This window comes from Triturus cristatus, chromosome 8 (assembly GCF_964204655.1).
Source record: "Triturus cristatus chromosome 8, aTriCri1.1, whole genome shotgun sequence".
Taxonomy (NCBI): Eukaryota; Metazoa; Chordata; class Amphibia; order Caudata; family Salamandridae; genus Triturus; species Triturus cristatus.
The window spans coordinates 1614365311-1615518743 of record NC_140591.1 but is presented as its reverse complement, the minus strand read 5'-3'; the positions used below and the strand labels follow the sequence as shown (position 1 = coordinate 1615518743).

The following is a 1153433-nucleotide window of genomic DNA, read 5'->3' as shown; positions in this document are numbered from 1 at the left end:
TGAGTGCTCGCGGGGCAGGGCTGGGGCATGACAGGCAGGAGTTGTGGGCACTTAAAAGTGCGCATGTAAATTTGGTTGGCAGTCTTGGGCCGGCCAAACAGACATGCGCACTTCTATTTCTGCAACCCAGCTGTGTTCACAGCAGGGCTGGAGAAGAGCAGCAGGCTCCCAGGCAGTGTCTGAGTGGCATACCAGGAAGCTCAGACCATTCCTGGTGCTGCGCTCATAGAATGAGACCAGCGTCTGGATTGGGTGGGGAGCCTGTGCTTTCCCAGAGACTGCCAGGAGTGAAGCACCGAGGCGGTCGTCGGCATCGGGGCAGCGAGAGGTACGTTTTAAAAAATAATATTATTTTCCCTTAATTCCCCATCCCGTCCTGCCCTCCTCCCCCCACTTCCGTTGTGCGACTGCCGCCACTGATTAGAGAGCTATTGCTGTGTTACACTATTCAAACCACACATTACAGCCCAGGAATATTAGATGGAAACGCATCTAGAAATTGGACGCGTGTGCCTGTGCACTGTCAGTGACCTGGTTAAACAGGGCATAAAAGAGCTGTAATTGGATAATTAATTGTTCGCTGTTCTGAACAATGGCCCTCAAAATACGTTTGGCCCAGGGTCCCCGAAATCCTTAAGATGTCCCTGTATCCTGCTGCTAAAAGGATGTCCTAAAAGTGGCACAAAGGAAATGGGACGCTCCGAAAGCTAGGACAGTCTAATGTCGTTAGCGCATTCTAGGTGGTAAATCTCAACTGAGGGTCCCCAGTGCCAGAAGCCAAGAAGAGAAAGAGAACAAAAGAAAGAAAAGGCGAGAGCGAGAAAATGACAGTTAGAGAGACATGAAATGAAAGAAACAGAGAGAGATGGAAAGAGCCACAAAAATAAAGAAGGAATTCTGAGATAACCCATGTGTTAGACAAATGCCCTTCTTCTGACCTCTAGTGGTCTACATAGTTTGACAGAAGAAAGATATTTGGATACATGGAGATGCCATCTCTACGAAATAGAGTCTGCAAGAAGGGAATAAGGATGAGAGAGCAGAGTGAGATGTGAAGGTCAAGGGCCCTGCAGTGACTGTGCCACAGGAGAGCTTTTACAACTTCAGGGGGCCCCATTCACCCCAAAGCCAATAAATATCTGTAAAATATGGGAGACTCAGGGGCCCTCTTCATATTCACCATCGTTTTCCATCACAGGCAGCATTTGGAAAGAGGGAGGTGGCATTCATCATACACCAGAGACAAGGCCACTAGAAGTGTGCTATGGGGTGGACCAAATTATGCGGCAGTGTTGGCTAAATTATGCATCAAGAAAAGGCAAATTATGTAACTCAATGCAGCAAGTTTTTGATGGTAGTATGTCACAATTTTATCTTTTTTGTACACATGCTAACACTTTCTAGGCAAAGGTTTCCCCTCCTTAGTGCCAGTTTAACATCTTAATATAGCCATAAGCAACTGAGAAATGATCAGTCAACCTTTTAATAGGATTATGTGGCAAGTGAAGTACCTCCATTGTTATGTGGAAAGCATCGCGGTTGCAGAATCGCATAATTCCAGTGGTCCTGACTAGAGATTCCTCCAAAAGTGATGCCACCAGAGAAAGTGGATCAATTTGGAGGAAGCGGGTGAGAAACAGTGAAACTGAGAGACCCTTAAAAGGGGAGGAGGTAAAAAAAGTGCATTTCTCATGTTAATTTCCATAGAGTCTTGAGACACGCCTGCAGCCCGAACCGCTGGAGGGAATTACAACAAATTTGACAGAAAGCTAGCTTTTGCTCCACAGAGTGTGTTTTTGTTACTTGTTGTAAATCCGTTCAGTAGTTTGTGAGATATTAAAGGAAATCCAAATTTGTATATGTGGGCAGAGCCTAAGCACAGATCTCATGGTGAGATCTGAGTCTACAAAATTGGGAGAGATGTCCTGTTATTGGGAAAGGGACAGGGTCTCAAAGTGAATTCACTAATAATAACAAACTCCCTTTCTTTAAATCACAATCACTGACTCATATCATTCAACCAAACCACCTAGAAGAATCTTTCTCACCATTTGGATCATTCAGAACACTGATCGCTGAATTATGTAAAAAAGTCAAATTTATTACACAGTTGTCCTTATTCCAGAATCCAGATTGTAACAGCATACACATAATAAAAGATTCCACTTGATTAAAAAAATAAGAACTTTAGTCCTTTCATATATTTAAAATTCCCTAATGGATATCCAAATATTTTAAGAAAGCATTTCATATCAATCTAAATCACATGTATCTAAACATTAGTCCATGAGACAGTCACTTTAAACCAATGCATCAAAACAGATATTTAAAACACCTCCAATTTATTACACAAAATGTCCAATTTATCACACAAAATGCTGACGCTGCGTTTCGGTGGTCTTATTTTTTCTCTCCACCTCCTTCAGAACAAGTAACATTAATAAAACCATGGAATTTTCTAAAAGGTAAATGAATAAAAAACATAATTTAAGTACAATCCATCCATTGTATTAAATAAGACAAATTTACACAAATCAGGTTCAGTGCTTTCTCTACATGATGTTCTATGTTCCATCCAAAATTAATATTTTCCATGTATTTTTACTCATAATCATACTACTGGCTATTATATCAATAATATCTTTTATTTTTTAAAGGCATTGTATGATAATGCCCCCCATCCAACCTTCATGCATCCCAGCTTCATGCACATAGGTGTCTTAAAACATGAGCATAAGACAAACTAAAGAGATTTATTTCTGAATTGTAACATACTTTTTACAGGATTAAATGAGGGAGAATTTTATTCAGCTTTTCACCCACTTTTTACCCACCTTCAAATTCTATGAAGAAGAGGGTTTTCTCCTCTTGTATCTTTTTATTTCCACACATAATTATATTGTTGACAACCAACACAGTATGCGAGCCTTGCAGGGGACCCAGGGTGCATAATCAGGATGACATATACGAGAGTCAAAATTTTCATCAACATTTGAGGATTGATTGCAGGTAAAATATATTCTTAAGTAAGCTAAAAACAAAAAGAAAGAAAGAAAAAACAACTGCGCCACATTGCCTCCGTTCAACAAATAAAACAGTCTTGAATATAGGCAGGCTTTCCTGTTTTCAGTTTCTATTTTTGGTAAATTCTGGTGGGGTTTTTCCGTTTTTTTTCAATACCTTAAAAAAACTGTGGTTATCACTGGTTACACATTTTTGCGCCATTAAAAACAACAGAAACATTGTTTTTCCGGTGTTTATGGAATTTTAATTTAATGGTAATTATTGCATGCTTTCTGCACTGATAGTACACGTGTTTAGATAGCGTGCGCACAGGGTATATGAGGTCCAAATACATGTTTACCGCACCAGAATGGACCACAAAGTCAATAGCATTCTTCATTAACTCAGAAGATTTCAGCATACTATCTAACAAATGGTAAGGATCTCTTACAGGGAAGCACTTCAGCTCAGACAGAGCATCATACAACTGTTTCACATACGTAGCTGAATTACTACAAATACAAACAATAACACTCCAATCTTTATTGAACTTGGTAGGAAAGTATTTCAGCAGCATCCCAAGTGACGATGCATTCCATTTTTACCAAACGTCTGGTGTCATGTTTTCACCACTATCGCAGATGCTTGGTGAGAACATTCTTTTCACATATACCTGTCACTACATCTTGCATTGAATGTTTAAAGCTTGGGGTGTTTGGCAATTCACTTGCAATCAATACTGACTCACTAGAAAAGGGGGCTGATGTATCAAAGGATTTCACCCATTCTCTGTCTGTGGGTAAATGTGATGGTACATATTAGGAATGATTCTTATGAAACCAGCCATTTTACCTATCAGTGAAATCAAATGTAGTCAAAATATCAAATATGATTTTGATATTTCTCGATTTTCTACAGTTTATAAAATAACTAAATAAGACCTAAAACATGCTTTTAAACACTGCATCTTTAGACCAAAAACCACAAAACTGAAAAAAGAAGAAGGAAGAAGAGACAATGTTTTAGTGATATCAGTAAACAACAAAACTCAAGCAGAATAATGTTAGCCCAGTCTTTCTTGATGCTACCTTGTATACCAAAGTTACATTGTATTGGCCCCTTCAGGAAGAAATACAATTGTCTCTTTCACTCATCTTTTCCTTTCTTTGAATGGCACTTAGTTTGGTTGCAAAGGTGTTTTTTTAGTGTTTATATATTTACACCAGTGATGGCTATTTTTCGTTCGGTGGGGTTTTATCAGTTATTATAGGTTTAAACCTAAAACCAGATAGCCTAAATATGGGGAAAGTTTTTGCCACCCACAGTTGCAGCGAGTGAAAGCACTAAGGAAATGCCAGTCCACTAGTGTCATTGCAACAGTTTTTCAGCGTCTGACGGGAGGAGGAGGCTCTAGATACAGTCCCCTGTAATCGGCTAACCGTTTCCAAATGTTGTAGTGTTTACGAGGGCATCCCCTCGCTCCTCTTGTATCTTTCATAATTTGTTTTTCGTATCGAAATCAATTATCCTTATTTAGCACTTCTAGAAAGAGTAATAATTGTATTTAGTTTCATGAAATAAAATCTAAAATTACAATACCCATATATTTCTGACTTATTAATCACCTTTTCATGTTCCTGTAGTCAATTTTATTAAAACTAGATTGTACCACCTATATTGTCCGGTCCATACCGAATTTGCTTTCCTGTAACGGAAAACATGAAAAAAGTTTTTTTTTTCCTGTTAACCTTCTATCAGCTTCTGTAATATCACCTTGCTTGTGGATATTTTTCATTCTCCCCCATGTTGGTAACTATCTTATCTCTGTGTTCTTACCTCAATCGTTAACATTTTAGTGTTATGGTGGCAATGTGTTCATTCCTGCTCTATCAGGTTGACAAAATACAAAGAGCATTTATCCATTTGCCCAATACATAGGGGGTATTGCGTTCAAAATCCTCCGATACGATCTACATGGCATATAAGAAACAAAAATATTTTGGGGGTTTTCTCCCTTATATACATTGTATTCTTTTTTGCCACATTCTTGCTGATGTACTAACATCCAGGAAAATCTATAATTCAAAATTAAAATCGAGGCTACTTAGAATACTATTAAGTGGTAGCCACTATGTTGCAGAATTGTAGAACAGGCACTATTTCTGCCTAAAGAAGTTTAAAAAATGTTTAATCGTGGTGGCCAGCTTTAAATCATGTCTCTTCCATGGAAATGAATATGAAACACCATGTTAAGGCCGGCAAGCCTCAAATCATCCACAAAGGAAATACATAATAAAATAACATAAAATAAAATAACTAATAATAATAATGTGTACACATTTGTATATATCTTTTAATCACTTCAGATATGGAAAATGGAAAAAGAAGTGACACAGTAACCAATGCAGAGGAAAATATATATATAGTATCTACTGACAGTCGCCAGTAGGTAGTTATAGTTAGGACCTTGTTTCCATAAGTAAAGCGTTTCTTGACCTGCCTATAACTTTGGCACTGTTTGAAGAATCTTCATGAAATGTTCCAAAAAAGTGCCCCAGTGATTCTAGTTGTGCATGGAAAGTTTTGGGGTGATCCGCCAAGCGGAGGTCGAGAAAAGTGAATTTCTCATGTTAATTTTCATAGAGTCATTGACATGCCTGCAGCCTGAACCACTGGATGGAATTGGCAGAAAGCTAGCTTTTGGTCCACAGATTGTGTTTTTTGTTATCTGGTGTAAATCCGTTCAGCAGTTTACGAGCTTTCGAAGGAAATCCACATTTTCTATATCTGGGTGGAGCCTAAGCACAGATCTCATGGTGATATCTGATTGGCTGCCAACACTTAATCCAGAAAGTGATGGCAGCCATCTTGGAATCAATATACATGATAGCACCCCATTAAAAAGCATTGTAGGGAATGGCAGGGTTTGAGGGTCACAAAAAGGAGAAAGTATAAAGGGTGTTGACAGATTTTAGTTACAATATAAATCATTTGTTGCTAAGGTGATTTCACCCAGTGAAAAAGCCTTCTCTAGAGATTTCGTGAATCATGTTTGAGAGAAAACAGGTTTTTCATCATTTTCTTATAGAGGTTACAGAAGGTGCTTTAGAAGCTAAAATTTGAGCATATGTTCTGTAAATTCACACGATCTTTCTCAGCCATATGAAAATGAAGTTTGAGAGTTGATTCCCTTGTGTTCTACTGCAGCCTCCCAGAGTGTCTTACTTATGACAAACGTATGGCACACCTGAAGCCATCTTGATTGAGTCAAACTGGTAAAACCTAAAACATTTACTTTAGAAAGGAAAAAAATGAGGAGTTTCGTTTTGTCATGGAAATTATGGTTAGTACTGTACAAAGAAAAATGAGGACACGTTTTAAGTGAGTTCTCAAATAACTTCTTCTTCTATTTTATTAAAACAATCTGACATGTAGGCTGAAAAATGCACTTTCAACACAAGCAGCAGATTGCCAGCTAACTTCCTGATGATCACCGGTTTACTACAGAGTTCTAATCAGCATCTCGAGTTCTAACATTCTGAATCCATGCCAAAAGTGTGGCACATCTGACCACCATCTTGATGGAATCGAAGTGGAAAACTGAAAGCTCTTATGTTCATGAACCACAGTACGCAGAACATAGATTCAACCAGTGCTTAATTTGTGCCGGTGCTTCCCAGTGCTTAGCACCGGCACTTAATTATCAGGGCCGGGTCTACACGCAATGCAGCACTTCATTGATTTTGACAGTGCTGCCCTGCACAGAGTGTTACTGTTACGGTTGCTTTTGTCATTTAACTTGAAGTAACGTAACAGTAACACTGCCTGACTACACAGACTGCCAGGAAGGGTCCGACTTGGAAAGCAGCCCTGCTATCGTCATCATCATCATGAGTCATCATGACTCGGGAAAACTTAAAGACAGTGTGCTGAGCTCCTTGAGTTGAACGTGAAAGTAAAACAAACAGAATGGACTCCGGATCGTCGCTCACTGCTGGGGGGGCACGCGTGTTTTTGTGTGGGGGGGGTTTACTGTAAAGTAGTGCCATGAAGAGGGTACTGAGTGACATCACTGGCAGAGTGCCTGCTACAGTACTGCCTCGCCTGGGACGGTGTGCTAGCTAGAGCAGTGTTCTTCTGGCGTGGCGTGCCGCGGCAAAATTTAAAAAACGTCCAGGAAGGGTCCGGGAAGGCGCCAGGCGGGAAGCATCACGCGCGGTACAACAACAACACAGCACAACTGAGTAGGGAAGTACAACTTACAAGCAAGGTGAAAATATTTGATTCCGTGTGTCACTATCACAGCAATTATTATTATTATTTATTGGTGTTGTAATTGCGTTGGTAATTTCCAATGATAAAAACTGGGATATCTCTGCTACGCACACACTCACAGTCTTATATTATGAGATAATAAATGAATCACTTACATCCGAGCGAGGCCGAGTCAGTGAATGAGTCAGTGTCCTGCAGCGCTATACAGAGCACTGCTGGGTTTAACTGCACATTTTAGGATTTTACTCTGCTCTGAATTCATATCTCGGGTAATTGAGTGGGACATGCCAGAGAAATCATGGGACGAGCCAAGCCACGGGCCCGGCTCGGCTCTGCGTGCCCAAGGCCGAGCCAAACCCGCAGAGCAAAAATCAGCGAAGAAATCCAGATTCAAATGTGTAGGTAGCGCCTGGTGCTAGATAGCGCTTTTGTGTTCAACTTTCTTCAGCAGTTTCCATGCCTGGCTTCTATCCAATGCAGGTGAACGTTTCAAACGTGAAGGTTTTACTCCTGTATCTCCCCTGCAGCCACACACTTCAAGCGTTCTTGTTTATGCTCCGTCAGGGAGGGGCCTGGCTCGGCTCGGGCTCAAGGCCAGTGACACTGCCAATGATCCCACCCGGCGGGTGGAATTGGGCTGGATTTTATGTTGTGGATTTGTGCAGGGGTGGAGCTATGTGCGGCAGGAGGCAACGTGCACAGATTCCAGATTGCGCATTTGCCACGCTCCAGCATACCCGCACCCACACGGCCGCCCGCACCCCACCGAGTCATCGTGGTACGGGTAACGGGCCCAGGCCATAGCCTTTCATCTCGGTCACTCACTGAGTGTGTGCCAGCCAGCGCGACCCGACGACTACGTCACATTGGTGGACTGGCAGTGGCAGCAGAGCAGTAAATCAACAGGTTACCACAGTAGTATTGAGTACCGGCCCCGCCCGGCGTTCAAGATCTCAGGTGAGGCAGGCAACTGCCAGATGGCACTCCACCTGACTGGCACTAGGCCCCACCGTGGCACTGGCCCTCCACCAATCAGTTATTAAAGCAGCTGGCTACAGCGCAGCCAGCAGGCAGCCTAAGGCAGTGGCAGTGCTTTGCACTGACTAACGTCAGTGAGTGTGTGTGTCCCGAGGGCCGGCCCGAAGAACTTTGTTGTCTCTTTTTTTTTAACAGTTAACTGTAGATGGCGAGCCGCGGCGTAGTAGTAGCCGCCAATGCCGCCATGCTGGCCGCACCACACCGAGTCATACATCGCCCGGCCCCGTTCGCAACAACTTCCCCGCCAGCGCCAGTCAGCTAGCCGAGCCAAGCCAAGTCATAGTACTAGTAGTAGTAGTTTTAGCAGTGCCACTTGAAGATGTGGGTGGACTCTCCAGCTAATAGAGTAAGTTGGCGGAGCCAGTGGAGGAAGTGGGTGGAGCCAGAGAAAAGTAGGTGTGGCCTCCGACAAACATTTCAGCACCTGCACTTCATATTTTACAAATTAAGCAACATGTGGTTTATTAGCACTTAGGACCCTTTTTACCAGCAAGTCCCTGCTTGAATCCCTCCCAAAGTTCTCCCTGACACATTCCACACTCCCTCTGTACATTCTACCCCTAGAGCAAGAGGGTGGTAGGAACACCCATGAACTCACATCCTAGAGGGGGCGCACGTGTGTGTGTGTGTGGGGGGGTTACTGTGAAGTAGTGCCAGGAAGAGGGTACTGAGTGACATCACTGGCAGCTCTATATACATACCTAAACACAACAAAAGCATTTTTTACTGAGGACGCTGTAGTAAATAAGGAGATTAGGGAGCTTCATAACAAGTAAGTTTCCCAAGATGGCCTCCAGAGAGAAAGGAGCCCAAATGTAGCACAAATATCACCCAAAAGTAGCCCAAGTGTAGCCCAATGACAGAAGTGTGCAAAACCCTTACTTTTGTGTTTTTTGCAGTTTTATATTGCACAGACTTGACCCGGAGCGCTTTACATTAGCATCAGTTACATTACACAAGGACATATTCCTTTTGGGCTTTAGGCATGTGGAGATTAAGTGATTTGCCCAGAATCACAGGATGTCGAGCTGACGCCGAAAGTCAAACCTGGGTCCCCAGTTGCAAAGTCTGCAGCTCTAGCCATAACGCCACATTCTCTCTCCTTAGTGCAACATATAATCAAGTGATCAACTGGATAAAAAAACATCATGGAAGAAAATCATTTAAAAGTGCTTTGTCGCTATTAAGAACTCAGAAAATATATCCTCATTTTAGTTTTTTTGGAGCACTAACCATAATTTCTATGGGAATAAGACCCTCTAATTTTTATAATCTCTAAAGGATATCCTTTAGATATTACACATTTGATGACATCAAGATTACGTCAGGTGTGCCACACTTTCATAATACATATAGAATGTTAGCAGTCTAGTTGTTTATTAGAATACAGTGGGGAGGTAGATGTCAGGTGCACGGACTCGGATAATTGAGGGCAGGGAAGAGAGTGAAGAGGCAACAAGTGAACCACGTTGGGCAGGCAGGAGGGGCATTTGCTAGCCCAACAGACCATGTAGGGCAGGGGAATGGGCGGTAGAGGGCAACAAACCAACCATGCAGGACAGGCAAGAGAGGCTGGGGCTGTATAACAGACCATTGAATGCAGAAGGAAGAGGCAGTGGCAGTACAACCATACATGTCTACAGACCTGATACAGGCAGGAGAAACCAGATGTTTTTAAGTCCTAAAGAGATTTATTATATCTGTCAACTGCCTAAAATCTTCTCTTTTCAATGTAAGTTAATGGATAAAATGAATTCCCTGGAGGAATGGGGTAGGGACATGGATTTGTATAACAGAGGGCAAGAGAGAGATGAGCAGGGGCACCAAACTGACCTTATAGGGCAGGAGTCAGGGGTTGCATCATCACAATACACCACAGAGGGCAAGCGAGATGGCAGTGCAGCAAACGGAACATGGAAAGCACCAGGAAGGGAATAGGGCCATGCACAAGGACAACAGAGAGAAGAGGGGGAAAAAGCAAGGGCAAAAAGCTGACCATACCGGACAGACAGGAGGGACAGTTGCAACATATGAGACCATGAAGGGCAGGGGGCAGGGGCACGACAAAGGGGCAGGGGCACAACAAAGGACCAGGCAGGAGGGAGTAGATAGGGGCCTGCACATGGAAAACGAAGGGAAGGAGGCAGGGCTGGAGCAGCAAGATGACCATGGACGGCAGGCAGGATGGGCCCTGGAAGCACAACAAACCCTGGAGGGCAACAGTGAGACTATAGTGGTATACACACAGACAACGGAGGGAGGGGACCAGAGGCAGAAAGCTGACCACACGGGGCAGGTTGGATGGGCTGTGGAAGCACAGAAGGCTAATGCATGGCAAGCAGGAGGGTTAGTGGCAGCACAACATGCCATGGCATGTTTCAATTATTTTTGTGTGACCCAGTTACTGAAAGTTTAACATATATTTCGTATGGGGTTATGCAGGCTTGAATTAGAAGGAAATGCGTAATAAATGTCAATGTTGTTCTGACCATGGGCCCCCAACATATGTCTTGCCCGGGCCCCTAAATCCTTAAGACAAGACTGTTTAATTGTAACATTTTCAGAACAAAACAGAAGTACACATAAAGGGATGATAAAGTGCTTAAATTAAAGATTCAATGCACGAAGCTATTTCTAAAGATGTCATTTTAACATGGCTTATCAGGAAGAAGATGGGTCAATTGATGAGTATGTTACAAGATTAAGGAAATTAGTAAAGGTTTACGAATTTGAAAAGTTCAATAATGAAGGAGCTCTCAAGTTTAGAAACAAATTTCTAGAAAAGACATGACTGTGGCATGAACTGGATCGCAAGCAAAAATGCAAGCTTCAAACATGGAATAAGGAAGAATAAAAACAACTGAACTACGACAGATGTTTAGAAAGGGAAATAACAAATAGAAAATCTGAAGCTCTACCAAAAAAAAGAGATCATATTAAAGATGTGGCATACCATTTTCACATTCATATGTTTGTCCGGTAATGGGGCAACAATGTAAAGAATGTGGAAAGTGAAACTATTTTGCTAGTGTACAGAAATGAACTCGGAAAGAGAGACAGTATCAAATCTTTTAAGAAATTGTGTAAAGGAAATGTCAGGCATATAAAACAAATAGAATGTGTGGAATAGGAACAAGTTCTGTCTCAAGATTCTGAGTCATCAGAACATTTATACATGATGCAAGAAATACAAGCAGAGACAAATGTTGAACAAATATATTTAGTACAAAGCGAATGCATGCACAAAACAGCAACAACAAAAGGTGGCATTCGTTCTTGACAGTGGAGCCACGTGTAACAGTATGTGTATGATAGAATTTAAGGAAATGTGAGACAAACCAACACTTGTTCCTTCTAATGTAAGTGTTTTCCAGCCGGGAGTGAAACACCCAGTATTGTGGTAAAGAAAATTTGAAGAAAGCTTAACATATAGAGGAGATATAGGTTTAGAAAGTGAAGTTTCCAGGTCCATGTTTGTTAAGTAATGTTGTTGTTAATGATGGGGCTGCTAGTTATGACTTTCAATATGTGGGATACCTCGGAGCTTGGCTGTGTCCTTTTGTTGCTACGACGACTGGAGGTGAAGTCGCGCTGCCTGCGGAGAGGCCGTTGCGGAGCTTGAGAGGCCGGGACTGCGAGGACCAGGGTGCTCTCTGACAATCTTACTCGGCACACCTGGTGACTCTTCCCGGCCCCGCCCCTTTATCGACCCCTCCCCCTAGTATAAGCCTGCTCCCCGAACGCGCCAGCGGAACGCGCCCAGAGCGAAGACCGGGCAAAGAGCGGGCCGTTTGAGGCCGTTCGAGTACGGACGAGGGAGGGCGTGGGGCACCCCAGCCTGTCTGCATTCCACTATATCCCAGGTGCTGTCGGTGACATTATGACTACGAGAGAAACCAGGAGCAAGAGTGCTATGGCGACGGGAAGGCCAACAGGTACACTGGATACGTACTTTGCTAAAGCTGGGTCCCTTCTTGTGGATGAGATTTCCATTCTTGAAAGACGCATCTCCCAAGAAATAGACTGGGTGAGGAGATCCTCCCTGGGACCCATCGCACACGTTACCACCCCCGTCAAGCCACCAAATCCCATAACACTTCCGGTAGGGGGGGTAGTTGGGCTGCCTGTTCTCCCAGATTCATCTATCACTAACTGCTCCATTACCTCCTCCATTGATTGTGATAATTCTGAGCATGCAGAGCTTAGTTTACTACCTCTTCCAAACTGTAAGGGCCCAACGGTACATACCACCGCTTGGCTGCTACCGAGCTGTCTACAAGTAATACCAAGGACCTGACCCAGCCCACACAGCGGGAGAAGGAGGGAGCAATCCCGAAAATGGATAAAAGGGCCTATAAAACCAGGGGGGGAAATTCTAAAGCTACTAAAGCCAACTCTAGGGCTAGGGGAACCAAACAGGACATAGCTAGCAAAGGGCCGGTTCCAACCCGTAAACATGAAGCCCTGCACCAACACACCCCGGCAAAAAGTCCATCTAGCCAACAAATTGCTGCCGGGATGTATGATAGTATGTTCACTGGTTTACGCACTCTACTGAGGGAATTGCTTAATCCCCTAGAAGACCGTTTGGCCAACATAGAAATCTGTCTAATAGATTTGCGCAGGGGATTACTAGGCTTAGTCTCAGACCAAAGAGCAGGCACGCACGCAGTAGTTGGGCACACCATAGGGACTCCTAATTTACCTAATTTACCTTTAAATTCTATCACCTCGTCCCCTGCACCTCTGACAGTCACCTCATTGGAAAATGTGCAGCCAGTTTCTTTGTCAAAATCCGTTCCCGCACTACCCAGTAACCACCAATCCGTTACAGGATCCACCAATAGGCCGAACTCATCCGGTCCGGCCTCTGGTTCTGATCAGGAAAAACTATTAAACGACGCAAGGAACCCTACAGACAGGCAAGACAGCCAACAAAATTGGCGCAAAGTGATAAATTTGCCTCCTGAGGCTGCTGCCTATTCCGTTGTCTTGAAGGGAGTACCCTCGTTCGAGGGAACCGTGGTGGAACCTTATGACTCTTTACACAACAAGGTCACTAGCTGGCTTAATACCCACAGGCCATTACCACCTAATACTAAGGGAGAAATTCTCATGGTTAGAAGAGTCTCATGGATCGGTCATACCGATAAGAAATGTGTTGGTGACTGTTTAATTGTAAACTTTAGGAACCCCAAAATTGTGCCCTATATTTGCAATTGGACTGGGAACACAGGGTCTACATCTATTGAAGTGGTCCACCTGTCATATTTTTATCCTAATATTTATAAGCCAATTCTGAACAATGACAATGGTTGGACCCGGGTTGGACCTGCTGCTGATGGCCGCAGAGCCAGGCCCACCCGTAATGCCCCCAGTACCAACTTTGGTAACTTTTGGCATCCTAATAGATACAGCCGTCTTGAACAGATAGATTGACTTTTTAAGGGTCAGGGGCATGGCGGATGCGAAATAGACATCGCCATTCAAGAATATGGTGCCCCTCGAGGGGAGAACTTGACATCGATTAACCCCCACGGTGAAGAAACTGATCCATCCAAAATCACAACTATCTTGGGCGGTACTAATAACAAGTTAAAATTGCCAGTCCCAAAACATCATAAAGTAGACCCGATGGAACCATCTACTTTGGAAATATCTTCGCCCAGGCTTATGATTCCACCAATGGATGCTGCCCCGCTCAAAAGTGGTGGAAGTGATCCAGACCCGCTTGACGATTCCCTAAAGGTTCTCTCCTGGAATGTCGCTGGCATTGTCAATAAACTTGACACGAGCGACTGGGACTCCCTGATAGCCAATAGCGACATCTGCCTCTTTCAAGAGACATGGGCAAGGGAACCATTATCTAGAGTGGGGTATGCTGTGTTTGAAATAAACGCGATCTGGTCAGGTAGAGGGAGGCCCTCCGGAGGATTGGCGATCTGGGTAGCTAGTCACATTGGGTGTGATGCGGGGAGTTTACCGACGCATTCGCAGGATATTCAGTGTGTTCTACTCAGGTGGCCTAATGCTTCGAGTTTAGCAATAATTAATGTATACTCCCGTCCCACCAAGCTGGCCATGGAATCTCCCACACTTGATGATCTTACCTGCCTCCTGGCCACCCTCCCTAATGACTTTAAGATAGTCTTGGGAGGCGACTTGAATTGCCACTTTGAGCCCTTAGAAGGCCTTAAGGAAGGAGCCCTCGTAGCGGAAGATGACCTCTGGGGTGTTCCGCGTTGCCAATCCCCATATGTTAAAATCTGGTCTCCCTTAGTAGTACAAATTCTGTCCTTAACGCTAAATTTCTCCTTAAGGGCATGCAATGGTCGCAGTACCTCAGATACCCCCTCTGCATGTACTTTTAACAGGGTGAACCACGAATCCAGGTTAGATTATATTTTTGTAGACATTAGTCTCTGGCCCATGATTCAGGATTTTAGAATAATAGCAAGAACGGACAGTGATCATAATGCTCTTGTAATGTATATGGCGCACCCTAAAGGTGCTGCTCGATCATTTGCCGTTGTGCCCAGTCCAGATCCTGGGAACCTGCTAATTAGTTCCAATAGACGTAGGATCAAATGGGGGAAACTGGCGAGCTCAGAAGAGTCCCTAAGTAAAATTTTTCGGCTAGCACTCCCGAAGCTAATAGAAACGGACAATTTAATCTCGCAGCCAAGAAACTTGGAATTCAATAAGAAATTAGCCCACATACATGAAGAATTGGTGGCCCTTTTAGGTGAGGTCTTTTACCCAGTGTTACCCCCAAGGAAAAATACAACCCGAACTCCAACCTGGTATAATGCATCTTGTAAAAAGGCTAAGTCCGAACTTTTGAAGTGCATTAAAAAAGGATCGGACAAGCGTAAACTTGTTGAGCTTAGACGGATTTACAAGAAAACCATGGCAGTGGCGCGAGCTGACTGGGACTGGAACAAATGGCAGGATTTAACATCAGCACTGGAAGCGAAAGATCTGAGGAAATTTTGGTCCCTGGTGAACACTGGTATGCCAGATCCCAAAGCTGCAATAGAGCCAAATATTGCAGCATCCGTTTGGGAGGCCCATTTTGGCCAACTATACCAGGAACCACCTCAAATTGATGGTGGAAGGGACATGGTTTCTACTGTTGCTCCTGCCCCAGTACCACCCCTGGAACTTACTCTTTCTGAGGTGGTCAGTGTTATTCTAGCCCTGTCGAGGGGAAAGGCCCCTGGTCTTGATAGGTTGCCTGGCGATCTTTTTCGTTCGTATGCAGATATATGGGGTCCTTATCTTCTCATACTCTTTAACGCCATTCTGGGTGGGATGGAGATTCCTTGTACTTGGCTGGGGGCTGAGATAGTGCCCATTTTTAAAAAGGGTTCTCCTCTACTCCCAGCCAATTACAGGCCAATAAGCCTCATAGATGTCCCCCAGAAAATTTACTCGCGCCTACTCCTAAACCACCTTACGGAGTGGATGGAGGAAAATAAAATTCTCAGTCCCTTACAAGCTGGCTTCAGGAAAAACACGTCCACCATGGATCAGATCTTCCGCCTCGTACTACTATATTGGAAAACTGTGATCATTGAGAGGGGAAGGCTGTACATGGTGTTCGTGGACTTGAGGTCAGCCTTCGACCTGGTCCCCAGGAAGAAACTATGGGAGACATTAATGGGGCTGGGAGTTCCACTTCATCTATTAAATGCCATTATTAGGCTCCATGAAAACAATTTTGCACAGGTCAGGTATGGAAGGACGGGTGCGCTGACATCTAAATTTCCAGTTCATAGAGGGGTCAGACAGGGTTGTGTTCTTGCCCCGACCCTGTTCTGCCTCTATGTTAACAACGTAATTGCATATCTTGACAATGTTCATGATAATGATGCCCCGTCTTTGGCCGGCAGGAGGGTACCGGCCATTATGTTCGCGGATGATACCCTCCTGCTGTCCAAATCTCCGATGGGGATCCAACGGATTTTAGATGGTTTTGGCCTTTTCTGTAGCCAATATGGCCTGGAAATAAACACAGGGAAGACCAAGTTTATGATATTCAACCCTACAGCCAAAACTAGACCAAACCCATCCTTGAGTTCAGTAACACTGGAGAGAGTAAAAACCTTTCAGTATCTAGGGGTAACGCTGCATGAGAACCTATCATGGGAACCTCAAGTAGCAATCAGTCGCTTGAAACTTGCACAACTGTCGGGGGGAATTCTGAAGGTGGCAAATTCTTCCACCTACAAACCAATTAGCCCGGCAGTTGTAATGTACAAGTCGCAAGCCAAAGCAGCCGCATCCTATGGTGGAGAACTCTGGGGATACACGGCGGGCACAGGAATTATTAATGTAGAAAACAATTTTTTAAGGCGTCTCCTGGCCCTCCCCCGAGGTACACCTCTTCTTCCCCTAAGAATGGATATGGGTCTACCCTCTATAAAAGAGGACCTGGAACTTATGCCATTAAGGTTCTGGCATAGGCTCTGGTCTACTGTTGAGCTTTCACATTATAGGCAAGAGCTTGCACATGTTATGAATCTGAATTCCTGCGATAAAATTACTTGGCTAGCCTTCATAAAGAAAGAACTCTATCGGCTGGGACTCCCCGAATTATGGGAATCGCCCGAGCAAGGCTGTCTTGGGGTCTCTCGCAAACGCCTTGTGGGTATATACAGGGAGCAACGTTATGCCTCCCTGGTCTCTGCATCTAACAAAGGGTCCTTGACTGATCGATTTTTGACCTTCAAGGACTATTATCAGTTTGAGGGATTTATGGACATTATTTTTCCCATTTTATCTAGAAAACTGTTTATACAATGGAGGCTAGGGACTCTCCCTATTAAAATTTTTACCCACAACTGGACAAAGAAAAATGATAAAATCTGTCCAGGCTGCTGCATTTATGATGAGGAAGAAACCCACATTGTGTTCTTTTGCCCAGCTTATAATAGACCAAGAAGATACTGGCTAGCCCCGCTATGCAGAAATCTGGGCTTTAGGAGTCATCTGCAGGTGTACAGAATACTGAAAACGAACACTGATCCGCACATAGTCTTTGCAGTTGCAAAATTTTTAACGGCTATGTGGCATATAAGGTCTAATTTAAATAAGAACTGTTCTGTTTAATGAATTCCATTGCCTAGATGTCCGTAACCTTTTGTATACTGATTTTACTGATTTTATTAATTGTTTGTATTTTTAATGATTGTTTTAAATGTATTGTGTGATTGTATCTTTTATGGCCTAAACGGCCGAAATAAAGAAATTTGGATTGGATTGGATTGGATATGATTAGAAATGTTACCAGCGCTGTTGTATTTTCAAATTTGAATCTTTGTACTGGGTATCATCAACTTGAAAGTGATGAACAATGCAGATATATAAATTTTCTACGCACATTGGATTGTTTAACTATAAATAATTGAATATTGGAACTGTTCAGCTGCAATACTTCAGGAGATTGTAAGAAATGTAATAAGGCCAGTGAAGATTTTGACGAATTACAGTGACAACATATTAGTTTTTGGTATGTCTCCAAAGAAACATGATAAGACTCTGTAGGTAATATGTCAGCAATTTGAAAATGCAGAAAGCACGTTAAATCAGAAAAATGTGAGAGTAGTTAACGTGAACTCACCTTTTACTGGCATATTTTCCCTAAAGAAGGAATGAAACCAGATTCCATAAAGGTATCTTTTCTTAATTTAACTACCTGCCCAAGGGATGCGTATGAATTACTTTCTTTCTTGGGAATTGCCAGCCATTGTTCCCGATATAGCAAAGATTAGCAACTATGATTACACTGTTTAGGGAATTTACTTAAAAAGGGAAATTGTTTAAGTGGGATCAAAATTGTCAAAAGGCATTCAAGCAAATCAAAGAAGAAATGTCATCAGAGGTTTTTGGGAGATATTGTAATCCAAGATTGTGTTCAGAACTAGTGGTGGATGCAAGTCCTATAGACTTCGTTGCTATACGAGCACAGCATCAGCTTGATGAGAGTCGCAAGATATGTGGTTTCACATGGTCGTAAAAGGCTGACTTAAAGAAGGTCTATCAGTAGTACGGCCCTGTGAACATACCATTATTTCTTGTATGGTAAACCTTTAGCCATAGTAACAGATCATCAAGCATTGACAACTATTTTTAGAAATACCAAAGTTTAAAATGTCTCTTCGTATTCGAAGGTGGGGACCGAGGCTCGTGGATTATAATTCCAAAACCTTTCACAGATCTAGTAAAAAATACAGCCCATCTGATTACCTGTCTAGACACCCATCTGAAATCAAACAAGAAGTTAGATCACATATAACTGAAAAACATGGAAGTTTTATATTCAGATCTACATTGCCTGAAATAATTCCAGAAACACATTTGATAGAGGCATCGATAAATTATGAAACAAGTCAAAAGGTAAAGGAGATAATGGGTGCACATAGATGGAGACACATTATCAATGCAGCATTGCTTGGATCCAGGGTGAGAAAGACAAGTATTCTAGTGTTTTAAAACATTGAAACGGAATTGACCACAACTCTGTCCAGAGTTTTCTTGAGAGGTACAAAAACAGTAGCACAAACAAGCTACAGAGGCGTGTAATTAGCATCACACATGAAAGTCATACAGTTTTATCTGCGATGAAAACCTTTCTATGTGAGAAACTGTCGTTTTCTAGAATAGAAAGTAAGGTTGATGAAATAGTGCAGTCGTGATGTTTGCCGATGTATCCCTAAAGAAAGAAAAAAGGCGGAATTGCACACGTCTGAACTGCCAGGAGCATATTTAGGTGGTGTTATTGGTGCAAGTTCCTGCTTCCCAATAGTCAAAATGATATGTTCAGTTTCTGCTTCTGTTTATCAGGTGCAGTCAGTGCATTTAAGAGCAGTGGTGGGGAGGGGCCGGGATTCGACAGACGATGACAAGGGAAAATTATTTATTTATTTAAATTTCCTTTGGCATCATATATCAGGTCATATTCACTTATAAAAAAGCTAAAGTCCAGGAGGAGTCTGATGACTGCCTGAACGTACTATTAAACTTTTTCGCATCCTTGAAGCGGGTGTAATAGTAAGCTTCGAAAGCCACATCAAAATCGCGCCTAAATATTGCTTATCAAAACATCCCTAAATAGGGTAGAGATTTTCTAACATTAAGGCCAACAAAGGCGCAGTTTTTGTAAATGGAATGTAGTATTCTGCCAGATGATATTTACATCCTGGTACCGTGCATTCCACGCAGTGGGAAATGCAGTCAAATGTGCATTTTTTCGGCGCGGAATACATTTATCCCATGAAGAACGCCTTTCTCCGCACCCCCGTTCCACTTCCCCTGCTGGACGTTTACCATTTCCAAGAGGGAAAGGGTAAGATTTTGGTTGGAAAATTCTCACAAGCTTACACACACTCCATACGCCAGTTTGGGGACCGCATTTGCGACCCTAACCCATGATCGACCGCCCTGCACACTTGGCTGCTGGACTCAGAAAGCCAGTCTCATGTAGGCAGTACCATTCGTTGACCTGCCCCTGTGAAAATTCTACTACTTTTGTGTAATGCAAGCTGTGACTCCTCAAAGAAGAGATGACATTAACTGCAAATGAGGAGCTCATATGTCCCTCTCAAAAGCACCGACAGCCAACTTTTGACCCTGTCTTGACAGCAGAGCCCTGTCGTTGCCTTAGTCTGTGAACTAAATGGCAATTTCTCATCACAAATGGGGGTGACATTTGTTCCGCTTAGTCCTGAAGAGGCCACCAATTACAAGGCTGAAACGCGTCGACCCACACCCCCTAGGACCTGCTCTAAACAAGAGGAAACAACAGTGAGTTCAAATTATGTTACAGACCAGCATTTGAGCTATAATCGTACACAATTATTAGCTCTATCACTATTTGACGAGGAGACCTAGAGAAGGCTACTCTTTGTTGCCTTTCAACAATGGTGTATTGTCCGTCATTGCAGTCCTAATGTTCATCTGCATTTGAATGTTTTCCCCTGATACTTTTTGCCTTTGATGTACAGCAGACTTACATTTTGAAAGTTTTTGTAAATTATGCAAGCAACATTGAATAAGTAAACATCGCGATGTAAACGCTAGTTTGGTGTCTTTGCTTTTTTGATTGTAGCTCAGCAGTGCCTCGCATAATCACTGTATTTTTTTTTTATATTGGAAAAACTTTCGTGCAAAGGCGGTCTCCTGGTACAATAGTTCTTGTAGAAAGGCCTATAAAATTTTATCCAGGGCTATTAGATCCAAAGTTGTGGGCGATATTAAAAAGGCTAGAGTAAGGTATAAGAAAGTCCAGCAACAAGCGACGAAGGATTGGGATGAGAACCGCTGGCAAGATTTGGTCACAGCCAGCAAGGGGAAAAACACGGTCCAATTCTGGAAGCTGGTTAAATGGGGCAGTGGAGAATTAAAGCAGACGCCTACTAATGTTGCTTCGGAACAGTGGGCTTTACACTATGAGGCACAGTTCTCTGCCACTAATCGCAGTGAAGATATACCCCTATGGCCGACCCCAACTACTAAACTGTGTTTCACTAGTTTAGAGGTCGAGTCTGTGCTAAAATCAATTCCGAGAGGCAGGGCCCCAGGCCCCGACAGTATACCCGCAGACTTGTTTGTATATGATAAAGAACATTGGGTATCTTATATAAAGTTATTGGCCAATGCTATAGCTAGCGGGGCTCCCATTCCCGACACATGGTTAGGTGCTGAAATCCTACCAATATATAAAAAGAGTGGTCGCTCACTACCAGGTAATTATAGGCCGATCAGCCTTAAAGATTCCATTCAGACGATTGCTGCCAGGCTAGTTCTTGGCAGAGTCCAGGCCTGGATAGATGAGACAGATATCCCGACACCTCCCCAGGCGGGCTTTCGACCTCACACTAGCACCTTAGATCAGGTCTTTAGGTTTGTGCTCATCTATTGGCGGGTAGTTATCATTGGAGGGGGCACAATCTTTGCGGCTTTTATTGATCTCAAATCCGCATTTGATTTAGTCCCCCGTATGAAAATGTCGAGTGCTTTTGTGGATTTGGGGATGCCACCGGAACTGTTGGCTATTTTAATAAAACTGCACGATTCAAATTACGCACAGGTCCGCTGGGGAAAGCAGGGGAATGTTATAGAGAGGTTCCCTGTTTCCAAGGGGGTTCATCAGGGGTGCGTTTTAGCCCCAGCCCTGTTTTCTTTATTTATAAACAGGGTTGTTCAGTATTTTTCTACCCACCCTACAGATGCTCCAGCATTAGCTGGCGTGAAGATACCCCTGCTCATGTTCGCAGATGACACCTTGATAATATCTAAGACTCGACAGGGCCTGCAGGCTGCTTTGTCCCACTTCGAGGTGTTTTGCCACGACCATGAATTAGTGGTACATGTGTATAAAACAGTTTATGGTGCTTCACAAATCCAAAGCCATAACTGGGAGAGTGTATATGAACAAAGTCCCCTTGGAACAGACTGATGTTTTTACTTACTTGAGAACAACATTAGGTAGGAAACTAAATTGGAAGCCCCAGATCGATATGGTGGCCTTAAAACATGCACAAATAGCTGGTGTACTGATAAAAGAGCAGAGGCTTTCCCAGACTAAGCCAATTGTCCCCGTCCTAAAGATCTATAACTCTAAAATCAGTACCTAAATACTATATGGTGCTGAACTTTGGGGCTTTGAGGACCTAACATCTCTGGTACTAGCCGAAAACAAATTTGTCAGAGCTCTAATAGGCCTTCCGCAATCCATCCCACTTACACCCCTTTACCTAGATTTGGGTTGCTACAGCATAGAGGACTCGGCACGCTTCAGACCAATAGCATTCTGGAGAAGGCTTTGGACCACACCTGAGCTTTCTCTGTATGCTAAAGCTCTCCTTGAAGTACAGGGGCTGAGCCGTTTACACAAGATCTCCTGGCTAAACAACATCAAAACGACCTTGATTAATATGGGGATGAGTGTCCTGTGGGAGGACCCAGCTGTTAACCCATTTCCATCTAAAAAGGATTTAAAGGCAGTATACTGGAATATGGTCTAAACCAAGCGGTTCTCATCTATTACGAGGCCCACCCTGACAAGGGACTTTTTGGAGTTCAAACATGAGACTAAGTTTGAAACCTATTGGGACTTCATTACCAGGCCAACAGACAGGAAACTGTGTCACCAGTTCAGGGTGGGCTCACTCCCCATAAGAGCACTTACTAGCAGTTGGCACCCTCCAACGGACGACAAATGTATTTCATGTCCAGCCCAAACTGAGACATCAGATCACATTTTGTTTGTATGCCCAGCCTATAGTTCACCTAGGACCAAATGGCTCAAACTTATTTGAATGCATCTGGGCACAAGAATAGCTCTGGAGGCCTTAAGCATTTTAAGGACAAACACCAAAGATTCCATTGTGGTTGCTGTGGCAAAATTTCAGAGCTGGATGTGGGTCATCCGAGCCAATAAGATGAGGTACGCTAATTTCGCCATTTTTATCTATGAGGGTTCAGACATCATGGTCTGGGGCTGTTAACTCAATACTTGTCTAGACCTTGATAACTGGTTATCTAAGAAATGATCCCTTGTTGACCCATTGCCGAAACTTGGACCCCGTATAATGGGCAGACGAAAGGAAACAGCTGTCCTGCCACAGTTTTTGTGTTTTTATGAACTTGCACTTTTTATGTGATTTTAAAATATGTTCTTATCCTTTGTACTTACAACATTGTTAACCTATTGTAATAATGTTTTTAACACCACATGTAAATATAACTGTGTTTTTTTATACAAGCCCGGTTGATTGTAGGAAATATTAGAAACATATTATATTCCGGATCCTCTAAGCCTTTTTAATTGTTGATGTATTTTGTCTTTTATGATGATGAAAATCAAAATAAAGACTTCATTGACTTGACTGTATTTTGTAATAGAATATATTGGATTCATTCTTAAAGGGTGATTTTAGTCGTAGTGAGGCTACGAATAATAATTTAGCCTCCCCTTGAAATGCAATGTCTCTATCCAGCTAGAGCTGCCTTTCAGTTTCCTTGCATTGTGGTGTAGCCCGGGCTCTAGAGGGTTACAAGGGCTCCCCTCCCCCATTTCTGTTTCTACTGCTGATTTTCTGTCCGGTGTAAATGAAGTATTTTCAGCAGTGAAAGTAAATTTAGAGCTAAAAGTTCGTTTCTGGATTGGGCCCATGGATTTGCTGATAATGAAATATTGAGCTTCCATATAGAAACTATACGATCTGCAAGAGGATAAACAGGCCCCTCCCCCCTTCCTACACTCGCCCCCCATAGCATAGCTCCTATCAGCTGCTGAGGTGATAATTGCCCAGTTAGCTGCTCAGGACATTTCCCCCCCCCCCCCGAGCTGTGACAATGTTTTTAGCACCCTAGGCTGGGTCCTGTGTTGCACCCCACCCCTTCTTTTGTTTTACAATGCCTACACATGGAAACGTACCTGGGGCCCGTGCGTGTGCACAACCTTACAAAGTGAGGAGTGGCTGGCTGTAGGAGCTTGGACCACCAAAGACACAAACATTGCTGCTAAAAATGTCAAGTCAGGGCTCTAAAAACATTGGAGGCAAAACCTTTTGAGGAGTCTATATAGATTTGTTAGAGTTGGATTTAATATTAGGGTGAGGTTTGGGGTTAGAGTTATGGGGAGGGGTATGTTTGGAATTATTGTTGTGTTTAGGACTAGAGCCAGTTTAAAGTCAGTTAGGGTTAGAAGTTAGTTTTTTGACCCTGGTAAGGATTAGGTTTAAGATTAGGTTTAAGATTAGAGTGTTGTTTGGATAAGGGGCTTATGGTTAGGTTGGGTATTAGGTTTAGGAATACTGTAAATGAATATAGGATGTTAGGATTATAAGTATCTTTGTATGGGATACCGCGGGCCATGCCATGTTTTTTTCAAAAATCAAGAGGGAAAAAGAAAAAAAGATTTTAAACTCTGAATTCCTAAAATTAAGTGCTCAGCGTTTCTGCAAAATGAAATTGAATAGAACCTCAAGATGTTTGGCCCTTCGTAAACTCTCCGGTTACTACAAAAGTCACTTCTGGTCCCCACTGATTTTCACGGCACCATGGGAGACAGCTCTATGGCAAGCAGCAGTTCGATACTAGTCAGGATACTGAGAAACACATTTGATGACCCCCAATACATTGGGGGCAACTCTGGGGTAGGGCCCTCTTGCACAAAGGCAGGAAATCCCCTCACGGTGGCTGCCTTGACCACAAGACGTAAGTAGCCATCCCTGCAGGAGCCATGGAGGACTTCTTCAGTGCAGGCAGAGCCGCTCCTTCGGTGAGTTCTGCAGAGGGGGTTGTGGCGGGTGGGCCTTCTGCAGCCTTTTCACCCATTCTGAACACAGCGGAGATCGGAGCGCTGCCGTCTCTGGAGCTCATCTCCAGAGCTCATCTCCCTCATCAGGAGTGAGATTCTGCACAGTAACAGTGAAAATTCAATCTGACCTCCAGTAGTGTAAGTCTCACTCGAGATGAGTGAGACTACAGGGTTCTGTGGGACACAGCAGTTTGACTAGTCATGGACACATTTTATCTTGGCAGAGTTGGTTCCCGCACTCTGCAATACTGGGCTGACAACACCAGCAGGCTGCATTGAATTACCCCAACAAACAGCAGAGGTGCCACTCAAGGCCAAGAGAAGGGACAAACAAAAGACTACTTTGCCTCGGGATATAAAAATCCGCAAATCAGCCCAGTTTATTGTGCATCTGAACTGGGTCATTATCATCTCACATCTCCCTCTCAGAGGACACCCCTGGTACCCAAGTTCATCTTCTTCCTCTCAGAGAGCAGTCCTAGCACCCAAGTGAACTTCATCAGCGGCATGTCCGGGGACGTGAACTGTACAAATGCCAACTGCATAAAACTCAACACCGACAAAACGGAAGTGGTCTTGTTCGGTAGGGACACCTCTCTCTAGTCCTCGGCCTCGTGGCCCACAGAGCTACGTCCAAACACCCAGCCCATTCAACTCGGCTAAGAACCTGGAGATCCTGGCCGACAGTCACATTGCGATGACCAACCAGGTCAACTCAGCCACATCCACCTGCTTTCACACCCTCACACTCCTCAAGAAGATCTTTGGATGGCTCCCACTGGGCACCCGAAGATCGGACATGCAAGTCCTTATTACCAGCAGACTGGACTGTGACAACACTGTCTATGTTGGCATCACCTCTCAACTGACCAAAAGGCTCCACGTCATACAGAAAAAAGCAGCTAGACTCGCTCTCAAACTTCCACCCCATATGCACATATCCAAACACCTCAAGAACCTCCACTGGCTCCCAGTTCACAAATGCACCGTCTTCAAGCTCCTACACACACACACAAGGCACTTCAAAAGCAAGGCCTGGCATACATCATCATCTGCACCCAGTTCCACACCCTGACCAGACACCTGCGCTCAGCAAGCCTTCTCCTCGCCCATGTCCCCCGCATCTGCAGAAGAGGGGGTGCTCCTTTTCCTTTCTAGACCCAAAGCCTGAAATGACCTCCTGCTCCACGTCAGAGTCGTCCGCAACATCTTAGACTTCCACAAGAAGCTGAAAACATGGCTTTCCCAATAGGCTCTTGATAGGGCAGGACCGCCCCTTCTTCAGGCACCAGGATACCCTCACAGGCCATATGTGCACCATGCAAATAACATAACAAAATGTAACATATTTGGGTGCCAGTGGCCCTCGCCCGAGTCTAGGTTCGGACACTACCCCCATTGTGGAAGTGGGGGTCAACCGCTCATGCCCTATTGTGCCATGTGAAGAAAGCCAAGTCTGGAATGAGCTCTCCTCCCCTGCCTGTGCCTGCCTCCATTCACAGCTCCTGGGTGCTCACCACCCTGCAGGTTCTTCCAGTGTTACTCAAGGGCACCCTGTGATAAACAGGCAGGCCCTGACTCCCGCCTCCCTGCTCCAGAGTAACCCCACGAGCCCTGGGAAGAGGCTGTGCCAGGCACATCCCACCCAGGGCTCTGCCTCTGGCCCCACCCTAGCAGATGAACAAAGTGACGTCATGTTTTACAATTAGTAGCAAGACTTCTTGGAGCTGCTCTTCCTCCCAGGGCATCTCTGACACCTTGCACTGGGCTGGTAATAACTGGACATGCCAAGTAGGGGAATTATCCGAGTGGCAGAAAGTGAGAATTAATGTCACCTTATGAGGTAAACAAGATGGCAGGCCTTCTCTTGCTGGGCGCCCGGTATGTGAAAGTAGCCTTTCAGGTAGACCCAGCATGCTCCCGCCCTGCTCCTCTGCAGGGAGGCACACAAGGCCCTCTCTGCAAGCACCATCTCCTCCCCGTGTACCTGCCGGGATGATGGACCACAGGCGATAACCCCTCTTGTCTCACCCGCACCCCCTCCCTCACACCTCTTCTACACTCTGCCCGCTTACTCCCATCGCTGTACAGCACCGTGTTGAGACACACACACACCATTTCTGTAATACCGTCTCTTGACTATTACTGTGCGAGATCACACATTGAGTCAGTTCCGGTATAAATAAGTCGGGCTTTCCAAAAGGGGGTGTCACCTAAACGCAAAGCCTTTCAGAAGGGCCTTTGGGGTTTTTAACCTTGCCTATGATAGGATCCAGGGCAAATACCATTACAGCATTTATCAAACTGTGATACAATTCTAAAGTCACTCGTGACCCTCCAACAAGCACAAGCACGTGCTCTCAACAAGAGCCCTGGATGAGCTTGCCCTGAAGCAGCTGGTGAAGGGCACCCCTGTGATGAAGCATGCCACCTCGCGTGGGTGAGATGTTGGCGTCCTTTTTGTAGAATGTCTTAGTGTATCGACAGAAGAGTCTCCCTTTAGAAGTAAGAGCCTTCCATGATTGGGTCTTGTGTACATGGACAGGGAGGAACTGCTGGCACGGACCCTATGACATCTCCTTCTCTTACAGAAGTCTTACATCAGGTCTCAAGCTCACAGTTCCTGGCTTCACTGTACCATATCTGCTCCCTGGACAGTGGCTAACAATAAAAACATAGAGTGATGCAGAATGTTTACATTTCACATACTTCCTCATAGTGCGTTAGCCTCAAGACCCACAGGCTCGTTCAATGTGGGTCTGGTTCTGCGATGTTGGACCTGTCGAAAATCCCTGCTGGCCCTAAATCCCTACCTGGATATATCAGTGTAACAACACACCTTTCGGAGGAAATGGTGAAAACAGGGAAAGAGGTGACGAGAACCACATGTCTGGATTCACCTTCTGGGCGGATCCCTCTGTGGAGGGTCTCCGGTACTTCAAGCCGAGGGTACCAGGGATTTCAAGGGACTCTGGGCCTGCGGTCCCAATGATGGATGGCACAGCCATGAGCTTCAAACAGACCAGGCGAGCACCATGACAAATACCAGTAGGTCACAATCCGAGGACTGAAAGGCAACCAGAAGGTATCAAGAAGACAAATAAAATGTAAAACAAGAATAAAAAGGGAGAGCCGTACCCATGAGGTGGGAGAGAAAATAATAAAAGATAACGATCTACTTAGTTGAGAACAAACTAGTACAAAAGAATCACAATAACTAAACAACACGTTGACAGGCACCCCCTTCAAATTCAAAAAGCCGTATGAAGTGACTCTTCAGTGTCTACTCCGGAAATGCTTTGATAACCTGGAAGTCAGGATGTCTGTTGCAACTGTTGTGTGGTGCAATGTCTGTGTGAGTCCAATATCTAGGGCCCTGTTTTTCACAGTTTGCAAGCCTTCCCAGATTGCAAATAAGTAGATGTCTGAATCGTGTGGAAATCCTGACACCAGATCTTGTTTTGTTTAACTTGCATACAGGTATTGATAGTACTGTATTTATAGGAGTAAATCAAAACTTCAAGTCCTAGAATGCAAAGTTTAACTAACATTGGCGAAGCCAATGGGTCTCGCCTTTTGGATGTATTGGTTTTGCCAATGCTGTTTACCCATGCAGTGCAGGTTCAGCCAAAATAATGGAAGAAAAGGGTGTGATAAGGTGCCCCTGGCTCCCTCATCGTGTAGGCCTGCGCATGCATGATGACCTATGAGTGTGCATGGATCACCACGCATGGGAGCGCCTACAAAAAGATGCAACCATTTAAAAAAAAAAAAAATCACCAATGCTAGATAAAGCCGTAAATAAAAATTTAAAAAATCACTATAATAAAAATAAGGCCATGTGATGGAGGAGGGAAAGCAGCACATGAGAGAGCAGCATAGAACAAGGGGGTGGTACTTGGCGCGGGGAACACATAAGGAAGAGAGATGCAAAACCCATGCAGTTTTACCCCAGGGTAGACAAACCCAAGAGGAGGAACCTCAGCTACTGAATAAGAAGCAAGCAGATGAGTGACAATGAAGCCAACCAATGCTAAACAATGGGCGGGTAAAACTCACCGCACACCCACAAAAGGTCTTAGGCGAGAGCTAAAAAGAGGTCCACACAAGTGAAAAGTACATTTGACCGCGACAGAGCCAGCCACAGTCAACGTGGCATCATCTGGATATGCAAAGTTCTCAGGCTGATGGTCCAGGAGCATCCATGATGGTGGGGGGTTTACTTATGACCCACCTCTTTCCAACACTGGACCATGCAGTAGAGGTGCCTGGTACCTGCAGGAGGTTTGTGGCCTCAGAGCAGGCTGGCGAGACATGCCAATGTATGTAAGGGACCTCTACTCAAGTCTGGCACACTTTAATCAACTGCTAGAGACCTTTGACACCATGGTATGCCCCATGGCCAAACAAAAGAACATTTGGGCGTCATGTAGGTAACACAAGGCGAATCAGGAAGTACTAAGTAGACAACGGAGGTGAGTAGAAAGGGGTTCAAGGGACACTGCAAACTAAGAAAGTAAATAATTTAATGTCAGTGTGAATGTGACAAGTAAGATGCTGACAACACCGAGGACAGCACACGAGGCAGACAGGAAATCTGGGCGATGTTATGAGACACCTGGGTGCAGAATGCGAGGGTAGAGTGGAGTCAGGCAGACGGTTGAACATATGTTGTGAGATACCTGGGTGCAGAATCGAAGGGTAGAGAGGTGTCTGGCAGAAGGTTGGACAGATGTTGTGAGACACCTGGGTGCAGAATCGAAGGGTAGAGAGGTGTCTTGCAGAAGGTTGGACAGATGTTGTGAGACACCTGGGTGCAGAATGTGAGGGTAGAGAGGTGTCTGGCAGAAGTTTGGACAGATGTTGTGAAACACCTGGGTGCAGAATCGAAGGGTAAAGAGGTGTCTGGCAGAAGGTTGGACAGATGTTGTGAGACACCTGGGTGCAGAATGTGAGGGTAGAGTGGAGTCAGGCAGATGGTTGGACAGATGTTGTGAGACACCTGGGTGCAGAATGTGAGGGTAGAGAGGTGTCTGGCAGAAGGTTGGACAGATGTTGTGAGACACCTGGGTGCAGAGTGTGAAGGTAGAGAGGTGTCTGGCAGAAGGTTGGACAAATGTTGTGAGACACCTGGGTGCAGAATGTGAGGGTAGAGTGGAGTCAGGCAGATGGTTGGACAGATGTTGTTAGATACCTGGGTGCAGAATGTGAGGGTAGAGTGGTGTCTGGCAGAAGGTTGGACAGATGTTGTGAGACACCTGGGTGCAGAATGTAAGGGTAGAGTGGAGTCTGGCAGAAGGTTGGACAAATGTTGTGAGACACCTGTGTCCAGAATGTGAGGGTAGAGTGGAGTCAGGCAGATGGTTGTACAGAGGTTGTGAGACACCTAGGTGCAGAATGTGAGGACAGAGAAGTGTCTAGCAGATGAGTGGGCAGGTGTTGTGAGACACTCGGGGTGCAGAGTGTGAGGACAAAGGGGTGTCTGGTAGATGGTTGGATGGGTGTTGCGAGACTCCTGGGTGTAGAGTGTGAGGAAAGGGGGTGTCTGGCGGATGGCTGGACCGGGTGCAGAGTGTGAGGACAGAGGGATACTCTTAGACCTTTCAGCCTAAGATGGTCTTCCCCCAAGGTTCTTGCCTCACTCCTCCTATTTTTTGCTATTCTTGTTTTTGTTGGCCTTGGGACTCTGCACTTTCCACTGCTAACCAGTGCTAAAGTGCTCGCGCTCTCCCCTTTAAATATGGTGAAACTGGCTTACACCCAATGGCACATTTAATTTTCTTGTAAGTCCCTAGTAAAGGGGTACTACATGTACACAGGGCCTGGAAATGAAATGCTACTAGTGGGCCTACAGCACTCATTGTGCTACCCCCTTAAGGGGCCTTTTAAACCTATCTCAGTCCTGCTAATGCAGCCTATGTGTACAATTTTAAAGTGCTATTTCGACCAGGCAACATAAACTTTTTTCTAGGCCTAAATCTTCCTTATTAAATATATGTCACCCGAAGGGTAGGCCCTAAACAGCCCATAGGGAAGTGTGCTGTGGACTTAAAATTTGGACATGTACTTTTTAACTTTTACATGTCCTGGTAGTGAAAAACTCTTACATTTGTTTTTCATTATTGCAAGGGCTGCCACTCCTATAAGATAAAAAAACCTTCCCCTTGCCCCTCCCAAATCAGCAACCCAAACTTGCTGTGATATGCATTCCCTCCCTTCCCACCCCCCAATAACATCCCATTCACAAATTTACAACTATCTTTACCTGTACCACCAGTGTTGTTATTCATGGTTCGGGCCATTGTTCCATTGTGCTGGCGTTCCGCCACCCTTAAGAGGTTCTCAGTGGCTTCCAATTGCAATGTTATTACCCCTTTTGCCTTGCAGTGGACAGCAAAGTAACATAGAACTAAGAGGAAAATATGGAGAGACTGGATCAAATAAAGAAATCAAAGGAACATTCAAACCCAAATAGCCGGTCCAAGTGAGGGATGTCCTTCCGGGGTGTCGCAAGAGGGCACAGCGGTGTCGCATTGTTGGTCCGAGGGTGCCCAGGACTTGGTCTGGTGTCCCATGCGTCTGTTACTGTATTTCTTGCAAATTCCATTCCCACAGGCGCTTTAATACCGTCTCATTCTGTATTCAGTTCCTTCTGTGTGCAACAGTTTGGTTAGTAGCTTTTTCATACTTTGGCCATGCTGATTACTGATCTCTATTTTCAGTTGTTTGATTCTTTGCCCATTTGCCTCTCAGCATCTAGTCTGTCTCGGACATCACCAAGGGTGATCTCGAGCGTCTACCCGATGTTTTGGTCTGGGGTACTTGTCGGATCGTGGCTTTCAGATAGTCCACAACCTGTTGAGGATTTGTGAAAAAATGCTGCTTCCCCTGGTGTGTTACACGCAGACGCGCCGGATACAGCATCACCTATGTAATGTTCGCCTGTTGTAGTTTCTTTCTAACCGATAAAATGTCCTTTTAGCTTTCTGTACTGCCATTGTGAAGTCCGTGTATATTGCGATATTTGAGCCTTCAAAGGAGATCTGTTGCTGTTCTCTTGCCAACCGCAAAGCGACATTGCGGTCTCGATAATTTAGTAGCCTAGCGATGATTGGCCACGGTGGGGCCCCAGGTGGAGGGTGGCTGCCAAGTGATCGATAAGAAAAACAGTTGTTAGAAGGCGTTCTACAAAGCCCTCCATCTTCCCAGTGTTGGTGGATTCTGCCACCTCTAATATTCTGATGTTATTGCGCTTCGATCTTGATTCTAAGTCTTCATTTTTAGCCGCTATGACCTTCAGTAAGCGGTCCATGTTCAGCAGCTGTTCTTTTCGAATGCTATCCGTATCTTCTAGTTCTGATATACGGTGTTTTGCTTCCTTGATGCGTCCATCGTGTTGGTCAATCCTATAGGTTATGGAGTCCATCAGTGCGTTCATGTCATCCACTTTAGATTAGATGAAGGTGAGGCTGGCTTTCATGGAGAGTAATATTTCTTTTAGGTCCTGCACCGAAGTGTGACTCTCTGCGGATGGGTTCTCGGCCATATTTTCCTCTTGTTCACTGTTTTGTCCCCCGCACTGATTTTCTGGCCTCAAACTGCAATTTTGTCTGTTTGCCGTCACTCATTCCCATGTTGAGGCTTCGTCATTGTGCTGTCCACTGCTGTGACTTTGCATCCCAGTCTTCAAGTAAGAGGGATGTGGAGGACCGCCTCGCCTGACCTAACGCCTCTTTTATGTCTGTGGCGTTGTGTTGTCGCTTTTCGGCCGCTTCGCAATCCAGGCATAGGCCTTGATGCTTTTTGCCTCACTGTAGGCTCAGTCACTCTTCTCCCTTTAGGCTATGCGCGTGCTATTGTATTGAGGGACCGTCTTATAGTGCTTGTGAGCTCTTTGTGTGGGTCTGGCTCTGTAGCATACTGTTGTCTGGTGTGGCCTTTTTTTTTTGTTTGTTTGGGGTTTGGGGGGAGATTCACCTTTTTTAGCTAGGCCGCGCGCATGAGGCCTATTCGTATTTTGTTCTGTGACGCCACTGCAGTGCACACTTTATTTTAATTTCCCCTGGGCTTCGCAATGTCTCACAGAGGGAGCCAGATGGGCAGCAGGTTTCTGGCAGGCCTTTCAGATATACGCGGAGGGCAGCCACGGCACTTACTGGTTGTCCGCAGTGTACTTCATTCGGGCGGGCTCAGGCGTTCGCAGCAGGATCACCCGGAGTTTCCTTCACCGTGCCGCCATCTTACCCTTCAGCACAGTCGCTGGCTCCTGTCTGCCCGCGTCTCTCTCTCTCACTCCCAGCCGAGGTCGGTTGCATATGTGTCCCCAGGGGCCAACGCCTGTCTGCCGCTCACATACAGTATTGATAGCTCTGAGTCTGGCGAGCCTCCTTCATCGGTGCAACTTCATCCTGGCTGCCGCCATGTTGGGCAATCTGGATTCACTGCAGGTAATGCGGTCACACTCGTTTTTCTCTGCGGCGCCATGCTATTTATGTCCGCTGCTCTGTTCTAGCTGCTCAGCAGGAATTACATCATTCTGCCGCTCAGTTTAACTGCTCGATTCGGATGAATGGGGTGTCGCCGTCCAAGTGTCCTCAGAGTCGCACGATGCTGTAAGGGGTCCACCTCCCGATAACCCCTTGGTCTGATATATATAGAACAGACACAGAAGGGTGATCAGGCGAGGGAAGGAAAGGAAGGGGACAGCAGGGAGGGAGATCTGAAAGAGAAAGAACAACATGCAATGGTTACATCAATCCCTAGCTCTCTATCACCCCGTTCTTCCCTAACACCCCCTTTTACCTGTAAAAGAAAGAATGCACTCTGGGAACAGGAGACTGGAAGGACCTGATCGCAAGGCAACTGGAACCCTACAGACAAGATACTAATCAGCAGATGTCGTAGTACTCATACTAACACCCCTCGTATGTCCCCTCAGCTACAGGACCTACCATGAGTTCTGGATTCTTCTCTGTACAGGGGGGAAGGACGTATGCCAGCAGTCACCTTTCCACCCCTGTATGGAGTACAAACGAACACACATAAAATGCAGCAGGGCACGTGATCAGGATACTTCTCCTGGTCGCCCTACAGGTTTTCAAGACGAACCTCTGTCTCACTGTTACAATACTTTGAGGCAGTGTTTACGACCTACAGAGATGAAACCATACGATCCCTGATGCGACCATACTCCACTGTATGGTTTGCCAACAACACCACCGTGAGTATGTCGCACTTGGAAAGTGAATGCAGCCCTCCGCCCTATTACATGTCAAGAGGCGGATTCGGGCTGCTGAGAGTAAGGACCTGAACGAACACAGTTCCTAGGTGTTTGCGACCCCGCACGCCTTAGCTCGGCATCCAACGGGGCCACTGAAATCAGGCAGGAAATAACAAGGCTATACTCCGCCTTGCTAAGACTGACGGACTTAACCAACACTGTTCCTCGGAACTTGAGACCCCGCACACCTCAACGCGGCATCCAACGGGGCCACCGCACTTAGTCACAGAATAACAAGGCGAACCCCGCCTTGGTACAACAGAGATACAAGCGAACAACGAACGACAGAAGTCAGCAAAGAACTACAGGTTTGGTGCAGAGCACCCCTACCGGAACGCTGTTCTCCGCTCGTACTTCCGACCTGGATTCAAAATAACCGGCACCTGACTAATGCCGGGTGTTTCCTTTTCTTTGCCTGTGCGTCCAGCGTGCTGACGTCACGTGCGTCAGCACGCATTGCTCCATGGGAATGGTAGTTTCCGTTATGTCCGCCTACCGCGGTTGGTTGCCGCTCTGAATGGCAGGGCTCTCTGGCGCAACCTGTGGGCCACAACAGTACATCCCTCCCCCGAAGAGCACTGACATAAACAAGCTTTCTTAGGATATTTCTTGTGGAATTGCGCCACCAGAGTAGGGGCGTGGACGCTGGAAGCTGGTTCCCAAGAGTTTTCCTCATCCCTGTATCCCTTCCAGGCCAGCAAATACCACAACTTGGAGCGATATATCTTGGAATCCAGAACCCCTCTCACTTCGTATTCTGCTTCGCTATTTACTATGACTGGAGCAGGGGTCTTAATCGGCTTCACCAGAGCTGGCTTCACTAGGGACACGTGAAAAGCCGGATGAATGCGCAAGGAGGAGGGCAAAGAAAGTTTAACCACTACCGGATTCACCAATTTCACCACCCGATAGGGACCTATGTACTTGGGGTTGAATACGCTATAGCGCTTGAAACGGATGTTTCTTGTGGACAACCACACGTAATCTCCCACTTTATATACTGGTCCAGGCCTTCTACTCTTGTCGGCGGAAGCCTTGTATCTGCGCTTAGCCTCTCGCAAATTGGTTTTTGCCACCTGTAAGGTTGTTTGAATGCGCTCTATTCTGCTCTGCGCCTCTGGAACCTTTGTTGTTTGTATTGGATTAAGGAAGGGCGAAAACCAAGGATGGAAACCATAAGTGCAATAATAAGGAGTAAGTTTGGTGGATGCATGCGACGCGCTATTATACGCCACTTCTGCCAACCACAGTAAGTCCACCCAATCGTTTGTAGAAGCGCTGGAGTAACACCTTAGGTATTGCTTAAGGGTTTGATTGACCCTTTCGGTCTGTCCATCGGTTTGCGGGTGAAAACTAGTGGAGATGTTGGACTCTATCCCTAACGACGAACACCAGGTTTTCCAGAAGTTTGCGGTGAATTGGCCTCCGCGGTCTGAGACAATCCTCCTAGGCAGACCGTGTAGGCGGACCACGTTAACTAAGAGTAGATGTGCCAACTGTCCTGACGTGGGTAGTTTCTCACAGGCTACGAAGTGTGCCATCTTTGTTAAATAGTCCACTATGACCGTGATAACGGTACATCCTTTGTTGCAAGGCATTCCCACGATGAAGTCCACCGAAATGTTTTCCCAAGGGAGATTAGGAGTGGGGAGAGGCTGTAGCAAACCTGCTTGTTTGGAATGTGAGGCCTTCATTTGACTGCATACTCTGCACTCCTTTACCCATGTGCCCACATCCTCCCGCACCGAAGGCCACCAGAATTGCCTCACGACTCTGTCAAGGGTTTTCTCCCTGCCGTTGTGACCTGCGCTGGGTAGAATATGACACCATTTAAATGCTTGAAGACGTAAGGCCCGAATGGGAAGGAGAATCTGTTTTCCCCGTATCGGTATGTCATGTATCAATTTCCAGCCAGGATTGCTTCTCAGCCAGTCCGTCCATCTGGTTGTCTTGACGTTCCGCAATACACTCCTCAAGAACGGATCCGTGCACGTCGCCCCTATCACGTGTTCAGGGCTGATGATGGCTCCTTTAGGGGAATCAGGGAGAGTGGTCTGGGATGCTTGCCTGGATAAAGCGTCTGCTTTTTTGTTTTCCTTTCCTGGCCTATAAGTAACCAGAAAGTTATATCCCGCAAAAAGAGAGTCCACCTCAGTTGACGGGGGGTTAGGTGTCTAGCTGCCGTCATGAACTGTAAGTTCCTGTGGTCGGTATAGACCGTTATCACGTGTCTGGCACCCATTAAATGATGCCTCCATTCACTGAAGGCGTCCTTGATGGCAAGCAGCTCTTTTTCGGCTATGTTGTAATTGCACTCAGCGAGATTCAATTTTCGTGACATGTATGCCACTGGATGCAGTTGCCCTGTTTCGACGTGTCTTTGGGACAACACAGCTCCCAGCGCTGTGTCGGAGGCATCGGCCTCCACAATGAATGGATATTCCGGGTGTGCATGAGCCAACACCGGGGCCGTAGAAAACGCCTCTTTTAGCTCTTCGAAACCCTTTTGGGCACCAGCGGTCCACTGGAACACCGACTTCTTGCGCAACAGCTGGGTGAGAGGGGTTGCCAATTCTGAGAAGTGGTTGATAAAACGACGATAGAAATTGGCAAACCCCAAGAAACACTGTACATCTCTGAGGTTGTGTGGGGTAGGCCATTGTTTCACTGCCAATACCTTCCTTTCGGACATTTCCTGGCCCCAGGGCGTGAGGTTCACCCCTAGAAATTCCACAGACGTCACACCAAACTCACACTTACTGATTTTGCAAAATAAGTGGTGTTTTCGTATGGTTTGAAGGATGGTTTTTACGTGTTGCGTATGCTCCCTGGTGTCCTGTGAGTAGATCAAGATGTCATCTATGTACACTATGACAAAGTGGTCAAGATATTCGCGGAGCACATCGTTTAGGAAGAATTGAAAGGCCGCGGGGGCATTGCACAGCCCGAAAGGCATAACCAAATACTCATAGAGCCCGAATCTGGTTTTAAACGCGGTCTTCCATTCGTCCCCTCTCCTCATTCGGACTAAATGGTATGCCCCCTTCAGGTCTAAGCGCGTGTAGATCACTGCCTCTTTTACCTGCTCCAGCAGAACATTGATTAGCGGTAGAGGATACCGGTTCTTCACGGCAATGGCGTTTAAGGCCCTGTAGTCCACGCACGCGCGAAGTTCGCCATTGGCCTTAGGAATAAAGAAGAGAGGCGACGCTGCTGGAGATTTCGATACTCTTATAAACCCCAGGCCCAAATATTTATCCAAATACTCCCTGAGGTATTTATGTTCTGGCTCTGTTAGGGCATACACCCGTCCCGCGGGAATGACCGCCCCAGGTATCAGGTCTATTTGACAATCGTACGACCTGTGAGGAGGCAGGACTTCGGCGTTGTCCTCGTCAAAGACATCATCGTATTCTTTATAGACCTCGGGTAACGCTACTGCTTGTTCTACTGCGGTCGCCACCTGGTAACAAGTTGCCAATGACGTGGCAGGGTTTCTTGGGGGAATGTTGCAGTTAGCTAAACAGTAGTCGGATGTAAACATCAGGGTTTTTTCGAGCCAGTTTATAAGAGGATTGTGGAGGCGTAACCAAGGCAACCCTAGTATTAATCCGTAATGGGGTGCTGGAATAACATTAAAGGAAATCAACTCCTGGTGCTCCTTCCCCTGTTTTACCGATAAGGGTCCAGTATGGAATCTCACCGGTCCTGAATCCAACATCTTTCCATCAACCGCAAACACCATCTCCGGCATACTTTTCTCTTGTAACGTTATTCCGAGCCGTACCACCTGATCCTGGTCCATAAAACACCCTGTGGCCCCAGAATCCAATAACGCCCGGACTGGCAACCACATGTCTTGCACCAAAATGTGTACGTCCACATAAAAATGGTTTCTTTCCTTGGTCTTTAAGTCTTCCAACGAAGGGATGTACATTGCGCTCAAAGGGTTCCCCTTCTTCCTCCTTTAAGCTGGAGCGTTTCCCGCCTCTGAGTGGGTGGTTCTGGTAACCGCAGCTTTCTGTTCCAGTCGTGGAGCCTTGGGCCGCAGACTGCATTCGCGAATGAAATGCCCCTTCCGTCCGCAATACAAGCACAGGCCTCTCTTCCGCCTATACTCTCGTTCTTCGGAGGTGAGCGGGGAACGGACAGCTCCAATTTCCATGGGCTCTGGTTTTGAGGAAACTTGGTGGTTTGCCGACCTAGTAGGCTCCACACTAGGCACCGGTCTCTCCCTCCGTCTGTGATCCCCTTTTCTCATGCTTATGCGATGATCCAGCCTTAACACCAGACTGATGAGCGCGTCACAGGTGACGGTTGCGGGTCGATCTGAGCCAACACATCCTTCAGGTCTTCGCTTAGCCCTTGATGGAAAAGGGCCGCTTGCTTCTCTTCTGGCCACTGGGTTTCCGTGATCAATCTCCTAAAATCGTTAAGATAGGAGATAACATCCCTATTGCCTTGTCGCAATTCTAGCAGATCTCTGTCGGCCGAGAGCGTGGCTGCTCGGCGGTTGAATGTTTTCTCGAATTCCACCAGAAAGGCATTCCAATCATAGAGGAGTTGATCGTCCCTTCTCACCAATGGGACTGCCCATTGAGCTGCGTCCCCAGATAAATACGAGAGAAGAAAGGCGACCTTTGAATGGTTGGTGTTAAACGCCCTAGCCCTACAGGTAAAATGTAACATTACTTGTGTGAGAAAGACTTGCAACTTCCCGCCTTCCCCGCTGTACCTTTCAGGGGTAGCTAATGGAACTGGCGTGGGAATCTCCACAACTACGGGGGCCGCTGGGGTGGCGCGTGGTAAGCCTGCATCAAAGGGATTGCGTTCCATGCGATCAACCTGCGCCTGTAGTGTTGCTGTTTCTGTTCTAGAAGCAGCTACCTCAGCCTGCAACAAGGCCAAAGCAGCTATGACATCCTCTAAGGTGGCCATCCCACCGTGCGACTGGGAGGACAGTTATCCGTGGGCCGGTTATTTTGTCGCCGTCCAAGTGTCCTCAGAGTCGCACGATGCTGTAAGGGGTCCACCTCCCGATAACCCCTTGGTCTGATATATATAGAACAGACACAGAAGGGTGATCAGGCGAGGGAAGGAAAGGAAGGGGACAGCAGGGAGGGAGATCTGAAAGAGAAAGAACAACATGCAATGGTTACATCAATCCCTAGCTCTCTATCACCCCGTTCTTCCCTAACTCCCCCCTTTTACCTGTAAAAGAAAGAATGCACTCTGGGAACAGGAGACTGGAAGGACCTGTCGCAAGGCAACTGGAACCCTACAGACAAGATACTAATCAGAAGATGTCGTAGTACTCATACTAACACCCCTCGTATGTCCCCTCAGCTACAGGACCTACCATGAGTTCTGGATTCTTCTCTGTACAGGGGGGAAGGACGTATGCCAGCAGTCACCTTTCCACCCCTGTGTGGAGTACAAACGAACACACATAAAATGCAGCAGGGCACGTGATCAGGATACTTCTCCTGGTCGCCCTACAGGTTTTCAAGACAAACCTCTGTCTCACTGTTACAATACTTTGAGGCAGTGTTTACGACCTACAGAGATGAAACCATACGATCCCTGATGCGACCATACTCCACTGTATGGTTTGCCAACAACACCACCGTGAGTATGTAGCACTTGGAAAGTGAATGCAGCCCTCCGCCCTATTACATGTCAAGAGGCGGATTCGGGCTGCTGAGAGTAAGGACCTGAACGAACACAGTTCCTAGGTGTTTGCGACCCCGCACGCCTTAGCTCGGCATCCAACGGGGCCACCGAAATCAGGCAGGAAATAACAAGGCTATACTCCGCCTTGCTAAGACTGACGGACTTAACCAACACTGTTCCTCGGAACTTGCGACCCCGCACACCTCAACGCGGCATCCAACGGGGCCACCGCACTTAGTCACAGAATAACAAGGCGAACCCCGCCTTGGTACAACAGAGATACAAGCGAACAACGAACGACAGAAGTCAGCAAAGAACTACAGGTTTGGTGCAGAGCACCCCTACCGGAACGCTGTTCTCCGCTCGTACTGCCGACCTGGATTCAAAATAACCGGCACCTGACTGATGCCGGGTGTTTCCTTTTCTTTGCCTGTGCGTCCAGCGTGCTGACGTCACGAGCGTCAGCACGCATTGCTCCATGGGAATGGTAGTTCCCGTTATGTCCGCCTACCGCGGTTGGTTGCCGCTCTGAATGGCAGGGCTCTCTGGCGCAACCTGTGGGCCACAACATGGGGCAGGATAATGGTGTTTAGTCGTCCTGGGCGGCAAGAGCCTCACGCAAGTTCAGCCATCTTGATTGTACGCCCTCTAGCGCCCCCTCCCATAAGATAACGTTGGGTTACCTTATTACATTTAATAAGTGATAACTTTCAATTGGGAGCAGGTAGAAAGGTTGAGGGTGGGTTCTAAAGAATTGTCATTTTCAAACACTCTTTAATGGTGAACTTGGATTTTAAGTCACAGTTCTGAAAATGATCATCAACTGGTGTTTGCAGCCTGTATCCTGGGTCACACGACTAGGCGTAGGTGATAGTTGACCTTTGTGTATTCCTTCCAGACAGTGAGAAAAAGGGAAAATGGGTGTTGGCAGGATGGTCCATCTCTGTCAGGATGAGAAGAAGGAGCTGTCACTTACCACACTTTCACATCACAAAGGCTCTGCCTCAGTACACTCAGAAAGGGTTTCACACTACTCTTTTGTGCCTCCAGACAAGATGGTGCCAGGTCAGGGAGGAAGGAAATTCCAGTCACCTTTGCAGGGGCAGCAGAAGCTTCTCCCACTTCAATACTGGTACCAAGAATCAATATTGGACACTCAGACCCAGCTCTTCTGTACACTTCTGGAACCGTGAAAGACTTAGAAGAAGGACTGCTGTGCTGCTGCCCTGCTACACTGCTGTCTGAGTGAGAGGACCACACCTGCATCTTGAAACCACAACCACCAGAGTGGCTCCAAGGGCTAGTTGGCTGACCACCTGATCCGAGCCTCGGGATAGAAAAGGCTCCAATCACCGTGAACCATGTACCAAGACCCAGCCTACTGTAAGTCCTGCTCCCCCCCTCAAGTGGAGGCACCCCAGTCCTGGACCTTCGGAAGCAGGCCTGAAGGGATATGCCAGCCCAGCTGTGATTCCATCAGGACCGATGCAGTGCGATCACCTCACTCCACAGCTCATCGGAACCGCCACTGCTTGACGCATTGCAAAAATGAACCTCACATTGCACCCTCATAGCTCCTCAGAACTGCCAATGTGCAATGCACCATTGACAAAGGACCTTGCATTGCTTCCCCGCAGCTCCTCGGAAACACAGTTGCGCAATGCATCCTGAACGCGGAAGCTTGGAACGTTCCGCAACGAGGATTTGAGGCACTTTGTTCAGTGGGCCTAACTTGGTCCCTGTATCAGATTCACACTCCATTGTTGTCAGCCTGAACTTGTGACATTGTCCTGGTCCAATGCGACCAGATAACCACAGTTGGCGCTTTGTGTTTTTCGGCACTATTTTTACCTAAACATTTAAAATTGCATATCTCCGGTTCTACTAATTGGATTCTAAGTTAGGCCTGACTGCTTTGGTGTCAAGCTACCAGCGGGTTACACCTAGGGTGCCAAGTGTGAAAACAGACGGTTGGATGGGTGCTGTGAGACAGAGTGGACACTTCAGGAGTACGGACTGACGCATATGATGTGAGACACCTGGGGTGCAGAGTGTGAGGATAGACAGGTGTCTGGCAGACGGCTGGACCAGTGTTTTGAGGTACCTGGGTACAGAGTGTGGAGACAGAAGGGTGTCTGACAGAAGGTTAGAAGGGTGTTGTGGGACACCTAGGGTGCAGTGTGTGAGGATGGACGTGTGTCTCGTAGACGGCTGGACCGGTTCTTTGAGAAACCTGCGTACAGTGTGGAGAAAGGGGGGTGTCTGACAGATGGTTGGATGGGTGTTTTGGGAAACCTGGATGCGCAGTGTGAGGCCAGAGGGGTGTGTGGCAGAAGTTTAGACAGGCTTTGCCAGACTCCAAGGTGCAGAGTGTCTGGGTGTCTGGCAGATGGCTGGATTGGTTATGTGAGACTCCCGGATCCAGAGTGTGGACAGTAGAGGGGCACGGACTGAGGTGTTTGACGTGAGACACTTGGAGTGCATAGTTGGAGCATCATTGATTCTGAGAGACAGCTGAGGAGCAGAGAGTGCGGACTCTTATGTGAGACGCCTGAGGTGGTCAGTGTGGGAGCAGTGGGGTGTCTCGGAGACAGGTGAGAGGCACGGACTTCGATGCGAGACAGCTGGGGTGCTCACTGTGTGAGCAGCGGAGTGCCCGAGAGACAGCTGAGGAGCATAGAGTCGGGTCTGTGCTGTGAGAAACCTGGGGTACCCAGTGTGGGAGCAGTGGGATGTCTCGGAGACAGCTGAGCAGCAGAGAGTGATGTGAGACACCGAATCTGTAACCAGTGTGGGGGCCGTGGGTTACCTGAGAGACATCTTAGAAGGGAGTGGTGTGAGACATCTGAGGTGCCCAGTATGGGAACAGTGGGGTGTCTCATAGGCTGCTGAGGGACAGGGATTAGTGTGAGACATCTGAGGCGCCCAGTGTGGAAGCAGCGGGGTGTGTCAGAGACAGCTGAGCAGGGAGTGATGCGAGACACTCGGGGTGAGAGCCTTGGGTGTCTCGGAGACAGCTGAGCAGCAAGGAGTGATGAGAGACACTGGGGTGGGAGCAGCAAGGTGTCCCAGAGACAGCTGAGCAGCAGGGAGTGATGCGAGACACTCGGGGTGAGAGCCTTGGGTGTCTCGGAGACAGCTGAGCAGCAAGGAGTGATGAGAGACACTGGGGTGGGAGCAGCAAGGTGTCCCAGAGACAGCTGAGCAGCAGCGGGGTGTCTAAGAGAAAGTTGAGCAGGGAGTGAAATGAGACACTTGGGGTGGGAGCAGCGGGGTGTCTCAGAGACAGCTGAGCAGGGGGTGATGCGAGACACTCGGGGGGAGAGCTTTGGGTGTCTCAGAGACAGCTGAGCAGGGGGTGATGTGAGGCACTTGGGGTGGGAGCAGCGGAGTGTCTCGGAGACCGTTGAGCATGGGGTTGGTGGGAGCAGCGGAGTGTCTCGGAGACCGTTGAGCATGGGGTTGGTGTGAGGCACTTGGGGTGGGAGCAGCGGGGTGTCTCGGAGACCGTTGAGCATGGGGTTGGTGTGAGGCACTTGGGGTGGGAGCAGCGGGGTGTCTCGGAGACCGTTGAGCATGGGGTTGGTGTGAGGCACTTGGGGTGGGAGCAGCGGGGTGTCTGAGGCAGCTGAGCAGGGGGTGATGCGAGACACAGTGGGGTGTCTCGGAGAGAGCAGGGAGCGAGGCCTGTGATGCGAGACGGCTGTGATGCGAGACACCTGTGATGCGAGAGTGCCGTCCGCTCCCTCCCACCAGTGGGAGTGCCTGTGAAGAGGGAGGGCCGGGCCCGGGCGCAGAGTGAGCGCAGGAGCTGCTGGCGGTGATTGGAGGCACCTGTTGGAGCCGCGGGTCCCGGAGGGACAGTCGTGGGATTGATAAGGAGCCTGGGGGCGCAGACCACCTCCGGCCTGAGAGGGACTCCCAAGGTGAGGGGCGCTGGGGGAGGTGGGGACGGGGGTGTAAAGTGTCTGGGGTGATGGAGAACCGCGGGAAGAGGCTAGGGGTGTCCCGGGGCATCGTGCCTTTTTAAAATGGGTCTGGTGATTATGGAGGGGAGGGGGTGAATGAGTGATACTATGTGGGGGTAGCAGGGGGTGTTGTGTGTTCACAATCCTGTCCCCCATTCATTAGTGAGGCGTCTTACGCGGTGATCGGCTTCTGAAATGTGTGGGGGGTGCATTTATTCCATTGCAGGTAGTTGAGGCGCTATATCGGGACCCGAGGTATATTTGGCTGAGGCACTCCGCCTCACCTCCCAGGCAGGTGTGGGAGGAGGGCGAGACTGAGTCAAAGTTTCTGGGAGTGAAGGTGCTGGGAAAACTGGAAGTGCGAGGGCAGGAGGCGGGGAGGCGCTTCCTCACTGCAAAGGAACTGCGCGCAGCTGCCTGCAAGATAGCTCGGTGGGTTCAACCGCTACACTGCGCGCAGCGAGCTCTGAGGACCGGTCTAGTTTTCATGCTTTCGAGGCCGATGGAACAAAAACGATTGAGATGTATAAGGCCAGCACCGATTCATTTATAGCGCCCTGAAGAGGCGCGCTGTCAGTAATAAACGCACGCTAATTTCGTGACTGGAATCATACAATGACCAGCTTGGATGGAACATTCTTTGAAGGTTTCCAGAGGGCGCTTTGCGCGGCTCACAGTGGGCGCTATATGGACGGTTTGAGCCGCTCACAGTCATAAAGTAAGTTGGCGGCCTCTGCCTGAGCCCACTCTAAAGGATTGAGCGATGCCTGGCGACCCTCTTCCTTGCCCCCATGTTCTCATTTTGCATAATGCCCCCGCAGGCTTCTGGGATTACAAGGCGCGCTGTGTGGCTGCGCCCCCCTTTCCCCTGAGAGTTTGGGGGTCACAGCAGAGCTCGGCCTCATTCCCAGCGCTGGGCCTCGGTGCTGAGTGTGGACCATTGTCCTGGGAGAATAGAAGCCCCTTTCCCCCCCCCCGCCCCCGCGCACACACCACCCCCTGCACACACAGTGCCCCCGACGGATGCAGAGCAGCGGGCATGTGCCTAGAACGAAGAATCCGACGGTGCCCCCTCCACTGCCTGAGAGAGGCCATGGGGCACGTCTACCCCCCCATCCCAAAGGCTGCCCTCGCCCTTGGCATCCAGAGCCGTCATTGGCTTGCATCCATGACTGACATCCCCCGCTTACACCCCCACGCCTTTGATGGCTCCGCTCGCAGAACCCTTCCAGTGCCACCCACCAGTGCTGCAACGCAAAATGATTCTCTCCCCCCCCCCCCCCCCCCCACTCCCTAAAATGTGAAAAAGGGATCCCGAGTCTTCCATATCTCAAAGACTTTGAATTGTACTAGGGCTGAACAGGCCCGGTTCTAGAGGGTGGGCCTGGCCCACCCAAACATGAGCCTTGGCCCTCGCAGTGAATCTGCCACCTATGTACAACAACAATGAATACTGTTCCAATAACTTGTGATTTACGATCCTGCTGCAGAGCAACCATTTGTCTGTTGGTAGTTTTTAAACGAAGATAAACTGGATTTTATGGGAATAGCTCAGTGGGTTACCACGTCTGTCACAGAGATCCTTGTGTTACTTGCAGTTTAGAAGTTACTATCCTAACCTAGGGCAGTGACCTATGAACTGTCATCAAAGAGCTGCATACAAACTTCGCTTTTTTTGTGTTGTGATACAGTTAGAACTTCTCCAGTCTTTCATTATTCTAATGTTACAAAAAACAGCTTGTTTGGGCAGTTATACATTTTAATCAGTAAAGCCAAACCCAACCACTGGAGTACTCTTCAAATCCCGAGTTTGCGCTTCTCCAGACCAAACCCCAGTAAAATAAACTACCCACCAGTATGGATGACGTGATTTCTACACCTTGTAATTCTCATTGGCTTATGTGACATTCCCCGTAGACTGATTTATTGTCTCTGTATAATGTGTGCTGTGATGTAAAGTACTGTGACACCCTACACTCATGAGTAGCGCTATACAACGAATGGAATGGATATGAGAGAGGGGCAACGGAGAGATGAGGGGCGCTGGTGGAGGGTGACAGTGAGGGAATCCCAGGAAGAGGTCATGGGGTGGCAGGGGGAGCTACGGAGAAATGAAGGGTGCGGGTGGCAGTGAGGGAGTCAGAGGAGGAGTTCACGGGGTGGGGGCACTACAGAGAGATGAGGGGCACTAGTGGAGGGTGGCAGTGAGGGATTCTGAGGAGATGGTCATGAGGGGGAGGGGCTACAGAGAAATGAGGGGCACTGGTGGAGGGTGGCAGTGAGGGAATACCAGGAAGAGGTCATGGGGTGGGGGGGAGCTACGGAGAGATATGGGGCACTGGTGGAGGGTGGCAGTGAGGGAATCGGAGAAGGTCATGGGGGAGTGGCTACGGAGAGATGAAGGGCACTGTTGGAGGGTGGTTGTTAAGGTATCGAAAGAGGTCAAAAAGACTTTTGCACCAGCACTAAAGCCGGCCCTGTCATGGCCTTTCTGTTTCCGTTTATTTAATTAACAGTCGGGTGATTAGGACAACTGTGGAGCATACTTTGCATGCATGCTAATTACATTTACTGCTATATTCAATGTTTCAAGTTCGAAGGTGATTTTACTATTGTTTTTTACTGGGAATAGTGAAAGTGGAACTGAAAGGGGGCTGGGTCCCAAGGTGCACTGGAGAGGAGTAGTCCATAATCAAGCCTGTGAGGGAGCGCGCTGCCGAGGTCGGGGGTCAGGTGGAGGTAGTAATGAAGAGGGTTTCTCCCTGAAGGCTCGCACAGAGGGTGCCTGAGTAGAGTCACTTGCTTGATACTCCCACTTTAGAAACCTCTTCCCATCAAAGGGACATTACATGGAAGAAAAGCACTTTTTGAGAGGGATAACATTTAGGAAGAGACTTGGAAAAGAGTGTGTTTTACTGCACCTTGTAAGACTAAGGAGAGATAAAAGGAGGGCCCAGAGGCAGGCCTGGCTAGATTACAAGCGATAAATCGGGCCAGCAGTAGCCCACCCGGATGTACCCTTGGCCCACCCAAACAAAGATTCCTGGAGCCGGACCTGGGGCTGAATGTCTCCTCTTGAAGGGCTGGGGTCCCGCAGGGTTGGAGGGGGTGGGGCTGCACCCATGGCCCTGTTACATTTAGGACGCACTTTCCTTGTTTGCACACAGCGCACCTTAAAACAAGGTCCACTCTCTGGACCCGGGGAGCAAACTGGGAACGTGCACCCTAGTACATTAAACGCGTGGCCCCCAGGGCAGCTGTGATCTCGTGGAGGGGGGGGGGGGGCAGCAGCAAGCAGGCAGGCGAAATACAGAGCGCTTTGAAACGGCTGCGCCATGTTTCACATGCAAGTCAAACCCATCCGACATTTTTAAGAGGGACACCCTTGGGTTACAACCAGGTCCACTACTAGCGGGTGGGCCAGGCCCACCCAAACTTGACCTTTTGCCCTCCCAGTTGGCAGAAGAGGCCATGAGTACTGACAGAAATTCTGATTTATTTATTATTTTATTTTTTTCCCCTTTCTTTACATAATCGATCTGGTGTAGCGTGTAGTTTTCCAAAATTAAATATCGGCTATTTATGTAGTTTGAAGAGATGCCCTTACATTGACATGTTACTAAATACTACTATGAATAAAATTGTATGTATACATTTGTACCATGACTTTTCTGTCTGTTTTTACTATATTTAATAGTCAGGAATCTTTGCAGCTCTAGAATCCATTTACAAGTGTGTTCCATTTTTATTTGCTGTTTGAATTAGGTACAGATAAGGGCTAAAGATTCTTGCTTTAGGTGGTTTTGCAAATTTTTGTACCAGTGGTGCCAGTAAAATACCGGCTAGGTGGCAATTCTATTCAGGTGTAATTAAGGAACCTCTAGAACACATTTTAAAGTGCATTCTTTTTATAAATACTGTTCGAAGTATGCACTGTAAGGGGGGGGGGGGAAATGCTGACTTTGGGTGATTCTCTCTATTGTTACACTGGCTGAGACATTAAAATATTCATGTCGGAAGAAAATGGCAATGAGGCAACCCTACCTCATGTCAGAGGCAAGCTGCAGTTAGGTGGTGTGTATGGGGGAGTGGGGACAGTGTGTTAACCTGCCAATGATGCAGCAGGTGCAGTGGCACCGGAGCCCAGAGCTGGGAGCATCCATTTGCACCTCAATTATCTAACATAATATGTGTATTTGTAAAATTCACGTTCACCCATGGGTATCTTGGCACTGAATAACAGATGTTTATTGTTACCCAACTCAATGGTAGTCATTTTATTGACTTCAGAAGGATGAAAGGCTGAGTGGGCCCGCCAGGACTTGAACCTGTGACCATGAGGTCGAACACAGGCCCCTACAGTGGACACATTAGTCCACCAGACGGGCTGTTTCTGTGTGTGGATTCTGAAGGTGTTTATGTATTTTAGTTTGTGTATGATGCACCCAGTTATATACTGTGGGATGTGGCATACGTTATAATATTCCCATAGTGGCAGTGCATGCCTCATTGCATAAGCAGCCACAAGGGAATCGTAGATGTCTGACCATTATCTAAGAATAAATGTGGAATTATCCTCTTCAGATGAACACATCATTTTTCATGTAAAACCAAGAAAAACTAGTAATAATCTCCTTTCATATGACGTCAGCACCCTAATACAAGTGCTATCCAAAACATAAATCTTTCAACGTTCTGTTATTGTATTAGTCATGTTTTATTATGGCTTTTATTACAACTTCACCGATGTCAATTATTGTGATGTTTATAAGGGTTAAGGTGGTGTGGCATCACTTCATAGGAAGATTGAGGGTCAAAGGTCATATGATGTCACTTCTTGTGATGTCATTAAGGTCAAGGATGTGTGATGTCATTTCCGCTACCCCTTGCATTTTGGTGAATTGATGGCCATGTGCAACTCTAGGGTTTGTAGTCTTCCTTAAGAATGATTATATATTGGGCTTGCATTGTCCCACCCACACGCACCCTTGGCCCACCCAGATAACATTTCCTGGAACCGGGCCTGGCTACAACTGGTTCAGAGCCGCCCCCTTTGCTGAACAGACTGCATTAGCAGAGGTGAGATGCACCTCGTGGAAACGGGGCGGAGGGTGAAGGCTGCACTGTAAGTGATACACACACGAGACATACACATGACATAGAGCATAGGGGATACTTGTGTTCACACTGCCCCCAGCCCCTCTGACATGCGCCAGCAGTGGGGGGAGGTTTGTGTTTGCATGAAATGCTGCCTGGTGGAATCTTGGTTCCACAGAATCTGTGAATGGATCCGGGTGGTGGTGAGATGCAACGAGCAGGGCGGAAGAGATCGAGCCGGGGCAGGGTCCTAAAGGGGCCAGCCAGTGGCATTCGACCACAAAGATGCGTGTCCCAGCTGTGTGGGTTTCTGAAAGTCTGAATTTAGGTGGTTGCCAGGGATTGTGTAGGTGAGGTTCAGCGCCCCCCCCCCCCCCTCCCACCCACTTTCCTCCAGGTCCCTGTACGGAAACCTATTAAAGAACACCTGGTAAACCTGCAGACTCCCTTAGAAATGTTTACATTGAAGGCGGAGTCACTGGCACCCTTTAAGGGAGCCCTGCGAGTTTACATACATGTGAGGGTCTGAGCCTCCTGGGAGGTGAAGGCTGAGTCACTGGCACCCTTGAAGGGAGCCCTGCGAGTTTACATACATGTGAGGGCGTGAGTCTCCTGGGAGGTGAAGGATCAGCCATAGGCACCCTTGAAGGGAGTCCTGCGAGTTTACATACATGTGGGGGTGTGAGTCTCCTGGGAGGTGAAGGATCAGCCACAGGCACCCTTGAAGGGAGTCCTGCGAGTTTGCATGTGAGGGTGTGAGCCTCCTGGGAGGTGAAGGCTGAGTCACAGGCACCCTTGAAGGGAGTCCTGCGAGTTTGCATGTGAGGGTCTGAGCCTCCTGGGAGGTGAAGGAGCAGCCACGGGCACCCTTGAAGGGAGTCCTGCGAGTTTGCATGTGAGGGCGTGAGCCTCTTGGGAGGTGAAGGATCAGCCACAGGCACCCTTGAAGGGAGTCCTGCGAGTTTGCATGTGAGGGTGTGAGCCTCCTGGGAGGTGAAGGCTGAGTCACAGGCACCCTTGAAGGGAGTCCTGCGAGTTTGCATGTGAGGGTCTGAGCCTCCTGGGAGGTGAAGGAGCAGCCACGGGCACCCTTGAAGGGAGTCCTGCGAGTTTGCATGTGAGGGTGTGAGCCTCCTGGGAAGTGAAGGATGAGTCGCAGGCACCCTTGAAGGGAGTTCTGCGAGTTTAGATACATGTGAGGGTGTGAGCCTCCTGGGAGGTGAAGGCTGAGTCACAGGCCCCCTTGAAGGGAGCCCTGCGAGTTTACATACATGTGAGGGCGTGAGCCTCTTGGGAGGTGAAGGATCAGCCACAGGCACCCTTGAAGGGAGTCCTGCGAGTTTGCATGTGAGGGTCTGAGCCTCCTGGGAGGTGAAGGAGCAGCCACGGGCACCCTTGAAGGGAGTCCTGCGAGTTTGCATACATGTGAGGGTCTGAGCCTCCTGGGAGGTGAAGGATTAGCCACGGGCACCCTTGAAGGGAGTCCTGCGAGTTTGCATGTGAGGGTGTAAGCCTCCTGGGAGGTGAAGGATCAGGCAACCTTGAAGGGAGTCCTGCGAGTTTAGATACATGTGAGGGCGTGAGCGTCCTGGGAGGTGAAGGATCAGGCACCCTTGAAGGGAGTCCTGCGAGTTTACATACATGTGAGGGTGTGAGCCTCCTGGGAGGTGAAGGATCAGCCACGGGCACCCTTGAAGGGAGTCCTGCGAGTTTACATACATGTGAGGGCGTGAGTCTCCTGGGAGGTGAAGGCTGAGTCACTGGCACCCTTGAAGGGAGCCCTGCGAGTTTACATACATGTGAGGGTGTGAGCCTCCTGGGAGGTGAAGGATCAGCCACGGGCACCCTTGAAGGGAGTCCTGCGAGTTTACATACATGTGAGGGCGTGAGTCTCCTGGGAGATGAAGGCTGAGTCACTGGCACCCTTGAAGGGAGTCCTGGGAGTTTACATACATGTGAGGGCGTGAGCCTCCTGGGAGGTGAAGGCTGAGCCACAGGCACCCTTGAAGGGAGTCCTGGGAGTTTACATACATGTGAGGGCGTGAGCCTCCTGGGAGGTGAAGGATCAGCCACAGGCACCCTTGAAGTAAGTCCTGCGAGTTTACATACATGTGGGGGCGTGAGTCTCCTGGGAGGTGAAGGCTGAGTCACAGGCCCCCTTGAAGGGAGCCCTGCGAGTTTACATACATGCGAGGGCGTGAGTCTCCTGGGAGGTGAAGGCTGAGTCACAGGCCCCCTTGAAGGGAGTCCTGGGAGTTTACATACATGCGAGGGCGTGAGTCTCCTGGGAGGTGAAGGATCAGCCACAGGCACTCTTGAAGGGAGTCCTGCGAGTTTGCATGTGGGGGTGTGAGCCTCCTGGGAGGTGAAGGCTGAGTCACAGGCACCCTTGAAGGGAGTCCTGCGAGTTTGCATGTGAGGGTCTGAGCCTCCTGGGAGGTGAAGGAGCAGCCACGGGCACCCTTGAAGGGAGTCCTGCGAGTTTGCATACATGTGAGGGTCTGAGCCTCCTGGGAGGTGAGGGATGAGTCGCAGGCACCCTTGACGGGAGTCCTGCGAGTTTAGATGCATGTGAGGGCGTGAGCCTCCTGGGAGGTGAAGGATCAGGCACCCTTGAAGGGAGTCCTGCGAGTTTACATACATGTGAGGGTGTGAGCCTCCTGGGAGGTGAAGGATCAGCCACGGGCACCCTTGAAGGGAGCCCTGCGAGTTTACATGGGAGGGTGTGAGCCTCCTGGGAGGTGAAGGCTGAGTCACTGGCACCCTTGAAGGGAGTCCTGGGAGTTTACATACATGTGAGGGCGTGAGCCTCCTGGGAGGTGAAGGATCAGCCACAGGCACCCTTGAAGGGAGTCCTGTGAGTTTACATACATGCGAGGGCGTGAGTCTCCTGGGAGGTGAAGGATCAGCCACAGGCACCCTTGAAGGGAGTCCTGCGAGTTTACATGGGAGGGTGTGAGCCTCCTGGGAGGTGAAGGATCAGCCACAGGCACCCTTGAAGGGAGTCCTGGGAGTTTACATACATGTGAGGGCGTGAGTCTCCTGGGAGGTGAAGGATCAGCCACAGGCACCCTTGAAGGGAGCCCTGCGAGTTTACATGGGAGGGTGTGAGCCTCCTGGGAGGTGAAGGCTGAGCCACAGGCACCCTTGAAGGGAGTCCTGGGAGTTTACATACATGCGAGGGCGTGAGTCTCCTGGGAGGTGAAGGATCAGCCACAGGCACCCTTGAAGGGAGTCCTGCGAGTTTACATACATGTGGGGGCGTGAGTCTCCTGGGAGGTGAAGGATCAGCCACAGGCACCCTTGAAGGGAGCCCTGCGAGTTTACATGGGAGGGTGTGAGCCTCCTGGGAGGTGAAGGCTGAGCCACAGGCACCCTTGAAGGGAGTCCTGGGAGTTTACATACATGTGAGGGCGTGAGTCTCCTGGGAGGTGAAGGATCAGCCACAGGCACCCTTGAAGGGAGTCCTGCGAGTTTACATACATGTGGGGGCGTGAGTCTCCTGGGAGGTGAAGGAGCAGCCACGGGCACCCTTGAAGGGAGTCCTGCGAGTTCACATACATGTGGGGGCGTGAGCCTCCTGGGAGGTGAAGGCTGAGCCACAGGCACCCTTGAAGGGAGTCCTGGGAGTTTACATACATGTGAGGGCGTGAGCCTCCTGGGAGGTGAACAGGGATGCTCTTGGGCTGAAGGAGCAGCCACAGGGGCACAAGAGTCTGATCCATCCAAAAACATCACGTGAAAACAAAAACTGAAAAATTTGTGACTTAACTGTGTTATTAATAATTAAAATACTGTAACTGGAGTTGCCAAAGATGCAGGTTTTATCTTGACTTCGTTGTGTAATGTGGCGTTGACACTGGCGTGCGCTGTTCACAAGAGCTTTCTGCACTAGGGGGAAAGGTTTCTGCAATGCAATGGGAAAGTGTTCAGCTCAAAGGGTGACTCAGTACAATAAAATGCATTAATGCAAACACGTGCCCTGTGTATCAGTGAAGGGAGTTTCCTTCGACCTGGAGATGGTTTATGTAGCATGTATGAAGCAGCAGGACGTGCTGCTGTTTGTCAAACAGAGCTGAGTTTGTTAGTTCTGGGGGGAAGTGAACAGTTGGTGCTCAGTAAAGGGCCTGGTGCTTGTGGATAATTGGAGATGTTTGTAGGCGCTGTAACTGTAGGCGCTGCCTGTTAACGTGTTTCGGCAGCTGTGCAGCTTACACAAAAGGTAGATCTATTTGCTACATCTTTAAGAAGGGGCGTGGCGTAAGATTGCGGAGTCTAATGAAAGGGCACCTCGAGGCTGCATCACAGACCCCAAGGCAAATGGCACCCACAACACCACAGCCTTGATGGACAACCCATGTGAGCAACAGCAAACCACGAACAGCACCTGAAAGCCAATGACTGTAAGGGGCGGGCCCAAAGCCCCCTCTGGGGGTCTTGTTCTCATTGCATCTCTTTGAAGGACTGCCCGCGTAGGATATTCAAGAATACCAAAGCCAGCTCCAGCCAGACCTAGAGAAGGCGTGAAGCCTGCACGTGTGGATTCTGTTCTTTGAGCTTCCCTGGGTGGTGTGAACTCTCCAGGTATGCAGCACTGTCCTTCCTGTATCACAGTGGCTGGTACTTTGTCCCCCAGGGATCTTCTGTTTGTGTTACTGGGCCGAAGTCACCTTTACTCATTCGTGCTCTGAATATGTACCTGGTGCTCACAGGGACAACTGGAGTCTGTAAGAAAGAGCCCTCTTTTTGCATGGTTACCCCCACTTTTTGCCAAACTATTGATGAACTTTGACTGAGTGACGAGGTCCATGTTCTTACCCTAAATCTGTACTGTTGCAAATCCAATTGGCACGCTTTGGCTACATGTACGTCCCTTGTAAAAAGGTACCAAGGGGCCGACCTCAGCCTGTACTAGATGTGGCCACGACCCAGCTGACTTCCTCCATATGGTGTGGGCCTGGCGCGGTTCTGGGGGGCAAATAGAGGAAGAACTCACCGAAGTCTTAGGGTGGGTGGTCCCCCATGACCCAAAACACACAATCCTGGGCATCACTGATGGGTCTCGGAATGAGAAATTGCTTTTTACTACAGCTATGGTGGTTTCCAAGAGAGAAATTGCGGCCTCCTGGAAATGCCCTGAACCCCCGAGTGTGGGGCGATGGCAGACTGGGGTGGACTGGTGCGCCACACAGGAAAAAGTCATGTATGTGGCACGTAGGTGTCTCAAGAAATATCGTAGAGTCTGGGGGAAATGGTTGGGGGGGGGAGGTCTAGTCATAAAGGGATTGTCCAATTTCATGGCAATTGGTTTTTGTTAGTGTCTGTACATTGGGTAGTGCAAATTTGTTTATGTAATTCTAGATTATTATGGTGTAGTGCTGAATGGCTGGTGTATTCTTTTTGTAAATCAATAAAAATGTGTTTATTAAAAAAAAGGTACCAAGGGCACGGTGACCAGGAAAACCTCTAAGGGCTGCAGCGCTTATTGTGCCACCCTTGGAGGCCTTGTGTACTCACACTCACTGCAGGCTGCGTGTTTTGGTGCAGAACAAAGTGAAGTCGACATGGCACACATCCCTGTGTGCAATGCCTACAAATCACTGCCCTTGCATAGGTCAGCCACTTCTCTCACTGGGTGCACTATACCAGTGGTGAGGGTACAGGTGCAAGAGCCCTGTACCCCTACAGTGTTTAAGTCCATTCTTAGACATTGTAAGTGCAGTGCTGCCATTAAGAGAATATGGTGCTGGGAGTTTGTCATTACGAACTCAACAGCTCCATAGTGGCTTTACTGAAAACTGGGAAGTTTGGTATCCAAATTCTCAGCACATTAAACCCACACTGATGCCAGTGTGGGATTTAATGAAAAATGCACTCCGTGGGTATCTGAGGTGCTTCCTGAAAATCGACCAAACCATAGTGTCCAGGCTGAGTGCCTGCTCGCCGGTTGCTACCACCAGACAGGTTTCTGGACTCCTGGGTCGAGAGCCTGCTGCTCTCAGGGGTCTGAAACGATGCACATCCTGGGACGAGGTGCCAAGCCTCCTCTTCCAGGATGGGCAGGATTCACGAGGGGAAGCTTCAAAGGTTTGCCGCCTTTGAGCTTCCCCAGACCTTTTGCTGCCTCCAGCAACTGGCCCCCACCAGTTCTGACCCACTTTGTGTGGGGGAATCGGTGGAAAAACCAAGTGAGGTAGGGAGGTGTGCTCACCTTTGCCAACCCCACCTCTCTGGTGTGGGAGGCAAGGTGAAGCACAACTCTCATTCTCTACCATCTTGCACATGGGGCGACCCAGCCAACCAGAGTGAGGCATATGCCCCCTCCCACTGGAGGGTGGCATAATAGGGGGTGTACCCACCCCAAGGAAGGGACCCATTGGTCCCAACCTTAACCCACCTTTAACGCCCCTAAATCTGGTATTTAGGGGCAACCCTGAACCTTGCCTCCTCAGAAAAGGACTGAAGAAGCCCAGCCCTACCGGCCTGTCTGTAACTGGGATCTGCTTCAGCGAAATACCGGTGTGTCCTGCAGCCAGCAAGCTCGAGAAACCCAGAGGACCTGCTCTGCCTTCTAAACCAAAGACTTTGTCTCCTGTGAGCACCGGATTTGCTCACCAACAGACTCAGACTCCAGCCCATACCGTGAGAGTCTGCACCTGACGTCCACGTCCCGAGTTTGAGTGGCCCAACGCCACAAGGAGGTCTCCCTGGTGATCCTGACCTGAGATCTGGTGATCTCTGACCTGCCTCAACACTCCAAACGATGCCTGCATTCTCTTTCTAGAGCACCCCTATGACAACCGGAGTTGGTAAGAAAACCTGACTCCTAAAAACACCCCTGAACCCGAGGTCCCGCAGCCTTGTGTGGCCCAACTGATGGTGTCCCAGCGTCCCCAGGCATCCCAACTTACCCCTCCAACCAGTGGTCACAGCTAGAAGATCTTCGTCCCCGAGCCTGCAGTGTTTGTTGCAACCTGAGAATCCCCATTGAAATCACCAGGGCACCAGATGCCAAAACAGAACCCTGCATCCAGTCGCCGCTGCGGGTGTACTTTGGGTGCTAAACAGGATTCCCCTTTGCCCTGAGCCTAACATCTGGAGCTTTGCCCCCAACAACTTGAGCCACCGACCGAAGTTCCCCAACCCCCATTGGATAACATTGGGCCTCATCACTCTGCACCCGGCCGACCTAGTGCCGCTGAGGGTGTTTTTTTAAAGAGTGCATCCTTGACCCTGGGGGATCCCTTGTTCTAAACCCAGAATACCATCTCCCACAACCAAGTACTTACCTGTTAACCGATAAGCACATTTTCTCTACAGGAATACATTGACAGTTTTTCCTTGAAAATTGCTCTAAGTGTGGAATTGGTTTTGTATGAACTTGAAAACCTGTAAATAACTAAAAACTGCTTTATTTACCTTTTGATCTAGGAAATGTCCTAGTGTGATATCTAGGCATATCACACTGAGTAGAAAAAGTAATCTAACAGTAATTTCCACTGTATTGAAAAGATTTACAAACCTGTAACCACAACATTCTCTTTCAGCTTGCTTGTATTGTTCAACCTGCCTTGAAAAGTACCATTTACACATACCTGTGCCAGGATTGCTTGGTTCTAGAAAATAATTATAACTAAATATATATTTTTTTTTTATACAAACAAATTGGTCGGAGATCAGTCTTTGAGTATGTGACATCATTTGCTGCCTGAGTGTGTACAATAAATGCTTAACACAGTCCTCTGATAAAGCCTTACTGCTCGCCCACAGTACCACAAATAGAGAGTAAGGTGCGATCTACTTTTACCTCTGGGGATCCCCGGGACTCTGCGCACACTATACCTCACTTTGGTATAGTATATACAGAGCCAGCTTCCTACAGAGTCTAGGCACATTGGTATCCATCCATCCTTTCGATCAGTGGTGGACAGACTCCTGCTTGTCCATGAGCACACTTCCTGTCTTCCTCATTGTATGTTGTGTTGGATCCAGGACAAAGCTAGTGTCCGGCTGCACGTGCTTTCCTGTCTATTCTTCTGAGCCTTTCATTTTGTGTAGTGCCAAGGTTGTGCCCCAGTAGGGTATGTACAAGGTCCATCTCTGGAGCCGAGCATGTGTTCCGGCGCACATGCATGTCCTACCCACCTCATTGCAGATGGATGGGCTCTGGGACAGAGCTTGTATCGCGGCGCACCTGCTTGTCCTGGCCACCTCATTGCAGATGGATGGGCTCTGGGACAGAGTTTGTATCGCGGCGCACATGCATGTCCTGTCCACCTCATTGCAGATGGATGGGCTCTGGGACAGAGCTTGTATCGCGGCGCACCTGCTTGTCCTGGCCACCTCATTGCAGATGGATTGGCTCTGGGACAGAGTTTGTATCGCGGCGCACATGCATGTCCTGTCCACCTCCATTACAGATGGATGGTATCTGGGACAGCTTGTATCGCGGCGCACGAGAATGTCCTGCCCACCTCATTGCAGATGCATGGGATCTGGGACAGAGCTTGAATCGCGGCGCACGAGCATGTCCTGCCCACCTCATTGCAGATGGCTGGGGTCTGGGACAGAGCTTGTATCGCAGTGTATGTCCTGTCCACCTCATTGCAGATGGATGGGCTCTGGGACAGAGCTTGTATGGAGGTGCATGTCCTGCCCACCTCATTGCAGAAGGATGGGATCTGGGACAGAGCTTGTATCACGGCGCACATGCATGTCCTGCCCACCTCATTGCAGATGGATGAGATCCGGGACAGAGCTTGTACCGCGGCGCACGAGCATGTCCTGCCCACCTCATTTCAGATGGCTGGGGCCTGGGACAGAGCTTGTATCGCAGTGCATGTCCTGCCCACCACATTGCAGATGGATGGGATCTGGGATAGGATCTGGGACAAAGCTTGTATCGTGGCGCACATGCATGTCCTGCCCACCTCATTGCAGAAGGATGGGCTCTGGGACAGCTTGTATCGCGGCGTACGAGCATGTCTTGCCCACCTCATTGCAGATGGATGGGATCTGGGACACAGCTTGTATCGCAGCACACGTGCATGTCCTGTCCACCTCATTGCAGATGGTTGGTATCTGGGACAGAGCTTGTATCGAGGCGCACATGCGTGTCCTGCCCACCTCATTCCAGATGGATGAGATCTGGGACAGAGCTTGTATCGCGGCGCACGTGCATGTCCTGCCCACCTCATTGCAGATGGATGGGCTCTGGGACAGAGCTTGTATGGAGGCGCATGTCCTGCCCACCTCATTGCAGATGGATGGTATCTGGGACAGAGCTTGTATCGAGGCGCACGTGCATGTCCTGCCCACCTCATTGCAGATGGATGAAATCTGGGACAGAGCTTGTATCGCGGCGCATGTGTATGTCCTGCCCACCTCATTTCAGATGGATGGGGTCTGGGACAGCTTGTATCGCGGCGCACAAGCATGTCCTGCCCACCTCATTGCAGATGGATGGGATCTGGGATAGAGCTTGTATCGCGGCGCACGTGCATGTCCTGCCCACATTATTCCAGATGGATGGGCTCTGGGACAGAGCTTGTATCGTGGCGCACATGCATGTCCTGCCCACCTCATTGCAGATGGATGGGATCTGGGACAGAGCTTGAATCGCGACGCACAAGCTGTGAGCACCTCAGGGATCCTGTAGCAAACCAAATGCCAGTACAGCAGCCTGTTATTCCAGTCCCCAGTCAAAGCCAGGAATCTTATCTCAGATACACCAAGGGTTAAACCAGGGCTGCGTCTGGGCAAAGAACAAACTTTGTACCTTGAGCCCTGTGCTTAGGGGTCCAGCAGCTTTCAGGGTTTGGTGCCACTGGCTAGTTAGTGAGGCAAGTGGACTAGGAGGGGGGCCGTCCTCTTCTCTGCCACCTTCCTAGCCATTGGCCCCCAGATGCACTGTCCCTGCACCTCCCTAGCTTTGCCCCTAACAGCGGTTGTGGAAACAATCTTTGGAAGGGGCTGAACTGGGAAGTCCTTTCTCAGACCAAGACATAGGGTCTTCCACCCCTCTCGCCCCGAAGCTGCTGCCTCGAGAGGCAGTCTACTACTATTTTTCAAAACACCCCAGCATTTCCAAGGAAGCCATTGGTTGGGCATGCAAGCTGGCTTGTATCTCCTGCCCTTGAATCGAGGGTCAAGGCTGAGCTCTGCACATGTGGCTTTCAAAAACAGATGGACTTGATCATCGGGGCTTCGGTGGCAACGAAATGTGCTCATTGCGTTTCTCTTTCATGCCCATAATGGTGGGATTTTCACCAATGCACATGGTCAGCTCAGAGATGGCTGCTACCTTGGAACCCAATCCGTTCTTCACTTGAGATTTGAAAAAATATTTTTGGGGGATACTGAAATGTGGATTTGGAAATGAAAGGTGAGATGGTCGCAGTGTAGGAGCTCTTGCGAGGAGTTCCTGGGCTAGGAATAGCCTTGTGGCATAGACCCCCCTCCCCCCCCCCCCCCCCCTTGAAACTCCCACCCCCAGGTGGTCACCACTACCTGGCCAGCGAGCCGCAGTGTAGTGCTGACTACGGACTGCTCGTCGCAGTGGCGAGGAACCTGCAGAGGCGAGCGTTGTGGTGGGAACCCAGGGAAATCCTCCCCGCAGTTCTGGGCTCAGCACGCAGTCAGCACAAATCCCGAAGAGTGTTTGGAGACGTGCCTACAGACGACAGCCTGCCTTTCCACCCCAGAGCGCCTGTTCGCACTTGTGTAGCAGCCATATATGAGCTGGAAGATCGCTGCCTTCCCCAATCACCTGCGCCCCTGTTAGGCCTGGGCAGTAACATTTTGGCAATTCCACGTTCCGCAGAGAACGCAGAATTGCCGAAAATTCCGCGATCTGTGGCGTAGCGGAATTTTTTGCCTTGTTCCTGCTTTCAAAATGCGTGTTTGTGGTAGCGAGTTACCGGGATCCCTGCGTTTGGTGATTAGTTTTCCTATCCGTTCGAGTGCACCACGAGATTTTGGTAGCTGCCCGCGTGATCCCGCGATTGCGATTGCAGACACCTCACTCGGACACCCGCGTTTGCGAACAGGAAACACGCATCGCGAACGGGCGGGACAAGTGAAAAAAGATGACTGCGCCAATTGGTGACCGCATGGGCAAGTTCGCAAGATCTTTCCCCCCCCCCCCGAGCACGCAAACCACGTCCCTGAACAGGAAAAACTCATCGCGAATGGGCGGAACAAGCAATTCTACGAGCTCACGGGATTCTGCGTAGCTCGTGGAGATTCTTTTTTACCGTTTCGCAGAACTTTGCGTAACACGACTACGCTAATTTCGCCTACCCTTAGCCCCTGTGACCTGTCCGAGGGGAGGAGAGGGGCAGCTATTCTGTGGTGGAGTGAGCCCACCGTCGCCCTACGTTGGCCGGCCACTGCATGTCTGCAGATGGCCTCCGGTCCTGCTGTCATGTACACCCCATCCTCTTGCCTGAGCAGATGGGATTCGAAGCTGTGGGGATGCTCCAACGCTGCGCCTCTGCTCGCCTGCACATCGGTGATCTCCTGGGGTGGGGGGATGGTCGAGAGCAGCCATGTTAAAGAGAATGAGGCGGCCATGATGTCCTCACCCCTGCACTCCTCAGCTACCAGCCTCATGCAGCACTGAATTGTCCCCGGCACCGTAAACTGTTCTAAAGTTCCCAGGAGTGTTGAGGCAACTGGGACAACAAACATGGAGGACATCTGGCCATCACCAGCTCGGGGATTCTTCCAGGCCCAAGATCACTGCCCGTTAAGTGCAACAACAACCTGAAGGCTGGGCTAAAAGCAAGAACCTCTGCAATGGCGATAAAAGCATGCTCTGCAAATATGTAATATATTTTTGTCCAACCTTCATCGCTTCAACTTTTCTTATAATGTAACCTTGAGTGAATTTGCAGCTTGTGTGTGTATATATGTAACTCTAACCACTAGTATCAGTGGCAAAGCTAGAATATGTGGTGCCCGTGGTGATCCCTCTGTTTGCAGCCCGCGGGCACAGCATTTAAGAACAGGGGGGGTGCTTGCGATCCCTGTGGCAGCCGCAGAAAACAGTGGGGGAGGCCACTGCCCCCAAAACTCATGCTGCCCCCTCCTTGCTACACCACTGCCTAGTATCTGTTGTAAACTTATGTACTTATTACCATTCTTAAATGAATTTGGAGTTTATCTGTTTGTATCTTTTATGCAATTTATGTACTCTGAAGTCCTTCTGTAATGTAACTGGTTCTATTGTAAAGCGCTCTGACACCTTTGAGTAAAGCTTGCACTATATAAAATGCGTAAATAAATAAAAACACATCTGGCGAATCCAAGCTTCAGCATCTTTGGCGTGGCCAATCAGATGGCCGGTTTCACTTCACTTGATATGACTGGCACCTCTTAAGTCTCACACACACATGCATCAGGAATTGTTTTCAAACTTTTCTTTTTCCTTCAGCAGTGAGCTCACGCGGTGCAGTGTAATAACAGTAATTAGTCTCTAGGGGCGGAGTCATCTCTGATCACCACACCTGGTTTCTCTGCGATGTTAGTCACTCTCTGGCTGGTGAAAGTCTGAGGTTGCGGGTGTCTCTGTGCTGTGTGTCCGAGTTAGTGAATGCAGAAAGTGAGGGACATTGCTGGTGTAGGATTAGCTTTTGTAAACCGAGGAGCTGTACTCTCACTGTTGGAAGCATGGGCCTCTCCTTGCCACCTCTTGGAAAAATATTTTTGCAAGCACTGTAGTTTCGCACACTGGATGCTTGGGTTCGGATAATTTATTCCTCCCTTCTCCTTCATGCTTATTTCTGTTCCTTCTCCTGTGGAAGGGTTCATACATGGTTCTTTACCTGGTACTTTTTCAGAGTCTGCAGCGAACGCCTCCGTTCAACAACTAATAGTGCCTAGCTATGCACATCTAGCGCCGCTACTACGAGGAGAGGGCAAACAATCATTGTCTCTGGAAAGGAGGCCCTGAGACTGGGTATTTTATGTAAGTGCTGTGCGAAAATGCATCTCCCACTGTATTTGCAACGTTTTCCAGGGCAATGTTGGGCCAACCTGGGGTAGCCCTTAGGTATTTGCAGGTGAATGTGATCGCCAAAGTCTAACATAAACTGACGCCAGGATTCAGATGTTTCTGGCAATCTTTGCCTCTTTTTCAAAGTTGTTTTTTACACTTTGTGTTGTATGAGTTGTCAGTACATTTGAGACCTGTCATCATTAGGGTGGTCTTCCCCCATCTTTTTGTCTGCTTACCTCCACTTTCTGCTGTATCTTTCTGTGACCCTTCAGACTCTGAGCGCTTTACCACTGCTAACCAGTGCTAAAGTGCATGTGCTTCTCCCCTAAAACATTTGTGTGCACCTGATTGGCATACTTAGTTTACCTGTAAGTCCCTTGTAAAGTGCTATACCATATACCACCTGCCTTCAGCACTGATTGTGCCACCCACACAAGTCGTTTTTCAAACTTGTCTCAAGTCTGCCTTTGCAGGGGCTGTGTCTGCAGTTTACTGCCACTTCAACTTGGCATGTAAAACCACTTGTAAAGCCTTACACCACCTATTACACATGCTGCCCCTAAGGTAAGTCCTTAGTAGCCCTAAGGGCAGGGTGCTGTATAAGTAAAAGTTAGGACATGTACTTCTAAGTTTACCATGTCCTTGTAGTGACAAACAGCTAAATTCGTTTATCTCTACTGTGAGGTCTACTCCTATCAGGCTAGCATTGGGAATTCTTTATAACACTTTTAGCTGAAATTCCTGATTAGAAAGGAGAAGCTAAATCCTATTTGATATCTTTGGAATGGTAATGATAAATCCTCTTTAGTGATAAAGTTGTATTTGACAATACTAATTTAGAAATGCCACTATTAGAAAGTGGACATTTCTCTGGTCTTAACTGCTGTGTCCCTGCAGCCGGTCTCCAATACATGTCTGGGCTGGGTGACAGCTACACTTTGTGCATTCCCTTTAGACAGCCACAAACGCAGGAAGGTTGGGTGTGACAGAGGACTCCTCTGCATTCTGATAGCCTTTCTGGGTAGGAAGGGGGAGAGGGAGCCCCCACTTACATCTGAATAGACTGTGTCCTGTCACCACACCAAGGACTGACTACCTCCGCCTGATAGCCTGGCAGACAGGGCTGGAATGAAAGGGGACCTGTGCACTTGAAGCAGCTGCTTCCAAGTCACCCCCACTTCAAAGGCACATTTGGGCATACGTACTGGGGCTCTGACCCTACCAAATCACTATTGGACCTGGGAAGAACTCTGCTGGAGAAAAGACGGCTGTGCTTTAAGGATTGCCACTTTGTGTGGACTGACTGTTCTGAGGAACTGCTTCTCTGCTTTGCTGTGCTGCCTGCTGATATCTGCCCTGGTGAGGACATGGACTGGACCCATATCGCTTGAACCCATAGTGATTCTAAGGGCTTGCTGACTTGCCTCCTCTTTCTGAAGTCTCAGGGAAACGAAAGACTTCTTGCAACTCTCCTGGTGCTGCTGGACTCTGCCATCTGGGAGTCCTACCCTTTCCTGAGGTGTCCCCTCATGTCCTGGGCTTCAGAAGTGGGTTCTGCAGCTGTTTCTTTCAGAAACCAATACATTGTCCTCACTGTGCCGGTCAGAACCGATGCATCACCCTACGACGCCGATGCAGAGGCTGTTACACAGTGGATCCACAGCCTGCGTCGCCCGACAATGACACATTGCCTGTATTTCAATGAAGCCCGACGACGCAGTGGCCAGAATACGTGGAAAAGATTGATGCGTCGTGCCCTCTAAATCAACGCTTTTCTCCATACAAGGTACTTTCAGCGGACCGTGCATGGCTTCTGTAGTAGGACTGCCCTCCATTGTGGCAGGCCTGAACTCTAGATATGCACTGGTCCCTTGCGACCTCCAGTAACCTTTTCACCGCTAGTGACTTCTAAGCACTGTTTTTGCATTTAATATTTAAAAAATCATATCTTGACATCTACTGATTGGAAATTTGTCATTTTGGTCTTGTTTTACTCAGGTAAACCTTCTTTTTCTAAACCCATCTGAAGTCTTTTTGTGGTGTGTTCATTGTGTTACTGTGTGTTGCACAAATACTCTACACCTAGACTCTTAAATTAAACCTGCCTACTCTGTGCCAAGCTACCAGAGGGTGAGCACAGGTTAATTTAAAGTGTGTATCTAGCTTACCCTGACCAGGATTGTGGTCCGTCCTTAAACAGGGTGCAAACCTCTGCCAGCTAGAGACCTGATTTCTAACCGCACACTAACAGAACTTCAGGGGGGGGGGGGGTAAATGTCTTGGGTGAGTCTCTTTACGGTTTACCTCCTGCTCTATCATAAAGCCCTAGATGGGCCTCCGATTAGGAACCTTCTCAGGGGGACTCTGATTAAAATGATTTGTAGTTTGGCCAAGGTCCCTACTTGGGGGCAGTGGTTGGGCGCACTGAGGCCGCACTGCGTTTCAACATAGTTGCAGGAAATTATTAAAACGAAGGAACTGTAATCTCTCCCAATGCTTGCAAAAAAGTTGATTAACCGTCAGTGGTGGGTAGAGTCCTGGTGGGCAACAACGCGGGTAGGAACCTTGGCATCGGTCATTACAAAAAGGCAGGTGAAATCTGGAATTTACTTTCTTTAAAAAAAAAAATATTTTTACCCAAAGCATAGGCAGTGGCGCTGTCGTGATCAGGGGGTTTGGAAGTGGGTGCTTCAGCGGATGTCCCTAGTCCTTCAAGAGTGCTTCATGGCCCTGCCCTGGGGATGGGGATGGGGTGCTTGTGCCAGGGGACCAAGTTTCAGCCCGCTTGCCGAGGCCCATCTCCCAAAAGGGAGTCCTTGTTAAGATGTCCTCTGGCATGGTGTTGTGGTCTCACCTTACTCTCTGGCCTGGCTCCCTGGTGTTGGGAGAAGGTGAATTTGGGAGTCGGTGGAAGGGCCCGTTCAAATGTCGGATGCTGCTGAAGGCGCCCGGGTGGTCCACCAAGACTCTGCGAGGTTAGGCTGCGATTCTCACACGTCTTGCTATTCATGCAGGATTTTGAATTGTTGGTGCAGAGTTTGATATTTGTGATTGTTTGCAATCATTGTGTTTCATTTTCTGGTTTGAATGCACAAAGCCTGAGAGGTTTCTCGCAACCAAATGACGCGCCTCGGTTTGTGAAGGGAGGGCGTGCGTCATTGGTGGTGGTCATCTGACTCTGTGAGTCCCTCACCCTTGGCGTGGCGGAGTCCCTGGACATCTGGTACCTGGGTCTGCAGTCTGAGGTGTTGCCGGAGAGCGTGTCCAGGGGTTTAGGTAGAATCCATGGGTGGTAAGGGAACAGGGGTCTATACACTTATAGAGAAACAGGGGTCCCTTATGGAAAGACTGCAAACAATTGGATGTACATAGAAATACAATGAGGCCTAGGTATGTCATCCAAATGGAACAATCACAAATCATTATTTGATGTAAATAATAAATAAAAAACAATGATGTGGGAAAGCGATCGCACGAGTCACATAAGACTTACAGGCTCAGGCATACGGCAGTGACAAAATAAAACACAATGGTTTTAGTCGCAATCCGCCGGTACCAGTGCTCGTGCACAGGAATGAAGGATTCTCTCAGCCAAGTCTAGGTACCGTAGTAGACGATGGCAGAGATGCAGGATTTCAGGGAGGGCAGCCATGTCTGCTGGGTGCAGTGACTGGAGCCTTCTCTTGTGCCTCCAACCCTAAACTTCTTTTTAGAGCAATGCTTTCTCTTTACATTATATTGTTTCTGTTCATTCTGCCACACGGAAGTTTAACCCCCTGCCACCCAGGAAAGACGTCTCCCGTAACCTCCATCATTTATTTATTTAACTTGATTTTTTTCACAATGCAGATTTTACTTCCCCCGCAGAGCCCACCGGGGAGCCTTCCCCTGTGGATCCGCGGATCCCTTTGCCACTTTGAGTTCCAGTGAAGATGGTTTCTTCTTCCTGGAGGGCTTCCAGATTCTTTTGGGGTTGGCTGGGTGATGCATTTCTAGATGTATGGCCTTGATCCTGGAAGATGTATCCACTTTCAGTAGACATTTGCCATCTGAGGAGGTACCTACCAATGCAGGAAGCGTCTCTTCTGTGGTAAAAGTGCAGTCTCCGTGATGGCCATTAATGGGATTTTACACCCTCCGTGTAGAACTGTGGTGGGCAGGGGTAATGGCAGGTCCAGTTCTAGAGGGGACAGGATGGGTGGGGCTGTCCCCACCAAGGGAGCCCACTGTGCCAACCAGGGGCAATTGCCAAGTAAGAGTGTCGTTTTGTGTGGTGTGTACTTTTTTTGTATTTAATTTTTTTTAATTAATTTAAATGTTTCAAGTATGTGTGTGCTGGGTATGATCCCCATCTATGAGATGGGTGACTGAAAGGGTCTTTGTGGGAACAGCAGGCTGTCCTCCGACACTCTCCCTGCCACACAAGACCCGTCGCAAGCTCCCTTCAAAAGGTGGTTGAGTCCAGCTGTGACAGAATAGAGACGCGCAGTATGACTTCACTTTCTCAAGACAAGTGAAAATTATATTCTTACAAATAGAAAATATATGTTAACACTGACATGCTTCATTTTTAGGTCTCTCCTAAGACAGTGCATGCATGGTCTCTTGCAAGACCTTTTGTTAGCTTACAGGGGGCTTCGAGGCCGCCCGCTGCTTTCCATTGGTTAGCTGGATTGTCACTCTTTTGCTTGCTTCTTAGATACCACCTTCCATAGGCTTACTTCCTCCTTGGTTTGTCCCTCCCCTGGAACATGGATACATTACTTATGTCCATTCCTTGATTTTTCTTTTTTTTTTTTTTTTAGGCACGATTTTCTTCTTTTTAAGCACTGTACAATAGCACAAGTGTGTTTTTTGTTTTTAGCAGTATCCCATTTGCATTTCTCCCCCCTCTGTGTTCATCTCTCAGTCCCAACTGTTGTCCATGTGCTTGCCACCAGCCCCTCCTGGCCACCCTTTTTCTGCTTGCCCATGCACCTCTCGCCCACTCTCTGTGGCTGCCCCGCTGCTCCCAACCACTCAATTCCATGTGCTTTCCACCAGACTGTCCCACAGACACTCTGTTGTCCCTTCGCTCCCCCAAACCCTTTAGTCTCACATGCGAGATCTATTGGCTTTGCCAATGCTTGTTCTACTGATGTGAAGCTAGGGTGGGGCGAACCACAGAGAGATTGAGCCTAAAGCCTGGCTCAGCTCGAGGTTCTGTTGTAACCTCAAACCCATAACGAGTTGAGCTTTCATGTGGCTTCTGCTGCCCAACCTCTACCTGGGATGTGGCATACGGCCAGAGCTGCCGACTATGGAACTCTGGAACAGGGTTCGAATCTTGGCGTCTGCTCAACATCCTGTGATTCTGGACAAATGACTTCATATACCTATGGCTTTAAACCATGCAGGTGACGTTCTGTAATGGCGCTCCCGTGAAGGCTGCAATACCTTTGGGTCCTGATTGCGCTATATTTTAGAAAATGCAGAAGAATACGCTACGAGGTAAAAACAAAGCATTAACCTAAGGAAAGTCCAAGAGATACCCATTTACTGGCTGATTTGCAGAGAGTAAACCAGACTTTCTAGATCATTTGTGGCTTCCCTGCTTAAATTGTGTGATCCTGGGCAAATATTTTATTTCACCAAAACTTTGTATTTCATTATTGCTTATGAAAGTACTTTTGAATATGCAACTATAGACGACCAGTTGTATAAAGTGATCCCTTTTAATTTAATGAGTACTTCTCAGTGCAGCGCTATAATGTGCCCCATTAATGTAAACGCTTCAACATGTCAAAGAAATGACCTTATAGAACTTTGTATTTGTCATGGTTTGTTGTATGATGCACATAAGGCCTTTTTTCAGGGCTTGGCTCGTCCACGAGCTCGAAGATCCGAGCTAGACCCTTGGTTCGTCTCTGCTCTCCCCATAATTGGTTCGCTCGCCCACCTCAGTGACGACATGTTTAATTTACAGAGCTACTTTTGGGGGGTGGAGAGGCTCTCCGCGTTTCATCCTTCTGCGATAACATGGGTCTCACGGACTCGACTCCTAAGAAACCTTGTTATTTCCACTGCTACAAAGTGGCACACTATTAAAGAATTCCAACATAAAATGCACATTTGTATGTATTCATGGAGTCAAAAAATGCAAGTTTGAAAAGGTTACACAGCACAAAAGTTCAAGTCTCAAACAATGAAACCGATCAGTTGCAGTGTGTGTTGTTTTTTTTTTTTTTTAATGTTCATTTCTGATTTAAAACCAAAATACATATGCACATTATAGGCTGCCAGGTGTCCCGGATTTACCTGAACAGCCCCAGTCCTTTTTTTTTTTTTACTGCCTTTGCTAACACTTGAGCTTTTTTTTTTTAAACCGCAGTTAAACAGATGCCGAGTCTTTGCTCCATGTTCCTTCCACTTGGTTTTTGCTTTGCATAAATTCTTTCCAAAGTAAACGAGCGCCCGTGGTCACTTAACTGGGAGTATATACACTACTCCCTGTCGTCAGTGACCCAATGTTTTAATTTGATTTCCTGTGGAGAATGTGTAATTTGTTCTATAGTATTGCACCTCTAACCGCTTGTTGGGTGTTTATGTATTATAGATATATATTTTTATAAAGTGTAAAGATGGGCCTATATTGCCATCCAGGGGTTCCCGTCACCTACACAAACCACCAGGCCGAGTGATGGATAAATGTCACCTGAACCCAGATTTGGCAAAAGGCTCCTATTACATGTTATGTACTTCTGTAAATATTACACGATTTATTAATTGACTTTAGCACTCTTTAGAAAGATTTTGAGCGTCAGCAGTTTAGTGCTCCTTGTTTGCATGAGACCGCAGACATGGCTGTCAATGTTGTGAGAAATGTGTTTCTGCTTGGGAAGAAAGTGCTAATATTTAAAATGTATTTTATACAACAATGTGTATCACGAGTCAAATCTTGTACATGAAGCACATTGTAAGGATAATAATATACACTCTGGAATGGGATGACGACAATAATAATACTTTACTGATTATGGTTATTTGAAACCTGTACAATGTGAAACCGCAAGAACGATTAGTAAAACGGGGCTGGATTCAGAGCAGAAGTGGGGTTCATACATATTAAAGAATATAATCGGCTAGTAATAGACGCATACTGCGGGTACCACATTGGTCGGTTACCCGCTAGTTATTCCCCATTTAAAGCCGCACAGGGTCGGATTAATACGAGTTAAACAGAAGTCCAGTTCATGCCAATTAAAACCGTGTATTCGGCTGTGAAAAGGAAGCGAGCAAAGGTTACCACATTGGTCCGCTAGATGGGGCTGTCGGGTGGTTATTCCACATTTAAAGCAGCTCAAAAGTTAAAGTTCAAATGCGTTGATGCCGCAGGCCGAGGTCACCATTGGTCGGCGACGCAAGAAAAGCAGCCGGGGATTCTGAAATGGGCTTTTCTTTTGCCGTAGAGTGATGCTATAGAGCAGGGTTAACAAAGCCAAGTGCATTCTGGGATAGGCTGGGCTCTGCCGTTGCATGTCTGTTTCACACATTGGGCGGTTTCATTGGTCGATGCTTGCACCAGGGATGGGCCTGCAAGAGTGACCCTGTCTTGTGCTGATTACTGTTCTAAGAGCAGCAGTGTCATTGCACCGGCACTCAAGATGGAAGGCTGCTTTACTTCATTTGTTTATGGGAACTAAATATCCTGCAAATCAATTCCTCAGTGTGAATGACAGGAAATAATTCAGGTTTTATGAAAAAAAAAAAAACTTTTTGTATTTTCTTTTAAAGAATTTTATTTGTTTTGACAATGGACAGTGAAGAAGCATGAACGGGGTGGCATTGACATGTAGGCAGTTCATAGACATATATAAATCTTGACCCATCGGGTGCATGACCGCTCTGGTCATGGGTCAAGCAGTTGACTGATTTGGGGAGTTCTACTGTGGGGTAACATTTCTGAAGGGAGATATGTTGCAAGAGTTCGAGACTGCAAAAGATGTTGTTGCTTCTGGTTTTCATAAGAAACCCTAAAAATTAATAGTTGTGGTGAGGGGAGAATCCCTTAACACCCGTTTTCTCACGGATGACTATGAACTCGCTAACAGTTAATGAGGACAAGACAGGTTCTGCTGGTTGGCAGCCGTCCGCACCTTGAGACCCTCCTCTGTGTCCATCAAATATGGGTATCCCTCCTTCACCTGTTCATCTGGTCAAACACCTGGAGCTATGGCTCGACGACGACCTGTCTGAGCCACCAGATCAATAAAGTAGCTGCCAGTCTTGACATCCCTTTTTTTTTATTTTTAACTATTTTTATTAACATTTTGCTTAGTGCTACATTGACAGTATATTTCACATTGATTGATTGATTGATGTGGAACTCGTATAGCGCAACTATCGCCCTACGGGCATCCTGGCGCTTTTGACTGATGGACAGCATCAGAAGATGACAGAGGGAGAGTCAGGGAAAACCTGCCTAGATTAAGCTTTAGGATATAACCAGGTCTTAAGTCCCTTACGAAATTCAAGTAAGGAATTGCACTGTCGCAGGTTCGCAAGGAGCTTGTTCACATGCCGGACGCTACTGTGCTGAAGGCTCTTACGCCTACCCTAGTGCGCTTAAGTCTCGGAATCACCAGAAGACCAGCTGTAGAAGAGCGAAGTTGCCTACTTGGTAGGTAGCGAGCGAACTTATCCTGTAGAGGGGCTGTGCCCAGTCCATGTACGGCTCTAAAAGTTGGGCACAAGGACTTAAAAACAACCCTTTCCCTCACAGGGAGCCAGTGTAAGTCCCTTAGTGCTCTGGCAGACGAGGAGCAGCGTCGCCTATCAAGCACTAGCTTGGCTGCGGCTGACTGAATCCTCAGCAATCCTTGGAGGATATACTGCGGAGCCCCCAGATAAAGGGAGTTGCAGTAGTCAAGTCTGCTTAATACCGTGCTGCGTACCACTGTAGCCCGCGACTCCCTAGGGAGCAGAGGTAGAATACTCCGAAGTAGCCGCAGCAGGGCAAAGCAGACATTGGCAGTCTTGCTGGCCTGGGATACCATCTGGAGGTCGTCATCGATGATCACCCCGAGATTACGAACCTTCCTGACTGGTATGAGGGGTCCTTCCTCCGGTGTGAGATGGAAATCAGGAGGGAGGTGTTTGGGGATCCTAAATGGTGAGCAGAAGACCACCTCCGTTTTACTGCTATTAAACTGAAGAGAGTTCCTTCTGAGCCAATTCGTAGTCTGGTTCATGCACTGATGGAAGCGGTCCATGGATAGTGCATCATCCCCTTCTAAAGAGAAGGCCAACTGCGTGTCGTCGGCGTAGTTCACCAAGCTGACTCCGAAAGATTTTATTAACGGGAACAGGGGCCGCAGGTAGATGTTAAAAAGGATGGGACTAATTGCGGACCCCTGCGGCACCCCGTGCGCAACTGGAGACCTGCTAGAGGAGAACGGTGCCAAGGTAACAACCTGCTGTCTGTCTTCTAGGTAGGATTGAAACCATTGCAGCGCTCTCCCCTTTACACCTATCTGCCTCAGCCTCTCTAACAGGACTGGATGGCTCACCGTATCAAATGCTGCCGACATATCGAGAAGCACCAGGATCATAGCATTCCCGTTGTCGTCACGCATTCGAAGGTGGTCCAGCATGGTGGTTAACGCTGTTTCGGTTCCGTGGCCAGGACGGAAACCAAACTGATCCCTATCAAGCAGAAAGTTCTCCTCCAGAAACTGAGACAGAGTCTTACTTACAGACTTTTCCAGTATTTTCACGGGTAAGGCAAAATGGGCCTGAAGTTAGCTGGCACCAGAGGGTCCAGGTTCGGCTTTTTTATCAGTGGGGTTACCACCACTGCTAATTTCCAACAGCCTGGAACACATCCAGCCATCAGGGATTGATTACAGATCATCCTTAACCAGGGGAAAGTGTTACGTCCGTAAAGCTTCCATATCTTATGGGGAAGAGGATCTAGGGTAGAACCAGACGACACACTTTCAGTCAGGTTATCAAAAACTTAATGAGAGAGGACAGCAGTCAGTTTTAGATCTCCATCAGCCGGGCTAATTGTTTCCTCAGGACTGTCCTGGATGTTGTCCTGTAAATTGTTCACAATGTTAGAGATCTTCTCCTGAAAAAAGGAGGCGATTTCGCTACACAAAGTTTGCGAGGGGGCGACTCGGTTATTCATGCAGTCTGGGTTGGAAAGGTCTCGGACGATCTTGAAGAGAGCTTTGGACCCATTGGAAGCCTGTGTAATGGAGTTAGCATAAAAATCGGCCTTAGATCTCAGAATGAGGGTTTTATATTGCAGTTGTACTTGTCTTAGATCTTTTTTATCTTCTTCAGAGTAATTTCTTCTCCATTTCCTCTCTGCTTGTCTGCGAGAGAGTCTAAGATGATGCAGCTTCTCATTGTACCAGAGCGCTGATCTTTTCCTTGCCTTCTTTAAAGGCTTTATAGGGATAAAATGGTCTAATAGCTTAGTTATGTGTTCCGTGAAAGACCTGTAGTTATCCTCCACGGACTTATTGGAAGAGAAGAGACTGGCATCGAAAGATGTGGTTATAGAATCAACCCTTGCCAGTTTGGCCCATTCTCTGTCCCTCCTGTGAAAGTACTGCTGGCTAGGCAGATTCTTGTGGCAGGGCATTGCCATACTCAGATGGATGAGAAAGTGATCAGTCCAGTTCAAGGGCATTATATTGGAAACTTTTGTTGTAGCTGGATTGGCGAAGACCATATCCAGAATACGTCCTTTCTGATGGGTGGGGCTAGACACCAATTGATGGAGATTAGAGTTGGAGCAAGTATACAGGAGGTCTCTCAGTTGACTGCAGAGGCCTCCCTCCTCACTGAGGTTAAAATCACCTAGAATGACCATGTTGGTGTGGGTAAGTTTTAGATTGGTGATAGTTTCAGCGAGAAGGTGGAATTGTGTGGTCGCGCCTGGTGGCCTACAACAGAGCATCCCCGTAAGTAGATTCCCGCTAGGGGCCTGAAGTGAAAAACCCATGATTTCTATCCCCCAACCTCGTCGATCTGACATGTTCTGAAGTCTAAAGTATCCTAAAAGATCAGACCCACTCCTCCCCTCTGCCCGAACTACGAGGCTTGTGAAGGATGATGATGTACAGACCTAGATGGAATAGTGTACAGTCTTTAATTTTATCTCTTTCCCTATTGGAGACGTAAGTGAACTCTGAGTGTGCTCCGTAGTTATCATACAGTACTGTGTGCTCCTTCACTAGTATCCGACTCGGACTCATCCAGTGGAGGGGGCTCACATATGTTGCCACGATAAGTGTTCCAACCTCCCCAGACACTTTGTCCATTTTTTGGGGCACCCTCGATGGATATATACAGACTTTTCCGCAATCATCGCCATGTCCATATCTATGCACCATTGAGTAAGAGTAGGGCTAAGTCTGGATCCCCAACGTTGTGCAATGTTGCGTTTTGCTACTGTGTTACCTAGTGTTACCCAGTCCTGCGCAACCGTGTTCAAATCTGTGGGTTCCCAGATATTGAGGAGACAGCACCTCGGGGTCTGGAAGTCTCGTGACACACGTGACTTGGGAGAGCATACGCATCACCGCCATCCAGTAACGCGCTATCTCTGGGCATAGCCACATAGTGTGGTAAAATGTACATGTTTCTCGACATTGTCTGAGGCAAAGCAGCGTATCTATGCGGTATAGCGTCCTGGTGTAGTATGTGCGGTGGAGGATTTTTAATTGCACTAATCTAAGTCTTGATGGCATTGCAGCCTCTCTAGGGGACGCAAGCGCCTCTCGCCAATCAGCCTCCTCTATCTTCTCCCCCCCCCCCCCCCTCTCTTCTAGCTCCCATTTGGTCTTCAGCGCCGTCATGGGGTCTGGGCGGTTATTTACTATTTTCCGATAGGTCTGCGTGCGAAATCTCCTTTTTGTGGAGATGGTCTGTTAAGTCTATCCTCTAGCGGGGAGCATTCTCCAGGCCGCATTCCCGGTGGTAGTAAGGACTGAAATGCGTGCCTGATCTGCATGTAAACGAAATGGTTCTGCCTGTGCTAATCCGCAAGTGGCCTGTAGATGGGCAAATGTGATCATCTCTCCCTTTTTGCCACAGATCTCCGACTTTCGATATTCCTATCAAATCCCAGCTATGAAAGCCTTTGGTGTTGTGCAGCATCCCCAGTTTCTTTGTATCCCATAACGGCATTGCTTGTGTGACCACCCCCTTCCCAGCCTAATGCCCTTTGCACCTCAAACCACATGTGTACCTTGTGCGCCGTTGGGCCTGTGAGGTTGTGTCATCTCGTTTTGTTGTAGAGTGCCCCCATGATCCCTGACTGGACCAAGAGGTGTCTATCCATCCGAAACGCTGGATCTTCTTGGGGGACATGGAGCCATTGGTTAATGGCCACCAACTGGGAAGCCCAATAGTACATTCTTATATCGGGAAGAGCAATCCCGCCATCATACTAGCTTCTGGTGAGTTTTTGCATAGCTATACGGGGAGTTTTCCCGTCCCATAGCAATGTTGTCAATTCCGCATTTATTGCTGTGAAGTATGAAGAGGGGACAGGGAACGGTGTATCCTGCAGCGCATAAAGGAACCGGGGAAGTGCCATAATTTTGAAGAGGGCTGCCCTTCCCAGTAGCGTCAATGGTAGTGTGCGCCAATATGACATCGCTTTTAAATCTCGTCAATGGCTGTGTCAAGTTTTTGGCAGTGAATTGTGCATGATCATGTGTTAAAAATATCCCAAGGTATCTACAGTGTTGACATCCTTAAGTGGTTAAGGAAAATCCTGGTATACCTCCGGGTCAGTCCTCAAAGACCTGTAGCCCATGTTCTGGTAATCACCAGACTGGACTACAGAAATGGCTAATACTTGGGTGCTGTAAATTATTGTCTCAAACTGCTTCAGACCGTACAAAATGCGGCAGCATGCCTTCTCCTTCAACCACCCATACTCACCTCTTCAGCTAGCATGTTACATGCTCTTCACTGGCTGCCAACTGAACGTCTGGTTCAATTCAAAGCCTCATGCTGTATGCGCGAGTGCCTTCCCAGTACAGGTCCCATGTACCAGGGACATTTGGTGTCTTGGAATACACGAACCGCTCATTCAGCTCTAGACCTCAGGAGCTGTCAGTGGTTCCCAGAATCCAGAGAGCCAGTCAAGGTGGTTGGGCATTTGCGTATCTGGGACCAAAGTTGTGGAACACCTTGCCACAAACCTTTTTGGTCGACAAATCGCTCCGTTTTCAGCAAATCGCTGAAAACGTGGGTGTTTCCACTTCTTCTTTAAGTTAACCTTGGCTCTCAGAAATGCCAGTTTGGTTTAGTGAGGAGGCTACTGGTGGGAAACCTTTTATTAAGTAGCATGCGCTTTACCAATCATGTAAATAAAGTTGATAGACGCAGTGGTGTCCAGCGGCAATTAGAACAGATGGGGCAATGGGCGAATATTAACGCACAGACCAGCACTATTAAAAACCAGCAGTGCCCTTAGGCTCCAAGCCAAAGTCCACTGAAATGCACACTATTCGCTGCTTCTGCCACGCCCTCAGACTTGGCTGCTACCAGCACGAAAAATATAATGGTAATAAATCTGTTTTATTACCATTTTGTTTTACAAGTTTCCTGCTCTCCAGGGGAGGGGTGATGCTCCTCCGCACTCATGGAGGCACTGCCGCAGGATAGACGGTGAGGAATGTGAGCGGGCTAGGGTTTCGTGTAAAGAGAACTGGGCAAATGGAGTTCAGGGGATTCCGTCCTCATATGACAGTTTTCAGAGGAAAGCATTTGTTTTTGTTTCACTAGAGCGGGTCTTTGGGTCCACCTCATGTTGGAAGCCAGGAGTAAATGTTTTGTTAGGCAGAAGTTGTGTGCTTCCACAAAAAAATGCTTTCCCTCCAGCAGCTGTGATCCGTTTATTTATCCAGCTGCCTGAGCTTGATATTTTAGGGACACACATATGACATTGTAATGCTGTGAGTATGTCTTGGATAACTATACATTTTATGGCGTTTTTCTCTGCCAGCAGCACATATGGTTGAAGGAAAGTCATTAACTTTCGTGGATGTTTAGGTCTGGGTTGAAAGTTCAACTGTCACCTGACCTTTTTAATCTGAATCAATATTTTTCTGCAGTTCTTTACTCCTGCACAAATGCATATCCACTCCCATGCTATGTGTTTGTAATACTTCACATTCCCAAGCAACATTCCTTCAAAGCCAGACCTATTGGCATTGCCAATGCTTCTATTCCTTTTTTAGGTTGAGCCTAGCGCAGCGCGCATGCGTTGCCCTATGGGGAAGCCTCTTGGAATCACTCCAGACTTTCTCGAAACTTGTCTGTGTGGTTTTTTAACTTCCACACATTCTATTGGCTGTTGCGTGTGGCTTTCAAAAATGAAAGCACTCAATTGGCCAAAAGCTGGTGCATGTACCACCATTTCTTTAAATGTTTACTCCCATAGCGTTTTGGTGTCGGGAGTGAGCAGTGGCGCTTATTGTGGCAGCTGCATTCCTTGTTTCTTCTGCAGTGTTTAACGACGGGCTGCTCTGTGCCTGGATTGCCACAGCTGGCATACAGGGTTGGGGGCTCCCTACACCTCAAAGGTGTTTTGTGGATTTAATTGGGAAGCTGGACCCGCTCACCATAATTCAAGTAAAGCGTTATCCAAAGATGACTTTGCGTAAGGTGAGAAAGAGAACAAGGGACTGTTTATGTAACTTCTGTTGACTGTTTCTGATCCTTGGCGTTCCTTAGAATCATTTCAAGTGAAAGCGCTGTGTCTTTGCATAATCACACGTGTGATCGGACTATGATGGACTTTGAACCAGACAGTCTTTCAATTAAAGCCATCCTGCACAATTGCACAATAGGACAACTGGATTATGAATTGCAGTATGTGGGATGCCATTAAGCGTTATTTATATATTTACTGTGGTTCGGCGATTAACATCACCTTTCGAGTGCATTGTGGGAAATGAAGGCTTCTTCAATCACTAAGACATGTGACAGACTGGTGCTATTAAAGCACAATAACAGTATGTCGGTAACTGACTCAACTGTGACCAAGGCTCAAATGAGCAGAAACTCGTCAGGATAAAGTAGAAGGCAGACAGATGGCAAGCTGCTTGAATTTATTCTGGAATTAAAACTCCTTGTGTATCACAGAACCTGGGCTTCAGTGTTTTTTCTTCTGGTGTGTTTAACCCCAGGGTGCTACGTGCCCACATTGCTGCAGCTGCCCTGTAGGGTCCGGGGCTCCCTTAACCTCTGAGGTGTTGTGGATTTAATTGGGAAGCATGACCCGCTCACCATAACGCAAATAAAGGATTATCCGAAGATGACTTTGCGTGGGAACAAGGGAAGGTTTACGTACCTTCTGTTGACTGTTTCTGATCCTTGGCGTTACTTGGAGACATTTCAAGTGAAAGCGCTGTGCCTTTGCATAATCATGTGTGATCTGACTATGATGGACTTTGAACCAGACTGTCTTTCAATTAAAGCCATCCTGCACAATTGCACAATAGGACAACTAGATTATGAACTGCAGTATGTGGGATGCTATTAAGCGTTATTTACATATTTACTGCGGTTCGGTGGGACCTTTGTACTTAGCGGGCCGCTGCTGGCCCCTTCTGTGGCCCACGTACCTTTTTAAGTGAACATTATTGCGATGTCACAGCAGGCTCTCTGTACTTTCCCAGAGTATGGTCCAGTTCCAGGGCTCCCCAGTAGTTATTGACATCCTGCTACCCTGGGCACCACCGGGCATTCTCCCTAGGGATACTATATTTCCCTTTAGTTTGTGTCATTAACTCCTCAGACCTCACAAACGGGGCCTTACGGGTGGAAAAAAAAGTGGCAAGGGGAAAGGTGGTTCCTAAAATGTGCAGGCCTACGTAATTAAGAGGGTGGTTTGAACAGGTAGTCACCTCTGAGTACCATAGTGTGACGCTCAACCGTAGGTTGGAGTGTCTATGAGCTTTCTATTTACTGACTGTCAATTGTTAGCTCGTTAAGAAGAAGTGCTATACAAGAGTAACATGCGACATGAAAAATTACAAAAAACTACATACTGTAGATAGCTAACACTCTTGTGTCCCAAAGGCGAGACCTATTGGCTATGCCAATGCTTGTTAAGAATGTATTGTCAGTCTCCGGGTTCTGCAACAGGTTGATTGGATTTACTGTCTTGCCAGGATGCATCCATCTCCAGGCGGTAGGAGAAACCTCCTCCTGACACTTCCAATGCTTCTTTCCACTCCTGGTGATATGGGACGAGCCTTTGACTACAGGAGTCTCCCAGCTGCTCCTCTGGCTCCGAGACCCCCTCAGATGCCCTTCCTGTGGTGCCCAGGCCCGCTGGTACCCACCATGCCCATGATGTCCCAGTAACCAACTTTAAGGTCCCTGCCCACCCCTCTGACTCTGTGCACTTTATTGCAGCGCCTGCCACATCTGTGCCAGACTAGGAGTGAGGTCACGTGGTTCTACTTTTGATGTGGTTTTGGTTAATTAAACCTAATGCTTATTCAAGAGTAACAGAACTTGCAGTGTAGAGCGTTCCAAAACTGTTGTAAAAAACAATGTCTCAGTGAGCTGAACTTGGGACAGGCTGCGTTATACCTTCTTCTGCCTCTGACATTTTGTGGTAAGGTTTGTCAAGCTGGTTTTACAAAGCCTCGCTCTTTTGGTGCGAGCAGTAAGCGCATCTGTCCCCTGCTTCTAAGTGCTATACTAACGTCATTAACTTGTTGGCCAGCTCCGTATAGGTCCTTGTATGGACCTTTATCAGATTCAAGGTCTCAGGCCAGGCCAGGACTCGAACACTTGATCTGAAAGTTGCTTGCTGGTCTATCTACACTATGACCATAAACCCTTTGACTGTTCTACTGGACTCAGGACATGTTCTTTGTGTGTGTGTGTGGCACCTAAATCCAACTGTAGCAAACTTGCTGTGTCGCCCGTGGGGGTTGTGAGAAGTTGGCCTGGTATATGCTGTCCACTAGTTGTAGTGGGCCCCTTGCACCAGTCCAAACAACCCCTTATTGGTTATAGGTTAAAGACAACCTTGAGGGCTATCCTAGTGGTAGCTATGGAGAGCAGCCTTCAGGCTAAGTCTTGAAGGAATGTAAAGCAGCTTGTTTTACCAGTCTATAATCTCTTGAGTGCCTAAATGAAAGATAACCACACCAGGTATATATATATAAAATATATGTATTTATTTCTAAACACACTCTCCTAGACTCTTTGTGAGGCTAGAGGTCAAAACACATAAGTTGCACTTCAAAAGCACAGTAATAAGCACAAATACACATCAGGCCCTAGGGGCGAGCCAAACCATATACTTAAATAGTGGTATACGAACCACAACTTAACTAGACACAAGGCCTAGAGCCTGTAGAATCGCTGGGACTTCAAGGAACCACCCAAGGTAGTGACACAGGGGACCCACGGGGGCCGTGTGCAGTGTGTGAACACAGCCGCGAGCTCCCGTTCGCTTCTATGGGGAAAGTTGCGGTTAGATTTTTTTAAAGATTAGGGACACTTAGAATTGAGTCAGGACCAAACCCTTTGGGACTTATGAAGTTCTAGGGTCAACACCCACGGGAGCACCGGAGTACTCGTGTTTCCTCACCCAGGGAAGCCGGGTGCATAGGTGTTAAATGGTGTTGGGTCGCGTCGTCTATTTCAATGGGAGCTGGCGAAGAAGTGCTGCTGCTGGGAAGATGCGAGTGTCCGAAGAGATCCAAGTCTGGATCGAAGATGAGAAGAACCTGAAAGCAGAGGGGACAGAGTCTGGGTCACTAGCCAGTGACCAGGAAGGCGATGGGCAGATGCCCACCGATGTCTGGTGATTTGAGGTGAAGCTTGACTCTTCAGCCACGAGGACAAGGAGGTGTCGAGGATGACCAGGAGCTGGATTCGAGCTGTTCGACGAAGGATGTCGAGTGCTGCAGTGTCGGTGCCCCGATTGGACACAACAAGCCTTGGCAACAGCAACCCATGGAGAAACAAGAAAGATGCTTCGGTGCAGACCAGCAAGGTCTGTGGGACTCACCACTTGGTAGTGAGTCGGGGCACGTCTGGAACAACCAGAAAAGCCCAAGGAAATTCAAAGGTACCCCCTCAGGGACCCACCAGTCGATGGACCAGGGATCGCGAAGGGACCTCGTGACAAAATGGCGGCCCACGGGTCACTCTGGGTGACTAGGCCGACAATCTTCGATTTATTCTGTGCTCGAGGTGGGGGCTACAAGTCAGCCCAAGCACAACTTCAGGAGACGTCGAAGTCCGTGCACGGTGACCAGGAGTTCCGGTTCCACGCTACTCATGAGGGCTGCGGGTCTCCGTTTTGCTGGGGACTCAGGTCGACCTCTGAGATGTCTGGAAATCCTCTTCCTGGGCTGCAAATACTTAGGAGTCCGGCGGGAGCTTCGCCAATGCAGACCGGCAAATTGCTTCGTTGGGGCCTGCCAAAAAGGGAAGTCACTCCTTGACCCCAAGGGAGATTTCTTCAGTCCTCTAGTCTTGAGTAGAGCGTCGAAGTTCCAGGATTCAGCTTCAGAGTTTCGTCCAGGGATATCTAAAGTTCTGGTTACAGAGGTTCCTTACTTATACCTAAGGAAAGGGTTGGACTAGCTCTGGGAACCCACCAAGGGGAGGGTTTGGAAAGAGGGGTGGCTACACCCATTTCCTTTGTCCAGTTTCGCGCCAGAGCAGGGGCTGGAAGCCCCTGAACCGGTTTGAGCTGGACTATGCACAGGGACACCAAATGTGCCCCCAGTGCAGGACTTCAAAGGACTCAGAGTGCTCCCACCCAGCTCCAATACACAAGCCTGTCTGGGAGGTGGTTACACCTCCCTGTGACAGGAAACCTATTGTCCAGGCCTCCCCTGCTGGAGTTTTGGTCAGCAGCAGGAGGCCAGACCCGTGTCTGTGGCTGCAGCATCCATTTTGTGATGCCAGGGCTCTATTAAGTTTCTACCGGGTGTACCAGTGCTGTCATGTCTCTCCCTCTAGAAGGGTGGTATCATACTCCCACACCAGTTACTGGTGTGGGGGTATGATTCCAAGGTGTTTGACACCAAACACGACCTGTTTCCGTGCAGCCAGTCCAAAGTTAGCATTTACAGTTTGGTTATAATGCACTTAGGAGAATATGGTCAGGCTGCACTACAAACTGCATCAGAGAAGGGTCTCCGAATACTGCAGAGGGTCTCTGCTCATGCAGGGGCACCCTCTCGCATAAGAACCAAGCACTCTGCCTACAGGATTGATAAGGCCTGCCATAGGAGTGACTTATAGGTGTGTGTGTGTGTGTGTGTGTGTGTGTGTGTGTATTGTATGTATATGTGTGTGTATATATATATATATATATATATATATATATATATATATCAACAAACAAATGATGGACGGAATGCAGACATTCTCCCCCAGTCAAGAGATCTGGGTTAAATCCATCGTTCTTTTGCCCACTACGCCACCCCAGTTCAGACATGGCCATATGCAAATCAGTCTTGACCCTGTGCCTCATGGGAACAGTCCAGCCCGAACTGCCAAGCCATGTCTTCCCTGGACCGGAATCAAGCATCCTAGGACCGGTTTCTGGCTATCAGCCGTCATCAGCCAGGATAGCTTGACTCCAGTGGCGTAGTGAGCACGGGACCCACGTCTGGGCATACCCATCCCACTTAGGGCGAAAAGCATTACAACAAACAAATGATGGACAGAATGCTGACAATGCAGACATTCTCCCCCAGTCAAGAGATCTGGGTTAAATCCATTGTTCTTTTGCCCACTACGCCACCCCAGTTCAGACATGGCCATATGCAAATCAGTCTTGACCCTGTGCCTCATGGGAACAGTCCAGCCCGAACTGCCAAGCCATGTCTTCCCTGGACCGGAATCAAGCATCCTAGGACCGGTTTCTGGCTATCAGCCGTCATCAGCCAGGATAGCTTGACTCCAGTGGCGTAGTGAGCACGGGACCCACGTCTGGGCATACCCATCCCACTTAGGGCGAAAAGCGTTACAACAAACAAATGATGGACGGAATGCTGGCAGGGTATGCTCAGACGTGAGTCCCTTGCTCACTTTGCCACTGGATTCAAGCAAGCCTGGCTGAAGACGGCTGAAATGCCAGAAACCGGTCCTTGGAAGCTTGTTTCCGGTCCAGGGAAGACCGGAAACAAGGAGGCACAGGGTCAGACTGATTTGCATATGGCCATGTCTGAACTGGGGTGGCAGAGTGGGCTAAAGAACGGTGATGGATTAAACCCAGATCAGTTGACTGGGGGTGAGTGCTTGCAATGTTGAACACTCCGTCCATCATTTCCTTTGGTTTTGCTTTGTTCGCCATAAGTTGGCAGGGTATGCTCAGACGTTGAGTCCCTTGCTCACTTTGCCACTGGATTCAAGCAAGCCTGGCTGAAGACGGCTGAAATGCCAGAAACCGGTCCTTGGAAGCTTGTTTCCGGTCCAGGGAAGACATGGCTTGGCAGTTCGGGCTGGACTGTTCCCATGAGGCACAGGGTCAGACTGATTTGCATATGGCCATGTCTGAACTGGGGTGGCAGAGTGGGCTAAAGAACGGTGATGGATTAAACCCAGATCAGTTGACTGGGGGTGAGTGCTTGCAATGTTCAACACTCCGTCCATCATTTCCTTTGGTTTTGCTATATATATATATATATATATATATATATAATCTACTGGCAGTCGCTAGTAGATCGTTATAGTTAGGACCGTGTTTCCATAGGAAATCCGCAACATTCTATTTGGAATAACTTTGGCGCCGGTTGACGAATCCTCGCGAAATTTTCAAAATAGGTGGGGCGCTTCGCTCCTACCCTGAAAGTCTCGGGGGGATTCGTCAAGCAGGGGCTGAGAAAAAAGGGGGGCCCCAAAACACGTTTTCCCCATGCAATTTTCCATAGGGACCTTTAGTCCAAGGTACAGCCCGAACGGCTGTACAGAATAACTTTAAATTTGGCAAAGAGGTAGTCCTCAGGTCAGGGATGTGCCTTTTGCAGGTCTGGTGTCAATCTGTTCAGTAGTTCCTGAGAAAATCAAAAGTAAAATCATATATATGTGGGCAGAGCCTAACCACACATCTCATCCTGAGATCTGATTGGCTGTCAGCACTTCATCCAAGAAGTGTTGGCAGCCATCTTGGGACCAATATACATGATAGCACCTCATTAAAAAGCATTGCAGTTAATAGAAGGTTAAGACTTTAGTTACATTATAAATCATTTGTTGATGGTACCATACTCATTTTAGGAATTGTGGTATGTTCTAAGGTGATTTCACCATGTGAAAAAGCCTTCTGCTGGGATATCAGGATTGAGAGAAAAATATTTTCTCATGCTTTTCCCACAGAGGTTTGGAAGGTGATCTATAAGCTAAACTGAGAGCTTATTTTCTGTAAATTCGCACTATCTTTCTCAGTCATGCGAGAATGAAGTCTGACATTCTCAGTAAAACATGTACATCCAACAAGGGCAGAGACTGTCAGTTGATTCCTTTGTGTTCTACTGCAGCTTCCCAGAGTGTTCCAAAGAACAACTAGAGCGCTAACAGTCCTACTTATGATAAACGTATGACACACCTGAAGCCACCTTGATTGGAATAAACTGGTAACACTTAAAACATTTAATTTAAAAAGGAACACGAGGGTGTTCATTTTGCCATAGAAATTATGATTAATGCTGAAGAAAGAAAATGAGGGCACATTTTGAGTGACTTCTCAAATCCTCTTCTATCTCATAAAAAAAATTCTGACATGCAGACTGAAACGTGCACTTTTAATACCAGGAGCAGACTTTCATGGTGAACAGTAGTTTTACTACAGTGATCTAATGAGCAACTAGAGTGCTAACTTTCAGAATTTATGGCAAATGTGTGACACATCTGAATACCTTCATGATGGAATCAAGGTAAAAAACTGAAAGCATTTCCTACTGAGGAGACTGCAGTACATGAGGAAATTAGGAAACTTCAGAACAAATAAATCTCCCAAGATGGCCACCGGAGACAAAAGAGCCCAAATGTAGCCCAAAATCAACCAGATGTAGCCCAAATATAGCCCAATGACAGAAGTGTGCAAAACACTTATTATTTTGTGTTTTTGCAGTGTTATATAGTGCAGACTTGTCAAGTATTGGAGTGCTTTACATGAGCATTGGTTACATCACACAAGGACAAATTCATTTTGGTTGTAGACATGGGGAGACTAAGTGATTTGACCAGAATCACAGAATGTCGAGCTGAAGCAGAAATTCGAACCTGGTTCCCCAGTTGCAAAGTCTGCAGTTCTGGAAGTAACACCACATCCTCTCCCCTAAGTGCAACATTTAATCAAGTGGTCAACTGGATAAAAAAACATAGATAACAAATAATTTAAAAGTGCTTTGTCGCTATTTGAAAACTCAGAAAATATGTCCTTATTTTAGTCTTTTAGAGCACTAACCATAATTTTGATGCCAATAAGACCCTCTCATATATGTAATTTCTAAAGGAAATGCTCTAGGTATTACAGTTTTGGTTACATCAAGATGACGTCAGGCGTTCCACACTTTTGTAATAAATATAGAATGTTAGCAATCTAGTTGTTCATTAGGATACTGTTGAGTGGCAGAGGCCAGGGGCACGGACTCTGAAAATTGGAGGCAGGTAGGAGGGTGCAAAGGCAACAATTTAACCACACTGAGCAGGCAGGAAGGGCCGTGGCAGCACAACAGACTATGGAGGGCAGTGGAAAGGGGGGCAGGGGCAACAAACCAACAATACAGTACTTGCAAGAGTCTGTGGCAATGTAATAGACCATTGTGGGCAGAAGGAAGAGGCAATGGTAGTACAAGCATACATGCCAACAGACCCGATTCAGCCAGGAAACGTCCAATGTTTTTAAGCTCAAATGGGCTTTATTTGATCGGTCTCCTGTCTACAATCTCCTCTTTTTCAATGTAACTCAAAGGGAAAATCAATACCCCAGTTTTTTTTCAAAATCTCCCTCTTACCAAGCTCAAAATGTTCGCAAGTATGGTACATTGGATCATGGAAGGAAATGGGGTAGGGATATGGACTTGGATAACAGAGGACAGGAAGGACATGGAGAGGTGCACCAAACTGACCCTGCAGGGCAGGCATCAGGGTTTGCAGAAGCACAATACACCACACAGGGCATGCGGGATGAGAGTGCAGCACAACAATTCATAGAAAGCAAGAGGGAGGGGACAGGACCATGCACATGGACAACAGAGAACAGAGGGGCAAGAGGCAATGGTAGCTAGCTGACCATAATGGACAGACAGGAGAGAAAGCTGCAGCATAACAGACCATAAAGGGCAGGAGGGACGGGTCAGGGGCATTACAATGGAACAGACAAGCCAGGAGGGAGGGAGTAGGGGTCTGCACATGTAAACAGAGGGCTGGGGGCAAGGGGGCAGGGCAGGAGCAGCAAGATAGCCATGGAGGTCAGGCAGGATGGGCACTAGAAGCAAGACACACCATGAAGAGCAACAGTGAGACTGTGATGGCATACACACAGACCATGGAGGGAAGGTGGGAGGGGGTCAGGGGCAGCTACCTGACCACACAGGGAAGGTGGGAGGGGCCATGGCAGCACAGAAGACCATGCATGGCAAGTGGGAGGGTTAGTGGCAGCACAATGGCTATGATGGGCAAGAAGGAGGGTGCAGGGGCATGCACAAAGGACGATGGAGGATAGAAGGGAGGGTCAGGACCTGTGCACAGACAAGAACGTTCAGGGGAAAGGGCCTCACAACAGACCGCACGGGGCAGGCAGGAGGAGCAGTTGCAGCACAACAGACCAGGGAGGGCAGAAGGGTGTGGCAGTACAATGGACCATGTAGGACAGGAGGAAGAGGATAGGGGCATGGCATGTGGACAGGCAGGGTGGAGGTGGCAGGGACAGGTTATAGTCATCTGACAATGCTAGGCAGGTGGGAGGGGAGTGGCAGCTCAACAGAACACTCAGAGTAGATAGGAGTGGCAGGTCCATGGAACATGGTGGGCAAAAAGGATGGAGCTGGGGCATGCACAAAGACATCGGAGGGCAGGGGGAAGGATAATAGGGGCAGCAAGCTAAGCACAGAGTTTAAGCAGGAGGTCAATGATGGGGCATAGAATTGGGCAATGGAGGGCAGGAGGAGTGGACTGGTACATCATACTAAATTGAGGGCAGTGGCAGCACATCAGACCATGCATGGCAGGAGGGAGGAGGCTAGTCCATGGATTCTGCACGTTATCCTTCTTCCTGCACTTTTCTTCCTCTTTGAGGACTTCTGTTGCTTCTTTCTGCACTTCCTTTTTTTCTTTCTGTGCATTTTTTCTTCTTTCTTCACATGTCCTATCTCTGTAGGCATAGTTAGAAATTAGCATTTAAAAAACCTTTGAAATTCACAGAAACAACCATAGGTTTCAGGCACGTTATAGTTGGGAATTAGCATGTAAAAAACCTCAAATTCACTGAAAAAAACATAGGTTTCAGGGGTGTTATAGTTAGCTGGACTTTTCACTTGTACAAAACCATTGAAATTCCCCCGTTATAGTTAGTTCAGCTAACTATAACTCGCGCGCCCACAATGCACTGCTGATGACGTCACATATTACATCACTCATGACATGGTCAGTGACCTCACTCATGACCTCACTGATGCCATCTCAGATGACATCATCCTTGTGATAGTGGCAGACCTCCTCTCACCCTAATATAACCTTTGATACACACATTCAAAAATAGAGACTAAAATTTTCAAAACAATGGACCTACCAATACCAGTTACAACAACCTCTTCAGTAATTCTAAGATCCACATACACATCCACTCATTCACCAACAGTCCTATACAGTCACTCATACATGTACTCACTCATCATATGTACTCATACACCTATACATCCTGTTACACAATGCCACTCTTCCATAGAGTTACTCACACACATAGTCACTCATGCTAATACAGAATCAAACATACATTTACTTGCATATACAGTTATACACACACACCACCACACTTACTTCTACGGAAACTTACACATACTTAGTCTTTTAAACAATCACTTATAGAAACACATACTTATTCATACAGGAACTCTTTCAAACTCTCACTCTCACACTCTCACATATACTCACTTATATACACCAATAGTCACATATACTAGTTTAAAACCTATGTAGTTACTCATAAAGGCACTATTGAGACAGTCATTCACTCACTAACACACCCATACACACACTCATCCACCCATACAGTCCTGCACACATGCTGTCTTAAAAAAAATACAAACAGTGAGTTACTCATTCATGCACCTATGCACTACGTAATACCCCCCCACCGAACCATGCAGACACTCAGACTGATGCTCAAAAAACCAACTAATAACCTATATAGACACCCATGTAGCTACTCACCAACCCATGCAGCCACTTCTACACAAAGTGAGAGACTGATACAGATATTGACATATTTAAACATTACTCACTAAGCCATGTATTCACTCTGATACACATAATCAGTCAGTTACACAATCAATTTTTCAAAAACAAATCATCCATTTAGACACTTGTATACCCATTTATTCTTCCATCATTGTATACCCATTTATTCTTCCATCATTGTTTAGATATACATGTATAAAACATATTTAATTTTCTGAAAAACAGACATTCACTGGATGATGTCATCAGTGATGTCATCAGTGATGTCATTTGAGATGTCATCAGTGATGTCATGAGTGATGTAATATGTGACGTCATCAGCAGTGCATTGCGGGCGCGCGAGTTATAGTTAGCTGAACTAACTATAACAGGGGAATATATATATATATATATATATATATATATATATATATATATATCGCTCCTCTGCACCTGAAGAAGCGCAGCACGCTGCGGGCGGGTGCTTCAAATGCAGCGGTGCCCCGCAATTTCTATTAACGCTCCCAGATTCCTCCTCCCGTCTCAAAAAAGGAAACTTGAGCACTCGCGGGTAAGTAGTTTGCAGCTTCGTTTTATTACGGAGAAAACAACAAACGCGTTTCGGAGCTAGTCCTTCTTCAGTGTTGTTACTCAGTTCATGACAGAGTACTTTTTTATACACATGATTGTCAATAAACATAAAGAAAGTCGGAGGGGGTGGCGACCAGACAATTTTAAGCGCCATCTTTGAAGGGTCAAAAGGGAATGATTTCATTCAATATGCACAAAATATATTATACAAATGTATGAACAGAATTATCGGGTTGACCATGAGAATAACAGTCTATACACGTTATTTCAAAGTGCATTGGTATAGATATAGATATACTTCATTCGTTCAATGTGGGTTTTATTACATTAAGCACATTTAACGAATGAAGTATATCTATATCTATATGTATACCAATGCACTTTGAAATAACGTGTATAGACTGTTATTCTCATGGTCAACCCGATAATTCTGTTCATACATTTGTATAATATATTTTGTGCATATTGAATGAAATCATTCCCTTTTGACCCTTCAAAGATGGCGCTTAAAATTGTCTGGTCGCCACCCCCTCCGACTTTCTTTATGTTTATTGACAATCATGTGTATAAAAAAGTACTCTGTCATGAACTGAGTAACAACACTGAAGAAGGACTAGCTCCGAAACGCGTTTGTTGTTTTCTCCGTAATAAAACGAAGCTGCAAACTACTTACCCGCGAGTGCTCAAGTTTCCTTTTTTGAGACGGGAGGAATCTGGGAGCATATATATATATATATATATATTCTCACAGTAAGGGGTGCATGCACCACCTTACCCAGACTGCAGTAGCAGACCTGTGGTGTAAATTTGGGTGGCTTTCCAGGGGTCGCATAATACATGCTTCAGCCTCTGGGGTACCTATGCCCTGGGTACATGGTGTACCATATACTAGGGACTCACAAGGGTACCTCAGGATCCAATCTGTGGTGTACCTAAAGTACATGCAATCAATTTAGAGAGGAAGCAGCTAGGCTGGGGCCCTGGATAGCCGGGTCCCAGCCAGACTAAAGTCGAAAAACAGTGAAACACCAGCAAAAAGTGGGGGTAAACCTGTGAAGCAGAGCCTACTCTCCTACAGGGGTGAGCATCAGCTGGGTGGTTGGGCTGTTTTACATGTCTGTAGTTTCCAGATGGAGTGCAGTTGAGTGATGGAATCTCAGAGGCGAGCTGCATTAAGTGTTCTCTGGACCACTTGGTTGAGGGTAACTTGGCCCGCTTGTGATGGCCCAGGGCATGTTGGGCTCCTGGCCATCTGAAAGGGTGGGTCTGCCAAGCAGTGATACCGGGTTTCCTTTGTCCACTTACTGTTGAACAGGTCTCATCTCATCTAGTGACGCGTCTTCAAGAAGAGTCTTGGGTGAACTGCGGATTGACGTCCTTACAAGTAGTGGACCATTCGCAGTATCTCATCATCCCTTGCAATGAAAATTCCGAGTTCGTGGCACTTTTGGTTTACACCTCATGCACTATCACCCTCCCTTGTAGTCTTGCACTAGCATCCACTTCGTCACTACGTTTGCGCAGTTGGTTAAAAGTTCTCTTGTGGTTTATTTCTTATGGATTTTTTTGTATAGCGCAGCTATCTCTCCTGATGGAGTCCTAGTGTTGGATAGCTTCCCATAGAAGACTACTCGTGCAGTTTGCAGGAGTCCTAAATGGGCAGTTTCCGAAGTCCAGGCGTGACTGGGCAAATTCAATTACCAGGATGATTTTCTGGGAAAGGAGCGAAATTGTAGAATTCACCTCCGGGATCTGCAAGGAACAGGACTTCGTAACATTGGAAATGTGGTTATCAAGTTTAAGATGGGGATCTAGGGTCTCGACTTGGACGCAGAGTTACAGCAGTTTAAAATGTGTTGGCTTGAAGTCCCAAAAGTTAATAGTGTTGAAAACAGGGAGAATTTATATTTTGGATTCAGTTAAAGAAAATTGTTGTACATCCAAGAGCATTGGTAGTGTGTAGAGAGGGTAGGCCTGAAACTCAATTTAAATGGTCTTTTTTTTTTTTTAAGGTGATAACAATGTGGGTGTCCTCCCCATGGTTCTAGTTTGACCCTAAACTGTTTAAGAAAGGACGCTAGTGGTTGAATAGTAATGTAACTCATGGGGACCACCCCATTGAAGCAGTGTGATGTGGGAACAAAATTATCTGAGTTTATTGGGACCTCTCTGAAATAAAGTATTTCAGCAAGGTGAAGGTCTTCGGTCTTAGTTTTAAGGCTGTAGAACAGCGTAGCAAGATCTGGTGGTGTAGAATGCAGCGCATACGTCCTGGAGCATGAGCACTCCTGAACTTCTGCTGTTGACAATCCATCTCAAGCTATCAATGATGGAAGTGATGATGCCCTCAAGGCAGTGGACAGACCAGAAACCAGTTGGGGAGGTGGTTGTGCTCAACCAAGTGCTGCAGCTCATTAACACCCACCATTAGCTTGGCTGTGTCAGGGGAGATCAGGACAGGACCTAAATTGTCCTGGTCTGAGGGGTTGAAATGCTTTCTTCTGATTGTGTTTTTCGTTTCTTTTTCTTTGTGGCGGGCTGTCCATCCACCTGGAAATAGAGGGTAACTTGGCAGATGCAGGGGGCAATGGTGCAGCTCAAAGAATTAAGATGTGCCGCAGGGCAGCAGCCAAAGGGGAGAGCCTGAGGCCTCGTTAGAATTAATGTGTAAAACATCCCTCCTGTGAAAGTAAACTAGACTCTGCAAGGGTTTGAAGTCATCAGCCCAACTGGGTTAAAATAGGATCTCTGTTAATAAATTAGCGGGTACTGTTTTTTGCATGTGTATAATTTTGCTAGTGCTGTGTGTGGGTTTTTTTTTTTTTTTTTTTCTTCAATTTTTTTTTTTTTTTTTTACTGAACAGTTGGTTATACTTCTGCATTTGTCTGAGGTAATTTGTTGTCCACCACGTTTCTGATTTGAGGGGCTCATTGAACCAAGGGTTAGTTGAATGTCCTGTTTAGCTAGTTTATTCTTCAAGAGGGCCAGGGATTTAAGGGTTGTACTGAAGGTAGCATAGAAAGACTGAAGGTGAACTATGTGTCGTTGCAATGGCATGTTTCAGTGTGTGTGTTTTTTTTTTTTTTTATTGTGACTGGAGACAAAAACTTCCACAGCCGGCGACTGATGGTGTATTGTGAAGTGGGGGTTGCCTTTTAGAGCATTGACTATGTCAACTTTAAGAAAAATATCCAATTCAAAGAAGGCCCAGAAGTGGAGAAACAGAAATGACTTTGATGTGGATAAGTGTAAGTCTAGGGAGTGGCCCACTCTGACTATGGGTGGTCACTAGTTGAGTGGGCCCTTTTGACAAACTGGGTTGTTGGGTGAGGGTGGCTGAACCTCTGCTCAAGTAACTGCCACAGTCCCCATCAGGGTGAACCACTAAAGTCACTAATTTAACCCATGGTTAACCCTCTGGTGGCTTGGCACAAAGCAGTCAGCCTTAACTTGGAGGCAAGTTTATAGCATTTATGCAGCGCCTCAAGCAGTAATAAAGTGAAAACCCAAGACAATTCCCACACCAATTCAGAACAAACATTGGTATAGCCGATCGATCTCGCCTATGGCTTTGCCAGCATTTTTTAGCCATGTTGTACTCTAGTGACTGTTATTCAGTAATGCTAAAAGTTATTGGTGTAAAGGGGAGTGAAGTGTTCTAAAGTTGAGTGTAGTGTTATGGAGTAGAGTGGCGTGTAGTGCTCTGTGGCGTAATGTAGGGAGTATAATGTTGTATAGTAAAAGGGTGTATCGTGGAGTAGAGTTTTGGAGTGTTGTGGTGTGCTCTAGAGTGTTGTGGAGTGGTGCAGAGTGGCGTAAAGGGTGTTGTGTAGATTGGAGTGGCGTGTCGGGACATTTTTGAATTAATCAATTACTTTTTATAGAGCGCATGGCTACTCAAAGTCCATTCGTCAATGTCCGTGAACTATTGGTGGAGACGGGAGCTGGGGCTAGCCCCCGCTACAAATAACTTCTTGCCGCTTTTTTATTTTTATCCAGCAGTTCATATATCTTTTCCCCTATTTCTAAGCTCTTTAGATGACCAGTGTAACTATTACCCAAACTGATGGCAGCAAAGTGTCGCTTCCAAGAGGGCGATAGGCTGAATAGTCCTTTTTTGGTTCTGAACTTAACCTGTAAAGAGACAACAGCCATTGCTGCTCCACAACCTTCTAATAAATTGGGAGATGGTGTACCTGAACCAACAGCGTTCAAGCAAAGAATCAGAAATGCTAGTGGTGCAGGGTCAAAGTGGAGACTGCACGAAAGACTCTGAGACTGGGTGAACCTCACCTGTGGTGAAAGAAGGGGAAGGCCCCTTTCCAGAGACTCATCTCGCAGACATTTAAAGTCTTCAGTCTAATTCAGTGGCCGCATAAAGGGCGGGGATGCAAAACGCTAGTGCCTGGGTTACACCCTTGTTAACCACAAACTAAACATCAACTTTTGCTGTATTAATAAAAGGCTCCATTCCCCTTAATCACCGGGATTTTGTTTATGTAACTTACAAGCTCCTACGTGAACATTTCTTTTAACGTGTTTAACCTTATTGAAAAGTGTGCCCCTGTAACTAAGTTGAAGCGAAAATGAATCTGGAACGAGGACTTGAACAAGCACAGGGCAGATGTGAAAAAATCATGCACACCATTATACAGCACTCTCTCCCTTGGCGTTGAGTTGCCGCAGGGAGGAGGCTGGCGCCTCAGGCATACTAGCCTGGCAGACATGTTACTCACCACCTAGCGCAACGCCAGGACCTCAAGGATACGCCTGGTATGGATCTCTATCTGCACAGCCAACACTACGGTTACAGTGGGGTGACCAGTATCAGGCCCACGGGGCAATAGGGCTGGGGCAATGAAAGTTGTCCAAGTTTGTTTAGAAAAGGTGATGGAGCACCACAAAGTAAGGGAAGTTTGGCTCAGCAGCGCTGAAACAGGCATCTGTATTAAATCGGGGCTGGTTAGGCGATAATGTGAACCCTGGGCCACTTGAATTCTATCCCTGCTGCCAGCAGGACTTCGCTGGTCTGTAAATGTTACTTTGCATAGCACATCAGATGCATTGTTGAATCCAGCTAAAGGGTTCTGCATTTTGCCAGCAGCTGCTACAACAGTTGTATTAACGAAAAGTCAGAGCTCACGGCGGGGGAAAAAAAACATATTGAGCAGTTTTCTGGGCTGCTCGAGGAATGGAATGTAAAGCAAGCAGCCATACACCCCAAGCGTCTACGAGGAAAGAAGACTGACGACCTGCAGATGGAGTGCTAGGTAATAAAAATAAACATGAGTTGAGAGCAAGAGTTACAGGCTTATTTTCAATCTCGTTGGAAATAAAAAGGCAGGGGGGAGCAGCTGTGTGAACGGAGAGCCTTCCCAAACACATGCAGAAACAAAATAAAAAAATAGTGCGCACAAATAGTGCGCACAAACTAGCTTAAACGCACACGAGTAGAAGGCTACAAGTAATGGGGCACTGCTCAATGAGAGTGAAAAACCGACGAAAAGGTCGGACAAATAGGAAAGGCTTACATTTGGAAGCTATAATTTTTAAAGGACACTGAAATAAACAAAAGAAATGCAATGGAAGGACTGTAACCCCACAAAGTATATTCAGCAGGTCTCGAAGAACCAGATCAAGTCAGGTGTTGACTTAACCTAAAATTAGAGAACATTTTAATAACTTGACACAAATTGAAAAATCCAATCAGTAGAACTGGAGTTATGTCAGATTTGAAGTGAAATCTAGCTCTGAAAAGATCAAAGTGCCAACCGCAGACCTCTAGTTGCAAGACTGGGGCAAATTCAAAAGTAATGACCTACAACAATGGACAGCATGTCGAATACAAGAAGCGGATTGGGCCCGGTCTCTGCTTACCTTCAGATTTACAAACCATTTAGTGGAAAATGTCTGATTAGGTAAAGTTTAGGGAGGTAAAACAGCTGGCGGTGTCTGAGCAGGTGTTGTCGTTGTGGAGCGGCTGGCTGAAGTCTCAGTGCAGACTCCTTCATTCTGACTTTGTCTCTTTTTTGGAACTCAAATCTCCAGCGGGATGAAGCTGCAGATGTAGTGATGAGGGCTCCACAAGGACTGATACCCTTTCTGTGAGGAGCTACTGAACAGGATCTGCTGTTGCAGAGAAGAACTTGGGGGAGTAACTGCCGCAAGTCATGCTGACCAGTAATGCACCATGGGCGGATCTGCGAGCAGTTTGGTCAAAAGAATTTAAAGTCCCAAGGTTTGGACTAGAGCTATTGGGCACCTTTAGTGCCACTTTCAAGGGTCCCGTACAGTAGAGGCACCACTTGGAGCATCAGGACTCACTCAGGCTGGATCCAGGTGTGGATTCAAGATGGCTGGAGCCTTTTCTGTCCTTGAGGCTCTGATCAGGAAGCCAGCCAATTAGCCCTTTGAGTCCTTCTGGAAGTCCACAGTTCAGGACAAAGTGCAGTGCTCAAACAGCAGGGCAGATCTCTGAAATTTCAGGCAGCAGGCAGTCCTCTGAGTGTCCATCTGCAGGACCAGAAAGCAAATTGAAGAGTGGGTCTGAGGGATATGGAGATATATATATATATATATATATATATATATATATATATATATATGTGCCTTTTTTGAAGTAGAAGTTTCCACAAGTCTCCCTTTCGAAAGTGCTTGGAATCTCCTGCCTCTCTGCTCTGGCTACAGGCACAATAGACAAGTGTGAAGGAAGGGCACACACCATTGACTTGCAAGTGGGGCTGTGACCAGCTCCACCCACCATCCAGCCTGGTGGAGCTTAATCCCTCTATTGCGTGGCTGTCTGGGAGGAATATACAAAGGCAAACTGTCACTCGCCCAGTCATGTGACTGCAATCAAAAAGGCCGGAAAATGCCAACTTTCTAAAAGTGGTATTTTCAATACTGTGACTTGAAATCTGACTTTACCATTAAAGTGGATTTCAAATCACAATTTCTCAGACAAGAAACATTGCTTTCCTACCTACTCCTTATCAAAAGTTATCACTTATTAAATATAACGAGGTAACCCAATGTTCTCCTATGGGAGAGGTAGGCCTCACAATAGTGAAAAATAAATTTAGGAGTTTTTCACTACCAGACATGTAATACTTAAATATACGTGTTCATCTTTAACTGCTATTCACCCTGCCCTTAGGGCTATTTAGGTCCTGCCTTAGGAGTCACTTATTTGTATTAAAAAGGGAGTTTTAGTCTTCGCAAAGGGGTAATTTTGCCAATTCAATGGCCGTCTTGTTTTACACGGCTGCTGAAGTGGGAGGCACAATAAGGGGTGCATACCTATTAGTAGCATTTAGTTTACAGGCCCTGGGTATATGGTATACCACTTTATCAGGGACTTAAAAGTAAATTAAATATGCCAATCTGTTGACTAATTTTACCAATTTTTTTAGGGTGTGAGCACAGGCACTTTGGCACTGGTTAATAGTGGTAGAGTGCACAGAATCCTAAACCCAACAAAAAACGAATTCAGCAAAAATAGGAGGGGTGAAGGCAAAAAGTTGCTTTAGACAACCTTATGGCTGACGGGCCAAACAGCCCTAGTGAAGTTAGGGTGTTTGGCATTGACATTTGGAAGGGGCATCTGCCCAAATGTTAAGGTTACCCAAGAGTAGAAGATAAGAAAGCCACTACGGTGTGGATTAGAATTCCTTCCAAAAATTGAAAATTATTGACTGGAGAGAGGGGCGAGGATTTGGACAAGATGGAGTTCAGATATAAATCCGTTTTTTAGTGAACATGAGCGATTCAGTGTCAGGATACTGGATGCATAAAAGCATATTAAAAAGAAGGGATTTGAGATGAATTAATCACAGTTTACTAAACGGCCACAAGTGATGTACTCAGCCGAGGCTAGTTCATCAAGGATAGTATTGCAGTTGGGCGCAAGCCATGATTGTATGTTTTTCTTCAAACAAAAGCTGATCTGGGTGTTCATCGGTGAGGTGTATTTTTTGTTTTATTGCACTACGGTCGCTGCAAAAGCTGGCTTTCAGGGCAAGGGGAGGTTTGCAGGCTGTGTCCGGCAGGGCCTGTGAAGTGAGGCAAGAACAGTATTTAGGGTGTGGTTTGGATGAGTTGGACTCGTTTTTGTTTGAAGCTGCCGGGCAGAAGGCAGATTTCCCAGTGCCCAAGGTGAGGGTTTTAGGAGCTGAGATTCAACAGTAGTTGGTGCTTTTGGGTGACCTTTTTGTATGAGTGAAAAAGGGAATCCTTGGGGAGCACTCATTTAGAGCGCCCTTTAATGGGTGTGAGGAAGGGAACACATGGAGGACTGAACGGCCACTATCCGTCTTACTCTGGATTGAGTTCCAGAAGTGGCTGGAATAGATGATCTATTCAGGAGAGGAAGTGGCTTTATAGCAAGCCTCTGGTCAGTGGGTGCAGACCGGCTGCTTTAGGCACACCAGCAGTCCATCAGGTCATTGATGGGCGCAGACAGGCTCACTTTAGGCACGCTAGCTTTCCATCAGGTCGATGGACGCAGACAGGCTTGCTTTAGGCATGCTAGTGGGCCATCAGGTCATTGCTGGATGCAGACAGGCTCACTTTAGGCACGCTAGCGGTCCATCAGGTCATTGATGGGTGCAGACAGGCTTGCTTTAGACATACTAGTGGCGTATCAGGTCATTGGTGGGTGCAGACAGGCATGCTTTATGCACGCCAGCGGTCTATCAGGTCATTGATGGGCACAGACAGGCTCACTTTAGGCACGCTAGCTTTCCATCCGGTCATTGCTGGATGCAGACAGGCTCATTTTAGGCACGCTAGCTTTCTATCAGGTCATTGCTGGGTGCAGCTAGGCTTGCTTTAGGCACACCAGCGGTCCATCAGGTCATTGATGGGCACAGACAGGCTTGCATTATATATGCTAATGGCGCATCAGGTCATTGATGGGAGCAGACAGGCTTGCTTTAGGCACGCTAGCATTCCATCAGGTCATTGCTGGGCGCAGACAGGCTGCTTTAGACATGCTAGTGGTCCATCAGGTCAATGATGGGTGCAGACAGGCTGCTTTAGGCATGCTAGTGGCGTATCCGGTCATTGGTGGGTGCAGACAGGCATGCTTTATGCATGCCAGCGGTCCATCAGGTCGTTGATGGGCGCAGACAGGCTCCCTTTAGGCACGCTAGCTTTCCATCAGGTCATTGATGGGCACAGACAGGCTTGCTTTATATATGCTAATGGCGCATCAGGTCATTGCTGGGTGCAGAGAGGCTCACTCTATGCATGCTAGCTTTCCATCAGGTCATTGATGAGCGCAGACAGGCTTGCTTTATGCAGGCTAGCGGTCCATCAGGTCATTGCTGGGAGCACACAGGCTTGCTTTATGCACACCAGCGGTCCATTAGGTAACTGATGGGCGCAGACAGGCATGCTTTAGACATGCTAGTGGCGCATCAGGTAATTGATGGGCTCAGACAGGCTTGCTTGATATATGCTAATGGCACATCAGGTCATTGGTGGGTGCAGACAGGCTGCTTTAGGCATGCTAGTGGCGTATCCGGTCATTGGTGGGTGCGGACAGGCATGCTTTATGCATGCCAGCGGTCCATCAGGTCGTTGATGGGCGCAGACAGGCTCCCTTTAGGCACGCTAGCTTTCCATCAGGTCATTGCTGGGTGCAGACAGGCTTGCTTTAGGCTCACCAGCGGTCCATCAGGTCATTGATGGGCACAGACAGGCTTGCTTTATATATGCTAATGGCGCATCAGGTCATTGCTGGGTGCAGACAGGCTCACTTTAGGCATGCTAGCCTTCCATCAGGTCATTGATGAGCGCAGACAGGCTTGCTTTAGGCATGCTAGCTTTCCATCAGGTCATTGCTGGGCGCACACAGCCTTGCTTTATGCACACCAGCGTTCCATTAGGTCATTGATGGGCGCAAACATGCTTGCTTTAGACATGCTAGTCGTGCATCAGGTCATTGGTGGGTGCAGACAGGCATGCTTTATGCACGCCAGCGGTCCATCAGGTCATTGCTGGATGCAGACAGGCTCATTTTAGGCACGCTAGCTTTCTATCAGGTCATTGCTGGGTGCAGACCGGCTTGCTTTAGGCACGCTAGCAGTCCATAAGGTCATTGATGGGTGCAGACAGGCTGCTTTAGGCATACCAGCGGTCCATCAGGTAATTGATGGGCGCAAACATGCTTGCTTTAGACATGCTAGTGGCGTATCGGGTCATTGGTGGGTGCAGACAACCATGCTTTATGCATGCCAGCGGTCCATCAGGTCATTGATGGGCGCAGACAGGCTGCTTTAGGCACACCAGCGGTCCATCAGGTCATTGCTGGGTGCAGCTAGGCTTGCTTTAGACATGCTAGTGGCACATCAGGTAATTGATGGGCGCGGACAGGCTTGCTTGATATATGCTAATGGCGCATCAGGTTATTGATGGGCGCAGACAGGCTTGCTTTAGACATGCTAGTGGCGCATCAGGTCATTGATGGGCGCAGACAGGCTTGCTTTAGACATGCTAGTGGTGCATCAGGTCATTGGTGGGTGCAGACAAGCATGCTTTATGCATGCCAGTGGTTCATCAGGTTATTGATTGGCGCAACATGCTTGCTTTAGACATGCTAGTGGTGTATCGGGTCATTGGTGGGTGCAGACAGGCATGCTTTATGCATGCCAGCGGTCCATCAGGTCATTGATGGGCGCAGACGGGCTCACTTTAGGCACGCTAGCTTTCCATCAGGTCATTGATGGGCACAGACAGGCATGCTTTAGCCCTGCTAGTGGCGCATCAGGTCATTGCTAGGCGCAGACAGGCTTGCTTTATGCTCAACAGCTTTCCATCAGGTCATTGCTGGGCGCAGACAGGCTTGCTTTAGGCAGCTAGTGGTCCATCAGGTCATTGATGGCTGCAGACAGGCTGCTTTAGACATGCTAGTGGCGTATCAGGTCATTGGAGGGTGTAGACAGTCATGCTTTATGCACGTCAGCGGTCCATCAGGTCATTGCTGGATGCAGACAGGCTCACTTTAGGCACGCTAGCTTTCCATCAGGTCATTGCTGGGTGCAGACAGGCTTCCTTTAGGCATGCTAGCGATCCATCAGGTCATTGATGAGTGCAGACAGGCTGCTTTAGGCATGCTTTTGGCGTATCCGGTCATTGGTGGGTGCAGACAGGCATGCTTTATGCATGCCAGCGGTCCATCAGGTCATTGATGGGCGCAGACAGGCTCCCTTTAGGCACGCTAGCTTTCCATCAGGTCATTGATGGGCACAGACAGGCTTGCTTTATATATGCTAATGGCGCATCAGGTCATTGCTGGGTGCAGAGAGGCTCACTTTATGCATGCTAGCTTTCCAACAGGTCATTGATGAGCGCAGACAGGCTTGCTTTAGGCATGCTAGCGGTCCATCAGGTCATTGCTGGGTGCACACAGGCTTGCTTTATGCACACCAGCGGTCCATTGGGTCATTGATGGGCGCAGACAGGCATGCTTTAGACATGCTAGTGGCGCATCAAGTAATTGATGGGCGCAGACAGGCTTGCTTGATATATGCTAATGGCGCATCAGGTTATTGATGGGCAAAGACAGGCTTGCTTTAGACATGCTAGTGGCGCATCAGGTCATTGATGGGCACATACAGGCTTGCTTTAGACATGCTAGTGGTGCATCAGGTCATTGGTGGGTGCAGACAGGCATGCTTTATGCATGCCAGCGGTCCATCAGGTCGTTGATGGGCGCAGACAGGCTCCCTTTAGGCACGCTAGTTTTCCATCAGGTCATTGATGGGCACAGACAGGCTTGCTTTATATATGCTAATGGCGCATCAGGTCATTGCTGGGTGCAGAGAGGCTCACTCTATGCATGCTAGCTTTTCATCAGGTCATTGATGAGCGCAGACAGGCTTGCTTTAGGCAGGCTAGCTTTCCATCAGGTCATTGCTGGGTGCAGACAGGCTTGCTTTAGGCTCACCAGCGGTCCATCAGGTCATTGATGGGCACAGACAGGCTTGCTTTATATATGCTAATGGCGCATCAGGTCATTGCTGGGTGCAGACAGGCTCACTTTAGGCATGCTAGCCTTCCATCAGGTCATTGATGAGCGCAGACAGGCTTGCTTTAGGCATGCTAGCTTTCCATCAGGTCATTGCTGGGCGCACACAGCCTTGCTTTATGCACACCAGCGGTCCATTAGGTCATTGATGGGCGCAAACATGCTTGCTTTAGACATGCTAGTGGTGCATCAGGTCATTGGTGGGTGCAGACAGGCATGCTTTATGCACGCCAGCGGTCCATCAGGTCATTGCTGGATGCAGACAGGCTCATTTTAGGCACGCTAGCTTTCTATCAGGTCATTGCTGGGTGCAGACCGGCTTGCTTTAGGCACGCTAGCAGTCCATAAGGTCATTGATGGGTGCAGACAGGCTGCTTTAGGCATACCAGCGGTCCATCAGGTAATTGATGGGCGCAAACCTGCTTGCTTTAGACATGCTAGTGGCGTATCGGGTCATTGGTGGGTGCAGACAACCATGCTTTATGCATGCCAGCGGTCCATCAGGTCATTGCTGGGTGCAGCTAGGCTTGCTTTAGACATGCTAGTGGCGCATCAGGTAATTGATGGGCGCGGACAGGCTTGCTTGATATATGCTAATGGCGCATCAGGTTATTGATGGGCGCAGACAGGCTTGCTTTAGACATGCTAGTGGCGCATCAGGTCATTGATGGGCGCAGACAGGCTTGCTTTATGCACACCAGCGGTCAATCAGGTTATTGCTGGGTGCAGACAGGCATGCTTTATGCACACCAGGGGTCCATCATGTCATTGATGGGCGCAGACAGGCTTGCTTTAGACATGCTAGTGGTGCATCAGGTCATTGGTGGGTGCAGACAAGCATGCTTTATGCATGCCAGTGGTTCATCAGGTTATTGATTGGCGCAAACATGCTTGCTTTAGACATGCTAGTGGTGTATCGGGTCATTGGTGGGTGCAGACAGGCATGCTTTATGCATGCCAGCGGTCCATCAGGTCATTGATGGGCGCAGAAGGGCTCACTTTAGGCACACCAGCAGTCCATCAGGTCATTGATGGGCACAGACAGGCATGCTTTAGCCCTGCTAGTGGCGCATCAGGTCATTGCTAGGCGCAGACAGGCTTCCTTTAGGCATGCTAGCGATCCATCAGGTCATTGATGGGCGCAGACAGGCTCCCTTTAGGCACGCTAGTTTTCCATCAGGTCATTGATGGGCACAGACAGGCTTGCTTTATATATGCTAATGGCGCATCAGGTCATTGCTGGGTGCAGAGAGGCTCACTCTATGCATGCTAGCTTTCCATCAGGTCATTGATGAGCGCAGACAGGCTTGCTTTAGGCAGGCTAGCTTTCCATCAGGTCATTGCTGGGTGCAGACAGGCTTGCTTTAGGCTCACCAGCGGTCCATCAGGTCATTGATGGGCACAGACAGGCTTGCTTTATATATGCTAATGGCGCATCAGGTCATTGCTGGGTGCAGACAGGCTCACTTTAGGCATGCTAGCCTTCCATCAGGTCATTGATGAGCGCAGACAGGCTTGCTTTAGGCATGCTAGCTTTCCATCAGGTCATTGCTGGGCGCACACAGCCTTGCTTTATGCACACCAGCGGTCCATTAGGTCATTGATGGGCGCAAACATGCTTGCTTTAGACATGCTAGTGGTGCATCAGGTCATTGGTGGGTGCAGACAGGCATGCTTTATGCACGCCAGCGGTCCATCAGGTCATTTGCTGGATGCAGACAGGCTCATTTTAGGCACGCTAGCTTTCTATCAGGTCATTGCTGGGTGCAGACCGGCTTGCTTTAGGCACGCTAGCAGTCCATAAGGTCATTGATGGGTGCAGACAGGCTGCTTTAGGCATACCAGCGGTCCATCAGGTAATTGATGGGCGCAAACATGCTTGCTTTAGACATGCTAGTGGCGTATCGGGTCATTGGTGGGTGCAGACAACCATGCTTTATGCATGCCAGCGGTCCATCAGGTCATTGCTGGGTGCAACTAGGCTTGCTTTAGACATGCTAGTGGCGCATCAGGTAATTGATGGGCGCGGACAGGCTTGCTTGATATATGCTAATGGCGCATCAGGTTATTGATGGGCGCAGACAGGCTTGCTTTAGACATGCTAGTGGCGCATCAGGTCATTGATGGGCGCAGACAGGCTTGCTTTATGCACACCAGCGGTCAATCAGGTTATTGCTGGGTGCAGACAGGCATGCTTTATGCACACCAGGGGTCCATCATGTCATTGATGGGCGCAGACAGGCTTGCTTTAGACATGCTAGTGGTGCATCAGGTCATTGGTGGGTGCAGACAAGCATGCTTTATGCATGCCAGTGGTTCATCAGGTTATTGATTGGCGCAAACATGCTTGCTTTAGACATGCTAGTGGTGTATCGGGTCATTGGTGGGTGCAGACAGGCATGCTTTATGCATGCCAGCGGTCCATCAGGTCATTGATGGGCGCAGAAGGGCTCACTTTAGGCACACCAGCAGTCCATCAGGTCATTGATGGGCACAGACAGGCATGCTTTAGCCCTGCTAGTGGCGCATCAGGTCATTGCTAGGCGCAGACAGGCTTGCTTTAGGCAGCTAGTGGTCCATCAGGTCATTGATGGGTGCAGACAGGCTGCTTTAGAAATGCTAGTGGCGTATCAGGTCATTGGAGGGTGTAGACAGTCCTGCTTTATGCACGTCAGCGGTCCATCAGGTCATTGCTGGATGCAGACAGGCTCACTTTAGGCACGCTAGCTTTCCATCAGGTCATTGCTGGGTGCAGACAGGCTTCCTTTAGGCATGCTAGCGATCCATCAGGTCATTGATGGGCGCAGACAGGCTCCCTTTAGGCACGCTAGCTTTCCATCAGGTCATTGATGGGCACAGACAGGCTTGCTTTATATATGCTAATGGCGCATCAGGTCATTGCTGGGTGCAGACAGGCTCACTTTAGGCATGCTAGCCTTCCATCAGGTCATTGATGAGCGCAGACAGGCTTGCTTTAGGCATGCTAGCTTTCCATCAGGTCATTGCTGGGCGCACACAGCCTTGCTTTATGCACACCAGCGGTCCATTAGGTCATTGATGGGCGCAAACATGCTTGCTTTAGACATGCTAGTGGTGCATCAGGTCATTGGTGGGTGCAGACAGGCATGCTTTATGCACGCCAGCGGTCCATCAGGTCATTGCTGGATGCAGACAGGCTCATTTTAGGCACGCTAGCTTTCTATCAGGTCATTGCTGGGTGCAGACCGGCTTGCTTTAGGCACGCTAGCAGTCCATAAGGTCATTGATGGGTGCAGACAGGCTGCTTTAGGCATACCAGCGGTCCATCAGGTAATTGATGGGCGCAAACATGCTTGCTTTAGACATGCTAGTGGCGTATCGGGTCATTGGTGGGTGCAGACAACCATGCTTTATGCATGCCAGCGGTCCATCAGGTCATTGCTGGGTGCAGCTAGGCTTGCTTTAGACATGCTAGTGGCGCATCAGGTAATTGATGGGCGCGGACAGGCTTGCTTGATATATGCTAATGGCGCATCAGGTTATTGATGGGCGCAGACAGGCTTGCTTTAGACATGCTAGTGGCGCATCAGGTCATTGATGGGCGCAGACAGGCTTGCTTTATGCACACCAGCGGTCAATCAGGTTATTGCTGGGTGCAGACAGGCATGCTTTATGCACACCAGGGGTCCATCATGTCATTGATGGGCGCAGACAGGCTTGCTTTAGACATGCTAGTGGTGCATCAGGTCATTGGTGGGTGCAGACAAGCATGCTTTATGCATGCCAGTGGTTCATCAGGTTATTGATTGGCGCAAACATGCTTGCTTTAGACATGCTAGTGGTGTATCGGGTCATTGGTGGGTGCAGACAGGCATGCTTTATGCATGCCAGCGGTCCATCAGGTCATTGATGGGCGCAGAAGGGCTCACTTTAGGCACACCAGCAGTCCATCAGGTCATTGATGGGCACAGACAGGCATGCTTTAGCCCTGCTAGTGGCGCATCAGGTCATTGCTAGGCGCAGACAGGCTTGCTTTAGGCAGCTAGTGGTCCATCAGGTCATTGATGGGTGCAGACAGGCTGCTTTAGAAATGCTAGTGGCATATCCGGTCATTGGAGGGTGTAGACAGTCCTGCTTTATGCACGTCAGCGGTCCATCAGGTCATTGCTGGATGCAGACAGGCTCACTTTAGGCACGCTAGCTTTCCATCAGGTCATTGCTGGGTGCAGACAGGCTTCCTTTAGGCATGCTAGCGATCCATCAGGTCATTGATGGGCGCAGACAGGCTCCCTTTAGGCACGCTAGCTTTCCATCAGGTCATTGATGGGCACAGACAGGCTTGCTTTATATATGCTAATGGCGCATCAGGTCATTGCTGGGTGCAGAGAGGCTCACTTTATGCATGCTAGCTTTCCAACAGGTCATTGATGAGCGCAGACAGGCTCACTTTAGGCATGCTAGCTTTCCATCAGGTCATTGCTGGGCGCAGACAAGCTCACTTTAGGCATGCCAGCTTTCCAGCAGGTCATTGCTGGGCGCAGACAGGCTTGCTTTAGGCACACCAGTGGTCCATCAGGTCATTGATGGGCGCAGACAGGCATGCTTTAGACATACTAGTGGCGCATCAAGTAATTGATGGGCGCAGACCGGCTTGCTTGATATATGCTAATGGCGCATCAGGTTATTGATGGGCAAAGACAGGCTTGCTTTAGACATGCTACTGGCGCATCAGGTCATTGATGGGCACAGACAGGCTTGCTTTAGACATGCTAGTGGTGCATCAGGTCATTGATGGGCGCAGACAGGCATGCTTTATGCATGCCAGCGGTCCATCAGGTCGTTGATGGGCGCAGACAGGCTCACTTTAGGCATGCTAGCTTTCCATCAGGTCATTGCTGGGCGCAGACAAGCTCACTTTAGGCATGCCAGCTTTCCAGCAGGTCATTGCTGGGCGCAGACAGGCTTGCTTTATATATGCTAATGGCGCATCAGCTCCTTGATGGGCACAGACAGACTTGCTTTAGACATGCTAGTGGCGCATCAGGTCATTGCTAGGCGCAGACAGGCTTGCTTTATGCACAACAGCTTTCCATCAGGTCATTGCTGGGTGCAGACAGGCTTCCTTAAGGCACGCTAGCTGTCCCATCAGGTCATCGATGGGCGCAGACAGGCTTGCTTTATATATGCTAATGGCGCATCAGGTCATTGATGGGCGCAGACAGGCTTGCTTTATGCATACCAGCGATCCATAAGGTCATTGATGGGCGCAGACAGGCTTGCTTTAGACATGCTAGTGGCGTATCCGGTCATTGGTGGGTGCAGACAACCATGCTTTATGCATGCTAGCTTTCCATCAGGTCATTGATGGGTGCAGACGGGCTCACTTTAGGCACGCTAGCTTTCCATCAGGTCATTGATGGGCACAGACAGGCTTGCTTTATGCATACCAGCGATCCATAAGGTCATTGATGGGCGCAGACAGGCTTGCTTTAGACATGCTAGTGGCGTATCCGGTCATTGGTGGGTGCAGACAACCATGCTTTATGCATGCTAGCTTTCCATCAGGTCATTGATGGGCGCAGACGGGCTCACTTTAGGCACGCTAGCTTTCCATCAGGTCATTGATGGGCACAGACAGGCTTGCTTTATGCACGCTAACGGTCCATCAGCTCATGGATGTGCAAGCCTCCAGTTATTGGGTGCAGACAGGCATGCGAAGGTAAGTGGTGGGAGCAGGCAGAGTTCACTGGCTCCAGCTAACACCAGGCAGCAGCCAGGCAAAAGCAGACAAAGTAATAGATACTAAATACTAAAAGAATGTAAATAAAATGAAATTAAAAGCAAGCGGCCAGACACCCTCAGAGTGGCTACAAAGAAACAAATCTTTAAGATAAATCGTTGTTTGTATTGGAAAATGTTCTCCTAGCTTTTCCTTCATGTCCACCTTCCCTGTTTAGCCACCTGCATCCTATTTTTCATCCTTTAATGGTACATCATTCTGAAAAAACACTGCATTGCGGCGTTTCCTTCTCCTTTGAAGCTTCAAATTAGGGAAGACATTTGAAGCTGATTTTTCTGCGACCAATGAATGTGGTTGTTCACTTTGTCCAGAAGGTCTCTGAGATTTAAACAGTCACAGTTTCAAGTTTATTTGAATGCATAGCTAATTGCAAGAAAAAGAACAAGATACGTTTTAAGACCCAAGTAAAGAAAATATAACCTTTGCATAATTTACATTTTGCACAAGAAAAAAATCTATGGTAGTACTAGGGTTAAAAGGTGCGCAAACAATACATAGACCTGTAAACAATCAGAAGCCAGCAGAGGTCTTAAATGCCGTGAGAACGTTGCCCATGGACTAGCCCTATTGCATGTCTCGCCTAATAATGCCAGGTGCAGCAAAACCGTCAGCAAGGGGGGGGGGGGATTTCCTGACGCGTGTTGGTATCCAAATGGTGCGTTGTCAGCTGGGTCGTAAGGAATAGAGCGCAATGCGTGTCAGCAAGAGATTTAGAAACGGAGCACAGGCTGCCTGCTGCTGCCGTGGCGACCGACGACGCTGCCGGAACAGTCGCCACGCTGGGTTTTGGTAGTTTATTTTCCCCCAGTGCAAAAACTTTACCAGCTTGCAGTCAAACTGCGGGTCTTTTGACTGGAGCAGGCGAACGCTGCCAGCCTCCGCGTGCGGATCCCACGTGAGTTGAACTGAGTTTTGAGCAGTCGAGACCCCTCCTCCTTCAGGTTGTTGCAGGTGCAGAGCAAGGGTGGCACATCCTCCATTCCATTTCCGCACAAGTGGCCACACGTTGAGCTTTGCCCCCTCAGCCTGCCAGTTTGAATTTCAAGTTCCTCCACGTTACTGCCAGGGCCAGCCCTTTTCCTTCTGATCCTGTCTAGCTGGGTGACGAATTGACCACCATTGTCGATTATGCCCAGATATTTATAAATTGCTGCAGTCTAAATTTTAGTATTACTCAGATACCAGACCGTTTTTTTCCTGCCCTGTTTTATGGTCGTTGTTTCCAGATTTATTTCGAGGAAGTTGTCCGCCACATATGCCTGCAATGCATTGAGAAGGCGTTGCATGCCCACGTGTGTGGTTGCCCAGGACCACGTCCTCTGTATAGAGCATGCTGGGTAAAGCCATGCCCCCAACCTGGTGGCATGTGAGTCGCAGGAGTTGAGTGTCTGCGTCATGTCAGTCATATAGAGATTAAACGGTGGGGGCGAGCACACACCCTGGCTTGAGCCCTTTGGTGGTTGAGATATGCCTTGAGAGGTGTGTGCCCTCACCCAGTTTCACCTACAACCAGGTATCTGGTATTAACATATCCTGGAGCAGCTGCCGAATCTTCCAGTGGGACAGGTTCATCAAATATCTAGCTCGGTGTATGTTGTCAACGGCTGCCCTGAAGTCTACAAAGCAGAGACGGAGTGCTTGCTTCAATGACCCTGCCATATCTATGAGCAATGACCTGGTTAAGATGTTAGTTGTTGTGCCTGTCATCTTGGAGAATGGGGTTTGATTAAACGCTATAATTGCGCACACCTCTGCCCAGCCCTGGAGCTCCTCCAGTAGAGCACTGGCAAAATATTTTGCCTCGTTGTCAAGCAGAGCGATGAGGCTGTAATTTTTCAGTTAAGATTTGTCCCCACTCTTGTGTATTGGAGAAATGACGGAGCCCTTACAGGAGGCCGAGAGTTTCCCCAGTAGTACGATTTCCCGGTCGAGGATCTAGACTCTTCCCAGTAGTCAGCATCTTGCTTGAAGAGGGCTGGTGGGATCCCATTGGGGCCTGGTCCCCTTCCCTCCTTGCTTTTGTGTGAGATGGCCTAGCAGCATTCTGATAATTGACGGTAGTTCTGAGGGCGGTGGTGGTGTTCTGAAGATCTGCGATAGTGATTACATCTGTCGTTGAGCATGTGGTCCGGCCCGAGCTTGTTGGTCAAAATGAATTGTCATAAAGTCGCCCCAGGACTCTTCAGAAATGTACGAAACAACGTATCCATGCAATGGGAGTATTATTTTATTCACCGAGGCCCAAAAGAGTGTTGTTTTCGTATTTAATGTCATAGAGAAGTTTTGCCCAGAACTTGTCTTCCCAGGATCTGTTGATGTTCCATTTTAGTTTAAGCGATTTTCCCTGGCGCAGTAGAGGTTGGGAGGATCGAGTCCCCAGAGTGTACCCCAGCAATCGCCGCATGCTGTTTATGGCCTTTTTGAATTCTCAGTTTCTGCCTGGCGATTGGGATCTATCCTGCTTCCCTTGTATCTTGAAGCGGGCTGTTTTTGACTATCGAAGAGAATGAGTTTGCTAGATCGAAGGTGAAGCTTTCCTATTTGCTGGTAAGACTGGTTGTGAGCGCATCTTGTACCTGTGGTGAACCGTTGCCGCTTGGAACACTTCCCCTGCATTTGCTAATGAGGATTTGATTCTCTTGAAGTGGATTGTGTAGATGAAATGAGGTCGCCCTGCAGAATGTTCTAATGCCGGTGCAGCTGCTTGCAGAAGGGTCTCCTGCGACCGGTGGTCACTGTCCCCAAGGTAGAACGTTATGCTGCCGTGGAAGAATGGAAGGGAGACCGATGTGTAATCTAGCGTTGCGCATGTAGATTCAGAGTAAAAGGAGGCTGCAGGTGGAGAATCTTCATGGAATCTGCCACCAGTACCCTGCAGTTGACATGCTCCAGGTAATCCGCAGGTGCCTGGCTGTTTTGCTCGCTCTCCATGAAAGCGTCTGCCTTGTTCCGGTATATTCCAGAGTGAGGACTGGAGCAAAGCCTATTCATCTTCCGAGGAAACAAGTGGTGTAGATTCAAGGCCTCTGAGAGGATGAGGTTAGGAGTAACTTGTTTACTTGTGTCTCAAAAGCTGGTCCACAAGATGCCCTGAGTCTTGGATATTATGTTTTGGGTTGACATATAATCCCCTCCTCCTTCTTCCCATCGAGGATGAGGGCGGTCTTGACTGCATTAACAGTAGGTGAAATAGAGGAAATTTAATTTGTGGTGATTGTGCGAGTTGACACGTAAGTTGCCAGCCCGCATGATGGCCGTATTGCGATCGCTTGACTGCTGGCGTGAAGCACATGCAGCCCTGTAATTGCAGTGGTTCAGCCATCCAGGTTTCCTGGAGCAGAATTATGTCAAACGATTTGATGTGAAGCAAAACTCTAGGTCCGTAGCTTTCCTTGCCAGACTGTGGATGTTCCATGAGCAAAGGTGGAGGGTTGCTTTGCTCTGTTAGCGACACTCTCTGCTGCAGATTTTGCGATTGACTATCCTTGCGCTTGTTGATGGTTCTGGAGATCCACCGAAGGTCGGGCTGCACAGTTGGTTGCTGCGATAGGGGCGGAGGTCGACTGTGCCTTTCACTGTGCACCCATTCGCTTGTGAGTAATGGGTGGTTTTTGTCCTGCTGCTAGTTACGTTCCCCATGTTGGCGAGTAATGGGGAGGGGTATCCTTTACATTGCCCCATGACTTAAATATTTTGTGTACAGCTAACACTTTTTTGACAATCCATGTTGATCTCCATGTGGCTTTGTTGATGTTCGCGTGCCAGGTGTGCTTCTGGCCTAATTAACTCTATTAAGAGCAGGTCAGTTGTTCTTATGTCTGCAAAAGTTGGAATAGTTGACAGCAACAGTACGGTGTGGCCTCTCTTCAGGACATTGCTGTTTCCTCTTGACTCCAACTCTGGTTTGAAGAGTAGAACGCATGTGACAAGTCACAGGCTTGACCCCGAATGCATCATCGCAGCGCATTTCCCCTGTGCCTGACGTCTGTCTGTCAACCAATCGGGTGGAAGGTTGTTGGGGCGATTCAAGTTGAAGGTTCTCTGTGTGGATCTAAAGGCGCAACTGGATTCTGAGCCACCATTTTAGATCTTCTGTTTGAGTAATGGTCTCGTAGGAACCTAGGCTCCGCCTCTAGAATCTGTATATCCCCACTTTTAAAACTGTTGTACTGGCGGCCAAGCCTTTACAATTTTGGCAGCTAAGCTTTGGAACTATCTACCTGGCCTTTCATTGCTGGAAGATGACCTGAGACCAGGAGGCTTCTACCTTATCGAGAGCAGTGAACTCTGGGTGACATCAGCGTACACGTATGCCTTGACACCCATTTCATCAAAAGCTTTAGCTGATGGAACCCTGTAGACGTTAAATAGATGAGGGGAACGGGCTGAGCCCTGCGGTACTTGGTGATGATGCGTAAGAAATACGCTCCCCCCTAGGGGGTAGCGTCCCTTTAGTGCACTGCTGGCTTCCAAATGGAGGACTTTTTTCTTTTCTTTGTCGTAGTTTGTAATCGACGATATTCAATTTTAGTGGTTCATTCCATATTGAATTCCTTCATTCAAATGTGAATTTTACTCATTTCAAAAATTAGATTTTCCAAAAACAAATCTTGTTTCCTTGAATGCATTCATGACCTGTAACAATAAATGTCGTTAATCCCAATACATTTCTGGCTGCCTTAGCCCTTCATCAGGGGATACGTTTCTGAAAGGAGAAATGGGTGCGGAGAACTTGGTGATGAATCGTTATTTTTCGAGAGGGAACAGTGACGTCATAACGGCCTGTTATAGAGAAACGACAGAAGCCACGACTATGCCGTGCCGCCAATACATGCTGCCTCTTTGGTCCAAACGAATGGAGATATCAGTCGTATCAAAGGCAGGTGAGAAGTACCATGGAAACAGAGCACTGATTGATCAAACTCTGATAGGGGGTCATCAAAGAGTATGATGCGACGATCGGACGGCCGTCTAGGTTTAATTTAACACATTCTGGTTGGCTAGGAGGAGGCATTGTTGCTTGCCTTCAGAATTTTCCTACAACTTCACTCTAGAGGATGACCATGAAATGGGGTGAAGTTTTTCAGACTTGCCGGAAAAAGGCAAGCCTTATTCACCATCGGTCTTACAGCAACTTCTTTGAGACTAAAAGGGACACCGGCATGGGTGTTTTGTGGTGGAAAGACAGGTTGCCAGTGACGCCCAACCCTTGGAGCAGTGAAACGAGCTGCTCCTCATTTCCCCAATTTTCCTAGAACTGATCTGTAAGGGGAACGTAGACAATAGTAACATCCCACTAGAGTGTGACTACAGGGGCGTGCCCCGCTAGCACGTATATGGCAATTGGAGATACCTAGGAAGGTAGGAACCACCCATAATTTTGGAATATCTGCTATTGTAAACAGACCATTTATTGGAAATGACTAAGCGATACCGGCTTTGGGACCTCGCCCATTGTGTGTGTGTGTGCATACATGTATGTGTGTGTATATATATATATATATATATATATATATATATATATATATATATATATATATATATATATATAGTGCACTGTGTAATACTGATATGAATGTAAGGAAAAGAGGGTTTCCTTTCCGCAATACAAAGAATGCCATTAGCATGAAAACATATGACTTCATAGAATGTGAGTCTGGCCACAATATCACTGATACTTCCTAAATACACACGGAAGATGCATGACCAGGCATGCACAATCTGAGAGCAAAAATTCATCCATTCCTCAGATAATCACTCAGAATATTCAGAGCTAATGGAATTCTCTGCATTGGCATTTTTTAAAATTTTATATATATATATATATATATATATATATATATATATATATATATATATATATATATATATATATATTGTTGTCCTAGTCCTATGACCCCGCAGCAAGCCACAATGGTATGCCTCCTCACTAGAAGCCCAGGCAGGTAGACCAGCCTTAGATGAGGTTTGTCCATGCCCTACACGTGTGACTATTAACAAACCACGGAATAGACAAAAACAGCCGGCATAAAACCATGACAGTTATTTTTGTGAGAACTGGTTTTGATTATCAGTCCTGATGAAAGCCCAGGACCCCATGAGGGCTGTAAGAAAGGGCTGAAACATGTTGACGTTTCGATAGAGTACAGGGACAGTAACGTCTGACTGACCGAATTTTTAAGAAATTTCAATCATACCAGTGGTACCCAAAATAAAGCGATGCATGGGAAACACTAGTGCGTTTTTTTTTAATTTTATTTTTTGATGTATTCTGCCCATTGGAAATAGACCTGTATCCAAAGTGCTCCCTGAAAGATGGTCGAGCCCAGCCTGGTTTATAGGGGCCAGAGTGCGACCCGATGATGAAGCAAGACATCTGTAGGGTGTGTGGTGTGAGGGTCCGCAAAAAAAGCTTCATGTTTTCATTGGAGGAACGGGACAAAGCCGTCATTTTAAAACTATTGATTATAGGGTGGTAGGATACCTTTATTAAAAGTGATACGTAAGGGAGATGGCATCCTACGGTCTTCACTATGGAAACGTTTTCTTTCTCCCCTCCCACACGAGTGTGAGTCTTAATTTTGTGAAGAACGATACTGCCCTATACGCCAGTCCGACCCTGAGCAGACACATAGCTGCGTTAAGGAGACTTTTTGTTTTTGTTTGCCTTCATCCTTCCCTATTCCCGCCACCCTAACACTTTCCTTGTCTCTGGGGCACATTTTGGGCCTCTGTCTGCTCAACGCCCCTCACAGATCGCCAGAGCCAATGGGGAAAAAGGCTCTCTAACACTCTGGCCTTCTCTACGGAAATACGAATTTCCAAACATTGTGTCTACCGCAAACGGATCAAAAGGTCTTCAAACTGCTGCACGCTGGGGCTTGGGGGCCACGCCGCACCGTGCAATGTGCGGGAGTTGAGTGTTACCTCTCGGGTACGGACTGCTGCGGTTCAAAGTGACCAGTTTACTGACCCGCTGCAAGATCGCCCAACAACGGACCGGGAGGAGGTCGGATGCCTTAACTTGTGAACTGCCACAAAGAGCGCTTTATAATCCATCTGAAACGTACTTTAAGATGGCCCGTTCACGGAAAGGCGAGCTTCGAGGCGCCTTGTAGTGTGAAGGAATGGTAAATGTAAAATTAAAGGCCAGTTTTGAACCATCGCAGGGATGCAGCAAACAATGAGTCTTGCCTTTGGGTGCAAGGAATGTGCACACCGCCTTGTGCTCTGCTCAGTGCATCAATGAGGATGTTTTAGACAATCTGGTGTATTCCAGGGCAGTGTTATTAACATGGCACACGGGCAGTTATGAGGGTAAATCAATGATTATTGGTGACACATTTACAGTAAGATCCGTTGCTGAATGTTTCTAGTTTTTTTTCCTTAATAAACCTACTCTTTTAGCTTTGGTATCACTTTCAAACTGTATTCATAGGTAAAATGTCACAGAATACTCCGCATACTTTGCTTTAATTAGTGTATTATGAGGCATAATTTGTCCCAGCCGAAAATAACTTCTCCTAGGCATAAAGAGGTGCTGACTTCGCCCTGCTCCTTGGCGGGTTGAAAGGTGGGCGTGGCCTGGCGAACGGGCCTGTTTCTTGCAGCTCACACCGGTGTTCAGCCTGCCGTTACCTTCTAAACCGCCGTGTGTGTTGAAAGGGTCGTGGTCATTGTAGAACGGGAGGACGGCCCGCAGACCCCAGGGAGGCCTGGCGCACCCACATGAGGCCGAACCCGCCTTTCATCCATTAATGTGCAATCTGCGGCCAGATCTGAATCCATGTGTACATCTAAACATGTACCTCATTGCACAGTCCAGCTCCAAGGAGTCCCTGCTGTAGGAGAGTAGGATCTGCTTCACATGGGTACCCCCACTTTTTGCTGGTGTTTCACGGTTTTTCGACTTTAGTCTGGCTGGGGCCCTGCTATTCAGGACCCCAGCCTAGCTGCTTCCTCTCTAAAATTGATTCCTACTACATTAGGTACACCACAGATTGGATTCTGGGGTGCCCTTATAAGTCCCTAGTATATGGTATACTATGTACCCAGGGCATAGGTACCCCAGAGGCCTACCAGGGGCTGAAGCATGTATTATGCCACCCCTGGAAAGCACTCCAAAATGACACCACAGGTCTGCTACTGCAGCCTGGGTAAGGTGGTGCATGCACCCCTTACTGAGGTATAGGTTCACTATACCTCACCTATCACTGCCCATAGTAAACTATCAGTCACCCCTATGGCAGGCCTTATCAATCCTGAAGGCAGGGTGCTTGGTTATATGTGAGAGGGTGCCCAGGCATGAGCTGAGCCCCTCTACAGTCTTCGGAATCTCTTCTCCGGGGTTGTCAGTGGTGCAGCCTGACCCTATACTCTTAAGTGCATTATACCTTAAATGGTTAATGCTAACTTTGGACTGGCTGCACGGAAAAATGTCGTGTTTGGTGTCAAACACCTTGGAAATCATACCCCCACATCAATTCCTGATGTGAGGATATGATCCCACCCTACTAAAGGGAGAGACACAGCAGTACTGGTATACCCGGTAGAAACTTAACAGAGCCCTGGCATCACAAAATGGATGCTGCAGCCACAGACACGGGTCTGGCCTCCTGCTGCTGACCGAAACTACGGCAGGGGAGGACTGGACAATAGGTTTCCTGTCACAGGGAGGTGTAACCACCTCCCAGACAGGCTGATGTGTATTGGGACTGGGTGGGAGCACGCTCTGAGTGCTTTGAAGTCCTGCACTGGGAGCACATTTGGTGTCCCTGTGCATAGTCCAGCTGAAACCGGTTCAGGGGCTCCAGCCCCTATTCTGGTGCGAAACTGGACAAAGGAAATGGGTGTAGCCACCCCTCTTTCCAAACCCTCCCATAGGTGGGTCCCTAGAGCTAGTCCATCCCTTTCTTTAGGTAGAAGTAAGGAACCTCTGTGACCAGAACTTTAGATATTCCTGGACGAAACTCTGAAGCTGAATCCTGGAACTTCGACACTCTACTAAAGACTAGAGGACTGAAGAAATCTCCCTTGGGGTCAAGCCACCAATGAATCATTTTGCCGGTCTGCATCTCGAAGCTCTCGCCGGACTCCTAAGTATTTGCAGCCCAGGAAGAGGATTTCCAGACATCTCCCAGGCCAACCCGAGTCCCCAGCAAAGCTGAGACCCGCAGCCCTCGTGACTAGCGTGGAACCGGAACTCCTGGTCACTGTGCACTTTTGCAAGTGCATTGACTTCTCGACGTCTCTTGAAGTCGTGCTTGAGGTTACTTGTAGCCCCCACCTCGAGCAGAGAATCCACTAAAGATTGTCGGCCTAGTCACCCCGAGTGATCCGTGGGCCGCCATTTTGTGTTTCCTCTCGAGGTCCCTTTGCGATCCCTGGTCTGTCGACTGGTTGGGTCCCTGTGAAGGCAACCTTGATTTTCCATGGACTTTCCTGGTTGCTCCAGACATGCCCTGACTCCCTACCAAGTGGTGAGTCCCTCAGACCTTGCTGGTCTGCACCAAAGCATCTTTCTCCTTTCTATGTGGGTTGCTGTTGCCAAAGCTTGTTGTGTCCAATCCGGGCACCGATGCTGCAGCACTCGACATCCTTCATGGTACAGCTCAAATCCAGCTCCTGGTCATCCTCGACGCCTCCTGGTTCTCGTGGCTGAAGTCAAGCTTCACCTGAGATCACCAGATATCGGTGGGCATCCGCCTATCGTCCTCCTGGTCACAGGCTAGTGACCCCAGACTCTGTCCTCTCTGCTTTCAGGTTCTTCTCGACTTCAATCCAGGCTTGGATCTCTTCGGACACTTTGCATCTTCCCAGCAGCACTTCTTTGCCAGCTCCCATTGAAATCGACGACGCGACCAGACACCATTTGACACCTATGCACCTGGCTTCCCTGGGTGAGGTGACTCGAGTACTCCGGTGCTCCCGTGGGTGTTGACCCTAGAACTTCCTAAGTCCCAAAGGGTTTGGTCCTGACTCGTTTCTAAGTGTCCCTAGTCTTTAAAAATCTAACCACAACTTTCCCCATAGAAGCTAACAGGAGCTCGCGGCTCTGTTCGCACACTGCACACTGCCCCCGTGGGTCCCCTGCATCACTACCTCGGGTGGTCCCTGGGGTTCCTAGTGATTCTACAGGCTCTAGGCCTTGTGTCTAGTTAAGTCGTGGTTCTTATACCACTATTTTAGTAGATGGTTTGGCTCGCCCCTAGGGCCTGAAGTGTATTTGTTCTATTTTACTGTAATATTTGAAGTGTAACTTGTGTCTTGACCTCTAGCCTCATAAAGAGACTAGGAGGGTGTGTTTAGAAATAAATACATAGATTTTATATATATACCTGGTGTGGTTGTTTTTCATTCAGCCATTTAAGAGATTATAGACTGGTAAAACAAGCTGCTTTACATTCCTTCAAGACTTGGCCTGAAGGCTGCTCTCCATAGCTACCACTAGGATAGCTTTCAATAAAGGTTGTCTTTAACCTATCATCAACAAGGGGTTGTTTGGACTGGTACAGGGTGCCCACTATAACTAGTGGACAGCATATACCAGGCCAACTTCTCACACCTGCCTTTCCTGGGGGTGGGGGAAGTAGGGGTCGCCTTTAAGGACAGGCCTAACTGCTATAAGTGCCCTCGTTGTTGTGCACTGTACAGAGATCTACCAAGAACAAAGGGGGGGGGGGGCGGCGGAAACTAGGGGCTCGTTGTGGTCCCCTGTGTTAATCTCAATTCAAACAAAGGGTAACTGTTCCAAAATTGGGCGTAATGGTCACCCACAAGACAGAGAAAAAGGGGGAAGAAGTGGAAAGCAAGAGCCTAGGTCTAAACCCCACAAACTAGAGGCAAGCACGAGTCTTGTCTCTTGATGCCCTCTCACATCCCGAGGGATGTCATGCTTCATCATTAGGCATTGCTCCTCATCGGGCCGGCACTGCAATGCCCTATGGGTCCCCTGAAGGGTCGCTTTGGCCGAGATCTTTAATTGGTACTGCCATATGATGAGTGAGGGTGTGAGATAAAGGGTTCTGGAAGAAGGCGGAGTAAGTGAGTGAATGATAAAACTAGCTAAGGTATACCAGGATGAATTGGGTTTAATATATAGATTCCTTTGCCAGGTTGAAAAACCCATCGGTTGTGTGTTACTGATGGGTGGTAATGGGCCTCAGTCACTTTCGGTAGACATGTTGTGGTCCGTCTGAGTGGTCAGAACGATCCCTGGCGCTTCTTCAGGACCAATGAAGTAAGTAAAAAGTGAGTCGGTCTAGAACCCTAGTAAGCAGGAACGGTCTAACCCTGTGTTCAACTACAAGGTGACTACAGCTCTATGGAGTGGCCGCCCCTGTTGCAACCTAGTCTAAGTTTGTTGGTTGCTCCATAGGCTAGTGCGTGTAGTCGCCCGCACCTTAACGGGAATTGCCGCCAGATGCACTGCCCGTCAGCACCTACACCTTTTATGCTTGTCTGCATATTACACTGTACCAAGATGCCCAAGGCGGATGAAAATACAATGGGTACATCAATCTGTTTTTTCCCCTATTACCCCCATGTGTTTATTTTCTGGTATTGTACATCTCCAGGCACTACAGCTTCATGCACTGACTCTCCTGGCACTGTAGGTAGGTACCTCTGGGCCTACACAGATCCTAAACTCTGGTCGCCCAGTGACAGCGTGTCATCGGCTCTAGTGCAAGGGAGGAAATGCACCCAGTCTGCTGTTTGAGCTGGGAAGTACAGCCAGGGCTTTAAATGGGATTATTAAAATAGGGGTGGGGGGGATTCCTGGTAGCTGCGGGCTAGTGGCTAGAAGGAGCACATAACACCCTCATGACAGGAGGCGGCTTCACAGCGCTGCTTGATGGGGGCGAGTGCCAAGAAGGTAACCATTACTCACTGCAAGAGCTGGGCCCTGTGAGATGATTGGCGAACACTGTTCAAAACGTCCGTGTCGTGCCACACAGAAGCAGCGAGTAAAAGACTTCCCTGAGATTAACCAGGAGTAAAACCCGCTGGGTGAGCTCCCTGGCAGAGCCCTCCATCTTCAGGGCTTCAGTATGAGTAAATAAAAACCGACCCGGCAGCAGGGACTCCCTGTTGACTGCCAATATGGACGCCAGATGGTGCCAGATCGAAGCCAGCAAGGAGCAAACCTCCTCCAGCTCCGCAACCGTCTCCGATTTCGAGACTGTTGTATTCGGAACGCGTTTCAGGCTTTTACTAGTCTTAAGCCTTCACCAGGAGCTGAGTTTACAAACACTACTGTCCAGTGACTCCTGGTGCATACAAGGGCATAAGGCAAGCCCCTGCATCCCTGTGGGGCCCCAACCACTCAGTCCAAGGTTAATGGATATCAGTGAGATATGAAACCCTCTGGGTGGAGGGGCTAATTACATTGTGCAGGAGGGGGCGGCATCATTTTGCGTTCTGCCACTGAGTGTTCATGCCCCTGAGATAATTGGCTTGACAATGAGAAGGCTGGTACTTGCCTAGTAGGGGTAATGGTGTGGTGCAGAGTCGACTGTGCTGGTGATAACCCTGTCTGACTGGAGTACCAAACCAGAGTGTCAAGGCACTTAAAACACTCGGGAATAACCCCTGCTTCACAAACGCTAACAGATGTTGCTGGCTGCATGGCCTAAATTTCCATGCAGATTTTGTTTGGCTAATAGTGTCTTCCCATTTTTCAATTCCCAAAAGTATATAGGGCGGTTGAGATATTTGGGTAGGGAAGGAGCAGGGTACAAGATTTCTGGCCCAATAGGGGAAGATCTGAAACCTTTATCTCTGCTAGTTTCACGGTGATCTACAAATCTGCCATTATCAGTCAAAGACTTTCCTACCTAGTTGAAATTCCACTTGACCATGAAACCGCGCTTTCACTTGAGTACAGTTAATGTTTCTGTTTTTGGGACCTTGTCGGGCAGTTCAAAATACCTTTTTTTTGTATCACCTGAATCCAGTTGATTTAAATGTGGCCCTGGAGTAGTATGGAAGCGCGTTGTTAAATTTCCTGAATTGCTAACGGGGTATTTATGGCTTACAAAAGCTAAATAGACATTTGTTAGGTCAAGCCTGTACAGCACATGCGCTGCTGTGCGTGGCATGCTGTTTTAAGGTATGGAATAGAAGCTCCCCCCCCCCCCCCAACCCCCCATTTCCCACCCATCTTTTTAATTGGCTCCTGTTACTGTCCTTTGGAAATCGGTGCTTTTCATTTGTGATTAGGCTTAGTAGTCTCTCCTTCGTACCGCCTTGCCTGCATTTGTAACATCTCAATTTCAATTCAATTTCAAAATCCTTTATTCGATATTTAAAAAATATCATAAAAGTACAATAAACAGTTAAAACATCATCTCAATACATTTCATTTTACATTGACCTTAGGGAGAACATTTAACATCAGTGCATTCAAGGTAACCCTCTAGTGTGTCTCAATCTTATTACAACTCTAATAAAATTCATAATACAAGCCAGTGTCAGTGGATTCTCAGCCCTTTGTAGATATAAAAGAGCAATTTTGGCATGTCTAAACTTCATTTGTTTTAAGAACCTTACTAAAAAGCGGCGTCTGGGTACTGAGTAAAAAGGGCAAAAGAATACAAAATGAAGGGTATCCTGCGGAGACCTATTGTCGCAGCCGCAGGTACCCTTCTGCTCAACCGTAACAGTAAAACCAGGCGGATCAGCCAAAAGATGATGTAAAAGGTTGAGCCTAAAACGAGTGATTAAAAATCTGTCTTGTGCGTTATATAATAAGGCGAGAGATGGTTCCATGCCTTCTATTGACTTTAGTGTGCTATAGATACCGACTGTGGGTTTACTTTCTTCTGAGGCCGCTCTACGCGTAATCTCTTTTGCCAGGAAGATTCTTTTGATACTGGTTTTATCCTCGGGGGGGGGTTATTGTTGTAGGTTCAGTAAAGAGGTTCTTACGATCTAGCCTCTTCAGGGCACTCTTTACATAACTCAACCATGGAATACACATCCCCTTATCTCTGGCCATACAATCTCTAATTATTTGCCTACTCAGACCAGCCTCACTATTAGTCCAAATTCTTAACCAGGCCATAAGCGGTCTAACTTTGATCAGGCCCTCTATATATACCCTTCCCAGTTCAGCATGGGTAATATAAGCTGACGTGCTTTGGGATTTGTAAGACCTTCCTCAAAAATTTGTTTTCCTCAGTTTGAATTTGTTGGGTGTTTGCAAAGCCCCAAACTTCAGCCCCATACGTTACTTTGGGACAGCAAATTGAGCCATAAAGGTGCATGACCTGTTCGGGCGACCACCTACCCAACCTGCGTCCATAATTCATTATGGCCCCTGTTGATGCCACTACTTTTGCGCTTCGCCCTTCAGTTAAAAATTTAAAATTTTTAAAAGCCCATCAAATAAAACACTCAGGTAGGAAAAGGTTTTAACCTGTTCCATTATGTGTGTGCCTATTCTATAACAAAACTTTTTACATGGTTTAGAACCTGCAACAGTACGTATGACTTGGATAAGTTAGCCGATAGATCTAAACTGTCCATAAAACTGACAAACCCATCCAACAAAGTCTGGAAGCCTTTGGGCGTTCGAGCTAAGAGTACCGCATCATCGGCATATAGCAACACCGGTACCGATCGTGAACCTACTCTGGGGGTATCTGCATTCAATTTACATAGTGCCTGTTCTAACCCATTTATGTATAGCGAGAACAGGAACGGGGCCAAGCTACATCCCTGGCGCACCCCGCTGGTGATGGGGAAGGGAACTGTGGTATCACCCTCCAAATTGTAACGCACTTTAGCGGAGGTGTTCTAGTGGAGTGCTCTCAGAATACCTACCAGGCCTTCTTCTACCCCTGGTTTAATCCTCAGGTTCCAAAGCTTTTCTCTGTTGACATGGTCAAAAGCCGATGAGAGGTCCATAAACCCCATATATACCGACTGATTACTTGCAATAGTATATTTAGCTGTTAATAAATAAAGGTTCAGACACTGGTCTGTAGTTGACCTTCCTGTTCTGAATCCGTATTGCAAGTCTGTAATTATATGGTGTTCATCAGCCCAGTCTAATAGGCGGTTTAGGACAACTCTCTCCAAAACTTTCGCCGTTACATCAATTAGAGAAATCGGTCGGTAACACCGAGGGTCATCCTTTTTTCCCTTTTTAAAGATTGGGACTATTGTGGCTTCAGACCAGGATCTTGGCATAATTGTGGGGACCGCTGTATTTATTACTCTTGTGAGGATGGGTGCCCAAAGATCAACCTTACTTAAGTAGAGATCCGGCGGAATGCCGTCCGGGCCTGGGGCTTTGTTTTGTGTCAGCCCCTTGATCCCCGCTACCAGTTCATCCACTGTAAATTCAACATTTGTCGTCCATGGGCAGATTGCCCCCTCCACCCTCGGTTGCTCGTTTGCATGGTTATACAGTACTTTGAAATGATCAAACCATTGCTCCGGGAGAATGGTTGTACCAATTTCTGGGGCAACCGCGTCCTGAAAACAAGGGTTATTTATTATTTTCCAGAATGCCCTAGGATCTCTTCTGTCTGCAGCCTCCCGTAGATTTTCCCATGTCTGCGATTGAAGTGCCAGTTTCCTTAATTTAATTGCTTTTTTGTATGCTGACCTACATTGTGCAATGCACACCTTATCTCTAGGGACTTTTTTTAGGCTTTCTTTCAGTTCATTATGAGCCCTAGAGCAATCTCTATTGAACATTCTAGGAGAGCAATTCACTAACCCTTTCACGGGGGATTTTAGTAGGCCATCTATGAGGTGTGTCATCGCCTCAAAGGCTTTGACCACCATAGGTCCCTCCAATGATGGATCTAAACACACCCCAATCATTTCTTTACCGTCCTCCATTAAGGATCTGTAGAAGGCGTCCCCATCCACCTTGGCCCATTTGAGCCTTCTCCCTTGGTCAGTTGCCCTCAGTGTGCTGTTTGCCTTAGCACTTTTCTTATTGTTACAGGGGGCCCAGTTCTTAATCCTCAAGACTAACGGATTGTGGTCACTGAATATGCTCCATTCGATGCCAGCCTTATTTATCCAGTCCCAAAAAGGGATAGAAACTGCTATATAGTCTATAATGGAGCAATACCCTCTTCCCTTGAATGTTGGGGTAACTTCATGACCGTCTTTAGGCCCCATCAGATCTAATGTGTGCCTAAGTGCATGATTGTTCAGAACCCTCTCTAACTCCGACCCATCAGGGGTATGTTCGAAGTGCGGGCCTTTTTTCACTGTGCAACCGGTCCAAGCACCCTCCGTCCATCTTCGATTGGAGCACAGGTGACAGTTTAGGTCACCCGCTAGGATCACATACGGGGCCACTACTGTCTTCCTCTGCACTAGCTCTTCGGTCAGTAAATTATCTAAATCTTGTATTATTAAGCAAGTCAAGTCAAATTCCACTTTATTCGATTAATTAAAATCATAAAAGCATACTACAACAAATATCAAAAGTTCATCTATAAAACAATTGATAGAATTAATACAGAATTAAACAGTTTATAGGTTAAAAAGCAGATTAAAAGGGGCGATAAGTACATAAGATAGATTAAAAAGCACTTACTGGGCAATATTGCTAAGTCCAAATTCCTATTCTTCCAAACTAAGCCTTGTTCTCTTGCATCGCACAGATGCGGCTAAAAAACTAGCAGTGCAATACATAATAAGAGGAGAGAGCAACATTTGTAAAAAAAGCAGTGCAGGCTTGTACTGGATAAAACCCAAGTCCTTCAGAATAGGTTTTAAGTATTTTGTACGCGGTTCATGATAGAAGGAACAAAAAAACAAAAAGTGGGCATTATCCTGAATAGAGAAACCATCACATTTGCAAGGGGCCGATTCCTCCAGCTTGCACCAGTTTTTCACATCCCACAGCACTGTATAAATTTGGTTGAACCGAAATTTGGACAAAAGCCATCTATGGAATGGATTATTTACCATGGTTAAATAAGGGGCCAGCTCACAAGACGGGGATATCAGAACGTGAGCCCTCACAGAGGTTTTGCACAAATCGCATGCTTCACGCTCAGCCGTGCGAATTCTCAGAAAATTAATTTTCACCCACTCCAAGTCAGCTCTACACAAGGCTTCAGGGCAACTAAAAATTTCAGGGCGACCCAAAAGAGCTGCCATAGTTTCGATATATGTCAGCCACTGAATATCCCTACTGTGGTCAAGTTGGAGGCAATCTTTGATGATCCGGTGATTTAGGCTAAGGTTTGGGTTTAGCCAAAGCTTTATCCACATCAAAAGTGGAGCTAGATTTAAAATGTCTAAGATGTAACCCATTCCCAGCTCTAAATGTACTGAGAAGGTAGCAGTTGACTGGGGTAACCCCAGCAATGAGCGAAAGAATTTATTTTCCTCTGTCTGGATATCTATGACGTTAACGTAACCCCAGATCGCTGCACCATATCTAGCAATAGCAATTGTCTTGGCTTTATAGATGGCCATAATGGCCTCCATAGGTTTCCCCCCCAATCTTTTCGCAAAACCCAAAATGGCACCGTACGAACTTCTTACCGCATTAATTTTGGATATTACCTGCGGTGTCCAAGATCCCCTCTGATCAAAGATCACACCCAGATAGGTGAAGACCTTAACACTAGTGATCACCTCTCCATCACAGAAAAAAGATTTTTTTTTACGCATGCCACGACCGACAGACATGGTATGCGATTTACTTTTATTAATCACCAAATCGAGACTACTCATAAAATTGCAAAAGGCATCTAATAACTTTTGTAGGGCAACTGGGGTCCTAGCTATGAGTACCGCGTCATCGGCATAGAGGAGCACCGGGATTGGTGCACCCCCCATGCACGGGAAATCTTTTGTGGCAGACGTTAGGTAACCCTCCAAAGAGTTTACATAGAGCGTAAACAACATTGGAGCCAGGATACACCCCTGGCGGACCCCTCTGGTGGATCTAAAGCACTCGGTGCACTTTCCATCGGTGGTCATTCTTATGCGGGCCCTCAGATCTTTATGAAGCTCCGCTAGAAAGTGCACCAGGGAGCTGTCTAGGCCCATCTCCAACAACATTGCCCACAGTTTTGATCTGTTAACAAGATCAAAAGCTGTGGACAGATCCATAAAACCCATATATAAGCTGCCCCCCTTTGCTTTAGTATATTTGGACAATATAAGGTGGAGGTTGAGGCATTGGTCCACAGTACTCCTCCCTGACCTAAAGCCATATTGAGCCTCGGATAAGATGTTATTTCCCCTGGCCCACGCGGAGATCCTCGCCAGGACAACCTTGCCTAAAATTTTGACCGAGGAGTCCAAAAGCGATATGGGTCGATAACATTTTGGATCTCCTCTCTGCCCTTTTTTAAAAATAGGGACGATTGTTGCGAGGGACCAGGACTCAGGGAAACCCACTATTGCGGCAGCGTTAAAAACTCTAGTTAAGATATTAGCCCAAAACAGTGGATTTGCCCTATACATATCTGCTGGTACTCCATCTGGACCGGGTGCCTTACGCCCAGCTGTCTCCTTTATGGCTCTAAGTACCTCACAAGTTTCAAAACTCACAGGTTCCATTGGACTATCAGTTACGGGGATTATAAAAGGGTCCAGCTCTCTGTGACTGTCATATATTTTTTCAAAGTGAGACAGCCACTCAACTTCTGAGATATTTAATTCCTGTACTGAGTTTTGTGCGCCTGTGAGAAATGGGGAATTTATAATTGTCCAAAATTCAGCACTATTTTTTAGGGTAGCTTTATCCCTTAGGTCCTCCCAAGCTTTACTTTTTAATTCTTTTTTACGTAGAGAAATGACCGTATTGTAATCCTTCCTCAGTCGAGCCACAAGCTCCTTATTCCTTGGGCGCGCACTAAGGGCTTTTTTGAGGCGGTTATGGGCTTTACTACAGTTTTTATCGAACCAGCCTTTTGCCTGATATTGTTTGTCCCCCTGCCCTTTGGCTAGAAGACTGCTAGACACAAACCTACAAATACCTTCGAATGAAGATATAACATCATTGTGCCCGGCTAGAGGGGTAGCACACACCCGTAACTCATCTGCAACCGAATTAGATAGAGTCGCAAAGAAATTTTCTGGTACAACCGCCTCCCATTTGAGTCTTCTCCCCTGATCCTTTACTTTAAAAGGCAAAATAGTCTGCTGGAGGACAATCAATTTTGACAGTAAGGCACTATTTGTTAGCACCAGTCCGACAGGGTTGTGATCACTCATGGGCATATCAATAGCATTATAAGTAATCACATAATTAAGGAAAAATCTCGAAATAAAAATAAAATCAATAATCGAGTCGCTAGCCCTGCCCGTATAAGTGGCAACCCGTGTGGTAGTATCCGAAAATTCAGATTCAAATAACTCGTTTAGCAGCAATACATTTTCAAATGCTCGACCATTCAGTGTGTGTTCTAAGTGGGGAGGTGACACACTGCCTGGGCCCTCCATATCAACCATAACACATTTTGAACACATATGGACATTAAAATCACCCATTAAAATAATCCGAAACAAAGTGGATTGCTTGTCTCCATAGAGAGTTAAAAAATCTAATAACCAGTTAAAATGTGAGGATTCTGGATTACTATTGGGAGCATTGTAGCAGTTAACCAACAACAATTTATCACCATCCTCAACGGTTAACTCCAGAAAAATAAAATTTTTGGAGGCACAATCTAACATAATCAGTTTGCCTCTTATGTTCACTGAGACCAACATCATAAGGCCACCTTTGTTCCGACCAGCTGGGGAAGGCAAGGCAGGGACAAAAAAAGATGTAAAGCCATCTATCCAGTAGTCGCATTCCAAATCCCAAGTCTCTTGCAAGGCAATGACATCATAACTCTTGACAAAGCTTACCCAGCTGGGGTCTCCCTTCTTAGCCCGCAAACCAGCAATGTTCCAAGATAGCAGCCTAACTGATCCCCCAAAGTCACTAACAACAATCTCAGGTAAATTGTTCTCGACCACCACAGAAGAGGGTACGTGAACCGTAGATGTACGGGCCGCAACCGCAGCGACCTCTGTACCCTCTCCCTCTTCCCGTCAATCGCAGAGGTCGAGGCCTGAGAGCACATCAAACCTGTTATGTGTTGAAATGGGGGGACCCCTTGAGCTGGCAAATTCACGGCACTGCAAAGAAGGTTGCTGCGCCCAATTTGACCCCACCGGAGTAAATGGATAAAGTCTTGGTCTCGACGCGGAGGGAAAATTGGCCTTATTGTAAAAATACCCCAATGGGCGAACACGGATGCTGTTGCTCTCCTCCAGCAAAGATGCTGCCCGCAGGAGGACAGTGACCACGTGTTGTGGGTATTTGAAATTCACAACCACGCAGTCCCCTCTACAAGATTTCCTTGATGGGCCAATCCAGTTCACTCTCCTTGTCGTGATTATATCTCCAGCAAGTTTGGGCGGAAAATCGCATTTAGCGCCTAACCATGCCACCACTTTGTTTTTAAGGGACTCATGCGCTTCCACTTGCGGTTCTAAGTTACCTGTGTCGAGTAGTGGGACATCTGCAAGTACGATGACATATGGAGCGCATTCCGGGGGCAAATTAATGGTGTTAGCGCGTCTACTTTGTGCAGCATTAATGTTATTGCCAGATCTCTGCAAACCTCTAGCCTGATCGGAATCCACAACTGTTGATGGGGGATGAATTACTACGGGGACAGTAAGATTATGGCCTGAACTAACAACAGGACGAGTCACAGATGAAGAGTTGGGAGTTTTTGTGACACTACATCCCCTCACCTCGAGGTTAGCTAAACTGTCATGGGAGGGTAAGGGATACGCCTGAAAAGATTTAACCAGTTGTCTATCCAGTAAATCTCCAAGTCTTTTAATTTCCGCATTAGCAGTGTCCAGTTTGGCTGTAAGGCAGTCAATACGAGCTTTCACTTTTAGATCTACCGCAGCCTCAATGCGCTCGATTAACAGATCAAACTGATCTAGGCTCAAAGCAGTCTTGGGATCCTTCCTAGGCTCTACATTTAAGTTAGTTTTGGGAGAACTGTGTATATCTGGCCGATGAGTTTCCACCCTTCTCCTCTGGGTGGTCTTACCCCCCCTCTTACTTTGAGGCCTTCTGCATGATCTAACTGGTCTCTTGCCCCTAGTTTCTTCCACTGTTTCTAAGTCTTCCTCGGAGTCAGGGCGTAACGTGTCATTAAATATAGAGACCATTGCATCGTTATCCTGCACCTGGGCAACAGACGCTACTGTATTACAGGTAAGTTCAGTAACGTTATGATCTTGTGGAAAACAGTTTGTAATTCTATCGTCATCTGAGAAGTCCTCCAATGTAGCGGTTATTGCTAGAGAGGGGGCATGATCCGTATCGTCTATTTTACCCAAAGAGGCTCTTCTATCCTCGTTAATCTTGGTTACCCTCTTCACTAGAAAATTGTTCATTGAGCCCGCCCCCGAGACTACCTTATTTTTCTTGGGACCTGACATCATGGGATTGGCAGACCCCGCGACAGGATCCGGACAATAGCCACAAGTCCGTCTCTACTGCACAACACCACAACAGTGGACAAGGGGCACGGCAAAAAGTATATCGTACAACAGCAGTACCTGTAAAGCGGCAGGAGCTCTAATGTCCGGTGTCAGGGGGATGGCCCCGCCCTGCCTCCTCCTGCCCCGGACGGCCACAGACGGCCCGCCCTTTGCCCGGGCTTAGCCCGGCGCACTCCCGCGCGCGTCCCGCGAGGCGGGAGGCGCGAGTTGCTTTAGAGCAGTCCCGGTGTCAGGGGGCGTGACCTCTGCTCGGTGCGCTGCCCTGAGGGCTCCTGGGGCGTGTGGTTCTCTGCCTCGGTAATCCTTGGTCCTCGCAGGTGCTGCGAAGCGTCTCCCGCGAAGCGGGAGGCGCGAGTTGCTTTAGAGCAGTCCCGGTGTCAGGGGGCGTGACCTCTGCTCGGTGCGCTGCCCTGAGGGCTCCTGGGGCGTGTGGTTCTCTGCCTCGGTAATCCTTGGTCCTCGCAGGTGCTGCGAAGCGTCTCCCGCGAAGCGGGAGGCGCGAGTTGCTTTAGAGCAGTCCCGGTGTCAGGGGGCGTGACCTCTGCTCGGTGCGCTGCCCTGAGGGCTCCTGGGGCGTGTGGTTCTCTGCCTCGGTAATCCTTGGTCCTCGCAGGTGCTGCGAAGCGTCTCCCGCGAAGCGGGAGGCGCGAGTTGCTTTAGAGCAGTCCCGGTGTCAGGGGGCGTGACCTCTGCTCGGTGCGCTGCCCTGAGGGCTCCTGGGGCGTGTGGTTCTCTGCCTCGGTAATCCTTGGTCCTCGCAGGTGCTGCGAAGCGTCTCCCGCGAAGCGGGAGGCGCGAGTTGCTTTAGAGCAGTCCCGGTGTCAGGGGGCGTGACCTCTGCTCGGTGCGCTGCCCTGAGGGCTCCTGGGGCGTGTGGTTCTCTGCCTCGGTAATCCTTGGTCCTCGCAGGTGCTGCGAAGCGTATTATTAAGCTCTTCCCAGTCCCTACAAGGGCATTGTATACATTAATCAAAACCATGTTCATCTTCCTCACTTCGAACCCAATGGTTTGTATATTAGCTGAGCTCCACTTCAGGTCAGTCCACACTCCTTCTAACTGTAAGTCCACGTATGTAATTAGCCCTCCCATTGGTCTTCCCGGAGCCATTTTCCGTGCGGGCACAAAAAAACACTTGTATCCAGCAAGATGAAAGGGATTATGGTCCACCACCCAGGTTTCCTGTAAACAAATTACACGGAATCTACTAACGTACTGTCTCCACTCCTGGTTATGGAATTTGGAAGCTAACCCCGCAATATTCCATGAAACCATTTCAATCCCCTCTTGCCATTCCATTCCTAGTGGGCCTGTATGGGTGTTGGGAGAGGGAGCCGTTACTTCAATATTAGCTTTATTTGATACAGACTCAATTTGGGCAACTTGTACATATTGTAATTGAGAGGATACCTGTGCTTCCAACTCGGTAACCTTTTTTTCCTGCGAGCCTACTTGGCTCCCCACCAAGTTATCCAATATACATTTAGTTGCGATGATATTGTCCAAACACCTGTCCCCACCCAGATGACTAGAACCCGGTTTACTCCGTTTAGAATGGTCTTGGTATTTGACTGTAGGGGGATTGATCAAAGGTCAGCTCCTGGGCAGTTAGCTCAACTTGACCTTCCACCCCTTGCAGTCAATCCCACTCCTCCATAAACATGAGTGGATCAAACCTATTTGACAGGGCTAGTCCACCTTGATTCCTTGATGGAGCATATGACTTTATGCCGTAGGCATCCTTGCTGTTCTGATAACACTCCTCTCTGCCTTGGATTGCCCAATTCCTAGACAGGGGACTTGATTCATTGGCATAAAAACACCATAGGGGTGAGGAACTAATACTGCTTCCAGCGACTACAGAGCCCCAACTTAATATGTACTCTACTGTTCTGCGGTCCCGAAAATTTATCATCACGCAATCACCTGCTTTGTTTTTTGCCCTGTTCCCAATCCACCTAGCCCTTCTTACATGCAGAATTTCCCCCTGTTCATCCCTAGGCAATGGCCTATTTTTATTCAGCCAATGCGTGACTTTATTTTTAAGCTCGTCATGCAGCTCTATTTGGCCGAGTTTTAACTCTGGAACCCCTGTAAGGATGATAACATAGGGGGCCGCTTCTGGGGGTAAATTTAAGCATAATCCCTTATTACCTGATTTAGTATAGGGTACTTCTCTGATGTTAGCAGATGTTGTATTCTGAGGGGGGTCTGTAGTTGTTCTACCAGTGGGTGGAGGATTAGGAATGGGCAATGATGGTGGTCTTATGTTACCACTAGAGGGCCCTGCTACAGGATTATCTAGTAAAGTGGGGGGCGAGTTGTTTTTCGATAATTTAACTAAACTAGATTTGTCCTTTGTGCAGATGCTAACTTTGTGCTCAATGTGTCACTGGCCGGAATACTGGTCAGTGAAGATGAGAGCGTATTACTTCCCCCCCCCCCCCCTTTAGCTTTACTAGCGAACAAGTTTATCCAGCCTACTCAAGATTTGTTTTGTCTGGGCATCAATCAATTGCTCAAAAATGTAGCTTCAGGTCACTAATAATGTTTGACACCCACCCCGGGGGGACCTGTATATCCATTGCTTGGTCCCTTAATTCTTCAGCCACTGTAGATTCTATATTATTAGTGGCCAGGCAACCTCTACCCTTTTTATGCCCAGCTTTCCTTTTGCTGTTCACCTTCTTCTTAACAGCTTGTATATTAGCCCCTTTACCCCTTACATTTAAACCCCTATCAGGAGCTGTCTGTACAGGGGAACTAACAATCAATGGGGATTCCATGGCCGAGTCCTGAATTGTCAATGGCAGAATAGGAGGAGGCGAAATAAATTGACTCAGTTGAGGTGTTAGTGAGAGCCGCCTCTCCGTGCGTGCAATTTCGCAGGAGACTTCACCAATGGCTTTGAGCAACATTCTGTCAATAGCCGTCTGCTGCGCTGGTACATGTGGGGGGGTCTTTAATGATTTGCTTCCTTGTCTGGGGTTTAATTGGCCCTTAGTACTCAATTTTGCCGATCGTGTTTGGATTTTTGCGGCCATATCGGTGTTGCTGTGTTTCTGGTATCTATGTGGGTCCTTACAATAGGCTGTCCGTGTCCTAATAGTCCCAAATCAGCAATGACATCACATCCACCCTTGTGTATATATAGGACTTGGAACAGTACCTTAGTGAGCCTTCTGCGGCCTCCTGTAGATGTTAGGGCGGCGGCCCTGCCCAGCCTCTACCGGCCTCTAACGGCCACAAACGGCCCGCTCTTTGCCCGGGCTCAGCCCGGCGCATGCCCGCGCGCGGTCCCGCGATGCGGGGGCTCTCCTTTCCTTTAACCGCCTCCTGGCGCGAAAACAGTGTAATGCGGCTTCCGGCCGCCGGGACTTGTAGTCCCCTCCGCACAGCGTCCGCGTTGATGGTCGGAGCAGCGGCGGGAAACAGGCAGCGGTGCTAGTGGTCTGGGGGATGGCAGGAAGAATGCTGTTACTGTAGCCCCCAAGGTGTGATAGGTACTCGCCCGCTCAGCCGGGGCTCTCCTTTCCTTTAAGCGCCTCCTGGCGCGAAAACAGTGTAATGCGGCTTCCGGCCGCCGGGACTCACGGGACTTGTAGTCCCCTCCGCACAGCGTCCGCGTTGGTCGGAACTGCGACAGCGGCGGGAAACAGGCAGCGGTGCTAGTGGGCCGGGGGGATGGCAGGAAGAATGCTGTTACTGTGGCCCCCAAGGTGTGCCAGGTACTCGCTCATAAGGACTGGCCATTTACTTGTGTTACACTGTCTGCTTTATGTAGTCGGGGAGCGCAATTTTCTTTAATGATCTTCCCCTAGTCCACCCACAACGTCGCAGCACGCTTTTATACTGTTAGTAAATGTATTTATTTAATTTACAGCACGGTCAGATTTAACTATAGTGGTCGTGCTTATTTATTTAATTTACGGCGCAGTCTGCTTTCACTTTAGCGGCCCCGCTTATTTAATTTACAGCATGGTCCGCTTTAACTTTAGCAGGTGCGCTTATTTATTTAATTTACAGTGTGGTCCGTTTTCACTATAACGGCCGCGCTACAGAGCATTTCTTTAATTATTTTTTTCTTTTGGGTGAAAGCGCCCCATACTGTGCCTTCACTTTAATGTTGGCCACTCCCCTTTCTTTAGATGCTGCTCACTGTAACCTGAATACAGCAAGCAGCATCTAAAGAAAGGGGAGCAGCCACCATTAAAGTGGTCTCGTATTTGCAAGAGTTATAGATATTGGCATAAGAAATGACAATGCCTTTTATATATGTTGCTTTTAAAAACACATAAATAAAAGGCATTTTCACTTACAATGCCAATAGCTTAAACTCTCGCAAATGCGAGACCTATTGCATTGAAAATGCTAGTTTTCTTTGCTGCATCTCCAGTTTAAATCCGTATTCAGATCGTTGGTGTGTTTCGACCTCATTTGCAGTGTCTTTGTTCTTCATCAGGATGCAGCTTTTTAGAATTGTATTCTTACCTGCCGTGAAGTGCAAATGATGAGCTTGCTGATGGGATCTTTGCTGAGATGACTCCCTTGACAGCTACAAGGAGGACATTTCATAGTAAATTCCTGTTTAGATTGATTGATTGCTCATAAATTTATATGGGATTAAAAGAACACTGCCAATTAGCAGAGCTTTGTGTGCAATTATTGTGCTTGCTTTCCTGAATTGCTCACAGCTTGATCCCATTGTCTCTTCAGTCCCACATTCCGATCTCTGATTTGTTAATAAGTAACGCGCCAGCACATCATTTATAGGCACCTCGAGTCCTGTAACAAACTCGGTGACTTACCGATGAATAATCTGCCATTCAGGTTGGACGACAAATGTGGCCAGGATGGGAATAAATCCAGTAGCTGACGTGTGTGATTCAGTCAGGTTGTAAGCTTTTACTTTTAATCTACTGTTCTTCTGTGTTGCACATATGCCTATTGCTCTCAGTTGGCTGTGTGCAGGCCAGATGGATGGGTTAGTGGCCACTCTGCTCTGAGTGGTTTGTTGAACCTAAGCATGATGCTTGAGGAAAGATTGAATGAGCCACCGCCAACAAAGATGGAAGGATTCTCTGTACCATACAAAGATGGCAGATGGTCATCCAATATGAAAACTAATCGTTCCAAAGAGCGTAAAGGCCTTTTATGTCCCAATGGAATCCATTAAGGGCTTTGTGTAGGAAAGGGCTTATTCCTTTCAGAGGGTAACATTGTCCAAGTTCTTATTAGGCCAGGTGCTTCTCTGGGAGCTGTGACTCACAAATGGCATGAATTTCTGTATTCTGACCGCGGAAACAAACCATAACCCATGATGCTTTGGAGTTAACCATGTTTTTTTGGAAAGAAGCTGGTTTTGCAGTTCGAATGAGGAGAAGGAATATAGTATTTTGTTTATAGCGCTTGGTTACCCTAAATAGGGCGTCCTGGCTCTGCAAAAGGAAGACAATCATGCAAACTTACAAAAATCAACAGAGAAGAAATAGCCAAGTCTTAAATTTCTTCCAGAACACAGTAAGGCAAGAGATGAATTTTAAATCCAGAGTGTTCCATCATTTATCTGCCAGAAGAGAAAATGAACGTTCTCTCAACCTAATCTATCCATAAGGGGCAAGGGCAACCGATTGGTACCAGACTATCTTAGGCGCATTTAGGCTGCTGGAGAGAAGGCACCTCTTTATCCGAGGCAGACATCTTGTGGCCTGCTCAGAATGTCAAGCACATGGGTTTAAAAACAGAGCGCGTCTGTGAGTGGGAAATGGTTGACGAGGAGGCAACACTAGAACGGTTTGCGCTACAGCATTCGGATACATCTAAGATTTAAAAAAAAAAAATGAAAATTTAATTGGAAAGACCAAGATAAATGGAATTGCCATAATCCAGATATGAAATCAAGAATTAAATTACCACTCTACTGGCATGGTCAGGGAGAAAAATACAAATGTTCTCATAAGTTTGAACAAGGAGACCCAAGTGGCAGCTGCAAGATTTATCTGTTCAGAAGGTAGGAAATGCCACTTTTTTTTTTTTATAGTTGAAGAAACGGGAGTGAAGTCCAACTCAGCAGCCCATCAGACCACATAGAGGTTTGAACACCCAAAGGAACTCTCTATCGATCCTCCAATTTTTAGATCATTTGCTTACATACAGACACGACCGCACAGTGCCTGGGTTTAGGCGCTGGCATCTGAAAATGAGACCACAATTTATAACCTCAAACCCTAAAGATACGATCAGTGAGGCACAAGCAGATCTAGAAATTAAACAGTGTAGTTTAAAGATAAGCGACAGATGGAGGTTCTCCCCAGAGCACCAAGGCGGCAGTCGATCTAATTTTGGGTGGAGAAAAGAAATTTAAGCCTCCAAGCACTTGACCGTACAAACCCTTTTCACAGAGACTCTTGATTAAGGTGGAATATGAAACCTTTACAAATGCTGCAGAGAGATTGAAGACCAGTGCAGCAGAAACACCCTGATCTAATCTAATACGAAGATGGTCTTCCACAGCCAGTGTCGCCGACTCCTTGCTATGCAAAGATCTAGAACCCGACTGGGAGATGTCCAACAGGGAATGTGACTCGAGATACAAGGGCCATTGATAACCTCTTCCTCTGAAGCTTGGCTGGGGGTGGCAACAAGAGATGGGTCTTCAATTGCCCAACATTTTAGAATCAGTGCTTGGCTCCTTTAATCGGGGAAGAACGTAGCATTTGTTCTTGAGTAACCAGCACTGAGGTGGAAAATAGAGCGACTGACCCAATGACAAGGGCTGGAATAGCCACATCAGAACCGCGGGCATGAATGTGTGGATACAGGAACTTGGCAAGATATGGGGGCAAAAGCTAATCCGGAAAAACCTTGATTTTAATTTGGAAGAAAAAAAAGTGAAGAAAGATTAATGGAATCTAGGAACCTCTGTTGAATGTTTGCCATTTTATCGTGAAAGAAATGGAGAATGTTTTCCCTAGTGCTTGTGAATTAAGAGCATACTTTTTGCAAGATACAGGATTTCGCTTGTGTTTTGGGCCTGTTGAATAGTCGAAGCGAAGTAGATGGTGTGAATTTGAGATTTGTTTTATTTTTTATGTAGCTTTCCAATCGGTTGATTTATTCTCTGGACGCAAGTGCCTTCGCCAGGCTCTTTCTAGAGTATTATATTCCTTAACAGCCACGGAGAAGGGGGCACCGTCAACAGGATCCCAACGTCTTTGTTGGTGCAATAAGATTAAAAATGGAAGAGATCCAAACGTTGAATGATTCTGCTACAATGGAGATCAATAGGGTCGAATACATCCGAGCCAGGCATAGAAGAGCGACAAAAGGCACATGCGAAAGATTGCGGAGTGACTTTAAACCAAGAACGGCCAGCACCAAGAGCCTGAGCTACGTGAAAAGAACAATCATCGCTGGAAAGCTTATGGAATAGCAGAATGATCAGACCACGTTGGCGCATAAGGCGACTCTGATTACTGCAGGTAAAGATGGGATTCTATACGTGTCCTGCTGAGGGGGGGAAGAGACCAGCGGGGTAAGGCCTGAAGAATGAGTCAGTAAGGGATAAAGGCTCAAGGTCATCAGAAGAGTGAAAGTCAAGGATCCATGGTAAGAAATCCAGGAAGTGCTTGGCAACTGAGACCTTAAGTTGGGAGGATAGGCTAGTGCTCCAAACAAGAGAAAGTCTTACTTGGAGATGCGCAAAATAAGCTAAACCACTGTTAAAGGGAGTAGAGTCGATGTTCATGCAGGTCCAGTGTGTGGTTTAATACACTATACCAACCCCACCTTGTGCTTTATGGATGCGGCTTATCCTAAGGCAGGGGTATCCTTGAAGGATAGCGGGGGAGATGCTAGGAGCAGAGCTATGATTAAGCCAGGTTTCTGTTAGGAAAAGAAACCTCATGTTTGTATGAGGTAATAAAACTGAAGCTGCCCAGTTGATGCTTTTGAAATGATCTCACATTAATAAGGAAACATTTGAAATGTGTGAGAGCGCAGGGCATTCGTTAGCGAGTGCCTGAGGTAACGCCACAATTCAAGCAAGGTAAAAAAGGAACCAAAAAGCTTTGACAGGCCCATGAAATTGTGCACACAGATCCGATTTACTTAAGAAAAGTTTTGGAGCTGCTCAGATGAGTAATTGATGTGATTACAAAAATGGCTCTGAATGAGCAGGGGTCCTGGTGCTGGTTGCAGCCTGGGTGTAGACAGGTTTGCCTTCGGCACAACAGTGGGACAGACAAACTTTTTTTATTTATTTTGTAAGATGTATTTGGGAAGTGTAAACCTGCACGGGAGAAAGCTAGAAGACAGCCAAACTTGTGTGTTTTTATTTCAAAGCATCAGTACTTTCAATATGGCGCTGGAAGTCTGGAGAGTAATTTACACAGATGAGGGAGGGCTGGGTGCCTGCTCTGGGGCGACAGCCACAAGGAAACAAACTATCCTCTTACTTCTAGGTCCCCCGAGAACTAAACTTTCTATAGTTGTACCCCGAAAACCCTATCCCCACAAACTAAAACGGAAGTTTCAGGGAAATAAATAAAAACAAAAACACAAAGTAGATTCAATAATAATGAAATTCCGGTGCGATTGGTGCACTCTATCATTCCCACCTCCCGTTTTATGCGGCGTCTTTTCTAAGGCGACGGTAGTCTTCTTAGATGGCAGCGGAGAGGTCAGAACCACAGGTCTAATTAAGCCATGTCTTCTAGAAAAAGTCAGGCTTGTATGAGGTCATGAAATCGAAAATTCCACTTGTAGCTGTGGCTGGGGGCTCTCCTTGAGGAAGATTACCACTGATGTTTCATGGAATTAAATCCCACTAACTGGGTTTGGCAATTGCCCGACATCTTTGGACCCCCTTGCTGAACATAGCTATAGTTAAGCCCCTTTTGCGAGCAACACCTGAACGCTCCTACATCTGAATTCCATCCATAGCAAGGCTGCAGACTCTCCAACCTCATCCATAAGACCACTGGAGCTTTCCGCGTCCGCCCTCGGGAGCTGCCGAAGCCGATGTGCTGGAAGTGCTGAAGGGCTTTGGTTGCTCTGTACTTGGCTCATCCAGAAAAGTGGGATGGAATTCACCAGCTGATCTTAAGGTCTCTTGTTAAGATCTGCTGAAGAGGCCTTTGAAGCCCAATGCTCTTACCTCGAGGTTCAGTCCTCAAAACAAAGAACCGTGGAATTTTTCTCCAAGTACGCTCCTGGTAGGTCATGCATAGGCTGTCCAGTCTTCATTTTTGTGGATTTCAGTGGTGTTTTATCAGTGTTTTCAAAAATTTAGAAATCAGTGTTAGTTCAGCTTATTAACTCTCCAAACAGATTAACTGTTTTAGTGTAACAACTGTTCTAGTGTTTACAAAACTTGTTTTTTCCAGTGATTGTTAAACACACGTTTAGTCTAAAGGAGAATTAACAAAGGGTATGTAGCGTCTTCCATTGGCAGTGTGTCCATTGGACTTCTGGTGGACTGTTTTAAGCATAGGTCTGTTTATTGCACTCTCCCAAACGTCATTACCGCTCACATTCACTCAGTCACCTATTTACATAGTCTATTCATCTGTAAAACTATTTACATTCGGTCTATTCATCCGTAATACTATTTACATTCAATCTATTAATCCGTAATACTATTTACACTAGGTCTATTCATCTGTAATACTATTTACATTCTGCCTATTCATCCGTAATACTATTTACATTAGGTCTACTCATCCATAACATGAGGATTCCCACAGGTCTGCTGTGACGTCTAGGTTATATAGGACATGGTATAGCGCGCAACTCATCCCCGCGGGGATATCTCGGCACTTGTGGGGACAGCAGGTCGGTTTGAAAGCAGCAATTAAAACGAACGTGTTCAGGTTATTTTTGAAGCCTGATAGACGAGTGCATGCTCAAATGTGCTAGAGAAACTTATTACAATGATGCGCTCCAAGGTAAGAAAAAGGCTCGGCCACCATGTTCAATTGCTCGGATACGCTGAGGACAAAGGAGTTGATTGCTGGATCATAGGTTCCTGTTTAAAGATACAGAGTACGTCTACCCTGAAGATATCTTGGGCCAGAGCCTACCATACTACCAACTATATTGGTTGATGAATATTCAAAGGGATCAATAATTTTATACTCCACTTTGTAAAAGTAAAAAAAGCCGCAGTCCACAAACAAACTATTCTTCCTATCACATGTTGATTGCCTTTGAGTTTGATCCTATACAGAACTTCGCAGCCTTTCGGCTAGGTTTCCGCTATATAAATACCACATTCATACATATGTATCTACTGCACTAATCTGGTAAACACTAGGTTTATGATATAAATATACAATACATCAGACCAGTATTAATAAAAAAAATTTTTTTTTTTAATATAAACATTTTCCTATTTTTCCTATTTTTGGGTTGTCCATTTTTTTTTTTTTTTTTTAAACATATGATAGTCACATTTAACAGCGATGGATACATACAAGTTCAATCCTGTGAAATTTGCCAAATAATTGCACGGAGAACAAAAACAATGAATTTACTACATCACAAGTACAGGCAAGACAATCGCATATACATGTGAAGCTTACAGATTGTACTTGTATATATCTATAATTGTTAAATGTCACGATCCTATGTTTTTTCTAAAAAAAATGACAACCCCAGAAAAAGGAAAATGTTTATATTAAAAAGTCAATAAATGATTGATAATACTGGCCTAATGTATGGTATATTTATACCATAAATATAGTGTTTACCTATTTATATTTTGGAGAAGATTTTATCTTTGTTACTACTATTTTTCCCTCTTTGTGTATTTGAATACTCCACTAATCTGGAAACAAATTAACGTATATATGTTTTGCAGAGACCTAGGCCAAACCTTTCCATCCAGTGTGACTAATATAATGTGTTTCCAGTAAATTGAATTTTAAAATACATTTACTTACTTTATTAGTGTAATGTTTACTTGTAGTATTTTACTGATATCCACACCAAGAAAGTTGCTTTTTACAAAGTATCTCACGCATAGTCAGTTGATGGCACTTCACGTTGTATGTAAGTTGGGGGTGCTCACTCATTCCCCTTCTATCAAGGGCCCTAAATGGGAAGTATTGATGCAGATGCTAGACATCTGTGACCCGCTGCAAGGTACTTCAGTGCCAGTGACTCCTCATAGCGTGTCTTCCAGAACATCATCTATGCCAGTTGTGGATGTAGGTCTGGAAAGTGGAGTAACAAAGACACCCACAGGCCCCGTGGTGTGGGGAGTGTCCAGGATTACCCATATTAGATGGGGCACCCTCGGCCACTACTGATGTGAGTGTGAGGGGCAAATTCAGCATATTTTGCAGGGGGGCCCACTCACTTTTTGTTACGCCACTGTCTTGAAAGATGTGATGGGTGAGTCTGTTCTCCATGTCTTAGTGTTTTTGTTTCGGTTTGCCATCTGTGGATTTGTTGTCTGGCGTAGGTCTTTGTTCTGGATGAATTTGAGAGACCAGGAAAACTGCAAGTGTATGTCAGGGGAATGGGTGCTAGTCTTGTGCTGCCATGCAAGAATGTAAAAGACACACAATTGATGGACGGAATGCAGAACAAATCAGAACATTCCCCCCCCCTCCCCCCCCCCCAGTCAAGAGATCTGGGTTAAATCCATCATTATTTTGCTCATGATGCCACCCCAGTTTAGACCTGGCCATATGCAAATCAGTCTTGACCCTGTGCCTCATGGGAACAGTCCAGCCCGAAATGCCAAGCCAGGTCCTCCCTGGACCGGCAACAAGCATCCTAGGACTGGTTTTGGGGTTTCACCCCTCTTCAGCCAGGATAGTTTGATTCCAGTGGCACAATGGAAGAATGTGGCTTTAAGAGCTAAAGGGTACCTGTGCCAGGCAACCATGGCTCTACCTGAAAGTTTTAGGCCAGACTTTGCATTGTTTCAATCTTAGTGTAGCAGGGCATCTGAATTATTGTTGATTCTGTTCAGAAGTGTGACTGATGCAATTTGTAACTTTGAAAATGTAGCCTGGTTGTCCTGCAACAGCTACAACTGCTGTATCCGTCTGGAGCAGAACTGGAGTTAGAATTTCAGCTTCTCCTTGGAGACTGTCTCTCTTGTATCGGAAATACCTTCTAGCAGAGGTTTGGCTTCTGGAATCCTGTGGAAGGAGCTGGGGCTAAAGGTCTTGCGTGGACAGACACTGGGGTGTTGCCGTTATGTGCACACAGGTAAAGACTAGTAGTATTCTTCAATGAGTACTTGACTTGTAAGAGAGCCTTCATCTAAAAAGCGGTCTAGTGGCCATTCTTGCATCTCTGGAATTAGAAGACCTAGGGTCTAGACTGGCTTTCTCCGCACTTGTATATTGATGATCCTGCTTAAGGAACTTTAATTTCCTGAGCCATGTTTTCATCACCAAGTGAATAATTTGACCAACTTTTGAACATCCAATGCTGTAGTTTAACACCTTTCAATCTCCAAACACAGACATGGTTGAAGAGAATCTCTTTATCTTAGTAGTTTTCCTCTTTGTCTGGCATTAACCTAGACCTCTTGATTTTACTAAAAAAAAAATAAAAAAAAAAAATTATATATATATATATATATGAGGGCGGTGACATCTTATGCATTAAAAGGGGAGTGCTCTCCAATGATTACGCTCCTACAAACTTTTTGCCCGTGAACAAGAAGAAATGTCTTCGAAACGCGTTGGGCCAAATCAATAAAAGAAAGGAAAAAGCTGCCGGTTGCCTTTACTTACTGCTCTGGAGTGCGTCTTCGAATGCAGGAACTTTGGTATATAAAATAATTAACGGCGCTTCCAGTCGTGAAGACTGCACCACTCGTGAGTTAAGAGGCCACACAGACACAGAACTATTCGAAGCCTGTGAATGGGAGAGCAGCTCGGCTTGTTAATGAACCGGACGTGACTTTCCTGAAGCCCACTGTGGGCCAAGACACTAAAGAAAATTAAAATGATTAAATAATTTGCAGCAGCGTGAAACCCACTTTGGAAAAGGAGGCACTGTGTACTACACGCCCCAGCATGCAGCACATCGTGAGTAACAACAGAAAGCCCCACCTGAGGGCGGTGACATCTTATGCATTAAAAGGGGAGTGCTCTCCAATGATTACGCTCCTACAAACTTTTTGCCCGTGAACAAGAAGAAATGTCTTCGAAACGCGTTGGGCCAAATCAATAAAAGAAAGGAAAAAGCTGCCGGTTGCCTTTACTTACTGCTCTGGAGTGCGTCTTCGAATGCAGGAACTTTGGTATATAAAATAATTAACGGCGCTTCCAGTCGTGAAGACTGCACCACTCGTGAGTTAAGAGGCCACACAGACACAGAACTATTCGAAGCCTGTGAATGGGAGAGCAGCTCGGCTTGTTAATGAACCGGACGTGACTTTCCTGAAGCCCACTGTGGGCCAAGACACTAAAGAAAATTAAAATGATTAAATAATTTGCAGCAGCGTGAAACCCACTTTGGAAAAGGAGGCACTGTGTACTACACGCCCCAGCATGCAGCACATCGTGAGTAACAACAGAAAGCCCCACCTGAGGGCGGTGACATCTTATGCATTAAAAGGGGAGTGCTCTCCAATGATTACGCTCCTACAAACTTTTTGCCCGTGAACAAGAAGAAATGTCTTCGAAACGCGTTGGGCCAAATCAATAAAAGAAAGGAAAAAGCTGCCGGTTGCCTTTACTTACTGCTCTGGAGTGCGTCTTCGAATGCAGGAACTTTGGTATATAAAATAATTAACGGCGCTTCCAGTCGTGAAGACTGCACCACTCGTGAGTTAAGAGGCCACACAGACACAGAACTATTCGAAGCCTGTGAATGGGAGAGCAGCTCGGCTTGTTAATGAACCGGACGTGACTTTCCTGAAGCCCACTGTGGGCCAAGAAACTAAAGAAAATTAAAATGATTAAATAATTTGCAGCAGCGTGAAACCCACTTTGGAAAAGGAGGCACTGTGTACTACACGCCCCAGCATGCAGCACATCGTGAGTAACAACAGAAAGCCCCACCTGAGGGCGGTGACATCTTATGCATTAAAAGGGGAGTGCTCTCCAATGATTACGCTCCTACAAACTTTTTGCCCGTGAACAAGAAGAAATGTCTTCGAAACGCGTTGGGCCAAATCAATAAAAGAAAGGAAAAAGCTGCCGGTTGCCTTTACTTACTGCTCTGGAGTGCGTCTTCGAATGCAGGAACTTTGGTATATAAAATAATTAACGGCGCTTCCAGTCGTGAAGACTGCACCACTCGTGAGTTAAGAGGCCACACAGACACAGAACTATTCGAAGCCTGTGAATGGGAGAGCAGCTCGGCTTGTTAATGAACCGGACGTGACTTTCCTGAAGCCCACTGTGGGCCAAGACACTAAAGAAAATTAAAATGATTAAATAATTTGCAGCAGCGTGAAACCCACTTTGGAAAAGGAGGCACTGTGTACTACACGCCCCAGCATGCAGCACATCGTGAGTAACAACAGAAAGCCCCACCTGAGGGCGGTGACATCTTATGCATTAAAAGGGGAGTGCTCTCCAATGATTACGCTCCTACAAACTTTTTGCCCGTGAACAAGAAGAAATGTCTTCGAAACGCGTTGGGCCAAATCAATAAAAGAAAGGAAAAAGCTGCCGGTTGCCTTTACTTACTGCTCTGGAGTGCGTCTTCGAATGCAGGAACTTTGGTATATAAAATAATTAACGGCGCTTCCAGTCGTGAAGACTGCACCACTCGTGAGTTAAGAGGCCACACAGACACAGAACTATTCGAAGCCTGTGAATGGGAGAGCAGCTCGGCTTGTTAATGAACCGGACGTGACTTTCCTGAAGCCCACTGTGGGCCAAGACACTAAAGAAAATTAAAATGATTAAATAATTTGCAGCAGCGTGAAACCCACTTTGGAAAAGGAGGCACTGTGTACTACACGCCCCAGCATGCAGCACATCGTGAGTAACAACAGAAAGCCCCACCTGAGGGCGGTGACATCTTATGCATTAAAAGGGGAGTGCTCTCCAATGATTACGCTCCTACAAACTTTTTGCCCGTGAACAAGAAGAAATGTCTTCGAAACGCGTTGGGCCAAATCAATAAAAGAAAGGAAAAAGCTGCCGGTTGCCTTTACTTACTGCTCTGGAGTGCGTCTTCGAATGCAGGAACTTTGGTATATAATATATATATACATATACAATTCCCTTTGATAAAGTCATATTTAGACAGATAAGAGTTTTTCTGAAGATCACGCGTACAGTTGCCCACTTGGGCTGAATTCAATTCTTTATGATGAAGAATATGTTGTTTTTACATCATTGACTTACTACCAATTTGGTAGAAACTATGAGTTGTATACTCCATGAAGTTGTGATCACCTTAAAGGATTAGGTGTGGCTACAAAAATGAAATAGTGCACCACGTGTGACCTAGTTCGCTCACTTGAGCGAAATCATGTATATGATGTTGTTCATGTTGCTTTTTGTTATTTTATATTTTAAGATCACACTCGTCATGTTTTACAGAATGCATTTCCCACAATGTGTGTTTGTATTATAACTTTATTGACGCACGCACTGGTGACCAGTCACAGTATGTTTTCCATGTTTATTATGAACATGAAATCGGCAATGGTTTCTTTAAAAGAAAGTAAAAATGCACTAAACCTTGCCCGTGACAAAGAGTGACGCAACTCCGAAACGCGTTGGGACTTAGTGCTGCAATAAACACGTTTACGCTAGTGGTTAATTTGTAAAATAAAAAGTGCGGGGGCTCTCCTCAGGAGGCAGCACTAACAGGAGAAATATGCTGGTGCAATCTGCCTCCCGACTAGAGCCCTTGCTCTTATTATTCTGGAGAGGACTTGGCCTAATTGCTAGAGCTGCCGATTTTGGAGCTGGGAAACGGGTTCGAGTCTCTGCATGACTCAACATCCTGTGAGTTTGTGGAAAATCACATGCCTTTCAAATGAGTGGGTCTTTAACTGGTGTTATAAGCACCGGTGCTGAGGATTAGGTGCCGGTGCTGAGCACCGGAAAGCACCTGCTCAAATTAAGCTCTGGTTTTCGTTTATAGAGGCCATGGCTCCGGTGCTTTTCTTGCCAAAAAGATTTCATTTCACTGGATTTGTGTGCGGGGATATATATAAAAAATAGGACAGCATTATGATTATTAGTGGTAGTTGAATCTTAACGGGGACAACCAGAGAACACCGCTATGAAGGGAGAAAGGAAAGAAGATCTGACTAATATCGATACAATACACCATACATAGTTCACAATTGATTTGACATCCTGTTAGCAACAGATTTTACATCTGGGTATTTTACCGTAATTAGACTAATACTAGTATTATGCCAGTACAATAATCTTTTCTGACTAGAAACTGAATATTATACTGTGAAGGCACTAGCACTTTATTCACTATACACGTAATCACTTTTTACATTTTTATTCACAACACGTATTTGACAAATCATTAGCCATTATGTGCCAATACATTGAGATAGGCCATCCATAAGATATTATATATACAGCTACTTGGGATCAAGTAAAAAGGAGAAAAAATATTGACATTGTGGCCAAAACAATAATCGTATACCGAGGATGTAAATAGAATTTATCCTGTTTTAAATTGTTTTAAATTGATTTTAAAATGATTTATATGGTACTGTATTGTGTTTTTATAATGGACTTTTAATAAGTATTAATTACGAAATGTATCCAAACATAGAAAATTTCGTTTTTCTATGATGTTGTGAATATCACGTGGTATACATCACTAAGCACGGTCACTTTAAAAATGAGAAAAGTACTTCCCTCCGTGTCATGTGATCAAGGCTCACTTTGGAGCCGAAACGTGTCAGGCCGAAGCAGCAGTAAAGATTTACTTTTAGCACAATACAAGGGTCCGTTTCCGTCTGTGCGAGTCAAGCCAGGAACGACTGAGTATCTTCCTATTACAAATCGGACTGGTCTCCAACGATTTCCTGACGGACCCCCTCCCCAGTCAAGTGATCTGCGATTCAGAAGGAGAACTCTGGCAACGAGGCAACCCGGAACCAGTTTAAAAGGAGCATTTCCTGGGAAGGAAACACAACGCAAGATCCCCCAGAGCCTGAAGATTTCCCGTAAAGCCCGCTGAAACCAACGAGTAAACCAGAGTCTGAGGACCCGGGATACTTCACGGTGAAGCAGGTAGGGGCTAAAGAGGCGTGATCTGGGACGGGGAGGAGTGCTATTCCAGGGGGAGAGCTCACGAATATCCAAATATACAGTTTGAGTTGCCCCCACAACAGCAATTACCCAAAATATTTTTGCCATGTCGGACGACACGGTACGAAGCAGAGAAGCGGCGGCATTTCTAATGTTTGACGATGATATGCCAACCAGCACTAGTACAACACACAGTATAATCAGTGATAGTCAGGCAGCCACATTAAAGGACAAATTTAAAACTTTGGAAAAGAAAACTAGAACAGAGCAAATAGTGGGAGGCGCGCTCCCTTCAACGTTATATTGATGTGGGAAGAATCCCACGTGGTCTGCGAATTTTCCTTGCACCAAGCTATGAGAACCCTAACGTCAACATGATGCGTGAATGGGCGGAATGCAATTTGGACTCTTCCAAACGTTTGGTTCTAATATTAATAAAATACGCAGATATAGACCGAACAACCCTATTAGAAGAAATCAATAAACTCAATGAAGAAATAGAAGGGATGGGTACGAGTGAGGAAAGCGACAAATTGCGAAAGGAAATGATGACCCGAATAAAAAAGGAAGATGATATATTCAAAGAAAGAAAAAAGTATAAATTCCATCGAGACAAAATGGACTATGAACGTGGACAAATCTTTACATTTGCCAAGAAGTATGAAGCAATAGTTATCTAAGAACAAACCAACAGTCCAATGCAAAGAAGGTGCCCTCTGTGGGGGGACCACTGGTTCAAACTCTACACTATCAGATTTAAGCTCTGCAGTGGACAGTGGCTCAGAAAATGAAATTAGTGGTCCGGCGGGAGCGGTACAAAGCCAAACAAACACATTGGTGAAGGAATTATCTTTTTTATATCAGGATCGCCGTCAGACACTGCGCCCCAGGAAACCGAGGTACAACGAAGAAAGTACAACAACTACAGGAGGAGGCAGAGGAGAAAAGCGAACCGAAGAAAGAAACCAAAGAAAACCAGAGGGGGTCGATGGCAAAACAAATAAGTAATGTTACCACGGAAGAATTGAATAATACTATCATTGATTTGGCCAACATGAAGTTGAATGAGGAAGAAAAACTTACTTTGAGCTTAGGTCTGTCCTTCTGTCCCAAAACAGATTTCAACTATACCAACACTAAACTGGATATATACAGGGAAGTAAGAAAACTAAAATTGAAAAAATGTCATATACTATCTAAGAAGACAGACATACAAGGTCAGAACAACACGATTCTAGCTCAACTACAGCAACGTATGGAACTCTGACCCAGTCAGATCGGCCATTGATTGATAGTTTACACGAACTATGGATGCAACCACAGAATGTAACACAAATAGAATTGCGGACAACAGATCAGACGGTGGACACTGGGATGCCACATAAGAACAAATAGATAACCAATTTTAAACCAAGATCGACGTTTAATCCTGTGATGTTAAGGGGCTCTATTGATATCTTTCATGAATCTGTAATGGAACAATTGAAGAAATTAATCAATCATTCGCACTTGTAAAGCGCGCTACTCACCCTTAAAGGGTCTCAAGGCGCTGGGGGGGGTCAGAGCTCAAAGAGCCAGGTCTTGAGCTGCCTTCTGAAGGGGAGGTGATCGGGTATGCTGCGAAGGTGGCTGGGTTGAGAGTTCCAGGTCTTCGCTGCCAGGAAAGAGAAGGATCTTCCGGCGGTGGCTCTGCGGATGCGGGGTATGGCTGCCAGGGCTTGTCCGGTTGAGCGTAGAGTGCGCGGAGGAGCATAGAAGGAGACGCGGCTGTTGATGAGTTTAGGTCCGAGGTTGTGCAGGGCTTTGTGTGCATGAGTGAGGAGTCTAAAGGTGATCCTCTTGTTGACTGGGAGCCAATGAAGTTAAATTTCATAACTCAAGGTAAAAGACACCAATATAAATGGCAGGATCGCAAATACTATGATCTAATCAATAAATTAAAAAAGAACAATCCGATCATTGTAAGAAACTCTGACAAGGGAGGCAACATTGTAATCTGGAGCAAAAACGACTACAACAAAGAGGCATATACACAATTAAACGATGGAGCCTGTTATGCCAGAATAAGCAGTACAGAGTATAAAACTGTGTATACAATACCATCACATGCTCAATGGGTGGCAGAGGAAAGAATTAATCACTAAACTGGAATGGAAGTTTTTGAAAAATGATTATCCAGCAATACCACTTTTTGTATTTCATTCCCAAAACTCAGACATTCATAAGCCCCCAGGCAGACCCATAATCTCGGCCCATAAAAGCTTATTAGAACATACTTCACAATATGTTGATTACTTTTTGCAACCACATGTCAAAGCCTTGCCGTCCTATGTCCGAGATTCCAGTGATTTCCTGAACAAGTTGATAAATATCCAATGGAAAGATACATATTTAATGATGGCCTTGGATGTAACTTCGTTATATACCAGTATTGGACATGCTGACGGCATCAAGGCAATAAAACATTACTTGAACAAAGACTTGGATCACGGAGAAGACCATAAACAAATGATTGTAGAAATGATTTCATTTTGCCTTGAAAATAATGTATTTATGTTCAATAATATGCTATATCGGCAAATCAGGGGTGTAGCTATGGGGGCCTGTTTTTCCCCAAGCTATGCCTGTTTAAATATGGGCTATTGGGAGGAGCTGGTCCTCAATACATTAATGGCTGACAATAACAAAATTGTATTGTGGCTACGATACATTGATGATCTCTTTGTAATATGGGATGGTAACAAAGATACCGCTTTTGAATTTGTAGAGAACATCAACATGAATGGGATTAACCTACAGTTTACAGTTACACTGAGTGAAACATCAATATCTTTCCTGGATATAGAAATTTATGTCTTGGAGAACAAAATTTAAACTAAACTTTTCAGGAAACCCACTGCAGGTAATTCCACCCTACATGCAGAGAGTGCACATCCGCTGCACCTCGTCAACAGTATCCCTTATGGTGAGATGCTGCGGATGAGGCGACTGCACAGTAATCATGACGACCTCATTAGGGCACAAACAATGTAGGAAAAGATTTAGATAAAGAGGATATTCTGACCAGATTGAGTCTGCTATAAGTAAATCTAGGAGTAAAATTAGAGCGGAGTTACTCAATAATAACAGACCTGAACAATGCACAGGACAGAGACCCTAGTAGTGCTAATATGATAGCCAAGGACATGAGCTTCAGACTTCTAGTCCAATATAGTAACCAACATAAACAAATACGGACTATTATACAAAAAAACTGGCCATTAGTACTCAGTGATCCTATTATTGGCCCAGATTTACCCCAGAAAGTGGCATTAACTTGTAGTCGGGGTCGCTCGATGAGGGATCAACTAGTTACCACAAGCCCTGAAACTATTGACAAGACTAATTGGCTACAAAATAGAAAAGGCTTTGTCCGTTGCCGGACCTGCAAAGCTTGCCAACATGGAGAAAACAAGACAGAATTTTGCACACCTTTTTAGTGGTAAAAAACACACCATTAATAAACTGCTTACATGCAAGACAGATCATGTAATATATGTTCTCTCCTGTCCTTGTAACCTCTTATATGTAGGCAGTACCAAATTAACGGTACATAAGCGCATACTCCAACATCTCAGGGCTATCCGCAACAGGACAATACCTACCTGGTGGCACGTCATTTTAAGGAAGTCCACAATTCCAACAACAAGGACCTTAAATACTATGCAATTGACGCTATTCCACATAGTAGACGTGGTGGTGATCGAGAAAAAACACTGAGAAAATTGGAAACCTGCTACATCGTTACATTAGACACTAAACATCCAAATGGCCTCAACATATCAGAGGATCTATATACTTGCCTGTAATATCCTATATTTAAAGACTTCCAGATTCTTTTAGCAAATGTGATCAGGTGATTAAGTACAAAATAAAGTTATCTGAGATGGCTTATAACATGTTTCAGAACTGAGCCCTATTTTTTTTAATTAACTTTGACTGAAAAGGGTATACGTGTCAGCCCCACCATTATTTTTATTTATTTATTTATTATATATATCCATATCCAAAAACCAAGTTCCACCTTGCATGGAGACGCCATCACAGTTGGACATATCACCTCATTTATTGTGGGCAGCGAGGAAAACAGGTAGCACCCCACCACATATGTCCAACTGTGATGGCGTCTCCATGCAAGGTGGAACTTGGTTTTTGTATGTGTATGTGTGTGTATATATATATATATATATATATATATATATATATATATATATATATATATATATATATACTTAAAAAACCAAAGGTTTCACACATGTTATAGTTAGCTGGACATTTCACTCGTAAAAAACCAATGAAATTCCCCCGTTATAGTTAGCGCAGGCAACTATAACTCACGCGACCGCAATCCTCTGCTGATGACGTCAGATATTACATCACTGTATTTAGACACTTATTTACCCATGTCTTCTTCCATTAATCTTTAGCTATACATATATTACAAATATTTATTTTTCATAAAGACACATATGTCATCAGTGATGTAATATCTGACGTCATCAGCAGAGGATTGCGGTCGCGTGAGTTATAGTTGCCTGCAGTAACTATAACGGGGGAATTTCATTGGAGTGAAATGTCCAGCTAACTATAACATGTGTGAAACCTATGGTTTTTTTAAGTGAATTTGCTAGGTTTTTTAAATGCTAAGTATGTATTTTTTTTTTTTTTTTCAGGTTTTTCGCCGTGAAATTTTTTTTTTTCTATTTTAAATCGCGAGGTGCGCGCACGGTGTGCTTCGCGCACCGTGCGCGCGCTGTGGGCACTCGGTGCACTTCGCGCACCAAGCACCCACGGTTCGCAGTATGTGCCGTGCGCGCAGGGTGCGCGCACCTCGCGATTTTTTTTAAAAAAAGATAGTTTTTTTTCTCCTTTGGGGGTCATTCTGTGACCCCCTGACCAAGGCTAGGGGGTCAGGAACTGTCCACTCTGCCCCCTTTTCACGTTCTCCACCTTTTTTTTTTCACCCCCTCAGACAGCGAGAGACAAAATGGCGGCCGACACTTCCTGGTTTCGACCGATTCGAATGTTTACCGACATCTAACCAATCAGAATTGCGCTCGCGCACGGCAGGGTGCGCGCACAGTGCGCGCACGGTGCGCGCGTATAGATATTGATATGCTTTTAAATGCTATTTTCTCAGGAAATACTGAACAGATTTACACCAGACCTGCAAAAGGCACTTCCTTGACCTTATGGATACCTCTCTGCCAAATTTCAAGTAATTCTGTTCTGCCGTTCGGGCTGTAGCTGTGTCTAAAGGTCCTATAGAAAAATGCATGGGGAAAACGCGTTTTGGGACCCCCCTTTTTTTCTCGGCCCCCGCTTGACGAATCACCCCGAGACTTTCAGGGTAGGAGCTGAGCGGAGGGCCCCATTAGTTTTGAAAATTTCGCGAGGATTCGTCAAACGGCGCCAAAATTATTCAAAATAGAATTTTGAGATTTCCTATGGAAACTAGGTTGTAACTATAACTATCTACTGGCGACCGCCAGTAGATAATATATACAAAAAACAACTACATATAAATATACAGGATCTGCAACACTACTCGACAATAGATCAACATGTTGTCTTGATGTGGCTATGCAAAGGTGATTTGATGATATTAGATTTATTATGAGGTCTTGTCCCCCAAGCCTACCATATATGTATATGTCCCGTACAAGTACACACAGCGCTATAACGTATATTAATATCTAAATTATTTATTTGAACAAGTTTGTTGACTGTGATTTTATATATATTTATTTATATATTTATGCAATTGTATGTGTATGATTTTAGAATTACTATTATCTACATTTTAGGAGGAAATGTCCGTGACATATTTTATCTTTTTCCCTTTTTAAACCATGTATAGGGACATATGGAATTTAGGACATTGACATTATAGGAAGTTATTCATTACACTAATATATTTGCACATAACAATATTACATCAGATTCATCTTATATATCCATAAAATTAGGACATATTCGATTACACAATGAATTTGATATAGTAATGAATCCTATAGCTTCGTGAGCACTTTGCCGGAACTCAGTTTGCCTGCCACCTTACTTTCTGTGGACTCGAGCCCCCAGGAGCCAGCGGGGCGCAACGAGCAGCAGAGGCCACGCACCCCATTCACGTGGTGTTTTTTAGGACACAGGAATCCTGCCCCGCGGGCGGCGCCGGGCTAAGCCCGGGCAAAGGGCGGGCCGTCTGTGGCCGTTGGGGGCCAAAGGAGGCCGGGCTGGGCCACATCCTTTCCCTCTATCTACGGAGCTTGCCGACGTGTGAATATTCCAGGGTCTATGTTTGGACATTAACGGTCCCGTTTCCCGTGCTGCAACTCAGGTGACTCTATAACAAGTTGCTTGTATGACTCCCCCTGCTTAATGTATAGTGTATCAGGGCAGATTGATCAAAAGTGTTGCTCGTGTGTAAAGTGTAGTTTTCTGGCACTGTAACCCTTTATATTCTAGTGTATATAAAAGGACGGGGCTCACGATAAGGATAGCTAGCACTGAACAGCCCGATTATGGTTAAATCTAAGAACTCCCAGTCTAGGGCGGTGGGAGGGGTAAAAGGTACCCTTGACGCTTTTATTATAAGAGCTGAGTCGCTGCTAGCACATGAGATCCAACTGACTGAGCAGAGATTATCTCTGGATTCCCTAATAGCTAAGAAGCGATCTTCCCTGGGCAATATAGCCTCTTGTCCCACGCCCTGCGGAGGGGCTCATTTAACTCAAGTAACTTTAGCTCACACTACCCAGCCTGACCCTACTGATGTTCTAACATCGGCTGACTCAAGCCCACAGGGGGACCCTAAAATAGCAGGCTTAACTGGGCTGTCTTCTATTAACCAAAACGCAGCAAAGGGAATGCACAGCACAGTCGATACCCAGGTGGTTATTCAACACAGAACATCGCAAGGGGGATGACTCAAGGGTGGGGGCCTAGTGCCCAACTAGTAGTAATGGACGTAGACCCCACACGGAGCCCCAGCAGAGAAGTAGTTACACGCTCCAAAAGATCTCTAATTCTGGCGGGGCCTTCAGAGTCGGGTGGGTCGCACCCATCAACTCGCGCCAGCAAACCTAGTCGAAGAGGGCCGACCAAGTCCAACAAAGGTACTGGCAAAAACCCTGAAAGTATAGGATGTCCAACCTGTCATAGTGTAAGAGGGGCGGATGGGCTTCAGGAAATCATCTCAGTGTTTGGAAAAAAAATGGAACAGCTTTTCCTTCAATACCTGGGCCCAGTAATGACTAAAATCTCCAATATGGAAGGGAAAATAAGTAGCCTGGCAGACTATAACAGGGAACAGTCATCCGGGAATACCCCATAGGGGAGGGAGGAGGGGTCCGCAGTGGCTGATTGCAGGAGAGAGGACGTAATTAACATTGACCCCGACCCTAGAGAGCTCAGAGAGATAACCACGGAGTCGGAAAAGACCAGTAATAGGAATCCGTGTCGTAAGGCCTCGGGTAATTTGCGAACTCCATCTGACCCCAGGGACCGCCGCCTGGGACAGAAGGAGCCTAAGAAGGCTTTTAAGAACAGTAGTACTGACTGTGTCCAGAGCACCCCAGGTCTTCAGACACTGGATTTACCCCCTGCCTCTTTCCCTTACTCAATAGTGCTAGTAGGCGTACCAGGACTAAGTAAAGATAGTGAAGAATCGACCAGCACATTGATAAATAAGGCCTCGCACTGGATATATAACAACACACCAGTAAGGAGATTTCAGCACAGACACATCCTTCTGGCTAGGAGGGTGGCTTGGATTGGGGGCAGCGGGAAAACATTTGCAGGTGATTGTCATCGTAAATTTTAGGCACCCTGAGTTAGTTAAAGACTTGCTCGACAACCGGCATGGGGAGGGTGTGAGTGGGTCTTGCATAAGGATGCCTCCCCTGTATTTCTTTTACAGGGATAGTGCCCCAGAGTTTGGGCAGAGTTTGCAGCGGCCATGGGTCACCAAGAAAGGTAGGGAGGATACCACTGGCTTTGCACTAAATAGATTCGCCCCTCTCTCTAGCATTTCTGCCCTGGACGAACAAGACTGACTGATGAGAATAGGGAGTGGTGAGACTGAGAGAGAACAAGATACCCAACGGAAACCTGGAGACACAAGCCCACTAGGGGCTGACATCCCTCTCGTACCCTACTTCCGTAGGGTACGAGAGGGATGTGGAAGATACATCTCTGTAAGCAACTTGCTCAGAGACGTGCCTCCCCCCAAGGAAGACGAGGGGAGGGATTAGCGGCCTTGATTCAACCCCCAAGGAGTTGAGGATGACTTCCTGGAACATTGCAGGACTTGCAACTAAAATCCTAAACATAGAATGGCTAGATTTTATTAAAAAATATCATGTTATCTGTCTCCAGGATACTTGGGAGACGGACAATAGCGTGCCATTTTTGGAGGGATATAAAATATTCTTTGTCCCGGCCCGTAAATCACCAATGGGCCGCGCCAAGGGTGGCTTAATAATGTACGTGGCACTGACGCTGCAAGGGAGTTGGCAAGATTTGGGGTGGGACTCTGGCTGTCTTCAGGGTATAAGATACTCTAAGAAGGGCTTAAAGCTCATTTTTATAAATTTTTATAACGCGGGACAATCTGTCAAACTTGGCTGAGCTGGAGGAGAGACTGATGGGCCTACACGATAAAGGGGATTTAAGCACCCAGTTGATTCTCATGGGGGATTTTAACAGCCACCAGTGCCCCGATTTGAAAAGGGAAGGAGGAATCTGGGACGCATGCCCCTCTATTAAGGGATGGCACATAGAACACTCCAGAGAGGGCATGGCATTAAGTACAATCCTGGGTAAGTTCGCCTTAACCCACACGATGGATCTGATCGATTGTGGGTTGTCTAACACAATAATTCCCTCCTTTAAGGGACGGGGAAGCGACTCAATCATCGATTATATCTTTTGTATCAAATGTCTTAATACGTAGGGTTAGCCATTTTAAGATGGTGCCCAGTGCCTTCAGTGACCATAATCCTCTGGTACTGTCAATGAGGGACATCGATTTTACCACTAAAGTGGATAAAAGGACTACCGTGGGCCAATATAAGGCAAAGGACCAGGGCAGGAGAATCAAATTGAGCAAGATTGATGGGATAGCATTCCATAGAGTGCTTCTTGCAAACATTGATAGCCAGACCTGGAGGTGTTTGGATCCCACTGTAGAGGGGAGCGACCTGATCGCAGCGTTTGAGGGCACCGCCCAGCACATAGATAGCCTTCTGAGGAGCAAAACAAACACGCAGGTCGACTTTTGCCCTAGATGGTTTGACAAGGAATGCTCAAGGGCCCACAGGAACCTGAAGCAGGCACTCAAAACCGTCCCAAAGGATAGAGGAATGATCATCACCTGTAGGACTCGGTATAAAAAGGCGATCAAATTGCGGAAAATTTCCCTACAAACCCAGGCTTGGGAGTCACTGAGAGAGGCGGCGGAACGCCACGATATGAACAGCTTCTGGAGGGTAATAAACGACCAGTGTTTTCAATCCCCAAACAAACCACAAGTGGCGTCCCACATTCTGCCAGAAGCATGGGTGGCGCACTTCACAAGCTTATATAATCGGGGTGAACCAGAGGAGCAGCCAACTTTAGATACAAGACTCCCCGTTGGTGATTGGACACTTATCACGGTAGCTGAAGTAAAACTAGGAATAGACGGCCTGGTAAAGAGAGAGGCGCCAGGGCCTGACGGGATTGCTCCCAATCTATTCAAAAGTCAAGCAGACCTCTGGGCTCCCATACTGACTAGGGTATTTAACACAGCTATTGAAGTAGGTATGCCCAGATCTTGGTCTACGGCCGTTATTGTGCCAATTTTTAAAAAGGGAAACAGAAATGATCCGCAATGCTACCGCCCAATATCCCTTATAGATGATACGGCGAAAGTTTTGGGGAGAGTAATTTTAAACCGCTTAATGGACTGGGCTGATGAAAATAACATTATTACAGATGTCCAGTACGGGTTCCGAAATGGGCGTTCCACGACAGACCAATGCCTTAACCTTTATCACTTGGTGGCAAAATAAACTCAGGCTAGGTAAGGCACTGTGTATTTGGCATTCATGGACCTTTCAGCAGCTTCCGACTGCGTCAACAGAAGAAAGCTGTGGGAAACCTTGGGAGCCAAAGGCGTGGATTCAGGATTGATACACGTTTTACGAACGCTCCATTATAACACAACGGCACGGGTAAGATTCACTGACGATGGGGACCTCACGGAAGACTTCCGGGGTGGGGTGCGGCAAGGATGCATCCTTGCGCCCTTTCTGTTCACGCTTTACATAAATGGGCTAGATAAGGCGCTTGGAGAACTGGAGGCAGACTGCCCCTGCATTGGGAGGAGAAGTATACCTGTCCTTCTATATGCAGATGACGCGGTCGTCTTGGCGCGCACGGGAAGGAGTTTACAGGTTCTTATTAGTGGAGTTGTTAGGTTTATGGCGGAATTAGATTTAGTACCCAACCTTTCAAAATCATATATCATGGAAGCGGGCAAAACGCCATCTAAGAACTGCAGTTTTACAATAGGAGCACACAAACTCGAAAAAGTAAAATCTTTTAATTACTAGGGGATTGTATTTGATAAAGATCTCAATTTTAAGCCACTAGTAAGGTATAAAAGGAGCCAACACCCTAGCGCGGTGGGGTCGATTATGAACTATGCGACCAGACTTGGTCGCTGGTCACCCAATGAAATAGTACAACTATACAGCTCGGTATGTTGTGCTAAGACCCTGTATGGGAGCGAGGTGTGGGGTTTCACAGATGTAGAAAAAATCCAACTGGAGGAAAATCAGTTCTTAAAAAGGCTTTTGCAAGTGCCTCAATGTACACCCTCCTTCATTGTCCACGAGGAGCTGGGTATCACCTATCTCAGTGAGAAGGATTGCCTTAAACCCATCATCTGCTGGATAAAATTCTGGACAAATCCAGAGGCAAGTCTAAGCAGACAAATTCTAGAGGATTGCTTGAGAGGGGTTAAGGGGTCCCAAATACCCTGGCTCAAATACGTAAGGGACATCCTGAGCAGTCTGGGTCATTAAATTTTTTTTGTTAATGAACCTTTCACATTAGTTAGTAGAGACAAGGGCGTTATAAAGGCAGATTTTATGCGGTATTTAGCTAGGGTTAGAGAGGACAGAGAAGGGCGGAAAATTACAGTAAGATCATATCAGCCCACAAAAGCAGGTCCGGGCATGGAATTCTATCTTTCCAATATGAACAATAGACAGGACAGATTTTTAATGACCAGATTCAGATTAAATCTTCTGCATCACATCCTGTCAGTCCCAGCTGGTTTTGTACATGATGCAAGATTTAAAGGGTGTTGCGGTTGCTATCTTAGATCTCCGCAAGATACCCTCCATTTCGTCCTAATTTGCCCTTTCTATGCTCACCCAAGGTCTCTGTTTTTAAAAACTATCCTAAGACGCTCCAAAATAAGACTGGCTAAAGAGGCCACTTTATTTCTCAAACTTGCCTCCAACCCTTTCACCCTATTTAGTACAGTACAATTTTTACGTTTGGCAGTCAAATTAAGGAAGACCAGAGGAGAGGATTAACGAAGTTGAACTCAGTAAAGGGTGGTAGGGCTCAAAGATTTTTATGTAGACTGGTCTAGCAATCTATGCAGTGAGACTTATGCACTTTATATGATCTCTCCTTCCACGCCATGGGGGAAACCCCACATGGTCAAACAAGTTGAATATTGTACAGAACTGTCCCGTTTTTAACCGTTCACATTGCTGGGTTTTTATTATTGTATTTATGTGAAATGTGTATATTGGCGTGTATTTTTAATGGAAGTTGGATTGCTTATAACATGTATCTTTTATGGATATTTTTAATATCCGAATAAAGATTATTTGATTTGAATCCTATATCTAAGATCTTATAGTCAACAATTCCAAATACAACCACAATTATAATTGTAACCTAAAAAATAGGGCCGCATTATGAATATTAGTGGTAGTTGAATCTTAACGGGGACAACCAGAGAACACGGCTATGAAGGGAGAAAGGAAAGAAGATCTGACTAATATCGATACAATACACCATACATAGTTCACAATTGATTTGACATCCTGTTAGCAACAGATTTTACATCTGGGTATTTTACCGTAATTAGACTAATACTAGTATTATGCCAGTACAATAATCTTTTCTGACTAGAAACTGAATATTATACTGTGAAGCCACTAGCACTTTATTCACTATACACGTAATCACTTTTTACATTTTTATTCACAACACGTATTTGACAAATCATTAGCCATTATGTGCCAATACATTGAGATAGGCCACACATAAGATATTCTATATACAGCTACTTGGGATCAAGCAAAAAGGAGAAAAAATATTGACATTGTGGCCAAAACAATAATCATATACCGAGGATGTAAATAGAATTTATCCTGTTTTAAATTGTTTTAAATTGATTTTAAAATGATTTATATGGTACTTTATTGCATTTTTATAATGGACTTTTAATAAGTATTAATTACGAAATGTATCCAAACATAGAAAATTTCGTTTGTCTATGATGTTGTGAATATCACGTGGTATACATCACTAAGCACGGTCACTTTAAAAATGAGAAAAGTACTTCCCTCCGTGTCATGTGATCAAGGCTCACTTTGGAGCCGAAATGCGTCATGCCGAAGTAGCAATAAAGATTTACTTTTAGCACAATACAAGGGTCCGTTTCCGTCTGTGCGAGTCAAGCCAGGAACGACGGAGTATCTATATATATATATATATTCAGTGAAAAAACCATAGGTTTCACACACGTTATAGTTAGGAATTAGCATTTAAAAAACCTTAGAAATTCAGTGAAAAAACCATAGGTTTCACACATGTTATAGTTAGCTGGACATTTTACTCGTAAAAAACCAATGAAATTCCCCCGTTATAGTTAGTTCAGCTAACTATAACTCGCGCGCCCGCAATGAACTGCTGATGACGTCACATATTACATCACTCATGACATGGTCAGTGACATCACTCATGACATCACTGATGACATCTCAAATGACATCACTGATGACCTCACTGATGACATCATCCAGTGAATGTGTGTTTTTCTGAAAATTAAATATGTTTTATATATGTATATCTCAAGGTTGATGGAAGAATAAATGGGTATATTACTGTCTAAATGGATGATTTCTTTTTGAAAAATTGATTATGTAACTGACTGATTAAGTGTATCATAGTGAATACATGGCTTAGTGAGTAATGTTTAAATATATAAATATCTGTATCATTTTTTCACTTTGTGTATAAGTGGCTGCATGGGTTGGTGAGTAGCTACATGGGTGTCTATATAGGTTATTAGTTGGTTTTTTGAGTATTAGTCTGAGTGTCTGCATGGTTCGGTGGGGGGTATGACGTAGTGCATAGGTGCATGAATGAGTGACTCACTGTTTGTATGTGTTGAACAGAGCATGTGTGCAGGACTGCATGGGTGGATGAGTGTGTGTATGGGTGTGTTAGTGAGTGAATGACTGTCTCAATAGTGTCTTTATGAGTAACTACATATGTTTAAAACTAGTATATGTGACTATTGGTTTATATATGTGAGTATATGTGAGAGTGAGAGATTGAAAGAGTTCCTGTATGAATAAGTATGTATTTCCATAAGTGATTGTTTAAAAGACTAAGTATGTGTAAGTTTCCGTAGAAGTAAGTGTGGTGGTGTGTGTATAACTGTATATGCAAGTAAATGTATGTTTGATTGTTTATTAGCATGAGTGACTATGTGTGTGAGTAGCTCTATGGATGAGTGGCATTGTGTTACAGGATGTATAGGTGTATGAGTACATATGATAAGTGAGTACATGTTTGAGTGTCTGTATTGGACTGTTGGTGAATGAGTGGATGTGTATGTGGATCTTAGAATTACTGAAGAGGTTGTTGTAACTGTTATTGGTATGTCCATTGTTTTGTAAATTTTAGTCTCTATTTTTGAATGTGTGTATCAAAGGTTTTATTGGGGGAAGAGGAGGTCTGCCACTCTATCACAAGGATGATGTCATCCGTGAGGTCATCAGTGATGTCATTTGAGATGTCATCAGTGATGTCATGAGTGATGTCACTGACCATGTCATGAGTGATGTAATATGTGACGTCATCAGCAGTTCATTGCGGGCGCGCGAGTTATAGTTAGCTGAACTAACTATAACGGGGGAATTTCATTGGTTTTTTACGAGTAAAATGTCCAGCTAACTATAACATGTGTGAAACCTATGGTTTTTTCACTGAATTTCTAAGGTTTTTTAAATGCTAATTCCTAACTATAACGTGTGTGAAACCTATGGTTTTTTCACTGAATTTCTAAGGTTTTTTAAATGCTAATTCCTAACTATAACGTGTGTGAAACCCATGGTTTTTTCAGTGAATTTGCAAGGTTTTTTAAATGCTAATTCCTAACTATAACGTGTGTGAAACCCATGGTTTTTTCAGTGAATTTGCAAGGTTTTTTAAATGCTAATTTTTTTTTTTCTTCTATTTTTTCTAACATATTTTTATTTTAATTTTCTTACCTTTTATAAAGACTATGATTAAATTTTTAAAATTGTTAAATGTTTTTTTTATATATTTTTTAAAATAAACATGTTAAATTTATTTGCATTCCTTTTTTTCTCTTTTTTTATTTTTTTAGTACGCGTACCGTAAGCTCACGGTAAGCGTACGGTTTACGCAACGTCCGTGATTTTCCTACGCTGCTTGCGTATAGTTACGCAATTTGCGTAGCCGCGCGTACTCCGCGTGGGACGCGTACGCGTGTACGCTACACGCGCACGTTACGCGGAAGTGCCGGGAGTGACTGTTATGCGCATGCGCGCAAGCGCGTGTCTTTTTTACGCGCATGCGCACTTTTGCCGTAAGCGTACCGTAAGCGTACCGTAAGCGTACGGTAGGTCATGTGATCATGAAACACAACTTTTGATTGGTTGAAACTACTTTCAGTTCTAGAACTCTCCTACACCACACCCATTCCCCTCATTTCTGCTTGTGATCCCTTGGGAGAAGGAGCTGGTTTGTCTTTGGGATACGATGGCAGAACAGCAGAGCTCTTCTGAGAGTGAGGCTAGCACTAGCAGCACTGTCTTGAGGCAGAGATCGAGGAAACAAAAGCCCTCTTATGTATGGGATTATTTTACTTTTCCTGAAGGCCAGCAAAAGGTAAATGCACCCTTAGTGACTTGTAAGCTGTGTAAGCGTGTACTTTCTAGAGGTAATCCTAACAGGAAGTATTCCTTTGGGAATCACACCATGAAGAGACACCTCCAGGATGTACACAGAAGGACACATGGTCATCTTTTTGGAGGTAACTCTTCAGAAAGACAAGCCAGTACATCCACAGCAGCTCAGCCTGAACCATCATCTGCAGGGCTGACTCCTTCTTCTGCAGGTCAGGTGAGCCCTTCATCTGTGGGGGGAGAATCTCCTTTTGCTGGCCCTCTGGAAATCAACCCTCGATTTCGGAAGGTTGATATTCGATGCACATTTTGTCAAGATCTAATTTGCTATAGGGAGACCAGTGTTTCCCTAGTGAACAACAAAATAGATCAACACATTTGTCGCTTTGAATAATTTTCCCATGCTTCCTTTCCTCTGTCCCTGCATGAACACAACGGTTCTTTTAAGAGCCAACCTTATCTTTCATCTTTTTTTTACATATGTTTTTAAAAACTTTTTTTTATTTTTTTTTACCGTACGCGTACGGTGCGCGTACTTTATTGATTTTTAGTGTTTTTAAAAAAAAAAAAAAAAACACATTACAAGGTCCTTGAGAGACTACAATTATTATTATTGACTTACCATACTCACTGAAAAAATATTTATTCATTTGTTTTTTTTAAAAATAGTTTTAAAAATGTTTGTAGTTTTCGAAAATTTTCTATATCTATCTGGAAAAAAAGAAAAAAGTATTAATATTTTTAAAACATTTTATAATACAGTACACATATTTACATTTTTTTCCATAAAATATTTTTGCCTTATTTTTGCTGTTTTCAGAATATATTGCATTTCACTATAAATTGTGAAAGCAATTGCATTCATCATTTTACAGCGGGCAAAAAAAAATAACAATCACAAAGATTGTATTAAAAAAGCCCTGATTCTTTTTTTACTTAAACTTAACATGATAGAAATGCATAATATTCTAAAAAAATATCATCTAATACCAATACTTATTTCTTTAAAATACCGTCTGATATGTTTGTTTCAGAAGTATAATCACAATATTATATCTCAAATAACTCCAAAATACATCTGATTTCATTTCCTTTAGACCAAATAGTAATTTTAAAATTCTTTTTTGCTTAAATTTCCAATGGTAATCCAATAAAATTCTAAAGTTTTATTTGTACAGATCTCACCGATTCTCTGTAACAATTCCTTTATTGTATTTAAATATATTACTACATTTCTTTTCACAATAGTCACAAAACGAAATTTCTATGCCAATTTGAATGCACACTAACTGCTCTTTTTTTTGGGCAAGTGAAAATCACTTTTACAAACTGTCACATTATGAAACCACTTTTCAGATTTTTTAAAAAGCCCATGTCCAGACTGCTACACTACAGCAAGGGCAACCAGCCTTAGTGATGCTGAATGTATTTGCATTACAGACTGAAACCTGAAAACCCCACTCGCTTGTAAATACTGTGCATGACTATACATGGCAAGCACATGGGTGTGTGCTAAGACTCTGCTTCTTCCCCCAAACATTCGCTCCCCCTTTCCATCTAATGCAACTGTGAAATCACCAGAGCAAGACGCAATAAATCTCTGCCTATAATTCCTCTCTGCACACAGAGTCATGTTTTCACATTAGTCCCAAAACGAAATTTCTTTGCCAATTTGAAAGCACACTTACTGCTCTTTTTTTTGGGCAAGTGAAAATCACTTTTACAGACTGACACATTATGAAACCTCCATGTGTAACTACAACAAAAACAATTTCCATTTCTATTATTCATTTCTTAAGTTACCACATACATCCCCTCTCAAACTGTAAACTCACCTTTAAAATTAGTTAGTTGTGAAAGAAATGTGACACTCAAACAGCAGATTATCAGAGCCAGGATCTCTGTTGTGTTCACCTCTCTCCTCTCAGCAGAACCAGATAATGGCAAACTTTCCCTCTATTTTTCCACACATATACTTGTAAGTTTCAAATCTCAGTGCTTCCCCCTTTTTTTCAAATGTAATCACACATTTCTATTGGTTGAAAACCAACCCTTTTCCAAAAGTACCCTTCCCCCAACTTGACTTCTGCCTAGTACCCTTCCCCCAACTTGACTTCTGCCTGCTACCATAGCAACAGCTCATGGAACACTGCTGTGTTGAGTTAGGTCAGAAGTTCGCCAAACAATGTTTCAATTCCACAGAGCAAGAGTGCTTGACTTTTCAAACCTAACAGCAAATCCATAGTACTGTTCTTTGTTTACACATTTTTTTTTACCAATACAAAACATGCTTCTATTAATTTACACATACAGCCTAGTTTTTATTCTAGAATGGTATGAAACAGCCAATCAGTTCTTTTTGTTTTGAAAAAAATATGTATGCCTCCATTTCCAAACTGTCTTTCTTTTCATATTGCCATTCTACTGAAAGACACCTCCTGAGTGCATCCAGTTCTCCTTTGAAGATGTTCACAGTGTGGATTGTAGGGCACAGCTATGTCTTCTGGAGTGAAAAGTTTGCAGAGAAAACAGGTATGGTGAGAGACCTTGCTTTGCCAAATGTAGACATTAAATGGATTGGTCAGAGAGGGTTAAAGTGGCACCAATTGATGCCATTGGTGAAATCCTTCATTCAAATCCAACACCCTGACCTCATAATAGTGCACTGTGGTGGCAATGACCTAGGCACTTTGACTGGGGTAGGTCTGGAAATGCTTATGAAGGACACCTTTGCACAACTGTTTACACTTTTCCCTAAAACTGCCTTTGTGTTTTCCAACATATGCCAAAGGCAAAAATGGAACTGGTCCAATCATTTCTGTCCACAGATTGACAAAGCAAGAAAGCACGTCAACAAATCTGTTTCTGCTTTCCTCTGTGGTAAATAAAAATTCCTTTACCGGGACTGAATTTGATACAGGAACATAGTAAAATAGCTCAGTAAAATGAGAGGCAGAATCCGTGGTATTAGAGTTTCGGAATGGGCTTTATTCCAATAAACGATTATAATCGGATGCCTCAAGTTCCATCACCACGGGGGTTCAGGAAGTGAAGTACATACTTTATTGACAAGAAGTAACTTTTATAGTACATACATTATAATGAAGTGAATACAGTAGGCGTAACAATTGATAAGGAAATTGACGTTTGGGCTGCGTAACCGAAAAATGGGTGTAATAATGAGTAAAAAGGAACATGATTGGTTATGACGTAATACATAGGTGGATCTATAAGATAATACTTGGCATTGATGCGCGCGCAGCAGTATGACGTGTAATTGACGTGTAACTAGGGGGTGACGGGGATTTGACATTTAGCTCTACATGTGGAGACAAGAAGTCTGGGGGGTCAAGTCAACCTAATCCCAAATCATATCTAACATCCTATGTTTAAAGAACTATGTTATCCATAAAAGAAGGACTCTCGGACAGAATCTATTCTATACTGACTGTGCGTGCGTGTACAAGCATCTAAGTGTCTACACTGAATGCGAGGGGGTAGGAATATTCCATGGTAACAGGGCTATGAATTACTTGCATGAGGACAGAGAAGATGGGCCTTTTTGCTTGGTAACTGGAAGAATGTTTACTTAAACTACTAGGCAGGAATGCATCGGCTGAGGGGGAAGCAGATAATTCGAAGGTGAAATACAGTTCTTGGCAGAGAATAGGCTGATGTCAGGCTTCGTGAGCCGCGCAGAGAAGGAGACAAAGTTCATGGTCACAGATGCAGGCTCGGACTGGAGCTTTCAGAGGCAGAAGGCAAGAGGAGTTTTGATGACAGAATCAGGGCCTACTTGCCTGGACTGTAAAGTGGCATAAGTGAACCATATAAAGCCGGTGGCCTTTCATATTTAAGAATGGAATATCCGGCCTATTCATGGCGGATCTGACAGAGGACATGTTGACGGTGGGCATACATGTATTTGCGTCTTCATAACTGGAACTGGAGGGAACATACATGTACTTGTGACATGCACATAGAACCGTTGGGGTCCAAGATAGGGGACATAACTGACCAGAAAAATCCACATTTCCACATTCCCTCCTTGTCCCCTCCTTGCCCTTCAAGAGATATCAATCTTCATCAATCCATTGATCTGTTCATATAGCATCATTTGTTCTTCTTTCTTCTTCCGGAATCTTGAATGAAAATCTTGATGTGGAATACATGATGTGGCACACAGACCACAAATCGCTGGTCCACATTGCAGACATAGACAGCAACTGAATAGTATGAGAAGGCCAATACCTAGGAAGGATAGAACTCTCCATCCCCAGGCTGATACCGCATTCCAAAACCAACTGGACCAAGTCCAAGTGCCTGGGTTCTGGTGTATCTGGCTTACAATCTTATGAAGGCGAGTGATGGCTTTATATACAGATGGCGAATTTTCTGGTATGAATACGCAACAGCTTGATCCGATGACCCTACAAGCTCCGCCCCTATCAGCCAGGATGACGTCAAGGACAAGACGATTTTGAAGCACAACAATCCGCATAGCAGACTGTTCTTCCGTTAAGTTGCCTAGGGCGGAAATAGTCTCATTCACTACTGCTTCAAGGGTTCTAGTTAATCTACGTATCAGCTTACTATTAGTAACAGTACCTATATAGGGAAAGATGCCTTTATTAAAATCTACATACTTATCCCATGCCGTCTCAGTGTAATCGACAATGGGGAGATCTCTCCGTTCTCTGTTGTGTACTAAATGAATATTTCTGTAATAATCAGGAGGAGCTAGGAAAACAGGTGGCAAAAGGAATGCTATGTAGCAGGTACCATCCCAATCTAGAGGTAGACGCATATATGCAGTCTGACCACATATAAAGTAGGAGTGGCGAGAAGCTCTGAATGAAGATTTTCCTTGATCACTGAATTCTACTATAGTAGTGCATTTACTATGGCCCATATGTATGGAACCAACCTTTCTTACACACAATTCACCTTTTGCTGGGAATACTGACATGGTGGGTAAGACTAGCTCAACTTCGGATACGACATTTAGAATCATGAGATTAGGTGTAAAATTACCTAATCCATATACTTCATTTTCTAGATCAGTTCCTGTTCTTTTGGGGCGACCCTCCTTGTCAGGGTAGCAGACTTTGAGTAAAACTAGGTTCAGGTTTCCCCATATCCAATGATCTTGGTAAACTGCTGTGTCTGAGTCTATGGAATTGATTAAACTGAACCATGCTCCACAGGAGCCATTATGTGTAAATGGATGTGGAAAGAAAGGCAGGACTCCTTCATAATTCTGATAGGGAGGGAGTCGGCCACACACCCAACAATTGGTGGCATTACTAGTCTGATGGGAATGATGTAACATACTAATGAAAGTGTTATTGCGCAGCGCAAGTCTATAGGACAATTCATGCGGGGGTAAGTCACTAAAAGAATGTTCTGCAATAACATTGTGAACATTTCTGGCAATAGGGTAATATATGTGCAACAACATACTGGTAATAATTATTAAAAGACTTAAGGAAAACAAAATTAATAAGGTCCCTATACAATGGCTACGCAGTGATTTACAATACGCCTGTCGTTTCATCATTTTTCGCGATTGTTCATGATTCAGGTCTAGAGGATACATGTCAGAGACAGATTCAACCGCTTCACCTAGGGGAGGACTTAAACAATCAAACCGTCTGACGTCCTAGGCCTTAACTTAACTTTGTAAAGTTCGCTTTCAGTTTTTTCCACCAAAGGAAGTTTTGAATCAGTCTGTGAGGGAGTGCAGGGCACAGTGTCTATATCCGAGGATGGTCCACGAAATTTCTTGATGTGGCTTGAATGAATCCAGCCCTTGCGGCCCTCGATCTTCACGGCTGTTCTTGTGGTCAACAGGACCAACTTGGGTGCTTTCCACCTGGGCTCCAGCTGAGTCTTTCGGTCGAAATTCCTCACAAAGACAAGATTACCCGGAACAACGTCATGGGGTTTCACCTCAGTGTTGTCGGGAAAAGCTGCAGCTACCTGTGAACGAGAAGATTGTAGTGCAGACATCAAGGAAGCCAAGTAATCTGTCAGCATATTACAGTCAATATCAGTTATTTTGCGTGGTATAGGCGTCCCCCACATATTTGGTGGTCTACCGAAGATCACCTCATACGGGGATAGCCCTGTTCGTGAATGTGCTACCATTCTCATGTAAAAGAGTGCAACTGGTAACGCTACTACCCAGTCGACACCTTTCTCTCTGCATATTTTGGACATTCTAATTTTCAGTATCTGGTTATGTCTTTCTACGAGACCTGCTGCCTCGGGGTGTCGGACACAGTGGAATTTCCACTGATATCCTAACAGAAGTGAAACGTGTTTCATTAATTCGGATGAGAACGGCTGGCCGTTATCTGAGTAAACAGCACGTGGTAAACCGTATCGTGGGAAGAATTCTCGAACCAACTGTTTGGCAGTAGTCGGGGCAGTGTAATCTGAAACCGGGTATGCCTCCGTCCAACGGGACAGAGCGCAAACAACTACGAGAACATATTTGAATCCTCTGCATCGTTCCATCTGGATATAATCCATCTGGAGTACTTCAAAAGGATGATTAGGAGTATGAAATCCACCCTGTTCTACGGGAACGCTTTTTCCTGGGTTGAACTGACAACAGATCATACAGGTACGAACCTTTTGTTTTGCTGCTGCTCGTAAATGTTTATTGAACCAAATGTGTTGAATGCTGTCTAGCATAGCTTTTTCTCCTAGATGTGCTGGACTATGTATAGTGTTAATTATAACTTGGACCATTGAATCAGGAAGGAACCATACAGACTTTTCCTTCATCATCCATCCTTGGTCCGTTTGGATCCCTCCTAATTCAGTCCATTTCTTTATTTCGTCTGGTGTAGCATGTGTCTGTATGTCAATTACGTCAAGAGTAGGATCTTTAACTGTCATACAACGTGTCGGTGTCGGGACTATTGTCTTTGTCATGTCGGGGGTTTGAGTTTGAGCAGTCAGTTTAGCTGTTCTGTCGGCTAGATCATTGCCTTGGGAAATGATATCAGTAACCTTTCGTATGAGCCTTACATTTCATAATTGATATTTCAGTGGGTAGATGTATTGCATCTAATAATGCATGAATGAGGGGTCCGTGCTGAATGTGGGCACCGTGGGAAGTTAAATAACCTCTCTCTCGCCACAGCACGCCGAAGTCGTGTACAACTCCGAATGCATAACGTGAGTCAGTGTATATGTTGACTTTTTTATTCATGGCTTGAATACAGGCTTGTGTCAGAGCGATAAGTTCTGCGGCTTGAGCTGACAAAGTGTTTATGCGATTAGTTTCAATGACTTCAGTATCTGTTGTGACTGCGTAAGCGGCTACTAACTCTCCTGTACTTGTTCTCATGCATGAACCATCTACATACAAGGTCAGGTCTGGATCTGGCAATGGGACATCGGTTAAGTCTTGTCTGGGTTTTGTTGTTATTGTAATAACTTCAATACAGTCATGGGCTAGTGGGTCTGTTCCGATTACAGGTAGAAGTGTGGCAGGATTCAATGTGTTACAGCGTCTGATTTCTATATGTGGCTGAAACAATGTAAGTTCATATCCTGTAAGTCGCGCTATAGTCAAGTGTTGTGTTTGCGTTCTATTTACAAGAACCTCTACTGCGTGTGGTACTTGAACTGTCAATGGATGTCCTAACACTATGGCATCGCTTTGTCTGATTGCTAAAGCTGTCGCTGCTACTGATTTCAGGCACGCAGGCAAAGCCTGAGCTACGGGATCTAATGTACTAGAGAAATAGGCACATGGTTTGTGTGCTCCTGCTTGATCCTGTGTGAGTACTGACAAAGCAGTACCTTCGCGTTCTGTAACAAAGAGTGTAAACTGTTTTTTGTAACATGGCGTTGCTAAAACGGGTGCTTGACATAAAGCTTTCTTTAGGCTTTCAAAAGCTTGTGTGTGTTCCTGAGTCCAAGGGAGAACAGTCGATGTGGCTGCCTCCTGTGTGGTTAACTGAATGAGTGGTTTTGCTAGAAATGCATACTGAGGGATCCACTGCCTACAATATGAAGTGAGGCCTATGAAAGCCCGTACTTCCTTTTGTGTCTTGGGTATTGGCATGTTAGCTATTAACTGAATGCGGTCGGGTGTAAGCTGCCTTCCCTCCTTGGACAGCGAGTGACCAAGATAAATAACTCGCTGGACACAGAATTGCAGCTTAGAAGGGGACACCTTGTGCCCCTTTTCGGCTAGAAATTGTAAAACTGTCAGTGATGCTTTCTCACATTCGGGTTCGCTTCTAGCGGTGATCAGCAGATCATCGACATATTGAAGCAGGGCAGTGTTAACTGGCATGTGTATACTGTCAAGTTCTCGTTTCAGTGCTTGGCTATAGATGCTGGGGCTTTCTGTAAATCCTTGAGGTGCGCGGGAGAATTTAAAGCTACGCCCATTTAAACTAAATCCGAACAAATATTGGCTTTCCGGATCTATGGGGACGCTGAAAAAAGCATTCTTGAGATCAATTACAGTAAAGAATGTTGCTTCGGAATCAATGGCTGTCAATAATGATGAGATATCGGGGACCACAGGAAATTGTGGCACAATGCATTTGTTTAATTCGCGTAAATCAATAACCAATCGATACACTGGCGGGGCTGTAGGATCTGTTCGTTTAAGAATCGGAATTATCGGTGAATTACATACATTGGAGTCTGTTTCTACAACTACTCCTTGGGCAATTAGCTCGTCAATGATTTTCAGCAAAGCCACTACAGCATCTGGTGGTAACTTGTATTGTCGCATTCGTGGTAGCACCACTCCTGCCTTTAATGTGACTCGGTATGGTGTAATGTTCATGCAACCAACATCAGTAGGGCCTTGTGCCCATAGATGTGTAGGTAAAGTCTGCAGTCGGGGATCCATGTCTCTAGATACATAGTGACCTTTAAAATCACGTAAAAACAACCTTACTCCTTCCGGAGAACAACATATTATGGCTCCTAGGGCTTTCAACGTTTTTATTCCTAACAAGTTTTCTGGACATGATTTAGTAAGCAATAAATCTGTAGTTCGGGTCAAAGGTCCTATCGTAAGTGGCAGAGGTTGTGACACTTCATTAACAATAGGTTTTCCTGAAAAACCAAGGGAAATATTCTGTGAGCCTGAGAGGGGTGCCCCTGGAACTTCACTACGTTTTATGGTCGTTCGACTTGCCCCTGTATCGAGTAGAAATTTTCTATCTTGGCCTAATAATTCACTATGTACATAAGGTCCTTCTTGGTCTACTGGGATTTCAATAAGGGGTAAGTCAACTTCCCTCTCTAGGCTTGTTCATGCGTAACGCTGATACTCGGGATATTCATACTGTGCGGTCTGATACATTTGTCGTGTTGTTGTCTGTGTGGCAGCAGCAGGCAACGGTGGTGCAGCTGGCACAAACTGTATTGGCTGTTGTGCGGCTGGCATGGCCTGGGCATGCTGCGTAGCTCCTTGTTCATTCTGATCTTGTCTAAGTGGCCGTGATCTTTCTTGTGTTTTACCTATGGCGATATTATGTTTTAAAACTGGACAATCGTGTACGTAATGGCCTGGCTTTTTACAATAATTGCATGTCCCTTTTACAGGTCCTGCTGAATCGGAATGTGTCATACCCTTTTTATGTCCTTCAGCTGGAACTGTCTGGGAAACTAGCATTTTCATTTTCGTGTCTTTCATGCGTCTGTGTTCATGTTCTTGTTCCTCTTTAATTCTATTGTGGTGGTACTGTAACATTTGTAACATTTGTGTTGGAGTGTTACCTTGCCAGGTACTCTCGAATTTTAATACTCTATTCTTTACTGGGGGCAGGGCATTTTCCACTAATTTTGTTACAAACCGATGCGGGTATGATTCGCTACTTGCTTTTATGCCACTATTTATACCAAAACATTTTTCAAATCGGGCATAGTAATCACTAGTGTCTTCATCTTGCTTCTGCTTACAGGCTGAAATTGTACCCCAATCTTCCTTTTTCGTAGTTAATAAACGTGGCAGTACCTGTACTAGTAGACCTGGTAGTGCTTTAGTTTTGTCCCCAAGCCCCGAACCTGGACCTCGGGCCCTTTCTTCTGCTTCTAATGCTGACCATTCTATCTTTTGATCACCTACCTCCCACTCTTTTTCCTTGAGTTTCTCATAAATGCCAGCAGGCATCAACACCTTTAATATTGTCATAACGTCGGGGTAGGTATACTCTCCCATGAGTAACATGTCTTTGATTTCTCGGTGAAAACCCGCTGGGTCTTTGTCATGACTGGGTACTACTTTCTTCATTTCCAACAATTCTATTTTCGATATAGGCGTATATACAAATACACGTTTAAACTCATTGTCCTCGCCTTTTATTGGGTGTACTTCTCGTAAGGGATTCTGTCTATCCAGGTGATACGTCGTTCTTTCCTTGACAGGCAATGAGACATGCTCTGAGCATACAAAAAGAATATACTGCTTTCTAGATACTAGAATTTCTTTAATTAATTTGGTACCTGGACCTCTCCATTTCTTCATAAGCAATTCAGTCAATATGTCAGGTAAGGGACCAGGGTCCGAATGCTGACTCTGATATAGTATAATGAGTTGTTGAATCATATAAATCCCAGCTAACCTCTGCTCATCTGGGGTGAGATTCAAAAGTGTGCGTACTACTGTATCATCACTATATTTTCCGGGACTGTCCACCCAATGGACAGCTGCCCTGGCTAAATCTTGTTCATCCATAGAATCGAGGAAATGATAACCCCTTCGTTCTCGGAGTAGTTTGTCGGCGGTTTGGAACGAATGCTCGTTAGACCTTATATTAATTATAGGTATTTGAAAATTCCTGTTATTATCTGGACATATCGGATGTATTGAGTCAGTATGATATCTAGTCTGATTCCTATTACAAGATCTTCCTCTACCTACATAGGCTATGGTGTCCGACTGTCCTGTGGGCAGTCCTGACCCTTCTTCCTCGTTTTGTTCGAACTCGTCTATCTCTAATCTCTCCTCGTGTAGGCGTTCTATTTCTTTACGGATCTTTCGGCACATGGCTATTATACAATTTTGCTTATCGTGTCTCCCTTCTGATATATTCTGGCCCCATTTTGTAAGAATTTTCATTGTTTCCGGATCTACCCCCGGTCGGTCTTGATTTCTGATCACACAGTTTATGAGGAAACGTAACAGTTCCCCCTGTATCTCTACTTTCTGGTATTCCATAGCTCTGTAAATACATTCTGGATCTCGCCCCGTTTGGACAAAATGATATATATTATCTAGATGCGCAGTCATTCCTGGTAACTTCGCTAAATACACTGCGGCTCGTCTGATACGCAATGATGCTAGGGTCATTTCGTCCTCTTTTCCAGGCACCGGGTCATATCTACAATCTATAAGAAGTTCCTTAAGCGCACGGGCACTAAGGAGTTTGGGTGTACGTGAATGCGCTGACTCTTGAAAAGTAAGTTTATTTATTCTGGGTGGCGTAGAGAAGATATTGGTAGCTCCTCCCGCGGCCCCATCTGGGGCGTCGGGTGTAAAAGGATTCGTCGAACGTGACACAGCAACTACAGGTGTGGACACAGCCATAGAAGTACTTGTAGGAACAGATGCAGAAACAGATGTGCTTGCCGGAACTTGTGACTCGATTTGTTGCTGTAGGGATACGGGCACTGGATCTTGGCGTTGAACCTCCCTGGTATGCGGTCTACGTGGGGCGGAATTAGCATACTCGGGAGCTGCGTCATCTAAATATGAGGAAAGAAAAACATCTTCTGCGGTTCTAGGATGCCCCTTAGGATGTACCTTGATTGGGAATAATGGGGTTGGCAAGTCTTTTAGTATTTCTGGAGTAGCCTTAGGTAATCCTTCGGCCAGAAGGGGATACATACCATTCATAAGGGCATTTCTTTGTCTGTCTACTTGTTCTGATTTCACTCGGATACCTTCCTCAATTAATAGATTCTCTCGAACTTTATTGGAATTCTCTTTACTCTTCTCTTCCTGTCTACGTGCTTTTTCTGTTCGTCTATGTGATTCTTTACGCCATAATTCAACGGCGTCTTTCTGTGACTGTCTGACTTTTCTTTTCCATAACTCTTCCTCGACTTTCATGATGCACTCTGCATCCCAGGTTCCCGCTGTGGGCCACCTCTGACTTTCTGGTAATCCCTTGGTATAGTCTACCCATAAATCAAGAAATAATATAGCGTCTAAGCCATGTTTGTGATACATAAAGTGCCCTGGAGTGTCCCTAGGAGGAATAGGGACGGCTTCTTCGAGAACCCCTTTTCTGGTAGTGATCTGTCTTAATTTCGAAAAGAGCGGCATATTGAGAACTGACCTTATACTTGAATTTGAACAGACTTAATACAATAAACACGATAATGAACAGTCATTTATACCACGATATACAGAACATAATTAAACACTTTAAACATTAAACATTAAACCTTTAACTGCAACAACAATGATGATCGTCTGCATAACTAATCACCAAGCTTAATTCTAGACAATAACTAGACACTTCGGAATACTTCGGAATACTTGATATACTGCTAAACAGTACAGATACACTGCTAAAACAGTGCAGACCGGATTTGTGTACCCAAACCCGTCTTGACCGGCACAACCTATGTGCACGTCAGAAATGCCTCCCCAGCAATGGTACTCACCGGGTAGCTTCGGAAACGGAAGGCCTCAGTAACTTGAACTCGGACCGGACTCGACTCGACTCGTCGGACACTGGGCTTGACTTCGGACTGGTGGGTCTCTGTATACCTCGGATCTTGCTCTCTCAGCTAGGCTCTGGTCGGGATACTTCGCACTTCTCACCGCCTCGTCTGGGTGTTGATCGCAGTCTCAGTCGCCCCCGCTTGACCGGAGGGAGATACAGGAAATCCTGCTGGTACGCGTTATTGTCCGTCCAGCTGTGGCAGGAGACCGGGCCTGCAACGCACCGCCGGCGCGTGAGATGAGAAAGTGTCCCTATTCGGGCGCCATCATGTGGTAAATAAAAATTCCTTTACCGGGACTGAATTTGATACAGGAACATAGTAAAATAGCTCAGTAAAATGAGAGGCAGAATCCGTGGTATTAGAGTTTCGGAATGGGCTTTATTCCAATAAACGATTATAATCGGATGCCTCAAGTTCCATCACCACGGGGGTTCAGGAAGTGAAGTACATACTTTATTGACAAGAAGTAACTTTTATAGTACATACATTATAATGAAGTGAATACAGTAGGCGTAACAATTGATAAGGAAATTGACGTTTGGGCTGCGTAACCGAAAAATGGGTGTAATAATGAGTAAAAAGGAACATGATTGGTTATGACGTAATACATAGGTGGATCTATAAGATAATACTTGGCATTGATGCGCGCGCAGCAGTATGACGTGTAATTGACGTGTAACTAGGGGGTGACGGGGATTTGACATTTAGCTCTACATGTGGAGACAAGAAGTCTGGGGGGTCAAGTCAACCTAATCCCAAATCATATCTAACATCCTATGTTTAAAGAACTATGTTATCCATAAAAGAAGGACTCTCGGACAGAATCTATTCTATACTGACTGTGCGTGCGTGTACAAGCGTCTAAGTGTCTACACTGAATGCGAGGGGGTAGGAATATTCCATGGTAACAGGGCTATGAATTACTTGCATGAGGACAGAGAAGATGGGCCTTTTTGCTTGGTAACTGGAAGAATGTTTACTTAAACTACTAGGCAGGAATGCATCGGCTGAGGGGGAAGCAGATAATTCGAAGGTGAAATACAGTTCTTGGCAGAGAATAGGCTGATGTCAGGCTTCGTGAGCCGCGCAGAGAATGAGACAAAGTTCATGGTCACAGATGCAGGCTCGGACTGGAGCTTTCAGAGGCAGAAGGCAAGAGGAGTTTTGATGACAGAATCAGGGCCTACTTGCCTGGACTGTAAAGTGGCATAAGTGAACCATATAAAGCCGGTGGCCTTTCATATTTAAGAATGGAATATCCGGCCTATTCATGGCGGATCTGACAGAGGACATGTTGACGGTGGGCATACATGTATTTGCGTCTTCATAACTGGAACTGGAGGGAACATACATGTACTTGTGACATGCACATAGAACCGTTGGGGTCCAAGATAGGGGACATAACTGACCAGAAAAATCCACATTTCCACACCTCCGTGACTATGGTATGGGTGCCATTTACCACAACAACTTGCGTTATGACATGCAAGACATTTATAGAGGAGATGGTGTGCACTTCAATGATGAAGGGAACAGAGTCTTCCTCTTGAACCTTAGACTCTGCATCGGTACTTACTTGTAGGTACCACTAAAAAATCACTTCATAAACACAACGGCTCTTTTTAGAGCCCCCTAATATCTAAACTCTTAAATCTGCTTTTCATTTATTTATTTTTATTTTTTTTACCGTACGCTTACCGTAAGCTTACCGTACGCGTACCCCGTGATTTTTTTTAAAATCAATAAATGTTTTTTTTGTACTTTTCTGTCCTTCTTTGACCCCCTTACAAATGTTAGGGGGTCTGTAACTCTCCTCATTGCCCCCTTTCCTTGTTTTCACTCTTTTTTTTTCAGAGTGAAATACACAAAATGGCGGCCGCCGCTTCCTGGTTTCGACCGATTCGAATGTTTACTAAGATCTAAGAGCCAATCAGAATCGCGCTCGCGCACGCCACCGTACGCTTACCGTAAGCGTACGGTAAGCGTACCGTAAGCGGGCTCAGATATATATATTGATTTAAAGGCTATTTTCTCAGAATCTACTGAACAGATTTACACCAAACCTACAAAAGGCACTTCCTTGACCTAGGGACTACCTCTCTGCCAAATTTTGAGTAATTCTGTTCAGCCGTTCGGGCTGTAGCTCGTTCTAAAGGTCCTATGGAAAAATGCATGGGAAAAACGCGTTTTGGGACCCCCCTTTTATCTCAGCCCCCGCTTGACGGATCCCCCCGAGACTTTCAGGGTAGGAGCGGAGCGTAGCGCCCCACCTATTTTGAGAAATTCGCGAGGATTCATCGACCGGCGCCAAAGTTATTCAAAATAGAATGTTGAGGTTTTCCTATGGAAACGTGGTCCTAACTATAACTACCTACTGGCGACCGCCAGTAGGTAATATATATATATATATATATATATATATATATATATATATATACTGTGGCAGTCGCCACTGTGTACATAATTGGGTCAGAGTTTCCATAGGAAGTTTGTTTGTTTCGCGAATAACTTTGGCGCTCCTTTGACGTTCCAAAAGTTAATTCACCTACACTCCTTCTTGGAACGTTTCAGGGTGCTCAATTATTATTATTATTATTATTATTAGTTCTTATATAGCGCTCAACTCAATCAAACGTAAACCAAGAAAACAGAGGCGAAAGAGGGAGGAAATCCCAAAACAGTTTTCCCATGGTAACTACCATAGGAAATTTTAGGAAGCGATGCAGAAAAGAAAAAAGCCTGAACGGAATTACACCAAATTTGGCACAAGGTTGGAGCTTTACTCAAAGAATGCTTTTCATTTGGTGTGAATCTGTTTACCTGTTTTCGAGAAATTCACATTTAAAGAGGCACTTGCAGTCATCATGAATAACCCCGGGCGGAGCTGGCATAGTGCCACTACGCGGAGGTCCATGGAGTTGGGGGGGGGGGGGGGGAACTCAGTGGAACTCCGCTCCGCCACCCGCCTCCACCCCCCCTAATAAAAAAAGATTTAAAAAGTAATTAAAAAAGAAAGAGTCACTTACCTGTACGGCGGCATCCCCGGGCTGCCCTCCTCCTCCTCGTACATCTTGCGAGAACTGTGCATGCGCTTTTCTCACAAGACGTCTTGCGAGAAATGCGCATGTGCACGCATGGGACGCCGCAGTACAGGTAAGTGACTTTTTCTTTTTAAATGACTTTTAAAGTATTTTTTTTATTAGGGGGCGGCTGGTGGAGGTGGGGAGCCAATTTAGCAGGATGGGGGGGGGGGGGCTGGCTAACTCCGCTCTGCTGCAGAGTCGGAGTTTTGCCCTATACGCAGCAGAGCGCGGAGTAGACAAATCTCCGCACACTCCGTTGGCGGAGCGGAGTTCTCTGCCCGCCCTTAATCATGAAGAAGTTAAAATTAGTGCTATCTGGACTGTTGTTCCCATGGTACCATTAACTTAAAAGAAAAAAAGATTTAATTGACTGAGAGATCTTTCTCCTGACTGCCTTTATGGTACATGGTACCAGTCCCTTGGTACAGAGCAATCTGATTGACTGGCAGCAACTTAAAGACCGATGTTGTTTGCCATTACAGGACATGGGGTCATTTTTGAAAAAACAGATAAGGGGGCAAGGTAGGTATACCTTAACTCCCTGGCACTTACTTGTTCGGTTGCGGGGGAGGGATCCATAGGGAGGGATCCATAGGGAACCCCTTGAGCACCACTGGGGCCAAAAACAACCGAAATAAATCATACCATAGTAGTCCCATGGGACCCAGCAAGACTCTTCTGTGAGATACCACTGGAACTGCTGCCCAAGCAGCACACCCACAGTACCGCAGGACTGCGCAAGCTTCTGTAAGTAAAGCTTGCACGGTCCTGCGTTAACATGTTGGTGACTGCAAAACGAGTGTGTTTAAAAAAAATTAAAAATGTGGAGTAGTAGGTTGGGTGCAGAACTTGCCACAGATTAGGCCCTGCATTCAATTCCCTCCTGCACACAGCCTTTGGCTGTGCATGGAGGAGGTCTGGCGCAGGGCCTGACCTCTAACAATCCCATGTGCCCAACCCCAGTTTGCAACCGCCCAAAGGTTTTGGCCATGCACAGCTTTGGGATAGCCTCCCCCTGCTGTCTATGTGCAGGCCTGACCCAGTGGCCATCCCTCAGCTGTGCATAGCCAAAGGCTGTATGTGGTGAGGGGGTTAGGGGTACCCGCAGGGGTCGAGCATAGTGCCTGGCAACCCACTTGACGCTTAAATGTTCCTAGAAATTCACTGGAAAAAAAACAGTTTACAGTGACCATATATTTAGGTGTTGAAATAACACAAACTAATGTTTAAAGAACAAAAAAGTAGTCATCAGTCATAGTTTACTGATCGAACTATAACTTTCGCCTCTGCCAATCACTGCGTATGACCGTGCATATTACATCAGTCGTGATATTGTTAAACATCATTGATTACTTCACTGATAATTGCTAATAACATCACTGACATACGAGCTTTTTGACGCTGTCCTATAGGAATTCCGGATTTGAGGTAATTCAACTCGCTACACCTGTAGACCATGTCCTATTCACCTTAATGCGATTTAACCTCTTAAAGTTGTCACATGAGCTGCAATTTTAACGCAAGAGATTGACAGTTATGTATTTACTGCTGAAAAGACTTTCTTTGAGGCCCCCAAGTGACCCTCAGTAGTTTAGTAAAATACACTAAATATGTTCCTGAGAAGTGAACAGCGGCTTACAACCTTACAGCCATGCTTACAATAGTGAGGTAGCGTGGAGCCAAAAACCACCAGAATCCTGCAAAATGTGATACTAATATGGCACTTGGCACAGTGTTAGGTAGTCCTATGAACATTGTTTTTTTTTTTGTTTGTTGATATAGACCCCAAAAATCTGACTCCCCACCCCAATTTGAGGTGTGTGATGCCATAATACAAAATGGCCACCACAAGGGTCAGTAAAATATCATAAATGTAATATTAGTTCCAGCACATAATTGTTTTTTTGTTTTTGCCAAGGATTTAAAAAATGTTGCAATTGAATTGACTCATTGTGCACTAGGATAAGTACTTGGATATATCGTAGGTATACTGGGTGTTCCACATAACTTGCTTACCCCCTTAACTTTTGAACAGTTAAAGATGGAAATTTTAAACAAAAATCATGGTTCATCAAAAAAAGTCTAGTTTGATACCATTTTAGGGTCCCTTGGGCCCCATATGCAGGATGTACCAAAAGTCTATTGCAAAATTGTAAATGACACCCTGCATATGTGTGCTATATTTTTTGTTATATTATGAAAATAGATTTTGTAACATTTTAAGCATTAAAACATTTTATATTGAAAAAGAATGAAGATACAAATGATATTAATGTTTATTGCTATTTTAGTCAACAGTTTAATTAAAAGGTTCAAATGTGGTCAGTCGTTTAAAACCTTTCCTCCTGATTGCATTGACCATCACAAAGAATGGTACATGGAAGAAACAATTGTTTACATTCAAGGATGGGTACACAATGTTTTACATCCACATATAACAAGTTCCTTGCAGTAGTTTGAAGCATCAGGCAAAAGTGACCACAGAAGTTCATATCTAGAACCTTCCCTCAGCCATCCCCACTGAGCTGTATCCGGTATATCGGGATACTCGTTCCACCACTGAGACCACACACAACCCGCGTGGAAAATAGCTCTCTTGCTGTGCTGTAAAAGATACAAATTATATTGTTTTTAAATGTTTTTTACTATTTTAGTGGCATATTTTTCTAGAGTGTGTTCACGTTTGGTCACAATCACTCTTCGACACTAGTTAACAGAATCTGTTATGTTCTTATTGTATAATCTAATTATAAATCGCTGAAGGCAATTGAAACGGTTATTTGAAATATCTGGTGAGCAATGAGAAAGCCGGGGACTTGGACCAAGTAGGTGTAAAGGCGGGGCAGGACCCTTGACGGAGGTTTGACTACAGGGCTACTCCATCGTGCCTAGCGGTACCCAGAGAAACGGTTTCTCTCCTCAACTTGGCTGGAGAACCAAATAGGACCGATTAATACATCTGTAGTATCCACGGAAGGAGCAGCTACTCTGCCCTTATTAAATTCACAGGATAGGGACTCCCCTTCCTCTCCTCTCCCCAGGGTGGATGATCTTTGCCCTGAAGAAAGTCCTGGACCTTTACGGCCGACCAAGGACTGAAACATGTTGGCAATAGGACCATAATACTTCCACTGACCCGAATTTTAATTATTTTAATACCCCTGACAGACCCATGAATAAAGGGAAACTGGGGCCTGTCTTAGGTTTTTATCTTTAATCCCCCTGGTCTTAATTTTCACAAGAGCTCCAAACGCTGTGATTGAGCCCACCCCGACTTGTAGGCATCGGGATGACCCGATGATGAAGCATGACACCACTAGGGTGTGTGAGGGTAAATAAACAAAAGGGAATTGCTTCCCTCCTCACCGGCTGGTGAGTCCAGGTATATCCTCACATAGATAATTCCCGTTTCTTGCAGTCTGGTTTCTCAGCCCTACGACCACTTGTTGGTCTATTGGAGTATTTTTTGTGGTTTAATGTATTGATATGGGAGGTTATACTCACAACATAGGACACTCTCAACTCTTCAGGCACTGGGGATCCTACCCCCGCAGCCTATTTGTTTACACATAGAGCAATGAGAGAGCTCAAATGTTTGTGACAGCCTGAAAATTTTGCCACGTTTCCCAATCCGTTTTCTTGCCACAACCTGCAACTGCAGATACGGTGTTGCAACCTGTAAATGGATGGAAAAATAAAATACCATAACACACACACTTTTGCCATGTAAATTAGCACACTCGTGGATATGCAGTAGCCTTTGATGTTTCCCAATACCAAAATCAATCCACAAATTTGGAAGATTTAAGCTGCTCAATGCATATAGAGAAATAACCCCTACATCGAAATCAATAGTACGTGTAGTTATAGACTTCTGGCCGCTTTCACTGGCATGTTTTGCACATAAATAGTATTCTTGTATCAACTTCTTGCTAACATTGTCTGAGTTTAGATACATTCAGATTTTCTGGAATATTTACCACGTTATCATCCTTTCAGTACTACAATTTCACCCTCTGGTATCTGAAGACTCAAAGTTAGAAGCCAAGAGTAGGAACAACTTATTTTATACAGGAATGAGGTCTACCACTTTAACGAGCAATAAAATATGTTTGAAAATTCTTCATAAACATCTGGAATTCTTGTTTTGAGCTCAACAAGCATTTTAAAGAACACTGGCATCCACCTGGCATAGTTATATTGGTTAGATTATGGAGATAAAGAGTTTGCATCATCTGCAGCTATTCGTCTGACATAGGTTCATTATGAAAAGAAGGCGGCTGGAAGGCATTGATATTACTTACAGGTACATATGGCTGTTTTTTTGTCATTGTGCATGGTAACTGCAAATAACACTCTGCTGAATGATGTACGTTTTTAACGTCCACTAATGTTCTTCACTTTTTAAGAAGGATGATGTCTGATTTTCTCTGTATCGGAGACATGGATGTTCTTTGGAATGACTGAGTGGATAAAGAGCAAGAGGGATTGTGATCATTTTTGTCTATTGCAGTACAAGTGAAAGTGGAGAGTTGAAGGCCTGTTGGACACACAACTCTGTCATTGCAGAATTGCTTACATGGTTTATTGTTGCTGACACTTCTCGAACACACTCGTATGACACACATCTGCCCAATTTGTGCAGTTTTGTCAACTAATTCCCATTTTTGAGTTTTTGCATGCACCATTAATCCAATATAAAGAGGTAGTGGAGTTTTATTATCTTTTTTGTGGTGGATGTTTCTTTTAGGATTTGCCATCCTAGCATTTACTGTGCTGTCATTTGAAATGTTACAACCTTCCATAATCCTTCGTATTAGATTTAGCATAGCAGTCCCTACTGACTTTTTTTCTTGGCAATTGTGCTCAAACTGTCCCCTAAATCCATCTACTTCAAGTTGAAATGTTTCTTTCGAATAACAGGAGCTGCCTTGGCGAGGCAGACACTATCCTGAACATTTTGTTTACAGAAACTGAATATATTTTCTCCTATATTGTTTTTGTGTATTAGGAGAATCTCTCTACCTTTTGGCTCAGCTGCAAGTTCTGGTATGAACGCAAAAATCTTTTCTTTTAATCGTGTGCTGTGTACTTATTTGTCTGCATTTTCACACCTGATTCTGACATACGACGAACTATGAGTGAGTTGATGTTAAAGTAAATACTGGCGATACTTCAGAATTTTGAAGTGTATCTTCTAGAGAGTTTACAATTTCACCTAATACCATGCCATAGATTAATGTCAATTTATTGTCTTCGATTTTGTTCTCTTTATTTTTTTCTTTTCTTTATTTTTTTAAGCTAGTTATCAAAACTAACGATGCTTTTTGTGGTACTTTGCTTTGGTCACAACCATCTCACCACCACTTAACTTGGCGAGTACTTTTGAGTCCATCAATGCAACTGCACCATCTCGAACTAGATTACTAGTGATGTTAACTAATATATATATAATTTTGTAATCCCTGTATAAATGCCAGACTCTAATTTCTTTATTATCGGTAACTTGTGATACACCCAGACACCAATTTATAAAGAAAAGACCTCAGAACTAGATTATTAGAAGCTAATACAGTCACGTTCTGATGTCACAATGCCTGCTGCCCGCAGCTGAGATGCAAAGGCAAGTCAGGTCACGGAGTATAACTGAAGCAGCTGTTTAGAGAGAACATGTTTATTTTTGCACTCCTTAGACAAAAGCTAAAATCTTTCTGCATGTTTATACACATTCTGAGCAACTGCAGATTTTTATTTCAACTGACTTGTATTGAACTGGTTCTAATATCTGTTTGCATCCAATATCTATCAGGTTTTCGATATGTTTAATTTTGCACGAGTTTTTTATTTTTATTCTTTGTTTGCGAACATGCTCACTCTTTCACATGATAGAGCTACGTACCAAGGTTTTAAGTGGCTTGTGGGAAAGGTGAAGGCGTGTCTATGTATTATATTGGATAAAGCACCCTCCCTGGTGTACATAAAGATATTTCAAGTCCCCTCGGAATCCATAAGCTTATAAAGGAACTTTGCCTTCGGCCTGGTTCCTCTTTATCAACATCCTTCTAATGTACAGCAGGGGGTAACTGATCTCATTATATATATATATATATATATATATATATATATATATAATATATATAATATATATAAATATATATATATATATATATATATATATATATATATATATTGGTTAAAGGCATGGTATAGTTGGCGAAAACTTGTATTCTTTCTATACCAACCCAGCATAAACTATACAAACGTTAGAAATTCTAAAATTATAGATATAACTTACAATTCTAATTTATGCACCACCTTCAATTTACTACACACCACGCACATCTGTATTGTCTTACGGCATCACTCGCCACACTACATTAAAAATAACTTGCCCCTTCTCCAAGCACTCATGATCATACCCCTCGCACATTACATCTGTTCGCCCACTTTCCTGCATGGACGGTTTCAAGTACCACACGTCACTCCGTCCGCCACTGCAGTGTACGCCACCCCACGCCACTGCAGTGTGCGATAATCCGCACCACTCCACTGTAACAGTAGACTCCACAATTCTACTGCACTGCACGCTATAGCACTCTACACCACTCCACCACACTCTATTCTACCTCACTCTACGCCACAACACTGTACTCCACTCTACGCCTTAACACTGTACTCCACTCCACGCCACAACACTGTACTCCACTCTACCCCAGTTTGCCACACTTTAGGACCTAGCACACCACTCCGTTGTGCAACACCATGCCACTCCACTGTATAACACTTTACTCCACCATACGCAACGCCAGTCTACTCTACAACACTAGACTCTAGGACACTAGACTGTACTACACTATCCTTCCCTAGACTCTCGACTTAACACCCAAATGGCACTTTGATTGCAAACCTTTTTAATTAAACTAACCATTTAAATGTAATGGGGAAAAACAAACGGTTAAAGGGGTGTTTGTTATGAAAACTTGTATTCTTTATATACAAACTAAGCTTAAACTATACAAACTTTAGAAATTCTAAAGTTTGTTATAACTTAACTTTAGAATTTACACCTTCAATTTACTCTACCTCTGTGCACAGTCTACATTAACTATAACTTGCCACTCTACCATGCACTCTGTTCTCCGAAATGATATACTTTGAGATGTAATAAGTATTATTATGACTGCATTGATTTCAAATGCTATAAATCATAATATGCAAGGGTATCATGAGTGCTTATTTTGGTAGCTGGTGTAAGTGGTGTTTAAAGCTATAAGTGTTAAAATACGAAGTAATATAACCAGGTAGTATCGGATTGGCTAATCGCTGATTGCGCAACGTAAGACAGCAAGTAGTTTTTGGGACACTTTCACTGCGTTCTGGGGTAGGGCCTTATAAATAGGTAACTATTAGATTTTATTGATTTATACCTGCTATTGCTTAATGAAAGTGATAGAGAAATGTATTTACAGTTTTCTATATATTTTTGTAGCAGTTTAGGGAGATCTGTGCATTTTGAGAAACATTTTTTGTAAGAACCGCAGTAATTTGTAGGCATTACCGCAGCACACCATAGACTTTTTAGTGAACATTTAATTGTTAAAAATGGGAAATACACTGTATTACACTATTTGTAAAATATGGTGTAGTACAGTATATTGACATAGTGGGCCTTAAACACAACATTCCATTTTAAACAAAGTAAAACCAGGTGTTTACACATCTTCCAAACCTGCCTACATGATGCCCCTTGCCTATTAATGGCTTCAACTATGGACATGTCGAACCAGAAGATAACACTTCTGTCCCTGAACACCTCAGACCATATGGTTACTGCGGCAACAATCTGGAATGGTTCTAGGAAGGTGATGCTCCTTGTAACCCCACTGTCATGCCAAGAAGCAGTCCAGCCTGTCCTTTACTGCTCTGTGCCCTATATAGCCCGAAGCCGACACCTCCAGTTGTGTTCGTGAAGAGACCCAGAGTTCCATTGGAGACGGGAGAAGCCAACCAAACAAATGAGCCATTGACTTGCCGCAGGAAGCTGCACCATAGCCGCAAGTCCTCCTTCCCGTCGGCCTGAAGTCTGATACGGTGGAGCTTTTGAGTGAGGCCTGTCACTGCTCTGGCTATCGACCTGGAAAAGGAGCTAGCCATGGTAATAATTCTCAACATAAAATTGAGCTGGCCCACTAACACTGGGAGTTGATGCAAAGTAGCCTTTTTGGGAGCAAGCATTGAGTCAATAGACTGATAGAAGGAAAGTACTCCATCAGGAGGGATCTGCATTCGCCCGCAACGGTCCACCTCTGAAGCAGAAGTGACGCACCAGGCTTGTAGGCCTGTTCCTGTGGCTGATCCTGCGACTCGCAGGACTGGCGACAGGAAGCCTCCCCTTGACCCGGAAGGACTCCTGAACTCCGCTCACGTGCCACCTCTACTGCCGTAGTCACCTGTACAGGAGGTATCGGGGCCCTCTGGCCCTAGGTTCTAACGCCATGCCCCAGTGAGGCATGGAGCTCTGATGACGCTTATCAGAAGACTTTGTGTAATTAGGGGTATGCAAATGCATCTCATCAGTGATTTGGCATGCTGCTGGCTGTCAACATCTGATTAATGCCGCTGTGATTGGATTATCTGACAAGGTAACTGGCTGTTGCTGTTTTTGTTTATGTAAATTAATGAGCGCATATATTTTTATTGTGAGTATGCAATGCTGTGACTCACGTTAATGGGCGTTGACCTAATGCTGAATTTTAATGCATGTCCTTTCGTGATAAAGCCGAGCAGTGCAACCGCTTGTGCCAGTGTCTGGTTTCATGCCAGACCTCCACGTCGGCTGTCCTGGCACTGCTGTGGGCATCCCGTGGAGAAGGCCTGTGTTAATGTGTGTGTGGGGGGGTAAAGACCCCCATGTTCGTTGGTTTCCGGTGGTTATAAACGGTCCAATTGCTTGTGCTGCTGTAATAAATCGGTTTTTATGTAGCTCTAAAACTTTAGGGAGCTCGTGTCCTTGAAAGTGACGAGGAAAGAAAACTGCACGTCTTTTCTTTTAACTAGACGTTCCTGACTTTACTGCCCACCGTTCCATAATAGTTGAATGGTAGTAACTGAGCCCCAGGTCCATTTGTCCTGCCACAACTCCCTCCTTCGGAGTCACGACCACAGCTGTTCAGTGCATCCTGTGCTGGGAGGTGAGACAGGAAACGAGCACTGGCAAAGCCCACAGGTCTGGTGTCGGCTGCCAGCTTTTTGACTTTATTAGTGATAGAGTTCTCAGGTTTTGTTATGGATCCTCCCCAATAAATAAAAACATTGGCTCAAACCAAAATAATGTTTTTTATCTGAGCATGGAGTACCCAGAATGGAACCACTTTTTTGCGGATGGGCAGAAGCAGTCATTGTGAGAGCGGAACGCAGTCCCTCAGAGTGACGCTGGCCAATGACGGACTCTTTAGCCCACACTGTGTGCTGTAGTAGATGGAAGAAACGTGTGAAAACACAACACACTGATAAATGAAGTGGGCTGGCTGAAAGCCCCTACAAGTACATTTATTTGTGTACTAAAAAAAAAAAGTTCCATTGAAGTTATGGTGGTCAATCACTTTGTACACCTGCTAACCAGAACTCGCACAACAAATGCAATGACCGTGACTTCGCCCTTCATGAAATGGATTAATATTAAGAATGATTACAAATGACGTCTCTTTAGGCTCTGCAGTTAATGTGCATCTCGTCTTTCCAGTTCATCGCCTACTTCTTGAAAAATGTGTTCACGTCCAGCTCTGTAACCACAGCAGTTAGAGTAGGGACCTGGAACGAGTAAGAGTGAAGCTAATAAAGCTCCGTCTAACTGTTCTTCGTGTCGTGTCCTTATTCCGCACCGGACACAATAAGCACTTCTGTCTTTTTGACCGATTTTTAAAATCCGTCTTCCATTCAGGGCATAGCACTGAATCTGCCCTGACGCACACACTGGACGATGCTCTAAAAATGTTGGTCCAAAAAAATCATGCCTACTAATCCTCTTGGACCTATCTGCAGCATTCGATGAGGTTATGCAGGACTACCGGCTACTCGACTTTCTAGATCACAGGATGGGAATGTCTGGGTTCGTCCTAAAATGATTCACCTCATTTATTCTAAATAGAACGCAAAAAGTCCAGGTAAATCGGTCCCTCTCTAAGATTTCTCCAGTCACACTTGGGGTCCCACAAGGCTCCTCACTCTCACCCACGATCTTTAACCAATTCACAGAGCCACTAACAGAAATCCCACGGTCCTCTAACATCCACTATCATTATTACGATGATGATTTCCAAGTGGGCCTGAAAGTCTGCACACCTGAAGACATCGGATTGCGGAATCCTATTCTTCAAAGTACCCCAAACTGGCGGTCATGCAACCACCTCAAACCTAACACTCTAAAAACTGAATTCCTCCTAATCGCTCCGCCCAATCAGTCACCCACTATCCATGAATGGATGAAGCATCTCTCAGCATTCAACTGCACACGACAAATTGATTCAGCAAGATCACTGGGAAGAATTCTCGACAAAAGCCTTAACATGCAGAAGCACTTTACTGCTGCCACCATTAACTCAAACCCCCCCTGAAATAAGAAAGATCCCTTCAACTACATCCTTCAAGACAGAAGTCAAACTTCTATTTATGAACCCATTTCTAAAATAGACCTACCGATTCCTTTCCAAGAGCATTCTCTTCCCTTGTCCAGTTTGGCTATAGACTGTTTGTTTTATGTATTAGTTTTTTTGCTTTTATTCACTTGCGGGTAACATAGCACTTTACGAGGGTCGCGTTCACGCCATAAACTTTTCAAATAAATAAATCTAAAGCAGGACTGTTGTAGTAGGCTCCCATCGGGTTACGTAGAAAGAAGTGGTGTACACACACACACACACACCTTTTTACAGTCCTAGAAGTTTATTCCAAGTATAAATGCAAATGTAGGACGAGCCCCTCTAACGCGTCCAGTGCTACCTACTCCAGATCACCACAAGTAGTCACCGACCGGTGATTTAGGACCAGACCAGCAGGAGGGCATGACGCCAGCACGAGAGAACCGAACTGAGACAACTTAAAGGCACAAACCATAAGTCAACCAAACTTTAACCATACATCTATGATCCAACAATGACCAAATGACCACCTCGATAGCTTATGCACCCCTAAATTTGGATGACGGACTATTGATTGCTTGCAAGCATCACTGTGCACTAACCATCTGATGTAGTAGGCACAGTGGCTGCACAGAGCACTAGATTAAACGTTTGCACAACTGTTGGCTACACTGCACACTCTTGGATGAGTTCACATGTGTCCTTTTGAGCGAAGTGATGCAATGACCTGAAGTAAAGGGGCTCTGAGGTAAAGACAAACTTGTATGCAAGATAGGGGGCTTGGCTACCATCGGTGTAGGAGGTGGAGTGACTCCCCGGCACTGGGGCATGAGGGGCCCACTGCAGCCTAATCACTGGTGTGGTACAGCCCCCCTAGGGAGAGTGGGGTCCACATGTCTTGCATTAAGGACCCTGACACCAATGCTATTGCCCTAATGAGGCGCCTCTTTCATGCAAGCACAATCCTTGATCTGTTCGTAGTCAAACGGTGCGTGGTCTCCAACGCGTGTACACTTCACGCGTTTCCCTTTCCCACTTCCTCCGTGATCTGGATGTAGGTGCCGGGTTAGGATTGACTTCTCCCCGGATGTGTGGCCTCCTATTTGTGTACGCTTCACGCATTTTCTTTCCTGCTTCCTCTGTGATCTGGGTTAGGATTGACTGCTTCCCGGGTGTGATGCGGAAGCGCCCGAAGGTCTCTGTCTGGAAAGTTCTGCTTGTGGAGCAGACTTTATCGGTTTCTCCCCTAGAAACAGGGATTCTTAACCTTTTGACTTCAGAGGACCCCCCCCCGGCATTATTGGGGCCCCCACTTAATTATTGGGATCAGGGGGCCCCCCGCTGAGCCAATTATTCTGATCAAGCCCCCCCACTGATCTATTATCAGGATTAGGCCCCCCCACTGAGCAATTATTGGGAGCAATGCCCCCGAGCTATTATGAGGATCAAGCCACACCCCCCCCCCGAGCCTTTGTTGGGATCAGGCCCCCCCCCCCCCTGGCCATTATTGGGATCAGGAGACCCCAAACTGAGCCTTCTTTGGGATCAGGGGGGTCCCCACTGAGCCTTCTTTCAGATCAGGGGGGTCCCCACTGAGCCTTCATTGGGATCAGGGGGTCCCCACTGAGCCTTCATTGGGATCCGGGGGTTCCCCGCTGAGCCTTCATTGGGATTGGGGTGGGGGTCCCCACTGAGCCTTCATTGGGATTGGGGTGGGGGGTACCCACTGAGCCTTCATTGGGATCAGGGGACCCCACTGAGTCTTCATTGGGATCAGGGGGGTTCCCACTGAGCCACTGGGGGCGTCCCCTCCCCCCTTGAGCCATTATTGGGGATCAGCCCCCCCCCCACTGAGCCGTCATTGGGATCAGGGGCTCCCCCCACTGAGCTGTCATTGGGATCAAGGGACCTCCCTGAGCACTCATTGGGATCAGGCCCCCCACCACTGAGCCTTTATTGGGATTAGGGGGGTCCCCACAGTCCTTACTGGACTGCAGCCTACGCATTTTCGATGATTTGAACCACAAAACAATATACAAGCTTTCATCACACAAACGCACAAACTGAATATTTAATTTAAATCACAAATATAAGAAAAAAATCTAAATTTGATTTTTGAACTGAATATTGGAGGCCTTGTAAATTTGAGGCAACACATTTTCCACACGTTATGCCCGTTTCATGCACTTGCGCTGCTCCCATGAATCTGTCCGAGGATACAAACTGTTTTTTTTTTTTTCTGCCTCCAATTTCAAATTCCTTCCAATTTACAGAATATTGTAAAATGTTAATCTTTACATTTTGCTTCTTTATATATAATTTACTTAAAATACTGAGCATCCACGGACCACCAGGGGTCCCCAGGCCACAGATTAAGAATTACTGCTCTAGAAGACAGAGCATCTATGGGTTTCCTTCTTGCAGTAACTTAACACATTGTGAGTCTTCGATGATCTGAGTGACAAAGTATATGCAGAATATTTTGGATAAATCCAATTTTCTTCCGATCTTCCCAAAAAATCCTCCAAGTTCTCTTCTCTTTTAGGTGCTAGTAGACCATCGCCAGTGGACGCGACACAAATTTGTTATTTGGAGACCACCAACTTTTTATTTAATGCAGTCTTGAAATTCTGAAGACTTTCTATACTTCCTTTGAGACCAAACCAAACCACCGTCCTGGGAGCGTGTACGCTTTCCATAGTCCTGGGAGCACCTTTTGAGATTCATTTAAATTTCAAGCTTCGATCTCTGGCTCGAGGTAGGTAGATTTTATTTAAATTTCAAGCATCGATCCCTTTGGCTCCTGCTCAAGGTAGAATACAGCGACAGGTGGACCTTCGAGGCCGGACCTCTGCAAGAGGGGTTTGGATGTTGGAATTGTTAGTTTGCATCAGTAAGTTCTCATAACTCTAAACCAATGTTTATAACCATATTGTGGCTTTTGGAAGTGTTCTCTCTCAAAAAGGCCTACAGTGGCATCCTCGAAGCTTTTGAGGAATACAGCGCTCTTCATCAGGCCTTCACCCACAAGCTGTCCGTCTCCCTCCCAACATGTGCTGGATCAAGGACGAGCTAGCGCTTTCTTCAAGTGTGAATTTATTTAGTGTGCTTGCATACGGAGTTGATGGACTGCTGTCAGAGGCATACACCAAAAAGCATTTTAAAAGAACAGTAAGGGCCCCTTCCTAAATGGATTTCTCTCACACAAGTTCCCCTCAGTACTTTGTACCCAGGAGGAAGGACCGCTGTGAAGATACTAATCCGCGACCCACAAACCTGACATCCTAGCCGTGGGTTTGCTTCTGAATGGCATGCGCCTTAAACCAAACTCGATTAGCCATGCCTAAGGTGACCTGATGGGATCAGTACAAGGCGGTTTCAGGTATCCCACAAGCAGCCGCATCGGGTATCGGGCTATCCGCTAGGAGCTACGTCAGAAACCACTTGTTTTTCAAATGTCAGGGAAGTGGTTGTGGCGACAAATTCTCCCATGATCACTTAGTTAAACTTGGTTCATTTAGTTACATATTTGGGTTTCCCTTTCCTCCCCTTCAGATCTTATTCACTCCTGGATCTGTGCGCTCCCGGGCAGAGTATTGATTTCGCAGTAATTGTCATTGGCCCTTTCATTTCTCTATAATAGCCTGTTGGGAAAATGCTAATCTAATTTTCTAATACGTGCACGTGCAGGACGGGGTATTAACATTATTGTGTAGCTGCAAATAATCCCTGATTAACCAATGTCCGTTCTTGGGTGGTCAATCTTGTCACCAGCTAGCCAAGCTGCTCCTTTCCTGACTGCAGGCTTTCAGACCCTGTTCCCATGCTTAAGACACAGACCACTGACCAAGCAGATGTATCGCTTAACAATACGCGCCTGCCTTGTGGATGAAAGCGCCTCTTCAGGTCAAAGTGGCTGTAAACCCTCCAGCCTTGAGACTTGCAGCCTAGGCCCAGCTCCTCCATTCCACCTAACCAAGCCTGACCCTGACCCCAGGATGGAGTACCTACCACTGAGCTGTGCATCTTTGTCGCTTGGCGGAGGAGGATGTTGTAGCCTGTTGCCCAATTGTAAAACTTTCTTCAATCGACAAAATCACACTAGGATCTATGCCAATGCAGGTGGAGACACAGACCCTGCAGGCACCTTGGAGGCTCAGGCCCACCCATTCCTCTCCGTGGTCCAATACGAGGGATGCAGTGTATGCTGCAGCTTTACTACCACTGCTCCTCGTCTCTTCTCAGGTCCGCTTTAGCGTTCACGTTGCTTTTGCTCTGTTGCCTATCCCGCTCTCATTATGCCCTCCTTCGGTTCCATCACCAGTTTGTCTTTGACCACTCCCCGGGAAGTCTTTAAATGACCCTAGCAGTAGAAGGTGCTCTTCTGTGAGGGTCCTGCTTGCAGAAGCTTCAAGTGATCAGTCCATGACTTCTTGGCCGAGTAAGGGAAAGTTTAAACCAGTGATGTCTACGTAGGTCCAGTAGGGTGGATCCACGCCAGATTATCAAGATATCTATGTAAGATTAAACAAATGAACATGGCACATGGCTACTCATGGATATTCTCCAGTCTGGGGCATGTCTTCGTGGGCTGAAGTTTCATACTCCTTTTGTAAGCCTAGGGCCATTGTCTCCAGTTTTGGAGTAACATGAGCTCAATATCCTCGCACACGTCTGGTGTAGATAAACCCTGGACGTGTTGGAATGCTCTTAACTCTAACCTTGACCCGATGAGCACCCTGCAGGATGGACCTGCTATAAGCCCCCTTCCAATAAGGTCTGGTGCCACTAATCTTTCCGACGATCACGAGAAGTTAGGGCATTTGGTATTTTCCTACACACTAGCATCAACAACTTGTGTTCGTTGAGTTTAGTACTCCATATATTGTTTTTTTTCTAATGCTTGTACCCGGCTTCTCAACCTTGGCTCTTGCCTGGATGGTAAATCACAGATCATTCAGGAAAGCTTTTGTAACTGAGCCGAACATCTAGTGAGGGGCTCTGGTGAAGCCCCCAAGTCACCGGTGTTTCTGCTTTTCATTGTATGACGAAAGCAGGGAGGACCCTATTTGGTAGGTTTTAATCTTCGAAACCACCGTTGATGGACCGGTTGTCCTCCTCCATTCCCTGCCCGCTCCCACCCACCGATCCACTTTACGCTTCGTTGTTATCTGTTGCTACTTGTTCTTCTGAGTGAAACTGCTGTGCTTTCCTTGCACGCCCCATTTGTTTGTTTCTTAATCTTACCTGAGCTGCTGCCTCCCATCTTATTCTGTACTTGTGTCGCGTGGTATAACTCTAAAGGCCCCTCATTGAGTGATGTCACAGCACATGCCAAAACCAATCATTGACTGACATTGTGGAATCTAGAACCTAACCCTGCCTCAAAGGCAGGGACATCTTAAGGATGGGCCAAACATATCTTGGGGACCTCTGTTCAGAACAGCTTTGAATTTATGATCCAGTTTCAGCTCTTTCATGCCCTCTTCGGCCGGGTCACTGACACTGCAGAGGCACACTCGTCCACATTTTAAATGTGTTTACATCTAATATTCAGGGATAGTCATGTGTATTTTCAATATTGTAACACAGCAGCAGCTCACTAATATTCCTGCAAATCTCTGTGACGCCCCTCCCATTTGTCATATGTGAGGTTGTTTTGATGGAAAAACTTTTTTATGGATGTTGCTTGAAACAAACACATTTCCCTGCAAATTCTCTATTAGACTCTCGCACATCATGCACATTAAGTGTAAATTAAAGGAAAAGGGTATTGAAAAAAAAAATAAAGCATTATTCGAGGTAATTATGGCAAGACTGCGGATCAGAGCTGAAAGTCTGAGATCTCTCCGCAATCTGTAATGTTTTTTTTTTGACTGAGCTGTGCTCGGTATGTTTGCACTCCGAGGTCAGCTGGACACTTGCACATTGTTTTTGGCTCAGCAGCCCATCAAATAAAACAAAGGCACAATGATTGTGGCACTTCACAAGCTGCAACTAGAATTCAAGTGTGTTCTCTGTATGGATGTCCAGTGCGCCTGCTTGTGTCCATACAGCGATGACCACTTTATACAGTGTGGGGCTTGGACGCAGCCTGGTGGCCAGACGGGCTTCCACAGCTAGGCAGCGCTTGGCCACCAGGTGGAAGGTTGGTCCTCTGCGGTGTCATGCACTAGCTGCCACAGTGCCTAGTCGCAGAAGGCCTCCGTGTCACAACAGTAGTGTTGAGACGTAGGCTCTTCTTTATATACAGCCTTTGTCTGACTACAGCGGCCCATTGTGGAACCAGAAGCTTTCTGGCTTGATGACTCCACATATGTGAGGCCAAGTGTGGTGCCCAGGGAGAAGCTTGGAGGGTCCATAGTGCCATGTGGGCAGAGGAGCTGTGCCCCGAGTGTTGCTGGAGGCAGGGTGGGATGAAGCGATACAGCAGGAACACGTGGACTCTCAAGCATGCTTCTGGACCATGGTGCACAGAGTGACTGATGAATAGGAGCAAAACCCTGAATGTGTTTCAAAATATTAAAGTTGTTTTTGCTGTTTTTCCCTAGGATCACTCCGATTGGAATATCTCTACACGGAAGCAAGGCTGCGTTGCATTTTCACCTCCAGAAGAAGCGTCCGGTCTCGTGCTGGTCTGACGCAAGCTGAAGGGACTTGTCACAACTGGTGACTCCTCTGAGAGCGGGCGCTGGATGCGGGCGCAGGCTGATGATGGTGACCATGAAGAGCCCTCTGTCCAGCCCGCCCTCCTCGCCAGTGAGTTGTGATGGACTTCCATTACTCCCTCCCCCACCTCCTCCTCCGCCCACACTGCCCTTTCCAGAAGACTCCTCCATCCCTCTACCACCGCCTCCCCCTCCTTTGCCTCCTCCCCTCCCCTTGTCTTTCCTACCTCTTCCTCCGCCACCGCCTCCCCCTCCCCCTTCACTGCCTTTACCACCACTTTTCCACAGTGGGAATACCATCCCTCCCCCTCCGATGCCTCCTCCCAGGAATATATTTGCAGGCGGTCGGTCCCCAGGTGGGACTCTTCTAAGGAATGGGGACAATAGGCGGTCCAAGCTGCGGAACTTTAACTGGGACGCCATCCCGGAGGAGAAGGTGAGGGGCAAGCAGAACATCTGGACTTTGAGCAACTGCGTTGATGACTTCCAACTGGATGTACAACACATGGAGGAGCTGTTCGGGCAGAAAGAGGAGCAGCGGAAGTTGACTACCCGGAGGAGCTTTCGTGCTCGGTATGTGCAGGAACAACAGAGTGCAGCGGTGAGTACCTGATTCTCTTCACTAACGCCCTTGAGAAATGGTGGACAATCTTAGAAAGCAAATAATTGAGAACTATGTGGGATGATTGGATGGCTGTGGAACAGAATGTCCTTGAAAGACTGCAAATGACTCCTCCAAAGACAAGGTCTCCTCTGACCATGGATGTGCAATTCTCTTCTCCTGATAAATTCTATTGTAGTTCAAGATTTCTTTCAACGCTTTTGGCTTGAAGGTCCTGAGTTAGCCTGCTAAAACCAAACATTCCCTATACTTCACTCCTATAGGGAAGGGGGTGGGGTGTAAATTACCCAAATGGAGCCTTGCAGAATCTTTGCAACCCTTTCATGGTCTTGTTTACAACTTTTGTTGGTAAATAAATCTTTGTCTTCACGTTCAGATTCTGTGAGGCAAGTCGCTTTCTTTCTTTTTAAGTGTTGATTGTTGGAAATCATGATGTGGTGAGACTGTATATGTGATCGCCCTCATTTACAGATGCACAGCGCGTGGTCCTCTGTGTCCATGAAAACTAAGCCTTTCTGCCAATGACTTAAACGAAAAGTACCCTTTTACAGCTAAACTGTCCCCAGTTTAACTGAGCTGCTCCTGCTGTCCAGGCGTGCCGACACGTGTCATCATGCTCTCCCCAGATCTTTATTTTCCTCCTCCGCTGCAGTGTGGACTCCATGGTCCATTCACATGTAAAGTTTTTAGACTTGACCTCCCACTGCGCATGCACCATGATTACTTTTTGGCCAGGCCCTCTTGAACGGATTGACTGTCTTCGTTTTCTGCTGTAGGTTTGTCTCCTAGATCAGCTCTCGCAGACCGTCCTTGACTAAAACCTGAAGTGACCTCCTTGGCAAGATGGTCTCCTTTCATTGAACTTCCGTCTTACCTTCTGGTCAGCCGGACTTGTTGCCTCCTCTGCAGTAGACCGAATCGGGTCCAATGACTGTGTTTTAGTATCTGGTCACTGGACCCTTTCGACTGCCTTTGAGTTGCAGTTTAACCCTCCTGAGACCGGGCCTAGATACTTGCTGAAATGCCCCGGTAGTTGCCACCGATCAGAATCGCTGTGCATTAAAAAGACTTTGAGCAGCTGCTGCCCTGTGTCGTTTCACGAGTATTCTTTGACCAGAGTGTGTTTTGACCTGATCGTGTGCTACATCAACCGTGAGGCCTCCCCTGGCGGAGTCTGAGATGGACAAATGTCGCACCACTGCGTGCATCGACTACAGAGGATGGGCCTTCCAGTCTTAATATTTAAAATATGGCAGGGGAGGGTGACTTCGCCTTAGCCATACCAGCCAATGGCTGAAGAGCTCCTCTGCTCATGTTTGATTTCCTCATCTTGTGCCGAACCCTTCAAGACGGTGGTCGTTGGTGCCAATCCACAGCCGGCATGCGAGGGCCTCGCTCATGGCAGATACCAGCCATTGCGTAGACCTGTTGTCCGATACCGCAGGTCACACCAGCGTAGACAATTATAACACCACTCCGGGAGGATGGAGACGACCTCTGTCTAGGGAAGTTCTCGTAAAGCTTCAGAGTCTGGGAGCAGCTTCTCACCGGTTTCCAGCTCTATAGCAACATTCAGTGATTCCAGATTCCATATGACGCAAAGATGAGACTGACGGAGCTATGGTGCAGAAGCCTTGTTGCCCTTTAATACCTCTGTCCTGTCCACGGTCAGTTTGGACCATAAAGCTAGGTCGCTCACCTGTTTCTGCGAATATTGGTAAAATGCAGAATTCCCTGCATTTTCAATCATGGAGTTTGTTTTATGTGCAGTTTTTAATCGGTCGGGTGAAGTGTACATGCAGAGTGGACACGTTATTTTGCACAACAGTGCAGAGGTGCATGCTGGGCCAGGAGGGGGCGTGGATGGGTTTTGCTCTCTAATGCATCTTATGCTATGACCACATTGGAATCTAGATCGGCACGAGAAGGGAAACGACAGCCGATGAGAGAAAAAATGGTGTAAAACGCATAGGAAACTATCATGGGCAACAATTTTAGAACAAGCAGTTCAAATTTTGAGTAAGTAAAATATGCTGTGTGTAATGTTTCTGATAATTCGGTGTTAAAGATAAGGAATGGCATGCAACATTTACTGTTTAAATATAATGCAGCCCATTTTATTTCCAAAGAGTGCTGAAAGCTGCTTTAAGACATGTCTGCAGCACTTGTCTGCGGAAGGGATACCCTGGCATTCCAGCTCTTCACCCCCACTTCTTCTATGCACCCCCTTTCCCCTTCAACCTTCTTTCCAGATCCGAAATCCGTTTCTCCATTGTTCCTTCGTCGTCTGTTTCCTCTGCTCCTTTCCTCATGTTCTCTCTCCTCCCTCAGCCCTGCTTGAGGCCGCTCCGCATTGGTTGTCTCGACCCACCTCCCCACAGAAAAATACTTCAAGATCTGACAAGCTTTCCTCTGCAGACGCCTGCGTGGGCGCGTGTGATTGGCCCGGGGGAAGGCGTCCGCACGTGTGTGTATCATTTTTTTCCGGAGGGGGGGGTTTAATTCTTACCTCGTTGGTTGGGGGTCACGTGTGAGAACCCAGAGTGTGTGCCAGAGAGGCTGGTTTGACCAGTATCGTAGTCAGTTCAGCTTAGTAAAGTTGACAATACTTTTACTTGAACACTTACCTGTCTCTGTTATTGGAAAGACTCCAGGAGAGGAAAGTGAGGAAATGTCAGACCTCGGTATAACAATCAATGTAGACTTAATTGTCCATAAGCGGGTCAATTGTGGCGTACAGGCATGAGTTATAATCCGTTTTAATCACTCAGTCGTCATGCTAATTCAATACTGAATACACAATGTGATATTGCTCAAATGCACATCTATGCTCAGTGGTGAAACAGTAATGCAATGCACAGGTGCGTATGTGTTACACCGCTAGGCATAGTTTAAAGTCTAGAAAATATCAGAGTTGTTGACCCTTAAATACGTGTGTGGCAAGAAGTGAAGGGTGTGCCAACGTTTCGGTCTGTACATGAATAAGCGAGGCCATCTTAAGGAACAAATGCTTGGCCAAAATGGCTGACCTCCATTTCTAAATTAGAGAATTAAAATAACAGATTGGACTGTAAGCCAAGAGCACAGAAGATCTAATGTGTGAACAGACTTGTTTACAAGTGACTTGCATTCCCCAAATGAGAGAACGGAAGGCGCAGCAGCACATTAAGGAAGAACAGGGTGTGGCACTCGTTCTCTTGCAAAACACTTGTAGGCCTTCATATGCGCAATAAGACAGCTCTACCTTCCCCTACTCTAGGGGTATGCGGAATTTGTGTAGTCGCGCTACGCAAAGCTCCGCGAAACGGTAAAAAAATCTCCGAACAGGCAGAAATTCTGCGAACACGCGTAATTGCTTGTTCGCGATGCTTTTTTCCTGTTCGCGATCGCTGCTTGCATGCTCGAGGGGAAATATCTTGTGAACACACATTTTCAGAACGTGAACAAGCAAAAATATCCACGAAGCCACGGAACGCAGAATTTTGGCCAAATCCGTTTTCTCCGCAGAACGCAAAATTACCCAAATTCCGCGAGCGGAATGGAATTTACCGCCCAGGCCTACCCTACTCCAGGCGGCCTGCTGGCACGGCTGCACCACAACAGCAATTGACTGGATGTGTTTTGGAAAACCAAGCTCACTGTTTGTTTTTGGTCTTTCGGTTCCATAATTAATACACCATTTTTGATTGAAAGCTATCCATCAACATCGACCTGTATGTGTCATAAACAGTGAAATGTTCTTTCGAGGTTACCAGTCATAGATGCTATTCATGAGACACAAAAACTTTTTATCAAAGGTTGTTGAAAGAAAAAAATCACACGAGTAAGATTGCATAGGGCAGCTGGACAAAAGAAACCTCCAGAAATGAGTCCTATAATGTAAACTGGAATAGACCCCAAAGAAGCTACTGACCAAACGCTAAATGCACAAGATGCCGAACCCAAGTAGCAGAACATAGTTTTTAAAGGGAAGCAAATAATGTAAAATAAGCAGAACCTGGTGCACCCGCACAGTTCTCAAGACACCCCCTGGGTGCAATGATTGTGCAAAACTTCCTGTAAGGTGTCTGTGCTCCTCCCAAGAGTTAGTCTGTGTCTGCACAAACTTAAATAACGTGACATGGGTGCAGAAACAAAGGAGTTCCCTCATTTGCATGGGATTATTTTCCACCCCCGGGCAACCTGGGGAACGTCCCAGAGGGACTTTACTAGCACAAAATATGCATCTTGGAGGTGTCTATTGCAGAAGAGAAGCACAATCATGTACAGCTCCTTTTGTAATACGAAATGCCCACGGCATGCAAAGTGCACACATATCCATGTTGCACCCTCAGGATGCATGCTCTTGTTCCACTCTTTAGGCGGGGTGGGTGGGGGTTCTAACTTTGAAATAACTTTATTCAAAGTAAAAAGTCATAACCATAGATTGTAATGATAATTTATATACACATTGACATCTCAAAGTTGTACATTATCTTAAAGATATAAAGCTTTTTAAGTTTTGTCATTTGAGGGGGGGAGGGATATAAGAAATGGAGGCCGAATAATAACAGGCAATAAAAATATAAACAATAGAGATAAATGGTTGCTAAATATAGTAAAACTAAGAGTATGCAGAGAACGTAACATCTTACGGCGGTTTAAAGTTCTCTGAATGTATAACTGGCTTTTGGTACACCGGAAGCCAAGTAATTAACTAGTGGCAACCAATATGAATCTCTATTAACCGAGGTCAATTTGCAAAGGCTGTAGCCAATCTATGATAATGGCAAACACTACATCACCACGCTTCGCATGAAGTATTAGAAGAGCATTTCCAACTAATCGGGACTTGCTGAAAGGCTAAGGCCAACATGAGAAATATTAGTTGGTTATGTATACCTAAGGAGGTATCATCAGAGGGGATTCCTAAAAAAGGATTAAAGGTGAGTCTTGGATATCAAATATTTTTGCGAGTTGAGACCAAACCTTCCTCCAAAAGGATGCAGTAGGTGGACATTAAAAAGGTGCATCAGATCTCCATTAGCATGACTGCATGACCAACGGGCACGATCAGTGGTCTTTGAGAATTTCGTTATAGAAACAGGAGTGCAATAAAGCCTGTGATATAAAATGTATAAAGACTGAGTAGCAGTGGCTTGTGAAGTCTAGACCATACTTTATTCCAGAAGGAGATTGTCCAAGCACATCCTAAATCTCCAGATCCATCCTGTGAAATGAAGTACTTGTAAATCGGAGGGGCTTTAGGAGTAGAAGTCGAAAAAGTATATAAAGCAAATGCAGGTGTGAGTTTGATGGGACCTGTCAGCAGCAAATGCACTATACCTGCAATGGTATTAATGAGAAGGGAAAACTTAAGCAAAAAAAGTAAGTGGACAATTGAATGATGCCTGAAATTGTGGGAATGTGCACGATGGAATACCATCAGTTAAATACTAAACCCATATTCTACCTTTTTGCCTCCCAAGTGTTCCTATAGAAGGGTTTATTATAATTAATATACCAGAAGGGAGACTGTGAATTTGCAGTTTGTAGCAAATTTTCAACAGGGAGCAGGTATGCTTAAATAGTAATGAGAGATGTAATATTCTTTGAGGAAAAAGGGAGAACTTCTTTAGGTGAAGGAGAAAGGAAGGAGTATTCCATATTGAGCCATAAGGGAGTGTGTAAGGAAGGTGATGTGGAAAGCCCCTTAAAAGCTTGTCCTAAATAGAAAGCTTTATATGTCCGAAAGTCTGGAAAATGAGTGCTGCTCTCTGTCTTTTGAGTTGTTAAGGATAGCCTGGATTTTTTAATTGCGCCACCAAACTTTTAGAAAGTATACAATCCAGTTTTAAAAAATATGTATGGGGTATAAACACTGAGATCACAGATAAGATGTAAAGCAGAATGAGTTACCATCATTTTGATGGAGTCCGGATGACCCCACCACGATAGGAATAAGGGATTCCTAGAAGCTATGAGTTTAAGACCTTCTTTCAAATTTATTGCAACAGATGCCTTAATCGAGTTGGTGAACCAAAAACCAAGATATTTAATTTTAGAAGTGCTCCAATGGAAACAAGTAAAATCAAAGGAATGTTTAAGATCAAAGTTAGAAATAGGAAAAACTTTAGTTTTGTTGAGTTAATCTTATCTTATATCCTGAATTTCATGGAGTAAAACTGGTAGAGGTATAAAAAAATATCAACTGCTTACATGGAAAGTTTAAGGTGTTTCTCTCCATATACGAAACCTGTTATGAGAGTATTGTCTCAAATTCGAGAGAGAAGGGGTTCAAGAGCTAAAAACAATTAAGGGGGGAATAACTGGCATCCCTGTCGAACTCCTCATTGCAATTGAAAATATTGGAAACTTTTCCATTAACCAAGACAGAAGCTTATAGACATTTATAAAGTTGGTAAATAAGTGAAATGATATTGGGACCAAATCCATGCCAAATGAGGGATTTCAGTAAAAAGGTACAATCAATCCTATGCAAAGCTTTTTTTGCATCTATAGCAACAGCAGCTAAAGGATAAGATAAATAAGAAGCTTTGTTTAAGGCGTTAAAGAATATTCTAGAGTTATCCAAAGTGAATCTACCTTTGACAAAACCAGATTACTTGCTGATCAATTTGAGTAAAAATGTTGAGTCGAAGAGCTAGTAATTTGGCGGAGATTTTATTGTACACATTAACAAGAGAAAAAGGCCGATAATTTTTGCCCCGTGTTTGAGCTCCAGTCATACCAGTGCTGCAGAAAAGTTTTAAAAGCTGCAGAAGTTTAGGAGGTAGTAAATTAGAAAAATGTGCATAAAATTCTACAGCAAAACCATCCGGGCCCGGAGTTTTGCCCGTTTTAAGAGATTGGAGTGCTTTGAGAAGTTCTGAGATGGATAAATCAACCTCAAGAGAATCAATATTTAGGTTATGATGATTAGGAGGAATGGTGTTTGCCAAATGAGCATCAATAATGTGCATGAGATTCTGGAGTATGTACATTTTGATAGAATGCTGTAAATTCCTCTAAGATATCATGGTCCTTAAATACCCGCTTTCCAAAGGAAGATTCAATAGACTCGCTAATGGTGTGTTGCTTTCGGACCTTCAAATAATTAGCAAGGAGTTTTCCCACTTTATTATGACCTTCATAGCAGTAAGCGCTACTATGGAGTAAAATAGATGACACACGATCTGTAGATATTTATTAAAGTGAAGCTTAGCTTTAATGAGTTCTTGCAAATTTGTTCCAGCGGCTGAGGAACACAACTGATGTTCTAAGTGCTTTATATTGGAAAGTAGTGATGCACATTGTTTGGCAAATTCTTTTTTTCTTTTAAACAAAGTGAATTATATGACCCCGAGCGGCAGCTTTAAAAGTGTCCCATAGAAATTGGGGAGGTGTATTGGACTTTGTGGGTATCTTAAAGAACTCTTCCATAAAAGAACAAAAGGAAAAGGATAAAGCTGGATCGAATAGTAGAGAATTATTGAATCTCCCCCTACTGGACTTGGGATGTACGTGGAGTAAATCTAGATCTGTAATAACTGGAGCGTGGCCAGAAATCACAAGCTGTTCAATAGTGGAGCTGATAAGATTTTGGGATAAAGGTTTGCTAACAAAAATGTGATCAAGTCGTGCAAGAGACCCATGAAGCGGGGAATAAAGAGGAGGGGGGCGTGGCCAGACACCGATGTAGGAGGTCGGGAATCTCGGAGCTCCTCCGCGGCCTCCCTCGGTTTCAATTATCCTGAGTCGCTGGGGGAGATCCCTTTCTCCTCACCCCAGTAGTGGAGACCTGGTGGCTGCGTGGACGAGCCGGTGGCAGCGGAGTCGCCCTGGTGAAGCTGTGCGACCGTGTGAAAGTCGCGCCGCGCTGGTGATCGGGCAGCCCAAGATGGCGGCCGCGGGTCGCGGCTGAAGTCTCCGTCCCCTTCTGCCCCTCAGCAACGGCGCGGGGTCTGGACCCGTAGTGAGGAGCCTGGCGGTTGAATCGGCGGCGGCGGATGTGAACAGGGGTGCCCGAGGAGCCTGGTGAGCGCGGCGAACGGCGGACAAGGGTGGCTGCTGCCTGACCCTAAGATGGCGGCTCGGAGTGGCTGGAGCAGAGCGAGCCACTGAGGACCGGAGCGAGCGGTGAGGTACACGAGTGTGGGCAGACGAGGGAGCGGTGGCTGGCTGCCTGGCGTGGACCGGAGCATAGGGGAGACCTGCTGGGACTGAACTGCGGCGATTGGAGGGCTCCTATATACTAGCGGCGTGTAGAGGGGTGGCCCCCATTGCCATTGCCACTGCGGCGCGCTACAGGGGACGATGTCTAGCTGAGGGCTTGGCTCCACGAGGCTGAGTGGTACTGATCGACGGCTGTCCCTTCCCGTGGTCTTCGAGGTGGACGCATAGGGCTGCAGCGCGGGAGGTGCTGGGCCTGCAACGACACTTTCGCCCAGGGACCACGCAGCGGTGAGACGTGGAGGAGGTGCGCTGCGGTTACTCCGGAGGAGCGCGGCGGCTGGGGCTTGTGGACAGTGAGCTGGGATGGCCTGTGGAGTGCAGTGACTGGTTGGCGGGCCCTGATATTGTGGAGGAGGTGCGACGGGGGGCTTCGTCCACTGAACTGGCCCAGGGGAGGTGTGGAGTCGGGGCCGTGGCTGGTCCAGAGTGTCAAAAGCTAGTGGGGAGGCTCAGCCCTTCGGGCACCGAGGGACCTTGGCCTGCTGTGGCGTCCTCGTCGGCTGGATAGACTGCTCTAGCCCGCATCTGCTGGAGTGGGTGCAATTGAGAGGCCCCTGAAGTGGCGCCTACGATGGGTCGGTCGCCGAGGCGAAAAGGGTTCGCGGCCCTACAGGACGACGAGGGGGAGCACCGGCCGGACGATGAGGGAGTCGGGGCGAGAGCCCCTGATGCGGAGATTCCGGGCGGACCCTCCTTGGCGGATATCATGCAGGCCATCACAGCTTCCAGGGAGGCCCTCGAAACAAAGATAGATTCCATTGGAGTGGACCTGGCATTGTTGAAAGACGATCATAAAAAATTGAAGGATCGGGTGAAGGCGACCGAGACGACGCTCGAGGAGGTGCCGGATAGAATGACTGCCTTGCAGAGATCTATGGCGCAGATGGAGGGTAGAGTACGAACTCTGGAGCTGCGTGCTGAGGACAGTGAAGGGCGTGCCCGAAGGAACAACCTCCGTATAGTGGGGGTCCCGGAGCGGGAGGAGGGGGCTGATGCAGTCCGGTACCTGGAGGACTGGCTTCGGGCCGAGGTGGCCCCAGAGGGGTTGTCTCCGTTCTTTGCCCTCGAGAGAGCTCACAGAGTCCCGGCGAGGCCTCCCAAGCCGGGTGCACCCCCAAGACCGATGGTGGTGCGACTGCTGCATTACAGAGACAGAGATCTTATCCTGCAGAAGGCTCGAGAGAAGCAGCGCTTGCAGATTGGAAACTCTAGGGTGATGATCTTCCAGGATTTTACGCGGGAGGTTCAGAAGCAGCGGACCTCCTTTGTGGGTGTTAAGAGGAAATTGCGGCAGCTTCAGGTTCCTTACGCCATGCTCTTTCCGGCGAGGCTGAGGGTGGTGGATGGCTCTCGCACGCTCTTCTTCACCGCTCCGCAAGACGTGTGGAGCTGGTTGGAAACTCGCCCGACGAACCCGGGCCGGCGGTCGCCGGTGACCGATGAGGGGAGAGGAGCTTCAGCTGCTGCGAGTCCGACGGGGGCGCCCGCGGTGCCGGATCCACGCCTAGAACGGGACAGAGCTGTGCGGGCAGTGGTAGAGATCAGCAGAGGTAGCAACAGCCCGGCCTCAGTTTCTTCTGGTCAAGCGAGGGGAGGTTCACAGGTCTCCCTGGATGGCAGCACGACTGGGGATTCTGACACTGAGCTCCCGGTGGTAACCCCGCAGACGGCGGAATTGTTCGGCTGAGCGGAGACTGGAGGGCAAGGATGGTCAATTTGTGTCGCAACCCGGAACTGAGGAGTGAGGGGGCCATGAACCATTACATGTGGGGGATTTGACCCTTAGTGACTGGCTTTAATGGGGCTCCCACAGGGCTGTTGCTGGTCCTGATATATGTAGCGGGGGAGGGCTGGCGGGGGGTTCTGAGTTCCACTTTGGGTCTGCGCACGTCTCACTTTCTAAGCTGACAAGGTTGTTGTTTTTCTTAGTTTGGATGGGGACTAGTTTTGGGGAACCTATCCTGGGGTGTGGGAGTTGGGAGCGTTGGGGATTTGGGGATGGGGGGGGTGGGACCAAGCATGTCGCAAGGGGAAATTGGATGCATGGTGCTAATGCTGTCGTGTCATGGCTGCCGCCGTAGGGATTAAGTGTCTCTCTTGGAATATTAGGGGGATGCATAGTATGTCTCGCCGCCATAAGATACATGCCTACCTTCGGCGACGAGGGGTGCAGATAGCTCTGCTCCAGGAAACTCACTTGAACAAGCAGGAGGGGCTGGCACTGCAGCGGAGGTGGCGGGGACAGGTGTTCTATACCACATATTCAGCCTATGCCAGAGGGGTGTTGATCTGGGTGCGGGCGGGGGTGCCGTTCCAATCCACTGGGCAGGTGGTTGACCCAGAAGGCAGATACGTGATAGTGACGGGGCGACTGGATGGTAGGGATATTGTGCTAGGAAGTGTCTATGCCCCCAACACAGACCAGGCTTCCTTCTTTGCGCGTCTCTCTGGGGCTTTGGCCCCCTTGCTGATTGGCTCGGTTCTCCTGGGGGGTGACTTTAATTGCATCACGGATGTTTGCATGGACCGTTCCCATCCCCCCCTTGTTGATTCCCCTGTGCGTAGGATGGCAGAGGTCCGGAAGGATTGGCAGAGACAGTGGGGACTGACTGATACCTGGAGAGCGCATCACCCGGGGGAGAGGGATTATTCTTATTTCTCTGCAATGCACGATCTCCATGTTCGCCTAGACTCGATCCTTAGCTCCCCTGATGTGCATGGGGCAATGGTGCACAGTGAGTACCTGGCCCGGACAACCTCGGATCATAATCCTTTGCTGACAGTCCTACACTGGTTGCGGGATCGGCCGGCTATTCCCACGTGGCGGCTTAGACCTGACACGCTGGAGGATCCGGTGTTTCGTGCCACCATTGGATCAGCTATAGAGGACTATTTTCGAATTAACGCCCGTACAGCGTCATCCCTGGTGGTAGAATGGGACGCCTTTAAGGCTGTGGTTCGGGGGCGATGCATTGGTGAGGTGGTGGGAGTACGCAGAGTGTTACTGCAGGATGTCCAGTCGGCAGAACGGCGGGTGCGCGATAGGGAAAGGTTGAGACCGGAGCGCCCGGAAGAACAGGCGGGGCTTCTTGAGGCTCGGGAAGAGCTAGCAGTCCAGATTGAGAAATTGCGTTGTTTTGACTATAAAGCTTACATGGACAGGGCGCATGCGGAACGTGATAAGGTAGGGGCATTGCTGGCCTGGCTGGCCAATCCGGCCCGCAGGGGGACCCCGATAGCAGAACTGAGGGGGCAGGGTACGGAGGTACTATACACCCAAAAAGGCATCAATGACCACTTCTTACAGTACTACGCAGAGCTATATCGGAGTGGGGCGGGCCCTGGTTGTCCAACAGATACAGAATTTTTGCCGGGTGCGGGGCTCCCAAAACTTGTGGCGGCAGATGCTGAGGCGCTGGGTCGGGATGTAGAAGCGGGTGAAGTACGTAGTGCCATAAAGCACATGGCTAGGAACAAGACCCCGGGCACCGATGGACTCCCCATCGAGTTCTATGCAGCGTATGCAGATGTGCTAGTACCCTGCTTGGTGGCACTGTATAATGGGGCGCGCCGAGAAGGGACCCTCCCTGCTACCACGCGAGAAGCCCTCATAGTTCCCCTTCTTAAGCCGGGTAAACCTGCTTGGGAACGGTCCTCATATAGGCCGCTGGCGATGCTCAACCTCGACTACAAGATTTTGAGTCGTATCCTGGCTAGTCGATTGATGCCCCATATGTTGCAACTGATCCATGAGGATCAGGCTGGGTTCATTCCCACCCGCAATACTGCAATGAATGTACGCAGACTGATGCGCATCTTGGGTTCTGACTCCTATGACAAGGAGGAGGCCTGCATATTTGCGGTCGACATTGAAAAAGCTTTCGATAGCCTGGAGTGGCCTTACCTCTTTGATGTCTTGAGGGCTTTTGGGATGGGGGAACGTTTTGTTCAATGGACGGCGCTTCTTTATAGTGCTTCCACTGCTAGGGTGCGGACGGGGGGCTTGATATCTAGTGCATGCGCGGTCGGTCGGGGAACGAGACAGGGGTGCCCGCTGTCCCCCTTATTATTTGCACTGGCAATGGAGCCCATGGCCGCTCATGCTAGGCTGGGGCGGTATTTTCCAGGACTACTGGTCGAGGGACGAGAGCAGCACATAGCATTATATGCGGATGACCTACTGCTCTTCTTGCCGAATGCTGGGGAGGCCTTACAAGGGGCGCGGGGTTTGCTGGAGACGCTGGGGAGGGTGGCGGGACTCCGGGTGAATTGGACCAAGTCTTGCCTATTTCCCACGGGCCCAGAGGGGTTGCTACGCCAGGGGGATGTCCCATGGGAATCCCGGTGTTTGCCTTACTTGGGAACCAGGATCTATCATGATCCCGCTGATTTGTTAGAGGGTAACGTGGGGCGAGCGATAAGAGGGGCGAAAACCTGCTTTGAGTTTTGGGGCACTCTCCCATTGTCGGTGGCCGGCAGGGTCGCCTTAGTGAAAATGGTGATTTTGCCCAGATTTCTTTATTACTTTGGGACTCTTCCAATCTGGATTCCGGGAAAGCTATTTGCTCAGCTGACCTCGTTGATTACGGGGTTCATCTGGGGTGCGGGGAGACGGAGGGTAGCGCTGCTTACTCTACAGCGTCCTAGGAGTGAGGGAGGCCTTGCGTTGCCGGACCTGGAGTCCTATTACCATGCTGCGCAGCTCCAGTGGTTGATGAAGTGGGTGGCGGGGCACATCAGGCGTCCGGAAGAACAGGGAGGGGCGGATCCGAGCTGGTCCCAATTATCGTGCGTGCTGCTCCGGGTGCCGATGAGAAATGCCTCACTTCCTCCGGACTTGAGGGTGGTTCGACAATGCTGGGCGCGGTTGGCTAGGAGGGCGCGTGTGATTATTCCCTATGCACCCGAGATCCCGTTGCGAATGTGTGAGGCGCTACCCCACGGGGGAGACTGGAACCGGTTATTGGCCTGGGAGGAGGCGGGAGTTATGACATTGGGAGACTTGTATGAGGATGGTAACCTGCTACCTTTTGACGACCTTAGGGAGCGGCATGATCTCCCGCGGGGGGACTTCCTATTCCATGCAGCCTTGACTGCGGCCGTCAGAAAGCACTGGCGGAAGGGGATGATGGAGCCGGACACATCTCTTGCCTGTCAGTATGTAGTGATGGGAGCGGGTGTCTATAAGGCGGTGACTTGCCTTTATAGGCGGATTACTGGTGATATGCGGCGACCCCTGGCTGCCCTGCGCGTCAAGTGGGAGGCGGATCTGGGAGCGCCTCTTACGGACAAAAACTGGGAGGAAATCATGGAGCGTCCTTGGAAGTGTACACGAAATGCACGCTTCCAGCTTATACAGTTTTATATCTTTCATAGGGCATACCTTACCCCTCACAAGATAGCTGAGTACTTTGGTGGGCCAGATGCTTGCCCCCGATGTGGTTATAGTGGAGCGACTTTTCTACACATGCTCTGGGACTGTCCGCAGGTGACAGGGTTTTGGGAGGAAGTGGCGACGCTACTCCTGACGGTGACAGAGAGGGACTTGGAGGTAGGCCCGGGGGTCTGCTTGCTACATGGCTTTCCGCACACAGCAAAGACTAAGATCACCAGTAGGTTTATTGATCTAGGGCTGGTCCTGGCCAAGCGGGAGATTACTTCTCATTGGAAGGCGCGGCAGGGCCCTAATTTCTTACGGTGGGCTAGGGAAATGGAGAAATGGGCGGGAAGTGAGGGGACTTATAGATTGTGCTTGGCTCGACGCAGTGACAATGAAAGATCGCACGAAGGGGCCCGGGCATGGATGGCTCTCCTGGACTTGTTCAAAGGTTCGGTTATGGGGGATGGGGGTGATCCGGTGGGGGATGACGGGACCCCGGTTCCTTGAGTGCACTATACAGGGCTTCCCCCCTCTGCTCTTGCGGTACTGTCTGTTGGGATTGCTGGGAGGCGGACTCGACGGGTGGTGGCTGAGGTTTTGATGTACATGTACTTCTGATAGGTACGGGCGACAGGCGTGGGTGGGTAGGGAGGAGGGGCTCGTTGGGGGGGATGTTGGGAGATGGGGTGGGGGTGTTTTAGCTGTCTCGCACACTCATGGTGGATTACTCCTGTGGATGCACTACCTAGTAGCACGGACATTATTGGGGTGAATGCTGTACAGAGGTAGCTTATGTGCCGGGGTGATTATTGCAAGATGTCCTGATTTGGCTGGGGGGAGGACTATGGGGGACGGGGATTGACTGCATTGTGTTCTGTGACCTAATAAAGTTTGTTTAAAAAAAAAAAAAATGAAGCGGGGAATAAAGAGCTCTATAGTTGATGCGTTACAGAATTTCTATGAATCTACCAGGTGTCTTTAGGATATAGTAGAATTAACGAGTACACATCGGATTTGGAGGTAGAGTGGGGTGAACACAGCCCTCTATTAGATGGACAAACGGGGACACATAGCGGCATAGGCCAAACGGGGACACATAGCGGCATAGGCCAAACGGGGACACATAGCGGCATAGGCCAAACCCTAGTCAGAGAGGCACAGAGTGCAAATGACAAAGCATTGCTTAGCCCCAGACAATATCCTCTTTTTCAGAAGAACCAAAATCATCAGACCGTGATCAAGACTAAAGATCCGGCGCAACCCAATGCTGAGGAGGAAACTCTAGTAACACAGTTGCAGCTGCAAGATGAGATTAACCCCTTGCAAAAAGATCACACCGCTGTTTCCCCTCTTCCCCCCCCCCCCCCCATGCGCTCAGATTTAGAGAATCTCTCATGGTTTATGGCGAACGGAAGTGAGGAAAGTACTGAGAGCCCAACAGAGGAAAGGACCCTGGGAGGGGTGATGAGTGGAGAAACCTCAATTCAGAAAATGCTTTTAACTATACTGAATGAGATTAGGGATTTCAAAAAATCCCAAGCATTAGAGATTGCACAGCTGCATGAAAGACTGGCCAAATTGGAAGAGAACATGTCCAATACTCCGAAGAAACTAGAAGAGTCCAAAAACCACATATCCCATTTAGAGGACAAACTCTCGGCAATGCAGCAAGATATGCAAGCTCTGAACAGAGGAACAACCCAGAAGGAGCTAAAGCTCCAGGACTTAGAAAATAACAGGCATTCAAACCTCCGTCTAGTGGGAATTCCAGAAGGCTCTGAAGGCACAACTAAGGAAAGTAATGCCGGAACTACAAGGCGACCTTACAATCACCAGGGCTCACAGGGTCCCAGCACAGAAGCAACTAAATCCTAAATTTCTGAGAACAATTCTGTTGAACTTTGCAGACTATAGAGTTAAGGAAAAAATACTAAGCACTACAATAGTAAAGGGATCCTTCTCCATCACAGAAAGTCCGCAGTTCAGAATATTTTCTTACATGTCAGCAGCCTCAGCACGCAGACGCAACGACTTTGTCAAGATGATTGACTTATTCAAAGGGAGGGGAGCTCAAGCAACAATTGTCCAGCAATCAAAGCTGAAAGTATTGGCCAAAGGGAAATTTCATATATTCTCAGATAACCATGATGCTCAATCACTTCCTGCAGAGCTGTCCGCTGGGCGGGAGTGAGGCCTATCTCTGGCCCTGAAGAGGGTACTGAAGGGGTATTCAAACAGCTCAATAGCTCAGCCATTTGTTTAAGGGTGAACGGGGGGAGAGTCAAAGGGCACATTTGGCTGCAAAAAAATGTCATCCAGCAAAGAGGGGTGGAAGGAGGGAATAGTGGGTAATTCTGTCCGAGGGAGGGGGGGGGGGTTAGGGAGGAAGGTGGGGGGGTGAAGCAATCACAAAGAGTTCATTCATGAGTGGTCAAAAACAAATATCTGTGGGATAAAACATTACAGGATGCATAGGTTGTATCTTGAAACGACAATTACAATAGGAGTTAAGTTAATAAGGAGGACCATATCCCTTTTTGAAAATTTAAATGTGTTTTAAAAGGCTAATATTTGAATACAGAATCTGCTAAGCGAATCAAGCGGGGTAATGTGTTTATGGTCTGTGTTTGCAGTATTGACCTATCACCAGTCACTTTAGATGTTACAGGTACTGTATTTACTTGGTACGCACTTTAGATTTTTAGCTGCTATGAAATCCATTCAGATGCTCTTTGCACAGTACAAGCTATTATATGCACTTCTTGTACTTTAGTGACCTGATTATAAGTTATATTAAGAGTATCGGGGTAATATGTTTACGATTTGCATCTGCGGCATTGACCTATGTTAGCACTAGCCCCTTTATATATTTTAGGTACTTTTTAGGTTATGTATATGCTATGCATGCACTTTACACCTTGGTATTGACCTGTTAGCACTAACCACCTTACATATTTTAGGTACTGTATAGGTTATGTATATGCTATGTATGCACTTTACACCTCTGTCTGCTATGGATTCAGACTGGATGCTTTTTATACAGCACAAGGCACTTTATGCACCTTTTTTGTATTCTATACACACTCTGATAGGTATTTTATAATTCTAACCGCCAGGATTGGATTGGAGAGCTGTTTATCAATCATGCATATATCTCACACGTACTAGATGCAACTCGCAACAAGGAATAGGCTAATAAGAAAACCTGGGTTGCTGTTCGAAATACATATGCCCCTTAGAATGTCCGTCCTGCGCACACTGTAAGGCGATTCTGAGAGGCACAGGCATGCGGGCTGTGTCCACCGAATTGGTTTACGACAGTACCAGCTACCTTAGACATCTCAAGTACTTTATGTATCCCGTATGGAGACTCTGGTTGCTTTTTAGGAAATATACATGCACCTTAGAAGGATCTATCTGGATACAGTGTCTTTTAAGTGAGCCTGGGAGGGGGACATGTTTATGGTCTATGTTGCACAGCATTGAGTTATACCGGCACAAGTCACTTTAGATATTTTAGGCATTTAATATATTTTTTATGTGCTTAAGACTACTAGCTGTAATGAATTTAAATTGGCTGTTCTAAGTACAATAGGGGTAATTTGTACACTTCTTAAAATATTTGGAGGGTCGTTTTGTACCATGTTAGCAAGGCGGCCCAATCTTAGCTTTAGTACTGGTCGATAATCAGCAGGAAAGACTTCTCTGTACTTTCTTTTAATGCCAATGGACTGAACAACAAGTGCAAGGCCCAGGCAATTGAAAGTTGTCTTAGAAGCCATAATCCTGATGCTATTTTTCTACAAGAAACCCAGTCAGTCAAAAAGTCTTTATTCGGTTTAAGTGCAAACCATAAAAGCATACTACAATAAATAAACTTAAAAATACAGAATTCATTTTAAATAACCATTACAGCTAAAAAACACATTGACACAGATTGATGGAATAGAGCGATGTGTCCAGTTAAACATTAAAAGGGATACAGTTAATTTCCTCAAGGAGCGAATTAAAACAGATAAAAAATTCGCAATGTTAAAAGTTTCCCAGACATCATTTATAACATCTGCAGGTAAAGAAGAGCAGGTCTCACCTGAACAAAGCCTTTGTTTCTTAATATAGGGAATAAAAAGCGTTTCCTTATGTCAATAAAGTGCTCACAGAAGAAGAAAAAATGTGTCCTGTCCTGTGGAGAAAAAGTATCACAGGAACAAGGGCCAAGATCCACAGCCCTTTTCCAGCCTTTCCTATCTCCAAACAAGAGGTGTAATTGATTTAGTCTAAATCTAGTCAGTAGGAAACGATGATTTGCATTAGTGACATAGCCTAAATATGGTTCCATGGATGGTGTAGTTTTACAGAGCTGGTGAGCCCTAACGGTGCCCTTAACCAGCTCGTTCCCTATCCATGGTAGATATGTACACAAATGTTTCTTTACACCATTTAATGTCACCTTTTACTAGGGCCTCTGGGGACTGATACAATTCAGGTCTACCTAGCTTTATGGCCAGGTTCTGAATATATTTCAGCCAAGGTATGCGGGACCCAAAGTCTAGCAATGTACAGTCTTTCATGATTGTATGGTTTAATTGTAGGTCGGGGTTAAGCCAAATGCTAATCCATTTCAATAATGGGGCCAGGGCAATGCTATCTTCTACAGAACCGATTCCAAGTTCCTGGTGGACATTATAGTTGGCAGTTGAAATCGGGACTGAGAGGAGGTTTTTTAGAAACCTATCCTCAACGATCTGAATGCTTTTGACATTTTTGTAGCCCCATATCTCGGCTCCATACAATGCCAAAGAGGCATTTAGCTTTATAGACTTGAATAAGGGCCCTCATTGGTCTGGCGCCTAGCTTTCTGGCAAAACCCAGAACACCCACAGTAGCTCTAGATAAAACAATCTTTTTTGCAGCAATTTTGGTTACCCAGGAACCTTGGTCGTCAAAAAGAACGCCCAGATAAGGAAATGAAGATACCCTGGATAGTTTGTGACCCCCACATTTAAACGTTTTAGACTTAGCAGATTTTGACCAATAACCATGACATGCGATTTAGCAAAATTGACAGTTAAATCCAAGGCCTTCATAAAGCCCGCAAATGAATCTAGCAGTAACTGAAGGCCCACTCCCGTTCTTGCAAGTAAGGCGGCGTCATCAGCATATAAAAGTGCAGGGATTAAACATTTCCCTGCACGAGGGATATCATTACATGAGATGATTAAGGCATTGTCTAATTCATTTATGTAAAGAGTAAAAAGCAGGGGTGCCAAAATGCACCCCTGTCTGACTCCATTTGATATGAGTATGTCTTTTGTGCAATTGCCCGATTGATCGTACCGTACTGTAGCCGATAGATCCCTGTGAAGATCAGCTAAGAAGTAGACTATGTTTTTGTCTACTCCATGGGATAGGAGCAAGGACTATAGTTTTGACCTATTTACACGGTCAAAGGCCGATGACAGGTCCATAAAGGCTACCAACAAGGTTCCCTTCTTGGCCACCGTGTATTTGCCTATTAAGAGTTGTAAGTTTAGACATTGGTCTATGGTGCCCATCCCTTTTCTGAATCCGTACTGAGCCTTGGAGAGTGTTCCTGTTTCCTCTAGCCAACCAGTCAATTGGGCAAGGACAACCCTCCCCAGTACTTTCACAGATGAATCTATTAAGGAGATTGGACGGTAACAGCTCGGATCACCTCTATCACCTTTTTTAAAAATAGGTATAATGACAGATTTCGCCCAAGTCAACGGTAGACCCAGTTGACATGCGTTAACGAAGACGTTAAATACAATTTTAGACCAGATTTTTATGTCTGTTTCAAAAAGGTCAGCCAGGACTCCATCAGGTCCCGGCGCCTTATTACTTGTCATTTGCATAATGGCATGTGTGACCTCTAATTCTGTAAAGGACAGGGTATAATTCTCGGAGCTCAGTATAGGCGTCACCCTAGGGCCATCTCCATCATACACCTGTTTGAAGTGGCTAAACTACTTGTCTTCTTGGATACCGCAATCAAACTCATTGTTACTTTTACCGTTAAAAAAAGGCTTGTTTACGATAGTCCAAAATTTGGCACTATTTTTAATGACATCAAGGGATAGAAGTTCGTTCCATGCCTCTTCCCTAATTTCATTTTTACGCTTATTCTGGGCCTTTTTATAGGCTTTCCTGGATACAGCGATTTCTGCTCTGTCTGGTGGGACGGCTTTCAGAGCTCTCATTAACTTCCGTTGGGCTAATGAGCAGCTGTGATCAAACCATTTCTCCCCGTTCGTGGGTTTGGCCTTACAGGCTTTTTTAAGGTCACTATTTACCTGTGAACAAATTTTGCCATAGGCGGTCAGGACCACTTCACCAAAAATCCCGTCTTGCAAACACGTATGCATTTCCTCCCCAACCTTTCCCAACAAATTCTCATTAAAGTCCTTTGGGACCACTTGACACCATTTCAGGCGACGTGTTTGGTCAGTTGGCCTTATGTCCAGGGTTCTGGCAATCGGATTGTCAGATTCTCTTTTCCTAAGATCGTCAGACAGAGTTATCTGGACAGAATTATGATCACTATGAGTTGACCAATTAACCTTATACCAACTTACATTATCTGCTAAGGTTGTGCTGACAAAGATGTAGTCAATAGTGGAACCCAGACCAGTTCCTTTATACGTTGGGATATCATTTAAATGGTTGACGGGGTGAACCAAAGCATTGTCTGCAAGAAGCTCTTCTAGATACATGCCCTGTAGTGTGTGTTCGAAATGTATATTTCCTTGGTTTGAAGGACCTAAACTGTCCCATACAAAACAGTTGCTAAAACAATGATGAACATTAAAATCGCCAAGCACTATAACCGAATAGGGGTTTTTTGTTATTTTCATTATACATTTGCAAGAAATCATATAGACTGACCAAGTGTTCATTTGGTGTACTTTTAGTAAACTAATTATAAAAATTAACAATAAGCCAATTCCCATTTGAGTTGGATTGAATTTCCACTGCTAAGCAGTGAGGCGAACCTGACTCCACTTTACTGTATTTACCCTCGAGTGACAATGAAATGAGAGTGAGAAGTCCGCCCTTTGCCCTCCCCCGGCAAGAGACCACCGCAGGTGACCAAAAGGCAGAAAACCCATCTAACAAGAAGGTACTTTCGGTGTCCCAAGTTTCTTGTAGACCAATAATTTCATGGCCTAATAAACAATCCCTCCATAATGGATCATGCGCTTTGCTATTAAGGCCGGTTATATTCCAACTAAGGACACTTGTGCCTGCAGGCTGTATTGGAACAACTGCTATGCTATCCACATTATCAACATTAACATTCCTCACTATAGTCATAGCATGTGGGGTGCCCTCAGCACTCATACTTAACTCAATTCCACTTAATCCCTGGTCCACCTCCGGTATCGGGGTTGAAACTTCCCTAGTGGATAAAGAGGTAACCCAGTCATGGTGAAGTCAATCATTTGAGTCTAGATCACTCAGAGCTTGAAAACGGTTGAATGTAACGATACCATGAGAAGACTGTCCATCAGGGCAACGTGCTCTACCCTCCAATGGATCACTAATAGGTAGATTTGTCTGTTGCCTATAAAAATAGCCCAATGGTCGAACAGTAATACCCTGGTCGGTATGAGGAAGCAAAGTAGCTTTTAATAGGGTATTCTTGACTAAGGAAGGATTTCTAAAATGTATTATAACACAATCCCCCTTTATGTTTTTACGAGAATGCCCTATCCATGAAACTCTTCTAGTAGTTGAGATCTGATGGGCCAAATGCACTGGAAATCCACACTGTTTATTTAACCACGAAACAGTTTTGTTCTTAAGAGATTCGTGGGATTCTATTTTGATATTTTGGGAACCGTCCTTCAGGGGGGGAACATTTGTTAACACTACAACAAAAGGGGCGCACTCAGAGGGTAAGTCTGGTTGCGCTCCTCCTGTATGCATAAGCCTGGGTACGTGGTTGCTCCTTGAACAGCTATCTAGTGGTAAAATATTATTCACAACGGTCGTGGGTACAACAGCCGGGGGTTCAACACAATTAGGAATTGCCTTTAAGGTTTTATGAGGGTCAACAGATCCACATGAACCCCCAACCACACTACAAGGTTTCACGGAGGAGTTATTACGAAGGGCCACGAGATTACGTAAACCTTCAATCTCTACCGATAGTTCGCCAATCTTGGCTACTAGGGGTTCAACTATTTTTATAATTTTAGCCTCCAAAAAGCCTACCAAAGAATCTAATTGGTCGGGATCAATCTTGGTTGTTAGATTATTAGAAGAGGCTTCCTTCAAGGTGTCCCCAATTAAAAACGCAGAACCTGTTTTTTTGTGGCTACTTCGTGCACCTCCCCGTTTCGATTGAATGTATTTACGGGGTCTCAAAACTCTGTTATCGGGTCCGGGGATACCTGTGAAGGAAACGCATTTACATCTATTGGAGGGTCCCTATTAGCTTCAGGCAAATCTTGTTCGATAAGAACTAGATCGCCCAGGGTAACCAAATCATGATTATCATTGGAACTATTCACACCGTGAAACGGAGGGGATGAAATGGTGGATGTATTATTCAATAAAGGGGAGATGGTAGTCGAAGTGGAACCTTGACCTAAAGATTTGCGCCTTTCACTGTTCATTTTGGTAACTACTTTAACTAGGTAGTTGTCTAAGGTTGAAGCAGTGGCAGATTTGTTTCCCAACGTGGGTTTAGACATGTTAAACAAGTCCCTACAAGATCCCAAAACAACAAATTAGACTATAACAATATATGTTTATCGCCAGCACATACAATAATGCAAGTCATCCAAATGAGGTAATTAAAATCAGCACTACAGTGTCTTAAATCATAGGGATAGGCAGGTCACCAAGTCCAGAATATCGCAGTTAAATACCTTGCGGCTTAATAGCGTGGCCCGTCCCGGTTTTTAAGCGCCTCCGGGCGCGTGAATGACGTCAGGGGCCCAGAGGAGTCTGGGGGCTGTAGTCTCCCCCACTCCGAGCCGCGAGGTGCTGTGGCGGCGGCAGGGGAGAAACGCAGCCCAGGAGAGCCAGGAGTCAGCGACCGTAGGACCGGGCAGCAGGGCGTCCAGCAAAGCCCACAGCAGGTATGAGCACACCTTGTTTCCTCCTTTCCCCCCAAGAAACCCATTTCCGGAACGCATCGGATGCGAGTAAAATCTCCCAGAAATGGGCTGGCTTTCATTGTTCGGCAAACGCGGGATGTGCACAGAAAGGGGTGGGAATACATATAGGTAAACTTGTACAGTTTCAAGTAAAAAACACAGTCGGACCCAGGGGGCGGATGGGCTCTTGCACACGGAAAACTGAATCGGTCAAATCTCACCTTGGCAACAATTTATGCACCAGTTCTTGATAACACCCCCTACCCCTGCTTCAGCGTAAACAGGCTCTATCCTGCATTCCCGGGCCTATTATATGGGGTGGGTGGGGCGATTATAATTTTCTCCAGGATCCATCAGTTGATTCCTCCAAGAAGGCTCAAACAAAATAAGCCACAGGTTGCTATCGCTCTGGCCAGCTGTAAAAGCAATCTAGACCTGGTAGATTGATGGCGCCTTCAAAACCCAGGAAAACAGGACTTCTCATGCTTCTTGGCAAAATACGATACGGCTTCCAGGATAGATTTCTTTTTGATTTTGCATGGCCTCACTATCAATCTGTACCATCATATTCCTTACGCCTTCTCAGACCATGCACTACTCAAAATGCTAATAGCAGGACCAAATTAAAAACAACAAAAAAACGCCTAAGAGATGAACGAGAACTGGTGCACAGAGGTAGCTAGCGAGAGTGGTGCTTTCTTTCTTAATACAGACACCGTCCTATTGGGCATAGTGTGGGACGCATTTAAAGCTACACTACAAGGGCTAATTACATCAAAAGAAATTCCTCAACAAAGGGAAAAAAAAGGGAAAAAAAGGCTAGAGATTGAGGTAAGATTTGCACAGGCAAATGAGTACAATAAGGATAGAAATTTAACAACAAAACAAGAGCTGATGCAAGCAAAATCACAAATGCAGGAATACTATTATGAACTAGGAGACACAGCAAGTATGGCTTATCTCCAAAAGACGTACGAAGAGAGCGAATATACAGGGAGATTACTCGCATGGCAGGCAAAGGAGAAAAAGGTCCAAAATAGAATTGAAAACATCAGAGATGAGGAATCAAAAGCACAACTAACTAGGACCCGGGACATCGGGGAGGCTTTTCTGAGGCATTATAAGAAACTATCAGACTGGCCAACAAACACTGCCTGACCATAATGTAAGCTTCCGCGATAAACTACCAATCCCTTCCCTAAACAATGAGATCAGAGAAACAATACTCGCAGAATTTACCACTGAAGAAATAGAAATGGCGATAGGCTCAACAGCAAACTGTAAAGCGACTGGGGAGGACGGATTGCCAGTAGAATTCTATAAAAGGTTCGCCCCAATCCTTAATGTACAACTTTTAAAATTGGCTAACCACCTACTAAAGGGAGGGGGACCTCCGGCCTCTTTCCATACAGCAGTGGTAGTCCGCATTCTGAAGAAAGATAAAAACAGGGAGAATATTAACTCCCACAGACCAACAAGTCATCTTAATGTTGACTATAAGATCTTTACAAAGCTCCTTACAAATAGGCTTAATAGAATTGTGGGTTCATTGATCCATGCAGACCAATGTGGATTTGTGGCTGGGAGACAGCTTTCCACCAATACGAAATTTTTAATAGAAGCACTGGATTATTTAAATAAGAATAGTATAAAGGGAGGAGCCTAGCGCGCAACCAAGATGGCCACGTAGGTGCGAGGCTCCCGAGGACCTCCGCGACCTCCTGCATAAATCCTGACTATATCCTGTCCTAGACGAGGGGACTGTGTTTGTGAGCCTGAGCTGAGGTGCCACCCGTTTTCCGTTTCCGAATCGGACCTCGGACACCGGCGGGAGCACCGATTGAGGTTTGCGGCCTTCTCCACGCCGGCCCCCCGGATTGGAGTTGTGGGGCGATCCGGAGACAAAGTGAACAACAGCGGCGGGCAAGGCTGGGCGACTCGCGTACCCCGCACTTTCACTTTCGCTTTTGCGCCCTCCTTGCTGCCAGGCGAGGTAGGGTTGCGGGGCGGTGTGCGGTGGTGTGGCCTTGTTGGGGTGCCCTGCCAGCCCGCCAGCTGTGATCCGCCCTGCGGAGCTGTGGTCGCCCCCCCCCGGAGCCCGTGAACTGGTTTGTCAGCCCCTCTCAAGGAGATTGGCACGATTTGGGGACTGGAACCATGTCCACAAAGCAAGATGGCGACCGGGCAAAGGTGAAATCGACCCGCCGTGGCACAGCCCATCAGTCCAACAACATGGACCGCTACACCCTCCAGAAGGGATCTCCAGAGGCGCCGCGCGGGTCCCCTGCGGGCCCGACTGATGCTCCTGCTCTGCCCGCGGATCTGACCCTCCGAGACGTCATGGGCGCCATCGCCGAGATGAAGGCCTCGGTGGACCAGCGCTTCGACACTCTGGCGCAGAAGATTGACTCGGTCCTCGTGGATGTGGGCCTGGTGAGGGCCGATCTGTCTAAGACGAATGACCGGGTCGATACTTTGGCCCATACTACCTCGGGCCTTACAACGGACGTGGCGGCCCTCCAAAAGGAGGTGCGCCGGCTTGGCCAGGCGAGCGCCCTGATGGATCGTCGACTGGAGGACTCCGAGGGTCGGGCCCGGAGGAACAATGTCCGCATTATCGGGGTGCCGGAGGGACGTGAGGAGGAGGCGGCGGATCTGTTTGTGGAGGACCTGATCCTCACCCATCTCCAGCCCCGGGGGCTGAGTAAACTCTTTGCGGTGGAACGTGCCCACAGGGTCCCCGGAGGAAGACCTAAGGCCGGAGCCCCTCCGAGGCCTCTCATTTCCCGGATTTTCAACTTTCGGGACAGAGACGCTATCCTGCAGACCTCTAGGCTACAAGGACCGGTCAGACTCGACAATATGGACGTAAACTTCTATCCTGATTTTACTCCGGCGGTCCAGAAGTAGAGACTCAGTTTTTTGTCTGAGTCAAACGTCGCCTACGGGACCTGAACATCAAGTATGCGATGCTTTTTCCAGCGAAGTTGAGGGTAGAGGTGGATGGCCGCACGCACTTTTTTGATCGTCCCGAGGCGGCCGGGGACTGGTTGGACACTTTGCCCGGGGATCGGAGCCGGGGGGGTGGGGGGGGCGGGGTTGGCGGGGAGGGCTCGCCGGATCAGGACGGAGGGACTAATAGTAGGCCTTGCTCTGGACAACATTACTGTCACCATTGTCTGATTGTGTAAGTTCCCCTCCTGTGGAGGTCGTACGGGGTCTCTTGGGGGCTTTCCCTCCTCCTCTGGGGGACTAGTTAGTTTTCTCATTTATGGGGCGACAGGCACACTGCACTTTGGGGGGGCTGTCTGGGCTCATGCAGGGGTGCAGGGAGGGGGGAGTTTTGTTGGGATGGGTGGGTTGGGGTGGGGTGTTATTCGTTTTTTCCGCAAGGCAAACCCTTTACTGTATTGGTGTTTTTGTGGTGCTCTCCGGGGGACGAATGATGGCTTCTGTGTGTGATGGGGGGTAGGGACCTGACTTTGTTGTCGTGGAACGTTAATGGACTGGGGGATAGGATTAAGCGAGGTGTGGTCCTGCAGTATCTGAAACGAATTTCGCCAGATGTGGTCTTTCTGCAGGAGACACACCTTATTGGTAATTCCTTTTGTGCCATGAATCGGCGTGGCTATCGTCTGGTGGCCCACTCGGGCTTCACGTCTGGCTCGCGGGGGGTGGGCATCATGGTCAAGAACTCGCTCCCGCTGGAAATAGACGAGGTGCGCCATGATGAGAGGGGACGCTACACTGCCTTGGTGGGGAGAATGGAGGGCAAAGTAGTTGTCTTGGTTTCAGTGTACGTCCCACCGGGGTTACAGTCTACCACTTTTGCGGACCTGGGGCGCCTCCTCCTTGACCTTCCGGGGGGGCTTCTGGTGGTTGGGGGGGACTTCAATGCTGTGGCTTCTGGGACTATGGATCGTTACCCCCCCAGGGACCTCCCCCGGGCGCAGGCGTGGCTGTCCGGCCTCTTAGATACACTGGGATTGGTGGACTGCTGGCGTTTAAAACATCCCACGCAGCTGCAGTACACTTTCCATTCGGGTGCCCATGGTAGCCTCTCGCGGCTTGATCATATCCTTGTCCCTGCCGCCTATGCTGGGAGAGTGGGAGAGGTGCGCCATCTGGCGCGGGGTATTTCAGATCACTCCCCGCTCCTGTTGCACTTTGATGTCTTCCCGAGGGGGGAGGGAAGGGTAGCTCCAATCAATGCCTGGTACCTGCGCGACCCCACTATTCGTGCTGACTTGATTAAATCCTTGCAGCGGTATTTTGAGGAGAATGTGGGGTCTGTCCCTTCGGCTATCTCCCTGTGGGAAGCCTTCAAGACAGTTCTTAGAGGGGAGGCCCTCTCCTTCATATCCCATGCCCGGAGGCGCGAGCAAGAGGAGGTGACCCGGGTGGAGGCCGAAATCGCTGAATTGGAGGGTGATCTAGAGGGTGGGGTGACGGATGCTGCACTACATGTCCTACAACTTAAGCAGGCGGCCTACAGGGCCCTCGTCACGGAGGCGGCCAGGGGCCTCTATAGAGAGCAACAGGGGCGACTGTATGATGTGGGTGATAAGGCTGGTAAACTGCTTGCATGGTTGGATAAAAAGGAGAGAGCGAGTCGTGTGGTCCCGTTGATTGAGAGGATGGATGGTGTACGTGTCACCGAGCCAGAAGACATTGTCTCTTGCTTCGCGGACTATTTCCGCGAGGTGTATTCCCCGGTCTCTCCCTGCTCGGAGGCGGATTCCCATGCCCTGCTTCGGGATATCGCGCTGCCCTCCCTTTCGGTGGAGGACAGGGAGTCGTTGGATGCTGCTCCCACCTCGGACGAAATTGCCCTCGCCATACGCTCGGTCGCATCTGGCAAGGCCATGGGCCCGAACGGCATCCCTATCGAGTTGTATAAGCTGTGACCGGATGTACTGGCGCCCCACCTCCGCGCGATGTTCCTGGCGGCCCACTCGCGGGGCTCCCTCCCGCCGGACCAGCGTCTGGCTACAATTGTGGTGATCCACAAGGAGGGGAGACCCCGAGACCGGGTTACATCCTATCGGCCTATCTCGCTCTTGAACGCGGAGCCCAAAATCCTCGCCAAGGTGCTTGCCAACCGGCTGGTCGGCGTGGTGGGCGATCTGGTCCACCAAGACCAGTCCGGCTTTATTCCCCATCGCAACACGGCCCTTAATCTGCGGCGCTTGCACGGGGTGCTCGCGCGTGTTCCGTTTGTGCGGGAGCCGGCCATCTTGGCGTCCTTAGACGCCACCATGGCGTTTGATACGCTCGAATGGCCATACATCTGGGCGATGTTGGCGAAATTTGGATTTGGGCCGGGGTTCATCAGCTGAGTCAAATTGTTGTATTCGGGCCCATTGGCGCAGGTGGTAGTGAATGGACGAGTCTCAGCCCCATTCGCGCTGGGACGGGGCACGCGACAGGGTTGCCCCTTGTCGCCGCTCCTGTTTGCAATGGCCTTGGAACCCCTGGCGGAGTGGCTGCGGTGGCACCCTTCCATCCGTGGTCTCCGTTGGACCCCCGAGTATGAGGACCGCGTGTCCCTCTATGCTGACGATATCCTTTTGTACCTAGCCTCCCCGCGCAAATCACTTGATTGTCCTGGTCGACATCCTGCGCTCCTTTGGCCGTAATTCGGGCCTCGTCATTAACTGGGCTAAATCATGTCTATGTGCTTTCCGGGGAGGCTCCCGTTCTCCCGCGGGGCTGTCCGATCCAGATTGCCTCGCAGGGATTTCGGTACCTGGGTGTCTATATCACGCTGGACCCGGAGGCCCGCTACGAGCGGAACTTGCTTCCCCCCCTCCAGCGCTTGAAGGAAGACGTCGTGCGCTGGCGGCGTCTGCCGCTTTCGCCGCTCGGCCGGGCGGCATTGTTTAAGATGATGTCGTTGCCGCGCTTCCTGTACGCTCTTCAGAATACTATGGACTTAGTCCCGGCGCGCTACTTCCGCGAGGTGGAGAGTCTACAGCGCCGCATTTTCTGGGACGGGAGGCCGCGTATAGCCCTGGCGAAGTTGACGCTCCCGTGGTACGACGGGGGGATTGCCCTCCCGGATATTAAGCGGTATTACTGGGCCTCCCAGCTAGCTGCAATTAATCACGGCCTCTATGGGCCCGCTTTAAACCCGGCATTTGAAATGGACAAGATGCTCCTGCCCGGTGGCGATTACAATCGAGCGCTCTACTCTGGCGCGCCCGATCCCCGCTTGACGGGCCCCACGCGTGTCATGGTGCGAGTGTGGCACGCGGCCAATGCAGCTATGGGGTGGAAGGACCGTTTGACCCGGGCGTCACCGTTGTATGCGCCGCAGCGGTTGGGTTCCCTGTGGACCTCGAAGGGCTTCGAGAAGTGGGACACGATAGGCATCAGTAAAGTGGGGGATCTCTGGACGAGGGGGGGATTCAAAACATTTGAGACGCTGCAGACGGAGTTTCAGCTGCAGGGCAGTGAATACTTTCGGTACTTGCAGGTCCGTCATGCACTGGGCTCCGTCTTCCCAGACGTCGCCTCCATCCCGGAGTCTTCCCCCCCCCCTGGAGGATAGAGTGCTAGACGGCCACGTTCCGGACAGCACGATCTCCCTCATTTACAAGAAATTGATCAATGACCGCTCGGGCTTGCTGACTGGCGTCCGCGAGGCTTGGGTTGCCGATGGGCTGGAGTTGGACGACGAGGACTGGATTTCCGCGGTGGCCTCTCCGAAGGAGGTGGCCATACCGGCTCGCCTTCGCTTCGTCCAGCTTAAGATACTCCACCGGGTTTACATGACGGGGCCAAGGCTTCTGCGTATGGGCTATACCGAGGATGGGTTGTGTAAGCGTGGGGGTGGTGCTTTGGCGACCTTTTTGCATATTCTGTGGGAATGCCCGAAGGTGGAGCGATTCTGGCGTGGTGTGCATGAGGTCCTGCGAGTGGTTACGCATGTCGCGCTGTTGCCTGAAGCGAGGAGATGCTTGCTGAATGTGTGGGAACCAAATGATTACTCGGTTCCGCAGACGCGATGGGTGACTCTGGGATATATGGTAGCTAAGCGTGACATCGCTCAGCTGTGGGGAGCCCAGAGGCCCCCGGTGGTGTCAGCCTGGACAGAACACATGGACTGGTGCATGTTCCGAGAAAAGGTGGTGTATGTGGCGAGGGGTAAGCCTGGGGCGTGGGTGAAAGTATGGGGCCCCTGGAACGCCTACCGCGGGGGTATTTGCGAGCCACCATTGCTGCCTGCTGTCTCACCAGCTCCGTCCCCCTAGTTGACCCCCTCCCCCAGCCCCGGGCACAGGGTTCCCCCAGTCCTTGATCTGCTCCCCTTCCCCTCTTTCGATTCCTGTGGATGGTTGGGGTCCCCGATTTGAGGTGCACGTGCTGTTACTTTTGACTGCGGGTTGCCTTGCGGGTGTGGTTTTTTTGTGTTGTTGTGTTCGTATAAACTGAAACCGTATTGTGGGCTCAGAGTCATGTGGCCCACGTCCTTGATACCTCCTGATTTACTTCTCGGCTACGCCAAGTGCCTTTTCTGTACGTATGTCACATGCTCCTGTCATTCTAGCGGCCGGCCGGAAGGTTGTAGGCCCATACTTGTATACACTTGAAATTGCAATAAACGGTTTCAAAAAAAAAAAAAAAAAAGAATAGTATAAAGGCTCAGGTGTGGTTTTTAGATGCTGAGAAAGCCTTTGATCTGGTGTCCTGGGACTGTCCTTTTTTTTTTTTTTTTTTTTTTAAATCCTTGCAAAATTTGGCTTCCCAGAAGGGTTTATACAACTAACAAGAGGCCTATACAAGGGTTCACAGGCGCAAATATTAATGTGGACTCCTGTACAATAAACAGAGGTGCAAGGCAAGGATGTCCACTATCTCCTATTTTATTTGCCCTATTCTTGGACCCTTGGCAATAGCTATCAGACAAAAAATACCACACACTGCGCCCCTACAAGGCATGACTAACATAGAACAATGTCGTCTGCATAAGGTTTTATTTTTAAATCCCACTGAGCACACCCAGGAGGAAATTTTAGGGATCTCTTGGGAATTTCAGGCGACGGGTGGTTATAAAATCAATAAGGCCAACACAGAAGTTCTATTATGTAATTGCTCTGCTGACACACTGCTGCCAAGCTTTTGGCTAGTATATAATTCCCGTCTGAAGAGATACCTGGAGATGTATGTGACCGAAAGAGTAGAGGAGCAATTCAATGTTAATTACATACCCCTGGTACAAAAAGATAAACGCCTATTAGCAAAATGGAATCAACCCCCATTATCAATTCTAGGCCGAGGCTTATACGGCTGTCAATCCTACCACTATTTAACTTTTTATTTGCAGCAGCTCCATGCACACTACAAAGGTTTTTTTTTAGTTTTTTTTTTAAAGAAAGTCTATTCACATCTTTTCTATGGGCCAATAAGGTACCAAGACTAGCATTAGCCACTTTAAAATACCAGACTGATGATTGTCCCTCCCAAACATAAGCGAATATTATCACGCAAATTTTGCACACAAGAATCCTAGATTTTATACCAAGTCTTACTTTTTAGCGATGGATAATTTTTTGATGGATAAAATTTTAATGGAGTACAAAATTACAGACCCAATGAGAATAGTTAAGAATCCGAAGAAAGTGCGGTATAAAGTCCTCCAATGGATTCTTAAACAAAAATCCCAACTGTTAGCATTTTATGGTATCCCCTGGATAAATGGCTCTACGTGGCTGGCTCATCTCTACACCGGGGAGGTCAAGCTGCTACAAACCGGGGTACTAAAGTGGGAGGAGAATGGATATAGGCAAGTTAGAGACCTTCTTGATTCAGACTCCTGGAAAAAAAGGGCCTGAGATAGAAATTGGGCTTCTGCACTCCAGGGACATGCTTAAAACGTCATTCATCAAAATCGAGTACTTTCTGGAAAATATTGATACTAGAACGTTAATAGAAAGCTTAAGCGAAGCCCTTGAGGCCTCTGACAAACGGTCAGTAAGCGCTTGGATGAGAATCTTCAATGATAATAAATATGCTGCTATCTACTGAAAAATACGAGCTAAATGGTGGAAAAAATCTGCAGATTGTAAGAGAAACATGGAGCAGAATTAACAAGCTCAATACTACAGTAATCAGAGGTGCTAATTTTAAGCGAATGCAATCCTATACAAAATGGTTAATATATAGGACTGCATCGTTTCTACATGACGTATATCCTCAGATTGATAGGTGTTTTCGCTGCTGTAAGGAAGGAGGAGGCACTTGGTCTCATATTGCCTGGGACTGTCCAAAAATTAAGAACCTATGGGAAGAAATTGAAAAATATCTTAGAACAACTAATGGCCAATCCATAACTATTGATAATTACATTGCAGTACTGGGATGCTCTCCAAATGCAACACTAAACAATATGCAAGAAGAGTGTTTGTTTATATTCGCCTTGGTGTCAAAATCATTAATTTTACAAAATTACGTAGCGCCAATGTACCTACCTTTCAAGCCTAGAGAGCTAAACTGCACAAAGTTAAAGAGCTAGAAAGACAATATGAAATCAGATCAGTGTCTCTTAGGAAATTCGAGAAACGTTGGAACTCCATAGGAAATTAGTTGGGTATCTGTGTAAAAAGAATATTTGAGAATGTGCAATTTGATTCTTTATGGATATTTTAGGATTCTATGTAATCTTAATTTGCTGTTCTAAGATCGATTTAGATCTGTCATGTCGTTAACTGTAATTTATACTGAGCACTTACGCACTTTACTCTGCATTTGTACACTGTATCATGAGCTGCACTCTTAAATATATATATTTTTTAAAACCATGGACCAGGCCAAAACGAGTTCCTAAAGAATGTAGCGCAGGGTGAACATTGAGTCTTTCCGTCTGTTAGCTGTAGCATTAGACACCTTGCGAAATAGATTCTCCTGCCTGACCAAATCAGAATTGTTTTTCTTATTTGGCCACATTTAATACCTTCAAAAGGTCCGTGTACTCCAGGAACAAGATAATGACTCCTCGAGGTTTGGCAGGTGGGTTGATGGAGAGGCGACAACACAATCTATGTGCTGTTTGGATGTTAAGTTTTGTGGAGAAAGGTAATTCTATGAATTGCAGCGACAGTGAAGTAAAGGCTACAGGACCTTCACCTTCAATACCCTCAGGAAGACCATAAATGCACAAATTGTTAGACCATGTCTGTTTTCTAAGTCTTCTGAGTGCGTTTTAAAAGAAGAATCTTTCTAGTACAGCAATCTTATTGGATTCATCCAGTATATATCTCGGACGTTCTGCTTGGCCATGGCCTTTCTTGTCTCAATGTTTGACCATTTGTCATCGAGGTGTTGGGTTTGTTTCCTCAACAAACAGACGTAGGGTCGGATTTTCTCCAAATGAGCTTCCAAACAATTGGGGGAGACTACTTTCTCCGGAGACGGAGGATCTTGTTTGACCCTTCTTTGCAGCGGATGGTGAATGAGTTTTCAAGGCAGCAAATGCTGAACTTGTAGAGCTCGGGGTAACAGAGCGGTCTCTAGGTGCCCATCTTGAGTGACATCGCCACGACCCTTGCTGGGGGGAGGTTCTAATAATGACTTCGGCACTTGACCAAATGTTGTAGGCTTCTAGACAATTCACTACACCTCCCTGCATGTTACTATAAATATGTGTAATACGATTAAAGCAAAACATCCATGTAAATTGCATGTAATCATTAGCTGGTGCATGGTCATCAAATATTTTGTTTTTTATATATATATTTTTTTATTTTTTTTTTTTTATTGTTTCTATAGAAAACAATACAGAGATCTCAGCGGTGGGCATTATAGACTTCAGTGTAATAGATACATTACGACAATTCCATTCCATAGACCACAGAGAACATATAAGCAAAGCCCCGGGCATCAAGGTCCTAACAACCATTTCCACCCCTCGAACCCAGACCGGAATACCCAGGAACATGGACCCTCCATCCGCCCAGCAATGCCCCCCAGAACTTCAATCTTCATATTTGAAAAAGTCAAGCCCTGCGCAGCCCACGACTCCGGGCCCGAAGCGGAGAGGCCCATAGCACTGCAACCATCTCATGGCCCATCTGAATATGCATCCCCGCTGGTGTCTAACCTATCCAAGCCCTGTGGGTACTATCCCCGAGCTGGCGTGTGATTGAGAGGCGCTTGGTAGGTTCGCGATGTATGTTTTATACGGACCCCAGATATCTTTGGGACGGGCCACGGTGGGGAGGAGACTAGCGTAAATCTCGCTGTTCGTGTTGCAAAAAGCCATGGGCGTAAGCCACGCCGTGGCCGTGGGAGCTGCCCCACCACCCCAGTGTCGAGCAATTTCCCGCTTGGCTAGTAGAAAGCCCAGAGACGCAAGCCTCCGAACTGTCTTGGGGAAATTTGCAGTATAGCCCAGCAATGCAACCTCAGGAGTGGGAACCAACGTAAGCCCTAACATCTCATCAAGGAGTTTGTGCACTTGCGTCCAGAATGAATGTAATAGCGAACATGTCCAGGTCATGTGTGCAAAATCAGCATGAGGTGCAGCGCATTTCCAGCAGGTGTGAGGCCGCGTGGGATCAATGGAGTGGAGCCTGTCCGGGGTCATATAGCTGCGGCGAAAAAACCTATAGTGCAGAAGTTTGACTACTATTGAGCGATATCGTGCTAGAACAAAATCCGCCTCAGGATGAAGAAATGGAATCCGAGCGTCAGGGTGGTACCAGGCAAAGGCGTGTGCACACTGAGCGACCAGATAGTACAAATACAAATCCGGTACTCCGAAGCTGCCCCTGTCATGCAGGAGTGTGAGAGTCTTCCAACGGATCCGGGGGTGTTTTCCGCCCCAGACCAGTCTAATCAAATGGGACCGTAGGGTGGCGAAAAAGGATTGGGTGAGGGGAATGGGGATGTTATTAAAAAGATACAAAAATTTAGGAAGCACTATCATTTTGATAATGGCGATTCTGGCCGCCATGGAGAGCGGAAGTCGCAGCCACCTGTGCCTCAAGCTTCGCAACCGCGCAGCCATAGTTGAGGCGGATAATTTCGTCCACGCTCAGGTGTATATGTATGCCCAGATATCGTACCGAGTCGGAGCACCATTCCAGCGGAAACTCACACTGCCAAGGGGAGGTGCCGCTAGTCAGTGGGAATATTATAGACTTATGCCAGTTGATGCCCAGCCCCGAATGGCAGCCGAAGCGAAGGATTTCCTGTATCAGGGGGGCAAGGTTAACCTGTGGCTCCCTGACATATAATATAGTATCATCCGCATAGAGGGAGACCAACAGGGGACCCGTCCGAAACTGTAGGCCCCTGTGGAGATGTCGTTCCTAAAAATGCCTGATTAAAGGGTCCATGGTGAGTATGAACAATAGTGGCGAGAGCGGACAGCCCTGGCGAGTGCCGCGAGTGAGAGCGAATGTGCGGGACAGGGTGCCGTTATTCCGCAAGCGTGCCGTGGGACGACTATAGAGGAGCAGCGTGGTGGCAATGAAGCCAGCTGGCATGCCCATACGCTGCATCACGGAAAGAAAAAAAGGCCATTCTAAGGAGTCGAAGGCTTTTTCAGTGTCGAGAAGAATCGCCGCCGCGGGCGTGTCAGGGTTTATTCTATGTAATACTGTAAATACCGTCCACAAATTTAATGACGTTGAACGATGGGGTATAAAGCCTGATTGAGCGGGCGCTATGATGAATTCCATCAGTTGGGAAAGTCTATTGGCCACTATTTTAGCAAGAATCTTATAATCAATGTTTAATAGGGAGAGGCGCCTATACGATCCACACAGTGCCGGGTCCTTGTCCGGCTTCGGGAGCAGAACTATGACTGCCTCACTAAGGGTGGGCGGGAGAATCTCCCGTTGCAAGGCCTCCGCATATACCTCAATTAGCTTGGGAGCCAGAAGGTCGGAAAAGGCCTTGTAAAAATCCCCGGAGAAACCATCAAGGCCCGGGGCCGAGGAGCTTCGAAGTACCGTAATCGCCCCACGAACCTCAGTCACCGTTATGGGTTCCGCCATGAACTCCTGCATTCCCTTGTCAAGGAATACCAGCGCGATCTCCGATAAGTAGGCCTCACGCGAAGTCGGGGTTTCGCTCTGCTTGGTCTTGTATAAAGTCGAGAAGTAGGCCAGGAATTCGTCCCGAATCTCGGTGGGTGTAGTGCGGAGTGTACCGTCCTCGCCCCTAACCTCCGTTATAAAGGACTTATTATATGACGGTCTCAGAGCCTGTGCCAACGTGCGCCCCGGTCTGTTCCCCTCACCGTATCTGCGTGCGGTATGGTATTTTCCAAGATAGAGGATCTCTCTGTCTGCGGCCTCCCGGTAGTCGGACAGGAGGCGCAGTCTCCTAGTGAACACGTCTTCCGACGGAGCCAGCCTCGCCTCCGCGTCAACCAAGGCTAGCTGGACCTCCAACTGAGCGATTGTCGTGAGCAACGCTTTCAGGACCCCAGCATGTTTAGCTATACAAACCCCCCTAATGTATGCCTTGAACCCCTCCCAGAGACTGCCCAAGATTCTACCAAGCCGGTGTTTATCGTAAAGTAATCTTCAATGGCCTCGGAAACCTCGTGGAAGTTTTTGTTTTTATATAGCGTGAACTCGACCCGAATATATCCGTTATCGGACTGCTTTACATAAGCACCAGTTTCGTTACAGATGGACACATTCATTGTTGTTGGGCACGGGGAGATTAAGTGATTTGCCCAGAATCGCAGGATGTTGATCGTCGTTGCCGAGACTCGAACCCGGTTCCCCAGCATCGAGGTCGACCACTCTAGCCGCAAGGCCACATCCTCTCCCAATCATTCATGCAAGAACACTAGCACTACAGTCTGACCTAACGCACCGCCTCTCTGATAGAAACACTTTATTTATAAATGCATGATTATGGAACTTTGTTATAGAAAACAATCGGAAGTTAGATCCAATAGGTACTTGAGTCTGGCAAACTGATGTGGGGACTGCCTGACCTCCTGCATCATTTCTTTTATGGAGTCCTCAGAAGAACCAGGTTGCTGCATTCTGGGTACCCTGGAGGTTGAGTAAATAGGTGTACCCCGTTCTTGAGGTGAAAGGGGGAGCTGCTAGAGTGTAGAGCTGGGAAGTGGCCACATCCCCTTCAGCAGACTCGTGACCCAGTGCCATATGGGCATCAAAAACTAGAGCAGGGTCAAACGTTTTTCGTAGGAGTGAGGTTTAGTCCTAACAAAGTGTAACATTTATCAAGGCAGTTTTTTAATCTAGAACTATGACTTCTGTCTCTGCGCCCTTGAGCTGCCAGCTCACGTATGTTTTTGTTCCCGTGATGATGCTGGACAGAAGAGGTTGGCAGTCTTGTACGGCCCTGCACGCGGAGCTGTGTAGCATCTGCACAGGACTGATAATCTCCTGCACAGCCCTTGGCAGTGGTACATAAGGGAGCAGAGACTGGGGGAGCCTTGTGGGTCCCTACAAGTTTCTCCTTTTACTGACGGAAAGGACCCGCTAATGTGTGTGTGAACCAGCTCGTGGCAGAAGGGTCGGCAGTGCTGCCGTGAACCACCTCAGCCTGGCTAACACAGAGCTGTGCTGAATGGTGATGGAAAGTCCAGTATGACAAAAAATCCTGCATGGCCATGGTCATGAAACCTTGCTGCAGGGTCCGTTTGGGAAGGCGGGCAGTCGGGCAATGGGCGATGGACCGGTGCCTCAGGGTCATCTGTAGGCTTTTTTTTATTTATTTTTTTAGGACCTCTATGAACCGGCCCACAGAAAATTACTGTCTTCCCGGCCCCTGCCAGACCACTGTAAAGTGTCCCCAGTATTCTGGGCACTCCCCTACCATGCTGTAAATCTGAGGCCGGAGATCAGGTGGTATTCTGGGCCATAGGGTATTTTTATCTCACCCCTCCCCCCGCCTCGTGTCTGTGGCCCGGCCCAGAAGTAGTCATTCCCCTGCATGGCCGTTACTTTCAGGCCATGGTGGGTGTGGGTAGGGTGGGAGTATGCAGGGGCCTTGCAGGGGCCTCGCATTCTCACCAAAGGCCCCCTGGAGTAGCAGCATCAGCTGTGTGCTTTTTTTAACCCCCCTGGTCATACCCAAAAGCTATAGTCAGATGGGGAGGGGGTTAGTAAGAGCAGTGGCCTCATTAGAGGATAGGCATCATACATGCCAACATTTTAAGATGAAAGGGAGCGACTTTGAAAAGAATCGTGAGAATGCTTTAATAGAAGTCAATGGTAGAAATACAGAGACCATTTCAGGTGGGAATAAGACCAAATAAAGCCACAATTTTAGTCTTAAAAAATTGGAAGTGGGGCGTGGCCAAGATGGCGTCGCTGTAGGACGCACTTTCAGAGCTCTCCGCTCCCACCGGGCTGTTTATGGCGATTTTGGCAGTGATCAGACCCAAAGCGGGGCGACATTGGCCTCCGACCAGCACTACGCCTGCATGCTATTAAGGTGTACGGGTGTACAGCCGCAACGATCTGCGGCACATGGAGCTGGGGGATACCCGGAAGGGTTGACGATCCCTCTGGCATGTGTGCCGCGGCTTTGGTGGTGCTTGGCGGCCCCTTCAAGATCTGGGGGCTCCCGCAACGTGTACTGGGGACAAAATTCCCCCTGAGCGGCAGACCACGAGCCGCGGCTGAACCGGGCTGGAGGAGCCTTGGAATGCGGCTGTCATGCGAGGTCCCTGCTTAGCGGATCGGAGAAGGCCGCAGCTTCGGAGGTGAGGTGGGAGAGGGGCTGCAGCGCCTGCAGCTCCTGGGGTGCCCTGCTATCATCTCGCTTTATACGACGATCCCCCCCCCCCCTCCCTCCTGGAGGCCTGAGAGGAGGGGCATATCTTCCAGCCCGGCAGCCCTGCAGAGCCCTGGTCAGAGCGGTAGGCCCCGAGGCCGGCCCGTTAGTGATTGGAGCGACCACGTGTGTCTGGAGATGTCGGGAGACCGCCTGGGCCATGGAGGCGGCCACGTTGCTGGCAGGGGTGCAGGACTGGCTATGCTACGAGCATCTCCCTGCATGGCAGACAACGAACCTGTGACTGAGCCAGGCGAGAGGGGCCTTGGATTACGACTGTCCTGTGAGACCCTGGCTTTGATGATCAGAGAGGGCCGCAGCCTTGGAGGTGAGGTGGGGGAGGGGCCGCAGCACCCGCAGCTTCTGGGGTACCTTGTCACAGTATCGCTCTGCATGGTGCTTCCAACACCTGAAGACTCGAGAGGAGGTGCACATCGGCCTACCCAGCGTCCCTGCAGAGTCCCGGTCAGCGCGATAGGCACAGGGGCCAGTTAATTGGAGCGAACAACGTGCCCACGTGTGTGGCTCGAGTGATCGAGCGGTTCTCCGGGCAGTAGGAGCAGCTGCGTTGCCAGCGGAGGTACGTGACTGGCTATGTTCCTCTGCTACCTTAACCTGGGGCCCTCCTGGGGTCCTTGATGAAGATATTGCCCTCCCTCGCCCAGGCACACTGCGGAAACTGTTGTGCCGCAGCGCTGGAGGGCCCAATTGGATTGTAAGCAGTGGTACCGGTGTGACAACCGTGGCGAGAAGGGAACAAGCGCAGCACCCCAGCGGCCTGCCCTAGGCATAGCAGTGCCCACAGGTGGGGGTGCCCTGTGAGGAGTCTTGGGGGGGGGGGCCCTCCGCTTGCCGGCTCTGGTTGGGGGAACACCTGGGTCTCTGCCCCCTCGCCCACATTCCTCGCATGCGGAGGGCCCATGGGATCAGCCTAAACCTCAACGGACAGACCTGTCAGAAGGTCAACACTGTGCCACCGCTGGGGAGCCGGAGCAGCGGCAACGGGACTCCAGAACCACTAGTGCCTATACCCCCCCCGGGGTCTGATCTGTTAAGGGGGTAGGAGTCCTGCGGGGACAGGACGTGTTGTAGTGACCCCCCCCCCCCCCTGTGATATTGCCCCTCCGCTCTCAATCCCAGCATCTCACGGTTGCTGCTTTAGGTGCGCTTGCCCCTCTCACCAGTGAATTTCACACAAACGGGGCCGTGGCCGCCCTTAAGGGCAGGAAGGACAGGTCGGGGAAGGTCCTCTTGCTTAAAACTGCGCAGCAGACAGAGAGCCAGCTGGGACTGGGGTGTGCAGACGACACGGAGGGGAGTGAGAGCTCGGAGGCTCCAATTAGCCGATCTTACCTGGAATCACTTTTCTCCTCTTTGAGAAGACCTGTCCACCATGAAACATGAGCTGCGGATTGATCTACGAGAGGTCCGACGTGATCTGGACTCCCTGGGAGAGCGCGTCCACACACTCTAGGAGCATAAAACGAGCCGCAACAAAGAAATTGAACACCTCTAACAAGAAGTGCTAAGTCTGCAGAAACAGAACCGAGATCTGCAGGCCCACACCAAGGACCTAGAGAACAGGTCCCGGTGGAACAATATACACATCCGAGGCATGGTGCACGCAGAGGGCGATGGCGACATTGAGGCACTGGTCGCTGACCTTTTCCGTTCCATTCTCTGGGAATCCTTAGAGTTTCAGATTAAGCTGGATCGCACTCATAAGGTGGGCCCTAGGAAGGCAGCCTCCGCACCTCCTGCGGACATACTGACCTGTGTCCACGACTATCAACTGAAAGAACGGATTCTTCGAGAGGCCCGCATCCGCCCGGATTTTACGAAACCGGGACAGAAACCAATGCTTTTCCAGGACCTGGCTGCCTCCACTCTACTTAAACGTAAATCTTTCAGACCGATCACACTACACCTCAGGGATTCCGGCATAAAGTACTCTTGGGGGATATCCGTTCAGGCTGATCTGTGGAACTGAGACCACTCCGATCACTTACAGAGGTGTACAAGCTCCTGGGTATCGAGGAGCCCGTGACGGACGGGCCTCGCGCGGACTCGCTACTTCACAGGCGCCTGAGCGGTCATGGAAAGACCACCATTAAGCCTCCCAGCCCGGCAGCACGCCCTGATCCGGACACTATAGCCAAGGAACGGCAAGCAGTCCTGCCGACGCTCGCAGGAATGTCAGCGGAATGAAACACATCTTGTTCCAGTCACAGTCCCAGCTCTACTTTGATATCTTGAGATACGCTGATAGTCTTGATGTTGTTTTCATGTGCCTGCCTGGTGGGAGCGGGGAGCTATGGGCCATTGGTACCCCTTTCTTCTCTTTTTCCTAAGAGCAGGATGCTCAGGACATTGACTCTTGTTGTTTTGGCTCATGTTTCTGTTTTTGCTTCACTTGGGGGTTTTGTTTTCACTGTTGGGGTCTCCTCCCCCTTGCTGTGTTCATCCCGACTTGGACGCGGCTGGGTGACATTCTCACACTATGGGTGTCATGTCTGGGGTATGGGGGGTCTTCCCTCGCAAGGGCTACGCTGGCCCTAACGCACTGACAGAAAGAGAGGCACTCCCCCATTTAGATACATGTATTTCGCCATTCTGACGTTGAATGTGAAGGGGTTTAATAACCCCGTCAAGCGTGGAGCTATTCTAGCTTATCTTAAACTCTGGCGCCCACATATGCTTACTACAAGACCCCCATTAACTGTCTAGCGACACGCATTGGATGTGTTCAAAGGCCTTCCCACAGTAACACTTCTCCTCTCTTCCTGCTAAAAAGGCTGAGGTTGCCATCCTTTTCGCTCGCTTGTTCCCTGGGAAGGTGGGTGCCAAGATATCGGAGATTAAAGGGCGACTCCTGGCTCTGTCAGGGACTGTAGGGGGACTGACATTGGCCACTATGTATGCCGCTAACGAAGGACAGGAGGGATTCATACATAAGGCGATAGGGGCCTTGATGTCTACACCTGATCGACAAATGTTTATGGGGGGCTTAAACAACGTGTTTGACATTCAATTGGACCACTCTGTGCAGAGCCATGGTTGGACAGGGGCGCTCTCTGACACTTCTTGCCAGTGGTTGCAGGACCGGGGCTAGTGGACCTGTGGAGGCACTTCCACCCTCACACACTTGACTACACCTTTTATTCGCACGCCCGGAAGACATATGCACGACTGGACTACTTCTTAGCGACCCAGTCTCTCCTTCCGATTACTCGGAAATCGAACCTCAGGCACTCAGACCATGTGGCCCTTACTGCTACCTTGCGGTTTCCTCCCACCCCTCGCCCATAATACTCCTGAAGGCTTAGAGACACGCTCCTACACTGCCCTGAAGTTGTGACGCGCCTCACCAAAACACTGAACGACTTCTTAGCTACGAATGACACTCAAGACACCTCAATTATCTCCCTTTCGGAAACTCTCAAATTGGTAAATAGGGGTGACCTCATAGCTACATCAGCTGCCCATAATGGGGCACGCAGGGTAAAGGGGGACGAACTATCCAAACAATTACTGCAACTGGAAGGAATTCACAAAAGGACAGGAGCCCCTTGTATCTGGAGGAAGCTCAGAGCAGCGCGGGCCCAACTAGCCAGTCTTGACCTTGATAGGGCGGAATATGCCGCTCTGCGTTTGAAGCATACCTTTTACTCTGGAGGGGACAAATGCGCACGTTTATTGGCTCACAAGCTGCAGGCGGCGGCAGTTACGCTCCTCCTGGCCAATGGGGGTGCAGAGATCACGCGTGAAAAAGATCGCTAACCCATTTAGGGACTTCTAAGCGGCTCTATACACTGCCCAGCCTTTGCCTTCTCCGAACCCTTCCACGTATTGCCAAGGCTTGACACATTCTAGGTTGATGCCTGATCAAGCTGCCGCCCTGGATAGCCCCATCATGATCGAGGAGGTCATTTCAGCCATTGCTCGTCTTAAACTCCTTAAGTCTCCCGGTACAGATGGCTTCACCGCCATCTTTTACAAAACTTTGTCCTATTATAGCTCCAATATTAACCAAACTTTTTAATGCTATTGACAATACCACCGAGCTGCCGCCCACGATGCTCTTGACATCGATAGCAGTATTAACCAAGCCAGGGAAAGACAATAGATACTGTGCCTCCTACAGGCCGATATCCCTGTTAAACATTGATTTTTAAATCTTCACTGGGATATTGGCATCTAGACTGGGACCTATGATGCCGGGACTGATAGAACCGGACCAGACAGTATTTGTAGCGACTAGACAATGTAGTGATAACACCAGACGGCTATTGCATCTCTTGGATAAATCCCACCGTCAGTCCGAGGAGCGTGTCTTCCTGTCAATAGATGCCGAAAAGCCATTTGATAGGATCCACTGGCCCTTTTTAGAGACCGTTCTGGGTGGAATTTGGAATTGGGAGAAGGTCCGTCAATGGGTGTTTAGCGGTTATAGTCACCCTTCAGCCACTGTACGGGTGAATGGCTTTATCTCCGACCCTTTCCATATCACCAGGGGCACACGGCAGGGCTGTCTGCTCTCCCCCTTTTTATTTGCTCTTTATATGGAGCCATTTGCCCAGAAGGTCCGGGAAAACCAGCGGATTAAGGGGATCCTGTTTGAGGGAGAGGGGCCTACCATCAGTCTCTACGCGGATGATGTCATCACAACTCTGGAGTCTCCCCAGACTGCAGTCCCGGCTTTTTTGACTGAGCTGGAGGAATTCTCCATGGCTTCTGGCTCAAGTCAATGTGACTAAATCCCAAGCAGTCTGCTTCTCCTTGCAGCAGCCCACTGTCGACACTCTGGCCCTAGCGTGTCCCATTCGCTGGGACCAGAAGGTTATTCCATATCTGGGTATATTGCTATCAACATCCACGGCGGAGATGCTCTCTAAATTACACTAGGTTGCTGCGGCAGATCAGATCGGAGCGTAAACGATGGCGGCCATTCAATCTTTCCTGGTTAGGCAGGGTGGCAGCTCTTAAGATGAGTGTTCTCCCTAAAATCTTGTATTTGTTCCTGACTCTCCCGGTGGAACCACCATCGGGCGCGTTGAAACCACTCCAGTCCGACTTTGGTGCTTTTGTCTGAGCAGATAAGAGGCCACGGATAAATGGGGACCGGAGTTTCAGACCGCATGAAGAGGGGTGCCTGGGCATTCCCGAACTCACTCGCTAATACGCAGCTGCAAATTTTATTAGAATGGGCTCAACCGGAGTCTGAGAAGAATTGGCTCTTTATGGAACGTGCACTGGTGAGAAAATCTCTTTGGAAGGTCCCCTTCCTCTGTAAGGCCTCTAGGCCCCCTGGGTTATACGGCTCTGGTGGCACGAGCTACACTGAGAGCCTGGGATGCCACAGCTGTGTGTCATAATTTGACAACCTTCCCATCACCTCACACACCTATACTGAAAACCCGGACTTCTCCCCTGGTATTCACTGGGTGGCATTCAATCTTTGGGACAAAATGGGGCACAGTTCTATTGGGAACGTTTTTGACATGGAGGCCCCCCGATCTTTTGAGGATTTTAAATCCGAGTTTAATATGCCTGAAACTGAACATTATCACTATTTACAAATAAGACACTGGGTCCTGCAGCCACAGGTCCGCCCGGGAGCGGAGCAGCGCCTTACCCCGTATGAGCGCTGGCTGCTATCAAAATAATCCACAAAGAGACAGATCACTGAACTATATCATATGCTGCAGCCCCCTGAACAGGTAATCAAATCAGCAGGCCAGAGACCATGGGAGACTGAGCTTGGACGGATACTGACCCCCATAGAGTGGACAGATATCCATTATAGAGCCCGACATTCTGCACGCAACACTAGCATAGAGGCCGCCACCAAGATCATGATGTATTGGTATCTCTCACCATCCCGACTGCATGAAAGTGACCCAGATCGCACTCCCACTTGCTGGAGGGGTTGTGAGACGGATGGCATATTAGGGCACTCCCATAGTAGGTGCGATAATCTGGCATTCTATTGGGCTCAGGTATTAGACTAGATTGATCGTCACGTTGACACTACACTCTTACGTTTTCGGGAATATGTGGTCCTCGAAGTCTCTGATAGGCTTACATACCCCCTCAAGTCTCGTAAAGGTAAACAACTTAGGCATAGCTCTGGGGGCGGCATTACAGAACATACTTTCTTATTGGGGCATAGATGGGACACCAACCTTCCAGGGATGCCTCCATCGACTATGGTATGTTCTGGGGATGGAGCGCATCTTTCTCGCTTCAGGGGGATGGGGCTGTTTTTGCCTGCACGTGGCGACCCTTTATCACCTTATTATGCTCCGAATTCCGCAAGCTATCCTGCCCTAGATATCAGCAGCTCTTGCGCCTCTCTGCGCTTAATCCAGATGCACCCCATATGTCACCGCATTGAGCAACCACGCACTAAGCCCAACTTTTACTTTTATGTATAGGCAGCTTGTACGGGGGAGGAGACGGGAGTGGGGTGGACAGGGTGAGGGGTGGGAGGGTTGCAGGAAGGTTTGTTTTGTTTCCATTCGATGCTCTGAGAAGCACTCAGACGGTTGCTAACCCAAGACTGGGTTTTAACTCTCAGTGCATTCTGTTTGTTGTTAAAACAATAAAAAGACTTCGACCTAAAAAATTGGGAGTCTCGCATCTGAATCTGGTCTATTGGAATGTATGAGGTGATATCACCTCGGTCCCAGTGTCTCTTAGGCCTTGGTGGAGGGGTGGGCCGAGTGTCTGCATCAGTGGTCAGGGTGGGGCTGGTGGGGGGGGGGGGGATCTGAGGGGCACGACGTGTCCATATGTTTTCAAGTTTAGAAAAACAGTTCCCCTACTTTTTGTGAAAAGACAGCTGTCCCTGGATGGTTACTTCCAACAGTTGAGATGGCGCAGCTGGAGTGTAAGACAGGGATTCTGCTGTGCTGTGTAAACGAGGGAGGGACAGACCGAGGCAAGTATGCACCCTGGTAAGAAGGCTTGTTTAGCGAAGGAATGTACATGTGGCTAATCCGCCATTGGAAAGGATGGCTCCGAAGCCTGTATTGGCTTTAACTGATGGAATCCCTTGATAGCTTCCACGTCTATTCTTTTTGAGAGGTATTGTAAGGGAGCGACCAGCTAAGCTGTGAAGTGTGTGCTTTTCAAGGACAGTAAATGTGCCGTACCCGAGTCTGGGTATTTCCAAAATCTATATTTTGGAAGCACTTTTTAATCTTAAACCTTTTTGCGCATTTTCTAGCAGCCCATCTTGTGTGTAATGCAAGTTTCGAGTAATGGCTTTCTGTCAGACCGGGACCGCATAGCAATAAACATACACAAGTCCCTATTCTCTACCGCACCAACCAGGAATCCATTCCACAGCTCTCGGGTCACACACCAGAATGTTGTGAATTAACCAATAGAGGTTTCATGATGTAGAATAGTGCAGTTCCAAATGATTAATATAACTAGCATTTAATTTTCTTTTAAGCGGTTCATATGTGGTTACCTAAAGGTGAATGGACAAAAAAAGTTGAATATTATGTTTTTTAGCCATGCTTTTGACCACACGCTCACTCGCCCCGCCCCATTGCGCGCAGCATCCGTTTCCGTCCTTTCTTTAATGCACTTCGACCACTGGTTTGCATAGGCCCCGCTGTGGGGTCACCTATCCCACAGCAAAAAAACATAGGATGCAGTCGAGCTCTGGCGTCAGCTCAACATCCTGTGATTTAGGGCAAATCACTTCATCTCGCTACTTAACATAAAAACGAATTTGATTTTGTGCAATGCAGCTGGCGCTCATGGTCATTGCCCCGATGCCTTTGGACCGAGCTCACTCCATATAAAGCTACAACAAAAAAATACTAACCATTTGGGAAGGTGGGACACTTTTTGGAAGAGCCCCGGCCTAAATATGCTCCCAGTCCGACCCTCCCTCGCTGTCCTTCCAGAATCCCCTCTACTCGTCTCCATTCGAGGCGAGCCTACTTAGTGTGCGAAAGAGGCGCTGCCGCTGGCTAGTACCCGTACAGGATGTGCGATCTTGTTACACGTGACACCCATGGGTCTGATGATTATCACATTCCTGGCGCTGCAGCCCCATCTAGTGGTTAGAAATGGAATGTTCGTAGGTTGGCGAAGCACCGGCTTTTTCATACAGTCAGTGCTGAGGGGTGGGCGGAATTTGCGGAATTAACCTTCGCAAATTATCGCGAGAATGTTTAAAATTATCGCAAACAAGCAGAAATATCGCGAAGATGCGGAAGTTTTTTTCCGGCATGTTCGCGAGATTTTCTGCATGGTTGCGGGTCGCCAACTTACCCATGTGGTTGCTTGCGGGCGCGGCCATCTTGTTTTGAGTTGTTTTCGCGGTGCATGATCGCGAGAAGAAAGACGTGATCGCGCGACGCATGACGTCACTGCGGGCGCGAACTGTCGCGAGACAGCGCAAATGGCTAAAAACAATACAACATCTCATGGAGAACGCGACCGGATCAAGAAAACTTGTCGGCGAACGCAGGGATTCAGGTAAGGCGATCGTGCGCGCGCGAGAATGTATTATTTTACAGCGCGAGCAAGAAACAAATTATCGCCAAGCTGCGGAAACCGGAATTTTTGACATTTTCGCGCTCTCCGCGGAACGCAAAAATGTCAAATTATCGCAATTTCCGCGAACGGAACAAAATTTTTGCCCAGGCCTACTCACAATCCACCATACACATTTCTGGGGTGTGCGGTGTTTGGACACTGGACTTCACTAGCCCAGGACACGAGAAATGCAAAATCTCCTTGTACCGACAGAAGCGCCTTGAACGACACATCTGGCAAACCTCAATGGGTTGGCAGGGGTGGTACTTACTGTCTTATAGTGTGACTGCTTCTTTTTTATTTATTTTATTTATTTAATGCGTTTTTATATAGCGCGGACTTTACCCGAAGGTGTCAGAGCGCTTCACAATAGGAACAGTAATAATCATCATCATAAAACTTTATTTCGGTTATTTGCTAACCATAAAAGACACATAAAATATACAATACATTGTCACAGAAGAACCAACCATTTCATCCGGTACAAATGCAGGAAAAAAAAAAAAAAAAGAGTGCTTTGACAATATGGACACAAAGGTGGGACAAAGTTTCACTGGTCCAGGCAGTTTCTCAATCTAATACATAATTTTAAAAACTCCTTGAGTTGGAGGATACTGTAATTGTGCAAAAGCTGCAAGTACAAAAGTGCCGGCCTGATTTGTTTAAAACCAAGTTTTTTTAAAAGAATCACTAAATGTTGTTTACGCGGGAATTCATAAAATTTACATAAAAAGATAAAATGCAGCATATCCTGTGGAGACTTTCCATCGCAGCCGCAGGGCGCTGCCGATTTGTTAAAAATATCACACTTGGGTCGAATAAGCAGGTGATGGAACAGGTTAAACCTAAATCTGGTCAGTAAAAATTTCTCATGTGAGGTCAAAGACCCTTCCAAATATGGTTCAATGGCCACAGGAGTCTTTAGCATAACAAACTTCCTCACACTCGGTTTCTGAAGCTCCACTTCTTCTCTCTCAGTCCTCCTGACCAGCAAAAATGCTTGTTTAATGGTCTCCAGATCTCCCATTGAAATTAGATGTGGATTGGCAAAAAGTTCGGGACGACCGAGTTTCTCGAAGTTTGATTTTAAGTAGCTTAACCAAGGAGAGCTCAATGCTTTGTCCAGTGACAAGAAGTCCTTCACAATTAGATGTGTTAGGGGTATGTCCTCATTTAGCCATATTTTAAGCCAAAACATCAAAGGGCGTAGGGAAAGCAAATCACATAGATATTGAGACCCCAGCTCCTCGTGTACAACGAGATTAGCCATACCAGTGGGGACACACAGAAGACGCTTCATGAATCGATTTTCAACAATCTGTAATTGCTCTCCATTGACGTACCCCCAAATTTCGCTGCCATAGGATGCAGTTGTCTCGGACTTAGCATTGTACAATTTCAACATAGCACAAATAGGTTTTTTCCCCAATTTGGTAGCAAAATTAAAAATAGAAGCATTAACCCTCACCATTTCTCCTTTTTTCCTTACAAGATGAGGTTCCCAGTTTAATTTTGTGTCGAAGAGAACTCCTAGGTAGGAGAATGTTTTAGTTAAGGGGATTGTTTCTCCACCAATCCTAAAAAGGAAGGGTTTTTTTGGTTGCTGACCAATTTGTAATACAAAGGATTTAGTATTATTTACCAAGAGGTTTCTATCTCTCATAAATGAATTAAATACTGTTAGTAGTGATTGAAGACCCCTCTCTGTTCTAGATATAAGTACTGCATCATCTGCGTAAAGAAGTATTGGAATTCCACGCCTGCCAACTCTTGGGCAGTCTGCACAAACATCCTGTAACACACCATCTAGGTCGTTGATATAAAAGTTAAAAAGAAAAGGGGCCAGGATACAACCCTGCCGGACACCCTTTCCAATGCTAAAATTATTTGATACTCAGATCCTGGGAGTATCTCACATTGGCACTGGTGTTACAATGTAGGGCAACCAAAAAATCAACCAAACCGCTATCAACCCCTTTCGCCCTCATGGACTGCCACAGCTTTCCCCGATTGACAGTCGAAAGCGGAGGACAAATCCATAAAGGCAAGATGTATGGTACCTTTTTGTGTTATGGTATATTTGCTTAAGATCAGGAAGAGGTTAAGGCATTGAGTTATTGTCGAACGGCCTTTACAAAAACCATACTGCGAGGGAGACATAATATTCTTTTCCTCCACCCAATCTGACAGTCTTTGCAATACAATTCTTCCTACAATCTTGACCATAGAGTCTATTAAAGAAATCGGACGATAGCAGTGTGGGCTACCCTTGTCACCCTTTTTAAAGACCGGGACAATTGTAGAAACACCCCATGATCGTGGGCATCCTTCTTTTACAGCAGCATTAAAAACAGACTCTAGAATGGGTGCCCAAAAATTAGGATCAGATTTAAATAAATCAGGGGGAATCCCATCCGGGCCGGGAGCTTTCCCGCCTGTGATACCCTGTATGCCCTCCAAAACTTCACCTCTGTTAAAAACGATCTGTACACCGGTATTGCTACAGGCAGAAGTCGTATCCATGTCCCCAGTACAACAGTATAACTTCTTAAAGTGCACTTCCCACTCCTCCTTAGATATATAGCTTTCAGTGCCATCTCCCGGGTCCTGTGCCAAGAATGGTTTCCTCATCAGGGCCCAGAATCCAGTGCTACTTCGAAGGGTGGCAGGATCTAAGATCTCTGACCACGTCTCTTCCCTAAGAGATTCCTTATGTCTTGCAATAATATTTTTGTAGGTCTTTCTACACTGCTGAACATCAGCTTTTATCCTAGGTTTAGACGCCAGTGCTACTCTTAGATTACTGGCGGCTTTTGAACAATCCTTATTAAACCACTTGGGACCTTTTTTGAAATCCAATTTTTTTATAGGTACTGATAATAACTGAGCTACCTTCACCGCTAGACAATTGAAAGCATTTAAGACAATATTTGGGAGTGCACCCTCTTGTGTGCATAACGTAATTTCTTTAGCACATTTGACTTTAATTTCGTTGTACAACCGATCAGGGGTTACCATGGACCATCTCAGTCGACGTCTGCCATCTGTGGTGTTCACCCTACCAATAAGGGAGTCTACTCTTTCTTTAACTATTAGTGGACCCCTCAAAAGAGCAGTGAGTGGATTATGGTCACTGAATTCACTAGCTTCAATAGAGAAGGATCCCACAAAAGACTGCATTACAGGTGTTACCAGAATAAAATCTGTAAAAGTTGCCCTACCATTCCCCTTAAATGTTGGGGTATCAAAGCACTTATTCGGGGCCATCAATGCCATCATAGGTGTTAGGTCTAACTCATTAAGCATATCATTGAGGTATTCCCCCCTCAGTTGAGTGCTCAAAATGGAAATTCTCACAGTACGGGCAATTAAGTTCTGTAATCATTTTAAAAAGAGGGTCTCCACAGGGATGAACATTTAAATCCCCCACCACCATGAGGTTGTGAATACAATCCTTCATGGAGTTACTAATAAGTATTCAATATTGCTATCTGACTGGAGTTAGTGCTACAGTTAATCGCATTATAAAAATTGACCAGGCCGGCCATACAGTTATCTCCTATTAAAACTAGCCCAATGATGCCAGTGTGGTTTGTTATGATTCTCCGTACCTTACAACATAGTACTATAGAGATAAACACAACCATGCCCCCTTTAGGTCTGCCCCTAGTAGTTGCTACTGCCGGGACATAATAGGCCTTGTACCCTTCCAGGAAATAATTACAATCAATTGACCAAGTTTCCTGTAGACAGATAATTTGGTACTTCTTAATGTACTCAATCCAATTGCAGTCCCTCATTTTAGTACTTGGACCCGCAATATTCCAGGAAATTATATTATTTGAGTTTCTGACAACAGTAATGATACATAAGGAGATAAATTACAGGTTAGCATGTTACAAAATCAAACGTTACGCTTGCTTAGAAGAGACCGTGTTCTACACTGAAAATCAAACCAGGTTGGTGTTCACTTTGCAACACCCAATGATCCAGCCCAACTTTTAAGCTGCAGCAGCAGAGTAGATGATACAGACCGTGCACAGCTCAGCTCTTTGCCCGCACTGTTACCACTCTTTGTTAAAACCGTTTTAAAGTGCTCAGCATTCCTGCTAGAAACCGGTCAGTTTTCTTGAATCTAACATTATTTCTAGAAAGTCAGTTTTACTAATACTGAGCGTTATTACACGATCCGTTTCCTTGAAACGAGAGTTCAAGATGCCATCTTTGAAGCATGCATGCAGTGTGCAGACATGAGCTGTAGCAGCGATGCCTCGTGCTCAGTTGATATTTTCACAAAGGCTGTCACTTTTTAAAGTTCTGTTGGTGGCATTCAGTGATATTCAATGGTTTCGTAAAAGTTCGAGTACCGGCTCTTTTCTGGACGTCATTTCTCTGAGATGCCAGGGTCATTCATGACATCACACACCCTGACCACCAAGAGTTTCATATGGCTGAGCCCTTCATTCACCCCTAGGTTCTCGACCCCTTCCTCGTTACTACTGGGTGTATAGCTAGAGGCAAATGATTCTTGGAGGTACATTTTTCATGCCGCTGACCCCGTGACCTTTGAGTTCAGGGGAGGGCAGTGCCAGGGGGAGGGGTGCCCCCTGTTAAGCCTGATCTAGCAGCTGCTGACACTGGGTACCTCTGCTTGAGGTCTGTCTGCTCTGTGGCAACATCACGGCTAATCCCTCTTTGGGCCCGGCTTCTTTGGTCTGTTTTACTGGTGCCACAGTCTTTATGAACCTGGTGGGCCCTTCAGGCTCCAGGAGTTCCAAGCATATTACAAATTGTGGCTATTTTTTGTAAGCAGGAACTCCAGGATACATTGTGGTAACCTGGAAAAAAAGCTTCAGCCTTCTGTGTGCCAGAGCCCGGATGTGACGCAACTTCCGCCTTTAAGGAAGAGAGCGGTCCTGTTCTGCCAACAATGTAAGGGGGCGTGTACTGAGAAATGCAGAAGCAACAGGATAAGGTATTGTTCCTGATCAACACCATCTTTATCAATAAAATCTGGGAGGATTCCCAATTACAATGAAAATGTTTCTTGGCGGTGAAATGGGTGGAGACCATTGCAATTCGCCCTCTGTCGCCGACCGCGGCCCCCGCAGAGGGCCACTAGAGCGGTCGGTGCCCTAGTACTGCCTTGGCACCGGTCACCCCTCCCCGCCTCCCCCCTCCGGGGGGGCCGGGGATGCCGGCCGGTGTCCATCTCTCCCTCGCCCGGAGGTGACGCAGAGGCGCGTCACTTCCGGGCTTCTGTGGTAAGGGGGAGGCTATTTAGCCTACCCCCACCCTCCTGGCGACCTTTGTTCGCCTAGGACGCCGCATCCCTCCCCACCGCTTACCCGGCGTAAGGGTCGGGTGGGAGTCAGAGCATTGTAATGTTTATTTTTTCGTTGCAGGCGGAGTTACAGGGCGATCTGGAAGCAGGCCGGTACCAAGGGTACCTCTGCGCGGCACCATAGGGGGTGCCTGAGCCAAATCCGAGGAGCCTCAGGGGAGGGTCCTGGAAGCCGTGTCGGCGCCCCGCTAGTCCTGCGGGCGGCTGTGGGCCTGAACAACCGGGGGTTTGCTATGCGACGCTCCGCCCCGAAAGGGGCGTGAGTAGAAGTTGCCAACGGCACGTGATCCTGTAAAAGAATCACCTGGACGGCAGCAAAGGCAGGGTTCGCCCCAGCGCTGCCCGGCTCATCAGGCGGGTAGGCGGGCCAGTTGGTTGCCTGCCTTTGGATCGCCCGTAAGATAACCCACCCATTACATATTGGAATATGTAATAAACCTGCAGCAAACTTTACCCAACCTAACAGTCTGTGTGTGTGTGTGTGTGTGTGGTATTTGGGTATGTATTCCGGGGGAGGGGGGACTGAGGGGTGCCTATGGTGATACTATGTTTATGAACGCACGCGGAGGCCCTTTTATTGGCCAGTGTGCTTAAAAATGTGCCACTGGTCGTTGTCCAAATAAAGTCTCTACATAGTATGCGGTTTACAACAAAACTAAGTTGCCCCCAGAAGCACTTTTGACTCTGGTTTTGAAGATGCGTCTGCCACCTGTGGTAGCCCCCCCACTCCACCCGCATGAAGTTTGCGTCTAGTTGTGCCCGTGGCGCTATGCACGCAGCGCTAACCTCGCTAAAGGCAACGGAGCGCTGTTAATGCGCAGTCTTGCGCGCTCTTCATATCTGCGAAGTCTGCCGTGCACCTTGGTTTGCAGTTGCCATTTATTTTGCTGTCCTCTCCACATCTTTCATTTCAAATTTCAGTCTGTGCAGGACCTACTCCTGCGTTATTCCCTAAAAAAAAAAAAAAAAAAAATTCTCCCTGTATTCCCGGTGTACCTGCCTGGCGCCCAGCTGTCCAGACTCCCTTTCCTCGTGGTTTATTTTCACTCCGCATGCTGTGGTTCCACTAGTGTTCTTCTTTTGCCTCGTGTGTGAACCGCTGGTGCCTGGAGAAGTCTTGCTGCGGGCTGTCCGAGGTTGCTGCCAATGCCGAGTTCTTGCACCAATGCTAATTCCTTGGTATCCAAAGGTCCCGTCTTTGGCGGGATTAGCTCTGCCGTTCCCTGCAGTGTAAAGGTAGGCTTCCCTTCTTGAGGTGTCCTTGATTCCATACTTCCGGCCTTGAGTATGACGCATGCTAGCACTGCAGATGCTGGTAATGCTGGCATTCTGTGGGTACCCACTGAGGGTTTCTGAGTGAGAGCCTCCGGTTCTCGAAGCGCCCCTCAGAGCGAGGATCGTCACAGGAGGTGCAGGGAGACCTGATGCTGCCCGTAGGGGCCCCACTCTAAAGCCCCTCAGGTGGGCGGGGCCATTGGATGGCTTCGTAACCAGGAAGCATGGCTGATGCAGTAGGGACAGTTGGTAACTTGGGTACAGGAACACATTCCACATACTCATGTATTTTTGTTTTTTATTGTTATCCGTTACTAAGGAGATAACCTCAATACATCTGCTTTGCATTAGAATGGCTCGTAAAGACAATCTATAATCCACGGGTGTGGTCAGTGTGTCAAGGGTGTCCTGAGTAAGGCTCCTTAATTACACGCTTTCAGGGCTCCTCTGGCAGGAAAGTGCAATTAGTAACCTCTCTGTATCCCTAAGAGTAGAGTCTAGGGGTGGGGCAGAGAAGTCCCCGTCTGGTCTCTGCTCAGACCACAGCTGTATGCACGCCTCTGAGAGCACAAGATATCGAATGTGGCGTGACCTTCTATTACTGTGGGACAGAATCTAACTCCTTGAGCGGATGGTGTACAGTGTATGGTGGTTGTAGGAAGATGAATTCCAGGTGGGATTACGCTTTGGTGGGCCCAGCAGACTGGTGGTTTGGTTCCAGTACTGACCGCGTGGTTTGGGTGTTGAGCTAGGTCTATGCAGTAATCCCTTTGATTAAACGGTTGGCTTTAAGTCCATATTGACGTGGTTGAATTATAACCACAGTATTGGGATAGTCTTACCGCCTTCGTACACGTTGGGAAGTATGCAAACGTTGGCTTGACCAGAAGCCGGACATAAATGTGTTGAAATATTTGGAAGGCACTAAAAGGGCTTCTATAAAATTGTGAGTGTTGGTTGCCACCAATAGTAATTGCGTTGAATCAAAGAAGCAGCGGTTGCGTAGGGAGTTTTGAAGCCCTCAGCGAGTTCTCCACACTTGAGGGTGTCCCATGAATGCTCTGATGGCTTCAATGCCTTGGCTACATTTGTTTGCTCAGCTTAACTAGGCAATGACTGCTGCCAGCATGGTGGGCCCGCTTCAGGTAGTTGGAATTTGTAACTTTGTTGGCTCCACTGCTCGGCAGTTTGTGGTGCCCACCTCTGATGCCGCTCCAGTGAAGCCAGATTTGGGTTCTTCTTTAGGAGAGGGCTGTGTAACTTTTTTGAACGAGACCGTTTGAAAGGTGACGCCAGCGGTTTCTTCCCCATCGTGAACCCAAGAGGTGCATTCTGGTCAGTTACTAAAAATGCCAGTATGCTGATGTAAATAATTGTTAATAATAAAAAGAAGTGCCTTTTAAATCTGTGTTGCAAAGTCTGTCGCATATAACATTTCCCCAGACAGTAAGCTTTGTTTTACCCCCTTTGTAGACGACTCTTCTGGACCCAAAGCGCAGCATGAACCTGTCCATCCTCCTGAAGCAGTTTAAGAAGTGAGTACCGGCTGTAGGATGTGGACATTTGATACTCACACCACAGGGGTGCCTGGGTGAGATTGGGATCTGGGACCTTTACTTGTGGTGTTGGTTGGGTGGGAGTACAGGCCGAGCCCTCCGTTTCCCCTCCCCCACCCCCTGCAGAGTTTAGACTGCATACAAGGGTCAGGTGACTGTTGCTGCCAGCAGGTAAGGTAGGCATCTTGCTTTTAGGGGGGAGGGTTGTGAAGGAGGGGGGGGGTGGGGGAGTACAGGTGGGCAGGTGTGCTCTTCCCATGGGCTGGACACCCGTGATGGATGACGAGCAGGGCAACTTTAGGAGAATGACTCGACTCACCTGCAAGGATAAGGTCAACACACCGTGTCCTCTGGATCCAATCTGCACAAAGGGAGTGGCAGCTTGGCCACCAACACACTTTGCTGATAATGCCATGTATATCTGTGCTCGCAGACTGGAAGGTTACCCAGCGGAATGACCACCCCAGCCTTGCACATGCGCAATAGCCCTGTTTCAGTGGGGGTGCATGCACAAGCCTAAAGGGAGAAAAGTATCCGTCAGCATGGTTTTTCATTCTATACTAAATTCCTTTGTTAAATTCTTCTGCCAAATATCTGGCAATTCTGATCCAGTTTCTACTACGCAATTTTTCCAACACTTCCCTCACTGATCCATTCTTTTCTGAAAAGTGATTAAAAATCCTGACATCACATGCTATTAAACGGAGAAATTATTTAAGGTTGCTTGTCTCTTTTAGCCTCTCTAACTAAATACTGACTTTAGTTTTATGCCATTTTTTCAGTAGCGCAGCACAGGGTTTTGTTACACTAGATCCAAACACGGCCTGGTTTTAGGAGGCTCAATCCAGTGTACTGAAATAGTCTGCCCTTCAATGCTCTTAAGACGAGCATCCTCTGGCAATACTGTAGGAATGTTAAGTCTTAATGTTACATCAATGAATCAATCAAACATTTGTGGAGTGCATCAACTCGCCTGTGGGGCTCTTGAGGAGCTGGAGATGTTGGCTGCTGAGTGGTGGGTTGTTCATTCGAACAGCCAGGTCTTGAGTCCTTTCCTGAATTGCTGGGGCGAAGGTGCGGTCCTGGGGTCCAGGGGGAGGTTGTTCCATGGCTTGGCTGCCAGGTGCCAAAAGGAGCAGCCTCCGTTGGTTCTGTGGATCACTGGGGCATCTACGAGGGAGAAGAAAGCCGATTGAAGGTGGTTGGTTGGTGGAAGGTCACACATTTGTTGATGTCTATTGGATCTTCATTGTGCAAGGCCTTGTAGGCGTGGGTCAGCATCTTGAACTGGCATCTCTTCTGGATTGGGAGCCAGTTTAGTTTCTTGAGGTGGGTTGTGATGTGGGTTATTCTGGGGAGGCCGAGGACCAGTCTTGCCGCTGAGTTTTGTATAGTCTGGAGTCTCTTCATGATGTGTGTGGAGATTCCTACGTAGTGTGTCCACGTAGGCCAGCCTGCTGGTGATGAGGGCCTGTGTGACAGTCCTTCTGGTGTTGACTGGGAGCTACCTAAAGGTCTTGTGGACCATGCGGAGGGTCTGAAAGCAGGCGGATGCAACTGCATTGACTTGTTTCTTCATAGATAGTTTGCTGTCCAGCATAGTGATGAGGCTGCAGGCGTGGTCTGCTGGGGAGGGAGGTGGGCAGAGTTCCGTGCTTGTTCTGGGTCGGGTGTAGAGTCTAAGAGGTGGGAGCAGAGAGCTGTGTCTTATTGGTCTTCGATACCTTTTTCCAGTCTGAGTGTGGTCCTTGGGGGCACAGTGCCAGTGTTGGTGGATCCTGAGATGGGTAAGTGGACACTGTAGTGGGTGGACCAGGTGAGTTGCGTGGCGAGGATATATTTGACTGCTGCTGAAGGTGAATATGGGGGTTGAGCGTGTCCTGCAATGTGGGCAGGGTCAGTGACCAGCTGTTTCAGACCGATGTTCATGCTCTCCAGTAGGTTGGTGGTGTTGGCATCACTGAGGTCATCGAGGTGAAAGTTGAAGTCCCCTAGGAAGGTGTTGTGCCTACAGTCCATTGCAATCAGGGTGATGAAGTCAGGGATGGCATTGCAGAAGCTGGGGCTTTGATCCTGGTGGTCTATGGGCAAGCGTACCTCCGGTGTTTTTATCTGTCTGTGTGGAGTTGGAAGTTGAGGTATTCCATTATCAGGGTTGGGTTGTCTGAGGATGTGCTGCAGATGGTGTCCTTCTACATGATGGCGGTTCCACCTCTGTTGGTTCGATTGGTTGAGTTATCCTGTAGCCTTCGTGAATAGCGATGGCTATGTCTGGAGCAGCGTTGGGGTTCAGACAGGTCTCTGGTAGCAAGATGACATCTGGGGTGAGGGATGAGATTGTGTCCCAGATCTCTGTGGCGTGTTTGAGTGATTGTGCACTGAGTAGCATGCACTGGAGTTTTGCCGTGGTGGTCTTGGTCGGTGTGGTGGGAGTGGTCATATTAGCGATGTCTCTAGTGTTGTTGGTTGCTTCAGGGCTGAAGATGAGGCGGCAGTGTTGGCAGGATAACGGCCCTTTGGTGGTGCGTGGGGATGTGCAACAGCAGTGGTTGTTGGGGGTCCAGGGCTAGGAGGTCTGAGCTGGTGTAGCTTCGTGGGGTGGAAGAGCCAGGGTTCCTGACACTGGGCATGGTCCAGGAGCAGATGGGCACAGACAGGCTTGCCTGGTATTGCGCCCGCTGCACGTCTGTACTCTGGCCTGCATACGTAGTCCTGGACTTGGGAGGGTCTGGCAGGGAGGTGGAAGGGTGGGGAGCAGGACGTGGGTAAAAACTGGTGGGAAAATCAGCGGCAATACAGCCACTCACTTAAAAGACATTAAGCTCCAAGGAAAATCAGGAAAACAAAGCAATATGGAAAATGAAAAATCAAGCAATGAAAACCGAGCAAAACTAGGCAAAGTCAGGCAAACAAAGTGCAATGAAACCAGCAAGGTCACCACAGCGGGACCGAACCGAAGGCTCAGGGGTCATGGTGCTGCCACCTGACCAGGGGAGCCAAAGCAGATGGTCAGGGGGAGCGGTGAACAAGACCAAGGAGGTCAAGGGTTACTAAATCACTGCACATTCTACAAGTGCCCCCTGGTTTCTAGGCCATCACGACTGTAGAAAGCCTTTTGGATGGTTGATTATTTCTTACCTTTCCAGTCCTGATTCAAAGGCTCCATCGCCGGCACCTACCTAACCTTGTGCACATGCGGGGGTCACCCCCTTCTTTAACATGGTCAGGTGATGAAAACTCTCAAACTTATCCCGTCTCTGAACACTCTGGAACCTTTGCTGTCTCTATTCTAACTTACCATTCACAAACTAAAGTTGCCCTCTACCACCTGGTCTCCAAAATATTTTAAAATCCATTAGTTAACATCTGAAAATCTTTGCCTTTAGAAATCCCATAAATTTCCCCCCAGTTTTCATCCATGCACTCTATTCTCACATTATTCTAACCCATGATGCATCTGGTGTGCCTCCACGCTCTCCAGTTGCAGGGTCTGCCCCACTCTGCTCGCCTCGTTCTTCATGGCTTCATCTTCTCATGGGATGTTTACTTTCCTAGTATGCTGTATGGAAATCCAGGCTCTATTAGCAGCACAGGGATGCTGGTTATTGAATTGGTCTGTATGAGTTTCTGTTTTTTCTTTCACCAGTCTATTTGCAGCTCAAGCTTCACACCTTCAGTTTCATCCCTAGTATCTGTCAAACACTGAAGAGTGGTTTTGACATGGCGCCTTTTCTTCACAGGCTTTCTGTAACTATTGAAGAGCGGGGCTGCACCCTTGAAGGTTTCCAGATGAATTTAGCTCTCCCATAGATGGGGCGCTTCTTCCGGATTTCGAAGTCTTGCGCATCTCTCTATATAGGTGCAACAATATCCTTATCATCCCTAGTCCCAGCTCTACCGTGTATACACTTTCTAATTTTATTAGTAATTGTAATTTTTGCTACATCAGTTTCTTATTACAAAGTAGGTTTTCCGTCTTCAGTTTCTCTTGCACGTTGGCATTACCTGTAGGCATCCGCCCTGCTCTCGGGGGTTCATTGACAACCTCGGTCAACGTACTCCATACAGTCGGTGCTCTGGAGTGATTCTGTGGCCACTGGTTTTGTGTTTCCCTTTGCCTTCCTGTGAAAAAAATGTACCCCTTTGTAGAATAAAACATTCCCAGCAGTATCGCTCTGTAATCCCTCGCCAACCAACCCCTACGTCATTTGGTGGCCACCTTGAAAGCTGCAGATCTTCTGCCCTTAGGACAACATCTACACAAAAATGTGACCGTCCTTGGGTACCAAGCGCCTCTTGACCATGCTGAGCACACAAGGCGTGGCCTTCAGCTCTGGCCCTTTACTGGAGGGTTCCATATGCATCTGTTCATCCATGAGTGTGCTGCCTCCACTCCAGATCGGCACTCTTAGCACAGCACTGCATGCATTACTGCATAATGCATTCTATTCCAATGCGGAAATGGCGCACACAGGACTCGTACAACAGCTGCCTGGCAGCGCATCACCTGCATTCAGAAGATGCAATGCAGGTCAACTTTCATCCATTTCCTAGGGTGCTTCGTGAATGCCCCCAAACCTCTGGTAAAGCCCACTTGTCTGAGTGCAGTAGTTTGCAGGTGACGTTGCCTTCAGATGCCTTTGTGCACAATTCAAGAACACCCCAGGATCATTTTTTAGGTCAAAACACAAATGAAATTCTGTTTTGAAAGTGTTGTGCGAGAGATCAATCCCTTAAAGATCCTTTGTGGGGTTTAGCTGTAGTTTCGCCTCCTGAGACTCGGTCTGGTCTTCGTAGACTGTCGAGTGAAACCGTTCCTAAAGCTTAAATGTAGGATCCCAAGTAGGTACCACGAGTCAAAGACGAAGGGTCTCTGCACCATCCAGGAGCTTCGGAGAAGGCTTGCGCTCTGAATCCTCTAGAGAGGGTAACCCTAGCACTTGATGGAGCACACAGCACCCTGCCCTGGGGTTTGTTTCAACCTTCTTCAAGGAGCATCACTTTATTCTTTTATTCCCTCCCTCAGACCCATGCCGAAGATCGTGGAGGACATCCGCTGCGGGGCTGCGATGGCCTACGGCGCAGACAAGCTGGGGGAGCTGATGAAAATGCTGCCAGAGAAGGAGGAGGTAAAGCATTCTCAGGGCGGCGGGTGGCGCGATGGGATTGGCATGGAGATGGGAGCGATGGATGTCAAGTGGGCTCTAGTTGAAGGAGCAAATTCTGCTTTTGCTTTCTGACTAGTTATGTTAACTAAAGGCAGACCAATCCACACACCCATCACGTGTTTTTTGTTGTTGTTTTTTTAACAGTTGACCAAGCTGAAGAACTTTCAGGGAGACATTTTCCGGCTTCCAGAAGCGGAACTCTTCATGCTGCTTTTACTGGACGTTCCCAGGTAGGGCTGTCCCTTTCTGCATCCCACGGTTATTTCATCACCTACAAAGAGCTCCTACATCCTTGCCAAAGCATTCTGCATCCATCCCTCCCCAGCCTGATAGTCTTGCACCCATCCAGTTACTGTCTCCCTGTCCTCGCAAGGTAGGTTGTGCATCCATAAAATCTGTCTCACACTCGCATATATATGAGTAGGGAGAGCCCAGGGGTGTTCTATGCTGCTGAAATGCTTTTATTCCCTCAGCTCTAGGGTTCTTGCCTTTCATCGGTGAACCACGTCACCCAATATGCAACACTCTTTGGAGGTGTAAAGAGATCATGGTCTCCTTAGCGGTGAAGGGTGATGGGGCTTCACCTCTGAAGGATGCATCAGTAGCCTCCACTGAAGTCCTCTTTAGCATCTTCTACTGCCTGATGCAACTCTCCAATGATCCCTGAACTGCAGGCACCCCCTGCTCCTCCCAAACGGGCAGTAACGTAGCACCTGGTACCTGCTCATCATGCCTCCTCCCTCTGGTCTTCAAGGAGCTATATATTCTGGTATAGGCTCCTAAGACTTAATGCGCCACCTTCAGAGGCGTATCTCCACCTATGTAGCTTAGCCTTTAGAGAACCACTGAAGCCTTCATCCGATGCGAGGTGCTCCTTAGTGCGTTAGGGTATCCAGGGGTAGCTACTCGTTTAATAACAAATTGGTACAGGCTACAAATCCAACTAATCTTCATTTGGCAAACTCCACACTGGTCTCTGTGCACCTTCCATATCCCAGCTTTCTCCTTCCCGTTGAGTGTTCCTCCTGGATACGCGCAGTTGTCACTTTGCGGCTTTAGTCTCTCATGTGCGTTGGAATTGATTACAAAGTACCCGTGCTGTTCCCGGGAGACGGAGGATAAAACTCCACCGCAACACCCAATCGAAGGCCATTCACAAACATGGCTTGGGCTTTGTTTTTAAAGGTCATGGAGGTTGGTGCTTGTGCTTTGCTTGTTTGTAAAGGGGGAGGTTTCTCTTGGTACTCGCCTGTTGCAGTTAAATGTTACTAGGAAGGTGTTTACCAGACCTGGTTATAAATATAGTATTGGAAACGTAGTCCATTCAAGAGCGGTGTGTGAACCTAGAGTTTACCACACACCTCAAAACTGGTCCTCTCGCCAGTACTACATCAAAGTGATGGAAGGCAATGTGTGAGTTGGCGTTTAATGTTCGGGACTTCTTCTGGTGACCTCCCACCTGGGTTCAGCTCCTTTGTGCTACCGCAGAAGACTGAATGACCTGCAAAGTAGCTGGACCTTAGCCCCAAAAGAGACCGTGGCAGAACCCTTGCGTGACCGTGGCAGAACCCTTGCGTGACCGTGGCAGAACCCTTGCGCGACCGTGGCAGAACCCTTGCGTGACCGTGGCAGAACCCTTGCGTGACCGTGGCAGTACCCTTGCGCGACCGTGGCAGTACCCTTGCGCGACCGTGGCAGTACCCTTGCGCGACCGTGGCAGTACCCTTGCGCGACCGTGGCAGTACCCTTGCGCGACCGTGGCAGTACCCTTGCGCACCCGTGGCAATCCCTTGCGCACCCGTGGCAATACCCTTGCGCACCCGTGGCAATACCCTTGCGCACCCGTGGCAATACCCTTGCGCACCCGTGGCAATACCCTTGCGCACCCGTGGCAATACCCTTTCACACCCCTAGTAATACCCTTGCACACCCGTGCCAATACACTCCTCTCAACAAAAAAGAAAAAAAAAAAAAAAAAAACTTGCCACTCCAAGTTCGTTTTTGGCTAAGTAGGCCTCGGTGGTGAGATACAGACTTAAGACTTTGCACCTCACTGGGCACCAATGAGTTGTAGCAAGGAGTGGGTTGCTTCTGGTCCTCTGACGGGAGGCTTGGCAGTATGAGCTGCTCTGCTCTTTACAGGGTGGTGCCATGCTTTGTATGTGGCTGGTCCAGTTTGAAGGTGAACTGCTAGAAATGCCCACGGGCAGCATTCATTTAAGAGGTAGCTTCATTATTTTCATCACTTGTTCTTTGTGGCCTCTCAAACTACTGGCTAAGCAGACCTGGCCATTAATGTTCAGCTAACTTCATCTGGGTACCATTAAAGAATTCAGTTAGTATTCCCCTAACACTGAGCATATATTCCTGTATCAATGCACAGAGATCACCAGAGGAACAACAGTTTCTGTTGGAGAGCTTTAGGCGTGACCATAGTCTGTGCTGGATTTCATCCCTTCCCTTTTAATATGATCAAAGGGACCGCTCTCAAGCCACTGAGCTCTGCTCCCCTGCTCTTGAACCCGCAGCAGTGCCTTTGGCCACGCATTTCTGAAGAAGACTCCTAACTATCCCCATCACCGCCACGGTTTCTTTTTTGCAATCTTTATTGATATCCACTAAATATCCTCCATAGTCTACGTATAGTAGATGATGGATCGTCCTCGTGTATTGACTCTACTTGCAGAAACAAATGATCATTAAGGTAAGAAGTGGTGAGGAAATGGTGTTCAACCGATTGGCCGGTCTTCCCGTTCTTCTGCACACAGCACATACCGCACCTACTATACAATCACCACTTGCAACATATAGGTGGGGTTGGATATGGGGTTCTTTCAAGGGTTAAGGCTTGCATCCATATCCTTTCCCATTTCATTTTCGGCCCAGATTGGTTGTTTATCCACAACCTCCCTGGCAATCCAACTAACCATTAAGACTAAACTGAGGAACCGCATCCCTCGTGCTCCATTGATGTCACCATGAACCACAGCGCATGTGAATTCCTTACACCCATACGGCAAAAATGTGATTGGACGCTGTACGTCCACCCTCAAGGCTCGGTCAGGGGTCTTGTTTCGCCTACGTTCAATTACCGCTTGTTCAAATATTAACTAATCCATGATATCAAATACAGTCCGATCGCGGGAGGTTTCTCATGAGCTGACTGACCCACAGTCAGTCCTATATCTCTTAGGGGGGGCAAGGGGTTCCCATACATGTTCATACACGTCCAGTTAATCATTTGTCATGACTTTGATTTTCGCAGTCTGCGATGCTCACCATCTCGGTAACCAGGTTTCCCTGTCTGGTCCTACTGGTTTCCTCCATAATCTAAGAATGCGTAGCTTTGTCATCACTAGCCCGGTCTCCACCCGTCTCTTCCTCTGATTGGCAGGGACTACACTGCCTGACACAGCATGTAGTGCCGGTCTGAGAGATGGGCCTAACGTGCCGTCATCTAGTTCTGACCACACCGTCCATACGCATCTCTAGTTTCTGTTGCTGCTCACAATGACCCCGTTGTGATTTCCTCTTTTCCAGGTACCTCTGGCGGCTGGAGAGTATCATTCTGAAGGAGGAGTTCTTTCCGCAGTTGCATTCACTTAGGTCTTCCATCGAGACCTTGACGGAAGGAGCCCGTGGTACGAGCATGCTTTGGTAGATCTTGTTGGGGGCATGGAGGTGGGGAGGAGAAGAAATGATGGCTGGGAGGGAAGGAGTACTGAGGGTTGCCACCGTTTACCCCCTTATGCAGGAGAGTTGGAATGGTGAGTCCTAGAGTGGCTATAAGTGTCCTTTGAGTTTGTGTCCTTCGCTTCGTTTAGGGTTGGCTTTGATGGTTACGTTTGCTGTGGACGCCCTACGCCGTAAAGACGTGGTCTGCCAGGATTATCCATGGAAGGAATTAATACCTGGTACCTCACGTTGGTGAAGTAGAACATAGGTTTCTCGATAAATAGGAGAAAAGGGGGGCATCAGAGCAAATTTCTTGTTCCAAGTCATCAGTTTATGGATGCCCCGAAGCCGAGGGTGTGCCACAAGTTTAGGCCTTTAGCTTTGTTTACGTGGCTCTGGCGTCCATTGATGCCAACTGTTTGGGTTCATAGGTTTAGGAGGAGGCCTTGTTGCTTTGCTCAGACGATGTTCCTGCCATTTATTTCCCATTAACAACGTTTTTTCTCTTTGGTTCCTAGAGTTACTCGAGTGTGATGAACTTCATGTGATCATCCGCTTAGTCCTGCAGGCGGGAAACCTGATGAACGCGGTGAGTGTACTAGCACCTGCTTGGTATTTATACTCCTACATTAAGCCCTGTCCTCTATCCATCTTCTACCTCGACTTGTTTCTTTCTCCCTCTGTTTACTCCGCTCTCCTTTTATCGTTTCCTTTTCTTCTGTTTCCATTACTTTGCCTTGCTCCTTCCATGCGTCCGTTCTCCTCCCCCCGTCTTTCTCACCTCTCCAGGGTTCTCCCCTGGTTCCATTTTGCATATGGAGACTTGTGCGCCACTGGCCTTGAGCTTAGAATGTTTCACAACGTTCCCAGAACACCTCTTGGGAGCATTCATAAAACCCCTTTTGAGAGTTGCAACATTTTGACTAATGCTGCGGCTAACGTGGCGCGCAGTGCAGCACTTGGTGTGAAACTCAAGGTTGCTTGTGTGGAAACCCTGCAAATGCTCTGTATATTGGCCTTTATGTCCTACCAAACTTTGTCCAATGTCACCTCTCTGATGTGCACTAATGTGCTCACAAGTGCATTATTTCAATAAAAAGGGGGTTGGGATGGTGTAGAGCTGGGGGTGGGAGGTGTTTGCCAAAATAAGTCCCGGCATTGCCCGCTGCACTGCTACCCTTTGAATAACGGTTGTTATTAACATTTTTCATGGTTCTCAATTTATCAACCTCCGAAGGATGAAATATTGAGTTTGCCCAACTCCTGACCTGCAGGCTGCACGCAGATCCGCTCTGAGCCCAATTGAAGGTTTTCCATATCTTAACTCGTTTATACTGGAATCCACCCTCTCCTGCAGCTCGACTGCGCTGTGTACATTGTCCTCACTACACTGTTGTTCACGTCCAGTGCACCTAGAAGACCCTGGAGGCCTCGCCTGTAGAACATGAAGGTCTCCTTTGTAGATGCTTCACCCAAACTAAAACGCACAGGCTTCTTGTCACAAAAGAGTCTGGGGGTATTTAGAGGAGCGCGGGCACCAGTCTACGTACAATAGGGAAGGTGTTGGAATAGTAAATCTTACTATTCCTTAGGTTATAGCACCCTCCAGTGCAAGTCGATGTAACGCTTGAGTTGTAATGGCAGCGCGATGTAAAGGATGATTCCCGGCTCTCCCCGACACTACTGGTCGGCTGCTCTCTTCAGAGGCGGGCATGCCTCCTGTTTCTGCTGATGTAAGCCACAGGCGCCTCTCATGCATGTTCTTCTGGTGTGCTTTTTTTGTTCTCCTCTCTTTTGAGATCGCCAGGCACTCTGACCGACCTGCATGCTTGGGAGAACTCCCAGGGTGTCGGAGTTTGTTCTGAAAAAATAAAATACGATTGGCCCGACGCTAGAAGCTTGTTTTTAAAAAACCTACAAAGTTTGCTGAGCGACCGCTCAAGGAACTTGCAGTGCCCTCCTACGAGGAGCCTTCATACAAGCTGCCAGGTGGTGAACTGTCTTCCACCCACACGCAGACAACCTTGGATGTAGCACGCAGGGTCCCAGGTCTCTGGTTTTACTGATAAATACAGAAAGCAAAACCTCGCCTTGCACACCTGGATTTATTTTTAAATATGGCTAAAAACGGAATTAGGAGGTATTCTGAGTGAGTATAAATGCTGCCACTAATGGATGTCACACAAATAGCTGTGTGAATTGACTATCCAGGGAGTCGGAGAGAATCTTTCCTAAAGATGCGTAAACAGTTGTAGATGCACACAAGGTTGATGATATAATGTGCGTTTGCATAAGAGTGCATTGATCTTATCATCTTTGGGTATTTATAGTTTTAACACCTGTCACGCATTCAGGTAGGAGTGTACATTTATCGGTTAAAATGTGTAAATATATAGATGTTTCAGATTTATTTTTTCATAAGAAAAAATAAATATGGATAAACATAGATAAAAACACCAATAAATAAATATGGATAAATGCAGATAGAATTATCAACAAAAGAAACTGAGAGCCCAATTTCTAATGACCAACTCCAACCTTTACAAACACCTTAGCTACACTGGAAAGCTCCCTTCTAGAGGTCACCCAAAGAGGAAACCAGTATCTGATGAAGGAGCAGGATGGAGATTTGGGTGTTGGGGACCCTGGAGCGGTTGGGGGACGATGGAGTTCTGTGGGGGTGTTTCAATGACTGACATAATGACACCCAGCTGTGGGTGCAACTTGGGTTTTGGTCAATACCAGTCTCTGAGCAGGACTCTCGCTTCTCTTCCAGGGTGGATACGCAGGGAAGGCGGCCGGATTCCGAATGGCTTCGCTTCTGAAACTGGCAGATACAAAAGCCAACAAACCTGGAATGAACCTCATGCACTTTGTGGCTATGGTGAGCTCATCACATGATGGGGGCGTGAGGATGAATTGGCCTTGGGTTTCTGTATAAAACTGTATCATCCGGGGATTGATTGAATGGTAAAGCGTGTGAACATGGCAGCAAGTCTATACAATCTGTTGTGTTTTCTTTGCTCTCGCAGGAAGCGGAGAAGAAAGACAAAGGTCTCCTGGTCTTTCCAGAGAAGCTACAGCACATCGGTCCTGCCTCGCGGTAAGATGTAACGTAGTATCTACGCATCCTTGCCCATAGCCAGTCTAACTTCCCTTCGTGTGTTCGCCTTTTATTGGTCTGATATCGAAAGACCCTGTTGGAAAACGATCTGTGCATCCTTTATATAAGGCATTTTCATTCTATTTCAATCCTGGCTTCTGTCGCAGCTCCTGAGATTAGAGTGTTTTAGATCTAGCTGGAGATTTGATGTAGTTCCACCATGTGGAATATTTGGCATTAATATCCGGGCAGTGGAGGCTGCACCCAGTCATTGGCACTCTGTAGCTCCTGTTGCGCAGACAACACAGCGTTGAACCTATAGCCGTAGATATGGATGCAAAGGGGATAAGGATCTGAGTACAGTGGCAATGCTTTCTTTATGCTTTTCAAAATTCCTCTGCAAGCAAAAGTTTCAATCACTCAAAGGGAATCCAAAAATCAAGGTCTCTAGAATGTGTTTTCTCCATAATCTGATTTTGATATCTCTGAAATCCTGGGAGCTGCAGTATGGCCAGTGAGTGTGACGTTGAGGTCTTGTTTGCCTGTGACATTCATGCGGTAAGAGGCTGCCGACGCTCCTGCCAGTGCATTATGGTACCAGTATCGATGAAGGTATGGTGGTTGGTACAGCACACAAATGTTTCTTTAAGCCGCATATATCTGATAGTCACAGACCTGCAGTTCACCCATGTACTCATAAGCGCATTTCTCTTAAAAACTAGAATCACTTTTGTATGAGGGACCACCTGTGTTCTGTTCTTACTGCGTGCCCAAGTTAGGTTATGCCCCGTGCATACAGAAGGGAGCTCACTAACTAGGTGGCAAGGTGTGGAGTGTAGATTGGATACAAGGCTTCCGTACCTTCTAACACCCAGTGGTCACTGACTGCGTTCAGGAGAGTAGAAGTTGGATGTTGTCCATTCTTGTCTTGCATCAAGGCGGTAATTTGTCCCATCTCCTAATGAGATGCATAAATACACCTTTAGATGAAATATGATGGCTGCTGTTTGGTGTAAAGCTCTCGGCAGCTTGTGCAAAGAGATTTGCACTGTAAGACTCAATAAATAAAAGTTGGCCAATTTGACAATTGGCATCATTTTGTCCTTGATATGCAGTCTACACAATGTGCAATCTGATTTTGTGCATCACTGTCTGAAATTGCACAACACCTCAATGTGCCTTTCACGTGGGTCCATGCTTGATGGGAAGTTGAGGTTCCAATGAGCCCTGGGTTGCTACAAGTAGTATGTAAATGGAGCACCCGTGCAATGCTGTAAACGGGAGCACCCGTGCAATGCTTTATCCATCACCGTTCTTTAGCCCACTCTGCCACCCCAGTTCAGACATGGCCATATGCAAATCAATCTGACCCTGTGCCTCATGGGAACAGTCCAGCCCGAACTGCCAAGCCATGCCTTCCCTGGACCGGAAACATGCTTCCTAGGACCGGTTTCTGGCATTTCAGCCGTCTTCAGCCAGGCTTGCTTGAATCCAGTGGCAAAGTGAGTAAGGGACTCACGTCTGAGCATACCCTGCCAACTTATGGCGAAGAAAGCAAAAACCAAAGGAAATGATGGACGGAGTGTTGAACATTGCAAGCACTCACCCCCAGTCAACTGATCTGGGTTTGATCCATCACCGTTCTTTAGCCCACTCTGCCACCCCAGTTCAGACATGGCCATATGCAAATCAGTCTGACCCTGTGCCTCATGGGAACAGTCCAGCCCGAACTGCCAAGCTATGCCTTCCCTGGACCAGAAACAAGCTTCCTAGGACCGGTTTCTGGCATTTCAGCCGTCTTCAGCCAGGCTGCTGTTTGGTGTAAAGCTCTCGGCAGCTTGTGCAAAGAGATTTGCACTGTAAGACTCAATAAATAAAAGTTGGCCAATTTGACAATTGGCATCGTTTTGTCCTTGATATGCAGTCTACACAATGTGCAATCTGATTTTGTGCATCACTGTCTGAAATTGCACAACACCTCAATGTGCCTTTCACGTGGGTCCATGCTTGATGGGAAGTTGTGGTTCCAATGAGCCCTGGGTTGCTACAAGTAGTATTTAAATGGAGCACCCGTGCAATGCTGTAAGCGGGAGCACCCGTGCAATGCTGTAAGCGGGAGCACCCGTGCAATGCTGTAAGCGAGAACAGCTCAGTTTCACTGCCAAGAAAATTAACCTATTTTGTTCTCACCTGGTGCTCTCCGCCTTGGGAACAGTGATTACACTTAGTTACTTTTTTTCTGTATAATTTGTTAATAATTTAAAGCGGTCATCGGACAGAACACACCTGCTGCGCTAAGTGTAACGAGGAGGAAGGCAATTCATTATGACTCCTTTCGCAAGCCACTGGTACATACTTTAACACTGGGGACTGGCTGGAGTTCTGGGCGCAACTTGGAGGTCTTTCCATCAGTCCTCAAGCAGCCTGAATAAAAATGTCCTGTTCAGAAATGGACCTGACACTGTGGGAAGCATTGCCAACTATCCAATCGCATCCGTCGCTCTATCAGTTAGGGTAGTGTGGACTGTAGAATGCTGCAGGTACCTCGAGGACATCCGACCTCTCCGCCTGACCCGTTTCCATCCAGTGAGCGGATAATGGTACCAGCCTTTAAACTACACTGATTCAGAAAGAGACCTTCAAACCGAGGGACGTGCCTGTTTCTTTATTCATCTCCTACTGTTCCCAGGTTAAGAGAATTTGCCCTGGTAGCATCGAGACTGGTTTGCTTGTTGGACCATTGACTCGCTGGATAATTCATGGGCTCGCTTCCTTCTGCGACTCTTTGCTGTGGCGTCCTCTGGGACCCCTGCTATCCCCAGTTCAGTTCATTGCCTATATTGCATCTCTGTAACTCGAAAGTCAAAGTGCAATCTTACACAGATGACACGTGTGCATCCGGTTCTCTCTTAATCCTGATACCACGTATGCGCTTGAACTGAGAATTAAATGTCAACATTGGTTGCACCAGAGTCGGCTCGAGCTGAACAGTACAACAGTAAACTGGTAGTAAGTGGAAGCTCATGACTTATGTATCGGAAGGACATTCTGAAAGTGGACACTTCTCAGTTTAGGATAAGTCGGTTACTAATGTTGCTCCCAAAACCTGCTTCACACCCTCCTTGCGTAGTTTTAGAAAGAAGCTTGGAATGTGTCCATTTCAGTTGTCCCTGGGAAATTCATTGAGCCCTCGTAGTTGAGCTTTCTTTGTGTTGAGGGATCTAAAAGTCTTTAGATTATATCTGTTTTCCAGGTATTCCTCAACTCTTTGCGCCTACATACGTCGCTACTTTTATTGTACATCAATATCAAAATTGTTTCATGAGTGGTGGTGTGCAACATTCGGTTACACAATTATGGAGGTTCTGCACTGTACCAAATAATGTAAGCAAAATACATGCTGTCTTTGGTTAACACCATATGTTCTCTGCAGTTGGTCGCTGCCTTCCACTTGAATCTGCCTTTCATCCTTCTTGTTTTCTTCCTTCTCCTAAGGCAGTCCCTTCTTTGCACGATTTCCAGTAGATTCGTTCCTTTTTGCAAGAACATTTCCTTCCAATCGCCTTCATGGTTTCCTTGTCATCCTTTTCTCTTAGCTTCACCTCGTGTCCCAGAACTCTTTCCTCCCCCTATGGAGGGAGTTGTTCAGATGCAACGTGGAACTCTTCTGCTAATGGTGACTTTGTCTTTACATTCACAGAATAACTTTGCAGGAGGTGGAGGGTGACATACAGTACCTTTCGCAGCGGGTCCACCAAGCCAAAGACTACATGAAGGAGGAGGCTGACCTAAGACAACAGATGGAGACCTTCTTGCAGGTGTGCCAGGGTAACAGTGAAAAAGGCGGAGGTTGAGACAGTCCTCCTGCATAATGGAGGTTTGGGCGGTTCTCCTCCTGTACGTGGCTGGGGCCGTTCTCCTCCTGTACGTGGCTGGGGCCGTTCTCCTCCTGTATGTGGCTGGGGCCGTTCTCCTCCTGTACGTGGCTGGGGCCGTTCTCCTCCTGTACGTGGCTGGGGCCGTTCTCCTCCTGTACGTGGCTGGGGCCGTTCTCCTCCTGTACGTGGCTGGGGCCGTTCTCCTCCTGTACGTGGCTGGGGCCGTTCTCCTCCTGTACGTGGCTGGGGCGGTTCTCCTCCTGTACGTGGCTGGGTCAGTTCTTTTACCTTAGAGTTTCCCACCACAGCCGAAGAACGAACCCTGACCTCATAGTCCACCATAATCACTGTCACAATCGCTGCTACCATTAAAGATCATCCACTTTGGTGGGGAAGGGGGAATGAGGGAGGGGAAGGGGGGCATTTGGCCCTTGCCTCCACCAGGCCTTCACCAAAGGACTCCCATCAGTGACAAACTAACACCTTTCTTCATCGCCTCCATTGACTCAGCCATGTTCCTGGACACCTGAAAACATTCCACAGTCTAACCTCTGCTCAAGAAACATCTGCTGACCCAACCATGCTTACCAACTACAGACCCCATCCTCTCACACACACATTCAAGGCCCCACATACCTGAATAGTCTCACCTTCTTCCATCAACCACCCTGGCACCACTGCTCCACTGTACTTACTCGCACAGTCCCACACACAAACAAAACCAGATCAGGAGGATGGGCATTCGATTACATGGCCCCAAGAGCATGGAACGACCTCACCCTACACATCAGGGCCGCTGCCTATCTTCTTGAATGCAGCAAGAAGCTGAAGACCTGGCTTTTCAATTAACCACTCTACCATAAACTGGGCTAGGCACACGCCTGCTCAGCATCAGGATACCCTCACCGGAGATAGTGTGCTTTCCAAATAATCTTAACATAAGATTTAGGGGCAGGGCTGGGGTTTCGTAGTTCTCCTCCTGCAGAAGGCTTGGGTAGCCCTCCTGGGCGAGGCTGGGGCTGGTGTATTTCTCCTGGAGAAGCCTGGGGTGGTCCTCCTGGCTGAGGCTGGGGCAGTTCTTCTCCTGCAGAAGCTTGGGTGGTCCTCCTGGCTGAGGCTGGAGCAGTTCTCCTTTAGAAGCCTGGTGTGGTCCTCGTGGGCGAGGCTGGGGCAGTTCTTCTCCTGCAGAAGCCTGGGGTGGTCCTCCTGGGTGAGGTTGGAACAGTACTTCTCCTGCAGAAGCCTGGGGTGGTCCTCCTGGTTGAGGATTTGGCAGTTCTGCAGAAGACTGGTCGGTTTTTGTCCTGGGCAAGGCTTTGGTTTGGGTGGTACTTATGATGCTATTCCAGGCAGCTACACATTCACTGACTGTTCACGCATCAAAGCTCTGACTTTCAAACCAACACTCTGCTCTGACTCCTTAGATGGCGGAAGTGGAGCTGGCGGAGGTGGAGGCGTTGCTGGGAAGGCTCTCCGACACCAAGATGACCCTGATGGAGTTCTTCTGCGAGGACGAGGCCCTCTTCAAGCTGGAGGAGTGTTGCTCCATCTTCAAAACGTTCTGTTTAAAGTTCCTCACTGCAATCAAGGTAACGTGTTTGCAGCTTTTGCTTTTGCATGGGTTCATGTTGGTGTTTTTCAGAGCAAGTGTGACTATTACTATATGTAAAGTCAATAGAAGATGTGATTTGTTGAACTCCTTACTCGTTTTATTTGTTCTTGATTCTTCTATTTTATGGACTAGGACATTCATGTGCATTTTTTTTTTATTACAACCCTTGTTGGGTCCTCCTGATGTGGGGAAGCCTGCCCTCCCTATGAAGGACTGTCTGGGCGCGGCGTGGCTGCCTGACCATTCGTACTGCATGAACTGCTTCTTAAGGACATTAGCAGGGCAGGCGTAATTCTGTTGCTTCAGATGCCATCCTAGTGGGTGTCTGATTGGATCGAACGTTGCACAGTTGCCAGTGTAGCAGAATTTTCATGAACGTTGCCAAAACTTTATCACTATAACCTGTTGATGAAGGAATAGTAACATTGCTTTAAATATTTGCACATTTAACGCTGAAGGAGGCATTTTGATGATAGATGATGTGCAGCCCTTCGAGTGTTCCTGCTCCATACAGTACTAGAGCATGCTTGCTGCTTAAAGCTATTTCACTGTGCAGTGGCGGGGTGCAGTTGAGCGTTGCAGTGGACCGGTGCACACCTGCATCAGTGCTTCTCGAGGGTGTGACTATCTTCTCAAGTTGCAAGTAACCCACCATTTCCCTGAATCCCACACTGAAATATAAACTCATTTTGTACAACTTCTGAAAATTAAACTAGCTTCTTTCACCGGGCTTGGTTTTTTAACCTAATAACCTGTTTTGTTCGTTGAGGTTTTTCAAATTGGTTTTTATAATTCACTTCAACTTGAAGGCCCATCTGCCACTTGGAGATGGTGCATGCTGAGCAACAGTCTTGGCTGGTGGGGAAGCTTGGCTTATGAGTAATCAGGATTGTGTCTAATGGCTGGTGGGCACAGGTAGTTAACTTGTCTCTTCAGTTGTCTCCCAAGGCTGCTCCTGTGATTGGTCTCCTTTGGTTGGATGGCAGTTGTTGAGTTTACAGTGGTGTTTGTGTGACCTTCAAGATGTGCTTGCGCGACATCCGAGTGCTCTTTGCTATAGCAACCTTGAACTAGCCAATGGTACGCAAGCAGGTGTGGGCCCCCTAAAGCTGCCTGCTATGATGAGCACAGATGACCTGTCAAGAGAGCATTTCTTGGTGTTTCATCAGTAATGAGTGAGCTGTGGCTCAGGTGACTGAGGCAACATTCATACCTTGATTGGTTCTCCAGAAGGTTTTGCAGCTGATTGTGCGTGCTGTGGCACTATGGCCATCTCAAAGTCTAGACGGCCATTCATTAGCATTTGGGTGGAGGTTGACTACTAGGAAACACGAGTGCATCTCTGTGGCTCCCACAGTCCCACATACATGTGGATTTAAACACATTTCAGCCACTTTCGCTGTTATTTCCAGATAGTATCTCTCCCCTTTATCAATTCCCGACCCAATGTGGGTGCCGCACATCAATACACTGATCTGCTGTGCGCCTACACTTGCCACTACTCACCCCGCTGTATGTGCCTACACTTGACTTACTAGTGCTTCACATGGTTAAGTTTACTATTTGACTTTTCTGCTCTGGGTTGTGATTAAACAGTTGGACCATGCCCTAAACCCTCCTGGGTTGTCCTGGCCTCAGGCCAGTGATTAAGCTCCTTCTCTGGTTGTGCTTGTCGTTCACCAGGTATCCTGGGACTGAGTTGGTAAAATGTGTTTAAATCCCCCAGCTCGGAGTTCTCTGCTACTTCTCAAAGCCTCCAGTTCAGTAGAAGGTGATGAGACTATATCCTCACACAGAGCTATGAGTAATGTTGTTCATCACTATTGGGGTGCGTCTTTGTAACTCTGTCTTTTGTTCTGCAGGAAAACAAGGATCGATTGAACGCAGAGCTGAAGAAGGAGCGCCTAGAGAAGCGCCGTTCCATTGCCACCTGCTCGACCCTCGATAAGGACATGCAGGATGTAGAGCTGGAGTTCCTGCTCATGCGAAACCCTCGGCCAGGTCCCAGGAGTCGCAGCCTGCGAACACAAAGACTTTCCCCACCCGAAGCAAGACCCCGTACCCGCAACCCGAGCAGAAGCCCACGCCCAGCACCACAGACCAACAAGCCAGAAAGCCCTCCAGCTCAAAAGGAGCCAGTCCTTGCTCCTACAGAGACGGGCAGCACACAGGCCATACCCACTAAAGAGGCCCACGCTGAGGACCGCTGTGCTGCACCCCAACCTCCCGGCGTGCCTGGGCCTCCCGGCGTGCCTGGGCCTCCCGGCGTACCTGAGCCACCTGGCCTGCTGGACATGGCCTATATTGCAGAGCCTATTGAAGAGGAAAGCTGCAGCCCTCCTGTTGACACCATTGAACAGAACCCTGATAAGTTACAAATTCAGGACCGATCATTCAGCAGCCAGGACAGTGATGCTGCAATGGCCAAGCTTCTTCGGCGACACACGATTAATGTTGTTTCATGCACGGAAGAAGACAGACAGCGTTTATTGAAATCTTGCACAGGCAGAATCCGTCCTCCTCCACTCTTCCTCCAGGGCAGGGCCCACTCGGTGGAGGAAAATGCAGAGGTGGTGGAAGGTCAGTTGATGGTGGGAGGAGCAGTCTCAAATCTTCATACCAACGAGATCGGTGAAGAGGTGGCGTGCCCATCCCCCCGCCCTGAGAAAATTGGTCTCTTTGGCCAGGAAATGAAGTCTTGGATCCCAGATAAGATCCAATCTCCAAGGACACCCAAAGTGGGAGAGGCAAAACACCCCAGCAGGGCGCCAGCGTTTCGATATGGGGACACTTTGAATAGAAAAGACTGCACGCTGACCCCAGAATCTGTAAAGCATTTGTGGGCCAAGAACAAAAGGGACAACCAGAGGCCTTCCACCGAAGGCTCTGCCATTGTCAACTTTTTCAAACGCTTCAACGATAACCCCCGGAGATCTCCAAAACTGAGGGGATACGAGGCCTGCGGAAAGAACTGAGATTTTTATGGTGACTTTGATGTGAGTAGTACCCTGATCTCACAGGGAATTCGGGGGGTAGGGATAAACTTTTGAAGATATCTCTTACCTCCAAACACTGGTGCTGTGGAGTGGGAGGGTGGAGATCTGCTCGTCTGATTCTGCCAAGCCTCTGCCCTTTTCACATCACGCCAATGGAGCAGAGTGTTGCCCATGCCCAGGAGCGACAGTCTACACCTGCTGACTCCAGAATTCCATAGACTCTTCTGCAGCTAGTGAGGTCTTTCTTGGGTGAAAAAGGTGCTTGTTCTCACAGAACTATTTTAATGAAGGAGATGGGGTGAAGTTGAAGGTCCTTCAACCCCACAATCCAGTATCTGATCTCTCAGGTGACCATTCTAAGACTGTCTAGGGTGAGCTATATCTCACACTTATCCATGGCATACTGACCACGAAGTCCTTCTCGAAAAGGGCAAATCGCATTAAAGAGCCATTTGTCTTGTGGAGTCCAGCTGCGCGTTGATGGCAGGTACAGGGGAGACCTCCAAACATGGCGGGAGTACTTAAACATGCACTTATTTGAACTGTTTCAGGACACAGAAAGGCCATCAGCCCTTCACGACAACTGTACTTTGATCTCTGGCAAGTTGAATGAAATCTGCCTGTTTGCTGGGAGGTGAGGGCGGGAGGGAAGCCTGTCAAACGTGTGGTGGACTACATGTGGGGGAAGGCAGGGGATTTTGGAAGCGCAGGGTGGAGGACTCGTCCAGACACTGCCAGGGGTTCAGGCTGAGGGAGGAGGGTGTAGACCTGACACCAAGATGTCCCCAACACAAGTGCTGATTGAACTCTTTTGCGTGGCCTGATTTCGCTTTTAAACACTATCACTTTAGGTGTTGCACTTCTTCTGCCATGTTCCCTTTTGCCCTGGGGGGTGATGTCCCCTAGTGAACTGGGCATAAACTTCAAGGTGCCTTTTATATTGAAAAACACGTATTTATAGTACACATATTTACCCCCCACTCTGGTCCCAGGTTGCTCATGACAGATGCAGGCTAGGCCAGAGGCTTGGGTGGCATTTTAATGGACTGAGAATGTAAACCGCCTCTGAATAAATGTGATAATCTACATTTTAAGAGTTGTTGCAGATTTGTCTTGTTTTCTGATGGTGAGAGGGATTTATTGTGGGCCGTAACACGCTCACTAGTATTGTTATTCAGTCTTCACCTTACCACGGTGATCTATTATGTGCTAATATTTTCACTTGGCAAAGTCATTTTGCTGCATGACTTTGGTCACTTTCTTCGGTTGTCTCTGAAATACTTTCACTTTTTTGCCACTTTATAGTTTTTCTCACTGATTTTGAATGTTTTCATTCTTTCCCTAACGTGGTCATCTGTCTTAGTTTGGTATTCCCGCCTGTTGTGGTTTGTAATCTCCTCGGACCCATGTGGTTAACTCCACACCAGTCTTTTTTTCTGTTTTTATTTGGCCTTACTCATTGACATTGTGCAGTATTTCTGTAGTGTTTGTGGCGTCTTGTGTTGTTGTTGTTATTGTTACATTTTTCACTGTGAATGGATTGCGAGTGCCCAGATATGGCCTTCAATCAATAAAATTATTATGAATTTCTGGTTTGCATTCTCTTGTATTTCTACTGTTCTGGTGAAGTTGTATGTTTTTCAGCTGAGTATGTAATTTCCCCACAGACTGACACGGTCTTTCGCAGAAGCTTTCTGAGGATTCTGGGCTTTGGGAGGCGCAGTTTTTAAATAACCGGGTTCAGGGATCACTTCCTAAAGCAATGTGGCCTGTACACTCTGTTATGTGGCTGCCAGGGCCATTTAAGATGTAGGGTCATAGGATAGGTTTGTGTTATGGGTGAGGAGGGGTTGGGTCAATGCACCTGGTACATTTCAGTTCATTTCTTCAGTACTTAATTTGTGCTGGTGGCAGCACTGCGCACTATTTAGAGTAAATAGAAATGTCCCTTGATGCAGACCGCCCAGGCATTCCCTTGGGCATCAGGTGGGTGATGGGACATCATGCTCCAAGTTGCACTCTTTCTGCTGTTAAAGTAAACTAGGGCACCATGCCATTTTGCTTATCTGCTTCAAGCATGGATGGGCCAACCACGTTGCACGGGTTACGCGCACCAAGGACATGTGCAACTATGAAGTCGTTGCTACTACCATGTACTGCACCTAAATCTTGCTGGACCACCCAGTCTCTCCAGCCTGGGAGCAGTCTAGTGCCTGTACAGACTTGTAGATGGCGGGTCCCACCCCCCCTGAAGACTGGACTCCGCTCTGTCACAACCAACTGAGCCAATAGGTGAATGGGGAAGACTGTAGGGCTTCACTTTAGAGATGGTTTGGGGAGAGCTTGCCTTGCACCTCGTGGCTCAGTTTCCAAAGTGTTGTCACTTGTGTGAATGGTGGAGAGAGCAAAGGCTACACAGTAACCTCTGACCTTCCTTTAATTACCCAAGTATCCTCTCCACATTTGCAGTACTTTACATCATCCTTGGTTTTTACCTTAGAAATGTGCGGTGTGTGTGTATATGTATATATGTGTGTGTGTATATAAAAAACACAAAGGTTAAAGGGACGTTCTAGTTAGGTTGATGTTTTACTCACACAAACTCATGGAAATTCAGCAGTTAATTATACTTGTAGTTATATTTGTTAAGCTATAACTTGTGGCCTAAAGTTACTTAACGGCAGATAGTTTTTTCTAGGTAAGTATATCAATAACTGCTGAATTTCTATGGTTTTGTGTGGGTAAAACATCAACCTAACTATAACATCCCTGTAACCTTTGTTTTTTTCCAGTGAATATTTTGTTTTTTCAACATAAAGTAATGTCTAATTACTGTCGTTAATACAACCACTGTCGTGCTCTGTCTTTGGCCGTGCGCAGTGGGGGTATGGTGTGAGTGGGTGAGGATCTGCGAGTACCCCCAGATTGCCCCCCAGATCTGCAGAGGATCTGCGTTCCTAGATATCTAGAAGTCTTTCTTTAATATCTCCCAACTGAACAGATTTACTCCAAATTATAAAAACCACAATCTGCAGACCAAGATCTAGCTTTCTACCCAGTGTGGTGGAATTCTATTAAGTGGTTCGGGCTGTAGCTGCGTCTAAAAATTGCACAGTAACCATAGACCTTGCATGGGGAAAAATCATTTTAGGACCCCCTTTTTTCTCAGCCCCCACTTCAAGAATCACCCCAAAACTTTCCAGACTGAAGCTGAAGCAGGTTGTACACTAGTTTTGAAAAATTAGTTCACATTCGTCAAAAGGTGCGAAAGTTGTTATCAAAACAAAACGTTTTGTCTATGGAAAAAGTTGGTCCTATCTATAACTACCTAGTGGCTATCACCAATAGGTAATATATACGTGTATATGTGTGTGTATATATACTGTGTAGTTATGTTAGAGATTCCATAGTGAGTGTTAGAAACGGGGTAGCGTGGTGCAGAGTGGGTGGGCCAAACTCCGGAGGAAATGTGTAAAGCATCCACGCAGTACACACAGGCGACACACGAGGCACACTACAAAAAGAGATCCCCACCAGTTTAGGTGAGAAAAACAGCATGTGTATTATAAAATAAACACATCAGAAGGGAATCACGGTGCAGATAAACTGTGCCAGCCGGCACCGGGTAATAATTCACAGGGGCAGACTATTTACAGGGCAGGGCCAATCGGGCCGCTGCCAGAACCATCATGAGTCCACGAATAAATGAAAGTCCATGAGCAATGTCTCACCGGCCGTACCTACTGGAGAGAAGACATGCACTTGGCATAAATCACTTTTAGGCATTTATCAAGGTAGGCCTAAACATAAAACCAGCCTCGTAGGCATTAGGGAAAAACATTAGGCATAGAGACATTAGCATAGGGCATACGCATGTGAGCACCGAGGCATCATCATTATGAAAGCATTAGGCGTACCCACTTGGCTCAGGCAAAAACCTAGAAATAACTCTTAGGCATAGAAACACAATTATGCAGCCTACCAGCTTATGTCACCTTGGGCCTAAACTCCTGAGGCATAAAAGCAAAATCATTAGGCATCAGTCATGAGGCATCGGTCACTTTGGGCATAACATAACCTTGGGCATAACCTTATGAATATAAGCACATTATACTTCATACCCACACAAGTACCTTGGGCCTCTCCTCAATGTGAACATCAGGCCTACCAACAGTGTAAGGCATCAGGCATAGAATAAAAACATTAGGCACAATCCCCATTTAACAGTGGGTATAACATTAGCGCAAGTCAGAGCAGGCCTAAACAGGTGCATGGGACATTTCCTTAGGCGTAAAAGCACATTATGCATTTTATCATCATACGTGAATCATGAGGTAGGCCAACATGGTGCAGAAAACACATTATGCCAAACCTCAGTAGTGCGTCATGGGAATACCACCTGGGTGTATAACCCACCATGCCTCCCAAACCATATGCCCCTCGTGGAAGCTGCCCACTGTCCAGCGGGGCAGTTGTGGAAAATAAATGCAGCGCTGTCCGTGGGATGCAGGACTAAGTCCTGGGGGATTAAACAGTTGTAGCACTTCACGAGGCACTAGACAGCAAGCAGCGCACAGTCAATGCAAATATAGCACTCTGGCAGCACAGCGCTGCAGGATCCACGCACCTTCTTCTCTTGGGCAGGTGCTGGAGGCAGCGCTCACCAGGCGCTAGAGAGGCCCAACAGCTCCAGGGACAACAGACAGTGCTGCTCTTCTCTGGCAATGTAGACAATAGTGCCCACGAGGCGCTAAGAAGCAGGAAAGTCCTTGGGGGCTGGGATAGCGCTGCATCCCTCACAAGGCACTAGACAGCAGGAGGAGCCCAGTCACTTGAAATGTAGCGCTCACGAGGCGCTAGGGGCCAGGAGACAGTTAATGCAAGGCAAGATCAGCAAGCAGCAGGGCAGCTCACCCAAAAATGAAGCAACAGTTCCTGGGAACAGTCATCCTCCATTACGATGGCAATCCTGCTAGCACAGCAGTCTCCACTCCAGCAGAGTCTCCCAGTGGCCCTGTGGACAGCAGAGGGGTACAGATGGGCACAGGGGCCAGCACACAGGTCCTTGCGACGGTACCTCCTGGCAGTGTCCCCTCTCAGTCAAGTCCACCCTCAGTCTGAGCACATGGAGGCACAGCTCCTCTACATATCCATCCCTCCTCCCACCTACCAGCAAGGGCTAGAATCTTCCAGAAGGCTCCTGGCAATTCCCAACTGTCACTGTGGGGGAAGTTTGGAGCACCTTGTCACTTCAAACACTAGACCGCCAAACTACCTCAGGCAGGCGGCACAAAGCACACCGCAATGGCGTCCATTTTAAAAGTGATATTTCTGCAATGGTGAAAATAAAGGTGCGTATGCCATTGCACAGCATTTATTATTTTCCTCTCACACCACACATGGCATATACATTTCTTACCATTGGGGAGATGTGCCCGGAGGAGGGGGGGAGGGAGTTACTAATATAAGCCTATGTAAGGCAGAAAGCCCAACAAACAGGGTGACATTTTAAACGTGACATTTTTAAACAGCGCAAATAACCCTATGCACACCATTGCGCAGTATTTAACATTTTCCATTAAGCCACCACCTGTCAGTAAGGCTAGGGGGAAAAGCAAAAAAATTCAGGGAACAAGGGCCAAGTCCAACAGTGAGGTTTTTATTTTTGTCTAACTTTGGTAACGGACAAATGTTCATAAAACTTTTCCAAAAGAAGTTAATCCACCTCGGCTACTAGCTGGTCAAGTAGCACGATGATAAATTAAGGAGAGGCTGAGAAAAAGGGGGATTTAGGGTGGTGAGGCTCCCAAATCACGTTTTCCCCCACACAATTTCCCATAGGAATTTTAAGGAGTGTTTTGCGGAAAAAAACGGCTGAATTTTTCTTAACCAAATGTAGCAGAAAGCTAGATCTTCACACACAAAGCATGATTTTGCTATAAATCCGTTGAGCTGTTTTTGAGAAATTAAGGTTCAAATGTTTTTTTTTTTTTCTTCTTTTTTTTAAACCTTTTATTTAGGCTGTCCGATCATCAGTATATCAAACACTTACATAGACATTTATGTTTTCAAACAATGTATAACATAGCAATTTTGGACTGTGATACACCACGAATGACACTTTCCAGTTTATATGGGCATCTCCAACAGTAGGCAGCTGTTCGAATTATAATTACACATTACCATCTTTGTTTTACAATACCCTCCGACCCAGACACAGTATTCTGCACTATCTCTCTGGATACCTTGCTTAGAGGCACGTAGCTCTCCCACCCTCCCATCAACGCCCAGGGAGAGAGGAAGGATATCCCCTCCTGACCATCGTCTATGCGTGTTTGTATCGGCCTACCCATAGGTTGCTCATCTTCCTGTGGCCTCTGTAAATATTGCGTCAGTGGTTCCCAGAAATCTCAGGGCCTAGAGGAGAGCGGCAGCTCCTCCGCATACGTGTCCATAGTTTCTCTGCAGTATGTCATGTCCGTGAGCCAGTCCTTTAGTCTGGGTGGACGTTTGCTACCCCATCTGACAGCTACTCGCCTTTTTGCTAATAGCAGTGACACAGCTAGGATCTTCCTCCTTTTTGTCGGACTATGTCTATATATCCGCAGCAAACACACTAACGGCGTATTTGGCACTTAAGGTTCAAATGTTAGTGATATCTGCATGGTTGGTTCAGCCAGAGTGCCGTGGTACCGCAAATCAAAAACCAGTTATGTGATTAGTGGAGAGCCCTCCCCCGGCCATCTCAGTCACCCAGGATTGTTATCAGTCTCACGGGACTGAGCAATCAGATTGGCTAGCTGCAATGCAGATGTTGCAGCCACCATTACTGGACCTCTGTAATCTGTCTCCTGTGTCCTGAAAAAAAAAAAAAGCGGGCTGGGTAGTGGTACTCTGCCTTACTTACAGTTATGGAGGGCTTCTAAGGGACTGCAGGACCAAAACAAATGTAAATTTTGTTTTTCAGCCAGCGAGCCCCATGGCACTCCAGCATGGTCCCCTATGAGGTCCTGCGGGCCTTCAGTGAGTTCATGCAGGTGACCGTGCTGGGTCTTGCAGTAGTTCTGCGGAACCTGAAAAAAACAAGCTCCTGTGGGCACAAGAGACTGAGAGCCCACTCTCTCTAGTCATCCAAGTCTCTTTACGTGCCCAAGCCCCTGCTAAACACAATCTTCTCCCTGTACCAAACCCTTTGCGGGTAGCCGGCCTCTTGTGGACAATACAACATGGGAGGCTGGCCAAGCTCCTACCACGCACTGCCTTTGCTCTGCGTGCAACTGTTCATGGAGAGCAAACTCCCTCCAGACACCCACGCCCCTACTATGCACATCCCTTGCCCTGTACAAAACTCTTCAGAGAACCCTCTCCCTTCAGATTCTTAAACTCCATTAGGTGGCCAAGCCTCTACTACACACTGCCTTTGTCCTGTGCACAACTGTTCATGTAGTGCTCACCCCCTCCAGAACCCCAAGCCCCGCCTAAGGTGGCCAAGTCCCTACGACAGTCTTCATCCTGTGCACAACTTTTCACAGAGAGCCCACACCTGCCAGAATGCAAGCACTGTTAGATGGTGAACCCCCTACTATTCAGTGTTTGCCTTGGACACAGCTGTTTATGGAGAGCCCACTCCATCCAGACTCCCAAGTCCCATTAGCTTGCCAACCTTCTATCACGCATAGCATTGTCCCTGTACCGGATCCTTTGCAGGTAGTCTACCTCTCGTGTGCAGCTAGTGAGACGTCTGGTCACCAAGTCCTTACTGGGAAGAGCCATCTATGCATGTCTTCATGAAGTGCCCACTCCTTCAGATGCCCAAAGCCTGCATAAGTTCCTACTATACACAGCCATTGACCTGTACTGAACCCTTTGCAGGTAGCCGACATATATAACCCCGTACAGACCGGTCAGTCTCTTTGGCCATGGAAGCTCCCTAACAGCAGAATGCAGCGTACAGTCGAAGCAAAAAAACGAGGGGAAACAAAAATATTTCTCCTAGTCATGCCAGCCGCCGGGAGATGTAGGATGTTGGCGCAAATCTTTGTCTACAAGTTTTTGTAGATATGGATTTCCGTCAATATCCTTGGGTGGCCATGTGAGCTTGGCCAAGTGCCAGAACCTAAACAGGTAGTAAAAAACCTATGGGTTCGCCTCGATCGAGAGCTCACTTTTAAACAACATGGCAACTGGGTGGTTGGCCAATGTTTCCATGTTATTGGACTCCTACGAAAAGTTTTTCCAATCCTACCGGACTCTGTCAGAAAAACCCCGGTACAGGCGCTAGTACTGAGCCGCCTGGATTATTGCAATGGACTTTTGCTATCAGCTAATGAGTGTCCTAGCAAAACTCCAGGTGATACAAAATACTGCAGCGAGGCTCGTGCTGAACGCCCCTTCAAGAACGCCCTCCAAGCCCCTCCTGGATAAATTACACTGGCTTTCAGTTCGTAAGAGAATTTATTTTAAGATTTGCTGACTGATCCATAAGAGCCTACATGGATGTGGACCTTCCTATTGGACTGATAAATTCGTCCCTTACAATCCTACTCGCTCACTTAGGTCAAGCAGCCAACTGTTATTGAAAATACCAATCACAAAGAAGGTTAGACAAGGTGGTAAAGCTTTTTCGGTTGTTGGACCTACCTTGTGGAATACTCTTCCTCTCGAGCTCAGGCAATGCCCAGAACATGTAAATTTTAGAAAAAAACTTAAAACATTCTTATTTTAATTATATTGAACGATATACTTTCTGCTGCTGCTGATATCTTTTTTATGGCTTTTCTCTCTTCCTCTCTCTATTTTCTTTCTGTGCGCAGAGATACTCTGTACAGAGTCGATTCTAGCGCGTTATAAACTATAAATAAATAAATAAATAGAAAAGACCATACACCACCCATGGATTGCCTCCTGATGCAAAGCAACGGAAGACAGTGCATTGCGCAGCGTTGCGTCACTTTTGGTTGCATATGAGCAGAAATCCTAATTTGTTTTCTACAACCCTGATAAAACAGGTTCTATTTGGTAACTATCCCCTGCTAAGCTGGTCAAATGCCTGACCCAACTGAAACGGCCAGGAACCTGGGAGTTCTTATGGATCTTAAACTATCCTTAAAGCACCAGAGCTCTGCTATAATTAAAACCTCCTGCTGGATTCTCAAGATGTTAAAGACGTTTTTTCAATTTCTGCCCTGGGAAACTCCAAAAACCGTGGTCCAGGCACTGATTATGTTGAGACTGGACTACGCTAATGTTCTGCACCTTGGTCTAACGGATTACCTGACACAGGCTTCAAAATTACAGATCATGGCCATATGTCTCCTGTTTAACTTGCCTCAATGCTCTTCATTATCTCACTACCACAACCAGGGATATTGGCTGCCAGTGAAGAAGAGGGTAATCTTTAAAGGGCTGACCATAGCACATGCAGCCTTCTACAGGACTGGCCCTTAATACACTCTGGACAGAAAGACCCCCTACTGTCCCAATAGATACGTGAGATCTCAATCATCTCTTCAGATGGAAAAAATGGGTGGTTTGGCCTGCTCAGTAGTAGATGCTCTCCCTCAATTCCTGAGAAGCATCCAGAATATTAAGAGTTTTCGTAATCATCTGAAAACCCACCTGTTCAAGGACTAAGTTGGGCTGCCTATCTTGGGTCTATAATCCGGGACACTCTAGTAGTAGCTAAGCGCTTTATAAATCTCACCATTCATTCATTTGAAATACCAACCTGAATTTTGCTTTGGGTCTGCGTTAAAGTAATGCAAACCCAACACAGTTTTCGTAAATGTGGCCCAAATCTATTGTGAGAAGTGTTTGGAGTTCACTTACATTTAAGTGTGATTGACCTTTCTTCTGAATAACTACAGCTGACTGTATTGATACACTAACATAGACAACAAACCTGTTATATTTTTAAACCCATAGAGTTGGTTCTAAAGAAAAAATTGGGTGTATCTCAACTTAAAAAAAGGAAATAAAATAACATGTGAACTGGGAGATTCAACAAAAGAAAACTATATCTGGCGGCACTGATGTGTGCACACCAACCTGTCTCTTCAGATGCACTCTGCTCCGCCGCAACGACCACATTCGTGCAGTTATTGCAGTACATGGTCACGTGTGGGTATGCAGGATTGATATCTTTGTCACTCCAGCACTACTGAAGACACACTATCCCCCGGTGCCACAGATCGCCCATAGCTCCATGTGGACACTGCCGCTGCTGTTCACGTCTCACTCCACCCCAGACAGCTGCCTTGGCTGCATCGCCCGCAGGTGCTTCCTTATTTCCGAAGTGCTGAAAGAGGATGTTTTGCAGTTCTTCTGCTGAGCTGTATTTGGCAAAGATTGCAAGTTACAATCTTTGCCGATACTTTATTTCCCTTTGAGAGTTTGTAAAGAATTGATAGATGATGGACTCCTTAGTTGTCCTCGACATCTCCTGTTCTTTCTCCATCTCCTTAAATCTCTCTTCTGCAGCTGCCATATTTTAAGGAGCTAATCCCCAAAAATGTAGGAAATTCCCCCCCAAAAAACAGGAGGGCGCAGCACAATATGTGGTTACACACAAGTGCTACTCCCAATGGAGGTTCAAAGGGTGGGAAACTCCTTGTAAATGAAACACCGTGATTTTTAACAAATCCTCTGTCATAGATTCAAAAGAACCCTTTTCAGAAACAGTGACACCCAAAAAATGAGAGATCTTAAGACGGACACAAGGAATCCTCATAAATTGTGTCTATAAGAAAACGTCTAGGCCAAAACTTAAATAGAAATCAATCTATCCTAAAATACACAACAGGATGTAAAACCCACACAGAAGTCGTGTGAGACCCACCCAACAGTGGAGTCCCAGGAAACCTCTGGAAAGTCAAAAACTACAACAACAAAAAAAAAGAAATTACCAGTCATTACGTTGAAAAATTGAAGCACATTACTGAAAATTAACTAGCTCAGAAATTCACTGAAACAAATGGTAAAGTGACATTATAGTTGGGTGGCAATATCAGTCACACCGTAATGTTGTAAACCTGAAAAGTCAATGAAATTCACCAGTTAGTTCAGTGAGCGAACTATAGCTTTCCACCTTCTCAATGCATTGCTTATGACCTCACCAATAACATGACTTTATATCTCAAATGACATAATTGATGACATCATCCAAATAATGATCTTTAAATTGCGCTATAAAACAGTACAGCATTTTGCATATAAAGGTAAGTCCTAAATGCTGCAGAATCATGTAACACATATATTAACTAAAGGTGTGTGTTTAAAATAGTAATAGCATTGGCCCGAAGACGAGTGTTATTCACTGTGATAAATTTAAATGCTGCTCATTATAACTACTAGTAAAGGTTTTCACCCAAGCAATAATTCAGAAAAAGAAGAAATATGCTATGCACATATGCTAAGAGTTGAGAGATACCTATAAGACAGGTTGCATGTTAAATTAGTGGGTTGTTCTCAAGAAATTACGTGAAAAAAATAAAGCTGCTCTTAAAATAGTCACCTACACATTTAAGTAAGCAAGGTGACGTGATAGAGCAGTCCTGTAATGCTTTGAACAAACTGAATATATAGTGTTATTTTATTAAATGCAGACATTTCTGTAGTTCTGTGAAATATATGAGACATACGTAGGGGTGGGAGAAAAAATTCGTGGAGTTTTGCCCACTCGTGCTCCATACGGAGCGTGGAGTTCCGAAAAACTGCCCGAAGTGACGTGGAGCGGAGTTTTTTTAAGTTGGGGAGCTCTTGCGAGGGGGGGGGCAAACATGCGCTAGGCCTCCTCCTGGTGAGATTTCTCAACACTGGCGGTTGCGCTAAGTCGTGACTGCGTGCATTGAGGAAGCTGCCGCTCGAGTAGAATGTCTACTTGAGCATCAGAAAGCAACATGGCCCTCTGGCATGACGCGTAGTGCAGTTCACACAGATTTTACAGCGCAGGTCAAACTCCCGGTGTTAAAAATCATCGCTAGCAGCGTGACTTAACAGATTCACTACTGGCAGAACTTGGCAGAGCGCAGTAGTTTTTTCTGGCACTTTGCAGAGTTCTGCAGAGAAACTCTGCAAACTCCGCCTAGACATAAGACATTGTTAAAGAAGATGTAATGAGTGACTAATTCACTTCCAAACAGAACAATTCAGTATAATTGTTAGTATTGTTTTAATGGTATACCATGGGCCATTCTCATCATATAAGCCCTGCTCCCTGTGAGCACCCAAGCCCCGTTGGAATGTCACGCTCACCCTATGCACAGCCTTCCAACGTACTTAACCCTTCATCGATAGCTAACCACTTGTGGGCATTCAACCACACAGGTGTGGCCTAGTACCTGGTGTGCACTGTCTTCACTCTTATGCACAGCTCCCTGCAGATACTCAGTCCTCCTTAGGAGGCCAAGCATGTACTGCATATAACCTTCGTCCTGTAGCAAACCTTTTAGGGATAGCAAGCCTCATGTGGTCAATCTAAGAAACATGGCTTGGCCAGTCCTGCCGCACACCACAGTCTTCACCCTGTGCACAACTCTTAAAAGATCTCACTCCCTTTACATGCCCATTAGGAGATCAAGCATTATGTGAATAATTACAGCCATTAGCAGTAGAGGCTACATAAAAGTAGGTCTAGATGTACCTTGCTGACTACCTTCCAGTATGATAAGCATATAGTAAAGTGTCACGTTTAGTGGATCATTTCGTCAATGATGTCATTTGAGATGTAGGAAGTGTTGCCCTCAATGATGCCATTGAGCAAGTCATGAGTGATATAATATGCGCGGTCATAAGCCGTGCATGGCGGGGGTGCATATTCTAGTTAGCTCACTGAATTTTGTCTTGGGGTTTAAAACTTTCGGTTAACCCTGCATTGCCATTGAACTAGACCGTCCCTTTAACCTTTGGAAGGTATTCAGCGAGGTACATGTAGACCCAAATATATATGCTTTGCCTCGTAGCCCTAAACGCCACCCATGTTTTTTTTAGTTTGCTCTCGTGACATGAGGGCAGAGTCCTAACTTTGCCGTCCAGCATCTCTGATGTTGAGGCCAGCCAATCCCATTGTTTTTTAATGTTGTGGTCCCGCGCGAGTACAGCGGTGCTCAATGTCACTTTTTTTGTACCTTAATTTCTCAAAAATGACTGAACAGAATTACACCAAATCTTGAAAAGTATGCTTTATGGCTAACTATCTAGCTTTCTTCCAAATTTAGTTTAATTCTGTTCATAGCCTAATTTTCCCTATGGAAATTGCGTGGGGGCAAAGCATTGAGGACCACCCCCTTTTTTCTCAGCCCCTGCTTGACTGATCACCCTGAATCCTTCCAGAAAGGAAGGAACTGAGGCGGATGGACTTTTATTTTTAATGTCATGAAGATTTGTCATATGAAAGCCTGACCTAACTATACCCACACAGTGGCAACCACAACTGTGTAAAATATATACATATATACATTTTAAAATGGTTATAGTTAGATAAAAATGTCAGTCAAAAAAGAAAGACCATTTTAAACTTAAAAACAAAAATACTGAATCGCCAGTTATAGTTTACTGAGCTAACCTTAGCTTGGCCCCTGTCATGCCTCACATAATAAATCACCCATGGCTTGATCGGCAGGACTTGAAATTTGCATTGGGCCTCACCTATGAGGCCAAAAGTGGGCTCTGGGTGGGAGGACACCAAACATATTTATTTTAAAGCGCCAAGTCCTGGCCCACCCAGGAGGAAATTGAAACTAAAAGGGTGTGTCCCCTTTTTTTTAATATATATTTTTTCCTGGTGGTCCTGTGGTACTTTTGCAGGTCTATGAAATGGGGGTAAAAACTTCATTTTGACTCAAGGGGGGCTTCCCTCTGGGACCCCTTAGCCTCCGCCACAGAGCTAATGGGTCAGGGTGTTTCTCTTCTCTCCTGCCCACTTGTATCCTTCATAAAAATAAAATACTCCAGAACGGGGTACCAAGTCCTGTATTGGCCTCCGCAGCATTTCTGTTCATGCGGCAGCCAGTCATTCGGAGCATTCACTTCAGAAAAGCTGCTTCACCAATTAGAAGCCTTACATTTTTGAATTTCAGCCCAATTGTCAATATCTATAAATTCTGAGCCTTAATCTCTTAAACTACTATATTGATTCATATCAAATCACAAAATGCACACTTTCTTGGTAAAGATCTAAACACCCCCCCCCCACCCCCCCTCCCCCATATTTTGCATAATTCCTTTCAGCTGTTTTTGCTACAGCACTGTCTAAAATGCGCTATGGAAATTGCAATGAGAAAAAGCATTTTGGGACCCTCCCCTTTTCTCATCCTCTGCTATACAAGTCACCCCTGAAACTTTACAGGGAGGAGCTGAGGTGGATGAACATTTTTTTTGTAAAATTTTGTGAAGATTATTCAAACTGCATCAAAGCTATTAATGAAACCTATATTTTTCCTAAGGAAACTCTAACCTAAGTGTGTGTGTGTGTGTGTATATGTATATATATATATATATTCAGCTCAAAGGGGATGGTCCATTGAATAAGCCGCACTCGTACAGCGAAGAGTTTTCCCCAAAGAAACTTTATTCAGGTACAAACAGCCATTCCTTCCGGTAAAATGAGGCATCGGTCCGCAGCCCTGACGCGTTTCGAGTCTTCTCTTTTTCAAAGGGAAATGCAGTCCACAAGCGCTTAATTCATCGCTTCCCCTTTATATGCCAATATCGCCCGCCATGATTGGACAACTCTGTGTGAGATAAGGCGTTGCATTATGGGGGATGCAGTTCACAATTATGTCCTCAAATGGAAGCGCTTGCTATGTATGCCGGATGAAAGCTCCACATGAGCCCCAGAAGGCGCGACTGTTCATGATCCTCCTTCGCTGCCCCACATATGAAGCCCATGACATTGAGCTCCGTGGTCCTCGGTTATAGAGGTGGTGCAGGCTCAGCGGCAGGACGGCCGCTAATATACTCAGCTCAAAGGGGATGGACCGTCCATGGGCTTCATATGAATAAAGTTTCTTTGGGGAAAACTCTTCGCTGTACGAGTGCGGCTTATTCAATGGACCATCCCCTTTGAGCTGAATATATATATATATATATATATCCAAATCCAAGAAAAAGCGTCCATTGCTTGAAGACGCACTCGAAAACAAAACAGGACCCCATCAGTTGAGCAGAGTCCTTTATTCCAGTAAAACCGTCATTCCTTCCAGTATTTCATCAATTGCCCTACGCGTTTCGGAGATGCTTTCTCCTTGTTCACGGGCTTGCACAGATGAATGAGGCAGATTTACGAGGAAGCTCAACTCACCATCTTTAATTGTCAGTTCACGCCCCACGGTTTTACTGGAATAAAGGACTCTGCTTAACTGATGGGGTCCTGCTTTGTTTTCGAGTGCGTCTTCTTTCTTGGATATATATATATATATATATATATATATATATGTATATATATATGTAACGATTGGGACTCTTTATCTGAGGACAAAAAAGAACAAGTCAAAACTGCAATTCATGGCGTCATTATGACGGAATATCTTCATGCAAACGCTGCACCAAAAGGCCTCTGGGTACATAACGCACCTAGAATTTTTCTCCAAGACCTAGCTTTCAGGAAAGATTGGTCAGCTATTTCATGGAAATGCACCAGGGACTACCTTGTCCTGATAATCAAGACCGTAACAAGATTAACTGACACCCTCGCCATTAAGATTCACTTAAGTGAGGCTAAACTCAAAAACATGGTACAAATCATGGTATACAAAAAGAGGTTGGAAGAGATCAACCGTGAGATGAACGAAACCAAGGAATACCTAACGCAGAATAAAATACAGAAATTAAGCAAGGACCTTAAACGCTTTTCTATGGAAAAAATGCACCCATATAGCAAAGATGACTATATAGCACCGAACGGCCAGTCTGACAATGAGTCTAGCGGGAATTCCTCTAGTAACTCAGACTGGAGCGGGGAAGATACTATGCAACAACGCAAATACAGGGGTGCAAATAGACTACAACAAAGACGCATATGGCGGAATCCACATTTTGGGGACTATCCACCCCCCTTTTCCACCCTTTTGCTCACAACTATCAAGGATGTATTAACCCATATCAAACAGTACCATCACAACAGGGACCCTACATGGGACCCTACACACCACAGTCGCCTTTTTTAGGGAGAGGCAGAACCAATCAGAGAGGAAGGAGAGGCGTCACTTGGACAGACCAGGAGAGACAAATACTAACCAGAAGTATGTCCAACCTGACCAAAGAGAAACCAAGCACCAGCGTGATTCGCTAATATTCAACCTTTCTGACATCACTCTCTCTCAAGAACAAGAATCTGTGCTTAATAAAGGACTAGGCTTTGTACCAACTCCATCACTAGATATTTTCAAACTACAAAGTGAAGTCGCTTAATTCTGCAGAACACTTAAACTAAAGGCTTTCTTTCAAAAGAAAGAAGACATTCCCGACATTTCCAACGCAGGCGATACTTCTTTAAGACCTAAGTCCACCTTTTGTCCCATGAACCACCAAATCCCTGTAGAGATCCAGGCTTTCGAACAAGCAATCATGAAAGAAATTAATGATCTTGACAATCAAATCAGGAAACCTTTTATGAACACTACAACTACAGAAAAGAAAGCCCTGGAAGAACTCAGAACACACAAGGATATCATCATAAAACCTGCTGATAAAGGTGGAGGCATTGTTATACTGAATAAAGAAAGTTACAATACACAATGTCTTGAACTACTATCCGACAAGTTCTACCAAGAAATAAAAGACCCTACATCAAGATTACAAAGAACGATCAACCTAATGGTGGAAGAAGCAGAAACTAATAGATGGATCTCTAAGAATGAAGCCTCATTCCTACGCACCAATTCCCCACGAATACCGTACTTTTATTCTCTCCCCAAAGTACATAAACCCAGACAACCTCCACCAGGACGCCCAATAGTCTCCGGTATAGGTTCAGTTCTCAAACCCCTTTCCCAGTTTGCTGACCAATACCTCAGACCTATGGTACAACGTACGCCTACCTATCTGCAAGATACTCGAGACCTACTTAATCATTTGAAAGACCAGACCTTTACCAGTGACACTATGCTACTCGTGGGATTAGATGTGGAAAGTCTATATACGAGCCTACCATAACAATCTACCCTCAATACTCTTGAAGATCTGCTTTTTGAACAAGACTGGCCATACCATACACCTAGACATTTTGTTTTAGATTGTTGCAGATTGGCCCTCACCGAAAACTATTTTGAATATGACGGTACACTTTATCAACAATGCCACGGTACTTCCATGGGAAGTACCTTCGCTCCTAGTGTGGCAGGTCTCTATGTTAGCAATTTTGAAAGCACCTTCATACAAAACGACAATAACCCGTTTCTATCCAAGATTTTATTTTGGAAAAGATACATAGACATGTTCTGGGAAGGCTCAGAAGAGGACCTACAAGACTATCACAACTGGATAAACATACAAGACCAATGCCTTAAGTTCACTTACAATGCCAACAGAGAACAACTAGATTTCCTGGACCTCAATATCTATGTTGAAAACAATGTCATTAGAACGAAAACTTTTTTCAAACCAACCGCCAAGAACAGTCTACTTTCATATAACAGTTTCCATCCTCGTCCTCTAAGCGAGAACTTGCCATATAGCCAGTTTCTGCGCCTCAAAAGGAATTGCAGTGAACTCAAAGAGTATAAGACACAAGCACAAGACCTTTGTACAAAACTTTGCAAAAGAGACTACCCTGTCAAAATTATCAACAAATGTCAAAAGAGAGCTAGAAATCAGCCAAGAGAGAGCCTTCTAGAAACGACATCAAAAATAACAACACCGGACAAACTGATCTGTGTAACTACATACAGCATAGTCAGCAACTCAGTTAAGAAAATCATCAACAGAAACCATCAACAGAAACTGGCGCACCCTAACATCAGGTACCCTAGATTGGCCCAAACCTCTGTTCGCTAATAGACGAACAAAAAATTACAAAGACATTCTGGTCCATACAAGACCGTTAGAATCTAAACCTAGATCAACCGTGAATACTCTATGGGGACTGCCCCCAGTGAGCGGCCATTTCCCATGTGGACTGTGCTCCGTGTGCAACCTGACAGAGACCACCAAAACCATAGAACTAACACCTCAATTGAAGTGGACAATGCGACAACATACCAATTGTAACACCACTCATGCCATTTATATGATTACGTGTCCTTGTAATCTTAGATATATTGGCATGACTTGTCGCAAAGTCAAACAGCGAATTTGTGAACACAGGAGCAACATAAACTGTAAACGAGGAACAACAAAAATGAGCAGTCACTATATTGACTACCCACACAGCGTGAACGATCTCAAATGGATTATACTTGAAACTTTAATTTCCAAACCATTCAATGCAGAGAAGCTACTTTTTGAAAAGGAACAAAGGTGGGTGCATCGTTTAAAGACTAACCTTAAAGGACTTAATGATGATATACCCTGGTTGAGTGTCTAGCTAAATCAGACACAATGTAGCGAATGTACACCGGCCATCTTTTCTCCAAATGCTTTTGAAATGATGAATTTACAAACTTTATTCTTTTCTGTCTCTCTTTTCAACTTAAAATGACATCATCGATGCAAAACTGATCGTTTATTTATGAATAATACACTCCAACTTGGGAGTTTTCATATTTTTTCTCAGATAAGGTATCGCAATCAAGATCCAATCATCATTACACATTCACGCATTAGTCCCTCTTCTATTCATTTTCAGGCTTACTTAATCCCGCCTCCCAGTCTTCCCTGTAAACAGGAAGACCGCGTCAGCACAAGTCGTGCCCATTACTAACCCGCGGTAGGAAGAACCACCGTGACCTCTTCACAGGAAGACACGCAACGTTAAATCCCCCCCCCTCCTTTTTTTGCCAAAGTTGCTAAACTGTTATTTTTATTTTTTCTCTACTTTTACCTTAACAGTAAATACGCACCCCTGTTTCACGAAGTTCGGAATTCGAACCTCTAAGGTACGCACTACTACGCTATCTGTTTTCTTCTGGACTTACTAACCACAGAGACTCTGGTACTTTTAACATGTATATTTTGCCAATATAGCCCTCATACAAGACACTGCACATTAGTCCCACTTCTAATGGAGGAGCCAGTGGACAGAAAACGCATTTTACCCTAGAACTATGATGCGTTATATATCACTACTTCTGAGGGTCTAGCCGGTAGACATAATACGCATTACACCTTAGAACCATGATGCTTTAGGTATCACTACTGATTACCACTTCTAATAATCACCGATCTTCTCCTTTAACAATGAAGACCCACAAATAGTATACAGAGCAAACTGACTGTGTGCTTTGTACTTTGCGCGATAATTTTCTTTCCCTTTTTTATTTAACCATTATGCAACATACAAGGCACAATAAAGTAGAATCTGGGTGTCCTTTACCCTGCACTTTCTTTGGAATGAACATTTAATGAAAATTGGTGTATATACTTCAGTTGTTCTGCAATATGATCTCCTCATCAGCAGTGTGTTCGAATCTCCACTTGCCAAGACCATACAACCTATATGTATTTAAAGAATTGCCATCTATATTTGCTTCTGTTTTAAGAATGAGTTTTTATATTACGAAGACCACGGACCACCTTGAATGAATGAGTACCCGTGGATTGATCTTTCTTCCTCCTTCCTTCCCCTAGGTATTACCCCTTCCTAATTTCATGCGAGTAGCACTCGAACTTTCAACATTTTGGATTTGGACATCATCCACTTCCCTCCTACACCACGTTCACCTAAGGTCCTGAAGAAAGCCCCCTGACCCTCCGGGGCGCACAAGGGGCTGAAACATGTCGACTGACCACTCAGACTAAGACTGCAGCGGATTCTTTATATATCCTTTCTGCAGATAGTTGTATTTTAAATGTTTTCCTTGCACCTAACGGAATAAAGTCAAATCCAGGTAGCAAGAGGAATTTTTTAATCATTAACACCACTTGAGCACTCCTCACCTTCTATTTTTATTTTTTCCCTGATCACTACTGAAACATCCAGTGGTTCCCTCCAGGACGGAGGAAGCATGGTTAAAACCCTATGATGTTGCTGTCACGTTTTTAAATCAAGGCGGAGAATCAAGATATACCGCCGCACAACCGTCTTACGTGAATGAGGGTTCTTTACAAAATATCGGAAACAAGTACCTGAACCCTGGTGACAGCTACAAGTGAAGCATTCCCTTTGATTATAAATATCTACCTGGAAGCTGAATGGATCACAGCTTCTTCTATCTCCCCCCATTTGATTAAAATATATATATCTATATCTATATATATATATATATATATATATATGTGTGTGTGGATACGTAGCTCAGTGGCAGTCCCCACTGGGTAGTTATAATTAGGATTGTGTTACCATAGGATATGCGTTTTCTATGTTGCTAATAACATTGGCGCAGTTTGATGAATCTCCACGAAACTTTTCGAAAACGTGCTCTTTTTTGCTTGGCTGGTGCATGGGAAGTTTAGGGGTGGTCCACCAAGCGGGGGCCCAAGAAAATGTGGAGTCCCAAGGTACGTTTTCACTATTTATTTTCCCATAGGAACATTTGGACACAGCTGTAGCCTAAACACCTGAACAGATGTACATCAAATTTGGCAGAAAGGTAGACCGAAGTCCAGAGTGAGTGCTCCTCGTGTTTTGGTGTAAATTTGTACCAAAGTGTTTGAGAAATTAATGCTCAAAGTTTTATATCTAGGGATTGGTCCCCGGGGGAGAAATCTGCCCAGGGAAGAGGGATGTGTGCCTCCCTGTCATACTCTAGGCCCCAGGTTATGGGGTCCCTGGGCCACTAATGGCTTGTGGAGGTGGAGGTTACATGCCCCCCCAACAAAGCTGATCACTGGGGATGGGGTCTCCAGGGCCGAAAACAGCCCAAGGAGGGGGGTGGCTGCGTGCCCTCCTACATAACACCGGATCCCAGGGGATGGGAGGTTGGCTGCCTTTGTGGGTGTTTGGCCACACGCCAGGTCTTGTGTCCAAACCCTCACTGCGCATGGCTGAAGACAGTGTGCAGCGTGAGATTGGCTGAATGCTGGAGGGCTTGGCCCCAGGCCTAGTCCTGTGCCCAAAGACCTTGTGGAGTTGACTGCCTTTACGGGGGTTGGCCACGGGCCCTGATCCACAGGCCCAGCAGGCATTTCCCTGCAACACACAGCCAAAGGCAGTGTGTGGCGGGAGGTTGGAATTATGTATTGTAATTAGGGCTCCCGGTTTTAAGGTATTTATTTTTTTGCCATTTCCGTCTGTATTTATTCATATTTATTTTTTGAGCATTTTTTCTGTATTTATCCACATTTATTTTTGCCACAAGTAAAAGACGATGCTACAGCTAGTATTTTTCCACATTTATTTAAATCGACAATGCACACATGCGCTCACTTAAACTAGCGATTTGTTGTATTCAGCTGTATGGGTGCACTTTCACAAATAGCTGGGCAAAATCTTGTGCAATCCTATTTTGTTTTATGTATATTTCGCATACTTTTTCACCAAATTCACTGTCACGATTTTTTATGAAAATCTCACCGGCTTAAGACTGGCTCGATAAGAAAATAGAAGACCTGCACACCTGAGGTTTACCTGTGCAAGACATATTTTCTACTGAAAGCAATACTCCCGAGCCCCTGACGTCTCGCCTTCTGTACGCCCTTGAGTACAATTTCCTTGTAGTTTAAAAAAGCCGAGTGCCAGGATGCGCTGCTGCAGCACTGTGAAATTAAGTGCTTAAAACGTGCACTGCATGGGCCTGGGACAGGAGGAGTCAGGGGCGTTGGGGGAGGCTACGGCATGGGGTGAAAGAACAATAAAGCCTCATTAACAAGTAAATGGTCTTTCAAAAGACCTGTGAAGTACTCTGGTGCAGCAGTGTGTGTGCCAACGTGGCGATCTTTTATAAATGGCACCCGGGAAGCTTGAAGCAAACTGCGAATATTAGTAAAATAAGCTGTGTTTTTCCTGGGTAAATCGGCCAGGGCACACGGCTCTGGCTTCAGATCATATGAGTAAGTGCCCGCTGCTTTAGCTAGGGAAAACGCTGATCCCTTCAGGCAGGACAGACCGACGACAATGTTCTTCGAGTCTTCTTTTGTATTTTATATTCATTATAGCAATGCTGCTAAATGCGTGTTTTTAATAATCGCAAAACGTAGGACATTCTCTTACAAATTAACTCAGGATATGGGTATTCTTGGAACTTGCATTTCTTTTTTACCAGCTCTATGCCATTCTGCAAACCTTCTCTCCCAAAGGAATAAACGCCTGGGTTTAAACCCACACAGAGTGTGGTGGTTAGACGTAGGACTGTGGGGCCTTTCATACTGCATTCCATACATAAAGTGGGTTTTATTTAAACTCTGGAGACAGTCTGACCGCTAATAATGGTTATTTGACTGCCATTTTTCTAGCGACCCACCCGACCGAGCTCCGGCTTTGGGGACCTGCAATTTGAAATCCAACCTTTTAAAATTGGTCGGCCCGTGAAACGAGGGGGCTGTGGCACTTACAGGCCCGCCCGGGCCTCGCTCCAGCTATTAATGTGTGAGAACTGCGGAAAGACGTCCCAGGGCCTGGGAGGTGGCGCTTTAAAATAATCCAGCTCCCGGGAGAGAGGTGTGAGCAGGGCAGGGCTCGAGTCGGCGTACCACGCGGGTGGACGGCGTCCCCCCACTTATTTTACCAGGTTTTTACCGGGTGGACGCCGTCCCCCCTGCCCAAAAGCTGGACTTCACTCTTTGGCCTCTCTGGAGCGAGATCAGAGCTCATTCAGAACGTCTGTCTACCTGCATTCACTGCGGGAGGATTAAACGCAGCCTCCGCGAGGTAGGGTGCAGACCACCTTTCATCTAAAGAAATACCCATGAGATTCCTGTCGTGACGTCACTTCCGGTGACAGCGTCCCCCCACTTCTTTTTTTAGGACTTGTGCCCTGGAGCAGGGGATGGACGAGGGGGAATTCTGCTGCTGCCACAGGAGAGCAGTGAGTGGGGCTCGGCCCTTCAATCACAAGCTTATGCTGGGCCTGTACACAGGAAACCCTTGGTGGTCCTGACCCGGCTCCCAGTGGACACGGGCCCAAGACGCAAAACAAAAGCTCCAATGCATGTTTTTCCTGTACATTTCAAGTGATTGGCAGACCCCTCCCGCCCCACCCCGGATTGTCAGCCTCCGTGGCTGGAACAACACAGGAGGTCAGGTCAGAAACAAGGTGACCAGCCGAGCAGCAGCGCCAAGAGGGCAGGAGAAACATGTCAAACCATCACAGCTTTTTTTAAAGAAAGTAATCTAATTTTGTTAATGGTTTTGAAAAAAGCTAGTTTAAAAAATGTCAGCATACCTAAACCCTTTCAGTTCGTGAGGTGTGGAGATTAAAACAAAGACGGGGCTTAAGCCCACAAGAGGGGCACCTGGGATGGACTAATGCAAGCAGCAAAACTTTGTAACTTACTTCTTGTACAGTTAAGAAACCGCTAAGAACACCTGGAATTTATGCAGTCCGCTGAAGGTCTGGCTCTTGCCAAGATAATCTGTCATCAATAGGGCAGTACTGGGTGACAGGATCACACCCACTCAAAACAACCAAATCGCGAAAAGACCCTGATTGTAAGGGATTTATTTCCAGGGGCGTGGAAAGGAAACTGATGCAGCGGCAGCGCGGCAACATTTGCTAGTATTTTGCCGTTTTTACATATAAATACAGACAAAGGAAATATCGATTTCCATCTGTATTTATATGTAAAAATCCGTAAAAACGGAAAACCGGGAGCCCTAATTGTAATTAAATATAACATTATATATTTTTTTTTAAACCTAGAAATTCACTGAAAAAAACAAAGGTTAAAGTAAAGGTATAGTTGATTGAAATGTTCTTTAACAATGTAATGTTTAAACTCTTAAAAACTACAGAAATAAATCAGCTATAGTTCTCAAGTATCTATGACTCGTGCCCTAAAGTAACTATAAATTGTGCCCTAGCTATGTACCACTAATTACTTCAAGTATTTCATGACAAATTCTGTCACATTATTTATAATATCACTGCAATGTTTGCAGTGAAATTATTGATGAGAAAACTGTATGGCGGTGGCGCGAGTTAGTCACTTGAGAAATAGAACCGGTAAATTTCTGTGGTTGTTGGAGTTTAAAACGTTATAACATTACTAAACATTTCACCTAACTATAATGTTACTTTAACCTTTGTTTTTTTTTCAATGTGTGTGTGTTTGTAGGTCTGTATGTGTATATATGTGTGTATGTGCATGTATGTGTATATATATGTGTGTGTGTGTGTGAGATATATATATATATATATATCAATCAAAAAGACTCAAACTCCCGCAACCTCCAGGCTGCGATGAAGGAGACACAGACCCGGCAGTATCAGGAAAGATGTATTTATTTAAACCTTGTTCCCACGAACAATGATGCGTTTTGGGCTCCAAAAGCCCTTGTTCACATGCGGAACAACATCGCCATGATTATTTTAAGTGTTTGCTAAGTGCACACCCACCTCCAAGGCTCCGTGTCACATGACCAACGATAGTGAAGACAGACTACAAATTCAAATATATGTAAACACATCATCACATCGCATTTTTCTCTCGCTAATGCGTTCACAAAACGTTTCGAATGTATAAATAAATGAATACATACGTATAAGGTCACAATTCTTTTGTTCTTTGTATAAATACGTACAAAAACTTTTTATTGTTTTGTTTTTTGTGTGTTGTGTTGGCACCATCTTTGTTCTGGTACTCAGCCCAAACTATTAACACATACCTCTCATGCAAGGTATTATTCTTGTATAGGGACAAATACCAACCAATGTACTACCCAGGATAAATTCCGATTGTATAATTTGTGACACTTGTAGAGTTCGAAATGGGAAATAACATGAATTCCGTCTATTATAATATTATTGTTGAAATCAATCCTCTAAAATTGTAATGGGACATGGAAATAAAGTGCATAAATGCTTAGCAGCAAAAAACATGACGTGCAAAATAATGCAGAAAGTGCAAATGTGTAAAGTGCATGAAGTGCTAAGAAAGTGCTAAGTATAATTGATGCAACTTTCATATATATTAATAACAGAAAAACCTATTAATAGTAAATACTGTTAAAATCATATTGCTAAAAACCATTATACTAAAATGCATCACAAGTAATTATTTGATGCAGCAGGTGAGATAATTAAAACGAATCATTACTTCATGGTCCAAAAATATCTACCATCATCTTACAACTATCAGAGTATCGAGAATGTAGCGAATACATGGGAGTGTTTCAAAGACTCGATCAGCTGTTGACTGTAGAAGTTATACCGATTTACTGTTGATATTTTTAGAGAAAATTATGCACATCCTCAGTGTTATTCAACCCGTTAGGCCACTTGCTATCAAATTCCAAGATGATTTTAGTTTCTAACTGTCTTAGTTGGCGCTACACCCCCGCCGTGGTTTGGAGATGGCGTTGATGACATAGTAGGTGAGACAGTTTACATCATTGCCGTGTATTCTTTTAATGTCCCTCGCTACTGGGTATGCGGGATCACTGTGAAGGATAGCTCGTAGATGTTGTAATATTCTAACATGCACCTGTAGCTTAGTACTACCGATGTAGTTAAGGCCACAGGTGCATATCAGAACATAAACTGCATATCCAGTTCTACAGTTAAAACTGCCAGAAATGGCAATTGGTGTGTCACTAAATGGAGTCGAGTAGTGGGTCTTGTTGCATTCAAATTTACAGGCCCTACAAGATGAGCATTTCCTAAAGCCCTGTGCTGGCTTTAACCAGTTAGTAGTTTTTCTTGTCTCAGGGCGGTTCTTATCAAGAATGGAACCCATCGATTTTGCTCTCCTAAACGTAATCGAAGGAGTTTCAGCTATTCTATTGCGAAACACACCATCGGTCAGGAAATTGGGCCAATTCTTTTTAATGATGGCTCTAATTTTCCTTTCCTCATTACTGTAGGTGGTGATTAGTCTAGGAGTGTCATTTTTACTGTACAAAGATACCAAATCATTGCCAAGATTATGTGGAGCATTGTTGCCAATCTTAAATAGACTGTTTCTTGGCCTGATGCTAGCCTTGCTAATGGCCACCTTTAAAATGTTGTCACTGTATCCTCTAGCTTTCAGTCTGTTTATCATGTCCTGCAGACACTCTGTGAAATCAGTTTCATTGAGTTATTGTTAATTGCTTCAATAAACTGTTGGGCTTCAATTTCACTGCCCTTCCACATCATAAAAACATAATCAATGTATCTAAGATAACATAAGACATGTTGGTCAAACATTTCACAATGCAACTTTCTAAGAACCTGTTCCTCTCACCAGCCAACGTGAAGACACGCATAGCTGGGGCAGAAACAGGCTCCCATTGTGACTCCTCATTTGCTTAAAAACTTCTTTATCCAAAAGAAAGAAATTGTTATTGAGACACCACGAGATAAGCTCTAAAATAACCTTATTGTGTTCATAAAACTCACATGGTCTTAATACCATGCTATGATCAATGCTAGTATAGAGTGACTCTGTCAAGTGTGATTAAAACAAGTCATCTGTCCATACTAGGTCCTTAGTTTTCATTAAGAAATCTCCTGTATTCTTAACATAGCTGGGCAACTCCTTGACCAGATCCTGTAGAAAGTTAGAAAGTAGTCAATATAGTGTCGTCCTTGTTCACCCACACTGTTGATGGCAGAAATAATGGGCCTGCCTGGAATAGGCATTATGTTTTTGTGTACTTTTGGAATCTGGTACAAGGCAGGGAGAACTGGAAATTCTTTGTACATGAATTTGTTAATCTGTAGAAATAGGTCCTTCTCGTCTCCATTGAGCTAGTTGTTTCTGTAGTGTGTCTTTTGCTGCGTTATATTCCTTTATTGTAGCCTTCTTGTAACATTCATTGTTGTCCAACTGTCTGTTTGCTACTTGAATATAATCTTTTTTTAGGCCAAATTACCAAGTTGCCACCTTTGTCCGACTTTATTATATCATGATTTTCACCCAACTTTTTCATTAGTTTGTCATATTCACGTTTCTTATAGTGCATGTTTTTTCTTTTTACAATTTTTTGAGGTCCTCAATGACAATGTCATGAAAAGTATCGACCGCATCTTTAGGCATGAGTGGCACAAAGCAGGATTTAGGTTTAAAAGGGCTGCTCCCAGCCCCTTTCTGCAACAAGTTAATTTTTGGCAGTCTCTCTTGTGTGGCTGCATCTATTTCAGGAAGTGAAGCCTGAACTTCAGTTTGTTCATTCAGGTCATGCATGGTTAATAAAGTTGGAATATCAGAGGCCGATAGCATTTGGCCTACACCTTCTTCCTCTTCAGATGTTATACTTGTCATTTGTTTGCAAGATTTCAAAGCAAACAACTTTTCAAGTTTGAGATTCCTGATTAAACAATAGACATCAATTCTGGTACGTGCATAGTTGAAACTTTCTCCTGGACAATAATTCAAACCAAGTGCCAACAGTTGTTCTTCAGCTTTGGTTAAAATGACAGATGAAAGATTATGCTTTTATCCCTTTTCACCGTTTCCTCTGCCATTGTTCTTTTTCTATTTCCGTTTTTTGTTTCCACCTTTGTATATATTTTTATATATATATTTATTATCTACTGGCAGTTGCCAGTAGGTAGTTATAGTTGGGACCATGTTTCCAAAGTTAAAGCATTTTTTGACTTGGCTATAACCTTGACATTGTTTGCCCACAACAGTGTCAAGGTAGGTTTTGTGTGTCATGGAAAGTTTGGGGGTGATCCGTGCAGTGGGGACTGAGAAATTGGGGCGCAAAATAAGGGTGCATTTGTAATGTTAATCCCCATAGGAACCTTCAGCCGCACCTACAGCCCGGACCGCTGAATAGGCTTACACCAAATTTGGCTGGAAGGTAGCTGTTTGTTCAGGAAAGTGCCTTTTGCTTATTTGGTGTAAATCCGTTCAGTAATTGAGAAATTTAAGTTTAAAATTATAGTGATATCTCTGCTCGCGAAGCATTCGCGAAAAAATATGAGCTTGTGCAGGGAAATGCACCTCTTTGATTGGCTGCCAACACTTCAACCAGGAAGTCCCAGAAAAAGTGAAAGGAATGGGGGGGTAGGGAAGGAATACTTCAACTATCTCCCCCCGCCCGCACCAGGCCATGGTCTTGGGTTCCACCTGTCCCCGGCCATGGCATTAAAAAAAAAAAAAGGCTTCTGCAACATTTGTAGCCAAATTGTTTTTTAAAAAGCTCCTGCGCTTGCCTTTAAATAACCCCCGGGTGGGCCAGGTCCTGGGGGCATATAATAAATATCGACTGGGTGCTCTGGGCCTCCTTCCAAAGGCTATTCAAAGCCCCGGGGACCCCCACCTCCCCTGGGCAGTAACTTAATTATATGCGGGGGAGCCTCGCATTTCCCTGCTGCCCCAGAGACCAACACCTCCCCGGGGCACTGTTGTATACAAATGCAGGGGGCACGCTCTCCCCCCACAGCATTAGGGCCCGCCACCTCCCTAGGGCTAAAATAAATGTGTGCGGGCTTTGCCTCCCCCATTCAGCCCCTGGGACTGCCACCTCCATGGGACTTGCATGACAAAGGAGGGGGACTGCAACCCCCACCAAAGGCAGACTCCAGCAAAGTCCTATGGTGCCCACCCCTGGGACATTGCAGTTTGCTCTGGCTTGGCAGGAGCAAAGCCATAGCAAACAAGTGCTCTGCTTTCAGCAAGCGAGAGCACAATGCTCTTGCTTGCTGAAAGCAGAGCAAGTGTCTGTTTCCTTGAAACACATTGCTTTGGGATCCAGGGAGCTGCATGTTCAGCAGCTCCCTGGGTCTCAAAGCAATGCCAGCTCCTGCAGAAGATGGGGAGTCGACAGGGACTGTGGGGTCCTTCAGGCTCCCCACGGTCCCCAATGAAGTAATCTGATCCATGTCATGAGTGATGTAATATGTGAGGTTCTAAGCGGAGCATTGCGGTCCATGAATTCTAGTTAGCTCCGCTAACTATAACGGCTGAATTTCCCTGGTGTTGTCTGAGTGAAAAGTCAGCCTAACTATAACGTTCCTGTAGCCTTTGTTCTTTCTCAGTGACTATATATATATTTATATATGTGTATACAAGGTCTATGGCCCCCTAACAATAGAGGAATGTGTGGAGCCTAAAGGACAAATATCGGGGGGGGCTTGATCTGCTCACCTCTCTTTCGCAAAGGATTTTCCTGGGATCATGAACAGTTTTGAGATGAGTGTGTTATTTGGAGGAGTCTGGCACTTCTCCATTTCTGGCTTTGGATTCCCCTGTCGCCAAAAGTTATTTTATTTGTGTGGTACGTGAAAACAGACTATTTTTACATGCATCAAGTCACTTTACCAGCTTTGCGTTCATTTGATTAATTAGCCACTGCAGGAACATGATGGTATTTCACTGTGATTTGAATTTTGCAGGTGGACATTAGATATTTGCACTTGGGCTGCATTCTGGATATTGCAGTCTATTGGGACTACAGAATTGCATCACACCTGCATTTAAATTGGTTGGTCAGATTTTTCACCAATCATTACACCTGTGACCAATGCCAGAGGTTGGGCTGAAACGTGTTAGTAAGGACTCTGTGAATTATAGCCCGCTGCTACTTCTACTTGTGTTAATAAACAGAGGGAAACTGGAGATAGGACCTAATGAATCTTTTTCGTTTAGGGAAAAAAAAAATTATATATATATATATATATATATCTCTCTTCCAAGCAATCTCCCCGTACCTCCTTTCGGCGAACAGAGAGAGAGGGACCCAAACGGGTAAGGCAGGAAATGTTGTTTGTCTCCCTCTGTGACGCGTTTCGAGCATGCTGTGCCCTTGATCTCACACACACGTGTATATTTTACCTAGTGGTGGTCGCCACTAGGTAGTTCTATTTAGGTCTGCTTTTATTAGCACATTTTTTGGTTTCACTATTCACTTTGGCTTTGTTCCATGAATCTTCCCAAATGTTTCCCAAAAGAAGTTAATCCACCACTGCTTTATCCTTGAAAGTGTTGGGATGGTTTGTCAAGCGGGCTGAGAAAAATGGAGGGTCCCAAAATCCCCATGCATTTTCCATAGACCTCTTTAGACATGGCTACAGCAAAAACTGCTGAGCGGAATTACACCAAATTTAGCTGGAAGCTAGATCTTGGTTCACAAATTGAGCTTTTTGTGATTTGGTGTAAATCTGTGTAGTAGCTTTTGAGAAATTTGGTTTAAAAAAATTATTGTATATTTTGGCAGTTGGGTCAGCGAGACTCTTGCAGGAGCACCAACTTAAAAAAAAGAGCGTTCTGATTGGCATCGGCAGCCCTGCCCTCTCCCCCTTGGGCCATCTCGCTCCCATGGGAATCAAACTCAAAATGGGCACATAGATACATGGGGGTATGGCAGGAATGCCCTGAACTATAGGCCTCAAGGGGAGGGGGGTGCCGATGGGCCAAAAAAAGGAAAAGTGGCAAAAAATGCTGTGATCCAGCTAGACTCTTGCGGGATCGGAAAAAAAACAAAGGATGCTGGACATGCCGCATTTATTTATTAGCCCTGGGGAGCCTACCCCGGGTCTATGTTTATTTTGGGAAGAGGGCCCACCCGAGGGAGCCAAAAACAATGTTTGTGGGGTGATTGGGGGAGGTATGCGCAGCCCACTTTCCCGAGCCAATAGATGCCCCAGTGAGTCCAACCCCAGGGGTGAACATATTTATATGGTGGGAGGAGACACTGCTCCCTCCCTGAGCCATGAGAGGCCCGGGGGTGGCCCACCATGGGGATGAAATTAGCTTATATGAGAAGGAGGGGCTGCGCATCCCTGATCCCTGAGCTTCAAGAGGCACCATGGAGCCCACCCCCCACACATCTTAAGGCCCCAGAGAGAAAGCTATATCCCGAAGAGCCCACCACAGGGTCTTAGCAGTTTTCCTGCCCACAGCAGCCATGGCAGGGAAGCCTGTATTTACTTTTATTTGGCAGAAGAATTTCCAAAACTCCCGCCAAATGGGATCAAACACCAAGTCTGCTCCCTGCAGGCAGAGGCTTAAAAATTGCTTTACCCACCAGGAGTGAACTTTAGATCCCCGGTACCAAAATCAACCTGGGGATGGGGGAGGGGTGATGCATGCCTCCCTCCCCTTTAACAGAGTGACCCTGTGGGATGAGGTCCCCCAGAACCTAGCTAAGCTCAGGGAGGGGGCCATGTGGCCACCGTCTCCTTTATTTAAATAAGGGGCCTGGGAGATGGGGTCCCGGGGATGAAGAAAGCTTGCAGAGGGGTTCCCCCCCCCCCTTAAAAAAAGAATACATGCCCTGGGGAGGATGGGGTCCCCAGGGCCTAAAGAGGCTTATGGAGGGGGACTACATGGCCCGTCCCTTTTTAACTTGTATGTACAGGGTTGGGGTCCTTGGGGTCTAAAGAGGCTCGGGAAGGAGGGGCTGTGCCATAGAGCCCTGCAGCCAAACCCTACCTCACAAGGCCAACAGTCATGCAAGGTTGGTGGTTGCATTTAATATCCTAGAAATTCACTGAAAAAACACAAAGGATATAGTACCGCTCTAGTTAAGTGAATTTGTCAATGACATTAATGTTTTGAAATAAAACATAAATAAAAAAAACACTTAAATTAACAAACAGTAACTAGAACTTGTGCCCCTGCTATGGGCTGCTTATGACCTCACATATGACATCACTCATGACATCTTTGATGAACTCAGCCATGCTTAGTTTCCCTGCATATTGCACTATAAATTACTATGGCATTGGAGGCATGACAGCAAGACAAAATAGCTCAGGAGAGTATCGGCCATCATTACTTGGTTGTTGGTTAATTTAGAAACTTTACTGAATGTGATATTACTGTTTTACTACTCTGCTCTCTGTACAGGGTCATGTTTGCGCTATATAAAACTATTAAAATAAATAAAATTATTGGCATCACAGATAACTCATTGAGGCGTAGAAAGCATGTGTTATGTGCAACATTGACCCTATACCATTCACTTTACAGCTAGCATAGTTCACATTAACAATCAACCACATATATATAGCAAACCCTCAATGAGTACGGCATTCAATCTGTATACACCTGTTCACAGAAAACCAGGTTCCTAAAAATAGTGAATGTCCGTTCCAAAAGGAATGACCTACTATGGGCAGCTTTAATCTGTATCCAATACCAGAAACTCACTGAACCTACATTGAGAAATGAAGTTGATATCAGTAGAGAACTGGGTACTGTAAACAGTGCTTACTCTATGGAGAGAGTTTACTTTATACCACACTGTTTGCAAACATTGAAACTTTCAGAAGGAACATACCACAGAGTATTAAAAAGAATCTACCAAGTACAGAGTACACTCTCTGCAACAGTTGTCAAAAAAGACACTGTTTGATAAAAAAATCCAAGATCTGAAGGTGCTAAACATCCTACTGCCTGCACACTTAATACTGTTGTGAAAACGTCACAGATAGCCCATCTTCTCATCCAAAACAAGCACATGTCCATAGTTTAGTACCTGGTGCACATAGTTATTTTTCATGTTGACACAGTTCAGTCTAATAACTCAAGGGTGTTTACAGAAGTTAGTATCTACTAAGTAAAATCTTACTCGTGTTATAATCTTCTACTACAGAACCAATACACTTATGTGAAACATAATGAACACAAGTCAACTGTCCCCTGCGCACAGTTACTCTAGAATGCAAGGATTTATAACATGCTCAATACCTCTATAAATCACACATGCTCCTAATGCACCATAGGTGTGTGTAAACAGCCATTAGCTGGAAACAGGCTGCACAAAATGAGGTAATTACCCACTGATATGTAAACTATAAAACAAATTAGCACTCATTGGATGATGTCATCAGTGAGGTCATATGAGAGGCCATCAGTGATGTCATAGAACATGTCATGAGTGATGTCATATGTGAGGTAATAAGCAGTGCATGCAGGTGCGAAAGTTATAGTTAGTGCTGCGAACTGGTGATTTTTTTGTTGTTCAAAACGTTAATGCCATTGACAAATTGACCTAACTATAATGTTGCGTTAACCTTTGTTTTTTTCAGTGAATATATATATATAGTTTACCCAGTGGTGGTCACCACTGGGTAGTTATAGTTAGGTATGTGTTTCCATATGAAATGTATTTTTGTGATGCTAATAACTATGGCACCATTTGACGAATCTCCATGAACATTACCAAAAACGTGCTCTTTTTTGCTTACTTTGTGCATGGAAAATGTTGCAGTGATCCATCACCAGTTGCAGAGAAACAAGGGGGAATCCTATAACACAAAATCCCCATGCATTTTCCTTTGACTTCTTTAGGCAGGGCTACAGCAAGAACAGGTGAACTGAAGTGCATCAAATCTGGCAGGAAGTTAGATCTTGGTTCGCAGGTCGTGCTTTTTGGGATTTGGTGTCAATCTGTCCAGTAGTTTTTGAGACATTAAGGGTCATAGATAGGTTTATATCTGGACTATTGGGTCTTCAAGAGGCTCTAAAGACTCTTGCGGGATCACCAAATTAAAAATAGAGAATTCTGATTAGCCCCGAGCCTTCAAAGGCCACCCCACACCCTGGGACCAATTATATGTATATGATGGGAGCCACGCGGCTCCCCCTCCCAAATCATTGAAGGCCCTGGGGAGCAGGGGTGATAAATATATTAAAAGGGGGAGGGGGGGGGCTCTGTGGCCTCCACCTTTAAAATATATATGGCTCTGGGGGATGGGGTCTCCAGGGCTGTAATAGGCTCAGGCAAGGGGTGTGGGGGGGGGGGGGTGCTACGTGACCCCCCTCCCCTTTATAGATAAAAAGCTGTGGGGTTCCCAGGGCCAGAAGAGGCTTACGGAGGTGGGGGCTCTATGGCCGCCCCTCCCCCCTTAAAAAAACACACAGTCCTGGGGGAGTAAAATCCCCAGAGCTCATCAGGGAAGGGGGCCACGGGGATCCTCCCCCCCCCCCCCTTTAAAATACACAAGGGCCTAATGAGGCTCGGGGCACATGGCACCCTCCCCCCCCTTTTTTTTTTTTTAAATGCAGATTTCTATAGCGCGAACTCAACCTGAAGGTATTGGAGCGCTTTACATGAGCACCGGTTACGTTACACAAGGACACATTTATGTTTTTTGATAGGCGCGGGGAGATTAAGTGAATTGCCCAGAATCCCAGGATGTGGAGTCGACCCCCAAGGCTCGAACCCTGGTTTCCAAGGTCGACAGTCTAGCCGTAAGACCACGTATTTCCCATGCACTTAATGAGGCTCGGGGAGGGGAGTCCGTACTCATGACATGTTTAATGCCATCATTTATGACAGCCTTGGAGGTACAAGAATGCTTTGAAAAGTTACTGGAGGATTATGAGCCCAACAGACACTCCCCTCAATACAGACTCCTTTGGCAAACCCCAGCTACCATGCCGAGATGTTACAGCAATACCTCAAACGTCACTGAGTAGAGCCGAGGACCAGAGAGTGGAACGGAGTCTCCTCGCCTCCTCCAAACCCAGCTCCTAGACCAGAAGTGCTCCACAACCAGGGTTAAGAGGCAAGATGGGTGAAAGATTGAGCGATGAAACTTCAGTCAACCTAAGGTTGTCAGCCCTTCAAAACAACCGCTGTCCACTAAAGAAAGTGACTTCAGAACTGGTGCCGAAGCCCTCATGCTCTCATGCCTTGATGGTGGCAATGCCCTACCCCCATGGCCGCCCAGATTCCACACTGCCCCCTGCCCCCCAACAAGGGCATTCTGGATAGGTCATAAAAAGCCTGAACAAGAATGACCACATCACCCTCAACCTGATGGAATTGCACTGGTTGCACTTGCCTGGACAGGAAATCGACCCGGGCACCAAAATAGAAGTGGCCCTCATTTGCAAATTGGGTAGCAAAAAAGTGGCCCACATTTCTAATTTGGGTAAATCTAAACTTTTAAAAATATGCCGTTTAAGTGGACTTTGAGGGTTGGGGAAGCATGTCTGTTGTGTCTGCTGTAGGAAATGGAATGTTAATATTGGGGAAATACAGCAATAAAATTCGCAATGTGAGAGGCCGAACGACCTGCATAATGAATAGTAATTAGGCAGGTCACAATTTACAACCACATGTGACCGGCTACAAGCAAAGGGATGGTGGCCTGGAAGGCTCTGCTGGCCACGGTTTGTGTTTGCATTCCTAAATGTATTTTTCTTTCATAGCAACTTGTGTTCCCTCAAGGAACCGATGCTTATTGAAAACAAAAAGTTTCAAGTCAGGAAGACGGGGGCATGCTCCCTGAGGCTGCCAGCACAATTCCATCTCCCATGCAAAGTCATTGGCACCTCCTATAAGGGGTCAGTGAGTGTTCAATGGTTTGTGATTGGAATTGGTTTGGAAGGAACGCCCCTAGTCCTTACCACCTCTTTGCAGGTGTCAGTAAGGGAGTGTTCATTGGTTTGGAAGGAACGCCCCTAGTCCTTACCACCTCTTTTGAGGTGTCAGTGAGTGTTCATTGGTTTGGAAGGAACGCCCCCAGTCCCTACCACCTCTTTTGAGGTGTCAGTAAGGGAGGGTTCATTGGTTTGGAAGGAACGCCCCCAGTCCCTACCACCTCTTTTGAGGTGTCAGTAAGGGAGTGTTCATTGGTTTGTGATTGGAATTGGTTTGGAAGGAACGCCCCTAGTCCTTACCACCTCTTTTGAGGGGTCAGTAAGGGAGTGTTCAATGGTTTGTGATTGGAATTGGTTTGGAAGGAACGCCCCTAGTCCTTACCACCTCTTTTGAGGGGTCAGTAAGGGAGTGTTCAATGGTTTGTGATTGGAATTGGTTTGGAAGGAACGCCCCTAGTCCTTACCACCTCTTTTGAGGTGTCAGTAAGGGAGTGTTCAATGGTTTGTGATTGGAATTGGTCTGGAAGGAACGCCGCTAGTCCTTACCACCTCTTTTGAGGGGTCAGTAAGGGAGTGTTCAATGGTTTGGAAGGAACGCCCCTAGTCCTTACCACCTCTTTTGAGGTGTCAGTAAGGGAGTGTTCATTGGTTTGTGATTGGAATTGGTTTGGAAGGAACGCCCCTAGTCCTTACCACCTCTTTTGAGGTGTCAGTAAGGGAGTGTTCAATGGTTTGTGATTGGAATTGGTTTGGAAGGAACGCCCCTAGTCCATACCACCTCTTTTGAGGTGTCAGTAAGTGAGTGTTCATTGGTTTGGAAGGAACGCCCCCCAGTCCCTACCACCTCTTTTGAGGTGTCAGTAAGTGAGTGTTCATTGGTTTGGAAGGAACACCCCCAGTCCCTACCACCTCTTTTGAGGTGTCAGTAAGTGACTGTTCATTGGTTTGTGATTGGAATTGGTTTGGAAGGAACGCCCCTAGTCCTTACCACCTCTTTTGAGGTGTCAGTAAGGGAGTGTTCAATGGTTTGTGATTGGAATTGGTCTGGAAGGAACGCCGCTAGTCCTTACCACCTCTTTTGAGGTGTCAGTAAGGGAGTGTTCAATGGTTTGTGATTGGAATTGGTTTGGAAGGAACGCCCCTAGTCCCTACCACCTCTTTTGAGGTGTTAGTAAGTGAGTGTTCATTGGTTTGGAAGGAACGCCTCCAGTCCCTACCACCTCTTTTGAGGTGTCAGTAAGTGACTGTTCATTGGTTTGTGATTGGAATTGGTTTGGAAGGAACGACCCTAGTCCTTACCACCTCTTTTGAGGTGTCAGTGAGTGTTCAATGGTTTGTGATTGGAATTGGTTTGGAAGGAACGCCCCTAGTCCTTACCACCTCTTTTGAGGTGTCAGTAAGTGAGTGTTCATTGGTTTGGAAGGAACGCCCCCAGTCCCTACCACCTCTTTAGAGGTGTCAGTAAGTGAGTGTTCATTGGTTTGGGATTGGAATTGGTTTGAAAGGAACGCCCCTTCTGAATTGCGCAACTGCACTTGTCCCAACGCCCATTTTAAGAGTTGGAAAAACTTTTCCAACTCGTAAAATGAGTTTTGTACATTAATATTGCTATGAAGCTGCACGACATTGCTACGAAGTGCTAAGTAAAAAAAAACTTGGGTCTGTGTGTGTCTATAGATGCCCCCACTTTGATCATAAAAATATGCGCTGTATGTGAGCATGTTACTTTCAGGCCACCAGAGCTAGAACTCCAGATATCACTTTAGCAAAAGGCGCAGATCTACCTCTGGGCATCTGACAATACTCTGGACATACTTCCAAGCTTGGGTGGTTGGCCACATGTCCCTGCAATCCTGGCACTGGCTTTGCCTGTCTTCTGTGATGGTGGCTCCAGCTGGCAGCTGCATTTAGAAGCTAGAAAGCTGAGGCAGAGCAGCACATGGGTGGAGGGCACGGGCCAGGCCCTCTTCCTTCCACTTCTAGCACTAGACTGACTACTCTCTCTCAACCAAGTTAAATTAGAAAATACAACCTAGAAGCGTGGCAGGGTATTAACAGCAGCATTTGCACCTGCTGTCCTTTTGTGAGGTTTTCATTGCACTGACGTCACACAGACTGGGTGTTGGGCATGTGGCTCAGGATAGAACTGAAGGAATAGTTGCTGTTTCTGTGTGAGGTCCCTTGATCCATGGCAGGCACATGATGCCATCTGAGGCAGAAGAGCCAAGGAAACTGAATGGTCTGGGGGCTGCAAGGCAGAGCATAGGTGTGGTTGTATTATCTGAAATGTGCTGGCTGGAGAAAGTGAACGGCCTGGGGCCATGCCACCTACTACGACTTGTGTTCATCTTAGAGGTGGGCGGTATAGTCTGTACTCGCTGCCCCCAGAAATGGCTAAATAACAGCAGTGAGCGGGAGCAAGGTTTAGGCCTATCTGGCACCGGGCAACATGACTGCATGGCCAGCGCTGGAGGCAGCATATCTTTGGCATATGTTGCACCCTCTCCAACTGTGGGTAACTAATAGAGATAGGTAGGAAGACCCCCTGCGGCTTATCCAGGACGCCCCCATGGACTCCCACACCAAAGGCATGAACACCCTACTCAGAAAGAGGGAGCATTTTGCCACCCCTCTCCTTCCTTTTCCCATCTTAACTGTGAGTACAGCAGACGCAAGAGGAGGTAGAGGGACGACATGAAGCGTTGGAAAGAAGATGGACGAGGGAAATGAGATATAAAAGATGGAGGGATGCAAGGGGGGCGAAGTAAGGCATGAGAGAAGCAGGTGGTCTAATGTGGTGTTCAGTTATTGGCTTGTGGTGATGAACTCCTTCTTTTCACTAGGACCTGTGCGGACCTCGCTTTTACCACTGCGTGTTCACTACCAGTAGGCTGGTTGCGTCTGCCCATGATTGAACATCTGGGCAGATGATCACTGACCCGTCAAATCATCATTGAAGAAATGGGCACTCTTTGGTCTCCCCCTGTCAACATCCCATTATTGCGTTTCCACTTTTACTGTATCACTCCTAAGTTATTGTTTGATTAACTTATCTAATATTTCTTCTGCCTCAGAACACTGCATTCCACAGAAAGGTCACCCCTAACCTTCTGACCTCACAGACCCCCTCCTGGACTCAGTGGACCACCTCTGAAGACACCTAATGGAATTCAACACATCTTAAACATGTCCTTGTGTTTTAGATACTCTTGCTCCCTTGTCCACGTGCAAGCCCAAGCGGACCAATCAATAAACCGATAACCTTTGCCAGTTCAAAGGTCAAGGTGGACCACTTAGACATTGGAATAAATCAAACCTATCATCATGCAGCAGGCACAGTGCACTCCAGGGGCTACAGACCAGTCGGCATCATTGCTGAAGTAGAACATTCCCAAGCCGGGATTCAGGGGCGTATCACAGGCCCCCGCAGTGCAGGGGGGCCCAAAGCTCTAGGGGGCCCCCTCAAGGTTCATTACGCCAGTGCCCGGCGTGCTGAGCCAGATAATTCAATGACATATTCTTTTCATGCCATTAAGATGATGCAACCACACCCTCCAAACACAACCCTCCTGGTGCCCTCAAATGAGCTTTCTGACAATTTTCTTGCCTTCTCAAAAACTGTGAGTGGGGAAAGGGGTTGTGCTCATGAGACGCGCAACCAAGATTCCTCAGCAATGCAACAATGATTTTTGGGGAGTTTTATATAGCGCAAACTAAACCCAAGACATGGGTATCAGAGCGCTTTACATGAGCACTAGTTTCGTTACAGATGGACACATTCATTTTGGCTAGGTACGGGGAGATTAAGTGATTTGCCCAGAATCACAGGATGTTGAGCGTCATTGTCGAGACTCTACCCGGTTCCCCAGCTTCGAGGTCGACCGCTCTAGCCGTAAGGCTACATCCTCTCCCCATCTGACATTTTGTCATGTCAATATTTGCACAGATCTATGTTCATCGTTTATAACAACCCTCACCCAGTATTACTTTCCTGCTCCACCTTTCTTTTTTAGGTCTCGCCTGACCCAGCGCATGCGCTGCTCTGGCGAGACTTTTTGTGAGGGCTCAAAAAAGTGCTACCACTGTAGCCTAGAGCTATAGTGCATGTGCGCGGCCGCTTTGATGTTTGATCGTGATCACTTTCACGGCCACTTTGATGTTCTCCGTGAGCCATTCTTTTTTTCCCTGTTTATTACTTCTATGTAGTAATGGTGGCACCCGTGCGTCGCCATTACTACAGAGCAGTAATAAACAGAAACAAGCATTGGCATAGCCAATAGGTCTCGCTTTTGGGACCTTCTAAGTATTTAGTTATGCACTGTTGCATGGCTAAACACTTATAAGGTCCAAAAAGCGAGACCTATTGGCTATGCCAATGCTTGTTTATTGCTGATCTGTTTATTATGTTTTCATGGTACAGTGACAAGTCAAATGTAGGCACAGTAAAAATACAAGGGTGTTCATATCTGACTGAATGTCAGGACAGGAGACCTGTGGATGAGCACGGCACAGCTAGTCTGGTCCATGCACTCCTGCAGGTCCAGAATGTACTGGTGTATGCGGCACACCACCGGGACGAGAGGTGTTCCCCCTCCTACCCCCCTACCCCCAGCAGATAGTCAGTGTGCTGTCCGCAACATTCCATGGCAATGACATCAAACGTATTTAAACTACTTAACTATGAGCAACCAGAGAGCTCAAAGAGAACAGATATGAACATCTTTGGGGTGGCTGGGGGGGGGGGGGGGGAGGGAGATGGAAACGGGTAGAGTTCACAGTTTCTCAATGCAGTTCCTAATACGCTTTAGGTGAGTTGCTATCTTCTCAATAAAAGTTCAGCATAGAGTAGTACACATCACATTTTATAAACAATGAAACCTTATTGGCAGTGTTATCATAGCATGCGTGGATATATTTGTTCAGGTACAAGCTAAGTTACAGTGTCGACTCCGACATCCATCTCGGGACATTATGCAGTCTGTAGGGCAGTCAGGATCGCGTCGCAGTTAAATGAGATGGGGTATTTGAGTAATCCTAGTGTGTCCTCTCTACGAAGAGAACCCCCTTACGTTCTAGCCCAGGTGAGGATGGAGTGTGACCAGGCGCTTATAGACTGCGGTTCTCTAGACTTTAAGCGTCTCGTGGAGAGTCCCTTGTCTACACTGAAACCGAGGTACGAAAGCTTTGTAGTGGCCATGTGCTTCTGGTCTCTCTGGAGGATGCCCAATATACAGGCCTCCTATGCGCACGCAAACTGCGTGTCGGTGCAGGTCGACAGATGTCGTGTTTCCCCCTCCCAGTATTGCCGTAACGAGGAACATGACTATAACATATCCATATGAGTGTGGCTGCAGTGGGGGCAGGCCACATACAGTCTGTGGAAATAACGATTGCTTTTATCTGGGGTGAAACACGTCCTATGTATAATGTAGAATTGTATCAGCCGGAACCTGGCATTGTGAGTGATGTATGTGGGACCTTCCAGAATCATGTTCCATTCTTAAGAGGTTCAAGGACTGGGCAGGTCAGTCTCCCAGCAATAACGCAGTGAGGTCAATTTTGTGGCAGTGTGCAGCCGAAGCGCGTCCACTAGACACCGGGTGAGATGCCGCCCCCTCTCCCATGAAATGTAAATATTGAAGTGTGAGGGGAGTTGGTGGATCCTGTGTAATATCCCCCCAGTGGCGCTGTAACGTGCCAATCCAAGAGGTGGGACTTATGTAGCGTCCCGGGACAACCTGTGTCAGTGTCTCATATGGTACCCTGCTCTACCCCTCTTTATGAATTATAACCAACCATACATTTTATTAGAAAAGTCTAGATGTCTTTCAAAAAAATACTCCTGGTCATGGGATATTTGTAATGCAAACATGATTAGCCTGGGTCTCGCTGCAATGCTATCGTTCACCAATCCATCAATAATCAATGCCTCCCTCGATACAGGATCAAGACCTCAAACATGTCCTCATCAACCATAGCATGAAGGAACCTTTGGAGTTCCGACGTGATCTTTCTAAGTACCAACTCTATCAGACTTAGCCGGTGTTTCAAAGACACTTGAGATGGTAGACTTCAGTTAACTTTCATCTGATCTGGAATCCAATGACCGTCTCAGTAAATTTCAATTTAGTTTCAGACCTCCTAAGGGCAGAGTCTGCACTGATCAATACTCAGGACAAGCTACTCAATAGCTGCGGCCACGACACTCTGCATCCTGACTTTATGAGACCTCTCGGTTGCATCTCAACACCATCAACCACAACATGCTCTGTGACTGCCGGTCTCACTTGCTTGGCATCAGTTTTATAGCTCTGTTTTAGTTTACTTTCCTCCTATTGATTTGTTTTTTATCTAAAGCATGGTCAAAACACGTTTCATAGCCACAACGTGCCAAGAATCAGATACACAGAAGACTGAAAATGGATTAAGTTCTGGATAATAACTGAACATTTCTTAGAGTGGTATTAGCAACTGAAGCAATCCGCCGACCACGTATGGTGATAGAAAGTTGAAAAAGCCTTGGAGAAGAGTCTGCAGGATGAAGAGGCAGAAACCGATCTTAGCCATCTGACCGACAGCCCGAAGGAAAGAAGAACAATGGAGGGGGTGGGGGAGAGCTGGTCAAAAGTCTTCTAGAAATGGGAAGAATGTTTTTTTTGGTAATCTCCTGAATTTGAGTGAAGCAGATACCATGCATAGAGACAGAAGTAGAGAGTTCCACAGGGATTAAACTTGCACATGAAAGGACAGTGCTTCAAAATTCTTGGAACAAGTCAAAGTTATGAACAGTGTGTTAAGATTGCCAGAAAGTCCTCCGGGGCCGTATTACACATAGTGCCCTGGGGTGCACTCGCTTTTACCGCTCTCGAAGGTGCTATTGGATTACAGTGGTAGTGAAACTTTATTCAATTTTTCAAGAACATCACAAAAGCGCAATGATAATACAAAAAAACAAGAACACATGAAATCACCACCATTAAAAAATTGCAAATGTTAAAGACAGATGGAAAAAGCAAGAAAAGATATGACAGGCTAAAAAACATACTAAAAGATAAGTACACAGCATAAGACAAGCTAACAAAGGATAAAACCCAGTCGAAAACTCCCTCTAAAAATCTTAAACAATCACCGCCCCTGGACAGCCCCGGATAAAAAAGCAAGTCCAATAAAACCAGATAGTAGGGGATTTTAGAAGCTGAAGAAAGAGAAAGGCAGGTTTCATAGGCAAGAGAAGCGGGCAGATAAAACAGTGGCGAAGGTGACTAAATCTTTGGCATACCATAACGATATGAAAAGTGTCAGGGAGGGAAATATCATCACATGAGCATGCCTGGAGTTCTGATACTTTACAATAAAATCCCTTGGTGAAGCAGGAGTTGATGGGAAAAATTGAATCTAAAACAGGTTAACAGCCTACGATGAAAATTGGACAATTCCAGTGTCAAGTAGGGTTCCACTCCAGGAGCTGATTTTACAATGACAAAATGATGCACAGAACGTTTATGGAGGGCTGCGGCCTCGCGTTCTGCAGCCATCTTCTCAGTAAAGGCCTGCTTGAGTCAAGGTATGTCCCTCCTAACTATTTATTTAGCGCACACAAGATCCGGAAGGATATCAGAGCGCTTTACAAAAGGAAGGAAAGACATAAATCCAATATCAACAACAAGTAAGAATACACAACAGAAATAATCGCAACATTCCCAGACAAATAATCGCATAATTCCCAGACAAATGAAACAAGGAGAGCAGTACAATAAATTGGTATGAAGAAGGCTACGAAAGGGGGTATAAATTCCGGGTCAGTGAACAACTACGGGCGACCCAGGAACTTAAAGTCCAACTAATATAGGCAAGTCAGGGAATACTCAACGAGCCGTCCAGTGCCAAACCACCTCATAGGATAAGCCTATTGAGAGTTAGATCCTCCTTCAGCCAAATAAACAACCACAATAGAAGGGGCCGAAGTCCAATCAAATCTGAAATAAACCCCATGCCCAGTTCCTCACCAGGCATCTCAGAAGCAGTGCTGGATGGAACTGAAAGCAAGCTTCTGAGGAATGAGTTTTCAACAACCTGAAACTGGAATGCAGGAACATAAGCCCAGATTTCACACCCGTAACAAGCCAACGGCACACACTTGGCGACAAGGACCTTAATCACTGCCTCCACATTGGTGTGACCCAGTCGCTTTGCCGATAGGCCAACCCCACTGACAGACGCTTTATGATTGGTGGAATTCTTATTTTGAAGACGTTGCCAAGAGAGTCGGCAATCTAAAAGGATCTCTAGATAAGAGAAATAGTCAACCAGAACATGCTCCGTGACTGCCGGTCTCACTTGGTTGGCATCAGTTTTATAGCGCTATTTTAGTTTACTTTCCTCCTGTTTATTTGGTTTTTATCTAAAGCATGGCCAAAAAATGTTTCGGAGCCTCAACGTGGCAAGAATCAGATACACAGACGACTGAAAATGGATTAAGTTCTGGATAGTAACTGAACATTTCTTAGAGTGGTATTAGCAACTGAAGCGATCCACTGACCACGTATGCTGATAGAAAGTTGAAAAAGCCTTGGTGAAGAGTCTGCAGGATGAAGAGGCCGAAACAGATCTTAGCCATCTGACCAACAGACCTAAGGAAAGAAGAACAATGGAGGGGGTGGGGGAGCTACTCGAACGTCTGCTAGAACTGGGAAGAATGTTTATTTTTTATTTTTTTGGTAATCTCCTGAATATGAGAGAGGCAGATTCTATGGGTAGCGAGAGAAGCAAAGAGTTCCAAGGGGATCAGCCTTGCACATGAAAGGACATTGCTTCAAATTTCTTGCAATAAGTTTAAGTTATGAGCAGTATGTTAAGATTACAAGAAAGTCCTCAGGCACCCTTTTACCCCTTTGGTGCCCTGGGGTACGCTCATTTTTTCCACTCCCAAAGGTTCTATTGTATTAAAGAAGGGGCGGCATCCGCTTGTGCGAGCCCTTCTGTAATACTGATCGCGCTGGCGCACATGTCGCACCAGGGCTATCCTCAGAGGTTGTTCCCTTATTTGAATGGGGGCGTGGCTCCACACATATGGAGAAATCGCATTGCCTCTGTGCCCGTGCCGTTTTACCAATGCTGGTGTAGAGGCAAACATGCCCTGAGGAGGTGCATTGACACTGCACCGTAAAAAGGTGGTGCACTGTTAGTGTGCCCCCTGAGGACAGCCCTCTCAAGGGATTTAAGGGGGTCCCATGAACTTCCCCAGATATCCTCCTGCAGGCAGGTGCAGTCAACCACCTGCAGGGGGCTCTCTAACCCCTTTTTAAAGTGCAGGTGGGTTGCCGCTTCCACAAAAACAGACAGAGCAGCTTTGAAGCAACCACTCTGTACACTTTCACTGGATGTGCTGCCCCAGGGCAGCACACGTTCGAGGGTACCCCTGAGGGCAGCGCATTGATTGTAATAGGGCACCCTGCCCCTGTTTGGGACTGCTTTAAAGTGTTTCCTATGTGCAATACAGGCCATGGTTGGAAAAAAGGGAGAAACAACTTTGACATGTAACTTAGAACTCTCCCATCTAAGACTGTGAATGAGGCCGATGATTTGAAATATCCCCTTTCCCTTCTAGGCAGCCAGTAAGGGCCTTCAGCACAGGAGGGATGGTGTCATGCAGTTTCAGGCTGAACAGGAGACCAGCAGGTTGCTCGGGCAGTCTTCAGAGTTTGAATACTGATTTGTTAGGGAAAGTAGTGTAGAGGCCTTTGCAATTGTGAAGGTAAGAAAACAGAATTGGGGAATGTTTCCCTTCCACTAAACAATAAGAGTATTTTCTCAAAATATTTAAACACTTTGGCTATGAAATGAAGAACATGTATACAAAACAGCAGCTTGTTTGTCTGCCTGGCTCACAGATTCCTCCGCCACTTGGGCACCCCCCTATAGCACTGGATGACAGACCCTGCCACGCTTTAGTTAGGATTGGGCATTTGGCATTCAAGGGTGTATGCAGTGGTCTTGTGACTGGGGGCAGGATAGAGTTGGGTAGTTGGGTAGTTAGGAAAGGTTTGTGCATGGCAGCCATGGGGGTTCGGTGGTACTTGATTTATTTGCAAATTTGAACGGCACTGCACGCGTGGCACACCAGGTAGGACATGATGCCGCTTTTTGCAACCATGTGAGACATCCATCTCTGTGCCCCCTGCATCCTATGCTTGGCTCCTGGTCATTACTTAAAGATGTTCTTCCCACTGTTCCACAAACCAACCAGATCACAAAACAGCCACACACGCACCCACAAAACCAGCCTACACAGTGACCTGCATGACTGGCCCATCCGACGCGGCCCGATTGCTCAACACCAGCGGCTTCACCTACAAAACCACCAAGACCAGCACCTGACTCAGCTCTGGTCGTTCTCGGCACACCCACAGAGAGGAAACCATCAGACTGGACAGGAGGAAGTGCAAACAAAGAAAACAATAAGGCAACTTCTCCACCTCTTAACTTGGGATCAGAAATTAACTGTGTCCATCAGGATTCCCCCAATCCTGCTAGAATTTAGGAAAGCTCTGCAGATGTGGCCCTTTAAAGAACACAGCACCATGATGCAGGTGACTGTCACTGACACCAGCTACCTCTCCAACCCCACATTGGCTACTTTTTCTCTGACCCTATATGTTGTACCACTGCCTTTTGGCTTGTTTCCCTCTATACATACACAATATATATATATATATATACACTCTTCTGTAGGGTGTCATTAATTCTCCATTGGAAAAAAAAGACTTAGAATTCCAAATATCTTTAAAAGGTCCCCTGGTTTTCTCACCAATGTGTGCCCTCCCCCTTGGATCAACTGTTTAACACCATAATTGCTCTTTGAGGGAGACCACCTTTCCAAAGCGTCAACAGTAAATTCTATGTGGTTCAAAGAGTGAATCTATCAGAATGTGCCACCTGCATCTAGAAAAATGCAAGAAACCCATCTCGCAGCTTCCTGACCATGCCTTCTACTGCGGAAGGCAAGAAGCGCATGGAGGAATGTGATGAGATGGGAACTCACTGAGACTAAAACATACACCAGAAGACCTATGCACACCCCCATCAAGAATGTCGTAACCAGCAAGTCATTTAATTGGTTGCATTTTACACGTTTGTCACAAATGCGCAATATATTGCACGCACTCTAATCTCTGGAAATTTCTGTTCTTCACCTTGCCTCAGTATGGACCACGCCCTCTTAGATTGGGGGCATTGGAGGTGGAATGGCTAGGGGTGTTTTGGGAGGACTGCCTGGGGCTCTGTGGAGAGGAAAGGCTGGGGGCATGGGAAGCAGTAGGTGTGGGGCCATGGGAAGCAGTAGGTGTGGTGGCACGCGAGGACATAGGTGTCATTGCAGCCGCTGAGGCAGGGTCATGTGGCCTCACTGGACATGTTTCTCCATACTTGTCAGTTTTTTGGAAGGCCAGTACTAGTCGCATGGTCTCGTCCCCCGAGCGTGCAACCTGGAGGTCGTTGATGGTCACCTGCCGCAGCATTCCACTGTCGTCAATGATGAAGGTCCCCCGGAATGCCACGCCTTCATCCTCCTTGTAGACTCCATAGTTCTTTGAAATGATGTGCGTGGGATCGGACAGTAAGGGGATGGCGACCTGCCCCAGCCCGCCATCCTTGCGGGGGATGTTGACCCAGGCCTGGTGGGCCATGTGCGAGTCCACAGAGATAGCCAGCACCTCACAGTTTATTTTCTTGTAATCCTCAATGCGGTCACTAAAGGACATGATTTCTGTGGGGCAAATGTAGGTAAAATCCATGGGGTAAAACAAGAAGACCAGGTATTTGCCCCTGTAGTCAGACAGCTTGATCTTTTTAAACTGCCCGTCTGGCATGAGTGCCGTGGCCTGGAAATCAGGGGCGGGCTTGGTAATCTGAGCTTTGCCAAGAGACATCTTGGAATGTGGCGCAAGGAAGCTTCGAGGCTGGAAGGATCACACGAATCGCTTCGGCTTTAGAGCAGGACCCAACATGACCCACTGGACATTGGAGCTATCCCAGGGGCAGGGCTCTGCCTGCAGAGCTCAGTGACATCATTGGCCGGCAGCCATTAGACAAAGGAGCGTCCTGGTGACCTGTAGGCGGCATTGTGACGTCACATGAGTGGCAGGGGGAACGCAGGAAGTAAAGTACTCGATTGTTAAACTCTCTGTGGTAGGTTCCGGGTCACCAGCCACCGCTACTGTTCACTGTAATGAGTTGCAAATAGCCAGGTAAGATGAAATCTTCTTTACTTTGGTTCATCTCAATGAGTGCAGGGGGCAGGCTCATCAGCGCATCCACACACACCGGCCAGCAGCTCCGTCTGTCTATCAGAACCCCCCACAGCTGGAATCTCAGAGTCAACCAAGAGCCCACACGCTCCATATTCCATAAAGAAACAGCCTACCCTGATATGAGGAAACAACATTTACCTCCGTTTTTAATCCGAAATGGGTGCAATGTCTTGTCTTTTCTGGTCTGTTAAATATTTAAAAAACTTTAATGGAATATTTTATTTCCGTTTAAAAACACAAAATTACATCACCCAAATAATATTTTATAAATACAGTCAGGGCCAGACTGGGAACGAAACTGGCCCTGGCAAACTGCTCGGCCGGCCTCCCATTGGGTGGTGTGGGGTGCCGTCGAGCTGTTTGCTTGGGCCAGTTTCGGCCAATTTTGTTACAGGGGGCGATCTTGCCGGCCCCTGGTAACAAAAACAGCCCCCCAAGGGCCCAAAACAGGCCCGCACCCTGGCGGCCCTCAGGAAAAAGGCCCGGTGCCCGCTACGGCCAGTCCGGCCCTGAAAACACTTTTGGAGGGTTGTGAATGACACAGGTAAAACTCCAAAGCTGAGAAGTTTGTATAAGAAGGTGTTTATTCCAATGCAGGGCCCAGGATAGTTCCCTGCCTAACAGCCCATCAAGTGACTGCTTCAGCTTACAATCTAGAACTCCCCCACATTCCTTATTAACATTCTGCATTCCACTAAGACCCTAAAATAAGCAAGGTGATAAAAGAACACACCCGCAGCATACAAGAATACTTTTCATACTACACCACCCCGTTTGTTCCAAATCAAAGAAAAGTAATAGAATAATCAAAAAAAATACAGAACTTCAGTAGGTGACAGTCCTCAAATCTAACTGGAGCAGATAACACTCTTTCACTGTGAATTGGCCCACCCACATCTTTAATCCCTGAAGCAGCCGGAACTGCAACTTCAATCGCAACTTCAGCAGAAGACGAACAGTCTCCACCAGCAGCACTGATGAAGGGTCTCTCGTCACTCTTTCTGTCTCCAACATCTCTGAACTGCAACCCCCCCCCTCATCATCATGCTCACATACATCCTTAGTAAAGAGCCTTTCTGCTATAGCTTGAGTTATGGAATCCAGCTGCTGTGCAAGGAATGTCAACCCTGTCATCTTGTGATGTGTCAGAGATCTATGGAGCCCTGAGTTTGGACGTTTCTTCAGGCATTTGGAATTGGATCATGGCCTGGAAGGGTTGGTGGAATTGACCATAGAAGATAACCTGTTGCAGTGTCATTCATTCGACTTAACACTTTTAGCATTGATTATGGCTTGTTCTTAACTCACTCTAACTACAGCATTCTTATCCCACCATCCCTTCCCACAACACAGCCGTACGAAGACCCCGTGTTTGCAACGCTATGGGTACCATCAGATCTTTCATGCGGGGTTCACCAGGGGGTCCCGAGGGGTGGCAATTCTGGTGCATCGTAGGGTCCCGTATATACATGCGCAGCAGTGGCTGGACCCGCAGGGTCGTTATTTATTCCCGCAACACAGCCATTCTAGAAATCTTTACAACTTTTGTAGGTTCCGACAGTCTAGGTTCACCTTTCACCACTTATCTGGTTTTTTTTAACCAAAACCCAATCACCAGGAAACAAATGCTTTTCTTATTGTCAAAAGACATTTTTCTAGCTTCTTGCTTGGGCCGAACACGTTCATGGATTCGCTCCAAATCCACATTCCCATAACTCTGTACCAGTCATGCCAAGTTTAACAAAACAAAGGCTTTCACCCTCTCAGTAAAACACACTGAGCAATACCAGTCGCACCATGTGGAGTGGTATCATAACTCCACACTTTTTGCTGTAAATATTCAGCTACGTTCAAATTATTATAAACTGCAGTCTTTACTCCCTCTTTAGGCATGCGGTTCGCCCTTTCCACTAAATCGTTGGACGAAGGGCTTTATAGAGGAACTCTAATATGCTTGATGTCCCATGAGGGAAGTAAAGTAGACATGTCATCCGAAATGAAGTGAGCGCCATTGTCAGAAACCAGTTCCTTAACAGAGCCCTCCAGAGGAAATAGATGCTCAAGAAACTTAATGGCATTTGAGGAATCAGTGTTCCTATAAATATGTATTGATTATATAGTTTGGTTACATGATCTGGTAGTAGTGTTGTAGTATGCAAAGTATTCTTGTATGCTGTGGGTGTGTTCTTTTATTAACCTTGCTTATTTTAGGGTCTTAGTGGAATGTAGACTGTTAATAAGGAATGTGGAGAGCTCTAGATTGTAAACTGAAGCAGTCACTTGATGGGCTGTTAAGCAGGGAAGCCGTTGTTGCTCCTGTATTGGAATAAACGCTTTCTTATGGACACTCATCAGTGTTGGACTTTTACTTGTGTTACTCACAACACACTACATTTATTTGGCGACGAGTGATTTGGGAGTCCCTGGACCCACCAACACCCCCCGGTTTCCTGGATGTACCCTCTTTTCTTTGAGAAACTCTGCAGAGCCCTATTGCAGATTTATTTTTAATTTCTCTGATATTTTTTGGGGGGGATATATACATAGCTGCCAAGGTTTCAGATTCTAATGAGTGACATTTTCATAATTTCAGTGTAATTATGAGTGACATTTCAATGGCTATGAGTGACACTTTCTGGCGATTAAAATCAAGCAACAAAGCTAAGGGAAACATATACATATCAGACATTGCACCATTTGTGCAACAAGACTGTCTGAATCATGCTGTGTGCGCTACCCAAGACAACTCATTAAAGGGCCATCTAGTGCATGAAGTCACAATAGGTATCAATATCCAAACAGACATCACAGTCATCAAAGAAAGAGCTTTCTGGAAGGCTTACCGGTGGTGCAGGAGAGGTCTGTTGCCTTTTCTACGGATGATACCCCTTTAAGAGAGAAGAATCTCAGCCAGGCAGCAGCTCTACGAAAGCGATTTATGATATGATAAAATTAATAAAAGATAATTTCACTGTGGGAGGAAGGCGGTTCCATCCTCCGCTCATTTATCACTGGTAGTTGGGACAGAGCTGGGATCATAGTTTGAAAACTGAATGAAAAACTGGCTTCCATCAAGCCTCTCTTTCTTTTATCTTTTTCATCTTCTTCCCCTCTTCTCCCTAATTATTTTTACATCTGGTCTTTTCAGGGTCACATGTCTGCTTTCTCTCTACTTTCTTTTTCTTGCCTCAGCCTGTTTCCTTTCACCACTTCCTTCTCTTTCCTTTCTCCCTCTTCTCTTCCCCCTCCTTCCTCTTGCCTTTCTCTCCTCTTTCCATGCCTTTCTTTCTGCCCACTCTCTTTACTATGCCAGTGTGTCTCCCTTCCTCTAGCAACTTATGTAGCAGAATTATAACTCTCGCTTTTGACTCACTTTTTTGTTCTTTAAATGAAAAATACATTTTTTTCACGAACCTCCCATCCCAGTGCACAGCATTCCAGTGGCAAGTTCACCCTGGGGTCCCAATTTAATGGCGGAGGATGCTTGTCACGGACAAGACCCCTAAAGTACTGGAAACAAGAAACGTGCTTCACCCCAGCTTTAATGGGCCCGTGAAAAAAAATGCTTTTTATTTGCAGAAATACAAAGAGCAGGCGTCGCATCAGCAGGCACATTCCAAACCCCTTGCCAGGCAGCCGACTATTGCAGTGGTCTTAAGGAGCACGAGACGGAACTACTGAAGACGCCAGGTTTGAGCACGGTGGCGTCTTTACCGCGCTTCCTGTTTAATACTATATTGGGACCAGAACAGTCGGATTGTTGTTACTGCCGTCTCTTTCAAGCTGGAATGTGTCACGTGCATATTTCGAACCTGGCGCTGTGTATTGCACGTGCTGCCTGCGCTCCTCTGTACCTTGACGCCGGAGTTCTTTGTGACTCAAGACGCAGCGCCAGTGTTGCCAGATTTTTAGACCCGTCCCAAGCCCAAAGCCGTTCAAATATAAGCCCAAAATAAGCCCAACCAGACCAGTTCCAGCCCAAAAACCAGCCCAAACGCGCAACTCTCAAATTATGCAGAAATAGTCATCAGAAACCACTTATTTGAGATTATTATATAGCAATAGCTAGATCAAAAGTTATCGGAACACTTTACAACAGCAAATGTTGACATAAAAGATGACAAGTCGATACAGAACATCTGATTCAGAGTGCTTTACTTATCATATAGCCCTCATTCCTACTCTTACTATAAATGAATTTACTTCAATTTGTGCTTGCTTGTACATGCTGCGGCCAGGCCCCACGAGTCGACGGCCACAGCAGCACAGGGCTGCACCACCAGGCCAGGTCTGACAGTCTGAGACCCGAGAGAAAAGTGACACAGTGCATAGCTGCCAAGGTTTCATGATATTTTCATAATTTCAGTGTAATTATGAGTGACATTCTCTCGCAAGCAAAAATCAAGCAACGAAGATGAGGGAAACATATATAACAAATTACAACCATTTCAGCAACGGGAAACTCTACAAAGATCTTAAAACTATTGTAAGCACCAGAAATGGAAGAGACTATTCAACATGAAAACAGACTGCATAGTTGCCACGTTTTAAGAGTGCTTAGGTGTGACATTTTCAAGGTTTCAGAGTACTTATGAATGACATTCAACTGCTAAATGTATGACACTAAGTGTGACACTTTTTTGCGAGCAAAATCAAGAAATTAGGTTCATATAAACAGATAAACATAAGAAATGACACTCATTTAAGCAAGGACAAGCTATGAAAAGAAAACGAAACTGAGGCAAATCACCTGATCCTACTGACTCCTAACGCTTCTAAGCGGTGTAACAAACCCTGGAAGTCCCTGACCACACCTAAACTGCTCTAATATTCACTGAATATTCACTGAAAATCCCTCACCCCACCAAACCTCCAGCTTGACAGGTACTCACTGAGGCTGGAGAACAGGGCAGCTGGTCGGTCTCTTCGTTCTGCACATAGCTGCCAGTAAACTGCTAGGAATCAGGCCCTACATGACGCCGATTCCGATGAAGAGAGCGGCGAGGCGAGCGCACGTCACTTTTTTAATAATGCGCGTGGCGGACAGGCCTCATCTCACTGTCACTGAACTGTGCAAGGAGGAGGGAAGCTGTGAGTGACAGGAGCGTGCGCCCCGCCCCCCGGACGCCGATTGGCTGACGCTTTCCCCAACGGCAAGCGACTGCATTGCCACTACTATAGAAAACATAACGGCCATCTTCGTCTGCAATTATTTTGGCTAAGTGTACACATTTATTAAGAAAAAAAGATGCACACGTTTAACTAAGTGTCTAATATAAATATATGCACTTGAATTAAAAAACATGTTTTTAATTCTAGACAGAACTAACACTTTATGTACGTGAATGTTAGTTAATGAACATTTAATTTCGTCGACCACCAAAGAAAATAATTTTATAACTGATGGACATTAGCAACCCATTTAGCAGACGTTTAAAATAACTCGCTGTGCTAAACAGAACAGCTTTACATATCAAGATGGCCTTCGCCTTTACGTCAAAAGACATGCAAGGGTTGCCAGGAGTCCGTTGAAATAATACTGTCTGCGAGGTTTTGGCTAAACTCCGCGCTGCAGCTCCACCAATGAAACCGCTGCACACCTGGTCGGGTGCGCCTGCCATCCAGTATTTCCAGGGTCGTCATTAGTAGCGCTTTCCCTCGCTACTAGATTGACAACACGCTTGCCCAAAGAGACTGTGTCCAGCAAGTTGGCAATAGTGTCGGCGCCCCCAAGCGAAAAAATTGCGCACAACTGTTGGAAATAAGCCCAAAAAGTAGCCCCCCGCCAGCTATGAGTTTTTCCCGCACAATTAGGAAAAATGTCGCCCAATTGTGCGGGAAATAGCCCCAACATTGCGCAGCACGTCTTTTTAACAAGCTCCACTCACTTTGGAAAGCACGCTCTGCGTGTCAATACACAGCATGTCGCCCCCAACAAGCTCCACTCCCTTTCAAAAGCACGCATGGCACGCGCATCGGCGGCCATATTGGATGTCTTTTTCCTTATTAAAAATAGCTTTCTTTTTATTTTCACTTTCTGCACGTTTATCTCAACATTTATATCAGTGTTTTGGGTGTTTTCCTTAGATGTCTTACACATGCTCCGTTTTCAAGTATCGAAACACCTGCTCATTTTGTCATTTCCCTTTGTAAAGAACCAGTTTGCACAAGATGTAGATAGCAGGTAAGTTCTTTATTGTACTGCCAACACAGCTCTGAACGCGGAGCGCAAGTAACTGCAGCTGCCTCGGATCACCAGCTGTCAACTGTCATCCCAACTGACAGCTGGTGAGGAGATCAGCAGGTACGGTGTCCTCGCAGGGACACATAGGTGCGAGAACCACTACGGTGTCCACACAGGCCCGGCTCCAGGCATTTTTATTTGGGTGGGCCAAGGTGGGCATTTGGGTGGGCCACTGCGGGCTCGATTTGTCGCATATATGTCTGGGCAGGCCTGCTTCAGGGCCCTCCTTTATCTCTTCTTAGTCTTACAAGGCCCAGTAAAACGCACTCTTTTCCAAATCTCATTTTAAATATTATCACTCTCAAAAAGTGTTTTTTCCATGTAATGTTCCTTTGATGGGAAGAGGAGGTTTCTGAGGTGGGAGTATCAGGCAAGCTTATCAAAAAGAGAGGTAACCCAACTTGTTCCAGGGAACAGGGTTCTTAAGACAACTAAGCGAAGAAAAAATCCCTGGAAAGTACACTGAGATATTCACCCAAATATGTTATGGGTTTTGTTAAACCCTCCAATTACATTGACTATTCATCACCCTTATGTCAGACATCCCCCACTCAAATATGGATTCAAACTGAAATATGATGCAAACACTATTCTCAGATCAAAAGAGAGTCTACTAAAAAATTATGGTTAAAATTTCGGAAAATCGGTTGGCGTGGTGTGCGACTTGATTCACCAGGATCAGTCCGGCTTCATCCCTCATCGCAACACTGCCCTTAACCTGCGGCGCTTGCATGGGGTGCTCGCACGTGTCCCGTTCATACGGGAGCCGGCCATTTTGGCGTCCTTGGACGCCACTATGGCGTTTGACACACTTGAGTGGCCATATATTTGGGCGACACTCGCGAAGTTTGGGTTTGGCCCAGGATTCATCGGTTGGGTAAAATTGTTGTACTCTGGACCGCTGGCACAGGTGGTTGTGAACGGTAGAGTGTCGGCTCCGTTCGAGCTGGGCAGGGGCACGCGGCAGGGCTGCCCGTTATCACCGCTCCTTTTCGCGCTTGCCTTGGAGCCCCTGGCGGAGTGGCTGCGGTGGCATCCTTCTATCCGTGGTCTCCGTTGGACCCCTGAGTATGAGGACCGCGTATCTCTATACGCTGACGATATTCTTCTGTACCTGGCTTCCCCACGTAAATCACTGATAGTACTGGTTGATGTATTGCGCTCATTTGGCCTCAATTCCGGCCTTGTCATCAACTGGGCTAAATCGTGTGTGTATGTTCTCTCTGGGGAGGATCCTATCCTTCCGCGGGGTTGTCCTATCCAGATCGCCCCGCGGGGATTTAGGTACCTGGGTGTCTTCATTACCCTGGACGCGGAGGCCCGATATAGTCAGAATTTGCTTCCCCCCCTCCAGCGCCTGAAGGAGGACGTCGCGCGCTGGAGGCGCTTGCTGCTCTCGCCGCTCGGCCGGGCGGCATTGTTTAAGATGATGTCGCTGCCACGTTTCCTGTACGCTTTACAGAACACAATGGACGTCGTCCCGGCGCGCTACTTTCGCGAGGTGGAGAGTCTGCAGCGCCGACTGTTTTGGGAGGGTAGACCGCGTATCGCACTGGCGAAGCTGACGCTCCCGTGGTACGACGGGGGGGTCGCCTTCCCGGATATCAAGCGATATTATTGGGCCTCCCAGCTGGCTGCGATCAATCACGGCCTGTACGGGCCCGCTCTAAACCCTGCCTTTGAAATGGATAAGATGCTACTGACGGGTGGTGATTATAATCGGGCGCTTTACTCTAGCTCGCTCGACGCACGTCTGACGGGCCCCACGCGGGTCATGGTACGAGTGTGGCACGCGGCTAACGTGGCGATGGGATGGAGGGACCGCTTGACCCGGGCGACGCCACTATACGCATCTGAGCGGCTGGGCTCCCTGTGGACCTCGAAGGGCTTTGCGAAGTGGGACATGATAGGCATCAGCAGGGTGGGCGATCTCTTGACGAGGGGGGGATTCAAGACGTTCGATGTGCTGCAGACAGAATTCCAGCTGCAGGACAGGGAGTATTTTCGATACCTGCAGATTCGTCACGCGTTGTGCTCCGTCTTTCCGGACGTCGCCTCCATCCCGGAGTACTCCCCTCTGGAAGATAGAGTGCTAGATGGGCATGTACCGGACGGCACGATTTCATTAATTTATAAAAAACTTATCAATGACCGTTCGGGACTGCTGACTAGCCTTCGTGAGGCATGGGTTGCCGATGGACTGGAGCTGGATGACGAGGACTGGGTGTCTGCGGTGGCCTCCCCGAAAGAGGTGGCCATACCGGCCCGCCTTCGCTTCGTCCAGCTCAAAATACTCCATAGGGTCTATGTTACGGGGCCGAGGCTGATGCGTATGAGCTATGCTGTGAATGGGTTGTGTAAGCGTGGGTGTGGCTCTTTGGGGACCTTTCTCCATATTTTGTGGGAATGCCCGGATGTGGTGCGATTCTGGCGTGGTGTGCATGAGGTTTTGCGGGTAGTCACACGTGTGCCGCTGCTGCCCGAGGCGAGGAGATGTCTTCTGAATGTGTGGGAGCCAACCGATTACTCGGTACCGCAGACGTGGTGGGCGACTCTGGGATATATGGTGGCCAAACGTGACATTGCTCAACTGTGGGGTTCCCAGAGGAAGGATAACATGGATTGGTGCATGTTTCGGGAAAAGGTGGTGTATGTTGCGAGAGGTAAGCCTGGGACATGGGTGAAAGTATGGGGCCCCTGGAACGCCTACCGTGGGGGAATCTGTACCCCGCCGTTATTGCCCGACCCGTCACCGGCCCCGTCTCCTTAGCCACTTTGTCTTCCCGGTTCTGGGCAATGAGTCTACTTAGTCCCCGTCCTGACCTTTTCCCCCCCTCGATACTCCTATGGACTAGTGGGGTCCCCCTTCTCGGGGAGCACATGCTGCTGTTTCCGATTGTGGGTTGCCTTGTGGGTTTGTTTTTTGTTGTTATTTATATTAAAAAGAAACCGTTATGTGGGGTCCGGATGGTGTGGCTGCCAACGCTTCTTCCAACTCCTGTGAATTTCCCTCTGCCGCAGCATGCGTGCTATTGTCTGTATCACATGCTCCTTCTGCTTGCTAGCGGCCGGCCTGAAGGTTGTAGGCCCATCTTTGTATATTTTTTGGATTCTGTAATAAACGGTTTAAAAAAAAAAAAAAAAATTCGGAAAATCCCGAAAAAATATACAATATTAAAAATACATTTGGTACATTACAATATCATTGAACATGATTTAAAAAACAATTGAAGACAAAAAGGACTATTGCAACCCTACTCCAAAACAATCATTGTTTTCTGTTTAAAGATACATTGGATCCCAGAGCTGAGTACAGTTCATGTGACACTTTTTTTGTAGAAAGGATTTCCTTTTTATCTAAAAGTCACTTGCTCTTTAGGATTCTTGAATAACGGAAGCGTCGACGCGTTTCGGCGGTCTACAAGCTTTAAAAGCTGAACCACCTTCTTCAGGACAAAGTGCGATACAGGGTCACATTACTTCTTGTTTATACAATCAATATCGTCGGAAAGATCTGTAATCTTGCCACTTTGAGGCTAAAAACACTCTTGCTTGTTGTTTTTCTTTTTTATATGGTCTGCTCCTCAAAATTTTCCGCTGCAAGCTTATCCTTTAAAGCCGACACTTTCACCATCAGTTGATTTTGGTGACGTGTGTCCTTTTATTCACCAGATATATTAAAAGCCCTGTTTATACGCTTGAGCAAATTCTTATTTAAAGGAATATTTTTTGCGAGAATGGTTTTTCTACCCGCACTTCTTTCTCTCCTCATAGACTCACGATATGTCTATTCGGGCAGTGATTAACGGGCTTTCTTTTATGCGATGCCGTTCGTCGTCCCTATTCTTCTCTTTTGATCTGAGAATAGTGTTTGCATCATATTTCAGTTTGAATCCATATTTGAGTGGGGGATGTCTGACATAAGGGTGATGAATAGTCAATGTAATGGGAGGGTTTAACAAAACCCATAACATATTTGGGTGAATATCTCAGTGTACAAGTGTGCTTTCCAGGGATTTTTTCTTTGCTTAGTAGTATCAGGCAAGTGACACTTGTTCGGCTCCCTCTGTGTGAACCTTCAGGGAGAATCCCTCTTCATTACTACCTCCACCTGACCCCGGACTCTGCAACGCACTCCCTTACAGGCTCCATCTGTGCGAGCCTTCAGGGAGAATCCCTCTTCATTACTACCTCCACATGACCCCAGACTCTGCAACGCACTCCCTTACAGGCTTGATTATCCACTACTCTCCAGTGCACCTTATCTCACAGCTGACCTTGGGCCCCAGCCCCATATCAGGCACCATTGGGCTCCACTTTCATTTTTCCTGGTAAAAACATTAGTAAAATCACCTTCAAACTTAAAACATTGAATATAGCGGTAAATATAATTAGCCACACACTTTAAAGTATATTCCACAGTAGCCCTTATGACCCGACTGCTAATTAAATAAACAAAAACAGAAAGGCCATGACAGGGCCGGCTTCAGTGCTGATGCGAAAGTCTTTTTTGGCACCACACCTATAACCTCTTTCTCCGTAAATAACCTTTACTACCACCTTCCAACAGTGCCCCTCGTCCCTCCATGGCCCCCCCTATTGACCTCCTCCTCGGATTCCCTCACTGCCACCCTCCACTAGTGCCCCTCATCTCTCTGTAGCCCCTCCCCCATGTGATCTCCTCATCGGATTCCCTCACTGCCACACGCCACTAGGACCCCTCTTCTCTCTGTAGCCCCTCCCCCTCATGACCTCCTCCTCAGACTCCCTTACTGCCACCCTCCAGCAGTGCCCCTCATCTCTCCCTAGCTCCCCCCTCCACCCCATGACCTCCTCCTCGGATTCCCTCACTACCACCCTTCACCAGTGCCCCTCATCTCTCCCTAGCACCCCCCTCCACCCCATGACCTCCTCCTCGGATTCCCTCACTGCCACCCTCTACTAGTGCCCCTCATCTCTCTGTAGCCCATCCCCCTCATGACCTCCTCCTCAGACTCCCTCACTGCCACCCTTCAGCAGTGCCCCTCATCTCTCCCTAGCTCCCCCTCCACCCCATGACCTCTTCCTCGGATTCCTTTACTGCCACCCTCCACTAGTGCCCATCATCGCTCCATAGCCCCTCCCCCTATTGACCTGCTCCTCAGATTCCCTCACTGCCACTCTCCAACAGTGCCCTTCATCACTCCATAGCCCCTCCCCCTATTGACCTCTTCCTCGGAATCCCTCACTGCCACCCTCCAACAGTGCCCCTCATCGCTCCATAGCCCCTCCCTCAATTGACCTCTTCCTCGGATTTCCTCACTGCCACCCTCCAACAGTGCCCCTCATCGCTCCATAGCCCCTCCCTCTATTGACCTCTTCCTCGGATTCCCTCACTGCCACCCTCCAACAGTGCCCCTCATCTTTACGTAGCCCCTCTCTCATATGCATTTCATTTGTTGTACAGCGCTACTCATATCAGTGTAGTGTGTGTCAGTACTTTACACCACGCACACATTATACAGGGACAATGAATCCTACAGGTATATAAATCAGTCTACAGGGAATGTCACATAAGCCAATGAGGATTACAAGGTATATGAATCACATGTCATCCATACTGGTGAGCAGTATATTTTAAGAGGGTTTGGTCTGGGAAACAACCTTAGGATTTAAAGAGTATTCCATGGGGGTCAGCTTTACTGATAAAAATGTATATCTGCCCAAACATACTCATTTTAGCAACATTAGAATAATGAAAGACTGGGGAAGTTCTAACTATATAAGAAACAAAGAAAGCAAAGTTCTAACTATACCATTCATGTTTGTATGCAGCTCTTTGATGACAGTTCATTGGTCACTGTCCTATTTTAGGATTGTAACTTCTGAACTGCAAGTAGCACAAGGATCTCTGTGACAAAGGCAGTAACCCACTGAGCTTCCACATAAAATACAGTTCATCTGCATTTAAAAACTACTAACAGACAAATGAATGCTCTCCAGCAGGATCATTAATCACCAGCGTTATTGGGGCATTTGTTATTGTCTTATTGTTGTCCTGCATCGGCCATGATAATGATAAAAACTGTTTAAATGAAGCGCACACGAAGTATGTGTCCTGCTGGTCCTGCGCAGATTTTAAAAAGAATAAGAAATAGTAACACATTCTCTTACCTACTCTGTTAGTCAAACTTTGTGTCACGGACTGATGTGATAAGCAGCTGCAGGGGTCAGGAAAGTTGACAGGAATAAACAAACTTCTTTTCTCCTGCGCTGCATAGAAAATGAAATATCCACGCAGCAGAACATTGTCGCCTTTGCCATGTGAAGATGAAGGGGTGAAAAAAAAACAAAGCCTCGTTAACATGTAAATGGTCTTTCAAAGACCTGTGAAGTACTCGGGTGCGGCTGCGATAATCTCTAAAACTGTCTGTGTGTGCGCCCCTGGGAAGCTGTCTCGGCCCGGGCTGACACGCACGAGGTGTGCTTTGCGTGCCTGCCTTCAAGCCCTCACTGCGAGGGCCAAGGCTCCTGTTTGGGTGGGCCAGGCTCATGTTTGGGTGGGCCTGGCCCACCCGGCCCACCCGCTAGAACCGGGCCTGTGTCCACAGGGGGCCACACGTACAAACCTAACACATCTTCCCCCGAAGGAACAAGGAGAGAAGGAGGAAAGGGGAAAGAGAGAAAAGGGTATACAACATGAGAGAAAATGCACAGTGCATTTAATTGAATATACAGAAGCTTAATCACAAACGTAATCACTGAGTTTGACCGGGGGTAACACCCTCCTACCATATCTGCCGGTGCTGACATAGGTGACTCGTTGTGCCCAGGAGTGGGGGGCAATACTCTGACTGCCCTACCAGAGTTGGTAACCATGGGGGTAGCGCACGTCATGTCCTCTGGTGTAGGTGCAGCCATGTTGGAAGACTCAGTGCGTGATGTGAGTGGATCGCTCACTGACTCGCAGTTGGACGAGTCTGATCAGGCAGTGTGGCGTTTGTGGAGACAGGTTTGTCCACTGCCAGATAATTCACTGGGTATTTTGGTAAGGTCCTCTGAGGTGGGTTTGCGCACAGAGAGGGCTGAGAAGTGCCAAACCATACCGTCACTCAAGAGGGCGAAGTTACAATACACCTTGTCAATGGTCAGTGGAGGGGAGAACCTATCCTGTCCCTTGCCCACGTGTCCACCTCTCTTAACCTTAACAATGTCTCCTACAGAGAGTTGCACCGGTTTACAACTGTGTTTGAGGTCATACCGGCCTTTGCATTTGTGCTGTTTTTGTGCAACTCTCTTTCTAACCTGGTCGGTAGACCAGTGCACTCTTTTCGCGGCTAAGGTCCAACCTACATTGTCTTTGGTGAGGGGTGTCCTACCACGCATGAGTACAAATGGGCTGTGGCCAGTGGTGTCACACGGCGTAATTCTGTAAGCCCACAAGGTTTTGAGGATCTCTTTTTTCCAGCTTAGTCTGTTGCTGTTGGCCAGCTGGATGACACCTTTAAGTACTCGGTTGGAACGTTCCACTGCGCCGTTTCCGGCTGGGTGGTACACCAATGTGGTTTTATGCATAATTGGGTTTCTTGATATGTAATCCTGGAACATATCAGACACAAATTGCGGTCCATTGTCGCTGATAATCTGTTTGGGTAATCCTTCTCGTATAAATACTGCATCTAAGAACTCAACTACATTCTTAGAATCTGGCCTGGTTGTAAATCTAAGTTCGGGCCACTTGGTAAAATGGTCTATGATGACCATTATGTACCACTGTTCATAATGTTCCAGCACAGGGCCCATAATGTCCACCCCCCCCCCCTTTCCCATGGCATGGCGGGGCATGTGATGGGGCGAAGAGGTGGTCTACGGGTCACTTGGGTTTTGTCAGGGTGCAGACACATGCTGCAGTCCCTAACCATTCTTTCTACATCAATACCGACACCGGGCCACCAGTAGTTTTCTTTCACCCTGTTTTTACATTTTACGATACCTAAGTGTCCTTCGTGGCATAACTGTAGAATGCGTTTTCTTAAAGTGACAGGGGGAACTACTCTACCACCCCTCAACAGTAAAACATTTTCGCGTGACAGTTGGTCCTTTATTTCATAAAAATGTTTTAGAGGTTCGCTGAGTTTGTTTTTGTGTGTCCAACCTTCTGCTAACAATTTGATTACTTGGCAGATGTCCTTGTCCTTTTCTTGTTCCATACGCCATTCTTCTTTTGAAATTCCCTGTAGACAGTCTTCCAGGCTGGCAATGCAATACTCGTCCACTTGTGTAGGGTTGTCTTGGTCTCTTTTTTCAACGGGCAACCTGCTTAGGTAGTCTGCAACTATATTTTTCACCCCTGGTACGTATTGAATGGAGTAATTAAAGTAAAAAAGGCGAACAGATAAGCGGGCTAGCCTCAGTGATGCATTAAATAAGCCTTTCGTTGTGAACACCTTTGTGAGTGGCTTATGATCTGTGCATAGGGTGACTTTGTTTCCCCATACAAAGTGTCGAAAGTTTTCCAAAGCCCACACACATGCCAATGCCTCACGTTCGATGACGGAGAATTTTTTCTCCATCGGGGTTAGGGACCGTGATGCAAAAGCAATTGTATACTCCGTTCCTTTTTCGTCCTTCTGTGTTAGGACCGCACCTAGCCCTTTTGAACTTGCATCCGTAGTGATAGTGTTACTGAGCACAGGGTCGAATCCTTGCAGGGGTATTGCGTTGTACAGATCTTCTTTAAGTGAGGTGAACGCTTCCTGACACACTATGTTCCACTCAAATTCTCTCTTCATTTTAAGTAGTTGCCGTAGCTCATAGGTTTTATTAGAGAAGTTTTTTATGAACTTTGCGTAAAATTCTACAAGGCCTAGGAATGACCTTAACTCCTCCTTGTTTTTTGGTATTGGTGAATTCTTTATTGCTTCGAGTAAGTTCTTCTTTGGGCTGATACAATTTCCGTTGATTTCGTGTCCCAGATAATTCACAGATTCACAAGCAAACTTGCATTTTCTGTACTCTGCCGTTAGTCCTTTCGCCTCTAATATTTCCAGCACCTGTTGTACCTTTCCATCGTGTTCCTCTTTGGACCTTCCCATTACAAGGATGTCATCTTGGAACATCAGTATCCCTGTAACACCCTTGAAAATATTGTTCATAAGTCTCGGAAACATCGCTGCTGCGGATGCCAGCCCAAATGGCACCCTCGTGAACTGGAAGCACCCAAAGGGTGTAATGAAAGCTGTGAGCTTCTTGCTTTCGCGATGTAATGGTATTTGGTGGTACGCTGACTTTAAGTCAATTGTTGAAAACCATTTTATTCCCTTTGTTGTAGCTAGCATTTCACTTATCTTCGGTAGTGGAAATTGTTCGACAATTATGTTTTTATTGAGGTCACGCAGGTCTACACATAACCTCATTTTGCCGTTGGGGCGTTTGGCAACGACTAAAGGCACGACCCATTCGCTAGCCTCCACCTGTTCTATGATGCCCTCCTTTAGAAGTTTCTCTAATTGTGTTTTGACCTCATCCTTTACAGCGAATGGAAGATTACGGGTCTTGTGTACTACAGGTGTTGCATGTGGTTTTACTATGATCTTGTGCTCGTACCCCTTTAGTGCTCCAATATTGTCACTGAATACTTTAGGGTACTTGGTTAAGAGGGACTTGCTGTAGTCAACTGAGCTTTGGACGACAAGGACGGGGTCAGATTTGCTGGGATCAAGTATAATGCCCAAATTGCCTTGGTCCATCCATCCTAGTACTGACGGTCCTACTGCAGATACGTTCAGTTTTCCTTCTGACTCCTTCGCTTTATATTCAAAGCTAAGTTTTCTGTATCCGCATACGTCAATTGGTTCACCAGTGTACGACTTTATGGATAAGTCTGCCTTTTCTAGGTGATTTCCCATGCATGGTGAGAACTTTTCTTCCCAGACTTTGTTGTTTACGATTGTGTAGGATGAGCCTGAATCAGAAACAATGCTTATTTGCACACCCCGATGGTCATATCACAGATGGGTTTTTTCTTTTTCGTGGTCTCAATTGCACTGACCTCATTTACTTCTTCATCCTCTATGCTAAGGACACACATATTGATCTCATCATCATCATATGTATCAGGTTGGTGCACATTTTCTTCGTTAATTATTTTGACAGTGCGTGCCTTACGTCTGCGGCATACCTTTTGGAAATGTCCTATGACTCCGCAGTACGTGCACTTCACACCTCTAGCAGGACACTTCCTGTCGTCAGCCCAATGTGAGTCGTCGCCACATCTATAACAACTTTTCATTTCGTTATTCACGTCTTTGTTTTTATATAGGTCTGTTAGTTTTGTTGCCCCAGGCCTGTTTTGGGGTGTGCTTAACTTGTGTCACTCTGCTTACGGTACTACTCTCTTTTTTTTCATTGCTCTCGGCAATGACAGCTTTAGCACAGCGACCCGTTAACTCTGCTTTTCTAGCAACGTCTATTATGTTTTGGAGTGGGTGCTCCCCTTTGGCCCATAAACTGTCCTGGATGTTGGCATTTGACCCTTGCATTATGATTTGATCCCTCATGAATTTGTCATGCAAGGCGCCAAAGCGACAGTTCAATGCCAATTCTTTGAGTGCGGACACGTAGTCATCGACTGACTCGTCCTTTTCTTGCTTCCTATGGAAGAATTTGTACCTGTCCACACCCACACACACATTGGGCTTGTAGTATGCGTTTAGGTCATCTATTGCATTTGCGTAAACATCATCTTCGCCTTCCCCTCCCTTCCCCTCTAGCCTTTTTATTTATGCTGTTGTAAACTTTGATTCCACCTGCTCCCAGACAATGTAATAAAAGTTTGTATTTTTTTTTGGGTGTAAATTCATCGTCTTCATCAAATTGGGAAATGTAATTGTTGAAATACTCCCTCCATTTCTCCCATTTCAATACTGGTTCACCCTTACCTGGTAGGAATGATTGTGGGGGGGGGCAAGATTCCATAAGTAGCCAGATGCCATACTTGCTTATAGAACGCGTTAGTAAATTGTACTTTCAGGATTGAATGTTTAACTTTCGTAGCAATGTTTATATTTGTTTAATTTTCCTGCTACTTTGCTTTTTTTCAATTGTACTGTTTATTATTTTTGTTGTTGTTGCAATTTACACCAGTGCCGTACCTGATTGTACACGCTGCCTTCCGATTCTTGAATAATCCCTTTTTCTTAGGTGAAAGTCTGTTTTTCCGTTGTGTGCGTGAGCGCGATGTCTAGTGACTGAAATTTACCGTGTTGTTATTTGTTTACTTAGTAACAAAATGGCCACACGTTATCCAGCGTATTGCGTCATCCGGGGAGCTGGACTGCTAACCAGACTTTCAAGATTGTTCTCCACGTCTTTGCGTAGTTTGTCACGCCGTATATACATCAGTTGATGACGTTTCACCCAACAGACGGTTGAAGAGCTCATTGAACTGTCACTGGTTTGTCATGCGTTTTACTCACGATTATTCTTGTCACATTTGGAAATCGGCTTCTTTTGTAGTTAAGCTCGATTTCACGGTACAGTCTTTACCGTGTAAACTTGTACGAATTGTACGCTCCAGCTCTAGCCAATTTCTCTATTTTTAAATATTTTCAGCACCTCACACGCATGTTTACATTTTCTAATTTGCTATTTTCACGAACCCTTTTCGTTGTATTTCCTTGTGATCCTTAGCTGCTTGAATCTATACAGACGTCTTCCTTCTAGCATATGTAGCTCTGAACGGCTGAATTTCTTCTATAAGTTTGTGAAGATCGTCGGTATATTTTTTTCCGTAAAATGTGGGTTCCGGTGTTGGCCCTCGTCGCCATTTGTAAAGAACCAGTTTGCACAAGATGTAGATAGCAGGTAAGTTCTTTATTGTATTGCCAACACAGCTCCGAACGCGGAGCGCAAGTAACTGCAGCTGCCTCGGATCACCAGCTGTCAACTGTCATCCCAACTGACAGCTGGTGAGGAGATCAGCAGGTACGGTGTCCTCACAGGGACACATAGGTGCGAGAACCACTACGGTGTCCGCAGAGGGCCACACGTACAAACCTAACACGCTTGTTCAGTGACAGGCACACTTCACGGATCCTACTGTTTCTCCTGTGTGGGAACACATTGTAATTGTTATTATTTTGTTATTTCCTATTTTATAATATTTTATACATTTGTTTCTTCACTTATTTGATGCACTTACCTATTTATTCATGGCTTCTTCAATCAATATGGTACAACCACCTCCATTTTCCAGAATCCTGGAAAACCATCAATGACATGGAGGAAATGTCTTGGGGTTTTTGAAAACTACCTTGTTGCTATAGATGCTTCTAAGTATAATGCTGTACGTCGTGCCGCTTTGCTGTTTAATCATGGTCAGCAAGTTTTTGATAGCTTACCAGTAGTATGTCGACCCCTTTCTGAAGATGCTCCTTGGGATGTGCATCTCAATGCTATAGCTAGAACGTCCAAACAGTATACTGATGAACCTTCTGTTATTCTTGAGACGCATCATTTTATTTAGCAAAAGCAAATGTTTGATGAGTCAGTTGAAGACTATTTAGCCGTGCTTAGAGTGTTGGCTGCTAAGTGGGAGTTTGGTCCCAGTCTTGACATTTCTTTGTGTGATCAGTTGCATAGCTGCCAAGGTTTCAGATTGCTGATGTGTGACATTTTCATAATTTAAGTGTAATTACCAGTAGCTGGTGTGGGAGGTATGATTCCACCCTACTAGAGGGAGAAAAATGACAGCACCGGTACACCCGGTACCAGCTTTACAGACCCTGGCATCACAAAATGTATGCTGCCAGCCACAGACACGAGCCCTCCTGCTGCTGGACGAAACTCCGGCAGGGGAGGCTGGACAATAGGTTTCCTGTCACAGGGAGGTGCGACCACCTCCCAGACAGGCTTTAGTGTATTGGGGCTGGGTGGGTGCACTCTGAGAGTGCTTTGATGTCTGCACTGGGGGCACATATGGTGTCCCTGTGCATAGTCCAGCTCAAACCGGTTGCAGGGTCTATCAGCCCCTGTTCTGGCGCGAAACTGGACAAAGGACATGGGTGTAGCCACCCCTCTGTCCTAACCCTCCCATAGGTGGGTCCCCAGAGTTTGTCCCACCCCTTCCTTGGGTATAAAGTAGGAACCCCTGGCTACAGGAACTTGGATTTACCTGGACGAATTTCTGCTACAGAAACTAAGTACTTCAACTATCTACACTATGTTGGATGACCGAAGAATCTCCCTTCGAGTAAAGGACTTACTCCCCTGCAAAGCAGGCACCTGAAACGCATCTGACCGGTTTGCATCTACGCAGCTCCTGAAGGACTCCAAAGATTTTGCAACACAGGAGGTAGGTTCTCAAGCTTCCCCCGAGGCCGACCAGTGTTCTCAGCAAACCTGAGACCCGCAGCCCTCGTGGGGACTGTGCAACCCGTACCCCTGGACATCGTGCACATTTGCAACAGCATATGCTTTTTGGCGATCCCTGAGGCTTTGTTTTGGGTTACTTGTAGTCCAGACCCCGAGCAGTGATTCCACTGAAGATTACCGACCTACCCTCCACGAGTGTTCCGTGGGCTGGTATTTTGTGATTCCTCTTGAGGTCCCTTCACGATCCCTGGTCTGTCAACCTGTGGGTCCCTGAGAAGGAAACTTTAACTTTCAGTGAGCTTTCCTGGTTGCCCCAGATGCAGGGGCGGTGGGTGAGATTTTAAAGTGGTGGGGCGCAAACGAATTAGCATACAGCACCGTAGCGAGCGAGCGCAGCCAGCGAGCCCGAATCCCAAAAGGGGGGTTTGGGGGGGTTACCTCCCCCCCCAAGAAAACTTTGAAAAAAAAGAAGAAAAATCGTGCATTTTCAAGCAAATTTGAGAAAGCAGGAAGGTTAATAAAGCAATTGTGAAAGTGCAGTTATTACATTAATAGATGGCATAACATAGGTAGCTGCTTATTCAGTATTACCACAGAGCTTCATACATTCTGTCCTATTATGCTCAGGTGCTGAATTCAGACTATAAGACTCATGGAAATCTCAGCTCTAAGAGTAGAAGAAGTTGCACAGCAGTGTAATGGTTGCCAGGCTCGTTCCGCAGGAGCGTCAGGAACTTGAAGAAAAGTCCACAGTCTTCCCCTACGGCCTTGCGACTCTATTAGACTCTAGAGTAATGAATGGCACGCAAGGGGAAAACAGGGAAACAAAACAAGGAAAGGCGGGGGAAGCAAAACAGTCTTACAACATACTGAATATTAGACTCTAGAGTAACGAATGGCAAGCAAGGGAAAAACAGGGAAACAAAACAAGGATAGGCGGGGGAAGAAAAACAGTCTTACAATATACTGAATATAAAAGAGGCAGCGCAATGCGCTGTTACCGTGATTCTGGTTGAGCTGAGCTTTGTACACACACTTCACATAGGTCCACGCAAGTACCCCAAATATAAATGGTATAAAGGTTTTCGCAATTTGCCAAGGGGAAAGGTTTGATAGGCAACACAAGCAACGAATCGTTCACCCTGCGAGAGACAGGTCCGGCCAGTGAACAAAGGTGAGCAAATCTGTGTAGTCTCCAAATAGAACAAACACTACAAAACTTTTAAAAACAGAGATAACAATGCATTTCTTACCTCAATCAGAATTTTTTGTATTCAACAAACAAGTAGCAGCATTCACTTTTTGTAAATGAAATCCGCACGTCTGTCTTTCAGTGTAGCAAACTTGTCAATTACTTTCATGTTGAAGTCCGGTATCTTTTGGACTAGCTTGCTCTCTACAGATAGCATCGCCAAAGCATTTAGTCTTTCCTCTAGCATGGTGTTCCTGAGGAATGTCTTTATGCGCTTTAAGGCTGAAAAACATCGTTCAGCTTCTACTGTTGTCATTGGAGTCGTAATCACAATTTTTAGTAAAGTCACTGTCTCTGTAAGTGAGTTTTCCATATGCAGTTTATGAATTAAACTCAGCAAAGTCAAGGCGCTTTTGGCCTTCCGGTACACAGGCATTCCGTAGAGTACAGTTAACTCAGTTCTCAGCTGCTCTTTTTTGAGCATAGGATATGCTTCCACAGCCTGATTCAGAGCACGCTCAGGGAAGGATTCATCATATTGTGCAAACTCTTTACTTTGCAATAAAGTTGCACTCACCAAATGTTTTGTGAATGAAAAACGTTCTTTTGCCTGCACAATTACAATGTCACATATCTCCTTTCCAATTCGAACCAGAGAGGTGATGTTTTGTCTGCGGTTTGCAAAAATAGAATGCTCCGGCAGTTTGCTCTCTAAATCTTCAACCCCATCTCTCACTTTCATAATCTGTTGTACAAATGCAGATGTATTGGCTTTCACAGAGACAGTATCTAGGTCTTTTCTTTGCAACTGATCGTATAACACATCAACAGGAATCATTATGTCATGAAATAAAAACAGTAAGAACTGAAACTCTTTGTCTTGTAGTGTTCTAATAAAGCCATGGGCTTCACTCTGACTTGTGTGATCAAAGTCTGCTCTGGATGCTATGGCGACAAAACATTTCTCAAGGCCCTCCCTCTGTTCAAAGATTAAGTTGACTGTACGAATGTGAAAGTTCCAACGAGTTGAGGATCCCCTTGGTACGCTTTTGTCCACAATCTCATGAAGGGCTTCTGTTCTTTTGGGGGAACGTGTGAAGAATGCTGCTATGCCTCCGATATCCTGAAAGAAAACTCGTGTCTCTCTGATCTTTGATACCGCCTGTTGCATAATAAGATTGAGTTGGTGGGCGTAACAGTGCACAAAATGAGCATTAGGGTACACATCTCGAATTCTTTTCTGTACTCCACTAAGGCTTCCACTCATTACGGACGCACCATCATAGCTTTGTGCGATAAGTTTTTGTTTTTGAGGCAGGTCCGGGAAAATTAAGTCCAGTTGACACAGTATTGCTTCAGTGATGGTTGCTGCACTAGAGTCACTTAAATGCGTGAAGCCATAAAACCTTTCCACAACGTTTCTGTCACTGTCAAGGTACCGAAACACTAACACGGACTGTGTTTGAGTGGACACATCAGTGGTGTCATCAGCCTGAATAGCCACAAAGTCTGTGTTTCGCAACTCTTGCACAATATGGCTTCTTATAATTTCGAGCATACAGTCAAGGAGTTCATTTTGTATTGTATTAGAGGTGCCCTTAAAGACTGTAGCATGTGTTAAATGTCTTTCCAAATCCTGGTCTATGTTTGACATTAAATCCACTAGGCCTCGGAAGATCCCAGGTTTTGAGGAAGTTTCTGATTCGTCATGGCCTCGCAATGCCAGTTCGAAAGCACCACAGAAACGAATGCAATCAATGATCTTGGATAGATTTTGTCTGTTCTTATCAACAGCTTCATTGTGTTTTTGAATGGATTTGCGATACGCATCATTTATCTGCTGCTCAATTGGTGCGTCTTCCCCCAACATTCCCAGTCTTGTCAGGTTTTCCAGATGATTTCTTGTGAGCGCATGCTTCTTTATTTTTTCAGCGATGTGCTTCAGGTCGACCATTCCTTGCCGTGTCCAAGAAAAGTCACCGCCAAACAGCAAGCAGGGGAAGCAGAACAGAGAATTTCTTATAGGGCACCCTGTAAGCCAATCAGCTTTTGTGTACCAGGCATTTGAGAATGTACGTTTTGACATTTTTCCTCTGTCCTGGGTAGTTTGCTGTAGGTTTATTTCAGGCTGATGAGGTCCTAATTGTTTTATCTGTAGTTTTTGTTCAAGTGGCCGTGACTGGAATGACTTTGTAATCAGCTCTTGTACTGTATTCATGATGGTGTGTTGCTGGCCTTACCAATATATATATATTAAAGAAACCTGTCAATAATCAAAGTACAACGTATAAGGTGCAGTGCAATAATATCAAACTTCAGTATAAATACATTATACATATATCTTGTGCATTATCCTAATACATCTCAAATGACTGCTAAAAATAGAGCCGTACTGCCTCCTGCCTCTCTGTGCCATAGTGGTTGCTGGAGGCACTGAAAGACACTGCTTGAGGGCCTTGAGAGTGACCACATACATACATAGCCCTAACTCCCATGTAAAAAAATATATAGCATCAGTTTCCTTACCTTTAACACTGGTGTTTGCTGGGTTGTAGCCGGGGTCGGGTGAGAGAGCAGCAAAGGAGGTTGGGGTCCTTGAAGTACTGGGTATTTTAGACCCAGCGGTGCAGGGGCACACACCCTATGACTTCTGGGTTTCACCCTGTTCCGGACCTACAGAAACACAGAGTCTTCTGGGTGAAGTCAAAGAATCGTTTTTTGGCTGCAGACCAATGACAGGTATCCTAGAAGTACAACAGCGTGTATGTTCTCAGGAGACTGCTGAAAATCATAGGAACGGACTTCTCCTTAAGTACAAAATATCATGCTCCAGGCACACATTCCTTGGTTTACGATATGGCCATATAAAGGTATACATTACAAACGAAAAAGCAGAGTCATGATGACCATCCCACATTCCAGTTCGGCCAGCCCACAATGATTTACACAGTAAGGTTCAGATCCCACGTTTGATGTAAAGAGACCCCCCAATAAACATGAGCATCTCCTGTTTTGGGAAACAAGTCATAAAGCAGGAACAAGCAGGTGTGGAAGAGATTAGCCGGGGGATTGTGTAGAATGAAAGGGTTTTATGACGGGTCAAGCCCTGATGCTAATCACAGGTGGACGGAGGAAGGGGAGCTCGTGAGACCGGTTTGACCCAGGGCAGCAGAGCCAGCTGCCCAGGTCACAGAGAAGTCAGAGGGAAAGCCCATGTACTGTGAGGCCCGTATTTACTCCATTATAGCCTATGTGAGGGCAATGACAAGATGGCCACTGTTTCCAAAATGGAACCCGCGTAGTGGAGCAGAATAACGTGTACACAGTGCATTCATAGCTAGAACGGTATATAAAGCACTCGTACATGCCGCATTTACCATTTGCGGTTCGCTAATACCAAGATAGACAGGGGTAGGGCCCTGTCCCCTACGCGGTCCCGAATATTAAAGTACGACATCCTCTTGTTGTTTGCTGGAAAATTGCCCCAAAATGCGGTAATGTTTCAGGTTGTCAGGTGCTGAAAATGAAATGATAACAATTTATATTTGAAACAGTAGGGTAATGAAACAAAGACTGTGGGGAAAAAACATAACGCTCCAATTTTTTCCTAGCAGTTTGCATCCAGCTCTTAGATGACCGTTAATAGCTCTGTCAAAGCCTCTCTCTGTCCCAGCACACCCTCTCTTTTCATGTAGGTTTTTTCTCTCCCCTCGCACCCCAGCCACGTAACTCGCTCATTTTATTCACCCTTCTGCCCCTCCGGAGAACCCCCTCCTTCCCCTGTTCTGCGGCCTCCCCTCTGTCCTCTCTTTGTGCCCCTCTCTGTGCCTCACCCCAAGCCTCCAATCTTGTCCCTAGCCCTGTGCTATTCTGCTCGCCCGTGTGCCTTTGCCCTAGTGGCATCCGCCTTCCCTTACTTTCCTCTCTCGGCCCTACGGCACCACTAAGCCTCTCTCCTTTCCTCCGTCCTCCCTGTACCACCCTGTCCAACTAACTTCCCTGTGTCCCTTCGCCCACTGTCCGTGTCCCTTCTCTCTTCCACGGCTGCCTGCACCCCTCAAGTTCCCCATCCTTCCACTGAGGTCACATCCTTACCCTCGACTTCTGTGCCACTCATTCTCTCTGCCCTCGCTCACTAACTTTCGATTATTCTCGCCCCCCTCCCTTTTCTCCTCCCCCCTGCTATCGGCACCCCTTACACTTCCCCGTCTTGGCCTCCACCTTGTTTACACCTCCCCGCTGGAAGCACTGTGCATCCACTCGCCCAAAGAGTGGCTTTGGACGCGAGCTACCAGGCCTGTCTCATTTTTGGAGAGCTCTTGATATGCTGCCCTCTACATTACTTGAAATTTGTCTAGCTTTTGGAGGCACAAAAGGGACAACACTTTCCCACCCAAATGAGCCGTCTCCAACTACACGCACAGTAGATCACATGCACGCGAACTTTGAACTGTCATGGATAAGGGTATTTCTCAGCACTCAGTGCGTCCCAGGCACGGCTGCCCCACCACTCGGAGGCCCATCCAGCTCACTCGCTGCTCTCCATGAAAATTATGCTTGTAACCGCTGCTCTGAATCAGGGCTGCCCAACTTAACACGCATCTGCATACAACGAACCTCAGTGGACTTGATCAACATGTTCATGGGTTATTCTGAAAAATCACGCTGAAACGTCCCTCCTGAAACCACTTTGGACACCCTTGCCTAGAACTCTAATCTCATCCTACTACTCGGTAGCGGCTTCCTATAAAGAATTAATATAAAAAAATAAACAGTACACACCCGTAAGACTACACTCTCTCTCCTGGGCCTAAATGTACTAAGGTTTTGCGTAGGCGTTCTTTGAAGAAAAGCAGTGCAAACGGGCGCTGTCGTCGACTATATGTTTTAAAGCCCTGTGGACGCTCGTGCAAAACTATGCAAATGTGGGCCGTAGTGTTAACTCTTGGAGCTGCTGCAGGCCAACATCTGCCAACCTCTTTACCATTCCAGGAATGCAGAAAGTTGCATGCGTATGGGAAGCGCGGGGAACGTTTTCATCTACAGCATTCCCCGTACAGTGTTTTTACCGACTCGTCTTTAACATACATGGAATAATATTGCTATCTATGGAGCACGCACGCTAGTTTTGAAAGACAATTTACTTCTTTAAAAAAAATCCGGAGATTACAGCGTAGAGCGGAGGGAATGTAAGCAGCATTAAGGTGAGTGCTTGACATGGAAACCTAACAGTTGCGGCTCGTGGGGTGTCGCGGGGGGGGGTGTATCGCGGAGGTGGTGGGGGGGGAGTTTTGAAATAAAATTAAAAAATCCTACCTGAGCAGGTCGGTCCGCTGCCTCGGGTGACGGGTCCGTTGGCGCAATGGCGCCTACACTCGGGAACAGCCACGTACACATCACTGACTGCTTGCAAGTGGGCGTGCAAAACCCTCTCAGCCAATCCTGGCGCTGCTGGCAGCGCCAGGATTGGCTGGGGGCACGTTTTACACTCCGCCCGCCTGCCCATTAGGAGACCGAGGTTTGAGCCTTTGCTCAACCCTCGCTCTCCTAATGGGCATGCGCCAGAACTGCAAACACAAGTGCGCATGACTGGGCACGGTGCGAAAATTCGTCCTCCGTCCCCACTCATGCGCACTTGTGCATTGTGCTGCTCCATGCCCCTGGTGACGGTCTGACTGCATGTCAGTCAACATGACGCCGGACCGCCCACGGGTGATCTGACGTCATGCTGACTGACATAATTGTCAGTTGTTCTCAGCCGCGGGTCCAAGCTCTTGCTGCGCATTCACGACGATTTTTCAGAGCTTCTCACACACTGTACTTATATCCACAAGCATGCGAGAGCCATGCTAACGTTATCACCGGGAACCCAAAGGACTTTTGTAAATTGTGTTTGATAGGTGTGTTTTGCTAGGTTCCTGAGTAAATGAGATGTATTGCACTAAAAATGATTGAAAGTCAGATGTGCCCTGACTCTCCATTGCTTGGGGAGTCCCCAGGGCCGAACTGGTCCACACCGAATCATCTTGTCTTTGACTGCGTGGGTTGCAGTTGTCAAGGCTTGTTGGTCGCCAATCCGGACAATGACTCCCCCAGCACTCGACATCCTTCGTGGGACAGCTCACCTGTGGACTTTGGTCATCGTCAACGTCTCCTGGTCCCTGAGGCTGCATAGTCAAGCTTCACCTCATCTCACCTGAAACACCCGACATTGGTGGGCATTGGTATATCGTGCCCCTGGTCACCCTGAAGTGACCCAGACTCTGTCCCCTCTGCTTTCAGGTTCTTCTCAGCTCCGATCCAGGCTTGGATCACACTGGACACTTCTCATCTTCCCGGCAGCAGCACTTTGCAGCATTACGCCATTGAAAACAACGAAGATTCCCGACACCATTTGACACCTATGCACACGGCTTCCCTGGGTTAAGTAACACGAGTACTCCGGTGCTCCTGTGGGTGCTGGCCCTAGAACCTTCTGAGTTTGAAAGGGTTTGCTCAAAGTCCTCTCCTAAGTGTCCTTAATCTTTAAAATTCCAACCGCGTCTTTCCCATAAGATTGTACGGAGCTCGCGGCTGTGTTCTCACACTACACGCGTCCCCCGTGGGTCCCCTGTGTCACTACCTTGGGTGGTTCCTTGGGGTCCCAGCGATTCTACGTGCTCTAGGCACTGTGTCTAGTCAAGTCGTGGTTGTTATACCACTTTCTTAATATATGGTTTGGTCTTCCCCTGGGGTCCACTGTGTATTGTGCTATTTACTGTCGTTCTAGTGTATTAATATTGTGTGCCTTGTTCTCTAATCTCATAGAGAGGTTAGTAGAGAGTGTTTAGAAATAAATACATATATTTTATACATACCTTGTGTGGTTCTCCTTATATTTGGTCATTAAGGAGGGTATAATCTGGTAAACCAAGCTGCTTTACATTCCTTCGAGACTTAGCCTGAAGGCTGCTCTCCATAGCTACCACTAGGATAGCTTTCAATGAAGGTTGTCTTTAACCTATCATCAATAAGGGGTTGTTTGTACTGGTGCAAGGTGCCCACTATAACTAGCAGACAGCATATGCCAGGCCAACTTCTCACAGGGGGCATAATTTGTCACATGAAAGAATACAAACTAAGGGTAGTCTTTTAAAAGCCATTAGTGCGGCACCTATTCCTGAGGATAAAGACACCCTCCAATCATTCCTAGGTCTTAGCGAATATTACACTAGATTTGTACCGGGATATGCTTTAACAGTGCAACCTTAAAGGAGTTTCTTTTCAAAAAAATGAAATATATGTGGTCAAATGAAGCTCAATTGGCTTTTGATGGTATCACAAATTTACTTGTTAATGCATCTACCATTAGGCCTTTCACACAAGAAGAACAGTGTGTTATCGCAGTTGAAGCGAGCGCCAGGAGTGTGGGTTTTGTACTTAGTCTGTTTGTAAAGGGTGAAGAGAGAACAATAGCAGATGCTTCTAGGATGCTCAACCGAAATATAGCACAAATGAGAGGGAGGCCCAGGCGTGTTCATGGGCGCTGGCAACGCTCAAGATGTACATCTGGTGAACTAAGTTTGATTTGGCCACTGACCACAAACCCCTTATTTATATGTTGGGGTAGCAGTTGTTCGAACAAAGCTTCCTCAAGTTACTTTCAAGACTCCAGGAATTCAACTTTGAGATCTTACATATTCCGGGTGGCAAAAATATCAGGGCGGACTGTTTATCTCGCCTACTGTGAAAGATGATGAGACAAGTTTAGAGTGCCGAGATGAGGATGAAGGTGTCATGAGGGTTCGCGCTGCTACTTCTCAGCCTCGCATTGCTGATACAGAGTAGAATTCATGTTGTGATAACGATGAGTTGTTGAAACTGGTGAATAAATATCTAGTGAAGGGATGGCCTTGTGATAGAATTATGAGTTTGGAATTAAGGGCATTTTCTCACGTTTCAGCTGAATTATCTCTTTTCAATGACATTTGGTGTTAGACAAAATGTTTTTGTCCCATCAGTCGGGTCACGGGATACAATTATTTCACTGGCACACATTGGACATTTAGGTAAAAAAACTAAGCAATATTTTCTGGTGGCCTGGCATTGATGGGCAGGTTGAGGAATGTGTTGAGGGCTGTCGTGAATGTTTCTGCTCATCTTTGAGCTCAGGTGAGCACTGGAAACTTTCCAGTTCTCCTTGGTGTCCAGTTGAATGGCCGAAAGGAGCTTGGGGGAACATTGGGGTTGATTAGGCTGGCCCATACAAAGGCAACGGAAATAAATACATAATTGTTGCTATTGACTATTTTTCTAAATGGTAATCTGACACATGTTTAACCCCCAGGGCTTCCTGGCTTCTTTGCTCTGTTACAAATGCATTCTGGGACTTGTGTACAAGCCTGCTTTCCTTGCTTTTGCTTTAGAAGCTCATAAACGTGGTTTTGTTTTTTTTAGTTTCTCAAACTGCAAGGGGAGCTCAGCTTCTGTATTTCAAGCAAGAATTCAAGCCTACAATTTCCGTACTGACTTAGAAAGATATTATTGCTAGAGAATATAATATTGAAATTATGGGTTTTCTGATATTTTTTATCAGTAAATATGGAGAATAATGTTGTAGACTCCAGAGGGCGGAGCTGAGTGTAGAGGAGTCACGTGAGTTCATTGATGCGCCAGTCTCTCTGTTGGTGCATTCGTTGATTTCTTTATCTTTCAAGTCTGTGATCTCTGGTATAGGCACTTCTGTGACCTATGATAGCCACTTCTGTGGCCTCTGGTGTAGGCACTTCTGTGGCCTCTGGTGTACGCACTTGTGTAGCCTCTGGTGTAGGCACTTCTGTGGCCTCTGGTGCACGCACTTCTGTGGCCTCTGATATAGCCACTTTTGTGGCCTCCGACGTAGACGCTTCTGTGGTCTCTGGTGTAGGCTCTTCTGTGGCCTCTGATGTAGGCTCTTCTGTGACCTCTGGTAGGCACTTCTGTGGCTTCTGATGTAGGCACTTCTGTGACCTCTGATGTAGGCACTTCTGTGGCCTCTGATGTAGGCACTTCTGTGGCCTCTGATGTAGACACTTCTGTGGCCTCTGATGTAGGCAGTTCTGTGACCTCTAATGTAGGAACTTCTGTGGCCTCTGATGTCGACACTTCTGTGCCTCTGATGTAGGCATGTCTGTGACCTCTTATGTGGGCCTTTCTGTGGCCTTTGATACAGGCACTTCTGTGGCCTTGGATGTAGACACATGTGTGGGCCTTGATGTAGGCACGTCTGTGGCCTCTGATGTAGGAACTTCTGTGGCCTTGGATGTAGGCACGTCTGTGGCCTTGGATGTAGGCATGTCTGTGGCCTCAGGTGTGATGTAGGCCCATCTGTGGCCTTGGATGTAGGCATGTCTGTGGCCTCTGATGTAGGCCCTTCTGTGACCTCTATTAGGCACTTCTGTGGCCTCTGATGTAGGCATTTCTGTAGCTTTTGATATAGACATTTATGTGCCTCTGATGTATGCACTTCTGTGGCCTCTGATGTAGGCACGTCTGTGGCCTCTGATGTAGGCACTTATATGGGCTCAGATACAGGCACTTCTGTGGCCTCTGATATAGACACTTCTGTGGCCTCTGATATAGACACTTCTGTGGCCTCTGATATGGGCACTTCTATGGCCTCTGATAAGGGCACTTCTGTGGCCTCTGATATAGGCACTTCTGTGGCCTCTGATATAGACTAGCCCTAGGCGTAGTGTGCGTAGCAGGGCTACGCGGAGCGCCACGGAGTTGGAAACAAACTCCGTGGAGCTCCGCCTCCACCCCCCCATTAATGATATAAGTTAAAAGTAATTTAAAAAAAGTTAAAAACACTTACCTGTTTACCGTGGAGTCCCCGGGCTGCCCTCCTCCTCGCGCTATACGGGTACTACTTGATAGAAGTGCGCGGGCCCCTGCGCAGTTCTATCAAGCAGTACCCGTATGGCAAAGAAGAGGAGGAGGGCAGTTCGGAAACGCCACGGTAAACAGGCAAGTGTTTTAAACTTTTTTTAAATTACTTTTAACATATTTCATTAATGGGGAAGTGGAGGCGGGCGGCGGGCCAGCTCCGCTCCGCTGCAGAGTGGACGGGGATTTGCCTACTCTGCGTTCTTCACAGAACGCGGAGTAGGCACATCTCCGCAGACTACGTGGGCGGAGCAGAGCTCTCCGCCCACCCCTAATATAGACACTTCGGTGGTCTCTGATATAGGCACTTCTGTGGCCTCTGATATCGGCACTTCTGTGGCCTCTGATATAGGCAACTATAGCCATTCTTATAGCTTTGGGGGCCTGGAATAGTCCAAATTGTCACACTTGTAAGAGTGTGATGGTTAGTAGTTGTGTCGGTACTGTCATTGGCAGCATGGCAGGGGTAATGTGTGGTGCACGCTGCAGTGGCCTCCTGACCCAGAGCCCTGACACATGTTTTTACAAATTAGGCACTGGGTCAGCCTATGATTGATCCATTCTTAGATTGACATCCCAATGGCTCAGTGTGGTCTCCCTTCACCCACGTGGAGGATTATATTAAGTCAAGGCTGAGATCTCCTCCAGATGGGCCCACAAGCGCCGAAATTAGGGCAGAATGACCATGACGCACATTAGGGGATGAGGCAGCGGCTACTTCTATCCTGGGTCTCAAAATAATGATGTACTTGAGGAAGGGGGAACATGATCCTGGGAGGGATATTGATAAACCTTGGTCCAGATATTGATAAACCCTGGTCCAGATGCCCAGATAAGCTGCTGGACACTTTGGTGCTGCTTCCTAAGATTGTGTGTCTGACAGGGCAAGCTAAGCAGTGAGGGAATCCTTTAGACCCACAGATAGTTTCTAGTTGGGTTCAGGGGCCTTTATGCTTCTTGGGCATTGCCAATGCAGCCTTTTCCCTAGAAAGAAGAAAGGGGCTATTGATAAGGGTTGACTCAAAGCTAGTGCAATGAGTCTATGGTGCCAGTCGGTGAACAGTTCCGTTCCACTACTGTATTGACCCGCACAGGTACCAGATAAGCAGCAGGATTGACACTCTGTTCATGAAACTAAGAAACAGAAACTTTTAACAGAAACATATATCACATAAAGGCATTGGGGAGGGCTGGCACTGGGCGCAACTATGGGGAGAGGCCTGTAGGACCGTGGGTTCAGCAAAGAAGGTGCAGGAATCATAATCAGAGGAGAGCGCGATCCAGCGCAGAAAGTCGCACATGTGAATACAACTATTTGCACTTTCACCGATGATGGCAGGGTGGGGGTCCCTGCGATCTGTGTTTTTGCGTGGCACCTTTTCACGGCCAATATCACCAGATGACAGTAGAGTTTTACCTGTAGAGGGGGCCATACATTCAGGGCTGGCGCGTGTCATCTCTGAGGTCTTGGATGGCCGTGAGCAGTGTGTCCATTCCATGGGCGAGGAGATACTTTTACTAACTACCAATCGACGACCAGTCAGTTATTTGGGGGCGTCATTGACTTCCAGACTTAGTCACTTGGCGCTTTGCTAGTATGAAGGCAAGGTCTAAGAATCGGTCCAGAGTCTTTATTTCTGGGATCGTCGGCAGAGCCCCAAAGCACGAGCCAATAAGACGCAAGAACAGGACCACATCATGTGGAGCATATCTGCTCCGCATGCTTTGCAGCGAGGACAGCAGGCTGCACATCCGGGAAATATTCATTCAGTACTGGGGGGTAAGGTAGACCCTATGGAGAGTAAAAGCCAAGTTTGAATCAAGCATTTCTAGTCACTTTCGTAGGGGATGCCAATTTTTGTAGTCGTTCCTTCTCTGAGAAGGCCCTGCCGATATCCATCTCCCACCTATCCTTAAGGTCAGAGAGGCACACCCAAGTGTGTTCCCCAAGGCCTCTGGCAAACCATCGGATGAGACGCCTGCCCTGGCCCAGGGCACTGCATGTTGTGTAGTTCCGTTTTTAGCGATACCCCAGTACGATCTAAGCTCCAGCATGAAAGCACTGTTCGTAAGGAAGTGACCTGTAGGCATATCATGATGATACAAGACCTCAGCGAATTAATTTTATTTTATTTAATGCAGATGTATATAGCGCAAACTTTACCCAAAGGTGTCTGAGCGCTTTACAAAAGAACCAGGAAAGTTACAAAAGCTACACAAGATAGACTAAACACACTAACAAGTTACATAAATACAGTTACAAAGGTACACAAAATGGGCTGAGCACGCTAACAAGATACAGATATGCAGTTATAACGCTAACAAGTTGCATATTTATATTTAAAAATTAAAAGGTGCCAGGGTTAGGTTAAAACAGGAATAAAATACATATTTACAAAGTTGACCCCATGTGAGCGCTAGATGACCGTAATGGTCAAGAAATGGGTTGAGTTATTCCAGGAAGTGCCTTTGGAAGAGGAGAGTTTTAAGATCTGTTTTGAAGGTCCGTAAAGAGGAGATGGTTCGGAGGGCTGGAGGAAGTGAGTTCCAGATTCTGGCCGCATTACCAGAGAAGGATTGAGCCATAAATCTTTCCCATTTGAAGGTAGGAGGTTCAAGCAGTAAATTTTCCGCATTGCGTGAAGGTCTAGAGCCTCCTGAGATTTTAAGTTTATTAGCCAGATAGCGTGAGGTGGAGGTGTGCAGGGCTTTGTGGGTGATACAGGCAGTCTTGTAAATGGACCTTGCTTCAATAGGAAGCCAGGGAAGGGAAACAGTATGGGTGTGATGTGATCATTTCTTTTAGCCCCATATACAAAACGAGCTGCTGAGTGGAGTATAGATTTTAGAGGGGAAAGGGCAAATCTGGAATGAACCAATGATTGGACCAAGGTTTTTAGGTCTTGTTCAGAAAAGAAGCGCCGACCCCCCCAGAGAAGGCGCAGTTGGTAGCGTGCATTCTTGGCGGTGGTATTGATATGGGACTGTAAGTTGAGCCTTTTGTCTAGGATGACACCTAGTGATTTGGCGCTGTCAACAATGGTAGACTTGTTGTTGAGAATGTTCAGATTGTTCATCCAAGATTGGATAGGAGGAAGAGATAGTGAGGTCAAGAGGAGAAGGAATTCTGTTTTGGAAGGATTCAGTATTAGTTGATGAGTTGAAAGCCAGTGGTGGATGGAGTTGAGAGTGGTGTTGTGGATTGAAATGTCATCAGTGGAAGATACCTTTAGGTAGATTTGGGTCTCACCTGCATGTAGGTGATAATGGATCCCAGATTATTTTAGGAGATAACCCGAATGGGAGGAGAGTCCATCATGGAAGAGATCTCCAAGGGATGCCAGCCCCACTGCTGGACATTGATGCAGGAGGGGTGCTGCCGGTGCACTTCCGTGCCGCGCTAGACCATGAAGATGGATGGCCAGGGCATAAGGGGCGGTGGAAGCCGTAAGCCTCAGTCCTCTCCTAAACCATGCAGATGGGGTCGGGGCAGCAGAGCTTTAACTTAGGGTGAGAAAAGGACTTGTATTGTATCTAGGCATAGCGGTGCTGCCGATGTGGCTATGTCTGCTAAGTGGTGCTTAACAAGCCGACAGCCAATTCATTGCAGCTGGGACGCTAAATAATATTGTTCAATGTTCGGAGCATCTACACCTCCCTGGTCGGTTGGGTGCCACAGCTTTGCTAGTGCCACCCGGCAGAAGCCACCACCCCAGATTAGTTCACCAATGCAGGGTGCAGAATAATGATGGGGGGAGAAACACAGGCAAGTTCACAAAATAATATAAGAGCCGTGGCAACATGACCATTCTCGAAAGTGCAGCTCCGCCAATAACAGAGAGGAAGAGTCCTCCAAAAGGCTGTACCTCTCTAGTAATATTGCCATCTAAAAGGTCATGGTGTGTCTGATAAATCCTTATCAATTAATAGTGAAACATGGTACCTTGCCAAGAAAGGGATCCCTGCACACAATCCACCAGGGACCTAGGCTGATGTGCAAGAGTGGGACACACAGGATTTGTGTCAGTTGACTTTTAACCCGGGCGCCTGACAGAACTCGCTTCGGGCCTGGGCTCTTAATCATGTTTTGTTTGGTGGTGCCAGCTGGGATTTTTTGGTTTGTTGTGACATCATTCACTGAGTGGCCTCTTTATCTTTCCTCCTTTGGAGTGTTGACGTATGAAATATATTTATCGCTTTCACCTCCATTTTTAGTTCAAATATAACAACTATTGTCATGCAGTCACTTGTGTAGTCCAGGACTCTTGAAGTTCCCCGGTGTTTTCAGAATCAGAATAACAGTGCGACACGTAGGCAGTTTCTGGTAGATAAACATATGCCACAGAGCCCACGATGGAGCCCAAGAAGCATCACGTCAGACATGTGGCACTTCAGATTTCTCTTTGCATTGACAGTGCCAGGGCACAGAGCAGAAGACCCAGGTGATGGCATCACACCTGCAAAAGGAACCTGACTCCTTGTGCAAAGCTTCCGAGCGAGAGGCAGAAGATGTGGCAGTAAAGGTGGCTTAATGTATATGTGTCAAACCATGTACCTTCAGTGAGTGCCACATATCAGGATTGTCAAGAAAAGTATTCTAGCTCCTGTCATAAATCCAGGGGTGGCAGCAAGCCCCAGCTCAGAGGTTGCAGTTGCAACCCCTAAATGACATCCACGGGTGTCCCCCCATTTGTGTAGAGCTGCCACCTCACCCTCTCATATCCCATAGAGGGATATATGGGTGAGGTGATGTCCCCCTATTTGTGATGGACTGCCACCTCACCCTCTCATATACCATAGAGGGATATATGGGTGAGGTGATGTCCCCCCATTTGTGATGGACTGCCACCTCACCCTTTCATATCCCATAGAGGGATATGTGAGTGAGGTCACGTGCCTCGCTAAACCCAGCCCACTCCATGGCAGTTTGCAAGAGAGTGAGGTGAAAATGCCAGAGGCTGAACCCTGAAGCTAGCACAGTGTTTCAGCACAGTGTATGCACTGCGCTGCACTCGAGACAGAAGGGAGCTGTATTCTTTCCCCGAAGGTGCATGGAGAACCCGGCACCTGAGGTCTTGAAGCAGACCGGCGCCGGCATCTACAGAAAAAAAAAACACCTCTCAAATGTTGTGCACAGGTTAGAGTGTGTGTATCTGTGCAAAGGTGTATATATGTGAGCATGTGTAAAGTGTGAGTATATGTGTGTGTGTGAGTGAAAGCGAACTAATGTGAGCCCAGGTGAGTGCAAATGAGTGACAGTGTATGACAACGAGTGTAATTGTGAGAGAGAATAAGTGAATCAGAGTGAGAATAAGTGAGACTGAGTGAGAATGAGAGTGGCAGCAACAGTGTGTGCGAGTAATAGTGATAGTGAGTGAGACTGAATGCATTAAAAAAGTGTCAATGAGAATCAAATTGAGTGACTGTCAGTGATAAGTGTAAGAATGAGACAGGGTGAATGTGTGAGGGAGTGTGAGAGCGAGAAGCAGTCTGAATGAATGTAAGAATGTGAATGAAAACTTAAGAGTGAGTGTGAGAGACTGTGAATTAGGAAGTCTGAGTGAGTGAGAATTAGTGTGAGTGACAGTGAGTAGAATGAGAATGAGTGTATAGGAGAGTGGGAGTGAGCATGGCTGATAAAATGTGGACCTGATTTGCAACTTATACTTTTGAGTAAGTTTACACTTTTGAGTTAGTTTACACTTTTAAGTACATTTACACTTTTGAGTATGTTTATTACTTTTCGATATTCACAAACTTCAAGTTTAAAAAAATAAGAGTTAGTCCAATGCTACATATGGCTAACCACTGGTACTGCAACACCAACTCACAAAAAACAATGGACATAGGGACTTAAAATAAAACCCCATCGGAAATAATTTAAAATGATTTAAAATAGTTAAAAATATGAATTAATATAAATTAATGGTAAACATATTTTTAAAGCACTATTGAGCTAATAGCTGACATAGGAGAGACACCATTACTCATTTTAAAATATTAGGGCTCCGCTCCAGTGGCGCGTCAGGTTTCATTGGCACGCCATACAAGTACCTGAATAAGAAAGGACTGCCCTTTCAGGGGCACTGGATTTTTAGCAAAATTGACATGAAAAAAGTTGCTTTAAAATGCAGTGTTTAACCTCATCTTTTTCATTATGTTTTCAGGGAGACAACCCCCCGAACCCTCCCAGAAGAAGTCAGGCTTCCAAGTTTTACTTAGTAGCTGGAATTCTGGGTAATTATTACCCCCCACCACTTTCCAGGATCAGCAGCCACCACTGCCATGTAGTGCTGTATCTAAAAGTCATGGATTTAAAATGTGATTCAACAATGAACCAATGTAGCTTACTCAAAGAGGGTGGCGCGAGCGGACTTTGGTCAATTCATAGCTGAACATGCGTGCAGTCCTGCATTTGTCCATCGTTGCCAGTAACACGTTTCCATTGTCTAGATTTGCCCCATTGACAACTATAACAGTTGGAGAGCTTAACGCAGCAGTATGAGGCGAAAGCTGGGTTGTGGGGCATTACAGGGATATGTGCTTTAGAAATGTCTCCTCTCTGTAATTTCTGGGGAAACTTGTAATGTGCCGAGTCCAAATATTATTAAAGATTCAGCTCAGTGCTCGCAGGGAGCCAGGACCCTAGCAAAGCATCGAACCAGGGCTCTATGGGGCCCTATATTTCTTCCATTCACCAGACGAAGAAGGAAAAAACCTAAGTTCCTACCCGTCACATGCTAGAGCTACAACCATGTCACCAGAAATCTCGCTCGTGGCACACGGAGTAAGTGAATGGGGGCCAGTGTTGTTTATCATTGGCGTTTCAGGGTGTAAAGTGTTATTTATTGCAAGAGCTCTATTGTCACCAACTTTTAACCTTACCATGTCAAGTTTCTCATTGCTCTTGGCCCTGGATAAAGGTGCTATATACTCTGTTCACAACAAGAAATGGGAGGCCTTTTTTCCCATTGAAGTACATTGAAGCAGAGGAAATTGTAGGTGGGGGACTGCTCAAATAAAGCCATTTTATAAGGTATGGGTTTAAAAGCACCTGCTGCAGAGCCCCCTGTGTGTCCAGCAGTTTTCAGGCAACAATAAAAATGTCATGATAACTCTGGTGATTAATGTTCCTGCTGGAGCAAGATCAGAGTTTTGGCTGGGGGCAGTTTTAACTCCTCATGAAGCAGCACAGAGGGTTAATATGACCGTCTGCAAACAAAATGTGACAATCAGCTCACAGAACTGTCTGTCATGTGGATAGCCCAGTGAGTTACTGCTTTTTTCACAGAGATATTTTTGTTGCAGTTGATAAGTTACAATCCTGATGTATAGCACAGGGACCTATGAATTGTCATCCAAGTGTTGCATGCCAACTGCATAGTATAAGTTAGAAAGATTTGTTATTTTCCTAGTCTTTCAATAACCTTATGTTGATAAAAAGCCTTTTTTGGGGTAGAAATACATTCTGATTAGTAAAGCCAACCTCAGCCACTGTGGTACAGTTTAAATCCTGAATTTGAGCTTCTCCAAACCAAATACTTTTAAAATACACTGCCTGCCAGTATTGATAACGTGAGCCCTACACCTTATAATCTTAATTTCTCATGTATCATTCCTATAAGCTGATTTACACAGGTATGAATCATTGTCTCTGTATAAGGTGTGTGATGTAAAATGCTCTGAAACCCTACACTGGTATGAATGGCACTACAAAACACATTAAATGCATGTGAGAGGGGGCTCTGCAGAGATGAGGGGCACTGCTGGAGGGTGGAAGTGAGGAAATCCGTGGACAAGGTGGTTATTTTGGGGAAGGGTGCCAAAAAAACGATTGTCGCACCGGGCGCCACCAGCACTAGCCTACCCTGGGCATGTCTACTGTTAAATAAAATACCCGACTGGTTTTCATTATGCCTTGTCCAGTGAGACTCCATTTATGAATTGGTCAAACACACAGGATGCTGTTTCACGTGCATAAATTACACAAGTCAGCCTGGTGAAGAAGCTTCTGAAGCCATACCTGTTTAGGGCCTGCCACTGACTCCTTTTGTAGGTCGAGCATTCGAGACCTCTTGTATATACTTTAGTATATACTTATATGTGTATGTACTTGTGGGCTCTGGAGATCAGCCCTAGGACTTGTCTGCTTCCGCTTAGGGACTTTTATTTCTGTTCAACTGCCTCGATTTAACTGACTTGATAGAAAACGACCAGCAGAGGCCAGTAAAATACCAGAATCACGTTAGCATTCTCTAGATTCCAGTCCATAGAAATTGTGTTCCACGAGCACCTGTAGACAATAATATTTTTTCAAATCTTGTATTTTCAGTGATATGACCACCGAAGGCCCTGATTTTAAATTAAAAACAGACATTTAGATTATACAATTTCCGGCTGAAAGGCAAAATTTCTTTCCATTTGTTCCCATCCCTCGTCTGGCGCTCAGTTTGGTGCCAACTTTCCCTCCATGTTAAAGAAGAGTAGATGTTTCCGCACCCAGGCTAATGTGCTGCATAGGTAAATACATATAAGGTCCCGAAGGCGAGACCGATTGCATAGCAAATACTTGTTTTTTATCCCGCTCAAAGGCCTGCTTTTCATACCAGCATGTTCCAAACCAAAAGCTTGGGTTTACACATTTCCCTCAATGGCCAGCTTGGAATGGGTTTCGCCGGTCTAATTCGCAATACCACAGTGCCCTCGTGTGGTCATAATTGGCCTTGCACCACATAATATTTGTAAATCATTTGGCAACGGAAGATAGACGTGTACATAATTCCAACATGGTTTAAACCACCATAGTCTATATAATCAGAGGCAAAACAACTCCTTGGGCACACAGGGGCAGGATATGTTTGACCACTTTCATTCTGGGAGAAAGAAGACGCAGATAACTATTAGGGGGGAGTACATAGTAGACCATGGAGAGACGAGACGTGACTTTTTGTACTCGGTCTGCAGGCGAGATGATTGAAATGAAGCTGCATGGCTGCCTCAACACGTTTGGCTACTCATTGTGAAATTGAACATTTCGTCTAACGGGTGGCAAGATGGCTCCGCGAGTTAAAATGCCGCCAATGGAGCTTATGGTTATGTTATGTTTATTACATTTAATATAGCGCATGACTCACCCTAGGGCATCTCGGCGCTGCCTCCAGCTGCAAGCAAGCATCCACAGAAGAGAGATCACTTAAAATAAGGACGCTTTCAACAGTTTCCTGAATTGGCAGTAGTAAGTGCAAAGACGAATATGCAGAGGTAGTTTGTTCAAATGAAGGGGAGCCGGATAGGTAAAGGCTCTACCACCGCATCTAGACACGCGGATGCGGGGTATGCTCAGCAAGGCTTTGTCCTGAGATCTTAAACTTCTGGTTGGTACGCACCATTTGAGTTTCAGTTGGAGATATCTGGAGTCTTTGCCCCATAAGGCATTTTAGGTGAGGAGCAGACTTGGAAAATGCTTCTCTTCCTGACCGGTAGCCAATGTAAAGATTTCAGTGAAGGGGCTGAAGGAGTTCCGGACGGAAGACTGAGAATAAGCCTGGCTGCCGTATTTTGTGCCACTTGCAATTTGGCCATAAGCGTCTCATTTGTTGCAGTCAATAGAGTCTTCCTGTAGTCCAGATGGCTAACTGCAAGGGCCTGAACTAACGTTCTGACAGTAATCGGGAGATAGGGAAATATTCTACATAGAAGATACAAGGTGTGATAACTCAGTCCAGAGGTAACCAGAATCCAGTCTTTCATAGAGAGGGCTTGGTCTACTTTACACCAAGATTCCTCACACACTGTCTGGGAGATGGAACTATGCCCAATCTAGAGAGCCACCACTCATCGGACCACAGAATTGTAGCCTTGTGGAACAGCATGATCTTGGTCTTATCGGCATTCAGCTGTAGACAGCTGGCTGTTATCCAGCTAGAGATAGCTAACATTCCCTTCGCAAAACAATCTTTGATTTTGGTCAGATCTTTGTCAAAAGTATAGATCAGCCGAGTGTCATCAGCGTAGGATATTATTTCAAAGTCAAAAGGCTCTATGATCTTAGCAAGGGGTGCCATATAAATGTTGAACAGAGTGGGGCTCAAACATGAGCCCTGTGGTACGCCTCTGTCCAGCTGCATCTTATGAGAGTTATAGGGAACAAGAGAGATCATTTGGAATCTGTCTTCCAGGAAATTCTGGAGGCATTTGAGATCTGTCCCCTGGATCCCTATCTCACGCAGTCTTTGCAACAGCCTTGGATGAGAGACCGTATCAAAAGCTGTGGAAAGATCCAGCAGCACCAACATGGATGAAGTTCCCGCATCAAGTGAAAGTCTCAGATAATTGGTGACGGCCATGAGGGACGTTTCCGTGCTATGGCAGGATCTAAATCCAGATTGAAATGGATCTCGGATCTGATTCTCTTCGAGATAGGCCGGTAATTGTTTGTTAATTAAGCCTTCTAACAATTTTCCCAAAAAAGGGAGCAAAGATAGTAAGATAAGATATTAGGATCCAAATTAGCTTTTTTAGGATAGGCAGGACTTGAGCAAATTTCCATTTCAGAGGTGATAATGCCTGTTTCAACCATTAAATTAAACTGTGTTTGGATAGCCGGAGCAATATGACTGGAAAGTAAAGCCATGACCCTAGGAGGGCAGATATCTAGCGGAGAGCCCGATTTCACTGTAACCAGGGATCTCTGGCCATCCTCCAGAGAGAAAGGTTTAAACCTGTCTAGTGTGGAAATCCCCTCTTCTCCCATCAAGGCATCACTCCTAATGTCACTGCTATTATCTTCAGTTAAAATATTAAAATTCAGGTATATCTGCGAGATTTCCTCCTGAAAAAAGTGGCAAGAGAATCACACAATTCCTGCAATGCTAAGATGGACTGGGAGCACGCCCGAGGGCTAATAAAATTATGGATAATTTTGAAGAGCACTTTGGGTGAGTTACCTGCCTGTTCAATTTGCTTAGTCTCTGCCATCTGCTCTCAAATCTCATGGTGATCTGAAAGTCAAGGCCAAGACTTACTAAGGCTTTGTTCCGGGTTTGCGTTACTTTCGTAAGGAAAAGCCAGTGCAAAGTGTTGTGGTGTTATTTACTTTCCAACACAAATCAGTATTTGTGGTGAAAATTGGAAAATTTAATGTAAAGGAGTGCCATGCAGTACTTTGCATCATGAGGGTGCTCCATGGGCGGTAAATGGATGTTCCCATGCAACCGGGTTTGATGCAAATACTTATTTACTTTGGCCGACAGGGAGGTGCGCCAAAAACATGAGGTGTAACTGTGGAAAAAGTTTGAAAACTCTCCACATTTTTCCAATTTTGCTTGTGTGCTGCACTGTAGAGCACACACAAATTATATACATTAATAAAGTGTCTGTACTGGAAGGGCCCCCTTCCAGGGACATCTTAAGGATTTTAGGATCCTTGGGTCAAACATATTTTGGGGGTCCCTGTTTGTATTAGCTTTGAATTTATGATCTAATTTCAGCTCCTTCGTGCAGTCTTTGGCCAGGTGCCTGACAGTGCAGAGGCACGCAATGGTCCATATTCTAAATGTGTTTACATCTGATATTCAGGGATAGTGACAATGGCATGACGAAACTTGTGGGGGTCCCGCCTGCAAAGTACATGAAAGCCCCTCTCCACTTCACGCTCCGGACCCAGTCAGGAGCTCTCAGGCCAGGAGCCTGACATTCATGCACTGTGCTTGAGGGGGTCCCATGGGGTTCGGGGCCTCCGCACCGTAGGGTCTGCAGGGGCTATTGTTGTGCCACTGGATAGTGACGTGTGTTTTCAATATTGTAACACAGCAGCAACTCACTAACATTACTGCAAATAATCTCTGACACCCTCCATTTCTCATATGCGTGGTCTTGTTTTGATCTAAAATAACTTTTTTATGAATGTTGCATGAAACATAAACATAACATTGCTCTGCAACATATCTGTAATAGACACACATCACCCACATTAAAATAAATGAAAGGAAAAAGGTATTTAGAGCAATCTGTTTAAGAATTATTCAATGTCATCAGGGCAAGACTCTATGCAGAACAGTGCTGGCTCTATGAGGGCCCCCCTGAAAGGCTGAGGCCCTGGGCCAGAGTCTACTTTGCCCATGACTTAGAAATCCTTTGCCCCTTTCCAGTACTAATCCTATGCTTGAGAGAAGGCACACACCCTTGGACTATGGGGCAAGGGCTTCTGCTTTAGTGCATGGCTGCCCAAAGTGCACCAGAGCAGGGAGAGAGGAAAACAGAGCATATCTTAAGAGATGTGGCGCTGTTCTGCTCTCTCTACTTCACAGCACAGAAACGACGGTTGCTGCGTGGTGTAAAGCATTAGTAGATCTGACCCTAAGAATTCAGAGCACGTGGGTTTGAGGGAAGGAAGACAGAAACATCGCTGTAATCCCACAAAAACATTCAAGTGTGTGAGGGAACCAGACGTTGCTATCTCCCAACATTACTCCAGGAAGATTTGACTGTTTGAAAATGAATATTTATGCTAGAGCTAAAATTCCGACCGGGCACAATAGGCGCAGTTTTCAGGGTCAATGATATTTTAGGATGGGTGGTGTCCAAGAGTGAAACTAGACCCATACATCCCTAAATACGTGCTACCTATAACAGAAGACCATGGTTTGGAAGACAAAAATACAAAGACACACAAAAGTGTTGAGGCAAAGGCTGGGGCATCAAAAGGTGACTTGATTTGTGCATAAGATAAAATTAAGATAAAGGAGAAATTAGATGTAAGTTCATTCAGGTACAAACTGAGCGAGGTTCCAAAAAGCGTGCTCATATAAATTATTAAGGTTATGGATAAGATGGGCAAAGATGGAGGTTCTCTTACCCACTGAATTATCATTATGGCCACCATTAATTGCCATTTTTCGTAAGGAGAATGGTAGTCATAGGGCATCTGTACTGTGTTATCTGGGTCTGGTGGCTTAGTGGACTAATGCGTCCACTGTAGGGGCCTGTGTTCCACCTCATGGTCACAGGTTCAAATCCCAGCGAATCCACTCAGCCTTTCATCCTTCTGAGGTTGATAAAATTAGTACTGTTGAGTAACAATAAACATCTGTTATTCAGCGCCAAATGTGCGCTTTAGAAATGCACGTTATGTAATCATCTTGGTGGACAGTCAGCCATTATCTAAAATAGAAGAGCTTTTGTTAAAGCTTGGTAGTGTACTGTCCCTTACACCACTAGATCACAGCTCTGTGCACTACCAGGCCCCGTGCACCTTGATTCTCACACACTTATAGTGTTTGTGAAACTACAGGAGACAGACCTGTTGACGAGGGAGCCATTTGGAGCTGCATGGACCTCCTCTGTTTCAGGGGATAATGCACACACTGCTCTGGATGCAAAGGAAGTCCTTCCGGTTCCGAACAATTTAATAATACACGGTGTCATTGAGATGGAACCCACTATAGTACTTCGCGATGTCTTGGTGGGCAGGGTCGGACTGGGACCAAAAATAGACCCAGGCATCCCAAAAAAAAGTGGGCCACATTTATGAATTTCAACCTTTTGTGAAGCATCAATGTTTTAGTATGAGGTGGATAAGTATAGGAGAACGCGCGTTGAAAGTTAGTCCTCCGAAGTTATTTTATATTGTAAATTTTAAAACTGCTTTTAAATATTTTATTTAACATTGCTTTGCTGCTACTATTTGCTGCCTTTGCTCACCCTTGGTCCTGGCCGTTGTTTCACCGCTCCGCCTACTCCCCGTTCCACCACGGGCTTTCCCGTTTGTTGTGGAGGGAGATTGCGGTAAATCTGATTGGGCAAGAGTTTGGGGAGGTGGGGAATTGCGGACGCTCGGTCATCTGACCTAGTGGAGGCTTTAACTTCCGTGGTTCGCGTTTTGCGCATTGGGCGCGCGTTGAAAGTTAGTCCTCCGAAGTTATTTTATACTGTAAATTGTAAAACTGCTTTAAAATATTTTATTTAACGTTGCTTTGCTGCTACTATTTGCTGCCTTTGCTCACCCTTGGTCCTGGCCGTTGTTTCACCGCTCCGCCTACTCCCCGTTCCACCACGGGCTTTCCCGTTTGATGTAGAGGGAGATTGCGGTAAATCTGATTGGGCAAGAGTTTGGGTAGGCGGGGAATTGCGGACGCTCGGTCATCTGACCTAGCGGAGGCTTTAACTTCCGTGGTTCGCATTTCACGCATTGGACGCGCATTGAAAGTTAGTCCTCCGAAGTTATTTTATATTGTAAATTGTAAAACTGCTTTTAAATATTTTATTTAACATTGCTTTGGCGCTACTATTTGCTGCCTATGCTCACCCTTGGTCTTGGCCGTTGTTTCACCGCTCCGCCTACTCCCCGTTCCACCACGGGCTTTCCCGTTAGTTGTGGAGGGAGATTGTGGTAAATCTGATTGGGCAAGAGTTTGGGGAGGCGGGGAATTGCGGACGCTCGGTCATCTGACCTAGCGGAGGCTTTAACTTTCATGCATCAAGCTCCGCGCAGCGGACGCGCGCGCCGGCGGCACGCCGAATGGCGCGCCAAAGGCAAGCACGTCTGCGCCCGTCCGCGCCCGATCGGGGCCTGGGGCTATAACCCCTGCCCCGTTGTCTTCTTCAAGGTTAGTTTACTCTACTTTACAACTCCTTGCTTTACGCCCGACAAGCCACTGTGAATTGCATTCAATTAGCTGTTGACAACGCAAGTTCTCATACCTGTTCGGGTGTTAATTGTTCTTTTTCCTTGTTCCAGTCTTTGGACAACGAACATAGACCTATTACGATATTAGAGAACTCTTCTCCTTCTAAATTTCGTTTTTTTAGTTTAAACTGTCGCTCACTTCCACAGCACAAAAGATTCATCTTTGATCTTCTCCTGGATGAGTCACCGGATGCCTTCTTTCTCACTGAGACCTGGCTTCATGAAAGTTCGAGGCCCGATATTGCTACTGCCCTTCCTTCTAATTATGCTATTGCCCGAATGGATAGAGCCACTGGGATAGGTGGGGGGATTGCTATTATTTTTAAACAACATTTTCAGTGCAAATTGGATTCTGTTGACCTTCCAAATTGTGAAGCTGCTTTGTTTAAACTCACACTTACTCCTAAATTCACTTTCTCGGGCTTACTAGTTTATCGCCCTCCAGGTCCCTCTTCTTTGTGGTCTGCTACTTTGCCTGGTTTGGTATCTTCTTTACTTTTGAGTTCTACAAATTTCTCACTACTTGGTGATCTGAACCTTCACTTGGAGGACGTCACTAATTCTATATGCTCTAATTTCATTGCTGATCTTTTAGCTATGAATATTACTCTCTGTAATTCAGGCCCCACACACAAGGCTGGCCACTTTCTAGATCCTATCTTTTCTAATCTTTCCTCTATTGAATGTGAACCTGCAACACCTATTCTTTGGTCGGATCACTTCTTATTGAAGTTTAAAATTCCGGCTCCTGTTAGTTTGCCATCTGCATTCCCCCAGTCCATGTTTTTTAATAGGGACTGGAAAAAATTGACATTACTACCTTGAACAATTTGCTCAGAGACAATACTCCTATTGTCGTTTCTCAGGTAAATGTCTTTGCTAAAAATATTTATAATTGGCTGTCCCATGCTGTTGATGAATGCCTTCCTCTGACAAAGAAAAAGTTGACTCATCATCGCCCTCCAGCTCCATGGTATACTGATAATCTTAAAGCCGAAAAATCTAAATGTAAAGCACTAGAAAGGGAATGGCGAAGAAACTATGCCCCGGATTTGAAAACAGTTTATAAAAAAATCTCTTAAAATTTATCATGATCTATGCAAATCTACGCGAGCTACGTACATTTTTTAAATTATTACTACTGCTACTAACCGTCCCAAGACACATTTTAGTTTAGTAAAAAATCTTGCCGGTGCCGAAACCATAGTTAAGCCTCTGCCATTAGATAAGAACTTGTGTGAGGATCTTGCTCTTTTTTTCTCAGGTAAAATAGAGAAAATTCATTCTGAAATAGCTAATTCCTCCCTGACCTGTATGATTTCATCCTCAATTCCGGTTAGCATTTCTTTGGAATATCTTAATGTCTCCTCTCAGTTAGCCTCCTGGCCTCTTTTGGATCTGGCCTCTTTTGGTCCTATTCTTGATACAATAGAATCTGGTTTCCCCAACGATCCTTTACCTATCTCCATTATTAAACAACTTGATCCCATTCATCTTCATGTTATTATGAAAGCCCTAAATTCCTCTTTGCAAGCGTCTACAGTTCCGTCTGTCTGGAAACACTCAATGGTTCTCCCGTTGCTAAAAAAGCCTACTGCAGACCCCAAAGTCTTTGCTAACTTTCGACCTATTTCCCTTTTGTCTATCTTTTTTAAGTTTCTGGAAAGACATATTCATCTTCATCTTTCTAAGTTTGTTGAAACAAACAAAATACTTCATTCTTCGCAATCTGGGTTTCGAGCTGGTTTTTCGACTGAGACCACTCTCTTAGGGGTCACGGAAAGACTACGACTTCTTTTGGACGCTGGAGACACGGTCACGCTCATATTACTGGATCTGAGCGCGACTTTCGACACTATCTCCCACCCTATATTACTTAACACACTGAAATCTTTTGGTATCTGCGGTTCTGCTCTGGACTGGTTAACTTCTTTCCTAGCTGACCGCACCTTTCAGATCTTCTCTGCCTCGGACAGTTCTAAAGTCTTTCCATCGCCTTTTGGTGTTCCTCGGGGCTCTATTTTGAGCCCTTTGCTTTTTAATCTGTATGTTAGGCCGCTTGCAGATATTGCTGACAGTGTTGGACTGTCTCTCTTTACATATGCTGATGATTCTCAAATCATCTTCTCGCTTTCGAAATCAATAAAACTGAGGTCCTCATTTTAGGTAAGCAGAAAGATCTTTGGGGCTCCTTTCATTGGCCTAATGAGATGGGTGCTCTTCCGCGGCCTGTTGATCATGTTCGCAACCTGGGTTTTTACATTGATGACTCTTTGCCAATGCATCATCAAGCAGTCAAAGTTGTTGCTACTTGTTTCACTATTTTGAAATGGTTGCACAAAATTCTTTGGATGTTGCCCAGTGATACCCAGAAAACCGTAGTCCATGCACTTATTACATCACGGCTGGACTACGGTAACGTTCTGTTTCTGGGTGCGAATAAGGCTGTGTCCCGCAGGCTGCAACTTGTACAGAACTCTGCTGCAAGACTCCTTTGTGGGATTCCCAGATGTTCTTCTATCTCTGGACATCTTTGGGATCTACATTGGCTTTGAATTGAAAAGCGGGTCGAGTTTAAAGCATTGAGCTTTATGTTTAAAATCAAATGGGGCCTAGCACCGGACTATTTACAGACCCTTGGCTGTCCCTATGTTCCGACCCGTCATCTTCGCTCTGCCTCACTTGAAAAATGTTTAGTTCCGAGATTTAAACTTTCCAGAGTGGGTGGTAGATCTTTTTCGGTTCTAGGCCCTACTCTTTGGAAATCAATTCCTCTTGCCATACGTAAGGAAACTATGTACCCTCAGTTTAGTCGTTCACTGAAGACCTGGCTATTTAATCAATAATTTCTCATAACTTCAGCACTGTCCAGGCGCCGGGAAACCCTTGTTGGGTAGCTGTTGCGCCATATAAAATAAGTAAATAAATAATAATAAATAAATAAACGTTATGGTAAAGAAAACCCTGTATTGCTTATATGGCCAATAAAATTGTTCAGGACTGAAAATCCCATTATTCCATTGAAACTCACCCACGCTTCTCCTGACGCTCATCTTGAGGTCCATGAATCACTATTATCCCATGCTCCCCTTCATATCTCTGAGTCCCATCCTGTCTATTAGGCTACTATCTATCTATATCCTGATGAAGGCAACAAATGATGAGTCGAAACGGTGTGTACAAAGTTGATAATTGTTGAAAAAGTGTCTAGAAAGGAGAGGGAATTACTGGGTGAAATTTATATTGCTTGGTGTTTTTGTCTACCCATTCCAGGACTTATTCAATAGTTTTGACTAAGAAGAGGTGGCTGGAATAGTATTCTACTTTTTAAAATATGTTCATGGATATGCCGTGTACTAAATGATATTTGATTGGAAAAGATTATGAAAATGTAAATAGCCAGAGACTGTTTTAAATTTGTATGGATTCTATTTGTATATAGAGCAATAAAACTGAGATGATATCGGTGATTCTCTTCGTTTTAATAATGGAGGGGAAGATAGATATTTATGTAGCTGAAATAGTGGGGATGAAATAATCGGTTGAAGAGAAATGATGAGAGTGGTATCGATATTGAAATTGGCTTTGAAGACGAGTGACTAGATACTCTCTAGATCTAGATGCAAAGACTTACCCAATAATAATTAAAAACAAGGCAAAGACTCTTACCATGGATAAAAAGATAGAAAAGACAAACTCTGCTCATGGCCTTTGGAATGCAGGAGAGATGCTCATTTGAGTGCTCTGTGGAAGAGACAGCATGGACTTAAGGCTGGAGGTAGGCCTCACCATTAGGTCTGTAGGGGAAGAGGAAAACCACCAACACAAACAACATACACACACACATACACACACACACACACACACACACATACTTTGCATGTGTTCAGGGACTCAGATTTTCTTTCAGGAGCTCTTGGTCAGAGTTATTGGATGCAGGGCTGTTCAGTACCAAAGCAACCAAGATCGGGTTTCACCTTATTACGCTTTCTCCCGCCATCCTACTCTTCCAGTCTCATCATTTCACTCTTGCAAGTTCATTTTCCTCTCCTTTCTTCTTTTGTCAGTGCTTTCCTATGACTCTTCCCCTTATTTTCTGTCTTTCTCTCTCTTGCGGTGGTCAAAAGGTCATGTTGAAAAATAAACCTTGGGGTCCAAAAGTTAGTGCTTGTGCCACCCACTACTAACGATCTGCACAAATTAAGCACTGGTGTGATTATGTTGTGCTAAAAGGACGGTGATGTGTTAGGTGAGGGCAATTAAAGTGAGCTACAGACATTGGTACGACAGAGTTAGGAGGCAAATTGTTGCTGCATGAGGCAGAAAAGGAAAGAAAAGATGAATACAATTAGAGTCATTACATAGTGCATTCCATTGAATGTTCTGCCATTTTGAAGCATTGTACCGTACAGGTGCTTTCAATACCATGATCCATTTTTTCATAAAGAAAAATAGTTGGGTCGGTACTGTCCAGAATGAAGCCTGTAGGTTATATCTATGGCCACTGGAATTATGTGATTGTGTGGCTGCGGCGTTTTTGTAAATAGATTTGTCGCATTTGCCACATAATCTATCATCTGCTGCATAATCCACAGTTTAAACAAAAATGTTGTTCCTGGCTCAAACCGCAGCGACACATGTTGCCATGCAGTGGAAGGCCCTTTACAATACTTTACTGCTCACCTTTCTGTTGCCTATTTCTATACTGGGGTGTTTAACTGGTACCAATGAGGTGCAACCAATTCCCAGGCACAGTTAACACATCGAAGAAAAAACTGGTGTTCTGGAAGAGCATGTGCACTGCTCAGGTCACGTGATCCAGTGGTGTTAGCCCACGCGCGGGTTGTTCATTTCACCCTAAGAAATGATCACCATCTGTGGGCCTTTTGTGACGTGGCTGTAATGGCACTTACCTGTCTGCTCAGCTAGCAGGATTAGCCTCACAGGTCCATAAATGTTGGCACCCATTGTGGAGGAAGGAATGTTAGAGTTGACTGCATACTCAAGCGCACGCGAGGGCCTGTGAGTGGCAAGCAGTAACGTACGGTGGCCACTGGTGGCCTTCGTGTGTGAGAGAACCTCAGTGGCCGAAGGCCACAGGCGCGGACGGAGTAATGAATGTGATGGGTGTGCACACAGTGTGTTGCGGGAAGAAGGCAAGGCACTTTTTATGAGTCAGCCATATGTGGAAGTGTCTGAAAAGGCATGTATGTACTGGCTTTTATACAGCCTAGCTGAGCCGCTTCGAAGCCCAGTGCATCGACAGGGGCTGGCAGGCGGTTCAAGATCGGGTACATGAAGCGTTCTTTCCATGTTTACATCCCATATCCATGGAGGGGGCATCTTCTTATCAGTAAGGATTGCTGGTGCCTGTTGTCAGACCCTGTTTATTAAGATGCCCCAGCTCTGGGCCCATATTGCACAGTTCGGGCTGGACTGTTTCCATGGGGAGCAGGGTCAAGACTGATTTGCATATGGCTGGGTCCAAACTAGAATGGCATGGGGAGTGAACACCGAGGGGGCATGTTTGACATTGTTCAGCATTCCATCCATCAATTGTTCTTTTTGCGTTTGTACCTGCGGCCTTCTCGCCTTTGGTGTGTATACGGCAGGCAGTTTGGTCTGTGGATGGCCTAGTTTTCCATCATTGTCTTTTCTAGAGCTCTGCCCGACCTTTTCAGATGACATAACACACTGGTGAACCAATTGATGGGTTTAGAAGGATGCTCAATACTGAGTGAGGAGGGAGCCAGAGAGTCCAGAGCCTGGGTTAATGTGGAGTTCAGGTGGTCTAAGAGGCCTGCCATAGTGTTGAGCGCAGGGTCATGGATTGCTTTAAGTACATATATGAAGCCCTACGAATGAACTTGTTCAGGTTGCGCCGTGGAGAGGGAGGGGCCACCTTGGGGCGGCCATTGGTCTAGCACTTTGTCTGTTTTTGGTGTTACTCATTAGCACGAGGATGCTTTGGTGGACCTACACTTAATAAAAATAACATTAATAATAATAATTTAGAGAAATGCATTTTCGAGGTATCAGAGATTTCCTTCTTGGGATTTCAAGGGTAAGGGAAAGGCTCTGGAATGAATAAGTCCAAGGCACAAGCTGTGTTACAGCGGCCTCATCCTCACAACATCAAGGATATACAGAAGATGGAAGGATTTGCCAACTTTTACAGACATTTCATTCAGTATTTCTCTACTCTAACTTGACTGATTGTGAATCTAATTAAGAAAGAAATGTTATTTCAGTGGGAAATTGAACAAGGAGTGGCCTTTTCGGCTTAGAAGAACGCCTTTGTGGCTGCTGCGGTCCTTCGCTCTCCGGGCGCCCGGCTTCCCTTTACAGCAGAAACTGATGCAGCCTCTATTGCTCTTGGGTCAGTATCATTTCAAAGAGTCCCGAAGACAGAATCTTTCCATTCAGTGGCCTATCACTATTGAACTCTGATCAGTTCACAACTCTACCATAATGACAGTGAACTAGTGGCTATAAAAGAGGCATCCACCCATTCAGGCCATTGCTTAAAAGGAGCAAAACATAAAATCACAGTAAGGACAGGTTTGACACCATCCCATTCTCGTAGAATCTTGAAACCCTACCTCTTGCAGACCTCACAACATACTCAACTCTCTCTAAGCCACTTCTTATGAAAAGTGTGTCTTATCCTTCACTAACGCTCTCTCTGGGACACGCTCTCACCCCCTACTAACCTTGTAACTATCTCCCTCACTCAAGGCACCTTCCCAGAAGTACTATAGACACACCATCTCTACCCACCTACAGAAAACTGCACAAAACCCTGATGATCGTGCCAACTACTGGCCCATCGCTCACTTACACTTCATTGGCAACATCATTGAAAAAGGGCAGCCTATGTGCAGCTCCAAGATCACATGAATGCTAACCATCTCCAGCATGACTATCAATCTGGCTTCAGATCACACTGCAGCATGGAGACCACTACCGTAAACATCATACATGCCACCATCCAGACCACAGATGAAGATAACTCCTGCCTCCTGATATGGCTGGACCTCTCAACTACCTCGATAAAGGAAACCATCCCATCTTCAGCCACACCCTGGAATCTCAAATAGTGCTCACTGGCAATGTCTTTCACTGGTTCTCCTCCTATCTTTCCAAATGATACTAGGTCCCGCAAGATCCCTGTCACTTGCCAAGTCACCCGGTGTCCCACCTTGTCCACTGTCATCTTCAACTTCTACTTTGTGCCTCTTGTAGTTCTACTCATAGATAACGGCATCAGTTGCAGTAAGAAAAGGGGTTTGGGGGAAAATCCTATTGCCTGGCAAATTGGTCAAAGGTAAAAGTACCTTCTCCTGATCTATGAAAGTGGCTAGAGTATACAAGGGTAGTGTATGGAAAATGTTGGAGTATTAGAAGAATGACAAAATGGCCTGGTACGAACAGCCTTGAGGACCAACGCACCATTATGGATCTGTTACATCTGTGCTGAGTATGAAGTTGACAGCCTTCCAGAGACCCCATGTAGGCGAAAGAGGAAGGAGCACTGGTTGCGCTGCCAGATAGTGTGTCATCGCCAAGCATAAACAGCCTCTTCACCGTGACTGCTTCAAGTTGCGGTCCACGTTTAAAGGTCGATCCTAGTCCCTTTCCCGGAGCAGACAAAGTTGCTCTAGACGCCGGTCTTCAGCACGATCCAAATCGCTTTGGAGCCAATCTGGCAGCTGGTACCAGCACAACCTGAATTTCTGGGGCAACAGCTATGCCACATCAAATCGATGCTAGCCCTGAGCACTTTGATACCAAGTGTGACTCCATTGATTCTAGAAGAGAGGGTCCCGATATTTCTCTCCTTTGCCAAATCCACGCCAGTGAGACCTCAACCAAAATTGCACCCGATACCGCCCGAGGCACCACTTCCCCTACTTGATTTGCCACCTTCACAAGGGAGAACATTCAATCTGCATTCTTTTTTGGTACAGAATCAGACAACAAATATGACACAGATGACAGGTTTGCTCAACCCTATGAGGATGATAATTGGTACGATGACTTACTGGAGGCTAGTGGTCTCCATACCTCCCCAGAGATGGGCCTATTCTCTCCCTCTGGACCAGCTACAGAGGAATCCACTTGGTACGCCATGGCAAAGTTTAGGGATGCCAAAGTACTTGGCCTCCAGATCCCTGCCTTGGAGGTTAAGTCCAATGTATTAATGAAAGTCCTCTGACCGGGTCAAACGGCTTTTGAGCCCCTGTTCCAATGAATGAGGCACTGACGGATACCTCTTTGGGGACTTAGGCCAAGCCTTGTTCTGGCCCCCTCAGTCAATGGATAAATTGGCTGGTGCCATTACCCATGCTCCAGGTGACCCTGCTTTTCTTTCACAGCACCCTTCTCCCGAAAGCCACGTAGTACAAGCCTCGATGAGCAGATTTAATCCCACCACCTTCCTTACCTAAGGTGACTACACGTCCCGGATTTCCCCGGATTGCTCGGGTTTTTGGAGAAGTGTCCCGGTGTCCAGACACTTTCCCCAAGTTAAATAAATGTCCCAATGTTTTGGTAGGGTCTTGGTTGAGCATGCGCACAGGTGTAAAAAATATGTGCGCATGCTCACTTCTCACTACTGGAGAACTGTCCAGGTGATCCTTTAAAGAGAAACATTTTCTCTTTGTATTCCCCTTCTCTTTCTATAATCCAGCAACAACATTGTTGTGCCAGACATCGGGGACAACAGCTCATCAGAACAACCAGCAGAGCCCTGTTCTGTCCTCTGGAGTCAGAGCTCACGGCCTGCAGGAGGCTCCAGCAGCAGCCAGCCACCAGTGCGACCATGCTCGACCCTCCTGAAGCGAGCATGCAGACAACAGCAGAACCAGCAACAGCTACAAGTGAAAGGAGCTTGGAGTGGAAACAGCCTGCATGAACCTACCCCAGCCCTAACAGCACCAGCAAGCTCGAACCCCGCCTCCGCATCAGAGCTGCTCCAGCCAGGATCTTTCAGCAACCACACAAGACTTGCCCTCCCAGCCTGCAGGCCAGCAGAAGGTTCGCAATGTCAGTATTTAAACAGCTGTGTAACATTTTGTCTGTGGTTTGGTCTGTGCTGTGTTGCCACCTCTCCCTAAAAAATACTGGCCATTTGTTGTAACTTTCTTGGGCACAAGTCCGAGTTGGATGAGGGATGCCATCTGTCCCAGAGACAAATATCAGCCATTTCTTCACGTTTTACATTTACTTTAATCACAATCATCTGCTTCCGTTTTTTAACATTGTCTTGCTGACTTTGTTTACTTTACTTAGTCAGCAGGGGTCAAAAAAGCATGGCAACACTAAAAAAAAAAAAACCATTGGCAAAGCCACTAGAACAGGTGTTGGCTGCCAGCCTTTTGGCAATTCTTGTTTTGTTATAGTTTTTGCAAAACTTTATTGTTTGGGAAACTGCTGGGCCCTCGTCTAATCTAAAAAAAAAAAGGCTAAAGGCAAAAGTGCTTTTCTTGTCTCAAAAAAGTACACAATACCATGGTGCACCTAGAACTGAAGGGAACTGCCTTGTGTGTGGATGTGCTCCTTGTGTGAGGGCAGAAAGCTGTAACTTCTAGAAAGATCAGTCAATGACTGAAATGTGTTAACACTTCCCCTTGATGCATGCTGCAGTGGGTGGAAGAAAAATGTAAATGACGCAACCACAGACTAATGGATGAAGTCTGGCTGAAAACCTTTACAAGTAACTGTTATACATACTTTTAGTAAAATCAACAGGCTTTGCTAACACAGACCTAAGCTAAGCAGGCCATCTGGAATTGTTTGATTCCTTCACCTTTGAAAAAGAAGGGAACGTAGTAAGGAAGGAAAGAAAAAAGGAAAAAGGGAAGGAAGGCAGACAAAAAAGGAATGTAAAAGGGCAAAAAGTAAGGAAGGGAGAGAGGAAAAATAGAAGAAAGGAAGGAAGGCAAAAAGGAAGAAAGGAGCGAAGCAGGAAAGAAGGCATAAAGAAGGAACAAAGGAAAGAAAAGAAAAAGAAAGCAGGAAAGAAAGAAAAGAAGAACGAAGACAAAAGAAGGAAGGAAAGAAAGAATTCAAAAAGAGGAAAAAGAAAAAAAAGGCGGAAAAGAAAGAAAGAAAGGAAAAAGGGCAAAAAGAAAGAACAGAGGAAAGAAGGCAAGAAAGAATGAAAGAACAAAGGTAAGAGGGCAAAAAAGAAAGAAGGCAAAAAGTAAGATAAAGACTGAAAGAAGGCAAAAAGGAATAAAGAAAGAAAAAAGGAAGAAGGCAAAAAAGAAAGAAGGAAATAGGGAACAAAAGAAGGAAAGAAAAAAGGAAAGAAAAGATGGAATGAAGAAAGGAAAGAGGGCTCAAAGTATAAAATATTGGATACTACACCCATATTATTACACCCCACCTATGTTTAAATAAAACTGTTACAGCGTGCAGCAAAATGAACACAATAAAGTTTGATTTTCTTCCTTGACAAATTTTATTAAAGAATCATTGGTGAAACTGAGTCCAATCAATCAATAAATCAATTAATCATTTGTAAAGCGCACTACTTACCTGCGAGGGTCTCAAGGCGCTGAGTGGTGGGGGAGTGCTGCTATTGTTCGAAAAGCCAGGTTTTGAGGAGTCTTCTGAAGGTCAGTAGGTCTTGGGTCTGCCATAGGCGGATGGGGAGGGTATTCCATGTCTTGGCGGTGAGGTGAGAGAATGATCTGCCGCCGGCGGTCACTCTTCGGATACGGGGGACAGTGGCGAGAGCATGGTTGGTGGAGCGGAGCTGGCGTGTGGGGGTGTAGAAGCTGAGTCGGTTGTTGAGGTACGCTGGTCCGGTGTTGTGGAGTGCCTTGGGTGCGTGGGTGAGGAGCTTGAAGGTTATCCTCTTGTTGACGGGGAGCCAGTGCAGGTCTCTCAGGTGGGGTGTGATGTGGCTGCGGCGAGGGATGTCGAGGATCAGGCGTGCGGAGGCATTCTGGATGCGTTGGAGCCGTTTCAGGAGTTTGGCCGAGGCTCCTGCGTAGAGGGCATTTCCGTAGTCCAGTCTACTGCTTACGAGGGCCTGGGTGACCATCCTTCTCGTTTCGGTGGGGATCCACTTGTAGATCTGATGGAGCATGCGGAGGGAGTTGAAGCAGGAGGAAGAGACGGCGATGACCTGCTTCGTCATGGAGAGGGTTGAGTCGAATTTGACCCCTAGGTTGCATGCCTGGTTGGTGGGCGTTGGAGCAGTTCCTAGTGCGGTCGGCCACCAGGAGTCGTCCCAGGCCAAGGGCGTGGATCCGAGGATGAGGACCTCCGTCTTGTCCAGGTTCAGCTTCAGTCGGCTGTTTCTCATCCAGTCGGCGACGGCCTTCATTCCTTCGTGGAGGTTGGTTTTGGTGGTCAGGACGTCTCTGGTGAGGGAGTGGATCAGCTGGGTGTCATCGGCATAGGAGATGATGTTGAGGTTGTGCAGTCGGGCGACGTGGGCGAGCGGTGCCATGTAGATGTTGAACATCGTTGAGGGATGAGCCCTGGAGTACGCCGCAGATGATCTCAGTGGCTTTGGAGCGGAAGGGGGGGAGGCAGACGCTTTATGTTCTGCCGGAGAGGAAGGAGGAGGTCCAGTCCAGGGCCTTCTCTTGGATCCCGGCGTTGTGGAGGCGTGTTCGTAGTGTGCGGTGGCAGACCGTGTCTAAGGCAGCTGACAGGTCCAGGAGGATGAGGGCCGTGGTTTCTCCGTTGTCTAGCAGGGTCCTGATGTCGTCGGTGGCGGCGATGAGGACAGTTTCGGTGCGGTGGTTGCTGCGGAACCCGGACTGGGACGGGTCCAGGATGCTGTTCTCCTCGAGGAATCTGGTCGGTTGTTTGTTGACGGCCTTCTCGATGACCTTTGCCGGGACCGGGAGCAGGGAGATGGGTCGGAAGTTCTTGAGGTCCTTGGGGTCCGCCTTGGGTTTCTTGAGTAAGGTGTTGAGCTCGGCGTGCTTCCAGCTCTCCGGGAAGGTTGCTGTCTCGAAGGAGATGTTGATGGCTTTCCAGAGATGGGGTGCGATGGTGGTGCTGGCTTTGTTGAAGATGTGGTGTGGGCATGTGTCTGACGGGGATCCGGAGTGGACGGAGTTCATGATCTTGATGGTGTCGCCGTCATTAATGTTGGTCCATGAGGTCAGGCAGTTGGTGCGGGTGGTGGTTGTGGGGGCGGGGTCTCGGTGGTTGCCGGGGCGGTCGCGGCGTTGAAGCTGTCGTGGATGTCTGCGATCTTGTGGTGGAAGAAGGTGGCCAGCAAGTCGCACAGGTCTTGTGAAGGTGGGATGTTGTTGGTGTTGGAGCTGGGGTTGGAGAGTTCCTTCACGATGATGAAGAGCTCTTTGCTGTTCTGTGCGTTGTTGTCTAGGCAGTCTTTGAATGAGGCCTGTTTGGCGGATCTGATGAGGTGGTGGTGTCTGCGGGTGGCGTTCTTGTGGGCTGCGTAGCTTTCCGGTGTTCGTTCATGGATCCAGTTCTTCTCTAGCTTTCGGCAGGTTTGCTTGGAGGTCTGGAGGTCTTCAGAGAACCAGATTGCTTTCTTTCTGGTGTGGCTATTGGAGGGTTTCTTGAGCGGGGCAAGGGTGTTGGCGCAGTTGTCGATCCACTGTCTGAGGTTGTGGGCGGTGGCGTCGGGGTCAGTCGTATCTGCGGGTGGGCTCTGGGCGAGGGTGGTGGCTAGCTGGTCTTCGGTGACTTTGTTCCTGCAGCGGTGGAGGATCCGTTGAGTGCTGTGGTGCGTGGTGAGTTTCCAGAAGGTGAAGTGGATGCAGCGATGGTCGGTCCAGTGGAGTTCGGTGGTGTGGTTGAAGGAGATGTGGGGGCTTGCGGTGAAGATGGGGTCAAGCGTGTGGCCGGCGGAGTGGGTGGGTGTTGTGACGAGTTGTCTGAGTCCGAGGTTGGCGAGGTTGTCGATCAGGGTGGTGGAGTTGGAGTCGTTGTTGTTCTCGAGGTGGAAGTTCAGGTCCCCGAGGAGGATGTAGTCGGTGGAGGCGAGGGCGTGTGTGCTGACAAAGTCGGCGATGGAGTCGCTGAACTGCGGTCGGGGTCCTGGTCCTGGGGGTCTGTAGATGAGGGTTCCTCTGAGGGTGCTGCTGGGGTCGGTGTGGATCTGGAAGTGCAGGTGTTCGGCGGTGCTGGGGGTGTCGTCGGTGTTTGTCGAGATTTTGAGAGTGTTCCTGTGGACGATGGCGATTCCTCCTCCTACTCCATTGGTGCGGTCCTTGCGGGTGATCTTGTAGCCTTCCGGGATGGCTATGGCGATGTCGGGTGCCGAGGAGGGGTTCAGCCAGGTCTCCGTCAGGAAGGCGACGTCTGGGGTGTTGGAGTCCAGTAGGTCCCAGAGTTCAACGGCGTGTTTGGGTGCAGAGCGGGTGTTGAGAAGGATGCATCTGAGGTAGTTGGGTTCTTTGGTAGGTGGGTTGGTGGGCCGGATGCTGGTGAAGCTGCAGTTCCGGCAGGAGAAGGGTACTTGGGTGTGCTTCGGGGCGGCCAGGCAGCAGGTGCGTGATCATCTGGCGTTGAGTGCGTGGAGGGTGCTGGAGTCGTAGCGGAAGCGGGAGTCGTGGTGTTTGTGGGGGCCATGGGTCCTGGTGCTGGGCGCAGTCCAGGCGTGGACGGGCGCAGACGGGCTTGCCTTAGGCGCGCCTTCGGTGCGCCTAAGGCGCGCCTGCTGCGCAGCCGCTGCGCGGCTTCCATATGAGGGGATGTGGGAGGGAGGAGCAGCTGGGAGGCGGGAGCGGGGCAGCGAATGGAAGTGCAGGGGAGCGGGGCCGCAGGGACGCAGCGGCGGGAAAAACAGGCGAGGGACGGTGGGGGGGTGTGGGAGAACTGGGCACACAGGAAGGAGAGACAAGTTAGGCAAAGAAAACAAGTTAGGCAAAGAAAAACAAGTTAGGCAAAGAAAAACAAGTTAGGCACAGAGGGATAAACAAGTTTAGGCAAAACAATGCAGGTACTGGTAGCGAGGCAGTCAAAGGACAGGCAGAGCCGTGCAGCAGCGTGGGGAGCGACCTGCCTGCGATACGGTATACTGTGAAATAGCAACAGTCCAAACAGCGTTGGAAGGAGACAGGAACTGGTAAATCTGGAATGTGCCCTGGGCTCACTTCAAATGCGTCCTAGTATCACATCAGGCAACACTGAGACTAAAGGGAACTCCTTGTGTGCGGATGTGTACCTTGTGAGAAAGCAAAATGCAGTCACTCAAAATAATGTTTAACCAGAGGCTTAAGTAGGCTGACCCATTCCCCATGCTGTAGTGGGCAGAAGCAAAATGTGAATGACACAACAACTGACCAATGGGTGAAGAGAGGTTCCTGGAAGCCCCTTTAAGTGTATTATACATAATATGTTTGTAAAATCAAAAGGCCTTGGCTAGCACTAGCCCTAAAAAGCAATCGTACTTAGGAAATCACGCACACCAGGAAGAGTGGATCCCACTGGGCTACAGGAGTAAGTCAAAGCAACTCTGCTGTTTGCAGAGTATATTTTTTTTAACAAACAGACTGCGGGGGAGGGGGGGGGGGGGTCATTGGACAGTGGATGCATCCCTGAGGCTTCTTTAGCTGCCAGTGCTGGATCTGTACTCATCTCAGCCGTACAATGAAGCTGGCACCAGCCGTCACCAGGCCGTGTGGCATTCCACCGGTGGTGTGCGAGGGCTGGAATCAGTCTCCATTTGCGTGAGACTCACACTGGAGAAGAAGCCTTTGTGCGCCATCCCTATGTATCAGCAGCTCAACACCACTTTTATCACAGACTGTCTGCTCAACAGACACAAATGCCTGCAGTGCTCGTTTAAAAATACAACAGGTCGCAAACCCCCTCACCAAACCTCACGCATCCCCTGCCAACTCATGACATCACAGGGTGACTGCGTGTCCTGCCTCTTTACCCCGTCACAGCTTCTGATTGGCTATCGAGGAGCCAGGAGAGGGGGGAAGAGTGCAAACAAAAAGAGTAAACATGGCTGCTAGAGCTCTTCCTGCTTCCTCAAAGACCAAAAGCAGGAAGGGCAGTGCTGGGAGGGCAGGAGGGGGTACAAAGGACAGGATTTATCTTGCTTGTCCCTCACTTACGCCCACGCCTCTCCCTGTTTGCTTTTACACCTCTACTGTGTGTGTGATCTGCTGCAAGGGCAGGATGCACAGACCTCTGCAGGCAGGTGTAGGCTGGTCTGGACCTCACAGGTGAGCCTGTGATCTTGAACCATCTCAGCATTGCCCCCCTTGCACCCAAATGAATGTACACAGCACCACCCCAGGCCCCCCACTGCCTTTCCATGGGACACACTGTCCCTCTGAGGACAAGCGTTAGGGTGTCCAGAGACACATTTTGGCCATTTCTTCAAGTTTCATATTCTCAAAAGGTCTTTATTTCATCCGTAAATAGTACTTTAAACAAAGTCACCTACCTTCATGTTTAAGGTTGCCTTGCTGTCTTTATTGACTTTACTTCACCGCCAGGGGTCATTAGAGCACATGCAGAACACATTTTAAAGTATTCTCGTCTTACAATTACAGCATTATGCATGTAATAATAAAAGGAAAAATACCGGGTTTAGAGGTTTTCCTAGTTTTTGTATCAGCTGGGACATAAAAACACTGGTAATGCCAGAATAACATAGGGCCAGGGGACAACCCCAGGAGTTCCTGGTTTGTAGGTAGGTGTCGCAGGGCTTCCTTAGCTCGAGGCGTGCAGGGACATAAAAAGCATTGCCTTATTGTCACCTACGTCATTGTCCTCTCACTACTTTGCGAAGGTGCATCTCTTCTCTCCGTAGCCCTTCTCTCATGCTTATTTCTTTTATAGCTCTCTCCATCTCAGTGCAGGGTGTCAGAGCGCTTTACATCACACACAGATTATCTGGGCCACGGAATTATGCGATTCTGGAGCTGCAGCTGTGTGTGCATAATTATGGATTTGCACGTAATCCATCATCTGCTGCATAATCTGTAGATTTTAACTACAAGAAAACTGTGTACAGGTCAAATGGATCAAAAGTTACTAAAAACATTGCAATATGAATTCGGGTGCAATGGAAGGACCTTAGCAGAGGTTAACTAGTCATCTTTCAGTTGCATACCTCTGTTTTTGGTTGTTAAACTGGAACTAATGAGGTGACATCTTCGCCCAGAGAGTGTTACCATGAGTAAAAATGTCAAAATACTGAAGAATTACTATAGAAAAAGAGCTGCACTATGCCGCAAAATGTGGCTTTTCTTGCCACATAATTCCAGTGGACCTGCACATTATATACAAACCATTAATTACACAGGCATGTAAATAAATGCATAGGAAATATTACATAACATGTGGGCTACAAAGTGTAGGCGTGAGATGGCATTCATACTGCTGCCAGTGTATGTTAAGAGTGCCTGGTCTGGAGAACAAAGGGGCACATTTAATGAGTTTTCACACAGCACAGGAACCAAAGTTGCTGAGTTGCTTGAAATGGAGACTGTACAACAGTGCCACATCCTCTAAGATCTGCCTCTGCTACTCTTTCTCTAGTGGTGACACATATTAGGATACCTTGCACCAATGCACACACCCTTGCGTGCATGTCAAGCATAGGTTTTGAACCGAAGGATGCCCCTTCCAGTATAAAATAATATGGTTTGACAAAGTAAAATACATTGCCCACTAGAGATTAGCATCAGAGCCCATGGGTGATTGCAGGTGAACCCCCATGTACGCCACCTTGATGCACAGAAGTGTTAAACGCTATTTTACTTCATGGCTACTTTTCAATCTAAATCAGGATTTGCGTTGGAAAGTAAAACCCAAAACACCTCTGAGCCCCGGGTTTGCGTCACTTTTGTGATGCATACATGGTGCAGAGTGTTAGTAATTCTACCCCACAAACTCAGGATTTAATACATAACACAGTGGTTGTCTATACTAATAACAAAGTATTTTTACCCAAATAGCATAATGAAAGGTTGAGGCGAAAAACACAATAAGGTTCAAAACCTGTGCCTTGCAGTTTGTGTGCAGCTTGTTGATGCTTATTCATGGCTCACTGTGATACATTACGATTATAACTTCCGATGTGAAAGTAATAAAGTTATCCCTGTGATAAAAGCAGTAACCCACTGAGCTATCTACATGAAATACAACTCTGTGATCTGCATGATACATTGTGCTATGCAGCCTGGACTTTACCCCTTTATGCTACTTTATGATGAGTCAAAAGTCACTGGACAAATCGCAGACCTCTCCATCAAGTGCATTAATTACCGAAGATAAATTGCCCTTATAAGCCCATGAAAAATGCTGAACACAAAGATCTCTGCAGGCTGCTCTTGTCTCACCTTAGCCTGTCATGCCCATGGCTGCTCTAGTCTCACCTTAGCCTGTCATGGCCATGGCTGCTCTGGTCACGCCTTAGCCTGTTATGCCCATGGCTGCTCTGGTCTCGCCTTAGCCTGTTATGCCCATGGCTGCTCTGGTCTCTCCTTAGCCTGTTATGCCCATGGCTGCTCTGGTCTCGCCTTAGCCTGTCATGCCCATGGCTGCTCTGGTCTCGCATTAGCCTGTCATGCCCATGGCTGCTCTGGTTTCGCCTTAGCCTGTCATGCCCATGGCTGCTCTGGTCTCTCCTTAGCCTGTCATGCCCATGGCTGCTCTGTTCCTGCCTTAGCCTGTCATGCCCATGGCTGCTCTGGTCTTGCCTTAGCCTGTCATGCCCATGGCTGCTCTGGTCTCTCCTTAGCCTGCTATGTCCATGGCTGCTCTGGTCTCTCCTTAGCCTGTCATGCCCATGGCTGCTCTGTTCCTGCCTTAGCCTGTCATGCCCATGGCTGCTCTGGTCTTGCCTTAGCCTGTCATGCCCATGGCTGCTCTGGTCTCTCCTTAGCCTGCTATGTCCATGGCTGCTCTGGTCTCTCCTTAGCCTGTTATGCCGATGGCTGCTCTGTTCTCTCCTTAGCCTGTTATGCCCATGGCCGCTCTTGTCTCACTTTAACCTGTCATGCACATGGCCACTCTTATCTCGCTTTAGCCTGTCATGCCCAAGGTTGCTTTTGTCTCATCTTAGCCTGTTATGCCCATGGGCGCTCTTATCTTTCTTTAGCCTGTCATGCCCATGGCTGCTCTTGTCTCGCCTCAGCTTGTCATGCCCATGGCTGCTCTTGTCCCACCTTAATCTGTCATGCCCATGGCCGCTCTTGTCTCGTCTTAGCCTGTTATGCCCATGGCTGTCCTTATCTCGTCTTAGCCTGCTATGCCCATGGACGCTCTTGTCTTGCTTTAGCCTGTCATGCCCATGGCCGCTCTTGTCTCGCCTTAGCCTGTCATGCCCATGGCTGCTCTTGTCTCGCCTTAACCTGTCATGCCCATGGCCGCTCTTAGCTTGATTTAGCCTGTCATGCTCATCGCCACTCTTGTCTCGCCTTAATCTGTCATGCCCATGGCTGCTCATGTCTCGCCTTAGCCTGTCATGCTCATGGCTTCTCTGGTCTCGCCTTAGTCTGTCATGCCCATGGTTGCTCTGGTCTCTCCTTAGCCTGTTATGTCCATGGCTGCTCTGGACTCTCATTAGCCTGTTATGCCCATGGCTGCACTGGTCTCGCCTCAGCCTGTTAAGCCCATGGCTGCCCTGGTCTTGCTTTAGCCTGTCATGCCCATGGCTGCTCTGGTCTCGCTTTAGCCTGTCATGGCCATGGCTGCTGTGGTCTCTCCTTAGCCTGCTATGCCCATGGCTGCTCTGGTCTCTCCTTAGCCTGTTATGCCCATGGCTGCTCTGGTCTCGCCTTAGCCTTTCATGCCCATGACTGCTCTTGTCTCGTCTTAGCCTGTTACGCGCATGGCTGCTCTTTTCTCTTCTTAGCCTGTCATACCCATGGCCGCTCTTGTCTCGCCTTAGCCTGTCATGCCCATGGCTGCTCATGTCTCGTCTTAGACTGTCATGCCCATGATTGCTCTTGTCCCGTCTTAGCCTGCCATGCCCATAGCTGCTCATGTCTCATCTTAGCCTGTCATAACCATGGCTGTTGTGGTCTCTCCTTAGCCTGTTATGCCCATGGCTGCTCTGGTCTCGCCTTAGCCTTTCATGCCCATGACTGCTCTTGTCTCATCTTAGCCTGTTAAGCGCATGGCTGCTCTTTTCTCTTCTTAGCCTGTCGTACCCATGGCCGCTCTTGTCTCGCCTTAGCCTGTCATGTCCATGGCTGCTCATGTCTCGTCTTAGACTGTCATGCCCATGGCTCCTCTTGTCTCGTCTTAGCCTGTTATGCCCATGATTGTTCTTGTCTCGTCTTAGCCTGTCATGCCCATGGCTGCTCATGTCTCGTCTTAGCCTGTCATGCCCATGGCTGCTGTGGTCACTCCTTAGCCTGTTATGCCCATGGCTGCTCTGGTCTCGCCTTAACCTGTCATGCCCATGGCTGCTGTGGTCTCTCCTTAGCCTGTTATGCCCATGACTGCTCTGGTCTCTCCTTAGCCTGTTATGCCCATGGCTGCTCTGGTCTCGCCTTAGCCTTTCATGCCCATGACTGCTCTTGTCTCATCTTAGCCTGTTAAGCGCATGGCTGCTCTTTTCTCTTCTTAGCCTGTCGTACCCATGGCCGCTCTTGTCTCGCCTTAGCCTGTCATGCCCATGGCTGCTCATGTCTCGTCTTAGCCTGTTATGCCCATGGTTGTTCTTGTCTCGTCTTAGCCTGTCATGCCCATGGCTGCTCATGTCTCGTCTTAGCCTGTCATGCCCATGGCTGCTGTGGTCTCTCCTTAGCCTGTTATGCCCATGGCTGCTCTGGTCTCGCCTTAACCTGTCATGCCCATGGCTGCTCTGGTCTCTCCTTAGCCTATTATGCCCATGGCTGCTCTGGTCTCTCCTTAGCCTGTCATCCCCATGGCTGCTCTGGTCTCGCATTAGCCTCTCATGCCCATGGCTGCTCTTGTCTTAGCCTGCTATGCGCATGGTTGCTCTTGTCTCGTCTTAGCCTGTCATGCCCATGGCAGCTCTGGTCTCTCCTTAGCCTGTTATGCCCATGGCTGCACTTGTCTCGTCTTAGCCTGTTATGCCCATGGCTGCTCTAGTCTCTCCTTAGCCTGTTATGCCCATGGCTGCTCTTGTCTCGTCTTAGCCTGTTAAGCCCATGGGTGCTCTGGTCTTGCCTGTCATGCGCATGGCTGCTCTTGTCTCGTCTTAGCCTGTTTTACCCATGGCTGCACTGGTCTCGCCTTAGCCTGTTATGCCCATGGCCACTCTTGTCTCACTTTAGCCTGGTCTTAGCCTGTTATACCCATGGCCGCTCTTATTTCGCTTTAGCCTGTCATGCCCATGGCCGCTCTTGTCTCATCTTAGCCTGTTATGCCCATGGCTGCTCTTATCGCTCTTTATCCTGTCATGCCCATGGCCGATCTTGTCTCATCTTAGCCTGTTATGCCCATGGCTACTCTTATCTTGTTTTAGCCTGTCATGTCCATGGCCGATCTTGTCTCGCCTTAACCTGTCATGCCCATGGCCGCTCTTTTCTCGCCTTAGCCTGTTATGCCCATGGCTACTCTGGTCTGTCCTTAGCCTGTTATGCCCATTGCCACTCTTGTCTCACTTTAGCCTCGTCTTATGCTGTTATGCACATGGCCGCTGTTGTCTTGATTTCACCTGTCATGGCCATGGCCGCTCTTGTCTCGTCTTAGCGTGTAATGCCCATGGCCGCTCTTGTCTCGCTTTAGCCTGTCATGCCCATGGCCACTCTTATTTCGCTTTAGCCTGTCATGCCCATGGCCACTCTTATTTCGCTTTAGCCTGTCATGCCCATGGCCGCTCTTGTCTCATCTTAGCCTGTTATGCCCATGGCTGCTCTTATCGTTCTTTAGCCTGTTATGCCCATGGCCGCTCTTGTCTCGCCTCAGCCTGTCATGCCCATGGCTGCTCTTTTCTCGCTTTAATCTGTCATGCGCATGGCCGCTCTTATTTTGCTTTAGCCTGTCATATCCATGGCCGCTCTTGCCTCGCCTTAGCCTGTCATGCCCATGGCTGCTCATGTCTCGTCTTAGACTGTTATGCCCATGGTTGCTCTTGTCTCGTCTTAGCCTGTTATGCCCATGGTTGCTCTTGTCTCGTCTTAGCCTGTCATGCCCATGGCTGCTCATGTCTCGTCTTAGCCTGTCATGCCCATGGCTGCTGTGGTCTCTCCTTAGCCTGTTATGCCCATGGCTGCTCTGGTCTCGCCTTAACCAGTCATGCCCATGGCTGCTCTGGTCTCTCCTTAGCCTGTTATGCCCATGGCTGCTCTGGTCTCTCCTTAGCCTGTCATGCCCATGGCTGCTCTGGTCTTGCATTAGCCTGTCATGCCCATGGCTGCTCTTGTCTTAGCTTGCTATGCGCATGGTTGCTCTTGTCTCATCTTAGCCTGTCATGCCCATGGCAGCTCTGGTCTCTCCTTAGCCTGTTATGCCCATGGCTGCACTTGTCTCGTCTTAGCCTGTTATGCCCATGGCTGCTCTGGTCGCTCCTTAGCCTGTTATGCCCATGGCTGCTCTTGTCTCGTCTTAGCCTGTTAAGCCCATGGGTGCTCTGGTCTTGCCTTAGCCTGTCATGCGCATGGCTGCTCTTGTCTCGTCTTAGCCTGTTTTACCCATGGCTGCACTGATCTCGCCTTAGCCTGTTATGCCCATGGCCACTCTTGTCTCACTTTAGCCTCGTCTCAGCCTGTTATACCCATGGCCGCTCTTATTTCGCTTTAGCCTGTCATGCCCATGGCCGCTCTTGTCTCATCTTAGCCTGTTATGCCCATGGCTGCTCTTATCGTTCTTTAGCCTGTCATGCCCATGGCCGATCTTGTCTCGTCTTAGCCTGTTATGCCCATGGCCACTCTTATCTTGCTTTAGCCTGTAATGTCCATGGCCGATCTTGTCTCGCCTTAACCTGTCATGCCCATGGCCGCTCTTTTCTCGCCTTAGCCTGTTATGCCCATGGCTACTCTGGTCTGTCCTTAGCCTGTTATGCCCATGTCCACTCTTGTCTCACTTTAGCCTCGTCTTATGCTGTTATGCCCATGGCCGCTGTTGTCTTGATTTCGCCTGCCATGGCCGCTCTTGTCTCGTCTTAGCCTGTTATGCCCATGGCCGCTCTTGTCTCGCTTTAGCCTGTCATGCCCATGGCCGCTCTTATTTCACTTTAGCCTGTCATGCCCATGGCCACTCTTGTCTCATCTTAGCCTGTTATGCCCATGGCTGCTCTTATCGTTCTTTAGCCTGTCATGCCCATGGCCGCTCTTGTCTCGCCTCAGCCTGTCATGCCAATGGCTGCTCTTTTCTCGCCTTAATCTGTCATGCGCATGGCCGCTCTTATTTTGCTTTAGCCTGTCATACCAATGGCCGCTCTTGTCTCGCCTTAGCCTGTCATGCCCATGGCTGCTCATGTCTCGTCTTAGACTGTTATGCCCATGGTTGCTCTTGTCTCGTCTTAGCCTGTCATGCCCATGGCTGCTCTGGTCTCGCCTTAACCTGTCATGCCCATGGCTGCTCTGGTCTCTCCTTAGCCTGTTATGCCCATGGCTGCTCTGGTCTCGCCTTAGCCTGTCATGCCCATGGCTGCTCTTGCCTTAGCCTGCTATGCGCATGGTTGTTCTTGTCTCGTCTTAGCCTGTCATGCCCATGGCAGCTCTGGTCTCTCCTTAGCCTGTTATGCCCATGGCTACACTTGTCTCGTCTTAGCCTGTTATGCCCATGGCTGCTCTGGTCGCTCCTTAGCCTGTTATGCCCATGGCCGCTCTTGTCTCGTCTTAGCCGGTTATGCCCATGGCCGCTCTTATCTCACCTTAGCCTGTCATGCCCATGGCTGCTCTTGTCTGGCCTGAATCTGTCATGCCCATGGCCGCTCTTATCTCGCTTTAGCCTGTCATGCCCATGGCTGCTCTTGTCTCGCCTTAATCTGTCATGCCCATGGCCGCTCTTATCTCGCTTTAGCCTGTCATGCTCATCGCTGCTCTTGTCTTGCCTTAATCTGTCATGCCCATGGCTGCTCATGTCTCGCCTTAGCCTGTGATGCCCATGGCTGCTCTGGTCTCGCCATTGTCTGTCATGCCCATGGCTGCTCTGGTCTCTCCTTAGCCTGTTACGCCCACGGCTGCTCTGGTCTCTCCTTAGCCTGTTATGCCCATGGCTGCTCTGGTCTCGGCTTAGCCTGTCATGCCCATGGCTGCTCTGGTCTCTCCTTAGCATGCTATGCCCATGGCTGCTCTGGACTCTCCTCAGCCTGTTATGCCCATGGCTGCTCTGGTCTTGCCTTAGCCTGTCATGCCCATGGCTGCTCTTGTCTTAGCCTGTTTACCCATGGGTGCACTGATCTCGCCTTAGCCTGTCATGTCCATGGCTGCTCTGGTCTCGCCTTAGCCTGTCATGACCATTGCTGCTCTGGTCTTGCCTTAGCCTGTCAAGCCGATGGCTGCTCTGGTCTCTCCTTAGCCTATCATGTCCAGGGCTGCTCTGGTCTCGTCTTAGCCTGTCATGCCCATGGCTGCTCTGGTCTCGTCTTAGCCTGTCATGCGCATGGCTGTTCTTGTCTCGTCTTAGCCTGTCATGCCCATGGCCACTCTTGTCTCACCAAAGCCTGTCATGCCCATGGCTGCTCATGTCTCGTCTTAGCCTGTCATGCCCATGGCTGCTCTTGTCTCGTCTTAGCCTGTTATGCCCATGGCTGCTCTTTTCTCGTCTTAGCCTGTCATGCCCATGGCTGCTCATGTCTCGTCTTAGCCTGTCATGCCCATGGCTGCTCCGGTATCTCCTTAGCCTGTTATGCCTATTTCTGCTCCTGTCTCGCCTTAGCCTGTTAAGCCCATGGCTGCTCTTGTCTCTCCTTAGCCTTTTATGCCCATGACTGCTCTGGTCTCTCCTTAGCCTGTTATGCCCATGGCTGCTCTTGCCTCGCCTTAGCGTGTCATGCCCATGGCTGTTCAGGTCTCGCCTTAGCCTGTCATGCCCATGGCTGCTTTCGTCTCACCATAGCCTGTTAAGCCCATGGCTGCTCTTACCTCTCCTTAGCCTGTTATGCCCATGGCTGCTCTTGCCTCGCCTTAGCGTGTCATGCCCATGGCTGTTCTGGTTTCGCCTTAGCCTGTCATGCCCATGGGTGCTTTGGTCTCGTCTTAGCCTGTCATGCCCATGGGTGCTCTGCTCTCTCCTTAGCCTGTTATGCCCATGGCTGCTCTTTCCTCGCCTTGGCCTGTTACGCTCATGGCTGCTCTTGCCACACCTTAGCCTGTTATGCTCATGGCTGCTCTTGCCTCGCCTTAGCCTGACATGCCCATGGCTGCTCTGATCTCGCCTTAGCCTGTCATGCCCATGGATGCTCTGGTCTCGCCTTAGCCTGTCATGCCCATGGCTGCTCTGGTATCGCCTTAGCCTGTTATGCCCAGGGCTGCTCTTGTCTCGCCTTTGCGTGTCATGCCTATAACCGCTCTGGTCTCACCGTAGCCTGTTATGGCCATGGCTGCTCTGGTCTTGCCTTAGACTGTCATGCCCATGGCTGCTCTTATTTCGCTTTAGCCTGTCATGCCCATGGCCGCTCTTGTCTCGCCTCAGCCTGTCATGCCCATGGCTGCTCTTTTCTCGCCTTAATCTGTCATGCGCATGGCCGCTCTTATTTTGCTTTAGCCTGTCATACCCATGGCCGCTCTTGTCTCGCCTTAGCCTGTCATGCCCATGGCTGCTCATGTCTCGTCTTAGACTGTTATGCCCATGGTTGCTCTTGTCTCGTCTTAGCCTGTTATGCCCATGGTTGCTCTTGTCTCGTCTTAGCCTGTCATGCCCATGGCTGCTCATGTCTCGTCTTAGCCTGTCATGCCCATGGCTGCTGTGGTCTCTCCTTAGCCTGTTATGCCCATGGCTGCTCTGGTCTCGCCTTAACCAGTCATGCCCATGGTTGCTCTGGTCTCTCCTTAGCCTGTTATGCCCATGGCTGCTCTGGTCTCTCCTTAGCCTGTCATGCCCATGGCTGCTCTTGTCTCGCCTTAGCCTGTCATGCCCATGGCTGCTCTTGTCTTAGCCTGCTATGCGCATGGTTGCTCTTGTCTCGTCTTAGCCTGTCATGCCCATGGCAGCTCTGGTCTCTCCTTAGCCTGTTATGCCCATGGCTGCACTTGTCTCGTCTTAGCCTGTTATGCCCATGGCTGCTCTGGTCGCTCCTTAGCCTGTTATGCCCATGGCCGCTCTTGTCTCGTCTTAGCCGGTTATGCCCATGGCCGCTCTTATCTCACCTTAGCCTGTTATGCCCATGGCTACTCTGGTCTGTCCTTAGCCTGTTATGCCCATGGCCACTCTTGTCTCACTTTAGCCTCGTCTTATGCTGTTATGCCCATGGCCGCTGTTGTCTTGATTTCGCCTGCCATGGCCGCTCTTGTCTCGTCTTAGCCTGTTATGCCCATGGCCGCTCTTGTCTCGCTTTAGCCTGTCATGCCCATGACCGCTCTTATTTCACTTTAGCCTGTCATGCCCATGGCCACTCTTGTCTCATCTTAGCCTGTTATGCCCATGGCTGCTCTTATCGTTCTTTAGCCTGTCATGCCCATGGCCGCTCTTGTCTCGCCTCAGCCTGTCATGCCCATGGCTGCTCTTTTCTCGCCTTAATCTGTCATGCGCATGGCCGCTCTTATTTTGCTTTAGCCTGTCATACCAATGGCCGCTCTTGTCTCGCCTTAGCCTGTCATGCCCAGGGCTGCTCATGTCTCGTCTTAGACTGTTATGCCCATGGTTGCTCTTGTCTCGTCTTAGCCTGTCATGCCCATGGCTGCTCTGGTCTCGCCTTAACCTGTCATGCCCATGGCTGCTCTGGTCTCTCCTTAGCCTGTTATGCCCATGGCTGCTCTGGTCTCGCCTTAGCCTGTCATGCCCATGGCTGCTCTTGTCTTAGCCTGCTATGCGCATGGTTGCTCTTGTCTCGTCTTAGCCTGTCATGCCCATGGCAGCTCTGGTCTCTCCTTAGCCTGTTATGCCCATGGCTACACTTGTCTCGTCTTAGCCTGTTATGCCCATGGCTGCTCTGGTCGCTCCTTAGCCTGTTATGCCCATGGCCGCTCTTGTCTCGTCTTAGCCGGTTATGCCCATGGCCGCTCTTATCTCACCTTAGCCTGTCATGCCCATGGCTGCTCTTGTCTGGCCTGAATCTGTCATGCCCATGGCCGCTCTTATCTCGATTTAGCCTGTCATGCCCATGGCTGCGCTTGTCTCGCCTTAATCTGTCATGCCCATGGCCGCTCTTATCTCGCTTTAGCCTGTCATGCTCATCGCTGCTCTTGTCTTGCCTTAATCTGTCATGCCCATGGCTGCTCATGTCTCGCCTTAGCCTGTGATGCCCATGGCTGCTCTGGTCTCGCCATTGTCTGTCATGCCCATGGCTGCTCTGGTCTCTCCTTAGCCTGTTACGCCCACGGCTGCTCTGGTCTCTCCTTAGCCTGTTATGCCCATGGCTGCTCTGGTCTCGCCTTAGCCTGTCATGCCCATGGCTGCTCTGGTCTCTCCTTAGCATGCTATGCCCATGGCTGCTATGGACTCTCCTCAGCCTGTTATGCCCATGGCTGCTCTGGTCTTGCCTTAGCCTGTCATGCCCATGGCTGCTCTTGTCTTAGCCTGTTTTACCAATGGGTGCACTGATCTCGCCTTAGCCTGTCATGTCCATGGCTGCTCTGGTCTCGCCTTAGCCTGTCATGACCATTGCTGCTCTGGTCTTGCCTTAGCCTGTCAAGCCGATGGCTGCTCTGGTCTCTCCTTAGCCTATCATGTCCATGGCTGCTCTGGTCTCGTCTTAGCCTGTCATGCCCATGGCTGCTCTGGTCTCGTCTTAGCCTGCCATGCGCATGGCTGTTCTTGTCTCGTCTTAGCCTGTCATGCCCATGGCCACTCTTGTCTCACCAAAGCCTGTCATGCCCATGGCTGCTCATGTCTCGTCTTAGCCTGTCATGCCCATGGCTGCTCTTGTCTCGTCTTAGCCTGTTATGCCCATGGCTGCTCTTTTCTCGTCTTAGCCTGTCATGCCCATGGCTGCTCATGTCTCGTCTTAGCCTGTCATGCCCATGGCTGCTCCGGTCTCTCCTTAGCCTGTTATGCCTATTTCTGCTCCTGTCTCGCCTTAGCCTGTTAAGCCCATGGCTGCTCTTGTCTCTCCTTAGCCTTTTATGCCCATGACTGCTCTGGTCTCTCCTTAGCCTGTTATGCCCATGGCTGCTCTTGCCTCGCCTTAGCGTGTCATGCCCATGGCTGTTCTGGTCTCGCCTTAGCCTGTCATGCCCATGGCTGCTTTCGTCTCACCATAGCCTGTTAAGCCCATGGCTGCTCTTACCTCTCCTTAGCCTGTTATGCCCATGGCTGCTCTTGCCTCGCCTTAGCGTGTCATGCCCATGGCTGTTCTGGTTTCGCCTTAGCCTGTCATGCCCATGGGTGCTTTGGTCTCGTCTTAGCCTGTCATGCCCATGGGTGCTCTGCTCTCTCCTTAGCCTGTTATGCCCATGGCTGCTCTTTCCTCGCCTTAGCCTGTTACGCTCATGGCTGCTCTTGCCACACCTTAGCCTGTTATGCCCATGGCTGCTCTTGCCTCGCCTTAGCCTGACATGCCCATGGCTGCTCTGATCTCGCCTTAGCCTGTCATGCCCATGGATGCTCTGGTCTCGCCTTAGCCTGTCATGCCCATGGCTGCTCTGGTATCGCCTTAGCCTGTTATGCCCATGGCTGCTCTTGTCTCGCCTTTGCGTGTCATGCCTATAACCGCTCTGGTCTCACCGTAGCCTGTTATGGCCATGGCTGCTCTGGTCTTGCCTTAGCCTGTCATGCCCATGGCCGCTCTTATTTCGCTTTAGCCTGTCATGCCCATGGCCGCTCTTGTCTCGCCTCAGCCTGTCATGCCCATGGCTGCTCTTTTCTCGCCTTAATCTGTCATGCGCATGGCCGCTCTTATTTTGCTTTAGCCTGTCATACCCATGGCCGCTCTTGTCTCGCCTTAGCCTGTCATGCCCATGGCTGCTCATGTCTCGTCTTATAGACTGTTATGCCCATGGTTGCTCTTGTCTCGTCTTAGCCTGTTATGCCCATGGTTGCTCTTGTCTCGTCTTAGCCTGTCCTGCCCATGGCTGCTCATGTCTCGTCTTAGCCTGTCATGCCCATGGCTGCTCATGTCTCGTCTTAGCCTGTCATGCCCATGGCTGCTGTGGTCTCTCCTTAGCCTGTTATGCCCATGGCTGCTCTGGTCTCGCCTTAACCAGTCATGCCCATGGTTGCTCTGGTCTCTCCTTAGCCTGTTATGCCCATGGCTGCTCTGGTCTCTCCTTAGCCTGTCATGCCCATGGCTGCTCTTGTCTCGCCTTAGCCTGTCATGCCCATGGCTGCTCTTGTCTTAGCCTGCTATGCGCATGGTTGCTCTTGTCTCGTCTTAGCCTGTCATGCCCATGGCAGCTCTGGTCTCTCCTTAGCCTGTTATGCCCATGGCTGCAGTTGTCTCGTCTTAGCCTGTTATGCCCATGGCTGCTCTGGTCGCTCCTTAGCCTGTTATGCCCATGGCCGCTCTTGTCTCGTCTTAGCCGGTTATGCCCATGGCCGCTCTTATCTCACCTTAGCCTGTCATGCCCATGGCTGCTCTTGTCTGGCCTGAATCTGTCATGCCCATGGCCGCTCTTATCTCGCTTTAGCCTGTCATGCCCATGGCTGCTCTTGTCTCGCCTTAATCTGTCATGCCCATGGCCGCTCTTATCTCGCTTTAGCCTGTCATGCTCATCGCTGCTCTTGCCACACCTTAGCCTGTTATGCCCATGGCTGCTCTTGCCTCGCCTTAGCCTGACATGCCCATGGCTGCTCTGGTCTCGCCATTGTCTGACATGCCCATGGATGCTCTGGTCTCGCCTTAGCCTGTCATGCCCATGGCTGCTCTGGCATCGCCTTAGCCTGTTATGCCCATGGCTGCTCTTGTCTCGCCTTTGCGTGTCATGCCCATAACCGCTCTGGTCTCACCTTAGCCTGTTATGGCCATGGCTGCTCTGGTCTTGCCTTAGCCTGTCATGCTCATGACTGCTCTGGTCTCGCCTTAGCCTGTTATGCCCATGGCTGCTTTGGTCTCCCCTTAGCCTGTTATGCCCATGGCTGCTCTGGTCTCTCCTTAGTCTGTTATGCCCATGGCTGCTCGTCTCGTGTTAGCCTGTCATGCCCATGGCTGCTCGTCTCGTGTTAGCCTGTCATGCCCATGGGTGCTCATGTCTCAATTTAGCCTGCCATGCCCATGGCTGCTCTATTCTCTCTTTTGCCTGTTATGCCCATGGCTGCTCTTGCCTCGCCTTAGCCTGTTATGCCCATGGGTGCTCTTGCCTCGCCTTCGCCTGTCATGCCCATGGCTGCTCTGGTCTCGCCTTAGCCTGTCATGCCAATGGCTGGTCTTGTCTCGCCTTATCCTGTCATGCCCATGGATGCTCTGGTCTCGCTTTAGCCTGTTATGCACATGGCTGCTCTGGTCTTGCCTTAGCCTTTCATGCCCATGGCTGCTCTGGTCTTGCCTTAGCCTGTCATGCCCATGGCTTCTCTGGTCGTACCATGCTGCTTATAGAAAGTCTCTTTTGTAGCAGCACTCTCAGCGTGCTCACTTTATGCACTTTACGACACTTTGTGGGGGCCTAACAGTATTATTTATAAGCATTTTGTCTGCAGACCTGAAGACAGAAAAGGCTCGTAAACACCTCAGTGGTGTTTTCGGGGGCTTGAGTAGGGGTGGGTTCACTACGCCACTGCTTTTATAACGCAGCAATCATCCAATGTTTGCTTCGGTCATCATTTGGAAAAAACACAGACAGCTCTCAGATACTTTTACATCATTTCTTGATGTGCTGGCATGAGCATAAAAATGCAGGCCAGTCCAGTAAATTATTAGGTGGCAAACCTCCATGCAACATTTTTTCCAGCCTGCCTTTGCTTGACAATTTTATTTACTGATAATTGGTGGCACTAAGTACTGTGTAATGTGCATGTTTTCACAGCACCATTAAAACCCATTATGCTATTATGTGCCATGCACATTTTGAGAGTGCCATAGGTACGCCTTGACCATGTTTTCAGAGATCCAATTTGTGTGCCATGCCCATGTCTTTGGTCCGATTTGTGTAACATCTTCAACTTCCAACATCACTGTATGAAACACTATGCAAATGCAGTTACAAGACTATAGATGTCAATGTGTTGTGTGTGCCATTGTGTGACATGTCTGTTTACACATCCCTGTGCCACTTTAAGGACTTTTGGAGCTTGGAGCAAGATATATTTTGGCGCCTCCTGTTCAGGAAAACCTTACAACCAACTTAAGCTATTTCAAGCCTTCATGATGCCAAATAATGTTGAATTTTGTTAAGCCTTTTCAAAATTTGGTTACTCAAACCTCTAAGCGCAAGCTGCATGGCATTCCTCAGCCAAACATGAACAAAAGAAAACTTCACCATGCCCTTTCATTTTGTACTTGGATCTCTACATTTTTATGTTGTAAAGCCAGTATATCAGGTGGAATTAAACTGTCTGATCAGACTGTGTTGGATAGAAAAAGGTAAGTAGAAAAGGTAAAATGTTGGTTTTGGGTGGAATGTAGAACATAAAATGATGGGACCATGGTTCTAGGGAGGTCGGTTGGACCTGGCAGCTTAAGTACTTTTTCAGGATTCGTATGCCGGTACACACTGCCTGCCCTCCTTGCACGAACCTGTTTGGTGACACCCGCGCCTGAACTACACATACCGGCATGCAACGCGAGTCACGCATCACGTGACTCGGGTGCTACGCCGGAAAAAGAACAAAGGTGGCGGAAGCCTGAAAGCGCCGCTGCTTATTCCTCCGGGATCACCGATGTGGATTCCTCCAACAAACCTGCTGTTTAGAACAGGAGGTAAGAGTGCGAACGCACTAACCTTCGAACCGCCATTGCTGCAAAAGGAACGGTGGCGAGTACACCGTTTTTTCCGCGGACTCCCCTGTTGGACGAGACACGCAGATTTCACAATCTCATGCAGGGGAGCTTAGGTGCCTGTTGAGGCACTTGGGATCGCTCTCTCCCTGTTGGCAAAACCAAGGGCCTTATCCGATTTCATGCAGGGAGAAAGTAGCACCCGCGATAAATCCAGGCTATGACAAAGAATACCGCTGGATTGTTTTGAAACCTTGCTTTAGATATATATACCTTAGGTGAAGCTCTGAGACATGGTATGGGACAATAACAGGCCGTGTTTTCTCGTTGTTTGAACTTCCTTGAAGAAACCTATTATTTTACCTGAAAGATGCTGGGGGCATTGTGACTATTAACATACCTAGGCACTATATACTTATGGTACAGAAGTCAAGCTTCATTAGTCCAGGGTTCAGAGAAAACCCCCTTACTCGAGTAAATTGGTTGTTCTTTCTTTCTCTGTAGTTCCTTCAGGAGAGAGGTCGTGTACAGGGGGTATAACCTGGCATCACAGTGTACGGGCCAAGTGACCATGAAGATGGTCTGAATGTGCCATCGCCCTCTACTCTCTTCTAATGTCTTCGCTATACGTTTCTTTGTTTCAGGTAGGGGTTGTAGTATAGAGGAGCAGACTATATAGTGATAAGTGACGGTTGTGAGGGAGAGTAGATAGAAAAGGTTTCACGTTGTCTTCTCGTCTCCTTCACAGATCTCCCTCCCTGCAGTTCCTACCCTTTCCTTCCCCCGCTCAATTACCCCAACAGTCTGTACGTATCACTATTCCAGACTTGGGGTGGTTCAGAGGTGGGCCCCCTTTGAGCTTCAGCACGACCATGAGGATTCAGACGGAGGAGCCTGACATACTTGAGCCATGTAATACCACACACTGGCATTTGTCATTATTTAAACACAGGGTGGAGGCTATTGGGTTGAGAGTATTTAAAGATGTACTTCCTGTAGAGAATGCAGGTGATATTGGTGTTTACTAGTATGAAATTAAACAAATGCAGAAAAGATTTGGCAGAAAAATTAATGTGGCCATGGAGCATTTTAAGTTCTAATCAAGGGCACAGACGGAAGATGAAACTAATGATCAGTTTTGTCGGTGCTTAAAAAGGTTTAGCAGTAACATGTGATCACAAACATATTTCGTAATGACCAGGTGCTGAGGGACCAAATTGTCATGAAGACCAAGTCTGAAAACAAAAATTCAAGAAAAATGATGGTTGTGTGGCGAAATAACACTGACGGCAGTAGTCGACGCATCAAGAAGTATTGAGGCAGTGGAGAAATGCTTTGATATGGTAAGAAGTGAAAGTGGCAGTGCTGTTCATGTAAGTGCTATTAATGGAGGAAAGGATATGAAAAATAAAGATAGAATTGGAGAGGTGAAAACAAATGAAGGAGAACGTACACCTGGTAAATGGTAGTTGTGTTTCAGGTTTCCCAAGTAAAACAAATGGAAGATTTATAGGTCCTCCAGACAGCTAAGATCTTCTAATAAAGCTGTGTTACAGATTCCCCGCATACATACTGTTAAATTTGGGGGCAGGGCTTTTTCCTACCTAGCTCCTTTTCATTGGAATACCCTCCCTCTGCATATCCGTTCCTGTTCTAATTTCAACATTTTAGAAATATTGTTGAAAACAAGGTTGTTCTAGAGTTTCTCTTGTCTGGTCAATTACAGCGCAGAGATATCCCTACGGGGATGAATCATGCGCAATATCAAGTACTTAGAACATAGATGCAATTCCAGCAGCCATTTGGCAAATTCTAAAATGTGTCTGACATTGAACGAGGTATGTAGCGCCAGCAAGAAAAAGGGCCATTTTAGCAGAGTGAGTAAGAATAGGGGTAAGACGGTAAATCAAATTGTGGAAGATGTTACATATGAGGAGGAGAGTATGAAGGGAGTGGTGTTGAGTGTGCAAGATGAACAAGCATCTGGGAGTAAGAAGGCAATGAAATTACCCAGCTGTTTAGTACATATTGATGGTGTACACATTGAGACCATGGTGGATTCTTGCACATGGGGAAAAATATGATTGACAGGTTGTGGCCTGGCAGGGAGTTGTGTGAATTAGATGCTAATCCGGGTAGCTATTCAGGTCACAAGAGTCCTATGCAAGGATTTATGTGAGCGGATATTGAATTTGGTTCCAGGAAATGCCATGGGAAAGTTTATGTAGCTAATAAAGGAGCCGGGTGTAGGCGAGACTTGCGACTGAAAGAAGATATTGGGTCATGTGGACTGCCCACACGATCTAGACCTACCCGATGTGCAGCCTACCAGATTGTGTCTAAAATGTAAATGTCTTAGTGGTCTTACGTTAGATTATTCTCGCTTCTGCATTTTCAAAAATTGAACGTATGCACCTGTCTTTCTGTATATGTAATTTCATGAGCCTGTTTAATAAAAATATATATAAATTTTAAATAAAGGTGCCGGGATCCTAGGATGGCCACATAATGGAACTGGGGATAAAAATTGATCCATGTGTCAATATGTCAGTGTTTTCTGTCCATAAGAAGGAGGTAGAACAAAAACAAATCTACACTGAGCAGGAATATGAGAGTTAAAAAAATTAAAATCCAGGTGTGTTCAGTGATCAATTGGGAAGAATGCAAGGTTTCAGGCACAAATTTATTTTGCGTGATGTAGTGCCTACCAGACAAAAGTTGAGAAATGTGCCATTAAGTTACAGGGAGAGAATGAAGGGCATATTGCGAGATGTGTGAGAAGGAATTACCGAATCTGTGGAGAGTTCCAATTGGGTTTCACCAGAGGTAATTTCCCTTAAATCCATTGAAGATTTAGAACTGTGCATGGACTTTAAGCGGCATATGTTCAAGGAAGTGGCGGAGTGAGGCGTTAGCCATCATGGCTCAATGCCTCACTCCGCAACTTCAGAAATGCAAGGCTGCACCATATTTACGATATGGTGCAGCCTTGCGTTTCCCCCTGTGCTGGCGCTACACTTAGCAGTGTAGCACCAATGCAGGCCCCCTTGCACCATAGTGCAAGGGTTCTGCGTGCAGGGGAACAATTGTTTATGTGCAGGAAGGGGGACCTTCCTGTACATAAACAATCTTGAAATGCCATTTTATCCCAACTATGTGTGCTGCTTAATGCAACACACATGGAAGTCACTAAATGGATTTTTTTTTAAAGATTGTTTATATACAGGAAGGGACACCTTCCTGTACATAAACAATCCAAGGCATTTTGCTTTTTCCATGTGTGCTGCACAAGGCAGCACACATGGAAAAAACAAAAACAAGGAGAAATAATGCATTTCTCCTAGTTTCGCCAACTTAAGACCAGGTTTTCCCTGGTCTTAATTTTGGTGCTGCTTCCTATTTACGCTGCCCTTGTAAATAGGGTGCAGCGTCAAAATCAATGAGTGTTGCGATGGAACGCCCACTGCAACACCCACTGCCCACCCCTTTCACGCTAAGCATAGCGTAAAAGGGGGCCTTATTTACAAGGCAGTGTTAAGCCACGTTAAGTAGCTTAACGCTGACTTGTAAATAAGGCAATGCCCCTATCACCACCACAACGTCGTAAAAAGTGATGCTGTGGTGGCGATGGGGGCTTGTATATATGCCCATAGGTGTTTTAATGAAGCAATCTGAGTAGACACTTTTCCCCTTCCGAATATACAAGAATTAACATTGTCAATTGGGGATGCGACTGTGTTCTCGACAATTGATCTCACAAGTGTATACCACCAGAATGAGTTAGAGGAAGAATCGAAGCATTGTACAGCTTTCATACCCTTGAAGGCATGTATCAATAGAGAAAGATGCTTTTTGGGCTTGCGAGTGCATCAGCAGTTTTCCAAAGGGAAATTACCTGATTTGTCAGGAAAACAAGGGGCTAAAGTATTCCAGGATGACATTTTAATTTTGGGTCAAGGCAAATGTTCTCATAACAGTGCCTTCTGATTGGTCATGCTGGCGCTCAAAGATAAAGGCTTGACAGTGAAAAATGTGTTTTTTGGGAAACAGCAAGTAGAATATTTAGGGCACATTATTTCTATGGAATTTATTCAGTCCAAGATTAGTCATGTTGAAGCTATTGTAAAAGCTCTGGAGTCAGTAAACAAGGATCAACTGATGTCATTTTTGGGGCTTACTGAATTGTATTCGTGTTTTGTAGAGAACTATGCTTCCAAAGTGGAACCATTGCGGATTTTGCTAAAGAAGAATGCTAAGCTTTGTTGGTCACAGGAACAAACAATGTGTTTTAATGGCATCAAGAAAGAAATAGCACCTTGTTAGAAATCATTTGTAAGAGAGGCTGAATGTATTTTATCTGTAGATAGGAGTAGTTATGGTATTGGTGCTACTCTTTCACAAAAGAATAATTGTGCAACTTTGATTTTAGCGTATACTTCACGCACCTTAACGCAAACTGAGAGTAACTACTCAGTCATTGAGAAAGAGCATCTGAGACCAGTGGTGGTAACCAGTAGCAGCATGGCACCTGGCTGGCACACTCCAAGAGCTGGGTCAGCGCTCTAGCTCCTCAGTGGAGACCTGTGGTTCTAGAACAGCAGCAGTCATTGGTGGTAGTGACCAGTAGCGGCATGGAGCCCTGGCAAATAGAGGACAAGAGATGGGTTATCACTCTAGTTTGTAAGGGGAGCCCTGCAGCCATGGACAGCGAGTGAGACTGGTGGTGGTGAACAGTTGTAGCATGGTATCAGGGAGGCATAAACCAAGAGATGAGTCAGCGCTCTAGCTACTCAGGGCAGTCCAGCAACCCTGACCAGCAGCTGAGACTAGTGGTGGTGAGTAGTAGCAGAAGGGTGCCGGCAAGCACATTATAATGTAATGGTCACCACTCTAGCTCCTCAGGGGAGCCCCAAGGCCATGGACAGTGGCTGAGACTAGAGGTGGTGACCAGTAGCAGCATGCTACCCGGCAGGCACACTCCAAGAGCTTGGTCACCCATCTAGCTCCTCTGAAATCCCTGTGGCGCTGGACCTCGGCTGAGATGATGATAGAGACTAGTAGCAACATGGCGCTGGTAGGCACATTCCAAGAACTGGGTCAGCACTCTATTTCCTCCAGGAACCCTGAGGCTCCGGGACAGCGAATCAGATCGGTGGTAGTAACCAGTAGTAGCATGGCAACTGCAAGCACATTCTCACACCTGGATAAGCTCTCTAGCTCATCAGTGAAGCCCCTGCGGTCCTGGACAGCAGTCGAGTCTAGTAGTGGTGGCCAGTAACAGCGCCAGTTGCTGAGACTTGTTGTACTAATAAAAGCAGGCAGCACTCTAGCTTCTCACAGGAGACATGCGACCCTGTATAGTTACTGATTAAAACAGTGGAGACCAGTAGCAGCATGGCACCGGCAGGCACACTCCCAGAGACGGGTCATCACTCTAGCTCCACAGTGGAACCCTGCGGCCCTGGACAGCAGCTGAGACTGGTGGTGGTGACCAGCAGGCCCATGGCACCTGGCTGGCACACTAGAGCTGGGTCAGTGCACTAGCTCATCAGTGGAGCCCTGGGCTTGGGACAGCAGCAGAGATTGGTGGTAGTGACCAGTAGCAGCACGGCGACCTGGCAGGCAGACACCAAGAAATGGGTCCTTGCTCAAGCTTCTCAGGGTATACCTGTGGCAATGGACAGTAGCTAAAGCTGGTGACCAGTTGTAGCATGGTATCTGCCAGGCACACACCAATATATGGGTCAGCGCTTTAGCGCCTCGGAGCAGCCCGGCAACCCTGGATAGGAGCTGCGACTAGACTGGTGGTGATGACTAGTAGCAGCATGCACCAGCAGATTAGGAGTCATCACCCTAGCTCCTTAGGGGAGCCCTGTGGCCCAGAATAGTGGCTGAGACTAGTTCTGGTGACCAGTAGCAGCATGGTATCCAGCAGGTAAACTCCAAACGCTGGGTCAGCGGACTAGCTGGATAGTGGCAGAGATTGGTGGTACTGACTAGTAGTAGCATGGTGCAGGGCAGGTACATTTCGAGAGATGGGTCCGTGCTCTAGTTCCCCAGGGGAGCCCTGTGGCTCTGGGACAGCAGCTGATATTGGTGGTAGTGACCAGTAGCAGCATGGTATCCGGTAGGTACACTCCGAACGCTGGGCCAGCGGTCGAGCTCCTCAGGGAGTCCTGTGGCCCTGGATTGGGGCTGAGATTGGTGGTATTGACTAGTAGCAGCATGGTGCAGGGCAGGTATATTTCGAGAGATGGGTCCGTGCTCTAGTTCCCCAGGGGAGCCCTGTGGCTCTGGGACAGAAGCGGATATTGGTGGTAGTCACCAGTAGCAGCATGGCGCCGGCAGGCACATTCCCACAGCTGGGTCAGCGCTCTAGCTCCCCAGTGGAGCCCTGTGGCCCTGGATAGGGGCTGAGATTGATGGTAGTCACCAGTAGCAGCATGGCGCCAGCAGGCACACTCTTACAGCTGGGTCAGCGCTCTAGCTCCACACGGGAATCCAGCCGCTGGGCCTGGGGACTAGGGCCTAGGCCTCATCCACTTCAATGGCGGGCCGGTTGGCCTGGAAACGGCTCAGTGGGCCGAGCAGGAGGCGTACTGACTGGCGGTCGCGGTGAAGGGGGTGCGGGCTCGGCGACAGACACCAGGGCGGAGACGGCCTGGCCGCGGAAGGCGCGGGGTGTCCTAGGAGCATGGGATGGATAGATGAGGAGCGGCCTCGGCGCGGATGAGCCGTGAGGGAAGGGTAGGAAGGAGGCGAGGGGGCCCTGACCGCGCCTGCAGCAGGCTGCGGAGGAGGCTCGTCACTGTGAGGAGGGCGGGCCTGAAGGGGCGTCCAGGCAGCGGGGCCGGCCTGTGAGGAAGGAGGCGGAGCTGAGGGGGGCCCGGCCTGTGAGGAAGCAAGGCCTAGGAGGAGGGTCCACGCACCGAGGGCCCAACCTGTGAGGGGAGGAGCGGGATCCGGGGTGAGGCGGCTCTTCCCTGGGAGGAGGGCTCGGCCTGTGAGGGCGGACCCGGAGGAGGGTCCAGACACGGACGGCACGCTGCGAGGAGGCGGCCCCTCTCCCGGAGGAGGGCGGGCCCAGGCTCGGCTCGGAGGGCCGCCCCTCACCCCGCGTCAGCCCTCAGCTGCTCTCTCCACAATGGCAGGCAGGGCGGGCCGGGCTGTGCTGCGGCAGCCGCGGGGAGACGGAACTGGACCCCCCTGAGACCGGTGCACCCCTGACGCGGGACCCACGAGCCCCCTGTGAGTACCAGCCCCGGGTGTGAGGGACGGGAGGGCAGGAGGGAGCCCCCCCCTGGGTGCGGCAGTGCGCGCCCCACCCCTGCCATAGACCTGCACCCCCTGGGCAGGTGGGATCCAGGCCTGGTGCTGACCGCCCCTCCATGAAGTCCCCATGCCTTCCCCTCTCTGTCTGGGGCGCTGTGATTCCCCGCCTCAAGGCGCCCTGGAGGAGAGGAGGGACCAGCAGGTGTCTGGGCCGGCGAGGGATGCCATCGGGAGGCGTCAGGGCCATCAGCATTTGGAATCATGGGGTGTCAGGGCTGGGCATAGTGGGGTGTCAAGACTGAGGGTGTTAGGGCACAGAGGGCTGTCAAGATTGGGCACAGTGCGGTGTCAAGGTTGGGCACAGAGGGGTGTCAGGACAGGGGCAGAGGGATGACAAGGCTAGGCACAGAGGGGTGTCGGGGCTGGGCTAGGAGGGGTGTCAATGCTAGGCACAGAGGGGTGTCACGACTGGACATAATGGGGTGTCACGACTGGACATAATGGGGTGTCACGACTGGACATAATGGGTTGTCAAGGCTGGGCACAGAGGGGTGTCAAGGCTGGGCACAGAGGGGTGTCAAGGCTGGGCATAGTGGGTGTTTGGGCAGGGCACAGAGGGGTGTCAAGGTTGGGCACAGTGCGGTGTCAAGCCTGAGCTTCGAGGTGTGCCAGGTATCGAGGGGTGTCAGACACCGAAGATGGTCAGGGCCGGGTCATCGTGGCTTCCGACCACGTCCTCGTGGGGTGTCTGGGCGAGACATCTTGCGGGGGCTGTCAGTGTAAGCCGTTGAGGGGTTGCAGAACCAGTATCCAGGCCCGGAGGGGTCCCAGGGCCAGCCTCCAAAAAGGACTGCTAGGGATGGGCAACGCGGAGAGCCAGGGGAGGTCGGTGTATTAAAGGGGAAATCACGGCCTAAGGGGTGTTATGTTATGGGTACCAGGGCCAGCGACGAGGGTGTAATGGGTACCAGGACCAGCGACGAGGGTGTTATGGGTACCAGGACATAGCTTCTAAAGGTCCTCGGTGGGTTTCGAGGGGGTCAGGGAGTGTCCTGTCCGGACATCGGGGTGAGAAGTGACTCCATGGTAAAGTTTCACACGGAGCGCCAGGGCCTGACAGCGAGAAGGTAATGGATAAGGCAGGAAATACGAGTAATGGGCGTCAGGTTTAAAGACAGGACAGATCCATGCACCGTATTTAGTGCCACATAAAAGCCACATCAAATAGACCGCGATGAACACACCGAATAATATCTTAGCTGATGGTTAGACTGTAACACCGCCTCACTTTGTAGACCCAGGTGGCATAAGGAGAGGGCACTGGGGTCTGGCCTCGAAAGGGTCATGTGCGTATATTGCGTAATAAAAGCGTTACAGGCGTTGCATTTGTATAGGAATGCCAGATATCTACTGCGTTGAGGGATGCCAAGGCCGAGCGTCAGAGGAGGGGTACAAGGGCAGTAAAGTCAGTACGATTCTAGGCATCAAATAATTAAAGGGGCGATAACGGGGGTGTTAAATGGGGGCAGGGGCTTAACACAGGCCCCTGCAGTGCAGGGGACCCCAACCCTTCAGAGGGGGCCCTATTCATCAAAAGACCAATTAATATATATTCGGTGTAGGATACACAGAGCCCCCTCATCCCATTCTGCACGGGGGAGGAGTCACAAAGCCATAAAAAGGATTTCTGTGGCTAGACTGTGGGTGAATGGGGGCCATGCCCATGACATCGAGGGGGTAAAGAAGTGACATAACCACACATCAAGGATGTAAAGGGGAGCCACACGTCAAAAGCAGTTCCATGGCTTAAGGGGTGTTGTGTGCCAGGTCTGGGTATCGGGCGACGGACCTGTGAGATGGTGAAAAGAATCCAATAGAGCTGTTAGAGCGTGTCAGGCGAAGGGTATGGCAGGGTAAACTGTTCACATCAATCGAAGAGTGCCAAGGCAGGCTGCTGAGATAGTGAAAGTGGTACCAGGGCAGGGCATCGAAGGGGGCTGTTGGTTTAAAGGTTCTTCCGGTAATGGACCTTGCCAGTGCTGGATGTGGGAGGGAGTGAGGTCATGACCGAATGAAGCGATGCTTTCTGCCCCGCTGAGGCTGCACTGCAGGTGCTTGCACCCGAACGACCGACCGGGTGCAGTGGCACTCTCTGGCGAAGCACTGCCATTGGATTGAGGGGCAATGTGAAGCTGTTTTTAGAAAGGTCAGGTCATTGAAGGTGGTGGGTGAATCGAATGCCATGGACCCGGTGGACTGCCAGCAGGTACCAGTTCCTGGCGCTAAAGAAAGTCCCACAGTTTCAGGTTTTGGTTTCGAGGGTCTCAGCAGGGCTGGTTCCCAGAAGGAGTGAAAGGTTAGAAAGGGTGGAAGGATGGCAGCTCGGAGCACTGGAAGGCGTGGATGCTCAGGGGGCATTGCCTGGCATAGGAGGACTTGACAGTGTAAATTCATGCTGTCAGCAGCCGCCGCCGCTGCGACGCGCCAGTCCCTGGTGTCGAGGAGCACACAGTGAAGCTTCCTTTTACGTTGTTTTTAGAGCAGATGATGGTGCATGGCAACGCAGGTGTGACTGGTGGAAGCAGCGTCTGGCAGCATCAGTGCTACAGAGAAGCGTGCTCTTTGTAGGGTATGGTGCCTCTGCGGTACAGGAGCCAGGACAGGTGGCCGATTCCGACCGGCGCGGCAGTGCACGTGTCAGCCCTGAAGTGGGTGGCATGGGCAGTCTGGCCTTAGCAGCTGCAGCATTACAGGTGTCCGCGATGGAGGGCAGAGGGAGAGTGCTGTGCCCTGTGCAGCCGCTGCAGCAATGTGTTCACCAGAGTGTGGAGCAGCTGCTGCAGTGCAAGTGCTGCTCCGATAAGGGGGGGGGGGGGGGGGGGCAGAGAAGAGTCTGGTCATTGCAGCCATATTAAGGCACGTGCCATTCCTGCCGGAGGCCATGGAGTGCGGGATGACCTTTACCACCGCCGCAGTACAAGTTGCAGCATTAAAGGGCTGACGAAGTGTAGTGTGGCCCGTCAGCCGGTGCAGTACATGTGCCAGCACCAGACGGGGTGTCAGGGTGTAGAGTGGCCCGTCAGCCGCTGCAGTACACGTGCCAGCACCAGAGAGGGTGTAGTGTGGCCCGTCAGCCGCTGCAGTACACGTGCCAGCACCAGAGAGGGTGTAGTGTGGTCCATCAGCCGCTGCGGTACACGTGCCAGCACCAGACGGGGTGTCGGGGTGTAGTGTGGCCCGTTAGCCGCTGCAGTACACGTGCCAGCACCAGACGGGGTGTCAGGGTGTAGTGTGGCCCGTCAGCCGCTGCAGTACACGTGCCAGCCCCCAGACAGGGTGGCAGGGTGTAGTGTGGCCCTTCAGCCGCTGCAGTACACGTGCCAGCACCAGACGGAAGCTTGTTTCCTTCCCAGTATAAGAATTGGCTTGGTAGTTTGGTTTGCCCTGTTCCCATCATGCACTGGGACAGGTACAGACTAATTTGCATGTAGCCAGGTTCTGAGCTGGGATGGTGCAGTGAGCTAAAAAACGGTGATGGATTAAAACCATGATCTCTTGACTTGGTAAGAGTATTCTGCATCATTCAGAAACTCTGTCCATCACCACCCCCTTTTTCCCAAATCGATTTTATCCACACTCAGTGTGGGAGGGTATGCTCAGACGTGAGTCCCTTGCTCATTGCACCATCAGGATTCAGGCAAGCCGGGCCGACGAAGGCTGTGATGCCAGAAACCGGTCCCCGGAAGCTTGTTTCCTTCCCAGTATAAGAATTGGCTTGGTAGTTTGGTTTGCCCTGTTCCCATCATGCACTGGGACAGGTACAGACTAATTTGCATGTAGCCAGGTTCTGAGCTGGGATGGTGCAGTGAGCTAAAAAACGGTGATGGATTAAAACCATGATCTCTTGACTTGGTAAGAGTATTCTGCATCATTCAGAAACTCTGTCCATCACCACCCCCTTTTTCCCAAATCGATTTTATCCACACTCAGTGTGGGAGGGTATGCTCAGACGTGAGTCCCTTGCTCATTGCACCATCAGGATTCAGGCAAGCCGGGCCGACGAAGGCTGTGATGCCAGAAACCGGTCCCCGGAAGCTTGTTTCCTTCCCAGTATAAGAATTGGCTTGGTAGTTTGGTTTGCCCTGTTCCCATCATGCACTGGGACAGGTACAGACTAATTTGCATGTAGCCAGGTTCTGAGCTGGGATGGTGCAGTGAGCTAAAAAACGGTGATGGATTAAAACCATGATCTCTCGACTTGGTAAGAGTATTCTGCATCATTCAGAAACTCTGTCCATCACCACCCCCTTTTTCCCAAATCGATTTTATCCACACTCAGTGTGGGAGGGTATGCTCAGACGTGAGTCCCTTGCTCATTGCACCATCAGGATTCAGGCAAGCCGGGCCGACGAAGGCTGTGATGCCAGAAACCGGTCCCCGGAAGCTTGTTTCCTTCCCAGTATAAGAATTGGCTTGGTAGTTTGGTTTGCCCTGTTCCCATCATGCACTGGGACAGGTACAGACTAATTTGCATGTAGCCAGGTTCTGAGCTGGGATGGTGCAGTGAGCTAAAAAACGGTGATGGATTAAAACCATGATCTCTTGACTTGGTAAGAGTATTCTGCATCATTCAGAAACTCTGTCCATCACCACCCCCTTTTTCCCAAATCGATTTTATCCACACTCAGGGTGGGAGGGTATGCTCAGACGTGAGTCCCTTGCTCATTGCACCATCAGGATTCAGGCAAGCCGGGCCGACGAAGGCTGTGATGCCAGAAACCGGTCCCCGGAAGCTTGTTTCCTTCCCAGTATAAGAATTGGCTTGGTAGTTTGGTTTGCCCTGTTCCCATCATGCACTGGGACAGGTACAGACTAATTTGCATGTAGCCAGGTTCTGAGCTGGGATGGTGCAGTGAGCTAAAAAAGGGGTGATGGATTAAAACCATGATCTCTTGACTTGGTAAGAGTATTCTGCATCATTCAGAAACTCTGTCCATCACCACCCCCTTTTTCCCAAATCGATTTTATCCACACTCAGTGTGGGAGGGTATGCTCAGACGTGAGTCCCTTGCTCATTGCACCATCAGGATTCAGGCAAGCCGGGCCGACGAAGGCTGTGATGCCAGAAACCGGTCCCCGGAAGCTTGTTTCCTTCCCAGTATAAGAATTGGCTTGGTAGTTTGGTTTGCCCTGTTCCCATCATGCACTGGGACAGGTACAGACTAATTTGCATGTAGCCAGGTTCTGAGCTGGGATGGTGCAGTGAGCTAAAAAACGGTGATGGATTAAAACCATGATCTCTTGACTTGGTAAGAGTATTCTGCATCATTCAGAAACTCTGTCCATCACCACCCCCTTTTTCCCAAATCGATTTTATCCACACTCAGTGTGGGAGGGTATGCTCAGACGTGAGTCCCTTGCTCATTGCACCATCAGGATTCAGGCAAGCCGGGCCGACGAAGGCTGTGATGCCAGAAACCGGTCCCCGGAAGCTTGTTTCCTTCCCAGTATAAGAATTGGCTTGGTAGTTTGGTTTGCCCTGTTCCCATCATGCACTGGGACAGGTACAGACTAATTTGCATGTAGCCAGGTTCTGAGCTGGGATGGTGCAGTGAGCTAAAAAACGGTGATGGATTAAAACCATGATCTCTTGACTTGGTAAGAGTATTCTGCATCATTCAGAAACTCTGTCCATCACCACCCCCTTTTTCCCAAATCGCTGCAGTACACGTGCCAGCCCCCAGACAGGGTGGCAGGGTGTAGTGTGGCCCTTCAGCCGCTGCAGTACACGTGCCAGCACCAGACGGGGTGTCGGGGTGTAGTGTGGCCCTTTAGCCGCTGCAGTACACGTGCCAGCACCAGACTGGGTGTAGTGAGGCCCTTCAGCCGCTGCAGTACACGTGCCAACACCAGACGGGGTGTCAGGGTGTAGTGTGGTCCGTCAGCCGCTGCAGTACACGTGCCAGCACCAGACGGGGTGTCGGGGTGTAGTGTGGCCCTTTAGCCGCTGCAGTACACGTGCCAGCACCAGACGGGGTGTAGTGAGGCCCTTCAGCCGCTGCAGTACACGTGCCAGCACCAGACGGGGTGTCAGGGTGTAGTGTGGCCCGTCAGCCGCTGCAGTACACGTGCCAGCACCAGACGGGGTGTCAGGGTGTAGTGTGGCCCGTCAGCCGCTGCAGTACACGTGCCAGCACCAGTCGGGGTGTAGTGTGGCCTGTCAGCCGCTGCAGTACATGTGCCAGCATCTGAGGGGGTGGCATGGAGTAGTGCGGTCCTTCAGCTGCAGCAGTACACGTGCCAGCCCCCAGACAGGGTGGCAGGGTGTAGTGTGGCCCGTCAGCCGCTGCAGTACACGTGCCAGCACCAGACGGGGTGTCAGGGTGTAGTGTGGCCCGTCAGCCGCTGCAGTACACGTGCCAGCACCAGACGGGGTGTCGGGGTGTAGTGTGGCCTGTCAGCCGCTGCAGTACACGTGCCAGCATCTGAGGGGGTGTCAGGGTGTAGTGCGGTCCTTCAGCTGCAGCAGTACACGTGCCAGCCCCCAGACAGGGTGGCAGGGTGTAGTGAGGCCCTTCAGCCGCTGCAGTACACGTGCCAGCACCAGACGGGGTGTCAGGGTGTAGTGTGGTCCGTCAGCCGCTGCAGTACACGTGCCAGCACCAGACGGGGTGTCGGGGTGTAGTGTGGCCCTTTAGCCGCTGCAGTACACGTGCCAGCACCAGACTGGGTGTAGTGAGGCCCTTCAGCCGCTGCAGTACACGTGCCAGCACCAGAGTAGTGTCTTTGGTACAACTAATTAAGCGCATATGATCTTGTTAAATATGCAGGTATCCACATTTGTTCTTTACCCTTTGTTTTCCTGTCTAGATATCTGTTCTGTTCTAACCAAGTAATTTTTGAAAAACGAAATGTCAATGTCAATAAGACATGCTTCTACCCTGAATCTTAAGGTATATCTCTGACATGATAAATGTGCTATACATTCCTGCATGACCCCTTTTTGAAGCATGAAGAATATCGAGGAAATATAATGTTTATGGGTAGAATTTAGCAACCCTGTCGTAGACAAAAGCATGTACTAATACAACTTGACTCTAAAACCATACTAACAAACATCAAGCTGTCACGAAGGTTGCCTTCCTTCTGAAACCCGCCTTTGGCTTCACATGCAGACTACAGCACAAACAAAAAACATAACTTATTTTTTGGCGCCCTTACTGTTTTTTATCTGAGTAAACCAATTCCTTCTCTATTACTTTCTATCCATCACTGTGAGTAATTTCCTCTTCTTCACATCCTTTTTTGAGCACTTATATAGTGTCACTGCCCTTTGAATATTACGTCTATTTTGGCTCACATACCACTGGGTGTATTTGGGTACACACCAAGATCTTGAGATAAATCTGTCTAACATTACCTTATTAATATTCTTTCCAGCCTTGAAAAAGCCCTGGCCAAATTTGGCCACTGGGTGAAACACGTGTCGGCTGTTTTTGCTTTAATGTGAAGAAAAAAACAAAATAACAACAAGAAAAAATACAATTTGAGTGTTGGAATCTTTGAATAAGAACCTCTGTGTTTAAACAAATAAAACTGAATTTTGTACTCAATTAAGTACTCTGACCATTTTTACTTTTAACTATCTGAGGAGGAGCTCTTTGACTCATAACCTTACGCGTGTCAGGGAGTAGTGTGACCCGTCAGCCGCTGCGGTACACGTGCCAGCACCAGACGGGGTGTCAGGGAGTAGTGTGACCCGTCAGCCGCTGCAGTACACGTGCCAGCACCAGACGGGGTGTCAGGGTGTAGTGTGGCCCGTCAGCCGCTGCAGTACACGTGCCAGCCCCCAAACGGGGTGTAGTGTGGCCCGTCAGCCGCTGTAGTACACGTGCCAACCCCTAGACGGGGTGTCAGGGTATAGTGTGGCCCGTCAGCCGCTGCAGTACACGTGCCAGCACCAGACGGGGTGTAGTATGGCCCGTCAGCCGCTGCAGTACACGTGCCAACCCCCAGACGGGGTGTCAGGGTGTAGTGTGGCTCGTCAGCCGCTACAGTACACTTGCCAGCACCAGACGGGGTGCCAGGGTGTAGTGTGGCTCGTCAGCCGCTGCAGTACACGTGCCAGCACCAGACGGGGTGTCAGGGTGTAGTGTGGCTCGCCAGCCGCTACAGTACACTTGCCAGCACCAGACGGGGTGCCAGGGTGTAGTGTGGCTCGTCAGCCGCTGCAGTACACGTGCCAGCACCAGACAGGGTGTCAGGGTGTAGTGTGGCCCTTCAGCCGCTGCAGTACACGTGCCAGCATCTGAGGGGGTGGCATGGAGTAGTGCACATGTGCCAACACCAGAGGGAGTGGCATGGAGTAGTGTGACCCTTCAGCTGCTGCAGTACACGTGCCCAGCATCTGAGGGGGTGGCATGGAGTAGTGCACATGTGCCAACACCACAGGGAGTGGCATGGAGTAGTGCGGTCCTTCAGCTGCTGCAGTACATGTGTCAGCGCCAGAGAGAGTGATAGATGGTGACAGGGAGTAGTGCCGCGTGCCATTATAGCAGGAGGCAGTGGGCAGCCATTGCAGTACGGTGCTAGTGCTGAGGGGGTACCACCGTGATCTTAGCATCTTCCGCTGAATATGTGCCATTCGCAGAGGAGAAACATACCACAAATGGAGCTGGAAGGGCTGAGAGAAGTGTCATCTTAGCAACTATTTCAGTGTAGGGGGCAGCACCAGAGGGGGGGGGGGCGGAGGTTAGAGCTACATCTGGCTTTTCTCATGCTCGCAGTACCTGGGATAGAAATTGATGGGAAGACCTGGGGACGAACGACCTTTGCTGCCGATGCAGTACAGAAGTCTGCATTCAAGGGGGCGACAAAGAGGAGAGGGGGCTTTTTGGGTGTGAATGTGACTGTGTTAAAGTTGTGTGTAGAAAGATGTAGGGTCTTTGCATTTACTGGATTGAAGATACCAGAATTGGAGGGTGACGTGGCGAATGGGATGGCATCTGTAGTCACTTGAGGCTTTTGGGAGGTGGGGGAGGGGGATGCAGGAATTATAGCTCCTGGAAGTTGATCCACAGCGAGACTGGTATTGCCCTGCTGCTGGACTGAAAACGTAGGTTGCTTCTACTGCAGCGCCTACCCCTGGAGTGCTTTGCCTTTTCATATTTGATCAATCCGAATCCATTTTCTCAGGGCACTAAACTTTCCTTCCCTATCGTGGTCAGATTGTGTTCCAGTTTTTATGATTGTTTCCGGTTAGACTGCAGTTTGAAAGTTTTATATACATTTTGTATGAAATTGTACTTGAAACCCAATGTTGTGAATTCTTGTACAGCGTCCTGCTGCCTGTGGGCGTTGCGTTATTATATGCAGTCTGAATTGTTTTAAACGAATATAAAAATAGACTGTGCTTGTGCCAGCATCGCAGGAGAGCAGCTAGGCCTCTGCAGCGGTAGCAGCACTGGTGCCAGACCTGGTGGGACAGTGGCGGGGCTGCTTCGGTTTGCCTTTACAGCACCCCCAGCACAGGCCCTAAAGGCAGCGACAGACAAGGTTGGCCTCTTTCCATTGTGGTGTTAATGATTACAGCACCAGAGGGGTTAACATTCCAGCAGTAGCTGCATTACCGATGATGCCCCAGATAGGGCTACAATGAACAGTCTGTTTTATTACTGTTGCAATAACTGCATTACTGGTCATAGCCAGGGCCACGGGAATTATGCGGCAGGGGAGGGCCATGTTATGTGGCAGGATTGAGTAAATTATGCGGCACAGTTTGTGATTGTATCACGTCATTATGTTGTCATTTTTAGGTCTCTCCTAGACAGCACTTAGAGCTGTCTCTTCCAGACATGCTGTATTTAGGATATGGGCATAAAGCTCTGCCCACTTTCAGCCTATCTTTTTAATTGCCTCCTGTCCTTTGTAAATGGTTGCTTTTAATTGGTCAGTAGGCTTAGTAGTCCCTCCTTAGTACCACCTTCTCTCTTCTTGTAACCTCTCTTTAGGACATTCCGTGTGACATGTGTTGTTACTCCCTAGGTTTTAATTACAGCCTCAAGGCACTATTTTCTTAAATGGCTTCAGGCAGGGCACACACTTGGTCATAAGCTATTTTCTTAAATGACTTCAGGCAGGACACACACTTGGTCCAAAGCTAGGCTGCCAGTGGTTACTTCAGTCACTTCAATATCTCACATTTATATGGGACGTCTCTAAATTTCCCCTCATCAGCTCCACACAGAGTACAACCTAATCCAAAATTAATGTAATAATTCTTTTGTAATATTTCAAAGCTACTAATTGTATATATGGGCATAGCTATTTGAATGTACTTGTAGTACTGTCTTGCATGCAATGCACTATGGGTAAGGTGGATTTACCAAATCTTTTGTAGGGTGCAGTACCATATGTGACCAAAAGAGGTCCCCTGCAACATGGCTAGGTAAAAAACACATTTATAATGCCAATAACTCCAACTTTGTAGACATGCAGTGCTGGTGCCTTGCTCACTATGGACCTCTAGGAGCAGCTTGCGGTACTGCACCTAGACATGCAGTGCTGGCACCTTGCTCACGAGGGACCTCTAGGAGCAGCTTGCTGTACTGCACCGAGACATGCAGTGCTGGCGCCTTGCTCACTAGGGACCTCTAGGAGCAGCTTGCGGTACTGCACCGAGACATGCAGTGCTGCGCCTTGCTCACTAGGGACCTCTAGAAGCAGCTTGCGGTACTGCACCTAGACATGCAGTGCTGGCGCCTTGCTCACGAGGGACCTCTAGGAGCAGCTTGCGGTACTGCACTGAGACATGCAGTGCTGCGCCTTGCTCACTAGTGACCTCTGGGAGCAGCTTGCGGTACTGCACGACAACATGCAGTGCTGGCGCCTTGCCCACGAGGGACCTCTAGGAGCAGCTTGCGGTACTGCACCTAGACAAGCAATGCTAGTGCCTTGCTCACTAGGGACCTCTAAGAGCAGCTTGTGGTACTGCACCTAGACAAGCAATGCTGGTGCCTTGCTCACTTGGGACCTCTAGGAGTAGCTTGTGGTACTGCACTGAGACATACAATGCTAGTTCCTGGCTCACTATGCAAGCATTTGCAATACACTAGGTCTCGCATTACTGAAAGTGTGAGCTATTGGCGTTGCACTAGTATTTGCAACGCCAATACCTCAGACTAGCAGTAATGCGAGACCTATTGGATCGCAAATGCTTGTTACACTTGTTAGCTCTATCTGGGCATTAGTTGCACCTCATTAGTTCCAGTTTAACACCCACATATAGCAATAAGCTACAGAAAGGTGACCAGTCAACCTGTCTAAAGGTAAAGGGCCTTCCACTGCACGGCAACATGTTTGGCTGCATTTTTACTAACTTTGAACCGTTTGAGCGAGAGAGAATTTTTTTGGGTTAAAATCTGCCGATTATGCAGCAGATGATGGATTATATGGCAAATGTGGCAGATCTCTAATAATGCGAAAATCACTGTGGCCCCACAATCGCATAATTCCTATGGCCTTGGTCATAGCTCCAGAGGTGGCAAAAGCAAGTAGCTTCGTCCTTTTGCAACAGACTCATTACGTGGGATAGGCGTAGATGCGGAAACTGCCAGTAGCGTAGTCGTTTTGCAATAGGCCTAGGTGCGGCAACAGCCAGTAGGTGTTTTTTTTGGCTAAAGCTTCATTACTGGGTGATGAGTAGGGTAACCCGCCTCCCTCATAGTTCTCGGCCAGACAAGAAGTCCTCTCCGGAGCTGGTCCTACGGAACAGGAGTGTAGGTACCTACTGCTGTCCCGGACTAAGCCTGACCCCCCCCCCGCAGCACTCGAGGCCCTGCAGTGTGCGATCACCCGTCTCTGACTGTGTCTGATGGGGCCCCTACCCCGCTCCAGTACTGCCCTTCAGTTGCCTGTGTCTGTGGCCTTTAAAAACCGCGCCAAGCGTCTGATTGGAGGGTAGAAACGGAGCTTCAGAGCGATGGCTGGTCTTATGTTTGGCTCCACTGCAGGGGAGGCTGGTTACCTGCGGTTACCAATGCTTTAAAAAATGTTCATTGTGCTTTGGCTCCACCAGGGAGTAATGCCCTCTCGCTTCTGGTAGTTTGGTGCATCATTCCGCCTCATCAGAAGCGCTTCTCTGGTGCAGTGAACGAGGCGCTTTTTTACAGCTCAAGTACAGAGCCGGTCATCACATATAATCATCGGCACATTACAGCCGGCCTGCTGGCATTGCCAGACCTCGGCATTGAACGGGCAGTGGCGCAGGGTTCGGGCCTGCTGCCTTCTCCAGCGGTGCCCGAGAAACACGCAGGAGCGGGCCCGTGGATGCCCCGCCTGTGAAGGAGCCCGGGCCGAACTACTGCTGAGGCGTCTGACCTTGGAAGGAAGGAGTGCTGAGCCGTCCCAGCGCCGGAGCATGAACCCTCCGAGCTGTGCCGGCGGCCGCCGGGCGAGCAGCTGCCCTGCGGCTGGTGCAGAGGATCTGCCAGGCGTGGGAGGGGTGGCGGGGAGCGGCGGCGCCGGCGCAATGCATGGCCAGCGTCGGCGGAGATGGCGGCGGCTAGCGCTGCGTCTGCGGCACAGGTAGCAGAGCCGCCTCTCGGTGGGGGCGGGGGTGTTTGCAACGGGTGCCAGCGCAGTCATGGGGGGCGGGGTGATGAGGAAGAATCGCCCTGCTGCCGCTGCATCACAGCTGGCAGTGTGTGTGCAGCAGTACGGGAACCAGTGCTGCAGGTGGGAGACTGAAGCAGTGCGTGTGCAGCAGTACGGGAACCAGTGCTGTAGGTGGGAGACTGGGGCCGTGCGTGCGCAGCAGTACAGAAACCAGTGCTGCAGGTGGGAGACTGAAGCAGTGCGTGTGCAGCAGTACGGGAACCAGTGCTGTAGGTGGGAGACTGGGGTCGTGCGTGTGCAGCAGTACGGGAACCAGTGCTGTAGGTGGGAGACTGGGGTCGTGCGTGTGCAGCAGTACGGGAACCAGTGCTGTAGGTGGGAGACTGGGGCCGTGCGTGTGCAGCAGTACGGGAACCAGTGCTGTAGGTGGGAGACTGGGGTCGTGCGTGTGCAGCAGTACGGGAACCAGTGCTGTAGGTGGGAGACTGGGGCCGTGCGTGTGCAGCAGTACAGAAACCAGTGCTGCAGGTGGGAGACTGAAGCAGTGCGTGTGCAGCAGTACAGAAACCAGTGCTGCAGGTGGGAGACTGAAGCAGTGCGTGTGCAGCAGTACGGGAACCAGTGCTGTAGGTGGGAGACTGGGGCCGTGCGTGCGCAGCAGTACAGAAACCAGTGCTGCAGGTGGGAGACTGAAGCAGTGCGTGTGCAGCAGTACGGGAACCAGTGCTGTAGGTGGGAGACTGGGGTCGTGCGTGTGCAGCAGTACGGGAACCAGTGCTGTAGGTGGGAGACTGGGGCCGTGCGTGTGCAGCAGTACAGAAACCAGTGCTGCAGGTGGGAGACTGAAGCAGTGCGTGTGCAGCAGTACAGAAACCAGTGCTGCAGGTGCGAGACTGAAGCAGTGCGTGTGCAGCAGTACGGGAACCAGTGCTGTAGGTGGGAGACTGGGGCCGTGCATGTGCAGCAGTACAGAAACCAGTGCTGCAGGTGGGAGACTGAAGCAGTGCGTGTGCAGCAGTACGGGAACCAGTGCTGTAGGTGGGAAACTGGGGCCGTGCGTGTGCAGCAGTACGGGAACCAGTGCTGTAGGTGGGAAACTGGGGCCGTGCGTGTGCAGCAGTACGGGAACCAGTGCTGCAGGTGGGAGACTGGGGCAGTTCATGTGCAGCCGCTGCATTGCTGATACCAGGGCTGTAAGTGGCAGGTTGGAACGTGTATCCGCAACCGCTGCAGTACAGATACCAGAGGAGTCTGGGGAGGCTAAATGGGGGAAGAGTCGTCTGAGGCTAAAGCAGCTCAGCTTGCAGTGATTGTGCAGCGTCTGCAGTACAGACACCAGCAATGCAAGTTGCAGGCTGGAGCAGTGCGTGTGCAGCAGGACAGAATTTAGTGCTGCAAGTGGGAGTCTGGACCACTGCATGTGAAGCCGCTGCAGTGCAGAAACCAGTGCTGAAAGTTGAAAGTGGAGCACTGCATGTGCAGCCACCGCAGGAGAGAAACCAGAAGAGTCTGGGGAAGCTGGGATGGGGAAGATTCGTCTGAGGCCAAAGCAGCTCAGCTTGCAGTGATTGTGCAGCGTCTGCAGTACAGACACCAGCAATGCAAGTTGCAGGCTGGAGCAGTGCGTGTGCAGCAGGAAAGAATTTAGTGCTGCAAGTGGGAGACTGGAGCACTGCATGTGCAGCCACTGCAGTGCGGAAACCAGTGCTGCAAGTGGGAGTCTGGACCACTGCATGTGAAGCCGCTGCAGTGCAGAAACCAGCGCTGAAAGTTGGAAGTGGAGCACTGCATGTGCAGCCACCGCAGGAGAGAAACCAGAAGAGTCTGGGGAAGCTGGGATGGGGAAGATTCGTCTGAGGCCAAAGCAGCTCAGCTTGCAGTGATTGTGCAGCATAGATACCAGAAATTCTAGTCACAGGCTGGAGCAGTGCAGGTACCTATGATGCAAGTCGCATGCTGAGCAGTGCATTTGCAGCTTCTACAGTACAGATACCAGAGGAGTCTGGGGCGGCTGTAATGGGGGAACAGTCGTCTGAGTCTAATGCAGCTTAGTTTGCAGTGATTGTGCAGCTTCCGCAGTGCAGACACCAGCAATGTAAGACGCAGGCTGGAGCAGTGCATCTGCAGGCGCTGCAGTAGATACTGGTGCTGCAAGTCGCAGGTTGGAGCAGTGCATGTGCAGATGCTGCAGGAGAGATACCAGTGCTGCAAGTTGTATGTGTGAGCAGTGGATGTGCAGCAGTAGAACAGAACAGATACCAACGTTGCAAGTCGCAGGCTGTAGCAGTGCATGTGCAGCCACTACAGTACAGATACCAGTGTTGCAAGTCACACGCTGGAGCAGTGCAAGTGCAGCTTCTGCAGTAGATACCAGGGCTGCAAGCCACAAGCTGGACTCGTGCATGTGCTGCCTCTTCTGTGTAGATACAAGTGCTGTAAGTTGCATACTGTAGCAGTGGATGTGCAGCAAACAGATAACCAGCGGTGCAAGTCGCAGGCTGCAGCAGTGCATGTGCAGTCACAGCAGTACAGATACCAGTGCTGCAAGTCACACACTGGAGCAGTGCATTAGTAGCTTTTATAGTACTGATACCACCCCTGCAAGTCGCAGGATGGAGCAGTGGATGTGCAGCCGCTGCAGTACAGATACTTAAGGAGTCTGGGGAGGCTGTGATGGGCAAGAGTTGTCTAGGACTAATGGAGCTCTGCTTGCAGTGATTGTGCAGGATCCGCAGTACAGATACGAGCGCTGCAAGTCGCAGGTTAGAACAGGGCATGTGCAGCCTCTGCAATACAGATACCAGTGCTGCAAGTCGCATGCAGGACCAGTGGATGTGCAGCAGTGGAACAGAACAGATACCAGCACTGTAAGTCTAAGGCTGGACCAGTGCATATGCAGCTGCTGCAGTACAGATACCAGCACTGCAAGTCGCAGGCTGTAGCCGTGGATGTACAACTTCTGCAGTACAGATACTAGCGCTGCAAGTCACTGGCTAGAGGTCTGCATGTGCAGCCACTGCAGTACAAATACCAGCGCTGCAGGTTGCAGGCTGGAGCAGTGCATATGCAGCTTCTGCAGTTCAGATACCAGCACTGTAAGTCACAGGCTGGGTCAGTACATGTGCAACTTCTGCAGTTCAGATACCAGCACTGCAAGTGGCAGGCTGGGTCAGTGCATGTGCAGCTTCTGCAGTTCAGATACGAGCACTGCAAGTCACAGGCTGGGTCAGTGCATGTGCAGCCGCTGCAGTTCAGATACCATTGCTGCAAGTCGCACGCTGGAGCAGTGCATGTGCATTTTCTGCAGTACAGATACCAGCACTGCAAGTCTCATGCTGGATCAGTGCATGTGCAGCAACACTACAGGTACCAGCACTGCAACTTGCAGGCAGGGGTAGTACATGTGCAGCTTCTGCAGTACAGATACCAGTGCTGCAAGTCTCACGCTGGAGCCGTGCATGTGCAGCCACTGCAGTACAGATACCAGCACAGCAAGTCTCACGCTGGATCAGTGCATGTGCAGCAACTCTACAGGTACGAGCGCTGCAACTCGCAGACAGGGGCAGTGCATGTGCAGCTTCTGCAGTACAGATACCAGCGCTGCAAGTCTCACGCTGGATCAGTGCATGTGCAGCAACACTACAGGTACGAGCACTGCAACTCGCAGGCAGGGGCAGTGCATGTGCAGCTTCTGCAGTTCAGATATGAGCACTGCAAGTCACAGGCTGGGTCAGTGCATGTGCAGTTTCTGCAGTACAGATACCAGTGCTGCAAGCCTCACGCTGGAGCTGTGCATGTGTAGCCGCTGCAGTTCAGATACCATTGCTGCAAGTCGCACGCTGGAGCAGTGCATGTGCATCTCCTGCTTGAAACGGCAGTTTTAAACGTCAGGTCCGTTTTCTTCCGAAAAGAAATACAGATACCAGCACTGTAAGTCACAGGGTGGGTCAGTACATGTGCATCTCCTGCAGTACAGATACCAGCGCTGCAAGTCTCACGCTGGATCAGTGCATGTGCAGCAACACTACAGATACGAGCGCTGCAACTCGCAGGCAGGGGCAGTGCATGTGCAACTTCTGCAGTACAGATACCAGTGCTGCAAGTCTCACGCTGGAGCTGTGCATGTGCAGCCACTGCAGTACAGATTCCAGCACAGCAAGTTGCAGGCTGGGTCAGTGCATGTGCAGCCGCTGCAGTTCAGATACCATTGCTGCAAGTCGCACGCTGGAGCAGTGAATGTGCATCTTCTGCAGTACAGATGATACCAGCACTAAGTCACAGGCTGGGTTAGTGCATGTGCAGCAACACTACAGATACCAGCACTGCAAGTCACAGGCAGGGGCAGTGCATGTGCAACTTCTGCAGTGCAGATACCAGTGCTGCAAGTCTCACGCTGGATCAGTGCATGTGCAGCAACACTACAGATACCAGCACTGCAACTCACAGGCAGGGGCAGTGCATGTGCAGCTTCTGCAGTGCAGATACCAGTGCTGCAAGTCTCACGCTGGGTCAGTGCATGTGCAGCCGCTGCAGTTCAGATACCATTGCTGCAAGTCGCACGCTGGAGCAGTGCATGTGCATCTCCTGCTTGAAACAGCAGTTTTAAACGTCGGGTCCGTTTTCTTCCAAAAAGAAGTACAGATACCAGCACTGTAAGTCACAGGGTGGGTCAGTACATGTGCATCTCCTGCAGTACAGATACCAGCGCTGCAAGTCTCACGCTGGATCAGTGCATGTGCAGCAACACTACAGATACGAGCGCTGCAACTCGCAGGCAGGGGCAGTGCATGTGCAGCTTCTGCAGTACAGATACCATTGCTGCAAGTCGCACGCTGGAGCAGTGCATGTGCATCTCCTGCATTACAGATACCATTGCTGCAAGTCTCACGCTGGATCAGTGCATGTGCAGCAACACTACAGATACGAGCGCTGCAACTCGCAGGCAGGGGCAGTGCATGTGCAGCTTCTGCAGTACAGATACCAGTGCTGCAAGTCTCACGCTGGATCAGTGCATGTGCAGCAACACTACAGATACGAGCGCTGCAACTCGCAGGCAGGGCCAGTGCATGTGCAGCTTCTGCAGTACAGATACCAGTGCTGCAAGTCTCACGCTGGATCAGTGTATGTGCAGCAGCACTACAGATACGAGCGCTGCAACTCGCAGGCAGGGGCAGTGCATTTGCAGCTTCTGCAGTACAGACACCCGCACTGCAAGTCTCACACTGGATCTTTGCATGTGCAGCAACACTACAGATACCAGCACTGCAAGTCGCAGGCTGGGGCAGCCTCTGCAGATCCAGACAGCTCTGAGGCTGCAGGAAGCAAAGAAGGCTTGTGGCGTGGGATGGATGGCTGCATAGCTACCTGATCGGAATGATGCCTGCCTTTCTCTGTGGGTGTCTCCTCGGGGTGTAATGCATACAAGGGCATGGGGGCTTCACGGTATGTTGGGAAGCCCCTAAGATGCCATGCACCATCGGCCTATGGTGTCGGCACTTTACAGGTACAACTACTGTGGGCATAGCCAATCCCTTGTACCCATGAATCCTTGCACCACGTGGACTCTGGTTAGGGTGGGTTCTTGTAAGCCAGGCATGGCAGCTTTTTGAGATCACAGGGAGTGGCCCGAAAATGTATATTGGAGAGGGATGTATTAAGGGCAGGGAGTGCAGCGTAGGAGGGAAGTAGTTCCAAACGTATTGGTGAAAATGCATTGTGTGTTTAAAACGGTTATGTGAATTTGAAGCGTGTTATAAAGTGGTTCTGATTCTCAACGTGGGTCATTTGGGGAAACAAAATGTGTATTTGTAAAGAGCATGTTCACCTAAGGGGATCTTGGAGGTGAATGGCAGATGTTTGTTTCCCAACTCTGTGGTGAATAATGATAGTCTGAGTGGATTTACCATGATTTGAACCTGCGACCATAAGTCGAACACACAGTGGACGCATTAGTCCACTGAGTCACCAGACCCGTCTAAACAAGGCTACTAGTACCTAAATTGTGCCAACCATGTTAGACCTCATGCTGGAATACGCAGAAACACCTACACACATGCAATATAAACATAGCATAATATATATTCCCGTTACTACTCTGTTAGTAAGTTCCAATACCAAAGACATATTACTAATCGATACCATTGCACATCTGTGTTTAACCCTAAATATCTCGGCTTTAATGCAGGGATGATGTTGGACAGGCCACATGAAGGGCTTGCTCCCTCCCCGCATGACAAGGCCCAAGCCCCGGACTCCCAGGTGTTACCCACAAGGGCAATCCGCACCCCGTCTCCCAACGGAACTCCTGCCCCCGGACAGCCATGTATCATGGGGCCGAACCACTACCGGCTCCCCCGGCCGGATCAGCCGCCATCTTGGACACTGCGCCACGAGGCCGCGTGGCCTCAGCTCGACCCTAACCCTGGGCCTGGCCCGGCCCCGACATCCCGGCACCCCCATCCACCCAGGAGGTGAACGGACCACTTGGCAGGTCAATGGGAGAAAGAAGTGTCGATGGCTCTCCCCTGCCAGGTGCCGATCGCCCTCCAGCTCCCCCAGGCGCTGGCTCCACCCCCTGCTGGGTGTCTGGACTCCCTCATCCCGGACCCCCCGACCTCCAAGTGCGAGGGTCCGGACATCAAAGGGCGCCAGACCTATAACTAGGGCAGCTCCAGAGCAGGAAGGCAGTTGTATCCTGGAGTCGAGAGACACCGAGAAGAACTCAGCCTTGACGGACTACTGGCGCTGCCGTAGCCCTGCCTTGTGAAATATCGTCCTGCCTGCTGGCGCTGCCGCGGCCTTCTGCATCATCCATCCTCGTCGGGACCTGCTGGCGCTGCCGCGGACCGTTGTAACGACCACCTTCATCGGGACCTGCTGGCGCTGCCGCGGACCGTGTAACGACCACCTTCATCGGGACCTGCTGGCGCTGCCGCGGACCGTGTAACGACCACCCTCACCGGGACCTGCTGGCGCTGCAGCGGCCCGTCCAAGCTAGAACACCGAGCTCGAGGATTGTGAGCTATCCACCATACCATCTCAGCTACCAGATTGGTAACCAGACTGTCCCGCTACCCCCTTTTCCCAAACCAAGAGACTAGAATCGAGGGAACCCCTGAGTCCAGACCTCCTTGTACCATTTCATCGTACCTTAAGAAATCACCTATAAAGAACGTTAAATCCTATCCTTGTGTGGTGTATATCTGTGGGGGGGAAGTTATTCATCTGTACGATCGCTGGAGACGGCTCTCCCCGGAGACCTCTCCCCTTGTCCTCGGCCGACCCTCCCGGTCCGTCTAACATTGGTGGCCAGCGGCGCGATCCGAATCAACGCGTAATCGTACAGAGAGTAGCTCACCCCACGACAAAACCACGATGTCAACCAAAGAGAGCGGATCCACCGAGAAATTCCAGATGGATAAATTGGAAGAGTATAGCCATCGTGAACTGAAACAATTCTGCATGGAACTAGGCATTGCTACCACCGGCCTGAGTACCAAAGACGATTTTAAGCACGCCATTGAGTCGTGGGCGGAAACCGGGGTCGCCGGATCCCCAGACCAAAACGGTGCAGCATCGGAGAGGAACGCCACGGCTCCCGAGGAGCGAGGAACGGGCCTCTCGCAGGAAGAGATCCAAGAAAGAGAAAAAAACAGATTACATGAGTTGGAAATGGCACGACTCAAAATGGACGGTGAACTAAAATTAGCCGAGCAAAAACTGAACCTAGAACATCTGCGGCTCCGAGAAGAACGGGAAGAAAAACAGAGGCAGAGAGAGCTCGAAGAAAAAAGACTAACATTCGAACACGAGCGCAAACTGGCAGAAATAGAACTACGGAAGCAGAACAAAGAACCGGAGGTGCCTGAGCGACCGCGCACCCCGGGAGCAACCGAAAAGAAAGTCCACATCCCCAAGGATGTTGTCCGAGAGTATGTCCGAGAGGACGACATACAACAGTGGTTCAAAGCCTACGAGATCGCCATGACCTCCCACCGGATCGATCGGAGTGACTGGGGAGCCGGCCTATGGGGGAGGTTCGTCAACGAAGGCCGCGATGCCCTACTGCAGCTCCCAGACCATCAGATGTCATCCTATGACCACATGAAGGCTGCCCTCCTCACCCGATATGGGCTCACACCCGAAATGTACCGCCAGAGGTTCCGAGACTGCACCCGGATCCCGGGTACAACTTGGGTGGAATATGTCAACTATTTCAGCCGAGCCTTCGAGGGTTGGATCAAGGGAAGCCACGTAACGACCTACGAGCAACTTTTTAATCTTATGGTGTGGGAGCACCTGTCTAACAACTGCTTCGTCGAGCTCAGGCAGCACCTCCTCGACAGTAAATTGACTGACCCACGGCAACTCGCCGCCGAAGCTGACCGGTGGGAAAGCACCCGAGTGGGCCGGAGAGGGCCACACGAGCAGAACCGGAACAACCAAGGTCAGCACCGTCCCCGAGGAGGAGGAGGAGGCCAGGGGCGAGGGAGAGACACCGTCCCGGCCACTCCCGCGGCCAGCACCCCGCCCCCGGCTGGCCGGGGCAACCCCCCGATGCGCCCGGGGTTCCGAGCCAACGTCACGTGTCACCGATGCCAGCGAGTCGGCCACTACGCCAATGACCCGAACTGCCCGCAGAACCAAACGCCAAAACCCCGCCAGGTAGCTGCCGCCGCCCTGCGGGGAGAACAAATCTCCGAGGAACAAGAAGAATATGAGCAGGCACAACAAGAGTGGGAACCGGCCGCCATGGTTCTAGCGTGCCTAGGGGGAAAAGACATGGTCCCGCGGGCTCCCCTACCCGCCAACACCAGAAAATATAGCCAGTGGGTGAACATTAATGGGCGCCGGGCCGAAGCCCTACGTGACACAGGGGCCAGTGTGACGGCCGTCCGCTGTCACCTGGTAAAACCAGAGCAGATCCTGCCGAACATTCTCTGCCCCGTCCGCTCAGCCGACAATTCCGAGAGTCTATGTCGGATGGCCTGCGTCCCCTTCGAATGGGGAGGGGTCTCCGGCATGTTGAAGGTGACGGTCCGGGATGATGCCCCCGTGGACTGTCTCCTGGGGAATGATCTTGAGAGTTCCCCGTGGGCCGCCGTCGAAAGAAGAGAGCACCTGGGGATGCTGGGCCTCCCGGACTGGGCGTGCGTAACCACCCGGTCCATGGCCGCCCGTGCCATCCCCCGACCAGAAGAACCAGAATGGCCTGCACCTCCTCCCCCGATCGCTCCAGTAGAGGACACCGACTATACCGACCCCCCAGAGCCAACCCCCGAAGGGGTCGCCCAGCCCCAGGACCTTCCCGGCCTGGCTCAGTGGCGTCAAGAAGGGGGGCCCACCCAGGAACAGTTCCGCCAGGAGCAGAAGACCTGTCCCTCCCTCGAGGGACTCCGCCAGCAAGCCATCGCCCAGAGCGCAGGGGACTCCACCGGAGCCCATTGGGTCTATTGGGATAACGACCTGTTATACAGTGAACAAAGAATCGCGGAGTTAGGGGCCAGTCGAGTGCTGGTGGTGCCCCTCCGTTTCAGAGACTTCCTGCTAAATTTGGCCCACGATGTCCCCCTGGCTGGACACCTGGGCCAGGACAAAACCTACAGTCGCCTGGTGACCCACTTTTTCTGGCCGAGGATGCGAAACGACGTCCTCAACCACTGCCGGTCCTGCCCCACGTGCCAGGCCAGCGGGAAGAGCGGCCGCAAGCTCAAAGCACCTCTGCAACCCTTCCCAGTGGTCACCACCCCGTTCGAGAGGGTAGGAATAGACATTGTGGGGCCCCTGGACCCCCGCACAGCACAAGGACATCGGTTCATCCTGGTACTGGTGGACCACGCCACCCGCTACCCCGAGGCTGTGCCCCTGCGAACTGTAACAGCTCCGGTGGTCGGCCGGGCCCTAATGGGGATCTTCTCTCGGGTGGGCTTCCCCCGAGAAGTCGTCAGCGACCGAGGCACAAACTTTATCTCTAAATATATGAAGTCCCTCTGGCAACAGTGCGGGGTCACCTACCGATTCACGACCCCCTATCATCCTCAAGGGAACGGACTAGTTGAGCGATTCAACCGCACACTCAAGGGAATGATTGGGGGATTGGAAGAGCCCCTCCGTCGCCAGTGGGATGTACTACTTCCGTGCCTCCTCTTCGCCTATCGAGAAGTTCCCCAGAAGTCCCTCGGTTTTAGCCCTTTCGAACTCCTGTACGGGCACCCTGTGCGAGGGCCCCTCAGCCTAGTCAAAGAAGGTTGGGAGATGGCCCCCCTAAAGACCCCTCCAGACGTCTTCAAGTACCTCCTGGCACTACGCAATCAGACCCGGCGATTCAGGGAAATGGCAAAAACGAATCTTGAGGCCAGTCAGGAGGACATGAAAAAATGGTACGATCAGAATGCCTCCTCCGTCGAATTTGAACCTGGTCAACAAGTGTGGGTGATGTCCCCCACCGAACCATGTGCCTTGCAAGACAAGTGGACGGGGCCCTTCAAAGTGGTCGAACGCAAGAGCCCCGTCACCTATCTCATCGATATGGAGTCTCCCCGGAACCCCCTCCGGGTCCTCCACACCAACAGACTCAAACCCCACTTTGTGCGCTCGGAACTCAGCCTCCTGATGGCTACAGACAGTGGGGCGGAAGAAGACTCCGAGCCTCTCCCTGATCTCCTGAAGACTCAGGAGAAAGACGGTTCCATGGACGGGGTCCGGCTCTCCGATGCCCTCACCCCAGAGCAACGCCAGGGCTGCCGGGACCTCCTGCTGCAGTTTGCTACTCTGTTTTCCCTCACCCCAGGGATCACCCCCTGGTGCTTGCACGACGTGGACACTGGGGACAGTCCCCCTATCAGACACCGGGCCTACCGCGTACCAGATCGGGTGCGGGCCTGCATCCAAGAGGAAGTGTCCAAGATGCTCACGCTCGGGGTCATCGAGCCCTCGGACAGCCCCTGGGCCAGCCCGGTCGTGCTGGTCCCCAAAGCCGCTGCCCCCGGCACCACTCCTGAACTCCGATTCTGCGTCGACTATCGGGGCTTGAACGCTGTCAGCAGGACCGACGCTCATCCCATCCCCCGAGCGGATGAATTGATCGACCGCATGGGGGCTGCCCGCTACCTCAGCATCTTCGACCTGACAGCGGGCTACTGGCAGATCGGTCTCACACCCCGGGCCCAAGAATGGTCCGCCTTTTCTACCCCCGATGGCCACTACCACTTCAAGGTCATGCCCTTCGGCATGAAGAATGCCCCAGCTACTTTTCAGCGTCTAGTGAACCAGGTCTTGGCGGGGCTCGAAGAGTTCAGCGCCGCCTACCTGGACGACATCGCTGTATACAGCCGCCACTGGTCCGACCACCTCCACCACCTCCGAGAGGTCCTGCAAGCCCTCCAGCGGGCCGGCCTCACAATCAAGGCCGGCAAGTGCTAAATTGGTCAGGGGTCCGTGACCTACCTCGGACACCAGGTGGGAAGCGGTCTGGTGGCCCCTCTGCAACTCAAAATTGCTGCCATCCAGTCCTGGCAACCCCCAGTCACGCAGACCGAGGTCCGAGCCTTCTTGGGACTCACCGGCTACTACCGGCGGTTCGTGAGGGACTATGGCAGCATTGTGGGGCCCCTCACGGGTCTCACGTCCAAAAACCACCCGAAGAAGATTAACTGGACCCCCGACTGTCAAGCGGCCTTCGAGAAGCTGAAAGCCGCCCTGTGCACCGCCCCTGTGCTCCAGGCCCCCGATTACAGTCGGGAATTCATTGTGCAAACGGACGCCTCCGACCACGGCATCGGGGCGGTTCTCTCCCAGCTGAACCCCGAGGGTCTTGACCAGCCGGTGGCCTTCATCAGCAGACGCCTCCTGGCCCGAGAACAGCGCTGGAGCACAATCGAGAGGGAGGCCTTCGCAGTAGTGTGGGCCCTCAAAAAGCTCCGGCCCTATCTCTTCGGTACCCACTTCCGGGTGCAAACCGATCATCGACCCCTGCAGTGGCTAATGCAGATGCGGGGGGAAAATCCAAAACTATTGCGCTGGTCCATCTCCCTGCAGGGGATGGACTTCACTGTGGAACATCGACCGGGCCAAGACCACGCCAACGCAGATGGCCTGTCACGCTTTTTCCGCCTCGACGAGGAGAGTCCCCAAGAGGATGGGTGACTCTCCCCGCCTTCAGCTGGGGGGGACGCATGTTGGACAGGCCACATGAAGGGCTTGCTCCCTCCCCGCATGACAAGGCCCAAGCCCCGGACTCCCAGGTGTTACCCACAAGGGCAACCCGCACCCCGTCTCCCAACGGAACTCCTGCCCCCGGACAGCCATGTATCATGGGGCCGAACCACTACCGGCTCCCCCGGCCGGATCAGCCGCCATCTTGGACACTGCGCCACGAGGCCGCGTGGCCTCAGCTCGACCCTAACCCTGGGCCTGGCCCGGCCCCGACATCCCGGCACCCCCATCCACCCAGGAGGTGAACGGACCACTTGGCAGGTCAATGGGAGAAAGAAGTGTCGATGGCTCTCCCCTGCCAGGTGCCGATCGCCCTCCAGCTCCCCCAGGCGCTGGCTCCAGCCCCTGCTGGGTGTCTGGACTCCCTCATCCCGGACCCCCCGACCTCCAAGTGCGAGGGTCCGGACATCAAAGGGCGCCAGACCTATAACTAGGGCAGCTCCAGAGCAGGAAGGCAGTTGTATCCTGGAGTCGAGAGACACCGAGAAGAACTCAGCCTTGACGGACTACTGGCGCTGCCGTAGCCCTGCCTTGTGAAATATCGTCCTGCCTGCTGGCGCTGCCGCGGCCTTCTGCATCATCCATCCTCGTCGGGACCTGCTGGCGCTGCCGCGGACCGTTGTAACGACCACCTTCATCGGGACCTGCTGGCGCTGCCGCGGACCGTGTAACGACCACCTTCATCGGGACCTGCTGGCGCTGCCGCGGACCGTGTAACGACCACCCTCACCGGGACCTGCTGGCGCTGCAGCGGCCCGTCCAAGCTAGAACACCGAGCTCGAGGATTGTGAGCTATCCACCATACCATCTCAGCTACCAGATTGGTAACCAGACTGTCCCGCTACCCCCTTTTCCCAAACCAAGAGACTAGAATCGAGGGAACCCCTGAGTCCAGACCTCCTTGTACCATTTCATCGTACCTTAAGAAATCACCTATAAAGAACGTTAAATCCTATCCTTGTGTGGTGTATATCTGTGGGGGGGAAGTTATTCATCTGTACGATCGCTGGAGACGGCTCTCCCCGGAGACCTCTCCCCTTGTCCTCGGCCGACCCTCCCGGTCCGTCTAACAGATGATATAGCTTTATTTGGTCTATAATTATTGCTGACTGAATATTGTAAATTAAGATCTTTTGTAAGCTATTTGCAGAGTCTCTGTAAGAAAAGAACTATAATGTAAATGAAAACAAATTGGTTGATAAAAACTTGGGCCAGTTGAAATGACCGTGTCTGGTCGCGGTATTGGAAGCCCATAGGTCTCACGCGAGGCCTACTGGCAGTGTACCTTGGTCTTACCCCTACACAGGTCAGGCTGATGGGGTACAGACCAGGATTGTAATGCATTGATATGGCTGTGTGTGCGTCTCAGTGATGGAATAGGATGTGCTGCAGGTCAGTATTTTTTAATTGTTGGAAAGGCGTTCGCCGGAGGGGGGTTCGATACACGTCTTGCCCACCCCTTTGACCCACCTCTCCCAAGTAGGCCGAACCAGGCGCGCACACCCTGAGATACACTACGAACAGAGTGACACCACACGTATCCTTTGTAGGACGATAGGTTCTTTTATCGATGATTTCAAGGGATCTTTATGATCCAAGATGCAAGCAGTACAGCAGTGACACAACGTACCACAAATCAGTCGTGGGGAATGGGGGTAGCGGGACAGTCTTTCAAGATAGTGTCTCTGCGAAATACCCTGCGGAAAGCTCACAATCCTCGAGCTGGAGGGTGTCGTGTCTCTGGGCGATCTCTTACCGAGTCGTCCTCAAGGGGAGCGCCGCGAGTCTCTCAGCAGGCACAGGTGGTCGGAGTTCGGGAGCCGCGATTCCGTCAGCAGGGCTCAGATGGTTCAATAGCTGGGGGCCGCGAGTCACTCAGCAGGCCTAGGTGGTTCAGTGTTCGGGAGCCGCGACCTCGTCCGCAGGGCTCAGATGGTTCAATAGCAAGAGGCCGCGAGTCACTCAGCAGGCCCAGGTGACTTCAGCATTCAGGAGCCGCGACAGCGTCTGCAGGCTCAGATGGTTCCAGGTCTTCTCTGCACTCGTTTCTCCGGCACCCCTTGTTATACTCCGCTGGTTCTTTGAAGTCCGGAGTGCTCGCAGAGGGGGGACTGGGGTGACGGAGGGGGTTCGGCGGGATTTCCTGCCGCTCACTTCCTTGGTCTTTTCAGGTGGTTCTGGGAGGGACCCCAGACGCTCGGCAGGGGAGGCGCCTGCTCCCCAGGGGCCTGGTGGCCGATCGAGTCCTCCCGGGGAAGGCGACCCGAGGTGTGACTGGGCTGGCGCCTCTGGGTCTGGCTCGAGGGTTCCCGCTCCCTCGGTTGGACATGCGTGGTAGGGTGTTGAGTCTGTCAGGCCTCTGGCCGGCCCGCGGATCGGGGGTGGCTGGGGCGGCCGGAGTCGGAGATGTCGTGTCTTGAGGGTGGTTGCAGGTTGGCTGGATGATGAAGAGGGCAACGCCGTGAGGCCGGTCTCACATTAATTTTTTATTTATTTTTATTAAACATGAACAGTTCGGCAATCAATTTACACTTGGGAGGCATTGGTTCAAAAATGGCTTGCACATCTTGGCACCACAACTATCTGGGACAACCACAAACCTCAGGAAAGGGTTTCAGGGAGAAAGGGACTCATCCTTCGAGGACACATTTGGGGCAGTACATATATTCTCCATTTATACATTCCACTTACACCATACAGAGGACCACTTTTTGGGACATCCCCGTGCAATGTAGACAGTTTTTTCTCTGAACATGCACCAGTCTAAATTCTTTTTCCATGCTTCCGGAGTCTGTGATGTTCCCGCTCCCCACATTTGAGCAATGTTTCATTTTGCCACCATCAGGCACAAGGTAGCTCAGAGTTTATCCAAACAATTGAGATCAGTAGGTTCCCAAACATTAAGAAGACACCTTTTGGCCTCTGGGCGTAAATCCTTCTTTAGTACTTCCTGTATGACCTTGTGTAGCCCCCGCCAGTACAGTTGTATGTGTTCACATTCCCAAATTATTTGCAGGAAAGTGCCCACTTGACGACAGAGCCTTCTACAATCCCCTCCCCTTTCCCCATGTGAACCAGTTGGGGCCCCGTGACATATATCCTGTGTAAGATTTTTAGTTGGACAAGTCGCAGCTGAGCGGAAATTGTCACTTCCCGAGGAGAGGCCACCGCCTCCCTCCACTCCTCGTCATCCAGCACTAGGCCGTCTCTTTCCTAACACTCTCGTAATCGTTCGAGGGGCTCCGGGGTGTTGTTGAGCAATTTTTTTTATACGTTAAGGAGATTGCTTTCTGTGGGAGGTATCCATTGAGTAATCTGTCTTCTAGCGGTGAAGACTCAGGGTGGTGGGGGGTGGGAAGGGTTGTTACGAGTGCATGGCGGACCTGGAGGTATTGAAAATACTCTGAGCTAGTCAACTCGTACTCCTGCCGCAATGTGTCAAACGTAATCATCTTGCCTTTCACCCAAAGGTCTCCAATCCGGGAGATTCCGATGAGGTCCCATTTGTCAAATCCCTTCGAGGACCGGAGATTTCCCAAGTGTGCCGAATCCCACAAGGGAGTTGCCAAAATGAGTTTCCGGTCCCATCCCAAGCTTTTATTTGCCGCATACCAGACTTGAATAGCGTGTTTGGTCGGACCGGTTAAAGGGAATTTCATAGGTTTCGAGTACAGGGCCCTATTATAGTTCCCGCCAGGCCATCGCCATCTATCCATGGTATACCCTGGATCGTCTGGCCCGCGGTAGGTGCCGTGATTGATAGCGGCGAGATGGGAAGCCAAATAATTTTTCCTGACGTCAGGGAGACTTATTCCACCATCGTACCAGTTTAAGACCAATTTATTTAGAGCTATCTAGGGCCTCCCATCGCATAGCAATTCCCTTTGCAAGCTCTCGATTTCCCTAAAGTATCTCGCAGGGACCAGGTCTGGCGAGTTTTGCAGGGCATATAGGAAACGGGGCTATGACATCCTTTTAAATAGGGCTGTCCTGCCCAGCAATGAGAGTGCGAGCGCTTTCCAAATGGCAATATCTCGCCTCGGTGTCAGCAAGGATGGGAGCAGATTTCTCTCAAAACGGAGCTTGGAGTCCGCGGTGATAAAGATCCGAAGGTAGCGAAAGCCATCCCTAACCGTTTGTATAGGGCAGTCCCTGGGTATGGAGGGAGGGTGTCCGCTAAGAACATACATGAGAGACTTACTCCAATTGATCAAGTAGCCAGAGTATCTGCCAAAGGTCGTAAAGATGTCTAGTACACACCTAATTTTGGGGGAGGCTAGATAGTGGAGAACATCATCTGCGTGTAGCGAGATGTGGTTGTCCCAATCTGCCGACCACCATAGCCCTTGTATCACTGGGTCCCTTCTGATCCATGCTGCCAGTGGCTCCAGGGAAATGGGGAAAGAGCAGGGGTGACAGCGGACACCCCTTGCGGGTTTCATGACTCCGTTCGAAAGTGTCTGATAATCTGTTGTTGACCATTACTTGCGCCAGGGGCCCTGAGTAGAGGAGTCTAACCCATGTGAAAACAGGCCCAAATCCCATTTTGGTAAGGACAGCGAGAAGGTACGGCAATTCGATGGTATCAAACACCATAGAGGCGTCTAGGGAAACAATCGCGGCCTCTTCCTGGATGGTGTCCACCCTACCCGGCACTCCATGTACTCTGCGTAGAATCAGGGCCGTATTTCTGTGTCACAGTTCTGGCCAAGGGGCGAAGCAAAAGCTATGGCTCACCAAGTCTGGGGCTGCATCGCAGTATGTGTTCCGAACAGGTCGAGGTGTCAGCGAGCATTGTGTTCCTTCGCGTATCTCCAGCCCTCCAGCCAGTCTGCCACTGCCTCCGGATGATCAAAAAACCAAGCCTTGCCATCCGCTTCAACCCGTAGACGAGCCGGGAACAGCACCGCATACTTCAGTTCTTTATCTCTGAGTTTCTTCTTGACGACAAAAAAGGATCTTCTCTGTTTTTGTACGGCTTGAGTGAAGTCGGGGAAGAAAGATATGACTGTGTTTTCATACTTGAGCGGTGGCGCAACCCTGGCACTCTGCAATTCACGGAAGTTAAGCAGTCTGGCCAGTATAGGGTGTGGAGGGGCGCCAGGTTTGGGATCCACTCCCCCTCCGGGACTCTGTGGGCTCAATCAACTACAAAGAATTGGGAGAGACCCTTCGGGTGTAGGTGGTTGAGTATGAGATCTTTGACAAAGAGATCCGCTGTCTGTCCTTCCGCTTTCTTCGGCACCCCAATAATTCGTACGTTATTTCGTCTGGTGCGCCCCTCATAATCATCCAGCTCATCCTCAGCGAATTTTCTGAAGGTTTTCAGTTCGCTAATTTCGTTCTCAAGTTGGAAGGCTTCATCGAGTTTAGCTGTAGTCACCTCCATTTGCTTGACTTTTTCACTCCTTCTGGTGAGGTCTGCCCTGATTAGTGTCATCTCCACTGTAATTGCGTCTGCCCTCTGCTCCATTGAAGTTCTCACTCCAGCGATCGCCTCCATGACATCTTTTAGGGTGAGCACAAGTTGCTGCCTTCGGGTAAGTGTATCAGTCCAATTTGCTCTGCTGCGTAGGTTTTGGGCCTCTCCCGCCCGACATCTTGATGCACCCCGGGGTGTTCTCCACTCTTTCCCTTGCCTCTTGAAACACACTGGCGTAGGCTGTGGCCCCTTTCGCTATGGAATGTGAGGGTGGTGGAGATGTGTTCAACCAACACGTCTTCGACTCCAGATCGGAAGGTTTAGGAGGATAATGCCTGTGCCCCCCTCACCCCCCTCGGCACTCCAGGACAAACAAGCGTGGATTGCGCGCACGGGCTTCAGGGTCCTGTCCTTGAGTAGCAATGGTCCTACAGGCCGTGACAGAGGTGCAGCGATAGTGCTGTGTATGGTTCCCTGTCCTGAAGTAGCAGTGGTACTACAGGCCGTGACACAGGTGTACTACAGGCTGTGACATAGGTGCAGTGTTAGAGCTGTGAGCAGACCTGTCCTGGAGTTGCAGCGGTACTACAGGCCATGATAGAGGTGCAGTGATAGAGCTGTGTATGGGTCCCTGTCCTGGAGTTGCAGTGGTACTACAGGCCGTGACAGAGGTGCAGTAATGGAGCTGTGAGCTGGACCGGTCTTGGAGTAGCAGTGGTACGACAGGTCGTGACAGAGGTTCATTGATGAAGCTGTGAGTGTGAGCTATCCTGGAGTAGCAGTGGTACTACAGGCCGTGAAAGAGGTGCAGTGATAGAGCTGTGTATGGGTCCCTGCCCTGGAGTAGCAGTGGCACTACAGGCCGTGACAGAGGTGCAGTAATAAAGCTGTGTATGGGTTCCTGCCCTGGAGTAGCAGTGGTACTACAGGCCGTGACAGAGGTGCAGTAATAAAGCTGTGTATGGGTTCCTGTCCTGGAGTAGCAGTGGTACTACAGGCCGTGACAGAGGTGCAGTAATGGAGCTGTGAGCGGGACTGGTCTTGGAGTAGCAGTGGTACTACAGGTCGTGACAGAGGTTCATTGATGAAGCTGTGAGTGGGAGCTGCCCTGGAGTTGCAGTGGTACTACAGGTTGTGACAGAGGTGCAGTGATAGAGCTGTGTATGGGTCCCTGTCCTGGAGTATCAGTGGTACTACAGGCCGTGACATAGGTGCAGTGATAGAGCTGTGTATGGGTCCCTGTCCTGGAGTAGCAGTGGTACTACAGGTCGTGACAGAGGTATACTACAGGCCGTGACATAGGTGCAGTGTTGTGAGCGGGACCTGTCCTGGAGTTGCAGCGGTACTACAGGTTGTGACAGAGGTGCAGTGATAGAGCTGTGTATGGGTCCTTGTCCTGGAGTTGCAGCGGTACTACAGGTTGTGACAGAGGTGCAGTGATAAAGCTGTGTATGGGTCCTTGTCCTGGAGTAGTAGTGGTACAACAGGCCGTGACAGAGGTGCAGTGATAGAGCTGTGTATGGGTCCTTGTCCTGGAGTATCAGTGGTACTACAGGCCGTGACATAGGTGCAGTGATAGAGCTGTGTATGGGTCCCTGTCCTGGAGTAGCAGTGGTACTACAGGTCGTGACAGAGGTATACTACAGGCCGTGACATAGGTGCAGTGTTAGAGCTGTGAGCGGGACCTGTCCTGGAGTTGCAGCGGTACTACAGGTTGTGACAGAGGTGCAGTGATAGAGCTGTGTATGGGTCCTTGTCCTGGAGTTGCAGCGGTACTACAGGTTGTGACAGAGGTGCAGTGAGAGAGCTGTGTACGGGTCCTTGTCCTGGAGTTGCAGCGGCACTACAGGTTGTGACAGAGGTGCAGTGATAGAGCTGTGTATGGGTCCCTGTCCTGGAGTTGCAGCGGTACTACAGGTTGTGACAGAGGTGTACTACAGGCAGTGACATAGGTGCAGTGTTAGAGCTGTGAGCGGGTCCTGCCCTGGAGTAGCAGCGGCACTACAGGCCGTGACATAGGTGCAGTGTTAGAGATGTGAGGGGGACCTGTCCTGGAGTTGCAGCGGTACTGCAGGCCGTGACAGAGGTGCAGTGATAGAGCTGTGAGCGGGACCTGTCCTGGAGTTGCAGCGGTACTACAGGGTGTGACAGAGGTGAACTACAGGCAGTGACATAGGTGCAGTGTTAGAGCTGTGAGCGGGTCCTGCCCTGGAGTAGCAGCGGCACTACAGGCCGTGACATAGGTGCAGTGTTAGAGATGTGAGGGGGACCTGTCCTGGAGTTGCAGCGGTACTGCAGGCCGTGACAGAGGTGCAGTGATAGAGCTGTGAGCGGGACCTGTCCTGGAGTTGCAGCGGTACTACAGGGTGTGACAGAGGTGAACTACAGGCAGTGACATAGGTGCAGTGTTAGAGCTGTGAACGGGTCCTGCCCTGGAGTAGCAGTGGTACTACAGGCCGTGAAAGAGGTGCAGTGATAGAGCTGTGTATGGGTCCCTGTCCTGGAGTATCAGTGGTACTACAGGCCGTGACATAGGTGCAGTGATAGAGCTGTGTATGGGTCCCTGTCCTGGAGTAGCAGTGGTACTACAGGTCGTGACAGAGGTATACTACAGGCCGTGACATAGGTGCAGTGTTGTGAGCGGGACCTGTCCTGGAGTTGCAGCGGTACTACAGGTTGTGACAGAGGTGCAGTGATAGAGCTGTGTATGGGTCCTTGTCCTGGAGTTGCAGCGGTACTACAGGTTGTGACAGAGGTGCAGTGATAAAGCTGTGTATGGGTCCTTGTCCTGGAGTAGTAGTGGTACAACAGGCCGTGACAGAGGTGCAGTGATAGAGCTGTGTATGGGTCCTTGTCCTGGAGTATCAGTGGTACTACAGGCCGTGACATAGGTGCAGTGATAGAGCTGTGTATGGGTCCCTGTCCTGGAGTAGCAGTGGTACTACAGGTCGTGACAGAGGTATACTACAGGCCGTGACATAGGTGCAGTGTTAGAGCTGTGAGCGGGACCTGTCCTGGAGTTGCAGCGGTACTACAGGTTGTGACAGAGGTGCAGTGATAGAGCTGTGTATGGGTCCTTGTCCTGGAGTTGCAGCGGTACTACAGGTTGTGACAGAGGTGCAGTGAGAGAGCTGTGTACGGGTCCTTGTCCTGGAGTTGCAGCGGCACTACAGGTTGTGACAGAGGTGCAGTGATAGAGCTGTGTATGGGTCCCTGTCCTGGAGTTGCAGCGGTACTACAGGTTGTGACAGAGGTGTACTACAGGCAGTGACATAGGTGCAGTGTTAGAGCTGTGAGCGGGTCCTGCCCTGGAGTAGCAGCGGCACTACAGGCCGTGACATAGGTGCAGTGTTAGAGATGTGAGGGGGACCTGTCCTGGAGTTGCAGCGGTACTGCAGGCGTGACAGAGGTGCAGTGATAGAGCTGTGAGCGGGACCTGTCCTGGAGTTGCAGCGGTACTACAGGGTGTGACAGAGGTGAACTACAGGCAGTGACATAGGTGCAGTGTTAGAGCTGTGAACGGGTCCTGCCCTGGAGTAGCAGTGGTACTACAGGCCGTGAAAGAGGTGCAGTGATAGAGCTGTGTATGGGTCCCTGTCCTGGAGTATCAGTGGTACTACAGGCCGTGACATAGGTGCAGTGATAGAGCTGTGTATGGGTCCCTGTCCTGGAGTAGCAGTGGTACTACAGGTCGTGACAGAGGTATACTACAGGCCGTGACATAGGTGCAGTGTTGTGAGCGGGACCTGTCCTGGAGTTGCAGCGGTACTTCAGGTTGTGACAGAGGTGCAGTGATAGAGCTGTGTATGGGTCCTTGTCCTGGAGTTGCAGCGGTACTACAGGTTGTGACAGAGGTGCAGTGATAGAGCTGTGTATGGGTCCTTGTCCTGGAGTAGTAGTGGTACAACAGGCCGTGACAGAGGTGCAGTGATAGAGCTGTGTATGGGTCCTTGTCCTGGAGTATCAGTGGTACTACAGGCCGTGACATAGGTGCAGTGATAGAGCTGTGTATGGGTCCCTGTCCTGGAGTAGCAGTGGTACTACAGGTCGTGACAGAGGTATACTACAGGCCGTGACATAGGTGCAGTGTTAGAGCTGTGAGCGGGACCTGTCCTGGAGTTGCAGCGGTACTACAGGTTGTGACAGAGGTGCAGTGATAGAGCTGTGTATGGGTCCTTGTCCTGGAGTTGCAGCGGTACTACAGGTTGTGACAGAGGTGCAGTGAGAGAGCTGTGTACGGGTCCTTGTCCTGGAGTTGCAGCGGCACTACAGGTTGTGACAGAGGTGCAGTGATAGAGCTGTGTATGGGTCCCTGTCCTGGAGTTGCAGCGGTACTACAGGTTGTGACAGAGGTGTACTACAGGCAGTGACATAGGTGCAGTGTTAGAGCTGTGAGCGGGTCCTGCCCTGGAGTAGCAGCGGCACTACAGGCCGTGACATAGGTGCAGTGTTAGAGATGTGAGGGGGACCTGTCCTGGAGTTGCAGCGGTACTGCAGGCCGTGACAGAGGTGCAGTGATAGAGCTGTGAGCGGGACCTGTCCTGGAGTTGCAGCGGTACTACAGGGTGTGACAGAGGTGAACTACAGGCAGTGACATAGGTGCAGTGTTAGAGCTGTGAACGGGTCCTGCCCTGGAGTAGCAGCGGTACTGCAGGCCGTGACAGAGGTGCAGTGATAGGGAAATGTTATTGAGACATATGTTCACACGCCGTAGAAGGCCCTTCGCAAAATTTAAAAGGTCATGTTTTAGTTGCTTATTTCTGTTTTTGGTTATTAAGCTTGTGCTCACAAAATAATGAACTAATATTATCAAAAAATGTGCCACATTAAGCTGCATATTTTGTTTTTCCTTGTATTTATTCACTACTGCTGCATAATTTGGTGCTTCCCTGTTGCGTAATTCCAGTGGTCCAGCTGATCTGCTTATAAATTCATTAAATTGAGTGCAAGAGAAGTGTGAACTGCTCCCGCGTGTTTGTATAAAAGATGCCTGCATTCCTGCTGCAATGGTGCGTCCCCACTGCATGTGTTAGAGAAAGGTGCACTGCTCCTGCCTGGAGGGTGGAGGGTTGGGTTGTGCCTGTGAGAGAAGCCTGCACTCCTGCTGCAGTGGTGCACCTCCTCTGCACTGCTCCTTCCTGGAGGATGCAGGGCTTGGTTGTGCATGTGAGAGAAGGCCGGACTCCTGCTGCAATGGTGCACCTCCTCTGCACTGCTCTTGCCTGGAGGGTGCAGGGCTTGGTTGTGCATGTGAGAGAAGGCCAGACTCCTGCTGCAATGGTGCACCTCCTCTGCAGTGCTCCTGCCTGGAGGATGCAGGGCTTGGTTGTGCATGTGAGAGAAGGCCAGACTCCTGCTGCAATGGTGCACCTCCTCTGCAGTGCTCCTGCTTGGTGGGAGGAGGGTTGGGGTGTGCATGTGAGAGAAGCCTGCACTCCTGCTGCAATGGTGCACCTCCTCTGCACTGCTCCTGTCTGGAGGATGCAGGGATTGGTTGTGCATGTGAGAGAAGGCCAGACTCCTGCTGCAATGGTGCACCTCCTCTGCAGTGCTCCTGCTTGGTGGGAGGAGGGTTGGGGTGTGCATGTGAGAGAAGCCTGCACTCCTGCTGCAATGGTGCACCTCCTCTGCAGTGCTGCTGCCTGGAGGATGCAGGGATTGGTTGTGAGAGAAGGCCAGACTCCTGCTGCAATGGTGCACCTCCTCTGCACTGCTCCTGCATGGAGGATGCAGGGATTGGTTGTGCATGTGAGAGAAGGCTAGACTCCTGCTGCAATGGTGCACCTCCTCTGCACTGCTCCTGCCTGGAGGATGCAGGGATTGGTTGTGCATGTGAGAGAAGGCCAGACTCCTGCTGCAATGGTGCACCTCCTCTGCAGTGCTGCTGCCTGGAGGGTGCAGGGCTTGGTTGTGCATGTGAGAGAAGGTTAGACTCCTGCTGCAATGGTGCACCTCATCTGCACTTCTCCTGCCTGGAGGATGCAGGGATTGGTTGTGAGAGAAGGCCAGACTCCTGCTGCAATGGTGCACCTCCTCTGCACTGCTCCTGTATGGAGGATGCAGGGCTTGGTTGTGCATGTGAGTGAAGGCTGGACTCCTGCTGCAACGGTGCACCTCCTCTGCAGTGCTGCTGCCTGGAGGGTGCAGGGCTTGGTTGTGCATGTGAGAGAAGGTTAGACTCCTGCTGCAATGGTGCACCTCCTCTGCACTGCTCCTGCTTGGTGGGAGGAGGGTTGAGTTGTGCGTGTAAGAGAAGCCTGCACTCCTGCTGCAGTGGTGCACCTCCCCTGCACTGCTCCTGTCTGGGGGTTGAGTTGTGCGTGTAAGAGAAGCCTGCACTCCTGCTGCAGTGGTGCACCTCCCCTGCACTGTCCTGCCTGTAGGGTGGAGGGTTGGGTTGTGCATGTGAGAGAAGCCTGCACTCCTGTTGCAGTGGTGCACCTCCTCTGCAGTGCTCCTGCCTGGAGGGTGGGTTATGCATGTGAGAGAAGCCTGCACTCCTGTTGCAGTGGTGCACCTCCCCTGCACTGCTCCTGCCTGGAGGGTGGAGGGTTGGGTTGTGCATGTGAGAGAAGCCTGCACTCCTGCTGCAGTGGTGCACCTCCTCTGCAGTGCTCCTGCCTGGAGGGTGGAGGGTTGGGTTGTGCATGTGAGAGAAGGCCGGACTCCTGCTGCAATGGTGCACCTCCTCTGCACTGTCCTGCCTGTAGGGTGGAGGGTTGGGTTATGCATGTGAGAGAAGCCTGCACTCCTGTTGCAGTGGTGCACCTCCCCTGCACTGCTCCTGCCTGGAGGGTGGAGGGTTGGGTTGTGCATGTGAGAGAAGCCTGCACTCCTGCTGCAGTGGTGCACCTCCTCTGCAGTGCTCCTGCCTGGAGGGTGGAGGGTTGGGTTGTGCCTGTGAGAGAAGCCTGCACTTCTCCTGCAGTGGTGCACCTCCCCTGCACTGATCCTGCCTGGGGGTGAGTTGTGCGTGTAAGAGAAGCCTGCACTCCTGCTGCAGTGGTGCTCCTCCCCTGCACTGCTCCTGCCTGGAGGGTGGAGGGTTGGGTTGTGCATGTGAGAGAAGCCTGCACTCCTGCTGCAGTGGTGCACCTCCTCTGCAGTGCTCCTGCCTGGAGGGTGGAGGGTTGGGTTGTGCATGTGAGAGAAGCCTGCACTCCTGCTGCAGTGGTGCACCTCCTCTGCAGTGCCCCTGCCTGGAGGGTGGAGGGTTGGGTTGTGCCTGTGAGAGAAGCCTGCACTCCTGCTGCAGTGGTGCACCTCCTCTGCAGTGCTCCTGCCTGGGGGGTGGAGGGTTGGGTTGTGCATGTAAGAGAAGCCTGCACTCCTGCTGCAGTGGTGCACCTCCTCTGCAGTGCCCCTGCCTGGAGGGTGGAGGGTTGGGTTGTGCCTGTGAGAGAAGCGTCTGTGCCTGATCTCAGGCTGCAGCAGCCCCGGCGTGGTGTCACTTCTGTGCCAGGGCGGTGTGCACGGCTCTGTCCTGCCTGGAGGGTGGAGGGTTGGGTTGTGCATGTGAGAGAAGCGTCTGTGTCTGATCTCAGGCTGCAGCAGCCCCGGCGTGGTGTCACATCTGTGCCAGGGCGGTGTGCACGGCTCTGTCCTGTGCATCGTGTGCCACTGCTAACCTTACCGTATACATGGTGTGATTGAAGACCGCTTGTATGGTGTCGAGTGTGTTTCTGTGGTGAATCTGCCAGTTCTCTGCCTGAAGGAGGGTCGGGCCGTGCTCATCGAATCTCGGCTCTGTCTTCTGGCCCTGCTGACGGTCGTGTGACCGTGGTCATCTGCTCTAATGGCGCTCTTCGGGGACCCCAGTAATCCCATAAACACACCGAGCGTCTCGTGACCGGTTCTCCTGCCTTGCCTCCGCCCACACACCATAATTACCGCCTCGAAGCGCGATCATTGCGCAGTGAATTGTTGCGAATGTCCAAACAAGACCTTGTCACGCTTCCGTCCCTAGTAATTACCTCTGCTCATAAGTGATTACTAATTACATAATGCGCTGTAATCTGCAGTAATAGCGCTTCTCGTGTCTTCAAGGCACGCGTTCTGCGTGTGACGGCTTCGGTTGGTGATCCGTTTGTGGGCTTTTTGTTTGTTTTCTTTTTGTGTGTTTGTTTTCTGTGTAACCTGCGCCTGCTTGTTGCCAACTGCAATGTGTGTGCGTGCTTGGCGCGTGTCTTTTTCCCTCACGTGAATATTACTCTCGCCTCTTTGTTGTTGTCGGTTTACACTGCAAGTGCTACGGAGGCCTCCGGGTGTTGCTTGTTTTTCTGCCTTTCTTTTCACCTCGCCTCTTGTGACTTTTTATTGATAATAACCATGGCTTTTGTACAGACATGCCATCACGCGCTGTTCTCGACTCATTGGGGAAATGTCGTTGTTTGTTACCTTTCCTTTTAGTGCCTTTCTGTGATGAATTGCTGCCTCCAAACTTGTTTTGGCTTCTGCTTTCCCTCCAGCGCATTTGAAAAACCTACATTTGCGGGTGTAACGGAGACACACTGGTGGTAGTTTTCATAATGCATTCAACCATGTGAACATTCCCTGGATTGCGGGTGAATGAGTGGTTTGATGACTTTCAGGCAGGTGTGAGATGATTTATACTTTTTAGAGACATTTGGTGTCATGTACCTATTTGAGGGAGGGTGCAGTCAGTGTAGACTTTAAATAACAATACAGAAGTGCGGGTACTCACTATTTAGAGTAACTGCTCCCAAGGAGTACTGGTACTCTCCCATTAAATGCATTGCAACAGTGCCCAGAAGTGCCAGGGCTCTCCCATTAAATGCATTGCAACAGTGCTGAGAAGTAAATGTAAATGTTGTATACTTGTAAAGCGCACAGCTGCCCCAGCAACGGGGCGTCCCGGCGCTGTATACCGCTGGGGAACCAATCCTGGCTTTCCCTGTGAGATGGTCCCTACTGGGCATCTCCAAGGTGAAGACCAGCATCCCCGGCGCTGATGGGGCCGTAAGTGGAGATTAAGCAAGCTGTTGCCCAGAGTTGCGGAGTGGGATCCATGGTTAGAGTAGGCACCGAGGTGAGAATTATCGAGTCCGCTGACCTTGGCTCAGGACCCTGCCGCGTCGGGAATCGAACCCTGGTCCGGGCCCGACCTCTGCTTCCGGGTCTGCCGCCTCTGACCAGTGAGCCACACCACTCCAAGTGTCTGTACTCTCCCATTAAATGCATAGCAGCAGTGCCCAGAAGTGCCAGGGCTCTCCCATTAAATGCATTGCAACAGTGCTGAGAAGTGCCTGTACTCTCCCATTAAATGCATTGCAGCAGTGCCCAGAAGTGCCAGGGCTCTCCCATTAAATTAATTGCAGCAGTGCCAAGAAGTGCCTGTACTCTCCCTTTAAATGCATTGCAGCAATGTTGAAAAGTGCCTGTACTCTCCCATTAAATGCATTGCAGCAGTGCCGAGAAGTGCCAGGACTCTCCCATTAAATGTAATACAGCAGTGCCAAGAAGTGCCAGGAATCTCCCATTAAATGCATTGCTGCAGTGCTGAGAAGTGCTGGTACTCTCCCATTAAATGTATTACAGCAGTGCCGAGAAGTGCCAGGACTCTCCCATTAAATGTAATGCAGCAGTGCCGAGAATCAGCGTCGGCATGCACTGCTGAGCACTAGCGTCCTTGGAGCCAGTCGGATTCACTGTTCACGATTTCTCGTAAGGCAGCGACGTTACACCGCCAGCATTAATAGATGGTTTAGCGATACCAGGATATTATCTAGCTAGGGCAACCCAGTATACAATAGCTTCGGGATAGTGCGGACGGAAAAGAGGCCCTAGCAGCTCGCTCAGAGGACTAGAGAATTACCCACACGGGGGTTGTTCACCCTCGTTTCAGTTGAGGACACAATCTTCAACAGGAGTGCTCATCGTGGCAAGGCATTGGTGAAGTTGCAAAATAATGTAGGTGGTACCAGTTCCTAAAGGGAAGTAAAGGGACAGCAGCCTGTTATGGTTGCAGAGAACAAAAAGGAAGGCAATTGGTGTTTCTCCACAAGGGATGAAATGTGTAGGAGTGGGGAGTAGTACTCCAGTTTATGTTGTGCCCTCACACACCTATTCAGGTGTAGAGCATCATCATTGGGCACTGCTCCTCGTGGGGGTGGCGCTGCAGTCCCTCACGGGCCCTACAGGAGGGCTCTCTGTCGGAGATCTTTTAAGGAGTAGCCGCAGTTGTACATGAGGGTGTGTGGGCCAAGTGGTGATAGTGAGTGTCGTTAAAATAACCCGTCGGTACCCTAATTGGTTTATTGGTGAGTCCTCTGGGTTAGGTTAAAAAACTGTGCGGGGATGGAGATGCACTTTATGCTAATTTGAGTGGGGATTGAGCAAATATAGTCCCTCTACTCTCAACCCGTGTGGTAGTGTTCTAGTGAAGTTTAAAGGTAGAAAGTGGTCGACATGTTTCGCGCTCTAAATGGGTCCCTAATGGATCCCGCAGCGCTTCATCAGGACCGTCAAAAAATAGTGAGGGAAAAGGTAGAATCAGGGAAAGACACCCTGTAACACTACAAAACCTGTAGATGAGGTAGCGTAAACCTGGATAGGTTATGAGTAACGTTTTATGCTTGTACTCTGTTTCAAACAGGGGGGGGGGGGGAAGAAAAGGACACAACTAATCTCAGTGGCAAAATAAGAGGAAACATCAAGAAGTACGTTAAAGACTAAACCGAGTCAGGGAACTATCAGTAGCGTCCCATGCGATGGATGCATGGGTCCTGGATTGTGTAGCCGGAATACAGAGGGAGGAGAGTCGCTCCAAAAATAGCACACACCCCAATGTAAATGTTAGACACAGATTGCTGACAAGGTGTGTTGTATCGCCGTGAAACCATTGGTGTGTCAGACAGGGGTAGTGCCCTCGAATAGACCGAACAGTGAGGTCTCCCGCGCACGTGGCGTGCTGGGAGAGACCGCTGTCCAGGGAAATCCTTGGGTATCTAATAGGTCTCAACAAAGGAGAGCAAGTCGTGCTAGGCTGTCAGGGTCTTGTTAAAGACAGAGTGGGCACAAGAAGTAATCCGTGGTAGGGTTGCCTCAGTAAAATACCTAAATAGAACGTGAATAGGGAGTGCTGTAAATGGTGATTCAAACTACGAGCAAGACCGGTACCAGGCAGTGTGCGTCAGGCAAACGGGGAAGCTCTGGGTGTGACGCTTTTCTAACCTTTAACAAATGCTGCAATTTATCTTGTGATCGTAGAGACTGAATATACAGTAGGAGAAGCTGAAAGTTTGTGAGAAAGGTGCTGAGTCCCATAGCCGCTTAGATGGTGCCTAGGCAGGGGTGGAAGCAGTGCCGAGAATCAGCGTCGGCATGCACTGCCGAGCACCAGCGTCCTCTGCGCCAGGCGGATTCACTGTTCACGATTTCTCGTAAGGCGGCTACGTTACACCGCCAGCACAAATAGGACTCGTACCCCCCAGGATGGCTCCCGGCCCTGCCCCCATCCAAACCCACAAATCAATGCTTGACGACCAGAGCTGTGGGTTAAAAGGCCATGTTTATTACAAATCATCACACAAACATGACAATATATAATTCATACAATTTGATACGATATGGATTTATCAAATCCAATCGTTAATCAATATTTATATTTAAGTTGCCCCTAGCTTCGTGCTCCATCCGCAAGTCGAGCAGAACTCAATTTACTTACACGAAGAACGTTGTCTATTGCTCCAGCACTAAGGGGCCTTCTGGCTCGCGTCTCCCAACCAACTGAGAACCACGCAAGGCGCAACTCACCTGCATCCTTGAGGGGTGAGCCCCTGACATCTGGTCTAGGTCTGCCACCTGAGGGGCCCACCCCTCCACCACCAGGCTGCTCATCGGGGCTCGTAGGGAATAACCAGGGGCAGATGCCCCATGCCCTATTTTTAAACTGGCGCCCTTGCCCCCAGCCGGTGTCCCATTCTCTCTGGGGTGAGCTTACAGTCTCTCCACCTCAGTGCTGGCCTAAGGAGTATGCAGGAGGACTCCCCTTAACAATGTAAAGGCAATTTATGTGGCCTCTTTACCGCCACAAGGGGGACCAGGGCAGACCGCCCTTCGCCCTCCCCACCCGAAAGCAACCTCTGAACCCCTAGGTTCCCATCAATCTTCCGGCTTGGAGCATGTCTGATTCAAATGCCCCGATTCGTCAGTCTTGCTACCTCTGCAATGCAAGATAGCCCACTCAGTGGACAGGAGTCCCACACAACGTCTTGCGCCCGCTGCCACTGTGTGTGCTCCGAGGATCACCCATGTCGCTCGCCCGAGGGAGACCTTCTCCCCGCCCCCGACTCCCGTTGCTGCTTGCAGAACGTGCCCTACAGGCCCTGCTCACAGGCAGGCTACCCAGGCTCTACCCCGCTTCTACCACCCTACCTAAATCTTGACCAGTGAAATAACTATCCTGCTGCGCTTGTCGCGACTCCACTTCTGAATCTTGTGACCAACTACCTTGATCCGTCAGCTGCGGGAAAAAGCCCTGCAAGCGATATGTACTAACTATGCGCGAGTCTGTCATGATAATCGATGGCCATGCATACCCCTTTGAACATCCAACCGCCGCTACAGGACCGATCTTAACATGCTTAGGTTATCAACTTCCGTCGGGAGGGGGCCTGTCTACCCTAGCTAACCCAGTGTCCGGGCACTACCGCCCTCCACCGCCCTGAGTCGCGATGCCCGCACCAGTCAGCTCCCTCTGGAGGAGCCCCCACAGGCGCCCCACCACCCTGCATCTGTTGCGGGAAATCGGGTAAGTCCGTCGGATGACTGCTCTTGAAGTGGGGGATACCTCACCCGTCACTTGCTAATATTTTATTCCTCAGGAAGGAATTACCCTAAGTTTAGCCATGAAAGTGACCACCATCTGTTGCGTCCTCGCGCCAGATACGGGCCCCCTTTATGAACTCCGTCACTGCCAGCTGCCTCAACTGGGCTTCAAAATGGGGAAAAAAGGGGGGGGACTAACCGAACTCAGTCCGGACCCCCGAGGGCGCCCACAGTGGGGTGCTCTTACCGCTTATGGAACGGAGCGTAATCCCATCCACTGCCACGAAGCTGCCAACCCAGCCGGACAGCTGCTGTTTGAATCGAGGCCTCCTGGCCCCTCCAATACCACACTGTGTTATGGGCGCCGCCTTTCCCCGGCCCCCCACGGCTGTTCGGACTATCCCAACTTCCGGTGTAGTGCAGCTGCCCGTGTCCCGGCGTCTCCCCCTACACCCGGGAAAGAGTGGCCTGCCTATTCCTGTGGTCCCCCTCCTGGCCCCGTGCACAGCAAAAACATGCTAAGGCGTCATCTACCCATGCGTGCACTACTAGTGCCCCAGAACTGGCTATCCGCCACTAAGCTATCTCATTGGCTGAACCAGAGACTCAAACCAAACAAACGAAGAGCTCTGTAAAAGTGCGGCATATGTAATGTTCAACTAAAAGGGGGCGGAACTGCCCTGGGGAGCTTCCTTGCATTCTGTCGCCTTACAGGGGCCTCCTCTGGGTTGAAAGCTGCTTAATCTCGGGGGAAAACCCCCAGAAAACGATGAGTGACTGAGCCTGACACTTCACTGATGCATAGATGAAGTGTGTTGTACGACCCCCCGGGGTGTACCACTAGGATCTTCCGCCCCATTCACCACTCCCAGAGCTGTCCCCCGTCCCCCCTGGGAAGCTCAGAAAAAGGCCATACTCCCTAGGCATCCTCCTCTCCTGCTACATGCCGTCGAAACCCGCCTATACGCCCCCAGATACCTATTGTCACACGCTCTGTGTTTAAGAAGGGGCAGGTCCGGGCCCAGGGTCTCACACGTAAGAAGAGAGGTGAGTGCCAGCTCAGGCACACCCCCATACCGAATGGAGAAGGAAGTCGTGACCCAAGGACACAAATGTACAGGAGCGGGAGGTGCCAAACCACAAGACGCCTTCTTAGGGGAAAGGGGGGGGGGTGCCTGTGGAAACGCAGGATCACACCCTAAGATTGCACAGAGGGAACCGCGAACCAGCTTCAATCGGGCGAAATCGCCCCTCTGGGCACCATTGCGGCGATGACCGACACATCCTGCGCGTAGACCCTCCCCAAAGCAGACAGACCTCAACCACGTATATGTCGCAGGCGATGAGAAGGGACAGCTCCAATGTTGGGACATAGCCAAGGCACAGACAGGCCATAAGAGGACACCCAGCATTAAGCAAAGGCAAATCTTAACGTGAAGACCGCAAGCGCATGATGCGAGAAAGTCGCCATGGATTAAGACGGTTTCCGTCCACAGCAGCGGCGAGAAAAAGACGCTCCCCGAATACAACTGTCTCCAACTTTGCTCGAGTAAAACCAAGCTCGCAACCCCCACACATTTCTGCACACATCGAAAGTCAACGATAAATTCAATACTGCCGCCAAACACCTTTGGTGTCTAACAGAATTTATTTTAAGATAATTTAGGAGACAAAGGCGACTGCTGTAGAGATCTAGCTGTGTCCGCCCATTCTAGGGCTATTAACTGACCGGCAGGCACAGGGGGTGAATGCTCTTACTGAAAATATGTGTGGGTAATCTCTTGTTACAGACTCCAAATATCAGAAAATAGTTAACGTGCCTGCTGCAGATTTTCGAATGAAAATGCCAGATCACAGACGTCTACACTATGTAAAACAGCTTATCTAGGTAATAAGTAACTAGGGAGCTGCAGATTAATATGTCAGCAACACACCCTCATGATAGAATATTTTGTAATATTTATATTTTTGCAGTTTTTGATAGTGCTGCACGACCAGAAGGTATTGGGTGTTTGAGCGCTTTACATGCGCACCAGTTACGTTACACAAGGCCACACTCGTTTCTTTTTAGGCACGGGGAGATTAAGTGATTTGCCCAGAATCACTGCACTTTGAGAAGACGCTGAGACTCGAACCTGGTTCTCCAGAATAGTTTAGTGAGCTATGCACTAGCTAGTTGTGCCTGGAAAGCATAAGTTTCAGTAGGTGAATGTTTGAACTCACTGTTATTGTTTGCCCTATAAACAGGTTTCTTTGGGTATCCCTAGAAAAGTATTATTAGTCGACGGAACAATTTGATTTGTATCCTGCGCTGTATCGATTATGATTACTGTAATTACGCACACCCCTAAACTCCCCTTAGAACACACATACATCTACATATCTTTCATAGATACAAAGCTTGAGAAAGTAATCATCCATGAAGCCAGGGATTTACAGATGAAGATGATAAGGAGTCTTCTAGGCTCGTGCCCTGCATGTGCGCAAGTCCTTCTCATGACCCCCGAGAAGGCACAATGTGCAGTGACACAGCTGGGTGGATCGCAAGGCACTGGCTCAGAACCTACTTTGTTTTTGCTCACAAATAGTCAAAATGTGTTCATGTCTCAGTACTGAACCCATGCTCCCACTCCATGACTATCTGTGTACCTCGATACCGAATCGGATGGACTTCAATCGGAAGCCCGAAGAAACCACAATCTTGCGCACACCACGCAGGCTCACCACGTTCACGCGGGAAAACACCCCACTAACTCAGCAAAGTCGAAGTCATCCTCTGCAATATGCTTCTTAACCGTTGGCACGGGGAAATATTCGTGTTGCCTAATCCCAAGCCACTTCCAAGTTATTGTTCCCACGCGACGTGCACAACCATTTTTCCCCCCGACCGTCAATGCAACGGACCCCCAGGCTAACACCACCATCCGATTCAACATACTGAACGGCCCTGCCGAGGCCCGAACCTGGGCCCCTCAGCATCGGACAACTGGGCTGGCCCTCACACGCGTAACGGAAAAAGTGATCGAACTGGACAGAACCCATGGGAAGAATTAAACATGTCACCTTGAGAGTCAGCGTCTCATACCTTGACCATTAAACCACAGTAGCCCCGGATCCCAGTGCCCCTCAGCCCCGCCGAGGCCCGAACATGGGCCCCTCAGCATCGGACAACTGGGCTGGCCCTCACAATCGTAACGGAAAAATAGATCGAACCGGACAGAATCAATGGGAATTGAACATGTAACCTTGCGAGTCAGCGTCTCATACCTTAACCATTAGGCCACAGTAGCACCAGATCCCAGTGCCCCTCAGCTCCCAAACATCGCCACCAAGCGGCCGCCGCCCTAACCCCAGCCCCTGGCCCCATCTCTATCCCGCGATTCATCCGTGCTCTCTCAAAACCACCACGATGTGCTGCACTCGACACAACACCCGTGTTTTTAAATACTCACTTATGCTCTGAGCCCTTTACAAACCGCTTTATTACCCTTCGTGGTCTGCAGCTCCAATACATTATACGTTTAACGACGTAGCAGACACGTGTAACCGCAACTTCCTTACTACGCTCTCAGAGCTCCCGCGCCCCCACAAGTGTAGAGAATGTGTGCCCATATAAGAAACCGATGTCTAATCCCTTCCGCCGCTGGGTTATCGTAATTAGAGACGGACCGTGGGTGAACGGCGACCAGAGCAAACACTCTATTCCCGCGCGTTTTTAAAATCTATTGCGCACTTCTACCGCAAAACAATCAAAGGCTCCCTTCCCTTTACCTCATTGCTCCACCAACACACTATGGCTCAATCCGCTCTTCCTAGGCCGCGCCGCACTTCCGGCCGTACGGGAACTCCACTGTTCTCCAACTTCTGGACCTGCAGCAATGCTCTCCCACAGCTGCTGTCCATTAAATTCCACAAGCGCCGGTCCTCTAACGACGCATAACTCGACGACCTGCACAAATGAGATTAAAGGAGACCCCTGCATACCGGGGCCGGCGCAGAAAGAAAGAGAGGGCGAGGGGCAAGGGCAAGTTGCCCTAAATAGGCCCACGCCACTCCCCCCCCCCCCTCGGGGTGCCGGCTCCGGCCGGAAGCGACATCACGACGCTGACCCGGAAGTTATTCATGCTGCCGTCCCGTTCACTCCACCGATGAGGACCACCAAGGGGGGCGTGCCCGGGTGCCCGGGGGGCCGAGTCCTAAGTGCGCGCTTCATTATATTTCGCGCTTGTCATAGATGGTTTAGCGATATCAGGATATTATCTAGCTAGGGCAACCCAGTATGCAATAGCTTCGGGATAGTGCGGACGGAAGAGAGACCCTAGCAGCTCGCTCAGAGGGCTAGAGAATTACCCACACGGGGGGTGTTCACCCTCGTTTCAGTTGAGGACACAAACTTCAACATGAGTGCTCATCATGGCAAGGCATTGGTGAAGTTGCCCAATAAGGAGAGATTCTCGTTCTTATTCTGAGGATCCGCCAACAAAAGAAAGATTGCTAGCCAATCACTAGCATCGTGATCTACCGCCTTACAAAGTATTTGTCTGTACCCCTACAGCATATGAATTGAGAATGTCCTGAAGAAGGTGTCCAGATGAGGCTTATTTCACCGAAACGCGCGTGGACCTAGTCCTATGCGCTCAGCCCACGGTGTGGTCATGGAGACCTCAGACACCGCTGTCCCCTTCTGACCAGGATGTATGTGTGGCTCAGGGCTGATTGTTAGTGTGTGGTATGAGTGCGAATGAATGTGGATACAGCGGAGTGATTTGCTTTGCTGGTAAGAATTCAGGGGTGCACTGCATGTTTGTGTTTTCTCTTGTTTAAAGTAACACGTCAACTGTTTTTTGTATTAATGAAATGTAGAAAAAAAACAATATGAAAAAGATTTTGTTTTAATATGTATGTCTTTTAGGAAAATGATTTTTTAATTCACTTTTTGCAACTATTTATGAAAACCAGTATAAAACATTTAACAGCACTAATAAAAATATCCTTTTGATCTAATGTTGGTGTTGAGTAGATGTCTCACAAAAATGATGTATTTTCTAAGGTGAGCCCGTAGGAGCAGATTTAGCCCTAATGTCAAAGAAATCGAGGGCAAGTGGGAGGGTGTACAATAGGATTTTTGTTGCGGTTGTTCCCCCTTTTCTCCCAGACCTTACTTACCTTTAGAGGTGCCCCTTCTACAGAGCAGTGCCGAGACTCTCCCATTAAATGTATAGCATTGCTGCCAAGAAGTGCCAGGACTCTCCCATTAAATGTAATGCAGAAGTGCCAGGACTCTCCCATTAAATGTATTACATCAGTGCTGAGGAGTGCCAGGACTCTCCCATTAAATGTAATACAGCAGTGCCGAGCAGTGGCAGGAGTCTCCCATTAAATGTAATGCAGAAGTGCCAGGACTCTCCCATTAAATGTAATACAGCAGTGCCGAGCAGTGCCAGGAGTCCCCCATTAAATGTATTGCATCAGTGCTGAGAAGTGCAGGTATTCATTTTAAATTAAATACGTGCAGGTACTCAGTACCGGACAGTACCTGCCCATTTAAAACCCTAGTGGCTTTAAATGGGGGGGGGGGTCCCAGCTCTTGGTGTGCCTGTATGCTGTGCTTCCCACCACATGTTATGTTTCCCCAGGCTAGCTCGCTCGTCGTGCCCTGGGCACGTCCACCTGGAGGTATAAAGATGTGGCGAGGCCTGCTGGGACGTTGGTATATTGCTCCAACAGCCCCCTCTGATGCCCCTACCATGATGTGATGTCCTTCTCATCACCTCTGTTGGGATCGAGATCAAGGACGCTGGCCTGCGTTTCTTGGCAGTAACACTCTAGCTTTCTGCCAGGGGCTGTACTTGTAATTAACTTCAGCCATCGGCGCTGTGCACTGTGAGTGATGATACCTTATTCTTGCAGAGGTGAACCTACGCCCAGAAAGTAGCCCTCTTCATGCCAGTGCTGGTGGGCCATTCTTTGCTTTCATTTCTGCTATTATATCATGTATTTTGTTGATTTATTTATTTTTTCCATGTGTGATTTTTACTTACTTTTTTTTACAATTGTATTCACCCTGTCTTTATATGGCAGTAGTTTGGCAGTTTTTGCGGTTTACTTTTACACTTTTAATATCTATCTGTTGCATATTTGTGCAAAACAAGAACGAAAAAACACAAAGTTACTATGGCCAGGACTATTGGCTTTCCAGGGCTTGTTTTGCTGATGGGCCCAATGTGTTGGAGATGCTGAGAGATGCGAGGACGTGAAGCCAAGAGTGTTCTGGGGGGAGGGAGGTTCACTTGAATCTAGAAGTAGGAACTCTACAAGCTGGGTTTAGTTTACATGTTCATCCAGTCTCCTGGTTTTGCCAGGAAGACCCTGTGCTTGATGGGTTGGACATTTCAAGTAAAGATGGTTCTCATCTGCATTCTCATGCATGTTTACATCCTTCCTCTCATGATAGTGCCCAGTAGTTCCATGTACAGGTTGAATAGGTAAGTAGTTGGCTAGTGTGGAACCTTGGGGTACTCCACGGGTTAGTGGTAAGGTGGGATATCTGAATGTTTCCATTTTAACAAATCCAAATCTTGGTGATCGCAAGCTTGGAATGAACTTCCGCCGTACCTCAGGAACACGACTGATCTTCTACTATTCAGAAGGGAACTAAAGACCTGGTTGTTCCGGAATGAATAGGTTCATGTCTCTGCACTGATGCTCCCATCCTAAGCCCTCTCAGTTGTCATGACAGCGCCAGGACACCTCCGGGTATTTGTCGCGCTATACAAAACTCAATAACATAACATAACCTAACAGGAGAGCCATCTCGGTGCCAGGCTTCAACTCCTGCTCTGGTGGAGGGGATGTCAGGAAGGATTTCAAGGTTTATAGTTTCAAGTCCTGATGATGGGTCTTCCGTGAGCAGCGAGGCGGGAGTTGTCTCCGTCCAAGGTCCTGGGTACGTTGCCATGTATTGTGAAAGTTGCAGTTACTTTGCTATTTTTGGTCACAATTCGGATTAGTAAGCATTTTGAAGGGTGTGTTAGATGTGTGCCTGGAGCTGTACCAAAACAGCTTTTTCTATGATTTTTCACAAGTTTGTTGCAGGATTACGTATTAATGATGGATCTTGGTGAAAAGTTATTTTTTTTTTATAAACAAACTTTATTGAGTTTTAGACCAGATACGCTGTTGAAACAGAGTACATGGTACACACATAATACAGCATAGAGAGTGGTAAACAGTCCACACACAACAAGACATCCTGTAATAGCAAGGTAGTAAGAATATCCACCAGCACAAGGCTACATCTAATTAAGCAAATTGCCCCAACCATTTTCCCCACACCCGTACATGTTCCTGAGGACAGCCACGGGCTTCAAAGACCACCCGCTCCTGCTGCGCTCACCAATCTACACCCCGTCTCCACTTTGACAGGGCAGGCAGTCCAGGGGCCAACCATTGCGCGGCAGTGTCCTGCTTCGCACCAGAAATGCAGTGCCTAGGAATGACCTCTCAGCCCTCATGCCCCCAGAGCCCTCAAAGACCCCCCAAGGAGAACCAACAAAGGAGAAAGGGAAACCTCCCATCCCAGCACCTCCGACAACTCCCTGGTCACCCATGTCCAGTACTGGAGCACCACGTCACAAGTCCACACCATATGCTTAAAGGAAGCTTGATCGGCTCCACACTGAGGACATGTGGAAGTGTGACGCAGACCCGCCCGATACAGGCGGAGTGGGGAAAGGTATGCAGAGTAGAGATAGTTGGTCTGAATAAGTCACCGTTTAGAGGAGGTGGTAAGCTCCTGACGTGCCATCAGGGCGTCCCGCCAATATTCACCCTCCGCGGGGCCCATCCAACCCTCCCATCGAGTCCTAAGATGGTCTAGTGAACCAGGAGAGTTGATAACGAGTGCGCCGTAAATCTGAGAAATCCCACCCCGGCCCAAGTGCCCCATCAGTGGCTTAGCTTCTAGTGGACTGAACTCCGGAAGAGTATCAGTGGGGAGAGAATGGGCATGGAGGATGTATTTATAAAATTGTATGTGTGCGAGGTTATATGCCTGCTGAAGATCTTTAAAGGAACGTATATGCGTCCCTGACCAAACATCGCCCAATCTTGTAATTCCAATGAGGTCCCAAGAGCGGAATCCGCTGAGTGCAGCTGTTTTCTTCTACCAAGTGCCGTGCCAGAGTGGTGTCTGCTGCGTAAGCGTGACCTCCCATTGTACATGTTGTACGGCCTCCTTCCATGCAAGGAACACCACTCCGGTTCCCAGTGGCAGCGAGAGAGAGATCGGAGACCTGTAGAGCATGGCTTGGAGATGGGGAAAACCCAATAATGAGAATTCCAAACGTTAGGCGGGGTCTGACCACCCCCCATTAAACCAGTCATGGAGGACAAGGAGATGGGAGGACAAATAGTAGAGATAGAGATTGGTCATGCCAAGGCCTCCATCATAGGGTCCCCGTTGGTAATACCTAAAGCCAATGCGTGGCCATGAGCCCCGCCACAGAAATGAGATAGCGGCATCGTCTAGTGCAGAGAGCCATGTCCAGGGCAAGTGAAGTGGTACATTTTGAAATACATAAAGGAGGCGTGCGAGAATCGTCATTTTGTAAAAGTAAATGCGCCCCACGACGTTGAAGGGGAGGTTATGCCACTTAGTGAGGTCTGGCTTGACCTTCTAAACCAGGTGAGCTCGGGGTGCAAAGCGAGCCATATGTCCTGGTAATTAAAACTAAGCAGAGGAAAATAAATTGTCATTTGCCAGTCAAAGCAGTCCTTAGAGGGTGTCAGGGGAACCAATACCGACTTAGAGAGGTTCATCCAGAGACCAGGGTCCTGCTCAATTTGTTCAAGCAACAGGAGAGATCTGGGTCCACTCACCGCCGGATGGGCAAGATAAAGCAGGACATAATCTGCATATAAGGTGATGCAGTCCTCGTGGCCTGTGCCCCATACCCAACCAATATATTGTGAGGCCGCACAGATGAGTTCAGCCAGAGGCTCTATTGCCAAGGCAAAGAGGAAGGAAGGGAGATGTGGGGGGCAACCCTGTCTGGTTCCCCGTTCTATGGGAAAAATATCGGAGAGAACCCAGATTACCGAAACCCAAGCAGTTGAATTAGGATAAAGAACCTGGACCATGCCTCGGAATCTAGGCCCAAGGCTGGCTTGAGCCAGCACCGACTGGAGGTAGCCCCAGTCCACCATGTCGAAGGCCTTCTCGAAGTCGATAAGGAGCAAGGCTAGATCCGGAGGCAATCGGTGACGGTCGGCCAGGGCCACATGCAGCCGGCTGATACAGTGTCTCATGCTCCGTGATGGCATAAAGCCACATTGGCCCGATTGCATCAATCCCGTCAAGACCCGCCTGAGTCGATTCGCCAATATTGCTGCAAAAATCTTGACTTCACAGTTGAGGAGCGATATCAGGGGATGATCCGCACACCAGGTGGTGGGAGGCTGCGTCTTAATTATCACTACTATTGTGGCAGAGTCTACCTCCAGCGGAAAGGGCCCAGGTCAACAGACCTCTTGATAGAGCAATAAAAGGTAGAGGTAGGGGTTAAACGTTTCCTAGAATGCAGTAGAGTATTCCATGGGAAAGCCATCTGGGCTCAGGGTTTCTCTGGGCACCATGCTGGACAGTGTCTCGCCCATCTCCTCGGCTGTAATGGGATCGCCTGGCAGGAGGGCCTCAGAGGGGGGCAATCGGGGAAGGGGGATCGAGTCAAGGAAAGACCGGGATACAGTTGTGTCCCTATCTACGGGCTTTGAGTATAGTGTTCGATGGTAGTGCGCAAAAGTTTGTGCTATCGCTGAAAGGGACTGCTGAGACTGACCAGCTTCATCTAGGACCGCAGGATGGATCCGGTTGATGGGAGACCAGCCAGTACAGTAGCTTCCCATTTTTACCCCCTCAGCCATAGGTCCTAGCCGTTGTGGCCCTCCAGAGGTACTTCAGGGAGTTCAGATTAATATCCTCATGGATGAGGCCTAACTGGCGAATGACAGCCCGACTCCAGCTGTTACTCCAGTCGAAGGGCCCATGCCTCTGGTGAAAAGCAAGTATTCAGATCAGTTTGGAAAAAAATGTTCTCTTTGAATAAATTAAAGATTTATGGTTGAAAACGTTGTGAACTCTGTTGGGTATTGTTCATGACATGGGTGTTAAGTTTTTCAGTTGGGTGGATACAATGCTTGATGGTTTGGGAGATAGCCTTGGGATGGTTTAATTGCTTTATTGATATGTTTTTGATTTTTTTTTTTTCTCTTGAGTATTAGGTCCTTGTTGTATTGTCTGTAGTTTCGAATTTTTAGAAATTCTGTACTTTGTAGTTGCCTCCATATTTTTTCACATGTTCTGGTTACTTGTTTACTGTTGTTGAGTTCATACCAAGCACTGGTGGCTCGTATTGGACAGACTTAGCGTAATTGGCACTAGATTGATGACAATGGTCAGGGTCGCTGTTCTGGTGTGGTTCGATAGATCTCCTGCACCTTGAAGGGCCGTTCTGGGCTTGAGGTTTCCAGAAAGTTCATTATTAGAAATGTGCTTTGAGTCTTCTCTTTGGTGTGAGTGTTGCTGTAGTTTTAAAGGGCCAGTGTGAAAGGTAATGGGTAAGTGGTCCGAGCGCTCGAGCTTGATGGCTTTATCCGTGTTTAGGGTATGCTATGATCGGGCCTGGTGCCTGGCCTTTGTCGGTTGAAAGGAGGTAAGTCGAGGCGCTGTAGTCAGCAGGGTTCAGTAATCTCAGTTTGAGGGACATTTCAAGGAAATGTTAATGTGTGGAAGGAAGACCTCGCTGGAGCAGTCCATTAGCGCGGCTGTAAGGGGGAGGCTCAGCTCTTCATTCCACGGTGAGAATGGAAACAGACCGTGGAAGCTCACGCAAGGGTAGCACGTGTTTAATGCCAGCATAAGCCAGCAAGCATCAACAAGACCCGGTGCTGTTCGCGTTGTCCACAGACCAGCTCGTTGCCGCCTTATCAGATGGAGCACGCAATGCGGAGTTGCGTACATTGTCCCTCTGCTTCCGGACAGCCTGTCTCCATGCAGAGCAAGGGATGCCTGATTGAATGGGAGCGGAAGGTGCCCTGTAACCAGCAGGTGCCAGCTCTTCTTGTGGGAGGAGAGAGCGAAGGCCCTGAGACATGGATGGATGGAGTGAGGTCCGGCAAACAACGGACTTCACCAAATCTGCACCATCTTCAACATCGGCCTTTTTGTGACTTTTAACTGATCACAATTCTCGAGCTGTTTTGGTTTATTTTTGCCTTTCTCGCGCCGTGTGACCACTAGCTTCACAGAGCTCTGCTACTTCTGTGGACCCCTCATATATACTTTGTAATTTAGTGTAATGTTTCTTTCCATCTATAAAATAATTCCTGTTCGCAAATTAAACTGTGTAAGGTGAGCATTCTTTGCAGTAGATCGGAGTTACTGCTCGCCTGCGTTCCCTCCTAACTTTGGTTATTGACGCCCACTGGGCCTTTCTGGCTCTTCGTCTGGTAGAAGCCTGCCCCTCCCAGGTCTGCGGGTTGCTTCCTTGGTTTCCCCCCATGAGGCTGTGCTTCCTTGAGCGGTCACACTAAGTGTGAAATGTACAACCCTGAAGTACAAGACGGAAGTCCATTTAAATGTTGCGTCGGTGTGCAATAATGCGTAGCAGGTAAAAGGAACTCGCGTGTTATCACAAGCACCTCTGCACGTGTCAAAGTTCCTTCCTCGCATATCGGGCTGTAATGATTGTGAAGCAGATGCTTTTTCTCTGTAGGCTCGACTGATGGAAGATATCACTTGGAAGAAGGGGAGGTGGGGGCGTTGGCTAAAGGGCCATTTGCTTTTGTGAAAGTTGGCGAGCTTATGGCAGCCTATCCGCGTGCTAGAGGACATACCTGAAGGTCGCCAGGTGGGAGCGTAGAGGAGTCTGAGAGCATATATGGCAGTCTTCCTGTTGCAAGGTGATGACGTTTGAAGTGGAGATCTTGGGGGGTTTCTATGGGAAAGGGGGGCCCATGGTCATCACCAATGGTCTTTGAAGCCAAGTCCTCATGCTTTGTGCGAAGTCTAGAATGACAGCTCCCTGTTTCCTGGTGACCCATTGGGGGCAGTTGCTGCACCTTAGGCTGAGACCACTGCACCACCTGCAGTGGTAAACAAGACCCTATAGAAATGTTCAGCCACTAGAGATAGGGCCCCGTCCCGGTGCCTTCCTGGACATGAACAAAATGGCAGCCAGTGCACTAGTTCTGGGACTGGACAGACTCCCCTCATCCCAAATCATGGCGTGATTAGCAGTCATAATGGGCACATCTCTGAATGAAAGTGTGCATGGGTGCCTCTGTCATAATAAAGACGGCTTTTGTGTGCTGTGCGCCACCTACGTTTTGTCGTTTCATAGCGTGTATACAGCCGATGTAGCTGCTCACTGTCTCCAGAGTACTTAACTCATTCACCGTCAAAGGAGGAAGACTGGATCTTCATACCTGAGACCACAAGTTGCCCCTGACGCAGAGCTCTTGGACTTGTGTATGTGGCACATGGTAAGTCCTCGTTGAATACGTCCGATTCTTTGTTCACCTTCAGCAGCTGTGTATGTCGGGGGTCTTGCTGCACCGCTCAGAGGGTACCTCCAGTGACAGTCCATTAGTGGGGTGGTGACCACTGATAGATACCTAGTAGTGGTGAGGCGTGGGTTGAACATCCAACATGCACCGCCGCCTCCACGGCTGCTCGACACCAGCTTAACGTGGCCGCCCCCTCAGGAGTGCAGGCCTTCTGCAGCCTTCCCTCTCTTGATTATGGGGTCATCACATTGATTTACAAGCCAGCTTTCTGGACTATTTCAGAGCATTTATTTTAAGCCTCATAAATTCACTAAGCTCATAAATTAATTATGCGTAATCCGGAACTGAGAAGCCTCTGCTGTCCCCTGAATACGAGCCCTTCCTTTTTGGCGGCCCAGGGGAGGCCTCACTCTTCTAGAGTAAAGCAGGGGCGTGGCTTCGGGGGAAGGGGGTGCTTAGGGTGTTACTCCCCAATAAATGTACTATTTAAAAAATAGTTGGCTACGGGAGCTTTCCGGCGGGTATGATAAGGTGTCTGTCTTATTTCATCTAGGATTTTTAAATACGAACTTAGAACAAAACACACACACTCTCTTGTATCTGTTTTAAAAGTCTGAAAACAGGGTTATTTTTGGGCCTGGGCGGTAAATTCTGTTCCGCTCGTGGAATTTGCGGAATTTGGGTAATTTCGCGTTCTGCGGTGAACGCAGAATTGCCAAAAATTCTGCGATCCGCGGCTTCGCGGAATTTTTTGCTTGTTCGTGCTTTCAAAATGCGTGTTCGTGAGATATTTCTCCCCGAGCACGCAAACAGCGTTCGCGAACAAGAAAAAAGCATCACGAACGGGCGGAACAAGCAATTCCACATGTTCGCGGAACTTTTGCGTGCTCGCGGAGATTTTTTACCGTTTCGCGGAGCTTTGCTTAGCGCGACTATGCAAATTCCGCCCACCCCTAGTTATTTTACAAAATACTGTGTTTAATTAAGTACCCCTCACATTCTGCCCTCCTTTCCTTTCCATGGCCCTTAAGCCTCCTCATGATCTGCTTCCCATATAATGATTAACATGATAGAAAGTCTGACGCTTAACCCCCCAAGTCTCACCGACCAATCTACGGCCCTGGGAGTGAGGCTTGCAAGCATGTGGGACTGGCGGGGGAAGCCGCGCCTGCGCAGACACTCCTCCGAGGCTGGAAGAAGCAAGTCTTCTGTTTCTCTCACTAATCCCACAACGCTTGGCAGGGCGGTGCCCCCCTGAATCCAAGCCTTCGGTTCCCACGCCCCACTTCCCGCAGATCGAAGCTGCCAGCGATCTGGGGAGCTGCGTCCTGGAATTACCCCCACGAACAGCAGCGTGTGGAAGCCCGTCGGCTGTATGTGCCAATGTTTAATACCCGACGCGCTGTATTACTCTGGCCCCGGCCCAGGGCCCCAACTTCAACCTGAAGAGATGTGAGGCTGCCACATGGTCGGCGCTCGGTGCCTGGCACGGGTCCCTAGCTGCTGGCACTTAGATCAGAGCTCCTTTGGGCGTGTGACTGGAGACAGGAGCATGCCCTTCGTAATCTGCGAGGAGTGGAAGTATTTTCAAAGGCTTGCAGAGTACACAGACCTGCTTCTGAAACTGCCCCGAGGGCGGCTTCTGCTGGAGAGCTGCCTTTGTTATTCTCCAGGGACCTTTTGCAGTCAGCAGCTCTTGTTAATCCTGGCTGGGTTAGCCTGCATGCTACCCCCCACGCCCCCGCCTTTAGTACCCAGGAGCCATCGTCTCGGTACCTGGGATGTGGGCCTACTAGGGCCGGGTCGTGGCATGCTCGCTTGGGTACCGTCCCTCCCTGGGGCACGTCTAGCAGAGAAAGCTGTCACTGTGTGCCAGGCCATGCCAGCAGCTCCCGGAGACCAGGTGTAGAGCATATTCAAAGGATACCCGGCTCCCCTGTCCTTCCGCAGAGGCTGCTGGGCCCCTGTCCTTCCCCGGCTCCCCTGGCCTTCCGCGGTGGCCCCGGCTCTCCCGGCCTTCCGCGGTGGCCCCGGCTCTCCCGGCCTTCCGCGGTGGCCCCGGCTCTCCCGGCCTTCCGCGGAGGCCCCGGCTCTCCCGGCCTTCCGCGGAGGCCCCGGCTCTCCCGGCCTTCCGCGGAGGCCCCGGCTCTCCCGGCCTTCCGCGGAGGCCCCGGCTCTCCCGGCCTTCCGGGGAGGCCCCGGCTCTCCCGGCCTTCCGCGGAGGCTCCGGCTCTCCTGGCCTTCCGCTGTGGCCCCGGCTCCCCCGCCCTTGCGCGGAGGCCCCGGCTCCCCCGCCCTTGCGCGGAGGCCCCGGCTCCCCCGCCCTTGCGCGGAGGCCCCGGCTCCCCCGCCCTTGCGCGGAGGCCCCGGCTCCCCCGCCCTTGCGCGGAGGCCCCGGCTCCCCCGCCCTTGCGCGGAGGCCCCGGCTCCCCCGCCCTTCCATGGAAAAGACTTGGGAATGAAGGAACCCTCGCTCACTCCTGAAGCATGAATGAAGTGCACTGATATTTAACGGTATAGCATCAACCAGCACTATGCACTGAAGGGCGTCTCCCATCAACCATGGAAGCAGGAATGTCCTAAAAAAGAGGGTGGAGATATAATTAGGATAAACCGACACAACCAAATTTGCAACTGTAGGTCGAGTGATATTACACATGCATGTACATTTATGATTTACCTTATACATTTTGATATATAAACACCACGCAGGGATCTCGAAGTTTGATGATCATGCAGAGGCGGTTCCTCCACCATGGCGGAGGAGCGTCGCCCCTCTGCTTCTCCCAGTGTGAGAAGCAGAAACATAAAATGGTACTAACTTTCAGTTTTTACCATTTTATGTTTGATTTGGTTGCAGGCGGGCGGGAGGGGCTGCTCTGAAAGCAGGGGAGGGGAGGAGTGATGTGCCTGGCCACTCCGTAGTGCGCAAAGACCGTTTGGACAGCCCCCTGGGGCCGCCCAATCCAGTCATGCGCACTCTGCCTTTTCTCCATGTAGGCTGCGTGTAGCCTACATGGAGAAAATGGCCTCCCCATGGGCGCGGGGCTGGTTGGCGTCCCGACCAATCGCAATGCTGCTTGAGCAGCGCTGTGATTGGCTTAGGGGAGGGAGGGAGCCTGGATCCCGCTTCTGCTATCTGTTCCAGTAGAGCAGAGAAGACGCGGGACCAGTCACGACCGGCACAACTCGTGGGTCCGCACGCGCGGGGGGTTAATTTAATTTTAAAAATGTGTATAGATAAATAAACTTACCTTTCTGACGACCGGGTCCCAAGTCCTGCGTCTTCTCTGCTCTTCTGCTCTCCAGGAACAGGAAGGAGAAGCAGGCAACCAGGCTCCCTCCCTCCCCTAAGCTAATCACAATGCTGCTCAAGCAGCGTTGTGATTGGTCGGGACGCCGACCAGCCAGGGGCTAATGGGGAGGCCATTTTCTCCATGTAGGCTGCACGCAGCCTACATTGTGAAAAGGCACAGTGCGCATGAGTGGTTTGGGCAGCGGCCCCAGGGAGCCAATCAAACAGTCTTTGTGCACTCAGGAGTGGGCAGGCACACCACATCAGTGGGGCCAAAGCCCCACAAGGCCTGATTATCTGGCACCTAGTGGTAAAAATACGACTTGCAGTACAGCCCTGATCATCTCTCTGGTTGCAGTTGCCGGTGTCACTGTTAGATGCAAAAGCTTCTCAGTATGGACTGTATGCAGGAGAGCTACTCACAGGCAGCTGGAGTACTACCAGTAGCTCACGAGCTACTCATTGGAGACACCTGGTGTAAACACTTAGGCCTTCATTATGAGTTGCCTTGATTGTCAGTGAGTCAAAATGAATCCGAGCGAGTGAGAGAGAGTAAAAGGGACTAAAAGGGAGGGACTTGGTGTCTAAAAATGAATGAGTAAGAATGAGTGAGATGAGTGTTACGGAGTGTGAGTGAGAATGAGCATGAGTGAGAATGTGTGAGAGTGAGGGACAGTGAGAGTATATGTGAGTGAGAATGCGTGAGTCAGATTGAGTGAGAATAGGTGAGAATGAGTAACTGTGAGAGGAAGTGAGTGAAAAAGTATGAATGAGTAAAACTGAAGGTGACTGAAAGTGAGCAAGTGCAAATGAATGAGTGGGAATTACTGAGTGAAATATGAAAATGAGGAATTGAGAATATGAATAAGTGCAAGTAAGTGTGAGTGAGAAATTACGTGGGAGACAGAATAAGAATTAGTGAGGGTGAGCGCAAATGAGTGAAAATTATTGTGTGAGAATATGCGAGTGACTGAAAATGGATAAGTGTGAGTGAGGATGAGTGTGAGTGAATGCAAGGGAGCTTGAATAAGAATGTGGTGTTAAGCTTACAAGTCTGCCATTGGCCCAGGCATACTTGAAGGTAAGTCTTGGCTTATAGAGGCACCCATTGCAAAGGACACGTGCCTGCATACTGAAGGTAATTCTTAGCATTACAGGCACCTGTGAATAAGTTCTGGCACTGGCACCGGTAATTTTCTGCATAATTGGCACCATTCATAAATTTACAGGCATACTAGATGTAATTTTGGGCATATGATGCACCCTTGAAAAATGCTGGCGCTGGCATAGTTGAGGAAAATCTTGGCATGGGGGCACCCATGGCAAAATGCTGACGCTAGCACATTGGAGATCATTCTGTGAATAAGGGAGGACAATTGTGGCATGTGGCGGGGCAACCCTAAAAAAATGAATGGTCATGACATAACGGGTTATCTATAGCACATTTTGAAAAAGACAAAAGCAAGGTCAACTCTTGGAGAGCATCTTATTTCATTGGCTTGGCACACCACAAAGAGCTTGAAAATGTAATTATTGCCTCTATAGCCAATTTATGTGAAAACTTTCCTATTAAATGGACTATTTGACTATTTTTTTCTAAATCTTCTCGAAGGAGAACTGCCCTCAAACGCAGTTACAAGAAGTCAGACTGACTCATTTTGCTCGCTCGCTACCATTCAGGGTAAGTGTTCCCCGTCACTTTCAAAAATCATGTCAGCACCGTACTTTTGGACAGATAAAAACCCCCATTTATTTTGTGTTTTTTTAAAAATAATAATCATGCAGTTATTTTAAACTTCAGCGATGTTAATTCCATGTCATTAGAACTAGGGTTATGTCACAACACTTCCTGGGATAGATTCAGGGTCAAAGGTGGTATGATGCCACTTACTGTGATGCCATTAAGGTCACGGGTTGTGCGTGGTCTCACTTCCGCTCCCCCAGGTATTTTGGTGAGTCCATGTTCATGCGAAACGTAACCAAGTACGAGTTTAACCTAACATTTTTATTTGCTCCAATGAGGTCAGTCTGTGCTGATGTAACGATCGCGCGCGCTGGTGATGCTGTGGGCTTCGAAAGTGACATCGCCACCTCACCTGGGCAATAGTTCAAAGCTGAAGCTGAATGGAAATGACAGAAGCTTCCGGAACAATAGCCGCATTGAGTCCTTGTTTACCAAAAGTGATAACGTGTGACATACGCAAATGAGCATACAAAGTCTAGGATATAGTCGGCCTTTAGTTCTCCTGCTATCAAAGCACCCCATGTCTGTTCTGAGGTAGCACATCAACTCTCACGTCACTGTTGACAACAGAAAGGCCCCGCTAGGTGGGCTGCCAGCAATGGAAACGTACACGGAAGAAGAAATCCAGTCCTTGGCCATGCTGAAACAGCTGACACTCAAGTGGTTCTAGGAGATGCAGGCCCCCCTTCTGCTGCACAACGGCGCCTTGCCAGAGTGGTTCCATGGCTTCCTCACAAGAAAGTAAGGATGCTTCTGGAAAAGGCTTAGCATGCTGGTATCAAAGGGTAAGGTAGCTCGGTAGGCCCGAAGCTTACAGCTGAGATGGATCTGTGGGCATCTTTCATGTCACAGCCTTGCATCCGGGGGAACCGACTCAGCCATTCATCTTCATAAGGTTGTCAAAAGTTGAGCTGGATAATGACACGTGTTAGCAATCTCTGTGCAAAGCTGCGACCGTTCTAGCCAATCAAGAGGCTTACAAATGCAAGTATTTATATTTTATTATTTACTATTTAAAGCGTTACTGTAAGTGCTCTGCAAAAATATAACATATTATTAGTATGTATGTCATGCCAGCCATCGCCACTTTTAACCTCTAGCTTCACGCAACAAGCATCGCGGCATCGGCGCTTTACTTTGAACATTAAAAGTTAAGCACGGGTGCCGCGATTATAGTAAAAGTAAAGAAATAGATGTTTTTTTCTATTTCTGTACTTTTGCTATAATCGCGGCACCCGCGCTTTACTTTTAATGTTCAAAGTAAAGCGCGGGTACCTCGATTTATAGCAAAAGTAAAGAAATTGATGTTTTGAAGTGATCGCGAGGGTGAAAGACAGATGTTGGCCGGCTGCACGCGTGCACGCTTACATGAACGCGACCGCTAGGCCAGCCAGCAGCACTTTGAAAACTCATCTACTAAATGTCTCTCCGAGTACAGCGCATGCGCGCTGACTCAGCGAGACCTAAAAAGAACAATTGATGGACAGAATGTTGAACAATGTCAAACATAAGCACATACTTACATCAGCCTCTATGTTCATGCCCAGGACACTTCGTGCATATGAAGGCGGCCTCGGAGGACTATATTCAAATAAATTAAATTTTCCTAAAAGTGAGGCGTTGTCCACCTTGAACAAAGGGGCATCATTTTCCTAATTCCTAAACCTTAACTGGTGAGCGTGTTCAGGGGAATGCAGATGGACTTGTTGAACACAAGTTGTACATGTTTGCATCTGAGGCTCATTCGCACACAGCCCTGAGGGGGGATCTTTAATCATGAAAGTTTGCGGATAAAAGATTGTGTTCCTGAAGCGATCACTCTTACCCTCTAGAGCAGGGTTCTCCATATTGTGGGGCGCGACCCCCAGGGGGAACGCACAATGATAGAAAGGAGGGTCGCACATTCTGACCACACTTCTGCCCATTATTATTTCCATTTGTAGTGTGCTACTATTATTATTTCCATTTGTAGTGTGCTACTGTTACCAAAAGGTGTCCTGGGGCTAGTAACCATCTGCTGCCTGAAATGGCAAATGAGAAACGCACAGAATGGGAAGGAGAACCAGCCAAAAGGGGTAACCTACAGGGTGTAGAGTCAGATCGTTATAGCATCCTAAAGGATAATAGATTCTTGGTGGGGAGAAGCAAAGGAGGGTGCAAGTTCCATAGCTGTGTGGCCTGCACCAAAACAGCGAGACCAACAATTTGTGCCATCCTGAATGAGGGAACAATAAGCAGATTGGCACAGACCGAGAGGAGCATACGGGTCGGTTTATATTATAAACCCACCCCGTATGCTCGGTGAGGAGAGATGAGAGGGTGAGAGGAGACCGGATGATCGAGGACAGCAAGGGAGCTAGAGAATTTGATTTAGGAGGTCAGGAATGAGGAGAAATGTGAAGTCTCGAAGGAAGTGCGGAAACACAAGAGTAGAATTGAGTGTGAGCGAAAAGTGAGGGCACAGAGGAGGGTTACTGTTAAACTATGAGAGAAGATGGCTGAGAGCTGGTCTGTGACGTAAAAAGAGAATTTGATGTGACATGGGTGAGGGACAGCAGCGATAATGGAAGAGAGGGAGTACTGGGTGGATGCTGAGGTAACGGGAGAGGGATGTTGTTTCAAGAACATGTGAAAGAACACAGGGGAGATGTGAAAGATGAATGGGGGGACTGGAGAGGTGTAAGATACAAATAGACAGAAATTTGAAGGGAGAGACTTGAGGTGAATGAGAAGTGCTGAGGGGCGAGAGAGGTGATGGGGAGGAATGCAATAGACTGTTGGAGATGAGGGCAGTGAAAAGACCGAATGGCAAGAGGTGATTAAAGGTGAAGTGAGAGGTTGAATGGGCAGAGTTCAGAAGTTGCAAAAAGGGGTGAAAGAAATGGCCTGCAAAGTGAGAAAGGGATCCGGGATTGGGAGAGGAGAGCGGGATAGAGGGAGGAGGTGAGAGGAAAGATGCGTGGGTAAACTGCTTAACTCTGCACAAGACTGCCAGGGTTTTAAGGGACCCCCTGCTGCTCCTGGCCAGGGCCAGGTGAGCTCCTAATGTGGCAACATGTATTCCTTCACAGAGGTTGACAAGACATCTCTCTGTATATTGCGGTATTTTGGTCATAAACTGGTACTGATGAGGTGAAATCTTTCCTCAGTGTTACTGTGTGTAAAAAATGCTGAAATAATGAAGCAATACTATTCCAAAATGTGCGGCATCACATACCATTATTTACATTTTCTTCCCACACAATTTCGTGGAGCCTGCTTAATGCATTTACGGGTCCCCGCGCAGGGCAGACCAGTGACCGAGCGCGTTCAAGGCTGGTGCTGGCGGCTGCACTCGCCGCCGTCCCTAGCCCCTGCCTGTCTGGCAGGGACCGGCATCCCACCATAGGTGCGGCCGGAGGTGCCTTGGCATGGATGAATCTAGACCCCCGACCCCGCAGCATGGAGTCTCCAGCAGCGAGCGTGCGGACAGCTAGGAGCCATGGGGCTCACTTGCGAGAGAGTGGGAGGTGTGGCGCCGCGGCCAGGGCGACTGACTCCAGCATTTGGGGATCACGGTTCGATCCCCGGCGCCAGCGGCAGATTAGCCCACCACCATGTGACTCTGGGCAACAGCTTGCTTAATCTTCCCGACGGCCCCCAGCGCCTAGAGACCCTTACGGGTGATTGTTCGCGCTTTACAAATGTGGATTATTATTATTATAACGCCCACCCATGCGCCCCCTGGTGGCCCCCCTATGTGCTGCTGCTTCTGAGCACGAGACCTGTTCAGAGGTTGATCGGGCACAGCGTCTGGACAGACTGTTGTGCAAATAAACTATATGGATTCATGACTTTATTCCGAGCATTGCTAAGTACTGAGCATGCATACTGTCCTAAAACTACTGCCAAGGCACATTGATTACATCTCTTGCTTCAGCCGCCGGCCCCTGTGTGGTAAACCCACGGTCACGTTCCCGGGGTCCTCTCTTCCCGCCAGATCGCGTCCGGTCAGCCAGATCGCGTGCGGTCAGCCAGATCGCGTGCGGTCATCATCATAAATGAAAGCGCGGAAGAGTATTTTTCGATGACCACGAACTCTCTTTTTGGAAGTGATCTATGTGTAGAATATTGTAAATATCCCGAGAGCCCAGGGTTTCCTCTCAGGCGCTGCACTTTTATCACATCTGAGGAATATCCGAGTACACGGAGTCCAGCAATGCAGCATCGGGCATTTAACACAGTGCGGCTGTTTCCAGGCACGCTGCAGCCACTCCGCCCGGAGCGGGGATGGCTGGACACCAGAGACTTGGAGCTTTCCTTCACCCTTGCCAGCCGGCCTCTGACCTCTTCCTGCTTTATAGAATTTACAGACTTACCTCTAGAAATGAAACCTGTTCTGCGAGCCCTCCAGGGCAGTGACCTCGCAAGATGGAAGAAAGGCCACAAGAGAGCGCCCGGCCGCGCGCCCTCTGACGAGGTGTGTCCGTTCTGGACTGCGGTCGGGTCCATAAATAGCACCCTTCACAACGGGAAGGAATGCGCCGCGTCATTGTAAGCAAACTGCTCGTAGCTGCCGACGAGTCCCCTCAGATGCTGATAACAATGTCTGCAAAGGAAGCGGCTGCCCGAGCCCAGGCAAGGAATCCTGGTGATTCACACTTCTGCAGTGATATCTTTGTACCTCAGCAGCCTTCCTTTGAGGGCACAGTGGTGAGCAGGCGGCCCTGTGGTAGCTCCTGCCCTATCACACCATCGCATGCTCCGGCTGTTGTCTCTGTGGTTAATGGGATCTGTGCTGTGCGGCCCTCCTTCCGAGGGTACAGTGGTGAGGAGGCGGCCCTGTGGCTAGCTCAGATCCTGCCTTATCACATCAGTGCATGCTCCAGCTGTGATACCTGTGGTTAGTGGTGCTGTGCGGCCCTCCTTCTGGTGGTACAGTGGCGAGGAGCCGGCCTTGTGGCTAGCTCGTGATCTGCCTTATCACATCAGTGCATACTCCAGCCGGGGGATCTGTGGTTAGTGGTCTCGGCGCTGTACAGTCCTCCTTCTAGAGGTACAGTGGTGAGGAGGCAGCCCTGTGGCTAGTGGCGTCTGTGCTGTGCGGCTCTCCTGGGGGTACAGTAGTGCGGACGCGGCCCTGTGGCTAGCTCAGGCCCTGCCTTATCACACCATTGCAAAGTCCAGCCGTGGTCTCTGTGATTAGTGGTGTCGGGGCTGTGCAGCGCTCCTTCTGAAGGTACAGTAGTGCGGACGCGGCCCTGTGGCTAGCTCAGGCCCTGCCTTATCACACCAGCGCATGCACCAGCTGGGTCTCTGTGGCTTGTTTGTTGGTATTGTGCAGCCCTCCTTCTGAGGGTACTGTAGTGCGGATGTGGCCCTGTGGCTAGTGGTGCCTGTGCTGCCCTCCTTTTGGGGGTACAGTAGTGAGGACTTGTGGCTAGCTCACGCCCTCCCTTATCACAGCAACGCACGCTTCGGCTGTGGTCTTTGTGGTTAGTGGTGTTGGTGCTGTGCAGTCCTCCTTCTGAGGGTAGAGTGGTGAGGATGGAGCCCTGTGGCTAGCTCAGACCCTGCCTTATCACATCAGTGCATTCTCCAGTTGTGGTCTCTGTGGTTAGTGGTGCCTGTGCTGTGCGGCCCTCCTTCTGGGGGTACAGTAGTGAGGATGCGGTCCTGTGGCTAGCTCAGGCCCTACCTATCACACCAGCGCATGCCCCGGCTGTGGTCCCTGTGTTTAGTGGTGTCGCTGCTGTGCTGGAGGTGGTGAATGGACAGAACTCTTGCGCAGTTCCTGTTGTGAAATGTTTAAGTTGCTGAAGGATCTCGGACTGGTATCCACCCACATGGTGCACATTTAAACATTGGCCGTATTTGTAGGTAAACCACACGACCAGAGTGAACATAATTGCCGCCTGCAAGGAAGCATGGGTGCTTGAAACAATGTTTGTGTCCCAAACACTGGTGTGTCAGAAGCTAAGACAGACACAACACTTCAAGGGTTTATAATTAGTCACAGTGGTTGCTGTGTTATGTGCTCCAACCTGTGTCATCTGTTGTCAGGTCAGTTCCCTGGGGCCTATGTGACTCAAGGGCAGTTGACAGTCCTTGTAACTAGTGTTGCCTTTGTCCCTGGAAACACAGGAGCCATGCACTATTGCGAGCTCACTGAATTTGTACATGGGTTCTGTTAAAGCTTGAATTTCAGGTTTAGCGTGGTGTGGTCCAGCATGAGTGGATCAGCTTGATACTGGTAGTGTCTCTGCAGGGTCAAGTAACAGGTGAACACTGCATCTGGCCCAGTAACAGGTGAACACTGCATCTGGCCCACTAACAGGTGAACACTGCATCTGGCCCACTAACAGGTGAACACTGCATCTGGCCCAGTAACAGGTGAACACTGCATCTGGCCCAGTAACAGGTGAACACTGCATCTGCTGGAGGATCGGGTAACAGGTGAACACTGCGTTCGCTGCAGGATCCAGGGAAGGGTGAACACTGCATCTGCTGAGGGTCCAGTAACAGGTGAACACTCCCATCTCCTGGAGGGTCCAGTAACGGCTGAACACTCCATCAACTGGAGGATCCAGTAAAAGGTGAACATTGCGTCTGCTGGAGGATCCAGTAACAGGTGAACACTGCATCTGGCCCAGTAACAGGTGAACACTACATCTGCTGGAGGATCGGGTAACAGGTGAACACTGCGTTCGCTGGAGGATCCAGGGAAGGGTGAACACTGCATCTGCTGGAGGGTCCAGTAACAGGTGAACACTACATCACCTGAAGGCTCCAGTAACAGGTGAACACTCCCATCTCCTGGAGGGTCCAGTAACGGGTGAATAATCCATCAACTGGAGGATCCAGTAAAAGGTGAACATTGCGTCTGCTGGAGGATCCAGGAAAAGGTGAACACTGCGTCTGCTGGAAGGTCCAGTAACAGGTGAACGCTCCATCTGCCAGAGGGACCATAACAGGTGAACACTCCATCTGCCAGAGGGACCATAACAGGTGAACACTCCATCTGCTGCAGGATCCAGTGAAAGGTAAATACTGCATCTGCTGGAGGGTCCAGTAAAAGTTGTACACTGCATCTGCTGGAGGGTCGAGTAAAAGCTGAACACTACATCTGCTGGAGGATCCAGTAACAGGTGAACACTGCATCTGCTGGAGGGTCCAGTAACAGTTGTACACTGCATCTGCTGGAGGATCCAGTAAAAAGTGAACACTGCGTCTGCTGGAGAACCAGTGAAAGGTGAACATTGCGTCTGTTGGAGGGTCCAGTAACAGGTGAACACTCCATCTCCTGGAGGGTCCAGTAAAAAGTGTACACTGCGTCTGTTGGAGGATCCAGAATAAGGTGAACATTGCGTCTGCTGGAGGGTCCAGTAACAGGTGAACACTGCGTCTGCTGGAGGGTCCAGTAACAGGTGAACACTGCGTCTGCTGGAGGGTCCAGTAACAGGTGAACACTGCGTCTGCTGGAGGGTCCAGTAACAGGTGAACACTGCGTCTGCTGGAGGGTCCAGTAACAGGTGAACACTGCGTCTGCTGGAGGGTCCAGTAACAGGTGAACACTGCGTCTGCTGGAGGGTCCAGTAACAGGTGAACACTGCGTCTGCTGGAGGGTCCAGTAACAGGTGAACACTGCGTCTGCTGGAGGGTCCAGTAACAGGTGAACACTCCATCTGCTGGAGGGTCCAGTTTATCCTCTCGTGGGCAGAACTCCTGCAAGTAAAAGGTAAACACTGAATATTCAGGAGGGGCCTGTTCATATCTAGAGCTGGGGGCAGTTGGCGCTGGTCAACTGTCCAGTCAAATTCAGAGTTATCTCCAAACTTTTGAAAAGTGCTTTTCGTAGTGTGTGCCACATCTCCATGCAGCCAGGATCCTGGGAAGCTGCCCTTAGTTTTGAGTATTCTAGCTGAGACGAAGCACAGGACACAGCGATAGGCAGGCTGCCCGTGTTCATCTGTAACGGGTCTGCACCATGCCTTTGCTTATTCATGCCTTGTTCATGCGTTGCTCTGGCCAGGTCACACGGCTGCTGACACTGGTTTGGTTTCAGCAACAAAGGGTTCTTCCTCTGTATGATGCTTCAATCTAGAAGGTGTAGTTGGCTTTACAAAGAAATCAAAGGGGTGCTGGAACTGGATGGAGCAGAGCAAGGGGACATGCAAATAGAGGGGTGTCAACTAATGGGGTCTGTACAACTTTTGGGGCGTCTTACGCATGGGTGACCTATCATGGACACCTCATCAAATTCGACATTCTGCCCAAGCGCTTTCATGCAGACTACGTGCAGTCAGGGGAGTCGTGGCAGAGCCGCGAGATACTACAAGGATTTAAGATCAATCCTTAGCACACGTTTTTGATTGTAAACCACAGGTTTGTACAGTATATTGACACAGATAAACAAAATATAAATCAGAAATTGGTCTTTTCTTCTTGTCAGTAGTTCTTTAATAGTATATACTTCTCCTTAGTCTGTCTGTCACCAGCCAACACGTGTTTCGTTGCATGAGGGAATAGTTGTCCCGCAACTTTGTCAAGGCTATATTCAGACTGAATACAAAATTTAGTCGGCGGTGATAATTCCAAACCGCAGATGGTTTCAGTGTTCTGGGCGTTTCTTATGTAAATTATTCGTCGTCTTCCGTTTGTGCTGATTCTCCGTAGTGTGACGGTATATCAAGTGTCCGTGGTGGTCGCCCCAGTCGAGTACGCTGGTGTGAGTTTGGCCGTATTCGAGATTGAATACGGCCAAACTCACACTGAAACCATTTGCGGTTTGTAAACCTGTGGTTTACAATCAAAAACGTGTGCTAAGGATTGATCTTACTGGTTAGGGTTCTACCCACAATTCTAGGAAGTCTAGGTGGTTCTTCCTACCTTGTAGCACCGTTCAGATAAAATACAGCGACTACTATAAATGCAAATTTCTCTTGGCGCCAGATACCTAAATTAAATCCACCGAACAGGTTTTTACTACAAGGATTTACCTGGGGGAACCAGGAGGCAGTTGCCGCACTGGGGTTCAGGTAAAAAGGCTTGGATCCCACGGCTATAATCCCTGCCACTGACTGTTAGTCGTGTCATGGACTGATCAAGGTGACAGCAGTCAACTGTGTAGAAATGAGTACCATGTTGTGGTGACTTCAAACACCCAGCAGAGCCTGGCACTAAGTTGGAGAGAAGCATTCTGGCATCCGGTATAGCACGGCAGAAGTCATGTGAGGCAGATCTCTTCCACAAAAACATACCAGAAAGATAAAATGAGGATTGAGTTGTCACGTGGTTACTAGACTACACACCCGCAAAAGCGCTTTTGCTTGGGATAAGAGGAGTAACTAATCAGTTTTATATACAGCCAGATCTCACTTGTGGCATTAAAAACCTGTCTCTCCTATTCAATTGACTTGTTCTATACGTTACTCTGATACATTGCTTCCAGCGACTAAACTGGCACCTGCTTAAAATAAACCTAAGTTTTAAAGTATCCGGTTCTTGCAGAAAAGAAGGTCTGTGTGTGCTTGGAGGTCTGCCCAGATTTCATCCCAAAGAAATAATAGTACAAAGGGGCAACATTATTCCGATTGAACTTCCCGGCCATGCCTGAAGCTAGCCTTTCGTTCACTCGGAGATCTCAACCAGGGCCATCTGGAGTATTAGCTGACTGCCAGAAAGAGTGGATTTGTCCCATGAAGGAATGTCTATTCTCAGATCCGCCCTTGGTGCTGTGCCGTCAGTTGAAAGCTAACATATTAGAAGGTGTCCATCTGAAGCCACCACACTGTCTATGAGGGAGCATTCTGCGCCCTTCCTAGGCCAGCACGTCTCCTTAAGCACCACTTCTCAATAGAAACCACTAAACGGATGTGTTTGGCTTTCTCTTTAGCTTGTAGATAGGGGTGACTGATACGACTTACCATTAATTCTTCGGTCCTGCTGGCCATGTGGTACCACCTGACACCAGTTAAGTGTGTCTTCCTCCTGTCTTGAGAAGGCACTGTCTTTCAACACTTGAAGGGTCTGACTCTAACCAGCGTCCTTCACCACGTGGTGGGTATAAGTCTAAACAGCTTGCTTCACCACTTGGAGGTTCTGACTGTAACCAGCTCCGTTCATCACGTGGAGGGTATGAGTCTAACCAGCATCCTTCACGGCTTCTAGGGTCTGAGTCTAACCAGCGTCCTTCACCACTTGGAGGGTCTGACTCAGTCTAGCCAGCGTCCTTCACCAGTTGGAGGGTCTGACTCTAGCCAGCATCCTTCACTGCTTGGAGGGTCTGACTCTAATCAGCATCCTTCACTGCTTGGAGGATCTGACTCTAATCAGCATCCTTCACCACGTAGAGGGTCTGACTCTAATCAGCATCCTTCACCACGTAGAGGGTCTGACTAACCAGCGTCCTTCACCACGTAAATGGTCTGACTAACCAGCGTCCTTCACCACGTAGATGGTCTGACTAACCAGCGTCCTTCACCACGTAGAGGGACTGACTCTGACCAGCGTCCATCACCGCATGGAGGGTCTGACTATAACCAGGGTCCTTTACCACCTGGAGGGTCTGACTAACCATCGTCCTTCACCACGTGGAGGGTATGAGTCTAACCAGCGTCCTTCATGGCTTCTACGGTCTGACTCTAACCAGCGTCCTTCACTGCTTGGAGGGTCTGACTCTAACCAGCGTCCTTTGCCGCTTGGAGGGTCTTACTCTAACCTGCATCCTTCACCACTTTGAGGGTCTGACTGTAACCAGCCTCCTTCACCATGTGGAGGGTATGAGTCTAACCAACTTCCTTCACCACTTGGAGGGTATGAGTCAAACCAGCATCCTTCACTGCTTGGAGGGTCTGACTCTAACCAGTGTCCTTCACCACGTAGAGGGTCTGACTCTAACCAGCATCCTTCACCACGTAGAGGGTCTGACTAACCAGCGCCCATCACCACGTAGAGAGTCTGACTCTAACCAGCGTCCTTCACCACGTGGAGGGTCTGACTCTAACCAATGTTCATCACCGCTTGGAGGGTCTGACTAACCAGCGTCCTTCACCACCTGAAGGGTCTGACTCTAGCCAACGTCTTTCACCACTTGGAGGGTCTGACTCTAGCTAGCGTCCTTCACCTCTTGGAGAGTCTGACTCTAACCTTTCTGTAGTGATCTCTCTGGAGTCCACAGGCTGTAGAGGCACTAGGACGTTTCCTTCCCCCCTATGTGGATGAATGTTCTAGGGGCTTTAGTAGATTTACTGTCTAACTGTGGACATGCTCAACCAATGAGTTTTGTAACGACAAGTCCAAGGCTTTGGCTTATGAAACTGTGGTGCCTCTGAACCAGAAGGAGTGGCCAACCTCTCTTGCCAGAGACGTATGATTCCTAATCCCATGTACTGCACTCACACGTAGTGTGGCAGCCATTGAGTAACGTCCTAGAAGCAGAGAACCCGTGCCCCAATGTTGTGTTGCTAATTTCACATGTTAAGGAGTCACTGATCTGTTGTGCTTGGTGTAGGCAATCATGACTTGCCACTTCTTCATGGCCACGGTGAGCATGGCAGAGGCGCAGTCCTCCTCATGTTGGACAGGGACTGCTCCTCGATGGTTGAACTCTGGCACCAGGAGGGGGTTTCAGTGGCTAAACTCACATCCACTCCTTGGTAAATCCACTCTGGAAAAGATGTCCATCTGCGAATGAGTTGTCCAACTGTCTTCTGCTTGTCGGTTCTTGGTGCCGCCACCATTTCTGAGTGATTTGGGCTGGGACTTCTGTTTTTGCTCATGCACAATTTTCCTCTTTCTTAAAGGCATATCAATATTTTCAAAAATGGTTATAAGCCTCAGTAAAGATATTATCTACAACTATTATTTTCATAAGCTTAGATGAACGTAAAGATGAGGTTATGGAATAAGGATGGTTCCCCAGTCCGGCAAATGGACCCACAGCAACTTGTTTTTGTGTCCGGCTGGTTTACCCAACACAGGTGGAGGGATGCATTCTTAAACAAGACTGGTGACATCACCAGTGCCCTTGCTGCACCTTCAGTATTATCTCCTAGTGACTGCATGGCTTGCATGAAGCATCGGCGATCTTTATTAAATAGTTTGTCCTCTGATGTCGCGGACAAGGAGAGCAGCCGCAGTGCGTTTGGTGGGATGGCTTTAGTTAGGCAGTATCTCCTTGCAGCACTCCACACAGATAGCACCGCAGGTCACTGGTGTCTGTGGTCTGAGCTTGAAGGAGCCTCTTTTCTCCGCGACCCTCTGGTGCGACTGGACGGGAGTACCGAGGTAGCCGGTCAGCTATTCATCTTTCAGTGCGCCGGTCTTATGTCTTCATTGTCCCTTTACTGGATTATAAGGTTGCTGTCATTTGTGGTGTCATCTTTAATTTTAAAAAATGAGTCTTCTATGATCTCCTCCTAGAGCCCATAAATGCCAGGTGATGTCATGAAGCTTGTGATCATCCCTGAACAAGGGGTGGAGTCCAGTTTTGAAGCCAACGGGTCACTTCCTCATTTCATCTGTTTTTATAGAGAACCCTTAAGAGTGACCTGGCATTTAAAAAAAAAAAATATCTACTCTGTGACATATTAGTCGTCTTCTTCAAGACGTTTAAGTTAAAGCAAGTTACACAATGGGAGAGGTGTAGCTAGAGAGATTGCGTCTGACTTTGGAGCTGTAAGCGTTTCTCATTTGTGGGAACAATTGTATTCTAAATATATGGGTTCCCTGAGATGTGGGCGCTCATATGCTCTCTGTCTATCCATTTAATTTAATCTGCGTTTCTGTTGAAGCTGTTAAAGGTACATATGTGAGGAAAGGTTCAACCCAACGATCCACTTTGTTATAGCACAGTACATGACATTAGTGAGTTGTGACCCAACATAAACTTATAGTATATGATCTTAATGAGTCGTGACCTTATGTAAACTCATGCTATATGATATGAGTGAGTCATGACCCAACGTAAACTCATGGTAAGGATATTAGTAAGTCATGACCTAATGTAAACTCATAGTATAAGATATTAGTGAGTCGTGACCTAACGTAAACTTGCATATGGCATTGTATCTTATGTTTTTGACTAGTGACATGATGTGAACTCGCATATGGAATCATACTTGACATTGGTGACCCATGATGTGACACGTGAACTATCTTATGGCATCGTATCGGATATTGCAGTGTCTCGTGACGTGGCATGTGAACTTGCTTATGGCATCGTATCTGATATTGCAGTGTCTCGTGACGTGGCACATGAACTTGCTTATGGCATAGTATCTGATATTGCAGTGTCTCGTGACGTTGCACGTGAACTTGCTTATGGCATCGTATCTGATATTGCAGTGTCTCGTGACGTGGCACGTGAACTTGCTTATGGCATCGTATCTGATATTGCAGTGTCTCGTGACGTGGCACGTGAACTTGCTTATGGCATCGCATCTGATATTGCCATGTCTCGTGACCGGGCACGTGAACTTGCTCATGACGTCGTATCTGATATTACAGCGATTCATGACATCACCTCTAAACTTCTAATGACATTGCATCTGATATAGCAGTGACCCTTGACATCACATATCACCTCCCCCAATGGCAGTGCTTTCATCATGGCTGACCTCCACCCCATGCCATCCTCAGTTAGTAAATCATTAGCCTTTTTGTGACCACACCCTCTGTAAGTGAATGCTCAAAACACTTTGGAAAATCCAGGTTTCAGGAACAAGATACCTAGAGCTTCTATAGCAAGTCAATCTTGATGTTCTGAGTAGGGAACATTAATGCAAAATTCAGCTGAAAACTTATAGTGCAATACGTGCTTCGAGGGGGTTGTGTTGCATTCCTGTGTCTCAGTCCTCTGTGAGGTCCGCGTCACCAGCATCATGATGGCATCCATAACACGAGTGGGAGGGAAGTGCAGGAGGGACACATAGTGTTGCAGCGGGAGATGAGTGTGAGTAGTAGGCGCTTCATGAACCTTGTGTGGGGGAGAAGCGAGAAGACAGTGATGACTAATGGGGTAAACATAATGATTCACAGTCCTGGGGGAGATTAATGTGTGGTAATGTCCTAGATTTACACTAAAAGTGTTCCTACAGTACAGACATTAATATTGGCCTGGAATCGCACTATCTGACTGCGCTGAGAAATTATGCACGCTTTCTCTGCCCACAAATAGTGTAGTAAAAGGAGTGTGATCTGACCTCAAGTGTACGTTGATCTTGGAGTAATATTTGTATCTGCTTGAAGGAATCGCTCATTGAAAGAGTGCCATGGGGTCAGTGTGGTTACTTCTGATATGCACCATGTCGTCAGTGGAGCATTGTGGGAAGCGGAGGTAGCTTCTTCCTTCATGTTCTCCGCCCATTACTCCATCCCTCGGTCCCCTGCCCCTCTGCTGCATTGCTCCCTCCAGGGTAGAGCGCTCCTGTGCAAGGGGTGCGATGTGTAACTTCCACATGCATGCATGCTTACATAGAACATGCTCAGTCCCTTCCTTTCATGAGTTTGAGGCACCCTTATCACAGGGTCCTCCATGCATTCCAGTGTTTGCAGCTGCAGACACGTACCCTACTTTCTTAAAATGGTGCTTACTTGGCAGCATGTTCATGTTACACGATTCTGTATTTTCACCTTCTGAATATCAGTCGGCCGTGTCCCCTTTCTTCGGATAACAGGTGTTTGGTAAAGTGCCATGCTTTGCGACCCCTCTAAGGGAAACAGCGGTTTCAACGCAGGTGTTACCACGCAGGTAGGTAACAACGCGGTCATTACAACGACCGTGTTACCACGCGTGGCTTTACATCGCAAGTCGTTTCTACGACTTGCGCTAGGTGGTGTGCAACATCAGGGAATGTGTTGGATTTTAAATCCACCACATTCCCTGCTGTTGCGCTAACTGGAGTAGGAATAGTAATTTATACTATTCCTAAGTCCAGCGTGCCATCTAGCGCAAGTCGTAGAAATGACTTATGATGTAAAGCCATGCGTGGTAACAACGTGGTCGTTGTAACGACCGCGTTGTTACCTACCGCGTGGTAACACCATGCTTTGTAAAGAGACATATTCCCCCTTTAAGCATCATTTACATCTTTTCGATTAGCCCCATCTGTTCTGTTTCCTGTATTGTCCGTGCGTACCCCAGCTTACTCCAGGATTGTAGACGGCGTCTACCCATTATTTTCAGAGGGTGGATGCTGTCTACCCTGCCAAGAGGTTGAGCCCCACAGAAATATGCCGAACGTACTTGTCCTGGTGTAATTTTCTTACACGGACACTTTCAGCTGCACCTGCAAGCTTTCTGCTTTTGTTCTGAGTAGCAAAGTCAGGCGGGGAAGGGGCTTATCAGATTCCAGCTGCGCCCATAACAAAAGCTGAAACTAAGGGGCCATCAGGCCTCCTTTTGTCATAGTATCTTGGTTGGGAGCAATCGTTAACCTCACACCTAGATGCAATGGTGGGGAAACAAAGGCTCACCACTTGTTATCACTTCACAGGTCCTTAAGAGAGGCGGCTTTTGACTTTGTTCAGACCCTGCATGTGCTGTTGGAATGTCAGATGTGTTAGTCTCCCCAGTATCTACACAAATAATTTTAATATCACTATTTTGTTTGATTTCTTTTATAGCACGACTCATCCCAGTGCGGTGTGTCAGAGCGCTTTACATCACATGTACACATTATACATTGACAATAAATCGTATGTAAATCAATGTACAAGATGTATTACATAAGACAGCATGGGTTACAAGGGCAGGGGTCACATGTCCTTCATACCGCACTGTGCTATATTAGAAGGATTACAGTTTATGAACTGCAAGTAACAAAAGGATCTTTGTGTTAAAAGCAGTAACCCAATTACCCATTTACATTGAACAACAATCTGTAATCTGTGAGTCACATGATGTGCTTTGCAGGAGACATATTAACCCTCTGTTACTTTGATTCAAAACTAGGACTTGGCAAAACGCAGATCTCCCCTGCAAACATGTTATCCTCCAGGGTTATCTTACCATTTTTCCTTGATTAGCTGGCACACAAAGATCTTGTCTGCTACAGGTGACTTAACCACAAAAGATATTTTAAACTACAGACTTTGCAATCAATTAAGCAGAACACATTCCTGCCATAGTTCTCCTTGTTGCCTATTTGTGTGTGGAAGGGTTCTAAAAAATAAATGTATAAGTTGAGGCCGAGATTTTGCATCTGTTTTGTGTCAATTTTTTGGTACAACCCCAATGCAAAAATCTCATTAAGCATTGTGATGCACTCAGATATACTCATGATAGACCAGCTAAACACATGTGAGGTCTTAAGATCTGATGCCCCTTCCGGTGATGCCATCGGTTGTGATGCCGCATGCGATGTCATGTGCCGTGATGTCACGCACTGTGATGCCACGCACATGATGGCAATGCATACTGCTTAACTTGGTTAGTCTCCCACTTTTTTTTTTAGGTCTCGTCTGCTTTGCAGCGCATGTGCTGCTTCGCCTTGGCAAGATCTATTGTCGTTGCATTTGTGTTTGGCTTCTCTGGAAGCGGGGATGGTGCCCGCCCTGTCTCCATTAGGCCCTGCCCACCCAGACTGGATATTTCTCACGCTCGTGCACGGCGTCTTTTCCAGACACACGTATGGGAGGCTGCTTCTCCATGTTCACTTCTCGCTACAGCTGCCTGCTACGTAAAACGGGTAACATGTTTTTGGTACCCTTAATTGTACATGGGTAGTGCAGCTTGCCGCTTTGCCCATTCTAAATCAACATTTTAGTCTGGGTATGTTTTAACAAGTGCACATGCACTTTTACGGCCCAGATAACTTAGAAATGGGTGCATTTATTGCCATCCTCTGGGGCTCTGTCAACTAAGACAGTCGGTAGTACTGTAATGTTAAATATCAGATAACTAAATCTGTTGAAAAGTCTTCCAGTTTTAGGTCAATTGATTTAAACACCATTAGTACTTTCCAAATGAGCCCAAATTGCATTCCTTCAAAAGGCAATTTGATATTTTTTCTGAAACATTTTTTTCCCTACCAAATATGTTGACTGCTGAGCAGACGAATTAAAGTATTTGATGCTGCAAAGAAGTAATTTCGAAAACAATATCACTAACAACGTATTTGAGAGCATGTGTGTTTCAAGAGAATGCGGTACTGGCTGTTTACAGTATGTCGTGCTCTCAAAAATAGGCCAGAGGTCACAAGTTTGAGCATACTGTATAGAACAAAACATGGGGACCTATCTATAATCCTATCCCCGGCCAGTATGCCTCATTGAAGCCTAATATGTGACAGGTACTCGTCTGTCTTGAAAGCTAGTCCTGAACTCATTTGTCTTATGTATCGTTGTATATCTCCTGCATTCGAGCATCATTTTACCATGCTGGGAGTGGGAAACATTCCAGCAATTTGTCATAGAGCAACCTCTTCATGTCTTGAACACATTGCAAAGTAAGCTTCAGCATAGAAGAGCAATTTATTTCATTTCTTTGTTTAGGGTAGTTTACATATTTTGTCTCTTGTATTGATTTTCTAGAATGATTTCCATATTTTGCTTGAACGGTACTGAAGCATTGATTTAACAAGGTCCCCAGGGTTGCTGAAGTTGGTTAGGGCTTGACCTAGTTTATACCGACCTTTCAGTGGATTGTTCCACATGAAATAAGGAAGATACTGTCCTTGCACGTGTGATGTTTATAAAACCTATTATACGGGTGTCTCTCGGAAATTATGATTGTGCTGCACTTTGCATAGAAAAAAGCAGCAATAATGAAGTGGGCCTCTTTTTGACAAATGTGGATGACCAGTCTAAAAAATGTAATTTACTTTCATTTGAGCCTTTAAATTTGTGTTCAGATTTCTTCAGAGGAGGGGAGTTGTTTCAGTAGAGATGTCCGAAAATGCGATTTATTTTTTCAAATATAAATTACCATAGGTAAAAATTATTGCAGCTGTATAAGATGTTAGTGGACGTATTCGGATCCAATTTGGCATGAACACAAGCACACTTTTTAAGCAACTCGATGCCCATCCAGGCCTACATATTTTGAGAAGAATGCCATAGTAACATATAAACCAGGGATGCACCCTCATATTCACTTAAAGTGCTTAGGCAGTAAGACAAGGAATCTAGTCTCAGGTTTTTAAAAAATATATATATACTTTGCTGTGTCCTTGTAGAGCTCAGATAATGGATGCACAGATTGCTAGATAGAATATTTTATTATATCAAGCTTGCTATGATGCATCTGCCCCCTGTTCTGTGTTCTTAGCTGCCCTGGGTGCAAGACTGGACCATACAGTTGGTTTGACCCCAAATTACTGCAAACTTGTAAAGCCAGCCTTGAAGTAAAGCCACACAAAAAGCTTCTGACCAAAGTGGAAAGCAGTCCCACCAAGCCAAAAGGGATTTTCTTTCTATGCTGACTTCCAAAGGAAAAGTATTGAAGTGTTTGTCAATGTAATGAGGTTCCTGGTAAGACTAGCTAAGAACAAAACTGTCTTTATTACTTGTTATCTGCATTAATTGGGTCAGGCCTGGGTGGCACAGGCGCTGCTCTGTGAGGCATGCTGTATTAGAGTATGTACATGAAGCTCTGCCCACTCTCTGCCCATATTTTTCATTGGCTTGTGTCATTGTCTTTTATAAATGCTGGCTTCCGAATCGTTTTTAGACTTGTTAGTCCCTCCCTAGTACCGTCTTGTCTTTATTTCTAACCTCCCATGAGAACTGGCCCTTTTACTTATGTAGTTACACGGTATGTCTTATTTAGTCTGTTATCACTGTAAATGAGAACGCCTTTTATTTATCTGTTTTGATAATTAACAGGCATTGTCATTTACAATGCCAATAGCTTAAACTCTCGCAAATGCGAGACCTATTGCATTGCAAATGCTTGTTTTTAGGACTTGTGCCCTGCCAGTACACCTTTAATTGTCTGCTGTTTTACGCTTCCCTTGGTATTCCCAATGGGGAAGGATTCTAGCATGTGAATCTGTGAAAGATGCCAAAGCTGAAGAACCGCACACCGTACTTACTATGAGTGGATTACTCTATAACTAGATGCGATATACAGAAAGCACACTAAAAAATCACTTTTCGTTACCTCATCCTTGAACTCCCCTTAGGGGTAAACAAAAGAGAGGGTGGTTGCATTCAGTTAGGTCACTCTGTTAACTCCTGTTGAATTCTTTCAAAGACTGAATAAAACGCCACAATGTAAGGATATATGTGAAAAGCTCTCTTTACCTCAACATTCCATTCTCCATGAACTACCCATAAACCCCCTCGTAATCTGCCACTGACTAACTTTAAAATGCCTAGGTTTGTTCCATTCTTCGCTATAACCCCCCAAACAATGTACTACTCTGTCCTGTTCATTGCTGTAGATGGGTTCTTGTCTGAAAGACCAATATCTTTTTGCAGCTCAAATAACCAAATGTGGCTTAAAAGTAATCCTGCAATACAACACGAGTGTGGAGATCTTTTTAATTACAAGTCTGTAATGCCGTGTAATGTGCACGTTGCATCTACAAAGCAACCTCTTGTTTTTTAAATGGTTGATCACAGCGAAGCAGCTGGTGGAGAGGTGGGTGTGCCCTTTTAACCTCTGCACCCTGGGTACTCACGATACTTAGTTACAGAAGAGTAACTCATCCCAGTGCTGCATCGCTTCTGAGGCCTCTTGGTAAAATACAGGCCTGATTGTGAGTTGCTAAGGGCAAGCAAGTCTGTTTGTATCTTCTCACCACTTGCAGCTGCCCTTGCAGCTTCCCTTGCCGCTGCAGCTTCCCTTGCCACGGCCCTTGCCGCGGCCCTTGCTGCTTCCCATGCCGCGGCCCTTGTCGCTGCCCTTGCCCCCGTCCTTGCAGCTGCCCCTGCAACTTCCCTAGCCGCTGCCCCTGCCGCGGCCCTTGCAGCTGCCCCTGCAGCTGCCCCTGCAGCTTCCCTTGCAGCTTCCCTTGCCGCTTCCCTTGCAGCTTCCCTTGCCGCTTCCCTTGCAGCTTCCCTTGCAGCTTCCCTTGCCGCTGCCCTTGCCGCTTCCCTTGCCGCTGCCCTTGCCGCTGCCCTTGCCGCTGCCCTTGCCGCTGCCCTTGCCCTTGCCGCTGCCCCTGCCGCTGCCGCGACCCTTGCCGCCCCCCTTGCCGCTGCCCTTGCCGCCCCCCTTGCCGCCCCCCTTGCCGCTGCCCTTGCCGCGGCCCATGCCGCTGCCCTTGCCGCGGCCCATGCCGCTGCCCTTGCCACGGCACTCGCAGCTGCCCTATCCGCTGCCCTATCCGCTGCCCTATCCGCTGCCCTATCCGCTGCCCTATCCGCTGCCCTATCCGCTGCCCTATCCGCTGCCCTATCCGCTGCCCTATCCGCTGCCCTTGCAGCTGCCCTTGCAGCTGCCCTATCCGCTGCCCTTGCAGCTGCCCTTGCCACTTCCCTTGCCACTTCCCTTGCCACTTCCCTTGCCGCTGCCCTTGCCGCGGCCCTTGCCGCGGCCCTTGCAGCTGCCCTTGCCGCGGCCCTTGCAGCTGCCCCTGCAGCGGCCCTTGCAGCTGCCCCTGCAGCGGCCCTTGCAGCTGCCCCTGCAGCGGCCCTTGCAGCTGCCCCTGCAGCTTCCCTTGCTGCTGCCCCTGCAGCTTCCCTTGCCGCTGCCCCTGCATAGCTTAAAGGTTCAGTTTGATGCATGATGCGTGCTCAATGCAGCTTTCCAAAGCACTGTGGAAGGTGCAAGTCCCAGAAGTTCAGCTCCCTTCATCTGGCCTTGGGTCGGAGGTCTTGGAAGGAGTATCGTAGAACTGAGGTCAGTGAGACCCTCAGTCAGCAGCATCAGTCCTTTGTGCTTGTTTCATTCATTGCTAAGCAGGGCATTCTGCTCTCTTGGATGCAGGTTCGAGCTTCAGGGTGCAGCACAAGGAGTCTCCTCCGTCTGCCGCTCAGTAAATGAAGGGCAGAATTTACGGGCTCTTTTCACTGCATACTCCATTTGAAATATTAATGAGCTCAAGAGAGCTACACCCTAAATTGGCTCTTCTCATGTCCTTAGTAAGTGAAGGGGTGAGGAAGGGGCCCTGCATGAGCCCTACCGCCTGCAGCTTTACATGCAGCACCTTGAGTTGGGTCTTCTCGGCACCTTAGTAAGTGAAGGGGTGAGGAAGGGTCCTCTTCATGAGCCCTACTGCCTGCAGCTTTACATGCAACACCTTGAGTTGGGTCTTCTCGGCTCCTTAGAAAGTGAAGGGGTGAGGAAGGGTCCCCTGCATGAGCCCTACCGCCTGCAGCTTTACATGCAGCACCTTGAGTTGGGTCTTCTCGGCACCTTAGTAAGTGAAGGGCGGAGGAGGGGTCCTCTGCATGAGCCCTACCACCTGCAGCTTTGCATGTAACATTTTTAGTCTGGTCTTCTCAGTGCCTCAGTAAGTGAAGGGGGTGAGGAAGAGGTCCTGCATGAGCCCTACCACCGGCAGCTTTACATGCAACACATTCAGTCGGGTCTTCTCTGCACCTTAGTAAGTGAAGGGGTGAGGAAGGGGTGAGGAAGGGTCCTCTGCATGAGCCCTACCACCTGCAGCTTTACAAGCAACACCTTGAGTTGGGTCTTCTTGGCACCTTAGTAAGTAAAGGGGTGAGGAAGGGTCCCCTGCATGAGCCCTACCGCCTGCAGCTTTACATGCAGCACCTTGAGTTGGGTCTTCTCGGCACCTTAGTAAGTGAAGGGCGGAGGAGGGGTCCTCTGCATGAGCCCTACCACCTGCAGCTTTGCATGTAACATTTTTAGTCTGGTCTTCTCAGTGCCTCAGTAAGTGAAGGGGGTGAGGAAGAGGTCCTGCATGAGCCCTACCACCGGCAGCTTTACATGCAACACTTTCAGTCGGGTCTTCTCTGCTCCTTAGTAACTGAATGGGGTGAGGAAGGGTTAATCTGCGTGAGCTCTACCGCCTGCTGTGTCATATGTGGTGCCTTCAGTAGACTCTTCTTGGCACCTTACTAAGTGAAGGGGTCCTCTGCATGAGCTCTCTTATGAAGGAGAAAGGCAAAAGTGGCTCCTCTAAACACATTTGGAAGCCATATTTTCTCTAAAGTGTTTCTAAGAGCACGGCTGGGACAGGAAACTTCCACAGCATACATGAGACTGAACAAAACATTCAAAATAGGTCAGACAAAAAAGTAGCAGACACGGAATAGGTGACAATGAGGTATCCGGATGAAAAGGCTAGCAGTAATGTCCCAAGGGAAGGGAAGCGAAGAGATTCACGTTATAGTTTACTTTAGAGGGCTAGTGTATATGCGTGTTTCCATGACACAACTGCCCCTCTTTCTGTAGTGGTAGAGAGAAGGTGACGATAAACAGCTATATTACTTAAATATTTCACAGCAATGTCCTTTCTCTGAATAAAAATAAAATCCACATTGTGTGGTTCTGTTTGTAACCCAGCTGCTTGCCCCTCTTTACTTAGTTAGTTTGTTACTCAACCTGGTTACCATTTGTAAGAAATTGGGTAGTTGGTTGACCGGGGTGTGAGCTCTGGTCAAGCAGCAACCACAATCCTTGTCGGGGTGAGGCACAAGCCAACCCTAAATTAACTTATGCTCAACCTGGTAGCTTGGCACAGAGCAGTCTGTCTGAACTCAGAAGCAATGTGTAAAATATTTGTGCAACACTTTAAACAGTAACACAGTAAAGACACCACCAAAGGATCTCATACCAGGTTAGAACAAAAAAGTAATTTTTAATAAATAAAAGATCAAAACAACAAAAATCCAAACTGTAGGGCCGGAGATATACAATTTCAAAAGTTTAATGAAAATAGCACCAAAAAGCACATTGTGCCACTTGTGAATATCAGGTTGTGCTGGACCGGGACAAGGCCACAAGTTCAGGCCGACTGTGATGTTGTGTGGGCCAGCCACAGTGACCGAACCAGGCCTGCTGAACAGAGTACCTATATCCTGGTTTGCGGAGCGTTGAGAGGGTATGTGTCAAAGATGAGTTGTGCAGCTGAAGTGATGCATTGTTTCCGAGTTGCGGGCGGCTGCAGTTTGAGGTCCTGCGTCATCGTCGAGGATTCTGTTGATGAGGGCTTGCAATGCAAATTCCGGTGTCGGGGATGTGGCCTGCAGTTCGGGGCGATACGTTGGTTCTGAGGAGCTGTGATGCGGAGCAGGTTGTCAAGGTTGCCATTAACGAGGGATGCGAGGCCATACACCGAGGATGCATTGTGCAGCGAAGGTACTGATGAGGCAATGGGCTGCGATGCGAGGTGGGCCTTTGCGACAGAACTGATCCACACAGCAGCGACGATGCGTCGGTTCTGCTCGGATTCGCGCCATGCAGCTGAGGAGATGCATCTGTTTTGCTAGCTCCACAGAGGCTGGCAGAGCACCTTAGGCCCACTTCGAAGGACATAGGACTGAGGTGGCACTACTTAGCAGGATAGACTCATAGATGGCAGAGTCCATGTGCTGGGTTCAGAGTTGTAGGAGCCTTCTGTCCCTGATGCTCTAGTCAGGAGGCCAGCCAACAAGTCCTTGAAGTCACTTTGGGGACCTGGGTTCAACAGATGTAGGTCCAGTCCTTCTCACGCAGGCAGATAGCAGCAGGTCAGCACAGTGGGGTAGCAGGCGTTTAGAGTGGTAGAGTGGCAATGTTTTCAGCAGGACAACAGTCCTTCTTCCTGGCAGAATATCCACAGGCCGGAAGAGGTGGTGTTGGAGGTCCAATATTTATACCTAGTGCACTTCCTCTGGAAGGTGGGTGAAGCTGCTAGAAATCCCCTTTGAACTCCTCAGGCTTCCTGCGTTCCCTGTCCTTGCTCCAGACTAACTACTGGGGGTATGCATCCCTTTGTGTAGAGACTTAGCCCAGTCTATTCAAGTGCAAGTAGGGCTGTGCCCAGCTCTGCCCTCCCATCCTGCCAGTGATGGCATTCCAGGCACTCCTAAGCTCCTTATTGTGTGTGGCTGTCTAAGAGGAATACACAAAGCCCATCTGTCAGTTGCACCCAGTCTTGAGACCCAGGAACAGGCTACAGGTACTAAATAGTTAGGGAAAACAAAGCTAACTTTCTAAAAGTGGCATTTTCAGAATTGTGATTAAAAATCCAACTTTGCTGTTAAAGAGGGATTTTAATTACAATTCTTTAGACACCAAACTCGAGCTGTCTATCAGGCCCCAATTGAAAGCTACAGCTTTTTAAATGTAGTAAGGTAACTCCAATGTTATCCTATGCTAGAGGTAGGCATTGCAGTAGTGAAAAATGAATTTACGAGCTTTTCACTACCAGCTCATGCAAGACTTAAGCATACTTGTCCTATGTTTTAAATGTATTGCATTCTGCTCTCTGGGTTGTCCAGGGTCTACCCTACCGGTGACTTGTATATATTAAAAAGGAAAGTTTAGTCCTGGCAAAAGGTTTACTTTGTAGGTCGAAATGGCAGCCTAGAACTGCATACACAGGCTGCAATGGCAGGCCTGAGGCCTTTTTCAAATCGGCTACTTAAGTGGGTGGCGCAATAAGTACTGCAAGCCCACTAGTAGCATTTATTTTACAGCCCTGAACACAGATGGTGCCACTTTACTAGGGACTTGCAAGTTAATTAAATATGCCATTTGGGAATACACCAATTCTACCATGTTTTAAGCAGAGCGCACAAGCACTTTAGCACTGGTTAGCTCTGGTAAAGTGCACAGAGTCCTAATGCCAACAAAAACAAATTCAGCAAAAAGTGGAACGTAAAGGCAAAAGGTTTGGTGCTGGCCCTGCAGAGAAGGCCAGGCTCGACACTGTCCGAGATGGGACCTGCACATTAGTCTTACATGGTGCACAGTGCTGAATACTTCCACGTGTTACATCTCAGCTAGAGTTAAAAGAAGCCCAACATAGGATCATAGTCCACCTCATACGTTTTAGGAAGCACCCATCCTTTACTACAAATCATCTACTATTTTCTCTGTTTTGAAGGTGATTTTCACATGTAACATTGTCTGATTGTTACCTTATGAAACTTTAGATATATATCTTTTTTCTTTGTAAACGTTAGTATTCTGTGGTAGTGACAGCCTCCTTTCTTGTTTCCTTGTGGTAACATTATGCTGGTATTGACATTTGTAAATTGGTTATGGACCATATTTTGACATCGCAGTGCATTCTTAATCTGGGTACCCTTTATAGCGTATCTACGTATACCATCCAAGATGTCTGTTCATTGGCCTTTGTTTTCGTGCGGAAAGTACCAAGTTTGTCCGTTGTTTAGTTTCAGAGTGGTTTTTGTGTGAAGATAAAATAGGTTGGTTCTTGGGTGAACTTGCGTCTAGTTGGATGTGATGAAGGACTTTTTCTTTCCTCATTGTATTGGGTGGTCAGTTGTCCATGCCTGGCCAGAATGAAGTACTTTCTTTGTAAGCATCTCACCAGGTGGGAGATGCTGTGTTATGGGCATGGTAAAATAATTGCGGGTTCATCTGACAGAGCCTGGATGATGCATTGGTGTGGTACCTGACAATGTGGATGTCACCATGCCCTGAGGATGTGTTCTTAGGCAATGAATGTGTTTTACTAGCAGCTTTGTTTCCTTTCTCGTATTGGTAAAGTACGTCACGTCTGATTCCAGCTCACAGGACTGTGGTAAGGCAAGAAATTAAAACTGTGCAAATATTCACCCTTGTCTTCACCTAACCCCCTCCTTCCCTCCTAGTGGGCTCCAAGCTGGCCGCGAGCACGCTGAGCCGCCATGATGGGCCTCACGTGCTACGGTCTTGCACCATGGTCCTTGTGAGAGTCCTCTTACGAACGCCACACCTTTATTTCTAGTATCTGTGACATGATTACAGTTCAGACACGTTGTGGGCTCCTGAATGGAGTCGGCTTACACCTTACCCTTCTCTGCAGCATGATGCCGTTGGATAACCTGTGAATACAGCATTTCTCCAATACTTGGATCGTAAAACAAACCAACCTAAACATTGAAACAAAGAAGATGGGACAGTTGCAAAAATGGCGTCTCTCGCAGCTTCAGCCCTTAGGTTAGGAAGTCCTGTTGCTTTTGGGAAGGGGATGGATTACTGCATACTGTTGACCACCTCAGCGAGTGTGGGTTTTAGCTGATGAACGTATGCTTTTGGTAGACTCTTCAGGATGGTCTGACCTGATAGATTCTGGTTCTAAGGGCCTCATTTAGATCTCATAGGATGGGTTACTCCGTCACAACGGCGACAGATATCCCGTCTGCCAAGATATGTATCCCATTATATCCTATTGGATTTATATTTCAGCTGACAGAATATCTGTCACCGTTGTGACGAACCAACATATCCGCCAAGATATAGATCAGGCCCTAAGTTTATTACTTCATCAGCAGGTTACCTTTTGGGTGCTGCGGCCCACCTTTCAGACTTTCCTGAGTGACCGCATGCGTCGGAGTCACCTGTGGGTGGGAGTCCACAAAGTTTCTTGCACTGTGAAATGTTGTTACTTGTTAATTTGGCACTTCTGCATCTGGCAGACACCATTGTTCTTTTTATCTGAGTGTCTGTCCATGGATCTGGGTCAGATAAAAGTTTGAACTTGTTGCCTGTTGTTTCTTCTCATAGGAGCACTTGATGACCCACTTTTTATGCTCTTGATTTTTGCTCTTCTCTGGCAGCCGACCCCTTTATTCACTTCTTTCTGCCTTTCTTGGATGTTGGGTGTGTCTCGAGCGTGCAGAGTCCAGGTTGAATTGCAGCGAGTAGCATCAACAGGTTGTCTACATAGCAGGTTATGGACTGGAGCGCACATTCAAGAGGGCAAAATATGCTGTGCAGAATATGAGAGCATTGTATTTAAAGCCCTGGTGTTAGCTAACCGTACATTTTATGGCAAGGGGCCACAATATCTCATTACCAGGTTATGGCAATACTTTCTATCCCAGGCGTTGCGCTCTGGTGACGCCCGGCTGATGGTGGTAACTCGTATTAAACGGATGAGACGAGGAGGGTCTTCTCTTTCTCTCTGGGCTGCTCTGATTTGGAAACCTCTTCCTTTTTATTTTACCTAATGAGTGTTTTCGAAAAATGATAAAAACCCACTTGTTTAGCTCGCAATGATTTGTCCCTTGATTTGCTTCTGTCTGTAGTGCTGGGACACTTTAAGTAGCCACGCGTTCTACAAGACTAGATATTCATTAATTCATTTGGGTGTGAGATGTTCAACATTCCTTGAAGATTGCCCATTCTAAGTTGTCGGATCGCGTCTCTGATATTCTGATTGTTTGGTTAAGTGTGTGCATAAACTTTTCAGACTCCCCATTGTAGTGTTTTTTTCCTATGTTTAATGTTCGACCGAAGATACCGGTTGAGTTGTTGGCTTTGAAGGGCGATTCATTGTTAGCACGAATTTTCTGAGTAAGTCTGGGAGTTGCGATCTTTTTCTCAATTGGATGTTGCCACTAGAAGTCACAAACTTGGCTTCAGAGTACTTGCTAAACTCATCCACTGCCACAAGAAGATGTCGCCTCTGAAGGGCAAGATTCAAGAGGGCAAAATATGCTGTGCAGAATATGAGAGCATTGTATTTAAAGCCCTGGTGTTAGCTAACCGTACATTTTATGGCAAGGGGCCACAATATCTCATTACCAGGTTATGGCAATACTTTCTATCCCAGGCGTTGCGCTCTGGTGACGCCCAGCTGATGGTGGTAACTCGTATTAAACGGATGAGACGAGGAGGGTCTTCTCTTTCTCTCTGGGCTGCTCTGATTTGGAAACCTCTTCCTTTTTATTTTACCTAATGAGTGTTTTCGAAAAATGATAAAAACCCACTTGTTTAGCTCGCAATGATTTGTCCCTTGATTTGCTTCTGTCTGTAGTGCTGGGACACTTTAAGTAGCCACGCGTTCTACAAGACTAGATATTCATTAATTCATTTGGGTGTGAGATGTTCAACATTCCTTGAAGATTGCCCATTCTAAGTTGTCGGATCGCGTCTCTGATATTCTGATTGTTTGGTTAAGTGTGTGCATAAACTTTTCAGACTCCCCATTGTAGTGTTTTTTTCCTATGTTTAATGTTCGACCGAAGATACCGGTTGAGTTGTTGGCTTTGAAGGGCGATTCATTGTTAGCACGAATTTTCTGAGTAAGTCTGGGAGTTGCGATCTTTTTCTCAATTGGATGTTGCCACTAGAAGTCACAAACTTGGCTTCAGAGTACTTGCTAAACTCATCCACTGCCACAAGAAGATGTCGCCTCTGAAGGGCAAGATGGCCGCCGTGGCTCTGTAGAGAGAAGTCGCATTTTTTTACTCTCTCCTATCCTAGGATGATGGAGTATTGGTGAACCCAGGGATGTGGGGTCTGACTAACCGGATTTTTCTTGACACAGTGGATACACTCAACCCAGACTGGCTGAGGGGCTTCCCTACAAAGAAAGTGATAAAGAAGGTGATAGACTGGCTGAACTGCTGGAGAAGTCTGTTTAACGACGTGAAAGTACCTCTGAAGATGTCCCAAAGGCTCAAGGCGGATAGAGACAAAATATCGTCAGCAGGACCAATTAAACCCTCAGGAGTTGCTGTGAGAGAGGGGGCTATCCCAAAAACAGCCTCTGTGAGAAAAGCGGCGGAATTTCCAAATCGGAGTTCGAAGAACACAGCAGCAAAGAAAGCGGAGAAGCAGGAGAAGAAATTGGAAGCAGGTCCGGAGACCCGCTCAGCGATGTATAAGTCGACGAGGGACACTGCACTAGATGGAAAGCCCCAGCGAGTGCATGCAGCGCAAACGATTGTTAAAGATCAGAAGCGGCAAGCGACCTTACCAGAGTCGTTTACCACAAGGGTTCCTCCGTCTGTTCCACGAATAGAGATCCAGGCAGATGGTCCGCAGCAAAAGGAACGGCAGGATGAGAAGCCGCCGACGGCTACCGGCTACCGGCGCCCAGGGAGACAGCTGCGAGACAAACGCGGAAGCAGAATCAACGGACCGCGAGGACGCAAGCAGCGGAGGCCTGGTTGCTAGGCAACCGGGAAGCGGTGCAGGAGATGGTGCGGTGAACGCAGAGCGGCGTGTAGAAGCTCCAGAAGCCGCGGGAGGCGAGGAGGCAGAGGTGGAGGCTGGTAAGGAGTTGGGCTGTGATACCGACATCGACACTGCTTCTAAGCAATTAGAAAAACAAAACAACACGCAGATGTTAGACGCTCTCCTGTCAGTAGAGGCAGGGTTATACAATAAACATTCGAAGGGCACTGAGGCAAGCTGGGGCAGCACGCAGAGTTGAACGGAGCAGCATGGGCTACACTTGGATCAGGACTTGAGCAGAAATAATAAAAGCATAGATAGAAGTGTGAGGGGAGGCTCGCCTGAGTTTTTTTCGGTCAATGAGGGCTCGGATTCATCAAATCCGAGCGAGGTGGAATCAGAGGAAGAGGAGAGTGGAACTGAATGTACTTCTGACTCAGATATTAGCAATGGATCTAGCGAATTAGTCACAAAAAAGAAAAAAGGTACTGTGGGAGTAAAAAAAAGAAGCGGAAGAGGTTCAAGAAGCAGTATGACTAAGAAGTTATCATGGGACTACTCCGCTACTTCAGAGACCTACAAAGAAAGTGAGCAGGAAGGAGGGGAGAAGGAGGGGAGGCAGAATAACCAAAATGTAACCCTCGAAATGCTGTTTGGGACCTTGAAACAGATGCAGAAGGAGGCAAGAATGGAGAGCAGAAGGGCGAAAAGAGACACAAAAAAACTGCAAGCATCACTAAGGAAAGTAAGTAGAAAACAGGAAGAGGTTGAAGAAAGAGTCTTACAAGTGGAGGAAAGGACAAGTAGGGTGGAAGACGAAGTGACAGATTGGCAGACCTTTAAAACGGATCAAGAGAAGGTGGTTGAAGATCTTCAGTGGAAGCTAGAAAGCTTTGAAAATCGCCAAAGAAGGAATAATGTGAGACTTTTGGGTCTGGAGGAGGGAAAAGAGGGGCAGGATCCCAGAGGTTATGTGGTTAAGATTTTGGAAGAGGCCTTTCCTGACTCAAAATGGCAATGGGATGTGGAAGTGCAAAGAGCACATAGGTACCCACTGTTCAAAAAGAAAAATCGGGGAGGGCAGGATAAGGAACTCCCAAGAGCAATGTTGGTTTTTTTGGGTAATTTTCTAGCAAGACAGGAGATAATTGATAAAGCTAGACCTGACTCAAGAATTACAGCTGATGGAAATACTTTTTTCTCTAGGCCAGACTTCTGCCACGTTACCGTGGAAAGAAGGTGGAAATTAAGACAGATGATTGGGCCTTTCCAAAAGCAAGGGGCAGAAGCATATCTCTTGTTCCCGTCTAGGTTGAAAGTTATCAGGAAAGGTTATACCAAAATGTTTACATCCGAGATAAAAGCAGCAGAATACCTAGCAGAAATTTCGGAAACTAATAAAGGGAAGGAGAGTAGAGCTAGAACCAGAACCCCATCACAGTCTCCCCGGAGAACTCCACCAAAAACTCCGTAAGACGGTTAGATGGTAATGCCAAATAGCCTATTTGGCAATACCGGACAGAGGGGTAAACAGGATGGGAGAGAGTAGCGACGCTGCAGAGTACGGTCGGCTACACATAGGCCAGGATTGGCCTATTTGCCTGTAGTGAGGGGGGGGGGCTCCCAAGGGGCGGGGGGTAAAGGGGGGAGGGGGGAGGGTGGGGGGGGGGGAGACATACATGCTGGTTTTGGGCACAGTTATGGTGTAGAAGAAAGAGGTAAAAAAGACTTAAAAAAAGATGCAGGGATCAAGGTACACAAACAAACTAAAAGGGGGGAGAAATTGTTTTGGAAAGATCAAAGTCTAAAGATAACTACTAAATCCTGCTGGTTAAATTGGAAAAACGGAATAGGGAATGCTATGAAATATAAATGTCGTGTAGAATAGTATCAATAAACATTTGTGGACTCAATGAGATCAATAAGAGGTTAAAAGCTGCGTCACTGTTAAAATCTTTTAAACCGGATTTAGTGTGCCTTCAGGAAACACACATTGAGGGCACTAAGGTCTACTTACTTGATCAACTAGGTTTTAATGTTCTTGCAAAAACTAATCAGAACACCAAGACAAGAGGAGTGGCGATACTGGGCAGGAAACAGGATACAATAGTTAAGAGAAAGCTGGAGGATAAATGGGGAAGATGGGTTATAGTAGAATTATCGTTTAGGGGGGAAACCTTTACGCTTGTTTCAGTCTATGGCTCTACTGGAGATGACCCAGACGTTCCTCAATTCCTAGATGCAGAACTTGCTCAGTGGCCTGAGCCTATTATATTATGCGGCGACCTGAATATTCATGATTCAGATAGTAGTTTTTTAGACCCTAACAGGAAGTATGCGGGGAGGAAAAAAAGAACCTATAGGGCTCTAGCAGATTTAGCAAGGAATAACTCTCTAGAGGATCCTTGGGTACATTGCCATCCGAATCTCGATGGGAGTACTTTCTTTTCAGCGCCCCATCAGATCTTAGTCAGGCTGGATTATTTTTTAATTACAAGAGGGCTGCTAGACGGTGCAAGGATAGTAAGAGAACCAAGGATCATATCAGATCACAGTCCGTTAGTGTTAGATGTAAGTATTGGGCAAAGGAGAAATAAGGAGCCGACGCAATGGACATTTGACAGAGCACTCCTTCAGGATCATAAATATAGGGAAAGAATGGCTGAATGGATTAAGGAATTTTGGGTAATTAATAGAGGTACTTCATCACCAGGGATTGTGTGGGACGCTTTTAAAGCTGGAATACGAGGAGAGACCCTTAGTTATGTTATTAGAACGCAAAGAAGAGAAAGGGAGGAACTAGAAAGAAATAACGAATCAATTAGAGAGGCAGAGGAGGAACTCATGTTGGCTATACATGCGCACACACCAGTTGAGCAGATATTGTTAAAACTAGTCGCTCTCAAAGCAGTGGTCATGGAAGGGATGGCAAAAAAGACGGTGGAGAAATATTTAGCCAATAAAGAAAAGGCGTATGAACTTAGCGAAAGAGTGGGTCATATATTAGCGGTGCGAGCTAGACAAAGAGATGGGATGGCTGATATTAAGGAGATCAAAAATGGTCAAGGAATTAAAGTTAAGGGTGCAGAACAGATTAGAGAGGTTTTTAGGCAGTTTTAAACGGAATTGTATCAGGTAGATGGGCATGGAAGAGAGGAGGACAGGAGGGCTTATCTGAGGGATATTGAGCCATCAAACTTGGAGGAGTCAGACAAAATAGAGCTGGAAGAGAAACTCAAGGTGGATGAACTTGTTGAAGCGTTGAGGGAACTCCCATCTGGGAAGGCTGCTGGCCCGGACCAGATTCCAGTTGAATTTTATAAGGTCTTCCAGACCTCTCTGCTAGCAGACATGTTTAATATAATGGCGTCAGCACAACTGGGTGAAACTGTTCCATGTTCCTGGGGTGGCGCAGACATTATTGTTATCCCAAAAAAAGGTAAACCGCCAGATGTCCCAGGCTCCTACCGACCCATCACCTTAATGAACGCCTATGTCAAGGTGTTTTCAAAAATATTGGCAAAAAGATTATCTAAGACAATTGAATCTTTAGTTACACCCTCTCAGCATGGATTTATTCCAGGGAAAGGAACAACCCACCACACCAGGCAGGTAATTACGGCATTTGATGTAGCAGACATCCTGGAAGATCCAATGGCAGCGGTGTTTCTTGACGCTGAAAAGGCTTTCGATAGGGTCTCATGGGGTTATCTATGGGATGCTCTAAGGTGGCACGGTATAGGACCAGGATTTATAAAGGCTCTGCAGATGCTATACATAGCCCCGACGGCCAAGATAAGAGTCAATAGAGGTTACTCAGCCGCAGTTAACATCCAGAGAGGTACAAGGCAGGGTTGTCCCTCTTCTCCCTTACTGTTTGCTCTATATCTGGATCCCTATATTCGTAAATTGGAAACGAATCAACAAATATTACCATTAGTACTAAACGGTTGTAGACTTAAATCACTAGCCTACGCGGACGACGTCGCCATCTTGACTCCAGACCCTGTAGCCGCCATCAGGGCAATTGAATCAGAAGCTGAGAGGTTTGGTCAGTTCTCTGGGTATAGTTTGAACACAACTAAAACACAGATAGTCAAAAATCAGTGGGTAACGTGTAACGATGTAAGAGTGACAAATACGGCAACTTATCTAGGGGTGCAAATGACGGCAGAAGTAAGTAAAATTGTGGAAAAAAATATGGATCCCTTGATAACTCAAATGAAAAAAGATTTAGAAAGAATGAACAATTTACACCTGTCGCTAGTTGGTTGCACAAATATTATCAAAATGATGATTTTACCCAAATTTTTGTATGTATTCAGGGCTGTACCATTGTTGATTGAAGCCAGCTGGTTTAATTGCATAGAGGCTATATGTAATAGGTTTATATGGGCCCAAGGTAAAACCCGGAGAGCTTATAGGTACATGACACTCCCTAGAGAAAAAGGGGGATGGGGGGCACCAGATTTTCGCTTATATTATATGGCCTCTGTGCTGCAATATATTCAAGGTCTTATTGGTGGAAGCCCTGACGATGTTAGAATGCAGAAAATGTCTACAGATGTGTATGCTGTCGCCTTAGGGGTAAATGCTGAGAACTGCTTTTTGAAGTGCATTGATTATAGCTATTTCAAGAGGACTAAGTTTAAAACTGTTAAAGCGGCAGTTACGACATGGAATGCATTCTTGAAGAGGGTAAAACTTGGGAGGTATAACAGATATGTCTTATTAAGTAACAATAGGTCACTCCCCAAGGAAATTTTTGGAGATCATACTATGGCAGAGTGGGCACTAAAGGGGGTTACGCAAATTGGAGATTTATATACACAAGATGGCTTTATGCAATTTTCAGAGTTGAGAGGAAAATACGGCTTAGATAATAGGGGATTTTTCAAATATCTACAGGTTAGAAGTTTCCTTAATAATAAAGTTGGGGGCCCGGCAGGTTTTAATAAAATGGAAATAATGGAGAAAATAAAACTGTTGGGGGATTGTACCATCAAGTCCTTTTATGCAGCATTGGTGAAAGACAAGCAGGATGATTTAGTTAAATTTAGTAAAAAATGGGAAGATAAACTGGGTATTGATACTAGACTTTTTTATGATTCTTTGAATTTTGGATCTACGATATTATGTGCTGCCCCGCTGCAGTCGCAGCATTATAAAACATTGTACTCTTTGTACTTTACTCCTGCAAAGATTGCAAAATGGGGAGGGAATCAAGGAATCAATTGTCCCAGATGTAATGAGCTGGAAGCAGATAGCGTACACATCTTTGCTACATGTCCACAACTAAGAACTCTGATTAGGGAAATTGAGGGGTTTTTGGCGAACTCACTGGATATTGAGATATCTCTTACACCAGTTTGGATTATGTTAGGGGTGAGCGATGACGAGCAGACTCAATATGCTGAATTCCTTTTTGTAGTAATGGCTGTCTATAGACTAACAATAGCTAGGGCATGGCTAGATAAAAGCCCTCCGAAAATGCAATGTTGGCTGGTAAATACCCTATATGCATATAATATAGAGGAAAAAATTTTTGCCCGAAAGGGGAGGAGTGGAAGACGTTTGGGGAGAAGAATTTGGGAGCCATTATGTAAATGGAAAGAGAGACAAAGAAGGAATAGCTAGGGGGAGGGGTAGGTAGTTGCCTTTACTTTGATGTCGAGTTTTTTTTTTTTTTTTTTTTTTCTCTGATTTTGGACTTTGCTCACTAATTATAGCTGATTTGTATAAATGTGTACATTGTGATCGGTCAGATTTATTGTATAATTTATTTGTTAGTATTTAAGGCTTGTGATATAGGTAATGCTCATAATCCATTGTTGTAATGAAGAAAAATAAAAAAATCTTAAAAAAAAAAAAAAAAAAAAAAAAAGATGTCGCCTCTCAGGTAAAACTTGAAACCTCCATGCTTAGTCAGACCCATGGAGTAGTTGGTGCATCTTCTGAGACTATAGGGGCTGGGCGCTCCGGAAGACCTGTGGCTTTAGAAGATTTTCATAATTCAACAACCTGTTATACTTTTGAACCAATTTCTTTTTGTAATAGTCTCATGTAGATCTGAACGTAACCCTCATGTCCACGGTGGGCTACATGTAGGACGCCGAGGACCAGAGAGCTGGATACGAGTAATCACTTGCCCGTCAGTACGAATCCATCGTTGAATAGTGACAGCTTGTCCAGCATGTGATGCTGTGCATGTAGCCATGCTTGAGCTTCGGGTGCCCGTGGTGGGACCGTTGTCATGAGTGACTTCTTGCCACCAGAGAGCATGCTTAGTTCAGCAAGTTCAGTGAGTTCACCGAGGTAAGTGGGCGTGATTAGCTCTTCCTTAGCAGTCTATACTTGACTCCTCTACTAGTAAGCACATAGTCACCATGTGTGCTTTGAGAACTTGCTGGCTTGTTTCCAGTGTGAGAAGCTGTTTTATCTGCTAAAAGGCAAGTAGTAAAAGTGATCGCAATTTGTAAGAGATACTGTAGTAGGGTTCTCATTGGTACCTAGGCAAAGAGGTGATGGATTGAGGTATGGTGTGAATCTGGAGGAAATTCACAATTTCCAGATCTTCTTCAAAAAATTGCATTTGTAAAAGTCCTGGAGTAAGTCTCCTTGATAATCTTCATCAGCAACACCAATTGATTTTGTGTATTTTGTGTAGCGTCCAGGAGCTCCCATGCGTAGTCCTGAAGTGTGATTGGGCTCTTGTGCTGGTCACTCTGGATGTAAAGTGAGAGTTCCCGCTCAGTGGCTATCCATTGATTTTCGTGAGAGCACTATTTACCTAATCCTGTCCTCTACTCTTGCTTCCTCTCACAGGCCTCAAAAGGCTTTAACCCTATACTTCCAACTGTTGTCTTCACAACCCTAACTCCTGCGCTTGGAACACTGAAGATTAGAACATTGAAGATTATAGCGATCTTGTATCGACTTTTAATGTCTGTAGCTGTGCTCATCAGCGGCTCAAGTTTCCATTGCCACGTGGAAGCTGCTAGTTGGCCAATGGACGCTCTCTGGGCTAGCAGACCTTCCTGGAAGGCTGCTATCATATCTCGTTGGCGTGGTTGCCCTCCTATCTGGCTGATCATGGGGGTGTTAGACCCACACAGGGCCATGCATTGTTACATCTCTGGTGGTGACCTGTTCAGGCACGTGGACGGTTCATCAGCCTTGCTGCATGGACCTCTCTTTTGTTTGCTTACCTTGTGCATGCATGAAGTAGCCAAGAAGGGCAGCAAGCCAACTTCTCTCCTCGTCTTTAACCGTCCCACAGTTCTTGATTTCCTTCCCACAGTCCATATGTTTCTTTGTGTCTGTGTGGATTCTCGTAACCTTTGGCGGTCCCGCGTCCACAAAGCCCTGCTCCGCGGCAGCGTCGGCAGGCTGCTGTTTGAAGGAAGTTTGGGTCATACTGCTACCCGACAGGAGCTCCTTTAGTGGACCTTTCTTCACAGGGCGAGCCCTGATCCTCTTCGCTCTTTGAAAACCTTTTTTAAAACTGTTCACTTCTTTTTACATTATAGGTCTATTTTTAAATGCTGCCATTTTAAGAGGAGAGTGTGAACACGTCTACATGTCATTGTTTTTGCAGCGGTATTGAATGGTGTTCATTCCTTGTTCACTTGGTAGATTTTTTTTGTCTTTTGTAGTAAGTCCCAAAGTGTGTAACTGAGAAGGGCATGTCAGGCCCGGCGTCTGCTTCGGGTGCTCTCAAACTGCGTCACAGCCCGCTATTTATTCCTGGCTGCCCTAGGCACATGGATAAGGTGTACATGCTTTCATTTAAGAAACTTGGATTTGTTCGTTCACACCTGCTCGGAAAGGAAATCACACCTTCCATCTTGCACTACATCACCATAAAGGAATGAGCCGCCACCCCCCGGGAGATTGTGTGGACTTACCAAATGCACATGTTCAGTTGCTCTTAACATAAGCAATCTTGCATATTATCTCAAACACCCTTACTGTGAGTGGGAGAGTGGGTGAGTGAGTGAGTGAATGTGATGTCTTAGGCTGTTAGGCAGCATGATACGTGGTGCTGAAAGTCCCATGGTAGGCTGTTGCTGGCTCGTCCTTGGGTAAGGTTTGCCCAATATAGATTTCAACTTGTGTGCTGGTTTCCTCGTTTTCTCACAGTGCGCTCACCAGGTTAGTTTGACATTTTATAATTAAAAAAAATAATAATAATTTAAAAAACGTACCTTTTTGCGCTCCTTTGTTTTAGGCACAGTCTCCCAGAATTCCCTGCGGCCAATCCTGAAGCTGCTCTCACATGAGAGCCGCTGCAGGATTGGCCTGAGCGCCCTCGATTGGCGCTCCAGGGCAGATTGGGGGTCTGTGCCTGCTCTCTCCAACCCCAGCAGTGGAGCTGGGGTTGGAGAGAGGTTCTCAGCGCATTATGGTTTGGCCGGCCTGAGGTGGGTGGACAAACCCACATGTGCACAGTGAAAGGAGTGAACTACCAATCCCCTTAGTGCCGTCACCCCCCAGGCCCCACCCCCAAGACTCCGCATGAAAGGAGAAATAAAACGAGTGTCGTTCTTTTCCTTTCCTGACGTTTTTTTGGGGGGGGTCGACGCTCCTGATTTTGTAAACAGGAGGGATAGGCTGTTGGCTTAGGAGGATGCGCGCAGTGAGTTTTACTTCAAGGGATAGGCTTGGTGAGAAACCACCTAGTTTAGGTTCATCCAGTGACGCAATAGCTGTGTTGTGAGCATTTGCCATGCAAATTCTGTTAAGGAGGTTGTGGCCTGCACAGTTACGCCGCAGCGTAATGTCTACTGAAGAAACAAGGTGATGAAAAGAATGCTTGAATTAATCTCAGCCACTGGCTACCGCTCTGAGCCGCATTCCAGACCATCATTTTTTTGCCCACTAGTTCATTTTAGACAGAGCCCCACCATATGCAAATTTGTCTTGGTCCTGCTCCAAGAAAACAATCCAGCCGGAACTGCAAGGCCAGGCCCCCTCCAGATGAGAACACAAGACTGCTTTTGACCTACTGAGGTTTCGTCCGTGGAAAGTAGGTTTAGTCTGATTGCATATCGGACAATGGACCCGTCACGCTTAGGGCGTCTACAGCAAAGACAAGGTGATGGAAGGAACCCTTGAATTAATCTCAGCCACTGGCAATTGCTCTCTGCCACATTCCAAACTATTGTCTTATACCCGCTGTGGCATTCTAGACAGAAACCCACCTTATGCAAATCAGTCTTGGTCCTGCTCCAATAGGAACCCCCAGCCCGAACTGCTAGGCCATGTCTCCTTCAGATGGATGGGAACACAAGGAAGACTAGTTTTGACCTACTTAGGTCTGGTCAGTGAGGCATAGCTTCAGTCTGATGGCATGGTGACCAAGGGACTCCAGTCTGGGCATTCTCATCGCACTTAGGGTGTCTACTGCAAAAACAACTAGTGATGGAAGACATGCTTGAATTAATCTCAGCCACTGGCAATTGATCTTGGCCACATTCCAGACCATCGATTTTCACCCTCTGTGCCGTTCTAGACAAAGACCCGCCTTATGCTGATCAGTGGGTGAAAAATAATGGAGCTGGGGAATAAACTCTGGACTTCTAAAGCCCCCGACTTCATGGACTAATCGAATGTGAGCTGAAATGATCTTCCTTGAGAGCTCGTTATGGGGTGGGTCCCATGCTTCCTGTCTGTCATGGAGACTCATGGTGCACCTCGCTGACGAGGTCCAACGAGGCCAAAACATGTCTGTAGTTGTATGTGCAACTACTAATGTCTGCCTGGCTCTTTGAGGGAGGTGCCAAGACTGATTTGAATGTGGTTTCAGTGTGTAATGGTGCAGACAACATAAAAATCAACGGAATAGATTATGTCCCATGACATGATCAGTGGTTCATATTGGTTTATAAGCATTTCCACCCACTTCTTTTTAAGTCGAGCCTAGCGGCAGCGCGCAGGCGCCGCTCGCTCTGTGAGGCATGCTGTATTACGGTATGCTCCAGCAGCCCACTCACTCTCCGCCCACATTTGTCATTGGCTTTGGGTCATTGTCCTTCTTAAATGGCTGCTTCTGATTCGTAAATAGGCTTGTCAGTCCCGCCTTTGGACCGCCTTGTCTGCATTTGTTACCACCCATAACGGCTGGCCCTTTTATTACACTGTTGGCTTTATCTAGTGGGTGAGTACTATTTTGTTTTAGGACACTGATGTTGGACAATGGCAGCTGCTTTTTTTTGTTTTTGTTCAGTTTAGATGTTTTTTTTTTTTTTTTTTTTTTTTAACTCTGATGTTGAGCACAGCTCCCGCTTCAGGGACACCGCACTCTGTGGTTTTAATTTTTATTTTCATTTAATACTGAGTCGGTTTACATTTTTTTACTTTCATACTGAGTGCGGCGCCAGTTTCAGGGACACCGCACTCAATTTCATTATTATTTTTTTTTACTTTAGTAATGTCAATGCCTTTTAATTGTTTATTTATAAAAAGCATTGCCATTTACAATACCACTAGCTCAAAAACTCGCAATTGGCAGGCCTATTGCATTGTAAATGCTTGTTTTTGTGCACTGGGAATTATGGTGACAAAAGTTGAATCTAAAGCAGCTGCCTAGGATAGCAGGTTGTGAGACAATGGTGGCTGGTGCTCACTGTATGTTTACTGTGCAGGACTCGAGGACAGGAGCTCCTGTACATGTAACTCTTTGTTCTGACTTGGCGCTGGAGCTCTTTAGCGTTTAGAACTCATTCTCTGGTCTCTGCTCCAGAACTTTGTCTCATCCTTGCTTGTTTTGTAGGTCCTAACTTTTCGATAGTGTATTTTTTAGGTTTCTTGCAATAGTCCCTAGGTTACTGCTGGCCGTTTGTATTAGTTTGATACATAGCAATAGAGTCACATATATGAAAAACCTACCTCCACGTACCGCCGACTTCACGCCTTATCTGCGCAGAACATGTATTCTCTCGTCCCGATTTCTTTCTTTCACTTAGCAGGGCCTGCTGCAGGCTCTATGCTTCAAGGGAAAAAAACTCATTTTTTCACAGGTCCCCATCTAGAATGTTATGCTTTGCCCTCCTTAAATTCCTTTGCCCTGCTTACGTTAGTCGTGCAGGGGAAGAGCCGTAGTGGGGGGTCATGGACAACCCGGTGCCACCTGTCTCCGCCCCCGCCCTTGCCCTATGCATGTGTAAGCTACTAACACCTGCCACCCACCCCAACCACCACCCTGCCATCTTTCCCTTCCCAACCCAAATGATACCTGGTATCCTGTCACACTCAAACACCTCCCTCAGCATTTCCACCCCCTCTGACCTATTTAAAAATTATATCCCTGGTACTTTGCCCTCCCCCTCCCCATCCGGAGTCAAGTGAAAGGTGGGGGACATGGGTAAAGTGGAGGCCCAAGTGACTAGAGGGGAGCACTGGAGAAATCAGCGCTTTGCGACGTAACTTTTCTTGATATATCCTTCCTTCTTTCTTTTTTCTTTCCCCTTTCTGTGAGTTATACTTTTTTTGATGATTCCAGAGGTGTTACTTCAGTCTCTGGCAGTTTTCCTCAGGACAGCCAATCCAGTGTTGTCCTCGTCGCCATATCCCTGTTCCAGCATTGCTCAGTGTTCTCTCCATTGTGCAGGGGTCCTTGCTTTCTTTTCCTCTCTGTCTCTCCGAAGCAGATTGGCTAACATGATGACTTCCTAAAGCTAGGAGCTCTTGCTCAGTGGCGTTGCCTTTGGTTCCCCTAGCGACAGCCGAGCACGGGTCAGGTCCCGCCATGTATACAAACGGGTTTTGTATTGATGTTGAATGTTGTCTTCAGACGCATTTTTCTTTCTCTGCCACGAGTAACGCTGTTTCCATGCTTCTCTAGGTCTTTAGCACTTTAGTTGTCTGTGGTTCCTACTACAGTGCTTACGGTGCAGCGTGTGTTCTCGCTCACCCAAACTCCTAAGAGCATCTGGTCTCTTTAGTCTTATTACACACCGGCTGGCTCTTTCCAGAGATTTTTAGTAAGATCAGTTCGCAGACCCTCCTCTGAGGATGGTTTTACTTTGGTATCTAATTCAAAAGTAAGAAATCTATGGCTAGATGTCTCTATCAGATGAACAATTTCCTTACCGTCGGTAACGCCTTATCTAGTAGAGACAGGATCTAGTCGCAGATTCCTTACTGCCCCTCCCATCGTCCCCGTTCTGTGAACTGGTCACTTCTTACCTAAAGCATCCCTTTGTTGATATTGAGATCTCTTCATTCTTGGCAGAGATGTATCTTTATTGGCACACTGTTTCCATAGGCAGTTTCTAAAAGTGGCTCCCTGTTTTTGGCAGTATAGTCACGGAAGAAACTGATGTAATCTGGGTTGGTAAGGGGCATATATGGACTTTGTCGACGTCACATCCAGTGGTCGGCGTCAATACGGAGTCGGTCGATGCCATCTACCAACATGCATAGGTACCGCTGAAAAAACTTCTGGATCTGTCTGGTGCCTGGGGAGAATTCAAAGTAAGGAATCTGCGGCTAGACTCTGTCTCTTCCAGATAAAGCGTTGCCAAGGGTAAGTAACTCGTTCATCAGCAATCCTTAGAAACTGGCTGGGCGCCAGCTGAAGAGGCCACTTCTTGTAGCTGGTGCCCGGTTGGGATAGACCTGGTGCCCACACAATGTGAGTTCCTAGGGGACTGGGATAGGGGTTGCCCCAGAGTCAGATTTACCAAGTAGTATTTGAGTTCTTTTGTCTGAAGTTTAAGAATGTCTTTGGTGCGTTAGTTTGTGTTCCCTCCTGAGTGTTCGCGGGTATCCAGGTTGTCTAGATGAAAGTTTTGAAAGTGATGCTTGCAAGTTTGAATTCGAGCCAGTGATGTTAATTCTTTTTTTTTTTTTTAAATGATCTCTGATTTATGGGCGACGAGCATTGCTCGCTCCCAGCCGCGCAGCTCCCTAGGTCTGCTTATTAAACAGCACTGCAGGGAGGTAACTTGCATGCATGAGACTAGCTTGTCCTTGAGACCAAGATCACACAGGCTTGTGTAGTATAGCGCCAACAGAACCACAGCGAGGCAGCCGAGCGTTTAAAAGGAGTGTAGTGAAGTGAAGCATGGAGTGGAACTGACCCCGGAACTGGCCAGTCCAGCTTATAAACATGTGCCAGGATTCGGCATCCTGACCCTGCCTGTTGGGTGCGAGTAGCAGGAGCCGTTGCCACAGCCACACCTTGTGGCTTTTCACAGTACAGCTGGTGAAGGTGCTGGGCGAAGTATGTATGAATGTACAACTGAGTGATAATTGGTATAAAGTCTATATATAACATCTTAAACACTGAACTCTTCCTTCTGCCTTGTTAAGGCCGTGAAGCTCTCAGACTTGCTCCCTTTCGGAGCGCCTACTCGCCAAGTTGTCGTTTAGTCTATATGGGAGGTGTAGAGTCACAAGTGTGAGGTTCAAAGATGTGCTTTCAACATGATGCTATGAGTGTCGCTATGCGTCTGCACGAGGTGTTCTGGCGAGTAAGTGTCAATGCAGTTGTACATATCTAGCACTTTTTAGGAGTTGTCGTTATCCTGAAGTTTACAGAGTCCATGGTCTCCACCACGGAGTAAGCCTGAGGTGTCCACCCAGGTGCGAGAGACCAAACTCCTCCGGAGATGATGTTATCCATGTGGGATGCTCAGTCCACGGCCTTATGATAAGTGGACTCCACCAGGGAATAGCCGTGAGCAGTCTACTCAGGGGAGGGAGATCTAACTCCTACGGAGATGCTGGTAAACAAGTGGGGTGCACACCAGGAGGGGTGCACACCATGTGGGGTGCACAGAGTCCACAGTCTGGAGGTAAGTGGACTCCACCAGGGAGTAGCCATGAGCGGTCTACTCATGGGGTAGAGACAGAACTCCTTCAGGGGTGCTGCTAAACTAGCCAGGTGTACACCATGTGGGTTGCACAGAGTCCACGGTATGTAGGTAAGTGGACTCCACCAGGGAGTAGCCATGAGCGGTCTACTCGCGGGGTAGAGACTGAACTCCTTCAGGGGTGCTGCTAAACTAGCGGGGTGCACACCATGTGGGTTGCACTGAGTCCAAGGTATGTAGGTAAGTGGACTCCACCAGGGAGTAGCCGTGAGGAGTCTACTCGGGGGGGGGTGGGGAGGGAGGGAGTAGAGCTCTAACTCCTTCAGAGGTGCATTTAAACATGTGGAGCGTACACCATGTGGGTTGCACAGAATTCACGGTCTGTAGGTAAGTGGACTCCACCAGGGAGTAGCCGTGAGGCGTCTACTAAGGGGCTAGCGCTCTAACTCCTCCTGAGACGTTGTTAAACAAGGAAGGGGCACAGTGTCTTCAGTGAGGGTCTGAGCTAGCCAGGGCCACTGGAATTATGCAGCAGGGTAGGACCAAATAATGCGGCAAGAAAGGCAAATTATGTGGCATAATGCAGTACTTTTTGTGATTGTATTACTTCTTTATTTGCCATCTTTGCGTAGGTTAACAATGTCTCGGCAAAGATTTCCTTAGTAGAACCATTTTAACCCCCAACTAAAGCAATAAGCAATGGAAGGGGACCAGACACCCTTTCCAGGGGGCCTTCCACTGCGCGCCAATACATGTGGGCACGTGTTTAGTTCCCCTTGATCTGTTTGACCTAGAAATCATGTTTTTTTTCTCAAAATCATGCGATTATGCATCAGATGATGGATTATGTGTAAATGCGGAAAATCCATAATTGTACAGAAAACGCTGCGGTCGCAAAAATACTTCATTTCACCAGAGTTGGATTGGGATTAAAAATCGCCCGGGCACGCTAAAAAAAAAAAGTGGCGTACATTTGCATATTGCCTTAACACAAAACACTGCTTTGGCGAAATTTAAAAAAGGGGGAGGGGAGTAAAAAAAATGCACGGGTTAGTGTACACTGGTGAAACACACCTGAAAACAAGTGAGGGTCAGGCCCCCCTGCTCAATATGCATATATTATTGGTCGGCCCAGCGAGAGAGGGGGAGTGACACCTCTGCCCGTTAATACAACTCGGTAATGGACGCCCATCTGCCTCCAGAAAGGCCACTCGGGCACCCACTGGGCCGCTGGCGGTATCCGAACAACGCAGAAACCACCCAAATCGGCCCACCAGAGTGCTCAAAAAAGCAGCCCACCGCTGGAACTGGACACCGGCCCGTCGGGCATTGCCCCAGTGCCCGCGTTACCAATCCGACCCTGCATTTCAGTGTCCACGGAGGTAGCCTGACAGGAGAGGTGTGAGACAGCAGGCGCATGCTCGGGGCTGGCAGAAGGGTTTGCATTTTATTCGCATCAGGCCACTCTCCCTGCAGGTGAACCAGGTCTATTTAAAGCCCTTCCTACAACCTGCCCAGATGCCTGAAAAAGGCCCTTCAATAAGCCGCATAATCCTAGCTTGAAGAGCAGTCGACTATTTAGCGCTAATTATTTTTTATTTGCATGTCAAATCACGTTGGAAAGTTAATGGTGCTTATTTCTAAGTATTTCCTCGCCTGCTCGTCGCCCTAACAGGCCATTAATCAATTTAGTAATCCTATTCTCAGAACCAGAGGAACATGTTCTGCTGCTTGCAACGCTCTGCATCTGGAAAGACATCTGAAGGTTAATGGCGCTTCTGTGTGGAAATGTCCCACCTGCTGATGGGACCAGTGGCCCTGCCAGGTGATGGTGCATTCAAGTGAAAAGTCTGGGTTAGATCAGCACTTCTCTGACACACACACACACACACGCGCACACACACACACACACACACGCACACACATACACACATACACGCATACATACACATACATACACATATATACACACACACACACACACACATACAGGCTTTAGAGAATTGCCCATTGCAGCCGCCTGGGGAGCACCTTGAACCTCAGCAGTAAGTGGCTGGAAGTGTAGAGCGGTTTGAAGCTGCTGTTTGCCTTCTGCAGAGGCCTCCCTCCTGCATTCGTTCTTTGCCCCTTTCCCCCAGTCTGTCACCTCGCAGCGGCACTTCTGCGTTGAAAGGGATAGGCCTGCCGGTAGGTACCCTAAATCTCATGGTCCTTCGTGCAGCAGGTCAGATGGGGTGTCGCGGGTTTTCTTGGTGATACTGTTGTCTGCCTGCTGCGTTTAGGGGAGGATGGGGTTGGGTAGCCGTCGGGCCCACTTGGAACCTGTGGCGGAGATGTTGTGGGAGGAGCTTTTTGGTGTTTGTCATGGGGATAATTTGAACTTGGTTGCCAGCTCTAGCTTTAATTATGTGGTATTTTAGTTGTATTGAACTTGAAGCAGGGTGTGTGTTTTTGCCTCCCAGATGGTCTTACCCAGACATTTGTACTAGTCAAGGGCATTCCTTGAGTTCACGGTCCATGGTCGTCCGTATTGCAAACATGCTGGGCAGGCAGTTCACCAACTGTGGTCCACGTATGGTTGGCGCACCAGGGAGGAGGTCTATGGATCCTCATATGGGAAGCTGTGCTTGGCAATTGGCCTCGAAGCCATAACTTTAAGAACAGAAGAGTCATTGGAAATCAGGGACATTTCATCATCTTTTGGTTCCAACAGCATTAAGACCTTTTCGACTTGCTCTAGCACACTTCTAGCCACTAAAGAGGACTCATTTTTGATTATTTAGTCCGTATCTGCCACCAATTGTATACTTACGTACATTGGAAGCCCCTAGTCCGTGTCTGTAGATACCTGGTAGTAGAGGCATGAAAAAGGTGGGAGCGGCTCTCCGGTGGTCGGCAATCTGCTCCAAGAAGTAGCTGAAGATCACTCGCTGTCTCTCATTGGTCAGAATTTATGTAGCCTGCTCTGTAGCGGATTCTGAGTTGATGACGATCACCGAATTGTTCCATGGCCAGCCCATCTGGTTTTGAAGATTCCAGGTTACTAACTTCTATTCCCTTTCTGGGGCCAGAATGGAATCTGGTGTTTGCACTGTAGTGTGATGGTTCATAGCTAAGGGCCTGCGGCAGATGATGACCGACAGGCCCATCATTTGTTCGCATTCCCATCTCTCGTAACACGTTCCGCTCAGCCTCTTCACCAGCTATGTCTCTCTGATCATCTGGGATGTCTGCTTAAAGGGCCTATCTAGTGAGCAATCTAACGTGAAGTCCATAAACCCCAATTTGGCACCAGCCAACAAATGCACATTATAGAAATCAAAACGCAGCCAGCATCCTCAAACTAAGCAACACCAAACATCCCCCCTCAAACAAAGCGACATCCTGAAATCAAACACCCAACAGTCGTCATCAATCAAAAGGACACTCTGGAATCAAACACCCAACAGCCACACACAAATAAAGTGACATTCTGGAATCAAACACCCAACAGCTACTCTCAAACAAAGCGAGATTCTGTAATCAAACACCCAATAGCCAACCTTGAACAAAGCAACATTCTGGAATCAAACACCCAACAGTCATCATCAATCAAAGGTACATTCTAGAATGAAACGCCCAACAGCCACCCTCAAACAAAGCGAGATTCTGGAATCAAACACCCAACAGCCATTATCAAACAAAGGAACATTCTGAAATCAAACGGCCAACAGCCATCATCTAACAAAACAAAGAGGCATTCTGGAATCAAACGCCCAACAGTCGTCATCAGACAAAGGGACAGTCTAGAATCCATCCATCCAATACCCAACCTGCATTATCAAACAAAGTGGCACTCTAGAACCCACACTGTTGGTTATTGTTACTAAGATTGATTGAAAAGGGCTGGATTCTCTTATTTTACCGGATGGCCTCCTTAAATTAATGTGTTTACTAACAAACCCTATCCCCCCCTTACCCCCCCCCCCATATCTCTGACACAGTCGACCATAAAATCTTGGTGGATCATGTCAGGGACGCAGGGGTTCAGGGAGACGTCCTTCAATGCCTGACATCCTTTTTGGACGACCGTTCACAGTCTGTTTGTCTCTCTCAGTACATGGCCCCTTCGGTCCTCCCATCTGTCAATGTTAGCCATTCCCTCCTATAAGCGGAAAAGAACTGGTGGATCCTGCTTTTTGGTATTAGCCCCCTCTTTCTGGAACGCACTCTCTCTCAACATTAGATCGTCTCCATGTTACTCTTACTTTAGGAGACAATTGAAAACCTGGCTGTTCTCTCAGGCCTATGAATAACTGATCTTATGAGCAGCAGTTCACTTCCTCTATTAGCGCCATGAAACCATGTGGTGTATGTGCGCTATATAAATTCTTTTTAACAAAACCTCTCTGTTGAAAATGGAGTTTCTGTGTTCACAACCATAAGAGTGCAGAAGAATGGTTTTAGCTACTCCAGATCTCTTACCCTACCAGGTCTCTCTTTATGCTCCTTCCTGCTGTCCAGCCTGCAGAGAGATGGTGGTGGCCCTAACCTGTCTTTAGGGTTCCTGTCTGCGCTGCAGTTAAATTGTATCTTCTTTCGTGGATGTGGCTTCCGGAACTGGACATATTGCTCTCGGCAAGACACTTGAGCAAAGAGATACAAGGTTAGACTCATGAAGTTATGACCGGTGCAATTCTGGAAGTGAAAGGCAAGTACAGTGATTTATTTAGTGAAATACGTTGGCCTTTTGCAGTCGATTAAATCCCTTCCATTCGGAGAGTGTCCTTCACCTATTTCTTCGATTGATGCTGTTTTCACCTTGTAGTCCGGGCAGTGTGTGTGAGGCAGCACCACGGATGCTAACATTGAATGTTTGTATGTTCTACCCTTTTCGAAGGTAAGGCAAAGACATGTTGTAGCTTTGTGTCTAGGATTGTCTGAGGTGGGGACTATTTACATGTTGGGTGATGCAGCATATACAGTGTAGAGTAAATGGTCCCCAGAGGGTCCTGAACTCCTGAGGAATGTTTACTCTTTAAGCATAAAGTTCCTAACTTAACAAGCCCATTGGAATGATCTGTTCCTGAAGTCCTGATGAACTTTCAAATAAACCATGGGAATCCTTGAGTGTAGTAGCAGCCCCTGTTGGCTACTTGCTGATGAGGTGTGGCCCCCCAAAACAGGGACCCAAGGCGGCTGGTAGGAGAGAGGGTGGTTGGAATGGGAAACCATGGAATAGGAGTCCTGGGCCCTAAGAGTTCTAATATGGATGGTTAAGCCACCACCTAAAGGTGCATGGATGCAGCATCAGAAGTGATAGAGACAAAATGTACAGTTCTATCCTTGCAGGACGAGAGAGGGGTGCATGTTACTTTGGTACTGATTGCAGATGGCCCGCAAGGCCACTGTGGTAGGTTGGAATGGTTAGTATTGGACTGTAATGTGCTGACCCCTCCAGGAATAGAATGTGTTCATTCAAAATGGCAGCAGTTGGAGCTGAGAAGCTAGAGTGGTCAGACCTCTGACGGATGAGGTCGCTACATTGGAACTCAGTAAAGAAGATTACTGTATGCTTGAGTCTGATGAGCTGTACATTGGCGACGAGGATGGAGGAGAATCAACATGCCAGACCTCTGGAGACCAGGAGATGTTCTGGAAATCGAAACCGCATCAGACATCAACGAAAGGGTCATTCTGGAGCTCAAAACCCAAGGAGACTCCATGAGACGCGATAACATTCTGGAACCCAGAGCTCAAGGAGTTGCCTTCAAAGACATGGGCGTTCTTGAATCAAAATGCAGGGACATTCCGGCCGGAGTCATCGGAGGGACCTCCTAGAATTTAAAATCAAGCAGAAGTCGTCAAACTGAGGGACTTTCTAGAATGTAAGTCCAGCCGTGCGACATTAAACAAATAATGATCTATTGTTGTTGTTTTTGCTGATGCAGGATTAGGGACGGAACTGGAATTTGTTCCCTTGTCCGTAGGTTAATCTTTGTCTTTGGGGTTAGAGTGAAGAAAGGAGCTCCCTAGAGGGGAGCAGCAGGGGATGGAGAAAGCCCTCGGCTCAGAGATGGCCCTTTTAGTGCGAAGGCCTGTGGCTCATGACCGGCTTGTACGTGGCGGTCAGTGGACCATCATTCTATAGATTTCACACACATATTGGTCCCATTTTTTTATTTTTTATTTTGGCTCTTCCATAGATGCTAATCTTACCCCATTCTCTTCACAGATAAATATAAGATTAGGGCGGGCGGGGCTAATAAATGCTAATACAACCTTTAAAGTAGATTTAAGCTTTACCAAGCGTTTAAAAGTTCGTGTAGGCAGCGGCTACCCTTAATTATATATTTTAAAAAAATGTAAGAGTGGAGTCCTTGAGATTATCTACATCTTAAACAAGACGTGAAATTAGATATATTTATAACATATAGGTCTTGGTTTCCAGGCTGGAGTTTAGTTCATATCATTTTTCTCTTTTTGGGGAACTAAGTGACCCATCCTAGTTAACCACAGACTCCATCGAGTAACGGCTTGTGTAAGGTTAGATACCTGTACATGAAACACACGTCCGCGCGGTCTTTTCTTTGCGGACTGGGTATCTGGTGAATCTTTGCGACCTGGCCACATTCATCTGCTGTCTCCAGCGGTGGTAAATCCCTGCTTAGCAGCGCACCTGTCCTCTGCTTCATAAGGCACTTTTTAATTCCCTTTCATACTTAGAATCTTTACATGCACTGAGCCTGCTCTACGCCTTCCAGTTTCGCCACAAATTATTTCTGTTTAGCATGCCACTGGATGCATTTATATTTGTCTCAATTAGTTTTTTCCCCATTAATGAATACATCTGTGTTAAGAGTGTAGGGTAAATGCGCTCTGTGGTTTCCAGTCCCCTGGGGCGTGGATGGAGATGGTCTGTATGACCCGGAAGAGTTTGAGCCCAGGGGCCGAGTACAGCTCGTGGTCACTGGTATCGGAGAAGCGTCCTCAGACGCTTGTGTGGCCCCTTCTGTAATATGGATTGCTCCAGTGCAAAACATGCATTGGCACTGGGTGCCCTTATTTACACGGGTGGTTGGGCTCATGCAAATGAGGGGTCGCTTTGCCCCAGATGTGGGTGCATGGGCAAAGAAGTCATCAGGGGAACCATGGCATGACCCTTGGCAGGGGGGCATGGGATTCCCCTAGAGTTTCTCCAGCGGGTGGATGTAGTTATGCACCCCCCCCCCCACATCCGCCCCTACACCCTACTGGCCCCTTTGGTGGGATAAGAGGGCAGGGTGGAGGATCTGTGCCTCCCTTAAAAATGATGCTGGTTCCGCTTCCAGTGAAAGTGGGGCTGTGGGTCTTTCACTAACGCGCTCTCGCCAGCGCAGGCACGCACTGTCAGAACTCACACCTGGAATGCTGACAGCACATTTATTTCTGTAATCATTTGCACTGTGCAGGGTGCTCCCACTTCAGCATGCGCTCTAGCACAAACCAGGATAGCATGCTTGATGTGTCATTCGTGCAGTGGTGTCTCAGCTGAAGGACGCGCATGTTGACTTGGTCGGTTTTGTTTTTAGACTGGTGGCTGTGGCCCTGACATGATAAAGGTGGGTGTGGGCAGGATCTATATGATCCTGCGTAGGAGGAACAGTAGGAAGAGTGTTTCTTACCCGGCTTGCGCGGCATCAGTGTAATGCTGGCAGAGACCAGGACCCCTCATCGGCATTGGCTTAATGTTCAATGGTGATGGGCGATCTCCCTTCCTGTATCTCTGTATCCCTGATGCACACGTTTATTGCTGAGTTGTCTATAAGTAGTTCCTAGTCGTTGAGAAGTGCTTCGTCCTCTGACTCTTGATGGCTGTGTGTAATGGTTTCGGTTTTTGGAGAGAGGAGAGTGACAATGCTCCAAGATACACCTGGTTGTCATCTGCGTGTTGATTGCTGCCTGATCTGTGATTGGCCAGGAGCTCTTCCTTTGGCTCTACGAGCTATATTTTCAGTTTCTGAGTTCAGTTGGGTACTAAGCTTTCAGAACTGTTCATTCCCAGAAGCAGCCAGTAAAGCTCTCAGAAGGGACTGCAGAAGCTCCTCAGTGGGGGTTAGTTCATCTCCAGTAAAGCTCTTGGAAGGGTTTGCAGAAGCTCCTCAGTGGGGGTTAGTTCATCTCCAGTAAAGCTCTCGGAAGGGTCTACAGAAGCTCCTCAGTGGGGGTTAGTTCATCTCCAGTAAAGCTCTCGGAAGGGTCTGCAGAAGCTCCTCAGTGGGGGTTAGTTCATCCCCAGTAAAGCTCTGGGAAGGGTCTGCAGAAGCTCCTCAGTGGGGATTAGTTCATCTCCAGTAAAGCTCTCAGAAGGGTCTGCAGAAGCTCCTCAGTGGAGTTAGTTCATCTCCAGTAAGGCTCTCGGCAGGGTCTGCAGAAGCTCCTCGGTGGGGGTTAGTTCATCTCCAGTAAAGCTCTGGGAAGGGTCTGCAGAAGCTCCTCGGTGGGGGTTAGTTCATCTCCAGTAAAGCTCTGGGAAGGGTCTGCAGAAGCTCCTCAGTGGGGGTTAGTTCATCTCCAGTAAAGCTCTGGGTAGGGTCTGCAGAAGCTCCTCAGTGGGGGTTAGTTCATCTCCAGTAAAGCTCTCGGAAGGGTCTGCAGAAGCTCTTCAGTGGGGATTAGTTCATCTCCAGTAAAGCTCTCAGAAGGGTCTGCAGAAGCTCCTCAGTGGAGTTAGTTCATCTCCAGTAAGGCTCTCGGCAGGGTCTGCAGAAGCTCCTCGGTGGGGGTTAGTTCATCTCCAGTAAAGCTCTGGGCAGGGTCTGCAGAAGCTCCTCGGTGGGGGTTAGTTCATCTCCAGTAAAGCTCTGGGAAGGGTCTGCAGAAGCTCCTGAGTGGGGGTTAGTTCATCTCCAGTAAAGCTCTGGGTAGGGTCTGCAGAAGCTCCTCAGTGAGAGATTAGTTCATCTCCAGTAAAGCTCTGGGAAGAGTCTGAAAAAGCTCCTCGGTGGGGGTTAGTTCATCTCCAGTAAAGCTCTCGGAAGGGTCTGCAGAAGCTCCTCGTGGGGGTTAGTTCATCTCCAGTAAAGCTCTGGGAAGGGTCTGCAGAAGCACCTCGGTGGGGGTTAGTTCATCTCAGAGAAGTCAGCAGGAGAAGGTCTCTTATATCACCAAGCACAGTAGATTGTCCACCATTTCTTTGCAGCTATTTCCATGTTTCTGAAGTTTAGGACAATGACTGAATGCTGGACAGGACGTGATTGCTGGGGTGGGGCGCATAACATTTTGAGTGACTTAGCTATTGTCATTTCGACCCCAAAAACAAAGTTTTGAGATGGCAAGGAACTCTAGAGGGTTGTATGGCCGAGGATGCTTTTGTAGATAAGTGTGGTAACCTATCCACTGTGGAGTGTTTTGAGGGATGTCCCAGGTAGTTGGGGTTTTATCCATCCACAATGATGGCCCAAGAAGGGAATAAATAGTATATTAAAGCAGCATTTCATCGTGATGTTGGGACATGGGTGAGCAATATACTCTAAACTTTGCAGTTTAACCTTCTTGCACATAAATGAAAAAAAAATGTTCTTAGACATTTACTGCTATGTGTGGAACACGTAGGGAGCAGGTTAGCACACGTTTGGGGCGCTGCACGCTTGGGGAGAGTTTTTTGTTAATTTAAGAATCCCCTTTCGATTGAACTTGTTGGGAACCTGGAGACCAATCAAGGAGCTTTTGGAAGTGAGTTGAGAAAGAAGGTACATCGGGCAGGCCTGGGATTCTCGGCCTGATTGTGCCACTCTCCAGCTCTAATTGTACTGTGTTTTCTTTGGTAACTTAAATGATTTGTATACAGTTTGGACACACAACAGTGTCACTCACTACTGGTTTCATCCTGAAACCTACAGGGATGCTGTTTGGAGACTGAGTTGGTTGCCTGGGACTGGTCATGTTTGTAAACCTCTGCATTGACGAGTTTACAGAGAGGCTATTAGTGGGTACTGTGTTTCTAATGCCCGCAAGAACAGGTCAGTACTTGGTTTGCTGAGCGCAAGTACCCAGAGACGTTGTGTAGATGTGTTATTGCCTCTGATCTACAATAACTCACTCATGGAGTACGCTGCTTCACGCATAGGCGTACCTTTAACGCCTGAATTCATGTTGTCCTCTCACTGTGGTGTGACAGTGATATGCCGAGGTGCAGGTCCGTGGAACCTCTCTAGACTATTTACTTGGCTTTGTTTTCATTGAGGCCTCCGTGTCTCTGCTCCAGATTGTGGGACAGTCCAGCAGTCTTTAGATCCTGCGCCCTCACCTCGGATTCTTCCATACCTTGATTTATTGTGTCCGCAAAATAGACTCAAATGTTCGAAGTAAAAAAAACACAATTCTGTTGCTGCTCGGTTAGGTCACCGGCACCAGTGCATTTTGGAAAGAACGCATTATCTAAAAGAAACAGTGAAGCTCTATTGAAATTGTATTTATATTGGGCTTACTACCCCTGACAAGGTGTTGAAGCGCTTTTCGGCGAGTAGCATGCTATTCCAGAACCCAAAAAGGATTAGGTGTGAATCAGTTTAGGGAAAAATGAGTTAATTCGAGCGGTGGACATGCAAGTTTGTTGGTGGATTAATAGGATAATGGAGGGCTAGACGAGGGAAGAGTCTAGAATGTGTTATTTGGGAGATCACAGTAGTAACATGAGGTTTGGGACGTGTAAAAAGGAGGGATACATGAGCGAAGAATTTAGAAAGGTTGGTTTGGAAGATCATAGTAGTAAAATGAGGTTTGGGATGAGCAGGAGGGAAGAGTCTAGAAAGGGTTATTTTGGAGATCATAGCAGTAGAGTGAGGTTTGGGATGAGTCGGAGAGTGGAGGCAGAGGATATATTGAGAGAGGTAAAGGGTGAGAGAGAGTAGTGCATTGGAGAGACTCCGTTTTTATTTATTTCTTCTACAGTAGGAGTAAAGTAATACATATATAGATACACGACTACACAGAAAGGGTATATATGTATAAGTAAGATAATATATTGAGATATAAAGTTGTATCCTAATTCTCATCGCTCTTGTGATATCTCGGATTAACTATGCCAACGCTCTTTACTTGGGACTCCCCACACAGGCTGCAACGAGTGCAAAGCCACGCAGCCCGGCTGGTCGTTCGTCAACCATGACATTGTCACCAAGCCTCTGATGTAAAGCTTAATTGGCTGCCAGTGGCCCAGAGGACCATCTTTAAAACTGCCTGCACTGTTTTCAAGGCTCCTTACGGCAAAAGTCCTGCCTTGGTATCCTCCAGAATGCAGCGCTATGCTCCCACTCGCCATCTTAGATCGCTCACCTCGATTTACCCACGGTGCCCAGAAGCAAAAGAAAAAGGTTAGGCGGGGCCAGTTTTCCGTACTAACCCCCTCACGTGGAACACTCTTCCCTTCGACATCAGATCAGCATCTGACTATGTGAATTTCAGGAAACTTTTAAAAACCTGGCTGCTCCGCCAAGCCCATGTCTAACCCGGACGCTAGCGGGTGTCTTCTGCTACCAGCGCAAGACAGCCCATGGTGAACGTGCGCTCTACAAGATTCCTGTAACATAACGTATTGTATAAACCCAGACTTTCAAGTGTTGCTGTATAGAGCTGTCACCATACTGTATTCCACACTCCTTTATTCATTGTGTGTTTGGTGTACAGTCTTCCCACTGACATACATTTCCATAAATGCATGTAATACCTGACTGTTCATGTGACTGATACATAATGAACACGAGAAGTGTCATCTGGGGTAAATACATTATCAAATTATTTTTCCAGACTTGTTTTCTGTGTATATCCATGTGGACACTTTTTGTTCTTTGAAAGGTACAGTAGTTGTAGTGCTTCTGTTGTGTCTAGTAGAGAATGGCTCCTTGTCTTGTGTAGGAGTACAGCATTGCTCAGCACTCTGAGTGGGTGCCTCCTCAGTTCAGTCGCCGTTGCCAAGGCAACGGCGTAATATAAAGTTCATTTGTAGCTTTTTTGTTCAGCTGCTATGAACTCTCTACTTTGCCACTGCCATTTATAACTGTCAGAAAAAAACGTGCTCAGCATCAAACCACCTGCAGAACTCTCTCCAACCCCTGAAATAAATATTGCTTACTAATGTGTGTGCAGTTCTGAGTCCTGGTGCAGAGCTTGGCTGTGAATACGCTTGTCATTGCCAGTGGTTGTTTCTTTGCAGTGAACAAGGTTTCCCTTTACATCTTTCTGACTTTTGTTCTCTCTCTCTCTGCCATTGCAGGTTAATTCTGATTGGTGAATGTGGGGTCAGAGGTAAGCGCCTCCTCCCCAACCGCCACCTGCCACCATGGCGAAGCGGGAGTCCAGCGCCAGCCCGGTGGTGCGGCAGATTGACAAGCAGTTCCTGGTATGCAGCATCTGCCTGGACCGCTACCACAACCCGAAGGTGCTGCCGTGCCTGCACACCTTCTGCGAGAGGTGAGTCGCGCTCAGTGCCAGGCGCCAGGCTTGGAGGGGCAGCCCATAGTGGTTTCTGGATCTGTACAATTCACCTGTCCCTTACCACAACCCAAGGGTTTAGCCAGGATTGCTGACTTGTGAGAAGTGAATCACACTTCAGGTCTACAATGCTGCTGTGTGCAGGGTGAGTATAGGGTCAGAGTCTGCCCACTACCACAACCCAAAGTTTCAGCCATAGTTGTGAGAAATTAGTTGCTTTTGAAGCCTGTGAGCCAGGGCTGGGCGGCCAGGCCCTCTTGGCTTCTGGAACTCTATAATGTTTCTATGTGCAGTGTAGGGGTAAGGTCACAGTCTGCCCCCTACCACAACACACGGGTACTGCAATGATTAAACACATGAGAGGTGAGACACCCACAAACCCTGGGAAGCAGGGTTTAGGGTGCTGGCCCACTGGTTTTTACATTTGTACAATGCACCTGTCCCCTACCACAACCCAAGGTTCCAGCCATGATCGCACACGTGAGAGGAGAGACACCCACAAGCCCTGGGAGGCGGGGTTTAGGGGGCAGGCCCACTGGTTTCTGGATCTGTACAATGCACCTGACCCATAGCACAACCCAAGGGCTCAGCCATGATTGCACAATTGTGAGAAGTGAATCACACTTATGGCCTGAGGAAGTCCTTTTTTGTTTCAGAAAGTGTAAAGTGCTCTCACGTAGAGGGATAGTGCATGCTCGCAGAATGCCCACTACCTCAAGCTAGGGTGGCACTAAGTCCCCCGAGGGCAGTAATTCGGTGTTCAGAACTGGCACATTGCAATGAAACACTTCTAAATGGAGGGCGAGCCAGGGCTCGCTGTCTGCCAACTACTACTGTATGACCTTTGAATGAATGAGTGCCTGAGAGAAATGAGCCAAAGCAAAGACTTTGGTCCAAGATCAGAAAACTAGAATTTATTTATTTAAGTTTTTTTCGTTTTATAGCAAAACACATACTTTAAGACAACATGCAAAACAATCCTAATGTCTAATTCCATTTGGTAAAGACATACGATGTTACAGGATAGTTTACACTAAAACATATTACCATATCACAATAAATCCAGTAATGATAAAAAAGAAACGTACTAAAGCAAGATAAAATTAAATGGCAGCCGAGGACAGAAGACGGCTTACCCCGCTCGTGTACTTAGGATGGCGAGTCCCTGTTCTCATGGCGGCGGAATACTGACCGGGTGGACTGGTTCCTGGCAGCAGAGCAGCCCTAGAGGAAATCATCTAAAGATTCAGCAAGAACATGAACTTTCCAATTAAAATATATATAGGCTGTTATCGGACGGGGTTGGTGCCTCCCTTTTACTCGCATCTGGATACTGAATCGGGTATCTCACTATAGGATACACTCGCCCTTATCATTGGAGGAGTTTTCATATAGATCTACTATCATACTATTTCTTGAAACTGATGGCAAAGGATTTTGAAACCTTCTAACTCGTACCATAAACTTCTGTTTTTAAATAGGACTGGGATCACTTATTTGGGATATACTACGAACTGAATGGAGCAAGATTCTTGAATAGAATTAAAAAGAACCCCACGTGTTTGACATTCAACCTACTTTTTTTAGCCCTGAAGAAGTCCAAAGTTGGACGAAACGCGTCGGCTGCTTTTGCTGTTGTCGGAAGTTTTAAAGATTGCATGATAAACTGCATATAAAAGAAGAAGCTTTTGGAAAAAGAACTACCCTGATGATTTGGACTTATTTAATTTATATAGGCTGAGTGGTGCATTTGGTGCTGTTTTTTATATATATATATATATATATATATATATATATATATATATTTTTGGGTCGGTTCTCGTCTGTTCCTGTTTTCCTTAAAGATCGTGGGTGTACAGGAGCTCTTCAGGCGAAATCCCCGATATATATATATATATATATATATATATATATATATATATATATATATATATATATATATATATATATATATATATATATATATAGTCGTAACAGAGCACAGAACTAACAATACAGTAATAAACTACCTAAATATGTATGTAATTAATCAGCAACAGGATTATTAAATAATTTTTTCCATTTCCCAGCCAAACCGGGTGCCACCTTCATGGGGACTCTGCTCACCCACCCACCAAGAAATGACAAAGGGGCATTTGTAATGAAGGGGAATACATTACTCTAATTTCACCTAGGTTGGGGTTCTCTGCAAGACCTTTGGCGTCGGAGTCCCATCAGGACCTAAATGCGAAGGGCATCCATTGGTGGGCTGGCATTCAACTACATGCGCGTGCCACTGCAGTATCCATTTCTGACCCTGCAGTGTTTAGTAGCTTAACACACAATGATGGGCCTCTCTGCAGATTTGCAGAGGGTGCCCTTAAATGCCACTTATGCTTTTAGTCACAGACTTTACTACTGCCTTTGGCACACACGGAGCACTTGTTGGGTGGCGGGGCTGCAGGGGTTGGTGGTACACCGCCGGCAGTATCCTGTAAACCACTGTACAGTTTGCAGGAGTAAGCGAGCCGCTTTGAGCATTGGACACATTGAAACTGAGATACTTCTAAACACATCCTGCTGCATCACGGAACAGTTTGCAAAGTGGAATATCAAGTGAGGAAGGAACAGCTGAAACTACTTTGAGTTGAAATTCATAGATAGATGCTATAGCTGCCGTAGTATATTGGTCCAAAACGGACACCGCTGGAATCCAATAGTAGGAAATAGGTCTCCTTGAGTTTACTGCTGGAGGTCGGCCCACCAGTAAGAGAGACCTTTTCCTGCTGATGCCCCAGGAGTTATCTGAGATGAACTAACCCCCCACAGAGGAGCTTTTGCAAACGCTTCTGGGAGCTTTACGGCGCACTGCTGGTCGGTCCTGGCAATGAGAGCGTATTACCCACCAGACCTCAGAAATTTAAAGTATGTCCTTTGGTCACATAATCTCTCCAAAAATCCCATTTGGTTCCCAGAAGCTAGTCATTCAGTCAGTCAAAAAGAATGTTTATTTAGACCTTGGTCTTTAAACAACCTAAAACCCCGCAAAAGTTAGTCATCATAAAAACTTATAAATACAATTAAAATCTTCACATATAATTCATAAAAACATAATCATCCTAGTATATGTGAATGAATTCTCATCCTAAACTTACATAGCAAACAGATATTTCCTCCTAAAAAAAGTTAAAACTTACTTTACAATGGCAAACCCCTTGATAATCCAATAAAAGTCTTTCAACAGCAAAATCTAAATCTCCCCAAGGCACGAGACACACCCAGATAACGCATATCCGTTAAAAGTGCCACTGCTTGCACACGGTTACGGATGCGGTATTTAAAAAAAAAAGAAAAAAGCCGCCTTCGGATAGTTTTCCGAAGGATCTGAATTTTGAAACAATCCAAGAGAGTATGTAGATTATCGCTTTTTACACTCCAGCCACAGGTACATTTACCAGATAATCGACCATCGCCACTATTACCTTGTCGCTGCTGTCACACGGATTGATGGAGGTTCTCGACCATTGCAATTCAGATCAGAACCTACAGTTAGGAAGTGAATCCTTATAAGGGACCCACTCCTCATTTTGCTATGAGTTGAGCATAAATTGGGCTGAAGGCTCCCCCTTTAAGTGCTGCATATCATGCTCTCTGGCAGTATTCTTCATTAAGATGCGGAGTTCGCGCCTCATGGTTTCTATATGTAGATTCTGGGAGTCCAGCGTAAGACCCATTACTATATGCAGATTCTGGGAGCCCAGCCTAAGACCCATTACTATATGCAGATTCTGGGAGCCCAGCCTAAGACCCATTACTATATGCAGATTCTGGGAGCCCAGCCTAAGACCCATTACTATATGCAGATTCTGGGAGCCCAGCCTAAGGCCCATTACTATATGCAGATTCTGGGAGTCCAGCGTAAGGCCCATTACTATATGCAGATTCTGGGAGCCCAGCCTAAGACCCATTATTATATGCAGATTCTGGGCGCCCAGCCTAAGGCCCATTACTATATGCAGATTCTGGGAGCCCAGCCTAAGGCCCATTACTATATGCAGATTCTGGGAGTCCAGCGTAAGACCCATTAAAAAAGACCCAAAGAGTCTGCCTGTTTCCTTTCTCATGTTCCGAATTTGAACAGGCAGAATTATCAATTTGCCATGATCGAGTCGAGTTCCCTTCTTGTGACTCCTCTCACTTTGGGTTTTAGTCATGTTGTTAGCGAAGGTCTCGCAAGTCGCTTTTGGATTGAGCTCACATTGGGCCCGGTCCTGTAGACTTGTGACCCCATCCTGCGCTAATGACTTGATGGAGCCTGGGCTCCACTTCAGGCGTTTCAGATTTTCTGAGTGTGTTTCTCCCAACAATGTACGAAAAGCCTCAGGTTTGCCCATGGATGTGTTCACCTTGATTACCTGAGGGTTGTGGTCGCTTTCCACACGATGGCATATCCTATAATCACAGACCTGATGGTAAAGGGAAAATTGAAACAAGGGTTTAGTCTATGATTGAGACCGTGTCGCCACAAACCCTTGACCAGCCAGGTGGAATATCAGATGGTTTTCGGCCATTTAATACCAGCAGACCCAATAGTTCACAGGCTTTAATGAGTTCCTCACCTGAATTGTCCCTCCGTAAGATTGGTGGCATTGCTTGCTCTGGGAGGGGGCCCACTGTGTCACTATGCTCTTCCGAAGGAAAATGAAAAAGGTTGAGGTTAAAGTTGCCGGAAACAAGCCATTGTGCCTTGTTGTGGCTATCTTTTAACTGGGATAGATGAGCTGCTATTCTCTTGGAATATGTGACTTTCTGCTTTGGATTGATGTACAGATTTACGATGATAAATGAATCTTTATTGTTACTATCCCGACCTTCCAGATTTATCACCAGCATATTTGGGTCGTTCACATACACTTCCACCGTTTCAAAAATTATTGCCAGACCTCCTTTTGCCCTACCATAGCCACTCTTTCTTTCAGTTAATTTTGTGTATTCCTTGTAGCCAATGAGAGGGATAGACGTCTGCGCCCAAGTTTCCTGGAACATTAGAATATCAAAGGTTCGCAGGAAACCTGTGAAACCTGGGTCTGAAAGTTTTGTCTGTAAGCCGTTAATGTTCCAGGCGGTACAAAAGGGGGTGGTGATGGACGGAGCATCAGAACCAATCAAACACTCACACCCAGTCAACAGATCTGGGTTTGATCCATCACCGTTCTTTAGCCCACTCTGCCACCCCAGTTCAGACATGGCCATATGCAAATCAGTCTGACCCTGTGCCTCATGGGAACAGTCCATCCCGAACTGCCAAGCCATGCCTTCCCTGGACCGGAAACAAGCTTCCTAGGACCGGTTTCTGGCATTTCAGCCGTCTTCAGCCAGGCTTGCTTGAATCCAGTGGCAAAGTGAGCAAGGGACTCACGTCTGAGCATACCCTGCCAACTTATGGCGAACAAAGCGGTACAAAAGTCCTTGTGGTTAGAACTGTGCTTAGCATTGGTTCCTCACCGTGGGGCGAGTTGAATGTCCTGCATGGAGTGCCTGGCGTGCTTTTGTCATGTTGCAGCATGTTTGATCAATGCTGCTATGAGAGCTCGAGCCACGGAAAGCTGCATTGGAATATTGGGAACTTCATTGAAGACAATAGAACTTCAAAGAGCCATTAATGCCTGGGTTATAACTTCTCCAACATTCCAATGTTTGTCTTTCTCTCCCTCCCTGTTTAATCAAGAACATTCTACCCTCGGTGGTCTGAATGTTTTAATGGTCCTGGTGGCCCGGCCTATACTGAGGCTGGGGCCCATAACTCGGGGAAAGGCCCATTAACCTAAGTGGAGGAAGTATACCCCTTGACAGAAGGATATACTGCTTTGTCAGGACAATATCAGCTAGAAGTTCAGTCTTGTTTCAAGATTTTGGCTGCAAAGCCAGGTTTTATCATATAAAAAAAAAAAACACCTTTTCAAAAGAATTTCAAATTTGCCGACAAAATCTGAGAATATTGATCCATTTTTTAAAATGATAACCTTTGGGGAATAATGCATTTCATTTATTTTGTCCGGTTCCTCTAGAAGGGATGAGCCTTTAGTTTATTCCAGTCAGTATCTGACATAAGCCACGTTAGTAGCAAACTTGTTTCGGAATGTTAAATGAAACATTTTGAATTTCTGCTTAATCAATGGCTAAAACAAGCATTGGCAAAGCCAAACGATCTTTTCTTGGTGACCTATATGCTTTTGCCAATATGATTTGCAGATGGTGTGCAACATCAGCAATGAAAGATAAAAGGTGGCATGAGGTGGCTGCTGCCGGTGACCACGCAATTTTGCAGCTGCGTGATGATGAAAGCGCACATATGTATCAGCACGCTTGCAGGCACCCGCGGAATGACGCTTTCGGGGTTTGCCTTTTTTTTTGCCTTTTTTTTTACTGATTGAAGATGATAGACACCAGCTGGATCAATAAGTAAAGAAAAGTATATCTTTTTTGCACAGCTGCACCCTCCAAAAGGAAAAATAAATAACAGTGGGTCCACAAGGTGTTTGGCGACCCCTGTTGAAGCTGGTGAGTGGAAAGAATAAGGAGTAGGTGGGCAAGGAGGTGAGAAGCGGCACGGGAGGGGGGATCAACACTGATGGGGAGAACCACTACAGGAGAGAGCAACACAGGAGTTTGGTGGAGGAGAAGCACACAAAAGCTAGAGAGAACGAGCAGCACGCCAGGGAGAAAGCTGTGTAGTAAAGCTTAATAAGAATAAAAAAAGGCTCAGGAGTCTCCTGCCACACAATTTTGTAGGTGAGGCCATGCTTAATACATTTTTATGTGCAGATCCGAGTTGGATCAGCAAATTTAAAAAAGTGCAGGAGAAGAGAAGTACACGAGGGAGACAGTTGGAAAACATATAGACTGCATGGAGTGCTCAACCAAAAAGAAAAAAGTAGTGCTGGAAAAGCAAACCATGAAAGCATAAAAGCCAGCCAATCAAAGGAGATGGTAAAGAGACTATGCTCCATGGGAGGGATAAACACTAGATTGACAAGCTAGGACACGAATAAGAAGCAGTTCAAAGAGTGACAGGAAAGCAACCATTGCTAAAAATGGGCATGCTCCAAGCCCCTGTATATTCTTGGTAAGCCCACAATATGTTTTTTTGCGATCAGACAGCTGAGGTGTCTGGTAGGCTCGCCGTAAGAAACTAGTTCCTTAAAAGTGAGCAGTGGAAGAATATAAGTCAGCAAATTAAAAGGATGGTAGAAAGGCTAAGCTCCAGGGGAGGGACAAACACAAGAACATTGAGGCAAGTCATTGAATCAGAAGCAAGCATGACAACAAAGACCATCCGTGGGCAGCGGTGAGTGCCCTGTAGACCGACTGTAAGCTCGTGGTAAGTCTGCAAAATGTGTTTTACAACGAGACCGCTTGTGCTGTTCAGTTGCCGATAGCTTATTTATTTATGGTAGCAGTAACTACAGTGTGAATGTGTGTGTGGGTACACAGTGTGTAGTGTGCGTGTTATATTAGGTTTCATGCATTTGTATAGAGTGGGACACTGTTAAGAAGTGTCTGGGGAGGCCCCAGACCTGACTTTGACTCAGGCTGCAAAGCGGTGTGTTTCTGCGTGTAGTTTGTGAATGTCTACACAGTAATGTTTCTGCAATTAAAGATTTCAGTTGCCAAATTCGGGTGCATTCATGTTTTTCTAACTAATGCTTAGAGACGAGGCCAATTTTCCTTCTATTTTTGAAATATATCGAGTGCTTGCTTGCATCCTTAGGAGCTTGGGGGCCTGTACTCTTTGGAAGGTAATTGGACACTTGAGCTGATAAGTATGTACACGTAGCTGATTGTACTGTCAGTGCACGCTGCCCTCGGGCACAGGCCGCACATGCCAGGACGGCAGATGATTGACAGGCGTTGTGCTCCTCTCTGCATCCTGGGCTGCTCACATGCCAGGGCCACATATGATTGACAGGCGTTGTGTTCCTCCCACTGCATCCTTTGTTGCTCACATGTCGGACGACAGATGATTGACAGGCGTTGTGGTCTTCCCGCTGCATCCTGGGCTAAGAGGGAACATACAGAGCCTGGAGCCAAGGAAGGCCCCTAGCAGTGGGACTTTGTGTTAGGAAGGTCCGGCCAACAAGGAGCTTTGCCAGCAGCATGTGGGAACAAAGACCTGAGGCAAAATGAGGTTAAAGGGAAGATTGCGCCCAATAACAGAAACCATCCGTTCCCCACACTCCAGGACTTTCTGTACCCTTGTTTGTGGTTAAATGCCAGCAGTAGGGTAGTACCCCGGGCTCTCGGCGCCAGTCCGCGTGGGGCGTGAGCTGCCCTAGCGGTGAGGTTCACCCATCGGAAAGTTCTTTGGTGTATTCCAATTGGGGCATTCTCTCCTCTGCCTCCCAGGACCACAGTGAATTGAAAAACAAACAACTGCTTATTGTAACAAAGGTCTAGGTGTCACAGTCAACATCACCAAAGTCACAAAGATTGTCAAAAAATCTAAGCCTCACACAAAGAACAGGTGCAGCCAATCAGCTGCGCCTATTCACACAGATGCTTTAAGGCATGGGCAAAGTGGGCTCTGGCCCAGTGCTCCCCACCTTTCTGGGGGCCACATCATTAAGCTTCCTACCCAGTTCCAGACAGTGGCATAATGCAAAAATTATGCCCAATGCCTTTCTGCACAATATGAAAAGGGGCTCCCAGGTCTCCAATATCTCATAAATATTCACAGGGTTTGCACTGAATGGAGGTGCCCTGAAGAACTGGGGCCCCCTTAAAGTTTAGGGGCCAATGAAGAGGGTTGTCAATGATCAGACCATAGTTGCCGACCGCATGAATGAGCTGAAAATGGATGAGAAATTTAGATTTGTTCTGATCATGGGACCCCAAATTATGTTTGGCCCGGGGCCCCCTAAAATCCTTAAGATGTCCCGGCCCATTCAGCAGGAGAGTGGTGAACGGATGGTATGTGACCGATGGCGCATTTTGAGCACACTGTCCCTAATATATGACTAAAGCATGCTGTGGCAGCGCATTGTCATTTACAGACAGCGTTTTTTCCATTGAATGTCGACTAGGTTTGCACAGATATACAGTTTTACTGATAAAACTATGCAGCTTACACAGGGTAAAATGTGGAAGTTGGTTTTAAGGAATATTCATTATGTGCGCATCACCGAGTAAAGTGTCTTGATTTCTTTTGATCCTAGTAATGCCTGTGTTTCAATCACACTTCAGAATAACAAAAAAGTACTTCATTTGTGCTTTCTTAATTCTGAAATGATTTTCTAGTTCATTTACAAGAATTTGTTTTGTTGCGTTAGAAAAATTGCCAGCCCACAGCATTTTTCTTTCAGACTCCCTGTACCCCAGCAAGATTGCTGCATAGTTCACTTTGCTACATTTTCTCGCTTTGCAGCCAGATATCAAAAGTAAAACGCCAATCTCCATGTTAAATTAATAAGCAGCAAGCTGTCAGAAGCCCCAGCTTGACATTTGACTCTGTGACAAGATAAAAGCTACTGTTAAAGGAATCTGTAATGCTCATTCACCTTCTGAACTCTGGCATGTTTTTTGGGGGTGCTGCAGCACCCCCGGCACCCATACTTCTAGCACCTATGTCAGACAGCCATGGATGCCCTGCAGCAGGCCAGACCAGACCCTGAGCTTTGAAGACTGCTCCAGAGAGAAGGCTTGGGTTGAGGGCGTACAGTATGGTTGAGCCATAGACAGGGTGTTGTTTGAGTGTGACCCTGATATGGGTTGACCAAGGCGTAACCCGTCTGTTAGTAGGCTGTGTGTGAAAACCAGTCTGCAGGAATGGGACCATGGAGGCAGGTTCCCCTGAGAAGAGTATGAAAGGGCTGTGCAGCGTAGACACACACTGCTGTCTGGCCGGTGGGGAGATGACCCTCCCCCAGTGGATGCTGGGTGTGAACGACTTTGGGAACCTGCTACTCTGTGAGAAGTGCATTAAATGATAAGTGTGCACCCACCCCTTGCCTCCACCCCCACTGTAAATGTGGCTTTACTCTGTTCCCCTTAGGAGCCCAGAGAGAAATGCAAGTAGGTGGTGAAACCTGGAACTAGTCAGCCTCTACCCGCCTTCTCAAGTAAAGTGCTTACAGTACAGGGAAGTAACCCGTCCTCCGCAAGATCTCCGTGTAACCCTGGGGTCTCAGCCTCTTATCCTTTGTGCTGCATAGGCTGAATGCTTGAACTAAGGAAGGATGCGTCAGTGCCCAGAGGCAGTTCACTATATGCAGTGCATTATGTAATGGCATTGGTTATTATGAATTCGTAGCAAGTTCTTGGTCCATGCTCCATGCTCCATGAACCCCCTTTACAAGCTAAAGGACAAGGTTCGACGCCATGACATGCTGGCGTGGTGCCTGGCACATGTTGCACACACGTGGCCCTTGCCAGTGGGTGCAGGTGAATATAAAAAGTCTCAATCACTAGAGGGTGGTGTTGCAGCTGAATGGATTCGTTTTACGGGCGGCAAACCCATAGGTTCATCACCGTCTCGTTCTTTCTATAAAGATGTGCGGCAACAGCAGCTGCAATTTAAATTATGGTAGCAGATTTGTACACTTGCTTGCTGTGCAGTTGTGGTGCTGGGCTTGTAAGCGCGTTGGGCAGTTTATAGTCCTCTCACCCTCATAAGCCCAGCTCTTATTCCCTGCCAAATTCTCCAAAACAAAGCCCTTGTCTCTAATCAAGGATGTCCTCTGCAGCTGGTTCCAGAGATGGCGGCAGCTGCGGTAACATGAGAGCTCCCATACCCGTTCTGTTTGTAATGTGTCCTTCATTGCCAACTGGAGACCTGTGGATGTACACATGAGTGTGACATGTTACTCGCTGGTAATCTGTTAATGCACACGTGAGTGTGACATGTGACTCGCTGTGATCTGTGAATGTACACGTGAGTTTTAAGTTAAAGTAGCGTCAAAAAGCAATAAGCCCCAATGGCCTAGGTGCAACAGCAGGCCGACTGCGATGGCGCACAGGTTGGATACACTACACAAGTCTGTACCTGTCAAAGATTTTACCTTCTGACTTTGACTTTTTTATGGAACTCAGAATCCTCCAGTGCATCAAGCTGTATCTGAAGAAGGTGCAGGAAATCAGAAACCTTTGCCGTGATGTCCCCCTGAATGTTACAGAGGTCTTGGAAGATTAAAAATGTTATAATCCCAACTTTTCATGGTTTCTGGAGCAGCTCTTTTCGGTCACATCTAAGGTTCCCAGGACCTCATGAAACAGCACTTAGGAGCCAGGACTCACCCCAGCAGAGGCCAGGAGCAAAATCCAGTTGGAACTGGTCCGTCCGTTGCAACCTGTTGTGTCCTTGTAGCCACACAAGAGGTCGGCCAGCTGACCCATGGATACCACGCCTTTGTCCTGGGTACAAGAGGGCACAGGTCCAGTCTTTTGGGACTCCTCTCAGGTCACAGACAGCAGGTCTAGGCCTCTTTTGATCTTCTGCTGGTCCAGAAAGTGTTCTGACCAGGGTTGCTCAAAGTGTCACATTTATGGTTGGCACTATCCAAAGGATGGGGTTGACTCCTAGACACTCCCTAACCAATGGGGAAAAGGTTTAGGGAGACAACCATACCCACTTTTTAGCAGTTCCTGATTGCTCTACTGCAAGCATTCCCATGATGCCCTTCACTCCTAAAATACCAGATGGGGGAAAACCTTTCTCTCTTATGTAGGGCTCCTGTCGTACTCCCAGAGGTGTGGCCAAGGAAATGAGCAGTGCCCTCTCCTGTATCCAAGCCAGTTCTTGGAGTAGCTTACCTTCCACTTGATTTGGTAGCCAGTTTGGCTAGTGTAGACCTTGGGGACAAAGACTTTCTCTTCATCAGGTTGCTCCTTACACTGAGCTGTGAATGGGTGTGCCTCACTTCTGTCCCTTTCAAGTTAATAAAGTTCCCGATTCCACCCCATCCCAGGCTCAAAGGGATTAAATGCCCCAAACCCACTCCATCCTGTCACCTGGGCTAAGCCATTGTTCTGATCTCACCTCATTAAGGTAAGCACTTATGTGTACGGGATTTATAAAGCGCATAGCTGTCCAAGGGCTTCCCAGCGCTGCGGAGAGGAGGTGATAGTGAGAGGATTTGGTAACTCGTCATGGAAAGAGCCATGTCTTTAGTTTCTTTCTGAAGCTGTGTTCATCTTTTAAGTCTCATTTCCTTGGTCATGGAGTTCCAAAGCTTCGGAACCAGGTATGAGAATGATCTTCCTCCCCATCTTGATCTTTTTATCCTCAACGTCTTCATGAGATAGTCTGATGAGGATCTGAGAGACCTCTCAGGCATATATGAGGAATAAGTGTCCTAGGCAAGGCCGGGCCCCTGTCATTTATAGCTTTGTGAGCCAGGCAGAGAGATTTGAATTTGATCCTGACTTGGATGGGCAGCCAGTGAAGCTGTTTCAGAGAAGCTTTTACTGACTCTTGTCTGGGTATTTTTAGGAGTAGCCTAGCTGCTGGGTTTTGAACCACCTGCAGTCTGTTCAAGACACATTTTGGTGGTTTCCTTACTCAAGGCAGGAAAGTGGTCTAATACTGTTCCAGTAACCTGCCCCATCAGGTCTACTCTTGGAGAGTGATCTAAGCTACCTAGGTAATTGTTCCCTTGCAGAGAGTTGTAAATGTTCTCCACCTTACTTTTAAAGAAGGTGGCGAGCTCGTTACATCTCTCCTTTGAGGACTGGTGAGGGGCGACCCCTTGCGCTATAGTGGTGAGAGATTTGACAATCTTAAAAAGTTCTCTAGGAGAGTTGGGCACCAAGCTAATTTTCTCTTCGAAATGTTTGGGTTGTGCTAGCTTGATTTCATCGTGATAGTGTCTAATGGCTTTTTTATACTGGAACTTGAGGACAGGGTCATAGGTTTTCCTCCAATTTCTTTCAATTTTCTTGCATGTTTTTTCAAGGTGGCTAAATGACTATTGAACCACGCTGTTTTTTCACAAGTGCGGTGTGCTCTTGGTCTGTCTTTCTAAATACATTGGTCGACCGCTTGGTTGATCCAATCTGACCAAATCGTGTCGACGTCATCTAGATTACCTGTTAGGACAGGGATGAAGGATTCTAGGGAATTGACCATGCTGTCCGGAATGAGTCTAGGCCATTTCCTGCCAGAGTTCATGCTGCTATCGGACATAGTTTGTGTATGTGTTTTTATCAATGAAAACAGGATGAGGCATTGGTCGGACTATGAACTGGGATAGGTTTATACACCTGAATTTTGGGGTCATTGGAAAAGATAGAATCGAGGGTATGCTTTTCTTTTTTTTACAGCCAACCTACACTTTTATTAAAACAAATCCGCTTCAACTAAATTAACAAAAAGTACTGTTCTGGCTTACTTAATTGGTCACAAAGAGGTTGCATTTCAAAATATGTTACAGAGTTAAGACACCTGCTGAAGAGATCTTTGTATGCTCTGCACTTTTGAAGGGACTGTAATAGCAGTAAGATAACTCTGATGGTTAATGCAGTTCTGTGATAGTTCTGTATTTTGTCCAGTCACAGTTTGACTCATAAAGGGTTTAGGTGCCTGCTGCGAAGCTTATCATGTAACATGCATATCACAAATTAGTATTTAACATTGATAGCTAAGAAGGCTTTTGACACTGAGAACATTTTGATACTTCCAGTTCATAAGTTGCAGTCCCTCTAGTATAGCACAGCGATCTATTTACCGGCACCAAGGAGTTGCATGCAAACTGTAAGTCTTTGGTTTAGATACTTACTGGTGGTGGCTGTTCTAAGATTGCACAGAAGGATTCCTCTCTAAGATGAGAAAGTCTTGTTAGTACAGACAACGCTAATCACTTCTTTACATTTTATAGCCTAACTTTGTTTCTCCCTACCATTTACTTTTTTTTTTATATAACTTTATTTTTAGTTTTTCGCTTATCAACATTACAGCATACAATAGTACATTGGCATCTTGCGCACGATCCCAGAGAGGGTATGTGTTGTAGTTTCTCCCACTTGGTACAGGCCATTCACCCCCATCCCCATTAGGACATTGGTACAGGCGTGGAATGTTGGGAGGAAGGCCACCTTAGAATGTTGGTGAGAGGTGCCTTCAGTAGACGATGATTGCTGCATTACTTACAAGCTGGAAATGCTGTTATGATGTAACTGGAATAAAGAGTTAACTACTTCACCTGCGTGTCTCATCACTACAGATTTGGCGACGAGTACTAGGGAAACCGTGACAGGGACGGTGCAGCATTATGCTCTTTATCGTGTGTGGCAGATCCCACACGTTAAATAAGTTGCATAGCTTCCAGATCTTGTAAGAGTCTTCTGGTGGATGGGTTGTTATGTTCATCTTAAGTGAATGTTAAGGTCACTGAGCATGATCACGCATCCTCTGCTAACAATATTGCTGGCTATGATGTCAGGGAAGACCTCTAGCAAAGCGCTACGTGGTCTTGGTGGCCTATAGATGAGAATCACTGAAAACATGCTGGTAGGGGAGAGTGCGATTCTGCATGATGCTCTGTCGCAGTTGATTGCCGTCAGGGGTGAGATGGAGCAGCTGAATTCTTCTTTGTAAATAATGGCCACTCAACCTCCAACCTTCCCCCCCCATATCATTTCTGCTAATAACATAGCCTGGGGGAAGGGCCGTGACTGTGTCCAGTGTTGAACTATCTTTAAGCCAAGTCTCGGTTACAAATAGTACGCCCAGGCGTAGTCCCTCTTTTGTGTCCTGAGAGGGATCTGCTATTTATTAATCCCATTATCCATTGTACCTTCCCTCCTAGTCTTTCCAGCTTTGTATTTGTACTAGATATGTCCTTACCAATGGTAATATTACAGTGGTGAGAGACGACCTTCTTACCTATAATGTTTTCAGGCATTAAGGTGTGTGCACACTGAAGGGTCAGTGTCGGCCTGATCCGCATCAGTTCCCTTGCATTGTAGCTCATTCGTCTATGGTGGCCTTAGGTGGAACGGGCAGGGCTCCTGGTCCCGGTCGGGTGCAGACGGGCTTGCCTTTGGCGCGCCATTCGCGCCGCTGCCACCATAAGTAGGCGCTCCCAGAGAGCAGCTAGAGCTCCAACCTTCCCAACTCTATGGTCTCTCGAGGACAGCGGTCCTCTCCATCATACTTGCTGGGAAGCTGCGGGAAGGGCAAGACTAATTAGCCTCAAGGAGCGTCAGGCAGGGAACCAGTAACTTTATTACATTTGCTAAATGTTTATTTTAAATTTAACTTCACCATGACTTGTTCCTTTAATAAAAATGGAAAATAGCATTTGGATGAACATTTTAGATGTTTCCTTTCAAAAGTTACAAATTAAAGTTTATGATCTGTCCTTTGACATATTCTAGGATCCTGCTGCATCCTTGTCAGTGAACGTAGCTTTTGGGGTTTTCTAGTCAATGGAAGAGAATGCCAACTTCAATTTTGCACATGGTCCATTTTTAAATATATGTCATCCTATATGGCTGATTGAAGGGGGGAGAGAGACTGTTTCAGATTGTTGCTCAGACCACCGCTTTTTAAAATCTTAAAATTATTGATTGCTCCTGTTGAATTTGCACTGTGTTTTTAACATGTTTTAACGAGGGGAATCTGGGTGTCATTACTGTTTAGCGCGTAGCCCATTTCGGAGCAAGCCCTCCCGAAGTGAGTCAGCGCTCTAGTTTCCCGGGTCGCACACTATAAAACATGCTATGACGCGACCGCGCACCTGATTGAAGGGGGGAGAGAGACTGTTTCAGATTGTTGCTCAGACCACCGCTTTTTAAAATCTTAAAATTATTGATTGCTCCTGTTGAATTTGCACTGTGTCTTTAACATGTTTTAACGAGGGGAATCTGGGTGTCATTACTGTTTAGCGCGTAGCCCATTTCGGAGCAAGCCCTCCCGAAGTGAGTCAGCGCTCTAGTTTCCCGGGTCGCACACTATAAAACACGCTATGACGCGACCGCGCAGCGGACGCGCGCAGCGGGCGCGCCGGCGGCGCGCCAAAGGCAAGCCCGTCTGCGCCCGTCCGCGCCAAGATCGCGGCCAGCGCCATGTGCCGTACGGTCGGTATCAGACTTGGGTACCAGCCGGATGAACTACGCGCCTTAAACACTGGTAAGTGTCAGCGGCCGACTCCTTTGTTCGACCATGATACAATAGGCCCCAACTGCTGCTCAATGTGCGGCCTAAAGACGGCTTTCTTTGCGCCTTATGGTATCTCCGCCCCTTTGAACCACTCCGGTCTTAGCCCTCCAATCCAATGTTTTGAACAAAAAGCCCCCCATGATAGGAACGTTAGCTCTGCCAATACCGCAAAATCGTTGAATGAGCTGCACTGTATTCTCCTGAACACTAGGTCAATGGCAAAACATAAGTATGAACTGGAGGATCTCATCTCAGCCACCAGTTCTGACTTGATTTTTCTGACAGAAACCTGGTCATCGGTTACCTCTGCCCCAGACTGGAACAATGCGGTCCCCCTGGGATACTCACTGGCGCAAGTAGACCGGACAGGATCGGTCGGGGGGGGGGTATTGCGCTTATCTATCGCTCCCACCTCAAAGTTTCCTTTAAACAAGAATCCTCACTAGAGGCCGAAGCCATGTCGTTTATTATAAAACTTAATAATGTGGAACTTCTATCCGGTCTACTGGTCTATCGACCCCCTGGAGCAAGAGCCCCTTTCACAAAATCTCTACAGACCTTTCTTGAATCGTGTTACGATACCTCAACTCTCACAGTCCTAGGTGACTTTAATTTTCACCTAGAAGACCTTACCAATTCAGACTCCTCCAACCTTGTTGACATCATGGCAGGTTATGGACTTTGCCAAATCATATCTCAACCCACCCACTTGGCAGGCCATACTTTAGACGGAATTTTCACCAATAACGATAGGATTGCTGTAAAAAATATTCAACGGGTCCCTTGGACGGACCACGCAGTAATCCTTTTTAAGGTGAACCTCCATCTACTTATAACGGGACGAAAATCCCGCCCTCGGCCGGTCAACACCCGCCCTTGGAAAGACATCCAAGGCACCGAACTAGCTGAAGCCTTGCTAGAGGGTATCCCTCACCCTAAGGACAGCAATGGCGGGGCTACTAAATTTGATTCCTGGATCAGCAAGGCAATTGACAAACTAGCCCCAGTGAAATCCACTCAGCCAAAAAAACGACTACTGACTTCACCCTGGTACACACCAGAGCTGAAACTTGCCAAAATCAAATGTAGACGGCAGGAACGTCTTTGGAGATCAGATTACAGTCCTGCATTAAAGAAGGAGTATAATCGTACTCTGGATATGTACAAGTCCTTAATAAAACAAGCCAAAGTCACTTACTTCACTAATAAAATTCAAGAGGCTAATAGTTCGTCTTAGGAACTCTTCAAAATAGTGACATTGCTTTCTAGGAGTCCCAACGATTCTACTTTCTGTCCTGACCAAAAATTCATTGACAATCTTGCCCTTTTCTTTCAACGCAAGATTCAAGATGTCTATAAGGAACTCCAGGAGCTACAATCTGCTCCTGGGAATATCATAGGTCAGCCTTTGGAGCTTCTCACACCGCCCTATAGCCTGTCCCAATTTTCTCCTCTCAGCGAGGAACAGGTCAGTGACATACTACTCCAAATTAAATCTGGCTCTCCTCTAGATCCCTGCCCTCCTCGCATTTATCACTTGGTCCCTACGGTGATAAGCGCATCTCTGACTCCTCTGCTAAACGAGATCATTAGCTCAGGTGTCTTTCCTTCAACCTGGAAAAAGGCGTGTATAAGGCCGATTCTAAAGAAGCCTGCACTTGACCCCCAGGTCACCAAACATTATCGCCCTATATCCTGTCTTCCTTTGCCCGCCAAAGTCTTAGAAAAAGTGATCAATCAGGAGCTAATGCAATTCATCGATACTAGCAGCGCCTTGGACACCACACAACACGGTTTCAGACCGCGTCACTCCACTGAATCTGCCTTAATAATGGCTACAGAGGAAATTCGTAGAGCCATGGACAGTGGGGGCAGGGCCACTCTTGTCTTACTAGACCTAACGGCGGCGTTTGACACCGTTAATCATGCAGTTCTACATGACAGACTGATCCAGCTAGGCATAAAGGATTCTGCTCTGGCGCTCCTCCAATCTTTTCTCGAGTCCAGATATCAGCAGATCCACTGGGATGGTCTCCAGTCTGAAGAACTTCTTCTTCCTTGTGGTGTGCCTCAAGGTTCAGCATTATCCCCCACATTGTTTAATCTTTATGTTACCCCACTAGCTAAATTAATAAAGGATCATGGGTTAAACCTGGTTTCTTACGCTGACGACACACAATTAGTAGTGTCCTTGTCACAAAGTGTCGAAGTTACAGCGGAGAAATTTAAAACCTGTCTATCCAGAGTGATGAGCTGGATGAGCCTGAACTTCCTAAAACTTAACACTGAGAAGACGGAGGTGATAGAATTTGGCCACAAGCCGTCTATCTGGAACCATCTTTGGTGGCCATCTGAAGCGGGCATCTGTCCAGTTCCCGCACCCAAAGTAAAGAACCTAGGTTTCCTGATGGACAAAGACCTTTCACTGACGTTCCAAGTCAATCAGGTGACCTCGGCCTGTTTCCTCATGATTAAAATACTCCGGAAGGTCCTACCTTTTATCCCGTTCACCTTGCGGAAAACAGTAGTGGGGGCCCTAGTCCTCTCCCGTATAGACTACTGTAACGCATTGTATGCCGGGATAGGGGAGCGTCAGCTTTCTAAGCTCCAATCCCTGCAAAATGCGGCTGTCAGAGTCCTGCTTGATCTCCCGAAGCATCATCCCACATCTTCCTACATGAGGAGTCTCCATTGGCTTCCTGTTCGTAACAGGATCCAGTTTAAGACTTTGTCTAGTGCATAAGGCTGTACATGGAGGAGGGGCTGATGACATGAAATCCCTATTTCCTACCTATGTCCCCTCTCGCACACTCAGATCTTCTACCATGGGCCTAGTTTGCCCTTCAAAATTTAAGAGGTCGCGATGGGGAGGCAGGGCCTTTTCGTTCCAAGCAGCAAAACTTTGGAACACTCTACCAACAGCACTTCGATTGGGAACTAACATGATCCCGTTTAGAAAGGCCTTGAAGACTTGGCTGTTCACCAATTCTTAATCTAGCTCCACCTCGTCCCTTCTATCATAGCACCAAGACGCCTCGGCATAAGTGCGCTTAATAAATAACTCAGTCAGTCAGTCAGTCAGTCCTACCTTGTGGGAACAGGTGGTCTTAGGGGAGAAATATTCATATTTAAAAGCAGGGTTTCCCACCTGCCAAAAAGAGTTATTTTGACAGGTTTGCCAACAGGTTTTTAGGCTACTGCAGTGAGACTACACTGGGTCGGCCTAAAGCTATGTTTTACAGGCCCACTCTGTGGATGGCACAATAGGCACTGCAGTCCACAGGCGGCATTTAGTTCCCAAACCCAGAGTACATCTTCTAAACGATACAATAGGGATGTTAAGTAGGCAAGTTATGTATGTCAAAGAGGGCTACACCACTGTAACCAAGTTTAAAGGGGTAGCTCAGGCACTTTACTTCCTACTGCATAGAGTTAAAAACCCAGCAATAATACGGTCCAGAAATGTGTGGAAAAGTGGGGTGACCATGCAGAAAAAGCGGCTTTCCTACAAGCATGCTACCTGCTGGTGACCTGTGAATATACACGTGTGACACATTACACGCTAGTGTTCTGTGAATGTGCTTGAATGGGACACGACACATGTTCGAGACCAGTCTGTACACACGAGTTTCGTACTTTACCATCACAGGACTTGTTTATACGCATGTGATACTTTATCTAGTTGTGGCATTACTGTGAGTGTCGGAGGTTACCTGCTGGTAACTTTTGGCTGTACTCATTACAACTGGACCTCTACATATGAGTTAAACACATTACCATCTTGCAACTTGCCTGTGTACGTGAGTCACAAGTTACTGGTTTGTTACGTATCTCTAAATGTAACAGTTTACTTGGTCATAAAAAAACATGTCACTGGATACCTGTTGGAGACTTATCTGTGCATGTGAGAGATTCCCTGCTTTTGACCTGTCTTTGTACATGTCAGTGACATGCTAGTCCGCGACCTGCCTCTGTGGTGTGTGGCACGTTAAATGCGTATTACCTGTTTTTTGTAAGTAATTATGAAATACCACCCTCTACGCAGACTGAGTGCTCACTAGTGCGACATGTTCATGACCCTACTCGATAAGAGTGTAACTTGTCAGCTGTGTATGTATTGTGTATGTATTGTCTCGGTCCATATGAAAGCTTAATTTGTGTGACCCTGGTGTATGTTGTTGTGATGTATTAACTGTTAGTACCCTGTCTCTATGTGCATGAAAGTGTCACATGTTCTTGGCTGCCTCTTTGCAGACTAGATCCACTTTAACTGCTAATTGCTCTGTGCATGAGTGTCCCTTTTTCCTGCTTGCACTATGTTTGTGTCCATGCGTGTGACCTGCTCATAACAGGTCTCTGCACCACTGAGAGTGATACAACACTTTGTGCTCTCTCTCGCTCTCTCTCCCGACGAGCTAGGTGTGTTTAGTACATAGGACCCCCTGGTATTTGGAAGTGTGACATGTCACCTGTTCATGGGCTGTATGTGTAAAGATCAGTGTTACACATGAACTGTTCATGCTGTCGCTCCATGAATCTGACTGAGGCACCTCTTGGGGATCAGGGACTCACTGCTTAGAGGAAACTGACGGAGCCTTGTGTTACGCCGTCGGTTCTTGTGCCTGCCCACACACCATGCCTACTGCTCTATCCACGCTCTCACGGCGTTGACGCCGCCTCATCGCTTCACCGCTTGGAAGCGGATCACGGAAATGTCAGATCATACCTGTACCTCACACGGTGCCACCATGTGTCACATGATTTCGGCACCCTTCACACTGTCAACCGGTGAGGAGCCGAAATCACACGGTGGCACGGAAAACAAGCTGAAAACCACCTTAAATACTGGCTTTACAGCTTGCCTTCGGACGCAGTAAGCAGCTGATGTCCATTAAAAGGTGTGAAAACACCGCAGGACATCGGCAACAGCCTCGTTGATCCTTTTGGTTTGGGTTTTTTTGGGAGGGAGTGGGGGATTGGTGCAGAACAGTGTCTCTTGGATAGCTCTTGGCAGCAAGCCCCGCCTCTTCCAAGGCCCCGCCCCCTCCTCACACGGTGAAGTGATTTTTTTTAGGTTGGCCGGTATGCAGAATGCTGAACATAGAATATTGAACATCGATTGGGACTTGTTTGTTTATTTACAGCTTTACAGCTGCTGTAACACCCGCAACATATGCAATACAATACTCAGGGTGGGCGCTGTAATACTTATCAGGCTGATATTTTGATGTGTGGGGCCTGGCTTGTGGGCTCACTGCTATCCACCACCCAACCCCGTCAACACCCTGTTATTGTTGGTCTGTTGCTGATTTGTTGATATATATAAACAGTAGAGAGAGACCCCTTCGACTGAGAACAAAGGGACTGGAGTACTATCTAATAGTTTGAGTAAAGGTATCCCTTGTGTGCTAGAGCGCGAAAACAATATTATCTGCACATATTGTACTATGCTAAGTTAAAAACATTCTTTATGTCACAGTCAACATTTATATCCAAAAATATTTTTATTGCATATTTTCATTAAAAACCTAATCACATACACATGTGGTACACTTTTCTTTAAAACCATCGTACGGACGCGAGGAGACGTATGCAGCACCGCGCCGTTTTTCTTCATATTCGAAGTTTACGAACTGAAGAGCACCTAGGGGAGGAGCTTCGTTTGATTGTATAGAAGCTGCAGAATCTTCCAAAGAAAAAGAGATTTGTTCCTTCTCCATTATATCCAAAACAAAAAGGCATACCTGCGCGTACAACTTGTACGTTCATTAAAAGGATATTAAATAGATGGATTATTAAAACATCTCTCCACAACAAATGGAAATTTGAGGAGCATCACTGAAAGGTTACCCAAGGTGGGAAGCAAGTGTATACCAACATCAATTATCTTAATGAAATAAAAGTTACAATCTATAATTACAGGGTAGCTGTAATAACCAATCAAGTTACTAACAGAGAAATTCAAATTGCTAGTCTTGATAAAGATGGAACAATAATTCAATACCATCGAAACGCGTCGACGCCTTTTTTACTGTGCGGCAGAATCTGTGGAACCACTCTGACCTGCAGTTGAAATTATAGAACTCATCCAGGTCGAGTGTATATACCTTTCCATGTGAACTGTCGAAATGATGACAAATTATATTGTCTTTTCTCATAGGTTTTTCTCTGTGTTTAATTTGTGACTATTGTATAATATCGTAATGTTTTTAAGCTGATTTGTTGATGTCAGCAGACCCTAGGTTTGCCGCTTGATCCTCCTACCTTCTCCTATTAGTTCGGGGAGTTAGATTGTTTCCATATGACAGTGAAGAAGCAGGGATATAGCGTCCTCACGGTCTCCACTCTCCAGGGGAGCTGGGGGTATGACGTGTAGCGCGATGGTGGTGTGGCCCAGCTAGGCTTTGTCTGTGGTCGGGGGGTCATAAGTGTGGGGTACACGAGGAGTCTTTGATCTCAGTGACCGGTTACAGTCAGAGTCAGTATTTGGAGATTGAGTCCAGTGGTGTATCCCACTTTTGGGTGCATTTCTGAATACCTTGTAAATCAGGTCTCCTGCTTGGATAATAAAATTGCCATTCTTGGATAATTAACTGGAAGAAAGAAAAAGGCATGACTCTGTGGGTGGTGGTGTGGATCGTCTTTTGACAGCATTAGCTTTCTCAGAGGACAAAATGATTACTCTGTAGACTTTAGAGCGCCGTCCTGGGATCTACTGCTTTCCTCTCTAATCATTTCAATAAAAGTCTAAATAAGTGTGGTTAAATACAGAATTTGGGTCAGTAGGTTATTGAAAGCACTCCTGCCTCCGGGAACATGCCGTCAAATGTGTTCTGTTTGAGGAAACTAACCATACTAAATCTACAGAGAGGCAGGCAGAAAAACGACCCGCGAGCAGTTCACTAGATGAAAGTGTAGCGTAAAGGGGGTGAAGACACATGCTGGCCCAAATAGGGCCATCCAAGGTGAAGTGGAGACCTCGAATACATCGCCACTGGTCAAATGGATCAAAGAATTTGTGGGCAAACATTTTAAGGGTAAATATCCCGGATTTAGAGCTACCTTCTCGGGACACAGGATTAAACCTGGGAGAAATAAAGGAACTGAAAGAACTTGAGGAAACCAGGTTTAACCAGTCGAGGTCTGGCCTGGTACAAGTGTGTGTAATAAGGAACTCTGTGGTTTCCATAGATACAGCTGACCCACCAGGCCCTACAATGCTTTGCTTGGAACCCAGGCTATTACATGTCTCGGCTTCTAATAGCTTGGTTTCTGACAGACAGGCAAGGAAAACTTTCATAAGTGGTTTGCATTGTTGCCTAATTGACTATGTGTTTATTTATGCATGGCCCTTCAATTTGGTTGGCCATTTTGAAGTTTTGCAATTAGAAAGTAGTGATCATCGCCCACTTCACCTAGAATTAATAGCAGGGGACTCCTATGAAAAGAATGTGATTCTCCCATTGCAGATTGAATTCCCCTAGTTTTTAACGACAAAGATCAGAGTAAAGCATCTAAATTTGCTGAGAAGTTTACAGCATCGACAGCATGCTACCAATGAAGAGGCTATACCAGTAGAATTTATTAAATGGTATGATGATATAATAAAAGAGGCGGTTGCGTGTATAACGACAGAGCTGAAACCCAGTTCACGAGGAGACGAAAGGGAAAAGTTAGAGAATTAGAATACAAATATTTGGTTTGATGAAGAGTGCAGGCACTTAAAACGCAGAATCGGGAAAGAGGAGAGGAGTATAAGGGCCAGTAAGTCTGAGTCCAAGGACCAATTTAGGGCAAGAAGGAGGGATTATAATAGATTCTTGTTTTTAAAAGAGCAGGCCTTTCATACTAAATGTCAGAAGTCAGTTTGAAGCAGTTGTCACCAAAAGTGTCCATGTTTGTGGAAGAGGATCTGGCCTAACGGTTAGAGCGGTCGACCTCGAAGCTGTGGAACTGGTATCGAGTCTCGGCAGGGACGCTCAACATCCTGTGATTCTGGGCAAATCATGTCCTCTCCCTGTGCCTAACAAAAAATGAATGTGCGCGTCTAACACAACTGGTGCTCATGTAAAGCGCTCTGATACCTTCAAGTTGAGTTTGCGCTATATAAAAAAAAAATTACAATAACATTCTGGACCTTCGTCCAGCATGAGATGGGCAAGGATACAGGGAAGGAGAAGTGTCTGGTTTGTGAAGAAGCATCGATTAAATACTTGGAGGAGCCCTATAGTAATGGGTACAAGGAAACACCAAGTCAGAATACATTTTTGATAGAATTTTCCCAGCAGGTCATAAAGCAAACAATAAATTCCCGGAGTTTAATGAGAGCGGACAGATCCAATGATTTACCAGGAGTTATAATGAAAGCAAATGTGGCCTGGTGGTCCAGGATGTTTTATTTTGTATTTCCAAGGATACTAAAAACAGGGTTATTCCCCGAAAGCTGGAAGGATGCCGTTAAAAAATCAAATCTTGGAAACCGGTGTGGCGGCGAATCCTTAAAACTATAGACCGATAAATCTGCTACATGTGGGAGGAACGGTGTTTTTGAAAATTACCTTGAGGTTACTTAAGGAGTGATTCAGTTGATCAAGAAGTACTGTGGAAGTGTTGGTGAACTACGAGACCCCCAATGGGCCCTCCATGTGATGCAGGAGCTGCACGGAGGAAACTGGGCTTAAGTGAAACAGGACACAAAAGGAGCTTTGTCATGAAAAATAGCAGTCAAAATGGATTGCGTCAAAATTGTTTACTAGCGCCTCTCCTCTTTTCAGTTTTTCTAGTCGATTTGCCTAAAGTGTTGGGAACAGTGAATAGTTTTAGTCCTAAAATGAGTGGATCCCATATCGCATGCTTTTTATACGCTGTTGAAGTTGTTAGTATGGATATATTGCAGAAATTTCCCTTCAAAGGAAGTTGGGTGTATTTTTTAAATATTGTGTAAAGAAAAAACTTGTTAATATGGATACAACCATTTTTCCTCTGTTTGGGAAAGGAAATTCCAAACTCAAATGGTACTTGGTTAAAGCAGAATTTGAGGTAGTGACCGTATATAAATATTTAAGGATGTGGTTTGGAAAGAAGTTACAATGGAATGACCACATTGATTCCCTACAGGCAAAGGCACCCATGTCGGTTAGAGGACTTGGGAAGTTCTATGATGAATGCGGAGGGCCTTCCTTAAGACCGTTTCGATTGGCCTACGCAGCAATGATTCGCCCACAATTCCAATATGGGTTTGTACTGCAATGTTTAAGTGGGAAACTTGAGTGATATCTTAGAGAAGCCAGACTACTAAAAAAAAACACTTCAGTGCTTGCCGCCTTATGTGAAGTTTCAAGTGGTGAGGATGGAGACAGAATGAACTGCTTGGTGTTACCTGGCCTATGCAGAAGAGAATAGATTTTGGAATTGCTTGGAGCCTAGTCCGACTAAAAAAATATCTCAATGCTTTGTGGTAAGGACATTATGCATAGTGAATTCAGATGAGCTCGATCTGTCGGATTAATGTCTAGGGAACTATGGAAGAGGCCATCCATAACACTGGAAATATCTTGGAAGATATTGAGCGAGGCGCTCCGGGCCATAATGAGAAATCAGGCTAAAGAAGGGACATGCAATAATTGAAGAGTAAATCCTGTACTTATTTGTGGCTGCAATCACAGATAAATGGTGAAGTGTTTTCTCCCCCATGAATCTTTAAGGCTTGCACTTTTAAAATTTAGAGTCGGGTTAAATCCTGTCTTTCCAAATTTGGCGGTCAAGAAAGCACTTTTAGATGGCAATGCCAATTGGACCTACGAGCTGGATTTTAAATTCGATGCTGTACATATTTTATTAGATTGTTTGTGGTTTTTGACTGCAAGGAAAGGATTTTTGAGACCAATATTTTAGAAATATTGCATTTTAAATCGGAGTCCTGGGGGGAGAAGTTGGCCTAACGCCAGGGCGCTCGACCTCGGACCTGGGGAACTGGGTTCGAGTCTCAGTAATGACGCTGAACTTCCTGTGATTCTGGGCAAATCACTTAATCTCCCCATGTCTAACAAAAAAAATGAATGTGTGTCCTCATGTAACGTAACTGGTGCTATGTAAAGCGCTCTGATACCGGATTGGATTCGGGTCAAGTTCGCGCTATATAAAACTCTGCAAAAAAAAAAAAAAGGCAGTTACTGTATTGATAAATATGAGATTTTTAGATGTTGCATTCATGTGTGCCGTGCAGAGAGATTAAAAGAGTATAATTTCACGGGTGTTTAGTGTTTTGATGTTTGGTTTACGGTGTAGATGGACTGCCACTTCTTTTATTTCTAGATATTGCAAAGCTGGGTTGGTTAAAGTATTGTAATTGTTGTATTGCAAGTAATCAGAATTTGTTTAAAACACGATAGTTTAAAAAAAAAATCCTCTGACTGACTGGTGCGCACAGCGATTGATCCTAGTGTGTTTATTGCTGCTCAGTGCCTGCGTGTGCTCTTCCTCTTTGTGCACGGGATGGTGACCGGTTGATGCACTCTCACTGTGTGAACCCCAATGTGCATCTTTCCGCCCTGCAGACTTCCCTCGAGCCATGCTGAAGTTCATGCTGTGTTCAGTGGTAATCCGAACCCCCCAAAATACGTAAATCTTGAGACCGTAGGTGTCACACACCGCCTACTAGCAGAGACCCCTGCAACCCCGCACCTGCTGCTGAGGTTGCGCACAGGTGCTCGTCTCGTGCTTTAACACTTCAGCGGTCTCTTACCGCTTGCACCAGCGGTCTCTTACCTCTTGCACCAGCGGTCTCGTGCACTCTTGCACTCGTATACATTCACAGTTGAGACGTAGTGTGCCCTCTTGCACCGGCGCACGTCTCGTGTCTTACGCACCCAGTGCGGTGCCTTCACACCACGTCTCGTGCCCCTCACACGCACAGCGCACGCCCTGTGCCCTCACGCACCAGCGCACGTCCCGTGCCGTCACGTACCTGCGCAGTCTTGCGCCCTCACGCACGCGGCCTCGGCCGGCTGGTTGTTGTGACCCGGCCGGTGGTTCCTGTCAGAGAATGTATGTCGTTACAACGAATTCCGTTGCAACGCATGCCTTTACCACGCATGCGTTACAACGGAATGATTTTCCTCGCATAATCTTTACCACTAATATTCCTTTACCACGCATACTTGCATGGTAATGGAATACTCCTGGTAAAGGTTATACCCCTCCCCTGTACCCTTCCCCCAATACTTTTTATAATTACCCCTGCCCGTTACCCTCAATTAATATATATATATTTTACATTTTTATTTCCCTTACCTCTTCACGTCGTCTCTTCGTCTTTCCTTCATGACTGACGTTATACGTCATTCCCTTTCACTTAAAACGACGTTGATTTCCTCTACTTCCCCACGTTTTTTTTTTGGGGGGGGGGACCCCCCCCCCAGGCCCCCTTTCTTTCTTATTTTTGCCTTTAACTCACGTCTTCAACAAGCTGAAGACACACCTTAGAAAGTAAAAAAGGACTACACTACTGACGTTAACGTCGCAACGTAGAAGACGATGAAGATGGAAGAAGACTTGCGTGGTAAAGACGATCGTGGAAGAAGAACGCGTGGTGAAGACGTCTACGAGGTAAGTGTTGCGTAGTAAATGTTCCTCGTTGTAACGCCATCGTGGTAAAGGATGTTTTCCCCTGTCAGAAGCGCTTGTGAACGGAGAGGGCACGCGCACAGTTGTGCGTTCAGGCGGCGGTGCCGGGCCTTGGAGCCGTGCGAGCCGGGGTAGAAAGCGCCTCTTTTAGAAGTGAGCTCATGCTCGCCTGCTCGAGGGAGAGGGGGACGGGTCGTGCGAGTGTGCAGCAGCAGCCGTCCATCGCTGGCCCGGTTTGCACGAGGTGCACGTGCAGGCGTGTCCCGTGGCCCGCTACGTAGATGGCTCTGCTTTGGTGGCCCTGGACTGATGGACTCCTCCGACCCCTACACCCCACCAATCCCTGCTCTGCTGGGTGTTTGGGGCGAGGCAGCCCCGCAGCCGACGTGCCCTCGGCCCTCCCATCACGGACAACACCAGAGTCAACGTGCCCACTAGCCCAACTCTCGGGAAAACCCCTACATGTATTTCCTTTTGCACGAAGTGTTGGGACGCGGGACAGTGCTTAGGCACTCTGTGCATACAACCTACCCAAGGGGACCTGGCGCTCACACAGATGTGTTCGAGGTTATGTACAGGTTGTGAGAAGTTGGCCTGGCAGATGCTGTCTACTAGTTATAGTGGGCACCTTGCACCAGTCCAAACAACCCTTATTGATGATAGGTTAAAGACAACCTTTATTGAAAGCAATCCTAGTGGTAGCTGTGGAGAGCAGCCTTCAGGCTAAGTCTTGAAGGAATGTAAAGCGTTTTGGTTTACCAGATTATAACCTCCTGAATAACCAAATGAAAGGAGAACCACACAAGGTATATATAAAATATATGCATTTATTTCTAAACACTCTACTAACCTCTTTATGAGATTAGAGAACAAGTTACACACTATTAAAGCACTAGAACGACATAAATAGCACAATACACAGTGGGCTACAGGGGGGAGACCAAACTATATACTAAAAGTGGTATAACAACCACGACTTGACTAGACACAGTGCCTAGAGCACGTAGAATCACTGGGACCCCAAGGAACCACCCAAGGTAGTGACACAGAGGACCCACGGGGGACGCATGTAGTGTGAGAACACAGCCGCGAGCTCTGTACAATCCTATGGGAAAGTCGCTGTTAGAATTTTAAAGATTAAGGACACTTAGGAGAGGACTTTGAGCAAACCCTTTCATACTTAGAAGGTTCTAAGGCCAGCACCCATGTGAGCACCGGAGTACTCGTGTTACCTAACCCTGGGAAGCCGGGTGCATATGTGTCAAATGGTGTCGGGAATCTTCGTCGTTCTCAATGGCGTGATGCTGCAAAGTGCTGCTGCCGTGAAGAGGAAAAGTGTCTGCTGTGATCCAAGCCTGGATCGGAGCAGAGAAGAACCTGAAAGCAGAGGGGACAGAGTCTGGGTCACTTGCCAGTGACCAGGGGCTCGGTAGACGAATGCCCACCGATTTCAGGTGCGAAGAGGTGAAGCTTGACTCTGCAGCCACGGGGACCAGGAGACGTCGATGACGACCAAAGTCTGCAGGCGAGCTGACCCATGAAGGATGTCGAGTGCTGGGGGGGGTCAGTGTCCTGATTAAAGACCAACAAGCCTTGGCAACTGCAACCCACGCGGTCAGAGAAAAGATGGTTCAGTGTGGACCAGCAATGTCCTGTGGACTCCCCAAGCGATGGAGAGTCAGAGCACGTCTGAAGCAACCAGGAAAGCCCACTGAAAGTTAAAGTACCCTTCTCAGGGACCCACAGGTCGACAGACCAGGGATCGCGAAGGGACCTTGAGAGGAATCACAAAATACCAGCCTACGGAACACTCGTGGAGTGTAACCTAGTAATCTTCAGTGGAATCACTGCTCGGGTCTGGACTACAAGTAGCCCAAAGTACAGCCTCAGGGATCGCTAAAAAGCATATGCTGCTGCAAATGTGCAAGGTGTCCAGGGGTACAGGTTGCACGGTCCCCAGGAGGGCTTCGGGTCTCAGGTTTGCTGAGACCACTGGTCAGCCTCGGGGAAGCTTAGTTACCCTTTTTGAGGCATTATAGAGAGGGTACATTTGAAACAATCATATTAAAAAAAAAAAAAAACATTGATTTCAAGTTTTTTATCTCATACCACACCTATGATGAAGCATGTCACTATTTAGTGAGTGAGGCGTCTTCTCCAATATCTTGGGATATTCCACCATGTTAAGTGGTTACAGGACACACCAGTTGTTTGAAGGATCACCCGGTAAGGAACTGATCTTGGAAAACTGTATGCCCTTTGGGAAAAACAGTAAAACAGTTGCCTTTAGTGATAGTAAAGCTTAGGAACCCACCTCCTGTGTTGCAAAATCTTCGAAGTCCTTCAGGAGCTGCGTAGATGCAAACCGGTCAGATGCGTCTTTGGTGCCTGCCTTGCAAGGGAGTAACTCCTTTACTCCTAGGGAGATTCTTCGGTCATCCAACGTACTGTAGATAGTTGAAGTACTTGGTTTCTGTAGCAGAGTTTCGTCCAGGTAAATCTAAAGTCCTGTAGCCAGGGGTTCCTACTTTATACCCAAGGAAGGGGTGGGACAAACTCTGGGGACCCACCTATGGGAGGGTCAGGACATGTCCTTTGTCCAGTTTTGCGCCAGAGCAGGAGCAAATGGCTCCTGCAATCGGTTTGAGCTGGACCATGCACAGGGACACCAAATGTGCCCCAGTGCAGACAACAAAGCACTCTGAGTGCACCCACCCAGCCCCAATATATTAAAGCCTGTCTGGGAGGTGGTCACACCTCCCTGTGACAGGAAACCTATTGTCCAGCCATCCCCTGCCGGAGTTTTGTCCAGCAGTAGGAGGGCAGACTCGTGTCTGTGGCTGGCAGCATCCATTTTGTGATAACAGGGTCTGTGAAGTTTATACCGGGTGTACCGGTGCTGTCATATTTCTACCTCTAGTAGGGTGGAATCATACCTCCCACACCAGTTGACACCAAACACGACATGTTTCCATGCAGCCGTTTTAAAGTTAGCACTTATCGTGAGGTTATAATACACTTAAGAGTATATGGTTGGCTGCATCACAGACAACCCTGGAATAGAGGTTCCGAAGGCTGCAGAGGGGCTCTGCTCATGCATGGGCACCCTCTCACACAAAACCAATCACCCAGCCTTCAGGATTGATAAGGCCTGCCATAGGGGTGACTGATAGGTTTATATGTGCAGTGATATGGATAGATCTAGTGAACCTATATCTAAGTAAGGGGTGCATGCACCACTTTACACAGGCTGATGTAGTAGATCTGTGGTGTCATTTTGAATGGTCTCCCAGGGGTGGCCCCTGAGAGGCCTCTGGGGTACCTATGCCCTGGGTACATAGTATACCATATACTAGGGACTTAAAAGGGTATCCCAGAATCCAATCTGGAGTGTACCTGAAGTACATGAACAGCCAATTTAGGGAGAAAGCAGATAGACTGGGGTCCTGATTAGCAGGATCCCAGTCAATCTAAGTGTAAAACCAGCAAAACACCAGGAAAAAAGTGGGGGGTACCAATGCAGTCAGATTCCACCTTCCTACAGAGGTGCATGCTTCTCGCAGCCTGCTGTATCTCCTGTGGCAAGTCTGGTGTGTGTACTCGTGAGCAGGGCGCTATCTGTGTGTTAACTAGCTATGGACGGCCTGCACCTTCTGTGGGACTTGTGCTCTGCTTACATATGAGAGTGACACTGTCTGCACAGGATCTTCCTCTGCAGGGACACGCATCTCTCTGATATCTGCCAGAGGATGGAAGCCCGCCCCTCCTGTGAAATCTGCGAGTGAGATGTGTGCAAGATGTAGCACTGGAAGGACACGCATCTCTCTCAGATGTCTGCCAGAGGCTGGAACACCACCCCTCCTGTGAGGTCTGTGTGCATGTGAGTTTGACATTATCTGCACAGGGTCTCCCTCTGAACGGACACGTGTCTAGTTTTAGATGTCTGCCAGAGATGGACAGCCCACCCCTCCTGTGATGCCTGTGTACATGCGAGTGTGACACTATACATGATTTCCCCCAGGAAGGACAGGCGTCTCTCTCAGATGTCTGCCGGAGGCTTGCAGCTTGCCTCTTGTGTGGGGCCTGTGTTCTGTATAAATGTGAGTGTGACACTACATACCTACCCCTGGAAGGACACTCGTCTGTCTCAGATGTCTGCCGGAGGCTGGCAGCCTGCCCCTCTTGTGGGGCCTGTGCTGTGTACATGTGAGTGTGACACTGTCTACACAGAATCTCCCTCTGCAGGGACACGCATCTCTCTCAGATGTCTGCCAGAAGCTGGCAGCCCGTCCCTCCTGTGAAATCTGTGTATTTGCGAGTGAAACACTATGTGTACATGATGTACCACTGGAAGGACACGCGTGTCTCTCAGATGTCTGCTAGAGGCTGGAACACCGCCCCTCTTGTGAGGTCTGTGTGCATGTGACACTATCTGTCAGGGCACAAGTAGGGAGGGAACACACGGGTACCCACTATTTTCACAAGGTAGACGCCGTCCACCCTGCCAAAATGTTGGGCCCCACTGAAATATTCTGAACTTGTCCCATGTCATTTTCACACACTGGGACACCTTCAGCAGCGTCAGCTTTCATTCCGAGCAGCAATGTGCAGGCAGGTTGGGGGCTTTTTTATTTTCACCCCCCAGCTGGGTCAAAGTTCAAGGTCGAAGATAAGGGGCTATCAGGCCTTCTTTTGCCCCAATATGATCCTGGCTGGGTGTGGTCTGGAGCGATACACTTAGATGCAAATGCAACAGAAGGGAAACAAAGGCACACAGCTTAATTACTTCACAGGTACTAAACAGAGGCATGCTTTTGACTTTGTTTAGCCCCTGTATATAAGAGATGCATGCCCTGGTCTGTCCCAGTATTTACACAAATAATTTGTCACTATTTTATTTCTTTTATAGCGCTACTCATCCCAATGCAGGGTGTCTGAGCGCTTTATGCAACATACACATACGTTGACGATAAACCATGTAGTTGTGTAAATTAATGTACAAGATGTGTTACACAAGACAGGGTCATATGGTGTTGGAATCACATGTCCTTCATACCTCACTATGCTATATTAGAAGGATTACAATTTATGAACTGCAAGTAACAAAAGGAACTCTATCGAAAGCAGTACCCCTCTCACCCATCTACATTAAAAAAAAAAATCTGTCATCTGCATGTTACATAATGTGCTTTGCAGGAGACATTGACATTCTATACTACTCTGATTCAAATCTGGGACTAGACCCAGATCTCTCCAGCAAAAGTGTTAACCTCCTGAGTTATCTTACCATTATTATTTTTCCGAGATATATCTGCTGCACAAAGATCTCAGTAGCAGGTGCCTTAACCCCATAAGATATTTTAAAATGCAGATGTAGGAGAGTAGGATCTGCACTTATGTTGCCCCCACTTTATTTCTGATGTATACACTGGTTTCTGGCTATAGTCAGGCAGGGTCCCTGCTAATCAGGGCCCCAGTCTCTCTGTTCTCTCTAAACAACTTTGAGTGCATACTAGATGCACTAGTGATTGGATGCTATGGTACCTTATGAGCCCCTAGTATATGGTACCTTAGGTACCCAGGGCATAGGTACTTCACAGGCCTACCAGGGGCTGAAGCATGTATTATGCCACCCCTGGGAAGCAGACTATATGACACCAGAGGCCTGCTACTGCAGCCTGTGTGAGGTAGTGTTAGCACTCCTCACAGAGATATAGGTTTCTATATCTCACCATACACTCACATATAAACCTATCAGCCACCCCTATGCAGGCCCTATCAATCCTGAGGGCAGGGTGCGTGGTTTACAATGTGAGGGGGTGCCTCTGCCTGAGCAGGGCCCCTCTGCAGCTACCAGAGTCTATTCTCTATGGCTGTTTGTGGATGCGGTTAAACCATATACTCTTAAGTGCATTAAAATGCTAACTTTGGAATGACTGTATCAAATCATGTCGTGTTTGGTGTCAAACAACTTGGAATCATACCCCCACATCAGTCCATGATGTGGGAGCATGATCCCACCCTTCTAGACGGGGACGACATGTAAAACGACAGAAATCTGAAAGAGCCCTGGCATCACAAAATAGATGCCACCAGCACAGACACTGGGCTGCCCTCCTGCTGCTGACTGAAACTCGCAGTGGAGGAAGCCCAACAAAAGGCATCCTGTCACAGGGAGGTGTCACCACCTTCCAGACAGGATTTAGTGTATTGGGGCTGGGTGGGTGCACTCCTAGAGTGCTTTGAAGACCTGCACTGGGGGAGCAGTAGGCTCCTCTGTGCATATGTCAGCTCAAACCGGTCCAGGGGCTACCTGCCCCTGCTCTGGCGAGAAACTGGACAAAGGGAAGTGGGTGTAACCACCCCTACCCTGACCCTCCCAGAGGAGTGGTCATAGAGCTAGTCCCTCCCCTATCTTCACTATAAGTTAGCAAGCTTTGCCATTGCAAATCAGATAACCCTGGACGACGCACTACAAAGAAGAATCCTGGCCCATCGGCGTTCCACTACCTTTGGAAGACAGAAGAATCTCCCTTGGAGTCAAGGAGTGACTCCCATGCTTGGCAGGCACCAAAAACCTTAATCAACGGTCGCAAACTTTCCCGCTCCCGCCAGAGTTCGAAGTCCCTGCAGCCCCGTAAGTGGATTTCCTGACTTCTCGATGGCCATTGTGAGTCCCCAGCAAAGCTGTGGCGAGTGGACCCCACGAGTGACGAGGAACAGCAATACCCGGGGACCGTGCACTATTGTCGAGTGCAACCCCTTCACGACGTTCTACGAACTTGTGCTTTAGACCATTTGTGGCCCAAGCCTCCAGCAGGTTTTGCAGCGAAAATCGGAGGCGTACCCCGTCCCGAGTGACCATGGGCTCCTGTGAAGCATTTCCTGACGAGGCGTCTTCGCGATCCCTTGCCCGTTGGCTTGTGGGTCCCCCGAAGACTTTCTTATCGACTCAAAGGGCTCCCCTGGTTGCTCCAGGCCTGCCCTCCCTTACCCTTGCTGGGTGAGTCCCTCAGACCTTGCTGGTCTGCACCATCGACTTTCTTCACTCTACACGAGACTTGCAGTTGCCAAGGCTTGTTGGCTCCAATCCGGTTGCCGACACCGCCATCAGCTGCTGACGTCGTGGGACACTCCGAATTCAGCTGCTGGTCATCGTCGAACTCTCCTGGACCTCGTGAGCGAAGAGTCAAAACACCATCGACCTGAAATCACCTGACATCTGTGGTCATCCATCTTCCTGGCCACTGTCCCTTCAATATTCAGATTGTCAGCATCTTGAATCCACACTTGGATTCCACTGGACACTTCTTCAGTCGACGCAAGCAGTAAGTCTTCTCTGGTCTCCATAGAAAACAGAGACGTGACCCGACAACAAAAGACACCTATGCACCCGGCTTCCCTGGGTGAGGAAACTCGTGAACTCCGGTGCCCTAGTGTGTGTTGGCCCTCGAATTACTTACCTTGTAAGTGGCTTGCTTGTAGACTTCGTTGAAGTACCCTAAAACTTTAAAAATCAAACCGCGACTTGCTCCATAATAATCCATAGGGAACCCGCGGCTGTGTTCACACACTGCACGCGTCTCCCGTGGGCCTACTACTTACCTGCTTTCACTGCAGTGGTAAAGCCCCAGCGATTCTACAGGCCCTAGGCCTTGTCTTTTTGCAAGTCGACCTTCTTATACCATTTTTTAGTTTGTTTTATTTTGCAGGTCTTGGTATAGAACAACTGGTACCACCCATTTTTAGGGTGCTGTACGCGTGGTCAGTATTTATACTTCATTGAGGTCTTCACCACCACCAAAAAAGTGTAGGTAGTTTGAAGTCTGGTCCTGAGGAATTGCCATCAATAGATAACAGGCAAGAAGCATGTTGACCTTCTTTCATTAGCACATACCCTCACAATCCTTAGAGTGGGAATGTGCGTTTTGTTCTGTTTTTAATCAGGGTAGTGACCACAACTCATTAAAATTGTTCTGAGTGGATCACTAATCCCGGTTTTATTTTTCACATCCACACACATTACCGTCACCTACACTAGTTGCATATCCACCAGGGCCCTCGCATGCATTACATCTAACGGCATTGGGAATAAAGATCTCCGCCAAGAAGGCCCCACCACGGGCACCTGATCGGGTATTGCACCGCCGAACCGATAAGGAGCAAGACCCGATGATGACAAGACACCCGCTTGTCTCTTTTCTCCTGCCCACCCTTAACATCCATACCCTGTTACCTCTTGTGTTTTTACCATTACCTGCATCACACTGCAGGAACTGCATACCACTTCTAGTTTCACATGGGCTGGGACTACCGGCCACCCCCCTCCTTACTACACAAATTGCATTACTTAATTCAGCAGGTCAACACATGGGTCTTTGGAAGGCAGGGGTCAAGGGACCCCTGGCCGTATTTATTAAAATATGAAAATAAAATGAAAAATTTTATAAAATAAACATTTTTGACAATTTTTAGAATGCACATTTCAGAACATTAGATTACATCCATTTTTGACATTATAAGATGGGCTAACCTTAACAAATATCTAGTACAGCGTGTTTCCTAACCGAATCTAAACATCCTGAAAATTAAGCACTCTAATAATTACGTCGGACGGCAAGGTCGCTAACCGGTGTCAGATCCCTTACAGCTACGCTCTCACGTTCGAGATGCGCATGCGCAACCCAGGGCACGTTTCACCCCGTGCGCTCTGAACTCCATTAAACCATAACAGGAGGGCCCACACTTGCGCACCTTGATGACGTCATAGTGTCTGTGAGGGGTGGCTACCAGCCTGAGGAAAGCGTGAACTCCCTCCCCCGCACCCTTCTAAGTAATGGATATCATATCCTGCCCCTGAAGTTCTGGGAGAGACCAATGGCCCCTCCCGATGGGCGGCCCCTTTCGTGACTGGGCCCGCCCCCCCCTAAGGACCTTAAAATGCTGCTCACCGATTATGACCTTACCGCCAGACCCACATAATAAATACGACATTGCTATTCTAAAAGGGAAAAAAGGGAACTAAGGAGAAAGTTACTTAAAACCACAGCAACACACGAAAACATCTACATTTGTACATTTCCTGTAAAACGGGAAAAAAGGCCTAAGGAGAGAATCAGTTACAAACCACAGCAAAGCACACCACATTTACATCTGCACAGTCTCCTGTAGACGGGAAAAAGGCCTAAGGAAAGAATAAGTTAACACCCAGCGAAGCACCAAGCATATATCCCTGCATATCCCCCTGCGAGCGGGGGAACGCCCGAGGCAGCAATCATGCCATTCTTATGATCACGCGACAACATTAAACAGTATACTTACCATTGTCATCACCCAATTTGCTAACCAAGGGGACGGAGGGTGGGGAAAATAAAGAGCCCCACGGTGGGGCGAGGAGCGAGCCTGGGGAGCGCGGGCACAAAGAGGCCGCCTCCCGCGCCCCCCCAGGCTCTTAACCCCTTCGTGATCGCGGCCCCGCCCCCCCCGGCCCGGAAGCACACAACTACTTCCGGGGCAAGGGGGGGCGGGAACAGCCACCACGAAGGGGACGGGATATGGGAGGGGCCGGGCCCTGCCATGCCTGCGTGGGGGCCGATTGGCCCCCCCTTTTCTCATGGGCTGGGACTACCGGCCACCCCCCTCCTTACTACACAAATTGCATTACTTAATTCAGCAGGTCAACACATGGGTCTTTGGAAGGCAGGGGTCAAGGGACCCCTGGCCGTATTTATTAAAATATGAAAATAAAATGAAAAATTTTATAAAATAAACATTTTTGACAATTTTTAGAATGCACATTTCAGAACATTAGATTACATCCATTTTTGACATTATAAGATGGGCTAACCTTAACAAATATCTAGTACAGCGTGTTTCCTAACCGAATCTAAACATCCTGAAAATTAAGCACTCTAATAATTACGTCGGACGGCAAGGTCGCTAACCGGTGTCAGATCCCTTACAGCTACGCTCTCACGTTCGAGATGCGCATGCGCAACCCAGGGCACGTTTCACCCCGTGCGCTCTGAACTCCATTAAACCATAACAGGAGGGCCCACACTTGCGCACCTTGATGACGTCATAGTGTCTGTGAGGGGTGGCTACCAGCCTGAGGAAAGCGTGAACTCCCTCCCCCGCACCCTTCTAAGTAATGGATATCATATCCTGCCCCTGAAGTTCTGGGAGAGACCAATGGCCCCTCCCGATGGGCGGCCCCTTTCGTGACTGGGCCCGCCCCCCCCTAAGGACCTTAAAATGCTGCTCACCGATTATGACCTTACCGCCACAGGCCAGCATAGTTGACCGACTATCTGGCCCCCCCCCGCACACCTACCTATAGAAAGGTCATAACCTACCTCCAAAGTCCTCAACCCACGCCAGGATATTCCTTATAAAAAGAGCATTCCCTGCCTCAGTTAAATGGACCCCGTCCCGCAGGTAAAAGTGCTCCCCCCAGATCCACCCATGAGGTATGGTCTGTAAGACCGGGGTTCTAAATAACCTGTCCAGCTTGTTGTTAATCCTCCTTACTGAGTGATTCAGGGCGCTAACAGAGTCCCCGCCCCTCCATTGCATTCTTGGTATCAATTGTGACCATACAATCACAGACCCCGGTAACCGCTTTGCCACCCACCCTGCTGCTGCTATAATCTCTTCCAGGAGGACCCTCCTACCCAGGCCCGCCAGATCATTCCCCCCTAGATGAAGGATCACCGCCGAGGGAGGTGCAGTATGTCGTCTTAGTAAATCCAACATATAATCCCTGAACTGACTAAGGCGAAGCCCCCCCCTGCCGTGGAAGGAGACCGTGCACCCCCCACTCTCCGCCCTCCGTCTACCCAAACCTGCAAGAAAAATTGTGTTAGCGCGCTTCACAAATGAATGTCCTATTACCCAAACTACCCTTGTCTTCTTTTTGTCCTCTGGGCAATTCCTTGATGTTGCTGAGTTGATGAGATGATCCATGGGAAGTTTCCGTCCTGCGTTGCAGGCCCGTGAAACTGTAAATAACCAGACAAAAAAGGACAAGTGTCAAGACTCAAAATGGCAACTGTTCTCACAACATGTGCAACCGCACGTAACCTTTGTACTTATTAGAGGACCATCTCCCAATCCTTTGCACACTGGTTGAGTTCAACCCCCTGGCAATTGCTTCTGTGGCTGCCCCTATCCGAAAGGAGTGCGTCCCAAACTCTTTGTGGTTAAGACCCGCCCTGGCCATACTCATGGCCAGCACCCTCTGGAACTGAAACTTAGTCAAAGGTGTTCCGTCCCCATGCAGCAGCAGTGGCCCCCTACATTCCTGCGCCCGCTGTCTCAAGAGCTCCTCCACTAGTGCCACCGGGCAGCAGACATTGCTCCGTGCCCGGTGCAACGCCAAGGTTTGGCCCCTGGCTTCTTGATCAGTCTTTGATTTCCTGATGGTAATCCACATTGTGTCACCCCTCATGCTGACATCATGTAGCTGAAGGCCGCCTACCCTATCACATTTGTTGGCCGCCACCAGTTCGCTTACCCTGAATGCCCCATAAAAGGCTAATGAAAATGCCGCTTTAAACAAACATACCTCGGCCGCGGAGCTACATGTATCCGGCAGCGCGAGGAGCACTGCCGACAAGCGCTCAAAACCTATCGGCTTCCTAGTATCTGTGGCCGGTGCCTGCATGCGCCGCCATCCCTTCAATGCCCTCTGCGCTAAGAAACTGTTCGTGGGATCCCTCACCCCTTTCGCACGTGCAAAAAAGGAGATTGCAGCCTTGTGCCTGCCGGCTGTTGCGGCCGTGCGCCCTTCCCTGTGTAACGCGCTCATGTAGTTATTAAAGCTAGCCTCCACAAACCACCCGCTCTCCCAGCCCTGGCCCAGAAAGTGACAGTAAGACCTGAACGCCCCTTCATAAGCTTTTCTTGTCTTGGGTGCTATGCTGGCTGCCACGAGGTCATGTAGTTGGGGGCACCAATCTGCCAGAGAGACGACGGGAAAGGGGCCGGGGTGGTCTCTGCGTCCGGCAGGTGATCCCTGAACACCTGCATCTTAAAGCGAGAAAGAGCATCAGCTGCATTGTTCAACACCCCTGGGACATGTTTTGCCCTGAAAAGTATGTTTAATGTCATGCAACACAGCACAATCTCCTTCATCAGGCGCAATATGAATGGACACCTTGCAGCTTGTTGGTTGATACATTCCACCACTGACATATTATCTGACCAGAAGATTACTGATCGGTTGGCCAGATCCTGGGGCCACACTTTCAGTGCCACCCAGATTGGGAAGAGCTCGAGGAAACCAATGTTCATCGTCAGCCCGCTCTCCTCCCACCAGGCGGGCCACTTCTGTGCCACCCATTTCCTACCAAGGATTGCCCCAAAACCTACACTGCCTGCAGCATCAGTCCATAAACCCAAGTCCTCCGAGGACAACGTGGGTGCACCCCACAGCACTCTGCCATTGAAATCCTCCAGGAATGCAATCCATATCCGCATATCCTGGCGAACCTCTGCAGATAGCCGTGTCCGGTGATGCTTCTCCCGAAGACCCTTCATGGCCTGTGCAATCGAGCGTGAAAAAGGGCGCGCCATGGGTATTACTCTCAATGCAAAATTTAACTGACCCACTGTCTGCTGTAACATTTGTAGAGTAACCTTCTTAGCCTGTATGCATGATCCTAGGGTATTCTTGAATCTTTGTATCTTCTCCATTGGTAATCTAAAGCAACCCTCCACTGAATCCAGTTCAATTCCTAAGAATTCCAAACATGCCACTGGCCCGACCGTTTTTCCCTGCGCCAGGGGTACCCCGAAAGAGCGCATGAGCACGCAAAATTCCTGCAATGCTGACGCACACTCCCGTGACCCCGCCGGACCCAGGAAAAGAAAGTCATCCAGATAATGCATGACATACTGGTGCCCTGTAGATTGCCTTAGGGCCCATTCCAAGAAAGAGCTGAACTGTTCGAAATATGCACATGAAATGGAACAGCCCATGGGCATACACTTATCCATGTAGTACTTCCCTTCAAAGGAGAAACCTAAGAGGCGCTGATCCTCCGGGTGAACAGGGAGTAGTCTAAAGGCTGACTCAATATCTGATTTGGCCATCAGTGCACCCGCGCCTAAGTCCCTCAGCATGTCCGCCGCCTGATCAAAAGATGCATATTTAACGCTGCAGATTGATTCATCAATAGCATCATTCAAGGATAGGCCCCTGGGTGCAGATAAGTTGTGGATAAGCCTATACTCGCCCTTCTCCTTTTTTGGCACTATGCCCAACGGGGAGCATACAAAATTCTTAGTAGGAATGACATGAAAAGGACCCGCTACCCTACCCAAGCGCAACTCCTTTTCTATTTTGCTAGCCACCAGCGTGGGATTGGAGAGCACTGACAGCTGATTCCTGCACTGCGGTGTCCCGACATAACCCCCAGCTGGAATTCTGAAACCATGAGTGAACCCTTCTTGCAATAATCTAGCAGACGTGTGGTTGGGGTACCTGTTAAGCCATGGGATCATAACCGACAAAAGAATGGGCGAATGTGCTATAATGGGATGGATCCTGTTACTCTGGTTTCTTCCTTCCCCTATTCCCAGGCCCACTGCCCTTGTTCCTGCATGTCGCTTCTGGGTGGGAAGGATGGCCGCATATGTTGCAGGCGTGCCTGAACTTACAGGTGCCCGGTGCCCTGTTGCATGTCCGTTTGTTGAAGTCCCAACACACCCCTTTTGCACTTCCACCGCTTCTAGCCTTTTGGTTTGTCTCCCCGCCCTGCGCTGGCCGAAAGGGCTGCTGAAATGGCTGTTGTGGCCTGGGAGAATAACTTTTGTTCCAGTCAGAGCTAGGGCCCGCCCCCTGCCCCTTCTCAAATTGAGAATGCCAAGAAATAGAATCTACCTTGTCCCATGCCAAAGACTTGTTGAACTCCCTAGATTTTCTGAAGGCTATATCGTACTCTTTCCAGACATCCCCCGCATGATTATCATGGTACATTGTGATCCTACTCTGATAGCAGCTCATGACTGATTGCATTCCTGGAAAACGTTCCCCAATTACTGCACTGTACACAGCAAAGGCCCTCACCCAATTGAGGATGGTTTCTTCAACCCTAAATTTGTACAATTTTGATCTCCATTCACTAGGCAACATCATATCTTTCTGTGCTTTCGCATATTCCCATTCCCTGCTGTCTATCAACAATGAAAAGATATTAACGTATTTATCCGCCCAAATCAACTCTTTCACACTTTGTGACACATGTTGCGCCAGGCACTCCCCTCTGGAGGGCATCGCGCCCTCGCCCAACAGTGGCAGGGCAACCTCCTTACCATTGTCGTTGGATGACGCCACCTCCACGGTCTTGGCTGGGCCCCCGGTGTTCGCTGGACCTGTTTGGGGAGAAACCGGTGCGAGTGGCGGGCTGCCCTGGCCACTAGCCAACAATATCTGCGCAACTAATGTTCGTTGTTCTGCCGTGAGGTTCGTGATGTCCGGCAACGCGCCCTTACCTAACCAGGGGAGAACGACTGCTACCTGGGCTGCTAAATCTGCTGGCATTGGACCAGACGTGGGCAGGAGGGGAGGGACCCCACTCGGTACCGAGCCCCCCACGGGAACCGGGGTGGGCGGTGGCGCCAATGGTGCTAAAGGTGCTGCCGGCGCTACTGGCACAGCAGCTGGTAGCTGGGGCACCGGTGCCGGGATGCCCAAGGGTGCCTGAGGTGGCGGGACGGGTGCCTGAGGTGGAGGGACAGGTGCCGCCGGCGGTACCATGGGAGTTGGACCCTGTGGACGACCCCCCACCTTCTTAGATCTCGCCCGCTTGGGCGGTGTCGCAAATTCGCCCCTTGGTTTGGGCGGCACTATCGCTCGCTTAGGTCTTCCCGATGGGCCGGCCTGCGCTCCTACCTTCTCTCCCAATTCCGCTACCGTCCTACCCAGCTTGTCAACTTTCCCCAGGCGTTTCTCCATTGCCGCCATTCTGCGCATCATTTTCTGAAACATCCAACCCACGCTAGCATTCGCGTGCCCCCTTCTTGCAGACATACTTATGAGCACACCGTGCTCCGTACCTGACCCAAATGAAAAGGCGCCCAAGCTGGAATACCGACCTAGCTCCTAGTCCTGTTGACCTGTAACAGAAAATGCGTTAAATTTCACACTGTGGCAGTCTGAAGTAAGTTGAGCACTACCCCCCGTAAAACAAAAATTAAACAATTTCACGTGTGCCTTGAGGCCAGACCAACCACCCCTGTAAGACACACCATCCGATCATATACCCAATTGATTTGTAAATGGGTCACTTCCTTATGGAAAAAGGCAAAAAACGACACTAAACTGGTGTGCTATGCACACACCTCAGATCATGTACCTCTGCAATTTATTGTAAATAGGTGCTCAAAATTGTAACAGAGCCCCTTCTCTAGCACCAGTCGTCTAACAAGAAGATCCTTCACCTATTACACAATACACACGTCGGACAATATACCTGCTAGACTGTAGGAATAACGTGTAACCACCCTAGCCCTTTGTTTAATTCAAAAACAACGTTCCTTCCTGAAAAAACCTTCTTGGTCACCCATCCGCCCTCTGCCCTAGCTGTCCCTGCTTAACTTCGTTCTACACACGCTCGTAAAAGAAACAGAAACGAAACGTTCACCTCTGCCGCCCGGCTTTTCCTGTACGCTCGCTGAGGCTCTGCAGCCCACCCCCGCCCGTCCCACAAAATACCTCGTGTCGTGATGGCCACAACGCGGACGTCCCCGCAGTGCTCAAGCGGCCTCCAGACGAGCCCGGGAAAACTTCCTGCACGAACGTGCGAATCGGCAAACTCTCCCCGCTACGCTTCCGTCCTCCGCAGCTGGCCGGATCCGGGTACACCTGAAACGAATAAAAAGAAAATAAAGAGCCCCACGGTGGGGCGAGGAGCGAGCCTGGGGAGCGCGGGCACAAAGAGGCCGCCTCCCGCGCCCCCCCAGGCTCTTAACCCCTTCGTGATCGCGGCCCCGCCCCCCCCGGCCCGGAAGCACACAACTACTTCCGGGGCAAGGGGGGGCGGGAACAGCCACCACGAAGGGGACGGGATATGGGAGGGGCCGGGCCCTGCCATGCCTGCGTGGGGGCCGATTGGCCCCCCCTTTTCTTTTTGTAAGCTCCCATGGCCACACCCCCTGTTATGTGCGTTGTTACTTGGTAGGCTTTAATTGCAGCCTCCGAGCTCCATTTTCTCAAATAGCTTTGTCCTGCCTGCTGTTGTAGGCAGGACACGCTCTCTCCTAACGCTTTTGATTTATTTTTATAGCACGAGCGCCAAATGCATTTGCAATGCGATAGGTCTCCCTTTTGCGAGAGTTTAAGCTATTGGCATTGTAAATGACAATGCCCTTTATTTGTCCGTTTTAAAAACAACACATAAATAAAAGGCATTGTCATTTACAATGCCATTAGCTCAAACTCTCGTAAATGCGAGACCTATTGCATTGCAAATGCTTGTATAGCATTTGTGTCCTGCTATCTGCACTTGATCTCCCTCTGCAGGGACGTGGTCTCTCTCTCTCAGATGGCTGGAAGCCCGCCGCTCCTGAATATGACACTATCTGCACAGCATCTCCCTCTGCAGGGGCACGTGTCTCTCTCCGATGTCTGCCAGAGACTCCTGTGGGACCTGTGTATACCCTTGTCCGGGAAGCGGGGTCTCACTGCTCATAAATGTAAAGTTACAGTGAGCTCACCCCTCCTGTATTCCTCCGCCGTGCGGATTGGTCGGGACAGACTTCGTGTCCCGGAATAGACCTGCTCTTGCCCTGGGGAGGGAGAGGCGCCGCGGTGCTGGTATGATGGGATGTTAGGAGGAAGCAAAGCTGCATGGTTTGTGCCCCCCTCTGCCCTGCACAGACAGAGAATGCTTGAATGAATCTCGGGCGCTAGCGGCCGCTCAGGAGAACATTCCCGTCTATCATTTTTCACCCACTATGCCACTCTACTCAGATCAGCCATATGCAAGCCATTTTTGGTCCTGCTGCTATAGGAATAGTCCAGCCGGAAGTGCCAGAACCCCTGTGTATTGGCACACAAGCAACCCAGACCGGTTCTGGCCTACTTACAAGGTTTTATTTTCTTCTGTGTTCTCCTGGTCACACGACCTTGTTTATATGCCTCTGTGCCAGCATCACTGTGGCTGGAAGTTGCCCCAATCCTGTCCCTTGAAAGTCAGATCTCAGTCTCTCCGAAAAAAAAAACGAGGGCTCAAAGTCCCTTCTGTTGTGCTTTTTTGTTTCCAGCCCCTGAGAGGGGGAACAGTCACACACGCACTCCTCTGCTCCCCACGCACCCCTATGCGGTCTCCAACATGTCTTTATTCTGTTGTCTCTGGTCAAGGTCTTCCTACCAGTGCAGGGTGAAGCCTTAGGAAGTGTATTTTACTGCTCCGTTTCCTGGCTGCAGAGTCTCCTTCTTGTGGCCTGCGTGTTGCGTGCTTGTCCGCTTGTACTGTGCTTCCTCTTTCTGTGCGCGCTGCTCCCTGGCTGTGACACCTCTTGCTGGTGGCGTCTGCTCATTGTCTCCTGTCACTGGCCCTGCTCCTTACCCCCGCACCTTCTTTTGTCTTGTAATGTCTTATTGTTGCTCCTCAGCCAGTGGTGCCTCTGGCTGGCTACCCACTCCTGCCCTTTCCTAGATGTAGAGATGCACCTTCATCCTTACACCGTGGCAGTGAGGCTCCTTGCTGGTGGCGCCCTGGGCGACTGCCCAGTATGACACCCCCTCTCCCCCCAATGCTTGTCCTGTGCTTTGCATACCGCACTGTGCTAGCTCCTTGCTCCTCTGTTCGCAGGAGGTCTGAGGTTAGGAGTGCCTTCCAAGCTGCGCTGAGTTCACAGCTGGGCTCTTGCCAGGAGACCCAGCCTTGGCAGCCTTCGCAAGGGAGCATAACCCCCGCACTGCGCCCAACCGGTGGAACTTATTATCTAGCCCCCCGCCCCACTGGCATCCCAAGAAACTTAGCCAACAAGGATTGTAATTGTTGTGGTCGTTGTTGGCCGCAGATTTTATTATGGTTACACACATACTGGTTATCCGGTCATCCTTTGGCATGACCCCCGATCACATTGGGTTATTTGCGAACTGCCATGTCTTTGGTCACAAAGCCCTGCCCTCATCACATTCGCAGATTGTGGTACATCCAGTTCGTAAATGACCCCCCAACCAGTTCTGTTGTTAGTCCTTGGTAGTCCTCTTTTGTCCTGTTACCACTGGGACCACCATTTGGTTGGTCACCCACGCCCTCTGCGTGTAGGGAGGGGTAGCTTTTCCCCGGAGTTAGGCCCCCAACTCGCTACCTTTTGTGCCCTGCCGACAGGCCGGGTCTGGGCCGCGAGCGTCGTCTCCGTTTGCTACCCCCCTCGTTGGCCAGGCCACCTCACCCTGCCGTGCTGCATCCCAAGGTGAGCGGCCCTCCTCCTACACACCGCCCTGTCGGTGTGTCTCCTTAGCCAACCATTGTACAGTTTTCCGCCAACGCTCGTGTTGCTGTCCAGCACTGTGACACTGCTGATTCGTAGGTGTGGTTGGGTGGGTTCCCGAAAATTCTCCCCGGTGCGCCGCTCTCCCCGCTCCACGAAGTTAGGAGCTACTTGGGAGAGCGGCTGCTTATATTCCCCCCCGCGTTTCCCGCTGCCCGGGTAACGCACCCCCATTGGGGGATTCGTAACTCGCACCGCCCCCCCTGGACTGGGGGGGAGTTTGTCGCCACCATGATGGCCCGGGGGCGGGGGGGCTACCACCGGTTTTTTCCCCACCTTTGGCGCTGCGCTGGTTATGGCGCCGGTCCCTGAGCCTCCCTCCCCCTTCGGGGAAGAGCGGCGGCCTCTGCAAGAGAGTGTTGGGGACGAGGCGCGCAACACCCATTGGACTCAAAGGGCTTCGGCCCCCCCCCCCCCACGTCGTGTGTGGCAGCCCGGGATGAGACAGCTTCCTGGCGCACACACAGCCGCACCCGAGCACTTCACAGGTCTTTAAAAGACAATTTGCATGTTAATGAGGCCTCGCTGTTGTTTCACCCCTTCTAAGAGCCCCCGCAGCTCCCACTCTGCCTATTGCTTAAAGATTCAGCCCCCCCCTCCGAAATTTTTTCTTAGCCCCCCGAAATTTGCTCCTAGTTGCGCCTCCGTTGGGGACGTAGCAGGCCCGGCTCCAGGGCTCTGGGTGCGCGAAGGGCCGAGAAGCAGCTTGGGTGGGCCGAACATATGCATGGGCGAGCAGGCAATAATCAGCAAAGCGTGTGAGTAGGTCAGCCCGTTTCAGGCTTTGACATCAGTCCGATTTGAGGCATATAAAATGCAAGTTCTTATCTTTATATGTGTATCAGGATCTAATGGAGATAAACATTGGTCACGCCTTTCGCTCGGTGTACACTTTGCACTACTGCCCTGTAACCCTGTCTACAGTACAGACTGTAGTACCCTGTGCTAATGCGGCAAACATGCAGGCCATGCCCAGCGTGCACTGGCTACAGGGTGTCTGTGCTCAGTGCCCGGTAGGCATAGCCATGCCCCAACATTACCACACAATGTGTAACCACGGTAGTCGCCTTTGGCTGCAGGGAGGACCTGGCCTGGCAGTTCGGGCAGGGCTGTTCCCATGAGGAGCAGGGTCAAGACTGATTTGCATATGGCTGGGTCCAAACTGGAGTGGTGTGGTGAGCGAAAGAACAATGGATTTAACCCAGATATCTTGACTGGGGGTGAATGTTTGATTGGTTCCACATTCTGTCCATCAATTATGTTTCTTTTGCTTTGGGTACATCTCTACAGCATAATGTGTGAGTTCGAACCAGGTGAAGAAAGAAAAGTCACCATCCACCGCTTTGAACCCTTCGCGCCTTGACTTACTCAGATGTTTGTAAAAGTGGTTACATCTCCATGCTTGAGGTCAGCGTCAGGCCATCGTGTGGCTCTTACCGCTTTTCTGATCTACAAGGGGCCTAGGGGCGAAGGCATGACTGAGTAGCGACTGTGGTGTTGTTGCAGGCAGCAAATCGGTTATACTGGTGGGTCTGGGGGTCAGTCGGCCGCTAAACCAAAATCTTTGTGGTTTCTTAAGGGTGTTTCCAATATCTCTTCCAAAGGCATGCTGAGTGTCTCTAACATTCTTGAAAGGTGTTATCAGGTCCTGTGCATCTATAATTCTCTCCCAAAAATATTGACATTTTTAATGCACCTATAGGTATGTACCTATCATTCAATCAATCAAGGATTTATGAAGCGCGGTAAACCACCAGTGAGGCTCTTAAGTTGTCAGAGTTGCAAACTACTTTGTGGTGATCTGTTCAATCAATGAAAATATGGGGCAAGCCAAGGAGAAGGCACTCAAAAACTGGGGAAAATTCAGGAGAAAACGAGGGAAAAGAGGTGTCTGGTGCTAACAGTGCACCCGGAGAGCTCTTTCAAATATGTTGCTAACCTTTAGTGGGCTATAGAGTATACACAGATTCCTGTCAACACCTGTGTATCTATACCATACACTCTAGCCATGAGAGACTCGTGTGTGCAGCAACTCTCTCTGGGGGAAGCATGTTCTGCTCGAACCAATCTCTGGCCAGTATCTCACATAACTTCTTTATACAATGTATTCCCTCATCAGAAAGTCACAAAAGATACCTGCAGAAATTAATTAGTCATTTTGCAGTATTTCCATGACATTTTTTGCAAAAATAATGCGCACAATGTGGCACTCCCTAGAGTGGTCACTCTACGTGGGCCAGTCCCAGATTTCTGAGTTCTAGGATGGTGTTAATAAATAGAAACAGTTTGTTTATAACGCCCTTTACTCCTTGTCTAGGGTCTTGCAAGGACAGCTAATGGGTTCAGAACAAATATGTTTTCAGAGCCGTTTTGAGATCTTGGAGTAACTGAGAGTGGTAAAAAAAAAACACATGGATGAGAGTGCCTGTATAATCTAACAGCTAAGATTAAAATTAGAAAGAATGCTGTGGGATTATAAATGATCTAAGTAACAAGCCATAAACCATAGGAGTCCAAACTCACCAATAGATAAGCATTAGCAAAGCCATTAGGGCTTGCCTTGCAAAAAGGTGCAATGGTTGTTTTTTTTTTTTTTTTGAAAGCATATACCACAAAAATTTAAATACAATATGACGCTGAATAAACATGGAGGCCACATGCTTCCTATATAAAAAAAAAATCTTTAAAAATAATTATGTATAATTTTATTAGAACAGTAGGGATGTTACCTACTGGCAAGTGAGCTTGAAAGAGGCATGGAAATGCTTTTTAGTTTTAATGCACATCACATGAAAATATAATTTCTACTGGCACAAAAGTTACAAATGTCTTTGAATTACTATAATTTCTGCCACGGAGGATATATTTTAAACACACAAGGATGTCTAAAAAATAAAATATGGTAATAATGGAGAGAAAAAAATGTGTCAAAGAAAGCACTGGCCCACCATTCCTGGCACTAGAGAGCATCTGTGAGGCGGATGCGCACATTTGATGAGACAACACGCCATCTCTCGCAGCGCAAAAGAGACGCTGGACGAAGGCTTCAGTGTGTTTTATTCAGAAACAAAATGTGAATGACAAACCAATGGGTGAAAAGGGCTGACAAAAAGCCCATCTTTGTGTGTGTATTGTGTGTATATATATATATATATATATTTTTTTTTTGTTGTAAAAAATATTTTTTTTATTACTTGAGGTTGTTATGATAGCTAAAGCTGTCTCTAGTTCAGGCCTAAAAATTGGTTACTTGATGTGGAAAAATCGACCCGAGCTGAGGAAATATATTTAAAATAGTTAGAAAGGGTGTGAAAGTGGAGAAATATCTCAGACTGCAAATTACACGTGCAAGATGCACCCTGAATCAGATATGACTGGAACAGGGGTGAGGGGTGGAGAGGCTTCAGGTAAAATCGGTTTATTCTTTGTTACCATCACTGAGTAGTAAGGTTACAATGGGGGACAGGGCCTGTGTCCTACTCTTTCATTATCTTATTGCTTTGTATTTACTGAAAACAATATTGATTATAAATAAATGTATGAAAAACTGTGTTGCTAAGTTCAAATTTCAGTTAATACCCCTAGCTTCTTATTAAGCTCCCCTACCAACGTGAATGCAAGTTCTTCTGGTGGCTCTGACGTTTCATGGATCCGCAGCTGATTTTAACTTTCCCTTTTTTAACCCCTTTATTTTTGGTTTTATATTAGAAACAGAAAAAGTATGAGAGGGCAGAGAAAGGGGGAAGGACCGTGTCAGAACACAAAGCATTAGACAGGTTTCTAGCTAATTATGACAGACTGGGTGTTGCAGCAGAAAGTAAAAATACGAGGCACAAAAAAGAACTAGGTGACTAGAAGAAGGGTAGGAGATTGTGAAACATCTGCTTGCGGCGCGTCTGTTGGAAGCCATGCTCTCTCAAGAGACCTGATCTGATCACTTCAGATTGGAACCGCCCTGATCTCATCACGCCAAGATCCGCGCTAACACAAGTTTGGAAGCGCACCCACATCTGACCATACTTAGGGCTTCCAGTTTTCTGTTTTTACTGATTTTTGCAGATAAATACAGACAACAGAAAATTTAAATTGGTCTTCTTTCCATGACTCACCTTGGTGTCATTCAGGACTCCCAGGCCCACACCCATGCAGATTGGCAACATGCACAGTTTAAAAAAAGCATCTAATGTTCTTACCTCATGTTCCATGTGCTCTTGTGGGCTCTCAGCTGCTGATGTTTTCACAGGAGTAAATTCTTCTATTCGGCTGCTTATTGTGTAGGAACTCGACAGGCGCCGGAGTACAGCTATGCATTTATTAGTGGAACAAATGTGGGAATTTACTAGGTACAGCTTCATGTGTTCATAAACACAAAATAAATATGGATAATACTAATATAAATACCATAAAAACAAAGCCCTAATTCAGAGGTTTGCAGACACAAAGACTCGCAGGTTTGTGCCAGAGTTTAGTGCATCATAAAATGGTTTGGGGGAAGGGCCGAGACCTTCCCATAACCGGGCCACACCAAGGAGCTCAAATATTGCAAGACGGCTCTTTAGCGCCAGCAAAGGGTATTCGTCCATGTTACCGGCTTACCCAGAAAAGAGGATTAAAGGGTTGAGAGCGAGATCTGATTGTTGAATTGTGTGTTTTATCACCCATTCCATAAAACTCTACTTTAGGTATGACCATCACGTGTGTGCAAGGGTATTTTTTGCCGGCAGCTTTCCCCACATGCATCAGATCCTTCATGCATGTCCTTCAAACACACTGGTGTCATCTACCATTGTGTTCGTATCGTAGACATGTGTTATGAAACATAGAACCTGCGTTACACAACATTCTAAGGTGAGCTCCCACAGCTCGGGCATACCAACTGTGTCAGAGTGGGAGGGGGTTTGGGCTATACCAAGTGTAAAGATGGAGATTATAACAACATGGTTTCTCTAAATCTTAAACTTATTGGCATTTTGAATGCTTATGTCCATGTTTTTTCATATAATTCCAAGTCTTCTTCCCGCTTGTCTCAGTAGTTTTTAGTTTCTGTGAATTTTTGATGGAAGTAAGCGCTCTGTAAAGCAAGGATACATCTTTTCTAGCTTTACCTTTCAGGAAGAGGTCTTCTATAAATGTTAGGTCCCAGGCAGCTGGAGTAAGCAAAAGTCGTCCTGGACTACTATATATCCAATCCTCCCCTTTCCATACAGATGACCCACATCAAAGGGCCATCTCGTTTCTATGCCTTACCATCATCGTCAGACAGACCTTGATAGACTTGAGGGCTCTACGCTATAGGAGGTCCAAGGCTTACCATCATCATCAGACAGACCTTGATAGAAGGCAGGGCTCTATGCTATAGGAGGTCCATGATTTACCATCATCGTCACGCAGACCTTGATAGATGTGAGAGCTCTATGCTATGGGAGGTCAATGACTTATCATTGTCAGGCAAACCTTGATAGAAGGCAGGGCTCTACGCTGCAGGAGGTCCATGACTTACCATGATCGTCACGCAGACCTTGATAGAGGTCAGGGTTCTATGCTATAGGAGGTCCATGATTTACCATCATCGTCACGCAGACCTTGATAGATGTGAGAGCTCTATGCTATGGGAGGTCAATGACTTATCATTGTCAGGCAAACCTTGATAGAAGGCAGGGCTCTACGCTGCAGGAGGTCCATGACTTACCATGATCGTCACGCAGACCTTGATAGAGGTCAGGGTTCTATGCTATAGGAGGTCCATGATTTACCATCATCGTCACGCAGACCTTGATAGATGTGAGAGCTCTATGCTATGGGAGGTCAATGACTTATCATTGTCAGGCAAACCTTGATAGAAGGCAGGGCTCTACGCTGCAGGAGGTCCATGACTTACCATGATCGTCACGCAGACCTTGATAGAGGTCAGGGTTCTATACTATAGGAGGTCCATGGCTTACCACCATCATCATCAGACAGACTGTGATAGCAGTCCGGGCTCTACGCTATAGGAGGTCAATGACTTACCATCATCATCACGCAGATCTTGATCGAAGTCAGGACTCTATGCTATGGGACGTAGTGATGCCAAGCCCGTTGCTTGTCAGACAATATACTAATGATTTAGTAACATTGAGCTCGTCTTAAAGGAAACCCCCATGTAACTCCTTCATTTCCTCGGTAACCGTAGCTGGATGTTTGAGTAAAATGCGTAGTCCAGTCCGTTTTTCATATATTTATTAGGTCATAGTCGTGAATGTCCAAAGATAACGGTGTAGGGGGTTCTCTGGGTTCATATTGTGCAACAATAGCAAGACCGGTCAAGAGTGGTATTAAAATCATCTTCTATAAATACATCCCCATTAAAAATTGGCTGTTGCAGAGAAACGATCATCACCCTAAAACCATTTCCTATTTTCATTGGCGCCATAAATTGAAATTAAAGTTGTCAATTTGCTGTTTATTTTGCCTGTGATTGGGCGCACGAGTGAAAGTTCTGGCTGGGGCAGTAGAGCGCTCCCTTTATCCTTGTGAGTGCGGAGGGGTGAAACAGTGTGGGTAACATCATAACCCCATGGTGTCCCTCTGCTGCAGGTGAGTGTGCTTCTTGCAGGGACGCCATGTCATGGTCTTCAGAGTGTAGCTAGGATGGAATCGGTTGACGCTTTATGTGGAATCGAGGCCTTGAACTCAGGGACACTAATCTCAGCAGTCATGAGCTGCTGCTGTTGCTGGTCTCAGTTACAGACTGGTCCTACAATTCTTGGAAAGGGATCTGTCTCCAACAATAACAAGGGCCCTGACATCAGAGCGGCAGGCCTAGCATGCGCTCTATTAGCACAGTATCTGGAATCGCGCCAGACAAAATATTTTGATAAAATGGTCTTAGTGAAATAGTAATTTCTGCCTCTTTAAGGGAAGAATAGGGTGAAAGATAGAAGCAGATTTACGAGCAAGAACATCTAAGCCAATCTCTAAAACGAGTGTGTAGATGAACCTCCTTCCAGCCCGTCTCTTCTTTGTGCTGAGCTGTTGGGCGCTCCTATCTTGATAGCTAGCTGGACCCTTCGAGGTCTCCCTCCAGCCGTCCTCCATCTGTCGCGACTCTAGATCTCACATTAAACCGGGAATGTTATGACTTCTTAACAAACAATAACAGAAGAATTAAGAACATCATTAGCTGTAATCAAACAAGCTGTCTCGATTGCTATTTCTAGTGTGGAAGACAGCTCAACATCTCATGACTAGCAGAGTTTGATGGGCCACACCTCACCCATGTCCTACATGATCAGGTTCAACAGGTGGCCTTCTACATAACTGACAGTGCCTGATTTGTAAAATAAAAAGTGCCAGGGCCCTCGTGCCAACACAACGACTGACCGTCCCAACACAACGACTGACCGTCCCAACACAACGACTGACCGTCCCAACACAACGACTGACCGTCCCAACACAACGACTGACCGTCCTACTCCTACAAGTTTGACTATTCAGACTATCCCTGGCCCCCAAAGCTTTGAGAAATCTTGACGCGACAGGTGTTATTAATTTTCAATATGCATTGAATTAATAAACAACTGTTTTTGTGCTGATCTCTAAACTAGACAATCAGCCCCATCTTTTGGCGCACTGTAGTAAGTGCCTGTGTTGACAATTAAGTGCCGGTGCTGGTCACTGGAATCCACCGGCTCAAATTAAGCACTGCATAACAGGCAGATGTTTGTTAGCTTTAAGCTTCTTCCGATGATGCAGTATACAGTTTAACTTCGCATTTCGATCTTGCACATTGCGCTGCGCGACAACGTTTGGAGAACCCTTGTGATTACCATTCACGTTGGCTGGATAGAGATCGACCTGCCTGGTCACTATCACATTCTAGAAGTTTCATGTTCACTACTATGGACACTTTTGTCATTTTTCTCACTATATGTTGCTTCCGTTGAATTGTGACGCCAAGTTGGAATTTGAAACCATATTTGTATGGAATACCTTCGGATCCGAGGTGGGTGGTAGCCTCTGTAATCTCTTTTCTTTTGAGCAACGTCATCCTGGTAAACTGTTATTGTGTCTTCCCTAAACATAGCTTTCTCAGCCTTATGGGTTGCAACTGAAATGGTTTCTTTTGCTTTGAAATTCTGTTTTCCTGTGATGACGTCTGAGAGATTTTTCTGGACTTGCAACGCAGCATAGACTCTTTTGGTTCGGTTAGAGCAATTTTCCAAGTCGGCAGGATCTTTGAGACGATTTTGGAAGGAGGCATTACGGGATTTTCGAGTTCAGCATTCATCAAATCCACATATTGTTTTTTCGTGAGCGATCCTCACCATCATCAATTTTCTCACACGGTGTTCGAGAGAGGCTACTGTCTGCATGTACGTGAATTTGTTCTGCTTCACTGGTCTGGATCTGACTAGATTACACAAAGTTTTCCCTCAAACCAGTGATACTTCTGTGATTAGCGGTTGGATGACACTTTTTGTTGAAGGATCAGGGAAGTCGATCCCAACCGTTTGTGAAGCCCAAGGCTCCTTGAGAGTCGGTGTCACATCCAAGCTTTCGTCTCTGTGGTGGTGTGGCGCATTGACTGCAGCATGTCTCGAAGAGAGGTTTCTTTCCCTCCCTTTGGTCTTGAGGTCCCCAGGAGTCTACATCTGCTAAGAGGTCTCTCAGAGTTATGTTATGTTATGTTATGCGATTTATAGAGCGCATGGCTGTCCCTGCAAAGGGACGTCCCAGCGCTAAAGAACAGGGAGAGAGATGAATGAGCGGATTAAGCTACTGAAATGACCATGTCTTCACTGCCTTTCTGAACACCAAGAGATTGGGAATGTTCCTGATAGCGAGAGACATCGAGGTCCATAACATAGGGAGCGAACACCTTGAAAGAACGGCCTCCGGCTCTGGGTCTACGGAAACGAGGCACCCGCATCACCTGTAAATCCGCAGAGTGCAGGGCACGGGAAGGAACAAAGTGGTGGCCAAGGTTTCTGAGAATTGCCGGGCCGGAGCCAGTCAAAACTTTATGAATAGCACAAAGTGCTTTGAACCTGACTCTTTGCTCCACGGGAAGCCAGTGGAGTCGGCGCAGCACCCCTGAGACCGAGCTATACTTAGGCAGTGCAAATAAAGTGCGAGCTGCCGCATTCATGGTGCATCAGAGCCTATTGATCACGGATTTGTAAGCTCCTAACCGAAGGCTGTTGCAGTAATCTAGCCTAGCCAGGATCGTGGCTTGCACAACCAGCTGGCGCGTGTCTGAGGTAAGGCTGAATAGCTGCCAACACAAACCTCTGTCATTCGAGGCACTTTTATTTCTAATGCCACCATTTACTCAAGGAGTTTTGAGGTGCTTCAGGGAAGTAGAGCTACGACTTTCAGGTCTTGTGAAGCACAGACTGCTACTAAGGGGATTAGGCAATGAGCTAAATTCAGTCAGAAGGGCGGTATGAAGAAGGCCTCGTTTGTTAGGTTCGTGCAAGGTTCCTATGGATTTCTAGCTCACTTGTGTTGTGGACAAGAGGAGCCGTTTGCTAAATTACACACATTGTGCCCACAATTCCCTATTTTCATTCACTGGTTCAGGCGTGTGACCATGGAGCTGTAGAGGTCTTTCTGATTCCCAGGACACTGGGCATAGCGCAGAGACTCAACCTGATAACTCTGATATCTAGACCGCGCTCTCTGGCCCCCGGAATCTCCTGCACCTCAGCAGCCCGAGGACCATCCGACCTCAGATGCAACATGTCTGCTCCCTGACCAGGTCCCTCCCCACCCCCATATCACCGGCTCCCCAGCTTTTACCACTGGGGAAACCAGACTGTGTGAGCCGGTGATGCTTGGTGATCAGGGACTGGGTCAGAGCTTCTGGTTTGGGGGTCAGGTGAGCTGACACGTTCTTCTGGTTTGGGAGTCAGAGGAACTGACACGGGCGTTGCTCTTTAGAATATCTGTGATGACGATGGTGTTCTGGTTTCAACTCCTACTGGAGACCTCTCTTGCCTTGCTACTCGTTTACAGGCACTTACAAGACATTTGTTCGCAGCCTTGTCAAGTGTGTCCACCATTTACTGAAACCAACCTCTTGAGAAGCCTTTGTTAGGTTATATTGATTTGTATAGGGCACTGATAACGCAAGAAGGTATCCAGGCACTTGGGCAAGTGTGTAGTCCTCAAAGTGCTTATACAAAGAGCCAGGTCTTTAGCTTCTTACGGATCTAAAGAAGTGAGGAGGAGGCTCTGATGTTCTGAGGGAGGTCGTTCCATGCCTTCGGTGTGTTGGAGGCGAATGAGAGACATCCATTTTTGCTTTTGCAAATGCAGGGACTGTGCGAGAGTGAGGCAGAGGGTAGGTATCAAGGGAGCTGGTAGTGTGGTGTGTTGTGGTTGCGGCGTGGAAGGAAGAGTAGGAGTCTTGCAGCGGTGTTCTGTATGGTCCAGAGCCTGTGTAGGAGTTGTTTGGAGATTCCGGTGTAGAGTGTTTCTGTAGTCTAGCCTCCTGGTGTTGAGTGCTTGCGTGACAGTCTTTTGTAGCATGCATAGGATGTGGAAGCAGGAGGTGCACACTGCATTGGCTTGATCTGTCATGTTGAGCTTGTCTTCTGGGATGGTTCCTAGATTTCTTGCGTGTTCTGTGGGTGTTGGTCCTAGCTCCAACGGCCACCAGGTTTGTTGGTGGGACAGCTGGTATGTGTGACATGGGATGGACTACTTTCATTCTTACTCTATCAATGCAATCTCTGCTCCTGCATTGAGCGATGAAATCCCACCTCCTTTATCAGCTGCTCAACTGCCTAGACTTTGCCGAGCAATCTAAACGCATATTGTTAGCATGACCTGTCGTTTTCATGACCTGCAGGGCAGTCCTCCTGTGTGAACCATGCTGTGTTTGTGCGCCCTGTTTGAGGAACTGCTGCTTTGATTTTAAGGTGGGAGGATCTTAGAAGTACAGTGATAGTCTGTACCCGCAGTCTGCAAACACATAAGAATCAGCTTCTTCTTGACGGCCATAAAAAGCTTCGAACAGATCAATGTGGACTCTAGAAGGGAGATGGCGAAAGCTGAAAATGGACGAGGAAGGGCTCCTGCTGGCCACTGAAGAAGGTTGATGATGGGACGGAGGTCAATCCTAGGCGATAAAACTCTGAAGCTTAGAAAGTGAAGTTGAGATTTATTTGTGAACAAGTCTCCAATGATAATAAGTAGTTTTGAGGATAAATGTTATAGAAAGCTCCCAACGGGGAGTATCTGGTTCAATTTCGGTGTTGAGGAGGGCTCCCAATGGGAGAAAGTGGGATTCAGTTTGGTGTTGAAGAGGGCTCTCAACGGGGAAGGTAGGGTTTGGTGTGGGTGCTGAAGAGGGCTCAACGGGAAAGGTGGGATTCGGTCTGGGTGCAGAAGCAAAATATACAAAATTGATGGACGGAATGCAGAACAAATCAAAACATTCACCCCCAGTCAAGAGATCTGGGTTAAATCCATCATTCTTTTGCTCACCATGCCACCCCAGTTTAGACGTGGCCATATGCAAATCAGTCTTGACCCTGTGCCTCATGGGAACAGTCCAGCCCGAACTGCCAAGCCAGGTCCTCCCTGGACTGGAAACAAGCATTCTAGGACCGGTTTCGGGGTTTCACCCCTCTTCAGCCAGGATAGCTTGATTCCAGTGGCACAGTGAGCCCGGGACCCACGTCTGGGCATACCCGGCACACTTAGGACGAGAAAACAAAAGACACAAAATTGATGGACAGAATGCAGAACAAATCAAAACATTCACCCCCAGTCAAGAGATCTGGGTTAAATTCTTTTGCTCACCATGCCACCCCAGTTTAGACCTGGCCATATGCATATCAGTCTTGACCCTGTGCCTCATGGGAACAGTCCAGCCCGAACTGCCAAGCCAGGTCCTCCCTGGACTGGGCACCCAATGGGAGACTGGGGGGTTTGGTTTGGGTGCTGAAGAGGGCTCCCAATGGGAGACTATGGGTTCGCTTTGGGTGGTGAAGAGGGCTCCCAACGAGAGAAAAGTGGGGTTCGGTTAGGGTGTTGAAAAGTACCCTGGTGCTAAAGATGGTTTTCAGATTGAGCTCTGCACAGGGTCCCCTAAGAACATTTTGCATGCTTGTTTGCAGTTCATCATGTCTTCTTCCTTTTGCACATTTTTAAACCGTTGCTGCTTGATCTTTCACTCACGTCTCCTCCCTTCTTCCTTGTCATGTCCATCCATCTCATCCCTCTCCTTTCATTGTGTGTCCCCTTGTCATATCTTTCAGCCCCTGTTTCCAGCATCTTCCCCTCCATCCCACAGCAGCCGCTGTTACTGCCCCATCACTCGGCTTCTTCCTGCTTGCCACCTTTTTGCTCTCCCGTGGTCCACCTTTGGCTCGCGTGGTCTCCCTAGCAGACTTGCCCCCCTCCCCCACTCCGCTGTAGCACCCTCTAGTGTTCCTTTGCTAAAGGGGTGTCCCCCCGGCTCATGCTGTCATCCCCCCAGATCTGCATGACGCGTCCTTGCTCCATCGTAGGAATTCCTTCTTATCCTCTTGTTGTGGCTGTTCCGTCCCAGGTGTCTCCAGAACTATATCCCGCCCCAGAGTTTAACCCTGTCCTGCCCTGTGTGCCGTCAGACCTCCATCTTGCCCGAGAAGGGAGTGGCTGCTCTACAGAACAACTTCTTCATCACCAATCTCATGGAGGTTCTACAGCGCAACCCAGAGTGCAACCGCGAGGACTCCGCCATGATGGATTCGGTCAGCGCAGCCTCGGGGAAGCCACTCTCCTGTCCCAACCACGAAGGCAAGGTAGGTGCAAATATTGTAACCAATAAAGCAGTTTTCCCTGATTGTAGCATCAGAATTTGTGAGCACTCAGCCCTTTTATCTCTTATTGACGAACACTGGTTACCACCTTACAATGGTTTTGGCATACGTTCATCATTGGTTCAGCCTACCAAAAGGAGTGATATTTTTTTTAAGCAATGCGGCAGCCATCTTGGAATAGTAAACCAATGATTAGGAATTGGTATACCATTGGAAGATGGCTTCCCATTAAAGCAGTACGTGCATGTGGCACCATACACTGCAAGCGGCAGAAAGGCAACCCTGTGACTGTGCAACAGTGCATGGTGCATGGAGCAAGACGAGCATTGTTGAACGCTCAAAAAAGTACTAGTAAAAAGCGCTGGGGATCGTGAGCGGCCAAGTAAAGTGCTTGGGAAGCTTCTGGCTTCTTGCCAAAGACAACCATTGGCAAAGCCAACAAAAATAATTTCCAAAGGCAAAATAAAAAAAAGTAAATTAAAGGAGAGATTGACCCATGACCCCTGAGGTTCAAATGTATTCATTTGTTGGTGGATGTTGGCATGTGCACAGGAAAAAATAGCAGTCACTCAGATTGAGTGCAGCTAATGGCTGAAGTGGACCAACACGTTACTACATGCCGCTGTGAATCAAAATGTAATAATCAGTGCAATTAATAATTTAACAGATCAATGGATGAAGATCGCTGACCCCGAGCTCATCTATGTATGTACATATTTGTGTATTTTTTATGCCCCCCCACCCCCCCCCCCCAAAAAAAACTTGAGTTTGGAGAATAGATCTATAAAGTCTAATTTTAAACAACATTTTAGGAATTAATTTGCAGATTATTTTTCAATATTTTTTTTTTTTTAGAATTCACTACCATTTGTGTTCCTTACATTTTTGGAACATTTATGAATGACAATAGCAACACAAAGTGTGGACTAAATGTGAGCAATTTCACTGAGGTTGGTGAGTTTTGTTTATGCCTTTGAGGTCATGGAGTGGCTCTTGGTGCTGGGCCCGCAGCACTAAGGCCTTGTATCGCAGCACTAAGGACATGTATCGCAGCACCAAGGCCATGTGTCGCAGCACCAAGGCCATGTGTCGCAGCACCAAGGCCATGTGTCGCAGCACCAAGGCCATGTGTCGCAGCACCAAGGCCATGTGTCGCAGCACCAAGGCCATGTGTCGCAGCACCAAGGCCATGTGTCGCAGCACCAAGGCCATGTGTCGCAGCACCAAGGCTATGTGCCGCAGCACCAAGGCTATGTGCCGCAGCACCAAGGCTATGTGCCGCAGCACCAAGGCTATGTGCCGCAGCACCAAGGCCATGTGCCGCAGCACCAAGGCCATGTGCCGCAGAACGAACAGTGGTAGGGAAAATCTGCGCTGGGAAGTGGTGGTAGTTTTAAATTGGAGTAGATATCCTACTTAGAGCCACTGCTCCAAGGTTGACCATACAACGACCACCTCGCGTCGTAATTTATGGGCAATGCCCACCTAGTATAATTACAGTACAGGCAAACCGAGCAAAACAGCTCAAAACTTAAAGCATCAAATAAAGTCCAAGTATCAGTTCTGTGTTTTAGTCTTCTTTTAATTCGAGCTTCTCAGATATTTGTCTCTTGTTCCAATACAGTTTCTTCAGATAAATGCCTTCAAGCCAAGCCAACACGTGTTTCGTCCAAAAGGCTGTTAGCCATGGACTTCATCAGGGCAATGTTGCAAAAATCTAATTTGAAGACAGGCAAATCTAGTTCGAAATAGGATCAAGCGCTTCCTCTATGATCCTAGACAAGTAATGCACATTCCTTCCATCTGTAAAGTCAAATCGAAAATCCAAACTTCTATCCTTGAAAGGTCAGGTCAAAATTATAACCTCATATCCTTAGAACAGTATGACAGAGATCCACAATCAGAACCTTGTAGTGCGATTATCGGCGCCGATGTCCTGCAGCACCCTGCTTTAGAGAAGGTGTGAAGCTCTCGCTGCTGTCATAACCTGTGGCGACAGCCTGCGCCTCGAGCTGTCTCTGACAATTGTCCATTCTTCCTTCTGCAGATGATGGAGTTTTACTGTGGCTCTTGTGAGACCGCCATGTGCCATGAGTGCACCGAGGGGGAGCACCGGGAACACGTCACGGTACCACTGAAGGACGTGGTGGAGCAGCACAAGGCATCTCTGAAAAACCAGCTGGATGCAGTCAAGAGCAGGTACTGTGTGCCAGGGATGGGGCTTTGTGAGAAGCAGCACATGCCGGAGCAGGTGCCTAGGCGAGAAGGTGCATCTGTGACATGGTCTGTGGAGCTAGGTGCAGTGCCTGAGGGGGCGGGCAGTCTGAATAGTCTGTAAAGCTATCTGCTGTGAGTGGGGCAGGTGGGGGCCTAGCGTTTGATGTTCAGTATTTGTTTAAAAATAAGAAAGTACCTTGTCAAACTTATCTTTTAATTTAATGTGTTTAAAATATTTTAACCCATACACTAAAGTGAGATGTGTTCTAAAATTATACTAAAAGACTTTCACTTTTTTTTCTCTCACAAAATTCCTACCACCCAGCGTTTCCCACTTGTTCTGAGAAAAATACTACCCCACTTTGTGTGGCCTAGCCTAGGGCGTGTGTCGGCAATAGGGGTAGCTCTGATGTTTGGGCCGGGGCACAGTTGCCACCCCTTGCCCTGGGTTTATCCATGCCTCTTATGGGCACTGGGGGGGACAAGTGGGGAAGGCTGGGTGGTAGGAATGTTGTGACTCCCTGTGGTTTCTGGAAGTTTACGTCACAGAAATACAAAGAAAATGCGTGCTTTTAGGCGACGTTTCAGGTTTGTGGCTAAGAAAAAGTTGTGGGATCCACGCAAGGCACACCAACCTGGACTCACCCAGATGGCTAATTCCAGAAATATCCGTGTTTGGTATTTTTCCCTTGGTGGCCGCTGAGCCTGTGCCCAAATATTGCAGCTTCCCCCATTGCCAAATCAGGTCTTTCTTTGGACAGGAAATGCTGATGTCTCCACATCACATTTTCGGCCCTTTCCTCTCTCGGGCGCCAGGCTCACCCTCACAAGTGCGGCACCATTTTTTTCAGGAGACTTGGGTGAATGCTGGGTGGTACGAAAGTTGTGGCTGCTACAGATTCCAGATATTTCTTCACAGAAATGTGACGAAAAAGTATGTTTTTAGCCAAAGTTTGAAATTTGCAACGGTTTCTGCATAAGAAAACCTGGTAAGGGCCACGCAAGTCACCCCACCCTGTATTCCTCCCACAAGTGTCCAGTTTTTAAAAAAAATGTGCAGGTTTGGTAGGATTCCTCGGTGCCGGCTGAGCAAGGGCCCAAAATCCACAGCTTTACTCACATTGCAAAAAAGGGTCCGTTTTCAGTGAAAAAATGTGATGGGTCTGTGTTCTGCTTTGGGCCGTTTCCTGTCGCTGGTGCAAGGCCGACCACGTTTAAAACGGTGTGTAAAAAAAATAAAAATAAAATACATTTGGAAAAATGCCCTCTGAATCACATTCTAATATGGGTACCCACGAATTCAGAGATGTACAAATAACCACTGCTAATCTCAGTATCAGGAGTTCATTTCATTCATTCATTCATTCATTTCAGAAATACATACGTTTTTCACTCTGTGTATTTTACCATATGAATTACTCCATACTCGGATCACAATGAAAAACCATTGGAAGGTGCAGTTCAGTTGTTGGCTCTGTCTACCTTGGGTTCTTGGACAAAATAGAAACTCTACATATCACTGTAACCAGAAGGGTCTAGCGGACGTAATGGTGCATTGCTTTTGTAAATTGGCCATCGTGACAAGAAGTTACAGATTAATATGTTATTGCAAATTGGCATTTTGTCCTACTAATTTTCAATATTTTTTTATTTTAACGTTTAATTTATTTGGCAAAACTTTGAGGGATATGCAAAAAGGACTCTTGCTAAATTAAAAATGCTGTCCACTTCTCAGAAATATATAGCTTTGTGGGATCAACACACCCGTTTCCTCCACAAACTGGAAGTAGGTTGAAAGCACAAGAAATAGGGAAAATGCGTTATCGCTATGAAAAATGCCAACACTATGGTTACATTTTTTTTTTTATTCAGCCCTGCTGGTACCTGAAAGCTGAGAAGATGGTGATTTTGGCTCAGCAAACCTTGTGTTCATGCCATTTGTACAAAAAGCCAGACGCCTTTTTGTGGAGTACTTTTTCCCTATTTTTACCTAAAAAAATCAAACACAAAATGTAGCCATATTTTTGCTATTTTCTCAATCCATAACCCCGAGTACATTTAGAATCCCCAGAATGTTTGAACAAAAGGACGCAAAGTTGCCATGGATACTGTATGTGGGGAGAAGAGTATGGCGGTCTAAACGGGAAATATCCCAAATAGCCACAAAGTGCTCCGCGCGGAGTTGAAAAAGCCTCAGCAGTTAAAGGGTTAAGAAATTGTGAGCACGATGTAATAATCATAACGCTGTTACATAGAATCCCAGCTTCCTGCTTGACCGAATTGTATGATCCTAGGCGAATACTTCACTGTGCCTCCTTCCAGTGGTCATCATATCTGAGAGCAGCTTGAAGTAACTCAGTTGAGAGTGTGCGCTCTACAGAAACCTCTCCTTTCTATGGCTTATTAGACTCTGTGGTTGATAACATTATAGGCTACCTAATATAAAACCCCTCCCCCCAGTGGCAAGGGTGTGTTCCGCAGCACATTCAGGACGTAGCTTTCAATTGTGCAACAGGTGCAGTGGCACCCATGCACATGGCTTTTTCAGCCCAGTCAAGACTGTTGTTTACTTCCCAAGCAGGTGACGAGGGACCCCTTACCCTAGAGTGCCTTAGGGCCCACAAAGCCTGAGACACGGAGCATGCTTAACCGCTCCCTCCTGACACCTGCTTCATATGTCAAAGCACAGACCCGATGTCGGTCAACCAGTGCAGCCCAAAGGGTGGCACCATCCTGGCGAATACCGTGTGTTTATATAGTCCCTAATACGAGCGACCTGTCCGACACCCTGCTCTGCCTTTGCTGATAAGCAAACTGTACCCAGGGAGGCAATGCCCTCTGCCCCAGATCACACAGTACCATACAGTGGTGTAGGCGGGTTTAGAGCCCAGGTTGGTTGCTTCCAAGGGCAGACACTAGGTGACGAGCATCCGTTTTCATTTGTTTTGTTGCTTCAGGAAATAAAGGTTCTGGCTGGCTGGTGGTGGTGAACAGTTCCACACTTGGACCGGAAGAGGCCGGCTTAAATTGCACCTTCACTGCGCACATCAATGTATGACTCCCTGCCCATAAAGGTAGCGCCCAGAGATGACCTGCGTTGCACTTCTAGCTGTACAAGGAAATTAATCTATTCACTTATTCAATCATTTTGGCTTGTTTATGTGTTGAATCGCTTTTGCCCTCACAGGGGTGCCCACAAACCTAAAAGAGCCATCGGGCCCCCTCCGAGCGCACTCGGCCCAGTGCCCGCACTGTGCACCGAGGTGGCATCACTCGACGCCGTCCCTGGTGGGCAGTATTTTATAGAGATGAAAATCTCAAATCTCCGGGACACTCTGCTAAGGGAGGACAGGCTCCTGATTGGTCAAAATGTGGCACATAAATCTTCAGCGGTTACCATGACAACCGGTCTGCTGCAGCAGCAACAGCAACAGCATCTTCATCCTAAAAATAACCGGGCAGCGTTGGCGCCGCATGGGAGGGGGCATCACATGGAGGCTCTGTGACTGCAGAGGGGGTGGGGGCCGGGGGTGCTGTCTGCGAGCCTCCTGCGGGGGCGGCCACGCGCCCACAGCGCACGTGAGTCTCACCTGGTGAGATGCCCGGGCGGGCAGGTCTGGCACCATCCAGAGCCGAGGCGCAGAGCATCACGGGCAGGAGGGACAGCAGGGTCCGCCTGGAGGAGCCCAGCAGAACATTAACGCATTCATCCATCTTTACTATAGGCTCTGGACCGGCCCACCCGCCGTGGTGCCCCCCTCTGGTGGCATGCAGTGCCCTCTGTCTTACAGCCCGTAGTCTCCACCTCTGTCGGAATCTCACAGCCAGAGGCGTTTTAAGGCATGCGCAGAGTGGGAAATCGCCCATGTCAAGAGGCCCCCTGAGAAAGGAAACCTGATCTCTCTCCAGGTCTCCTGGCTTAGTGGGCTAATGCGTCCACTGTAAGGGCCTGTGTTCGACCTCATGGGCACAGGTTCAAATTAGCCTTTCATCCTTCTGAGGTCGATAAAACGAGTACCATTGAGTTGGGTAATAATATACATGCTATTCAGTGCCAAGATGCCCTTGGGCGAACGTGTGCTGGACAAATACACGTTATGTCCATTTCCATATCTGAACCTTTCTTCTCTTCTCCTACCTCTGTCTCTTTGTCCAGTGTCATCTTAAGGATTTGTGGGGTCCTTTTCCAACAAAGTGGGTACGAAAATTCAAAGTTGTTATGAGCATGGTCCCAAAAATACGCCTTGCCCAGAGCCTCAAAAATCCGAAGACGACTCTGCTCACAGCCCCTGCTCTTCACGGAGCCCCCTGAATATTACAGCTGCTGCCCCCTTCTCTCTTGTATGACCTCACATCCCCTGACAGTGACCCCTAAATCTCTCAGCCTCTGCCCCTCTCTGTGCTCTCACTGTGCTCCCTGAACATTACAGCTGTTGCCCCCCTTCTCTCTGGTACGAGCTCTCATCACCTGACAACGACCCCTGAATCTCACAGCCTCTTCTCCTCATATTGCGCCCTGAATTTGACAGCTGCTGCCCCCCTGTGGTGCTGTTTGATCTCTGATCCTCTGACAGTGACCCCTACATCTCACAGCCTCTGCACCTCTTTCTCTGATGTCTGCATCTCAGTGTCTGCACCTCTTTCTCTCATGTCTGCCTCTCACAGCCTCTGCACCTCTTTCTCTGATGTCTGCATCTCACAGCCTCTGCTCCTCTTTCTCTGATGTCTGTATCTCACAGCCTCTGCACCTCTTTCTCTGTCTGCATCTCATGGCCTCTGCACCTTTCTCTGATGTCTGCCTCTCACGGCCTCTGCTCCTCTTTCTTTGATGTCTGTATCTCACGGCCTCTGCACCTCTTTCTCTGATGTCTGCATCTCACAGCCTCTGCACCTCTTTCTCTGATGTCTGCATCTCACAGCCTCTGCTCCTCTTTCTTTGATGTCTGCCTCTCACGGCCTCTGCTCCTCTTTCTCTGATGTCTGCCTCTCACGGCCTCTGCTCCTCTTTCTCTGATGTCTGCCTCTCACGGCCTCTGCACCTCTTTAACTCTTTCTCTGATGTCTGCCTCTCACAGCCTCTGCACCTCTTTCTCTGATGTCTGCCTCTCACGGCCTCTGCACCTCTTTAACTCTTTCTCTGATGTCTGCCCCTCTTTCTCTGATGTCTGTATCTCACGGCCTCTGCTCCTCTTTCTCTGATGTCTGCCTCTCACAGCCTCTGCTCCTCTTTCTCTGATGTCTGTATCTCACAGCCTCTGCACCTCTTTCTCTGTCTGCATCTCATGGCCTCTGCACCTTTCTCTGATGTCTGCCTCTCACGGCCTCTGCACCTCTTTAACTCTTTCTCTGATGTCTGCCTCTCACGGCCTCTGCTCCTCTTTCTCTGATGTCTGTATCTCACAGCCTTTACACCTCTTTCTCTGATGTCTGCCTCTGCACCTCTTTCTCTGATGTCTGCATCTCACAGCCTCTGCTCCTCTTTCTCTGATGTCTGCCTCTCACGGCCTCTGCTCCTCTTTCTCTGATGTCTGCCTCTCACGGCCTCTGCTCCTCTTTCTCTGATGTCTGTATCTCACGGCCTCTGCACCTCTTTCTCTGATGTCTGCATCTCACAGTCTTGGCTCCTCTTTCTCTGATGTCTGCCTCTCACGGCCTCTGCTCCTCTTTCTCTGATGTCTGTATCTCACTGCCTCTGCTCCTCTTTCTCTGATGTCTGTATCTCACGGCCTCTGCACCTCTTTCTCTGATGTCTGTATCTCATGACCTTTGCACCTCTTTCTGTGATATCTGCATCTCACAGCCTCTGCTCCTCTTTCTCTGATGTCTGCCTCTCACGGCCTCTGCTCCTCTTTCTCTGATGTCTGCCTCTCACGGCCTCTGCTCCTCTTCCTCTGATGTCTGCCTCTCACGGCCTCTGCTCCTCTTTCTCTGATTTCTGTATCTCACGGCCTCTGCACCTCTTTCTCTGATGTCTGCATCTCACAGCCTCTGCTCCTCTTTCTCTGATGTCTGCCTCTCACGGCCTCTGCACCTCTTTAACTCTTTCTCTGATGTCTGCCCCTCTTTCTCTGATGTCTGCCTCTCACGGCCTCTGCTCCTCTTTCTCTGATGTCTGCCTCTCACAGCCTCTGCTCCTCTTTCTCTGATGTCTGTATCTCACAGCCTCTGCACCTCTTTCTCTGTCTGCATCTCATGGCCTCTGCACCTTTCTCTGATGTCTGCCTCTCACGGCCTCTGCACCTCTTTAACTCTTTCTCTGATGTCTGCCTCTCACGGCCTCTGCTCCTCTTTCTCTGATGTCTGTATCTCACAGCCTTTACACCTCTTTCTCTGATGTCTGTATCTCATGACCTTTGCACCTCTTTCTGTGATATCTGCATCTCACAGCCTCTGCTCCTCTTTCTCTGATGTCTGTATCTTACAGCCTCTGCACCTCTTTCTCTGATGTCTGCCTCTCACGGCCTCTGCTCCTCTTTCTCTGATGTCTGCCTCTCACGGCCTCTGCTCCTCTTCCTCTGATGTCAGCCTCTCACGGCCTCTGCTCCTCTTTCTCTGATTTCTGTATCTCACGGCCTCTGCACCTCTTTCTCTGATGTCTGCATCTCACAGCCTCTGCTCCTCTTTCTCTGATGTCTGCCTCTCACGGCCTCTGCACCTCTTTAACTCTTTCTCTGATGTCTGCCCCTCTTTCTCTGATGTCTGCCTCTCACGGCCTCTGCTCCTCTTTCTCTGATGTCTGTATCTCACAGCCTCTGCACCTCTTTCTCTGTCTGCATCTCATGGACTCTGCACCTTTCTCTGATGTCTGCCTCTCACGGCCTCTGCACCTCTTTAACTCTTTCTCTGATGTCTGCCTCTCACGGCCTCTGCTCCTCTTTCTCTGATGTCTGTATCTCACGGCCTCTGCACCTCTTTCTCTGATGTCTGCATCTCACAGCCTCTGCTCCTCTTTCTCTGATGTCTGCCTCTCACGGCCTCTGCTCCTCTTTCTCTGATGTCTGTATCTCACGGCCTCTGCACCTCTTTCTCTGATGTCTGCATCTCACAGTCTTGGCTCCTCTTTCTCTGATTTCTGCCTCTCACGGCCTCTGCTCCTCTTTCTCTGATTTCTGCCTCTCACGGCCTCTGCTCCTCTTTCTCTGATGTCTGCATCTCACAGCCTCTGCTCCTCTTTCTCTGATGTCTGCCTCTCACGGCCTCTGCTCCTCTTTCTCTGATGTCTGTATCTCACGGCCTCTGCACCTCTTTCTCTGATGTCTGCATCTCACAGCCTCTGCTCCTCTTTTTCTGATGTCTGCATCTCACAGCCTCTGCTCCTCTTTCTCTGATGTCTGCCTCTCACGGCCTCTGCACCTCTTTCTCTGATGTCTGCATCTCACAGTCTTGGCTCCTCTTTCTCTGATTTCTGCCTCTCACGGCCTCTGCTCCTCTTACTCTGATGTCTGCATCTCACAGCCTCTGCTCCTCTTTCTCTGATGTCTGCCTCTCACAGCCTCTGCACCTCTTTCTCTGATGTCTGCCTCTCACAGCCTCTGCACCTCTTTCTCTGATGTCTGCCTCTCACAGCCTCTGCACCTCTTTCACTGATGTCTGTATATCACAGCCTCTGCACCTCTTTCTCTGATTTCTGTATCTCACGGCCTCTGCACCTCTTTAACTCTTTCTCTGATGTCTGCCCCTCTTTCTCTGATGTCTGTATCTCACGGCCTCTGCTCCTCTTTCTCTGATGTCTGCCTCTCACAGCCTCTGCTCCTCTTTCTCTGATGTCTGTATCTCACAGCCTCTGCACCTCTTTCTCTGTCTGCATCTCATGGCCTCTGCACCTTTCTCTGATGTCTGCCTCTCACGGCCTCTGCACCTCTTTCTCTGATGTCTGCATCTCACAGTCTTGGCTCCTCTTTCTCTGATGTCTGCCTCTCACGGCCTCTGCTCCTCTTTCTCTGATGTCTGTATCTCACGGCCTCTGCTCCTCTTTCTCTGATGTCTGTATCTCACGGCCTCTGCACCTCTTTCTCTGATGTCTGCATCTCACAGCCTCTGCTCCTCTTTCTCTGATGTCTGCATCTCACAGCCTCTGCTCCTCTTTCTCTGATGTCTGCCTCTCACGGCCTCTGCACCTCTTTCTCTGATGTCTGCCCCTCTTTCTCTGATGTCTGTATCTCACGGCCTCTGCTCCTCTTTCTCTGATGTATGCCTCTCACAGCCTCTGCTCCTCTTTCTCTGATGTCTGTATCTCACAGCCTCTGCACCTCTTTCACTGATGTCTGTATCTCACAGCCTCTGCACCTCTTTCTCTGTCTGCATCTCATGGCCTCTGCACCTTTCTCTGATGTCTGCCTCTCACGGCCTCTGCACCTCTTTAACTCTTTCTCTGATGTCTGCCTCTCACGGCCTCTGCTCCTCTTTCTCTGATGTCTGCCTCTCACAGCCTCTGCTCCTCTTTCTCTGATGTCTGTATCTCACGGCCTCTGCACCTCTTTCTCTGATGTCTGCATCTCACAGCCTCTGCTCCTCTTTCTCTGATGTCTGCCTCTCATGGCCTCTGCTCCTCTTTCTCTGATGTCTGTATCTCACAGCCTTTACACCTCTTTCTCTGATGTCTGCCTCTGCTCCTTTTTCTCTGATGTCTGTATCTCACGGCCTCTGCACCTCTTTCTCTGATGTCTGCATCTCACAGCCTCTGCTCCTCTTTCTCTGATGTCTGCCTCTCACGGCCTCTGCTCCTCTTTCTCTGATGTCTGTATCTCACGGCCTCTGCACCTCTTTCTCTGATGTCTGCATCTCACAGTCTTGGCTCCTCTTTCTCTGATTTCTGCCTCTCACGGCCTCTGCTCCTCTTTCTCTGATTTCTGCCTCTCACGGCCTCTGCTCCTCTTTCTCTGATGTCTGCATCTCACAGCCTCTGCTCCTCTTTCTCTGATGTCTGCATCTCACAGCCTCTGCTCCTCTTTCAATGATGTCTGTATCTTACAGCCTCTGCACCTCTTTCTCTGATGTCTGTATCTCACAGCCTCTGCACCTCTTTCTCTGATGTCTGCATCTCACGGCCTCTGCTCCTCCCTTCGCTGTCTGTCACAGAACCTTTGCTCCTCGACTGTCTTTTTTCGTAGGCGCTATTCCTCACATCTTATGTCTGATTCTCCCAAACTCTGCCCCTTCCTTGTCTCGCGCAGCCTGTCTAGTATTTGTTACCTCTGAACTGTGCAGACTCTGCCTAGTCTTTGTTACTCAGTCAGACAGCCTGCGTACAGTGCTTATTACCCTCTGAATCTCACACCCTGTGCCCCAACTGTGTTCCTCTTGGAATCTTTAAACCTGTGCCCTGTCTGTTACTCTCTGAATCTCACACCCTGTGCCCTAACTTTGTTACTCTGCGACTCTTTAAACCTGTGCCCCGTCTTTGTTACTCTCGGAATCTCACAGCCTGTGCAGCCTATGACCAATCTCACAGCCTGTGCAAACCTGTGCCCCGTCTTTGTTACTCTCTGAATTGTGCAGCCTATGACCAATCTTTGTTACTGTCTGCATCTTTAAATGTGCACCCAGACTTTGTTATTCTCAGACTGATGCAGCCTGTGCCCATTGTTTGTTACTCTCTGCATCTTGTAGCCTGGGCTCAGTTTTATTCTCATAGCCACCTGTGCCCAATGTTTGTTGCTCTCTGAAACTCAAGCCTTTGCACAGTCTTGGTTACTCTCAGACTTGTGCAGCCTGTCCCTGTTTGCTACTCTGAATCATGCAGCCTGGGCTCAATCTTAGTTACTCTCTGAATCCTGCAGCCTGGGCTCAGTCTTTGTTACTCTCTGAATCTTGCAGCCTGGGCTCAGTCTTTGTTACTCTCTGAATCCTGCAGCCAGGGCTCAGTCTTTGTTACTCTCTAAATCCTGCAGCCTGGGCTCAGTCTTTGTTACTCTCTGAATCCTGCAGCCTGGGCTCAGTCTTTGTTACTCTCTGAATCCTGCAGCCTGGGCTCAGTCTTTGTTACTCTCTAAATCTTGTAGGCTGGGCTCAGTCTTTGTTACTCTCTGAATCTTGCAGCCTGTGCTCAGTCTTTGTTACTCTCTGAATCTTGCAGCCTGGGCTCAGTCTTTGTTACTCTCTGAATATTGCAGCCTGGGCTCAGTCTTTGTTACTCTCTGAATCTTGCAGCCTGGGCTCAGTCTTTGTTGTTCTCTGAATCTTGTAGCCTGGGCTCAGTTTTATTCTCATGGCCTGTGCCCAGTCTTTGTTGCTCTCTGAATCTCAAGCCTTTGCACAGTCTTTGTTACTCTCAGACTTGTGCAGCCTGTCCCTGTTTGCTACTCTGAATCCTGCAGCCTGGGCTCTGTCTTAGTTCCTCTCCGAATGCTGCAGCCTGGGCTCAGTCTTTGTTACTCTCTGAATCCTGCAGCCTACGCTCAGTCTTTGTTACTCTCTGAATCTTGCAGCCATGGCTCAGTCTTTGTTACTCTCTAAATCTTGTAGGCTGGGCTCAGTCTTTGTTACTCTCTGAATCTTGCAGCCTGGGCTCAGTCTTTGTTACTCTCTGAATCTTGCAGCCTGGGCTCGGTCTTTGTTACTCTCTGAGTCTTACAGCCTGGGCTCCGTCTTTGTTATTCTCTGAATCTTGTAGCCTGGGCTCCGTTTTATTCTCCTGGCCTGTGCCCAGTCTTTGTTGCTCTCAGACTTGTGCAGCCTGTCCCTGTTTGCTACTCTGAATCCTGCAGCCTGGGCTCACTCTTTGTTGCTCACTGAAGCTTGCAGCCTGGGCTCAATCTTTGTTGCTCTCTGAATCTTGCAGCCTGGGCTTAGTCTGTTACTCTCTGAATCTTGCAGCCTGGGCTCAGTCTTTGTTACTCTCTGAATCCTGCAGCCAGGGCTCAGTCTTTGTTACTCTCTGAATCCTGCAGCCAGGGCTCAGTCTTTGTTACTCTCTGAATCCTGCAGCCTGGGCTCAGTCGTCTTTGTTACTCTCTAAATCCTGCAGCCTGGGCTCAGTCTTTGTTACTCTCTAAATCTTGTAGCCTGGGCTCAGTCTTTGTTACTCTCTGGATCTTGCAGCCTGGGCTCAGTCTTTGTTACTCTCTGAATCTTGCAGCCTAGGCTCAGTCTTTGTTACTCTCTGAATCTTGCTGCCTGGGATCAGTCTTTGTTACACTCTGAATCTTCCAGCCTGGACTCAATCTTTGTTACTCTCTGAATCTTGCAGCCTGGGCTCAATTTGTGTTGCTCTCTGAAGCTTGCAGCCTAGGCTCAATCTGTGTTGCTCTCTGAATCTTGCAGCCTTGGCTTAGTCTTTGTTACTCTCTGAATCTTGCAGCCTGGGCTCAGTCTTTGTTGCTCACTGAATCTTGCAGCCTGGGCTCAATCTTAGTTACTCTCTGAATCTTGCAGCCTGGGCTCAGTCTTTGTTGTTCTCTGAATCTTGTAGCCTGGGCTCAGTTTTATTCTCATGGCCTGTGCCCAGTCTTTGTTGCTCTCTGAATCTCAAGCCTTTGCACAATCTTTATTACTCTCAAACTTGTGCAGCCTGTCCCTGTTTGCTACTCTGAATCCTGCAGCCTGGGCTCACTCTTTGTTACTCTCTAAATCTTGCAGCCGAGGCTCAGTCTTTGTTACTCACTGAATCTTGCAGCCGGGGCTCAGTCTTTGTTACTCTCTGAATCTTGCAGCCTGGGCTCAGTCTTTGTTGTTCTCTGAATCTTGTAGCCTGGGCTCAGTTTTATTCTCATGGCCTGTGCCCAGTCTCTGTTGCTCTCTGAATCTCAAGCCTTTGCACAATCTTTGTTACTCTCGAACTTGTGCAGCCTGTTCCTGTTTGCTACTCTGAATCCTGCAGCCTGGGCTCACTCTTTGTTGCTTACTGAATCTTGCAGCCTGGGCTCAATCTTTGTTACTTTCTAAATCTTGCAGCCTGGGCTCAGTCTTTGTTACTCTCTGAATCTTGCTGCCTGGGATCAGTCTTTGTTACACTCTGAATCTTCCAGCCTGGGCTCAATATTTGTTACTCCTGAATCTTGCAGCCTGGGCTCAGTCTTTGTTGCTCACTGAAGCTTGCAGCATGGGCTCAATCTTTGTTGCTCTCTGAATCTTGCAGCCTTGGCTTAGTCTTTGTTACACTCTGAATCTTGCAGCCTGGGCTCAGTCTTTGTTGCTCACTGAAGCTTGCAGCCTGGGCTCAGTCTGTGTTGCTCACTGAATCTTGCAGCCTTGGCTCAGTCTTTGTTGCTCCTTGATTCTTTTGGTCTGTGCCCAGTCTCTGTTACTGAGTTGTGCCACCTTTGCCTAGTCTTTGTCACTTTCCAAATCTTTAAGCCTGCACCCAGTCTTTGTCACTCTCTGAATCTCATGCCTTGCGCACACACTTTGTTACTCTCTGAATATCGCAGGCTTTACACAGTTGTTTTGCAGCCTGGGCTCAGTCTTGTTAATGTGTCAATCTCAAGGCATGTGACCGTCTTTATGGTTCTCTGAAGCTCGTGCTTTTCCACTAGTCTTTATTACTCTTAGACTTGTGCAGCTCATGCCCAATGTTTAATAGTCTCCGAACCCTGCAGCCTGTGCCCAGTTCTTTGTAACTCTCTGAATCTTGAAACCTGCTCCTAGCCTTTGTTACTCTCTGAATCTTAAAACATATTCCCAGCCTTTGTTACTCTCTGAATCTTGAAACCTGCTCCAAGCTCTTGTTACTCACTGAATCTCCCCGTCTGTGTCCTTTTCTTCCTTATTTCCTGAATATGACAAAGACGCTAGTACAATTAAGGCTTCATGCTCTTCCACAATACCCAAGTATAGCCAAAGGTTCCCTTCGGTATCTCAGGACCCTCCCTTTGGTAGCATTTGCCGGGCTTCAGGCTTAAACTAAAAAAGGGGTATCTGGAGCCAACAGCCTAAAACAATACAGAGAAGAGATAAAGAAGTTAATATCCAGAAAGTTAAGCAAATATAAAACATTTAAATGCCAGGCCGACTGACAATTGGAGATTTGCAGATAAATATTAAGTAAATGATTATCATAAATAGGTATGAATCAAAAGCATCAAAAATTAGCCAGCTGGGAAAACAATTCCCTAACTGTTTATCTATCTCTATCTCTCTCTCTCTATTCACTGGAAAAATCAAAGGTTAAAGTGGCTTTATTGTTAAGTAACTATGCCAGTTGCAACATTATGTGTTAAACTGAAACAATGCTGAAATTTACCAGTTCTAGTTAACTGAAGTAGCTATAACTCGGGCCCCCTTAACGAAGCAATAATAATGAGCAGCACCAAACAATCTTTTATTATTCATTGTCACGCAAATGTTTTGATGTTGTGGGTGCGTGGGTGTAACCTGTGAGGTCATAAGCAGTGCATGCAGGGGTGCAAGTTCTAGTTCACTTTGTAAACTATAATTAGTGAATTTCAGTGGTTTTTTTTGGGTGGAGGGTTTAAGTGATAGTTTTTATATAATTATATTATGTCACTTAACCTTTGCTTTTTCAGTGAATTACTAGTTTTTTAAACCTGAAGTAAAATGCCATTACTATACCAAACTATAGCGTCACTTTAACAGTTTTTTTCCTGTGATTTGCTATCCTTTTTTCCAAAAGCAGTAACATATTACCATATCTGTCACTGTGACCTTTAGTTTCTTTCAGTTAATTTTTGGAGTTTTTTTTTATCATAGTCCCCCAAACTCTGTCGCTGAGCATAGATTTTGACCAAGCGTTAGAAAGCTTTGGATACAGGGCCTGCCTTCTGTCTAGGTCCTGTACGCAACCCCTCGTGGGCAGCCAGTGACCCACCGCGCATGTCCTTCAGCCTTGCTTGGCGTTGCTTTGGCCACAGGGCCTGTCCCGTGGCCTGAACATATATCCCCAGCAAGAGGCCAAGCCCCTGCCACGCACACCCTTCAGGTGTGGGTGGTGGTGGCTTGGCCGCAGGGCCTGGCCATTAAACAGCTGCTCACAGGCGGACAACGCCCTGTTGTTGGCCACACTCCCCCACCCCCACAGTCACACTTTGCCTTAGTAGATGCAAACTCTCTGCACTTTTTTACGGTCTGCATTCAGATTGCAGTTCTCTTTTGTACTCAGACACAGGAGGCCTCTGGTAAGATGCTCCACTAAGGTAGCAGCAACAATTTATCAGCCACGAATTTACACCCAGTCGCTGAACATTTGTACCCCCACCTTCTTGCTCTGACTGTAAAAAACTTCTCTTCTGCTGTGCCCCACACCTGTCTTGAGCTATGGGCAAGCTGCACATCTCGTTCTGCTGCACAAATTTGCAAAAACAAAGCTGATTGAAGAAATGCTTACATTGATCTTGGCCACTGTTGTTTGCCCACTGTTCCCTTTTTAGAAAGAGATCAGCTGTAGGCTGACATGAATACAAGCATCCCACCCATCACATTTCTGTTCTCCTCCGTACTGCGGGTAGATTCATTTCTTGCTTCTCTCCGCAGGCTCCCGCAGCTGACGTGCTCCATAGCTCTGGTCACTGAGATCAGTAAGCAGCTGATTGACCGTAAGAATGATGCCATCTCCGAGATCAGCGGCACTTTCGAAGACCTAGAAAAGGCACTGCACCAGCGGAAGAACACATTGATTCATGATCTGGAGGCTATCTGTGGTGCCAAGCACAAGGTAGGCACACATTTATACACCTCCGTAGGTGTATTTGCAGCTGCAGACTGAGTTGGCAGCTGCAACGTATGTTTAAAAGGCAAACTGAGCAGTACTGATTGTGTAAACCAGGCACGCTGAGCAGGACTGATTGTGTAAACAAGGCAGACTGATTAGTGCTGATTGTGTAAACAAGGCAGACTGAGCAGTACTGATTGTGTAAACAAGGCAGACTGAGCAGTACTGATTGTGTAGATGAGGCATGCTGAGTAGTGATGATTGTGTAAACAAGGCAGACTGAGCAGTACTGATTGCGTAAACAAGGCAGACTGGACAGTACTGATTGTGTAAAAAGACACGCTGAGTAGTGCTGATTGTGTAAACAAGGCAGACTGAGCAGTACTGATTGTGTAAACAGGGCAAACTGAGCAGTATTGATTATGTAAATTTGAGCAGATTCAGCAGGACTGATTGTGTAGATGAGGCATGCTGAGTAGCGATGATTGTGTAAACAAGGCAGACTGAGCAGTACTGATTGCGTAAACAAGGCAGACTGGACAGTACTGATTCTGTAAACAAGGCAGACTGAGCAGTACTGATTGTGTAGATGAGGCATGCTGAGTAGTGATGATTGTGTAAACAAGGCAGACTGAGCAGTACTGATTGTGTAAACAGGGCAAACTGAGCAGTATTGATTATATAAATTTGAGCAGATTGAGCAGGACTGATTGTGTAGATGAGGCATGCTGAGTAGTGCTGATTGTAAACAAGGCAGACTGAGCAGTACTGATTGTGTAAACAGGGCAAACTGAGCAGTATTGATTATGTAAATTTGAGCAGATTGAGCAGGACTGATTGTGTAGATGAGGCATGCTGAGTAGTGATGATTGTGTAAACAAGGCAGACTGGACAGTACTGATTGTGTAAACAAGACACGCTGAGTAGTGCTGATTGTGTAAACAAGACACGCTGAGTAGTGCTGATTGTGTAAACAAGGCAGACTGAGCAGTATTATGTAAATTTGAGCAGATTGAGCAGGACTGACTGCGTAAACAGGGCTTATTGAGCAGGACTGATTGTGTAAACAAGGCAGACTAATAAGTGCTGATTGTTTGAACAAGGCAGACTGAGCAGTACTGATTGTGTAAACAAGGCAGACTGCTCAGTACTGTGAATAAACAAGGCTGGATGAGTAGTGCTGATTGTGTAAACAGAGCAGACGTAGCAGTATTGATTGTGTAAACAATGCAGACTGAGTAGGACAAATTGCGTAAACAAGGCAGCTTGAGCAGTACTGATTGTGTAAATGAGGCACGCCGGGTATTGATTGTGTAAACAAGGCAGATTGAGCAGTACTGATTGTGTAAACAAGGCAGACTGCTCAGGATTGATTGTATAAACAAGGCATGCTTAGTAGTACTGATTGTGTAAACAGGGCAGATTGAACAGTATTGATTATGTAAATTTGAGGTGATTGAGCAGAACTGATTGCGTAAACAGGGCATATTGAGCAGGACTGATTGTGTAGACAAGGAAGACTTCACAGTACTGATTGTGTAAATAAGGCAGACTTCACAGTACTGATTGTGTAAATAAGGCAGACTGGGCAGGACTGATTGTGTAAACAAGGCAGACTGAGCAGTACTGATTGCGTCAACAAGGCAGATTGAGCATGACTGTGTAAACAAGGCAGACGAGCAGGACTGATTGTATAAACAAGGCAGACTGCTCAGGACTGATTTTGTAAACAAGGCACGATGAGCAGTAAAGGCACGCTGAGAAGTGCTGATTGCGTAAACAATTATTTTACAGGAACAACTGTCCCTAACAAGGAAACAATTTGAGAAAATGTATATAGAGATACAATGATGTCTATATTTATCTGTACAACTGGACATGATTGTTTAATGTCAGAAACAACATACAAGTGGGAACATATACAACATTAGAAAAAGAGTACTCAGGCATTTGGAGTAGCATGGCCAAAAACACAATTCACTAGTTAGGCCAACAAAAATAAATTGTGACACCCTAGCACATAGTTATGATGGTTATAAGGTTGTGTCAGAGTGTGAGAAGTCGACGTTTCGATCCCTTTAACACAATACTGGGATCATCTTCAGGGCAAGACTATTGGTGCCTGAGACAGATTCCTGTTAAAGTCTGAAAGAAGAAAGAGGGGAGAGGGAAGGAGGGGGAACATGGGAATACATTATTTGAATAGGCATGAGGAAGATCCGTTATTACTACTCAACGAGTCTCTGAAACGTTAAAGTCATGCTCGGTGAGCTCAAAAAAATCTGCAGTTTGCGCAACAATGGAGCAATATTCAGCAAGCATTGGAATTGGATGTGAGGCATGCTTAAAAGGTGGCATACGCATTGCTGGACAATTGTATTCTCAGGTAATTCTAGAAAATGAGCCGAGAGTTGAAAAACACATGCACTAGCATTCGAATGTTCAGTGAAATAAGTTGAAGTGGCAAGTCCTGAATATCAGATTGTGTAACTAACAATTAGTGGAGACAGCTTGATCATGGGACTCTCGCAGGAGCAGGTGAGGTATTGTGGTCAGACAGTGCTGTTGGTTGGTTAGAACAATTAGTTTACAAACCACTGGTCTATATTAGGCAGTAGTGCTCAAGGAAAAAGCTGTGTTTGCGGGCGAGGAATGCCATGGCTCATAAGCGATGGAAGGAGCATCCTGGATGCGGTCTAGGTGACCAGAATAGGCGGTAGCGGTCAAGCAATTGATCTGCGTTATGGGCAAGAGCGGCGCTCAAGAGAGTAGTGCCAGCGCTGTGGGGGATAAGTGAGATTTTATTTTAGAGAGAGCTGGGGGATAAAACGGATGCAAGCAAATTTAGGACAGTGATTAAAGTACATACCCCTAGGGCGAGGTCATGCTGACCGGAATAGGCAGTTGCAGTCAAGGAAATGATCCATGGTCCAGATAAGGAAAGCAGCGCTCCAAGCAAAGGAACAAGCGCTACTGGGAGAAGTCAAGGGCGTTAAAGTATCGGTATCAATTAGCCATCTTTATAAGAAGTGCGAGCCCTACGTGCACGATGATCCTTACCTTGGTCGGTGTGAGTGACTTCCTTAGTTGGTGATGGTGTTCACGCACTGCGAGGCACGGGAATGGCGAGTGCGAGAAGCGACTTAGGGCAAGAGGGGTCAGATGACACTGACGTGATGACGTAGATAAGGCATGTCGGTGTAAAGTGCATAGTGAGTAGTCCAGTAGTGCGGCCATATTGGAACGGGGTAGTGGAGGAGGGGCTATTGAGATGTTTCAGAAGATGTATTGGATAAAACATAGAGAAGTTGAAAAAAGATCACGTTAGATAAAAATAAATAGAAAAGTGAATGCTGCAAACAGTCATCTACGATTTTCAATATCAATGAAACATGTTACTTAGGGGATTGCTAGCAATACGGACTGTGAGAAAATTGCAATGATTCAGCAAACCAACTGCTGTAAGAGAGCATGTGCTTATGTCACAGTTATGGTCGTCCTGTGTGATATTAGCAAAAACATAGTATGCAGAGGCTGTATTTACATATATGAACCAGTTGTGGTAATTCAATATGATGGGCACGTTCTTAGAGGTTCATATGAGGGTCGTCTATATGCAAGTGGTCCAGTCCTCCATCCGGTTTAGCCCTGTGTATGGTCTCTTGGTGCGAAGGATCCATTAAAGTTCCTCCTTATTAAGGATTTGCTTGATTTCCGCACCTCTGGGTTGTGGTTTAACCACACTGATGACTTGCCAACAGATATTGTCCTCTGTATGTCCCTTTAAGGGGAAGTTGTCCACAAGCGGAGCGTTGGGGACGGCTTCGATGTTGACAGATGCAAATCCATACTTTTTGAGCCATTTGGCCAATGTAGATCAGTTTACAGTGACAAAACAATGGCATAAATCACATTGGAAGTGTTAGAATTAGAAAACTGTTCCAGAGAAATTCTGATGGCATCAAACACAAATTCTTTGCTTTCAATAGGGAACTGGCATACAACACAATTACCACATTTAGAGTGGCCAATTAGTGGGGGAAGGTCCCAGAGATTGAGTGTCTGTGTTGTTTTCTTCAGCGGGAGACAAACCCTGACCGAATGGTTTTTAATGTTCCTATTTTTGCGAAATGCAAAAAGGGGGTGTTCCAGATTGAAGTCACCAGCATTTAATGTTGGCCAGTGTTTAAGGATACATTTCTAAACTTTGTTAGATATGGGTGAGAAAGCGGTCACACATACTAAGCGGTTATGGGTATCCTTTTTTAGGTCTCGCCTGACCCAGCGCATGCGCTGGTCTGGTGAGACTTATTGAGAGGGCTCCAAAAAGTGCTACCAGGCCAGCCTAGAGCTACAGTGCATGTGTGGGGGCGCGCGCAACGCGCTTTACCGCGATCACTTTCACTGTCGCGGCCGCTTTGCATAGCCAATAGGTCTCGCTTTTGGGACCTTATAAGTATTTAGTTATGCAACTGTTGCATGGCTAAACACTTATAAGGTCCCAAAGGCGAGACCTATTGGCTATGCCAATGCTTGTTTTTTTGTTTTTGTTTTTTTGAAAACCTTTATTTTAACACATGCTTGCGTCCACATTTTACTGACAGGAGAGTCAAAGGTTCTGTTTTGAATAAACATAAATCCAACCCTAAACACAATCAAGGCGATAAGTACACATAAGCACCAAAAGAGGTTCCCATCAGGGGGGACGAGCCCCATTCCGTCCAACAGACACAGGTCTATAGTAAGGGAAAGGAGGGAAAGGCAGAGACTCAAGAAAACAAACACATCAGCAAGAAATTCAAAGCCGGAAAGAAAGCTAAGGGGAAAGCTGCTCCTCAGGCGGGTCCGGGTCTGGGGGCAGGCATATGTCCCCTCTGTACTGGTTCCATGGCCCCCATACAGAGTGCCATTTCCGAGGGCGCCCTCGAGCACAATACGCTGTCTTCTCCCTGAACATGCTCCAGTCCATGTTTTCCATCCACGCTGTCAATGTAGGAGGCCTATTGGAGCCCCACAGCCGAGCAATATCGCGCTTGGCTACCATGTTCCCTAGGGTCACCCACTGAGTCTGTGCCGCGTTGTGGTCAGTAGGACTCCAGACATTCAGGAGACAACATCGCGCCTCAGGCTGCATGACAATTCCCGTCACCTCCCCATCACCTCGTGGACTCGCCTCCAAAACTCCATAATCGCACCGCATTCCCAAATAATATGTAGGAAGGTACCCACCATACCACAGCCTCTCTTACATAAGCCGCCCTCAGAGAAACCCATGTGGACCAACCTGGGCCCCGTCTCATAGACCCTATGGAGTATTTTGAGCTGCACCAGCCGCAGGCGCGCGGGGATAGCGACCTCTTTGGGAGAAGAAACTGCATACTGCCAATCCTCATCATCCAGTTCAAGGCCATCCCTGGTCCATTGATCCCGCAACCCTAGAAGAAGATCCGCCCGAACATTAATAAGTTTCTTATAAATGAGCGAAATCGTGCTCTCTGGCATATGGCCATCCAGGATCCGGTCCTCCAACGGAGAGGACTCGGGCACCTTCTCCCCTTCTACAAGGACTGACCGCAAGGCGTGGCGCACTTGAGCATATCGGAAGAACTCCGTGCTCCCCAGCTCGTATTCCTTCTGCAACTCCTCGAAGGACTTTATCCTACCCTTAACCAAAAGGTCTCCAACCCTAGATATGCCGATCAGGTCCCATTTCTCGAACCCTTTTGTATGCCAAAGCTTCCCCAGAATGTCGGAGTCAAACAGAGGGGTGGCAAGGGTAAGCTTACCCTTCCAGCCCAGCGAGTCCGTCGCCACCTTCCATACATGAACGGCCACTCTGGTGGGCCCTGTAAGGGTGAAGTCCGACGACTTCGAGTACAAAGCTCTGTGGTAATTACCCCCACGGAGCAACCATCGGTCCATGGCGAAGCCGGGGCTCAGCGCCGGACCATATACACCATGGTTAATCGCGCTCAACTGGGTGGCCCAGTAGTAACGTCGAATGTCTGGAAGCGCGATACCACCGTCGTACCACGGAAGCGTCAACTTAACGATCGCTATACGCGGACGCCCGTCCCACAAGAGCGCGCGCTGGTGGCTCTCGACCTCACGGAAATAGCTGGCCGGGACCAGGTCAAGGGTATTCTGCAGAGCATAGAGGAAACGGGGAAGGGACATCATTTTGAACAGTGCGGCACGGCCAAGGAGGGAAAGCGGCAATCGCCGCCAGCCCGCCACGTCCCGCCGCAGACGCGCCAAGGGAGGGAGCAAGTTCTTCTCGTAGCGCAAAATGGGGTCGGTGGAAATATAGATCCCCAAATACAAAAAGCCCTGCTGGGCTATCTGGATCGAGCAGTTGCGCGGGACAGGCGGGACATCCCCACACAGTACATACAAGTATGACTTCCCCCAATTAATGACTAGGCCCGAGTTTCTACCGAAAGATGTCAAGACGTCACAAACCACTATCAGAGATTTCTTGGGCGAGGCAAGGTATAGCAGAATATCGTCGGCGTAGAGTGAAATACGGTCTTCGTGGTCAGGCGACCAACGAATCCCACGTATATCCGGGTGCCACCGTATCCACGCCGCCAACGGCTCAAGAGCAAGGGCGAACAGCAACGGCGACAGGGGACAACCCTGCCGGGTGCATCTCCCGAGCTCGAACGGTGCCGACGCCCGCCCGTTCACCACGACGCTTGCAAGAGGCCCCTCATAGAGCAGCCTCACCCATCCCACAAATCCAGGCCCGAAGCCGAACTTGGCTAGCACAGCCCACAGGTATGCCCACTCCACCGTGTCAAAGGCCATCGTGGCATCGAGGGACGCCACAATAGCCGGCTCTCGCATCGTGCCCGTCCTAGCAATCACTCCATGGAGGCGTCTAAGATTTAGTGCAGTGTTACGGTGCGGGATAAAACCCGACTGATCCGGGTGGATCAAGTCGCCAAGCACCCGGACCAGGCGGTTAGCGAGAATCTTTGCAAGGATTTTCGGCTCGGCGTTAAGAAGTGAGATCGGCCGATAGGAGCCACACTTATCCCGGGGCTTTCCGTCTTTATGTATTACCACAATCGTCGCCAACCTTTGATCGAGCGGAAGAAACCCATTCCCCCGCGCCTCCACGAACATGGCGCGCAGGTGAGGAGCCAACTTATCCGGACAAAGCTTGTACAGCTCTATCGGCAGACCATTTGGGCCCGAAGCCTTACCGGAGCGCAACGCACGGATAGCACCCGCCACTTCGTCTACAGTGATATCACCATCGAGGTCCTCCCTATCAATGGCAGAAAGGCAGGGCAGAGCGATGTCACGCAGAAGATCACACGAGTCCTCAGTCGGCCTATCCGAGACCGAGGTGTATACTGTACGAAAATAGTCCGAGAAACACCGAACTATACCGTCTGGATCAGTGACAACCTCTCCCCCATCCGTCAACAACTCCGGCACCACATGATTAACACGCTCCTTTTTATCCAGCCATGCCAGCAATTTCCCGGCCTTATCACCAACGTCGTACAATCTACCCTGCTGCTCCCTGTTGAGGGTCTTGGCGGCGTTCGTCACCAGATCCCTATATTCCAATTGCTTCAGGCTCAAATTATGCAGTGTGGACGTCGCAACATCCCCCTCCAAGGCCACCTCTAAGGCCGCTATCTCGTCCTCTACTTGTATCACCTCGGCGTCTCTCCGCCGCTTGGCGGCCACTACCAAGGACAAGGCCTCCCCTCTCAGTACAGTCTTAGAAGCTTCCCACAAGGACACCGCGGATTCAACTGAGCCCTGATTATCTCGAAAATAGTGGTCAACTGTCTTCAGCAACGCGCTGCGCAGCTTGGGGTCACGAAAGTACCAGGGGTTGATGGGAGCCACCCTGCCCCCCACCACCCGGCCAATGTCCAGACGGGCCCACACCGGTGAATGATCAGATATGCCCCGTGCCATGTGCCTAGCCTCAGATACCAAAGAGGCGTGTGCCGCCAGAGTGAGCAAATAATCAATCCGAGAGAGACTCCCGTGGGCCCCAGAATGAAAAGTATATTGTCTCTGAGTGGGGTGCCGCAGCCTCCAACAATCTACCAGACCAAAAGTATCAATAAAGTCGGGAAGCCACTTCTGAGCACCCCCGGTGTCTCTGGGCGGGTACCTGTCGAGCATTCCAGAACCAACCGCACTGAAGTCTCCTCCCACCACTAGCAGCCCGTCGGGGAGTTCCAACAAGGCCTTGCCCAGATCAGCAAACGTGGAGGCCTGCAGGGCAGGAGGGACATAAACAGAAACCAATACCAACGTTCTGCCCTCCCACCTCCCCGCCACGGCCACAAAGCGCCCCCTATCAACAGCAATGGTGGAGTCAACCTCAAATGGTAGGGAAGCTCTAACGAGTATGCCCGCACCCCTGGATCCCGAGGAAAACCCTGAGTGAGCAATGAATTTATAGCCCTTTCTGTTAAGTGCATAACACATATTCCCTATAAGGTGGGTCTCCTGCAGGAGGACCACATCTGGCGAGGTCCGTTTCAAAAATTGCAGGACTATCCCCCGTTTAATACGATCCCCTAAGCCATTAACATTCCAGCTAATTATGTTTAAGCCCCTATCCCCCATCCCTGAACACAAAGAGACCTCCCCCCCCACCCCCCCCGGAGAACCACAATCGGACAATTCTGACAGTCATTGGTACGCCTTGCAAGAAAAAAACAACAACCCCAAACAACAACCCCAACATCCTGAATCCCCCCCCACCCTGCACCCCTGCGTCAGCTTACAAAGCTGCCCCAACTTGCAGTGTGCCTGTCGCCCTATCAAAAACAAATCTACAAAAAGTACCCCAAGGGAGGAAAGAGCCCCTATCTTCCCCCCGCCGCCCTCCCATTACTGCAATAAGGTGCGAGTCACTGTCCGGGGCTGAATCAAAACAGGCCAACACCGGAGGTATCACTTCTGTCCATCCCGGTCGCCTTCCGCCCCATTCACGCTGTCCCGGCGGGGCTGTCGCCGAGGGAGTGCATCCAACCAGTCCCCTGCCATGTCCGGTGATTCGAAGAAGAAAGTCCGATCCTCATATACCACACGCAGCCTGGCGGGGAAAAGCATGGCATACTTCAGGTCCATATCCCTGAGGCGCCGCTTCACCCCCAGGAAACTTTGCCTCTGTTTCTGCACCATCTGGGTGAAGTCAGGGTAAAAGCTCACAGAGGCATTCTGAAAAGGCACCGGCCTGTCACCCTCGATGCTTGCAGGATAGCGTCCCGATCTCGAAAATGGAACATCCGGGCGACAATCGGCCGTGGGGGGGCTCCCACCTTAGGCCGTCCGCCAGGCACTCGGTGAGCCCGCTCCACCGCAAAAAACTTGCCGAGGCCCTTAGGCGCAAGATGATTCACCACCAAGTCCTCGACGAGTAAATCCACAGAGAGCTCCTCCGAAGTTTCCGGGACCCCAATAATGCGCACATTGTTGCGCCGGGCCCGACCTTCAAAGTCTTCGAGCCGGCGGGCGGAGAGGTCATTCGCGGTCCGTAACTTGCGAACCTCGGCCTGAAGCTTCGAGACGTCGTCCGCGAGGCCAGTGGTCTGGAGGTCCAAGGACTTGACCCGCTCGTTGGTTTTGCCCAGATCCGCGCGAATCAAGTTGACATCGGCCAAGATCATATCCACCTTGTGCGCCAGGGTCTCGAACTGCCGGCCAATCGAAGATTGCATCCCATCTATCGCCCCCTTGATATCCTGCAATGATAACTCCGAGGCCGGGGATGAATCTGCCTTCTGTGCTTCCAGCGACTGTCCCGATCCACCAGGCGACCCCTTCTGCTGGGCATAACGATCCATATTATTGGATTGGGTATAGCCGCCTCGCCTGGTAGTCTTAGACTTCGACCTGTCCGCCTCTGATTTGGTCGACATCTCGAATAGCAGGACGGTCAGTCGCAAAAGGACGTCCCTCACTCCGCTAGAGGAAACAGGGTCAACTAGGTCTTCAGCAGCTAGTCAGGACCGTGTGGAGGTCTTCCAGACAATAGAGGGCCTGCACGGAGCACTCCCCACCCTGAGCAAACAAAGGGCGAGAAAGCGAAAGTGAAAGTGCGGCGGCGTCCGCCCGTCAGTTCACTCCTCCCAAGGCCGTTGTTGTTCAATTAGTGGCCGGGCATCCTGCCACCGCAAGCCCCTGGCATCCTTCGGGGGTAGGCCGCAATCTTCCGCCGCGCACAACTCCGATCCCCGGTGGGCGATCTTAGCCCGGATAACGTCAGTCGCCCCAGCTGTGACTCATCTGCAGGATGCCGTGCATGAAAATCAGGATTTAGGCCAGGATGATTGCAGGAGGGCGCGAGGGTAGCGGGAGCTCAAGGCTCACGCGGCCATCTTGGTCAAGCGCTAGGCTCCTCCCCCGCTTGTTTGTTTTTGATGTGAATAGTGCGTGGTGTGTGCAGTACCAGGCTCTTTTGATTGATGTGCAAACTAGTTTGAGTGGGTATCCTCTGGACAGTTATCTGTCCGCCAAAATGTTAACTTCACGAAAATAGTCCTCTTTAATTTACCAGTTTCTCTTGATGCAGAGTCATTTTGAGAGTGGAAGTGAATCCCCCCAGGGCACGTGGGAGGTGGCTGCCATAGAGTAACAAAGTCTCTCTCTCGTTGGGTTTCCTACAGAATGAGGTGAGTAGTTCACCTTCTATGTGTCTTATTAAATCTATAAAGGCAGTTTCCGTCCTCTGTATGTTAGTGTGAATCTTAACCCATTGCTGTTCGTGTTGAGCCATTCTAGGCAGGTCATCAGTGACCCCTGGCAGCCATGTCAAATTAGAAAAATGTCATTGATCTAGCGTTTCCAGGTGGATATGCCGTCTAGGTGCGGGTTAGTGGGGGGGGGGGGGCGGGGGGTCGTCAATATTCTGGTGGTTTCAAGGTCATCCATAGAGAGTATCGTAAAATGTAGGGCAAAGACCGCTCCCATTGATGTGCCCTTGTCCTGCTGGTAGAATTGGTCATTGGAGGAGAAACACATTGTGTGTCCGGCATAGGGTTGACCGCTGCAGGATAAAAGCTGTGGGGGCAGCGTGTGCGCATGCTCTGCAGTTAAGTAGATTCTCAGTGACTGCCAAACCTTCTGTTTGGGGGATGTTAATGTGGAGTGACTCCACGTCCAAGGTACAAAGAAGGTCTGTTTCAGGATTATATGGGTGATGTTCTGCTTGGTTTATCATATCTACGCTGTCCCTCACATAACAGCGAGTTTTCGGTACAAAGTCCTCTATAAAGAAATCAACATGCTATCCAAGGGGTTACAAAATGGAACCACATCCTGAGATGAGGGGTCGTCCGGGGGCAGTCTCAGTGTTCCTGTGTAGTGTGGGAAGGGTGTAAATGACAGGTGTTCTGGGAAATTTGATGTTTAGGAACAAAAGTTCATTTTGGGTTAGGTAACCTGTGGTTTTGCCTTCCTCTGTGATGTTTAAGATAATATTTTGAATTTAGTGTGTTGGATCCGTTGGCAGTTTTTGATAATGGTGGGTGTTGGACAATTGCCTTAGAATCCCCGCTTTATAGGGGTCAGTATCCTGGACCACAATCCTGCTGCCGTGATCAGTGGTTTAATAGCCACTGAGTGACTTGATTTCAGGCTGGCAAGGGCCTGTTTTTCTTGTAGTGGTAGGTTGTAGGGAATAAAGGTTGGTGTGTATTCAAGTCTGGTTATCTCTTTTAGAACCAGTTTCTCAAGAGTGTCTATCTCTGTGGGGAGACAGCCATGTGGGGGAGAAAAGGTCCATGGAGGTCGTAATGTTGTGTTAACACTACAAGGAGTGCATGGGTTATTTTGGAAGAAGAATTGTAAACAAATTTTACGTAAAACGCATAATTGCTCTGTTTGAAGTTCCCAAAAATTGGGACAAAGTGTAGGGCCGAATGAAAGCCCTTTACTCAATAGAAACACCTCATCTTCAGATAGAAGACGTGAGGAGAGGTTGAAAATGGGTGCAGTCCGTGTAGTTTCCTTGTACCAACAGGCTATTCTATACTTAGAAATGACAGACTTGACAAAGTTGGGGGAGGTGTTGCAGTCATCTTTAGAAACTCCCTTCAACTTAAGGCTCTTCCCAACAGCTCCTTCCACACTTTTGAATGCCTATCTCTTGAGCTTCAATTTCACCACTGTGCACCTCTCAGATTCCATGTTATCTACCACCCACCTGGTAGAAGCCCTTCGTTTATGGAGGAACTCACGGACTGCATCAGTGACCAATACTCGCAAAGTGACAATCAGATCTTCGTGGGTGACTTCAATGTCCACTGGGGCTCGCCTCAAGACACCTATGCGAATGCGCTGGCCACCTTCCTCTCTGCAAACGATCTTATCCAACACTGCACTGAAACAACACACTCTAAGGGTTCAACCCTGGACCTTGTTATCTCTAAAGCAGGCTTGCTGACCATCGCTTCCCCTATTCATGTAGACTGGTCTGACCACCTCCTCATCCCATTCTCTCTTCACCTATCACACTCTATAACTCTTGGCCAGCCTAAGAGGGCTACTTCCTGGTTCCGTGACACTAAAAATATTGACATCAGTACCCTCTGTGAGTCTGCCTTGCTATCACTTCCAAGGCTTGACCCGGACCTAGATGTTAACAAACTCACCTCCCAATGCCTTATAGTCCTTGCAGTCGAAATCAATAATGTCGCTCCTCTCCAAAGCAAAAAGAAAAGACCCACTCCCTCAGCACCTTGGTTCAACAAATCCCTCTATGAAGAAAGGAAGTACCTAAGAGTCCTTGAGAAACAATGGAGACCAGCGCCCTCCACCGAAAACTTGGCAACGCTGCGTTCAGCAAGATCCAAGTACCACAAGCACATTTTCCTTGGTAAAGCGTTGCACTTCAAATCCCTCCTTGACTCAGCCAAAAATAGACCCAAAAAACTATTCGACCTCCTCAAGAACCCTAACAGCTCTCCCCCAACCTCCAAATTGGAGGACTCAACAAAGAAAGCTGCGGATTTCGCTATATTCTTTGACAAAAAGGTGAAATCACTTGTAGATCAGGTCATTCATCCTACCCCTACAGAGGAGTGCAAATCCTTAACCATTTGGCAAAACTTTGACCCCCATCTCTGATGACGCCCTCCTTAAATGCATCCTCGATACAAAGCCCTCTAACCACTCTCTTGACCCCATCCCTAGTGCCATTGCCATGGACTTCTATACCCATTCTCTTTCCTATTGGACCACTCTGGTCAACCTCTCCCTCAGTCAAGGCTCCCTTCCTGTTTCCTTCAAAAATGGACAGGTCACCCCTTTGCTTAAAAAACCCACCGCTGATGCGAACGACCTCAACAACTACCGTCCCATCACTAACCTACCCTTTCTTGCGAAAATCACAGAAAAATGTGTAGCGAAACAACTCTCTCGCCATATCAAGGACAATGCTCTTCTTGACAATTTCCAGTCCGGCTTCATTCAAAACTGCAGCACTGAAACAACCCTGCTGCAAGTGATTGATGACGCGCTGCGGATACTCGATTCAGGGGAGTCTTGTCTTCTAATTCTTCTTGAGCTTTCTGCAGCCTTTGACACAGTCAATCAAAACATTCTCCTTAACACTCTGCAACAGAGAATGGGCATAGAGGGCACTGTGCTCAAATGGTTTGCCTCCTTCCTCTCTGATAGATCCCAAATGATCAAAATAGCGAACAGCCTTTCATCTCCTTTAGCGGTCAGCCAAGGTGTCCCTCAAGGCTCTATACTTGCACCCACACTATTCAATCTCTATTTAGAACCTTTGGGAAATCTCCTGAGTAAATCCGGGATCGATTATCATCTATATGCGGACGACACTCAAATCTATCTTAAGGTGGCCTCCACTCACGATCGCTCCTTCCTAAGCTCTACTCTCGACTCCATTCAAAACTGGACGTTAACTCATCAACTGATCCTGAATCCCTCCAAAACTGAATTCCTCCTCCTCTCCTCCTCACTTTCTCCTCCCCCAGTGCAATCATGGATGGATCAGATTAATCTACTGAACAATAAACCCATCATTGTCGATAGCGCAAAATCCCTTGGTGTCATACTCGACAAAAAACTCAATCTACTCTCCCACATCGATTCCATTGCAAAGTCTGCTCGATACCAACTGCGACTTCTTTGGGGGATTCGTCGCTTCTTCCCGGAGCACGACCTTAAAACCCTGGTCCAATCGCTGGTTCTCTCCAGATTGGACTACTGCAATTCTCTTCTTACTGGCCTCCCCAAAACCCACCTGTCCCCCCTAAAGTCCGTTCTCCATTCAGCAGCTCGTTTCATTTATGGGGACAAAAGAAGCGACCACATCACACCCATTTTATCCACCCTCCGTTGGCTTCCCATAGAGGCAAGATCTATCTACAAGACTGCCTGTATCACCCACAAAGCCTTGCACTCCTCCTCCCCTCGCTACCTGGCGAATAAACTGAAACTCTCCGGAGGCTCCAGACCTTCACTTAATGCAGAAAATGTATTGCTTGAACCTCCCACTTTCAAGAAGGAAAGATCGATGGCCCAATCCTTTTCAGGCAATGCGGTGAGAATCTGGAACTCACTTCCGCCTCATCTCTGGACCACCACCTCTTCCCAGGTCTTCAAAACTGACCTCAAAGCTCTCCTCCTTCAAAGACACTTCCAAATTTAATTTACGCCCTCTATTTTCTGAAGGAAGTCCTGCCGTTATAGGAAATTCTGTTCTCCATGCCTATAGAAGTGCCTTCCCAGTGTGTTTTTGTGTGTTGAGTGTCTGCCATTTAGTGCAGTAGTATACCTCTACTTGTACTTTGTACTCTTGTATAACATGCAGACGTCTCCTTTCCTTTGTAACGTATCGTTTGCTACCTCTTGTATTTTATTTGCTCCTGATACTTGCACAATTGTCACTATTGCCTCATGGAACGTAACGTTTGCTTTTGTAACATGCTCACTTGTAATTTTTCTCCTTATGTATCATTACTGCTCCTATTGTGAAGCGCTCTGACACCTTCGGGTAAAGTCCGCGCTATATAAAAACGCATTAAATAAATAAATAAATAAATAAATACTGTCGTTATTAATGAACATTACCACTGGTAGTACTTCTGTTGTGTTTGTCGGTCTCCCGGTGTACTATGCCATCGTTGTTGTCGTCCTCTGCCCCGTGTGGTGGGTGGACCCTGGCCTGTCCCTAAAAGAAAAACCTGATTTTGTGCGTCATCCCCGAGGCAGTGGACATTACCGTTCAGTGTCTGTGGGGCAGGGGCCACCAGGGGAGTGTCCTCAGAAGACAAAGGTGACGCGAGGAGCAGCATCGCTAGAAACCCGCCCTCCCCCTCCAAGCGCCACCTCGGGGCCCCCCATGCAGTCTACACTCTAGAGGCCACAGTTCACCCTCACACACCATGCTGCACTATCACCGTGCACCCGAAGCTGCATCCGTCCACATCACAACTCACACACACACTGCCACCCCACCACAAGACCTCGCCAGAGTGTGCGTGAGGCATGCCGTTGCTCACATGGGCCAGTGGGCGTGTGAAGACGTGCACGGTGCTGTCCAGTGTGACCTCCGTTCTTGTGTGGTGTGCACAGCTTACAGTAGTGCCGTGTTGCATGTTTGAAGTTATGTTTCGCACTGTGTATTATCGGTTGAATCCGCTGTGTTGTGTTCTTTCTTGTGTTGTGCCTCTGTGTTGTGTTCTGTTTCTTGTGTTGTGTTCTTTCTTGTGTTGTGTTCTGTTTCTTGTGTTGTGTTCTTTCTTGTGTTGTGTTCTGTTTCTTGTGTTGTGCCTCTGTTGTGTTTCTTGTGTTGTGCTCTGTGTTGTGTTCTGTTTCTTGTGTTGTGCCTCTGTGTTGTGTTGCCGATGTCCCTTTGGAGGAGTTTGGCTTGCGGTGTCCTCTGTGATGCCACGTGGGCCTTGTGGTAACGTGCACTGAGCTCTCAGTGCCAGAGTTCAACCCCCTCCTTACCTGCCTCCCCCCTGGGCCTCCTCACCGAGGGTACCCCCAGAGCTCCACCGGGCCGTGCTCCCCGGTGCTTCCCTCACGTGCACTGACCGCTGTTCCAAGGCAGGCTCACGCCCCTTCCAGCACCTGTGGCGTGACCTCGCCCCTCTAGGGTGGCCATATTTTTAATACCGGAATCCGGGACATTTACCAAACATAGAAGAAGGACTATCATTTTACGTTGGCACAGAATTACTTTTATTACTGTACTCATCAACACAGAAACACGGACGAGAGGCACTTAGAGGCTAAATTAAATGCAACATTTAAACCTAGCCTCGTGTGTGTGAAATAAATTCCTTTGTTCAAAGAGCTGATAGCTAGTCATACCTTGGAAAATATGAAAACGTGTCTTCTCATATTTACAGTCGACCCTTTCAGAGAACCGGGATATGTGCAAAATTATCTGAAATCAGCCGGGGCAGTTGTGGAAAACCGAGACTGTCCGGCAAATCCGGGCGCCTGGCCATCCTATCTAGGGTGCGTGTGTGTGGCTGTCAGATGAGCCGCCATCACGTGTTGGGCGAGTCAGTGAGAGGACGTCTCGTCCATTGTAAGCATATTCACTAGCATCTTACTGATGCAAGGCGGCCCTAGCAACAGCTCTGCGCTGCCATTGGTTGAAGACCCTAGCAACCGACTGCATCCAGCGCTTGCTGCACACGGGCAGCCCTGGCAACAATAGCATGCTTGTGATTGCACGACCGTCGTGCTGTGCAGCTGGTGTGTACGTGCAGGTCTGCGCACTACGCCGCCAGCCCCCAGCGGGTTGGTGTGTGTCCACTTACCACGTAGTCGCAGATGCAGGCGCGTGTGTCATTTCATAGCATCTGGTGTCACGGGGCCTTAACATCCGTTAATATCATTTATATGTATATGACTGTTGTTGAAAGCGTGCGAGAAGGGGCCTGGTGCCTGCGGCCTTCAGTGCCAGGCTCTGGTACCCCACTCTCATTGAATACTCCCTGTGCCTTATCGTCATGACCGCTGGTTATTCTGAGTGCACCTGCAAACTACCCGACATCCAGCTATCCCCTATGTGCCCCTTTACTTGTGTGTGCCTTTGAGCGTGTGTGCTAAAGAGAACCCTCGAAGTCGCTTGATGGGTGTTCGTGCAAACGCCAAAGACACTGTAACCCGCCATTGGGTGTGACACAATATCAGGGGCAGGCATTAAGTGGGCCGGGTTCTGCCGGTGCTCACAACCGGCACTTCTAAAACGCAGGTGTCCAGACGGGTCCCTATCGGGCTCTCTGTTTTTGCCCTCATCCTCAGGGTGAAACTTCACTGCCTCTGAGGTAGACTCCCCACAGTTCTCTCACTGTCATCTTATTCAGCACTGAAGCATTTTCAATATTCGATCAACGAAGCCGTAGTTGCTTATTTATCCATGGAACTAACAGTCATTGACAAAGCCTCTAATAGTCCTGATTTATTGTAGGTGTAATGTTACTTGTTGCATTATATATCTGGATGCAATGACAGAAGCTGCAAAGTACCCGTCGGGCGGCACACTGTGCTAAGCGCAGGTTTTTAGCAGACGTGTTTCAGCGCCCCGCCCTTAACTGGCCACGCCCCTAAGAGACCCCTCAGTGATTTCATCCCACTTAAAGCCCTGCATACAGTACAACCAATATGTGGATGTGTGATACTCCCTGTGGTGTGCACGTGCAACACAGGCCCCCTCATTATCAGGACGTGTGGTTGTTGGACAGCCACGCAAACCAACTCAGTGTAAGCGCTTTATTGGAAGACAGCCTAACGTGTGTGTGTGTGTGTGTGTGTGGGTGTGTGTGTGTGTGTGTGTGTGTATATACACGTGTGTACTCACAGAAGATAGTGTTGGCAAACGGTTATTTGCTCTAGGGCAGTGCGACCGGTGCCACTGCACCGGGTGCTGACTTCGGGTGGGGGCGCCCTATTTGCAAGTACATTATTGTTTTAAAAGCACCTGATGGTTTCCTGGCCTCCTGCAATTTTCAGGCAGCAATAAAAATGTCAACATAACTCCGGTGATTAATGTTCCTGCTGGAGAGAGATCAGAGTTTTGTCTAGTGGAAGTTTTGGCTTATCATAAGGTAGCACAGAGGGTTAATGAGGCTGCTGTAGAGAAAATGTGCCGTGCAGATCAGAAAGTGCACATAATGTGAATAGGTCAGTGCTTTACTGCTTCTGCCTGAGAGACCCTTTTGTTACTTGCAGTTTCTAAGGTAAAATCGTAACCTAGAACAGTGCGCTGTTAACTGTCATCAAAGAGCAGCGTGCAAACTGCAAGGCATAGATTAGAGCGTTATGATTTTTACCCTCTTTCATTATCCTAATGTTGCAAGAAGGGTAGAACCCCCAGCCATGGTGTTACTTTTCAAATACCGAGTTTGTGCTTCTCCAGACCAAGCACTCTTTAACTATCCTGCCTACCAGTATGATGACATGCGACTCCCACACCTTGTGTTCCTCTGTCTTATGTAACATTTCCTGACACTGATTTACACACCTATGATTGATTATCTCTGTGCAATGTGTGTGTCATGGAAAGTGCTCGGACACCCTACACTGGTATGAGTGGCGCTATCAAATGAACTGCGTCTGATTGAGAGTGGTCATGGAGACTTGAGGGGCACTGTTGAAGGGTGGTAGTGAGGGAATAATCCGTGGCAGAGGTGGTCACTGGGGGGGCACCAACAAACATTGTCACACTGGGCTCCACCAGCGCTAATGCCATCCCTGGCTATTGGATCTATGATGCGTCTCTTTACAACACCCATAGAAAACAAACATTGTGCACAACTGTAAGTCCCAGCAACCAGCCGGTGTGCCTCTGTATGTGTGCGTCTTCATGACAACTGTAGCAACCAGCTAATGTTGTGTGTGCTGTCCTGTGCAGGACAGCCCCAGCATGCAGCTACAGTCTGCAAGTGTAGAAGTGCAAACAGTTTTGTAGTTCTACACACAAACCCACCAGAGCTCATGGCTTCCAAGTGTGCTTTCATGACAGACCCAGGAAGCAGCTACGGCCAGTGTGCATACAACGCAATATGAACCGTGATATAATATGTTTGTATGTGCTCTCATTGGAGGCTACAATAGCAGCCTTGTGTTAAAATAACCTGTTCCTTTACAACCAACACAGTGTGTACATACAAGGCAGCCCTAACAATTGGCGTGTGCGTACACATACAAGGCAGCCTTAGCATACAGCTGTGTGTGTCTTTATTCACTTAAAAAGAGCCCGGCATGTCTGTATTAAAGGCATCGCATACAGTGAAGCCCCAACCAACCTCAGACAAAATGTGGCCCCTACCGGGAGGTTATGTACTCTAGACCTTGCTGCAAGCAGTGCTTGTTTGCTGGTTGGTAAGATAGGCCTAGCAGCAAGCTACCACTGCTCACTTACAGGCCTGTTCACAAACTGCATGTTGTAGAGCATGACGTAGTATTACAGTAGGACAACTTATGGGCAACAAAATCTTATTCACAAACACTTTCACCTCTCATCTTCTCTGCCCCTCAGCGCACATAGTTCACATTTTAGTAGTAAACGTGGGCGGGACCAGGGCAGTGGCTGGAAAATGGGGAATATTTACTACTAAATGTGAGGGGCTTAGGGCCATTTAAAGAGAGGTCTAGGGAGGGACATGATATTGCAAACGCGTCCACAAAAAATAAGACCATCGCTATTCACTAATTACACTCCTGACGTCACTGAGGTCCTTACGGTGTCAAATGAGGCTTAAATGTACTCCTGCCCGGCCTCGGAGGAAGTCAGACAACACACATGGCCAACCACTGGTACTTTGCCACATGTTAAATTAATTCAATTATTTTGACATTTAAATCACATACATATATTTGTTTAATGTTAAAGAATGTATAATTATTTGATTATTTTAAAAAGTAAAAATAAACATAATAAAAATGTAAACAAACATAAAATAAATATAACAACTTCTAACCACATCTCCCTCACTTTCAATAAAAATAAATATGTGAATGAGCGACACTTTTAAAATTATTTAAACTTATTTATTAATTAACATATTTTAATTATTTATGCAGTAAGTATTATTTTATTATTTTTTTAAATAAAGAATTCTAAACTTTAATCATTTTCCCTATACTTTCCACAGAGAGATCTCAGCCACGGTGGAGAGATCGTCATCTCGTATAATGTGTAGTTACCACTAGTAATTCCTGTGTTGGGAGGCCCCACCCCTAATTCAAGGGTGTGGAGACTTGTAAATCTACATCTAGTTGTAAACCTAGACTCGGAAATGGTGAATAGCAAAAAAGTGTAGCGTTACATGTAGGTGTAGTAGTAAATACGCATGAGTAAATATACATGTGTATATTTGCCTTTGTAAATAGCCCTCTTATTTTATTGTGTGAATGTTACTTGGTCCCTTCGGTGAGTGTGAATGGATTGAGAGACGCATGGAGTCATCTTGGTCAACAGGCCATGTTTCCCCACAGGAGACTCATTTTGAAGAGGAGAGGGTAGACCAGGCTGCTTGGATTAGTCCATCGCTAGGCTGGTTAATAGTATCTAACATGGGCTCCGATAGTGTGTGCTGTGCTCTTTCACTGCACCTTGTTAGCAATAACTCGCTTCTAGTGGGCGACCCGTAAAGTCTCCTGAAGGAAGTCTTCAGTAATCACTAGTGACCTGGTTTGGATCTGTGACGAATGATGTGAAGATGAAATTCTCGAATTGTGCGAAAGTGCCTGGTCAGCCATTCCAGTCCCACAGATTTTGAGGGTTAAAGGGTATGTGTAGAGTGTCTTGGTATAGGAGAATGGGCACTATAGACTGTAGCTGAAGGCGGATGAGGAAGTGAAAGTCTGGTGTGAACTCTCCCCTGCTGTATCACCTCTTGTGTTCTGTCCTTCTTTCATGTTTCCATTTTTCTTAAGAAATGTATTTCCCCCAGTTTTCTAGAACCATAGATACAGTGACAAAGGGCCACAAAGTCAATTAAATGGTCAACCCACTATCTATGTCTGTTTTTCTATCTGTCTTTCTCCTGCGCTCCTTACATCGTCAGTATATGGACATAGGTGTGTTTTGCATCTGAGCTACATTTTTGTTCCTTCATCTCATTGCTGTTTCTTCCTTTTTGCTCTTAACCTTCTCCATGGTGATCCATCTTCCAATTGTCCCCTCTCTCTCCACTCCTGCAGGTGCTGCAGTCCCAGCTGGACTCCCTGCGCCAAGGCCACGAGAACATCAAGAGCAGCTGCAGCTTCACGGAGCAGGCGCTCAACCACGGCACCGAGACCGAGGTCCTGCTGGTGAAGAAGCAGATGAGCGAGCGGCTGAGCGAGCTTGCGAGCCAACGCTTCCAAGAGCAGCCGCATGAGAACGACCAGCTCGACTACATCGTGGAGACGGACGGCATTCGCAAGTCTATCCAGAACCTGGGCGTGCTGATCACCACCAGCGCCATCGCCCACCAGACTGTGGCCACGGGAGAAGGCCTCCGCCACGCCATTGTCGGGCAGCAGACTTCAGTCACAATCACCACCAAGGACAAGAGTGGCGAGCTGGTGAAGACGGGCAATGCCATAATCCACGCGGAGATCGCAGCGCCCGATGGCAGCTTTGTGGAGGGGGAAGTGGTGGACAATAAGAACGGCACCTATGAGTTGGTCTACACTCTGAAGCACGAGGGCGAGTTCGGCCTCGCCATTCTCCTTTACGACCAACCCATCAGAGGCAGCCCCTTCCGGGTGAAGGCCGTGAAGCCCTCCGACATCCCACAGTCCCCCGATGACGTCAAGAGGAGGGTGAAGTCTCCCAGTAGTGGGCACATACGTCAGAAGGCGGTCAGGCGCCCCTCCAGCATGTACAGTACGGGGAAGAAGAAGGAGAACCCCATTGAGGACGAGCTCATCTTCAGGGTGGGTGAGTAGTGGCAAAGCAATCCAGGAAGGTGTGCGACTATGTGCAGATGAGAATATGAGCCAAAGCCAGAAGCGGAAGCGAGGTCATAAAAGCTAGTAAGAAGGGGTGTGACTATGTGCAAATAAGAATATAAGCCAAAGTCAGAAGCGGAAGTGAGGTCACAATACCTTCTAGTAAGGGGCTTGGCTATGTGCAGATGAGAATATGAGCGAAAGCCAGAAGCGGAAGTGAGGTCACAATACCTTCTAGGAAGGGGCTTGGCTATGTGCAGATGAGAATATGAGCGAAAGCCAGAAGCGGAAGTGAGGTCACAATACCTTCTAGTAAGGGGCTTGGCTATGTGCAGATGAGAATGAGCCAAAGCCAGAAGCGGAAGCGAGGTCAGAATACCTTCTAGGAAGGGGCTTAGCTATGTGCAGATGAGAATATGAGCGAAAGCCAGAAGCGGAAGTGAGGTCACAATACCTTCTAGTAAGGGGCTTAGCTATGTGCAGATGAGAATATGAGCCAAAGCCAGAAACGGAAGTGAGGTCAAAATACCTTCTAGGAAGGGGCTTAGCTATGTGCAGATGAGAATATGAGCGAAAGCCAGAAGCGGAAGCCAGGTCACAATACCTTCTAGTAAGGGGCTTGGCTATGTGCAGATGAGAATGAGCCAAAGCCAGAAGCGGAAGCCAGGTCACAATACCTTCTAGTAAGGGGCTTGGCTATGTGCAGATGAGAATGAGCCAAAGCCAGAAGCGGAAGTGAGGTCAAAATACCTTCTAGGAAGGGGCTTAGCTATGTGCAGATGAGAATATGAGCGAAAGCCAGAAGCGGAAGCCAGGTCACAATACCTTCTAGTAAGGGGCTTGGCTATGTGCAGATGAGAATGAGCCAAAGCCAGAAGCGGAAGTGAGGTCACAATACCTTCTAGTAAGGGGCTTAGCTATGTGCAGATGAGAATATGAGCGAAAGCCAGAAGCGGAAGCCAGGTCACAATACCTTCTAGTAAGGGGCTTGGCTATGTGCAGATGAGAATATGAGCGAAAGCCAGAAACGGAAGTGAGGTAATAAAACCTAGTAAGAAGGAGTGTGACTATGTGCAGATGAGAATATGAGCGAAAGCCAGAAGCGGAAGCGAGGTCAAAATACCTTCTAGTAAGGGGCTTGGCTATGTGCAGATGAGAATATGAGCCAGAAACGGAAGTGAGGTCATAAAACCTAGTAAGAAGGGGTGCGGCTATGTGCAAATAAGAATATAAGCCAAAGTCGGAAGCGGAAGTGAGGTCACAATACCTTCTATGAAGGGGTTTGGCTACGTGCAGATGAGAGTATGAACCAAACCTAGAAATGGAAGTGAGGTCACAATGCCTTCTAGGAAGGGGCTTGGCTATGTGCAGATGAGAATATGAGCGAAAGCCAGAAGCGGAAGTGAGGTCACAATACCTTCTAGTAAGGGGCTTGGCTATGTGCAGATGAGAATATGAGCGAAAGCCAGAAGCGGAAGTGAGGTCACAATACCTTCTAGTAAGGGGCTTAGCTATGTGCAGATGAGAATATGAGCGAAAGCCAGAAGCGGAAGTGAGGTCACAATACCTTCTAGTAAGGGGCTTGGCTATGTGCAGATGAGAATATGAGCGAAAGCCAGAAACGGAAGAGAGGTCAAAATACCTTCTAGTAAGGGGCTTGGCTATGTGCAGATGAGAATATGAGCGAAAGCCAGATACGGAAGTGAGGTCATAAAACCTAGTAAGAAGGGGTGTGACTATGTGCAAATAAGAATATAAGCCAAAGTCGGAAGCGGAAGTGAGGTCACAATACCTTCTATGAAGGGGTTTGGCTACGTGCAGATGAGAGTATGAACCAAACCTAGAAATGGATGTGAGGTAACAATGCCTTCTAGGAAGGGGTTCGGCTATGTGCAGACGAGAATATGAGCCAAATCCAGAAACGGAAGTGAGGTCACAATGCCTTCTAGGAAGGGGTTTGGCTATGTGCAGATGAGAACATGAGCCAAATCCAGAAGCGGAAGTGAGGTCACAATACCTTCTAGGAAGGGGTGTGGCTATGCGCAAATGAGAATAGGAGCCAAATCCAGAAAAGGGGCATGAAATCAAATAACCGTATAGGAAGGGGGGTGGCTCTATGCATATGCAAACAAAATCCAGAAAAAGGATGTGAGATCAAATAACTGTCTAGGAAAGGGTGCTGCTAAGTGTGAGTGAAAATGAGCTAAATCCAGAAAAGTAAGTGAAGTCACATAATTGTTCAGGCGAGGGTGTCGATGAGCTAAATTGGAACAAGAAGTGAGGTCAAACAGCTAGGTAAGCCGGGGTGCGGGTATATGCACAGGGTGTCAAGGAATAGAGCCAGATCCACAGAAGGAAGTGAGGTTAAATACCCGTCTAGGAAGGGGTCTGGCTACATGACTGTCTCGTACAGGATGTCAACGAAGAGAGCCAAAAACATACCAGGAAGTGAGGTAAAATGACAGGTACGGAAGGGAGGGGCTATACAAGCAGATAAACATATAATATATTTAAAGACTATTAAGGGATAAAAAATATTCTAGCTATCGCTACAAAGAATTTTCAATTCTATTAAGGACACGGAGGCGAGGATTATGCTTCTCTTTGCTTTACTGCAAACACAGCAGCCGATAAACAACTTTAAACATAGCATACTCCAGAAGTACAACCCCCTCTACAGTATGCACCAATCACCATCAGTCCGATATTGTATATAGTCTGTAAAGAGCATATCACTTTCTCTTTCTTTGCAACAAACTTTTAACACAGTCGACAAACTTGACTGCCGAACACTGGACCACCGATTTCTTCATCGACGAGAGTCCAAACTTGAGCACGGAATTGCATCATCAGAAGCAGAGTCGCTGTCACCTATGCCGGCTTGTTCTGTTCTCCTGAAACGAGAATATATGTCGTAATATACCATTCACCGAATGTATGGCCACAACAAAAAATGGGCGGGATGAAACCCTATATAAATACATACCATCAACATCATTATCAACAATATGACAAAGTCCAACAATATAGTGCAAAACACAGTTTCATGGGTGGGATAATCCTCGCCTCCGTGTTCTTAATAGAATTGAAAATGTTTTGTCGCGATAGCTAGAATTTTTTTTATTCTATGTCAGTCCACGGAGGCTCAGATTATGCTATTTTGAAAGTTGACCCACCACATTAGTAGCAACATCTACAATTGGTTTATGATAAAACGTTTTGAATGTAGACTCAGAAGACCAATCCGCCGCAGTCATGATATCCTCTAAACCAGAACCTGTAACCTAAGCCTTGGAAGCCATAGCCCCTCTCACTGAATGAGCGCCAAAGGCTGAAGTGTCAATATCTGCCAACTGCAACAACCAGGAGACCCGACTGGCCAGAGTCGCGGCAGAGACTGGGCGGAAAGGTTTCTGTAAAGAAATCGACAACTGTCCTGCAACAGCTGTCCTAAATTCTCGAGTGCAATCTTCATAACACTTCAAACATTGAACAACACATAATTTCCTGTGATGTGGAAATGCAGGGTAAGAAATACATTTAGAATTAGTTTTAGTGCGTTTAGAAATAGTAAACGACACCCCCGAAAGAGTGAAAACTCTACCCGCTATGTCCAGGGCACGAACATCTGAGACACGTCTACATGATATCAAACATAACAAAAGTGTCAATTTGGCCGATGATTGCTTACGTGAAAGACCTTCATTCACCGGCCAATTCCGAAGGAAACGTAACACCACATTCACATCCCACAACTGAGAATATCGGGGTGTGCGAGGATTTAGCAACCTGATACCACGTACCACCATACAGACCAGTGGATGCTCCCCCACTGGTTTGCCATCCACATGTGGATGACCCGCCGAAATTGCTGATCTGAAATTGTTAATGGTCCTATACGCCAAACCTTTACTAGCCATCTCCGCTAGGAAGTTAACAATCATATGGATACCGGATGCCAGGGGATCCCCTTGTCGTGCAGTACACAAACCAACCCATTTATGCCAAGCAGATTCATATCGCTTATGTGTAGAAGGCGCCCAGGATTGGGACAGGAAGTACAAAGTGTCCTCCAAAACTCCTGGCATCTGCCAACGTCTCTGGAAAGTCTCCACGCCATGAGGGACAACAGACCCTGTAGGATTAGTGGATGAGGTTGACCCAGCGGATCGGTTAGAATCTCGGGAAATGACTGCAGTTGAACTGGGAAGGCACACGACAGGGCCAGTGCTGCTGGGAACCACGTTGTGCTCTCCAATATGGAGAGACTAGAATCACCTCCGCACTCTGTCTGCGGATCTGCGCCAAGGTCCTCTGAATCATGGCAAACAGGGGAAATGCATAAAGCATGCCCGTCGTCCAAGATTGAAGAAAGGCGTTCGAGTTGCTCGCTATAGGGTCCGGCCGCCAACTGTAAAACTGGGGCAGTTGTGTATTGAGCCTTGAGGCAAAAAGATCTACCGTACAAGGGCCCCACTTGGCGTTGAGTTGATAAACTCTGGGATGAAGACGCCAATCGCTGGAATCCTGCAGGAAGCTGGAGTTCCAGTCCGCTACCACGTTGGTGCAGTCCGGAATGTACTCCACTGTCACCGATATGTGATTCTGCAGGCAATAGTGCCAGAAGTCCTTGGCTATTTCCACTAGTAAGCGTGACCTCGTGCCACCCAGACGATTGATATACGTACTGCTGAGACATTGTCCATTCGAAGCAGTATGCAACAACTCGCCTTGTGTGAAGACAGAGTTCGAATTGCAAACGAACCCGCCAAGAGTTCCAGGCAATTTATGTGGAGTTTCAGCTCCTCCGGTCTCTACCGTCCCACACCGGGCTTCCCAGCCCCACCTGCTGGCATCTGATTCAATCACTATTTCCGGGGCTGACGCAAATATGGCCTTGCCATTCCAGGCGTCCATGTGATCTAACCACCACAAAATCTCTGTCCTCGCCTCCTGCGTTATCAGAATCTGTTCCGTATAACTGTGTAAGTGTAGAATTTTCCACCTCTGGAGTGCCCTGTAATGAAGGGGACCCGGGAAAATAGCTCGAATGGACATGGCTAGCAGACCCACCAGTCTGGCCAATGTCCTAAAGGATATAGTCGTAGCAGACAACGCTTTCCTCAACTCTTTCTTGATGGCACTTCGTTTCTTGAGAAGCAACAAAAGTTGAGCAGAGACTGAGTCCACCTGGAACCCCAGGAACTCCATCGACTGTGACGGCACCATGACAGATTTGTCTACATTGATGACGAACCCTAACTCCTGAAGGAGTTGCGTCGTCCAGGCTAGATGACGAAGTACTGTAGTGGTACTCTGAGCCATTATCAGGATATCGTCCCAAGTAGATAAGCCTGACCCCCCAGCTCTCTCAGAAATTGTACTACCGGCTTGAGGAGCTTGGTGAAACACCAAGGGGCGGACGAGAGTCCGAATGGCAAAGCGGCATACTCGTACCAAACGCCTCCCCACTGAAATTGCAGGAAACGCCTGTGGGGTGGAAATATAGCAACTGCCAAGTAGGCGTCTTTTAAATCGAGATGCGCCATCCAATCCCCCTCTAGGAGTAGATCCTGAAGTAAGTGTATGCCCTCCATCTTGAAGTGGCGATATACTACCCAAGAATTGAACTCTTTTAGATTCAACACCAGACGATAACCCTGATCTTTCTTGGGTACGAGAAAAACCGTGCTGATGAATCCGTGGGCGTGTGTGGCATAGTTTGCACAATAGCCCCTTTCTGCATCAGAGATGCTACCTCGTCGTCTATGGAAGACCTCTCGACATGGGTAAAATGAAGTGGGTGTGGTACGCGTGTCTGTCTGGGAGTGTCGTAAAAATCTATCCGAAAACCTTGAACCGTCTGTAGTATCCAAGGGTCGCTTGTTGGGGTTCTCCACTGGTGAGCAAACCCAGCAATCCGACCCCCCACCTTGACAACTCCTGAAGTAAATTTACCTGAATAAGAGGCGTCTGTCATTGTTGTGACCTCGGTATCCTCCTTTCTGGCCTCTGCCTCTACCTCCACGGTTCCTGGTGGGGTAAAAGTTGGAGCGGTGGGAGCCCCCACGTCCGCGCTGCTCTGTGCCTCTTGAGGTCTGATTGAAACCACGGCCGGCCACCCGACCCCTGGAGCGTCCAGCCCTGGTAAAAAGGCCAGTGTTGAAGAGTAACAACTCTGGACTTTGTCGAGAGCAGAAAAGGTGGAGACGTATTTCCCTAGTTCCTTAACAAACTCCTCTCCGAAGAGCAAACCGTTCGCCATGATTACCCGCCTCCGTAGAGGCCATGTCTGCCAGTAGTGGGTCGATACGCATCAGAAAAGAACGCCGTCGTTCCGTAGACACGGCACAATTGGCATTGCCTAGAAAGCAGAGAGCCCTCTGCGCCCATTCCAGGATCTCTGTCGCATCCAGTAGTGTGTTGGACTCCTTGGCCTGCACTGCCGCGTCCAAGATTTTTGTGAGGGGCCCACACACGTCGAGGAGTTTATCCTGACAGCCCCTCCCATGCCCTGTCCAATCCTTTCTTGGGGTCTTTGGAGAATTTTTTGAGGAATGTGGCCATGTTGGGATCCAGCTCTGGAGTCTCCGTCACCTTGCCTAAGAGGGCTGGCCTGGGGCATTCGGACCTTAGGACAGCGCTCACCTCGCGCTCGAAACCCTGCCGCAGATTGCCTTGGACGTAATGAGCCACTTCTACGCAGGGCACCCACTCGGTGGACCGTGGGTGTACAATATTATTCGGATTGAAGAGCAAGTTCTTGCTGGGAGGGAGGGTGTTCTCTGGTTGTGTCTGATGCTTCTTCTTTGGTGCCTTCTTAGGCGCCTCCGACTGGTCGGAGTCAGAAGTGTCTGGGAGTGAAGAGGAGTCATCATCATCATCGCCCTGATACTTCAGGGCAGCGCTAGATGACGGACGAGAACTCCCATAGCCTCCATGGTCATTAAGGACATTAGCTGCCATCCTGGCAAGCACTTCTGATGAGTGACGTTGTGACGGACTGCCATGTGAGGTTTTAAATTTACGCTTGCCATAGTTTTGCAGGGGTTGCGTAAATAGCTTTAAGGCTTTAATTAACGCCTTTTTCAATGAACCCTGGACGTGGGAATCGAGGGCTTCCACCAAGTGTTCCTCCAGATGGTGCTCATAGGGCACCTCATCATATTCCACATCATCCGCATATTCTGCCCACTGGTCTGCCTCCTCGGCGTAGTACGCCATCTGGTTAACTTAGGAGGGCGGAGGAACTTCAGGAGGGGGGAACCAACCCAGGGGTGTCACTGACGGGCAAGTATGCACAGAACAACCAAAAAACCTGAGTCAGTGTTGAAACAAGTAATAGTGGAGGGAGCCACCCCTATTCCCCTTAAGGCAGTACCCTGCAATGTTTTTGCGCCCCGTCGGGCGTTCTTGGGATTGAGGGTAGAGGCAGAAGCGGTCCGCAGCGCGTGAAAACCCGATCGATAAGAAAATCTCCGATGCGGGTGTTCGGGCATGCGCGGACCGCGTGGCAACAGAAAGCGGCACTACCCCCTCAAGCACGCAGCGCGCGTCTGTCCCGCTCCCGCCCCACGGCCCAAAGTTGCCTGCAAGCGCCGTAGCACGAATGAAATAAATTCAGTCCAGTAAATTAAATAAACAAATGCAGTAACAATTGCGTGACACGCGCTGCAACGCCTGCAATCATCGCGCTAACCACCAGAGTCAATCAATCAATAGAGAGTGTAAAAGTCACTTAACGCGCTGCTGCTGCAGCAAAGAAAGAGGTAGTGATATGCTCTTTACAGACTATATACAATATCGGTCTGATGGTGATTGGTGCATACTGTAGAGGGGGTTGTACTTCCGGGGTATGCTATGTTTAAAGTTGTTTATTGGCTGCTGTGTTTGCAATAAAGCAAAGAGAAGCATAATCTGAGCCTCCGTGGACTGACATAAAATAGAACAAATGCCAGAAAGGAAGTGACTTAAAACCGCCCGTCAGGAATGGGTGTGGTTAAATGAGGACATGTAAGATAAGCTCACAATCAGTCTCAAGAAATAGAGTGAAATTCAGAAAAAGACATCATGAAATTGACGTAACACTGAATCTGGGCAAGAATTGGGAGATACGCAGGAGAGGAAAATTATCCTATTTTTCCAACACTGAAAACTTGAAATGACGTAGTAACATTTAGGAGTTATATGCAGCAAGAGGTGATATAACATCACTGCCAGGACACGATTGGGGGAGTGGGGTGGGGGGTGGGCTGTTACTAAGATGGAAGTGATTTAATGCACAGGCACAACCCAGGGAAGGATCTGACCCTAATGCAGAAGTGAAATTAAACTGAGATTTGGGTAACATTTCAGCCCAAAATTCAAACAATGGGCTGAGTTACGTTTCAGTTTAAAGGAAGGTATCTACTCAGATTAAAAAAAGCTCAAAGAGACGTTGCATACAGGAAGCAGGAAGTGAGTTATTGCTACCACTCAAGAGCAGATTTGGCCGTAAGCAAACGCAAGAAGTGATTTAACAGGAAGCGAAATAGCATCACCGTCCAAGTGTAGAGGCACTCGTAAATCGAGAAGGGGCAGTATATGCATTTGAATAGAAAAGTAAGAACCCCTGTGAAACCGGAAGCAGTGTATCGAGGACTGGAAGGAACTACACCGGAGGCAGGGGTACTCACGGTTCTTAACCTTTCGGCTTCTAAGGACTCCCACTTCATCATTACCGGAACCCAAGGACCCCAAGTGAGTCCTTAATGGAAGTCGGGGGCCCTGCCTAAGCATTTAAACTGCAAACCAAAACCCCAAAAATACAGAACCCGGCATTCATCAACAAATGCACAAATGATGAAATATTTTATTTATTTCACAAACAAATCTAAAAAAATCAAAATGTTAATTTTACTAGAGAGGTTGGAGCATTTCTAGGTTGAATTGAGGCCACGCATCGGCCATACTATACTCTGTTTGAAGCGGTTGTGCTGCGCCCACAGATAAACCTCAGCACACAAACTACATTTGTAGCCTCCAATTTCAAGTTCCCTCACATTTGTAGAACGGTTTAATGTTCAATTGTACATTGTTCTTCTTTATTTATATACACTTTATTAATTTATAGATAAAATGACATTTCCCAAACTGTGGCAGACCCCTTGAGTGGGCTTGGTGGACCCCCAGGGTGCCCGGACCACAGATTAAGAACCACTGCATTAGAGAGTTCACTAAACTGGGAGTGAGGTACTGTTGCAAAACGAGAAATGATGTAGTGTATCCAGAAAAGAGCAGTTATTAAACCGGAATGTGGGTAACATTACAATTCGGAAAGGGATGGACTAATAATTAGAAAAGTCATTCGACAGGAAGTGAGGTAAAGCACCACTGAAATCTGAGAAACGTTGCACTTTAAAAAAAAAAAACAGAGAATTATTTGGAGGTTTGGTTGGTGTTACATTTTATGATTATGTCCACGCTCTGTGGGATAATGTGCTATTCAAGTGGTCAAACGGCACCACTTTATTCCTTTAATATTTGTCTGATGTTCCTCATACCTGCCAACTTGAAGAACTTTCTCACTCGTGAGCAGGGGGCGGGGCCTTGAAAGGGGCAAGGCCTCCTGCTGAGAAGTAGCCTGGGGGCACTTTTGAACCTCAACTGACCCCAACCCCCTCCTCTCAAAAAATAAATAGAAAGCTTGGGGGTCCTGATGTCCTGGGGTGTTTTCACACCCCTTAATGGACGTCGGTAGCTCAAAGTCTCGGAAACAGCTGGAAAACCACTAGAGTGGTTTCTTAGCTCCTTTTCCTGCCACCGTGTGATGTCGGCTCCTCACCGGGAGACCGTGTGATGGGCGCCGACGTCGTGTCACAGGTATGGTTCCTACATGGATGTTTTGGAATACAAAGTTTTGCATCACGCGCGCACCAGTCTAGACGCACATGTATGCTGCCCTCTAGGGGCCTGGGCCGGAATTGTTTCTCTAAATACGTAAACTATTTCGCTTTGGGCGTTGGTCAGAGATATTTCGGAAACACAGGGTTGTGATTTACACCAGATGCGAAGGGATCTGTAACAAAAGAGTGAAGTAAACCCACGCATGCGTTGCATTTCTATGTCTTAAAGTAGCTCATGTCGCACCACAAATCTGTTGTGTGATCAATTGATGCGTTCATTCGGATTATGATCCGGTGTCGGAGCCAGCACGTGTTTTGTTAGCGCCCTGGTTACAGCCATTGTGGCAGAGAGGTGTCTGGCAGACAGATCCGTGTGTGCGGCGGAACCGTTTGTTCCAAAACTAGACCGATAATGCACCAGGGAAGTTTGTATGTACAGTAAAAGAGTGGGCAGAGCAGAGTCTGGCCGGCGCCGAGTGGAACAAAAAAGAAAACTAAATAACAAAGGCTGGGACTCTGGAGAGCGCTGTATTATAGCGTATTGTGGCGATTATGTAGCACTTAGTTGCACAGATAAGCTGCTGTACACTACGGTCTGTGTAATGATGTGTGTACAATTGTAAGTGTAGGCATTCTTTGCGGTGTGAAGTTCGTAATACCATGCCACTTGATGCCCTCGTGTGAGGGGTAGGGTGACCAGATCTTGAGAACCAAAAACCGGGACATTTCGGAAAAATGGAAGAAGGACTACAATTTTTCATGCACGGAATGGCGCAGAATCAGTGCTTTAAATGGGCCAGTACTTACCGGTACTGAGTACCGGCACTTTTATATTTTCTCCCCTTGAGAACCGGGACCTTTCCTCGGAAAAGGAGAGTACCGGTACTCATGACGGCCCGGTTTTGACGCGGTTGGTGCTGAGCTCCGTCCTTGGCAGCTCTTTCTGCGCGGCCTGCAATGGGTTAAAGCGCCTTTGAAACGGAGCTGAAGCCTGGGCTGCGCTGGTTCAAAAGCGCCAGCACAGCCGCTCGTCCTCAGTAGAACACAGAGCTGCGTGTGCCTCTCTGGAGTGAAAGGTGGAGTATCGCTGCAGGGTGTCTTCAGAGGGGGTCGGAAGGTACCTAAAAAACCTGATGGGCGCGAGTGTGGACCACATTGTTCAGGGCATGCAGCTTGGTAGCATGCCCACTGTTTTAAGCGCCCGCAAATCTTTTGAAAGGGATTTGCATGAAACTAAATCCCTGCCCTCTAGATTAAATCAATGCGTTTAAGCTTTTTTTTAAAAACTGCAGCACTAGTACTGATTCGTCAGTGTGCCATTTATTGATAAACATTAGTTATATAACCATAAACTTAGGAAAGTTCTATGTAAATAGTTAGACATTTTTACAATGCATGCATATTTTTTGCATACAAAGCTTAGAAAGGTGAGAAATAGCCCCGCCCCTTGCCCCGCCCACTACCCCACCCCCAATCCACTGCTTATTTTTGGTGAGTTTCTGCACTTATTTTTTTCCATTTAAAGCACTGCGCAGAATGACCGCTCTCATCAACATAGGATAACAAAAGATGCATTAAGAAATGAATAAAATGTAATTTCTACAACCAGCATACCTATTAATCAAATTGCTTACTTATAACAGCTGCTAACTAGCTCAAATTTAGAATACCCCCAAAAAATGCCTCTCACTGTTTTCAGTCAACCCCTTCTAAAAACCAGGACAAGAGGCAAAATTGTCAAAATCTACTGGGACAGCAGGTGGAAAACTGGGACTGTCTGGCCAAGTCCGGGACGTCTGGTCACCCTAGTGAGGGGGGAAGGTGACTAGACTAGGGGGAACATTCCCTGCTTGAGGGCCCATACCTAGCGGACCTACCTGATTAAACTCTGCGGAATCGATCTGGGACACCCACGCTGTGTCTCTCCCCCGCCGCCACTCACCTCCGTTGGCCGCCGTTGGGGGAGACTACAGCTCCCATCATCCTTAGCTCCTGCCTTCCGCCTCATTTCCGGTCACCTGCACGCCTGGAGGCGCTACTTTAACGAGCGGCTCCCCCCGCGAGGGCGGGCCGTCTGTGGCCGCCAGGGGCCAGAGGAGGCCGGGCCGGGCCACCCCCTTTATATTTTTTGATAAGACCACTATTGCAAGGTACTGTGACATTTACATTTGTAGGGACTATTAGTGTTGCTGTTGCAAGTTGTGGATTTAAGTTCGTTGCACAACATTGTGCACTTCGTACCCTATCGTCCCAGGAATATTGGTGAATCACAGACTTGTGTTGATATACAATCCTTACTAATTTGTGTTTTAAATAAGGGTTGTGCTGTGGTCTACTCTTGTTTTTTAGCGCATGTGTAATGTTTAAATAATCGAAATCATTTCATAGTAAGTGCTATTTTAATTTCAATTGGCTGTTTTTGTTTGTCATATATTTTATCTATTGTATTCTCAGGCAACATGTCCAAGTCTACTGGGACCCCTCGCCCCACTGTATCTACACTTGACAATTACTTGGTCAAAGTTGTAGACAAGATCAACAAGGAACGGAGATTATCTCTGGGTCTAGCTAGTAATGACAGACCGGAGATAACAAGCCAATCAGTTCCTGCTGAGATCCACCCTTTTGATGATATCCAAGTCTCGGCCCCTATAGTCTCTCCAGTGAGGGAGGGTACATGTGTTATTGAGCCAACTCAGGTCTCCCCGCTAGAAGCTGATGTCGCTGGGGTATCTGATACTCTTAGGTCTTCCAACGAGATCGTTGTTGTGACCCCCGTGGTTCCTAATATACATAGGGTGTTAAGATCAGGGTCACATCTTAACAGACCGTTTTTTTCTAAAAAAGGGGACCGTAAAAGAAAAAAGAACATTGTTTCTGTTTCCAACACAGGCCCCTCTGAACATATCTGTTCTAATAATGAGACTCATTCTACCCATTTGACATTAGCTCCTGACCAGCTCGAGCTGCTAATTGGTATGATTGACAGTAAGTTAAATAATATTATCATACCTCTTTTAGAAAAACTCGAGGCAATATCTAGGGAAGTGAGCAGATTAGGCGAAATGGTACAATCCGGTTTAAACTCTAACAATAGCCCTCAATTGCCTGTTGTGGCAAACGGGAATGTAGGCTTGACCGGTAAAAGCATGCAACCCCCTTAATAAGCAATCTAGTAGTGGCCAGCTATGCGTGGGCACTAATACTCCCACACAGTCAAAGAGTAGGATTTTTCCTGCTACTGAACGACAAGGTTGTGTTGGCAATGTAACACGATCTGTTTCTGGGAGTGAACTTAGTGTTATCCCAGCTATACCTGCTTGTCCTATTGGTATCACCCCAAATGTAGATACACATGCCCCGGGAAGTATGACAAGGACATCTGGAAGGGGGATTCTTAATAATCGAAGCCTTTCGCAACCAAATCTGCCCCCTGATTGTGCACCATATGTGGCTGTCCTGACTAATGTACCACCCATCAGAGAGGATAGGCCCTACCACTCTGTGGAATCACATGATTACCTTAAGAACAAAACTGTGGCATGGCTTAACCGCGAATGTGGTTTTCCGGTGGCTATGGCGGATCAGATTTTGGCTACTACTAGAACTAATTGGATTGGAATGTCCCCTAAAAACATTCCTGGGGATTGTGTTATTATAAATTTTAGTTCTCCCCACCTTGCCACGACAGCTCTGATTAGAGCTACGTCCCGCCCTAGTATTGACCAGGGGATTACACTCCGCCCCCTTGGCTTTTTCTATAGTCAGCATATAGAACACTTTACAACGCACCGAGGGGGAGGGAAAATAAGGAGGGAAGGGGTGTCTAGCTTGGTAAACAGTTTTCAGATAGATACTGCTAACCGTTTTCAATGCTTGAGTGGGTTGGACCAAAATGATTGACAGGAGGACAGTGTTGTTTTAGGATTAATAGAAGAGCCCATATTAATGGATAAGATGGACGTCACTGAAGTCTGTTTGGATTTTGAAATAGAGGTGGGTGTGGTACCACTGGTAACCCAGGGGAATCAAGTCCTATTGGATATAGGCCCAACTGTATGTTTCCCTGGGGTGGAAGAGGCAATTCCTGGGTCAAGTATAATTTGTATGACTAAGGGTAAAGAAGGAGATCTAGTAGGCCACCCTGAGTTATCCAAGGATGCCCCTATCATCGTTACTCCCCAACAGGGCGGTAATTGTATTAATTTGGGATCAGGTATCCACGGCTCCTCCGGATGTTATATTGTAAGTTGGAATATCGCGGGAATTAGATCAAAATCAGATAGTCTGGGGTGGACGGAATTTTTAGATCTTTTTGATGTTATCTGTCTACAGGAAACTTGGTGCACCGACTTTAAAGGCTATTGTGGTTTTAATTCATATCAATTACCCGCTACCGCCTCAGTATCTGGAAGAGCCAAAGGGGGTCTACTCGTTTTGATTTCAGTTAAAGCCCCTTTGTCGGTTATTAAATATGTTCAGGTTGGGGCTCACTCCCAGCTTTTATGGCTGCACATAAGTCGAGGTAGGAACATTCTTTTAATTAATTTTTACAATAATATTTTTAATGATTCTAGGGATCAGCCGGTTAAGGATCTTTTAAGGGCTCTGGTAGACTTCTTTAAGGAATCTAATGAAGCCTTTGAATTGTTTTTGGCCGGGGATTTTAATATTACTACCTGTCCTTTCTCAGAGGTTAATGTCTGCGAGTTGGTGGACGACCACGAGGATGGGATTCTTCATTTTCAACATAATCATTACGGAGACGCCCTAAATAACCTTCTTGCTACATACAATATGTGTATTATGGCCAATGAGAAAAATTCAAAGGGGGAGATTTGTCCTACCTTTACAGGTCGGGGAACAAATTCAATAATAGATTTTATTTGTATCTCCCCGGGTCTTGAGGCTTGGATTACGGCCCCTAAAGTAATTGACATCCAACTTAGTGACCATAACTGCCTGGTCGTAAAGGTTATGTTATGGGATAAGGATGATGCCAGTACTCTGGGCCGTACTATCACTAGTATTGAGGCCGAACGCCCCAATGGTACAAGACTTAGATGGAAAGGGGACAAGGCCGACATTACGTCTGATTTTATCATCCACAGTTGCCTAGAAGATATTATCGCGATCCTAGAAGACAACTCTGGTTCCCTTGGTTCTATAGAGCATTTTATCAATATTAATGCGGCCATCAACTCCAAACTTACCAGTACATGTAAGCACAAGGAGGATCGACCGCGGGGTTGGTTCAACTCAACTTGTACCCTGGCCCTGAGGGAATTGAAATCTGCCCTATCAACCAAACCTAGAGATAGGGGTCTGGTCGTAGACTTAAGAGCCAGATATAAAGAAACCCTCAAACGCAGGAAATTAGAACTCCAGCAGGAGGCATGGGACAACCTGACTAAGGCGGCTGAACTGAATAATTGTTCCTTGTTCTGGAAAACTGTCAATTCTCCATTCCTTAAAGATGACAAAATTCCGGAACTAACCTCGAACGTTATGCAGGCAGAATGGGTCTCGCATTTCTCAAATTTTTTTCAGTCAGATGGTGTTTCTCATGTTTTGGAGAATAGATGGCCGCATCTTTTATTACATTTTACGGTACCAGAAGTTTTAAATAGCATTCGGGACAGCAAAGGGGGTAAAGCTCAAGGCCCAGATGGGGTACCAATTGATGTATACAAGTTGGTCCCAGAAATATGGGGGCCTTTGCTTACCAATATTTTTAATTCAGCTGTTAGTAATGAAATGCCCCCGACTTGGGAAGAATCTATTTTAGTTCCAATTTTTAAGAAAGGTAATCGTGGGGAAGCCAAGAACTACCGACCAATTTCCCTGCTGGATTCCTCCGTAAAAGTTATGAGCCGAGTGCTCTTAGTGAGATTGGAGGAATGGGTGGAGGAAAACGGTATTTTAGCTGAGAGTCAGTTTGGTTTTAGGAAAGGTTGTGGCACGATCGAGCAGTGTTTAAATTTAGAGCTGCTCATTAGCAAATATACTTTGGCCAAGACTGGCACGATTTACCTCTGCTTTGCAGATCTAAGTAGTGCCTTTGATCTGGTGGATCACGGCATTCTTTGGGCAAAGTTGTTAGAAATGGGGGCCCCGGATGGTATTATCTTCTTTTTAGCACGCCTATATACCAAACTGAGAGCATGTGTCCGCTATGGATCACAAGGCGAATGCACTCCCATGTTTAAGATCGGTCGTGGAATACGCCAGGGATGTGTGCTAGCCCCACTGCTCTTTATACTTTTTATTAATGAGATTGATTCCTTTCTGAAATCCTTGTCAGTGGACGCTCCCAAAATTAACAATGAATATGTCCCTGTGCTACTTTACGCGGATGGCGCGGTTTTAATCTCACGTACACCATACGGTCTCCAACAGTTGCTGGATGGTTTTATGCAATTTATCAAAAGCAGAAAGTTAGTTTTAAACAAATCTAAAACTTATGTAATGGAATATGGGCGCAGGCAAGGAAAGAAACAGCCCTCCTTTTATATAGAGGGCCAAAAGGTCCAGGCTGTGGATAACTTTTCGTATTTGGGGGTCACTTTTTCAAACAAAAATTCTTGGGTAAATGAGCATAAGAATGTACGGTCTAAAATGGCCAGGAGCGCGTATGGAATCTTTACCATGGCAACCAAATTGGGAGATAGGCGGGTTAATGACATGCTGAAAATATTCCAATCACGTTGTGTTTCAATTGCCTTGTACGGAGCTGGTATATGGGGCTATGCCCCGGCAGGATCTCTCCAGGTAGAGGAAAATGATTTTTTGAAGAAACTTTTGTGCCTACCAACCTCTGTCTCAAACGCCTTAGTGCATAATGAATTAGGCATTGACTACCTTTCCGATTTGATTTTACTCAGACCATTGACCCTATGGCGCTCCATATGGACCAAAGAAGAGACCTCTCTGTGTAGAGCTATTATCTCTGATTGTCTTACTTTGGACCACTATACCAAAATCCCTTGGTTAAAGTATGTAACCGATAAATTTCGGGAGATTTATAATATTAACATTACTATGGATCACCATGGGGCAGATATGTTGTCTAAATCTGATCTTAAGCGGTGTTTTCTACACCAGGCTTCTACCAAACGACACCATATTAGCCTTAAGCTTTCATCTTATGCCCATTACCATGAAATGAATGAAGTTGTGGGTTATCAACCTTATTTATCTCAAGTTACCTGGAAGGCACACCGGTATGTATTGACCAGGTTTAGAATGGGAGTAGCCCACAACCTGGTTGCCTTCCCGTCCTTGAACCTACCCCCAGCTGGTCCATGTCCATGTGACAACTCTACCCCCCAAAGCACTGTGCACTTTCTTCTGCTTTGTCAGTTGTATAAATACCATCGAATAGCATATATAAAACCCTTGTTTGTCAGATTCGGGGTCAAATCATTACGTGACTGTATGTGTTTACTTTTTAACTTGTATCACCCAGATGTGTGCTTTTATACGGCTACTTTTCTTCTTAAATCCATTAATGTCAGGAAAAGTATGCTCTTTTAACTATTTTAAACAATGTTACACTGTCGATTTTTCTACCTCTGTTGTCTTTAATCATGTTGTCTTTTTAACTGTGCTTTTATGAACTTATTTTATGTTCGAATAAAGCCAAATGAAATGAAATGACTAGACTCCGGCGGGGTGAACACACCAAGATCACACGGGACCACTTGTCCTTGAGCAGCCGAGCTTCCAGTATTCTGCTGAGCTGCACGGGCTGGAGGGGGAATTGATAACTTTGTAACTTCTTCTCTCAGAGGCCGGTCATGTGACCTAGTGCTCGTGAAGCTGCCAGGAGCCCCGCCAGATTTCACCTCTTTCACAGCGCTCTCAACTGGCTCCATGGCCGTTCCATGCAGGCCTCAGGTCTGGTATGTGGCTCAATGGCCATATGAACACCTGTGTAATTATGAGGAGAGGAGGTCCTCTTGCAAATCCTCTAGGCGGGGTACCGAGCATAAAAAAAAAAAAGCGATGGATGGAATGCTTGAATTAATCTCAAAAACTGGTAATTATGCAGGGCCCCATTCCAACCCATCGCTTTTTTATGCCCACCATCCACTTCGGACAGGAACCAGCCATATGCAATTCAGCTTTGGTTTTGCTCCAGTATGAACAATTCAGCCGAAAGTTCCAGGCCAGATCCCTCTGTACTGAAATACATGCAGCGCAAAGACCCGGCACGGCCTATTGAGGCTTTGTCAGTAGAGTGCACCCTGGTTCCAATGGCGCCGTCAGTACAGGCCCACGCCTGGGCACACCTGTCACACTGAGCAATGCAGAAAAGTGATGGCTGGAATGCATGAAGTGCTCTCAGCCGCAGGGACTGCCTCCCAGCACGCCTTAACATTGATAGAAAGATCCTTCGGGGGTGAGGGGGCTCAGCTAGAAAGGCATTTACTTGACTTTGTTTATCTGGACCAATCTGGGATCCTTAAATCCAGAGACGAACATCAGACGTCATCAGGAGGTCCACGAACCAGGGTTGATATAGCACGGAGGCTTTTGGCTTTACACACCAATAGGCATTTGATCAATCAATCAAGCATTTATAAAGTGTGACAAATCACCCGTGAGGGTCTCGAGGCCCTGGAGAAGTAGGCACCCTTATGGAGGTTGATCAGTTGAACATCAGGTCTTGAGATCGTTCTGAATTGCTGGAGCGACGATTCGGTCCTGAGGTGCAGGGGGAGGTTGTTCCATGGCTTGGCTGCCAGGTAGGAGCAGGAGCGTCTTCAGCGGTTGGTTTGGCGGATTCATGGGGTGTCAGCGACGTAGAGGCAGGCCGATTGAAGGTGTCTGGTCGGTTGGTGGTAGGTCAGGCGTTTGTTGATGTATTCTTGTCCTAATCACGTTGGATGCTCCTGGCTGAGGTCCTTGTTACTTTTTGGCTTGAGGCCCAAAAGAATTTGTCTCATCTTGGCCAATTACCGGATTCTGCCTGCTAAGATCAGGGAAAAGAAAAGCCCCTTAGGTAAGATGCTTCAAGGCATGGTACTCGGCCGGGCTGCCCTCGCTCCCCTCTGGTGTCAACCTCCATCATGGAATCTTCACGTGTTTGCAGTCTGTAAGGCTGTTTGATTATTGGTCTTTAGATGGGTCAGAAGCGTCATACGTTGGTGCTATATACTGGTTTTGTTTTGTCTGTTCACACTGCAATGTGTCAGTCCCTCGGGGTTATTGAAGCTTGACAATTTTTGCGGAATGTCAGCACATGCATGTGAGGTGGAAAAGACTGTTTCAAGTCTGTGAAGCTCTCGATTTTATTTAGGAGGTGCAAAAACTGCAGTCACCTGTATATTTGTTACCAGTGTGTTCCTTCCTGTGTCACCGCACCTTCCCGCCCCACTCTACCATCACAGATGGGGCGCGTTGGCGATCTCATGGGTTGGGAGATTGCCATGCATCAAGATACATTCTCTTCCATGATACTTTATTTTGTTCGAGTCTTGCCGATTTTGACATGCTTGTTCATATTAAAATGGATTCAGTCAGCACTAATGGGCTTTATGTGAATGTTCAAGCCTCCAGGGGTAGGCAGACATCCCTGCCTCTTGTTTGCAGGGGTTGGGTGGACTGGCTAGTCCACATCTGGGTAGACCGTAGCGGGTAATCTCTGTGCTGCCTCTGGTGGGTCTGACCGGTAAGCCAGGCCGGTGCTCACAGGAGCTTGCCTTCACGAACCTTCACGGCTTCCAAGACACATCCCTGCTGCATTTGTTACCCTGAATTACAGGGAGTTGGTGCCTTTCTTCCCATTCACACTAGCACTTGATAACCTGATTTGGAGGTGACCTGTTTTGCTCTGAGGAGTGCAAGGATGCCTTTGAGTCTGGGATAGGAAATGGTTCCACTATATGTAGATTAGAAATTGGGCCTGAATTTAAGATTATTAGGGGCAGGCGCTGAGAGAAGTGCTGCAGTTGACATTAAATAAAAACCCAATAAGAACACTGTCCACGAGTAAGCCACTGTCGCAGCTCTACAGATTGTAAAATACGGCAGCTCTACTCCAGCCGGCTGAGGCTCTTCCGGGGTTTGGAGAGGGACCTGGGACCTCGACCGGTTTAGGGCATATGACAGCACATAGTTATGATGGCGCATACATGTTCCACCTGCTTTCTAAACAGAGCAAATTCACTTTGTGCGGATGGTTCCTTAAGCCCTCAAGGCTCACTGAATTATTTAGCTTTTCTGATCCCATTATCTTCTCAAAAAGAAGGTGCACAAGCTTTGCCATGTCCGATGATGTACATGGTCCATGAGAGCCACAAAGTTCAATGGCGCCACCTATCTATGCTTGGGAGCTGCTGCAGGAACAGGTTCTGCATCCAGTCCGGTGCCTGAAGAAATGAAATTCAAAATGTGAGGGATCCGGGATTAGATAATGTCCACCAGAAAGAGCGTTGCCGAAGGTAAATAACTTGTTACATTTGTTTTAGCCTTCCAGACTGATCATAAGCTTGTAAGTACCATGGACCACTCGCATGTGAAACATGTTCTTGGCACCTGAAGGCTTATATGCCCCAGACACGTCTCAGAGGCGTGGACAAACATAAGGAACACAAACTTTGAACACTTGAATTTTAGGTTTTTTGTGCCCTCTCCAACGCCGGAACTTCAAGGGAACAGGTGTGGTATCCTTCATGTTGGGAACCTGCCTCACATTATAGCATGCCGCGGAGTCGGGAGTTCCTTGTGTATTGGAGGCCAGAGTGAGGCAGGCTGAGCGTGGAAGGGCACATGCCCCATAAGGAGGTCTGGCCTTGGTTTAACTGTCACCTCTGCAAGTCTACCATAAACCTTCTGCTTCTCCAAACACACCTCATCAGTACAACGTATTTTGTAACACCAGCTTACTGTGGTTTTGGGAGCCAGGGGGCCACGCAAGCTAAGCAAGTGAGCCTGGCCCACGCGTGTGGAATTTTATAGCCTCCTGTAAAACAGCATTAGGAGCTACTGCAGCATACATGCAGGATCAACTTTCTTTGACAAACTGGGTAGACCAGGGCTAATGCAATTTTTTATATATATTATCTACTGGCGGTCGCCAGTAGATAGTTATAGTTAGGACCATGTTTCCATAGGAAATCTCAAAATTCTATTTTGAATAACTTTGGCGCCGGTTGACGAATCCTCGCGAAATTTTCAAAACTAATGGGGCGCTCCGTTCAGCTCCTACCCTGAAAGTCTCGGGGTGATTCGTCAAGCGGGGGCCGAGAAAAAAGGGGGGTCCCAAAATGCGTTTTCCCCATGCATTTTTCCATAGGACCTTTAGACGCAGCTACAGCCCGTACGGCTGAACAGAATTACTTGAAATTTGGCAGAGAGGTAGCCATAAGGTCAAGGAAGTGCCTTTTGCAGGTCTGGTGTAAATCTGTTCAGTATTTCCTGAGAAAATAGCATTTAAAAGCATATCAATATCTATACACGCGCAGGGTGCGCGCACCGTGCGAGCACCCCAACGTGCGCGAGCGTAATTCTGATTGGTGGTTACATGTTAGTCAACGTTCGAATCGGTCGAAATCAGGAAGTGTCGGCCGCCATTTTGTTTGTTTTCAGTGCGAGAGTGAAAAAGGAAGGTGGCGAACGTGAAAAGGGGGCAGGGTAGAGAGTTCCTGACCCCCTAGCCTTTGTCAGGGGGTCCCTGAAGGACCCCGAAGGCAAAACATTTTTTTTTAAATCGCGGGGGTGCGCGCACCATGCGCGCACGGTGAAAACCAAAAAAAAAAATATATATTTTAATACGTAGTTTATTGTAAAATAAATATATAAAAAAAATAATAATACATAAATAAATTAGCATTTAAAAAACCGTACAAATTCACTGAAAAAACCATAGGTTTCACACACGTTATAGTTAGGAATTAGCATTTAAAAAACCTTGCAAATTCACTTAAAACACCATAGGTTTCACACATGTTACAGTTAGGTGGATATTTCACTCGTAAAAAACCAATGAAATTCCCCCGTTATAGTTAGTTCAGATAACTATAACTCGCGCGACCGCCACTCTATCACAAGGATGATGTCATCAGTGATGTCATGAGTGATGCCACTGACCATGTCATGAGTGATGTAATATGTGACGTCATGAGCAGTGGATTGCGGGCGCGCGAGTTATAGTTATCTGAACTAACTATAACGGGGGAATTTCATTGGTTTTTTACGATTGAAATATCCACCTAACTATAACATGTGTGAAACCTATGGTTTTTTAAGTGAATATATATATATATATATATATATATATATATATATATATATATATATTTAAAAGCCGACACACAGGCGTAAAGACAACTGCAGGTGTCGCAGTGGCCTGTAGGCCACATGTTGGATAAGCCAGTGGTAAAGGAATATTCAGTTCATTTTGTGGTAGTTTTACATTAAAGTGGGAAGGAGCATGATCTAATAGGATGTTATTCTTTTATCTTGTTTTGAAACCCTTTTGGGGGAGAGGAGACCCCCTGCAGGCCAGGGAACCTTTTCCCTTAGGATGTCCTGATCTTGAGTGAAGGTTCCTCTCAGCCTAGCACAGATATTTTTTCAGCATGATTAAAATAAAGTTTGACTTACCTGGTATTGGCAAAGGTGGCTGTCCCATGCACTCCCATAAATGTCAGGGTCACTTTAGGACCAGTCTTTAATTAAAATTCATCCGTACTGCACCGTGAAGGGCTGACTTCCCCTATTAGCCTTTGGAGCTCTCATGCGGCGTTCAGTCCTCTTTGGCAGGATGAGATATTCCCTCGTGTGGGTCATTCTCCGCCTGCAAGCCTGGATAACAATCATGGTGGCCTCTTAGCGTATTCAAGCTTTAGTGTCAATTTGTGGTAGAAGTTGGAGAATCTTGAAGACAAGGCAAACCCGTGGGGGTTGTTAAATCTCTGAAAGGTCACCAGCCTCGGAAAAACTGGGGCTCCTTGTCCTTCACACCAAATCTCCTGATCCTAAAAAGGTGGGCTAGCCTCTGCCCAATCCTTTTTTTACATCTTCTCTGGAGCCTTGGTTTTTGGAATGGTCGACAAGACTTCCAACTCCACTTGTTTTTGTTAATACTTTAATGCTGGTAAGTGTTGGTGGGGCTAGCCCCAGCGCCCATCGGTATCTCCAATACTGAAGTGAGAGGACTTGGTCCCTTCAAGTAGCTTCTCAGTAACCCCCTCTATTCAGGCCTTGTAAACCATGCAGAACTGGTAGACTCAGTATTGAAATCTTGGCCATCTGTGTTGGATCAGTACTCACCTCTTTGAGCAACTAACATCCACATCCTGTGGATATCAAGGAGTCTTCGCATCGGTGCCAGACAGTCCTTGTCCAGACCCTCTGCTGGAAGCTGCTTTGCGTCAGGCTGGGGCCACGCCTGGACCGTGGTCTTGCTCCATGACCTCTTCGTGCCAGTAACTGGACTGCTCTGTGAGGAGAGCAGCTGCCTCCAGTGGAAGATCCACTCAAGGCCAAGCTGCCTGAATGTCTACACAGAACGAGTCTCAAGAAAGATCACCCAGGAGCCACAAGATCTCAGCAGATGACCCGGTCTGAAAGTAAGACATACCGTCATTGCTGGGATTGTGGAGCTGCATAGATGCTCCCCACATCCGCACCAGTGAGTCTGCGCCATCCCCAAGCCACCCTTTAGGGAGACTACATCCACCCCTTCCCAGAATTTCTCGTAGGTCTTACACCTTCACACTATAGTCGTGAGTACGCTGAAGCCTACCTGAGTCTTGATCTATTTGAAACATATCTGTGTCCCGTAGAATACTGAGGCATCACATTTTTAATGCGCCACCAGTTGCATCCAGGGACCTTTGAACCAGGGGGCAGACATAGCATGGCATGGTTGCTACATTGTATGACTCCTCTGGCTCATTAGCTGCGACTTTATTGATCAAAATGATAACAAGCATTGGCATAGCCAATAGGACTCGCCTCTGGGACATTGCAAGTGTTTAGCCATGCAACAGTTGATGTTGCACCAAGTATATTGTGCAGCATAATTAAATACTTATAAGGTCCCAAAGGCGAGACCTATTGGCTATGCCAATGCTTGTGTTATCTTTGTTGTTTCTCTGGAAGGGAAAAACTGAATTCTTTTCTTTAAAATGACCTAAAAAGAATTCATTAAACACTGCTTTTCTTCATGGTAGTTTCTTTATACAGGGATTTCTTCTTAAGAATGTTTTCTCACTGACATAATCCTAAATAAAAGGCTGGTTGGCCTGGTTATAAGTCAGCAGAAGCAGCCTGAAATTTACAATCGGATTTTGTTTCGCAAAAGTTACATTAAGTGACCAGCAGATATAAACAGTCAACGTCTCAAATAGCATTAAATATTTATTCCCATTTTGTTAACAGCTACCCTGCCTGGGTTGCCGCATTTTATTTAAAGAGTCATAGTGCATTAAACCTGTTTGGAAATTATAATAACTATTGCAATTGCATTATATATCCTTAAAATGGCAAAAGATTAATTACACCTTCACCTTACTTCTTCAATATTGAGAAAGGAAAACTAGTACGAAAAACAATAACAGAGAATGCCTTTTTTTATAAGCCGAACTCCTTAAAAATCACACGTTCAACCCTGTGAACAGACGCCCTATAATCTTTCTTGCGGCGACTACAGATGATTACAGCACACAAATGATAGTTTTGACCTGCAGGTGGCGATAGGTGACCACGTCCAGAAATTACTATCCGTAATATCCACGATTTGAAAGTATCCAAAAGTGTGAAAAGAGACACACGCAACGATTGCAGCATTTGAAAACCATATTATGCAGCAGGAATGGTAAAATTATGGGATGCGCGCTGGGGAGGCGTGCCATCACACAGGTACCCGATGCTTAAAATAAAAAAAAAAGCCGTGCACGAGTGAGTGAATAACTAAGGCTTTGAAAGCAAAGCGGATATTTCAAAGCACATTTACAAATGCCGATATTTTAAAACAATGTGGATACAAGGCTAAAATGTGTCAGAAGCACATTGACAAATGCTGACAGGTGCGTGCATGTGCGGGCAGTCTTCTCTTTTTTAAAGCACATACTCGTGCTTGTGGCGTGCCGCTGCGCACTCCCGCAAGGCGTATGCCACCACAAGCACGAGTATGTGCTTGGAAAAAGAGCTGCATGACAACTAAAGGTCTCCTATTCAGTGCATGCGCGCTGCGTAGGCGAGACATATTAAACCAGAGAACGAAAGTCTTCCAGGTTCACCTGACCACAGCCCCTTACGATAACATCGTCCGCGCTTCCAATGTTACAGAAAATGGAGAACACAAATGCTATAAATCATCAATGATCCTTTCATAGCCCCAAAAGGTACAAAGACTTCTGGGCTGTCTTCTTGTATATATATATATTTTTTTTAACAGGTTTTTACTGGCATTTATAGTTTACAATAACAAAATGCGGTAGAATACATTCGGTTGGATTGCATTTGTCGCATTTTACATCGTGGTACATTGCTATCCACACATTAATTAGATGGATATCCTGTCAATATTAAGGTCGTCTTGTATAATAAATTGTAACTTTTCCTTTTATTTACATGTAATTAAAAGTCAAATTCTTTGAGTAGATGACACTAGCTGGACTTTGAGTTTGAGGGGTCTTCCTGTGTCCTGCTGAACTCTAGTTTTTTACACCCTCCTCCTTCTGCAGTAAGCTTTGTGTGTTTGTCTTTACCTCTCTTGGTGAGTCGGGTACCCTAATGGAGGGACTTCGTTATCCAGTTGAAGTGCAGCTGTGCTGGAGTTGACACGCGTGGTATACTACAGGGCCCTCGCAGGACACTCGCCAGTGACCGCTGACTAACCTAGGGCCACAAGGAACGCCCCGTGGCAATTATTATGTTTTATGTTCTGAAGATTCACCAGAAGGGAGTTAGAAGGTTGGGGGATAGTGAACCATGACTTTAAAGGTTGAACCCAGAAGGTAGCATAGGAAGCAAATAGATGGGTGAAACTTTAATACTGGATATGCGTCTTTGAAAATGTGAGATGTTTGGACTGTGTGAGGTATGAGTGAACTGTGTGCAGTAATGTGAGGAGTTTACAGAAAAGTAATTATGATGCTATTTTTGTATGTTATGGTCAACAACACTTTGAGATTCAATAATAAAAGAAATGGATTAAGTGACTATCTTAGTGTCTTTCCACACTGTGATTGATTCGGTTGGTCCAGGGGCATTTCTTTTTGATTCTCAGCACACTGTTCTCTGAATCCTTCTCTGCTGGCGTTATCCATCCTGGTGCCTGCAGATTTTGAGAGACATTTTGAACTGAGCCCTCGTCATCCCCCCTGAATCCACCTGCTGTCATTGACCTATGGGTTGCTAGAGCCCCCACCACTATATTCATGTCTCTAGTCCTAGTGATGGTTCGAGGAGGTTTAGCCTACACCTCTTCAGCATTGCCCTCGTGGCCTACAGTACACCGTTTTTAGGTCTCGCGCCTAGCGTTGCAATGCGGAGCACAGCTCGCGCGGCGCGGGTCCTCTTGTACGGGGTTCTGAAAGCTGCTCACACGCTCGTGCGTGTGATCAGGCTTTTGCCCGCTGCCATTGGGTTTCGCTTGCTTTTTTTACAAAAATAAGGCATGCAATTGGGCAAAGGCGGGTGCATGTCCCGCCTTTGCTCCGCACATTCCCACCAGTGTCTAGCATGTGCATCAGCGCGGCACAGACAACAGGATTCCTCGCCCCCGCTCCTCTGTGTTGCGCGCGCACCACTGGTTTAGATTCCCATGTCTGCTCCTCTGTGGTGCGCGCGCACCACTGGTTTCTGAAACGACTGCGCGCAGGACATCGAGTGCTGGCTGGTTGTACATAGTATTGATGGTTTCTCCTTTTCACTGTCCATAACCTTCCATGGCACCAAGAGACTCTTTGTGGATGGTGCACTGTAGAAATTCTCTGTACAGATCAGTAGATCGATAATACATCATTGTTCTGGTGTTTTCTTTCTCTCAACTAGAAAGGTACATATCTACACATCCATCCAAAATTACTGTCAGATCTTGACATTTCGTTGCCTGTTTTATGTACCACTGGTAACTTTTTTTATATTATCTGACTTTCCTCCTGGGTCCTAATTTTATCGATTTATATATGCACTGTCCTTGTTTTTAGGAATTGTCTTCTTTATTGGGAGCGGTGAGAGAATACTTAATTGAAAGCTCTTGTTGGTTGATTTTGACATATTTTTACTTATAATAGAAGGCGCACTGCATGAGCTGTTGTGTATTGGAATTGCACTAGTAATTAGTAGACTCTGGCCTAGCTATACTCTCAGGAGGTTGACGCACCTGCTGTACCAGTGAGGAAGCACTGCGATGTCCACAAAGACCCATGCAGTGATCCTGCATACACTGCATTGTGCCCTAACATCTGTTAACGGCCCTCCGAGAAACTCATTAATAAGAGCTTAGAAATAGGGCCATTGACCTTGGCTTGCTTCGTGTTTCCTACGCGCCAAAAAGTGTCAGAACAATATCTGGCAAGCGTCCACTAACCCGGATTGCACATTCTGTTTTTATTTATTACATTTTTTGCTTAGCCACCTTTCAAAACACACGTTAACAATTTATAAACTAACAAGTTACTATATCAAGATAAAGCGTAGGATAGGGAATAGTGGAGGAAATATTTGCCAACAAAATGAGCTGCATTTGTTTTCATGCACTGGATCAGACTTGTGTATAGTTTATTTTCACAAAAGAGCTGTTGTTCCTTCTATAGGAAATAAGCTAATTTATAGATAGTGAAAAATTAACTTTTCATAAAGAAATGTGTGTATTTTCCGAAACTGGCAAGGTGAGGTAAGGTTTCAAACAAAACAACTGCATTTCTGAAATATATTTAAAGCTTATATTTGAGGTATAATTTATGCTTAGTTTGGGACGCTGTTTTCTGTTTTTTCCTTGGTACCAGGGAGCACTTACCGATATGGTTATTTCATTACTTTTTGGAGACATTTTTCCTGTACGTTAGTAAAGCTTTACTCTAGAAGGGTGGACACATGAGAAGAGCGATTGTGAGCACAACAGACAGGTATTCTATTTTTTTCATTCTGACCCTCTGGTATCTTACCCCCTTTATGTGAATATTATGCTGGTAAGTGCACCATTATTCCCTGTTCGGGGAGAGAATGCCTGCGAATCCTCAAAGTCTGAGCTGCTTGCAGCCACTGCGAATGCACCCGTTTGTGTCGCTCTCTCTGCCACCTCTTTGTCTCACACTATCGCCATCCTTCTCTTTGCCAGCCAGCTTTATTTCCAGCAATGATTAACTCAAACCCACTCTGAATAAATGCACCGCCACATTGCACAACCCAAGTATCAAAAAGATGGCTGCTGCATAGCAAGAAAGTAAATACCATTCTTGATTCCTTCAGATCTGTGTCAGCACTGCGTTATCTATGCGTTGTATAAAAGAGCTTGATGCATTAAAAATCTGTAGGTAACAGAGATGGCTCAGAAGGTTGGGTGTCTGCTGGTTCTGCAGTATTAAACAAGCATTAGCATAGCCAATAGGTCTCGCCTTTTGGACCTTATAAGTGTTTAGCAATGCAACAGTTGCATAACTAAATACTAATAAGGTCCCAAAAGCGAGACCTATTAGCTATGCCAAGCGGCTGTGCGGCCACGAAATTGATCGCGATCAAACATCAAAGCGCGAAAGTGAAAGTAATCACAGTCAAGCACACGCGCCCTTGCACATGCACTGTAGTTCTAGGCTGGCCTGGTAGCACTTTTTGGAGCCCTCTCAAAAAGTCTCGCCAGACCAGCGCATGCGCTGGGTCAGGCGAGACCTAAAAATGGTAAACAAATTAGTGGGTAAATAAGTCATAACAAAAAAGGTGAAAGCTGAAAAAGCAGTTACTAAAAATAAACAAGCATTTGCATTGCAATAGGTCTCGTGTTTGCGAGAGTTTAAGCTATTTACATTGTAAATAACAATGCCTTTTATTTATGTTTTAAAAACCAAAACATAAATAAAAATCATTGTAATATACAATGCCAATTGATCAAACTTGCGGAAATGCGAGACCTGTTGCATTGCAAATGCTTGTTTAACATTGTCATTGCTACACATTGTCTCACTCTTCTGAAGGTTGTCATCAGCATTCCCACCCTGCCCGGTTCGCCCTGACGGCTTCAATTTAGGGCATTGTGTTCCTCCACCGAGTTTTGGCCGGGTATGAACTGGGGTGGTGAAGTGAGCTAAAGAACTATGATGGATTCGACCCATCATGGTTCGTGGGGAGAGAATGTGGCCTCACTGCTAGGGCGGTCTACCTCAGAGCTGCCGAACCGGGTTTGAGTCTCCGCAGGGATGCTCAACATCCTGTGATTCTGGTCAAATCACTTAATCTTCCTGTGCCTAATAAAAAATGAATGTGTCCATCTGTAACGTAACTGGCGCTCATGTAAAGCGCTCCGATACCTTCGGGTCTAGTTGGCGCTATATAAAACTTCACGAAAAAAACAAAAAACCCAGATCTGTGACTGGGGTGGGTGTCTGAAACGTTTCAGCGCTCTGTCCATCATCTCCTTGTCTTTTCTTTGTTCACCTCTTACAAGTTTTATATTGTCTGTGCCCATTCCATGCATGCCTTCTCTGGTGTGTTGTCTGTGCTGACCCTGTCCAGGTGCCTTGTGACACTGCTCTGGTGTCTCTTCCGAGTGTCTCTGTGCCAACCTTCCTCCTGAATCTATAGAGGACCATAGATCCCACCACACTTTCTTGAGACTTCTTTTCTTGTTAGTCATTTTAGCAACTACGGCTTTAGAGATGGGGGAGAAGTGGGCCAAGAATGACTTCTAGAGGCCTTTCCCTCCCCAAAGATTCCAGAGCCAACAGGGCGAGAGAGTGACAGCCAAAACTCTGAAGCAGGTCTCTTTTTATACTCTCACAAAAGTGGCTAGAAGTGTTGATGCAGGAATGGTCTGAAGTTAATTTTGTTCCCAGTGCTGACGACTTGTGTCTCTGTAATGGGCAGATTTCTGTGATGTAAAATATTTATTGTATAAGAAACGTATTTAGCACTTTAAAACGTATCTGCTGTCAGCGTTTCTGTTTGCTGTGCCATCAATGTGCTTTGTTTGCAATACACACTGAAAACAGGAGCAGTGGATTGTCCTTCGTAAAGGAGGCCAGCAGTGGAATCAGTGTGGCCTACACAGACTGGGATGGGCGAAGGGTTCCTTGCTTGCCCCCATCATGTCTGAGTCTTCTCCAGTGGGGTATTCATTTACGAGTGTCTCGTCTCTTACCACAGGGTCCCGTGGACGCGAGAAGGGAGAGTTCACCAACCTGCAAGGCATCTCCACCTCTGGGACCAACCGCATCGTGGTGGCTGACAGCAATAACCAGTGTATCCAGGTGAGTGTGTGAGTTTCTAGCCACCCCACTTCTCACGCCAGTACTCCATGCATGTGTGTGGAGGAGCGCAGGTTGTCTGTGCCAGCCACCCCACTGCTCGTGCCAGTACTCCATGTATGTGCATGGTGGAGCATAGGCAGTGGGTTGTGTATGCCAGCCACCCCACTTCTCACACAAGTACTCCATGCATGTGCGTGGAGGAGCGCAGGCAGCGGATGTCTGTGCCAGCCCTCCCCTCACAGTACCCGGGTATCTTAAACATTTGTAAGGGAGAACACAGGCAGTGCACTCCTGTCTCAGCTGCCTGCCTGGCAGCACTGGTACCCTAAGCATGTCTGTGGGGAGCCCAGGCAGTGTACCTATGTTTCAGCAACCTCCCTTCACAGCACCAGTAACCCAAACTCGGCCTCTCCTCTCCACAGAGTGAATATTGTAAGCACGGACATGGGAGAATGGTGGCAGGGTGTCTGTCACTCGGGGTCGGGGAGGACGGTAGTTGGTTTTAGAATAGGCACAATGTTTGTGCAAATGGTCCCCCTGGGTAATTCTGCAGCTGTTATTATTGGCACATCCTCAAAGGGGTTTTCAGATATACCTTTCTTCTCGTCCACTGTGCTTGCAGCCTTGCTTTGCTGTAAGTAACCATAACCTCAGGTACTCAGATGTTTCACCGTAGCCTAATGTACCTTCTCTCAGACAACTGCGTTGGCCTCTGTGCTGAGTAAGCAGGTCTTGCTCTGGCCCAACCAGCTACAGTAGAGCCATTGGTATCTTGTGTGAATTTAGTGTGCATAAGCAAATTAAGCGCGTGAAGAGGTGCTGTAGAGCATGGGCTAACTCTCCTCTGACACAGAACTTTGCTCAAACTATAGAGCCTAACTCGATCACCGAACACCCACGCAACCTGGGGTTCATCCTCGACTCATCGCTATTAATGACCCAGCAAGTCAACGCCGTCTCCGCCTCCTGCTTCAACACCCTCCGCATGCTCCACAAGATCTACAGATGGATCCCCACCGGAAACAGAAGGACGGTCACCCAGGCCCTCATCAGCAGCAGACTGGCCTACGGAAACGCCCTCTTTGTGGGAACGACGGCCAAACTCCAGAAATGACTAAAACGCATACAGAACGCCTCTGCACGCCTCGTCCTCGACATCCCCCGCCACAGCCCCACCACAGCCCACCTGAGAGACCTGCACTGGCTCCCCGTCAACAAGAGGATCACCTTCAAGCTCCTCACCCACGCTCACAAGGCACTCCACAACACCGGACCAGCATACCTCAACAAACGACTCACCTTCTACACCCCGAACCGCCAGCTTCGCTCCGCTGACTTCACCACCGTTCCACGCATCCACAGAACGACTTCCGGCGGCAGATCACTCTCCGACCTCGCCGCCAAGAATTGGAACACCCTCCCCATCCACCTGCGGCACACCCAGGACCTGCTGACCTTCAGGAGACTTCTCAAGACCTGGTTGTTCGAGCAGTAGCAGCACCCACCCCCCAGCGCCTTGAGATCCTCACGGATGATTAGCGCACTTTACAAATGTTTGATTGATTGATTGGATCAATCTAAGAACCATCCTGTCGACCTAAGGCAAAAATAATCCTTTTGGAAGTTTAATTGGTGCTGACAAAAGCCATGAACATTTGGAAACATAAGTGGCAGAAATATGTTGACGCTAAGAGGAAGTAGGGGTAACTAGAGTCCAGGGACTTCCTAACATTTTCTGTTTTTAGGTCTCACCTAGGCAGCGCTTGCTCTGTCTCTTCGAGACATGCTGTATTCAGGTATGGACTTTGAGCTCTGCCCATTTTCCACCCATCTTTTCGATTGTCTCCTGTTACTGTCCTTTCCAAATGGTTGCTTTTGATTCGTAATTAGACTTAGTAGTCCCTCCTTTTCTCCTTTTGTAACTTCCCATGAGGACTGGCCCGTGTTGGTACTTGGTATGTTTTAATTACACCCTCCGAGCACTATTTTCCTAAGCCGCTTTGTCTGCCTGCTGTTGCAGGCAGAACACGCTCTCCGGCAAGGCCTTTTACTAACTCAGCGCGGTGCCCACTTAATGGACGTCACTCTGTGACTTTAAAATATTTCCCCCTCCGCCCCCTCCTCCCAGCTGCACGGAACCAGCACTTCATTTTTCATGAATCGGGCACCGTTGTCTATTCAGTCGCACCCATGCTGTTTAATATCTTCCACTCAGCCCGGAAGTACACTGGAAGCGCAGCCTGGAAATCTGACCGTAGTACTTCATGTAAATATCATTCATGTATTTTTTGAAGTACGGTGAATTTACTCGGTTTGATGGTAAAATCCCTGTGTTGGTTACTTTCATTTCACATTCTCTACCTCGTTCAAAATAAATCCCTCTAAACACCCTGGCAATCTGCCCGCCCTGCTATCTATACGCTCTCCAACAACACTTTTTAGTAACCCCAGGCTGGACCCGCTTAATGGATGTCGTGCTAGTTATATGTAATTACCCTTAGTACTCCACTGACTTTTGGTTCACGCTTTCGGTCATTCTGCTCCACCCCCTTCCTTTCTCTTAAACAACTTAATCTATCTGAAATGTATCACAATTTCAATGTCAGCCTCGATCACTGCACAGTAAGAACTTGCTTTGCCCTTCTCAGACCACAGGCGCACATTCAGACACATCCGACACGCCAGGAAATGCACAAAGTGCTGGGGTATTCATTCGAGGGGAGTGGTTGAGCAGCACTGGGCGCTATATGTGAACAAGCCTTTGCAATGCAATAGGTCTCAATTAGTGAAAATGTGAGCTTATGCCAGCAGTAGCATGGACACCTAGTAACAGCTTGGGGTACTGCACCCTTTCCTTCGTGAAATGAATTTCTTTGCTTATTATGCTACTGCTGGCATAAATTTAAATGAAAAAAAATTAGCATTTGCAACGTCATTAGCTCACATTTTCACCAATACGAGACCTATTGCATTGCAAATGCTTATTAATCATACCGGCCGGTGCCCAGATTAAAACGTTAAAGCAGCCGGGCAGGTATTTTTAAAGTGTAACCCAATCCCCACTCACTACCCTATTCCTTTTCCAACCAAGCGCTCAAGTGTATCTCATAGGTTGTAGCACGCCCTGCTGCAGAACAGGAAGGAGTTCTAGGATGAAGCATGCCACCAAGGGGCACCCCTGGTGGGTGAGAGTTCTTTAACCCCTTCCATGCTCATGACGGAACGGTTCCGTCATGAGCATCGGTTGAGCTGTGCTCATGACGGAACCGTTCCGTCATGGCCCCGCCCGCGCTCGAACCCTTCAGCACCGCGGGGGAATCCGCGCAGCGCTGAAGGGGTTAAAGCCAAAGGATTCTTTTCTCGTTGGATCGATGGGAGGGTTCATAGGTTGATCCAATCAAGTTGGGCTAGATTGTTTGTGTGAAGTTAGTGCGGACATGTGAACTTGCAACAAATAAGGGGGCAGGACTGTAAGCAGACCAAACGTTAAGTCCACTATAAAAACCCCACAGGCGTCTTGGGGGCAGTAGATTCATCTGAATCCAGCTTCCTGCAGCCGACCGATTACTTCATCCCTGAGAACGAAACACCAGGTTGTATAGTTTACTGTCCTAACTGTAGAGCTGCTGATGTTGTCGTTTGATTTTGTTTTTAAATAAGGAAAAGATTCATTTAATGTGTGTTTTTATTGTGACATTTTAATTTGAGTGTTGGTTAAGACTGGTAGCTGAATTTTAAGAGAACTTTTTTTTGGTTGTACCTTGACTCGCACTTTATAAGTCCCTGTGTTCCGCTCTCGTTACAGTCCCTTTGCACATTTGGAGGCTTTTTGGGGAAGAGGTCGGGGGTAAAGCAGTTTTTTTGGCATCTTTGCAGGGACGTGGTTCGCGCGCCATTTTTCGCTCCTTCTTGGTGTGCCTCTCAGAGCTTCCATCTTGAAGTCAGTGATCAAGCGGCTTAAGCTACGAGTTTCGTCCTTCCCATATAAGGAAGACAATGACGCGTACGCCCATATAAGGAAGACAATGACGCGTACATGCAGCAGGCGAACCAGAGGCAAGTCCATCTGAGCCTGTCAGCGACCGGTCCGCAGCCAGTGCAAGCCATGCTGCCCAATCTGCCAACAAGCGTTGCGTCAGATATTCCAGGGAGGCTCTTCTGGCCCTAAAATCCAATCTGTGCTGTCCACAGAACATTTATTTCCCTTTGGAAATAGGTAATAATGTTTATTCCTGTGAGGTGTGTGGGCTAGCCTTGTTTAATAATGCTATCTCTGAATGACGGCGGTCGTCTCCTGAGGTGGGCGTGCTTTCATCGCTACCTAAAACTGCGACTAAGGGCAAAGTACTGAGGGTTATAAGGCTTGCCTTATCGACTGCAGATCCTTAGCTAACATTCTTCTTGAATCCTTCTTCTCCTGGCTGACAATTGTTGGGACTTTGCTTTCCATATGTTAACTTGGCTGAAAGAGCGCTCTAACTCCGACTTTGCCTTTCAATGGCACCTGGTTATCACATCTTGGTGGCAAACCGAGGCGGGACTAAGGCTGGCACGAAAGTGAATATTATCTGCAAAGATTCTTTTGAGGCATTTATTACTCCCATAAGTCAATGCGGAAATATTGAGGGTCTGGTCTTTAGATTTAAACTCAGCCCTCTCCTTTTCTTTTTTTGGGCATGTCGTACAGACCTCCCGACTGCCCTAGCAGTCGTTTCCCTGCTTTATATGATCGTATTCCCCTATATTCTCTCCAATACGCTAATCTGACCGTTTGGTGATCTAAATGTCCATGCTGATGACTCCTCTTCCACTATAGCTGCCCAGTATCTTGGAAGGTATTTATTTAATTCAGCAGGTCCATGTCCCGTCCATCAGGCGGGCATTCTGCTTGATCTGATTTTTGCCAATGTCTCTGACCTACATGTTAATGATCCAGAAGAGTTGGTGTGGACTGATCATTTTAGTATCCCTTTTGTGTTTTCTGGTCCCTTCATACAAACTAGGAGTGCCCCTACTCTGGTGATGAACAGAAAGTGGCAGAACTTGTTGGAGGAAACTCTTGGTGAACCCCTTAGTCTGTTCCTCTGGTTTTACAAATAGCAGTTGAATCAACATCTTTCTGTTTGATAGTTGGATTGCTAACTCGTTAGACTGCAGTGCCTCATTAAAAAAGACTGAGGCTGTCTGCACCTTGGTTTTCCCTATTCCTCAGAATGGAGAAAAGTCAGTGCTAAAAAGTAGAGCGCATTTGGAGGAAATATTATGACTCCGATGTTAAGATCCAGGGTCAGATTTGGTAACGCAGGCACTCGGGCAATGCCCGAGGGGCCGGTGTCCAGTTACAGCTGTGGGCTGCTTTTTTGAGCAGTATGGGGGGCCGATTTGGGTGGTTTCTGCGTTGTTCGGATGCCGCAAGGGGCCCAATGGGTGCCTGAGTGGCCTTTCTGGAGGCAGATGGGCGTCCATTACCTCCCTTGTATCAACGGGCAGAGGTGTCACCCCCTTTCTCTTGATGGCCGGCCCATTAATATATGCTGATTGAGCGGGGGCAGGGGGCCTGAGCAGAAGTGGCCTCACTTGTTTTCAGGTGTGTTTCACCAGTGTAAACTAATCCATGCATTCTCCCCCCCCCCCCCCCCTCTTTTTTCAATAACATTTCGCCGAAGCAGTGTTTTGCGGAAAGACAATATGCAAAGTTGGGCCACTTTTTTTTGCGTGCCCGGGCCGTTTTTTTTATCCCAATCCAACCCTGCTAAGATCCTCTACAAAACAGCACTTAGGACCTTCTGCAAAAATACTCGTATTGCCGTGAAAGAATATTTTGCACACCATATCAAAGCGGCAGCAAATTCGTCAAAGAAAGTGTTAAGATTGTGAATTTGTTTGTGTTACCTGATGGGACAAAACGGCCATCACCCCCTCAGCTGAACTTTGTGAAAAGCTATTTTCTTTTTCTTTTTTGATTGGAAGATTCATAATCTTTACTCTACTATTCCTAAGTGTCGCCGAAGGCTTTAGCTATCTGTTCAGTCGATATGAGGAATATGGAAATCATTCCTGATGTGTCACCCTGTCACAGCCAATGTTTTATGAATTTGCCCCTATTTCTGTCTAACGGTTCAAACTAAAGTACACCAGAGCACACCAGGTTGTTGTATCTAAAATCCAAAGGTATACTTTTAAACCTGAACACAATTCCACTTGACCATTTACTTAAATGTCCTTTTAAACAATGGAACACGGTCTTCAATCAGGTCCTTTTGAAGAATTTTATTATCAAAAACATGCAGAACAACAGCAGCCGACGTACGTTTCGCCCCCCCCCCCCCGGGCTTTTTCAAAGCTTAATTTCGACGAAATATGTGCTATTCTGTATTGCACTATTTATAGTGAACGGACCTCTTAATTAGTTGTTCCCCGATAAAAAAGTGGACGAAAAAGAACCAATAATGCACGATGTCAACTGTTCAAACGTGGCGCGTCCTTTCCAAGTAATTATCCCACAATAACTTGGCCAAGTTGCCGCTTCACGTATACGATGTATTAGCACAAGAACCAGGACTTATCAGGGTCCGATTCTTTGAAAAATGAGGTGTTCCGTTATTGTGGGATACTTACTTGGAAAGGACGTGCCCCGTTTGAACAGTTGACATCGTGCATTATTGGTTCTTTTTCGTCCACTTTTTTATCGGGGAACAACTAATTAAGAGGTCCGTTCACTATAAATAGTGCAATACAGAATAGCACATATTTCGTCGAAATTAAGCCTTGAAAAAGCCCGGGGGGGCCAAACGTGCGTCGGCTGCTGTTGTTCTGCATGTTTTTCATAATAAAACTCTTCAAAACGACCTGATTGAAGACCGCGTTCCATTGTTTAAAAGGAAATTTAAGTAAATGGTCAAGTGGAATTGTGTTCAGGTTTAAAAGTATAGCTGTAGATTTTAGATACAACAACCTGGTGTGCTCTGGTGTACTTTGGTTTGAACCTTGCTCTAGGATTTCCAGTTCTAGTGCTATTATACCCTGATGGGTGGGTATTGTTAACGCCATTGGAGCACCCTTAAAGGGGGGATAAAAAAAGTGAACAAATTATGTAACAATTGACTGTTTTGAATGGATGTGCAGATCCTTAAGGAAATACCCACAAAGCTTTGGATTTCTGTCTAACGGTGTTTGAAGGAGCTATTAAAATGATAGTCCGATTCTCCGAAGAATGTCTGTCTCCTACATATCTTAAGACTCATGGCACAGCACTTTAGCCCTCCGCTTACTGAAATATGGAAGGCCTTGCTAAATGTCTGAAGTTTTTGCCGTGTGTTGGAAACGGTTATCTCTTGTGCCGATAATAAAAAGGCCTAAAGCCGAAACAAGCGGAATTAACAATTATAGGCCCATATCTCTCCTCCTGGCTACTGCAGACATTCTGGAGTAAATGGCCAATCAACAACTCTCCACTTTTGTGGTGTCCTGTTCTATTGTCCAGGATTCACAGTCAGGTTTTCGTTACAGGTTTCAGTACAGAGACAGCCATATTGGAGGTGACAAAGTTTGTCAGGGAAAATTTGCACAAGAGCACACCTATTCTAGTGTTGCTTCTTTACTTGCCAGCAGCATTCAACGCTGTTCCGCATGCTACTTTATTGAACAGACTCAGTGGTCTTGGCATACTGCAAGGCTGCCCGGGGGGGTTGCGCAGCAGCCCCCCTGAAAGGGCGGCCGCCTTAGTGCCACAGGAAGGCACTGGAGTCGCCGGTCTAGTCCCTGGGCCACGGCCAGGGAAGACGTCCGGCCGACCCATTTCCGGGGAGGGGGGAGGGGACAGGGGTATTTAGGCTGTCCCCGCCCCATCCTTCGCCCTCTTGTCCCTCGCCGTCTCGCCTTGTCCGCTGCCCGTCTCGCCGGTTTAGCCGTGTCCGTGGTTGCGCAGGAGCTGTGCCATGGTGAGTCTGTAACCGCCCGCCTCCCTTTTCCTCTCGTCAGCTTAAGCGGCACTGCCAGGCCATTGCATTGGAGGCGTGTCCGCTGTGAGGGGGGGGGGCGATTCGGCTCCATGCGCCAGGGTCGGTCTTAGTCCTCCCGGGTAGTTTCCCGTGTGTGACGGGGTAGCGGCAAGAGATATCTTTGGTGTTGGAAACCAGCGTTCGAGACTCGGGGTCGCATCCAAAGGCATGCGATTGGTAGAAATAGTGAGTGAGATAAAACACACTGTTTTGCAAAATCCCAACATTTTAGGGGGGCGAGGTGAGACACAAAGGCTGCAACAGCTGGGGGCCTTTGTGGGAGCGGGTCGCGTGAGGCCCCCCTCCCGGGACTACATCTCCGGCCCCGGGGTATTTTAATTGCCCGGAGGGGTATCTGGGTGCGGGCGGGGGCTGCTTAGGCTCTCTCCTGAGAGCTATCTATGGCAGAGTTCACGCAGTCCGGTCTCGACTGCAGGACACGGGTGCGAGCCTGGGGGTCGCGTCCACATCCTGTGATTTTAGGCTAAAACCTCCCCTGCCCGAATGTGTAATGTAAATACGGTGCTCCGGCACAGCGCTCCAATACCTTCGGGTCGAGTAGCGCCCACGTGGGGGGCACCCAACAGCCCCGGGCAGGGGAAGGCTTAACTGCCGACTTTGGGGCAGGAAACCAGGGTCGAGCCTGGGGGTCGTGTCCACATTCTGTGATTTTGGGTTAATCACTTATTCTCCCCGTGCCTGAATGTGTAATGTTAATACGGTGCTCCGGCACAGCGGTTCAATACCTTCGGGTCGAGTTCGCGCTATAGATCTGATGGTGCCGACTCCTGTCCCGCATGTCGCGCGGTCGGGTGCAGCGTGGAGAGAGTCATCGGGGTCTGATTGTGCTGGCTCACGGTTGGTGCGTGGGTGGGTTGGCAGACCGGGCTTGGGTCTTGGTGGCCCTGGGTTTCGTCCGGCCGACTGCGGGTCTCGCTGCGTGGCGGGAGGGGGGCTGTCCCGCTGCTGTTCTCAGGGGGCAGCACGGTGACTGCGTGCACAGTGCAGTAGTGCCTTGGTGGGGCCCACCGATGCGGGCCTGCCAGTGCCCCTTGACGCTTACCCCCCCCCCCCCCCACCCCAGTGTTCATTGGTGAGCTGGTAGCCATGGGGTAAGCACTCGTGGTGATAGCGATTTGCATAGACGTGGCCAGGGGGCCCCAGGTTCAAGTCCCAGCACCGACATGAGTTGTGCCATGTTACCTAGCGCTTCGCATGCCTTCTCAAGCGCTGATCGGCATGCAGGGTCCCAGGCTTGCTGTGCTAGGGTGAGATAACGAAGGGTATTCTGTACGGAAGAGGGTAGGCGTTCCCTGATATCAAGTACACGCGGAATCAATCACCCCTGTGGTTAGTTACATTGAATTTTCCTATTTCGGCTCTGAGCGTCTGCAGGCGCAGCCGATGTCGGGACTGTTGTGTCATGGTTTTAGTAGTATTTAACCGACAGCGACGGAGGGTAAATTAGCATTTGTATTGTGGATTGTCCAGGCTATGTGAGGTAGCGTGGTGCAATGGTAAGCTTCGCTGGGCAGCCTCCAAGTATGACTGAGCCTGGGTAGCGCTAGGCCAGGGCCCGACCATGCGGGGCTCGGTGTGTGGGTAGGCCTGGGGGTTCTCGGTCAGGGGAGTCCTCTCCTCCCCGGTCTTGCTGGTGGTAGTAGCCCAAATTTCCATAGCTGGTCACTCACCCCCCGACGAGTACTGTCTAGGCTGGCCGGGGGGCCACGCAGTGGCCCCTCATCAAGGCGTGCGCACTCTAACCGGGAGGCACTAATGCAGCACCTTCGCAGAGGTTCATGAGGGCCGCCGTTTCCTGCCGCCAGCTCCCTGCTCTGCCTGGGAGGGTAGGCTCACTACATTCGGAACGCCTATGCAGAGTGAGCCGGGGTATCCAGGTAGGGATGTGGGGGGGATGTGCGGGCGGAGCTGCTGCTTCGGTTGTTTATGGTAATCACCCTTTGTTTGCTTTTTTCCGTCGTTTATGCGACATCACTTTGACCATTACCAACTTCCTATTTTAATCGTCAGCAGCCAGTTGGATGTTAGGCCTTGTAGGAGGGTGCTTTTCAGATCGTTTTTATTAGGGCTCGTAGTCTTATGCCTCATTTAAGGGATAAGCAGCAGGCGTACCAGACAAGCTTTAGATGTAAGCTGATAAACCTGCAACCACCAATGTGTATAAGTACTGGCATTAAAGAGGACTCAGATGTGTCCCACGCCCCTCCACGCGTAGTCCGTGTCAGCTTTCCCCAGTGAGTGCAGGGGTATTGTTATCCCTCCTCCCACACAGTATTTCCCCCGCAGTAGGGGGCCGTGCGGGGGGGCAGTCGTGCGCTGTGGTGGTTGTCCCCAGGCCCCCATGAGCAGTCGGGTTCGAGACTTGGTAACATCGCTCTTCATTCTGGGCATATCACCCCCGTCCATTGCGGTAGTTGTGAGCGACGTCGATGTTAACCTTTCTTAAGTTATATCCTGGTTGCGCGCGTCGTGGTCCGCGAGTGCAAGTCCTGTCACAACGGCGGGACGGGCCATTGCTGGTTGTTCCTGTGCTGCCTCCGCAACACACATGCAGGGTGCGCTGCACGTCACTATTGCACACCGGGCGCTTTTGACAGCCTGCCAGGAGTTGGCGCTGTCTGTCTATTTAGAGATGACCACAACAGGCAGTGACTAATTTATTCTACATTAATCACTCTTGCCCGCTGCCCAAGCCTTTCACATAGCTCTGCGGGCTTGTAATAGGCGCTAGTGCCATGCTTGCACGTGTGTTAGGGTTAGTAGTTGTGGTGTTACTAAGGGTGGCAGCATGGCAGGAGCTAGGTGTGGGGCGGAAGGAAGTGGCCGCCTGACGGGAGCCTTGGCAGATAGTGGCACATGTGTCAGGTTTTTCATGGAACTCTTTGCGGTCTGTAGCGCGGGCGTATGCCGATTCTAAGTTTGCGCAATTTGGGGCGTCTCGATGTACTGCCGCTGTGAACAGCTTTAGGTGAAACTTGTGCTTTACCCTGCCTTCAGCTGGCGTGTATTTGGTTTAATTAGCTGTTACATAGCACCAACTTTCTGCATTGAACTGTCATTACATTTCAGCATCATTTCGCTTAATTCCTCAAAGGTTCGATAGGCAACCCTGGACTTTTAGAAGTGCGGCTCCGTCAATATTTGTTTTCTTAAGTTGCAGAGTCTGGTAGTATAAGGGGAGCGAGTTTATCGTGCTATGGAGTACTTCAGAGACCGATTGTACAGATGTAGCAGTGGCTGTTGCATATTTACAATTGGCACAGTTAACCCTAGCACATGACTCACTATACTAGGCGTAGCTTCCGCCTTGCAAGGGCCTTTTTGAGTCTAGCGTCACCATGTTTCGCTAGTAGAGTGCTTTAATCACTTGCCTAATCCCTTCACTGACTGCGCAAATATATCGAGGGCACATCTAATCTGGTGATCCACACGCAACATCGCAAAATTATGCACAGCAGCAACCGTCGTGCCGCTTGGGCTCCGAATCTGATCCTGTACCTACTTCTGAGGCCGCAGATTTTAGAACTCTGAGGGTTAAGACTGCACCCATGGAGTAGGATAGTCTCCTCCGGTCGTGTCCGGTTCGGTCAACATGCCGGTGCTCGCCAGGGTAGGGCATGCATGGGGCTGTGCATAGGTCTGGTCAAACTCAGCAGAGCAGTTACACACTGGTCCAGGAGACATGCTACAGGGCTTCTGGTATAGCTCTTCACTGCACGGTCAGTTTTTATGTGTGGAGTCGTGCAACATCATAGACAGTATCTCACAACAAGACAGGAACTCCAGAATCAGAATTCGAGGGGGATCTTAGATTATTTGGGCTCCAAGCCAACTGGCCTCATGTGCAACGCGCGATACCTGGGCAGCATGTGCGCTGAGAGTTTCTCCGCGTAAGGGTAGTCTCAGGTTTACAAGACAGTGAAGGATCAACAGAGACTTTTATTTTATTCACATTGAGTAGTCTATCTCCAGGGGAAGGGACCCATACAGTTTCTCCCCGGCCACATAAAGCCACAGTGATACACGCTTTACATACGGTACCGTGCAGTAGGTCTACCTGCTTGAAACACAGCGTGCAACCGCCTGAGCACCCGGTTTGGGCTGCTCCAAGATTCCATCACTAACGGCAGGACAGTCTTTTGTTCGACCCTAAATGATGTTATCGGATCGTGGGCATGTTGGCCTGTGCCAACCCAAAAGCTTGCATGAGTATTCAGGAGGGGGGGGCTTTACTTTGAGTGCCGGTAAAGTTATGAGTGGGGCAGTTGAACCGATACCACTAGGGCTACCATGGCGATGTTTTGTTGGCCCCTGTGGCAGGTAAGGGTACCCCCTTTTTTTCGCTGTAACTGTGCTTCCCTGTTGTAGGATTTGGTGTTGGTTACAGTCAGCTTTCCTCCCGCCTGGACTACGCAAACAGTCTCTTCCTTGGTCTTTGCAGACTTCAGGTATTCAGAATGCAAGGGCGAGACAATCGGGGAGTCCCGCGGCGCCATCCTCTCTCTCCGCATCGGAGACTCTTGCATTGGCTCTCGGCGGAACAGCGTGTACATTGTAAAGCGCCGGCTTTGGCTTTTAGCGCCTTTCATGGTGAGGCCTCATGCTATTGGTTGAATAGACTGTCTCCAAACACTCAAAAGAGGGTGCTTCGATCCGACAGTAGCCGCCTCCTGCGGACCCCCACATTCTTGAAATCTCCTCGTGAGGGCAGTTCCTTTGCTGTGTGCTCGGGTAACAAGCCGGAGCGGTCTTCCTTTTAATCTACGGCAGGTTGGGTCTCTGTTGGCCTTTAAAAGGCAACTCAAAACCCGGCCATTTGACCCCGTTTAGTCCCCGCTATTCTGGCTCGTCTTCGACTGTCTGTTAGAGCGCCGGGCGCTTCTGTTGGAGCAGCTCGGCGCTTTATGAAGTGCCCTTTGTGATCCTGAGAGCCAATTCTTGGGGTCAGAATTTCTTTCACAAGTACATAGCCCTTAGTATCGGTGGAAACCTTTGTTTAAATCATTTCAAATTCTGACGCCAGGCGCTTTACTTCAGACAGATGTATGCCCTGGGAGCGTGTGCCTTGTAGCTCTAAAATTCAGATTTACCAAGTAAAAGCTTTCGTGGCTCTGCGTCCCTTCCATAAGGCAAACCCTCACTTTACTTATCAATCACAGTCCCACAGATTTAAGAATTTGCCCTCATTACCAGCCCTGCCCGCACCCGCGGTGTGCACGTAGAGTCTCGGGGCCTAATTTTGGCTTACGACACCCAAAGGATACTTAAACAAGGAACACCAAGTGTTTATAGTAGAGGCAGCGGTCACTGGGCTCATTTTACTTTCCTCTTATACATCTACGTTGAAGGTGCAAAATAGTCCACTTGCATTTTTTAATTAAGTCCCCTAATTACATTCCGTTTCACAAAAAGACATATAAATTCACTTCAGTCGATTTGGTTGAACAATAAAACTATTTCCTCTTCTTTTAAGGCTCTTTATTGGAACTCTCAAACGCTGAATTACACATTCATCCTTTCAGTGAGGAAATAAATGCATTTGTGAAGGCGCTCTTTCCCGGTATCCCTCACCACCACAGAGAAAAATGTGCCTATGTAACTCTATGCTGCATGGAGTATGAGAAGTGTCTGGCGCTTATATTTCACTCATAAGCTTTTTTACGAGAATTACATGAAAATAATTTGTATCCTACAAACCATAGAATCTGCATTAGTGACCAGGCCACTTCTAGGTTTTCGGTTAACTTACACATATCACGAGTACTGACTGGTTAGTGCTCAGTGTCTGCATCACGCCTTATTACCAGGTGTCTGTCCAGTCCTGTGTTCCAAAGACTTCTTTGAAACGCAGAATGGCGACCGGTTTAAATGCAGCCTGTTTAGGAGCCTCAACAAGTCAAAACACCTAGCAGATATCCCAACTCCATGTATCCAAAGTAAGAGACAAACACTCTGAGCGGCAACATACGGCTCACTAAAGGGCTGCACAGAGGAGAAGAAAGACACATTACAAGATATCCACACATTATAGGACATTACAAGACCCCAGAAAGGGCAAAAGAGAGCACGCTGAAGAGAGCAAACACAGGGAGAAAGGAACACCTTACTGGACGACTCTACAGGAACCCGAATTCCAAAACAGCCAAACAGAAGAAGGAAGAAACACTCCAGGACCACCACACAGGACACATAACAATCAGCCTCTTTTAAATGTGCTATAGAGTAGGATAAGTCCAATAAACTATAAAGTGTCCAGAGAAATCCTTTAAACCATCACGAAGCGCAGAAAAGGATGAACGATGAATGAACTGTTCCGCAGATCAAAATCATGAAGTTATGGGAGGTTATCTGAAAAAAAGAGAAAGATATAAGTAGTCCAATAAGGATAAACACAAAAGAGGAGGCAAACAATGTGATTAAGCACATGTAAGAGAGAAAACAAGCAAGCATTTATAAAAAACATCCAGTAATCATAAAATAAAATCTACAATAGATAAAGTACATCTGAGATTGTAATGACAATATATGTACTGTATGCCGAATCAACCACCCAAGGGAAAGGGTGGGAGGGATAATGTTAGCCTCCGTGTCTTTAATGAAATCCAGATTCTCTAGTCATGGTAATAGGAGAATCTCAATTCACCTCCAAAGTAACATTTACAGGCTGAAAAATGTTTCATATTGAGCAGTGTTTTTCACAGAGCGCATCCCCTTATTTACCCCGCGTCCTGCCTCTCGTACACAGGTGTTCTCCAACGAGGGACAGTTCAAGCTGCGCTTTGGAGTGCGGGGACGTTCGCCTGGGCAGCTGCAGCGCCCCACCGGTGTCACCGTGGATATGAACGGTGACATCATCGTGGCGGACTATGACAATCGATGGGTCAGCATCTTCTCCCCGGAGGGGAAGTTCAAGGTGAGCTTGAGTTGTGGCAGGATATTGGGACAGGGGAGGTTTGTTCGGAGAGGTGAAAGAAATATGTAGCCAGCAATGCGTGGCATAGGATAGTGGTTGATGTATGAGGGCAATGTCCGCGGTCGAGTCACAACATCTGACTGAAGGTTGGCGCGAGGGTAGGATGTGGCAGTAGACAAGTGCATAACTCGTGACATGCTCAATCACGTATTTGTTGGCATCACACGTTGTCTAACCTGGAATATTTCTTCCATCCCAAACTTTAGTAATTTGTATCCGGTGAATTGTATAACTTTCCAAATACACAATTCCACTTGTCTCCAGGGCTTACCCTATTTCCATGCGATCAACCAACACGAGTATACTCAGTAACTCCGAATTGTATATGGCTATGATGTTCTCACTGATGTCATCAGTGATGTCATTTGAGACGTCATCAGTGATGTCATTGAAGATGTCTTTTAACATTTCATGAGCAATTTGATGTGTGAGGCCATAAGCCGGGCATGGCAGAGGCGCAGTTAGCTCAGTAAACTAGAACTGGTGAATTTCAAAAGTTTTTGTTTTTACCGTGCTTCAACATCTAACTAAAACTTCACTTTAACGTTAGTTTTTTTAGTGAATTTCTAGGTTTTTTAATGTATATCTCCAAAATGTCAGAACTTTAGAATTGGGGAGCAGTTAATAAACTGAGAACATGGGTAGGCTGAGTAAACCGATGTGGAAAGGGGATGCTGTACTTATGCAGACATCTTGCGCTAATTATTTTTATCTTCTTTAAAAATACTTTATGCCTCAAATTACAAAAATAATAGCCCACTCCTCTCCTAACATTTCCTAACATTTTAGCCCTCTGCTTTCAAGCCTTGTTTAACATCCCAGTGCTCATTTACATCAGCTTGCTTTTCAAGACAGGCTGTAAATTTAACAACTCTTATTTCAATAAAATGGCATTCAGAAGTGCCTCTCAGTTTTTTTAATACAAATGTTAGCGCTCTAGTTGTTCATTAGCGGTCTGTGGTGATGCTGCCATTGATCACTAGGGAGTCTGCTGCTGGTGTTGGAAGTACATGTTTCAATCTGCATGTCAATGTTTTACTGAAATGGATGAGGAAAGTATTTGAGAACTCATAAAAAGATGTCCTAATTTTGCTTTCTACAGCACTGACCATAATTTCTATAACAAAACAAACCCCCTCATTTTGTTCAATGCTTTCAGTTTAACAGCTTTGATTATATCAAGATTGCTTCAGGTGTGCCACACTTCTTTAATAAGTACAGAATGTTAGCGCTCTAGTTGTTCGTTCAAGCACTCTGGGAGGCTGAAGTAGAACGTCGTGAATCAGCTGACAGGTGCTGCTGCTGTAAGTACATGCTTTACTCAGTATGTCAGACTTTATTCTCATATGACTGACGAAAGTAGTGTGAATTTGCAGAAAATATACTCATCTTTGCTCCTGGTGCATCTTCCATCGCCTCTGAGAAAACCAAGAGAAAAACAGTTTTCTCTCAAACATGGGTCCTCAAATCCCAGCGGTTGAGCAGGGTAAAATCACCTTAGAATACACCACAATTCCTAAAATTAGTATAGTACCACTAACAAATCATTTATAAGTGTTTAAAATGTGTTATCACACTTTATATGTGCTCCGTTTGGTCAACCTCCTAAAAAGACTTTCACAACATCCATTTAAATGGGTACCATATCTCCGAGTCCTGTAATGGCTGCCACAACAGGTTGTCAACCACAACAGGTTGTCAATGTTGTGACCATCCAGTTAAGGAGCTGACCTTTGGGACCCCACAACATGCCATTTGGGGTTAGGGTTTACTCCCCCTTATATTATTTTAATTCATTTTCAGGCTGTAGGGATCATGTCCCTGAGTTCTGTGATGTCTGCAACAATGTATTGATCAGGTTGTGACCAGCCAATCAGGACTGACTAGTTCTTTTTGAAGTGGTCATTCAAAGCATATGCAGACACCTACATTCCAGATATCACTTTCTTTTTAACCCCTTCAGGACCACGCTCGGCATCTCTTTAAATGCAAATTTCTCAAACGGCTAAGAGATTTACATCAAATAACAAAAAGTTTGCTTTCTGATTAAAATTCTAGATTCTTGCCAAATTTGGTATAGTTCAGTTCAGTCGTGTTTTTCAGTAGCGCTTCCCAACATTTTCTATGGAAATTAACATGAGAAATCACAGTTTTGGGACCCCCTATTCCTTAGCAACCCCTTGATGGATGGGTGTGAAATGTTTCATGAAGAAGAGCATGGTTGACGAGGCCAGCAGCTGTTTAATTTGGGATTGCACTGTCAGATTGGCACAAGATCTGATCCGGTTGTGTTTGCACTGTTGTTAAAGAACCTGGAAGGATGAGAAGGAGAGTAATGAGCAGACAGAGTATCTGGCTGTGGTAAATAATTTAATTACCGGGACTTAATTTGATACAGAAAAATAATAAAAATAGCTCAGTAAAATAAGAGGCAAAATCCGTGGTATTAGAGGTTCGGAATGGGCTTTATTCCAATGGACGATTCGAATCGTGGACTCCAAGTTCCATCACCACGGAGGTTCAGGAAGTGAAGTACATACTTTATTGATAAGTAATCACTTTTATACAATAGGCATTACAGTGAAGTAAATGCAGGAGGCGTAACAATTGATAGTAAAGATAAAACATACATGCGTAGCAAAAGTGGGCGTAACTGGGTGTAACTAAAGAACGTCATCGGTATGATGTCATAATAGGGTGGTTCCATGAAAGAATTTCGCAATGTCAGCAGAAATACTTGGCAGAAATGCGCGCACAGCAGCATGACGTATGATTGACGTGCAACTAGGGGGTGAAGGGGACTTGACATTTAGCTCTACATGTGGCGACAGAAGTCTGGAGGGTCAAGTCAACCTAATCCCAAATCATATCTAACATCCTATGTTTAAAGAACTATGTTATCCAAAAGAGAGGTCTCTTAGAGTAGAATCTTATTCTATACTGACTATACTGACTGTTAGTGCGTGTACAAGCGTCTAAGTGTCTACACTAGATGCGAGGGCAGAAATCTTCCATAATAATAGGGCTATGAATTACTTGCATAAAGACAGAGAAGCCGGGCCTTTTGCTCGGTAGCTGGAAGAATGTTTACTTAAACTACTAGACAGGAATGCATTGGACAGGGAGCGGAGCAGATAATTTCGAAGGTGAAATACAGTTTTTGGCAGGCAACAGGCTGATGTCAGGCACCGTGAGCCGCGCAGGGAATGAGACAAAGTTCATGGTCACAGATGCAGGCTCAGACTGGAGCTTTCAGAGGCAGAAGGCAAGAAAAGCTTGATGACAGAATCAGGGCCTACTTGCCTGGACTGTAAAATGGCATAAGTGAACCATATAAAGCCGGTGGCCTTTCATACTTAGGGATGGAATATCCGGCCCATTCATGGCGGATCTGAAAAAGGACATGTTGACGGTGGACGCACATGTGTTTGCGTCTTCATAACTGGAACTGGAGGGAACATACATGTACTTGTGATTCATACATGAAACCGTTGGGGTCCAAGATAGGGGACATAACTGATCAGAAAAATCCATATTTCCACATTCCCTCCTTGTCCCCTACTTGCCCGTTAAGAGATATCAATCTTCATCAATCCGTTGATCTGTTCATATAGCATCATTTGTTCTTCTTTTTTCTTCTGGGATGAATGAAATCTTGGTGGTGGAATACACGATGTGGCACACAGACCACAGATCGCTGGTCCACATTGTAGACATAGACAGCAACTGAATAGTATGAGAAAGCCAATACCTAGGAAGGATAGGACCTTCCATCCAAAGGTAGATAATACACTCCAAATCCAACCGGACCAAGTCCAGGTGCCTGGATTCTGGTGTATCTGGCTTACAATCTTATGAAGGCGAGTTATGGCTTTATATACAGATGGCGAATTTTCTGGTATGAAAATGCAACAACTTGATCCGATGACCCTACAAGCTCCGCCCCTATCGGCCAGGATGACGTCAAGGACAAGACGATTTTGAAGCACAACAATCCGCATAGCAGACTGCTCTTCTGTTAAATTGCCTAAGGCGGAAATAGTTTCGTTCACTACTGCTTCAAGGGTTCTGGTTAATCTACGTATCAGTTTACTATAGGTAACTGTACCTATATAGGGAAAAAGACCTTTATTGAAATCTGTGTATTTTTCCCATGCTGTTTCAGTGTAATCGACTATTGGGAGATCTCTCCTTTCTCTATTGTGTACTAAATGAGTATTTCTGTGATAATCAGGAGGAGCTAGGAAAACAGGTGGCAAAAGGAATCCGATGTAGCAGGTACCATCCCAATCTAGAGGCAGACGTATATATGCCGTCTGACCACATATGAAATAGGAATGGCGGGAAGCTCTAAATGTAGACTTGCCTTGATCACTAAATTCTATTACAGTGGTGCATCTACTATGGCCCATATGTATGGAACCATTCTTTCTTACACATAATTCACCTTTTACTGGAAATATTGACATAGCGGGCAAAATTGGAGTAGCTTCGGATTCGACATTTAGGATCATAAGATTAAGCGTAAAATTACCTAATCCATACACTTCATTTTCTAGATCAGTTCCTGTTCTTTTGGGAAGTCCCTCCTTGTTAGGGTAGCAGACTTTAAGCAAAACTAAGTTCAAATTTCCCCATACCCAGTTGTCTTGATAAACTGCAGAATTTGAATCTAGGGAATTAATTAAACTAAACCATGCTCCACAGGAGCCGTTGTGTGTGAACGGGTATGGAAAGAGAGGTAGAATTCCTTTATAATTCTGATAGGGAGGGAGTCGGCCACATATCCAACAATTTGTAGCATTGCTAACCTGATGGGAATGATGTAACATACTAATAAACGTGTTATTGCGCAGCGCAAATCTATAGGACAACTCATGCGGAGGTAATTCACTAAAAGAATGTTCAGCAGTAACATTATAAACATGTCTAGAAATAGGATAATATATGTGCAACAATATACTTGCAGTAATTATTAAAAGACTTAAGAAAAACAAAATTAATAACGTCATTGTGCAATGACTACGCAGTGATTTACAGTACGCATGTCGTTTCAGTTTTATCCTTCTGTTTCTTTCTCTATACAGGTCCAGGGGATACATGTCAGAGACAAATTCGACCGATTCACCTTGGAGAGGACTTAAATAATCAAATTGCCTGACTGGTTAGACCTGAGTTTTAGTTTGTATAGTTCATGGCTATTCAGTTCAACCAAAGGAAGTTTTGAGTCAATCGGGGAAGACACGCAAGGTGTGTCATTTACATCTGACGGTAGTCCATGAAATTTCTTGATATGACTTGAATGTATCCAGCCTTTTCGACCTTCGATCTTCACGGCTGTCCTCGTCGTTAGCAATACGAGCTGAGGCGACTTCCACCTAGGATCCAGTTGGGACTTCCGATCAAAGTTCCTCACTAGAACTAAATCCCCTGGAATTACGTCATGTGGTTTCACCTCGGTGTTGTCGGGAAAGGCTGCAGCTACCTGTGAACGACAAGATTGTAGTGCAGACATCAAGGAAGCCAAGTAATCTGTCAGCATATTACAGTCAATATCAGTTATTTTGCGTGGTATAGGCGTCCCCCACATATTTGGTGGTCTACCGAAGATCACCTCATAAGGGGATAGCCCTGTTCGAGAGTGTGCTACCATTCTCATGTAAAAGAGTGCAACGGGTAAGGCTACTACCCAGTCGACACCTTTCTCTCTGCATATTTTGGACAATCTAATTTTCACGGTCTGATTATGTCTTTCCACGAGACCTGCTGCCTCGGGGTGTCGGACACAGTGAAATTTCCACTGATAGCCTAACAAAAGTGAAACGTGTTTCATTAGTTCGGATGAAAACGGCTGGCCGTTATCTGAGTAGACAACACGTGGTAAACCGTACCGTGGGAAGAATTCTCGAACTAACTGTTTGGCAGTAGTCGGGGCAGTGTAATCTGAAACCGGGTATGCCTCTGTCCAACGGGAAAGAGCACAGACAACTACGAGAACATATTTGAATCCTCGACATCGTTCCATCTGGATATAATCCATCTGGAGGACTTCAAAAGGGTGATCAGGAGGCTGAAATCCACCCTGTTCTACGGGAATGCTTTTTCCTGGGTTAAACTGACAACAGATCATACAGGTACAAACTTTTTGTTTAGCTGCGGCTCGTAAATGTTTGTTGAACCAAATGTGTTGAATGCTGTCTAGCATAGCTTTTTCTCCTAGATGTGCTGGACTATGTACAGTATTAATTATAACTTGGACCATTGAATCAGGAAGGAACCACACAGATTTTTCCTTCGTCATCCATCCTTGATCCGTTTGGATCCCTCCTAATTCAGTCCATTTCTTTATTTCGTCTGGTGTAGCATGTGTCTGTATGTCAATTACGTCAAGAGCGGGATCCTTAACCGTCATACAATGTGTTGGCAACGGGACTATTGTCTTTGTCATGTCGGATGTTTGAGTTTGAGCAGTCTGTTTAGCTGTTTTGTCAGCTAGATCATTGCCTTGAGAAATGATATCAGTAACTTTCGTATGAGCTTTACATTTCATAATTGATATTGCAGTGGGTAGATGTATTGCATCTAGTAAGGCATGAATGAGGGGTCCGTGCTGAATGTGGGCACCGTGAGAAGTTAAATAACCTCTCTCTCGCCACAGCACGCCGAAGTCATGTACAACTCCGAATGCATAACGTGAATCAGTGTATATGTTGACTTTTTTATTTGTGGCTTGAATACAGGCTTGTGTCAGAGCGATGAGCTCTGCTGCTTGAGCGGACAAGGTATTTACGCAATTTGTTTCAATGATTTCAGTGTCTGTTGTGACTGCATAAGCGGCCACTAACTCTCCTGTACCTGTTCTCATACATGAACCATCTACATACAACGTCAGGTCTGGGTCTGACAATGGGACATCTGTCAAGTCTTGTCTGGGTTTCGTCGTGATAGTGATAACTTCAATACAATCGTGAGCTAGTGGGTCTGTTCCGATTACAGGTAAAAGTGTGGCAGGATTCAATGTATTACAGCGTCTGATTTCTATATGTGGCTGAAACAATGTTAATTCGTAACCAGTGAGTCGCGCTATAGTCAAGTGTTGTGTTTGCGTTCGATTCACAAGAACCTCTACTGCATGTGGTACTTGTACTGTCAATGGATGTCCTAACACTATGGCATCGCTTTGTCTGATTGCTAAAGCTGTTGCTGCCACTGATTTTAGGCACGCGGGCAAAGCCTGAGCTACGGGATCTAATGTACTAGAAAAATAAGCACATGGTTTGTGTGATCCTGCTTGTTCCTGTGTGAGTACTGACAAGGCAGTACCTTCGCGTTCTGTAACAAAGAGTGTAAACTGTTTATTGTAACATGGTGTTGCTAGAACAGGTGCTTGGCATAAGGCTTTCTTTAGGCTTTCAAAAGCTTGTGCATGTTCCTGAGTCCAAGGGAGAACAGTCGATGTGGCTGCCTCCTGTGTTGTCAATTGAATGAGTGGTTTTGCTAGAAATGCATACTGAGGGATCCACTGCCTACAATATGAAGTAAGGCCTATGAAAGCCCGCACCTCCTTTTGTGTCTTGGGTATTGGCATATTAGCAATTAGCTGGATGCGATCTGGTGTAAGCTGCCTTCCCTCCTTGGACAGCGAGTGACCAAGGTAAACAACTCGCTGGACACAGAATTGCAGCTTGGAAGGGGACACCTTGTGCCCCTTTCCGGCCAGAAATTGTAAAACCGTCAGTGAGGCTTTTTCACATTCAGGTTCGCTTCTAGCGGTGATCAGCAGATCATCGACATATTGAAGCAGGGCAGTGTTGACTGGCATGTGGATACTGTCGAGTTCTCGTTTCAGTGCTTGGCTATAGATGCTGGGGCTTTCTGTAAATCCTTGAGGTGCGCGTGTGAATTTAAAGCTACGTCCATTTAAACTAAATCCGAACAGGTATTGGCTTTCCGGATCTATTGGGACGCTGAAAAAGGCATTCTTGAGATCAATTACAGTTAAGAACGTGGCTTTGGAATCAATAGCTGTCAGTAATGACGAGATATCTGGGACCACAGGGAATTGTGGCACAATGCATTTGTTCAATTCGCGCAGATCAATAACCAATCGATATACTGGCGGGGCCTTTGGATCTGTTCGTTTAAGAATCGGAATTATCGGGGAATTACATACATTGGAGTCTGTTTCCACAACCACTCCTTGGGCAATGAGCTCGTCAATGATTTGCAGTAAAGCCACTACAGCATCTGGTGGTAACTTGTATTGTCGCATTCGTGGTAGTACCACTCCTGCCTTTAGTGTAACTTGATATGGCGTAATATTCATGCAACCAACATCAGTAGGGCCTTGTGCCCATAACTGTGTAGGTAAAGTCTGCAGTGTGGGATCCATGTCTCGAGACACATAGTGACCTTTGAAATCACGTAAAAACAATCTTACTCCTTCCGGAGAACAACATATTATAGCTCCTAGAGCTTTCAGTGTTTTTATACCTAACAAGTTTTCTGGACATGATTTAGTAAGCAATAAATCTGTAGTTCGGGTCAAGGGTCCAATCGTAAGTGGAAGAGGCTGTGATACTTCATTAACAATAGGTTTTCCTGAAAAACCAAGGGAAATATTCTGTGAGCCTGAGAGGGGTGCCCCTGGAACTTCACTACGTTTTATGGTTGTTCGACTTGCCCCTGTATCAAGTAAAAATTTTCTATCTTGGCCTAATAGTTCACTATGTACATAAGGTCCTTCTTGGTCTACAGGGACCTCGATAAGGGGTAAGCCAACTTCCCTCTCTAGGCTGGTTCATGCGTATCGTTGATAATCAGGATAGTCGTACTGTGCGGTCTGGTACAGCTGTCGTGTCGTGGTTTGTGTGGCAGCAACAGGCAGCGCTGGTGCAGCTGGCACAAACTGTATAGACTGTTGTGGAGCTGGCATGGACTGTGCATGCTGCGGGGCTCCTTGTTCATTCTGATCCTGTCTAGGTGGCCGTGGTCTTTCTTTTGTAATACCTGTGGCGATATTACGCTTCAGGACTGGGCAATCGTGTATGTAATGACCTGGTTGTTTACAATAGTTGCATGTCCCTTTTACAGGTCCTGCTGAATCACCGGACTGTGTCGTACCCTTTTTATGACCTTCAGCTGGAACCGTCTGGGAGACTAGCATTTTCATTTTTGTGTCTTTCATGCGTCTTTGTTCATGTTCTTGTTCCTCTCTAATTCTATTGTGATGATACTGTAACATTTGTAACATTTGTGATGGGGTGTTACCTTGCCAGGTACTCTCGAATTTTAATACTCTATTCTTCACTTGGGGCAAGGAATTTTCAACTAATTTTGTCACAAACAGATGTGGGTAAGATTCGCTACTTGCTTTTATGCCACTATTTATACCAAAACATTTTTCGAATCGGGCATAGAAATCACTAGTGTCTTCATCTTGCTTTTGTTTACAGGCTGAGATTGCACCCCAGTCTTCCTTTTTCGTAGTTAATAAACGTGGCAGTACCTGTACTAGTAAACCTGGTAGTGCTTTAGTTTTATCCCCAAGCCCTGAACCTGGACCTCGGGCCTTTTCTTCATTTTCTAATGCTGTCCAGTCTATCTTTTGGTCTCCCACCTCCCACTCTTTTTCCTTGAGTTTTTCATAAATGCCCGCAGGCATTAATACCTTCAATATTGTCATAATGTCGGGATAGGTATACTCTCCCATGAGTAGCATGTCTTTAATTTCTCGGTGAAAACCCGCTGGATCTTTGTCATGACTGGGTACCACTTTCTTCATTTCTAACAATTCTATTTTCGATATGGGCGTATATACAAATACACGTTTAAACTGATTGTCCTCGCCCTTTATTGGGTGTACTTCTCGTAAGGGATTCTGTCTGTCCATGTAATACGTCGTTCTTTCCTTGATGGGCAGTGAGACATGTTCTGGGCATACAAAAAGAATGTACTGCTTTCTTGATTCTAGTATTTCTCTAATTAACTTAGTACCTGAACCTCTCCATCTATTCGTGAGTAATTCAGTCAATATATCGGGTAAGGGACCAGGATCTGAATGTTGGCTTTTATATAGTATAAGAAGTTGTTGAATCATATAAATCCCAGCTAAACGCTGTTCATCTGGGGTGAGTTTCAAAAATGTGTGTGCTACTGTATCATCACCATATTTTCCGGGACTGTCAACCCAATGAACGGCTGACCTGGCTAATTCTTGTTCATCCATAGAATCGAGTAAATGATAACCCCTTCGTTCTCGGAGTAATTTGTCAGCGGCTTGGAACGAATGCTCGGGGGACCTTATATTTATTATAGGTGTTTGGAAATTCCTGTTATTATCTGGACATATCGGACGTATCGGGTCAGTAAAACATCTAGTACTATTACAAGATCTTCCTCTACCTACATAGGCTATGGTTTCTGACTGTCCTGTGGGCAGTCCTGATCCTTCCTCCTCCTCGTTTTGTTCGAACTGGTCTACCGCTAATCTCTCTTCGTGTATGCGTTCTATTTCTTTACGGATCTTTCGGCACATGGCTATTATACATGTTTGCCTATCATGTTTCCCTTCTGATATATTCTGGCTCCATCTGGTAAGAGTTTGCATTGTTTCCGGATCTACCCCCGGTCGGTCTTGATTTCTGATCACACAATTTATGAGGAAACGTAACAGTTCCCCCTGTATCTCCACTTTCTGGTATTCCATAGCTCTGTTAATACATTCAGAATCTCGCCCTGTTTGGACAAAATGATATATATTATCTAGATGCATAGTCATTCCTGGTAGCTTCCCTAAATACACCGCAGCTCGTCTGATACGTAATGATGCCATGATCATTTCGTCCTCTTTGCCGGGCACAGGGTCATATCTACAATCTACAAGAAGTTCCTTAAGCGTGCGGGAATTTATGAGTTTGGGCGTACGTGGATGCGCTGATTCTTGAAAAGTAAGTTTATTTATTCTGGGTGGCGTAGAAAAAATGTTGGTAGCACCTCCGGTAGCCCCGTCTGGGGTACCGGACGTGAAAGGATTCGTTGAACGCGATACAGCAACTATAGGTGTGGACACAGCTGTAGAAACAGCTGTAGGAACAGATGTAGAAACAGATGTGCTTGCCGGAACTTGTGTCAGGATTTGTTGTTGTAGAGGTACAGATACAGGATCTTGGCGTTGAACTTCCCCGGCAGACGGTCTATGTGGGGCGGGGTTAGCATACTCGGGAGCTGCGTCATCTAAATATGAGGAAAGAAAAACATCTTCTGCGGTTCTAGGATGCCCCTTAGGATGCACTTTTATTGGAAATAATGGGGGTGGCAAGTCTTTTGGTATCTCCGGAGTAGCCTTAGGTAATCCTTCGGCCAGAAGGGGATACATACCATTCATAAGGGCATTTCTTTGTCTGTCTATTTGTTCTGATTTCACTTGTGTACCTTCTTCAATTAATATATTTTCTCGGACTTTATTTGATTTCTCCTTATTTTTCTCCTCCTGTCTGAGTGCTTTTTCTGTACGTCTATGAGATTCTTTACGCCATAACTCAACGGCGTCTTTCTGTGACTGTCTAGCTTTCCTTTTCCATAACTCTTCCTCTACTTTCATGATGCACTCTGCATCCCAGGTCCCAGCTGCGGGCCACTTCTGACTTTCTGGTAATTCCTTGGTGTAGTCTACCCATAAATCAAGGAATAATATAGCGTCTAAGCCGTGTTTTTGATACATGAAGTACCCTGGAGTGTCCCTAGGAGGAATAGGAACAGCTTCTTCGAGTACCCCTTTTCTAGTTGTGATCTGTCTTAGTTTCGAAAAGAGCGGCATATTGAGAACTGATCTGATACTTGATCTTTGAACAAACTTAATACAATATTAATACAATAGACACAATAATGAACAGTCATTCACACCACAATATGCAGGACGTATTAACACATTTAACATTTAATATTTAAATGAGCAACAATGATGATGACGATCTAAGAAAACTTAATCACTAGAACATAATACTCGGCATTAACTGAATTATTCTGGATTTATATACTTGATATACTAGATATACTGCTAAACAGTACAGATACACTGCTAAAACAGTGCAGACCGGATTTGTGTACCCAAACCCGTCTTGACCGGCACAGGCTATGTGCACGTCAGAACGCCTCCCCAGCAATGGTACTCACCGGGTAGCTCGGAACGGAAGGCCTCGGAACGGAACTGAACTGGACTGGACCGGACTGGACTCGACTCGAAAACTTCGGAAACTTCGGAACATCGGAAACCTCGGAACTTCGGAACTTCGGAACTTGGTGGGCCTCTGTATACCTCGGATCTTGCTCTCTCAGCTAGGCTCTGGTCGGGATACTTCGCACTTCTCACCGCCTCGTCTGGGTGTTGATCGCAGCCTCAGTCGCCCCCGCTTGACCGGAGGGAGATACAGGAAATCCTGCTGGTACGCGTTGTTGTCCGTCCAGCTGTGGCAGGAGACCGGGCCTGCAACGCACCGCCGGCGCGTGAGATGAGAAAGTGTCCCTGTTCGGGCGCCATTCATGTGGTAAATAATTTAATTACCGGGACTTAATTTGATACAGAAAAATAATAAAAATAGCTCAGTAAAATAAGAGGCAAAATCCGTGGTATTAGAGGTTCGGAATGGGCTTTATTCCAATGGACGATTCGAATCGTGGACTCCAAGTTCCATCACCACGGAGGTTCAGGAAGTGAAGTACATACTTTATTGATAAGTAATCACTTTTATACAATAGGCATTACAGTGAAGTAAATGCAGGAGGCGTAACAATTGATAGTAAAGATAAAACATACATGCGTAGCAAAAGTGGGCGTAACTGGGTGTAACTAAAGAACGTCATCGGTATGATGTCATAATAGGGTGGTTCCATGAAAGAATTTCGCAATGTCAGCAGAAATACTTGGCAGAAATGCGCGCACAGCAGCATGACGTATGATTGACGTGCAACTAGGGGGTGAAGGGGACTTGACATTTAGCTCTACATGTGGCGACAGAAGTCTGGAGGGTCAAGTCAACCTAATCCCAAATCATATCTAACATCCTATGTTTAAAGAACTATGTTATCCAAAAGAGAGGTCTCTTAGAGTAGAATCTTATTCTATACTGACTATACTGACTGTTAGTGCGTGTACAAGCGTCTAAGTGTCTACACTAGATGCGAGGGCAGAAATCTTCCATAATAATAGGGCTATGAATTACTTGCATAAAGACAGAGAAGCCGGGCCTTTTGCTCGGTAGCTGGAAGAATGTTTACTTAAACTACTAGACAGGAATGCATTGGACAGGGAGCGGAGCAGATAATTTCGAAGGTGAAATACAGTTTTTGGCAGGCAACAGGCTGATGTCAGGCACCGTGAGCCGCGCAGGGAATGAGACAAAGTTCATGGTCACAGATGCAGGCTCAGACTGGAGCTTTCAGAGGCAGAAGGCAAGAAAAGCTTGATGACAGAATCAGGGCCTACTTGCCTGGACTGTAAAATGGCATAAGTGAACCATATAAAGCCGGTGGCCTTTCATACTTAGGGATGGAATATCCGGCCCATTCATGGCGGATCTGAAAAAGGACATGTTGACGGTGGACGCACATGTGTTTGCGTCTTCATAACTGGAACTGGAGGGAACATACATGTACTTGTGATTCATACATGAAACCGTTGGGGTCCAAGATAGGGGACATAACTGATCAGAAAAATCCATATTTCCACATGGCGAGCCCACGGGTTGACCACAAGCCAAGATTATGTAAATGAAAAAGGTGAAAGTTTCCCTGAGGGAAGCTGGATCCAAGTATCCAGGCTGGTTGGGAAGTGAGTTGGTTGCAGGGTGTGCACTAGCAATGATGTCTGCAGGGCGTGTGCATCTTGTTTCTGAGCCGCACGCCCATGGCCCTGCAGTATTGCTCTGAGTCAATGCTCTGCAAGTTCACGAAGATGCCCCGGGGCAGGGTCGACAGTGGAACACTGTCGACAATATCAGTTGGGTACATCACTCTTGAGGAATTATGGTCCTAACAAAGACTGCAATGATAATAAGACTGGGAACCCCTTACAGCGATCTCTTCCATAGTGACACTTCAGTTTTACAACCACTACAAAGGCGTTCCCCGAAAGGGAAATAATCTTACTCCAAATATTCCTTTTCCTTTCGGTGAATATAACCCTTGCCGTAACCCTAACCATTAAGCTCACATTTATCCTATTGCAAACTCTTCCCCAAACCATAATCAGCCTTTGTGATAGATCACTTGCCTTGGATAGCGCCAGTGATATGCAGGTCACAGTATCAATTCCGGCCCGCCCAGCCTGTGAAGTGATCTAAAAGGAGGTTATTCGTTTGTAATTTTGTCTCTTTACCGTACATGGAACCCATACATTGAACTTGAAGGGCAGCTACCCATGGAGCTCCTTGCTAAAACCTAATTTGTTGCAGTATCTTGACCTAAACCATCCTTGTGATGACTTATTGTGGTTTATTCCCTGGAATGGTTTTCTCTGTCATGGATAAAAACGCTTTCTCCTGATCAGAAAAGTCACTTCCATGAGATCTTGGTATTCTGTGTGTTTTTTGCAGAAATGGCATCTCTCTGCACAAAGGTTTTGACCTCCTGAAGGTCTAGCTTTGACCATGAGGGCATTGTGAGGCCTTCCAGATCTGTGGCTGCAGCAGCGCAGTACTAGCCCACAGTGGCATCTCTTGGTTCGAGTATCCGACCAGTCATCACCTTGGTGGTATCTCGGCTGCCAACATATCCTGAGCTGTCTTAAACCAGTCTCTGAGGAGTCTCATGTTTTTTGTGAGTCGGAGAGTGGGGAGCCCGATACCTCGAACGCGCCCCCTCTGACTCGGGGCACATAAGAGCATTGTCCAGCTTGTGCACCCACAGGGTAGACTTGTGCATGAACATACTCTCTATTCTCCAGGAGTAAATGTGATGTCAGTTGTCATTTGTGGCAACTGAGAACTTCAAAGCACTTAAGAGTGAAAAGAGCCAAACGTCTGAGTTATGTAAATATGTCTTTTCATAAAGGGAACCATAACGTGGCCATATTCCCAATACCACTGCCTCGTGATATGCGGTGGGGTGAGCGGTGATGTCTAGGTGTGTCCTGCAGAGGAATGTGTAGGAGAAGGAATATTCGTGGTACTGGTTTTTCATGGTTGAGGAACTGTATGTTGTGACTCTAGCCCAGAGTTACATAGAACTACTTCCAGTTGTTGTTCTGCTGATCTCAAAATAGCCAAGATCTTGGGGCATTTTAGTCTTTAACTCCTGCAACAAACGCCTTTTAGGGTATTTACGCCACTGTCCCCTTTGCTTCCAGCCACAAGACTTGACTGATCATTTTGAAGCAAAGAGGATTGTAACCTTATAATTAAAAAGATGTCTTCATTTCAGATATAGAGCAAATTCATTATGATTGCAAGAATGAGGTTTCATTCATCATATAAAAGCCCATGGACTCATGATGAGTGAGCTTGTTTTTGGTAACACTGACTGCTGTCCAGTTATCTCACCGAGCATGGTTTGTCTTTCTCAGTCGTGAGGCTTGCCTATAGCTACAAGCCTTGAGATTCTGCACTGAGTTGGGAAAAAGGGTCGCGTGTAACACTGAATTCTACCGTGTGCTGTTAATGTAGTCGCCTCTTATGAGCATTTTCACCTCCCCTGCATCTTGTGTGTCATTGCCAGATGCAACAGCGGCAAAGTCTTGCACTGTGTATAAGACTACACCCTACACTGTGAAGGGGGGCCTATTTGAAGGCAGCCAACATCTTCCTCACACATCCTGTCAGGAGTATGAAACACTGTATGCAAACCAGCTTGCCCCCTTACCTCATGCGACACTGGCACGGTCCTTGCATCCCAAACTGTGACGTGGAGCCTCTTTTACGGGAGTCACCATTTCGTCCATCATGTAAGTGTGAAACGCAAATCAGGTAACAGCATCAGTATTCGCCCCCATGTATCACACTTGCCATACGCAGCTGTGCCAAAGTGTAACGCCGTGTTCCTGTTGGACCCCGTGCTGTGAGATGGATCCTCGTTTAGGGCCGTCGCCACAGACCAGTATTGCCCCTCCCCTCTGCGTCATTAAACAGCATCAGTACCACAGCTGCCAAGCCCCACATTGTAGCTCTTACTGCACCCTCCCTGTGATTTGCAGCCACCACCTGTTAGTATGTTCCTCCTCGCATCACCTGCGCTCGGTGCCATTTGCAGCAGTGGCAAAGTCTCACAATGTGGATCCACGCTGTGAAGCGGAGCCTCATTTAAGCCAGTCGCCACCTTCCAGCATTCGCCCACTCTCGCATTACGCGGCTTCTTAGCTGCATGCGACTGCCTAGCTCCTCTAGCGGAGTCTTTGACATTACAAAAACCATCAACAAAAACCAGTCAGTACGACTTTGATGCTCACTCACATAATGGCTCTTGGCTGCACACTCTGTTCCTCGCCCACATTGTGGTACGAGCCAACACTCCGCCGTTCTTAGCAGGATTATGATAAGGTATAAAATGTCTATATTTTCAAGTGCCAGCAGTAACTGGTGCAGAGATTTGCTAATTAGTATTGCTTATTTTAATCACCTGCTCCCTGGCCATTGGTCGTATTGAAAGAGTCACGTGTAACTACCAACTCCCCATGGTGCAATGCAGTACAAGAGCTTCATGTACCATTCAGCTGCGGCTCCTGTTCCCTCCCGCGCCACCTTTAGACTCAGGGGTCACCGTGTTTTCAGTTGTCCATGAGACAGCACCACAATACAGAACTTGAATCAATTGTCTCTGTAAAACTCTTCATTTTATTTTGTAAGAGAACAGTAGGAAATCCAATTTAATCTTTTCTTGATTACAATTGCTATTTCATAATGCACCTGTAATTATGTTCTAGCACCCCTTTTTCATGTTCCCAAAACATTCCATTGGGTCCTTCTTCAGGTAGATACTTAAACTAATTTATCAGTGTATTGCAACTCTGCCGGTAAACTGAAACACAATCAAAAACAATTAGTTACCCCAACAGGATAAATGTGGCATCAGTTCATATTGAGTAAAAAGCTCAACCCATCAGCATTCTAAATGAGGGCCATCTTCCCTCTCTTTAGAGAACCGTGAGGTAGACTAAAGACAGTAAAAATGTGTTGGAAAGAGGCCACACCGTTGACAAAGGTGATGGTGCTGGTATAGATAGTCATATACCTCCGCTCATAGACCATTGACATGGGTGATGGCACTGGTAATGATACATTCATACACCTCAGCCACAGTCCAGTCCAAACTCCAGGCGTGATCTAAATTGAAACAGTAGACCCAACCTGTCTATGTAATACTAGCTTCAAATTCCGGGCGTGATCTAAATTGAAATAGTAGAAACCATGTGTTTGTCTATCAAATACTAGGTCCACATTCCAGACGCAATCTACATTGAAACTGTGGATATTTTTTCTCTTTCGAAGCTGAAGCTCAAGATATCCATCTTGGAATCATCCCATTCTTGATTCGTTACGGGCTCGAAGTCAGTCAATACAGAGAATCCCTATATCTGCTTTTTTCATGTTTCATGTCCTTTTTCACTGCTAAACTTAACACATTGAGAGACCATTCGAGAGACCATTGAGTGACTTCCCAGTGCATGTGTTTCAGTTATGGTGCATAAGTTTATTGCATTCAGTTTCTCAGCCACATGCACGCACCCTGCCTGTTCTTTGCGGGAGAGAGCTTCAGACGGGGTGGTTCTCCTTTGTATGACCATACGGGTCCGAAGAGGAGGAGCGGGGTGATAACCACCTTCTGAGGAGACTGGATAGGAGATGAGAAAGAAATGTCCTTCACCGAATATCCAGTGAACTGGCTGCCTGTCCACCATTGAAGCCGATATCAGAGGTTACCGAGCCAGGTTCTGCGAGACTAGTTTGGGTATTCCGTAGGAAAGAGCCAGTGTGAATGGACTAAACAAGGGCAGGACAGTTTTTGAACTTTACTATTGTAAACGTTTAAACATGCTTGACCGGACCACTGCTCTACTGAGTCTTCGGCGTAAATGATAGACTGTTGTACTTTGTGGGTGGGCGGTAATACAGTAAGAGCACAAGGGGTAGGAGGAAGGCTGTGTGGGGCCACGGAGACCGACTGGACCACAGAAATAGGAGAAGAAAAGGATAACCAAACTCACAAACCTGCGTGTGCAGGACCTGGAAGCGAGTTGAATCTGCTGAACTGTGGATGGGAGTGTGACCACCTTGACCAAACCTTGATGACTTAGTTCTACAAAATGTTCAGAGTTAGCTGATCCCCCGGTTGGCTCAACCAGACCACCCAGGAGCGCCGAAGGACTCCTCTTATGAAACAGACCATCTGACCAGTAGTAACTGGTCTGGTCTAGAGTTGGTGAAGATTCGTTTTTGGAACTGGAAAGTGAGTGGCAAAGATAACATGCACTCACTGTGAACTGGTACCTAGAAAGGAGACTCTCGGAGGACGGTGAAGACTCTGGAGTCAACACCAAGGGCTGCGCTGGGAGCTGAGGAGGAGGAAGGAGGTGGCGGTTACTGGTTTAGGCTGACGGGGAAAGATCAGAAAAACCTTCATTTACTGTCCATGCAGAATGGAGTAACCATGTGTAATGGATCTCTCTCTGCAAAAAAAGTATAACTTTCCAGTGACCAATTGTTTTGATCAATTTGGCATTATGTGAATCATAAAACCGTTGTTGATCTTTTTTTTTTAATCAGTCTGGGAGCTTTACTGAGTGGTTTCTTGATGCGAGTGTTGGGCTGGTACTGTTATGCCTTAATACACATGCTCTGAAGTTTCCTTCCGTCTCTGTCCTGTGCTACCAAGGAGTAGACCAGGTTTGTTACAGAAACAGTGTTTGCTGAACTATGAGCTAGTTGTGCTGCCCAGTGGTGGTAAGTTTATCCCACTGGGCTGCCTGGCTTCATACAAAGCATAAATTAGAGAGAACCAAAATATGTTGGTCCTCTTTGAATTTGTTGCTGATTTGAACTATTTGGCAATCGGCAATTAATGAACCTCTACCCTAAGTGAATACTAAATACCTAAAAACTGCGAAGGAAATGTGGATCAAAACTCTAGTACTGTAGTCTTAATTAATTATAGCCAATTGTATTGATAAGGACAAGTCCCACATTTAGAGGATTTGTGTAGTCTATTAGGAGCACTCATTCTAGTTGCTTGTGTTTTTTTATACCTGCAGTGTATTGTGGTGATCTACGATGGGCAATTGAGAAAATGGTGGCCGACTAGTCTTCAGGTGCGCAGGAAGGAGGCGCGATCCACAGTGTGGAATGTGCCTTGTGTTTTTGAAGGAAAGATCTTATTCAGGCAGACTTTCCTCCTAAGACACCTAATGTACGAAGCTGAGATTCATGTTTATATTGTAGGAGTGCTATGGATTGGAGCCGCATGTCTATTCATGCAGTGCAAGCGCCTACTGCCATTATGTTGAGCCATCACTAATAAGTCCGACTCCTCTGCACTGTTGATGGTTTCACCAAGCACAAGGCAGCACCTTCCCTAGAAGAAGGTGCTATTAGCAAGGGTTTCAGTGTCCAGCTATATCAACCCTTAAACCTGTGGCTTCAGATTCCTTTGCGAAATGCTGCTTGCGTATCTCCAAAATGTGGAGCATCAATATTGTAAGATAAGTCGGCCTCTGGTGAAGATAGTCAAGATCGATAAAATGCTGATTCTGTGATTTAATGCCATCATGTTTGAGATCTTCGTTACTGCTGGTCTCAAAATTGTCTTAATTCAACCTTCGCTTTCACTCAGTCACGGGGAAAAAATCCGAAAGGTGTTTGTCGAAAACCCCATGCACAAGGCCTCACGCACAGGTTGTTGTTGCAAGTTTGACACTGAAAGTTTGTGTCGATGGCAGGGATTTTGAAGACGTATTGACTGTGGCATATATATTTGTGCTAGGCCTAATAGCTGTGACAATAATCATTTCTCATGAAGAGATACGAGGTGGGAGAGGCGTCAAAGTCCGGTACAAGTGATTCGGAAACCTTTGCTAGCACTGACCAGTTGCGTTCTCAAGGTGAAGAACAGCACGGCCCTTTAACGCCCTTTAACACAACACAACACAAATTTACCCCATCTGTGCTATCACCTCGTTGCATCATCTATCTGTACATTATAATTCTTACTACGGAGACTTTATGTGCGAGTAGTCTTGCTCTAGAGCCACCATGGTAATTTTGCTCAGGCAGTCGATAGTGTCCTACGAAACATATTATGGTTCCACCCAACCTTAGAAGATAGAAAGATCCCACAAGGATGCTTTCGATATTGTGACGATGCCTGGAAGACGGGTACAATACAAGCTCAGTCACCGTGGTGATAGTGCCTTCATAAACACGCAGCATTGCTGTTGAGAACAGGTACGACTGCAGTTGGAACGCTTTTCAGGCTACTTTCAAATTGCTTTTGACCCAAGTTATTCCATGCAGGACTGCCATGAATGAAAATTTGCAAGATGAGAATTTGTATCGGTGGACCGGAGTATAACTGGTGCAAATACAAAACCCCGGATTCATACCAAGTAAGTTACCCGAGAATGCTTTTTGGAAAATTTGTGGGTAACGCTTGGTTTTCTCCTTTCCGCTGATTCTGTTGGAACACTTGATAATGAGTGGAACAAAACTGATGACCACAATCACTGCCCTTCCACAGGGCTTAAGAAAACGTGTCTGTTGTGCCAATTTCTAGAACAGAGAGCAACATTTCATCCTGTCTTCAGATTTAAGAATATTCTTCAATGAAATCCCAAGACCCTACTTTGGTGTGTTGGCTCTTGTAACCTTGAAATTTGGATATCTCCGTCTTATTAAAACTTGTACAGATATTCTCTTGGAGCTGAGAAGGCGATTTCTTTTGTTGAATTGCTGAAGGCAGTACGCGATGGTTCCATCATTTTTACGCGCTTCATTACGTACGCACCGGCATTACCAGTGGACTTGGTAGCTTTCCCTGCCTGCTGTTGCAAACCGAGCCTGTAGTTTCTCGGTTGGCAGCAGTTTAGACTTTCTGTAGAAGGACCAAGGAGCAGAATCCCTCTTAGCTTCATGTTACCCTGACCTTGAAGAAGCATAGTAGCAACGTGAAGTGGGATTCTTGAAAATTGAATTCATTTTAAGAAGTAAAGATGGTCAACTGTAGTCCTCGTCAGGGGCTGGGGGTGGCACAGTTACAGTATTTGATAGGATTAAAGTCCCATTTCTTTCTTCTCTAGCAAGAGATGTTATGGCTTTTCTGTCTGTTCCTCTGCCACAGATTCCAGCAAAACAAGCCACCCATGCAGGTTATGCTGTGAGAGCGCTCGGAGTTCATGTGGACCAGACAAGTGATATCCAGAGCACAAAACTATTGTTTATGCTCTCCGGCTCCACAGCGAGATGTTCCAGCTAAACCAAACCTATTGATGTAGAAGGGACGTGTATGCACACACGCTTCCTGACAATCCCACAAAAAGCAGTTTCCAGCTGACTGAAAGGTGTATTCCACAAGACGGACACTCGTAGACAGTATACACCTCACTGAAATATGCAAGGTGGCACTATGGTGCCCTGTACATGCCTTCCCTGGGCACTAATATCTTGACTCTGATGCTCAATAGAATGGCCATGCAGGCCGGGTAGCATCAAGGAGTTTATTAGAGTAGTCAGCCGGTACTTGGGGTGCGTGCCCCTGAGCTGTACTATTTTCTACCCTCGGCAGAGCTTTTAAGTCTAAGAAATTTATTCTGTCAAAGATTAACTTAACCCCAACACTGATTTTACTGCGTTGTAGCTTTTCTTAGATTTATTTGATTGTCGCTCATCTTTGCCATTGCCATCAAGATACTCGATAAAAATTAGCTGATCTTCCCTAGGGCTTGACAAACCAACCCAAACATGGAATAGTACCAAGGAAGACTCATTTCCCCATGAAAGTCCATAAAGTAGGACTATTGACTCCACCTCTGAGTTACAACTGATTAGATATAATCTATCACTAGTAGACTCATGTTACGCTGGTGGGACAGGCATTGGGATCCCGGTTTGTTATGGTTTGCGTGAATGAATTATTCCCTGTTGAATCCGCAGCTTCATGATACACGCAATTCAGTGAAATTCTTTGTGTGGCGTGTCCACCTCAGTGTGTTAACTGCTTGGCAGCCAAAAGTGCTTAAAAGAGTGTCACGCATAAGTTTTCTCCTGTCGCAAGTGACACTTCTGCCAACTTGTATGGGCAAGGGTGAAACTGCTACAGGATTTCTGAGGTATGAGCTCTCGAGAATCTCCTACGATGAGGGACGGCAAGCTGGCCTTACACTCCTGCAGGAAACATACATTTTCTGCTATAGTTAGATACTATTCTATCATACAGAATCCCACTCACACCATATGGAACACCCACATGCATAGTGCACTCAGGGGGGGACCCCACATCAAATGAAGCATTTACACGCAGTGTACACATAGGGAGAGGACCCTAAACCATATGAAACATGTACGCGCAGAATACACTCGGGGAGAAGACACTACACCATATGGAGCGCATACATGTAGCCTTCACTCAGGGCGAGGATCCCATTCTATTTGGAACACCTACACGCAGCATACACTTAGGGGGTGGACCGCACACCATATTGAAGACGCACATGCAGCTTGCACTCAGGGAGGACCTCATACCATATGAAAGACCAATATGCAGCCTACACTCAAGGGGGAGGATTCCACAACAAATGGAACACATACTTGCAGCGCATTCTCTGGGAGGAGCTCTCACCATTTGGAACCCTTAAATGTAGCGTACACCTAGGGGGCGGACCCCACTCCATCTGGAACATCTACACACAGCATACACTTGGGGGGTGTACTGCACACCATGTGAACCACATACACACAGCATACACGGAGGATGCCACACCATAAGGAATACCTACACACCGCTCTCACTCTGGGGAGAACCTCAGTTATTGGTTTTCATGGCAAGCATCTAAAGTGTGCAGGTAAAAAGGCCTCTACCACTAAACCACCAAATATTGCCACCAGACATTATTCTCTTCATACAGAAATGAGAGGCACTTGACACTATCCATTATGACTGGGGACCATACTTCGGGGCACCCCAATTCTACTATATGGAAATGAGGAATGAAACAGTAGAAAAATATCAAGATGGCACCGCTGTGTGCACAGTGCAGGGCTTTGACTGACACACACATGGAACTGTTCTTGTTGCCCAGATAACCATTACTTATGTTTGGCATTTTGACAGCTATAGGGCCACGCCAACATCTGACATGCTTATCTTTTTTGCCTTTTTTTCGCTTTCTTAAAGCTAAGATTTACATTTTTTCAGGCACTTTGAGCTGCCTTCGAGGCAACTGTTTACTCTGACTCTGAGTGATGACTTTGTGGTGTGACGTGATATGAGCAAAATGTCAAGTCTCTTTGGAGATAAAATCTCCAGGTCTGGACAGATTGCTTGAGCTGAGGTTTATTTCAATGACTCTTTTAATTTGTCAGAATTTGGTTGTTCTCTCTCTCTTTTACTTCTCTTTGAATGTGTCAAACTGAGTTATCCCTACTGTGTTTCAGTAGTGTCTGGCTACTTTGAGGCCTTCCTATTACCTAATTACTCTGATCATCTTCGGTTAGATGATCATTGAACCTCATCCCCATCTTCAGCTGTTGTGCTCCGTGTCTACACCTCAGCCCTGCGCCCAGAATAAGGCTCCCACCATCACCCTGACTAAATGTCTGCGTTCCCTCCCTAGAATAAGATTGGTGCTGGGCGGCTGATGGGCCCCAAAGGCGTGGCGGTGGACAGGAACGGACACATCATTGTGGTGGACAACAAGGCCTGCTGTGTCTTCATCTTCCAGTCCAACGGGAAGCTGGTGACCAAGTTTGGGAGCCGGGGCACTGCGGACAGGCAGTTTGCAGGTACACTTGATGGTAATAGACAGAGAGTTCTTCTCATTTTATTTTTCCGCATGTGGTTTTGCTTCATCTTCTTTGGCTCCCCGTGCGTGCCATGCCCAATGCATGATGGGCCAGCGTTCATTTGCACTTTGTTTTCACTGCCCTTCTCAGTCCTTCCCTTTAAATAAGATGCTCTACTCCTTCCTATGCACACAGGTAGGTGCTCCACCCTCCTCTGCTGATCACAAGGAGAAGATGCCCCACTGGTCTTCAGCTTTACATTTCCTTGTGTGGCTATTGTGCATATCTGGCTCCTTCCCATCCCAAACAAACAAGGATTGAATGCAGGAAAAGCCCCATATTAAGTCCCCTACAACCTAAGCATTAGTCTTGTGGCTCCCCCTTATTCCACTCATCAAAGATTATTTTGCCTTTCAGTTGATCACATTTCAGTTTTTTCACCATTTTGTTCTGTTTTAGTCAGAGACAGATACTGTTTACTTGCTTTTCATGGTTTTCAACGTATTTCTTAAAAATGAGACCTCCAGCAGCTTTTCTTGGAAACACTTGATGATGGGGCGGGTGGTCACAAATGCCCAAAGCATCTTTCCAACCAGGGCTTTTACTGCGGTTATAATTGCAGTAAGAATGGGCGAGTGCAGCTGCGTGATGTGTTGTCACTGCTGTTTATTGAAAGGAGATTTTAGGATGTGGCATTTGATTGGTATACTAAGGGAAGAGTGTCGCTGTTGTGTGTGGTGGTGTTTATCACAGTGGGGTACATGGCACATGTAGCAGTGTTTTGTGGAGATGCATAGGGTAGTAGTAGGCGATGCCAAGTTGTGTTTGAATTTAGAGATTATCTGTGCGTAATCAGTGGTTGTGCTAACATGTTAAATAGTGTTGGGGTATGCTAGCAGTCACTTGGTCATCAGTATCTGGCAATTGTGGCGTAGTATGACGGGTGGTAGTTTTGTAGTATCATATACATAATGATGGTCTAGTGTAGCATGCGGTTTTGTTAATAGTGTTATATGATGGTGGGGCATCGTGGCAGCCAACGTTGATGGTGGTATATAGTGGTGTGGGGCTGTTACAGGTGGCTCTATTGTTAGTGTTCTAAAGATGCCGATAGTGGAACCAGCAATTTCTTTTGAGGTTGTAAGTCATGATGTAGTTGTGTTGGCAGCACAGCATTGTATTCTGATGGCAGCATCTTGCTGCAGATTCCTTGCTTTAAGAATTACCTCTCGAAGCTTCAGGCTGCTCTGACGAACGTCTCTCCAGCTATTGCTTTCCCTTGCTGCCAGAAACAGCATCAGAATATATTGGGCACCAACCCTCTTGCTGCCATCAGTTCCTGGTTATCTACACCACATCTATGATGGTCCACTACTCTCTTTGTGTTTTACTTATGAAACTCCACAGTAATTCAGCAGTGATGAGGTCGAATGCTTCCCCCAAAGCTTTCAGTTTTCACGCCTTGTTCCTGATGCCACGTGAAGATGTTCCTTTTGGATCCATGTGAAAACTGCATGTGGTGACTGGTATCAGAGCACAGTAGCCTGAGATTCTTGTGCCTCCTTGCACCCAAAGGCTATAAGGGTGCGGAAGGTCAAGCTTTTTCTGGCTACGGTCTGGAGGGAGATTTCTCAGCATTTTTCTTCACCCTCAGGTAAGTCTACTGTAAAGCAACCATCTCCCAAAAGATATTCCCACAAAAAAAACAGAAAAAGCGCCATAGGAAAGAGAAGTCCTCATCTTCCTATAGGAAATGGTCCTTATCGAGGCCTTTTGAAGTGTCGACTGCATTCCCTGACGCCAAAATCTTCCTCTTTGTCAGAGCAGATCCCGACACGAACACTCATGGCACCGGAATTCCTGGATTCATTGTTTGACCCTATGCAGGTTGAGGCCTTCCAGCACACTAAGGTGGATCTGTTCAGGACAACTATGCACCGCCACACAAGGGAGATCACGTTCCTGCAGGCCTACTGATGCAGACGGCACCATCTGTGATGCCACCCAGTGCAGCTTCTCCACAGCCTTAAGCGCCAAAAAAAGGCAACCAGCCTGTCTGTGCCTGGCAATCTGTGGTTGATTGCCTCATCTCTCAGCCTGGACCCAGAAGTTGTCCATTGAGTCAACAAAGACACCCTTTTTGAATCCATGTCGAAAGACGTGTGTGTGGTGAGGAGAAGGTTAAGATGAACTTTAATGATCTCCATGCTTAGCATCTTCCTAGGGCTTAGACATTTCACCACATGGAGGAGAAGGGCTTGCAGTGTCTGATAAAGATTATGGACATACAAGGTGATGGTTTGGAGGCTGATAATATCCTGCCCCATTGTCAAACTAAAGGTGGCTTATACTTGAATTTAACAAACTTCTAGTGGCCTGGGCACTTTTCTGGAGATGGATATCCTTTACCTTTCTGGCCCTGCTTCTGCGGAAATTTCTGCATTTACCACTGCCATACGAAGAACATTTGAAACCCTGGAGCTGATCCTGCCCTCTGCAGAGACGAAGTCTAACATTTTGACTGAGATCTTGCAACCCGTCTCCTCAGTGGCAGAGCTTCTCCAGTTCAAGGAGGCCCTCTTGGTTCCTGTCATGACTGTATGGCCAAAGCTGTTATTGGGCCCAGCAGTCCACAGATCGAGAGGTAGATGCCGTAGGCTGACTTGGCACGATCCCTACCTTTTTGTGTCTTATCTGTCACCTAAAAGTTTGGTTGTGCGTTTAAACTTCCTCCTCTCATCAAAATCTGAATGTCTTCTCCATGATGCCTCCTGAAAGGGGGTCAAAGCATCTTGACCCTGTTGGCCAAAAAGCCTCTGCTTATGGCAGCCTAGAACTCCTGACTGCGAATGCCATCTACTTCCTGGGTCAATATGTTCATTTCTTGGGGGAACTGAGGAAACGTAAATGGATTCGTTTGGCAGACGTGAAATGACTGTTTTCAGACCTCATTAGTGATGGATTAGATCCTTCAAGGCAGTGTGGCCTGGACTCTGCGGGCACCTTTACTTGAGCCATGATCATGGGTGTCACACCGCATCGACACATTGGATGTACTCCACTTGCTTATCTTGACATGACAGGTCCAAGCAATGCTCAAGGAAATGTCCCTCGATGATGAACTGCGGTTTGGAGAGAAAGCAGACTACTGCCTAGAATTCTTTAAAAACCGCAGAGCTATGGTGCTTAGTCCCCTCAGCGCTGCTAATCCACCAGCTATATAGCATGTTTTGTGACTACTCCAGGGTAGTAGAGTCCAGGCAGAGACAACTTCCTCAACCTGACAAGGAGCCCCGTCAGCAATACTGCTTCTTTCTGGACAGGGTTAAATCCAGGGGATGAAACCAACAGCAGTAGATGCAACCTTCAAAATCCTCTGCCACCTCTGCTGCTTCAATACCCCTCTGATCCCCCCCCCCCCCCCCACCAACCACCACACCTGTTTAATCACCAAGGGCTGCAGCCTTCCCTTCCTCTGAACCACCCTCCATCCACCAGGGTATGCTCTCTGTCACATGGAGGTGGAAGTTCTTGCCTTGTGGAGCAAGGGCGCCACAGTACTGGTGACTCTGGATGAAGGAGGCACACAATTCTAGTGCCGTTCATTTCCTGGTCCCGTATATGGATGAAGACTTGGATCTGTCCTGGATCTTTGCCTTCTGAACTTGTTTGTTCAGCTGGACTAGTTGCCGGGTACTATTGGCCTGGATTCAGGGGACCGGATGGCATCTCTGGATCTTCAGGATACTTATTTCCATTTTCTGATTCTTCCTGCCCACCGACACAAGCTGAAGTTCATGGTAGGATTCCAGAAACATTAATTCGCAGACCTAAAATTCAGTCTGACCACCCCATAAGTCTTTATGGAAGTGTTCGCGGTTGTGGCAGCTTTACTGCAGTTGTCAATCCATTTATCTCTAGACTGGCTGCTGAAAGCCGAGTCCCCTGTGATGTCAGTGATCACTCAAAAATCCTAATTTTCTCCCTCACAGAGGCTAACCTTTGTAGGGGTGGTTCATGAAGGCTTTTTCTCCTCGTTCGACTACCGAGTATGACGTATACCAGTGATAAGATTCTGACACTTCTAACTTGGGGTCGAATCCTGATCGTGCATATCTTGCCTCTTCTTGGCCACTTGACCTGCTCACAACTTATTGCGCGCTGTGGGCGGCCTGCCATACCACAAAGGCATTTTTTCTCTTCCATCTCTAGGAGCAATATCCAGATTCTGTTAGACAGTACCACCACCACCATGTATTAAATACACAGGCAGTGCGGTGTGGAGTTGTGAACCCTATGTTGGGAAGCGATTCACATGTGAAAGTGGGTTCAGCATCAGGGAATCTTCCCGGTGGTTGCTCACCAAGCCGACTCCGTCAGTGCAAGGGCACATGCTCTTAGAGGTCTCTTGCTGGAGGGCCACGAGTGAGAGCTGTGTTTGCAAGAGTGAGTGAGATGATCTTCCCCAGTTGGGGATTCCACTGGTCGGTTTCTACACCACAGATCGGAAGAGGAAGTCCTCAGCTTTGTGCTATGCACTTCCTCTTAATGGTACCCCAGGGAAGGCCTTCATGTTCAAATGGACCCAGGGTCTACTGTATGCATTTCCATTGATCCTGCCACAATGAATGCAGAAGGTGTATGGTAGAATGGAGCACAGCTGGCAGTGATCACCCTAGACTTGGCTTGGACGATATGATCCGCCAATCTGTTGGCACTCAGCGGGCGTCAGTAGCGGTTCCTCATAACAAGCGGAGGAGCATCCCCCAGCCTGCAGCGAGCACCGCAGGTAAACACACTGAATAATAAAGGGGCCATTACCATTAAATTATTCTGTGTGCTGCAGCGCCAGCCCACACTGAGGTGTCTGAGGGTTCGGGCAGGACTGTGATAGCAGCATGGTGACTGCTGCCTGTGCGCATGTCGGATAGGCTGGCTGTCAACAGCCGACCTATCCGACATGCGCACTGTAGACCCAGCAATCCAAGGGTTGTGTAACAGCTAGGTAATTGCTGGCACAGGCCCCCAGCCTCAAAATGAGAGCTGGGTTAGCCTCCTCCAACCAATCCTGGAGCTGCGCTCACGCTGAACACAGCATCAGCGCACTCGAGGAAAGGTTGTTCAGTCGACAAAGTTGTGTAACACCTTCCTGTTTGTTACCCGGGACTCAAGACGAGAGACACACAGCATAGGTGAGTCTTTTCGGCATCAGGCCGCGACCAGCCCCACTGTTTTTAAATAATAGTAGCCGCCACTGACTGGCTCCCTCTCTTGTGCAAAGCAGACTTGCTCTCGCAGCAGGTCCTCCATCACAGTCTCTAAACGCTGCAACGGCATACGTAAAGATTGAGTAGTTCTGGTTATTCCTTTTACCTTCCTAATGATGTCATCTTGGCGGCCAGGAAGACTACTGCCAGTTCCTCTAAGTGGGGTAAGTTTGTTCAGTATTGTGAGTCAGATGGCATCAGGCCTTTTAAGTCCCATCTTTCTAAAGTCATAGTTTGCTTACCTTTGGTAACCGTATTTCTTATGGATACATGATCTGACCCGACAGGCCTGAAAAACTACCGGCCCATCTCTCTCCTCCCCTTCGCTGCCAAAGTCACCGAGAGACTCGTAAACACCCAGCTGACCGCCTTCATCGAAGAAAACTCCATCCTAGATGCCTCCCAGTCCGGATTCCGCAGCAACCGCAGCGCGGAGACGGCCCTCCTCGCTGCCACCGACGACATCCGCATGCTACTAGACCAGGGGCACACCTCAGCCCTACTAGACCTCACTGCAGCTTTCGACACCGTCTCACACCGCAGCCTCGCAGCCAGACTCCACGACGCAGGGATACGAGGAACCGCCCTCTCCTGGATCCGATCTTTTCTCTCCGGCAGAACCCAGAGGATCAGACTCCCTCCTTTCCTCTCCGAACCCACACAGATCAACTGTGGAGTTCCCCAAGGATCATCGCTCAGCCCCATGCTCTTCAACATCTACATGGCCTCCCTCGCCGCCATCATCAGACAACATGGGCTCAGCATAGTATCTTAAGCCAACGACACCAGGCTCATCCTCTCCCTCACGAAGAACCCCCAAGACACCAGACTCTGTTTCCAGGAAGGAATGAGAGACGTAGCCGCCTGGATGAAACGCTGCTGCCTGAAGCTCAACTCGGAGAAGACCGAGGTCCTCATCCTCGGACCCTCCACCTCTGCCTGGGACAACACCTGGTGGCCCCCCGCCCTCGGGAGTCCGCCCACCCCGACAGACCACGCATAGAACCTTCGGCATCATCCTCGACTCCTCCCTCACCATGACCCGCCAGATCAACCCCATCGCCTCCACCAGCTTCAACTGCCTTCGGATCCTCCGCAAGACCTTCAAATGGATACCTCCAGAATGAAGAAAAACCGCCACCCACACACTCATTACCAGCAGATTGGACTATGGCAACGCCCTCTACGCCGAAATCAACAGAACTCTCCTACACAGGCTACAGACCATCCAGAACGCCGCAGCCAGACTAGTCCTCGGAACCCCACGGCACGAACACATGAACCCAACACCACCGTAACCTCCACTGGCTCCCCGTCGAGAAGAGTCACCTTCAAACTGCTGACCCACGCCTACATATCCCTCCACAACATCGGACCCAAATACCTCAACGAAAGAGTCTCCTTCCACGTACCCAAGAGGAACCTTCGCTCCGCAGACCTCTCCCTCGCAGAGACCCCCCGCATCTGCAGAACCAGAGCAGGAGGAAGAGCCTTCTCCTACGTCGCAGCCAAAGCATGGAACGAGCTCCCAGTGAACATCAGATGCTCCCACACCCTCCACTCCTTCAGGAAGAACCTCAAGACCTGGCTCTTCGACTGAACCGGAGCTGCACCCCCGCTTTATAAACCCCTGATTGATTGATTGATCTTCCCACAGATTACTCACTGCCCTCTGTTCTCCTCATAGGAGTTAGTGCAGTGACTAAGATCCCACGGGGTGCAAACATTTTATGTGTTGCTTATGCCACTGCTGTTGCTCTCGGTTCCTCTCAGCACGCCTTGCGGGGGCAGAGAAAAGTTCAGGAACTGACGCCAACGCAGCATTTGCCACTTAATATACCCCGGTGTCATCATGTGCGTGGGCAGAGTCACGTCTGATGCTGTATGAAGCCACCTGGCAGTGCTGGAAAGCCATTGCTAGGAAAAAGATTTCCAGACCAATCTGAAGCTGGAGAGTGAATTCTCAAGAGGAGGAATCTGCGAAGAGGCTGCATCCACCATAAGTATCTTTTTCTTTTGTAAGCGAGCAGCCAGCTTTGTCAAAAGCCTGTGGTTTGCGAGGAAAGCTTGTGAACTGTTGAGAGATGAGTCTTGAGATCTGTGGGGCTGTCAGTGTCATGTATTTGTTTTATATCCTGTGAATTTTGAGAGGAGAGATCTCTTTTGATGCTTTTAAGTTGAACTTAAAACACCTTTTGATTTAGAAATACCCACTTAATTAACCTCCTGCTAGCTGCTATAGATTCCATAGACCATTATTGTAGTAACTTTCCTAGGAACAACTGTAATGCACTCTGACACCACTGGGTCTAGTACAGGCTATATAAAACTGCGGATACTTGCATCTGGTAGCTGGGAGTATTGAAGGAACAGTTCAGCTGGATTGTAGTTTGGAAGAGTGTAAGCTATCTTCCATCTTGAGATCAGTGTCCCTTGGATGGTTTGTTGGCTGTATCAGATGCTGCAACTCATGTTTTAGTTTCCAGTTGTTTGAGCTTTCCTACGCAGTGATCTTTTTAGGCTAGATTAAGAGTTTGAACTTAAAGGCATTGAGTAGTTGCCTTTTCCCAAAAGGTTCTGGTTGCTTTAGTGACCCTTCCCAGAAGTTATTACTGGAGAAACCCTCTGATTCGTTGTTGGATTTGTTTGAAGCCAGTATACTTCGAGCTAACTCCTAGATCTGTGTTATGCTTGCCGGCACACTAACCTCTTGTGGCTGTCTTGGCTGGTTGGTGTAATGTGGTCTGTTTCTGAACTCATCGCTGTATGCTTCTCAGCACAGAATCCTAGCTTGGGCATACAATTGTCTCTCAGTTACCATCATGGTGGTTTTGTGAGACGTATTGTGTCTGCCTTTGGTTCTTGTATAATTAACCTGGCGAGAAGCCGCCTATGGCACTGCTTTTGGGACAGTCCTCTTGCTTGTACATCTGTAAGCGCCAAGCGGAATGCTGGGACGTCTACTGATGGGCTCACTCTTTTCTGTTTTGAACACTCTGGTTTCGATTACACACTTCACTTCCCCTCTTCTTCCATTTGCGCAGGTCCACATTTTGTAGCTGTCAATAACAAGAATGAAATCGTGGTCACAGATTTCCACAATCACTCTGTCAAGGTAAGAACCAAACGGTCTGTCTCTGTCCTTCTACTCACCAGTTGCTAAAAGTGTCCTGCTAATGTATGTTCCCCAGATACGTCTAGGCTATATTTCTCTTTCCCCGCCTCATACAAGCTCTTCCTGCTGATTTCTTTGACCCTTCTCTCCACTTGTTGTCTTGCTTTCATTGTTCCTTCTTCCCAAATATCCAATTGATGTCTGTTCCTTGTCGCTTGACATGCCCTACGAAGGACACTCGTCATTTTTCTATCCATGTTCTTTTCTTTCCCTTCTTTCTTTTCTTGAATACATCTTTTTCTGCAAGTACAGTTGTCTCTCTCTTTGACATTCAGTTGTTGCATCTTGTCTTCTGTATCTTTCTGCGGCCATTCATTATTGTCATCCTAACAATCTGTTTGCATGGCCTCTGCCCAATTCTGCAGTTTCTGTAATGTCACCTCCCTCACTGTTTCACAGCCCAGAGTAGCACCTCGCTTTTCAGAGCTGTCTCTAAACTATGAATTGACCTCTCCTTCCATCTGCCTTTCTATTTCCTAAATGTACTTTTTATCTCAGCTCGTGTTCATCCTTCTCTCTTCTCTCAGTGCTTCTGTTACCGACCTTCCTGACAGTTCTCCTCTTTACTCGTCTTCCCCTTACTACCTATCTTCTCGTCTTTTGTCCTGTTCAGCTTTGTTCCTTGATGAATTTGTATTATCTGTGGCTGGGTTTGGGGTCATTTTTACAAGTTTAAGAACCTCTGTAAGCCTTGTTTAGGAGAGTGTTTGTGATTTGACCCCGATGGGATTGACTCCGTCCCCCCAGATTCCTTTTGTTCTTACATAAGTCAAGTTTCTTTTTGCATTGTTCGGCTGGGTGAGGAATCAACCTGCTCATCCTATGTTTTCCAGCTGTGGGCTGTAAAGAAGAGTTTCCAGTTTGACTTGCTGATAGCTCTTGTCATCAGCCTCAAAGTGTGGGGGTTGCCGTGAAGTTGAAGCGATAGTACAAAATCTTACTGCTGATTTGTTTAGTTTACTCCTTAGATTCACTCTGCTGATTTTGCTTTCTCGGCTGTCAAGACCTGATGACACTGTCTACAATATGGAGATTATTAGCTTGCTCTCCAGACATAATTTACGGCTGCATGCTAATCATTCAGGTGGAAGCGCTAAAATAGAGCTAGCCCACAGGCTTGCCGTAAAGATCAACAGGTTAAAGAAAAAGTGCCTGTGCGTAACATCCTCAGAAGGATTCAGTTGTGTTAAATTGTGGCGATTTATAAGACGCTGGCGCCACCCTTCCGAAAGGTCCCTTTGTGCTCCAACTCAGGAAGTTCACCATAGTTGAGGGAACGGTTTCTCTCTGGAATCACCACTGATGCATAGGTTTCCTCCCTGAAAGGGTATGCTCCACATCTCCCACAGCCACATCCATGCCGGCCACCTCTTCCCCAGTCGGCCTCCCTTGAATTAATACCGGAGCCTGAGAAACTCTTCCTTTCCATAGTAGTGGAGACACTCTTGCCCATTAATACTCCCACAGTTTTAGAGTGAGTGAGTGTTGTGGAGGGTTCTGCCACATTGTGGCTCTTTACCTGTGGCCCTTTACCTCAACACGTTCTCTCCCTTCACAAGTTCAAGATGCCTCCTTCAGCTCTAGTGCATACAGCAACTCAAAGGAATGACTGGCTGTGCTGCGTTTGCTTCCTGGATGCTTACCTACCCTGGGTCTGTCCTGCAGTAGTACAGGCTGTGCCTCCTCGGGCCAGCTACCAACTGCACCAATGCTGGATGCTGACCATTGACCTAAACGTGCCATGCCAGGCTACAACTAAGGCTCTGGCACTGTGGATGCCATTGTGCTCTGCTGTTACTTGGACGATTTCAGAGGGGTGTTGAAAGAGCTTACATTCTCCAGCCTGGCCGTGACCCTCCGGGTCTTATTCAATCTTGGGTTCTCTGTGAACTACCTAGAATCTATCTTGGTATCCTCGAATGGTACCTAGTTTCAATGCCACAAAATAGGAAGTAAAATCCTCCCAACTTCAAATCTTATATAGAGCATTCTCCCAACCTGGTAATCTTTTAAAACCAATGCAAAGACAATTGTAGGCACAAGGTAATAGAAGCACTTGTCTCTTTGATAGATAGTGTAGCGAGGACAAATCCTTTTCCACACTCTGGCTGAATAATTTACTTTCTTTTCCCTCCTACTCCAGGTTTTCCCTTTGTGTTAGCAGTTCTACTGAATTCCCTTTGTTTTGGCAGGTATACAGTGCTGATGGAGAGTTCCTCTTCAAATTTGGGTCTCACGGTGAAGGGAATGGGCAGTTCAATGCTCCGACTGGGGTGGCCGTGGATTCCAACGGCAACATTATTGTGGCGGACTGGGGCAACAGCAGAATACAGGTGACTTCTCTTGGTTGGAACAATTTTACTGAGAATGTGCTGCAGTACGAGTCTGAATATCCGGTGCGTGAGATGCAGAACATTGTAAATGGCGTAAGCGTTGCTTGATAGCATTGTGGCTGATGGGGCGGAAGCATTCTGTGGTTATGACATGGGACTTAGTGGTAAACAAGCAGCAAGATGGGAGCACAGTGGAGCTAGAGGCAGTGGTTTATGACAAGCGATTGTTCTGTGAGGTGTGGCGATGTTTGAGTGGTAGACTTTACATTCGGGATAGTGTTCACCGCATACTTGCTGTAGATAAGCTTGGAAGAAGGCGAGATGAAACCGTGCCAGAAGTCAACCAAGAGTATAAGAGCAATGGTTCCTCCTCTTGGTGGATTGTGGGGCTGATGATGTGGCTTTTTGAACCATGATGACATCAAGGTGTAAGTTCAATATTATAACTATAGTTTTGGCTTTAAGAGACCATTATCTGAAGGTACTGAAAAACCAGAGGTGGTTAGTGTCTTAGTAAACTAGATGGTCTGTGCCGATTCATTCTTCGAGGTTTCCTTGAGTACTGCTTTCAAAGGACTAGAATGCAGGGCACATAAGCTTTGTGCACCAAGCCCTAGCATCAGCTTCCTTCAAGGCCCCTGGATGGGCACTTCTTCTTCCAAACACTGTGTTCTATGTATGAAATGTGTGACCAGAACTGCTTGTGTGTTCTGCAGGAGAGAACAGCAGAGTCGGCTCTGCAGGACACGCCGTTATGAGTGGGAATATTGTACTTGTCAGCTTGGTACCTAACCTGCGTTCGCACTTAATTTCCCAAATCAGTCGTATATTCTATCTTTTCACTGCCTCCCAAATACATGAGTTTCTGTGTTCGAATTGTAGTATTTACAGACATCAGAGACGTTTTGTAAAAGCCTTGTCCTGGTGTAATTGTAGTGCTTAGAGAATGAAAAAGGTGTAATTGCTGATCAATTGAGAAATTATTTCTGTGGTTGACATTGGCGGAATAGTTGGGTTTCTGCAAAATAGTTTAGCTCGTGTGGAATCATCCTTAGATTTTCTTGCTTGGCTGGAAGAAAGTCGAAGTAGATGGATGCTAATGACACCGTAGACGTCCCATAAAGTCATCGATCATCAAGAACAATGAAGCTCCCTTTTAGGGAACATATGCAGGCAATGTGGGTCTTTAGAAGGTCTACTGCAGGAAAGTGAGTTGTTGAGCTGTAGACACAGGCTTCGGGTTTGACACTTTGCTGCTTATATGGCTGAGTGGAGCATACTTGGTGTAGGTGTGTGCGCAATCGTTTGGACTCTGTCGTTGCTAGCTTTGGGTTAACTCAAGCTGCTGCCTTTTTGATTGCAGTATGGGCACCTTTCACATTTTGCTCTTTTGTTCTCACACAGGTGTTTGACAGCTCAGGATCCTTCCTCTCTTACATCAACACCATGGCAGACCCTCTGTATGGACCCCAGGGCCTTGCATTGACCTCGGATGGACAGGTGGTTGTGGCTGATTCAGGAAATCACTGCTTTAAAGCTTACCGTTACCTCCAGTAACTGGAGGCCAAGAGAGCTGGTAGGAACCTGCTTCTCTCGCCGCAGTGGAGGACAGCGGATTCAATCCCGACCTTAGCAGTCCAACATTACTTTTCCAAAACTTTGAGAAATACCTGTGCTACATCTGGAAAGAAATGGCATTGCTTGGGCCAAGGGATGAGAAAAAGAAGAGGGAAAAGAAAGTGAAGAGAAGAAAGTTCAACTTTCAAACTGTTCCTGAAACAAAACGTTCTTTAGAGATTGGCTGCTTCACTTGCAAATGTTGCCAAGCAACTCTACAGACGAACGCATGACACGAGCCAGTCGATGGAAGAAACGGTCAGCAGTGGATGACCTGAATGGGCAGTTGTATGCTGAACAAATTGTAAATTTGTCTTTTTCGGAGCAAATGATGGATTTTTATTTAACAGGATTCATGCGTGGGGTAGATTTACCCCAGGGTCCTCAGATGTGCTGATGCGTCAAAGAGGATTGCAGTGGCTGACGGGCCGAAAATTGATGATGTGCAACAAAGGAGACTTCTAACCGCTGACAGAGCCGAATGCTTAAACAGGCCCTCATTGACTTTCTCCAAGGAAGTCTTAGCCATAATGCCAGTTGTGTCCAATTATACTGCACCATTCACCATTGCCAGGCAAAGACAGACACCCAATGGTGCTGAAGGCGCCCCTGGAAAAGCGAATGTACCATAGCTAATCTCTGTAGTGTTCATGATGCTGTTTTGTACAACATTCATTCTCTCCGCACACTCCCTGGTAGGGGAAGGGAAAAGGCAGCTGTGGAGTTAGACACGCAGAGGGGAGATGATGTGCCGCACCTTGTGCTAGGGGGAGGCCCCATCATGATATTTTGTCGGAAATCTGCTGCTTTTGTACAACCACTGCTACAAGAACATATTGCTTGTATTACTAGTCAACAAAGCTAAGGTCTGGAAATCACCCAATCTCATCAAAATACTAGAGCTGAAAATGGGTCTTTAAATGGCTCCTGCTGCTGAGAATCTACAGTAGAGAATTTGTGTGGATCAGCAGCAGGTCCCTGTCTCCAATGGTAAAATAGAGTTAAGATTGGAGCGCAGTAGTGATCTCACGATGGTTCTGTCAGGGGACAAGGATCCCAGCCAGATTCCCATCCTTGATGTTTCCTCTTGAGAGTAGGATCCCCGGCTGCGCACCACTCCCGCCTCCCGTGGCGTTCTGAGATCTGAAGTTCTCTACATCGTTGCGTGTGGACTTCTTGCTCTTTGTCGGTCTTCTGTAAAAGAGTCGTAGAACAGGCCCCTGATGCACCGATGACTTGCATTGAATCACATGGCTGATGTCACCAGTACCCTTAACTAGGCCAGGGTAGAAGGCCACCACAACGAGTACGTTACCATAGTGGGTAATGTTAAATTGTTCCTGGTCAGATGTCACTAGTCCCACCTAAATAGCGACATTCTCGATTTCTATTGTTTCGCCGTCAGTACTAGAACCTTCCGAGAACCACGTTGATCTGAAGATGACGACGTAGATATCACAAAGAGAAAGGAACAACCTTTTTCTGAACCTACATTTTGAACAATCTCTCTGCTATCCCGACACCCGCTCCATGTACTCCTCTAAAGGTCTGCAGTCAGTTATTGCAAACGTAGAATTTGCAAATGAAGATCAGACCTGCTCATTCCATTTGATGGCACCGCTAATGTTCACCAAGCTGCTGGAGCTCTGGCTTCTAGCTGCTGCGCTCTGGTGGGGAGTGCAACAGATTTACTGGGTAGTGTACCACGAAACGATGCGACACGAGAGGGCATTAAAAGTTATTTCTCACTGCACCCTTATTGCTTCTTAGTTGTGATTGGAACAAGTTGAAAATAGAAGAATATGGACCATCGTCTTTCCAACATCTACAAAAGAGGAGCAGTTGTGAAACACATTCATATCATATGTGTATATACAAACGATAACAGTGAATTGTGTTCGAGAACAACAACCCCTATTTTTGATTTTTGCTGGGCCAGTGCAATGAATGTGCGAGAGAGTGGCCATCGACAGTGCTCCGCAGATGTATTCTGCCAGGCAGTGAGCTGCCGCTAGATGCTACCACACTCCGTCTGCCGAGTACCACTGAAGATGCCAAGGCTTTCAAGCAGAGTGTTGTGTCTAGGGCACTGCTACTTTCGCCACTTTCTCACGGGTTGGTAGGCACGTTAAGGTCTGTGCCACACAGTCCACTCAAGCCTCCATTTCTGAGATGGGCTAACTGTAATTGAGCCACGAGGGTGTGGGCCAGATGAGTAAGGCACCTAGATGTCCATCATGCCTAGCTTTTCGCTCCAAGAAATGGGATCACCAGCATATGAAGCATGATGGAAACCCTATCAAACAGTACTGTAGTTATGTTTTCCTATGAATTGTGTCAACTTTTAAATGGCTGGCAAACTTTCTCACCTGCAAATGCTTGTTTTGCCTGCTCTGTCCCCACTGTTCTGCCAAATCTAAGGGCAAAAGGTGCATTCAATGGGCAACACGTTCAGAACACGTTGCGTAGAATATTGTCAGCATGCTAGAACCAAAGTGTTGCTGCGGGTAGGAGCAGGCTTCTGAAGTGTTGAGCGTCTGAGGGAAGATGTAGGAAGGCTGTTGTACCTAGCTTGATCAATAAGACTGAACCCACTGCTGAATGTGGTAGTTTATGGAGAAGATCGTGTGATCCCCCAGTGCGCCCAGTTGTATGGTAGGTCATCCAGGAGGGTGTTCAACCTCCTCCTTTGAGGCTCTAAAGAATGACTTTGCATGCATTTTGCTGCTTTGTCCCTAAAGAACACACCAGGTCCAATTCTTGTCGTCGTAACAGCATTTGCACTTTCTGATGTTGAGCTGTTGCAAGCATGGAATGCAGCAGCCAGTGGCTGTGCAGAGTGCTCCGTCTGCTAGCATATTCAGTCTACATCAACAGTGTACATCGCAGGTTTATTTGAGGCTGACCACACGTGAACAGCACACTGTACCACAAAGATTGTGCCATCTTCCAGAAAAACAGCAATCTAATACAAGCTGACGGGAGGCACAACATATTGCCAGATTCTACACATACTACAAGCTTGTGGGTGGAGGCTAGCTTGTGTGCACCACCAACCTTCATGAGAAAGAGGACATGACCTATATGGAAGAAGGGCCCGCTCTGCCAGCATGTGCTCTCTAGCTTGTGCAAATTGCAAGCCTACAGGGCAGAGTTCATCATGTGCCTGCATGCACAATCCAGCCACTGTATGTGCCATGAGTGCAAGGCTCACCTCTGCTGCCCATAGGTGCAGTGCACAGCTCACCATCGTATGTGCATTGAGCAGACTTTTACCACATGCACCGAATAGCACATGCTTAGGCAGTTTGGCACATTGATTGTGCACAAAGCTCCCAAGTGTCCTACCCGCCAGTATGTGCAATCGTATACATGTTCGTGAAAAGCTCGTACAGAGAGCCCACTAAAAGTGTGTAAAATGTTAGACAGAATGTGCAGTCGAGGCATTGTACATGGCAAGCTTACAGCAGGCTTCCCGCAAGCATGAGCATTCTTGCCCCCCTAAATTTAGTTGAGCTGCCCCATAATCTTTGTTGTACCAAAGTTTCTGTATGGGCATTCAGTGCCACATACATACCATACTTACGAAAGGCATCTCTGTAGCTGTAGCACTAGGGGCTTGTGAGCATTTGCTATCAATCTTATGGACATTACATGCTTGTGGTACGCAGTGCGTGGGCTGTATGTATATAGGAAGATGGCAAACATTTGCAATCTGTCCTTTGTGTGTCTTTCTTCTGGGTCAGCCCATGAGGTTGGAGGTAAGATGAGTGTGCAGGCATTCATTATCCAACTACTGTACCTGGTTAGCTTGCCTGAGGCCACCCATCTGTCTTCATGTGCTACCTGTGTGCGAACATTCCTCATCTAACTACTGGACATGGTTAGCTTGCCTGAGGCACCTGGCTAGCTGTGCGTCCTAGGAGTCTGCAAGCGTCGCTTATCTTACTACTCAACATGGTTAGCTTGCTTGAGGCGCACCTGGCTAGCTGTGCGTCCTAGGAGTCTACAAACCTTGCTTATCGTACTACTCAACATGGTTAGCTTACTTGAGGCACCTGGCTAGCTGTGTGTCCTAGGAGTTAGCAAGCATTGTTTATTTCACAACTGGACATGGTTAGCTTGCCCGAGGCACCTGGCTAGCTGTGCGTCCTCGGAGTCTACAAACCTTGCTTATCTTACTACTCAACATGGTTAGCTTGCTTGAGGCACCTGGCTAGCGGTGTGTCTTAGGAGCCTGCAAGTCTTGCTTATTTAACTACTGGATGGTTAGCTTGCCAGAGGCACCTGGATAGCTGTGCATCCTAGGAGTCTGCAAGCCTTGCTTATCTTACTACTCGACATGGTTAGCTTGCCCGAGGCACCTGGCTAGCTGTGCATCCTAGGAGTCAGCAAGCTTTGTTTATTTCACTTCTGGATGGTTAGCTTGCCCGAGGCACCTGGTTAGCTGTGCATCCTAGGAGTCAGCAAGCATTGTTTATTTCACAACTGGACATGGTTAGCTTGTCTGAGGCACCTGGCTAGCTGTGTGTCTTAGGAGCCTGCAAGTCTTGCTTATTTAACTACTGGATGGTTAGCTTGCCCAAGGCACCTGGTTAGCTGTGCATCCTAGGAGTCAGCAAGCATTGTTTATTTCACTGCTGGACATGGTCAGCTTGACCTGAGGTAGCCACCAAGATGTTTTATAAGTATCACATTGCAAGCCTAAGTGAGGATCCTGTGATACCGGAGTGTTGGTAGTATTGCCGAGCTAGCAGCTACCTCGACTGACAAGTTGTGTACTTGGTGCCTACACGCTTTGGCAGATACACGTGGCAAGAAGGCATGGCCTCTTTTGCATTAAGGGGACGCGCAGGGACATTCGAAACTGAACAATGGCGCCAGCACACCCAAAACGATTAACAGTCGTGCCATCAGAGGCATTGATTCATTCAGATATTAGTCGCACTCTGCCATATTAGCCAGACTAGGCCATGCGCAGAGACCGCGCCAAGGCTTTGCCATGTGATTCAGAGAGACCCCATTGTTCCTTGTGCCAACATCTCACGGGGTGTTTTAAATTAAGGAAAGGAAGTGGCTGCCACTTGTGAATGGGATGGTCATGCATAGGCACACTTCTAGATGCTGTCCTCAGAGTGGCATTGGCATCTCCTTCCCACCCTCCAAAGGCACAGGGTATCCACGAGTCATTTGACATGTCTCGTCTGCGAGATGTCTCCGTGTTTTGTTGTTGGACATTCATTGGCAATCAGCATTGTTTATTCGGAGAGTGACAAATAATACAGCTTAAGGGCCATAATACGAGATGCTCATACAGAGACAGGCGAGGCAAAAATGGCACGGGCCATTATTCTCAATGTTGCGTGTAAACTTAAATGGTTGCTCAGGAGCTAGTGTTTTATTTTCTAATTGCACTTTTGGGGTGGCTGCACTGCTGTGAGTGGTAGTGCATGATGGTGTGGCCATGGGCTACTCTGCAGAAGGCTCAGCCTGAGCCTCTTTTGGTTTCAGGGTGCGCACAGGCAGGGAAGATGTGGAGGACAATAGCTAATGACAGCATTTCAACATTTTATTTGCGACCAGGCCTTTTAACATTTCCCAGATGTCCTGTTCTTCAGACTGCCAGTGGCTGGAAAACTGTCCTACAGCATAACTGCTTTGACACTTACTTTCAGCTATCCGTGGCTCAAGGGTGCTTACCTCTAGTGGTGTTCTGCCCCTATTTAGTCTCCAACCATTGCTCTGATTCGTAAGATTTCTCCTCTGTAGTTGGACATTTGACTCCAGTGGCCCTCCCAATGCTTTTTGATGTTCTCTTTCATGGCTTTGCCATTTCAGAAGGCCTCAGCCGTGTCTTTGCCAAGATACCAGGATGCAGAAAGCACTGATTACAGGTCAAAATGGTTCCAAAAAGGATATCTGTGCTGTTTGTTTCACTCTATCTGGTGGTATTTTCATTGTGTTTTATGTGTAGTTTTAAAAACTGCTAACCAGGCACTTTCACACTACAGGCCCCTGAATTGAGCTCCACAGAGCAGAACTGCGATATTGCTAGAATGTGGGAGTTTGCAGACGTCCACGACTGCTGTGCGCGCGGACCCATGGGAAATTAGAAACAGGAGAAATGGCGGTGCCATGCCAGCACAGACTAACGCCCAGTGCGGAATCATGCCGTAGAAGTGTCAGAATGTCCCGTCTTTTTTCCTGTACCAAAGGGGGCTCGTTTCCCATGAGCCTTTTCTACATGTGATTCCCAATTGCCCCAGCTCAGCAGAATCACTTAATAGCTTTTACTTACCGAAGGGATTCACGTTTACGTCAACGGAATCTATACAGTACTCAATCCATCCTCATTGCAGTGTATGCACCCGTTGAGCATAAGGCGATGATAAACTTAGTGGATGGGGGCGATGTAATCCAATCATCGCTGTTTTTAAGTGTGAGAGCCTTCCTCAGGAGCCTGGACTCCTGGCCACGTGTCTCCACACCCAGCTGCATGATGGAGACCAATCGGTGAGCTTGTCTAATATACAGGTCAATCGTATTGGTTCGTGGCCATCACATGAGCCAAGAACTGCCTGCACAGAGTCAGTATCATTTGTTTCTTTCTGGCACTTCTGGTACTCCTGAACTGGCTGGTTTCAGAAGCGTATCAGATTCTTTTGGTTACTTCTTTATTGCACTTTTTTTTCCTTAAAGCGGAGTTACAAGGTATCAGCCTCTTTTCTGCAGCACTGACAAGCTTCCTTTTAGTTGCCAAACAAAGCCAAATGTTGGTGGGCAGTGTCTCCAAGCCCCCGTTTTACTTTTATATGAAACCCCCCAAATCACCTTGTGGCGGTGTGCTCTCTGGACTTGTGTGGGGGTGTTACTGCCCTAGTAACCCTATAATTAAAACAGGACCTAGCTTGGGGGGCTAGGGTTGTCCCAGCCAGACAACGCTCGATCTGCTGCCTCACTCGCGCCATATTGCTGTACCAAGTTGAAATTGGGTCAGATTTATTGATTAAAACAGGGCTACACACGAAGAGTGTTCATCAAGATCTGCCTTTAAGTTTTAATGAGCAGTTGCTGATGAAATGGCAAGCAATGGTGAATTCAGAGTAACTCTTCCATATTTATTTGATTATTTAAATTTATTCCTGAAGGCTTCCCACGACATGGGGACCTTGCTTCTTGCAGCTGAAGCCTGCAGATGTGGCTGCCACAAACTAATGCCCTTTGTAACAAAGAGCTTTTCAGACGAGTGAGGACTTGACCAGCCGAGACCTGGCTTGGAAGCCTTCATAGGACCCGAACCCACCCCACCCAACACCATCATCCCAGACACAAAGCTTTAGGGTATACAGGGCATCAAATCTAGAGAACAAAATGGGGCCAAGTGCAAGGATGTCTAGGGAGGAACGCAAGTCTTGACCTAGGACACCATTTCCAAAGAGGCGTATCCCCTGCGTCAGTGCAAATTCCAGAAAGATGGCAAGAGTGGGTGGTGGTTGTTGAATTTTAAACACAGCTTTGTTTGAATTATTGTTTACATATGTCACTTCTGTTATGTTTTGCTACAATTATGTATCTGATATTTGTGCTTTATTTTTATACTGTGTCGCAGTCCCGGCGGTGTAACACGCCAGGCCTAATGGCCACTAACAAATTGAATGTAACGGAGCACATGGACTGAGCCTTCATCCCCTGATGCAAAGACCAGCGCTACTACCAGCCGGGATTTACCACCAGTTGCTTTCACTGGCACGGCTACCCCTTGCACCCACACATCAGTCACGGTTTACATAGTGCTGCTACACGGATCGGCCATTGTATGACCGGTGCAGAATGAGGCCTTCTACACAGGTCAAGCTGGAAGGGCCCTGAAGGAGCTGACAGAGGAAAGATGGGCACTTGTAGCTCACAAGAGGTCTGACTTGCTCGTCTCTTTATGCGCGTCCGAGTCTGTGCACTTGGACCACGTTGTGGTTGCACATCTATGAAAAAAAGGAATTTATATGGAAAATACTAAGTCCAGAGTCTTCCTATTTATAGTCTGTTGGGCAAGGTATGGGGTAATAAAGGCGGTCATTGGTGCACCTCACTGTGAACATTGCAAGAACTTCCTCCCTCCCCCGTTTGTTCTGACACCGTCGTCTCGTCTGGTGGAACACACCATCTTTCGGTGTTTTATTATCTCCTCTGTAAATGGTGTCTATAGCTTTGGTGATCTTTTAGCTGTGGAGATCAGAGGAGGAGCTCTTTCCATCATCTGAGAATTTCTGTAGGTGTCATTGGGGGCATGCGGGAAGCATCCAGTGTTGCCCAACAATGCACTCGGGAGCGTCCGACGCCCCCGTCCAGTTGTGGGCTGGCCAATGCACAGAGGCTTATGTTGGTTTGTTGGAAAGAATCAAAAGTGAAAGTAAGTGAGGGGCTATGGTGAAGATATTCCCATGGGTTGGTGAGATTCCCCAACTACCCACTCTATTATTCGGCTGGGTAATCCTGGTCTTTGGATCAATGCCAACAAACAGGCACTTTTGCTAAACTAGGTCAGGAAGTAGGGCCCCCAGCCTGACTGTGATTTTGAAATTGCTGTGAATTTCCTTGCTCCACATTCCAGGCCTAGATAGTCGCTGCTCCTGTACTCGATGCCAAATTTGCATTATGTATTGGTTTCCAACGCCTTTCAGGCTTCTTGTTTGTTTGCCTCCAGGAGAGGTTCGTGGAGCTCCTTTCGAAGCAGCTCCGGTGAGACATCATGGATATTGTACTTAGTGCTATTGCTTTTCTTTTTTGATGGTGCAGGGTTTACTTGATAGTCACAGATGGTGTCACCATGGGCCATGGCATGTCTTACAACTCGTGCCAGTGTCTTTCATGGCAGGACATATTTGCTTATATCTGTGCCAAAGTGTAGCGCCTGCCCACTGCATTCACACAACAGAGTCATCCAGCCAGGCTTGGGAAATACTCTTCACTGCTGGCCTTGCAGACATTTGCTGGCATTTAAATCACTGGTAGCTTTGCTACTTGTCAGTTGGTTAGGCTTGGCGAACACTGTACGTCTGCATTAGATAGTTTATACCAGGGTTGTCTGTCACAGGTTGAGGTGGGCAGAATCTATGCCAGCTTTATAGGATCTGCACATGAGATAAATGTACAGACAAGGGAATCCAAAGGGAACTTTCTTGCACAGTCGGCTTTTCTAACCATGTGACATAGCTCTGTCCATGACAGACCAAAGTTGGCATCATTGTAACACTAATGCCCCAGATAACCAGCTGCCCTGTGAGGGCATCCTTCTGTCTGCAGTACTTTGAGGGTAAAATGGAGGCAATTGGGTAAGTGTTTGTCAGGTGCTACACAGAGCGCCAGAGGACACACCCTTCGCATGACTTGCTTGGGAATTGTTGATGGACCTGGGGTAACCTGTTGAAAAAGGTGGATTAGGGTCTCTATGTGCCCAGTTTGGCATCGCTGGCTCCAGGGGGGGAGAAGAGGGTACGCCGAGCCAGGATTTATTTGTGTTTTAGAAAGTGGCCAATGAGTGAAAGGCGATTGGCTGCATCCTCCTGGAGTATCTCATTCCAGCACAGCATGTGAACCAATGTGCACTTCCTTCGCGATTAATAAAATGACACTCTTTGGAAATCGAAGAAAACTGTTGCCCCAAATGTTCTCACCCTTGTGGATTGGGCTGTTGAAATTGATTGAATGAATTTATAACAAATATACAAATAAGGCTCAAAACTTGGCCAATAATTATTAAAATAATAACAACAAAATCCCTAAGTATTAGACCAATTTGTGTTGCACCTATGGCATGATTTAGCAATAGGGCTACCGAGTTTGTAAGTTATGATATTTAAACAGATGCAGTTTCCCAGCTAGTTTGCCATCACACATCTTCCAGTAGTCTCTTTGCCATTTTTTCTGGAGTTTTTCCAAAGGTGTAAAAACCCAGGTGTAAAAAGAGTGCATGTTTCCACTCTGCTGGTGAGATCTGCGAGGGATGCCCTCTCGCGAGAGTAGGGGGAGGCATCTTGCCTTCCTTCTGGGCAGGTAAGAATCAGTCTCAGATGGGGTGCCCTCCTTTCTGTCCTAGTCTCTTCCACTTGTTGTGGGGTGAAGATAGGTGCACAGGACTTTGGATTTGTGTAAAAATGCTGATCGTATTAAGCCACTTGCACTCAAGGCAACCACAAAAGAACTACAAACTAAGAATGAAAGTTACTGCATACAATCACGCAATTGGATGCAAAGTGTCCAGCAAGGAATAGGCGGGATTGTTCATTGAACTCCTGCCCACCAGTAATTGCGCTTCTGCGGAAGTTAAATGTGGGCAGCAAACGTACTTGAATGGGTGGAATGAGATGTATGATGTTTTACATCCCTTGGTGGACAGAGATAACCTTGGGAGGAAGTGTTAGGGTACTCATTCTGTCACCGGTCACTCCGCCGTGAGCAATTCAGCCAAAAGAGTCCTCCAGCCCAAGCCCCCGCCAGCTATCAACTTGGCGGACAGCTTGGAGAGAGGCTCCGCCACTAACAACCTGTATGTACAAAAGAATCTGACAAAATAAAGTCATTGACGTTGACTCATGAGCTGTCATCTTGTTTTATTTGCTTGCAATAATTAGATCTGGGCAATGCGCTGCAAACTGTGGACCTGCTTCTCCTCCTGTCGGCTCATGGCGCTTGGAATGTAGTAGTGTTTGGGGAGCTTTTCCATGCCTTATGTGTGTTGTATGATAGTTTTTCCCACTCATGAAAGTGCTCCGCCTTCTACCTTTGTAGTCTTGTGTTAGGGTGCACCACGCAGTCTTGAGTGGGAGTTCACCGAGCAGCTGGAACTGATGTATACTATGTCCAGGGCCTCCCCAATCTTCTACCTTTGTAGTCTTGCGTTAGGGTGCACTGTGCAGCTAGAGCTGATGCGTGCTATGTCCAGGGCCTCTCGTTTCTTCTCCCTTTGTTTTCCTGCGTTAGGGTGCACCGTGCAGCTGATGTATGCTATGTCCAGGGCCTCCCGTTTCTTCTACCTTTGTAGTCTTGTGTTAGGGTGCACCGCGCAGCTGATGTATGCTATGTCCAGGGCCTCCCGTTTCTTCTACCTTTGTAGTCTTGTGTTAGGGTGCACCGCGCAGCTAGAACTGATGTATACTATGTCCAGGGCCTCCCCAATCTTCTACCTTTGTAGTCTTGCGTTAGGGTGCACCGTGCAGCTAGAGCTTATGTGTTCTATGTCCAGGGCCTCCCATTTCTTCTACCTTTGAAGTCTTTCGTTAGGGTGCACCGCGCAGCTGGAGCTGATGTGTGCTATGTCCAGGGCCTCCCAAATCTTCTACCTTTTGTAGTCTTACGTTGGGGTGCACCACACAGCTGGAACTGATGTATGCTATGTCCAGGGCCTTCCAAATCTTCTACCTTTGTAGTCTTGTGTTAGGGTGCACCGCGCAGCTAGAGCTGGTGGGTGCTGTGTCCAGGGCCTCCCAAATCATCTACCTTTGTAGTCTTGTGTTAGGGTGCACTGTGCAGCTAGAGCTGATGCGTGCTATGTCCAGGGCCTCTCGTTTCTTCTCCCTTTGTTTTCCTCCGTTAGGGTGCACCGTGCAGCTGATGTATGCTATGTCCAGGGCCTCCCGTTTCTTCTACCTTTGTAGTCTTGTGTTAGGGTGCACCGTGCAGCTAGAGCTGATGTGTGCTATGTCTAGGGCCTGCCAAATCTTCTACCTTTGTAGTCATGTGTTAGGGTGCACTGTGCAGCTAGAGCTGATGTGTGCTATGTCCAACGGCCTCCTGTTTCTTCTACCTTTGTAGTCTTGTGTTAGGGTGCACCGTGCAGCTAGAGCTGATGTATGCCATGTCTAGGGCCTCCAGTTTCTTCTACCTTTGTAGTCTTGTGTTAGGGTGCACCGCGCAGCTGGAACTGATGTATGCTATGTCCAGGGCCTCCCAAATCTTCTACCTTTGTAGTCTTGTGTTAGGGTGCACCGCGCAGCTGGAGCTGATGTGTTCTATGTCCAGGGCCTCCCGTTTCTTCTACCTTTGTAGTCTTGTGTTAGGGTGCACCGTGCAGCTGGAGCTGATGTGTGCTATGTCCAGAGCCTCCCAAATCTTCTACCTTTGTAGTCTTGTGTTAGGGTGCACCGCGCAGCTCGAGCTGATGTGTGCTATGTCCAGGGCCTCCCGTTTCTTCTACCTTTGTAGTCTTGTGTTAGGGTGCACCGCGCAGCTGGAGCTGATGTGTGCTATGTCCAGGGCCTCCCGTTTCTTCTACCTTTGTAGTCTTGTGTTAGGGTGCACCGCGCAGCTGGAGTTGATGTATGCTATGTCCAGGGCCTCCCGTTTCTTCTATCTTTGTAGTCTTGTGTTAGGGTGCACCGCGCAGCTGGAGCTGATCTATGCTGTGTCCAGGGCCTCCCAAATCATCTACCTTTGTAGTCTTGTGTTAGGGTGCACTGTGCAGCTCGAGCTGATGTATGCTATGTCCAGGGCCTCCCGTTTCTTCTACCTTTGTAGTCTTGTGTTAGGGTGCACCGCGCAGCTGATGTATGCTATGTCCAGGGCCTCCCGTTTCTTCTACCTTTGTAGTCTTGTGTTAGGGTGCACCGCGCAGCTAGAGCTGATGTGTGCTATGTCCAGGGCCTCCCAAATCTTCTACCTTTGTAGTCTTGTGTTAGGGTGCACCGCGCAGCTAGAGCTGATGTATGCTATGTCCAGGGCCTCCCGTTTGTTCTATCTTTGTAGTCTTGTGTTAGGGTGCACCGTGCAGCTAGAGCTGATGTATGCTATGTCCAGGGCCTCCCGTTTCTTCTATCTTTGTAGTCTTGTGTTAGGGTGCACCGCGCAGCTGGAGTTGATGTATGCTATGTCCAGGGCCTCCCGTTTCTTCTACCTTTGTAGTCCTGCGTTAGGGTGCACCGCTCAGCTGAGGTATGCTATGTCCAGAGCCTCCCGTTTCTTCTACCTTTTTAGTCTTGCGTTAGGGTGCACCGCGCAGCTGGAACGGATGTATTTTATATCCGGCCCCTCCCCAATCTTCTACCTTTGTAGTCTTGTGTTAGGGTGTACCGCGCAGCTGGAGCTGATATGTGCTATGTCCAGGGCCTCCCCTTTATTCTACCTTTGTAGTCCTGCGTTTGAGTGCACCGCGCAGCTGGAGCGGATGTATTTTATGTCCGGGCCCTCACCAATCTTCTACCTTTGTAGTCTGGCGTTAGGGTGCACCGCCCAGCTGGAGCTGATGTGTGCTATGTCCAGGGCCTCCCCTTTATTCTACCTTTGTAGTCCTGCGTTAGGGTGCACCGCGTAGCTGGAGCGGATGTATTTTATGTCCGGGCCCCTCACCAATCTTCTACCTTTGTAGTCTGGCGTTAGGGTGCACCGCGCAGCTGGAGCTGATGTGTGCTATGTCCAGGGCCTCCCCTTTATTCTACCTTTGTAGTCCTGCGTTAGGGTGCACCGCGTAGCTGGAGCGGATGTATTTTATGTTCGGGCCCTCACCAATCTTCTACCTTTGTAGTCTTGTGTTAGGGTGCACCGCGCAGCTGGAGCTGATGTGTGCTATGTCCAGGGCCTCCCAAATCTTCTACCTTTGTAATCTTGTTATAGAGATCGCTGTTCGCAATGGCCCGGTCCTCTTTAGCTCTCAAAACAGAAGTCTTGTGTCCTGCTGCACAGTGCTGATGGAGTCGATGTATGATACGGTCAAATGCTGCCTGGCCGCTCAGCACTGTAGTCTTGCATTAGGGAGCGCAGTGCAGCCAGAGGTAATTTACGTGATGACCGAGACCTGTCTTCTCTCTCAACACTGTAGTCTTGGGTGCATAGCACAACTGGAGTATGATGTGTGTTCTGCTCAACACCTTTCTGATTCGCTAGCAATATAGACTTGTCGAGGTGCAGAATGCCGCTAGAACCTTAACTATGTAAGGAAAGCAATGTGTGACATTGCGGGGCTTAACTTTTGCGACAGCTTCTTACAAATGTAAGCGATCTACATTAGATCTCTAGGATGCAGCATGAGTACCAATGCTGTTGGTAGGACCATCTGGGCTTGTGCCGATGAACACCACCAAAGGAATAGTGTTACGTGCAAGCCCAGGAATTAACAAAGCCTGTACCTCATTTGGAAGCAGCAGCAGGCTGCACAACACAATAATTCTGTCATCCTCAAAGTGCTGCCAAGAACCTTGTTGAACTATATATGCTGCCTTTCACTGCTGGAAAGGGTTTAATGTATGGTTTACCGTGGGCTTTTGGGGATATGCACACTGAACTTCAGGGCAACCATCCAGTGCTGAGCATGTCGTACCTGGAAGGATACTGGCTTCCCAAATTGTTCACTAACACCTATCAAAATAATTCTCGCTGATGCTTATGTCGTGTGATCATCAATGAGTCTCCTAAACCCGAACCTTGATCAGCCTGAACTGTATCCTTTTACAGGCCTGAGTCCCCCTCAAGCTCGCTGTACTCTAAATTTGACTCCTGGGGACAAATGGTATCATTAACTAGTACACAGTGTTGTTTTACACTGCTTTGTATATAGCACCCGCCCTCCCGTGTATCACCTTTGTCACAATTCACTGTACTGTTGGTTAGAGCACCTTTACGATAACTGATGTCCCTGTTTTTTTTTTTTTTTAAAACACTTTTTATTAATAACCAAGACAGCGAGCATAACAAATATATTGACAATGCGAAGATGTCTACCATTACCATTTCATCCATTCCTCCGCCCCCTTCACCACACAGCCAACCAACATCATTACAATTCTGAGTATAAAGATCGCCCCCCGTGGCTCCTGTTTTGTTATACCATCCATTTAACCTGGAATCCTCCTGACAAGCGGCCTCTCGGGACCCTTTACTCAGTGTTATGCTGATCAAGTGCTGCCCCTCCCAGCATCCGCTGTCTCTCATTCCTAAGTTCAATTGTCGGAGAGATACAGATGTTGCCTCTATACTTTTTCCATTTTCCCCATTTGTGATCCCATTTGCGCGGGCACCCCCTCTCCTTGAACACCGCTTTCTCTGCTAGCATGGCGTAGTCCATTTCCTTAGCCCAATCCGCTAATTTTGGTGAGGTGCCTACTCCCCATCGCTGTGCAATGTTCCTCTTGGCTACCCCCCATCCCCCTGAGGCCCATTCTTGCTCAATTTGCGTGAGGTCCGTCGCTACCCAGATGTTCAGCAGGCATAGCGTGGGTGTCGGGTATATTGTCTTATCACAAGCCCTGGCCATTTGCCTGGTGACATTGACCCAGTATTCCTGTATGCGGGGGCATTCCCATAGTATATGAAAAAATGTGCCAGTCAGTGCACATTGCCGGAGGCATTGCGAGTCTGGCCGCCTATTGAGTCTGTGCAATAATCTGGCATCGAAATATACCCTATGAAGGACTTTGAGTTGCACCAGCTGTAGACGCATAGGGATAGCCACCTCCAATCCTCATCGGGCATGACCCCCAGATCGGCCTCCCAGGCCGCTCTAAGCTTAGTCATAGGGTTACCTCTATTATTGATCAGCTTCTTGTACGTGAGCGATATGGCCTTGCGGTTCATAGGATCCAACAGGAGTCTATCCTCCAAGGGAGAGGAGTCCGGAAGGGGTGAGTCTTTGGGCCGAGCCGATTCTATAGCATGGCTAATCTGTAAGTAGCGAAATCCCTCCGATGGGGCTAACTGGTACTTGGCCTGAAGTTCCGGGAAAGATGTCTTTCGCCCTTTTACCCACACGTCGCCCACCCTAGAGATTCCGATCAAGTCCCATTTATCGAATCCTGTGTAGGAACTGAGTCTTCCCAGTATGTCTGGCTCCCATAGTGGGGTTGCCTTCGTCAGGCGACCCCTCCATCCCATCTGATTCTGTACCCCATGCCACACTTCCACCGCGCGCGCCGTTGGGCCTGTCAATCCCAACTTCTTGTGATTGGTGTATAGGGCTCCGTTATAACCCCCTTTTCCTAACAGCCAGTGGTCAGTGCGGAAGCTCGGGTGGTCGTGTCTCCCGAACACCCAACTGTTTATGGCCGTCAGTTGCGAGGCTTGATAATACCGGCGCAAGTCCGGCAGTCCTATTCCCCCATCGTACCATCCCATAGTTAGCTTAGCCATTGCAATACGTGGCGGCTTATTGTCCCAGAGCAATTCACGTACCGCGGCCTCGATCTGCGAAAAATAGGAGTTGGGATCCGGGTTGGGCGTGTTCTGTAATGCGTACAAAAAACGGGGCAGAGCGAGCATCTTGTATAAGGACGCCCTCCCCAACAATGTGAAAGGAAGGGTTTTCCAGTGCGCCACATCCGCGCAAAATCGCCGTAATACCCCCTGGAGATTCCTCTCCAGGAACAACCCAACGTCTGTGGTGATGAATATCCCCAAATAGAGGAACCCCTGACGGGCCATCGGGATGGTGTAGCCTCTAGTACTTAAGGGGGGATCACCCCAGAGGGAATACATCTGGGATTTAGACCAGTTTATTTGGTACCCTGAGTGCACCCCAAAAATGTGGAAAATATCGAGTACCCGACGGAGCGACCGAGCGGGGGAAGCTAGGTATAGCAGGATATCGTCGGCATACAGCAATATACGGTCCTTGTGCTCATCCGTCCACCTCAGGCCTCTGATCTCGGGGTCTCCCCGTATCCACACCGCCAATGGCTCGAGAACCATAGTAAAGAGCAGGGTCGACAGCGGGCAGCCCTGCCTGGTGCCACGACCGAGGGGGAAGGAGGAAGATCGATAGTTGTTCACCACGACATGTGCCCAGGGTTGCGCATATAACAACTGAATCCAGCCCTTAAATTTGGGGCCGAATCCCATGCGGTAGAGGACAACAAATAGGTATTTCCATGCCACGGTATCAAATGTCATACGCGCATCAAGTGCCAGCAGTATGGCCTCTTCCTCAAGGGTATGCACCCGCCCAATGACTCCGTTAACCCGACGCAGATTACGCGCGGTATTCCTCCCTGGCATGAATCCAGACTGGTCCGGATGGATCAAGTCCGGCAAGAAGGGGAGCAGCCGATTCGCCAATAACTTGGCCAAAATCTTTGCCTCAATGGCAATCAGAGAGATAGGCCTATATGATTGGCACTCATCCACCGGCTAACCACAATGGCGGCCTCTCAAACATCTTCTGGCAGCAGGGCAAGCTCCTGGCTTTCATTATAAAGGCCGAGCAGGTGGGGTGCCAGCAATGAGGCCATCGGCTTAAGTAATTCCACCGGGATGCCGTTAGGGCCAGCTGCGTTCCTGGACCGGACGTCTAGTATGGCCTTGTGGACCTCCTCCGTGGTCAACTCAGCCTCCAGTGCCCTACCGTCCTGTTCGGACAGGCCCCTAACTTCGATAGTGGCCAGGAGATCAGCCGCCCAGGCCGCCTGGGAGGCCTCTGGTGCTGTATAGACTGATTTGTAGTATCGGGCAAATGTTTCCGTGATCTCTCGCGGATCTGTAATCTGGGTACCACTAGTCCCTTTGAGTGCACGCACCCAACGCGATGCCAGTTCCCTCCGTTCCAGCCCGGCCAAAAGCTTCCCAGTGCGCTCCCCTTGCTCATAGATTCTATGACGGCTGACTAAAAGTCTCCTGCTCGCGTCCTCCAATAACAGCTGTTTGTATTCCTGCCGTTTTATGTTTAGTATGTGATGCGTATCCTCCCCTGGATCCCGGGAGTTCTCACCTTCGAGCTTTAGGATGTCTGCCTCCAACTCCCGCACTTTCCTACGGCGCTCATCTCTGAGGCCAGTCATTACCGACAGCGCTCTTCCCTTGATTACCGCTCCATATGCTCCCCACAATGTAACCGCTGATGTAACCGAACCAGTATTTTCTGCAAAATAGTATTCCGTATCGGCCCGTAGAGTCTCCCTAATCCTAGGGATCTTAAATACCCAAGGTGGTATCCGTATGGGGCCCGGCTGCGGCGGGTGCCGCAGCCCCAGGACCGCACCCACCGGGGAGTGGTCTGAGATGCCCCGCGCCAGACACCTGGTGTCCGATAAGTCCTGGGCGTGTTGCGCGTGTGTAAATAGGTAATCCACTCTTGATTGACTCCACATTTCAATCGGGGTCCATAAAAGTGTGTGTCCCTAACATGTTTACACCTCCAGCCATCCACCAACCCCAGGGCCTCGACAAAGCCACGCAACCGGGAACCACGTGCCGGATCAGGCCAGGGGGGTGGATCTGTCCACTAGGCCGTCCATAGTCAGGTTGAAGTCACCCCCTACCACCAGTGTCCCACTTGGGAGGTCCAGAAGCAGCTTCGCTACGTCTGACAATGTCGTGCTCTGCAGGCCAGGCGGTGCATACACCGAGACGAAATTAAGAACTCTACCCTCCCAACTGCCCGTGCAGGCTACGTATCTCCCCAAAGGGTTAGTCCAAGTTCTGTGGTGTATGTAGGGACAGGTTTTCTTCAGGAGTATGCCCACCCCTCTAGAGCCAGAAGTGAAGCCCGAGTGTGCCATCATGCGGTACCCCCTCCTATCCAAGGCCCTGCATGAATTGCCATGCAGATGGGTCTCCTGTAGGAGAACCACATCCAGTCCCTGACGATGGACATACTGCAACACCACCCCCCTTTTTATCCTGTCACCCAACCCATTAACGTTCCAGGTTACTAGTCTAAGTCCTTTCCCTACTGCCATATCTGTCTAGCCGCGCCTGGTCTGCCCGCCCCGGGGGCATATGATAGGCATTGAATGGTTTCCGCTGTCAACTGAACAAAACAACAACTTACATCAAGTCGAATGATACCGTCGATACTTTCCTCCGAACCACCCCCCCTCCCCCCCAACTGATCAAACTCCCCTGTAATGCAAACCAGAATAACAAGCCCCCCTCCCTGCTTCCCTGCATCGCGGACCTGAAACTGGCCGCCCCCCCCAACCTGCAGAGTGCCTGTCGCCCCCCCATATACAACTCTAGGGAACTATCAGGTGTGCACTCCTCCTCCCCTGCCCGCCCCCACCCCAAACCTATTGTACTGCAATCCGATTCAGGCCCAATAACCCCCCCATCTGGTCTCCTTGTACCAACATTACCATGCACAGTTTAGGCCAATACAAGCCCCGGTCTATTAGGAGCAGTTCAGTTCTCTGCCGATGGGCAACCCTTTTATTTGCCAAAGTACGTAGTGACCCCGGGGGGACCGTCCCAATAAGTCCATGACGATTGTGTTCCCTATGGAGCCGCGCCAGGCAACCCCCATGTAGCCCCGAACAATGGGGTCTCTCTTTACTGGGCTGTCTCGCGCCTATGTCCCCTTTCCCAACAACCCTATGGCACCCAGGGTTAGATAAGCAAACCATAACCAGCCTCACCCGGTGCCCGACTGGCACCCTTCCTCCTGTTCCTGGTGGGTCAAGTCAGAATGCGCCCTGGGGTGTCGGTGTTGGCGGCAGTCCTCCTCTGTATCAGCCGCCGAGGGTGTCTTATGCCTTTTCCTCTCCACTTTGCGCCACCCCTCCAACCATTCCCAGGCCTCCTCCGGGCAGGTGAAAAACCACGTTTTGCCGTTTGCCTCCACACGCAGTTTCGCATGGAACATCATAGCGTACTTGATTTCCTGTTCTCTAAGCGCCCTCTTAATCTCAAGGAAACCGCGCCTCTGCTTCTGTACTCTCAGCTTGAAGTCTGAGAAGAACCTGATCTGACTGTTCTCCATCTTGAGTGGTGGGGCCGCCCTTGCCGTCTGCAATATTACGTCCCGATCACGGAGATTGAACACCCTTGCCAACAACGGCCTTGGTGGGGCCCCCGGTTTCGGCCGGCCCCAGGGTATACGGTGAGCTCTCTCGATGGTAAAGCACTTTGATAGCCCCCGGGGCTGTAGGTGATTGAGGACCAAGTCTTCAACAAACAGGTCCACCGCCTGCCCCTCCGCCCGCTCCAGGACCCCAATTATGCGTATATTATTTCTGCGCATTCGTCCTTCGTAATCGTCCAATTGTAGGGCCATCGCCTCTTGGGCTGAGCTAAGTATCATAACCTGTTCCTTAAGCCGGGTCGTGTCAGTAGTTAGATCCTTGGCGGTGCTCTCCACCGTCCCCATTTTCTCAGTGAGTTTCTTCATGTTCTCGCGGATCAAAGTCACCTCCGTGGCCACCGTGTCTATTCTCACCTCCAGGGAAGTCCTGACCCCCATGATTGCCTCCAGAAGCTCCCTATTCGAAGGCTCCGGGGTGTCTCCCGGTGGCGCAGACTCTCGTTTGTTCTCAGTCTGCTGTTTCTGCCATGCGAATTTGTCCAGTTTCGCCTGGGTCGCAGTCTTGGTCGTCCTGCCAGTTGCCATGGTTTAGGCTCCAAGGGCCACGACTGAGGCACGAGCTCCCCCGCTAGTCGCCGCCGCCTGCCGTGAGAATCCCCACTCGGCCTGTCTGTTTTCACGGAAGGCTCTCCTCACGGGGGTGAGGTCTGGCTGGCCAAGACCCTTTTTTTCAGCCGGGTGACCCCACCGCGGTTCCCTGCCTGAGGGGCCCTGACCCTCCGCTACAGCCGGCGTCCCCATGCATCTCAAACAGTGGATGTCGCCTCGTCCGCCGAGGCGCGATCCCGGCGGTCAGAGCGCCATCCGGGGGGCCCGCCCTCCTCCGTCCGCAATATCTAGATCAGGACACTGAAGGGGCCCAGTACCGTTGCAAAGTTCCGCCCCCTAAGGTCCCCGCCAGGCCCCCTGGCGTGTTCAGGAGCTCTCCCTACGATGTCCACGTGTATCTCGCCGGGGAAGCCTCTGGTCTGGTCCACTATTACTCCTCCAGGGGCACTTCACCACCCGCACTCCAGTACGCGGTATTCATGCCGCACCTGGGCTCCCTGCGGGTCCGTCTCGGTGGCAGATCAGCGGAGGCTCGGGCTTCTCCCCTCCAACGACCCCCGCACCCTGGGGTCCACGCGCCTCCAGGCGAACCGCAGCCACCAAAGATTGTTCACCCCCGCTGGGGCTGAGAACTCTGCAGTTGGCGCCTCACTCGGGGCTCCCGCAGCCCTAGATCCCCTCCGCAGACGCCACTCACCGCCGCCTCTCAGGCCGCCTCCACCTGGCGATGACCGTCCATCCGCGTGTCGCGGGGTCCGGGCCCCGACCTCCGATGGGGCAAGCGGGTCCTTGTTGCTCCGGGGCGTTCAAACGCCACCCTCCGCAGTCGTGTGGGGCGGAATCACCCCTGGACGCGCTCTCAGCTCCTCACTTTTCCCCGCGCTGGACCAGGCCGCAGCCCCGGGCTCGCGTACCACACTAGCCGCTTATTGCAGCACCTTCGCCCGCCCGGTGCCTCCAGTCGCTCGGGGTCTCGGAGCTCCGACCTCCAACCTGCTCCGATCTCCGCCAAACTCGGCCCGGGGGTCCACGGACTCCCCCGCAGCAGGATTCCGCCTTCGGGGCAGAGGGTAGGCCCGCAGATAAGCAATGAAGACGGATGTCGCGGGAGTGGCGCATCGGAGTGTAACTACCCAGCGGCCATTCCCGTCGGCGGTTAGCCACGCACCCCGATGTCCCTGTTTTTAATCGTGAGAGAATGTACAATGAATCGATACATTTATGCTTCAATAAATGTGAGAATTTTAGTCCAGGCTAGGGAATTTTGGCTTAATACTCCCTCCAGAGGAAACTCTCTTTCTTTATATTGAGTCACCCTCCAGGCGTGTGTACAAGTGCCTAGCATGCAGGTGCTGCCTGGCCCTCATATTTGATTTATTATATTAATTTTCTTTCATTGGTAATTTGTTTTATTTGGCCCATTTTGCTTCCTGTTTGCCTGAAGGTGGGCAGGGCCTAATACCTCACTTCTGCCTGAACTAGGAAACGCTGTTCTTTTGCCTTCTTGTGGTGGCCACACAAGTGTGCCCCACTGGTGCCCATTAGGCAACCCATCTGTGCTTGTCCACAACCACCGGGGAGCATTGACCCTGCCCACTGTCTGACAGAATGCCTTCTTCATACTGGTTAAAGCTGATGATATAATTTTGCCTTCCGGTCATTTAGATGAGTAAGCTATTACAGCACTACATAAAGAAAACATGTTTGTGGCATGTGTAGCTGTAGATACACATGCTGTAGATACTCCTGCTATCTAGTGTTGGGTCCGGATGTTTGCAAGTTATTTTTCTAAGAAGAAGTCTTTCGTAGTCATGAGGTAAGGTGACTCCTCCTCTCGGTGATAGTGCGCATGGTCATCGACTCCATTGTTAGATTGTTTTTTTCCATCCTCGGGTTCAAACGTGGATTGCTGCACTCTGGTTCGAAACCATTCTTCGGGTTCCTTTCGACACGCAATCCTCTCTACCCTCGACCGTATTGTTTCTGTATGCGTTTCCCACTTCTTCGCATATTGTTTTGACATCGGAATCAACTTTCGATCGGAAAGCTTCATGGACGGCCTTCGAGGCCTAACCGCGCTCGGTCAGCTCTCCGTCGAGATCGGACTCCATTTAAATTCTGTCCTGGGTGCCACGCGTAGTACCCGCACACCAACTCACACTAAGTGGGCAACTTGTGCTTGTCTCCGGAGCACAAGGAAGAAGACTGTGACACTTGCAGGTCGTTCCGATCAAAGAACACGTTTCACGATCTTCGGGCTCAACGTCATGAGATGCAGCTTCAAAGCATCGAAGATACGCTGGACATCTTCAGTGAAGACTCCGACCAAGAAGTCATCGAGGCATCGGAGGAGGAGGAAGCCTTCTCTGAACAAGACTCAGAGCTCGAAATAGACCTCCATGCTGAAGACCTGCCGCAGGGACAAGGTGACAAGAATACCGAAGACCCCTTGTCCCCACAAAATCTGAAAAAAACACAAGGCTCTGGCACCACCTCTGCCTTCTGGCCAAGGTCGGTACCGAGATGCCGTTTCTGACGCCCCGCCCTCGGGCCCGGCACTGAAACTACCAGTCAAGCCTTCCGGCTCGTGACCAAGACCAAGAAAAGCCTCCTCGGAGCCAAAAGCCTCCGGTTCAAAGCACAAGTCCCTTCGGATCCGAAATCCTCCCCAACGAAAGCCAAGCAGCCTTCGGAGCCGAAACCTTCTGCGCCGAAAGGTCAGCCTCCGTCGACACCGTAAACTTTGGCGCCGGAACACAGAGACCTCTTCGGATCCGAAATTGGACACTATTCCGTTACCACCTAATCAGAAGCAAAAGAGGTTCCATATTAACTCTTGACACTGGCCATATTCATGTAAAGCTACCTCAGAAACGCAAGATTCAAGAAGAGGACACTTAGAGAATCCCCTTGAAGATAAAGTCGGTGGCTACAAGTCCTTTTCATATGCCATCTCCTCCACCTCCAGCAACTCCGCCACCACCTGTGAAGCCTTTGCAAATTACACCTCGGGGTTCTCCTCAATCTCATCATAACGATGATGATGCAGGTGATGGGAGGATGGACATTCCAACAGATCCATGGACAGATTACACCGTGGACCCCCCAGGTGATACTGATCCAGACCTCTACCCAGCCAAACTGTTGGACAGGCCTCACAGACGGCTCGCGCCCTCCCCGCTCGACAAGGCCAGGACTCCGGGCCACCTGGCATAACCCCGCGACCAGCACCTGTACCCTGTCCCCCGACGGACCCTCTGCCCTCGGACCCCTACTCATCACGGGGTCCAGCCCCACCGGCTTTCCCGGCCGGGTCAAGCCGCCATCTTGGACCCTGTACCACGCGGCCGCCTGGCCTCCCCTCGACCCTAACCCCGGGCCTGGCCGGCCCCGACATCCCGGCACCACTATCCACCCAGGAGGTGAGCGGACCACTTGGCAGGTCAATGGGAGACCGAAGTGTCAAGGGCTCTCCCCCGCCAGGTGCCGATCGCTCCCAGCTCCCCCGGGCACTGGCTCCACCCCCTGCTGGGTGTCTGGACACCTTCATCCCGGACCCTCCGACCTCCAAGTGCGAGGGTCCGGACATCAAAGGGCACCAGCCCTATAACTGAGGCAGCTCCGGAGCAGGAAGGCAGTTGTATCCTGGAGTCGAGAGACACCGAGTGAACTCAACCCTGACGGTCTACTGGCGCTGCCGTAGCCCGCTCTTGTGAACCATCGTCCTGCCTGCTGGCGCTGCCGCGGCCTTCTGCAACCTTCATCTTCCTGGGACCTGCTGGCGCTGCCGCGGCCCGTTGTACCGACCATCCTCACCGGGACCTGCTGGCGCTGCCGCGGCCCTCTGCAACCTTCATCTTCCTGGGACCTGCTGGCGCTGCCGCGGCCCGTTGTAACGACCATCCTCACCGGGACCTGCTGGCGCTGCCGCGGACCGTTCATCTTCCAGGGACCTGCTGGCGCTGCCGCGGCCCGTTGTATCGACCTTCCGCACCGGGACCTGCTGGCGCTGCCGCGGCCCATACCACCTAACCACCACGCTCGAGGATTGTGAGCTCATCACCATCTCATCCGAATTACCTGATTGGTAAATAGACTGTCCCGCTACCCCCTTCCCTACCTTACGAGACTCTAATCGAGGGGACCCCTGAGTCCAGACCTCCTTGTACCATTTTACCGTACCTTAAATAAGTGCCTATAAAGATCACTGAACCTTATCCGTGTGTGATATCTGTCTGTGGGGGGGAAGTTACTTGTCTGTACGATCGCTGGAGACGGCTCTCCCCGGAGACCTCTCCTCCTGACCCCGGCCGACCCTCCCGGTCCATCTACCTTTTCTAACATTGGTGGCCAGCGGCGCGATCCGAATCAACGCGTAATCGTACAGAGAGTAGCTCACCCCACGACAAAGCACGATGTCGACCAAAGATAGCAGCTCCACCGAGAAGTTCCAAATGGAGAAACTAGAGGAGTACAACCACCGCGAACTGAGACAATTTTGCATAGAACTTGGCATTGCTACCACTGGCCTGAGTACCAAGGATGACCTAAAGCACGCCCTTGAGTCGTGGACAGAAACGGGGGTCGCAAGACCCTCCGACCAAGGCAGCGTCACACCAGACCAAAACAGCGTTACACCAGAGGGGAACGCCACGACTCCCGAGGAACGGGGAACGGGCCTCTCACCGGAGGAAATACGAGAAAGAGACAGAGTCAGACTGCACGAATTAGAGATGGCACGACTCAAGATGGATGGGGAGCTCAAGTTGGCTGAACAGAAACTCAACCTCGAGCATATGCGGATTCGAGAGGAGCGAGAAGAAAAACAGAGACAGAGAGAGCTGGAAGAGAAAAAGATAACGCTCGAGCACGAGCGCCAATTGGCAGAGATAGAACTGCGCAAACAGCATAAGGACTTGGGGGTGCCTGAAAGACCACACACCCCGGGACCAACTGAGAAAAAAGTTCACATCCCCAAGGATGTGGTCCGCGAGTATGTCCGAGAAGACGACATACAACAATGGTTTAAGGCCTATGAGATCGCAATGACCTCCCACCGGATCGACCGGAGTGATTGGGGAGCCGGACTTTGGGGGAGATTTATCAACGAGGGTCGCGATGCCCTGCTGCAGCTCCCCGATCACCAAATGTCGTCCTACGACCACATGAAGGCTGCCCTCCTCACCCGCTACGGCCTCACGCCCGAGATGTACCGCCAGAGGTTCAGGGATTGCACCCGGATCCCAGGTACCACTTGGGTGGAATACGTGAACTATTTCAGCCGGGCCTTCGAGGGTTGGATCAAGGGAAGTCAGGTCACCACCTACGAACAGCTCTTCAACCTCATGGTATGGGAACACCTGTCAAACAACTGCTTCGTCGAGCTCCGGCAGCACCTACTCGACAGTAAGCTGACTGACCCCCGGCAGCTCGCCGCCGAAGCTGACCGGTGGGAGAGCACCCGAGTGGGCCGGAAAGGGCCACACGACCAGAACAGAAGCAACCAAGGCCAGCACCGTCCTCGAGGAGGAGGAGGCCAGGGGCGGGGGAGAGACGCCTTGCCAGCAACAACCGTGGCCAGCACCCCGCCGCCGGCCGGCCGGGGCAACCCCCCGTTGCGGCCTGGGTACCGAGCCAACGTCACGTGCCACAGATGCCAGCGACTAGGCCACTACGCCAACGATCCGAACTGCCCGCTGAACCAAACGCCCAAACCCCGCCAGGTAGCTGCCGCTGCCCTGGGGGAGGAGCAGTCGTTGGAGGGTCCCGAGGAGTGTGAGCCGGACCAGCAAGGGTGGGAACCGGCCGCCATGGTCCTGGCATGCTTAGGGGGAAGAGACATGGTTCCGCGGGCTCCCCTACCCGCCAACACCAGGAAATACGGTCAGTGGGTGACCATTAATGGACAGAGAGCTGAGGCCTTGCGCGACACCGGCGCCAGCGTGACGGCCGTCCGCTGTCACCTGGTGAAGCCCGAGCAGATCTTGCCGAACATTCTCTGCCCCGTCCGCTCGGCAGATAACTCTGAAAGCATGTGCAAGATGGCCTGCGTCCCGTTTGAATGGGGAGGGGTCTCCGGCCTACTGAAAGTGACGGTCCGGGACGATGCCCCCGTGGACTGCCTCCTGGGGAATGACCTCGAGAGTTCCCCGTGGGCCACCGTCGAGAGAAGAGAGCACTTGGGGATGCTGGGCCTCCCGGACTGGGCCTGCATAACCACCCGATCCATGGCCGGCCGGGCCGCCCCCCGATCAGAAGAAACCGAATGGCCGGCACCTCCGCCCCCGGTTGCCCCCGTAGAGGACAACGGCGAGGCCGACCTCCCAGACCCGGCCCCCGAAGAAAACGCGCAACCCCAGGACCTTCCGGATCTGGCTCAGTGGCGGCAAGAAGGGGGGCCCACCCAAGAACAGTTCCGCCAGGAGCAAAAGACCTGTCCCTCCCTCGAGGGACTTCGCCAACAAGCCAGCACCCAAGCCGCCGGGGACACCACCGGAACCCACTGGGTCTACTGGGATAACGACCTGCTCTACAGCGAGCAAAGAATCGCCGAGCTGGGGGCCAGTCGAGTTCTGGTGGTACCGCTCCGCTTCCGAGACTTTCTACTCAACCTAGCCCACGATGTCCCCCTGGCTGGGCACCTGGGCCAAGATAAAACGTACAGTCGACTGGTGACCCACTTTTTCTGGCCAAAAATGAGGAATGACGTCCTGAACCACTGCCGATCGTGCCCCACATGCCAAGCAAGCGGGAAGAGTGGCCGGAAGCTTAAGGCCCCTCTACAACCCTTCCCGGTGGTCACCACCCCGTTCGAGAGGGTGGGGATAGACATTGTGGGGCCGCTGGACCCTCGCACGGCACAAGGACACAGGTTCATCTTGGTACTAGTGGACCATGCCACCCGCTATCCCGAGGCGGTGCCCCTACGGACCGTGACCGCTCCAGTGGTTGGCCGGGCCCTGATGGGGATCTTCTTCCGGGTAGGCTTCCCCCGAGAAGTCGTCAGCGACCGAGGTACGAACTTCATATCGAAGTACATGAAGTCCCTCTGGCAACAATGCGGGGTCACATACAGATTCACGACCCCCTATCACCCCCAAGGAAACGGACTAGTGGAGCGGTTCAACCGCACTCTCAAAGGGATGATTGGGGGATTGGAAGAGCCTCTCCGTCGCCAGTGGGATGTACTGCTCCCGTGCCTCCTCTTCGCCTACCGAGAAGTACCCCAGAAGTCCCTCGGCTTTAGCCCCTTTGAACTCCTATACGGACACCCTGTGCGAGGGCCCCTCAGCCTCGTGAAGGAGGGCTGGGAGTTGGCCCCCCTAACGACCCCTCCAGACGTCTTCAAATACCTCCTGGCCTTACGAAACCAGACCCGGCGCTTCAGGGAGATTGCCAAGGCGAACCTCGAGGCCAGCCAGGAAGACATGAAGAGGTGGTATGACCACAATGCCTCCTCCGTGGAATTCGAGCCGGGGCAGCAAGTATGGGTAATGTCCCCCACCGAACCGTGTGCCCTGCAAGATAAGTGGACGGGGCCCTTCAAAGTGGTCGAGCGCAAAAGCCCCGTCACTTATCTCATCGACCTGGGGACCTCCCGGAACCCCCTTCGGGTCCTCCACACCAACCGGCTCAAACCGCACTTTGTGCGCTCCGAACTAAGCCTCTTGATGGCTACGGACGGTGGCACAGAAGAAGACTCCGAGCCCCTCCCGGATCTCCTGAAGACTCAAGAGAAGGACGGGTCCGTAGATGGGGTCCGGCTCTCTGACGCCCTCACTACGGAGCAACGACAGGACTGCCGGGACCTCCTGCTGCAGTACGCTGCCCTGTTCTCCCTCACCCCCGGGGTCACCCCCTGGTGTTTGCACGACGTAGACACCGGGGACAGTCCCCCTGTCCGGCACCGGGCCTACCGCGTACCAGATCGGGTACGGGCCTGCATACAGGAGGAAGTGGCCAAGATGCTCACGATCGGGGTCATCGAGCCCTCGGACAGTCCCTGGGCCAGCCCGGTCGTACTAGTCCCCAAAGCCGCTGCCCCCGGCACCGCACCTGAACTGAGATTCTGCGTCGACTACCGGGGCTTGAACGCTGTCACCCGGACCGACGCTCATCCCATCCCCCGAGCAGACGAGCTGATCGACCGGCTGGGGGCCGCCCGCTACCTTAGTATCTTCGACCTAACGGCGGGCTACTGGCAAATCGGCCTCACACCCAGGGCTCAGGAACGGTCGGCCTTCTCCACCCCCGATGGCCACTATCAATTTAAGGTCATGCCCTTTGGCATGAAGAATGCCCCCGCCACGTTCCAACGCCTTGTGAACCAGGTCTTGACGGGGCTTGAAGAATTCAGCGCTGCCTACCTGGACGATATCGCTGTGTACAGCCGCCACTGGTCCGACCACCTCCGTCACCTCCAAGAGGTCCTACAAGCCCTCCAGCGGGCCGGCCTCACCATTAAGGCCGGCAAGTGCCAGATTGGCCAAGGGTCTGTGACCTACCTTGGGCACCAAGTGGGGAGCGGGCTGGTGGCCCCCCTACAACTTAAGATTGCTGCCATCCAGGCCTGGCAGCCCCCCGTCACCCAGACCGAGGTCCGAGCCTTCTTGGGGCTCACCGGCTACTACCGGCGGTTCGTGAAGGAATACGGCAGCATCGTGGGGCCCCTCACGGGTCTCACATCCAAGAACCAGCCAAAGCGGGTCAATTGGACTCCGGACTGTCAAGCGGCCTTCGAGGAGCTGAAGGCCGCCCTGTGCACCGCCCCGGTGCTCCAGGCCCCCGATTACAGTCGGGAGTTTGTGGTGCAGACCGACGCCTCCGACCACGGCATCGGAGCCGTCCTCTCTCAGTTGAACCCCGAAGGTCAGGACCAGCCGGTGGCCTTCATCAGTCGACGTCTCCTGGCCCGAGAACAGCGTTGGAGCACCATCGAGAGGGAAGCCTTCGCAGTGGTGTGGGCCCTCAAAAAGCTCCGGCCCTATCTCTTCGGTACCCACTTCCGGGTACAGACCGACCATCGACCCCTGCAATGGCTGATGCAGATGCGGGGGGAGAACCCAAAACTCTTGCGCTGGTCCATTTCCCTGCAGGGAATGGACTTCACTGTGGAGCACCGACCGGGCCGAGACCACGCCAACGCGGATGGCCTGTCCCGCTTTTTCCGCCTCGACGAAGAGAGTCCCCAAGGGGATGGGTGACTCTCCCCGCCTTCAGCTGGGGGGGACGCATGTTGGACAGGCCTCACAGACGGCTCGCGCCCTCCCCGCTCGACAAGGCCAGGACTCCGGGCCACCTGGCATAACCCCGCGACCAGCACCTGTACCCTGTCCCCCGACGGACCCTCTGCCCTCGGACCCCTACTCATCACGGGGTCCAGCCCCACCGGCTTTCCCGGCCGGGTCAAGCCGCCATCTTGGACCCTGTACCACGCGGCCGCCTGGCCTCCCCTCGACCCTAACCCCGGGCCTGGCCGGCCCCGACATCCCGGCACCACTATCCACCCAGGAGGTGAGCGGACCACTTGGCAGGTCAATGGGAGACCGAAGTGTCAAGGGCTCTCCCCCGCCAGGTGCCGATCGCTCCCAGCTCCCCCGGGCACTGGCTCCACCCCCTGCTGGGTGTCTGGACACCTTCATCCCGGACCCTCCGACCTCCAAGTGCGAGGGTCCGGACATCAAAGGGCACCAGCCCTATAACTGAGGCAGCTCCGGAGCAGGAAGGCAGTTGTATCCTGGAGTCGAGAGACACCGAGTGAACTCAACCCTGACGGTCTACTGGCGCTGCCGTAGCCCGCTCTTGTGAACCATCGTCCTGCCTGCTGGCGCTGCCGCGGCCTTCTGCAACCTTCATCTTCCTGGGACCTGCTGGCGCTGCCGCGGCCCGTTGTACCGACCATCCTCACCGGGACCTGCTGGCGCTGCCGCGGCCCTCTGCAACCTTCATCTTCCTGGGACCTGCTGGCGCTGCCGCGGCCCGTTGTAACGACCATCCTCACCGGGACCTGCTGGCGCTGCCGCGGACCGTTCATCTTCCAGGGACCTGCTGGCGCTGCCGCGGCCCGTTGTATCGACCTTCCGCACCGGGACCTGCTGGCGCTGCCGCGGCCCATACCACCTAACCACCACGCTCGAGGATTGTGAGCTCATCACCATCTCATCCGAATTACCTGATTGGTAAATAGACTGTCCCGCTACCCCCTTCCCTACCTTACGAGACTCTAATCGAGGGGACCCCTGAGTCCAGACCTCCTTGTACCATTTTACCGTACCTTAAATAAGTGCCTATAAAGATCACTGAACCTTATCCGTGTGTGATATCTGTCTGTGGGGGGGAAGTTACTTGTCTGTACGATCGCTGGAGACGGCTCTCCCCGGAGACCTCTCCTCCTGACCCCGGCCGACCCTCCCGGTCCATCTACCTTTTCTAACACAAACCATCTCCTCCAGACAACAATGAATCACACCAAGAACTCATTGTCAGGGCTGCACATTACCTCGGGGTAGAGCTCCACAAAGAATCACCAGAGGAAGATTTTTTGTTTGAGACCTTGGCATCCACACACAGGTCATCACAATCACTATCAATGCTTAAAGGCATGATGCGACATTCTGATGACATTTTTAAAGATCCGGTCAGAGCACGCATCTTAACACCTAGAGTGGACAAAACATATAAGGCCTCTCCTACAGACCCCATTTTATTAAGGGACAAGTGCCATTAGATTCCCTAGTAGTATCTAATGCTCGTAAGCGGGCAAATTCTCAAACATCAGGGGATGCTCCTCCACCAAAAAAAAGAATCCAAACTAATTGATGCTTCGGGCAAGCGCATAGCCGCTCAGGCAGCAAACCAATGGCGCATTGCAAATATGCAGGGCCTTTTTTCCAGGTATGACAAGGCACACTGGGATGAAATGGAGCATGTGCTCCAATATCTCTCAGATGAGCATTAGGCTAAGGCACAGGAATTAGTAAATGAGGGTAAGCTCATTTCCAAATCCGCTATTCGTTGTGCTCTAAATGCAGCGGACACCGCAGCTAGAGAGGTTAACTCGAGCATCCTCCTTAGGAGACACACTTGGTTAAGGATTTCAGGTTTTAAACCTGAGGTCCAGCAATCCATCCTTACCACACCATTTCATAAGGAACACCTATTTGGCCGTAGTATTGACCAGGCGTTAGAAAAAATGAAAAAGGACGCCGAAGGCACTAAATATATGGGAGCGCTTCAGACAGCATCCAACAGAGGTTCCTTTCGTCGTTCCTTGTACAGAGGTGGGTCAAAAACCACACCCTTGGATTCCTCTCTAAATGGATTCCTAGTAACTTAGGTACACCACTGATTGGATTCTGGGGTGCCCTTATAAGTCCCTAGTATATGGTATACTATGTACCCAGGGCATAGGTACCCCAGAGGCCTACCAGGAGCTGCAGCATGTATTATGCCACCCCTGGGAAACCCTCCAAAATGACACCACAGGTCTGCTACTGCAGCCTGGGTAAGGTGGTGCATGCACCCCTTACTGAGATATAGGTTCACTATATCTCACCTATCACTGGACATATAAACCTATCAGTCACCCCATGGCAGGCCTTATCTATCAATCCTGAAGGCAGGGTGCTTGGTTTTGTGTGAGAGGGTGCCCATGCATGAGCAGAGCCCCTCTGCAGCCTTCGGAATCTATTCTCCGGGGTTGTCTGTGATGCAGCCTGACCATATACTCCTAAGTGCATTATAACCCAACGGTAAATGCTAACTTTGGACTGGCTGCACAGAAACACGTCGTGTTTGGTGTCAAACACCTTGGAATCATACCCCCACACCAGTAACTGGTGTGGGAGTATGATCCCACCCTTCTAGAGGGAGAGACATGACAGCACCGGTATACCCCGTACCAGCTTAAAAGAGCCCTGGCATCACAAAATGGATGCTGCAGCCACAGACATGAGTCTGGCCTCCTGCTGCTGACCGAAACTCCGGCAGGGGAGGCCTGGACAATAGGTTTCATGTCACAGGGAGGGGTTACCACCTCCCAGACAGGCCTTAGTGGATTATGGCTGGGTGGGAGCACTCCAGGAGTGCTTTGAAGTCCTGCACTGGGGGCACATTTGGTGTTCCTGTGCATAGTCCAGCTCAAACCGGTTGCAGGGGCTACCAGCCCCTGCTCTGGCGTGAAACTGGACAAAGGAAATTGGTTTAGCCACCTCTCTTTCCAAACCCTCCCATAGGTGGGTCCCCCGAGTTAGTCCAACCTCTCCCTTGGGTATAAAGAAGGAACCTCTGTAACCAGAACTTTAGATATCCCTGGATGAAACTCTGAAACTGAATCCTGGACCTTCGACAATCTGTCTGCATCTCCGAAGCTCCAGCCGGACGCCGAAGACTTTGCAACACCAGAGGTGGATTTTCAGACTTGCCAGAGGCCGAACCCAGTCCCCAGAAAAGCTGAGACCCGTAGCCCTCGTGGGTACCGTTGAACTGGACCCCTAAACACCGTGCTCATTTGCAATTGCATCAGCTTCTCGACGTCCCTTGAGGCTGTGCATTGGGTTACTTGTAGCCTAGACCCCGAGCAGAGAATCCACCGAAGATTGTCAGCCTACCCACTCCGAGTGACCCATGGGCTGCCATTTTGTGATTACTCTCGCGGTCTCTTCGCGATCCATGGTCCGTCGACTGGTGGGTCCCTGTGACGGTAACTCTGACTTTCCTCAGGCTTCCCTGGTTGCTCCAGACGTGCCCTCACTCCTCCTCGCTGGGGGAGTCCCTCGGACCTTGCTGGTTCGCACCAAAGCATTTCTTCTCTTCCTGCGTGGGTTGCTGTTGCCAAGGCTTGTTTTGTCCAATCCATGCACCGACGCTGTAGCACTCGACATCCTTCGTGGGACAGCTCGAATCCAGCTCCTGGTCATCCTCGACGCCTCCTGGTCCTCGTGGCTGAAGAGTCAAGCTTCACCTCTTCGCACCTGAAACACCCGACATCGGTGGGCATTCATCTATCGTGCCCCTGGTCACTGGCAAGTGACCCAGACTCTGTCCCCTCTGCTTTCAGGTTCTTCACATCTCCAATCCAGGCTTGGATCTCTTTCGACACTTCGCATCTGCCCGGCAGCAGCACTTCTTCGCCAGCTCCCATTGAAAATGACGACGCGACCCGACACCATTTGACACCTATGCACTCGGCTTCCCTGGATGAGATAACTCGAGTACCCCGGTGCTCCCGTGGGTGTTGACCCTAGAACTGTCTAAGTCCAAGAGGGTTTGGTCCTAGTCCATTTCTAAGTGTCCTTTAACTCTAAAAATCTAACCGCGACTTTCCCCATAGAAGCCAACGGGAGCTTGCTGCTGTGTTCTCACACTGCACACGGCCCCCGTGGGTCCCCTGTGTCACTACCTTGGGTGGTTCCTTGGGGACTCAGCGATTCTACAGGCTCTAGGCCTTGTGTCTAGTTAAGTCGTGGTTCTTATACCACTTTCTTAGTAAATGGTTTGGTCCGCCCCTAGGACCTTATGTGTATTGTGCTACTTTACTGTAATATTTTGAAGTGTAACTTATGTGCTTTTACCTCTAGCCTCATAAAGAGACTAGTAGGGTGTGTTTAGTAATAAATACATATATTTTATATATATACCTGGTGTGGTCTCCTTTCATTTAGCCACTCAAGAGATTATAGACTGGCAAAACAAGCTGCTTTACAATTCTTCAAGACTTAGCCTGAAGGCTGCTCTCCATAGCTACCACTAGGATAGCTTTCAATAAAGGTTGTCTATAAGCTATCATCAATAAGGGGTTGTTTGGACTGATTCAAGGTGCCCACTATGACTAGTGGACAGCACATACCAGGCCAACTTCTCACAGATCTCACAAGTTATCTACAGAACACATACACTTGCGAAAACAAGAGGTCCAGTCTCTTTTATTAAAAGGAGCTATAGAGCCAGTTGTAAAGTACCAGGGCTCAGGGGTTTACTCTCTCTAATTTTTCATCCCCAAAAGGACGGTTCTCTAAAACCTATTTTGGATCTAAGAGAGCTAAACCATTACATACAGTCAGGGCATTTTCACATGGTGAAACTTCAACAAGTACTCCAACTTTTACAAAAAGCAGACTTTGTCTGCTCTAGATTTAAAGGACGCATATTTTCATGTTCCAATTCATCCAGCTCATCGCAAATACCTGAGATTTGTGATAGCAAGCACTACCAGTTCAAGGTGCTTCCCTTCGGAGTGACTACAGCGCCCAGAGTTTTTACCAAATGCCAGGCAGTAGTCGCTGCTCCCCTCAGAAGACATCAATTTCACGTCTTCCCCTACTTAGACGACTGGCTCATCAAAGCCAGCACTCACCAAAACTGTCTGCGACACACACAGATCACAGTAGATATACTTCATCGACTGGGCTTCACCATCAATGCACAAAAGTTTCATCTGCATCCCTCACAGATGCAGTCTTACCTAGGAGCCACTCTAAAACACACTCATACATATGCAATATTCAAGATGTCATTCAACAGTTTCAGCCCAACCAACCATTACCAGCCAGACTGTTCATGCAACTACTGGGAATGATGGCGTCTTGCATACTAATTGTACCCTATGCAAGGCTTCACATGCGCCCCCTACAAGAGTGCTTAGCACGTCAGTGGAATCAATCACAGGGTCTATTAACCGATCTAGTGTTCGTAGACGGCCGTACCCATCGCTCTCTGCTGTGGTGGAACCCGCAAAACTTATCGGCAGGCCGGCCTTTTATCAACCCTGTTCCACAGATCGTACTCACAGCAGACACATCTCCAACAGGTTGGGGGGCTCATCTCAAACATTACACAATACAAGGCATGTGGAGCAACAAGCACAAAACTCTCCACATCAATTATCTGGAGCTCTTAGCTGTCTTCCGAGCACTAAAAGCTTTTCAGACTCATCTTGTATCCAAAACTGTCCTAGCCCTGACGGACAACACAACAGCAATATATTATGTGCAGAAGCAATGGGGAACACACACTCTCCAACTGTCAACACTCGCTCAAGCCATTTGGAATTGGGCGATCCATCACGTTTATCTCCTGGCAGAACGTCTCCCAGGAGTAAACAATCAAATTGCCGATCTCCTCAGCAGAAGAAGGCAACAAATTCACGAGTGGGAACTTCACCCCCAGGTTCTGTTCTCCTTCCGTACTTCCAACAGTGGGGATTTCCACAAATTGACCTATTCGCAACAGCCGAAAATGCAAAACACCCAAACTTCGGCTCCAGGTACCCACACCCGCAATCAAAGGGCAATGCCCTACGAATCACTGGTCAGGGACATTTGCCCATGCTTTTCCGCCTCTACCCCCCCCCCCCCCCCCCCCATACCATGGGTGGTTCGGAAGCTCAGGCAAACATCCCTCACCTCACACTAATTCTGGTAGCTCTCACATGGGCTCATCAGCCATAGTACACCGCGCTGTTGGAGCTGTCACAAGTTCCACATCAAAAACTATGCCTGAAGTCCAGTCTTCTTACACAGAACCATGGAGAAATCAGACATCCAACTCCCAAAGAACTGAATTTAGCCATTTGGCTCCTGAAGTTATCGAGTTTGGGTACTTAAATGTACCACCAGACTGTATGAATATTCTAAAAGAAGCAAGAAAGCCTACCACCAGAGCTTGCTATGCTGCAAAATGGAAAATATTTGCGGTATATTGTAACAACAACAAAATCAATCCTTTAGACGCTTCTATACAAAACATTATCTGTTATTTCTTACATTTACAACGAACAGGACTGGCCTACACCTCTATTCGTTTGCACCTTGCAGCTGTAGCTGCCTATTTACAAAATAGGCAACATCTCACTCTTCAGAGTTCCAGTAATCAAAGTCTTTATGGAAGGTTTAAAAAGGGTAATACCACCAAGTATTCTTCCTGCCCCAGTCTGGAATCTCAACATTGTCCTCGCAAGGCTGATGGGTCCCCCTTTTGAACCATTACACAAATGCCCTTTACAGTTTGTCAAGGAAAGTCGCTTTCCTCATTGCTATTACATCACTGAGGAGAGTTGGTGAACTACAGGAATTAACACTAGAAGAACCTTTCTTTCAGCTACACAGACAGGACCAATCCCAAATTCCTTGCCAAAGTAGTTTCTGCTTTTCATATTAATCAATCTGTCGAGTTACCAGTTTTCTTTCCTCAACCTGATTCCGTAGCAGGACGCACTCTTCACACACTAGACGTTAAAAGAGCTTTATTGTACTACATAGATAGAACAAAGGACTTTCACAAAACAACTACTTGTAGCATTTGCTCCACCTCATAAAGGCAATCCTATCTCTAAATCTGGTATTGAGAGATGGATTGTTAAATGCATTCAAACATGCTATGCTAAAGCCAAAAGGATTTTGACTATACCCCCTAGAACATATTCCACTTGCAAGATAGGGGCTTCTGTGGCCTTTTTAGGTAACATCCCTCAAGCTGACATATGTAAAGCAGCTACAGGGTCTACAGCACACATTTACCAAACACTATTGTGTAGATGTGTTAGCATGACAACAAGCTAATTTAGGCCAAGCAGTACTTAAAACACTATCCCAAACAACTGCAACAGCTATGGGTTAGCCACTGCTTTGGGTTAATTCTAGGCCTGGGCGGTAAATTCCGTTCCGGTTGCGGAATTTGGGTAACTTCGCGTTCCACGGAGAACGCGGAATTGACAAAAATTCCACGATCCGCGGCTTCGCAGAATTTTTTGCATGTTCGCGCTTTCCAAATGCGTGTTTGCAAGATATTTCTCCCCGAGCACGCAAACAGCGTTCGCGAACACGAAAAAAGCATTGCGAACGGGCGGAACAAGCAATTCTGCATGTTGGCGGAGCTTTTGCATGCTTGCAGAGATTTCTTTACTGTTTTGCGGAGCTTTGCGTAGCGCGACTACGCAAATTCCGCCTACCCCTAGTTAATACTGCTTTATAGTCTATGTAAAGCATGTGTATCTACAGTACACATGCCTCAAACGTATAATGTTACTTACCCATTAAGCATCTGTTCTTGGCATGTAGAGCTGTAGATTAACATGCGCCCACCCGCCTCCCCGGGTACCTGTTGCAGTTCTTTATTATACATTTATATGCATGGACATCTCTATACTACACTTACTTACTCCATTCTCACCCTCTTGCGGGAAAACAATCTAGCAATGGAGTCGATGACCATGTGCACTTTCACCGAAAGGAGGAGTGACCTAACCTCGTGACTAGGAAAGACTTCTGCGCAGAAAAAAAAACGTACTAACATCCGGACCCAACACTAGATAGCAGGAGTATGCAAAGCATGTGAATCTACAGCTCTACATTCCAAGAACAGATGCTTACTGGGTAAGTAACATTATCCATGTGGCATGTGTAGCTGTAGATACACATGCTGTGAATAATCCTGCCATCTAGTGTTGTGCTCAGATGTGTGCAACTTTTTATTGTTCAAAGAAGTTTTTTTAACCCCTTGCATGCCCGCCCCTTTCCCCGCCCAGTGCCGCGCCTTGCATTAGCGGGCGGAGTTCATGACGAGCTGGACTCGTCATGGGCACAGCGCCACCGCAGCCCATGACGAGTCCAGCTCGTCATGGGCACTGAAGGGGTTAAGTCCAGAGGTGTAGTGACTCCACCTATTGTAGGCAATGCGCATGGGCTCCATAGTCACATTATTTTCTCCGCTATCTGGTATAGATGTGTATACTGGAGATTCGGTTTGATGCCACTAGCGTTCTCGCCTGACCTTCGGCACCGTGTCCCATCAGTTCAACCAATCTCACTTTTTGTCAAGTATACATTAGGTGTTACTTTGATGCCATTCTTTCATCGTGGTCGACGAACTCGTACTTCAGGGCTCTGTCCCTTCGACCTTCATCACCCTTGAACAGTCTACAATGTCCACATGATGGAAAGAACTCCTTTTCTGCTCTGCTCTTGCTACGCCAAGTATTCCAGGACAGACTTGCACGAAGTTCCAGTACCTGACCCGTAGCATGTCTTGTGTTTTGTAACAAACAGACTCTTCTAAACCATTGAGCGCATCGCATTGCCTCAGCTTCAATGGCACAGCACGGGCGGACTTTCCGAATATCTTCGGAGAAGGCGAGGAGGAAGCTCTGCAGCAGCCGGGCACATTTGGCGCCGAGATTGAAGAGGCGTTCTCGTCTGTTGAGACCGCCTCCGGCTCTGATGTCACAGCCGAAGGACCCCTGCCAGCTCAATGCCCGCTGCAGAGGACTGAAGATAGTATCATCACCTCCCATCTTTCTGAGGCACCAGCATCTAGCTCTCATGCTTCTTCAGATGGCTCCAGGCCTCCACTTCATCATGGCTTCGGTCAGCACCAGAACTACTGAGCCGAACACGATGCCCTCGCAACCCTAGGCCCTGAAGACTGCCCGATGCCTCGCCATCGATGTTGTACACCGCTTCGATACCAGATCCGAAGGCTTCCGCTTGGGCACACTCTGAGTCGAAAGCTTTGGAGCTGAAATCCACTTCGGGTATTCTGGATGTTGACACTTTTCAGCTCCATTGAAGCCATCTTTGGAGGGGTTTGACCAACCCATCCTGCAGAGGCTCCAGCAGCATTTAAATGCAGGCCAAAAGAAGATCCACATCCATGTATGTGCACAGGCAGGATCCTGGCTAAGCCTGCCCCATCATTCAAGGATCCCCACAAGGGGATGGCTAAACTCTCCATCAGAGCCAATGCCCAAAAATCCTCGGTGCCAGGACAGAGGCACCTCTCCACTGCTGCCTGGCCTTTCCATGCCTGCTCATCCTCCTCTTTCTCCTCCACCTCCTCCTCCTCCTCCATCCCCTCTTATTCCTACCTCCCCTTTGCAGCCATGGGACCCTCAAACACATTCCCCACAGGGATCTCCATATTCAGGTAATGGCGACAGTCCAGGGCCTCCCTATGACCCCTGTGATCCACACTATTACTCCCAGAGCCTGGCCCTTGAGATGACTATCAGGCAGACCCCCTACCCAACAGACACCGACCCAGACTTGTACCCCGCTAAGTCCTCTCTGCCTGATGATGCTACACAGCAGTCCCTCCAGCATTTGACCATGTTGAAAGGCATGCTCAAGCCTGCTGGGACATCTTCAAAGCGCCTATAAAAGCCAGAGTCATCACGCCTGAGTTGGCATAAAGTTTAAGGCTACTCCATCAGACACCCTCTACATCAAAAGGCAGTTACCCACGGGACCCCCTGCCTCCTCTGATTCCCTGGTGGTACATATGGCTAACAAGAGTGCGAATTCCCAGGGCGCAGGGGATACAACCCCTCCAGGCAGGGAGAGCAACAAAATAGATGCTGCTGGCAAGCGTGTTGCAAGGCAATCTGCCACACAGTGGCGCATTCCCAACTCCGTGGGCTTACTCTCCCGGCATGATCCCGCCCACTGAGACTAGATGGAAGATCTTATCCAACGTCTCCCACAGCAATATCGTGAGCGGGGGCAGGAGTTGGCAACGGAGGGGATCTCCAACATCTGGTGCTCTCTAAATGCTGCGGACACGACTGCTCACAGCAATATTTCTAATTTCCTTCTCCAATACCATGAATGGCTACGTGCCTTCGGGATTTAAGCCAGAGGTACAACAACATCATAATGTACCTTTTGATGGCAAGCATCTTCAGCCCTCAGGTCTACAAAAGGTGAAAAAAAAATTGAGACGGATACAGCCAAGGCCATGGGTGCCCTGCATATTCCCACTGCGGCGGCTCTTTTCGATGCCCACAGCACTGTGGTACAACCAAAGCAGTTGCCTCTCCCGGGACTTCACCACATACACCAGACATCAGCAGCAGACCCCTTCACGGGGTTACTACAGAGGGGACAATGGCAAAGGGTCAGCTCCCAAAGGAGCCACCGACCCAAAACTGTGACTCTTTCCACTCCACCCCCCCGCCCGTCCATCCAACACCCGTGGTGGGCAGGTTGCAGAGGTTTTTGCCTTACCTCCGACCGATGGGTTCTAGACATCATATGGGAAGGGTATTGTTTAGAACTCACCCAAACACCACCCAACATCCCCCATACATGCACAAGTTGTCCACAGAACTGCATCTGCTGAAAAAGGAGATGCGCACTATTTGCCAAAGGTGCCATGGAGCCAGTGCCAGAACTATATTGGGGCAAAGGGGTGTTCTCCCTGTACTTTCTCATTCGCAAGAAACATGGTACCCTCAGGCCATTACTCAACCACCAGCTTCTCATCAAGTATGTTCTGTCAGAACGTTTGCACATGGTTACACTTCAGGATATCATCCCTCTGTTGCAGCAAGGTGACTTCATGACTGCCTTCGACTTGAAGGACTCCTACTTCCATATTCCCATCCACCCAGCCCATTGAAGATTCCTGCGGTTTGTGGTGAGTAGACATCATCAGCTCTAGGTTCTGCCCTTCGAGGTAACAACAGCCTCCAGAGTCTTAACCTAGTGTCTTGCCGTTGTAGCCGCTAACCTCGGGCGGGGTGGAATCCATGTTTTCCGTACATTTACGACTGGCTGATCAAGACCACCACACAGCAGCAATGTTTGGCACACACGCAGACAACAATAGACCTTCTACACACGTTGGGCTTCACGATAAACATAGCCAAGTCCCACCCTCAGCCCCTTCAAGTACAACCCTTCCTCAAAGCTACTCTAGACTCAAGGGTGGGAAAGGCTTACCCAAGCTTTGCCAGGGTTAACGCTTTTCAAAAGCTAATACTTTATTTTCCCATCCAGATCGTCCCATAACAGTCAAGATAGTAATGCGTTTGTTAGGCATGATGGTGTCCTGCATTACAATAGTTCATCATGCAAAGTTGCACGTGTCCCTCTAGCAGCACAATGGTATCAGGCAGAAGGTCTGTAAGAGGATCTAGTGTTGATTTGGGGCCATACACATTGCTTCCTTCAGTGGTGGAACGGCAACACCTTGTTGCAGGGACGGCCCTTTCTAGTCCCAGTTCCACAGGAGACCATCACCATGGATGCCTCGCTCATCGGATGGGGACCGCATCTCCATGATCACATAATCCAGAACTTGTGGACACCCCAGCAGCAGGGCCTCCACATCAACCATCTGGAATAGCTAGCTATTACATTTTCTCTTCTAGCATTCCTTCCACTCATTCGCAATAATGACAACACCATAGCCATGTTTTACCTAACCTCCGTAGCCACGGCTTCTCTTGGGGGCGTGGACGGGGATTCGGTCGTTGAGGTATTGGGGTCCGGTGTTATGGAGGGCTCTGTAGGATCTCAGCAATCATCATCCACTGCATCAGCTAGAGTTCATGCAGATGAGCATTGCGATACTCTATCTAGAGATCCCCTCTCATCCCTGCAGCCAGTCGACCAAGTATTTCTTTCAGTTTAGATAAGTTACTGCCACCTATGATGATAAAGCTGAAATTAACCAATGGTTTTCACCGACAAATAGAAACATTGATTCTAAGAAAATTAGATCCCGCGTGAAGAAGAGAATACAGCATGCAGGTAAAGCTAGCTTTCTTTACCAACTCAGAAAATATTGTCATTTTCTGCGAGCTACAAAGAAAAAATCTAATTCAACCAACATTGCCAAACCTCAAAAAGAATCTAAAGCCCTGTAATAGAACAGTAGAACCATCAGCAAATCCAGCTGCCATAGTAAATGAGTAATTGCAGGACTCGCTTTGATTTTTTGTCACCATAAACGTCTCAAACATCCCCAGGGAATGTCCAGACCTCTGACCATCATGTCTCTATTATTGTCGCATCCCGCTTTGAATAGTTGTGTATTGTCAGTTATGAGGCTCTCAAAACCTACATCATTTAGCAAACTATCTCTGTTACCTGCGGATACAAGCTTCGAGTTGATTGTATTCCGAAACAGAGAAGCTTTCGCACAGTGTTTTCTACAAATTATCAGCAGCTGATTTACTCATGCTATGCTCTTCGTGGACCTGAAAAAGGCCATCTTCCTAAAAAGCCCTCTTTGAATAAGGCTGAAACAGCCAGCTCCTGTCCCATCCCACTCGTGCCATTGACCGCAAAACTTGAAAAAGCCGCAACTGTCCAATTACAGCAGTATGTGGAAGGGCAAAATCTATTAAATCCCTCGCAGGCACTGTTTCGCCCTGGCAACGGGATGGAGGTGGTGGTGACCTTAGTTTTGCTTGATCTCAGGAGTATCATGGTTATGGGGGTGTCTGGGCTGGCTGTCAATCACCAAATACTCCAGCATCGTCTCCGTGAACTTCATATCTGAGACAAAGCAGGAGATAGGACTAAACATTTATGTCCGAGAGATCACAATGCAACCGGGAACATTCACCGCTTTACCCATTCTTGTTTGGTGGGCGGTACTGTAGGGCTCTCCCCTGCCCCCGTGTCTTTGCGTCCCTCTAGCATATATGCTACATTGTATTAGTTTGTTATTTTATATGTGTGCGGATGATAACCACATATTATTACATGTTTTCTGGGGCGAAAGGGGAAAGTGAAGATTTACCAGCACCCCTTGCACTAGGTTTAATTATGACATGAAGCCGGATGTCCGAAGACTGTTTAAAACAGAATCCCTCTAAATCAGAAACCCTTCCTACAAACTGCTCCAACCACACCACGGAACATTTATCTGTTGCCGCCTTAATATGGGACAGTGTCCTGCACCATCTAAAACTGTAAAAAACCTGAAGTTTTTGGTTGGTTTGAAGGTTCAATGCATGTGCATTGGAGACACAGTAGTCAAGATGGTGCTATTTCTGTCCCTGCATAACATGCGGATGGGGGGGGGGGGGGGGAGGGTACAAGGACAGCCAACTTTATGAAAGAGCAACAAGTGGCTTTTTCCCCAGTCTGAGCTTGCAGGCTTGCAGAACATCTGCTGTGATCTGGTTTGGGTTTAGAGTAGTTCAAAGTGTAAACAAAATGGAGGGTGACATTTTTTATAACCGTAAATTACTACTTATGGTGGTTTTCTGTTAGCCATGATGGCCTAGAGCTATCTTCTTGAAGTTCTCAGAAAACTCCTACATCTCAAGAGTTGCCCAGACTTTCATATTGGGACAGCGCTCTCATTATAGGGATCCTAGTGTTTCTGAGGATCTCATGAGTTTGATTGTAATCTCTGAGCATATGTTGGTGTTCTAGGATTCCACGTACCAAGATAGCCAGGAAAAGTGGAGGGGTTGTATCTAGTAAAGTAGAAAACCTAAAAACAGTTTCAGTGCTAGAATTCCTGACCAGAAACAATAAACAGTAACACAGAAAATCCATTACCTGATAGAATGAAAAAGTCAGTTTTTAGAACAAACCACATTCTGAAGTGCAGAAGATGAAAACCGGACACAATGGCCATTGGAATTGCAAAGAGGATGTGGACAAGAATCTAAAATGCCCAATGTCTAGTAACCCCCCTCCTCCTCCCAACTGCAATCTTTCCAAATATTTTAAATGGCCTCATCAACACTCACTTGGCACGTAACTTATCGATGTCAGAAGGATGCCGTATCTCGACCCCACAGAAGCGTGGTTCAGAGAGCGATCCCTCACCTTTAAAGAGGAGTTGCTCCTACAGGGTTACAAATTGTTTCAAAAGAACGCAGAGGAGGCAAAAGTATTTATCGGGAAAATGCCATGGGCACAGATAGTTTACATCCTCCAGATCCTTGAGGGCAAAGCTGCATGGTAGATGCTAAAATATAATTTGGCATGGTAGTCTTAACTTGCATACCAGCTTGGAACAGGTGCTTCCTGGATAAGACCTCCCTGGCACATCCTCTACAGTCTCCAGGTCATGAAATAGCAAACACAACAAGATGATGGACGGAATGCTGAAACTTTCCAAACACTCTCCCCAGTCAAAAGATCTGGATTAAATCCATAGTTCTCTTGCTCACCCCAGCTTGGACCCTGACAAATGCAAATCAGTCTTGACCCTGCCACCCATGGGACCAGTCCAGCCTAAAGTGCCAGGCCAGGTCCTCTGTGGATCGGAAACAAGCATCCTGAGTTCAGTTTTGGTGTATCACCCCTCATCAGCTGGGCTAGCTTGAATCTAATGGCACAGCAAGCAAGGGACCCACATCTGGGCATACCCTAGGCCGCTTAGGGCAAACATAGCAAACACAACAAGATTAAGTGCTGAAACTTTTCAAACACTGCCCCAGTCAAGAGATCTGGGTTATATCCACACACACATAAATACATATATAATGTCCAAAATGCACCTCTGGGACTTGTTTTAACACACAAAATTGATATGAGGCCTTACCCCCCACTCTGCTGCAGAAGGGATTTTTCAAATTTGATAAATTTACTGGTATTACTTCTAAGAGTTTTCAGAGGCCCTGTGACTTTACTGAACAGATGCCTTAGGTCAGCACCCTACTCTGAAAAATGTTCCAGCTCCAGTGCAGTTCACCAACTGCCACTTTTATGAGTAGATAATATCTTGGCAACAGTCCGATAAAGACCTGTCGAAGGGTGAGGTCAAGGTCGTGACATTTGCAAACAAATGCTGTTAGAGAGGAACACAAAAAGTATGTGATTTAGTAATTCGATGCATTTTGAAAGCATGTCTACTAATACATTAAAAACCACCCCACCTTTTGTCTGTTAAAGCTAGGCGGGGTGTGGAAGTTTGTTGTCCTAAAAATGATGTGGCTCGAAAACATTCGGGAAGCACTTCCCCAGAACATTTTACTTCCCACACTTCGGCACTCCCTGCCAGGCTGTCATCCAAACATACACCTTCAGGTGCTGTCAATCATCAGCACGTGACCCAGGCATAACCAGTGACCTCACTTTGCTACCTGAAAGCGATACAGTGTCCCTAACTACTTCCTAGGTGCGGGGTTAGAAGCGTACTCTTGCACCTTAGGAAAGCTGATTTTACCCAATCAAGAGGTAACACTTTGCCTGGGTTGGAAGGCTGCAGACACTTTATATGATTACAAAATGTAGTATTATGGTGAGAATCTATTTTGATGACGCCATTCAGGATATTAAATTGCCATTTTAGTTGGATTCCTATATGAATGTTGAGTTGTTATTGGGAGGTTTGGCCTGTCCTAGAGTGTATATTTGCTGTCACTCCTACCCATGGTACCGAGGCAAAGTCTCATCTAGGGGGTGATGCTGGACCCTGCCGCACTCCAAATACCCGTTGTTGCCAACAGGTCCACAAGTTATCCCGAGAGCTGTGCAGTTGGGTTGCAAGGCATAGCGGGTTGGCCACCAAAGGCCGATCTTTTTGTGTATCCCTCAACTTAAAAAAAAAATTAGACTATACTTCATGCAGACCACACTTGCTAAAGCTTCTTGCCCCTCTACTGAGAACCTCTGAAATCTCTGGTTTGGAAAAAATCACAGGGACATAATGTAAGGGGTCCTCTTCCACCAGGGGCACTGCTGCTTCTACCATCGCCACACCTGCTTCATGCAAGATCACACGCCACAAACCTTGCCCAATTATCAAGAAACAACAACAAAAAAACCCTCTCACTGCAAAACCCCTGGGGAAAACGGAAAGCGAAATTATAGTGGGGATCAGAAGGCTGTTTGGCTCGCGGTCATGCCATGCTGGCGGTGTCTGATCTCTGCAGTGGTTTCCTATGCCTGAAGGCTCGCCTTTGGTCCAACGCAGAACCCTGAAGCTTGGATGGGGGTAGGGGTAAGCCAGTAAAAATGACCATAGAGCCATACGGACTGTGATGACTTTGTGTCTTTTTGCTACAGGCTGAAAACTGTTGCGCTTCGATGGTTTTTGAGTTGTCGGAAGCAGACCTGTATTTCCTACCGCCTGATCTCGATGGGTAGAATCGGAGGTCAGTTTTCGGTGCCCGTCCCTGCCAGAAAAACCCTATCAGTATGGGTCATTGAAAACTGCTAAATGTTACCCTCGCCATGGGTCAGGACTCCCATGGTGAGTGGAGAATTGTGTTTTTTATAATCAAAAGGAAAATCCAGTTTCAGGGTTTTATTTTAGAAAAAAAGAAACCTGATTAGTGCTTTGCTTCATCATTTACAAAGAGCCCTGCACCAAACCGTAAAATGCATTGACGGGAACAGCGGCGGCGGCAGCTCCTGGCAATACTTCATAAATGACCACTAGCTTGGCAGTCATTTCTAAATCTGGCTGGTGGCCTTTCCAGCAGGGCAATGGAGTAATATACTCCCTGAGGAACAAAGGAAATCCAGCAAGTCCTGAGTCTCATTGTGCAGAAGATTGTTTCCTATTCTTATTGCTCCGCAGAGGGACTCGTTCTGAACCCCGCTGCACAGTGGGAAAAGGACACCTCAAGTTCTTGTCTGATGGAAATGTAACTTCAGTTGAGGCAGTCAGGAATCCCTCTGTCTCCTGGCCGCTGTTTCATTCTGTTTTCAGCAGCTCAAGTGCTCGCTTGCTATATCTCCTGTGGCTTTGGGACAGCATAAGCCAAGCTTCGGTAGTTCTTCACTCACGCCCACCACTGCCCCTCCCAAGCTGCAGTAATGCCAGAAGAATGTGTCTCGTATCAGACACCCGCACCCCAAGACATGCTGTTTTATGACCTTCTGTCTTCCTTTCAAAAATTATTTTGCGGCGGGGGGGCGTGGCCAGCAGCCAATGAAGATGGCAGAAAAGGCGGTGCGAACACTCGCTAAAGCCCAAGAAGACCGGAGCATTGACCCGCAGTGACCGTGACCCGGGGCTAGCATTTGGTGGAGGACGAAGCGAGATGCGACTTTTGGGGCCTGCGGTAACGGATGAGGTCGGGGCCTCGAGTACGCGGATCGCCGGAGATAGAGGGGGCGCGCTTCCATCGCTGGCAAGTTATATGCAGGAGGGCCCCTGGAGGGAGCGGGGCCGGACCGGAGGCGGTAGAGCAGCATCGCCGTAAAGGGAACCCTCGACGTCGCTGAAGCAGGTGCCGGGCCCGCATCACGTAAGGGTTTGAGGATTGAGACTGCTGGGACAAAGGCTCGGTCCACTCGAGACGGTGAGGCCGGTGAAGCGGTGGGGGCGCCTTAGGCCCCGTCGAGTGCTCTGGGAGCTGGAGCGGCCAGAAACAGGCGCGGCTGATATATCGGAGCGGCGAGACCGGGCAGTGGAACGACGACACCCCGATAGATACCGCTGGTGGGGCATTAACGATCCTCCCGCACTGACCCTGATTCTAGAGGACTTAAGGAGCCCTGAAGAGCGGGCGGACTCCCGAATAGGTGGTGCGTGGGCCTGATCGTTGGCGAGTGCCACAGACAGGAGCTCCGAAGGACAGGAAAGCCCCTGCGAATAAGTACTTCAGGCTGTGGAGGGGGATACGCCGCAGGGGCCGGTAAAACCGACAGGCCAGACGGGAACATCGCCTCGTGGCAGGCGGCGGTGACTGCCGGCCCTCTCTCCTGGTGGGCCACCCCGATGCAGCCTGCAGTGCGGCCTGGCCTGATCGAAATGGGAGGAAAGGGCCAACGGACGGCACCCCACAACAAGTTATACAAATACGCATATCACAGGGGACAGCCGGATTCGCAACCTCCACTGGGGGCTGATGGCCCAGATCCAACGCCTGAAAAACCAAAGGAAGTGACTCCCCAGGATGTGATGGCCGCGCTGACCCAGATGCAAACGTCCATCGGGACAATCTCAACCGACATTACGCTGATACGTGCAGATCTCTCCAAAATGAGCACGAGGCTAAAGGAGGTCGAAACGACCACGGAAACTCTTGCTAAGGACACGGTAATGTTGAAGAACAAAATACACACACTGGAAGACACGAAAAAGCAACTCATGGCGAAGCTTGATGATCCAGAAGAAACAACATACGACTGGTGGGAGTGCCGGAGAGCGTTAGGGGGACGGCACTGGACCTCTTTGTCGAAACACTGATAACAGACCAGCTGCAGCCACGTGGGTTATCAAGCTTCTTCTCGGTGGAAAGAGCGCACCGGGTTCCTGGAGGACGGCCCCGACCAGGGGCTCCACCGCGACCGATCCTGGCACGTATATTTAATTACTGCGACAGGGACACAATCCTGCAGGTGGCAAGAGTAGCTCCTCCAATCAGAGTGGACAATGTCATGGTAGCGCTATACCCGGATTATACAGCGGCAGTAACTAAACAGCGAAGAGACTTCATGAATATAAAAAGGGAGCTCCGCAGCCGTGAGCATAAATACGCAATGTTATACCCGGCAAAATTGAGAGTGGAGGCGGAAGGAAAGACATGGTTCTTCAACACGCCGGCAGAAGCCTCTGAATGGATGGAAGGCTGGCGACCAGCGGGGGACACAAAGCGACCGGGAACCAGGCCTAAATTCCGATCCCAAACAACATCACTGTCCGGAGCAGATGGACTAGGAGCGACGGAGGACTCACAACAGCCAGAGACGGAGAGTCGGGCCTGATTTGCGGACATCGGAGCCTGACGCTGCAACGGATTCCCGTCGACAACACAGCGGGAACATCTGCTACAATATTTGGATACTGGGCTGAAATACTTTACATAATAGACTTTTCGCACCGAACTTTGAGATAACCAGGGAGTGGATTGAGGACAAGGAGTGTCGGCTCCCCCCTTTCGCAAGTACACAGTTCTGGGGATTAATCACTCTGCTGAGTTGGGGTGGCGGGTAGTTTTAAGTCCGCGATGCAGGGAGGCAGGGAGGGGGGTGGGGGGAAGGGAAAGTTTCCTTGAGTTCATTAGTAGTTTCGTTTTAGGGTTGATTATCAAACACAATATGTTGATTGATGACGTTTGTAACATTGATGTGATGGGAATTCCACATACTGCACAACATCGTACTGACATAAATGACAGATAAGCCACATGTAAGTGTCGCCACTGGTGACGTGAGGCTCGGGGGGCAGACCCCTCGGGAACCTGCTCTCCACTTAAAAGTATTGTCCTGGAATGTGAATGGCCTAGGAGACAAAATAAAGCGTGGGCTGGTGCTGCAATATTTGAAGCGCAAAGGACCGGCGGTGGCGCTCCTCCTAGAATCCCACTTGACAGGCACAACCAGTAGAGCCCTCGATTGATGGGGCTTCAAAATGGTGGTCTACTCCGAATTTACGTCAGGGTCACGGGGAGTGGGTATACTAATCAATAAACGCTTCCCATTGATGGTTATAGACTCCCGAAAAGATGAACAGGGGCGATTTGCCGCAATGACCTGCCAGTGGGAGGGGAAAATGTATAACTTGGTATCCGTATATATCCCCCCGGCGCTCCACCAGACTGCCTTCCAAGATCTGGGAGAATTCCTTTTGGCACTTCCACACAGTCAATTAATAATGGGAGGGGACTTTAACGCAACGATGGACGCATCTGTAGACAGAATGCCCCCCAGAGAACCTAGCACTACTAATCCTAAATTACACAAATTGGTAGAAGCACTGGGCCTAATAGATCTACGGAGAACTCTACACCCCACAGGGCAACAATACACATTCCACTCGGGGGCGCACAATAGCCTCTCCAGACTAGATTACATCTTTACATCAGGGACGGGGATCACGGGAGTAGCAGAGGTCACACACCAGCCCAGGAGCATATCGGACCATTCGGCAGTACTTGTCGCCTACGCTACCTCCACATTGCAGAAACGTAGGCTGTTCCCACTCCATCCAGGGTATTAAAAAAATCCGAAAATCAGTAAAGCCCTCATGGCGACGTCAAATAATTATTTCGCAGAAAATGAGCATTCAGTAACATCCCCCACGACACTGTGGGAAGCTTATAAAGCAGTCCTTAGGGGACAGGCCATATCGGCAGTGGCGAACTACAAACAATCCCAGAAGAAGGAGATAGAGGATCTGGAGAGGCAGGTATCCATGGCAGAGGCCGACCACGTACTGCATACAGATAGAGCTGCGGAGCATAATGTACACATGACGGAACAAAAATATAAGTCATATAGGTGGGAAATGGCGAAAACCAGACACCTCAAGACACAACACACAATTTATGAACTAGGTGACAAGGCGGGTAGGCTACTAGATGGGTGGCACAAATCCAGCTAGCAGACGGTAGTTTCACCACGGATCCTCAGCGAATCACGGAGGGACTGGCGAAGCACTACGAAAGAATATATGCACAGGAGGCTTCGGCTACAATAGAGGACAATCTAGAATTTCTCAAAGACGTAAAAATGCCCGTATTGGCCCCATCGGCGGTGGAAGCCCTTGAGAAAGATTTAGAGCAGGAAGAGTTAACATTCGCGATAGCGGCGCTCCACACCAGAAAGGCGCTGGGACCTAACGGAATCCCGGTGGAACTATATAAAAAAGCGGCAACGCAGCTTGTTCCCCATCTACTGCATATGTACAACGACAGCCTAGAGAAGGGGATCCTCCCAAGGGACCAGAGACTGGCCACTATAGTGGCTATCCACAAATCAAATAAACCGCTGCATGAATGCATGTCATACAGACCAATCTCCCTGATCAACGCTGAGGCCAAGATCTTGGCTAAAGTGCTGGCGACAAGGCTTCAGGCACACCTAGCAACAGTGGTACACCCGGATCATTCAGGATTCATGCCGAACCGTGATACCGCTCTTAATCTGCGACGTCTCCACGGGGTCATTGCGCGTTGGTCCACCATAGATGAAGACGCCGTCATTCTGTCTCTTGATGCCAGAATGGCATTTGATTTGGTAGAAAGGCCATTCATATTCGCAGTCTTACAGCACTTGGGATTCGGGCCGAAGATCCGTGCATGGATTAAACTATTATACACACGACCGCTGGCTCAGGTGGTGGTGAATGGCCGCATGTCGCCTGACTTTCCGCTGTGGAGGGGAACACGACAGGGAAGCCCCCTCTCGCCGCTTTTGTTTGCAATGGTTTTGGAACCATTGGCGGCATGGATACGTCAGGATCAGGTGATCCGCGGCCTGAAATGGGCAATGGGATGGGAAGACCGCATTTCCCTATATGCGGATGACATATTATTGTACCTGGCATCCCCGGCACGCTCCATCAATAGTCTCTTAGATATCTGTGGGTCATATGGGCGGGTCTCCGGATATACCATTAATTGGGCAAAGTCACATCTTTACGTATTGCAGGGTTCCACACCACGGCTTCCAAAAGGATGTGTAATACAGACAGCGGAAAATGGATTTAAATACCTAGGAATATACGTTACACCTGACAGATTGCAATTCATTGCTGAAAACCTCACACAGCCCCTAATACGATTCCGCACAGATGTAAAACACTGGCGCTCCCTGCCACTAACTCTTTTGGGTAGAGTGGCCCTTTACAAAATGATGGCGCTCCCCAGGTTCCTATATGCAATGCAGAACACGCCCTTCCCAATATCTCCAGCATACATTAAAGCAATACATACAGAAGTGACCAGTCTATTGTGGGACGGGAAAACACCACGGATAGCACTCCACAAATTGACGAAGAGCTGGTATGATGGGGGTATTGCACTCCCAAATATTAAGGTGTACTACTGGGCCTCACAGCTCACAGTGGTGAACCAATAGCTACATGCCCCCGGTGACGACCCGGCCTATCGTATGGACAGACACCTGATGGACACTGCAGGAATAATGGGTGTGCTGTACAACAAGGTCAGAAGGCACAACCTTACGGGCCCAACAGCCCATACGGTAAAAATATGGTTTGAGGCTCAACGTGCGTTAGGATGGGAGGGAAAGATAACGCAAGCGATGCCACTATGGGTAACAAAACGACTAGGCATGCTACGTAATACTAAGGGCTTTCCCCAGTGGGATCTGATAGAATCTCACGAGTCGGGGATCTGTGGAAGAAAAAAGAAATAGTCACATTTGCTCACCTACAGGCTACATATGGCTTGGCAGATACTGAAAAATACCGTTATCTGCAGATCAGACACGCCCTCCTGGCCGCAATCCCACCAGACACACAGCTAGCGGAATCGTCGCCGCTAGAAGACAGACTCCTTACAGAACATCTCTATAAAAAAGCCATATCACTAACATACCGGAAAATAATAAACAACCAGCCGGACCCCTTGAACGCCCTTAAATCCAAATGGGAAGTGGAGATAGGAGAACTAGATGACACAGACTGGCAGGACGCACTCTCATCCCCTAAGACAGCAGCGATACCCTCAAAACTAAAGTTAATACAATTAAAAATCCTACACCGTACATATTACACCCCAACATTATTCTATAAACTGCACCGGACGGAATCACCACTATGTCTTAGACAATGCGGGGAAGAGGGGACTCAATTGTCCGTTACTAGAAGGCAGTTATGCGCACCCTCACACAGGTTACAAAAATTACGATTCTCCCAGACCCAAGAAGATGTCTCCTTAACGTATGGGAACCGACGGACCTAACTCGCATGGCACAAACATGGGTATCTGAAAGAAACACGTTAGTTAGATTCCTCACCTTAGAATATCCCCAGGCGTCAGACTGGATCCGGAAGATTTTTCATCAGCAATACCCCTTGCGCGTCGCTAGGCGTCGTCTGCGGCTCCGCGTCCGTCGTCGGCGTCGTGCGCCGGAATGACGTCGTCGGAGTACTTAGACGCCGCCCTCGCGCGCTGACGTCAGTTCTTCTTTTTTCCGCGCCAGTAAGCGCAGATCCGGGAGAGCTACCCCTTTAGTCAATTTTTGACTAACTTTTTTGATCCTTTTTGATCTTGTCTCGACTCCGGTGCCGGTTGGATGCATGGTTTTAAAGCCTGTGCTGACTGTAGCCGCCTGATGTCGGTTACGGACCATCACCGCTGGTGCCTTTACTGCTTGGGCCTCGACCACGACGCGGAGTCGTGCTCGGACTACAAGGCCCTGACCTCGAAGGCTAGACGGGAGCGGTCCCGTAAGCTTCTCGAGATTCGCCACTCGGCTCCGCGCGCCTCTCGATCCCGGTCCAGGAGGAGGTCCAAGGATCGGTCGCGGAGCCGCAGCCGACGTCACCATCGGTCGTCGGGATCCAAGTCTTCGGGTAAGTCGAAGCATTCCAAGAAGTCCAAGAAGCGACACCGCTCTTCGGACTCCCCTCGCCGGTCGCGCGACTCGGCCGAGGGTCAGGGTGGTTCCACCCCCGCGGCTCCGCCGGAGCCGCAGGCGCCGCGTACGTCCCCATACCCTCCGGTCCCTGGGGCTGACGCGACGCCGGCGGAAGTCAGTGCCTTCCTCTCGGCCATGAGGAGCCTGGCTCCGCCGTCGACGCCCGCTGGCGCGCCTTCGGGCCCCGCGGACCCGACTGGGCTGCCTTGCCTGCCGGTGGCTCCGGCCTCGACGCCGCAAGCGCCCGAGGAACCCGTTCCCGAGTCCCCGCCGACGCCGGTCGACCTCGTAACGCCTCCTCTGCCGGCGTCGACACCGGTACCACCCCCGACGCCGACGTCGACTCCGCTCGACGTCGAGCCCCAGTTCAGCCCCACTCCGGGCCCGGCGCCGGTACGGCGTCGATGGAGACACATTATGTCTATCGGCTGGCTCCGTTCCTTCCTCCTGTATACCAGGAATCGGATGATGGGGACAACTGAAAGGGATCCGAGGATCCTATGGCCTTTCAGGCTCAAATGTCACAGTACTGGGCAGATGAACTGGGGGAGGCCAGTGGCCTGGATACCTCTCCAGACACTGGATTCGTCTCTCCTCCGACTGTGGCTTCGGAGGAGGGCGCTGCTTTCTCTGTGGTGCTGCGCAAGGCGGCCGCAGCCCTTGGGCTCGAGCTGCCTGCCGTGGCTGTGAGGACTAACGTCCTTACTGAGGTGCTTCAGTCTGCAGCAAGCTCCACTGAGCCTCTGCTGCAATTCAATGAGGCCCTCATTGACGTTCTGCAGGGCACCTGGTCCAAGCCCTCCACAGTTCCTCCTGTGGACAGGAACGTCGCCAGGCGCCACCGCCCTGCTCCGGGCGACCCCAGTTTTCTGTCCCAACACCCTACCCCTGAGAGCCTGGTTATCCAGGCCTCTACCTCCCAATCCTCCTTCCCGACCGCCCCGCCGGACCGGGATTCCAAGAGACTAGAACAGTTTGGCAAGAAGCTGTTCTCCTCCCTTAGTTTGGGCCTGCGGTCTTTGAACACCGCCTGTCTCTTGGACCGTTATTCCCACTCTCTGTGGGATGCGGTGGAGGACGTGCTGCCCCTGTGTCCGGAGGAGGTCCGGACACGACTTACCCAGGCTCTGGCCGATGGGAGGGATGCAGCGCGACATGCTATCCGATGTGGGCTTGACACTACGGACTCGCTGGGTAGGGCCATTTCTACCACAGTGGCGCTTCGAGGTCACGCCTGGCTGCGGTCCACGTCATTTTCGGGCGATGTCCAGAGCACTCTCATGGACATGCCCTTTGATGGCACTCGCCTCTTTGGCGAGAAAGACGACAGTGCGCTGAATCGCTTTAAGGACTCCCGGGCTACGGCCAAGTCCTTGGGCCTCTCGGCCCCGCCGTCGCAAACTTCCGCCTTTCGCCCCTTTCGTGGCCAAGGAAGGGGTGCCTCCTCACGTGTGCCTAGCCACCAGCCGCAGAACCAACCTGCGCGCGGTCGCGGACGTGGTTTCCGCCGAGGCGGTTCTGGAGGACGACGAGGTCAGCCCACATCCACCCCGGCAGCATCCGCCTCAAAGCCTTCCTAGTCCGAGCTTTCAGGCCCATTCCACGCCAGTGGGCGGCAGAGTTCGCCATTACCTGCTCCACTGGCGGTCCATCACATCGGACAGGTGGGTGCTGCAAATCGTCCGAAGGGGCTACTCCCTCCCCTTCGAGACGACCCCTCCAGCCATGCCACCACAGCACCACCGTATCTCGGGGGATCATTTGAATCTTCTCCACGAGGAAGTTTCGGCCCTCTTGGCCAAGGGGGCCGTCGAGCGCGTTCCGAGCCCAGAAGTAGGTCGTGGTTGTTATTCCCACTACTTTCTGGTTCCCAAGAAGGGCAAAGGGGGCTCCGGAACGTCAATGCCTTCCTCCGGAAGTAAAGGTTCAAGATGTTAACTTTGGCTCAGGTTCTAGCTGCCCTAGACCCCGGAGACTGGATGCTAGCGTTGGACTTGCAGGACGCATATTTCCACATCCCCGTCCTGCCGGCCCACCGGCGTTACCTGCGGTTCACGGTGGGCCAAGAGCACTTTCAGTTTACCGTGCTCCCCTTCGGCCTCACCAGTGCCCCTCGGGTGTTCACGAAAGTGATGGCGGTGGTCGCAGCTCATCTGTGCAGATCAGGGGTTCCAGTCTTCCCCTATCTCGACGACTGGTTGTTGAAGGCGGGCTCGCCCCAGGCAGTCGTCTCCCACCTCCAGACTACGGCGGATCTCCTGCATTTGCTGGGATTTTCCATCAACGTGCCGAAGTCACACCTGAGTCCCTCTCAGAAGCTCCTCTTCATCGGAGCGGTTCTCGATTCGGCGCAGTTCCGGGTCCATCCACCGGAACAGCGGGTCTGGGATATACAGGCCCTGATTCCCATCTTTCGGCCTCTATCCTGGGTTTCGGTCAGGCTAGTGTTGCGGCTTCTGGGGCTGATGGCCTCCTGCATCCTGTCAGGGGAAGTGTCGTGCAGGTGTTCACGGACAACACCACCGCCATGTGGTATTGCAACAAACAGGGCGGGGTGGGGTCGTGGACCCTTTGTCAGGAGGCTCTGCGCCTCTGGACGTGGCTGGAACACCAGGGCGTCACCCTAGTGGTTCAACATCTGGCGGGCTCTCTGAACGCCAGAGCAGACGAACTCAGCCGCCGGTGCATGATGGATCACGAATGGCGTCTGAACTCCGAAGTGGCGCAAGGTCTCTTTCAGCAATGGTGAGAGCCTTGGTTAGATCTATTCGCCACCGAAGAGAACGCGCAATGTCAGCAGTTCTGCGCGTTGGAATTTCCAAGGCGGCACTCGCTCGGCGACGCTTTTCGTCACGAGTGGAGTTGCGGTCTGTTGTACGCCTTTCCGCCTATACCACTTCTGCCCAGAGTGCTGAAGAAGATCAGGCACGACCGGGCCCAAGTCATCTTGGTGGCTCCGGATTGGGCACGAAGGTACTGGTATCCCGAGCTACTCAGTATGTTGACCGATCCTCCGATACGTCTGCCCCTTCGGGAGGATCTTCTGTCGCAGCAGCAGGGGACGGTCCTCCACCCGAACCTGTCCAGCCTCCACCTCCATGCGTGGAGATTGAGGGGCGGCAGTTGATGCCATTTGACTTGCCTCCTGAAGTCTGTGATATCATTCTGGCAGCCAGGCGTCCCTCCACAAAGACGGTATACGCCTGCCGGTGGAACAAATTTGTGGCATGGTGCACAGCAAAGGCTGTGGATCCCCTTTCCGCCCCTCTTTCTGAGGTTCTACTGTTTCTTCTTTCTTTGGCCCGGCAGGGCTCCGCCCTGGGCACCCTGAAAGGTTATCTTGCTGCCATCTCTGCCTTCTTGCGGCTTCCTGATCAGCCTTCTCTTTTCAAGTCCCCTGTAGTTTTTTTTTTTTTTTTTTTTTTAGTTTTTCAAAAACCTTTATTGAGATATAGGAAATAGACATAGCAGACTGCCGTATGCTCCTTGTGCAATGGGTTACTTCAGAAAACACGTCTGTTACGGTCCTGCAGCTCTCACACAGCCATTTAGCCGACATCCCGGAGGACCGGCGGCATTGCAGTTTTACATAGTACAGTTCGGGCTGAAGCACTTCCAACGCATATGGTGCGTATGCCCCCCCAGCCCACGCCGTGGTTTAACCAGCCCACTCATCCAACCTGCAGGCAGTCTGCTCAAGCACCCGTAGTTTCGCACACCGTATCTCAACACCCAACCCCCCACCCCGTTCGCCATCATGCCACTATCTTCACTCGTTTCATGCGTACTCATGCACACTGTCTCTAACCAGGGCGCCGAACTCCGGCCAGACATCACACCCCATGCCTCCAGGCCTGGCCAATCCTGCGGTTCCAGTGCCCGCTTCGCATGCACGCCGCAAGGTAGCACACGCCTCCTACAGGGGACATCCCGTCCCTCTTCCCGCCAACCAGTCGCTCTCTCGGACATCACACTATCATCATAGCCTATCTCACCTCTATCGAACTCTAATCCGGTGGCGCACCCTCCACTACCCGACCGCACACCTCCGGGGCTGCATGCTGCGTCTCCCCTTGACCAGTCTCCTCAGAGTCTCCCGCTGTCATGTAAGTGCTGTACAGCGCCCAGAAGTTCTTAGGGCGACTCCTAGGGGGCAACAGTTCGCTATACGTTTCCGCCTGTGTGCTACAGTACAGCATATCCCTGGCCCATCTTTTCTTAGTGGGAAGAGGCCCTCTCATCCAGCAGGCCGCCACGACTCGTCTCGCAATCAGCAACGCCACATCTGTCAGTCGCCGCAGCGCCCGCGGAAGCGGCTTGGAGTAGCCCAACAGCGCTAGAGCTGGGTCAGGGGGGATCTCTCTTTCCAAGATCTGGCTCAACTCACGGAATACCGCCGTCCAGAACCGGGCCACTCCTGGGCAAAGCCAGGCCATGTGTAGGAAGTCGGCCACAAGAGCATGGCAACGCTCGCATTCCGCCGTGGGGCGCAACCCATATCTATGTAGTCTTTCAGGGGTGTAGTAGACCCGCTGTAAGAACTTAAAGTGTATTAATCGGTGTCGACCGTTCAAAGAGACCTTTTTAGTGCTGGAGCAGCAGTATCTCCACATCTCATCCGAAATGTCCATTTCGAGGTCCGTTTGCCAGGCTCGCCGCGCAGCAGAGCACTGGGGCTCCCTGTGTTGATCCCCTATCTTTTTGAGTATCGAGACCAGCTTGGACGGCGCCGCAGTTTTAATGACATAGGTAAGCTCCGGGATCTCGGGCGGCTCCGCCGCAGTCGGCCCCAGAAGAGACAGCAGTGCGCCCCGAACCCTGTGGAATTGAAAGCGCTGGAGTAATGTGCACCCCGGTTGTGCCGATACAACACTCTCCAGCGTCTTAGCCACGCCGTCTTGGAACAGGTCAGCCATCCTCACTATACCCAAAGCACCCAGCGCCCGCGTCACCCCCGCTTCTCGCAGAGGAGGGAGCCAAACTTCCCACTCCACCCGCATCAGCGGGGAGTATGAGAGGGCACATTCCTGCCGTTTCATAAGCATGTGCCACGCGTGGTTAGTAGATCCGAGCGAGTCCAACAGTCCCGCCCTCCGATCCACAGGCAGAAAGATTGTCGCCGGGAGTGGTACCGGATCCGCGAACAAGCGCTCCAGTAGCACATGTGGGACATCTGGGTCAGCGTGTATCCACGAATGCAGATGGGACGCCTGCGCCACCCTGTAATAACTCTCCAGGTCCGGAGCTCCAAGTCCCCCCATCTCGTATGGCAACGTTAGCACTTTCCACTGGACTCTCGGTTGTCTACCACCCCAAGCCAGCCGGATGAGGGTCTGAGTCAGCTGTGCAAAGAAAGACCTGGGCAGCACTATAGGAATGTTGGTAAAGAGGAACAGAAATCGTGGTAGGATGATCATTTTCATAATGGCTATCCTGCCCATCAGCGAGAGGGGCAGCCTGTTCCACTCTTCCACCTCATCCACGAGTTTGGAATAAGCCACCCCATAGTTTTCCCTCAGCAAGACCTCCGGGTCCCTGTGCAGCCGAATGCCCAGGTAGCGGATTGAGTCTGTTGTCCACTGCAGAGGGTAGTCCATAGAGAACGGCAATGTTGCCGGGGTCAGCGGAAATGCCAGCGATTTGTTCCAGTTGACTTTGAGGCCCGACAGCGCCCCAAACCGGACAACCTCCCGCAGGATAGAGGCGAGATTCTCCTCCGGGTCTCTGATGTACAGTAGCGTGTCGTCCGCATAGGTAGAAATACCAATCTTATAAGAGGGAAAATTAATACCCTCGAATCTGTGGTATTCCCTTATTGCGCACGCTAAGGGCTCCGCCACCAGCGCGTAAAGAAGTGGGGAGAGAGGGCAACCCTGCCTGGTCCCTCTAGTGATTGCAAACGACTCCGTGACACGATCTCCAAGGCGAAGCCGGGCAGTGGGTCTGAAATACAATGCCCCGATCATCTGCAGGAAAGGCTCTCCCAGCCCAAGCTTCCTCAGCACCCGCACCATAAACGGCCACTCCACGGAGTCAAACGCTTTCTCCATATCAAGGAAGAGCGCTATGGCCTTACTCTCTGGGCGCACATGCTGCATGACGCCAAGGACCGTGCGGATATTGTACGTGAGATTCCTGGATGGGACAAAGCCCGCCTGCTCCGGCGCCACGAGCTCCGGCACCAGTAGCGCCAAGCGCGTGGCCAGCACCTTCGCATATATTTTGGCATCGACATTGATCAGTGAGAGTGGCCTATAGGATCCGCACTGGTTGGGAGGCTTCCCGGGTTTTAGAATTGTAACAAGCAGGGCCTCTCGCATCGTGTCGGGCATACTACCTTCGAGGCAAATGTCGTCAAAAAGGGCCATAAGGTGCGGGAGGAGCTGGTCCTGGAAGGCCTTATAAAAGGCCACCGTCAGCCCGTCTGCTCCCGGGGCAGTGCCCGCCCGCATACTTCCCAAAGCCTCCAGGATCTCGTCTTTTTGTATGGGCAGCGCCAAGAATTCCCGCCGCGAGTTGGACAAAAACGGCATTTTGAGGTAACTGAGGTAGTCGTCTATCTCCTCCTCCATGCGCGAGGACTGCGATTTGTACAGTCCAGCGTAATAGGCCCTAAATTCTTCTATGACCCCCTCCTCCTCGGTAATCACATCGCCCGAAGCAGTGACAAGCTCATCAATGACCAGGGGCCGCCTAGAATTGCGCAGTATTCCCGCCAGTACGGATCCCGGGCGCTCACCCTCCCCATACGTGCGGGCTGTGGCATACTTCCCCATGTGTTGCACCTCTCGGTCCGCTTCACTATTGAACTCAGTGACCAGGTGCTGCAGCCTCGTGACCACCTCAGGGTCCACCGAGGCCCCCTGACTCACCTCAAGTTGAGCTATCTGCGACTCCAGGGCCCCGAGCCGCCGCCGGATGGACTTAAGCACTCCCGAATGCTTAGTCATCGCTACACCACGAATATAGGCCTTGAACGAGTCCCACACTATTTGGAAACTCTGGACTGTCCCTGTGTTGACCTCAAAGAACGTGTCTATTTCGTCCGCCAGTTCCCCACGGAACACGTCGTCCAACAGCGAATACGGCGGCAGCCGCCACGTGAACGGCGGTACTCGCCGATGCGGAGTGGTCAGGGCCAGCAGCAGAGGAGAGTGGTCCGACAACGTGCGCGGCAACACCTCGCAGTCCGCAACGCACGCGAGCAGTGACCGGGACACCAACCAGTAATCTATTCTGGTGTGCACATCGTGAAATGCCGAGTAATGCGTGTAGCCCCCTTTACCCGAGTGACGATGTCGCCAGACGTCAAGCATGTCGAGCCTGATCAGCTCCGCCTGCATGTGTAGGGCGGCGGTCGCTGGGCGACGGGCTGGCCCCGAGGAGCGGTCTAACTCCGGATTGAATGTGAAGTTAAAGTCGCCTCCCCACACCATGCCAGTGGGCACGTGCAGCCTGCATTGTGCCGCCAGTGCGTCGAAGAAGTCAGGGGAATCATAGTTAGGGCCATATACATTGACCACAATCAAGTCGTGGCCCTTACCCACGCACCGCGCTATTAAGTATCGCCCGTCCGGGTCGGAGAGCAGCGACGTCAACCGCAGTCTCGATCGTGGGTTCACCCAGGTAATCACCCCCCTGGAGTGCGATGTAAAGCCTGCTGCCTCGCTGGAACCCACCAGGCCCTTCGCCGCTAACAACTTACTTGTAAGTGGGAGATGAGTCTCCTGGAGCAGTGCCAGGTCAATGTGATGTCGGTGGAGGTAGTTTAAGACTTTTCTGAGTTTGCGATAGTCATTCAGCCCTCGGACATTCCACGTCAGCGCTCTAAGAGCTTCCCCGTCAGAGTCACCCATTCGTTCAACCGTTCCAGTCATCCCGGTTACGCATTCTAATATCTCCTCTGCACTTAGGGCAGCAGGGAGTCCCTGCCCACCCCTCTAGTTCAGACAATCTGAAACAGCCACACACCAGTAAATCAAATGGCTTGCCACGCAAAAAACAGTGCTTATCACAAATGCACAAAGCAGAACGTCCCCCTAACTTCCCAGCCCCCCACCCACAGCCGACCGTCCCCAACCTGGCCAGACAGATCCCTCGTCCCTCCCCCCTCCCTACCCCACAACAACAACCATACAAAACCATCCCTGAACCAGCCCCCGTGGGGGCCAAGAGAGCTATCAGCACTGGGGCAGGGGCCTCCGTTGAGCAGCTACTCGAAACTCTCAAGAGTCCACCATGTGGCCATGCCCCCGCCTCTAAACCCCCAATCTAAGTGCAGCTCGAGCAAATATCGCCTCCCCTCCAGTAGGTGCGGTGGGGGGGTACGCCCGCCCATCAGCGGCGAGCTCCCCAGTCTATCCGATTCTGCACAGCACCCCCCAACCTCCCCCGGACAGTCAACCAGGCCGTAGCCCATTTATCTCACAGCTCAGCCCATGCGGTGCGCTCCAGGCGCCATCCCCACCAAAGTCTCGCAATGCTGAGGACCACCGGGCTATTCCGCCCCTGATCAGAACCGTGGAAGAGGACCAGTCTCTCGCCCCCCCACCAATTCTAGGGCAGCGACACCCGGAGCCCCCCCAACACAACAGAATGTTCTCACCCAGCCGCAGCCTCAGAGTCCTCCATGGCGTTCGTCGTCTCCTACACGCCAACAAAGTTCCAGCTGCCGCCGAGCCGCCAGTGGAGCGGCAGCCTCTGCAACAGGGCGGCGTCCCCTCACCAGGAGACAATGCGTATCAAGCGGTCACCGCCAGTGTTCTAGTCCTGGTCCCCCAGGTCAGAGACCTCCGCCCGGGCAGTCGCGTCGTCCTGTATTCCACGCCGCTGCTCCCTCGACCACTCTTTCAGGGATCGCTGCAGCTCCCTCGGGTCTGTGAAGAAGTGCGACTGCCCCTGCCTGTTGATACGGAGCCGCGCCGGGTATAACATTGCATAGTCCAGGCCCAAGTCGCGGAGCTGTTTTTTGTAGGGTGCAAACTGCCTGCGTTCCTCCTGTACCTTCGCCGTAAAGTCGGGATAGATGGAGATATCCATCCCTTCATATTGCAGCTTCCCCTTTTCCCGCGCCACACGCAGGGCAGTGTCTCTGTCTCTATAATTTAGCAGTTTTGCTATTATAGGTCTGGCCGGCGCCCCGGGCTTGGGTCGAGGGCCCAGCGAGCGGTGGGCTCTCTCAACCACGAACATTGGGGAGAACACCTCCTCTCCAAGCAGGGCCCGCAGCAGTTTTTCCACGAAGAGCTCCATTCGACCTGTGTGCGTCGATTCCGCCACGCCGGTGATACGGACGTTTGATCTCCTCGAACGGGCCTCCAAATCTTCGGACTTATCCTGAATGACCTGCAGAAGTTTACTGAATTGCCGGCGGTCCAAGTCCCACGCTGTCTGCGTCTCCTCCACCTGCATTATCCTCTGCTCGGTCGCGTCCAGCCTCTCAGCGTTCTTATCCACTCGTTCCGACATGCGGTCCATGCGGTATGTGAGCGCATCAAGCTTAGTGTCTATCGCGGCTAGACTGCCCTGCACCCCCTTTTCCATTGCTGCCAGTGTTGCTTTGATGTCGGCGCACATGGAGCTCTCCGCGGTCGCCCCGTCCGGGGGTCGCGCCGGCGAAGCCTCGACTGGCCCCTTCGGCTTGCGGGGGTCAAAAGACAGTTTGGACTGTAATTTATCACTTTTGCCCATGGCTGCGCCTGAGGTCAGCAACTGGCTCGTGGCCGCTTCTACGACGCAAAGGCCCAGTCCTGCAGACCACCGCCGCCACCACTCGATGTCCGGGGCGCCGACCTCCCCACGTCACAGTCCCGCACTCCGGAGTCTAAGAGCCGCGCTCGCTACTGCCAGTGTCCGGTCGCCTCCTCAGGGCCGAGTGCGAATGGGGCACGCCTTGCCCGAGTCAGTTATTCCTCGCTACTCCAAATGTAGTGTTACTGTCCAGGACTGGGTGGGCGCCCCCAGGGCCGCAGCTGAATACCGCCAGCAACGATGGCCGCACCTCAGAGGACCGCGGCAGCTAACCGCACCCCTCCGCACGACAACTCCAGCGGCCCCTCCACCACACACGGCCAAGCCTCAGCGCCAGCTGCGAGGACTAGTGCTCCGGGCCACCACCGTCACTCACCGGGCTTTCCACAGTTCAGGTATCGGGTAGCCGCCGCTACTGGACGCAGACCCGGGCCAGGATGAACAGCGGTCCCTCTGCCGCCCCCGCGGGCTCGGATCAGCGCCCTCAGCGCGAGTGGGGAGCAGTGTGGCGAGCGTGCCAATCTCCAAGCGATCCACAGGTGCCCGTCACTCCTTGGCACCCTGGCGCAGCTCCGATGTGTGCCCCGACTGCCTTACGTTTCACGGGCGCCCCACAGCCTGCGCCGCCCCCCTGTACTTCCAGTGGGGGGGGGGGGTGAGGGGGGGGCGAGCCTCACCAGCTCGTCTCCCAGTTCCGAGGTGCCTCGGGGGGGCCTCCGGGCCCGCGCCCCTGGGGTGCTTGAAGTCCGACGCAGCGTGGGCTGCAGTTCCCACCTAGCAGCCCACTCAGCCAGCAATCCAGGGGGAGGGGGGGGGGCGCCACCGCAGCTGACCCTCCGCTCGTGTGTCCGGAGCGCCTCTCTGCCGGTTCCCGGGAACCCGGCCGTTGGACCACGATGGTCGGGTCCACCTCCTGCTTGGCAGCCGCACGTCGGCTGACGCACGTCGGGTAGAGCCACAGGCCAGCCCGGGGATCGCGGCCCAGTCCGCCTCTCCACTCCTCGTACGCCGGTATCGGTACACCAGGGCTCGATCGCCGCCGCCGGCCCCCCGGGGCGACACCACCCAGTGCCAGAGGGGACCCCCCACACCAGTGCACAGAGCAATGCTGCTATTCAGGATCCTATGCTCGGATAGAAAGGGTCCTAGAGCGGGAGCTCCGCGCTCACACGTCCGCCATAGCCGCCGGCTAGCTCCGCCAAGTCCCCTGTAGTTACACGCCTTCTGAAAGGCATTACTCACACGTTCCCTCCTGTCCCTTTTGTAATGCCTCAGTGGGACTTGAATCTTGTTCTCACATTTCTAATGTGCGCTCCCTTTGAGCCTCTTCATAATTGTCTTCTTCGTCTGCTGACGCTTAAGACTGCTTTTCTGGTAGCCATCACCTCGGCTAGACGGGTGAGTGAGCTCCAGGCTTTATCTTCAAAGCCTCCTTTTCTCTCTGTTCATCCGGACAAGGTTGTCCTTCGGCCTCGTCCCTCCTTTCTTCCGAAAGTGGTGACTCCATTTCATCTTGGGCAGTCTGTCACCTTGCCCACCTTCTTTCCGCCTCCGCATCCTTCCAAAGAGGAAGAGAGGCTCCACCGTCTGGACCCAAAACGTGCGCTCTCCTTTTATTTGGACCGCACAAAGCAGTTCCGGGTGGACGACCAACTTTTCGTTGGATACGTGGGTGCTAAGAAGGGGAAAGCTGTGCACAAACGGACCATCTCTCGGTGGGTCGATTTGTGCATCAAAATTTGTTACTCCTTGGAAAAAAAGGACCCTCCTGTTGGGCTGCGCGCCCATTCTACTCGGGCCACAGCGGCTACTACTGCTTTGGGACGGGGTGTCCCTTTGCAGGACATCTGTCAGGCGGCGACGTGGGCTTCGCTACACGCGTTTGCCAGACATTATTGCCTTGACAGCCAAGTCCGGAGGGATGGCTTCTTTGGCCGTTCTGTCCTCCAGGACTTTCTGGTGTGATCTTGGTTCGCAGACCCACCACCGGGGATGGTATTGCTTGGGTATCTATTCTAAGGTGAGGAATCTAACTAACGTGTTTCTTTCAGATGAACAAGTTAATTACCTTCGGTAACGATGTATCTGTAAGAAACATTAGTTAGTTAGATTCCTCACCGACCCACCCATCCTCCCCGTTCTGCGAACTGACATCTAGGGTTAAGGTTATCCTTTTCAGGCCCCTAGATTTTCTTTTTGGCACCAGTGTCGGTCTTTGCATGGCTCTGCGTTCCTGGCGCGGAAAGCTATGTACAAGAACTGACGTCAGCGCCCGAGGGCGGCGTCTACATACTCCGACGACGTCATTCTGGCGCACGACGCCGAAGACGGACGCGGAGCCGCAGACGACGCCTAGCGACGCGCAAGGGGTATTGCTGACGAAAAATCTTCCGGATCCAATCTGACGCCTGGGGATATTCTAAGGTGAGGAATCTAACTAACTAATGTTTCTTACAGATACATCGTTACCGAAGGTAAGTAACTTGTTCAACACTGGGCCTGATGCTGGCGAAGAGAAATATAGCACAGCAGTGGGGGGTCCCGTCAGACTCCCACCCTTCCTCAGTGGAGTGAAGCAATGGATAATGCAATGATTGTTAAAAAGACTGTATATATTCACAGAGGGTGCCCCAAAAAATGGTCTATGATATGGGGAGGGTGGAATGCCTATCGTGGGAGTATATGTGAGCCCCCGAGGGAGGATCCAGGCTCAGAAGTAAGCGATTGAAGTGACCATTAAAGAGGAATGTGCGAAATTATGTAAATTAATTATATGTGCAGGAATCGGGGCGCAAAAAGAGACTCAATATAATAACAAAGTCGTCAACAGGATATAATATATGTCAAAGCACCATGTATTTGTTACGGATGTGTTTCTCATGATAAGCAATGCCAAAAGTACTTGGATTGTGTTAGAAAATGTCAATAAACATAATTTAAACTGCTACTACTGAATAGATGCTCTCAACAGCAGATCTGAAATCACTCAGCGTAACTATTTTTCCTGCATACATTTCTGGATCCTTAATCTACCAAGCATCTACTATGCAGTTTGCTACATTGTATATGCTGTTTTTCTTTGCTTGCTCCTTTTCGCTTTATATGTTTTTACATGTCTGCTATTTGTACAACATTTGCTGACTATGCCTATTTCTGTTTATTGCTTGTTTTTAACTTGTTTCTGCTATTTGTACAGCGCTCTAATACACGAATGGGTCATGTTCGCGCTAAATAAAACACCTAAAATAAATTTTAAAAAAAATAAATGATTTTGCACTATGCAAACCTCTGCTCCCTCTGACAGTGTGTCACTTCCCAAGGCTAGAGGAGGAGGCCATACATTCAGAGCGTTGGGCCAACAATTGTGGAATTCTCTGCCCGCCTCTCTGTGCCAGTTCTCTGACTTCAGGCTGTTTCAGAAAAATCTTAAGACATTTAAATTCTCTCAAACCCTTCATGTTTTTTATTTATTATGACTCTTAGTGTCTGGATCCCTTTGGCAACCAGGCACTTTAGAAATAAATAACTCTATTAATCTTGTACACTGGCATACCTTGAGTGGGTAACCCATCCTCTTGCACTAATAGAGGCTTCTGTCCGCCCCTCCCTTTTGTCAAATATTTGTTTGTGACCCTTACTGCATACCAGGACCGAAGTAGAAAACTGACCAAGGGAGTGCATGCCCCCAGGACACCTTGGTGTTACAGAAGGAGCGACAGGAACTTACACTACCACCTCTGTAATACAGATCACGCTGGCGCTACATGTATGCCACCACACTCAAGGTGGTGTTCCGTCTTTAGCATGGGGCGTGGTCCCATGCAAACATCTGCTGCATATTATAGATGTGGGCGCAGAGGCAAAGGTGGTGTGCAGACCGTGCACCTCTTGGAAGGTTGGGGAGGTGGGCCCAGAGGCATGAGGTGGTGTGCAGACAGTGCACCTCTTGGAAGGTTGGGAAGGGGATGTGGGCCCAGAGGCATGAGGTGGTGTGCATGCAGCACACATAGAAACAGGAAGTAACGAAGTAAAATCAAGATATTTCTCCTCATTACGCCTCACCTGGAAAGGCGTAGCATTTTCATGCATTCCCAGGTCTACCACTAATGGTAAATCTGGGAATGCGCCAAAATCAATGGGTGGGTGCGTAGGAATACCCACTCTCCACCTATGGAACGCCTCCCTGGGGCAGAGTAACACAACACAGCGATTTGTGCTGCCTTGCGTTACTCTAAATGTATCAAACCACGCAAGGTGGCCTTGCGTGGCTTGATAAATCGAACTTAAGTGTTGCGTCTCTCTCTTGTGCCCCATTGCGTGGCACAGGGGTGATGCAACTCTATTAAATATGTCCATAATTCAATTCAAAACTTTACATGGCAACATTGTGGCAGCCATAAAAGGCATTTGCAAAAAGGAGAAGATAAAAACAATTTGCATCATAACGATTAAAATTAAAATTAGACCAGTACACAAAATACCTCTGCTAAAATATCTCGTACAGTACAAAATTGCAGCAGCATATCTGATCAGTGCATCGCAGTTCGTGCCCGCGTGGCAGCCTTTAAAAATGCGCCAACGTTAAAAGACACGTCATCATTATGTAAAAGTAATAAGAATCTAAAAGCAGGTCTGCATTGAATTAGGCCATTACAGTACTGCTTAAGAATAGGGATTAAAAAACAACTTGGAATATTGCAAATAAAATCTACATAAAAAGATAAAGTGAAGCACAGTCAGTTTAGAAGCATCGTGACACGGGCAAGATATGGAATCAGGATGCTGGGTATAGCTCAGGGGAAAGCTGAACACATAACAGGTACTTAAGGGTGCCTGATCGAAAACAAAATAAGAGAGACCGACGCCATCTGCCGGGGGCGGTCTGTAAATAGTTATGTGATCAGTGTCACATAAGCCGCAATATCTTATGACCGTTGGACATGTCTGGAGACACCTGAGCCGCTGGGACTCCTCGAGCTGGAGACAAGCCTCCGTCACACTCCTTTGCCTTAGTGAAACACAGGTCGAGGGATCCTGGAAAAGGGAGCCCATCCCTATGCGACCGTAAACAGTCTTAACATAACTAATCCAGGGGTTTGCAAGCCTTTGTCCAGGGAGAGGCAGTCCAGTATCGCGTCTCTTGTTATGCCCCTAATTATATCAGTGTTATATGGAGCCGAACCCCACTGTTAACGAACCATTCATTATAGAAGGAACTTAAACCGCGGATTAGCATCTCCTGTAAATAAACTGCTCCCCAGACACATCTCCTCAGTGCTGGGGACAGGGCTCTGCATCTCTTTCAGCTGGAGTGGGCTGCAGCTCTTGGGCGCCCTCCAGTGGTGGAGAGAGGAGCAAGGGGCTTCGGCACCAGGCAGGATGACAACATTTAGATGACGCTTCCTTCCCATCGCAAGGGCTCGCACCGTTTTTGTATTTAATGGTTCATTATGCATTTTGATGTCTTTATTTCTTAATTATGTTTTGTTGCAGTTTAGTGCCCTCTTGTGGCTATCTGCGGTTAGTTGTAGAGCCATTTTATGTGACGTCAGACCAGACTGCTACTACCCCCCCCCCACCCGCAAGAGGCCAGGAGGAATTCCAAAGATGGGACAGAGCAAGATGATCATTTTATTGAGAAACCGAAAAGATATATTCTCTATAATAAATAAAAAACAAATACTTGAGAAACTAGCATTGGCAAAATCAATAGGTCTAGCGCCAGCTGCAAACCTTTTGGTTTTTGCTACAGTTTGTTTTGCGTTGCAATGCATTTTGTCCAAATTTATTTCAAAACACGTTTTTGTTTCATCGAACAGTCTTGTTCAGTTTAATTTCATCAAAAAGCAGACAGCTGGCAAGTAGTCCCTTTGTGCCAGAACAGAATGACGTCACAGTGATAAGGGGGCTGACTCGCTTGACCGATTATGTAATGAGTGGAAACAAAATGGGACTGACACAACGATGGATGAAGGATAAAGAGGGTTGAGCTCTCAGAAGTATATATATATATATATATATATATATTACCTACTGGTGGTCGCCAGTAGGTAGTTATAGTTAGGACCGCGTTTCCATAGGAAATCCGCAACATTCTATTTTGAATAACTTTTGCGCCGGTCGACGAATCCTTGCGAATTTTTCAAAATAGGTGGGGCGCTACGCTCCGCTCCTACCCTGAAAGTCTCGGGGGGATTCGTCAAGCGGGGGCTGAGATAAAAGGGGGGTCCCAAAACGCGTTTTTCCCATGTATTTTTCCATAGGACCTTTAGACACAGCTACAGCCCGAACGGCTGAACAGAATTACTTGAAATTTGGCAGAGAGGTAGTCCTCAGGTCAAGGAAGTGCCTTTTGCAGGTTTGGTGTCAATCTGTTCAGTAGATTCTGAGAAAATAGCCTTTAAATCAATATATATATCTGAGCCAGCTTACGGTGCACTTACGGTGCGCTTACCGTACGCGTACGGTGGCGTGCGCGAGCGCGATTCTGATTGGCCCTTACATCTTAGTAAACATTCGAATCGGTCAAAACCAGGAAGCGGCGGCCGCCATTTTCTCTCTCGCACTCTGAGGGGGGAGCTGATAAACAAATGCCAAAAACATATAAAGGGGCTGTTTAGACAGCGCCCATGCACATAACCATGTTAGTTGAGTCTTCAAAGATCCCCCAAGGCAAAAAACGGTAATTTTTTATTTTTCGAAAATTTCGCCGATTACTCTTGCCGTACACAGCATTTCCCCAAAAAATGTCAACAGATTACCTATCACAAGGAAGCGCATAATATGTTCTCCATGTGCGCACGGTGCGCGAAGCGCATCGTGCGTACATGGCCCATCTAGCGTAACGTGGGCACGCAGTGCGCGTAGCGCACCGCGTGCCCACCGTGCGTGCACAGCACGAACTGCGTAAAGTGGGCGCGCGGTGCGCAAAGCGCACCGCGGGCGCACCGTGCGCGCATGGAACAAACTGCGTTAAGTGGGCGCGCACGCCACGAATGGCGTAAAGTAACTTAGCATTTAAAAAACCGTACAAATTCACTGAAAAAACCATAGGTTTCACACACGTTATAGTTAGGAATTAGCATTTAAAAAACCTTGCAAATTCACTGAAAAAAACCATAGGTTTCACACATGTTATAGTTAGCGGAAATTTTACTGATAAAAAACCAATGAAATTCCCCCGTTATAGTTAGTGCAGGAAACTATAACTCACGCGACCACAATCTTCTGCTGATGACATATGTGTCTTTATGAAAAAAAAATATTTGTAATATATGTATAGCTAAAAATTTATGGAAGAAGACATGGGCAAATAAGTGTCTAAATACAGTATTAGCATCAGCAGAGGATTGCGGTCGCGTGAGTTATAGTTTCCTGCACTAACTATAACGGGGGAATTTCATTGGTTTTTTATCAGTAAAATTTCCGCTAACTATAACATGTGTGAAACCTATGGTTTTTTTCAGTGAATATATATATATATATATCCTCTAAATGCCTATCTAAATATAATAGAGAGGCAGCCGGCACTCACAATCAAGGGGTTGTATCCTATTTAATCTGTCACATCACAGGGGGTACAGATCTGTAGTGTCCGTGCATGGACACGTTCTAGTGTTCCAACTCCTTGTACTACACTGTACACCCACCACAGACGTCACTGTGTCAGGTGACGCTGTCAATAAAAAGGCCGAGCGCACGTGCTCGTGGCCATTCCCCACTACCCCAACTAAGTGTCTGTGTCCGTCACTCCAAGCAGCATGAGGGCCTAGTGCCCAACTTTACACTGGCGACGAGGCGGGTACTCCACCCCGCGTGTGCAGCCCCCGATCTGCGCAACGAAAAAAAAACAAAGAGGGAGAGAGGACTGCCCCAGTGAGGACACCCCCTCTGCATGAAGGCGCGACGCGCCGAGAAGCCTGCAGGGCGAGGCGGAGCCCACAGCATGTCCCGTAGTGACCGGGAACCTACCCCGCACCGATAGAGCCAGCAGTGCCAGGGAGAGGGAGGCGATCATCGCAGCGGAGCCCACCCGCAATGGTAGCGACGTCCTGCCGTCACCTGCGATCTGTGCCCTTCTAGAGAGCCGCCCCCGTTGGCACATCGAGCGACGGAGGCGAAGCGGAGCCCACCCGCGTTGAAGGGAAGCCCAGCCGGGCCGAAGGTGATCCTGTGGCGAAAGGGACTAGCCGTCCACTACCCCGTCCCGTGAGGAGCCACTGACATTGCCTGGAAAGGAGCGGGCAGGCTCCGGCAGCAGCGCCAACACTCCCCCGCACAGCGTGTAGTCAGCGAAGCTGATAGCGGGTGAGCGAGGTGGAGACCAGCGCCGGCACAGCCCAAGACCGAGTACCCCTGCGGGCAGAATGAACATAAAAGTATGAGCGGAGCCCACCCGCACCCCCTGCACCGAGCAGCGACCCATATCTCCTCCGCCCACCGCCCGCGCAGCATGCGAGCAGAGTGAGGCTGCCGTGGGCGGGAGGAGCGTGGGGAGAACAGCACCAGCGAAAGCGGAGCTGCAGGCGTGCCCTAGAAGGCAACGAGGCGGTCCGCCTCATGATCCAATGCCCGTAAAAGCGGCGAGGAGTTCCGCGAGTGCGCCCCCCCCCCCACCCCCACCCCCCCCCCCACCTGCAGGAAGCTGCCGCGGGCAGGGAGGGCAATTAGAAAAGATAAGTAATGGCCGCCGTCGGCCATCGGAGTGTGCCCCCACCTCGCAGGACCCCCGGCGGCATGAAAGGAATGCAGGTCAGCGGCCAGCGCCGCTGAAATCAAACTAAAACTGGGCGCGCGATGGCACTGACTGCCAATATGCCCACTGAAGTCCCGAATGTGCTGGGAAACCCAGCGGGAGGAAGGAGCATTCCCCCCCCCCCCAACTCGCGCACACGCAGAGTGATGCCTCGCCCTCCATGCAGCTGAAGAAATGAAGCGGAGCCTACCCGCAGTGACGAAGGAGCACTTCTCACCCAACTCACGAGAGTGATGCCTTGTCCTCTGTGCAGCCCACGGACAATGCCTGTGCCCCCTGCCTCTCAAGAAACAAATGGTAAAAGACTTACCTGCTGTCTGGCGGTGTCCTGCACTCCACTGTTCTTCCTGGCTCCAGTTCCCCTCCACGGCCCGACTCCGGTGAAGCCTGGAAAGAGGGAAGACAACACGGTAGGAAAGTCTGGCAGCAAAGAAGGTTGCTGCTGAGTGAAGTGGAAAGAAACACTGCCATCTAGTGGCCGTTTCCAGCAACTGCACTGGAAGGAATGCAAACAGCATTGACAAAGTCTGCAAACAAAGGGGAAGAAATGGAGGAAGACGACAGTGTGACAGAGGGACGCAGTGCCATCCCACAGCAACAAGGGAAAAGGGAAACGGGTCAAGCCACATCCACCCCAGCGAGGACCGCGCTGTCGCCGCGTCAAGTGGAGTGAACCCGCGAGAGAGAGATAAAGGACTCAGCGCAGATGTACCCCGGACGCGGAAGGTACACAGCAGCGCCTACAGGAGAGGAACCCACTGAAGAGGATGGGCGCAGCAAGTATCCGACACTGATGGGTAAGGATGCAGAGGCACACCCAGTGGCGCCAAGAAGCCACCACGACAAGAGATTACACGGTACAAGGAGCAACGCTACACTGAAGATGTACCACGACGGTACGAAGATTAGCACGCACCAGCGCCTGACAAGGCAGCAAACACAGGTAGTCACACGACGTGACGCACCTCGTGAAGCCGACCAGCCAAATGGTCGCACCACAAAGGCCAAGCCGACCAGCCAAATGGTCGCACCACAAAAGCCAACCCACCAGGGGTTGCAAAAGGAGGTGACCGACGCACGGGTCAGTGAAACTACAGAACAAGAGGTCTGACGAAAAGACCGAAGGTATCCTGCCAGTGATCGGCAGAGTGGACCGTCAAGTGGTCCAAGAAGTTTAAGAACGAAGAGGACCAAGAGCATGGCCCCGCGAACTTCGACAACCAAAGTACCCAAAAAAAGGAGAAGATGAAGAGAAGGTCACGAAGCTAACTCTAGATGCTGAAGAAGATGGAGAGAGTGTCCTTGGACGAGGACAAGACCAGGGGGAACACATGCAGAGTGCGCGCGCTGCATGGAGAAGCCTGGCCAGACCCGAGGAAAACAGAAACGGTCCAGAGTAGGTCGTGAAGCGAAGAGATGAAGATATCAGAGTGGCACGTTTGCCACTACAAGAAAAGAAGAAAGAAGAGATCGGAGTGGCACGTTTGCCACTGCAAGGAAAGAAGAAAGAAGAGATCGGAGTGGCACGTTTGCCACTGCAAGGAAAGAAGAAAGAAGAGATCGGAGTGGCACGTTTGCCACTGCAAGAAGGCGAGAAGAAGGAAATAGATCCGTGGCACGTTGGCCACTGTTAAGAGTGGGAGGAGAAGAAGTCAGAGTGACACGACACCCTCACGGAGAACAGAATCAAGGAAAGAGAGAAGAGTGTGGAACGACTACTCACACCCCGAAGATAAGGAAGGTGACAAGTGTCAGACCACTGTGCGTAAGTCCTGAGAACACCCGTGGCACGGAGAGAAGACCATCTGCTTGACGATGCTTTCAGCACACCTGGGATCTGCAGAGGTGAGCAGGCCGGGCCGTTCGGAACATCCACCTCTGGGGTCACACAGACACTGGACAACGCCAGCCATGGTGACTCAGGGGCAGAGGCCTCAGGGATGCCAGTGAGAGAGCATCCCCGCGACGAGAGATGGTCATCAGCCGCCCTCCAGCAAAGGTCCCAGGAGGATGAAGACATCGCGCGCGAAGACAGGAGCCAACAGCTACCCTCCAGGTCTGACTGCGGAATTTGAGGTGAGACTTGTCGTCTCCTCCGCACCCGCACTTATCGGCGTGGGAGTAACACGATACAGGACACTCAACCCAGGACAAATCTGATGAAGAGGGCCTCAGGGATATCCCGTGGCAGGGGAACACCTGCGAGAGGGGCATCATGGTGAGAGGGGTGTCTTGCAAACAATCCGTCTTTTGCCAAAACAGAACACACGCCACAGATGAAGAGGACAGGACTGAAGATGAACGGCAACTTCTAGCGGTGAACCACAAGAACTCAGACTGCGTTTGTCGTCATGGAAGTAAAGTGTAGAAAAGACTGTGAGGACAACTTCAAGGCAGAGCTGTCAACAGACAGGATCCATCGAGCACCCATGGCTGGTGCCACAGTGAACTGTTGGTCGCCGCGGCAGGAAGAACGTCGTCTGTGACTCCAAGCAGCTGAGGCGTAAGAGACTCTGCAGAAGTTTGGTCACTGTATTGTATCTGTGTATATCGTTCTTTCTCCCACAAGTTGAACTTTGACTTTGGGGTTTCATCATTAAAAATTGGGAGGGATGTAGTGTCCATGCATGGACACGTTCTAGTGTTCCAACTCCTTGTACTACACCGTACACCCACCCACCACAGACGTCACTGTGTCAGGTGACGCTGTCAATAAAAAGGCCGAGCGCACGTGCTCGTGGCCATTCCCCACTACCCCAACTAAGTGTCTGTGTCCGTCACTCCAAGCAGCATGAGGGACTAGTGCCCAACATTACAAGGTCCAACAGAGACGCATTTCGGCAGAGATTCTGCCTTCTTCAATCTAGTCCGCCATTTTGGTATGCAATTTAAACATCTTAATAAACACAAAGGATGTACTTCAGCTGCGCAGTACAACAAAAACTATATTAAAATGTTGCAAGGGGCAATGTCTGTTTAAAACATTAGTACACCTTTAAAACCCCTAATGTGCATATGACTCGAGTGCACATCATTGCTCGATTGTCTATGGTTTTCACAATCCATCCTCATGTGTGATGACAGTAATCCATAACACGATGCTTCAAAGTCCCAGTAAGCATCGCAAGGTACAAGTTAACACCTGGACTGGAATGTGTTTTAAAAACAATGCATTTAGATTCTTAAAACCGCACGCACTATAATTACTGTTAAAAACGAAGAAATGCCACACTCCGGCCACCTAGTACTCTTAACATTCAAAACATGCCATTCGAGGGACGTCCCGTGTATACATAGGTGTGTGTATATATATATTATCAACCGGCGGTCGCCAGTAGATAGTTATAGTTAGGACCGTGTTTCCATAGGAAATCCGCAACATTCTATTTGGAATAACTTTGGCGCCGGTCGACGAATCCTCGCGAAATTTTCAAAACTAATGGGGCGCTACGCTCCGCTCCTACCCTGAAAGTCTCGGGGGGATTCGTCAAGCGGGGGCTGAGAAAAAAGGGGGGTCCCAAAACGCGTTTTCCCCATGCATTTTCCCATAGGACCTTTAGTCCGAGCTACAGCCCGAACGGCTGAACAGAATTACTTGAAATTTGGCAGAGAGGTAGTCCTCAGGTCAAGGATGTGCCTTTTGTAGGTCTGGTGTAAATCTGTTCAGTAGGTCCTGAGAAAATAGCATTTAAATCAATATATATATCTGTAAGCGCGCTCCGTGCGCTTACCGTAAGCTTACCGTACGCGTACGGTGCCGTGCGCGAGCTCAATTCTGATTGGTGGTTACATGACTGTAAACATTCGAATCGGTCGAAATCAGGAAGTGTCGGCCGCCATTTTCTGTCTCTCGCACTGAGAAACAAAGGTGGGGAATGTGAAAAGGGGGCAACGAAGAGAGTTGCAGACCCCCTAGTGTTTGTCAGGGGGTCCAAGAAGGACCGAAAAGTACGGAAAATGCATTTAATAATTTTAAAAAAAAATCGCGGAGTGCGCGTACGGTAAGCTTACCGTACGCGCACGGCAAAAAAAATAAGAAAAAAAAAATAAAGAAGTAACAGTCACATTTATTAAATAAATTAAAGGACCCACAAGGGAGAAAAAAACAAATGTTACTGTGTAAAAAAAGGCGAGGCGCGCACGGCATGGACTGCGCAGGGTGTGCGCACAGTGAAAAACCAGAAAATAAATAAATAAATAAATACATAACTTAGCATTTAAAAAACCGTACAAATTCACTGAAAAAACCATAGGTTTCACACACGTTATAGTTAGGAATTATCATTTACAAAACCTTGCAAATTCACTTAAAAAACCATAGGTTTCACACATGTTATAGTTAGCTGTACATTTCACTCGTAAAAAACCAATGAAATCCCACATTATAGTTAGATCAGGTAACTATTACTTGCGCGACCGCAATCCACAATGTGTAATTTCAGATGTCATCATTGATGTCATGAGTGATGTCACTGACCATGTCATGAGTGATGTAATATGTGACGTCATCAGCAGTTTATTGCGGTCGCGCAAGTTATAGTTACCTGATCTAACTATAACGTGGAATTTCATTGGTTTTTTACGAGTGAAATGTACAGCTAACTATAACATGTGTGAAACCTATGGTTTTTTAAGTGAATTTGCAAGGTTTTGTAAATGATAATTCCTAACTATAACGTGTGTGAAACCTATGGTTTTTTCAGTGAATATATATATATATATATATATATATATACTGGGAAAAAACAAGTTAAAGTACCGTTATATTTGGGTGTGATAAAAAGATCTGTTTTGGGGGGGGTTTTTTTAGAAGAAAAAAAAAGTAGAAATTCACTTAAGAAAACAAAGGTTAAAGTAACTTTATACTTAGGTAAATTTATCTGTGAAAACATTAACGCTTTGAATGAAAATAATGCACAGAAATTCACCCGTTCTAGTTTGCAGAGCTAATTATAACTTCCGCCCCTCCCATGCACTGCTTATGACCTCACATATTACATCGCTCAAGACAAGTTCTATGACATCATTAATGACATCTCAAATGATATATATATCTCTTGATGGACAACAGGGATCCTTCTAATAGGAAGTTTTACTTAACATGAGGCAATAAGTAAAACATATTTGTGAGGCAATGTTGCCATCTGCTGGACATTTATGATATTGAGCAATTACGTTTAAATAATGAAGAATTTCATGGTGAAGTCATTTAGAAAAGTTTTTGTAGGCAACATTTTTACTTCTACAATAGACCACAGGGCAATTTTTCTGTTTTTATTGCAATACAAAGGGGAGTGAGCGGGTGACCGCAGGACAGTGATATATCTGCTAAGATATGACGGAGCTTCTCTCTTCGCAAGCGCTGACAAACTTTCCTGCAGCCTAGCACTATGCACCCACCTTTGTACCATAGTGCACAGGGGTCTGCGTAAGTCTAGCATAGGTTTTGTACTGAAAAGTAATTCTTCCCACTTTGTAAGAGTGCTGCACAGTACAGCACCCATGCAAACTTAGAAAAGGTTTGAGAAAATAAAACCTTTTTCCCCCACTTTGCCTCAAGCAGGCATGCATATTTAGCATGAAGTCCTGTCTACAAATGTTGGTAGATAGGCATTAGTGTAAAAAATGTGATTATATGGAAATGCTCATGTACCACCCATGCGACGCTCCCTTAATGCAAAGTAGTGCAGAGCTGCTTTGTGTTACTTTAGGGTTTTACGTTCTGAAAGGAGATCCCAAATGAACTCTTTGCACCAGTGTGTGCCATTTTTGGTGACTCTGCATGGTGCAAACTTTTAATAAATGTTGCCCCATGTTTCCCCTTCATCTGACTTCTTGTTCATTGTGTGCAAGTTTACACTGCTGTGTGATTTATTTTAACCTTTGGGGGAAGTGCTAAATTTGTTTTAAACACAAGCCCTGGCGCCCAAATTGTAACTAAGGAGGTCACCGTCGACCTCGAACACCGGTGCATCCCACATCCAGCACCAATGCCTCCTCCCTCTCTAGCCTCTACCCAGTCTCTGCTCTCTACACCCCTTACCCTTGTTCTACTGTCTATCCTCCTTCCATGCCACCTCTTTTGTCTCTTTCTTTTGATAATCCTGCACTGCCACCTCTTGTGCCCTCTTTCTGCAATGACGTTGTTATATTCTGTTTTTACATGATTTAATTGTACACAGGTATTTAATTAATAGCTTAAGCACTGTGCATCCTTTGGATGGCGTTCCATGTTCCATTTGGATTGCTGGAGTGTAATATTCCACTGGTGGAGTCAGTCTTTCACTGGAGATCAACCTGATGGATGTAAGCCGTGCTGCTAATAAATTAACCTAATCAAATTGGATTATGAACTTTATTCTTACAGACGTTTCTTTTCCCTCCATTCTACTACTGATCTTTATCCTTTCCACCTTTCATATCTTCGTCTCTTTCCCCTTTTCTTCTCCTTTCCAATCTGCACGTCCCCTTTAAACTCCACAGTTCTTGAATGACCTGTTTGGAGTCCTCTGATCTTTTCTGTTCTGCCCCTCTTTCCTTGATATTCCCCTCTCCTTCCCTCTTCCTCCTCCTTCTGTCCTCTCAACTCTCCCTCGCATTTCTGATCCCATTAGTCTCTCTTACTGCGCATCTTTCCTCGAAGCTGTGTTTCTCTCTTCTTCCTCTCAACTCTCACTGTTTTCCCACCCAATGTCTGTCTATGAACAAGAGCGTGTGTGTGACTACAGACACGGTGGGTCCCATTTTGTATCGGGGTTTCCCTGAGTGACACCAGAAATGAAAGATTGCAGGACAAACAAGCATATTTCAGGGACCCCCTGAACCCCCCTCCCCTAGAACATTCCGGGAATCTCGTTCACTACGTCAGACAGTGGAGTGAAGACAAAATTATACAGAGAATAGAGGGTCCCTTTGAAGCTTTCCTGGCCCAGGGACCCCTTGGAGAGGCTATGCCAACTGGTCAACTAATAGTTAAACGGCGCCGCCTCCAGCGCCCCTGTGCCGCTGCTCTGGCCGCTCCTAAGAGGAGTCACCGGCTCCCCGCGCCTTCCTGCTCACACTTCAGAGCCCGTGGCTGGACCAGTCTGTGTGGAAATCACAAAAGCGCTGAACTGCCTAGAGCCAGTCACAGACCTGGAGTGGTGGAAGGCACCAGGACTGCTTTCAACTTCAATATAAAGATGAGGCAGTGAGGAGAGAGTTCGAGGCCAGAGGCCTGGGGTCCCCCACCAATGGCAAGTGGGAGAGTGCTTTGATTGCCAGGCCTGAGGGACTGTGCACCATCTCCCCAGGAAGGCACCAGGACTGCTTTCAACTTCAATATAAAGATGAGGCAGAGAGGAGAGAGTTCGAGGCCAGAGGCCTGGGGTCCCCCATCAATGGCAAGTGGGAGATCGCTTTGCTTGCCAGGCCTGAGGGACTGTGCACCGTCTCCCCTTCCCAGGTGTTGTACCAGGACACTGCAGAAGAGTTGGTGAACTTGCCAAGGTGTCTGCCTACATCCGGCTTCGAGGGAGAAAGCTGGCAGACGCCCATCCGTTCTTGGGGAGTGGGCGCAGCCCCATCGCCCATATGGAGGGGCCGCGGCTGCTCAAAATGGGCGTTGGACGTGTTTGCATAACGAAGATTCTGCTGAGAAGAAGCAGAGGCTGTGAGGAGCTGAGGTGTCGCCGACAGGACGACATGAGTCGTGACTTGCATCAAGAGGCTGCAGTCGATGTGTGAAGGCCTTAATGTGTGTTCGTTGTGAAGGCGCATGATGGACCCCGGGATTGATGGCGTCTTGGAATTCATCTTGTAGAGAATTCCACTCCAGCATCTAGCACCTAGAAGGACCAAAGTGCTCAGGTTACTGCGACCGTCGATGCAGGCGAACTTTGAAGAATTTCTAAGTGCTGAGAAACCCAACAAGCATTGGCATAGCCAATAGCTCTCGCCTTTGGGACCTTATAAGTGTTTCGCTAGAGCTATTGGTTTTGCCAATGTTTGTAATGGCAGCGGGGCATATTAGTTTGAAATCAGTATAATATAATATATATAGAAGCATTGATATCAGCGATAGAGAACGAAAGTTTGAAGTAAGATGTTGTGAGTATAGGGGGTTAGAAATAAACATGTGGGAAAGGGAGATGGAGTTAGTATGAGGGGAGAGTAATTGAATATAAAGAATTATACCCAGAGGAAGGATTAAGAGTTATAGAGAAAGAGTAGTAAGAGAGAGAATGAGTTTGAAATTGTGTATATGTATGTGCTTGAGCGAGAGATAGAGGAAGTGAGAGAGAGAAAGACAGAATCAGAGGGGGGAATAGATAGTGTGTGTTATGATAATAGCGACTTGAGATAGTAAAATAAAGATAGTATTAGTGCTTGTAACAGAGAGAGGAGGCACAAAGAGGCAGAGACAGTAAACAGATTTAAGAGCACAAAAAGACAGTATGCAGCAAGACACACGCAGAGGTACAGGGGCATGAAGACATAAGGCCGTAGAGAAAGGGGCCATAAACATGTAGGCTAAAGGGACAGCAGCTATAGAGAATTAGATCAGGAATACAGAAAAAGATGCTTGGAGCATAGACAAGTGAACAGAAACAAAGGGAACACAGGGTTGTGCCGTATTCCGACTGCTTCCACTAGATAGTGCTGTGTGCAGGTTTCTCTTCATAAGCCTTCCTTGAACGTGATTCATTAGTCAGTAAGAAAAGTACAACCAACATCAGGAGGCACATAACATTATTTGAAATCAGGTGCTATAAATCATAAAAAAGAATTTTCCAATTGTGCTACAAAGAACGTGCAAACATATTTCACAGTGTGGGCACGAGCAGACATGTTCAGCAAGGCAACCGAGATCGGGAGCACAAAAGTTTACAAGCCCGCACCTCGTACTAAAAGTAAAAATAAATAAATAAGAGGCACGTCTGGCGAGTGGTTTGCGATGTGCGCATGCTGAGAGGAAGCCAGATGGCGCCTGTGTGCGTAACTGTGCGCGTAACCGCAAGCTTTAGGCCACAAGCAAAAGCGTGTGGTGAGCGTTTTGAAGCCCCCTTATTAAAAGTCTCGCCAGAGCAGTGCATGCGCTGGCTCCGGCGAGACCTAAAAATGTGTGGAGCAGTTTCTTTAATGCAATACGGGGTGTTTGGGAACAGGGTGTGAGACAGGGGCTGAGGTCAGACTAAGTAACAAGATCCCCGTGAGCACGAGCTGCTGCCACCCGTGGACCTCTACCCGGGTTGTGATGGCTCTACTGTGACCTACTTGTGGGTTACAGGCATGTACAACATGAAGCGCCAGCTCCACCTAGTGGGTGGAGGTCGCAACTTAACTCTCTTTGCTTGGTGAGCTGTGCCAAGTGCCGAACTTGTAGCTTTTTTTAATGTTGCAGATTTATATAGCGCCAATTCGAAAGGTATTGGAGCGCTTTACATGAGCACCAGTTGCGTAACACAAGGACACTTTTCACCATCGAGGCAATTAAAGGTACTGAGACACTCAAGGCACCGCTACTTTCGAAAGGTGAGGACCAAGGCCCAGGGTACTGCACAGTAAAGGCTGGTGTAGAGAAGTGAACTTAGGTACAAAGTCACAACCCTAGGGCCCAAGTTCACTCACACTAAGGAGGCACAGATACTACATGCACCTACTGTGAGAATGAGAGGCTCAGTGACCTTTGTGGTTGGTAGAGTGGTTCCTCATGGATGAATAGCTTACCCCCACAGGAAATAAACATGGTCCCCACAACATCCCCCTGTACCTCGTTTTCTTGCCCACAATATCAAGTCAATCACAAGTGAGGATGCCAGGGGCGTGGCCTGCTACTTTCCTGCCGAACACTTTTCTTACCATTGTGAAGTATGTCAGCCAGGTGGGGAGCACAGAAACCACCATTATTCGAGGGTCTGCGGCCAGATTATTTATTGGATTGCGCTGCCCTTTTGTCACTCAGGGTTTCGCAAGGGCATTGCAATCCTTAAGTCAGATTTACCAAGCCATGCAAGGCCGCCTTGCGTGGCACTGCGGTGCTTGATAAATGTGGAGTAACACATCCACTCATGGATTTCTGCGCATTCTCAGATTTACCATTACTGATAGATCTGGGAATGCTTCAAAATGCTATGCCTTCCCAAGGTGAGGCGCAACAAGGAGAACTATTTATATTTACCTTGTTGTTTCCTCTTTCTCTGTGTGTTGCATTCTGCAGCAAACCGAGAAAAAGGGAAATGCCTCAGGAGATTGTTTGTGTGCAGTTTCCTGCACAAAAACAATCGTGCCTACAAAGCAGGCACCCTTGCACCACAGCGCAAAAGTGCCTGCGTTGGCACAAGGCAGCACATTATGCACCAGCAAAAGGCGAGGACCGGAATATGCCATATAATAGTAAATAAGATTCATTCCTGCCCTCTCCCTTTCATGGAGTGCAGCGCAGCAAGGTGTCTTGCTGCGCTGCGTGAAAGTTTCCTAAATCTGCCCATATGCATTTTAATAATATTACTAACGAATTTGAACCATCAAATTCAGATCTCGGGGAGAACTGTGTAGTTGGTCCCAAATTTCACATTGACAAAGTAGGTGACTGTAACAACTAGATGTGCTCTTTAAAATATTTCTGTGCCAAGAAGTGACTGTCACTGTAGAGAGCACATTTCGCTGGACTCTAGCGCTATAATAACCACTAATTACTGGACATTTATAAGAGCTTTGATTTGTTGGCATTAGGATGTAAAACATTACAAGGCATCCAAGATTGTATGTTTTGCAAACAAGTTGTGAGACCTGTGGCTGGAAGGGGAGCAGAACCATCTAAGCGGATAACACGCTGAGTGTAATCGGCTTATGAAATGTCCATACACGTAAATAATCTGATTAAGGAGATCATCGGACAGATGTAAATGTTAAATACACAAGAGAAATAGGTCCTTCCTGGGACACTCAACATGTGGTGGGATAGGCAGAAGATCGAAAAGGATGAAACACAACAGATTGAGTGCAGTCTGCAAGAGCGGAAGAAACCAAGCAGCTGCTGCGCCTTTCATTCCGCGTTAGAAAGTCGATTTAAAAGTATTGAGTGATTGACTGTATCAAAGGCTGCCGATAAATCAAGCAAAATAAGGTCAGCGGAGTCACGTTGATCATAAATCAGCCTTAACTCATCAAGGGCCGAGCGAGAATGGTTTCTGTACTCCATGCCGGTCAGAAACCAAGTTTCCAAGAGTCAAGAAGGCTGTTACCCTCCAGGTGCTTGTATAGTTGTGATGTGATGAAGGCACACGCTTGGGGAGTTTCCATAAACTGGACAACAACGTAATGAGTCTATAATTCTCTAAAACCATTCTGTTGTGATGCACCAGACATAGCCGAGGTGTATTTCTGTAGTTGCATTATTGTCTTAGTTGTAGGATGGTAAACATGTACGTCAGCAGGTTGATAGCCCAGATGGTATCTAAGTACAGCAGCCCCACAAGGAGCAGCCTCCCTGCTGCTCAGCCCATCTTCAACTGTCACACCACACCACACCGGCACCCAAGCCTGCCACTCCTGTCCATCACACCAACATCCACTCAGAACACTCACATGGGCGGAGCAGCCGGGAGCTGGTTAAGAAATGAGTAACATTAGTACACAGGCAGGATATAACCCACTCTGTGCAGTTGGTTCTTTTTTAATAAATCCATAACTATGCCAGCTTTCTATTCAAGAGAGATTTGACCAGAATAGAGACAGATTGGTAATTTAAATTAGCAGAGGACCTAAGGCCTTTATGCGAGCATGAAGTGAGGGAACTGGTCAGATTCCATCTGGAGAGCCAGACTCAATGCAGGGGAGAGGTAATCTTCTCAAGATTAGAGGGATCAAATTTGTCCCAAAAGGAAGATGGAATAGAAAAAGGGAGATGGCAAGATTATGGAGTGATTCAGTGTGACCAGATCTGTTTCACATGGGAGCTCCACATCAAATGTCAGGCTAGTACAAGGAATAACCGTGAAATTTAGACCTGGAATTACAGATTTCCCTGTAATTCCACAATTCAAAGAGGAAGCTCAGGGTTCTACCTGTAATCTCTGGTAAATCTACACCTTTGGAGTTACAAGGACCCACGGTATCAATAACTTGGGCAAAATTAACTTCTCAAATTCCAGGACACTCATGATGGACCCCTATATGCCATAGGACTCAAGTTGCACCCCACTGACGATGCCCAAATAGGCTGAAAACTGGTGTGGAGTGGCTTGTTTTCCCTTTTCAGGGAGGCCTCACCTGGCAATTTGTGATAGACTGTTCTGAAGAAGAGCAAGTTTGGGGCTGATTTGCATAAGGTGGGCCTCTGTCTAGATTGGCATGGTGGGAAAAACAATGAAGTGGAATGCGGGATCACCAGTGTCCGAGATGAATTCAAGTATTCCAGCCAACGCCTTGTTTGTTGCTTTCAACGCCCTATAACATGGTGCTCACTACAGTGACCTATTCACCGCACTCACTGGAGTACTCTCTCTGTAGTCAGGTACCCCGCCACAGGTATGAATTTTCATTTCTCTTGCCCGATGGTTCTGACCCACTGGAACTTTCTAGACCAAACCCCTCGTAGATACTGAACTAAGGTGTCCCGAGGGAATGCACTAGGCACAGTGTGATATACTCCAGGAGAGGTATATCTATCCATACATTATACTATTTCACACATTTATCTGCAAGGGTCACACTAACGCTGTTGATCTGCGTAAGTCAATATTTGGATAATCTAAGCGTTTTCTTTCTACAGCAGTCTATCTTCACCTTTCATGAGTATGTCAAATTGCCTTATTAATGCAGAGATTTATATTCTCTGGTGATTTCTTTAAAAACATATGTTTCGGATGAACTTGGCCTGGGCTTCCACATGGTTTCTGGCACTGGCTGTGGAACTAACTCCTCCATCCGTTTGTTGTAAGACATCTCCTGCCAGGAAAAAAGTATGAATTCAACACAAACCACGAGCAGTGGTGCCCAGGCTGGACTCTGGATTCTGCATTCATTGTACGTCTTCGAGGTCTTTTCTAACGCAGTTGAAAAAATATTGTTTAAACATTTATTCCAGCTCTGCCAGGTGCCCATTGTGTAAAGGAACGTTCAGTTGTGAACTGGTGATACCATGTGATGTACAAGACACTTCTCAGCCATGTTGATAAAGTTTTCAATATATTCTCGGTGCACACAATTAGGACAATTTGAAGGAACCGGTCTTGTATTGGACACTTGACTGCCTTGTTAGGTCTGGTGATAGTAAAGATCTTTTGATTTTAATAAAATGTGATATATCATACACTTAGAAAGGCTTCTAGCCAATTCTCTACATCTATTAATTTAGTCAGTATGGCTGTCGAGGACCACCACAACATACAGCAAGGGGCACCAAGTCAGGCCATTTCAGCCATTGGCTTTCCTCTCTGTGAATGACAGCATTCCGCTCTTGCACAACATGCGCTTACACACAAAAAGTAACCCTCTTGTTCAGTGTTACAAAAACAATTCACAACATTTACAAAGCCAACAGTGGTCAGACTTCGCCTGAAATATTGGCTTTGCCAGTGCTTTTCTGTTCACATTGGAGGGCATGGTCCAGTATTAGATGACTGGGGAGTAGAGGTGGGTGGAATGTTTCACTCCACCCATGGAGTTGGTAGAATTTGGCGTCTCTGCATTGCTCTTGTAACGCAGAGTTGCGGTCGAATTCCACCAATCACCCCGTGGAAGAATTATTTTCCTGCAAGGCTTCAGAAATGCAAGCAAGATTTGGCATCCCTTAGTGCCATTTTCTAACGCGGGCAGTCGCGGTCAGAGGGCTGCTTCTCAAGTAGATTTGCTGCTGTTCGAGTAGATATCCTACTCGAGCTGCAGCAAAATCAACTTGCAGAGTTTTTCCGCTGAATGAAACTCTGCGAGTTCCGCCCACCCCTACTGGTTATGCATGTATAGAGTGAGTCTTACCTTCTGAGTGGGACTCCTTATTCCCACAGGCACTTCCCTCTGGCTCCAGTACCTCTCCACTGCGTCTGCTGCTCAGGTGTGGTGCAGGTTCAGGGGACTCCAGGCCTTTCTAGCTGTCAGAGCACTACAGGTCCTTCACTTCAAAGAGTGGCCCCCTACAGACCAGAGAGACTGGCCCGACTCTGGTTTTCAGGGCCTGCTCTAGCTGTGCAGGAGGGACTGTGCCACTATAGACCTTGGGGCATATTTACAGGGAGCTAGCCCCGCTACAGCATCATTTTATTTGAAGCAACAGTGGTGCAATCCGTGCTCCGCACGGCTCCATAATTACTAACTGACTCATCGGGCCCAATACGTCAGTTTGTAGAGGCCTGTGTCGCATTATAAATGCGCCGGGTATAATGTATGCAGGGTAGGTGTCCCCACGTTAAAAGCCTCGTAGAACTGATGCAGTGAAATTTACAACTTTTCTCTGCTTCACTAAACGACTTGACTGTGTCAAAATCACAACGCAAACTCAAACCAGGCATAAGGATTGACGCAGGGCTTTAAACATGGGACTCGCCTCTGTGTTCTGACGCATCGCTGGAGTTGCATCAGTCTTACAGCCAACTCCAGCAATGCGTCACTTTAGTGCCAAGAGATACATCAGAATTTCTGACGCATCTGTGAATCCTTGCGCCATGGAGCCCTGTATTGTAAATACAGCACATCCATGGTGTCGTTAATGCATTTGCGGCAGGCACCAGAAATCTAACGCAGCAATGCGGATATTTCCGTTCTTGTAAATATGCCCCTTTGTTTGCAAGGTCCCCATCAAAGGAATTTGCAAATTAGTATCCGACCGACCAACCCTACATAGTTGAAAGTCCACAGACCTTCTAAGAATCATCCAGTAGAAGACCGAATGCAATCTCCTGGCTTCACAACATAGTCAAGGTCAAGCACAAAAGGCTACCTGAACTCCCGTTGAAGTCTTCCCTTCTAAGGTCTCCTCCGGGGTGAAATCCCACTATGACCCCACACTCACAGAAAGCAATGTGAACCTCTTTACAGTCTCTAGAGAACCTCACCTTCCTTCTCAATCCAGAAGATGTTTTCTCTGTTTTGCTGCCCAAGCAGTGTTACCCTCAGCTGCCAGCTTCCTGCCGGGAAAGAGAGGGTTTGACCGCATCACCCCACTCTAAGAGAGCCCCATGGCTTCCGATGGAAGCAAGAATTAAGGTAGAGGTGGCCTGTCTTACCTTCTAGGCTCTTCCTCGCCAGCACCCTGCTTAGCTCTCATTCCTGCTACAAACATGCCAGAGGCAAAGCACATCTCAGCAGTAGAGACAAGTTTAGGTTTGAAGGAAAGATTTCACTCTCACTTCGCTGCATGCCAATCTTTGCCAGGGCGGCGCCCACTGTGGAACTCTGCCTGAGGACCTGAGCTCCTCACACCATATCTAAACTAGTAAGTTCTCAATTCCTTTCCTTTCATCCCTTCCCCTCCTGAGTGCCATCTCGCCTTTCTCCTCTTTGCTGCTCTCCTGACCTTCCTCCCTTGTTTTGAGAATCATACATTGTGCAAGAAAGTCATTTCAATATTTTTGACTCCTCTAAGGTGACACTGAAATGAGGTCTCGATGAGGCCGTGGAGTAAGTTTAATTACACTGAAGTAATCGGAGAGATTTCGGTAATTCTGCATTACTCTTTGACACAGAATTTTTTTATAATTACACAATTACGCCCGTTCATGGTAATTTGGGAGGGAAATTAGCACACAAACAATTTAGCAAGTGAGTTTGCGTTGCTCTGCTTTTACCCCTATTTTCATAGCGCAAAACGCATCCTCGCTTGTGCTGGCCCTGGGGCTCTAGAGCGGACCGAGGGCCCTTGGACAGGGCGCGGTCCCCCTCCCTATAGGTTAAACTGTAGGTGGTCCACCTCGCCTGTAACACGGGTGGGTTTCCTTCTCATTCTTAAGTGAGGGCAATGACATGTGCAAGGCGAATGCCCTCTGTGAGCAGATCCTACTCTAGTGCCTTCACCTGGATTTTAGCAACATAGGAGCTATGTTCCCCCAGTGAGCATAGACTGTAAGACAAACTTCTTTATTCTGGCGAATCAAATCAGTTTAATATAAGCGATATGCGAATCAATACATTAAAATAAAAACACAAATTGCAAAATAGAACTTGCGAAGGAGTGGAAAATGTACAGTATTTGCATAGGGCTGTGAGGTGACTTCTATATTTCACAGGACTTGCAGCTCTACCCTGAAAAGAAGTATTCTCCCTCATTTACAGTGGCCACAGAATTGTAATAGATGCATGTTAAACAGATTACAGCATAGTTATTGCACACAACTGATGTTTGTGATTGCATATGCTAACAGCCCCAACCGCATAGCAAAAGTAGCGACCCCAGGGCTGTTTCTAGGTGTTTTGGCACCCTAGGCTAGAATTGAAAAATACCGCCCCAGCCCTTTTACTACCATCACCATCAAATGGCAGAGCATGGTTAAGTTTTAAACTTTCAAAATTCATTAAAGGCTAATTTGTTTACAGAAGGCACAAATCAGAATGATATCATTTATTCAAATATGAAAGCATCATTTAATCATTCAAATGAATATGCTCGGTTGATCTGCAATGCAAAATGAAATTAAAATCTTATATATCTGAAGATGAACCAACATGGAGTTACCTCAAAGAGAAGGTCTAAGGAAAGACATTTTGAGAGTTCTTTAGATCTCCTACCCTGCTTTACGCTGCGTTGGAAAACAGCGAGACGCACGCTAAACTCTAATCTACTCTACATTAATTTAAATCACACAATCCTAAAATGTAAACACCTATGCGGAGTCCTAATGAGAATGTCCAATCGAATTAAAGCAAGATGATACAATGATCTGCTCATTAGATTCTCAGGACCACTCACAATACAAGCTTCTCTCCGGGTCCTTCACAGTTACGCTATTTGTGGCCAGATGAGCTATACTGACCCGCCTGTACTCCGCTGGTGTCTTTGTGAATGTGCGACTCATTAAAACATTCCATGATTACCATAAAGAAAAAGAAAAACTATTTTCACTTGGGAAAGTAGGCAAAAGAACATTGCATTCAATAATCCGGACTTCCGCTTCACCTAGAAATAAAACCTTCATGTGTCACAAAGCAAGATGGAAAACGACGGCAGCCATTTTAAAATGCAGCCTACATTTGGAATGGTCAATCTAAACGTAAACGCACATGTTTTCTCTACACATAACATTTGCGTGCAAATATGTTAGTGTGGTGTTAAGCCAAAACATTTAATTATAAATTTCTCCACCAAGTGCACTACCACATTTTCAGAACACTATTGTTAAAGCAAGGGAGGAGTCGATGTCTGTTAGATCAGGCACTCCCTGCTGGTGCAGAGAGCCAGTTGCAGTGCACAAATGTCCACAGTGCAGGACCACATGTGGGGGTAAAATCATCAAAGGCACACAAACCCTCATGCAGGGTGTAGGAAACCCACATCTCTACATAGTGTACCCCAATGGGATTCACTGCGCAGAGAGGTCAGAGAGACCCTTATTGGCTTACAGAGGGAAAAGTAAATAATACTAACGCTCTATTTTGTGGTAGTGTGGGCGAACAGCTAGGCTTATCAGAGGGCAGTGCTAAGCATTTTTTGTACTCACCGAAGCAATAAATGATACACATACACAAGGAATGAAGTTGAGACCGAATTAGAACAATACAACTTCTTTTTATATAAATATTTAGACCAAGAACTTCAGGCACCACGTCAATACTTTTCGCAATATGAAAAAATCACAATAAATGCAATAATCACTGTTGTGTGCAATTACACACAATACATTTTCTATGGAAGGGAAAAGGCAATTGTAAATTCAATGCAATGTAGTTACTGCTGTGGTTCACCCTTTACAATTGGAAGATTCGGGGGCCAAAGTCCAAAGTTCCAAGTCCAAGATCTCAGAAGACTCCCGGATTTCTTCAAAAGCAAGAAAAAAGGGAACTTTGTAGCTGGCGCTGTACGAAGACAAGGGGCCATCTGAAAAAGCAAAGCAAATCGGGAGTCTAAGGCAAGTCCGAGGGCTCTCAAGGGAGAGTATAGTTCACAAGGGTTCTGGGGCCGCAAAATGCACAGCTGGTTTGAAGATGTCCTGGCCAAGCAGGTTGGGCGCAGGAAAGATGTGCAGCTGGGCAACAGCGCTCAAAGAACCACCTCGCGGTCAGGGACTGGCCCCTTGGAGCGACGATTCTGGAGCTGCTGGGCCACTGCTGAAGTGGATCTCTTGAGTCCTGAATTCCCTCGTCAGGTGCTGCCTCACTGTAGAGTTGGAATCCACCTGGACTCGGCTTTGTAGGTTTTTGCAGCAAGGTATCCGGTACCCCGGGTATTGGCTACTTTCAGCTCTGTTGGGTTTTGGGGCCTCAATACTTGATGCTGAGGCCGAGTTGACCCTCCAGAGCAAGTGTACATTTGACTGGCACTCAAGATGTTGGTTGGGCTAAATTTAACTCTATCACTCACAGGGAGCCAATGAAGAGAGCGCAACTGATGGTGGACGCTGTTCCTGGCCGAGATGCCCAGTAGAAGTCTGGCTGACGTATTTTGAACCACCTGGAGCTTTTTCTACAGATAGCACGGAATACCAGCATAAAGGGCATTGGCGTAGTCCCGCCGAGACCAAATCAGTGCACAAGTAACCATTTCCATCGCCGCCCGGGGTAAGAGAGGAAAAACTTTTCCTAGGGTTTTGAGAAGACCGAAACAACAGCCGGCCAGCTTCTTAATATGTGTCAAAAAAGACAGACTCTCATCAAACCACACCCCCAGATTTTTAACAGGCTTCCATGTAGAAGTGGGCAAGGGGAACTCAGGTGGCCAGAGAGAATCTCGGACGTTGGAAGGAAATTTCCCAAAGAGGAGAATCTCAGACTTCTCTTCATTGCGTTTGAGTTGTGCATCTGCCAAGCATTTGAAGATAGAAGAGAGACAGTGTTGGACCGGGAGAACAGAGTCTACATTTTTGTCCCAGGTAAAAAGCAGCTGGATGTCGTCGGCATAGGCCATCACCTTGGCCAAGATGCTTGGTACCAAGCATCCTATAATACAGAGAAGCCATTAAGCAGCTGGGGAACTCATATTGACGAGTGTCCAGCCGATGTACTCTCGATGGCTTGCCTATTCACTTACAATATCCAAGAGTCAACATGGATATTGCTGGGGAATATCTGCTAATGCAGATATGTCCTCACAGGAGATATAGTGCACCCTTCTGTAGGACTATCACGCCTGTTAGAGGGGTGTCTTACCTATATCCCATGCAGTCTGTGCCATGTCAACTCTTCAGTTTGGTCTGCACCAAGGCACAGTCTGTAATGGCAGAGTACAGGGCCTTGGTGAGGGACCCTAGGGTGGCACAATTTGTGCTACCACCCTTGGGGTCCCTCTTCAATGCCAATGCTCTAGGTACCAGTGGTACTATTTACTGGGGACTTACAAGGGCTACTAAATTTGTGCCAATTTGGAAACAAAAGTACAGTTTAGGGAAAGAGCTTCTGGCACCTGGTTGGCAGGAACCCTGTGGACTTCCAGTAGAAATTCCATCATTTTCTAGGCAAAAAGTGGGGGCTAACCATGTCCAAAAGAGGCCCATTCCTACATGACCCTCCCCCCACCAAATGAAAGAAGATGAGACTAACCTTCACCTAGAGAGTCTTTATTTTCTAAGCGGAATAACCTGGAAGGCCATCTGCATTGGCATGGGCAGTCAAAGGTCTGTGCTCAACTTCAAAGTCCATTCCCTGCAGAGCTATGGACCACCTTAGCAGTTTGGGATTTTCACCTTTCATTCACATTAACCACCTGAGAGGCCTGTGGTTCATTTGAACACGGAAGTGAGAGCCAAACAGGTATGGCCTCAGTTTCTTCAGGGACCAGGCCACAATAAAGACTTCCCTCTCTCTGGCACCCTAACACTGTTCCCTGGGGAGTATCCTTCTACTGATGAAAGCCACTGGCTGGTCTTGACCTTGGTCACTTATTCGGGAAAGGACAGCTCCTATCCCATGTTCAGAGACATCAGTCTGCACTATGAAATGATTGGCATAATCTAGAGCTTGCAGACCAGGTGCAGAGTGCATTGCTTTCTTCAGAGTGTCAAAAGCCTTTAGACAGCTCACTGTCCAGTTCATCTTTTTGGGCATTCTTTTGGGGGGCAGTTCAGTGAGAGGTGTCAGAATCATGCCATAATTCTTCACAAACCTCCTGTAGTACCCAGTCTAAACAAACAATGCCCTGACTTGAGTCTGGGTTGTTGGAGTCCAGAATGGTCTGGATCTTGGGCTGTAAGAATTGAACCTGGCCTCCACCAACAAGTTGTCTCATGTATACAACCTTTCCCTGCCTCATCTGGCCCTTGCTTGCCTTGATAGTCAGGCCTGCTTTTCTCAGAACCTCAAGTATATTTTCAAGGTGGATCAGGTGATCCTGCCAGGTGGAGCCAAAGACAGCAATATCATCTAGATAAGCTGCACTGAAGGCCTCCAATCCAGCAAGGACTTGGTTCACCAACCTTTGAAAGGTTGTAGGTGCGTTTTTCAAACCAAAGGGCATTACAGTAAACTGACAATGCCCATCTCTTTTGCTCCTGGAGTCAAACCTGTCTGCCAGTACCCTGATGTAAGATCAAAGGTACTTGGATACTTGGCTGCTTCCAACCTGCCAATCAGTTCAACTGCCCTATGAATTGGGTGTGCATCAGTTTTGGCCACAGCAGTGAGGCCCCTTAGTCCACACAAAACCTCATTTCTTTCTTCCCACCATGGGTACGAGGTTTGGGGACTAAGACAACTGGGCTGGCCCAGGAGCTCTCAGATGGCTCTAAGACTCCCAAGTCCTGTGCCTTGCTTACTTCAGCTTTGATGCTTTCTTTCACATGATAAGACTGCCTGTATATATATATTTGTTTGTGAAAATCTTTTTATTGCAGAACAAAGCAAACAAAAGGTGATGATGGACGGAGCGCTGAAACTTTTCAAACACTCACCCCCATGTCACAGACCTGGGTTGAATCCATTATCGTTCTTTAGCTCACTTCGCCACCCCAGTTCAGACCCAGCCATATGCAAATCAGTCTTGACCATGTGCCTCATGGGAACAGTCTAGCCCGAACTGCCAAGCCATGTCTTCCTGGACTGTAAACAAGCCTCCTGGGACCGGTTTCGGGCTGACAGCCCTCATAAGCCAGGCTAGCTTGAATCCAGGGACCGGTTTCGGGCTAACGGCCCTCATCAGCCAGGCTAGCTTGAATCCAGTGGCAAAGTGAGCAAGGGACCCATGTCTGGGCATACCCTGCCAACTTAGGGCGAACAAAGAAAACACAAGGAGATGATGGACGGAGTGCTGAAACTTTTCAGACACTCACCTCCAGTCACAGATCTGGGTTGAATCCATCATCATTATTTAGCTCACTTTGCCACCCCAGTTTAGACATAGCTATATGCAAATCAGTCTTGACCCTGTGCCTCATGAGAACAGTGCAGCTCGAACTGCCAAGCCATGTCTTCCCTGGACCGGAAACAAGCATCCCAGGACTGGTTTTGGGCTAACAGCCCTCATCAGCCAGGCAAGCTTGAATCCAGTAGCAAAGTGAGCAAGGGACCACGTCTGGTTCATATCCTGCCAACTTAGTGCGAACAAAGCAAACACAAGGAGATGATGGATGGAGTGCTGAAACTTTTCAAACACTCATCCCCAGTCACAGATCTGGGTTGAATCCATCATCATTCTTTAGCTCACTTTGCCACCCCAGTTCAGACATAGCTATATGCAAATCAATCTTGACCCTATGCCTCATGGGAACAGTCCAGCCCGATCTGCCAAGCCATGTCTTCCCTGGACCGTAAACAAGGATCCTGGGACCGGTTTTGGGCTAACAGCCCTCATCAGCCAGGCTAGCTAAAATCCCCCTAGGGGAGGCCATAGCCTCCTGCCATTCTTCGTCTCACAGTACCTTCGAAGTGTGGACAAGAGTTCTTGGAAGTTATGAAGGATTTTGCGGTATGTAAGAGATATCACTCCCTTCACCATATAGTTGTCTATTTGTCTGCCCTCCAGGGGAGAAGATTCCGGGAGTTCCTCCCCTCTCGGCAGCATTCCCCTTAGCACATGGGAGATCTGGAGATAGCGAAAGGCTTCAGAATGTGCCAATTGGTAGTCTCTCTGGAGGTCCGCAAATGGAATCACCTTTCTCACCCTTGAGATGCTGATCAAGCCCCATTTCTCAAAGCCTCGCTGTTTTGCTAGTAGGCCCAGTTTCGCGGAGTACTATAGTGGGGTCGCTCATGTGAGTTTATTACGCCAGCCTGGGGCCGCTGATGCTTCCTGCCAGGTCTGTATTGTGACCGATGTTGGGCTGGGCAGTGCTGCAATACTATCCCCTCTGTATATCGCTCTGAGATAAGTCCCCGGCTGCATGTTGTGGAGGTCCACGGCTGCATGTTGTGGAGGTCCATTCTGTATGCCGGCTCATCAGGGGGTAGATGGACGCAGTGATTAATTACAGTGAGCTGGACCACCAAATAATATTTCGGAATTGCAGGGAGCGCTATACCACCATCATACCAGCGTTGGGCTAATTTTAGGAGAGAAATCCTGGGGGATCCCCCCTCCCACAGTAGCGAGCGAAGCACAGCATCCACCGATTGGAAATATGTATTAGGCACCAGATATGTAGAGTTCTGAAGGACGTATAGAAAATGGGCAGGGCCATCATCGGGAAGAGAGCCGCCCTTCCCAAGAGGGAGAGGGGCAGGGCTCTCCAATGGTGCGTATCACTCCTCAAGCATTTCAGTGGGGGTCCCAGGTTTAGATCATAGAAGACTTTAGGGTCTTTAGTTATGTTAATCCTTATGTAGCGGAAACCCTCTGAGACCACCTTTACTGCGCAGTCCTTTGGGAGACACAGGTGATCTCCCCAGAGAATATATATTATGCAATTCGTCCCAAACAATTGGTATAACCCGATGGAGTGTGGCGCTCAGGTTCACTATGTACAGTAGAATGTCAGCAGCGTGAAGGGAGATCCTGTCCTCCCATTCCTCAGTCCATCGTAATCCTTTAATCAATGGATCTCCTCTTATCCATATCACCAGTGGTTCGAGCACTAGTGCAAAAATCAGTGGAAAAAGAGGACATCCCTGCAGGGGCGTAACAAAGGCCCCCGCAGCCCCTACGGTGCGGGGGGGGGGGGGCGAGCTTCAGGGGGGCCCCTATCTCCTGTTCAGTATTGCTACCAGCCAAGGGTCCTGGCAAGGGTGGATCCGGCCTGAGAGAACAATGAGAGACCCTGCAGCTTGTGGTACCCGCTGAGACACGGTGCTTGTGTGGTCTCTTGTGTAAAAAAAAGGACAACCGGGAAACTTGAAGGGGAAAAGGTAAATGGCCGCAGAACGTCAGAGCTGCAAGAGGATCGAAGTACTCATTCTTCCAGTATCACACCCTGAGGGTTTGCACGTTGTTGTAGCCTGGTCATATGCACGGTTTTGTGCATGATATCCTGCCAAAAATATTGTGCACGGTATCATACCCAGAAAATCAGCAGCCAAATAATGTGCAGGTTCAAGGGCGTATTACAGCGCCTGCGGAGCAGGGGGGGCCCACTCAGCGGCCCCCATTCACGCCAAGGCCAGTGAATATTTGCGAGATGGGAGACTCAGAGGCTCTTCATCAGATTGCGCAGGGGCCCCCTCATTTTACATTACACCCCTGTGCAGGATATAACACTTGTGTAATATGGGGCTGTCAAGACATACTACCCTAATGATATGCAGGGTAACCTGTCCAGACAATGTGCAGGATGCTGGTGATTGATTTTGTTATTTGTTTGTCTGTGGGTGCCTAACTCTGCTAAAAGTCCTCCTTCTTACAAACATCAGTGCGTTGGTGCAGATGTACCCTGGTGAAGTGGAGCCTCAGGGGCTTTGACCACCTTACAGAGCGAGCTTATGTTCAATGCCCACCAGAAGCCAGTTCAATATTTGGACCCAAGAAGGCAAAGCTGTGTTCCGTCGTCCACTGAAGGTTGGTTCTAGTGGTTCTCAGAAGCGCGTGTCTTTTTGATCTAAGCACCTATGCTGGTCAATGCTCTGACAATTACTCCTGCAGGGAGATTTGGCATTTGCATTTATGCATTTAAACACCAAACATGTCAGCTTGGATGTGCATTGGCTCCTGGTAGCCAATAAAGACAGCAGAGTCTAGTCCCATGGCTATCAAAGGTGCCCAGTTTAGCACGACCCCAACTGGCATCTTGTATAAAATTGTAATTGTGCGATGTTTTTTGGGTTTGGCATTAGCAGCATCCAGGTTGGCGTTCGTAAGTGATCCTACACTTATTTTATGATGTTAAGTGTCCAAAAAGAGTAGTATATGCTCCCGATTATGTTCAGCATATTTTACTCCGATAATATGCAAAGTATTTTACCAAGATAATGTGCGGTGCAGGGTACATCGTTAAGTTTGAAACTGTCATACTGCAACAATGTGCCAGCTATGGTACCTTGACAGCGCGTAGAGCAGAGTTCTTGCTACTCAAATAAGCCACTGGTTATTGAACCCAGGTCATGTTCAGAGTACTGTACCAGGGTGGTGTGCATGTTATTATACTCATATTATGTGCAAAGTATTCTACCTTCATAGCGTCGGGGTACCAGATAATTAGACTCAGTGAATATTGTACCCATATATATCCTACCCAGATAATCTGCAGCCCAATGCAGGCTCCTTATTTGCAGGACGTCGTGCCAGATAATGTGAGCGGCACAGGAAGGAGTGAATAATGTTAGAATTTGAAATTATTTATTGTATTAGTTAAAAAAAAAATTGCAACAAAACATGAAGATGGAGTAATTGCTTGTAAACAAATCAGTATATTACTAACTTCTTAAGACATTTGTTAAAGCATTATTTAAATAATGTAAAACATTTTGAAAACATTAGTTGCTAAAGCTCTGAATTACATGGTGCAACCAATGAGTGTTTGAGTCCGACCTTCAAAGCACAACTCGGTGGCTTCTTTAATTGTTCTAATGCTGCCACGCAGTGCTTAATTTGTAAACCAATAAGTACCGGGGCTCTCGTCGGGGGGCCAATGCAGCTTGCACCACACATTGCCCCTGCCAGTTGGAAATGACAGTACAAACACAGCTACTAACCATCACACACAGCTGTTGTGCTAATACCTAAATTAGCCAGACAGTGCCACCATGTGGCAGACTGTCATAAGCCCCGGTAGTGGCAATTATGTACTGGTGCTAAACACCGGAAAACACCGGCTCAAATTAAGCACTGCTGCTACGACAAAAATCAGTCTTAAATATTTCTTTCATAGGTCAAGTAATTTAGGACACAGGGAAAGTAAATGTTCGGTTGTTTCTGCTTGATGTTGACAGACAGAGCGTTTGCTTCTTGCCAGAGTAATTTCAGGATCATTCTAACCGAGAAGAGAAATATAAAGGAGTCTAAACCTTAAAAAGGACTTTACTGTAGAGTTCAAGTAAAATTGTCTTGTCTTGGTGTAAGAAGGTTGTAGATACTTGGTTTTATTTTCTATGTTGATGATTGTTTTAAGTTCCCCATGAAGTGTCTGATTTGTATAGTCTTCCTATTAGCTATTTACATTCTGCCCTCATTTGAGAGAGAACAGAAATTGGTGGTAGCTGGTTATCTATCAGCATTGTTGTTAATTGTTGATTGACCTAAAAAAAAAATTCCCCAGTCACTTTATACATTTACTTTTCTATAAGATCTTTTAATTTTTCCTCTACTGAAGGGAAACAGTTGCAAAAATAGTTGATAAAACTAATATTGTCGATGTCAATTACTAATGAGAGACGTAGAGTCTTAGGCCCATACTACGAGTTTGGCGGTCCAATGGACCGCTGAACCCATGCTGGTAGTGCGACCACCATGAAAAGTTTGGTGGTGAGGAAACAAATGGGGCCCTAGAGGGCCCCCTGTTTCTTTTGCGCCATGGGGTGCATTCAGGGTGGGCACATGTCCTGCAGGAACTGGCTTTGACGCTCCCATTGCAGTGCCTTTTTCAAAGGCACTGCAGTGGGACCGCCAGAGAACCGCCTGCTAGAGTGAAAATAAGTTGTATCCTGGCGGGCTGCCTTTAATGGCTTTATCAGTCTTGGAGCAGGGCCGCAGCATGGCGGCCGCGCTCCGAGGCCGCCAAAGTCATTATAATTCCCTATGTCTTAACTGATCAGTGAAAACGTTGGGTATAGTTCCTAGATCATTTGCAGCATTTTGTATCAATTATACTTTTCATTATCTCGTATCCAGGTAATTTTGTTGTGTGTTTTTTCTCAGGAAATGTTCAAGGTACTGTACCAGACATTGTGCATTGAAATTTACAGAGATAATATATGTGGCATCCTATCTAAATAATGTGCAATAATGTTTACAGAGTATTAAACCCAGATAATGTGCAATGTATCCTTTTCAGATAATGTGAATGGTACTGCTCCCTGAAACAGTGCAGGATGGCATGCCCATGGAATTATACTAAACAATGTGTAGCGGATAGTACCCATATAATATGTGGAGTATTGTAGCTGCACGATCTTTGGGTATTGCGCCAAGATAATGTGCTGGCTTTTCTACCCATCCAGTGTGTATTGGATCATACCCATATATTGTGCATGGTACTCTAACCAGAACATGTGCAGGTTATTGTACCTAGTTCATAATACCATTGCGGTTGTTCTACAAGGAGAACGTTGAGATGTACCCAGAAAATATGCACGAGAATCTCAACCGATGGCATCCAGAGTGATGCACCCAGATGGTATGCAGGATATCATGCTCGGATAATATACAAGGTATTGCGCCTACATAATATGCACGATGTTTTAACTAGTAAACTGTTCCTTGATAATGGGCAGTTTTACATTTTTATGCAAATAAAAGCATTTGTGTATTGTACCCAGAGTTTCAAACTCAGTTAAAGCGAAGAGTATTATATTCAGATTTTGTGCATGGTATTGGAACCGGATGTATGTCGTTACAACGCACACTTTTACAACGCATGCACTTACAACGCATTTTTTACAACGCACAATCCATTACAACGCATGACATTACAACGCAGGACACTACAACGCATTTTTAAAAACTACCTTTACAACGCATGACATTACAACGCATACTACCTTTACAACGCATACCATTACAACGCATAATATTAAATTGCATTTAAGGTAAGTATTAGATAGTATAGGGGTAAAAATTACTATTCTAACTCCAGGGGGTGCAACAGTAGGGTAAGTGTTGGATAGTATAGGGTTAAAAATTACTATTCTAACTCCAGGGGGTGCAACAGTAGGGTAAATGTTGGATAGTATAGGGGTAAAAATTACTATTCTAACTCCAGGGGGTGCAACAGTAGGGAAAGTGTTGGATAGTATAGGGGTAAAAATTACTATTCTAACTCCAGGGGGTGCAACAGTAGGGTAAGTGTTGGATAGTATAGGGGTAAAAATTACTATTCTAACTCCAGGGGGTGCAACAGTAGGGTAAGTGTTGGATAGTATAGGGGTAAAAATTACTATTCTAACTCCAGGGGGTGCAACAGTAGGGTAAGTGTTGGATAGTATAGGGGTAAAAATTACTATTCTAACTCCAGGGGGTGAACAGTAGAGTAAGTGTTGGATAGTATAGGGGTAAAAATTACTATTCTAACTCCAGGGGGTGCAACAGTAGGGTAAGTGTTGGATAGTATAGGGGTAAAAATTACTATTCTAACTCCAGGGGGTGCAACAGTAGGGTAAGTGTTGGATAGTATAGGGGTAAAAATTACTATTCTAACTCCAGGGGGTGCAACAGTAGAGTAAGTGTTGGATAGTATAGGGGTAAAAATTACTATTCTAACTCCAGGGAGTGCAACAGTAGGGTAAGTGTTGGATAGTATAGGGGTAAAAATTACTATATTATGCGTTGTAATGGTATGCGTTGTAATGGTAGTATGCGTTGTAATGGAATGCGTTGTAAAGGTAGTTTTTAAAAATGCGTTGTAGTGTCCTGCGTTGTAATGTCATGCGTTGTAATGGATTGTGCGTTGTAAAAAATGTGTTGTAAGTGTAGTGCGTTGTAAAAGTTGCGTTGTAAAGGTTGTTCCCCATTGGAACCAAATAGTGTGCAGGGTAATGTACCCATATAATGTGCAGTGCATTGTATAGTTAATGTGGAAGTAATGGATATCCCACAGAATGTGAAAGGTATTAAAACCATATAGTGTGCAAGGTACCATACTCAGCTAACATTCAGATATCACGCCCAGGTAATGTGTATGGTATAATGTATAAAGTATGGCACCCAGATAATGTGGACTGTATGCTCAGATAATGGTCCGGGCCTTCTTATGCAGGCAATGTGTAAGATTTCCTTTTGAGATACGGTACTCCAATAATGTCATATACCAGGGGCGTAACACAGGCCCCCGAACCCCCCTCTATGCGGGGAGCCCCCGAGCTGCAGGGGGCCTCCTCAGCACAGAACTCCTGATTAATCCGGAGTGGGGGCCCCTCCGTGTACCTTGCAGGGGGGCCCCCTCAACTTTCGTTACGTCACTGCATCCCTTTTTTGAGGTGGCTTTGTTTACTGTCACTTGGGCTTATGGTTCAGAGTACAAGAGTTTCACCCAGGCCAGAAATCGGGCACCAAATACCTGTCCCTCCAAGACCGCTAACATGAACGGCCATTCCACCCTGTCAAAGGCCATTCGCTCATCTAGTGATACCACAGCGGCATCTTCACGAACTCCAGTTGACCCGCCCAGCGCTCCATGCAAGCATCACAGGTTGAGCATGGTACTTCTACCTGGCATAAAGACAGATTGGTCAGGGTGTATCAATAATCGTATAACTTGGGTCAAACTGGTAGCCAATAATTTTGCAAGTATTTTAACTTCTGCATTTAATAGCGATATCAGTTTATACGAGGCACATTCCTCCGGTGGTTTCCCTTCCTTATGAATCACCACTATGTTTGCTATCCTTTAATCTTGTGGCAGACACCCTAGAACTCTCCTGGAACATTTTTAGCAGAAGTGGCGCTATTTTTGCGGCTGTCATTTGGTATAGTTCAATGGGCAGGCCGTTCGGGCTCCTGGCCTTCCCAGAACTCAGGCTTCGAATAGTCTGGGCGATTTCACTGTCTGAGAGCTCGTGTTCAAGAAGGTCTCTGCCCTCCTCAGTGAGACCTGGCAGCCTAAAGTCAGCCAGCAGTTCCCTCGCCGCCTCAATGGTGGCTGTGGAGGACGGGGTGTACAGCCTCTCATAATGATCTGCGAAGGCAGCTGCTATGCCTTGTCTATTCCTTACAGCAGTCCCATCAGGCCCCTTAACCTCAAACACCCATTTGGACGTTTCTTTCCGTCTGTCCAGCCATTCTAACAGCTTACCCAATCTATCTCTCACTTCATAGAGACGGTGTTCTGTTGCACGATGCCAACTCTTAGCTGCCACGTCTGCCAATTCCCTACATTCCCTTCATTTCAAAGTCAGGCGGCGTCACACCGAATTGACAGTTTCCGAAATCAAGAGGGCCTCAAGATCCAGGATCTCTTGCTGCAGCGCTTATTGGTGAGATCGTTGCTCCTTCTTAAGGCCAGCCTAAAAGACATACCCTGACCCCTAATGACTGTATTGTATGCCTCCCACAGTTCTATGTCCGAGTCCACCGTTCCCTCATTTTCCACTATGTAGTGATCTGTGGATTCCAGAAGTTTTGCATGGATATGGGGTATTTTGAGATACCAGGGGTTAATTCCTCCCATACATTCCTGGCCCTCGGGTTATGTCCATACGTCACACACACACCCGGGCTAAGTGATACGCCTCATGGAAACTGGGGAGCTGATGGGTCAATGCAAGAATGTAGTCTATACGAGATAGACTACCGTGTGCTCCAGAGTGAAAAGTATATTGACGCACTATGGGGCTGCAGGCCCTCCAAACATCTGCAAGGCCGAATGCCATCAGAAAATCTGCTAGGATTGGGCCAAGTTGGTCTTGCGACCGCACAGGCCAGCGATCCTGTTCTGGACTGTGGGTCGCATTGCAATCTCTGCCCAGTACCAGATGGCCCTCAGGGAGACAAATGAGAAGTATCCCCAAATCCGGTAGGACCTGGGTATGCAGCCTCGGGGGTATGTACAGCGCGAGTATGTTAAATATTTGTCTCTCCCAGTGACCCGTGACTGCCACCTAACCCCCATGTATGTCACGTGTGACTTGTTGTACTATGAAAGGGAATGAATTTCAGAGTAGAATCCCCACCCCTCAAGAGCCTTGTATGTACCCCGCGTGCGCCACCATTTTGTGTCCCCATCTGTTCATGGCACCGTATATTGTACCCTAGTGGTGTGTCTCCTGAAGCAGGACTACGCCTGGTGCGTGTCTTTTCAAATATTGCAGGACCAGTCCCCTCTTTATTTTTATCTCCCAGTCCATTTACATTCCAGGAGAGGAGTTTAAAACTGCTTTTGGATCCCATGGAGACTTTTCATCCTATCCACCCTGGTGACTTCCCCAAGGCTCCCTGACAGCTCCATATTCTCTTTGCCTATGCGGTAAAACCCATACTACCCTGTCATAGCACAGAGGCTGTCACTGCTGCTCGAAGCACCATCAACACTCGCACATATATCATGATTACCCCTAATGTGACCAACCCTACCTACCTTCCTGCACAGCAGATTTCCAATGGCCCGTCCCCCAAATGTGCAGAGTGTCTATGAATCCCATAATGTAACTTAACATGTGGGAGGCGTGACACTGAATCTGCACTGTGCCACCACCATCCTCACCCCCAACTCGTAAAGCTAAACTGCTATTGTTCGTGACAGATAGGCTTTCACCAATGTCCACTTCATGGGTACATCAGCTAGTCTGACCAGGGGTCAAAGAAAAGAGCTCAGCAAACTGATTTAGGATTTGCCTGCAATCAGTCTGCTGGTGGGCAGTGAGGGAATTCTGACAAGACCACTCCTTCCACTGACCTATCTTTTGGATTGTTGGACAGGACGTCACAGAGAGGTTCACTCTCTGCTTCCTGATCCTCATCTGTAACCATGAGTATAGTCACATCTGCCCTGTCATAGTATGGTTTAAGATGGTTTACATGGATGACCCTTTTGGGGTTCCTGCAAGAGCCAAGGTCCACCAGATAGGTGGCCTCCCCTTTTCTTTCTAGGATAAGGTAGGGCCCACTTCACTTATCCTGGAGAGCCCTAGGAGCCGCAGGGTCCAAAACCCACACCTTCTGCCCTGGTTGGGACTCAACCATAGCAGCCTTTTTGTCATACCATTGCTTCTGTAGCTCCTGGCTGGCCTCTAGGTTTTTATCTGCTTTCTCCATGTATTCAGCCATCCTGGAGCACAGGCCAAGCACATAGTCCACTATATCTTGATCAGGTTCAATGAGAGGTTTATCCCATCCTCCTTCACAAGGCACAATGGTCCCCTGACAGAATGACCAAACTGAAGTTCAAAGGGGGAAACCCCACTCCTTTCTGTTGCACTTCCCTGTAGGCAAAAATCAGGCATGAAAGTAAGACATCCCATCTCCTTTTCAATTTTTCTGGGAGTCCACCAATCATACATTTCATGGTCTTGTTGAATCTTTCAACAAGGCTATTACGCTGGGGATGGTAGAGGGTTGTGAACCTGTAGGGCACTACACACTCCTTCCATATGTGTTTCAGGAAGCCAGAAATGAAGTTTGTACTTCTCTCTGACACCACCTCAGGGATGTCCACCCTGGTAAAGATACCAATGAGGACCCTAGCCACTGTAGGGGCAGTGGTAGTCCTAAGGGGACTAGCATCAGGATACTTGGTTGCATGATCCACTACCACCAGAATATATCTGTTTCCTGATCCTGTAGGAGGGTCAAGGGGACCAACAATGTCAATCCCCCCATTTCAAGGGGAACCCCAACCACTGAAAGTGGAATTAAGGGGGCTTTTGAGTTGCCACCTGTCTTGCTACTGGCTTGACAGGTGGCACAGGAGTTACAAAACTCCTTCACATTCTGGTGCATTACTGGCCCTTAGAAGTGGCTGACTAGCCTATTCGAAGTCTTGGTCTGGCCAAGGAGTCCAGCTAGAGGATGTCATGGCCCAAAGTAAGGAGGAATTCCCTAAATGCCTGAGGCACTGCCACTCTCCTAGTGGCAGCAGGTTTGGGGTCTCTGGCCACAGTGTAAAGGATTCCCTCCTCCCAATATGTTATGTGGGAACCACTGATATCACCTCCTTCCAGTGCGACAGCTTGTTGTCACAGGCCTTCAAGAGTGGGACATGTTTTCTGCCCCTGGCACAGATGTTCCATAGAGGTTCAGCCTGGTAAGGCTACAGCTCCTGAGGCTCAGTTCCCTCAGGGGCTGATGGCTCTTCCTCCTGAGGAGAAGGGTCTAACGTCCGATTAGAAGCTGGTGCCCCAGTCTTCCTGCCTTCTCTCTTGGAGGGCTGGGCGATTATACCGGACTCCAGAATTTATTTTTCACTCTGGATTCTGGGCTCTGGTTTTCACACACACCCAGTGTGGGATTCGAAGCATTTCTGCATGAATATCTCAGTTCTGCCTCAGCCCAGGCAGAGGACTCCAAATTACTAGCAAGCAAACAGTCAACTGGGATTGAGGAAGACACTGCTACCTCTTTTTGGCCAGCAACCACTCCCCAGTCAAAGGACACTACACCATGGGATGGATCTTTGTCACAATGTCAGCATTGGTGACTGGATAGGTCCTTCCAGGCAGATGCTGTTCAGAGGAAACTAGTTTCAGTGGCATTGCATCGGACGCATCAAACAGACTGAATCTGTAGAACATACTGGCATGCTTGATGGAAATTTTACACTAATCAGATGCATGTTATGATTGTAGATACGGATTAGTTAACAAACTGAAAACAACGTGTATTGTTGAATGTGTTCTATCTCTCTTCTCTCTTTTTCTACTCGAATTTGTATTGTATTGTAAATATCATAAAATACACATGTCGATCTACTGATTCATGATTTGCACCTCATAGATTATATTAGTTTTTCTATTTATGGGGGTAATTGATTGTGTTATAGAATTCCAATTTCCATATTTTATATTAATAGATTGGTTTTTAGAACTGTGGTGTGACTAACAGTGTCACATTACTTTTAATGAATATAGAATATTTTTATACTATTTGTTTGTTTATGGCACTATAATTGGGAGTGTGGTTTAGATGTATACATAAAGTGTGACTGAGATTGAAACTGCACTATTGGTAGTGTCTGGTTAGGTTGAAGACCACAGGGAATACTTTTTTTATGTTATAATCTACATAAAGCCCTGACCCTTTGGTGCGAGGGGCCTCACTTATAACTTCATAATTTAGTCATTCAGCACAAATATTGACTTGTAGTGGAGGGATGTAGCTTTGAAAAAGAAGTTTCTGGGAGAGAGCGCTGAGATTTCCATCTCAGATTTAGGGTTTGCACTGGTTCCTTTCTTGCACAGGTCTCACTGGCTGTCTGCAAGTGTTTGGGTTCCTCAGCATGCAGTAAGCTTTGGTTTTAGAGAGCAAACATTCATAGAGTGCGAGAGATGAAAATGGCTTTTGGAAAGAGATTGACCAAGTGCAGGAGGGAGCTCACATTGGCATTGGAGTCAGTTGTGATTGCCAGGTGGTGAGTATTTGCTTGAGAGATTTCAAGCTAGAGCCCAGGGAGGAGCAGAACTTTGTTGTGGTGGGTTTTGATCAACAGTGTTAAGCCCAGGGAGGAGCAGTACTTTGTTGTGTGGGTTGTGATTGACAGTGTTAAGCCCAGAAAGGAGGAGTACTTTGTTTTCGTGGTGGGTTTTGATTGACAGTGATAAGCCCAGGAAGGAGCAGTACTTTGTTTTGGTGGGTTTTGATTGACAGTGATGAGCCCAGGAAGGAACAGTACTTTGTTTTGGTGGGTTTTGATTGACAGTGATAAACCCAAGAAGGAGCAGTACTTTGTTTTGGTGGGTTTTGATTGACAGTGTTAAGCCTGGGATAGAGCAGTACTTTGTGGTGGTGGGTTTTGATTGACAGTGATGAGCCCAGGAAGGAACAGTACTTTGTTTTGGTGGGTTTTGATTGACAGTGATAAACCCAAGAAGGAGCAGTACTTTGTTTTGGTGGGTTTTCATTGACAGTGTTAAGCCTGGGATAGAGCAGTACTTTGTTGTGGTGGGTTTTGATTGACAGTGATGAGCCCAGGAAGGAACAGTACTTTGTTTTGGTGGGTTTTGATTGACAGTGATAAACCCAAGAAGGAGCAGTACTTTGTTTTGGTGGGTTTTGATTGACGGTGATGAGCCCAGGAAGGAGCAGTACTTTGTTTTGGTGGGTTTTGATTGACGGTGATAAGTCCAGGAAGAAGGAGTACTTTGTTGTGGTAGGTTTGATTGATGGTGGTAAGCCCGGGAAGGAGTTTTGATTGACAGTGATAAGACCAGGAAGGAGCAGTACTTTGTTTTGGTGGGTTTTGATTGACGGTGATAAACCCAGGAAGGAGCAGTACTTTGTTGTGGTAGGTTTTGATTGACGATGATAAGCCTAGGAAGGAGTTTTGATTGACAGTGATAAGCCCAGGAAGGAGCAGTATTTTGTTGCGGTCGGTTTTGACTGACAGTGTTAAGCCCGGGAAGGAGCAGAACTTTGTTGTGGTAGGTTTTGATTGACAGTGATAAGCCCAGGAAGGAGTTTTGATTGACAGTGATAAGCCCAGGAAGGAGCAGTATTTTGTTGCGGTCGTTTTTGACTGACAGTGTTAAGCCCAGGAAGGAGCAGAACTTTGTTTTGGTGGGTTTTGATTGATAGTGTTAAGTGGGAGATGCCAGGAGGATTATGGTCGGACCTATCCAGTGCCATTTTGAAGATTGCCTGGCTGTGATCACCAGATTCATACGGTTGACTTTGTGTACGTTGGTTTAATAGGTTGTTTGATGTGCGGAGTATACCAGACAGTACGTCTTCCCCAGCATGGCTAGAGGGATTGCTAGGACGCTATAAGTTCAAGAGAAAGATAATGTTGGTTTAGAGGATGGATGTGTTGTTGATAAGGTCTTTCATTTCCTCTTTGAATATTTTGCTGGGATTAGATCTGCAGAATGTTTGGGAGGTGGTGGCCTGAAATGCTAAGAAGGGGGAGTGTCTGGTGGTAATTACACAGAGGTAATGAGAGTAGGTTGATAGAGAATACATAGAAGGGCAATAATTGGATGACTGTGAGGCCACGCAAATTTGTAGTTTTTAACAGTAATTGTGTGTAAGTGGTTCAAAAGGGGGACAAATATATATCTGGGTCCAGGGCCCCCAAAAGCCTTACAATATGTCTGGGGATAAGGGGGAGATGAGACACAGTGTGTTCGGGAAGCATGCACATACATTAGCAGAGGTAGTACATGCATGATCATTCTGTGCAGGCGTGTGCCTGGAGACGGGGGAACACCGCATGGAACCCATGCTGCAGTGCTGCCTTCTGCCAAGAAGGAGAACTGTTTCAAAACATAGCACTTGGGACGGAAGCCACGTCGCATCTCTGAAGACCTGGGTGATTCATGGATTTTCCCTCTCAAAGTTGGCAGGGACAAGGCTATGAATGGATTATCTGATGGAAACTATTAGTAACACCTCATTTCCCCTTCCAGGTACAGTGAATGGAAGAAGATTATTTTATTAGACTTTTGGAATATTTCATGAGTTTTTTTTAGCTATAGCACAGGCATTGCAGTAGAATACAACCATTTTCTTTCCATTCTACTGCTACTAGCACTTATGGTGATAATAATGTGTATTTATCGAGCTCGTCACACCAGCCTGTTTCTTAGCGCAACATTTAAGAGGTGCTACTATTGCTTTTACAAAGCTCAGAAGTATGCATCTTGCGAGGATTAAAACGTGTGGCCTGCAGGTCTCACAGATGTCAGCAGTGAGTGTGTAACTCCACATTGATGAGCCAGGCTTCTTTACCATTTATATCCATTTAAAGTTTGAGAATAGGTTGACGTTGTTTCAGGCCCAATACCTCTAATCCTTTGCATTACCAGATAAAACTGGGGGTTCAGAGCACCAGCAACCCTGAGGGAAACTTTTGAGGCAACTCGCAATTAGATGGTTTGTATAGTCTTTCAGCCATGTACCGTGGTCCAAAGACTGATTTATTTCTCATCTTGCTGAACGTAAAAGGGGCATGAGCTTAATACAGCCAAAAAAACAAATCACAGGTTGACAATATTCAATAAGCTTTTTTTTCACACACACTTTCAGTGAACTCTAAGAAGCACCTGATATCCAGATACTAGGGCAGTCCTCCTAGAGACACGTCCGTGCTACCACAATCACCCATGTTTGATCACCAGTAGACGGTGGGGATCGTCGCCCCTTAGCACTAGGTATACCCGACTTGTCCAGTCACTCTGGTAATTTCTTCCCTTGCAGACTTTCTGTTGAAGTTAGTTAAAGCTGAGTCCCTTGGTCTTCACAACAAAATGAAATAAAATAAAATGTTGATATGCAGAAAGTGCCTTTCTGTTTTATGCTCCCCTATGCACAGGCAATGATAGACCACAGTTGTAAGTCTGCAGTCTCATGTGAAGGACCTGTTTTCTTGTTAAACATTACCCTGATGCATCACTCCATGGGTGATGCCCTTTTATGCTGCCTGAAAATATTGCTTGATTTCACCATGTTTGAAATTATGCACACCTTTCCATATACTCATTTTATGCCATTATGTAAACCTTTCCAAATATGAACACCTATAGGGTGGGATGGGAATGACACTTACATGCCTCTGCAGAGCATCCACCCCGCCCTTTGTTACTGCTAGGAGATGCATGGTATATTTCTATAGATTTTTGATTTTCACCTCAGTCAACACAGCAATCGTGTGTTCACATAGGGCCGTCCAAATAATGGATTGAGACCCCAGAGCCTAGCTCTGAGGCCAGGAGGGGCGCCCAAAATGTGTTTTTTCTTGGTGACTGTGGTCCTCTCTTCTGGCTGAGCATGGCTGGTATTGGTGGCAGCAGTAATTCTAGCAGATGGCACAGGCCCTTGTGGCTGTTGCCTTCAGGGGGGGACACTTCCAGTCCTCTGCTGCTAGAAGGATTGATAGTCACCCTTGTGGACGCGGAGGGAAGTCTACTTGCCACAAAACCAGGTTCTGCTTTGTTATCTAAGTATCTATATGTGTTATCTTGAGGGCAACGAGGAGGGGAGAAGAGACTTGTTGTGAAGAAGACCCAGCCCTGATCCTTTCAGGAAAGGCAGGCACTGTTCGGTTTACTGGTAAGTGAGTACTAGGCCCTTAAGAAGTGCAGAGAGAGCTTTTCTTTGATGTAAGAAGCCCTTTCAACCTTGTCTTTTTTGCCTCTAATGTGCATGCACAAGGACAGAATTGCTAACTGATTCATCATAGAACTCTGCATAAAAACAAGGCAAAACTCTGTGTCTTGTCGGCTCACTTGTTTGCACGCTGGCAGAGTCTACTCCATGATGATACATGCATTGCCTGCCAAGCCTGCTGTCTATTGAGATATAGGACTTGATTTAGATATTGTCAGTAAAGGTTCTGCTGTCACTTTTTTGACTGATTCACTGCCCACCTACTTGGCGGTCCACCTGCTCTATCTAGATGTTGGCAGGTCTATAAATGTAAGACAGCCAGCGTCCCGCTGACGTTGCCAGGAATTCTCACCTGCATGAATGGCATCATAGACAGAAGAGGCTGTCATCGGGATTCCAGCCAGGGTGACCCCCGAGCTAATCATGATTTGGCTTTCCATCAAGGCAACTGTGGCAGGAATTTCTTGTATCTTAAGTTGCCGGAATCGAAGGAAATGAGGTAGGAACTTTCCTTTTTGCTGTTTACCACTTCCGTTTCCATCTTGAACCCCATCGTCCAAGTCCCTTCTTTGCAGTTCCGACTCCACCACTACGCCAAATGACTCTTTTGTCGCTGGGATCTATGGTAAGCAACTTTTATAAATGTCTTACTATGATTTGTGTGTTGACAATTGCTGTAGCCTCATGTATTTTTGCATCAATCCTACATACAATTTTTTCTTACTCGTAATGCAGTAGTGTTCATTTTCCAACTTATCAGGGAAAATTGAACATGCCTGTATTAACACACAAAAAAATGTTTTTGTGGTGGTTGTGGATGTTGTGCTTATGGTGCCTATGTGTTTGCATTCAATAGTGTGTGTATGTTGTTTGTGTGGCATGCAATATGTAATTAAAAGGGGCATAACACATTGCCTACATATGTTTTTGAGGCAAACTCAACATATGTCTATTGACACGAACATAAGTTGTACTTACCAGTCTCCACTCGACCAGAGACTCACTCCATCAGGAAATCCCAGTTAGGACAGCACCAGAACAATGGGGAAATCTAAATTGGCTCGGCACAAACCGGCAAGTCAGCGATGGAGTACTGTTAGCCTGCAATGGACTCTGCCGCGTCGATGGAGGTTCACCACTTACGAGATGGTAAGCAGTCTGCCGATGTGAACAGCTGTTCAGCCAGCACACATCTAAATATGGCGGGCAGGACTCCATCAACTTGACGGAGTACTTGAAACCACTGCCACGGAGAGATGACGGGAGTCCTGCCAAGATCTAAATAAGGCCCATATTTGTCAAGCTGAGCCTAGTCCTGTCTCCATCCATGTGGTTGGAGAGTGTGTGTTCTCTGTGAATGTAGGAGGTAGGGTGAACTTGTACTGTGTATGTTGCTTTTCTTCTATATGAGGGATTAGGCATGGTGCCAACACTTTATTGAGCCTGCACGAAGTCCTGACGGGTCCAGAACCAGACGGGATACTTTACCTAGGTTCTGGTGAGGGGATGATCTTTCGTTTGACTCACCTGTGAGCGTCAAGTCAAGTTACAGTCAATACGGAGGGCCCATACGTTTCACTTTCCTTTTGTAGTTCAGTCTCCTGTTACCGGCAGGATGCTCACAGCTACTCCCTCTCTCTGGGTTGCATTTGGGTGACAAAGGATGTGGTTGTATGTGTCACGAGCTAGTAGGCAAAACACAGGAACAACCTGGACCCAGTTAAGGGAGAACTCCTGTGGAAGACCTCCTTTCATGCACAGATCATGCAGGGGGCAAGCGGTGTCTGTTTGGAGGCGTTGCCTAAAATGTGACCATATTGGAGAAAGAAGCGATCAAACCAAGAATAAATACTGGCCAGCTGCTTTGAGTGCTAAGGATTCTCATTGACAAGTTCCGGGCCCACGCAGCACTATGGGGAGGAAGCTTATGTGTGTCTGGGGTGGGGTCTTTGATTGCCTGTCTCTCTCTCTCAGGTTAGGGTCAAACCTGAACCAAGACCCTGCACAGAGATCTGTAGACTGCCTGGAAGAAGAAGGAGCTGGCTCTGGATCCAGATGCTTCCTAGATCCCATCCCACAGGGGAGCCCCTGCTTTATGGAGCCAGTAGATCAGCGGCCTGGGAGTGTCACCTGCCCATGGCACTTGGGGTCCTGAACTCTGCCAGAAGCGCAGCCTAACTGTCCCGAAGGAGGAAGCCGGTTACTGTGGAAGAGGGTACGAGCAGTGCACCCTGCTGTTCAGAATAGATCATAGAATGACTGCATGCTGGGTGAGGGAGCTGTGCAGCGGGACCAAGGAACTAACTCTACAGCATCACTGTGAGGCCCAGGGGGGTTACTCCTACAAAGGGCTGTGGAAAGCTTTGTTATATTTCATATCTGTACCCTAATATAGGTCCAGGGAACATCGTACACTTTCCCTATATCAGCTCCCGTTATTTCATATGAACGAGCCTTTATAAGGACATAACTCCACATAAGGACAGAATGGCTTACACGGACATCACGCCTTATAAGGGCTGCAGCCTTTTATGGACTAAACCTTTCACCTAGTTCCATATAACCCTGGGCGGACAACTACGCTACGCTCGCGAAGTTTGCGTAGTTTGTGCTACTTCGCGCTACGCGAATTGCACGCAGCACAGTGCAAAATCGCGTAGCGCAGTAGGTATATTTTCCTCGCTCGCGGTCCTCAATGTCAAGTTGGCGACCGCGAGTGAGCAAAATAACATCCCGGCGAGACTTTTTCCTTTTTCGCGATTAGCAACATCAAGTTGCCGATCACGAGCGTGGAAAATAAACCTCCCGGCGAGATTCTCAACGCGGGGAGGTCAGGTTTCTCATTGCGAGTTGGCGTGTATGCTCGTGACCGCTCGCGATGAGAAACTACCAGTCCGCGTTGAGAAAGCTGCCGCTCGAGTAAAAATCTACTCGAGCAGCAGAAAACGACAGCTCGCACTGTGCAAGATGCCGTTTTCAATGATTGCACAGGGCGGACAAGCATCCGGCACTGTGCAATCATCGCGAACAGCGCACTATGCAGTTCGTGTAGTGCTACGCGTATCTCGCGTAGTGCGAAGTGCACTTCGCGTAGCTACGCGTAGCGCTACTACGCGAACTATGCCCAGGGTTAGTTTCATACCTCTCCCATCGACGCACAAGATTTAATCCCCACCGTCAGCCTCATAATGAACAATAGGTAACACACGTACATAGACTGTATAAATACAGCACCTCTTGCTATCAGAAAGCGGGAGGGAACCGAGACTTCAAGACCGACACTCTGGCCAGAGACGCTGCAGCTCCGGCATGCCATCGCTCCAGCTGACAGTGGTCTGACGATCCCTTGCGGGGTGTCCAGCTCAAGTCCAGGACGAAGTCCCACATTCTCACTATTCAGGTATGGGGTTCCGACTAAATCCTAGTGGGATTCTTGGCTCTTAGGCTTAGGCTCTGTAGCACCTACTCACATGCTAGGTACACTTAGGAACATCTAGTCAGGCATCTTAGGAGTACGCACTATTATGAATGCATTTCATATTCATGTATGTGTTCATGACTATTACAAAATGGTACAACCATACTATTCCTTTTTATTCACTGTACTGCTTGTTTTGTATCTCTGCTACTGTGTAACAGTTGTAACCGCGCACTTGTTTTACATGAGAAGAACTACAGTACAATAAATTCTTATTGTAAAAACGCTCAATCCGTTTCTTCTCTGTATCTCTCTGATAGCAAAACAAGCAAGCACGAGTGACTGGGTGAAAAGTGGTATATTGTTTCCACGAGTCTGAGGTGATTGTGTTCTGAGGTTGCCAAAAACTAATCTTTCTGATAACAGGAGATTCTAGTGGCACTGCGAGCTAGTTAATGCAAACCATAGGCTAACATATGCGGCGGGGGTGCACGGAGTCAGTCTGCCACCAGACCCACAGTATATGTTATCCGTAAACGGCGTAGGTCCTGCATGACGGTACTATTGCGACTACACTACAGTTTTCTCCATCTCTGAAACCCTAGGGGGCCCAATTCGCAAAGGTAAAGTTAGACTTTAGGTCTAATTTTGCCCTGTGTGAATCAGCCCCTCAGTGTGTGACCCTCGTTGCCCCAGCAGGACTTTGGCTTTCCGTGAGGGGTCAGTCGGCTTGTCAGTGAGGTGTTAAAATTACAAACCACACAAACTGTTTGGAAAACTGCGCAGCATTTGTGGCGGTATTTATTTAAAACCCTGTCTCATCTGAGCTGCTTGTAAGCAGCACTTCATGAAAGGGAACACTGAGGGCCTCTTCATGAATCTGGCGGAGGGGGCATCCCTTAGGGAATAGCGCACCTCGAGATTACGAGTTGCCTGGTGTTCCTGCACCTTCAGTTCCCTGGCACATGAACCCCAGACCTGGTTTTACCGGGTGTGGGGCATCTGGTAGAGCAGCAAGCCACCCAGGACAGGGCCTGCAGGTTGAGGCACAGCCTGGCCCCATCCAACCCCCACAGCACCATAGGGGTAGTGCATAATGCTTCTGCCATTATTGCATGAGCATGCTCTAACTCCCAATGCCATCCCCACCCTGCAACATACAATATACCTCCTACTCAGGGCAGGGTGTAAGTGTGAATAGATCCAACTTTAGTTGAGAAGCAACAAAGCAGCTACAGCACAGATTACATCATAGGAATATGGGTATAAAACAAGTAACTCTGTTATTCCATTAGTTGCATTATCTGTTCTTCTTTCTCTGAAATTTCACTTACAAGAGTTGTAAAACACCATATGGCGCATTCCCAAAGCGCGTCATATAAAACATACTTTTGTAAATAAGAGAACTCTTACGTCTGCCAGAGGTGTTCACTAACATCTTAATCTTTTAGATATATCCCTCTACGTTGAAGAAGAGTTTTATGCTGTATCTGTGCTTGGGAGGTATTCTATATTCAAAGGTAATATGACAACATCACATAAAAAGCCAACGGTAATGATGATCCACATCAGACAATCCATATACACATGTAGATTGCCCAAATCTACATTGCAATAATTTTCATGCTATTGGCATGAATAGGTACTACAGCCATTGTCACTTAAAGTTACTTCCTGTGTTATGTGCTCAGGAACTAATGCAGTACCCTTTCTTAGTTAAGACCTATTAGATCTGTCAGCCTTTGGTGTGGTCGTCCCCAAAACGTTTGACCTACTCTGTTGCTGAAATTCGTTTTTGTTGGCTTTAGGACTCTGTGCACTTTCCCTCTGCTACCCAGAGCCAATGTGCCTGTGCTCTCTACTTAAAGCATGAAACAATTGGCCTACACCTGATTAGTAAAGTGGTGCAATATCTACCCAGGGCCCGTAAATTAAATGCTACTGGTGGGCCTACAGCACTTATTGTGCCACTCACTTCAAAAGCACTTTAAAACATGTCTCCATCATGCCATTGCAGCTTGTGTGCAATTTTAAACTGCAAATTAGCCCTGGAAAAATAAACCTTTTTGCCAGACCTAAACATCCCTTGTTAATACATGTAAGTCACCCTTAAGGAAGGCCCTGAACAGCCCATAGGGCAGAATGCTTTGTATTGAAAAAGTTGGACATGTATTTTTAAGTGAAACACTCCCAAGTTGGTTTTCCACTACTGTGAGGCCTACCTCTCCCATAGAATAACATTGGGTCACCTTGTTACATTTAATAACTGCTAACTATTGATTGGGAACATGTAGAGAAGCCATGCTTGGTCTCAAATTAACTGTAAAAAATCGACTTTTAAAGTTGAAAATAGCACTTTTAGAAAGTTGATATGTTCTTGTCCCAACCATTCGGTGCCTGCAGCCTATGTTCTGGGTCACATGACTGTAAATGGAGTTGCAGTTGGCCTTTGTGTATTCCTCCCAGACAGTGAGACAAAGAGGGACCAGATGTTGTCCAGCACACTCCCAGAGCACTGGAGACTAGTCTTTTGCCACCCTAGACATCTTGGAGACTGGCCAGGAGAGGAAGGAAATTTCCAGAACCAGATGTGTGTGTGGTGGCAGCTGCTTGAGGCCTGCCTTGCTGCTTGAACACAGGACACCCACAGTGACTCCAATGGCTAGCTGGCTGGCCTCTTGTATTGAGCTACAGGGACACAACGAGCTCCAACAAACTTGCATTTGGACCGTGCCTGAAGTGAGTACTGTGCTCCCAGTGGTGCCAACATAGGCCTGGGCCCTTGGAAGTGGGGCTAAAGGTGCCTACGCAGCCAAAAACTGAAACTTGGGATGTAAAATAATTTCAATCAAAAAGTGGTCTGAGAATCAACAGAAGAACGAGTCCTACCTGCTTATGGATCCTCATAAGGTGTATCACCGGTTGGCCTGATTTCGCAGTAGCTCCCACTACGTTCCTCTCTGCAGCAGCAAACCCCGATGAGTGGCTCCTCTTTGGATGGGTATCCGGCATGAGATGCCCTCGACGGCTACAGCCTGCAGTTTCGTCCTGTCAGACATTTTCGACTTCCAAAAAAGTGACAAAGCCAGAATGTAGAAATCTTCCCTGTGTCTTCCTCCAGCATCTCCTCAATGACGATGCCTCCTCCTTGGACACCGCCGGCTGCCTTGCTTTGCTGAACTTTAAGTTCTAAGACATTTTCCTTCGAAAATTCTTCTAAGTCATAAGGTAAGACGAGACCAGACCCAATCCACTTCTTCTATCCGAACTGCGCTCCATTGTGCTCAGTTATAATTTTGAACTTTGCCCCAGTCTCGCACAACTAGATTCCCGAGATAAGCGCTTTGATCTTTTAGGTGCTATTTTTCACAAATATGTTCAATCTTTCTCTACTTTTCTAAATTGGTGTGGGATTTTTCTTGTGTTGTTATTTTACTTTATTACTATTTATGTGCTGCATAAATATGTTACAAATTGCCTGTAAATTAGGCGTAATTGCTTTTGTGCCAATCTACCAGAGGGTTAAGCACAGGTTAACTTAGTGACTTTTTGTGGTTCACTCTGACAGGTATTGTGGTTGTTGTTTGAGAAGGGCACATACCCCCGTCATCCAAAAACTCTAATTTGTTACACAACCCATTTCCACTTTTCTTAATCAATTCTATGTAACAAGAGATCCAGGCTTATCTCTGATTTCAGTCTAGGGTCTGAGCAAACAATTCTCCAGTGTCGGATTCAGTATATTTCATGGCTATTCTAATTGTTTGAGGGTGATCAGTGGCAGTCTTCTGTTTCTTTCATGTCTAATTCTTGCCTTGAGTAGGCCTTTCCTATCTTTAATTACAGTGCTATGTTTTGCCTGTGTTAGTACATCAATAGGGTATCCTCTGCTCCTAAATCTCTTATCCACATCCTGTAATGGAGTTCGAAAGACCTCATTTTCATTATAGATTCTTTTATGTGTAGTCATTTTTCCTAAAGAAACAGGTTTAACTTGAGATCTCGGAAGTGGGCTTCTGCCATCGAGGATTGAGTTGCAAGCAGAGGTCTTACAATAGATTTACTTCCGGTTTTATTGCCCTAAATGTACAGTGTAACTTTCCAAAAAGTAATTTCTTTTCGTCTTAAGTCACAGTGAATGGTATATAGAGATTATACACTTGGGTGAAGGGGGACATCTGGTGTTCTACTGACCCAAGAAACAAAAGGTGTAGGTACTTCAGGGCATGAATAGGGATTCACTCGGCCCTGTGGAGGGGTGGTGGTGGTGCACACTTAGCACATCATGGGATACAAGACCAGCACTCTCTACCAGTCCCAGGGAAGGGGATGTTTTGAGTATTTGTTCATTAGGGTGACACATCACAAGTTTCCAGAGTGACCCTTGAAGGTCACTGGTGGGTTTTGTCCTTGTGTGTGATGCTGCTCTCCAGGGGCACAGACTGCGGTGGCTTCTGAGCTGATTCTTCAACCCGTGGCCAATCAGGCTTCATTCTCAACTGTCTCTCATCCTCAGGTCAGGTGCAGCTACTTGGACTCCAGGCGGCTTCTCAGCCCTTCTAGGTTGGTCCATGCTTGGGGAAATTAGCAGCAGTGGGGTTGCGATCCTGGTGTGCTCCACCTGTTTTGTAAGTTATCTAAGCACGGAAGTCAGTCTATAAGCAAGGATTATGTTTTGTGCAAATGAATAGTCGCCACCTAAACAGGGCGGTGACCGCTTGGAAGGGCTTAATTTCTGTTGTTGCTACTCAGAGAAGAGTGGGTTTGGGGCAAATAAGACCATCAGATATGCGGTGGGATAAGGAGTGGCCATCCTAACGCAGATATTGGTGAAACCAGGAGGGGCTTGCTGGTGGGTCTTGCTGGTGGGTCTTGCTGGTGGGTCTTGCTGGTGGGGCTGCAGCTCCCAGGGAGCGTTGCTTGGCAGAGTTGGTGGCTAGAGAGAGATTCATACCCTACGTAAGCAAGTGGACAATATTTGGGGGTCTGCTGGGTGCAGGCCCTACAGCCACCTACACACAGATGTTTACATTCACAGGGATTAATCATTGTGTGGGGATTAACCATTTGTGAGGGTGCTTTTTGGCAAAAGGCACAATTATTACAACAATCATCTAACCTACACCCCTCAACACATGCAAGGGATGAGTGGCAGTAATGGGGTACCAAACCTATTTTATATTAGAGAGGACAGATGGCCCCCCTCCATAGGAAACGTAATAATAAAAACGTTTTACCCCTCACTAAGGAATCACTACCCACTATCTTTCCCTCACTCTTTCGGGGAGGAGCACCCTCCCCGGCTGGGGTGGGAGTACAATTCGGGCGTGCCCCCAAACCAGCAGAGACAAATCACTGATGGGAACCAACCCAGAAAGTATGGATCTGGTCGCCACTGGTCCTCTGGGTGTGAGCCGCTGGGGCAGGGGAGGGAAAAACCCAGGGAGCCCAGAATCCTGCAGAGAGGGGGTGGGTGACAGAACTGATTGCACAGACAGAGACACAACACTACTGTGGAGAACAGAGCTAATGATCTCCAAATAACGATCTCACTCCAGATGAGACTACTTCCGGTTCAAGAGCCAACCACAGATTTCCCTACACTCCAAACGACCCAAGTTCCCGAAAGACCTGAACACGAGTCTCAACATATAAAAGCCGGTCTTCCAACTAAAAATCAAGACACATTTCCTCTGTATGAGCTACCTCAGTTGGATGAACAGAGCATGTGCAGAAGCCTGCTTCTCTCTAAAGACAGGCACAAAGGAATCCTGGGTGAAGAGGTAGGCCGGTTTATGAGCAAGCCGCATTGAAGGAAGGGGCTTAAAATGAGGTTTCAGACTTAGATTTGCGGTGGGAGGAAGTGTTTCCCAGTGCAGAGCATGGCAGCCTCTTAGGTAGTGGAGCGCGGCCTCGAGCTGGAGGCTCTCCTGCAGTACAAAGAAATACTAACTATCTGACCACGAGGTCTGGACCTCCGGTCCTTTTATTATCTTCCCCATCACCTCATGGCCAATACCACTTGATTCATGTGGGATGGGTTTCTTTGCTCTTCCCCCCTCACTTGCTTCGAAAAGTGGGACTTTCGAATGTCCCAAACAAAACATTCCTCCTTCACCCAAACAAAACAAAAGATGGAAATGACAATAGAAACTCAAAAATATGCTATGGCTGGCAGTGGCATAGCATTAAACATTTGCAAACAACATGTGTAAAGAACTTGTCCTAGATGATGCCGTTATCATTACCTGCATAACTAGGAACACATCATCTAGGCACAGTACTATACTTTATCATAGAAAAATATTTTGAGATTAACACAAAATCCTTCAACTTCTTAGAGGTCACTGGTCAGGGACATTGGTCATATCTCCCCATACCTTGCCAACTGGGGCCAGGATCACTTCCTTCCCACTTATCTAAAGGTTCCCCATAGACTCTGAGGGGTCGGTTTGTTGGTGTTGACCATCAACACCCCTCAGCGGTGACAGAGGGGAGGAGCAAATACAATTTTGCAGACGTCTCATGTTGTCATCGTCCTCTGCAGAATTAGCCACAGGAGACGCACTGCTAGTGCTCCCCGATTCAGGCTCAGTCCGTCGGTACAGTTTGACGAAAGATACATTCCTCATTATTCTCTTCTCTTGCTTCTCGGCAGTGATCATAGTTTCCTTGACACTCACTCTCCATGGATCAACCTCAAATGGCAAAAGAAATCCAGATGTTGATTTTTAACAAGCACCAAGTCACCAATTCGAAAATGCCGTGGCTTGGTCTGTCATCTCCTTGATGTGCTGTCATTTAGTGTATGACTTTGCTGCAGAGCCTCTGCAGCTTTCTCTCTGACCTCAGAAGTTTCCACAACATGAGGAATGTTTTCACCCACCATCAGATTCATACACAAAGTCTCACTCCGCACGCTACTCCAGCCGTAGCATGTGGAGTGAGACGGTACTCACGATGGAAGGCATACAGTGAGCACTCCATGTTCTGACCATTAGCTAATGCAATTATTAGGCCTTCATTTAAAGTTCGCATGAAACGTTCTGCCTCACAGTTTGCTTGCGCCCACCGGGGAGTGATCTTGCTATGATGAATGCCTCATGAAGCAAGGTACTTCGCAAACTCCTGACTACAAAAGGGAGGACCGTTGTCAGTCCTGAGTTCATTCAACAGACCATGAGTTGCCATGATTATTTCCTCCTGGGGTATAGCATGGCCGGCAGTCATTGACTCTAGAAACTCAACTTCCAGGTATTTTGAGAAATCATCTGTTATTCCCAAAATGTGTCGGCCATCAGGCAGGCTTCCAAAATCAGCACTCGCTTGGTGCCAAGGAATGGGGAAATAGCTTCAGTGGTGAGAGGTGGTGGTGGACCTGCTGGACCAGCGGCTTGGCACATGGAATATTGTCTCACAGTGCGTTCCACCGGGTCATCCAGACCAGGGAACCAGACCTTGCATCGGAGCCTGGACTTTGTATTCACCACTCCTTGATGTGCAGAGTGAGCTAGATCAACCACCTGTTTTTGGAGTGACGCCGGAATTACCAATCAAGGACCTCTTAATAGACACCCTTCAGAAGAGCCCGCCAATTCATGCCGGACATTATCCAGTGACGACAATGTCAACCGGGCATCATCCGTTCGATGAGAAGCATTGTGAGTGAGGGTGTGTCAGTTTCCAGAAGTCACTGCTGATATAGCCAACTGAAGGCAGTTATATGACTGAGTAGTGGCTACAATGTCATCTAGAGAGATATGCAGAGGCCTTCATTTTTCTGACACCTATTGCACGTACTGCTCTACATCTTCGGCATCTGATTCTTCACCGACAGTGGTTGGCTTTGCATGCCTGGAGTGGTAGCTGGGTTTCGAGACCATGGACGATACATCACTGTGAAACGGCATTCCTGTAGCTGATGGATCTATTTCTCAATCCTTGGAGGTGGTTTGGATGAGGGTCCAGTGAATAGAGGAATCAGTGACTTGCGGTCTGTGTGAACTATAAACGGATGTCTGTAATGATAAAGGTGAAAATTATGACACCCCCAGTGGATCGCAATGGTTTCCTTCTCAATATGAGAGTAACACTGCTCCGTGTCTGTTAGAGCACGATTAGCGTACGCCACCGGAGCCATTTCACCATCGTTCTCTTTTTGAGAAATCACGGCCCCCATGCCATTACAGCTGGCGTGCACGGTTAATTCTGATTCATGGCGAGGGTCAAAGTAAGTCAGCGTGGTTTGTGCTGACAGCTTGTTTTGCTGCTTGAAACCCTTCCTCCTGGGCAGATTCCCATCTGCAAACTGCATTTATTTTAGTCAGTTCTCGAAGAGGAGCTGTGAGTGTGGTTAAATTTTGAATGCATCTGCCACAATATGAGAACATCCCCAAGAAACTACGTATGCCTGTAACACTGGTTGGCGCCAGGGATGACTGAATGTCCAGAAACCTAGTGGGATCAGGCATGACCCCATGTTCAGAGAAACGGTAGTCGAAGAAAGCAATTTCTATTTGTAGAAAAGCACTCTTTTCATGGTGCAGGGTAAGTCCACTGTTCTGCAATCGCTTGAACATTGCCTTCAGCCGGTCAACATGTTGCTCGATGGTTGGAGCATGCACTAGGATGTCATCACTAACATTGATGACCCCTTCAAGACAAGCCAGCATGCCCTTGATGGTATCTTGAAAAACGTCAGCCGCACTCAACACCCTGAAACTGAGGTGCTTGTATCTCGTTAGACCCACGTGTGTGGAGAAAGTAGTGATAGCTCTGGATGCCGGAGCCAGCAACAGTTGATGGTATCCTGCTTGGAGATCCATCTTCAAGAACCATCTCCATAATATCATCCACAGTGGCTGTCATGTGGCGCTCACGCTGGATGGCCATGTTGGGTAGTCACATTTTGATGCAAATTCTGACTCCACCGGCTGTTTAGGCTTGCGGGTGACTACAATTTGGGTCTCCCAGGGCAAAGGACCATTTACTTTCTCAATGATGTCTGCCTGTTTCAGTTTTCTCAGTTCGACCTCTACCTTTGGGTGCAGATGGAGAATCACCGGGCGATGTCTCAGTGCAACCGTCTGTTTCGACTTGTCTATATGGAGGTGTATGAGACGGTCTTTTAGACAACCAATGCCTTGGAATGGCTACGAGAACTCTGTCAGTAGATTGTCTACACTCCCCAGGTGCATGCTTAGAGCAAAAGTAACTATGTGAAGTCGTTCTGCTTTGCGACAACTCAGTAACATTCCAGAGCCACTCTTGGTGACGTATACTTTGGCACATGTGGAAAACGATTCATGATCATTTCTGTGGTAAAGACCCCTACCAGTGGAAAAATCCATAGGCAACCACCTGGGTGGCGGTGAGGCGCAGAATAGGCTGTAGCAGGAGAGTTTTCAGTAGAGACTGCACAAGAATGTTTATCGAAGCCCCCGTGTCAATCAGGGCCAGAACTTGGTGGCCCAATAGGACTGTGCACTTGGTAATGCGTTGTCGAGGGTACTGTCCTGGCTGCACGGTGTGTATGACATGAACCGCCTCCTTCACATCATCATCGTCATCCATGTCTTCTTTGCCATCTGGGGCCTCAGGGTTTGCATGACATTAATAGATTTGGGTTTTCGCACCTTTTGAGGGGTGGAGGAGCAGCATACTTTGCCAAAATGATTTTGTTTTTTACAGGCAGTACATCTCTTTCCCTAAGCAGGGCACGACCCCTGATGAGAGTAGAATCCTCCGCCCATGTAACACACCTTGGAACCTGTAGCAGGTTTGGGATGGGTCTTCTTTTTTTCTGCTCCCACAGCCGTCACCACATTAACAGGTTCAGTTTTTACTTGCCGTTGGAGAGTTCTTCCACGTGCGCAGCACGCAGTTTAGAAAGTTCCTTTGACTGCCCCGTTGTGAGTATATCAGCCATGGACATCCCTGCAACCTGTAGAATGTTCTCACATAGTTTGACAGATGCGCAACCCTGTATGAACTGTGTGCAAATCTCATCATTAGAGTCGGGCAGCGTGCAAGTGCTAGCAAGTTCTTTTAGTCGCACATAAAAAGTGTCCACCGATTCCTCAGGTAGCTGCCTGGCTTAGCATATGAGGAATCATAAATAGTCAGGGTTCACAAGTGGCTCAAAGTGCACAGTGAGGGCTCGTTTTAGAATAGCATATGTAAATGGTGGGCTGGCCTCCACTACCAATTTCCCTAGCTTGTGAATGGTGGCACCCCGAGATGTAGGAGCACGGGGTGGCGGCTGATCATTTTCCAAGGCTACTGCAGCAAAATAGTTTTCCAGTCTCTCTACCCTGTCTTCCATCGTGCTGCCTGCGCAGATGGGGCGCCGTCTACGATAAAAGGCTAAAGGGCAGGTACCGAGGCCATCCCAGGTCAAGCAGGTAGACGCTTGTGTAAGAGTAAGGAAGTGGAGCAAAAGTTGGAGCTAGGCAAGTTGTGATGGGAAAGGCACCACCAGGCGAAAGTCGATGGTGGGGATAGGAAGTTGGACCTCCGAAACACCACCACCAGGTGCCACACCCTTTCTTAGCCTTAATGGGTGGCAGCAGCAACGCAGAGGTTAGGAAGGCATTTGTGCAGGCAGCAGAAGACATTGCTTAGCCCATAAGACAAAAAAACTTGCCCATGCAGGGTCTCCTACAGACAAAAGCATCTGGGCCCTCTACGCAGCTCTCCCTCTGCAGAAGGCAAGAGGGCTTCTGGAGCATGCTCTGGACAATGAGCTGATGGAGGCAAAAAGGTGGGGCCAACCAGGAGCACGAGAAGTACCCTCCACCGGCCAGAAGGATGGTCAATGCAGCCTGCCTCAATCGGAAGGAGCAGCTGCAGACCGTGGGGTGCGGCTAGGCAGGGAAGTAGACAGGAGAACTCCTGGCCACCAGTACGGAGGAAGCATGCAGTGCAGACAGCACAGCGGGAGGTGGCACAATGCATGTGAGCCGTGGTGCTAGAGCAGGTGCACAGGCGGGAAACATCCCATCCTAGTCGCCATTTTGTTAGATATTGGAGTGCGGCCTAGAGCTGGAGGTGCTCGCACAGTATAAAGAAATGCAGAGCTGACACCAGTTTTAGTTAACTATCTGACCACGAGGTTTGGGCCTTGGGTCTTTTTTTTTTTTAAACATCTTTTTGTTTAACAGTTGATTCATGACACATCGCAATCATACAGCTCCGTTTTCCCTTTGTAGGCCCCTCGCAGGGGGCTAGAACTCCTTTACAATGTCAGTTCTGGCTTGTTTTAATCCTCTGCGTAATCCACATTGAAGCCTAACTACTCCCATTCCTTTACTTCCCTTCCAACACATCAAGTACATTTCCTGTCCCCTCCCCAGTTTGGTTAAGCACCCCCAATACTGCATCCAATGACCCCATATTTTCTGGAATTTGCGTAGGTAACCCCTGGCGCGCGATAAGCTGTCTGTTCCGCCTGCTGGCACCAGTCCAGGTCCTCCTTCCAATCTTTTACTGCTGGAAGCCTCCCTGCTCCCCATAGCCTAGCTAGGTGCGCTTTGCCAGCACTGCCGTCACCCCCAGCCAAGTATTAACGTGTCTACGCCACTTTCCCTCTACTGACATTCCCAGCAATAGCCACTTAGTATCTAATGCTATTTGCACACTCGTCACCTCTCACTGTTGCTACTATTTTGGACCAGTAATTTTGTATGACAGGGCAGGACCAAGGTGTATGAAAAAATGTGCCTAGCTCCCCGCATCCCCTAGGGCAGCCGGCTGAGTCTATCCGACCCATTTTACACACTCTTGTCCTGGACAGGTAGGATCCATGTAGTATCCTTAGCTGCACTAGTCAGAACCAAGCCCTTATTGATATCTCTCTTGGGCATTGAAGCGCTTCACTCCACTCTTCGTCATCTACGTCTCCCAGGTCGGCTGACCACGCTTCTCTTAGCGGGCCAAGATTGTCAGGCATATTGTTCATAATCTTTTTGTATGTCAGGGATACTGCCTTAAAGCACATCGGATCCAATAGCAGCCTGTCCTCTAGGGGAGACTATTCTGGAATCGTCTCCCCCTCAGGAAGATGGCTTTTTAGGGCATGTTGTAGCTGTTGATACCGGAACATTTCTGTCCGTGCCAGGTCAAATTCAGTTGTTAGTGCCTCGGAAGTAACCAGAGTGCCTGACCTCCATACATCCCCCAGCTTCTCAATTCCTATCATGTGCCATTTCGTGTATGCTTTAAATTTCTGGACTTCGCTTAGCACATCACTGTCCCATAATGTGGTTTCTGCTGTGAGTTTCCCTTCACATCCCAAGCATCTGTTGGCTGTACTCCAAGCTCGTATTACCGCCAGCGTGTGAGGTGGAAGTCGGTTCTGGCCTTCCCTGCCGGAGAAGAGCGCTGGGTAATCCCTACTTCCTATGGCCAGGCGATCAACTCTGTGTGCCGGTTCCTGTCTATCCCCAGACACCCATTCGTTCACTACAGCTAGTTGGGCAGCCCAGTAATAGGCCCTAAGATCTGGACTGCCAGGCCCCCATCGTAGACTCCCTGCTGCAGTTTTGCCACTGAGATTCGTGCTGACCCTATCCCAAAGTAGAGACCTCCAGATACCAATAATTTGTCGCATATAGGATTCAGGGATTTTGAATGACGTATTTCTGAAAATGTATAGGGTTCGTAGGAGGGTCATCATTTTAAAGAGGACCGCTCTCCCCATCAACGAGAGAGGGAGTGTGTGCCAATGGCCCACATCCGCCTGGAAGCGATCAATCTGGGGGACAGTATTTCGTGCCAGGTAAAGGTTTTCATCTCTAGTTATTTCAATTCCCAGGTATTAGAACCCATCTGTGGCAACTGGGGCTGGACACCTATTTGGTAGGGACAGGGGGCCCTGGGCGAGCAGGAAAATCAGAGATTTATCCCAATTAATTTGGTACCCTGCATAGCTCCCAAAAAGATTGAAAATAGGCAGAAATCTCGGAATGGAGGTACAGGGCTTGCTTACATACAGCAGAATATCGTCTGCGTACAGCAATATTTTATCCTCCCAATTGTCATCTACTGCTATTCCTCATTTAAGCGGATCCCCGCGAACCCAAGTCACCAGCGGCTCCAGAGCCAATGCAAAGATCATGGGGGACAGAGGACATCCCTATCTCGTGCCCCTCCGCAGTTCTATCGCTCGTGAGACAAAACCATTTACCCTCACTATGGCTCTTGGTCCCTCATATAGTAAATGAACCCATGCGCAAACATTTTGACCAAAGGCTACCCAAGGCAGTAAGACAAATAGGTAATTCCATTCCACAATATCAAAAGCCATTCGGGCATCCAGGGACAGGACTGCCACATCCTTCACCCATATTCCCTTGTTAGGTGTAGTACCCCATATAATCTTCTTAGGTTTAGACGTGTACTGCGCCGCTTTGGGACGAAGCCTGACTGGTGCGGGTGAATCAGTGAAGGTAGCAGTCTTGCTAACCAGTTTGCTAGGACCTTGGCTATTATTTTAGGTTCTGCATTCAGCAGGGAAATAGGCCTGTATGATGCACACTCCCTTTGCGATTTCCCTTTATCGGGATCACCACTATGGTAGCGGTTCTTTGGTCTTCTGGCAGTTGCCACTTGTCTTTAGCTTCCAAAAACATGTTTAGGAGCTGGAGTGCCAATGTCTGGGCAGTTTTCTTGAACAGCTCCAGGAGTAGCCCATTTGGGCCTGAGGTCTTACCCGATTGGAGATCTCCTAGGGCTCCTGCTATTTCTTCTGCCGTTAAGTCACTGTCTAGCTACTTCGAGTCGTCTTTCGATAAGGTATTTAGGTTAATTGTTTCTAACAGCTCCGCACACTCTTCACTAGACCTAGTGGACCATTCCTCCTCATAAAAATCTGCGAATACTGCTGCTATCGCCTTATTCCCATATGTCCCACCCCTTCTTGATCGAGGATTTCCTTCACCCAGTTTCTTTCGCTACCTCTTTTCTCGCACCAGGTGATGAGCTTCGTGGCCTTGTCCTCAACCTCGTAGACCCTCCGTTTTATTGACAGTGCGAGGGAACTTGCCGCTCCCTCTGCTAGTTTCCATAGTTCCCGCTGTGATAGCTTTAGTTGGTGTGTCAGGCCCCCCTCCTGATCTTCCCTTCCCACCAACTCGGATTCTATATCTACAATTTTTTGTTCAAGCTCTTGGTATTTTTGTCTATCCACTTTCTTCTTAACGCCTGCTAAGGCATGGTATTGTCCTCTTATAACTGTCTTATATGCTTCCCATAGAGTCAACCGATCCCTCGTTTTGTTGAAAGTAATTCTCAGTGCCCTCTCGTATCTACTTTACAAATTCCTTATCTATCAAATGCCAAGACGGGGCAGCAGGACACCCCTTGTTGTTTGCCCCTTGAACCAGGTGACTACCAGCGAGTGATCTGAAATGCCTTGTGCTAGTTGGTGTGTGTTTCAGAAGCTCCCCACGTCCTGCCCCAGAGTGAGCAGACAGTCTATCTGTGATAAACTTCCATGCCTCACTGACTGATGTGTATATTGGTGCCCTGTCCATTGTGGACTCTCCAAAGATCTGCCCAATCCAGTGCCTCTGCAAAGCCTCCCAGGGGAGTTCTGGTGTTTGTGACTGCCCTCCCCGGCCATCTATCCTCTGACAGAGACATGACGTCATTCATATCACCCCTATAATGAGTGTGTCTATTGGTAACTACAGCAGTTGCGCCCCTAGAGCTGTCCTTGTTTCACTCTGTAGCGTTGGTGGGACGTATACTGAGCCCAGGTTCAAAATTCTTCCATCCCAGCTCCCGGACTGCAATATTGTTCTGCCTAGTGGATCTCGCCATGTCCTCTCCGGGACATATGCAACAGTGGCTCTAAGGAGGATTCCCACTCCCCGTGATCCTGATGTGTACCCCGCATGTGCTACTAGTTTATATCCCACCTGTCCAATGCTTTATAATTACTCCCTTGCAGGTGCGTTTCTTGCAGCAAGACCACAGCCAGCTGGTGTCTCTTGAGAAATTGAAGTACTAGTGTGCGCTTTATTTTGGACCCCAAGCCATTTACGTTCCATGACATAATTTTATGCCTGCGCTGATCTTGCATCACTTACTTTGTTGTGTGTTCCTCCTTGTTCCTGCTCCTCTTGGATTTTTAAGGATGCCCCTGGAGTTACTACTTCCTGTTGTTTGTTATGTGTCACGTTCTCAGTTTTAATATTTTGTTCAACTACTATCACTTCAACTTGTAAAACCCTAACTCCCTTAACTCCCCTCTTCCTGTCACCCTGCACTGTGGGACTTAAACTTCCCACTACCCCAATTTGCAGAGCGCTTGTCACCCAGACTGCAATTCATCCATCTGAGGGGAGTTGGCTACCCCATTTTAATTGCTCTGTGTGCGCGTCAGGCCCACAATTACTACTAGTCTCTTATTAAGTGCATGCTCACAACTCACGTTTCGCACTCCCCCCCAACCCAGCGCTCAATACCCACATTTGGCAGTCAATTCGGGACCGATACCTCCTTCAAGTGTCTGTCAACTCCCATTTTCACAGCAGTCTCTCCAGCAGTCATGCATCATCACTTCCTCTCAATAGCTTCCCCCGACGGTTCCTGTAGGCCTCCAGTACTCTTGTCTGTTTTGGGGCGTGGGACTTCGAGCACTGGTCCATTCCCTTTTATTGCACTCCTGGTCTAGGACCTGGGCCGAGACCTTTCTCTGTTTTGCATGTCACTGTCACTCGCCTGAGAGCCTACATCGGCCGAACCTTTTGGGTAAGCCCTTCTTGGACCTGTCTGCTGTTTGGGTCCTTGCACTCGCCACCCTTCCAGCCAATCCCCTGCTTCCTCCAGAGTGGTAAAGAACGAGGACTTTCCATTGTCTATGATTTTTAGCTTGGCTGGGAACAGCATCATATATTTTATGTCTCTTTCCCTCAGTGTCCTCTTTACTTCCTCGAATTCCCTCATTTGTTTTTGAACCTGATCTGTGAAGTCAGGAAAAAATAGATTGTATAGTTCTCGTACTTGAGATCTCCCTGTGATCTGGCTGCTTGCAGGATAACGTCTCGGTCCCTAAAATTCAGCATCCTGGCTATGATTGTACGTGGCAGGGCCCCAAGTTTTGGATGTGGGACTGGGGCCCTGTGGGCCCGTTCAACTGAGAAAAACTTTGACATGCATTTGGGTTTCAGGTGATTGACGGTCAAGTCTTCCACAAAGAGGTCCACACTTTGGGCTCCTGCTCCGTCAGGGACTCTCACTATACATAGGTTGTTTCGTCTGGATCTCCCTTCTTGATCCTCCACTCTCTCTTCCAGCACTTCCTGACGCTTAGTTATCTTACGTAACTGTTCTTCCATTAATTTCGACGAAGACTGAAGGTCCCGGATATCTACCTCTGCCGTATGCACTTTTACGGACATCTTCTGTAGATCTGCTCGAAGGAGGCCCACCTCCGTTGTCACTGAGGCTATTTTAGGCTCCAGGGAGGACTGGAGGGTTTGAATCTCCGCCATTATTGTTTCCAGGGAGGAACTCCTCCTCAGGTGCTGGTCCCGTAGCCCCGGCGCCTTCTTCTAGATGGGTCCTTGGGACTGCGTATTTGTCCATTTTGTTAGATTGCGACGGCGGGTTCCCTTTGGGCTTAATTTTCTCCTCCCTGCTGAGTCCTTTATCTAGTGATATTTCCAGACTCCGTTCAAGTTCCAAACACAGCTGTGACCTGACTCCTTCTCCAGAGGCAGATCTCCCCTGGGGCTCTCAAGCTGCTACCCTCCATCTCTGCCCGGAGCTCCCCTACTGCGCCGAGGGAGGGCCCTGCTTCCCACAGTGTTCTCCTTCAGGCTAATACCGATGGGCCCTAGTCCCTTTGGGTCTGCCCCCTCGGACTCCTTGAGTCAGTCAACTGGGCTCTCGATGTCTGCCTGCTTGTATTTTGGGAGTTCACTCTCTGGCCCTCTCTTCACACCGCACCAGTTCGGGGTTCACCTTGATCTTCGGGCCTGCTTGATCGATGGCTCTCACCCTCCTGTGGTTCTTCTACCTCTTCTCTGGCCCTTCAGACAGACAAGGATTCCAATCGTCCAGCCTCTTTTTTTTTTTTTGCGGTTTACCGGGCCCCAAGCGACTCGGATCGGAAGTTGCAGCCCTCTGGGTGCTCTGAGCGGGTATGACTCCGTCGTCTTCTTTATACACTCATGTCTCGGAGCTGGGTCGCCCCCAGGCCCTCTTTCTTCAAGCCACCCAGGATTATTCGATCTTGCCGATCGTACCGTTCGAGGCATATTAGGGGACAATGATCTCTCCAACCCTTCCAGCTATGTCCTTTTTTCCCCCCCAATTTCGGCCCCTTGTTGCCGCCCTTGATAGCAGGCCTTACTGCATCTGCCGGGCTGTCTCCTTCAGCAGAGTTCACCCAGTGCGGCCGCCGTCTACTGTGCTCCAACGCCACTCAATTCCTTCTTGTGCCTCTAGTGGATTTTGCATCGCTGCCGGTTCTCGATTTCACCTGTCTCCCTTATCCCTGTCGTTGGTGTTCCCGGCCCCGCCTCTTCTCCCCTACCGGTCGGGCTTCACCGGAATCGCCTCTGCCGGACTATGGTGCACCTCTTTCTGCCTGTACACTCGATCGGTTCAGGGTCAGCCTGGTTTCCACGGAATCCAGCAGTTGGCTCCAAATGGTCCCTTCAAGTAGGGCTTCGAGCACCTGCACTTTATACGTTGTGGGGATCGGATGGAGCTACGGATTTGAATTATGGGCCCTCTACCCGTCGGAGCTCTCTTGCTAAGCGGCCATTTTTGTTTGGCGCCACACCCACGTGGTCTTTTATTATCTTCCCCGTCACCTCATGGTCAATACCACTGAGGTCATGTGTGACGGGTTCATCTGCTTTTCCCCCTCACTTGCTTTGAAAAGTGGGACGTTCCAATGTCTGAAACACAACAGCAGCCTACCAGGTGTGAGATAAGCCACTTATCACTTCTGCAAGCACACGCCTACAGATCTGTGATAAAAACACATGCAGACACCGATCTGTCACCCCCAAAGGCATGACCCCTCCCTCCCCTCACCCCAGGCAATAATACATTTAAAGAGAACATATCTCACGCAAAGCATTTTCGGAAGTGTTTTGGTTACTAAGAGGTGTCTGCTTGTTTCATTAGATTTCACACTAACGGTGGCCTGCACCACTATTGCCACATGTGTAGTTGAGTTCTCTCAAACAACTTTTGACAAGAAAACAGCTGATCCAGGACTTTGCTAATGGAAGATCAGCTGACTACTAGTGGTGGCTGGTGACATTTGAAAGTGGTGAGGCGTAAACTTTCTATCCGAGTGCATTGTGGCGAGCGAGCGCAGCGAGCGAGCCTGAACATCTTAAGGGGAAAATTTTGAAAAAAGAGTGGGCAAATGGTGCATTTTCAAGCAAATTTGAGAAGCAAGAAGGTTAATAAAGCAATTGTGAAAGTGCAGTTATTACGTTAATAAAGGGGTGTCATATAACAACATGTAGACAGAAATGTCTCTGAAGCTAGGCCCTGCCAGTGGAGCAATATACATGCAGTGTGCCAGAAGGGCTTAGCGTCAGAAACATATCTATCGTTTTGTTTTTGAAGCTAGGCCCTGTGCTGGCACTCAGTGTGTATGCTTCCCTGAGGTGCATCTCGCGTGGCAGGGCCTGTAGCTTCAGAGTGACTCTGCACTTCAAAGTGTGTTAGTGTTTAGAGTGGGAAGTTGTACCACTAGAAACATGACAAATAAAATACTTTACAGTATTCAGTGCACGCCAGTGCTGTGACAGTGCTCTGACTAGGCCCCTCCGGTCCTGGGTAGTGCCTGCCAGCCCTAAAGAGAGAGTTCAACACGCTTTGGCAGCAACACAGAAACACAAGTGCTCCCTGGAGACCGCTAAGTGTGTTTTCAAAAACCTACGAAAATCAGCAGCGGTCCGTATCTATAATATCCCTGCTGCGAATGTGACACTTCTGCAATACTTTAATGTTTCAGCAAACTGGATTTCACACACAACAGTGAGTGCAGTGTTCCCGTGGCACAACTGGGTGCCAGGATGTTTGTTTACATGGGCAGTTTTTCTTCAGAGAGGTAGGAAGAGCTGTCTGTTTGCCACAGAAACTGAGGAACTGTGCAGTCTCTTTACCAAAGGGACTTAAGAGCTGTGCTGTATATTTATCAAAGAAATGGAAGACCAGTGGAGTGTGCCAATACTGCAGTTTCTCACTGCATCACCGATGATTACAATTTTCATGCAGGAAATTAACCCACCTTGTATCTCTTCTAAATGACACCCTTGTACCGTGGCTGGGTAGAGTGCTCAATGTGCAAATAAATGGCATCTCCCCTGCTTCACGCATGACCACACTGATGTCAGACTTCTAGGCATAGTGCATGATTGGTTTCAGCAACACTACACTTCACCTACTGGTTGCAAACTAATTCAGTGCTTAATTTGTAAAGAAAGAGTGCTGGTGCCTGAAGTTCTGCTCAGAAGCGTGTGGCTGGTGCAATTAATCGTTGGTGCACCGCATACCATGGCCGGTAGTCTTTAATCCACTACCAGACTCTCCCTGTCCTTTTTCTCGCATTTGCGGGTTCCTGCCTTCTGTTTGTGGCAGTTTTGACATCTTTTTCTTCCTTCGTCTTTCTGATCTGTGTGTTTTTCCCTCTCTTGCACTCGGTAAAATAGGGGAAAAGTAAGTGCCAGTCCCCCAAAATAAGTGCTGGTCCGCCCCACCACCGGCTCAAATTAAGCACTGCATACTATGGTTTTAGGTGAGTTCACTGAGGGATTGTTACAGCTACAGTGATGTTCCTGCAGTTATTTCTTTGCTACTTGTGTGTTTTTCCCTTTCTGGGGCAGAATCCGTCCAAAGCAGGACTGGACTGGGAACCAAAAGTAGCCCTTGCAAATTTTGTGAGATCAGTCCTCATACTGCAATAGTGACCATGCCTGAACACTGAGAGAGGGGTTTGAAGGGCTGTAAAAAAAATTACACCTTTTGTATGGTCACCCCCAAGATTTTGTACTGATGCTACTGTTTTTCCACTTTAAGAATGCACTGAGCCCTGCTAACCAGACCTCAATGCCAGTGCCCTGACCCCAAAATGTGTAGGTTACATTGGCTATACCCAATAAGCATAGGCTAACTTACCTACAAGTCCCTACTATATGGTACCCAGGGAGCCCCGGGCATGTAAATTAGAGTCATCCCAGGGCTTGCCATACCGGTTGTGCCACCCTGGGTGTGCCACAGGTCAAATGAATCTCCCAGTCTGCAACTATTGACTGGAAGAGCAGTTTTAAACTGCTAGTCTAACTTTGCCATTTAAAGCAATTTCAATGCCAAACCTCCCCCTGCAGTATGTGTAAGTCACCCCTACAGCAGGCCTATTGAGCCCCAGGGCAGGGTGCAGCATATTTCATGGGCAGAACATGTATTTTACATGTTTTGGCAGTAAAACCGCAAACTATCATTTTTACTGTAGAAAGACGTGGTCGCCGCTTTAGTGGGTACAAGTTTGCATGTTGACTCCTCAGCGGTGCTAACTCCTGAACGGTGCAACCAAAGGTGACACTCCAAGGTATCAAACAATTCATTACATTAACCCCGACTTGATTTTCAAGTCAAAATTAATGTAACATGTCACAGTGTGCAACTTTTGGGGCCTTTAGTTTACTGTACCCTCAACGGTTGCACATGGAGCCAGTCCCCGAGACACCTTTCTATCCTCTAAAAGGAGAATATAGAAGCCTGCAGTGGCGAGAGGTGTTACCTCCCTCCTGCAGGAAGCCACCTAGGTGTTGGCCCAAAAGACGAGCTTCAAAGGAGAAGCCACCTTTGAAAAGCAAATGGTAACAATTGAGAGAGGGGCTGCTCCATTGTCTAGGTAGATAGGCTGGCACTTGGGACAGGAGAGCGGAACACAGTAGCCAAACCTGTTTCTCAGGGGTGTGTAGCCCCTTTGGTAGCGACACCTCTAATTTGGGCTGTGAAGCTCCAGACACCAAGAGAGGGGTTCTGCCATGTTGGGAGTGGACAAAATGGTGCATCCTGGGATAGGCAGATGTCACACTTTCCAGGAAGTGGTCATCAGGAGGGACAGAACCTAAATGCTCATTGGCTGCTGACCACATCTACCATGACAGGTCCTTTCTGAGAATAAATAGGGCACCTCCGACACCCAGAACTCAGATCTCGACTGGCCTGGGAGAAGGACCAAAGATGGACTGTACTGCTGCACCGAGGAACCAGCAAACAGAGGTTGCATGGGCATCGACTGCCCCTACTGAACCAGGTGGCTAGTGAAGGAAAAGTACGTGTGCCTGCTGTATCCTGCTCATGGCGAATTCGTCTCCAGAACCCAGCCGAAGCAAGAGACTCAATGGTCAGTTGGCTGACCTCCTGTTCACAGAACAGGACCACAACAGCTGAAGAAGGCTGCTGGGCCACGTTGGTTTCCCCGAATCTTCCCACCACCCCGTGCAGCACCAAATACTATGACCCAACACTCAAAATTGCACCTGAGTTTGCAGAGCCTGAGAGAGTCATCAGAGTACAGCTTGGTCATCCAGAAAGCAACTTATCGCCCAGGGAAGGATTTGGCTATGACCGTCATACCGGACGACTAGTAGCTTAGTGATGCCAGAACCTAGAGGATTTTGAGGGAAGTCGACCCGTGGCCAGAACCACCTTACCCCCTCCGTTGACCGAGGAGTAGCTCCAGGAACATCACTGCCATCCACATTACATCCAAAGCATCCTTGAGCATCTTCAGCATCCTGTATCCGCTACATCAGGACCACTTCCATGGAAACCTACAGCAAAGGATTAAAGTGCTTGGAACTGATAGAAGACTGCTTCATGTTTTGAGGTAATTGGTCCGAAGGACCTTGGTGGTTTCTCTGACTGGCTCCCTGTCAGAGTTAGTGGCCCCAAGTAACTATACCCAACTGCAGTACAACTAGCTAAATGTTTTTAGCTCAAAATGTTGTGTCAATTTGTTGAATTTGCCATTGCTTGTTCATGGTTGGGTAAAAAGGGCATTTTACTGTACCTTGTAAAGTCTATATCTCCAGAACCCTACGGCGGATCTTTTTTTATTATGGTGTCTAAAAATGCAGTCTATTTTTATAAATTGGTGTCAGATCTCTTGAGTGTCTTGTTATTTGTTCTTCAATTGTTTTGGCGCTGTTCAAATGCCTTACACTTGTTCCTTTGAGTAAGCGTGACTGCTCTGAGCCACAGCTACCCAGGGGTGACCTAGGGGATTTAACGAAACCTACTGTTCCTAAAGGGGTTGGTAAGTGATTACACAGTGAAGTTAAACAACCACATCATATAATACACACCATTTCCTCACAGGTGGCGTTCTCCTCTCAAGAAAGTTTTGAAAAAAATCACAAATATGGTACTTTTAACAACACATTTTTCATGATAGAACGTTGTCCAATCATTGAATGAATGAAGAATGAATGAATGGAGAATGGAGACATGGCTACACGATTCAATGAATGACTGACTAGTTGGATGAGTCAGTAGTGGGTGAATGCCTTAATTCAAGAATGGAGGACAGTGAATGTAGACTTTTAGCTACGTGAGTAAACTGCCTCCACGCGCTGAACATTGGGGGGCTCTGCTTTTCATGTTGCACCTCTACATTAAAACATAACCCTCCCCCAAATACTGCTACCAACAATCTCTATGACACATGCATAGTCCAGCTATATTTAACACAGTACACTGATTTTGCGCCTCAAAGAATTGAACACAAAGCATTATGCTTTGATCTAAAACAGGAGAGAGAAAACGATAGCTGTGTAGTGACTGAATTGCACAATGTGAAACAAGGAAACATGGCATCAATTCCAGCTTCCACTTGGCACATTGTGTGATCCTGGGTAATTTTTTTCGAAAGTGCCTCCTTTTTTTTCATCAATGCATGAGAGCACCTTGAAATACATCAGCTCAGGGTGTGCGCTGCCTAAAAACAAAAAAACATAATGTTAGTTCATCTATATAGGTTCACCCTAGACACGTATAGGGGTAAGAGACAACTGACGTTTGCCTTGATGCCCTAATAGCATTGTCATGAATGTTGCTAAGTTCATGTTTAGAATCTATCAATTTCAACAATTTCCTCTCAATGAACTCAATGCAATGGTGTAATTTAATATACTAAACGGTCAAATTTAGCCGGTGGTTTCTGGTGCTCGGCACCAACACTTAATTATCAACACCGGCGCTTGTGACAGTCTGCCACAAGGTGGCGCTGTTTGTCCAATTTAGAGATGACCACAACAGTAAATATTAATTCAATCTACATTAAAAATAACTATTACCTGCAACCCAAACCATTCTTATAGCTTTGGGGGTCTGAAAAAGTCTGAATCGTCACACTTGTAGGAGTCTGATTGTTAGTAGTTGTGTGGTTACTATCATTGGCAGTGCTGGCGGGGCAGTGTGTGGTGCAAGCTACAGTGGCCTCCTGACGAGAGCCCTGCAAGTTATTTTTGTGGGCAAATTAAGCACTGCCAGACGCATTATAAGGAAATAGATACAACATTTTGAATTCTGAAGAGTCCTTATCATGTTTGTAATAGGCATCTGTATCTGGATTTAAATGCCAGATAAGATGGTGGGTCAGCTCTGAGCAGACCCCTCAACGCACTTCCCCCTGGAGCCCTGAAGGTCAGCCCTGCTCGTGGAGACCCTGCAGAAGTCAGAAACCAGCCAAAGGCAAAAGCACATGGTGTTGAAGCAAGTTTGCTCTGATTGGACACAATTTAAACGCATTTGTTTTGCATTGTTAGATTTTAAAGCACCGATACAGGCATGCAGGAAACATGGCCGCCAGGCCCACCCCACAAACCAGGCACCAATACCAGTAAAACTGGCTCCTAGCTTCTCAGCCTATGGGTGAAGAGCCTGGAGACCGGTAGGGCCAGTTCATGCCTACCCCACTTCCTCCTGATTTGAGATCTGGTTTTAGCCAAGCCCTTTTTAATTCACTAAAATTAAATGTTTTGTATAGTTACCTTCAGGGGCTTTCAGCCATCCCTCTTCATCCATTGAATTGTGTGATTGACATTTCTCTTCCGCCCACTCCAGTTTACAGCATACAGCATGGGGCAGTGTGTCCGCCCACTACAGCTATTGGCTAATTTGACTGTGAGTGACAGCATTCTGCTCTCTCACAAGGAGCCCATCCACACAAGTAGTTCATTTCAGTGCCATGGACTTCTTTGCTAAACTGCGCTTTTTGAGCCAAATTATATTTTTCTTTCATCCAATGTTTTTTTTAGATTGACTTTAGCCTGGCAGCTATCCTATAAAATATAAAAGTTTGCAAACACCTTGACAAAACAAGTACAAACACAGCCGGAAATATTGCAGCCAACACCAGACCCATTGGTTTTGCCTATGGTTGTTTGCTGTTGCTGCTCTTTTATCCCTGAGCGGAAGTGTCCTCTTTCCTTGACAGTCCTATCCTCGTATCTGTTGTACGTTTTTTCTTGCAAAGGTAGACCAAGGTGCTAAGCCTGGCGTGTTCACAAAGGTGTGAAGTTTGACTCAGTTGACAAACTTCATCTGTTAACATTTGCAACCACACACTGCAACATTTATCGAGCATTTTTGCAAAGGGATTCATCTACACAAAAGTAGGCTTTGTATTTTTCCCCTCACAAAACGTAATCTTTGTTGGACTTTTCGCATGCCGCTTTTTTGACAAAAAACACTTTGAAAATGTGTGCAACCCTTCCAAAGGCTTTGCATTGCAACTCAATGTATATGATTTATTTATTTCATGTTTTATATCGCGCAAACTTGTCCCAGGGCAGGAGAGCGCTTTACAAGGGTTCTATATCCAGCAACTACAGGAGATGGAAAACAGTAGGGTGTATACAGGGGCAATAATACAAGTAGGAAGCAAACATTAATGTGCAACTTAAAACAAAATATATAGCGTGAACTAGGCACTGGGCATCAGAGCTCTTAGCAGGGGTTGTGTATACAGCAATTGCAGGAGGTATAGAACAGAGAGATGCATACAGGAGATGTAATACAGGGGCGGAATGTACAGTAGAAATACAGGAGGGGGTTGCCAATGCGGTCCTGAGGTAGTTACAGGAGACTGCGGCATGGGCCACGGACTCGTAGTCTGGATGGAGCAGTTTGTTCCAAAGTCGGGATGAGCAGCTGGGCGGGAAGAATTGATTTAAGAGGGAGGGTTTAAGTATTTGTAGAGAAGAGATAATTTGAGGATTTTCCTGAAGTGTTGCTGCGATTGGGTGTCACTCAGTTCTTTTGGAAGGGCGCTCCGAATTCTGGGAGCATTCCCTGAGAAGGAGCGGGTGAGGGAAATATTGGTCTTGACTTTGGGGGGGAATCAAGAGAAGGGTGTTCGAGCTTCGAAGGGGTCTGTTTTTGCCCACTTTTGAGAGTTTGTTGGTGAGGTAGGTTGGTTTTCCAGAATAAAGGATTTTGCTGGTTATGTTTTGCATTGGTGCGTGGAAAAAGTGAGAACTGCCATAAGTGCCGGTGTCAAGCACCGGAAACAACTGGCTCAAATTAAGCAGGGCTTGTGGGAGGTCGGGTGTAGAACCTCTCCCTAGCTGGACCGCAGTTCCCTGATATATATACCTGCTTTTGGGGTGTGCCTGGATCCCCTGCCTGGAGGTGGGGGCAGGCTGGGCCCATAGCATGGACGAAATTACTTTGGGGGCCCCCATAGCCGACCAGCCATACAAAGAATGGCGGAGTGGTGTTGCACTTACATTTTCGTGGTCAATGGGTGAACCCAAAGTCTTTGCGCCTTCTATAGGTACTAGATCTGACGTCAATCGCATAGATCGCGTTTCACGAAATAATTGTGCATTAAGCATATTGTTGCATGGAATAGGGGGGCGGTGCACCGACTGACTCTGCCAACGGGAGCTCATTGCTAATAACTGGTTTGTTTTTCTGTTAATTGTTGCGTAAACTGCAGCGTTGCTGATAAGTGTAGCCATGTGATAATGTTGTCATGGTAATATCGAGGTGTTATAAGGTCTCTGTTGGCATGGAACCAAAACTTTAAGAATGAGTGAAACAAAGAAGTGCATTTCTCGCTTCCTGTGTCTCTCAATGTTAATTTCAAATGTTTCTTTTCTCACTATTGATTTCCAACTCATTCTTTTGAAGCGGCCCCCACATGAAGCTTCCTGCCCCCCCCCCCGATGGACCCTGTCTTCTGAGCTTGCGAAGGCGGCTATGAACTGGCTTTCGCGTCACTAGGAGGTCCCTGCCAGCTAGTGCCAAAAAGCCCCTTGTGGAGGAATGTTTGCGCTCTTTGAAAGTGCGCAGAGCCGGAACTCCCAGTGCTATGAATATGCACAAGCGAGTACACACGCAGGCTGAGACACTCGTGGGCGCAGTGCCTAGCCGGTGCTGGAGTGATAGCTCAGCGGGCACCGTGGACACAGTGCCTGGATGGTGCTGGAGTCGCAGCGCAGTAGGTCCGGGACACTCGTGGACGCAGTGCCTGGCCAGTGCTGGAGTCACAGCGCAGTAGGTCCGGGACACTCATGAACGCAGTGCCTGGCTGGAGCTGGTGTGACAGTGCAGCGGGCCCGGGACACTCGTGGACGCAGTGCCTGGCTGGTGCTGGTGTGACAGCGCAGCCGGCCCGGGACACTCGTGAACGCAGTGCCTGGCCGGTGCTGGAGTGACACCGCAGCCGGCCAGGGACACTCGTGAACGCAGTGCCTGGCCGGTGCTGGAGTGATAGCACAGCGGGCCCGGGACACTCGTGAACGCAGTGCGTGGCTGGTGTTGGAGCGATAGCGTAGCCAACCCGGGACACTCATGAACGCAGTGCCTGGCTGGTGCTGGAGTGACAGCGCAGCCAGCCCGGGACACTCGTGGACGCAGTGCCTGGCCGGTGCTGGAGTGACAGCGCAGCCGGCCCGCGACACTCGTGAACGCAGTGCCTGGCCGGTGCTGGAGTGACAGCCCAGCGGGCCCCGTGGACGCAGTGCCTGGCTGGTGTTGGAGTGATAGCGCAGCGGGCCCAGGACACTCGTGGACGCAGTGCCTGACCTATGCTGGAGTGACAGCGCAGCTGGCCCGGGACACTTGTGGACGCAGTGCCAGGCCGGTGTTGGAGTGAAAGCCCAGCGGGCCCGGGACACTCGTGGATGCAGTGCCTGGCCGGTGCTGGAGTGACAGCGCAGCCAGCCTGGGACACTCGTGGACGCAGCGCCTGACCTGTGCTGGAGTGACAGTCCAGCGGGCCCCGTGGACGCAGTGCCTGGTCGGTGCTGGAGTGACAGCGCAGCCGGCCCACGACACTCGTGAACGCAGTGCCTGGCCGGTGCTGGAGTGACAGCCCAGCGGGCCCCGTGGACGCAGTGCCTGGCTGGTGTTGGAGTGATAGCGCAGCGGGCCCAGGACACTCGTGGACGCTGTGCCTGACCTATGCTGGAGTGACAGCCCAGCGGGCCCCGTGAACGCAGTGAGTTAGCTGATATATGTATATCAGTCCCAGGATGCAGACCACCACTTGTTAGATGAAAGAACATCGTAAAAAAAGTCATCAATTTTAATCCATTTTAATCAGTTTTGTCATAAAGTTTATTATCCGTTTGAATGAATAGGAGAAACATGACTGAAGAAAACAATCGTTATCTTGAACTGCTTTGTATTTTTGTCACGTTTATTTGAGTATGTTAGTTTACGTGTAACTGACGTTCAAAATTTATAGAGGTAATAGTGGTTGATTTTTGCTTTTAAGTATTTTGTCTATGTTGATGAACACACACGTGGTAATAGAAGGCGTGGTAGCGGGGGTATAAGCTTCTGTTGGGTTACAGCCAGGTTAGAATCTTTTGCAACCCGCGTCAGCGGGAGCATTTTCATGAACGCGTTTGAACTTGATCGTTGAAACATCGAAGGTATGAATTGGATACAATGTAGCGTACCTTGTTGGGTTCTATAACAAATGATGACTTTGAGTTTAATGTGGTTGCTTTCTTTCAATGTTACGGGTTTTGAGTAAATAGTGGAATATATTTGTGCATAAGAAATGGGGGATTATTAATTGGAGAGTGTGTTTAAGTTTATTTATTAGGAAAATTGTTTTTTAGGTTTTGTGAAACTATTCATGATACGATGTTTTTTCTTTACTTTAGAGTTACCCCGGACGAAGGCCGAATGGCCGAAATGCATTGGGTCAAACATTAACATGAAATGTGTGAATCCGACATGCTGTATTAAAGGCTGTGGCATTTATACATGCATTTGTACATCGGAAAAATCATGTTTCTCCTATTCATTCAAACGGATAATAAACTTTATAACGAAACTGATTAAAATGGATTAAAATTGATGACCTTTTTTTACGATGTTCTTTCATCTAACAACTGGTGGTCTGCATCCTGGGACTGATATACATATATCAGCTAACTCAGTATGTACATTCCAGTGCTTTAGAACATAGCACTTACCAGGATAGCACCCCAAATGATTACACTTGATGAACTTTGAAGAAACAGGAGTGCGGGACGTATTCAGAATTGTTTTGCCCGTGGACGCAGTGCCTGGCTGGTGTTGGAGTGATAGCGCAGCGGGCCCAGGACACTTGTGGACGCAGTGCCTGGCCGATGCTGGAGTGACAGCCCAGCGGGCCCGGGACACTCGTGGACGCAGTGCCTGGCCGGTGCTGGAGTGACAGCGCAGCCAGCCTGGGACACTCGTGGACGCAGTGCCTGGCCGGTGCTGGAGTGACAGCCCAGCGGGCCCCGTGGATGCAGTGCCTGGCTGGTGTTGGAGTGATAAGCGGGCCCGGGACACTCGTAGAAGCAGTGCCTGGTCGGTGCTGGAGTGACAGTGCAGCCGGCCCGGGACACTCGTGGACGCAGTGCCTGGCCAGTGCTCGAGTGACAGCGCAGCCACCCTGGGACACTCGTGAACGCAGTGCCTGACCGGTGCTGCAGTGATAGCGCAGTGGGCCCCATGAACGCAGTGCCTGGCTGGTGTTGGAGTGATAGCGCAGCAGGCCCGGGACACTCATGAACGCAGTGCCTGGCCGGTGCTGGTGTGACAGTGCAACCGGCCCGGGACACTTGTGGACGCAGTGCCTGGCCGGTGCTGGAGTGACAGCGCAGCCGGCTCGGGACACTCGTGGACGCAGTGCCTGGCCGGTGCTGGAGTGACAGCCCAGCGGGCCCCGTGGACGCAGTGCCTGGCTGGTGTTGGAGTGATAGCGCAGCGGGCCCAGGACACTCGTGGACGCAGTGCCTGACCTAAGCTGGAGTGACAGCGCAGCTGGCCCGGGACACTTGTGGACGCAGTGCCTGGCCGGTGCTGGAGTGACAGCCCAGCGGGCCCGGGACACTCGTGGACGCAGTGCCTGGCCGGTGCTGGAGTGAGAGCCCAGCAGGCCCCGTGGACGCAGTGCCTGGCTGGTGTTGGAGTGATAAAACAGCGGGCCCAGGACACTCGTGGACGCAGTGCCTGACCTATGCTGGAGTGACAGCGCAGCGGGCCCGGGACACTCGTGGACGCAGTGCCTGGCCGGTGCTGGAGGGATAGCGCAGCCAGCCTGGGACACTTGTGGACGCAGTGCCTGGCCGGTGCTGGAGTGAGAGCGCAGCCGGCCCAGGACACTCGTTGACGCAGTGCCTGGCCAGTGCTGGAGTGACAGCGCAGCCAGCCTGGGACACTCGTGGACGCAGTGCCTGGCCGGTGCTGGAGTGACAGCCCAGCGGGCCCCGTGGACGCAGTGCCTGGCTGGTGTTGGAGTGATAGCGCAGCGGGCCCGGGACACTCGTGGACGCAGTGCCTGGTCGGTGCTGGAGTGACAGCGCAGCCGGCCCGGGACACTCGTGGACGCAGTGCCTGGTCGGTGCTGGAGTGACAGCCCAGTGGGCCCGGGACACTCGTGGACGCAGTGCCTGGTCGGTGCTGGAGTGACAGCGCAGCCGGCCCGGGACACTCGTGGACGCAGTGCCTGGCTGGTGCTGGAGTCACAGCGGAGTCACAGCGCAGCCGGCCCGGGACACTCGTGAACGCAGTGCCTGGCTGGTGCTGGAGTGACAGCGCAGCCGCCCGGGTGCACGCGCTCTCTCCTTGTAAACACTGGGGCTCAGATTTACTCATCTTTCACTCACAACAGCACAGCACCTTTGCTGAGGTTTGCAAGGGCGAGGTACAGCGCAGAGGCATATTTAGTAAGATTGGCTCACTGCGGGTGTCATCCTATACACAGGCTCTCAAACAAGGCTGCCTTATGCCACGCAGGGCTCAGTGCTGCCTACCGCTGGACCACTCAACGCGTACCCCTCCAGTCGAGTTCCTGTGCCTCGACAAACTCCGGAAGATCTCACAAATTAGAAGTGTGCTGTGCACCGCAACAGACTGGCAACATGTGTGAACGCATCTCCCCTTGTTTACGTCTGCTTTATATAGTTGTTGTTTGTTGATGCAATATCCGGTCTGGATATCTACGCAAATCAGGCTTTGCGTCAAAACATACGTGTGCGTGTGGTAATGGGCCCCAGTAACGCCTCCTTGACGCACAGCGACAACGAGGATGTTTTTACGCTAAGAAAAGGGCATCTTTCATGCATAAAACACCTTTTGCACTGACTCAGAGACTTACCAAACCTAAGCGCTGGGACACCACTTCCAAAAGTGCTAAAAAGACCTGGTTTTATTTCATGGGGTATCTTTGGGTTGGGTCACTTTGAAAGTGCCATTTCTACTTTGTTATTTGTGGTCATCACATTGTTTTCCAGTTGTGTTATGATTGAAAACATTAAATAAACATTTGCCTAGTTGCACACATACATTTGCAGCATATCATAACACCGCAGGGTGAAGCTGCACCATGTGTGCATCTGTGTGTAATCACATGAAGACAGAGGCCCACTCTATTAGGTGGAACATTCGCCCCTCCATGCCCAGCCACACACCACCGCCACACAGAGTCTTACAGCCCTACAGCCAAGCACTCCCAGCCTACCCGGGGGCTCCTGCGGGTCTTAGTGGCTCCACGGTGTGGTCAACTCTCTCCACCAATGGTCCCAGGTCCTGTCACTGCAGACTGACTGCTCAGGCTCTTGGAATCCCTGTGGTCAGCCTTCCAGCCAGCCTGGGCGTCGCTGCCTTCAGATCTGTCACAAGGGTGCACAGGTCCAGACACGCTTCCTCTGCACCAGCCCATCGGAAGGGCTTGTGATTACCTGCCCGTGGTTGCCAACCTTGGGTGACCAGCCTGGTTTCCGATAACTTTTTACAAAGGCGCGTGGTGGATGGAACGAGGTGGGCTGGGCTGATGCCAGGTATGCCTGGCTAGACAGTCATTCACCAGCCTCGGGCTGAGCCAGGCCCCTCTTGGCTGTGCTTGCAGCAAACGTTGAGCTTTGAACATCAAGCCATGCGGCTTATATGAATTAGATTTAAGTGCCCAGCTGTGACACATCCTTTTTTGAGAGACAACCATTAAAAGGATATTTTATCTATGCTGCATGAAAAAAATAACACTTTCATCCAACACATTTCAAATGTTGCTTTAAGACATCTGTGAATTTACCTTCCTAATTCTCTCAAGCTCTCCTTTTCATAGATACTTCATAGTTTAAATAGCAGCTTTTTAAATAAAATGAATTTCTTTTGGAGGAGTTCATCGTGTGGTTTGGAGAACAAGTGCTCCTGGGTGAGAATGGTAGAAACTAATGTGCATTTGGCTTTCTCGCTGGTGTTGCAGTGAGTTGAAGTCTCAGCATTGACTATTCCGTGCCCTGTGTCCTGGTTTATCATGAATGCTCTTACCCTTACCAGGTCAGGCTACCATGATCAAGTGTTTTGGCCAACTTGGCGCAAATTTGGCTCTTTAGAGACATTCAACTGTGCCCCATCTCTCATGTGCTGAGTTTCAGGCTATCCTGAGGTCCCACCTCCTGTACCACCCAAAGAAGCCTCAGTGATGTCTGTAGACATCTAGAAGATGGTGGGCCAATCAAGTCATGAATATATTAATGTGCTGAGAATGGCCCTTTCAAATCTTTGATATAAAAAGTTGTAAAAACTGGAGGCATACTTCTGAAATTATGATGGGAATCAAGAATGAAGACCACTTGCACAACTGCCAACAACAGTTGACAAGATATTTTTGCACATTTTGCAAGGTGTGGTCATTACCCGACACCGCTAGTCAGAGACTGTAGAGCACCATGAGGTCTTTTAAGTTGGTAGTGATGAGCTCTGTGTCCATCCGTTCTGGATAGTTAGTAGTGATGAGCTTGGTGTTGTGGAGCTGTGGACCACCAGCAGTTCTGGTTAGTCGGTAGTAATGAGCTCTCTGTTGTTAAACTGCAAACCACAGTCAGTTCCAGTTAGTAGGTGGTGATGAGCTTTGTGTCGTCGAGCTGAAGACCACCATCAGTTCCAGTTAGTATCTACAGAGTTTGGTGTTGTCGTCTTGTGGACAACCATCAGTTCATGTTAGTTGCTGGTAATGAGTATGGTGTCGCCGAGCGGTGGACCACCATCAGTTCTTGTTAGTTGCTGGTAATGAGCTTGGTGTCGTCGAGCGATGGACCCCCATCAGTGCTTGTTAGTTGCTGGTAATGAGCTTGGTGTCGTCGAGCGGTCGACACCCTCAGTGCTTGATAGTTGCTGGTAATGAGCTTGGTGTCGTCGAGCGGTGGACCACCCTCACTTCTTGTTAGTTGCTAGTAATGAGCTTTGTGTCGTCGAGCTGAAGACCACCATCAGTTCCGGTTAGTATCTACAGAGTTTGGTGTCATCGTCTTGTGGACCACCCTCAGTTCTTGTTAGTTGCTGGTAATGAGTTTGGTGTCGCTGAGCGGTGGACCAACATCAGTGCTTGTTAGTTGCTGGTAATGAGTTTGGTGTCGTCGAGCGGTGGACCACCCTCAGTGCTTGTTAGTTGCTGGTAATGAGCTTGGTGTCGTCGACCGGTGGACCAGCAATTGCTGGTAATGAGCTTGGTGTCGTCAAGCGGTGGTCTTGGTGTCGTCGAGCGGTGGACCACCCTCAGTGCTTGTTAGTTCATGGTAATGAGCTTGGTGTCGTTGAACGGTGGACCACTCTCAATGCTTGTTAGTTGCTGGTAATGTGCTTGGTGTCGTCGACCGGTGGACCACCGTCAGTGCTTGTTAGTTGCTGATAATGAGCTTGGTGTCGTTGACCGGTGGACCACCATCAGTTCTTGTTAGTTGCTAGTAATGAGCTTGGTGTCGTCGAGCGGTGGACCACCATCAGTTCTTGTTAGTTGGTAGTAATGAGCTTGGTGTCGTCGAGCTGTGGACCACCATCAGTTCTTGTTAGTTGCTTGTTCTGAGCTAAATGTTGTTGTCATCAGGTTTAAACTAGATTGCAGCCCCGACTGATGACTGACTATCCATCAGGCAGTGACTGAGGTTGGTCTGTATTTCTTAAAGGGAACCATCAATCGATTGTCTTCTTTCTGAGTATAGATAACAAACCTCAATATTGAATCCTTACAGCAGTGGCAGCTGGTAAGGTATAGTGGTGGGCGGCAGAGGTGGGGGGTAGGAAATACATAAAAGAGAAAAAAGAAAATGTACCTGCTGGTTGCAGCCGCCAGCCGCCGCCTCTCCTCTGCAGGAACCAGGAACAGGAAACACACAGGCTTTCAGACTCCCCTAGCCAATCACAACACTACTGATAGCAGCGTTGTGATTGGTCTGATCTCCGTGGTTCGGTGCTCAGAGAGGAAGTGGGAGCCTGGGCATGTTCTCCACCCAGGCTGTAATGCAGCCTGGGTGGAGAACATGCAAAGTGCGCATGTCTGTTTGGCCGCCCGAGATAGACGTCCAAACAGTCATGCGCACCTTAGGTGCAGCACCTACCACTCCTCCTCCCTCTGGGTCACGTGTTCCCAGCCTCGCCCCGCCCTAACCTGGCATCAACTGGAATACTAATAGTAAAATTATAATTATGTTGCGTTATAATCATTTAATTTTTTCCCTTTGCACTGCTTTGACGCATGGGGCGACGCTCCTCCGCCTTAGTGGAGGAGCCGCCACTGCCTTGTAGGCACTGAGCCTGGAAACCAGTGAATGGAGTGTGGGACTGAAGGAAAAAATTGTTCAATCAGAATTTTTTTTATAGTTACAAGAGGACAGAGAAATCTATTTATTTCTCACTGGAAAATGAACTTTTTTTGTATTGGCATTTCCAGAAGACCATTATTTCTCTTAATGGACAAAGTACATATTGATGTTAAAAAAATTTACGCGATTTATCAGATTACATAATCATTTGTAAACATAAGAGGTAGTCCAAGTCTTCAACTGACATTAAGTTGCCAGGTCAATTTTTCACAATGTACACTGAGTGCGGGTGGCGCAGTGTGCTGTACTCCATGAAAGCTGAGATCAATCTGCTCTACATTGCATGCAATTGTGACAGCTAGTGTGAGGAACATACCAGGCTGAATTTTGAATATAAACAAGTGTCCAAGGCAAAAATGGACAGTTGAACCAAATCTAGGAATTAAGACTGATGGAGATAACTGATGTTTCGCCCCTCTAGATGTGTCAATGGGTCATCATCAGGACAAGTAAACAAAAACATGTGAATGACTCATCATTGCGATAAGTGAAAACAACACCCTAGAGTGGAAAATGTATGGAGAAATGGTACTATTAGCCATAAATAGAGAGAACAGGGAGTGAATTATGAATACAGAAGGGACAGTGTGCAAATTGACAATGCGATCTTTAGGCATTGCAGATACAAGCATGTACTGCAAGGAATGCCTTCAGCCTGTAGTCAAATTCTCATAGGAATTGGTTAGCATCACACGTGAAGTTCAAGAACTAGCGATGCAACCTCAGTGTCTGAATCAGTTTATCAGCAGGAGGGTGGATTGATCATCCTTGTCGACAATGTATGTTTTCTTTTTCAAGTTAGGGCAAGAATCATTTTGCTGACTGTTAGACCTGGCATCTTTTGGCTTGTATCCCTGACTTTTTGCTTCTGACCTCCTGGTTTTTGTGGTACTCTGGATATGTTTTTTGCTGGTTTAGTGTTTCTGAGCACTTTGATACTTTTGATAAGTACTAAAAGGCAAGTGATCTTACTGTAAATTGTGTTGATGGATTGGTGTTTCCATGATTGGGATATTTGATGTACTAGGAATTCCCTAGAACAGTGCCCTGTGTGTGCCCAGGACCTGTAAATCACATGCTACTAGTGGGCTTGCACGACTGGTTGTGCCACCCACACAAGTAGCTTTTCAATGGTGTCTCAGACCTGCCACTGCAGTGTCTGCACACAGTTTGCACTGCCATGTCGACCTGGTAAGTGCACCCACTTGCCAGGCCCAAGCCTTCCCTTTTCTTACATGTGAGGCACCAATCAGGTAGGTCCAAGGTACCCCTCTGGGCAGGATGCAGTGTAGGTGAAAGGTAGGACATGTTCTGGTGTGTGTGACATGTCCTGATAGTAAAATACTGGCAATTTCATTTTCACTATTGAAAGACTATCTGTCCAATAGGCTAATATGGGAGTTGCTTTGTAACATCTTACAAACATAACTTTCCATTGAGACAAGATGGAGAAGTGGAGTTTGGGCTTACTGAACTCAGAATGTAAAGATACATCTTTTAGTAAAGATTATTTTTATGTTGTGTTTTTGAAAATGCCACTTTTAGAAAGTGATCATTACCAGCCACAGGGGCAGCCCTGAACACCTGCACCAGGGGCAGTCAGTATATAGTCCTAACAGTGGTTCAAGAAGTAATTTGCCGAAAAATACATTAGTCACAAAAATTCCAAATCACAGACAAATAGTAAGTGAAAAAACTAAATAGAAAAGCTATATAGAGAGAAAGGAAAGAAGAGAGGCCATATGCAAAATAATTCTAGAAAAATATGACAATTTTATTACATTTTATGAACAATAAAACAGTTAAGACAATGACACTCAATAGAATGTGCTGGTACAGAAACAGTGTATATTACAAACCAGACAGGTGGCAAACGAAAAAATACACGTCACAAGGAGGGAATAACATAAAACAAAATGTGTCCTTCATTAGTTTTATGGCCACATATGCGTCGATGGCATTTCGACCTCTGTAGAATTACATGGTTATCATCAGGACTAAAAGGTCAATTGAGCAGCCAGAGAATCTGTATGGTATAAAATGGGTCACACATTAAAAGTAAGCTCCTTCTGTAAGAAAAAGCAAAAAAGAGAAAAATAAATTAGGAGCTAATAAGAGTAAAAAGAATATTAAGAGCTAATGAGAGTAAAATAGAAAATAAGAATTTGAGAAAAACCAGCAGAAAACAATCTATGTGGCCCGAGGGTGTCCTCAGAAATGGGTGGCGGTTTGGTCAAACTGGAATGAATATCGTGGACATTTGTGTGAACCCCCTGCGATTCCCTCACTTGACGAACCTTTAACGCAGTGAAGACCCTTGTAACATCAGTAAATATTTGCTACAGCATCTTAAGTGCAATGTGTGTATACTACTCTGCAATTGCCGCAATGTACGTAACTGTGATTATGTATGCGTAATGACCAACAAGTTGTAAATAAAAAGAATTGTTAAAAAAAAAAAAGAATTTGAGAAAAACAAGAGTGAACATTTTTTTTTCTTTGAACTGATAACAAGTAAAATAGAAATAAGAATTTCAAGAAAAACAACAGTAAAGAACTTTCCGGGAGGCTATTTACCCCACCAAAAGAAAAGTGAAAAAATCACCATCACCAGAAGGTCAATAACGTATAAAAAACATCACCTATTTCAGAAAACAGTCCAACCCTATATTACTTGCATGGGTGGAAATGATATACCAGAATTTACACTGAAATGGAAAGAAATGAATATGGAACAATTCCTGTGTATGAATAAGAAACAAAAAAGCAGTCCTAATATATCAGCTACTTACTTAAAATGAGAAATGCTCGAGCGTGATGTAAAACCATCCCAAGATATAGAAACTTTCAGACTAGCTGAATCTATACATTTAAATTTGCAGATCATGCCAGGAGACAGATGAACAAATCACCGGTGTGCTTCAACGCCACAATGGGCTAAAGAAATTGAAAAACAAGGAGACACATCCCAAATGTATAGAGATTAGTCACAAATATATAGTCCCGGTCACAGGCATATATATGTATCGTAATGAGTCTGATATAACGGAAACTACATGCGAGGACATATAGCGTACATCACTAATTTGAAAGAGGATGAAGTTAGCTCATGGCTGACATGTCCCCTATCTCTTAGCCATATTTGACGGGAGTATAGCACTTTGAGTTTCACAACACAACCATCTATACCCAGTATTAGTGCTATCTCACCGACAACCGACAAATCAGAAAGAGAAAAAAAATCAAGAAAAAGAGAGAAAAAATCCAAATGCCGCCCAAAAGTCAATTGTGATTAAAAATACTATTTAAAGGAAAGTGTCCTTACTGAATATTCTATCCACAGTTTTATTCAGCAAAAGCATAGTAGTACCGAAATCATGTACAACACAGAGACCAGCAACAATAAGGGCGTCTACAAAAGACGTCCATTACGGCTGATTTACGGGTGACACAATTGCTGTGTGCATCCACTTACCGAAAAATGTCCCTAATACGGCATCAAAATCAGGAAGCCATTCAATGCTTCTTCCAGACGCTATAAATAGCGTTTGTGAGCCCGCGAGATTAGTGCAGAGACATTGATGACGGACTGAGATATTGTACATAAACTCAACCACGGGCGCCATCTTAAAATGGTCCAAATGAGAATGAGGATTCATATCTGTAACCCTAAACCGTTTGATCAATGCACCACCGGTATATAATTCACTTACTATTTGTCTGTGATTTGGAATTGTTTGTGACTAATGTATTTTTAGGCAAATTGCTTCTTGAACCACTGTTAGGACTATATACATTTAGAAAGTGGGCATTTTCTTGATTAATTATTCTGTGTGTCTCTGCCATTTGTGTATCCACCGTCTGGGTTCAGAGTGACAGGAGCAGGGATATGCATTCACATTAGGCAGACACAAGGGGGCGTTGAGGTGTGCTCTGGCTTTCCTGGGTAACTCATAGCCAGGCTGAATATACCTGACTGCATTTCGAGTAGTGGAAAGAGTTGTCACTTGCACCTGAATGGACTGTGACTGCCTTCCACAAAGATGTCTCCCCCCTCCTGGAGTGAACCTGCCCTGAGCCATGCAGAACCAGTTTATGTATGCCAGTTGAGCTTTGTTTGTGCCAACTTCAAAGGAAAATGTGGTATAAATATTGGGGCCCTGACCCCAGAACTTTAGAACTCTTTTGCACTAAGAAACCTGCCAGAAAGAAGAGCTGTGCGGAGAGACTACCACTTTGCTGTGTGCGTTTCTGGGTTGGCCTGCAGTGGCTGCTTCTGTCTTGGGCAGGGAAAGGACTGGACTGTGCTTTCTGCATCCTAAGTATCTCCAAGGGCTTCAATGTCGAGTTTGCTTCCTGTTGGAAGTCTCAGGAAAATCAAAGACTTCAACATCTTCTGGGTACCGGCTTTTGGAACTGGATGTTTCAGCTGCCACAGAGGAGAAAAGGTAACCTGATGCAGTCAACGATGCAGCTGCTGGCCCCGTGACCTGAAGGCAGTGCAGAGGGCACTGCCGCCCTTCGCACTGCAACCCTGGTCTCACCGATGACACAGCTCACTGCCACCGAGCCGCTGCTTGCATCGTGACCTATGGGCACCACACTCTGCACCGCCTCACTTCACAATGCAGCCCTGGTTTCCCCGATGATGCCATCACCAACGCCACTGCCTGCCCCGTGACCTATGGCCACTGCTCAAGGATAACACGGAGCACTGTCCCGCTTCGCAATGCAACCCTGGTCTCACTGATGACACCACTCCACGCTAACATCGACTCTGCTGCCTGCACTGTGGTTTGCGGGTCCCACCAGCACTGCTGGACGCTGTCACGAGCCGCTTCCTGCACCGCAACCTGAGTGCCCCGCAGCCGCACGGCTGCACATCACACCATAGCCCTGAAGACCGCCAATGCTGGCCCCTCGACTTCAACTGGACAGAGTTCGACCTGCAACGTGTGTGACTTCAAGAGCCCGACGACTCCAGAGCCACCGCCTGCCAACACCAACTCTTCGGAGCTCACAGACCCTTGTTCTGTATTCTGCCATTCGTTGGTTAATTGGCTCTTGGGGTGCCATCTGGAGTCTCTGTTGACAGTGTTCTGAGTAGAGCCGAGCAAGCATTCGTTATGTCTTCTCTCTCTGTACTTTGAGGTTGACTTCTCTTGACTGTATAGGAGTAATGTCTTCTTTCCTTGCGGGTCTGACCCAGAAGATGGCTTATTTTGAAATTGAGTGAGAAATACAAGAACCATGATGTTAAAAATGTATTTAAATACTCAATTTCTAATTTTATGGTTTCTCCTAGTGAAGATTCTGCTAATAGAGCAGGTTTAAGGCTGCTGGATACCCCAGTGAGCAGTGGATTCTGGTTTCCTCATTTTAACTATTGCAAGTGTGCCCTGCTAAATGAATTAGCAATATGACTTTAGTCATTATCTGTCTTTTGCTTTAAGTAATGAGAAAGTAAATATATGTTGAGAACATGGAATGGGGAATTGAAGCGAGTAATTCCTGTTTGCGTGGGCTATCGTGGGGCTCCCTTTGAGCCACATTGGGCTGGGGAGATGTACAGGTTTGGACGACTGTAGAGGTTGCTCTGCCTGGTCGAGCGCAGTGCAAGCGCAGGCATGGAGGCGACCTCCGGACTAGGCATTGTACTAACTAATGGGGCTGGTGACCAATAGTGCAGATCATGCTCTGGAAGCTGTTTTATGATGATTCATAAACTGGGCATACATCATTTGCATCACCCAGGCGGATCTCCTGGGTTCAGAGGAGGCCCCGCACCTTCACTGCTGTACCCCAGCCCCAGAAAGGGTCGGTGCAGACAGAGCAACCTGCACCTTTCCTATATGCTATTATTCTCCGGGTGGCCCCTGTGCACTGATGGTCAGGGGCAGCCGTGCCATGCCTTCCGCACCCAGGTGGCATCGGACGCACGTGCACCACAGAGTTTCCATTAGCACTTATTCACACTTTGTGCACTTCGAAACCAACTTTTTGTTTTCTATTTATTTCTATTTAAGCGTATAAAGGGCCAAACACTAGGTCTCACCCTGGGCCAGAGCAGGCCACCAGACAGCTCTCCAAAATCTGGAGTGTACCCGGCTCACTTATCAAATGACACTTTGACGTCAGCACTTGGGGCAGACATTAAGAGATTTTGAAAGTGTACTGAAAAGGCTGCTACAAAAGGTCTATATTTATGGTTGTTTTTTCAATTAAGACACTTCCTTCACCTCCTCTCGCCTTCACATATTGAGTCAGCGCATCACGCTGATTGTGTCTATTCAAATAGTTTTTTTTACGAGCTGTTTTGCAGTCTTTTGATTCCAAACTTTCTGAGGCAGACAGTAATTTAATCTGGCAACGAGACGGGGGCGCCGGCCAGGGAACTTCTCTCATCACTCGAGTCCTGGGAGCCAATGGGCCAACTTTCTAAGAGAAGTCCTGTTGCAATATTTTAAAATTACTGAAGCAAGTCCATTTTCGAGTGGTTCCTTTCAGAGGCGGCATACAGGTCACTCCGCTTTCAAAGCTTGAGTGAAGGGGGGTGTCACTGCCTCCAAGGGTGTGTGTCACTGCTTCCAAGGGGCTGTGTGACTGCTTCCAAGGGGGGGTGTCACTGCCTCCAAGGGTGTGTGTCACTGCTTCTAAGGGGGGGGGGGGGGTGTCACTGCCTCCAAGGGTGTGTGTCACTGCTTCCAAGGGGCTGTGTGACTGCTTCCAAGGGGGTGTGTGACTGCCTCCAAGGGTGTGTGTCACTGCTTCCAAGGGGCTGTGTGACTGCTTCCAAGGGGCTGTGTGACTGCTTCCAAGGAGGTGTGTCACTGCTTCCAAGGGGCTGTGTGACTGCTTCCAAGGGGGGGTTTGTCACTGCCTCCAAGGGGGTGTGTCACTGCTTCCAAGGGGCTGTGTGACTGCTTCCAAGGGGCTGTGTGACTGCTTCCAAGGGGGTGTGTCACTGCCTCCAAGGGTGTGTGTCACTGCTTCCAGGGGGTGTGTCACTGCCTCCAAGGGTGTGTGTCACTGCTTCCAAGGGGGGTGTGTGACTGCTTCCAAGGGGGTGTGTCACTGCCTCCAAGGGTGTGTGTGACTGCTTCCAAGGGGCTGTGTGACTGCTTCCAAGGGGGTGTGTCACTGCCTCCAAGGGGGTGTGTCACTGCTTCCAAGGGACTGTGTGACTGCTTCCAAGGGGCTGTGTGACTGCTTCCAAGGGGCTGTGTGACTGCTTCCAAGGGGGTGTGTCACTGCCTCCAAGGGTGTGTGTCACTGCCTCCAAGGGTGTGTGTCACAGCTTCCAAGGGGGTGTGTCACTGCCTCCAAGGGGGTGTGTGACTGCTTCCAAGGGGGTGTGTCACTGCCTCCAAGGGTGTGTGTCACTGCTTCCAAGGGGCTGTGTGACTGCTTCCAAGGGGATGTGTGACTGCTTCCAAGGGGATGTGTCACTGCCTCCAAGGGGGTGTGTCACTGCTTCCAAGGGGCTGTGTGACTGCTTCCAAGGCGCTGTGTGACTGCTTCCAAGGGGGTGTGTCACTGCCTCCAAGGGTGTGTGTCACTGCTTCCCTAGGGGGTGTGTCACTGCCTCCAAGGGTGTGTGTCACTGCCTCCAAGGGTGTGTGTCACTGCTTCCAAGGGGCTGTGTGACTGCTTCCAAGGGGGTGTGTCACTGCCTCCAAGGGTGTGTGTCACTGCTTCCAAGGGGCTGTGTGACTGCTTCCAAGGGGGTGTGTCACTGCTTCCAAGGGGCTTTGTGACTTCCAAGGGGCTGTTTGACTGCTTCCAAGGGGGTGTGTCACTGCCTCCAAGGGTGTGTGTCACTGCTTCCAAGGGGCTGTGTGACTGCTTCCAAGGGGGTGTGTCACTGCCTGCAAGGGTGTGTGTCACTGCTTCCAAGGGGCTGTGTGACTGCTTCCAAGGGGGGGTGTCACTGCCTCCAAGGGGGTGTGTCACTGCTTCCAAGGGGCTGTGTGACTGCTTCCAAGGGGGTGTGTCACTGCCTGCAAGGGTGTGTGTCACTGCTTCCAAGGGGGGTGTCACTGCCTCCAAGGGTGTGTGTCACTGCTTCCAAGGGGCTGTGTCACTGCTTCCAAGGGGGGGTGTCACTGCCTCCAAGGGGGTGTGTCACTGCTTCCAAGGGGGTGTGTCACTGCCTCCAAGGGTGTGTGTCACTGCTTCCAAGGGGGTGTGTGACTGCTTCCAAGAAGGGGTTTCACTGCCTCCAAGGGTGTGTGCCACTGCTTCCAAGGGGGTGTGTGACTGCTTCCAAGGGTGTGTGTCACTGCCTCTTAGGGGGGGTGTCACTACCTCCAAAGAGGTGTGTCATTGCTTCCAAAGGGGTGTGTCACTTCCTGCAAGGGTGTGTGTCCCTGCCTGCAAGGGGGTGTGTCACTGCCTCCAAGGGAGTGTGTCACTGCCTCCAAGGGGGAGTGTCACTGCCTCCAAGGGTGTGTGTCACTGCTTCCAAGGGGCTGTGTGACTGCTTCCAAGGGGCTGTGTGACTGCTTCCAAGGGGGGGTGTCACTGCCTCCAAGGGGGTGTGTCACTGCTTCCAAGGGGCTGTGTGACTGCCTGCAAGGGTGTGTGTCACTGCTTCCAAGGGGGGTGTCACTGCCTCCAAGGGTGTGTGTCACTGCTTCCAAGGGGCTGTGTCACTGCTTCCAAGGGGGGGTGTCACTGCTTCCAAGTGGGGGTGTCACTGCCTCCAAGGGGGTGTGTCACTGCTTCCAAGGGGGTGTGTCACTGCCTCCAAGGGTGTGTGTCACTGCTTCCAAGGGGGTGTGTGACTGCTTCCAAGAAGGGGTTTCACTGCCTCCAAGGGTGTGTGTCACTGCTTCCAAGGGGGTGTGTGACTGCTTCCAAGGGTGTGTGTCACTGCCTCTTAGGGGGGGTGTCACTGCCTCCAAAGAGGTGTGTCATTGCTTCCAAAGGGGTGTGTCACTGCCTGCAAGGGTGTGTGTCCCTGCCTGCAAGGGGGTGTGTCACTGCCTCCAAGGGAGTGTGTCACTGCCTCCAAGGGGGTGTGTCACTGCCTCCAAGGGTGTGTGTCACTGCTTCCAAGGGGCTGTGTGACTGCTTCCAAGGGGCTGTGTGACTGCTTCCAAGGGGCTGTGTGACTGCTTCCAAGGGGGTGTGTCACTGCCTCCAAGGGTGTGTGTCACTGCTTCTTAGGGGGGTGTCACTGCCTCCAAGGGTGTGTGTCACTGGTTCCAAGGGGCTGTGTGACTGCTTCCAAGGGGCTGTGTGACTGCTTCCAAGGGGGTGTGTCACTGCCTCTAAGGGTGTGTGTCACTGCTTCTAAGGGGGGGTGTCACTGCCTCCAAGGGTGTGTGTCCCTGCCTGCAAGGGGGTGTGTCCCTGCCTGCAAGGGGGAATGTCACTGCCTCCAAGGGAGTGTGTCCCTGCCTCTAAGTGGGGTGTCACTGCCTCCAAGGCGGCGTGTCACTGTCACCAAGGTGGTGTTTCAATGTCTCCAAGGGGGTGTGTCACTGTCACTAAGGGGGGGTGTCACTGCCTCCAAGGGTGTGTGTCCCTGCCTCCAAGGGGGTGTGTCACTGCCTCTAAGGGGGGGTGTCACTGCCACTGATGACGCCGGGTTCTTATCTACCTTACCATCACCAAGAATCCTCTCAGGTCGCCAGGATCTTTTTATCTGGTAAATAGTGTAGAGGGAAGAAAATCAACTTTTAACACATAATCAATAAATTAAAGTTAATCTCTAAAGGACCGCTGACTCCGAATCTTCAAACTTTAGGAATTTATTACAACCAAGAATAATTGGACATACAAGCACCTCAGCACAAGGTGAAGAAGATAAATGGGCACTAGTACAAAAGAAATCCTACGCAGGAGTCTCATCCGACTCAGAATAAGAATAAGAATCAATTCCAATAACATTAGAAATGCGATAATTACTCCAGTCTCTATATTTGAAGTCATTAGCCTAAAAGAAAATCAGTTAGTCTATCCCTACTCTCTCTCTAAGGTGACATCCCTACTTAGCATTTTCCCTTCCAGGCAAGAGAGTAAAAAGGTGTCAGCGGTGAAGACTTCCTTAGAAGTGCACTCACTTAGTCAGAGCTCGTTCTAAGATGCTCCTTCTAGCTTCCCATCTAAACCTCAACTGCTCAACTCACGGGGCACTGTCCCTAATACAAAACCCCAAAACATAGAACACGCCCTTCGACACACCTCTTCAGCCAGGTCTTCTTCCAGTACTTTTCCAGTGAAACTTGTATCCCATCCAGCGACGGTTATCTTGACCTTGGGTCCCAGGCACCTTCTCTGCTGAAAGTATCATCCTTAAATTCCAGTGTACTCCCATATTGGCTTCTCGTACCATCCTAACTCCTAAAACAAAGGCCTCTCTAACGAGCTAAGTGTCCTTGCACCTGCAACAGAAACATGAGAACGAGAAACTTTCCACTTCTCTAAGATTTTCTAACATCCTGAAACCCAAAGCCTTACCAAGGGAAATCATTCTCGGCCTACAGCATTTAGCTAACATAAGAAATGAACAGGCCTTTCTCTTCAAACGTATATGCGATCAGGCCTTTACACAGTTTAAACCCACACTTCTAAAATCACATTACAAGCATTAACTTCATTACACTTTATATATGAATAAGCAAGCTACATGTGCAGACTTTAATATGGTGCACGTTTAAACCTAATACACTGCATTACATGGAAACCAATCATTATGCATTAACTAAAATACATTGCAGTGAACTATGACATTTCTCTTTATGGAAAGCATGGTTACATTTCTAATCATACTATTATAAGCAGATTTGAGTGATACCTTACTAAGTCACACCTGAATACAATTTCGATTAATATGTGGGTGCGAACTAACAGTGAATATGATGCACCCCTACAATTTTCTGAATAACGTGGCGCTCTGTCACCTCCAAGGGGGGGGTCACTGTCACCAAGGGTGTATGTCACTGCCTCCAAGGGGTTGTGTCACTGCCTCCAAGGGTGTGTGTGAGAAGGTGGCCTGATATATGCTGTCCACTAATTCTAGTGGGCACCTTGTATCAGTCAAAACAACCCCTTATGGTGAATTGGTTAGAGACAAGCTTCCTAGTGGTAGCTATGGAGAGCAGCCGTCAGGCTAAGACTTGAAGGAATGTAAAGCAGCTTGTTTTACCAGTCTATAATTTCTTGAATGATCAAATGAAAGATAACCACACCAGGTATATATCTTAAAAATATATGTATTTAAGATAGAACACACCCCTCTAGTCTCTTTATGACTGCGGAGTTCAAAGTACTTAGGTTACAAGTTAGCAATTATCAGTAATAGCACAAATACATGTTTGGGCCCTAGGGGCGTACCACACCATATACCAAAAAAGTGGTATAGGAACAACGACTGGAATAGACACAAGGCCTAGAGCCTGTAGAACCGCCCTCCCCAAGGAACCACCCAAGGTAGTGACACAGGGGACCCACAGGGACTGTATGCAGTGTGTAAACACAACCGCGGGTTCCCGTTAGCTTCTATGGGCAATGTCGCGGTTGGAAATTTAAAGATTAGGGACACTTAGAATCGAGTCAGGACTAAACCCTTTTGGACTTAAGAAGTTCTAGGGCTAGCACCCACGAGAGCACCCGAGTACTCGAGTTACCTCACCCAGGGAAGCCGGGTGCATAGGTGTCTTTTGGTGTCGGGTCGCGTCGTCGATTTCAATGGAAGCCTGCAAAGAACTGCTGCTGCCGTGAAGAGGAGAAGTTTCTGAAGAGATCCAAGCCTGGATCTAGGATGGAAGGAACCTGAAAGCAGAAGGGACAGAGTCTGGGTCACTAGCCAGTGACCAAGGGCAGGATGGACCAATGCCCACAGATGCCGGGTGCTTCAGGTGAGTTGATGGGTGTCTTTACTCTTCAGCCACGAGATCCGGGAGGCATTGACGAAGTCTACGAGCCGGATTCTAGCTGTCCCACGAAGTCTGTCGAGTGCTGCGGTGTCGGCAACCAGGATGGACCCAACAAGCCTTGGCAACGGCAAGTCACTGTAATCCAGAGAAAGGACTGCGGTGCAGACCAGCAAGGTCTGAGGGACTCACCCAGTGAGGGTAAGTCAGGGCACGTCTGGAGCAACCAGGAACGCCCAATCAGAAAAGGAGTTGCCTTCGTGGGGACCTGCTAGCCAATGGGCTAGTGATCGCAAAGGAGCCTGGAGCGGTCACACTTGAAGCTGGCCCACGGGTCACTCGTGGAGTGGAGGCCAACAATCTTCGGAGTAGGAGGTGCTCAAGGATGGGGCTATTCAGAGCCCGAAGCACAACTTCGAGGAGGACTAGAAAGATAGTGTTGCTGCAAAAGTTCACGGTGTCCAAGGGTCACGGTTCCATGTCACCCACGATAGCCACGGGCCTCAGCTTTGCTGTGGACTCAGGGTCGCCTTTAGGGAAATCTGGAAATCCCCCTCTGGTGATGCAAAGACTTCAGCGTCCGGCGGGAGCTTCAGCGATGCAGATGGGTCAGTTGCTTCTTTGGTGCCTGTTAAGCAGGCAAGTCACTCCTTGACCCCAAGGGAGATTTCTTCAGTCTTCTAGTCAGGATAGAGTGTCGAATGTCCAGGATATATGTTGCAGAGTTTCGTCCAAGGTAATCTAAAGTCCTAGGGACTGGATTCCTATACTTATACCAAGTTTAGGGGATGGACTAACTCTAAGGCCCCACCTATCGGTGGGCCTGGAAAGAGGGGTGGTTACACCCATTTCCTTTGTCCAGTTTCGCGCCAGAGCAGGGGCAGGTAGAACCCTGCAACCGGTTTGAACTGGGCTATGCACAGGGACAGCAAATGTGCCCCCAGTGCAGGACTTCAAAGCACCAGAGAGTGCTCCCGCTCAGCCCCAATACACATCTGCCTGTCTGGGGAGGTGGTTACAACTCCCTTCAACAGGAAACCTATTGCTCAGGCCTCCCCTGCCGGAGTTTCGGTCAGCAGCAGGAGGTCAGACCCGTGTCTGTGGCAGAGGCATCCATTTTGTGATGCCAGGGCTCAGGAAAGTCCTACCGGGTTTGACCAGTTTGAACATGTCTCTCCCTCTAGAAGGGTGGAAGGCTACCCCCGCCGCCAGAACTGGTGGGGGGGGGGGGGTAGTATTCCAAAGCGCTTGACACCAAACACGATATGTTTTGATGCAGCCATTCCAAAGTTAGCATTTACTGTGAGGTTATAATGCACTTAAGAGTATATGGTATGGCTGTATCACAGAACAGCCATAAGGAAGTATTTCCGAAAGCTGCAGAGGGGCTCAGCTCATGCTTGGGCACCCTCTCACATAAAACCAATCACTCTGCCTTCAGGACAAGCACTCTGCCTTCAGGATTGTCAAGGCCTGCCATAGGAGTGGCTTATAGGTTTATATGTGTCTGCATAAGGGTAGTGATATAGGTAGCCTATACCACAGTAAGGGGTGCAAGCACACCCTTACCCAGGCTGCAGTAGCAGACCTGTGGTGCCATTTTGGAGTGCTTCCCAGGAGTGGCATAATATATGCTGCAGCCCCTGGTAGGCCTCTGAGGTACCTATGCCTTAGGTACACAGTATACCATATACTAGGGTCTTATAAGGCACTCCAGAATCCAATTAGATATGTACCTAATGTACATGCAAACCATTTTAGAGAGGAAGCAGCTAGACTGTGGTCCTGATTAGCAGGGCCACAGCCAGACTAAGGTCGGAAAACAGTGAAACACCAGCAAAAAGTGGGGGTACCCATGTGTCGCAGATCCTACTCTCCGACAGTGTGTCCCTGCCTTTCCAGGGGGTGTGTCACTGCCTCCAATGGTGTGTGTCTCTGCCTCCAAGGGGGTGTGTCACTGCCTCCAAGGGGGTGTGTCACTGCCACCAAGGGGGTGTATCACTGACTCCAAGTGGGGGGATGTCATTGCCTCCAAGGGTGTGTGTTCCTGTCTTCAAGGGGGTGTGTCACTGCCTGCAATGGTTGTGTAACTGCCTGCAAGGGTGTGTGTCACTGCCCCCAAGGGTGTGTGTCACTGCCCCCAATGGGGTGTGTCAGTGACCCCAAGTGGGGGGGTGTTACTGCCTCTAATGGTGGGTGTCACAGCTTCCAAGGATGCGTGTCACAGCCTCCAAGGGGGTGTGTCCCTGCCTCCAAGGGGATGTGTCACTGCCTCTAAAGGTGTGTGTCCCTGCCTCCAAGGGGGTGTGCCACTGCTTTCAACGAGGTGTGTCACTGCCACCAAGGGGGTGTGTCACTGACTCCAAGTGGGGGGGTCACTGCCTCCAAGGGTGTGTGTCCCTGCCTTCAAGGGGGTGTTTCACTGCCACCAAGGGGGTGTGTCACTGACTCTAAGTGGGGGGGGGGTGTCACTGCCTCCAAGGGTGTGCATCACTTCCCCCAAGGGGGTGTGTCACTGACTCCAAGTGGGTGGGGGGGTTGTCACTGCCTCCAAGGGTGGGGGTCACTGCCTCCAAGGGTGTGTCACTGACTCCAATTGGGGGGGTGTCACTGACTCCAAGGGTGCGTGTCATAGCCTCCAAGGGGGTGTGTCACTGCCTCCATGTGTAACTGCCTCCAATGTGATTCAGGGACATCATCCCGATTTCTGTTACTTGCTTTTAGTCAGCGTTTGCTGTGATTGGAGATGTTTGTTGTGGCTTGCCAACAAAAGATATTTTTTGAAATATGGCTTCTAGTGCACTCATTTCATGGCTCCTGTTGGAGGGGAGGTTTGAAATGGCCGCCAAGGTTGGACCCCGCCAGTTTATCATCTGGATGCGATTGGGAGCTGTCTCCAATCAACAGAAAGAGGTTTTTTGGGCTCGATATGTAGAATGTTCCCAGAGATCCAATAATTTGGAGGAGTTGAGCATCCAGAAAAATATTTTAGATCCCGAAGGCCTTTCATTGGAAAATAGACAAAGTGTCATCACCCTGATGAGGTGAGATCACTTGTCGATGCAAAACCAAGCATTGCATGAATTTGTGTAAATGTTCAAGAGGAGACCATCTGTGTATTTATTTAATATTTTTTGCAAATAACGTTTCTCTGACTTTGAGAAAAGGGTGGAGTAGGTATCAGGGGTGAGCAGTTTGGAATGCTTTTTGGCCTGAGAACTGATGATGAAAGGTTGGCTTGGAGATTTTAGGATGCATTTCGAGACCTTAGGCAAAGTGAAATATGGGGGGGCCTGTACATCTGACATGAACTGCATCAAGCTGTAATGGCTTGGCTGCCTATCTGCTAATTTGCCTTATTATTGCTGCCTGCTGTGTGCCTGGTTGCCTGGTTGCCGCGCTAAACTTTTTGCATTTCTGTAATTTAAAAGCGCCGCTTTTACAGCATTTGCGCATTTCCGCTGGGCTCCCCCCTCCGCCTCCATTTTGCCTGTGTTGTTGTTGTTGTTGTGCTCATCTCTAGCCCGCCCCGCCTCCCAGCTGAGACGCCCTCCCACTGACCAGAACAGCGCTCCAATACCGGAAAGCGCCGTGACTCGCTCCTGTCCCTTGGGCTGAGTGGTCGCTCCCCTGTGTCTCCTGCATCACTCGGTATCGTTGCTTGGCTGCCTATCTGCTAATTTGCCTTATTATTGCTGCCTGCTGTGTGCCTGGTTGCCGCGCTAAACTTTTTGCATTTCTGTAATTTAAAAGCGCCGCTTTTACAGCATTTGCGCATTTCCGCTGGGCTCCCCCCTCCGCCTCCATTTTGCCTGTGTTGTTGTTGTTGTTGTGCTCATCTCTAGCCCGCCCCGCCTCCCAGCTGAGACGCCCTCCCACTGACCAGAACAGCGCTCCAATACCGGAAAGCGCCGTGACTCGCTCCTGTCCCTTGGGCTGAGTGGTCGCTCCCCTGTGTCTCCTGCATCACTCGGTATCGTTGCTTGGCTGCCTATCTGCTAATTTGCCTTATTATTGCTGCCTGCTGTGTGCCTGGTTGCCGCGCTAAACTTTTTGCATTTCTGTAATTTAAAAGCGCCGCTTTTACAGCATTTGCGCATTTCCGCTGGGCTCCCCCCTCCGCCTCCATTTTGCCTGTGTTGTTGTTGTTGTTGTGCTCATCTCTAGCCCGCCCCGCCTCCCAGCTGAGACGCCCTCCCACTGACCAGAACAGCGCTCCAATACCGGAAAGCGCCGTGACTCGCTCCTGTCCCTTGGGCTGAGTGGTCGCTCCCCTGTGTCTCCTGCATCACTCGGTATCGTTGCTTGGCTGCCTATCTGCTAATTTGCCTTATTATTGCTGCCTGCTGTGTGCCTGGTTGCCGCGCTAAACTTTTTGCATTTCTGTAATTTAAAAGCGCCGCTTTTACAGCATTTGCGCATTTCCGCTGGGCTCCCCCCTCCGCCTCCATTTTGCCTGTGTTGTTGTTGTTGTTGTGCTCATCTCTAGCCCGCCCCGCCTCCCAGCTGAGACGCCCTCGCCCCTCCCCCTCCACTACCCATATATGACAACAGCTCCCGCGCGCAGCGTCCACGCGCAGCGTCCGCGCCCAACCCGCGCCGAAGGTGCGCCAAAGGTAAGCCCGTCCGCGCCTGGACCGCGCCCAGCGCCAGACCCCCTGCCCCGCGCGCTGCCCAGCCCTCCCGCATTACCTACGATGCCACCACCCTCCTAGCCCTTAACCCCGGTCGCGCCCCCAACTGCGTCCAAGCCGCTCCTGGACAGACCCATGGACCTTTCTCCTGCTACTCCTGCAAATTCACCGGCACCGACAACATCTCCGCTACTACCACACCACAGATTCCCGACCCCAACCACCTACAATGCATCCTTCTCAACACCCGATCTGTCCACAGACACGCCATTGACCTATGGAATCTACTAGACACCACCTCCCCGGACGTCGCCTTCCTAACGGAAACATGGATGAACGCTTCCTCCGCCCCAGACATCACCATTGCCATCCCTGAAGACTATAAGATCACTCGCAAAGACCGTACCAGCCACACAGGAGGAGGAATCGCTATCGTCCATAAGAAATCAATCCGCATCTCAACCAGCTCTGACGCCAACCTCGCCAACTCCGAACACCTTCACTTCCAGATCCACATCGACCCCAAGACCACACTCAGAGGCACCCTCCTCTACAGACCACCAGGACCCCGCGCAAAATTCAGTGAAGACATCACGGACTTCATCACTCCACTCGCGCTCCCCTCCAAAGAATACATCCTTCTGGGAGACCTCAACTTTCACCTTGAAAAGATCAACGACCACAACACCACCACCCTCCTGGACAACCTCGCCAACCTCGGACTTAAACAACTGGTCACTTCCCCTACCCACATCGCAGGTCACACACTCGACCCCATCTTCACATCCAGCAATCATGTCTCCTTCAGCCACACTACGGATCTCCTCTGGACTGACCACAGCTGCGTTCACTTCACCTACAACAAGCCCAAACCCACCAACCACCTCCAACCGACTCTGCAAAGAAACTGGAACAAAATCACCTCCGACCAGATCTCCTCATCGCTCCTTCTAAACACCCCAGCCCACTCCTCGGACCCAAACCTAGCCGCCGCCAACTTCACCCTATGGCTATCCAACACCGCAGACACCTTAGCACCACTGAAAAAACGTCAAAGCAAACCTGGCAACAAGAAGGCCTCATGGTTCAACGATGATCTTAAGAAGTCCAAGAAACTCTGCCGCACCCTTGAAAAAGCGTGGAAAAAAGACCCAACCACCAACACCAAGGACGCCTTCAAAAACGCCACCCGCACTCACCACCAACTAATCCGAAAGGCCAAGAAAACAGCATTCAAGGACCGACTCGACAACAACGCCCACAACAGCAAGGAACTTTTCAACATCGTCAAGGAGTTTTCCAATCCCTCGGCCAACTCCAACGACATCACCCCCTCTCAAGCCCTCTGCGACTCCCTAGCCTCATTCTTCCACAACAAGATTGCAGACATCCACAACAGCTTCGACAACCAACCCGGGGCCCAACCCACCCAACCACATGCTGAACACTCTCCCCCCGCGAACACCCTTAACGACTGGAACCCAATCTCCACTGAGGACACCATCCGCCTAATGAACTCCATCCACTCAGGATCCCCCACAGACCCATGCCCTCACCACATCTTCAACAAAGCAGACTCCGTCATAGCACCGCACCTCCGAGACGTCATCAACTGCTCCTTCAACTCCGCCACCTTTCCGGAAACCTGGAAACACGCTGAACTCACCGCCCTTCTGAAAAAACCCACAGCGGACCCCACCGAACTCAAAAATTACCGCCCCATCTCGCTCCTTCCATTCCCGGCCAAAGTAATCGAGAAAGCTGTCAACAACCAGCTCACCGCTTTCCTCGAAGCCAACAAATCCCTCGACTCCTCACAATCTGGCTTCCGAGCAAAACACAGCACTGAGACCGCCCTTATCGCAGCAACAGACGACATTCGAACCCTACTGGACAATGGAGATACAGTCGCCCTCATCCTCCTCGACCTCTCTGCTGCCTTCGACACAGTCTGCCACAGCACCCTTTTACAACGCCTCACCAACATCGGAATACATGGAAAAGCACTTGGATGGATCACCTCGTTCCTCACCGGAAGAACCCAGAGAGTCCGTCTTCCACCATTCAAGTCCGAAGCCACCGAAGTCATCTGTGGCGTACCACAAGGATCCTCTCTCAGCCCCACCCTCTTCAACGTATACATGAGCCCCCTCGCGACCATCGCCCGCCAACACAACCTCAACATCATCTCTTACGCGGATGACACTCAACTGATCCTTTCTCTCACCAAGGATCCCAGCACCGCCAAAACTAACCTACACGAAGGAATGAAAGAAGTTGCTGAATGGATGAAACATAGCCGTCTGAAACTGAACTCGGATAAAACAGAAGTCCTCATCCTAGGTACATCCCCCTCTGCATGGGACGACTCTTGGTGGCCGGTAGCCCTTGGAAAAGCACCCATCCCGACAGACCACGCACGGAACCTAGGCGTTATCCTGGATTCTTCACTTTCAATGAACAGACAAGTCAGCGCCGTATCTTCATCTTGCTTCAACATTCTTCGCATGCTCAAAAAAACATTTCGATGGATCCCCACCGAAACCAGGAAAACAGTCACCCATGCTCTAGTCACGAGCCGACTGGACTACGGAAACACCCTCTACGCAGGCACTACCGCTAAACTCCAAAAGAAACTCCAACGAATACAAAACGCCTCAGCCAGAATCATATTAGACATCCCTCGCAACGAACACATCTCTGGTCACCTGAAAGACCTCCACTGGCTACCCGTCAATAAGAGAATCACTTTCCGACTGCTAACCCACGCACACAAATCACTCTACGACATCGGACCAGAATGCCTCAACTCAAGACTGTCCTTCTACACCCCCTCCCGCCAACTACGTTCCTCCAGCCAAGCCCTCGCCACCGTGCCTCGCATCAACAAGACCACCATGGGAGGCAGATCCTTCTCTTACCTGGCTGCTAAAACATGGAACTCACTCCCCACTCACCTTCGCCTTACCCAGAACCACCTGGCTTTCAGAAAGCAACTTAAAACGTGGATTTTTGACAAGTAATCCTCCCCCCCCCCCCTCCTTAGCGCCTTGAGACCCTCTGGGTATGTAGTGCGCTTTATAAATTCTCTGACTTGACTTGACTTGACTAGACAACCGAGATCTGTGACTGGGGGTGAGTGTCTGAAAAGTTTCAGTGCTCCGTCCATCATCTCCTTGTGTTTGCTTTGCTCGCCCTAAGTTGGCAGGGTATGCCCAGATGTGGGTCCCTTGCTCACTTTGCCACTGGATTCAAGCTAGCCTGGCTGATGACGGCTGATTAGCCAGAAACCGGTCCCAGGATGCTTGTTTCTGGTCCAGGGAAGACATGGCTTGGCAGTTCGGGCTGGACTGTTCCCATGAGGCACAGGGTCAGACTGATTTGCATATGACCATGTCTGAACTGGGTTGGCAGAGTGAGCTAAAGAATGATGACGGATTAAACCCAGATCAGTTGACTGGGGGTGAGTGCTTGCAATGTTCAACACTCTGTACATCATCCCCTTTGGTTTTGCTTTGTTCGCCCTAAGTTGGCAGGGTATGCCCAGACGTGGGTACCCTGCTCACTTTGCCACTGGATTCAAGCCTGGCTGATAACGGCTAATTAGTCAGAAACCAGTCCCAGGATGCTTGTTTCCGGTCCAGGGACGACGTGGCTTGGCAGTTCAGGCTGGACTGTTCCCATGAGGCACAGGGTCAGACTGATTTGCATATAGCTGTGTCTGAACTGGGATGGCGAAGTGAGCTAAAGAACGATGATGGATTCAACCCAGATCTGTGACTGGGGTGAGTGTCTGAAAAGTTTCAGTGCTCCGTCTATCATCTCCTTGTGTTTGCTTTGTTAAGTTGGCAGGGTATGGCCAGACGTGGGTCCCTTGCCACTGGATTCAAGCAAGCCTGGCTGATGAGGGCTGTTAGCCCGAAACCAGTTCCATTATGCTTGTTTCCGGTCTAGGGAAGACATGGCTTGGCAGTTTGGGCTGGACTGTTCCCATGAGGCATAGGTCAAGACTGATTTGCATATAGCTGTGTCTGAACTGGGGTGGCGAAGTGAGCTAAAGAACAATGGTGGATTCAACCCAGATCTGTGACTGGGGGTGAGTGTCTAAAAAGTTTCAGCACTCCATCCATCATCTCATTGTGTTTGCCTCCAGCCTGAAGATATTGCTTTGCAGCTTGAAGACACTACCTTTTAGTTTGAAGATGTTGCCTCTAGTTTGAACACAGTGGCTTTTAGTTTGAAGTTGTGGCCTTTAACCTGAAGACATTGCTTTGCAGCTTGAAGACACTGGGCCCCATTCACAAAAGTAATCTGAGACAAAATGTTAACTTTACGTCTTTCAGTATTCACAGAAGGCATTTATGAGTATTAAAGTTAGGATTTTGCCTCAGTAAACTTAAGTTTTGGTCTTCAGTTAAACTTAAGACAAACTTAAGTTTAACTGAGACAAAATCCTAGTCGTAAAGTTAGGTATAGCCAAATACATGTACTGAGGAAATGGTTGATTATAGGGTGAATTGATAATTCTGGGTCCAGTTCACTCTATAGTTCCGCGGTCCCGTGAGACGCCCTTCGGAGTAGACATTGTGCCCGACATGTCCAACTCTCGCCCAGTAGAAGCAGACAGAGGGTGCAGTCCTTTCCTTTTATACTGTGTATTTCAATGTTCCGCCTCGGAATATTCAAGTTTAATTCTTATTTTAGATATTTTGGGGCTAACTCACAAAGGAATGTAAGAGGACATAAAGGATCACTCTTTACTTACTCTATGTGCCTTTATTAATGGCCCCAATGAGAGCTTAGTGGACCTGTGCAGGGGCCAAGGGCTGGAACCGCTGGTGCTGCCCTGAGGGTTCATGCTCACTGACAGTGCTGAGTGGACTGGGCCCCTGCAGAGCTTAAGGCACTGCACCTCTCCCAGACATGTAATGCTCCCTAGAAAGGCATTAATAAAGCAGTGTGAGCCCTCAGAGGTACTGCGTGCCATGAACGAGGTACGGTGAAATAGTGGCACAGGGGATCCCAGGGGTAGATGAGAAGGGTTGGCACAGAATGTTCAACTTCTCACTCCGACCCCACCCACCAGAGAAATGCAACTAACTGAATATATTTAAGATTCTCTGGTGACCAAAGAGCAGGTGAGGCAATGGCCAAACACCATGAGGCAATGGCCAACGTGCATGAGGCAATGACCAAAGTGCAGGTGAGGCTGTGGCCAAAGTGCAGGTGAGGCAATGGGCAGAGTGCAGGTGAGGCAATGGTGAAGTGCGTGAGGCAATGGCCAAAGTACATGATTGCAATGGCTAGAGTGCAAGTGAGGCAATGGCAAAAGTGCAGGTGAGGCAGTGGCCAAAGTACATGAGGCAATGGTCAAAGTGCAGGTGAGGCAATCGGCCAAAGACCATGAGGCAATGGCCAAAGTGCACGAGGCAATGGCCTGAGTGTAGGTGTGTCAATGGCCAAAGTGCAGGTGAGGCGGTGGCCAAAGTGCAGGTGAGGCAGTGGCCAAAGTGCATGAGGCAATGGCCAAAGTGCATGAGGCAATGGTCAAAGTGCAGGTGAGGCAATGGCCAAAGTGCAGATGAGGAAATGGCCAAAGTGTGTGAGGCAATGGCCAAAGTGCATGAGACAATGCCCAAAGTGCTGGTGAGGCAATGGTCAAAGTGCAGGTGAGACAACGGCCAAAGTGCAGATGAGGAAATGGCCAAAGTGTGTGAGGCAATGGGCAAAGTGTGTGAGGGAGTGGCTAAAGTGCAGGTGAGGCAATGACCAAAGTGCATGAGACAATGCCCAAAGTGCTGGTGAGGCAATGGCCAAAGTGCAGGTGAGACAGTGGCCAAAGTGCAGGGGAGACAGCAGGCAAAGTGCGGGTGAGACAATGGCCAAAGTGTGTGAGGCAGTGGCCAGAGTGCAGGTGAGGCAACGCCAAAGTGCAGGTGAGTCAATGGCCAAAGTGCCAGTGAGGCAACGGCCAAAGTGCAGGCGAGGCAATAGCCAGAGTGCAGGTGAGGCAGTGGCCAAAGTGCAGGTGAGGCAATGACCTGCAAGCCCTACTCCCCACCATCAGCATGACCTGCACGACAGCATAGACATCAGCAGCAAGTGCAGGAAGTAAGGGTCTCAGAGGCCACAGGAACACCTTGTGCCTGGGCAGTGATGGGCTTCATAAGTGTGCTTCAACCAGCCCAACCAAAGACGCAGAATTCACCCATGCTCCTTGCCTGACTCTTGTAGTCAACCACGGGCTTCATCTCGGCTCAGCTCACAATAAAGTGTCATTTAAAGTGTTACACTTACAACCACACATAAGCTAACCGACAAACAACCCTAGGTAGCTTCACTTCGTGCTCTGTGTCTTCCCTGCTTGCTGAAGGCACTGAGGTGATGGGTACAAAGAAGCCGGTGAGTTGAGGAGTCTGGCTACTGAGCAGTGATGGGCCCTGGCGTCCGCGCGTTGTCCCCTTCCAGGGTTCGAGCAAAGGAACCATTATGAATCGGATGTGGCAGATCGGACCAGGAGATACCCACCAGGGAAGCAGCAGCAGGGAGTCTGAGCTATGTCAAGCCCACCCACCCCTGCTGCTCTCCCTTCCGAGCTGTGAGAGTCCATCAGGAGGACCTGCCCTGCACTGCAAGCCAGGCTGCACAAGAGAACACAGAGGGCTGTACCCCTGCCAGACAGGAGTGAGCGGGACTGACTCACCTTCAGTCACATGAGTTCGGAGCCGCAAAACAACACACCTTCCAACAACTTCCCGAACGTTCTGGTCACGCGAGGGGGGTGGGGGCGAGGGTCAAGCCAAGGCCTGTGAGTGATGAGGGGGAAGAGCCCGCATGAGTGAGACTATGAGTGGAGCCCCCCCTCCCCCCTCAGGGAGGGGAAGGGTTTAAATGAAAAACGCTGACTCTGAGAAAGCCTTGTGTTGTGTTGTATGAAGCACGCACTCTGCAGTGACTCACATCCTACACTTGTGTACATTTTATGTGAGTGAAAGCTGGCAGATGAAGAGGGTGGCGCAGTCATCCTCCGAGTCTCACCTTTGTCTGAGAAGCAAATTATGGACAAGACCAGTGGAAAGTCCCTTCTGAGAAACACAACAAAGCTCTCAGGCAGGGATCTGCAGATTTCTTGGTGCTCAGGGGCAGACAGGAGTCATCCTCCTGGAGTCAGGCGCTGGGAAGAGCGTCACTGCAGTCTGCACAGGGCAGACTAGGCCCCACCCCCTCTGGGCCCCGGTGCACTGCACCAGATGCACCACTGGTAGCGACGCTTCTGGCTGGAGATAGCTAAGGCTCAGCCAAGGTTAGGCGTGAGTAGGAAGGGTCTCCCGAGGGGGGATGGTAGAGGTACCCTCTGAAACCCCACAGAGAGGAGATGTCTGCCAACTGGAATATAGCTCCTTAAATCAGAGCCATCCACACATGCCTGCGTCCTGAGGCCTTCCAAAAACATGCACAGACGAGAATAAGCCTCATTGGAGCCTGAGGCCTATAGATTATGCCGGGTCTTGTTGCTTAGTGGACTAATGCAACCCCTGTAGGAGCCTGTGTCCGACCTATGGTCACAGGTTCCATTCCTGCGGGTCCACTCTGCCTTTCATCCTTCTGAGGGTAATAAAATGAGTACCATTGTGTTGGGTAACGATAAATCTCTGTTATTCAGCGGCGCCATGAAACGCTGGTTGATGCTGAAACTTTTTTATGGGAACATTCCTCAGTTAGAAGCAGTGGAAGCTACAAGACACGTGCTATATGGATGTGCTCCAACCGCCCGAATGAATGGATTATTGAGTGCTTTGACACTGTTATGCAGTCAATTGCTTTTGTTCAATGGAGAACTCTATAAACAACTTAAGGGTGCCAATAAGAATCCACCAGTGTCCATAGTATACGAATTTTCAGGCTAACTATATCGACAGCGAAGCTGCCCTCCCCCTGGGAGCGCAGTGTCTTGATCCCTTTATACAGGTGACTTTACTGCATGTGCAGGAGGGAGGGTGATCGGCTCGACGAGTTCCTTCTCTGGCATAAACTCAGCGACGTCGGTCTAGAGTTCAGAGAGAAAAAGAGTAAAGAAAAGATAGAGTCCCTGAGCCTATGGAAGGGACTCCATCCTAGCAGAAGGGATCCCTGACCCCTATGGATCTTGAGTAGAAGGGATCACCTATGGACTTTGAGTAGAGTGGATCACGTATGGATCTTGAGTAGAAGGGATCACCTATGGACCTTGAGTAGAATGGATCACCAATGGATCTTGAGTTGAAGGGATCACCTGTGGACCTTGAGTAGAATGGATCACCTATGGATCTTGAGTAGAAGGAATCACATATGGACCTTGAGTAGAATGGATCACCTATGGATCTTGAGTAGAAGGGATCACCTATGGACCTTCAGTAGACTGGATCCCCTATGGATCTTGAGTAGAAGGGATCACCATGTGTATCTTTGGTAGATTAGCTCACCTTGTGGATCTTGAGTAGAAGAGATCCCCTTAAGGATCTTGATTGGAAGGGATCCCCAGTGGATCCCCAGTGGATCTTGAGTAGGTGGGACCAGCTTGTGGATCTTGAGTAGAAGGAATCAACTTGAGGATCTTGAGTGGAAGGGATCCTCAGTGGATCTTGAGTAGGTGGGACCAGCTTGTGGATCTTGAGTAGAAGGAATCAACTTGAGGATCTTGAGTAGACCGGATCACCTTGTGTATCTTGAGCAGAAGGTATCACCTATGGACCTTGAATAGACAGTATCTCATTGTGGATCTTGAGTAGAAGGGATCCTCAGTGGATCTTGAGTAGGTGGGACCAGCTTGTGGATCTTGAGTAGAAGGAATCAACTTGAGGATCTTGAGTAGACCGGATCACCTTGTGTATCTTGAGCAGAAGGTATCACCTATGGACCTTGAGTAGACAGTATCTCATTGTGGATCTTGAGTAGAAGGGATCACCTTGAAGGTGAACTATTTAGAAAATCAACCACTCGCCTTACCTGCTACATTTTTCTAGTCAAATCCAAAAGTCAGAGAGAAAGCTTACCGCTTGGTCAGTTCCTCCGAAGAGTTTTTGAAATTTTCCTCAGGTCTCAAACCGAAGCCCTCTGCGAGAGGCTGCCCCTGATGATTCCTGTTAAAGGGTAAGATTTTCAGACAGAGATTCCATCTTTACAAAAGGTAAGAGAAACACACAGAAGACAGAGTGTGGTTATGTGGCACTGGAATCCGAAAAACAAAATAACTAACCTTATCACCACCTTTTGACACACATTTGGGGCCTCATGTAGGTAGCCAAATACCGGTCGGTAACGGCCGATTTTCGGTAATTATACCGTTACCGACCGGTATTTTGGCCATTGGTATGTAGGGGGACATATTTTGCTTTCGGAATTTACCGAATCGGTAATGTTACCGAATCGGTAACTTTTCCGAATCGGTAATTTTACCGATTCAGTAAATTCCGAAAGCAAAATCGAGATGTAGGGGGAGTGTGTGTGTGTGTTTATGAGTCGGTATTTACCACCAACTTATAGTTGGTGGTAAATAATGAATGTATGTGTAAATGCATTTTTACGCGCGTAGCAGTGTGCAATGTGGCATACATACATGCCCTTAGGGCATGTATGTGTGCCACATGTGCACACATGGCCGAATCAGGGGTGCAACAGGGTGTCAATGTGACACCCTGCCACCCTTGTATGTGTTCCCCCCATTACCGAATCGGTATTTACCGATTCGGTAATGAGGCATACCTTCCCATCAATGGGAAGGTATGCCTCATTACCGAATCGGTAAATACCGATTCGGTAATTACCGACTAGTAACGAATCGGTAAAAATTACCGACTCATTACCTACATACGAGTTACCACTTCTTAAATACCGAGTCGGTACGGCTCGGTATTTAAGAAGTGGTAACTGGTACGCTACCTACATGAGGCCCTTGATGTGGGAGTAGACACCAATGTGGCCAAACCACATTTTGCGTGTCAAAGGGACACCAACTTGATGCCAGTTTAAGGGATAATTTGGTACAAACTGTCTCTGGGAAACCCATAGGCACTTCCTTGATTAGTAATAGCCTTCTGCTCCTCTGGAAGGTACAACAGGTGTAGAAGAGGCTGAGCATGCAATGCCGCCTGCATCACTGATAGACTTGAATTCAACGGCAACATTGGGCATATCAAACACATGTTGAATTGTTGGACAGGCAATGTTGTTTGTTTGATTACTGGGACCTGCAATAAGTGGAACGTTGGGGAAACAAGTGGACAGATGAAGATATGTTTTTGTGAGCATGAATCGGCAATACGCGCAAAGAAACAAACTGCTCCTTTAGTCTGACATTGTTTGGAACCAGGACATGGTGGGAAAGATCTGAAATGGATTCTCATTGAGGAGATACAGATAAAGGTGAAGATGTTACTCAAGAGAGACAATTCTAAGAACTTCTCTTGATTTTCACTTATAAAACTCATGCATGAGGTCTAAATGAAGACATCGACTGGGGCATTTCATCCATTTCTAATACTGGTGTTTGTAAGGGCAGAACTGTCTAAGACTGGTTAGCAAAATGTAGGAATCACTCGTGTATTGGCTTTCTGCACCCCCTCTCAAAGACGAGGATACAGATGCTAGACTAGTCGATTCGCTAATCATTGGCAATGTTGATATTTTTTATCCTGATTTACCAGTTATTGCCTCTTTGGCTGGTTTATTGTTCAAAATGGTATTGATTTCTATCTTTGCCTATCTGGTTTTGGCATGTTGGAGTCACTGATCTCCAAGCTTTGAAAAAACAGGAGAAGACTGCAGCTTGGTGTATTTCTATTTCTGAGTGATCATTGCTGTTACATTACTTGGCTAGCGTGATTTACTGGGTAACCCCAACGTAGGGTAGCATGTTATCTGTGAAATCTGGATCTCACAATCGCAGTATAGAGTCTCTTCTCTTACCATGTTGTCGGAATGCCTGACTCACTTATCTAATCATAGGTTAACCCCTTGAGTGCCCGCCCCTTTCCCCGCCCTGTGCCGGCCGTTGCATTAGCGGGCGGGGTTTATGACGAGCTGGTCTCGTCATGGGCACAGCGCAACCGCGGCCCATGACGAGACCAGTTCGTCATGGGCACTCAAGAGGTTAATACGAGGCGTTTGTTCATCATGTAACTTGGTATTTGTGCACTCAGTAAATGTTAGCTAGTTAGCCGTACGCTTAATAGGAATTATACCTTCCATTAAGAATCACTATTAAGATGATATATTAACTATCTGTCTCAATGTATTATTTCGGATACATTAAAGGTATCTTGCATTCTGTGGCCTTTGAGTGATTGAGGCATGGCGCCTAATTCACAAAAGTAAACTTAGACTTCAGGTCAAGTTTACCATCGTGATTTGGGACCTTGGACGTCAGGTCTAAAGTTAGACTTAAGCTCTAAACTTAGACTTCAGGTCAAGTTTACCTTTGTGATTTGGGACCTTGGACGTCAGGTCTAAAGTTAGGCTTGAGCTCTAAACTTAGACTTCAGGTCAAGTTTACCTTTGTGAACTGGGACCTTAGACGTCAGGTCTAAAGTTAGATTTGAGCTCTAAACTTAGACTTCAGGTCAAGTTTACCTTTCTGAATTGGGACCTAAGGGCCTAGAAGTCTAACTTTAGACCTGGGGTGGTATTACAGAATGGGCCCGCTTTGCTTTGCGTGCCCCCTGGGGCACGTTGGTATTACAGAATGGGCCACAGATGCTTGTGTGGCCCCTTCTGTAATGCTGAAAGCGCTGGAGCACATGTAGCGCTTTTGCTCTCTCAAGAGGGCATTACCTCATTTGCATGGGAGCGTGGCTTCATGCAAATGAGGAAATCTCTATGTCTCTGCACCCGTGCCTTATTATAGACGCAGGCGCAGATGCAAAGAAGCTGTCAGGAGGCGCACTGACAGTTCCCCACCGAAAAAGGTGGTGCACTATCAGTGCGCCCCATGACGGCAGCCCAGTGTAGGGGTGAAAGAGGGTCCTATGGACCCCCCAGACACCGCCTTGCAGGCAGGTGCAGTCACTCACTGCACCTGCTTGCAAGGGGATCTCAAATCCCTCATTAAAGTGTAGGCGAGTTGCTGCCTGCACAAAGAAACACGGAGCAGCTTTTAAACTGCTGCTTCGTATTTCTCTTAAATCAAGACAGCGCAAGTTTGCGGCTGCACTGTAGGCAGCGCATTCTACATGATAGGGTGCACTTTTCCTGTTTGCACCTGGTGCACCTGCTTAAAGGTGCCTTATCTGTAATAGGGCCCCTGAAGTCTAAGTTTAGACCCGAGGTCTAAGGGCCCAGTTAACAAAGGTAAACTTAGACATGAAGCCTAAGTTACACATCAGGTCTAAACTTAGACTTCAGGTCTAAGTTTACCTTTGTGAATTGCAGTGGTGGCCACCAACTATCGAAAGTGGTAGGGCGGCCCCCGTAGAGGGTTGCGGAGGTGGGGGGGGGGGGGGGGGGGTTCAATATTATATTTTTTTTAAAAAGACTTACCTGCTGCTCTGCTCTCGCTGCCGCCTCGCTGCTCCTCTCCTCGCTGTTGGGCCAGAAGGGGATCAGCCCTCAGGGCACAGGCTCAACACCCAATCCAGACGCTGCTCTCACATGAGTAAACACAAGGTGATGATGGACGGAGCGCTGAACCTTTTCAGACACTCACCCCCAGTCACAGATCTGGGTTGAATCCATCATTATTCTTTAGCTCACTTCGTCACCTCAGTTCAGACCCAGCTATATGCAAATCAGTCTTGACCCTGTGCTTCATGGGAACAGTCCAGCCCAAACTGCCAAGCCAGGTCTTCCCTGTACCGGACACAAGCATCCTGGAACCGGTTTCTGGGTAACACCCTTCATCAGCCAGGCTAGCTTGAATCCAGTGGCAAAGTGAGAATGGGACCCACGTCTGGGCATAACCTGCCAACTTAGGGCGAACAAAGCAAACACAAGGAGATGATGGACGGAGCGCTGAAACTTTTCAGACACTCACCCCCAGTCACAGATCTGGGTTGAATCCATCATCATTATTTAGCTCACTTCATCACCTCAGTTCAGACCCAGCTATATGCAAATCAGTCTTGACCCTGTGCCTCATGGGAACAGTCCAGCCCGAACTGCCAAGCCAGGTCTTCCCTGAACCGGACACAAGCATCCTGGGACCGATTTCTGGGTGAGCTAAAGAATGATGATGGATTAAACCCAGATCAGTTGACTGGAGGTGAGTGCTTGCAATGTTCAACACTCTATCCATCATCCCCTTTGGTTTTGCTTTGTTCGCCCTAAGTTGGCAGGGTATGCCCAGATGTGGGTCCCTTGCTCACTTTGCCACTGGATTCAAGCTAGCTTGGCTGATGATGGCTGATTAGCCAGAAACCTGTCCCAGGATGCTTGTTTCCGGTCCAGGGAAGACATGGCTCGGCAGTTCGGGCTGGACTGTTCCCATGAGTCACAGGGTCAGACTGATTTGCATATGGCCATGTCTGAAGTGGGGTGGCGGAGTGAGCTAAAGAATGATGATGGATTAAACCCAGATCAGTTGACTGGGGGTGAGTGCTTGCAATGTTCAACACTCCGTCCATCATCCCCTTTGGTTTTCTTTGTTCGCCCTAAGTTGGCAGGGTATGCCCAGACGTGGGTCCCTTGCTCACTTTGCCACTGGATTCAAGCTAGCCTGGCTGATGACGGCGGATTAGCCAGAAACCGGTCCCAGGATGCTTGTTTCCGGTCCAGGGAAGAATGGCAGTTCGGGCTGGACTGTTCCCATGAGGCACAGGGTCAGACTGATTTGCATATGGCCATGTCTGAAGTGGGGTGGCGGAGTGAGCTAAAGAATGATGATGGATTAAACCCAGATCAGTTGACTGGGGGTGAGTGCTTGCAATGTTCAACACTCCGTCCATCATCCCCTTTGGTTTTCTTTGTTCGCCCTATGTTGGCAGGGTATGCCCAGACGTGGGTCCCTTGCTCACTTTGCCACTGGATTCAAGCTAGCCTGGCTGATGACGGCAGATTAGCCAGAAACCGGTCCCAGGATGCTTGTTTACGGTCCAGGGAAGAATGGCAGTTCGGGCTGGACTGTTCCCATGAGGCACAGGGTCAGACTGATTTCCATATGGCCATGTCTGAACTGGGGTGGCAGAGTGAGCTAAAGAATGATGATGGATTAAACTCAGATCAGTTGACTGAGCGTGAGTGTTCAACACTCCGTCCATCACCCCCTTTGGTTTTGCTCTCACATGAGAGCAACTCTAAGATTGGTCTGAGCGGCCTCGTTTGCTGCTCAGACGGTGCTTTAGAGCTTGTGCCTTTTCTCCAACCCTGCTGTGTAACACAGCTGGGTTGGAGAAACGTAAGTGCACATATGTGTTCGGCTGTTTTAGGACAGCTGACCAAACACACATGCGCACGTATGAATGCATTTTGTTCCTCCTCCCTGACATACCGGGCTCTGCCCCGCCCTAAACTTACTGCGGGGCTCAGAGAGAGCATAAATAAAATGATAATAATTATATCTTAATATACTATCATCTGATGACATGGGCTGTGGGACGATGCTCCTCCGCCATTACGAAAGAGCCGCCCCTGGTGAATTGGGCCCTTAGACTTCGGGTCCAAACTTGGACTTCAGGTTTACATTTACCTTTGTGAATGACGTGCAAACGTTAGTGGACTTTGACAAAATTGGGGTCAGAGGTGTACACCCTGCATGCAAGGTGTGTGCACCCTCTTGTATGACTTTAGAGGACTGCCAGGTATAGCAAGCACTTCATGCTTATGTTACTTTTTCAGCCAACTGATGGTAAGGCACTTGGCCTTGGGACCTCAGTATGCACTTAAAGCATGCATTGGCAAAGTCAATAGATCTATTTTTAATGTGCCAACACAGGTATTCAAAATGCTGTCTACTTGTGTTGTATGCAAAATGTTATAAATTACACTAATACCTGACCTATTGGCTTTACCAGTACTGTGCAAAGCAGCAAACACCAAACTCTTTTTGTACAAAATGCAGATACAAAATGACCCCACTTTTGTCAAAGTCCCCTAATGTTTGCATGTGTGAATTTGTTGCTTTTGAACCCTGTGCACTTCACAACTGCTAATACAGGAGTAAAATGCCTGTAATTCCCCTTTAAGAGGAGCTGTACATTGGATCTACCTATTTGACCTATTTAACGTTCCTCTATGTCCTTTCAATCTAGTGGAGTCATGCAAGTTACACTTCGGGAGTACATTTCACTCTCGGATCTTGTGAATAGCCATAAAGTAGTAAAGAGGGCCATTAATAGAATTGTTATCTGAGATTAAAGTGATAAGTTTGCAGCACTCAGACACTGTGTTTCTGCTGAAATGAGTCAGCACCCCGAGCTCCGCTCTAAGGTTTCACCAAGTTACTCATTGGAAAAGGGAAAAACAGTCCACTCATCATACAAACTATTCCCACACTTTAAAATCACTATTTTAGCAAAAAAACAGTATCCAATGGAAACTCTACTTGCAGTGTGTATTGTATTATAATTGCATTCGTATAGAGTTTACTACACCTGAAAGGCATTGAAGCAGTTTACGTCGTGCAAATGTTAAATAAAATGCAGTTTATTAACATTGTACTGAGTAATCTTTCCCCCAGCTTTAACAGCACCTCCCCACCCCATCCGGTACAACACCTCACAGCCACCAGGCCCCTATAGTGTTTCTCTCTAATATGTCCTGTCATGAGAGAGATCTGACGTTTCAGATGTTCGTCCCACTGAGGTCTGCGTCAGGGCAATCCCTTGATAGAAGAGCATAGGACTCTAAGGGGCATATGTATGAAGCCTTTTTCCTGTTCGGAAACGAGCCAATTCTCAGAATCGGACCGTTTGCAACGGGAAAATGCCTTTTAGGATGTATCATCCCAAAAGGCCCTCGCACAATATTGCAATTCCCTATTCTGCAAATGCATTTAAGGAATCACAAATTGCAATTCCTTAAAAGCAATTCTGGAAGCACCCAAGTTGTGCGATTTTGCCATTAGAAATTACAAATTACCACTAACTTCATGTTGGTGGTAATTTGCGATTTCTTTGAAAAATTCACTTTTTTGCATTTTTCAAAGTGTCATGTGCAGATATGCTCATTTCAGGGGTGCAACAGGATGTCCTTTTGACACAATTGCACCCTTGAAATTGCATTCGCAATTTGCGAGTACCTAATGGGTATTCGCAAATTACGAATGTCTTCCTATTCAATCCCTTGGGCCTCAAATCCCATAGGAATGAATGGGAAGGTATTCCTTAATTGTGAATCGCAAATTGCGATTGGCAATTAAGGAATGCGTAGGAATTGCAATTAATATTACGAATCCTACATACATTGCCTTTTGTGAGTCCTTAGTAGCGAATTGCTTAAATTCGCTATTAAGGACTCGCAAAACGCTGTCTTGATACATTTGCCCCTAAGATCCAGCTGAAGCTACCCAGCCAGGGCACAGACATCAACAAATACTGAAAAGGCATCAGGAGCAATATTATTCAGTAGCACACCCATCACGTGTTCCTCTCAGTCACTGAGGGCAAACCATTGTTATGAACCCAATGCAGGTTTAACACTTCATCCATTGACAGATTACTGTTCACCCTTGACTGCAAACTGGGGAAATACGTGTATTTAAAAAAAAGACCATCTCCACATAAGATACGCATAAGAACCTTCTCCTCACTTCCTGAATTTTGCAAGAAGCTGAAGACCTGGCTTTTTGAGTGGTGCCAATAGGCCGTGGGTGTGCCTAGACTCACACGTGCTCAGCGCTAGGATACCCTTCTGGGTGATAATGCGCTCTACAAATCTGCATAACATAACAAAACATATGTCTGTTACCTACTCTTCTTAACCCACCAGCCTCCTCTCTGAGCACACAGCCAGAAACCTCCCACCTCCACCTTCTCCAGCCTCATCCTTTCATTCTCTGCCAACCACCAGGGCTACACCTTTCTTTGGTGCCTCAGACCTTCTGCAGGAATACAATAATCAAGAGCGCTATTTAAATGTGATTATTCCTTTATTGGTTATTGCATTAATTCTCTCCTACCTGTTCTGAACATAGAAGGTTTTGACCTACCCTAAGTCTTCTAAGTACAAGCCAGCTAGACTGTCTGATAAGACTTCATAAATTCCCCAAATTGAAAGGTGCACATCAGAGGATTCCACCTTTTAACCCCAACGCCATCATCACCTCTACTTCACCGCAATCTCCTGCTCTGAATTATCAGCCAACGTATTCCCCTCTGACAACTTCATCACCCCTCACAATCTCCATTAAGCTGATGCCCCCACCCATCCTCAGCAAAATGATGTTTAATGCAGATGTCCTGCAAACCCAGTCAGCTCTTTCCGTCCAACCTCTTCCATAGACACAGACATGTACCTTCCATGATATGCTGAAAGCGTCACTAAACGATGTCTTTCCTCTGTGTGCCCCCCAATTGCCCATTCCAGCAATCATGGATTTCCCCCTCCCATCCCAATGTTTAAAGCTACCATCCAAGTGTTCCTTTACAAATGGACAAATGCCATATCTGGATTCTTCACCACCCACAAATTCACACTTTCCTCCTCCCTCCTATCCAAACATAGCTCCTAGAAATCTGTATACTTCACAAACCCCATAAACACCTCCATGACCCCTGTAAACCGCCCTTTACCAGAACTCCAGGTGTCCTCTCCTGAATATTCCTATCAATGCTTCTTTTCTGTTGACCACCACCTCCCATCGACCACCACCTCCCGCTGACCACCACCTCCCGTCGACCACCACCTCCAGCTGACAACCACCTCTCGTCGACCACCACCTCTCGTCGACCACCACCTCCAATCGACCACCACCTCCCGTCGACCACCACCTCCCGTGGACCACCACCTCTCGTGGACCAACACCTCCCGTCAACCACCACCTCTCGTCAACCACCACCTCCCGTCGACCACCACCTCTCGTCGACCACCACCTCCCGTCGACCACCACCGGTGCAGTACTGACTTTGCCCTTCTATTCACCCCCTACAATTCCTAAGACAAGCAAGCTCCTAGTTAGTTTTGTCTCTCTCCTTCCAACACATACAGACCCCTCCACCCCCCAGCAGCATCCCAATGTCCTTCTCCTGCTCTACACTCCGGCCACCTCTTTTGTGGATCTGACCCTATCTTTCTGCATACCTAGCCCTTCCAGTGCACCAGCGTACACCTTTGACCCCTCCCAAATCATCAAATCTTTCACATTCTGTTGTATCTTAACACCTCAATTAATGAGTCCCTTTCTGCTGGTACATACCCGACTGAGTATAAAGCTGCAAGAATATCCTCTCTCCTCAAAAACCCTGCCCTCCCAGCCCTGCCAAACCATTACTTTAACATGCTTTGGTGGCAAGGGGAGCAAACACCACAACTCTCCTCCTTAATGCTAAGCAGGGCTTTCCCCAAGCCAGTGTAGCACCATCATAAAATTACTCATAGGTGCAAAGCAGACCTCATCTCAATCCGGCTCTGGCAGTCATTGAGCCATTCTTAAAGTCACATAGAACTGCTTCAGAAGCCACAATCTGAGGGTCCGCTTCACTGAAGCGTGACACTCATGGGTCTTCACCCCCACAACAGTGGTGCATCTCATCCATCTCTTCAACATCCAGAGATTCAACCATGAATCAGTCATCATACTGCCAAACTACTCGTCACCCCTCTTGACAGCAGCAAATTTGAATACTGCCAAAATGGTGGCTGTAAGAAATTGGGTCATTAGCTGCAATGGATATGGATATGAGCGCTTGGTAATATGTCTTTACTGGGAAGCAAGTACACCGTCCTAGCACTTAACTCTATCAGTATACCGAGGAGGACCAGTCCAATGTCTACTCAGGGGAGGTGGTTTGGGCCAGAAATCCCAATCCGCTGGCATGCAACAACGAACTCAATAAACTATTGTACAGTCAACGCTTTTTGTTTTAAAGAGGAAAGGTACTTTTATTACTCCCACACTACTAAATAATAGGCATTAAACCACAAATATTTACATCAGGTAGGGGAAAATACCTTTGGTGACACCCTCATATCGCATTTCACCTGTAGTAGGTCCTGAACCCCATAAAAACAATTCCCCCACCTATAACCAGATGAAACATCACAATACAAGGGGATGCCATTAGACAGAAGGCAGGCCTACTGGCTTTGTTAGGCCACCTCCACATTAATAAAGCAGCCACATGTTATAATTCACCATTGCACCACCATTGAAACCAATCGGGACAATAACCGCATTCATATGCATTCATTAGAAGCAAAAGCACCGCAGTGTTCATCAGTGGTACTGTCAATAAAACATTTCAATTGAAACATTTGTGTCAAGAGACGTTCTTCACTTTCGACAATCCAGATATTGTAGGCATAGAACCTACTACAAAGCGGTTCCTGCACTCTAAAGCCCGAGAGCTAAAGCACCAGCTCTGGGAGAGCACAAAATCAACTAATCTGCCTCCCCAGGTCATGCATCATATGATCCGGGAGACATAGGGTGTGTTAGAAATTGGGTTTCTAGTTGGCAGAGATATTCACCCTGTCTAAGCAGAAACCACAAGCCTAGTCAGGGTAAGTCAGAAACACACTTTAAGTTCATCTGGGCTCACCCTCTGGTAGCCTGGCACAGAGCAGGCAGGCTTAACTCAAGAGCCAATGTGTAAAGTATTTGTGCAACAAGTAAAACAGTGAAAACAGCACACAGAAACATACCACACCTTGTTAGAACCATAGAGATTACTTCAATGAACAAAACAAGACCCAAATGACAAATATCCAATAATTAGAACTTAAGATATGACTTTTTAAAGAATATCTTGAAATACAGTGCTTAAAAGCATAAAGTGTCAACTGGGGCTGTCTGATCATGCTAGACCGGCTCAAATCCAAAAGTTCATGCTAACTGCGAGAAAGCATGGGGTGGATACAGGGCCCAGCTTTGGCCCACTGAAACAGTACCTTGGCTCGCGGTTGCGCCAACAATGAGATGCGAGGAGCAAAGGAGGCGATGTGTCGCATTGATCCTTGGGATGTAGATGATGCATCGGCTCCGAGCTGCGCAGTCGGAGATGTGTTGGAAATGGAGGTGATGCGTTGCACCGCCAGCGATGCAGTCTCCTCAATCCTCGCAGCAGCGGCTATGTGTCAGCATCGATAGAGATACTTTAGTTCCGAGCAACGCAACGTCAGCTAAGCATGGATTTCTGCTGGCGCAGCACTTTGTACCCACTTCCAAGGGCCCAGGACTGGATTGGCACCACTTGGCAGGGCGCAATTCATAGATGGCAGGATCAAGGTGTTGTAGGAGGGTGGTTGGAAGTCTTTGATGTCCCTGAGACTTCAAAACAGGAGGCAGGCAGACAAGACCTTTGAGTCACTCTGTGTTCTGGGTTCAAATGATGTGGGTCCATTCCTCACCCAGGTAACAGGGCAGCAGGCGGCAGGCAGGTCACCACAGCAGTCCATCTGAGTGGCAGTTCTTCAGCAGCACAGCAGCACTTCTTCCTGGCAGAGTATCCATAGGTCCAGAAGTGTAGAGTCGGTAGAGTCAGAAGTCCAGTTCTCATACACAGTGGCGCATTTGAAGTGGGAGAGACTTCAAAGAAGGGTTTTGAAGTGCACAGAGGTCCTCCCTTCCGCCTTGGCTCCAGACTTACTACAGAGGGGTATGCAGCCACAGCCTATTCAGGTGTGAGGCAGTGCTCTGCTTCGCCCCCCTATCAAGCCAGTTAATGGACCATCAAGTCACACCTAAGCTCCCATTGTGTGTGACTGTCTAGAGGGACTGAACAAAGCCCAGCTGTCACCCACCCCAGACGTGTTTTGGAGACAGGCAGCAGGCACACAGGGCTAATAGCAGAAAAATGCCGTCTTATAAAAGTGCCATTTTTAAAATTGTAATGATAAATTCGACTCTGCCATGAAAGAGGATTTATCATTACAATTCCATAGGCACTAAACATGACAGCTCTACCTCCTTCCAATTGGGAATTACATGTATTAAATGTAATAAGGAATCCCCACTGTTAACCTATGGGAGGGGTAGGCCTCACAGTAGTGAAAAACAAATGTGGGTGTTTTTCACTACCAGGACATGTATACATTTAAGGTACATGTCCTACCTTTTAATTACACAGCGCCCTGCCATACCTAGGACCTTTCTTAGGGGTGACTTATATGTAATAAAAGGGGGGTTTAAGACTTGGCAAGGGGTTTTAAATGTCATGCCAACATGGCACTGTAAACTGCACACACAGGCTCTGCAGTAGCAGACCTGATACATGTTTAAAGGGCTCCATACGTGGGTGGCATAATCAGTGCTGCAGGCCCACTAGTAGCATTTAATCTGCAGGCCCTGGGCACATGTGGTGCACATTACTAGGGGCTTATAAGTACATCAAATATTCCAATTATGGATAAACCAATGTTGCCATGTTCAGAGAGAGAGCAGATGCACTTTAGCACTGGTAAGCAGTGGTGAAGTGCTCAGAGTCATAAAGCCAATAAAAACGTATTCAACAAAAAAGGGCATGAGAAAGGCCAAATGTTTGGGGGCGACCCTGCAGAAAGGTCCATTTGCAATAGGGTGATTTTGTGGGACAACCTTTCTGGAGGCTGTGGCACTCTTTGCACCCCCCCAAATGTGCTTGAACCAATATTGATGGCACTACTTCTCCTCCAAGGAGGCTCCAATACTGAGAAATAGGCAAACTTCAGTCCCTTTATGGGTCATTATGGGGTACTTAAGCTCAGAGGAGCGAATATCTAATTGTCAGGTCCACCTGCTCTGTTGGTTTTGGTCTGCTGCCTTGTGTAAGAATAGAAAGGTTTATGCTTTTATCATTGCTCTATGTAAGTTAGCATTCAAGGCACCATTTTCTTTTTCAAGTGCCATTTTGAATCATGATCGAAACAAATCCTTTGCTGTTTCTGAGAAAAGGCCTTTGTTAGGTTTTGTTTCTCCAAGGTTGGGCTCTGCTTCCCTAATGAATAGACTGTTCTTATTAGTGCATTCCTTTCTTACTAGATAGAGGCCTTCTCCCACTTGTCTGGTAACGGGCCTGACTGGAACAACCTTGGACTTTGCAACTTTGTGTAAGATATGAGTGCTGAGATAATTTTTCTTTGTATTTTACTGCTTAAACAGCATCTGCCTTGAAAATTCCACTATGGGCGTGTTTTAGCCCAGTTACGAAACTTACATAATGTATCTTTATGCTTGTCGATTTCAGTCCCTCTGCAGCACTCCTAGCGACTGGGCAGACTGGGCTCCGCTCTGAGTGTATATGAAATAAAAAGTTATTGATTTGTATCCTCTAATGTCTGACCAACTCTTCATTTCATATGGAAGGCTGAGAGGTGGTCATTAGTGACCCGGGTGACCTTAAATGGATAACTTTCTTGAGTTGGTGCCTGAATAGGGACTCCTTTGGGTGATTGATCCCTCCCCTTCTGCGGGCAGGCGGGAGGTCGAGGCCATTGTCGGGTCGGACTGACGGTTCAGGGATCCCTGCATGAGGAGTATTGATGGCTTGCAGCTGCCACTTCCATTCTGCCGGACGGTGCCTCGCTCAGTGGTCATCCCGAGTGGAGTCCTGAACGGTGAAACCCTTGGATCTGACCATTTGGTCCGAAGAGTTGGCAGTGGAGAATTGGTTTGTTGGTACTACTCATATAAGGTGAGTTTGTTTTGGTTCTTTATAGATATGGCACCATTGTGGTTTGAGTTTGGTACAGTCTGAAGACTGTTTTTAGGTCTCGCCTGGCGAACGCAGCGCGAAGCGCTGCTGTCGCCAGCGAGATCTATTGTTGCTGACTTGCCTCGAAAGTGGCACAGGAGATGGGCACGCGCAGGCTTTTGGCGGATTGGATCCTGTGTACGCGCATCAGGCACGCGGCGTACACATCTCCTGTCCCTCTTCCCTCGCAAACCAGCATGCAGTTTCACTTTCGCTTGTGTTTTTTTTTTTCATAAACTCGACATATGGATAATCCCCCACTCACCCGGTCTGCGGGGGGAATCCTTCTGAACGGCGGCTTCCGGAGCACTCCAGCTCCACTACTGCCAGCACGACGCGGGGCTCTCTCCTTAGGCATGGGAGCCCCGTACTGCTATCTTCTGCTCTTCACCCGGGCCCCCTCCTGGGACCCGGGACTTCAGCTCTCACACTTCCTCTCTGGCAGACAGGCGCTGTCTGCACTGGCTGCACGCGAAAGTGACAGGTACTGCGCATGCGCGGGCAGCCCTCGCCCTCCCAGGTCTCCTCCCCAGCCCGGAGCTGCTTTCTGTTTTGCTTGTTATCCATTGAGCTCGACTGCATGACCAGTGGGGAGATAAACCAATGCTTATTTGAGCTACAACTAAAACCGTCCAACCTGCACCAGCCAATGACAGCACCTGCTTATCAATGACAAATGTAACACAATGTTTCTCTAATCAATCCATGCGCTTTTGTCATCCCAGCCAGCCTTTCCAATCCCTGCACTCTACACACAACCCTTCCTGTAATAGCTGAGCCCCTCCTTTCACCTCTCCTCCATCCCAGATATAAGCAGGGAGGGTAGGCCGAACCTACAAAGGAACACAACGCGCTCACTGGGTATCTTGCGCACTCACAGTGATACGACTGTAAATAGGGCGACTTTGATGAATTCTCCCAAATGTTGCTACTTTATGAATCGAAAAGCATCTGCCTCCTGCTCATCGGATGGATTTACTGAATATTCTAAGGCTGAGAATCCTCCAAGCTCGCCCACAAGTGTGCATTAGTCATCACTTGTTTTACATTAGCATTGTATTGGAATCAATGAAGAGGAGAAAAGTGGTTGAAAAGAAGTAGTAACGTTTCATCCCACGGATACACGTCACTCCCTGGGAGAGGGCATCATGCCGACGGATGTGCACGCAAGCAGACGGAACACGGTGCATCGCACAGCTTAACTGTCATGAAAGGAATGTTCATACGGGTTGGTAAACTGGCGAGTGGGCGGCACCTTTTGCATCTGGTTATGTACTAAATTGATACTTTACGTGACGACTCTTCAAGCAATTGCCGCAGACTTGTCTTATAAATAGGTTCCTAACAGCGTCTAGTTTTCTATCTTACGGGTAAAGTGGATTTGTTTTGCAATGTATTTCATAAAGAGCACACCAGACATGGACATCCGAGTGCTGAAGGGAAGGCCAAGAACTATAGAGAAACAAGCCTTTGCAATGCAATAGGTCTCGCATTTGCGAAATTTTAAGCTATTGGCATTGTAAATGACAATGCCTTTTATTTATCTGTTTTCAAAACCAACACATAGATAAAAGGTTTGTCATTTACAATGCCAGTAGCTCAGTCTCGCAAATGCGAGACCTATTGCATTGCAAATGCTTGTTGATAAAAGCATTTGCAACTGCCTTGCAGGTAAAAATAACAAATTTGTTTCCTTTGAAAATGCCTGCGTTCAGCAAGATCTTGCATTTGTGTTGTTGTTGTTGTGCAGATGCTCGATTAGAAGAAGCTCAGCCGGCGCCTCCAGAAGGCACTCCTAATTTTGAGATGTATGTGAAGCACAGTCTTGGCCCTATTACGTTTAGTACACTGTGGCACAAATATACGAGGGACAATGCTGAGTTACAGTGGCCGTTGACGGGCACTTTTGATGAACAAAAGATTGGGTTTTTACACAAACAGTTGTTTAAACGCCGAAGTAGGCAGTCAATGTTTTATTCTCTTTGAACGTGGCTAGACAGAGACGATTGAAGATGGAAAAAGATGCACGGAAGGGGAGAATGCAAACATTGACCCAGAAAGCTGTAGCATATGATAGAGAAAAACAGGACATAGGAGATGAATGTGTGTCTTATTTGGCTCAAGAGGAAAATGATACTTTTGTGGAGGAATTACTAGATACTCCACCCCCGCCACCATATGCCCCACAGAGGATATATCCTGCTGTTCCTTTACAGTCGCAGCAGCCTGTTTTATCTGCTCTGACTGTTCCCGTATCCACGGCTGTTGTTTCAACGGCTTTGGCTACAGCACCCCCTGCTTCTTCTTTGTCTTCGTCATCTTTGGCAACTGTGACTCCCAGTACAACTACTGTCTCGACTCCTGTCTCCTCTGTTCTTTCTCCTCCGGTGCAAGCACTGGCGACGATTGTACCTGTCATTTCAGTCGCTTCTTCTGTGGTTTTTGATCCCCGACGTCTTTGAGTGTTGGGACGCCACCACGTGGATTTGAGGATAGAGACTGGACGAAATTTAAGGAGCGCATGGCCCCTTAATGCGATCTGGGTTGGGGAATGAAGAAAAAAAGGTAATAACTAACCAGGCTGCGCAGTGGGCTCGTAATGTTATTTATAGTGTGGAGGATGTCTGTGAAGTTATGCGAGATTTTGAGCCTTCTATACAGAAACATGCCCTTAAGCACATGACTGCTACATTGATTAGTCTTTGGCAGCAACATTTTGGGACGGACGCGCCTCAAATATTGTTTGATATTAGAACTCATGTGTATGATAGTGATTAGGACCAGGCCAAGTTTTTGGAGATCTTACAACTTTAATTGCTTATTGGGGTAGGTTGTATGAGAATAGCACCAGGTCGCTATCCCAGTTTCCGACGCGGGAGGTTCATCCTATATATTACCCAGAAATACTAGAACTAACGGATCAGCACGTACTGGCACAAGACCAGGTGTAGCGGCCCGTTTTCTGGGTTTACAATGGGTTTATATTTTATTTATGTATTTATTTATTGGATTTGTAGAGCGCATGGCTGCCCGGGAGTTCTCAGCGCTAAAGCGACTTCTGCCAGTGAAGAGCTGACCGGCACCTAATTATTGTGGGAAAAGCCAGGTTTTCAACTTTTTCCTGAAAACAACTTCGTTTGGCTCCACTCTGATTTCCAGTGGGAGGCATTACAAAGCTTATTTGTCAGTTGGGCGAAAGATCTGCCGCCCCATCTGGCTCTTTTAATTCTGGTTGTCTTAAGAAGCTGTTGCTGGGAAGATCTAAGATTTCGAGATGGGGTGTACCTAGATATCAGGTTCCTCAGTTTCTCGGGTCCAGAGTTATTGATAGCTTTACGAGCTATGCAGAGAGTTTTAAACTAAACTCTAGCCTCAATAGGCAACCAGCTGTTTAACTGCTTTCTTAGCAGAGATGCGGTTGGGGATTTTAAACAGGAGTCTGGCGGCCGCATTTTGTACCACTTGCAGTCTCCTAGTGACATACTTAGGTTAGCCCAGAAAGAGTGAGTTTCCATAGTCTAGACGTGAGATGAGGAGGGATTTTATCGCCGTCTTCCTCAGGTGCTCCTGGATTACATTGGTGATTTTCCTTAGCACTTAAGTATATTCCGTGGAAATTTCCTTAACATTTTAAGTATACTCCGTGGAAAAGAAGTGAGGTTATATCCCTTAAGACTCATTTGCCTGATCCCAGGAAAAATCCCGCTGCCTATTATAAAGAATTGACAGCAGCTGCCTCTTCTACTGTAATGACTCTTGCTGATATTGAAATGCTTTTTGGCCTTCTTGATCTGGTTGATATTTGGCAGCAGGTGCATACACAAGATCATGTTGCGGAGTTAGGTGGCACATGGGATGCGATTAAGGGATAGGATCAGGAAAGGAAGCCAGGGGATAAGCCCCGAGCTGAGATACTTGCTTTGTCAGGTCTCATTATTACAAATATGCACTCACTTATTCTGCCCAAGAAGGTAAGGTGGGATAAGTTGACGGCTTGTCGACAGAAGAAGGATGAAAGTGTGTCTGATTTCTTTACTCAGTTTGAAGATACGTTTTTGGATTATAGTGGCCAGGATAGGTCTATCGAAGGAGGAGTTTGGTTGTTTGTTGATAGGTTTGTTTCTAATTTGCTTCCTGAAATGACGACTCATTTAAAGGCATCTGAGAGTACTTGGTCCACCTCTTCCCCCCTGTTATTTTGAATATGGCTCAATATTATGAACATTGTGACCAAGAGGAGAAAGAGAAAACAGATAAAAAGCATAAAGATTTGAAAACAAAGGTGTTGTTACAGCAAGTGTTTAGGGGGAATGGTAGAGGACGTGGTGGTCCTTTAAGACAGCTTCCACGCACCAGTAGGCAGCCGAATACGACACCTTTGGGGCCGAATCAGTGTGCATACTGTAAGAAGGAGGGTCATTGGCGTAGCGAGTGTACTGTACTTTTGTAGAAGGTTGTGGTTCCTAGAGGACGGGGCTCTCGTGGCCGAGGTCATGGGACCGATAGAGCTCCGAGTGCTGCGGTCTCACAGGGTCATTCTGATAACAATTACTTTGATGACCCTCGTGATGGACAGTATTATCATGATGACTATGATATTGATGAGGTGACATGGATATCTTACAGCTAGGATAGCCAGGGACAGAGTAAGGGACCAGTTCTGATACCTGTAGAACAGCATGGTCCTTATGTCACTGCGGATTTGCAAGGCTCGACTAAGGAATTTTTGGTGGACACAGGTGCAACGAAGAGTTCTGTTTCTCGATCTTTGGTCCCTGGGGCGGCTCTGTCTGGTCATAATAATGTTTCGGTAGGATCTTCAGGTGTATCGGTTCTAAGCCCCATTTCACGACCCCTTGCATTGACTGTTGGTCCTTTCACTGTGGATTCCCCATTTTTTTTATGTCCAATTGTGGAGCAAATTTGATGGGTTTGGATTTGTTGAAGAAACTGCATGCTATCATCTGTTGTTACACGGTAGGTGTTTATATGACTATGGGCCCAGATGTGGGTGCTAAACAGTGCTTGTCCCAGGAAATGCGCCTCTTCCCGCTGAATTTGCTGATGTTCCACACACTCTATGGGCGACGGGTGATACAGATGTGGGACTATTGCACATACCACCGGTTTTGATACAGGTTAAGGACAATGCTATTTTGCCTTGTATTCCTCAGTATAAGATACCTCAGGCCAGAGAACGACCCCTTTTATAGATTATTCAAGGGTTTGATACAAAAAGGAGTACTTAAAGAGACGTCTGCTAATATTTGTAATAGTCCCATTCTTCCAATTCTCAAACAAACACCCTCAGGGTCCTCTGATGATTATATGGATGTTTACCGTTTTGTGATTGATCTGCGTGAATTTAACAAAATTATGGTTCCTCAGTTTCCGGTGGTTCCTGATATCACCACACTTTTTACAATGGTTTCTTCTACCGCTAAATTCTTTTGTGTTATTGATTTGAAATATGCATTCTTTAGTATTCCTATTCATCCAGATAGAAGATATCTGTTTGGGTTCACTCTAGCTGGTAGAAGTTTTAGATTCTGTCAAGCTCCTCAGGGCTATACAAAGACTCTCAGTATTTATAGACAAGCTTTAAAGAGCCAGTTGGATTACCTTTCGCTTCCCTCAGGTAATGTATTGGTGCAGTATATTGATGACTTACTCATTGCCTCTGACACAGAACAAGGTTGTAGAAACAGTACAGTTAAACTGTTGTTGCATTTAGCCCATCATGAACATAAAGTTTCTCTTTCTAAATTTCAGTATTGTCGACAGGAGGTCACCTATTTAGGTCACCTACTGTTGAAGGAGGGTAGGAGGTTGACTCCGGAGTGTATCAGTACCATTGTTAAAATGCCCATTCCACAAACTCAGAAAGATGAACGTGCTTTTATTGATATCACTTCCTGCTGTCGCCAGTGGATACCAAACTACTCCCTACTAATCAAACCTTTGCTTGCATTAACAACGAAAGAAGTGCATGAGCCTTTGCCTTGGACACCCGAATGTCAGCAGTGTTTTGAGAAATTGAAAACTGAGCTTTGTTCTTCTCCCGTGCTTGGTACACCTAACTATGGCAAGCCGTTTGTGCTCTATGTTCACAAGATGGCTGGTTGTGCGCTTTCTGTCCTAACACAAATGTTTGGGGATAAGCAATGTGTGTGTACTTATTTCTCTGCTGTGCTTGATTCAATTTCAAGGGCCCTCCCGAGTTGTCTAAGAGCGGTCGCGGCTGTGGCCACTTCAATCACACAATCGGCTGGACTCATGCTTGATACCGACCTCAAAGTTATGGTACCCCATGCTGTGGATACACTCATAAATAAGACAAAAACACATCACCTCACCAGTGCATGTCTTACTGGCTATGAACTGATATTGTTTGCTAAACACATTACAATTAAAAGATGTGCTGCTCTGAATCCCGCCACATTACTACCCCTCGCTTCTGAGAATGATGAAGTTGACAAACATGATTACATCTTCTGGATGGAAGAAGAGACAAAAGGACGGGTAGACCTGACTGATGTTCCCTTATCTGACCCACAAGGGGAACTATATGTTGATAGCTCTTGTTTTAAATTACCAGATGACACTACAACTGCAGCCTATTCAATCACCACACTGCGTACAGTAGTAGAGACCTCACAGGTCCCTTATCAGTCGGCTCAAGCTGCTGAGCTTGCTGTCCTTATTAGAGCCTGTGAATTGAGCGAGGGGCTGGTTGTCAACATCTATACTGACAGCCAGTATGCCTTCGGTGTTGCGCATAATTTTGGCTGACTCTGGGTAGAGAGAGGGTTCCTTACTTCTCATGGCACAAAAATCCGACATGGACACCTAATTTTGAGGCTTTTGTCTGTTTTGACGCTCACCAAGAAATTGGCAGTAGTAAAGTGTAGTGCCCATAGGAAGGTCACCGATGATGTAGGTAGGGAAAATGCTTTTGCTGATCAGACAGCTAAGGAGACGGCCCGGACAAAGATTAAAAGAATGGTTGTAGCCGGTCCAGCTAGGTGGGTTTCTGAGGTTGTCATGTTTGAAGATACCCTTGAAAGTGTAAAGGAGATACGAAGTAAAGCCGCGATAGAAGAATTAGCGGTGTGGCCACTAAAGACAATACAGCCATTACGACTGGAAAGGTACTCCTGAAGGAGTTCTTTCCCCGTTTTGGCTTGCCTCGAGTTATCTGGAGTGACAACGGAAGTCATTTTAATGCAAAAGTGATTGAATTGTGAGGGTCTTCATGTGAAGCAGAAATTCCATGCTGCCAATCATTCACAGTCAGTGGGTTTGGTTGAGAAGTACAATGGTACTCTCAAACTTAAATTGGCAAAAAAGAGATTACAGGGTTAAAATGGCCAGATGCTGTACCGTTAGCTCTTTTGTCAACTAGAATGACAGCTCATTCTAGAACAGGATTGTCACCGTATGAGGTCTTGTTTGGACGCACAGCAAATGTCTGGGGTGTCCCGCGCTCTTGCCGCTATTCTGATATTGAGTACCCTGTGTTGTTGGATCATCTTGGCCAGTTAACAGAAAGTTTACGTTCTATTCACCAACTGGTCCCTGCCTTCTAGACCAGAGGGAACTGGCCACGATATTCAGCCTGGAGATTTTGTACTTCTCCGGAACTTCCAGTGAAAGAAAAATTTGGAGCCACACTGAAAGGGGCCAGAGCAGGTTATCCAAGAGCCTTTATTCACTGACCATTCAGTGTCGGGGGCTACCAGGTACAAATAGTGTCCTCGGCCGAGTGAAGGTATATCCAAAGAAAAGAAAGACTAGTCAGAGATGGACTGTGTAAGACAGGTTGTACTAAATCATAGTACCAACGAAATTAGTTGAGATTAGTGAGGGATTTTTGTGTTGGCTGAATATTGGATAAAAGAGACTGCAGTATACCTTGAAGGTATACCATCCTGGTCGACGTGGGATACAAGCTTAGGACAGAGCAAGCTCCACCGCTAGTGCTCAAGAGCGCCAAGGTATTGATGGACAATAGGAGCCTGTAGCAGTGAGGCTCTGACAGACACTGGGAACTTGTGTATCTTTGCATCTTGACCCTTTTTTTAATGATACGTTATGCATCCCTTTGGTAGAAAGGTCGCTGACGAAGAGCTGCCAATGGTTAGTGTTGCCCAGCATGGTATGATGTGGACCTGAAAAAGGGAAATAACATGTGTTGTTCTGCTGATCTTATTAATCATATTGAGTGGAGTATCATGGATTTTGGAAAATGATTACAATGTTCCTTTACGCAGCAAGAGTAAAGATATTTCCTTGAAAAGAAGCGAAAGAACAGTCCCAAGTAATGTATTCTTAGATACACATAAGAGATTTTTTGGAGATGGAATAGCTTGTTACCCCACTGATTCTGTCACTAGTTTATGGACTGCATACCCATTGTCACTTGTAAACTATATATACACTTGTCCACCACAGTTCACAGAGGTAAAGGGAGTTTTTGGTTTTGTCTATCCAGGTCCATGTCTATATTATAGGAAGCCATTGGGAATGGGTTATCCAGGTTGTGATAACACTACCTATTGTGATTATATCTATATGGAGAGGCAGAATGTCACATTGGTGAGTTGGCATTAAAAAGAACTGGTAGTCACCCGGGAGGCTGGTTATTATCCTGCCTGTTGCCCTATCGTGAATAGTACTGACACCTCTTTGTATATCAATTGTTCTGGAATAGTACTGTACAAAAATACAATGCCTCTGGTGAATGACAAAGACCCGAGTACATTTGGAATGAACTCCAGATATGCTGCAGTAGATTATGAAGGACCAATTTATACTTATTCAAATGTTCATAATGGTACCGATGATGGTGCTCTTGGGATTGTGTTGCCTTTGGGTGTGCCCTGTAAATATGCTACGCCTAATATCCTTTGGGTTAAGAGGACTTTGACCAAAGAATTCTGTGAGGGAGTGACCGACCTAGAGGTCAATAATTATAGTAATGGCATAACTTTTGGATACATTCTGTCTTCCATAATTACATTTGATGGTACTGCTATGGCCAGGGGTGAGAGAGACAGAGAATATTTCGGATGCAAGCTGCAGATATTGTCTAATTCCACAGTAGCAGCCTTGAGTGACATCACCACCCAATTGGAGAGTATGGGAATATATTCAGAACGGACTAGGTATGCAGTAGAGTTCATTTTAGCTAAGAGTGGTGGTGTATGCGCATTAGTGGGCGATCAGTGTGTAGTCGGGATCACAAACCTGGAAAAGAATATCACTAAACATATATAAGACATTCTTGAAAATGTCAAGGGAATGGAAAGTGGAAATTGGATTTGGTCGCTATTCGGCAGCTGGGTTTGGATTCTTGAGAAGGTGATTTATCTTGTTGTGGTATTGGTCCTTTGCTGTGTCCTTGTTCAGTGTTTTCCCTTTTGTTGTTCTTATTGTACCACTATTCTTACCCCCAAAAGAAAAATTTATATTCATGATACTAATGCTGCAATTATGGTACATGAAGAAATAGACGATCTTATGAACATAGATGAGGGCATTTTCAAGACTTCCTCACCGTGTCCTTCCCTGATACTGAGAATATGGGATAGTCCTAAAGAATTTTAGAAAATGTTTTAGCTCATGCTAAAACGAGGGTCTGTTAGAATAGAAAAGTTTATACTTTTATCATTGCTCTATGTAAGTTAGCATTTGCGGCACCATTTTCTATTTTGGGTGCCATTTTGAATCATGATCGAAACTAATCCTTCGCTGTTTCAGAGAAAAGGTCTCTGTTAGGTTTTGTTCCTCCAAGGTTGGGCTTTGCTTCCCTAATGAATAGACTGTTCTTATTAGTGCATACCTTTCTTACCAGATAGAGGCCCTCTCCCATTTGTCTGCTGATGGGCACGACTGGAACAACCTTGGATTGTGCAACTTTGTGTAAAATAGGAGTGCTGAGATTATGTTTCTATGTACTTTACTGCTGAAACAGCATCTGCCGGGAAAATTCCACTATGGGCGTGTTTTAGCCCAGTTACGAAACGTACATAATGTATCTTTATGCTTGTCGATTTCAGTCCTTCTGCAGGGCAAATTGGGCTCCGCTCTGAGTGTACTCTGAATAAACAGTTATTGGTTTGTTTTCTCTAATGTCTGACCGACTCTTCATTTCATATGGAATGCTGAGAGGTGGTCATTAGTGACCTGGGTGACCCTAAACGGGTAATTTACTTCACTTGTGCTTTGGTGTTCTTTTTCCTTTTTGGACCCTGCCAGCTCCCTGCACACTTTCCTGGGTGGCGCAGGAGCCAGCACCGTTCCTTTTCTTCTCCTGCCAGGCGGGAGCAACATCTTCTCCTGGTTCCGGCCCGAGGCAAGACCTACATAGTTTCCCTTGCCTGCAAGGAGCATGGGAAGGGCAGCAGAAAGCCTGAATGGCTCCCCCTCAGACATGGTCACGGGAGCAGGCAACATGGGCAGGCAACGTGCCCATATGCATTGTGCGGCTGCTTTGGAGGATGGGGTTCTGAGGTCGTTTTTCCTTTGCCGGCCATGGGGAATGGGGTCCCCAGGGCCAGAAGATGGCTCTGGGGGGCAGGGGGCACACATGCCCCTCTCTCCAGGAAATAATGGAATAGTGATGTGCCAACCACCTGGGCTCTGGTTTGCCCTGAGGAGATTTTGATGAATATTCTGTGGACTGTGACACACTTGGTTTTCTTGGTTCTTTTCTTTAAAAGAAGAAATCTTTGAAGCAGCATTTCTCTGGCCCATTGGTACGATATTCTTCATCTTTGGCTTCTTTTGCTCCTGGTGGCCACACTAGTCACCAAGAGCATTTATATCAAGCCTCATGGCTTTTACCTGGTGCTTTACGTGGTGACATGTATTTTTACTGCTCCCTGCGCTAAGCCTATCCTTTGCCTGCATTGCTGAGGCTCCCTTCTGCTTGGGGACGTCTTCCAAAGCCCCTCCATAGCCAGCCAGCATAACACCCTGCCTGCCACACTACCCAAGCCCAATGGCTTACAGGGCACCTGCAGCAGTGGAGCCAAAGGTCAGTCCACGGAAATCCTAGGAGACATCCAAAGCCCCACATCAGATCCTTTCCCCTAATTAGCCTTCAGGGGGCATAAAGGGGCCAGAGCTACTGGCCCTATAGAGACCCATCCTAGTCCTGGGGGTCAGCAGAGTCAAAGTCCCTAGTTCATCTTTCCAGGGCATCCGGTGGCTTCTCTTTCCAGGTGGACATCCTTTTGTTGTTGTTGCTTTCAGGTCCTGGTCTTTCCATCTGTCGTTCCCTTGTGCAGGGATTTTTAAGTGGTGGTGGAAAGCTCTAGATGCCAGGCACCCATGACCAATCCTAGGATGTACAAAGGAAAAAACTAAGAAAACGGCGAGACAGAATCACTCTTGTGAATTAAAAGAACCCTCACTCACCAACCTAGTTGGTGACATGCTTCATCATTGGGTTCCCACCCGAGAGGCCGAGTGCCTCCCTTGTGTGCTACGATGCCCGATTACAGCGGAGCAGGTTTTTGTGTAGTCCAAGTGTGATTCGGTGAAATGTGATTTAAAAAGGGATAAGTTCAACCATAAACACACTTTATTCACGGTGAACTGAGCACTGCTAAAAACAGTGTAGTGGATGTTATAAAGATTGGCTATATTGACCAGACACATCCATGATGCAAAGAAAAAGAAAGTGTGGTCAACAATTACGTCTAATCCTCAGGTACTGACCACAGGGTAGATTCTCTCGCAGGGGTCTCGGGTGGAAGCTAGACAACTCAAGTAAATTGTTTTTGGCCATGGGTTTATAGTGAGTCTTGGTTAATAGTTTACCTTCTGATCGGTTATCACTAATTCATCGCAAAAACTGTTCGAGAAAGAACAACGGTGGGTCTACCGCCTTGCAACCCACACCCAGGAACTTCTTGACAGTCTAGCCAGTCTTTATAACATACACTACACTGTTTTTAGCAGTGCTCAGTTCACCGCGAATAAAGTGTATTTATGGTTGAACTGGTCGCTTTTTAAATCACATTTCACCTAATCACACTTGGATTACACAAAAACCTGCTCCGCTGTAACCAGGCGTCGTAGCACACCAGGGAGGCACTTGGCCCCTCTGGTGGAAACCCAATGATGAAGCATGTCATCAACTAGGTTGGTGAGTGAGGGTTCTTTTAATTCACAAGAGTGATTCTGTTTTGCCGTTTTCTTAGTTTGTTCCTTTGTGTTTTGGCCGCATTCTTCTGTTGTTTAATTAATATTATTAGTAGGGGGTCTAAGAGTGACTCTGTATCCTTTTCCCTCTCTCTCCCGTTGATTTCATATACAATCCTAGGATGTCCCATCATCTTTCCACCCTGCCCCAATTCTCCTGCATGCCATTCTAGAAGATACCAAGATAGTGACTTCAAGTTTTCTTTGGTAAGAGCTTCTCTGAGGACCTGACTTCTGTCCCTAGCTGACACAGCTGTCTGATCCCTTCATCCCAAAACTTTAAAGGTGAGCCCCCTTCTGTGTTAGCTCTAAAGCTCTGGGCTCCCTTCTTTGTTCCTGTGTCAGTATGCCTGGGCTGTCCCAGCCCAGGTGCAATGTGACAAGCTAATTATCAGTGGCAGATTTCCTCCCCACCTCTTCCCTCACCCAAGAACCGTCCACTCACTATTATTTGCCCTTTTGAGTGGGGAGGACTGTGATCCCTCGCTGGTGAGCAGAGTAATTACGTGGCCCAGTGGGGGGGGGGGGGGGGTGGATAAAGGCCTGGGATGTTCCTATTAGCTGAGCCAGATAAATATGACAAATCTTGAAGTCCCATAAGATGTGTATGTAGTGTGTTGGGAGACTGTAAATGCAAACTCAGGTGCATGTTTATCCCCATATTGGTACCTTGCTGGACCCTGTATGCCTAATGTTGTAACTATAATGAATAATACAGTTGCCTACATAGTATAATACCATAGACCTACACTATGGATGCCCACTCATAATATAAGCAGTAGCGGCTGGCATCTACGGAGTGAGGGGGCGTGCGCGATGGCAAAATAAATAAATAAATACATTTGAAAATACTTACTGAGCGAATGCGACGTCCGCCGCTCCGGGCCTTCACAGGAATAGGAAGCTGGATCCTGGACCTCCCTTGACCAATCAGGGTGCTGCTCTGATGCTGGGAAAGCAGCATCCTGATTGGAGGGAGCAGCCTCACTCATCACTCAACAACACCCTGGAGGCCTGCACAGACTCTACTCCAGATGTCTTAAGACAGCTGGGTTAGAGATGTTTAAAGGGCTCATGTGTGGCTTGACATCTCAAGACAGCCGGCCAAAAAGACATGCGCACTTTAAACATTACTACATAGACAGCCCACCCTCCTTCCTGCTGCTGTCTCTCAGCAGGTCACCCGTCCCGTCGTGACGCTAGACTCAGGACAAGGATGAAAAATATAATTGTAATCAATTACCATGTTATTTTTCAGGGGGTTTTGGGGGGATTTTAAGTGGGGCGATGCTCCTCCACTCCAACGGAAGAGCCGCTCCTGATTATAAGGTCTACCCCAAAGTCAGTACTGATCCTTGCTGAGTCCCTTCTGCAACAGGCTACCTGTGCGCTGATACCGGGCTGCGCTTGACAGTAAACTCTACATGTGCAGCCGGCATTGACTCTTACCCTAGCTGCGCAGCAGCGGCGGCCTTATCTTAAAAGCCATATACAGGCGGTTAAAACACCGTGCCCAATTACCATAGATTTCTGCAGTGAGTTTTAGGTAGTGCGACTTACTTACAGTAAAAGTACAAAAACCGGGTAGTGATTTGCCAAACATCCTGATAGACTAAGTGGGCGGAATCTATGTGCTACAGTGGCGCCTTCCATTTTACATGTGGTTTTGCTACGTTATAAGATCTGCTTTAGAAAAACATCATTGGCAGGCCAAGGACCTGGCTGTGATTTAGAAGGAATTAATTTCCTATGTTTCACTACAAAGACTCTTATATAGACCCAGTGATCAATGCTGTACTGTTTCCTGCATTTTCTTTGGAGTTTAAAAGCTACCAACAATCCTTGCACTGTTGAGTCAGAGTTGGGTAATGCTCAAAGGAGCTAAAGATCCCTGGCTCAATAGACATGGCCTGATGCTCGCCCATAGGTTGATGTGCGGCTCGACATCCTTAAGTATCGGATAGCTGAGAACTGACCCAAGCCATTTGCAGCATGCACTTCACTGGCTTTTAACTCATGGGGAAAGATGGCTGTTGCTCGTCTGGACCCATGTAGAATTCACATACCAAGGCCACTACACCTATGCATTTGACTCTATGTGTACCCTCGCACTAAAAAGTATGAGTGATAGAAAATTCCTACAAGACTTCACAAATCTGTTAACCAACATCTGGTCCTACAGTCCAACTTTGACTTCACAATTGCTGCCCTACATTTGTTGGTGGTCTCGAATCCAAGTGGAAGACTAAAGGAAATTACAGATTCTTACAGGCACATGCATCAAAAAGAGAGTTTGCGAGTCCTTATTTGCGAATTTTAAGGAATCGCAAATAAAGACTCGCAAAACACGATGCAACAAAAACATTGCGAGAATATTGCGAATCGCTAAAAATCGCTAAATAAATTGCGATTTCGGCATTTGCGAACTCGCTATTAGCGATTTCGCAATTAGCGAAATCGCTAATACCGAAGTCGCTTTTTGATGCATCCTGATGACATCACAACCAGGAAGTGAGCAGCACCAGCCTCATTTCCAGTGCACAGTGTCAGGGAGAGGAGGGAGCTGGCTCTGGGAGCAGAACAGGAGTGTGACAGAGACAGAAGAAAAACTTGTGATATCAAATGGAAGCCTCACAAACAGCAGAGGAGAGCCAAACAGGCAGGAAACGCAAAATTAAATTTGCAGAAAAAGAAATTGACACCCTCATTGAGGGAGTAGTCCACAGCCATGACAAGCTGTTTGGAAAGGCATCATTGAAAGTGGCAGAGCAGGAGAAAAGGAAAATCTGGCTCCGGATCCAAAACAGGGTCAATGCCATTGGGGTGACACACCGCACCATTGAAGAACTCAAAAAACGATGGTACGACTTGCGCAGTCGGGCTAAGGTGCGCATAGCTGACCGCCTGAAGGAGGCAAAGAAGACAGGAGGGGGAACACCAACAGACACTGGGAACACTCCCATGGAGGACTTGATTGAATCCACCATCCAGCCAGAAGCTGTTGTTGGTGTGACCCAGCTGGACACGTCCGGAGCAGCAAACACATCTGAAGGTAAGATGAATGTATGTTTTCTTAGTGTTACAAAATGTAAAGGTAGAACTCGACCACAGCACAGCCCAAGTGCAGACCCTGAACATCCAGTACACAATGCATTCAGTAGGTGAGGGGCATTATGGGAGATGTAGTCAGGTCAAGCAGTTAAAATGTCAAATCTCAGAGTAACAACCCAAAAAAGCTTAATAGAGTATAAAATCATTTACAAAGGCAGAAATTTATTACTGTGCAATTAATATCACAGACATGAAATAATACAGTGTTGCACTGTTTCACCTCACAGATGCACAACGTGTAGAAGATGTGGATAGCGATTCCCCAGACATGCAGGACACCAGCGCAGGTGAACAGATGGACACACCTGTGGTGCAAATAAATCCCTCGCGTCCAACAAAGTCACGCAGGGCTACTGTTCCATCCCTAGTCACCATGGAGTGTGAAGATGATGAGGCTGATGCAACACCAGGTGGCAGCCATGGCCAGACAACTTCCATCACACAAACACAACCACAGGTCCCCAGAACTAATCACAGAGCCCGGCGTAGGAGAGGAAGAGCACTCAGGACACAGCAGGAGGAGCAACCAAGTGATGTCTGGGGTGGTCTTGAGGGACAGATGCTCCGTATGCAGCGCCTGCAGACAAAAAACACACGATTAGTACAATTGCAAGTTGGCAAGATGGCTAGCAACATAGCAGTACTGTCAGAAAGTGTGCAGCAACTGAGCAAGGTGATGCATGAGGGAAATGTATCCCAGAAGAGACAGCATCGTCAACTAATGCTGCAATTGAAAATGTTTGCTAAATCAAACAATAGATTGGCCACGACAACTGCACTGCTGGCACGTAGGTCTGTGACCATGCAAACTGAAATGTGCCATTGGAGCGGCGATGTGGCTAAAGCACTGGACCAGGTCACCAATGCAGTTGATTTGCTAAATGCTTCCACAATTGCGGCCAACAATTCCACGGCCGAAGAGGGTAGTGAGGGTGGCTCAAGCCTAAGTAGTGTGGCAGTTCCAGTCCGCACTGCAGGAAGACGCAACACACGCAGCAGTACCCCCGCCGCTTCCAACATAACGGATGACAATGCTGGGTCTGACAGGCGTCTGGGTGTTCGTGGGAAAAAGCGCTAGACTGGCATGTACAAGTGCATTCCACTATGGTGACGTAACCATTTATTTGGATTTGACTTTTCACAGAGTGACAAGTGAATTGACATTTGCAAACCACTTATGTCCATTGCACTGGTCAGATTACAAGTGTGCTTGAACACTCATGGCAATTTTATTTAATTAAAGAATACTCTGATAGCAATAGTCAGTTTCTGTGTCATCATTACTCACCTCAGAAATAATTTTGTGTGATGTCAAATCTTCTCCTACGCCCTTCTGCTGCGCCTGCCCCTTGTGCTGCATGGTGTTGTGGCACTTGCTGGTTCCCATCCTCCGAATCGCTGTCAGACACCTCGATGTCCATTCCTCCCCTTGTCGCTATGTTGTGCAGCATGGCACATGCCGCTACTATCTTGCAGCATTGTTCAGGGTTGTACTTCAGTGCTCCACCGGTCTTATGTAGACATCTGAATCGGCTCTTCAACAGCCCAAATGTGCGCTCTATGATGTTCCTTGTCGAAATATGTGCTGCATTGTACCTCTGTTGATTGGCAGTTGTGGGATTGAGGTAAGGCGTCATTAGGTAATTACGCAAGGCGTATGCGCTGTCACCTACATGTAATGGAGCAAAGAGTCAGTGGCAGCTTCACATTGACATACGTACAATGACAGTGATAAACTATAACACATATTTACCAAGCAGATGTCCCTCTCCAAATTCTCCCCTGACAAGACGGGTGTGTATGCCACTTTGCCTGAAGATATAAGAGTCATGTGCACTCCCTGGAAATTGCGCAACAATGTCAGTGATGATGTTTTTGGCATTGCAAACAACCTGAATATTGAGGGAATGGTAAGATTTCCTATTTCTATATATATATTCCTGTGTTGCAGGGGGACATATTGCAACGTGGGTGCAATCAATACAACCCAAAACATGTGGGAAACGAGCTATCTGGTAGAACTCCTGTTTGGTTTTTGCAAGGTCAAGCGCGGTGGTAGGGAACTTGATATGAGACCCGATCACGGCCATCATGGCATCAAGGAATGCTTTCAATATTCTTGAAAGTGCGCTTTGTGACACACCTCCCGCAACAGCAATGACCCCCTGAAAACTGCCTGACGCCAGAAGGTGTAGGCAACATAGGACCTGCACATGCGTTGGGATGGCATTGGTCCTACGTGTCTGTCGTTGCATTATGGGGTCCAATTCATTGATTAGGTCATGGATCATTGCTGCATTGAGCCTATACTTGTCGTATATCTCATCCTCTTGCTGGCCTAGCAAAGTTATGCGGACTCTGAAGATGCGCTCATTCATTCGCCTCCGTCTCTGTGCGGCAGCCTGCAGCCTCATCCTCCTCGCCATAAGGTAAATCCCTGCCATTGTGAACAGTGCTGGCTCATTCTGGGTGTGTTTAAATGGGTTTCAGTTGGTTTTCACCTGTCTGTGATTTGCACTCATGATTACCACCTGGTTGTGATCCTTCTTATTTAGCGATCGCTAATTTGCGATTTTCATGGAAATCGCTATTTGCGATTTGTCATGCATACATTTTGCGATTCGTGGTTTGCGATTCGGTAATTGGGACACGCTAATACCGATTCGCTATTTGATTCGCAGAATGTTTTGCGATTCCTTATATTTGCGAAAAAATGGATTTTCGCAAATATACAGTTGATGCATTTCAACACTGACTTTTGCGATCGCAAACGGCCTATTTTTGCGATTCGCACCCTTTGCGATCGCAAAAAGGTTTGATGCATGTGCCCCTTGGTGTTGAGCTCTGGTTAATGGCCATTCTGCCATTGGAGATCTGCACCATTACGACCATTGGCATGTTTCATAAGAGGACCAAAGCCTTCCTTTTGTGCGAGGGTCAAATCAAACAGATATGTAGCGCGACTAATCACCTGGGAGGGAATGAATGAATGAATGAAAAAGTTTTATTGCACAATTACTTAAAATCATTTGCGATATTATCTTATATCGGTATAAAAAGGGCACAGTTGTTTAAAAATTCTTTGCAGTAAATCTTACATCTATAAAAAGACCACATGTATAAAATTCTGTCCGATTGCGGTTGTAAAACCATACTATTTGTATTAAAAACCATTATGTAAGCAGCGTTACGACCAAGTTCCATATATCGTCTGAAACTATGCTTTAGACAAAATAACAGCAGCTCTATTTTCTGTTGAATGGCTTGCTGCTATCAAAACTCCTCCAATGTTGTCCGAACCTTCTTTTTTGGTAAGTCTACTGCGCAGCACGGCCATGCCCGGGAGGGTCTCCAGGCGATTGAGGGTCATGATGGTTCAGGTGACTCAGTCGAACAAACAGGTCTTGAGTGCTTTACGGATTTCCAGTAGAGAGTTGGAGGTCCGTCGTTGCAGAGGGAGGCCGGTCATGGTTTTGGCAGCGAGTTAGGAGAAGGAGCGTCCTCTGTTGTGGCTTTGGTGGATGCTGGGGTGTGGGCGAGTGAAAGGGAGGTTGAGCATAATAGTCTGGTAGGTTGGTGGAAGTTCAGGCAGTGGTTGATGTAGGCTGGTCCTTGGTTGTGCAGTGCTTTGTAGGTGTGGATTATCAGCTTGAATTGGCATCTGTTCTGTATAGGGAGCCATTGGAGGTTTCTGAGGTGGGGGTGATGTGGGTATGTCTGTGGAGGTCGAGGATGAGTTTGGCAGTGGAGTTCTGTATGGTCTCGAGTCTGTGCAAAAGGTGAGTAGTGATCCCAGCGTAGAGCACGTTGCCATAGTCTAGTTAACTTTTGATTATGGCCTGAGTGATACGTCTGGTGTTCAGGGGGGGCCATTTGAAGGCTTTTCGTAACGTGAAGTGTGAGGAAGCAGGCAGAGGAGACTGCGCTGATCTGGCACTTCATAGTCAGTTTGCTGTCCAGGATTATGCCGAGGTTTCTGGTGTGGTCGGTCGGTTTGGGTGTTGGGTGTTGGTCCTAGTTCTGAGGGCCACCAGGAGTCGTCCCAAGGGGTGGTGCACTTCTATTTTGTTCTTGCTGAGCTTCAGGAAGTTGTCCTTAATCCAGTCAGCGGTGCTCATCATGCTCCTGTAGAAGTTGGTTCTCGTGTTGGCGGGGTCTTCTGAGAGTGAGATGAGGAGCTGGAAGTCGTCTGCTCAAGATATGACGTTTAGTCCGGTGGATCTGACAATGTTGGTCAAGGGGTCATGTAGGTGTTGACAAGGGTTTGACTGAGGGAGGAGCCTTGAGGAACGCTGCAGATGATATCCTTGGGTTCTGAGGTGAATGGTGGTAGGCAGACCTTCTGTGTTCTTCCGGTGAGGAAGGAGACGATACACATGAAGACGTTTCCTTGGATGCTGATGTGATGCAGTCCTTTAATCAGGTTATGATGATATGCAGAGTCGAAGAAAGAAACTTTGCTTATTTCTTTTTTATCTGCTTTCACACATTCAAAGCAAGATTTTTTTTTATAAATGCTCTTCGAAGGACTTCCATATTTGAAGACCACACCATCAAACTAAACCCTTTCACATTTAGACTCGTGTCTATAGGAATATGGGCCACTAAAGAGGTTCTGTTTTCACTCGTGCATAGATTCCATTTATTTTACTATCCTGCTCATCATCAATAAAACAAAATACAATGTATATTTGTGACAAGTTTTATCTGGAATCCAGGACTACACACCCAGACACCCTAATTATATCATAGCGTATACACTTTCTTTCTTGGTTTAGACAAGTTGGTACTTAGTCAATGAGCTTTATTGAAAAAAATTAAACTGGCCTTCTCTGGAATGTATGTATGCAAAGATTGGTACTTGTACACCATGAACCTGGCTGAGAAGCAACGATCCAGCGCAAAGAGAAGAAAACATAGAATAAGTCACGAGAGCTCATGGGCGGCTGGATATACACTCAAAGACACCGACTGTTTTAAGGCAACTTAGTTACAAGGGTTAAAGGCTCATTATTTAAATTACGCCCACCAGTCACCAAAAAGATATAAGTAATGTTTATCATCTTTAAGGGACTGATTAAGTTAGGGGGTTCCTGTAAAATCATTCAAGAGGTTACGTGACAACCCAACAAGGCTTGTATTTGACTTGCATATATCGCTAATTGGAGTGCGAATGATAATGTCTGAAATAGCTCACGTAACCAACTATCTTATCAACTTCATCACTCCTACAACTCATGGATGAGAGAAGGCGAGGCTTAGCAACAAGATTCAAGCACCCAATGTGCTGTTGAACCAGCCCAGCAGCATGTATTACAGAGACCCCAAACCTCACACCATGAAACCCTTGAATGCATCCTGCCTCCCCCAACGACTTATGGCAGCAGACTTTCAAATCCCCTTCTCATTTGGAAATCATTGAAAGACGCTGGGGCTGCATAGGTCACACTCTCCGCAAGCCCACATCAAACACCACCAGGCAAGCCCCGACCTAGATCCCTCGAAGGAAAAGGAAAAGAGGAAGCCGCCGCGACCTTGAGGCTGACTGCAAGAAGCCGCTTTACACCTGGAGTCAGATTTGAAGAAAAGCCCAGGACAGAGATGGCTGGAGTGTCCTGGTTGATGGTCTATACCCCAGTAGGGGTAGTATACATAAGTAAGTAAGTACAATCCATGAAGGAGAGAAGGCAAGGCTTACAAGATTCAAGCACCCAATGTGCTGGTGACCAAGCCCAGCAGCATGTGTCACAGAGACCCCAAACCTCACACCATTGAGCTCTTAAATGCATCCTCTTTAAAAACCACAGAGTCCACGACCACAAACCTCCAATACAACAGAAATATTCTAGAAATGTAAATGACCAAAGTCCTCAGCGATTATGTGGAACAAGAGCCTTTGTCAAGGGGCGTCCCGGCTTCACACTCACGGGAGGAACGGAAGCTGCTCTGGTGAGTATCCAGGAGACCTGGACGAAAGCAGTGATGACTGCGTGTGCTGCTGCTTCTCTCTGTAGTATGTGATGCTCCGAACCATGATGAAGAGGAAGAAAGAGTATATGTGGATTATGAGCTCTTCCCTAGACAGAACCCAAACATTAGTGCACATTTACAACCAGCCAATAAAGGCAAAATGAAGGAGATGCTCCTTCGCACCCCTACTGTTCAAAGTACTTATCTGCTCATTGGCTCAGGTAACTGAACATGAAATTGCAGATATACTTGGATGAATTCAGATATATACCCCCACCTGGAAAATGAATCTTTGTGTCAGGATAACATTTCTAAATACATGGACCTTTTCTTGCATATCGTGCTAGTTGTAGGACGCCGAAGAGGGATACGGCTTCCTTGTACTCTTTTGGATGCGGCTAATACCGACATTCAATAACTTTATCAACAGACATTGTTTGATCACTCATGCTTCACTGTGAGCCACATCATCATGCTTTAGCCCTGAAGAAGCCCATGTTTGGGCGAAACGCGTTGGCTGGCTGTTTTTATGGAGTGCAACAAGGAAAATAAAAAGACGGGAAAAAAACATTTATATGTGAAATGTTTTATGTTGAAACATTACTGTTCATTTGATTATTTGTGTTATTATATTGCCTCTCATCCAAACAATTCTCAAATACATGGACCACATCTGTCTATGGATGCAGGCAATCTGTCTCTACCTGACTGGTATCAATGGTACAAGGCCTCATACTTTCTCGTTTAGATTATGGCAACTCTCTTTACCTAGGCAACCCTGCCTGTGTCATCAGGAAGCTGCAAGTTATTCAAAATTCTGCAGCTCGAGTACTGCTGGGCCTCCCAAAAACACAATCTGCATGCTCGACTCTGGCTAGCCTTAATTGACAGTCGGTGAGAAAAAGAGTAGAATTCAAAGCTCTTTGTATTGCACATATGGTAAAACATGATCATGGTCCACACATTCGCAGTCATCTCATTACCCCATATCACAATGCAAGAGAACTAAGATCGAACAATCGCTCCCTCTTGGCTAGTCCTAGAATCAAAAGAGCAAGAAGAGGAGGGTGGTCATTTGCCTATTTACTGTCAAAGCTTTGGAATTCTCTTCCTATTCATCTCAGAACCAACAGCAACTTGCTTAGCTTTAGAAAGCAACTGAAGACTCATTTGTTTGCATAATCAGTGCACTTTTACTTCATGAACTCTGTTAGCGCTAGGAAGCCTGTTTCTGGGTAGCTATGCACTCTACAAGAAACTGTAACATAACATAACATGGTGGTGGCAGATAAGCTGGGTTCATGATGTGGGGCGGCCTTCTCTACTGGGAACCCACCAGGTACAGCGAAGAAGCAATGACATAGGAAGTAGCTTACTACTCAGACCTCAATATCTTGTTCCATATGACCAAATTAGCCAAGGGCACCACCTCCCGGCTAGCCATGTTGTGTAAGGCCCTGCCAGTATATTAGGCCAGCTGTGGTGTGAAACCTCTTTACGGGCTCCCTCTGGAGCCCAGAACCAGATCACAGACGCTGTGCTCTGAGCAGGTGACCAAATGCAGTAAAGTTGTAGAATGTCATCATGCCAACCAGGGCCCTCCAGGTAGTCACTGCACAAACTATCTGCCAGCCAAATGTTAGGTGACAAAAGCATGTGGTCCAGGCATTTGGAGAACATAGACCCAACGCTCTAGAACTTTCTCAAACTAATGCTGAGAGTCTAACCTCATCACCTGCACTCTGGGAAACTCCTGAAAACAGAGCTGTTCCGACAATGACAACAACTTTACATTGCATCACAGATGTTAGGAAGTGGCTTATTAGTTGAGGTGGATGGTAGTCCACCACAAGTAATTATGTCAATATATTTTTCTTATGTCCAGTAAAGGTTTCAATAATTTAAAATCTGAGCTCAACTCCTGGTAGTTATTGCAGAGAACTGACTAGCTTACTTTAAGAAAATGTGTAAAGCATTTCAAAGTACCAAAACCCTTAACAAATTGAAAACACCACGCAATAAAAATCCCACTCCAATTTATAAAAATAGAGAACAATTTAATTAAGAAACTTACACCAAAACAACAAAAATCCTGAAACTGGAAATATGATTTTTTTAAGTTTTAAATATAAAAAGCGCCAAATGGAATTAAGTGACCACTGTAGGCACCGGTTGCATTTGACCAGAACACAGATGCTAGTTAAGGCCGACCATGATGGAGTGTGAGTCAGCTATAGAAACCAGGTTCGACGTAGTTGGACATTTTACCATCTCACTCTGGAATGGATGTTAAATATTCTTAGTAGGGTAAGGCAACAGGCTGTGGCCAAGAAGGAATTCATGAGGTCAGAAAGTCATTTTACGAGGTCCTGGTGAAGCCATTGACGTTTGATGTGAAAGTTTGAGCAAGAGAAATCCTAAATTTGCGCCCAAGGAAGGTCCCACACCTGCCGGATACTTTTGGCACCTTTGCCCGGTGAAGATTTCTACGTAGTCACTATTTTGGAGCTCAGATTCCTCCAGTGAGGCTAACCTGCAAACTGTGACCTAACAGGGCTCCATGAGACCGGATACCCTCTCAGCGATGTCCCCCTGAAACAGAGCTCAGAGCGGAAACAACCTTAATCTTTGGCCTGGCGGCAACCCACCTTCATCTGATTGACTTGGCAGGTTTGTCTCTATCGTAAGGAGGCCTTTGGAGCCTAAAGTTTTTTAAATCCCAGGTTTTTCAGGATGTTAGGTGGAATACACTTCCAATCAGCCAAAGGTCTTATAACCTCAGGAACAGCACTTGTGGGTCAAGACTCACTGCAGAAAAAAACACCAGCGGGGTTCAGGGCAGGTCCAGTTGGAACTGATCAGCTGGGCTCTTTAGGAAAAGGTCTTCTAGCATCTTGTTGAATTCCTGCCACTTAACATCAGGTCAGCTAACTGACCCTTGGAGTCCACTTCTTTGTCCTGGGTACAAGTGAGAGCAGGTCCAGCCCTTCAGCTCTCCTCACAGGCCTCAACAGCAGGTACAGTACTTTATCTGTCTTCCACAGGCTTAGTAGTGTTCAGAAGAGGGTGCCCCAGGTTGCCATATTTATTCCTGGCACTAGCTTATGGGTAAAGGATATTCCTGCCCCCTCCCCGACCAATAGAAAAAAGGTTCATGGGTAACCCAACTCAGATTTGTAGCAGTTCCTATTTGCCTTACAGCAAACAATAACACATGGCTCCTCTCTACCTAAATTCAACATGACAGAACCCTTCTTCCTCTCTGCAGAGCCTGTGTGCCCACCCCAGAGGCGAGGACAGGGAAATGAGGAACTACCTGCACTATGATCACTTTAAACCAATTCTGAGGGCAGCACCTCTCCCACTGGCATGGGTGCCTGCCTGACTGGGGGAACGAAGTAAGTTCCTTCCCAGATGTCAGGTAACATTGGCCAGTGACAGGGTAGGTCTCTTTGAAGTTAATCAAGTTCCTGGTCACAGCCCCAATGGTCATCCTGCCAAAGGAACAGAAACACCTCTCCACACCTAAGGCCGGTTTCCTGCTCTGGGAACTAGATGTCATCTAGGCGGCTATTCAGCTGCCAGGTGACAGCTGGGGTTCATGCTAATGGATCTCCACAGGTTTTAGACAGGGAGAAGGTAACTTTCTAAAACGACTTTTTACTTAATATTTATCACAATATTTTACCATTTCATTGGATTTGAAATAACTATTCAAAAGAGTCTCTGAATTGAATTTCTAGCTGTTTTGTAACCAAAACTAGAATTATTAAATTAAGATGTAAGCCTCAGTGTTTTCCTATGGAACAGCCAGCCTTTCTATAGTGAAAATAACTTTTGGGGCATTTTCAATGTATGGACATGTTTCTTGTTAAACTTTTACATGTTCTACCTTTAAATACCTTGCACCTTGTCTTATGGGCAGTAAGTCCTACGTAGGGGTGACTTATTAATATTTAAAAGGAAGGCTTAGGCCTGTCAAAAGAGGTATATCTTGAAATCTCAAATGTGCAGATTAAAACTGCAGCAGCCACGCTTCAAGATAGGCACTGTCACTGAAGTCGGTGACACTATGGGGGCTGCAGTCCACTAGTGACATTTAACTTAAAGGCCCTGGGTACACTTTATACCATATACCAGTGACTTGTAGGTAAGTGAAATATGCCAATTAGATGTATCATTAATTTTGATAAGTTTTAGGGGACATACCACATGCAATGTGTCCTGGTTAGTAGAGTCCCAAAAAGCCAGCAGCATCAGTCTGCCAAAAATGGGGTTGAGCCTCCAAAAACTGACCACTGCTATATCACAGCGTTTGTCACCCACTCAGCAGTGAAAATATTTCTCATGGGCTCAGCCTGTCTACTGAAGGGCGCCAATACCCGGCAAACCTCAACGAAAGACGAACTAGATTCGAAACAAAGGCTCTGCTCCACATTGGCCCTTTCTTCACTCAAATATCAAGCTAACAGAGCAGCTCATGGAAGTCGAACGAAGGCAGACACAGGCCCCGCCATGTTCCTGAGTTGGCCCCTTCTGTCCTACAACTGTCATTATGAACCTTCAACCCACACAGATTTGTGTCAAAGCGCTCCAAAGTTCTAAAAGGTGACGCTGCTGCACAAAAACAGCAGGTAAATAAATTATTGCAAAAAATAATGGATTGGAATGCAGTTCAATGACAAAGAATTGTTCGTGTATTCCATCCACTGCCTTTTGAGCCACCATTATCATAGGTGACGCCATTTCTAGTTTTGGGCTTTTCTTTAACAACCTAATGCATTCTGCGAGCCATCTCCCCTTTTTTGCATAATCCGCGCACTTTTACTTCATGAACCCTGTTGGCGCTAAGAAGCCTGTCTCTGGGAAGCTATGCACTATACAAGAAACTGTAACATAACATAACATGGTGGTGGCAGAGAAGCTGGGCTCATGCTGCGGCTGGCCTTTTCTACTTGGAACCCCACCAGGTACAGCTCAGAAGCAATGACATAGGAACTCCCTTACAACTCACCTGAAAGCAATGCTTCGAAAAATGCGTGCCAGGGGCTGGAACACAGTGGCCCTGATAACAGGGAGTCATGCGGTAACCTCAGAAACAGAACATATGTGCTGTCTCCAATTGTGTTCCTGTGCATTACTCCTATTGCTTGTATTGAGATAAATGAAGACTACAACTCCCAGAATGCAGTGATGTGTTAAAAGAAATCCCAGTCAATTCTGTGAGTAGTTGTCTTTGTTTTATTTTGCACCAACTGGATCATAGTAATTGATAGCATTAGGCATGTGTAAAAGAGGAACCCGGAACCGGAAGCCTGCTGTCCTGTGAACATGGAGCAGTATAAGGAACCTGTGGACCCACGAACCCAGCCTGCACGTGCACACTCGCGCTTGGAATCCTCAGTATGGGAGATGCCCAAGAGTACACAAGCTGTCATGCGAAGAAAAAACGCTGGGGTGATATAGTGCTCCGACATGGAACCAAGAAACTCGAGCGCCCTGCCTCGGAGTCTATACAATAATAAAGCGAAGCACTGGCCAGGACGAACACGCGCCAGCAGAGGGGTGTCCGTTCCCACAGACCAGGGCCAGGTGCGAGTACATGTGACTTTAGACATCTGTGACCTGCCGTGAATAGGGTTACCAGAAAAGAACAATTTGTTAAACGGAAGCCGGGCTGGAAACGTGTCCTGGAGACAAACCTTGGATCGGGTTACATCCTGTAACTATCTATTGGAGGTGTTTAAATTGTCTGTTGGTTTCAGCAGACTTTTTTTATTCCTCCAGAAAAATGTCATTGCTTTTTTTTTCCTAGTCGACACTGAAAACACACATTGAAACTCGATCCCACAGAAACCATTTCTAACAGGTCAGCTGGAGTTTTCACCAAGGCCCGTAGTTACCGTCCAGCCATGGACAGATCTAACCCAGAACCCAGATGATTCGGGGCTGTGGCCTCGCGCCCAGCACTGCTCACGTCACTGGGCCCTGCCTCTTTTTTCATCCTTAATTGCTGCAGCTGGGGGTAGTTCATTCAGGATGTGACGTCACAGCAGCCTCTGCCATCAATCACACCTACTGATCACTGCAGCAGCAAGTGCTTCAAGCTGGCCAAGGTGAGCACCTGTCAAGAAGACAAACTCTGCGCACGTGGGGCTCTGGCAGCAGCCTGGGCGCGCGCACAGAGGCGACCTCTGCGCACAGGGCCCGGGAGGCGGGACACAAAGCAAAGGAGCAAAACAAACACATCAATCAGGCTGTCAAAGCAAACCTTCAAAGGGAAAGAGAGAGCACAGGCAAGAACACCCGGCACATTAGAAAGCGCAATGCAGATAGGCGCGTTATCAAAGCTGACGTCTTCAGCCAGTCCTGTGTGTTCAGCCAAAAGCGTTCTGAATTCGGGGGGCGAGGGAGGAGAGGGGGGTGACGAATATAAGTCCTTAGAAGAGCAGGGGATGTGGTCCCTCTAAAGACCCCTGCCTGTCTGTCAAGGGGCCTCTTCTGTACAGCCTCTTACAATATCCTCTTAGTGCCTGCCAGTGGTGTATGTTGTGTCATTGATGGGTGGGGGCGCACAGCACGAGTGGGCGCACAGCTAGGCACAGCGCACAGATGAGGAGCTGGGTGAGGGGGGCCGGGGCTGAGGCCTAGTGTCCCTTCTCATTCACTAAAGCTGAGAGAGAGGAAAGTAACTCGATGGAGTAACTACAACAGGTATTTGTTTTTTTCTTTTTTTTCTTTCACTGGCGTGGAATCAAGCATTTTATAAAGCGCTGCTCTTCACCCCAGAGGGCGCTGAGGCTTCGCTGGTCGCAGTTGAATAGCCGGGTCTTGAGCCCCCTTCTGAATTCCACCAGGGAGTGAGGATGTCAGTAGGTTACCCCAAGAGTCTCGGCAGATGGTGCTGCGGTAGGTGCGGGGCCAAGGTTGGGACCCCAATAGTTATTACTTCGAATATTGGGCTTAGTTTTCAACAAGACTATCTCAGTCTTATCCTCAGTCAGCTTCCGCTGAGTGCCAACCATCCAGCGGGTGATAAATCTAATGTTTTTGGAATTTACCATGAGATTCTGGAGTTATTTCCATGTGAAATCGTAATTGGGGGTTGTCTCCGTAACTGTATATGCTACAGCCAAAGGTTGTCTGTGCCTCTATTAAAGGTTTCATATATAGATTAAACAAATGAGGTGATAAAGCAGAGCCTTGAGGGACTCCACGTTCCAGTCCAATCACTTTGGAGGTAAATTTTCCAAATTTTACTGACTGTCTGATTTTCTAAAAATGACTTAATCCACTCAAGTGATTTGCCCCCCTGCCTCAGATATTTGGTAAATCAAAATCCTGTGATTGACTGTATCGAGGGCTGCGGGGAGACCTAAAAGAACCAAGACTATGAAAAGAACCAAGATAAAGAAAAGAACCAAGACAACGAAAAGAATCAAGACTACGAAAAGAATCAAGACTCCGAAATGAACCAAGACAACGAAAAGAACCAAGACAACGAAAAGAATCAAGACTACGAAAAGAACCAAGACCCCAAAAAGAACCGAAACTACGAAATGAATCAAGACTACGAAAAGAATCAAAACTATGAAAAGAATCAAGTCTACGAAAAGAACCAAGACTACGAAAAAGAACCAAGACAATGAAATGAATCAAGACTACGAAAAGAATCAAGACAACGAAAAGAACCAAGACTACGAGAAGAACCAAAACAACGAAAAGCACCAAGACAACGAAAAGCACCAAGACTACGAAAAGAACCAAGATTATGAAAAGAACCAAGACAATGAAAAGAACCAAAACAACGAAAAGCACCAAGACAACGAAAAGCACCAAGACAACGAAAAGCACCAAGACTACGAAAAGAACCAAGACTACGAAAAGAACCGAAACTACGAAATGAATGAAGACTACGAAAAGAATCAAAACTATGAAAAGAACCAAGACTACGAAAAGAACCAAGACTACGAAAAGAACCAAGACTACGAAATGAATCAAGACAATGAAATGAATCAAGACTACGAAAAGAATCAAGACAACGAAAAGAACCAAGGCTACGAAAGAACCAAAACAACGAAAAGCACCAAAACAACGAAAAGCACCAAGACAACGAAAAGCACCAAGACTACGAAAAGAACCAAGACTACGAAAAGAACCAAGACAATGAAAAGAACCAAGACTACGAAAAGCACCAAGACAACGAAAAGCACCAAGACTTCGAAAAGAACCAAGACAACAAAATGAATCAAGACTACGAAAAGAATCAAGACAGCGAAAAGAACCAAGACTACGAAAAGAACCAAGACAACAAAAAGCACCAAGACTACGAAATGAATCAAGACTACGAAAAGAACCAAGACAACGAAAAGCACCAAGACTACGAAAAGAACCAAGACTATGGAAGGAACCAAGTCAACTAAAAGAACCAAGACAACGCTCCTTCCATAGTCCTCGTCTCGAGGCAGTTCATCTACCCATGCTGTTATCACAGACTCGGTGCTGTGAGAAAGTCTGAAGGCGGCTTGAACTGGGTGAAGAAACGCAACTGTCTGTGTCTGCTCGACCCTTGAGGGACAGGCGCTTCCAGTAAATCTGTCAGGGAAAAGGAAGAAGTGAATTTGACTGTAGTTTTTAAAAACTGTTGCATCATCCCCTTGTTTCTTCAGCAGGAGTGTCCCTTCCGCATATTGAAAGGTCCGAGGTACAAATCCCTGCTGAAGAGATGTGTAACTAGCATTAGTAGTGGGATATTTACTGCGGTAAACGACTCTTTTAGAGTGGCTGGTGGGCAATGATCCTTAGACGATCCAAATGTAGCCTTTTTAAGTATTAGCACAAAATGAAATGTGAAAAGAGCATTAAAGGTTATTGTACCTATTGGAAATCAGATACATATGTTCCACATAGTAAGATGTAGTTGACCTTCTAAATGACTCACAATTATAAAGGTTAAAAACAAAAATGGAAGTTAAGTTTGCTTTGTGACTTTAACCCTTTCGCTGCGGCGGGAATTCCGCCGCAGCGCTGGGGGTGCGGGGGGGGCAGCGCGGTGGCGCTGTGCTCCTGACGGAGCCACTCCGTCATGAGCCACGGTTGAGCTGTGCTCTTGACGGAGCGGTTCCGTCATGACTCCGCCCAGTTGCGTTGTCCCCCCGCACAGGCGGGGAAACAGCGCCGCGTGGGCGGAGCGGCCGCCAACGGTCGTGGCATGACGGAACCGCTCCGTCATGAGCACACGGCAACCGTGGCTCATGACGGAGCGGTTCCGTCATGAGCGGGGAAGGGGTTAAAAGTACAATTTATCAACAAATAAAAAACACATGACAATGCATAGCTGGAAGGATCTTACATGTGAGCGATGGCTTGCACTTGTGTCCTCGTATCTCGGACCCATCACTGTCCTTTAGATATGCTGATGGCTCTACACCACAACTCTTCATTTTAGTAAATAATGTGAATATTCCTAGCCTGCACCTGGGGCTCCTTACTTAAAATGTTGGTGGGGACACCCCTCAAAACCATCTACAACACTTCTACTCTTTCCTAACTGTAAATAAAATACCTATTATTTGTCAGTGATGTAGCCGTGTCTGGGCCATGAGTGGATGGAGTATAATTACTTATGTCCGAGAGCATGTGGGTGCAAATCCTATGCCACTTCTTCGAATAGGCATTGACTCAGCTTGTCCTCATCGCCCTTGAAAAGTCTGGAGTGACTGAATGTGCATTGGAGGGCTGCAGTATCTAAGGGCCTCGCACGCCAGTGGTAAATGAAGATGTCCGTTAGAGATGGGACCCAGTGCCCACTGACTGCCCAGGACCCAGGGCAAGGCGCTCACTGCCCAGCCCGAGTCAAACGGGGTTCTGAGCACAAAAGGCCTCATTTACAAGCTTTTGATGTAGGGCAGCGCCGCAAGCCTTCCTGCTGCTCTGCCCTATGTCAAAAGAAAAGGGGACGAATGCGTCGTATACGGTGCATTCCTCTCCTCTTCCACTGCGCTGGTACACAATTGGCTGCCATGTGCCAACGTAGGTACCCTTGCACCAGGGTGCACGGGTGTCTGCATTGTGGGAATGGTTGTTTTTGTACAGGTAAGGAGACCTTTAATGGAAGTGTTTTTCTCCTTCTATGTGCAGCACACATAGAATGAGGAAAAAACGAGGAGAAATAAAGTTATTTCTCCTCTTTGCGCCTCCCCTACGCCTCTCCTGAGGAGGTGCTGGCTTTTGACGCATTCGTAAGTTTACAGCACGTTGTAAATTTGGGAATGTGACAAATACCTTGGGTGGTACATGAGAACACTAACCGTAACGCCCATGGCACGCCTCCCCATCGCAGTGTGAGGCAGCCCAGCGACTTGCACTGCGATGCCTCACTCGATATCTACAAAGCCATGAAAAGCCACGCAGGGTGGATTTGCGTGGCCTCGTAGATATGGCACAGCTGTGCGCCGCCGGAGCACCATTAAAAGAAACGTTCTGGCGGCGCAAAGGGGCTTGTAAATGAGGCCCTATAAAGCAGAACACCCATATCTGGGACTACATAATGCAAAATTACTTCTCTGCCGTAGTACGCCGGAGTGGGAGGGAGAGGGGGCTGACTAGTAAAACATTTTTTAAAAAGGCCGATATGAAAATTAAATGAAGAGGCGACGGCAGTGGCAGTGTGTAACGTCAAGAGAAAAGGCAAACTATTCCATTTAAACATACCGTTGTACATATATGAATGCATAGTGAATATAAAGTCATCAGGATACTTATTGCCTTCATATTTAAATATACAAGCCCTGGCACTGTAGAAGATTTGCACACATCACGGAAGATCCCTTGGATGGCGCCCCTCGGCCAAGCTCAGGCAGCGACAGTGCCTCAAAAGCTGTCAGTGTCTCGGGGAGTCACTGAGACTTGCTTGCATTGCAGGCTTCACAGACGCAGGAGTGTTATCCGAGGAGAGCACTGTACTTCGCCATACTCGCCTCAAGAGGGCGCCAGAGGAAAAGAATACAAGCTTCTTTCACACTGAGGGGAGCCGCATTGATCTGGGCTTGATGGGGGCGGGGAAGCGCGCCAAGTCCTGGCTCAGAGGAGCATCATTCTGCCCCTGGGGAGCAGAGACCAACAGCATGCTTGACACAGAGATGCGTTTTTAGTGAAAGAAGAAACGAGCGGCAATCAACCACTCTGAAATGGGCCTTCAGCAATATCTTTTTTCCACTCATGTCCTGGCTGGGAGTAGGTGTCAAAGTGGGGAGTGCTCCATAGAACCCCCCCTTTCGGATAAAGGGTCACGGTGGATGCTTTCACACTTCTAGGGGATACAGGCTGCCGCCAGCATGCAGGCAATCTCATATTTGCAAAAGGGATATTTGAGCGTAACTGCAATGTTTGAATTTCAAATATGTTCAGAACGGCCGATCTTATAGACCAATTATGAGAAAATATGTTTGTCATTCTGGTGGGGCCCCCCAATTTATTTTGTATTTTTTAGGTCTCACCTCCCAGATGTAAAAAAACTGGCTTCGTGAGACCTATTGTGAGCTTACAGTGGGCATGTGGCCCACTCCTTCCTTACCATTGGCTGTCTTTATTGTCACTCTAACTAGTTCGCGTTTTATTCGGTGCCTTGTGTGGGTTTGCCTTCCTCTTCTCTCTTTGCCCTTTCTCTCAAGCATGACCTCTGTACATGTGTCCTTCCACTGCTTACTTTTCGAGAACTACATTTTTCTTTTTGGTCAAGCATTTCAAGAGAGTGCGGATGCTTTCAACCTTTCTCCCTCTTGTACTTCTCTCCCCTCCGCCGCACCGTGTCTCAATCTTTCTTGCTTGTGTGGTTCTCCCCGCCCTCTCAGTGCTGCTCTCTCTAGTCCGTTTGCTTCTACCTCTGCGATGCTTTCTCGCTCTTGTGTTTGTCCCTCGAGTGCTGCTTCTCCCACCCACCTGCCTGCTTCCCTGTTGCTTCCCCTGCCACTGCTAGCCCCTCCCCCACTCCTGCTCCGTGTTGCTGCCCCCTCCACCCTCCCACCATCTTTTTAAAATGTAATAATTTTTTTTATAGCGCACCAGGCAGCTTTTGCCCTACTCCTATTTTTTTTTCTTTTTAATTACTGATCAATTTTGGATCGATAAAAAAAATCCAACAAGCATTGGCATAGCCAAATAGGTCTCGCCTTTGGGACCTTATAAGTATTTAGTTATGCAGCACAATATCCTTGGTGCAACAACATCAACTGTTGCATGGCTAAACACTTATAAGGTCCCAAAGGCGAGACCTACTGCCTATGCCAATGCTTGTTTATATTGCCGATTTAAAAAGCTGGACGCCACTTAGATTCTTAGATTGCTAAATTAAAAAAAGAAAGATATTTTAAGTGTGCAACGCTTTTCATGTAGTGAAGCGTCTGTCAGAAAATGGCAGCTTGTTTGGGCATACTAGAAAATGAGAGTTGCTGGCTCCCGGAATTAAAAAAAAATGATATCATTGTATTTGAAGGACCACAATGGGTAGGCTTGCAGCGGAGGAGCGGTTGAAGTGGAGTCAAGGGGGGAGGGGAGTTTGAGTGAGGGTTTAGCAGCACATGACAGAGAGTAAGGAAACATATGCTCCAGGGGCTCCTCGCTGTGTGAGGAAATGCTATACTGTGTGTATCGCTTGCACTCCTGTCAAGTGCTGTCACAGTTTTTGTGTGAAGGAGGCTCATCGCTGCTGCCTTTGCTGTATCGCTTATGCCTATAGGCAGGGCCACTGGAATTATGCGATTTTGAAGCAGTGGCGTTTTTCATAATATTACAGATTTACCTCATTTGCCACATAGTCAAGCATCTGCTGCATAATCTTCAGATTTTACCCTCCAAAAATGTAGTTTTTAGCTCAAACGGTGTAGCCGTGCAGTGGAAAGCCCGGTGCAAAGTTGTACTGGTCACCTTTCTGTTGCTTATTGCTATATTTGTGTGTTAAACTGGTACTAAAGAGGGGCAACTAATGCCCAGACAGTGTTAACTAGTTTAAAATTGCCAATGAATGAAGTAATACTATCACAAAATGTGCGCATAATTTGCCTTTTCTTGCTGCATAATTTACTCAACCTTGCCGCATAATTTGGCTTTCCACTGCCGCATAATTCCAGTGGCTCTGCCTATAGGTGAAGCTTGCACCTCTAATGACGATGTCTTATTTTCTGTGTGAGAGGAGCTTGCTAAATTCACTGGAAAGTGCTTGTTTTTTCGCCTCTGTGTCCTTAATAGAATCTAAAATTCTTGCAGCACGTGCTAGAAAATGTTCTATGCACAGACGTGTTCAGACGAAGGAGAGCCTCCTCACCTCTGCCTGCAGTGCGCACTGCGGCCAGCCACTAACCTAGAAATAGACAGACAATTGAGATCAAGTAGCCACCGTGACGTGTGAATTGAACAGACTCCCGGCCCATCATTCCTTGCGTAAATAAGCTCCTTAGTCATCCCCGTTGTGCACTTTCTAGCAGCATCGTGTTCCAAGTGGCGGTGGTAGTTGCCAGCTCTACCACAGTCCCAATGATGAATAAATATGTATTGTGGGTTTTAAAGTAATCCTATGGCTAAAAGAAAGGGAGGTAAGCGTACCAGAGCAGTACCATTTCCACTGACCACCGCATGTTCGGCGTCTGTGAAAAAGGAGATGAGGCAAGGTAACTACTAGGGAACAAAAGTTCTTTCTAGTCCATGGTTAAGTCAGTAAGTGAAAAGAAGACAGTGGTGCCCAAAGGTTGAGATGAGTACACTGATGACTTGGAAAGAGGTCCCGTGTGATGAGGGCTCGTTACGTCACGTGGACACACTGCAGTGGTTCATTAAATGGGAAGGCTGTTGGAATGGTAGATTGATCATTGGAAGATCGTCTGCATCTCTAGTGAGTGCACTGAGGGTTAGAGTTGGTGAGATCATCTAGGGCTCCAGACTCAAGACCATGGCTAGAGATGGAACTGGAAATGTTTTTGCAGAGAGGAGGTTGGAAAGCTATTAACTCTTTTAAAAACAAGCACCTAGCACAGGTTCCTGGTGTATATTCTGTGCCTATCCTCCTGTTGTCTGAAGGGATGAAGGAGCCTGGGAGTGGCGAGGGCTTACGGGTATGATGGTGACAATGTTCAAACCTTTATATAAGAAAAGTGAAATTGATTAAGTGGTATCCAGCTAAGGATGGCATTGGGATAAAGGAAACCAGAAATGTGAAGCAAGGGTTGTAATGGAAGCACTTATTTTTTTAATGGAAAATGGAGACAGGAACCAAATGTTTTCAATCATAGAGAGGATGAAAAGTTGGTCGAAGGCATGCAGTACAGGAAGGCCAGCTATAGTTCCTTATTAGGGCTTAGAGCAAGTTTGAGAGGCAGCGAGGAGATACATGTTTGGTTTAAATGCCATGAGCGTGTAAGAGAAGCCAAGAGTAGTGGTACTGGAATAAAAGTAGGAACCAATGAAAAAGACGCAGAGCATGCCCACTGGCAGTGTGCACGTTGAGTGAGTTGAGCACCAGGTCATAAAGAAGCATAGTTCATCAATGTATGAACAGATAAAAGAGAGAGAGTAGCCCTTGTGATAATGAAGTCAGCCATACTTTTCTGGAGCGGTCATGTGAATTGCCCTTCTATATAAGTAGTATAAGACAGCCAAACTCTACAGTCGATCAGCGTGTTCTACAAACTCAGTCACTGTTCACACATTGTCACATGCATGGACTTAATTTATTAACCAAATACAGGGACATATATCCCATTGGTGGATTCCTTAACAACACACAACACACCAGTAACATCAGCTCAGCCAGTCTCCTATGTAGCACCCCATGTGACACCTCCCTAAACGTTTTCACACATTGAACAACCTGACATCATACACTGCTTCACCTACCAAGAAGTTAATATCTACAGTGCAGGCATATAATTCATATGGCAACCAGGGCTATAGAGCCTCCACAGAAGATCCGTAAATGGGCAAAGTTCTTCGCTGCCTACCCTCGACCTAAACATTTAGTTGAGGTTTCCTTATACAAAAAACATCTATCTCGTTGGGTAACTCATTGGGTGGTTACTGCCGTTGAATATCTTGAACAATTAATTACACAAAAATATTAATTTCTGTAATTAATTTGTTCATGCCACAGAACTGCGATGTACCTCACCTAGTGTCACCCCTAAAGTACTTAAATGTCAGACACTGCAAAATTGCAAAGGTGGAAATGTCACACAGTGTAGGCAATTGAAAACCAGACAGCCAGAAGCATAGAAAAATTAAGCATGCACACCCTGCTGGTGATGCACCTACAAATCGGCTCCTGCAGCCAGAGAGCTCTCCGGACCAGGGCTGAAAAGTGCATTCTCCGCTCTCTTCGGTGCACTACATGCCGGAACTAGGAGCCATCGAGGAAGGACTGCCAAATTATGAACGATAAACGAGGGACTGTGAGCCACAGTGGGCAGAGAAGAAGGACCATTCACTTTGTTAGGAGAACAGAGGTGGGACTACATAATTCGATTAAAAGTATCTAGTGAAACAACATTTAAAGGACAGTGTCTGCCACTGGTGGTAGAATGGGCAAAACAACCGAAAGACAATATCTCTTCGGTTCTCTGGCCGCTGTGCTATTATGAAAGGTGTCAAGCAACACGGTAGCCTTAGCTGGAAAAAGCATTTCAATCAAGGTTTCGATACAGATAACAATCCAAGAACGCTCTATAGGAGACTAGATGCAGTATTAAGAAGGCATGTCCACGTCAACTTCGGGTGCTTTCTTGTCGCTCCACGACTCTAACAAAACACGACTCCTACAAAACAACAAGCATTGGCCGCGTGGCCGTGAAAGGAATATCGCGTGCTGTAAGGGTGCCTGCAAGTGGTGTGCGCGGCAAAGGAAAGCCATAAAGGAAAGACAGATGGCGCCTGATTAGGCGCTGAAAGCTGGCGGCTACACGTGTGCTCGCGCGCGTAACCGCAAGCGCTAGGCCAGCAAAAGCGTGTGGCAGCACTTTTAAAAGCCACTTACTAAATGTCTCGCAGCGCAACGCATGCGCAGGCTCAGGCGAGACCTAAAAAGGATGCAGCCATGCCATAATGCTTTTTTCCCTCTTACCGCCATGCAGCATCTTGCCAATATTTTATAGCATAGCTTAAACGTATTGATCCAACAGCTCCAAAAGGCGAGGCGAATTGGTTCTGCCAATGCTTGTTTACACGATTAATGTGCAACATAAAAATAAAAATCGAAGATCATTGCATTAGGGAGTCTGTGCAAGCAGTAGAATTAACAAAGGAGCAGTCAGCCGGAGCTGCAGGGTTGGGATTATGAGTGATGGGAGCAGTGAGTTATGGAGGGGAGCACAACTGAAAGCAGCTTGGATACCCTCTGTGCTTCAGGGGATTATTTTTAGTTCTGAGTGATAAGGAGTTTTGTGTCTAGGGGTGGTTTTATGACAAGTCCTTCAAAACAGTACACACTGGTGGGGGATCAAAGTGTGGAGGGCATATGGGCAAGGGGATGGACCTGCTTGCCAGACAGATCACCGGAGGACAATCTTTGTAGGGGCTGATTGTGTAGGGAAGACCTGGCCTGGCAATTCGGGCTGGACTGTTCCAATGAGGCACAGGGTCAAGACAGATTTGCATATGGACATGTCTGAACTGGGGTGGCATGGTGAGCAAACAAACGATGGATTTAACTCAGACCTGTGGCTGGGGGTGAATGTTTGATAATGTTCAGCATTCTGCAGAGGTGTCCTAGCGTCTGACAGGTGGGAACGGTGGAGTTTGGTTACCGATGCCTAAAAATGAGACCGTGATCATCAGTAAGGGTCCTTGGAACTGAACGTGCACTTCAGTCCTGCTGAGACTGAGGGCTGCAACTGGGCAAACACTGATGAGTGAGGGAAGGCGGGTGGACCTGTCAGGCTCTTGACACGCTTTAGTTTGTCCTGGTGGTCTTCATCCCTCTGAAACATCATCGATGGAAGCGGCGATACCTGGCATGTGAAACTTATTCAGCTCAGGTCGATCCAGAGAGCAGGAGTCTCCACAGATTGCGGACAACGGAACAACCGCGTGACTCGAGCAGTGCCACCCAGCTGCCTCCAGCGGAGCAAAGTGCTGATGGTCTGGGAGCTCATGCAAAATGGCGCTATTAAATGCTACACAATGATCTCCAGGATCCGAAGGCAACCTACAGAAGAATCTGCAAAAATGCAGTTGTCTGCAATGCATCCCTGTACACCAGCCCACAGCTAGGGCCTAGAATCCAACGGTTGATAGGGGCTTATTTACAAGCCCCTTGCGCCACTTTTGTGTCACTTTTAACATGGGAAAAGTGACGCAAAAGTGGGGCAAGGGGCTTGTAAATAAGCCCCGGTATTTGCACCACGCTAACTTGACGCAAACTCAGAACTGCGCTCTGTCCTCTAGGATGGACCTTTCTCTTGAACTGAGGCTGAAATCACAAATTCGATAACATCGCAATGACAGTGAAACAGAGTCCCACAGAGACGACAGAGAAGAGTAAGCTTGCAAATCAGAGAGATGTATGAGCACATTAGTAAAGTCACACACTCCAATTAAATCAACTCGGCATAAATCAAAATTCACCTGCATGCAGCATACATGAATATGATCCAAGTAATTCAAATCAGTAAATGCTAGTATTGGGTTGTTAGAGACAACATATGTAAATCAAAGCAAAGTCTCGTTTTCATAAAGGAAGCTCCCCTCATGCTAAACTAGGGTGGTGGGCAGGTCGGGGGGATCCAGAAGCAGCTTCGAAGGAAGAACCAAACAAGCATTGGCATAGTCAATAGGTCTCGCCTTTGGGACCTTATAAGTGTTTAGCCATGCAACAGTTGCATAACTAAATACTTATAAGGTCCCAAAAGCGAGAACTATTGGCTATTCAAAGCGGCCGCGAAAATTAAAGTGATCGCGATCACGATCATGATCAAACATCAAAACGGCAGCGAAAGTGAAAGTAATCGCGGTAAAGCGCGGCGCGCGCGCGCGCCCGCGCACATACACTGTAGCTCTAGGCTGACCTGGTAGCACTTTTTGGAACCCTCTCAATAAGTCTCGCCAGACCAGCGCATGCACTGGGTCAGGCGAGACCTAAAAAAGGTTCCAACTACAACGGGAGCAGTGTACTTGCTCTCGATAATAACTCTAGGAGCAGGAAAGTAAAGAGCATTGGTCTCAAGAGAAGGGAAAGGATGTCACCTGCTGAGGTGGACACGGGCAGGTGATGTAACTAACTAAGCAGCTTCACGCAGTTAAAACAAGAAACCGCATGACATGTATGTCCATTGTCGCAATGACAGTGAAACAGAGTATTGTCCCACAGAGACGACAGAGAAGAGTAAGCTTGCAAATGTGATTCAGTACACAGGTTACCACTGCACACAAACCAATCAGAACCCACTGTTCCTTCTCTAGTAGTGTCGGCCTCCTTCTCACGGGTACTACAATGACAACTTCTACAACCATCGTGGCATCTAAAATATCCCTCAAAGGAGTATTCACCTCCTCTGCTCCCACCCTGCAGGTGCCGGGTCCCATCCGCCAAACTAATTAATGGCAACTCTATGGCCATCAAAATGTGAGCAAACAAAGAATGACATTTCTAAATGAGAACACAACGACTTTTTTGTTATCAATTTTTTTTATTAACAGATTCAAGTCGACTTTACAAGTTACTACAAGTGAGGCAGAAACAGAACACATTCCGTCATGATTGCAGGGTACACAGATCATTCGAGATGATTAACAATGGCTATGGGGCGGTCAGATTTTCTGGCGCTGGAACACAGCGACCCTTGTGACTGAAACAGAGAAAGTGTTGAGCACAGCAAACAGAAATATAATGTTTATTTCATTGTGGAAGGGTATCTAGGCCCACTCATGTCAACTTTAAAATGCACACCCCTTAACTATAGTAAATAAAAACATATAAACCACTCATTCCATAAATCAAATTGCAAAATAACATGTACACATACATATAAGTAATTTGGTTAAATGTGCAGTACGTTAACATATTATTAACAGCAAATACATGATTATAACTTTCTGGCATCATTCTGCATCAGTTGAGTTGTGATACCAGCACAGAACACAGTCTCCCATCACAGGGGAACAACTGCCCCACTATAAAAATGCAATAAAAATACAATACAATGACAATCAGACAAGCGGTGCAGCTGCAAACGCAATCACCCTCCAGCCTCCTCGAAGCATCTGCATTACAGAATGATATGTCAGGCGAGTTATGAAGCTACACACATGATCAAACTCCCGCAACATGTGAAGCACCAGCATTGCAACATGACTGTAACTGTATGTCAGGTGAGTTCTGAAACTACACATATGATCAAACTCCCACCCCATGGATGCACCTACAACCACACAATGATTCTCCATCAGACAAGTTGTTTAACAACCCGCATGATCAAACTCCCACAATATGGGAGCACTTTGGGGTGTCTCATCGCTTCCCTGCACAGGATCATATACCTCAGTGGGTCTCATGTCTAACCATCAGGGTCTCGTAGACTTCAGTGAGTGTTATGACTGACTACCATTGTCTCCTAAGCACTAGCAAGACTATTTACTTGCCTTCATAGATTGCTAGTTTCCAGTGAGTCTGATTACAAACAACCAGGGTCTTATAACCCTTCAGGGAGCCTCTTACTAGACTCCAGGGGCATATATCATGTAGTAGATCTCAATAGTGAGCAAACTCCATTCACGCCTTCAGCGAGTCCCTTTCAAGATACATCTCCATTAGCTGTAAACCCTTCCAGTGAGACTGACCCACTGCCAGGCTTGTCCGTTCCATGGCTGCATGGCTTAATCACAGGCACTCCCGTGTGTGCCTCTAGTGCCCTCACAGGCTTCAGTGAGCCTCCTTCCTGCCAAGGTCTCATACACCTGAGCGAGTCTCATTAGTAACCCAGCACTTGACTAAGTCTCATTACTAACCATCAGCATCTCATTCACTTCACTAAGACTCGTTACCAGCCTTGAAGGGCTCATAACTCATTAGTTGTCATTACTACAACCAGGGTCTCGTAAACTTCAGTGACTTTTATTACTAATCATCAAGGTCTCATAGGCATCAGTGAGGGATATTACTTGCCTGTGTGGACTCGCATACATCAGCGAGTGTCATTACTAATGGTAAAGGTGCCATACACTTCAGTGAGTCTCATTTCTGTTGGAGAGTGTGATTATTAACCATTAAGGTATCATACACTTCAGTAAGTCTCATTACTAGCTTTCATGGGCTAATAGACTCCAGTTGGTCTCATCCTTAACCTTCAGGGTATCCTACACTTCACCGAGTCTCATTTCTTGCCTTTGTAGGCTCCTATACCTCAGTGAGTCTCATTACTAATCATGCACTTCAGCGAGTAGCATTACTAATCATAAGGGTACCCTACACTTCACTGAGTCTCAATACCAATCATCTGGGTATTATATACTTCAGCGAGTCTCAATAATAATAATCAGGATATGGTGCACTTCAATGGGTCCCAGTACTAATCATCAGGGTATCTTACACTTCAATGGGTCTCCGTATTAATCATCAGAGTATCCCTCTCTATGAGTCTCAGTACTAATCATAAGGGTATTATACACTTCAGTGAGTCTCAGTACTAATCATAAGTGTTTCCTACACTCCATTGAGTCTCAATACTAACCATAAGGGTATCATACACGTCTATGAGTCTCAGTATTAATCATCAGGGTATCCTACACTTCAATGAGTATCAGTACTAATCATCAGGGTATCCTACACTTCAATGATTCTCAATACTAATCATAAGTGTATCCCACTTGATGAGTCTCCGTACTAATCATCAGGATATCCAACACTTCCTTGAGTCTCAATTCTAATCATCAGAGTATACTACACTTCCTTGAGTCTCAGTACTAATCATCAGAGTATACTACACTTCCTTGAGTCTCAGTTCTAATCATCAGGGTATACTACACTTCCTTGAGTCTCAGTACTAATCATCAGAGTATACTACACTTCCTTGAGTCTCAGTACTAATCATCAGGGTATACTACACTTCCTTGAGTCTCAGTACTAATCATCAGGATATACTACACTTTCCTTGAGTCTCAGTACTAATCATCAGGGTATACTACACTTCCTTGAGTCTCAGTACTAATCATCAGGATATACTACACTTTCCTTGAGTCTCAGTACTAATCATCAGGGTATACTACACTTTCCTTGAGTCTCAGTACTAATCATCAGAATATACTACACTTCCTTGAGTCTCAGTACTTATCATCAGGGAATACTACACTTCCTTGAGTCTCAGTACTAATCATCAGGATATACTACACTTTCCTTGAGTCTCAGTACTAATCATCAGGATATACTACACTTTCCTTGAGTCTCAGTACTAATCATCAGAGTATCCTACACTTCCTTGAGTCTCAGTACTAATCATCAGGGTATACTACACTTCCTTGAGTCTCAGTGCTAATCATCAGGGTATACTACACTTCCTTGAGTCTCAGTACTCATCATCAGGGTATACTACACTTCCTTGAGTCTCAGTACTAATCATCAGGGAATACTACACTTCCTTTTTTTTTGTGTTTTTTTTTTTTAAAGGTTTTGTAGAGCGCGTAGTAACCCTAGAGCATCCCAGCGCTAAACCCAAGACTCCATTGGTTTCAGCCGGGGAGGGTGTTATGATTGAGGAAAAAGGAGGGTCTTTAGAGTTTTCCTGAACTGGAAGAGATTGGGTTCTGTCCTCAGTCTTCGTGGGAGGTTGTTCCAGTGTTTGGCCGTGTGGACCGAGAAGCGGCGGCCCCCGGCCCTGGCTTTTTTAACTCTGGGGACTGTGATGAGATTTTCATCACTGGATCGGAGGGCCCTATTCGCTTTGTAAGGGATAATGAATTCCTTGAGGAGAGGGGGGCCGTTGTTGTTAAGGGTTTTATGGGCAAGACAGAGAGCCTTGAAGGCAACCCTTTCTCTCACTGGGAGCCAGTGAAGTAACTTGAGGGCTGGCTTAGCCGAGGATCTTGCAGGTGTGCCAGTGAGCAGGCGGGCTGCGGCATTTTGGACTTTCTGCAAGGTGTTGAGGTTGGCTTCGGGAGCTCCCAGGTAGATTGCGTTGCAGTAGTCCAATCTCGCCAGTATGAGGCCCTGAATCAGGAGTTTCTTGGCGTTCGCAGGGAGCAGGGGGAAGACCTTTCTACAGGCTCTGAGTAGTCCAAAGCATGTTCCTGCCGTCTTTTTTGCCTGAGTTCTGAAGCTCAGGTCTGTTTCAATCCAGACGCCTAGGCTTTTTACTTCTTCCTTAGGAACGGGGGGGTCACCCAGGCAGTTGGGCCAAAGGTGAGTCGGCAGGGAGGGCCCTTTGTGGCCAAGCATTAGTATCACGGTCTTTGACCCGTTTAGTTTTAGTGATGAGAGGTTCATCCAGCGATGGACTTCGGTGAGGCAACTGTGAAGGTCGGAGGGGGAGTGGTGGGGGTGTGAGAGGGTAACCACCAGCTGGGTGTCGTCGGCGTAGTTTATGATTGACACGCCGAACGGACTGACCAGTTTCTCCAGTGGGGCCAAGTATACGTTGAATAACGTAGGGCTTAGGGATGAGCCCTGCGGTACTCCACAGCAGAGGGGGATAACGGGTGAGTGGCTGTCGTTCTCCCAGACTTGGAAGGAACGGTCTGCTAGAAAGGATTTTAGCCATTTCCGGGCCGTACCCCTTACTCCAATTTCTCCCAAACGTTGGATTAAGGTAGGATGGTCCACAGTGTCGAAGGCCGCACTGAGGTCCAGGAGGATCACTGCCACTGATCCTCCCGTGTCCAGGATGCTTCTGGCCTTCTCCACGGCTGCCAGGAGGGCGATGTCAGTGCGCTGGCCTGGTCGAAACCCTGTCTGAGAGACCCCAAGAAGGTTGTTGCTCTCCAGGAATAGCGACAGTTGTTTGTTCACTAATTTTTCCGTGATCTTACTATTTCCTGGGAGAAGAGAGATGGGTCTGTAATTGGAGAGGTCCTGTGGGTCCAAGGAGGGTTTTTTTTAGTAGGCCTTTGACCGCTGCAGCTTTCCATCTGGAGGGGACTATACCCTGCGAGAGGGAGGAGTTGATCAGCGCCGTGAGAGGGGGAATGATGGTGCTGGTCACTTTTTTCAGGAAGCTGAGGGGTGCAGGGTCGAGGGGGGACCCACTTTTAATTGAGGCCAATGTTGCCGCAACCTCTTCCGTGGTCACTGGACCGAAGGAGTCCAGGGAAGGTGAGGGGCTGGTAGGATCCCCGTCCATGTGACCCGGTTGACCCGGTTCGGAGGGGGGGATGGCCACGAGAATTTTTTGTATTTTCTCGTCAAAGAAGGTAGCAAGATTAGTGCATTTGCTTTCCGCTTCTTTGGGGTCGAGTGGTTTGAGGGGGGGATCAGGGGGATGAAGGAGTTCTTTAAGAACAGCAAAGGTTTCGTGTGCCGAACTTGCAGCACTTTTGATTCTGCTCTCGTAAAATGCGATTTTGGTGTTACGTAGCTCCTATTTGTAAGCATTTACGGAGGTACGGAAGGTGACTTTGTTCTCTTCTGTTTTGTCCTTCCTCCAGAGGCGTTCGTTCCTCTTGCAGGCCTTCCGTAGAAGGTTAAGTTCGGGGGTGTACCAGGGGGATGGATTGACTCTCTTGGTGCGTTTCAGAGAGCTAGTTTTTGGCAGGATGGCGTCAAGAGATTGAGTGACCCAGGCGTTAAATTCGTTGTCCGCGGCTATGGGGTCTTGAGAGGGAGGGGGGACGTTTTCCCTTAGTTTGGCGTCCCATTCTTCTGGGTTCAATTTATTCCATCGTCTAGTCAGGGTTCTGATTTTGGGGGGTTGAGGGGGCGGAATATTGATAGGCCATACAAAGGGGACCAGGAAGTGGTCGGTCCAAGGGAGGGGGACGTGATCTTGCGCTTTCAGATCTGGGATGTTTGTAAATATGGGGTCGAGCAGTTGCCCTCTTTCGTGGGTGGCCTGCGGATTTTTTAGGTCAAGGCCGGTGGAGGTGATGTCCTGTAGCAGTTCTAACGCCTGCTTGTCGACCGGGTCCAGGAAGTGAACATTGAGGTCCCCCAGAAGTAGATAGTTGGAGGAGGTCATACTCCCGATGGAGATCTGATCGATAATTTTGCTTGGAAATTCCGCCAGGTGGCCCGGGGGGCGGTAGACCAGCATTCCTGTTAGCGAGGTAACTGGGGAAATTTGTATGGTGAAATGACAGCTTTCGCATCCCTTGATGTTGCCGTCTAAGGATCTGCATGTAAAGACGTCCTTGTAAATTATGGCTAGTCCACCTCCTCTCCCCTCTGGTCTGTTCAGGGAGCACATGAGGTACCCGGGAGGGAGTGCGAGGACTGTATCAGGGCCGTTACTGGACGTGAGCCAGGTTTCAGTCAGAAATAGTATGTCTGTGGCGTGGTTTGCGATAAGGAGGTTAATTTCGAGCGCGTGCTTCGCGAGCGACCTACAATTGAGTAGGCCTAGTCGCAGTACACTGGGAGCCGGATCCGCGCCGGCAGGGTTGCAGAGGTTGCATCTGAGGAATGGGTTGTCGGCCGTCAGAGTGCTCGTGCAAGCAGGGTGTTTCTGGGGTCTTAAGGCTAAAAGCTTGTTCCGTGGGTATGTCAGGTTGTTCTTGGCAAAAGTGGGCATGGTGGTAGGGCCCGGGGTCGGCTGGGCCCAAACGGGCCCAGACGGGCTTGCCTTTGGCGCGCCTTCGGCGCGCTGCCGGCGCGCCCGCTGCCGCCGTCCGCTGCGCGTACGGAAATGACACATACTTTTATCAGACGAGGGGCGTGGCTTCCAAGGGGGCGTGGCTTAGCCGCACGCCGGCAATGGCGCGGAGTTTGTTGTTCGAGAGCCGCTTTCAGCGCTGGGCAGCTGAGCGGTGGGTTGAGCAGGATCGAGTCCTGTGCAGCCAGGTAGGGAAGGTATTTAAAATCCCAGAAATGCTCAAAGTGACTCACAATATCCCACGTGCATACAATTAAAACAAGGTGTCTATCTCCCGGCTTTCCGCCTCAGGAGAGTCTAGGTTCTGGCAGGTAGTGCTTGTAATCAGCTTTTATAATAGCGCGAAGGAAAAAGGGGCGTGGCTTCCAAGGGGGCGTGGCTTAGCCGCACGCCGGCAATGGCGCGGAGTTTGTTGTTCGAGAGCCGCTTTCAGCGCTGGGCAGCTGAGCGGTGGATTGAGCAGGATCGAGTCCTGTGCAGCCAGGTAGGGAAGGTATTTAAAATCACAGAAATGCTCAAAGTGACTCACAATATCCCACGTGCATACAATTAAAACAAGGTGTCTATCTCCCGGCTTTCCGCCTCAGGAGAGTCTAGGTTCCTTGAGTCTCAGTACTAATCATCAGGGTATACCACACCAACTTGAGTCTCAGTACTAATCATCAGGGTATACTACACTTCCTTGAGTCTCAGAATTAATCATCAGGCTATTCCACACTTACTTGAGTCTCAGTACAGATCATCAGGGCATCCTACACTTCAATGAGTCTCGATACTAATCATAAGTGGATCCCACTTGATGAGTCTCAGTACTAATCATCAGGGTAACCTACACTTCCTTCAGTCTCAGTACTAATCATCAGGATATACTACACTTCCTTGAGTCTCAGAACTAATCATCAGGCTCTCCCACACTTACTTGAGTCTCAGTACTAATCATCAGGGTATAATACACTTCATCGAGTCTCAGTACTAATCATCAGAGTATACGTCATCTTCTTGAGTCTCAGTACTAATCACCAGGGAATACTACACTTCCTTGAGTCTCAGTACTAATCATCAGAGTATACTACACTTCCTTGAGACTCAGTACTAATCATCAGGGTATACTACACTTCCTTGAGTCTCGATACTAATCATCAGAGTATACTACACTTCCTTAAGTCTCAGTACTAATCATCAGGGTATACAACACTTACTTGAGTCTCAGTACTAATCATCATATTACACTACACTTCCTTTAGTCTCATTACTAATCATCATGGTATACTACACTTCCTTGAATCTCAGAACTAATCATCAGGCTATCACACACTTTCTTGAGTCTCAGTACTAATCATCAGAGTATACTACACTTCCTTGAGTCTCAGTACTAATCATCAGGGTATACTACACTTCCTTGAGTCTCAGTACTAATCATCAGAGTATACTACACTTCCTTGGGTCTCAATACTAATCATCAGGGTATACTACACTTCCTTGTGTCTCAGTACTAATCATCAGGGTATCCTACACTTCCTTGAATCTCAGTACTAATCATCAGAGTATACTACACTTCCTTGCGTCTCAGTACTAATCATCAGGGTATACTACACTTCCTTGAGTCTCAGAACTAATCATCAGGCTATCCCACACTTTCTTGAGTCTCAGTACTAATCATCAGAGTATACTACACTTCCTTGAGTCTCAGTACTAATCATCAGGGTATACTACACTTCCATGAGTCTCAGTACTAATTATCAGAGTATCCTACACTTCCTTGAATCTCAGTACTAATTATCAGGGCATACTACACTTCCTTGAGTCTCAGTACTAATCATCAGAGTATCCTACACTTCCTTGAATCTCAGTACTAATCATCAGGGTATACTGCACTTCCTTGAAGCTCAGTACTAATCATCAGGGTATACTACACTTCCTTGAGTCTCAGTACTAATCATCACGGTATTCCACACTTCCTTGAGTCTCAATACTAATCATCAGGGACTTCTACACTTCCTTGAGCCTCAGTACTAATCATCAGGGTATACTACACTTCCATGAGTCTCAGTACTAATTATCAGAGTATCCTACACTTCCTTGAATCTCCGTACTAATTATCAGAGTATACTACACTTCCTTGAGTCTCAGTACTAATCATCAGAGTATACTACACTTCCATGAGTCTCGGTACTAATCATAAGGGTATCCCACATGATGAGTCTCAGTACTAATCATCAGGGTATCCTACACTTCCTTGAGTCTCAGTACTAGTCATCAGGCTATACTACACTTCCTTGAGTCTCAGTTCTAATCATCAGAGTATACTACACTTCCTTGAGTCTCAGTACTAATCATCAGGGAATACTACACTTCCTTGAGTCTCAGTACTAATCTTCAGGGTATACCACACGTCCTTGAGTCTCAGTACTAATCATCAGGGTATGCTGTACTTACTTGAGTCTCAGAACTAATCATGAGGCTATCCCACACTTACTTGAGTCTCAGAACTAATCATCAGGCTATCCCACACTTACGTGAGTCTCAGTACTAATCCTCAGGGTATCCTACACTTCAATGAGTCTCAATACTAATGATAAGTGTATCCCACTTGATGAGTATCAGTACTAATCATCAGGGTGTCCTACACTTCCTTGAGTCTCAGTACTAATCATCAGGGAATACTACACTTCTTTGAGTCTCAATACTAATCATCAGTGTATACTACACTTCCTTGAGTCTCAGAACTAATCATCAGGGTATACGACACTTCCTTGAGTCTCAATACTAATCATTAGAGTATACTGAACTTCCTTGAGTCTCAGTACTAATCATCAGGGTATACTACACTTCCTTGAGTCTCAGTACTAATCATCAGCGTATACCACACTTCCTTGAGTCTCAGTACTAATCATCAGAGTATCCAAAACTTCCTTGAATCTCAGTACTAATCATCAGGGTATACTGCACTTCCTTGAGGCTCAGTACTACTCATCAGGGTATACTACACTTCCTTGAGTCTCAGTACTAATCATCACGGTATTCCACACTTACTTGAGTCTCAGTACTAATCATCAGGGACTTCTACACTTCCTTGAGCCTCGGTACTAATCATCAGGATATACTACACTTCCTTGAGTTTCAGAACTAATCCTCAGGCTAACCCACAGTTACTTGAGTCTCAGTACTAATCATCATGGTATCCTACACTTCTTTGAGTCTTGGTACTAATCATTAGGGTATCCCACGTGATGAGTCTCAGTACTAATCATCAGGGTATCCTACACTTCCTTGAGTCTCAGTACTAATCATCAGGGTATACTACACTTCCTTGAGTCTCAGTTCTAATCATCAGAGTATACTACACTTCCTTGAGTCTCAGTACTAATCATCAGGGAATACTACACTTCCTTGAGTCTCAGTACTAATCATCAGGGTATACTACACTTCCTTGAGTCTCAGAACTAATCATCAGGCTATCCCACACTTCCTTGAGTCTCAGTACTAATCATCAGGGTATACTACACTTCCATGAGTCTCAGTACTAATCATCAGAGTATCCTACACTTCCTTGAATCTCAGTACTAATTATCAGGGTATACTATACTTCCTTGAGTCTCAGTACTAATCATCAGAGTATCCTACACTTCCTTGAATCTCAGTACTAATCATCAGGGTATACTGTACTTCCTTGAGTCTCAGTACTAATCATCAGGGTATACTACACTTCCTTGAGTCTCAGTACTAATCATCACGGTATTCCACACTTCCTTGAGTCTCAGTACTAATCATCAGGGACTTCTACACTTCCTTGAGCCTCAGTACTAATCATCAGGGTATACTACACTTCCTTGAGTTTCAGAACTAATCCTCAGGCTAACCCACACTTACTTGAGCCTCAGTACTAATCATCATGGTATCCTAAACTTCAATGAGTCTCGGTACTAATCATAAGGGTATCCCACGTGATGAGTCTCAGTACTAATCATCAGGGTATCCTACACTTCCTTGAGTCTCAGTACTAGTCATCAGGGTATACTACACTTCCTTGAGTCTCAGTTCTAATCATCAGAGTATACTACACTTCCTTGAGTCTCAGTACTAATCATCAGGGAATACTACACTTCCTTGAGTCTCAGTACTAATCATCAGGGTATACTACACGTCCTTGAGTCTCAGTACTAATCATCAGGGTATGCTGCACTTCCTTGAGTCTCAGAACTAATCATGAGGCTATCCCACACTTACTTGAGTCTCAGAACTAATCATCAGGCTATCCCACACTTACGCGAGTCTCAGTACTAATCATCAGGGTATCCTACACTTCAATGAGTTTCGATACTAATCATAAGTGTATCCCACTTGATGAGTCTCAGTACTAATCATCAGGGTGTCCTACACTTCCTTGAGTCTCAGTACTAATCATAAGGGAATACTACACTTCTTTGAGTCTCAGTACTAATCATCAGTGTATACTACACTTCCTTGAGTCTCAGAACTAATCATCAGTCTATCCCACACTTACTTGAGTCTCAGTACTAATCAATCAATCAATCAAATGTTCTTTATTTCGGCCGATTAGGCCATAAAAGATACAATCATACAATATCATTTAAAACAATCACTTGGAATAAAAACAATTAATAGAGTCAATAAAACCAGTGTACAAAGGATTACGGACATATAAGCATATGGGATTCATTAAACAGAACTATCATTAATTAATTTAGACCTTATCTGCCACATAGCCGTTAAAAATTTTGCAACTGCAAAGACTATGTGCGGAGCAGTGTTCGTTTTCAATATTCTGTACACCTGCAGATGACTCCTTATGCCCAGGTTTCTGCATAGCGGAACTAGCCAATATTTTCTTGGTCTGTTATAAGCTGAGCAAAAAAACACAATGTGAGTTTCTTCCTCATCATGAATACAGCAACCTGGACAGATTTTATCATTCTTTTTTGTCCAGTTGTGGGTAAAAATTTTAATAGGGAGAGTCCCTAGCCTCCATTGTATGAACAGTTTTCTAGATAAAATAGGGAAGATGATGTCCATAAAACCCTCAAACTGATAAGAGTCCTTGAAGATCAAGAATCGATCAGTCAGGGACCCTTTGTTAGGTGCAGAGACCAGGGAAGCAAAACGTTTCTCCCTGTATATACCCACAAAGCGTTTGCGAGAAACCCCATGACAGCCTTGCTCGGGCGACTCCCATAATTCGGGGAGTCCCAGCCGGTGTAGTTCTTTCTTTATAGAGGCTAGCCAGGGGATTTTGTCGCAAAGGTTCAGATTCATGACATGTACAAGCTCTTGTCTATAATGTGTAAGCTCAGCAGTAGACCAGAGCCTATGCCAGAACCTTAGTGGCATAAGTTCCAGGTCGTCTTTTATAGAGGGTAGGCCCATATCTAGTCTTAGGGGAAGAAGGGGTGTACCTCGGGGGAGGGCCAGGAGACGCCTTAAGAAAATATTTTCTACATTAATAATTCCTGTGCCAGCCTTGTATCCCCAGAGTTCTCCACCATAGGATGCAGCTGCTTTGGCTTGGGACTTGTACATTTCAACTGCCGGGCTGATTGGTTTATAGGTAGAGGAATTTACCACCTTCAAAATTCCCCACAACAGTTGGGAGAGCTTTAAGCGACTGGTTGCTACATGAGGTTCCCATGATAGGTTCTCATGCAGCGTTACCCCTAGATAATGAAAGGTTTTTACTCTCTCCAGTGTTACTGAACTCAAGGATGGGTTTGGTCTAGTTTTAGCTGTGGGATTAAATATCATAAACTTGGTCTTCCCTGTATTTATTTCCAGGCCATGTTGGCTACAGAAAAGGCCAAAGCCATCTAAAATCCGTTGGATCCCCATCAGAGATTTGGACAGCAGGAGGGTATCGTCCGCAAACATAATAGCCGGTACCCTCCTGCTGGCCAGAGACGGGGCATCATTATCATGAACAGTGTCAAGATGTGCAATTACATTGTTAACATAGAGGCAGAACAGGGTTGGGGCAAGGACACAGCCCTGTCTGACCCCTCTATGAACTGGAAATTTAGATGTCAGCGCTCCCGTCCTTCCATACCTAACCTGTGCAAAATTGTTTTCATGGAGCCTAATAATGGCATTTAATAAATGGAGTGGGACTCCCAGCCCCATTAGCGTCTCCCATAATTTCTTCCTGGGGACCAGGTCAAAAGCTGACCTCAGGTCCACGAACACCATGTACAGCCTTCCCCTCTCGATACTCACAGTTTTCCAATATAGGAGTACGAGGCGGAAGATCTGGTCCATGGTGGACGTGTTTTTCCTGAAGCCAGCTTGTAGGGGGCTGAGAATTTTATTTTCCTCCATCCACTCCGTGAGGTGGTTTAGGAGTAGGCGAGAGTAAATTTTTGGGGGGACATCTATGAGACTTATTGGCCTGTAGTTGGCTGGGAGTAGAGGTGAGCCCTTTTTGAAAATGGGCACTATCTCAGCCCCCAGCCAAGTACAAGGAATCTCCATCCCACCCAGAATGGCATTAAAAAGGGTGAGAAGATAAGGGCCCCATATGTCTGGGTGTAAACGAAAAAGATCGCCAGGCAACCTATCGAGACCAGGGGCCTTCCCCCTCGCCAGGGCTACAATGACACTGACCACCTCAGAAAGAGTGAATTCCAAGACTGGTGCTGGGGCAGGGGCAGCAGTAAAAACCATGTCCCCGCCACCGACATTTTGAGGTGGTTCCTGGTATAGTTGGCCAAAATGGGCCTCCCAGACAGATGCTGCAATATTTGGCTCTATTGCAGCTTTGGGATCTGCCAGGCCAGTATTTACCAGGGACCAGAATTTCCTCAGATCTTTCGCTTCCAATGCTGATGTTAAATCCTGCCATTTATTCCAGTCCCAGTCTGCTCGCGCCACTGCCATAGTTTTCTTATAAATCCGTCTAAGCTCAGCAAGTTTGCACTTGTCCGAACCTTTTTTAACACACTTCAGTAGTTCGGACTTAATCTTTTTACAAGATGAATTATACCAGGTTGGGATTCGAGTTATTTTTTGCCTTAAAGGTAACACTGGGTAAAAGACCTCGCCTAGAAGGGCCACCAGTTCTTCATGGATTTGGGCTAGTTTCTTGTTGAATTCCAGATTTCTTGGCTGCGAGATTAAAGTGTCCGTTTCCATTAGCTTCGGGAGTGCTAGCCGATAAATTTTACTTAGGGACTCTTCTGAGCTCGCCAGTTTCCCCCATTTAATCCTACGTCTATTAGAACTGATTAGCAGGTTCCCAGGATCTTGACTGGGCTCAACGGCAAGTGATCGGGCAGCACCTTTAGGGTGCGCCATGTACATTACAAGTGCATTATGATCACTGTCCGTTCTTGCTATTATTCTAAAATCCTGAATCTTGGGCCAGAGACTAATATCTACAAAAATATAATCTAACCTAGATTCGTGGTTCATCCTATTAAAAGTGCATGCAGAGGGGGTGTCCGAAGTACTGCGACCATTGCATGCCCTTAAGGAGAAATTTAGCGTTAAGGACAGAATTTGTACTACTAAGGGGGACCAGATTTTAACATATGGAGATTGACAGGGAGGAACACCCCAAAGGTCCTCTTCCGCTGCAAGGGCTCCTTCCTTTAGACCTTCCAAGGGCTCAAAGTGACAATTCAGGTCGCCTCCCAGGACTATCTTAAAATCATTAGGGAGACTAGCCAGAAAACAGATAAGATCATCAAGTGTGGGGGATTCCATGGCCAACTTAGTAGGGCGGGAGTATACATTGATAATTGCTAAACTTAAAGCATTAGGCCACTTGAGTAGAACACACTGAATGTCCTGCGAGAGAGTCGGTAGACTCTCCGCATTACACCCAATGTGACTGGCTACCCAACTCGCCAATCCTCCGGAAGGCCTCCCTCTACCGGACCAGATCGCGTTTATTTCGAACACTGCGTACCCCACTCTACATAATGGTTCCCTTGCCCATGTCTCTTGGAAAAGGCAAATGTCACTGTTGCCTATCAGGGAGTCCCAGTCGCTCGTATCAAGTTTATTGGCAATGCCAGCGACATTCCAGGAAAGAACCTTTAAAGAGTCGTCAGGCGGTTCTGGATCATTTCCACCAATTTTAAGCGGGACAGCTTACGTCGATGAAGCCAAAGACATAGGCAAAGTTATTTCCAGAGTTGATGGATCCATAGGATCTGCTTTGAAATGTGTAGAGACTATCAATTTTGACTTGTTACTAGTACAGCATGATATAGTCTTGGATAAATCAGTTTCTTGACCATGGGGATTAATAGATGTCAGGTTCTCCCCTCGAGGGGCACCATGTTCTTGAGTGGCGATATCTATTTCGCATCCACCGTGCCCCTGTCCCTTGTAAAGTCAATCTATCTGTTCAAGACAGCTGTATCTATTAGGATGTAAAAAGTTATCAAAGTTGGTACTGGGAACATTACAAGTGGGCCTGACTCTACGGCCGTCAGCAGCAGATCCGACCCGGGTCCAACCATTGTCATTATTCAGAATTGGGTTATGGATGTTAGGATAAAAGTATGACAAGTGGACCACTTCGATAGATGTAGTTCCTATGTTCCCAGTCCAATTGCAAATATAGTTAAATACAAACAACAGTGATCCTCAAATGGATAAAGTAATGTATAGATAAATATAGTTCAGAATCGATACTATATTCTGGAAGTCCAGCCAGACAACCGATTTAATTATTCAAATTGAAGTTGCATATACAAATTACAATACATGTGGGACACAGTCCTGTGTCCAGAATGAACATTGACATTAACAAAACAAACAAGGCATTTCAGGCAAGACAGAAATTGGAGCTTTTTAGGTTATCCAGTGTAAAAAGCTTTTTCAAAACAGCTAGTGCACTTTTTTGACACAAGGGAATAACGTGCATGCTATTTAAAGGGGTCGACGACGTTTCGATCCTTTTTAGAAGAGTACCAGGATCATCATCAGGACTTTGATGTGTACATGCCTGATTGTGAACGAAATTGCCTGTGGGGAAACAAAAAGAGGGTAGATGTAGAGAAAATAGAGAAGGAGATATATACGAGAGAAGATTTCAGGCTTTCCGCTAGTGGTGAAATCACAAAAGCGAGTATGGTTCCACGGGTGCATGCGACTCTGTGGGCATGCGTGAGGTAAGCGGGTTGATCGTGATTGGAACGGTGGTCTATCGCGAAGGTGAGTTAAGACTGAACCGGGGCATCAAAGGCGATAAGGCGCTTGATGTGAGGACATGCATCTGGAATGTATGCGAAGGCTTACATCGGTGTAGAGCAGTGAGGAGTCCGCTTGTTGACGTGCCATGTAAGCGCTGGTGGCTCTTAAGGAATAGTCTATAGTAGTGGTAAAGAATACGAGGTGGGAGCGGAAGGGAACCGCGTGATTCGAGAGCATGCGACTGAAGAACCGTAGGTGGAACGGACAACAGGTTGGTGATGAAGAGCTTAGCTGGATGAGGAAGTGAGAAGCGGTCAACTGGTGGGCGGTAAAGCCGCTGAGGAGGAAGGTCTGACCTGTGCTCGTAGGAGAACGAGAACCGTACAATGACGGGGGCAACTGCGGAGGCTCACGAGTCTGAGCCGGAGAGCAATGGTAAAAACTGGTCAAAGACACGCGAAGCGAATCCTGTCGGTGAGTGACCACTAAAAAACGGAGAAAGTGCATTAATAGGAATGAAGTGTGGTGAACATACAGGCAGAAGTGGGCTAATAGTTACCTGGATGAAGGAAGGGTAATGCCAAAATGACTACACGTCCATGCGAGGCTGTCAATAATGGAGGCGGCGTGACAATGCACTACGGAGGAAAAAAGGGGTGTGAGCACGTCGCTGGTGCCAGGGACACGAGAGGAAGGGGAGTGTTGTGAGATGAGACGCTTACCGGGATCCAGCCTGGTCCTGCGGGTTACAGTGAACCGAGTGACAGCGTTAGGAGCGTTGGATAACATTAAATACCGGAAGGTGTGTTGAGACTAGAGCGGGTGACAGCGGCGCCATCTTGGTGTGGAATAATAGAAAGAAAGGATAGATTGCAAAAGTTCTTAAAGACAGTAAAGACAGACCAAACACTTCATATATTGCTTTTTCAAAAAAACATTTGTGTTGAATCGGCATCACAGTTGTAATAAGAAGGGGGAGAATTAAATAAAATAAAATAAAGTAAAGCAAGTATTGGAACAAGAATAAACGGAAAACTATATGTAAAGAGAGCTGTTGTGGGTAATTATAGCTCAAGTCATTAGGGTGCAGTCAGTGCCATGGACATGATGTAGTAGACCAAGGGAGAGAAACACACAACTGCACGCGAGGGATACATAGGGAAAGCCAGATGTCAGTGTGATAATCAATAAGGGAAACATCTGTTATTTGACAGTTGCTGTGAAAACAAGTTGGATGCAACATTAGAGTGAGAATTCATCGTGTCAGAGCAGGTTAGTCCAATCCTCTCTCCGATTCAGGCCTTTCCTGATGCTGTCAGTGCGGATGATCATTCTCAGTTCTTCTTTATTCATGATTTTAGCAATGTCTCCACCTCTTGGCGGCTGTTTGATGCATTTGAGCACTGTCCATTTATTGTCAACATCTTTGTGCCCCTTTTCGATAAAATGTTCAACAAGGGGGGCATTTGGGGTTTTGCAACGCACTCTGCTTTTGTGTTGGCCAATACGTAATTTCACCTTTTGTGTTGTCTGTCCGATATAAATCTTGTTGCATGGACAGGAAATGAGATAAATAACATTGCACGTATTACAGTTCGAGAAGGAATTTAGAGTGATAGACACATTGTTAAATACAAAATCTTTACCTTCCATAGTAGTGCTACAAACATTACAATTGCCACATTTGGCATGTCCAATGAGGGGGCCTAACCCCCAGTGTGCATCAAGAGTGACCATTGGGCTGGGGGAAGGTAAAGCGGCTCTTACCAGATGATCCTTTAGGTTCCGGTTCTTACGGAATGCAAAGATAGGTCGCTCTATTGAGAGATTCCCTGCATTGACCACTGGCCAGTGTTGTAGGATGGATTTGCGGATTTGGTTGGACGCTGGGGAAAACGTGGTCACACAAACTAAGCGGTTTGCATTGGTTTTGACTTTTGGTGACAACAGGATTTCTCTTGGACAATACCAAGCTCGTTTTTGAGCATTTTTTACCAGTCTTTTGGGGTAACCACGGGCTCTCAGTTTGTTGGTGAGAATGAGAGCTTCAGAAAAATAATCATCCTTGGAAAAACAGTTCCGTCTAATGCGGAGAAATTGGGAATATGGCAAAGAATCTCTGAGTGCTCGAGGATGGTGACTTTCGTATCTGAGTAATGTATTTCTCTCCGTGCTTTTTCTGTATAGTTTCGTTAATAGTTCACCTTCAGAATGATATATGGTTAGATCAAGAAATGGGATTTGTGATCTATCATACGTGTTGGTGAAGTTGAGGCCAGAACAATTATTATTGAGCCAATGATTGAATTGGGAAAGTGTATCCTCATCTTGATGCCATATCAGGAAAATGTCATCTATGTAACGACGCCATATAATTATGCCCGGAAGGAATGGGTTGGTAGAATCAAGGATGGTAGTCATTTCTAGATGATCCATATAGAGGATCGCTAGATTCGGTGCAAAAACTGCGCCCATCGACGTACCTTTGACTTGCTGGTAATATTCATTATCAAAGGTAAAGAAGTTACGGGTCAAGCAGAGTTCGAGTAACTGAATTATGAAAAGTGTAGGGACAGGGTGGGGACGTGGTCTGGAGTCCAAGATCCCTTGGATCACGAGAAGTGCTGGGATTTGGGGAATGTTAGTGTAGAGTGATTCTACATCCATGGTGCAAAGGATATTAGAGGAAGGATCAAAGGGGTGATGCTCGATGAGATTTATCATAGCCATACTGTCTCTGATATAACACTGGGTGAGTGGTACGAAATCCTTAATAAAGTGGTCAATGTATTGACCTAGGGGTTCTAGGATAGAACCACAACCGGAAACTATGGGCCGTCCCGGTGGATTGGTCTGATTTTTGTGGACCTTTGGTAAGGTATAAATGACTGGTGTGCGAGGTGATTTTACATTGAGGAATAGAAATTCTTTCTGACTTAGAAAACCCTCCTGTTTGGCTTCTGTAGTGATTTTTAAGATAACCATTTGTAGCTCTTAGGTAGGGTTCGTAGGAAGTCTACAATAATGATCTGTGTTTGATAATTGGCGTAGAATTTCTTCCTTGTACGTTACTCTTTCTTGGAGGACAATACCTCCGCCCTTGTCGGCTGATTTAATGACTAGGGAGTCATTCATTTTCAGAGAAGTGATGGCTTTCTTTTCAGGAAGAGAAATATTGTAGGGGATGAAACGTTTTTTTGATTCCAAGATGGATAAATCATTCAGAACCAGTTTTTCGAAAGTGGTTATTTCACTGGGAATCATGTTGGAGGAGCGTGAGAAAGTAGATGGAGGTCTGAAAGGAGTATTGGAGATGGAAGAAGGGGAAGGATTTAAGAGGAAAAATGTGTGTAGACGTAAACGTCTAAAAAATCTGAGTAATTCCGTATGAAGTTCCAAGAAATTGGGATGGGTAGTGGGGACAAACGATAATCCTTTGCTGAGTAGTGATAACTCAGGGTCTGAAAGTATGTGTTGAGAAAGATTGAAAATGGGTATGCGTTGCATATTGTCAGCAGTTACCATTGGTAAAATTTTTGGCGACTTTGGCGCTCCCCCGGTGGGTTGTACCATCTCTGGGCCTGTTTGACACGGCCGCGTCTGGGTGGTTCGTTTTGGCCCCGTCCTAAAAAATTACTGCTTGGGGCTGGGAAGTTGGGGCCAGGGGTACGGTTTGATGTGCTGGTACCCTCACCTGCGTCGGAGTTATCAGAAGATTCAGCCGAAGTATCTGAGAATCCGACCAGATTATTGCGTCTATTGAAGCGGCCCCAGGGTCTGCTGTTTTGTGGGTTGGAGTAAGACCTATTCGTGTAGAAATCTTTTTGTAAATATGGGTAGGTACGTTCAATATTATATGATCTGATATCTTTTCTTACTTTAACAGTTTTTTTGTTTTGCTCTATTCTGTAAAATTCGTCGACTGTCTTTTGTATTTGTTCCAGTAATTTCTTACTTTCAGCGATTGGGCATGTATCTTTAATTTGTTTTTCAATCTCTTCGATTTCTTCTGCTAATTTTTTAAGGGCTTCTGTGGCGGTGTCAATGCCCAGTACTAGCCAGGGTGTGGAACAGGTAGTACCTATGTAGCTGAAGTTGCTGATATATTTTGGATTATCGGTAAAGATTCCAGGAATGTTACGTACTTGCAACCCAGTGGGGATGGTTTCTGCTTTAAGGTATTCGGTGAGCATGCGGGTCATTAGTTGGAGGCGTACTTGTTTCTTTTTACACTTTTCTAATTGTTCAGCAGATGATATGTTGGTAGAGGAAGGGCCTTCTACAGAGTCTGAGAAAAGTGAGGGGCCCTCACAGATTTTTTTGATATAATCATCGGAATATAGAGGTGCATGGTCTGACATAACAAGGGGTGGGGTTGGAAACGAGGAACAAGAAAAGGACCCACTTATTTAGAAAGGGGATAGGTATCCTACCCTTGCAATCCAGCGATTGCGCTTAACACATTTTATGAAACAAGGGAACCCAAAAAGGTAATTGAGGACCTTGGGTAATCGTTCAATACAAACAACAGTGATCCTCAAATGGATAAAGTAATGTATAGATAAATATAGTTCAGAATCGATACTATATTCTGGAAGTCCAGCCGGACAACCGATTTAATTATTCAAATTGAAGTTGCATATACAAATTACAATACATGTGGGACACAGTCCTGTGTCCAGAATGAACATTGACATTAACAAAACAAACAAGGCATTTCAGGCAAGACAGAAATTGGAGCTTTTTAGGTTATCCAGTGTAAAAAGCTTTTTCAAAACAGCTAGTGCACTTTTTTGACACAAGGGAATAACGTGCATGCTATTTAAAGGGGTCGACGACGTTTCGATCCTTTTTAGAAGAGTACCAGGATCATCATCAGGACTTTGATGTGTACATGCCTGATTGTGAACGAAATTGCCTGTGGGGAAACAAAAAGAGGGTAGATGTAGAGAAAATAGAGAAGGAGATATATACGAGAGAAGATTTCAGGCTTTCCGCTAGTGGTGAAATCACAAAAGCGAGTATGGTTCCACGGGTGCATGCGACTCTGTGGGCATGTGTGAGGTAAGCGGGTTGATCGTGATTGGAACGGTGGTCTATCGCGAAGGTGAGTTAAGACTGAACCGGGGCATCAAAGGCGATAAGGCGCTTGATGTGAGGACATGCATCTGGAATGTATGCGAAGGCTTACATCGGTGTGGAGCAGTGAGGAGTCCGCTTGTTGACGTGCCATGTAAGTGCTGGTGGCTCTTAAGGAATAGTCTATAGTAGTGGTAAAGAATACGAGGTGGGAGCGGAAGGGAACCGCGTGATTCGAGAGCATGCGACTGAAGAACCGTAGGTGGAACGGACAACAGGTTGGTGATGAAGAGCTTAGCTGGATTAGGAAGTGAGAAGCGGTCAACTGGTGGGAGGTAAAGCCGCTGAGGAGGAAGGTCTGACCTGTGCTCGTAGGAGAACGAGAACCGTACAATGACGGGGGCAACTGCGGAGGCTCACGAGTCTGAGCCGGAGAGCAATGGTAAAAACTGGTCGAAGACACGCGAAGCGAATCCTGTCGGTGAGTGACCACTAAAAAACGGAGAAAGTGCATTAATAGGAATGAAGTGTGGTGAACATACAGGCAGAAGTGGACTAATAGTTACCTGGATGAAGGAAGGGTAATGCCAAAATGACTACACGTCCATGCGAGGCTGTCAATAATGGAGGCGGCGTGACAATGCACTACGGAGGAAAAAAGGGGTGTGAGCACGTCGCTGGTGCCAGGGACACGAGAGGAAGGGGAGTGTTGTGAGATGAGACGCTTACCGGGATCCAGCCTGGTCCTGCGGGTTACAGTGAACCGAGTGACAGCGTTAGGAGCGTTGGATAACATTAAATACCAGAAGGTGTGTTGAGACTAGAGCGGGTGACAGCGGCGCCATCTTGGTGTGGAATAATAGAAAGAAAGGATTGCAAAAGTTCTTAAAGACAGTAAAGACAGACCAAACACTTCATATATTGCTTTTTCAAAAAAACATTTGTGTTGAATCGGCATCACAGTTGTAATAAGAAGGGGGAGAATTAAATAAAATAAAATAAAGTAAAGCAAGTATTGGAACAAGAATAAACGGAAAACTATATGTAAAGAGAGCTGTTGTGGGTAATTATAGCTCAAGTCATTAGGGTGCAGTTAGTGCCATGGACATGATGTAGTAGACCAAGGGAGAGAAACACACAACTGCACGCGAGGGATACATAGGGAAAGCCAGATGTCAGTGTGATAATCAATAAGGGAAACATCTGTTATTTGACAGTTGCTGTGAAAACAAGTTGGATGCAACATTAGAGTGAGAATTCATCGTGTCAGAGCAGGTTAGTCCAATCCTCGCTCCGATTCAGGCCTTTCCTGATGCTGTCAGTGCGGATGATCATTCTCAGTTCTTCTTTATTCATGATTTTAGCAATGTCTCCACCTCTTGGCGGCTGTTTGATGCATTTGAGCACTGTCCATTTAATGTCAACATCTTTGTGCCCCATTTCGATAAAATGTTCAACAAGGGGGGCATTTGGGGTTTTGCAACGCACTCTGCTTTTGTGTTGGCCAATACGTAATTTCACCTTTTGTGTTGTCTGTCCGATATAAATCTTGTTGCATGGACAGGAAATGAGATAAATAACATTGCACGTATTACAGTTCGAGAAGGAATTTAGAGTGATAGACACATTGTTAAATACAAAATCTTTACCTTCCATAGTAGTGCTACAAACATTACAATTGCCACATTTGGCATGTCCAATGAGGGGGCCTAACCCCCAGTGTGCATCAAGAGTGACCATTGGGCTGGGGGAAGGTAAAGCGGCTCTTACCAGATGAGCCTTTAGGTTCCGGTTCTTACGGAATGCAAAGATAGGTCTCTCTATTGAGAGATTCCCTGCATTGACCACTGGCCAGTGTTGTAGGATGGATTTGCGGATTTGGTTGGACGCTGGGGAAAACGTGGTCACACAAACTAAGCGGTTTGCATTGGTTTTGACTTTTGGTGACAACAGGATTTCTCTTGGACAATACCAAACTCGTTTTTGAGCATTTTTTACCAGTCTTTTGGGGTAACCACGGGCTCTCAGTTTGTTGGTGAGAATGAGAGCTTCAGAAAAATAATCATCCTTGGAAAAACAGTTCCGTCTAATGCGGAGAAATTGGGAATATGGCAAAGAATCTCTGAGTGCTCGAGGATGGTGACTTTCGTATCTGAGTAATGTATTTCTCTCCTTGCTTTTTCTGTATAGTTTCGTTAATAGTTCACCTTCAGAATGATATATGGTTAGATCAAGAAATGGGATTTGTGATCTATCATACGTGTTGGTGAAGTTGAGGCCAGAACAATTATTATTGAGCCAATGATTGAATTGGGAAAGTGTATCCTCATCTTGATGCCATATCAGGAAAATGTCATCTATGTAACGACGCCATATAATTATGCCCGGAAGGAATGGGTTGGTAGATTCAAGGATGGTTGTCATTTCTAGATGATCCATATAGAGGATCGCTAGATTCGGTGCAAAAACTGCGCCCATCGACGTACCTTTGACTTGCTGGTAATATTCATTATCAAAGGTAAAGAAGTTACGGGTCAAGCAGAGTTCGAGTAACTGAATTATGAAAAGTGTCGCCTCCATTATTGACAGCCTCGCATGGACGTGTAGTCATTTTGGCATTACCCTTCCTTCATCCAGGTAACTATTAGCCCACTTCTGCCTGTATGTTCACCACATTTCATTCCTATTAATGCACTTTCTCCGTTTTTTAGTGGTCACTCACCGACAGGATTCGCTTCGCGTGTCTTCGACCAGTTTTTACCATTGCTCTCCGGCTCAGACTCGTGAGCCTCCGCAGTTGCCCCCGTCATTGTACGGTTCTCGTTCTCCTACGAGCACAGGTCAGACCTTCCTCCTCAGCGGCTTTACCTCCCACCAGTTGACCGCTTCTCACTTCCTCATCCAGCTAAGCTCTTCATCACCAACCTGTTGTCCGTTCCACCTACGGTTCTTCAGTCGCATGCTCTCGAATCACGCGGTTCCCTTCCGCTCCCACCTCGTATTCTTTACCACTACTATAGACTATTCCTTAAGAGCCACCAGCACTTACATGGCACGTCAACAAGCGGACTCCTCACTGCTCTACACCGATGTAAGCCTTCGCATACATTCCAGATGCATGTCCTCACATCAAGCGCCTTATCGCCTTTGATGCCCCGGTTCAGTCTTAACTCACCTTCGCGATAGACCACCGTTCCAATCACGATCAACCCGCTTACCTCACGCATGCCCACAGAGTCGCATGCACCCGTGGAACCATACTCGCTTTTGTGATTTCACCACTAGCGGAAAGCCTGAAATCTTCTCTCGTATATATCTCCTTCTCTATTTTCTCTACATCTACCCTCTTTTTGTTTCCCCACAGGCAATTTCGTTCACAATCAGGCATGTACACATCAAAGTCCTGATGATGATCCTGGTACTCTTCTAAAAAGGATCGAAACGTCGTCGACCCCTTTAAATAGCATGCACGTTATTCCCTTGTGTCAAAAAAGTGCACTAGCTGTTTTGAAAAAGCTTTTTACACTGGATAACCTAAAAAGCTCCAATTTCTGTCTTGCCTGAAATGCCTTGTTTGTTTTGTTAATGTCAATGTTCATTCTGGACACAGGACTGTGTCCCACATGTATTGTAATTTGTAAATGCAACTTCAATTTGAATAATTAAATCGGTTGTCCGGCTGGACTTCCAGAATATATAATATCGATTCTGAACTATATTTATCTATACATTACTTTATCCATTTGAGGATCACTGTTGTTTGTATTGAACGATTACCCAAGGTCCTCAATTACCTTTTTGGGTTCCCTTGTTTCATAAAATGTGTTAAGCGCAATCGCTGGATTGCAAGGGTAGGATACCTATCCCCTTTCTAAATAAGTGGGTCCTTTTCTTGTTCCTCGTTTCCAACCCCACCCCTTGTTATGTCAGACCATGCACCTCTATATTCCGATGATTATATCAAAAAAATCTGTGAGGGCCCCTCACTTTTCTCAGACTCTGTAGAAGGCCCTTCCTCTACCAACATATCATCTGCTGAACAATTAGAAAAGTGTAAAAAGAAACAAGTACGCCTCCAACTAATGACCCGCATGCTCACCGAATACCTTAAAGCAGAAACCATCCCCACTGGGTTGCAAGTACGTAACATTCCTGGAATCTTTACCGATAATCCAAAATATATCAGCAACTTCAGCTACATAGGTACTACCTGTTCCAGACACTGGCTAGTACTGGGCATTGACACCGCCACAGAAGCCCTTAAAAAATTAGCGGAAGAAATCGAAGAGATCGAAAAACAAATTAAAGATACATGCCCAATCGCTGAAAGTAAGAAATTACTGGAACAAATACAAAAGACAGTCGACGAATTTTACAGAATAGAGCAAAACAAAAAAACTGTTAAAGTAAGAAAAGATATCAGATCATATAATATTGAACGTACCTACCCATATTTACAAAAAGATTTCTACACAAATAGGTCTTACTCCAACCCACAAAACAGCAGACCCTGGGGCCGCTTCAATAGACGCAATAATCTGGTCGGATTCTCAGATACTTCGGCTGAATCTTCTGATAACTCCGACGCAGGTGAGGGTACCAGCACATCAAACCATACCCCTGGCTCCAACTTCCCAGCCCCAAGCAGTAATTTTTTAGGACGGGGCCAAAACGAACCAACCGGACGCGGCCGTGTCAAACAGGCCCAGAGATGGTACAACCCACCGGGGGAGCGCCAAACTCGCCAAAAATTTTACCAATGGTAACTGCTGACAATATGCAACGCATACCCATTTTCAATCTTTCTCAACACATACTTTCAGACCCTTAGTTATCACTACTCAGCAAAGGATTATCGTTTGTCCCCACTACCCATCCCAATTTCTTGGAACTTCATACGGAATTACTCAGATTTTTTAGACGTTTACGTCTACACACATTTTTCCTCTTAAATCCTTCCCCTTCTTCCATCTCCAATACTCCTTTCAGACCTCCATCTACTTTCTCACCCTCCTCCAACATGATTCCCAGTAAAATAACCACTTTCGAAAAACTGGTTCTGAATGATTTATCCATCTTGGAATCAAAAAAACGTTTCATCCCCTACAATATTTCTCTTCCTGAAAAGAAAGCCATCACTTCTCTGAAAATGAATGACTCCCTAGTCATTAAATCAGCCGACAAGGGCGGAGCTATTGTCCTCCAAGAAAGAGTAACGTACAAGGAAGAAATTCTACGCCAAATATCAAACACAGATCCTTATTGTAGACTTCCTACGAACCCTACCAAAGAGCTACAAATGGTTATCCTACAAATCACTACAGAAGCCAAACAGGAGGGTTTTCTAAGTCAGAAAGAATTTCTATTCCTCAATGTAAAATCACCTCGCACACCAGTCATTTATACCTTACCAAAGGTCCACAAAAATCAGACCAATCCACCGGGACGGCCCATAGTTTCCGGTTGTGGTTCTATCCTAGAACCCCTAGGTCAATACATTGACCACTTTATTAAGGATTTCGTACCACTCACCCAGTGTTATATCAGAGACAGTATGGCTATGATAAATCTCATCGAGCATCACCCCTTTGATCCTTCCTCTAATATCCTTTGCACCATGGATGTAGAATCACTCTACACTAACATTCCCCAAATCCCAGCACTTCTCGTGATCCAAGGGATCTTGGACTCCAGACCACGTTCCCACCCTGTCCCTACACTTTTCATAATTCAGTTACTCGAACTCTGCTTGACCCGTAACTTCTTTACCTTTGATAATGAATATTATCAGCAAGTCAAAGGTACGTCGATGGGCGCAGTTTTTGCACCGAATCTAGCGATCCTCTATATGGATCATCTAGAAATGACTACCATCCTTGATTCTACCAACCCATTCCTTCCGGGCATAATTATATGGTGTCGTTACATAGATGACATTTTCCTGATATGGCATCAAGATGAGGATACACTTTCCCAATTCAATCATTGGCTCAATAATAATTGTTCTGGCCTCAACTTCACCAACACGTATGATAGATCACAAATCCCATTTCTTGATCTAACCATATATCATTCTGAAGGTGAACTATTAACGAAACTATACAGAAAAAGCACGGAGAGAAATACATTACTCAGATACGAAAGTCACCATCCTCGAGCACTCAGAGATTCTTTGCCATATTCCCAATTTCTCCGCATTAGACGGAACTGTTTTTCCAAGGATGATTATTTTTCTGAAGCTCTCATTCTCACCAACAAACTGAGAGCCCGTGGTTACCCCAAAAGACTGGTAAAAAATGCTCAAAAACGAGCTTGGTATTGTCCAAGAGAAATCCTGTTGTCACCAAAAGTCAAAACCAATGCAAACCGCTTAGTTTGTGTGACCACGTTTTCCCCAGCGTCCAACCAAATCCGCAAATCCATCCTACAACACTGGCCAGTGGTCAATGCAGGGAATCTCTCAATAGAGCGACCTATCTTTGCATTCCGTAAGAACCGGAACCTAAAGGATCATCTGGTAAGAGCCGCTTTACCTTCCCCCAGCCCAATGGTCACTCTTGATGCACACTGGGGGTTAGGCCCCCTCATTGGACATGCCAAATGTGGCAATTGTAATGTTTGTAGCACTACTATGGAAGGTAAAGATTTTGTATCTAACAATGTGTCTATCACTCTAAATTCCTTCTCGAACTGTAATACGTGCAATGTTATTTATCTCATTTCCTGTCCATGCAACAAGATTTATATCGGACAGACAACACAAAAGGAGAAATTACGTATTGGCCAACACAAAAGCAGAGTGCGTTGCAAAACCCCAAATGCCCCCCTTGTTGAACATTTTATCGAAATGGGGCACAAAGATGTTGACATTAAATGGACAGTGCTCAAATGCATCAAACAGCCGCCAAGAGGTGGAGACATTGCTAAAATCATGAATAAAGAAGAACTGAGAATGATCATCCGCACTGACAGCATCAGGAAAGGCCTGAATCGGAGCGAGGATTGGACTAACCTGCTCTGACACGAAGAATTCTCACTCTAATGTTGCACCCAACTTGTTTTCACAGCAACTGTCAAATAACAGATGTTTCCCTTATTGATTATCACACTGACATCTGGCTTTCCCTATGTATCCCTCACGTGCAGTTGTGTGTTTCTCTCCCTTGGTCTACTACATCATGTCCATGGCACTGACTGCACCCTAATGACTTGAGCTATAATTACCCACAACAGCTCTCTTTACATATAGTTTTCCGTTTATTCTTGTTCCAATACTTGCTTTACTTTATTTTATTTTATTTAATTCTCCCCCTTCTTATTACAACTGTGATGCCGATTCAACACAAATGTTTTTTTGAAAAAGCAATATATGAAGTGTTTGGTCTGTCTTTACTGTCTTTAAGAACTTTTGCAATCTATCCTTTCTTCCTATTATTCCACACCAAGATGGCGCCGCTGTCACCAGCTCTAGTCTCAACACACCTTCCGGTATTTAATGTTATCCAACGCTCCTAACGCTGTCACTCGGTTCACTGTAACCCGCAGGACCAGGCTGGATCCCGGTAAGCGTCTCATCTCACAACACTCCCCTTCCTCTCGTGTCCCTGGCACCAGCGACGTGCTCACACCCCTTTTTTCCTCCGTAGTGCATTGTCACGCCGCCTCCATTATTGACAGCCTCGCATGGACGTGTAGTCATTTTGGCATTACCCTTCCTTCATCCAGGTAACTATTAGCCCACTTCTGCCTGTATGTTCACCACACTTCATTCCTATTAATGCACTTTCTCCGTTTTTTAGTGGTCACTCACCGACAGGATTCGCTTCGCGTGTCTTCGACCAGTTTTTACCATTGCTCTCCGGCTCAGACTCGTGAGCCTCCGCAGTTGCCCCCGTCATTGTACGGTTCTCGTTCTCCTACGAGCACAGGTCAGACCTTCCTCCTCAGCGGCTTTACCGCCCACCAGTTGACCGCTTCTCACTTCCTCATCCAGCTAAGCTCTTCATCACCAACCTGTTGTCCGTTCCACCTACGGTTCTTCAGTCGCATGCTCTCGAATCACGCGGTTCCCTTCCGCTCCCACCTCGTATTCTTTACCACTACTATAGACTATTCCTTAAGAGCCACCAGCGCTTACATGGCACGTCAACAAGCGGACTCCTCACTGTTCTACACCGATGTAAGCCTTCGCATACATTCCAGATGCATGTCCTCACATCAAGCGCCTTATCGCCTTTGATGCCCCGGTTCAGTCTTAACTCACCTTCGCGATAGACCACCGTTCCAATCACGATCAACCCGCTTACCTCACGCATGCCCACAGAGTCGCATGCACCCGTGGAACCATACTCGCTTTTGTGATTTCACCACTAGCGGAAAGCCTGAAATCTTCTCTCGTATATATCTCCTTCTCTATTTTCTCTACATCTACCCTCTTTTTGTTTCACCACAGGCAATTTCGTTCACAATCAGGCATGTACACATCAAAGTCCTAATGATGATACTGGTACTCTTCTAAAAAGGATCGAAACGTCGTCGACCCCTTTAAATAGCATGCACGTTATTCCCTTGTGTCAAAAAAGTGCACTAGCTGTTTTGAAAAAGCTTTTTACACTGGATAACCTAAAAAGCTCCAATTTCTGTCTTGCCTGAAATGCCTTGTTTGTTTTGTTAATGTCAATGTTCATTCTGGACACAGGACTGTGTCCCACATGTATTGTAATTTGTATATGCAACTTCAATTTGAATAATTAAATCGGTTGTCCGGCTGGACTTCCAGAATATAGTATCGATTCTGAACTATATTTATCTATACATTACTTTATCCATTTGAGGATCACTGTTGTTTGTATTGAACGATTACCCAAGGTCCTCAATTACCTTTTTGGGTTCCCTTGTTTCATAAAACAATTGCAAATATAGGGCACAATTTTGGGGTTCCTAAAATTTACAATTATGCAGTCACCTACACATTTCTTATCGGTATAACCGATCCATGGAACTCTTCTTACCATGAGAATTTCTCCGTTAGAATTAGGAGGTAATGGCCTATGGATGTTTAGCCAGCTGGTGACCTTATTGTGTAAAGAATCGTGAGGTTCCACCACACTTCCCTCGAGCGCGGGTACTCCCTTCAGAACAACAGAATAGGCAGCAGCCTCGGGGGGCAAATTTATTACTTTGCGCCAGTTTTGATGGCTGTCTTGCCTACCTGAAAAGTTCCATACATCATTTAATAGTTTTTCCTGGCCGAGGCCAGAGGCCGAGCCGGGTAAATTCGGCCTACTGGTAAGTCCTGTGATGGATTGGTGGCTGCAGGGTAATACAGGAGCAGATTTTGACAAGGGAACTAGAGGAACATTTTCCAGTGAGGTAACTATGGAAGGAGCAGGAAACGAGGTAATAGGATTTGTAGGTAAATTAGAAGTCCCTGTGGAGTCCCCAGCTACTACATGCGTACCTACTCTTTGGTCTGCGACTAGACCTAGTAATCCCTTGCGCAGATCTATTAAACAGATTTCTATGTTGGCCAAGCGGTCTTCTATGGGAGTGAGCAATTCCCTCAATAGGGTGCGTAAACCAATAAACATAGGGTCATGCATCCCAGCAGCGTTTTGTTGGCTAGGTAGATTTTTTGCCGGGGTGTGTTGATGGAGGACTTCCGGTTTACGGAATGGGACTAGCCCTTTGCTAACTATGTCCTGTTTAGTTCCCCTGGGCCTGAAATTGGCTTTAGGGGCTTTAAGTTTTCCCCCGCTTGTTATATAAGCCCTTTTTTCCATTTTCGGGATAGCTCCCTGCTTCTCCCCCTGTGTGGGCTGGATCAGTTACTTGTAAATGCTTATGTTCAAATCGGTGACAACTACCTCAGCAGTAGTTTGTGCTATGGGAGCCTTACAAGTTGGAAGAGGTAGTATACTAAGCTCTGCATGCTCAGAGTTGTCACAATCAATAGAGGAGGTAATGGAGCAGTTAATATCAGATAAGACTGGTACAACAGACAACCCAACTGCCCCCCCTACAGGAAGTGATGTAGGATTTGGTGGCTTGACGGGAGTGGTAGCGTGTGCAATGGGTCCCAAAGAAGATCTCCTAACCCAATCTATTTCTTGGGAGATGCGTCTTTCAAGAATGGAGATCTCATCCACAAGAAGAGACCCAGCTTTAGCAAAGTACGTATCCAATGTACCTGTTGGCCTTCCTGTCGCCATGGCACTCTTGCTCCTAGTTTCACTTGTGGTCATAGTGTCACAAACAGCTCCTGATGTACGAAGGATTGCAGACAGCCTGAGGTGCCCCACGCCCTTCCTCGCCCGTACTCGAACGGCCTCAAACGGCCCGCTCTTTGCCCGGTCTTTGCTCCGGGCGCGTTCTGCTGGCGCGTGTGGGTGATAGGCTTATGCTAAAGGAGAGGTCTGAAAGGGGGCGGGCCGGGAAGAGTCACCAGGTGTGCCGAGTAAGTTGATCAGAGAGCACCCTGGTCCTCGCAGTCCCGGCCTCTCAGGCTCCGCAACGGCCCCTCCACAGGCAGCGCAGCTTCCCCTCCGGTCGGTAAGCAACAGCAGGGCAGAGACCAGCTCCAAGGTGTCCCGAAGTCAGTGTCAATTTCAGCGAGCGGCTCCCGCGAAGCGGGGGCCGCGAGGAGTGGTGTTAGCGATGGGGGCGGGGCCGGGAAGAGTCACCAGGTGTGCCGAGTAAGTTGATCAGAGAGCACCCTGGTCCTCGCAGTCCCGGCCTCTCAGGCTCCGCAACGGCCCCTCCACAGGCAGCGCAGCTTCCCCTCCGGTCGGTAAGCAACAGCAGGGCAGAGACCAGCTCCAAGGTGTCCCGAAGTCAGTGTCAATTTCAGCGAGCGGCACCCTCGAAGCGGGGGCCGCGAGGAGTGGTGTTAGCGATGGGGGCGGGGCCGGGAAGAGTCACCAGGTGTGCCGAGTAAGTTGATCAGAGAGCACCCTGGTCCTCGCAGTCCCGGCCTCTCAGGCTCCGCAACGGCCCCTCCACAGGCAGCGCAGCTTCCCCTCCGGTCGGTAAGCAACAGCAGGGCAGAGACCAGCTCCAAGGTGTCCCGAAGTCAGTGTCAATTTCAGCGAGCGGCGCCCGCGAAGCGGGGGCCGCGAGGAGTGGTGTTAGTGATGGGGGCGGGGCCGGGAAGAGTCACCAGGTGTGCCGAGTAAGTTGATCAGAGAGCACCCTGGTCCTCGCAGTCCCGGCCTCTCAGGCTCCGCAACGGCCCCTCCACAGGCAGCGCAGCTTCCCCTCCGGTCGGTAAGCAACAGCAGGGCAGAGGCCAGCTCCAAGGTGTCCCGAAGTCAGTGTCAATTTCAGCGAGCGGCTCCCGCGAAGCGGGGGCCGCGAGGAGTGGTGTTAGCGATGGGGGCGGGGCCGGGAAGAGTCACCAGGTGTGCCGAGTAAGTTGATCAGAGAGCACCCTGGTCCTCGCAGTCCCGGCCTCTCAGGCTCCGCAATGGCCCCTCCACAGGCAGCGCAGCTTCCCCTCTGGTCGGTAAGCAACAGCAGGGCAGAGACCAGCTCCAAGGTGTCCCGAAGTCAGTGTCAATTTCAGCGAGCGGCTCCCGCGAAGCGGGGGCCGCGAGGAGTGGTGTTAGCGATGGGGGCGGGGCCGGGAAGAGTCACCAGATGTGCCGAGTAAGTTGATCAGAGAGCACCCTGGTCCTCGCAGTCACGGCCTCTCAGGCTCCGCAACGGCCCCTCCACAGGCAGCGCAGCTTCCCCTCCGGTCGGTAAGCAACAGCAGGGCAGAGACCAGTACTAATCATCAGGGTATAATACACTTCATTGAGTCTCAGTACTAATCATCAGGGTATACTACACTTCCTTGAGTCTCAATACTAATCATTAGAGTATACTGAACTTCCTTGAGTCTCAGTACTAATCATCAGGGTATTCTACACTTCCTTGAGCCTCGGTACTAATCATCAGGATATACTACACTTCGTTGAGTTTCAGAACTAATCCTCAGGCTAACCCACAGTTACTTGAGTCTCAGTACTAATCATCATGGTATCCTACACTTCAATGAGTCTTGGTACTAATCATTAGGGTATCCCACGTGATGAGTCTCAGTACTAATCATCAGGGTATCCTACACTTCCTTGAGTCTCAGTACTAATCATCAGGGTATACTACACTTCCTTGAGTCTCAGTTCTAATCATCAGAGTATACTACACTTCCTTGAGTATCAGTACTAATCATCAGGGAATACTACACTTCCTTGAGTCTCAGTACTAATCATCAGGGTACACTACACATCCTTGAGTCTCAGTACTAATCATCAGGGTATGCTACACTTCCTTGAGTCTCAGAACTAATCATGAGGCTATCCCACACTTGAGTGTCAGAACTAATCATCAGGCTATCCCACACTTACTTGAGTCTCAGTACTAATCATCAGGGTATCCTACACTTCAATGAGTCTCGATACTAATCATAAGTGTATCCCACTTGATGAGTCTCAGTACTAATCATCAGGGTGTCCTACACTTCCTTGAGTCTCAGTACTAATCATCAGGGTATCCTACACTTCCTTGAGTCTCAGTACTTATCATCAGGGTATACTACACTTTCCTTGAGTCTCAGTACTAATCATCAGAATATACTACACTTCCTTGAGTCTCAGTACTTATCATCAGTGTATACTACACTTCCTTGAGTCTCAGTACTAATCATCAGAGTATACTGAACTTCCTTGAGTCTCAGTACTAATCATCAGGGTATACTACACTTCCTTGAGTCTCAGTACTAATCATCAGAGTATACCACACTTCCTTGAGTCTCAGTACTAATCATCAGAGTATACCACACTTCCTTGAGTCTCAGTACTAATCATCAGGGTATACTACACTTCCTTGAGTCTCAGTACTAATCATCAGGGTATACTACACTTTCCTTGAGTCTCAGTACTAATCATCAGAATATACTACACTTCCTTGAGTCTCAGTACTTATCATCAGTGTATACTACACTTCCTTGAGTCTCAGTACTAATCATCAGAGTATACTGAACTTCCTTGAGTCTCAGTACTAATCATCAGGGTATACTACACTTCCTTGAGTCTCAGTACTAATCATCAGAGTATACCACACTTCCTTGGGTCGCAGTACTAATCATCAGGGTATACTACACTTCCTTGAGTCTCAGTACTAATCATCAGGGTATACTAAACGATCGTCTTATTGAAATAGGACGGCGTGATCTGTTTTTAACCCCAAATTTCATTACTAAATCAGATGTCACTTTTGTGAAAAATACATTCATGACAACTAGGCATTTTGCCCGGGAGGAGGTTGAGCTCCAGAAAGACAGTGTTAAGAAACATGTTCTACTTAAAACCTGTCTACAAATGGAACCATATCTATCATGGCCTATGACTGGCTACGAACGTTACCTATTAACAAGGTTCCGTTTTGATCTGTTTCATCTCTTACTGGCGGTACCGAGTGGGGCCCATCGAGGTCAAGTGTTGCCAGCTTGCGGCTGCGACTGGAAGTTTCCGCAAGATCTGGCACACTTTTTATTTATTTGTCCTTATTACATAGTACCTCGGAGACTATATTTAATACCATGCCTGAAAGATCTGAAATTTCCACAGATCAAACCAGCACTTTACTACCTTCAACTCCTGAAATGTGACTGCACCTTATTGGTATGCAGTTTTCTGAAATTAGCAATTATTTTCAGGAAAAGTATGGAGGGATAATTATGCTGCTATTGCCGTCAGGTATTTTTAACTTATTTACCTTGTTATAATTATTTATATTCTTAACATGTTTATTCTGCCTGTTACTCTTGTTTTATATTGTTTATGTAAATTTTTGTCTTACAAATGAAATGGATGGTTTGATTTTAACTGTATGTTTATGAATTGCGCTTTTATGATTGTAAGGTTTACAATCGAATAAAGTCATTTGTACTTGTACTTGTACTTGTATACTACACTTATTTGAGTCTCAGTACTAACCATCAGGGTATATTACACTTCATTGAATCTCAGAACTAGCCATCAGGCTATCCCACAGTTACTTGAGTCTCACTACTAATCATCAGGGTATCCTACACTTCAATGAGTCTCGATACTAATCATAAGGGTATCCTACTTGATGAGTCTCAGTACTAATCATCAGGGAATACTACACTTCCTTGAGTCGCAGTACTAATCATCAGGGTATACTACACTTCCTTGAGTCTCAGTACTAATCATCAGGGTATACTACACTTCCTTGAGTCTCAGAACTAATCAGGCTATCCCACACTTACTTGAGTCTCAGTACAAATCATCAGGGCATCCTATACTTCAATGAGTCTCGATATTAATCATAAGTGTATCCCACTTGATGAGTCTCAGTACTAATCATCAGGGTATCCTACACTTCCTTGAGTCTCAGTACTCATCATCAGGGCATACTACACTTCTTTGAGTCTCAGTACTAATCATCAGGAAATACTACACGTCCTTGAGTCTCAGTACTAATCATCAGGGAATACTACACTTCCTTGAGTCTCAGTACTAATCATCAGGGTATACTACACTTCCTTGAGTCTCAGTACTAATCATCAGGGTATACTACACTTCCTTGAGTCTCAGAACTAATCAGGCTATCCCACACTTACTTGAGTCTCAGTACAAATCATCAGGGCATCCTATACTTCAATGAGTCTCGATATTAATCATAAGTGTATCCCACTTGATGAGTCTCAGTACTAATCATCAGGGTATCCTACACTTCCTTGAGTCTCAGTACTCATCATCAGGGCATACTACACTTCTTTGAGTCTCAGTACTAATCATCAGGAAATACTACACGTCCTTGAGTCTCAGTACTAATCATCAGGGTATACTACACTTCCTTGAGTCTCAGAACTAATCATCAGGCTATCCCACACTTACTTGAGTCTCAGTACTAATCATCTGGGTATAATACACTTCATTGAGTCTCAGTACTAATCATCAGGGTATACTACACTTCATTGAGTCTCAGTACTAATCATCAGGGTATACTACACTTACTTGAGTCTCAGTACTAATCATCAGAGTATACTGCACTTCCTTGAGTCTCAGTACTAATATTCAGGGTATACTATACTTCCCAGAGTCTCAGTACTAATCATCAGAGTATACCACACTTCCTTGAGTCTCAGTACTAATCATCAGGGTATACTACGCTTCCTTGAGTCTCAGTACTAATCATCAGGGTATACTACACTTTATTCGAGTCTCAATACTAATCATCAGGGTATACTACACTTCTTTGAGTCTCAGTACTAATCATCAGGAAATACTACACGTCCTTGAGTCTCAGTACTAATCATCAGGGTATACTACACTTCCTTGAGTCTCAGTACTAATCATCAGGGTATACTAAACGATCGTCTTATTGAAATAGGACGGCGTGATCTGTTTTTTTTTTTTTTTTTAATACAATTTTTATTATTTTCTTTTAACACAGTACAGTACAGCAAATGAAGATTCTGTAATCGGTGTTCAGCATGTAACAAAGTCCGAAGCAGTTCAGCCCCCCGCCTCCCGGCAATCCCCCCACACAGGTGCCCACCCCAAACAGTCACACCCCAGATGTGTACCATAGAGGCCTGCACCTCAGTCCGCCTCAAGGGTCTCATCTTCAAGCGTTGGTGGTGGCTCGCATATATCTCCACGATATGTGTTCCATGCCCCCCATATTTTAGACCATTTTTGGGGACAACCCCTCCCTATGTACACAGAGCGCTCGGCTATCATAGCCCTATCCATGTCACGCCCCCATACCGACAGAAGCGGCACCTCTCCCACCCCCCATTTCTGCGCTATGTTCCGCTTAGCTAGCACGATGCCTACTGTGGCCCAACACTGAGCCTGCCTGCCCAAGTCGTAGGGCTCCCATACATTTAGCAGGCAGCGCCTGGGTTCCGGTGCAAGTGACACACCCCCCGCCTGGGACAGCGTACGCATCACTCGCCTCCAGTATTCTTGGATTTTTGGGCACTCCCAGATGGTGTGGTAGAAGGTGCCCTCCTCCCCGCAGCCGCGCAGGCAGAATGGATGGGGTGCTCTTCCTATTTTGTGGAGTGTGTGCCTGGTGTAGTAGGACCTATGCAGAATCCGGAGCTGTACCAACCGAAGCCTGGAAGGTATCCCTGCCTCCCGAGGGGACGCCAGCGCCTCCCTCCAGTCCGGGTCATCAAAGTCCCCGACATCCGTGGACCACCTCTCCCGCAGGGTGCCCATAGGGTCCGGGAGATTATTTATTAGCTTACGGTACGTGAATGATGTCGCCCGCTGGGGCATATAATCTGTGAGCAACCTATCCTCCAGTGGTGACGCTTCCGGAACTGTGGCTCCAGGCCCCAAAGCGGCGAGCAGCGCATGTTTAATTTGGGTGTACCGGAACCATTCCGTGGGCGCCAGCTCGTATTGTTGTTGGAGGCGCGCGAAGGTGATCACTGCACCCTTGTGCCACATGTCGCCCACCGTGGAGATCCCGATGTCATCCCATTTGTCGAAGCCCCTGCTGTGCCGAAGTCTCCCGAGCCGTTTTGCATCCCACAAGGGGGTGAGCTGGGTCAAAACTCCTCTCCATCCCAGCCGGGCCTGGGCCGCGTGCCACACGGCCACTGTTTGTCGCAAGGGGCCAATAAGTTCCGGGCCGAGCCTCCCATCGTACAGGGGCGACAACATACCTCTCGTGCCCAATATGGCTCTATCCGCTTTAAATGCCGGATCCGAGTGCGGGGCATGGAGCCAATAATTGATGACCTTGAGTTGCGTCGCCCAGTAATAAAGTTGGATGTCGGGCAGTGCTATTCCCCCGTCGTACCAGCCGCGGGTAAGTTTGGACTGTGCAATACGCGCCGGACGGTTGTGCCACAGAAGACTAGACACCTGCGCCGCGATTGAGCGGAAGTACACCGGGGGCACTGGATATGGTGTGTTTTCGAGCACATATAAGAAGCGAGGCAGGGACATCATCTTAAAGAGCGCCGCCCTCCCCAGTAGGGTCAGTGGCAGCGCCCCCCAGTGACGGACATCCCGGCGAAGACGGTCCAGCGGGGGCAGAAGATTCTTCTGATGGAATACCACTGGGTCCACAGTGATGTGGACACCCAGATACTTGAACGACCCCTCCGCCACCCTGAGGGGGCAATCCGCCGGTAGTTGTGGCGGAGGGCCACACAGCACGTACATGACGGATTTAGACCAATTTATCGTGTACCCCGACGCCTTGCCGAAGACCCTGCATATATTGAGTAGCGTGAGGATGGAGCGCCGTGGGGAGGCCAGGTACAACAGGACGTCATCTGCGTAGAGAGAAACCCTGTCCTCCCAGCCATCTGACCATCGGAGTCCCCTTATCGAGGGTTCCCAGCGTATCCACGCCGCCAGCGGCTCCAACACCAGGGCAAACAATAAAGGCGACAGGGGGCAACCTTGGCGCGTGCCACGCGACAAGGGGAAATCGCCGGACATATGCCCGTTAGCCGCTACATGAGCCAACGGCTTAGTGTACAGGAGTCGAATCCAGGCGCAGAAATTGGGCCCGAATCCCAGATGGCGAAGGACCGCGAACAGGAAGGGCCACTCGACCATGTCGAACGCCATTTGTGCGTCCAACGACAGAAGCACCGCCGGCTCGCTCACCTGACCCGCCCGGGCCAACACACCATGCAGACGCCGCAGGTTGTGGGACGTACTTCTGCCGGGCATAAAGCCGGACTGGTCCGGATGTACAATGTCGGTGAGGTGCGGCGTCAGCCTAGCCGCCAGCAGCTTGGCCAGAATCTTGGCCTCTGCGTTGAGGAGCGAGATAGGGCGGTAGGAGGTGCACTCCTCCGCCGGCCTGCCAGGCTTCGGGAGGACCACAATAGTTGCCGTGCGCTGATCCGGAGGGAGTTCGCCACGCTGCAGACTGTCGGTAAACATAGCGAGCAGGTGAGGGGCCAGCGTCCCTATCAACCTCTTATACAGCTCAACCGGGATGCCGTTAGGACCCACCGCCTTACCCGACTGAAGCGCTCCCACCGCAGCCTCTATTTCGTCCACCGTCAGATCGGCCTCCAAGGCCGTCATCGCGGCAGGGGATAACCTGGGCATGTCCAGATCTCGAACATACGACATCGCCTCCTCCTCCGACATGGAGGAAGCGGAGGAGTAGACCGCAGCGAAGTGGCCCGCCAGGGTGTTCACAATATCACGCGGGTCAGTTGCTCTCTGACCCTCCCCCGAAATGAGCTGCGCAATCCACCTGGAACCACCCTCCCTCCTATCTAACCATGCCAGCAGCTTCCCTGTCTTGTCCCCGACATCGTAGATTCTGTGTCGCGTGGTCTCGAGCCGTCGCCTGGTACAGTCCGCCAGGTGCTCCTTATATTTCACCTGCGCCACCTGTAAGTCCCGGGAGGTTGCCGGCGACGGATGTGTGGCCTGTTGTGCCTCCGCCGCGGCAAGATCCGCCTCTAGCGACTGTAGCTCAAGATGCCGCGCGCGCCGGTGCGCCGCGATGGAGGCGACCGCGTGTCCTCTCAGGACCGTTTTGTACGCCTCCCATAGGATAGCCGGAGAGTCTACCGACGAGGAATTTTCTTGGAAGTAGAGACTCGTAGCCTTCCCGAGTGTCTTGCAGACTTCGGGAACCTGGAGATAACCCGGGCGCAAGGGGGGGACGCGGCGTCTGGTTAGGTGGTAGCGCGTGTATTGTAGAAGTAGCGGTGAGTGATCCGATATGCCCCTGGGCCTGATTTCCACACTGTCTACATACTGGAGACTGCCCTGCGAACCCAGGAAGTAGTCTATTCTGGTCAAACTTTTATGCACCCCCGAGTAATATGTGTAATGGCGCTGTGTTGGGTGATGAAGCCTCCATATATCTGCCAGTCCGAGTGCCTCGAAGAAGCTCCCGAGGCGAGACGCTCCTTCTCCACCAGCCCGCTCCGGGTGGCGGTCAAGCAGGCCGTCCACCACCGCATTAAAGTCGCCGCCCACTATAAGCTCTCCCTCCGGTAGATCAAGCAAGAAGCTGCTCAGCGCAGGGAGAGTCACAGCATGCAGGGCAGGGGGAATGTAGACCGAAACAATATTCAGGGGGCGTCCCTCCCATTGGGCATGCAACGCCGCAAACCTCCCCGAACCGTCCGCCCGAGTGCCTTTTATGATTAACGGGGACTGTTTCTTTACCAGTATACCCACCCCGCGGGAACCAGAGGAGAAGTCAGAGTGTATCACCATCTTGTACCCTCATCTATCCATCGCTTTACTAGCAGTGCCCATTAGGTGGGTCTCCTGCAACAGGACCACCGCAGGGGAGCATCTCTTGAGACTCTGGAGGACCAAACCCCTCTTAATCTTATCGCCTAAGCCGCGCACGTTCCATGTAAGGAGGGAGAGAGGCTGCGCCGGAGTGAGGGGGACCCCAGTGGAACGCCCTAGCGTCGTGTCAGCCATTCTCGCGACAGGAGCAGCGCAGAGCTGATGCTATGAACGGAGCGGCACAGGCCGTGCCTACATTGCATGGTGCGTGTACTGTGTGGTGAACCATATACAACAGTATAATCAAAAATTGTAAAACAAAACTTGCAAACCTTCCCTCACCCCCCCACCCCCTCCCTGCCTCCCTGCCATACGGACTCCAAACTGCCCGCCACCCCAACTCAGCAGAGTGCTCAGATCCCAAGTCCCCAAACAGTACTTGCGTGTAGTGGAGCGGGCGGTCCGAGGAAGACCAGATACTCCCCTTTGGACAAAGTTCAACTGATCACCCCTTGAAATATCGTTGAGCCGACGTCGTCTAGTTCCACAAGGCCTCCACTTCGAGGCATCCCTGAAGGCAGTCACCGGCATTCAGCACGGAGTCTCGCCACCTATCAGGGTCGGTCCATTGTCTCCCCTCCCGGATCCAGGTCGCCGGCGTCCGTCGCCCCCTCTGATCGCCGCCTCCGCCTGTTCGATCTCCCAGGGCCGCCCGCCGGCCTCCAGCCCTCGAGCCAGTCGTGCGCCTCCTCCGGCGTCTCGAAGAACAGGGTCTTGCCCTCCGCCACCACCCGAAGGCGCGCCGGGAAGATCATGGAGTAAGGCAGTTCGCGGGCCCTCAGCGTCTTCTTGACCTCCAGGAAGCTTCTCCGCCGCGCCGCCACCGCCGCCGTGAAATCCGGGAAGAACGACACCATCGAATTCTGAATCCGTAACGGTGGCGCCACCCGGGCCGTCTGGAGGATGACGTCTCTGTCGCGGTAATTGAAGATGCGGGCCAGCACCGGTCGAGGGGGCGCCCCAACCTTGGGCTTACCCCCAGGCACTCTGTGGGCGCGCTCCACCGAAAAGAAGGAAGAGAGACCCCGAGGCTGCAGTTTGGTTTTTATTAAGTCCTCTATGTACAAGTCCATGGCGGATTTCCCCTCACTCTCGGGAATTCCCGTTATGCGGACGTTATTACGCCGGGAGCGCCCTTCCTGATCGTCCATCTTCGCCGCCATTTGTTTCGCTTCGGCCTCCAACTGGGACACCCGCTGGAGCAGGAGCGTAGTGTCACTCGTCAAAGCCGCCGTGGTGCGCTCCACGTCCGTGACCCTGGACGACATTTTTTGGAAGTCCGCCCTGAGTAAGGACACATCCGTGGAGATGGATCCTACCGTGGTCTGCACGTTGTTAAGGGCAAGCATTATGTCCTCCAATGTTACTTTAGGCGCCTCTGCCACCGCAGCAGCCCCGTCCGACCTCCCGGCCCCCACGGCCGCGTCTTTATTGTAGGCAAATTTGTCCAGCTTACCCTGCTGGTGCGTGCGATTCCCTTTCCCGGACATCTTGGGGCCGTCGGGCGCCGTCCCGGGCCGCTGCTTCTCGTCACCCAGACGGCCGGGGGGGGGGGCAAGGTCACCACACAACGCGGGAGCAGCAAACAGGCCTCCAAACAACCGGACGGCCACCGGCCCACCTCAGCAGCCCGGAGGCCCCCACGCACCCTGTCCACGGGGCCGCGCCGGGGCAGCCGCAGAACCGATGACAGGGACCACAGCGGCAGCCCCAGCCTCGCCAGGCGCGCCTCTCTCTTGCGGATCACGGCAGCGATATTTCCTCCGCAGGGGCCGCCGCAGACTGCACTCAATGCGGGGCGCTCTCACCAGGCCCCAGGGCGCGGACAATCGCGGCTTGCTCCAGCGCTGCCACCCTCAATCCGGCGGCGCACCTCGGTCCCCGCCGGGATCGGTCACAGTCCCCGGCTCCGGCTCACTGCAGCAGCCCGGGGGCCGCTCCCCAGCGATTCTCTTCGGGCCCCCACTTACGCCTTCCACGGGGCTTCGCCGGTGTCGGGGCGACGCCCCCGGGGATCACAGCGCCGGACGCAGCTCCACGGGACGAGCTCGGGGACAATATTCCCCCCACAAAGTTCGGGGCGCTTCCACCCGGTCACAGGTCGCGGGCGACTCCGGTCCGCCCCAGCGTCGCCGTCGTCCGTTGCTCCGGTCGCTTCCGGGCACAGCCACTGCCCAGGCTCAGACACACCACGGGCGGCCCTCCGAGTAATCTAGGCCCCGGTCGCGGCCGGTGGCACAGGCCGCCACCAACGGGACGACGCCGATCAGGCTCAGGATCACCTAGGAGCCCCGGAGGCGGCTCAGTCGGCGCCGCTTCCTACAGGTTACCAGCCCAGCGCCAGCAGGGACAGTTGGTGAAGCGGATCAGTGTGCGGATGGCAGGGGAGTCGGCCTCACCCTCGGAGCTCCGTTAGGCTGCGGCCATCTTGCTTGGCTGCTAGCCACGCCCCCCGCGTGATCTGTTTTTAACCCCAAATTTCATTACTAAATCAGATGTCACTTTTGTGAAAAATACATTCATGACAACTAGGTATTTTGCCCGGGAGGAGGTTGAGCTCCAGAAAGACAGTGTTAAGAAACATGTTCTACTTAAAACCTGTCTACAAATGGAACCATATCTATCATGGCCTATGACTGGCTACGAACGTTACCTATTAACAAGGTTCCGTTTTGATCTGTTTCATCTCTTACTGGCGGTACCGAGTGGGGCCCATCGAGGTCAAGTGTTGCCAGCTTGCGGCTGCGACTGGAAGTTTCCGCAAGATCTGGCACACTTTTTATTTATTTGTCCTTATTACATAGTACCTCGGAGACTATATTTAATACCATGCCTGAAAGAACTGAAATTTCCACAGATCAAACCAGCACTTTACTACCTTCAACTCCTGAAATGTGACTGCACCTTATTTGTATGCAGTTTTCTGAAATTAGCAATTATTTTCAGGAAAAGTATGGAGGGATAATTATGCTGCTATTGCCGTCAGGTATTTTTAACTTTTTTACCTTGTTATAATTATTTATATTCTTAACATGTTTATTCTGCCTGTTACTCTTGTTTTATATTGTTTATGTAAATTTTTGTCTTACAAATGAAATGGATGGTTTGATTTTAACTGTATGTTTATGAATTGCGCTTTTATGATTGTAAGGTTTACAATCGAATAAAGTCATTTGTACTTGTACTTGTACTTGTATACTACACTTATTTGAGTCTCAGTACTAACCATCAGGGTATATTACACTTCATTGAATCTCAGAACTAGCCATCAGGCTATCCCACAGTTACTTGAGTCTCACTACTAATCATCAGGGTATCCTACACTTCAATGAGTCTCGATACTAATCATAAGGGTATCCTACTTGATGAGTCTCAGTACTAATCATCAGGGTATCCTACACTTCCTTGAGTCTCAGTACTAATCATCAGGGTATACTACACTTTCCTTGAGTCTCAGTACTAATCATCAGAATATACTACACTTCCTTGAGTCTCAGTACTTATCATCAGGGAATACTACACTTCCTTGAGTCTCAGTACTAATCATCAGGGTATACTACACTTCCTTGAGTCTCAGTACTAATCATCAGGGTATACTACACTTCCTTGAGTCTCAGAACTAATCAGGCTATCCCACACTTACTTGAGTCTCAGTACAAATCATCAGGGCATCCTATACTTCAATGAGTCTCGATATTAATCATAAGTGTATCCCACTTGATGAGTCTCAGTACTAATCATCAGGGTATCCTACACTTCCTTGAGTCTCAGTACTCATCATCAGGGCATACTACACTTCTTTGAGTCTCAGTACTAATCATCAGGAAATACTACACGTCCTTGAGTCTCAGTACTAATCATCAGGGTATACTACACTTCCTTGAGTCTCAGAACTAATCATCAGGCTATCCCACACTTACTTGAGTCTCAGTACTAATCATCTGGGTATAATACACTTCATTGAGTCTCAGTACTAATCATCAGGGTATACTACACTTCAGTGAGTCTCAGTACTAATCATCAGGGTATACTACACTTACTTGAGTCTCAGTACTAATCATCAGAGTATACTGCACTTCCTTGAGTCTCAGTACTAATATTCAGGGTATACTACACTTCCCAGAGTCTCAGTACTAATCATCAGAGTATACCACACTTCCTTGAGTCTCAGTACTAATCATCAGGGTATACTACGCTTCCTTGAGTCTCAGTACTAATCATCAGGGTATACTACACTTTATTCGAGTCTCAATACTAATCATCAGGGTATACTACACTTATTTGAGTCTCAGTACTAATCATCAGGGTATACTACACTTCATTGAATCTCAGTACTTGTCATAAGGGAATCCTATACTTCATTGAGTCTCATATATAACTACCAGGGTTTCAGACATGCCATTTAGTCTCATTGGCAGCCCCAAGGGCTCACATACATCAATAATCTCATTACTAACCACTAAGATTTCATTAACTTCGGTGAGTCTCTTTCCCAGCCTGTTGCATTCGAAGATGCGTACTGCTAGGAAGATGCAGGAGGCAGTTCGGTGCAACAACAGGCACTTTATTAAGGAAAATGTTACTTGTAAACTAAGAGCTATGGTATAAACAGCTGTGCCCCTAGATGTAGACCCAAACTGCAACTGAAACTAATGTAATACTCACACGAATTAAAGCTCACATTCATGTGAAGCCAGGCTCAAGAGAAGACACACCTGGCTATAACAGAAGACAGAATACCACACAGCCTTCTTGGGCTGATACATTTCAGTGAGTCTCATTACTAACTATACGGGATTATATACTTCAGTGTGTCTCAGTACTAATCATAAGGTTATCCTACACTTCAATGAGTCTCATTACTAACAGTCAGGGTATCCTACTCTTCGGTGAGTGTCATTACTAACCATCAGGCCTGGCGCTTCTGTAAGTCTCCTTACTATCCTCAATGCGCTAGTGATGATACAGTGCCATTACCACACTTCAGATCAGTGTGTCTCATTAGCAGCTTCCATGGGCTTATACACTTCAGTGTGTGTCAATACTAACCATCGGGGTAGCATACATCCTAGTGATTGTCCTTACTAACCAGCAGGCCATCATACATGCCATTACAAACCATCAGGGTATCATACATCCAGAGAATGTCATTACGAACCAGCGAGTCATCCTACACTTCAGTAAGTGTCATTACTGACCATCAGGGTATCATACACTTCAGTGAGTGTCATTACTGACCAGCAGGGTATCATACAGTTCAGTGAGTGTCAATACTGACCATCAGGGTTTCATACACTTCAGTGAATGTCATTACAGACCATCATGGTATCATACACTTTAGTGAGTGTCATTACTGACCATCAGGGTATCATACATTTCAGTAGGTCTTATTACTAGCCTCAGTGGGCTAATAATGATACTGTCACATTACATGATTCAACTTTAGTGGGACTAGTTTCCAGCCTCCATTGTCTCATATAGTATGTTGCTATGTTATGTTATGTTGAGTTGATTTGTATAGCGCACTAATTACCTGAGAGGGCATCCAGGTGCTTGGGCAGGTGTGTAGGTGGGTGGTCCCCAAGGAGCTTATTTGAAGAGCCAGTTCTTCAGCTTCTTGCGGAACTCAAGAAGTGAGGAGACAGCTCTGATGTGTTGAGGGAGGTTGTTCCATGTCTTGGGTGTGATGTAGGAGAATGACCGACCTCCAGTTTTGCTTTTCTTGATGCGGGGAGTGTGTGTGAGTGTGAGTGAGGCAGAGAGTAGGGGTCTGGTGGCTTGGTGAAAGTGTCTGCGGCTGTTCAGGTATTCTGGTCCTGTGTTGTGTGGGGCTTTCTATGTGTGCGTGAGAAGTTTGAATTGGCCTCGCTTGTGATTGGGGAGACATGGAAGCCTCCTGAGGTGTGATGTGAAGTAGGTGTGGCATGGTAGGTCTAGTATGAGTCTTGTGGCGGTGTTCTGGATGGTCTGGAATCTGTGTAGAAGTTGTTTGGAGATTCCAGCATAGAGACTGTTGGGGTAGACCAGCCTACTGGTAATGCTTACATGATGGTCCATCATTTGGTTTGTATCTACTCAGCTACTGTGGTCATGCAGTTGGTGAGGTTGTTCTAGTGAAGTGATGGTTGTCTTGTCAGTCAGGAGAGAATTAGTTGGGTGTCTTCAGCATAGATGATGGTGATATCTATCTTGTGATCGGATGATATTTACGAGCTGTGGCATGTTTATGTTGAAAAGGGTGGGGCTGAGGGACGGTCCCTTTGGGACTCCGCATTTCTGTTCATGGTCTCTGATGTGAATGGTGGCAGCCTGATTCTTTAAGTTCTTTCTGTGAGGAGGTAACAGATCCATTTGAGAGCGGAACCTTGTACGCCAATCTCGTGGAGTCTTCTGACGAGTGTGTTGTGGGAAACAGTGTTGAAGGCTGCGGAGAGGTTGAGCAGGATAAGGGTCGCTGTTTCTCCTTGGTCCTGAATGATTCGGATGTTATCCGTGGCCCCAGTGAGTGCTGGGTTGGTGCTGTGCTTCTTTCTGAATCCTGATTGAGTGTGGTCTGGGAGATGGTGAAGTTTGAGGTGGGTTGTGAGTTTCTTGAGTGCCAGTACTAACCAGGAGGGTATCATACACTTCAGTGAGTGTAATCCCTAAACAACAGGTCCTCATATACTTCACTAATTCTCATTAGTAATCTCCATGGGCTCATACACATCAGAGGCTCTCATTGCTAGCAAACAAGGTCTCATGCAAGTCAGTGGGTGTCATTACTAACAAACAAGGTCTCACATATGTCAGTGAGTGTTATTATTAACCATCAGGTCATCATATGCTTCAGTGAGTGTCATTGCGAATCAGCATGACATCATATACTACATTAAGTCCAATTACCAGCCTCAGTGGGCTAGTAATGACACCATCACATTACAAGGTTCCACTCCAACATGTCTCTTTACTGAGCTCCATGGGTTCATACACAACAGTGGATCTCATTACTAGCAATCAGGGTCTCATACAGATCATTAGGTGTCTTTATTAACAACCAGGGTCTCGTAAATTTCAGTGAGTGACATTATTAACCATCTGGGTATCATACACTTCAGTGAGTGTCATTACTTACTATCTGGGTATTACACACTTCAGCGAGTGTCATTACTAACAACCAGGTTCTCATACACTTCAATGCCATTACTAACAACCAGGGTCTCATATATGTCAGTGGGTGTCATACATTTCAGTGAGTGTCATTTCTAACCAGCAGGTCATCAAACACATCAGTGAGTGTCATTAGTAACCAGCAGGATCTCATACACTTCAGTGTGTCTCATTTCTATCTGGGTATCATACACTTCAGTGAGTGTCATTAGTAAACAGAGTGTCTCATGCACTTCAGTGAGTATCATTACTAACCATCTCGGTATCAGACACTTCAGTGAGTGTCATTAGTAACTAGCAGGGTCTCATACACTCAGTGAATGTGATTACTAACCATATGGGTATCAAACACTTTAATGAGTGTCATTAGTAACCAGTAGTGTATCATACACTTCAGTGACTGTCATTAATAACTATCTGGGTATCATACTCTTGAGTGAATGCTATCTGGGTATCATACACTTGAGTGAGCCTCATTACTAGCCAAGCATGGCTCACATACTTCGGTGAGTCTCATTACTAACCATCTGGGTATCCTACACTTCAGTGAGTGTCATTAGTAACCATGCATGGGTCACACACTTCACTGAGTCTCATTGCTAGCCATGCATGGGTCACATACTTCAGTGAGCCTCATTACTAACCATGCATGGGTCACACACTTCAGTGATCCTCATTACTAACCATGCATGGGTCACATACTTCAGTGAGTCTCATTGCTAGCCATGCATGGGTCACATACTTCAGTGAGTCTCATTGCTAGCCATGCATGGGTCACATACTTCAGTGAGCCTCATTACTAGCCAAGCATGGATCACATACTTTGGTGAGTGTCATTACCAACCATCTGGGTATCCTACACTTCAGTGAGTGTCATTAGTAACCGTGCATGGGTCACACACTTCAGTGAGTCTCATTACTAACCATGCATGGGTCACATAAATTCAGTGAGTCTCATTACTAGCCATGCATGGGTCACATGTTTTTGTTTGTTGCCGAGTTCTATATAGCACAAACTTGACCCGAGTCCAATCAGGTATCAGAGCGCTTTACATAGCACCAGTTACGTTACATGAGGACACACATTCATTTTTTGTTAGGCACAGGGAGATTAAGTGATTTGCCCAGAATCACAGGATGTTTAGCGTCATTACCGAGACTCAAACCCAGTTCCCCAGTTCCGAGGTCGAGCGCCCTAGCCGTTAGGCCAACACATACTTCAGTGAGTCTCATTACTAGCCATACATGGGTCACATACTTCAGTGAGCTTCATTACTAACCATGCATGGGTCACCACTTCAGTGAACCTCATTACTAGCCAAGCATGGATCACATACTTCAGTGAGTCTCATTACTAGCCATGCATGGGTCACATACTTCAGTGAGTTTCATTACTAACCATGCGTGGATCACACACTTCAGTGAGTCTCATTACTAACCATGCATGGGTCACGCACTTCAGTGAGCCTCATTACTAGCCATGCATGGGTCACATACTTCAGTGAGTCTCATTACTAGCCATGCATGGGTCACATACTTCAGTGAGTTTCATTACTAACCATGCATGGGTCACATACTTCAGTGAGTTTCATTACAAGCCATGCATGGATCACATAGTTCGGTGAGTGTCATTACCAACCATCTGGGTATCCTACACTTCAGTGAGTGTCATTAGTAACCATGCATGGGTCACACACTTCAGTGAGCCTCATTACTAACCATGCGTGGATCACACACTTCAGTGAGCCTCATTACTAGCCATGCATGGATCACATAGTTTGGTGAGTGTCATTACCAACCATCTGGGTATCCTGCACTTCAGTGAGTGTCATTAGTAACCATGCATGGGTCACACACTTCAGTGAGCCTCATTACTAACCATACGTGGATCACACACTTCAGTGAGTCTCATTACTAACCATGCATGGGTCACACACTTCAGCCAGTCCCATTACCACGCTCCAGGCTTCCATGGCTTCATGATCCTGTGATTTCAGTGAAAGTTCGCCAGCCTGTACCTCCAGGGCCCTCTCTGAGTACGTTGGAGCCCACTTGCTGCCACCAGGCACTGGAGGGCAGTGCCAGGCAGGCACCGTGTGATCTCCGCATCTGCCGAGGCTGCCAGCTTTGATTCGGACCCTGGGAGGCAGAGGGGCAGCGCCTGCCATCGCTTTGATGCTTTTATTTGGGCCCCGCCGGCCACAGGAATGTGTTATAAGGCTCCCACATCCTCTGGGTGCGCGGCAGGCCTGCCCTGTGCCCTGAGTCATCCTGACGGGCAGGGCCTCGCGCTCTTTCAAGGGGCTTCAGGGAGCGCCGGCTGGTAGATCGCACCCTCTTGAAACCCGTTAATGGCTGTTATTGAAACGAGAGCTGCCTGGCGCGGAATGTCGGAGGATGAGAGAGCCCTTTGATGGCGGCATCGGGGGTGTGGGAGGGGAAGTCTGAAATAAGAAATTGGCCTTTTACTTTCCACTGCTCTTTGAGGCTAGGCACTCCTCCGAGAGCCGTTTCTGTAAACAGGGCTTAAGTACCTCAGGGAGGCGCTTGAACGCCACAGAACAAAAGGCGGCGCTATGCCATTTCAGAAATGACTCCTAGCGCTATGTTAGGAAGAGTAACCTTGGAACGCAATGGGCATTTGCACTCTTTTCTGCACCCTCGGGCACTTTGGGGTTACTGATGCATCTGCATAGATGCGTCAGCTTCCTTGCGCCAGCGTCAAATGTCCTTGCGCCACCATAGATGTGCTGTATTTACAATTGAGTGCTCCATGGCGCAAGGATTGACAGATGCGTCAGAAATTCTGATGCATCTGTTGGCCCAAAAGTCACGCATTGCTGGAGTTGTGTCACAAGCACGACGCAACTCCAGCAAAGCATGTTGAGGCCTTTACTTACTGTAGTGCGTCACTCCTTACACCTGCTTCAAGCAGGCGTTAAGTTTTGACTCAGTGGCGTCCTATAAGTGGCGCAGTAAAATCTTCTAGATTTCACTGTGCCACTTTAACGAGGCCTTTCTGCGTGGGAACGCCCACCCTGCATACATTATACCTGACATAGGTATAATGTGACGCAGGGCTTTACAACGTGACGCATCTCCCTACCTGCGTAACTTTATAAGTAGGCCGCATTGTTTGCGTCGCTATTGCGTCAAAAAAAGTGACACAATGGCGGTGCAAGGAGGCGCAAGGGGCTTGTAAATCTGCCCCTTTGTTGTTACAACGAGTCCCTTTCTGTGCCTTGCTTTCCTGGACTGGGCTTTAGAGTGGAAAGAGTGGGTACCAGAAGCTATACAGCAACACCCCAAACAGCACTGAAGCCTCCATGACACTGTCGAAGATCAGCAAGTATCTCGTGAGCCCCAACCGCCATGACTCTTCCATGATGCAACACGCCCAAATGGGCGACTTCCTAGCAGGGCTGGACTGGGATCCAAAACTGGCCCTGCCAAACTGCTCAGCCGGCCCCCCTAGGGGGGGCTGAGGGGATGCGGCTGAGCTGTTTGCAAGGGCCATTTTCTGGCGATTTTGTTACCGAGGGCTCATATTGCAAGCCCCCGGTAACAAAAACAGCCCCCAGGGGCCCAACACTGGCCCCCACCCTGGCGGCCCACAGGGGAATCGCCCGGTGCCCACTACGGCCAGTCCGGCCCTACTTCCTAGACTCTTTCAACAGAAGGCATGGGTAGCTTATGTCTTAGACATGAAGTTTTTGGGAACGTTTTCAGGAGTCCCAGAGCAGACAGGGGTTACAGGGCTCAGATTCCTTCAATCAGAGCTGTTACCATGGTGTCCAGAGGCTGAACCTTGTTACTGAGCCCAATCTTGGGCACTCAGTGCACCCCTTTAGCACTTGACTCTTATGGCAGCAAAGTAGAGTAGTTTAAGGCTTACTCAGTGCGGTGCCAAGAGGCTAGAGACTCGGAACCCAATAGCCATCTGACAACCATTATTAAATCACTGTACATCCAGTAGTATAGTTGAGAAAAGTATATTGATGCTAACACACAATGCAACGTACTGTGCATTCTCATTAGCGGACATAGGAATGGATCTTCTGCTGGTAACTCAGTATTCTATAGGCCTGGGCGTGAAATGCGCTCTGCTCCGCTCATGGAGTTTGTGGCTTTTTCCCACTCCACGTAGCACATGGATTTCCGAAAAACTCCACTCAAGTTTTTTACCCCCGCTTGCCAATGTTAAGTTGGCGAGCTCAAGAGAGAAAAATCTTAGTCTAGACCTCCTCCCGGCGAGATTTATCAAAGCGGGTGGTCACAGTTGGTCACTACTGCTCACATTGAGAAACCTTCTGTTCGCGTTGAGGATGCTGCCGCTCAAGTAGAACATCTACGCGAGCAGAACAAAGAAGCAGCACTCTCTTGCGCTGCGCATGGCGCAGTTCGTGCAAATTATCAAGGGCGGGACAAACACCCAGCGCTAAAAATCAGCACAAACAGCATGACCTAACGCACCCTGCCGCTTGCAGAATTCCGCATAGCTCAGCGGAGTTTTTGGGTCACTTGCGGAATTCACCCTAGCAGAACTCTGCAAAATCCACCCAGGCTTAGTATTCTAGTAATCTGTGGGTAGTCTGCTCTACTCCTGGTGGACAAGTCCTAAGTGGTAATGTTCACTGGTCCAAGGTCCTTGAATGGGGACCTCAGGGGTTTGTCTGTGTGGTTGGGGTCTGGCAGCTAAGCTCACTCCCCATGTCCCAAGAACGCCCCTTGTCTAGTTCCCCTAAATGAGTGATCATTCCTGGTGTTGCGCGGATTCTGCTCATGCACACAACTATGCGCAGGAAACCAGGACCTCAGTGAATTGTGGTGTACCAAAAAACTCACCTCAATACCCAGAACCCCTATCCGACTAGCATCAGTGTCTCATTCGTTCTCTGTATCATATCGAAGCTACCAATGATTAGACAACCCAGAACAAGCGACTTAGAATACTTTCAGGAATGGGGGGAATCAGAAACACCTTTTCGTTGTTATTCTCATATCAGTCCACAACATGAGTAATCAGAGACACGGGAAAGTTTAAAATGTTTATTTTTAACTATGTGCTCTAAGGTGCCGTACTTTGGCTAACATAAGCAGACAAATGATTGGAAATAAAACCATCAGCATTGTTACACCATAAAAAAAATATGGAATAATCATATTACAATGATAGTGGAAACAGGTCCTATAATACCTTGTGTACCACCCTCCGCTTGCTAGTAAGCTAGTTTTATATAATAATAGAAGGTCTCTAGGTTTGAATGGGGAACCCCATACCTCAAAGATCAGCTTAGGTGAATCACATCACAGGATCAGCTCTGCTCTCTGTGTCTGGAAAGGTTTTCTCCAAGTGCCTGAATCATGCATGTAATGCAATATTAAAGGCACCCGAGTTTCAGATATTTGCAGCTGTGGGCTTGTTGTGTCTAGAGCGTGGGCCGATCAACCTGAATTCAACAGCATACATTGTTATTTGACCTTGACGGCTTCTGCACACAGTGTTCAGACTAAGGTCGCTGTGCACGTCTATAGGTGTGAAAAACAGACCGTTATCATGTGAAGAAAAAGCAAGCAAGCAGTTTTACTTGTAATAACAACGACCTGTAGTGTCGTGTGCAAAAGCAGCAAAGTGGCAAGATGGCACTAACATCTAAAACGCTTATGCTAACATAGCAATGTATGCAGACAAAACCCTGTCTCCACTACACTGGGGGTCACTGTGACCCAGCACCACTGGTCCATATGGTTAGTGTATGCTGGTTTGGGCTGCCAATTCTCATTTGCCACTCTCGGGCATTGCGCTGGGCATAGACCACTGAGAAGGACTCACTTATTCTCATCCTCTGCCCATTCAATGTTGGAGTCTGTCTCTATCTCACTCTGTCAAGAGGCTTAGACAGGGCAGCACTGGTGGCCGGAAAGCGATGGTCGGCTGCTTAGAGGTCAGGTGAACATTCTTGTTATGTTCTTCCTCTGGCCTGGACAACATCCATACACCCAAACAAACAAGGAGCCCACCTCTGATGCAGAAAAGCATAGGCGATGTCTGATGTCCTCCGCTGTGATCAGTTCTCACGTTTCTTCCAGTACAGGTCAGCCTTGGTGTAACTTCTAACTGTTATTGTGGGTTGATTGGTGCTTCTTGGCGCTAGTTTCTACTAGTGGAGTCATCCACTAAGCGCTACTGGTTTCTTCAGGAAAACCCCTCGAAGCAGGATCCTTCCATGAGGCAGCCCTGCTGTGCACTTGAGTCCTCTGGACCTCTCCTCTTTGTTGAGGGAGGGCAGGTCCAGCCTGGGCTGCAGCAGCTGTCACAGTTTGGCACTTCCTAAGCTACCCTCTCTGTGGCCCAGCAGGAGTGCCTCCAATGCCCCTCCTCAGCAGTGGCTTGACTCTGCAACAGCTTCCCTTGATTCTGGTCCCAAACCTGGCAAGGGGAATTGGCTGTATTTTCACCAACCCTGGCACTCAAAGAGTTCCTTGCGCAACACTAGTGTGGGGACCCTGGAATCTGGAAAATAAACCTTGGTGCACTAGATGAAAGTTTCTGCACCATCTTTATCCCAAAGTGGTGGATGACCGGTGTGGAATTCAACTCTCCCTACTGAGTCCGGTTCTGGACTTTCGCTTATTGCACTCAGCTTGGTCCAGTCATAGAGTTTGTCATGAAGAGTGAGGATGATGATGGAGTGGAGCTGGGAGGCGTCTCTCAGGAGAACTCACAAGGTCAAAAAGGCAAGAGAAGTTGTCCCACTTCACTCCCTGTTAGCCTGTGGGGGATTCATTCTGGAGAACAATAGGACAGGAAAGGGCTAAAGGAAACCCCCTTACTTCAAAGGGGCGCAAGGTCTCCTCTTTAACACTCACCTGCCTGGCTCACCACAAAGGACCCCTGGAATGCTCTGCTTGAAGCCATGCAAGTCACATCTGCTGTCTGGGCTCTGTATCCAGTCCTCCATCTTGGGTACCACTAAAAGGTGGCAGAGTTGTAAGGGAGCCCAGTGCAGATACAGCCACGTGTGTCATACTCACTCTGCATGCATCGTTTACACACACGAGCAATGTACACACTTGGGATACCTACCCACATAGATGAGTGAAGGACACAGCTGCAAGGCACAGGGAGGCAAATAAAAAAACACAGGAGAAGATGGCAGGCCACCCTTTGAAGCCGGAAGCAGAAAGAAAGACTTTCCTACTTCTGTCACCACTGCCAGTTTTCTATAGCCTGGTGAGCTGACGGTGGTCACGAATATGAAGGGAAGGGTACACGTGGTGCACTCCTGCAACCACTAAATAAATGACAGCTTGGTATCGTGATTGTGAGGCACATACTCTCCAGAGCCATGCAGGGACCTTTCTCCATCCCAATAGACATCTCATGAGGATGATGCTAGCCCATCTTTCATCATAACAAAGCTATCTGGAGATGCACTGACACTGCTTCTGGACATCAACAACACACCCCTGCTCTTAGACAACTCCCAGGAAGCTTTCAAGACTCGTCAGATCTTGGATCCTTGTGGCATTCCAGAATTCTGCCCAATTACACACCTCTCATTTTTGAGGAAGATCGTAGAGAAGGCAATCTCAAAGCATCTCAATGAGATGATGAAGTAAGAGCCTGCTCCAGGACTACCAAGGACAGGAGAGCAGACTGCCATGGACTCTTGACGCCGGCTCTTATCAGGGTGCTGATCTAACCGATATGCTTATCATGGACTGTTCTTTCTTACTTCAGACACGGCGATTTACTTGTTGATGTTGTACTCACATTTTGGGCTTCACATTCTGGGAAGCTTTAGACTCCCTCGTGCATGTAGTCCCGGCACCCTATATGGTGCTGACCATTGATCATTGTGCAATCGATTGATACATCAATTTGGATCACCCAAGTATATTTTGACACAGGGTTTTTACCTCCTCTGGATGCCCTACATATGCCCTACATATTTCTAGCATCTGATCCTAGAACATAGCTGCTTGTAACTATTTTATATTACAATTGGAGTAATTGATCTGTCCAGTTTCCAGTCATCTGCTTTTGCCACAGATACTATGGCCCCTCGCTTTGCCCTGAAGAAGTCCATTGTATTGGATGAAACGCGTTGGCTGGTCTACCCTACATGTTGTTTGATATGTTTGATCAATAAAAAGAGGACTTGAAGAGCAAATCTTGGATACAGACTTTACACTTGTCACTGTATTGATCTGTTGGTGCACCGATTGCTCTTTATATTGAACATTTTTGTACTTTCCTTTATAAATATAGGATGTCAATATTTTTGACATCGATATTTATGACTCAATATTGTGGTATTGGGATGTTTTGGGTGTCGATGTTTTGTCAGTGAACCCTTCGTTGCCTATGGGTAGTTGCTGCACTTTAAAAATTTAAATCAAATCAAATGGCAGGTTATTCCATAGTTTAGCAGCTGCTAAAGAGAAGGAGCGAGCGCCCCATCTTGCCTTTCAGGATTTAAGAACTACAATTTTCCCGCTGGAGAGTGAACTTAAATGCCCGGTCGGCCTGTACCAATGAAAGGTGACCAGATGGCCAGTGCTCCTTTGTCATGAAAGGCTAGATGTGCTACACTAAGCGCTTTGAAGACCACACGCTTCCTAATTGGCAACCAGTGCAGATTCCGAAGACCTTCCTTCATGGAAAGGAAATGCGGGATGTTGAGGATGACCTGCGCAGCCGCATTTTGCACCATCTGGAATCTGTTCACAGATTAACTATTGACATTAAGATACATAGCATTACAATAGTCGAGTCGTGAGGTGATCAATGCGATTGCCACTGCTTTGCCAAGTTCCTCAGGAATTAAAGGAAAAACCTTCCTGAGGAGACGAAGAACAAGAAAACAGCTGCGTATAGTTCTATTTACCTGTAGATTTAAATTAAGAGAGGTATCAAATAATACACCAAGATTCTTATCGGAATATAAGGGGGTGGGTAGGGGCCCACATGACTCCGGCCGCCAAAGCTCTGGTCAGATTGAATGCTGGGCTCGAAAGACCCTCACTTCTGTCTTGTCAGAATTACGCTTAAGGAAATTCTCCTTCATCCAGCGGCCCAACCCAGTGATACAGAATTTGAAACTCTCAGCTGTTTCTCGAAGATTATCAGTGAAACACACAATCATTTTGTGTATCATCGGTGAATGACAAAACCTGGAAGCCAAAAGATCTCCCCAAGGCAGCCAAAGGCGCGACATACAAGTAAAAAGTGTGGGGCTAAGCGTGGAGCTTTGTTGCACTCCACAAGTATGACTGAAGGCCTTCGCCCTAAACTGAGCGCAGCTAGCAATCTGACGTTTACTACCAAGGAAGGAATGAAGCAATGTCAGCACCTTGTCGCCCACCCCTACTTGCTGTAGCCACTTAACCATACGTGAGGGGGAGATAGTATCAAAGGCTGCCGACAAGTCCAATGGGACTAAGAAGGCAGTCTCACCCTCGTCCACCTGCATTCTCATCGCATCAGTGGCAGCGATGAGAGCTGACTCTGTAGTATGACCACTTCTGAAGCCATTTTGAGAGGGTTTCAGAAGGTTATGTTAGTAATGACCTTAATTAGCACGTTATTAAAGTGTTTCTCAAGTGTTATTGCAGGGGTAGGAAGAGAGAGGTCAGGCAGTAAGACTTCAATCCATCTGGATCTCCATTTGGCTTTTTAGGGAGTGGGATAACAATAGCTTCCTTCCAACACTCAGGAAAAATCCCAGATTTGAAGACATCATTCTAGATTTTTCCAGGAACTCAGCCACAAGAACCAAGTGCAGAACTTTAGGAGGGCACGGGTCATTGGGAGAACTCAATTTACTCTCCATCAGGATTTTGTTGACCTGAAGTGCTGACAGAGATGGAAATGACAACACTGTGGTGCACAAGCAGAGGGAGCTTGGTCGAGACGATCCTCCACATGGGTCTCGACAGAATTAAATTCAGCATAAATGCTGAGAATCTTATCTCTAAAAACCTAGCCAAGTTGTCGCAAAAAGCTTCTGAAGCATCGGCTTGTTGTTTACTCGGGGGATTGGATATGTTCTTAACAACTCTAAATTTCCCTAGTAGAGTTTTTAGCTAGAGTGATTTGAGCTGTATAGTAGGTGTATTTGGCTTTTAAAATGGCTGCCTTGTGTGTGGCAAGAAGGGCTTTGTGCTTGTCTTTTCCTTACTATCTAAATTAGTGTGCTGCTTCCTCTCCTGCCTTCGACAAAGCTGCCTCAATTCTCTTACCTCATTAGAGAATCAGGGGGTGACTCTTTCCTCTTTTGAGATGTATAAGACTTATAGGAACTGTCTTATCTACGGCTGCCTTGAGCCACTTGCAGACCATTTCATTCGGGTATTTCGAGTAAAAATCTACCTCAGTTGCTGAGGAGCTGAGGGCTGAGTGACGCTCATCTGGATTGATTTCATTCCAGTTTCTATTGGCCTGAGGCTCATTCTTAGTGGAGTTAGTGAAACTACAATCTTAGGTGTGACCTGCGCTGTGGGTGGTGGTTTTCACCATTTGGGTGAAACTTAGTTTAGCCATAAGCTCCACTAACAGGGTGAAGTCTTTGTTGGAGAGGTCCACATAAAATAGTGAAATTTGGGTGCGATAAGTACGGTTCCAGCATCTAACCCGAGTTTGCATGGAGCTGCGTCCATGAACCAGGTGGAAGATAGATTAACAGACCAGTGAAGGTAATCTTTGAGTAAGGTTTGGGTCTAAAATGTGCTGCTTCACACACCTCTAACATGCCACTGAGAAAACAGTATATAATTGGCTAATGACTGCCCTTACAAAAGTAAAAGAAAGCTATTTTGTTTAGACCATACTTTGGCTGTTTTCTCGTTTTTAAGAGTAAATATAGTGTCCTAGTGTTTTATACGTGTATGGGTAGGGATGACTCTGTTTATATACATGTATAAAGGTAAGAAAAAGTTGTTATATCACTTTTTATATTTTACAAAAAGTTTATTGAGTACCCCAGTACTACCATATTGTTTAAACTGCATTTTTGTTGCTACCGATTTCGTTGAAGGGCTCCAAATCAGATGTGGAATTGCCTAAACCGATAAGAAGCCCTTATTGCTGGCTGAATCGTTTCCAGTTCCGAGCGACCGACCACGATGCCTTAAAAGTCTTAGCGCTGACCGAATCGGTTCCGGAAGGCATTGGGAGAGAGAGAGCCCTCCAGAGCCGAATCATACAGCTCTATGGAGTAGGTTTTCCAAGCGAGCAAGTACAATGAACGATTCTGGATGCACTCAAATGCATCGTGCTTGTTCGGTAGGACTTCCCTGACACGAGTCGTACGGAAAGCATTCCGGACACGATTTGGTCCCAGTGCTTTCCGAAAGAGATCGGAATCGGCCCCTTAGTCTATGTTCTGGGTTTAAACTGTAAATATATATAGTAGTATAGTGTTCTATATTTTTTCATTTTTTTTGTTTAAGTACACTATACTATACTATAGGTACCCTTAAAACCCAGTACGCAGTCTAAGTGTGGGTTAAACAATATTTCACCTCTCTGAAATTGAAAGTGCGAAATATAGTTTACACCATGCTTTGTGTGTATTGTAAGTAGAACTATAGTGAAATACAGTGGTTTTAAAAAAGATGACATATTATTTTTACAGTACACTGTACTACGCTATATTTTGCCTTAAAACCCAGAAATCAGACTAAATGGGAAATTACAATGTCAGGTGGACACAACGAGACCGGCCTACTTTCGGTCGGCGGTCCTGACCGCCTAATTAGGATGTGACCTAACACTGTTCGGTTGCATCCCGACATTTTCCTGTGGAAGCATATGTTACAGCCGTAAACTGGCTATCGTACATGCTCCCATAGGGAAATGGGAGGTGGTGCTAATCCCTGCACCTGGTGGCAGGACCTTAAGCTGTCTGCCACGGGCTGCAGGGATTAACAAGGGGCACCTATGATGCCCCCTCAGCCCCTAACTGGAGGCCACAAGGCAAAGGGGGCCCTGCTAGGGGCCCCCAAACACGCTTTCTAACAGGGTTTCCATGTTGGAAAAGCCAACTTGGAAACCCTGCTGGAATCCGTGCATCATAATCCGGACGCGTGAACCGCTGTCCATTTGGATTACGTGACAGCTCCGACTGGCTGACGGGCTCCATGGACCTGTCGGAAGCCAGCCAGATTGACCAGCTGGTTTCAATTCTGACCGGCTGAATCAAAATCAGCCGGATGATATTGAAACTGACGATGTCCGTTGTAAGGCCTCCGACCTGAGGTCGGAGGCCTTACGACCAATATCGTAATAACCTGAGGTCGAAGCCCTTACGACCAACATCGTAATAGGCCCCTAAGTGTGAAATTGCAAGAAAAACGAAATATGTAAAAAAATTAAAAACATCACAATAGTATATATAAGGCCTATATTTCACCTTAAACATAATGTAGTAGTGTATTTTCTAATTTAAAACAAATATGTAATGTCTTTTACATTTAAACTTTCTTTAAAAAAAAAATGAAAATACACTGTACCACACTATGTTGGTGAAATATAGTGTAGTACAGTGTAGTTGTAATTTTTGTACATTTTATTTCCAAGTACCGCGGTACTCCGTAACCTTTTATTGAAGTATATAGAAACAGGCATGATTTTCCCTGGCTATTACCACTATGTAAAGTGGTAATAGGGAGGGGAAAAAATTGAAAAATGTCTACTTAACTATATCTAAGGCCCTAACCCAGAACACACCCAAAGTGTGGAGAAAACAACATGGCTGCCTTTTACTTTGGTAAAGGCAGCCATTAGCCAATCATATAGTGCCTTGTCATCGGCAAGTACCTCAAAATTATTGTGAATTACCATGGTATGTCACAGCCTCAGATAACACTAAGATTTAGTGCCTTATAAGTTTAAAACTAAAGATTGAATTTTCATGAAATAACAACAAGGATCCTTTCCAGACCATAATCTATATTCTTGCCAAATTTCATGAAATCTCGTTTTGACACTAGGCCTGTTTAAAAATTCTAAGAAAATTGCATGATCAAAAAATGTGTTTTGGGCCCTCGCCTTTCTTCTTTACACCCCTTGACGAATCACAGCAAAACTTTGCATTGTCCGCCAATGTAGACAAAACAATATGTCTGCAAAGTTTTGTGTAGATGCGTCAAACTGAGGCACAGTTATTAGTGAGCAAAAATCTGAGTAATTCCTATATGTGGGAATTCTAACTATAACTACAGAGTGGCTACCACCACTCTGCAATATATAGGGCCTGATTTAGATCTCAGCGGATGGGTTACTGTGTCACAATGGTGACGGATATACCATCCGCCAAAATATAAATACCATTATATCCTATGGGACTTATATTTCGGCGGACGGGATATCCATCACTGTTGTGATGGAGTAACCCATTCGCCAAGCTCTAAATCAGGCCCATGGTTTCCTTACTTTTGGGGGCTCTCAGCCAGGCCTCTTCATCCATTGCTCTGTTGCTGTTTCATTCGTATTATATTTACACCCAATATAGCTTAGTGCATGGGACAGTGAGTCAGTGCACTTCTGCCTTTGGCTAACTGCACTGTGGGTGAGGCATTACGATCTTTCACAAGGAGCACATCTGCACACAAAGTAGTCTGAGCTTAAAGCGTCACATGCTCTGATATGTATTAAAACAAAATACCTTTTCACTCATGAGCAGTGGGTGAGTGCTGGGTGAGCAGTGAGTGACTGCTGGAAGAGAGGTGTCTGAGTGGTGTGAGTGCAGAATCAGTGGGGTGTAAATGCAGGGCCATCAGTGGATGAATTCAGAGTGAGCAGTGGATGAGTGCAGGGAGAGAGGAGTGAGTCCAGGAGGAGCAGTGTGAGTACAAGGTGAGAGGAGTATAAGCTGTATATGAGTGCAGGGTGAGCAGTGTGAGCAGTGTGTACATGGTAAGCAGTTCATGATTGCAATTTGTGTGTGCAACATGAGAGGTGTTTGGGAATTGTCTGGGTGTACGGTAAAAGTGTCTAAAGGCAGGGTGAGTAGTGTGCGTGTGCAGGGTCAGCGGTATGAGTGTGCATGGTGGGAAGTGTGTTAGTGTGCACAGTGAGCAGTACATGAGTGTACAGGGTGAAAAGTGTATAACTGAAGGGTGAGCAGTCAGTATGAGTGATGTTTTATTTAGTGGTGTGTGAGTGCAGGGTACAAGATATGTGAGCAGTGTCAGGGTGAGCGGTCAGTATGAGTGATGTTTTTTTTAGTGGTTTGCGAGTGCACGGTGAGATATATGAGCAGTATCAGCTGTGTAAAGGCAGGGTGCACAGGGGAGGGAGGGCAGTGTGAGTAATGTGAGTACAGGGTAAGCAATGTATGAGTGCATGGTGAGCATGAATGCAGTGTAAGAAATGTCTGTTTACAGGATGAGGGAGGTTGGTGCACAGAAAGTGTGCAGAATAAGTGCTGTGTGAGTGCACAGTGAGCAGTGTTTAGGGTGAACAATTTTGAGAGTGCAAGATGAGCAGTGTGTGTGTGTGTAGGATGATAATGGTTTTTGACTAATGTGAGTGGTAGCTGAGTACAGTGTTAGGAGATTGAGTGACTGGTGAAGGATGGATGAGAGCATGGTTAGCAGTGAGTGAATGCAGGTGAAAGGTGTACCAGTGGTGTGTGAGTGCAGGGCAAGTAGAGTCTGAGCGCAGGATGAGTGGTGTGTGATTGCAAGATAAGTGATGTGAGTGCAAGTTGAGAAGTGTGTGATTACAAGGTGAGAGTTGTGTGAGTGATCTTTTAGTGCAGTGTGAGCAATGTCTGAATGAATAACAGGTGTGCAGGATGACGGGTGTCTAAGGATGAGGTGAGCTGCATCTGACTGCAGAGTGAGTAATGTCTGAATGGAGGGAGACCAGTGTGATTGAAGTTCTGAGTATTTTGTGTGTACAGGGTGAAGAGTGGGTGAGTGAGCAGGGTGAAATATGTGTGCACAGGGTCAGAGGTGTGTGTGTGCAGGGTGAGTGGGCAGCATGAGTGGTGTGAGGCAGGGTGACAGGTATGTGAGTACAAGGTGAACGGTGTGAGTGCAGGGTGAAAGGTGTGGGAGTGGTGTCTTGAGCACTGGTTGAGCAGTGTGTGAATGGAGGATGAGCAGTGTGTGAGGGCAGGGTGAAAGATGTGTGAGTATAGAGTTTGAGAGGTGGGCGATTGAAGGGTGAGCAGTCGGAGTAAGTAGTGTGTTAGTTGTGTGTAAGTACAAGGTGAAGTGGGTGAGAAGTGTATGGCTGCAAAGTGAGTGGTTCCTGGGTTTGGGGTGAGAGGTATGTGGGTGTAAGGGTAATGGGAGCAGGTAGAGTGCAGAGTGAGCGATGTGCGAGTGGTAGGTGTGTAGAGTGTGCGCTGTAAGAATGAAGGGTATGTGGTGTATGACCACAGGTTAACTGCAGGGTAAATGATGAGGGTGAGATGTGTATGAGTGCAGGTGTTATTGCCGGGGGAGGAGTGTGTAAACATAAGTGCAGAATGAGAGATTTGCTCATGTCAAAGCAGAGTGAGCTGCATGCTTTTGTGAATGGAGGGTGCAGCACATTAAAGGCAGACTTATTGTCATTGTCAATGCTTGTTTAATTTTACAGCGTGCAAACTTCTCAGTAAGGTTGCCCAACGTGCAATGCAGCTGTTCAAGCAGTGGGCTAAATTACATCATTTTTTTCCATGTGCAATATTCATAATTTTTATGAAAAATATGGGATTTGCTTGCATTCCACGTGGACCGTTTGTGGGAAAAAACCATACTGTATTGTCACGTGTGCAAAATGCAAGGGATATATGAGCTCAATGTATTGCCCATAAAATTTGCACTGTTACTCAGTGGACTCTGCTAACGCAGTGAACTTGGCCGAGGCACAAATCCGGTTTTACTGTTTCCACATGACATTTTCTCCTCAAACCAGGTCTTTCTTAGCGAAAATGAACGGCCCAGGTGCCAGGAAAGAGTAATTATATATAATGCTCATTGCCGAATAATGAGGTGTTAACTCGAAATTACTCATCCCGCCATGCTCTTAATTTTATTGTATAAAGTAATAACTTGTATTTTTAGGTCTGGTCTACAGACAGCTTCATCTGCGTTGCTAGCCTCATGTTCTCCGAAAAATAGCAGAACATAAATTCATTCATATAAGGAGGCTCTCAATTAACGCTCTTTCGTAAATGGCCTGTTTAAATGTCACTCCAATTATGCGCCTGTCGACCAAAGCACAAAGTATAGGTCACTGGAACAGCTCTCTTCAGAAACTGGCAGTTTTCATTTTCAGCGGCTGCATTTTGCCCTTGCGCATGTATATATGTGTATGTATGATCCGTTGGTTGCGTTGGTATATTTATTTATCCCATAGAAAACAATCAAACAAGTACATGCCATTAGAGCAGCTAAAGTGTAAATGCAGATTTTTAGGGGCCCATTAGGATGGCCTGAGGTTCGCCACCGCCGAGCCGGTGGTGAAGACCGCCACGACATCGTAACGAGTTAAACCCTCCGTCATATTACAACGGCGGGGGTTTTTGCGGCAGGTGCAAAGTGCGTCCGCCGCTTTTCTGCCGGTCGGCAATCGTTACGATTGCCAGCCGGGCGGGCTGGGGCACTAATATGGTAGGCAACGCCATCCATATTAGCATGGGTTTACACAAAGGCCTTTCCATGGAGGCGATGCCGCCATGGAAAGGCTGGCGGAACTGCTTTGGGGTCCCGTTGCGGGCCCGGGGGTGTGGGGTGTGGGGGGCTGCATTTGGGGGTACCTATGGTACCCCCTACATTGCCATTTTCAAGGTGGCAGGCACCGCGCGGTGCCTGTCACGTTGTGCATGGCAATGCACAACATGCCTCTTTGGCATTGCGATGGGTGCTGCCCACCGCAATGTTAAAGATACGGGATGCGACTGCCAGGGTGACGGTCGTATCCTAATTGGCTGTGTGGGACCGCCGCACCCCTGACGGCCGGTCCCAGCACAGCTAGAGTGGCACGCGGACTGAAGTCCCTCAGCCATCCTAATGGGGCCCTTAGTTTGAAGCCACACACCCTCAGCTTTGTGATTGACAAGCAAGCACTTGCATCTGACTTGAGAGGGACCTCTAGTAAAGATTTGAGGAGATGCCGCTTTGTAGAAAAAAATATATATATTCACTGAGAAAAACAAAGGTTAAATTAATGTGGTAGTTAGGTGAATATGTCAGTGATAATATTAACGTTTTGAGTTGAAAAATACAGAAATTCACCAGTTATAGTTAGCTAAGCTAACTATAAATTGCGCCCCCGCCATGCACTACTTATGACCTCACTCATGACATGTTCTCTGACCTAATTTATGACATCACTGATGACATCTCAAATGCCCCCTCCCCATATTGAATTAATTGTGCCCTGGGTGATGGGGTCTCCAGGGCAAATATGACTCAGAAAAGGGTGCCGCGCACCCCCTCCCCATAATAATAAATCGGGCCCAGGGGATGGGATCCACAGGGCCGAATGTGGCTCAAGGAGGAGGGCCGCATGCCCCTCTCCCCTTAATTAAACAATGTGGCCCGGGCCGCCATATATATATATTTTTTCTAGATCGCAGCAAAAATTGCAGATTTTTTTGTATTGTGTGTCCCCCCCCCCCCCCATGTGGCCTATGGGGCAAGAGTATCCCTATCCTGCCCCCATAGTTTTATTTTTAATGTCAGGACATAGGACTAAGTCCCCTAGTCCTGCAATGGCAGTCAAGAGCATTTTTCTGATGTTGCTGGCAGCCAATAAGAGCGCTCGCTCCAGCAGGTGCAAGATGGCCCAGGGAAAAAAGCTCCCCGGGCCAATCAGAGTGCTCTAATTTTAAACTGCCACTCCCTTGAGACTCTCTCGAGCATCTAGCAGACCCAACTGTCCATATATACAATTATTTTTTAACCTTAATTTCTCAAAAACTACTGAACAGATTTACACCTAATATACATATATATTACCTACTGGCAGTCACCATTAGGTAGCTATAGTTAGAACCATGTTTCCATAGGAAAAGTGTTTTTTGACTTGCCTATATTTTTTATATCATTTGACAAATCTTCATGAAATTTTCCCAAAAAAGGGTGATCCGTCAAGCGGGGACCTACAAGAAAACTCAGTGTCAAATATAGTGTGTTTCTCATGTTCATTTACATAGAGTCTTTAGACACTCCTGCAGCCCAAACTCCTGGACAGAATTGTGCCAAATTTGTCAGAAGTGTAGATTTTGTTCTGTAGATCAAACTTTTTGTTATTTGGTGTAAATCTGTTCAGAAGTTGTTGGGAATTAAAGGAAATCCAAATTTCTATATCCAGGGACACAGTTCCCCTGAGGATTCAACAGTCCCCGTACTGAAATCTTACTGGCTGCCAACACTTCAACCAGAAAGTGTTCGCAGCCATCTTGGAACTCGGCTTCAGTCGAGTCCCAGAAAAAACATTTAAAAAAAATAAAAGGGGGCAGGATAGGAATAACCTAACACCCTAGCCCTGGGGTCCAGTTGGGACCACACCAGGGCAAAAAAACACCTTAAAAAAAAATCTTTGGTGCAAAAACGTGATGAAGGCACACATCTGCAGCAAATATTTATTTAAAAACAAACACGGTCTCCCGCGCTTGTTTTTAATGAGGCCCCTCTTGTGGGCCAAGTCCTGGGCACATGCAGAGATTATAAATTAAATAGATGGGGGTGCACGTGACCTCCATCCAAGGGCCCTTTAATGCCCTAAGGACCACCACGTCCTGGGGTTATATAGGCAATTAGGGGGGGCATGCAGACCCCACCGGTCACCACTACCTCCCCAGGGCTTTTATCAAAAAGGAGGGGAGCCACACAGACCCCCCTCCTGGGGCTTTCAGAAGCTCTGGGGATCATCTCTTCCCCAGGGCAAAAAAAACCCAATATGGATGAGGTCTTCTCGGATCCCCAGAAACCACCACCTTCCCGGGGTCAAATCCAAAAATTAAACATGGAGGAGCCACGCGTCCCCCTCCCAGGCCATATATAGCCCCGGGGACCACCACCTCCCAGGACTGGCCAGTGCAGAATAAAAGAAGAGGGCCGCGCGTCCCCCCTCTTGAAGCCATATATGGCCATTGGGACCGCCCCGGATCATGCTATCTCCCAAGGTCCCCTAATGTTGGGAGATAGCGGTTTGCTTTTGCTTACCAAACAAGAGCAGCATAACTCTGCTTCTAGGATGCGAGAGCTGTCAAACCGCTCCCGCTTGCTGGAAGCAGAGTTTTCATCTCTTTCCCTGCCTGCAGACATGATGGCAGGGAAAGAGATAAAAATATTGCTCTTGCATGCAGGGAGCTGCATTTCCACAACTCCCTGTGTGCGAGAGCAATGCCTGCTTCCGCAAAGGCGGGGAGCTGGCTGGGACCGTGGGGGCCTTGAGGCTCCCCCCACGGTTCCATAGCACACAGGGTGCTCTGGGTGGGCTCCAAGGCACCCAGGGAGACATGGCTGGCACCCAGAAGATTGGGTCTCCATGGCCAAAATGAACCCGGGGGTCTGCGCAGCCCTCCTCCCTAATTAAGTCTTGGCTGGGCCTCAGAGAATGGGGTCCCGGGGCTGAAATTGGCCAGGGGAGGGGGGGTGCATGGCCCCACTCCCCTATTACCCTATCAGGGCTGTTTTGGTCCTAATGCTCATTTCACGTAAATTAAACCTCAACAGGAGGCATTTACAAATATAAACATAGCAGGTGCCTTGTTACGGATCCACTTCTGTAGAGGACAAATGATTCTAATGCCTGGGCTTGGCAAAAGCAAAGCAAGTGTGTTTTCCCGGCAATTCCATACTGAAAACATAATCTGAAATCCTTTGTGGAGGTGACTGCATCGTTGATCTATTGGAGCGCAATTAGTATGTGACTGTGATGAGTGGGTGTTTTGTTGTCCTGTCCCAGTGAGAGCAGAGTCCATGGTTCCCCCTTTAAATTACTACAAGCATGAAAATATGCAAATCATTTTGAAGTTTCACCCATTGGGCCCCACCCACCTCAGTAGTATACAAAGGTCTTCCTGCCATTTGCTAGGATGATGGATAGCTTACAAAGCGGGCCCAAACCGCGTTTCCCGCCAATATTGGTGAGAAGATCTTGATGCTGAGGAATATGTTGACATCTTCACCAAACAAAGAAGCCCCTACTTCATGTAATTAAGAGAAAGAACACTTGTTTGATGGAGAGTTACCTTTTTGTAGTCTCTTTGTCTTCTCTATACACATTGCCAAAACGCACACTAGGTCACTGGTGACATTTTGTCGTGCTCCATTATGCAGCTGTAGAGTAGAATACATACTGGACATTTACCCAAGGAGGTAGCACTTACTAAGTAACCAGTAGAAAGTGCTCCACTTGGGTAGATATATTGTGCAAAACTGTGGGCTCTTGTTGGATATAAGGGTAGGTGCAGTACCTTTATGGCTGAGTCACTCACATAGCTACTGACACACCCACACAGATACTTTGACACCTACTCACACACTCAGACACTCACACACACTCACACCCACACCCACTGACAGGCCCACTCAGACAGATACTCCCACTCAAAGATCCACTCAGACACCCACTCACAAAGCATTCAGAAACTCGCACACCCACTCAGACACTCATTTACCTACTCATGAACCCACTCAGACATGTACACCCACTCACAGACCCACTCAGACACTCATGCACCCACTCACAGACCCATGCAACTACACACACAGCCTCTCATAGATCTATTCAGAGACACACCCTACTCACAGACCCACTGAGACTAACACACCCACTCACAGACCCACTCACACACTCATGCACTCACTTACAGACTGACTTACACACTCATGGAGGCGCTCACAAACTCCACTCAGACACTCTCACACCCACTCACAGACTCATTGAGACACTCACTCATGCACCTACTCAGACACTAACACACCCACTGACAGACTCACTTAGACACTCACACACCCACTCACACACCCAGTGAGACACGTATACAGCCACTCCCAGACCCACACACCCACTCACACACCTATTGAGACACTCACACACTCACTCTCACACCTACCAAGACACTCATGCACTCACTCACACTCACTCTCAAAGGTTACAGGTTACAGTCAGGAAATAAAATGTTCAATACCTTAGAAATTCACTTAAAAACAAAGGTTACAGGAATGTTATATTTCGGAAACAACATAAAAAAACCTTAGAAATTAACTGGAAAAAACAAAGGTTACAGGCACGTTATAGTTAGGCTCAGATTTCACTCATACAAAACCAAAGAAATTCAGAAGTTATAGTTACCTGAGCTAACGATAATTTATGCCCCCACAATGCACTGCTTATGACCTCACATATTAGATCAATCATGACATAGTCAGTGACATCAATGATGATATCTCAAATGACATCACTGATGACATCATCCACAGAACCACTCACACACCAACTCACACAACCTCTCATACACCTACCCCCACATACATAAAACTACTCAGACATTCACTTATTCATCCACAGAACCACTCACATACCTACTCACTCACACATATAGACACTCACACAGTCACTCACTTACCTATTCATCTACTCACATATCCACTCATTCACCCATACAACCACTCACACACCAAATGAAGCTATTCACACATCCTGTCACTCACCCAAGCAGCCTCTCAGAGCCACTCACATACCCACACAAACACTTACATACCCATTCACATATCAATACAAGCACTTATATGTCTACCCACTCACCCATATACCTACTCAACAGTCACTCACTTACCTATACATGTACTCACATACCCATACAATCTCTCATACATCCACTCATACAACCAAACAACCACACACACACCCACTAACTCATCCATAAAGTCACTCATGCACCCACTTACTCACTTAAACTGCCACTCACACACCCATTCATTTACCCATACACCTACTCACACAGCCACTCACTCACCCATACAACCATTCACACAGCCACAAAACCACTAACATAGCCACTCACAGACTCCTAAAACTGCTCACACATCCACTCACAAACCCACTTACACATTCACACACCATCTGACCCACCCACACAACCCCTTACACCCATACAACTACTCATATAACCACACACATACCTAGGAAACCACTCACAAACCAATTAACAGACCTATACAGCCATTCACATACCCACTGACAGAGCTATACACCCATTCACACACCCACTGACAGATCCACACACACACACATATATACAGCCACTCACATACCCACTTATACATCCAAATAGTCACGCAGACACCCACTCACATACGAATACAGTAACAAAGCCACTCACATAATATATGTTAGAAATAGTATCACTCATTAGTAGGACACTAAGTAAACTCATTTGACTTTTTTGGTACCTTGGTATATATGTTTAACACTAATAAACTTTAACAAAACACTCCCACTCACTGGATGATGTCATGAGTGATGTCCTCAGTGATGTCACTTGAGATGTCACCAGTGATGTCATGAGTGATGTCACTGACCATGTCATGAGTGATGTAATATGTGAGGTCATAAGCAGTGCGATGCAGGGGCATAAGTTATAGTTAGCTCAGGTAACTATAAGTGCTGAAATTCTATGGTTTGTACAAGTGAAATCTGAGCCTAACCATAACGTCCTGTAACCTTTATTTTTTTTCAGTGAATATATATATATACATATATCGAACACAGTTCTGCAACGTTCCTCAGCCTCTTAATGACAGTGGTCCACAGCAGGGATGCGAGCCCCCTTAGATCCAATAATCAATTTTTCACTGTAGTCAGACCCTAATCCATGAAACCAGCCGTAGTCCAGATAATTGAATGAGCAGCAAGCCTTTATTTCAGCGATTTACAAGCCTGACACATTTAGGAGTGGTGTCTCCTTGCTCACGGGTCAGGGACTGTGTACACACACAGTGATTTTAAAACATCAACATGAAAACAATCAATAGAAAGTCAAAACGGACTGCAGAATAGCTGGGTGAACATTATCAAGCTTATATATCCGCCATCTTGTAAGGATACCAAGTCAATGTAAAATGCCATTAACCAAAAGCAAAATGTATAAATCATATTGATTTGCCCAACTCATGTATACAGTCAATGTTATATAATCATGTACGATAAGATGTCATGCTGGGATCTTATTTCACTTTGTTAAGGATATGGCTTAATCCAAATACAAATTTTGGAAAAATTTAAAAAATGAGTGTGGGTGACCATCAAAGCCCCACTAGGCTCACAAAGACACGCCTCAACGTATACAGTCCACAATCAAGAACAAGTGGGCATAACCCTTATGAAGAGTGTGGAAACTCCCATTTAAATCTCAGCATGTACACACAATAAAATCCAATATCATGACATAATTGTATATATAATATGAAAGATATCTTCGCTCCTTTGCATTTTTTGCTCCCCAAATAAACCGAAGACAAGCAGATATAATGACTTCTTGTGCATTTCATGCCAGCTAAATATATATTAACCAGAGGGGGCTAGTTATAGTTTCGACCATGTTTCCACATGAGAAGCATGTTTTGGTTTGCTTATAACGTTGGCGCAGTTTGACAAAACTTTCTAAAAAAAAGTCTCATCCACCTCGGTTCCTTCCTGGAAAGTTTTGAGGTGACCCATCAAGTGGAGACTGAGAAAAAGAGGGGTCCCAAAACATATTTTGCCCACTCATTTGCCCATATGAAAAATTAGACACAGCTACAGCCAAAACAGCTTTTGAGAATTACAACAAATTTGGCAGAAAGCTAGGCCTTGGTCTGGAAAGTGGGTTGGCGTGAATCCATTCAGTAGTTTTGGAGAAATTAAGGTTCAAATACATTTGTATACATCACGCCGTGGAGGATTCGAGCAGCTAACTGCTCTTGAGATAATATTTGATTGGCTGTCACCACATCAACAAAGATGTAACAGAAATGATCTTAGGACTCAGTCCTGAAAAAACATGATCAAAAAAGATAAATGGGTGCAAGGTAGGGATACTCTGGCTCCCAAGGCCTGGTGGGGGAGAGGTCACAGAGGGACGCCCCCTTGGGGCAGAAAATTATTTTTAAAAATGTTTACCATGAAATTGCTGTGATCTGCGAATCTGCAGTAAAATAAAAAAGAATGGGGTGGACTCATTTTAGATAATAGGGGAGGGAGGTGTGTGCCCCCCCTCCTCGCACCTCTACGAGGCCCGAGGGTCCATCGCCTAGGGCCAGCTTTAAAATCAAACAGCCCCCTCACAAGACTTTGCTGGCCCCAGGGTCTGGCACTGTTTCAGTGTCATGGGGGCCCCAACCACACGGGACGTCCAGTGTGCTCTCACCCGGCGGGAGCAGAAAGCGTCTCTCACTTGTTGGGAACACAGAAGTTAGTCTCTTCCCATGCTCATGCGTACAGGGAAACGTACAATTGGACCCTCCCAGTGGGAACAAAAGAAAAGCTGCCCCCGCAGGGTGATAGCAATGCTGTCTCCCGCTGTGTAGGAAAGTGCCCTTTTTAGATGGTCACCCCCAACTTTTTGCTCCAGCGCTGATGGTTATGACTGTTAGTTCACTGAAGCCCGCTGCCCTGGCCCCAGTGCCAGTGCTCTCTCCCTAAAACTGTTATGTGTAAATTGGCGATGCCAATTGACTAGGACTTTACCCCCTCATAAGTCCCTAGTATACAGTGCCAGTAGTACCTAGGGCATGGGTGGTACAGGGGTCCCCAGGGCTAACAGCACTGTTTATGCCACCCTGAGTGACCCAAGTACGCTACTGACAGCAGGCCTGCCATTGCAGACTGCAGGAGCAGTGCAAACTGCTCAGACTTGACTTTGCCCTCACCATGTGTGGCAAAGTCAATGTATTATCCCTGTTATATATGCAGTCACCCCTAAGGAAGGCCTCCTAAAGCTCAGGAGGCAGGGTGCTATATATAAAAGGTATGGACATGTAAGTGCAAGCTTATATGACCTTATAGTGTTGTCTACCATTAAAGGACACTATCATTGATAGACGGTCCATAGGATAACATGGGCTGGCCCCAGGCACACCAAAGGATGGCAGCTCCAGTATGGTGCTGCCTTAATGTGGCATGTTTGCTATAACAAAATATGCCTTCTCACCCCTGACATGAATCTCATGTTGAGAGCTATGTGCCATGCACCCAGGTGGCTATCTTAGAGGCTGCCCACCTGGTTGCCCCAGCTTCTCTGTGCTTTGGCTGTGCTTCCCTCATTTGCTGCCACCAAGACAGGATTCTGACCTCCTGCCAGGCAGTGTGATCACTGCCAGGAGTCAGAAAGAAAGGCTTGGGCAGGAAGGAGGTCCCACTCTCAAGCAGGCTAGTGAAATGGCACATCAAGGAGGTGAGCTTCGAATGGCTGCACCGCCTTTGAAATGCACCAGGGCTGACTCCCAGAGGAGGAAACATCCCCCTGCCTCAGGCACATTTACACCCAGACAGGCGGGCAATTAGTTAGTTACTGAGGTGTGAACTCTCCTCCACAGTGAGCAGCTTGTCTGTTTCATTTCTGCCATCTTTAGAAGTGGCAGAATAGAGGATTTGGGGTAGGAAAGGTGACCTACATCCACGGATGTGGTCACCTCAATGGTCGGTCACCTACAGGGACTAGCAGCCCATTGGCTATTAGCTCCCATACCCCTAACTCCCCAAAATCAAGGATTTAAGGGACACCCCTGACACCTGAACCTTAGTTCTGAACAACCTGCATCAAAGAGGACAGAAAAAGAGACTCTTGTCAGCGACAACAGGACTTGCACCAAGCAAAAGAGGGATACCCTGCACCTGTGACAACACACGGGAACTGCCTGATCGAGACTCAACTTAGGATATCTCTCAGTTCCATCATCAAAGAGGTGGTGTGCACACTGTATTTTCCACTTTAGTCCTAGTTTAAACATTCATCAATAAGCTTGGTGCATGAACTGGGCGTATGCCTTGCCCTGTTTGGCACGAACGATTAAACACAAAAGTGGGGAACCTCATTGTGCTCCGCTCTCAGTCGCACTGCGTTGAAGGATATTTCATCCTACTTCCAAAATTCACGTATAGTTTTACTCAGATTTTACTCCGTTTTCAAACCAAGTTCATCAACTGTATATTCCAAATTTTCTATTTGTAATCCACATACATGTATATCCTGCGTTTTGAATGTTTCCCATATTCAAAATGTGCCCATCCGGGCCTCTTGTAAGAATACGATCAGAACACGAGATTCATCCATGGCAGCATTTCTTTATTGACACCCAATGCATTTCGGGCTGTATAGTAGCCCTTCGTCAGGGGTAACTGCAATTAAAACATTAAGACAACACACATTATTACTGCTTGATCCTTAAAACATTTTTTATGCATTTCTTATGGTAGCATTTCTTATTTTTTTTAAACATTAGAGCCCAATGCCCCGTGCTTATAAATGAAACATGAATTAAACAGAATCAGGGTTGAACTATTCCTTGCTGTACCTAACCACTCCATAAACCGTGCAATATTTCACACGTTCTAACTAACAGACATGTTACCCAATCATCTTCTCCCTACCCCGCCTTCTTGTGATCTCGCTGTAACACTTGTAAAACCTCTATTTTGAACACACTGTGTGTTCTGGACTCATCGCTGATTTTTTAGTATCTATAATCTTTTCTCTTTTTTCACGGTCCCACAGTCATTCACACCCTCCATACTTTTATTCACTCACAAATCGCTGCATTCACCGCACTTATATAAACTTACTCTTATTTCTTCGCGCTTCCCGATATAAACTGGCAAATGCTCAAGCGCCTTTTTATTTCACACATACCTGCCAAAAAAACGTTACGCTCTTCACATCCTCCAGCAAACAAATGTAACCTCGCCCTCATGAACATTCCATTTAAAGTCAACCCTCCTGCCCATATCCATAGATTCACGTTATTGGGGGTGGAGGGTGAGTAAAATTTGAGTAAAACTATACGTGAATTTTGGAAGTAGGATGAAATATCCTTCAACGCAGTGCGACTGGGAGCAGCGCACAATGAGGTTCCCCACTTTTGTGTTATCTCTCAGTTCCCCCAGACAGAGGGATCCCTGTGGAAGCCTGAAGCACCCTTAGACTCCCCTGGATTAGTGGCCATCAGGCGATCCAAGGGAACGTCCATATCCAGATGGTCTAGTGCACTGTGGGAACTGTAGTCCTAGCTTCCATGAAGTTACAGACAGCTAATGCGTTTCCCTGGACAACCGCACGTCTTAGTTACTTTCTGATAAACTTACCATTGTCAAGGCTTGTTGGTCGCCAGTGCAGCTTCTGACCCCTGCATTCGATGCTGCACCTACAGGAAACTCCATTGGACATCCATTCTACATCAGGAGCGGCCCATTGTATTTTTACATTGTTTTACCCGCATCACTGTTTCAGCAGTAGAAGCAGCTCTCCAGCGGGTCCTGTTCAGCATCATGGACAGTAAGGACAACTCCACACCCGGGCATCACAGGCCAGGTAAAATTGAATTGACTGTCATGGCTTGGTACAGCGACCTGCATCACCTTTACCCTGCAAGGGTACAACAGAACTCGACCTGCAAGTGACCGACTGTCATTAGTGTTTTTTTCCTATTGACCTCAATGTTAAGTTTTCACTGTATTTTTTTGCAATAATTTTATATCATTTATAAAATCTATTCCCTCAGATATATGTGTTTTGGTGTCCAAATTAAGATAAGATTACACTCTATTTTATTAGTTGGTGTCAGATCTCTCGAGAGTATTGTTAATTACTTATCGTCCATGTTGGTACTCTGAAATGCTTAACACCTGTTCCTCCATAAGGCTTGACTGGTATTTGCCACACTACCAGGACTCAGCTAAGGAGTTATTAGTGTGAATCCAAGGACCATCTTTGGGGTATCGGGATAGTAATACATGGTGAGGTCTAACCCACACCCCATAATACTCCACCTTCCTACACGCTGCAACCGGGATGAGTGCTGGCAAGGGAGTCTGCAAGAAGCTGCAGGGGCTTTAGGGCTCCCTCCCCACAGACCTCAAAATGACCATTGCTGTGGGTTGTCCTGGGTGGGCACTGGGGCACCCCGAATTTAAGGAAAAAAATAAAAAATTGCACTTTCCTGTGTGGCACTGTGAATGGGGCTGCTTGAAGAGAGAAGGATGACTGAGAGGGCCTTGGGGCTCCCTCCAGAGCCCCCATTGAAAATAAAATCTGTGGGTATCCAAGGTGGGACCAGGACTCCCAAAGAAATGTATTCTTCACTGCTCCTAGCATGGAGCGCCCCATATTGCCGTAGGGCTTTATGAAACTACATATTTTCTTTCTAGTGATCCACTAGAAGAGGCAGAGACACCACTAATAAGTTTTGTTACGTTGTGGGGGGCTGCAGGAGTGCAGGAGCACCCCAGCAACATAAAAAAAAATAAACAGAAGGGTCTACTTTATATGTTGGTGGTAAGGATACTCCCTCGCAATGGTGTCGGAGTATCCTTACCGCCAACATACTGGTTTGCTTGCCTGATTTAAATGCAGGCAGACCACAGGTTTGGCTACAGCGATGGAGCCAAACCTCTCAGACGGTCCTACGGCATAGCAGCGGCTGCAGAAATGCCTATGTGTCCACCCACCCAATCAGGATGGGTGGACATTTTATTACTGTCCATCACTGCCATTCAAACCCTGGCAGTTAGGCACAGTAAAATGCTAATCAATCACCCCCCATCATGGAAGATAACTCCAATGGCGAGGGGAGCATGCAACTTTTTATTTTAAAAAAGAAAATCCGATTTTGGAATTTTCGTTTTGAAAATCAAAACACAAAACTGTTTTTTGGTGCAGGGCTGCGTCAAGCTAATGCAGCCCTGCACCAAACAGCGTCTTCATTTTTTTGATGCAAAGTAAGATATTATTTTCATACCTAACTTTAAAGTCACTGGGTAGTTATAGTTAGGATCGTGTATCCATAGGAAATGCCTTTTTTCATAATGCTAATAACTCTGGTGCCATTTGACAAAACTTTCCATAAAAGTGCTACTTTTTGGCTAGTGTGCGCATGGAAAGTTTTGGGTTGATCCGTCAAGTGGGGGCCAAGAAAGAAAGGGGGTCCCAAAACACATTTTCCCCATTGATTTTTGTAGAGGAACTTTAGACACAGCTACAGATCAAACCACTGAACGGATTTACACCAAATGTGGCAGAAAGCAAGATCTTGGTCCGGAAAGAAAGAGTTGGTATACTTCTGTTCAGTAGTTTCGGAAAAATTACGGTTAAATACATTGCATATATAGCATGCCGCAGAGGATCTGCAGAACCAACAGATCTCCTTCTGAAATCTGATTGGCTGCCTACACATCAACCAGGAAGTGGCAGTCCGAGTCCTAACAAAAACCGCACAAGTAAGATATAAGGGGGCAGGGTAGGAATACCCTGACCCCCTGGCCAATTAAAAAAAACAAAAACACAGTCTCCTACGCTTAATAAAAACCCTTTGGGGTGGTCTAAGTCGCGGTGATGCATATTATTTTTGGGGAGGAGAGGGGCAAGTGGCCCCCCCATCTTGAGCCTCTGAGAGGCCCTGCGGACTCCAACCCCTGGGGAAGAGGCAAAAAAATAAGGGAAGGGGGAACGTGCTCCCCCCTCCAGAGCCTAATTAGACCCAAGTGACCCCAACCCTTGGGGTCAAAATGTAAATTAAAAGGGAGAGGGACCATGTGGCCCCCCTCCCCAATCCAAGAAGGCTCCGGCACCCTATCCCCTGGGGCCAAGTAATAAAAGGAAGGGATGGGGAATGCGCGGCCCCCTCCCTGAGCCTTAATAGGCCCCCAGAGACACCATTCTGTGGGGCTGGCTCAGTGACTGTGTCCCACGGAGGCCACCCCTGGAACACAGTAGTTTCCTTGCCCGCACTAGCGCATGCAGGGGAACACGTAATTGTTCCCATCGATCGGGAGCATTTTTAAAGCTCCTGCCAAATGTGAGCAAACATTAAGTCTGCTCCAAGCCTGTGGGACATTAAAATGCTCCCACCGGCTGGGAGCAGACTTGTGTTCTGTTTCCCTGCCTGCACAGATGGGGGCAGGGAAACAGGACATCTATTGATCCTTTCCAGAGGCAGTAGCATAAATAGCTGATCCCTCCAAGCGGGAGCAATGCCAGCTCCTCCACATACATGGAGCCAGCTGGGGCAACAGGGGCCCTGGGGATCCCCCCACGGCCTCCATTGTGTTGGTTGGAGGGAGCCCCTGGGGTCGCACCTATTGTAAAACAAGCATTTGCAATGCAATAGGTTCCGCATTATTAAAGTTTGAGCTATTGCTGTTCCATTATTTATGTACTCCATTGCATTTGGTTGAGTCACGAGGAAATGGAGGTTTGCTTATTCAGCAGTCTAATATTCCTTACCATCCGCTTTTCCCTTTCTAACTAGGGTTCTATGAAGAGTTATAGATGGCATCCGGTGTAGAGAAGAAACAAACAAAAAACAGTTTTCTTTGTCATGTCCTATGTCTCTAACAATGACCAATAAGGTGCATTCTAGAATGTTGCTTGATTTGATGATGTTCCCTTGGGCTTTGAGACCTATTGTGACATCAGTCACCGATGACCACTTAACATTCTTCCTTTTATGAGTCATGCTGGGTCAATTTCCTGTTGTCTCATATCTCAGATTTTTGAGTTTGCCGTATTTATTTTGGGGGTGAAAGACCAAGGCAGCATATAAACATGGGTAGTTATCCTACAAATCCTTATGCATTTGTAAACCACAATGTTCTTAGCCAAAACATTGACTGACAGAAATATTGTGCCCGAGATATTGTTTACAACAATATTGTTCCACTGAGAGTAGGCGATATTTTTGTGTAAATATTTATAGCACACTATTTCTGTCAGATGATATACTATATCTCTTATGTGTAAATCTAATTTTACGTTCAGGTACTGGTGGGCCTTTGGAGAATTATGCTGTATTGTTTATTGATGCCTTTTTGAAAAACTGTTAGTCCTGCCACCCCTCCCTCATCGGCTACAAGAAGCATTTGGATATGGTCTAGCCCCACTGTAGGGCTCTGTCTATTCCCACTGTCGGGCTCTGTCTAGCCCCACTGTCGGGCTCTGTCTATCCCCACTGTTGGGCTCTGTCTATCCCCACTGTCGGGCTCTGTCTATCCCCACTGTTGGGCTCTGTCTATCCCCACTGTCGGGCTCTGTCTATCCCCACTGTCGGGCTCTGTCTATCCCTACTGCGGGCTCTGTCTATCCCCAATGTCGGGCTCTGTCTATCCCCACTGTCGGGCTCTGTCTATCCCCACTGTCGGGCTCTGTCTATCCCCACTGTCGGGCTCTGTCTATCCCCACTGTCGGGCTCTGTCTATCCCCACTGTCGGGCTCTGTCTAGCCCCACTGTCGGGCTCTGTCTATCCCCACTGTCAGGCTCTGTCTATCCCCACTGTCAGGCTCTGTCTACCCCCACTGTCGGGCTCTGTCTACCCCCACTGTCGGGCTCTGTCTATCCCCACTGTCGGGCTCTGTCTATCCCCACTGTCAGGCTCTGTCTATCCCCACTGTCGGGCTCTGTCTACCCCCACTGTCGGGCTCTGTCTATCCCCACTGTCGGGCTCTGTCTGTCCCCATTGGCTGGCTGTGTCTACCGATACTGTCTGCTGCTTCTTCAGATAAGACTCAATGACTTCATTCTCTAGGTTTTAGGGGTCTTAAATAATCGAACAACCTTGATCCATGATCCCTGAAGTCCCACCCATGCAGGGGGCTTCAACTCTTCAAAGTAAGTGGTTTTCTCCGGGCGGCTAGCCTCTGTAAAGGGGCCCTACAGTGAAAATAAACACAGTCCTTTTCACACTGACCTGCTTCACTGACAGTCACCAGCCGTCAGCCCTGTTGAACGTGACTCTGTTTACTTGAAGTCTGCTGGGGGATTGAGTTCTATTGTGACATCATTCCCCGGAGGGCCCCTGTAAAGAGCAGGCAAACTTGTGTCTCATGGTTTGCAAGAAGAGCCAGGCCTTTTCACCACCGACTTTAGCCCTCAACCACTGCCCCGCACCGGAGCAGGACTCTTGTTTCCTGTATAATGATGGGCCAAAGGAAGCCAGCCTCGGATAGCAGGAAGCCAGCCTCGGATAGCAGCAGCCCATCCGTTGCCATGGCAACACAGGCCGCGAGGAGGATGGAGCGTGTTACATGTAGTACCACTGGATACAGACACAACATAGGATGAACCCTGGGCAGAGCTGTCCATCAACCTTGCACTCTGGGTGGCAGTGACGAGCCACTTCTCCTACAAGTCTTGTGGAGAACGATGTCACTAGATCATCTCGGTCGGATTGTGGAAATATGGATTTTTCTGGTCAGTTATGTCCCCTATCTTGGACCCCAACGGTTCTATGCGCATGTTACAAGTACATGTATGTTCCCTCCAGTTCCAGTTATGAAGACGCAAATACATGTGCGTCCACCGTTAACATGTCCTCTTTCAGATCTGCCATGAATGGGCCGGATATTCCATTCCTAAGTACGAAAGGCCACCGCCTTTATATGGTTCACTTATGCCATTTTACAGTCCAGGCAAGTAGGCCCTGACTCTGTCATCAAGCTTTTCTGCCTTCTGCCTCTGAAAGCTCCAGTCTGAGCCTGCATCTGTGACCATGAACTTTGTCTCATTCTCTGCGCAGCTAACAGTGCCTGACATCAGCTTGTTGCCTGCCAAAAACTGTATTTCACCTTCGAAATTATCTGCTCCGTTCCCTGCCCAATGCATTCCTGTCTAGTAGTTTAAGTAAACATTCTGCCAGCTACCGAGCAGAGGCCCGGCTTCTCTGTCTTTATACAAGTAATTCATAGCCCTATTACCATGGAAGACTTCTGCCCTCGCATCTAGTGTAGACACTTAGACGCTTGTACACGCACTAACAGTCAGTATAGTCAGTATAGAATAAGATTCTACTCTAAGAGACCTCTCTTTTGGATAACATAGTTCTTTAAACATAGGATGTTAGATATGATTTGGGATTAGGTTGACTTGACCCTCCAGACATCTGTCGCCACATGTAGAGCTAAATGTCAAGTCCCCTTCACCCCCTAGTCGCACGTCAATCACACGTCATGCTGCTGTGCGCGCATTTCTGCCAAGTATTTCTGCTGACATTGCGAAATTCTTTCATGGAACCACCCTATTATGACATCACATCTGATGACGTATTTTAGTCACACCCAGTTACACCTACTTTTGCTACGTATGTATGTTTTATCCACACTATCAATTGTTACGCCTCTCGCATTTGCTTCACTGTAATGCCTATTGTATAAAAGTAATTACTTATCAATAAAGTATGTACTTCACTTCCTGAACCTCCGTGGTGATGGAACTTGGAGGCCACGTTTCGAATCGTCCATTGGAATAAAGCCCATTCCGAACCTCTAATACCACGGATTCTGCCTCTTATTTATTGAGCTATTTTTATTATGTTTTGTATCAAATTAAGTCCCGGTAATTAAATTATTTACCACATGAATGGCGCCCGAACAGGGACACTTTCTCATCTCACGCGCCGGCGGTGCGTTGCAGGCCCGGTCTCCTGCCACAGCTGGACGGACAACAATGCGTACCAGCAGGATTTCCTGTATCTCCCTCCGGTCAAGCGGGGGCGACTGAGGCTGCGATCAACACCCAGACGAGGCGGTGAGAAGTGCGAAGTATCCCGACCAGAGCCTAGCTGAGAGAGCAAGATCCGAGGTATACAGAGGCCCACCAGGTTTCCGATGTCCCGAAGTGTCCGAAGTTTTCGAGTCGAGTCCAGTCCGGTCCAGTTCAGTTCAGTTCCGTTCCGAGGCCTTCCGTTCCGAGCTACCCGGTGAGTACCATTACTGGGGAGGCATTCTGGCGTGCACATAAGTTGTGCCGATCCAGACGGGTTTGGGTACACAAATCCGGTCTGCACTGTTTTAGCAGTGTATCTGTACTGTTTAGCAGTATATCTAGTATATCAAGTATATAAATTCAGAATAATTCCGTTAATGTCGAGAATTATGTTTTGTGATTAAGTTTTCTTAGATCGTCATCTTCATTGTTGCTCGTTTAAAATGTTAAATGTTAAATGTATTAATACGTCCTGCATATTGTGGTGTGAATGACTGTTCATTATCGTGGTTTATTGTATTAAGTTTGTTCAAGACCAAGTATCAGACCAGTTCTCAATATGCCGCTCTTTTCGAAACTAAGACAGATCACAACTAGAAAAGGGGTACTCGAAGAAGCTGTTCCCATTCCTCCTAGGGACACTCCAGGGTACTTCATGTATCATAAACACGGCTTAGACGCTATATTATTTCTTGACCTATGGGTAGACTACACTAAGGAATTACCAGAAAGTCAGAGGTGGCCCGCAGCTGGGACCTGGGATGCAGATTGCATCGTGAAAGTAGAGGAAGAATTATGGAAAAGGAAAGCCAGACAGTCACAGAAAGACGCCATTGAATTATGGCGTAAAGAATCGTATAGACGGACAGAAAAAGCACGTAGACAGGAAGAGAAGAGTAAAGAGAATTCAAATAAAGTCCGAGAAAATATATTAATTGAAGAAGGTACACGAGTGAAATCAGAACAAGTAGACAGACAAAGAAATGCCCTTATGAAGGGTATGTATCCCCTTCTGGCCGAGGGATTACCTAAGGCTACTCCGGGGATACCAAAAGACTTGCCACCCCCATTATTTCCAATAAAAGTACATCCTAAGGGGCATCCTAGAACCGCAGAAGATGTTTTTCTTTCCTCATATTTAGATGACGCAGCTCCCGAGTATGCTAACCCCGCCCCACATAGACCGTCGGCCGGGGAGGTTCAACGCCAAGATCCTGTATCTGTATCTCTACAACAACAAAACCTGACACAAAATCCGGCAAGCACGTCCGTTTCCACATCTGTTCCTACAGCTACTTCTATAGCTGTGTCCACACCTATAGTTGCTGTATCGCGTTCTACGAATCCTTTCACGCCCGATACTCCAGACGGGGCTACTGGAGGTGCTACCAACATTTTTTCTACGCCACCCAGAGTAAATAAACTTACCTTTCTAGAGTCAGCACATCCACGTACCCCCAAACTCATAAATTCCCGCACGCTTAAGGAACTTCTTATAGATTGTAGATATGACCCTGTGCCCGGCAAAGAGGACGAAATGATCATGGCATCATTACGTATCAGACGAGCCGCGGTGTATTTAGGGAAGTTACCAGGAATGACTGTGCATCTAGATAATATATATCATTTTGTCCAAACAGGGCGAGATTCTGAAAGTATTAACAGAGCTATGGAATACCAGAAAGTGGAGGTACAGGGGGAACTGTTACGTTTCCTCATAAATTGTGTGATCAGAAATCAAGACCGACCGGGGGTAGACCCGGAAACAATGGAAACTCTTACCAGATGGAGCCAGAATATATCAGAAGGGAGACATGATAGGCAAAAATGTATAATAGCCATGTGCAGAAAGATCCGTAAAGAAATAGAACGCCTACACGAAGAGAGATTAGCGGTAGACCAGTTTGAACAAAACGAGGAGGAGGAAGGATCAGGACCCTCCACAGGACAGTCAGAAACCATAGCCTATGTAGGTAGAGGAAGATCTTGTAATAGTACTAGATGTTTTACTGACCCGATACGTCCGATATGTCCAGATAATAACAGGAATTTCCAAACACCTATAATAAATATGAGGTCCCCCGAGCATTCGTTCCAAGCCGCTGACAAATTACTGCGAGAACGAAGGGGTTATCATTTACTCGATTCTATGGATGAACAAGAATTAGCCAGGTCAGCTGTTCATTGGGTTGACAGTCCCGGAAAATATGGTGATGATACAGTAGCACACACATTTTTGAACCTCACCCCAGATGAACAGCGTTTAGCTGGGATTTATATGATTCAACAACTTCTTATACTATATAAAAGCCAACATTCAGATCCTGGTCCCTTACCTGATATATTGACTGAATTACTCACGAATAGATGGAGAGGTTCAGGTACTAAGTTAATTAAGGAAATACTAGAATCCAGAAAGCAGTACATTCTTTTTGTATGTCCAGAACATGTTTCACTGCCCATCAAGGAAAGACCGATGTATTACATGGACAGACAGAATCCCTTACGAGAAGTACACCCAATAAAGGGCGAGGACAATCAGTTTAAACGTGTATTTGTATATACGCCCATATCAAAAATAGAATTGTTAGAAATGAAGAAAGTGGTACCCAGTCATGACAAAGACCCAGCGGGTTTCCACCGAGAAATTAAAGACATGTTACTCATGGGAGAGTATACCTATCCCGACATTATGACAATATTAAAGGTATTAATGCCTGCTGGCATTTATGAAAAACTCAAGGAAAAAGAGTGGGAGGTAGGAGACCAAAAGATAGATTGGACAGCATTAGAAAATGAAGAAAAGGCCCGAGGTCCAGGTTCGGGGCTTGGGGACAAAACTAAAGCACTACCAGGTTTACTAGTACAGGTACTGCCACGTTTATTAACTACGAAAAAGGAAGACTGGGGTGCAATCTCAGCCTGTAAACAAAAGCAAGATGAAGACACTAGTGATTTCTATGCCCGATTCGAAAAATGTTTTGGTATAAATAGTGGTATAAAAGCAAGTAGCGAGTCATACCCACATCTGTTTGTGACAAAATTAGTTGAAAATTCCTTGCCCCAAGTGAAGAATAGAGTATTAAAATTCGAGAGTACCTGGCAAGGTAATACCCCATCACAAATGTTACAAATGTTACAGTATCATTACAATAGAATAAGAGAAGAACAAGAACATGAACAAAGACGCATGAAAGACACAAAAATGAAAATGCTAGTCTCCCAGACAGTTCCAGCTGAAGGTCATAAAAAGGGTACGACACAGTCCGGTGATTCAGCAGGACCTGTAAAAGGGACATGCAACTATTGTAAACAACCAGGTCATTACATACACGATTGCCCAGTCTTGAAGCGTAATATCGCCACAGGTAAAACACAAGAAAGACCACGGCCACCTAGACAGGATCAGAATGAACAAGGAGCACCGCAGCATGCACAGTCCATGCCAGCTCCACAACAGTCTATACAGTTTGTGCCAGCTGCACCAGCGCTGCCGGCTGCTGCCACACAAACCACGACACGACAGCTGTACCAGACCGCACAGTATGACTATCCTGATTATCAACGATACGAATGAACCAGCCTAGAGAGTGAAGTTGACTTACCCCTTATCGAGGTCCCTGTAGACCAAGAAGGACCTTATGTACATAGTGAATTATTAGGCCAAGATAGAACATTTTTACTTGATACAGGGGCAAGTCGAACAACTATAAAACGTAGTGAAGTTCCAGGGGCACCCCTCTCAGGCTCACAGAATATTTCCCTTGGTTTTTCAGGAAAACCTATTGTTAATGAAGTATCACAGCCTCTTCCACTTACGATAGGACCCCTGACCAGAACTACAGATTTATTGCTTACTAAATCATGTCCAGAAAACTTGTTAGGTATAAAAACACTGAAAGCTCTAGGAGCTATAATATGTTGTTCTCCGGAAGGAGTAAGATTGTTTTTACGTGATTTCAAAGGTCACTATGTGTCTCGAGACATGGATTCCCGACTGCAGACTTTACCCACACATTTATGGGCACAAGGCCCTACAGATGTTGGTTGCATGAACATTACACCATATCGAGTCACACTAAAGGCAGGAGTGGTACTACCACGAATGCGACAATACAAGTTACCCCCAGATGCTGTAATGGCTTTACTGCAAATCATTGACGAGCTTATTGGCCAAGGAGTGGTTGTGGAGACCGACTCCAATGTATGTAATTCACCGATAATTCCGATTCTTAAACGAACTGATCCAAAGGCTCCCCCAGCATATCGATTGGTTATTGATCTGCGCGAATTAAATAAATGTATTGTACCACAATACCCCGTAGTTCCAGACATCTCTTCATTACTGACAGCTATTGATTCCGAAGCAACATTCTTTACTGTAATTGATCTCAAGAATGCCTTTTTCAGCGTCCCAATAGATCCAGAAAGTCAATACTTGTTCGGATTCAGTTTAAATGGACGTAGCTTTAAATTCACACGCGCACCTCAAGGATTTACAGAAAGCCCCAGCATCTATAGCCAAGCACTGAAACGAGAACTTGACAGTATACACATGCCAGTCAACACTGCTCTGCTTCAATATGTCGATGATCTGCTGATCACCGCCTGAAGCGAACCTGAATGTGAAAAAGCATCACTGACGGTTTTACAAGTTCTAGCCGCAAAGGGACACAAGGTGTCCCCTTCTAAGCTGCAATTCTGTGTCCAGCGAGTTATTTACCTTGGTCACTCGCTGTCCAAGGAGGGAAGGCAGCTTACACCAGATCGCATCCAGCTAATTGCAAATATGCCAATACCCAAGACACAAAAGGAGGTGCGGGCTTTCATAGGCCTCACTTCGTATTGTAGGCAGTGGATCCCTCAGTATGCATTTCTAGCAAAACCACTCATTCAATTAACAACACAGGAGGCAGCCACATCGACTGTCCTCCCTTGGACTCAGGAACACACACTAGCTTTTGAAAGCTTAAAGAAAGCTCTATGCCAAGCACCTGTTTTAGCAACACCATGTTACAGAAAACATTTTACACTCTTTGTTACAGAACGAGAAGGTACTGCCTTGTCAGTACTCACACAGGAACAAGCAGGATCACACAAACCGTGTGCTTATTTTTCTAGTACATTAGATCCCGTAGCTCAGGCTCTGCCTGCGTGCCTGAAATCAGTGGCAGCGACAGCTTTAGCAATCAGACAAAGCGATGCCATAGTGTTAGGACATCTATTGACAGTCCAAGTACCACATGCAGTAGAGGTTCTTGTGAATCGAACGCAAACACAACATTTGACTATAGCGCGACTTACAGGTTACGAATTAACATTGTTTCAGCCACATATAGAAATCAGACGTTGTAGCACATTGAATCCTGCCACACTTTTACCTGTAAACGGAACAGACCCACTAGCTCATGACTGTATTGAAGTTATTACAATAACGACGAAACCCAGACAAGACTTGACAGATGTCCCATTGTCAGATCCAGACCTGACGTTGTATGTAGATGGTTCATGTATGAGAACAGGTACAGGAGAGTTAGTGGCCGCTTATGCAGTCACAACAGACACTGAAATTATTGAAACAAAGTGTATAAATACCTTGTCCGCTCAAGCAGCAGAGCTCATCGCTCTGACACAAGCCTGTATTCAAGCCACAAATAAAAGAGTCAACATATACACTGATTCACGTTATGCATTCGGAGTTGTACATGACTTCGGCGTGCTGTGGCGAGAGAGAGGTTATTTAACTTCTCACGGTGCCCACATTCAGCACGGACCCCTTATTCATGCCTTATTAGATGCAATACATTTACCCACTGCAATATCGATTATGAAATGCAAAGCTCATACGAAAGTTACTGATATCATTTCTCAAGGCAATGATCTAGCTGACAGAACAGCTAAACAGACTGCTCAAACTCAAACATCCGACATGACAAAGACAATAGTCCAGACACCAACACATTGCATGATGGTTAAGGATCCCGCTCTTGATGTAATTGACATACAGACACATGCTACTCCAGACGAAATAAGGAAATGGACTGAATTAGGAGGGATCCAAACGGATCAAGGATGGATGACGAAGGAAAAATCTGTGTGGTTCCTTCCTGATTCAATGGTCCAAGTCATTATTAACACTGTCCATAGTCCAGCACATCTAGGAGAAAAAGCTATGCTAGACAGCATTCAACACATTTGGTTCAACAAACATTTACGAGCAGCAGCCAAACAAAAAGTTCGTACCTGTATGATCTGTTGTCAGTTCAACCCAGGAAAAAGCATTCCCGTAGAGCAGGGTGGATTTCAGCCTCCTGATCACCCTTTTGAAATTCTCCAGATGGATTATATCCAGATGGAACGATGTCGAGGATTCAAATATGTTCTCGTAGTTGTCTGTGCTCTTTCCCGTTGGACAGAGGCATACCCGGTTTCAGATTACACTGCCCCGACTACTGCCAAACAGTTAGTTCGAGAATTCTTCCCACGATACGGTTTACCACGTGCTGTCTACTCAGATAACGGCCAGCCGTTCTCATCCGAACTAATGAAACACGTTTCACTTTTGTTAGGCTATCAGTGGAAATTCCACTGTGTCCGACACCCCGAGGCAGCAGGTCTCGTGGAAAGACATAATCAGACCCTGAAAATTAGATTGTCCAAAATATGCAGGGAGAAAGGTGTCGACTGGGTAGTAGCATTACCAGTTGCACTCTTTTACATGAGAATGGTAGCACACTCTCGAACAGGGCTATCCCCGTATGAGGTGATCTTTGGCAGACCACCAAATATGTGGGGGACGCCTATACCACGTAAAATAACTGATATTGACTGTAATATGCTGACAGATTATTTGGCTTCCTTGATGTCTGCACTACAATCTTGTCGTTCACAGGTAGCTGCAGCTTTTCCTGACAACACTGAGGTGAAACCCCATGACGTAGTTCCGGGGGACCTGGTCTTGGTGAGGAACTTTGATCGAAAGACTCAGCTGGATCCTAGGTGGAGGTCGCCGCAACTGGTCTTGCTCACCACAAGGACAGCCGTGAAGATCGAAGGCAGGAAAGGCTGGGTACATTCAAGTCATATCAAGAAATTTTATGGACTACCATCGGATGTAAAAACCACACCTCGCGTGTCTTCACCCATTGACTCAAAACTTCCTTTGGTTGAATCAAGTAGTCACGAACAATATAAACTAAAACTCAGATCCAACCAGTCGGGCAATTTGATTGTTTAAGTCCTCTCCAAGGTGAAGCGGTTGAATTTGTCTCTGACATGTATCCCTTAGACCTGAATAGAGAAAGAACCCGAAAAATGTTGAAACGACATGCATACTGTAAATCACTGCGTAGTCATTGCACAGTGACGTTATTGATTTTGTTTTTCCTAAGTCTTTTAATAATTACTGCAAGTATATTGTTGCACATATGTTATCCTATTTTTAGACATGTTTATAATGTTACTGCTGAACATTCTTTTAGTGAATTACCTCCGCATGAATTGTCATACAGATTTGCGCTGCGCAATAACACTTTTATTAGTATGTTACATCATTCCCATCAGGTTAGCAATGCTACAAATTGTTGGATATGTGGCCGACTCCCTCCCTATCAGAACTATAAAGGAATTCTACCTCTTTTTCCATACCCGTTCACACACAACGGCTCCTGTGGAGCATGGTTTAGTTTACTTAATTCCCAAGATTCGAACTCCGCAGTTTATCAAGACAACGGGGTATGGGGAAATCTGAACTTAGTTTTACTTAAAGTCTGCCACCCCAACAAGGAGGGACTTCCCAAAAGAACAGGAACTGATCTAGAAAATGAAGTATATGGATTAGGTAATTTTACGCTTAATCTCCTGATCTTGAATGTCGAATCCGAAGCTACTCCAAGTTTGCCCGCCATGTCAGTATTTCCAGTAAAAGGTGAATTATGTGTAAGAAAGAATGGTTCCATACATATGGGCCATAGTAGATGCACCATTGTAATAGAATTCAGTGATCAAGGCAAGTCGACATTTAGAGCTTCCCGCCATTCCTATTTTATATGTGGTCAGACGGCATATGTACGTTTGCCTCTAGATTGGGATGGTACCTGCTACATTGGATTCCTTTTGCCACCTGTTTTTCTAGCTCCTCCTGATTATCACAGAAATACTCATTTAGTACACAATAGAGAAAGGAGAGATCTCCCAATAGTCGATTACACTGAAACAGCATGGGAAAAATACACAGATTTCAATAAAGGTCTCTTTCCCTATATAGGTACCGTTACTAATAGTAAGCTGATACGTAGATTAACTAGAACCCTTGAAGCAGTAGTGAACGAAACTATTTCCGCCTTAGGCAATTTAACAGAAGAGCAGTCTGCTATGCGGATTGTTGTACTTCAAAATCGTCTTGTCCTTGACGTCATCCTGGCCGATAGGGGCGGAGCTTGTAGGGTCATCGGATCAAGTTGTTGCGTATTCATACCAGAAAATTCGCCATCTGTATATAAAGCTATAACGCGCCTTCATAAGATTGTGAGCCAGATACACCAGAATCCAGGCACTTGGACTTGGTCCGGGTGGTTTTGGAGCGTGTTATCAGCCTGGGGATGGAGAGTTCTATCCTTCCTAGGTATTGGCCTTCTCATACTATTCAGTTGCTGCTTATGCCTGCAATGTGGACCAGCGATTTGTGGTCTGTGTGCCACATCGTGTATTCCACATCAAGATTTTCGTTCAAGATCCCGGAAGAAGAAAGAAGAACAAATGATGCTATATGAACAGATCAATGGATTGATGAAGATTGATATCTCTTGACGGGCAAGTAGGGGACAAGGAGGGAATGTGGAAATATGGATTTTTCTGGTCAGTTATGTCCCCTATCTTGGACCCCAACGGTTCTATGCGCATGTTACAAGTACATGTATGTTCCCTCCAGTTCCAGTTATGAAGACGCAAATACATGTGCGTCCACCGTTAACATGTCCTCTTTCAGATCTGCCATGAATGGGCCGGATATTCCATTCCTAAGTACGAAAGGCCACCGCCTTTATATGGTTCACTTATGCCATTTTACAGTCCAGGCAAGTAGGCCCTGATTCTGTCATCAAGCTTTTCTGCCTTCTGCCTCTGAAAGCTCCAGTCTGAGCCTGCATCTGTGACCATGAACTTTGTCTCATTCTCTGCGCAGCTAACAGTGCCTGACATCAGCTTGTTGCCTGCCAAAAACTGTATTTCACCTTCGAAATTATCTGCTCCGTTCCCTGCCCAATGCATTCCTGTCTAGTAGTTTAAGTAAACATTCTGCCAGCTACCGAGCAGAGGCCCGGCTTCTCTGTCTTTATACAAGTAATTCATAGCCCTATTACCATGGAAGACTTCTGCCCTCGCATCTAGTGTAGACACTTAGACGCTTGTACACGCACTAACAGTCAGTATAGTCAGTATAGAATAAGATTCTACTCTAAGAGACCTCTCTTTTGGATAACATAGTTCTTTAAACATAGGATGTTAGATATGATTTGGGATTAGGTTGACTTGACCCTCCAGACATCTGTCGCCACATGTAGAGCTAAATGTCAAGTCCCCTTCACCCCCTAGTCGCACGTCAATCACACGTCATGCTGCTGTGCGCGCATTTCTGCCAAGTATTTCTGCTGACATTGCGAAATTCTTTCATGGAACCACCCTATTATGACATCACATCTGATGACGTACTTTAGTCACACCCAGTTACACCTACTTTTGCTACGTATGTATGTTTTATCCACACTATCAATTGTTACGCCTCTCGCATTTGCTTCACTGTAATGCCTATTGTATAAAAGTAATTACTTATCAATAAAGTATGTACTTCACTTCCTGAACCTCCGTGGTGATGGAACTTGGAGGCCACGTTTCGAATCGTCCATTGGAATAAAGCCCATTCCGAACCTCTAATACCACGGATTCTGCCTCTTATTTATTGAGCTATTTTTATTATGTTTTGTATCAAATTAAGTCCCGGTAATTAAATTATTTACCACATGAATGGCGCCCGAACAGGGACACTTTCTCATCTCACGCGCCGGCGGTGCGTTGCAGGCCCGGTCTCCTGCCACAGCTGGACGGACAACAACGCGTACCAGCAGGATTTCCTGTATCTCCCTCCGGTCAAGCGGGGGCGACTGAGGCTGCGATCAACACCCAGACGAGGCGGTGAGAAGTGCGAAGTATCCCGACCAGAGCCTAGCTGAGAGAGCAAGATCCGAGGTATACAGAGGCCCACCAGGTTTCCGATGTCCCGAAGTGTCCGAAGTTTTCGAGTCGAGTCCAGTCCGGTCCAGTTCAGTTCAGTTCCGTTCCGAGGCCTTCCGTTCCGAGCTACCCGGTGAGTACCATTACTGGGGAGGCGTTCTGGCGTGCACATAAGTTGTGCCGATCCAGACGGGTTTGGGTACACAAATCCGGTCTGCACTGTTTTAGCAGTGTATCTGTACTGTTTAGCAGTATATCTAGTATATCAAGTATATAAATTCAGAATAATTCCGTTAATGTCGAGAATTATGTTTTGTGATTAAGTTTTCTTAGATCGTCATCTTCATTGTTGCTCGTTTAAAATGTTAAATGTTAAATGTATTAATACGTCCTGCATATTGTGGTGTGAATGACTGTTCATTATCGTGGTTTATTGTATTAAGTTTGTTCAAGACCAAGTATCAGACCAGTTCTCAATATGCCGCTCTTTTCGAAACTAAGACAGATCACAACTAGAAAAGGGGTACTCGAAGAAGCTGTTCCCATTCCTCCTAGGGACACTCCAGGGTACTTCATGTATCATAAACACGGCTTAGACGCTATATTATTTCTTGACCTATGGGTAGACTACACTAAGGAATTACCAGAAAGTCAGAGGTGGCCCGCAGCTGGGACCTGGGATGCAGATTGCATCGTGAAAGTAGAGGAAGAATTATGGAAAAGGAAAGCCAGACAGTCACAGAAAGACGCCATTGAATTATGGCGTAAAGAATCGTATAGACGGACAGAAAAAGCACGTAGACAGGAAGAGAAGAGTAAAGAGAATTCAAATAAAGTCCGAGAAAATATATTAATTGAAGAAGGTACACGAGTGAAATCAGAACAAGTAGACAGACAAAGAAATGCCCTTATGAAGGGTATGTATCCCCTTCTGGCCGAGGGATTACCTAAGGCTACTCCGGGGATACCAAAAGACTTGCCACCCCCATTATTTCCAATAAAAGTACATCCTAAGGGGCATCCTAGAACCGCAGAAGATGTTTTTCTTTCCTCATATTTAGATGACGCAGCTCCCGAGTATGCTAACCCCGCCCCACATAGACCGTCGGCCGGGGAGGTTCAACGCCAAGATCCTGTATCTGTATCTCTACAACAACATCTAATACCACGGATTCTGCCTCTTATTTATTGAGCTATTTTTATTATGTTTTGTATCAAATTAAGTCCCTGTAATTAAATTATTTACCACATGATGTAAACCCGGATGTAAACATCTGCACGCCGTCGTGGGGGCTGGAGAAAGGAGAAGAGGGTGTGAAAGGGACTGGGTGTTTACACAGCATGGACAGAGCCATGCACGTCGCCAGTGCCACTGACTGCAGAATTAGCACAAATCATTGGCGCTATTGAAGGATCAGTGTCTTGTCATGTGTAATGCGAGTCCTCAAAGCGCTTTCTGGGGGTAGAGTGAGGAGCTACTCGGTTTGTTATGCACTGTTGGAAGGGCCTTCACGTGTGGCTTAAAAGTAGTATGTTTGTTATACGTGATGCTTGAGGTGTGCGCCAATCACGTTGCAGCATGCATGTAGCAGCTATGTATGCATATAGGGAGGGCATTCTGGAGGATTAGGGTGCCACGGCTCGCCCAGCAGCGGCCTCGCTTCTGTCGCTTTTGTTTACGTACCTCCTGCCAGCTGTTTGTTAGTTTGTAAGGTTGTGTAGCAGGACTCTCTTCCTGTTGGCAGTGAATGTCCAGGCCACGGTCAGGCTCGCAGTGGAGGGTAGTCAAGTGACAACTTCCTTGGCTGTGAAGCGGGTTAATAAAAAAGAAATCAAAGTCTGAATTAGAACCTAATGATGGCTCTCAAGAGTGGTGTTGTTGCTGGGTTCAGGTGCATGCTGGGAGCTCACACGGCGGTCGATTTCTGGCCTGCAGGTGGGAGCAGCCGCTGCGATCAGTTAGTGGTGCAAGTGCTGGATGAACCAGTGCTTTCAATGAAAATATACAAGTGCAGGTGCTCACTCTGTAGAGTGCCTGTTGGCCCTTGAGGAGAAGTGCCGACAAAATGAGTTGTTGACCCCAGTTGGCTCAGCCGGTGTCAGACTCTGCACATCTGTGGCCTGTTGCTGGCTGGGCTAAAGCTTGCCTTGTGTGAAGTGTGTTCACTGGGTGAGTGCTGATGGCCGGAGCGCCTGCTCCGATTACTCGGATCACTGTCTCTTCTACAATTCCGTCCAAGTAAAACAAGACAAGCGGCAGTGAAAGCGATCGCGAAAGCGATCACTATTGTAAATTGTAAAACAAAGACACCCGCGAGTGGTGTGCGCGCATGCATCACAGAAACATGTGGTTCCAATTATCGCGCCCGTGTCTGGGTACGAAAATTGAAACCACATGACCGGCGGTGCGCGTAATAGACACCAATAGGCCATGGGCGGAGCAATGCGCCCGCCTTTGGCCAATTGCGTGCTGTCTTTAATAAAAAGACGCACGCAAAGGTCAATAGCGTGGCCCAAAAGGAATCGCACACGCACAAGCGTGTGCGATCTGGAGCTCGATTTTCAAACCCCGTACAAGAGGTCTCTCGCTGCGCGAGCAATTCTGCGCACTGCAACGCTAGGCGCAAGACCTAAAGAGGCCCTGGGGACTCGAGCTGTGCAGCCACTCCTCTTTTTAACAAAATACGGCCCGGGAGAATGGGGTTCCCGAGGCGTAATGAGGCTCAGTGAGGGGGGCTGTATGCAGTGGAGGGTTGGCTTTACAAAAAACCTAGAAATTTACTGAAAAAACAAAGGTTAAAGTAACGTTATAGATGGGTGAAATGTTGAGTAACAGCATCATTCTTTAAACTCTCAAAACTACAGAAATTCTCCAGTTATAGTTATAGGTATAGTTGTCGCAATTAACTATGACTAGTGTCCTAAGGTGTCAAGTACCTGGAAATCCACAGGAGCCGATGATGGTCCCACCGCCCCGCCACCTCAATCGTCACCCGAAAGTTATTCAAGGTAACGACTAAAGCGGGGGGGAGGGGGAAGTGGAAGAGAAATAAAGAGAGACAGCCTCTGCTGGGTTGAGAGTTTCTTTCCTCAATGGTCTATGTGGCGTCTTCTTTACTGCACCTGGATAAGAGACACAAAATGTAACGTGCAACCGACACTATACTATACAATGTTATTCATACGTCTGTGCTAAATTTACCCAGTAGACCCTAGGCTGTTGCTTTTCCCTTATAGTCGTTTTGGTGGTTTTTATTTAACAGCATCTGCATTAGGGGAAACAAACAGCATTTAAATAAACAACTCAACTCTAAAGAGAAAAAAATTGTGACTTTCTTATACGCCTTGGTGTCTACCCTAATTACCTTTTTACTGCGTATTATAGCTGCGTATTAATCTCCAACTGTAATCCTCTTATTAACTTGGGGTTGAATTTAGATACTCTCCTAAGGTTTATTTCCATAGATTATGACTGACTTGAATATCAAAGTTTATCTAATTTATCGGTGGCTCTATATAACATAAGCACCCTTATTAATTATTCAAAAGTTTGTCACAGTACCTTGGCTGCTCAATGTATGGGTAACAGCAATTACCGCTAATCAGGAACTCTGGTGTAACAAAGACGACGGTAGCGCTACAAGAATATTCTCCTCATACGCGCTGTCAGACCTCGGTTTTCTCCATAAGGATTCTTGACTCCCACGTTGCGCATGCGTTATACTTTGCCAAATATGTAGAAATTGTTCGTTTTCAAAGACGCTAATGACAAGGCTCTGCGCTACGAGGAGACACTATTTCCTCACAGAGGGCTACAGTTGAAGTGTGCAGTTCCTTCTTGGAACGCGCACCTTGAGCTCCCTGACGATCGCGTGAGGGGGAACACTAGACCGCCAACCTGCCTTTGGCCTGTCCTCCACCGCTCGACCATTTTTCTCACTAGAGTCTTTTATTATTTTCAAGCATTGTTTCAACAGGAGTTTTGACACCAAATATCTTCTTCTCCAACACGGATACTTAGTTTGTTTGAATAAAGATTTGTAGTTTTTTACACTAGATTTCACGATATGTGTGGTCGCTGCCAACGTCTTGACAGTATCTCCCTCCAAAAGGGGTCCTCCCAATTTGGGTTTAGTTGGATAAGCTTTATAGAAGTTCCTGATTAATTTTGGCGCATGCACATTTGAGGAGGGCTCCCATGATCTTTCCTCTGGCCCAAACCCTTTCCAATCGACCAAATAATACAATTTGTTTCTGGAGATTTTAGAATCTAAAATTCTACTAACCTCAAACTCATCTCCTGACTCCACTCTAACTGACATATGAGTTTGTTTCAGTCTCGCATTGGGAGGACAGTGAGATGTGAAAGGCTGGATGAATCTTTAACAGTTTGGGCAGTTGTAATTTAACCACTACTGGATTTATAATTTTTTGAACTTTGAAAGGGCCAAGGAATCTGGGTTGGAACTTCTTATTCCCTTTTAATCTCAAATGTTTAGTGGACAACCAAACTTGATCTCCCACCACAAACTTGGTACCTACTCGTCTCCTCTTATCTGCCTGCTTTTTATAGGATTCTTTTGCTTTGAGTAAGTTTTCTTGAGCCTTTTTATAGGAGTTCTTCAACTCCATCACCATGTCTGTGACTGCAGGTACTGTTTCATCTTGTTTTCCAATAGTTAAACTTGGATGTCTTCCTGAATTTAAATAGAACGGTGAATAACCAGTAGAGTCATGTACTGCATTATTGTGAGCAAACTCTGCAGTCCATAGGATATCTGACCAGTTCCCATCCTGTTCCAACAAATAAAGTCTCAGATACTGTTCCAACTCCTGATTGACTCTCTCGGTCTGACCATCGGTTTCAGGATGGTAACTGGTAGAATATCGTGTGTCTATACCCAAGTTGTGCATGAATGTTTTCCAAAATTTAGAAATGAATTGGGTTCCCCTGTCCAAAATGATTATTTGTGGGACCCCATGAGCTCGAACTATATGCTGATTGAATATTCGGACTAACTGTGGTGCTGTGGGCACAGTCTTTAATGGAATGAAATGACCCATCTTAGAAAATGAATCCACTAATACCAATATGACTGTGTAACCCTGACTAGATGGAAGATCTACAATCCGATCTAAAGACACAGTATGCCATGGATAGGGTACGTTAGGCAGGGGTTGCAACAACCCCTGAGGTGCTTGTCTGTTTGGTTTCCCTTTTATGCATATTTCGCAAGTTGAAACGTACTGTCCCACCCGAGCCGCCATGCCAGGCCACCAAAAAAATCTTCCAATCAACTCCAAAGTTTTCCTAATGCCCTTGTGACCCGCCAGGCGATCATCATGACATCCTCTCAGCGCCTTTTCCTGCAGGTCTCTAGTTGGAAGATACAATTCCATCATAATACGGAAGACCTTCTGTAATAGTTTTCTTGACATCTTCACCGACCCAATCTTCCAATTCCCTGTCTGAATAATTCTTTCGAATTTCTTTGGTAAACTCTTCTAAATGAACAGCTCCTACAATTTTATTCAGAGGTATGATGGGATCCACCTTAGAGACTCTCAAATCGTCGGATGCATTCATTCTGGATAAAGCATCTGCTTTTCCGTTTTTCATTCCCGGTTTGTATGTGAATACAAAATCAAATTCTGAAAAGTACAAAGACAAGGGGTGAGTGTTTTAGCTGATTTTAAAAACTGTAAATTACGGTGATCTGTGAATACATTCACTCAATGTTTGGCTCTCAATAAATAGTGTCGCCAATCCTGAAAAGCTTCTTTTACAGCCAACAGCTCTTTATCCGCGATTGAATAATTAATTTCCGGTTCCAACAGTTTTCTTGATCTATAAGCCACAGGATGAAGTTGTCCTGTTAATTTGTCTCTCTGAGACAGTATTCCTCCTGTAGCAAAGTCTGACGCATCAGTCTCCACAAAGAAGGCCTGTTCCGGGTCAGGATGCATCAAAATTAGGGCTGTAATGAAGGCTCTCTTTAGGAATCGAAATGCTTCTTCAGCCTCGTTGGCCCAATCAAATTTCTTCCTTTTCTTCAAAAGTTGAGTGATAGGGGAGACCTTAGCTGAAAAGTTGGGAATAAATCTTCGATAAAAATTGGCAAAGCCAATAAAGCTTTGTATTTCCTTCACATTTCTGGGTGAAGACCAATCTTGTATGACCTGTACCTTTGAGGGGTCCATAGCTACTCCTTCAGCTGATATTACAAACCCTAGAAATTCCACTTGATCTGCATGAAAGGAGCACTTTTCCAACTTGACAAATAGGTGGTTCTCTAATAACCTTTGTAAAACTGCTCTCACATGTTTCACATGGTCCTCCATACAGTTCGAGAAAATCAATATGTCATCTATATAGCCAACAGCTACACGATCCATAAATTCTCGAAGAACATCATTGACTAGATGTTGAAAAGCCGCAGGTGCATTGCTTAACCCATAAGGCATCACTTGGTATTCGAAAAGGCCATATTTTGTCCTGAAGGCCGTTTTCCACTCATCGCCTTTGGCAACTCTCACCAAGTGATATGCCCCTCTTAAATCAAGCTTAGTATAAACTTTAGCTCTTTTGACCTGATCCAGAGGTTGTGATATAAGAGGCAAAGGGTATCGGTTCTTCACAGTTACCTGATTCAATGCTCTGTAGTCTATACAGGTGCAAAGAGTTCCATCTTTCTTGGGTCGGAAAAACAATGGCGATGACACCGGTGATTGGGAAGGTCTGATAAACCCAATCTTCAAATACTCATCTAAATATTCCTTGAGGTAGACATTCTCTGCTTCTGTCAAGGCGTAAATGCGACTGCATGGCAAAGTGGCTCCTGGCTCCAGCTCAATCTTGCAGTCGTATTCTTGATGTGGTGGGAGCTTTTCTGCATTTGTTTTATCGAAAACACTGGCTAGATCTTGATATTCTTCTGGAATTTCTTGTGTCTTCAAAACGCAAACACAATTGGTGAGCTGGGCTAATTCTGTGGCTGGAGTTCCTTCTGACCTAGGGTTTGTTCCTGAGAAACAATTCTTTTTACAGCGCTCAGAGTTCATCTTAACTGTTCTTCTTTCCCAGTCAATAGTTGGGTTGTGCTCAGTCAACCAAGGTAATCCAAGAATTAGCTGAAATTTCGGGGCATCAATGAGATTGAATCTAATATATTCATGATGACCCTGCAACCCAACCAACTCCAAGGTCTCAGTTTCATCGGTGATGGGACCCGAAGTGAGATTGGTACCATCCACTGCCTTGACCGCCTCAAAATACTTCTTTTTGATGGCCTTTATTCCAATTTCTTTAGCATATCTCAGATCGCAAAAATTGTCAGTTGCACCAGAATCAATCATGACTGATACCCCTGTAACCACTTTAAATCCAAATTTAATAGTGAATGAAACTATCAAATGTGGAGCCGCCGATTGTAGAGTATTGACTAATTGTTGATGTTCCGGAGTTGACTGTTCTTTGTTTCCCACCAGGGCAACTCCCTCTACTGATGGGATCTGTCTTTTAACCCCAAATTGGTCTTGGGCTTCTTGGGGCAGTCTTTCACAAAGTGTCCAGAATCTCCACAATACATACACAAATTTTTTGTTCGCCTCTTTTCTCTTTCTTCCTTAGTAAGAGGACCTCTTATAGATCCTATCTGCATAGGTTCCTCTCCACTGGCAGTATCAGTCTTGTTGCCGTCTGCCTTGATGCGATCTAACCCAGGAACAAAGGAACGGAACTCCTTCTTCTTTTCTAATCGTCTTTCATATAGTCGATGGTCAATTTGAAGGACTAGATCTATCAACTCTGAAATTTCCTGTGGTCTCTTTGGAATTTGAGCGAGAGCATCCTTTAATTCATCCTTAAGACCTCGGTAGAATATGGCCGAACGTTTACCCTCAGGCCAGTCGGTCTCCACAATTAGTTTATTAAATTGTGCAATATAAGCTACTAAGTCGCGATTCCCTTGTTTAAGGTCTAACAGTTCATTGTCTGTTGCTTGATTGGCGGTTCTTCTGCCAAAAATTCTCAAAAACTCCTTCTTAAAAAGCTCAAAATCATACAGGGCTGGGTCATTACGAGAGATTAAAGGCATTGACCAGGCGGCGGCATCACCACTCAAGTAGGACAGCACAAATGCAACCTTTGCTTGCTCTTCCTTAAATACTACAGATCTACATAGAAAATGCAATGAACACTGGGTAAGAAATATCTGGGCCTTATGTGGATCCCCGCAAAATCTCTCTGGATTAGCTAATGGTACTATAGGAGCAACCGAGTGAATAACTTGAGTTGCAAATTCTGCCGCTGACCTACGGTTTGATTCTAACCCTGGCAATGGAGTGGTTCCAGCAAGAAATTCCTCCATTCTTTGTTTAATTTGATGGGTTTCCTGCTGGGACCTTCTAATCTCATCCCTTAGACTCAGATTTTCTTCAGCTGATTAAGTCAATTGGTTTTGTAACCCTTCGAGTACTCCTGCTAGGGCCTTTAGATCGAAACCCTCTGCTATATCGGCTCAGGTGGATAAGTGGCACTTCAATCTGTCAAGTACCTGGAAATCCACAGAGGCCGATGATGGTACCACCGCCCCGCCACCTCAATCGTCACCCGAAAGTTATTCAAGGTAACGACTAAAGCGGGTGGGGGAAGGGGAAGTGCAAGAGAAATAAAGAGAGACAGCCTCTGCTGGGTTGAGAGTTTCTTCACTCAATGGTCTATGTGGCGTCTTCTTAACTGCACCTGGATAAGAGACAAAAAATGTAACGTGCAACCAACAATATACTATACAATGTTATTCATACGTCTGTGCTAAATTTTCCAAGTAGACCCTAGGCTGTTGCGTCTCCCTTATAGTCGTTTTGGTGGTTTTTATTTAACAGCATCTGCATTAGAGGAAACAAACATCATTTAAATAAACAACTCAACTCTAAAGAAAAAAAACCAGTGACTTTCTTATACGCCTTGGTGTCTACCCTAATTACCTTTTTACTGCGTATTATAGCTGCGTATTAATCTCCAACTGTAATCCTCTTATTAACTTGGGGTTGAATTTAGATACTCTCCTAAGGTTTATTTCCATAGATTATGACTGACTTGAATATCAAAGTTTATCGAATTTATCGGTGGCGCTATATAACATAAGCACCCTTATTAATTATTCAAAAGTTTGTCACCGTACCTTGGCTGCTCTATGTATGGGTAACAGCAATTACCGCTAATCAGGAACTCTGGTGTAACAAAGACGACAGTAGCACTACAAGAATATTCTCCTCATACGCGCTGTCAGACCTCGGTTTTCTCCATAAGGATTCTTGACTCCCACGTTGCGCATGCGTTATACTTTGCCAAATATGTAGAAATTGTTCGTTTTCAAAGACGCTAATGACAAGGCTCTGCGCTATGAGGAGACACTATTTCCTCACGGAGGGCTACAGTTGAAGTGCTCAGTTCCTTCTTGGAACGCACACCTTGAGCTCCCTGACGATCGCGTGAGGGGGAACACTAGACCGCCAACCTGCCTTTGGCCTGTCCTCCACCGCGCAACCATTTTCCTCACCAGAGTCTTTTATTATTTTCAAGCATTGTTTCAACAGGAGTTTTGACACCAAATATCTTCTTCTCCAACGCGGATACTTAGTTTGTTTGAATAAAGGTTTGTAGTTTTTTACACTAGATTTCACGATATGTGTGGTCGCTGCCAACGTCTTGACATAAGGTAACTATAGCTCATGCCCTTACTATGCACTGCTAAATACCCTACATATTACATCACACATTACATCTTCTGTGACATCATTTCTAATATCACTGCAAGATTTGCAATGAAATTATCGATGAGAAAACTGTGCATACATGGACTACACATACATGGTAGTAGTCGGCACTGTGTAGTGCCCGTGGTTACGCAGTTGTTGTTCACTTGGCTTTAAAATAAATGAACTGTGTCTTGGAACGTATGGTGTGCCTCTCTTGATTCCTGCATTGATTGAGTACTGGAAGTTTCTGAGATATATAGACAGATATATATTTGGGAAGCTGTTGAGCAACTGAGGTGATAAGTAGGATATGTAAACAGATGTGGAAAGGGTATGATGCACTTATACAGACGTCTCTCTTTACATATTTTCAGCCCCTTTACAAATACCTCAAATTATGAAAAACCCACACCTCCCCTCCCATTTTTAGCCCTCTGGTTTTATGCCTGCATTAACATCTCAATGCTTAGTTAATTCAGCCTGCTTTTGAGGAAAGGCTTCAAATTCACCTGCTCCTATTCCAACAAAATGGCATTCAGAAGCCCCTCATTTTTGTCTTGAATACAAAATGCTAGCACTCGGGGAGTCAACTGATGGATGCTGTTCGTATTGAAAGGGCATATTCCAGTCTGCAGGTCAGAATCTTCTAAAAATGTCCTGGGGTGACAGCACTGACGAGGCACAACCTCTCTGTGGCTCACAGTCAGAGTGCCTCCTGACTGCTTCTTACCCTCTGCTCCCACACGGGCACGGACGCAAATGGAAAGGGTTCCCTCTTTTGCATGGGCCACACCCCCTTGCAAAATGTGTAGCACTGAGAACAGCAGTATAGAAAGGGGACAAACAAGACTCTAAGGCCCCAAGGGGCACTTTCGATAATATGTTCTTAGGTAGATGAAGAGGAGGATCCTTTTTGGTGATAACTCCCAATTAGGCTCTTAAGAACTGTGTAAATCAGTCCCATACAAACAAGTGTATAGGAGTGCCATCGCCGGTTCCAGTCTCATAGCTCGCCCAGGAGGCCGACCACTGAGGGCAGAGTGTGTGGTCTAGTTTTCCCCTAACAAATATCTTGTCTCTAAGGGGGCTCTTGGGTTACCCCTATGCCATCCACACCCAAGGTAGCTGGGTGACACTGGGGGGCAAGAGGACAGTGTTACTTGCTACCATGGATGGGCCTCAAGGTCCCTCAAATGGGGAGTCCTCTCCCTCAGCCCATGTTACCACTGGGCCTATGTTGACTCGACCTGCCAGGAGTGGCCAGAGTCCAGACTACAGATGACCTTGTGACACTTCCACCCCTGTATGTATGTGCACAAGCAAACTACAGCTAGCCATGGTTCCTCTGTCATCCATGAAGGACGGTGGTTCATCCACATTTTGTTTTGCTCCTTGTAGAGGTGTGTGGGGGCAGCAGAGGTACCACACTGGTGGTAGCCCTATCTGGTGGCCCAATCTTGCTTCACCCTTACTGTTCCTCTTCTTAAATCCACTGGTCCGTGTTAGAAGAGCCGCCCAGTGAAGTGAAAAAAGTCTCTCTTTACCCAGTCCTGCATCCCCAATAATATAAAAGGTAGCTTTGTTTGATGACGTCTGTTGGGATTTAAGACAAGTTGTAAGGCCATTATTATTCATGGGATGACTTTCACTACCAACATCTCAAGCACTCCAGACTTTCTGGAGCAATGGGGAAGCTGGCCCTCCCATTTAGAGCATCCGCCGGTGGTGCAGGGCGACAGAGTGTCCACTTGCAGAAGTCCAGTCCCAGAGTATGGGACTGAACCCCTCTCAGACTGTGTCCTTCAGGAGAAAATTCTTTTGAGGGTGGTGGTGCTGCTGATGCTCTTGTCAACCCATTTTTTGCAGACTTTAAAGTGCCTCACTCATTTTTCAAGAAAGCTTTCAAACTGGAACACCTCATTCACTCCTGCTCAATCACCCAGCCATTTAAGCATCCTACAATGTCACAGCTAATTCCTCCTAGGTACCCCTGTTGTGGGAAGGATCATCTGGCGATGGATAGCGCTACCACCTATGAGACTGGCAAGAGGCAAGCCTACAGGGCTCTTATTGTTAGACTTTTGTCTGTGATGTGGCATAGCATGCGTGCAATCACTGACCCTACAGGAGGGGCTTTGCATGCTGGTGAAAGTGAAGACCTACTCAAGGTTTCATGTTTGCATGCACCCTCCAGTCAAACCATCCATAGACCACTGAGTGGAAAAAAATCCAACCATCAATACATTTGTCATCGATAAAATCAATAAAACCAACATAGACCTCCCAAGAGAATTATCACAAACATGGGTGATGTGAGTTCCTACTTTGGGGCCATGGAAGTAGAATTCTATTACCAAAGGGGTCATTACCTTAGATAGCTTCTTGCACCAGATATACACACCCCTGACACTGGCACTGAACAACCAGTTTCCTGAAGGTCAGGTGACCATTATAAAAATAAATAAATAACCCCAGACAGAAATTATGCAAATGTAGCTGTACATGAGGGTACTGCATTCCAGACAAATTAGTGACAGAAACCATGGTCCCAAAACAAAAATCTCATATACTTGCAAGTGAGTCAGCAGGCATATCAAATCAAAATAATGACTCATAACTTTTTTCAGTGCCTTGCCCAGCCCTAAACAAAATATTTGTTTTGGAAAATTAAGCCACAGACAAGGCATTGGTCTGTGGAAATATGGATTTTTCTGGTCAGTTATGTCCCCTATCTTGGACCCCAACGGTTCCATGTGCATGTCACAAGTACATGTATGTATGTTCCCTCCAGTTCCAGTTATAAAGACGCAAACACATGTGCGTCCTCCGTCAACATGTCCTCTGTCAGATCCGCCATGAATAGGCCGGATATTCCATTCCTAAGTATGAAAAGCCATCGGCTTTATATGGTTCACTTATGCCATTTTTCAGTCCAGGCAAGTAGGCCCTGATTCTGTCATCAAAACTCCTCTTGCCTTCTGCCTCTGAAAGCTCCAGCCCGAGCCTGCATCTGTGACCATGAACTTTGTCTCATTCTCTGCGCGGCTCACGAAGCCTGACATCAGCTTACTCTCTGCCAAGAACTGTATTTCACCTTCGAATTATCTGCCTCCCCCTCAACCGATGCATTCCTGCCTAGTAGTTTAAGTAAACATTCTTCCAGTTACCAAGCAAAAAGGCCCAACTTCTCTGTCCTCATGCAAGTAATTCATAGCCCTGTTACCATGGAATATTCCTACCCCCTCGCATTCAGTGTAGACACTTAGACGCTTGTACACGCACGCACAGTCAGTATAGAATAGATTCTGTCCGAGAGTCCTTCTTTTGTGGATAACATAGTTCTTTAAACATAGGATGTTAGATATGATTTGGGATTAGGTTGACTTGACCCCCCAGACTTCTTGTCTCCACATGTAGAGCTAGATGTCAAGTCCCCGTCACCCCCTAGTTACACGTCAATTACACGTCATGCTGCTGCGCGCGCATCAATGCCAAGTATTATCTTATAGATCCACCTATGTATTACGTCATAACCAATCATGTTCCTTTTTACTCATTATTACACCCATTTTTCGGTTACGCAGACCAAACGTCAATGTCCTTATCAATTGTTACGCCTACTGTATTCACTTCATTATAATGTATGTACTATAAAAGTTACTTCTTGTCAATAAAGTAGGTACTTCACTTCCTGAACCCCCGTGGTGATGGAACTTGAGGCATCCGATTATAATCGTTTATTGGAATAAAGCCCATTCCGAAACTCTAATATCACGGATTCTGCCTCTCATTTTACTGAGCTATTTTATAATGTTTTTGTATCAAATTCAGTCCCGGTAAAGGAATTTTTATTTACCACATGATGGCGCCCGAACAGGGACACTTTCTCATCTCACGCGCCGGCGGTGCGTTGCAGGCCCGGTCTCCTGCCACAGCTGGACGGACAATAACGCGTACCAGCAGGATTTCCTGTATCTCCCTCCGGTCAAGCGGGGGCGACTGAGACTGCGATCAACACCCAGACGAGGCGGTGAGAAGTGCGAAGTATCCCGACCAGAGCCTAGCTGAGAGAGCAAGATCCGAGGTATACAGAGACCCACCAGTCCGAAGTCAAGCCCAGTGTCCGACGAGTCGAGTCGAGTCGAGTCCGGTCCGGTTCAAGTTCAAGTTACTGAGGCCTTCCGTTTCCGAAGCTACCCGGTGAGTACCATTGCTGGGGAGGCATTTCTGACGTGCACATAGGTTGTGCCGGTCAAGACGGGTTTGGGTACACAAATCCGGTCTGCACTGTTTTAGCAGTGTATCTGTACTGTTTAGCAGTATATCAAGTATTCCGAAGTATTCCGAAGTGTCTAGTTATTGTCTAGTTATTGTCGAGAATTAAGCTTGGTGATTAGTTATGCAGACGATCATCATTGTTGTTTCAGTTAAAGGTTTAATGTTAAATGTTTAAAGTGTTTAAGTATGTTCTGAATATCGTGGTATGAATGACTGTTCATTATCGTGTTTATTGTATTAAGTCTGTTCAAATTCAAGTATCAGGTCAAAATCAAGTATAAGGTCAGTTCTCAATATGCCGCTCTTTTCGAAATTAAGACAGATCACTACCAGAAAAGGGGTTCTCGAAGAAGCCGTCCCTATTCCTCCTAGGGACACTCCAGGGCACTTTATGTATCACAAACATGGCTTAGACGCTATATTATTTCTTGATTTATGGGTAGACTATACCAAGGGATTACCAGAAAGTCAGAGGTGGCCCACAACGGGGACCTGGGATGCAGAATGCATCATGAAAGTCGAGGAAGAGTTATGGAAAAGAAAAGTCAGACAGTCACAGAAAGACGCCGTTGAATTATGGCGTAAAGAATCACATAGACGAACAGAAAAAGCACGTAGACAGGAAGAGAAGAGTAAAGAGAATTCCAATAAAGTTCGAGAGAATCTATTAATTGAGGAAGGTATCCGAGTGAAATCAGAACAAGTAGACAGACAAAGAAATGCCCTTGTGAATGGTATGTATCCCCTTCTGGCCGAAGGATTACCTAAGGCTACTCCAGAGATACCGAAAGACTTGCCACCCCCATTATTCCCAATCAAGGTACATCCTAAGGGGCATCCTAGAACCGCAGAAGATGTTTTTCTTTCCTCATATTTAGATGACGCAGCTCCCGAGTATGCTAATTCCGCCCCACGTAGACCGCATACCAGGGAGGTCCAACGCCAAGATCCAGCACCCGTATCCCTGCAGCAACAAATCGAGTCACAAGTTCCGGCAAGCACATCTGTTTCTGCATCTGTTCCTACAAATACTTCTATAGCTGAGTCCACACCTATAGTTGCTGTGTCACGTTCGACGAATCCTTTTACACCCGACGCCCCAGATGGGGCCGCGGGAGGAGCTACCAATATCTTTTTTACGCCACCCAGAATAAATAAACTTACTTTTCAAGAGTCAGCGCATTCACGTACACCCAAATTTGTAAGTGATCGTACGCTTAAGGAACTTCTTATAGATTGTAGATATGACCCGGTGCCTGGAAAAGAGGACGAAATGACCCTAGCATCATTGCGTATCAGACGAGCCACAGTATATTTAGCGAAGTTACCAGGAATGACTGCGCATCTAGATAATATATATCATTTTGTCCAAACGGGGCGAGATCCAGACTGTATTTACAGAGCCATGGAATACCAGAAAGTAGAGATACAGGGGGAACTGTTACGTTTCCTCATAAACTGTGTGATCAGAAATCAAGACCGACCGGGGGTAGACCCGGAAGCAATGAAAATTCTTACAAGATGGAGCCAGAATATATCGGAAGGGAGACATGATAAACAAAACTGTATAATAGCCATGTGCCGAAAGATCCGTAAAGAAATAGAACGCCTACACGAAGAGCGATTAGAGGTAGACGAGTTCGAACAAAACGAGGAAGAAGGGTCAGGACTGCCCACAGGACAGTCGGACACCATAGCCTATGTAGGTAAAGGAAGATCTTGTAATAGGAATCAGACTAGATATCATACTGACTCAATACATCCGATATGTCCAGATAATAACAGGAATTTTCAAATACCTGTAATTAATATAAGGTCTAACGAGCATTCGTTCCAAACCGCCGACAAACTACTCCGAGAACGAAGGGGTTATCATTTTCTCGATTCTATGGATGAACAAGATTTAGCGAGGGCAGCTGTTCATTGGGTGGACAGTCCCGGAAAATATAGTGATGATACAGTAGTACGCACATTTTTGAATCTTACCCCAGATGAACAAAGGTTAGCTGGGATTTATATGATTCAACAACTCATTATACTATATCAGAGTCAGCATTCGGACCCTGGTCCCTTGCCTGACATACTGACTGAATTACTTATGAATAAATGGAGAGGTCCAGGTACTGAATTAATTAAAGAAATTCTAGAATCAAGAAAGCAGTATATTCTTTTTGTATGTTCAGAACATGTTCCATTGTCCGTCAAGGAAAGAACTACGTATCACATAGATAGACAGAATCCCTTACGAGAAGTACACCCAATAAAAGGCGAGGACAATCAGTTTAAACGTGTATTTGTATATACGCCTATATCGAAAATAGAATTGTTAGAAATGAAGAAAGTGGTACCCAGTCATGACAAAGACCCAGCGGGTTTTCACCGAGAAATTAAAGACATGTTACTCATGGGAGAGTATACCTACCCCGACATTATGACAATATTAAAGGTGTTGATGCCTGCTGGCATTTATGAGAAACTCAAGGAAAAAGAGTGGGAGGTAGGTGATCAAAAGATAGAATGGTCAGCATTAGAAGCAGAAGAAAGGGCCCGAGGTCCAGGTTCGGGGCTTGGGGATAAAACTAAAGCACTACCAGGTCTACTAGTACAGGTACTGCCACGTTTATTAACTACGAAAAAGGAAGATTGGGGTACAATTTCAGCCTGTAAACAGAAGCAAGATGAAGACACTAGCGATTACTATGCCCGATTCGAGAAATGTTTTGGTATAAATAGTGGCATAAAAGCAAGTAGCGAATCATACCCGCATCTGTTTGTAACAAAATTAGTGGAAAATGCCCTGCCCCCAGTAAAGAATAGAGTATTAAAATTCGAGAGTACCTGGCAAGGTAACACTCCAACACAAATGTTACAAATGTTACAGTACCACCACAATAGAATTAAAGAGGAACAAGAACATGAACACAGACGCATGAAAGACACGAAAATGAAAATGCTAGTTTCCCAGATAGTTCCAGCTGAAGGACATAAAAAGGGTATGACACATTCTGATTCAGCAGGACCTGTAAAAGGGACATGCAATTATTGTAAAAAGCCAGGTCATTACGTACACGATTGTCCAGTGCTAAAACATAATATCGCCATAGGCAAAACACAAGAAAGATCACAGCCACTAAGACAAGATCAGAATGAACAAGGAGCTACGCAGCATGCCCAGGCCATGCCAGCCGCACAACAGCCAATACAGTTTGTGCCAGCTGCACCACCGTTGCCTGTTGCTGCTACACAGACAACAACACGACAAATGTATCAGACTGCACAGTATGAATATCCGGAGTATCAACGTTACGCATGAACTAGCCTAGAGAGGGAAGTTGACTTACCCCTTATCGAGATTCCTGTAGATCAAGAAGGACCTTATGTACATAGTGAATTATTAGGTCAAGATAGAAAATTTCTACTCGATACAGGGGCAAGTCGAACAACTATAAAACGAAGTGAAGTCCCAGGGGCACCCCTCTCAGGCTCACAGAATATTTCCCTTGGTTTTTCAGGAAAACCTATTGTTAATGAAGTGTCACAGCCTCTGCCACTTACAATAGGACCTCTGACCCGAACTACAGATTTATTGCTTACTAAATCATGTCCAGAAAATCTATTAGGAATAAAAACGTTAAAAGCTCTAGGAGCTATAATATGTTGTTCTCCGGAAGGAGTAAGATTGTTTTTACGTGATTTTAAAGGTCACTATGTATCTAGAGACATGGATCCCCGACTGCAGACTTTACCTACACATCTATGGGCACAAGGCCCTACTGATGTTGGATGCATGAATATTACACCATATCAAGTCACATTAAAGGCAGGAGTGGTGCTACCACGAATGCGACAATACAAGTTACCACCAGATGCTGTAGCGGCTTTACTACAAATCATTGACGAGCTTATTGCCCAAGGAGTAGTTGTAGAAACAGACTCCAATGTATGTAATTCACCGATAATTCCGATTCTTAAACGAACAGATCCTACAGCTCCGCCAGTATATCGATTGGTTATTGATCTGCGCGAGTTAAACAAATGCATTGTGCCACAATTCCCTGTGGTCCCAGATATCTCGTCATTACTGACAGCTATTGATTCCGAAGCGACATTCTTCACTGTAATCGATCTCGAGAATGCCTTTTTCAGCGTCCCAATAGATCCGGAAAGTCAATATTTGTTCGGATTTAGTTTAAATGGGCGTAGCTTTAAATTCTCCCGCGCACCTCAAGGATTTACAGAAAGCCCCAGCATCTATAGCCAAGCACTGAAACGAGAACTTGACAGTATCCACCTGCCAGTTAACACTGCTCTGCTTCAATACGTCGATGATCTGCTGATCACCGCGAGAAGCGAACCTGAATGTGAAAAAGCATCACTGACAGTTTTACAATTTCTAGCCGAAAAAGGGCACAAGGTGTCCCCTTCTAAGCTGCAATTCTGTGTCCAGCGAGTTATTTATCTTGGACACTCGCTGTCCAAGGAGGGAAGGCAGCTTACACCAGACCGCATTCAGTTGATAGCTAACATGCCAATACCCAAGACACAAAAGGAGGTGCGGGCTTTCATAGGCCTCACTTCATACTGTAGACAGTGGATCCCGCAATATGCATTTCTAGCAAAACCACTCATTCAGTTGACAACCCAGGAGGCAGCCACATCGACTGTTCTCCCTTGGACTCAAGAACATACACAAGCTTTTGAAAGCCTAAAGAAAACTTTATGTCAAGCACCTGTTTTAGCAACACCATGTTACAGAAAACAGTTTACACTCTTTGTTACAGAACGCGAAGGTACGGCCTTGTCAGTACTCACACAGGAACAAGCAGGAGCACACAAACCATGTGCTTATTTTTCTAGTACATTAGATCCCGTAGCTCAGGCTTTGCCTGCATGCCTAAAATCAGTAGCAGCAACAGCTTTAGCAATCAGACAAAGCGATGCCATAGTGTTAGGACATCCATTGACAGTTCAAGTACCACATGCAGTAGAGGTTCTTGTAAATAGAACGCAAACACAACACTTGACCATAGCACGACTTACAGGGTATGAACTTACATTGTTTCAGCCACATATAGAAATCAGACGCTGTAACACATTGAATCCTGCCACACTTTTACCAGTAGTCGGAACAGACCCACTAGCCCATGACTGTATTGAAGTTATTACAATAACAACAAAACCCAGACAAGACTTAACCGATGTCCCATTGTCAGATCCAGACTTGACATTGTATGTAGATGGTTCATGCATGAGAACAAGTACAGGAGAGTTAGTAGCCGCCTACGCAGTCACAACAGATACTGAAGTCATTGAAACTAATCGTATAAATACTTTGTCAGCTCAAGCCGCAGAACTTATCGCTCTGACACAAGCCTGTATTCAAGCCATGAATAAAAAAGTCAACATATACACTGACTCACGTTATGCATTCGGAGTTGTACATGACTTCGGCGTGCTGTGGCGAGAGAGAGGTTATTTAACTTCCCACGGTGCCCACATTCAGCACGGACCCCTCATTCATGCATTATTAGATGCAATACATCTACCCACTAAAATATCAATTATGAAATGTAAGGCCCATACAAAGGTTACTGATATCATTTCCCGAGGCAATGATCTAGCCGACAGAACAGCTAAACTGACTGCTCAAACTCAAACCCCCGATATGACAAAGACAATAGTCCCGACACCGACACATTGTATGACAGTTAAAGATCCTACTCTTGACGTAATTGACATACAGACACATGCTACACCAGACGAAATAAAGAAATGGACTGAATTAGGAGGGATCCAAACGGACCAAGGATGGATGATGAAGGAAAGGTCTGTATGGTTCCTTCCTGATTCAATGGTCCAAGTTATAATTAACACTATACATAGTCCAGCACATCTAGGAGAAAAAGCTATGCTAGACAGCATTCAACGCATTTGGTTCAATAAACATTTACGAGCAGCAGCAAAACAAAAAGTCCGTACCTGTATGATCTGTTGTCAGTTCAATCCAGGAAAAAGCGTTCCCGTAGAACAGGGTGGATTTCATACTCCTAATCATCCTTTTGAAGTACTCCAGATGGACTATATCCAGATGGAACGATGTCGAGGATTCAAATATGTTCTCGTAGTTGTCTGCGCTCTGTCCCGTTGGACGGAGGCATACCCGGTTTCAGATTACACTGCCCCGACTACTGCCAAACAGTTGGTTCGAGAATTCTTCCCACGATACGGTTTACCACGTGCTGTTTACTCAGATAACGGCCAGCCGTTCTCATCCGAATTAATGAAACACGTTTCACTTCTGTTAGGATATCAGTGGAAATTCCACTGTGTCCGACATCCCGAGGCAGCAGGTCTCGTAGAAAGACATAACCAGATACTGAAAATTAGAATGTCCAAAATATGCAGAGAGAAAGGTGTCGACTGGGTAGTAGCGTTACCAGTTGCACTCTTTTACATGAGAATGGTAGCACACTCTCGAACAGGGCTATCCCCGTATGAGGTGATCTTCGGTAGACCACCGAATATGTGGGGGACGCCCATACCACGCAAAATAACTGATATTGACTGTAATATGCTGACAGATTACTTGGCTTCCTTGATGTCTGCACTACAATCTTCTCGTTCACAGGTAGCTGCAGCCTTTCCCGACAACACTGAGGTGAAACCCCATGACGTTGTTCCGGGTAATCTTGTCTTTGTGAGGAATTTCGACCGAAAGACTCAGCTGGAGCCCAGGTGGAAAGCACCCAAGTTGGTCCTGTTGACCACAAGAACAGCCGTGAAGATCGAGGGCCGCAAGGGCTGGATTCATTCAAGCCACATCAAGAAATTTCATGGACTATCTTCGGATATAGACATTGTGCCCTGCACTCCCTCACAGACTGATTCAAAACTTCCTTTGGTGGAAAAAACTGAAAGCGAACTTTACAAAGTTAAGTTAAGGCCTAGGACGTCAGACGGTTTGATTGTTTAAGTCCTCCCCTAGGTGAAGCGGTTGAATCTGTCTCTGACATGTATCCTCTAGACCTGAATCATGAACAGTCGCGAAAAATGATGAAACGACAGGCGTATTGTAAATCACTGCGTAGCCACTGCATAGTGACATTATTAATTTTGTTTTTATTGAGTCTTTTAATAATTATTACAAGTATGTTGTTGCACATATATTACCCTATTTCTAGACATGTTTATAATGTTGCTGCCGAACATTCTTTTAGTGACTTACCTCCGCATGAATTGTCTTATAGACTTGCGCTGCGCAATAACACTTTCATTAGTATGTTACATCATTCCCATCAGACTAGTAATGCCACCAATTGTTGGGTGTGTGGCCGACTCCCTCCCTATCAGAATTATGAAGGAGTCCTGCCTTTCTTTCCACATCCATTCACACATAATGGCTCCTGTGGAGCATGGTTCAGTTTAATCAATTCCATAGACTCAGACACAGCAGTTTACCAAGATCATTGGATATGGGGAAACCTGAACCTAGTTTTACTCAAAGTCTGCTACCCTGACAAGGAGGGTCGCCCCAAAAGAACAGGAACTGATCTAGAAAATGAAGTGTATGGATTAGGTAATTTTACACCTAATCTCATGATTCTAAATGTCGTATCCGAAGTTGAGCTAGTCTTACCCACCATGTCAGTATTCCCAGCGAGGGGTGAATTATGTGTAAGAAAGGTTGGTTCCATACATATGGGCCATAGTAAATGCACTACTATGGTAGAATTCAGTGATCAAGGAAAATCTTCATTTAGAGCTTCTCGCCACTCCTACTTTATATGTGGTCAGACTGCATATATGCGTCTACCTCTAGATTGGGATGGTACCTGCTACATTGCATTCCTTTTGCCACCTGTTTTCCTAGCTCCTCCTGATTATTACAGAAATATTCATTTAGTACACAACAGAGAACGGAGAGATCTCCCCATTGTCGATTACACTGAGACGGCATGGGACAAGTATGTAGATTTTAATAAAGGCATCTTTCCCTATATAGGTACTGTTACTAATAGTAAGCTGATACGTAGATTAACTAGAACCCTTGAAGCAGTAGTGAATGAGACTATTTCCGCCCTAGGCAATTTAACGGAAGAGCAGTCTGCTATGCGGATTGTTGTGCTTCAAAATCGTCTTGTCCTTGACGTCATCCTGGCTGATAGGGGCGGAGCTTGTAGGGTCATCGGATCGAGCTGCTGCGTATTCATACCAGAAAATTCGCCATCTGTATATAAAGCCATCACTCGCCTTCATAAGATTGTAAGCCAGATACACCAGAACCCAGGCACTTGGACTTGGTCCAGTTGGTTTTGGAATGCGGTATCAGCCTGGGGATGGAGAGTTTTATCCTTCCTAGGTACTGGCCTTCTCATACTATTCAGTTGCTGTCTATGTCTACAATGTGGACCAGCAATTTGTGGTCTGTGTGCCACATCGTGCATTCCACATCAAGATTTTCATTCAAGATCCCGGAAGAAGAAAGAAGAACAAATGATGCTATATGAACAGATCAATGGATTGATGAAGATTGATATCTCTTGAAGGGCAAGTAGGGGACAAGGAGGGAATGTGGAAATATGGATTTTTCTGGTCAGTTATGTCCCCTATCTTGGACCCCAACGGTTCCATGTGCATGTCACAAGTACATGTATGTATGTTCCCTCCAGTTCCAGTTATAAAGACGCAAACACATGTGCGTCCTCCGTCAACATGTCCTCTGTCAGATCCGCCATGAATAGGCCGGATATTCCATTCCTAAGTATGAAAAGCCATCGGCTTTATATGGTTCACTTATGCCATTTTTCAGTCCAGGCAAGTAGGCCCTGATTCTGTCATCAAAACTCCTCTTGCCTTCTGCCTCTGAAAGCTCCAGCCCGAGCCTGCATCTGTGACCATGAACTTTGTCTCATTCTCTGCGCGGCTCACGAAGCCTGACATCAGCTTACTCTCTGCCAAGAACTGTATTTCACCTTCGAATTATCTGCCTCCCCCTCAACCGATGCATTCCTGCCTAGTAGTTTAAGTAAACATTCTTCCAGTTACCAAGCAAAAAGGCCCAACTTCTCTGTCCTCATGCAAGTAATTCATAGCCCTGTTACCATGGAATATTCCTACCCCCTCGCATTCAGTGTAGACACTTAGACGCTTGTACACGCACGCACAGTCAGTATAGAATAGATTCTGTCCGAGAGTCCTTCTTTTGTGGATAACATAGTTCTTTAAACATAGGATGTTAGATATGATTTGGGATTAGGTTGACTTGACCCCCCAGACTTCTTGTCTCCACATGTAGAGCTAGATGTCAAGTCCCCGTCACCCCCTAGTTACACGTCAATTACACGTCATGCTGCTGCGCGCGCATCAATGCCAAGTATTATCTTATAGATCCACCTATGTATTACGTCATAACCAATCATGTTCCTTTTTACTCATTATTACACCCATTTTTCGGTTACGCAGACCAAACGTCAATGTCCTTATCAATTGTTACGCCTACTGTATTCACTTCATTATAATGTATGTACTATAAAAGTTACTTCTTGTCAATAAAGTAGGTACTTCACTTCCTGAACCCCCGTGGTGATGGAACTTGAGGCATCCGATTATAATCGTTTATTGGAATAAAGCCCATTCCGAAACTCTAATATCACGGATTCTGCCTCTCATTTTACTGAGCTATTTTATAATGTTTTTGTATCAAATTCAGTCCCGGTAAAGGAATTTTTATTTACCACAGGTCCATGGTACTGTGGGAGCGGAAAGATCTCAACTATGGAAAAAAAAGAGAACTGAGAATAGAAAAGGCCTGACAAGAGTCAGTCTTTTAGAATTAGACAAACAGTCTGATTTACCGACAACTGTTAATGTGTAATGGTCCTAAAGACAGACGTAGCAGAATATCTTCCAGAGGATTTTCTCCTGGAGGAAGTACCACTGTAAACTAGGCTTCTAGTGGTGTGCCTACATGTGGTTAACTCGATATATTCCCTATCTGAAACACATAAACAGCTGTAGTGTGCTGTAAAGAGCATCTATAAACCTCCTGAAGAAGGCTGCTCTTTTCCCGAAACATGTTGGGAAGGAAATTTGTTAACCCTGCCTGTGAATTAATAATTACACATCAGAGTTATTACAAAGCACTCTAAATGTGCTCTTGCTGATTTTCAAAGTGAGCTTGCAGTTGTGTGTGGGTTGTTCGACTAATGTGGTTATTCTTCGAAGGAAGCTTTGCTTTCACCCCCTTCATGAATCTAATTATCAGTAGTGGCCAGGTGCCACCAGATCTATTGCTAGAGCAGCTGTAATTATTACTAGACTTTGAGTTTCCTGCATTTGAAACAATCCAATGCAAGTTTTGAAGTGTTGGCCCACTAACTTTTTAGATTTTTGAGACTGGACTCTTTTTCAGACACCACACATTTAAATGTCTCAACAACATCCACCTTGAGAGCAACGAAAGAGGAAAGGATAATATTTACTAATACAGCTCATTTGTTTCACCCTGGAAATGTGTGCAGCCCTTTTCCCCTGCAGAAAGGCCAAGTGGTGGATGTGTGAGCTCATTGGACATTCAACTGGCAGATGTTCCAGCTGCAGATGCAGCAGAGGAAGCCTCTCGCCACCCCAGTGGAGGACCGGCCACGTATTTAAAGGTGCCTGCCATGGCTTTTGGGTATTTCCAATGACGGCTTCCTCCACTGTGGTGGGAAGTACATCAAATACATACATAATAAATATGTACTAGTTTATATATTTGTTAAACATTAATTTATATGTATTTATAGTTTTACCTATTTTAATTAGTTGAATTTATTTTAAAAGAAGTTATGATTAAATTATAAAGATGTGCCATTTCTATGTATTTTTAACATTCATTTATATATTTTAAAAAGATTTGTACCTATTTTAAATAATTTCATTCAACATTATTTCCTTTGGAGTTTTATTTTAAGCCCCTACCTCCATTATTTTCTATGGGAGGGTGTTAAATTACCAGTGGGTGGCCATGTGTAGTATTGCTATCAGTGGCAGCTCCTCTATTAGAGGGGAGGAGGGTCCCCCCCTCCCCCCCCCCCCCCGGAGGCCATCGCAGCCAAGGTGAAAAATAAAATAGTAATAACATTAATTTATTACCATTTTATTTTTCCTTTTCCCCAGCTGGGCCATGTTTGGGGGCGGGGCCACTGCTGCTGACTGGCAGCAGGGGAGTGGTACTCACTCCATCAGTTTAGACTGTGCAGGTCACTTTGGCCGATCGTCTTACGATGGCCAGTCTGACATGTGAAGTGTAAACCTCTCCAACCACCTGTCCCCGACAGCTGGTGGAGAGCAGGCCCCCAGTGGCTACAGGAGCGCCGAGGCAGCCCGCTCCAGCCAATCCTGGTGCTGCTCTCATGTAGCTAACATTATCAGCAGCATGAGAGCAGTGTCTGGAATGGTGTGGAGAATTTCTGAAGACTAGCGCCAACGGAGCGAGAGCAGAACTGGAGGATGCGAACCAGCGCATACAGTAGGTAAGTACATTTTAATTTTCAGACTTATAACCCACTGACAAGCACTGTAAGGGACTCACACTGCTTTCAGCCTCTACGCCGGATCTGTCATAGTTTATAACGAGCCATGACTGACGGCCTTGGCGTGGAACGATCCTTAATCACATCGGAGTGTTTCACTTACAGTCCTGCTCATGTGCTTTTCAAATGTTGGGCTTCATTGGTTTCTGACCATTGCAACTATGGTTGTCTTTCATCTGAATAGTGAAGGTAATGACAACTGAGCAATGTTACTTTAGGAATACAAGAGGAGTTCAATGTCATTCAGTCTGAAAAAGCGTACACGCGCTTCAAGGGCATTAACATTTAAATACAAATGCTAGGCTTAGACAATGTAATTTTGTTGTTTAGTTTAATCTGTGTTCATGACAGCCCTGCATGCAGAAAATCACAAGGTGAGAGGTGTGGAAAAGGGAGCATCGACCTTAAAGGCATTCCTGTTCAGTGGCCGTCCCTCCAATTATTCAGGTTACAAGCCACCACTGACTGGAATTACTACAAAAGGGTAAGTTGCTACAAAAGTGTAGTTTGTGAACAACGAAAAGTAGTAAATGTACTCAAATGCGTCAACTTACTCAAAAGTGCAGTTTGTGAATCAGCGGGAATCGCGTGTCTGTTTCTGAACGTAATTGTGCAGTCTACGGCGTACGCAATAACTTTGTGACTCTGTGAACTTCCCGAGTTGGTGCATGAGCTGCAAGCAGAGCAGCTCAAAAACATAGAGCAGCCGCCACCATGTGACTTCGAGCAGTGCTGTTTGCTGCTCGTGCACTAACTAGTTCCGTTACTGTATTGGTGCATGTAGACTGGTTTCACTCAAAGCAGGTGTTGTGTGTAGATTTAGATTCCGTATATAGGTTTCCCGATTTATGCCCTTCTATAGGTACAATTCATATTGCCCTTATTTAGGCATAGAAAATCCAGCCCTTATTTAGGCATTGTCCATGCTAACTAAATACAGGCATGGTCTCCTACATCCGTCAATCCACATCAAAACGAGTTCTTGGAAAACCAGACTCTTAAGCCTTTAGGAATTTCCCTTGCTTGGATATTGATTTCTCCAAGAACTCATTTACTATGCATGAACATTTATTCCTTAGGGGTTCATTCATGACGTTCCGATGCCCGAGATTTACGTCAATACAGGCATTCCTAAACACCTTTAAGGTATAAAAATACCTGCACTTGCCCTGGCAAATCACAGTTCCAGTACGGTCCAGTTCGACTGCCTACTTACGGTTCGCCACAACAAGTTCGGAAGGAGATCGAGTTCCCGCCTGATGCACTGACCAGATGCTGTCATCCTCCTCGCAGAGAATCCAGCTCCAGTGTTTCTGACTCCCCTTGCGGGATGTTAGATATCGAGTCCCGGAAAGAGATTCCAACCCCACACATTCTAAGGTATGGAGCAGACTAGAACTTAGAGAAACTTTTGGCAACGCTTGGCAAAACTAAAACTATAGCTAGCTATACTTTAGAAAACAGCACCTACTTCTTACCTTGTACTACACTTAGGTTAGGTACACTGGGGTAGAACTATTTATAAGCATCAGATGAGTATTCACATTTTAGCCTGTGTTATTTATGTATGTATTTTATGAATATATGTCATAGCTACAAACCATGCTATTGCAGTATTAATTTATCTTACTGCTAACCCTGTACGTATTGTACTTCGCATCCTGTCTTACGATTGTAGCAGTTCATATCTCTTGCATGAGATATAAGACTGTTCAATAAACCTTTTTTATTGAAACGCCTGTCTCTCTATTTCTGTGCAACTCTGCAGAAACGAAGCATGCACGATTGACTGAGTGAAACTGTTATCTATTGTTTCCACGGTTCTAAGATTGTTCCGACTCTAAGGGAAACAAAGTTGTCATGTTTATGCGGTTGTCAGAAACTAATCCCTTCTTGTATATTCGATAAGTTCCTAGTGACCTCTGAGTTAGCGGGCACACACAAGTAATTAAGTTTAATGTACTCGATAGAGACATACTGACCTCAGTCCTATGGCAAAACTATAGTGTATATTATTCCAATGCGCAAAGCCTATCAGGGATATAGGAACTACACGTTTTGGTAAGGCACTAATTTAATGCTAGATACTGAAGTAACTCAGTCGTGCTTTTCTCAGAGACTCCTACTCATAATACTCCATAAATCGCCTGGAATGGGTAGGGATAATTTCCGCCATAGCTGAGTAGGACAAAAATCCTATGTATTAGCTGTTTGGTTTGTTCAACATTGAAGGATACAGTGTTCCAAAATATTGTGCACCTTGTCTTTGTTCCCTTGAAACTTGCTCTGAAACTTTCATTAAACAATGACCGAAAACGGCACAAACACCGATACTGGTGGAGCTGTACCCGACGAAGTCGCAGCAGTTTTTGATTATACAGGTTTTGATGAAACCGATGAAAATGCGAAAATCATTGCTCCAAATTTAAGGAGAGCCATCACTCTAAAACTTATAAAACATGACCTAACACCAAGAGGTGGTAGGGCAATTTTTGTGATAGAGGCACATGAATCTCACCAGACAGATGTTTTCTCTTCATGGATAGTATTCCCAGAATCAAATCCAGTAACTAAAACGTTTCACTTCTACAAAGAAGATGAACCACCTGAGGAATATAGTATTTTCGAGGATATTGAAATTCCACTCACATACCTGAAGCATGCTCTCTGGTTTAAAGGCGCCCTAAAACATTACAACCACATTACCAGGCTCGGTCCACTAGGTAGACCAGGAGCAACATGTTGGATTTTAGCCGGTTACACACCTCATCCTGACATTGAAGAAATGACATGTAGAATTACTTGCTCAACTCAAGGAGCTAATCAAAATATATGGACAATTGGTTCAATATGTCATGCGGACTTTCACAGTCCAACCAACAATAGCCATTCCAAAACAAATCACTCACCAGGGGAATGCGCTAAAAATCTCTCCACAAACTTTACACGCAGTCATGGGTAAAATGCCCACAAAACGTGAACAAATTCCATTCTGGATAGCTCAAAAAGTTACTCAAATCGAAGCAGTATTTCCTAATACCAGCCCTTATGAGAAACACAGAATTCTAACAATCTGTTTACCAATGGGGATCACACCACATCTGGAAGACTGCACCACTTGGGGCACAGTCTTTGCTGCCATCTACACAAAAAAACACGGTGTTCCGTCTATGGCGGTAATACCTGATGTCCTGAAACAGATCCAAAATGAATACGGGCAGAGCATGCTCTGAATTAAGATATGAACTTACTGAAAAATTTCGACCAGGTCTCAACAATAATATTATCTAATATCAAAGGAGAAGCAGCATCAGTGGCAATCCACCAGAAATTAAGGGAATTTGATGTAACAGAACAACCACAAGAACTAGCCAGAATAATTGAAAAATCCTATGAAGAATTAGGCAGAGACAGTTTGGGAGGGAAACCAGTTAAACCACAACTGTCTGAAAGTCCTGAAAAGGCCTTTACTAAAAACACTCCTACCTCTTCTAAAAAGAAGTGGGAAAATAACAAATAACATTCAAAAGAGAAAGATTCTCAATCCCGAGGTATGTCTCCTCAAAAGGAGCCCTCTGAAACGAGGTGTAACCTCAGGAATAGGGATAATTTGAGAAAGCCGGACAGGTATCAAGATACTGATACACGTTCCTCTCGTACCTTTCAGATATCATCACAGACATCCGAAAGAAGAGGACGGTCAGAGAACACAGAAGAACGCGTGAAGTCCAAAGACGATCAACACGTTCAGAAAAACAAACAAAAACCTCAATTCTCCAAAAAGAAAGTAGCAGGTCTGAAGATTAGACATGCCGAGGATTCTGAGAACACAACTCAAGAACGGAGAATGGGCTCAGACAATGTTGGACAGCGCAGCCAGGGTAAGTTCTCCGCATAGGTTATATGAAATAACACTCCGGATGGAGGGAGACATACCAAGAAAAGTGAAAGCACTCTTTTGGGAGCGACTTTCAAAAGGTGATGATATACTTCTAGCAGAACAAGACTGGCCACCAGATATTGTCAGGGAGTGCCCACCAAAACGGCGAAGACATCATTATGCCAGCCTTCTCTAACCATGTTCCAGTACACATAAAATATACTTATGCCAGGAAATGGGCAGTGGCCCAGGCCCCAGAATTATACAAAAATCATGTAGGATGGGATGAGGACTCACCTCACCATAAAATCCATTTAAAAAATCAACCAACTGCACAAAGGCAGTACCCGGTTAAGCAAGAAGCTAAAAAACAAGTCAGAGAGATCTTAGATCAACTTGAATACCAACGGGTGATTGAAACATGCACCACATCAATGAACAATCCTTTGTTTCCTATCTCCAAACCAGACAATACATATCGTCTAGTTTTGGATTACAGACACTTAAACTCTTGTTGTAAAACATTTGCAGTGCAAAATGCACATTGTACAGCATTAATGAATAACATTGTGCGTGAAAAATACAAAACTACATTAGACATTTCAAATGGTTTCTTTTGTCAAACTATTGCACCTGAAAGTAGATATTTGATCACTTTCTCAATAATGGGGATCCAGCGTCAATTTTGTCGACTCCCACAGGGGTTCTCAAAAACAGCCCGGGGTTATTCTCAGCAAGAGTAACAGAGCTACTACAAATTTATGATGACGAGGCATTGTCATATGTCGATGATATATATCTGACAGGCGATGACCTAGACAGACACTTGAACAGGGTGAACACCATTATATTGGGCTTCGCCTCTGAGGGTTACAAATTCAACTTTAAAAAGTCCAGAATTGCCCATCTCAACGTCCTTTTCCTAGGATATAAACTTTCAAGTGAACGCAAAAGCCTGGCAGACAACTTTTTAGAAAAATGTGGGCTGCTACAACCTCCATAAACGATAAAAAAAACTTTGTCGATTCTAGGTTTCCTGAATTTTGGAAGAACATACATTCTAAACTAAGCAGAGAGGGTTAAACCTCTCTACGAATTAATCAAACCTGATTTTAAAGCCAGAACTTCGATACAGGAACACACCGAAATTCTGCGCTCACTTCAAACAACCATGTTAGCAACTAAACACTTGCAAACACGCGAAAACATACGCAACTTAGTGATCCGAATCATTCCGGGTCAATGCAGATTCACCTACTTAACTTTTAACGAAGGTGAAAAAGTACCAATTGCATACAAATCACATTTGTATACGCAAGCAGAAATGAAATTGACATCGACAGAAAAAATTCTGACAGCAGTTCAAACCGCTGTAGCAAAAGAAAGAGCCCTAGCACAGGAGAAACGCATTATGGTCGTAACCCCTGTACCAGCCTTAGAGGCAGTTACAAAAGCGAGTATTCCGAATGCAAAAGCTTTACATCCAAGATGGATACAAAGGGTTAATTATCTTGCTGCAACTGATGTTGAATATGTTTTTGATCCTTATTTAAAAACACAAGCATTCCAGCAATACGGACACGAATTTCCTCTGCCTACTGAAATTCTCCCTCTTGACCAGTACGAATTAATAATTTATACTGACGGATCTGCACAACCCGCTACGGGGCGGGTAAGCAAGCTTATAGTGCAGCATGCGTGATTGTTAAAGGTCGTATGCTCGATGGCAAATTTAGACCAATGGTCACAAGAACGCAATCTCTAGGAGATTGTACAGCTCAGCGAGCTGAACTACAAGCATTCAAGATGGCACTTGAAAACACGGATCACTCATAGTGTGCGATTCTTTTTACTGTGTTACAATGAATATTTACAGAATTGGCTTCAAAATGGTTTCAAAGGTGCAAAAGGTGGCACAATCAAGCATAAAATGCTTTGGGAACAAGTAGTTCAGTTGCGAAACGGACTACAAAACACTCATGTGATACACACGTAGAGTCATCAACGTGATGGCGTTCACGTTGAAGGGAATTCATTGGCTGATGAAGCCGCAAAAGGGGCTTTCAAACGGCTTCCGTAGCTGCAATCACTCATTCAAAAACGAAAATAGACAGTGAAATAATGCTGGCTATCAATGCTTCAAGCAAAGGCAGCGTTGCAGCGTTACTTAAACAATTTCCACTCAAATACTCATATATAATTGATGCGAACAATGTTCCGTTTGCTCGAATCCCTGGAGTGGGGGATAGGGTAATACCAAACATGGAACATAGATTAGGACTAATCCTAGCAGCACATGAAGAGATCGCCTCTGCCCATGCAGGTGTTTCCGCCACAGTATCGTTATTAAAACAGAGATACTGGTGGCCCGGCATTAGGAAACGGACCAGGAATTATGTTTTGGAATGTGAAATATGCCAAAAGATGAAAGTCTCTACTGTGAAACGTCCTGCGCAGATGCCCCTGTTAATTTTAGATAAACCATTAGCATGTGTTTACCTGGACCACTGCGGTCCCTTACAAAGGGATGGTAACTATAACTATATCATGGTCGCAGTGGATTCGTGTTCTAGGTTCCTATGGATATGGCCTCAGCGCTCGGCTGACGCTCGAACTGTTATAAAAGATTTGCGAGTCTTTATCGGCACATACGCAATTGGCACACTACATTCTGACCAGGGTCCTGGATATAGCTCTCGAGCTTACAAATAAGCCATGGCCAGTTTGGGCGTAGAATTGCGGTATTCTTCTCCATTCCATCCTGAGGGAAATTCTGCTGTGGAAAGAAAAAACCGGGACATAAAGCAGTCTATAACAGCTAGAGTATTAGGTTCGGGTGATGGGTGGGTCAAACACCTTTATGGGGTCCAGTACACACTTAACAACTTGCCAAGAAGTTCTCTAGGGGGTGTCACTCCATATGAAGTCTATTTGGAACCAGAATGTTGGTACCAGACCTTGATATGCAAGGCACAGTGATGGAAAATAAGAAATTTGATATCAAAGATCGTTTGGCTGTTTTACAAGACTTAAATGAATTAAGAACAAAACAAAGCAACGTGCTCCTGAAGCCAACCATCACTGGGGAAAAACCGGCCGTCCCAGCAAGGCCTGTCTGGATCCCAAAGCTTGGTCATCTAGTCAGAGAAAAGATCACGGACAAGAAGGAATTTGGGCCTTCTTACAGACAACCAGTACCTGTCTTAGCAATCCACGGATCGAGAACAGTACTACTGCCGCCCCTTGCTGGTAAAAAGGAGAAAAGATTTGTGTCCATCGACCTGATCAAACCACACTATGTGGCCGATACTAAGCAGTAGGCCAAGTGGACTCCGACAATGTGGCAGGCGCACTCCGCTAGCTACAATCCAAGAGGTTCAAACTGAAAGACTCATCACCTTTGGAAATTCTGCAGTGAGAAATGAAGAACTAAGCAACAGAGCTATGGAACGTGTCCCTCTTGAAACCCAAATAACAGTTCGTCCTGATACACCTGTCTACAACGAAGTAACAAGTGATCAACTGGTTCCAGCGAATTCAACAAATCCTGATGCAATTCCAACCATTGACAGAACTGCCTCTGGCTATTTCATGAACTTTGATACGTTTTCTGAGGATCCCAGTGAACCTGAAACGATGCTAGAACAAAGAACTTTCAAAGAACAAGCAACAGACTTTTTTCATCTCCTGAAAAAGACTTATCAGGTTTCACCATGGATTGAACTATGGATTGTTTTGGGAATATTCTTCTTTCTACTATGGTTAGCTCTGGTAATGACTCTGGGTATGCTGAAAAGTGGAAGATATATTCAAATGGACACAGCAAGTAAAAGAGTGAACTTACTTCTCCAGCGGCACAAATCATCCCATCGTGAAGCAAGAGACTTGTCAGCAGTGAACATCACAGCGATTCCTATACATGATGGTATAGTTTGGGACCAAACTGAATATGACATTATTGGCCCGTTGTAGCTTTTGAAGATTCCACATTTATTTAAGATTTCATTGAATGACTTTATTACCTCTTGTACCTTTTCTGATGATTGGGACTTCGAGACTGTTAATAACATGATGTCTGATCTAGAGATGTCTACAGTATTCACAAATCATGAATATTTAGAGGGTTCATCCGACTATGAACAAATGTATTGTTATAACCACTATGGTCATCATTTCCTGCATAAATCTGCAACACCTAGAAATGTATTTATGTATAACCAATGAGAACATTGTCCTACACCTCCAAAGGGTAGTTCGAAAACTTTTACAATTAAATTTCCATATTTTTCAGGTTACAATTTGTCTAATCCAGAAACGTTTTACTTTAAAAATGTGAACTACACAGGAACTAAATATATGTTAACCAATACGAAACAGATTTATTCTGCAGCCTTTATCGCCCAACTGTCTAGACAGGGTTTCAACTTTTGGAAAGACAACATTGAGGCAAAATCTGTCTGGGTTACAAAAGATTGACAAGTACAGGGGGTAGAAGCTTTGTTTAGAGCCTGTATTATCCCTGAGCAAATTATGTTTTTGAATGACACTGTTCAACAAACGTCTTGCCTTGGATTAGCCAAGATCAAAGTCATGAACACACCGACCATACCTATACCTGCAAGTAATAGCACCACACGAGAGAGGTCGACGTACATAATATTTTGCGTCACAACAGATCAGATCCAGAATGGAAAAAATGGTTGCTCTGGCCCACAGACACAAACAACTGTCAAGATCTATTCCTGAACAAAACACAGGGTTTCACTATCAATAGGCCAGACCCACACTATGTTCAAAGACAGCATCCAGAGGTAGTAACAACATACAGTGTAGGGATACTCTGCCTTGATTGGCTACAGAAAGCTACACTGAGGGATGTAAAACAACACTTAACTTTACTTCAAGAAGGCGCAGACCTTAGGGAATTCTTGCTAGGACTAAGAAAACCGCATCAAAAACATTTCATATATGCCGGTATCTACGCTGCTCATAATGAAGCATGGAAGGTTACCTAAGCAGAGACTACAGAACGAATATCAGAAATTGATCGTATTAATTTAGAGAAAACTCTCTCTGTAGTAGACAATGGGTTAACGACTCTGTCGACCAGAATATATTCATTGGACAGCATTGTGTCTTCTGTCATAGACATCATGGAACAAGACTTGGTCATGTTGCAACATGGTCAGTCTCAGCTATGTTCTATCATGCTATTGGGCTGGATGCAACAAAACTTGCGTTCGGGCTATGTGCCTTGGCGTTTAATCAACACTACGTCACTGTTTTCAGAATTCAATCTCACTGATAAACAGATCAAACTGGCACAAAGGGGAGCAGACTATACGGTGCTGAGCATTGAAAAACTGGAAAAATTACCATTCACAGTGGCAGAAAAACCAGCTACCGAATGGCTCGTACATGGTAAAATTACTCTGCCTGTTATAACTTTCCATTTTCTGTATTGCCTAAAACATATACCAGTAGGCAAATATGAAAGGTTGGGTAAACGATACATCAAGACATTCTGGGATTTACCTTACACACATAGATGTTGGAGTGGGGAACATGAAGTGTTTCATAGCGGGGAAAACTGTGAACACGCACCAAGCGGTTCTCTCCTTTGTCGGGGTATTAACTTACACGGGGCCTGTGATGGTTCCACTACAAACTTATCCTGTCACCTGCAAGGCTCACCAGCTGCAGTGATTAATCCAATTTTTGGACTACTTTCAAATGAAAGTTACCTCATGTTGAATGATCACAGCTGTTGTGGCATGTTGCCAGGTATCCCATATCTAGTAACGGTTACATCCAGAGTCACTTGCTGTATGCAAGTCTTGTTTCCACAAATACAGACAGTCAGGGAGTCGTCTTATGGCCTTCACTGAACATCTCTTCTATACAAATTGATAATCTAAGCAGAATGAAAACCATTATTTTACAGAAAACAGTGCCACTGACCTCGGCCAAAGAAACTTATGATCTCCAAGTCGCAAGGGCTTCTGCCGAGATACATACCCTTTTGTATACAAACTGCCCTGTACATTTCTCAGAAATGTTAGGTCGTATCTTAAACATGTCTGATACGAGCGGTATTATACATGTATTTAAGAACGTATGTGGAGGACTGTTAGCACCTTTTCAAGCAGTCCTCGGCATATTTCCAAACTTTGTGCACTCTGTGTTTGGCGGACTGCCGCTCCTTTTAGCACTCGTTGCAGGGATCCTATTTTTGCTCCTGCTGCTACCATATGGCAAGCCAAATCACCAGCGACACCCAATTCACCATGGAAAGAGCTCTATTGGAGATGAAGTGTCGTGAGCGCATCATCCATATTTTGGGTTTACCTCGTCTACGAGAATTAAACAATACATGGTTTCTGTCATTCAGACCAATCTGGCAAGATTGCATCTTACCTGTTCTACGCTGCCTGCTCTGCAGTGAAGAATGCGTGCTAGACATCTGTCTAACACTCCCATCAGTCATGCCTACGGATATCGATACTCTGCTGGACCCAGTAACGGCCCATGCTCTGTGTTGTCCCCATCGGCTACCAATCCTGATGACGGCATTCATTGAGATTTCACAGACGCAAATTGCTACTGCTGAGGTACGGGAGGAAACAACAGGCACGCAGGTAACATCCGATTTGAACATTGCTGATGCAACCATTGCTGAAGGCGATAGTTCACATCTATGTGCAGTTAATCTTCTACACGAGGTATTCCAACTTTCACCTACAATAGTAGGCGACTTTTTGTCTACAGGATTAGAAGATTTCGTGTTTTCTCCAGTCCCACACACTGACTTTTGATTCAGGCACACAGTGTTCCGATGAGACTCTGAATTTGGCCTTCATTCTTTTCAGACAAGGGACTAACTTTGGAAATTTTTTCCTATGATTCATTTTTTTCCCCAAATTTGTATTGTTTTTCATTTTTTGGCACAGTAACCTTCTTATAGTAGAACTATTCATAGAGAACAGAATTCTTTGAAAATCTTCCATGGACATTATGCCACTTTGTCACATCAACAATTGATTTGTGTTAACCTGATATGAAATGGTTTTGGCCCCTTTTATTCTGTATTAACGAGCCATTTCATCATGTGTATATATTTCTGGTTCATTCTTTTTAGCATTTCCAATGCACACATATGCTTAGAATGAAATATTGCTTTTAATATGTACAGCACCTAATGCATAGCAATGGTTTTGCATTTTTAGGACGTATGTTTTTAGATATGTTTTAGCATGTTTTAGCTAATAATGCGATACTCTCTTTTAGATATGTTTAGTATGTTTGGGATTTAGTAATGTCGTTCATACGAAACTGGAGTGGGTGTTGTGTGTAGATTTAGATTCCGTATATAGGTTTCCCGATTTATGCCCTCATATAGGTACAATTCATATTGCCCTAATTTAGGCATAGAAAATCCAGACCTTATTTAGGCATTGTCCAAGCTAAGCAAATACAGGCATGGTCTCCTACATCCGTCAATCCACGTCACAACGAGGTCTTGGAAAACCAGACTCTTAAGCCTTTAGGAATTTTCCTTGCTTAGATATTGATTTCTCCAAGAACTCATTTATTATGCATGAACATCTATTCCTTAGGGGTTCATTCATGACGTTCCGATGCCCGACTTTTACGTCAATACAGGCATTCCTAAACACCTTCAAGGTATAAAAATACCTGCACTTGCCCTGGCAAACCACGGTTCCAGTACGGGCCAGTTCGACTGCCTACTTGCGGTTCGCCACAAGTTCGGAAGGAGATCGAGTTCCCGCCTGATGCACTGACCAGACGCTGTCATCCTCCTCGCAGAGAATTCAGCTCCAGTGTTTCTGACTCCCCTTGCGGGGTGTTAGATATCGAGTCTCGGAAAGAGATTCCAACCTCACACATTCTAAGGTATGGAGCAGACTAGAACTTAGAGAAACTTTTGGCAACGCTTGGCAAAACTAAAACTATAGCTAGCTATACTTTAGAAAACAGCACCTACTTCTTACCTTGTACTACACATAGGTTAGGTACACTGGGGTAGAACTATTTATAAGCATCAGATGAGTATTCACATTTTAGCCTGTGTTATTTATGTATGTATTTTATGAATATATGTCATAGCTACAAACCATGCAATTGCAGTATTATTTTATCTTACTGCTAACCCTGTACGTATTGTACTTCACATTCTGTCTTACGATTGTAGCAGTTCATATCTCTTGCATGAGAAATAAGACTGTTCAATAAACTCTTTTATTGAAACGCCCATCTATCTATTTCTGTGTAACTCTGTAGAAACGAAGCATGCACGATTGACTGAGAGAAACTGTTATCTTGTTTCCACGGTTCTGAGATTGTTCCGACTCTATGGAAAACAAAGTTGTCATGTTTATGCGGTTGTCAGAAACTAATCCCTTCTTGTATATTCTTTTTTTTTTTTTTTTTTTTTTTTAAAAACCTTTATTCGTGCATATTAAAAGAACAAATACGGGCCTACAACCTTCAGGCCGGCCACGATACGGTTAAGCACTGATACAAACATTACGGCCCCTGTGCTTCAACGGTCAAGATTAGCAACGATTTATGAATTATACACTGGAGAGATCCTTGACCCCAGGGAAAGGAGAAGTGAAGGTTAATTTTAAAGTTTTTCAAAATAATTTTATCAGGGAAAAAGTCAGTGAAGAATAAGAACCAAGGAGATTCGAGTCCGCACGATAGCTTCACCACACGGGAGAGCAGCAGCATCATTAAAACAGCAATGAAAGTAAAATCTCAGGCAGTGAGGCAATGCAGTTATATAACAGGATAGTCACATGAGCAATTACGCACCCCTCCAGTGCCGCCCCCACTCAGTCAACCCCACACCCGGACCCAGAATCGAAACAAGTATAGCGCAGAAACATAAAAAGAAAAAAAAAAAAAAGGCCCATAGAACTAATTAGAAACAGTAAATTACCCCCCACCCTACACCAATGCGGAGGCTACGGCCTGCCCCCCCCCCAGCATAGTGCCTGTCGCCCAATAAACCCGAAATATAGACGAGAAAGAGAGTAAGAATAGAGTAAAGAAAGATAAGAAAACAGTACACCTATGATAAAGGGGGTGAGAAAAGAATAGGACTATTCTAATCTAAACTCCCAAAAAGAAGAAAGTGGGGAGGAGCCTACGTATCATCAGAGCGCCCCAAACCATCGGCCATCTATGGCTTCCACCCACTGAGTACCCACTACACCAAAAGCGGTCGTGTGAAAATGAATTGTCACAACAATTTAAATGAAGGAAGACAGATCGCGACGAGTGCGCACAAAGTATACATACAATGCCAGTCCCAGTCCAGCCCATCCGTGAAACCATGGCGATATGAATCAGTCTAGCCCTGGCCCGATCGCGGGCTTGAGATTAAGCCAGCCCCTACATGAAGGCCCCGCATCCCGTGCAGACAAAGACAATATGGCCGCTTGGGAGAAGATGGTGAAGTAGAATCACAAAATGGCCGCCGACCATCTGTAGAGGTCCCTTTGTGCACCACATAAAGTCCAGACATGGCATGTAGAGTACAGGAGTTCCACAGAAGAGAAGCAGTAGGCCACCGTGAACGATTCCTCGAGGATGTTAGGTGTTGCTCAGCTGGATACTCTTGCAGACGCGGTGAGGCAGGCAACAATGAAGCAGGCAGCAATGAACGGGGAAACAAAGTATCCGCTGTTGAGCTGGAGAGCAATTGATCCTGGGTGCCGGGAAAGCCAGATGCAGGCACCAGTGTAGCACGATCACACACAGCCGTTGCGTCCCCGCAAGAGGACAAAAGCACTGGCAGACCCACGCCGTGTTGATGACAAACGGAGCGCTCACGGCCCGCAGCCGACAGCATGGAGTCAAACTGTTCACTCAGCGCCTGAAAGCGAGCACACATTTGTAGACGAAGGTCCCGCAGGACGGCCAGAACGGAGCCGCATGTCAGCGGAGGCTGCACCCCCACATCGGCAGCAATCCGGGACGGCACTGTGGAGCTGGTGTCTGGTGGAGGGAGGGCGAAGCGGGCAGCGGGCAAGACCGGAGTATCACCCCCCAGCCGCGAGCAGACAAACAACGCCATGTTTTACCGCCGGACGGTACAATGGCCAGGGGGGGGGGTCGTAGCAAGGAGTCAGTTCCCCTCAGGTCTGCGCCGCAACTGGGAAAGCCAACAGTCGCCTCCCTTCCCTCGGGTCCTCTTTGCAGCCGACTAGGCAATAGAAGAAGGGGGTCGGCAGCCTCCCACAGCGCGGTCCACAGATCGGGGCAGGAGACCCGCCGCACCGGGGCTTACCTTACAGCCCCAGCCCTTCAGGCGCAGGGTGCAGGAGGTGTCTGGCCGTCCCTCCCCAGGCTCATCTGGCGACAGTCCGTGGTGTTAGGTGAGGTCAGGACCGCGGGGCTCGGGTTTGCGCTAGCGGGTCCGGTGACTGCGGAGCTTCCAGGGGGCCGGCAAAGGCCACAATGGAGCAGGGGTCCAGGGCGGAGGACAAAAGCACCAAGAACTCCGGCATCCGGGCGGGCTGAGACTTCGGGGAAGCGGCGGCGTGGACAGCGCGTCGTCGCACACGTTTCACCGCGAGAATCGGCAAGGATAGGAATCAGGATGATAGTCCGGGGCCAAGGGCCGACGGAGCCGGGCGCTCAAGCGTCTGCTCCGGTCGCCATCTTGGCTCCTCCCCCCTCCTTCTTGTATATTCAAGAAGTTCCTAATGACCTCTGAGTTAGCTGGCACACACAAGTAATTAAGTTTAATGTACTTGATAGAGACATACTGACCTTATATAGTGTATATTATTTCAATGCGCAGAGCCTATCAAGGATATAGGAACTACACTACACAGGTGCAGGGCGTCTTACTGCCCTTTGTGCCTTGTTCGCATTATTACTGTGGTGCCATATCATGAACAGTTTCCACTTGTGCAATACTTGCTTTGTGCAAATCTGATTGCACGTCTAGCCCTATTCCTAGGGCCTAATATTCAATTGCTAGAAACTGAGAGAATAGCCAAAAGTTATTTTGAAATACTCCCAGTAAGGCACAACTTCATAAATGAACACTAGCTGATGTCATTTTGAGATCTGCACTAATCATTCACAACAGAGGGCCTCTATGTGAACTGATGATGAGTGTATAAAGGACAGAAATGTGGCTGCGGGCAAACTACTAGGTGGCGGGTGTTGATGATATGCCCCCCCTTTCATTTACATGTCGCAACTCGTTTCCATGTCTGCGCCGTCCTCCTCCTCTTCACCGGCCTGTATCTGCCACTCTTCCTGGTGGCTCCTCATCATGTGCAAGACTTATTTCTAGGTCCAGCTAAAAGCAGCTTTAGCCATCACCATAAGTCACGACAACAATACGTCAACATCGATCACATCATTTATCGAGAGGGCTTTCACATCAGACCCCGTCAGCCAATAGGTGATCTCTCTTCAGACACTGGCTTGGTAGGTTTCTCATTTTGTTGTCAGCCCATGATGTTTATACACAACTTACATGTTTTGTTCCCTGATGATTAGGGAAGAAAACAATCTGTCTCTATATCGCAGCTGATGCTGGTTGGACACAGCAATCGAGCACATTGTGGGTGTTTGCAGTGACAACCTGCTGGCAGTTACAGTGGAGCGATACTGGGAGGAGCTGATTGGCAGGTGGGAGCCACGCTCCCTGGCTCTAGGTCCCACCGATGTAACACAGTTTTATAGTTCGACCTGTCTGGCCATTCAGCCTCTTCTTTGTGTCCTGCCAGCAAAATCGCTATTGTTTGTGATGGTATTTTCCTTATCTAAGATGGCTGCCACATCATGGCATAGACACCACGGTCATCTTAGACAAGGCATTCCTTTCAAATTCCGATGCCGTCTGACAACTGGGGCTTCTAGGGACTCATTTATGGCATTTTGGAATAGCGCAGCAAAGCAAGGCACCTTGCTGTGCTGCCCTACACCAAAGTGAAAGGGCAGGGATGCCTTTAAAACAAGCATTGGCATAGCCAATAGGTCTCGCCTTTGGGACCTTCTAAGTGTTTAGCCATGCAACAGTTGCGTAACTAAATACTTTTAAGGTCCCAAAATCGAGACCTATTGGCTATGCCAAGTGGCCTTGCGGCCGCGAAAGTGAAAGTGATCGCGATTGCGATCATGATCAACATCAAAGCGGCCTTGCGGCCGTGAAAGTGAAAGTAATTGCGGTAAAGCGCGGCGCGCGCGCCCGCGCACATGCACTGTAGCTCTAGGCTGACCTGGTAGCACTTTTTGGAGCCCTCTCAATAAGTCTCGCCAGACCAGCGCATGCGCTGGGTCAGGCGAGACCTAAAATACGGTGCCTTGCTGTCCTTTCTGCCTGCGCTGGAGTCATTGCATCAGCCTAGCGCCAATGTAAGCACCTGGGTGCACGGATGCCGGCGTTTGCCTTTAGTGGGTGTAAATTTATTTTGATTCCTATGAGTGTTTGTGTGTTTTTGCAGCTCTGTGCTGCTCACTTTGCATCCATTATGAGGGGTTTCGTACTCAATAACACTGTTTAACACCTTCCTGGTGGAGGCTTTTGGCGCAAAAAACACCGTTTTCCTGTGAAAGCGAATTGGTGTTATCGTTTATACTATTTGAGGAGTGCCAGCGACTGTGAAAACCTTTTACACAAGAGATCTTTGGGGAAACCTACCTGGGTGTGAGAAACGCATATGTAGAATCAGAGGACGGCAGTCATCCCGTCCGTCTCCTCCACCAACCAGCAGAAAATAAGGAGTTGTGTACATCACTCTTCTTGAAGCCACTTGATGTGTTCTCTGTTAACTCTTTTCGCTGCGTTGTTTCGCCAACATGTAATTTCATTTTAAACTGTACTCGTTTTGATTTTCGTAGGCTTTGCTGCTTTGGCAGATCAAGTTTCGCATTTAAATATTTGTTATGATAATATGTGCAAATATCCATTGGTGGTTTCCGTTTGCAATTTTGATTTCCGAGAATGAAATAGTATTTTGCATTTCAGATAACATCATGTCAAGAATGCAGCCTGCTTTTTCCGGATTGATTGTTTGGTCAGTGCCACGAATGTAAAATGGGGAAGCATTGCTAAGGGTGGTTTTAGATCTGAAGCTTTACGCAGTCAGGCTCTGGTTAGTTTTCAACTTTGACCTACATTGGCCCCTTTTAATAAGGCCAGGTCACCTACCAGCAGGCAGGGGCAGGACACATGGCTTTCCCCAGGAGCAAGTGTCAGCCTGCTGCTGATAGAATGCCATCTAAGCACGTAGCGTGTGCTTTACATGGGCATTGTTAAACCCTGACTATGCATGGCGTGCTGGAAGACTGCCCAACGAGCAGCAGCGTGGCATTTACTATGTGGTGTGCTGCTAGTGAACAGTGTTAGACGGGGAGTTACACACAAAATGCACAGTGTGTGATAGGACATTCTACAAACTCTGCAATTTGCTTTGCTGGCATATTGTGCACACTAATTTTGAGGTGTGTGTTAATTTTGGAGTAAAAATCAATTTTTGGAGGCTGAAATATTTTCTCCAGAATTGGTATTTGCAAGCTATGTTGTTTCATCAAGAAGCTGTCTTTAGGAGGGAGTGGTCTGGCCACGAGTAGAGATGGCCGCCTAAGCTGGGGACCCCGCACCGAGACGGGTCCTTGGTGGAGGCAATGATTTACTAGGAGTGGCTGGGGTCTCACCATATGCCTTCTTCTCACCCCATAGACCCGCGGACGATAATGGGGCAGCAAGAGCCGACGAGGTTGGCAGCAGGGACCCTGGTGCTACCCTGGTGCTGCCAAGAGCGAGCTGCGGGCCTAGAGTTCTGGGGCGCGCCAGGGCTCTTGCGTAGCAGCACGCCGCCTTCCGCCCACTCCGAAGACTGAAGGTGACGGAGCTGCAGGAGGCTTGGGACTCGTGCGCCTCACCTACGATAACACCGACACACACAGCCTTTACGGTGCTGCTGGCGCTATCCTTCTTCGGAATCGCACCTGCCACAGGACCCGGCCGCGGGACCGGACTCCCTCGGTAGACGAGCAAAATTGGGAGGGGCAGTCCTTGGAAACGCTGAAACCGTGCTGCATCTGGCCGTGCAGGGGAGATACGACCCTTATCCTCTATACCTACATCTGGATACTACGGTAGGCGGCGGGGCCTGGACTGTGCAAGAGATTGGCCTACCAGGAGATATGCGCTGGAAGTGTCCTGCAGGAGTGGCACAGGCACGGAGGCAGAGAGTGGCAACTTGAGAGGGGCCAAGCAGGCTAGAGTTTCCCCCTCTCCCATCTGATCGAAATCTGGACAATGCAGGAACTCGGTAAGAGGGACCCTGCTTTTCACTGGTTAATACCAGCCCTGGAGCTCTTCTGTTCCACACATCTGCCACCTTCCCTCCTGGTACCCGCCTAGGGGGACACTAGCGTATCTGCCCCCTCTCCTTGTCAGACCAAAGCAACACCGTCAGTGGGGGCCGCCACTGGGGATGCGTGGGCCCCCATAACAGCCTCTGTTAACCTACACATATAACTTGTGAAGCAAAGGTCGGACCCGCACAAGAGCTTGGGCCCTGTGATACGTGGCTTCAGTGGCCCACCAGAGCTGCTGCATCAGGAGGCAGTACAGGAGGGATCAGATGGGAAGGCCCTACCCACATAGCCCTCAGGAACAGCGAACAAGTAAGCGCTCAACGTCTCGTATCCTTTCCTCCGTGATCAGTGACCCAGCGGCATCCCAGGCCCTGACGTTGACCCCCGGGCATCCCCCCCGCACAGCAGTCCAAGGGGTCCCTTGCAGCAGGATGCAAAGTTGTCCCTGACACGCAGGCCTCTGTGGCCTATTCCTGGCCAATGAACTTGGGCTTGGAGAACACTGCCCCGTCGCTGCTGCTCAGTTGGCCCTCTGACTTCGTGGGCTCCAGGCACATTGGACCATTATAATAGTCAGCTGCACAGTGAGTGGGAGCATATGTCCGCTAACAAGCCCATGAGCAAGACCTCCAGACAGCTCCTATTCACAGAAGCACTTAAGCTGCCACGCAACATGGCAACAAAAGGTGCCACCCCTCCCTTGGCTGGCCCACCCCAGTCTTCACCAGCCTCCTCGCGGGGCGAAACAATGGAACGCATTCTGTATAAAATATCGGCAGTTGGCAAATGCTTGGAAGGCATGGACCTCAACATCTCCTCACTAACTGAAGAGGCGAAGCCGATTAAAGCAGACATTGCGGGTTTCCACACACATGTGGAGGGGTTGGACCAAAGGCTGGCGGTGGTAGAGGTCTGTCTTGGGGGTTTGCAGGATAGGGATCAAGAACTCCTTTTTCTTCGCAGCAAACTGTTTGACTTAGAGGATCACAGCAGGAGAGATAATGTCAGTTTCTTTGGTTTCCCGGAAGCTAGTGAATGATCGACCACCAAGAAATTCCTCAGAGATGCTCTCCCGAGCCTTCTAGGTGTAACCTTTGACCCACGGTTGGAGATACAACGTGCCCACTACATCGGCCTACCACGCAAGAATGCTGCAACACACCGACCCCTCATCGCCTGTTTCCTCTGCCATGAACAGGAACTGCAACTGCTGTCCGTGGCGCGGATTAATGGTCCATTCAAGTACGAGAGGCACGGAGTCCGTCTAGCGGTGGATTTCTCCAGGGAGATCAACGACCGTCATAAAGCCTTTCTCTCTTTACGACCTGGCTACGTCAAATGAATGTCAAATATGGTCTGTTTGAACCTGCCTGATTTCGCATCACCAAAGATGGCACCTCCAAGGACTTCTATGATCCAGCAAACCCGCACCCGTTTTCTAGACAACTCAGGCCCGCAGGCCATGGACACCCACTGCATCGCGTCTGCGCCAACATGCACTGAATCCCCCCCTCCCCGCACCTGACGGAAGACGGCGAATCACAAGCGGATCATGGAACCGAGGCAGAGACAAGGAGAGATCTACCCGCACACAGGAAGACAAAGCCTCTGCCTTTCAGACTGTAGTTGCCTTCATCCATGACCAACACGGGGACAAATCCTGCTCCCCTTTAAAGCCCACCTCTGACACAGAATGAGGGGGGAAAGGACCTATGCAGTACCTCTGCGTCAGAGACAATCCTGTGGTCTAACATCATGTAGAGAACCTAAGTGGCCGCCAGACATCGAACAGCTGAGTACCACTTTTATTGTATTGGCTACTTATATAACGACTTGTGCTTTTTAATACTGCCAATGCTATGGTCCTTGCAACTCTTATTGTAATAAATATTTGCTCTTAGTTTTGGTATTTTGAATGTCTTATGAATTATTCCCGCCCTTGCTTCTCCTCCTCCCACCCCTCCCCCCTCATCGTGGGAAAACAACATAACCACTGAGCCTTCCTCTGATACCATGTGCCAGATGTCCATTATCACCAACTAACATTTACATAATACTGAATGCTGGCTACCGTCATCACCCATGGTCCACTGTATCATTGACAAGCCCCTACCGTGCCCTCCTCTCTGCCCTTTCTCTTCCTCTCCCCCCTGATAAGTGAGTGTGAGCTTTTCCCCCATTCCAGACCGGAGATCCCCCTCCCTGAGACAGTCTTTCTGTCTGACACGCATGGAGGTGGTGGAGCAGGGGCCAGGCGGTGCTTTGGGTTTCCCTGCACCTACAGTTACTAGGGGATGGGGCAGCGCGTATCCCCTCCCGCCGCACCATTCCCCCACTCTTTACTCACAAGGCCGATCATGGCTCTGATAATGCTCCATGGTGCTTGCTTGGAGTGTCACAAAGTAGTCACTGGATATTCTGGAAACCTCCCCCCATCAGCATTATCCCCCACCGCCCTCCTCGCTCTGACATATTATAGCCCCACCTTAGGTACCGCCATGTCCCCCTGAGGGGCCTGCCTCTCGGAGTGGTGCACCAGCGAGTGTAGACATGCGGTATAAAGTTCAGTGTCCCAGTGCTTCATAACAGATAGCAGCCACTCTTTGCCTGCCTATCCCCTCTCCTTCCCCACCATCTTATTTGGTCTGTCTAATACGCCACCAGGGACACAACCCAATTCTCACGGGCGCTGGGCGCCCTCTCAGAAATGGAACATAGCACATATCTTGCATGCCAGAGGGCACCTCGATATCTATACCCCCTTACTCCTCCCCTGAACCTCCCGTACCCTCTCCCCTTTAGCCTCTCCCATCCCAATTACCCCAATCCTCCTTTTTGGTGCCAATTTCTTTATTCTTTCCCCCCTCCTCGACCGTATACATTTGGGTTGCATTTCTTATCCAGCCCTGCTCTCCCTCCTCTTGCAAATCACCGCAGTCATCTCCTTTTCTGCATCCACACTGCATGCGCACCCTATTGTATCATGCTTCCATACATTCCCTTCCCTAACAATACCCCAATAGGCTTAAACAGGAACCCACAACTCCATGATCACTCCGCCTCTCATCATGTGTACCACACACCCCTTGCGTGCCGTAGCCTGGAACGTAAACAGACTCATGCATTATATTAAAAGGAAAAAAAATACTCTCTTACCTCCAATCCAAACGGGTGGATGTGGCCCTATTACAGGAAACACATCTGGACGCTTTAGAGTTCAACAAACTACGCAGAGATTGGATGGGGAAGGTGATTCATAGCAGTGTAAAGGGCCCTCCACGCAAATGCAGCGTAGCAATCCTCCTCCGCAAATCTCTTATGGTCACAGTAATAAAGACGTGGTCCGATTCTGGCGGAAGATATGCATTTGCCAAACTGTGTCTAGGAGATAACCATGTCTGTGTAGGATCGGTTTACACTCAGACAGGAGCGAAGCGGTCGTTCCTCCTCCAGTGAAACCGCCTCCTAGTAGAAATAGACGCTTCGTAATATCTCATTTGCGGAGACTGGAATCTTGTGAAGAATCGAGTCCTGGATAGAACTGGACCCCTTGACAGGAGCAGTGGTGGGGACAGAGCTCTGATGGATGATGTGCTCGTGGACAGTGGTCTGGTGGACCACTGGCATCTTAGCCACCCGACAGATACAGACTTTACTTTTACCTCTCCAGCCATGGCACACTCTCCCATCTGGACTACTTCCTGGTTTCCCAGAGGATGGCCCGCACATTCAAGACTCCCAGATACTGAAGGCAGCGCTCTCTGATCACGCCCCAGTCCTTATATCGCTGAAATTGGGACTGGCCCGTCCGGGCCGCAAGCCTTGGTGCAGGAATATTCACCATCATCGGACCCCCAAAGGCAAATGCCAACTGCAGGTGCACCTCATGGAATACCTTTCAGACAACCAAGGGTCGTGGACTCTTGTAGGACTCTCTGGGCCACTGCGAAGGCTACAATCAGGGGTCAACTTATGAGGGATGCAGCACAGGCCAATAGAAAAGCGGTTACCCGACAGCAGGAACTGGAGAGGGACATCATGTACCTTACTTGCCTTTACGCAACCTGCCCTAACCTGCAGCTCTGTAAATCTTTGGAGCAGACCTGCATGGCTTTAAATAGTCTCTTCACCTCCACAGCAGAATATGCACTACAGAGGATGAAGGGGAGGCACTATGAACAGGGGGAAAAGGCGGGAAGACTGCTGGCGATGCAGCAACACCAGCGAGAGGCATCCATGGCCATCCCTGCCATATAATCAAAGAGGGGTGTGATCTTCACATGCCCTCAAGAGATCGTGAATTAATTTGATTCATTCTATATGTCTCTTTACACCCCGGAGGAACAATCCGAGGAGGACAAAATAACCTCTTTTCTCAGGGATGTGGACCATCCTTGCCTGTCGAATAAGGGTAGGGAGCTCCTCGATGGGAAGATTAGCAGAGAGGAAATGGCGCTGGCAATATCTAAATTGCCCTATCACAAAAGCCCCTGGATAGGACGGTTTCCCAGCTGAGTTTTACAGATGGGAAGGAGAAGAGATAGTGGACACGCTACAGACTGCATTCCAAGAGGCGGAACAAACGTCCTCTCTGGGTCCCCTTTCCAATAAAGCAGTGATAGCCATCCTGCCCAAACCTGGAAAGGGCCCCCTACTGTGTGGTAGTTACCTTCCCATCTCGCTAATTAATTGCGATATTAAAGTCCTAACCAGCGTCCTGGTTTACCGTCTACTTAAAGTCCTTCCCTCCCTGGTACATCATATGCAAGTGGGCTTTGTACCCAGCCACTCCTCCAGAAATGATCTACATACTCTAGCCCACACACTCTGGTCAGCCAAAGATCTCCGGACCAACGCGCTGGTGCTCACTCGATGCGGAAAAGGCGTTTGATCCCATCGAGTGGAGCTACCTTTTTAAGGTAATGGAGCACTTTGGCTTAGGCGATCAGTTCATCATCAAGGTACGACTGCTATACAATAATCCTACTGCACAAGTCAACTGTGGGGGTTTCTTATCGGACCCCTCCCTTGATCCACAGAGGGACATATTAGTGTTGCCCTCTCTCTCTGCTCCTCTTCCTCCTGGCCATGGAACCTTTGGCATCGACCATACGTAATGCGGCCAGCATAACAGGCATACGCCTACCGATCGGGGTTTTTAAACTTTATCTCTATGCAGACAACATCCTGCTTACACTAACAGACTTTATTTTCTGGTTATAAAATTAAATGGGATAAAAGCGAAGTACTCCCCATCTTGACCGGCACCACAAAGGCGGCCATACATGGATACCCCTTCCGCTGGCAACCCTCCCGCCTCAAATATCTGGGTATCCTGGTGAATAAGGGTATGGTGGGGATGGTCCGGATAACCTGAACCCACTGCTCAACCCAATGAAACGGGACTTTGAGAAGTGGTCTGCGTTGGGGCTCTCTATGTGGGGTAGAGTTCAAGGGGTACGCATGGTACCTCTCCCAAGCTTTGTCTATAGCCCCGGAGGGCTTCCCATTCAAGTACCTCTAACCTCGCTTCGCCTCATTGATTCTAGAATAAGATCCTTTATATGGGGCTCTCCGTGACCTCGCCTAGCGGCGTTGAAACTGAAGGCCCAGGCGTTTTAGCGGAGGACTGAGCCTCCCGTCTATAGAGTACTATGCCCTTGCACTCCAACTCTCACAGCTGGGGTCCCGTATCTGCAGCATTGGGTAAACATTCAACAGCATCTGCTATCCGCAGACACAGGCCTCTCCACCCTATACAGGCCAGGGACATACCAATGGGACCCCAGACACCTGGTACTATCTGCTATGTGAGGCCTAGCGACGTGAGCACCGACTACTCGGGTCGCATCCACGACTCCATGAGAAAGCCCCCTTGTACGGGAATGCTGACATATGCGTCGATGAGCAGCAAATATCTTGGCAACAATGGAAGGCATTAGGTGTACACACTCTTGACCAACTCCTCCAGAATGGTGACCTCAAGTCGTTCATACAGATAAAAGAGGAATTTGAGCTCCGTGATTCACAATCCTGGAGATTCATTCAATTGCAGCATTGTCTGAGAAAACACCTAGGCCCACGCCCTTGGACCCTATAAACCTCACCAGTGGTGACCTATCTCCATACCTGGTGGAAATACAAGGGGGTGATGTCTGGACTTTATGGTGTACTTTCCTCCCATCTTTTCTCTCAACCCCAGTCGCCGGGCCCTCTGTGCAAGATGGCACACCCGACTCTACGAAGAGGACGAATGGGCAAATACTCTGGAGGCCCTGGACAGAGGCCCAAGGGAGGCAAGATTGAATATTTGCCTTTTTAAAACTTTGCATGACTGGCACTGGACACCAATGAAACTAAACAGAGCGGGCCTACTCCAACACGCAATCTGTTAGAGATGCGAGAACACGACGCATATCATATGCGAGTGCCCATCAATACAACCCTTCTGGTCCTATGTGGGCCATGTCCTGAGCACCTCTATGCCTCTACACTTAACCCCGCTATTCTTTTACATGACCTGCAACATTCACCAGAGATATCAAAGCCGCAGCGCCGTCCCTTCCATACGGCAATGGCCACAGCTAAGATATGTATCTTACGACAATGGAGGTGACCAACTCCGCCATCACAAAAGGCCTGGTTAGTGGCTATGGTCCACACCGCCTCACATGACAGAGTTATTTATAACCTACAGGATCAATATGACCTGTTCCTACAGACATGGGCACCCTTTCTGAGCACAGACGAGAACGACGGGGGATACCCCACAGTGGGCGACTCGGAACCCACCCTCACATTGGCCACACCCCCACATCTTCACCCCCATTAGGGTAATAACACCCACAGCAATCACGGCACTAGACAGTAGACCTGCAGATCGCAAAGAATGATATAATTCCACAAAACTAGTCCACCCACTCCACCCCGTCCCTGAACCTGTTCACCCGCTATCGCCTCCGTTCCCCCTAAACACACACCCCTCGCAGACCATACACGCATGATGTACCCTGATCTCTTTACCCCCTATCTCTTTCATTTACTATGGCAATTAGGGCCACTTCTGGTGCCCACCCTGTCTCCATTTATTTGCTTCCCCCAACCTCCGCCTATCCCACCGAGTGTGCCAGCACCATCCATACATTTCCCTCCCCCTCCCCCTCCCGGTCCCACTCCATTCCCTTACCCATCCTCCCATCTAGCCTCACCCCTCCTTCCCCCATTCCCTCCCCTCTTTTCCCTCCACCCCCCTGGCCAAACCAAAGCGCGGATCCAGGGGCCCCTGGTAACGGGACTTCCTCCCTCCCCACCCGAGACCAACGAAGGAGACCACAGACAACGCCAGATAATTATGTGTATCTGACCCCTCCACCCCTGCTCACACTCCCCCACCCCAGGCTTTCAATCACCTTCCACCATCTAGGGATACAGACAGGCACCACCAGAGACGCTTTAGCGGTGATACAGGGCAGAAAGAATCGCCCCCAGAGGCATGAGCGCAGGATACCTGGCAACTTATTACCCACAACGGGATATTGAAACCCTCGGAACATATATCATTACGTTCCTAGACATTGCCACCACAAGGGATAATATCCAATTGCATACCAATGGGCACAAATTCAGAGATAACACAGCCTTACCCCCCTCACAGTGGCTCCTCCCACCCTCCCTCAGACAGACTTCCCTTTCCACCCCCTCTCTGTTCCCAACTCTTCTCTCATAAATCCCCTTCCCTTTATTGTTACTGGGACACCTGAGTCATCCAAATTACTGTTATATTCGGCTACTCTGTCTGTTTGAGGGATGATGATTCTTCATGTTGTATATTGTTATAATTTATTAATAAAGAAATGATGCACCTGCGCCCAGCGAGTGGTACAGACTCCTGACAAGACTTTGGGCAGCATTTCCAGCACCCCAAAAAGAATATGTTGCTCTCCACTGAAGAAGGACAACTATCCTGAAACACGTGTCTAGAGATACACAGCACTGGCTGCAGCTACAAGGGTGAAAAACTAAAGCCTGTCACCGAAATAAGTGTTACTATGCACTGCATTTACTATGATGCATCGGGGCAAACTGAGTGCTGGGACGTGAGGCAGTGTGCGCCCTCCCTCCACCTATTGATAAGGTAATCGTACACAAAAAAGAAACTGTCTTTAGACTGCCCGTTACTTAATAATTGCATCTCCTCGACCACCAGTTTACCTCAGAAAATTTGGAGATCCTTCCATGGTTACCACTGCTGTCAGTATTTGCCACAAATGAGTTGTTATTAAGCTAATTTTCAGTCCTGTTAACTACAGTTTTCTTCTACTATTTTTGGAGGTACTTTCTTCCAGGGAGAGGCTGGAGTCAGAATCTTATTTTACTTCACTGACAAGGACTGGGATCATTTAGGTTGGGGAAAAGAGTTCTATCTTTGCTACTTGTGGATTTTATCGCTGCAAACACGTTTATCAGAATTGCACTAGAGCAGATTTGTTGACCAACTTTTTACGTCTTGGGAAGTCCATGACGTAAAAGATTTTGAAGTGTTTAAAGTTTTGTAGGGGTGTATGAAATGTGTGTATAATAACATTTCTGAAAAACGATGCGTAATAATGCGAAATGCAAGAATGGCATTTGGCAATATATTTGAGCACAAAATGTGTCTTTGCGACCAGTGTGATTGAGAGGTTGCATTTTGTGCTTAAAAAAAGCGCAAAAAACATAAATCCCGCATACAGCAGCCACTTGCGCTATGATGGGTAAAGTTGTTCCATGTGCTTGCTCTAAAGGCTGGGGTGTTCCATGTGCTTGCTCTAAATGCTGGGGTGTTTCATGTGCTTGCTCTAAATGCATGGGGTGGTACTTAATTACTCCACAGGGAGTAATCAAGTAATTTCAGGAATTTTGCTTAACCTAAAATTTGCCTAAACTATGCAAGATTACGCCTACGCAGTAAAAATGCCACCTGGGCCTATAACTTTAACGAAAGGAGAAGTGGAAAAATCTTAACTGACTGTTCATTTTCTGTATGTTTCAGGGTGGTATCAATTCCATTGAGTCCTTCCAAACTCTAAGGGTCCATAGTCTCTAAATCATTCAATTCAAAATGAGTAAGGTTGAACTCTAAGGAATGCCCATGAGCTGTTCCTTCAGCGTGCAGCTCTGCCATGCTATAATTTAAGTGCACTTTCTCGCGCAGGTAATGCCATCTCTTTTATAATATCACTTACGAGAGATCTGGCAGTGGATTTGACAGCTTTCTTTTGCAGGGTCGTCTCCCAGATACTGTTTTTAATGTGCAGAGTTGCACGGTGGGACTGTGCACCAAACAAAACATCAGAGTTTGCCAGGACTAGGTCAACATGCCCTTCCAAACATTTGGTTTTCTGTTTTCTGCATACATTTGCATTAGCCATGTTTGCTAATGGGTTTCCTTGTTAACTGATCTTTCAAACTAATCCTCTGAACCCAAAACGTTTCCTGCACCAGGCACTTCCAGCAGCAGTTCTCAGAATTCCTTATTCCCAGCAACGCTCAAAGGCCTGATTATCTGTCAGCCCATAAAAATGTACACAGCAGCGAAACACTTTGCTTTTACCTCCAGAAAATCCTATTCCACAGCTCTTTTGACACCTCTGGGACTATTTCTGATGGCTGCTAGGCGAGCACTGCTAAATTATATCACAGAACAGCAACTCCCTACCAAGGACTTAGTTGGACCCTTTAAAATAGGTTCATAAATAACTTTACACTTCAGATGCTAATTCATCCAGCTAGAAAAGGAGATCATTAATTGCTCTGCGTAGGCACTTGGGAAATTATATAAAGTAGGCAATGTTTGCTTTACTTGGGCCTTGTGCGAACCCGGCAATGTGTGCTTTGCTGGCACCTTATTCAGACTGGATAGTGTGTAGTCCATTAAGGTATTGTGCTAACTGCACAATATGTGCCTTACTGTAATATTATATAATGCAAATGTGAAATGTCTAAATTAGGCGCATGTGCCTAACTGGGGCATTGTGTAAACTGCACAAAAAGTACGTAAAAGGGACATTGAGGGCTAGTGTGCAATTCTGGAGTAATGTCCAGTCAGGGATATGTGCGTTTCACTAGGACAACGTGCAAACTGGTGATGTGCACCTTGAGGCACACTCATTGTGTGTGACGAAGTCCTCTCTCCCTCAATGACCTTTGCAAGCCCATGTCTTAAAATGCACTGCAAGGGCTGGGCCCATGCCAACCATGTGATGAGTCTGCCATTGCTGAAGCTGGCACCTTGAGTTTTGTAGTAGTAACTGTCCCGTGCTCACTACGCCACTGGAGTCAAGCTATCCTGGCTGAAGAGGGGTGAAACCCCGAAACTGGTCCCAGGATGCTTGATTCTGGTCCAGGGAAGACATGGCTTGGCAGTTCGGGCTGGACTGTTCCCATGAGGCACAGGGTCAAGACTGATTTGCATATGGCCATGTCTGAACTGGGGTGGCGTGTTGAGCAAAATAACAATGGATTAAACCCAGATCTGTGACTGGGGGTGAATGTTTTGCCAATCTGCAACATTCCGTCCATCATCTTGTGTGTTTTACATTTTGGGAGATTCCCAGATCTAGTAGCATGTCTTATATTGCTAAATGTATCACTTACAGACTCTAATGCCAAATGGCAAAATCTTAAAGCAACATTTGTCCTGGCACCAACACTCCCAGTGCCATCTATGCTCTGGGTGGAGGGCATTCAGGCAATGGCTCTTTACCTTGTGGTGAAAACAAACACGCTCCCAAAGGTGCTAATTCATCCAACAAAGTAAAGCCACTTACGCACTTGTACACTTCCCTATATCAACAGTCAAGTATGTGGACACTGTGCAAGAAACCACATGGACGTCCTATATATAAAAATAATTTTCTTCTAATTTTATACAATCCACTTTTGTCAATTCCGTATATATTATACAAAATAATACACAACTTAAGACCTACCTTTGAAAACCTTGGAAGAATTAAAGTACTATATAATCATTAATTATTCTTTCATATATAATTATTCAGTGCTGGCAGATTATGTTACAAATCTTTCGTCGATGTGTTTCGGTAGAGTAATATTTCTTATCCACCTTTTTCAGGACATTTATCAATATGTTCTTCTACCCACACACTACACTTCATCATGCTTTAAATATAAAGACAATTTGATATATATCATCTCTGCTGAATCCTCAGTAAGACCACCTAGTTTTAATACAGCATCATTTTGTTCCTTCAACAATAGAGCTCCATCCACCAGGGTTAGCCTCTTCTCTCTGATATTAAAATGGCGAAAAATCACTCTGTCACATCACACTTAGTGCAAGCTTCTCACCACATGCTGAACAGCTTCAGCTCAGTAGACCACAGTGTAGAGTGTGCCCACAGAGAGAGGTGTTATAACACAGGGGCATGCAGAGCAAAATTCTATCACATGCTGACCATGAACAGCACCAAATAGAACTGTAGTGCAACCACCACATTCATACATAAAGCAGGTACAGCCCAGACCATAGCAGTGCAAGCTTCCATCAAACAGAGCAGACACAGAAGGGGCAGCAGCAGTGCAGGAATCCTTGCACTCAGAACAAAGGTACAACACATTGACGTAGCACTGCAGGCATTCATCACACACAGAAGAGATGTTATGTTATCGGATTTGTAGAGCGCATGGCTGCCCCAGCGATGGGGCGTCCCAGTGCTAGATCCGCTGATACCAACCGAGGAGCGAGGGCGAGGCAGAGGATTCATCAAGGAAGAGCAAGGTCTTAACTGCCCTCCTGAAAACCCCATGACCCTGTAAGTTCCGGATAGTGCTTGGGAGAGCATTCCAGAGAGAGGAAGCTAAAACCCGGAATGATAGGTCTCCCGCACTGGCTCTTCTAACACAGGGAATACATACCAGATGTTGATTCGAGTAGCTGAGGGCGCGTTCTGGTACATAGGGGATGAGAAGATTGGCTAGAATGAGAGGGGCTTTGGCATAGAAAATTCTGTGGGAGATACACAAGGACTTGAATTTAATTCTCTTTTCTATCAGAAGCCAGTGCAGCTTACATATGTATTTGGAAGTAGGGCAAGATTTCGGGAGGGCGAAGAGGGTACGTGCAGCGGTGTTTTGCACCCTCTGAAGACCGTTGATGCCTGGGTTATTAGCACCCAGGTACAGAGAACTGCAGTAGTCCACTCTTGAAAGGATAGTAGACTGGATAATGGCCTCGTGTGTTTGAGTGTCAAAGAACCCGAGCAGTGGCTTCAGATCACGTAAGAGTCCAAAACAGCTGCCAGCCACTGATTTTGTCTGTGCCTGAAAAGTAAGTGCATAGTCTAACCAAACGCCCAGGTTTTTTACGGTATACTTGGGGTTAGGGGAGGCTCCCAGCGTGGCAGGCCACCATTGATCGCTCCAAAGATGCGTGTCCCTGCCTACGAGGAGGATCTCCGATTTACTTGTATTCAACTGAAGACAGTTGCCTGTCATCCATTGTGCGATAGCCACCATGTCATTTCAGAACTTGGTAATGTGTTGGTCAGAGGTGTTGCATAGAGAGGTCACAAGCTGAGTGTCGTCAGCGTATGAGACCATGGAGAGGCCCCTGCTTCTTGCAACTCCGGCTAGGGGTTGAACATAGATATTAAACAATGTTGGACTCAGAGCCGAACCCTGTGGAACCCTGTGATGTACGAGATGCTTCTGGGAGCTGTAGAGAGGTGAGATTACTTGAAAGGATCTGCCTGATAGGAGGGACACGAACCAGTTGAGAGCGGTATCACCTAAGCCAATTTCTTGCAAATGTTGCACCAGGATTTTATGAGATACAGTGTTGAAGGCGGTGCTAAGGTTGAGGAGAATCAAGGCAGAGGTATGGCCTTCGTCTAATGAGCTCCGCAGTTGTTCGGTCTCTGCCAGCAAAGCAGATTCCGTGCTGTGGCCGGGTCTATAACCATTCTGCGCCGGGTCTAGAATATTGTTGGATTCTATAATTTGGTCAGGATGGAGTTGATGTAAGACTCAGTGACTTTAGCCACAAAAGGAAGTAGTGAGATGGGGCAGAAGCTTTCTGGTTTGGAGGCATCCAAGGTAGGCTTTTTTAGCAAAGAGATAACCTGGCGTGCTTCTATGAGGTTGGAACAAATGCAGATTCTAGGGACTGGTTTATCAATTCATAAAGCGTGGGCAGGAGTTGGGGTTGGAATTGTAGAAGCTGATCGGGTTTGAGAGGATCAGCTGGGGATCCTGATATAATGCTATCCTTAACGTTTCACAGGATAGCGCCGGGAAGGAGGATAGAAGAGTACCCGAGCAGCTAGTGTGATCAATACGCTCTTCAATGCTAATAGTGGACGGAAAAGATTTGTAAATGTCCTCCATTTTTTTTTCACAAAAAAAGTGGATAAGTCCTCGCATTGAGAGTTAGAAAGAGTGGTGGGTGCCCTTGCTGATGGGGGATTTCTGATATCATTCAGCTGGGAGAAGATACTTTTGGACAGATTATTAATATTTTTGATTTCTTTCTGCAAAATATTCAGAGCGTGATTTCCGTATAGATTTACGGTAGGCCTTGACAGCAGAACGATATTGTATTTTAGGAGCTGGATCATATTTGCATCTCCAAGCACGTTCGAGAACTTTGCAGTTTTTTCTCATCTGGGTTAAGATCTCATTAAACCAAGGACTCATATAGGTTCTGTGGCAAGGCGTGAGTTTGACAGGGATGTGTTTATCATGGGACTGTGAGCCATTCATGGATGCGGCTGTTAGCTGCTTCAACATCATCAGGCAGTTGGGGTTTTTGGGAGCATAGAATGTCTGCGAGGAGGCTGGTGTTTAACTTATGCCGAGGGCATTTTAAGAGGAGATCAGGGTGCGTGCGTGGTGGAGGATTTTCTCCGAGGAGTGCTATGGAAATAAGAAAGTTGTCTGTCCAGGCCATAGGAAGGGGAGAGGAGTGCAGCAGTAGTGTAAGCTTCACTCAGTGCAATATTATCTCAGGCATGGGAGGGACGGCACTGCAAACAGCAAAGCAAGCTCCGCTCGCACATACAACAGGCACAGCACAGTCTTATGTTACATGTGCCTCCTTATCCACAGAGCCAGGATAGCATGCACTGCGTGGTGCATGCATCCTTACTTGGGATGGGTGAAACTCGTGGAATTTGGCTCCATTGAGTTACATAAAAACTCTGCGAGATTCAGCAGAGCTCCACTATGGGCAGAAATAGGCATGTTGTGCTGCTTGCACTGTGATTTAGCAGTGGTAGCGCATTCTGTGCCGAACAAATAGTGCGAGCGGCACCACGTGGCACACCAGAGGGCACAGCTACTCGAGTTGGTTTTGCTGCTGATTGGGTAGATTTTCTACTAGAGCGGAAGCCTTCTGACAGTGAACGGTCGTGACCGCACGCATTAGAAAATCTCATCGGATGTACTCCTAGTAACCGGAAAGCGCGCTAGGGGATGCCAAATCTAGCTTGGCATCTTACCAATCTGGAGCTGTGCGCAAGAAAACATTCTGCCACACGGCAATTGGTGGAGTTTACAAAATTCTGCCACTTATTCCGCCCTCCCCGAATCCTCACCACAGATCATTTACACCCTGAAGAGTTGCACCAGTGCATGTATGTCATGCTTAGAAACATGATGATCATTAACTGTTACATTACAGAACAGGCAGAGCAGTGGCCATGAGAAGCCTGCTGTCCGGACTTCTGTAGAGGAAAAAAATATGATCTTTTGTAATGTAACAGGAGCTTATGTAAAGCACTCCAATACCCTTGTTCAAGGTTGCGCCATAGAAAAACTGCAAAAAACCAAAAGTGCTTCCAAGAATTGAGTGCACACAGGGGTGAGGGGAAGGTCACATAAGTAGTGTTACACTGATATCCGCACGCAATGTAGTGATGATACCTATCTCCCTATGGACAATGCTAAGTTAGCACAACCGCGTTAGATGTTAGAAAGCCATCTTGCCGCTTCTGCTGCTTTTGCACGCGACACTGTAGTCACATGTTATTAATTAAGAAATGCTTACTCGACTTTGCTTCACATGAGAACTGTCTGTTGTTTAACATCCCTAACAGTGAGCAGTGACCTTGGTCTGTACACCGTGTAAAGAACGAGTCTGGGTCACTAGACGGTGCATGTTGTTGTGTTCAGGTTGATCGTACCACTATTTAGCCATAACATGCACGCAGCTGCAGATACCTGAAAGACGAGTGCTTTTTAATATTGCAGTGCAGCATATTTTAGAGTCAGTCGGCAGAAGAGTGTTCCCAGGAGAGAGCCTAGCTGATCCTGTGATGTGATTCCACCAAGCTGACCTATACGGTATGGGGTTCCCCATTCAAGCCTAGAGACCTTCTAATAGTCTAATAATAATACTATTAGTTTACTAGCGAAAGGAGGGTGGCTGCTTTCCACTGTCATTTTATTATGATTGCTCCTTTCATTTTCTATGGTATTGTAACAATGCTGATGGTGCTGATCTTAACCATTTGTCTGCTTATGTTAGCCAAAATACTGCATCTTAGGACGCGAGGTTTATAAATTAAACTCTTTAAACTTTAACCGTGTCTCTGTTTATTCTGTTGTGGACTGATATGAGAATAATAACGAAAAGTTATTTCTGATACCCACCATTCCTGAGAATATTCTAAGTCGCTTGTTCTGGGTTGTCTATACATTGGGACCGCCGAACTAGATCTCGGATAACGAATGGGACACTAAGCTAGTCGGAAAAGGGGTTCTGGGTTTTGAGGGGAATTTTTGGTACACCACAATTCTCTGAGGTCCTGGGTTCCTGCGCATAGTTCTGTGCATAAGCAGAATCCCTGCAACATGGCGCACCTAACGTTTGGTCTATTTGAGACGCCTTAGTAGTGCTTCTATTAGTCCACAACACCTTCACTCTGGTTTTCGAGTGACGGTTTAACCTACCTAGGTTTCGACTAATAGGTTCCTTCAAGCTTGATCATTAAAAAGGTTATTTTTCCTGAACCCCAGTGCTACCCTTGATATCGTTGTTACGCTTTAGTGTGTCCTGATGGCGGTTGATATAGCCACGCATAGTCGTACACCTCTGCGCTGTCATTTGACGACGTATGGGGTGCCAGATGAAGGGATGGCTGTTATTTTTGTGGTCAGTGCTGATGCGTCATACCCGTATGAGTTGTTTTACTCATGGGTGACCTTTCCGGCGGTGGACGACGATGATACGTTTCACACCTATACTGCCACTGCGATTCCTGCGGGCTATACCCCATATAGGACACAATAAATTCCTATCTCTGCCTGGCAGCATACTATTTGGTTTAATGGCGCCCTTCCCCATGCGGTTACACTGGCGAGAATGGGCCCGTTGTCTATTGCAGGGGCCACATGGCCGGTGCTAGCCGGATTTACGCCTCATCCCCGCTATCTCACGGTGGCGGTAGCTGAGTTGCGTGTGCTCCACACTGCCCTTATTACAGTACATAGGGCTTTAGTGCAGTACGTGTCACGCACCGTGCAGGCGGGGGCACCTGCTGTTGCGGGACAACCTACGGACCACCACGCAGTGGTTATTAGTCCTGTTATGATTAATTCGGTGGTCGGCAAGCGCCCCACCAGTAAGGATGAATTTCCTTATTGGCTTGCTGAGAAATTTGATCAACTTGAAGCAGTTTTTCCGAATACTGGTCCTGTGGAAAAACACAGGATACTCACCATTACTTTGCCTAAAGACCTGGTCCCGGACATTGCCGATTGTGTCAACTGGGGGAAGGTCTTTGCGGCGACCTATTCGAAGTGCTATGGCACTCCGTCTATGTCTGTACTACCCTCCGTCATCAAGAAGGTTCAAGAGAACCATGGGGCGGAGGCGGCTATTGAATTGGGAATGAGGCTTGTCGACAGCTTCGATGTGGTTTGTTCCATGGTGATGGGCAACCTCAAAGGAGATGCCATGCAGTTCCAAGTTGGTAATATGCTGGAACTTGTGGATGTGAATGACAGGCCCAGGGAATTCACAAAGATTATTCAGAAAGCCTACAGAATGGTGGGTCGTAGCGCCTTGGGTGTGAAACCCACCGTGATCATTCCTGATGTAGTACAACAAACTAAGTTGAGTTCGTCTACTAAAGACGAAACACCCAACTTTCCAAAGCAAAGTTGGAGAGCAAAAAAACAGGGGAAACAGCAACAGAAACAGGGTTCTCGTTCTGCCTCACCCGACCGGTCGTCCAGTGACCGCACGTATGATCTGCGCGATCGTTCTCGTATTAAGTCACCTGATAGATTTCAGGTTTCTGAACAACGCTCTCCTCGTTCTTCACAGGAAACATCGGCTTCACAATCTGGTGGCGGAGACCGTGGGAAAGGAAGGGGTGCTCAAGGTCGTGAGCAACCTCGGCAGACCGACGGTAAAGGCAAACAGGACGAGTCTGCACGTCAACGGCCCCCGTTTCAGAAAAAGAAGGTTGCTGCTCTAACGGCGAGGTATGCCTCAGATGGTACAGACACAGCTTCTGAACCTGACATGGGCGCTAACGCTGCTAGACAGCGCGGCGGAAATTACAGTAGTGTGGCAAGCACTGCGTCTATATCTGGAGGTGACAGCAACTGATACATTTGTAAGTGTTGAAACTGCTGATACCCGCGTGGCTCCCCCTGAAAGACTATTTCAAATTGTCCTTTTAATTGAGGGTGATATACAATGTAAAATTAGAGTGGTTTTTTGGGATAATCTGACCTCCACATATGATATCCTTTTGACGGAGGCTGATTGGCCCCCGGCTTTCGTTTTAGATGCTCCTCGAGGGGAAGACGTGATCCTCCAGTCCTTTGGGCACACAGTGCCGACAGAACATTCTACGAGGTTGGCCGGGGAGTGGGCGCAGGTGCTTGCAACTGCGTTGTATCGTAATCAGGTCGGCTGGGATAAATTTTCTCCCAACCATGAGATTCCATTGCGAACCACGCCCCAGCCACAACCCCAATATCCCATGCGTTGTGAGGCACGACCTCACGTCGCTTCCATCCTTGAACAATTGGAATATCAGGGAGTGATTGAAACATGTGTGTCACCTATGAATAATCCTTTATTCACTTTGACGAACCCTGACGGATCGTACAGCCTAGTTTTGGATTACCGGCACTTAAACTTACACTGCCGGACGTGCGCGGTGCAAAATACCCACGGTTCGGCTCTCGTCGATAGTCTCATGAGAAAACTTTTTAAATCCACACTGGACATATCCAATGGCTTTTATAGTCATAACCTGGCCCCTCTCAGTTATGAGTGGACAGCGTTCACCTCGGGTGGCATACAAAAACAGTTCAAAAGGCAAGTACATTCCTGACTATGCCCAGCGTATCAAGCCGCTTTATGCCTAGGTACAACCTACTTTTTCCAAATCGTGCTGGCTGCCGGAGCATTCAGCTGCATTACAGTTATTGCAGGCTGACCTTCTTGCTTCGAAATACTTACAAACGCGTGATAACCACACTAACCTGGTCATTAGAATTGTGCCGGGTGCAGTGGGTTTCACGTACTTAACGTTCAATGAGGGCGACACCGTCCCCATTGCATACAAATCACATCTGTACACTTCAGCTGAGCTGCGATTTTCCGCTGTCGAAAAAGTACTGACAGCAGTTCAGATGGCAATCCTGAAAGAACGTGCGCTATCGCAAGGGAAACGTATGCTGGTGGTAACACCATATCCTGCCATCGAGGCAGTGACGAAAGCTAGTGTACCTAATTCTAAGGCTTTGCATCCACGGTGGATACAATGGGCCACTTCCTTGACTTCGCCAGACGTCACATATATCTTTGACGCAGCATTACAGACTCAGGAGTTCTTACAATATGAATTCGTTTATCCACCTCCTGTGTCTTTGCGCCAGCTCGAGGATTACCATTGTGTCATTTACACTGACGGGTCTGCGCAGCCCGCAACTGGATCAAAGCACGCCTATTCAGCGGCTTGCGCAATTGTTACCATTATCACTTAAGTCCTGATAATGTCCCGTTAGTGAGGATTAACGACGTTGGTGACAGATTGATTCCCAACGCGTACTGCAGACCATCATTGATATCAGCAGCCCACGAGGGCATGGCGTCTGCGCATGCCGGCGTTGCGGCTACGGTATCTTTATTACAGCAACGTTACTGGTGGTTCGGCTTATACAAACAAGCACGCGCCTATGTTCTTGATTGTGACATCTGTCAGCAGATCAAACCTTCATCTGCGGCGCGTCCACCACAAACGCATGTGTATATTTCTAATAAACCACTTGTTTGCGTTTATTTAGATCATTGTGGTCCTTTTACCTCTGATACTGCGTACAAGTACATCTTGGTTGCAGTGGATTCGTGCACACGTTTTCTGTGGGTGTGGCCACAAAGGAGTGCTGATGCCCGTACTGTCATCAAGGATTTGCGTGTCTTTGTTGGAAGTTTTTAGCGTGTGGTACCTTTCATTCTGATCACTGCCCTGCGTTCGCCTCTAAGGCGTACAAAGAAGCTATGAGAAATTTGGGGGTCCATGTCAAATTTTCGTCTCCATACCGGCCTGAGGGCAATAGTGTGGTGGAGCTGATGAACCGTGACTTAAAGCAATCTTTGACAGCCAGGGTCCTAGGTACTGGCCGGAACTGGCTAGCCCACTTGTATGACGTCCAACGTGCACTTAATAATCTCCCTAGAAGGTCTCTGGGTGGGCGGACCCCATACATGATGCTCTTTGGCATACAAATGTTTGTCCCAGACCTTGATGGTCTAGACATGGCGGCGTCGGCCGCACCCTTTGACCTAGATGATCACTGTGCTGTAGCCAGAGACACTCTAGCGAAGGAACACGTACCCTCCACATCTGATGCTGCACTTCAGATTCCGGTAGTCGGCTGGCTACCTCGAGTTGGTGACCTGGTCCGTGAGAAGGTGGAGAACAAGAAGGAGTTCGGCCCCTCTTATCGTGCACCAGTTCTGGTGCTTGGAGTACAGGGTACTCGTACAGTCATTTTACCTCCACTTCCTGGTCGCAAGGATAACAGGTACATCTCTATTGACAATGTCAAGCTACAGCGAGTGGCTGATACTTCTTAGTATGACACCAGCAGTTTCTTGCCCTTCGATGCTGAGAAATTCTGTTGTGGCCCCTGCTTCTAACACCTTGCCTGATGTTGCCGTCGAGATGCATGCAGTCACTGGTCCTTTGTTGCTACCGACGGCTGGTGATCTGCCTGAAGATCCTGAGTATGCTTATCCTACAGAAGTCCCGGTGCCTCTTTTGCAATCAACTGCGATTACCCAGTCACATTCTTCCTTTGACAATAATTCCATGACTTCCATTGCCCCGTCGAAGGTTTCCATTTTTGTTGCCTGGTTCAAACTACATTTTTTGATTCTCCCTTGGACTTACATTTGGCTGGTGCTCATAAGTATTTTTTTGTTTATGTCCATTGGCTTTGTGGTAGTGTTTTTTAGACTTATCAATGGACACTACCTTAAAGAAAGATCTACAATTCGTCTAATTGATGGAACTTTGGCCCCCCACTCCTCATCACATATCATGAAGAGAGACCAGACATTTGTGAACATAACCGACTGGCCTGTCCGTGATGGGATTGCTTGGGATGCTGTTAAATTTCAAATTCATGGCCCCACTGAAGTAATTAATGTGCCAAATGTATTTCGTGTTTCTATGGGTGATGTGGTTAAACAGAACATCCACTCGGATGATTGGGATGTCAAAGCCATTGAAGCACTGTTTTCTGATTTGAAATATTATGCTGCATTTGATGCTGAAGATTTGTATTTAGATACTGCAAATTATGGTGAGCAATTCTGCTATCAACATTATGGCACACACTTTCTGCACAAAGCAAATACGTTTAGGAATTTTGTAAATTACACTCAATGGGAACACTGTCCCGCACCTAAGCTGGGCAGCTCAGCCACGTTGGTGCAGAAATACACTTATTTTTCTGATTTCAGTGTATTAAACCCGGCCTCCTTTTATTTTAAGGTAGCGCCTGAGTCTGCTTCTAAAGTTAGACTGACACACACCAAATTGTTGTATTCCAAGTCGTTTATGGACAAATTGGCAATTGGAGAATATGATCTGTGAAAGGCTACTATCGATCTTAAATCGGTTTGGGGTTCTAAACCGTGGCAGGTACAGGGAACTGAAGCTTTGCATCGTGCCTGTCTTATCCCGAATCATATGTTGTTTTTAAATTCTTCAATTTTTCAAACCACCTGTTTTGGATTGGGTACTACAAAAATATTAAATTCACCCTCGATTCCGGATCTGGGTGCTTACCCTGGTTGGGGTAATCATACAGATCTTCCCCTTTCTAACTTGCAGGCATACGTGTCCAACACATCCTTCAACATTACTGATTTGAATCCGGAAGGGTGGTTGGTGTGGCAAACAAGTTCGGATGTCTGTCAACATCGGTTTCTAGGTTTCAAACAGGGGTATACACAAGTGCGTGTGGACCCACGTTTTGAATCCTCTCATAGTGTAACTACCTACTCTGTGGGGAAGTTATGCCAATCATGGCTGCAACATTCTACTTTAGCATCTGTTAAAGTACATTTATCAAAATTAAACGACAAAATAGATCTGAATGATTTTGTTAAGGGTCCTGCTATTGGCAGGTCCAAAAGATGGATGGATGCTGTTTACAACGAGGTTTGGAAGCTGTCGCAGATTGAGGCTGCATCCAGATTACGTGCTATTGATCAAGCCAATATGGAGAAAGTGTTGGCTGTAATAGATAATAGCATTAACACCCTGTCTTCCAGAATTTATACTTTAGATAATATTGTGTCATCTGTGTTAGACATTGTGCAAGATGATTTGTCTGTATTGTATCATGGTCAAAACCAATTGCGTTCTATTATGCAGTTTGCGTGGACCTTGCAAACGTTAAAGGTAGGGAAGGTACCGTGGGATTACATGAATGTTTCATCTTTGTTCCTCCCTTTTAATTTAACTGCAAACAGTTTATGTCCATGAAAGATGCTTCTTTCTCACTACCGCACATTGAGAAGTTAGAACCTTTACCTTTCTCGGTTGCTGAATTAAATTCGGCAGTGTGGCTTATCCACGGGTTGATCACGTTACCTTTTCCCCTGTTTAAATTTAGTTAGTGCATGAAACATTACGCTCTTGGCAGATATGAACAACTTGGTTCTGCCTTTCTGCACGAAGTTTGGTCACTCCCATTCACGTATAGATGTGTGAGAGACGGTACAGAGGTTTACTTGAAAGGAGAGGAGTGTACTTCCACTCCAGATCACTCTGTAGTTTGTAGACATATTCAGTTACATGGTGCTTGTAATGTACAGGCCCCTAATTTAGAGTGCATCCTGAAAGGGATTCCGGTGCCAGTTATAACACCGTCTTTTACGCTGCTTGCTAACGGTAGTTATTTGATATTAAATAATGAAGCTTGCTGTGGGATGTTAGTGGGCATTCCTTACATAGTGACTGTATCACAGCGAGTAGTTTGCTGCAATAACGTCCTTTTCCCACCCCCGCATGGCCGGCTTGATGTTTCTATCTGGCCTTCTATTCCAACCTTGAAAGCAGAGTTCAACAAGATGAGCAGAATAAGGGCTCTATTGTCTCAAAAAGAAGTCGCGTTGACTTCATCCCGTGAAACATTTGTCCTTCACGTAGCTAACACATGCACGGAAGTACAAGCTCTTTTAAATACTGATCTCCCACTACATTTTGGAACCCTGATTCAGACTATCTTTAATGCCTTGTCAACTAGTGGCTTGGTTCATTTTTTTTAAATTGTGGGCTCCGGCCTCGTGACCTCCTTTCAAACTATTTTTGGTGTGTTCCCAGCATTTTTTCATTCTATTTTTTCCAGCGTCTTCGGAGGTCTCCCTTTGCTTCTCGCCCTTGTAGCTGGGGTGCTTCTACTGATTTGCGTGCTGCGCAATGGATGCACAACTTGCGTACCAAGGCAGCATGCCCAGGCTGCTCCATCTGCGTAACCGGATGCTTGATAACTATGGCACTCTACCGTTGGCGACCTTAAGCAGCGCCTATGGCTTGTCGTTCCGGTTTCCATTCTTTACTTGTGTGCAACCTGTTAACATCCCTAACAGTGAGCAGTGACCTTGGTCTGTACACCGTGTAAAGAACGAGTCTGGGTCACTAGATGGTGCATGTTGTTGTGTTCAGGTTGATCGTACCACTATTTAGCCATAACATGCACGCAGCTGCAGATACCTGAAAGACGAGTGCTTTTTAATATTGCAGTGCAGCATATTTTAGAGTCAGTCGGCAGAAGAGTGTTCCCAGGAGAGAGCCTAGCTGATCCTGTGATGTGATTTCACTAAGCTGACCTATAGGGTATGGGGTTCCCCATTCAAGCCTAGAGACCTTCTAATAGTCTAATAATAATACTATTAGTTTACTAGCGAAAGGAGGGTGGCTGCTTTCCACTGTCATTTTATTATGATTGCTCCTTTCATTTTCTATGGTATTGTAACAATGCTGATGGTGCTGATCTTAACCATTTGTCTGCTTATGTTAGCCAAAATACTGCATCTTAGGACGCGAGGTTTATAAATTAAACTCTTTAAACTTTAACTGTGTCTCTGTTTATTCTGTTGTGGACTGATATGAGAATAATAACAAAAAGGTATTTCTGATTCCCACCATTCCTGAGAATATTCTAAGTCGCTTGTTCTGGGTTGTCTATACATTGGGTCCGTCGAGCTAGATCTCGGATAACGAATGGGACACTAAGCTAGTCGGAAAAGGGGTTCTGGGTTCTGAGGGGAGTTTTTGGTACACCACAATTCTCTGAGGTCCTGGGTTCCTGCGCATAGTTCTGTGCATAAGCAGAATCCCTGCAACAGCAATTGACACGTTTTGTATCCGAATCTGCAAAGCATCTCTGTACCAAAATTTCACTTATCCACACATACAATCATGTTTTTGTCAGACAGAGGCACTGCACAGTGGGCAGCAGAAATTGTCCGTCCCGGTCACTAGTGGCGTAACACAAAATTATGGGCCCCATCTGCAAAATATGATGAGGGGCTCGTCGTCTCCCAGATCACAAAGACGATTATTGGTCTTCTGCTCACTGGGGTCCCCCTGAAGGGTTGGGCCCCCCCATGCTGCAGGTGGCCTGCTTGAGAAAGCAGAGTGACTTTCCTAAGCGTTTACCTACTTTTTAGTCCCTGGTATTGCACGCGTTCTGCAAGGTATACAATAGCATGGCTCCGGGAGGTGAGGGGGGCCTCCTCAAAAACAAGGAACGCTGCCCCCCCCCCAGCATTGCGGGTGCTGCAGGGCCTCCATTACACCCCTGCCGGTCACTTCCAACTCCTGTGAGCTGCCCTGACCCCAGCTTTTGAATCCATCCTCTGTTTGCATGTCCAACGTCCGTGTTCCCTAGGACATTCTCCAGCAGTAGGTGTGCTCTGATGATTGTAGGAGAGTAGGGTCAAAGGGAGTAGCACACCCTGACTACAACATCTAGATAGGTTTAGTAGGAAAACCCAAGTGTAGGTAGATTGCAACACATCCACCCACACTTAAGAGCAATGGAGGGGGCAGAGAGGTCCAAAGTACCCATCTCTGTCGAGAGTGACCCCCAGAGGGCACCAACTCTCTTTGCTACCCTAATCAAAATGAGCTCAGGCAGTTGGCAAATATCAGGGGCCTTAAACAGCCCAAGAACCCTACTTCTGCTGAGCTCAGAGAACTCTTACAGGCTGATGAAGATCAGAGAGCTCACAAGAAAGCCTCCCAGTTAGGCCCCTTAGGGACTGGAACAGGAGGCCCCCCTTCTGAAGATGCTACTGAGGTACCCCTTTCCAATAGTCACCCCTTAGATGAGAACCATACTACAGAGGATGAAAGTGATAAGGGTACTGATACAGAAGGTAGTGAGGATGAAGGGAGAACTAGCCCAGTGCCAAGTGTTATACGTGGCCCAGCTAACCTAAGGCTATTGGGGACTGACAATGGGATCATCCCATTGGATCTCCCCAGTGGACTTAACCAGGGGCTTGGGAGGCAAAGGAATCACTCAGGTGAATCTAATGCTTCTCATGCCTCTAGAGGCTCTCAAGGTCACTCCAGGAGAAGGATGACCACCCCTCAGAGGAGGGAGCATGAGGCCAGAATGAAGGAAGCTCAGCTGAGAATCAGGAGACAGGAGTTAGAAGTAGCTCTGATGGAAGAGAAACTGAACAAGGCTAGGCAACCTAGAGAGAGTGGGTCTATACCCACTGGTGGCAGCATTGTCCCTAAGGACAAAGATAGGGTCTTTGACAATAGGAACCTGTCCAAGGTTGTGCCCCCCTACAAAAGTGGGGATGACATCCACAAATGGATGACTGCTCTTGAGAGAGCATGCAAAGTGCAGCAGGTTCCTGAAGACCAGTGGGCAGCAATCTTATGGCTCTCCTTTGAAGGAAGAGGCAGAGATAGACTCCTCACTGTTAGGGAGGAGGATGTCAGAAGTTACAGAGCCCTGAAGAGTGTCCTAGTTGATGGGTTAGGCTTAACCACTGAACAGTACAGGTTAATGTTCAGAGACACCCAGAAGACACAGACTCAGGACTGGTCTGAATACATTGAATGTGCCACTAAGGCTTTGGAGGGTTGGTTGCTGGGAAGTAAGGTATCTGATTATACAGGATTGTACAATTTGATGATGAGAGAACAAATTTTAAATAACTGTCAGAACCAGCAACTGCATCAACACTTGGTTGACTCAGATCTGACCTCTCCCCAAGAATTGGGAAAGAAGGCAGACAAATGGGTCAGAACCAGGGTTAAGCAAAAGAACCAGAACCAGGGCCAAGGGGGTGATCAGAAGAAAACAGACCAAAAGGGTGGAGATCAGAAATCTAAAGACCAGAAGTCTTCAACAGGGCCCCAAACTAGTACTAACAAGGGTGGGTCCCAGCCTAAAGGGAAGAAGAAAGAAGGTCCAAAGAAACCCTGGTGCAAATCTTGCAAGAATACAACTCACTGGACCAGTGATTGTAAAAAGGGTGGAGCCCCCAACACTGTTGCCCCTAATGCACCTGCTCCCAGTACTACTGTTAGCAGTGTTGGTCCCCAGACAAAGGGTGTAGGAACTGACAAAGGGTGTGGGAACTGAAGGAGATTCTGACTTAGACAGAACCCTGACACAGGCAGTCTTGATCTGTGATGGGGACATGGATTTGTCCCTGACTGTGAGCCCCAGTAACCTGGGCAAGTACAGACAGACTCCTTTAATAAATGAAAAAGTGGCTCAAGCCTACAGGGACACATGTGCCAGTGTCACTATGGTGACACCAGGCTTTGTGGATCCTGGACAGTACATACCAGGTAAGAATTACCTGGTGACCAATGCCAGCAATGCCACTACTTCACATAGTGTGGCCGTTGTTAACTTCTCATGGGGAGGGGTAACTGGCCTCAAAAGGGTTGTGGTTAGTGCAGACCTCCCAGTAGAATGTTTGTTGGGCAATGACCTAGAGAGTTCTCTATGGTAAGAAGTGGAGTACAGGACACATGCAGAGATGTTAGGTATATCACCACATGTCCTTCCTGTGACCAGGTCACAGGCCAAAAAGTGCCTTACTTAACCACAGGTCTTGGATCCTGGAACAATGGACCAAGCACCTACCAAGAAGAAGAACAGGAGGGTTAAGGCTGTGCCTTCCCCCCTGCCCACAAGTGATGATCAGCCTTCCCAGGAAGATGATCTAGAGGACCCTGAAGGAACTGTCCCTGAAGAGCTTGAACCTGATCAGGTTGAGTTTCTGGGGACAGGGGAACCTTCCAGGGCTGACTTGGGGCAGGCTCAGTTAACCTGTCCATCTCTTGAACCCCTCAGACAGCTGGCTGCTGCTGAGGCTGCTGGGAATGCTCAAGGTACCCATAAAGTGTATTGGGATGATGGGCTCCTTTATTCAGAGGCTAGAGACCCAAAACCTGGTGCAACCAGGAGGTTGGTTATACCTCTGCAATTTAGGGGCTTCCTTCTTACCTTGGCCCATGATATTCCTCTAGCAGGACACTTAGGCCAGAACAAGACTTGGGACAGGCTTGTCCCTCACTTTCACTGGCCTCACATGAATGAAGAAACCAAGGAGTTTTGTCGCTCCTGTGTGACCTGCCAAGCCAGTGGCAAATCAGGTGGCACAACAAAGGCCCCCCTCATACCACTACCTGTGGTGGGGGTTCCCTTTGAAAGAGTGGGAATAGATATAGTGGGTCCCATGGATCCTCCCACTGCATCTGGGCACAGATTTATACTGGTGGTAGTGGATCATGCCACCAGGTATCTAGAGGCAATTCCCCTTAGGACCACTACAGCTCCTGTTGTGGCCAGGGCCCTGCTGGGAGTATTCTCCAGAGTGGGGTTTCCTAAGGAGGGGGTTTCTGACAGAGATACCAACTTCACGTCAGGATACTTGACAGCTATGTGGAAGGAATGTGGTGTCAACTACAAGTTCACCACTCCTTATCACCCACAATGCAATGGGCTTGTTGAGAGGTTCAACAAGACCCTAAAGGGTATGATCAAAGGATTACCTGAAAAGCTCAGGCGAAGATGGGACATCCTTCTACCATGCCTTCTGTTTGCTTACAGAGAGGTCCCTCAAAAGGGGGTTGGCTACAGCCCCTTTGAATTGTTGTTTGGGCACCCTGTAAGAGGCCCACTGTGTTTAGTGAAGGAAGGATGGGAGTTACCTCTCAAAAAGCCTAAACAAGACATAGTGGACTATGTACTTGGTCTCCGCTCCAGGATGGCTGAGTATATGGAGAAGGCATCCAAAAACCTTGAGGCAAGTCAGGCCTTACAGAAAGCTTGGCATGACCAAAAGGCTGTCTTGGTTGAGTTTCAGCCAGGACAGAAGGTATGGGTGTTGGAGCCAGTGGCCCCAGCAGCACTCCAAGACAAATGGTCTGGACCCCATACAATCCTGGAAAAGAAGGGAGAGGTTACCTACTTGGTAGACCTAGGAACTCCCAGGAGTCCCCACAGGGTACTCCATGTTAACAGGTTAAAAGCATATGTTGACAGGGCAGACATGGGCTTGCTCATGGCTACAGATGAGGGACAGGAGGAAGAGAGTGACCCTCTCCCAGATCTGTTGTCTCAGAACCCTGAAGATGGTTCAGTTGAAGGAGTGACCCTTGGAGGCAACCTCACTGAGCATCAGCAGATTGAATGTAGCCAGGTTCTACAATCATTTCAACACATGTTTTCACTGATACCTAGTCAAACTGACTGGTGTACCCATGTGGTGGACACTGGTGACAGTCTGCCTGTAAAGAACAAACTTTACAGACAACCTGACCACGTCAGGGACTGTATAAAGGCTGAGGTACACAAAATGCTGGAATTAGGTGTCATTGAACCCTCAGAGAGCCCCTGGGCTAGCCCAGTGGTTCTGGTCCCCAAACCTCACACCAAAGATGGCAAGAGAGAGACGAGGTTCTGTGTGGATTACAGAGGACTCAATGCTGTCACCAGGACAGATGCACATCCTATTCCAAGGGCAGATGAGCTCATAGACAAACTAGCTTCTGCTAAGTTTTTGAGCACATTTGACTTGACAGCTGGCTATTGGCAAATCAGATTAGCTGAGGAGTCTAAGGCCAAAACAGCATTCTCAACCCCAGGTGGGCATTATCAATTTGTGGTGATGCCCTTTGGTCTGAAGAATGCACCTGCCACCTTCCAAAGGTTGGTGAATCAAGTCCATACTGGGTTGGATGACTTTTGTGCAGCATATCTTGATGACATTGCTGTCTTTAGCTCCACCTGGGAGGATCACCTGCTCCACCTGAAGAAGGTACTTGAGGCTCTGCAAAAGGCAGGCCTCACTATCAAGGCTACTAAGTGCCAGATAGGGCAGAGTAAGGTTGTGTATTTGGGCCACCTTGTAGGTGGAGGCCAAGTTCAACCACTGGAGAGTAAGATACAATCCATCAAGGACTGGTCTCCTCCAACCACCCAGACTCAAGTTCGAGCTTTCTTGGGCTTGACTGGGTACTACAGGAAGTTTGTTAAGAACTATGGGTCCATTGTGACTCCTCTTAATGATCTGACATCCAAGAAGATGCCCAAAAAGGTTCAGTGGACAGTAAGCTGTCAAAAGGCATTTGATGACCTGAAGAAGGCCATGTGCTCTGCACCTATCCTGAAAAGTCCTGACTACTCCAAAGCGTTTATTGTCCAAACAGATGCTTCTGAGTTGGGTGTGGAAGCTGTGCTGTCACAACTTAATGTAGATGGTCAAGACCAACCCATTGCTTTTATTAGCAGAAGGTTGACCCCCAGAGAGAAGAATTGGTCAGCTATTGAGAGGGAGGCCTTTGCTGTGGTGTGGGCCCTGAAGAAGCTGAGGCCATACTTGTTTGGCACTCACTTCAAGATTCAGACCGACCATAAGCCCCTCTTGTGGCTAAATCAGATGAAGGGTGAAAACCCCAAACTGCTTAGGTGGTCCATTTCCCTACAGGGGATGGACTTTACAGTGGAGCACCAGCCAGGTACAGACCATGGGAATGCAGATGGTCTCTCCAGGTACTTCCACTTAGGACATGAAGACGAGACTGGTCAAGGCTAGTTTAATGTCCCTGCGTTTGGAGGGGGGGTTGTGTAGGAGAGCAGGGTCTGCTATCCTATGGTCACCCCAAATTTTTGCTTTTTGCTTCACTGGTTTTTGACATATTGAGGCTGTGGGCCTGCTAATCAGACCCCCAGCCTGCTGTTCTCTCTACTAAATTGACACTGTGCACCCTAGGTGCATAACCAATTGGAATTGGATCACCCTGTGAGCCCCTGTACCTGTGTACACTAGGTACCCATGGCATTGGTGTATCTAAGGCCTGCCAGGGGCTGAAGCATGTATTGTGCCACCCCTGGCCTGGCCTAGCAATTTGACACAACTGGCTGATCACTCAGCTGGGGTAAGTTGGTGTAACCACCTCTTACTTAGGTGTAGTATACCTATACCTAACCTTAAATGGGACACATGTTAACCTATAAGTCACTCCTATGGCAGGCCTTAACAATCCTGAAGGCAGAGTGCTTGGTTCCATGTGAGATGGTGCTCTGGCATGAGCTGAGCCTGTCTGCAGTGGTCGGAACAACTTCCTTCTACCGTTTCCAGATATCGTCATACCATATACTCTTAAGTGCATTATGAACCTCGCGGTTAAATGCTATCTTTGGTTTGGCTTTATCAAAACATGTCGAGTAAGGTGTCATACGAATTGGAATACTAACCCCTCGCCAATTCTGGCGACGGGGTTAGCATTCCACCCTTCTAGAGGGACACGACATGTACAGTACCTGAAACCCGGGTAAAATCAGACATAGCCTCAGCTCCACAAAATGGATGCTGCCACCACAGACACAAGTCTGCCCTCCTGCTGCTGGGAGTCCTTCCAGCTTGGGAGGTGTGGACAAAGGGTTTCCTGCCAGGGGAGGTGCGTGCACCACCCCAGACAGGATTTTGTGTATTGGTCAGGTAGGGCTTGAAAGGAATCAGACATGCCTGAGGCTCACAAGGAGCCTCGGTGCATATGACAGTTCAAACCGGTCCTGGGGCACACCAGCCCCGGACCTGGGGCGAGCTGGACAAAGGATTGGGGGTGTAACCACCCCCCTTCCTGGTCCCACCCTTAGGGAGGGACCTAGCAGGTAGTCCGGCCCCTAGAATCCGCTTAAAGGTAGGAGCTGTGTCCTAAGACTTCAGACATCCTGGAATCAACTTAACTACAAGAAGAAGACGGGAACTTCGACGCTCTGCTGCACAGAGGACTGAAGGAAATCTCCCCTATGGTCAGGGAGTGACCATCTTGCTAACGCAAGCACCAACCAGCTATTGAACGTCTGCTTTGCCGCCGCCTCCTGCCGGAGCCGGAGCCCAGAGCCCGACAAGACCTGGACCTCCAGACCTCTCACCACCCGATCCACAGTCCCTGAAAAGAAGGAACCCGTGGAGGCACCGAGACACGTGGAGCCAGCCATCTTGAAAGACCGACGACAAGCTGCAAGCGCAGCGACAGAGGCTCCCTCCGAGTTGGGCTTTGGGTCCTGAGAAGCCCAACCACCGAGCAGCATCTGCACCAAAGGTGAGCCCTCCAGCATCTCCACGATCTGCGTGGGGCCCCTCTGCACTTTGCATCTCGACACGCCTGCCCGGTCCCTGGCCCGTTGGCTAGTGGCCATTTTGGCGACGAAACTTAAAATCAACGATGCTGGTCTGGTTGCTCCAGACTGGCCCTAGCTGCTCTCCAAAAGAGCAGCCCCTCTGACCTTGCTGGTCAGAATAATCAGCTTTCTTGAACTTCCACGACTCCTGCCTTTGCCAAGGCTTGTTTGCTTCTTTCGAGTCGCCGACACCGCCGACAGCGAGAGCCTGCGTGGGACAGCTCGTGACTCGACTCCTGGACGTCGTCGACCCTCAGGGACCACGTGGCTGCGGTGACAAGCTACACCTCTTTGCCTGTTTGCACCCGACATCGCCTGGTACCTACCTGGTGCCACGCCGGTCACTGGCTAGTGACTGTGAACACTGTCCCCTCTGCTTTCAGGTCTTCTACAACTCCGATCCACCCTTGGATCCAACGCATCTCTTCTGGACCGACCGCCTGCAGCATCTTTGTCATCAGGTTCCATTGAATCGATAGAAGAAACCCGACGCACTTCGAGACCTATGCACCCGCTTCCTGTGGGTGAGGTAAAGCTGGCAATCCGGTGCCCAAGTGTAGAGAAACATCTCTAGTGTCTGTGTTTTGAATCTAAAGATCGTAGTCCAACCAGAAGACCCTTTCTGCAGTAACTTTTAAACTTTTACGCACCCATTGAAACCCTATGGGAGCCCGCGTGTAACTTTCCTCACTGCGCACGCGACCCGTGGACCTCCTGGTCACTAACTGAAGTTAGCTCCTTGTAGGGCCAGCGATTCTAGAGGCCCTAGGCCTTTTCACTTTCCTGTTCGTGGTACTTATACCACTATTTTAGTATATGGTTTGAGTGGCCACCAGGGCCCATCCATATAAAGTGCAACTTCTGTATATTATAACGTTGTCTTGTTTAACGATTTGTGCTCCTGTGCTCATAAAGAGTCTAGGGGATACTTTGAGAAATAAATACATATATATTTTCAATATATATCTGTGTGGTGTCCTTTCATTGGTATAAAGGGGGGTTGCATTTGGTAAAACAGCCTGCTTAACACGCTTTAACGAGTTTAGCCTCAAAGACTGCTTAGCCTACGCTACCACTAGGGTAGCTAGTCCGAAAAGGTTGACTTACAAACACACCATAAGGGTTGCTTGGCATGGTACAAGGTGGTCACTTTAATTAGTGAACATCATATACCAGGCCAACTTCTCACAATGATTAACTATGAAAGCAAGAGTGTTGTGTCCTGCGAGACACGTTCTAGTTCTAGGCACCCCCACACGCATCCCTCACAGACGTCACGAGTGACGTGAGCCTCCTAGTAAAAATGGACCGAGTGCACGTGCTCGGGGCCAGTTGAATGATCATAGCCACCGTGTCTGAGTTTGTCCTTCATTAGCATGTGGGCCTAGGGCCCACAATACAATAATGGTGATGAGGCGGGTCTGACCCCGTGTGCAGCAGCAGCCTTGAGATATGGCGGGGGAGAGTGTAGCCTGTGCATATGGGCTGGCAACCCTGCCGCCATGCTGCCATCACTCACAGGAGGACAAGGACACCGGCAAGCGAATACCCGCAGCCGCAGTACTGACCGGTCTTGAGGGGAGGGCCCTGTCAGTGGAGGAGAAGCAGAGAACTCGGCAAATGTTCCGCCACTGCGACCCAAGTGAGGCGGAGTTAAACCAGGTACGGTGCTTGTTTACCCTCTGGGCATAAGGTAAGCCCCACAAGATCCGGTGAGAGGCACTGAACGTTGAGTGAGTAACCCTGTCAGACTACGCCTGCACAACCCCTGAAAGTACAGAGGCCGTCACGCCGAATGCCCCAGCGCCTTCATGCACAGCGCCGTAATGGGCTACATGGCCTGCTCCGTGTAGAAAGATGTTGTGGCCTACATTGAATTGCAGCCCCGTCTCCCAGACTGCAGCGGAGAAACAGGCTGCGGGCTGCACCGCATATGAAAGGCAGCGCGTGTCAATGGATGCACGTGAAGTTAATCAGGTACACGATTCATCCCACCTGCTGTTTGCTGTGAGAACGTGCTGAAACAGCTGATGCCCCAGTGGTACGCCCGTTGGTGATTGGAAGTGGCTGGTGGCAGGCCGCGTCTGACCCTCAGAAGCATGGTGTCCGGTCTGCACAGCCGGCGAGGCACCAGGATAGCCAGCGAGCAGAGGCTGGGCGCTGAGGAACAGGGTGTGACAACGCCACCTGGTGGTGTCTCATGGCATCGCACCCTATAATACACAGCCAGCCAAACCTAAAGTGCGTAACTCACTCATGCCGCAGACAAACGCATGTATGAGAGGAAGGAAAGCCAACAGAGAAGTGCAGCGCTCCACCCACTACAGGTGAGACCCTTCATCACTGTCCCATGTCTACTGATCCAGCCCGGCCTGGGAGTAGGAACACAAGGACTCCCTTACACAGCACAGCTGGTGAGAGGCCATAGCCGGCCTGCAACGTATGGAAAGTGGCTGCAGCACCACCTAGTGCCATGAGGTTACAGTGTGCCTGCACTGAGGAAAACCCTGCACGGCATCTCCAGCCTGGCCCTATCCCAGGAAAAGTAAGCACAGGAAGGCCCCTGGTGGTCGTCACCCCAGGGAAGAGACCACGGAAGCAACCAGTTGCTGCTACATGCGTGTTGGGGCAAGGCATGCCTGCTGTGAAGGACACCACTGCTGCCAATTGTCAGGCAGCAGGAAAATGAGCCCAAGGAAAGACAACCCACAGAGCGGGCAGATTGCGCTCCCTGGTGTCTCCTGGTGTACACCGCTACACCTGCAACCCAGAAAGCTGGCCTGTAGCAAAAGGAAAGCCCAAAGTTGCCCAGCCAAGGATGCTGCTCGGAGTCCAGTGAAAGGAAAAGGACCGAAAGCAGCCAAGCCCCATAAAGGTGCAAGGAGGAACGCACACCATGCGCGCAAACCACATTAGCAAGAGTGGACAACCAGTCGCACAGCAACGTCTCGAGGGGGCCATCCCCACTGACCGCATACAAAAGACTGGTGCAGAGAGCGCACCACCAGCGGCGGCCCAACGCCGCCACAATTAAGAAGAGCACGCCGCACGCCCCTGGCGGTGAATGGTCACCACGGCACAAAGGAAGAGCAGGCACGCCAAGTGCCAGAAGATGGCGCCCAAGAAAAGACGAAGCATGGGCAGTTCGAGGTGCGTGACACCGGCACCCAGAAACGCGTCGACATGGGAAAATGCCCAGGAGGGAAAGAGACACCTCTGAAGAAAAGAAGTACTGCTGGAACCAGCAGGGAGATCCCATACATCTCCACAGCAGCAACAGAGCCCGGAAGGGGCCAAACGCAGCACAGTGTCCTCCCTCACACTGCCTCAAGCAGGAGTTGTCAGTGACCCAAGGCTGACGAAAGGAGAGCCGTACGCCACAAGTGGCCAGCCACCATCACAGCTCTCTACTGCCAGTGGAAGCCATTCCCTGGAGAGGGAACGCCCGGAGCAGGAGCGTCAAGAAGCTGCCTGAAGAAGGAGCACCCAAGATGAGTGGCTGCTCACCATGCAGCCGAGAAGAGCGACTGCAGGTTCGCCTGAGTGGTCCGGAGACCATTGAAGTTCAACGGCCCCGTTGGCCGTGTTAAAACATGGCGCATTACATTGCACCCGGAGAAGAAGCCGAAGACGAGTGGAAATCGTGTCACCCAAAAGAGCTGGACAAACGCAGGGGTGTCAAAGACAACGAGAGGAGAAGCAAGAGGACTCGTAGGACCAGAAACCAAGAACACCTACAAAGACACCAGACAGCCACCAAGGCGGACGGACGGCCCTGGCGACAATACCAAGGGAGAACCACACATAAGCCGCTGCAAGCACCACACGTAAGCCGCAGCAAGCGCAAACCATGTTGCTCCCATCGCTTCATAGTGAGACCGTCCAGCCCCGAGTGTTGGCAGTTGGAGTTGAACGGCATCCCTGCCCTTGACCGCAAATGCCCGAGGTGCGAGAGAAGATTCAGAAGAGGCAGTCAGGTGGCTACGACGTTCATCCAGAAACCTCCTCTCCTAGTTAATCATCACCACCTGTAGTCCAGGCCTAATGGCAGCTACGTCATCAGTGCCATGTGCATGACACCGCACTCTGCAAGATATGTGGGAGTGTGACCGGAGGGTCTGCACCAAGAATCGGACTACCAGCTGAGGTCAGAGGAGGAAGTCGTGAGTGGCAGGGCTGGACGATGAAGAAAACCCAAGCTAAAACAGGAGTGAGTCCTGACACAGCGACAGCAAAGGAAGAGGGGGATAACCCGAGAAGGAACTGGCAACCGCACAGCGGGAGTCCAAGAGTAAGCCGCACAGCCTGCGCGAACCGAGTCTCAAGCCTTACGTTTCTCAGCGTGTTCATCACTCCTCCGTCATCAAAGTCCCAACAGCCCAAGAAGAACAAGTACATGAATGCAAGTGCCTCCCCAGAGAACATGGAGGTACCTGGCCACTGCCTGCCTCAGGTGATCGACTCCCGACTAGACTCCTGCATCCATCAAGGCAAGTCGTCACCCGCTATCGTCCAGATTCACCACACGGCTGGCAATGCCACCATGCCAGTCCTCATCAAGTGCGTCAACCGACACCATCTTGAAGACACATGGAGTGGAGTCCTACGCTATTGCCAAACTAGCCAACAAGAAAACTCAGGGGCTACCTGCTAACCTGTCCTGCACCTGAACTGCGGCAGCGAGAGCATGTCCTGACCAAGACCCATACACCCTTGAGGTTTGTGCGAGAGACTGGCTATGGGCTCCTCGGCGGTTTGCAGCTGCCCCCAGTCAGCACACACACAGTCCCATCGCAGCCTACCAGCAGTCCCGTGGCAAGCCCGACGAAGGGCCTCCCCATGCGGGAGAGCTAGAAGAGACATTGCCCCACCGACAGGTCACCGGACACAGCAAGACAGCCTAATAGAGACTTCAGGCAATTCAGAAATAATCCAGTGAACTTTCACCATGGACTCTAACCGTGCTCTTGATGCACCCAGTTAATGAACTGTTGTTAATCACCACATACCATCCTCAAGGTCAGCGGAAAGAAGCCACCTGGGACCAAAGGGCATGCTTCCACCGGCATGTTACTAGAGTGCAGCGGACGTCTCCAAGCAAGCGTTTGTGTCCTGAATCACACAGGTTAAATGATGTGGGCCCGCCAAGATCGTCCTGCTATAGTCGGAGTCCCCAGTCCCGGTCTGCTGTCTTCTGGATGCCTGACCCGAGAAGCTGATGGACCCTGTAGTGTATATTTCATTGTTATTTCTCCCTACAGGTTGCACTAGGGAACCTTTGTTTTTATTAAAATTTGGGAGGAATGTTGTGTCCTGCGAGACACGTTCTAGTGTCTCGACAGGCACAGAGATAGTAGCCACTCCCCTATGGGAGTGGGCACACTTGCGCCCCCACACGCATTCCTCTCAGGCGTCACGAGTGACGTGAGCCTGCTAATAAAAAGGACCCGAGTGCACGTGCTCGGGGCCAGTTGAATGATCATAGCCACCGTGTCTGTCCTTCATTAGCATGTGGGCCTACGGGCCACAACACAACACAAGAGATCTGGTTCTAATCCTGGCTTTGTCACTTAAGTAGAACTGTGTGATCCTGGCTAAATCACTTTACCACCTTGTGCCTTACCTATTTTACTGGTTTGTTTAAAACTGCCTAAATAGTGCTTCGAATCACTACTCTTATGAGTGTGCAGTGTTCATTTCAACCAGAAAGCGCCTGTGGCTCGTTCTGGAAATGTTGTAAGTGTAGTGTCCTGCTGGACACGTTCTAGGGTTCAGCTTTCTGTTGTACCCACTCTGAACACCCACCATCACAGGCGTCACCAGTCAGGTGACCCTGCAAATAAAAGGCGCCGTGCGCACGTGCCCTGGGCCAGTTCCAGTACCTACTACTGTCTCTGTGAGGTCACTTCTGCAGCATGAGGGACTAGTGACCCAAGACACCACAGTAAGTACCAGGGCTGGACACGGTGTTTACCCCCGATCCCGGAATTACAAGCCGTGCAGGACTACATAAGACCATGAAAGAGGTGAGAGAGAGGTAAAAATATCCAGAACTTGGGTGTGGTAACTCCCTTTAGCATGCTATCCCTCATTCCAACGTTGAAAACTCAGAATCAAGAGGTAATCCCCCCCCCCCCCCCCCCCCCCCGGATAAAAGCACAAGGTGTGGAAAGTGATTTACTGGGGTTTCATTTCCGCACCTTAATTCTTTGGAGGCCTCAACAATACCCCAAGGGTTGATTCAGGTTGCCAAGACTTGTTATCCTAGTTTGTGTCACATATTGTCTATTTATGTCAGTGGCATAACACAAAATGATGCCCCCCTGCAGAATGTGATGCGGGGTCCCTGAATCTCCCATCTATTCATTGGTCTCGGGCTCAATGGGGGCCCATGAAGGGTTGGGGGGCTCTAGGGGCCTGCCTTACAGCCCTGGTTTGTGTTATTTCGTCCTGGCCTCTGCCGTCCTTCCACACAGACCTGCGAGCAGTCTCGCGTCTGGATTCGGAGCTCCTCGCGCTGCTCTGTAATCCACCGCTTAGATGTGGTGTCTCCACAGTGGCCAAACCACAGAGCACTAAAGATGCTTCCTGCCCGACAGCTCCACCCCCTCGGCCTCTGCCACCCCGTCCCCCAGGCACCGACCCCGGAGAAGGACTCATTCAGGTATGAGTGCCGCCGCAGCTTCACTGACCTCCCGCGGTGGGCGGAGCCGCGGATGGAAGGTTCTGGAAGGAATGATACATGTTTGTATCAAGGGCTCGGTGAGACAGGCCACGCGGAACCAATTAAAGCCCGGCCAGTCTGCTCAGGGTTTTTTACTCTCTTGTTTTATTGCGCAGAAGTCGTTTTGCCGCTCTCTTTTTCGGTGTGAACCTGTTTTTCCAAACACCTCGTGAGGCCTCGTGCAAGGAACGCCAGGCGGCGGCACCACTCCCACCCACCTCACACTTGAAAACAATAAAAGTGAGAGACAATGAAATGGCAATGAGCCCCACCACACCCCCACACCTCACCCTCTTCCTTTCCTCCCGGCCTCCCCCCACATCGCATCTATTGTATACTTCGTACCCTTGTAGCCTCTGCTCTCATAAAAGTCCCTTAGCCTCAAGCTTTCGAGCCCAGACACCCCCAGGGGGCTTGGAAGAGGTGTTCCAACTTCAATAATTGTTTAAAACAACGTCGTTATACGTGAGATATATGTGTTTGCGACCCCACAAACATGGCGGCCGCAGGCCTTAGTGGGTGAGCTGGCCGCTGTAGAACTGTGTTTGGTCACTTCCGGCTACTTGCACTCAAGCAGGGCCACTCAGGAGCCATTGACGTCATTTAGGGGTCACAGGCTTGCTCCTAGCGACCCCTGGCACTGTCTTGGTGACCCCTGGCCTCAGAGGTGGCAACATCAGTGCTAGGAACACAGTGGCAGCTCGTCCTCATGGACATGGGTTGGGGGCTCCACTCTTTGTTTTCTCTCAATGTTTTTATTACACTAATAGTGAACGATGTTTCATTATTCACTATTAGTGTAGTAAAAAATGCAGTACAATTAGCTGGAATACGACCTCACTTGGCAGCTGAGGTAATTAAAAATGTTTTAAATGTATTTTGTGTGCGTGTTTGGGGGTCAGTGTGTGTATGTGAGAGAGAGAGTGTGTGTGTAAGTGTGCATGTGTGTATGTGTGTGTATGTGTAAGCATGTGAGGGTCAAAGGGCATCTGATGTCACTTCTGCTACCCCTGGCATTTTGGTGTATTGACATTCATGCCAGGAGGCCCTTCAATGTGAGTGGCGCAGAGCAGAGGGCACTCGAGGGCTAAGCGATGTTTTCAAATGCACTGATGGTGCTCTGAGTCATCTTAGTGAAAATTGCATAAAGTGATCGTTGTAAGTATGAGAAACTCCTGGCAACTATTAATTTACTCCTGACCACACAGCAATAGCCAATCACATCCCTCGTCTGCTGGACATTTTGTGGACATCACTTTACGACACACCACTGACTGCAGATGACCGCACTTTACCAGAGTGACCACGGAGCTTAGACTGTCAGATTTGCCAAATTTATAAAGTGCCCAACAGAGTGGCCTGGCGCTAACAAGTAGCAACGAAAGAGGCCTAGGTGGAGAAGCCAAAGTAGCTTCTTGTTGGAATAACCATGGGGCATATCAGCAAGCTGGCGATGACAAATTATTGCCGCTTTAGCGTCTGCTTTCGGACGAAAAGCGGCGATAATTTTATCGCTTAATCATCAAGGTCACGCTAACGTGTGATTCCTTGCTTTAGCTCCCTTTCCCATAATGCCCACCTTTGCATCTCTAATGAGATGCAAAGTGGGCGTTCCGTCCCAAAATAACTGGAGAAATGTCGCTAACCGACATTTCTCCAATTATCAAGGGAATCGCTAACAGGCATTGCGATAAGAAAAGTAGCACTAACCAGAGTTAATGTTAGCTTCTTACGCCTGCTTTCACCCTGACTTAGCCATGATATCCAATGTAAGGTGGATATAATTTGGATATAATGGCTAAGTATGCCCTGCCTTATCAGCAAGCTGACGCCAAAATGTGTGAGATTAACGCTGGATTTCCAGCGATAATCTAACTTTTGGCTGTTAGCGCGAGGAATTTTATTGCTTTTGAGATAAGCGTTGCTGATAGCACGCTATCTCAGCGATGAAATTCCACGATAGCCGGCGATAATTATCCTAGCGCTAGGTGCGCTTAGCGATAATTATCGCCAGCCCGTGCTGATATGCCCCCAAGTTTTCAATGTTTTCCTGAAAAGGGTATACAAAGTTGGATATATAATTTACACTGGTAGAAAATTCCAGTGTTTGCCTTCTAGGTAGACAAGAGGAGCGGGCACCAGAGCGACGGTAATAAATGTGCGGAACGTGGATTAAATTAATGTTGGACGACTGAAGCGATCACCAAGGTTGATGAGGAAGGAGGTGTTCCATGAGGGGTGATAAGCTGTACTGAGTACCGAGGGCCCAGGAGAAAAGTAAGGGGAAGGCGGTAGATAGCATCCACAGTGGGAGAAAAAGAGAGTCAGGGGTTACCTGCTCAGCAAGGAAAGCACCCCCAGACTGACCCTGGTGAGGCTACTTCTGACCTGGAGGTGCTGCCTGCACTCTGTCAGAGACAGGGGACAGGAGGAGACCTACGCAAGGCAGACCCATACATGACGCTGCCAGAGTGTGGCACCCCTAAGGGGGAGCGCATGTCCACCAGGAAGTCCTGAAAGTCCAGGCACATGTTCATTCTCAGGGTACAGAAGTTAAGCTGAGGAGCCTGTCTCAGGGTGTCATCCCTGAGATGGTGGCAGTAAGAGAGAAAGGAGGATGTCTGCAACCTAAAATTGTGGCCCTCCACTCTGAGAAACCTAAGAGACGAAAGGGACCTGAGGAGCAAGCGGAGGACTCCCTGCTGGTCCCATGGCTAGAAGTGATGCCTAACCAAGGACCCAGACTGGAATCTCCACTCAGCAGTGGTCGGCCAGGGGTCTCATTCCTGAAACTGACAGCTCTCAGTGGCCCCTTTTGGTTGTTAGTCTTTTGGGCAGAGCTTGTTCCAAGTTGGGGACAGAAGTATGGGAGGAAATAAGCCACATCACCTTGTTGGCCATGGAGGTACTGTTGGGATGCTGGGATGCATGTGTGAGCAAGCTAGAGTTAGTCGCCTCATGGGGGTAGGGGAGTGGATGGGTTGGGCTGCAGGTGAACAGAATGATTCTCCATACCCAGGGTTAGTGACTAGGGCACAAGTTGACCGGGGTACAGGTAGGTTAAGAGGGGCATAGAAGAGACAAGTTATCACTGCAGAAGCGGTAAATTGTCCACAATCTCTCACCTAAGCAAGGAAGTCTATCAATAGTGCGTGGTCTACCCTAGCTCTTGGCTGGGAGCGGCCTGTGTAGGAAATCTGCCTTTTCTGCATGGTAACCCCAGATTTGTCGACTTTTGCTGGACCGTATATTTTTGCTAGCTTTAGAACGTTATTCCTGCTAAGCAGTAGTACAGTGCCTGGGCTGGCCCTTTAAACAGGGTTGAAGTGGCATAGTGCCAATTGCCTATAAGCCCCTAGTGTATGGTGCAGAGTGTACCCAGGACCTGGAAGTTAAATGCCACTAGTGGACTGGGGGTGAATGTTTTGATTTGTTCTGCATTCCGTCCATCAATAGTTCTTTTTGCATTTGTCACCCCGAGTGTGACAGGTATGCACAGACGTGAGTCCCGTGCTCTCCATGCCACTGGAATCAAGCTATCCTGGCTGAAGAGGGGTGAAACCCCGAAAAAGGTCCTAGGATGCTTGTTTCCGGTCCGGGGAGGACCTGGCTTGGCAGTTCGGCCTGGACTGTTCCCATGAGGCATAGGGTCAAGACTGATTTGCATATGGCCAGGTCTAAACTGGGGTGGCATGGTGAGCAAAAGAATTATGGATTTAACCCAGATCTCTTGACTGGGGGTGAATGTTTTGATTTGTTCTCCATTCCGTCCATCAATAGTTCTTTTTGCACTAGTGGACTGCAGCAGGTATTGGGCCCTCCACAGTGGCAGTGCAGACATGGCTTCAAGCCTACCTCTGTAGCCGGACTGTAAAAATTTAAAACATGGCCTGCGTCTTGTCAAAATAAATAATTTTGACTAGTAAAAACCTTACTTTTAAATATTAATTGTTAGAAATGGGATTTCTGGTTGGCTAGGGCTTGCGCCAAAGCCAGGCAGAAACCACCACTCTAGTCAGGGCTGGGGAGTTACATGCCAAAGATAACCCCTGCTCACCCCCTTGGTAGCTTGGCACGAGCAGTCAGGCTTATCCCGGAGGCGATGTGTAAAGCTTTTGCGCGCGCACCCAGCAACAACACCCAAGGCCCACCACAAAAGAAACTCCACACAAGGTATTATATAAAAATAGCCTTTGTATTATACCAAAACACATTAGATAATATTCACACAATTTACACTGTGCCAACTGGCACTGGGCAGAATTTTACAAGGGATTATATGCACAGGAGACAGGGCCACATGGACCACTGTCAGGAATTAGCACTTTTAGAATTTAGCACTTAGAACATAGGATATAAAATTACTGTAGCACGAAATAACACATGTAGCACACAACCAGTAACTACTGGTAACAGGTAAGTACCACCTACGCAACCCTAACCACCTTAGGAAAATATTGCGCAGGGAACCAGGACCTCACTAGCACCACCTGTACTAGGAGAAAAGCAACCACCTTAGTATCACAATACCTGTAGGGGTATAAGCACATTACACATGATGCATCACAACACATTCAGAGGTGTAGGGAAGGAACACACATGATGCATAACATACATTCAGCGGTGTAAAACAAGGCACATGATGCATAAAAACACCTGCGACAATAACCATGCACCCTAGGTGAGGGCACACACAGCAAAACTGTCCCCAGGCCAACCTGGCCTCGCAGGGGTGCAGAGAGGCCCAATATCCAGCAAAGTCAGGGCGCGGCTGCGCAGGTTGCGCAAACCAGGGCGCATAAGGCACAACCTAAACGTGGCAGCTGCCCACTAAGTGCTGGGCAGCTGTAGGGACTGGGGCCTGGGCACCTCTGGGCCCTTAAAACAATTATGGCTTACGTTGGAGCCTCGTGGGCTCTAAACAAGCGATGCGCCCCGTCGTGGGAGTCCCTCTGGACTCAGCAAAGTGAAAGGCTGCCCCTTCATTGGAGTCCTGGTCATGGACTCGAGAAATAATGCCCCCAGACGTTGGAGCGCACTCGCTCTGAACCAACCAATGCGGGGGACGTTGGAGCCCTCTAGGCTCTTTAAACAATGGGGGCCCGTCGTTGGAGCGGCCCGCTGCCTTCCAGGGCCGCTCTAAGCGTGAAAGAAATGCCCCCGTATGTTGGAGCGTGCAGTGGGCTCTGAAACCAACACTTTGGAGCGCACCAAGGCTCAAGGAAAACAATGCGGGCCCCGTTGGAGTGCACCAGCGCTCAGCAACAAACCCGGCTGCTCCGTGCACCCTCTCGGTAAGATCCCCCACTCACCGGGACTCTGGCGGCGGCTCCGGTCGCGGCGGGAGGCTCTCTGCTCCCCTCCGGCGGCACTTCTCTCCTTGGCGCGGGGCTTCTGGACTTGGCAGGGCTCTCGCCACTCGCGGGAGCCCTGCAGGGGAAGCCGCCGCACGTCTTCGGTGGGAGGCGGGGTAGGCTTCCGCTCTCCTACTTCTGGTTGTCCCGGAGTCCCGCCCCCGGCCTGCCTGACTTCCTGCGAGCCCGGCCGCGGCGGTGTTTTCTAAATTTCGGCAATAAGAGGGGTAGGCTCCCTCGTTATAGGAGATATACGGCGGAGTGGGCACCCGCCGTGAGATAAACAAATAAGCGGGGTGGGCACCCGCCAACGAGCACACAATGCGGGGTGGGCACCCGCTTCAAACACGGCAAAAGCGGGGGAAACCCTACGTTCCCTTGCAGATTATCATAGCGCCGTGCTGTGGGCCCCAATGAAGGTGCTTCTCAGAGGAAATAGGCACAGCGCTCCCAGGCACCTTGAGCAAGTCCAGCACAACAAAGTCCTGGCAAAGTTTTAGGAAGGTAGGCAGGGGGCAAGGCTGGGCCCAGAGCCAGCTCACTGGGCCTCCAGGCAGGGAGGTAGTCCAAGTGGCGGTCCTCTGGCCCAGCAACAGCAGCAGCCCCCTCAGGCAGGATCCTGGAAGAGAACCCTTTACATGGGGTCACAGCCCCTTCTTATACACAGCTTTCCTCTGTCTCAAGGTGCAGGGAAGGGACGAACCAGTTACAACTGGTTCCTGAGCACTTTGTTTTGCTCAGCCCCTCTCCCTATTCAGAGAACAGGCCAGGGTCATCAGTCGCACCACAGGGGGCGGAGCCAGCATTGTGTGGGGAAAACACAGCCCTATTCAGGACCCAGGTGTACTCCTCCCACCCATCTAGCCGCTGATCTCCCCATTCACCACTGGGTGACTCCTCCTGACTCTGGGGATTCCCTAGCCCATCACATGACCTCAGTCAGCCAATCACGCGACAGGCAGTCACTGCACATTTATGCCAGCGTCTAGAAGTGGCACTTCCATACTAGCTACATGGACACCGCACACATCATCGCGCAGCATTTCATCACACGAGTCGGCACATACCAAACTCGCACCTGCACTCCCCACGCATCAGGAACTACCAGGGACACCTACATTCCCCCATACATTCCTATGGGAGGGCAGGCCTATCTCACCACATGCACTCAGAGTGCGCACGCACTTTACTCTGGGACACAGGGAAAGTGCCCAGAAACCAAAAATCACTACCACCAGGTCACCAGTAAAAGCAAAAAGTTTAGGGGTGAACCTGCCAGAAGGGCCAAGTCCAACACAACCCCCTTCCAGCCAAAAAAGCAGGGCAGACCAATCACCACCGTGATGGACTTCCCTGCTTTGGGCGATAGAACACGGACACGGGCCCGCAACTGCAGGGACACCCTCCTGTTCTACGCCACGGTGAACCCATGGGATTCCTTCTAAAACCACTGTCCGGACCAACTGGGCTACCCCACTGGTACTCCCAAGTAGTCCGCGGCCAAGACCAGGCCCTAGCCCACCCAGGTGCCACTGGTCCTTGCCTAATCACAGAGTGGGGGGTAGTAACCCCTGGCACATAGCGGCCATTCTCCACTCTTCCTGTCTGCAAGACAGGACTAGACTGCCACTGGTTCTCCAGCCTAGGGTCTACAACCTCAGGCGGACCAGGAGTCTCAGGGAAGGCTCTCCTCCTCCTACCTCTTCTCCTAGGGTTCCTCCTACTCTGGCGAGGGGTGGCGAGGGGTGTACCTTACTTTGCTGCACTTCTCCCCTGTTTTTAGCTGGGTCTTGCCCCCTTCCTCATTCCGCATATAATTGGCTCCCTCACTGCCGTTTTGGCGGGCCTGGATCTCGGGGGTGGTTCACTGTGGGCGCCATTTTGGGTAGGGATGTAAAGGTAGCTTCGGGCGCCATCTTGGAGCGTCCTCGCGCTCGCGCTAGGATTGGTGAGCCTACTTAAAGCTCCCCTCTCCCGCGCAGGTGAGGACGCCGTCGCTTAGCCGGAGTCGTGCCAGAGTCCTGCCCGTCTGCGCTCGTCCGCGTCGAGGCAGCGCGAGGCGGGGCAGGCTCTGGTTCTCGTCGCGGTGTTGCTTCGCCGCTTCTGGCAGGTATGTTGTCTTACACACGGTCCGAGCTGCTGTACATAGGGCAAAGGTCCAGAGGATGTGTCTGTAAGCCTGTGGACCCTTTAGTTGGCCCTTACAGCTGTGCCTGCAAAGGCTGGTCACTTAAGAGCCCTACTAAAATCCGTTCCTTGGAAGATGCTATTCCTGTCACGCGAACGTGTGTTGCATCTCGAGATCTTCGTATTTGGTGTCTAAATATTAGATCGCTGGTAAAACATCACCTGTCCATTTATGACTTGCTTGAGAAAGAGGACCCCGATGTCTTTCTAATGACAGAAACCTGGCTTCTGGATTCGGATTCTGCCATATTGAATCTTGCATTCCCTCAGAACTATACCGTCTTCACTACCAATAGGACCACAAGAGGAGGTGGTATTGCTATGGCAGTCAAATCCTGTTTTCCAGCTGATTGGAAACCGTCGGGACTACCTGCATGTGAAAGTGCTATTTTCAAAGTCGGTTTTTCCCATCAATTCACTTTCAGTGGTATGCTCATTTACCGTCCTCCCGGCAATGATTCTGTCTTCAGGTCCGCACTGGCCGATATGGTCAGTCCTATAGTACTTGGTTGTGCCAATTTCAACATCGTGGGGGACCTTAACATCCATTTTGATAATAGGTCATCCACTACTGTGAGCACTCTGCTGGCGAACCTTGAAGCTCTTCAACTCACTCAGCTCGTCACCCTTCCAACCCACTCAGAGGGCCATATTTTGGACCCCTTTTTTTCCACACTTGATGGGGTGAGGTTGTCAGATCCAAGGCTGATGGGGTGGACTGATCATCTGCTGGTAGAAGCCTTTTGTCCACGATAAGCCTTTTATAGCTGTGGACAGACCTATTTTAAAAAGGCTTTGGCACAAGCTTAGGCTTGAAGAGTTTTATAGCATACTGGAACAGAAACCTTTGAGCACTTTTATTAATGTGGAACAAGGTTACCAACAGTTCTGCGTTTGGATCACCGATGCCTTGGACTCTCTTATACCTCTACGGTGGTCGAAAGGCCGGACAAAAACACCTAGTCCTTGGTATAATGAGTCACTCGCAGAACTGAAAAAAGCTTGCCGAAAATCAGAGAGGGATTGGAGAAGATCCTATGACCCTGCTCTGAAAACTCGGTACTTTACTGAGCTGAAGTTCTACCATAGAGCAATTTGCAGAACACGAGCCGCATTTTACGCTCAAGAATTTGCTACCAGCCCTAACCCATCAAAACTGATCTTCAAGGTACTGAAGGATCTTATGAAAAACAGATCCACCTCAGAGGTGATTTGCACAGATTCCCACTGTGATAAGCTGGCCTCCTTTTTTGTGGAGAAAGTGGAAAAATCTACCAAGGTTTTGACACACTCCACCAGAACCGAGAGGTTACTGTCCCCGATACGATGGGATATGAGACCCCTGCTATGCTACCTGAACTGACTATTGAGACCTTTGACAGGCTCAGCCTCAGGGTCAAGTCAGGTTCTCCCTCGGACCCGTTAAAGCCAGCCTTTATCAACACACTTTCCCCATTGTGCCGTGACCCCTTATTGAATCTTATCAATATGTCATTGTCCAATGGAACGGTACCCACGGCATGGAAACAGGCAGTGGTCACTCCTATACTAAAAAAAGCCAACTCTGACCCCCGGTTGCCAGAAAATTATCGACCCATATCCCTGTTGCCCTGGATTGCTAAAGTAACAGAAGCCCACGTTAACTCTGTTCTGTCTGAGCATCTGGCTCGCAACCAGATATTGGATTCCAGTCAGAACGGCTTCCGGTCGGGACACAGTACCGAGACGGCATTACTCTACATCACGGAACATCTTCGCCAGGTACTGGACTCAGGCCGTACTGCAGCGCTTTTACTATTAGATCTAAGCGCTGCCTTCGATACTGTGTCCCACCATATACTGATCCAACGCTTACAGGAGGCGGGAGTGACGGATCTCGCCCTCCAGTGGTTTCGGTCTTTTTTATCGGATCGTTCCTTTAAAGTGGCTATACCACCTGGCCAATCCGCCACTTATCCCCTGGAGCTGGGGGTACCACAGGGATCCTCGTTGAGCCCTACAATGTTCAACCTCTATGTGAAACCGTTGGCTGGTGTCGTCAAACAGTGGGGTCTTACGATGGCCTCATATGCGGACGACACACAGCTAGCGGTGACACTCAGTGGAGACCCTGAGGTGGAGGCCCCCAGATTCCGAGCGGGTCTGATGGCAGTAGCAAGCTGGCTTCGCACCAACTGCCTTCAGTTAAATGCCACCAAAACAGAGGTGTTGGTACTAGGGAAGCACGCTGAGCTATGGGGTAACCAGTGGTGGCCATCAGAGTTGGGTGTCACTCCCATTCCAGCTTCTGGAGTGAGAAATTTAGGCATCTGGCTGGACTCTGCGCTCACCTTCAGGGACCACACTAAGAAGGTGGCTGCTACGTGCTATGGTATTCTGCGGGGAATAAGGCCGGTTTTAAAGTATTTTGATCCCCCTACCAGACAGCTTGTGGTCCAGGCCTCTATACTATCTCGGCTGGACTACGGCAGTTCACTGCTGTTAGGGGTGAATCAAGCAGAGGCCTCTAGGCTCCAAATGGTACAAAATGCCGCGGCACGGGCCATTGTGGGCCTCCCTAGACATTGCTCAGTGTCTGGTACCATCACGGCCTTACATTGGCTCCCGGTCAGACAGCGAATCCAGTTCAAAGCGCTGTGCCTGACCTTTAAAATTTTGAAATCTGCTTCGCCGCCGGCACTTGCCAACCTTCTCACGCCCTATACTCCTTTGAGATCCTTGAGATCGGAGGGGCTTCACCTGGCTGTCTGTCCACGCTTTAAACTGAGCAGAATGGGTGGCCGCTCCTTTAGGGTGCTCGCGGCAGGTTTATGGAACTCGCTCCCGGTACACATCCGAGCTCTTGAAGATCTACTCGCATTCAGGCAGGCGATCAAAACTTTCCTGTTTCCCGTGTCTGTTTAATTTTCTTTTTCCTTTATTGTGTGTTATGTTGTAGTGTCTGTCATAGAGCCAGGACGCCCCTTTGCTGGGGCAGCTGTGCGCTATAAAAATATAAATAACATAACATAACATAACATAACATAACATAACCTAGAACGCCATTCCAACCCAGGGTTTAACCCCTCAGGTTGCACCGGGGTCAGAGGTGGGCTCTCCCACCCTCTGCACCCCCTTCCAGAGCCCTGCTCCCTACCAACTGGGGCGGAACCTCTGGAAGAAGAACCGGTCAGGACACTGGTTACAGTCGTCCTACCCTTCAGGTCAGGCTGATCCTGAACCTGGCCTCCCAACCTCCGGTCTAGAACCTTTGGTGGAATAATCGCCTGGCACTCCAGGACTTCTGGGGATTTACACTCCATCCCCCTGAGGCTAACAAACGACACATATGTCGTGTGACTGTCTGTCTGGCGCGGATCTCCCGTCCCCTGTCCACCTGACAGTGCACAGAGATCCCCCAGAACAGAAGTGGTGTCACCCTGGTCACTACACGGGATTCTAGCCCAATTGGGTAGTCCCTGACCCACTGGTTCTTTCACTGGGGAACTCATCCCCCAATAACTCCTCACGCTGGACTCCTGTACCCTCCCTACCGGAGCAGTACTGCCAGACTCTAGAACCACAGGAGCCCTGTTTACAGGCGCTCCTGGTCCTCTACTCACTAGGAGATCTTCCTCAAATGGACTAACAGGACAGCCTAGGTCCCCAACTTGGTGTTCCCTCAAGAAACCATCCAAGTCCTGAGGCAGGGCTTCGTGCGTCTGGGGACCCTCGGTCACCCTCTTACTCCCGCTCCACTGAGCCAGGCAGTAAGCCCCTACACCCTCCTCGCTATCCTGGGACCTAGCTGGGCTACACTGAGCCTCTTCCACCACGCTGGGCTGGAAGATACCTGAACCACTACTTTTGGAGTCACTTCCTAATGACTCTAGAGAACCTCTAGCACTTTCCCAGCGCTCTGCTTCATCTGCAAGTTCCCAAGGACAAAAAGAGCCATACCTCAACAGGTGTTGGCGCAACCCTGGAGAACAACTACTGAGCATCTGCTCTTTGATAACCAGATCATACATGGTGGAATAACTGCGATCCGGGCTAAGACCCACCCAATCGTCCAGTGCATCATCACAATTATCCACAAACTCCTCCCAAGACTGGTGAGACAGCTTCCTACTGCCCCTGAATTTCAACCTTAACTCCTCCTCTTGGGAAACAGGTACCATACTCGGGGAACTGGGAGTGGGACTTCTCGCACGGGACTCTATATAACTGCCACCACTGGACTCAACCCTCCCTGGTGAGCCCAGAAAATTAAAACTGCGCGCAGGGGATAGTCTACCCTCCAGAGCTACTTTGCCTCTGGTGTAGGCCCTCTCAGCCTCCTCTATCCTCTCCTGCGCCAAGACCCTCTCAGTCTCTAGCTGTTGCTTCATGACCTCCAGCTGCGCCCTAGCCTGGGCAGGCTTCAACCTGAGCTTTTCTAACGCCAGCTGGTGTTCCCTTTCTTTCCTCCTATCTTCCCACTCCTCTGGGGATAGGGAAAGGGATGAGGCGCTGCCTCCTACGCTGGACCCAGCAAGGGACTCCCTACCTATGGGGTCTTCACTCTCTACTGGTGTCCAGGTACTGTCATCTTCTTCCTCCTCTTCTGAATCTTCAGGGCTCCCCACAGACCCACCACCCTCCAGGTGTGAGGCCCGGGCCCTTTCCCTACTGCGCTCAAGATCCCTTTGATTCTTAACCCACTAGATCATGTGGCTCCTAAGTTCACACAGAGTGTCTGACTCTCTCACCCCTATACCTCTCTCTCTACAGGACCTTTCCAACTCCTGCATATTGTACCAAGCTAGATCACTGAGATCAAAAGCAGGCTCCTTTCTGGCAGACGTTCTGGTGAAAGATTACACAGGGGACCTAGGGGTCTGAGCTTAGCAGGAGCACACAATTCACAAAAAGGGTTCAGTAAGCTCTCTATCCCAGAGAACTCACACTCACTTGCCTAGTGCCACACACCATTCATCCACACACAACCCTCCCCTCGGACTGGTAAGGCAGTTTCTACCACCCCTGATTCCTCAACCTGACCACAAGTGACACAGGTACCAACTCTGGGTGCAGGGCGGGGGACAAATGTACTGGACACTATTATGCTGCCACCACTGGATTCCACCCTTACTGGTGAATCCAGAAACACACTGCACTTAGGGGGATGATCTACCCTCCGAGCTAGGGACACCTAACTCACAGTGCACAAGAAACACATTTCCAAAGAAATGACATTTAAAAACAACCTTAGAACAATAATCCCTATACCATGTGACTATCTAAAATGTAGAGTTTTGTGGTGCAGCCAGTTGCTGCTGCGGAACAGCGCAAACGCAAGTCCAAATCCCACCGCTGATCACCAATGTTAGAAATGGGATTTCTGGTTGGCTAGGGCTTGCGCCAAAGCCAGGCAGAAGCCACCGCTCTAGTCAGGGCTGGGGAGTTACACGCCAAAGATAACCCCTGCTCACCCCCTTGGTAGCTTGGCACGAGCAGTCAGGCTTATCCCGGAGCCGATGTGTAAAGCGTTTGCGCGCGCAACCAGCAGCAACACCCAAGGCCCACCACAAAAGAAACTCCACACAAGGTATTATATAAAAATAGCCTTTGTATTATACCAAAACACATTAGAAAATATTCACACAATTTACACTGTGCCAACTGGCACTGGGCAGAATTTTACAAGGGATTGTATGTACAGGGGACAGGGCCACATGGACCACTGTCAGGAATTAGCACTTTTAGAATTTAGCACTTAGAACATAGGATATAAAATTACTGTAGGACGAAATAACACATGTAGCACACAACCAGTAACTACTGGTAACAGGTAAGTACCACCTACGCAACCCTAACCACCTTAGGAAAATATTGCGCAGGGAACCAGGACCTCACTAGCACCACCTGTACTAGGAGAAAAGCAACCACCTAAGTATCACAATACCGGTAAGGGTCTAAGCACATTACACATGATGCATCGCAACACATTCAGAGGTGTAGGGCAGGAGAACACATGATGCATAACATACATTCAGCGGTGTAAAACAAGGCACATGACGCATAAAAACACCTGCGACAATAACCATGCACCCTAGGTGAGGGCACACACAGCAAAACTGTCCCCAGGCCAACCTGGCCTCGCAGGGGTGCAGACAGGCCCAATATCCAGCAAAGTCAGGGCGCGACTGCGCAGGTTGCGCAAACCAGGGCGCATAAGGCACAACCTAAACGTGGCAGCTGCCCACTAAGTGCTGGGCAGCTGTAGGGACTGGGGCCTGGGCAACTCTGGGCCCTTAAAACAATTATGGCTTACGTTGGAGCCTCGTGGGCTCTAAACAAGCAATGCGCCCCGTCGTGGGAGTCCCTCTGGACTCAGCAAAGTGAAAGGCTGCCCCTTCGTTGGAGTCCTGGTCATGGACTCGAGAAATAATGCCCCCAGACGTTGGAGCGCACTCGCTCTGAACCAACTAATTCGGGGGACGTTGGAGCCCTCTAGGCTCTTTAAACAATGGGGGCCCGTCGTTGGAGCGGCCCGCTGCCTTCCGGGGCCGCTCTAAGCGTGAAAGAAATGCCCCCGTATGTTGGAGCGTGCAGTGGGCCCTGAAACCAACACTTTGGAGCGCACCAGCGCTCAAGGAAAACAATGCGGGCCCCGTTGGAGCACACCAGCGCTCAGCAACAAACCCGGCTGCTTCGTGCACCCTCTCGGTAAGAGCCCCCACTCACCGGGACTCTGGCGGCTGCTCCGGTCGCGGCGGGAGGCTCTCTGCTCCCCTCCGGCGGCACTTCTCTCCTTGGCGCGGGGCTTCTGGACTTGGCAGGGCTCTCGCCACTCGCGGGAGCCCTGCAGGGGAAGCCGCCGCACGTCTTCGGTGGGAGGCGGGGTAGGCTCCCGCCCTCCTACTTCCGGTTGTCCCGGAGTCCCGCCCCCGGCCTGCCTGACTTCCTGCGAGCCCGGCCGCGGCGGTGATTTCTACATTTCGGCAATAAGAGGGGTAGGCTCCCTCGTTATAGGAGATATACGGCGGGGTGGGCACCTGCAGTGAGATAAACAAATAAGCGGGGTGGGCACCCGCCAACGAGCACACAATGCGGGGTGGGCACCCACTTCAAACACGGCAAAAGCGGGGAAATCCCTACATCGGGGTTCCCTTGCAGATTATCGTAGCGCCTTGCTGCAGGCCCCAATGAAGGCGCTTCTCAGAGGAAATAGGCACAGCGCTCCCAGGCACCTTGAGCAAGTCCAGCACAACAAAGTCCTGGCAAAGTTTTAGGAAGGTAGGCAGGGGGCAAGGCTGGGCCCAGAGCCAGCTCACTGGGCCTCCAGGCAGGGAGGTAGTCCAAGTGGCGGTCCTCTGGCCCAGCAACAGCAGCAGCCCCCTCAGGCAGGATCCTGGAAGAGAACCCTTTACATGGGGTCACAGCCCCTTCTTATACACAGATTTCCTCTGTCTCAAGGTGCAGGGAAGGGGCGAACCAGTTGCAACTGGTTCCTGAGCACTTTGTTTTGCTCAGCCCCTCTCCCTATTCAGAGAACAGGCCAGGGTCGTCAGTCGCACCACAGGGGGCGGAGCCAGCATTGTGTGGGGAAAACCCAGCCCTATTCAGGACCCAGGTGTACTCCTCCCACCCATCTAGCCGCTGATCTCCCCATTCACCACTGGGTGACTCCTCCTGACTCTGGGGATTCCCTAGCCCATCACATGACCTCAGTCAGCCAATCACGCGACAGGCAGTCACTGCACATTTATGCCAGTGTCTAGAAGTGGCACTTCCATACTAGCTACATGGACACCGCACACATCATCGCGCAGCATTTCATCACACGAGTCGGCACATACCAAACTCGCACCTGCACTCCCCACGCATCAGGAACTACCAGGGACACCTACATTCCCCCATGCATTCCTATGGGAGGGCAGGCCTATCTCACCACATGCACTCAGAGTGCGCACGCACTTTACTCTGGGACACAGGGAAAGTGCGCAGAAACCAAAAATCACTACCACCAGCTCACCAGTGAAAGCAAAAAGTTTAGGGGTGAACCTGCCAGAAGGGCCAAGTCCAACATTAATAAGTTACCCCTATTCGAGCCTCGTGGTCCACAAGTTAGGGTGTATGGTATTCAAAAGTGGGACATACAGAAAATTAATAGTATTACGCGCCTACAGTGACTAGACCCTCAGAGGTGTTGTCACAGCAGCAGGTCTAGCTCTTCTATGTAGAAAACCAGAGTCCTGATTAAAATACTAATACTGTATCTCGGAATTTGGGGCCAGCTAGAAAAATAATGAAATCATTTTTTACAGTTCTTAAAAATCCTATTAATTGGCGTAGTTGGATTTCTAATAAATCTGAAGAAAAAGTAACTTTAAGAATGTTACATTTTACCTGCCTAAACTGTCAGCAAAGCTAATTAGCGTGAGTCTCAGCCAGCTTTCAGCCTTTGCACAATTTTGAATAATTTTTGAAAAAGTTGTGAAATGCCTCGAAGGAACAAATAATAGACTGATCTGAATGTGCAGGACTGACTCCTCTGAGCTCCACAGAACATGCAAGGTGAGGGCTGTGGGCATCCTTTTTGACACTATATTGTCAAATCTTGCTTGACAGGTTTATTGAGCCACATCTAATACTTTGGGCATCCTTAAGAGCGAGAGAACAGGATGCCAAGCCAATTTCTGTGGATCCCCTGTTGGTTGCTGAAGAACCAAGCTTTGGTTCGTCGCAGACTTCTGCAGCTCACGCCAGGTATAAATGTGGCATCCCCAGGCACCATCATCTGAACACTTTCTAGACATGCGGGAGATAAGAGGGCTGGACCAGCTGTCTGTGACCTTAGAAGAGCCTTGAAGGACTGGACCTGCTCCATCTTGTACCCAAGACAAAGAAGTGGATTTCAAGGGTTAGCTGGCTGACATCCTGTCTTCCTACAGGGAACTAACAAGGTGAAACTGGCCTTTTCCTGCAGTGACAGCTGGACCTGGACTGGACCCTGCTGTTGGCCTCTTCCTTATGAGTCTCTAGGTGCCTTCCCTGAAACCCTGGGGGTCTTAGAAGTATGCTCCTGTGGTTCATTGGGACTTAAATGACTGAGGGCCTGATTTAGAGTTCAGCAGACAGGTTACTCCGTCACAAACGTGACGGATATCCAGTTTGCCGTATTACAAGTGCATGGTATCCAATGGCACTTCTAATACGGCGGAGGGGATATCCGTCACATTTGTGACGGAGTAACCTATCTTCTGAACTCTAAATCAGGCCCTAAGTCAGAGGGTAAAACCTTTAGCTGTATTAACCTGATTGGTGTATCCGAACCGCACTCCTTTGTTGTCAGCCTGAGATTGCATCTACCTCTCGATCCTCCATGACCATGGATTACCATTGGTGCTTTGTGCTGTTTGGTGGCATTTTCCTTCAAAACTTTAGAAACTCATAACTCCGGTTTTCCTTATTGGATATTTGTCATTTTGGTGTCATTTTGCTTATTACATTTTATTCTATTCACTAATTTGATTTGGAATTTATATTGTTTGGCATGTCGACTTTATTAATGCCTTGGTACTGCATAAGTACCTTACACATTGCCTGTCTGCTCTGCGCCATGGCTACCAGGTGGTTGAGCTCAGGTTAATGGAGTGACTTTGAGGGTTCACGCTGAGATTTTCTTTGAGGTGGGAAGTCATCCACCCAAATAATAATCCAATTCCTTACAGTCAGTTGTTGTTTTTTGGAGGAGGCACAACCAGAGCATGTTTCCAAGAATTTGGATCAGTGGGAGGTTGTAAGAGAGGGCAGGGCGTAAAGAATTTTCTTGAGCAGGGGTCTAGTGAGGAGTCTGATCCGCTGCAGTTTAATGAAGCAGCAATGTCGCCAGTAGAAAGAGAAAGGAATTATGTGAAAGAAGATCAGGTTGGTGAAATAGCAGGCTAAAAGAGGAGAGAAGAAAGACCAAAGAAGGGCAGAGTTGGTAAATCAGTACAAATGGTGGGATTTTTATCAAGAAAGTTCTTAGAAAGAATGTAACAATGAACCAAAGTAGGCGTGAATTTATTTTGACAGCTGTGGGATGTGATAATGATTTTACTATGCGGAAAATGTCACAAGTGGAATTGTTGTCTTATTCAATGGCATTGGCGTAGTGGACAATCCCCGCAGCATGAATGTATCTCTACTAGCTGTTCTGTATGGAGTTTTAGATTGAGTAACACACGTCTTCCTACATTTTCTTTCCAGGACATTGCAGTGGTGTACGGCTTGCTGGAAATCATCTATATACCAGGGCGAGGAGGATTTGCGGCTAGAGTGACAAACTTATAAAGGGGAGAGAGGGTCAAGAGCAAAGGAAATCCAGGCATTGATATCGACATGGTCTGGGGATGCCTTCGGAGTCCACCGAAAGAGAAGCAGCATCAAGAGCGCAGTTGAAGTTTAGATGATTGGTCCTAGGTAGGGTGCACATCGCTCAGGATGTACCAGTAGAGGCAGCTTCAGCACTGGGCAAAAGAAAGGAGAAGGAAAGTGGCCCAATTTTGTGAGAGGGAGAGAGGTGGATACATTGATGGATTCAAGGTTGGAAAACATAGGGTCAAGAGTGTGACCAGCCTTATGAGTAGAGAAAGTCACTGGAGTCAGGATGAGACTGGATTTTGAGATGTAAGTTCAAGTCTCCAAGAATAGTTCTATTGTAGCTTTTGAGAATACAGGGAGATATACAGCCATAAGAGGTTTGCTGTAGTTGAATCTAGCACCAGCTGAGTGGTAGACGAATGCATCAAAGAAAGAGAAGGTAGGGCTGGGTCTCAAGGTGAAGATGAAGTTATTCCCTTCCAAATGGGAGTTTGTTTCGAGCAGGATGCAGAAGTCAGAGCGGTCTATCCAGCCACCAGGTCTCTGAGGCGGTAGAAAGAGAGGAGACGTCTGGTCCAGATGAAACTACATATCCGAGATCCCAAGTGACAAGGATTGGAGTGACCCAAAAACCAACATCTAAAGCAGCCCTGACCCGACTGTTGGGAGTCAGCCCCAGTTTGTGCCAACTCAGCAAAGTTTGAGCCCAACTCTCTCCAAGAGGGTTGGGCGTGCAAAGAACACCTGGAAACAAAACCCGACACATGGTGCATCTCACAACACAATGTTTTTAACACATTCACTTTCAAAGACCTTTCCGAATGGAAAGTCATTAAGTATCCCAAAAGGTTAGAATCTGGCACAATTTCCAGGAGCACTATTTGTCCACAGCAGCATATTGTCCATGTCCTTGTAAGGAAATGGAATGCCCTAAACAAACAAGCATATTCAATGCAATAGGTCTTACATTTGCGAGCGTTCAAGCTATTGGCATTGCAAATGACAATGCCTTTTATTTATGTGTTTTTAAAAGCAACAACTATATCAAAGCCATTGTTGCTTCTAATGCCAATAGCTCAAACTCTCGCAAATGCGAGACCACTTTAATGGCGGCCGTGCCCCTTTTTTTAAACGCTGCGCTCCGTATTGAGGTTCCAGTGAGCAGCTTCTAAAGAAAGGGGCACGGCCAACATTAAAGTGAAAGCGTGAATGGGGTGGTTTTACCCAAAGCAAAAAAAAATTTTTTTGAAAGCTTCTGTATTACAGCCGCTAAAGTGAAAGCGGGCTGTGCTGTTAATTAAATAAATAAATCAGCGTAGCTGCAAAAGTTAAAGTGTACCGCGTTGTAAATTAAATAATTAAATAAGCGTGGCCGCTGTAATTTAAACAAATACATTACTAATAATAAAAAACCATTTGGTGTGCTGCGATTTTGTGTGTAGCATAGGGGAAAATCATTAAAGAAAACAGTGCTCACTCACTACATAAAGCAGGCCGTGTAACAGCACAAGTAAAAAGTCGAGTTGTTATGGGAGATTACAAATGCAGACAAGGCGGTACCAAGGAGGGACTACTAAGCCTGTTCACGAATGAAAAGCAACGATTTTGCAAGGACAGTAACAGGAGCTAATTGAAAAGATGGGTGGTTAATGGGCGGAGCATCTATGCCATACCTCAATACAGCATGCCCCGCAGAGCAGCGCATGCGCTGCACAGGCTAGCCTAAAAACACTGAGAGGATAAACGATATGTGTGTCACACGAAGAGTTGCACCCGTCTGACGCAATTTGCCCAGTTCCTAAAAATGGAAATAGGAAATTCTCTCCCACAAAAAATACTAGTTTGAAGTATTGAATATGTTTTGCCTCCTCACTGCTTCCGTGTCAGCAAATAGCCTTGCTAAATGCGTGCACCTGAAAACAAAATACCCTGAGAATCATCTGCTAGGATGCTCTTAGTGTATGTATAAAACGTTTGCATGTTTCTCAAATATTCCAGTGTGCTATTAGTCATATTTTAGGGTTCTCTTAAAATATTCTACAATGATACTTGGCTAGTGTGTTAGACTACTATGGACCTCAAGACGAGTCATCGAATTACTGGGTGTGGAACAACGTGGGTTTATCGTAAGTGTTACCACATCAGGTATTTTTGGGTGCAATGGTATTACCAGATGTGGTGTTACATATGGGAAACTTGTAACTGAGCTAAGCAGTATTAGCACTGGAAAAAATGAGGTAATTCCTCTCCACACAACTTTTACTTCGAGCCGCTAGGTACTTCTTAAACATGCCAGTCCTTGCTGAATATACCAGTTTCTCGGGTGTCCTCATCAACGTGTGCATAGTACCAAGGATCTACTCACTGTGCAGGGGAAGAGAGGAGGCTGAGATTTGAAATTATCAGGGTTGTTATTCAAGGTAGGAAGAGAGGTACAAGTAGTTGAACAACCCACCTGGTTGATGATACAGTTACAATGCCAGAGTATGTTACAGCACACATTCCATGCCAGTCTCCACACTGCCCAACAGAATACAGTACACATTCCCATGCCAGTACCCATACTGCCCAACAGGATGTACCCAGCGGTACAAAAGGGGGTGGTGATGGACAGAGCATCAGAACCAATCAAACACTCACCCCCAGTCAACTGATCTGGGTTTAATCCATCACCGTTCTTTAGCCCACTCTGCCACCCCAGTTCAGACATGGCCATATGCAAATCAGTCTGACCCTGTGCCTTATGGGAACAGTCCAGCCCGAACTGCCAAGCCATGCCTTCCCTAGACCGGAAACAAGCTTCCTAGGACCGGTTTCTGGCATTTCAGCCGTCTTCAGCCAGGCTTGCTTGAATCCAGTGGCAAAGTAAGCAAGGGACTCAACGTCTGAGCATACCCTGCCAACTTATGGCGAACAAAGCGGTACAAAAGGGGGTGGTGATGGACGGAGCATCAGAACCAATCAAACACTCACACCCAGTCAACAGATCTGGGTTTGATCCATTACCGTTCTTTAGCCCACTCTGCCACCCCAGTTCAGACATGGCCATATGCCATATGGCCGTGTACAGAATACAGTACACATTCCCATGCCAGTACCCATACTGCCCAACAGGATGTACAGCACACATTCCATGCCAGTATCCACACTGCCCAACAGAATACAGTACACATTCCATGCCAGTATCCACACTGCCCAACAGGGTGTACAGCACACATTCCATGCCAGTATCCACATTGTCCAACATGGTGTACCGCACACATTACATGCCAGTATCCACATTGCCCAACAGGGTGTACCACACACATTCCATGCCAGTATCCACACTGCCCAACAGGATGTACAGCACATATTCCATGCCAGTATCCACACTGCCCAACAGAATACAGTACACATTCCATGCCAGTATCTACACTGCCCAACAGGATACAGCACACATTCCATGCCAGTATCCACACTGCCCAACAGGATGTACAGCACACATTCCATGCCAGTATCCACACTGCCCAGTAGGGTGTACAGCACACATTCCATGCCAGTATCCACACTGCCCAACAGGGTGTACAGCACACATTCCATTCCAGTATCCACATTGTCCAACATGGTGTACCGCACACATTACATGCCAGTATCCACATTGCCCAACTGGGTGTACAGTACACATTCCATGCCAGTGTCCACACTGCCCAACAGGATGTACAACACACATTCCATGCCAGTATCCATACTGCCCAACAGGATGAACAGCACACATTCCATGCCAGTATCCACACTGCCCAACAGGATGTACAGCGCACATTTCATGCCAGTGTCCACATTGCCCAACAGGATGTACAGCACACACGGGCATATCAGTATTGACTCTGCCCAGCAGGATGTGACGCACTTGTCGTCATGCATGTTTGAATTCCATGAGTCTCCAGTATGCAATACTTCCACGGCTCTGCTCCTGTTCCATCGAGGCCGCGCATTAGAGTGCTGCCCCCGCAGCCCCACGTCACTGTCCACACAGCCACGGCGGTGAATCTGCGCTGCCGTCCGCGTGGCTGCCTGGCCGTTCCTCCGCCTTCCTCTCATCATCCTCTGTTCCATCTTGTTGCTGCACCCCCTTCTCTGCAGTCTCCTCTCCTCCCTTATCTCTTCCTCCTCTGCCTCCTGTGTTTCAATAGTTATATGCACACAATATTACACCGCAGCTGTTTTTTCTTATAAATTCATTTTTAATCTGAAAGTGTCACCAAGTGCATCTGTGTTTGTGAATCAACAGAAACATCCCATAAAACACAATAAATATTGAACTTCTTTCAGGGTGATTGGTGGTTTGAATAATAAGGGCTTGCTGGCGAGCAGCGTAATTAGTGAATGCTAATGAAAGTGCCACTCGAATCATTATGCGGCGAGGAGCTGTAAATAACATTGGACGGCCACAGCTCACCTAGAGGTGTCAAATAAATAACGCATACAGTTCACATTGGTGGTGGTGAGAAACAAAGACTTTCCTTTACACTTGTATTGTAAAAAGGATCGACTTAGTTTAATAATTTGAAAATTCTAGGTCCAATTGTGATGTTAGCTGGAGAGGGCCGTCGATAGGCTGCGACTGACAAGAACTCCAAAAGCGGGTAAAGTAGCAGAATGCGACAGTTTGGAAGTCTTGTCAAATGGCTGCGTCAATATCCGGGCATTTCAAGTCCGATATGAAATGATAATGACCTGTGGATGCGAAGGGAAGGCTTCTGTACACATCTTGGAATTTCAGGAAAGTTGGCTGCGTGAGGGAGTGAACGGCAAATGTATCGGCGGCGGCAGAGAAAGAGATCTCCGTGGTGAGCAAGCGAAGTCCATCGAATACAAAACACAAACCCCCTCCGCGCCAAACCAGGCACATGCAAAAGCGATCTAGGCAATAAAAATGACTCTTTTGAAAGTCTGGCGATTGAATTTCCGACATGGCTAGTTTTACGATGAAGGTTTTGGGATGATTGGGTGGGGCGCGAGGGGATTCCCGCCCTGCCCCGGGACTGGTCCAGACACACTCGGGGAGTCGAGTGATGGCCCCCCGGGGAGCTGTGGTGGGGACCAGAGGCGACAGCGGCGAATGTGACGCTCACAAAAGATGGTTATGGAGTCCAAGTTACCTGGCAGGGTACCAAATGTGTCCACCTGCTGGAAGGAGTCACCAGCTGTCCACTGGCAGCCTCCTTAACTGCTGCGTAAAACCCGAGCTAGTGTTGTGTGCTCACAAGGAGAACTCGTTCACAGAACCAGAGACAGGTCACGAAGGCACACCTGACTCGAAGATGCACAAAAACACCTAGGACTGGTTGGGCTCAAACAGCTGTTTGGAAGTTACTGGGCCTCCCTCCCAATGCGCTACCATCTGTGACAAGACTTTGAATGTTTGCAGCGCGGTCCTCGTGAAAGGATGCGAGTGCCTGGTCCTAGCACCCTTGCATCCGGGCCTCTGGCGTCACCTCCAGGCTCCCGTGACAAGTCCTTCACCCCAGAGGTGGCGGGAACAGGACAGGTGCCCAGACTGGGAGGCCAGGAATCCCTGGAGTGTACCGACGGCCATTTTAGATCGTGCAACTTTGCCCCTTCTGACCCACCCATCTAGTTGTCATAACCTGAGTACATGGTGCACTCCAGGCCACGAACACATTTCACCAACCAGCACGCTCGCTGGTACCCGTTGTGGAGATGAATGGCCGCAGATGTGCTCGAGCAAATGGTTTAAGGCCCGTATGAATGATAGGGTGCCCTGTCCTCTAAACTGGTACGCCGCGCGCAAACAGCGACAGTGCGCCGTATTATGGTGAAAGCACTGCCCTAAGGGCATCTGTGGGCTCCTTCTGCCTGGGGACCGCACATTCACCGAAATACAGAGCGGCTGCTTCAAAGCTGCTCCCTGTATCTCTGCACAGGTGGCTTCCACTTTTGTACCGATCTGCAATACCGTAGTGCCCCAGGGGCACGAAAAGCAGGCACACCCATCCTTTGCGCCCCCAGGGTACTAACTGTAATACAGCCCTTGGTGGTTTGCATTATAATTTTATTCAGTAAAAATATTGCAGCGATGCAACATTTGTTAATGAGAATCCTCGCCTTCCACCTGGAATTGAGTGAGAAATTGCTTCACGTCCTCACCTGACCTAAATGTGCCATGAAAAGGACTGTGAACCCCCATTTCATTCTTGAACATTTGGAGCAGTTTCACCCACCATCGATATTAGCTCGAAAAAGAAAAGTCATAAGAGGGATGAGGTGGTGGCCCAGGTATTTCAAATCTAGAATGTGCCCAATGCCGGACATGTGTTTATTAGATTCTGAGGGCCATCATTATGATTGTTTCACGCAACGCAGCAAGACACCTGGCTGCGCTGCATGAAAGCGAGAGGGCAGGAATGCACGATATCTATCAAGAGATGGCGCATGCCCGCTCTCTCCTTGGGCTGGTGCCCTTTTGGCTGCCCAGCGCCAATGCAGGCACCCTTGCACGCAATATTGTTTTTATGCCAGAAGGGACACCTTCCTGCACGAAAACAATCCTTTGAGACATTTTTCTATTTCTATGTGTGCTGCCTGGGAAGGCGTAACATTTTGATGCATTCCCAGGTCTTCCACTTATGGTAAATTTGGGAATGTCAGTGGGGTTGAAATCCGTGCACAGCAATTGTGAGTGAATTCAATAAAAGGGTATAATGTTAAACGAATGTGTGTTGAGCTCCCTGGGTACCGCTCTCCGAACCAGAGCGTGAACAGAGGGGTGTGTCCCGCATAGGCACAAACCAATGCCTGGAAAAAGGATTCCCAGTTATTATTTCTTTGAAAATAGCGACAGTTATCTTGAAATGTTTTGCTTGTTTATGCTTCACAAGACATAGATTAATTCTTCCAATCAAATCATGGTTTCAATACCAAATGACGGCAATATCCAGAATGCATTATTATATATTCTTCTGTTGTGAAAATGTGTTCAACACTTTTCGATGTTATATATCCCAATGCATAATGTACTATAACAAGGGTACCCCTAATTTAGTTTCCTATATCAGGGTCTAAAGCAAATATTTGCAAATATATATATAGGAAACTTATTCAAACAAGGTGAAGTGTTTTAAAAACAGATATAGACACATATATACAACTGTGCACTGTGCTGTTGTAATGACCAAATATGACCCTGAAAACAAATTAGTAATTTCTCTATTTTTATTTTATTGTTTATCAATATGATTCCATACAATGCATCAATTTTGGTCTTTTTCAGTACTTTTTATACAAACTGCTCCCAAACTCCTGTGTGGTTACTTTTTCGGACACGTCAGATTCCGAAAGTGAAAACTATAACCAGTATCAGGCTCATACCCCAGGGCGACAAATTCCAGGCAACAGTAGAGGTGAACGACCCGGTTTTTTAGCCAGGCGCGGGACGCAGAGATCCAGATGGCGCCCCAGATACCAATGACGTCAACGGGGGAACTACCAACAAGCACACAATTATCCGCAGGGACAGAATTTTTACCAGGACGACCCCCAGGTCCTGGTAACGAGACATGCCCAATATTGGCGCGAGTAAAGCAAATACTGATATTTAACCTTAGTGGATATGAGATTGATGGTCAGACCCAGTCCTTGCTGATCAAAGGCCTGTCCTTTATTCCTCACACAAAACCCAATAAGTTTGAGCTTTTTCAAGACCTAATCTCTTTTTTGCGGAAGATCAGACTTCATGCTTTTTTCGAAGGTCAGACCCGTCAGGAAGCATCCATCCCCAATAAATCAGGTTAGCACCCCCATCCACCTTTGTCCCCACGCTTGAACAAGTGGGCCCGGAGATTGCCATTTTGGAACATGTGGTGTTCAATAAATTAACCACTGCCACAAAATTCATCCCAGCACCTAAATATAATCTATTTTGGGATGAACATCATGCTTTAGGGAGTCTCAAGAACAACAAAGACATCACCATCAAAGGATGTGATAAGGGTGGCGGCATCGTCTTGATGGAAACTGATCAATATGTGACTAATATGCTCACTATGCTCTCTAATAAAGATCATTATATCCCGATCTTTTCTGACCCCACTAAAAGAGTTTCCAAAGCAATAGCGGATATGACCAACATAGCTCTGGACGAAGGGATCATATGTGAGAAAGAGTGGCAGTATTTGAATGTCACGAAACCCAAAATGGCATCTATATATGGGATCCCCAAAATCCATAAAAGTACGACCAACCCACCATACAGGCCCATTGTAACAACTATTGGGTCCGTTACTGAAACATTATCCAAATACGTTGACACCATGTTACGTCCGTATGTCCCCAAAATAAAATCTTACATAAGGGACACCACAGCCCTCATTAACAAGGTCGAACAGTTACACTTCCATGAGGCAACACAAATACTTGTAACATTGGATATAGAGGCTTTGTATAGCAACATTCCTCAGATAGCTGCATTAGAAGCAGTGGATTGGTTCATTGAAGCCTTTAGCATCGACTGTCCGACCCAATTTATTTTGGAATGTCTGCACATAGTATTGCAGGAAAACACTTTTGAATTTAATGGGTCATTATTCCAGCAGACCAAGGGAGTCAGTATGGGGGCTTCATGTGCCCCAACAGTGGCTAATATTTTCATGGCACATTATGAGCACAAGTATATCTACAATGATGTTGCTCCATTTAGTGAATCCGTCACAAGTTGGTCAAGATTCATAGATGATGTTTTTTACATCTGGAATGGAACTGAGGAGGATCTTACGGACTTTGTCTCATGGCTCAATCTCTGCGACACGAACATCCGTTTTGTGGCAACTAGTGACAGGCAAAGTGTTGAATTTCTTGACGTTACGATCAAAGTCAATGAACAGAAGCTTTCAGTTGACTTATTCACGAAGCCCACTGCCCGTAACACGTTGTTACATTTCTCCAGCTATCATCCCAAGACTCAAAAAATTACCATCCCATTTGGACAGTTTCTACGCCTTCGTAGAAACTGTACCAATTTGTCTGACTACGACAAGCAGACTGTTGTCATGAAAGCCAAATTCATAGCTAGGGGGTACCCTAGAAGATTGGTCCGTGAATCTTACAAGAGAGCACGATTTTATGACCGTCAATATCTGCTTAGCGACAAAACTCCTAAACAACAAGATCGGCTTGTATTCATCACACGACATTCGACGATGAATGACACCATACGTCAGATTGTTCATTCAAATTGGCATATTTTAAATGCCACAAGAGACAAATCAGACCACTTGGCAAAACCCATGTTCGCGTACTGCAAGAACAAAAATCTAAAGGACCTCATAACAAGATCTCGGATGCGACAAATTACACCTAGCATGTCACAGACCACCCTACATGGATTGCCTGCTGTGAAAGGCAACTTTAAATGCATGTCATGCATAGCTTGTAAATTTGCTTTGGAAGTCAAACAATATCCCATTAATGGAGTCACTGTAGACCTACAAAGCCTGACGAATTGCAAAACAGCAAATATCATCTATGCAATTTTGTGTCCCTGCAATAAAACGTATGTAGGTGAGACATCTAGATCAATGACCACAAGATTAACTGAACACAGATCAGCAATCAGGACGAAAAAGTTAAAAGCTCCACTTGTACAACACTTCATTGATCTCAACCACACGACAGAAGACATACGGTGGTTGATTCTAGAAAAGATCAGCATCAATGGATCCCAAGGGATAGAAATCCGCAAAAGGAGAGAGGTTTTTTGGATATTTTCTCTTGACACATACAAAAGAGGACTCAACAATGAAATCCCATGGAGTCAAGCAATTCGCTTTAATAATTAATGGGTGTGCAATCCAGGTATTGACGTAGAACTACAGGATATACAGTCTTTACTGCACTAGGCCACACAGGGTTAAGTTGTTAATCTCTACCCCAGGAGATATGGGTCACTACACAGGTTTATTATCCATCATGCCAACCAACCGGTGTCATATGCCAACCAACCGGCTTTACCGATATAATATTTCCATCTTTTCTCCTTGTGAGTTTCACTGCAAATATCTTACCAGCGACCCCCCTTTGCTGGCTGTGGCCTTAGGATCTCTGCTTTAGGCCGTTGGATAGGGCAGAGCGGTCCTAGAACATTGAGTCCCTATCTCAGCTTTTGATTGACCACATTATATACAATCTCTTGGCATTTGCTTTACTTGCGCTAGCGCCCCCTTCCCCCTCTTTTTTGGTGCGCATCCAACTATTTATACTTTGGGACACATATTTGTTAACCATTCGGATTTTATCCTTCCATCTCCCATAGTATCTTAGGGACACAACATTAGCCTGAAATAGCGCCCGATTGTTTACTTGGAAAATACCAGCCCTGGTATTCTTCCATAGGTAGCTGCCATTGGACGCCATATGAGATTGCTCGCGGGATTTAACCTATCGCTGACGAGCTGAGGGGTTATAATCACACCCGGGTGATATGGTTCTGTCTCTACTGCTATCACGGAAGCGGATGCAGCGGCTATTAGTCGGACCGAGGAGTTCACAGAACCGGGTAGGTGCATTTAGACCGATAGTTTAGTGCATATTTTGCTCAGTCCCTTTGTCAAATTAGCACACTAGGTGATTGGACTGCTGAGATCACTAGTCTATTCACCCATTCAAACATAAGAGGGGATTTACTTTTCTTTTATACACTGAGACGGGTGGGTTACCGGAACAGCATGCGATAGGCAAGCGGCTTTAAATTCATGCTCTTCCTTTTAGATCGCGGTGCTGAGCTGCAAATGAGAAGCGGTAACTCTAACGCCAAGCCCTATGGGAGCAGTTGGTTGTCGTAGTGTGGGGATTTGTCATCAATTATTAGTAAGTATATATACATTCATTGCAATCATACTTACAAGTAGGTTTGCACATTATTTTCGAGCACTCTCTAAACATTCCCCGTAAAACTGGTCTCCATTCTCTCCCCTTTTTTCATCTGATTCTTTTTAGATGTGTCCCGTTATTGAGTAACACACCTGCTTGTGTTAATGAGGCACGTTTTGAATCCTCGTGACTTTTTGTACATGTTCAATACTATTGGATATAAAAGACGCTTATAGGAAAAGCTGAGGACATTGCACGAACGAAAACCGGATTCAGGAACCGTTGATATCCTAGAACGCTAGGTAATTAAGGTCTTTTTTCAAAACCTCGCTCCAGCGTACTATTGTACATCTGTTATATAGAAGTACATTGTTTCAGATTAGGTGCACACCCAGCCTCTATGGTCCCACATGTGGTTGGCAAATTTCATCTGATTAGCTTATTTTCTGTTCACAGATACGCTGGTGTAATTTCATGCCAGCCCGTGCTATCCAATAGGTGGCAGAGCACGCTTCGCGCTTATCTACACAGTCTCTTATTATCGACACCAGATCAATTGCCAAAAGGTATGCAAACCTGAAGGTAGATATAATTAGTATTTGGTCCACATTACTAATAAGGACTTGTGATGTTATATCGGACTCTGTCTACACCTTGCTGGCCACTTCATTACAAGGGCCAATATTGTCATGGGCAATGTGACATTTCCTTTATATTTCGCATAATTCTTAATTATTCACATTTTATACTCCTTATGTTGGACTGAGACACCATGAATTTCATGATAGAACTGGAAGCTGTTGGTTTCAATATGTAAATAATGTATGACAAATAGAATTGTTCTTTTCTTTTCATTTATTGTGCACTTGAGTCAGTTATTGTATATAAACGATCACAGTTTGTTTTTTCTTATTATGTTCTAGGGGCTAAAGAATCATGGCTGCCTGAGGAAGGCTGAACGCCGAAACGCGCGTAGATCTAAATTGAGCCATGTTTTAATAAAAACATTTTTTGTTGATATTAATTGGAATATAATTGATCAATCAAATCTAACAGAGCCATGTTAAAGGAAATAATATGGCCGAGATTAAACGGAATGTTATTGAATAATTTGTATATACAATGATTTAGTATCCACAATGGGAGCAGTTTGTATAAAAAGTACTGAAAAAGACCAACATTGATGCATTGTATGGAATTATATTGATAAACAATAAAATAAAAATAGAGAAATTACTAAATTGTTTTCAGGGTCATATTTGGTTATTACAACAGCACAGTGCACAGTTGTATATATGTGTCTATATCTGTTTTTAAAACACTTCACCTTGTTTGAATAAGTTTCCTATATGTATATTTGCAAATATATATCCCAATGCATTTCAGTCATTCCGCCCTTCATCAGGTAATAACTCTATGGATGTAAAACAAAATACAATACTATGAGGAAACCAAAGTATAATCTCATATGAATATGTGTAGAGATAAAGCCCTAAACAAACTGGGTTAGTTTGTGCTTGTCAGCGCGTGTAGTGTGTGTAACATTAAACCAACTGACCACGGTCAAGATCTCTCTTCAATCTCGTAGAAGGAAATGCGTATTTCGTGCAGTAGAGGTGAAGCCAGTGCTGGCCAGAAAAGGTGAACAAACCACTATAAACAACCGCAATGAAACACCACTGAGCGTTACAGCTGTGTCTACGATCCCAAGTTTAGAAAAGAACATGCACGGCCCAACCACCAACAGAATAGATAGAACGAAGTTCAACGCGTGCATCTGAAAACGCTGTTCGTTTAGAGAAAAAACACCCTATGTCCTCAATATTAAGTGCCTCTGAAGTGTACTTACTCGAGTGATGCTGAAGACCTGCTTCAAAACTCCTCGTGTTTAAGAGTCGGGTCTTGCGGCATGCATTAAATCGCCGAGTGACCGGAAATAAACATAAACATAGGACCAAGCCTAAAAATGTTATGTGAACACCGTTAACAGAGGCGGCCATCTTAGTTTCTAACTGAAAGGTGTAAGTAGAAAAATTATCCACAAAGTGAAACTGACACATTTGTAAAGCATAAGATGATATCTCGTACTAAAAGTGTGAAATTACATATTAACTATTGACACCAATTCTTATTCACGATTCGTCAATTATCTCGGATGTGCTGTGTGTGAACAAATTAAAACGATCAGTGTAACATCATAAAGAAGCAAAGTATCAGTGAAACGTGAAATTATGGTGAGGACTCGGTAGCGCCTATACCTCTGAATTTAAGGCTGTCTCACAGTAACAACCCAACTATGAGTTAACTTGTAATCACGTTAAAAGTAACATAAACATAAAAAACCATCTACAATTTAACAGAAAGTCAATGGACGGCAGATATCATTTATAGGTAACATCCTGTTGTTCATTCCGTGCAGCTTAAGTGCATTCAAATATCTAATCCAAAAGTTCTCTCGTTGTGACAAGTAGTTATGATTGTCTCTTTCTTCCAATTTCTCAACAACCTCCAGTATCAAGAATTTTAATTGACTGATCTTGTGCTGAGCAGATGACTGTGGATTTCATTTGTTTGGTTCGCATATTGCTTTTATGTTCGTTTAGCCTAACTTTGATCTTTCTTTCAGTTTTACCAACATAAATCTTACCACATGGACACTTTAGCATATACACAATGTTAGTGGTATCACAGGTAGCTGTCACTTTTAACTTGATCTTATTTCCTTTCATAGGATGTGTGATGTAAGATCCTGGAATAATATTGTGGCAATTGTTGCAGTTCCAACAAGGTAACGTTCCTTTGTGCTCTAGGTTATCACTGTATGTGATGGGTTTTTTTAACATCTCTCGGAGATTTTTCCCTCTGGTATATGCAAAAATGGGTTCATGTTTGAACAGTTGTTTGAACTCCAATTCCAGTGTCAAGATGGACCAGTAACGTTTAATTATTCTTTTGTAAGAATCGCTGAGAGTGGAGAATTTGGACACTACTACCATACGGTTGTGAGTGGTTATGTTCTTAGTTGCTAACAGTTGATCTCTAGTTTTTTGTTGGCATCTGATTTTAGCTTGATTTAATATGTGGTCTGGATAACCACGTTCCTTGAATCTTTGTAGCATTTCATTCATACGTTCCGTGGATGTATCAGAACTCGATACTATTTGTTTTGTCCTCAGTAGTTGTGAATAAGGAAGATGACGTTTTAAGGATTCCTGGTGGAATCTGCTGAAGTGTAATGTGTTGTTTCCCTCCGTGTTTTTTCTATAAAGGTCTGTTTCCAATCCTGTTTGGGTTTTGGTAACTCTCACATCCAGAAAGGTAATCGAATGGTCTTGAATTTCATGGGTAAATTGGATCCTATCGTCCACTTGATTCAGTTTTACCGATGCTTGAACCAATTTAGTTTGAGTACCATTCCACAGAATGATATGTCATCGTAACGTAAAAATAATTTGATGTGTTGTTTCCATGAAGATACTGATAGGATGTGTTCCTCTTCAAATCTACTCATGAATTGATTAGCATAGGCAGGAGATGCACATTTTCCTATGGAAGTCCCAGTTAGTTGGGAAAACCCTTGGTCTTTCCATCTAAAATAACTTTGATGTAAAGTGAATTTTGTTTTGATCTCTTCTTAAAATTCCATTTGAATATGTCTTGTTTAACTAAGGATTCAAAGACATCAAGGCTCTTATGGCTGGTGGGTGCCATATAGGTACTCCTAGGTTTCAACCCCTTGTAGGGGATCTTCCCTGCTGTCTTGACAATCTGTCATGACATTTTCATAGAAATGCTTTAATCTTAAATTTCTCATAAATTTAAACAAACTAATTTCAAGTTCCAAACAATTAGTATGACTTGTTGGGACGAATGAAGTTCCTTTCTGTAATGTTTTCAGGTCAATGGTAGAAAAGGTATAATCCGAGATGTTGATCACCAGATTCTGTTCTAACTTGTCTTCTTGCCCTTGTCTTTCTTCCCTGTTGTTGTTCGCGTTTGGGGGTGTTCTTTCTCCTTTTCTTTTGGCCCTCCTGGGTCATCTCGGTCTGTCTGGCCTAACTCTAAAAAAGAAACTCCCGATGTTTGAGGTACTTCTGAGGGCATTGTGGCCAGTGCTTGCTGTCGCTTATGTGGTTGACTCGGAGTGTCACTCTCTGAGGATGACGTCTCTGTGTTCTGAGTATATGGTTTACTTTGTCTCATCTTAGCGTATATTTCCACCCAACTATATACTTCGCCTAGTTTATAGTCCACGGTGTCTCTCCGAAATTTCCGGATTTTCCTTTCATTGATTTCCTGCGTATGCCTAGTCATTTGGTTATTGATGTCTTTCATACTTTCGACCAATCTTCCGCAGACATTGATTCGGTTAATTCTGTTTTGATGTTAGCGATTTCTTTCGATAATTCATCCAAGATATTAGACAATTCCTCAATTATTAATAAACTCAAGTCAAGAGATCATTTGTTTAATATAGCGTACTATCGGTCTCTGAATTTCTGGACATTTTTACATATTGACAGTTTAAGTGGAATTCTCAAGCCTCTTGGTATACTTTGTACCATGTGGTATTTAATTAAAGTGCTGGCGTGTAGCTGTTGATTGATCTCCCTTTTCGATAGGTATATCAATTGTTTTATATTCTGATCCTTGTTACAGTTTGTTGAAAATGGTGTGGTTTCCTCTGGTATTAATGAATAGATCCTGGTTGCTTCTTCACTTCCGGATGCAAACGTATCCGCTCGTAGATCCGTTAGGTTTGAAATTTCATCATAAGCCATAGTGGCTATTGTATGGCGTGCTCCGAACTTGGTTGCGGATGAAACGACATATCAATGGGGTTGAAGTCCGTGCACAGCAATTGCGAGTGAATTCAATAAAAGGGTATAATGTTAAACAAATGTGTGTTGTGCTCCCTGGGTACCGCTCTCCCAACCAGAGCGTGAATCAATTAAAAACGTTAAGAATTGGTGTCAATAGTTAATATGTAATTTCACACTTTTAGTACAAGATATCATCTTATGCTTTACAAACGTGTCAGTTTCACTTTGTGGATAATTTTTCTACTTACACCTTACATTTAGGAACTAAGATGGCCGCCACTGTTAACGGTGTTCACATCACATTTTTAGGCTAGGTCCTATGTTTATGTTTATTTCCGGTCACTCTGCGATTTAACGCACGCCACAAGACCAGACTCTTAAACATGAGTAGTTTTGAAGCAGGCCTTCAGCGTCACTCGAGTAAGTACACTTCAGAGGCACTTAATATTGAGGACATAGGGTGTTTTTACTCTAAACGAACAGCGTTTTCAGATGCACGCGTTGAACTTCGTTCTATCTATTCTGTTGGTGGTTGGGCCGTGCATGTTCTATTCTAAACTTGGGATCGTAGACACAGCTGTAACGCTCAGTGATGTTTCTTTGCGGTTGTTTATAGTGGTTTGTTCACCTTTTCTGGCCAGCACTGGCTTCACCTCTACTGCACGAAATACAAATTTCTTTCTACGAGATTGAAAAGAGATCTTGACCGTGGTCAGTTAGTTTAATGTTACACGCACTACACGCACTGACAAGCACGATCTAACCCAGTTTGTTTAGGCCTTTATCTCTACACGCACTCATACGAGATTATACTTTGTTTTCCTCATGGTATTGTATTTTGTTTTACATCCATAGAGTTATCCCCTGACGAAGGGCGGAATGACTGAAATGCATTGGGATATATAACATCGAAAAGTGTTGAACACATTTTCACAACAGAACAATATATAATAATGCATTCTGGATATTGCCGTCATTTGGTATTGAAATCATGATTTGATTGGAAGAATTCATCTATGTCTTGTGAAGCATAAACAAGCAAAACATTTCAAGATTACTGTCGCTATTTTCAAAGAAATAACAACTGTGAATCCTTTTTCGAAGCATTAGTTTGTGCCTATGGGGACACACCCCAGGTTCATGGGGGTGCTATTATTTTGAAATTTGGGAATGTGCAAAAATCCATGGGTGGACGCATAGGAACACCCACACTCCACCCATTGAACGACTTGTGATGCCTCGCGGTACTCCAGATTTACCAAGCACCGCAGGGCCACGCAAGGTGGTCTTGTGTGCCTTGCTAAATCACAAATACGTTTTGCATCACCCTTGAGCTCCCTTGTGTGGCGCAAGGGCAGTGCAGAACGTTGATAAATATACCCCTGAATGTTTACCCTTCGCTCGTGCATAACACCATAGTTGTCTGCTAACCCAGGAGCCAAGTACAATATATGAATTTCTATATGTGGTCTGCACTCACCCGCATAGGTATGAGTATGTCTCAGCCAAATTTATCATTATGGTGATGCACTCACTTGTGAACAACACATCGCTCTGTTGTGTTGGTACAACAAAAATAATACAAAATTAAACAGGAAAGTAAGTGATGAGAAATGGGGTATGAACTTAAGAATGAATAAGCTCTTTTCCCTGTCTGCTATCTTTACATTTTGAAAACGCAGTCACGTTTTAGGTCTAGTCCTATGCAAAAATGTAATTACACTGGCAAAATTTTGAGAATTCCACATTATACTTGTTATGCAAAATTCCTGGAATTATATCTTCATGTCATTAACGGCAACGTTTTAAAGCATGCACGTGGTAGCAACATGAATAGCCAAAATATGAGCAGCTGTTGCTTGCAGCATTTGTGTTTTCATGCTATTTTTTTAGTGCAAAATGTGTCATCATGTAAAAATTAACATGAGAGGTCCTCATGCCAGCTCCGGCTGCGACAGTTCTCCTGTCCAGCTTGCCCACAGTCCGCTATCCTCTGCAATCTTTTGTGCTAGCATTTCTGCCCTCTGCTTTGCCTTTCTTGCTCATTTTCTGCTCTCTGCTTAGGCTTTCCTGATCGTTTTTCTGCTCTCTGCTTTGCCTTTCCTGATCGTTTTTCTGCTCTCTGCTTTGCCTTTCCTGATCGTTTTTCTGCTGATCGTTTTTGTGCCCTCTGCTTTGCCTTTCCTTATCGTTTTTCTGCTCTCTGCTTTGCCTTTCCTGATCGTTTTTCTGCCCTCTGCTTTGCCTTTCCTGATCGTTTTTCTGCTCTCTGCTTTGCCTTTCTTGCTCGTTTTTCTGCTCTCTGCTTTGCCTTTTGTGCCCTCTGCTTTGCCTTTCCTGATCGTTTTTCTGCTCTCTGCTTTGCCTTTCCTGATCGTTTTTCTGCCCTCTGCTTTGCCTTTCCTGATCGTTTTTCTGCTCTCTGCTTTGCCTTTCCTGATCGTTTTTCTGCTCTCTGCTTTGCCTTTCCTGATCGTTTTTGTGCCCTCTGCTTTGCCTTTCCTAATCGTTTTTCTGCTCTCTGCTTTGCCTTTCCTGATCGTTTTTCTGCCCTCTGCTTTGCCTTTCCTGATCGTTTTTCTGCCCTCTGCTTTGCCTTTCTTGCTCGTTTTTCTGCTCTCTGCTTTGCCTTTCCTGATCGCTTTTCTGCCCTCTGCTAAGCCTTTCCTGATCGCTTTTCTGCCCTCTGCTTTGCCTTTCTTGCTCGTTTTTCTGCTCTCTGCTTTGCCTTTCCTGATCGCTTTTCTGCTCTCTGCTTTTCCTTTCTTGCTCGTTTTTCTGCTCTCTGCTTTGCCTTTCCTGATCGTTTTTCTGCTCTCTGCTTTGCCTTTCCTGATCGCTTTTCTGCCCTCTGCTTTGCCTTTCTTGCTCATTTTTCTGCTCTCTGCTTAGCCTTTCCTGATCGTTTTTCTGCTCTCTGCTTTGCTTTTCCTGATCGTATTCTGCTCTCTGCTTTGCCTTTCCTGATCGTTTTTCTGCCCTCTGCTTTGCCTTTCTTGCTCGTTTTTCTGCTCTCTGCTTTGCCTTTCCTGATCGTTTTTGTGCCCTCTGCTTTGCCTTTCCTGATCGTTTTTCTGCTCTCTGCTTTGCCTTTCCTGATCGTTTTTCTGCCCTCTGCTTTGCCTTTCCTGATCGTTTTTCTGCTCTCTGCTGTGCCTTTCCTGATCGTTTTTGTGCTCTCTGCTTTGCCTTTCTTGCTCGTTTTTCTGCTCTCTGCTTTGCCTTTCCTGATCGTTTTTCTGCTCTCTGCTTTGCCTTTCTTGCTCGTTTTTCTGCTCTCTGCTTTGCCTTTCCTGATCGTTTTTCTGCTCTCTGCTTTGCCTTTCTTGCTCGTTTTTCTGCTCTCTGCTTTGCCTTTCCTGATCGTTTTTCTGCCCTCTGCTTTGCCTTTCCTGATCGTTTTTCTGCTCTCTGCTGTGCCTTTCCTGATCGTTTTTGTGCCCTCTGCTTTGCCTTTCCTGATCGTTTTTCTGCTCTCTGCTTTGCCTTTCCTGATCGCTTTTCTGCCCTCTGCTAAGCCTTTCCTGATCGCTTTTCTGCCCTCTGCTTTGCCTTTCTTGCTCGTTTTTCTGCTCTCTGCTTTGCCTTTCCTGATCGCTTTTCTGCTCTCTGCTTTTCCTTTCTTGCTCGTTTTTCTGCTCTCTGCTTTGCCTTTCCTGATCGTTTTTCTGCTCTCTGCTTTGCCTTTCCTGATCGCTTTTCTGCCCTCTGCTTTGCCTTTCTTGCTCATTTTTCTGCTCTCTGCTTAGCCTTTCCTGATCGTTTTTCTGCCCTCTGCTTTGCCTTTCCTGATCGTTTTTCTGCTCTCTGCTTTGCCTTTCCTGATCGTTTTTCTGCTCTCTGCTTTGCCTTTCCTGATCGTTTTTCTGCCCTCTGCTTTGCCTTTCCTGATCGTTTTTCTGCTCTCTGCTTTGCCTTTCCTGATCGTTTTTCTGCCCTCTGCTTTGCCTTTCCTGATCGTTTTTCTGCTCTCTGCTTTGCCTTTCTTGCTCGTTTTTCTGCCCTCTGCTGTGCCTTTCCTGATCGTTTTTCTGCTCTCTGCTTTGCCTTTCCTGATCGTTTTTCTGCTCTCTGCTTTGCCTTTCTTGCTCGTTTTTCTGCTCTCTGCTTTGCCTTTCCTGATCGTTTTTCTGCTCTCTGCTTTGCCTTTCCTGATCGTTTTTCTGCTCTCTGCTTTGCCTTTCCTGATCGTTTTTCTGCTCTCTGCTTTGCCTTTCCTGATCGTTTTTGTGCTCTCTGCTTTGCCTTTCCTGATCGTTTTTGTGCCCTCTGCTTTGCCTTTCTTGCTCGTTTTTCTGCTCTCTGCTTTGCCTTTCCTGATCGCTTTTCTGCTCTCTGCTTTTCCTTTCTTGCTCGTTTTTCTGCTCTCTGCTTTGCCTTTCCTGATCGTTTTTGTGCCCTCTGCTTTGCCTTTTCTGCTTATTTCTTGCCTCTTCCAAGCGTGTCCTCCTCCCGTCACCCAGCTCCCAGCTCTCCCCCCAGGACCTACTTAATAGAGACCTCAGCGTGACCCCATTGAGCAGGTCCTGTCCAGCTTGCCCACAGTCCACTACCCTTTGCTGCCTGTCTACCTGCTGCGGCGCTCTGTTTGTGCCTCCTCTGCTTGTTTCTTGCTCTGTTTGTGCCTCCTCTGCTTGTTTCTTGCTCTGTTTTGCCTTTCCTGCTCATTTTTCTGCCTTCGTTTTGTCTTTTCTGCTCTATTTGGCCTTTTCTGCTCATTTTCTGCCTTCTGTTTTGCCTTTTCTGCTCGCTTGTTTTTCTGCCCTCTCTTTTGTCATTTTCTGCTAGTGTCTTCCCGGAGGTTCCTCAAGACCTGGCTTTTCGACTGAGACCTTGCACCCCAGCGCCCAGATACCCCTAGGGGTGACAGTGCAGCGCTCTACAAATGCAGATTGATTGATTTCACACTTAAAATAGCTCTAAAGGATGGTTTGCATTTCATGTAATTAGGTGGAATTTTGCAAAAGTTTCCTGAAATTTTTCCTAATTACAGAAAGTTGAAAAACAAAAATGGAGAGAAAGGGATTTTATCAATGGAAACCATTGAAGGGGGGATACTCCCATTCCCCTAATTACATAATATCAAACAAGATGAGGGAGTACTCACAAAAGACAGAGAGCTGTCTATAGAGTATTGGTATGAGGAGCAAAAGAAGAAAAAATTGTTTCTTAAGAAGACCTCTCACTCACCAACCTGGTTGGTGACATGCTTCATCATCGAGGTCCCACCCAGATAGCCGAGTGCCATCCGGGTGTGCTGCGACACCTGACTACAGTGGAGCTGGTTTTTTTTGAAGGTGAATAGTGAATTTTTTTGATAAAAATTGGCCGAATTTAACCCAATTGAAAAACTTTATTCTGGGGTAATCGGGACAATGATTAAAAATAGTGAAGACACCAAGAAGGGTTAAATTGACCCCTGGTATCTAAGGATTTAGTGAAAAAAGATAATTAGGGTCTACATGTTTCAACCATATTGTTGCGATTGCTAAGGTTTTCATCAGGACCAATAAAACATGACTCGGGAGGTACACACTCGCTAAGGTGTGCCCTGTCCTCGGTCAAGAGTAGAAACCTAACCCGTTACTCACGGTTAGGGAACCTTTCTTCAAGTCTTTGAAAGGAAAAATCTGTGAAGGAAAACAAACGAACACAAGACAAACATGTAATACATATAGTCGTCATTCTATTCGTAAGGTCAGTGCTCCTACTTAATGCCAATAAGAGTAGTGTACATCACACGGTCGGAAAAACACTTAAGTGAGGGTGTGTGCTCACACAATCACAAACATACTTGATAATGCTGATCTATAGTCATATATCTCAATCTGCAGTGAGCATAGACCACACACATCTGATCCATCGCCACTCATGCAGGTCTCAAAAGAGTGGGCGTCTAAGTACTCAACTCCGAGTACAACCATACTAGTGCACCAGTGTAACCAAGGGGTAAACGGGAGATATCCCGATAACCCTGGTTAAAATAAACCCACATGTAACTGAAATATAGTGGTGGGTGAAAACAAACAACAAGCAGCCTCACTCGATGTGGTGGGCATGCTAGTTACGAAATTATTGTTAAAAGTGAAGTGAACCGAACGTCGAGCTAGGGGGAGAAAACAAGCAATCTCCTGGGGAACGGGAACACGCGATTCGTAGCTTCTAAATCTAAATAAAGACAAAGTAACATTAATCACGTCTTAACTATCAATGTTGTTAAGCGGGTTATGGAAAAGACCGCGTTACCACAGGTACTCACTCAGAACCACAAATCAGTCTGCTATTGCGCCTAATCGTGAAATGCCCGATCTCCCGGTCGAATGATAGGGACTCCGGTCAGAGCCTCCCAGATAGGAAGCTAGTTCCGGGTCACGTGGGGAGACGCTGGCGTGCGTGGCACGTAATGACGTGCAGACATAATGAAATCGATGTACAGGACAGAATTCAATAAACAATAAAGTTACAAGTAAGGCTTCTTTTTTTGAAACAACAAGATATGCAATTCAACAACAATTCGCCATGAACTTTGAGAATTAATGCCACAGTTACAGCTAGACTTATTTTATATAGGAGTACGATTTCAACTCGCCAAAAAATAAGAAAGTAAACTTTACTTTCATAATTGAAAATGGACCACTGCATGATAAGGCAGGTTAAATCGAGAATCGTACCCCTGATCAAATCACGATCACACACAACACATTTTCTGTACTAAGATATAGTAGGGGTTACAGTGACATAAAAAGGGGGAATTGAGCCAACAGTTGGAAAATAATCCCTTTAGAAGTAATCCCACGGGCCTCAAAGAAAGTGTGAAGGGGGCCTATAATTTGCTCCTGACCATAATAATGTCTGACATAACCATAAATCTCATTCGAATGGCTCATTAATAGTGTAGTATATTCATACTGGCCAGTAATAGGTGTTTTGGTATTCTGTGAGAACATAAGCTATACAGTGTACAATAATGTGATAAAATACTGTACTTCAAATGACAGTTTAAAAGGTAAGTATGATGAGACATTGTAATCCAGTAATAAGCAAATACTTATCTCGGCAACACGGTATTCCAAGGAATGTTCTCATTGAGGCCAGTGGTATGGGTAGATAGCCTATAAACCCATCTTTGTTCCTTTTCGAACAGCCTCTGTTGTACCTTGTCACCAGATTTTATTTGTTCAATGATTGTCCACCGCATGTCGTTTGTGGTATGGTTTTTGGCAAGGAAATGTTCTGTTAGCTTAGTCGTAATCCTTTTGCATCTGATGTTACTACGATGCTCGCATATTCTCTGTTTAATCTTCCGTGTCGTCATGCCAACATATCTAAGATTGCACGGGCATTTAATCAGGTAGACCACGTTGGTACTATTACAATTTGTGTGTGTCCTTTGAGTCCAAGTCTTACCTGGTTCAAGATCAAGAGTTTTTGTGTTACTGGTCAGATGGCAGACACTACAATTACCACATGGGTAGTGGCCTACAATGTTAGGTAAACCCCAGGCATTCAATACAGTTGATGGATTAGCCTTCTCAGTGGTTATTGGGCGGGTGTTCACCAAGGTGTCTTTTAAGCTCCTTGCTTTCTTGAAAGAAAAGAGGGGTTTCTCCCAGTGTAGGTTGCCAGTATTGATGATTGACCAATGTTTATTGATAGATTTGGTCATCAAATTAGATGCTGAGTTGTAGGTTGTTACACAAGTCAAAGGTGGTTCACTTTCTGGGTGATTCTTTTGTTCCAAGAGAACTTCTCTCGGTTGGTTCCTTGCTCGTTTTTTACAGTTTTGGATGATTCTTTTCGGATAGCCTCTATCGGTAAGTTTTATAGTCAGATCTTTGGCCTGGCTTCGATAATCTTCAATTTTGCTGCAGTTCCTGCGTAGTCTTAGAAACTGACCAAAAGGTAGATTCTCCCTCAGAGCTCTGGGGTGGAAGCTCTCAAATCTCAACAGATTGTTCTTCGCACTTGGTTTGTGGTGAGTTTTCGTTTCCAGACGGCCATTCTCTTTCATAATGACTACATCCAGGAAGATCATTGTCTTGGGGTCCACATTATGTGTGAACCTGAGGTTGTTATCACAAATGTTAATCCAAGATAGGAGGTCATTCAAGGTTTTGAGCCAACAGTTGGAAAATAATCTCTAAGTAAGCTTGTTTTCTCCCCCTAGCTCGACGTTCGGTTCACTTCACTTTTAACAATAATTTCGTAACTAGCATGCCCACCACATCGAGTGAGGCTGCTTGTTGTTTGTTTTCACCCACCACTATATTTCAGTTACATGTGGGTTTATTTTAACCAGGGTTATCGGGATATCTCCCGTTTACCCCTTGGTTACACTGGTGCACTAGTATGGTTGTACTCGGAGTTGAGTACTTAGACGCCCACTCTTTTGAGACCTGCATGAGTGGCGATGGATCAGATGTGTGTGGTCTATGCTCACTGCAGATTGAGATATATGACTATAGATCAGCATTATCAAGTATGTTTGTGATTGTGTGAGCACACACCCTCACTTAAGTGTTTTTCCGACCGTGTGATGTACACTACTCTTATTGGCATTAAGTAGGAGCACTGACCTTACGAATAGAATGACGACTATATGTATTACATGTTTGTCTTGTGTTCGTTTGTTTTCCTTCACAGATTTTTCCTTTCAAAGACTTGAAGAAAGGTTCCCTAACCGTGAGTAACGGGTTAGGTTTCTACTCTTGACCGAGGACAGGGCACACCTTAGCGAGTGTGTACCTCCCGAGTCATGTTTTATTGGTCCTGATGAAAACCTTAGCAATCGCAACAATATGGTTGAAACATGTAGACCCTAATTATCTTTTTTCACTAAATCCTTAGATACCAGGGGTCAATTTAACCCTTCTTGGTGTCTTCACTATTTTTAATCATTGTCCCGATTACCCCAGAATAAAGTTTTTCAATTGGGTTAAATTCGGCCAATTTTTATCAAAAAAATTCACTATTCACCTTCAAAAAAAACCAGCTCCACTGTAGTCAGGTGTCGCAGCACACCCGGATGGCACTCGGCTATCTGGGTGGGACCTCGATGATGAAGCATGTCACCAACCAGGTTGGTGAGTGAGAGGTCTTCTTAAGAAACAATTTTTTCTTCTTTTGCTCCTCATACCAATACTCTATAGACAGCTCTCTGTCTTTTGTGAGTACTCCCTCATCTTGTTTGATACTAATTACAGAAAGCACATATGCAAATTTGGCCCTTCAAAGAGAGGTATTTCAACATGGCTTTGTGCCTCGTGTTTTGTGACACGTGTTCTGTGCCTCATGTTAGATGCCTCATTTTCTGTGCCTCATGTTCTGTGCCTCATATTCTGTGCCTCATGTTTGATGCCTCATTTTCTTTGCTTCTGGTTCTATGCCTTATGCATGGTACCTCACCTATGATGCTTTCTCTTCAATGTGTTTTCAAGCTATAAACATTAGACATATAATTTAGCTTCATCTAACAATTTCAACATTGTATTATTAAATTAATTGCACCTTTTACATGTGCACACAAACAATTAGATGGCTATAGGTGAGACCTAAGTAGGTCGAGATCGGTCTGGATTGCTTTGATAGCAAATGAAAGATATAGGGGGAACACCAGTCACACAGGTTCAGCTAGGTAAGGATTAGAACTTGGGTCTTCTGCAGGCACAACGGTGCCTCACTTTGTCTCTCCACCCTTTTATTGTGGTTTCTGAATTGGACACCCCAACCACTTCACCCCCCCTCACTGCAAGATGGGAATTATTTGCACTCTGTCCACCCCTGTTGCCAACTAGCTTTCGTAGGATCTCCTTGTGCCCCGCCATTATTGTTCCTTTCTCCACAAGGGTAGTTGAATATACTCTGTCTGGCTGAGGAGGGTCAGTGGAGCAGGGTATAGTAGAGAACTGTGAAAGGAGACAGTGGTAGGCTTCCTCATGCAGCATGGGGCAGACTCAGGGGCAGGACTTGGGAGATGGCAAGGAGAGAGAGCATTGTAGAACATAAGGCTCACAGACGGCAAGTGTTGAGGTGGGCTAAAGAAGGACACATTTTGGGTGGGACTGAGGAACTGAATGGCAGTCCCAGCCCTCCACTGCTGATGGAGGATTGTTGGGAAGACCACTTTGCATAGAGACAAATTCAGGGCAGGCCTGTAAATATCCAGGACAGAGGAGCAAAATTCAGGACAAAATGTCATTTTTATGAACACTTCCGAAGAACACCACACTCCACTACTTTATGAGTACTTTTATTTATAATTTTTAGGTCTCGCCCTGGCGAACACATCGCGAAAGCGCTATCGCCAGCGAGATCTATTGTTGCTGACTTGCCTCGGAAGTGGGACAGGAGATGGGCACGCGCAAGGCTTTTGGTGGATTTGAACCTGTGTACGCGCACGTGAACACACACGTCTACACACGCGATGTGCACATCTCCTGTCCCGCTTCCGACCACATGCCAGCCCCGTTTGAGCAGCCCGCTGCAAGACGGGGCCGCTCAGAATGCCAAAAGGACACTGTGCCTCGATCAGGCACCAACAATAGCCCACACGGAGCCCCCCAGTCCTTCTTCACTCACCGGGCTGCTCTTCTGGGGGTGGGCTCCTCCTCACGGCTGCAGCACCTCTCTTGTGGGGCTTCCCTGCACTCCCGGGAGCCCCGCGCTGCCATGGACAGCCTCGGCCGCCGCACTCTTCACCTGGGCCCCCTCCTGGTACCCGGGGCTTCTCTTCACTCCGGCCGCCACCGCGGGGCTCTCCCTTCAGCATGGGAGCTCCACATTAGCACGGCACGCTGGTTTCTCTTTTTGACGGAGCAGGCCCTGCCCACGTTCCCGGCCAAGGGCACCTGACTTCCGGCTTGAAGACTCGTTTTGTTAGTTGCGATTCCCAAACTGGGAGGCATGCCTTTTGTTGGGAGGGGATTGTTTAATTTAAATTAGTGGAGCAGGGGCAAGAGACTAATTTGCCATTGCCAAGAGTTTTTTTTTACCTTTTAATGTAAAATATGCTTCACCGTTAACCTCCAACCCCCCCATCCCTCCCACAAAACTTGTGCCCGACCCCTCCCTAATCCCGAGTTAACCCGTCTAGCAGCTTTATGCCGCCATCTTATGTAAACAGCAGTCATTTTCTACACAACGCTACGGACTTAAACTTTTAAATATAGGGCCCTGCCTGCTTTATCTTCTGCATGTCAGTTCGTTACGTCGCACTTTATCTTACTTCAAATGCCAGGCAGGCCCGATTGGATTCATTCTCATAGACGTACTCGCCACCTGAGGGGCTGCCGCCACGTCTCTTCACAACCCTCTCTCTCCTGGAGTACGCCTGGTACTCTGCCCGAAATTAATGCTGCTCGCTTCAGGGCTCTCCATTTAATAGCAGTAAGTTCCACTCAGGTAAGTGGCCCACCCTCGCCACACAGGGGCCTATGTGAGATTCATGCATTGTTTCATTCTCCGTCTGTAAGTACTTTATTCACTGCTGGTTTCGAAAACTGCTGATCTTCGACCCTGATCTGAAGCTGTGCCCACTCTTTAGTACACCCGTTTCAGCTTGCTTCTCTTTTCCACACTTTAAACCATAAGTAAGGTGTCTGCGGACCCAGCTTCCACAATGAATGGGCTTGTATGCTCTAATATGATGTTTCGAAGTATGCCGCTCAGGCCTATTATTAGGGTGTAGGTGGAAAGAAATCACATCTGTTGTGTTGTAGGGCTTTGCGAAAATATTATTTGAAAAGACTATAGAATTACACTTATTAGAGAGGGCCTGAAAATGGATCATTCCTTCTAGCAAGAAGTGAGTATGGAGGCTACCTACTTAAAGCAGCAACTTCGTTCCCTAACGGGGAGCTTTGATCCAATATCCGCAAGATTGAGGTAATGAAGGACACATTTTTAGTGCACTTACAGAATATGCAGAAAAACGGACATCCACTGCTGCCCTTTGCAAAAAGATCTACTGGTTTGGGCGCAAGTATGGATTACAACAAATGAAAAGGAAGTGATAGACCTGTTTATAAATTAACAGGGCGGTGACAGTGTCCATATTGAGACCCGATTATAAATAATGTCTTTCAATTAACTATTTAAAAATGATTTATAAGGCATAAAGAAGACCATTATGCTGCCTCATTTGTACAATTACAGACTTAGGTATGAAGTAACTGATTACTTGTCTTATGTGTCCTCCCAGGAGTAAGACATCTGCTCTTGTTTACAAGGAATGAGCAAATTATCTGTCCTCGTAGATCACAGAGCCAACAGTGTGGTAGAGAAGGCTACAACTCGCTCCCGTCGATATAAGACACAATGCCTATTGATCTGCAGCGTTCCCCTAGATCCGCCTCCGACTTGAGACGCAGCGCCGTCAGCGGTTTGCGCATGTCACTAATGATCCGACGATACAGGCAGGTCACCGCTTTAAAAGTTCCCGCCGCCATCACTACATATTGGCAAGCGAGAGACGTAGCTAGCTCCACCAGCCCATTGCGCCAATGCTTCCTAATGGCTGCAGCCAGAGCAGCATGCAAGAGAAAATCCCCCCGCGGGAGATCATGGCACTCACAGAGGTCCTGAAAGGGAAGAAGACCCCCGTCTTCATAGAGATCACCTATGGCCGTGACTCCCGCTTCCTCCCAGGCCAGCAGCCGGTTCCAGTCTTCCCCATGAGGCAACACCTCGCACATCCGCAGCGGGATCTCAGGAGCATAAGGAGCCCCCCCACGTGTCCTCCTTACCAGACGCGCCCAGCATTTGCGGATCGTTCCCAACTCCGGCGACAATATATCACCTCTCAGTGGCACCCACAACAACACGCAGGACAGGAGGTGCCAACTCGGATCCGACCCATCCTGTTCCTCTGGCCGCCTAATGTGACCCGACACCCATTTCGTGAACCACTGAAGTTGCGCAGCATGATAGTAAGCCTCAAAGTCCGGCAACGCAAGGCCCCCCTCTGCCCTGGGCCTCTGCAGGGTAGCTAACGCCACCCTCCGTCTGCCGGCCCCCCAAAGGAACCCGGTAATCAAACTGTTCAGCTGCGCGAAGAGTCTACTCGGAATCCAAACGGGGAGAGTCCCAAAATAATAAAGAAACCGAGGCAAGATGACCATTTTCACCAAGGCAACCCTACCAGCCATCGACAACGGGAGGGTCCCCCAAAACTCAAAGCAGGATTTCGCTCCCCGCAGTGCACGCCCCACGTAACCCTCCAGCAGGTCATCTGGATCATGATAAATTTGTGTCCCGAATTATGATAAACATCGGGACTCCCACAAGACATCCCCCATCCTTGACCGATCCAGCTCACCCCGCCTAACGGGGAACAGACAGGACTTATTCCAATTCACCCTGAGGCCCGCCACCCTCCCCAAGGTCTCCAGCAAGACTCGCGCTCCTCTTAACGCATCCCCAGTATCCGGCAAAAACAGAAGGAGATCATCTGCATACAGCGCTATGTGATGTACTCTTCCCTCCACTACGAGCCCTGGGAAATACCGCCCTGACCTGGCGTGCGCCGCCATGGGCTCTATTGCCAGAGCAAACAATAAAGGGGATAATGGGCAGCCCTGTCGTGTTCCCCGAGCAACCATGCAGGCGTCAGAAATCAGCCCCCCCGTCCGGACCCGCGCAGTGGAAGCACTGTAAAGCAGTGCCGTCCACTGCACAAAGCTTTCTCCTAGTCCGAACTCCCGCAGTACATTAAAAAGATGGGGCCATTCCAGGCTATCGAAAGCTTTCTCGATATCAACCGCAAAAATACAAGCCTCTTCTTTGTCATATGACTAATCCAAAATGGTCGCACACTGCTGACCTACCTGCGTGTTACCCCAAAGAACTGTGGTCCCTGTAGTCAGCGTCGGCGAGTACACCTATGCTCGTGTCGTGAGTGCAAGTGTGAATAGCGTGTGCCATCCCTGGACACGTGTTTCGAGGTTGTTGCCTCTCATCAGCAGGGAGTAGGAAAGAGTGCAGGGTTGCTGTGTAGGCTGCTAAAATCATTATCAGGTATGTACCTCTCGTAGCAACGCAGGTGCGTAACCTAAGCCCGTCGGCTTCCTGGCTCAAAGAGCCACTAAATAACTAATCCAAAATGGTCACACACTGCTGACCTACCTGCGTGTTACCCCAAAGAACTGTGGTCCCTGTAGTCAGCGTCGGCGAGTACACCTATGCTCGTGTCGTGAGTGCAAGTGTGAATAGCGTGTGCCATCCCTGGACACGTGTTTCGAGGTTGTTGCCTCTCGTCAGCAGGGAGTAGGAAAGAGTGCAGGGTTGCTGTGTAGGCTGCTAAAATCATTATCAGGTATGTACCTCTCGTAGCAACGCAGGTGCGTAACCTATGCCCGTCGGCTTCCCGGCTCAAAGAGCCACTAAATAACTAATCCAAAATGGTCGCACACTGCTGACCTACCTGCCTGTTACCCCAAAGAACTGTGGTCCCTGTAGTCAGCGTCGGCGAGTACACCTATGCTCGTGTCGTGAGTGCAAGTGTGAATAGCGTGTGCCATCCCTGGACACGTGTTTTGAGGTTGTTGCCTCTCGTCAGCAGGGAGTAGGAAAGAGTGCAGGGTTGCTGTGTAGGCTGCTAAAATCATTATCAGGTATGTACCTCTCGTAGCAACGCAGGTGCGTAACCTAAGCCCGTCGGCTTCCCGGCTCAAAGAGCCACTAAATAACTAATCCAAAATGGTCGCACACTGCTGACCTACCTGCGTGTTACCCCAAAGAACTGTGGTCCCTGTAGTCAGCGTCGGCGAGTACACCTATGCTCGTGTCGTGAGTGCAAGTGTGAATAGCGTGTGCCATCCCTGGACACGTGTTTCGAGGTTGTTGCCTCTCGTCAGCAGGGAGTAGGAAAGAGTGCAGGGTTGCTGTGTAGGCTGCTAAAATCATTATCAGGTATGTACCTCTCGTAGCAACGCAGGTGCGTAACCTAAGCCCGTCGGCTTCCCGGCTCAAAGAGCCACTAAATAACTAATCCAAAATTGTCGCACACTGCTGACCTACCTGCGTGTTACCCCAAAGAACTGTGGTCCCTGTAGTCAGCGTCGGCGAGTACACCTATGCTCGTGTCGTGAGTGCAAGTGTGAATAGCGTGTGCCATCCCTGGACACGTGTTTCGAGGTTGTTGCCTCTCGTCAGCAGGGAGTAGGAAAGAGTGCAGGGTTGCTGTGTAGGCTGCTAAAATCATTAACAGGTATGTACCTCTCGTAGCAACGCAGGTGCGTAACCTAAGCCCGTCGGCTTCCCGGCTCAAATAGCCACTAAATAACTAATCCAAAATGGTCGCACACTGCTGACCTACCTGCGTGTTACCCCAAAGAACTGTGGTCCCTGTAGTCAGCGTCGGCGAGTACACCTATGCTCGTGTCATGAGTGCAAGTGTGAATAGCGTGTGCCATCCCTGGACACGTGTTTCGAGGTTGTTGCCTCTCGTCAGCAGGGAGTAGGAAAGAGTGCAGGGTTGCTGTGTAGGCTGCTAAAATCATTATCAGGTATGTACCTCTCGTAGCAACGCAGGTGCGTAACCTAAGCCCGTCGGCTTCCCGGCTCAAAGAGCCACTAAATAACTAATCCAAAATGGTCGCACACTGCTGACCTACCTGCGTGTTACCCCAAAGAACTGTGGTCCCTGTAGTCAGCGTCGGCGAGTACACCTATACTCGTGTCGTGAGTGCAAGTGTGAATAGCGTGTGCCATCCCTGGACACGTGTTTCGAGGTTGTTGCCTCTCGTCAGCAGGGAGTAGGAAAGAGTGCAGGGTTGCTGTGTAGGCTGCTAAAATCATTATCAGGTATGTACCTCTCGTAGCAACGCAGGTGCGTAACCTAAGCTCGTCGGCTTCCCGGCTCAAAGAGCCACTAAATAACTAATCCAAATGGTCGCACACTGCTGACCTACCTGCCTGTTACCCCAAAGAACTGTGGTCCCTGTAGTCAGCGTCGGCGAGTACACCTATGCACGTGTCGTGAGTGCAAGTGTGAATAGCGTGTGCCATCCCTGGACACGTGTTTCGAGGTTGTTGCCTCTCGTCAGCAGGGAGTAGGAAAGAGTGCAGGGTTGCTGTGTAGGCTGCTAAAATCATTAACAGGTATGTACCTCTCGTAGCAACGCAGGTGCGTAACCTAAGCCCGTCGGCTTCCCGGCTCAAATAGCCACTAAATAACTAATCCAAAATGGTCGCACACTGCTGACCTACCTGCGTGTTACCCCAAAGAACTGTGGTCCCTGTAGTCAGCGTCGGCGAGTACACCTATGCTCGTGTCGTGAGTGCAAGTGTGAATAGCGTGTGCCATCCCTGGACACGTGTTTCGAGGTTGTTGCCTCTCGTCAGCAGGGAGTAGGAAAGAGTGCAGGGTTGCTGTGTAGGCTGCTAAAATCATTATCAGGTATGTACCTCTCGTAGCAACGCAGGTGCGTAACCTAAGCCCGTCGGCTTCCCGGCTCAAAGAGCCACTAAATAACTAATCCAAAATGGTCGCACACTGCTGACCTACCTGCGTGTTACCCCAAAGAACTGTGGTCCCTGTAGTCAGCGTCGGCGAGTACACCTATGCTCGTGTCGTGAGTGCAAGTGTGAATAGCGTGTGCCATCCCTGGACACGTGTTTCGAGGTTGTTGCCTCTCGTCAGCAGGGAGTAGGAAAGAGTGCAGGGTTGCTGTGTAGGCTGCTAAAATCATTATCAGGTATGTACCTCTCGTAGCAACGCAGGTGCGTAACCTAAGCTCGTCGGCTTCCCGGCTCAAAGAGCCACTAAATAACTAATCCAAAATGGTCGCACACTGCTGACCTACCTGCCTGTTACCCCAAAGAACTGTGGTCCCTGTAGTCAGCGTCGGCGAGTACACCTATGCACGTGTCGTGAGTGCAAGTGTGAATAGCGTGTGCCATCCCTGGACACGTGTTTCGAGGTTGTTGCCTCTCGTCAGCAGGGAGTAGGAAAGAGTGCAGGGTTGCTGTGTAGGCTGCTAAAATCATTATCAGGTATGTACCTCTCGTAGCAACGCAGGTGCGTAACCTAAGCCCGTCGGCTTCCCGGCTCAAAGAGCCACTAAATAACTAATCCAAAATGGTCGCACACTGCTGACCTACCTGCGTGTTACCCCAAAGAACTGTGGTCCCTGTAGTCAGCGTCGGCGAGTACACCTATGCTCGTGTCGTGAGTGCAAGTGTGAATAGCGTGTGCCATCCCTGGACACGTGTTTCGAGGTTGTTGCCTCTCATCAGCAGGGAGTAGGAAAGAGTGCAGGGTTGCTGTGTAGGCTGCTAAAATCATTATCAGGTATGTACCTCTCGTAGCAACGCAGGTGCGTAACCTAAGCCCGTCGGCTTCCCGGCTCAAAGAGCCACTAAATAACTAATCCAAAATGGTCGCACACTGCTGACCTACCTGCGTGTTACCCCAAAGAACTGTGGTCCCTGTAGTCAGCGTCGGCGAGTACACCTATGCTCGTGTCGTGAGTGCAAGTGTGAATAGCGTGTGCCATCCCTGGACACGTGTTTCGAGGTTGTTGCCTCTCGTCAGCAGGGAGTAGGAAAGAGTGCAGGGTTGCTGTGTAGGCTGCTAAAATCATTATCAGGTATGTACCTCTCGTAGCAACGCAGGTGCGTAACCTAAGCCCGTCGGCTTCCCGGCTCAAAGAGCCACTAAATAACTAATCCAAAATGGTCGCACACTGCTGACCTACCTGCGTGTTACCCCAAAGAACTGTGGTCCCTGTAGTCAGCGTCGGCGAGTACACCTATGCTCGTGTCGTGAGTGCAAGTGTGAATAGCGTGTGCCATCCCTGGACACGTGTTTCGAGGTTGTTGCCTCTCGTCAGCAGGGAGTAGGAAAGAGTGCAGGGTTGCTGTGTAGGCTGCTAAAATCATTATCAGGTATGTACCTCTCGTAGCAACGCAGGTGCGTAACCTAAGCCCGTCGGCTTCCCGGCTCAAAGAGCCACTAAGTAACTAATCCAAAATGGTCGCACACTGCTGACCTACCTGCGTGTTACCCCAAAGAACTGTGGTCCCTGTAGTCAGCGTCGGTGAGTACACCTATGCTCGTGTCGTGAGTGCAAGTGTGAATAGCGTGTGCCATCCCTGGACACGTGTTTCGAGGTTGTTGCCTCTCGTCAGCAGGGAGTAGGAAAGAGTGCAGGGTTGCTGTGTAGGCTGCTAAAATCATTATCAGGTATGTACCTCTCGTAGCAACGCAGGTGCGTAACCATAGCCCGTCGGCTTCCCGGCTCAAAGAGCCACTAAATAACTAATCCAAAATGGTCGCACACTGCTGACCTACCTGCCTGTTACCCCAAAGAACTGTGGTCCCTGAAGTCAGCGTCGGCGAGTACACCTATGCTCGTGTCGTGAGTGCAAGTGTGAATAGCGTGTGCCATCCCTGGACACGTGTTTCGAGGTTGTTGCCTCTCGTCAGCTGGGAGTAGGAAAGAGTGCAGGGTTGCTGTGTAGGCTGCTAAAATCATTATCAGGTATGTACCTCTCGTAGCAACGCAGGTGCATAACCTAAGCCCGTCGGCTTCCCGGCTCAAATAGCCACTAAATAACTAATCCAAAATGGTCGCACACTGCTGACCTACCTGCCTGTTACCCCAAAGAACTGTGGTCCCTGTAGTCAGCGTCGCTGAGTACACCTATGCTCGTGTCGTGAGTGCAAGTGTGAATAGCGTGTGCCATCCCTGGACACGTGTTTCGAGGTTGTTGCCTCTCGTCAGCAGGGAGTAGGAAAGAGTGCAGGGTTGCTGTGTAGGCTGCTAAAATCATTATCTGGTATGTACCTCTCGTAGCAACGCAGGTGCGTAACCTAAGCCCGTCGGCTTCCCGGCTCAAAGAGCCACTAAATAACTAATCCAAAATGGTCGCACACTGCTGACCTACCTGCGTGTTACCCCAAAGAACTGTGGTCCCTGTAGTCAGCGTCGGCGAGTACACCTATGCTCGTGTCGTGAGTGCAAGTGTGAATAGCGTGTGCCATCCCTGGACACGTGTGTCGAGGTTGTTGCCTCTCGTCAGCAGGGAGTAGGAAAGAGTGCAGGGTTGCTGTGTAGGCTGCTAAAATCATTATCAGGTATGTACCTCTCGTAGCAACGCAGGTGTGTAACGTAAGCCCGTCGGCTTCCCGGCTCAAAGAGCCACTAAATAACTAATCCAAAATGGTTGCACACTGCTGACCTACCTGCGTGTTACCCCAAAGAACTGTGGTCCCTGTAGTCAGCGTCGGCGAGTACACCTATGCTCGTGTCGTGAGTGCAAGTGTGAATAGCGTGTGCCATCCCTGGACACGTGTTTCGAGGTTGTTGCCTCTCGTCAGCAGGGAGTAGGAAAGAGTGCAGGGTTGCTGTGTAGGCTGCTAAAATCATTATCAGGTATGTACCTCTCGTAGCAACGCAGGTGCGTAACCTAAGCCCGTCGGCTTCCCGGCTCAAAGAGCCACTAAATAACTAATCCAAAATGGTCGCACACTGCTGACCTACCTGCGTGTTACCCCAAAGAACTGTGGTCCCTGTAGTCAGCGTCGGCGAGTACACCTATGCTCGTGTCGTGAGTGCAAGTGTGAATAGCGTGTGCCATCCCTGGACACGTGTTTCGAGGTTGTTGCCTCTCGTCAGCAGGGAGTAGGAAAGAGTGCAGGGTTGCTGTGTAGGCTGCTAAAATCATTATCAGGTATGTACCTCTCGTAGCAACGCAGGTGCGTAACCTAAGCCCGTCGGCTTACCGGCTCAAAGAGCCACTAAATAACTAATCCAAAATGGTCGCACACTGCTGACCTACCTCCGTGTTACCCCAAAGAACTGTGGTCCCTGTAGTCAGCGTCGGCGAGTACACCTATGCTCGTGTCGTGAGTGCAAGTGTGAATAGTGTGTGCCATCCCTGGACACGTGTTTCGAGGTTGTTGCCTCTCGTCAGCAGGGAGTAGGAAAGAGTGCAGGGTTGCTGTGTAGGCTGCTAAAATCATTATCAGGTATGTACCTCTCGTAGCAACGCAGGTGCGTAACCTAAGCCCGTCGGCTTCCTGGCTCAAAGAGCCACTAAATAACTAATCCAAAATGGTCACACACTGCTGACCTACCTGCGTGTTACCCCAAAGAACTGTGGTCCCTGTAGTCAGCGTCGGCGAGTACACCTATGCTCGTGTCGTGAGTGCAAGTGTGAATAGCGTGTGCCATCCCTGGACACGTGTTTCGAGGTTGTTGCCTCTCGTCAGCAGGGAGTAGGAAAGAGTGCAGGGTTGCTGTGTAGGCTGCTAAAATCATTATCAGGTATGTACCTCTAGTAGCAACGCAGGTGCGTAACCTATGCCCGTCGGCTTCCCGGCTCAAAGAGCCACTAAATAACTAATCCAAAATGGTCGCACACTGCTGACCTACCTGCGTGTTACCCCAATGAACTGTGGTCCCTGTAGTCAGCGTCGGCGAGTACACCTATGCTCGTGTCGTAAGTGCAAGTGTGAATAGCGTGTGCCATCCCTGGACACGTGTTCCGAGGTAGTTGCATCTCGTCAGCAGGGAGTAGGAAAGAGTGCAGGGTTGCTGTGTAGGCTGCTAAAATCATTATCAGGTATGTACCTCTCGTTGCAACGCAGGTGCGTAACCTAAGCCCGTCGGCTTCCCGGCTCAAAGAGCCACTAAATAACGAATCCAAAATGGTCGCACACTGCTGACCTACCTGCGTGTTACCCCAAAGAACTGAGGTCCCTGTAGTCAGCGTCGGCGAGTACACCTATGCTCGTGTCGTGAGTGCAAGTGTGAATAGCGTGTGCCATCCCTGGACACGTGTTTCGAGGTTGTTGCCTCTCGTCAGCAGGGAGTAGGAAAGATTGCAGGGTTGCTGTGTAGGCTGCTAAAATCATTATCAGGTATGTACCTCTCGTAGCAACGCAGGTGCGTAACCTAAGCCCGTCGGCTTCCCGGCTCAAAGAGCCACTAAATAACTAATCCAAAATGGTCGCACACTGCTGACCTACCTGCGTGTTACCCCAAAGAACTGTGGTCCCTGTAGTCAGCGTCGGCGAGTACACCTATGCTCGTGTCGTGAGTGCAAGTGTGAATAGCGTGTGCCATCCCTGGACACGTGTTTCGAGGTTGTTGCCTCTCGTCAGCAGGGAGTAGGAAAGAGTGCAGGGTTGCTGTGTAGGCTGCTAAAATCATTATCAGGTATGTACCTCTCGTAGCAACGCAGGTGCGTAACCTAAGCCCGTCGGCTTACCGGCTCAAAGAGCCACTAAATAACTAATCCAAAATGGTCGCACACTGCTGACCTACCTGCGTGTTACCCCAAAGAACTGTGGTCCCTGTAGTCAGCGTCGGCGAGTACACCTATGCTCGTGTCGTGAGTGCAAGTGTGAATAGCGTGTGCCATCCCTGGACACGTGTTTCGAGGTTGTTGCCTCTCGTCAGCAGGGAGTAGGAAAGAGTGCAGGGTTGCTGTGTAGGCTGCTAAAATCATTATCAGGTATGTACCTCTCGTAGCAACGCAGGTGCGTAACCTAAGCCCGTCGGCTTCCTGGCTCAAAGAGCCACTAAATAACTAATCCAAAATGGTCACACACTGCTGACCTACCTGCGTGTTACCCCAAAGAACTGTGGTCCCTGTAGTCAGCGTCGGCGAGTACACCTATGCTCGTGTCGTGAGTGCAAGTGTGAATAGCGTGTGCCATCCCTGGGCACGTGTTTCGAGGTTGTTGCCTCTCGTCAGCAGGGAGTAGGAAAGAGTGCAGGGTTGCTGTGTAGGCTGCTAAAATCATTATCAGGTATGTACCTCTCGTAGCAACGCAGGTGCGTAACCTATGCCCGTGGGCTTCCCGGCTCAAAGAGCCACTAAATAACTAATCCAAAATGGTCGCACACTGCTGACCTACCTGCGTGTTACCCCAAAGAACTGTGGTCCCTGTAGTCAGCGTCGGCGAGTACACCTATGCTCGTGTCGTGAGTGCAAGTGTGAATAGCGTGTGCCATCCCTGGACACGTGTTTCGAGGTTGTTGCCTCTCGTCAGCAGGGAGTAGGAAAGAGTGCAGGGTTGCTGTGTAGGCTGCTAAAATCATTATCAGGTATGTACCTCTCGTAGCAACGCAGGTGCGTAACCTAAGCCCGTCGGCTTCCCGGCTCAAAGAGCCACTAAATAACTAATCCAAAATGGTCGCACACTGCTGACCTACCTGCGTGTTACCCCAAAGAACTGTGGTCCCTGTAGTCAGCGTCGGCGAGTACACCTATGCTCGTGTCGTGAGTGCAAGTGTGAATAGCGTGTGCCATCCCTGGACACGTGTTTCGAGGTTGTTGCCTCTCGTCAGCAGGGAGTAGGAAAGAGTGCAGGGTTGCTGTGTAGGCTGCTAAAATCATTATCAGGTATGTACCTCTCGTAGCAACGCAGGTGCGTAACCTAAGCTCGTCGGCTTCCCGGCTCAAAGAGCCACTAAATAACTAATCCAAAATGGTCGCACACTGCTGACCTACCTGCCTGTTACCCCAAAGAACTGTGGTCCCTGTAGTCAGCGTCGGCGAGTACACCTATGCACGTGTCGTGAGTGCAAGTGTGAATAGCGTGTGCCATCCCTGGACACGTGTTTCGAGGTTGTTGCCTCTCGTCAGCAGGGAGTAGGAAAGAGTGCAGGGTTGCTGTGTAGGCTGCTAAAATCATTATCAGGTATGTACCTCTCGTAGCAACGCAGGTGCGTAACCTAAGCCCGTCGGCTTCCCGGCTCAAAGAGCCACTAAATAACTAATCCAAAATGGTCGCACACTGCTGACCTACCTGCGTGTTACCCCAAAGAACTGTGGTCCCTGTAGTCAGCGTCGGCGAGTACACCTATGCTCGTGTCGTGAGTGCAAGTGTGAATAGCGTGTGCCATCCCTGGACACGTGTTTCGAGGTTGTTGCCTCTCATCAGCAGGGAGTAGGAAAGAGTGCAGGGTTGCTGTGTAGGCTGCTAAAATCATTATCAGGTATGTACCTCTCGTAGCAACGCAGGTGCGTAACCTAAGCCCGTCGGCTTCCCGGCTCAAAGAGCCACTAAATAACTAATCCAAAATGGTCGCACACTGCTGACCTACCTGCGTGTTACCCCAAAGAACTGTGGTCCCTGTAGTCAGCGTCGGCGAGTACACCTATGCTCGTGTCGTGAGTGCAAGTGTGAATAGCGTGTGCCATCCCTGGACACGTGTTTCGAGGTTGTTGCCTCTCGTCAGCAGGGAGTAGGAAAGAGTGCAGGGTTGCTGTGTAGGCTGCTAAAATCATTATCAGGTATGTACCTCTCGTAGCAACGCAGGTGCGTAACCTAAGCCCGTCGGCTTCCCGGCTCAAAGAGCCACTAAATAACTAATCCAAAATGGTCGCACACTGCTGACCTACCTGCGTGTTACCCCAAAGAACTGTGGTCCCTGTAGTCAGCGTCGGCGAGTACACCTATGCTCGTGTCGTGAGTGCAAGTGTGAATAGCGTGTGCCATCCCTGGACACGTGTTTCGAGGTTGTTGCCTCTCGTCAGCAGGGAGTAGGAAAGAGTGCAGGGTTGCTGTGTAGGCTGCTAAAATCATTATCAGGTATGTACCTCTCGTAGCAACGCAGGTGCGTAACCTAAGCCCGTCGGCTTCCCGGCTCAAAGAGCCACTAAGTAACTAATCCAAAATGGTCGCACACTGCTGACCTACCTGCGTGTTACCCCAAAGAACTGTGGTCCCTGTAGTCAGCGTCGGTGAGTACACCTATGCTCGTGTCGTGAGTGCAAGTGTGAATAGCGTGTGCCATCCCTGGACACGTGTTTCGAGGTTGTTGCCTCTCGTCAGCAGGGAGTAGGAAAGAGTGCAGGGTTGCTGTGTAGGCTGCTAAAATCATTATCAGGTATGTACCTCTCGTAGCAACGCAGGTGCGTAACCATAGCCCGTCGGCTTCCCGGCTCAAAGAGCCACTAAATAACTAATCCAAAATGGTCGCACACTGCTGACCTACCTGCCTGTTACCCCAAAGAACTGTGGTCCCTGAAGTCAGCGTCGGCGAGTACACCTATGCTCGTGTCGTGAGTGCAAGTGTGAATAGCGTGTGCCATCCCTGGACACGTGTTTCGAGGTTGTTGCCTCTCGTCAGCTGGGAGTAGGAAAGAGTGCAGGGTTGCTGTGTAGGCTGCTAAAATCATTATCAGGTATGTACCTCTCGTAGCAACGCAGGTGCATAACCTAAGCCCGTCGGCTTCCCGGCTCAAATAGCCACTAAATAACTAATCCAAAATGGTCGCACACTGCTGACCTACCTGCCTGTTACCCCAAAGAACTGTGGTCCCTGTAGTCAGCGTCGCTGAGTACACCTATGCTCGTGTCGTGAGTGCAAGTGTGAATAGCGTGTGCCATCCCTGGACACGTGTTTCGAGGTTGTTGCCTCTCGTCAGCAGGGAGTAGGAAAGAGTGCAGGGTTGCTGTGTAGGCTGCTAAAATCATTATCTGGTATGTACCTCTCGTAGCAACGCAGGTGCGTAACCTAAGCCCGTCGGCTTCCCGGCTCAAAGAGCCACTAAATAACTAATCCAAAATGGTCGCACACTGCTGACCTACCTGCGTGTTACCCCAAAGAACTGTGGTCCCTGTAGTCAGCGTCGGCGAGTACACCTATGCTCGTGTCGTGAGTGCAAGTGTGAATAGCGTGTGCCATCCCTGGACACGTGTGTCGAGGTTGTTGCCTCTCGTCAGCAGGGAGTAGGAAAGAGTGCAGGGTTGCTGTGTAGGCTGCTAAAATCATTATCAGGTATGTACCTCTCGTAGCAACGCAGGTGTGTAACGTAAGCCCGTCGGCTTCCCGGCTCAAAGAGCCACTAAATAACTAATCCAAAATGGTTGCACACTGCTGACCTACCTGCGTGTTACCCCAAAGAACTGTGGTCCCTGTAGTCAGCGTCGGCGAGTACACCTATGCTCGTGTCGTGAGTGCAAGTGTGAATAGCGTGTGCCATCCCTGGACACGTGTTTCGAGGTTGTTGCCTCTCGTCAGCAGGGAGTAGGAAAGAGTGCAGGGTTGCTGTGTAGGCTGCTAAAATCATTATCAGGTATGTACCTCTCGTAGCAACGCAGGTGCGTAACCTAAGCCCGTCGGCTTCCCGGCTCAAAGAGCCACTAAATAACTAATCCAAAATGGTCGCACACTGCTGACCTACCTGCGTGTTACCCCAAAGAACTGTGGTCCCTGTAGTCAGCGTCGGCGAGTACACCTATGCTCGTGTCGTGAGTGCAAGTGTGAATAGCGTGTGCCATCCCTGGACACGTGTTTCGAGGTTGTTGCCTCTCGTCAGCAGGGAGTAGGAAAGAGTGCAGGGTTGCTGTGTAGGCTGCTAAAATCATTATCAGGTATGTACCTCTCGTAGCAACGCAGGTGCGTAACCTAAGCCCGTCGGCTTACCGGCTCAAAGAGCCACTAAATAACTAATCCAAAATGGTCGCACACTGCTGACCTACCTCCGTGTTACCCCAAAGAACTGTGGTCCCTGTAGTCAGCGTCGGCGAGTACACCTATGCTCGTGTCGTGAGTGCAAGTGTGAATAGTGTGTGCCATCCCTGGACACGTGTTTCGAGGTTGTTGCCTCTCGTCAGCAGGGAGTAGGAAAGAGTGCAGGGTTGCTGTGTAGGCTGCTAAAATCATTATCAGGTATGTACCTCTCGTAGCAACGCAGGTGCGTAACCTAAGCCCGTCGGCTTCCTGGCTCAAAGAGCCACTAAATAACTAATCCAAAATGGTCACACACTG

General features: G+C 47.5%; 2 protein-coding genes, 2 long non-coding RNA genes and 1 pseudogene across 5 annotated transcripts; 2 read left to right on the top strand and 3 right to left on the bottom strand.

Moving 5' to 3' along the window:
- Window positions 1–43373: 43373 nt before the first annotated feature.
- LOC146806340 (uncharacterized) lies at window positions 43374–270493 on the top strand. The gene is made up of 12 exons (XM_085623534.1): window positions 43374–43525; window positions 192500–193217; window positions 248389–248450; window positions 253498–253600; window positions 253784–253869; window positions 257180–257280; window positions 257833–257903; window positions 260091–260198; window positions 260347–260417; window positions 264118–264235; window positions 265720–265884; window positions 267770–270493. Exons 2-12 carry the CDS (start codon window positions 192660–192662, stop codon window positions 268880–268882), a joined length of 2556 nt encoding a protein of 851 aa, XP_085479660.1. The 5' UTR covers window positions 43374–43525; window positions 192500–192659; the 3' UTR covers window positions 268883–270493.
- A 45065-nt stretch (window positions 270494–315558) lies between these two features.
- On the bottom strand, window positions 315559–316287 carry LOC146806339 (peroxiredoxin-1 pseudogene; annotated as a pseudogene).
- An 83666-nt stretch (window positions 316288–399953) lies between these two features.
- On the top strand, window positions 399954–706113 carry TRIM3 (tripartite motif containing 3). Of its 2 annotated transcripts, none has more exons than XM_085623533.1 (12): window positions 399954–400156; window positions 515835–516031; window positions 574864–575098; window positions 577164–577315; window positions 591761–591941; window positions 613122–613845; window positions 644060–644163; window positions 658930–659097; window positions 682967–683135; window positions 691447–691517; window positions 693770–693910; window positions 695315–706113. In XM_085623533.1, exons 2-12 carry the CDS (start codon window positions 515901–515903, stop codon window positions 695465–695467), a joined length of 2229 nt encoding a protein of 742 aa, XP_085479659.1. In that variant the 5' UTR covers window positions 399954–400156; window positions 515835–515900; the 3' UTR covers window positions 695468–706113. The 2 variants fall into 2 exon arrangements, with proteins under 2 accessions (XP_085479659.1, XP_085479658.1); XM_085623532.1 differs by having other exon boundaries at window positions 399955–400156; window positions 682967–683147.
- LOC146806336 (uncharacterized) lies at window positions 657667–1124802 on the bottom strand. Its single transcript, XR_014967989.1, has 3 exons — window positions 1124727–1124802; window positions 737046–737273; window positions 657667–658532 (listed from the first exon to the last, which is right to left on the bottom strand). It is a non-coding gene; the product is annotated as an uncharacterized LOC146806336 (long non-coding RNA).
- Window positions 897119–898504, bottom strand: LOC146806337 (uncharacterized). The gene is made up of 2 exons (XR_014967567.1): window positions 898265–898504; window positions 897119–897553 (listed from the first exon to the last, which is right to left on the bottom strand). It is a non-coding gene; the product is annotated as an uncharacterized LOC146806337 (long non-coding RNA).
- Window positions 1124803–1153433: the final 28631 nt, after the last annotated feature.

What these genes read in the sequence shown, in the direction of transcription:
- LOC146806340 (XM_085623534.1), top strand. Translation starts at nt 192,660, where the DNA reads ATGATGGTGACCATGAAGAGCCCTCTGTCCAGCCCGCCCTCCTCGCCA. An exon ending in TGCTGCCAGAGAAGGAGGAG is followed by an intron (nt 253,601 to 253,783) that starts GTAAAGCATTCT and finishes TTTTTTTAACAG; the next exon opens with TTGACCAAGCTGAAGAACTT. An exon ending in CTTTTACTGGACGTTCCCAG is followed by an intron (nt 253,870 to 257,179) that starts GTAGGGCTGTCC and finishes CCTCTTTTCCAG; the next exon opens with GTACCTCTGGCGGCTGGAGA.
- TRIM3 (XM_085623532.1), top strand. Translation starts at nt 515,901, where the DNA reads ATGGCGAAGCGGGAGTCCAGCGCCAGCCCGGTGGTGCGGCAGATTGAC. An exon ending in CTGCACACCTTCTGCGAGAG is followed by an intron (nt 516,032 to 574,863) that starts GTGAGTCGCGCT and finishes GTTCCGTCCCAG; the next exon opens with GTGTCTCCAGAACTATATCC. An exon ending in TCTGTGGTGCCAAGCACAAG is followed by an intron (nt 591,942 to 613,121) that starts GTAGGCACACAT and finishes CCACTCCTGCAG; the next exon opens with GTGCTGCAGTCCCAGCTGGA.